The sequence below is a fragment of the Equus caballus genome, chromosome 29 (assembly GCF_041296265.1).
Source record: "Equus caballus isolate H_3958 breed thoroughbred chromosome 29, TB-T2T, whole genome shotgun sequence".
NCBI lineage: Eukaryota > Metazoa > Chordata > Mammalia > Perissodactyla > Equidae > Equus > Equus caballus.
The window spans coordinates 31,721,304-32,874,736 of record NC_091712.1 but is presented as its reverse complement, the minus strand read 5'-3'; the positions used below and the strand labels follow the sequence as shown (position 1 = coordinate 32,874,736).

Genomic DNA, 1,153,433 nt, shown 5'->3' with positions numbered 1-1,153,433 from the left:
CTGTTGTTATCTTCAAAATAGAAAAGATATAAAATATGTTAACATAAACTTTAACAGCTATTTCAGTAACTAGGACAAAAATGTGATATATTTATAAGTAGAAACAACACAATCAGGACAAAATATGTACTATACCCTTACAAAAAAGCAAACATTTCTCATTTTTGAATAAATGAAGCTAACTGAATTTGTTGGTAATATTCGTTAATTCCTTCAACCTTTATTTCATGCCCACCAGGTGGCACCAGTGGCCCACCAGGTGGCAGGCACATTCTAGCCAGACACTGAACTAATGGTTCAGCAGCCCTCTGGGAGCTTATTTCTAGAAAACAGATTTTGTTGTTTTTCAAAGACAGGCAGTTGAAGGGTCCTCTGGAAAGGCTGGGAGAGCCCTACTGGAGAACCACAGCCCTTCTGCAGGGCTGACGCGCGGGCCGGGCCTTGTGGGCTTCCTCTCCGCTGCATCCCAGAGTCTTCTGGGACCTGCTATGATTATAGACGACGGGTTCACCCCAGACTGACTAACTCAGGTTATAGGCATCGGGTCTAGGTGTGGGTACTTTTTAAATCCCCAGATGATTCCACTCCTGCCAGGGTAAGGAAACTCCTGAGTTACAGAGGGAAGGAAACAGAAACAAGAGAAACTGAAAACAAAAGAGAAGGGAGGACTTCAGGATGAGACACAAGAGTCAAGGTGGGGAAGAGAGAAAAAATGAGTTGAAAAGAAAAATGGCACTTTAGAGACATAATATACTATTTCATTTTGAAAATAGCCATTTCAAACATCTTTTTTCAAGGAAAAAGTACAGCCTGTTCAATGTAACTTACGTTTATTACACTTATGTCAAATGCTAATTTTCCAATGAAATTGAATAATGGCTTATTTTTCCCACATTCTCCCTCCCTCTCATTATATCACTAAATGAAGAAGAATTGGACTTAAAATAAGTCACTTAAAATGAGTTGATCCCACACAGGATGGCAGGAGACTGGTAACCTGCAGCACTGGAGGGGGCTGAGAACATTCCTCGCAAACAAGATCAAGGTTATCAGTGCTGACCTCACACAAAGTGGGTCAAGCTCATGTACTTGACTTCTTCACCCTCATGGAACTTTCCATTAGCCTCACTAGCTTAATCCTTGGATTTGGGCCCAGCATCCTTGTAGCTGATGTCTCTGAGCAGGTGCCTTGCATGAGGCCAAACATGTGTCCACAGGCCTTGCTGACAGGAACCATCTTAGTCAGGACAGGAAGGTTGTGAATCACAAAGAATACCTTGTCCCTCTGTTGTTTGGCCAGTTTCCATGCATTGCCCCAAATTCCAAAGCCTGTTCTCCCCAGAACTGTGAGTATAAACTTCTGTTGTCTTAAGACACACCCAGTTTGTGGTACTTTGTTTCGACAGTCCTAGCTGACTAATACAGGTGCTATGGAAAAAAAGCAGATGACTCCAAAACTCAGTTTCACCTGCTTTTTGGTCTTGGCTACAACTGGCCTTGCTGTAATCTGGCTCTGATTGATGTAATTAAGAAACTACAGTTGAACCTTAACCTCTTTTAGACACACGAGAAGCACCTGGGCTCAGTAACCATCTCAGAGAATTGTTTCACCAGAATAGTTGTATTAGCATTGTTCTTTCATTCGAGTGACTACTGAGACACACCAAGGACACAGTGAGCAGTACTCCTGTGTTCAAGCTTTCAAATGCCCCAGTGAGAGGAACACTGTCACTCAGGGGAGACAAGTTGATGCTACTCAGTTTGAGATTTGAGAAGATAATGCACAATGTTGACTCAGCATTTTTGTTTGTGTGCTGTAAGCAAACATAATCTTTTCTCTTTCCTGTGGTTCTTTTTATAGTTTATCGGACAAGAGTCTTACTTTGGGAGCAACAGCAAATCAAGAGGAAACCACTGTAGGCTTGGTGCTAGGAAGCCCCACAGACATTTGCTCATCTCAGAAAATCATCTGCAAAGAAGTGATACCCAGGGTGTTTTCATCCATCACAATGAGAGGCATATGTGCGTACAGAGCAGGGCCCAAGTTGAGACCCTGTGAGGGTGTCTGCTTTGGGGAGAAAGTTGCTCAAACAGCTGGGCTGGATGTGTCTATTTCAAGCTCCATCTTCTGAGTCTGTCAAGATGAAGTCAGATGTGGTGGCGTTTATAGAGATATGATGGGTACAGGCCTCCATAATGCCACTGGGACTACTGCTCAATAGCCTCCCAGCTTTTCTCCTCCTGTTCTTGGGAGGAGAGATGATGTCATCATTTCAGGATGGAGAGGACTCTGAGCTGAGGAGAGCCACCAAGTTCTTTCAGCAGCTGTCAACCCAAACTGCCCACCCTGTGGGGACATGAACCCACTGTGCCTGTGTACCTTGACAGACACAGAATGTCCAAGCTGGAAGGGTCTGAGAGAACATCGAGTCCAAAGGCGTCATTTTTCAGATCAGGCCCAGACAGGTGAAAGTCACAGATCTGGTTGCCAAGAAATCTGAGACCATGGTCTGGCATTCCAGGTCAGGGCTCTTCCCCTATATGCCAGAGCCTTATGCAGAAACTGGCTCAAAGATATTACAACTAAGACCAAAAATAGAAATGTGACAAAGCTGGACTACAGGCCATACTGTTGAAAAATCATGGATGGAAATAATTGTCTACCTCCAGTGATGAGAGTAAGAGTAACTTTTTACTCTATATTATTCCCTGTTTTCTAAACTTTAAAAATAAAGTTATGTTTTTAAAACTAACTGGAAAAACAGATGGATGAAGCAAAGTGTAGGGACATGTGATAATCATTGATTCTGGGTGATGGTTACATGGGCATTCCTTATACTATGTACCTTTCCATCTGTTTGAAATTTTTCATAGTAAAAGGCTAGAAAGAACAAAAGAGACTTTTTAATGACTAAGAAAGTCCCGATTTTACTGTCATTGATAAGACATTTTCTGACTAATGCCTTTGTGCAATTATAGAATTAGTCTGCTGATGCGAATTCAAGACTGCCTGTTATTGTTAGGTGCCATTAAAGCTCTAGGAGATATCACAAGGCCTTCCGTGTTTAAAAAGCATCTGTAAGGCTCCCCAAAAAGAGAAACAGAATCACCATATAATCCAACAATTCCACTCGTAGGTAGACACCTAAGAGAACTGGAACAGGAACTAATGAATGGATACACAAAAAGAGAGTTAAATAGTTGAATGTATATATATGTATGTATGTATTATTCCGCCATGAAAGGGAAAGAAGTTCTGGTTCATGATACATGAATGAACCTTTAAACATGCTAAGTGAAATACGTGAGACACAAAAAGACAAATACAGCATGACTCCACTTGTATAAACAATCTAGAATAGGCACACCTAGAGAGACAGATGTACTAGAGGTGACCAGGGCTGAGGGAATGTGGAGTTACTACACGACGCATACACTTTCTATTTGAGGTAGTGAAAGGGTTTTGGAAATAGATTGTGGTGATGGTTGCACATTGTGAATATACTAAAACTCCACTGGATTGTACACTTAAAAATGGTTCAGATGGAAAATTTTATGTTATAAATGTTTCAGCACAAATGTTTTTAAAAGTATTCGTGAAAAATGTTGGGAGGATGGGAAGTCCTAACAGATGAAAATAATACCAAGGATTCAAACCAAAAATATACTCCTGGGCTCTCTTTTTTCAAATGTGGGCTTCCCCCAAAAAGCCTGTGAATCTGACTTTGGTGCTAGTGAAACATCCTCTGTGGCATTGTGCTAACAGGACAGCCTAGTGGCTTCACGGTGTGGAGAAAATGAGTGTCCCTATGACACCTTAGCATCTGTGAGAGTCAGATGCCCACAACAGCAAGGGCCCCTTGTTACCACTGGGTGTTTAGGAAGCATGGCTGCTGGGAATACTTCCTTCCTCAGGGAGCTTGGAGCAGTCGCTGCCCGTGGTGCTGAAAATCCCCATGGGGACTTGGTACCCAAAGGACAGCCTGGAGATGAGACAGTCAGGCCCAGGCTAAAGCTTTGGGTGTTAGCCTTCAGCTGTTCAGAATTTTCTCAGCCAGGTAGATCAGCTACTCTGCCAATCTTAAGAGCATGATTTTTTTCTCTGAGGTCATGCCAAGCTCTTCTTAGGCCATTTCAATTAGACAGTAGGAAGGCTTCCCTGGTAAAGACCCAAGACCTGAATTACAAGAATTGGCTTTTGGGAAGCTACCATATTTTGTTGATGAAAAACTCAACACATGCCAAGTTTCAAAGCTTTCATTTCTGCTTGGGTAAAGAGCTAACTGTATGAAAGAAACTGGTTTAACACACTTAAATTATGCATCAATCACCTTTATTAGATGTAAGTCTAAGTTACTTTTCCTTAACACGGTAATGTTTCACTTTTACTGTTTTGACATCCATAAAGCAACACCACTGCCTGGCAGAATCACACACATGCAGCTGAGCACATGACACACACATTCTGATTTTATGAACAATGGTAGAAAAGACTGCATCATTGCATTAAGAAAGCATTTTCCTTAGATAGCTGGTTTCATTTTGATTTTCTTTAAAGGAATTATAGCAAAGGGCTCTTTCAAAGGTTGAATCTTTCTCCTTTCACAAGTCGAGCTCGAAATCTCCAAACATCCTGGAAATAATGCCAAACAGAATGAGTTTATGTGTCACTTCAATTTGTCTATTCACCATACAACAAAATAGATTTCTACTATCTACAAATGGTTAAAGAGAAAAAAAGAATCTCCATCATAGTCAAATCAGTCAGTAAATAAACCATATTCTGAGACTCCAATTAATTTACTCGCCAACATCCAAAACAGTGTTAAAGAAACTAAGACAGTGAGTCCCCAATCTGTCAGGCCTGTTTCATGTTCTGTTCATCACAGGTATTCGACTGGATGATGTGACATTTGGTCAAAACACACAGTTTACTCCCCAGTTTTCTGCTTTCCTTTTGTTATTTGCTGGTCCATTCCTGACTAGATCCCATCAGGAAAATGATGTCCTGGGTGACTGGTTTGTTTCTTTTCTTTGTTCTTAATAAAACAATTGAGACTATCTTATTTACTTCTTGTTTCTTGTTTATTTTTGAGCAAACAGCAAGGCATGGTGGGAAGAACGATTTTAGAATATGACCTGATGCTGAAATCCAGCTCTGTCACTCACGTAGCTTAAGCCAAACTCTTGGATTCTTTATTTTCTCATTAAGAACATGGAACTATAAGGGCTGCTCCACTGGGTTTTGGTGAAGAAAATATGAAAAGAGATGTGAAAGTGCTTTAGTATCTTACAAAGAGCTATACAGCAGAAGTTAGTGTTATTCCAACTGAAGTTGATAAACTAGAACTTAGAGAGTAACTCAAATAAATACAAGAGCTAATTCATTGAGCACAACCTTGACAAACCTCAAACAGAATGTATATATTTTTTTCTGCCTGAAGTCTCAGGGTGTTGTTCAGAAGCCTAGTTGGTCAAATATGTTCCCTATGTGAGGCATTTTAAGGACTAGACAAAAGGAGAAGGACAAGGCTTTCTAGGACCTGCAAGTGTGAAATGAGAGCATTTTCATGTATGGGCTATATTTATAGATCCAAAGTGGAGAAGAGGTAAAGGGTGAAGTAAGCTTCTTGAGCTGGGAAGGTGTTTCAGAACATGACTCCCACCAGCACGGGAGCTGCCACTGGTGTGCAATGCTCTTCAAAGTACTGAAAGGCTGAGCCATCATTCCACTCAGTCGATATGGGGGTCATGTCACCCCCATGGGACATGCATGCATTGATGGTTATCTAATGCAAATTTAAAAAATAGGATCAGCTTCTTGGTTCAGAGGCTACAAAGTGACTATATTTACTTATTTGCCTTCACTGATATTTGTCTATTGATCAGCATCAGCAGCAAATGTCCACTAGTTACAAAAAATTAATTTACAAGTGATGTGTGTTTATTAGGAAAGCATATGGCATGTTGTCTCACACCCCCTAGTGATAAGCAGCAGTGATGTTTAGTCTCTGCTACTTGCAGGTGATGCCTCCCATTAAACGCCAGATGCAATATGACTCCAAAGAAAACTTGCTTCACATGTGCTTTCTGGAAGTCTTATTGGATTTCCAAATGCGTGAATACTCTCCTCCATACACATAAAGGAGGCCTATGGTTGATAGCCCAAACCTTTAACTTTCCTGTGCGTATTCAGAAGGTAGCCTGGTGTCCTTCATTTCCTCTTCTCTAAATCTGTTTTCTATGGCCTTTCCTTTTCCTACCTGTCTGTCCTGAAACAGGATAGCCCGCATACCACAGGACAACACAAAGACATAAAATGAAGCACACAGTTCTTAGGTCCTCACACCATGGAAGCAAGAATCTGATTTTCCATTGTCATTCTTAGTGGGTCTCAGTAACATTTTTGCAATGACTCTAAACCCACATATTTTATACTTTCAGATTGAGTCAGGTATGAGAATTTTTAAACATCTGAATAGAAAGAAAAAGCAAGACTTTTCCCTTGTCATTTCATACAAACATACCTTCAGGTTGATGTCTTGTTTAACTTTAAACAATTCATTTGCAAACCGGACAACTTCCTTCTCAATGTTTTCTTGACTGGTGCCCTTCACATCAATGTAGTGGCAATTGGCACTGGCGAAATGACAGGAAATTGCCTGTGCAAAGTGAACCAATTAATATGAGGGAAAAACTTCCCATTAACATCATCAACCAAGCAAGGAGTCTTCTTTTAGAGAATCAGTTATTTCACTCACATTTGATTTCTAAATTGAAAGCTGTTCCATTGTGTCCTAAATCAGTCTCTTTGTGGCTAAGTATCCTTCTTTTTCCAGCTAAACGTTAGCTGAGAAATTACAAGAGGTTTTCAACTAGCTGTGATATTTATTTCCAAAAAGTATACATGGGGCAGGGAACATAATTATTTAAGTGAGAGGTCTTTAACTTTTAGCATTTGATTTTTCTAATGAGTGGCTACTCCCCAGTCCTAAAAAGGAATGTATTCTTGGGTTTTTCATCTTCTTCTTAGTCACAGAAGATAGATACCCAACTGAATCTCTAACAGGTTGTTATTTTCAATGGCCACAGGTTACGTAAAAAATTAAAAATCTGAAAATACCTTGCGAAGTCAAATAATACACACAGACATCGCTTCTTGAATCAAAAGGTCACTTAAATTCCCATGCCATTCATATATAATACTCATCTTTTTTCCTCAAGGGTAAAACTGTAGTTACTTGGTTCTCCCCATTCTTAAAAAAGTTAGAAACAGATCTAAGCTGCAAGGCAGTAGTTAAATCTCACCTTCCTCCTCACAAGTTAGTTATCTTAAGGCGACCTTAAGGACTTCCTACTTTGCCCAAAACATCAACTTTTTAGTCACTGGAGTCACAAACTCCATTTCCCACGTAAGTCCCAGTGCCATGCCAAGCCATATTGGAGCCTGAGGCAAAAGGGAAAGTGAGCACTTCTATTTGCATATTTTTGTATATTTTTTCAGCTTTACTGAGATATAATTCACAAGTAACATTGTATTAGTTTAAGGTATAAAACACAATGATTAGATCTATGTGTGTATTGCAAAATGATTACCACAATAAGTTTAGTTTAAAGCCATCACCATACACAGTCACAATTGTTTTCCCTGTGATGAGAACTTTTAAGATCTATTCTCTTAGCAACTTTCAAATATACAATACTGTATGAAGTATAGTACCCATATTGTACATTCCACTCCTAACACTTATTTATCTTACAACTGGAAGTTTGTACCCTTTGACCACCTTCACCCATTTCCCCGACCCCCTGCCTCAGGCAACTACCAATCTGTTCTCTCTTTCTATGCGTTTGGTTCTTTTAGACTCTACATATAACTGAGATCATAGAGTGTTTGTCTTTTTCTGTCTCACTTATTTCACTTAGCATAAAGCTCTCAAGGTCTATCCAAGTATCGCAAATGGCAGAATTTCTTTCTTTTTACGGCTGAATGTTATTCCATTGTGTATGTACACATATGTACACACATAGCCCACATTTTCTGTATCTATTCATCCATCGATGGACATTTACGTCGTTTCCATGTCTTGGCTATTGTGAATAATGCTTCCATGAACATGAGGGTACAGGTATCTTCCACACAGCGATTTCGTTTCCTTTGAATAAATACCCAGCTGTAGCTTAGTAGCCCCTAACTCCTTAAATTTCACCCCAAACCTTGGATCAGGGAGACAGATTTCAGAGCCTTGCCTCCTGCCTCCAGTCAACATCACAATAAAGCCTTTTCTTTTCTCAAAAGCCAGAGCCACAGTATGGGCTCCCATGTGTGTTGGGCAATGGGTGTTTTCCCAGGAACAATTTCTGATGACCATGGTCCTAACACCACCTGCCTGAGGCTCTGCAGCCCTCTGTGGGGTGGATTAAAATTAATTTAATTAAGTAAATACGTTTTAATATCAACTAAGCTGGCAGAAAATTAGAATTTGGTTTTTTTCTCTCTTAAAAGGATAATTTCCTTGAACTTTTAGTCTGTTCTTCATAAAGAGATTATAAAAGGTTTTTCTTTATTTTTGTGTAAGTCTACCTAAAACACATATTCTGTTTTGTCAAAATAATTTTCTTTGTTCAAAAAGCGGAGATTCTTCTATTAAGAGAACTAAGGGTTTTTTTTTTTTTTAACTGTTTAACTAGTGTTTTAAAAGCTTTTGATAGTTTTGAAAAACTTCCTCAAAATTCAAATTCTAAATACAATCCTGAAAGTAACCTTGAGAATTTCAAGCAGGTCTCTGAGACTTCTCAAAGAATTTGTTCTCTCTTTCTATAAAACGGTTGATATTCAACTAACTAGGCTTATTTGGTATATTAAATTACATGGGAAGCATTGGCAAATGATGATAAAACTTCTTGAGTTATATTACATGGGTGAATGTTATTAATAGAAGTGTTTTAAAAATTATATAACATTCCTAAAATTCTGATCCGTCCTGGTTATCAGTTATAATAACAGCTACTATCTTAAAATGTTATATGTCACAGAAATAAACACATTTTTTTGTCAATTGCCATTTTTAAGTCTTTTGTCACTTACAGACCGATTACTCTGAGGCTTTTACAAATATTTTTCATCTTCAGAGAGATTCATGGAAAGAATTCTGACACCCACTCTAGAAGACAGGTTTCAGATCAACTTTCAGATCATACGGCTAAACTAGGTAAGAAAACAGAACTCCAACAGGGAAACTGATGGCTTCATAACACAGCTAACAAAAGATCAAGATCAAGAGTTGATTATATGCAACTGAATGAACTGATGAGGATGAGTATAATTTTTATGACTTTTTGTATAAACTACACCTTTATAAGCAAAACTGAAACATTTATCTTTTTCTCCCTATCTGATCCCTCCAGAATTTAGAATTAGTGAATATTATTTTCATGGCAATATAGGTATTTGCATAACTTCAATAAGAATCTGTTCTGCTTATAACAGGACACGATTGGAAATGTTGGTTATATTACCGAGGCTTTGATTGGCATTTTTTTTTTTTTTTGCATGAAAAGATTCACCATGAGCTGACATCTGTTGCCAATCTTCCTTTTTTAATTTTTTCCTCCCCAAACCCCCACTGTATGGCTGGATATCTTAGTTTTAAATCCTAGTTCTTCTATGTGAGCCACCACCACAGCATGGCAACTGACAGACGCGTGGTGTGGTTCCGTGACTGGGAAACAAACTTGAGCTGCTGAAGTGGTGAGAGGGCCAAACATTAACCACTAGAGCATCAGGGCTGGTCATCTTTGAGACCGACCTATGTAGACTCAGATCTAACCAGACAGCTTTAAGGAGAAAATGTTGACTTTATGGAATATATAAAGCCTCTTGGAAATGGGCCTGGTACCTTCCTTATAGGGTTCCCAGAAACCTTACCCAGTGAATAAAGAAGGACACTTCCTGTCAGTGCAGGAACCTCAAGATATTTTTGGGAACCTGCAGAAGAGTGGAATGCACCCAAATCTTTAGGTATCACAGGCAGAGTCTGATAAAAAGTCCTTGGCTTGGCTTTCCTGGCCTTGAGGGGCCTTTAAAGTTCAATCTGAGTTTCCTTATGAAAAGTTACAGTAAGGCAGATTTAAAAGAACCTACATAATCAATTGCTATTCTCAGCGTACTTATGCAAATAATTGGGCCAAGTTTATTGTTGCAAACAAATCAGTCTTAATTTGGCTATCCTTGGTAAAAATGAAGGTGATTTTACCTTCAAATTATTTTTCAGTAGAAACTGAAACACACATTCTAGGTCGTTGATTGTCTTTGAGGTTTTGTTTTCTACCTGTAAACTGGACCAGATCCTGGATTCTTCTAGTTTCCTGAAATCCATGACAACAAGTTTCCAAACTAACATTTTCATTCTTTTCCATCCCTTTCATTTGGAATCACTGAGAACTGAAACCACCCTTTTTTCTGAAGTCCTACAAATTGAAGCTGGACAACTGCATATAAACTTAAGAGAGATCACAACAAGAGCCCATGTTGAGACAATATTCATGCCTGTTGCTGCATAAACCACTCAAAAGATACCTGAACACCCAATCACAGCATCAGAGACTGCAAAGTACAGACTGCAAACAGCAAACTTTGAAGCTGTGAAAGATGCTTCCACACTGACATCTAGAAATCCTCTTCACTGGCTGTCCCCTGGGCTCAGAAACTGGTTTATAATTTGCTCCAACAATTAACTTTGTTTTTCTTTTCATTTCCACAGAAATTCTTCTTATTAAATACCTGATTTCTTGCTTACACAATACAGGCAAAACAGACTCAAAAGAAACTTTGACCTTCCCTCGAATCAGCAGGAAGTAGCTAGAGCAGCTGTCACCCCATTTCCCTCAAGATTAAGGAATGTACAAAGAAAAGGGGGGAACTGAAACCGAACATAAAACCATGACCAGCTTAAACAAGTTTTACCTCCTTAAAATAGGTTGTTGAGGGGGCCAGCCCCATGGCCAAGAGGTTAAGTTCACATACTCTGCTTCAGCAGCCCAGGGTTTTGCCGGTTCAGATCCTGGGTGCAGACATGGCACCACTCGTCAGGCCACATTGAGGTGGCATCCCACATGCCACAACTAGGACCCACAACTAGAATATACAACTATGTACTGGGGGGATTTAGAGAGAAAAAACAAGCACACAAAAAAAATAGGTTGTTGATTCATTAAACTTTGCTCAACACCAGAGACAACAATGGGCATATACCAGGTGGGAACCCACAACCCCAGGATAACTCCTGAACCAAGAATCTTCCTTCAACAAGGAAATCTGGCTTCCAGAAGTCCAAGTAGCTTGATTACCATATATGGGCTGATTTGAGACAAGTCAATCAGCTTAGTAGCCCCTAACTCCTTAAATTTCACCCCAAACCTTGAATTGGAGAGACAGAATTGAGAGCCTTGACTCCTTTCCAGTCCACCTCACAATAAAGCCTTTTCTTTTCTCCAAAGCCAGGGCCATACTATTGGCTTCTATGCTTTTGAGCAGTGGGCCCTTGCTTGGTAACAATGTTAATGCATACCTTCCGGAATCCTTGAGTTTTGTTCCGACCAGATCCATGGATGAGCAAAGGATGAAAGAACACGGTATCTCCCTTCTCCATCACAAGGTGCACTCGGGTGTTGTTTTCATCATAGTCCTGGATTCCATGAAACATTATGTTAACGGCCCCCTGGAACACATAAGAGAAACCAAGTCTGTATTTGAGGAAGACAATAATTAAAAACTTTATCAATGACTCATCAGGAAAAGCAAAGTTTCTCTAAGATGTTCCAAGACAAAGAGACAAACTAGATCCTTAAAAAAAAAAATTCAAATACAGGCATACCTTGTACTGTGCTTCATTTTATTGCACTTTGCAGGTATTGAGTATTTTACAAGTCTCTCCATCAGCAGCAAGACTACAATTCACTGAAGGCTCAGATTTTTTAGCGATAAAGTATTTTTAATTAAGGTATGTACATTGTTTTTTAGACATAATGCTAATGCATACTTAACAGACTACAGGATAGTGTAAACATAACTTTTATATGCACTGGGAAGCCAAAAAATTCACATGACTCGCTTTATTGCAATATTCGCTGTATTGAGGTGGTCTGGAACTGAATCCACAATATCTCCGAGGTATGCCTGGATACAGAAGCTTCTCAGATGTCTGTTTCTAGAAAGTCAAACGTTGATATTAAAATCATGGATTTCTTGGACCAAACGAAAAATTTGGAATTTCTACCTACCCTTCATTACTGAATTATAAATGAAGATCCAGAGCAGTTTTGCATTTTGCAGTCAATGCAGGAGACCACCCTCCCAGCCTGAATCTGTAATCATTCTTTCCCAACACGATATTCTTCCCACCTGGAACTTTGCATAAATTATTCTTCTATTATTCAGGAGTATTTCTGAGAAGTTAACTATCTTCCCAAACTAGGGGAGACATAATGCTCAATTTTTCTGAGCTCAAAAACCACTCATGTCATGTCCAGAGTAAATAAGAGTAGTAAATTAAAATAGTGTGTTTCTTTATAACTATTTCCAGAGTTAGCTATTGCTTTAGGTAATGGTTTATGTCTTTATTTGGGTTATGTCTCTTTTTTTAAAAGTTAAAGAGGCCAGCCCCAGTGGCCTAGTGGTTAAGTTCAGAGTGCTCCACTTCAATGCCCTGGGTTCAGCTCCTGGGCGCACACCCAAAGCACTCCTCTGTCAGTGGCCATACTGTGGTGGCGGCCAACATAAAAAAAAGGGGGGGGGGTGGGGAAGATTGGCAATAGATGTTAGCTCAGGGCAAATATTCCTCAGCAAAAAAAAAAAAAAAAAAAAAAAAAAAAACGAAAAAAGATAGTGGTATGTTCTAAAAGATTCTTGGGTAATTAGATAAAAAGAGAGCTTCAGGGTATTCATTGCACATGTTTGGAATAAAAAAGGCTGAGACCAACTTAAACGTCCATTATTCCAAGAATGAATAAATCAATATTATGAGATACTCTACATAAATACATTCAATCTTTACACATCAATATGGAAAGACTTCAATTCATAGCCTAGTAGCATAATATCATTTATGTAACCTTTTTAAACACCCAAGATAATACTATATTGCTTATGATACATTCATAGAAATTTTTAAAAATAAACTAGAACAGAGGTTCTTGATAGTTTTTTGTGCCATAGTTGAAGCCGATGAACCTGTTTGCAGAATGCTTTTAAATGCAGAAAGTAAAGCATACAGTAAGTAAAACAATCCTAGAATTGTTTCCAAAGAAAACAATTATAATGAATTATAAATACTGTTATTGAATTGTTGATACAGCAATGCATATGTTTGTTTATTAACAAATTAAATAATATGACCTGGTTGTGGGTCTAATACAGATCATAAAATGAAAACAGTACTGATTATAAATAATATTCCAGGATATCTGCAAAAACTGGGTATCGCTCCCTGAGAACAGCACGAGAGTGAAGTGCGTGAAATCGAGAAGTGATTTAAAATTTACAAGCCTTTATTTATGGGGGGGCTGCCACTGTCTCATGGGGGCAGCACCCCATTCCCCCTCCTGAGACTCTCTCAATTTCCTTTGGGGAGAGACCCGTTCCCTACTGGACTGTGTTGGCACTTTGATCCAGTGCACGTCTCTCCTGGCCATTGTGGATAGGGGACCCCATCTAAGCCAATCTGACCTCCCACCGCAGCCACTCAGAATCTGAGCAGAGGATCAAAGAGACGGGACATAAGCAAGGCTCAACTGCCCAGGCCATGTGCCCCAACCCGACTATTCCTGCCAAGTGACGACTCCCGCTTTCCTGCCCCCTAGAGCTAGCCAGCCTTTTCACGGATTCAGCATGTGCCTGCCACCCTCAAAACACTGCCTTTGGCTTCTGTCAGCTGAAGCTCACTTCTGCTGCTTTCACCACACCTTCCCCAACCTCAATTTAATTGATGACTCTCACAATTTCAGATTTCATATCGAAATTCAGACTCAATGTTGTCACTTAACACTAATCATCTGTGCCAGAATTCTGACCGACACAGAAACCCCTTAAAGCCACAGCCTTTTCTTCCTATAGAACAACAACTCAACCTTCCTGACTTAACAACAGGTGCTCTTCCCATTGTGACCAGCATTACGGGGGTTTCAGGACCTTATTTTCTTACACCTTAAATGTTAATAGTCTCCTCTCTGGTTTCTCTGCTTCTGAACTCCTACAACTCCAATACATCCTGCCCCAGACCCCAAGATGATTGTTCCTGAAGAACTGATTTGATCTCATCACTCATGGGCTCAAAAACATTTACTAGTCCTCCAGCATCAATAGCTGAATTGATAAACCATGGAACAGCCATGCAACGGACTACTCAGCAATTGAAAGGAATGAGTGATTTCTGATACATGGAACAGCACTGGTGAATCTCAAAATACATATGCTGAGTGAAAGAAGCCATATTTGAGAAAAAAGAATATATACTATATGACTACATTTATATAACATTTTAGAAATGCAAACAAAGCCATAGGAACAAAAAGCAGCTCAGTGGGTGCTTGGTAGAAGGGACGGAGAGGAGGAAGGGATAATCTTGATTGTGGTATGGTTTCACAGGTGTATATATATATATGTGTGTGTGTGTGTGAAAAATTACCAAATTGTACACTCAAAATATGTACTCTTTATTATTTATCAATTATATCTCAATCAAAATGTTTAAAAAATAAATAAAAGCTCTTCCAGCTTCCTGAAAAAAAGAAGTTTTCCAGTCCTCCCAAATGGAGTGAAGACTCATTAACAAAACAAACAAGGTTCTTCTGATCTGATTCTGATGCACCTTATCAGGCTCATCTCTATGGCTGCTCCCCAAACACACGCCCAGCCCATCTAGTCTGTGAGCTCTGTGGGTCCTTTCTACTCTTAGACAGGTTCATGCTTACGCTTGACCCCAATGCTCCCCATAGCCTCTTTGCTATAGAACATTCTACTCTGTCCTTCAAGACATGGCATAAACAAACACTAGCCCTCCTCATAGCCTCCTGTGGTCTGTCCAGCTGGAGGAGATGAACCCTCACTCTTCCTTACTCTGAGGGCCATCAGTCAGATGTAAGACTTACTTGGCACTTGGCACATGCATCTGGTGTGGCAGTGTTTATGTGTTATCTCTGCAACTAGGCTTTATAATCTGGGATCCTACACAGCACCTACTGAATCTCCCCACATTGATTGGCTTTCAAACACTTGTTGAATGAACAAAGATGATGAATTTTTTCTGACATCCTTGAATTTTCCCTGATCCTAAGTGGAAATCCTAGAACAATGTTTTGCTAAAGAAGGAAATGCCATCTCATTGGTAAAGATCTTTATGTAAACTGATGTGAAGTCAAAACATTACAGGAGATTCTGATCAAGACCCAGTGCTGGGCCCACTTACCTGCCACTGGGGATAATCGTGCGGCTTCAGGGATCCTTTGTGTGTGCCTGGAAGTACAACCAGACAGCCATTGTTCCGGTCGATGTGCTCCATGGCTGTCCAAGCACAAACAATGTTATTGCTGGGCCTGAAGGGGAAATAGTGCAGATCCTGGTGCAAGGGATGACGGGATGTCTTCTTGCCTGAAATAGAACCCGCTGTTAAAAGATGCCCAAGTCTCAGAATTCTTCCTCTCTGCATGAAAAACCAGAACAAAGACCTATCCCGGCCAAAGCAAAACAAATGAACCAACACTTAGAAAATCAGCCTTGAGAGATAAGCACCAAATTGGAACATCAAATCAACGTGGCAACTCCTGATCCCATACTTTCTTCTGGGTTCCTAGTAGCCGAGTACTTACACACACTATTTTCTAGCAAGTCGTACATACGTCATCAGCTCTATTGTTATATATTCCTTTGTAACTCTGGTTTGGGCACAGAGCCTAATTTTCAAAAAAAAGGTTTGATTAATTATATTGAAGAATGTGGTGAAATTGGAGATCCCCTGACAGCCTTCTAAGTGGCTGATGCAAAAAATATTAATGAATTAACTAACTAAATAAATAAAAGTCCTCTCAGAGGTTTTCCCACCGAACCAGAGGCATTTGGTGTACAATCACTGTGTACAGTCAGAACCTTGACCACATTCACATTTTGTCTGGTTTTGCTCTCTGAACTTGGTTCCCAGCCACCTGATCTCTCCAAACAAGACATCCAGGCAGGGAGGGACCTGAGGATGTTAAGCTATAGGTCCATCACATCAACCTCTCCTGGAATCCAGAGGAAAAGGGTAGAAAAGGAGGAAGGGTCTCTAATGGCCGAGCTACTACTGCGGATAAAGCAGAATTTCTCAGCATGGCCCGAGAGCCACCCGCATTAGACTCTCCAAGCATGGTTCATTAAATGCACATTCCTGAGTTCTACTTTCCGAATCAGTCTCTCCGGGAGTGAGGTCTTAGAAGCTCCATTTTCGTGTGATGTCAGATTCATGGCAATGTGACCTGTTCCTTTTGCCTCTCCTCTCTAAGTTACAACCAGTAGGACTCCCATTGACCAACAAAGGACTCCCTGCACAGCACACCAGAATGCCTGAGAGATCCATACACTTGTACACCTGAAGGTGGGTGGACTGCCTCTAGGAGGGAGCAGAACTAGAAGAGCCGCCCTCACCACCTCGTGGTGGGGATCCAAAATGCAGATATGCCCCCCACCCCCACCCCCGCCAAACCCCCAGTGTCAGTGGTGCCCTGACTTGAGGTTTTAAAAACTGCACTGGTATGCATGCATCAGCAACTAGAGGCTGCAGGAGTAGACACGACACTCGTGGCTTAGCCCCTGCCCCCCTCCAGCAGTGGCAGATGGCGCCCGTGAGCTGCAGCTTTAGGAAACACAGTGGTGCCAGCGACCCAGCCCGCTCCCCACTCCCCAGGCAGTGGAGACTTCAACCTTGGTTTTTACAACAGCAAGGGCTATATCCAAACTGCAGATACCTCCAGCAAGGGCAGTGATGCCCTAACCTGGGGTTTCAAAAAGCGCACTGGAGCTGGAGAACAGAGGTTGCAGGAGCAGCGGCGATACTCAAGGCTCAGTCCTTATCCCTCCACCAACAGTGGACAGTGGCACCTGTGACCTGAGGCTTCAGGAGCCACAGCAGAACCCATGACAGCCCCCAGTGGCATCAAGTCAAAACTGGCTCTACTAGCAGTGGGGGTTGCATACAGGACACTGGGCCTTTTGCAGTTGCAGAGACACCCATGAACCCAGTGTCTGTGGCAGCAGTACTGCCAGCACACCCAGATAATCTGGGAACAGCAGTGCGGGGAGGGCACTGGGCAGCAGCACCCGAACCAGAGGAGAGCCCCCAGAGAGCCAGTGGGGGAACATGTGACGAAGAAGAAGCAGAGGTGCTTGCAACATGGTGACCATGCTGGCAACACCTGAACCTGCAGTAACACCTAAGCAGCAAGGCACCAGGAACCTCGGAGGCACAAGCAGCACAATGAGGGCACTCACAACTCGTCTACCAGAGGCAGGGAGGGTGAAAAGTGCAGGCTCTCAAATACAACCAGAAGCAGCTCAGAGTCAAAGGAGCCAGAGCCATACCCAAACAAGAAAGGTGGTTACTACCACAAATGTGCCAGCAGGGATCAACCCAACAAACACCATGAAGAACTCCAGTAATACAGCAGAACAGAGAGAGAACAACAACTCTACAGAAACCAAACCTCAAGTCACAGACGACTGCAATCTGAGAATTCAAAACAGCCATCATGAAGAAACTCAATGAGCTATAAGAAAACTTAGAAAGATAGTTCAGTGAGCTCGGGAAGAAAATTAACGAACAGAAGGAGGACTTCACCAAAGAGATTAAAATTCTAAAAAAAAAAAAAAAAAAAAAACTCTAGAGATGAACACAATCAATACAATGAACAATAAAGTTGAAAGCACTGGAAACAGAGCAGATCATACGGAAGAGAGAATTAGTGAGCTTGAAGACAGAAATCTAGAAATGATTCTGGTGGAAGAGGAGAGAGAACCAAGATTTTTTCAAAAATGAAGGAATTCTAGGAGAAATATCTGACTCAATTAACAAAAACAACACAAGGAAAATGGGCATTCAGAAGGAGAAGAAAAGGAGAAAGGAACAGAGAGCTTTTTCAAAGATATAATAGCTGAGAACTTCCCAATCCTGAGGAAGGAACTGGATATACAAGCACATGAAGCTAATAGACTGCTAATTATCTCAACGCAGAAAGACCCCCAAGGGATGTTACAGTAAAACCGTCAAAAGCCAATGACAAAGGAAGAATATTATGGGTGGCCAGAGAGAAGAAAATAACTTAAACAGGCTATCAGTGGATTTCCCAGCAGAAACTCTATAGCCTAGGAGAGAGTGGAATGATGTATTCAAAATATGGAAAGACAAAAACTATCAGTCAACATTACTCAACAGCGAAAAACTGAAAGGTATTCCTCTAAGAAAAGGAACAAGAAAAGGATGCCTACTTTCACCACTCTTAGTCAACGTAGTGTTGGAAGTTCTAGCCAGAGCAATTAGGCAAGTAAATGAATAGAAAATCCTAACGAATCCATCAGAAAATGACTGGAAATAATTAAGGAATACAGTAAAGTGGCAGGGCACAAAATCAATATACAAAAATCAGTCATATTTCTAAACACTAACAACTAACAACAAACTAGCAGAAAGAGAACTCAAGAATACAATCCCATTCTGAATCACAACAAAAAGAACAAAACACCTAGGAATGAATTTAACCAAGGAGATGAAATACCTACACACCAAAACCATAAGACATTATTGAAGAAATTGAAGAAGACATAAAGAATGGAAAGATGCTCCATGCTCATGGATTGGAAGAATAAACATACTTAAAATGTCCACATTACTTATAGCAATCTACAGATTCAATGCAATCCCAGTCAGAACCCCAATGATATTTTTCATGGAAATAGAACAAAGAACACTAAAATTTATATGGAACAATAAAAGACCCTGAATAGCCAAAGCAATCCTGAGAAAAAAGAACAAAGCTGGAGGTTCACACTCCTTGATTTCAAAATACACTACAAAGCTATAGTAAGCAAAACAAAATCAAAGTACGCTCATCACAGCATTATTTACAAGAGCCAAGAATTGGAAACAACCTAAGTGGCCATCACTGGAAAATGGTTAAAGATGTGGTATATATATATACAATGGAATACTCCTCAGCCATTAAAAGAATGGAATCATGCCATTGGTGACAACAGGGATGGAACTAGATGGTATTATGCCAAGTGAAATAAGTCAGAGAGAAAAGGACAACTACCATATGGTTTCATTCATATGTGGAAGATAAACAAACAAACAGATAAACACAGGAAGCAGATTGGTGGTTACCAGAGGGGAAGGGGGTGGGGGGAGGGCAAAAGGGGTAAAGGGACACACATGTGTGGTGGTGTATGGAAACTAGACTGACTTTTGGTGGTGAACACGATATAGTGTATAAAGAAGCCAAAATATAATGAGGTACACCTGAAATTTATATAATGTTACAAACCCATGTGACCTCAATAAACTTTAAAAAAAGAAGCTCCATTTTAGTAGTATGAGAAATTTTAAGAACTGTAGTACGTGACTCATAAGAATAGTTTTAATTTTGTTAGTACTAATAATGTCTTCTGAGCAGGAAGGCAGAATCCACACTATCATGGGTGTTAATCGTTAACATAGCTCAGAGAGGTTGAATAATGGGAGCGTCTGGTACGCTAACAGACATGTTTATTAAACTGCACTTTTGAGAAGCCAGTTGTCTGAAAATCCAGCAATAACCCTACAGTGAACATCAAATCACTATTACACTTCGATGTTGTTAGCAGGTAAGCTATTTTAAGACTAAAATAAAAGCACACATATTCACTTAGGCAAAGCTTAGCAGTTAGACAACGGCTATGGTTACAACAGCAAACTTATGTACAGTAAGTAAACAATTTTTTTCACTTCTACGTAACAAATAAGAGCCCTTTACCTGAATCTGGAGGTTTGTTTATCAGCATGGTATGCATGGCCATAATATTGGGTCCAGTGAAGCACTCCACGTATTTCAGAATCTAAGGGGAAAAAAAAGTTCATGGGAAATCAGATTCACAAGCAAGTCACACAAAGTCCAGCTACCTCCACAGAAACCAAGATGCAGTAGTTTAAAAAACCAACTGGAATTTCACAACATTGCAATAAAGCCTGAAAAAGTCAGCAATTGGGGATATACAACACTCTGAATTCAACAGACTTTTTGGAGCCAGTCAGAAACCTAGTCACTTTTTCCACAAGGAAGATATGAGTTTCTAACACCACTTAGCGTTACAATTTCTAAGAAGTACTATATGCAAAGTGTCCTTTAAAAACCATTTTAGGGGCCGGCCCGGTGGCGCAGCAGTTAAGTTCCCAGGTTCCGCTTTGGTGGCCCGGGGTTCGCCGGTTCGGATCCCGGGTGCGGACATGGCACCACTTGGCAAGCCATGCTGTGGTAGGTGTCCCACATATAAAGTAGAGGAAGATGGGCACGGATGTTAGCTCAGGGCCAGTCTTCCTCAGCAAAAAGAGGAAGATTGGCAGCTGATGTTAGCTCAGAGCTAATCTTCCTCAAGAAAATAAAAACTATTCTAAATAAATGGTTCATAACAGTAGTACATTTATGCAATGGAATACTATGCAGTAGTTTAAAAGTATGAAGTACGTTCATAGATACTGATGTGGAAAGATATCTATGATTTACTATAAGTGGATTTACTGTAAGTGGATAAAACAAGGTAAAAACCAGGATGTCCCCATATTACAGAAAAAGAGGATACACAAATAGGCTTGCATATACATGAAATAATTCTAGCAGAAGACACAAAAAAAGCTGAACAGTGAGTGGGACTGGCGGTGTCGGACTTTACTTTTCATTTTATGCCCTTCTGTACTACTGGCCTATTTTCATAAATATGAGTTACTATTAAAGACTAATAATTTCTTTAAAAAACTAACTTTAAAAACAAACTTTCCCCTTAGCTGACCAGAGTCATTAAACAAACAGAAAAACTCAATGAATTTACAATGAACAGTTTCACCACTGTTGATACACTGTATGGAGTGTAAGAAAGGTTGTCTCATTAACACAGAATTCCTGCCCTTCTTAACCAAAGAGAATTCGCACACTCTGCAGCAGGTTTCTCAATCGGGGCACTACTGGCATTTGGGGCTGGATAAGTCATTATTCAGGCAAGCGGCTGTTCTATGCATTACAGGACCCCTGAGCCCTAATAGAAGCACCCCTGGCCTCTACCATTAGAAGCCGGTAGCTTCTTCTAGCATATCACACCTCCTGTGTGACAACCAAACATGTCCTCAGGCATCACCAAATGTCCACCTCCGACTGAGAACCACAGCTCCAGGGCCACAGTGGAAAGGAGAGAGAGAAAGTAAAAACAGCCAATTTCAGAGTCAGGATGCAGATGGGCTATAGACTCAGAAAGAAAGAAAATGCAGGAAAGTCTTGAACCTCAGGGAGAGTGCAGTATCTGAAGAGCTCCTCATCTTCTTGGAAATCTTGGACCTTTGTAATCATCTTTTCACTTGGAACATACTCTGATTTTGCAATGGTCACATCTCTCATTACCATTAATCCCATTGGTTTCACCTCCTTTCTGCAGATTCTTTCAAACTCATTCCTGGAAAATTAAATGGGCAATGATGTCAGTACCGCTGGCTCCAAGCACCTGCCTGGCCTTGTTCTGTGGAAAGACGGGAAGATTTGCGGGTGGTTTCTCTGCCCTCCAGCCCCAGGCAGAAGAGCTGTGATGAGAAGGAGGAGAAAATGGCCAATTCAGAAGTCCTGGTCTCCCAACTGTGAGGCTGCAGTCCCCCACCAGAATTCAGATATTCCTTAGCTTAGCAGACCAGTGGGGAATAGTCTTGATTTGGTTACATCTGAAAATCATAGGCAACACTTCCACAGCACTTCCACGTGCCAGGCCCTGTTCAAGCATTCTCTCTCTATTTTACCTTATTTAGTCCTCATGACAACTCTAGGACAGAAGTGCTACATTATCCCATTTTACAGATGGGCAAACAGAGGCAGGCACAGGCTCAGGAAATTGCCCAGGACACACAACGTTCAGTGGTGGGGCTCAGATTAAAGCCACTCAATCTGGCTCCAGAGCCCATGTTCCTAACCACTTCCTAATGACCCAAATCACTGGAAAATATCTGAACTTGCACAGGCTAATCTTACTCGTGATCCCATTACATACGTAAAGCACATATTTCTATAAAATAACGAATACCATTACTGTACCTAAAGCGTTCAATATCAGCATCAGATACCAGCTTTTTGATTACAAGAAACCCATTTTCTTCATAAAATTTTCTCTGTTGTAGGGTTAGAACACTATTATCTTGAGTATACCTAGAGAAGAAAGAAAATCTCAAATAAGTCCAATTGAAAAATCACAACCTAACAATATGAATCAAAAACCTGAGAAATGTTCATACTCTGCCATCCAGCATTTCTCTTTCTAAGACTTTACTCTCAGGACATATGCTGAAGAAGATTTCAAAGCTTTAAGTCCAAAGCATTAATTATTGTCACCAAAAAAGTGCATTAATGGAAGAATAATTAACTATATTATATCCACTCAATAGGATATGACTCAGGAATTAAAAATGAAGATCATATAACAGCATGAAGAATGTATATTACAGTAAAACATGATTACACTTATGGGAAATGGAGGCATTATTTGTGAAAAAAAAGACTGCAAAGAAATACAACAAAAAATATTTTTTAACAGTGTTTGCCCTAATGTAATGAAATTATAGATGATTCTTAAAAATTCCTTCCATTTCTCTGATTTTAAAATTTTTTCTGCAATGAACATGTATGCTTTTCAGAGGGGAAAGATAGTCAATATTCTTACTTGTCTAGTTCAGGCATTCTCAGAAAAAAAATCAAAGTAACAAAATCCAAAGTGTACAGCACATGCACAAACTCACATCACTCACTCCATTCTTCTGGACTGGAATTGTGACTCATGAGAACATTCCATGGAGATCAAGTTCTGTCCTTTAAAGGAAATTTGAGATAAACCAAGATACTACCTAATGTATCAACATGACCAAAGTGCACGCTGATTTTAATGAGATATATCACATACGAATTTTAAATAATCACATTATACACTTTTTGACACTTTTCCTCCTTTCTGAATTTTAAAATACATATAGGAAATTAAAGTCAGGGACTTCAAAATTTTCCACGATTGTTCTAATTAGAACAAGTCTTGGAAATGGAGGAATGTATAATGAATTCTCATCAGGCAACATGGTACGTTGTATTTTATATCCTAGTTACCACTAGAGAAATCTTTAGATACATTGTATGATTCAAAATTAAAATTCGATCTACTTACTGGAATTGTTGAGGATGGAAACCGGCAGAAGAAACAGACTCTGAAATGGGGTGAGCTATCTAGGAGGTGAATTAAGGCAGATAAAGTAAAATTGAGGAGTCAATCTTTTCTAGAAGCACAGTCTGCCCCGGATTGGCTCTCACAAGGGAAGGCTGGTCCTAAATGGACATCAGGCAAACTGCTGACACACATAACCTCTGACACTGACGCACTGCTGCTGACAGCACTCCATTGCATTCTCACAGTAGCCTGAGGAGGTGGCTGGGAGGCAAGAGCTTTATTATTGTTCCTGCTGCACAGAGCACGAAGCCTAGGCATGGAGGCTCAGGAATTGGTCCAAGGTCACCCAGCAAAAAACAGCTGAACCATGACTTTTCCCACACTCTTTTCTTCGTAGCTTCCGTCTATTCTCTTCCACATGACTACTCCTTCCACTAACCTGCTGAACAAATAATTGGAAGGTCCTTTCTAGGAGTAAGAAGATACATGTGCTGTTCACAAGAAATACTTAATTTAGTGGGAGTCCAGTCAACATATTGGAAACAGTTTGGCCGGTCAAGAAAAAAAAGTCTATAAAATAAACAGTGACTCCAAGAAAAGTATGATCCACACAGTTGAGTATCTTACAGAACTAGAAACTCTAATTTTCTTCTCTATCCAGTAATCGCAGATTATTGATTTAGCATCTCATTGATTCTTTTTTTCCTCTCATTTTTTTCATTGTTTCTTTAGCTTAAAGAGCTACTTTCAGAATGCCACTTCTCATTAACGTGTTATTTTTTAAATAACGTCTTTATATAACGGGGACAACATAATAGTCAAGGAGAGAGGCAGGCCAGGAGGCAGAATTACTAGCTACTGTCTGTTTTCCCCAAGGCAGAGAGGTTAACGACCTTTTTCAATTTACTGGAGCACAACGTCGTCAACAGGACATTCTGGATGTTGTCCTTTTAGTCCAAAGTTCGTTTTTCCCTCTCTACTACTCTAGCATGACGTTTTTCATTGTTGGCGTTGTTGTTCTTGCGGAATTTTTTTAATGCTGTGGAAATGTTCACCATATAAAGTTAATAAATGTTTACTGTGTTTACTATATAAAGTAGTAAATGTTTACTATATAATGCTAGTAAACATGAAAAAATGGATGCAAAAAGTTGTACATACAGTATTCTCCAAATTACCTAATTATGTAAATGCACAGAAAAGAAACACACCAAAAAGTTTACAAATGATGATCTGAGTGGTGGAATATGGGTCAGATTTTTTAACTTTATGCTTATCTGTATTTAAAAACTGCATTATGGGGGCCGGCCCCATGGCAAAGTGGTTAAGTTTGCACGCTCTGCTTCGGCGGCCCAGGGTTTTGCCAGTTCGGATCCTGGGCGTGAACATGGCACCGATCATCAGGCCACGCTGAGGCGGTGTCCCACATGCCACAATTTGAAGGACTTACAACTAAAATATACAACTATGTAGAGGGGGAATTGGGGCAAAAAAAAAATAGAAAAAAAAGGAGACTGACAACAGTTGTTAGCTCAGGTGCCAATCTTTAAAAGCAAAAAAAAACTGCATTATGTTTTGTAGTTCAAATAATATTCCTTATTCTGGAATCCATGTTTCCTCAAAACCAGTTAGGGCTGCAAAGAAACTGTCACAAATTTTCCAGTACTCTATTTAAGCCTGAAGAGCATATACATTCACTGAAAATCTAGGCAGAGCTGTCCAATACCAGAGCCACTAGCCACGTGTATTTAGATTGAAATGAAGTTAATGAAAGCTTCAGTCCCTCAGCGGCACTCCTCACATTTCAGGGGCTCCATAGGCACGTGTGGCTAGTAGCTACGGTATGGGACAGTGCTGGGACAGATTTCCACCATCGCTGAATGTTGTACTGGATAGTGCTGTTCTAGGAAACACACATGTAAAAAGAACTAAGCTCTGACCTCACAAATATTATAATAAGAACCAGCAGGATCAGATATCAAATTTAAAAGTGCTAACAGCCTAGACCGGGAAACCTTAATTTCTAGTTCCAGTTATATCTCATTCCAGTATACTGCTGGTTCCACAACTGAGCAGGTATCAGAAACCAAAAGTGAAAACAGATTGCTGGCCTCTCCCCCAGGTAAGTTGATTCCACAGGTCTGAGATGAGCCTGAGAATCTGCATTTCTAACAAGTTCCCAGGTGATCTTCATGGTGCTGGTCAGGGGACCACACTCTGACAACCACCGATTTCGTTAAATGAACTTGGCCCAGAGTTGTGAACTCCCCTAGCCTCAGCTTCTGAGTCCTCACCTGGAAATGAGGTTCCGTGATCACCTGGGTTCCCTTTAACGGTCTACGGACGGATTTAAATTTACAAGGGTTCTGATACATCGCTGCTTGGAATCAGCCAGGAGAGCACTGGTGACAGTAAAACGAACAGATGTATCATCATTTTAGGAGACATTTCAGGATCCTAAAAACAGCAGAACAGAAGTCGCTTATGGAAAAATCTCAGCCAAAGTTTCCTACGGAGCTTCCCAAGTCTGTCCCGAAGAAGACACTTCTCCTGAGCAGGCAAAAACAGTTCTACAAGGCAATTTGGTTTCCGTGCCATTCAGTGACACCTTCCCGGATGCGTCCCGGGCAGCACACGCATCCCCCCGGGATTCACTTCTGCAGGGCAACTCCGCAGGCGGACACAGGGCTCCAAGTCCGTCTGCAGGACACGCTGGAACGCGCCTGTGGTCCGCAGGCGCCCAGGACCGCCGCACCCGGAGCTCCCTGGAGGAGGAAGACTGGAGGGCGGGCGGAGAGCGGCTCCCCCTGCACAGCCGGCCCGGGTGTCCCCCGCGAGGGCCCTGCGGCCGCCCGCCCGCCAGCCTGGGCTCCCGGGGCCCGCTCTGCGCTGCGGCGTCCCTGCGCTGGGCTTCCACATTTCTACACGTATCTAGGTCTGCTGGCTGCTGCAGCGGTCACGCGCCGACAAATGCAGAAAATGACAAGCAGCTGAGGACGGAACCCTCTGGGAAGGACTCCCCACCCTCCTCTCATAAAGCAAGGGACAGAGGCCCGAGAGGGACGGACGCTGGAGGGACGCCGCTTCAGCCACCGCCGCCAGGTCCCCCTGGGGCCTTCGGGACCACGAACTGGCGTGGCGGCTGCGCGATGCGCCCTGGGGCCACCTCCCCGGCCGGGTCACCAAAAAGCCTGCCAGGCGCGGACACCGAGACGGGGAGCCTTCCAGCCCGAGCCCCGCGCAGCCCAAAGGATACGACGGCCCCGGCCGAGCAGCGGCCCAGCTGGCCCAGCAGGATGCGCAGGCGGGCGGCAGCGCGGGGCTGGTCCATGACCGCGGCGAGGAGCTGAGCCGACAGTGCTTTGGCCCCACCTCGGTTAAATCCGCCGACCGCCTTGCCTCCAGGTGAGGGGAGGAGCCACCAGCTCCCGCGCCCTCTCGCGGTCGCACGGACGCGCCCCCCCTCAGCCCGGAGTGCGCATGCGCAGGGCTCTGGGCCATCCCTTCCCCGCAGTGGATTACTTCCGTCTCGCTCCACTTATAAACCAGCACAGACGTGTCCCTGCCGCGAAGTGCAGAAACCTGCTTGTGGTCCTGGGTAAGTTGGAGCCAGAACGTGACCCACACTCTGAACTGCATAGTTTCAACCTATTTTATTTCACATGACTGTTTCTTCCGCTTAGATGCCGGAGGAATAAAACTTCTAATGTTCACCACCAGAAGTAACGTGTGCTGTCCAAAAGAGGCGTTTAGTTTAATGGGAGTCCAGTCGGAAACATTAGAAACAGTTTCGTCATGTAAAAAAAAGTGTATGAAATATATAATCTCTGAAAAACCTGATCCACGCAGTCTAGTATAATTTTAAATTTAAAGAATGAGAAATCTTTTTTTCTCTCCTGTTCTTGTTTTATCAATTAAATGAGTTTGGAGGATAAGTATAAACCTGTGAAACTATCACCACCGTCAAGGCCATCAACATCCACCTTCCAAAGTTTCTTCACGCACTTTTTTCATTATTTTAGTTAACATACGATGTCCTCTCTTAACATTTAAGTATACGAGGCAGCATTGTTAGCTGTAGGCACTTGCTATATAGTAGATCTCAGAACTATTTATCTTGCGTAACTGAAACTTTGTCTCCTCGGACCAACATCTCCCGTTTCCTCCTCCCTCAGCCCCTGGCAACCACCATTCTTGTCTTTGCTTGGATGAGTCTGACTCTGAGATTCCACAGAGAAGTCGTATCTCCTAGTATGTGTCCTTCTGTGACTGGGTTATTTCGCTTACCGCAGAGTCCTCAAGGTTCATCCTTGGTGTTGCAACGGCCAGATTTCCTTCTTTATTAAGGCTGAATAATATTCCATTCTATGTATATACCACATTTTCTTGATCCATTCATTCATCAGTGGGCATTTAGCCTGTTTCCGTGTCTTGGCTATTGTAATAATGCTGCAACAAACACGGGAGTGCAGACATCTCTTTGAGATCTTCATTTCAGTTCCTATTGATAAATACCCAGAAGTGAGATTGTGGGAAAATATGGAAGTTCTATTTTTAATTTTTTGAGGAGCTTTCCTACTGTTTTCCATAATGGCTGTAAGAACTAGAATTCTTTCTGTAAGATCTCTTTTCTCTCCAGTATCCACAGATGGTTGACATATTATCTCATTGTCTCTTTTCCTCTCTCATTTTTTCATTGTTTCCTAAGCTTCAAGACTTTTTTCCAGAATGCGCTCCTCATAAACATGTTATCATTTCTTCAGTGATGACTTTGTATGATGTGATTAAACTGCCAGAGTCGCAGAGAGAAGCAGGCCGGGACCCAGGATAATTAGTTCCTGCCTGATTCCTCCCAGGCAGAGAGGGGAAAGTCAGCGTCCAGAGCAAGGCCTGCCCTTTGGACTCCCCTCTTCATTCGTTCTTTATTTCCATGCTTCCTCCTCACCCAGACTCCCAGGTTCTTTTAGGTTCAGAGAAGGGCTCTGGGCCTCCCCTCATTAGCTCTCATCCCCCACCCTGATCATCCCAGGGCTGGACCTGGCCTTGAACTTGTCAATTGGATCCCCGAAGATTTTCAAGAGAAGCACTTCTGTTTCTCATAATTTAAGATCAAGTATCTGGCCATTGGCAGGTACAGGAAAGGGAAAATCATCTTTCTGCTTCTAAGAAAAGCCCCTACTGGAATGGGGACAGAGGCCTAGGTGTCTCTTTACTACCCTCGCCTGGTGAGTAGTGGGGATTTCTGGGAGGAGGAAGATAAACTAAAAATATTAATTCAGTTCACCCCCACCCAAATGATTTAATGATCAGGACCTTAACTCTTACAGGCCCTGAAAGTTCTCAGCTTTCCTGACCAATGAGAAATACGAATGAGATGACGCTATCTTTGCCTGTATTTCAAATGTCCCCCTAAAATGCCTTCATTTTACAAGTGTGTGAAAATCCCTGCCCTCTCCACCATAAGGTATTTATACAAAGGGCGTGTTTATCATTATTATAAGAGGAAGGAAATGCTTCCAATTGTTATCTGCCTTTCACAATTAGAGGGATGCTGAGGTTAAAATTTTTCATTTAGATCCCAGACAATTAAAACAATCATTTCTCCTTAGGTAAAGAGGTAATTTGATAAATGTTACTAGTTTTTTAAAATAGCAATTGGGATTATTTGGAAATTCCCTAAGTAGACATCTTTAATAATTGTGTTATTAAAATAAAAATATTTTAGAACAATTGAAACATCATTAATGGAATGTAAACGTTATCACAAGAATGACATTTTCTTTCTCCTTCTGCACTTGATATTTACTCATTTCTTACTAACTTTGGAATTTACCTTTTTTCCCCCCACTTCCAACAATGTGCTTGGTTTATGCAAATATTGAAAGTAACCTTGAAGACAAACGTTGAAAGACGACAATTTTCATATTCGTCTAAGGAAGAGTTTTCCTGAAATGTAAAAGAAGTTAAAGAAGGTGATTTTTCAATAATAGCCAATTTGAGCATGTAAGGAAAAATTGTATGACCTAAGAAAAGCTCGGATTAAATTGTTCAATTTCAGATTCAAAAATACCATTCCCTTCTGAGAATACATATGACTGTACCCTGGAAATTCTTTCATTCTTCCCTTAAAACTGTAAAATCTGCCATGAAAACACTATGGCTGCATGCAAGGCAATCTGGTCACTGGAGGAACCGTGTGGATGTCGTCCACCTGCCACCCGTCATAATGTCTGTAATTGCCTTCTGTGGGTGGCTCAGCCTAAACAGAAAAAAGGCTGTGTCCCTACCTGTACGGATGCTGCACAGGTTACACGTGGAGAGAAAGGAAATGTGGTAAATATCAACAACTTGACGTTGCTAGGAGGATCCATTCTGCTATTTCTTCAACTTTCCTGTGTTTAATGTTTTTCAAAATAAAAAGTTAGGAAAAGAAATAAATGTCACGTGAACTTTAAGCACCTCAAAATTGCTTAATGTAACTGGATTTACTGGACCTATTTGACTGGTGTAGGTGGACAATGGCTACTCAGTTTTATGCATTTAAAGTTGTCTAGGTTAACTATTGTATTCTAATATTTGAGAAATTATTTATACGTATGTGTCTTTCTGATTCCTTTGTATTATTTCTTAATGTGCTGGAAATAAAATCTAGCTTTTTATTTAAAAAATAAGAGGAGGGTTCAACTACTGTAATTTTCTTAATTTTTCAATATGGATCAAATCAGGGCTATGTTGTAGACACCAACTTTATGCAACTCTGCTTTAAGAACTAGCAAAATATAGGACTTGCTCATTGATAATTATCAACATAACATTTCTTAAGTCTCCATAAACTTCTATGTGCATATGCTTATGTTATTGAAATACTGAGAGTAGAAAATACTTTGGTTTTTCTGCAATCAGATCACTGATAGAGTGAATTTTCTATTTCCTTCCATGAAGTTTTGATGGGCTTCATGCGATGCCGTCCTTCCAAGCGTAACACTCCCTCCAAAGGCAGCAGGGCTAGGAAGCACAGTCAACACCCACTGACAACATCAGCTGTGTATTCAGAGTTGAATATCAAACATTTAAGACTGTGAAGTAGAGGAAACCCTACAGAGCACAGGTTCAAGACCTGTTTCCCCAGTGTTCCCTGACTAAGCAAAGCCCTTGGCATCGGCAGCAAGCTTGGATTCCAGCAGCCCTTGATCCTATCTGGACCCTATGAGCACTGTGTCACCGACTGTCTTACTTGATGCAGTCTGGCCAGTTCACCCACTCCCTTTCTCTTTCAAGACACGACACTTAACCAGAGGCAAAATGATATTCCACAGTCTGCTTTGAAGAACAGCACTTTGAATGTGTTGATTTTCCTGTGGACCCTGGCATGTTTAATAATTGCATGGTTCATATGTGGATTTTCAGTGAGAAACAGTACAAATTACTGTTGAAGGTAAGTTATGTTGTCTATAAAACCTCTACCTAATCTAGAACTGAAGGGTGAGCTGGGTGTGGAATTGATGAGAAGCTCAAGGAGACATAAAAGCACATATATACTCGTACACACACACACACATGCACACGTGACAGTTAAGTGTGTGAAGCAGCAATACCTGTGCTTGCTTTATTACTTCTAAAAATAAAGAATAGCATAGCTATTCTAGTCTCTCTCTACAGACAAATAGTGTAAAACTTACAAAGCAAATGTAACTTTTAAAGGCAAGGCTAAATTCAGACTGAAAACTGCTGGCTCATACATCTAAGATCAGAACAATTTAAAACACTCGCATTTATTCATCATAAGGCATGCAGGACTTGGAGACTACAATATAGGAAGGTACTTTAAAATATTGAGCCAAAAAGTACATATTGCTCACACAGTATTTCTTTTCCTGAATTGAATCACAATAAACGCTTCAACACAGCCTTTGCAAATAACAAGCTAAGCTTTGAACATAAGCAAATGGTCCTATTGCTAAACCAATTATTGACTCCGGGGCCCAGCTTTTTTCAGGCTGTTCACTACTTCTGTGCATTCTAACAAACTGTATTTGGGATGCAACTACATCATAGGGTTTAAAGAAAATAAACTGCTATACCAAGATGGCAATGTGAAGTTTTAAAGTGCTGCCAGGAAGCCAAATAATTGTCTATGTATTAACTATTCACTGAATTTTAAAATATTCTACATAGATTTTGTCAAGAACTCAAAAACTCAATGACAATCACCTGATATTTCAAGGAAATTTCAAGATATCTGGGTTTTGTTTGTTTTGCAGGGCCCAGGTGTGGAAGGAGTCAATAAGTAGAATGGTCAAGATTTAAAAGAAAACTTCCTGTAAAACTATATTGTAAAAGTGAGTCCACTCCCCTCCCCTCCTTTGCCTCTCCCAGCCATCTGCGACGCTCTGTTATTGGGGGTTCTGACTTTATTGCGCACAGCTGCTTAGGGTGATCATTTAAGACAGATTCCCAAGCCTCATGACCCCCAATTTCTGATTCTGATGGTCTGGGGTAGGGCCTGGGAATTTGCCTCTGACAAGCATCTCCAGGTAATTCTAAGGCAGGTGGTCTGGACTGCTGAGAAACACCACTGTAAGGACCAGTTCCTCCTCACATCGGGCCGTATAAATGACATGGACCTATAAGGACCCAACCTTTTCTCATTCTAACTATGAATCCTCTGAAGATGCTATCAAGTGCATAATCCATTTAGCTCACTTATCTCAGTAGCCTTGCCACCAAGGAAAACAAGCTTTCAAGACATGATCTACATTGAAAGTAGTTCAGATTCAGTCATCACTAGTGTATTGAAAAAGAAAAAGAAGAAAAGCTCAACAGTATGTTCATCTTACTCAGAGGTTTCCAACACATTTTATTTTGCAGACCACTGGTTTGTAGCTTTTGAGGACCAACATGTGTATAAATCCTATAAAATGTCCAGTTAATTTCAGTTCTGTAGCAGCCTCTTAGGTACCACACACCGTACTAATGGCTTGAGTTCCAGTTACCCACGTGAAAAGGCTGCCCTATGGCTCCTGAAGGAGGGGAGGTCCACGGAAAAGCCTCTTCCAAGGGCTTTATCTCCGGAGTGATGGTTTCCTTTGGCAAGTAGTTGACGGATCACAGGGGTTTGGTGCCTGTGGGCAGGAAGCATCCAGACCTGCAGTGATGGGGTGTTTTTCTCTGACGCAGACACTTAGGGGGTCAGTGCCCTTGTGCTTCACGACAGGAATCCTTCCTAATCATGTAGTCGGTTAAATATAAGGAAGCCTCTGTTTTTAAGTAACACAGATAAACACCTTTGTAGATTGCCTGTTTCTTCTAGAACTACAAAATTTAATTCAAGAAAATATAGGTCCCATGAAAGACTTAAAAGTTTTATAAAACTAAAATCTAGTTTTCCCCAATAAATTGTACTTTAGCCAAAACCCTCCCAAATGCTTCTAAAATAATACTAAAAGGGGCATCTGATTATACAAGAGCAATAAAAAAAATTAAATATTTATTTGAACAAGTTTGAGCTGCTGCAATGTTGGCAATGCAGATTTTTAACAGAGATCACAAAAAGCGTGCACAAAAACTTACTGGCGCAAAAGACAAAAAAATGCTAAGAATTATGCTAAATAGCTGATTATTTCAAGAAAACAAAAGGCCTGAAATCACTATACAAAATATAAAATGTATTAAACACTACCATCCACAGAACAGTCTTTATTATTGATTATATTTAAAAATTATTTGTGTAATTATATATGGAATTGTAAATGAGTATTATACATGAACCCCCTTTTGGAAGGCAATTCCTTGTTGCACTATAAAACATCTCATTACGTTGCAGAAAAGTATCCTTTTTGGCTCTCCATAAAGAAAACAGTTAATGACACTACTGTAAATATTAGGAAGGTTACAAAAAAAGAAATAAAATTTCTTTTTTTTCTTCCAAGTGCTTTCCATGCAGAGTTAAGCACTTGTCTTGTTTAACTGAAAGCATCATGGGAGCTGTCCTGGGTCAAAGAGATGCTCTGAATTAGAAGATGAGGCTTTATAAGTCAAAGACTCAAAGGAATCATGCAACTGTCTTACTACTGGGAAACCATTGTGTCACTTACCAATCCTGTCTTTCCAGAACACCACTCAAGACACTTAGAAGAAAATCAGACTGATAATGATAAATATCCATAAAATGAAAAGACACCAACTGCTATTGACACTACGATTGGTAATGTCTGTGCTGTGTGAAAGCACCTTTAAAAAGAGCCTATGCGGCAAGAGTTAAGTGTCTAAAGATTCAAAATGAATCAACAGTATTGGATAACAATATAATTCTCAACTCAGAAGCTGCCTCAGGATTAGGTGCATCTTCAGTTAATGTAACAGGAAAAAAAGGCAATGGATTTTATTTTATTAATTGCATCCACTCACAAATTGACCTAAGGTCACCAGATGTGTAGACACAATGAGATTGTTGTTGTTGTTTATAGTCTTTAATTGAAATGATGATAAAGGAAATAGATTGATTTAAAAACAAAACCAAATAGGTGTTTCGGTCTAGATTACGAGGTGGCCCCAGGTGTGGGGTTCACACTCTGAGTGGCCACTTGTGGGGCGACTTCGATGATCCGAGGTTTGTCTATGATCCTGGCCGTCCGGTTGCCCTTCTCTACGATCCCAATAATCCAGGCTTGGTGACCTTCACCATATTTGGGGGACTTTATCTCTGCACAAAACCGAGCTGCTTGCTCACGTGGTAAACAGATTAGAAGGCCTCCTGGCAAAAGAAAAAGAAAGAAAGAAAGGATTATCATTAGTTGTGATGCTGTGCAAGCAGTTTCTCGGCCACAATCTTTCCAAAACACTTCTGCACACAGCCACCTTCAACCAGCACCTGGTGTCTCTGCGCAGCTGCCCTCTCCACACAACTAGTGTTCCGCCTTCACTGTTCCACAGATGAAACCGTAGGGTAATTACGCAACTCTTACGCAACTCATCGTAAACTCCTGTCATACTAACAAACACACACAGCAACAAACTTTCAACTGTGAAAATGACCTATCTGTGAACCATTTAACGCTGTGCAGGAGTAAGGTGTTGGAGGCCTCAATAACGGGTGGAGGCTGTTTGTTCCATGCTACACGGCAGGAAATATTTAAAAACAAAAAAGAACTTTCCTTTTCAATTTGGTTCTCTAATGAATTCCTCACCTTACAAAGAAGACTTTTTGTATTTTTTTCATTTAAAAATTAACATTCAACAAAGACTGAATGCCTCAAAGCATCTAGGTTCTGTCATTGGCTCTTTCATGATCTTCAAAACAGAAAAAGTATAAAATATGTTAATATAAACTTTCATAGCTATTTCAGTAGCTAGGTTAAAAATTTTATATATGTTTGTAAGTAGAAAAAACAATCAGGACAAAATATATACTGTACCTTTACAGAAAGAGCAAACACTTCTCATTTTTGAATAAATGAAGCTAACTGAATTTGTTGGTAATATTCGTTAATTCCTTCAACCTTTATTTCATGCCCACCAGGTGGCACCAGTGGCCCACCAGGTGGCAGGCACATTCTAGCCAGACACTGAACTAATGGTTCAGCAGCCCTCTGGGAGCTTATTTCTAGAAAACAGATTTTGTTGTTTTTCAAAGACAGGCAGTTGAAGGGTCCTCTGGAAAGGCTGGGAGAGCCCTACTGGAGAACCACAGCCCTTCTGCAGGGCTGATGCGCGGGCCGGGCCTTGTGGGCTTCCTCTCCGCTGCGCCCCAGAGTCTTCTGGGAGTTGCTATGATTATAGACGACAGGTTCACCCCAGACTGACTAACTCAGGTTATAGGCATCGGGTCTAGGTGTGGGTACTTTTTAAATCCCCAGATGATTCCATTCCTGTCAGGGTAAGGAAACTACTGAGTTACAGAGGGAAGGAAACAGAAACAAGAGAAACTGAAAACAAAAGAGAAGGGAGGACTTCAGGATGAGACACAAGAGTCAAGGTGGGGAAGAGAGAAAAAATGAGTTGAAAAGAAAAATGGCACTTTAGAGACATAATATACTATTTCATTCTTAAAACAGCCATTTTAGACATCTCTTTTCAAGGAAAAGGTACAGGCTATTCAATGTTACCTATGGTTATTACGCTTACTTCAAATGCTAATTTTCCAATGAAACTGAATAATGCCTTATTTCCCCCATATTCTCCCTCCCATCCTATCACCAAACACAGAAAACACTGGACTTAAAATAAGTCACCTAAAATGAGCCGATCCCACACAGATGGCAGGAGACTGGTAACCTGCAGCACTGGAGGGGGCTGAGAACATTCCTTGCAAACAAGATCAAGGTTATCAGTGCTGACCTCACACAAAGTGGGTCAAACTCATGTACTTCTCCCTTTTCATGGAACTTTCCGTTAGCGTCACTAGTTTGATCCTCAGATTTGGCCCCAGAATCCTTGTACCTGATGTCTCCGGGCAGGTCCCATGCATGAGGCCAAACATGTTTCCACAGGCCTTGCTCACAGCAGCCATCTTGGCCAGGACGGGAAGGTTGTGAATCACAAAGGACACCTCATTCCTCTGTTGCTTGGCCAGGTTCTGAGCATGGCCCAAAATTCCAAAGCCCGTGATGTCCGTGGCAGCGTGGGCATTGAATGTGTGCATGAGTCCTGCAGCTAAGAGTGGACAGATGAGGCATTTGTTATCTGGTGTAAGAAATGGTGACTCTCTGAGGGAAAAAAACACCTTTCCTCAACGCAAAATCTTAAATATTCTTTGACCTCCAAATTCCTAATTTGTCAGGAAGACGGCATAAAGGAATAATGAAATGTAACTTAAAACATCAACAAAACCCAGAGTGAAATTCTTAAAGTTGATTTTTTCTTCCAATTTCAACCACTTAGACTTAGCAGCAGCTTCAACCAACAGTAATTTCCCACTGAACTAAAAAGTCTGTAGAAAGGAATTACAATCTCAAGGAAAGATAAACTTGTCTAAACCATCCTAAAATCAAAGAACAGGACTTTTTAAGGTTGACCTGAAATCAGGCAATTCTTGATAGAAGTAAACTGCCTGAAAGGTTAGTATCTTTTTTATTCTTTAATTAAAAAAACTAATACACCTTATTTTTTGAAGTAGATTTAATTTACAGAAAATTGAGTGGGAAGTGCAGGAAGTTCTCATATACTCCCTCCCCCTCCCGCTTTCCTCATATTGTTAACATCTAGCATTACTGTGGTACATTTGCTACAAGCGATAAGCCAATACTGATACATTATTATTAACTAAAGTTCACGGTTTACATTAGGGTTCACTCTTGATGTTGTAGTCTGTGAGTGTTAACGAATGTATATACAATGACACATATCCACCATTGCAGTATCATAAAGGATAGTTTCACTACCCTAAAAACCCTCTGTGCTCCACGTGTTCATCCCTCACCTCCCCCCCAACCTCTGGCAGCCACTGATCTTTTTACTGTCTTCATAGTTTTGGCTTTTCCGGAGTGTCACAGAGTTGGATCATACAGTATGTGGTCTTTTCAGATTGGCTTCTTTCACTTACTAACATGCATTTAAGGTTCCTCTATGTCTTTTCATGGCTTGATAGCTGTTTCTCTTTAGCGCTGAATAATATTCCATTGTCTGGATGGACCACAGATTATATATCCATTCACCTACCGAAGGACATCTCGGTTGCTTCCCAGTTTGGGCAATTATAATAAAGCTGCAACACCTGTCTGTGTGCAGGTTTTTGGTGGACAGAAGTTTTCACTCATTTGGGTAAATACCTAAGAGCACACCTGCTGGATCCTATTAGTATTTTAGTATATTTAGTTTTGCAAGAAACTGCCGAGCTGTCTTCCAAAGTGGCTGTGCCCTTGTGCACTCCCACCAGCAATGAGAGCTCCTGTTGCTTTTCATCCTCACCAGCATTTGGGTGTCGTCAGTGTTCCGGATTATAGTGTAGTAGTATGCGGTGTTGTTTTAATTTGCAATTCCCTACTGGCGTATGATGCAGAGCATCTTTTCAAATGATTATTTGCCGTGCCACAGCTTCTCTGGTGAGGTGTCCATTCAGGTCTTTTACCCTTTTTTTAATTGGGTTGTTTTCTTATTGTTGAGTTTTAGGAGTTCTTTGTATATTCTGTATACCAGTTCTTTATCAGGTATGTTCTTTGTAAAGATCTTCTCCCAGTCTGTCTTGTCTTTTCTTCCTCTTAGTGTCTTTCACAGAGCATCAGTTTTTTATATTAATGAAGTCCAACTTATCAGTTTTTTCTGTTATGGACAGTGCCTTTGGTGGTGTATCTTAAAAGTCATCACCAAGCCTAAGGTCACCTAAGTTTTCTTCTATATTGTCTTCTAGGAATTTAATAGCTTTGCATTTTACATTTAGGTCTACAATCCGTTTGGAGTCAATTTTTATGAAAGGTGTAAAGGCCTGTGTCTTGATTAATTTTTTGTTGTGGATGACCAGTTGTTCCAGCACCACTTGTTGAAAAGATCGTCCTTTCTCCATTGAATTGTCTTTGCTCCTTTGTCAGAGATCAGTTGACTATATTTATGTGGATCTATCTCTGGACCCTCTATTCTGTTTCACTGATCTCTCTATCTGTTCTTTCTCCAATACCACACTGTCTTGATTACTAGAGCTTTACAGTAAGATGAAGTTGGGTAGCGTAAGTCCTCCAACTTGCTCTTCTGCAATGCTGTGTTGGCTGTTCTGGGCGTTCTTCCTCTCCGTCTAAAGTTGAGAATCAGTTTGTTGATACTCAAAAAATAACTTGCTGGGATTTTGATTGGGATTCCACTGAATCTATAGATCAGGTTGGGACGAACTGACATCTTGACAATATTGAATCTTCCTATTCATGAACGTGGAATGCCTCTCCATTTATTTACAACTTCTTTGATATCTTTCATCACTTTTGCAGTTTTCTTCATATAGATCTCGTACATATTTTGTGTGTAAAATACCTAAGCATTTCATTTTAAGGGGGAGTGACTAAAAGCCTAACTTTTAAAAATTAAATACCTCTTCCTCATGAAATGAAATATGTCCTACTCTACTCTGGAGTAAATGCGTTTCTTAGTACATTTTTAGAATAAGATCTCTTACTCAGGTGCATTCTCAACAACAGAGGCAGAGGAGAAGTGACATTTCTGGTCTATCATGGTGGCTAAGCAACCAGACATACCATTCTGTTAACACTGTACCTAGTGCAGTGGGGCAGCCAATGACATTTAATAAAGCAGTGGCCTCCACTTCAGAAGCTCTTCCCAGTGCCATCTTGGATGAGCTTTGAGGACCAGAGTATACAAGAGGACACACTGAATCTTCTAGGCAGTAATAGGGATTCCATTTTTAAGGTACTGATTACCACTTCTTTGCTGTGTGGGGAATTATTGCTGCTCATTTTCACTATGAAAATTTTAATGAAACACAAAAGTAGAAACAGTAGTATACTACAATGTATTCCCATGTACCCAACAATACCCCCATTACCACCTTTCTGCTGGGGTCTCATCTATTCTTGCCTACTTGTTGGGGGTGTGGGTTGGGTAGATTAATTTGAAAGCAAACCCCAGTCATAGCACTTCACCTATAAATAATTCTGTATGTATCTTTGAAAGATAAAGACTTGTTAACATAACCACAATACCATTATCATACCAACAAAATTAATATTACATCTGATTGATATCAATAATATCAATAATGATACTTGATATGCTTAACTGACTGCAGTCACTCTTCTTTTTGATACCCAAAATGTCTCCTGTCTCCTCCTGTCAACTGTCTCCTCCCTCCACCCAGTTGACTGGTGGGAGCTTCTTCAAGTTACGGTGAAGTGGCATGACCCACTGGTTGTTGAAAGTTCCATTACTTTCAGGCAATGATGTCCCAGGCTTCTCTTTTGTATTTCCTGTCCCAGAGTGGAATCAGCCATTTCCCCAAGGAGTCCTGGGGCTTTTTAGTGGGAAATGGTAATTTTCAGATCAGAATGTGGGACCAGGACTTCATTACTACTGGGTCATCACTGCTTCTAGGCCTCTTCGAAGAGCAGACTCACAAATAAATCCTGAGTTTATATGGATAATTCCAAATTAAAGATTACAGTTTTTCCTTAGCTTCTTTGATCCTCTTTCTTTTCTCTTATTCTTAAGTTCCTTGTTTCTAACTACATCAGTTTATTTGCTTTATCTTACTGTATCAACATTCCCACAAACACAAACACACTGAACACAAGAAGATACTTTTGTGGGTTTCTGTCCTGAGGCTATACACTGAAAATACCAGGCTCAAAGTAACTTGAAATAATTCTTCCCCATGTGGTTTTGCCACTAACTCGATATTTGTTAGGCAACTTTGTTTTGATTTCGTTTAGATTTGTAAGATATGCCTTTTTTAACTTTTTAATTATAGAAAACTATTATTTCGAAGTCAAACTTTATAAAACGAAGCATGTTCAGAGAGGGTGTGCTTCTTCCCTATCCCCTCTCCTATGTAGCAATTTTTATGAATGACTTATTTCTCCATTGTTTCTCTTTGAAAGTATAAAATACTTATTACTACCTCATATTCATATATGAACTCACAAAATGTAGCACACATACAGGCTTCTGTCCCTCGCTTTTTCATTTGATCATACCCTGAAGATGGCTCCCTGGTATTAACGACCTCTCATTCCTGTTTATAGCTGTAGAGTATTCCACCGTGTGCATGCAGACTGGATAGTTCAATCAGTCACCTACTGATGGACATTTGGATTGTTTCCTTCTTTTGCAATTATAAACAGTGCTTCAGTGAACAGCCTTGGACACATGTCATTTCATATTTTGGCTACTGTGGCATAGGGATAGATCCATAGAAGTGGGACTTCTAGGTCAAAATAAATGTGCACATTATTTTGCTAGATAATGACCAATTACTCCACCATAAGCGTTCTGCCATATTGTACCCCTGCCTATAATGTAAAAAAATGAGGATGGGGGAATCTTAAAGGCTCAAATATAAGCAAACTAATAATCCACATGGACAAAAATAAAGCCATTACAAATCACTTTCTTATTGTTAAACTACTTAATCTAAAGGACCAAAAAAGGGAAAAGACCCCTAATATAGTTTGAGTGGCACAGGAACAGAAGAAACACGAGTGAAAAGCCTCAGTTCTAAGTGATGAGAACATGCGAAGACAAAGAATTAAGGAATTACAGTTCAACTTTGGAATATAGCCAAAGAAATATTCCTGGAATGCAGAAAAACATTATGGAAAAACTTAACCTCTAATAAATTGTTCAAAAGTAGGCAGGAGGTAAACTAATTATGGTATGTCTCTCTGGTAGAACATCTAGCCATTAAAAACTATGTGTATCAGGATTATATAATATGGAAAAAAATTTAGTCACGTTAAACGAATAAAAGCAGATTCCACATACATAAAATATATGATAACCACTAGTTTAAAACATTAACAATAAAACAGTAAACCACCAACCAACCAAACATAGGAAAAAATCCTACAAGAATACATAAAAATATTAACAGAAGCTGATTTTGCACGGTGGGATTATGGACAATGTTTTTTCTCTCCTTTTTTCATTTTCTAAAAACTTTTCTATAGTGAACATATGAATTTTTAGAGCAGAAAAAGTATATAAAATAAATAGGAAGAGAAGTGACATTAAGGAAACTTTTTAAATGTAGTGCATCATTATAAACTGTGGTGTACGAACACTGTGGACAACAATTTGGCACCATGTGGAAAAGCTGAGGCACTGCTGACCTCCTACACACATGCACCAGCAGTGAGAAATGAATGAAGACAGCTGCACACACCAGGGATGACGCTCAGGAACGTTAAATGGTAGACCCAACACCAAGAAAAACACAGGACAGGTATGATTCAATAAAGCAAAAACTGCGAAACTAACTTATCTATGGATACAAGCCTATGTAATAAAAATACTTCAAAATGCCTGAGAATCAGGGGCTGGCCCCGTGGCCGAGTGGTTAAGTTCGCGGGCTCCGCTGCAGGCGGCCCAGTGTTTCGTTAGTTCGAATCCTGGGCACGGACATGGCACTGCTCATCAGACCACGCTGAGGCAGCGTCCCACATGCCACAACTAGAAGAACCCACAACAAAGAATACACAACTATGTACCGGGGGGCTTTGGGGAGAAAAAGGAAAAAAAAAATCTTTAAAAAAAAAAAAAATAAATAAATAAATAAATAATAATAAAAAAAAATGCCTGAGAATCAAGATTAGACTGAGAAGTGGTCACCCCTAAGCAGGAATTCAGGAGCTGGGTATGAGAGGGGCGCCTCTGGGCTTCCAAGGCGATGATGTTTATCTCTCATATGAGATGGTGCGCACGTGGGTGTTGCACTGTTGTTCCATACGTCCTGCACATATTTTATAAAATTCTTTTGTGTCAACTCCATATCTAATTTAAAAGTTTTAATAAAGGAGGGAAAGACTGATGTTGAAAAAGAATCTCTTTTCACATTGTAACTTTAAAATCTGAGTATCAGATGTGATTTTTTAAGATCCCATGGTCAACATTAAGAGTTCTTTTTTTTTTTTTTTTTTTTTTTTAATAATAAGAGACTTCATGGCTTAAGTATTACATATGTTTTGTTCAAAGTCATTTGGGGAAAGTTGAAGAACAGAAGGGATAAGACAAGAAGATGTATTCAAATCCATTTCTGATTGCTGGCTAAGGGACTCCAAAGAAACTACTAAATGAAGAGTGACTTTGTCTAGGACAAGATTTTTGAACTTCACGTTTATCTTGAACTTCATCTTCAAATATCCTCAAAGTTCCAAAATAGGATGCCACACAACCCAAGGCCTTAAATACCACATGCAATTAATGAGGAGAGAAAAATCAGTATTTTCAGGATAAAAACTGTATATATTTCCAACACTAGCTTATGCAGATGGAATGTGCGGTGTCAGAGAAATAGCAGTTTTTGTAGTTAGACTGAGGTTTGACAAGGGGATCTGCATGAATTTCTTATATGTATTTCCTTTCTGCCAAAGGGGCAAACAAGATACAATTCACAGGATTATTAAATTATTTTTTAATAAAGGAGGGAAAGACTGATGTTGAAAAAGAATCTCTTTTCACATTGTAACTTTAAAATCTGAGTATCAGATGTGATTTTTTAAGATCCCATGGTCAACATTAAGAGTTCCCACACATGAAGTATCAAGAATGACTCATGCATGGTACACAGAGCTCACTCACTGGACCCATGTTTTTGTTTTGTTTTGTTTTGTTAGGAAGATTGGCCCTGAGCTAACATCTGCCACCAATCCTCCTCTTTTTGCTGAGGAAGACTGGCCCTGAGCTAAGATCTGTGCCCATCTTCCTCTACTGTATATGTGGGATGCCTGCCACAGCATGGCTTGACAAGTGTAGGTTCGCGCCTGGGATCCGAACTGGCGAACTCCGGGCTGCTGAAGTGGAGCACACAGGCTTAACCGCTGCGCCACCAGACAGGCCCCTGCATCCATGTTTAATGAGCACCTGTGGCATGTCCTCCTCTCTTCTAGGTGCTGGGAACACTGCCCTGCTGGAGCTGACACTAAACATCGGTTTGCTTCCAGATCACTCCTTCTCTAAAAACAGCTCCTCTGGCCCGTGAGAGGTTAGGACTTCGAAGAACCATGAGAAGAGCTTCCTTCTTAATCACAGAACATACCTGATATGTTCTATACACATATGAAAGCCACTAAGAAGTGGGTATAAGACACTTGAACTATTATCCAGTGATTCCCTAGGCAAGCCTTGCTGCTTTCTAGAAGATGAATTCTGGCTCTTGAAGCTTCCTGTTTTATTTTAAACTCCTTCTAAAACTCTCAGCATAGTACAGAAGTATTGTTCAATTATCACGCACAAAGACTGTGAAATGGCCTCAATTTCTTACTAAATCGGTAAGAGAAGAATAGAATATAATATTTAAAAGCATTATAAGCAGTGGTTTCAAAACATTACAAGCATATCTGGTTTCAAATCCTGGGGCCACGACCGATTAGCTGTGTGACCTTGAGCAAGTTACTTAACCTCTCTGTAAAAGGAGGATAATAATAACCTTATAAGGAAGCGTGTCTTAAGAATAAAATGAGAAAGTATGTCAAGTTCCTGGTTATGTTAATAACTACCAAATAAATGGTAATCAATATTATTATTACTTTTTAGCATTAAGAAGCTAGGACTAGAAATAAAATGTGAAGAAAAAAAAATTATGACATGAATGTCATTCCTCATTTATATACCACTAACCTCGGAATTAAAAATATAACAATGTTAACACCTCAAATTAACAAATAAGTCAAATACTTCTGAAAATATGCTATATAAATTTCTTTTCCATTTTCACTGGGGCACAGAGGAATTCAGTACTGCCTATAATCACAGAACTTTATAATTGGGAGGAAGAGGGAGAAAATATAAGCTCAACTCTCCATTTCACACGTTCATTAACCGAATTCAATTCCTCCGTATTTCCGCTGCCTCTGCTCTGTGCCGGGTACCACTCTCACTGTGAGGTTCCCAGCCCGAGGGGGAATAAAGATGCTGGCACAGCCGCAGTGCCCTGCAGAGCTCCGGGCACACGGATGAAAGAGCTGGAGAAAACATGCTCATGACCTGATGACCCGTCCAACGTCCTGTTTGGGCCACTCACTGGTGATTTATTTTCTCTCATGCAAGTCACATTTAATGGGCATTTCTGTCAAGTACAAGCAATCTGTTTGGAGCCCTGCTAGTGACCTACAGACCCCAAACCAGAGACCGAGGGAGGAGGGTGTGCGGTCACCGGCAGCATCTGACCCCATTTCTCCAGCTAAGATTGGCTTTTTGAACCTGCTTGACGAGTTGTGGGAAAAGTCAATATGCAACTGAGATCATACCGGGCCCGCAAAGCCTAAATGTGACGTCCCGTCTGGGCCCTGTTCAGAAAGCCTGCGACCTGTGCAGTGGGCGCCCCTCGTGCCCCGGTACCTGTTCTGTTGAGCCTGGCCATGTTCATCATCGCCTCCTGGTACGCCAACTCCACATCTTCTTGGGTGACCACTAGTTTAATTTTATTCCATTTTTCAGGCTAATAGGAACATGGACGAGGGAGAAAACCGAAGAGAGAGAACAAGATAGAAAAAAGGTGATTAACTTTTACTTCAAACCACTGAAAGAAAGAACGTTATCTTTTTTCATTGTCATGTTTTGGAGCGTTTATTTAATTTTGTACACAAAATTAAGTTTTCTCACTTTTTTTTCCCGTGACTGTTATTTTAGGTGTCTATTAGACATCTCATCATGGTATCTTTTCGCTTCTCAAGCCACACTTCTGCAGTCGGATACCGCAGTTTACTGGATACATAAACGCAGCCGGACATACGGCTGCCAGGCGCAGACAATAAAAGCTGTGCTAACAGGGGCTGCTGTAGCTTCCCTTCTGGGGGGTTTCCCCTCCCCATCTGCCCTCTTAAGCTGAGGGCTTTCGTTTTCCATACAATTACAATTTTGCTGACTTCACCAGAGTTCTGGATCAAGTCATCTTGATGGACAAACAAATGAAAGAACAACTTCAATTGCACACGCACAAGGACGGCCTTGGGTGACCACAAAGGGTATCTTTTGGGGGTCTTTCCCTTTTTTCCTCAGTCAGCTTTTCAAAGAATCTAACATCACGATGCTGGGTTTATAACATACTGTCATCATGGTCTAGTAATGGCAATCACTCATTCACTGTTTAATTAAACACCCAGTAATCCACCACTCAATGCAGTAACTTCAGGCGGTCGATGTGGTCCTCTATCGCTCACCCTCCATCTCTCCCAGAGGGAATAACTATTCTGAATTTTATACTTATCACTCCTCTGCCTTTCAAAAAATACTATTCCCATACGTATTGATGCCTATACACATACTCTCTGGTTGCTTCTGACCTTTATGAAAAGGGTATTCTGCTGTTACATAGTCTTTGGAACTTGCTCTTTAAAATTCTGAGCATTTTTTTTAAAAAATGGTAAAAAATGAAGGCAGTGTCAGGTTGGGGGTGGGCAGACAAGAAGGACCCCACGCCTCCTCTTTGATGCTCCCTTGCCTCAGCTGCTTCCCCGCCCTGGGTCACTCACGTGGGCCTGGGCAGTTGTACTGGAAAGCTGCTGCGAGATTACTGCCCTGTAGTGGCCCCTCCAATCTAATGTACAGACCATCATACTTGACTGGAGACTCCCGATTGTCACCGGATCAGAAGGAAACATAACTAAAGAGCACGGCAGCCTCAGAGAGTCTCTCTGCTCTGCTGTATCAAGCCAGCATACACCTGGCCGAGGAATAACAGAAACTTCTTTTTCAGCTGGTTCTCAGGACCAGTAGTTTCAGATGACAGGTGTAGAAATTAAAAGCACCAAGATATGTGAGACTACGCCACGATCATATTAATTTCTGAGTTGTTATGGCAATGAAAAAATCTTAAATGCAGTATGATAACAGCTCAGTGGAAAAGTGACTCAGGATAAATAACCTCGTATTCTAGATGCTTTCTCCTCGAGGTAATTAGTCATCAAAATGTTCTAAGTTACTAATTAGTTTTAAAAAACAATCAAAAACCTCATGTCTAAAGTAATTTAAACCGTCAATATCCCTGGCCTTATTTATACTCCAAACACCACACTTTCCACACATCCTCCTCCGTCTTATTTTTTAGTGATGTTTAAGGTACAAAAGATAAAGTTCTCTCGGCACTGGATAAGCCGAACTCGCTGCCCCCCAGAGTCTCTTCGTGGACTATCTTTGAAACCGCAAGCTGGGGCTTACCCACTCTAAGCATCCGATACACGAAACTTTGATTTAATGAAGGAGCATGGACAGTTTCTAGGACTTCTAAAGGACTTGACTGACACTAAACTCCCCGGTAGGAGAACTAAAAGGGCTCAGTCTTACAGGACAAGCTGCTGACACTGCGAGGACCTAACAGATCTTAGCCACGTTCAAACACGTCCAAGGGGAAGAAGGGCTTACTGGATGGAGGAGAAGCAGCATTTCCATGATGAACAGCTATGTGTGCCTGTAGAAGCACATTCCAGCACTAGCAGACTAGAGAGACGTTATTTGACCTGACTCATAGAGTGGATGCCCCTTCTCTCCAAACCTTCCCACAGAGACTACCACAACCCTAACACGGCTGGCCAGCCCCCCGTCCCCAGGCCATGGGTCACTCACAATATCCAGCCACTGGTGCACCGCCACGGCCACTTGTGTCCCCAAGGGCTTCGTCAACACCAGGACGTCCCCCGGCACTGCGTTATCTGGCCTGAAGGAAAACAGAAGGGTAGGTTCCAGTCAAGTTAACCAAGGAGATAAATTCATTACCAGTTAGACAGGAGGAAGAAAAGGCTGTCAGAGACACATTTGGGCTGGGCCAGTGGCATAGTGGTTAAGTTCACACGCTCTGCTTCGGCAGCGTGAGGTTCACGATTCCAGTCCCACGCCTGGACCTACACACCACTCATCGAGCCGTGCTGTGGTGGCGCCCCACGTACAAAATAGAGGAAGACTAGCACAGATGTCAGCTCAGCAACAATCTTCCCGACCGAAAAGAAAAAACAAAACAAAACAACACCACATTTGGTTTTGCAAACACTTACTTAAATGTAAGCCACTACCACCACGTATCAGAGCCTTGCAACACGTCACTGAGGCTACTGCTGGAACAACGGTAAAAGAGAATCGAAGAGTCCACAGACTTAAACCTACAGGCCAATGACTTACTAGGTTCCAAAAAGAAGTGTACAAAGAAGCTGATCACTTAGCCTTCAAAGGCCTCCTGAGGCCCTGCTTCAGCCATGCTCACGTCGTTTTTCAATGCAGACCCACCACGGTTCCGAGGCAACAAGACTTTTGGAACAAAGGCTGCTTTTTTAATGATCTCTTCTATGACAGACATGTGGGGCGTATTTCTCAGGCTGTGGAATTGGGCTCAAATCCGTGGGTCTGATGTTTTGGTGATTTCAGCCCCAAAGTCTTCAAACTCAGGCTGACCAGTAAGTTTCCTACTTGGCACCTGGTTGGTCTGTCATAGAGACAGAAGGCAGATACTAGAAAGGCAGCCCTAAAAACAAAAAGACTGATCCCCCAAAGGGAAGTTCTCTTGTACCTGCATCCTCACCACAAGGATGCAGGTCTCGCATGGGAGTCGTCCTGTCTCAGTTCAAGGAGCTGTCCATGTGGCTGTTCCATCCCGACGCTGCACAACTCAAATACTCACCCAAACTGATTAAAAAGCCAGCGGCATGGACTCAAAAACCAACTAGCTCCCCAACGCATCCTATAATATTTGTATCCACTGTTAGCTTCGAAAAGTATTAATTCTGTGACAATATACAAGAAACTCATTTTCCAAAAGTTAGACCTTAAGACATAAATGTTTCTCAATTCTGCTCAGCCATACCTTAAAGTCAATACGTTCTTGCACATCACTGGTCATGTGCAACCTACAAATTCATATCAACAAATTAAGTGTGATAAAATTACTGGGTTATTTTTAAGTTTATGGGAAATATTTTATGAACTATAATCATGCTAATAGGCCTATTCATATTTTACAAAGTAAATACATACGTTGTTGACAAAAAATTCATTGAAGCTTGTTTTATTAATTTTTCCTCTCTGATTTTTTGCTATCGCTAAGTTCTTTTTCTACTGGAAAGCTGGAATGGGTGAGACAGATGGGCTCTAGGATCTTTTGTCCCATCTAAGTAGAAAGTTTCAGAACTACAGACATAAAATATAGGAAAATAAAACCTTGATGGAAGCAATGCAAGATCCTTAACATGAAAGTTGTCCGGTAATGGCTCTAAAAGGAGCTCCCATCAATTAAAAAAATGGACAAAAGATATGAAAATATGAAAAATATGGTCCACTTGACTCATAGGAGTAAGGCTTAAACCACCAAACGCACTGGCAAAGACCAGGAAGTTTACCAGACTGTGTTGGGTAGGACACAGGGGAACTGGCATCACTTGCTGCTGGTGGAGCATACACTGATGGAGCTCCTATGAGGGCAACCTGGAGTGTCCATCAAATTACATATACACATGACCTAGCAATTCCATTTGGAAAATTTTCCTACCAATAGATTCACACATGTGCACAATGACCTGCGTATAAGGTTACTCACTGGAGTGCTATTTGTAACGTCAAAATAATTGAAAGTAATCTGAATGTCAATGGTAGATGGGTTAAAGATACCCAAGACTGATCAAAGTGGAGCCTCCAGGAAGGGACACTGGTGATACAGGATGGGTGAGGGGCTTTGCACTGAAGAGGCTTTTATACTGAGTTCTGAACCACGTGAGCCCAGCCCCTGGCAGGGCCTACTCACACAATAAGCGGAGTTTCTACTTCCTTCAGAAAATAGGACGTGTGGCTTTTCTTAACAAGACATCAAACATGGAAAGTGACCCTTGTGTTCAAAGAGAAACTTCTCCAAAGATCTAGAAATGGCCAGAAAGCACATGAAAAGATGCTCAATATCACTAGCCACCAGGTAAACGCAAATCAAAACACAGTGAGCTATCACCTCACACCCACTAGGATGGCTATTATCAAAACGACAGACAATAAAACACGGACTAGAGAGGATGTAGAGACTCTGGAATTCTCATACATTGCTGCTGGGAATATAAAATGGTGCAGCCACCTTGGAAACCAGTGTGATGCTTCCTCAAGTTAAACGGGTTACCACATGAGCCAGTAATTCTTAGGTATATACCCAAGAGGATCACATACGTTCACACAAAAAACTTGCACATGAATGTTCATAGCAACATCATTTACCACAGGTTGAAATAACCCAAAGGTCCATCACCTATGAAGAGATAAACAGTGGTATGTCCATACAATGGAATATTATTCAGCCATAAAAAGGAATGAAGTAGTGATACATGCTACAACACAGGTGAACCCTGAAAACATTATGCTCAGTGAAAGCAGCCAGTCACAGAACATCGTTGTATGATTCCATTTATATAAAATGCCTCAAACAGGCAAATCCATAGAGACAGAAAGTAGATTAGTGGTTTCCTGGGGATGGAGGAAGGAGGGAAGTGGGAGTGACTGGTTATGGATACAAGGTTTCTTTAATGGGCTGATGGAAATGTTCTGGAATTGGATAGTCGCAAAGGTTGCACAACTTTAGAATACTAAAAAATCAATGAATTGTATACTTTAAAAATTTGAATTTTATGTTGTGTGAAATTGTTGTAATAATTATACTTCAATGAAAAAAATCTAATGAAGTACTAACACATGCCACAAAATGGATGAACCTTAAAAATATTAAGCTAATATTAAGTAAAGTGAAAGAAGCCAGGATGGGGGGAGGCAGAACAGGGAGTGAGAGCTAAAGGGTACGGGTTTCTTGTTGGGAGGATGAAAATGTTCTAAAATCGACTCTGGTTAATGGCTGCACAACTCTGTGAATGGACCAAAGACCACTGAATTGTATACCTTAAGGGGGTGAACTGTACGGCATGCAAATGATATCTCAATACATCTATTTAAAAAAAAGAGAGAGAGAACAGGCCACGTGACATGAAACAAAATCCACTTACATGATAAATTCATTGGGCTGGCAGACAGTCGTAGCCACTCCTCCCAGAACAATCCAGGGGTTTAACACTGTTTGGCCGCCCGTCACAGACGTTCCCGCCTCCTCTGCTGCATCTTTAAAACCCTGTATAATTAGGGGCATCACTTTATCCCTTTCCTAGGGTTTAAAAGGACACAAATTAAAAGTCACATAATTCAGTTCAAAACCAAGAAAAGAGAGTCTACACTCGTAGTTATAAAAAGGATCATAAAACCCTAAAGGGAGGCCTGAAAGTTTCCAGAAGGGGCAGGGAGTAACAGAAACAAGTAGGGAAGAGTTTACATTGTAGCCATCTTATCAAAGGCTGGGAGATGCTCTGGGTTACACCGTGAATGAAGCCCAAACAAAGAAGTAAAAGCTGGAATGTGACTGGGTGCACGGGGCTGCCCGACACCTGAGCCAGCTCCTTAATGGTCCGCAGGAATCCCAGGACCAGCTTAATACACGCCCTAGGTCTGTAAGGCTAGGCCAGTCCACAAGCCCGGTGTGGGGATGCTATTACGGTGGCCTAGACGTCACTAAAACAAACAAAAATGTCTTGGCTTCAGTCTTCCCAGAAGAGAGAAAGGGAAGCAGGTGGCAGAAATGAAAATATGAATAGGCCAGACTCTATTTTAATTTACCGCTAAGTGCCAAAAAGTGGAGAGCTGGATGGGATACAGAAGCCACGCAGCCTGGGCTCCTCACTCTAGAGGGGGGGGCATGAAGGGCTAACCAGTCAAGTGACGCAACAAGACAACAGACCAGCAGGCAGCCAGACGATCTCCTACTTACCCTGTCGGTCATTTTATTACTGACTCCAAGAAGCATCAGCATATTGTCACATTCTGTGACCCCCATTGCGTAGAGGTCACTGAGGACATTGGCACATGCTATCCTGCCCTGGAAGGGAGGGGAGATGTGAGAAAGGACAATAGGGGGACTTTCCAAGTGCAGAAGCAAAGAGCAAGCCCACGAGCACCTCCCAGGAGAGCTCAGGGGCTTTCCAGGGACGTGGGCCTCAGTTTCTAGGACGTGCAGGTCACCACCTGCCCTTAATCACAGAACCACTAGGCCATTCACTCTCTCAGATGTTCCTGTCACCATCTCTTCTTCCTTGTGCAGAACAAACAGTTTCCATGTTCTCTCCCATTCTAAATATTGGGAGAAGGCTGCAGTTTACTTAGATGGGGAACGGAGAGCGCCGGAGACGTCAGGGGGAAGCAAGGTGGGAGCCGATGGTTTGGGAGGAAGAGCTATGGAGTGAAAAAGCTTGAAAACAACCATGCTGAAGCAAACTTGGAAACAGCCACTTATCCTAAACAGATTCTAAAAAAGCACTGACTATATCAATTATAGAGAGGATGGTTTCTATACACTTAAACGGAAAAATTTTTGCAGTTTCTTTTCAAGGCTGTAGGAGATAAACAGAGAAATCATCTTGTTTGAGAAACCAAACAAGTGCAAGAAATAAAACACATCCAGGCTTGAAATTAGGTTGTCTTTTTAAAGAAAAAGAGGAGCATTTCCCAATCAACTATATGATTTTATTAAAGGACTTTAGAACAGTATTTATTAAAAATGTGGTAACAAAGATTTTTTTATCACCCTTGGAGATATTTTAAATCTAAGTTGCCACTGCCTCGACACTAAAGAAGAAAATGATGCATTTTTCTTCTGCCATAAGGATAATCAAACTCCAAAGTAGTATCATTTTCAGCAGCCGTTTCGCTGCTTGTCTAAGGTTTGCTAATGACTTCCTGGCAGATCGGCAGTGCGCTCAGTAGCGCTCTGCGACTCACGTTCAATGTAACAAGGGCAACAGGTGGTTTGTGACTTGTAATGTAACAAGGTGCCAACCGCTGGTTAGGGCTGCAGCCATTCACTGCCCCTCCTGCTCCGGGCTCTCTCAGATGCTTTCACGAGATGCTGGGAAAAGGATGAATCCTGGGTCTAGCCACCTCTGCCACCCAGTCATGTGGGAAACTTGGGGTATGGCATACCTCAGTGTCTCAGGAGTCCTGCTCTAGAGGACAGAGCAGATGGACATGCAGAGGACAAACTGGTTTCTAGTAACATCTAAGAGGTGAACACCGCCCTCCCCCCATTTGGCGACCTCATGGCCAAGTTCCCGTGTGTGCAGCTTGATCCAAGTGCCCTTGGCGCACAGGAAGAACCTCTGGAATTACATGACAATAGGACACTCCCAGTGCCGCCATCGGCTCCCCTTGGCTGGTGGGGTGGAGGGGTTATAGTCACGTAGACTGGGGAGTGCTGGCTACAACCGTGCAGTGAACGATGTGGAAACCATCTCAGCAGAGCATGATCAGTGACAGCAACTTTAATTCAGTAGTTCAGATACAAAGTCTACACCGTGGCATATAACACAGTGATGGGGAGAGTGACCAGAATCAGATGAAGTGGTCAAGATGCTGAATTGTGATGACATGCTAAGCTCCTTATTTCTGGAAGGAAACATCTAGGATCAGTCCTACTGGAGAGTATGGTAACATCTCTAGCCTGAAACACAGGAGTTTACACATGTCAGAGAAGAAAAGGGACAAGGAATGAAAGAAGAAAACTACAAACACGTCAGCCAGTAGACATGCTTAGTAGACAACAGGTGCTCCTGCACAGACACGCACTCAGGTCCAAAAGCAGCAGAGGACTCCCCACGTCTACCTTCACTGCTTCACGCTCGGGACCAAGCGTGCGCAGGAGACAGATCCAGTTGCTGTGACTGCAGGAGTCGGAGCAGCCGTGGAATGAGGACAATTTGGCTATAACAAAAACAAAAAGCCCACACACGTACACAAAACCCCCCCCACAACCCACAACCAAACGAACTGCTGCTCCAGATGTGAAAACACACGAGGTCAAACTTACCATCATGTAAGGGTCATCGACGATGGGATAAATGTAATCCGTGGTTTGAACCAAGGACAGGCCGCCATGCCTCAAAGGAATGACACAAGTATCCATTCCAATGCCTGCAAAGACGGAGGTCAGCGTCATCCAAAAATCAAAAGGAAACGCCATTTCACTTTACACCATCAGTGTTCTGAACAGGAAGAGTTGTGTAGAAGATACTTAGGGAACACCGCACACTGCCAATAAAGCAATGTGTTTCCTATCAAGAAGCATAATTGAAATAAACATGAAACATACAATTAGCTTAAGACAGAAAATGAGAATAAAATTTGTCAGTGATGACGGCTCAATTTCAGTGTGGTAAACTTTTACACTCTAATGATGCCCTGAATAGAAATTTTCCTTTGTGTTACTCTATCATGTGGCTGGCACCACAGAGAATTTCTCTAAAGATGAGAATGGCACACTTGGGTCGTCTTATCTAGTTACTTAGAGTGAATCTTTAGGCATTAGTCTGTTTTCCCACAAGAAAATCTGTAAAATATTTCACACATAGAAAATCCTATTATTACTTCAACATTTAGTCAAAATTGAAAATGCCAAAAAAAAAAAAAAAAAAAAAAGGAAAAAGACAAAGCCAGAACAGGTATTCATCATTTCCAATCAACCATGTACATAACACTGTGGCATCTGTGATCTCTCATATGGATTCCCAAAAGCTTTTTTTTTTTTTTTTTTGGGTGAGGAAGACTGTTGCTGAGCTAACATCTGTGCCAGTCTTCCTCTACTTTGCATGGGATGCTGCCACAGCATGACCCGACAAGCGGTGCTAGGTTCACGCCTGGGATCTGAACCTGCAAACCCCAGGCCACCAAAGCAGAGTGCGCGAACCCAACCACTAGGCCACCAGGCTGGCCCCTACAAGCATTTTTAGGGGGAAACCTTAACATTCCATGTTATTCCCCTTGTGAAAAACTTATAAATGTCACCTTTACTAACTTATACTATGAACGGGGAAAAAAACTAAAGAAGCCTGTGGGAAATACCTCAATTTATTAAAAATTGTCTCTAAACATTTAGAAAGATAATACAGACAACTGATGGGCTAATTAGAAATAATTACCTTTTCCTGAAATCAGTTTAGAAATAGTCAAGACTAGCTACTGTAGGCTACATTTCATTAAAAATCACCTATAATGCAGACATTCTGCAAACTCAGAGTGGCCTTCCCACCAAGTAAGCTGAATAAACAGGGTGCCTTTCTACACCTCTCAAAAGGATGCCCTCCTGCCCTCTTAGGAAGTGTTTCAACTTTGCAACCCAACAGCCAACAGGAGAGAAAAAATCAGGATGAAGTACAGAAGGAAGCAAGCGGATGCTCTCCTCTCAGTTCAGAATTCCAAACGAAACAGGAGTGAATCGCATCCGAATCACACTGGAACGAGTACACGGTACCTTTCGTATTCTGAATAGTAAAATTGCCACGGCACCACCACCTCAGCGCCGTGATGGCGACATGCCCAACAGAGGCCGGGGCACAGAGGCGCCTTATTTTCCAGGTCTTGGCCCATTATTATGCAAAAATAAAATCAAGTTTAGTGAAAAGGCAGACTCTGTGTAGACAGGCTGATGTTTTTACTATACTAGACAGCAAAGCAGAAACTCTTGTTGGAAGATCCAGTTAGGGAATGGAGAGTTCGCTTCAGAATGGCAAGTCTCACAAATTTGTGATGATGGAAGGCACTTTACCAGTGATCAGTTTTTGTGTTTTAGTCCAGAAGGTGTGCGATAATTCATCTAAACAGTGTATGCGCGAAGCCTCTCAGAAATTCCAGCTAACAACGTTCCGTGGCACTTGGGTGAAAACGGGGCAAGAACCACAACTTAACTCATATTGATTCTGATTCCAACAAGCAGTTATTCCAAGTATATTCCTATTCACTTTGGAAAAGAGTGAAATATGGTTTTCTTTTAGGTTTTCATATAAACTACAGGACTACTGAAAGAGAAACTAAAATACCCGTTGCTGAATATGAGCTTTAAATGTTTCTGATTTGGGTAATCTTAAATTTGAATTAAATATATTTGGTTTGTAAAGCCTGTAATTTCTATGTATACCTAGCATCAGAGCATGTTAACTGATGATTCTTGAGCACGTTCCCCGGGCTGAAGAGGAGCTTATAGTGTCCACATGTCCTCTCTCACAACCATGACACCACTACATACTAGAATGAGGGTCCCGTGCTGTCCAATATGGTAGTCACCAGCCACGTGAGGTTATTGAGCATGTGAAATGTGGCTACTGCAAATTGAAATACACTGTAAATATAAAATACATACCAAATTTTAAACACTTGTACCAAAAAAACCCCAACATCTCATTAGTAATGTGGTTTAGATCAATTTTGTGTTAAAATTATATTTTTATATATTGGATTAAATAAAATATATTAGAATTAATTTCACCTGCTTCTTAGAATGCATACACTTAATACCTAAATTAGTTAGAATACATCTAATAAACATGTATGTGTTTAAAAGCTATTATGGTTCATCTTTTAATTAATGCCATCTTGGAATCCGGGAAATACGACATCCTTTTAGGAAAAATTTAAAGACAGATAAAGACACTTGTGTGTGTAGACATATACAAACATAAATACACACACACATATGTATTGTGTATGTGAGTACAGATATACAAGGTACATTTACATGCACAGATAATTTCTGGTACTCACACAACTGCAAACAGTAAACATTAGCATCCCATTGTACAGACTGGGAAAGTGAGGCTCAAGAGGGTTAAGTAATGTGCACAGAGTAACAGTAGTGATTAGTAGGCAACTATGTCAGGATATGAATCTAGATCTGACCCCAAAGCAAAGTTTCAGCCATCAAGATAGACCGCTTCTGTACAAGGTTTTAATACGTCCTCTGCTTCCTTCAGCATCCATCTGCTTGTAACCTGGGGTCCATCTACCCCTCAAGGATGCCGCAAATGCAAACTTTTGTGGATGTGCATTTTTCTGCAAAAGGGTCACGGCTTTGATTTACTTCTCAAAAGCTGTATGTGACCACACTCCTTCGCACTCTGTGTTCTGACATCTGCTCTTTCCTGCCTCTTCCTTTGCCGTCAGACAGCCGGCCCCTTCGGCGGTGCTAATGGCAGCTCATGGAGCTCCTCTCCCCACCATGACACGTCTGGACTTAGAAGCCAGATGACAAGCAGTATGGTGGGTGGAGGAACTGGAAGATGTGGATTCCAGGTCCTGACCCCAATCAAGGGACAGAATGGGTTACCCAGCCTTCCTGAGCATCCTGAGGCTGCTGGAAGGAGCAGATGACCCGACCCATTATCAAAGCGCTTCACAGTGCATGGCGTGCCCACGCGCTCAGTAAGATCAACAGGGGGAAGTTGTAAAGAGGAGTTATTACTTTATCCATGAGGTTTTTATTGCATTTGTTTTTGCCCATTCAAGTAGCTTATTTTTCTTGACAAAGTTATCTAAGAGCTTTCTCAGTATTTTCTTATTTCTTGACAAGTTAGCCGACATTCTCCAACTCATTCACAAGGTATTTCTCCACAGCTTAGATATCAGCTAGATGAGGACGGTTTTCAAACTGAGCTCCCAGGAGCCCTGCAGGCCCTGGGAGTGCGGGCTGTGGGTCCTCCTCTCTCCCAACCAAAGCAACTCTGCTTTGATCTGCCTTAGAGATTGGCGAAGAGGGAACACCCTGGGTTCAAAACCAATGCTGTAAGACAGGACTTCACAACAAAATGATGGGCGGAAATAAATGAAATAAAAACCCTATGTAAGGGGCCAGCCCCATGGCCAAGTGGTTAAGTTCACACACTGTGCTTCGGCAGGCCAGGGTTTCAGCGGTTTGGATCCTGGGTGCAGACATGGCACGGCTCATCAGGCCACGTTGAGGAGGCGTCCCACATGCCACAACTAGACGGACCCACAACTAGGATATACAACTATGTACTGGGGGGATTTGGGGAGAAGCAGCAGAAAAAAAAATAAAAGATTGGCAACAGTTGTTAGCTCAGGTGCCAATCTTAAAAAAAAACCCTATGTAAGAAAGCTGATCAAGTCACACAGCGTAACTACAAAATCTCTGACCTTCTAGGTGCTGGCCCAGTCGGGCAGCGGTTAAGTGCACACATTCCCCTTCGGCGGCCCGGGGGTTCACCAGTTCGGATCCCGGGTGCGGACATGGCACCGCTTGGCAAGCCATGCTGTAGTAGGTGTCCCACATATAAAATAGAGGAAGACGGGCACGGATGTTAGTTCAGGGCCAGTCTTCCTCAGCAAAAAGAGAGGAGGATTGGCAGCAGTTAGCTCAGGGCTAATCTTCCTCAAAAACGAACAAACAAATACTCCAACCTTCTAGAATACACACTAAACACTCAAAAAGCAAAGTGATCGCGGTCTTGCATCACGTACTTAACAAACCACACAATAAAGGCTAACAAACAGTATCCCAAGAGCCTAGAATTTCCTTCTGAGCACTATGTTTGGGAAAAGGCAAACCCCTAATGACATGAGGAATTTAGTCAAGAAGAAAACACAGCTTTCCATTCCAGATGACGTCCTGGGGTCAAGTACAGATTCAGTCCAGGCTTCTCCTCCCCTCCTCCCCACAGGAGCATTTCACACAGTGCACACGACAGAGGACCCCCAAGTTCTCCCCCTGCCCCGTCACTGCTCCGAAAGTACTGCACAGTGATGCTTAAGTACTACCCTTCCCAAGGCGATGAAAAGAACACAAGCATTTTAAGGAAAATTTGAGGTAAAGACATAAAGGAATTTCTGTAATCCTCAGCTAACCAGAAAATTCAATTTCACAGAAAATGCTTTTACTGTAATATAATTGTCTCCATCGCAGACTTAAGTGTTTCCTCCAAATCAGTTACAACAACGTAACACAGTTACCACTGCTTTGCTCTGAGTCCTTCTTACAGAAATTAGGGGGAAAAGAAAAGCGACATGGGAGGACAGAAATCTGGTTTTCGACTTACTGACTGGACCGCAGGCCAAGATGCTTTGCTCAGGAAAGTACAAAGAAACAACGGTTCACGTACCGAGCCTTGGCATAACTGCTCCCAGAAACTGCTCATCTTCTTGGAAGTGGTTCTCTTGCAAGGACTCCAGCAATTTCTGCAGGACATCTTGGGGCACTTTGCAGCCGGTGCCCTTCAGTTCCGTGAATCTGGTTAGCCGGAAGCTCTTGTCCAATTCATAACTTTCCGGGTTAAAGGACTCCCGCGTAGACATGGTTCTTGGGCGCACACGCCTCACAGCCGGGCTCCCCCCCTCCCTCTCCTAGCGGCTGGTTTCTTGACAGATCCACCTAGGTATCACCAAAACACAAAGACAGCATTTAAGGAATTCTCACCGGTACTTGCCAAGCATCAAGCAAACACATGATGGTGAAAAATAAACGTGAAAAGGTCTAAAATCACCAGGACCACAGGGAAAGTGATTTTGGGCCACAACAGCTCATCACAAGGGATGCATAAGCCAAAGCAAGTCATTTTACAAAGTGACGACACCATCACAGACATCTTCTGCCAAAGAAGATCTAACGACTGTGTTATAACTGTGGTTCAGGGGGGCAAGGAGGAAGACCTCCTCTGAAGAAGGAACTACGGGCTGGCAAGCTTCCACGACACACTGCCACCTTGAACACTAAGCCCCAAAGCTGCTTCTAGCAGGCAACATTGTGAGAACACATCTAAGTCGCTTCATCTGTCAACCTAGAAGCACTATGGTTTAGAAATTAAACACTCCGGCTAAAGTGACTTCTCTGGAAAACCTTCTGACAGCTTTAGCTATAAAATGCCTCATAGAAACTCAGCGGGAAACGGATGTTGATGGAAACGCGTTTCATGAAATTCTTCACGATGCTAAGACTCATTTCAGGAAAGCATGTTTTCACTCTGAGCCAAAAGTACACAACACGATCCAAAACTAATAGGAGGCCTCACTACAGAACACAACTTGCAAACTGGAATGGCTGTTGAACACAGCGAGGTTTATTTTCTTCAAAGAGAGCGGTGGAAAGTTCTCTGATGTTTTAATGCAGCGCTATTTCCTAGAAAGCAAACATCCCACCCAATAAACTAGTACACACACAGCATTGACAAAACACGCTACTGCTCATTACCATTTCACTGCAGAACTAAAACGATAAATTAAACCGTACTAAATCACTAGCATTTATGGTACTTGGTACCACCGGAAGTTTCTGGAACAAGCCCTCCTAAGTTTGAAGCCTCTGGAGCTAAACCAAAAACTGACATGTGCTCCTAGGGTTTACAAACCTCCAGATTGATACTTTATTGGGCATAGAATTACAGACGCCCCAAGTTTTAGGGTCGGTTTCCCCTATAAAATTTATGATTAAGAACATAATTCCCATTTATAGAGTTTTCGATCCCTGGGAAGCACATAGCTCCTCGAAAATAAATCTCACAAAGCCCGCGTTTGGGCACTAATCCAAACGGACTTTACAAAAACATGTCTGGGATGAGCACTGATTTCGGTTTGAAACCTACAACCTACAGGAGTAAACCTTTCAGCATTCGTGAACAACCTGCCCAAAACGAGGGCGGCAGGCGAGCAAAGCCAGTCACCGAGATGGGAATTCTGAAGCCATTTTAGAGTTAGGAAAAGTCTAAAACCACTTTGACTTGGAAGGGTTTGGAACAAAAACAACAGTCTTTTCCTCACAAAATGCCTCGCATTTAACACCGCCTCACTCCTACCAGGAAAAAAAAAATCCAACTCACGAGGCATTCAGTTATTTTCCTACCTCCAACCTCTATCCAAAAAAAAAAAAAAAAAAGGCGGGGAGGGGAATTTGGCATCTGGAGGATTAACTTCCTTTGAAGCATAATTTACATCTTTCCCAATTTTTACGGGGAAAAAAGTTTAAAACACCCTAAGTCCAGAAGGCACTCAGGAGTTTTAAAATTCCAAAAGGAACGAGAGACACAAATCACACACACACACTCGAACTTCAAAAAAACATATTCTTACATTTTCGGGGGGGGGGGAATGAGAAAAGGGGATGCTTGCGGGGCGGCGGGGGACGAGTAATTAACAGGGGGGCCAATTTGCATCATAAGAGGCTGTCAATTCCAGCCCTGAAAGCCGCCTGTTTACACCTTTAAAACAATGACATGAATATTTAAAGACGAAGGTTAACCCTTTCTTTCTCGGCCACGTTTGGGTTTGTTTTTTTTTTTTTTCCAACAAGAGTACGCAAAGCGGGCCGCACCGCCGGGGGAGCGCAGTAAGTGGGGGTGGCGAGGGCCGCCCCAGCCCGGTACCTACCTACCCCCAAGCCCCTAAGCCCAGGGAATAAACAATGGGGTGGACGCCGCGACCCGGGCGCAGGGGCCCGGCGCTCGCCATGCAGCACCGGTCGAGGAGGCAGCCAGAGCGCGGAGGCCGGGACTCGGGGACACCTGAGAGCTCAGGCGGCCGCCTTCCAAGGCGCCCCGGGCCCGGGCTCTTTGTGCGGCGCGGCGCGGCGGGCTGGCCGCGGCCGGGCGGAGGCAGCGCGGCGCCGCCAGCTGGGCCATGCCCGCCCGCTCTGCCGGCGGCGGCGGCGGGAACGGCGCGCGGCCCCCGCCGCTGGGAGGGCGCGCGGCGCGTAGGCCAACCGGCCGCGGCGGGACCCCGGCCCGGCCGGGGCGCCCAGGGTCCGGCGGCGCCCGCGGGCCGGAGGGCGCGCGCGTGGGGGCGGGGAGGGCCCGGAGGCGCCGCGCACCGCGCCCAGCGGACCGGGCTGGCTTCTCCCGCCGCGCACGCGGGCCGCCGCCGCCGCCGCGCAAAAATGTCGGCGGGCGAAAAAATTAACCCGTGCGTCGCCGCCGCCGCCCTCCCCCTCCACTCCTCCCCCGCCCTCCTCCCTCCCTCCTTCCCCGGCTCCGCGCGGCGGCGGCGGCGGCGGCGGCGCGGGCGGTGCTTCTTTTTTAAAGCGGCCCCACCAAGCCCTGGCTCTGCCCCTCTCCAGGCAGCGCTGGAGCGCGCCGGCCGTGCACGGCTCCCGGCGGGCCCCGGCGGCCCGGAGGGGGATCTGCACGGCCGCCATGGGCCTGCGGACGAATATTCCCCTTTAAGCCTGGTGTCTCGCCCCCCCTCCCCAGCCAGGCGCTTACCGGTTCGCTTTGCGCCCTCCTCCTCCTCCCGCGAACGGGGCTCCGGCGCTCCCACAATGCACCGGGCGCGGCCGGGCTCCCTTAAGCGTCGCCTGAATAAAAATGCCGCTCCCGGCGGCGGAGGGCGGGAGGGCCCGGGCCGCGCCTGGGCGCCGCGGGGGCTCGGCCTGGCTCGGCGGGCCCCTGCCGGGAACGGGGCCGCCGCGCTCCGCCGTGCGCCGCGCGCGAGGGGCCTTTAAGGGCCGGCTACCTCCCTTTAAGAGGCGGCGGGCCGCGGCCGGAGCGGCTCGGTGGCTGCGTGCGGCCCGGGAAGGGGGCGGGGGCGATGTGCAGGCCCGAGCGCGGCAATGATTGGTCTCGGGGGAGGGGTGGGGGGTTGCAAACCCGAGGAGCGGTGGCATCCGTTGCATGATGCAAAAAGGATTGATTTCAAAAGTTGCGAGTTGCATTGGCAGCAGCCTTTGGCGCCCAGGCCACCTACTTTTCCTTGACCCGCTGGAAGGGCCGGGAATGTTTTCCCGAACCTGCCCGGGCTCAACCGCGCTACGCTCTGCGGGACGCTGTACCTGCTCCCCGAGCGCTCGCGTCGCGTTGTCCTGGAAGACAATGAGCGTGGAAACAATTTGAAAAAGACAGGGAGCAGAGGAAAGACCCGGAGCAGTGTAGCCGCCTCTGCTACACTGAAAGATTTAAAAACAACCGGCGCGATTGATTAATAATGACTTCCATGTCTCTTCCCTTCTATTGTTTAGCCCGGCTCGGGAGTTAAGATGAGCCTTGATGAATATGCAAACGTCCTGCAGTTTCTGGAACCTTTAATGTGCTTGGTAGGAAGTCAGAGCTTAAGGTTCCTCAGTTACATTGTTTGCTCTCCACATGTCCAAGTAAACATGGCAGCCTAATAGCGTATGGGTTCGAATTAACACCGATAGGAGAGCTTCGGCTTGTGAAATTACTTTTTCCAGGTTTTCAACTTCCTAATGCACTGCTGGTTGAAATAAAGCGAAAATGCTTTCGTACTGCATCACTTAGGGCTTCCCTTAAAACCGAGGAGTGTGGAGGAACGCCAACCAAACTTTTCCAGAGTGGTGCAGCGTTGTCCAAATGTATTTCTGAGCAGAACTGTTGTTGGTAACCGAACGGTGCTTTAGGTTGCGCGTCAGCTTTGCGGGCTGCGCAGATGCCTTTTTAATTCTTTAAAATTTCTGCTTGACATTCCCCCAGGGTTTTTATCTAAGTGAGGATCCAAAAAGTGATGCAACCTAGAAGACCAGGTTGATAGCAGCTTCTCCACGCTGTGTCCTTTCTCTGTACTACCGTAAGTTAGGAAAGAATGTGGTCGCCTGGGTTCTTTAATGTGATTTATGGACTCTTGTAAGAATGGCATCACCTTGTGGTTGACAAACCTGCATTTGCCTCTGAATCACCTGGGAAGACAGGTCCACACAACCCCAGGCAACACTCCAGACTCCGGCATCAAGGAAGAAGGGTAGATATCTTTATTCCCCTCCTCCCTTCCCTTTTAAAATTGATTTTGTAACTTGTTGTGGGGTTTTGGTTTTGTGTGTTTGTTTTTTAGCAAAAAAAGTCACAACTAGAAAAAAATAATTGGGGCGATTAGGAGGAAGATGATGCAACAGAAGTGAGTAGGGCCCTCTGTGAAGATGCCTGGGTCACGCCAGGGAGTTTAGTATTTTTGCTGTAATCAGCAGAGCTTATCAGATTTGCTTTTTACAAGTTTAGCTTGTAATGGGGGCTGTACCACATCTGGGAGGATGCCCTCTCCTGGAGGGGAAACCAGGACCACATCTCCAGTTAGCAGGTAATTGTGCTAGTCAAGCATGGAGTCAAGGATATTGGAACTGAAGCAGTGGGAAAGCAGACAAGGAAAGGGATTTGAGGTGAGTTCATGTGTGGTTGGAGAAAGAAGCATAAGATGACCCCCACGTTTCTCGCTTGGGGGCCCTGGGTGGGAGGTGATGCTACCAACTGAAATAGGAACTGCTGAAAGACAAACAAGTTTTGGGGTGAGTTCCGGTTTGGAAATGTTAAATTTCAGGGGCCTCCCAGATATTCTAGGCAGAAGGCAGTTGGTAAAACTAGGTCTGGCGCCTGGGATGGGGGTGAGCTCTGACTTTGAGATGCAAATGTGGGTGCCATCAGCATATAAATGGACTTTGACGCCTCGGAAAGTGGTGAGACGAACCAGGAGGGAGAGAGTTCAGGAAAAAAGTGAAAGAGACCTTGGACAGAGCCCTGCGGAGCTCCAAAATGGGATGGCTGGGCCAGCGAGCGAGAGGCTGACTGCTGCTGGGTCTGTGGGAGGTTAGCATGCTCAGAATCATTCCTCCCCCAGCCCTGGGGGCTGCAGCTCCAGAACAACTTTAGTCATAGTCTCCTGAGTGGAGGCTATAGATTCTTGGCTAAGCCACAAACACCTGGATTCATCTGGAGCTAGTCTGCAACTTTGCGGCTGGATATCCCACCAGATCTCTGTCTCTCCCTTCCTTTGTTATAAACGCCAGCCTCACTCTGTGCTTCCCTTTGTTGCCTTCTTTCTCCTGCCATCCTTTCCATGAGCCTTCCCCAGCGGCCTCATCAGAGCCCCATTCCATTGGGAACCATCTCCCCTGAGTTCTCAGGTCCTCCTGGCTCCACTTGAAAGATGGTTCCCCTGGGTTGAATTACTTGCTGGAGGTTTGTTAAAAATACAAATTCACCAGCCCCACTCCAAAGATTATATCCAGCAGGTGTAATGGGTTGAATTATGATAAAGATTCTTTGCTTGACCAAACTTTAGTCGGGCTCCTGAAACTTCTCCTAGGCCCAACTGTACACTTCCTTGTAAAATCCAGTTTTGGCAAGATGGGTATCTGATCACCTGGCCTGCCTTCAGCAAGAGTCCTGGTAGGTCGGTTTAGACAGGATCCCCCTCAGCCCTGATGTCTCTTAGTCCTTTCCCATCCACTGACCGCCAACCTGCTCCTTGGCTGCAAATTCCCACTTGCCCATGCTGTATTCAGAGTTGAGCATAGTCTCTCTCCCCCACTGCAAAATTCCAGCACAGTGGCCCTATACTTATTGCAATAGTCCTGAATAAAGTCTGCCTTACCATCTTTAACAAGTGTGACAAATAGTTTTTTCTTTAATAATTGTGCCCCCCTCCCACCCCCCCCCCCCCCCAAAAAAGATATGTTGAAGTCCTAACCTCGAGTACCTATGAATGGGGCCTTATTTGGAAAGAAGATCCTTGCAGATGTAATCAAGTTAAGATGAAGTCATACTGGATTAGGATGGGCCCTAAATCCAATGAGCTATAACAAAAGGAAGATTTGGAGACAGAGACCCAGGGAAGAAGGCCACATGAAGATGAGGCAGAGATTGGAGTCAGGCAGCTACAAGCCAAGGAACACCGAGGATTACTGGCGACCACCAGAAGTAGGAAGATACCCTCCCAGAAACATCAGAGAGGCCATGGCCCTGCCAACACCTTGATTTGTGACTTCCGGCCTGCTGAGCTGTGAGAGAATACATTTCTGTTGTTTTACGCCACCCAGTCTGTGGTATGTGTTACAGCAGCCACAGGAAACCAATATAGCGTGTCTGAGGTGTACGTTGGGGGACGAGGTGCTAAGAATCCATGCTTTGGATGGGCTCACCTGGTGGTGGTGGTGCTTTAGGGGAACACTGCACTAAAGAATGCTGCTTTCTCAGAAACCCAGAGGGCAGGAGGCTGCCCGTTCATCTGCTTCCCACGTTCTGCTAGCTTCGGTGACGTTACTTTCCCTCTGTCCTGCCTTTCTCATGTCCCGCCTGTCTTTCGGGTTCTTGCTATCCAGCGTTACACCATCTGATGCCACACTGGTCACTTCCTTACGTTGTTTGAGTCATGCTCATTCAGATATGGCCCCTGATCTGTGATCATGGGGGGTGGTGGGAGTGTCCAATCAGAGCTAAGACCCGGTGGGCAATGGACACATCATATTATTAAATTTAGCTTTACTCCACATAAGCTGCCCATTCTCGTGGCTATACTGTGAACCTCCTCATTCCTAGAAATCTTAAACACCAACATCCTGTCTTCAATCCTATAGTCCTCTCATTGCTTTACTCCCTGACACCTGCACATCAACTGCATAGTGGCCGCCAGTCTCTCTCCTTCCATCCAGCCTGGATCCCTTGGTCAGCTCAGCAGCCTGGTCCCCTGCACCTCCCCTTCTTTGACCACACCCACCCACAAACATGCAGCCTTAGGTCCCTCCCACCTGCCATGTTCTCTGCCCTTTTGCTGGGCTGGAGAAAACGTAGAACTTGGAGACCATGCCATTACAGATGTGTGATCTCCAGTGCCACCTGGGCCTTTCTGACAGCTGGAAAATCCTTAAGTATGTTATTCCTAATGTTCGTTATTCTCCCCGAAGTTTATACCACAGTTTACTGCCCTCAGTGGCAGATGCATCTCAAGAAGAAAATGTACACCATGGGAGGGAGCCTCCAACTTTCCCATACCGTTCCCATCCCACCCCTTGGACCAGCACGCCAGTGTCTGGGAGGGAGGACCACTTCTGAATGTCCAAGGCTGGTCCCCTGCCTGTGCTCCAGCTGCCACCCTTCCAACAATAGCTAACTTTTGTTGAGGACTTGCTACGTATCTACGTATGTATCCCACTGTACAGAGTGTTTTCTGACCATCACCTCTTAGAATTCTGGCAACATCCCCTTGAGGTAAGTCCTATTGTATATTTTCCTTTCCTGGAGGAAAGCAGGGCTCAGACTGATTAAGCAGCTTGCCCAAAGTCACTGTCTTTGGGTTCCCCCCCCCAACCCGGGCAGAACTGGAGACAAGGACTTGGGGGAAGGAAGTCTTCAGAAGGTAGTTTCAGGAAGCACAAGTCAAGAAGTGGGCAAAATAAGACAGGAAAGGGAGAAAGCCAAAAAGCATGTAAATGATTAGGTTAGCACAGTGGGTAGTGGGGCTCAGCCCTGTTGGCGCCTCTCTCAGAAACTGTGTGGAACCCCCTCTGGTTGGCGGAATAATGCACCTCCTGCCCCCAGAAGATTGTCTATGTCCCATTCCCCGGAACCTGTGAATATATTATGTTCCAAGGTAAAGAGGAATTGAGTTTGCTAATCAGTTAACCTTAAGGAGATTATTCTGGGTTATATGGGTGGGCCCAGTGTATCCACAAGCGTCCTTAAAAGTGGAAGAGGGAATAGAGAACAGAGCGATGTCAGCCTGAGAAGGATCTGGCCCGACATCGCCGGCTTTGAAGATGGAGGAAGGGGCATGAATCAAAGAAAACAGGAGCCTTCTGGAAGCTGGAAAAGGTAAGGAAACAGCTTCTCCTCTAGAGCCTCCACAAGGAATGACCCCTGCTGGTACCTTGGTCTTGGCCCAGTGAGATCCGTGTCAGATTCTGATCCGCAAAACTGTCAGATTGTAAATGTGTGTTGTTTCAAACTGCAAAGTTTGTGGTAATTTGTCCCAGCAGCAATAGAAAACGAATACATCTCCTTAAAATCACGCCACTGGCAGGCTGGAAGGCTGAGGCACTCATCCATGGACTCTCATCTTTCATTGGCTGAGGGTTGCCCCTGGGGCAGTGGACGGAGACTCAGAACTTCCTGCCCTGGAGAAGCAGCCCTGGAGGACCAGGCAGGCAGGTGATGGAGGTGGAACACTGCCAGTGGGCTGGAAACTCTCCCCAACGCTTCAGGTGAAACCAGAAGCAGGCTGGGCATTGATGGTGTCGACAGCCTCTGCCACAGGGCCCAGCTGTAAGCAGTCAAGCCAGGATTGGAACGGGGTTAAGTGTGGAGCCCACGTGCCTAGCCTAGGACTTCCCTGTGGCATTTGAGGCCAGTAAGTACTCACTCTTCTTTTTGCAATTCTCTGGGTTTGATGTTAGCTCTTCCCTCATTTTCCTCCTAACCTCTGACTACTGAATCTTTTTGCATCCCTCCTCTTTCACTGTCCTTGCCCCCTAGTCACATGCCCCCAAGACTGAGGTCCATCAGGTTTGTCTTCGACTTTCTTCGTGGGCTCTTCCTACTTCTTACGTTACTCGTGGCTTCTAGCGTCAAGCTGTCCAGTGCAGCCACTCTCTTGGTGTGGCTGTGGAGTGCTTGGGTTGTCCAAATCGAGACATGCTCTAAATGTAAAAGATGCACTGGATTTTGAAGACTTGAAAAGAATGTAAAATACCTCAATGTTTTTTGTATTGATTCATGTTGAAATATAATACTTCGGATGTGTTGGGTTATATAAAATATATTGTTGACTTCATCTGTTTCTTTTTACCTTCTTTTTGATGTGGTCACTTGAACGTTTAAAGTGACATAGGAGGCTCAAGGGCTATTTCTACTAGACAGTGCTATTCCGGAGGACTCCCCCATCCCCAGAGCCCCAGACACAGACATTCACCACTTAGGTAAGTGTTGCACAAACCCTTCAAATTCAGCATGTTCCAGACCAAAATAATCATTTTCCTTCCAACCCTGCCCCCATCGCTATCGCTCCTCCTCCGTTTACTGTCTTGGCGAATGGACAACTCTCTGCTCTTTTGCACGTGCTAGAACCTTGGCCCTTGTCCCAACTCCCCGCTCTTTCCAGTCTTGACAATTATCAGTCAGTTCTACCCCCTTGATGTTTTTCGTATCCAGACCGTCCCCTCCACTCCCACAGTTCTGTTTTGTTCATTTTCTCATCTCTCACCTCGACCATAGTGGAAGTGTCCTAATTTATGGTCTTTTTGCTGTGCTTTTCACTTGTTTCCATTCAGCCCAAAGTGGTTAATGCCGTCGGATTGGTATTTATCAAGGGCCAACCTGATCGTGTTCTTTCCCTGCTTGAAACCCCTAGGTGGCTCTCGTTGCCTCTGGCTCCACTTTTCCAGTTGCGGTTCTCACTCATGGGTGTGCACGGATGATCGTAGGTGGTATGTGGAAGAACATTAATTTGTATAGTCACATGTTCGTTGTAACACACATTGAGAAGATTTAACTGACATATAAAACCTGTGATTTCATGGACATTATTATTTAGGACAAAAAGGGAGTCAACTTAAAGAAAAATTTAAAGAAACAAGAGCACAGCCTAAAGTGATAGCATTGGTCAAGTAAATAATAGCTACAGGATAAATTTCAGAAAAATACAAACAACCTGCATGATCCAGCTTCTCCTTTTCCTCTCTGATCTGATCTCCGGAAGGTGCCCGCTTTCTCTTCTTCAGCCACACAGCCATACTGAGTGCATCCACACCCCCAGGCTCACCTGCTCTTTCTCCACTTTGCGTCTTGGCAAGCACCATATCTTTGCTTGTACCACCTCGTCTCCCTTTCTGGCAAAGGAAAACCAAACTTGTAAGATTCTGCTCCAAGAGCCTTCCCTCTGAAGAGTTCTCTGGCTACTTCGGGGGAACAACCACCCCATCTGTGGTAGGCAGAATAATGGCCCCTCAAAGATGTCCACATCCTAATCACCCATGAATATGTTACCTTGCGCGGCAAAAGGGACTTTGCAGATGTGACTAAGTTAAGGAGTTTTTGATGAGAAGATTATCCTGCATTATCTGGGTGAACAAGTGCAACCACCAGCATCTTTTTAAGGAAAAAAGGAAGACAAGAGGATAGAAAGAGATGTGACAAAGGAAGCAGAGGTCAGAGTGAACTGGGGCCACCAGCCAAGGAATGTGGGCAGCTTCCAGAAACTGGAAAAGGCAAGGAAATGGATTCTGCCCAAGAGACTCCAGAAGGAACACAGCCCTGCCAACCCATTTTGGTCCTCGTCGTGGAACCTATCCTGCTGATTTGCAGTTCTTATTCCATATAACTAATCTCTCCTCCACAATTCCACCCCTCCTCCAGAAGCCATGAGCTCCTTGTAGAGACTGTGTCATGTGTATCTTTGCGGTAGGAATGGCAGGAGAGTGGTATTCTGGAATTTGGGGACAAAGAATTTAAGAAGGTAGGAGGAGTCAACATTGTCAAGTACTACAGAAAAGTGAGGCAAGATAAGGACCGAAAATAGATCATTGGATTTAAGAGGTCCCTAGTGGCCTTGGGAGAAGATACTCACATGCAGACGCCAGAGTGGAAGATGATGTAGTGGGCTGATGAGTGAGTGGGAGTTGAAGAAGTGGAGATAATGAGCATAAACACCTCTTTTAAGAGATGTGTTGGAGAAGAAGAAGAGAGGACATTCACCTGAGAGGGAAGAGAAGGAGTTTGTTTTTTAGAACCTCAAAATCTTGGAGAGGTATGTACGCCAAAGCGAAGCAGTCAAAGCAGAAGAGACTAAAGATATGAGAATGGGAAGTGACAGGGAGATGAAGATCCAAAAGACAGGGAGGAGGAGAGGGATTCTGGCGTGCGGACCGAGGCAGAAGAGGAAGCGAGGACGGGGGCTCTGGGAGGTAAGTTTGTTGGCAGATTATGCAGTGTTTGTTTTGTTTCTGCTTTCTTCACTACACTGTAAGCTCTGTGTGCACAGATTGTGGCTCTGTGCTCAACACAGAAATAACAGTTAACACTGAAAATCACTTGCTCTGTTCCAGACACTGTTGTAAGAGCTCTGCCTATGTTAACTCATTTAATCCTCATGACAACCCTATGAAGTAGGTATCATTATTATGCCCGCTTTATAGATGAGGAAATGGAGGCACAGGGAGGGTAAGTAACTTGTCCAACGTCACAAAGGCTGAAAGTGGAGGACTTGGATTTGAACCCAGCCTGTCTGTCTCCCAAGTCCACACTGCACAGATGGGGTTGCTCAAGGAGTTGTCAAGCGAGTGAGGAACGGAGCTAGCTTTTCATGCTCCCCCACAAATAGGGTGGGTTTGCTTTCCTGCATCTCTATTTCTTCCTCCCCCCTTGTGGGGCCATCAGCATGATCTTCTCACACAGATGAGGGTGAATGGAAGGGTGGCTATCTGCTGGACCAAGGGTGACGTCACAAAGATGCCTGAGACCTTATCGCTTAATCTCCACCTAGAGACAGGAGCCCAAAATGCCCGGCTCCGTTAGGATAACACCTTCCCAGACACCTCCCTCTTCCCTCTTTCTCCATCTCAGCCAGAACTAGGATTCCCTAGGCCATCCCTTGCTTCTCAGCAGGTTACTGGAATGTTCCTTCCACACCACCCCATCACCCTCTGCAGGCCTGGCTTTGCAGCCTTAGAATTTGCTAGCAGGACTTCGGGCTGGGGGCCAAGCTCAGAACCCTCCCGAAAGTAGGTTTCTATGGGGAAGGCAGAAATTCAGAACCAGACCCAGGAGGGCCAGAGGTAATCGGTTCAGCGCCTAGGAAGGCCAGAGAACCTGGGAAGGCAAGATGGGACCTTGGCACATCAGATGGGAAAGCAACGTGACCTGGACTATATCATGAGAGAGAGCCTGCACCTGGCACCCCTCAGTGTCTGTGCCTTCGCAGCCAGCCTTGGCCTGGTGAGCGGATTCTGGAAAGAAGTAAGAGCCTAAGGCTAATTTTAGGCTGCATCTTGATCTTTTGGGGACCCTCTCAGTTTTCCCCTAGGCCCCTGTCTGGGCTTATTCTTGTGACTACACGTCTTTCCAGACCAATTTAACTCTCCCAAGGACTGAGGTTCCAGATCCCTGTCTGAGAAACTGGCTGTTTTTCATGCTATGAAATTTCCAGGTGATGCGAATCCCAATAAAAAATGGAAATAGCTGGAAGGCAAATAAAATTTTATTTTCTTGCACAACATAAACATGCTTTCTCTCTTCTCCTAAATATCATTTCTCTCATTTCACCACTCTTGCTGGAAAAGTCACATCAACCATAAGCCTTATTTTTGAGAAACTACTAGTTTGCAGACACTGAGACCAGGTTAAAACCCCAATCAATAAAAGAGAATTGCTGTAATGCCAAGTGCTGGGCTGAGGTCTCAGGGATTTTGGGGAGCAGCAGGGAAGGGGAATTTGTGGACCTCCTGAAATTATGTGCAAAATTGTGTCCACTTGTGCATTTCCGGGAAGAGACTTCCTAGCTTTCATCAACTCCTCAAAGGGGTCTATGACCCCAAAAATGAGTGCTTTGGTGGCAAATGCTGTGGGAGAACAGAATTTGGAATTGGAGGAGAAATTTGAAAAATAAGGAGTACATTATTATTCCACTAATTCATTAATGCTACCGTAATTTCAATAATCATCATTCTCATCAGTGGTCTTTTACAATCTTCCGTAAAAACCTTTTTTGGCAAGAAGAAAAAGATCATGAGAAATTCAAGCCATCGCATTGGCACTTCTGTGTTTGATCTCGGAAGGAGTGAATTGATTATTTCTAAATGAAGGACACTCATTGAAGTCGATCATAGTTAAGAAGCCCCCTCCAGGCTTCCCCTAGGGTTCCCATGGGACACTCCTCTCCCCATCAAGCCTGGGGCTCCCTCAGAGGCCTGCTTCCTGCAGCATCTCCCAGATGTGGCTCTGAGGTTGGGCTCAGGAGGGCTCATCAAACCGGCGCCTCGTGACAGGATGAAGGATTTAAACTCAGTCTAAGCACTAATGCAGGGAGGCATCTACGCTGATGAAGATGGACAGAAACACGCCCCCAGTGTGGTCGGTTGAAGGGGGTACTCTCCATGGAAATACATTAACAATAGGATGCTCTCCGAAATTCTGGCTCTGCACCTCCCAAAATATAGCCACATTCCACAAGATCCTACTGTGCTGTGGTGTTTTCCCTGGCGAATCCCATTTTTCTTAAGCACAAAATTGATTAATTTGGTGCCGTAAAATGAAGATTTCCCTTTTTGCATCCAGAGAGTATCAAAGACTACAAAATTAATTAAGTTTTCTCTTTGTCTTTTTGATCCAGGAAAGAACACTGTGGGAAAAAGCAGATTATTTTTCTTTCTTGCATTTTTCACATCCCTCTCTCTTCCTGTCTCCACTGATTAAAATGAGTGATGTTGCACATAATTCCAAAAAATGCATAGACCACCCCCTCCCAAATCCTGAGACCTTGATATCCATCCACTCGTGATAACTTATCCTGTTCTTCCCTTGAACATTCCGTTCCCTCTTTTTTTTTTTAAGGAAAGCTGCTCTTGCCTTCTAGCCAGATATGCTCTCCCCATTTCCAGCTTCCTGTCCTTTGGGTATTCTGCAATATAATGAATGAACAGTCTTGATCGCCTTGGTTCGGGTGCATCCCTTCACATATTTCTGAATTACTTGTCACTGGCTCTCCTCTGTGCCCCAGGTTTAAGATCCTCTGCCACGGTCGCATTGTAATAAATAATGATTGTTAGAAGCCAAATTTTCTCTAGTATTTGGTGCAGGGAGAAGTAAGGAAGGGAGAGATGCAGAAGAGAAAGGTTGGGAAGACGGTGTGTGTGCATGTATGTTTCAGGCTTGCTGTCTATTTCCTGCTCTAATAATTTGTTAAATAAAAAATTGGCTCCAGACTTAAGTCCTAAGTGAACTAGAGTTCACTGTTCTCCAAGCAAAGAAGCAGCTATTTATTCACATTCGTTGTTCTCAATGCTTAATCCACGGCAGACTTTACCCTTGGCCCCCAAATAACACCATCTTCCTTAATTATCTCCTCTGGTCAGAGGCCACTTGGGAAAAGAATCGCAAATTGAGCTCATCCTGCCCAACGGTTACTGTCCTCGTCTGCCACTTACACTGTTAGCAATGTGCTTGGCATATGCTGAGAACGGCTCAAGGGTGGACCCAGCCTCAGCGCCTCCAGACTCGAAACTAGACAGGATACAAGAGGAGAAATAATAAATAAATAACGGCAGAGGCAAAAAGAGGTTTCATTTTAAATCTCCCAGAGCCCCCACATCTGGAACACAGGGACCATGTCTGGTTTTGGATGTTGTTGAGGTTTGGCCTTCTTTAGCTCGAATTCCTCTGAGCAAAGCTGATCCCCCTCTGTCCTTCGTGGTGAGCGAGAGTGTTTCCATTTCGATGCTTTGCATGCAGATCCAAGCAGCACATGGGTGGCGGTACTGGATAAGCGCTAAGTTCCTTTTCGGCCTGAAGATTCTGTGATCCCATTGAGGGGAAAGTGCACCCTTGACAATTTATTGGTGGTAATTTCCTGTGTTCATTCTGGCTTCCAGTTGATTCTACTTTTCTGTATATTGCTCAAATCCATTCACTTTTGTTCTTCTCTGCTGGTTCTTCCTAAATTCACATTTCATTTGCCTGAATGATTTGCAAGATCTCAGCTATGGACTGAAGGTTTGTAACCTCCCCAAATTCACATATGGAAGCGCTCCCCCCTCAATGTGATGGTGTTAGGAGATGGGGCTTTTGGGAAGCGATTAGGTTTAGATGAGGTGTGGAGGGTGAGGGCCCCTGTGGTGGGATTAGTGCCCGTAGAAGAGGAAGAGAACAGAGCTTTCTCTCTTTCTGCCACGTGAGGACACAGCAAGAAGGTGACCATCTGCAAGTACGAAGAGGGGCCTCACCAGACACCAAATCTGCATCATGATCTTGGACTTCCCAGCCTCCAGAACTGAGAGAAATAAATATTTGTTGTTTAAGCCCCGGAGTCTAGGGTATTTTGATAGAGCAGCCCGAACTGCCTAGCACTGTCTCCAGCTGCTTCCACTCTTGTTGCAGCCCTCTTACACATCTCCCCTGTTCCATCCTGAAGCACAATGCAGATAACGCCACACCCCAGCCTGAAAACCCAGAGGGCCCCTCACTGCCTATGGAGTCAGGCCCACATCTTTTAACCCAGGTAGCCATGCTTGACCAGTGGTAAATTACTCATCAGCCCCATTGTTATTAACACCCAATGTCAAGACTCTAAGACGCCACCTGGCTGCCAAAAGAAAGTCCTGCCTTTTGCAGTGCCTCCCTCTCTGAAAGTCCTGGAGATGTCCAAGGTGCTTCTATTTCCTGCAGGTCAAGCCTAGTTACTGGTCCCTCTGTCGCCCTTTGCACAGCCAATGCCGGACACTCTTGACACGAAAGGTGAATGCCAGAGACCTGCAGTGGTCAAGAACGTGAGAGCCAGTGTGTCTCCCATTTTTTGAGCTTTAACTTAAAAACATTAAAAACGCCACCGATGAAACACCAATGGTTTCCAAGTAGTTAGTAAAGAAATTGTATTCATACCAAAAAAATAAAATAAAAATGCCCTAAATTGCAAACAGAAGTGGTATAATTAAAGTATATATATTTAATAAATTAATGCTTTTCACACACACAAAAATCAATGCAATATGATTGTACTAGTTATAGGATAATTAGAGGTTTTATAGAGGAAGAATAAATCTTTACACTTATATAAGAAAGTATAAGAGTTTATCTTTGTGTCCTTAGAGCAAGAGGAATTTCTTAAATAAGACAAAAAAACGCAAATCAAGAGGGAAATAGCCTTACATTTGGCTATAATAATACTTAAAACTTCTATGTAATAAAAATATACTTAAACCAAGTTATGGGCAAGCCACAGACTGGGAGTAGATATTCGTAAAGCATAATCAACAAAGGAACAATTTATAGAATATGTAAAGAATGCATACAAATCAATAAGAAGAAAAAAACAATCCAATAGAAAAAATGGTGAAGTTCCAAAGAGGGAATTCACAAAAGAGGACATCTGAGTGGCTAATAAATACATGAAAAGACGTTCAATCTCATCAGTAATCAGGAGAATGAAAATTAAAACGAGATGCTATTTTAAAGCCACTAGATTGGCAAGAATTAAAAGTCCAGCAAAACTAAATGCTGTAAAAATGTGGGGGAATTGGGGCTGTCTTATGGTGGTAGCAGGAATGGAAGACATTAAAACCTTTTTGGAGGGCAAGTGAATGTTCTCCGGTAAAGTCAAAGATGTATATATCCTCTGACTCATTAATTCCTCTTCCAGGAGAATGTGCACAAAGAGACACATACAAGGATAGTTGTCATAGCTAAAAATGGGAAATCATTTAAATTTCCATCAATACAGGAGTGGGAAAATGTTGCATATTCATATCATGGAATACTATATAGCAGTTAAAATGACTTAAAAACCCTCTAAATATATCAACATGAAGGAATCTTAAAATGTAACGTTAATGGAGTTATTGTTAAACAGGTATGAAGTTTCATTCCAGGAAGATGAAAAAGTTTGGGACAGGGCTGGTGGTGATGGTCACACAAGGTGAATGTGGTTAATGCCATTGAACTGTATACTTAGAAATGGTTAAAATGGTAAATTTTATGTTATGTATATTTTACCACATTAAAAAAGAAAATCATAATGAACAGAAAAAGTGCACCGTGAAATGCATTAGGTGGCACATTCATGACATTTAAAGACTTTAGATAATACTACTACATACTTATGGAATCTGCATGTATATGATAAATATATAAAGACGAAGATGAGAAGGAGTCTCAGATGCAAGACATTGACTTCTGGGAACGAGAGGAGGAAAGTCTGACTTGGTGGCTATGCTTGAATTCTATCTGTGACATTTTATTTCTTTTGTAAAAAATCTAAGAACTCATTAAAATGTTAACACAAATGGGTGTTTATTATACTAGACTCTGCATTGTTCCGTCTGAAGGCGGGATCCATCCCTCCTATGAACATATAATATGGGGCTTTATCTCTGTCCTCTGTCTGGTATTACAGTTTGTGAACACATCCATGTATTTCTTGAGGGCCTTTGATGTCTCAGGCACTTTGCCGGGTGCTGGGTACTTCATTCTGAACAGAACAGGCATAGGGTCTACTCCCAGCATTTTCCTCCCAGGGATGTTCTTGGACAATGGTTTTCAAAAGTTGGTCCCTGGACCAGCAGCATTAACCTTACCTGGGAACTTAATGGAAATGGAAATTTGAGGACCCCCCTCCCCCCCCGCCCCAGACTATGAGCTGAGACACTATGAGTGTGGGACCTGGCAATCTGCTTTCATGAGCCCTGTGGGTGATTCTGGGGCACGCTCAAATTTGGGAACCACTGCTCTTGTCTGATGAAGAGGATGCTGACTCCTTTCAACACTGGATCTGAGGCGGGGGCGGGGAGGTGGCCTTCCAAAAGTTGCTTGTGTCCTCAAGTGTTCCAGAGGTAACAACAGTGCTCCTTAGAATCCCACGTGCAGCCCTTTCATAACTGTTGCATGTGTCACCCCAGTGCTGGTGTCATCTTGTTCTGGTGCCCGCTGCCCTGGGGCACTTGGAACCCCTACCCCCATCATGTGCAGCTCGAAGCTGTGCCTGGTTTGCCAAGTCAGACTCAGACCCCCTGGACCCTTCCTCAAAGCTGCCCACACCAAGTTGTGTGTCTACGTATGTCCAAACTGCAGGGGTAGACAAAGTCTTTTTTTCCCACAAGTACTACCACTCGCATGGAAGAGCGAGATACAGCTGGATAGCTGGGTACAGGGGCGTCTGTGCTCCACCAGCCCACAGACACTCCACCCCGGCTCCTACCTGGTCAAGATATCCTACTACCCTCCATTTGGCTTGTAAGGCCTTTAGTGACGTGGCCCCATCTACCTTTCTCTCTTTCCCCTGAGAGTACCTTAGGCTCTGGAAAAACAGCACATCTCCTTGCTCATAGAAGATACTCACAGTTTGCTGTCTCAGAGACTTGTATTTTATTTTGTTTGTATTTCTTTTGTCTGGAACAGTTTCCTTATATGACTACACCTCCACCCAACCCCACATATATAGCTTATCAATTCAGATCAGGCTCAAAAGTGATTTCCTCCTCTGGCCAGAGGCAATTGCTCTTCCTTCGAGTCACCTAATACAGGGCTTTATCCCCTTCTGTAACCTGCCGTTTCTCTCTCACGTTCCATCTTGTATTCCTGTTCATCGTGTACATGTCTTCTTAGGTCATAATTCCCTTATTCAAACATCCTAGTCAAGAGGATTCCTTTAAAAATGCTGAGCATATTTTCAAATTCAAGTGATACAAATAAGTGTATCATTCAAAAATGTCTACGACATGGTCTTCTGTCCTTAAATCGCTGAGGTCTAGGGGGCGAGACAGACACCTATAAACAAGGCGACAGTGCTAAGGACAGGGGGACGTGGTCGCCGGGAGGTAGAAGGTGGAGGTGGGAAGGGGTTACAGAGAAGGTGATACCGGAAGCTGTCGGAGTAAGGCAATCTCATAACAGGAAAGTGTAAAAGGACAGAATGTGGAGACAGGGCAAAGACATCCTTCCCTATCTTCAGGGGGAAAAGACAGAAAGATATAGAGGACAAAGAAGAGAAATGTAATTTCACAGAAGCCAAGGGAAGAGAATGTTTCCATAAGAATGGAGTTATAAATAACACTGAAAGTTAAGCAGACAGGTGCCCCGACGAAAGGTCATCATTGCTGCAAGATTTATGGCAGGAACTACACAAGGTGCATAGCCCAGAGAACAAAGATAACGTCTGTGCCTTGCGGGATCTCTCATGGAAACTGAAGGCACCTCTCAGAATTTAACGCTTGCTTGCTATCTGAACTTCCTCGTTTGCATAATTTAGAGTGGTGTTTTTCCATCTGGGGACGGCAGATATATTTAAAAGAGATTCCCCCCCCCCCCCCCCCCCCTTTAAAAAGAGTCTATATTAATCGAATTGAGAAGCACTGAATCACAAGTTTCCTGCCTGCTGGGAGTTTTGTGCAGTGTCTCACTCTGGCCAGTAGGGGGCGGCATAACCTAACGCTGTGACTCGGGATCCTCGTCGCTGGAGGCAGCCCTGGTCCGGGGAGGAGCGGCCGCTCTTGGGGTCTGTGCCCATGTTTCCTTCTCTGGATCCCGAAAGATGCAGGAACTAACTAAGAGCCCGACATCTTCAAACGTTCAATGCTGCGGGGGTGCCAGGCGTCACTGCAGAAATCACAGCTGAATATGGCACGTTCTCTCTCTGAACCGGCCGTGCTCTGAATGGGCCCTGAAATCTGAAAAGCTCAAAGGTTTTTCCAAGTGAGTCTTGCTCCCGTTTCTGCAAAAGGAAACTCTAGTGTGTAAAGTCACAAGCGGCATAAAATGTCAAGTTCCAGAAAGACGCCTGGTAGATCTCCAGTATGTAGGTATAACTCAATTAAAATAAACGTCACAGCAAACTTCCACCTGTAGGTATGAAAAAATGGAAACGCCAGTGTTTTTCTGGCAGTTTCCAATTCTAGCGTATGACCTGAATGCTCTGTAATTGCTTGAAATGATCATATTACTCTTTTGAATATATTATAGCAGTAATTTGTCTAGTGCAAACACTGTATGTTCCTATCTGCAATAGCTGGATTTTATGTAAGTCTCTTCACTTCCCAGAAGCAGCAAAGCATAGTGGAGAAGTACACCAGCTTGTCCCTCCTGCTGTGTGACCTCAGAGAGTTGGTCCAGCCTCTCTGATCTTCCCAGCACCTATGACATTGGACTGGTCATAACAGTAGCAACTTGGTAAGCTTGTTGTGAGTATGAAGCTAGTGCCTGGCACATAATGGAAACAATAAATATTTGGCATACTATTATCAGCTGGATGTTTGGCCTCTAATCTGGAATATGACCTAGGGTATTGCATTAGATACCTTCCATATGTCAACTTCTATGAGTCTATGGGATATGGTAAAATGATAAAATATATATTCATTTTGGTTTTGCCAAAGCTGCCAGCACATTGAACACCAACATGAAAGCTGCTGCTACTGATCTTGACCATGTCACTTTTTTTTTTTTAAGGAAGATTAGCCCTGAGCTAACATCCGCTGCCCATCCTCCTCTTTGTGCTGAGGAAGACTGACCCTGTGCTAACATCTGTGCCCATCTTCCTCTGCTTTATACGTGGGATGCCTGCCACAGCATGGCTTGATGAGCGGTGCTAGGTCAGAGTGTGAGAATTTCACCGCCAAGCCACCGCGATGGCCCCTGATCTTGACCATGTGAAAGCTGTCGCAATAACGAGCTACATCCTTTAAGGGCCCCTGCCGATTTGTTTTCGTACATTAGCTTCTTCCGGAAGCTTATTTCTGGGCAGAGCACTGAAACTACGGCCAGTCACTAAACAGGACTCCAAGAAGCTCAAGGGAATTAATGGACTTGATTATGAGTTTAAACCCCAGGAAGGAGAAAAAACATCTGACTAGAGCAATATGTTATGCGTGAAATGATTGTGTGGTCGTATATATTTGGGCACAACTATAGTTTCCTGTTAGAGACTCATAATGCGCTTTAGTGTGTTAAAAGCTCCGAGGAACTCTGTCCTGGAGAAATAGAATGCGAGCCACAGATGCAATCTTAAATTTTCTAGCAGCCACGTTAACAAAGTAAAAAAAGGAGCAGATGAAATTAATTGTAATAAGATGTGTTAATGAACAGAATATACCGGAAATAGTATCATCTCAAAATTTGTAACCAATATTTAAAAATTGTTTAAAATATCTTACTAAGTCTTTGAAATTTTGTGTATTTTATGCCTAGAGCACATCTCAGTTTGGACCGGCCACCTCGCAAGTGCTCAGTAGTAGCCACAAGTGGCCGGCGGCTACTGTATGGGACGGCTGAGGCTCAGGGAACCCACGCCCTACAGGGAACCCCAAGGAGAACCTGCAAAGTCACCAAGAAGTTACAGGGGAAATAATGGAAGAGAATCAAAGGTGTATTTAGGTGAATTTAAAGGCCAAGATCTTAGAAGACAGCCTGTCCAGGAAAAGGCTTAAATGGCAATAATTTAAGTTAGGATTAAAAACTTGATCAGAAACTCAGCATTTCTCTGACACTCCAGGCAGGGGTCAGCAGAGCCCTTGGGGTCTAGGCCAGGAGGTGGTCCAGCCTCGTGTTTATTTGCTGCTTTGAATTCTAGTTCATTCTTGTCTTTTTCTGCTTCTGGGTGTCTATGGGTTGAGGCTGTGAAGTGTTGGGCAATTGTTTTTAAATCTGCAAATCATGTATATGAATGACAACTACTTCTCAAACTCTTTAGCAAGAGAATTTTAGCTCGCTGTCTCCTCCCAGTTTTCCGGTTCCCAAACTTCTCATCGTGTCTGTGTACTGACATTCTCTGCAGTCGCCGCCCTGACTCCCCTGCCTTTGTCTCATCTCTGGGCCGGCTTCCTTCCCCAGACAGAAAAAGCGACCGATTTGAAATATGTTGTTCCTCCTAACCTGCTCTGAGATACTTCCTCTTGCGTGCCTCCGTAAAAACATTTTATGATCCCGCGTGTTCATCAACGTGGTTCTTTATCAGTCCTGTGTAATTGCACCATGAACCTCGACCCCCAGTCAAAACACCTTCTCGAAACCTTTCTCGCAGTGACTGCTCTGGATAGTTGTGAAGGAGGGAAGATGGCTGACGTTTAATCAGAGACTATGAGTCTTTTAGGAGAACGTCCAACCTAGCTCGAAACTCCTGCAAAGGATGTTTGCTTTTCCCTCTCAAGTATCTTGCTTGATCCAAAGTCTGTTAACAATTTAAAAGTCAAATCCTCCTCTCGGGTTACTGAGTGGGTATCCGCTTTTGTTATGAAAGGAAGGTGCGTAATTATTCCGGTCGGGTTCAGACACCTGATCCCAGTGATAGATCTGAGGATGCTCCTTAAGCACTACGTTCCAGTTACCTTCTCAAGCGGGCGGTGCCACGGAACTAACCCACTCTCCAACTGCCCCCCTCGGAAGGCAGCAAACATCTGCGGGTCTCGGAGGCCCCCGTTTTATGTAGACATGCGCGGCTTTCTCCGTCGTCTTGGGACTTGCATGTGGATCCAGGCAATCGAGTTGGGACCACATGCTTTCGATAATTTTTTGGCAAGTGAGCACTTCCTGAAGCCAGGATTTCTCATTATCCTTTCTCTTTCTTAGCTGTGAGAAAAATAGATACATATTTTGTTGATTGCACTTTTTGAAATTCACTTGTCTGTGTTTTGGTGTCTGAAACGACTTTAAAGGCAAAGAACGTTGATTTTGGTTACTTTCCCTCCTCTGGCTGAGGCTACTTTCCCTCTACAGTGGGAGAAGAAAGGTGGGGAGGGAAAACGGCCTGTAAAGAGAAAGGGGAAGAGTGGTTTAGGGTGGGGTGCCCCAGTTCCTGGGCCTGTCTGCACTTGGGGCTCCTGCGACTTCCTGCTGTTCCAACCTGCCTTCCTCCTCCAGTTAACATCTGCTCTCAGGAGCTGATAAAGGCCATTTCATACCTTAGGGTTTCTTTTTTTTTTTTTAAGATATAACACGGGGCCAACCCCGTGGCCGAGTGATTAAGTTTGCACACTCTGCTTCAGCAGCCAAGGGTTTCGCTGGTTCAGATCCTGAGCGTGGACCTAGCACTACTCATCAAGCCATGCTGATGCAGTGTCCCATATAGCACAACCGGAAGGACCTGCAACTAGAATATACAACTATGTACTGGGGGGCTTTGGAGAGAAGAAGAAAAAAAAAAAAGATTGGCAACAGATGTTAGCTCAGGTGCCAATCTTTAAAAGAAAAAAGATATAATACACACATCATAAAATTCACCCCTTTAAGGTGGTTTTTCAAAAAAAATATATTCTCCTCTCTCTCTCTCTCTTTTTTATTTTTGGTGAGGAAGATTGGCCCTGAGCTAACATCTGTGCCAATCTTCCTCTGTTTTGTACGTGGGACACCTCCACAACATGGCGTGATGAGTGGTGTGTAGGTCCACGCCCAGGATCTGAACCCTGGACCACCAAAGCAAAGTGCACAAATTTAACTGCTATGCCACCGGGCTGGCCTCCCTTTAAAGTGGTTTTTTAGTATACTCCAAAATTGTGCAACCATTACCACTATTTAATTCCAGAACATTTTCATCATCTTAGAAAGAAACTCTGTGTCCATTAGCAGTCACGCTCCATTCCCCTCACCCCCAGCACTAATCTGTGTTCTGCCTCCAGAGATTTGCCTATTCTGGACTTTCCTATACAAAGGAATTATACAGAACGTGACCATTGTGTCTGGCTTCTTTCACTTAGAATAATGTTTTCAAGGTTCATCCATGTTGTGTCATTAATTGGCACTTCATTCCTTTTTATGGCTGACTAATATTCCAGTCTGGACATACCTCATTTGGTTTATCCATTCATCAGTTGATGGACATTTGTGCTGTTTCCACCTTTTGACTATAATGAACAACGCTGTCGTGCACCTTCCTGTACAAGTCTTATGTGGACATATATTTTCATTTCTCTTGGTTGTATACTCTGGAGTGGAATTTCTGGGTCATATGGTACCTCTATGTTTAACTTTTTGAGGAAGCGCCAAACTGTTGGTTCCAAAGTGTCCGTATCATTTTACATTCTCACCAACAATGTGTGAGGGTGCCAATTTGTCCACATCCTCACCAACACTGGTTATTGTCTGTCTTTTTGATTGTAGCCATCCGTCCTAGAAGATGCGGAGTCATGTTTCCTCCTGGTTTTCATTTGCGTTTCCTTAATGACTAATGATGCTGAACATCCTTTCATGTGCTTATTGGCCATTCGTGTATCTTCTTTGGAAAAATATCTCTTCAAATCCTCTGCTCATTTTTCACTTGGGTTATTTGTTTTTTCCTTGTTTGGTTGTAAGAGTTCTTTATGTTTTCTGGATACTAGACCCTCATAGAAGATACGTCTTGCACATACTTTTCCCCAGTCTGTGGATCATCTTTTCACTTTCTTGATAGGGTCATTTGAAGCACAAGAGTTTTTAATTTTGATGAAGCCCTATTTATCATTTTTTTATTTGGCTGCCTGGGTTTAGGATATTTTTAAGCTTTTGGTGTACTTACATTTTAAACCTTAGCTTTAATGATAGAATGACAGTTGCTGCTTTCCTTTAAAATAATATAAGCATAAGGATCAAGCAGGCAAGGATTTTAAAGGTCAGGGAGACCACTCAAACTGCCTACATATTAGAAAACACTAGGTCACAGGTCACAGGTCAATATGGAGATAGGTACCTCAGTGTGTGTATATATATATTCGTGTATATATACAAATCGGCATTACTTCAGGGCCTGACAAATATGACACAGGACTGAAAAGAAAGTTGACTGCAGACTAGAATTGAAATCGAGAGTGAAAACACCGCTTCTCACACGTGTATAGTGCACCCCAATTCTGGCTCTTCCCAGTCCAAACTGGAGATAATGCCCCTAAACAGGTCCCCCATCCCCCACATTTATCAGGTTAATCCTTCTTCCTGGAATATAACACTGTCTCCTCCCATCAGAGTCCTTCCCACCCTCCCAGGCCCACCTGTAACACAGCCCTACAGAGGGCCCCCGAGGCCTAGACCCCCGTTTGGACTGTGTGTACACCTTTCATTTGCACACATACTGTACTCTGCTTTGTACCTTCCTGTGCCCACACCCTCCTCGAGAATGTCGAATTTGGGGGCCGGGGCCATCCTTGTCTCCCCAAGATGGTGGGCTGTGGGCCTCGACCACTCTGGTCTCAGTGAATACCTGCGTCTTGAGCTGATCATCATCTGCTGACCCGCCCTGAGCTTTGAGCTGCTTTATTTAATGTTTTGCGAGTTGTATAAACTTTACACTTTTGTCAAATGTACCTTAATCTTAACAGTCTTCTGGTTATTTTAAAATCACACACACACAAACCCCTTTTAAGTCATACGGCCACAGTTTCAGATCATATACCACTTAGATCCGTTAAAGAACCAGTACAAAAATTAAAGATCAAAATTAGACCAGGTTGTTACCAAGGAACCAATGTGATATCTATATCCTGGGGAGAAAAGGGCTGGTGAAGCAGAGCCACAATCTGAAATGAACTAGGTTGCCGTGTCTGGCTTGTAGTGGGCACTCAGTAAGTGGTTAGTGTTGCAGACATGACCTTAAGGACAGAAAAAATTATTCTTTTGGTTGAGCTAGTGGAAAGAGGACCAGCCCTAAGGTTGGGAAGCCAGAGTTCCAGCTCGATTGTACGACCCTGGCTGGGATATATGCTCAGTCCTCACATCTCTCATCAATAAGAGCATATGGGTATGGGTGTAGCCCCTGACATCAGACATGTGGATTGCAGGCCAAATAAGACCCATCAGACCTGGGGATGAGCTCTTGTTCCTTCTCTCTGTCCATCTGTCCATCTGTCTCTCTCTCTCGAGGTATTTTAATTGAAATGAAATTGATATAACATAAAATTAACCACTTTAAAGTGAACAATTCAGTGTCACTTGGTACATTCTCAATGTTATGCAAACACCACCTCTATCTAATTCCAAACGTTCCCATCACCTCAAAAAGAAACCCCACACCCATTAAGCAGTCACTGCCCATTCTCTCCTCCCCCAGCCCCTGGCAACCACCTACCTGTGGGCCCTCTCTGGGGATTCCCCTGTTCTGGACATTTCCTATAAATGGAATCATACAATATGGGACCTTTTCTATCTGGCTTCTGTCATTCCACATAATGTTTCAAGGTTCATCCATGTTGTAGGACGTATCAGTATTTCATTCCTTTTCGTGGCTGAGTAATATTCCACTGCGTTGCCCTCCTAATATTTTTTAAGTAAAGTTAAGGTTAGTTACCTGTATCTGAAAACGAATAGAACAAGAGACTCTACCAAGCCTTTGCAGTGTTATGCAACCATAGCTGACAGGCGGAGTGTTACACTAACAGGATTGGACCTATTAATCGCTGTAGTCAAAGCTGACTCTAATTAATCAGACAATGCAAGCGTTCCAATTTAATTCCACTCAAATAACACCATGACACATGGGCACAATGAAGGATTATTGGCAGAAGAGAATAGAGAGGAGTGAAGCCTCTCAATGGACTTGATTCCAGTTTGAGGCAGGTCCTGTCCCACCGTCATGGACTGTCAATAAAAACCATTGTCAGTTAGACACTCACACGGCCCGCACACTGTTCCGGTGGGAGACAGTAGTCCCTGTCCTGAGGCTATTCCAACTCTAACCATCTGTTACTCTGGGGGTCCTTGGTTTACTTCTGCCCAAAAGGGCTCACATTTCTTTGTATTGGAATGTTTGGGGAACATCTTAATTGTATGGAAAGAGTCGGCTGGAGCATCAGCTCAAGAGCACCCCCTCAAGGCAGTGAGGACCGGGTTTAGGTTCCGAGGGACACTTGAGACTAACAGGGGAGATGGTCACAAAAGCAAGCTTGTGGTTGAACCGCAGGACGTGAGCATCTGGTCCACAAAGGGGTGTGGGTTCTCGTCATGAGCTATGAGAGTTCAGCTTCCTTTGGGTCTCTCTTCCTCCCGTTTCTTTCATTCTTCCACTCAGGGCCAGTGGGAGAAGTCAGGGAGAAGAAACCAAAGGGTCCCCACTAGGAAGGTAAGGAGCAGAAGAGATTTTTAAACACAGAACCTCAGTGGCAGCTACAGGAATGAGCTGGAGAGGGAAGAAAGGTGAGATTATGGAACGGCACCAGGTAATGGAATTAAGTCATTTGGAGATCAGATTCGAGAAGGAGAAGGATTCACTGCTGCAAGCCTCAGTTTACTCAGCTGAAAAATGGGAATGATGATCAAAAAGCACTGCCCAGGGTAAGGTGCCAGGAGAAAATGTCAGCCCTGGTTGCACTTAAGTCTGGAGCCATGGAAGGGGATCAGGGTACGCCATCCCAAAATGGGCCACTTTGGCATAAGGATTATTTTGAGCTGAAGATAACCGAGAATCAACAGGTGCAGGAAGACTCCTCTGGCCTCCCCTTATCCACCTAAAAGCAGGGCATAAATTTCCCTTTGTGACAGAATCCCTCTTTCCTGTACCACCAGGAAGAGGAGGACAACTCATTTCACAGAGACAGAGAGTCGTTACAGAGATGAGTCCTGTATAAACAGACCTTACTAAAATAACCCTTATCTTCCATTAGTTCCCACATATATATCCTAGTCGCTGCCCCACAATTTCTCGGCCCTTGAAGCCCAAACCCCCTTTCCTTTGTTAAAATGGTATATAAGCCTCTGAATCTAAGCACCTCTTTGAGTCTCACTTCTTTTCTAAGAATTCTCGTGCATGTAAAATATTAATAAAAATTGTATGCCTTTGCTCCTGTTAATCTGTCTTTTGTTAGTTTAATTTGCAGGACTACAAGACAGAATTTAAGAGGATAAAGGAAAAGTTTTTCCTCCCTGACACCATGTGCCCTACAAGATGGGTGGACAACCCAGAGGGATGCTCCACATTTTGCCTCCTCACAACTTGATTCAAGGCTGTGGCATTGTGGGAATTTGCCAAGGCTATTTTTGAGATGACTGTCAAATAGAACTGATTGGAAAATACCTGTTGACTGACTGGCTGATGACATGCTAACTGCACTTGGCAGGAACAGCTTTCTTCTAATGAATTTTAGTCATAGACTCGGAATAGAAGAAAGAGTAGAAACGGTGAGATGTTGAGGTGGGACCTGGGAGAAGAAAGAAAGGTTGTGCTTCCTGTGCAGAGTCACAGGTACAGTGTGAGACTGTTATTCGTTTTTCATTTTCCATACAAAAAAAGGAAACTCACCAAAGGAAAAAGGGACTTACACAAGTTGTTGACTGACTGGAAGAGAACCGATCACCCGGTCATTTAGAAAGGATGTTTTGTCATCTGAAAAATATTCCACGGCAGGAATTTTGTTTAGAGAATCTTGAGTACAGAGTCTCTTGACTCTAATCCCAAAAGACACATGGGTGAAATTTAGTTTCCTAGAATGTGTGTTACTAAGCCTTCAAAGAGAGACGGTACATGACAGGTCTTAAAAAATACTTGGGGATCGAAATGGGAGCCTCTGATTTTTCAATTGCACCACACCAAGCAGGACGAGAAACAAAAGCTTTGACGTCCTAAACGAGAAATAACGTGGGTACGAAAGATGCTATTTTAGGCTGGCTAACAAGTCACTATAATGCCAGCCAAGTAAAATACCAGGTCCGACTGGAGTGTCGACAGAGGAATGTACAGTTGCGCACGGCGGGGAGATGGTGGAATAATCCTTGCACCTTTGGGAACAGGGCGAGGTCAGCTCGTTGCTGAAGACCGGGAGCAGTTACACAGCCTGTAAACACAGGTTGATGAGCATTCGAATGTGGGACTCCTGAAACTGCCAGCCTGGGTGTGCAGGCTGCGGGGAATTCCTTCCGCGAGGTGGTGAAATAATATCTCGGTAACCTGTGGGATTAAAGGGCGTTTCAGTTTGCCCAGAATCAGAATAGAAGAGGTGGGTGGGGGAACCACACTGAGCTAGCTCACACTGGGGAAACCAGAGAGCAAAGGAAAAGGAAAAAGGAGCTCTGGATTATGAATACAGACAGGAAAGGAAAAGTGGCGTCAGCTAAAAGGAAGACAAGAACAGGGGCAAAGAAAAATGCAGCGTGGCATTCATTGTAGCCAAAAGTCAGTCGGGACCCAGAATCAGTGAAAACGAGGCATTCTTATTCTCTGTGGGCAAAAGTTGCAGCCAGGCCAAGGGCAGATAAAGGAATCTGAGGCTGATTGCCAAAGACCAGAGGTAAAGACGCAAGAAGAGTTCAGAAGTTCAGGAAAATAAAAGAGGATTATCATTCAAGGGTTCTGTGAACCAGAGAAAAGGTGAATTGACAGGAAGCCCTGGGAGTGGCTGGGTGAGGGCAGGGCGAGGTGGGGACAGAGAGGGTGGAGGAGGGGGGAAGAGGACTCAGTGAACCCCACAAGTTGTGGCGACAGAAGGCAAGGAATGGAGGGAAACAGACTGAGGGGGGCCAGCCTTTCTTCTCTCAAAGCGCCTCATCAATCCAATAAGCTCCTGAAAAAAGACCAGACTAGAGAGGAAGGTGGGGGACTGTTTCTGGGCAGCTTCCATTTTTACGTCCTTGGAGAGAAAAGTCCTTCTGCCACGGCATTTCAATATTTTTGTTAAAAATGTTTAAGTGCAATATCTATATATGTGTGTGTTTATATGTATATGCGTATATACATATGTACATATATATATACATACACACACGCTTCTATTTTAAATAAAGCCACGCCAGCTTTGCAAAGTTGCTCAGAGGACTGCGTGTAACAAAGGAAGGCAGAGAGTAGGGCGGTGGCACGGGGTGCCAAGTGCCCCCTCTTCCCAGGGAGTGTGGGAGAAGAGGAGATAATGAAAAAGATGTAGAGGTAATAAGAAGTGTGGTGAAGGCAGGGCAAATTAAAGAACTAAATTACCGCACAGAGAGGAGACAAATCTACAGGAAAATATTGACAGCCAGGAAGAAACAGGGAAATCTATGTAAATGATGTCTATGAAAGAACCAATGAAGACTTCCAAGAATGAAACCCTAATCAAAGGTCCTAATCAAAGTCTGAAGCATGAAGGACCATTGAGGGAATGGAAGGCAGTCAAATGTCGATAAAAATTAAGATAAATAAAATGAATGAAAAGAATTTAAAAAATACATAATTTTTAGTATACTCAAAGTTTTGAGACTTTCTTAAGATCATGCAGATGAGACAGAATATTTCGATTTTAAAGGCTGAAATTAGAGCTTGAAAGCCAGGGGGAAAGATAAAGAATGTGTTTCTTGTTCAGCTGGGCTTACCGTTAAGTTAAATAGAATAATTTTTAATATTTCAATATGGTCATAGAGATTTGATGTGTTCTTAGAAATTTGAAATGACAGCAAAAAGGGAATTCAGAGATCATTTTTTTAAAAAAACAATATGCTCTATTTCTTTCTCTCAATCTCTCTCTGTATACACACACTCACACACTCTCACCAAACTCACAGTCTTTTTCCTATGCATTTGCAGACATCTTCATACTTCAGTATGCATTGCCTGTGAGTAACAAAATTCTACAGGCCCACAAAACCACTGTCCCACCTGGAAAAACTCATAATCCCGTAGGATCTATTAGGCAGTCATATTTAAATATCAGCAATGCTGAGAATATCGTTAGCTCGTTTTTTTTGTTAAACAAGAATCCGATTCAGGTTCACCCATTGCACGTGACTGTTTGGTTTTCTGAGAATCCATCCTTTTTTCAGCCCAACCTCATCATTCTTGATATGAGAGGAAGACTGTTGGAATAAGGTGACTTGCCCAAGGCCATTGCACAGGGCAGACGCTCCATGTTACCTATATAGGAATTTATAGTTAAGACAGCTTTAAATTTTAAAATAATTAAAAAATGCTAAGTATCAAAGATGTCATCATAATGCAGGACTGACTACTCCTTTCTTAGCATTGCTGATATGTCAGGTAGTATGGGAGACACCGGCATTCGTTAGCTCAGTCCACGCTTTCACAAACTCCACAGTGATGACTCAGGGGGCCTCCACAGTCCCTGTCACTCAGGAGAAGCTCAGAGCCGGCCACCAGCCCGCCCATGTGTGGTGGCTGGCAGAAGACCCAGACAGGGTTCCACTGAGTCTTTTCCCACTTTCCTGCTCTGACACCCCAGCACACTGACACTGCCCCTGTGTATATTTCGAGACCTGATATTCATCTATATGGAACTTTTCTTTCTTTTTTATTCTTTTTAAAGATTGGCACCTGAGCTGACATCTGTTGCCAATCTTCCTTTTTCTTTTTTTCTTCTTCTCCCAGAAGCCCCCCCAGTACACAGTTGTATGTTCTAGTTGTGGGTGCCTCTGGTTGTGCTGTGTGGGACGCCGCCTCAGCATGGCTTGACGAGCGGTGCCATGTCCCCACCCAGGACCTGAACCAGCGAAACCCTGGGCCGCCGAAGTGGAGCACGCAGACTTAACCACTTGGCCTCGGGGCCGGCCCTCTGTGTAACTTTTCAGATGAAGTTTTAAAAACAGATGGTGCAGTCTCACCAGCTAGTTCCTTGCCAGTATTTTCAGCAGTCGGCACTGGAGAGTCAATCAGACGTCACTTTGGAGAAAGAAAAAATGACAAAGCAAAGTAGAATCTTCAGCCTTTGCTGCTTCAAACGAGAGGGAATCTTAGCCACATTTTGTCAATAAAGGGAGATGGTGGAACACTTGGTAACAGTAAGAGACAGAACAGATCAGACTGAGCAAATGAGAAATGGTGATTGTGCTACCCAGTGAACCTACATTAAGAGTAGAACTAATAGAAGCAGATCTTTCTCTTTCTGCCTTTTTTTTTTTTTTTTGTAAACTATATAAAGATGCCAGGAAGGTTAGAGGAGCTGCGGTGCTTTGGTTACCTCTGCGTTCCCAGGACTTTGTGCATAACTCAGAATACATGTAGGGATAAAGATAATGCTTTACTTCAGCAGATATTCCCTGAATGCATTCTGTGTGCCGGGTCCTGTGCTGGTCTCTGCTCCGAGGTGAGAAGCAGACAGACAGTCGATTTCCACTCTGCTTGACAAGCGTGATGGATGATGGGGTAAGTGCCTGGTGTCATGGGGGCACAATGGAGGGTCGCCTCACACAGGCATGGGAGGGACAGGAAAGGCTTCCAGTGGGAAGTGCCGTTGAAGTCGAGACTGAAGGTGGAGATGGAATTCAAGTGGGTTGAACTGAATGGGTGAATTTTCTTTTAAGTAGCTTAAAGCCACAGGAAAAAGTAAACTATTCACCCAGACCTTTCTTGTTTGAATTGGCAAAAGACATCAACAGTCCATGAGCTGCAAAAAAAACTGGTGACAGTGGTAGCCTGTGTGTAGGAAACTGAGTGACTGAGACAAGAAAGTATATACCCTCTTGCATCTTTTGAACTATGGACTAAATTTTTTGAGTAATTAAAAATGAATTTATGTTCTAGACTTAAGTTGACTGCAGGGAACAGACAGGGGAGAAGGCAAACACGTCATCCTTCAGGTTAGAAAAACTTGAGGATGCTGTGAAATTGACAGTGATCCAAGGGGAGAAGCTGTGCTCTTCAGTCTGTGACCATGCCGTGGGCTCATCCAGGGTCCAAAGCTGGACAACCGTGTTGCTGAAGCTGTTAAGACGCAGGGAATGAAAGTGAATGGATTCATTACAAATCTTGGCAGTTTTTGAAAGAAAACCTCTAGAAACGGAAATGGGGAGAAATTCTGGAAAAAGGAAGAGAGCTGTAGGAAATATGGCAAATGCATCCCTGAAGCAACACTGGTTCGAGCAACATTTTTTGATCCTTGGTTTTATACGGTTGTTGATTCACAGAACATGTATGGTTACATGGTTCACAACGTGAACCAGACAGAAGGTAGTTTCAGTGAGGGATTTTTGCAAAGGTGACACGTCTGTTATGTTTACAAGAGGGTTAACATTGTGTTAGAGTGTTCAAATGTGATTTTTTTGTTTTAATGGAGCAATTTATTTTTACTTTAAAAAATTTGTGTCAGGGCAGCACCTTAAAGAAAATGTAAGTCTTCTTCTAACCCCAGTGCAAAATATGAAGATGCTCTGTAGTCTGGGGGAAAGGTGTCCATGTTGAGTCAGAAAGGCTGGAGTTTGCATCGTGACTCTGCCACTCACTGGCTCCAGGACGTCGGGCATATTGTACAATCTCTCTACATTGCAATATTTTTATCAGTGGCGTAGAGATGGTAGCCCAGGTGACAGGGCTGTTCTGAGGGTTGAGATCATAGAGGCAACAGTGAATTGGTAGCTCAGAGCACCTCCCTCCTGTTACTTCCAGAGGGCAGGACAGCCAGAGTGGCCAGGAGCCCACCCATCTAGAGTGGAGAGGATGCTGCTGATGCTCCCGGTGGTTCTGGAAAAGAGATGTGAAAAGTGCAGACAACCCGCTGATCAACGAGAAATTCCTGATTGCTCTCTGGGTAGGTTGGCTTTCTCTGCAGCCTTCAACAGGAAAAGAATAGGACCTCAGTAATGGAAACCAGAGAAGTCCAAGCTAAAGTAAATAACTGTCTGTTGAAACAGAGCAGTTGAACAGCGAAGGGAGGAAAGAGTGAACATCCTCGAGAGAAGAACAGACCTGTCCAGAGGCTCCTACGGATTTGGGGGAGGGAGAGGGGAAAACTGGCGAAGGAAATTTCTATGTCCAAGAAGGAGGGGGAAAGCACATTCGAGGTCTGGGTGGGAAGTGACAAAGCAGAAAAAACACAAAGCGTCAAATGTCTGCCATAGTGTTAAGAAACTAGAGCAGGACATGAGTGAATGAGGTCACCAAAAACAAAACTGTATGAGCACATTTTACAAAACTACATTCTAGAAAATACAAATGAGACAATTAGGGAGAATTGTGTAGGGAACTGACTTTCCTGGGCAAGTGTCCCGTTGTCCTGGTGGTGAAGGCCTCCTATAATCTGGACCCAAAGGTTCTTGTCCAGTCTTGACCTCCACTACAATAAATCAATACAGTCATTTGACAAACCCTTGTGAACCACCTCTCACAGGCTAGGTACTGAAAGGAGGAAACCCACACCTGTCATCCAACAGGATGCCCTCCACTCCAGGGAGGCCAGGCTGCCTTCAGGAAACAGACTGCTCGGCGTCTCCTTCACACCTTTCTCATATTGTTAAGAGGGGAGAAAAAAGAGAAAACATCTCTCAGGGAAGTACAGGTGATGGAGGCATTTCAGAAATTGCTGCCCTGGTGAAGGACCTGGGGTTGCTTCTGTTGCCTTGGGATGTTCCCAGAGCTCCTTCTCCCCCATCTAACTCCCACCTTCCTTCTCTGGCCATTCAACACACCCATTCAACAGCCCTCCCCTCAAGGAGTTCACAATCCAGCAGAAGAGATAAAACCAGTACTTATTAACTGTGACAGCAGCCAGCATGTGGCAAAGGAGTACAATGTGCTGTTGTAGGGAGGGAGAGGGTGGGAGAGGAGGGGAAGAACGTACTAGAATGACTGTGTAGAGGAGGAAGCATTGGAGATGGAAAAGCATGAGCAGAATTATAGAGGTTGGAGGGTTGACTGAGTTGGTGAAGAGTTGGTTGAGTCAGTATCTTGCACGGCTGGATGTGGTATGTTTGGCAGGAGCGGTGGTGGTGTTGGTGGTAGTACTATCTGGGTTACGATCCTGGAGAGAGTGATTTGCGCCATCCTGTGAGGAGCCTTTGTTATCAGGCTGAGAAATTTATACTTAACATAGTGGCCAATGAGGATCCATTGAAGGTCTTTGAACAGAAAGTTGACACAGAACTGTGTAATCTAGGAGCTCAGAGGGCGCTTGAGGCCTTTGGCTCCCCCCCATAGTTTGACATCTCTGTCTGCCAAGTCCTGGCTTGGGCGCTCGTTTCTCACTGTCATGAGGATTAAGTGAGATGACACTTGTAAAGCGCTTACCCCAGGGTTTGACACAGAGCTCAATAAATGCTGACTGATATTGTCATCATCACCATAAATTTGGTTATTATTTAGGAAGACTTTCATTACGCCTTCTTCTCCATTTGTCCTATAAGAATGTGAAGACAGCTATCCTGTTCCTATTCGGGCTTTTTCTTCTCTAGACTGAGCGAATATTCCTAGCTTTCCATCACTCCTCATGGGCATGTATCACATTCCCTTGCCTTCCTGACTGTCTCTGACCTTTGTAAAATGTGGTACACAGAACCCAGTTGTCTGATCCCAGCTGACCAGAGCAGGCCTTGCTCTTCTCTCATTCTACAGACGATGGCTCAGTTGGAAAAAAAAGAAAATACGAAGATTTTTTTGACAGCCTCATCATACTGAATATAACACTGATTTAAATTCCTAAGCCATTCCCACATGCACGACTGCTAAGCTACAGCCTTTTCCGCTCTCCTTGTAACTGGCCCCAGCACAAAACCTCAGATTGCTTTACGATTATTAAATTTCCTCTTGCTGTCAGGAAAAATCGTGAAAGGCCTTGAAATGGATTGTCTGATTTCCAGGGGTCCATGTCTTTCATTGTTTTTGACTGAACTCTTTTGCAATTGTAAATTGTAGAAAACACACAGTAATACAAATAATTCTTGTCTGCGGAAATACAAATGAGTTTTGTCCAGTGGAGATGCAACTGATTTCCACTATGTGAAAGGGCCTGCTTCTCCTTTTTTTTTTTGAGGAAGATTAGCTCTGAGCTAACTACCACCAGTCCTCCTCTTTTTGCTGAGGAAGCCTGACCCTGAGCTAACATCCGTGCCCATCTTCCTCTACTTTATATGTGGGATGCCCACCACAGCATGGCGTGCCAAGTGGTGTCATGTCCGCACCCGGGATCTGAACTGGTGAACCCTGGGCCGCCAAGAAGTGAAACGTGCGAACTTAACCGCTGCACCACCGGGCCAGCCCCCTGCTTCCACTATTAATTAAGAGCTAATTAATGGACACGTGTTCATTTTATGTTTGTGTGAGAACCATGATTCTTTCTTAAAAATAAAATCTTAAGCACTGATTTTCTTATCCCCTCATGTATTGGAGAAGCATGAACAGAGCGAAAATGAAGACTGACCAAGCAAAAGAGATGTCATTTTAGATTGACATGAGTCTACCAACATGCATCTCTTTGTTTATAAGGAAGTTTTGTTTTTATTTTATTTATTTATTTATTTTGGCGAGGAAGATTGGCCCCGAACTAACATCTGTGACAATCTTCTTCTATTTCATATGTGGGATGCCACCACAGTGTAGTTTGATGAGAGGTGTGTAGGTCCATGCCCAGGATCCAAACCTGCGAACCCCAGGCTGCCAAAGTGCAGCACGTGAGCTTCACCACTATGCCACTGTGCCAGCCCCAGTGCATCTCTTGGTAAAGTTGTTCAGCCAGTTATTGATCCACTTAATCATATTGATTTGCCTCTACTTACAAACAAGCTGTTCGTAAGTCCATTTGTCCATGAGTTCATAGTGAGTACGAGGGGTTAAAACCTGCGGTCCCCAGATGCATTCCCATCAATGATGAAGGTAGGTCAGACTTTCATAACTTTAAAATCAGGCCTAGATTTATCCTCCTTGCTCATTCTATTCTAACAGATACCTTTTGCCAAAGTCGACAAGTTTTACCTACACCAAAAATCCTTAACGATCTCGTTGGGTAATACAGAACAGGATAAACGTATTGCTTTCAAGAAGGGGAATTTGGGGGTTGGTTAGTAGAAAGAGAATGTGTTAAATGAATGAAGTTAAGGTCTATTGCAGGCCAGCAAGGCAGAGTGGAGAAGCAGAGATGACAGGGAGGGGATGGCTGAAGTGATTGCATTTTTGGTTCCCTGACAGCAAGACAGCAAGAGCACAGTTGAGGGAATGGAGGAGAGGGTATCACAGACACTGAAGGGTGTGTATCCCCTTGCTTGGGCCACTGGAGATAGGATCCTTCCCTCATGCTGATGAGATGATGACGATAAAGTAAACATAGAAATCTGGTCCTGAGCAAGCCTGTGTCTGATGACTGCACCTTGGGAGGAGGAGAGCAAGGGTTTGAGAGGGGACTTGTCAGCAGTCAGAGAATGAGATCCTGGATGGGAAAGGCTTGACTTATGAGAGTAAGAGCTGGTGAAGAAGGCCTGGGTGCTGGAGACCTTCCTGAGTACTGCAGATTGGTGGTTTATCCCTGTCTTGGTTCAGATCTAAGTAACTGACACATCAGAAGTGTGGTTCTACCTTGCTCCACCTTGGCCATCACTGCACTAAGGCAAATTTAGAAGGACTGGGATAGACGAGACAACCAATTGCAGTAAGTTTGCAGGACATTCCTTAGCTCCTACTGTATTCGAATTCACCAAAGACTGTTGACAACGGCAGTGGCCGTGCCCACTTTATCACACTTGATGGTGAGTAGAGCCATTGAGCTTTCCCTCTGGGTGAGCTTTGTTTGCATCTATGAAAGGTCTGCTGCTGAAAATCTTCTGTGTTATGTTTTATCCCACATCTCTGCACCTTCTCTCCAAGGATACAAGACTTATTGAATGTCTGGTTTAGCCATAGAAAAAAAATTAAATTAATCTTACATAACGCAATTGTACCTTAGAAAGATTAATTTGTCATCAGCGTGTAGGATGTATTAGGAGGGAGAATAGAGAGGTGAGGAAGAAATTTCAAGGAGACTATTCTTGCCAGTAGTTATACAGTTGATAACGATAGTTGAGAAGGTGAGAGGCTACAGAGGTGGAGAAGGATGAGGTGAATGAAGGCTTTCAGATGGAGCAATTAGAAGGTCATTGGTGGTCTTGGGATCAAGGTGGAAACTAGATTACAGGAAGTTAAGGAAAGAGTGGATGGAGAGGAGATGGAGGCAAGAGGTGTAAACTTCTCTGTCAATCAGGCTGACATGAAAAGAAGGGAAGAAATGGGATGGGTAATGTGAGTGGGAAGGAGGGTTACTTTTAGGATCAGGTAGTTTGAGGACAGTCAGAAAAAGAGGGGAAGGAATCAATATATCTGGAAAGACTGAAGATATGAGTAGAGAGAGGAGATAACTGATGGAGCGAATCCTAGGGAAGTCGGAATGGGCTGCCATTAAGAGCATAACCACAAGGAAGGAGGAACCATGGGAAGGAAGAAGGATTTTTTGTTTCTGAGAAGAGAAGAAAGATGACAGTATGGGTGGAGAGTCAGGAAAACGTTGATGTAAATTGAAGGCGTGTTGAATAGGTCACTTCAGATGCTCTCAAATTTTTTAAGTCAAGGCAAGTGTGAAGATGAGGAATGGAGTGAGCTGCACAGTCAATAACCACCCATTCAGATGCCTTCACGTTGCACTTGCTCCGAGGTGCTCTCACAAGCTTGATCTCCCATTGTGTCCAGTCTGCTCAGCCCTACTTCTGGGTAAACCCAATCACCAGTTATGTCTCTGTCTGTGCACATCCCAGCAGCTGCATGACACTAAAGGGGAAATGACACAGTCATGCCAAGCAGCCCTTTGAAAGGCTTTCAGCTCTAGCTGGAATATAAGTATTGCTATCCGTTCTCCAGGGCCCATTTCCCAAAGCTGCTGCTCTGAAAGTGCCGAGAGAGGAATCAACATATAGTTGAGTCAACTGGGGCTTTATCTTTCAAATCATGAGTGTTTCAGGTATTCTCTTTGGGGCTCCTGGGAATAGAATGGCTTTGAAAATTAACAAAAATACTGCTTTATAAACATAATTTATGTATACATGTTTTTAGGGAAAAAGACTGGAAGGTAATACACCAAAGTGTTTATTTATTAACAAATATTTATTGAGTGAATAAATATTTATTGAGCAGTGTTCTGGTGTCAGGGAGACAAATTCCCTGGCTTTGTGGACTTAACAACAGCAATAATAATAATAAACAGAACTATGAACAAAAATAGGGCAGGGTAAGAGTATAGAAGGTGTTGGAGAAGGGATAGTGGTTATCTCAAGATGGTAGGATGACATGATTTGTATTTTCTTCTTTGTGTTTTTCTCTATATTCAAAATTATTTATAGTAAATATGCATTCCTTCTGTAATCAGAAAAAAATAAGAATTATTTGGAGAAATGTCTTATTAAGTGGCAATGACGGTTGCCAAACTTCTTTTACTTTCTACCTCGTTCTTTTTTAACAAAGGTCTCTTTGGTTTGTTCACTGATCCGCTGTATCCAAGGTGTCATTTTCATGGGGAGAACGGGAAGAAAGAAAGGGCAGGTGGATTTGCCACGTTTTCTTTGTTTACCTTAGCTTGTAAGCAAAGTGCAGGAAACCACAGACTGATCAGGTAGCTCTGGGAAGAAGTGATTTGGCAGAGTGCTGAACAGTACCTCGGGCAGCTGCTCTTCCACCTGGGCTCCATTCCTCCTTGGTTGTGCATCAGTCACCACAGTGAAACACCGCCACCTCTGGGACTGTCAGAAAACCCACTGCCTCCATCAGCCTTGAGACTCAGGACTCTGTGGGGACAATGGTTGACACCCAACTGCCAGCAAAGTCGTTGTACCCACCCAATGCTACCACATAAAGGACGTCTGTAGCCCTGGCTTGGAGCTTAGGTAAGTGACCCCGGTGCACCTGTCTGTAACTTGATTGGCGGTTATTGAGTTTATGGAGTGGAGCAAAGTCATGTGAAGGTAGTAAATGGATAAGAAGCAACTTTGGAATTCGGCACAAAGAATCTTAGGCATTGAAACTAGCCGGAGGCTGGTGTTTTCACAGGAACACCACCTGGGTATGCCTAGGAATAAAGATCTTGGTGTTAGGAGAGAGGCTGGAGAGAGATGCTGCGGCCAGATGCTAAAGTTCTGTAGGTTCTTGGAAGTTAATACTACTCTATCTCTAGGTCTCACTTATTAGGATATAGATATCCTTGGGACATCCTGGTTTTTTCAATCTGTTAGGATACTCTCCAGAACATTATCTTCCCACCTAGCAGATTATCAAATAGAAAGCCTTTCATTCCATAATTAGATATGAGGATAAATAAGTAAATTCTATGCTAAGGATGCCAAGCTTAATAAGACCAGGTATCAGCCCTCATCTCAAGGGAACGGTGTGATAAGAGGTCACGCTGGGCGCTGTAGAGAAAGGGCAAGACATGAGAGGCTGTGAACACAAGAATGCAGTCCCACTTGTGTCACACAGGTATAATTCTCATAAATTATACAGTTAAAATGTCGCATGGATTTTCCGGAAGGTTTTTGTAGGGAGAAAGATTTTTCTTTGGGACATCATTAATTGAGTCTATTCTAAAAGCTTATCTTTTCATGAAAGGGCACCACTGTCCGACAGTCCAAGTCACTCAGTGAATTCCAGTTCAATCAGACGCTGGTTGAACACAGAGTGGGCTCCTCCTGCCAGCTAATCAGCACTTGTACGCAAACTGTAGAGCTCTCTGATGTGGAACTTTAAAAGTCCCGTGGATCAACTACAAAGTGAATTAGTGCGTCACGGTTAGTGCACTATAATAAAATAATAATGTTTTACATCTGTGTTCATTGTCTATGGCTGCTGTAACAAATAACCACAAACTCAGTGGCTTAAAACAAAGCAATTTATTATCTTACGGTTCTGGAGGTCAGAGGTATGAAAGGAGTCTTAGAGGGCTAAAATCCAGTGTTGGCAGGGCTGCATTCCTTCCAGAAGCTGCAGAGAAGAGTCTGCTTTCTTACCTTTTTCAGCTTCTAGAGGCTGCTCACATTCTTTGGCTCGTGGCCCCGCCCCTCCATCTTCAGATTGCATGACTTCCATCTCTGCTTCCACCCTCATATCTCTTTTTTTCTGACGTTGACTTCTTGCCTCCCTCTTTTTTTTATGCGGTAAAATACATATGACATAAACATTATCATTTAGCCATTTTTTAAGGTGTGCAATTCAGCGGCGTTAATTACATTCACAATGTAGTGCAACCCTCCCGATTTCCAGACATCATCACCCAAACAGAAACTCTGTACCCAGAAAGTGATAACTCCCAGTGTCCTCCTCCTCCCAGCTGATGATAACCTTAAATCTACTTGCTGCCTCTATGGATTTGCCTATTCTAGATATTACGTGTAAATTGAGTCACGCAAGTGTATTTGTCATTTTGCGTTTGGCTGCTTCACTTAGCATGATGTTTTCAAGCTTCATCCATGTGGTAGCATATTCTACAATGTTCCTTTTATGGCTGAATAATATTCCACTGAGTGGATGTACCACATTTTGTTTATCTATTTATCTGTGGATGGACACTTGGGTTGTTTCCATTTTTGGCTATTGTGACTAATGCTGCAAAAATATTAGAGTACAAGTATTTGTTTAAGTTTTTGTTTTCAGTTCTTTTGGGTATATTCCCAGGAGTGGAATTGTGGGGTTATGTGGTAATTCTATGTTTAGCCTGGAGAAACTATTTTCTTGCCAAACTGTTTTCCACAGTTGCCGCATCGTTTTCTGTTCCCACCAGTAGTGCACATAGGTTCCAATTTCTCCATGTGCTTGCCAACATTGGTTATTGTCCATCTTTGTGATTATAGATACCCTGGTGAGTGTGAAGTGTGTCTCACTGTGGTTTTGATTTCCCTAATTACTGATGATGTTGAGCATCCTTTCGTGTGCTTTTGGGCATTTGCATACCTTCTTTGGACAAACGTCTATTCAAGTCCTTTGCTCATTTTTTTGATTGGGTTGTTTGTCTTTTTTTTAAAGTTCATCAATCGATTTTTTTTTAAGGTATGTGCGTTTTTTTTCTTTGGTGAGGAAGATTGGCCCTGAGCTAACGTCTGTTACCAATCTTCCTCTTTTTATTTTTTTCCTTCCCAAAGCCCCAGTACATAGTTGTATATCCTAGTTGTAAGTCACTCTAGTTCTTCTGTGTGGGACGCTGCCACAGCTTGGCTTGATGAGCAGTGTGTAGGTCCATGCCCAGGAACCAAACCAGCAAACCCCAGGCTGCCAAAGTGGAGTGCACAAACTTAGCCACTAGGCCACGGGGTCGGCACTGGGTTGTTTGTCTTTTTGTCATTGAGTTGTAGGAGTTCATTATATATTCTGGATATTAACCCCTTATCAGACATTTGATTTGAGACATTTTCTCCCATTCTTGGATTGTCTCTTCACTCCTTGATAGTGTCCTTTGATGCATGCAAGTTTTGCCTCCCTCCTATAACAACACTTGTGATTACACCCAATAACCCAGGATAATCTCCCCACCTCAAGATCCTTAATTTAATCACACCTGTATAGTGTGTCCCTTTTACCATGTAAGGTAACATATTCACAGGTTCGACGATAGGATGTGGACATCTTTGTGGGAGCTGTTAGTCTGTCTACCACAATCTGTTTCAAAAAATCTCTACAAGGTCAGAAATTGTGAATGTGAGTTTACGCAAGAAGGTGAAAGCAAGTGACTTTGAAAGCAAGCAGCCCCGTGTGTGCAGTGTTCACTGAGGGCCTCTGCCCTGAGTCCTTCCTTTCACCCTGCTGCGGATGTCCTGTGTTGGGTTGCATCACTTCTCTGTTCGTGCTTAAAATGGGTCTAATTGTCCTTCCTATTTTCCTCCTATGGTCTTAAGAGTGAGAGAAGAATAGACCCAGCTTGGGGCTTTTTGTCATCTGCAAGAACCAGAAGTCCCAAATATAAAAGCCATTTTAGGGAATATCAAGAAAACAGGAGCACAGTGAACGCATGAATACAAGCCAATAAATACGGTTTATGTTTGAATCTGGATCAGAAGGAAAACTAACAAACCTATGAAAATTAATGAGACCATGTCTCTGGAAAACTTTGAGCTCTTCAGAGCGAAAGGGCTTCATGAATGCAAGCATTTCCACGTCCCTTCCTCACCTTTTTTTCTCTGTTAACAGCCATATTACCTTTTTACTCCCTGTACCCATTACAGCACCCACCTTGTAATTATTGGAAGCAATAATTGTGCTAGGGTGGGAAGGTGAGCAGATGCCCTGGTGAGAATTTAGGACCAAATGTTGGATTAGCACCAGGGGAAGGCCTGACAGATTGTTTGCTGACCCACAAAGTCACGGAACCTGAAAAGACAACTATTTTCCTGTGCTCCAAAAGCCTTGAAAAAAATGTGTGTGCCTTGGACATAGCAATTCCACTTACAGGAACCTAGCCTAAAGAAATCATCAGAAACACAGGCTAGGTTATATGCCAGATGTTTGTCGGCCTTATTTGTATTGTTGGAAACTGGAAACAACCTAAATGTCCAACCATGGGAAATGGTTAAGTCAATCACGGCATGAAACACCATGCAATATTATGCAGCCATTCAACATGTCAATGAATAGTTTTTAATGATGTTAGGAAATGAGAATGGTAAAAAGAAAGACTGATTTCCATGTAAAGGGTGGTCTCAACCACATAAAATACCGATGGATAGAAAAAACAAGAAGAAGGGAATACACCAAATTTACCACTAGTCGTTTCCGCTCGGTGGAATGTGGGATGATGCGAATTCCAGAAGGCTGAGTGGAGGCTGTGTTCTCCTGCTCACTATTTTTCTACTTGCTGTGGATGATGGTAACACGTTGCGGTTGTTTCTTGTGTTTTGTTTGTTTGTTTTTGTGGGAGTTTTTTGATATCTCCTTGCATTGGGGTTGGATGGGAGAGCTGACGTATTAAAAAAAATCTAGGAGAAAACCATAGTTAATGAATCCCCAGATTTGAATGACTGTAGGTGTTGTTTTAGAAATTTCGTTTAAAAGCAGTGAGAATAAAAATGAAGACGACAAAGCAATCTAGATTCTCTGCCTCCCTTGTGAAAAATTTAGCTATTTCCAATAAGTTAAACGAAGCATTTTTGATGGGCCCTATGCTAATGCTGTGTTTAGAAGAACCCCCTCAGTCATTTGCATGCTATTTTGGGCTGAATTGTGTCCCCCCGAATTCGTATGTTGAAACCCGGACCCCCAGTACCTCGGAATGTGACTATATTTGGAGCGAAGGGCCTTTAAAGAGGTAATTTAGGTAAAATCAGGTCATATGGATGGACCCTGATGCAATACAACCGGTGTCCTTATAAGAAGAGGGGATTAGGACACAGACCCTGCTACAGGCTGAATGTTTGTGTGTCCCCTAAAATTTATATGTTAAATCCTAACCTCCCAGGTGATGGTGTTAGGAGGTGGGGCCTTTGAGAGGTGATGCGGTCATGAGGGTGGAGCCCCATGAATAGGATTAGTGTCCTGATAAAAGAGACCAGGGGGCTGGCCCTGTGGCGCAGCAGTTAAGTGCGCACGTTCCGCTTCGGCAGCCTGGGGTTCACTGGTTTGGATCCCGGATGTGGACATGGCACCGCTTGGCAGGCCATGCTGTGGTAGGCGTCCCATGCATAAAGTAGAGAAAGATGGGCATGGATGTTAGCTCAGGGCCCATCTTCCTCAGCAAAAAGAGGAGGATTAGCAGCAGATGTTAGCTCAGTGCTAATCTTCCTCAAAAAAAAAAAGAGAGAGACGGGGCCGGCCCGGTGGCGCAGCGGTTAAGTTCGCACGTTCCGCTTCGGCAGCCTGGGGTTCACTGGTTCGGATCCCGGGTGCGGACATGGCACTGCTTGGCAGCCATGCTGTGGTAGGCGTCCCACGTATAAACTAGAGGAAGATGGGCATGCATGTTAGCTCAGGGCCAGGCTTCCTCAGCAAAAAGAGGAGGACTGGCAGTAGTTAGCTGAGGGCTAATCTTCCTCCAAAAAAAAAAAAAAGAGAGAGAGCTCCCTTGCCCCTTCCACCATGCGAGGACACAGAGAAAAGATGGCCGTCTATGAACCAGGAAGCAGGCCCTCACCAGCCACCAAATCTTGTCTTGATCTTAGACTTCCAGCCTCCAGAACGGTGAGAAATAAACCTGTGCTCTTTACAAGCCACCTAATTTATGATATTTTATTATAGCCACCCAAACGGACTAAGACAGACACATACAGAGGGAAGACCGTGTGAGGACACAGCGAGAAGGCAGCCACCTGCGAGCCACCGAGAGAGGCCTCAGAAGAAACCAACTGTGCCCCCACCTTGATCTTGGACTTTCAGCCTCCAGAACGGTGAGAAAATACACTTCTGCTGTTTAAGCCCCTATCTGTGGTATATTGTTATGGAAGCCCTGCAAGCTAATACACATACATGTACATTAAAATGCATTTGTGTCCGTTTTTGAGGATCCCAGACACCTCAAGACATCCGTAGTTGTGGAGCGATTAGGGTTAGGAAGACGGGTGTGTGATGTGTGATGGGGCAGGCGGTGGGTGGAGAGCTGCACCTTCTTAAAGCTCTGTACCAGAAAGAGATGCTGATTGTTTTTTAAACTAGAGCTTAGAGTAAATTGCCCTCCTGGGAGTGGGGACCAGAGAAGGGCACTCTCTTTCCATCCTCTTCTTTTTGTAGGAGTGTGACAAGAGAAGGGCTCAGGAATCATGAGGGGCCTCCAACATGCCCACCTGGAGCATGCTACCCAGCTCCTGTAACTGGGGTCAAAGGCCTTCCCACCACAAAAGGGGGCCCAAGAGGTAAGGAATCCTTCAAATGCAATGGTGACTGGTCAAGTTAAATTCCGTCTTGGGGGTGAGCGGGGCGGGGTCCACACCTAACAGGAGTTTTAGGAAGCGGGGCTGCCCGCTCACACACTGTGGGACTTCCTGGGGCTGAGGGAGTCATTCCCACTCGGGGATTCGGCCACCTTCTGCCCTCGCCAGAAATCGAAGGCCACTCCTGCTCTTTCAAGTGACTAGGCCCCGAGCTAGCAAGGCCTTTCGCATCCTTGTCGTCTGCCCCCTTTCTTTTTTTCTCCCATCTCAGCGCCCCAGGCCTGCCAGAGCCAGAACTGGCAGTGCCTTCCTGACAGTCTGGGATGTGTCTCTGGACAAGGGACTTCGGATCTCCAAGCTGAATCCACACGAGCGGTTTGCACCATCCCTTCCGCCAGCCCGCTCCAACTTTGCTTTGTAAATTAAACTTCCCACTTGCTTGTCCAACCACCGCCTTTTCCTCAGCTGCAGGCCTGGAGTTTCCACAGCTTTGGCATGGCTTCTGTCTGAGAGGTTTAATTGATAACGTAAGGAAGGAACCCAAAAATAGCACAGTAACTGCCCCCTCCAACGCCAGGGAGCCTCCAGTGTACTCCCCAGGTCCTGGAACTGGAGGCTGCCCTGCTGGCCTGTATCCTCCTAAGGGCCAGGAGAGGGGCCCCTGGTGATCCTGGCCTGTGCACACACAGCAGGAGACCCCCTGGGATGTATTTCCTGGGGGTGTCTCTGGTCACAGTGCGATGTTTTCAGAGATGATAAAACGACCTGTCACCCGAGCCGTCCTTCCCCTCGCTCTCCCCGCTCCTGCTGCACCAGGCCCTGTGCTGGGAAGTGGGGTTAGAATATGGTGAAAGGCCAGGACCTAGCTGCCTGTGGGCTGTAAATTCAGCCTTTAATTTAACAGATTAGTTTTTTACTGTGAAGCATGTATTCTTGCGGCACACGACATAATCTCTGTTGACAAGTAGTACAGTATGTTAAAAAAAAGCTTGGGCTCTGGAACCTGATGGCTTGAGTCTAAATCCTAGCCTGGCCAGTTAGAAGCTGTGTGAGCTTAGACCCATTACTTAACATCTCTGGTCACTAGTTTCCTTGTTTATAAAATGTTATTGATAATGTCGTACCTACCTTAGAGATTCTAAGAGTTAGATGAGTTTTAAACAAGGAAAGCACTTAGAACAGTGCTGGGCATATAGGAAATGTTCAATAAATAATAAGTTCTTTCTTTTTTTTATTGCCATAAAATATACATCACATAAAATTCACCATTTTAACCATTTTTAAGTGTACAGTTCAATGTCACTAAGCACTTTCACATTATTGTGAAATCATCATCACCATCCATCTCCAGAACTTTTTCATCTTCCTGAATTGGAACTCTATCCCCACTAAACACTAACTCCCCATTCGCCTCTCCTCCCAGCCTCTGATAACCACCATTCTATGAATTTGACAATTCTAGGTTCCTCGTAGAAGTGGAATCATACAATATTGGTAGGATTTGTGACTGGCTCATTTCTCTCAGTATAATGTCCACATGCTGTAGCATGTGTCAGAATTTCCTTCATTTTTTTTATGGCTGAATAATATTCCATGGTATGGATATGTCACATTTTATTTATCTGTTCATCTGTCAATAGACACTTGGGTTGCTTCCACCTTTGGGCTATTGTGAATAATGTTGCTATGAACATGGGGGCACAAATATCTGTTCAAGGCCCTGCTTTCACTTCTTTTGGGTGGATACCCACAAGTGGAATTGCTGGATCACATGGTAATTCCATGTTTAATTTTTTGAGGAACGATTATACTGTTTTCCACAGCAACTTCACCATCATTCTCATGGTTTTAAACACTAGCTACAGCCTGACGAATTGCAACTTTATACCTTTTCTGAGCTGTAGATAGATGTACACAACTGTCTACTTGATCTTGTTGATTGCCTGTCTCATACGCATTTTGAGATTAAACGTGTCCCAAACTGTACCTTTTACCCCACCCCAGCCCTGCCCTGTTTTGGTAGATGGCACTAAATAAGCGTCTGGTTGCTCAAGCTGGAAACCTTCAAGCAAGGCCAGCTACATAATTTGCCAGGCCCAGTGTAAAATGAAGATGCGGAGCTCCAGCCAGGAGTAGGGAAGTCAGTGTCCCCTTCCCACAGGTCTGTAAGCCCCATCCCGTAGTGGATGGGCCACCCCAAAGGGATTGCAGTCTCCATGCTGGGATGTACTCAGCACCTGGATCCAGGGTGGCCAAGAGCCCTCCACCGAGGTCACTGCCAGCCTGGGATGGGGATGGCTCTTGCTCCGGTCACACATCCACGAAGCTGACCCCACTTTCAGCGAATCCTTGATTCCTCTCTTTCCCTCACCCTCCACATTCACTTCCGCAGCAAGAACTGTGAGTTCTACCTCTGAAATCAATCTCAATTCATGACTTCTCTGTCTGTGCTGCCATTCCCTCCATCCACGCTGCCATCACCTCGCTCTACTATAAAAACCGCCACCCAGCCTCTTTCACTCACACGTGCCCCTCCCACCGCATTCTACGCAAGAGCCAGAGGAACTGTTTCCAAAAATAAAGCTGTCCATGTTTACTGCCCAGTTTGAAAACATTCGTGGGCTCCTCACGACACTTAGAATAAAATGCCAGCTCCTTGCCATGGCATACCAGAGTGTGCACCATCTGGCCCCTACCCACTTCCCTGACTTACTTCAGAGCCCTGCCCTCTCTTCTCTTCTTCTCTGGTGCAACGTCCTGCTTTCTAAATCTAGAGAATGCCAATCCTGCCATGGCCTCAGGGCAGAGTTTCTCAACCTCGGCACCATTGACGTTTGGATAATTCTTTGCGTAGGGGATTATCCTGTGTGGTGTAGGATGTTTAGCAGCATCCCTCTAACCATTGGATGCCAGTAGCACCGCCCCCCCATCACCACATTGAAACCACCGAAATGTCTCAGACGTTGCTAAACGTTCACAGGAGGCAGACCACTCCCTATTCTTGAGAACACTTCCTCGCAGCCTTAAGGCACTGGTTCTGCCCTCTGGCTAGACACCCTCACCACCTTCTCACTTCTAGCACTTACTTGTCCTCCAGTTACCAATTGCAATGTCACCTTCTTAAAGAGGCCTTCCCTGACCAGCCAATACAAAGTGGCCACTCAGTCACACTCACTCTATTTTACCTCTACGGGATAAACACTCAACAGTCTCTGCTCTCTCTTTGGTTTAATCATTTATTTGATTATTTTCTACTCTCCTCCTCCCCCTCAGGATGCACGCTCCATGAGGGTGGTAATTTCCATAGTTTTGTTGAGTGCTCGGTTCCTGACACCTAGAATGGAACCTGGCACCTAGGAGGCGCTCGGCCCACATTTGCTGAATGAATGAGTTCCCAACACCTTGAAACTCGTATGTTACTTGTTTCTGTACTTGTTAGGCCATTTTCGTGTATTTCTGGTTCTTCCTCTTTCCTTTCTTGTGGCCTCTACTTTCCCCTTCTTAGCCCCATTTCTGTTCTCGATTGTCTCGTTTCTCTCTCTTCAACGTATCACAGGTGGTGTTTTCCTACATTAATTTGATTTAGCGTCTTTTGTAACAGAAACACAGGGTAGACAAACACAACATGGATAACGTTTTGGTGAAGTTGAACTTAAGCAGCAGGACTGATGGTCAGGGGTTTCTGGACTACACATAGCAGGGGCATCTCCCAGAAGAGTGGGCCCGGGAATCGACTGGAACCAGAGGGAACAGCCCTGCTGGGAATCCAGGAGGACCTCTCTCTCTGTCCTTTGTCTTTCCTTCACTCTGAGGGTTGGCTTCTTTCTTTCTTGTTACAGACCAGTCCCCTATGCCTCTCAGTTCATCTGGTGAAAAATATGGCTGCCATCAACACCTCCGTAGGCTTTATTGAAGAAATCAAGCAAATTGAGCTAAGTTGTCTTTATCTCAAACTCAAGAGGATTGAGAAGATTCCTTGGCTGGACTTGGGGAGGAAGTGCTCCTTATTGAATGTCTACCATGTGCCAGGTGCCCTCTAGGTCATGGGGATACAGTAGAGAGCAGAACAGACAATCCTGCTGTCATGGATCAGACATTCTATGATATGGCACTGACTATATGTTTATTACTAAGCACCTATCGAGAACCAGGCCCCAACTTTGTACCAAGGACACAACACTGAGCAAAAAGCACAGACGTCATTGCATATGGTGATAAATGAGTTCATTTAGTCAATAGTCTAGATTGCTATAAGAACATACAGCGAGGGGACTTGAACTGGTTTGAGGGGCTGGGAAAAAATTTTTTTAATATGAATTAAGTGAAATTTATTTTTTAGAACTGTTTTAGATTTACAGAGAAATTATGAAGATAGTGTAAAGAGTTCCCGATATACCCCACACTCAGTTTCCCCTGCTATTAACATCTTATGTTACTGTGGTACATTTGCCACAAGTAAGGAACCAATATTGATATATTGTTATTAACTGAAGTCCATACTTGGTTCAGGTTTCCTTAGTTTGTACCTAATGTTCTTTGTGTGCTCCAGGATCCCACGTTGTTGTCCTCATGTCTGTGTAGGCTCAACCTTGGCTGTGAAAGTTTCTTAGACTGTCCTTGTTTTTGATGACCTTGACAGTTTTGAGGAGTACAGGTGAGGTAGATTGTAGAATGTACCTCTGCTGGAATTTTCCTCATGATTAGACTGAGGTTATGACTTCTGGGCAGAAGACCCCAGAGGTAGAGTACCATTTTCATCACATCATATCAAGGGTATGTGCTATCAACTTGACCTGTCACTGTGGATGTTGACCTTGACCGCCTGGCTGACGTAGCTTCTGTCAGATTTCTCCATACTTCCCGTTTCCTTCTTTGTACTGTAGTGCAGCCCACATTCAAGGGTGGGGTGGGGGTGTTATACGCACCTCCTTGACAGTTTGTTTCATTTCTCATAGCTTTATTGAGGTATAATTTACATACCGCAAAAATCACTCGTTTTAAGTGAACAGGTTGATGAGTTTAGTAAAATTCTACAGATGTGCCTGAGGGAACTGGTTTTTTGAGCTGACATCCAAAGGATGAGGAGGATTGAAGTGGGCAAGGGAAGGGAAGACTGTTCCAGGCAGAGGTAAAGCCACCCACAAACCCCTCAGGGGAACGTCGTGCATTCAAGGACCTTGGGTTAATCCCGGATCCCCTAAAAAAAAAGGCAGAACATGTCACCATCCTCCATTTAATATGCTTCATAGATATTTTCTTCAAATCATTTTAAAGTCCACAGCATTTTATGGCCTAACTGCATTAACTCCAGTTCTGTGAAACAATTGTCTGTCTAGAACAACTCATCCCCTGGAGGTTTATCCAAGGTTTTACTGCAACAATAAGTAAATATTAGGATAGTAAAATTCAGAATGATCCCTGAGGGGGAATAAAATTGTGGTAAAATTTCCTCCCTTTTCAGGTCTCGTTTAAACAAAAATGAAAGTGGGTGTACCATTTCCTTCCTGATAAGCCCTTGATTTATTTCCCTTTGGAACAAACACACCACAGCAAAGTGAGGATGAGAAGGTAATTCAGAGGCAGAAGAAGGGAAGGAACTATACTCAGAAATATGTCCTCATGCAAAGTTAGCATCTGAAAAGATCCAGTTAGCAGAAACACTGAAACGCTATTTCCAGGTGTGAAGTATCCAAGAGGCTCTCAGGACCCCTGTGGGACATTTCCTGGCATGTATGAGCACCATATGTGTCAGGACAGGCAGGGCTGGGCTGCAGTAACAAAGAAACCCCTTATTCTCAGTGGCTGAATACAACAGGTCCTTATCTGATGTAGAGCAGGTGGCTCTCCTTGGCGGCTCTCCTCCAATAATTGATTCAGGGATCTAGGCTCCACCCATCTTGCAATGGTGTCATCTTAATCACGTGGCCTCAAAGTTTGCCACCAAATAGGAAGAGAGAGTGTGGGTGATGACATAGGGGATTGTATGTGCCAGGACTGGTAGTGGTATATTACATCACTTCTGCCCACATCCCTTTGGTCAAGACCCGGTTATATAAACCCAAACTAAATGGAAAGGAGGCTGGGAAATGTAGTCTTCTTGTGTGTGCAGGAGGAAGAAAATAAAATGGGATTTGGTGACTGTATAGTATTGTTTTTGCCCCAAGACCTTAATCTTTTTAATTTGATGCTTTTCAAATTGTAAAATAATACATGCTCACTGTCACAAGTGAAACATAGGTGTAAAACAGTGAAAGTAATTATGTTCCCCACTTTTGGTCACCTCTCACTTCTCCTTCCCTGTGTAACCTGCCACACCTCTTTCCTTGTTCGTAGGACTGTATTCCATGTATATATATGACTCAGGGGAATTTGACTCTGGAAGACATTTCTGAACTGGAGGTTTTCATACTAATGCTGCTAGAGTTGTTGAGAAACACCTGAATGAAATGTTCATCTAAGAGGTACCTCATGTTGACAGAGTAGTGATGGAATTTACTGGAATTTAAAATTCAGTGCTTTTGTTTATTTTTTTCTTAGCTTCCTACAGGTCTTTGGCACTCACTTCTGCCTCTGGGATGCTTTTCTGGGCTCCCTTGTCACTGTTAGAGGCTCGCCTCTTGATGGTGGAATCAGCAGGAGTTGTGTCATCAGAAAGATCTGGGTTCAAATCCTGGCTCTGCCTCCTGCAATCTCTGTGACTTTAGACAAGTAATAAACTGTTCCAAGCATTATGGAAGCATAGCTACCTCATATTTGAAACAGAGATCTAGTACCTATCACTTGTTGTATTTGCATTCTACAAGATAAAGTCTACTCTTAAATCTCCCAGGTTGCTGGATATCTATGCCATCTTAATGTCCACAACTAGAGATCAAGGCAACTAATCCTTAAAATGTGTACAGTGTGACCGAGAAGCTGGGGTAAACTCTACAAAACAAAGTACTGTAAGATGAGGAGGAAAGAAAGAGAAAATAGAGACTTGAAAATATTCGTGGGTCAAAGAGGATTTGGGGTACTCATTTAGGAATGAGAGAAGATGTATAGGGAAATGAAGATTAGGAGATGTAGAAGTTATTAGAAACATGTTGAGACTGATCAGGCCATTGTGCTACCAATTTTCCTCTTCATTAGTTATGCATAGGTCCCATCAACAGGGGCAGAGTCCTGCTGTGACAGACCTTCTTTGTTAATGATCCAGTGGAACAAAAGATTCAGTGAAGCCCAGAGGTGTCCCCAGAGGAAGGGATTAGGCCTGCTCAGTGCTTTAAGGTTGTTTTATAACTAATGTAGCAGTGGTCTAAAAGCAGCGGAACACAATGTGGGGCAAGCATCAAATTTTACCAACGTTGAGAAGGTGGTGGGAAGAAACATCAACAACCAAAAAATTAAAAATGGAAAGATCTTATTGAGGAGCTCAGCAAAACGAAGAAAAAGGCCAGGGACCCAAACATGAAAACTTGGATATTGACACAATGTCCAAAAGAAAAAAATTTGAAGAAGTTTCATCAGTAAGTTTTCGGTCAGAAAACCCAGAAGCCACTTTAGGTCTTTCAAACAGAGAGGGATTTAATACAGGGAATTGAGTCGTAAAGCTGGTGGAAGGGCTGGGAGAACAAAAAGGCGGAAGGTGGTGTTACCCAGAGATCAGAAGTGCAGGAAGCTGCAGACCTGTCTCATATGGTTAAATTCTGGATGTTGAAAGCTGTTCATCATATGATGTTTTCAGAACACCTCTGGAGCTTTTCTGGTCTTTGCACCTCCCATTAGTATGGGTTAGATTAGACTCTCAAGGCCTAGGTTTATGGCCTGTACAACATGCAATGCCCTGTAGGTGTTCAAGGCTATGACAATGGAAATGTAGTAATGGACAAGCTATGAGAACAGGTCCATGGTGTCTACAAACTTTGGTCTAAAAACTTTTGGTCTAAAAACAGCTGGGCTGGTAAGAGTCACTCACTTGGTTTTGCCCTTATCTGATTCAGGCCAGGGTTGTGTCTGCAAGGTGTGATTGGTTGACATTTGCATAAGCCAAGGCCCCTTCCTCTTAGTTGTGTACATTTCACAGGGAGGTTAGATCTGTGCTCTAGGTGGTGAGTCTTATGTACTTAACAGCCAATCTGACGGCAGAGTTGGTCAACATTTTCATGAACTGTTTGGGTTCCATGAGTTTTTGAAAGAAAGCAATTTGGGAGGAGCATAATGGGGACTTTGTGGAAAGGTGTAGTGAGGGGAACGTTGTGGTTTCTAGAGCACCGTGGTGTTCTCTCTCAGGGGCTTGGAGTGCTGCAGCTTGTCCCTCAGGTTCCTCCAACTTCTCACCCCTCTGGGTTGTCCTTTGTGCCCTTGGGTCTGCCCTCCCAGCACTGTCATTCCAGGCCTTGGCTGGATTAGCTGCTCTCATATGCCGGCTTCTTTCTGCCCACAGTGTCCATCGTTGTGTGCACAAGTGGTGTTAACAAGGGAGCTCAAACATGCCGCAGTGGAAGTAGCCATTGATAACAGCTCTCTAGGAGAGTCCGTGGTTACTGTGACAAGGTACTAAATGGTAAGTTTTCTATTCTTAAGCCCTGCTTGCTGCTCTGGAGCAGGCTGATGGGCATTTTCACAGTGATGTGTGTCTCTTCTTTGGTACTCACTCTTTGTCTAAGTTGGGAGATTTTGTACCAAAAAACAAGTGGTCTACCAAATCCTATCCCTAAGAACTTTCCTATCTCCCTAAAGTAGGGTCAAGTTCTCCAGCCTGAGAAGCTTGTTCCGAACTTGTCATGGTACCCTACCTGTTCTGCCATCTCCCCGCAGTAGGCACTGGGCTATTGTAAACAAATTACCTAGTAGGGCTCTCCCCCACCCCCATCCTGTCTGTCCCCACATTAGGTCCCTCCTTCACTCTCTGCCACTGCTAAAGCTTGTGCAGCAGGAAGGGACTTACTACAAGTGTCTGCCAACACCATCCCCCAACCCCAACCTGCCCAAGGAAGGTGATATAACAGGCAGCTTCTTCTTCTTTTTTTAAAAATTAATTACTTAATTAACATTTTTATTGAGGTAACACTGGTTTATGACATATAAATTTCAAGCGTACATCATTATATTTCGATTTCTGTGTAGACTGTATCATGTTTCCCACCCAAAGTCTAATTACCATCCATCACCATACATATGTGCTCAGTCACCCCTTTCGCCCTCCCCCCTCCCCCCTTCCCCTCTGGTAACCACCAATCTAATCTCTGTATCTATGTGTTTGTTTGTTGTTGTTGTTCTTGTCTTCTATTTATGAGTGAGATCATATGGTACTTGATTTTCTCCCTCTGACTTATTTTGCTTAGCATAATAACCTCAAGGTCCATCCATGTTGTTGCAAATGGCAAGACTCAATATTTTTTATGGCTGAGTAGTATTCCATTGTGTATATATACCACATCTTCTTTGTCCATTTGTCCCTTGATGGGTACTTCGTTTGTTTCCAAGTCTTGGCTATTATGAATAATGCCACAAAGAACATAGGGGTGCATAAATCTTTATGCATTCATGTTTTCATGCTCTTTGGATGAATGCCAAGCAGTGGAATAGCTGGATTGTATGGTAGTTCTATTCTTAATTTTTTGAGGAATCTCTATACTGTTTTCCATAGTGGCTGCACCAGTTTGCACTCCCACCAGCAGTGTGTGAGAGTTCCCTTTTCTCCACATCCTCTCCAACACTTATTTCTTGTCCTGTTAATTATAACCATTTTGACGGGCATGAGGTGATATCTGATTGTAGTTTTGATTTGCATTTCCCTAATAATTAGTGATGTTGAACATCTTTTCATGTGCCTATTGACCATCTGCGTATTTTCTTTGGAAAAATGTCTGTTCAGATCTTTTGCCCATTTTTTAATTTGGCTTTTAGTTTTTTCATTGTTGAGATGTATGAGTTATTTAAATATTCTGGAGGTTAACCCCTTATCAGATATATGCTTTGCAAATATCCACTCCCAATTGTTAAGTTGTCTTTTAGTCTTGTTCATGGTTTCCTTTGCTGTGCAGAAGCTTTTTAGTTTGATGTAGTCCCATTTGTTTATTTTTTCTACTGTTTCCTTTGCCCAGTCAGACATGGTACTTCAAAATATGAAGCTAAGACCATTGTTGAAGAGCATCTTGCCTATGTTTTTTCCTAGAAGTTTTATGGTTTCAGGTCTTACATTCAACTTTAATCCATTTTGAGTTAATTTTTGTATAGAGTATAAGATAATGGTCTACCTTCATTTTTTGCATGTGGCTGTCCAGTTTTCCCAACACCATTTTTTGAAGAGACTTTCCTTTCTCCATTGTATGTTCTTGGCTCCTTGTTGAAAATTAGCTGTCCATAGTTGTTTAGGTTTATTTCTGGGCTCTCGATTCTGTTCCATTGATCCTTGTGTCTATTTTTGTGCTAGTACCATGCTGTTTTGGTTACTATAGCTTTGTAGTATATTTTGAAATCAGGGAGTGTGATACCTCCAGCTTTGTCCTTTTTTCTCAGGATTCTTTTGACTATTTGGGGTCTTTTGCTATTCCATATAAATTTGGGGAGTCTTCATTCTATTTCTATGAAAAACGTTGCTGTAACTTTGATAGGGATTGCATTGAATCTGTAGATTGCTTTATGAAGTATGGACATCTTAAATATGTTAATTCTTCCAATCCAAGAACATGGAATATCTTTCTATTTTTTTTGTGTCATCTTCAATTTCTTTTAACAACGCTTTATAGTTTTCAGTGTACAGATCTTTCACTTCTTTGGTTAAGTTTATTCCTAGGTATTTTATTCCTTTTGTTGTAATTGTAAATGGGATAGTATTCCTAATTTCTCTTTCTGGTACGTCATTGTTAGTGTATAGAAACACAACTGATTTGTGTGTGTGTGTGAGGAAGATTTGGCCCATGATGACTGAGACAGCTATGGGCTCACCCTCTTCTTCACTTTTATGTCACATTCTTGCTTCTAGGGAAAGTGGAGACTAAGAACCACTTTCAACTTGAATTTGTTTGAAAATGGAGCTTTCTGCAGCAAACAAGCTGGATCTCTGCTTTTTAAATCTGGATCTCTGGATGTTGTTGGGGAGGAAATACTTTTTCTCTATCCTCTTAGGTTCAGTGCTTGGGGGCCTGCAAATTTAACCAACAAAAGATAGATTAACAGGAGGAAAGGAATACAAATTTTATTAATATTTTACTGCACAGGAGTTCACAGCAAAGAAGGGAAACTCAAAGAGATGGTTAGACTTGACTCAGGAGCTTATATACCATCTTTAACCAAGGAAAGGAGGTTTGGGCTTCAAGGGATGATAAATTATGGGGAAGTGACTAGGATATGTATGGGGAGAGCTAATGGAAGATAAGGGGTATTTTAGTAAGGTCTGTTTATGCAGACTCATCTCGATAACAGCTCTGTCTTGGTGGTGAGTCGCTCTCCTCTTCCTAGTCCAGGAGAGGCAGACACCTTCACAAAGGGAAATTTATGCCCTGACTTAGGCAGAAAAGAGGAGGGAAGAGAACTCTTCCTGCATTTTGTCGATTCTCAGTTGCCTTCAGTTTAAAATAATCCTCATGTCAAAGTGGCATATTTTGGGGTGGCATATTGTGATCCCCTTCAACTTGATCTCTAGAAGGCTGGGCAGCCAGATGTCCTTAGAAGGAGTTTGTCACTCATAATGATTACTTGACTTGTCAGCGCTGTGCTTCCTTACCTCAAAGGTGCTTCTTGTGTCCTGGTGCCACCCCATGCAGCCTGTGAGGGACAGAGCCCAGGGCTTGGAAGCTCTGAGGTGGCCTGAGCCTCCCCAGCATAGCCACTTTCAAGTCCAGCGCCCAGTGGTGAAATGGCCCACCAGCACGGCACAGGAGAGCCCCCAGAGGGACACTTCCAGAGTATGGCATCAGTCTGCTAAGTGAGGAGGCCTGTTAAAGGCTTAGACACAACCTGCCAAACCGGTTTGTAAACCAGCTCCAGCTCCCTTGGGGTGAGGGTTGTGTGTCTGGATGAACGCAAATCTGGATTCTCAGACAGTTCTCTCGATGTTTGGTTTTCTTTTAAGTTAACAAGGGCTTTCGCTTTCCTTCCCTTTTTATCTGTTTTGCAGCTGGTTCTGAGACATGCCCCAGCCCAGTCTATTTATCTTGTGAGCTTCAGAAGGCGCACACCCCCTCTCCTCACACGGCTCCCTCCCCGGGAGATTGCATCTTGCCTCTGTAATGGGGTTTTGACTGGCCTTTTGTATAATGCTAGGCCACAATGGGACAAGAATCTTCTCCTCTTATTTTTATCAGGCGCTTTTATTTCCTGAGCTGTTTTTTAAGTGTGCCTGTTTCTGATTTTGCTCCTGGCGGGGAAAGGGGCCCGGGATTCAGCGAGAAGATTAGATGCCCTTGCGCATCAATTGGTCTTTAAAAGAAAGAAGCAAAAGTTGATCACATGCTGAAGCTCAGGGCCAATGCAGAGCTGCCTCCCAAGAGGCCAATCAATTTCAATTAAGGAGATTAAAAGCCCCGAGCACAGAAAGGCCTGGTCACGCGTTTCTGAATGCCTTGCTCCTCCAGCAGCCTGGAAGCAGGCAGTGGGCCTCAGAAGCGCTGGATGGTGTCCTCTGGGCCAATGTCAAGACAGCGGCGAGGGAGCGGATGCAAAAGGAGAAGCCAGCTGGAGGGGCTTAGTGATTCTCCACTGGCGTTTGGGTCAGGACTGACCTGTCAGTGTTCTGAACCCCATTCAGACCCAACTCTCTGGGCCAACCCAACCCAACCCAAACTTCCCAAGGGTGAAGCCGCCGCTGGCTCCTGGCAGCTGCCTCTGCCCTGCTCTTTAGGTGGAAGGCAAGCTTTCCGTGGCTCCTGCGGGGAGAGCTGGTTCTCCTGGCCTCCTGGTCCCTCCTCCTCTGGGCATCACAGAGGCTCTGCATCTGCCACCCTCCTCACTGAAGTCTAGGTTCCCACCTTCCCTCACTCGTCTGGCATCCTAGTGCCCACACCACCAGGGGTAAGGGCAGAGGCCAGAGCAGGAGGCTTGGTGGAGGAGAAGGGCTTTGACATCACACAAGCCCAGGGCTGAGCCACCTCTTCTGCGCTCTGCATTGGCCCAGTCAGTATGTGACCAACCTGTGCTTATTTCTTTTTAAGACCAGTTGATGGGCCAGGGCCTCCAATCTGCACCCAGGCATCCAGGTGAGCCTCATCTTCCACGTTAACAAAAGGAAGCTAGCTGTTACACGGCTGGTGGGACTGCAAACTGTGCAGCCGCCGTGGAACACAGGACGGAGATTGCTCAAAAAATTAAAAACAGAAATACCATGTGATCCAGCTATCCCACTACTGGGTATTTATCCAAAGAATATGAGGTCAATAATTCAAAAAGTTACAAGCACCCCTATGTTCATCGTAGCATTATTCACAATAGCCAAGATGTGGAAGCAACTGAAGTGCCCATCAATGGATGAATGCCTAAAGAAGATGTGGTATATATATATACAATGGAATACTACTCAGCCATAAAAAAGACAAAATCATGCCCTTTGTGATAACATGGATGGACTTTGAGGGTATTATGCTAAGCAAAATAAGTCAGACAGAGAAAGACAAATACCATGTGATCTCACTCATATGTGGAAGATAAACATGTAGATATGGAGAACAGATTGGTGGTTACCAGAGGGGAAGGGGGTGCGGGTAGGGCAAAAGGGGCAAATGGGCATGGACAAAAACTAGACTATTGGTGGTGAGCATGATGCAATCTAAACAGAACCTGAAATGTAATGATGTACACGTGAAATTTACACAATGTTATAAGCTAATATGACCTCAATAAAATTAAAAAAAAAAAAGGAGCTAATTCCTGCCTCACAGGGGTTGCCAGGCTCACAGCAGGGACTGAATGTATGTAAAGTGCCTGATGTCCCCTAGCCACCCCACTCTGTGGGGCCATTCCCATTACAGTGACACTGGGCAGACAAGGGAGGCAGGGACAAAAATTACTCTCAGCTCTCCAGACCTGGTGATTTTTGTTTAGAAACCAATAAATCAACAATATTGAGAGGATTCCACAAGCCTGCTTTGTCCACTGTAAATGCTGTGTAAATATGGAGGATGTGTCTCGGGATGGCACAGGAGAACCAGGCCATAGGAGGAGGGGGATGCAGGGATGGAGGGGAGGGGACTGAGTCAGCTGGACCCCAGGCAGGACAGGATGGAGGAGGGAAGGGCACTCCAGGAGGTGGGTAGCATGGGGCTGACGGAAACCACAAGAGTTGGGCAGGAAAGAGAAGTGGGCCGGGCGGAAGCCAGATCCAGCTTTGTGGACAGAAGCACCTGCAAAGACAAACGCAGACTTCCCTGGCAAACTCCAGGAGGCTGAAGCCACCATCTTTTGGCCCATCAGGGAGAGGTCCTCTCAAGGGATCGGCTGTTCATCACGGGGTCGCTTCCTTTTCTCTGCTGCTTGTCTTCCAGCTACTTTCCTATTAACAGGTTGGCCTGGAGAATGAAGGGGCAGGGGGAGGCTCGTTTCAGGCCATCTGGCTGCTTGTTTGGTTACCTAAAAGACAGGAGCGCCTGCTGGTAAAAGTGACTGCATCAAGAAGTTTGGGGTCATAGAGCTCCAAAACCTTGTGGGGTGCCAGGTCAGGGCAGTTCATGGCCTTGCCCACGGTCCCCTTAGTTAATGGCAGGGCAGGTCTCCTTTTGTCCTGCTACACCCCCAGTATCCCGGAGCTGCCTTCATCCCTGACCTCTCTCTCCCAAGATATTGAGAAATGAATGACCTAAGCTGCAGGCTTAGGTTTGTTGGGAAGAGCTGGGATGGCTGTTCATAACCTTTTAAAGCATCTGGACTTTTTTCCAAAACAAAAACAAGTCTCGTGCAGATTGCATTATATAGAAAGGGCATTTTTCTTGATAAAAATCAATTTTACAATTGAAGGGGGGAAACTATTGCTCTGTGGAACTTTCTGGTTGCTAAAGAGGGATAGAAGAGATTCCAACGGGAATCCTTGCCTCAAGGGGGGACCAGCATTATGAGAGGGAAGGGATCATGAGCCCCAGCCCTGCCTTTCTGAGATAGAAACCTGTGGGGTGTCTGGGCGCAAGGAGGCATGAGGGCAGGTGGGCAGAAGGTAGCCCCCACGTCAGGCAGTAGGAAGGGAACGGGGTGTGATGTGCCCTGGGACCTGCCTTCCAACATGGCACCTTGTATGGGCTGGTTTGTGTCCTGGGGAAATGGCTTTGTCATTATGTCATGGGAGCCCACGCAAATTTTGATGAAGACCCCAGGCAGAAATGCTGCCAGTGGTGGTAGCCCAGATGGCAGGAGGCTCTGTCACAGCCATGGCGCCTTGGGTCTCAGGAGCAGAGCCCGGGTGTCAGCCAGCTCGGGCCATTATAACAGAAAACCACAGCCTAGGGAGCTTCAACAACAGGCATTTCTTTCTCGCAGCTCTGGAGGCTGGAAGTCCAAGATCAAGATGTGGGTAGATTTGTTTCCTGGTGAGGGCTCTTCCTGGCTTGCAGATGGCTGCCTTCTTGCCGTGTCCTCACCTGGCAGAGAGAGAGAGCTCTGGGGTCTCTTCCTCTTATAGGGACACCAATCCCATCCTAGAGGCCTCACCCTCATGCCCTCCTCTAAACCTAATTTCCTCCCAAAGGCCCCACCTCCACATCCCATCACATTGGGGTTATGGCTTCAGCATGTGCATTTCAGGGAGGACACATTCAGTCCGTAACACGTGGCGTCTGTGCCTCTCCACCATCTTTCTGTCTCCTCAGTTATGCTGGCCTCTGGGTAGCGCTTCTCAAACTCTCCATGGTGTAGGACTAGTTTCCTGATTTGTGATGAGGTATGATGTATGACAAGAAAAATGAAATTATTGTATAAAAAAGATGTGTGAAATACAAGCTTATTTCTTTGTCTTTCTTTCTTTGTTTCTTTTTTTTTTTTTTTGAGGAAGATTAGCCCTGAGCTAACATCTGCCACCAATCCTCCTGTTTTCGCTAAGGAAGACCGGCCCTGAGCTAACATCCGTGCCCATCTTCCTCTACTTTACATGTGGGATGCCTACCACAGCACAGCTTGACAAGTGGTGTGTAGGATCCAGACTGGCAAACCCTGGGCCACCAGAGCGGAGCATGTGAACTTAACCGCTGTGCCACCTGGCCAGCCCCTCATTTCTTTATTATTAGTTTCCACTGACAACACTGCTGTTAAATTGGTGTGGATGCTTCTGAATGCTCACTCTCACCTCTGTGTTCATCTCATTGTGGAGCAGTGACCAAGCCTTTGAGCGGTGCTGTTCTAGAGCCCCATGGAAAGCAGTCTGTCAGCCACTCCAGCAATGGGACTCTGAAGCTTCCAGAGACTAAATGTCGTGAGCACTAGCTCGGCTAGGTCCTCGCTGGGCCTTTTCACCGTTGTTATCTTGGGAGGGAGGTGGCTAAGCCCAAGACTCCCAGCCGTGAGGAGGATGGCAACCTGGCTGCCTTTCTCTCAACAGGATCATAGCATTCTGCAGTGGCAAGAGCTCAGACCTTAAGGTCAGAGACTAGAAGGCAAATCTACTCCTCTACCTGCGAGCTGTGTGAATTTGGGGTGAGCTCTTAACCTGTCTGTGCCTCAGTTTCTCCAACCAGCAAATGGAGATGGTAACACCTTCCCTCAGGGAGTTGTGAAGATTAAATGAGACCGTGCCTGGTGAACCCTTAGCGTGGTGGCTCGTTACTGTTTCTCCTTCTTCAGAGAAACAGTTAGGGCCCCAGCGAAGAGGCAGGACTGCTCCCCGGGGGAGAGGGCAGTGTGGCTGCATGCTTTACGAGAACAAAGGGCCCCTCTTAACAGAGAACAGAAGGTCTGGGTGGGCGCCACCTCTGGGGATCTGGACCAAAGAAGGTTTCCCGGGAGAAACTTTCCTCAGCACGAGAACTGGAGAGAGAAAGCTGGGATGTCAACTCAACCTCATCCATTGACCAGAAGGCTAATTCCAAATCTTTCATGAAGAGTTGCTGGGGAAGGAAGCCCTGACCAGAGAGGAGACTGCAGTGCTGGATTCACCCTGTTTCCCTGTGGAATCTAAGATGAACATGGGGCACGTAAGCCCCAAACAGCTGGTATGTCTGTCGTTTCTGGGTCCAGCACAGTGAGGCTCAAAGGCTCAGTCTTGGGGCATCGAGCTGGATGTCAGGAGACCTGTGTCTCTGACTCATTGTGGATAAAGTGGCAGAAAAGGCCTCTGTATGAGTTTGCTGGGGTTGCTGTTATGAAGTCCCACAGACTGGGTGGCTTAAATGACAGAAATTTATTTTCTCAACGTTCTGGTGGCTAGAAGTCCAAGCTCAAGGTGTGGGCAGGGTTGGTTCCTCCTGGCAGCTGTGAGGGAGGGCTCTGTCCCAGGCCTCTCTCCTTGGCTTGTGCACGGCCTTCTTCTCCCTGTGTCTTCACATCGTCTTCCCCCTGTGCATGTCTGTGTCCAAATGTCCCCTTCTTATGAGGACACCAGTGGTATTGGATCAGGGCCCACTCTAACGGCCTCATTTTAACTTGAGTACCTCTTTAAAGACTCTGTCTCCAAATACAGTCACATTCTGAGGTACTGGTGGTTAGGGCTTCAGCATATGAATTCTAGGGGGGCCCATTCAGCCTCTAACAGCCCTTTACCCAACTGGCCCCCATTTCAACAGCAGTGAAGTCAGGGGTGAGCCTGCAATCCCCTAGATTTCTCCTGATTTTAAGCAGATTAAGGCTCAGCCTAGAACCGTGGATCAACCTTCCAAATGTAGCTGAATGTGTGTTAGGCCATGTAATCTTTCCAGGTTAAAATTTATTTATAAAGCACAGATAATAAACATAAATCTATCTCCCTAGGTGTTCTGAGCCTTAAGTTATGTTTGCAGCAATGATGCATTACAAAACCAAACACATCCTTCTTTAGGACAGATGACCCAGAGGCAAATCAGCCCCTATCACGACAGAAAACAGGCCTTCAAACCAAGAGAAGACAAGATTGTAATGCTTTCCTAACAACGGTGCTTTATTGATGCAACGCAAGGAAAACTACATTAGATTCTATTGATTCTCTTTGAGATCTAATAATATGCTTTATTCAGATCTTATTCACATCTACTTGCTCCACAGGTCTTTCTCAGGAGCTGAAATTGGCCAATGACAAGCAGAATTGGTCCCACTGTCCCTTGAAATCAGAGAAGCAGACATGTTTTACAACACAAAAGATACCAGCTTTCTTTGGGAAGCAAGGTATAGTTGGAAAAAAATATCTCACTTCTAAACAAATTTGAAAGCACGCCTAACTTCAGATTTATTTGATTATAAAATCTTTCTCGAGGCTAATCAGTTTTAGAAACCATTCCTATTGGCAGCAATGAGCCAATAAAAAATCCAGAAGGAGAGAGATATCACCACAACTCAGAGAAACAATGTCATTCATTTTTTTAAAAAGCATTGAATTAATGTTTACTCCGCTGAGTCAAATTATTTATACATATGCTATAGGTTTTGCATCCGGAGAATTTGTTAGCATTCAGAGTGTGATAAATTGCAGCTGACTTACTTGTGCAAAATCATCTTGAGGAAGATTTTTTTTCCAGTGGGAAAATATGTGGATGACACATGATGGGCCTTATCGAATGTTCTTCAGGTGTACATCCAGAAAAGCTCAGGAGAAGGGAGAGACGAGGTTTTAGATGTCACAATGAGGGTTAAGAATTTTGGCTTTGGGGCAGTGTTATAATGCTCATCAAGTCACTTCACCTCTGAACACTATTTTCTTCATTTCTAGAATAGGTTCCAAGGTCAAGGTTTTCTGTAAATATTCAATGGGATAACGCATGCAGAGAGTTCTACATGAGCCCTCCCAGACTAAGAATCCAATAGATGCCAGATTTATAGCACTATTCTAACAGAAAATCTTAGCATGTTTATATTTCATCTGAGGAAAAAATCACAAAAAGGATTAAATTTGTTGGAAAAAAAGTAAGTCTTCAGCTCCTTTAGCACATGTGCTCTCTGTCCATTCTAAGAAGTGATGTTAACGAATTAACAAGTACTAGTGAGCACGTGGAGAAACCGGAACCCTCATACGTTGCTGGTGGGAAAGGATAATGGTGCTGACCTTTTCGAAAACTGTTTTCCAAACAGAACCTTCTTCAAAAGTTAAACATAGAGTTACTATATGGCCCAGCAACTCCACTTCTAGGTATATACCCAACAGAACTGAAAACGTGTCCACACGAAAACTTGTACATCAATGTTCATTGCAGCATTGGGCACAATAGCCAAAAGGTGGAGACAACTCAAGTGTCCATTAACTAACGAACGGATGGACAAAATGTGGTGGAGCCATACAATGGAACGTTATTTGGCAACAAGCAGCAGTGAGGTACTGACACATGCTCCAACATGGACAAAGCTTGAAAACATCATCCTATGTGAAAGAAACCAGTCACAAAAGGCCACCTATTGCATGATTCCATTTACATGAAACATCTGGAACAGACAAATCCATAGAGACAGATAAAAAGTATTTAGTGGTTGCCTAGGGTTGGAGGGAGGGCAGCAGTGGGGAGTGATGGCTGATGTGTGCAGGGTTTCTTTTTGCAATGATGAATGATAGTTGTACAACTTTGTGGACATACTAAAAAACACTGAATTGGACACTTTGAAATTTTATGAATTTTAATTTTGTGAATTTTATGGTATACAAATGATATCTGGAAAAAATTAATGAATGCTTAATGTGGAAAATAAGATTAGAAGGAAACAAAATTGCGATTGCAGCCTCCAGGGAGAATTGCAGCAAAGGTCGTGATGCAGATCCTTCTAGATTCTTATGCAAATATATACGTTAAAAAAAAAATAAAATGGAATCATACAGTACATACTGTTGAGTGAAAGTTTTGGTTTTATATTGCTATTACTTTTCCTTTCTGTATGGAGAAATTGCCTCCCTAAACATCAGTGGTGTTTGCCTCTGTCTTCTCAAGTGGCCTTTCCACATTGCTCTGCCAAGCTATGTTCCTTCTCTTTCCAAAACTTCTCAGGAGAACTTTTCAAACTAATCTTCTCACCTTGGATCACCAAAGAACTTCAAGTGTTGGCTGTCCCAGCTTGCCCTATGTTGCAAGATATTGCATTAGCGCCTATGACTTCAGTGGAATTGATTCCTAAATCCGTATTTCTACCGTGACCTTTATCCCATTTGCTAGTCGTACATCTCCAAATGCCTGCTGGAAATTCCCAGAGGATATTCATCTCTGCATTATCATGGGACTAAAATCAAACTCATTGTACTTTTCAATGCCACCGCCTGGCCCAGCGGAAGGTGTGCTGAATTTTGAATCTTGAGAATGGAGTTCATGCCCACACTTAAGCTTTCTGACTCAAGTCAGGCTTCTGAAAGCCACGGAAACCTGCTCTGGCTAACTCAGACAGAAAAGGCACGTATCCAGGGACATTGGGTAGCTCACACAATAGGCGGGGAGGCAGGCTGGGGAGCCAGATTTGGAAAAGCGTGAGAAAGCATGGCATTCCAAGGCTACACCGTGGTTACCACAGCCTGGGTCGAGCCCTGAGGCAGTCAAGGCAGGACCTGCTGCTGGCACAAGTATCCGGATGCTGCTGCTCCTCCCACGTCACCTCTCCGGAGCGAGGTGGGAGACTGTCCCACTAGCAACTCCTAAGAGTGAAAAGAGGAGCTGGATGTGGGACAGTGCAAAGAAAAACAGCACCTGTCCACTTCACTTCAGCTTGGTTTCCTCAAACCAAAAAAATGGAGGTGATGCTTTTCCTATCCAATTCATGGGACAGTAAGGAAGACAGTGCTGGTATTTTGGAAGACACTTTGTAAACCATGAGCCCCTCCACAAGTGTAGGTTGCTTCGACTATAAAATGAGGTTTTCCTTCCCATCTCTATTCTGTTCGTGACCAGTTGTACCTCTGATACCCCCCCCCAGTGCCCCATATCCCCTCAGTGCCGCCATATCCCCTCAGTGCCCCATATCCCCTCAGTGCCCCCATATCCCCTCAGTGCCCCATATCCCCTCAGTGCCCCATATCCCCTCAGTGCCCCCATATCCCCTCAGTGCCCCATATCCCCCCAGTGCCCCATATCCCCCCAGTGCCCCATATCCCCTCAGTGCCCCCATATCCCCTCAGTGCCCCATATCCCCTCAGTGCCCCATATCCCCCCAGTGCCTCCATATCCCCTCAGTGCCCCATATCCCCTCAGTGCCCCCATATCCCCTCAGTGCCTCATATCCCCTCAGTGCCCCATATCCCCTCAGTGCCTCATATCCCCTCAGTACCCCATATCCCCTCAGTGCCCCATATCCCCTCAGTGCCCCCATATCCCCTCAGTGCCTCATATCCCCTCAGTGCCTCATATCCCCTCAGTGCCTCCATATCCCCTCAGTGCCTCATATCCCCTCAGTACCCCATATCCCCTCAGTGCCTCATATCCCCTCAGTGCCCCATATCCCCCCAGTGCCTCCATATCCCCTCAGTGCCCCATATCCCCTCAGTGCCCCATATCCCCTCAGTGCCCCATATCCCCCCAGTGCCTCCATATCCCCTCAGTGCCCCATATCCCCTCAGTGCCTCATATCCCCTCAGTGCCCCATATCCCCTCAGTGTCCCATATCCCCTCAGTGCCTCATATCCCCTCAGTGCCCCATATCCCCTCAGTGCCCCATATCCCCTCAGTGCCCCATATCCCCTCAGTGCCTCATATCCCCTCAGTGCCCCATATCCCCTCAGTGCCTCCATATCCCCTCAGTGCCTCATATCCCCTCAGTGCCCCATATCCCCTCAGTGCCCCATATCCCCTCAGTGCCTCCATATCCCCTCAGTACCCCATATCCCCTCAGTGCCTCATATCCCCTCAGTGCCTCCATATCCTCTCAGTGCCCCATATCCCCTCAGTGCCCCCATATCCCCTCAGTGCCCCATATCCCCTCAGTGCCCCCATATCCCCTCAGTGCCTCCATATCCCCTCAGTGCCTCATATCCCCTCAGTGCCCCATATCCCCTCAGTGCCCCATATCCCCTCAGTGCCTCCATATCCTCTCAGTGCCCCATATCCCCTCAGTACCCCCATATCCCCTCAGTGCCCCATATCCCCTCAGTGCCCCCATATCCCCTCAGTGCCCCATATCCCCTCAGTACCTCCATATCCAAGCCATATGGTCTTATCATTATTCCTCCACCTTCTTCCTCCCACCTTCCCTTCCCATCACCACTGGCACCTCCGACTTCAGCTGCAACAATGGAAAACAATCCTCCCCAACTTGATTACACATTGCACTCACCTGGGTGGTAACTCTGCTTCAGAAGGCCTGAAGGAGCCCTCTGAAGCTGTATTCTTAACAAGCTGTTAAGGAGATCACAGCAGGAGCAGTCCCACCAACCGGAATCTATAAACCGAGTTTGTTACCTGGAGCTCTAGTCCTCGAAAAAGTGTTTGGTATTCAAATAAGTTTGGACAACGCTGCATGCGACATCTCCCTCTTAGAGATTCACAATTCAAGAGATCCTGCAGGTAAGACACCTGAAAAACTGTCCAGCCCAGAATGTCTAAGACCTATGAGTGTGCGAAACTCTTTTGTCCTGTGATATTGTGATTTATAGTAAGAAATACTGTATATATTTGGTTTTCACCCTATTTCCAGCACAGAGCTCCCACAACTCTTGAAATTTCCTAAGTGATGAGAGCAACAAAGATGTCACTTGTTGTGTTAATGAGGTGACTTTTGGAAGGCACCTAAGGATGGGGTCTGGATGCCAGGAGAATCAACTGTAGGATTTCAGTCCCATCCCCCTGACCCTTGGGGAGGGAAGAGGGGCTGAAGACGGAGCTCTGTTGCCCATGGCCAATAAGTTAATCAATCACGCCTATGTAATGAAGCCTCCATTGAAACCCAAAAGGACAGGGGTTTGGAGAGCTTCTGGGTTGGTGACCATGAGGAGGTGCTGGGAGAGAGGTGCATCTGCAGGGAAGTGGAAGCCCTGTGCCCTTGCCCCATGCCTTGCCTTCGGCATCTCTTCCATCTAGCTGGTCCTGAGTTATGTCCTTTTATAATAAACTGGTGCTCTAGTAAGTAAAATGTTTCTCTGAGTTCTGTGAGCTGCTTTAGCAAATTAACCGATCCGGAGGCTGGGGTCGTGGGAACCTCTGATGTATAGACAGTCGGTCAGAAGCGCAGGTAGCAACCTGGGCTTGCGACTGGCATCTGAATTGGGGGGGGCAGTCTTGTAGGATTCCCTTAGCCTGTGGGATCTGATGCTAGCTCCAGGTAGATAGTGTCAGGATTGAGTTGAATTGTGGGACACCCAGCTGTGTCCTGAAAATTGCTTGTTGGTGTGGGAAATCCCCCTCCCCACATTAGAATGGATACCAGAACCCATTTAGTCCTATAACATCTATTAAAATTCTACAAAGAAAATATTCTGAGAAATATACTTACGCTTTGGGAAACCCTGGCCTTAGAACAAATTTCAGAAATCTTTACTCCAGTTATCAAGGTTTCTGACCACTTGGCTCCCAGCTTCTTCTCCTCCCAGGCTTCTGCATACACCTCCAACTCTTGCCAAACTTCCTGCCCTTCATGATGACAGTCTTCTAAGATCTGTGTATGTTCCCCTGCCCACGCTGAGGCTTCTCTACCTACTGGCCGCTTGGTTGGGGTGACCGCCGTCCCTCCGCTACCCCTGCGTGTTCTCTTCATCCCCCAAGACCCAACTTGTGTCCTTTCTCCTCCACAAGCCTTCCAATGGCATCTGCATGCTCAGAACTCCTAATTTTGTTGATTGTCTGGTACATCCTTTGGGCCAAACACCCTGTGGTGCCTTGTGGTCTCTCCCTCTAGGGTTCCTGGAGCTTGTACTGCCTCTGTAACTGTGATGGGTTTATGCCTCATCTCTTCACCGACCCCTTGAAAGCAGTGACCTTGTATAGGTTCTTTCAGTCCCCGTTCCTGGTGCAGGGTCCTCTGCACAGCAGGTGCCCTGTAAATAGTTGTGAGTTTGCTTAATGTCTTTGGGGACTTGTGGTTTTGATTTCTTCTCCAGCTGGTGCTGCCTGACCTCCTGGAGCATCATGTTTGTGGGACTCAGGGTCATTCTGGAGGGCAGAGAGCTGGTCAAGGCCGCTGAGTGGGCTGCTGACTCTAGGGCAACCATGTGAAGGGAAGAAGGGAGGACCCAGAGGAACACAGCCACAGGGAGGGACTTGGGGAAGGAGCAGCGAGGCTGAGGAGGGGCCCAAGGGAGCAAGAGAGTTCTGGAGTCAGTCCTGGCCTCTGACTCTTCCCTGCCCTCTGGGACCTCAATCCTAGCAGCCAAAAAAGAGGGAGCTGGGTCTCAACATTCCCCAGAGCAACATCCAACTGTCCACATTCCCACACTTGCCCCACCTCCACAGGTTTGCTCAGGGTTCTGGAAAGTTCCAGTTGCTTCTGTAGTGTCACCCAGTTCTCTCCAATCAGAACGTCAGGGGCGGTGATGCTATCACAGGGAAAGCTTTGCTTTAAGTCATGAGGGGAGCGAGTTCACACGTTGTTCTCATTAGTCACAAGTTACTGGTGATCCACCTCATGGCTCTGAGGTTGGGGCCCTGCCACATCTCCCAGGCTTCTAGGGCTGTGGCTCCCCAACTTCAATGTGCATCAAGGGACCCGCCAGGTTTGTTAAAACACACTGGGCCCCACCTCAGACCTTCCGGGACTGCAGCACCGGATTGGGGGGGCTGGAGATTCTGCATCTCTAACCAGTTCCAAGATGGCACTGATGCTTCTAGTCGGGGAGATCACAGTTTTAGGACCACTGTTTTTTGGCATCACCTCTTTCTGGCTCCCTCAGTTCTGCCGCCTGCAGTAAATGTCTCTCCGCTCAAGTAGGCAGTTCTCCGTGACATCAGGGACTTCATCATCCTGGGGATGATAGTTTGACTTTCAATTCAGGCTCCCCTAGTCCTTTTGGTGGATGGACGGACAATGGAGAGTGGGAGGAAATTAGGGATAAAGATACCAGAGCTAAGTAAATGGTAGAGCCAGCATTTAAATCCTGGTCATTCTGACGACACAACTCCCTCTTTAACCCCTCTGCTATGTTCTCTCGGAAACCTTTTAATAAAGAACCTGTTGTGAGGTTGAAGACACTGGCTACCTCCCAGCCTCTTCCCAGCAGTGTGTTGGGCATATTTCAGACGAGACGATTCAAGTAAAATAATTAAAGCAGGGCCTGACAGAGAACAAGCATCCAACATTCATATAGAAGTACGTCCCGTAGAGTGGTGACTAGAAACACGGGCTCCAGATCAGAATGCCTGGGTTTGAATCCTGGCTCTGCTGCTTGTTTGCTATGTGGCTTTGGGCAAGTTAGTTTAGCTCTGCCACTCAGTGTCCCCATCTGTAAAATGGGGATGGCAACAGTATTTCCAGACCTCCAGTGGAGATTAACTGGATTCCTAGCTGTAAAATACTTACAACAGCTCCTGGCTCATAAGAGGCACTCAAGAAATATGTGCTGCCATGCCTGGCTCAGTGCTTTTGTGCAAACTAAGTATAAAGAGAATTGTAAACGCAGATCATATAGACCCAGCCCCCCCTGGAGTTATTCTGAACGCTTCCCTCCAATGAATGTGGGAGCTGGAGTCGCGCTTCTTGGGTTCACCTCTTGGCTAAAAACTACTCCTTAGTTATGTGAACTGGAACAAGTTGCCTCAATTCTTTTACCTGTTATGTGGGGATAATAATAGTAGCTACTTCTTAGGATAGTTTTGAGCATTATATGAGTTAAACTGTATTTTAAAGCATTAGAACAGTGCCTGGCATGCGTTATGTATCCAACACGTGGTAACTGGTATTCACAGAGAGCTGGTGCCACATGTGGGCTTGACGGCCACAGATCTGTTTTTCCAGCGCTTATCACCTCTTAGGTCAGCGCAGAATTGCACAGATGAATAAGGAGCACATGAGAGAACAGGCTAACACGGCCTTAACTGCTTAAGTTCTTGAACTCATTTGTTACAGCAACTCACTCACGTTATACTCTTCTTAGCTTAGTTGTTCTCCCCGAATCCCAAAGGCCCTGATGGAATTGTTTTTTGAACTGATGTGTCAAATGCACTTATACCTCAGATGGGTTTCTTCTTGTCTTGCAACTGATACATTTTTAATAAAGCATCGTCTCTAGTTTCCTTTCAAGCTACAGAGAGGATATCCTTTTCCTGCTAAGCCGCAGAATGATTTTTTTCCCCTTCAAAGTAAAGCATTAACTTCTCAAGTCTTGTAAACAGGTTCAATGTACATATTACTGGAGTAACAAGGAGGTACACATTACCAGAGTAACAAGGAGGTACACATTACCGGAGTAACACCGGGGTACATATTACTGGAGTAACAAGGAGGTATATATTATTGGAGAAACAAGCTCAAGTTTTCACTGGAGCTTATGTGATACTTCAGAAGCCAGTATTACAAGAGTTTATGTCAATTTTTCAGGTATTCCTAACAGTATTCAAGCGGCAAGCATTACACATACATGGCTGTGTAGGACGCTGAGCATTTTCTTCCTTTACTTTTTTTTTTTTAGAAAATGATACATGTTCATTTTAGAAAATTTAAGAAATTTTTAAAAATCACATATCATTCTATCACCCAGAGATAACCACTGTTAACAACTTCTATTCTTTTTTTCTGTGCATGTGTATAAATATTTCTTTTATAAAATGTGATCAGGCTGATGGTTAATTAACATATTGTCTATACGTTTTGAAAGCTGTAGGTGGCTGTTGATATATATTTTTTGGACATGCTGCAATTTGTCTGTCTGTAGTTACAATGACCATTATATCTAACTTTATAAAAATAAATGTTTATGAAATAAAAAAATATAATCAAACTGAACATACTATTGAATAGTAAATATATCATGGACATTTCTTCAGGCCATTAAATAGTCTTCTCCATTATTAAAAAGTTTAAAAAATAATTTCTCTATTCATTGCAAAAGTGGCAAATGTTCACTACAGAAAAATTAATTTAGGTAAACAACAGGAAGAAAATTTAAAAGTACCCAAATCTTACCATCCAGTGGTAGCTATCATCAACAGTCTGGTGTATATCCTCTTAGACTTTTTTCTATGAGTTTGTGTATTGAAAAAAAAAGATCCTGCGGTACATATTGTTCTGTGACCTGCTTTTTTTCCGTTAATTGACTAGGGATCTCAGTGTGCACCACTTACAATGCCTGCATACTATTCCATTTTCAGGATGTATTATAATTTAAACTGTTGTTGGACACATAAATCTTTTTTTAACTATTTAAACTATGTTGTGATGAACACCCTGTGGCTTGATCTTTGGGAAAATCTTTATTTCTTTCATAAAAATTCCTTCAAGGAGAATTGCTGGGTCAAAGGCTTTACACAAATTTGCTTTGTATTACTAAACTGCCCTCAGAAATACTGTACCAATGAATGTGCCCATCAGCAGTGTAGAAGAGTTCCCTTCATCATAAGAAACACCAGTGCTGTCTTTCTTTCAATATCTGCCAAATGAATACGCAAAATACTCCCTACTACCTTTTTTTTAAAAAAGATTTTATTTTTTTCCTTTTTCTCCCCAAAGCCCCCCGGTACATAGTTGTATATTCTTCGTTGTGGGCCCTTCTAGTTGTGGCATGTGGGACGCTGCCTCAGCGTGGTTTGATGAGCAGTGCCATATCCGCGCCGAGGATTCGAACCAACAAAACACCGGGCTGCCGGCAGCGGAGCGCGTGAACTTAACCACTCGGCCACGGGGCCAGCCCCTCCATACTACTTTTAAAATTTGCATTTCTTGGTTTAATTTTACATTTTATTATATATATATTTTTTTGAGGAACAGTGGCCCTGACCTAACACCTGTGCCCATCTACCTCTACTTTATATGTGGGATGCCTGCCACAGCATGGCTTGACAAGCGGTGCGTAAGTCCACACCCAGGATCCGAACTGGCGAACCCCAGGTCACTGAAGCAGAATGTGCGAACTTAACCACTGCACTACCAGGCCGGCCTTAATTTTACATTTTAATGTTTCTTGGCCATTTGATTTATAAGAGTTGGATATGTAAGTATACTGTTAAAAACAGTTTATTCTGCAAATATTTTTCTCATTTTTTTAGTTAATAAAATGAATTAATTTTCACTTGATAATTTCTTCCTATGGCATCATGTTTGGGAAATCTCTATCTCCTCAAGCTTATGTAAATAATTAAAATTTTTTCTAGTATTTTTATGATTTTAGCTATTTTACTTAAATGCTTGAAACATTTGGAATTAATTGCCACATACAGAGTAAGGCAGAAGGGTCTAACTTTATCATTATTTCTTTATAACAGCTTTATTGAGATATAATTCATACTATCAAACTTGTCCTTTTAAAGCATACAATATCTTCTTTGGAGAAAAGTTTGTGCAAATCTTTTTCCCATTTTTAAGTTGGGTTATTTGTCTTTTTATTTTGGAGTTGTAAAAGTTCTTTACATATTCTGGATACAAGTTCTTTATCAGATATATGGTTTGTAAACCTGTCCTCCCCTTTTATGAGTTATCTTTTCACTTTTTTTGTGTCCTTTGAAGCACACAAGTTCTTCATTTCTATGATGTCCAGTTTACCAATTTTTCTTTTCTCACTTGTGCTTGTGATGCCATATTTAAGAAAACCACTGCTTGATCCAAGAGTATGAAGATTTACTTCTGTTTTCTTCAGAGTTTTATAGTTTCAGCTATTACACGTATGTCTATGACCCATTTTGAGTTAATTTTTGTATATGTCTGAACTGACTTTTACAAATGGCTAGCCAGTTTTCCTCAACACTATTTATTGAATAATTCATCCTTTCCTACCAATTAAAATGGCACCTGTGGTACCAACAGCTAATTGTCCCCAGTGGGCATTCTCCCCTTCCTTCTAGTGGTAATAGAATAAAAGTTTTAGCACATAGCCATCCAGCTAGAGACTACATTTCCTAGTCTCCTTTGGTGCTAGGTGTAGCCATCTGACTAAGTTTTAGCCAATGGCATGTCAGCAGAAGTGATGTATGTACCCCCAAGGTCATGTTTTTGTAAGGAAATTGCTTCCCCACTGCTATTTTCCCCCCTTCCCATAAGCTTAAATATAGACTTATGCTGGTGAGCCAGCTTTGACCACGTGGATGTGGATGTCTCCTGGCAGGTGGCAGGACAGTAAGATGGATACAACTGGGTTTTGCATGACCTCATGGAGCAGAGCTGCCTACCGCCACCCTGGACCACCCAACCCACATCTGAGCTATTATGAGTTAGAGAAAAAAATCTGTATTTCATTTGAGCCACTTGATTTTGGGGCCTCTTTGTTACAGCAGCTTAACATACATCATGCTAATTATTATAATATCTTTAATATATGCTGTATATGTAGACAAGTTTTTCCTTAAATTCCCATTCTGTTTTATTGATCTGTCTATTCTTGTACCAAAACCACAGCTTCAATTTCTGTAGTTTTATAACATGTTTAAATGAGGGAAGGAGGGAAGAGGAGTAAGTCTCTCTCACAATTTTTAAAGCATTTCTTGGCTTTTCTCCTGCATTCGATCTCTCAAATGAATTCAGACTAATTTTGTCAACTTCCACCACCTCCTTTTTCCCACCTCCAAACTCAACTGGGTACTTTCCAATCAAAAGTCGTTTCTGGGTCTTTGAGGGTTCGTTCATCGTCTAAAGCTTTATGTTATAATGCTAGTGGAGGAATGATCAAGGTGCATTTTGGCTCCTGTTTCTTAATACGGTCAGCAGCCAGCCAGTCCGGGAGTCAGTCTGACATTTAAAATATGTCCAATCTACCATGACTGGTGAGCCCGTCCCCCTGAGATGAAATAAGGGAAAGACCGTCTGTGGTTCTCTCTCTTAAGGAACACCAACCTTATGGAGGTGGGTAGGACAAACACACTTGAACAGTACATGACACAAACCATAGAAACAAACAAAATCTTAATGAGCATCAAAGCTGCACACACCTATAGGTCCATGTTACAGGGAGTGTCAGTGAGAAGTAGAAGTGGAGGAAGCGGGCACTGCTTCACACCGTGAAGTCCTTCTCCTAAGGACGGTGCAATGTTACTGTGTTCATCACAAGAGCGGGGTGGGGGTTGTTCATAATGGAGTCACTTCTGATTTCCCTGTCCAGTGGTTAGAAATAGATCACTTTTGGAGGATATTTAATCCAGTAATATAGAGAGTAAGTGCCATGTATTATAATATATTCTCTTTCTCCCTCCATTGCTAGAGTATAGCAGAAAGTAGTTTTTCTACCAGAATATGCAATTGGTCCACCACTTCATTGAACCAATTTAGGATGCTCAATTTCCTTTGTAAAATTGATTTTTCGCTCCATATTCATATCGAGGGCCCTCCACTTTTTGAATCTGTATGGCATCGTGGTGGCGAGTATGCACAACTGGAAGTCAAGAGAGCGAGTTTCTGACCAGCTCCTCCATTGAACATGCTCCCATCAGCTTCATTTTGGGAAGGTATTCTAAAGGAATTATGTAAAGTAGTTTAGTTTCAAAATTTAGGCTTAAAATGTCCTTCAATTTCTCAGCATTAACAGACAAAAATGGCAAAAAAAACCCCCAAAAAACAAAAAACCCAAACAAACACAATTAAAAAGGCCCCTAAGGATCAAGTCTGTTGGGAACATCAGAATGTGTAAAGCATAGCATACTGTGGATTATCCCACCTGGGCTCCATTTCTAGATCATTCTTTGGCTTTTTCATTATGACTCTTTTACATTCTTTTAATTTCACTGATAACAAAATGGAAATAAGTAATAAACACATACACACTTATACATATATAATATGTGTGTATATATATTTTTTAGGGGGGATGATCAATTTCTTGCATTGGAGGTTACAAAATACAGGCGTTGACTTGTGTAAATTCAAAGTATTGCTCTGAATCATTAAGAGTTCTCAAATTCTCATGAAGTACACCCAGTATCTCTTTGGTGGATCTATTGACACAATTTCTTCACCATTTATGGAGAATGACGATATACAGACAAAGGAGGTCCATGTGATTTAAGATTACTGGACAGGGAAGATGAGAACACATAGTACCCAACACTCCTCCTCTGTCCTGGTCCACTCTTGCTGGGGAAGTGGGGAGAGAGGGGTCCTGAAACTGTTCTCACCAGTGGTTGAAATCCTAATGGCCTTATAGATAAGACCCCTGACATCACAAGGCTTAGATTCTAGTGGAAAAATGAATGATAAACAAACACATAAATACGCAAGATAATTTCAGAAAGTGGTAAGTGACATGAAGGTACTAAGGGACTGACTTGATGGAGACCGGTGGCTACCAGTGAGCTGACAGTCACCAACCCCTCTGTGATGGTGAAGCTTAGTTGAGATGAATTATGAGGAATGAACTGTGATTTGAATGTTGATTGCCTCTAGTTTGGGACAAAGTTACCAAGTTTAAGTTCCTTTCTCTAGCTCAGGAACACAATGTGCCTTAAATGCTGCTGTTTCCCTGGCTGTCACACATTGTCTGGTTGAGCTCCAAGTGACGAGGGACTTTGGCTCACTGCTGTCCCCGGCCCCTAGAACAGTACCAGGCACACCCAAACAGTACAGCAAACACTGTTGAATGGTGAATGGAGTAACATCTCAACCTGAACTCATCTGTCATCCTTCTCCTAGTCACTCCTCCCCCGTGTTCCCAATCTTAGTGAACCCAAATAACACCCCCATGGCTCCCCAGCCAGAGACCTGTGTGTCAACTCTACCCTATCTGCACTCCCCTCCTCCACCTCCTCCACTGGTCGATCACCAAGTCCTGCTGGTTCTCTTTTTATGCTTGGGTATTTGGGTTTTTGTCATCTTGGGTCCTCTTTATCTGTCCTTAGCTATTCTGACAGCTTCTTAAAGGGACTCCCAGCTTTAGGCTTGCCCCTCTCCAGTTAATGTTCCTTACTTCATCCAGACGGATCAATTTATCATATGAATCTGATCTAACCTCTTACTTAGAATGCTTCAGTGGTCTCCCGTGCCTTCCAGCTTCTTGGGCTGGTCATAAGGCCTGCTGTGGTTGGCACCGGGCTGACCTCCCGAGCTTCGGCTCTCACTGCTCTTTCTCTTGCATCTCAACCCCGGCTGTACTAAACCAACACAGTGTCTACCTACGGCAGGTAGTGGGTGTTCAGTAAATGGTTGAACTGGGCTCGGGGTGCAGCTGGGAAATGAGCCAGCTGCCATTCCCCAATCACCCTGTAAGGCTGGGCCTGTAGGAGGGGAGACAACAGAGGCAGGTGTGTGAGCTTTAATCCTAGAAGAACGCAAACGGTACCCTCCCTTCCACTGGAGCCTCCTGGGGTGAAACTGGGTCCCCTGACACTGGGTTAGAAAGCCCTTAGGGCTGTCAGCCAGGTGACATATAAAGCACAGATCCTCACCAGTGTGTGGGAGCAAGGGCATCCCAGAGGCCTTGGGCCAAATAACGTGAAGTGGGCCCCCTCACTAATAATTTCATGGCACAAAGGGTCACACGAAACCCAGGGGGCACTGTGAAACGAGGGGCAGGCCGGTGGCAGGCTCCCGGCTTCCAGGAGGTGTGGGTTTGTGGAAGACTCCAGCTGGCTGTGGTTGAGATTTTCTTTTTCTGCAAGCCATTCACCCTGTTACCTTTTCTCTTGCAACTCAGCTGCATGCTCAGGCGGCAACTACTTCCATCCCCCAATGCCCACCACTCCTTGCAGCTGCGAAATAGCTCAGGGCCCCCCAAAATGAGGGCCCCTGAACCAGACCCTGGACAGAAGCTGGACAGAGCTGGCTGCCTGCGGGTGCCCAAGGCTGCGGGGCTGGGTGGGAATGCCTGTTCGACGTGGGAGGGGGCAGGCACCCAGGGAGGAGTAGCGCCCCCCTGTGTTCAGAGACGGGAATAAAGCAATTAATGTTTGAACAGCCACTCTGCATTAGAGAAGACTGATTTGTCCTTCTGGTGTGTTGTTTCCATAGAAGCAGGGCTTAACCTTTTAAGTGAAGATTATAAAGCTACCTAATTCATTTACAATTAGGCTTCAAGCATGTTGGTACTTAATGCTCAAGTGCCACCATGAGACTTGCTCCAGCCATGGATCTGACTGCCAGGAAGCCTGTGACTTTCAACATTGGAAGACGCTCTCTCCGGTAGCAATCTAGTTTGTTTATTTTTAAAAATTGACTTCATAAGGAGATAAAACTTTCAGTGTAAGAGCACCAGAGTACTAATAAATACCTTTTAATTAATGGACAGCATTGACTCCTGTTCATAAACACGGAAGGGCTGGCATACAGGCACGAAACAGGCGTGTTCAATTAAAGTAATTTATTGTATTCTTCCAGAATGGACATAAAGAGCATCTTGGGAATTGATATCACAACACAATGTTATACACCATTTTCACAACTAGGCTTATGTTGAATTTCTTTTAAAGAACATAGTAATTTTTAAAAATCTAAATATTTACATATTAATAAAACATATATACAGATTGAGACATTATCCATAGATATGGAATAAATTTTTTTTTTGCTAAGAAAGCCTATAAAAAGGATTTCTGGATAAAGTCTGAACAGTAGTCACAGTAAGCAAACACAAATACAATTTTAATTTACAAAATAGGATTTTACTGTTGCAGGTTTATGATATGTATTTCCAATTTGTGGATCCATTGCACATTTCTGTGAGCTGAACAATCCCCACCCCTCCTCAAGTATTGACAAAGCCAAGCTGTCGCCCAGTCTTGGAAGGAAGTGCTTTTGAAGGTTCATGGTGCCTGTTTAACAGATCCCACTGCTGTAAGGTAAATGTTTCTACCTTTATTAGCAACATTTTCGTCTTATTGTAATAGAGTTGAAAGGTCACTAATTAATCTTTTCGATTCCCTTAAGAAGTATCTCCTTTCGCAAGGCAGAAGACAAATTTTAAAACATATGTTGCAGAAAAACTAAAGCCCTGGTTCGTGGCACTTCATCAGACCACTGGGTTTCATCAGGCCTCGGTCTCAGGGAAAGGATTATCAACTGGGCCCACAGGGAAAAGGCTAATAACTAAAGGGTGTGATGGAAACAATTGCTCTGAACCTTCCTTGCAGCTTCACAAGAAGACAGAAGACACAGATACATATGAGATGAAGCTGTCCAGCAGGGAGAGTGAATCCACACACCACACCTGGAACTTGGTCACATTACAGGGACGCCTCTTAACTTCGGCTGATGAGCTGGTCTTCAGCCGACACTGATTCATCCCAGAGCGCCCCTCCCAGCTCAGGGTTAGCTGTTCAGTGTGACATAGCACAAGGACCTTGGACAGGGCACTCAGGAATTTAGGCTAACTGCGCCACGGATGGGTTATCTGGTGCTGGGCAACCATGAGCCTCATCCCCCTCAGCTGCCTCAACTGCCAACCAAGGGACCTCTGCAGTAACTCTGGGCTCGAACACTCCGTGACTTAATCAGTGCTAGAGAGAGGTGTTAATCGGGAGCACAGCAATTTTCTCCCCTGCGGTTTGGTGTTTCTACAGTCCAAATTTCTTTCAAGCCAATTTTTGTCTTTTGGGTCAGGTGCCAAAGACTCGAGGGAATTTGCTTTATACAATAAACGAGGTGCAAATGCAGTGTTTCTAAATAAAATGGTATTTTAAATTCACCATCTTATTACAGACAGGAATCCAGAGGTAAATACTGCTGTAAAACGAAGACACACATGGCAAGATCTCTCTTTAAAATGAATCCGGATTTTCATTTGTTGGTTTTATATAAAGTGGAGGGCAGCTGAACTAGGAACCGAATAAAGTATATAATATTAATGAAGTACATTTGTGGCCGGTTGCCACACAATGCCAAACACTGGACCACTCAGTTAAAACCGTCTGTTGAAACAGTTGTTAAGTATCATGGAGATAACTGGTCGCTTTGAGTTTCTCACCTTTTAATGAGTTATTTTGTCACAGTGTGGACACAGCCTACGTGAAAGGTTTTTCTTTCCTAACAATTCACGTATCACTTGCACTGATTCAGTTAAAAATGATTATTTTGGGGGGGAACTGATGTCACAAATGATTTCATCTAATAGATCAGAGCTATCTCATCTCCCAAAGCATCTTTTCCATCTTCTAAGCTGATGAAGGTGTGATTAATTTTGGCCTTCACAACTGCTCCCTCAGTACCGGAAGGAGCCATTCTCCCTTATACTGCATCTAAGTAAATTTATGTTAAAATAAATATGTTTCAAAACTCCAAGTATTCACACTGAGGTGATGAAAAAAACAGGGGAGAGCAAGTGCTTCCTTTTAATGGACAATGAACTAACTGGAGCATATGTTGGACTTTCAAAGGGTGATAAATCGACTCTAAAAATGTTCCTTAAAAATCTTATACCAAGTTGGAGGCTTGATGATCACATATTACAAAGAAAGTAAATGAAAACTATTCCAACGTGACGGGTAAACTTCACGGAACACCCACTCTTTGCAGTAACCTGAAACGCTACGTGGATCTTGGAGGAAATTCACACGGAAGAACTGTGTATGCTAACGACCAGCGTCCCGAAGGCAAGTCTAGGCAGCGAAATGCAGCTCTGTGTCCTCCGCGTTTCCTCTCCTGGTGTCAAGTGCGTTACCTACAACAGAGACAAGAAGATGAAGGCAGACCACTTCTCTAAAGGTGCGCTGCACACTTTACTACGACACGGCTGGACGTAGGTACTTTGGGTAAGTGAAGACTGCTGTTGGTGAGGCATCTGTGTTTCACACTTAAATCACTAATTTTTAGCCAAGGCTTTAGTTGTGCTAAATGAGCAATTTTAGCCATTAGAAATTTGTAATGATTCTTTTTACAGGAAAGCCCATGAATGTGTATCACTATTTGGCATGTCCATATATTGTTCAGGAATAGAAAATGGCTAAATAAAATAGGATCTACCTGTAAAACAGAATATCATGCAGTTATTAAAATAATGTGTATGAAAATTTGTAATAAAATGGAAAATGCTTTTTAGGTTAAAAAAACAACTCAGGGAACAAAATTTTATGCAGTTGATCTCCATTATGTAAATAAATAATAAAAAGAAAAGTCTGGGAAAAAACACCCAGTAATGGTTGTCTCTGGGGAGTAAAATTCAAGTAATTTACATGTTCTTCCTTACACTTTTTCTTTATTAAGTTTTAAAAAGTATGTAAAAGAATGCCAATTTATGACAAAAATTGCGAAGCCCAGATGAGCTCTGCACTGCTCTATTTCAAATTCAGAAGCCTCCTTTTGAAATTTTAGAAAATGTTAAGTTTAAAACAATAAGGTTTTTTTCTTCCCAACACAGACTGTTCCCAAATCCTGGGCGCCTTTCCTTCCTTATCAGAGCGCTCTCTCCACACCCAGGCAGCAGCTGGTGTCGCGGCCTGCGCCCCTCACACTGGCTGGGGCTCTCAGGGCGAAGTCTCGTTCACCAGAACCTACCACAGTGCTGATTCCTGTGAGCTGCTCGAAAAGGCTTACTGAGGGGGTTGAGGGAAAAGAAATGAAGAAAATATGTTTTTCCGCTATAACATCTGTATCCACTTTTGTTAAAACTCGACTCAGAGAAGGTGTCTTAAACGTAGGGATTGAACCGTATGTCCCTGGACTGCTTGACTACAACCTTGACCTGGTCGATTCTGGTTCATGGAAACACTTAAGGATTTACGCCCCCTCCTTGCCCTCCCCAGCATATGAATTCGGAAGGAAAAATAAAGGTAATAAAGGCCTTGTTAAATCCTGAAAAAGGACCAACTGTTGCCAGCTCAGATAAACCAGATAAGGAAAGTCTGACAGTCTCAAATCCAAGGATGAAGCTACCTGTGCAGGAAGGTGGCCTTCCCCTCTTGGAGGGCCTCTAGGGCCCAGGGAGGAGGCAGGAATTAGTAGTAGCACTGCATGCAAAGAAGCCACCAGACCGGGATGGTACTTGAGAGGCACTCCAGAGACGTGCTAGTCTAATCAAGATTATTTAATTTCCTTACTGCAAAATTTAGGCACCAATCTGACTTCTTTCCCCCTTTCTCAATGATAAATGGTATTATTTAGCATGCTGTTTAGTAATTTGTATCAAACAGCTCTCAACAGTTTAGTGAAAAGCCTTACAGGGGTGTTCTGCTATAGTCTTCATCACGACCTTACAGCCTTGGGCGAGATCTTAGAAAGAACTCCGGGAGTTCACACTGCAGTGGACGTCGGGCAGACTTACGATGGACATTCTAATTGTGGAGACCGAGACTGCGGTGGAATCCTAAAGGGCTTAGTACATCCATCGACTCTTACAACCTTTAAGAAACATGCAGAGGAAAGCTGGCTTTGGCTTAGGGGTAAGCTAGGTGGTGTGATGGCTGGGAGTCGATAGGCCTGGGCTCCGGCCAGGCCACCAACCAGCTGTGAGACCTTGAGAAGGTCATTTAGTGTTTCTGGGCCTCAGGCTTTTTTACCTGTAAAATAAAAGGACTGGATAAAAAGAAGGGATGGGACTAGATGATCTCTAAGGTTCCTTCTTTCTCAGATTCCTTGAAATTCTTTTCAGTTACATGAGGTGGTCCTACCATCCCCTGTGTATAATTTTCTCATCTGAAACATTTCTCTGTTTCCATCTTCAGATAGGAAAATACAAACGTATTATTTCAAGGCGGATGGTTTTCAAATAATAAAAATTTTTAAAAGCCCACTGAGTCAGACGACATTGAGAATGGGCCATGCAAATGCCCTGGGGTCAATGGAGCTGGGAAGGGTGAGGGAGGAACCCTGGAAAGCACAATTAGAAGAGCACAGTATTCCTCCACAGCGTCTCCTGAAATGCACAATTTCATTATTTATAGTAGTGTTTCATGCATCTACTGGGAGTGGGCCAGGGGTGATAAGAACAAGGCTAACATGAGTTGTCCTGATATTCAGAAGACGGAATGGGAAGGAACAATAGAGATCGTGCATTTCAGTTCTCTTAATTCATAAATGTGGAAACATAGCCAAACAAGAAGAGAAATTCCTTTTATATAATGACTATATATGGTAAGAACTTGATGTAAAAGGTCCTTTTTGTACTATGCGGCTCATTTCATTTATTTGTCCGTTGATCTGTTGCTTAGCTACTCAGTGACAGAAGGCCCTGTCCCATTTACACGGCTGAGTCTTCTCGTTGCTCTGAAGTTCACTAACACATGTCTGTCTACACCTAGGAACTCCGCTTTCGTTGCCATCTCAGGATACGGCTATCAATGAACATGTGATCTAGCATGGTTTCCACCCACACTAGCTACCCCATTAATATCTGCCCAATTTAATTTAAAACTTACCACCCCATATCTAGAGTTGAGCTTTTTCACTGAGAGGGTTTTTTGGGGTATCTGGGGTTTGTGGGCCGAGAATCTTCAGGTATTCTCTTGAGGGCAGTCAATAAAGAGTCCGGAGGCCAAGTGAGGGAATAAATTGTCACGTGGCTCATGGATCAGACACCTGTCTCTCGGGCTCTTAGGTATGAACTGACGCAGAGGCAGGAGGCCAGGGTGAGAAGAATTACTCGAGAGTCCAATAACGTGAAGTCAGAACTGTGTCTACGGCTTAACGCTGCAGGAGAAGCTTCAGTGGAGTGCGTTCGGCTGATCTGGTTATGTGATGCTTTCAACAGCATCAGGAGTGTGCCACCCATGCTAGGTGCATTGGCTCAGTGAGTCATTCAATTGAAACACAGTGTTCACTGGCTGCCCGTTCTGTGAAGAGCAATGACCATGTGCCTCTCAAAGCTCTTTTGGGGGAGGTGGGAGAGGACAGAATGGACATGAATTTCATCATAAAATGGGTGATCCCTGTTCTAAACAGAAATGTCATTTCATGCTAATATACTTTTTAATGTTCAAAGGTTTGAGAGGCAAAATGTGGTGACACTAAGTTCTTAGGACTTGCTGTTCTGAGGTTTTCAAGAATATGAAACAGAGTGTGAGAAAAATGTAGCTTTTCATATTCAGTGTGAAAAGTGTCTCTGAACACAGGGCGCTGAGCACCTCTGAGTAGTGGGTCTGGGTCTGCTCAGAAGCAGCATGCCTAAGCATCTGCATCTCTGACGTTAGAAACATTTTCAATGCAAATATTTTCCTGTGCTGTGTTTTCCAGCGGGTGATGAAAATGTAAATGTGTTTTACCTGTTGGTGGTAAGGAAATGCCATCCAGTCTTTCATCCCCGTCAGCCACCTCTGCTGGTTACAAGCATAAAACACAAATCTCATTAGTTTCAGGGAGCATGTTCATTTTACTGAATACAGTAATATAATTTAAAAACTCCCGTATACATAATAGTTTTCACCTTTCCTTTCCCTTTTCTGCTTCAGTCGGTTCACAGTACAGATTTTAGTATTATTATTTAAATAAAATATTTTTTGATGATATAAAGTCAATCAATATTCCTATATTAAAAATTGTTCATATCTGTTGAGCTTTATGCTCTCAATCATTCACTTATATACATATATACGGATCGAGGATCTGGGGTGAACTGTTTAAATAAGATCGGGAAGGCACAGAGGTCAGGGAGTCCCTACGGCAGAATTTCACCTGTCATCCCCAGCACCCTTCCTGTGGGGCAGGCTTAGGAAATCTTGAGAACGAACCTTTCTCTGGAGATGACTGGAAATTCAGATCCTAGAGCTGCCAATCTAAAACTGGCATCAACTCAGTCATAAATAAAATCAGAAGGAATGAGCATTTCTTCAAAGGATTCATCACTTCTATGTTTTAAAATGCAAACCTTTGCTCATCTCTGATATGTTTCAATCTCTTTTAAGAGTTTTCTAAAGGGAGATCCTACAGTCACAGAAAACCTTCCACTAAATACAAAAAAGAAAGTGCCCACTTGTCTCCTGATAACTGACGGGCTGGTCAGTCTCCTCGACATGCTGTGGACAGGTCGGAATATTTCACTATGGCAATCTGGACAATTCTGGTGGCGCTCCCTGGCCCCAGGGCTAGTGGCCCGCTGGCAGTCACCTTCCTGCTGCCTGCACGTGTGCACAGGAGGCCAGTCAAACGAGGGCTGCCAGTGGCATCGCGTTGCAGGGCTGAGTGGGTGGGAAGCAAAACTAACACTATGATCTTGTTTTTCTTGCTGTTGCTTTTGACACAATCAGGGTTCAGATATGGCTAGAGACGTTCACAGATTTCCACTCGGTTCACCCTCTCCATCTCGTCCTCAGATTGTTACACACTAGCATCAGTGAAAGACCCATTGTCTGCTGACCTGCTAACTCCACCTCAAAGAGAAAACTGAGAAGAGACAGAATCGTCAAGACCAATTGTGGTCGGCAAAGAGTAGGAACCAGTAAAAATGATCTCGTAGGTGAACATTTAATAACATAACAACATTCAAGTCAAGCAGTAGGATGAATGGGAAGATTAAAATTCTGTGACTAGGTTTATCGACAAAACACAGGAAGGACAGACTAAAATGGTGACAGTGTGTCTCTGGATGCAAGGTTTACAGGTATTTAAAATTTTGCTTGAGTTTTAAATATTATTCATATACTTAAAAAATAACAAACATAAGTCATTTTTATACTTAGAAGACATTTTTTTTTCCTAATTGGCTTGAGTGGATTTGAAGATAGGGAGATGAACTCCCTGGTAGTTCTTTCATTGTCTAGGATTTTAAAAATTCTTCAGTAATAATACCAGCAATGATAGCCACCACCCCTTATTAAAGGCTTACCATTTACTGGGCACTTTACATACACTGTGTCAGTTAACCCTTAGAAAACCCTACAAGGCAGGTCTGTTACTAAGTCCATTTCAACAAATGAGGAAACTGAGACAGAGAGAGATCAGGAAACTAAGATAATACAGCTAGTAAGTGACACTGCCAAGGATCTGACCAGGTTAGTTAATGCCTGGGCCCTGAAGCTCTTTGCTATTACTAGTCCACACACACATCACTGCAGCATTATGAGCTAATGTTTTAAATCTTCAAGTTTTGGTTCATTTTATACTTTCATAACTTTGTGTACTTTACACGTATAATTGCTTTTCATTTAGTTATAACCAAAATCAGTTCTGGGTATAAGTGTCTCTTCCCTTTGTAATTCAGCTAACTTCACTTTTTAAAAACAGGCCTATGCAATTATGTGCTTTCATAAGAACAGAACATATACAACCACAAAATACATAAATTATTATATATAAATTAGTATATGGTAGTTTCATGAATGGGGCGAAGTGTCATAGTTGAAGAACATGACAGTGTTATTTAAATTTAATTATAACATGTATCTGTAACAACAAGCTCACGATCTTTCTTCCCTGATGACAGTTGAGTTTTGAAATTTGGAAAAGATTGAGCAAGTCTAATAAAAATTTAATAGCAGTGACAGCTTTACTCTTAGATCCGACACAAATAAAAAATTGCGATTTCAGCTCCGAGGAAATAATCTAATGAAAATGATAAAAATCCACACCAGGAAAGGAATCATTCCAGTTATAGAAAAAAAACTATTACATGTGATGAGAGCCCCAAATGAATTTCTATTTGGATTTGCATAACAACCTTTCAGATCGGCGTGGGGTACTGCTTTTTCTAGAAGCAGCATGGGCCTCCTTAAGCGGTGAGTTGATTAGCTTGCCCAGTTAGAGTCTGTACCTAATTCCAGGAATTGAGCCAAATATGATAAATAACGCTGAAGTTGTGGAATAACTATGAGACACTATTTTATCATTAGGGCTGAAAAGAACCAACACAAAAGCATGACAGCAAGCAGTATTATTGATCCAGGCCTCTTGGCTCCTATCAGCATGACAAAGGAAAAGCCAGTGGCTCCGGGTTCAATTTGCTGGGGTCCCACTTTTGTGCTGCTTGAGGAGAATGAAGTGTAACAGTATTTGACAAAATTGGGAGACAAAACCTATGAGGCAGGTCACTGCTGACGCGCAGTCATTTTGGTCTGTGTCAGGGTTAGTTCTGTCCTACAGCTACCTTCCACTTCTCAGACGCTAACAGAACCTGCTCTAAGGGCAGTGGAGAAGTGCCAGGGTGCCAGGCACAAACATCTCAGTAGATGTCTAAATGCAGGGGTCAGAAGTGAAAATGTCCCAAATCAAATATGATACCACGGAACAGAGCAGACAATGTTCTGAGCACGTGAGAGGCTCCCACGCGGAGGGGAGTCGGGGGAGCCGTCTACAGTGTGGGTCCCATTCTGCAGGAACAGGCAAGCATGTGTGGAAATGAGCAGGTGTGACGTGAATTACTGACACAAATGCTGAGACGGTTAAGAAGTGTGTTCACGGGCCAGTCTGTGTGTGGGCAAGAGAAACAGGAATGCAGAGGGAAGTCCCCACTGTGTGCATGTGTGTTTGCTGAGGGGAAGGGAATGGTGGCCAGAACCTACAACAATTGGTCTCAGCATCTGACAACAGGAAAAAAAGAGGTGGTGTGTTTGCGTATAAAACATAGAGTGTGGGGAAACAAGATTTAAACCGAACTTCCTGTTTCAGTCACGTGGCCCACGGCCGGCAAGGCTGTTTCCATGTCTCTGGGAACAGCCTTCTCCAGCACACTCAATACCCACTAGCTGGTCTTCTCCCTACTTTTTATGTCTTCTACCTTCAAGGTTTCTCTTCAGACTTAAACTTCCCAGGTCCTTTGGGGACTTTCAATCATTCTCCTCAGCTAGAGCCGCATGTTCTCTGTCACAAAGCCCCCTCTTCCTTTCTCTAGTTGTCTCTACAGCACCTACAGCAGGGACGTCAGAATACTGGATCTGGTTCTCTTCCCTCAAGCTCCGGGGAGCTCCAAGTCTCTCTCGCACTGTCCCTTTACTCCCACCAGCCCCTGTGAAACAGGAAGGGGCCAGGCTTCAATGGATTCTAAGCAGAGGAACTGAGGCGCAGGCACCTGCGAGCCTGTCTCAGGCTGGACGTCGGTGGCACAGTGAGGACCAGCGTGTGGGAGAAGCAAAGGGCAGCTGTGGCTGGTTCCTGGGCTACTTCGGCCCTGTGCCTTTCCTTTGGGCTTACTGAGTATTACATTTAGGTTTGTTCACTATGACAAATTTTAGATCTTTCTTAAACCCAAATATCATAGTATCTTTGTTTTTTGGGGTTCAGCAATTTCCCCCTGGAAGTCAACAGGGAAATGGAAGTCCTTACCTACTGAAGCAGTCAAGATTGCCAAGGTAGAATTTAGGCAACACGAGACCAACTTAATACTTACTAGCCAAGGACACCACCCAGGCTTAATACTGGAAATTTGATTTGGGATATAAAACTGAAGAGAAACAGCAGACAGGACATCAGTGCCCCATCAGGGGTTACTTACTGTGGAAATCTACGGGGCAATGGTCTTTAATAACACCTGTCATTCAATTGTAAAGAATGTTTTCACCCCCAGCTCTTTCCTGGAGCCTGAAACCTACAGTGGGGCTAAAGTAATAAGAGGGGCCTTTGTGAGGCAGGAGATCTTTAGCATAAGAAGGGATAAGAGACCCCCTAGTAGGAGGTTAATCTTCCCAGGTGTTACTCAGTTAACCTACCCTAAGTGAAGACTCGGAACCTTTAGGGGAGGATGGGAGAAGAGAGGAAATTGGTTGGGGAGTAAGAGGACTAAGGAGGTGGGGGGGCAGAGGAGGACAAGAGAAAGGGCTGGAGGAGGAAGGCACTCTGGGATGACCATGCAAGTGGCCACAGGCATACCCAGGAGTCCTAAGGACCCTGTTCCCAAAGACAGAGCTCAGGGCTGTGCCCCACGGGTTCTGGGGGGATGGGATGAAGTATTTGAAGCTCAAGTACAGAACTGATGGAATGTTCTCCAGGATCTCACATGACCTTGATGACCTAAACAATAAGACCTTTTAATTGTGGACTATTGTCTCTTTGTTTCCATTGATTGATTAGTTCATTCAACAAATATTTTTGCGTGTCCACGTGGTACCACGCACTGTTGTAGACACTTGGGACAGAAACAGGACTCAGATGCAGTCTCTGCTCCTGAGGATCTCACGGTCAGTGGAGGAAACAGTTGTAACTATTCTGGCGGCAGAAGACTAATGTCATGGGGCTGCCTAGGAAGGCTGCAGGAGAAAGTGACCTTTGAGATGCTATGATAGGAGGAGGCACTGTTTTCCAGGCAGAGGGAAAGCATGAGTGTGAGAGCCCAGCCTATTTCACAACAGGAAGTCTGCTGTGGCCGCAGGAGGCACAGGCCTATGGCAGGACATGCGGCTGGTGGGGAGGGGGGCATTGGACAGCAAAAATCTTACATGCCACATTGGGGGTCGGGTGTAGAAGGGATTTTACTCTGGGGATGGCAGGAAGCTGGCATTAGTATTTAGTCGGGGGCAGGGCATGACCAGATTTCATTAGCAGAGGCATCGAGAACAGAGTCTAGGGTCTCGGGACATGGCCATGTCTGGAGCTGCACACTGGGGAGCCATCGATGATGGCACAGTTCCAGTCACGAGTGAGGATTTAGAATGAGAACAGCACCAAGTCTGGAAGCTCGGGAACACTGGTTCTAGGAGACAGGCAGAGGAGAAAGAGGCAGTGAAGGAGACCGAAGGCACTGCCAGAGAATCTGGAGGAGAAACAGCGAGAAGGAAATCACAGAAGAGGGAAGAGCGTTTCAAGAAAGACACGATTCGACAGTGTAAAAGTCAACATGGAGGTCAAGTCGGAGTGTTACTATAAACAGAAAGTGAAATGTGATCATCTGGAGTGAGCGCAGCAAGGGTCTATGTAGGGGAGGGAGCTCAGGGGGCAGATGCCGTGGACTCTGAAGTGAACTGGGATGCGGAAGCTGGTGCAGGGAATGTAACCCCTTTCGGAAGAAATCTGACCAACAATGTTAGGAGAAAGAGATAATGGTGGTTTAAGGAAAAAGGAACGGTTTGTTTTAGTTTTGATTGGCAAAGCGAAGGAGGATAAGGTCGTGAACGTTTTTTGAGCGCTATTATGTGTCAGCAATATTTACATTACCTAATTTTAACTCTGAAAACACGCCTAAGGTAGGGATTGGCCTCGTTATATAAATGGACAACCCGAGGCTCAGAGATGTTGAGTAATTGGTCCAAGGACCCAGGAATTTGTAAAGGGCGGATCAGAGCTGGGAATTCCCACTATATCATGCTGCTGCAAGTATTTGCGACTATTTGTAGATTAAGGAAAAGAAGGCATTGAAAACTGGGAGACCTTGGGAGTGAAGGGGGCATTATTAATAATTATGCCAGGACAACAGGAGCAAAGCAGACTGCCCACACAGTCTCGGATTAGTCTGTTGGTCACCTGATGGGTCCCCTGACCTAGGATACGACAGGCCCACAGGATAATGGCTCCATCAATGACCTCCGCCACTCCCAAGCACTGCTGTGGATGAATACAGATATTTCCAGAGCGGACACCCTAGTCTCACTATTGAAGACATTCAGGTACAACATACATCTCCAGCCTCACAACAACCCTGAGGCAGGCTGTATTTTTATGTCCACTTCATGACAGACACTGAGGATGAGAAAGACGGAGTAACCTGCCCAAGGTCAGAGCTGGTGACGAGCAGACGTGAGACTCGAAAACAGACCTTCTAATTCCACTATGACTTATTATCCAATGTCATAATTTAGTAGTCCATTGCTCTTTATAAAAAAAAAGTATCAATTAAGTATAAAAGAAAGCAAAAGCTTAAAAAAAAAGAGGAAGGGAAGCTTTTTAATTAAAAAAAAGTCATCTACAGCTGAATATTTCAGAGTCCTGACAGCTACTTTTGTAGAAAAGAGCTGTAAGGTTTTTCACACCAAAAAACCACCTGGTCCCTCAGTGCCTGAGAGGCTTGTTGTCTCAAGGGGATCCCCAGCCTGTGCCAGGAGCTCTCCCCGGCTGCCCTTGGCTGTCCTCCTCCACAGGCTTGGTCACGGCCACTACGAGGCATAGTGAGTCAAATGAAAGGATGTGTCAGACACAGTCTCACGCATTTGTACCGCTGTTCCTGTGGACGTCCGTACCATCCAAAGGTAACATTTCAGCATCTGAAGTCCATCTCCCAAACTCTCACACGCCAGCCACAGAAGCACCGAAGGCGCTTACTGGACCAGGCATCCTGAGATTTGATCGGGAATTATTAAAAAAACAAACAAAAATATATATATATCTTTAGAGGTATGTGGCCTCCTAGAGAGGATTAGTCTTACATGATGGCAGAAAACTGACCTGAGAGAGATTCTGCCTGGGTAAATTGGTCCAGTGTCATTTTAGGGAGGCTGAGACTTCAAATGACCAAATCTAAATCATCATAATTTTCCTTTTCCTGGAAATTTTCCTGGAAAAGTAATCCCAGAATTGCCAAGCCCAGGTTTAAGGGGGAAAAAAAAAAAAAAATATATATATATATATATATATATATGTATTTGACTTACAATCCTTTTCCGTCTATTTCATGTGGTGTTTCTGGTAGGCTGATTATTGTTATTTTTTACCTTAAGCAAATAGTACTTTTTATAAAGTCATGTAGATCTAAACAAACAAAAATCAAGAGGTCACAGAAACAAATCATCAAAGAGACCCAGTGTCATACATGAGACGCACAAGACCACAAAGGAGATGAGCAATGACAGGAAATGGCCTGACATAATTCTTACTATTTAATCTTCTGGTGAATTTCAACATTCATTTGAATAAGACTTTAAAACACAAAATCACAGCACGTTACATAGAGCATCTCCCTCAAGAGACAAAAAGACAACAAAGGACCGGAGAGCAAAGAACCATACTGTGCAATGCCTGAGATTCAATCACGGGCTTCTGCAATCATTCTCCTGCAGCTTACATACCTGAGCCTCTTTTTAACCTTCTTCTGGCCAGTTTAATTTGATCCTGTAGAATCTGTACCCAGTCCCTCGGGCCAGGGAGTTTATCCACGTGATTAGCGGTACAGTATTTTTCTGTGAAGACTGAAAGAAGATGGGGAATATTGTTAAATACTTTAACAAATAAAACATGCAGATCTGAAATTGGAATATATCCCAAGAAGGAAGAAAAGCATATTCCTAAAAAACATCCGTTCTGCAGTGGATACCGTCAACATCCATATTACATTTGTTGGGTGGAGCTGGAGCTCGGCAGGGCCCTGTCTGCATTTACTCTACTGTGCTTCAAAATGAAACTGGCTATAAATATTAAGTAGAACTGCTGGAAACTGCTCTTTTGACTTGCTCCGCGTCCATCTGTATGTCTTATGGGCAGAGAAGAAAATGCTTCCTATGGGGCCACTGGCCCCATGACAAAATTCAGCAAGTGTATTAAAAGAGTTCACTTTTTTTTTGTTAATTTGAAATCTAATGCAAAACTATACAAAAAGATGATGTTCTCATGGTGATTCCAACTGACAATCAACACATGAATAACGATGCAGTTGAGTCTTAACGAAAGTTCCTCTTCTACTCTGGTCAACCTCTTGCATGTTGGACTAGCTCCGAGGAAATAGCTACCTATTAAGCACAAAAGAGACTATGGAGAATCATATGACTGGACAAAAGGGAGGCAAGACCATTGTCGTCTTAGAGCCACACGGTGTGTGACTGCTCGTACAGGCGCTGCTGTTGACATTTCTGCCCCACACCCTGGTCCTGAGCACTTTTAAACTTGCTCTTGTCAACTTTCTCTCCGTAAGGTCGAGACCTAGAACGCAGGCACGGCAAACTGCCTCCTTGCTATCTAAAATATTGGTAATTTTAATGTTCTACAGGTTTCTTTTAAAAAGAAATGACAAAGGAAAATGTTGACAGATTCAACTATATAAAATTTAAAAATTTCTATTCAATAAAAAATTTCATTAGAATGAGAAAAGCTAATTGCACTAAATATGACCAAAAAGGTTCAATATTCAACACTATATACTGAGCTCATTCAAATAACAGAGCAACGTCAAAAGTCTCCATTGATAAATGGACAAAGTATACTTAGCAAAAATATTAGGAAAAATGTTTAATATGTAAGCCAAAAAACTGCAAAGCACACTCTATCCCTATTAATTAGAAAAACAATGTTAAAAAGCTAAGACTTAAAATTGTGGGGACCTGGCACATTCAAACATTATTGTTGGCATAAGCTGGCAAAACCTTTTTGGGGAATAAGACAGTACAACAAAATGAGAGACATAAAACTGTTACACCTTTGGAATGGTAATCTCACTCCTAGAAATTATCCTAAGGAAGTAATTTGAAAGAAGGGGAAAGAGCCACATACAAATGTAAACCCACCAACTGTGCAGGAAGGTGAAGGGCAGCAATGGGGAGGGCCGGTGTGAGGGAGAAGAAGCAGGGGATCCTTTCCAGGAAGCTACCACAATGCTCAGCGTCAGGGCAGGGTCAGTGAAGATGGCAAGTGGCCAGAACAGTATCTGGAAGTGGCATTTCTGGTGACTCACATGACCCGGCAAGTACAGACAAAAGGGACGGTTTGTGAGGGGAAAGGTGGGATGTGTTAGGCTTGGTGTGGGACACACTGGGTTTGGGGTGTTGGCAGAGCACCCACGTGGCGATGGCTAGCAGGTATTTCGATACGAAACCTGCAGTTCAGGGAAGGGTCCGGGTTGAAGGTGCCAGTTTGAGAGACATATAGGCAGCAGTTAAAACAATGAGAGAAAAAACATTGACTGGAGAGAACACAGCGAGTGAAGAGAACGCTGGGCCAAGCACAGAGCCAGAGAGACCCGCAGTGTTTGAAAGGAGAAGATGAGCCCCAGGATTGGCTTGAGTCAGGAGAACCAGAAAAAGGGTTTTCTAAAGGCCAGTGGGGGGGTGCCAAGAAGAGGAGGCACCAACAGACTAAAGTGCAGAAGAGGGGGCCAGGAAGGGAGGTTTGGAAAGTGGCCACTGGAGGCCGTCAGGGAGTGGTGAGGGTGACCACAGATGACACTGAACCAACTGGGTTCAGTGGGGAAGGAAGAGAAGAGGGAGGAGGGCTGAGGGTTGGGGAGATGGGAGACTGAGGGAAGCAGCCAGTATTGTGTGAGAAGACAGGACCCAGGAAGGATCGGAATAGAAATGGAGGGGCTGCCCTCAAACAGGGGAAAGCGTCCTCCTCTGAAGCCAGAGAGGGGGCAGACTGGGGGCAGACTGACAAGTGGTTACAGGTTGGAGTGATCACTCCTGAGACTTCACTGAGCTCAATGGGGAGGGGTATGGAGAGCATGGGGAATGTCTGGATTTGCCTTGAGAAGAACAGGAAGAGAAGGCAGCAGACTCAGGACACAGGGACGCCAAGCAGGAGAGGGGGCTCCATGCTTAGGGTGGCAACGACCTACAGGGGCAGGCTGTTTTCTCCTGCGGCACCTTGCAGCTGCTCGTTAGGAGTGGAGACACTGGATGGTACGGCTCGTCTAGGGCTGGGAGTTTGCGGGACAGTTTTGGCAGGAGGCCAGGGATCTAAAGCACTTGAAGATGTTGGTGAAGATGCTACCTAGAATGAATTACCTCATCTTTCTTCACTCCCTGTTCCCGCCCAAATCTGGGAAGGAAGTAAAGCAAGTAAAAGGCTCACAGCCTTGGAAAAGTCTCTAGAGTTCAGGGAATGGAAATGTCAATGGGGTTGGTAAGGAGGTGTCATGGAGCAGGGGCAACTGAGAGTATATTGCTGGAACATAAAATATCAGCAGCGGAGCTGTTCTGTATGAGCGTGCTAAGGTGTGGTCAACGGTGTGGGGCTGAAAGCAGTAGAGGTGACTGTTACTGTGGATGAGGTCCGGACACTATGAGGCCGAGCATCAGACGGATCTTCCCAGTGAAGTTACCCAAGGTGAGACCTGGGCTGGAGAGGAAGACGCACAGCTGTGATGAGCCTTAAGGGAAAGCTTCCATCCCAGCCCCAATTGGGTAGATGAGGAGTATGATTAGGAAGCAGAATTTCGGATTGGAGAAATACCAACCAGGCTGCCCAGTACAGGGCACGGGGCGCATGGGCGAGCAAGCCGTCTCCACGTGGGAGGGAGGGAGAAGACACATATTCCCAGGGGAGGTGTGTTTCTGAATCCCCTATACCAGATTATAGACAACTTCAAGGGTCTTCATTTATTTCGTGTCCCTCAAAGCAGCGACCACAGTGCCCTTGTACCGAGTGCCCTTGTACTGAAACTCAATAAACAGTTGACAAAGAAACAAACATATTTTCCAGTTTTGTTTCTAACGGAAGCAAATACAATAGCTCACAAATTTAGACTAACTGGAGGAGGAAGGACTCTCTGAATTAGCAGAAAGTCTTAATTAATAGAATGAAGTTAAAGAGATAAGGTTTTATTACATTCAAAACGCCCACAATAGCATTCCTTGATCAGAGAATTGCCCAAAGGTTCTCAAAGTCCTGTTTTAACAAATAGAAAAAAAAAATGTATTTAATGCCCTATTAGTTTATATGAAAATGTGTACCACAAAAATGATTAAATATAGTCTTAGTAGGTAAACATCTCCCTCCTTGTAATATTATTTATATCATTAATTTCCATAGCAACCCTCTTTTCTTAGACTGTGCAATGCAGGTGTCCAAATTAGCACATTAGGAAGTAGTGCTTCCAAATTAACAAAGTACATGTGGATTTTGCCAACATCAAAATAACTCCCAGCAACCACATGGGTCAATGACCAAGTTTAGGAGAACCAAAGGGAAGGTTCTGGAATGTCTTCTCCCACTCTGCAAGGGGCTTCCAAGCAGATGCCTCGAATCTAATCTTGAGCTCAAGTATTCTGCCACTCACTAAAAAGGCAACAATTTCTGGTTATTTTTTTCTCCTTTCAGCTAAATTTTATCTGGTCTCAATAAAAAGAAGCCAGGGACATCTGTGTCTCCTGGGTCTGTGTCTGAGACCACTGGAGGCACAGCAGTAAGGCTTCTCCAAAAATACCTATACGGACAAATATTTCCACTGGGCATGTTACTGACATCCTATGTCATGGATTACACTCAAACTTAAGAGACTTTTAACTAGCACCTACCTGCTGAGGATGAAATCCTGTTCTCTTTGTTACATGAGCAGATGAGGCCTTAGACACGGCCAAGATTGTCATCGTATTGATCTGAAAATGCTCGATATGCTTTGTGAATAGAGGTATCGAGTAACTAGAAGATATGTTTGCTATCCAAATCTATAGCTAAAGGTCAAGCTATTATCCTGGTAACAGTTCCATTAGGAGTAATGATGTGAAAAGAGGGACTGGATTAATGCACTGGGTTTCCTGCTATGTTAATAGTGGGTCATTAGGAATTACAGTACAATTTGCATTCATCCTTAGAACGCAATAGGTCCTAAACAGAAATTTCCCTCCTTTCCTATTTTAATATGTTAAGGGGAGGCAACGGCTAATTTTAAACAAGTCCAAATAATCCGAACAAGGGGACTAAGGCCAACAATTAAACTAAATAAAAAGAGTTAAAACGTCTACTATGCTTAATATAATTTGAGGTCCCAAGGCACAAGGAGTATGTTAAGTCACTGGGGAAATGACAAATGTTCAATTTGATCTGTACATGAATAATGACTTTTCTCGGATGCCTGCATTCATTTGAACCATGCCCTTTAATTGCATATAAATAATGAATAAGCTGGTGGTGGCTGAGCGGGCGGGTCCTTCCTGAGGAGCACAGCATTTAATGTAATCATCAATGAACACGGTGGTGTGCAGCGTGTCTGAATGCGACGTGCTGAGAACACAGCGGATTGGCCGTGTTCCCCAAACAGCTCTGTGTTCACACAGTAGTTCCTGGAGGACTCGGAGTTTGGATTCTTCTGGCTGTCTAGGTTGGGAAAGGCAGAATATGGTGTGGATTTTTATAAAGTCACTGGATCACTCAGATACTTGAAGAAGCAGGAGGAGCCCTGCAGAGCTTCAGTTTCACTGTGAAATCCTCTAACTAGGATCAAACACCGGCCAGCAGTGAGAGCCCACCTTATGATGTGATGACTCAGTTTTAACTCCTGGTCAAACAGATGAGTGAAAATCAAAGTTGACATCAAGTAGAACTGAAAGCCAGGTCCCCATTAGGTCTGCGAAACAAACAGAGCTTGCAAGGGGCCAGGGACAAGGCTAAGAAAGAACTCTCCACAGTGGGGTCCCCGGACCACTTTGCTGGGGGTGTGCAAATGGAGAGGGAACCTTGGGGGGCAGCTCCAGGTGATGCTCGCTGATGCCCAGCTGCAGGTGGAGGAGACCAGGTTTCCCCGCGGGCTGTCTGCCTCCCACCTCCTCACAGCTCAATGAGTAGAGAACAACCAACCAGAACCCCTCCCACCTCCTCCTCTTTCCTTTCACTCTTCCAAGGCTACACTTGGAAGCTTCCCACGTGCTGAGCACTGTATATTTATCTCATTTAATCTTCGCAAGAACCCAGTGGCACAGGTGTGGTGATCCTATATTACAGATGGCAAAGTCCAAGTACGGGCAGGTTATGTCGCCGGCCGGAGACTGCACAGCTAATACGGATTATCCTCCACATAAATGATTTAATTTTTCATTTAAAGTTGTAGATGAAGGCACAGATTTTGTAAGAGAAAAATGACTGAATTCTAAATATGGCATAAACAAATCAATAACTCAGGTAATACTTCCGTGTGAAAGCTGTGAATGTTGGTGTCACTCCAACTACACAAAATGGAAGCATGGGGGACGGCAGAGGAGAGAGGACCAGGTGGGGTCTGCGATGATCTCCCCTCCATCAAGGGGTTAGTTGGCTTGTGGCAAGGACAGGAGAGGGAGACAGGTCCTTGGGTAGATGCTGCATAGGTATTTTCAGCTCTGACACTGATGACTGGCCCAAATTTCATTCTAATAGAGTATATATTTTCTTTGATGATTTTATGGTGCTTCACTTCCCAATTTCATGGCGAGAGCTGAAACCTATAAATTATAGGCTTGATATTCATTCTAGTAACTTATGAAAATAACAATAAATGCGGCAGTTAAGGTACCATGAGAGAAAGGGAAAGAGCCAGAATGAGGCTGGCGATGGTGCAGGGCTTCATATCTTGGTGCAGCTGTTACTGGTCTACGGACTGGCTCTCAGCCATACAGGTTCAGAAATCTGATTTTATCAGACCACCCGGAGGATACAGGCCTGAGAAACCAGCTCACAAGAACTAAACCTACAAGAGATTGATAAATAAACTAGGATGACAATGAATTAATGTGTAATAGGGGGGATTACCCTTCTGGTATCTGAAACATTTGAGTCATAACCCAGTACTCCCACTTCTTGGAATCAAGACACTGGAACGAAGAACTAAACGGAAAGTTGCTTGGTGAGCATGGAATTGACCCAGAGGCAGCTGGATGGTGTGGGGTGGGCCAAGCTTTAGGATGCCTATGGAAAACTGCCCACCCCTGGCCCCTGCTGCGAAAGTGGGCAGGAATGTTTCATCCCAGTGCCCTTCAAGCCGCTGGAGCAGTGACGGGCACTTGACCTAGGCAAGCCAAGTGGTGGACTGCACAAAAGGATGAGCTGGGCCCTCTGGCATCCTTCTTTTCAGAATAGCAAGCAATGAGAGGATGAGCTTTAGCAATAGGAGGCAAGGCTGAGGCATCATGACGTGAGTAGTCCCGACGTACCCTGGGCAAACCACAACTGTGAGGGCCAGAAACCAAGTGGAGGAAGCCAGCCGGTGAGGAGAGGAGGGTGAAGCCGATGTGCAGAGAGAAGCGAAGAGCCAGAGAGACTGACAGTGTGGCTGGTGAGAAGGGGATGCAGCCGAAGAGCAGCCTCCATTGCTACCACTTCCCTGTGCAGCCTCATGGCGCAGCTTCTTCCTAAGGGAACCTGACGGACTCTGCTTCCTGGAGAGAGCGTTTTACGATGGTCGGAGTAAAGCCTGATTCTTAATCCACTGTTGATTATGTACCAATGACCACCACACTCCAGTGCCCAGACCGCACAGTACCGAGTGGGCACCGACAAGTCCCTTTGCTTTCCTGTCCCGGCCTCTGTGCACACCGATCTTCAAGGCACATCACGAGACACACGGTCGCAAACGATTCTTTCGATGTGCGATGACTTCAGCACACGGTTTACCTCACCTGTCTGCGCTGATTCTTATTAAGCACATTCACAGTGGATGGTATTTTCTGATCCCACACACAATCTGGGGTGCTTCATACCTAGAACCTGACCCCCACTGTGCTCTCATTATAAAAATGCCAAGCATTCACTCAAGAAGGATCTACTCAGCACCCACGATGTGCCAGATTATGCCAGGTGAACAAGCGGTCCCTTGTCCTTAAAACTCTTTCACTGAAGTGGAGGGTGAAGGCAAATGAAGTTGAGACCAGTACAAAGGAAAGCTGCTCTGACAGAAGGAAGTCCAGGATACAGAGAGAAGGGTACCTAGCCCATTCCTGGGGTGAGGGGGTAGCTGGGGAAAGCTGTTGGGTAAAGTGATGGCTAAGTTGAAACCCAAGAAAAAAGAGGGGGTTAGATGAAGAGACAGGAAAGAAGATGGAGAATGCTCCAGACTCAGGAACCACATGTGCAGACCAACGACACACTGTGCAGTTGCCGTGAGACGGGGGTAGGGGAAGAGCAGTTTCAGGTTATCACACTTATAAGCCAACAGAAGGAGGTCTTGGGCCTATGTGGGGGTTAGAACCGAAGCCCCCACATGAAGCTGGGAGCCTCAGAGGCTGCACTGCAGCGTAAAGGATAACTGTCTACCCACCAGCACCGGGTGCCCTGTCTAGTCTTTGGAGGGAGGAAAAGTTTTCTTGGAAAACTCTAAATGCTTGGCCTGGACCTCACCTAAGTTTGGCGCATGAAATTATGCTACCTTGGTAAAAGACATAAGCATCGCCGTTGGTACCTCTGGGCTCCAGACCAACGGGAGTGCAGAACTACTCTGAAGGGAGGATCCCACAACCTGGGTCCCAGCAGATGATCATGGAAAACAAAGCAAAACACACGCCCACTGCAGATGAGCTCATATTTACAAACAGTGAAACACACGAGGAAACAACACACCAGGAGCAAGAGTCAGCCGACCCAAGGAAAAGCAGGATCGGAGCCCGACTAACTCGAGGCAATGGAATGGCAAAATAAGAATGTCTAAAATGATGAGGGACATTAAAGAAGGACTTCAGTCAGTAAGAAAACAACAAGGCTGATTTCAAAAAGAACCAAAAGGAACTTACAGAAATGAAAAATATAGTAACTAAAATTCAAAAATTCAAAGGACAGGCTAATCAATAGATTAATATCACTAGATAGAATAGGGAGATAGATCTGAAGAATGACTCAGAAGGTAGCAGAGAGAGAGGAGGAGATAGAAAATATAACAGACAAAGGAAGAGACATGAAGGACAGAATGAAAAGGTCCAGTAAACACAAACAGATGTTTCAGAGGGAGAGAAGTGAAGGCAAAACGTGAAGAGACAGCAGATGAAAACTTCCAGAATTGCTAAGTCAGGAACTCTGGTTTCAAGAAGCACAACAACCAAGCAGAGCTCTGTAAAAAGAAATATCTACCTAGACTTAAAACGAAGAAAGTGGGAAATCCCAGGTAAGGAGGTCTTAAAAGCAACTAGAGAGAAAGACAGATTACCTACAAAAGGAGAACAGGTTGACAGACTCACAATGGCAACAAAATATAGAAGACAGGGGAATATTTTCAACCTGCTCTGAAAAAAATCCTCAATCTAGAATAAATTACCCAACTAATAAACTCCACGTTATTCAACAGTGAGGGAGAAATGAAGAAGCTGTCAGAACAAAGATTGAAAGAATATATGCACAGACCCTCATTCAGAGAATTACTAAAGGTTGTACTTGAGGAAAAAGAAAACTCAGTGCAGAAGGAAAGAAGTGGAGGAGGGAGAAGAAAGGAGGACATGACCTAGAAAATATCAAGAACTACTGCAATGCCAAACTAATGAAAACTGTGTAGTATCGGCCCTGAGGCAGATAAAACGTCAAGTGTAAACATGTGAAATGGGAGCTCAGATTACGACAGAAGTGGAATTACTATTCATGCGCAAAAAAAAAGATGGTGTTAAAATGACTGATTACCCACAGAGAAAAACAAAGTAAATCCCTCCCTCACATCTTAGGCAAAAGTAAATTCCGGGTGGATGAAAGATCTGAATATAAAAGATAATTTTTTAAAACTCTGTTGGAAAAAAAGTAAGAGAATACCATTATACCATCAAGGTAGGGAGAATTTCTTAAAACGGGCACCAAAAAAGCACAAGGCATAAAGTAATCTATCTGACTGTTAAGGCTAAACTTTGATATGATAAAAGAGACCATATGCAAAGTTCTGCAAGTTGGAAGAGAAAATATCTATAATACATATAAAGGACAAAAGAATTCATATAAGTCAATAACAACCACTTAATGGAAAAATAGGAAAAGGATGGAAGTTCACAGAGGAAAACAACCAAATGGTAATAAATATGAAATGATGCTCATCCTCATGGATTATCAGGGAACCACCACTGAGGTGCCATTTGAGACAGATCAGGCTGGTAGAAATTAAAGTTTGTTCACACCAGATGTTGGCAAGGACAAGGAAAAACAGGATTTCTTATATATTGCTGGTGGGTGTTTAAATGATATTGGCCACCTTAGAGAACCACTTGGCAGTGTTTCTATCCCGTGCCTCAGTTCCACTCCCTGGTGCATGCCTTAGAGAAACTCACACACAAGCCCCAGGAAACCCAAAGACAGCTGCTGCCATGGGGAATCACGAAACAGACCCACCCTAACTGTCTCTTAATAAAAGACTGGAGAGAGAAATTGCTTTATTTATGTTGTGGTTAGCAGTTAAAATGAATAAACAAGATTTATAATGTATTGATATGGATCAATCTTGAATAAAAGGACAAAAAGTTGCAAAAGTACATGAGGCTGTATGTAGATGTATGTGTAAATTCACAAAACAATAGCGTGACTTATGGACACACAGTTAAGCAGTAAAATAGAAAAACATGAATGGGAAAGATTCACACCAACTTCAGGTTACTCTGGAGCAGGAGGGAGAAAGAGAAACAGAAAGGGAATGGAAGGTGGCAGAACATTCTGATTCCTAAAAAAAAAAAAAGAAGTGAGGGCTATGAAGTAAATATAACATCTGACTTAAATCTCAGTGGTAAAGGAGAGAGAAAACGAATCTTGGGAGAATGTCTACAACACAAGATGAGGAGGACTACTCTCATTTCTACTTCTAACCTGAAGACTAACGCTAACAGGGACAAATGCCATTCTTCAGTCGTTCTATGAACAAATCAGAAAATTTTTCCTAAGATGATGCTGTGAAAATGTCAATACTGACCAGATGTCAAGGATATTCCTTACGTGCACTCTCTCTTGGGATAAAAACCAGAAGCTATCTTTAAAGGGGAGCTAGGAGAGGATTTGATGATTTGCCTGCTGGGAGTAACAGGGTGAAGACACGAGTCCACCAGCCTTCAGGTCACAGCTGAAATGTGACCTTCTCAGGCAAGGCCCCGCGAGTTCGTTAACCAGCGGTTCTTAAATAGCAACATGTAGTGATCATCTAAACTATAAACTCAACAAGGGCAGAGATCAAGGCTCTCTTGTCCATCGCTGCACATAATAGGCAGCAGAAACATATGGTTCGTGAAAGAAAAATCTCAGAAACTTCTTTTCTCTGGTCTGTGACTTGACTTGAAAGAAGTGAAAGGAGAATTTCTTCAGTAAACGGCCATAGATCTTGAAATATACTGAGCCTTGAAGTTCGTTTCAGATTTAACCATAAGACTTAGCACATAGTTCATCAACTAATGCACCTAAAAATGAAATCTTTAAATGAAAAGTTGAGGAAATAGAGTAATGCAAACAAGAATGTATTTATTGATGAAACCAGAATATCCTACTGAATTATGTACAGACGGGACTGCAGGGCAGTCAGCCGGTCAAGTCGGGTGAAAGGTGACCAGAAGGACCACTGAACACTTCGCCCCTTAGTGCTGATCCTTGAATGGGGCTGTGACCTTCCGTTGGTTGTTGTAATGAAAAGGGCCCTAGATATCCTCAAAATTGATTCCCTGTCAGATTTAATTCTACAGGCTTACTTCTGAGAATATGGCCGAAAATTACTGAACCACACACATTTCTGAACTGGAAGAGACTAAAAATTAGCCAAGCCACGAATCTTTTTTCAAGAGAAGGTAATGTTTCAAGACCTTAAACGGCAGAGTCAGGAGAAAATCTACATCCCACAATGCTCCTTTCATTATCCCCAAACTGGTGGGACTTTGAGGTTTGAACAATATCGTTTAATCACAGCGATTCTCAAAGATTTGAGGCCAGAGTAGTCTGGAGGAAAAGAACAATATCCCGTGTCTTCCTTTATTCAGTTTTTGCTACAATGCCCTCTCTGTCTAAAAGAAAGTGCCTATAGTGGTTTCTCAAATTAGACAAAGTTAATTTTAATTTACTTCAATTTAAGAAAGCCCTCAGCAGAGCCCATTGATAATATGGTTAGTGGGAAATATGATTAACACTATCTTTTGGCTGGCTGTGCTACAACACGTTTGTTTAACATGTTTGGCATATTTCAAGGGAATAAATTATATCTGCTAATTATTAACATCTGGGTCATAACAAGCTTTGATGTAATGGTATTTTACTGTCTAGCCGTTTTTTGGCAAAGAGAAATGTTTCAAACTCATAGATTTGTAGAAATGCTACTTGGAAGGCATCTTGGAAATAGTATAACTCATTCAGTTTGCAGATCAGGAACTGACGCTCAAATGAAACAAAATTTGAAGGATCGAGAATCATCAGCTCCAACAGCTAGGCAAGTGGCACAAAACGGCACGCACACTAACGATGCTCCCTTTGCCCAGGCACTGCTTCGCAGCATGCTTCTATGTTTGTCTGGTCTTTCTATAAATGAATGGGGAGAAAGTTCTGAGTTTTTCTCTCAGTTTTTAAAGCTAGGGTTTCTTAGCATATGAACTCCTGAAGTCATTCCATGAGGGATTGAGTTCACCCACTAGCCAGTGAGTCTGGAAGTAATACCCACAGTACCAGAACAAATTACAACACATTTAGGAAGTTCAGGTACCATCCCGTGCCTCACAACCACTCCAACTCAGAGACGGCCAAGTTGGAAGAGCAAGAGCGATGAACTAGAAGAGCAATGGTGGTGACGGGGGTCTCGCCTATGAGATGAGGTCATCAGATCGATACACTTGTCCCATGCCTGCTACCATATACTTGTGGCTGCTGCGTAGTGGACATTAGGTTGAAGGTGCTGGGCATTAGAACAGGGCCGATGCCTCAGAGCTAGGATTTTATTTTCTCTTCTTTTTAAATGCTGGCAACTCCCTTCTGATTGAGATTAGCTCTGGAAAATATTGGGCTCACGTTTTGACACTGACAATAAAAAAGTTCTCAAAATTTTCTTTGATACTCTCTCTTTGAGGCACCAAGTTGCCATGATGATGAATGCTAAAAAAACATATGGATGGATAAGTATACTGATGTATTAAGAAGTCTCGAGATGGTAGAAACAGGAAATGGCCCATTTAACCCATTTATGGATTCCACTATTGGAATCTTTATTAATTAACATTAAGTCATTATTTAAATTAAAATCTCACAATAAAGTTATTATACTTCACCTTTTGAAGATATTATTCTCTGGTATGAATGAAGTGTGACAAACTACACCTTCCATATTGTATATTGTGGAGGTTGCTCTTTGATCTTTAGTGATAATCAATGCTCTCAGAGCCCCCACTGAATACAGATTGGGTTTCGTATTTGGGATCACTTCCATGTTTTCAGTTGGCAAGACTTCTATCATCCTTGATTGCTGTGCACCACCTGATCTGTCTGTTGCTGTTGTTTCTTCTAATCTTCAAACTTACATAGAATTTCAGCCTTCTTGAATTTCAGCTGCCCTCTTCCAACTTGTCATGGAGGAGTTGTATACTTATCTTGTTATTCATCCCCTGCACACATCTGTGTTTTTAAGAACTGATCTTTTTCAGCGAAGACAAACTGACCGCTTGATTCCCTCCATTCCTCTTTCCTTCCTTTCTGTATTTATCGATCATTAGTTATGTGAGCAGCACTGTTTCACGTGTCAAGGAATATGCAAAGCAAATGTAGAAGGTGGTCTCTGCCCTACAGGGGCATGTAGTCTTGTTGAGAAGACAAGAGGTTCAAACAAACAGGATGACCAAATATCCTGATTCCCCAGGACAGTTCAAAACACTTGTTTTCCCAGTGAAATTATTAACAGCACCATTTTCAGTCTCAAGAGTGTCCCAGTTTGGGCAATAAATGACATAGTCATCCTCCGTATACACCATGAGTAGCAAGGCAAGGGGTTAAGAGGTATTGTTCCATGGAAGAAAGGTAATAATATATCCCATAGGAATTTAGAGAAAGGGGAAGCCAACATGGGCTACGGCCTGTGGAGAAAGTCTCCTGGCAGAGGTGATGAGACTTGGGCTGGACCATGAAGAATGAGTTGGACTTGTCTGCAAAGAGAGAAGAGCATGGTAGCCCTAAGGAACACAGCATGACTCGAAGTCCAGAATGAGTCTGAGATGCTTGAGGGATAGTGTCAACGCTGGGTTGCTCACCTGGCAGGAGCCCTGGGAAATGTGGCTGACAGGAGAGAGAAATCAAGTTGTGGGGAGTCTGGAAAAGGCCAGGGTTTGGACTTGATTTAACGGGCAAAGAGGAATTAGGTAGGATAACGTCATGAAATTTTGTTTTACAGGTGTTCCCTGGCTGTTAGAATACAGTATGAAGCGGAGGGGGAAAACAAGGTCAGGGATATTTAAAGAGTTTTTTATGATGATGGATATTAACTAGACCGATTGTGGTGATCACTTCACAATAGATACAAATATTCAATCATTATGTTGTACACCTGAAACTAATCGTTACGTGCCAATTATATCTCAGAAAAAAAAGAAATGAAAAAAGTTTTTTGTAGAACATCAAGGACAAGGGGATGCACGGCTGCACTAGAAGCTGAAGCATCTGAGAAGCTGAAGAGCAATGAAGGAGAGAGGAAGGACGAAAAGAATAGATAGGACCTTGCTACGAGGTGGGATTAGTGGCAAGGCAACAAAAAGGCAATTGAAGGAGATTCTGAGTTTTCAAACTTGAAAAGTAGGAGAATGCTGATGCCTCTGTCAAAAATAATGTGGTTGCAAGGAGGTGTTAGTGTTGGAAGCCCCATGCCACCTTTCAGGTGGTATGCTGCGTGGGTAACAAGGACCACACCTGCCTCTTTAGAAAGAAGCCAGGACAGGTCCTGAGCCCTGCGATTAGTCTGAAATGTTCAGTATGTCACAGTCCTTACTGTCAACTATCTCATTTGTTCCTGGCTTCTGTCCACATTTCTAACTAGGATTTGCCCCCACTTAGTTGTGGCTGGCTATAAGCTGATTCAAAATGGTGCATGTGGTGATGAAGATGTGTGGGGAGGGAGGTCCTGAAAATAACCAATACTGGATTTACTCTGTGGTCAAAGGGATAGAGTTGATGAGGGGATGCTAAGGTTCTGAGAAATACCAGGAGCTGACCATGGAGAGGTGTCAAAATCTAACCAAGAGCCAGAGGCAAGAAAGGAGAACCTGGAAACACAGCCAATGCAACAGAAGACTTGACCGAAGGGAGCAGTCATGGGAAGACCTGATTAATTCCAAGAGGCAGCATCTCTCTCTTCTCAGGGTGCTTTTAACAGGACACATGCAGCCACGCTTTCTCTGATACAAAGATGTCTTAAAGGCAGCCACAACTGACGACTGCTTGCAGTTCAATTTTAAATGAAGGGCTGTTGATTTTTAAGGGGTTTTCTTAGTGGAAGCTGACGCATATCCCTATTTCACCGTGGGCTTACTGTCAGTCCATGGTACTGTAGTGACTACAAATATCCCATGATCATTTGCATATGCATCTTTAGGGTAGAAATATAAGCAAATTTAAATTCTTGAGTCTCTCAGATTTTTGATGCATACCTTGTGTGAGATCATCAATAACTGTTCATGGAACTGAACTGACAACATTTGCCAGATTACTGGCACCAACTGTAGGAGAAAAGCTATGAGAAATATAATTTGACCAATTCGGGACGTATTATACAATTCTGCTTCCCTACAATGGGAAAGAAAATAGGAGAGATGTGGCATTACCTCGAGATGCTCGTGAGCATCTCAGATCAGCCAAACAATTCAGGGACTGAAAGAAAAAGGAGATGGGCTGTGCAGAAAACACTGCTTTCTATTTTCAGGGCACTGTGCAAACCAGAAAGGTGTCCCTTCCTCAGGACATGTTACCTGCATCTGCCAGAAAAATGTTATCATAAATGCACACATCGACAATGTCAACAAGGAAAGGGTGCCCATAATTTTGTGCAATGCACCGTCATGCTGTAATGGCCCTGGTTTGCTACAGAAACTTATCTCTTTTGACGGGAGGCTGTTTTTGTCAACCCTAACAGTGGTGTTAAAACGCAGGATTTTTAAGAATTCAGTAACTGGGAATTAGAGTTGAATCCTGGCAAGTTAACCCACAACTGCTTCCTGTCCATTACGTGATAGACTGAAGAAAGATCAATAAAGCCACAGCATTCTTAACAAATTTCTCCACATTTCCATTTGCTCCTTATGTGGCAAACAGATGGAGCTATAATTTTGAGGAAGACGAGATTCCTTTTTCGAGCTTCTGGAAGACCAGTGACAAAGCAGGGACAGTCTTTAGACTTGCTGTGGCCCCAGCTCCAGGATTCTGACTCACTAGGTCTGGGATGGGCCCGAGGCGGCTTTAAGAAGCAAAGCTGTGGTTGAAAACCCCTGAGGGTAAAGAATATTGGAGTCCTTTTCATTGGCATTTTATTCATGAAGTAAAACACTTGAAGGTGAACAGGTTGGTGAGGACTCAAGGCCTACCATTCAGAATAGAATTTTAAAAGTTCTGGAGGCAAAAGGCTTTCAGCCAATGTTTTATTTAATGTAAGCTTCATTAGACTTGTTCTGTGGTTCACCTTTCCCATTCTCTTTGCATTTGATATACTTTCCTCCTTCAAGGTCTAGGTTAGATGTCACCTGTTCCGCGAGGCCTTCTCTTACAGGGATTTCAACCCTCTGTGCTTTCTCCCTCCATTCAGTATGGACACTTGACGTTGATGTATGCCATCCCAGAGTACAGCTATGGGTCATGGCTCACTGCTTACAGATCTGCAGCTCCACTCCACTGCACATTCCTTCAGGTCAGGGCCCGTGCCTCACTCGTCTTCATGTCACCAGTTCCTGGCTCACATTGGGTGGGCAAGAAACACGAGGATTATTAACAGAAATTTCATGCCTGTTTGTGATTTCTAAGTTTGCGAGGTCAATGAAAATACTGCAAATGTTTTGCTGTTCTCCTGACTTATCCTGTAGTGGAAAAGCAGCCAAGACCATGTCTTCTTTATCACACTGTTTGGTGAAGAAGTTGGCTGAGCAAATGCTTCAAATATGCAGTCAAGGGGACTGGCTGAGAGCCTGCTGAGAATGGAGACTACATTTTCTTCAAGACTGTAATGACGATGTCATATGAAAACTACGCATCTGTTTACTGACCCAAACGTCAGAGTTGTGCTGAAGTCTGGAAACGCCTTTTCTCCACCTGGTAAACTAGGCGGTTATTCAGTAAAGTCCTGGTGAGGAGTTACAGGCATGTCTGAAACCAGGGCCCTTGTGTGACACAGCAGAAAAAAATCATTTCAAGCCCCAGAGGCGCAGAGGATGAGAGAAGCTGACACATGCCATCTTCTCCTTTGTTCCCAGAGAGGCGTAGGGCAGTCTTCAGAAAATGGGGTGCTCTTAAGGAACAGAGGGAAGAGACAGTCCCACAGGGGGACTGTCGTATGCTGCCGACATAGATCACGACTCGTGAGAATCAGAGCTGGGACGGCCCTGCTTCTCCAAGGTGGCCTGAAATCAACCTGTGTCAGTCACCTGCAGCTGCTGCTCACATTTCAGATTCCTGCGACTACCCTTCACCTAGTGAATCAGTCTCTGAGCACAGGACTCAGAAAGCTGAGTTTTGAATCAACACCTCCGATAATTCTGAGGAAGAGGAAAATCTGAGAACCGCTATGGGAGGGGTTGAAACACAGGGCTCTTACACGCAGAAAGGCCAAGATCCACCATCACCTGTCCCCGGGCCTCCACAAAAAGCGGGAAAATACAAACAACTACAACCACGAGGAAACAGCGACAAACAGCGCTGAGAGACAAGCTATGAATCTGGTGTAATTATAGAGTTGTTACGTACTATTTTGTTGTTATATATTATGCAGTCCTATCCTGTTTTATGCTGATCTGATATGTAAAAATATGAACAGATAAATTAACAAATGATTATTCATCTTCCAAAAGGATTCTTGAATTAAAGCATTCATCAATTGGTTCCAATTGCCCAACACTTCAACTAGAATTTAATTTACATACAACTTGGAAAGACCACTTGGATGTGGTGACTTCCGAGGTCTTTCTTTGCGGCTCTGTCTGCTGGAAGAGTCTCAGAAGTGTCTCTCTCCCTAGGGAAGCGATCACACTTCTGTTCTCTTCCCTAGCACGATGGGACCAAGTCTCACTGTCTTCAAAGGAAGATCTGCCCTTGATGCCAGTAAATAAACTGAGGGAGAGCCATGTTGTACCCAGAAATTCACTTCAAATATGCTTTGCATACACAACAAACGACTGGTGTCTTTAAATAGTATGGCCGCCTTCCTAGTGGAATTTATGAAGAATCCAAAATGCTAAATTTTAAGATAGAAATTTAAATTTGGGATACCTATCTTTCTTTTCAAATACTCCTCACAGAAGGAAAGAAGTATGCTGGATGATGGATTTGCAGTCAGAGAGGCCTGGGGTTAAATAATGGCTCTATCACTTACTAGCTGTTTAAGTAAGATTACTTAATTTCTTATAGCCTCAATTTTCTCTCCTGTAAGTGGAAGTAAGATCATCCACACTGTAGGGTAGTCACATCCAAGCTGATGTTTCAGCCTTGTTCTTACAGGGAGTTCTGTGAACACACAGAAGTTACTATCAAGAAATAAACAATAAATGAGATGTAAATTCCACCCCTAACCATATTAATTAAGTCTACGTGAGATCGCATAGAAAACAGCTATTCACTTTTCTTGATTAAATCCCAAGGAAATGAATGATGATGTACAACCAAAACGGAAAATAAGGATATTCTAAGATGACAAATCTAGACCCTATAAGTTTCTAGACTTGCTGGAGTAAAATGAGAGGTTTTGGTGGTCAGCTCAGCAGAGCCAATGAAAGGGTGATGTCAAATGCAGCCAGGCTTTCTATCTTGTAAGAAGCACAGTTAAGGTTCTGGAGTACCACCAACGAACCAAGGATGTCCTGATCCCTGGTGGCTACCTTGGCAGACCCTCAGTGCTGAGTGCTCCCCAGGAGAGCAGCTGTCTGTGTCGCATGCCTGTGCTGCATGCAGTAAACGAAGAGTGGTTGACCACTCCTTTCACTGGACAAGCAGACGTACTCTCCTTTGAAGGCAAAGGGATTCAAGGACCTAGGAGAGTTTGATAGTAATGAAACTTTCTCAACGAATCACTACGAAACTGAATGAAAAAGGACAATACAGGTTCTAAAAACTGCTTGACCGCAACTCCATTTTCCGAAGAGCATCAGAGATCCAATGATGAGATCAATATTTAGATAACTCTGAGTCAAACTGCATGGTCTCCTGGTGCACGGAATCAAGAATCAGACGGTCTTCAGCAGGTACAGTGTCAAGCGAGGAGGGCAAACCCGGGCACCGACCTCCACTCTGCGTTCTGACTGTAAAATCAATTCTGAATTAAATCCAAGATACTAACTATCCTAGCACTAAAACCTAAGACTCTACTTAATAAGACCAGAGTTTCTTCTCCCCGATCTCAAAGTGCTCAGGTGTCTCTAATTACAGATCCTTTCATCGTCAATACCTAGGGTCACACCTATAAATGGATTTTTAATGAATTACCAATAAGTGTTAGCCACCATCAAGCAGATGAGAATATGTGAAAACCATGATCTCTACAAAGAGGCTTATATTTTATCTTCAACATACTGTCAGGGGGAATATTAATTATCACTACAAAGAGCTTTGTTAATAATCCCACAATAAACTTTTCTTTTTCGGTCCATTTCTGTTCCTATTTATAAGCTTTTCATAGGTTTTCATTTATGTTTTCCCCCATTGTTGTCTTAACCAACCTTGTCACTCTGAAACAAAATCCAGCTCCCAGAGTTATTTTTACTTCTAAGATTTTACAAAATCGACCAGTCTTTGTATATTCCGAGGTTGCAGAACTTTTCAAATTAATACTATAGTGGTGCATGAACCCACAAAAGACAGAGGAAGAAAGCCTGAATATTTAATATTTGTAAAATCTTTTCCAAGTATGTGGTAGACAGCAGTAGTAACACAAGCAGCCTTGCCACTATCCGATCACTTTCCTGGATTATTTAAGATTCAAAAGACTTGGGTTAGGGAAATAAATTTCTCTTTCATCTCTACCAACAGTAAGCAAAACTGGATATAGTTATTCGATAAGCCCTTCTGTTAACAGCTACTTCTAATAATCACTTTATATTGCAATATGTGCGTTAATAAACTTTTAGCAAGTGACCAAATGTATGTAAAGGAAAAAAGTATTAGGGATTTAAGAGAATTGTATTCAAATTTATATTCAGTTTTGGTTTCCATTTTTTAGCTTTAAGTGGCATTTAGTTAATTGGTAGAAATTTACAACGTTTTGGTGCCAATCATTCCAAATTAGTTATGAGAAGACTTGAGGATGGAAGTTTAGTTCTAGACCCATGAAGGCCAAAGTCAAGATGAAAAATAAGAACCTACATTTATTCATTCACCTACTGTGTATTTATGAAAACTCTACTATACACGTATACAAAGCTCTTAGTGAAGTACAACAGGCAATAGAAAATATTTAAGACAAAGCCTGTCCTCAGGTGCTCACAAGAAATTATCAGAATAAATCAGCTAAGGGTGTTGGCTGGCCAGTATGAACAGAATGTTCTTCTAAGAGAGACAAACTTGATGCCACATTCATACTTTGAAAAAAGATTGTAGGAATGTACACAGTCACCTCTGAGTAAGAGTGGGATTATGGAGGCCTTTCAGCTTTCTATATTTTTTATAAGGTCTGGATTTTTTACAAGCATGTATTATTTTTGTAATCAGGAAAAAAATTGAAATAAAAATATGTCTATGAATAAACACTAAAGGACACAAGTGAATGTACAATATTTGTTGACTTAGGTTGTTGCTGGCTTATGGGTGGATTTCTGTCTGCTTTAAGGTTATTTTGTTGTTCTAAAATAATTTTAATGCCAGATTTAGTTCAACGATAAAAGAAGTGCCTGGAAAATTTAAGTTCCTTGATTTGAATAGTCTGCTTTATTATGTATTAGGAGCAGAAGCCTCAGTGCCATATTTATTTTTAGCTAACGAGTAGGGCCATGAAGGAAATTAAGCATGTTCTCTATTTCAGTTTGTAATACACTTTCTCTGGATATTGTAGGATATCCAGTCTAGATCGAAAATGGTAGAATTAACCTGTGTCAGTTTACTTGTAATGATATATTTAATTATCATCTATTATTAGGGTAACTCTCCTACTGTCATTAAAATGGAACATGGTCATTTACGGTTCCCCAATTTCCAAACACTTTCATACCTTTAATATACTGTCTTGAAAAAAAGAAAATTAAGACAATTCCTGGCTACATTTCAGTGTGTTTAAAAGCTTCAGAGACGAAAAGCATCATAAGCCTTGACCCTCATGTTTCCAGGAGGCCCCAGCCATACTAAATCGAAATGAGACCCTTCTTCACTTCAGCAAGTCCTAGTTACATCATTGACCATTTTTCAAATTCTGTAATCTTGTTTTTAGTGTCGCTGCAGGCTGGATCATTCTTTTCAGAAATGGCACAGTTGTGATATCTCTGTAGCTTTTCTTATTTAATACAACTCAACTGTCACTTTAAGTGAAAAAATTCTGTTGGAGAATGAGAAATTTTCTGTTAATGAAGGCTTATGTCCTTCTGGCCACAAACAAAGGGTGTCTGGTACTTGCTAACTCCATTTAGAAATCACATTATTTTGAAAAGTTAATTGTGGGTTTCCAAGTGTCCTTTAAGCACTCTTAAATTCATTTACTATTCTGCAAGATAATGGGGACTATGGGTGGGGAAGGCCCTCTGGTCCAGCCCCAGTCCACAAGCAAACACCGCAGGAAGTGAGGCAGCGAAGAACATCCTTATGAGTGGTTCTAGTGTACAGGCCTCATCCAAAATTTCGTTTCCACGGTAGTTGTGTTTATGTTTGAGAACCATTTACACTCTTTTTCAAAATGACATTTAAATACTCCTATTATCTAAAATTACATTTTATCAGAGTCCTAAATAGGGGCATTTTAAAATTAAGAAATAGGGCTAGGATGTGGAACTGGACACACATGAGGATCCACTCCTACATGCAAGTGCATGGCTTACGTAGTGCAGCCGAGTTCAGACACAAGCCCACAGGCGTTAAGGGGGAGAGACCCATGGTCTTCTTTGCATGTAACGGGCATGACTCCATGTCACAAAACCAGAGAGCAGGTGGGCCAGCACTGTGTGGGGATGCACAGGATTTGGCTTCACACGGGGGTCACTTACATTTAAAACGTCTGTAGAAGCAAGGTCCTGGGAAAGCCACCTCCGAACTTTGGAGAGAACTGTTTTACTTTATTTTCAAAAAAGCATCATAGCTCTATTTTTATTTACAACTAAAACTTTAAGTAGAAATCATGTTTTGGTGAAATTCTTAGTTAGAAATTACTGAGAGGAAAAATACCTTCGTTTTTAAAGTCAATTAAGAAAAAAGTTCTTTTTGGTTCTGCAGCAGATCAAACTGGCTCTTAAATTATGATTTTAACAAATTAACATCACCTTGAAATACCAAATTCTAGTGGTATTTGGGGTGGTGAGTTACAGAGCTCACACCCAAAAGCCATGCCAGTGGGTAAGTTACCAATGGCAAATTAAACTAGCCTCTAGTTAGTTTACTACGATTCCAGCTGCATCTTTATGGAATGAAGGCAAAGCTTAACAAAGAACCCGTAAAACGAAATGATGCAGACCAACCTTTTATTGCACCCACAATATTTTGGTCTAGTCCTTTCCGGTTGTCATTGAGTCCTCTTTTCCTCTTCCCATTGGGTAAGGAGTTAGCCAAAGTCTTGTCATCAAAAAATGCACACACCAGTTTTCTAAACAGAAGGCTTCCTGAGCGAGTGTAGTTTGACAATATAGAGTCCAGCTGAGATTTAGGCATAAACACATCAAAGCCTTCAGCAAGTTGCACTTCTGGCTACCAAAAGAAGACAAATATTTCATTAAAAGCAAGATTTGAAGCATTTGACTTTGGGCATATGTGCAACCAAAAAACATCACTAGCTATTGCAATGTCCATATCCTGCAAACTACATTCCCGGCTTTGTGTGCCAGTATTTGCAATTTACAAAACCAGTTACTAGTTATAATTCACAGAACAAGACGTTCTGATTCCAGCATTAAGTCTTGTTAAAAGCAACAGAAAGGAGTATCCTGAAAAAGTATTCTTGTTCTTAGAAACAGTCGAGAGAAAGCTGGATAATCACACAATTAGACAACTCTAGAGCTACACCGGACTTGAGGCTTCTGGGTGAAACACCTTCATTTTTTATATGAAGGAACTCAGGCCCAAAGAGATAACAAAAATGACTTGCAAAAACAATTTAAATGTACTCAGCGCACTACAGTTTACAGGTCACTCTCTCCTACATTAAATGCTTTAATTTCATTTGTGGAAGGACACCAATTTGGGGCTACCCCACAGGCCCCATACTCTTTGTACTAGGCCAGTAGTTTTTAGTTGTGGAACTGGATTTATTTTTCTCCAATGAAAACATATGTCAACTAATATATATAATAAATAAAAAGGATGAGCAGGTGTCCCAGGCAGTTTAAATCGACCCCTGACCTCTCCTTTTGGGAGGAAAATCTAAAGCTCTATCCCAGAGCATCTTTGGAAAACCAATGCACTGGTCACACTGCTTCCCTGCCAGCGATTTCCTGCCTGGGATACTGGATCAGAAGACCTAGAAGGTGCCTTTCAACTTAGACTCTACACATAGGCTCAAACATGAATAATACCTTCTCTATCAGCACGCCATGGATGTTTATATCTTGCCTTCTCATCTTTCAACCCAGCTCACATCATTTCCTTTTCAAAGCCTTTCCTAGGTCCTTTCTTCCCAAGGAGGAGGCTGTGTGCCCTGTGTCACTGCTATTGATTTGACACACGTATATGACTGTGTTTATTATACTGTATTATAATTATTTATTAGATTGTGACACTTCTTGATGCGTGGAACTCAGACTTTGTAGCTCTAGGGCCTGGCACATAGTAGGCACTCAATAAATTCTTCTTGAATAGATAAGTTCATTAGTCATAATCTAAACTATTAAGTTGTTTACTGCTGATTAGTGTACGGTCATTTTAACAACTTTAATATGAAGAAATGCAATTAGTCAACTTTCATTAGCAAAAGAGGTGGAAGAAAACCTCGCTTAAGTAAGATGCAGTAATAAAAGCTTATTCTTACATATCATATTTATCACTTTGCAAACCTGGTGTTCCTTTAGATTTTCTAAATCATATTAGAAATGTGATGATTCAGAATTAGTTTTCCTCTTGGAGAAAAGGAGTTATTGTTTTGTTTGTCCTGTGGCTTCTCAAAATGCCTAGCACACTATGGTCAGAGTAAAGAGGGCTCAGAGAAGGGCTTAAATTACTCAGATGATGTGGGGAGGCGTTGGGGCCCTGCCCCTCCCAAAAGGAATTTTCGACTGGCTTGTCCAGAAAGTCATCTTATTTCTCTGCTTCACTTTGCCATTCAACTTCTGGTCTCTGAAGGCTCGGTAAATATCACCAGAAAAACAGTGCTGTCAGGGGCCGGCCCCATGGCCGAGTGGTTAAGTTCACGTGCTCCACTTCTGAGGCCCAGGGTTTTGCTGGTTCAGATCCTGGGCACGGACCTAGCACTGCTCATCAAGCCACACTGAGGCGGCAACCCACATAGCACAACTAGAAGGACCTACAACTAGAATATACAATTATGCACTGGGGGGCTTTGGGGAGAAGAAAAAAAAAAGGAAGACTGGCAACAGATGTTAGCTCAAGGCCAACCAAAACAAAAGAAGAAAAAACAAAGTGCTGTCAGATAGTTTCCTGACGTTTGCATCTTGCTGCTGGTAAAGGCCTGCAGAGAAGGCTGATGGGAGCTAGGGGCTGTACCCCCAACTCCTAGAACAGAAGCTGGCACACACCAGGCACTCAGTGCATATTTGTTGAATGAGTCAATGTAGAATTATTAGGCTTGAGAGAATTTTACCATCATAATCTAAGATGAAGTTTTATTCATCACCAGAATTCTATTTTGCACATTCTATGGCTGCATTTAGACCTTTTATTCTAAATGAACTGATCACGGATTTTTGCTAAGTGCCCTGATATCATTTGAAAGCCATTAAAAAAAAGAATCCCAGTCCACTTTATAGAAACAGCTACTCACAGCTATTTGAGGGTGGAGGGTGGTACAGAAGCTCTTAAATTTGCAAGCGAGGAAAGAGAAAGATACCAAGGTATTCATATATCTCTGTTGGATTCTGATACCATCAAACAGGTGCTTAAAACTCAGCCACCTGACCTCCAAGACTCCCAGAATTTCCCCTTGGCCGCATCTTGCAGGACCTGGGCCCTGATGTGAGAAACACTCATCTGAAGTAGCCACCGGGCAGAACTAGCTGCCCATCTCTTCACATGCTCATAGTATTTTCTAAGAACTATGTTTCTGGAACTTTTCATACTGCGTTTATTTAGTTAAGAGTTTGTTTCTCATCAGAATGTGCTCTCTCGTATTCAGTATGTCCAACACCCAGTTAGTGCCCAACAGAGATTTGTCAGAATAAATACAACTTTAGGTCAGAATTCATTCAAAACGCCTAGCATTGACTTGGAGCTCTTTTCACCCTGCATAAAGGAGTGGGTCTGCAAGCCTTCCATGTGTGGTTCCGATCTCCATCTTCTAACAGTGCCCACATGCACTCAAAGAGCAGACCACCAAGAGAACTGGACCCGAATGAATTAATCAGTACTTACTGAGCATCCCCTATCCGTAAGGAGTATACAGTCGGGCTCGCCAGATGAGACATGTACATAAATCTCTCTGGTACAAAGTAGAAAGTGACAAAGGCTACGAGACGTGCAGGGCATTAGGCAGCATTTGGCTGGTGAGGGGTGAAGGCGTTCAGGAGGGGACAGGACTGCATTTTATCAGGGTCTGGGAGGCAGGATTTAGGAGAGAGGGATGCAGTCACTGTTTCTGGCATCTGCTGCAACTCCTAAAACTAAGTATCTGGAGGTTTCTGTGAAGCCAAGAAACTCCTATGGGATCATAATAGTATGGTGATTTCTGAGACGCTACCCCATTGCAGAAACCGTCAGTGCCTCCTGTTCCACAGTCTACTGCCAGACAAAGATTGTTATTTTGAAGGGTTCTTTCCAAGTCAAGGAACGTGAACTCGCCCAGTTATAAGCCCCTACAAAGGAGTCAGTTTTACTAGTTGAGCCAGCAGCCAGCAGCAGGAGCAAGAGCACAGGTGACTGTCTGCACTCCTCCTGCTCTTCACGTTCCTTCTCTTAGGCAGAGCTCTTAGCTGGCAGTGAATGTGCGCCAAGGCTCTCCAGGTGCCACAGAGCAAGAAACCAATTCCCTAAAAGAAGTGAGTAGCTTGACTTTCTGAGACATAGAGAAAAGATAACAGGTTAACTAATCTCGAATTGTCACTAGGGGCCCTTCTTATTTCCTCCATTTTGTAAATATAATCACAGTGGATTACAACCAGGTCATGATCCACAACTTTGCACATATATTAAATACGGGTGAAAACGCTTCCTTCATTGTATCCTTGAATCTCCTCTTTTTTGTTCACTGTCTCTAGTTTAAATGAGACCTCTCTGCTTACTAATGATGGCTATGCTGGAAACCACCACTATTACAAAGGAATACCATTTTAAAAACTAGACTTCCTTTGACAGAATCACTATTGGATGCTCACGCAAGGACAGATAGCTAGCATGCTCATTTACAGAGTCTACTGATTACTGAAGTAATATGATCTTTATATGATGACATCCAAAGTAAGGGGCAGAATTAATAAGACTTACAGTCATTATTTTAAGAGTTAAGAGTCTGAATTCCCACTATAAATTTGGATTTTCATGTATGTCTTGCCTATTTCCAGTACCTCAGCCACTTAGCAGAATAAAGTATCCAATGTTAAATTTTCCTTATCCAGTGGCATCACATCTTACACTGAAGAAGTTCTGGAGGCACAAACTGCATACAGTCATGAGGACTCCCGAAAATGTTCCTGGACCCAGGCCCATGGACAATGACTCTCCTCTTTCTCTTTGATTTTCAGTTTGGTCTCCCTTTGCTTACAAGCAGTTGGGATCAAGATCTTCTTTGGCTGGGGGATCCCAAACCCAGGTAAATTAAAAGATTTCCCCCGAAGTCCCTGTGAGCATATCATGTGATGCCCCTGTAGAATCTAAAGAAAAACATGTAAACAATTTTAAGGAGATTATACAAATTAATCACAGAGGGAACATTTCTGATATGGGCTATTTTATAGAAGGTTTTATCAATACCAAATTACAGTCAGCCATGTAAAAAGCTACATGTGGTTGTCGGTTAAAAGCGTAAAAAGAAGGGCATGAATATTCATATTAGGTATTGGCCCCAGATCTTCAATTGCAAATTAATAAATTATACACAATAGTTTGTATAATTAACTTGCTAGCTAGTCAAGTTTGAGACTAGCTCAAGGCTGAAACCCGCAAGAAAATTACAGATGAAAAGGTAGGATTCTCTTGAATATGACTAACTGATTTTGGACTGAAAACATAGAACAGAATTTATAAGAATGTTTAAAGGCTGTGGATTCAGTCTTTCTGTTCATAACACTATCACATACAATGATCCTTTATTCTCATTTAGTATTTATTTAGCAGTATATTAGATGCATTTCTAGGAAAAGGAGCTTTAGTTTATGAAAAGAAATTTTGAAAAACACAAGACCCCCCTCATAATTGATTTTACTTTGATCACAAATGTGATCGGCTTCTGTGTGAGAAAAACTGAAGTTGTTCCCTAGGACTCAGGTCTGTGAGCAAGTACTACCATTCCCATTTATTAAGTGCTATGCCAAGATCATGGCCAACGAGCCGGGTGGCCACAAGAACCCATTAGATTGAAAGGCAGGCCTGCTCTAGTTGGTCCAGCAAGCACAGCGGTTACCAGCTCAAAACGAGTGTGAGCTGGGGATGTGGCAGAGCTAAGAATCATAGTGTCGGATGGGGCAGAGGCTCCAGGTTGGATGCACCACATCAAGACTCGTATCGTAAGATGGGTGCTCCGTACTAAGCAAAAAATGCTCAGGCCAAAGTTCTATCAAAAAGTATGCGTAATCTATATACTAGCATATATTTCATGTCAAATAGGATAAAAATTACAAGAAGTCAGTAAAGAACCAATCCTTTATAGACTTTTTTATTTGACAAAATTTTGGTAGAACCAAGAATTTACTGTTAGAAAAGATGATACAATTTGGCTCCTTGAAAATTCCTTCATGCACTTGCATAATGAGACATTCCCAAGTCTTTTAGAGAAGGTTTTAGCTTTTTCTTTTCTCAGGTGGTAAATTAATGACTCGGAGGACTACAGCTTGATTTATGCTAAAGATATTTGAGCCAAAATGTTTAATACATAAGGTTTTAACCACTGCAATCTAGCTTCTTCCATCATAACTCCACTGAAACTGCTCCTCCAAGAAGATGTCCACCTCTGAGAGGCTGTCCTTGACCCCCTCTTCCAGGTTCCCATGCTGCTCTGCCTATGCTGGAGCTTACAGCCTGTTACACTGTAACTACTGATTGTGTTTTCCTCATATGCTCCTTGAAGGGCAAGGACTATTTCATTCATTTCAGTATGCTCTGGAAAATGGTGCTATAATTAACATTTATTTGCTACTTACTATATCCACACACATTACATGCGTTTTCAAATTTAATTCTCATCCTGTGAAGCAGCTACTATCATCATCCCCAATTTGTGGATACAAAAATTTAGGCTTAGAGAAATTAGGTAACTTGTTTAAGAATCCAGCTGATAAGTGATGAAGCAGATTTGAACCCGGGCTGTCTGCACCAGAACTTACGCTCTCTAGCATACACTGCCTCAATTTCAACGTGTCAGTGAATAAATTAAAATACTGCCTGCTTGACTGATCTGCTTTACTAGTGGATTACCTAGTGGATTACTTTATTTATTGGGCTAAGAAGAAGTTAAGAAAACAGATTCTGAATTCAGAAGCTATTTATGTTAAAAGCACCAATGCATTTTCAATTATTTATTTAAAGAATGACATGAAATAAACATTAACAAAATTATCTTAAATTGGTGGATGTCCATAGATTTATCTTCTAATAACTTTTGCGTAATCTAGGATTACTGAAAATATTCATAGTAACTACAACAAACATAAAAGCGTTTTCTATGTTTTTCTAAAACATTTAAAAATATTTTTAAAAACTGATCTTACTGCTTCACTAAAGCCAAAAAACAAGCCAAACAAGAAGCCAACGAAACAAACCTAAGCCATGTATGTCCGCCCTGAAAAACACAAATCAGTATATGCAACAGGAAAAAACTAGTAACTATAAACATTTCACAGCTGCAGCGTACTGGGTTGTGAAGCCATCAAGAAAGAATTAAATATTGTATTTAAATCTGAAACGTGGTTTTGAGCTTCTGCTTTTGCTTCTGTGTAATTTAGGTTTCCATTTTATTTAATGTGCTAATTTAAAATGGGTCAAATAATCCTGCCCCAAGAGAGAAACATTTCTGGCCACTTTCTTTTAAAAACACTATTTCTTCATGTGTATTTGTTCATTTATACTACACAGAAGTTTACTTAACAAATATCTATATTTATCCCCATAAAGGTACTTAGCTAGGACTACTAAGGCTTAAAAAAGAACCAATCTTTATTGAGTGCTTAAAACGTACCAGCTATTCTAAGTGCTTTACACAGATTCCTTCATTTAACTCTTCCAGTGGGCCAACTTTGAGGTCAGCACTGTTATTATCCCCATTTTATGGAGAGAAGACTGAGGGAGGTGAGGGTAGGTGTGGGTGCTCGGGGTCACATAGCTGAGCTTCCAGCCCAGGCAGCCTGACCTCAGAGGCTGCACACTTAACCATGAAGTTCTCCCCTAAAATATCCAAGTAAACAGAAGACAGAGCCATCGTCTAACCTTTCAGTTCTCCGCTGTGTAACAATCATCTCATGGACAGTCACTGAGCGTTGGTTGTGTACAAGAACCGTGCTAGGATAGGTGCCCGAGTCTTTCACTCAGTGGACAGGGCACACGAAGACGTGGCTCCGAGAACCAGCGCCACTTGAGCAGGCTACTTAGGCTCTCTGTGCCATGGTTTCGTCATCTATAAAATGAGGATAATAATAACACCTCAAAGAGTGAGGATGAAGTGCAATAAATTATTTGCAAAGGATAGCACCAAATATCATTATCATCATACAGTCCCTGCCCTTGGGAAGCTGGGGTGGAAGGAGGGAATTGTTGAAATGATACTGGCACCCTGGGGGGTTTGCGGGGGTGGTGCACAGAGGAGTAACAAGGAAAGAACAAGAAAATGGGAGTTAAACTGAGGAGAGAGTTCTAATGAAGGACAAGTCCTAGACCCAAAGTTTCAGAAGTTTATTTTGTATATTGCGCTTAATGCAAATGCAGACATGTTGTCATTTGCAGACTAAAGAATATTTATTGAGTACCTTTCATGTGCCAGGCACTGCAGTGGATTTCCCCACATACTCCGAGTCATTTAGTCTTTACAACACCCTGAAGTGTTGACTCTGCAGTTTTTTGATCAGAGCTCACTGTTTTCCACATTTGAGCAGGATAAGTGTTACCAGTCAGGAGACGGGCAGTCCCCCTGCAAAGATCTGCAGCCCCACACGGGCCTTCTGTCTGAGCTCCTGCACAGACATACAAATCTGTATCTGGGTGACTCTAAAAGTCACAGTGTAAAAAACATAACAATACATTGTGAATTTTTTTTAATTTACAGCAATTTTTTCACATTTAAAAAAGCAATGAAGCATGGATTTTACATATCCTTTTTTCATTGCTTCTGGCTCTAATTTTTCTCCTTGCTCCAAATGTCTAATGAACCCTTTGAAGATACTAAACTTACTTGTACTTCCATCAAGAAGCCCTCCTTCTGCTCTGCCTTTCCCTGTGTCAGTTAAAGAAGTCAGTTCCACCTCGTAAGCAACCTTAGTTTTCCAAGATAGAAATCTGGAGGTTACTTTCTACTGAGCACCAAGTCTTCTCTGTGGGTGCCTCCTAAATGTCTCTCATTTCTCCTTCTCTTCAGCCTCACTGCTCATGTACAGACTCTGCCAATCTCTTGCCTGGCTGACTAATTATCTTCCTCCTAGTTTCTTTGTCTCTAGTATCTTCTCTCCACCCATCATCACAACGCTGTTCCAGTTTCCATTCTAAAACACAGCTATGATTATCCCTCTTCTTGAAACTTGCAATGGCTCCCTAGCACCCACAAGATGAAGTCCAAGTGCCTTAGCATGACATATTAGGGCTTTCATGATCCAGCTCCATCCTACTTCTGTAGCATCATCTGCTACCAATCCCGGCCATACAGCTGTTCTAGGAACACTGCACTGACCACTTGCCCAATCCTGTAATTCAGACCTAATCTTCCCAATTCTGGATACTTTTCAGTGTCCATCTTCAAATACACAATTCCCATCCACATATATTATATATATATATATACACACACACACACAATTATATTATATTTTCTCTAATTGGTTTTACAGAATAATTCCTACAAGATTATTATATATTTTCTGTTTTCTCCTCTGGATTTCCACCAAATTTTAAAAGGCTCATGGCTAAGAAATAATAAAAGACTAGAAGGGCACCTAAAGTTGGAGGCCTTAGCACTGATGGTCCCATCACCTAAGGGAGTTGATCCCCTCAACCCCAGGAGTGCACAGGCCAGCCTCTTTAATGCCAGTGAGCACTATCTGTGGGCAAAATGTCTAAGGATCGGGCTCACTGCATGGTCCTATAGGTGCAGCTACAGTTTCCTTTTTTAATTTTTTTTTTCTTTTTTTTGTGAGGAAGATTTGCCCTGAGCTAACATCTGTTACCAATCCTCCTCTTTTTTCGTTTGAGGAAGATCAGCCCTGAGCTAACATCTGTGCCAGTCTTCCTCTACTTTGCATGTGGGATGCCTCCACTGCATGGCTGATGAGTGGAGTAGGTCAATACCCACCAGGATCCGAACCCACAAACCTGAGCCGCTGAAGTGGAGTGCACAGAACTCTGACCCCTCGGCCATGGGGCCGGCCCCAAGTGCAGTTAACAGTTTTTTTGAGTAGATCAATCAAATGGCATATCAGCTGGAAGATGTAAAGATAATATCCACATACATCTTTTGCTTTTCTTTAGAAGCACATTATTCTTCAAAGATAATCAGCACCTGAGTTTCCATGGACCATTCTGAATGCGCTTTATTAAATTTAATAGCTCTTGTTAGCAAAAATAATTAGGAACAAAAAGAAAATTCTTTTTACTTGGTATATAAATTATAATACTGATATTGGTAAAAGCACAAATTCCATTCTATTCCACTCATGTACATAAGGTCTTTATCAGACCTTCCTCAGTTTATCTCTGAAGTACATTTGCAGCTTAAAAATTAAAAAAGGAGAAAGGTCAGTTATTAGCATTAGAGCAACTCATTTAGGAGATGATTTATATAGCTCAAACGACTGCTCCTGATACACCAATGCCTATTACAAAAGAGTGCTTAGAAAATTCAAGAAAAATATACAAGTATTAAGAAAACTGCTTCAGATTGCACGTACTTTGCGCTGTGGAATAATTTACCTCTGTTTCCAAATATGAGACCTACATGGGTTTTGAAACCTGGGCCTTAGTTGCAGTAACAATATGATATCATCAAATCAGCTGACTGGTCCAGGGCAGAATTTTATCATCACTAATGATTTTTTGAAAATCAAGTTTTTAAGACACACGGACAAAGAGAACACATTAATGGTCACCAGCAGAAAGGGGCGTGGGGGTGGGCACAAAGGGTGAAGAGGTGCACCTACAATATGACTGACCAATAATAATGTACAAGCGAAATTTCACAAGGTTGTAAACTATCACAACCTCAATAAAAAAAAATTTGAAAAAAACTTTTTTAGTTTAGAAGAACTTCTCAACAATTGTAGCATGTGTTCATAGATGAAAAAAAAAAAACCAACAAAACCCTTCAACACTGAGGACTGGATAAAAGTTCAAAGAATTTTCCAGTCTAAAAAAGTCACAAGATGATTATTTTTGTCACCTCCCTTTATAAGAGAGCCAATGTGGACCCACGCTAGCAAACTGTCTTTCTGCAATTTAAAAGGGAATGCTTTCTTAAAATAGCAATTTATTTCTTATTTAAAGTTTAAAGGGTAGGGCCAAACTCCCATCCCATATAGGCCTGTAGGAGTTCGCAGCAGGATTCTCATCGTATGCAATCGGATAATAACAGATCACTCACTCTTGTGTATTTTAGGAACTCTCCCAACAAGTTGGAGCTCACAGCATCCGTGTCCTTTGATAAAGATATTGTAAACAGAGTACGCAGTTGCAAATATAGCACATTATTACAGAAATTAGTTTGTGGTCATAGGAATATAAAACGGCAAGTCAGATGGATATCTTAGATGTCATCCAACATCTTGGACTGCAACGACATTCTCGCTACAATATTAAAATAGAAAAACCTTTGCGGAGCGTTAACCTATCATTACTCGGAGTAAATGGCATGGCACTGCAACCTAATTAGCAGTGTAGCTTGCATCTATAAAATAGAATTAGCATGACTGCTTCTTTTTTATTATTAGTTTGTGTTTCTGGAAAGGTGTGACCTTATCTGTAAGGTTCTTTTCATTTATGTCCATCTATCTACAAAGGATTTAATTATGTTCTTTTAGCTCTCAACACTGAGGAAATTGAAAACGGCCACTTCAAAATTAAAAATGTTAAAGAAATTAGTGAGCAGATTATTTACATCATCACCCTTCTTTCAGAGATAAGGAATGGAAACAGGTTTAAATAAATAAGGCATAAGAATTTCAGGAGAGAAAATTCTAGGCAACGAAAATTATTAATAGTCTTCCTTTCCTCTTTCCCACATGTGCTTTGCAAGTTTCTCTGGTTTTCTTGGGCAGAACTAGTTAAGGGAAAAGCGTATTAATGCTATAAAATTCCTGAAAGTTACATCACATTAGCGTCAGCAGCCAGAAAACATCAACTTACATCTGAGGAAGGCGATTCGAGGACAATGCCAAATCCTAGGACGTGGTTCTCCCCAGTGGAGGTGTGCTTGGCCGCCTGGAGACCAGACTGCTCAGAGGCCACTGCTGTCTTCTTCTCAGTTTCTAACACAGTGGGCTTCTGTTTCACAGTAAGAGGTTCAACAGTCTTTGGGGGCACTTTTTTCTTTTTATTTCTCTTGCGTGAGACAGCAGTTCGCTGGGAGCATATAAGGGAAATTGGGGGCTGTTGTCTGTTTTGGGTTCCAACTGTGAACAATAAACAAAAATATGGTACAGGCACTTGTGTCTAACTCAGGAAACTTATCCCCCGTCTATCTATGTGCCCCACAAACTGAGACTGAGGTGGGGCTCACTCAAGGATGAAGCACACCAAAATCAATCTCACACTGGACTTGAAGGTTACCAAACGCAGGCTCTGGAGCACTTCAAAGTCCTACAGGTAGAAGAATACCCAAGAGAAAGCCCCGCTCCAGATGCTGGTGAATCATGACACTGCTGCTACTGCTGGGTTCAGTGGAAGAAAAGGATTATGAGCTATGAGAAAGCGTTTGAACATGATCTTACAAATCATATGACATTTTTATATAAATGAGAACTCTAGAATTTAAATGGAGGTGCAGATGTCCAGGCTTTCTGGTAAGCCAATCTCAGGAATATTACAACTGTCATTTGGGGCTAAACTGATCAGTTGCTAGCACTCCAAAGGTGCCAAGAGTGACAAAGATTGGGCAAGGACGATCTGGGCAAGACTGATCAAAAGAATCAGTCTGGAATGACTAGTAAGCATGTACCAGCAAGCATGTGGGCAAAGTCTGCCAGTCACTTATCAGTCCAGTAACTCCTTCCTCACAAACCAATACTGTACACACATCAGCCATCTCCAGGGCCCTACAGAACTGGTTCAGACCAGGCTGCTTCTCCACATCTCAGTTCTACGGAGCTGAAAAATAGGAATAACAGAGCTCTGCACAAGTCAAGAAAATTAGTAAAAGCCAGAAACAGTTTAACTTCCAAAGATGGAAGCACTGAACAAGGACTAAAGACTTAAACTGACTTTGTACTTAAGGAAACCAAGGATGGCAATTATAGTTTTCACAGGTGCTCTTTGGGAAGTCATGCTTGTCAACCAATCAAAAACACTCTAATGAAGTTTCATTGGAAAATACTGGACTATTATTTACATCTTCACGTGTTCATATGGCTCACTAAATACGACCATAGCATATGCCTCCTTTTTTTACAGAAAGACACCTATAAATATAAGCCAAATGAAAACTAAAGAGCTTTAAATGCACGTAAATATGGACCATTTCCAGTCAGTTTGCAAATAAAGAATATTTATACTTTGAACTTGATATTTGCATCTCCAGAAGGAAAAGAAACTTATAAATAAGAAACATTAGAAACAAACTCCATACACTGCATGTGATCCTGAGAAGTCTGTAAGCACCTGTGCAGTCATTAGTCTAGCTCACTGGGTCTCGATCTTTGCTGCATGTCACTGGCTCCGCCTCACCCCAGACTGACTGAAATCGGAAGTTCCAGGGGTGGACCCCGGGCATGGGGATTTTGTTAAAGCTCCTCAAGTGATTGCAACGCGCCAGCCGGAGTGGAGAACTCTGCTCTGTTCTATCCGAATTTGCACCCAAGGCTAGGTCTCCAGCCCCAAAGCCTAATGGACAACGGAAACAATTATCAAGATAATCTAGAACCCAAGCCTCTCCACACCTCATTATTCTAAATTAAAGGTGGAAATGTTTTTGGTTTAAAGAACACAGGGACTATCTGATTTTCCTCTCTTTTTGCAAGTCTGGACACAGCCATAGTCTCCGGCACCCAGATCTTACTGCTTGATCTTATTCTTTGTCTTCTCCCTAAAGCAAAGGTGAAACTTTCTAAATATAGGTTAAATCTAAGTTTTATAGGCAATAAACCTTCAGTAAATCTACCCACACAATGCAAATTCTTAAGTTTAAGAAAATTAAAGAAGAGTAATTCATTCAGTTTATCCTTTCTGCTCTCCTATAGCTTTGGAATCATTCACCACCCGAATCTGCAAAGGTTCGGAAAAGAAAACATGGTCACAAAGTGGTATTTACTTAATAGATTCTAAAAAAGGCTGCAGTCAAGGATTTAAGTGGCTGCGATTTGTAGTTTGCCATTTCGATAGTAAGGAGCTTAAGTAACAAAATAAATCATTACAATTTCATATGCATATTTTCCTAAGTGCTAACAAATTCTTCCTCCGAGAAAAGAATCCGTACGTAATGAAGTAACCTTTCTCTCTGAGCTCCTGATTTAGGAGACTTTAATCTCTGCTAGGTTAATAAGAACACAGATTTTCAAGGTAAGTTAAATGCTTACTGGCCTGACCAAAACGTTTATTTTTTTTCCTTGGGATAAAACCAAATTCAGGACCAAAAAAATTAGATGTTGCTTTTCAGAAAGTCTGGCTCACCTTACTTTCATATGATTGTGGGTGACTGATACGTCTAAGTATTAAGCTTTTTATATCAAAACCACATCACCGAATACTACAATTTTACTAGAATTCACGAAATGGCGCCAAGGACAACTTCTGAATGATGACCTTCCTGAGTACCTTTGCGATGAAGGGTGGGAATGCTGCTCATCCACGACTGTGCTATTTTCCTGCTCAAGCGGCAGTTTTGCCTGACAAGAGACGCTTAATAAAATGATTTATTATTTTCTGTGCCTGTGACAAAAGAAGTTCTGGGTTTTTTTCCCTAATTGTAGAGATTAGAAAACACAGCCACTATAATGAAGACCTAGACTTCAGACTTCCATGAAACTCTCTTGGTCTTTATAACACTAGGGAAATAGCTTATTTTCGTATCATGCTTTACGGAGCTCATTTACATTTACTATCTCAACCCTAAGAGTTAGATATTAAGACTCCAGTTACAGATGAGAAATCTGAGGCTGAGAGAAGTCATACGGCTGTAGGAGGAGGAACTGGGACTCTGACCCCAAACTGCAAATGCACTGCTCTTCTGTTCTCCAATTGTCTAACAGGAGTGAGAACAAAAAAGGTGTCACGTAGATAAAGAAGACAAAACGTGAGGTGTCTTTGAGCTTCTGTGCCCTGAATGTGAGGGAGAAAAGCCACAAGCAGAGCCTGAGGTCCACCACTTCTTGTCCTCTTAGGCTCTTGAATATCTTCACCAGCGGAGCCCCTACCTCCTGAATGGCTCCTCCACGCAAAAAATAACGCGTGGCTGCCCTACTGTCACACCGCCCCCCACAGGGACTTGTGCAGGAGTGGGGGTTGTTGAGACACAAGCAGCCCCCAAACTGAGCACCTCAGGAGGCAAGATGAGTCATCCTCATTTTCTTTCCTGACATGAACCTCTTTGTTGATTCACTTTAGGAGAATGAGCTGAAGAACTCTGCCCACCTTCAGGTATAATTGTTTCAAAATTTAAGTAACTGACATTTGTGAGGTCCTAGGACGTCAGAGGGTGAAGCATATGGAGCCCAGGTACATAAGTATATGAGTAGTATCATTAGCAATAAAAAATTTGTTAGATTTGCTGAAGGAAAAATGGGTTGGAGAAAAAGCTGAGAAGATGGATACTTGCAAAAGCACAGCAAGGCAGCACGGTGGGAGGAACTAAACAACACAAGCACGATAAACTGAAGGCGTCAGATGGCATTCAGAATCAGAGGACTCGAGGCAAGGCCTCATCTTTGTACCTGCTTGAATTTGCATTAATTTCCGCATGGTCTTGAGTTCTTGGAGAATGGCCTGCAACGTGGACTGGCAGTTACAAGTGCAGCAGGTGGAGCCAGCTGACGCAGTCACCACGGGAAGTTCTCCTGAGCACGAAAGAAAAGCATGACAGACTCCGCGCAACAACAAAATCAGAAAGAGGGGAAAAAAGAAGCGATCTTGACGGTATTTTGAAGCACGTGCAATCACTATGAAACCATGCCTATGGAAAACGTACCTATAATTTTCACAACCTAAATTTGGGGGTCTGACTTTATCTAATTATCCAGGCTTCTATACCGTAAGGCGTGCGCTGCTTCACAGGGTGGTGGAGCCTGCCTGAACGCACGCACACAATGCAGGGTCACAGCAGGCCTCCCTACTGTCACACCAGGTCATCTCAGATAACAACACTATAAAAATTCACTAGAAACACACACATGCTATTTTGCACAGAAAAACTAGCTCTGAGAACAGCCTTACAAAGAAACTGGTAGCCGTGTGTGTTATGAATTCATATTAAGAATTAAATGTGTCTAACTACTAAAAAACAGTTCTAGTAGTAAGCATGTTATTTCAAAAATTAAAAACTGCCAACACATTAAACGTTTAGAACGCTCTCGGGGTGCGGTGCCTTGGGGTGGGAAAAGTAGGGGGAGCAGGGATGGAAGTATATATCTGAACTGGATGGGTCAGAGGGTGGTGCTGGCATGCTGGCTTTTCTCCAACTTAAGATGTTCCTCCATCTTTTTTCCATTCCCATTTCTCACATTTCATTTTAGTCTCTTTTTTACTGTTTAAATTTAATGTATTTTTTCCTTAATAAAACAATCTCATTCTGTTTTTCTTATATGTAAAGAAGTATCTCCTTATTGTCCTTGGAATAAAATAGAACATTTGGAAAATCATTCTTTCACTGGAGTTCCTGCTAACATCAGTATCCAACTGACCACTATAAAGAGGACCAGTCTAAGAGACTGCTACCACTTATGTTTTTTCAGAGGTGGAAAAGGTAAGTTTTAGTCCAATTACATCTTTTATTATACATTAAATATAATTTAAATCCTACAATGTGCATCACTTGGGGATACCATAGAAAAACTGACCACAGTAAAGCCATGAAAGACTTAAAGATAACTTAATGTTTGGAGTAACACAATTATTTCCATTCAAAGTTGTAACAAAACCGAGATGTCACAACTTTAAAACTGCAAATAATTCCAATGAAATACCAAAGTAGTCACGGTTATACAGAATGCATTTCTACTGAAAATATGCAAACCATAAACATAAAAAGATCTATTTTTAAAGAAATAGGGAGGAATTTATGTTTATAACTTATAACACTAATAACATTGATAATATTTTCCAAACTAAATCTCCCATTCTTGTTGTATACTGGAAAATGGAACACGGTGTACCCAAAACTTATTGATGTGGGGTTACTAACTTCAGACAAACCTAAGGGCATTTTATTTCTCTTTGTCACTTCTTCCATGGCAGTAGAATTAGGAGGGCCTTACAGAATATTCCTAGTCACTATCCTAAGTCTGTCTTTATCATTTTTAGAGGACAAAACCAACCCTTTTCAGCTTGTTATAAATCATTTTCTAATTTTAAAGAGAACTGACTTTTTATTTTTATGGAGGAGTCTTTAAAGAGCCATCTCCCTCTAACCTGGCAGCACGCCAGCATGAGAATCTGATCCTGGCTTATGTAATATTGAGAGACAGAGAAGACACCCGTCCATCTCTCGGGGTCCCTCGCTGTCTCATCTGCAGTGGCTCAGGATGCCTTTTCACGCCTATGAACTGGTTACTGCAAATTGTGGTTTAAAAAGAAAATCAAAACAGTTCTCTTTTTCCTGAAGATTGATGAACAGGAAACAAAATCGTTAACTTCTCAAGGAAACTGAAAATGCATTCTTAGTTTTCTCTTGCTCTCTTTCGTGAAAACTACAGATCTGCACATCTATCCATAATTTATAGAACAAGTAACATGCAATGTCACTGGATGGAGAATTTACATGATTGGAAAAGTCACCAATTTTTTCCTTACGCTTTGAAAAAAAATTTGCCATTCGATTTTTTTCTTAACAATTAGGAATTCAAATTAAGGAAATTTTACTTTAAAGGAATAATTTTCAACCCTAATGAAGCAAGTTATAAAATACGGATCATTTGGTTCAGCAGCTTGAATGTGAGGTCCAAGGGCAGGGGCCACTCGGGAGGCGGGGTCATCAGTCTTCCCCTTAACTAGGACTTCCGATAACGAAGAAAAGCCAAGAAGTAAGCAAGAGGATGCACTAATAACACACCACATGACCAGGAAGCCTCCTTTAATGACAAAGGGGAGCTCTTTCTTCCCTAATGTTCAGTCTTTTGTGACAATAATTTCCCAGTGATAGCTTTAACTTCTTAAAGGGCTAAAATCTCTGCAAAGAAATCATCACTTCCAATACAGAACCCCCAGTCTTTCCTGATTCTCAGCTCTGGCTTTTTATACTCTTCAACTTCCTTTTTAAAATAACTCAGCTAAGGCAGGTGATTAAGGAAGGGTTTAATATATTGAACTCAAAGAACATAATGAATATTTAGAAATGAAACACATTCGGACAACCCCCTTGAAAGGATTCTGAATGTCTGACAATGACCATACCGTTGGAGCTCCCAGCAGTGTGGGGCTGACTCTGGAAGGTTCTGGAACGGGTGCCATACTGCCCTGAGAACTGCCCGCTTTGGGGTGATAACTCGTTCCATGCACCACGTGAACAAGGGTTGAGGTTCTGGGGGGCCTCAGCAGAGGAGTTCAAACGCTGAGGCCAGATGGAATCCAAATCCTGGGGTTCTTCTTTTAACTTTTCTCCTTCCTTGCCCACACGCTGATAAATCCTTCCAGTGCTGTCATTCAGTAATCTTCTCATTCCTGTAATTTGCTTTTTAATTTCCATGCTTTCATCTCCTAATGGAAACAGGGTGGAAGATATCACGCAAATTAGCAAAAGAAAAAATAATCCACCACCAAAAAAAAACCCACCCCTTGTTCGGAAATGGGAAAGATTACTGATTCCAGAAGCAGGCTTCTAGAAATTTAAGTAATCCATAAAAATTAAAGGCAAGAAAACTGGGTATGGTCTGAAGAAACTGACCATCTTCCTGGTACATCTCATTTTAAACTCTGGCCAAATTCTCTTATGATATGAAAGGTTTCCTGAGTGGGTTTCATCTGGAACTCTAAATTCCCTCTCTGGAAGTGTCTTCTCAGTGAGGGAACAGGCTGAGGTGGAAGACCAAGGACGAGACCACAAAACCAACATCCTCTGCGTGGATCTGCCATAGCCACTCAAGTGTGCTGGACACGGAGGCCAGTGGGGCAGCTCTCCGACCCCTCGGCAGTCAGGGGCAGGTACCAGGAAGAATGTGTGGCATTCACTGGGGTGGAGAGCTTTTTGATGATAGGCTGTTGGCACAGCAGCAGCACCATTAGCAGAAGACGCACTCCAGTACGAACGACGCTATTGGTAGAGATAGCACCTTCAGAGATGACAGTGAAGGGGCAGAGAGACACTTAGGGCAAGGGAGGAGGGCTCTGTTTTTCTCGGTCCCCAAATCACAGGTAGACGCCTCTGGAACTGCCTTAGCCCAGTGACGCTGAGGGGTCCCTGCCCACTCCAGGTACTGGCTGCACGATACCAGAAGGGGGAAGTGCGGCACCCCCCTTGCCCTCAGCCCCCTTCCTCATCCTGACCACCCCAACCCCGGACCTGCCTGGACCAAATCACCATCATCTCCACTTTGTAGCCAAGTGCAAAATAGAACAGGTTACTTCAAACCCTACGTCACCTAAACTCAGTTCTTATTTTTTAATTGTGGTAAAAAACACATAAGGTAAAATTTACCATCTTAATCAATTGTAAGCATCAGTGAAGGACATTCACATTGTTGTGCTACAGACCTCTAGAACTTTTCAACTGACTTCTTTTTTAAGATTCTTTTTCCCTCAGGAGATTTTTTCTTTTTTTTGACCTAAGGTATCTCTGTACTGCCCTGGAGGTACTTAATAAATACTCCTTAAAGACGACTCTAAAATTACACAGATGTAAAATATTTTCTATAAATAATAACATTAGAGGATGCCGATATCCATTAGGAGCTCTTTCAAACATTCTATTTCTTAAATTGTGCACCAGCGAGTATCTTCACAAAGACTAAGAGAAGTGGATTTTTTTTTTAACCTGGGTATTAAAAATAAAAGTCTTATGCCAGGATATGGATACACACTCATACAGTCACTCTACTAAATGCTTGAAATTTGAACTACAGGGAAAAAGAAAAGGCCCACAGAAAGTATGTCTTAGGAAAAGAATAGGCCTTGCAAATAAATATAGCACATTTAATATAATGATGTTTTAATGCACTTAGCATCGTATCAGACAGTTTTCTCTGCAGCACTGGTAACGGTACAATGAATCTAGATATTTTGTACTGTCTAGTTAGATATTTACTCAATTAATATACGAATACATTACTGAAAATAAGGGAACTTTTATACACTGCTTTGAAATAACTATCTTCAATTTTTTTTAAGTTTTTATTTTATTTTATTATTTTTATTTTTTGAGGAAGATAGCCCTGAGCTAACATCTGCAGCCAATCCTCCTCTTTTTGCTGAGGAAGACTGGCCCTGAGCTAACATGCGTTGCCCATCTTCCTCTACTTTCTATGTGAGACGCCTACCACAGCATGGCATGCCAAACATTGCCATGTCTGCACCAGGGATCCGAACCTGTGAACCCCAGGCCGCCGAAGCAGAACGTGCACACTTAACCGCTGCGCCACCGGGCCGGCCCCCTATCTTCAGTTTTTAAAATGATAATAGAAATATTAATTCTGTCTTTAATATCTAACACAAGTGAACACAGAAATAACACAGACTTACAAATTTACAATACTGCTAAGTGTTGGCATATGCTTAAGAGGAGAAATATTTTAATTTGTAATAAACTCTTTTTACTTCTAACACCTGTGAAAATTACAATATAAAAACAATAAATCAGCTTCCAGATTTTACGAGAATGAATGACCAAGCACGATTTAAATAATGCAGAGCCAGCAAAATGTACAACTTTCTCAAGATGTCTATGGAACAGGGTGTGTCTGGAAGAGGTCCCAGAGGAATTCTGAAAGATGAATCTAAGGCAGAAGGGGTGTTAGTTTCAGCATCCAAACATACACTTTGCTGGCTAGTTAACAGCACAGTTTGGGTAAGAAGCAGCTTCCTTCCTGTGGGGTTTTTCTTTATCCTTGACCTTCTAGATCAGGGAAGCCGCACATGCATGAAAGGCTGCAGCACACTGATCTTAGCTGGCACTGGCTGGTGGCTGCCACTACCCTCCCTCGCGGCTCCCTGGCAAGAGCTGCAGCAGCCAGGCCAGGCAGAGGCAGGCACCCTGCTGGGTTCCCGAGTCGGTGCCAGCTTACGTCTCACATGAACCCTGACACATCAGAGCAGAAGGGAGACTTGCTTTTCAAAGGTTCCACCTCTGCACTGGAGATAGAATTCTATGATAAAGTGCTGTCTTTAGGGGAAACAAAAAGTCACAAGTATTCTGGAACTTTCTAAGAGCAAGTCTGCTTTGTCATGGACCTTAGTTTCAGAGTCCTACAACTTATACCTCTGAAAATTACAAACTGAAACTACAACTTGAGTTGAGCTTACTTTTTATTTTCATGTGGGGGGATGAGAACCCCAAGTCGAGGAAAGAAGGTAAAAGCATAAAGGGAGGTTCTGGTTGTGGGCTGCCCCTACGATGTTTGGAAATAGTTCTTCCAAAGTCAAAACAAAAAACAAACACACAACGACAACAAAACAGGACCTGGGGTCCCAAGGAGGCAGAAACGGGGGCTCTGAAGGAGGACAGCAGAGGCCACAGCACATCTGACTGCTTCACTCAGAAGAGACCTCACAGCTGACCTGACTGCGAAGACGTTTTAAAGGACAGAGAAGAGGAAACGGCCATAACTGGAGCAGTTGAGGAGAGGAAAGCTGAGCGACTGTGCGAAAGGTCAGAGAAGCGAGATGGGAGAAGCTTCGCAGGGGAGGCCGATGGGCGTCCCTAGAGGACAATGGACGTGTTCGAACGGTCTCTGGGGGAACTGACTGTCCTTCCTTCAGCCAAAGACGTTGGGAGCAGCCGTGAAAATGGGGGATGGCCCTGAGCCTGATTCTACATGCAGGTCATGATGGGCTCTGGCAGAGAGGGGGTGCGTTTCCTGGTATGTGCGGGACAGATGGAGCAGAGGGCCGGAGAGCAGACCTGAAGACTGAAAGGAGGGATGACAGAAAAAGCGGAGTCAACCCACACAAATGGAGAGGGAGTGGGTGCTGAGTGCAGGCAAGGAGGGCGAGCCAGCAGCAGCTCAGGCGGCAGACGCTGGGGAGGCTCAGTGGACAGGCCTGGGCTGGCGCTCCCGAGACCTGGGCTCGCCTCTTAACTGTACGAACTTGCTACTCGATATGAGACAAGTCACCTGCTATTCTCAGACCTCAGCTTCCAGAATCGTAAAATGGAGTCTGAACTAGACTGTGCTCCACCCCAGGGGTCCACAGAAGCAGACTGGGAGGAATGCAGGTCTTCCAGTTACCAAGATGTTAAGAGAGTACCTCCTGCCTCTGAAAGTCATACGTGTCCTTCTCAGAAAAAGTGGGCTGCTTCTGTCTGTCGCAGTGGAGCCTAAGCTCTTTGATTAAAAAACAAATGGTGGGAAGTACGTAAGAGATGAGATTTGAAGCGTGGGTTGACCTCCATTCTTCTTTCCAGTTCTAATTAGTCAATGTCTTCTCCACGTATAAATGCCAGGAAAAGGAAGCTCCCAGGAGCAACGGGCAATAAAGAAGCATGATTCTGGGGAAACCTGCGCACTTTCCTGATTTCTTTCCAAAACTATCTATGTCTTTACTTACACTCAACTCCAAGAGGCTGGATCTTTTTAGAAAAAAGAAACAAAAAAGAAATCTTACTAACAGGGATCCATGCAATGTGGCTACCTTACAGGTACAACAACCTAACTGGAATCCTTTTGAGCATTTAATAACTATACTCCTTGGACAAGGTCTAAAAAAGATTGCAGGCTGAATTCTACTCTTCACTAAATTTCAAGACTCTGCCAGATCACTTTCCCTTACATAAAGAATTTATATAATATATACAGAGTCTGGCAACACAGAAGTCATCACACAGGATCTCCCTTAACTTGGGCAGGAGAGAAGGATATACTACACAGAACACGATTACTCACGGTCTGGAGTAATAACAGAAGAAAAGATGGTTATGCCCAACCACATGGCAAGATGATATACGCCAACATCGTATGTCCACCTATATATGCCTTCTTTTTACAAAGGCTCACGAATAGTCACCAAATCTTTGCCCTAAAAATGAACTAGTGTTGACGTACAGGAACATGCCACAAACCTTTCTTAAGTAAATGAAAGAAATGGCTCATCAAAACCAGAAGGAAGTCCGGTAGAATTAAATGTGATACTAAGGTTATAAACAACCATTTATTAATAGGATGGAGTGAAAAAGTAGCAGAAATAAATGATTTCACAAACATTTATCAAGCATCTCCTAGACCCCAGAGATACAAATCATCTGGTACAAATTGAGGGCACCCCCCCAAACCTCTCAACATCTTTTACTCGAATCCCTTTATATTGGTTGGTTGCTCTGAAAAGTGGTCCTGATTTTTCGCAGCCTCTTGATCCCCTACGCCTCTCTTATCTGTGTGCCCCAGAACTCCACTGGCAGATAGCCCTACTATTTGTAGACAACTCAACTTCCTTGCTAGAACTAAAAGTCGGCTCTTCTCTGAGGATCCTGCTTCTCTGCAGCCCCCTGCATAGAAGTTATTCACCTCCCATTCCCCTGGGGCTGGGGAGGATGGCTCCCCAAAACATCACTCTTCCAGCCCCAGGAAGAAGCTCACTGTTGTTTGAGTTGATGCCACAGAGCTGTACCACCTTCCACTCTTCCTCCTGAATAGCAGATCTGTCTGCCAGGAATTTAAGATTCCTAAGGCGAAGCGTCAGGTGATGAAGTCGAAACGTATAGTGAGGTCATCCCATTAAGGGCCTTACCTGCCAGGTTAAGGAAGAATAATTTTACACTGGAGATACTGGGTCATTACTCTGGGTAATTTTAAATTCATTTTCTCTTTTAATATAAGGATAGTAAATAATCCGATCCATCCTTTAGAGAAACAATTCTGGCAAAACGATGGTGAAAATGTGGGGAGAGAAAACCAGTTAGAACGTTACTGCTAATGGCTACATGAATGACCATGACAGTCCGAACCAGGATTTGAGGGATGGAAGACAGAGAGAGACATTTAAGAAGTTTCACCAAATAGACTCGGTGATTACTTGGGGTCTGGGTGGTGAAGGAGAAGCAATTCAAGATAACTCAAGGTTTCTAGCTCGGGTGGCTGAATGGATGCTAACGCCAGCCAGAGAATTAGAAAAAGGGGGTTGCAGGGAAGTGAGGACATAATCAGCCTAGTTTTGACAAAGAAAAGTTAGATAATAAGCAGGCACTTGGAAATGCAACTATGGGGGACATGAAGTTGATGATGAAGCAGTACTCCACAACTATTTGTAAGCAGTAGTAGTAGCTACTACAAGTACCAGTAGTAGCTGAGTCTCTGGACTGAGTAACAATTCAGGGGGTGGAAGGACACCTTATGCGGAGATACCAGACTTCCTATTAATCTAGCATGCAGAGATCTCAACGCCTTCATTTTAACATTAAACTTCATCTGTTTCCAAGCTGGTAAAGTGAGTCAACCTGTTCTTCCTGGACCCCCTGTCCCTGTGGTAAGTAGTAGTCACCACGGTCAGAACAGGGTCATCTCTAACTCCTCACTCCCCTGACCCCACATGGAGTCCATCACCCAGGGAGGCCACGCTTGGTAACTCACCTCAACAGAAGGACTGACAGAATCTTAAAGACCCGAGGGACGATTCTGCCACTACATTCAGTACTGGTCGACTTGCACTACAGTATCATGTCCAGTTTTGTACTGTGTTATAGAAGCTGTTGAAAAACTTAAGGAGATAATGAGAACGTCAACAAAAAAGATTAAAAGAACAAGGAAAGGTTAAAGGAGTTGGGGTGTTTCACTGAGAAATAAATGGCTATTGAGTAACTTAATTATCTTCAAATACACTACGGGTTATTATGAGTAGGACATTGTTCTTTACCCACAAGGAAAAAATGGATTGAAACTGGAGCTTCCAGGCAGGAGGCTGGGCAGTGTATGGTCTTAAAGAGCTGATCCTTCCGGTTCAGAAATACTAGAAACAGTGCAGAAGCATCTGAGAAGATGTGCAGAAGAAGTGACAAGAGGAATGCTTTTCTGCTTGAGAGGATGAGAAAGTTCTGGAAGCAGATAGTGGTGATGGTTGCATGTCACTGTGAATATAGTTTACAAAAAAAAAAAAGCTTTAAAACTCGTTGCATTTTTCAGGTAAAAATAAACATGTTAAAATAGAAAAATTTGAGTTTCTCAGTGAGCGAGAGTAAGATGACCAGGATTTACAATATATGGTCCAAATCTCTCCTTTCAAACACTAGAAGTTGGCATGGAGCCATGCTGTGGAAAACACTGAACTGCAGCCTGTCAAACGACAGCAAGGGGAGAAAGAACAGGAAAAAGGAGGCAGCGTCCTTCAGCCTATGCTTTCTTCACCACAAACACCAATGAATGAGTCTAAAAGCAAAAGGAATTTGAAGTAGACTCTGTGCTGTGAGAAAGGCTGAGGTTGGTACCCTCGTTCCAAACCTACAATGACATGCACACTATCAAGGTCCCAACTGGTCACCCTCAGGGACGACAGCCGTGTTTACAAAGGACATGCAAACAGCAAAAGTGGACTGAAAAGCATTAGTTTATAGAAGAGAGCAATGGTTTCCAAGGGAGCCCTTTTTTCCAATGCAATCTTAAGTGGAACTCCAGTAAATAAAGAAGAGCCGAGTTCTGTTGAAGACAGCGTGCCAGAACCCGCATTCCTGAAGCAGCCCCTGCAGTACAGTCAAGAACTCCTAGGACGCCACACAGCATAGTCCAAATGCCACTGAGAAGGGAAGAGGCAAAAACATGGCTACAGAATCATCTAATTGGTTAAATCAAACAATAGGATAGGGAATATTTGAACTGAAAATGTAGTTGCCCTATGTTTGAGGGCACTGTCAAACTGAAAGTTACAGGAGGAAAATAATTAAGCAGCCCAATGTATGCATGGCATTTTCACGTAAAGGACAACTCAGTTCCTTTCAAATCTATTTAGATGATATCAGGTTCATTCATTCACTCAATAAATATTTATTGTACTACTACTTACTATGAGATATGGGTGACCAAAAAAAGAAGAGGAAAAGAAATATAAGATACAGTCTCTTCCCTTCAGGAGTGTATGGTCTAGCAGGAGAGACAAATGAAGGCACAAGCAATTCTAAGAACACAAGGCCTCTCTTGTAAGGAATAGGCAGGCTTACCCAGCACGGGCCACCTGCAGCCAGGGCGGCAGGCTGGAGCTCTTCAATCAAGGCTGAGGATGCGAAGCCAGGACAGGTACCAAGAGAGAACGCCAGGGATCCTAGCTGGAAAACAGGCTTTCTGAGAAAAAAAGGGCTAAAAGGGCTTGAGATGGGTATTCAGGACCAAAGGAGCAAAGAAATCCCAGGGAATGGATCAAGGAGCAGCGAGCGTTTCGAAATGGGCTGTCATGCTGCTCCTCAAAGGTGTCCCTCAGAGAACATCTACAGACAAAGGAGCATAAACATCTGTGAGAGGTTTGGGGGAAAAGTCCTAAAAGGGGAATCAGGAACAATTTTCTTTGATGTCTTCATGTTTTATCTTAAGAACTAAACGCAAATCCTATACTCTGCTCTCATATAACATCATATGAGATGTGCAGATTCCCGCAGCCAGGGGAAGAGCACTGGGCAGCCACAGTTACACGTCTGCTAGTTTAAGACACACCGGCCAGCAGAAGGATGGGCTGGACCACTACAGAAGGCCAAGGGCTGCTGCTTTTAAGTCAGGCTCTTCAACGTGCTCAGCTACATTTTCTAGGAATACATTTACAGTGTTCATGACGGAACAGACAAAACCAAGAGAAGATGTGATGAATGCCTCAGACATGGCATAAATTACAAGCGTTTCAGGAATTGAGCGAAGAGATCATTTTAAACAGGGAGGCTTATAGCCAGCTTCATCAAGATGGTAAGATTTGAGCTGGTCAGTAAAAGATGGCCAGCATTTCCACGGGCACTTTTGGGGAGAGAAAAGAGGGAACAGAATGACAAAGACTACAGGCAGAGGAAACAAGTGGGCCATGGGGAAGAAGCTAACTTGCTTGGAGTTGAGGCACGGAATGGGCAAAGCTGAAAACACGACTGAAATTTTGACTGTATCCTGAAAATGACAGGAAATCAATGAAAATTTTTCACAGGAGAGTGCATGACACAACTAGAACTACCTAACCAATTCAAAGAGTTTACCTACTTAGCTCTCCCCAAATGGTCTTATTTCATGGACACCTAACGTTTATTTTATAATAAATATTACATGGCTGCCCAACTGAATGTTCCTTTGATGTGTGACTCTGACCATCATTAAGTGAGTAAGTCAGAAGCCACCACTGCAAGTAACGTTCAGGAATAATCAAGTCAAAGAGTTGACATCCTCAATACACGGAAGAGGACTTACAAATCAGCGAGAAGAAGACAAACACTAACAACGGAAAACTGGGCAAAGGACATGAACATCTAATTCACAAGAGAAATCAACAGTTTAAGTCCCTTAATCTCCCTAATTATTGATGTAATGAAAATTAAATGATGTGAAATTCTTTGTCTAATAATTTGTCCATTAATTCTTAGTCTATAGATTCATAAAGCCCATTTTTGGTGAAGGTGCAGTGTTGTAGTCACTCTCATATGCTGTTGGTAGGGAATCTTTCTGGAGGGAAATTTGGCAACTCCACTTACAGGAATTTATCCTACAGAAATATGCAAACAAATACCCATGGCGTGTGCAGAAGGACATTCACTGCAGCCTCATTTTACTAGTGAAACATTTATCAACAGAGCATTAGATACATGAATGATGGTATATCAATATAATGAAATTACGGTATAGCCTTAGACATCTTTAAAGAATGAAATAGACCTTTTTATCGTCATTTGGAAGTATGCGCGAGATACTGTAAATGCTATGACGGTTGAGATCATGATTATTTCATTCACTACTAGATAACCAGGACTGCCTGGCTCAAAATGGGCATTCAATCTATGCGGAATAAATGGAGATCAGTTAAGTAAAAACAGTTGCAAAACATTATACAGTTATGTGTTGCTTAATGACAGGGATATGTTCTGAGAAATGCATCATTAGGTGACTATCGTTGTGCGAACATCATAGAGCATACTTATACAAACCTAGACGGTTTAGCCTAGAACACATCTAGACTGTATGGTACTAATCTTATGAGACCACCATTGTGTGTGAGGTCTGTCGTTGACTGAAATATCGTCATGCGGTGCCTGATGGTATAGCATGATTCCCTTGTCCTTTTCTGTCATACATACACAAATTTTTTACACGCACTCGATTGTTAACAGTGGTTATCACTGGAGAATGTGACTGAGACAGAATATTTTACTTTTTACTTTATAACTTGCTTCCAACCTTATAAATTTTAACTTTAAAAATGGTTTTAAAATGAGTATGTATTACTTTTCTGTGATTAAAAAATAATCTAGAAGAATTATGTACAATCTTCTCCCTGTGGTATTGTAAAGCTGGGTATAAGGCAACTGGTAGTGGCAGTTTGGACATAAAAAACATCTTCTATAATGTTACCCAGGAAAGAGGATGTTGGGCAGGAAGGAGAAATAGCTGGCTAGAGACAGCAGCAAAAGAAAGTCAAGAAAGGAGGGTACTGGGGTGGGGTATATTTTGCAACCCCTGGGGTACATCCTAAGATTACTTTCTCTTAAAGCTCACTACAAGCCATGTATTTTTAAAAGGAATTTGGAAGCAGGTACAGGGAAAAGTGTTAAAGCCACCATTTCTAGAGCCCTCGCGCCGCACCAGGCCCTCTGGCGAGCACTCTGCCTGATAACAAGCTGAGAGGTTCGAATATTGATGAATACGTTTTACCCAGGAGAAAACAGAGACTCTGAGGTTAAAGATCTGAACGGGATCCACCAGGCTTCAAGGGCCAAGCGTTTCACTGCTCTACGAAACCGCTCAAGGAACTAGCTGAAGGCAGAAGGACTCCATTCACAGAACAGTGAAGCTGTGTGGTTTCCAGGAAGCTGCAAGGACAAGTGCTGGGTGCTGTGTGAACTAGTCAGCACCTTAACCACCTAGTTATGCTAACACACATGGTGGAAGCAATGAAATCATCACACCAAACTATCTTTATGGATTCCAACTTAGCTGTACTGTTTCAAGCTAAGAAGAATAAAGTTCAGACATTTCCTTTCAAATTGGAAACACGGTTCATGTGAATCCTGTGAGTTCCACAAAGCCAAAGATAAAAACTTGGAAAAAGTGGAATAAGAATTTATTTGTGTTCAAGATTCTGTGCAACATACAGCAGAAGTCTTCGAAGGCTGACAACACACATAGGAAAAATATAACAAGATTGTAGATTAAGAGCTGCCTCCATATGCCGATAGCAGTATAACCAAAATCTTGCCTTCATTCAATAAGAGATAAAATGTTCACAATTCACCGTCTGGAAATAGACAATCTTTTTCAATATAATTTGAAATGCTGATCCTCTGTTCTACTGTACAGAAGACTTCGAAGAGAATGCTAACATGGAAGCGCAAATCTCCCCTTCTTACTGAGATGTGAATTTACTGTCTACAGCACGGATCAGTTAAGCACGAACATGATTAAGTACTGGCTGTATTAAATTTCTTCAGTTATTTAAAATTTTTAAATATTCCAAGTTAAATACACATACTCTTGGACAGTTTCATCCTCAATGTAAATAATGTTAATGATGAAAAATGGATCACATTCCCAGTGCCTTCTTCTTCCAAGGATCTCAAGGAACTGATAACTTTGGGCCCAAAGGCACCTGCAGAGCGGCAGTCTTCCAGAATGAGATAATGGGAAATCTCCAGGGGTAAGGCAGCCACAGATTCAATCAGTGGCTTCCAAACTTTTCTGACATGGTTCACAGCAAGGAACACATCTTTCATGATGACCTAAACACACACATATGCATACTATGCGCATAACTAAAACAAAAGTTTCATGAATTTATCCTTCCTGCATGCAATGCACTCCGCTATTTTCTAGTCTATTTCCTTACTATTATTGTTGTTGTTATTGTTATTGCTGTAGTTAGTGTTTGCAACAATCCAGTAAACGGATTTCATAACTCACTTATAGGTCACAACCACTGGTGTGAAAAACACCGCCTTAAAGTCAAAGTTATTTAGGACACTGCCCTAGGCAGTCTTGCCCCCCTCTACTCTCTTTCTGGATCCACCCATCCTCTCTCCAGGCTCCAGTGACAACGTGTATCCAGGCACTCCAGCCTTGACCCCACTTTGGGGCTCCAGACCCATACATACAACTGCCTCCTGGACAGCCCACTCGGGACACTTCAAAAGCAACTTCAAAATCATGCCCAAAAATGTATTTTATGATGACCATCTCTGAGGCTTAATAAACAGCACCAACCCAGCTGTGCAAGCTGGACACCTGGGACTGCCCCTCTTCCCCTCCCTCTCACAGCCAGTTCATCACTGAGTCCTGCTTACTGTGATTTCTAAATGAATTGTGATCCTTCCACTTCTCTCCACCCCCATTCCCATTATCGCCTCATGGGGCTACTGCCAAAACCTTCAGTGTTGCTTCCCTCCAATCTACATTCCCCCCCAAAGCCAGGGTGATCTTTCAAACACGCCAATCTCATTCCATGACAGACCTCGGCGGAACGCCACCCACCTCAGGATGAGGCAGCTCCCCCTACGGCTCACCCAGCCCTCCACCTCCGTCCTCCCCTGCCTACTTCTCTGGCTGTGGCTCTGGCCACATCCCCTCTTCTTCTAAACTGGTGGCTCTCAGGTCTGGCTGCACATTAGGATCCCTGGACAGCTTTAAAAATCCCTGCGCCCAGGCCTCACTTCAGGACAATTAAATCCGAATCCAATTAGGGACTGTTATAGACAGCCAGAGGGCCCTCTGCTTTAGCTACAGAAGTGCTCTAACTTCCTGGCCTTCACACATCCTCAGCTCCACCCCCTTACTCATCCTTCAGGTCTTAGCTTAACTGTCATCTTCTCAGGGGTCATATCCCTTAATCCCCCAGGCCTGCTGAGACCCCCCTGTTCTACGTTCCCACAGAATCCTCAATTTCCCTTATCACAATCTAGTGGGCTTTAAAATCTCCTAGCCTGGCACTAATGGCTACTCAATAAGTACCTACCAAATGAATGCAAGAATAAGTAAATTCTAGTATCAGATATGCCAAGAAGCTAGAGTTGAGGAGAGCTGAAAAAAAAAACACACTACTGATGTGCAAGACGTAAACCAACATCTGTGACATCTGTGGAAAAAATTCTCCTCATTTCTATGGAGTGTATGGGGTTGGCAAGCAGAAGCCACTTGGCGCCTATATTCAATCACGTCTTCTCCTGAAAGCTTTCCCAAAGGAACATATCTCATTGTCATCGTCTTTCTAGCTCATCAAAGATGATAGAGGGGGAATCGTTTCCCCTAGTGACTAAGTTGCTTGCCCAAAATGACCAAAGTAAACCAGAGGAAGATGGATCAGATCTGGGCTACACAGCTTTGCTGCTCCAGGCGCCAAGCTCCCTCTTCCAGAGCAGAGTGACACAGTGGAACAGCAGACTTACAGAGAAGGCTAAAGCTAACATTCCCGCAGCAACACCCCCCGCAACCGTATTTCATGCAATGCTTATTAAGGTACCCATTAAAGTCCTGCTAGTAATTGAAAAAATTATATATGTGCAATGAGAATGAGTTCGTGTTAACAGAAGAACCTTAACTTTTGCATCCCCTGACTTCTTACTTTTAAGTTGTACCTTTACCTTGCATTTTTGTGAGGTTCTTTATATTTTATACGTAGGTGTAAAGTCATATTTGAGATATAATTCCATTAGCCATACAAACAACTTCAGAAGCTATTATGTTGCATCAACTTTTTCTGTAAAAATAAATTGTTAAGGATATTATTCCTGGAACAGAATAAATTCTTGGAATTACTGAGTAACTTATGTACCATACCACTGTTCCAAGAACACATTACTTATTTTATCATGACAAAGTAAAGTTATTAATCTTCTGGCTTGTATTTCAACAATGAGAAATGCTGTAAGATGCACAGACACCTGCATTACATTTCAGTTCAACTTTATACCATCCATAAACATCTCTGTTTTGGACACCTCGTCCAAACAAATGCTCACAGAAGGCTCCACGTAGCATTCGGTTTTATGAAACCATAAAAGTTCCTTGCTGTTAATTACAGAGACAAATGTCTCATCACACATTTGGTTACCAGATAGCATAATTAGTTTTCTCCATTAACCTTTCAGATATAAAATCTGATTTCCAAGTAAAAAAACACTGTAAAGCCCTTGGAATTCAAATAACACAGTATATTTGTACAAGTCTGAAAAGAAATGCAATACTAAGAAAATATTTTTATGGATTTTTATTTACAAGGATACTGATTGTCTGGAATATCTAAAGAAATCTGTCTAAACTTGTTAATGATTTTAAAATCTATGATCAAATATGCATGTAGTAAGCTGTCTTTTGTATAGAGAGAAAGCACAGTAACCTGACCATGAATGGAATGTGCCCTTTGATCTCCCTCCTCTGGGCATGGTGATGCGGCTGCACTGGTCCATCACAGCCTCTCATTTGTTCCCCCTTCATACCAGCATCTCAGAAACAACCGACAAGGGAAGGGCGTTCAGCCCATGGCAATGCAATACTTTTTCTCTGCTCACAGTTAATGACCTCACAACCTTGGCCTGCTAAGGACCACACTCCAGCTCACGTGTCTAGGGGGCGTTTCTGATTGTCATCATGAGTAGGTGGGGTGCTGCTGACATTTAGGTATATTTATACCGCCAACATTCAGAGGGTGGGATCAAGACCCCCTGCAATGCATGGGACAGTTTTGCACAAGAAAACTATGGACTCAACAGACTACCCTACTCAGATTAGCTGAGTGGCAGCAAATCACATTTCAACATGTCGTAACATGGTACTCATTCATTTATTCCTTAGCAGTTATTGAGAGTCTGCTCTGTGCCAAGTATTGTGCACTAGGAAAACGGTAAACTCAGAGTCTTGCCCTGCAGGAATTCAAGCTGAGACTCGAGGGATAAATCAAGGATCACGCGGACAAGGGAAGCAGAGGTCATTCCAGGCAGAGACTGCAGAGCAGATGCCAGGGCCACAGAACTACAATATTCCAGAGGTGCCCACACAGTATAGGGAGTCTCCAAGGCCCCTGGGGCGGGGGCTGGTATGCACACAAGGGCCAGTGGTGCATCCTATTTCAGAGTTAAACTTTAAGAGGGGGTCCTGCTGTTAACCTAATAAAAAAGAAAAAAGCATGTAATGAAAAATAAACATTCCATTGGCAGTGTTGACATATTTTACTCCTGATATGTGAGGTCCAGTTAGCTACGAAGAAGGATGTGTAAATTTTCACCTTGCAGAGCATAGTTTCAACACGGCTGATTTCACCTCTTTATTCTGAATTTAAAACCGAACTCTTCCCTCATTCACTGAACATCTATTAATGTTTGTTATGTGACCAGCATGGAGCTGGGCAGTGGGGACACAGGGATGATCCTTAAGGAGTTTACAACCCATGGGGAGAGACACAGGAGTAAACTGGCAATTCCTCTGCTTTGATAGAGACACACGCAGGATGCTGTGGAAGGCGAGGTAAGAGGGGAATCAGAGAAGACAACCTGGAGGAAGTGACATCAACTTGGAGCCTTTAGGGATAAGAGAAAGCCAAGCAAAGCACAGGGAGGATGGTGCAAGCGTGGAGTTCCAAGCAGAGTAGGTGGTTCATGCAGCCACAGAGGCGAGAACGTGCCTGGCCTAAAAAGAGAGGAAGTAGGGCCCATTGCAGGAAAGAAAAATGGTTTGAGGGCTGGCCCAGTGGCACAGCAGTTAAGTCTGCACATTCAGCTCAGCTTCGGTGGCCTGGGGTTTGCCGGTTCGGATCCAAGTGCAGACCTATGCACCGCTTGTCAAGCCATGCTGTGGCAGGTGTCCCACATATAAAGTAGAGGAAGATGGGCACAGACGTTAGCTCAGGGTCAGTCTTCCTCAACAAAAAGAGGAGATTGGCAGCAGATGTTAGTGCAGGGCTAATCTTCCTCAAAAAAAATAAATAAATAAATAAATAAAAATGGTTTGCTATGACTGAGCCACGGGAGGTGGGAAGGGAAGGGTCAGGACTAAGCTCGAAGTAGACAGGTGGCAGTTCATGGTCTTAACTGTCAGGCTTAGGAGTCTGAGTCCTAACATGAAAATCACAGACAACGAGGAAGCTCAGGCAAGGGAGCAGCCCAAGTTGTGCAAAATACCCTAAGGAACTAGAGGCACCCCTGGATAAATCACCGCAGGGGTGGCGTCTGCTCCTTCCCCCAGTCCTCCCCCCTGCTCCCGCTGTTACTGTCCTCTCCAGGTAGTGCCCTCTCCGAGAAACTGTTCCTTATAAGAATAATGGACTTGCTGTGCAAACGTCCTAGACCTATTTTTTTTTTTAAAGATTGGCACCTGAGCTAACAACTATTGCCAATCTTCTTTTGTTTTTTGTTCCTGCTTTATCTTCCCAAACCCCCCGTACATAGTTGTATATCTTAGTTGCAGTCCGCGCCCAGGATCCGAACCCTGGGCCGCCGCAGCGGAGCGCAAGAACTTAACCACTCGGCCATGGAGCTGGCCCCTAGACCTATTTTTAACTTTGAAATGCAAAGCACATGCTTCCAAAATCTTCATTTTATCTTACAGACGGCCATATTATTTTCTTCCAAAAGTAAAAATCCATATTCCCACGGGAACCAGAGAGGCTAAACTGTTAATACGTCTCCTTAGATTCTGTCTTCATGGAGATTTTCTTTCTTTTTAATGATGTGGTCACGATCGGTGTAGGCAAAACAAACTATCGCAACACATCACACACTTGACACGCGGGAGGTTCCTGAACCACAGCGGGCCTGTATGAGAAACAGAAGAGGCAACTTGTCCTCAAGACACGGCCTCAGTGAGCAGGCACACCTTGCACAGCTGTGTGCAGGGGCCCCTTCCCTCACAAGCATGACACGCGCCAAGCTCTGTTGTTGTTTAACAGACGGCTGTTTAAAAACTTAAAGTAGAAAAACTTGCTTCATGCGGAACCCGACAACTAAACAATGCCAAAATCAGTTTATATCTATCTTAAACACCTCTATAAAGTTGTACCAATGTTACAGCAGAACACGGAACCAGCAGAGCAGCTTCTGTTTTTCAATTTGGTTTTCAATGTGTTGCTAGTTTTCAAAAAGATTTCAAGTTGTGTCTCACAAATCAACGTCAGGAGTCCCAAATTTCTATGCTAGTTTAGCATATGACAAAAGCTTCTTCCAGTTAAAGGAAGAAGATTTCAGTTTGGCTCACTAAATGTTTCTAAAATCTCAACCTAGTGGTATATTTTAAAACAAAGCTTGAGAGTCCTATACAACAGGGCTCAACATGTTCACGCATCTAGACAACGAAGATCTGAGTACCTATAATGTGGGTACCTGTTATGAACACAGCAGCGTGCAGGATGCTCCAAAGGATAAGAAAAGAATGCAGGTCACACTTGCTCTGTGATCTAATTTACCTGAGGAGGGAGGGTGCAAATAACGACAATCCACGTGGTAACTGTTGAGGTTTGAGGGCGGGGGTACTTGCGGGGTGACTTGGAGCACAACAAAGCCATGTACAAAAATAAGCAACATTAGGCAGTCCAGGCTAAGTGCTATAAAAGAGTAGTGTTATTATTTAGTGTTAAGGTGTCCAGAAGAAAGGTGACTCCTAATTTGGAAGGAGAAGGGAGAAGGAGATAATAAAAATAAGAACAAAGCATTTTCTAGTTTTAAAGAGTGTTTCACCATACAGGACTTCCTATATGCTGTAGGGGAACTTGCTTAGGGGTTAGGGCCAACATTACTGTTCTCTTATGGCAGATAAAGAAAACCCTCAAACTTTCATCCAAAGTGTTATGAAGCGTTAACCTGAGACGCACACCAAGGTTTTCTGACACTAAACCTGAGCTCTCTCTACTATGCTATATAAACTGAAAAGGCTTCCAGGCCTAGGTAATGTTTGAATTGGGCTTTGAAAACTGATAATAGAGACAGGATTGCAAAAGAAGGAATCTGGGAATGGGATAAGACATGGGAGGAGACTGGAGATTGGGTATGGAGAAATCGGGATGGGGAGAGGAATGAAGGTGAGAATGGGAAAGGAGCTTTAGGGAGCATGATGAGACACCAGTGCGACACCAACAAATGCCTTTAGGAAGGGGGAAGCCAGAGAGGGGGCTAGAAAGGTGAGCTGGAAACAGCAGGTGAACAGCAGAGGGGGAGGGGAACAGGGCCTGCTTCCTCAGAGGCTGCAGGCAAAGCAGAAAGAAGATGGGAAGCTCCCCTCTGTGAGACATAGGACCTTGGGCAAACTGAGGTTTCCAAAGGCCCATTTTTTTCACTTAAATGGAAATAACAATCCCTTCTCAGAATTGGTGAGGGTTAAACGAGATACAGGATGAGAAAGCTGGGCATACAACAGATATTAAACAAACCTTGGTTCCCTTCCTCCCAAACGGGGCCTGGGCTCTTCCAGGAGGAAACTGAGCCAACCCCTTTCCCTCTGCCTGTCTGCCGCTTTCACCCCTGAAGTCCTGCTTTGCTGGGGAGAGGGTAGGGAGGCAGACACTAAGATCAGCCCGTGCGCCCGGGTAGAATGGGAGGGGTGAGACAAGGACTGCAGGCAGCTCAGACACAGTCAAAAGACCCGATTTTAAAGTGTGGTCGACTACCAACTACTGTGTGACCCTGGGCAAATCACTTTCATCTCTGAGCTCAGCTTCCTGTTTGTACAACAGATATAACACCTACCTCACAGTGTAGCTGTGATATTAACTAAATGATTAATGGAAGTAGGAGACAGGCCTAATTGCAAATGCCTCCCAAACTTTAGGCAATCGGCAATATCTAAGGATGACTAAGTCTGCATCTGGAGTTGCAGAAACACATTCATATGTGCACTTATATTCAAAGGCATCGTCGGGGCTTCAGTTTCCTCAAGAGGCTCCCTCAACTCTGACTTTGCTGGCAACGGCTTTTGAAGCCATTTTTGGACCTGCAGTGTAACCAGACATACTTTCAGAGCTGTAGGAAACCTCAGAAACCATCCAGAGCAGAGGTTTCTACATCGTGAGGAGGGCACTGGAAGGGCTCTGCAGGGGCCCGTGGAGGTGGGGAGGCCGAGGAGGAGGGTGGGGCGTGGTGGAGGCGCTCTGGGTGCCCTCCGCCTGCTGCCAGCACCCCTGCTCCCCTCTCGCCTGTTGTACATAGCGGGGCTCCACATGGGAGTTCGTTTGAACAAAGCATTTCATGTGGCTCAGGCTATGGTTTTGGAGACAGACAGATCCTGGTTCTATCCTGGTTCCGTCAATGAGTGACTCTGTGCACTCCTCAAATTCCTCATCCAAAGAGTGGGAATGAGAATAACTTTCTTGGAACAATGAATGGGATAACAGATACAAGGTCAGTCCTGACACATAACACAGTGCCAGCATAGTGCCTGGCACATGGCAAGCTTTCCATAAACGGCGCTATTCTCAGCCACATTCCCAACCCCAAGAGACACTCAGGCCCTCTTGGACCTTCATTTTAGGAGGCTGCTTCTCACTCTTGGAACTCCAGCCACAGGTGTGGTGAGACATCAGGGCCTCCTTCCTCTTGGGAGGAGGGCCCAGCTCCCCAGCCCTTGGAGGCCAAACAAGAACGGGGTGGGACCCAGGTCACTGGAGTCCAGGTGAGGAGCCCTGCCCTTTCACACAGGGGCCTGCCCACCTCTCCAGGGAGGGGAAGTACACTGTGGTTAGGGGCTAACTCCCTAACTTGGATAAGTGGGTAGGAATTTTTTGTGTGCCATCTTTGAGTAGATTCTGCGGACCCTGGGGTGGGGGTAGCTGTCATCAAGAAAGCCACTGACAAGAGATTCAAAAGTTCAGAGATCTTGACTCAGCTTAACTGGCATGGCTACTACAGCCTGTGCTTCCTCTTCTCAAAGTGTATAACTGAACTGAACACTAGAAGAAAAACTAGAACAGGGCCTGGCATGCAACCAAGGAGACCGAATCCCTGAAAAACAGAAGTTTCAAACTTACAGACCATAATAGTAAGTCTAAAACAACATCCAATGTATAAAAAGAGATTTTATTATATGTTTGTATTATTGTTATGAATAATAAATTAATCATCTCAGTAAAACACTTTCTCAATGTGCCTTGCTGCCAGCTAAGGTCTCTTCGAAGCTCGGTGAATTTGCCTGGCTCAATGTGGTAGAAGCAAAAGATCTCTGGACAGCAGACTTGAGGTTATTCCACTTTCTGCTATCTATGAGCAAGTCACTTAACTCTGAGCTTCAGTTTCCTCCTCCGGGTAATGGGATAATAACATCCACCCTCACAACTCACGGATATACTGTAAAACTGAGGGGATGACAGAGGTGAAAGCACTTTCTAACCTATAAAGCGCGGCCCTCCCTTCAAGTCTGATTACACTGACGCTCATCCCTCTGTGTGGCTCACGTCACCCCTACCTGGAATCTTCTCCGACTCCCCTCTGCCTATCTGTATCTTTCCCTAGTTCAAGGTCCAGCCTTCCCAGAGCGCTCCACCCTACCCTAAATTTGATCCTTCCCTCCCAACTCTGCTTTCGCTCGTTGCCCTAACGGTTCCCATTTGTCATTCAATTATGGTTCACACAGAGGGATAGCAGCATGGGGTGTGCACAGCTGAGGCACATGGGCACTGGGATCCCAGCTATGGCACTTGCTCCTTGAGGGATCTGTGGCCGGCTACCTAATGTCTCTAAGTCTCATCTACAAAACGGAGACGATAAGGACTCCTACAGAGCTGCTGTGGGAAGTAAAAGAGATAATTCATATGAGAGGTACTCAACTCGATGCTGTGCACACAGTAAGCGCTCAATCCCCGTAGCTGTCCTGATTGCTGAATATTGCTCTTAACTGTGTCCTGCATTTGTCCTCTCTCCCTCACCTGGATTTAATCCTTGAGAGCAGAGTCCCTGTCCTCTCCATTTCTTTGGTTACCCCCAACCCCACTCTCATTCCAGAAAAGTGCTGAGTTCATAGTATTTTCTCAAAAAACATCTGTTGAATAGATTAAAATGAATTAAGCTGTTTTTCTCCAAACAGTGGTCAAATCTTACCCGAGTTCATCACAGCCTGATTGACAAAGTCAGTGTCCACAAGATAAAGTAACTCTTCTGACCCTATTATCACATTAACAACGCGTGAGTAACTCCCAAAGCTCTCTGCCAAGCCGTTCACCCTACTGAGCCATCCTACCATGGTGGATGCACTGTATCACTCAACATCCTAAAAATATTCCCGAGAAAGAGATTTCTTGTGGGAACGTCTGCCAAATTCTGGAGCACTCTCTTCCTCCAAGATGTGAACTTTAATCTTATACGTGCAGACAGTATCAAAGATAACACGTATGTTTGAACACAGAAAATCCTATATAGTGTCCTGGGGGCCATGTTTCAGTAATGTGTTATAGGTGAAACAATTCTGGTATTTTGTCAACAAACTCCCTTGGATATCCTAAACCTCACACAGAATTCTACACCATCATGACTAATATTATGGATAGACTCTAGCAGTTTACAAAACAAACATGATTTAAATCTACATTTTAAGAATAGTAACTAGAAACTAAAAAACATCCGTTTTATAACACTGTCAACAAAATTCTTAATTCTATATGCCATCAGCAACTATTCTCAATTGCTCTACAAATTATGTTTGTGTAATCACTTGCTCTTCCACTTTTTAAAATTGACCTAGAGATCACAAAATGAAAATATTTCTTGGGAACCATATCACACATTCCCCAGAATGAGCAAAAGGCTGAGAAGTAAGCCAGGCGCACTTTCATGCTGTTCAGTCTTCTGTCTCTGGATGTCTAAGCCTTCTTGACCAAGACCTTGGGAAGCTTATCCCAAGCCTGGTCTGTCACTATGTTCTCCTATCTTCCTGGACTTGGGCTAGAAAAAAGGAAAGCAGCAATGTCTGCCCACTTCGAGAATTTCCATTTTACTGAATTCTGAGCACTAGCATCCTCCTCTTCATCATCCTCCACTCTCTCATACCTGGAATTAACCAACTGGATAGCGTCCTTACCATTTTCCAATCACACAGCAGAAAAGGGGGAAAGGCCTGCTCCGTTGGAGAATAACTAAACCAGGGACATGATGTTCCATTTTATGATAAACGTAAATCTTCTACTAAAAGGCAAACTTCATTTCGAACGGCCAAATAGAGTGGTATTTAGATACAGAATTCCAACCAATCAAGTTTAGGGAACTGAAAATACAGAATCCCAACTTATTAAGTTTAGGGAACTGAGAAGAGTACAATCCAAGAATATTCTCCTTCTGGTCAAAGCATTTTGCTTGACCATTAACCTTTTGGTTTTAAGTTGTCTTGGTGCTGAGTAGTGCTGGCCTCAGGAATATTCTTTCCCTCCATGGAAAGATCCACATGCCTTCAGTGGTTGGTTGTGTAAGAAATGCTGATATTGCCCTCCCATTTTACCTCCACAAAGTATCTATTTGACTTCTCAGTCCTTTGCAACCCACCCTTTCTCTTCCTCAATGCAAAAAGAGAGACTGTGGTGACAAAACACGACATCTTCAGCACTCACGTTGTTTTAACTTGCAATAGTCCTCAGGCTGGGTCAGAACAGCAACCCTCCTTCCTTAAGCCAGATCAACTCTCCCCAGGGATATGGCGATTCTGCCCTTGCCTTGCAATCACTCTTGCCCTGGCTGTCTCTCGTTTTCTGCTCCTTGCTGTACAGCACCCAGCCCTCACCCTACTGCCATGGGTTGCAGGTGCTGAGGATGGGCAAGGTTGAAGCCAAATGCCACCATTTACTCCCCACTCTGACTTTACGGGTACTTCACTCAGCGGCAAAATCTTAAGTCGTTTAATTTTTGGTTCATGGTCTGCAAATAACCAACCATACATGCAAGGAGCTTCATGTAAGGTATTTGCACCAAAAATGACATATGAGAAGAGTGCCGACATTTTTGGCTACCTACTCATCCATCATGTGGCCACAAGTGTCGGAAGGTCTTAAAGACGCTGCTTTTACTCTGCCTGTCCACAAGATGAGCTGGGAATGAGGATGGTAAGCGCAAAGTATGGCTATTCTCTCTGAACACAAGTGTTGGTGTGAAATGAACGCAAAGCCAGGAAAGCGAGGAGCTGCTCTGTGACAACTAGTACTATTAAGAGGTGGTTAGGCGGACAATCACACTGTGATTTTCCTTACGCTTTCTGACTGTAGATTTAATTTAATTTTGTCATGGCAGGATTAGCAACCAGGTCACAGAGGTGAAGGGACATTATAATAAGACAGCATATTAATCCTCTATCCCACCCAAAGCAGAAGCAAAACCAAACAAATAGCAGCTTCCTGGAAATTGAATTTCTGTTATCCAGATGTCAAAGATGTAATACCCCAATTACACAAACTATTGCCAGTGAAGCATGCCAGCGAATATGCAATGTAAATGGGGTGAGCGCCGAGCGACAAAACTGCACAGTCAGCATCTGGCTCTGGGAGCGAGTGATAATTAGCACTGTGTGTAGACACTAATAAACATTTATGTCTGAAATTACAACTTTTAGCAATGTTAATAAGGGATATATTGGCAATCTGTAAAATAAAAGGTCTTGAAAAGAATGTCATACATTAAGCAATGGCAGACATTTCCCGTTCTGGCACAATCTTTTTTTTCCCCCTAATTGCAAATGGCCACGCTGTTTTTGCTGAGAAATTAATTGACATAAGAACCTACCTAAAAAAACGGGTTGTGTCTCTTTGGCCTCCCCATTAACATCGTTGCTGAATTCTGAGCTCTTATATACCTCATGGTGATAATCTGTGATGAGAAAACAACCAGAAATTAGAATTCTGATGACCTGCGAGATATGAATAAGCAATAAAGCCTAGAATCTCATGACATATAGTGTGTATAATCTACAATTTAATTTATAAATACAAATTTCAATTTATAAATAGAATTTTTGGTTAATCACAGAATTTGTAGTCACTAATAACCCCTAAAACTTTGCTTACTCTGGAGAAGTACACAAACTTGAGATATTGCTTTGACATTAGAAAACAGCTCTGCTTGGTCACATAGTTTTTACAGTAAATTTGGCCCACAGATGCCAATTACGAGGCTGCTTTTCTTTCAAATGATAAGTCTATATGGAAAAGAAAAACCCTGCCCAATCATAGGCCAGAGGAGTATTCCAAATTTCTCTCCACAGCCTGTTTTCATAAGTATTTCAATAGTATGCTTTAGTGTTACTCAACACTCTGTTTTCTCAGTTTACCCAGAAAAATCCCCACTGTTAAGCAGCTGACAGCCAAGCACACATGAAAAATACCGATTTGTTATTTCAAAAATAGTATAATTTGGATAAGAAAGCAAGATTCTCATCTTTCATACAAGTGAGTCTTTTGCATTCAGCTACTGCACTTTCATATGCAATAATTTATGTCCTAAAAATGCACCTGCAGAGCAGAGAGAAGAATCAGACTCATAATTTAAAAGAAAAGAAAAGAAAAACTTGCTATGTCAGTCAAACTTTAAAGTACAATATTTTACAAGCTCCTCTACAGAGGCGACTGTACTCTGGCAATTGTCTATTTCTAAAAAGCAGCATCGCCTAGGTCAGAAAACAGAGGTCCCTTCTTAACAGCTATTCCCTTTTTTTTGGCCTTGGACCTCACAGGACAAGGTCTACAAAACGACTCTCACTTTTAAGATAAAGTCGTAAGTGGCCTGAGGTCATAAATAAGAAAGCAGCCTACATTCCTGAATGAATCAGATAGACCAACAGGCCAGTCACGCAGGAAGAGACTTTTAAAGTACAAATGACTGTGCAATCAACACTAGTAGAAAAAATGCACATAGAAAGAGGGAAGAGCCAAATATTTTGAATACGTAAAAACTATTTCAGGCCTCTTTCATGAAAAAGTATCCAAAGGAAATCAGGGGATACAGATATGAGTAGATCTTCAAAATGTCAATCATCAGACCATTTTCAGACTAACCGAAAACAGGCTTTATTGAATCTCTATCATCCTTAGATCGGCTTATGTTGAAAAGCTCTATTACTCGCAATTGCCCTCTAATTTTCATTAGCTTACATGTGACTTCTCCAGGTTGTTAAGACAATCGCCTTGCTCTCTACTCTGATGCCAATGCTAGATACGACAGGAAAAGCGGACAGCTTCTCTGGTTTGGTTTTGACCTCAAGTTGATCCAAAGAAGATAGAAATTTAAAGAGGGTGGTTCTCATCTCAATATTAGGATTTGTGACATGACCATGAAAAAAGTCACCTGCCTCCAAGTTAAGGTGACACAAGGCATTTTGAAAGACATATTTTCACATCTGCTCTTAAGTTCTCATCATTTGTTAAAAAGTCAAATCAGGAAAATGAAGACTCTGATAAGTAATTGAACATAGACAGGACTATTCAACTTTCCCCTCCCCGATAAAACAAACCCAAGCCCCAAAGACTGTGGTATACACCTGTTAAATCGCCAGGAACCGGCTGGATTTTTTTTTTTTTTTCGTCAATGATACATATATGACTGATAAGTGATCTATTCTAAAACACCTTTGCCATGCAAATAACGAACGTATCTAGAAAAGATGTTGGACGTCAACAATTCTCATCTGGGCTTGTCCACCTCATGAGCTTCTTTCTCGTTCTTAAAAGAACCACCACCTTTCTTCCTTCTCTTTGCGGGGGGGGGGAGAAAAAAACACCCCACGACCCTGGGTCGGGATTCGTGTCCGCACGGCCTGATGGAGAGGCAGATCGCCCCCAGCCCCCCACCTAGCCACAGGAGTGGAATACCAAAGAAGGCTCCCGGCTCCCCAAGTGTCATTGTTTGCTAATTTCCTGATGTGCCCTCCGACTTGTTTACGCCGGATAACATCCTGCCTCTCCCCCCGCACAACTTTCCCCGCCGCCCGCGTGTGCGGCCGCTGCCCCCGCGGGAGGGGACTCGGGGGGTCCCGGGAGCCCGGCCCCCCGGCGTGGGACGCGCGGCCGCGGCGCCGGGCGAGGGGCGGCGGGCCGGGCGAGGGGATGTTTACGCGGCGCCAAGTCCTTCCTCCGCCGGCCGCACGCCCCCCGCTTACCTCGGCTCACCAGTTTGAAGCTCTGCGATTTCCTGCTTCGTTTCCTCTCCGAGAACTCCATGGTGCGGGCGGGAGCCGGCGGCAGGGGCTGCGGCCGGGGGCGGCCGGCCGGGCGGCCGAGGGAGCGGCGGCCGAGGCGGCGGCGGCGGCGGCGGCGCTGGCTCTTGTCACCCGGCAGCGGGAGCGCCAGGACCAAGGTCCGTGCCTGGAATCCGCAGGGGGGAGGCAGAGGAAAGGGAAAAGCCAGCTCGGAGCCCTCGGGGGCTGCGGCTCGCGGGGCTCGGCGGGAGGCGCCTTCCCGGGAGAAGTTGCCCCCTCCCGGCGGCCGCCCGCGGCGCGCTCAGCACGCCCCCCGACCCCCGCTCCTTCCCGGCGCCTGTGCGGGCGCCGCCGGAGCGAACTTTCCGTTGGGGAGCGAGTTGGGGGCGGGGAGGGCGCGGCGCGGCGGGCCGGGGCTGCCGGCGCCCTGGGCGCAGCTCCGGACGCGGCGGCGGCGGCGGCGAGCGCGGCCCCGGGGACGCGGCGGGCGGCGGCGGGGTGCGAGCCGGGTCGGGGCGCTGACCGCCCCCGCGGGAGGAGGGGCGCCGCGGAGGAGGCGGCGCCGCCGGGACCCCGGGGCCACCTGCTGGCGGAGCGCGGCCGCCGCCATCCCCGGGGGCCCGGGCCGCCGCCACCCACCGGCCTGGCCGCGCGGCGCCCCGAGGAGGAGCCGGAGGCCGCGCGCGGCGCCCTCGGCCCGGCCGGCTGGCCTGGACCCGGGGACGCGGGCCCGGCCCGGCGCGGGGGTCGGGGAGTCGGGCCGCTGCTTCCCGGGGGCCCGGCTCGCGGCCCCGAGCTCGCCGGCGCCTCCCCGCCGCTCCCTGGGGCCGATCTTGTTAGAAACAGCCCTGGGGGTCGGGGACCCTCCTGGCCAGCCCACTCCTTGCCTTCAGATTCGGGGTGTCGAAGGGCCAGGCTCACTGGTTTTAGGCAAGTTTTAGGATTAAAAAAAAAAAAAGCCCAACTTACCCATCTGCGCTCTGCAAGGGAACGAAGAGATTGTAGAATTTCCTGGTGGGAAGAGTATAGAAGAGTGAGCTTCAGTTCTTCATCCCCGTGCAAGGAGGGTTGCAGGAAGATCCGGAGTTATGTTCAGGGAGAGAACTTGGAATGTGGGGCTTGGAGAGGGTGCAAGGGGTGAGGGGTGCGACGTCAGAGGGTGCCTGATCGCTTTGCTCACTCTTAGGGAAGAAGTGGCCGAGGCAGGTGCAGGGGACTCTGCCGCTTGCTGTAATAATGCCAAAATAATTAGCATAAACGGAAAGCTCTTATTAGTTTTATATAATATTCTTCTCTAGGCAGCTAAGAGCACGCTACGTCTTTCTCACATCTTTAGAGTGTGGAATGGAAGAGAATTTTACACTATCTGGGAAAGGCAGTACAGGAGTGTGATCTGACCTGCTTAAAAGTGCCACCGCCAGACTCATCATCTCTAGACCAAAATACAAAGAGTAAAAAGATGGACAACCCATCCAGCGCTGTGGCAAATTTAAGCGGCCCCAAAAGAATAGAGGGGATTAAAGGAAAACGGTATGTTGATAAATGTGATCCGTTACACAGTACCTCTCACTCCAATGAGGAGACAGCCACTCAGGGTCCACTTTTAACAGGGAGATACAGAAGAAGGGGGAAGTTGGGGGCAACTAGCATGAACCTACACACACCCAGAAATAAAATCAAGGTACCAGGTAACCACCAAATAGTGGAAGCGGGGCCTGGTGCGCATCCTGAGGTCTTAGGTGGGGTGCTCCAGGTTGGAGGGGTAGCTGTTGTTTCAGCTCGCTAAAGCAAACCCTTCCACAAGAGGTTTTGAAATCTTTTTGGTCACTGTCTCCTTCTAGGTTATGTTCAAAGCTCCGGACCCTAGTCCCGGAAAATACGTATAGAGCAAACAAAATTTTGTGTAGACTTTTTGGAGTTCTTAGACCCCTGGGTGCTCTTAAAAGGTGGCGCAAGGGGTTAAAGTGATAACAGGGGTTCAATCAACTACCCTGTTTGGTTTCCTTCCGTTATTTTTTTCTCTTTCTTTCTTTAAAACCAAGCCGTTAAAAACCCAAAGGTGTTTTGAATATTTCTAAGAGGCAAAGCTTACTATTTTGTTCCTGGGGTTGGGACCTTTTCTTTCCTTTTGTGATGCCTTTTAAAATGTTATTCTAAAAGCCACAAGGCTGAGTACTATACCAATTGAGGGACATTTAAGATCGTTCATGCCTTGGAGCATAAAATGAGATTTTATTATGCTTAAGCTATGCTGAAATCATTGAAGGTGCCACACCAAGAAGCAGATCCCTAGGGGAGAAATTAACAACTTAGCATTTTCAGTTCAAGTGGGAATATGAATTCCATTTGCTGAAGAAAATATTTTTGATATAGTTAAGAAGAAAATATTTCAAAGTAATAATATTTTTACATAATACTCATTTTCCTTGACCCATTTTCCTGGCTCAGCAAAGATGCTGTATGAGCAAGTTGGTCTACAGAGGCCATAGGTCAGGCCTGTCCTATTAACGTAATAGAGAAAATCAACAAATATTTATTTATTCTCCACAGTGTGCAAATCACCATGCCTTTAAATAGCAAAAATGTGTATACTCTTAATTGGCATTCAGTAAAGATTAATTATGATATTTAATAAAAAAGATTGCTTTAAGCGGTATCTGAATGAGTTGTTTGAGCTGCCATAACAAAATACAATAGACCGGGAGGCTTAAACAATACAAATTTATTTTTTGCTAGTTCTGAAGGCTGGAAGTCCCAGATAAAGGTCTGACAGGGTCAGTTCCTGGCCCCCTTCTCACGGTGTCCTCTCATGGTGGAGAGAAAGACGGCTGCGATCTCTTCCTCTTCTTATGAGGACACTAATGCCATCGTCAGCGTCCCATCCTCATGAGCTCATCTAAACCTATTTACCTCTCCAAAGCCCCACCTCGAAATACCATCACGCTGGGGGCTAGGGCCTCAACGCAGTATTGTTTTTGATTAACTGAATACAGCTTTCGTGTTGGCGTGTCCTGGAAAGTCCTGTGGGAGACCTGCTAAGGTCATTTCTTTGCCTCTATAGTTGAAAGCCCCCAAAAGTTTTAGAACTGCAGGTTTGCGTATTATTCAAAGCTCACGGGAAACAGGTCAAGTATCCTGTGACTTCATGAACACTGAACATTATATGACCGTCCTAAAACTCAGTCAATTATCATGATTAAACGTAGGTTTTAATCTTTGACAAAGACAGGTGATTTGGCCGGAAAACACTTAAGCAATCTTGACCCTAATTCTTTATTTTTTGTTATTTTATCGGAGTCATATTGGCTTACAAGATTGTGTAATTTCAGGTGTACATCACTCTATTTCAGTTTCTGTATCGACTGCATTGTGTTCGCCAACAGTCCAGTTTTTATCAGTCACCACACATATGTGCCCCTTTACCCCTGTCACTCTCCCCTGCCCCCTTCTCATCTGGTAACCGCTAATCTATTCTCCTTATCTATGTGTTTATAACCCTAATTCTTAAAGCTCTCTTTCTGAAAACTGTTCTGAGAGGAATAGCATTATGAAAATTTCCATCTTTACTTAGAGCCTGGCTGTCCCATAGAAATACAATGCAAGCCATGGATGGAATTTAAAGTTTTTATTAGCCACATTTAAAGAAAGTAAAAATCAACAGGTTAAACTCATTTTAGTCATATATATCTTATTTAACCTAGTACGATATTGAAAATATTATCATTTTGACATGTAATCAATATAGAAATATTAATGAGGTATTTTACTTTTTTTTTTGGTATGAAGTTTTGAAAATGGTGTGTGTTTTACGCTTAGGGGACAAATCAATTCAGATTAGCCAAATTTCGGGTGCTCAATAGCCACATGTGGCAAGTGGCTACCATATCGGACAGCTCAGATTTACAGGAGCTATGTGATTTGAACCATGTTATATACATAGATGTGACTGCAACCTGATTATTGTTTGTTTTATTAATAACCTTCAAAAAGGAGATCAGCGGGATGGTATTATTGGGTTTGAAGCTGTTTAGAAGTCTTTCATTGGAGTCTCTGGAATTGAATCAGGTGTACATCCTTAGTGAACCTCCTGTCACTGAGTAGATTCTGGAGTCCTTCAGGAAGATTTAAAAAGTATAAATATTCACTTTTCAATTTTACAATGATCACCCATCAGAAGGGTCATGGAAAGAATAGGCAGCCCTACTTGGGCCCCAATTTATCCATTTGTTGCTGGCCTAACTCAGATTTCCACTTTCATTTACTTTATGGGTTTTAGCAATTGTAATTTAAAGGAAAGCAGGTGGTATTTATATGAGATTAGTTAAATGAAAATGTGATCTTGGAATGTTGCACAAATAGTGTTACCTTATATTTATATGAGGCTTCTCTTATAGGAACGCAAGGATATTTATACATTATCTAATTCTCTTAATTGCTTTATGAGGTTGGTAGATGTTAATATTCCAATTTTGCAAATGTGGAAAATCATTTTGCCTAAGACCATTTTTTAGTGAAATTTGAATGGCACACTGATTTCCTGACTATCTTAAATATGATGTGTTAACCTTAGTACCTTTCTCTGGTTTTCTTTAAAGTAAATTTTTAATGTTCTTTTTTAAAATCTAACTTATACAGTAAAGAACATAAATCTTAAGTGTACACCTCATTTTCTTTTACTTATGTATATATCCATGTAACCCCCCTCCCTCCAGATTAAGATACAGAACATTTCCAGCCCACCAGCAGGCACCCCTGTGGTCTCTCCCAGCAGATAACCCCCCAAGAAAAGCACATTTCTAACCTTTATCACCATAGCTTGGTTTTGCCTCTCCTTGAGCTTCATATAACTTTTGTGTCAGGCTTCTTTCTGCTCAACATTATGTCTGCAAGATTGATTCATGTTGTTGGGTATAGTAGTGGTTCATTCTTTTTCATTGCTATGTATTATTTCATTATATAAATATGCCACAATTTTCTATCCATTCTGCTGTTGATAGATATTCTTGTACATTTTAGTTCATGTCATTTGGTGGACATAAGCACGCTTTATCCTGTATATATATTCATGAATAGAATTGCTGAATTATAGTATATACATATGTTTAGCTTTAGTAGATACTGGCAAATAGTTTTCCTAATTAGTTGTACCAATTTACACTCCCACCAGCAGTGTATGCGAGTTCTAGCTGTTGCATATCTTCACCAGCACTTGGTATTGTCAGGGGTGTAGCGGTATACCATTGTCTTATTGGGATTTTGGGATTTTTAATTTGCATTCCCCAATTGATCAATGACATTAAGCACATTTGTATATGATTATTGGTCATTTGGACAGCCTCTCTTGTGATGGGCCTTTTCAAGTCTGTTGCCCATTTTTAAATTTCTGAGTTGTCGATCTTTTTTATTAATTTGAGGGAATTCTTTCTATATTCTGGACATAAGTCCTTTGTAGGATATTTGTTTTGCAAATGGCCTCTCCCACTCTATAGCTTGTGTTTTCGTTCTCGGTGTTCTTAAAGTTCTTAATTTGAGTGCAACTGAGTTTGTAAATCTTTTTATGTCATGTTAGGAAATTATTTTCTATCTGCATACACTTTTCTTTTAAACTTGAATTTGTCAGTGTGTTAGTTTCCTGAGGCTGCTGTAACAAATTACCACAAACTTGGTTGCTTAAAACAACAGAAATTCATTTTTCCACTGTTGTGGCCGCCAGAAGTTGGAAATCAGTATCACTGGGCCAAAGTCAAGGTTTCAGCAGGGCTGTGCTCCCTCCAGAGGCTCTAGAGAAGAATCTGTTCCCTGCCCCTTTCTGTGCCTTGCCTCTTCCAGCTTCTAGAGGCTGCGGGCATTCCTTGGTTTGTGGCCTCATCACTCCAATCCCTGCCCCTGTCTTCATCACACCTTCTCCTCTGTGTGTAGGAAGTCCCCCTCTGCCTCTCTCTTATAAGGACTCTTATGATGGCATTTAGGACTCACCCCACTTATCCAGGATAATCTCCCCATCTCAAGATCCTTAATTTAATCTCATCTGCAAAGACCCTTTTTCCATATAAGGTCATAATCCCAGGCTCCAAGGATTAGGATGTGGATGTTTTGGGGGTCCATTTTGCAATCTCTCGGTCAAATTGACTTCAGAGTAACTAAACGTCAAGGCAAGGCAGTGATATTATAGACAGAGTTCTGGCTGGGAGACTTGAGTGAAACTACCCGTGCAAAATTTTAACATCTGTGGGCCTCAGTTTCTTTGTCAATAGGAATAATAATATATGTCTTCTCAACTCTACAAAGTTGTTTGCAGGTGAAATACTGCATGTGAAAGTCATTTGAAATATTGAAATTTAGGGTCACGTGGTGCCGTACTTGAGAAGATGAGGTTGAGTACCTTGCCCACGTATCACAATTCTCATTTCTGCCCCTGAATGAAACTCCTAGGTAAGTAAATACTTCCGGTGGCATTAGAGGGGTCCAAGCCGTAGGGGAAGTTAGCCTGGATTTTATGTCAAACGTTCCAGACCGTGTAGCATCGTAGTTTGGAGTGTGTCCTCTGGGATCAGACCTCCTGGGTTTGAAGCCCAGCTTGATTGCTTCCTAGTGGGACAATCTTGGGCAGTTTGGGGACTGACTTCACTTAACAGCCTTCTGACATTATGTCCAGGGACAGTTTAATATAAAGGACTGTTAACTAGTAGAAGGGGCTTAGCTGCTAAAGGGAGTAAAAGGCTAAAAGGCATCTAAGGGGTACGAAAGGCCCAGCCACTACCTCTTGGCTGAAAGGAGGGGACAATAAAGGAACTAAGGGCAAGGATGGGAGTCAGTCCTCTTCAGAGAAGCCATTGCTACCTCAGGAACCTGCAGCCTGCTGGTGGGACAAGACTTGCAGAAGGTAGGGCCAGAGCTGGTCTGCAGAACCTGCGCCCAGAGAGGAGAGTGTGGCCGGAGGTGCGGCTGGGACTCCAAGCTGGCCTCTGGGCTCCTGCTCTGAATAACTATGGAGGACCAGGACCTGTAAGGGAGGGTCTTCCTGGGGCTGCAGCCTTGCAGTGTCCCTCTGGTGCCCTCTGTTGACATAGCCTAACATTCTGCCAGCTCCAGCCATGAAGCAAGGCAAAGAAGGGTGGGTTTGGGGCTGGGACACAATACGTTGATAACTGGCAGTGATTTATCCTCTTATGCCCTATGTTCATCTGGAAACGGGGGATAATAATTTTACACCCCCCCACATACAAAGAATTATCACATAGACTTATTGTAAAAAGTAAATGAATTAATGTGTGTAAGTGCTTAGACCCATAGCTAGTGCAGTCTCGGTCGGCTATTCCTATTGGCTCTAATTTATTACCTCCTACCGGGCCCATGTCATGAGCTGATATCCAGGGAAGAGAGGGACCCTGCCTCTGACCCCATGGAGCCGCATCTTTAGCGCCTTTAGTTACATGGTCAGATTTCAGATGCTTCCTAGTTTGTATTTTAAGGACTAATACTATCCTGAAGCCTAGCTTTAAGAATTTGAAGAACTTCTTAGCATAATGTAACCATTTTTCTTTTGGTCTAACTCTTTTTAGCAGAGAAGGATGCATGATATTTTTCTCTGTGGTTCCTTAAAAAGAGAAATCACTGCCAAATAATGAATTCCTTCAACCAATATTTATTAACTGCCTACTATGGGTCAGACAGGATTCTAGGTCCTGGGGATGCAGAAGTGAACAAGAAAAGACAAAACGAAATTTCTATCTTCATAGGGCTTAGATTCTAGGTGGCAGCTGGGGGAGATGGACGACAGACAAAATAAATAGAAATAGGGTCTAAGTGATAAGTACTATGGAGAAAAAGAAAACTGGGAATGAGGATAAACTTGATTCTCTTCCTCAAGTCTCACTACTTAAAAAGAATTCTGTGTGTGTCTGTGTGTTTTGGTGCCAGTTCCACGTATATTCTGTGATTCCGAATCAGTTGTGGAAACTAGAAACACCAGGATCCCAGGAGAGCCTGTGTGGGGAAAATTTTCCCTTTGATTTTGATAAAATTTGAGTTAGGTTCTTTTTTTTTTTTAATCTTCCCCTCATAATGTAAACATATTTGCCTCAGTCAATTCAGATTCATTGTACCAAGTTGCACATCTATGTACTCAGTAGGTGAGAGAGTCCTTTCTCTATTGGCAATAGCCTTAATTCTCTCTTAAGTGCCAGATTGGTGGTAATTCTCTCTGGTGAGTTGCTAAACCCAATCTTTTTCATCTGTATGTCTGAATGTCAACATCTCCTTAAATCTGAGTCGGACCTCTGTGTTAAATTCTTTTTAAAAATTCTTCCTTATTTAAATATTCATGGGAATGGCTGATCTCCAACCTATGAAATAAAAGTAGAAGTTTTAGACAAATCTCTTCCATTTAATTCTCCCATTCCAAAGACTTTAGAAACAAGTCTGAAAATTATAGGAACCACAAATTTAAAAAAAAGTGTTAGTTTGATATGTCTGAAATTAATGCTTTAATTTATTCACCACAGAATGTCTTCACACATCGCTGTTTTTTGTAATTTATACCATACACTGTCTACTCAAGTTAATGTGTGAAGCATGGTTAAATTATGCCTAAAAAGGAATATGAAAACTCTCTACAATATGGTCACGGGAAAAGGGTCTAACAAGGAGTAATGGGGCAAAATTTAAATAAGAGAAATTGAAATAGAAGTTTCAGAAAAACTGTCAGGTATTGAAGATTCGCCTAACTGGAATAAGCTCCTCAGAAAAAGACTTAAAAACTTTTAGAGGGCCAGCCCGGTGGCGCAGCAGTTAAGTTCCCATGTTCCACTTCGGCGACCCTGGGTTTGCTGGTTCGGATCCTGGGTGCGGACATGGCACCACGTGGCAAGCCATGCTGTGGCAGGCGTCCCACATATAAAGTGGAGGAAGATGGGCATGGATGTTAGCTCAGGGCCAGTCTTCCTCAGCAAAAAGAGGAGGATTGGCGGCAGATGTTAGCTCAGGGCTAATCTTCCTCAAAAATAAATAAATAAATAAAAATTAAAAATAAAGTGAGGCATATTAAAAATTAAAAAAAAAACTTTTAGAGCAGTCGACTGGAAATGGATTAGACAAAGTTCTAGAAAATATTTCTATAGGGAATGCATAATTGTACATGTGGTCTAACCAGTAGACCACATAATCTAATGAGCTTTTGTGTGTTTTCAATCTTTTGTTAATCATATCAAAGGAGGTTTGGGATAAAGATCAAATGAACAATTCCATAGAAAAGAGACATATTTTGTCAATATGATGTCGTTTGTTCTTTTCCCCATTATGTATCACATGCTGACAGGACTTTCGTTCCTCTTCTTATGGCTAATTTAATGCTGTAAAGGATGCCAGACTGATAGCTCGGGAGATTGCTGTCTGTTCTACACGTTCCTGACCTTGTACTTCAGTCTCATTCTAAAGGAGTCCGGGCGAGAACTGTGAAGGCAGGATGGTCACTCTGTGATACAGTTTGTTTTCTTTTTGAGATTAATAATACAGTCCTAATGAGTGTTTTTAAATGTTAGCAATTTGGAGGTTGCATTCATTAATTCACTGAAACTCCTACCTGTGTGTGAAACCCTTGCTTGTAGGTTTTAGGCCGTGTAGGAAATACAGATCTCTGAGAGACTGCTCCTGCCTTCAATGAGTGTACAGTTCGGTGAGCTGCTAAAATGAGTAAGAGCTGCTCTTTACATGGGCCATCACTTCTAAAACACTGAACCCAAAACGGGAAATGGAGTTCGGAGATGTGAGGCATGAGGGGGTGGGGAGAGGGGATGTGCAAGAGGAGGTTGCCACGCTGGGTGAGTGTAGGTTTATTTCCCTCTGTGATGTTTAATAGACTTGTTTTTTCTCTTGTACTAGGATTCTCCCAAGAAACAGAACCAATAAGAGATGGACAGGTCTAGATAAAAAGATGTGTTTGAGGAACTGGCTCACATGATTACAGAGACTGAGAAGTCCCACGATCTGCATCTAAAAGCCGGAGACCCAGCAAAGCCGATGTGTAATTCCTGTCTGAGTCCAAAGGCCTAACAACCAGAGGAGCTGATGGTGTAAATCCACGTCCAAGGGCAGGAGAAGACCGAGGTCCCAGCTCAACCTGGCAGGTAGGAAGCAAAAGGGACGAATTCCTCCTTCCTCCTTTTTGTTGTATGCAGGCTCTCAACAGATTGCATGAGGCCCACCCACATTGGGGAGAGCAGTCGACTTCACTGAGGCCACTGATTCCACTGCTAACCTCATTCGGAAACACCATCACGGACCCGCCCCATGGCTCAGCCAGGTTGACACATAAAATTAACCATCACAACTCTCAAGTCCCATTTCAGCGGTTCCTTTCAAACCGAGTTGAAGGTGCGAAATAACTTTTGGACTTCTCTAGAGGAAACATCAGCAGGACAGGCTCATCTCTTGCGGCCTGGGCCTTCGCTCCCGCCTGGCCTGCCCCACTTGTCCTCCGCACTCTAGAGCGCTTCCTGTTTGCCTGCTCTGTTCTCAGGGAAGCTCCGCTTGTGAATCTTATCGTTGACCCCAGCTCCCCCGACTGTCCCTGCCCTACTCAGGCCCCGGGGAACAGTGGGCGGGGAAAGCTGTTCAGCGCTTGTCACCCACTGTGGCTACTGCTGTTCCCTGAGCTAGCACAAGGCCTGTTCCCTCCTCACTCAGGTCACCGAAGGGTCCCTCGTTTCATCTGCAGAATCCTTTGTAGTCGAACCTTTGCTTCGATGCGATCTATAGCTTATGGGGGTAATGCAGTTTTTAAAACAGCAAAGCAAAACAAATAAATTGGATATCTACTATGAAACTTAGGTGATTTGGTGATTCTTCTGGTTTCATGAGTTGATTGTTAGTAATTATGTATACAGATACATTTATACAATTCTAATGATTTTTACTAATTGAATTGAAATTGTTTATAATTACAAATTAAATGTAGTTGTAGTACATATTTGCTTTTAGAATAATGATTTAGTCCTATGTAGTGACACTGCAGTAGTTTTAATCTCTGGAGAATTCAGTTGAGATACCTTTTTTTTTTCATTTTTGGTGAGGAAGATTGGCCCTGAGCTAACATCGTTGCCAATCCTCCTCTTTTTGCTTGAGGAAGATTGGCTCTGGGCTGACATCTGTGCCCATCTTCCTCTGTTTTTTTGTATGTGGGACGCTGACACAGCATGGCTTGATGAGCAGTGTGCAGTTTCTGCACCCGGGATCCGAACCTGTGAACCATGGGCCACTGAAGCAGAGCACGTAAACTTACCCACTATGCCACCGGGCTGGCCCCCTGAGATACCTTTTTTTTTGTTTTTTCTTTTCTTTTTTTTTGGGGGGGGGGGGAAGATTAGCCCTGAGCTAATATCTGCCAATCCTTTTTTTGCTGAGGAAGACTGGCCCTGAGCTAACATCCATGCCCATCTTCCTCTACTTTATATGTGGGACGCCTACCACAGCATGGCTTGCCAAGTGGTGCCATGTCTGCACCCGGGATCCCAACCAGCGAAGCCAGGGCCGCAGAAGCGGAACGTGCGAACTTAACCGCTGCGCCAGCGGGCCGGCCCCCTAAGATACCTTTTTTTAATGAGAATGATCAAGATTGAAGATAAAAAAAAGTGAGAATTAACCAGGTTAGAGTAAATTTATCACTTCAAAATTTCACTTTTTTCCTCAATCTGTGTTGGTGTTTTTCTAGAAAGACTTTTGAGTACTTTGGCTGATGCCTGTTTTAAGTTTTCTAGATCCACCGGAGTTGCCTTTTATTGTAGTGGCTTTGATCTGTTCTCTCAGTTTGGCAATGCAGACTTCCTTCAGATTTTTAAACGTTCCTATAAGCACTTTGCTTTGAAATTCCCAACTCCCTTTCCAGGAGCTGAGAAGAGACTTTGAGCTCATTTAGACAAGTTATGCTGACAAGGAGATTTTCATATGGCTACAACACCATATAGTCTTTAAGGACAGCTGACTTGGTCCCTGTCTATAGTGCACCAATAAAACATTTCCAGCTACTTCAGCCTCTTAATGCTCCCAACGGCCTCTGCTGGATCCTGCTGCTTTTGGAGACTGATTTTTTGATATTCTGATGTTTTCAATACATTTTTTTGTGGGCAACTCAAGAAGTAGTATATACCTAAGAATTCTCATTTTCAAGCCTAAGGTATTCACTTCTGACGTTAGTGATATTCCTCTCATTAATTTTCTTAAATTAGGGTTACCAGATCTAGGGAGAAAAAACTCAAACAGGAACACCCAGTTAAATTTGAATTTCACATACAGAAAGAAAGCTTTTTTTTTTCTTTAAGTCTAAGTATATCTCATGCAGTATCTGAGACATACTTATACTAAGCAATTATTCGTTCCTTGTGTGAAATTCAGATTTAACTGTGTGTCTTGTATTTTATTTGGTTGCCCTATCATAAATGGGATTTTCTGCTCCCGCAGCTTCCCCACCCTTGCAGCTCCAGAGCTTTACCCGGGGTTCAGAGTCCAAAGAGAAGGAGAGGGCGTGGGGATATAGGAATATAGGAGGGGATACTTGACGTTTGTTGCCAGGTCCTTGGCAATTTCCTGGCCATAAACTCCCTTCTAGGCCTAGAAAAGTGGTGCTGAGGTATCAGGTAAAAGGAGGGGAGCCCCAGGAATGAGGTAGCTTCTCATGGCACTGTTTGCCCATCCATTTATCAATAACAATTTATCCAGACCCCAGCAGCACTGCAGCCCCATTTACCAGTGAATACGTGGTCCCCGACTGTTCATCTAGAGTCTACAGCCAGGCCTGTGGTACTTTATGATGTCCTGAGAGCCTGTCTGGTGGCAGTTACCCATCATCCTACCGTTTAGTGACATGTCATTCTGCTTGTAAGATGTTGGTATGACAAGAAAAAAATTAATATTTGAGGGTTCACAGCCTCTCCTCCTCCTCACCTTGAAAAGGACAATTCTCTCTTCCTGCCCTGTGTCCCTGGTCCCAGGATCACTGGGGACCAGGTTAATGGGAGAGGGCTGGAATTAAACGCAGCCACGGCCGGTTTGATTGACCTCAGAAAGGCAGCAAGATGAGACGAGAACACATACACAAGACGAGAGAAGCAGGGCAGAAAAGGAACGAGGCGGTGTGCGTGTGGAAGGGAGAGATGTGACAGGGGAGGATTTTGGAGGAATGTGAAGAGAAAGGGGTTTGAAGGCAGTGTTTCTGCCAGACTCTGTGAAATATCAGGGAAGAGAAAGAAAAAGATTTTCAGGAAGTTGTGGTGTGGATTGTAAGATTCATCCCCCGTTGGCATTTTTTTGAGCAGCTGTGGTTAATATTTATATTTATTTAGTGACTTTTTAGCTGTCGCCGTGATGTTTCCTCTGATTCTGAATTATCCTGAGATGTACCTACATACGACCCAGCTCTATGCCATTTACCCAAAGTAGGGAAGGAGAAAAAGCAGGGCAGTGAGGATCCATTAAATTCTGATCAGACAAATGTTGGGCAGCCAAACTGTAAAGCAGCGCCTCATTTATTCCATCATTCTAACATTCCCTGGGAAGAGCTAAAACAGTTATTCCCCACAGGAACATTAAAACATAAATTGATGTTATCTATTCATGTATTTATGACATTATGGATTTTCTCTCTGCCCTCTTTCCTCCCTTTTCCCTCATATAGTTAAATATACGTGTGACATGATGTGTGACCATGAGATAAATAAACATATTTTTGTCATGCCGAGTAGAACTTATACTCCAAATCAGTGGTTTTTTCTTTTTCTTGCAAAGTTTGTCAACGTGGATGCTGAACTCTTTGCATCTATGCATCATTGCACTGCATTGCATTGTTCAAAAACATTGGGATCTCCTGTTTTGGAAATACCTTCAGAGTTTATGTCAGATTATTTTAATTATCCTCACTAATGGAAAATCTGTGTCCTTAAAGATACATTTGACTTTTGAAAACAGCCAAGGATAATTTGGAGTGTACTTTGATGGATAAAGTATATAATCATAAAGATTACACTTTTGGATAAAAACAAGATAGGAAAATTAATGAAATTTTCTGCATAGCTCATAAACTGAAAATAATAAAATAAGACATTCTAAATTATTTGTGAGCAATGAATTGAGTTGAGTAGAAGTATAGTCTCCCAAAAACTACTTCAAAATAACCATTTCTTTTAAACTGTGTTTATACATTTGTTTATCCATCCATTCACTCAACATTAATTCAATAGACATGCCTTGAGGACCTACCCAATCTTAGACACTGGCTCTGAAAATACCAAGATAAAAAAACTTAGTTCTTGTTCCCAAAGAACTTCTAATTCCATTGAAAAATAGATATGCAAACATACAATTTTAATATACAGATCCAATCTGAAACCTTTGATGGATTTTGGAAGTGAGAATATTTCACATTTTAGCAAAGTAATACGATGGGATTCCAGTTGCTATGGCCGGAGAACAATTACCCCAAAACTTTGTGTCTTAAAACAACAAAAGCATTTGTTTTTCTCATGAGTCTGTGTTGTAGGCAGGGCTTGGTGGCATCAGCTTGGCTTTGCTTCACCTGGCCAACAGTTGGGGCCTTTGAACGCCGAGGGCAGGCATTGCTCTCACATGTCTGGCAGTTGACACTGGTTGGTGATTGAGACCTTGGCTGGAGTTGATGTGCCAGAACACTTACATGTGGCCTTGCCATGTGACTGAGCTTCCTGACAACATCGTGGGTTCCAACGGCAAGCATTTTGAGAGAGAAAGGAAAATAGGCAGAAGCCATATACCTTTGATGTATGACCTAGCTTTGGAAGTCAAGCAGTGTCTCTTCCACGACTTTTATTTATAAAACCACTCCAAGTTTCAAGTAGGAGAGGAAATAGCCCTCACCTCTTGATAAGGAGTGAAAGTTGTAGAAGAACTGTGGGATGAGAAGTGTTGCAGTAGCCATTTTCGGAATGGGCCACAGATACGCATGCGACATGTTACATAATACTACCATTGGTGGGGGGGGCTTCACTCTGTAATGAAACCCACTAATATTTCTGCAACAAAGTGAATGAATATTCACACAAAGTGGAATAAATTGAGATTATAGATATAAACAGTTCAGTTCAGGTTTTGCCACTAAATGAGTTACCAAAAAATATTTTAGTTTTCAGAGGTTTTTCTGGATTTTAGACTTTCCAGTAAGTGATTTTTGACCTGTAGTATAATTTTTGCTGATGCAGGTTATAGGTATCCACAACATATTTGGACGAAGAGACTATAGAAGGACTGGAGGAGTAAGAAATCTTCATGGAAGAGAGAGCCGAAAAGGGGTCAATTAGGAAGGACACTCCAAACTAAACAAACTGTGTGTACAGTTATGGAGGTCTGAGAGAGCACGGGGTATCCAGAGAAAAGCAAGGTTTTCGGAATAGAATATATAGATGAGAGAGTGTCGGGGTCAGGTCATGAAGAGTCTTGGATGCCGTATTATGGAATTTGGATGTTATCCTGTAGAGATAACATGAGACCAACCACAGATTTTAAACAGGAGAGGGATGTGATCGTATTTACTCTTCAGAATGATTATTTTGGTAACAGACAGTAGATCGAGGGGAATGAGAATAGCGTTCACTTAGGAGGTTCTTGAGTAGGCAGCTAGAACTGATGATCGCCTAAAATAAGAGCGAGGAAGAACTGGTGCATTTAGCTGCATTTCCTTTTCTACTATAGAACAGAGTAAATCAAGAAAAGCATGACGCGGAGATGGAGAGGAGTTTCATTGTCTCTTTTCTAGATTAATTTTTTATCCAAGTAGTGCGTATATCTTCTTTACAATGTAAAATAGCATAAAGCATAGAATAAAAACCAACGTGCCTTGCACCACATCTCATCACCCCTAGTCTTGCTCCCTAGAGGCTCGCACTTGCACTCCTTTAAATGGTTTCTTCTGGGGTTTACCTCCATGATCTAAATAATGTGCTGTGTCTGTTACAAGTAGTGGAAAAACCAATTGAAAATAACTTAAATGGTAACACGTATTCTCACATAACAAGAAGTCCAGATTGGGCAGGCTTCAGACACTGTGTTTGTCTCCATCTCAGCTGATTCCTCTCGTGGTCACAAGCTTGATGCTTTAGTTACATGAAAAAAAAATCCAGTGGAAGAAAAAGAGGGACTGTTCTTCTTATGAGTCTTTGTTTTGTTTAGTTTATCAGCAAATAAATTTTTTCCAGAAGCTCCCCAGGTCCCTTCCCCTCCTGTGCCTTCTGCTCATTTGGGTCACATGCCCTGTGTTGGGTGATCTGTTACTCACTTGGCATCACTTCTTCTAAGGGCTCCTTTACTTTGAAGAGGAGAAGCCAGAAGCTACATTTGCCAGAATCCTCTTCATTTTGCGGCCAGGCTAGAGCATGTCAGCGAGAGGCACCCTTGCGCCCAAGTGATGGAGCGATCCTTATTCTCCAGTCAGTTGCAGTCAGAATTGTGAGTAGATGTGATACTCCTGGAAACTTCAAGGCAAGTTGTTTTTGTTTTTTTTTTTAAAGATTGGCACCTGAGCTAACATCTGTTGCCAATCTTCTTCCCCTCCTCCTTTCCTCCTCTCCCTCCCTCTCCCTCTCCCTTCCTCTCCCCTCCTTCTTTCTCTTCTCCCCAAAGCCCCCTGTACATAGTTGTATATTCTAGTTGTAGGACGTTCTGGTTGTGCTATGTAGGACGCCACCTCAGCATGGCCTGATGAATAGTGCTAGGTTCGCGTCCAGGATCCAAACCAGCAAAACCCTGGGCTGCCGAAGCACAGCCTGTGAACTTAATCACTTGGCCACGGTGCCGGCCGCTCAAGGTGAGTTTTGAGAACAACTTGCTTGAGTGCTTCAAGTTGAGAAGGTCAGCGGTGATTTCTCTGACCATTGCTCCCTTAGGCCTTTTTTCTGGGTAAGCCACCAATTCCCTATATTAAAACCCTTTATATCTAGACTGCAAAGAGTAGCTTCTGGTTTCCTGACTGATATATGACCCTTCCTAAACGTATCACTGATGCTTCAAGAGAAATGAATTATGGCACTGACATAGATGGATCAAGATTTACACCCATAGACATGTGGAAGGAGGATGGACATTTGAACACAAATCCTGTTCTACCAACAAAGAAAAATGGGATGAGGAAGGAGATGTGATTCCAGTATGGAGCAAAATAGTAACACTGGGAAATTTGGCTTCTGGTAATGGTGACGTAGCTTGGTTGGACTAAGCTTCCCACAGATAACAGTGATAAAGTTTGGATGAAAATATTAAAAATCGACTACTTGAAGACACTAGACAGAGACTAAAAGCAGGCAGAAATTGGAGAGGAGTCTCCACTTAAAAAGATTGGAATTACACCAATGTGATTTTGAGTTTGCAGTTTTTGCCCAGAGTTGCTCACCAGTGAAGTTGCAGACTTACAGGATGGTGGTGTCAGAGTACAGAGTTCAGGGCTGGAGGAAGGGCTGCTGGGGATCTGGGGGCAGGGGTCCTAGAAGGGAAGGAGCCATATTGGTGGTGAGCCCCCACATCTGCACATAAGCCCTGCTCAAATTCTTGTCTGACCATTGAAATACACATTAGTGGAGGAGACAACAAAGAGCCCAGTGGAAAAGTGGCAACTAAAACCTGAAAGAGTTGAACAGAAATTTCAGCTATATCCCAAAACAGAGGAGGAGACAGACTTAGGAGTTTGAGTCCAGCCAAGTCAATTCCTTGCTAGGAGAGAAATCACACTTTTCTGAGCAATATAACAGAATCCAGAGTCTCTCCAATGTATCATTCCTAATGTCTAGTAGACAATAAAAATGACTAGACGTGTGAAGAAACAAGAAAATGTGACTCAAATGCAAAAAGAAAAAAAACTGTCCATGGAAACCAAACCTTAGGAGGTGCTTAGCAGATGAGGACTTTAAAGCAACTACTATAAAATATGTTCAAGGACTTAGAGGAAAATATAGCCATATTGAATGAACAGATGGAGAATCTTAGAAGCAAAATAGAAACAATGAAAAGATTCTGTTTTAGCCTGTTTGGGCTACTATAACAAAAATGCCATAGTGACAAATGTTTATTTCTCACAGTCCTGGAGCTAGAAAGTCCAAGAGCAAGGCACCAGCAGATTTGGTGTCTGGTGAAGGCAGACTTCCTAGTTCGTAGACGGCTGTCTTCTCACTGTGATCTCACATGGCAGAAGGGGTAAGGGGGCTCTCAGTGGTCTCTTTTACAAGAGTACTAATCCCATTTGTGAGGGCTCCACCTTCATGAGCTCATCACCTCCCAGAGGCCCCATCTAATACCATAACATCGGTGGTTAGGATTTAAACATGAATTTTGCGGGGGGACACAAACATTCAGTTTATAGCAGACTCATATGAAAATTCTAGATGAAAAATACAGTAACTAAAATGAAAATTTTACTGCATTTGATTAACAGCAGATTGGAGATGGCACAAGAATCAGTGAATTGAAAGTAGATGAATGGAAATTGTCCAAATTCAAGAAAAATGATGGAAGAAATATGAATAGATCCTTAGAGAGCTGTAGGACAATACAAAGCAGTCTCATATGTGTGATTGGAGGACCAGAAGGAGCAAAGAGAGAGAATAGGGAAGAAAAAATATTTGAAGAAATAGTGATTGAAAACTTGCAAATTTAGTAAAAACACTAACTTATAGATCTGAGAAGGTCAGTGAACCATAAGCAGAATAAATACAAAGAAAACCACACTAGGTACATGTCAGACGGCTGAAATCCAAAGATAAAGAGAAAGGAGCCAAGAGAAAATAAAAACTATATATTATGTAAATAAAAACGTTAATACAAATGATGGCAGACTTCTCGTCAGAAACAATAGATGCCAGAAGACTGATGCACACCCAGATCCCATCAATGAAAACTTTGTTGCCTTCATTGCAAGGAGCCCCTATAGCAGATAGCCTTCAGTTGTCAGCCCCTTTCAGGAACTGATTAGCTGTAGAGAGCTGCCTCACTCAAGATCATGCCCCTTCCCAGGTTGCCTACAGCCAGTGATTGATCAATGCAGGAGTATCTTGACCTGACTATCTTGGCCCAATGCAAAACAAATCAGAAGGGCCATTGTTGCTCCAGATCGCCCCAGGGTGTATAGGGCATGCAGCTCAGCTCAACTTTTCCTTCTGACTACTCTTGCTTTCTTCTCCTTTCTGCAGGTTTTGATACCAAGGAAACTCCTTAGTAAACACCCTGCTGGATAAACTCCATCTCAGAGTCTATCGCCCAGGCAACCCAACCTGTGACAACAATTGAATAACATCTTTAAGTACTGAAATAAATAAAACTATCAACCCAGGATTCTGTATACAGCAAAACTGTCTTTTGGAAATGAAGGCAAATAAAGATATTTTCAGAGAAACAAAAGCTGAGAATATGCATCACCAGCAGACTTGTGCTATAAGAAATACTAAAGGGAATTCTTCAAGTGGAAGGGGAGTGACACCAGATGGTAACTTGGATTCAATGGAAGGAATAAAGAATGCAAGAAATGGCAAATATTTGGGTAAATATAAGAGTATGTACACATTTTCTTGAAAAATCATATGATTCTACAATGCAAATTATAACACTGTGTTGTGGGGTTTATAACATAAGCAGATGTAAACATGAGTAAAACCTCATAAAGTTTGGGAGAGTAGTAAATAAAACTATATTATTAGAAGGTTGTTATATTTATGTACAGTTGTGCAATATAAACTCTAAGTAGATTGTGACAAGTTAAAAATGTATAATGAAATCGTAGGGCAATTACTAAAAATAATGCAAGATGTATAGCTAAAGAGCCAATAGAGGAATCAAAATGAAGCACTATAAAACATTCAGATCACCCAAAAGAAGGCAAGAAAAGAGAGAGGAACAAAGAGAATTGGACAAGTAGAAAACAAATAGCAGAAAGTATATTAATAATAGTGGGAATAGGTTTCTTATTGTCAGAGAAGGGAGTTACAGATACAGAAAGCAGGAAACTAGAATGAACTAGTGGTGTTGGAATTTGTGTGAATCAATGTCTTTCAATATATATAAGTAAATACGTAAGCATGGAAGTAATATGTGTATGTATATGCTTATATGCCTGTGTATATGTCTATGAATATATGTATATATGTGAATAGATAGATAGATAGACATACACACAAATCCATATAATGACTGGCTCTGACCACTGACATGGCTTGAAAGCATCAACACCCAATAGCAATGAGCGCATCTGGAGACCTAATCTTGATGTATGAAAACCATTCTCAACCAAAAAGAACCAAGGCATTTTGAAGAAGATTGATTTGAGGACTAGAGTAGAGAATAGTCAAAATGAGCCTGGAACATTTTGTACCAGAAAGTAAGTCCCCAAAGAATGATGGAGATCTGTCAAAGGACAGAGTTCAGCTTGAGTGGGCTCCCAGTGGCAAAATCTGGGACAATATGACATCAAAATAAATAATAGCAATAAATTATAAGCCATTGAATAAAACAAGAATCCAGGTGTCCACATTTAATATAAGTAAATGTGTGAGTAAATTGAAAGTTAGACAAGGAACAGTTATTTACATAGTCTCAAATTACCTCCTCATAAAGCACCTATTAATTACAAAGGAGAAAAGGGTAACTTTACAGTGGAGAAGCTGGCAGACACCGTCTTAACCAAATGAGCCAAGATAGCCTCACTAGTAATGGGACAAAGGGAAATTAGAACCACCTGATAGAATTCAATGAGGAACGGCACACACCATCACTTCGGCCATACTGCTGTCAAAGATCCATAAGCTGAATCTAATCACAGGGAAACATCAGAAAAGCCCAAATTGAGGGACATTCTATAAATAACTGTTCTGTAATCTTCAGAATTGTCAAGGTCGTGAAAATTAAGGAAAGTCCAAGAAACTGTTCCAGGCTGGAGGAGACTAGAGAGACGTGACAAATAAACGCGATGGAGGATTCTGGACTGGGTCCTTTTGCTATTAAAGACGTTAGTAAGACAATTGGTGAAATTTAAATGGGATAGAAGGATTAAATAGTAGTGATGTATTAATGTTAATTTCCTGATTTTTATGAAAGTGTTGTAATTATGCAGGAGAATATCCTTATCTGTAGGAAATATACACTAAAGCATATGGGAGTAAGGAACGTGATATTGGCAGCTACTCTCAACTGGTTGAGGGAGAAAAAGTACTTTGTACTGTACCTGCGGCTTTTCTGTAAGTTTGAGATTGTTTCCAAAATAAATAAACACTTACCTCCAAAAAAAAAGTACCCATGAGATACCAATAGAATGGCTAAAATAAATCGAAAATGATGACAGAAAATATTGAAAGGAGGGTGTGAAGCCATCAGAGCTCTCATAAATTGCTGGTGTAATGTAAAGTTATAAAATCATTTTGGAAAAGCTTTGGTAGTTTCTTATAAAGTTATCCTTTCCTTTGACCCAGCAATTCCACACCTAGGTATTTACTCAAGAGAAATGAAAGTGTATGCCTACACAAAGATTCGGACATGAATGCTTGTCACAGCTCTCTTCATAATAGCCAAAGTCGGGCAACAAAATATCTTTCAAGAGGAAAATGGATTTAAAATTGTGATATAATCATACGATGTAATAGTACTCAGTAATCAAAAGGAATGTACTAATACATGCAACAATATGGGTGAATTTCACAGACATTATGCAGAGTGAACAAAACTGGAGTACATTCTCTATGATTCCATTTATATGAAGTTTTAGGAGAGGCAAATCTAATCAGTGGTGGAAAAATTCAGAACAGTTAATTGCCTCTGGTGGTGATGTGATTAACTGGGAAGGGATAATATTTTAGGGATATTTCTGGGCTGATGTAAATGTTCTACATCTTGATGGAGTGTGGGTTACACAGATGTATCAATTTATCAAAATTGTAGATTGTTTACATAGACAATTCTAAGGAATCTACAAAAAAAAGAGAATTTAGCAAGGTTGCAATATACAAAGTTCATATAGAAAATCAATTTTTTTTTAAAGATTTTATTTTTTTTCCTTTTTCTCCCCAAAGCCCCCCAGTACATAGTTGTATATTCTTCGTTGTGGGTCCTTCTAGTTGTGGCATGTGGGACGCCACCTCAGCGTGGCCTGATGAGCAGTGCCATGTCCGCGCCCAGGATTCGAACCAATGAAACACTGGGCTGCCTGCAGCGGAGCGCGCGAACTTAACCACTCGGCCACGGGGCCAGCCCCTAGAAAATCAATTTTTAAATTTTATATCCTAGCAACAAACAATTGGAAATGAAATTTTAAAAGTACATTTATAATAACATCAAAAATTATAATATTTAGGGAAAATTGAGCAAAAGATATGCAAGACTTCTATCCTGGAAACTACAAAACGCTTGTGAGGAAAAAATTAAAAGACCTAAACAAATGGAGAGAGGTACCATGCTGAAGAATTGGAATACTCAGTATTGTTAAGATGTCATTTCTCCCCAAATTGATCTCAATCCCACCAGGCTTTTTTTATAGAAATTGAGTAGCTGTTTATAAAATTTATGTAGAAATACAAAGGACCTAAAATATCCTAAGCACTCTTGAAAAAGTAGGGCAACATTGAGATGTTCCTCAACTGCCTAGTAAGGTATTAAAAAGATAATAAGAAGAAGCTTAATGTGTATGAACAGGACTTGTTGTCTGGTGGGCTCTGTAGGGTAATTGGCAGGCACATAGCTGTTTTATTGGGCAACCTCCAAATGTGAATTTTCTCCAGGAGGTGAGGCGTCGATGCGGAGGTGCAGTGGTGGTTGGGGGAGTGACAGTGGGAGAGGGGACCTTGGACTGTACCATTCAATAAGCAAGTTTTCATGCAAAAAATTTTTAGGGACGTTTCTTCGCTGACTTCTACTATGTCTAGTGTCCATGTCCAGAGCATAGGGTTAAATTTCTCCAAAAATAAAATGAACCTCTCACCCCTCTGTGGGTTGATAAGGGGTGCCTAGCTTCATGGAGTATGGGAGAGACCTTTTAAAGACACTTTCAGCCAATCCCTCCATTTGTAGTCCCATTCTCACACCCATTTTCTGTCTTATTTGGTGCTCTAATTTCCAGGTCTTCCCAGGGTTCTTTTAGGTGAATTGGCTTGCTTCTTTTGGCATTCTATTGTGAACAAGTCTGGTTGCTTTTTGGCTTTCTCTTGTCTGCTAAGTAAATTACCACTCCATCATCTGTTTTCCATTTCCCAAAATTTTATTGATAATCCTTATCTGTTGTTTCATTCTCTTTTTTGTGTGTGTGGTTATGTATTTTTTAACCCTTTACTGCCGTTTTAGATTGGTTTTGGTAGTGGACATAAAAAAATACTTCTTTAATTTAATCTTTAGTTTAATCTGCCATGAAAAACTGGAAATCTCTCTGGGCTTTCCTGAAAGGTAGTGTGATTTGGAAAGGTAGAGATTAACGGGGAGGGAACCACAAATGGAGAGAGAAGCGATAGGTGGAGAGAGGGGACAAATACGAAAGATATCTAGATATGAATTTTAAAGTACTCAAATATTTTTATTATGAATTTAGGAAAACAGTCTTTGGTAATGAAGTTATTGAAAAGAAAGAACAACAGTGATATTTTTAGTGCACGTGCTAAAGACCAACTTTTGTTTTGGTTTGCTTTACAGGTGTATTCTCATTAGTGAAAGATACTGATGGGGTTATAATGGGCTAAAATCCTTATGATGGCAAACAAAGTCAGACTAATGGCCTCCTGGATTTCACATGTTCTAGGCCCTTCTCTCTCTGACTTTATTTCATACCACTGCACCTTCATTTACTATTCTTAGGCCTTCTTAAATAGATATTATATTTTAGCCCAATCCTATTACTTTATAATCTTGTCTATATAGCCCCAATTAACATGCCTGTTTAATCATTCTGCTATCCAAAGAATGTAAAAAAAATTTTTGCATAAACTCTTGTGGATTATTATAAAGTAATGTGTTTTACTCTTAAAAATCAATTCCTCTTCAATAAAATATTAGCAAATCAAATCCAACAATGTGTAAAAAACTTATTACACCACAACCAAGTGAGAATTATTGCAGTTATGCAAGACTGGTTCAACATTTGAAATCAATTAATGTAATCCATCATATCGACAAGCTAAAGAAGAAAAACCATATGGTCATATCAATAGATGTAGAAAAATAATGAAAAAATCCAACACACATTCATAAAAACTCTCAAAAAACTAGAAATAAAGAGGAACGTCCTCAACTTGATAAAGAATATCTACAAAAAACCTTTAGCTAACATCGTACTTAATGGTGAGAGACTAGATGCTTTCCCACTTGATCAGGACAAGGCAAGGATGTCCACTTTCACCACTTCTGTTCAGCATCATACCAGAAGTCCTAGCTAATGCAATAAGACAAGAAAAGGGAGAGAAAGGTATACAGGTTGGAAGGAAGAAATAAAACTGTCTTTGTTCACAGATGACATGATTATCTATGTCTCAAAGAATCAACAAAAAACCCGGAACTACTAAGTGATTATAGCAAGGTAGCAAGACACAAAGTTAATATGCAAAAGTCAATTGCTTTCTTCTGTATCAGCAATAAGTAAGTGGAATTTGAAATTAAAAAACACAATTCAATTTACATTAGTACCATAAAATGGAGTAAAGAGATCAACGAAGATATAAGTAACTGGAGAGATTCCACACACATGGATACAAAGACTCAATCTTGTCAAGATTTTTCCCAACTTGTCAGTTCTTCCAAGCTTGATCTATAGATTCAATACAATCCCAATCAAAGAATAGAGAGCCTAGAAATAGGTCCACACAAATATAGTCAAGTCATCTTTGACAAAGGAGCAAAGGCAGCTCAATGGAGAAATGAATGTATTTTCAACAAATGGTGCTGGAACAACCGGACATCCACAAGCAAAAGAAAGAAATCTGCACACTTTTCTCAAAAAGTAACTCAAAATGAATAGTAGACCTAAATGTAGAAAACATCAAGACTCCTAGAAGATAAAATAGGAGAAAATCTAGGTGACTTTGGTTTTGGTGTTGACTTCAGCTGGAACACCAAAACCATGATGGAAAAAATTGATAGTTTGGACTTCATTAAAATTTAAAAACTTTTATGAAAAAGACATTGTTCAGAGAATGAAATAAGCCACTAATTGTGAGAAAATCTTTTCAAAACACATATCTTATGAAGGACTGGTATCTCCAATATATAAAGAACTCTTAAAACTCAACAATAAGAAAACAACCCTATTTTTTTAATGGGCAAAAGATCTGAATAGCCACCTCACCAAAGAAGATGTATAACTGGTAAATAAGTATATGAAAAAGTGCTCAACATCACATGTCATTAAGGAATTGCAAATTAAAGAGACAACAAGATACCGCTACACACCTATTAGAATGGCTAAAATCCAAAGCACTGACAACAACAAATGCTGGTGAGGATGTGGAGCAACAGGAACTCATTCATTGTTGATGGGAATGCAAAATGGTACAGCCACTTTGGAAGGTAGTTTGCAAGTTTTTTGTTTGTTTTTTACAAAACTAAAAATACTCATACCATCTGATCAAGCAATCATACTTCTTGGTATTTACCCAAATGAGCTGAAAACTTAACGTCCACACAAAAACGTGCACACAAATGCTTACAGCAACTTTGTTCTTATTTGCCAAAACTTAGAAACAACCAAGATGTCCTTTAATAGGTGAATGGATAAACAGACTGTGGTACATTCATACAATGGGATATTATTCAGTGATGAAAGAAATGAGCTGTCAAGCCATGAAAAGACCTGGAGGAAGCTTAATTGCATATTGCTAATTGAAAGAAGCCAATCTAAAAAAGCTATCTATTATATGATTCCAACTGTATGACATTCTAGAATAGTCAAAACTATAGAGACAGTAAAAGGATCAGTGGTTTCCAGGGGTCAGGGGGAAGAAGGGAGGCATGGATAGGTGGATCATAAGGGATTCTTAGAGCAGTAAAACTATTCTGTATGATACTGCAGTGGTGTATACATGTCATTTTACATTTGTCAAAACCCATGGAAAGTACAACACAGAGTGAATCCTAATGTAAACTTTAGACTTTAGTTAATAATAGTGTATCTTTATTGGCTCATCAATTGTGAAAAAAAATGTACCACACTAAGAGCCAGCCCTGGTGGTCTAGTGGTTAAGATCTGGCATTCTCACCCCGGCGGCCCGGGTTTGTTTCCTGGTCAGGGAACCACCCCACCTGTTGTCACTTGTCATACTGTGGTAGCTGCGTGTTGCTATGATGCTGAAAGCTCTGCCACTAGTATCTCATACACCAGCAGGGTCACCCATGGTGGACAGGTTTCAGCAGAGCTTCCAGTCTAAGACAGACTAGGAAGAAGGACCTGGCCACCCACTTCTGAAAAAAATTGGCCATGAAAACCCTGTGAAGAGCAGCAGAGCATTGTCTGATAGAGCACCAGAAGGTGAGAGGATGGTGCAAAAAGATGGGGCACAGTTCTGGGCAGGGTTCTGCTCTGCCGTCCACAGGTATCCTGGCAGTTGGAATCAACTCCATGGCACTAACAACAAAACCTCACAAAGCAAGATGTTAATATTTGGGGAAACGTGGGGCAGGAAGGTTGAGGAGTATTAGGGAACTCTGTGCTTCCTGCTCCTTTTTCTATAAACCTAAAACTGCTATTAAAAATAAAGTCTATTAATTTTAAAAATAAAAAATAAGGAAATTTTAAAAAGTCAATTCCGTGAGGAAATAGTTGCGATGATGGAAATGTCTATATCTTGACTGGGATGGGAGTTACACATCTGTAGACATTAATCAAAACTCATTTGATTGTTCACTTAAGATCTATACTAAAAGATCAACTCTATATTATCATCTGTGCTTAATTTTGCTGTAGTCAACTATATATATATGATGCGACATTGAAAAGTTTAAAGGAAGCAGGAATCAGCTATAAATAAGTATTTTTGACCTTGAAGAGATGATGCAGTGTTCTTGAGCATCATGAAAAGGTGGAGAACAGCGCTCTCAAATGTATCTCCTTGTATAGCTGGTCTTCCTTCAGGTTAACTAATATGCAGAAGGGAAAATTCTAGCTCTAGGTTTCGTTTTCCTAACTGTGGCTTTTGGAGATGCCTTACTATATACCTTTCAGATTTAGTTAGAAGGGAAATGCTACCTCATGTTTGAGCCCCTACGCGAAAGAAATCTTGGTGGAGAAGTGGTGTGAGCTTGTTCTTGAAGGAGGTGGAAGGTCTGAAGAGACACAGAGATTTGGGGCTCATGGAGCTTGAGTAGCCACGGTCCACTGGTGAATGCTAGTGAAGGGGAAAGTGGCAGAGCTGACCTGACTCCACAGGTGAAGGTTTGTGTTCAGGAGCCATGAGGAATAAGTCCTTAAATATAAGAATGAGAAATTTGCCTTGGGTCACATAATCTGGGAAGAATTGGGAGAAGACACATGTGTCCTTATTTCTCTCTCATGCTCAAGAGTTCAATGACCTTGATTTATTTTGTGGCTGTGATGGTTAATTTTGTGTGTCAACTTGGCTAGGCGATGGTACCTAGTTGTTTGGTCAAACATCAGTTTAGATGTTGCTTTGTCAATGTGACTGACGTTTAAATCAGTATACTTTGAGCCCAGCAGATTACCCTCCATAATGTGGGTGCACCTTGTCCCATCAGATGAAGGCATTAAGAGAATATGACTCTGGTTCCCCAAAGAGGAAGGAATTCTACTCCAGGCTGCCTTTGAGACTGCAACATCAGCTCTTCCCTGCGTCCAGTCTGCTGGTCTGCCCTGTGGAGTTAGGACTCACCAGCCCCTATGTTGCATGAGCCAATTCCTTAAAATAAAATCTCTTTCTATGTGTATTTATATAGCCTATTGGTTCTGTTTCTCTGGAGAACCCTTAATATAATAGCTAATAGTCAACTACCTATTCTGAATTCCTCTTGCCTCCTTCCTGCCCTCAACCCAAATCAGCTTTTAGCTAATTCTCAGTTTATGGAGAAAGAGATATTTACGTTAAGGTGTTTATGTGAAATTGATAGGGCGTTATGTATCTTTTTAAGAATACATTGGTTTCACACCAAAAGAAAGGAGTGCTAAAAGGTTGGAGGACAATACCATACAAATGCATTTGGTTATATCTACACAGATATGTGTTTTCACTTACTTTGTCTTTGGTTGGAGGATATTTATGGATGTCAGTCTCTGCCACCTACAGATGGTGGGCACCTACATCGGCAGACTAAGTCTTCTCATCTCTGAATCATAGATTTTTTTCAGTCCATGGGTAATAGATTAAGAACTCAGGTCCACTAGTTCAGACGTAGTCATTGCTCTCAACCAGACATCTAATGAGATAGTTCCCTCGAATCCTGATTGCTTACGAGCCTGCCTGCTGCGTGCGGGCACAGTCTTCCGTACAGCTCCCCATGAAGGCCTAGTTTGTACAACTGGGCTTCTGCCCTGGTTCCTTGTTTTCACTAGTCATCAGGTAGCTCTAGAAGCATGCCACAAACCAAACCTATTTGGTGGGGCTCTGATCCCCTGTCTAATTTTTGGGGCTCCTGTGCCCCAGAGTGTCTGGCACTGCTCACTCCACTCTTAAGTCTTATTCAACCTGGATAAACTTCTCTTGGACTCTGATTTCAGGTTCTGCTTAACCATGTGCGTTACCACTACTCAGTGACTATCGATGCTGTGCCCTTACTTAACTTGAACCGGACCCTAGTTTTTCTTGTTCCGATGGACACTGTGACATGCATCGTGGGACCCAACATTGTTCCTGGGTTGGTGTATGCTAAATCTAGTCCCACTGGCTCCAGTTTATTTCCTGGTTCCTGCTGGTTAGACTTTGGGGCCCCATGTGCTTCACATTTTGTTTGGTAAGGGTTATTATAGAGTAGTCAAATCATACAACATGGAAGATGGGCAGATAAGGATATCTTCAGTGAGACAGCGACATGATGAAAGTGGCCTTTTAGGATAAATAATCTCTTAGTGTTATGCAGGATAGATCAGAAACAGGGGAGACTGACCAGCACGTTAATCCATTAATTGAGGTGTGTGGTGCTTAAGATCTGCCCAGAGTGGTAGTGAACACAAGAAGTAATGAATCTAAAACACTTTATGCAAATAACACGCTATTTGCATAAAGATGTCCACTGCAGAATAATTTATAATAGTAAAAACTTGCAACGACCTAAATATCCAACAGCAGGGGAATGATTTAAATAAATTTTAGTTATAGCCCACTTAATGAAATATTGAAAAACTAATTCAATAAACTGTTATGAAAACCATGAATCAAAATGGAAAAGTGCATATGATATAGTATTAAGTAAAAAACAGGATACAAAATAATGTGTGCACAATTATTACAAAGTCTATAAATATGCATATAGAATATGCACATAAATTGTATCAAATGATACGAGTGATTGTATGATCAACCTGGAATTATGTATGATTTAATTTTTCTCTATTTTCCAAATTTCTGTAATATGCTTATATTAGCTTTGAAGATTAGATAACTCTAACTTCCTAGTTAGGCTAATTCTTTCTCAGCTTTAAATGATAATTTTGGCAAATTTATTGGAGTTCTGATATTTCCTTGGTCCTAGGATGAGTCTTGAGTGAGTACAAACGTGGCTATTTTGAGAAAGTCATCATTTAACCACTGAAGGCAGGTTTGGCCCTTGATGAAAAAATAAAAACAAACAACAACAAAAGCATCTTTTCCAGGCATCTCAAAGAAGACTGACTTACTGACGATCTCTGTGTTGGACTTACATTGACTTCTAGTATAGCTGGGCTCCAGTGCTCTTCTAGAGCACCCAGTGCTCGTAATTTGTACTCACTTTCCCTTCCCTTTTGACTGTGATGGGAACTAATGTTGAAATCAACAAGCCTTCACCATTGTCTGACTGACAAGGCCTGCAGCTGTGCTTTTTTTCTCCCCCCATAGTCTTCTTTATCTCTACCATGAGACTGTATTAACTTCGTGATAAGATCATGGACTTTGAAATATGGCAGATCGGGGTTCAAATTCTGGGTCCTCTACTCATAGCTGTGTTACTGTGGGCAAGTTACCTACCTGTGCCATGTCTCGGGTGAAATTGTTTACCATGTGGGATCGTAGGGTGGTTGTAACAGGGCCAAGGAAGAGCTATTAATCAAGCTGTCACTCAGCTTCACCAAGTTGCTGCTGAGGGCGAAGGGTATGGACCTCTCATGGATCCTGTTTCCTCCTTTCAGGGGAGGACAAGGTAGAGCTCTGCTCAAAGACCCTATATCTTGTGACTCAACAGGCTCTGAAATGTTGTCTGTATTAATCACTCTCCTGGGACAGTTTGAAATTCACTGTCATTCAGAACCTGAATATTCTTATGCAGCTACAGAGTTTATTGAGGACAATAATTTTCAGAAGAGGCCGGGAAAGTGGCACTCTTTGTACACCTTGATGACAGCATAGATGAACACATAAGTGAGTAGTCTAGAAATAACCCTTGAATTTATGTGAAACAGCTCTCTGAACTCATCTCCCCTGAATACTCCTTTTTGTGGTATCTGTGGCTTTACCACCACCTCTTCCTGGTATCATCTAGATCTCCGTGAGCCCAGTTACTGGTCAAATTTATGTAGGAGCTCGTGCTGCTCAGAAACACAAGACTCCCTCTAGTACCACAAGGGACATAGAATACAAGACCGTAGTCAGTAGGAACCAAACAGCAAGGGGAATGATTAAGATGAGGGATCTCCCGGCTCTCCTACTACATTTATATCTGTCCTTGCCTGAGAGTCTAGGACTCTTCATAATTACAAGTTCGTAGCTCTGATAGCTTTCTATATTCACTTCCTCCTGTACATGCTATTTCATCTCAAATTTAAGCACCTGTCCTCTATTACACACTGAAGACTTACCCTACCAATCCTATATGAGGCCCCAAATAAATGATGAGTGAGGTTGATGTAGCCACAACCTCCAAGACCAGTTCCAATTCTGGTCCAGTGAGAGGGGCACAGACTGAAGTATGCTCAAGGGGTACTCAGTACACACCCCAGAGAGCAGCTCCTATCTTCCATGAAGAAGACCCAGATGGGCCCCTCTGGACCTATCCTGTCTGATAGGAAGGACCTATTGGAGGAGATTGACCTGACCCTGTGTCTCTAAACTAGCCAGCCACCCCTAGGCCGTGCGTCGAGCGCTCAATGTAAATGATGCCTGCTCTGATACATTGTGCACAGCCTGGAACACCAAAGGTTTGTTTCATGATTGCACTTTGTTTCATGGAAATATTTCTAATGTCTTTGGCTCTTGGTCTCTTGCTCCACCTTTTATTTATGGTCTTGTACTTGTCCCTCAGATCTCATGCTTGATGCCGTCCTTTGGGCTTGGATTTCCAATTTCTCTTCCCAACAACAGCTTATACTTGCCCCTTGGATTACCTCTGCTTGCACCTCTATAAATCCATACTTTTTCCTGGCCCAGCCCAGCCCCCATAACACCTGACATTACCTCCTCCTGGGGGTATATTATCTCCTCATCCTAGTCCTGTTAATAGGAACCACATATAAGAAAGTAACATATCCGTCTGCTGTAAGGACAAAACTTCCCAGCGATTTTCACCTCTTTTATCCCACAAAGTCCCAATCTAGTACCACTCAGGAGGAAGGTCTATGGAGAGCAAAGTCAGAAAGCACTTACGTATGCACACTTTAAGACGGACAGGGTACAACAAAAAGGGGTGTGGAATGCTGTTAAAACTAGGAAGCTGTAAGTAATACATTTGTCTAACTGTCTTGCTCATGGACTCTGATCTCTGCACTTTGTTACCTCTGTTTCCTCTCTAACCTGTCTCCCTTGGCTGGATCCTTGAACTTGCTGGCTATTCTTCTTGGCTTACCTTTTCCACTTGGCATTTTGACAATGGCCCATATGCTGTCTCCCTCGCCTGTCCTCCACCCTGCCAGTCCAGTATGGAACAGTCAGGTGCTGTTCCCCCAACTATGACCCTTCCCTTTGTTTCAGAGTTGTAGCTCTCATTGAGCACTTCACCAACACTGACCAGAAATGATGCTCCTGAGCAGCCCAGCTCCCTCCCATGGGCAACTGATACCTTGGAATAGGGCTAAGACCCTCTATGGAGGATTAGAAGAAAGGTGGTTAAGTGATAGGGTGAGGGAATGAGGCAAAGAGAGAGCAGGAAGTGGAAAAGGGTGAAAATGTCAGGGAAGAACCTTGGAGGGAAAGGAAGAATTGTAAAGTTGTTCAGTTAATATTTGGGGGATAAAACACTTGAAAGAATGAGGATTAATGGTGAATGGACTTCTATGAAGAACAAAAATAAAGTGTGTGGAGATGAGAGTTGAAAATAGGAAGAGAAGATGGGTGTAATAATCCGAGAGGAGGTGCATGGTGGGAATTAAGTTTGGGAAGATAGGATACAGGCCATTCCAAGGTGAAATTATAAGGTGGGCAACTAAAACAGTTAGCAAATGACTGCCATTAAAGGGCACTGTAATAGTTCTTGCTTTCAAGAAAGGTATATTCTAAAAGATGGCTTAAATAAGTACAAAAATAACCATACAGTAAGGCAGACTATTAACCACAAGAAAGGTGCAAATAAATGCGAATACAGAAAAAAGGCACCTTCCAGTCAACACTTAGTGCTATGCCTTGTGTGAAGTAGATACTCAACAAAACCATTTCAGGAGAGACGCTGACATTGAAAAATGTATTGTAGCACATGTGTGATTTTTGAGTTGCATAGCTGATGTTAATTCTCCACTAGTGATTCTTGACATTACGATCACCTGGGAAGCTTTTAAAATGACTAATGTCCAGACTGGACATTCAGAGATTCTGAACGGAATTGATCTAGAGTAAGGCCTGGGCATTAATATTTTTCAAAAGCTCCCAGATGATTCCAGTGAGCAGCCAGGGTTGAGAAACCTCCAGTCTATATGTATATTTTCCCTTTTGAAATGCTAGATGGGCTTAGAATCCAAGGGGAGAAGTGCAGATTTGGGAAGTAGGAGGTACAGATTCTAAATCTAGCACTAGTGCCCATTAATAAGTCTTAATTTCCTCTCATCAATACAATAAAAAAATGGTATATAAACTCAGAGTAATATATTATTTCTTATTATTTCTAAGACAAATGTGGGGATTCATTAGTAGGAAGTTATGTAAATATATTTAATTACTGACTCTTCATCAAGCAAAAGAAAATCGTGTTATTTTTGATAACAAAAGCCTATTATGATTTACAGTCTACTTATATAATAAATTTATGCATTTTGACATACATCATCCCATTTGTTTCTCTCAAAATCTCTGCCAGTTAAGTATTTATTTTGCAAATGACTGGCCTACAATCACATCTCTGTAAGTGACAAAGCCACTTTCTACTTCTCTCTTTTCAGTCTTGTGTGTTTTTCTAGATCATTGTTGGCATGCTAACATCTGGTATATTCCCTGATGAATCAATAGTATTGATTTTTAATGTAAAGGGAAAAAACTCCAGCCCTATTTTCAACCAATTGCTTAACTGGCAGGATGATGGAACAGAAATAAAACAAAAGTATATTGAGGAGGGTAAGTAAGAGTTATGAGGAATTCACATTTGCCACTGGCCATTTCTAAGCAGACTAAAAAGACACAAAGAATAGTAACAAAATACAATAAATTACTCAGCTCCTAGCATCATAATTGCTAAATAAATGTTTGTTGAAAGAGTGATTGAGAGTGGATAAATTTTAAAATATTTATGGAAATAACCACAATGATACGTAAAATTATTTAATACTTATCATATCCAAGGCAATGTTTTTAGCCGTTTACATGTGTTATCTCTTTTTAATCAGCTCACTAATTCTATTAGGCAGGTGCTATGATTATTCCCAATTTTACAGATGAAGAAACTAAAGTCTAGAAAGATTAAGGGATTATAGTACTGAGGCTCTGTCCTCTAGTCCATTAGTAGCACTGGCTAAGTTCCTTAGTTACCTAATTACGTAATGCAGTTACCCAACCAGACTCTTCCTTGAGCAAGCCGGGCCCAAGCCCATCTATTTGTCTTCTCTGTGTGTGGCGCCACCTGCTGGAGATGGGATCTGCTCTTGTTACCTTTCTCAACCACTATCTCTTCAAGCGATTTCTATCAGTGACTTGTTCCAAAGTCTGTTGACACCACTTGCCAGGGCACCTCCTCAGCCTTAACTAGGACAGGCATGGGTGGGGACAGGGCTGTTAATTTCACACGTAACATGAGACTGGCCCAGGGCATGGATACCAGTCTTCTGGATTGTGCCTTGGCTCTCATTTCTGCTCTCCTATGCCTGTAAGCCACAGCAAAATCCTGTGTAACGTATCCTCTGTCCAGCCTTTCTGCAGTTTATTGACTCTGTGGAAGCCATCAATTCTAAGGTGCACCACTTAAAAAAATTTGCCACTAAGAAAGAAAAATTTGCATACCCAATTATAATAGCATGATGTCATCAAATGAAAGATGCATCCCTTTTTCAGAGAAATTAAAATGTGAAAAAAAGAATATCTTAAAATTGATGAAATATAGCATATAAATGTGTTTTAATAGATGTTTCTAACACTCAGGGGCTGTTCATAGTCAGCTTTTCTCATGACCTTTGCTATTGCCAACTTGCAATGTTTTGCCCCTCCTTTTGGGTGCTATGAACTGTAGCAGCTGCTGTCACAAACAGCACCCTCTTCCAAAAACTGGTGAAGTGTGTATATTTTGGGTGTGGTGGTTAGCACAGGAGAAGACAGGGATGGAGGGTGCTAAGGAATGGATGTAATAGGAGTGTGGAATATATCAGACAATATGAAGTTTAGGGAGGGTCTGGAAGGATCCTTTTTGTCACTTCATGATGTCGAAGTATTTCCATCACCCCAAAAAAGTTCCTTCATCTCCCTTTGTGGTGAGTTCTCAATCTAAGCCCCAGCTCCTAGCAATCAACAGTCTGCTTTATATCACTATAGTTTTAATTTTTTAAGAATTCGTATAAGTGGAATCATGCATTATGTGGTATTTTGTGTCTGGAATATTTCACTTAGCATAATGTTTTGAGACTTTCTCATGTTGTTGCATTTCTCAGCTGTTCCTTTTTTATTGCAGAATAGTATTCCTTTGAGTGGATTGTGCCACAGTTTTCTTATTCATTCATTAGCTGATATATGTTTGGATTGTTTCCCTAACCTAATGGGGAACCATTTAGTCTTTCATCATTAAATATGATATTAGCTGTAGACTTTTCAAAAATATTCTTTCCTAGTTTTCTCTGTGTCTTTTGCTGTGGGTGTTGGATTTAGCCAAATGGTTTTTTTCTCTGTCAGTTAATATGATCACATGATTTTTCTTCCTTAGCCTGTTGACATGGTGAATTAAATCAACATTGATTGATTTTTGAATGCTGAACCACCATCGCATGCCACTTTATTATGATGTATAGTTCTTTCTATATGTTGTTGGATTCAATTTGCTAACGTTTTTAAAGGAATTTTGTGTTTAAGTTCATGAGAGATATTGGTTTGTAGTTTTCTTTTTCTATACTATCTTTGTCTGGTTTTGGTATCAAGGGAACACTGGCCTCATAAAATGAGTTGTGAAGTATTCACTCCTCTTCTACTTTCTGGAAGAAAGTGTCCAAAATTTGTGTTAATGCTTCTTTAAATATTTGGTAACTTCTCAGCGAATCCATCAGGGCCTGGAGATTTCTGTTTCCATCCCACAAATTTTTCTATGCTGTGTTTTGATTTTCATTCAGTTCAAAATATTTTATTTCCCTTGTGATTTCTCATTTGACCATATGGGTTACTTAGACATGTGTTGTTCAATTTCTAATATTTGGGGATTTTTCTGGATATTTTTCTGTTGTTTATTTCTAGTTTAGTTTATTTGTTATCAGACAACATACTTTGTATGGTTTAATGCTTTTAAATTTACTGAGATTTGTTTAATGTCCCAGAATATGATCTGTCTTAGTGTATGTTCCAAATGGACTTTAAAGATTTTATTTTTTTCCTTTTTCTCCCCAAAGCCCCCCGGTACATAGTTGTATATTCTTAGTTGTGGGTCCTCCTAGTTGTGGCATGTGGGACGCTGCTTCAGTGTGGTTTGATGAGCAGTGCCATGTCGGCGCCCAGGATTCGAACCAACAAAACACTGGGCCGCCTGCAGCGGAGGGCGCGAACTTAACCACTCAGCCATGGGGACAGCCCCCCAAATGGACTTTAAAAGAGCATGTATGCATTCTGAAGTTTAGGGTGAAGTGCTCTAAAAATTTCGGTTAGGTCATGTTAGTTGATAGTGTTCAAACCTACAATATCCTTACTAATTTTCTGTCTACTTATTCTATCAATTACTGATAGTAATGTGTGGAAATTTCCACCTATAATTGTGGACTTGTTTACTTCTCATTTCAGTTCTAACAGTTTTTGCTTCATGTATTTTGATGCTATGTTATTAGGTGCATGCACATTTAGGATTGTTATGTCCTCTTGATACATTGACATCTTTACCATTATGAAATATCTCTCTTTCTCCCTAGTAGTATTCCTTATTTCAAAGTTTCCTTTTATTAATATAGTCATTCCCAATTTCTTTTTATTAATGGCTGCATGTGTCCTTTCCATCCTTTCCATATCTTTTCCCATCCTTTTACATTTAACTTATTTGCGTTTTTATGTTTAAAGTGGGATTCTTGTAGACATCATATAGTTGGTTCTTGTTTTTTTGAAACCAGTCTGATAATCTTTGCCTTTCAATTGTACTGTTTAATCAATTTATGTTTAATGCAGTTATTAATTTAAATAGCCAATTACCTTTATTTTAAAAAGATTAAAAATTAGAAAAAATCATTTATATATTCTCATATTTACCGTTTCTGCACTCTTCTTTTTCCTTCTACATCATTTTTCTTCCATATGAAGAAATTTCTTTACCATTTTTTGTAGTTCAGGTTTGCTAATGAATCCTCTTAACTTTTATTTGTCCAAAAACAGTCTTTAGTTCACCTTCATTTTCAATAGATTTTTTGCAGATTGTAGAATTCTAGATTGACAGAGTTTCTTTTTCCAGTTCTTTAAAATTGTCCTTGGTCTTCTGGCTTGCATCATTTCTAACAGGAAGTCTGTAGTCATTCTTTACTTCATTGCTCTTTATATAATGACTTTTAGGGGACAACTTTTAACATATTCCTTTATCACTTCTCAGAAATTTGATTATGATGTGCCTTGGTGTAGTTTTATGCTGGGTTCATGAGCTTCTTGGATCTGTGTGTTTTCCAGTTTTCATCAAAAATTTTTGGCCATTCTTTTTTTTTCCCTGAGAAGGATTTCCCCTGAGCTAACATCTGTGCCAATCTTCCTTTATTTTGTATGTGGGTGGATGCCACAGCATGGCTGCTGACTAGTGGTGTAGGACCATGCCAGGGAACTGAACCCAGGCCACTGAAGCAGAGCACACCAAACTTAATCACTAGGCCATGGGGCCAGCCCTGGCCATTATTTCTTGAACTATCTTCCCATCTACAACCTTTCTGGGGCTCCAATTACAGATACATTAGACTCCATGATACTGTTGCACTGGTCACTGATGCTCTATTCATGTTTTTTTCAGTCTTTATTGCTCTATTTCTTCTTTGGATCATATATACTGCAATGTCTTCAAGTTTGCTGATATTTTTCAGTGCTGTCTAATCTGCTGTTAACGCCATTAGTGTATTTTTTTTATTTCAAATGTATTTTTCATCTCCAGAAGTTCCATTTCGGTCTTGTTTTCTTCCATTTCTCTCTTCGTTATGTTTCTGTTTTCCTCTACATTCTTGAGCATCTGGAACATATTTATAAAAGCTGGTTTAGGGGCCAACCTGGTGGCATAGTGGTGAAGTTCACACTCTCTCCTTCAGTGGCCTGGGGTTCATGGGTTCAGATCCCGGATATGGACTTGCACACTGCTCATCAAGCCATGCTGTGGCAGCATCCCACATACAAAATAAAGGAAGATTGGCACAGATGTTAGCTCAAGGTCAATCTTCCTCAAACAAAAAAAAAGAAGAAGATTGGCAACAGTTGTTAGCTCAGGACCGATCTTCCTCACACACCCACAAAAAAGCTGGTTTAGAACCTTTCCTATTTCATCATCTCTCTCATTTCTAGGTTTATTTCTATGGACTGATTTTCCTCCTTATTACAGGTTATATTTTCTGCATGCCCGGTAATTTTGTTTGGATCTCAGGACACTGGGTTTATGTTTATTTATTCATTCATTCATTCATTCATTCATTCACTTATGTGAGGAAGATTCGCCCTGAGCTAACATCTGTGCCAGCCTTCCTCTATTTCGTATGTGGGATGCTGCCACAGCATGGCTTGATGAGCAGTGTGCAGGTTTGCAGTGGGGATCTGAACCTGTGAATCCTGGACCACCAAGGCAGAGCATGCGAACTTAACCACTACACCACTGGGCAGGCCCCAGAACACTAGATTTTTATATTTTGGAGTGCTGTAGTTGATTGTATTCCTTCAAAAATATTGGCCTTTGATCTGACATGCAGTTAAGTTTGTTGGAATCAGGTTGATCCATTTGAGGCCTGCTTTTCTGCTTTGTTAGAGTGAGCCAGAGCAGCCTTCAGTCTAAGATAATTTAGCCCCACCACTTGGGTGATTCCCTTCTGAAGACTATCCCGTGCCTGGTGTATGCCCATCCCCGTGTGAGCTCTGGCCATTGCATGACTCACTGCCTTATGATGGTTCTGCACTCAGTCGTGGCAATTTCATCCAAACATCTTCCGATCAGGATTCAGTCAGTGATTTGAAGGGACCCCTCTGCACATCTCTCAAGATCTCCCCCTGGACACTTCCCTCCCTTCCGCCGTTCTGCCCCACAAATGTACCTTCTCAATCTCCCAGAACTGCAGTCTCTTTTTCCACAACTCAGTAAGACAATTTGGCTTTGTTTGGGTTTCGTGTACCTGCACTGTGTCCTGGAAATTGCCTCTAGGTAGTAATCCAGGACTAGGGCTCACCTCATTTCTCCCCCTTCTCTTAGGAATCATAGCCTTTTTCTACCTATTTCCCAGTGTCTGAAAAATAGCTGTTTCATATATTTTTCCTGTTTTTTCTAGTTGTTTATGATGAGACGGCAGTTCCTGTAACACTTAGTCCTTCAGAGCAGAAGCAATACTACAATACACTTTTTCACCATTTCTATGACTATCATCGGAAACGTTTACTTCCATATGATCTTTAAGATCATTTTCTCCTACTAAAAAACCCCACTCTATAGAAATTATAAGTGAAACATGGATTTATACATTACTTTTTGGAAATGTAACGTTTGCACCGAAGGTACAAAAGCAATAGTAAGTTTGCTGATGCATTGGCACAAATCAAAGCAGTGGCGCTAAACCAAACTAGTAGTCATATTCTTCGTTCTTATATACTCACACCCACAAAAAGCCAATTTCACTTAAAAATGTTCTAACAAAGCAGTTCATTTTAAAATTATAATTTATAATATAAATAATAATTATAAAATGATTTTATCAAATCGTGACACGTGAGCAGGCATCTTTTTAATATTCTGTGTGATGAGGAAGCAGGAAGTACTTAGGAAGCACTCTTCTGCTGCAGCCTGAATTGTGATGGTTGACTCTAGGAAAAGCATGGTGGAGTTGTTTGAATTGCAAACTGAGCTAGCTCTTTTCTCATGGGACACTACTTTTACTTAAAAGAATAACCAATAGACAAATTGTGGTCTTTGGCAGATATTTTCTTGCAGATGAATAAAGTGAGCCTGTCACTTAATGGAAACAGCTGACAATATTTGCTGCTAGTGATAAAATACGGGCTTTCAGTAAAAATTAGCATTTTACAATTAGCAAATTGTATTTGCCGCCATGAGCTTAATATCTTCCCGATAATTATAAGGATTTTTTGATGAATGGAGGGAATAATATTAATGAATGTGATTTTTAAAATATTGTGTAATAAAGTATGTCAACATTTGGAAGATCTTCATAAATCAGTGAACTAATATTTTCAAAATGACCAATGCATGATATTACAAAATCATGTATGAATAAAGATCCACTCAAGGTTCAAGATAGACCAATGGACTTTAATGTAACAGAGTATGAAAAGTTTATCGGTATAGTTTCGGATTCCATATTGAAATTAACTTTTAGAAAACTACCACTTGTCATAATTGAGTATAGTATCAGAGAAGAAGATCCACAATTATCTGATTAAGATACTTTCCTCTTTTCCAGCTACATATCTGTGTGAGGCTAAATTTCTTTCATATGCTTCAAACCAAATAACGTATTACAACACATTGAATGCAGAAGCAGATACGAAAATCTAGATTTCTTTTACTTCGGTTAGACATTAAAGAGGTTTGCAATAGTGTAGAAGAATGCCACTCTTCTCTAAACTTTTTGGAAATATCATTTTCACAAAAATATATGTATTAATATGTAATTCATTCATTATTGTTATTTTTAAATGAATTAATACTTTAACATTTTTTCCGGTTTTAATTTCTAGTATGGTAAATAGGGATAGATATAATCTACATAAGCAAAGCTTTCTCAGATCCTCAAGAATTTTTAAGAATAGAGAGGGGTTTTGAGACCAGAAAGTTTGAGTTGTCTCTTCTCTAAAGATTACATGAATCTCAGCAGTGATAAAGTCTGGATCTGGTGCCTTTTAAAATCTGGACCTACAGTCACTTCTTGTTTCTCTCTGCTGTAATTACTTATTTCAGTTTTATGCTTTTTGTTGAACAATTTTGGTAGCTTAAATTTTTGTTAGGAAATCATTCATATCTTTCGGGTTTTCGAATTTATTGCCATTGAGTTGCCATTAGTATTTCTCATATTTCCTTTTGTATCCTTGGTTATTTCTCCCTTCTTGTTCCTCATCTTGATTTTTTTCTCCTGAACTCACTCTTTCTTCCATTCATTTCACATACTCCACTAATAAAACAGTATAAGTGCTTTGGAACAAAGAGAATAAAAAGGGAGACTGCAGTAGACAAGAAATGTCAAGGAAGTAGGAAAGTGGACCCATGTGGTGGATGGGTTTCCCTCTCACTTGATCCCCTGTGAAAGTTCAAGAAAAGACGGTGTCGGTGGGGATTGTCAGCCGGTCTCTCAGCCTGGGCTTCACAGGGCTATCGATATTTGCAGATCCACCAGGATCCAAGCTCTGCTTCTCAACGTTTAGCATCCTTAAATTCGATTTTGCTTGTGTTACCAGAGGCTCTGGAGTAACTCTGCTGACTATATTCACAAAAATGACCGATGTAAAAACTAGAATGCCAATTTAATAGTTTCCTAAGACATGAACCAGGTATCTACGTCTGCCGGCCAAAGCATTTCTTTTCTTTACATGCAAAGTGTTTGTGGCTTCTTAGAGACTGCTGTTGGAGCTGCATCTGTAAGGAAGTGAAGAAGGCAGGATTTGGCAGAGGGAGAAGCTGGACTGCAGTATAGTTGATGCTGAGACCTCCTGTGATCCTATGGGGAGCTCTGGAACTAGAATGACCCTTTAGAGTTGCCCTAAGTTGAGGCAACGCAGCTGAGTCCTGGAATCTCTGCGTCAGTCCATTGTCAGTTCTGGGCGCCCCCTGGGAGAGGCTGTATCCTGGCCTGAGGCAGGTCCCTGCAGCCTGGAGCTGGGCCCAGTGAGGATGCAGCTGTGTCTTCTCTAGTCCCAGCACATGGGGGATGGGTGCCTTGGCCCTGAAAATGTCTGCGCAGAACCCCATAGCACTCATTACAAACACATTGTTTGTAGAATGCATCTTGAATTCAGAAACATTAAAATGTGCAAAAAGTACACCTTGAAAAGGTCGAAAGTTAGTGTAAGGATTCAGTCATCTTTTTTGGTATGGAGATGCAAGCTAGACTCCAGGAAGAACTGGAGTAGAGAACTGGAAATCCAGAGGGCCTCAGAGGTTATTCTCCTTTGTCTGTCATTCATGATTCTTTTTGCAAATCTGTTTTACTCCTCTTTCCTGGTATTCCAGCATTCTTTGCTAAACCGTTTAGCAAGTCCACATGGGAGGTAGATAATGGCCAGTGCTGTGCTCGTAGACATTTAAAATCTGGCTTTCTGAAGGAAAAGAAGTGTGCACATGTATTTATATAATTTTTACTGATATAAAGTATATGGAGGACACAATTTATACATAATAATAAACTATACAATACTCTTTATTATAAATTCCATATAGCCAGTTGGTTCTCACCCAGGACTTTGATTTTGGCAGAATTCTTGTATCCTGAGCCAATCTGTGGTTATAACTGATGAATGAGTCTCACCCTGACATGAATGCTGGTGGCTTAAATTAATGAATAAGACAAAAGTGAAGCAACAAAGATGCACGTCAGAACTTCACTTGTTTGTCAATGATGTGAGAGACTTCTTTATTGAATTAGCTAATAAGGTTTGAATCCTCAAATTTCTGTCCTCTTTGCTATCTAATGGCTACAGACATAACACTTTAAATTTAGTTTCTATCAGTGCTTCTCAACTGGAGAGAGATTTTGCTCCTCAGGGGACATTTGGCAAGGTCCAGAGACATTTTGTTGTCACAACTATACAAGGAGTGTTACTGGCATCTAATGAGTAGAGTCGGGGACCTCCCTCCCCACAGAGAGAATGATCTGGCCCAAGGTTGAGAAACCCTGATCTGTATTGTTAACATTTTCTCCATAACTTTTTAAAATGTAGAGAATCAACAAAACAATAAATCAAGTCCAGATTTGTAGCATTTGCCAGTTTCTGTGGTGTAAATATTCCCACTATGGCTGCTTTCAAACTACCAATATGGCGACCTCAAGTGTGGAGTCAGTAAAAGCTGGGCAGTAGCACACCATTATATACTGTTTCCACCACAAAGATGCAACAGTCATAACTAACTCCAAAAGCATAAATAATAGTAAAATGCAGTAATAAAATTAGGACGTAATAGATTCTGTGTCCTTATTACCTTTGTTTAGAATATAATGTATTTAATTGTAAATAAACATTTGCTTTTAATAATTGCTATGCTTAATGGCTGACTCATAAAATTCCTAAAACTTTAGCAATCAGCTCTTTCAGGTCAGTATGGACTGACTTGGCTCCAGCATGCCGCTGAAATGGCTAGCCGCCACTCTCGAATTCACATTTTATATATCCTGTGTCTTGGGAAGATTGACTCAATTCCACTGTCAATTTTCTAGGGAACAGACTCTGATTGGTCCAGATCAGGTCAGGTCCCGCCCATGGTGTAAGTACACAAAGCAGGCGTGTGAATGTGGGTGGAGACAAAGGGAGCCTGCCCTCTTCCATTAGGACATTAACAGAAGCATCACCGTGAGTGGGTGGGCATCCCGAGAGGAGCCCATGACAGTGCTGCAGACCAGTGACATGGGCTTCCTCCTCCGCTCCTGTTTATCAAGACTCCATGCAGGCCAAGTTTATGACATCCACTTTGGTTCCCCCAGAGAGATTCTGAAATAATATACAGTCATGCACCCATGATGATTTTTTGGTCAAGGATGGACTGCATATACGACAGTGGTCCCATAAGATTAGGACCACCACAGCCTAGCTGTGTAGTAGGCTATACCCTCCAGGTCTGTGGAAGTATAGTCTATGATGCTCGCACAACGATGAAATCACCTAAGGACACATTTCTCAGCATGTATCCCCATCCTTAAGTGACGCATGACTGTGTTAGATGAGGGGTTCTCAAAGTGTGGTCTCTGGATCCACGGCGGCTATCTCACTTGGTAATGTGATCAAAAAGCAAATTGTTGGGCATCCCAAATCTCCTGAATGAGACATTCTGGGGATGGGGACCAGCACTCTGCGTTTCAAAAAGTCCTCCAGGTTATTCTGAGACACGCCGAAGACTGTATTCGATTGTACAGCTTAAAAGAGTAAAGTTAGGGGCCGGCCCTGTGGGTGTGTGGTTAAGTTCGGACACTCCGCTGCCGCGGCGCAGGGTTCGGGTCCTGGGCGCGGACATGGCACCGCTCGTCAGGCCACATTGAGGCGGCGTCCCATATGCCACAACTACAAGGACCTGCAACTAAGATATACAACTATGTACTAGGGGGGATTTGGGGAGATAAAGCAGAAAAAAAAAAAAAAAAAAACATTGGCCACAGTTGTTAGCTCAGGTGCCAATCTTTAGGGGGAAAAAAAAAGTAAAGTTACTTTCTATCCTTTAGGACAGCAACAAAACAAACCCAGGTTTAAATTCAGTATTTCCTCCAGTTCCTAGAAATGACAAATAATCTCTTAGTATGAGTTACTCCAAAAAAGGAATCATCTCATCAATCATATATGGATTTTTACTATTTCTTCTTTTAGAAAATGACTCATCTTTAATTTCTGTATTTTATTATAGCCTCATATATGTGATGAAGTCACATTTATCTTACATAATTTACCTTTTCTGGATCTATTTCTTTTAACTTAAATTTTTTTTCTTTTGAGGACAATTAGCTCTGAGCTAACATCTACCACCCATCTTCCTCTTTTTTTATTTTTTTTCTGCTGAGGAACAGTGGCCCTGAGCTAACATCCATGCCCATCTTCCTCCACTTTATATGTGGGACGCCTACCACAGCGTGGCTTGCCAAGCTGTGCCATGTCCACACTCGGGATCAGAACCGGGGAACCCCAGGCTGCCAAAGTGGAATGTGTGAACTCAACCATTGTGCCATGGGGCCGGCCCCTAAAATTTTCTAATTTTTATTTTTTGTGAGGAAGATTGGCCCTGAGCTAACATCTGTGCCAATCTTCCTCTATTTTATGTGGGATGCAGAATGGCTTGAAGAGTGGTGCTAGGTCCACACCTGGGATTCGAATCTGTGAACGCGGGGCCACGGAAGTGGAGTGAGTGAATTTAACCACTATGCCAGCAGGCTTGCCCTAGGATCCATTTCTTATCTTTTTTTTTTTTTTAAAGCTTGGCACCTGAGCTGACATCTGTTGCCAATCTTCTTTTTCTTCTTCTTCTTCTTCTCCCCACGGCCCCCCAGTACAGAGTTGTATATTCTAGTTGTAGGTCCTTCTAGTTGTGCTATGTGGGATGCCACCTCAGCATGGCTTGATGAGTGGTATTATGTCCATGCCCAGGATCCGAACCGGCAAAACCATGGGCAGCAGAAGCTGACCGTGTGAACTTAACCACTCAGCCATGGGGCCAGGCCCCCAGGATCTATTTCTTGATTCCCAAGCTAGCTGTAACATCCTCAAGGGTAGGAACTATGTTTCGTATTTGGTTTAAGCCACAGAACCTAATGTAGTCTGGAGCTCACAGAAGACATTTAAATATTGATTGAATAATTATGAAGATTTAAAAAAATATTCTTCTTGTATAACCCTTTGCTTTCTTTTACTGGCATTATTTAAAATTTATCATATATAATTTCTAAGGTAGTTATGCTGGAAAACATTATAAAGAATTTCAATAACAAATAAAACAGAAAATGACTATCTGGATTTTTTCCAAATTATGGAATTTGTACCAAATTATGGTATAAAGAAGAAGAGTCAGCAGTGGTACCAGACAGATAACAACCTTCCAATGATTTTTCTAGATTTATATGCTTTTCTTGCCAAATGGAGACTATATGCCATATTTTCAGTTTCATTATTCTAGTTTTTTACTAAATATATCATGAGCATTCTCATATCATTGAATATTTTTGGAAACATGGTTTTTAATGTTCTCTATTATTCAGTTGTATGGATGAACCATAACTTATTTAACCATTTCCCCCATTTAGGACATTTGGGTTGTTTCCAATACTTCACTTTTTAAATAACTTATGATGGGATGGGATGCATATTTTAAAAATGAATACATTATTTCCCTTAGAGTCAGGATAAACTCCCTGGTCATCTTTTCCCCTTCTGTGTTGAAAGGCTTACTCATCAGTTTGCTTGTTCAAGTACTCATCTCTCTCAGGCCTTAACCAGGATTTAATGCACGTGTTAACATAACCATCAAAATCAATGAAAGTCTTAGGCTTAAAGGAGCCTGTTTACTGCAGCCAGTATCTTCTCTGTTTTACACTGTCTCCCATCTGGCCAGCTGTTCCTTTGTGCTCTGTAAACTTCTATTACTGTTCCTGTCTTCCATGTTAACCCTTCAAGTATTGTGTCATACATAATCTCTAATGCATAAATCAGGAAAATGCTAATAAATTATTTGCTTATTGAATTATAAGTGACTCAGGAAACAGATATCCATGGAAGAATGTTACTGTATTTATTAGTTCAAGGACCTTTTCTTTGTAAAATATCTTGTTTTCAAAAGCCCTAAAAATTCGCAAAGCATCTTGGGTTAGAGAGTGAGTTAACTTCCCTATGTTGATTTATTTTGGGCGAAAGTCAGATATCTTTTACATGAAATATAGCCAACACACATGCATGTATACAATAAAAAAACTTCTTAAATTGGAATGAACAATTCTCTATCATCTTTTGTTTTGATAAACCATCTTACCCATTATCAGTTGACCGAACTGAATGATATTTCTTTTCTTTTGTGTGGGGAAAACTAACGTCAAATATTGCTTAGTGATGGCTTAAGTATAATTTTTTAAAAATCTTCATAGAACCAAAACTAAGTGCATTATAAACAGTTTTTAGGGTCTTTAAAATTAAAATCTCTGATATAATTTTTCTCCCCAACTTAATTTTTCTTCTTGGGTTGGACTTAAAAAAAAAAAGACTTTCTGATTACATCTCCAGTTATGTCATTGAAAATATTGATTGCTGAACACGTGACCAAAAAAGTTATCTGAGTTTGAGTAAATGTTATCACCAAGATATATAAGTAATGTAGAACTGAGGGTGGAAAGACAAATTTACTTCTGAAAATGACTTAAATGGATGTCGTTACTTAAGTTTACAGGGAATTTAACAGGCTAGCAATGAACACTGCCCTTTTCCTCTATATTTATGAACTAGTGGTATTGTTCAGGTTTTTTCACTCTCTAGGACATCAATTTTGGCAAGCCGTTAACTTCAGAAACTGACGTGAACTTCTGGTATCTGTAAGGATCTAGCCTTAATCAACATAATTGAGATGTTCTACCAAGAGGCTTTTGGACCTAAACTAGGAGGTACAAGCAGGTGAAATAACATTGAAAATGCAGCTTGTCGACCTCGGCACGATGAAGAAGACTCCTGTTTTAGTCCAACTTCATTTGTATCTCTACTAGTGGAAACTACAGGCGCGCTGCCGGAGGGCGCCGCCAGGAGGCGCTAATCCCCAGCGGCTGCGTCAACAGCAGGCGCCCCGGAGCGCTGTCTTCCCTCCTCTCGCTCACCCCAGCTTCCGCCGGAAGCGGCCGCTGTCAGTCGCCCTCCGGTGTTTGGACTTGTTTATAGTGGGTTGGCCGCGCCTGGCTGGGCGAGTCTTGACCCCAGAGTCGGAGAGGGAAACTCAAGCTTAAACGGCGGCAGCGAGATGGACATTTTGAAGTCGGAGATCCTCCGGAAGCGGCAGCTGGTGGAGGACAGGAACCTGTTGGTGGTGAGGAGCCTTGGGGTGGTGGGGCGCTGGCGTCGAGGAGTTGTGGGGCCTGGGGAGGGGCTGGAAGGGATTCGAGGCGCGGAAGGGGCTTAGGGAGAGCCCGCCACCACCCCGGGGCGGCCCCTCTAGGTCCCCTCCCCCGACCTCTCACCCGGGAGCATTAGGGAGGACGGGGGGCAATTGCAGGAAAACCCAAGATTTTGGCAATTTACCCCCCGCAGCTGCCCCTTTGTACCCACTCTCCCATGTGTCGGTGTTCTTCCGACGGGCCCCGATTCTTGTGGTCGTTCACGCTGGTCATTTCACTAAAGATTTGTGCCCAACTGAAATAGGAAGAGCCGACTCGGGATTTAAGTCTTTGAGTCCTTCCTACTCATAAAACCTGATGTGTTATTAAATTCTCCACCCCGACCCCCGCCCGCCCCAAACACGTACAAAAGTCTGTTGGGCAGCTCTTCACCGATAGGAAGGCTAAAACTGTTTTGGAGAAACCGTGGAGGAGGAGAAAGAATTACGTGATTTAGGAACTTCCTTGAGTTGATCTCCACTTCTTTATCGCGTGACAATAACGTAGATCACCGGTTCTCGTAGCTGTTGGTCTCAGGACCTCTGTACACTCTTGCAAATTATTGAGGATCCCAAAGGGCTTTTGTTTATGTGTTTATCGATATTTACTGTTTTAGAAGTTAAAGCTGAGAAGTTTTAAAAATACTCATATATTAATCCGTTGATCATTTGGAAAGTATTGGTTCACTGAGTTGTGCACATCTTCCAAATGTTGACATACTTCTTTACACAGTATTAAAAGAAATCACATTATTTAATATCACCAGTGAGAAACGTCTTTAAGTATTGGGAAACCGTAAGCTCATGTTGGCAGATCTGAGTTCTCCACAATTTTAATTTTCACTTGAAAACTGAAATTTTACCATTGGCAACAGTGCTATCAGTTGCTTCCCTGAAGTGACAGGCTCACCTTGTTCACTTCTGGGAAGTTATCTGCCAGATACCTCGGTCTGAGTAACCATAGTTTGTCTCTCAGGTATTTTTTCATGTAAAGATGATATTCCACGAAAAAAGCAGCTGGTTTAGTTTGCAACTTAATCACACAAGTGCGCTCCCTCCAGACAACCATCCTACTTTGGTATAAATGAGAAGGGCTTTATGTGTACTTCCTGTTTCATCAAGGGATATTAAAGAGTTGCGATCAGCGATCAGGACTTAATTAAATTAATAATCTTACTCTTCGTCAAGGAGATTGTTAAGTGAAACTGCCTGCTCCCTCCTTTACTTAGTGCTGAAGAATGCAGTGACTGCTGGTACCCTTTAGTTCCACTGCCTTGATTCTTGTTAAGGCCTCAGGAGACTTACTGTTGCTTTCATCCTTAGTGCAAATGTCCACAGAGTGAACAGGCAAGTAACACCTTAGTATTGAAGATAGTTTTGACATCACGGGCCCTCTCAACAGGGTCTTAGGAACCCACGGATCTATGGACCAGACTTTGAGAACATCTGCTTAGATCTTTGGATATAATGTATGGTTAATGTATATGATATAGTGTAAGAAAGTTGAGATTGCTTGGTGGATGGCAGATTTCATAATCAGTGAAACTTTAAAAACAATTGGCAAAGTGGGAGCTAGTTAAACAGAATGTTATTTAGCAGATAAGTGGGGAAAGCTTGTCCATATTTGTAGCTTAGTATTTTTGTCTCTACGTTAGGGATCTTTTTATTTTGATGAGTGACTTGGGAATATTTTTAAAAACTTTTATTTTCTTATTTTTTTTATTTCATTGAGGTCATGATGGTTTATAACATTGTGAAATTTCAGTTGTATGTTTTATTTATCAGTTTCTGTATTGACTGCATCGTGCTCACCACCAATAGTCTAATTTTTATTTGTTACCATATATATGTGCCCCTTTAGCCCTTTTGCCCTCTCGCAACACCATTCCCCTCTGGTAACCGCTAATCTGTTCTCTTTGTCCATGTGTTTGTTTATCTTCCATATATGAGTGAAATCATGCAGTATTTGTCTTTCTCTGTCTAGTTTATTTCACTTAACATAATACCCTCAAGGTCTATCCATGTTGTTGCAAATGGGCTGATTTTGTCTTTTTATATGGCTGAGTAATATTCCATTTTATATATGTATACCACATCTTCTTTATCCAGTCATCAATTGTTGGCACTTGGGTTGCTTCCACTTCTTGGCTGTTGTGAATAATGCTGCAGTGAACATAGGGGTGCATAAGTCTCTTTGAATTGTTGATTTCAAGTTGTTTAGATAGATACCCTGTAGTGGGATAACTGGGTCATATGATATTTCTATTTTTAACTTTTTCAGAAATCTCCATACTGTTTTCCGTAGTGGCCGGGCCAGTTTGCATTCCCACCAGCAGTGTATGAGGGTTCCCTTTGAAAAAACTATTTAGGTGTTGGAATGTGTAGTTGATGTTAGGAAGGGCCAGCATGTTGAAATCTAAGTGCTTTAGAGCGAAAATCACGAAAAGCTCAGCTCAGCTCACCCTCAGCCTTTACAGCGTGTGTATTTGCATAATCAGGTAGGTGAGTGCTCTTGCATGATATAAGAGAATGTGTGTAACCAGACATCTTTTCTTTTTGTACGTGTGAGAAGACAGTTTTTTGATTTGCAGCTGTATGATTTTGTATAGAATCAGTTCCTTTGTAGCCTTTATCCTTCTGCATCATAGTGTCCGTCAGTAGCTTTCCAACTTTTTTCACTGCCCCAGCCGCAGTAAGAAATAAATTTTTATATTTTGCGCTGATATATATATATGAGACAAAAGTTTCATGAAACAATTCTTACCTTAACTACAGGTGATTCTATATGTTTTATTATTTTAATCTATTCTGTTTCATTTTTTAAAAAATGCTGGTCAGGGATCAGTGACTTATTTTCATTGCCCTGTCTGCAGCTGGCAGACACCTGGCTATGTTGTATTTTCTTCCAGAAGAGCTGCCTCATCTTGGTCAGTACAAGCGGTATCCCAGCCTTTTTCTTGTCAGTCTGGTGGTTGGATAGTAAACGCGTTGTGAGTGCCCCTTTGTTAGACTGGAGAGGCTCCTACAGTAGCGTCCTGTCGCCTGTCCTGCAGTGTGCTGCCTGGTGTGACTGCTCTGAGGTGGCTGCAGTCTCTGCCTAGCTCGAATCCCAATGCTTTGGAACCCCGCTATTGGTGAATCTTCATTTAACACAAAGCCTCATTTATGTGGGGAACCAGGTTGCTTGGGGAACTTAATGGGGCATATTTAGCAGTTTTATTAGTTGTGGTTATGAGGATGGGCTTTGTGTAGAATTCTAGCTTTGTTTTTTCCCAGTATTTATTGAATGTTTCCTCTATGGATACTACAGTGTGCCATGCAAGACTTAAAAAGAAAATAATGCTTGAGCCTTTTCTTTAAGGAACATGCGTTCAGTTTCACAGAGAATGTAGACGCCAACAGCAAGAAACTCCTCCCCTTTTCCCCTGTAAAATGAATGAGGTATGGGTATAGCGTGGGTCAGAACTTCCCCCTGCACGTTGGATCCCAACTTCTCTTTTTTAGCATTATCAGGAGCCCTAATGTCATTTATTCCCTTTCTTCGTGTCTTCAGTCTCTCTCCTGGCTTTTCCCCATCAGCACCTAAACATGCAGATGTCTCTCCTATCTTTAAAAAGGTTTTTTTCTTTTTTTTAAGCAACCGTCCTTTTTCTTTACAGCCAAGCTTCTTAAAATAAATTTTAATTCTCAGTCACTCCTTCACCTGATGCTTACTGGTTTGTGCCCTGACCGCTGTACTGAGCCCATTCTAATTAGGGCCAGCAGTGCCCTCCACGTCTTCCTCCCCAGCCTCGACAGCACTGGGCACTCCTGCCCGCTCCTTTCTCGGCTCTGCCCTCGGCGTCTCCTGACCTCAGCTGCCTGTTTGTCCTCCTGCTTCTTGGGCTCCTTATTCTTGATCTCCTTTACAGGCTTATTCTTTTTTTCTTTTTTCTTTATTTCTCCTCCCTTAAATATTTGTTCACGCCTAGGCCACTTTCTCTTCACTGAATATTCTCTTATATTAATTTCATATTCCCCTCAGATTTCTAGTTACCATCTGTGTCACGGGGTCTTAAATGGGGCCTTTGGATGGACTTTAGAGTATCCATCGGCTCCTTGAAATTTTATAAAAAATTTAGCACATATATATGCCCCCTCTTCTCCTCCCCCTATGTATGATACTGTTAAGGAGATCTTTGACTCAAAAGTTCGAGAACTAGTCGTTTCTGTGCTGGTGAAAATCTCTCTGTACATCACTCCCTAGCGCGAGTCAGTTGTTCCAGCTCTGTTGAACCTTTTTCGTTTTTTCAGTTCTTTGAACTTGCCTTTCTAAACATTTATTTATCCCTTTCTGCAATCTTCTATAATCCTCTCCAACTCCTCTCTTTCTTTAGTCAGTGAGGAGCCTTAAACATTTTTTTAATATAGTGAAAAAACTGTGTCGTAGATTGTGTCATGTTGATACTGTATTTTGACGTCTGCTGCAAAGTAGATTTTTTCCCTCAACATTTTACTGAGAAAATTTTCAAATGTAGTAAAAACTTAAAAGAATTGTACAGTGAATACCCATATATGCCTGCCACCTAGATTCTACAATTAAACCCGCAGTTAATATGTTGCAATATTTGCTTTATCACGTAACTGTCCATCTATCCATCACTCTATCCATTCATCTAATAATGCAGAAACTGCTTTTATCTCAGCATATTTATAGCAGGCAGAACATTTTAGGATAGTGATGGGCTGTTTTAGTAGCTTCTCCACAGTTTGATGAAGGGGCATTCATATGCTAAGTATTTATTCTTTCAACTGTCATAAATTAGCAATAAAAAGCTGGGACACCACTTGATACAACTAAGGATGAGGCAGCTCTTCTGGCACCATATAAACAAGTGTTTTTCAGCTGCTGATAGGGTAATGAAAACAATTTACTGATTTTATGCGTTTCAAATTAAGTCGTAGACATTGGTACACTTTACCCCTAAACCATTTGGCGTGTATATCATTAACTAGAATTCAGTATTTATTTATGCTTCCTTTTGTGTGTATACAAAAATTTACATATGAAGAAATAGACAAATCTTAAGTGTACCAGTCAGTGTATTTTGACAAATGTATATGCCTGTGTAATCCTGTCCGTATCAAGATACAGAATATTACCTTCCAGCCGGTCCCTGTCCCTACGATCCCCAGAAGCAACCACTATTCAGATTTCTTTATACCATTTATTAGTTTTGCTTGCTCCACAATTTCACATAAATGGGGTCATACTATGTACTCTTTTGTGTCCCATTTTGTTGAGTCAGAATCATGTTTTGAGTTTTATCCATATTGTTGCATTTATCAGCTGTTTATTCTTTTTACTGCTGAACAGTATTCCATTGTTTGAGTACATCCAGTTTGTTAATCCATTCTCCTGATGATGGGCACCTGGGATGTTTCCAGGATTTGGCTATTAAGATTAAATCTACTGTGAACCTTCTTGTATAAGTCTTACTTTCATTTCTCTTAAGAAAATACTGAGGCGTGGAATTGCTGGGTTATGGAATATGCATCTGTTTAATTTTATAAAAAACCACTAGACCTTTTTCCAAAGTGGCTGGACCGTGTTACACATCCACCAGCGAAGTAAGGGAGTTCAGATACCCTACATCCTTGTCAACAATTTGTGTTGTCAGTCTTTTAATTTTACCCATTCTAGTGGATGTGTAGTGGTATTGCATTGTTGTTTTAATTTACATCTTCCTCATACTCAATGATATTAAGTACTTTTCATGTGTTTTTTGACCATTGGTATATCTTTTGTGAAGTGTCTGAAAAAGTTGCTTGCATATTTTTTTTGGTCAGGAAGATTGACCCTGAGCTAACATACATTGCCAATCTTGCTCTTTTTGCTTGAAGATTGCCCCTGAGCTAAATTCTGTGCCAGTCTTCCTCTATTTTGTATGTAGGATGCTGCCACAGCATGGCTTGATGAGCAGTGTGTGGGTCTGTGCCTGGGATCCGAACCTGCTGCTGAAGCAGAGCGTGTGAACTTAACTGCTCTGCCACTGGGCCGGCCCTGAAAATTGCTTGCATACTTTTTAATTGGGTTGGTTTTTTTCTTCTTACTGATTTCAAAAGAATCCTTTATATATCTTGGATGCCAGTCCTTTATCAGATGAATGTTTTGTGAATATTTTCTCCCACACTGGATTTTCTCTTCATTTTCTTGATAGTATCTTCTGATGAGCAAAAGGTTTTAATTTTGAGAAAGCCCAATTTATCAATGTGTAATGATTATTGTTTTCTGTGTCCTGTCTGGAAATATAAAAGAATATAACCAGTTGGAAAACACTTTGGCAGTTTCTTGGAAGTTAAACGTACACCTGTTGTGTGATTGAGTCATTCCACCCCTAGGCATTTACTCGAGTAACATATTCTCTTATGTTCTAAAAGCTTTATGATTTTATCTTTTATAAGAAACAGGGTTTTTAAAAAGTTTCAATTAGTTTTTTGTCTGATGTGAGGTAGGAGTGTGGTTTACTGCTTTCCATGTGGTTATCCAGTTGTTCCAGCCCCATTTACTGAAAATAGTTTTCTTTTCCCTTTGGATGGTTTTGGTGTCTTCAAATCAAGTAGTCTGCAGAATCAGGTAGTTGTGGAAGTGTGGCTGCATTCTGGATGCTCTGTTCTGTTCCCTTCATCTGTTTGTTGATCCTTATCCCGGTGCCACACTGTCTTGATTACTGTAGCATTATGGTGAGTCTTAAAGTCAGACAGTGTAAATCAACTGCCATTTTTCTTTTACTCTTGCTTGCTTTTCTCCTGATACTCCCCTTCCTCCTCCCTTTTCTCCACATCATCATCAACACTTATTTCTTGTCTTTTTGGGAATAGCCATTCTAACAGGTGTGAGGTGCTATCTCATTGTGGTTTTGATTTGCATTTCCCTGATGATTCGTGATATTGAACATCTTTTCATGTACCTGTTGGCCATCTCTCTGTCTTCTTCGGAAAAGTGTCTATTCAGATCCTCTGCCTGTTTTTTAACCAGATTGTTTTTTTTACTGTTGGAGTTGTATGAAGTGTTTATATATTTTGGATATTAACCCCTTATCAGATATATGATTTGCAAATATTTTCTCCCATTCCGTAGATTGCTTTTCGTTTTGTTAATGGTTCCCTTTACTGTGCAAACCTTTTTAGTTTGATATAGTCTCTTGTTTATTTTTGCTTTTGTTGCCTTTGCTTTTGGAGTTGGATCCAAAAACTTATCGCTGAGACCGATGTTAAGGAGCTTACTGCCTATATTTTCCTCTAGGAGTTTTATGGTTTCTGGTCTTACATTCAAGTCTCTAATCTATTTGGAGTTGATTTATGTGTATGGTGTGAAGTAATAGTCTAGTTTCATTCTTTTGCATGTGCCTATGTTGTTTTCTTAATATCATTTATTAAAGAGACTGTCCTTTCCCCATTGTATATTCTTGGCTCCTTTGATGTAAATTAATTGACCACATATGTGTGGGTTTATTTCTGGGCTCTTTGTTCTGTTCCATTGTTCTATGTGTCTGTTTTTATGCCAATACCATTCTGTTTGGATTACTATAGCTTTGTAATATAGTTTGAAATCAGGGAGCATGATGCCTCCAGTTTTGTTCTTCTTTCTCAAGATTGCCTTGGCTATTCAGGGTCTTTTTAGGTTCCATACAAATTTTAGGATTCCATTTCTGTGAAAAATGCCATTGGAATTTTGATAGCGATTGCATTGAATCTATATATTGCTTTGGGTAATAAAGACATTTTAACGCTATTCTTTTTATCCATGAGCATGGAATATCTTTCCAATTATGTCTTCTTTCATCAGTGTCCTATAGTTTTCAAGGTACAGGTCTTTCACCTCCTGGGTTAAATTTATTCCTAGTTATTTTATTCTTTTTGATGCACTTGTAAATGGGATTGTTTTCTTAATTTCTCTTTCTTTTTTCATTAAGGTTATAAAATCTTAATTTCTCTTTCTGATACTTCAATATTAGTGTATAGAGATACAGCAGAGTTTTGTAGATTGATCTTGTACCCTTTAACTTTACTGAATTCATTTATTAGTTCTAACAGTTTTTTGTTGGAGTCTTTAGGGTTTTCTCCATATAGTATCATGTCATCTGCAAATAGTGACAGGGTTACTTCTTCCTTTCCAATTTGGATTCCTTTTACTTCTTTTTCTTGCCAAATTGCTCTGGTTAGGACTTCCAGTACTGTGTTGAATAGAAGTGGCGAGTGTGGGCATCCTTGACTTGTTCCTGTTCTTAGAGGAAAACTTTCAACTTTCACCATTGAGTATGATGTTAGCTGTGGTCCTGTCATATATGGCCTTTCTTATGTTGAGCTACATTCCCTATATACTCACTTCATTGAGAGTTTTTATCATTAAAGGGATGTTGAATTTTGTCCAGTGCTTTTTCTGCATCTATTGAGATGATTCTATGATTTTTTATCCTTAATTTTGTTAATGTGGTATATCACATTGATGGATTTGTGGATGTTAGACTATCCTTGCATCTTTAGAATAAATCTCACTCGATCATGGTATACGATCCTTTTAATGTATTGTTGAATTTGGTTTGCTAATATTTTGTTGAGGATTTTGTATCTGTGTTCATCAGAGATATTAGCCTGTAATTTTCTTTTTTTGTGATGTCCTTGTCTGGTTTTGGTATCAAGGTAATGCTGGCCTCATGAAATGAATTTGGAAGTGTTCCCTTCTCTTCTATTTTTGGAAGAGTTTGAGAAGGACTGGCATTAATTCTTCTTTGAATATTTGGTAGAAATCACCATCTGGTCCTGGATTTTTGGTTTTGGGGGAAGTTTTTGGTTACTGGTGTAATCTCCTTACTAGTAATCAGTCTATTCAGATTTTCTGTTTCTCATGATTCAGTCTTAGATGGTTGTATGTCTCCAGGAATTTATCCATTTTTTCTAGGTTGTACAATTTGTTGGTGTATAATTGTTCATAGTAGTCTCTTATGATCTTTTGTATTTCTGTAATATCATTTGTAACATCTCCTCTTTGATTTCTGATTTTGTTTATTTGAGCCCTTTCCCTTTTTTTCTTGGTGAGTCTAACTGAAGCTGTGTCAATTTTTTTATCTTTTCAAAGAACCAGCTCTTAGTTTCATTGATCTTCTCTATGTCTTTTCAGTCTCTATTTCATTTATTTCTGCTCTGATCTTTGTTGTTTCCTTCCTTTTACTAACTTTGGGCTTTGCTTGTTCTTTTTTTTAGTTCCTTGAGGAGTAAAGTTAGGTTGTTTATTTAAGATTTCTTGTTGCTTGAGGTAGACATTTATTGCTATAGACTTTTCTCTTAGACTGCTTTTGCTGTATTCCATAAATTTTGGTATGTTGTATTTCCATTTTCATTTGTCTCAGAGTTCTTTTGTTTTCCCCTTTGATTTCTTCATTGACCCATTGGTTGTTCAGTAGCATATTGTTTAACCTCCACGTATTTGTGAATGTAGCATGTTGTTTAACCTCCACATATTCGTGAATTTTCGAGTTTTCTTCTTGTAATTTCTAGTTTTATACCATAGTGGTCAGAAAAGATGCTTGATATGATTTCAGTCTTCTTAAATTTGTTAAGACTTGTTTTGTGGCCTAACTTAGGATCTCTCCTAGAGAATGTTCCATGTGCACTTGAGGAAAATATGTATTCTGCTTCTTTTGGATGGAATGTTCTGTATATGTTAAATGTATCTCATCTAATGAGTCATTTAAGACCAATGTTTTCTTAGTGATTTTTCTGTCTGGATGATACTATCCATTGATGTGGCATTGTGTCTCTTTAAATTGTGTTTGCATGCCCTTCCATTTGGTATATTACTTTAGGCTCTTTCAGGCTAATTTTCTTCAGCAAGATGTTGACCCTGCCACATGGTTTGTGATCTGACACATATTGTCTTGCTTTGCATATCCAAGCTATATATTTGTTAGCTCTCCATTGTCTTTTTGTAGAGTTCTCGATGATGTTTGTATTCCATTTATATGAACACTAAAAACCTTAACATGACTAAAGGAATAATAATTCTTAATTAGTGAAATGTTGACAATCCTGGTTGCATGTTGTTTTTGATTTTTATTTTTCTTTATTAGTAAGGGCAGACATTTCAGGTGATACTGTAGAAAGGTTTCTGTATGTTAGTCCTATGGATCTCAGTTTTAAAATCCAGAAAGTACAACTTGACAGAGTCCAAGAATAACATTTGTAAAGTAGCATGTAGGAGTTAGCTTCTGTCTTTAAAAGGAGAAACAAGTATACCCTTTGTAGTTTGTTTTTAAAATCTGTCGGGATGAAAGGTCCACTGGAAATGTTAGGTGCTGTAGGAGAGCATTCAAAGTAGTTTAGCCATCAGTTCATGTGCTGTCTTAAAATAAATACCAACCACTTTTAGATTTTTGTGTTTGAGGGACTATATTTTATATTCTATAGTTAATTCAATTAAATTAGAGTTTGAAAATTTTGAATACAGTTAGAAAAGAAATTAAATTTGTAAAATGAGTAAACAAGTCCTAAAGTCTAAGTGTGGCTCCATTCCTAGAGAGCTCTTAACTTTGGGCAAGTTGTCTAACTCGCCTGAGCTATGTATAAAGGGAGTACATTACCAATAGTCAAGTTCTAAAATTCAGCAATTTTAATTCTGTTATAAATGTATCCACAACACTTTATGTTTCAAAGTGTATTTTCAGTGTTTATAGACACAGTGTTTATAAACACAGTGAGCATTATTTATGAATTATTTACAAAATAATGTTTTGTAATTAGAAATCACTGCTTTAGTTCTTTTCTTACAAACTACTCTTGTTTTTAAACAAAAAGTAGAGAGTAACATTTGAAACATGATCAAGAACCTTTTGTTTTTGACAACTTTTTGTTATGAAGTAAAGGGTCACGTAGTACAAAGGGAAATACTTTTATTTTTCTCTCAATACCTCTTTAAAAGGTAAAGCAAAGTAAGTTTCTTATTAATAGATCATTCATTCAAATGATTCAAAATTTAGGACATACTGAAGGGTTTACAGTTATACACCACATAGTGACATTTCTGTCAACAGTGGATCAAATATACAGCGATGGTCCCATAAGATTAGTACCATTAGCCTAGGTGTGTAGTAAGCTATCCCATGTAGGTTTGTATAAGTGCACTCTATGATGTTTGTACAGTGATGAAATCGCCTAACAACACGTTTCTCAGAATGTATCCCTGTCATTAAGTGACACGTGACTGTAGAATAAAGTTTCCTTCTTACCCTTGTCCCCAAGCTGCTCAATTCACCTCCTCCAAAGCACCTAACATTATTCATTTTTGTGTATCCTATAATTATTTCATGCATATAAAAGCAAATGTGGAAAAGAGGCAAATGTGAGTGTATTCTTTTCTCCTTTTTTAATACAAACGGTAGCATACTAGATCCATGCCTGTGCACTTGCACAAGTGTTTTTCATTTATCAAAAATATAAAAGCAACTTAATTTTTTAAAAAATCCCCTTTAACAGAAATTGACAGAATTCTGAAATTGAAACAAAGGGAGGAGCTATAATAACCATTATGAAAGATACTGGAAAACAAAATAATTAGGGAGAATAATGCATTAATATGTTATAATAAATTGAAAAATCCAAGTAAGTAAATGACTGAAAACTACAGGAATTAGAAAATCTGAACAAACCAGTAAGTGAGGAGGAAATAAGAAAAGTCTGACAACTAAGAGAGGAGTGACTGAAGGAGGGAATTACAGTTGAATTGAAGACTGCGTAAAATAAGTCAGAGAAGATCCTTTAGATTTGCGCCTTGGACATTATTTCTGACGTCAGTGGATTCTTCAGTGGAGCACTAATGAATGAATGCCCAATTTTTGGGGTGCTGCAAAGAGAATTGGAGGTGAGGAAATGGAGATATTTATGAGAAAACATTTTAGTGTAGTTCTGCTGTAAATGGCCCTTAGCGTGATATCTAGTGCAGAGTAAAGAATTTTTCCCTTAAGGTAGGAGAGTCTTGAGCCTATTTAAGTGATGCTGGTCAGGAGCCAGTAGAGAGGGAAAAGGTGAAGATTCAGAAGAGAAAATAGATGATTGATTTTGAGGGGTCCCTGGGAAAGGCAGGAGGAATTGAGATCCGGAATACAGCTGGGAGGGATTGGAGGAGGCTTTCCTCTCCCATTCTGATAGCAAGAAAGGACTGGTGCTGAGACGAGTCCTTGTTTGATGGCTTTCCCTTTCTCTGTAGAGTAGAGTGGCTTAGTCATTTGGTGAAATGAGGGAAGAAGTGAAGGGATAAGAGGTTTGAGAAAATGGGGAATGTGTGATGGTCAGTGTAGATGATAGGAGAGAAAACTGAGTGGATAAATACACCAAGATCAGTGGGCAGCATTGAGGCCCAAGTGGTTTGTCAGCATTGCTTAGCATACTGGGACAGGCGTGGAGAATGCCAACAGGTGGATTCTTTTAGGACAGTGGTTCACACTTACTGGTCTCAAGACCTCTCCATTCTTAATTATTTTTGGCTCCAGAGATGGTTTGTTTATGTAGCATATATTTATTGATAATTACTCTTGGAAATTTAAAAATATTTATTTACATTTCATACAATAATAAACCTATGTGTATTAACACAGTACGTTTTTATGAAAACTGTATTTTCCAAAACAAATTTAGTGAGAAGAATGGCATTGTTTTACATTTTCAGAAATCTCTTTAATCTCTGGCACATTAGAAGACAGTTGAATTCTCCTGTTTCTCCATTCAGCCATTGTGATATGTTGTTTTTGTTTAAGTATATGAAGAAACTTCATCCTCACACAGATAGGTAGTTGGAAAAGGGAATATTTTAATAGCTTTTTCAGATAATTGTGGATATTCTTCTTTGATACTGTACGAAAACTAGACAAGTGGTAAGTTTCTTAAAGATTAGAGTTTGGATTCTGACCCATATCAATGAACTTTTCATATCAACGGACTTTTCTTATATTGAAATCCATTGATCTGTTCTGCTCTGTGTGTGTTCTGATCCATTCTGCCCATAGCTCTTTTGCCTATGCATAATTTTGTAACGTCTTGCCTTTGTAACATCAGGGTTTGCTGAGTTATACAGATCTTCTGAATGTTAATGTTTCATTAATGTGATAAAAAAATTGCATTACTATCACCACTGATTTCATCAGAAAAGCCTTTAAGTATTGGGAACCCATCAAGTTCACAGTGATGGATACAAGTTTTCCACCATTCTAGTTTTTGCTTGAAAGATGGAATTTTATCATAGGCAACAAATGCTATTGTTGTTTTCCTTTAAGTGACAGGCTTGCCTTGTTCAGTTCTGAGAAAATGTTTGCCAAATAAGTCTGAATAATCAAACAGTTGCACAAGTGCTTTTCTTTGAGACAGCTACCCTACTTCATTATGTAGCAGAAAAGCTTTCTGTTTCATTTCGTTATATCAAATATTAAAAGGCTATGTACTCGAGGGTTGAGATTTAGTAAAATTGTGCTTTATCAAGACATTCTTAAGAGAAACCAGCCTTTTTATTTTCCTGCAAGTGCATGGTGGTGAAGAAGGCAGTGAACACTGGTATATAAAGTACTTAGCCTTTATTTATGCTGAAGTTTCAGTAGTTTTCCTCACCCTTGCTGTCGTACCATCATTGCAAGTATGAGCACAGAGAAAAGGGGCCACAAGATGTTATTATGAAAATAAACTAGACCTTGCAGAACCTCTGAAAAGGTCTTAGGGACGGACCCCCAGAGGTCCATGAACCGCGTTTTGAAAATTGATGTTTTAGGCTTAAGATTTTGTTAGGTGTGTTCAGTGGAATTGAGACGTGATAGTAAAAGATAGCAGTCATTAAAGATTGAACTATGGACCCTGGTCTAGAGAGTCCTTTTACTTTGTTCCTACATATCAGTCCTTTCTGAGTGGATACCAATATATGTTTGTTAACTTATTTTTTTGAAATATGACAGTTACATGCTACATAGTCAAAAGGAACAGTTTGTGACGCTGAAATAACGTTTTGGGAGTGAAGAACTGTAGCTTGGAGTACTGGATCAGTACAGAGGGTTTCAGGACCAGAGTTCTAGTCCTGCCTCTCTTACTCCTAAGGCTTTCGGAGTTCTGGGAAGGTCATCTAACCTTCCTAGTTCTCAGGTTTCTCATCGCTAAGATCAAGTTAATAGTATCTGCTCCCACCTTTCTCAGGGTGGTTCTGATATTACCCCAGGTAGTATCTTCATCTTTATAGCTGTAAAGCTGTGCTTGCTGTGTGGTCGATAAGTCAATAAATGTTTATTGAGTTAATGAATGAGCTTAAAAACACTGGTTATTATGAAAGTTTTAAACATACACAAAAATATAATTGTAAAATGAACCCCTGTCTACCCTTCCCCTAACACATGTAACACTAGAAAGTAACATCATGTTCTCATATAAACAAAATATGATCACACCCAACAAAATTAAAATTGGGTTCTTAACACCATCAAATACTCCTCTCACTTTCAAATATCCCCAATTGAATTAAAATACACACATATATATTCTTTTGTAGTTGGTTTGTTCAAATCAGATCCACACAAAGTCTACTCATTGCATTTGTTTTTTATGACTCGTGTTTCTTTTTTCTTCTTCTTCTCCCCAAAGCCCCCCCAGTACATAGTTGCATATTCCAGTTGTAGGTCCTTCTGGTTGTGCTGTGTGGGATGCCGCCTCAGCATTTCTTGGTGAGCAGTACAGTGTCTGTGCCCAGGATCCGAACTAGCGAAACTCTGGGCTGCCAAAGCAGAGCGCATGAACTTAACCACTTGGCCACAGGGCTGGCCCTCTTGTTTCTTTTAATTGGGAACATTTCATTCCCCCAGACCCCTTTTTATGCCATTAACTTGTTGGGGAAACTGGGGCTAGTTTTGTAAAAGTCTGTGTTTAATTGCTTCCCAGTGGTGTTATTTAGCTTATTCCTCTATTCCCTACATTTTTCGCAAATGGAAGTTAGACCTACGTGTTTGACTAGATTCAGATTGAGCTTTTTGGCAAGAATGCTTTATAGATGGTGCTGTGTACTTCCTGTGTGTATCACAGAGGAGGTGCATAATGTTTTCCTGGTGCTGAGCTTGATGGTGGTTCAAGTGTTGGCAGACTGATCTTTCCATTGTTCACCATCAACCTTTCTTGTAATGGTCTTAGTATCCATCGATGGTCATTCCCTGAGTGAATGAGCTTTAAAAGTATGACGTGCTAAATACATGTGTGGACAGATTATTGAGGTGCTCTTATAGTAACTACCTATAAAGTAGAGCAGTATCTGTTTTTTTTTCTTTTTTTGAGGAAGATTAGCCCTGAGCTAACTACTGCCAGTCCTCCTCTTTTTTTGCTGAGGAAGCCTGGCCCTGAGCTAACATCTGTGCCCATCTTCCTCTACTTTATACATGGGACGCCTACCACAGCATGGCGTGCTAAGCGGTGCCATGTCCATACCTGGGATCCGAACCCGCGAACCCCAGGCCGCCGAGAAGCAGAATGTGTGAACTTAACTGCTGCGCCACCGGCCCAGCCCCTAGAGCAGTATCTTTATTTGAGCAAAGTCATCAATGAAATAATATCCAAGAGTCAGAGATGTAGATAATAGCAAGCCTCCAAATTAGGCACTGTACATTTAACAGCAAGGGTAATTTTATATATCGTATGGAAAGAACTAACATTTTTTCCTCCCGCCAGAGTAGATTTAGAGCTTGTCTCTTTATATCAAATTATATTAAAACAAATACCTTTAAGCCATCTTTTTAATGTCTTTCCAACACTATTCTATGTCTAGATTATTTTAATAATTGATCAATAAAGTTTTAAGAATTAATACGAACACACTTAATTGATTCATACAGTAAGATTCCAGATGATAAAATGAATTTGGACACACCCTTGGAGCTCTCTTGGTAATGAGATTTAAGATGTCAGCTGTCGTTGCCATCATTTTTGTTTGGTCGTTTCTGTTAGGAGAAAATAATTAAATCATCCCATTTTATGTGGTTCATAATGAATCCATTTGTAGAAATCATCATTGAACTCAAACATTGGGAATTAAATCAAAACACTGTGAACATTTAGAAAATATTGTTGGTTTCTTCTCTTTGCTGTTGGATATGCCTGTGAAAATGAAAACTGCAAGAAAAATACTTCATATTTCCCAGGGTTAGAGGACAGGTAGCATTTTCAGAAAATCAATATAATTTCTATGGAACCAAAAACCTTTATCAAATTCTTGAAAAACTGAAGAATGTTTTCTCATTGTTGACTATGACACATGAAATTTTGCTCAAGGACGTATTATTAACTTATTTCTTTCTTCAATAGGAAAATAAAAAATATTTCAAACGTAGTGAACTTGCAAAAAAAGAAGAAGAAGCATATTTTGAAAGATGTGGCTACAAGGTATGAATGCCTGCTTTTATGTTAAGTTGTATATTTCTGAGTTTAAATTTATACAGCTGTTGTGAAAGTAACAAAATTATTGATCTCTGTTCAATTTATCAATGTTATACATTAGCCTATAAATGAGAAGCCATCTGGAGAGGTATGAGTGTTTGTTTTTGTTTTTTCTTTCTTTCTTTTTTTTTTTAAATCTTGAATTTAGGAAAATACATGCATGACTTTTGGCTTGGAATGGTTTGGCTTTTGTGGACGGCATGAAGTGACTTGAGATCAAAGCTTGAACTTTTTTTTTAATTAAGTCCTGAATCTGACACTGCCTCATTTTCATCTCTGCCACCACTCCTCTCCCCACCTCTCCCAATAAAAGTCTCTTTTTAATGGGTTCAAAATGATTTATTCATTCAACAACAGTAGAATTAGCAGTGGTTTTTTCCCTGCTTTCTCCTGAATATTTTAAGCTGTGTTTTTATGTTTGCATTGTTAATAATTCCTTTTGTCCCTAAGTACCTCTACCTGAAATAGAGTGCCATATAACATTTATATGCTTTTGTGTAATAAGGGATCACATTTTAAACACTGCTTCGTCTGTTGGATAGAAATATGTTTTAGAAACAAATGAGTTGTCTGGAATACTTTGTATAATTTAGAAGCATGATTGAAATTATCTTTGAGATTACCTAGTTGAATAATGTATTGGGGTTTTTATTGGGAGGGGTTAAAAGTTATGAGGTGAAGTTATGTTTAAGTTATTTTAAAAGAAGACTATATCTAGTTTAATAATTTTTTAACCCAAGTTCAGAGGTTTTAAAATACTTTTGCTAAATCATAAATTTGAAATCAACTTTTTGCTCGTGAAAGTCAACATAAAATAATACTCTTGTGCATGTAATGGGGAAAGTTCTGAAAATTAATTTATCTGGCATAGCATTTCTAGAAGGAAGCATGAGGAATGCGAATGGTATGTATATGCATTTGATTTTATTTTGTAGTGTTGGGAGAGGGCAAGTGTTAAAAATGTGTTTATATTTCTGATATATTTCTAAAATATGAGGGTTTTTATTTGTATTTTGATATTTTCCATAAATAGATTGATTTCATTTGCTTCTAGTTTAGGAGATTAAAATGTTTTATGTAAATAATCATCTAACAGATACTCAGAAGGAAGTTTTCTCATCTTTTGCTTACCCAGCATCGTCTAACTGAACGTTGATTTGGAATAAGAATCACTTACTATGGGTTTACTCTCCTGACTTACTGCTTTCCGAGATCCCTAAATCTGAATCTTTTCAATTTGTTATAAAGTAGGAAAATAACTTAAAACAGTGGCAGTTTTGCTTTGTTTAGATTGCATCAGTGATATGACAGTACTTTCTTGTTTCTATAGAGGAAAACACTGAAGCAAAATAATTACTGTAAAGATAGTGCTTTTAGCGTTGAGGCCAGCTGGCAAAGTGTCTTAGATCTTTTTCTTCAAGCTGTTAACTGCCATTCTGTAGTTAAAAAGCCTTTTCATCTTGAGATGTTTGGAGAAATACCTAGTGCTTTTTTGTTTTGTTGGGGTTTTTTTGTGAGGAAAATTGGCCCTGAGCTGACATCTGTGCCAATCTCCCTCTATTTTGTATGTGGGACACCGCCACAGCGTGGCTTGGTGAGCGGTGTGTAGGTCTGTGCCCAGGATCTGAACCTGTGAACTCCAGGCCCCCGAAGTGGAGTGTGTGAACTTAACCACTATGCCACTTGGCCAGCCCTGAGAAATACCTATTTTTATGTTTAAAAAGAAAGCATAGATTTTTCTTTCTAAAATGTTTTGATGTTTCCTTCTTGGTAGTTATGAAAATACAGCATGTATTACCTTTATTTCTTTATAGAAGCTAGTTACCATTTTTTAAGACTTGATGCTAATTTGGTTTGTGAAAATACGAAAGTTTAGTTTTTTACCTCAGTTTTCTGTTAGCACTGTTAATACTGATAGACATAACCTTTTACCATAAACTATAGAATCATAATTTATATCATTTTTTCCATATGCCCTTTCTTAATTGAATGTGAATTTTCCCTTAACGTTGATTTTCTTTTGTGTTTTTTTCATCTTACTTCTTTTGGCATTTTAGACTTGTCTTATGGTCAGATGGGAAACCATGTTTCAATATCTTTACAGACCTCACAGTGGGGCTTATAAATTGCTGAACACAATCTTCCTAAACTGTGACTTTGGGCAGCAGCCTCAAGAAAATAGATGAAGAGATTTTTTTGTCCCTGCAGGGTCATGTGCAAGAATGCCCACTCTTTTCTTTGTGTGGTATGAGTAGAGAGGTGCCATTTTTCGTTATTTTTCCACAAGGTTCACCACTCCATTTGTGGGCGAGTTTTGTATAGCTTGGGAATTTTTCTACATGTCCAACAGAGATTTCTGTGCACTTGGATTAGTGGCATTCAGAAAGTAGGATAGGAAAAAGCTAGAGCGTGAGGCTTCACCGGTTTCTGTTAGAAAATCATTCTTTTCTGTGGTCTTCATTGAAACCCAGAGCAAGGATCAAATAACCCTGTAAGATGCTTTGTCTCAAAGAAGAGAAACTATTTGTTTTTAAACAAAAAGTAAAATTCTTTAGAGACTAGGGAGAAAATGAGTTTAAATAGTTTTAGAAGCTGTTCTACTTGAGTCACTCTTGTGTAGGAGAATGCTGTCTCCTCTGTGCATGCTTCCTACTTGGGGTGTCCCTGAAATGGCTGAGTTCCGGAAGCTCTGAAAAGCATGTACGTTTATTATTAACTCTTTCCTCAGAGGAACGTTTAGAAAACCTTCAATATTTAAAACGAGGTTCATTTCTGTGAGTGGCTAATGTACTAGAGTGATAAATATTAACTATACTATATTTTAAAAACTGAATTTCATTTCTTTTCGTTGTTAATACAGATACAGCCCAAAGAGGAGGACCAGAAACCATTAACTTCATCGAATCCAGTATTAGAACTTGAATTGGCAGAGGAAAAATTGCCCATGACTCTTTCTAGGCAAGAGGTAAGTTTACATAAGAGCATTTCATGAAAAAGAAAAATCTTCACAGCATTTGCATGCATCTCCAATTCTTTCTAATAAGTTATATGTCATTATTTCCCATGAGACGACTTACTGAACTAAAAGTACTGTGCAGCTAGCCGGCTTTCTTCATGAGGTTCTAAATTAATCTCTGATGCTGTTATCTTAAACTTTTTAAAGAATATATCCTCCTGAACTTTAAAAACTAAACACATTGTTCTAAATAAGTATAAATACATGTATTCTGAATAATTAAATTGTCTAAATTGTCTTAAATAATATATTATTTTGTAACTTAATTTGTCTTATTTAATACATCTTTCTAGGTCATAATATAGAGATTTGTATAGTTTTTTAAGAGTGTATAATTTCCCACAATATTTTTAAAACCAGTTCTTTTTTAACTGTCATGTAGATATGTCAGCATTTCCCTATTATAATTCGTTCTAAGAATGAGCATCCTTATACAGACATTATTGCATGCATAATAATGTATGATTAATTCCTTTGGAAAATTTTCTAGAAGCATGATTTCTGGGGTCTATGTACTGAAGGCTAAAGACTGTACATTTCTAAGACTTTTAATACCCATTACCAGAGGTCTCTATACCAATTATACCAATTTATACTCTCACCTAAACTGTTTGCCCATACCCTGGTCAATAGCCACTATTATTACCCTCAAAAAAACCCCACAATAACTTAAGATATTCATGTGATATAAAGAATTCAAACTATACAGAAGAGTTCAAAACAAAAATGAACTTTGAACAAAAGGAAACTTTCAGAGAAGAGTGGCTGACTGTAGAAGCTGTCTTGAAAATTAGATGAAGGAATTTTGAATACTTGGCCAGATGAGAAGAATATTAAAGACTTTTTAAAAAATCCATTGGCAACAGCTCTAATTTTGGAGAAGAATTGAGTATCTTCAATGCTTTCCTAAAGTACAACTAAGATAAATGGATAGAAGTTTGAGGGAGGGTAGATTTTAGTTTATTTTGAGAAGCAAAACATACCTGTCCAAAAATGGGATGGGCTGTTTGATGAAGAGAATGATGTCTATTGTTTGTCAGACAGGGTCCTGACTAAGAGGTTTTTGAGGTCGTTGCTCGTTGGCTGGAGCTAACACTAGACGACCTGTTAAGTTTCGTTTTAATACCAAGCTTCCGTTAAACCCTGTGGGAGCCCTGCCAGTGGTTTCTAAGTGTGATGCTATTTGTGTTCCCAGATAAAGTTGTTGGTATTTTTTTTTAATTTGGATCAACCCTATTTTCTTAATTACAATTTCTGTTTTTCCTTTTTATGAAATATAATGTGTATACAAAGAATGAAAAATATATATACAAAAGAATGGATAATTACACAACAAACACCCATATAACCATCAGCCAAGTCAAGAAAGAGTATTATCAGCCCCTCGAAAGCCCTGCATGTGCCCCACCCTGACTGCAGCTCACTTTCTCCTCTGAGGGACACGGTTTTGGTTTTATTGTAGTATTGTGATGCCGACTCTTGGCCGTGGTCATTGTTATTATCAGCTGACTCCAGACTTTATTTTCCGTCTTTGTATAATATTATCACTTCCTCCCATCTTAATGTTTTTCTTATGTATTCTACCACACAGATTGGTCCTTTCCTGAAACAGTCAGCCAAAGGACCTAAACCGTTAGAGTTATTTAAGGTTTGACAATAGCTCGGTATATCTGTTCAGGGAAATTAAAAAACAAACACAACTGACTTTCTGCATTGACATTTCAAAATAAATGTTTGGTCACCTAAAATAGGAATTACTAATAACATAAGGAATTACTATTGTCTTTTGATTTTTTTTTTTTTTAACAGGTTATCAGAAGATTGAGAGAAAGAGGAGAACCAATCAGACTATTTGGAGAAACTGATTATGATGCTTTTCAACGTTTAAGAAAAATAGAGATCCTCACACCAGAAGTTAACAAGGTAAGAAGTCAGAACAAAGCTGGAAGATATCATTGTACCACATCAACTAGGATGGTATGGAGTTCGACTAATTGCCTTATTATAGCAAAAATGGAAAATATGGTTGCCAGATTACTGCTGCTGAATGTAAGTTTTCTTTAATTTTAAAAAAGCACAGTTTAGTGCATTTTGACAAACACATACAAGCATGTAACCACTACCTTTATGAAGATATGGAACATTTCCATCACCCAAGAGAGTTCCCCAGTACCCTTCTTAGCTGACCCCCATATTCCTCCCTCACTCCTGGGCAAGACCTTTGTAAATTGTAGCACCGTAGCTTAATTTTGCTTGTTTTGGTATTTCATATAGATGGAGCCATAGAGTGTGTCTGGCTTCTTTTGCTCAGCTTGTGTTTTAGATTAGTCTGTGTTATTGTGGATATCAGTAGTTTGTTCCTTTTCATGGCTGATGGTATTCAGTTGTATGAATACACCACAATTTATTTCCAGCTTTGAGCTGTGATGAATAAACTGATGTGAATATTCTTATACAAATATTTTTTGGACCTGTGTTATTTTTCTTTGGTAAATACATCTCTTGGGTCAATACCTAGAAGTGGAGTTGTGGAATTGCAGAATAGTAAGAGTAAAGTATGTTTAACCTTTTCAGAAATGCCAAATGGTCAAAGACGTTAGCTCAGGGCCAGTCTTCCTCACCGGGGGAAAAAAAAAGCACCAAATATTTCCAGATGTTATCAGCATTTGTTATTGTTAGTCTTAAATTTTAACCATTCTCTTGTACGTATAGTAGTGTCTCATTGTGGTTCTAGTTACAATTCCCTAATAACTAAAGATTATGAGCATCTTTTTATAGACTTATTGGCCATATCTTTCTCTCTGCAGTGTGTGTTAGTCTTTTGTTCATCTTTTAATTGAGTTGTCCTTTTATTTTTGTGTTATAGGAGTTCTTTATATATTCTAGATATAAGTCCTTTGTCAGATATACAGATATTTGTTTTGTGGCTATTTTCTCCTAGTCTGTGGCTTACTTTTTCTCTTCTTGGTGTCTTCTGATGGGCAGAAGTTTTAAATTTGATGATGTACGCTTTATCAGTTTTTTCTTATATGGCTATTGTTTTTTAGTGTTTTGCGTAAGAAATCTTTGCCTAACCCAATGTCTTGAAGAGATACTCTTCTGTATTTTCTTCTAAAAGCTTAGTCATTTTAGCTTTTACATTTAGGGCTCTGATCTTGTTTTATGGCTCAGGGAATGGTCTGTTGGTGACTATTCCGTGGGCTCCTGAAAAGAGTGTGTTTTATGCTTTGGACAGATGTCAGTTACAGTAGTGTTGTTCAGATCTTCTGTGGCCTTCTTAACTTACCTGCTTGCTCTATCAATTACTGAGAGACAGGTGTGGTCATCTATGGCTGTGTAACAGACCACTCCAAGACTTAGTAGCTTAACATAATTTATTATTATAAAATCTTTTTCAGTTATCTGTGACTGTAACAAACCACTCTGAAACCTGGTAACTTAAGGTAATTTATTATTATCTTTCACAGTTCTGTGAGTTGATTGGACTAAGCTAGGCAGTTTTTTGTTGTTTTTTTTTTTAAAGTATTCTTTTTGGCGAGGAAGATTGGCCCTGAGCTAACATCTGTTGCCACTGCTCCTCTTTTTTTTTTTTTTTCTCCCCAAAGCCTCAGGACATAGTTGTATATCCTAGTTGTAGATCATTCTACTTCTATTTGAGACGCTACCACATAATGGCTTGATGAGAAGTGTGTAGGTCTGCGCCCAGGATCCAAACCAGTGAACCCCAGGCCACTGAAACAGAACGTGTGAACTTAACCCCTTGGCCATGGGGCTGGCCCCCAAGCCAGGAAGTTATTGCTTGTGGTCTTGCATGTGTTACAGTGGGGTTAGGGCTGTGGCTGAGGTCATGTGAAAGTTCCCCTGGACTGGCCTTCGAACTTAGCATAATACCCTTAAAGGTTCACCTGTGTTGTAGCAGGTGTCAGAATTTCCTTCCTTTTTAAGGCTGAATAATATTCCGTTGTATATATGGACCCCATTTTGTTTATTCATTCATCCTTGATGGACATTTGGGTTGTTTCTACCCTTTGCACATTGTGAATAATGCTGCCATGAACATGAGTGTACGAATATCTCTTTGAGCTTCTGCTTTCACTTCTTTTGACTATGGTGAAGTGGAATTGCTAGATTATAGGATGATTCTTTAACTTTTTTTTTCCAAAGCATAAATGAATTTTTAAAAATTGTCTTTATTTTTATTATTAATGTTCTCAGCAATTTGTTTTTCTTTATTTTTGGTCCTTTCTAACACTTTCTTAACCTAAATTCTTGGAACAAGTTAGTGGATTTTGTAATGCTTCATTTCACCAACATTTATTTCTCTTCTATATCCTGAGTCACTTTCCTTATCAAAAGATAGTATAAAATACTAATGTGAACTATTATTAAATTTTTATTATCTGATTTAATTTTTCTACTCATGTTTCATTACTTGAAAAATCTTCTGGCTTTTAATATTAATTTATTACAACCTGCTGTATTCTAATCTTGTTCAAGCCTGTCCCAAATACTAGAGTTTCTTATTTGTACATTTTTTAAATTGAGGTATAGTTGACATATAACATTAATTTCAGGTGTGCAACATAATGATTCGATATTTGTATATATTGCAAAATGATCACCACAATAAGTCTAGTTAACATCTGTCACCATACATAGTTGTAAATTACTTTTTCTTGTGATGTGAACTTTTAAGATTTATTCTCTTAGCAACTTTCAAAAACGCAATACAGTATTATTAACTATTGCCGTCATGTTGTACATTACATCCTCAGGACTTATTTATATTATAACTGAACATTCTGTTTTAAATTGATAGCAACTTAAGTTTGAATGCATTCTAAAGCTTTTCGCTTTTACTCTCTCCTGTCCATGTTTTATATTTTCGATGATACAGTTTACATATTTTTATCTTGTGTATCCCTTAACTAATTAGTATAGTCATAGTTATTTTTACTACTTTTGTCTTAACCTTTGTACTAGTTTTTTTTTTTTTTTAAAGATTTTATTTTTTCCTTTTTCTCCCCAAAGCCCCCTGGTACATAGTTGTGTATTCTTCGTTGTGGGTTCTTCTAGTTGTGGCATGTGGGATGCTGCCTCAGCGTGGTCTGATGAGCAGTGCCATGTCCGCGCCCGGGATTCGAACTAACGAAACACTGGGCTGCCTGCAGCGGAGCGCGCGAACTTAACCACTCGGCCACGGGGCCAGCCCCTGTACTAGTTTTATAAGTAGTTAATCCACTACCTTTACTATATTTTTACTTTCACCAGTGAGATTTATGCTTTCATATGTTTCCGTGTTACTAATTAGTGACCTTTCTTTCCTTAAAGTCCCTTTGACATTTCTTGTAAGGCCAGTTTAGTGGTGATGAACTCCTTTACCTTTTGCTTGTCGGGAAAACTCTAATTCTCTTTCAATTCTGAATGATAACCTTGCCAGGTAGTGTTCTTGGTTCGAAGGTGGTTTTTCTTTCAGCACTTTGGGTGAGCATGCCACCGTCTTGTGGCCTGCCAAGTTTCTGTTGGCAGATCTGCTGCTTGTCTTGTGGGGATTCCCTTGTACATAACAAGTTGTTTTTCTCTTGGTCCTTTTAAGATTCTCTCCTTGTCTTTAACTTTTGACTTTTAATTATAATGTGTCTGGGTGTGGATATGTTTAACTTTTTGAGGTATTGGCATACTGTTTTCCACAGCAGCTGCACTGTTTCACGTTTCCAGCAATGCACAAGGGTTCCATTTCTCCATATCCTAGCCAATGCTTGTTATTTTCAGGGTTTTTTTTTTGATAGCCATCCTAATGGGTGTGAAGTAGTATCTCATTGTAGTTTTGATTTGCATTTCCCTGATGACTGGTGAGGTTGAGCATCTTTTCATTTGCTTATTGGTCATTTGTATGTCTTCTATTCAAGACCTTTGCCCATTTTTAATTAGCTTGTTTTTTGTTGTTAAGTTGTAGGAGTTCTTTATGTATTCTGGATATCAATCCTTATCAGATATATAATTTGCAAATATTTTCTCCTCTTCTGTGGGTTACCTTTTCACTCTGTTGATAGTGTCTCTCATGCACAAAAGTTTTTAATTTTGATGAAGTACAACTTAGCTATTGTTTCTTTTGTTGCCTCTGCTTTTGGTGTCATATCCAAGAAGTCATTGCCAAATCCAATGACATGAAGCTTTTACCCTATGTTTTCTTCTAAGAGTTTTATAGTTTTAACCCTTACATTTAGGTCTTTGATCCATTTTGAGTTAATTTTTGTATATGGTATAAGGTAAGTGTCTAGCTTTAAGGCTTCCGTTTTTATCAAATGGTCACAGACTGGATATGAATAGAATGTAGAATTTGCTGGTTTGTTATAAACATAGTTAAAGCCTAGGATATAGATGAGACACTAGTTTGATACTGTTGACATTTCTGAATGTTTCGGGAGTTCAGAATAATTGCAGTGAGGTCAGATATTTAAGTGCACTGGGGAGATGGGTTAGGGACTCTCATGGAGACCTGCTTACTTTCACTAGGCTTCAGTAGAAAATTACAGCATTTATGAATATTCTTATTTGGATTTGTCACTCATATACGTTTTATTTTTCTGACCATCAGACTAGCTATTGTACATACATTCTTTTAAATTTAAATATATTCATAAGAATTAACCTTGAGCAGTGATGAAAGCTGTATAAGTTGAAATCTTATTTGACTCTAGTTTTATTAAGCTCTTAAACTCCTTGTAGAGAGAAAGGATGAATAGTGCCTATCATTAGTGAATCAAAAGTGAAGCATCAGTGAAATTGCATATTAGGTGTAATTTTTCACCTCTCTCAGGGGTTGAGAAATGATCTGAAGGCAGCTTTGGATAAGATCGATCAGCAATACCTCAATGAACTTGTGGGTGGTCAAGAACCTGGAGAAGAAGACACACAGAACGATTTGAAAGTTCATGAAGAAAACACCACAATTGAAGAGTTAGAGGTAATCTGTACACCCACTTCCCTCATCCCCCATCACACCTTTGGTTCCCTAACCGGATGGTTGAGTCATTCGATTGTTCAGGTCAGAACACACTGTTGTCTTTGGTCATTACAAAGGCCCTTCTTTTATTCCATGCTTGTATTTATTTACTCCCTTTTTTCTCACTCTCCACTCACATCTCCCTACTTCCTGCCTTCAAAAGTAATCATTCTTATATGTTTTATATACATCCTTTTATTTGTTGGTGGTCTTGTAAAACCAGTAGTGCTTTGTATGCATGTGTTTTTTGGGTTTTTTGAGGAAGATTAGCCCTGAGCTAACATCTGCCACCAGTCCTCTCTTTTTGCTGAGGAAGATTGGCCCTGAGCTAACATCTGTGCCCATCCTCCTCTACTTTATATGTGGGACACTTACCACAGCATGGCTTGCCAAGCAGTGCCATGTCCCCACCCAGGATCCAAACCAGTGAACCCCTGGCTGCTGAAACAGAACGTGCGCACTTAACCGCTGTGCCACCAGGCCAGCCCCTGCACGTGTTTTTGATTTACATAAATGATATTGTACTTTGAAATTCTTCATTCCCTTTTTTACTTTTCTGTTTTCCACTTAGAATTATGTTTTTAACATCCATCCCTCATGCCTTATGTATACCTAAATCTTTGATGTTAGCTGCTACATAATATATCATACACTGTGGCATTCACTGCCTTTTACTTTTTGTTCCCCCGTAATGATGGACAGCTAGATTGCTCCCAGCTCCCTAATACCACAGGCAGGTTTGTGATCAGCAATCTCGTACCTAACTCAGTATGGACTGAGAAGCAGGATTGCTGGATTTATATATAACTTGTCTAAGTACTTCGAAGTTGCTCTCTAGAATGGCTGTACCAGTCTACACTGCCACCAGCAGTGTGTGAATTTCTTGTATCCCTGTCAACACTTATAATTATCTTGCTTTCTAATTTTTGTCACTGTGTTGAATGTGGAGTGATATGTGTAATCTTAATTAAGAAGCAGTGTTGTATCATCTAAATGTCTACTTTGAACCAAAAATATGGCTTAGTTTAAAGCTCTTAATGCTTAATAAAACATAAAACGTTGTTTTTCTGTTTCCTTTCATTCCTGGCTCTTGCACATGTTGCACTCTCTCTGAGAGAGATCATAGTTGAAGAGGCTGCTGTTTTAATTGCATTAGCCCTCACCCCAGTGCCTATCTATGGACCCTAAATTTTATTGGAATAATTGGTGAACAACTAGTTCTGGGTTTTTTTTTTTTTTTTTAACAGCTTTATTAAGATATTTACATACTATACAATTACCCATTTAAAGTTTGCAATTCAGTTACTGTATTCACAGGCTGGTGCTGCCATCATCACAGTTATTTTAGAACATTTTTGTTCCCCTAGAAAGAAATCTCATCTCCATTAGCAGTCACTTCCCTTTCCCCCCTCTGTTGTCTTTCGGTTCGTAAAAGATAGCATGCTCTAGGTTTTTTTTTTTTTAACTTATCTAGAAATTCTATCAGGTTTTTAAATAGAAATAGAACAACATATGTAATGAAGACCCATGTTTAGACTGGTGTACATATTCGGTTGTCGCTCTTTACTAATGAGCAGAGGCATTATATTTCTTCAGGCACTGGGAGAATCTTTAGGAAAAGGTGATGATCATAAGGACATGGACATCATTACCAAATTCCTCAAGGTATGTACTTTTAGGCTAAGAAGGGCTAACTTTAAGAAAGGAGGACATTTTGGTTGGCTAAGAACTGTTCTTATATTTTTGGATTGTCAATGGTTAAAGACTGGAAAGGGAAATCTTCAGTAAACTTTCTTGCCTGTACACTGTTTATGATATTGCTGTGCACTTGGATAGAGAGGTTAATCAAAGAAAATGTATATATTTACTTTCCTTGTGGCACTTTTCTTTGAAGCTGACTTATTAGTGTAAACACACAGATGAGAATCTCAGCAGTGGAATGAACAAGAAGTTTGAGGAGTTCTTAATTTTTTCTAAACACTCTAGGAACGAGTGCAATGAGGGCAGGGTTCCAGAAGCTTTTAGGAGTGGTTGTTGACAGTAAGGAAAGGAAGGAGATAGAAGGACACTGGCAGTGAAAAAAGCAAGCATATCAGTAACTTTTCAGAGATTTCATTTTCTCTGTTCTGCAGGTAGCTGCCTGTTCTTGCTATGGTTAGCTCATTCCATCTTTCTTCTCAGCTTTTCTCTCTTTAGTGGTCTGGGTAAACTATGTGGAAATCCCAGATTTATTTTAGCATTTATTCACAAACTATTTTTGTTCAGGCCAAGAGATTTTTGCAAGAAATGCTTTCACTTGTATTTACAGTTTAAATACAACATATTAGTCATCAAGATTCTGAACATATCGAGGATATGGCATGGAACTAGCTGGGCATGGGAACTCACGTGAACTAGAATTTCCTCTTTGCAAGGTACTGCCCCAGGGGAGTACATCCTGCTCAGCCTTTGCTGTTTGCCTGCCTCTATAAAGGGTGCACTTTGTGCAGTTGGACCCAAGGAGCACTAATGGAGTTTTCCAGGGTGGGGGTTGGTCATAATTTTTTATTTCTCTTCTTTTTTTCCTTCCTTCTCCTTTAGTCAGATGCTTTAGTGGGAATTTTCAATAGAATTGTGGTCTCTTACTGCAAAAGTAGAAATTCTAATTACTATAACAACATACTTGGAAGATTGATTAAATATCACAACACATATGGTATTATGGCTGATAAATCTATGTGGGTTGAATTTTATGTAATAGAAATGCAAGTAAAGGTTTATTTCTATCAAATAGTTACCCATGAAATTTGATAGATCTTTTTGGGGAAAATGGATTATCTTGAGCTAGGAATCGGAAAGTTTGTGACTTGCCAAAGGTGCTTCAAAACATACATGACAAAATAAGCAGAAATAGTCGTTAAATATTATTTGATATTTTTATTAGTCAAGAGATTTAGTGTAAGGATGATAGTATACTGTTGTTTGTGTTAGAAAACTTTTAAGCGTATTGAACCACTGGGTGGCGTTGTAGTCTAAATTTATCCATTCTTTCAACAGTTTCTTCTTGGTGTTTGGGCTAAAGAGTTGAATGCCAGAGAAGATTATGTGAAGCGCAGTGTGCAGGGTAAACTGAACAGCGCTACTCAGAAACAGACAGAGTCCTATCTCAGACCCCTTTTCAGGAAGCTACGGAAAAGGGTGAGAGATTCCTCGAAAAATGCTTTTATTAACTGACTTTTAAAAAATGGAATAAAGTTAGAATAAATGCAGCCGGTAATTACACAGAGTAACTTCAAAAATTAGTTATGCTTGTTTTTTCTTTTCCAGAATCTTCCTGCTGATATTAAAGAATCAATAACAGATATTATTAAATTCATGTTGCAGAGAGAATATGTGAAGGTACATGTATATAATGTTCACTTAGTGTGGCAGTATTTTACATAGGAGATTTAAGAATAAATGTGAAATGAACTAGTAGTAAAAAAAGCTTTTATTTTCTAATGTTTTGTCAGCTTTATCGTTAGGCATTGAACAATGAACTTTCAGAGCTTACTGTATTTTTCAGTCATTTCTAAGATAGAGCTAAATGTTCTTAAGAGCATGAACTTGAACTAGGCAATGTTTGTTTCATGAATGGGATTGAATTTCAAAGTTTGTGGATTGTTGATTATGGCTTGGAACAAATTTTCCCATAGAAACAAAGTTATGTAGATTAGTTTCCCAGGCCAGCTGTAAAAGCCTACTTAATCCATAGTATAGCTGAACTATTGTACTAATGATACAATGGAATTTAACCACCCTTTATACTTGTTTCTGTGAGGAAATGTTCCAAGTAAGGCTGCCAGAATTCCTCTCTCCCATTTCAGTACTGCAGCAACGGCAGACCCCTTGTAAGGGAAGGCTTTTCCCCTTGCTCCGGGGTCTTTACTCCAGAATGGGCTTTGAGAGGAGCTGGCAGAGGGGAAGAGCTCTGGTGTCCAGGTGCTCCGGAGGTAGAGTTTAGGACGGGGAGAATGGAGGGCTGGCAGCTGGCAGAGGGGAGTAAGAAAAGGGCCTGCTGCCCCAGTCGTGGAGATTGGAAATGTGACGCCGCTTGGCGGGCCATAAGCAGTTTGAGGAGGGGGGCTTCCAGCAGCTGTGCCTCCCGAGAGAGCAGGAGTAGAGAATTTCAGTGCAGGAGTTCCCTGACGTTCCCGAGCAGTAGACGGGGCCCTGACCGAACAGTAGGAATGACCTTACTTATTCCTGTGCTCTCACACGTCTGTGTTCATAAGAAGGGACTGTGGCATTCCTGCACCCAGGAGAGGTCTACTGGATTAGAGGCTCAAGAAGTGCTCTTACTCCTCCATCTGAGAGCAAGTTAGTTTTCTCAAAAAGTTTTTGTTTCATGGCTATAAATTTTATTCCTGGATAGTTTCTGTTAGTTGCATGGTTCTTCTCACTAAGGACAGTTGCACTGGAATGGATGGATAAGGTCACCATCACTACAAAAAGCAGTCAGATCACTTGCCCACTAGAGTGCATGCCTTTCTTCTTGCTACTTTTCTCGTTCTCATATATGAGAATCAGGTGAAAGCTTATTTTGTCTAAACTACAGAAAGAACCGAGAAACTTTAATAACCTATTTGGGAAGTAATTTTGGAAATTTGGGGAAACTAAATAATGGAATTTTTATCAGTTAATATCCAATGTTAAAATTTAAATACATGAGAATCAGCAGTAAAAATGTATATGTGCCCCTTTTAAATTAAGCTTTATAAAATTGAGTAGAGCACATTCAAATTTATCGTCAGGGTAGTAAATAATCTCCAAGTTAGCCTATTTGTAGTATCTCATTTTTTTTTTAAATCAACTCTGTATAGCAATCACATTGGTGTTTGATTTTTAAAAATAAAATCACTTTTTGAGGCCTGGCTATATAAGCTGCTCTGCTACCCTCAGCGTCTTTTAGAATTTACTTTCTGTTTCGTTTTTCTTCTTTTTCTTCCTCACAGGTAGCTAGGCTTGGTTTAGAAAGAGAGCCATTTGTCTTCATTGGTTTCTGTCTTCAGGTTTTGTAGCTTTTAAGGTTCTTGGCAGGTGGGAGGTTTGCGGGGGGCAAAGTGAACCGACCTCATCCTCCAGCTATTTGACTTGAGGGCCGATATTTAGTCTCTGTTTACACATCTGCTGTGGACCCTGTGTGATGGTCCCAGCACACGGCCCCCGCTGCTTTCCGAGGTCAGCACTGCTGCACAGCCAGGGGATCTAGTTTCGGGTTGGATTTTGAAAAACTAGTTAGCCTCTATCTTCTCTCTGACCACCTATGGAGAAGACTAGGTCTAAAGGAGACCCAAACTAGGGTTTCTGTGAGTGCATCACGTTACCTGCCTGGTAATTCCTGATCCGAATGTGTGACTTTCCAGTGCACAAAGGCTGCAAAGGAATGTTTGTCTTTTTACTCACAAGGTTAGCTTGGGTTTCTGTTTTTCCAGGGACATTTGTGGTCCTGGGCAGGGCAGGCAGTCACCTCATATTTTAATTTCTTTTGTTTGAATAAGGGGAATGGTAATATTTTCAACATGCTCAAGAGAAGGATGAAAGTTACATTGTAAAGAGCTGTGAAATACTTGAAGTAAAAGTTTGGACCAACACGGTATTTTCACTTTTCTGATCTCTTCTTAAACTTTCTTTTTAGGCTAATGATGCTTATCTTCAGATGGCCATTGGAAATGCCCCTTGGCCCATTGGCGTCACTATGGTTGGTATCCATGCCAGAACTGGTCGGGAAAAGATTTTTTCCAAGCATGTTGCACATGTCTTAAATGATGAAACACAGCGGAAATATATTCAGGTAAGCAGTTTGGAGGGAAAGAAATTGCTCTGGAGGTTAGCATTCTCTAATTCCTAAACTGTAGGTTTTGGGAGCAGGTGAAGAATCACAGCAAATGGGGCCCAGCACGCAAGGCTGCCCGTCACTCTCTGTAGGTGCTTGTCGTTAGGGCAGCTGGACTGAGTCACATAAGCCCTTTGACGTTTCATGTGTGATGCAAGACCGGGTGCAGTGGTGCGGTTTAATTACCTTGGTGTAATTAAAACAACTGCAGTTTGCTTTGGGAGTTTAGTGAAGAATAACTAACAGCGTCTTTTGCAATAAACCTCATTTTGTTGTTTTCAAGGTAGATTTAACATCTACTGGCTAAAAAGGTATGAATAGTAAAAATTGGCTTTAATGAATATACTTTTTAGTAATGTATAGTAATACTTTACTACACAAATAGGCCTAAAACGTTTATAGTTTATGAAAGTTATGCATGCCTCACGTAACTTGTTTGCACTGTTGTTGGGTTCAGCTTTTCTTCTTAGTGGAACAAAAATGTCAACTGTAATCTGGCTTTTGCCAAATTGTCAGAAATCCCAGGTTGTGTCTGTATAACGACTTTTGCTGAATGTTAATTCTAAAGCTTGAAGATGATACTCTGAAGTTTACTTAAAATGTAAAATTCACTCAAAATGCATAAAGTGCTTTCAGATTTTGTGCCAGAGAACAGTCATCACCATATTCATGAATTATCTTTTTATTTGTGTTTCAGTTCCAAGTGCTGAATGTTAATTTGTGTGTCACGCTTTGTGCCTTATTCATATGTATTAGATTTTAAAATATGATTTCAACCTGACTTCCTAATATAAATTGTAGAATTTATGGAGTTCAAATATACTTGTGGAAATTTCAAAGACATTTCCATTTTTTAATAACCACCAGTGACCGTATTGAAGGCAAAAAGCTTTTAGTTGGAAAAAAAGTTGTTTGCCTTTAACAATAGAGAACAATTTCCAATGATTAAATTTGCTAATTGTGTTTAACTGTCCTGTGGCTAAAGCTATAGTGTTTATAAAAGTTCATATAATTAGATAAATTGTCTTAAAGACAGCATTTCTTTTTTAAACAATGGCATGATTTCCACCTCCCCATAAAACTGATTTTCTTTTTAAAAATATACCTAGCATTTATTTTTAAAGGTTTCTGGTTTATTTTGGAAGCTATATAATGACCTTTCCTCCCTCCGTTGTTTTTCCTTTTTAACTGTTCCCTTCCCATTTAAAAAATTCTCCTTTTTTCCCCAAGGTGATTAGGAAAAATTGGTGAACATGCTATCTTTGAACCTTAGGAAAGTGTTTGGCCTAAACCCAGTAATATTCTCGTGGACAGATATAAACGTCATAATACAATCGGGTGGACTCAGCTTGATGAGTGAGGGAAGCCATGGAGTACTGAATAATGGATCCGTGTCTAATTGGGTGGATGGTAGTGATATGTTGCGGGGTGCTTAGTGACCTCAGTACTGTTCTACTCAACATTTTAATGACTGATTTAGATAACTGTTGAGAGGTATTATTTATCAGATTTACAGACAGCAAGAAACAAGGGATAGGGTGTGTGTTAAGGTGGAAAAGAAATTGCCATTCCAGAAGTTCTTGACAGACTGAAGAAAGGGGCAGATTCTAAAAATATGATCTTTAGCGAGGATGATCATAAAGAAATTTGGATCTAGTAATCGTTTCTTGAGCATACAGTCTGAGCAATCTGAGCAATGAGAGCTTATGCTGCGTCATTAGACGTAATTTAGTGTAAGTTCCACCAGGCAAGAACATAGTTTACTTTTGTATCCACAGAGGCTAGAACAGTACCTAACTCATGGTGAGCACTCAGTAAGTATTTACTGTTTGAATGAACACTCTATAGGACAAGAGAGATGATAGTTTTGATCTTTTTCTGGTCCTTGAGAAAGGAGACTCTTGGTAAGGATATGGGCACGAGAGCTATAGAAAATGGAAGAGCGTTCTGCTGGAAGAGGCATTGTCTTCTCCCATACAGTTAAGGACCAGTTAAGGTAGAGGAAGGAAGATACATTTCTAATCATTCTTTAAACTTTTTATTTTGAAATAATTATAGACTCACACGAGGTTGCAAAAATAGTACAAAGAAGCTTTTGAACAGGCAGAGTTGCCCCAAGATAGGAGTAGGGCTGCTTTAGAAGATGCGGGTGAGATCCCTGCCACGTGCTATTGCAAGCATCCAGGTAACTACTGCCCTTTCTGGTCCTTCAATTGCTCTTGTTCTCTGCCATTTTCCCTAGAGGCCATTACTTAAACTACGGTCGCAAACTCCCATGCCCACGACAGGTAACAGGTGGGCTCAGTGTGAAGAAGCACCGGATCTGCTCTCTGTCATGTGTTTTCCTACTTTTCATATAGGTATGGATAGAAGCACTATTTTTTTCCTCTCAGCTCTGCTGTAAGAGATGTGGACAGTGCAAGCACAGTGTGAAGTGTCAGGCAGTGCTTCACCGCACGGTTATTGGAGTCACTTTAGCTCGTTGTTACCTTGTAGGAATATGGTTCCAGCATTGCTCAGTCTTCTGCTTTGTTTTCTTTTAGTGAGATGCCAAAAATCTTAATTTTTTTGAAAAAAGTGGATGCTTCTATTTTTAAAATATTAGCACCAAATTAAAAAAATTGCATTGTGTAAGGCCAAACAAAATGCCAGTTTTTGATCTGTATCTTAAAATAAACCCATAGGGCAGCTCAAGGCAAAAGAATGCCGCCCCTCTCCCCCCTTAGGAGTTTTATGAAATTTTTGATTATACTTCACCGAGTAATTTACTAAGCTGTCTTTTGACTTTCCCTACTGTTACTTTGGTATTTAGGTGACGTTGACTTGAATTATCCTTAAAAAGGGATAATTTAAATATACTATTTGAAGTTTAAATGAGGTCTTGACACACTTTTTTTTAAAGGATCAGGTAGTAAATATTTTAGATTTTGCCCTTCATAGGTCTCTGTCGCAATTACTGAACCTGCAGTTGTAGTGTGAAAGCAGCCAGTGGCTGTGTTCCAGTAAAACGCCATTTATAAAAGAGGCTGGTGGCCTGTGGGCCATAGCCTGCTGACCCCTGGTGAATGTATAAACCCAAAGCTTGTCTACATTAAGGTATTTGCTGAGGAGGTAATTGTGAAAGTCATTTAATAGGCTAATTTTTTCATGTTACATTGAGATATAATAAACCTCAAGAAACAGTGTAGCAGGTGAAGTGTACTAATTGTCATTGTACAGCTCAAAGATTCTTGATTGATGTAATGTTTATCAAGACATAAAACAAGATCTCTAGAACATTTCTAGCAGTACCTCAAACGGTTCTTTTATGTCTTTTCCCAGCTTAAATCCTCTTCTTGTCAGAAGTAGCCACTAGTCTGCCTTGTGTTGTTATTGGTTAATTTTGCCTGTTCTTGGATGTCATTTAAATGGAATCTTGCAATGTATGGAAAAATTTTTTTATTTACAATTAATGCTGAGAAATATGTGTTTTATGAAACATAGTAGAAAACAATTTAAGGGGCTACTTTACTGTAACATGATTTCATCTTTGGGTTTTGTGCAAGCCTCTGTAGAATTTAAACTGTGAAAGTTGTTTGAAGTGTTCTCTTTCTCACAAAAATTAAACACACCACAGGAAGGATTTTCTCACCATGCAGATCAAAGACAAGTTGTATGGCTTATTAGCTAGCCTCAAATCCAGGGTTAGATTTAAATTGGTGGTAGTAACTTCAAGAACTTTGTTCGTTCTGCCAAATACAGATGTCACTTTTGGCCCAGATTTAGATAAAGCTTCTTTACACAGATTATAGGCAGCTCTGTTATTTGGAGACTTAGTAATTCAGTCATTTCAAGACATCTCTTGAAAAAGTTCACATCATGGGCATTCTTCACTTGTCGGTAAAAAAGAAAAGAAAGAAAAGCTGAAAGTGGCATCAGATGATTCTTTGTCTTCCACATCCACTTGCCACCCTTCCTCACCTTGTCTTATGTCCCAGAAACCTGGCTTTTGTGACCAATATTGAAAAGCTCCTGGCTTCCAACTTGGGCAGGCAATGAGAGGGACTGGAAGGCATTTTGTAGGTGGGAGACGAATGAGTTTAGGGTGTTTATTTCCTTGGCTTCCTCCCTGTAGTCACTGAGGCTTGAGTGCAGCCCTCTACCCAAGGCTGTAGTTTCTCTCAGGTGGCTCTCTCCACACAGCTGCCCTCTCTGGCTTTCAGTACCCACTCTCCTCCCATGCCCCTTTACAACACAGGCTGGCCACGGCTTCCCAGTATTGCCAGCTCTGGGGTGCTGTGCTGTCTCTTGTTGGTCCAAGTCCTGCCCACTCCTTTGTAAAGTCCTTGGAACTCCTGTCAGATTATGCAGTCTGACTGCGCCCCTTGTTTCCTGCTGATATCCTCCCTGATATGTATAGATTGATCACTGTGCTGTGTAACAATACAGATTGTTTTGGGGATTAGAAGATTAAGGGATAACATTCATTCCAAATAATTTTTCTTAAGCTTTCACTATTAAAGGAAGGCAAAATGTCCTATAATATTCTTCTCTGGCAAGTTGTTTTCAGCAACCTTAAGTTTGTAAATTCCCTAGTAAAGGCATCATTACAACATTTTGTCAGTTATTTCAATCCATATTTCAGGTTTTGGCATATTTCATCTGTACTAGCATTTGCCAAATTTATTTGTTCATGAAACGTTTGTAAATTTATAATATATTACCAAAAGTGTTATCGCAGAAACATTCGTTACTGCAGTGAGTGATCACAACTTGATCCATATATTGGAAACACAACATCATGGTTGATTGGTAAATGGTCCCCATGTACCGTCACACGTTTGTGAGTCCCCTGGCTTCGTGCTACCTCCTGGCATTCTTGCTGTGATAAACCACTTCTTAAAGGCACATTATCCTGTGATGACAAACTTCTACCCATTTAATACTTCCTGGAATATTAACACAAATTTTTAGGGGGCCAGTCTCGTGGCCAAGTGGTTAAGTTTGTGCGCTCCGCTTCGGCGGCCCAGGGTTTCACCTGTTTGGATCCTGAGCGCAGACGTGACACCGCTTATCAAGCCGTGCTGAGGTGGCATCCCACGTGCTACAACTAGAAGGACCCACAACTAAAAAATCCTATACAACTATGTACTGGGGGGCTTTGGGGAGAAAAAGGAAAAATAAAATCTTTAAAAAAAAAACAAACAAATTTTTAGAGAAAGATACTACTACCATTTATCTTTCACATCCATCACCTTTTAATAGCGCAGAGCACCAGTGTTCAGTAGGTACACGTTTTGAAGAATGCTGATCTGGACTGTGCCATACTACTTTTTAGCTGTCAGCTTAACTGATAGTAAATAGACATTTTAGTTGGGGTATTAAATCTTATATTTCTCAGCTTAAGAAAGTGAGATCACCTGGCACTGTGAAGGCAAGGGGGTTAAATAAATGAAATCTTCCCCCAAATTGGTCATTTGGCATAAATTTTTACTTAAATTAGCTAAGTAGGCAAGTGCTGTTTTCAAAATGGAGTTATTACTTGTAATTTCTTTTGTTACTTTCTGTGAAATGATGAATCTTTAAACTGGAAATATATTCTCCTATAGAAAACAAACGTTCAGATAAATAAAAAATGAGAGCAGCTCTCTATTTCTTACCATAAACTAGTTCTAAAAGCAAATTGAGTTAGTCCCAAGTTATCAGTTCTCTTTAATATTCCATTAAGTCCTGCAGATGCTGAAAACTTTATACATTTAATACTTGCAACAGGACTTTTCATTACAAGCAGTATGGAATTACCGTTATCTGCCATCATTCCAAGTAGCTTGATCCAGTTCAGTTGTTTAGCAGTCTAGAATGAGTTACTTAGATGAATTCAATTTTAATGATATACGTATGTGAAAAGAATTCCTGTAAACAATTTTTTAAGAATTGGCATTTTTATGCATGACTGTTGATATTATATGAAATTGTGGAAATTAACTTTTAATAGTTAAGTACAAATTTTTTTGAACATCACATTTCAGGTCAAATGAGTTATTCCTTTAGTCTGAAGTTAAGATAAAGTATCTCATGTTAATTCATTCCTTTGTGAGAACTTTGGCAGCTCATTGACAGAATTTTAAATAGCTAGGTATAAAATGTCACTCAACTTATCCCTTATTCTTCAAGAACATTCTTTGGCTGTATGCCACTAAATGAATCTGTGCTTTCATCTTCAAGACTGTCTTATAGTGTAGACTAGTGACAGATACAGAAATAATTGATTGAATAAAATTGTCTTCTTTATACTTCAATAAAAAGATTACTTAAAAACAAAAATGTTTTCCCCAAGTCCTATTAACTAATGATAGCTTATAAAAGAAAAGGCAAATGTAGCTAAAGAGTTGTGATGGTAGTTTGGTTTGGTTTTAAAAAGTTTTTGTTTTCTGCAATAATAAAAAAATTGCTAATTTTTCTAGTGGATGCAGATTGATTGTTTTAATGCTTCATTGATATCTGGATATAAACAACCCTCATTATCCAGGGTTTGTATCTTATATCACATGCTGTGATGCATCAAGCTGTATCTGTATTTGATATTTTTACATTTTATCTAAAATATTCTGTAAGGCTTTCAATTTGATTTTTTTAAAAAAATTATAGTAAATGCACATAAAATTTATCATATTAACCATTTTTAAGTGTAGAGTACATCAATTAGACTTTTAAATGCAGAATATTTTCCTAGAAACATACTGATTTAAAAAAATGAATTTAGTTAAATATTATATGGGGAGGAAGTCATTAAGGAGCCCCTCAGTTTCCACTGTAGACTCTGGAAAGGCTCAGGACGTGGGGCTATTAGGCACTTCTAAAAGGCCAGACCACAGGATGGGGCTGCACACAAGGGAGAAGTGGTCCAGAGGTTCCTTCTACCACCCTGCACAAGTGGGCCCTCCTGCCCTTCTCCCACTCTAGCGGAAAACAGGTTAATTTTCTGAGGGATTTATGCTGCTCAGGAAAAGTGAGATGCCGTAGTGAAAACAGGAGACTTTAGTGAAAGTCTATGTATTGACAAACGAAACGTCTAGTTCCTGTTCTCCACTGGTTCCTCTGACGCTGGCAGCCAGGCTTTTACTCCTGGTCAGGAAATTGGAGGAAACTTCCCTGAGAAACTGACCCAAGAGAAAAGATCTACAGCTACTAACATTTAGTATTCCTCCAGTGAAAAAACCAGCTTTCTGCCATATTGTCCTAAAACGAAGTTCCCTTGACAAGCCCTGCCATTCAGTGAGTTTCCTTTAATTCTTTAGTGCTTTACTCATAAAAATGAATGTTCACCTAGGATCCTCACACATTTAGAGAAAGTTTCCAACATGAAAGAGAGAGACCAGAACAAAAACAGAAAAAGAGTTCAGAGAAACAGAGTTATAGGGAACAGAAAAAACCTCTTCAATGAAAACCTATAATTAATATCCTTAGATAAGGTTGTAGACGTGAAATAAGAACAGTATGCACAAAAAGAGAGGGAATCAAAAGGAGCTCTTAAAACATTGTAGCAGAAACTTAAACATTAAATAAAAGGGTTAGAAGATAAAATTGAAGAAATTGTGAAAGTAGGAAAAATAAGAGAATGAGGGAGTCAGTCTGTAAGGTTTGCAACTACTATTCAAATTCCAGAAAAAGGAGAACGGAGAAATTGGAGGGTAAGAAATAAAGAATGAATGCAGGAACACTTCTCCGAGCTGAAGGACATGAGTTTCTAGAATGAAAAGAAGGGTTCACTGAACACATAGCAAATGAATAGGAAAGATCTCACATCAAGGTACACTATAATGAAATACTGGAGGGTAAGGATAAAGAGATTTTAAATGCTTCTAGAGACAAGAAACAGATCACTTACAAAGGCTCAGGGGTTAAAATGCCGTCATTCTTCTCATCAGTAGTACCAGAAGCTGGAAGACAGTGGGGCAGTACCTTTGCAATAGCGAGGGAAACAATTTCCAACTTAGATCCTGTTCTCATCTGAACTGTCTCTCAGGTGTGAGTATAGACTAGCAATATTTTCAGACAAGTCAAGTCTCAAAAACTTGACCTCTCAGCTACCTATTCACTGGAATCATCTCATCATCATAGCTACACTTATATAGTGCTTAGTATCTGCTTCACTTCACTTTTTAGAGCAACAATATGAGGTTACATGATTTCTGTTTTACAAGAGGAAACTGAGGCATAGAGAAGTTCCCAAGGTCACACAGCTAGTAAGTGGTGGAATTGGGGTTTGAACCTGGGTAGTCTTACTCCACTATGTTATATTGCCTCTACTTGAAGATGGACTCCACCAAAATAAGGGAAAGAAACGAAAGAGATCCAGGAAACGAGATCAGCACAGGAGGGGATAAAAGGAATTCCCAGGTTGAGGGTGAAGGGATGCTCTAGGATGGTAGCAGTATGAGGAGGTCTGGAATTCAGTTGGTCTAGATTGAATAGACAGGCAGAGGGCTCTAGGGAAAAAATGGGACAGATATATCACCTGATGTGTTTGGTCATATTGAGAGTAGTCTCACTGTTGGAGAGTGAATTGGTGATATCCACACAGAAAAGCAAAAAGATGGGGAAAAATATTTATGAGAGGAGATGTCATCATAATATACGCCATGTGGTTCTGCTTTGAATACTATTTGTGCAGACATTATGAGGTAAATCCTGGATATTGAGTTGGCTAAGAATTCTGATTTGGGGAGGATGGGGGAAGAGAAAGTGTGTTTGAGTGTTTGCGTGCACATGTGGGGCTGATAGGCATGGTGTAAGAGAGTTAAATCCTCAGCTTTCATAGTAGCAAGTCAGTAGATAATATCTGACCAATAAAAATCAGGCACTATCAGTATATATTTAGAAATATGTCAATAAATAACCAGAAAAAACGCTTAGGAGATTTAAGTGGTTGCCTCGGGGGCGCTAGAATTAGGGATTAGAAAGGGTGAGGCACAGAACTGCTATTATTTGATGTAAGAGCTGTGTGAGTTTTCTTTATAACAACATACACATAAAACAGAATTATCCTTGGCTTTTCTCTTTCTGCCCCAGCCCAGATCCCATTTGTCAGCGAACCTCCATGGTCTGTACTCAGAGTATATCTGGAGTCTGACCCCTTCTCACCACCTCCACTGCTGCCCTCCGGGTCCAGCCACCTCCCCCTCTCTGATTGTTGCAGTGTCTCCTCTCTGATCTCTGAGCTTCTCTCCCTGTCCTCCATGGTCTGTACTCAGAGTATATCTGGAGTCTGACCCCTTCTCACCACCTCCACTGCTGCCCTCCGGGTCCAGCCACCTCCCCCTCTCTGATTGTTGCAGTGTCTCCTCTCTGATCTCTGAGCTTCTCTCCCTGTCCCTCTTCAGTTTGGTATCTGCACAGCACCCAGAATGATCCAGTGAAAATACAAACCAGATATGCTGCTCTCCTGCTCAGAGCCCCACAGTGGTTCCCTAGTGTGCTTGGGATATATATACTTAAAATATACATAAATATATTTAAAATATATTTTAAAATACCATCAGTTTTGAAGAAGCTATTTCCAATAAACTAAGCTAAGCAGCTCATTGTCTTACTGGCTTAAGCATCCACAAGCAATTTGAAGCCCAAATCCTGAGGGATCTAATTGAAAAGATTTGTTTCTGTTTGGAAAATAACCATATGCTATCCTGAGATTATGCCTCTTTAAAAATCTGTGCTGTGTACTATCAAGCCTCATTGCAAAAATTTATTGTAAGGTTCCTCGGTAACTATTTACGACTCGGACTATTGAGTTTCACAGCCTTTTGGCAGCTAAGGTTTCAGACAGGATACTAGTATTTATTTTTAAATCATAGAATCTGCTTAGTGAGGGTAAATAAGCGTCACAAATATCTTCTATAAGGAGCAAACACCTAAGATTCCAGTTCTTATAAGAATTCCCTCCAGCAGGTTTCACGTCAGTTTCTCTTTTATTTGCTCATAATAATTCTTGCCATGTTTTGCTGCTGATTAAAGCTATTTATATTTCATCAGAGTGTTCTCTTTCTTAGCTTTGCCTCTCTTCTCACCTATTCCTTCAGGAAACTTAAGATGCCAAGTTAGTGATATCATATATATTTCCATGGCTGCAGGTCACAATTCTGCATACACATGATTAGAATTCACAGCAGGAGAAGCTGGACTATGAGAAGGAATGGTCTTTATTTTAAAGCAAATACCTGATTAGCACAGGGAACAAAAAAATATGAGGAGCAAAGCAAATTACATGGTGTTTCTTTGTAAACGTCTTCTTGGAAATTAGCTGAAAGATAACCCCCCTCCACACTCCTAATTCTTAGATAGCCTAATATGGACAATCTTTGAATCCACAAAGGACTTTATGTAAAATGTTGGAAAGTCATGTTTCCCTGAGGTTGAATCTGTTAGATTATAGCTCAGTTCGCAGAAGTAATTTATATTTGTGTTGCCTACTTACTCTGAGACCAAAGAGATTTTGCAGGGACTTTTCTTGTTGTTGTTTGTTTTCTGTTTGTTGATTTCACTGAGCTTAAGAGCTGTTTGAGTACTTAGGTGACTATCGAGTGAGTGTTCCAAGTGCTTGATGTTGTTTTTGGTACCTGTGACATCAGCGGTCATTTCCAGATGGCTTTTTCCCCTTGCTCCTCAGACTTCCAGATGTGCTGTCTGTTGTTGGGCTGTCTATAGTCGCATACTCTGCTTTTCCCACTAGGTCATGAAGCTCTTTCTTCTTTTAAGAGTAGATGATATTTCATTGTATCATTTTGAGGAAAGAAAATGAATTTTGGAGGAACACTACATGAGTACCAGGCAATGTGCTATATACATTTCCATATTGAGTATCTCATCTAGGCTTGAACATAGTCAACCTTTGGCCCGTGATAGGATTTTATTGTTCTTGTTATTGTGATAGGAACTGGGTAGTTTTCATTTTTGTGAACCCAAGGTGCGAAACTTTAAAATACTTTGTGCCAAGAACTGCTTTGGAGATCACTAAAATTAAGTGCTGCTGTTCTTGGTTGATGTGTTTAATAACTGATCAGTGTTGCTCTACTGTATTCTAATACAGTGTTATGTCCACAGCAGGTTGACAGAGTCTTTCCTTGTAAACAAGGAAATTTGTAGTCTGGCAGATAAAACAGTGAATAGGATTCATTGCTGATTGCAAAACTCTTCCTAGAATTGTTCCGGAGAGATCTCTAGTGGCATGTGGCAGGTTTCTGCCCTTGTCCCTGGCCTGTTTGTGAATTTGGATAATGACTTGGCATGTTTGTTCAGCAGCAGATGAGAAAACTAGAGGAATAACGGAAAATGAAATGCCAACTCAGGATTTTATAAGATCACAGACTGAAGGATGAGTTGAAAGAGAGAGAATGAATTTTAATAGTGATAGTTCTTGTCATCAGTTAAAAGTAGCACTATAAAATTATAGACTGGATAAGAACTGGCCAAATTGCAGAAGAGAAAGAAAGCACTTGAAATTTGTGAGATCCTGGGAATTAGCAGTGTGTATTGTGTTTCTCTAACAAGAACCAAAGGCGCATGGTAACAGACGCCCAAGGTACAGAACACAGGCGGTGCAGTAGTCCTAGCACTGCATTCTACAAGGTTGGCCAGGCCACGCTGGGAAGGTTGTACTCACGTTTTACTATTATAGTAAAATGTTTTTATCATCAGGTATTTGGTGCATACAAAAGAATACACGCAACATGTGAGTTATGAAATAAACAATAAAACAAGTATCTAAAGGCCTTAATCCTAGTTTAAAAACTAAAACATTCTGAAGATCATGGAATCTGTGTTTTCCTCCTTTACCCTAGAAGTATCCGTTATCCTGAATTTGTCATTTCCTTGCTTTTTCAAAAACGATTCTACCATGTTATGAGTGTATTTGTAAGGAGCATATCATTTTTTAAGTTGTTTTAGTTGTATTAAAATGGTAGTATACTGTATGGAGCCTTTTGCCACTTGCTTTTTACATTCAACATTGTTTCTAGGATTCATGTGTCTCAGTTGTTCTCAACCAGAGTTCCTCATCTGGACCATAGAACACAGAAGATGATTTGTGCCTTTTTTAGCGCCTATTTTCTCATTTCTCTCAAAGGTGGTACATATGTAGCATCCTTTTAGATACCTAGGAAGTGAGCTGTCTTGTTACATGCAATGAATGCTTTAGGCTAGGGAATGGGGGCTTAATTCTCTATCGGAACCTGGTGGAGAATGGCTGAATTGTTATATGTAGCTCTCGTTAATTCATTTTTACTGCTGTGAAGTGTTCCGTTTGTGAGCATACTAAAGCTTATTTGTATCTTTTCCTATGATGGACATTTGGGGCATTTCTTTTGTACTTTTGATGTTAGTATTATTGTGGACAATGCTGCTATGACCATCTTGTACATATCTCCTGGTGCACATGAATAAACGTTTCTCTAAGTATACATCTGATTGATATCGTTGGGGACTGCTACATTTTAATGGAGACATTGATAAACTGGAGTGAGTCCAGAGAAGGGCGATTAAGAGTAGTTCAACCATATTGTAACCAACCTTTATCTTCCTTATTTTCTTAGGGATTGAAGAGGTTAATGACCATTTGCCAGAAGCACTTTCCTACAGATCCATCAAAGTGTGTGGAGTACAATGCACTATGAGATTGGTGTATGGTGTGTAAATAACAATGAGAAACTTAAAGGAGCATGGTACGGACTTCTGGAATTACCAACAGGACTGAGGGAAGAAGAAAAATGGAGTTTCTAATCTCTGAGTTCTACTTCATGCAACTTTTGGTCTTAAGAACTGTGTTGGCTCTTACATCACAACCGACTGTGAACTGACTTTTCTGTCTTGCTTTTATTTTAAGTAGCCAGAAAGTTAAGTTCTAAAGACTTTTCCCTATATTTTAAGTGTGTAGACAATAGTCAAAGAAGGGAGTTTAAAATTACTTTTTCACATTAGAATTGAAAGTTGCAGTTAGATGATTAAAAAGGAATGTTTGAGGATGGACTTTATTTCTGTAAAATAAGGTAATTTTCACCTTGTCTTTTATGTATATTTATAGAAAATATTTTTATATCTTTCGACAAAAATATGGAACCATTTAATGAAACTTTATAGTCCTTAAATATTGCTGAACTTTTGCCATCTTGCAATAGAATTTGAGTGTAAATGTTATTACTAAGTGTATTTTTCTTGTGTTTCAAAGCTTGCTTTTATCTTCTAAGGAGTGTAAATGTTAGTATTTGTCATCTCTGGGGACAGATAGAATTAACAGGAAATAGAAGTGTGAAAAACAAAGATGGTATATTATACCAACAGAAATTCAAATTTAAGTATCCCCACTGCATCAGGGTTCAAGGTGGGCAAATGGATTGTTGAGCCAGCCAAGAATGGGGACATTTTGGTTGTGTTGGTTCATCCTAGAACAGGATTGCCTGCAAGTTTCGTCCTCGTGAGACCTGTGGTGGACTGCTGTTCCCCGCTTCATGCTGCCGAGCAGGAGAGAAGCGTGCCAGCACTGTTGCCACTGCCTGAGACAGTAGGCCCTGGGTCTGATTCTCCACAAATGAGGACTTCTTCTGAATCTTGCACAGTGTCATCCCCAGATAATTGTGACAAATCGCTGCGCTTTAGAACTTGGAGGACTCGGTTAACAGAGGAAGGTGGGTAAAGAGAAGGTGTCCTGACCAGATGGAGCGGCGGATTCGGATAGTGGGAAGAGCGGAGGCTCCGAAGTCAGAACTTCCTAGCTTCCGATTTCAGCTCTGCACCCAATAACTGTGTGACCATGAACAAGTAATTTAATCCTTCAAAGCTTCAGTTCCCTTGTCTGCGAATGGTAGTTAGTGATAGTAGTACATACCTCATAGCGTCATTGTTGAGTTTAAGTAAATAAAATGCTCAGTCATTGTTGTGTTTAAGTAAATAAAATGCTCAGCATGCTGCCTGGCAAGTAATAAGAGCTCAGTAAGTAGCAGTTGTTTCTTTGTTCTTTGTTGAAGCCAGAGTAGCTTTGATGAACCCTGTGGTCGGGGCAGTGTGTACTCACATAATGAAAACAACATTGACAGTGGTATTAGCAGCAACAACAGTGATAGTGGAAACATTTATTACGCGTTTATTGTATCTAGGCTCTATGACTGCTCTGTGACTGCTTCCGCTTTCAGCCAGTTTTGAGTTTAGAAGGGCAGAGGATGTGGTGGGAGCTAGAGTCAGCCGAGTTAGGTGGGTATAAATTCACAATCACTTATCCTGGCCCCTCTTGGGAAGGCTTGAAAGCCAGTTTTGGGCACTTGTGGTCTATGGCCATGCCTATCTGATTGTTTCTGCTGGTCGTTTACTTGATGGTGGCCTAAGCCTGCTGTCCTGAATTGTTGCTCACTCCCCACCCTACTCCCTACTTTGGAGACCATTTCTCATGATTAAATTAGTTAGAACTTAGGGGAGCTTACTAGGGCAAATGAGAGACAGTCTTCCATAAAATATGACGACAGTCTAGCCTATCATTATGTAGTCTTGTTGTGTGGGACTTGTTTATAAATATCGTTGAATGGATACTCCTCAAATTCCTTTTTCTTTATTCACAGTCAGACCGCAGCATGATAGTTAATTTCATGTTATCTTCCCATTTGCTCTCAGTTCATATTCCACATAATGAAGAAACTGCATCGTGTGACACCAGTACCTTCTAAAATTGACCAGTATGGACAGCTGGTTTGAAAAAAACAATTGTAACACATTCTCCAGTGCTGTGAGCGTTAACCATTTGGGCCTTGGATAGAGGGAGGCAGGTTCAAAGATGCAGGTCCCCTCATAGAAAAGTTCTCCATTTCCCTGAAATTAAAGACCTTCAGATGACTGCACATAATCATGTGGATATTAGAAAAAAATGACCTCCCACATTCTCCAAATCATGAAAATTTTAGTTCAGCAGCTATGACATATTTTTGTTTTTAGCTATTTTTAAAACAATAAAGGCATATCTTTTTAAATCAGTCACAATTCTGAAATAACGATGCTTCCTTTTCTTCTTCCCCACCTGCCTAGACTCCTCTCCAAAGGAGTTGTGTGTTTCTGGATTCAAATTTAGTAAAACACTGATTTTCCCTCAAGTAAGTACTGCATTTTCTAGGAGTGTCCTTGCCAACTGCAAAGATGGGGAGTGTTTTTCAGCGTTGCGACACAGAGCCTTTGGCAGTCTGGAAGTCATGGCTGTGATTTCAGTCTTTGGGGAAAATTAGGAAAATAAACCTGAGGCCAAAGATAATTGACACATAGGGAGAGAGAGGACGGTCCAGATCCTGTAGGAAGACGAGGAGGCCCTGAGAGACCAGAGCTGGGAAGGCAGCTGTCACTCATGGCAGAACTCGGGCATTTGCTGCTGGCCCTCAACTCTCAGTGGGAATTTGGAGGAATAGGAAGTAGGACTGATAGCAGCACGACATCTTAATGTTAAGTTCTTCCTTCTGGTGATTTCCTGACCTCCTCTAGCACTTTAGATTGCTCTGGGATTTGACCTCAGTAAATACTTTAGAAATACAACTGTGTTTTTTTATTTGAAAGTAATAATTTATTCTGAAAGTAAACAGCTTGGGAAAGACTAAGAAAAGCGTTTCAGAGTCTTTGGTAGATTTGAGTTTGAGGATTCCTATCACTGGCTCCTTTTCAGCCATACAATAACCCTCTTCAGTGCTTCTCAACATGGAAGGGTAGTAGAACTAAGTGGGGCCGTTTCCATGAAAGGGGAGTATTAGGTTGACACATGGCTGTTTCCTTTGTCTCAGTATCCTGAAGAGCATAACTTAATGGATTATGCCTCCTCGCTCCTCCACCCACCCCCCGTATACTCCCATGAAGCCCCTGGAAGAATAACTTTATCCCGTAGAAATTTATGGTATGGAATCGTATTGGGAGTCTTGAACTGAAAGCACTTTCTCACGGCATATTTATGTAAGAGTTTCCAGCTGTCCAGAGTGTGAGGAGCCAGCTCCAGTCCCCCGAGGGTCACTATGGGAACACTGTTATGGCAACTGGTTTTCATCACAGACTCTGCAGCTAGATTGGCTGAACTGTAATCACACACTAGTACTTTAATGGTTAACAGTAACCTTAAAATCTTTTGAAATTTAAAAATAAGTTCTGGTGGTATGGAATAACTAGAAGGAATGCAGTGTGGCTAGCAATAGCAGCTGTGGTGTGAGCTGACCCCATTCAAGATTTTGGAACCATGCTCATTAAAAAAAAGTTTTTTACATTTACCAAAACAGTTCATTATGAAAACAGTGATTACTTATTTTTCGCCTTTGTAAACTCTGGGGTACTTTATGTAACTTGCTTAAACTAGTCCTTGTGTTGCCAGTAATGGTTAGTCTATTTAACTAGGCCATTTCCTTTTGTTTAGTCTCTCCTCCCTGTCTTAAAGCACCAGCTTTGAAATAATGGTCAGCTTTCTCAACTCTTTCTCACAGCGTTCAAACGTAACACCTACTTTAACTGTGGAGAGTGGCTAAGAAGTTTTGAGCTCCTTTCTGAGTGTTGTGGTGATCTCAGATCCCTTCACTGAGCTTCCTACCAGGACACTCAACAGTCGAGTCATTTGCACAGTCTGCTCTCCTTGCCTTTCCGAACTCCCAGTTTTACGACTTGCCAAAACCACATGGCCTTTGCTCTTAGCCTGCTCTTCCCTTAAGATTGAGGAGAAATTGTGGACCATTAGTGTTGCCGTCTGAGCCTGGCTTAGAGCTTCTGCCCTCCTGGGAAGTAGGAGAGTTAAATCTGTAGCTTTTGAAACTTTTTGCCTATTACTCATAGTAAACAGTAACAAACTCACAGAAACCCAGTATTGCATACATATATGCATGTGCAACTGAAACACAAGCACGGGACGTACTTTTCTGTTGTATTCTTTAAAAAAATATGCTGGTTGTGACGCTTTGAATTGGTTTACAACCCATTCCTGTGTTAGGACCAGCAGTTTGAAAACCGCTGATTAACAGGAACCATCAGCAGAGTGAAGGAAGGAGATGACCTGGTAGATGAATTCAAGGCAAAAGGACTCTACTTCTGTTTAGTTTTTTAATATAGAGATACAGAGATAACACTCAGCTCTCAAAGTTAGTCTGAAATTTAGGAGATTATAAAACCTTGAGTACTTCAAAGGTTAAATATTTCTGAAGCAATAATTCTTAGGTTTCAATTGAAGAGATTTGTCCATAGAGGGAAAGAAGGATAACCAAAACGAGGAACATATACACCATCTGTAAGCAAATTGGCAGCATGGATAGGTGACCATTGTAGGCTGGCTGTAAATTGTGTAAAGCAAGATTAAGCAAAGTAGTATAAAATACGTGGGAGGTCAGTTGAAGTCTGAGAGAGGGTTGAGACAGAGAGAGATATAAGGAGTCCAGTGTTGAGCATCAAATATCTGGACAGGGTTTGTTCAGCCCTCTGAAGATCATTTCCCAGGACTCAGGTAGGGCTAGGTTACGTTTCTTTTAATGTAAATTTTTAATTGAAGTGTAACATATATATAGAAGAATGCACAAATCAGAAGAGTACCATATCATGAAATACTTTTAAGAGTGAATATCTCTCATAGTAACTAGCACCCAAGTCAGGGAAGATAATGTTATTAAAACCCCAGAAATCCCTTCACGTCCCTAGTCACAACCATGGTCCTGGTTTCTAATATCATTTTTAGAACCGACTTCATTGATATATAATAAACATACAATAAAATTCACCCAAAATATATAATCGTTTTAGAATATTCACAGAGTTATGTAACCATCACCACAATCAAAGTTTAGGACATTTTCATCACCCCAAAAAGAAACCCCATGCCTGTTAGTAATCATTCCCCACATAGATTAGTTTTGCCTGTTTTGGGGGTTTTCTTTGTCAGGAAGATTGGCCCTGAGCTAACATGTCTGCCAGTCTTCCTGAATTTTGTATGTGGGACACCGCCACAGCATGGCTGATGAACAGTATGTAGGTCTGTGTCTGGGATCCAAACCTGCGAACTCTCAACCACTGAGGCGGAAGGTGTGACCTTAACCTCTATGCCACTGGGCTGGCCCCTGTCTTGCCTGTTTTTTAATTAGCTCATTTATAAATGGAGTCAAACAGTTTTCTTGACTTCTTTTATATTTGATTTCTTATGGTTTCTGATATTCATCCTTGTTGTGTGTAGTTGTGGTTCATTCATTCTTCTTGCTGTATCCCAGTTTATCCATTCTACTGTTGGCAGAGATTTGAGTTTCCAATTTTTGTATGAACACTGTGTATGTGTATTTTGGTGAATATAAATTTCTTTAGGGTATATACCAAAATGAGAAATTTCTAGGACATATGATATGCATATATTAGCTATGGAAGATACTGTCAAAGAGATTTCCAAAGGGCTTGTACCAGTTTACACTCCCACAAGCAGGATTTGAGCATTCCAGGTATTCCACGTCCTGGCCACACTTGATAAATCCTCTGTCATTGGCATTTAGCCCTTCTGGTGGGGTAAGATGGTATCACATTGTAGCTTTTTTTTAAAATTATTTGTGTGTGTGTGAGGAAGATTGGCCCTGAAGTAATATCTCTTGCCAATCTTCCTCTTTTTTTCCCCTCCCAAAGCCCCAGTACGTAGTTGTATATCCTAGTTGTAGGTCCTTCTAGTTCTCTGTGGGGTGCTGGCTCAGCATGGCTTAATGAGCGGTGTGTAGGTCTGTGCCCAGGATCCAAACCGGCAAACCCCAGGCTGCCAAAGTGGAGTGCACAGACTTAACCACTATGCCACCAGGCCAGCCCCTATCACATTGTGGCTTTAATTTGTATTTCCCTGATGACAAAGAAAGCTGAGCACTTTTTTTTTTTTCCTGAGGAAGATTAGCCTTGAGCTAACATCTGTGCCAGTCTTCCTTCACTTTATAGGTGGGTCACTGCCACAGCATGGCTGACAAGTATTGTAGGTCTGTGCCCAATATCTGAACCCATGAGCAGTGGGCCACCGAAGTGGAGCGTGCTGAACTTAACCATGGGGCCAGCCCCCTGAGCACCTTTTTTATATGCTACTGGCCTTTGGACGCTATCTTTTATGAATTTCCTGTTTAAGAGTTTATTTTTGTCCATAATTAAATTGAATTGCCTGCATTTTTTTTTTTTACTGATTTATAGTTCTTTATATATTCTGTCTGTGAGTCGTTTGTTAGATATATGTGTTACAAATACTCCCACTCTATGACTTGCCTTTGTGCTAGGTTACTTTTTATACAAAGGGGAAATAATCTTGTAACTAGCTCAGATATTGATATAACCTTTGTCAGCTATCTTTGCCAGATAGATTTTATAAAAATCAAATCATATGTCAATCTTAAATAATGTAATTTTTCTTTTGTTTAATGATGTCATCATAGTGGCATGCCTAAGAGTATAGGATTTGAGAGAAGAGGAAATCATGTGAGTTTTTGTATTTGTGTTACACTTTAGTTTTATTAGATGATTATTTCATTTAAGACTTGGCCGGTTTTATTTTTCTTCTTTGAGTGTGCAAGTTTATATGCCACATGGGTGTGGTGTAGACACTGCTAGTTGTTTACACTATTTTCATTCTCCTCTTCTTTGCTAATAGAAGCCTTATTTGTTCAGAGCTGCAGTGTGTTCAGTTAAAACTACTTGCTCTCTGGGCCGGCCCGGTGACGCAGCAGTTAAGTTCCCGTGTTCCACTTTGGCGGCCCGGGGTTTGCCAGTTTGGATCCTGGATGTGGACATGGTACCACTTGGCAAGCCATGCTGTGGTAGGCGTCCCACATATAAAGTAGAGGAAGATGGGCATGGATGTGAGCTCAGGGCCAGTCTTCCTCAGCAAAAAGAGGAGGATTGGTCGCAGATGTTAGCTCAGGGCTGATCTTCCTCAAACAACAAAGAAAAAAACAAACAAAAAAAACTACTTGCTCTCCTAGCACCTGTTAGGATTGGTTGTGTGATATAGTTCTGCCAATAACATATGAATAGAAGTCTGTTGGATGGTACTTCCAGGAAAGCTATTGCTTTTCTAAGAGAAAGAGGTAAACTTAGCTGACAGACATATTTTGCCCTTTTTCTGTTCTTTCCTGAAAAGTAGTCATGATGCTTAAATGCTTTGCAGCCATCCTGCAGTCTTGATAGTGAGAGACACATGCTAAAGATGGCAGGGTCAGTTCTTTGATGACATTGTGGAGTCATTGTACAAACCTTGACCTGCTTTGTTAGTTAGGGTTCTCCAGAGAAACAGAACCAGAAGGAGATGGAGATATATGTATTTAATTATAAGGAATTGGCTCATGTCATTATGGAGGCTGAGAAGTTCCGTGATCTGCTGTTTGCGAGCTGGAGACCTGGGAGAGCCAGTGGTATGAATTCCAGTCTGAATCCAAAGGCTTGAGACCCAGGAGAGCCGATGGTGTAAGTCCCAGTCTGAGGGAGGAGAAGACCAATGTTCCAGCTCAAGTAGACGGGCAGAGAGAGTGAATTCCCTTTACCCTGCCTTTTCCTCTATTCTGGCCTTCAACAGATTAGATGAGGCCCACCCGCACTGGGGAGAGCAATCTGCTTTACTCAGTCCACCAATACAAATGGTAACCTTTTCCAGAAACACCCTCACAGACACACCCAGAATAATCTTTAACCGGACGCCTGGGCACCCCATAGTCCAGTCCTGTTGACGCACAAAGTTAACCATTCCAGCTGCCTTCCTCTGAGCCTAGTGTCCTCTGAGAACGATATCGGGTGCCCTCCCGTAGTTGTGTTCTCATATATTCTGCTGATTTCAGTCTCTAGGCAGTATATACATTTCTCAGATTTTTTGGCTTTCAAAGTCATTGAGGCTTGTGGCAAGTACGTCATGGTACTGTGAGGTCACATCTACCTCAACTGGAATAAGATCTGACTGCCACCTTCTACTAAGACGTAAATACGTACAACAGTGTTCACTTGAATGAGTTCTGTGGAAATCGGCACCAGGTCATTTTGACTGCAGAGAAGCCACTAGTCAAACTGACGTTAAGGGCAGTTCAAGGACAAACAGGGATTGGAGCAGAGGCCAAGAGGAGTGCTTCTGGCGTGCTGTGGAGATTCTCGTCACCCAGTTTTTTGGATAGAAGCATCTAGCTCTTGTTCCTCTCTTCTGTTAGTCCCAAATCTTCGTCAGAGTAAGAACTGACTTTGAGAGGAATAAACTCTCTTCCAAGTATCTATTGTAGATATGTGAAAGATAGCTCTTGAGAAAATATCTGATTGTGATTTCATCATTTTGGGAAAAAGTATCTTGATATCCTTTGACTTGTTATTATCACAATTTCTTCTAAGACAGTGACTCATGTTATACTAACATGGGCCAAAAAAGGTACATGTGTTTTTTTCGTCCTTTATAAATTTTTTAATCTAAAAGTTGAAAATTGGGGTCAGCCCTGTGGCATAGCAGTTAAGTTCACACGCTCTGCTTCAGCATCCCAGAGTTCGCCAGTTTAGAACCCATGTGCGGACCTGCACACCACTTACCGGGCCATGCCTTGGCAGGCGTCCCACATATAAAGTAGAGGAAGATGAGCACGGATGTTAGCTCAGGGCCAATCTTCCTCAGCAAAAAGAGGAGGATTGGCGGCAGATGTTAGCTCACGGCTAATCTTCCTCAAAAAAAAAAAAAAAAATCAAAATTGAAAATCAGCTTGTCCTTTACATTATAGCAGTAGATCTATAGAGGTCTCCATTTGATTTTAGAGCCTTTAGTTTGTCCTTTGATGAGGGACTTTAGTACTGCCAGTGAGTTGACTGGCCACAGCTGGGAGAGGTGACAGGCTAGACTTCTGGTCAGCTGGTTGGGAAGCTGTGCTCTGTCAGCTCCCGGTGCACATTCCCCTCTCTGCTTCATAATGAGACTGCAAACCACGTTTCTCCTTTGCCGGCCAGCTTTAGTCAGGTGTCACCAATAGTGGGCACATGAGCGACTGGAACCTGGAGGAGGGAAGCAGGGGTCTGCTCCTCTCGTTTGCTTCCTGTCCCTAACAGTGATGGCACAGCCACCATTCTCCAGCCCAGTTGTGCCAGTTAATTCCTGAGGGAGGAGTTGATTCCAGTTGGCAGTACTTCCATACTGTAGAATCAGCGTCATCTTCCCACTCCAAGAGCGCAGCTTCATCAGCTGGGGCCTCCTTCAGAGGCTTGAGCCCCAGCTCTGCGAGGTCCTGCCAAGTTCCTGAGGCACCAGCACCAGCTGAGCGGCGTCCAGTCCTCACAGGTTTGACTCCCAGCTCCACAGGGCACCTCCGTCAAGGTTCTAAGTTTTAATAATCCCTTGTCTCTATTTCCCATTCTGAAGAGGGGTAGCTGCTTCCTGTAGTTAGTGTCTCTGTGACATCTCAGTGTCCCCCTTTTGTGCAGTCACCTCTTCACTATGTAGTTAACAATAATTTATATCAAGTCATCTCTGTTAAAATAATTGGTGTGGTTTTGGTCTCCTGATACAACAGGCAAGCAGATGTGCAGCTTCTGAACAAAGGGGAGTGAGACCAGGTCCTCTTCCTAGCAACCGCAAGCCAGATCATTTTTCACTGCACGCATCAGCATCACATGGGGACTTTCCCTCCTAGACTGTGTGATTCACCCCGCATGGGATAACTGAGATTATGGGAAACTAGTGTTTACCTACTGTCTGGTCATGAAGTCCTAGCCTTGCTCCCTCCTTTATTCCCACTCTGCTCTTCTCCAGGCTCTTCAAGACATTCTGTCTATTTGTTCCTCTGTATTCTTCTGCGTTATTAGTAGCTTCTTGACTTCACGTTTCTCGCTAGTTAATCTAGATCCCATTATCATCATTTCAGCCACTCTCGCCAGTACCTTCTACTCTCTTACCCTTTGTCCTTCTGCCACACCACACTACAAAACCCAAGCCCAGATCATCCCACCAGTCTCCTCCTGTGCCCTGGCGTGTAAGTGCCTCTGGAGGGAATTCACAACCACCAAGTGTCCAGTGTCAGCTGGGCCCTAAGCGGTGCCTGGAGGGCTCTGTCTTCTTTCATCTTGGGTTGTGCTATTTCTATATTGTAATCTTTGTAACTCTGCTCTATTCTGACCCTACCCCTGCTCCCTTTTCACCCTCTCACTTGGAGGGTAGCCTCACCTATCTTTTCTCACCCCGAGTTGATTATGGAGGCAAGCTTAAGGTCTGTTTCCACCTCCACGTTTACCAGCATCTTTTCTTACCTGACTTGGGAGGAGAAGGTGTTCCTCCTCTTGTACAGGCTCAATCTTCCACTGACCAACCCTACTTTCTTAGCACTGGCTACTAGGCTATAAACTTTACTTTTCATTTTCTCCCTCCCTCTACCCCCAGTATAAATCTCTAAGGCCACAGGGATTTTACTTCCATTTCATTTGCTGCAGACATGAGGTGTGAGAGTAAGAAAGCAATTGTGCATAATTCCAAGATTTTTGGCCCAAGCACTAGAAGCTTGGAGCTGCCCGTAACTGAGCTGAGGAAGGTCGTTAACGGAGCAGGTTTGGAGGGGAAGGTCAGAAATTCAGTTCTGGACATGTTAGCATGTTAGACATCCGAGTGGAGATGTTGAGTAGGCAGTAGGATGTACAGGTTTCAGAGAGGAGGGCCAGGGTGTAGGGGTAAATATAGGTGTTATCGGCATAAAGATGACGTTCAAATCCATGAGATGAGATGAGAGCCACAAGAAGAGTGTGGAAAATGAAGAGAAGGAGTCCAAGAACTGAGCCCTGGGACACTCCAAAGCTAAGAAGTCAGGAAGATGAAGAAAACTATCCAGGAGATTGGAAGGAAGAGGCCTGTACTATAATAAGAAGGAAAACCAGAGTGTAGTGCCCTGGGATCCAAGTGAAGAAAGTGTTACAACGAAGGAAGAGGGAGCAACTGTGTCCAGTGTTGCTGGTAAGTCACATAAAATGAGAGCAGAGAATTAACTATTGGATTTGACATTGTGGGGAGTCATCCTTGACCTTGACAAGAGTGGTTTTGATACACTGGGGGGAATGAAGCATGACTGGAGGGAGTTTGATAGAAAGCGGATGAATGAATGAAAAATAAAAAGAACCTACTAGTTTGTGGGGATACAAATTATGAAGAGAAAAATGGTTTCTGATAAAATCTTGGTGCAATTATAAACATATGGGCCCTGTCAGTTAATCTGCTCACTGTTTATAGTTCTAAATTGCAGTCCAGGCCCTTCAGCTCTTGCCTGAATAGATATTGACTATACTGGGGGCATGGCTTTGTACAAGGCACAGAGGTTATCCCTTTGCAGGTTCTTTCGCCTTTTCTCTGCCATCTCTTTGACCACTCAACTCCTTGAACAAGATTTCAATGAGAGGTCCCATTTATACACTTGTTGATTTCTTATCCTTGGGACTCGTTTTAATCTTTCTTCTATCTGTTTAACGCTAGTGACCTCCCTTCCTCTTATCCTGTGGTTGCCTGTTTGTCTAATCCATGAGAGTGTAGCTTTTGAAGACCTGGACTCAGCAATGAATGACTTCAGCTGTGGCCCACTGTGTGCTTTCTGGCCTTCATCAGTGCTTCTCTGATCCCTCTTTTTAGAGAGAATTTTATGTATAAGCTTTTTTGAACTGATATTGTGGGAGAGAGAAAGGAAGGGCCTGGCTATTTCTAATGCTTTTTACTGGGATTGGGTGTTTCTTATGTTCTCTAATAACCAAAATAGTAACTGTTTGGTACTGCCTCGTTGGCACTTTGTAAGGGGGAGAGAGTGTGTGTGTGTGGAGGTAGGAAGGAGTGGGAAAGAAGAGGAAAAGTCCCATCTTCTGTGTGCCTGTTGCTTTCATGTGATAGAGCTTAATGAGAAGCTAGTAGATTTATTTCCTGAGCTGTGATATATTTACTTGTAAAAGACTTGTACAGATCCTTGTTTGTTTGTTTGAAATGAGTGTTGATTATCTTGAGATACAGAGGCCGTGGTTGCTGCCCCAAGGAAGGGCTTACGAGTATAAAACGCTGTCCTAACAGGCTCGCTTCCAGACCTGCTTTGTGTCCCCAGTGGATTTTTTTCATTTGTGGCAGCAGTTAGCCTGCTGCAGTGGCAAATGCTTCAGCAAGGGCTTCCCATCCAGGGATGTCTTGGCTGCCAGGCTTTTAGTTTCCTGCTAGTGACGAGATGCATAGTGGGTTAAGTTAGGGCGCCAGGGAATCAGTTGCAGCAAAGTCTGCACTAAAGCAAGCCGGTCACCCTTTCACCCATGAGTGTGAGGCTTTTTGTGCCTGCAGGCCCAGTAGGCCAGTGCGTGGTGATATGATTTGGAGGGTGGGTGACAGTTTGAGCTGTGGTGTGAGCACAGAGGGTGAACAGCAGTGGCACTAAAGAGCCTGAGCATCCTGCTTGTCTCTCTGATTGGCTCTTTGCATCCTACACAGAACCAGGGGCCACATGGAGACAGAGACTGAGGATGACCTCCAGAGCCCAGCTCCCCTCGGTGTTTCTCCTCCTTGGACTGCTCTGTGGGAGCAGTACCCAGGCCCAGTACATCCTGTGATGAACAGTGATACGAATACTAAGTAGCATCCTGACAAAGACTGATCTCTACTCTCAAATCCTTTTTTGTAGTAGGAAGAATACATAATTGAGAATATATTATCTTTGCAGAATTAACAAAAGGAAACAAGAATAAGAGGGCATTAGCCTCTACTAAACAAACTGAGCTTATCTGAATCATCTAGCAAGCCAGTAAGAATATCATCTATGGACTGACTTTAAAAATGAGCCCAATGAGGACACAGGCACCTGAGCTACAGATTTCTGGAGCATGCTTAAGCTTTTATCACTTAGAAACAAAATCTCCAGGAGGCGACTGAGATCTTTTCATTTTGAAAATGCTTTAATAAGTGTTGACAACACTGTTTTGCAAAATGTAAAGGTACTATACAAATTCTTAATACAAAAAGAATAAATTAAAAGCAGATTTCTTTTTAATTCTGCAACTTTGTCTACAACATACATCTTTTTCAGTGATTACAGTTGAACAGAATCTAGGAAAATCATTTTACATGCTCTACAGTCAGTTTCAGGAGCAACCTAATCCTTTTCTCCCCATTATTAAACTAGAGTCGATTTTACACAACTTGTAATAAACTATTGACATTAATGTATATGTAAAACTTTACACCTAGTTAACTAAGCAGTAACTGGTCATCTGATAGCACCTGGATGAGGTTTGCTATATTTAGAACTAAACTAATACTGAATGAAAACAAATTGGAATTTTAACAGTTTCAACACTGACCTGCATATAATAAAATAAAGAACGCACCTGTCTCGTAACAAAGGCTGGTGCAGGCGTTTTCACCAGTCTTCTGGCTAAACAGGCAATTTCTTACACTATCCGAAGAATCCAATAGGGGCTTTAGATCAGACCAGGGGCTTCATAGTTCATCTTATTTTGTTTTAAAGAAATCGGGGCCTATAAAGAGCTTGCAAGTGCCTGGATACAATAATATCGTTTCCCACACTGATCATTAATCACGTCAGCCTCAAAGGACTAACACCTTATGTACACTTTGTAGTAACTGAACGCAGCCAAACAGTAAAACCTGTTTTACTTAATCTCTGTTCTTACTACCAGACTGTCCTGATGTTTGTCTGAACTGTAATTCCCCTTCCTGCTCCATTCCTTTCTGCCCCCCGAATCCAAAACCCAAGCGTTTAGAAAGAATTTTCGTCTTTCATTGCTTGTAACCCAACTGGGCTAAAAGCTTGATCGATTGACTTCAGACTTGATTTCAAACTGCTGTACGTGTGTAACCCACAGCCATGTAACCTTGTCACCTTCTGTTTCCCTTTTGACTTTTCCCGTTGCACATAGTTCAGTTTGATTATCCGTGTATCTTCTTTTGGGAGAAAGAAAAATGGCCCAATGTACAATGTTTCCGAATGGAGAAGGCAAAAACCCTGTTTGTAGCTCTGACTGTCAAAATAAGAGCAACAAAAATATCCCCCCATCCCTCCCTGGAATCATTTAATAACATTGTAACCAGTTTTATTTGTCCTGAAGGGTTTACCCCTAAAGTCTTCTGTGAATACGAATCTCTTCCCTGCACAGAGGTGGGGGAACCCGGCCCTGAATTGTCCAGACTGGGCTCAGCCTGTTGTGAGCCCCCAGTGTGACCCCCCCCCCCCGCCAAGTGCTTTTCAAGCTGCAGCGCAGAGGGAGCACCATGATTATTTATTTCATTTTAGTGTCCATTCTTACCCTCCTGGTCTGGTAGAGTCAGTCTATTGTTATTCTTGGATTACACATACATAAAAAACAAAGATTTTTCTTTTTACGCTAAAGCTAACTGCAATTCAGCTTTCCCACAAAACCACCCCCACCCTGGCTCCTGTCCCTGGCTGTCAAACGCCTTTCCATTCGATAGGAAGTCATTCCAAGTGAGAAAAGATATCCCCCCTCCCCCGACTTGCGCCAATAAGCACAGCATACCACCTCTGTGGAGACCGTGTTTGTGCCATTTTGAATAACCCAACTAAGAGTGTGCACTGGTTATTATAAAAGTATTTTTGAGGACTTTGAAGATTGATGGCTTTCCAGTTGTGTATTAAGCACAGCTCAAAACACATGTAAACGAGCAGCTCCCACACACCTTTTTTCTCTCTTCTTCCTTTTTCCTTCCTCTTTTGGTATCTGTGGAAAATATGGTATATCAAGGTGGCTGATGATGTTGTAAGCGTATAAACTGGGTCCTCTGGGAGCTGATATTTTTTTCAACCCTGCTCTACTAGTAGACAATGTGAGTAAAATCTTTCTACCTAAGGACATAGTTGGGTTCTTTGACTAAGTGACACATTGGTTACGGGTGCTGAGAGAAGTCGGATCTGAGCTCTTTGTCACACAAGTGCTAACAAACATAAAATGAGCCACAACACTTAAACACTCGAATGGATTGCAATGTGCTTTTCCCTTGGTTTCCCATAAAAAATAAAATGAAACACCTTGTGCAAAAAAATAGGATACACTTTTACTGGTTGTTTTAATGACAGAGAACCACTTTTGGCAATCATCACCTTACGTTTCCTACAAACCCCCCAAAGGAAAGCAGCTTTGTGTCTTGGGCTTAGGCTGAACCCCCGTACAGACCAGGGCTAAGAGTACACTCTGCTACCCACCCCCAGGTCTGTCCTCCTTCGTGTCCAGACTCATGGGATCCACGTCAGCAATGCCAGCCAAGACTCCCCGCCTTTACCATCACGTTGGGTTAGTTTTTCAGGCTCTCGACCGAGAGAGAAGGTGGAAGGTTAAGGGAGAGGGATAAAGAGGGGGAACAGTTTACAAATGGTTGACTTTCACGTGTGGCGTGTAGTAGCAGTTTAGAATTTGAAAGAGATTTCATTGCAGAAGGAATGTCTTCCTCTTGGCCCCTCTTATTTTTTTGTGTTTTTGTTTTTTAATTTTTTAAATCTTTGGCAGCATAGAACTGATTGTGATCCTCTGATGCATCTCTGACGTGTTAAGCCTCTTTTTTCATTCCCCCTCCCCCAACAGCCACTCCCCCCAGGGAATATTTCAGGGGTCAACTGAATATTCCCAGGAGGCATCCTCTTCACGAAGTGCTTGGTTGGCCTACAGGTGACAGGTTGGCCACAGCTTAATAGTCTTTCTGGATCACCCTGTACTTAAGTCCCCTTTCCTGGTCTCTACCAATGCCATTTGTCCACAGGAATTTGATGCCAGCCAGCTTCCCTGACAGTTCCTGGCCTGGGGGCTGTCATGGCAGGGAGAAGCCACCAAGGTGCCAGTGAGGATTGGTGCCTGGCTCTCTGTGGACAGGAGAGCCAGGGGCCACACAGTGGGACCGGAACCTTCCAGAATGTCTCCTCAGTCAGGTTTTTGAGGGTGAGGGGATACGGAGACGGGAGAAAAAAAGTGCTGAGGGCCGAAGCTGGTGCAGGGTGACAGTGCGTCTGGGTAAGGCAAATGAGAGGCAGTGAGGTGATCTCAGAATGGCGTTGAGTCGGTCAGATTGAGGCCGGCTGGCTCACACAAGGGTCCCGGGCTTGGCTTTTTCCTGCCCGTACCACTGGACGTCAGCTAGTTCTGGATAGAGGGAGGAATCCAGGAAACAGCTGTCACTGTAGCTCCTGCAGGGAATCCAAGAAGAGACTGTCAGTGGAGAAGGACACTTACCAGCCCGTGTTCAGAAATATGTGTTTATTTCTACAGGGCCCGCCATCGATCAGGAGTCATCCCTGTTCATAAGGCATGAGGCCTGATACAGTGCTGAGTACACAGAAGGCTCTCCCCGACTGAAAAAAGTCCATGTAAAAGGGACCTACGCCTTGAACATCCGTGAAGGAGGAAAATGGAGCTAACACTGAGGCAGCGGTTCTCAAGCTTGGCTGCATGCTGGAATCACCTGGGAACTCTCAAAATCACTCATGTCTGGGCCCCACCCTGGGGACGCTGGTTTAATTGGTCTGGGGTGTGCTTGGGCATTGAAGCTTTCAAAGCACCCCCCCCCTCCCCCCCGACCCCAAGTGATTCTGCCATGCAGCCAAGGCCAAGAGTCCCTTGGCTGGATTCCTCAGGATTTTTTTCAACAACAGTTGCCTGGGTTGTCCTCCATGAGACCTAAGGCATAACCACATTTCACTAGATTTTTATTCTTTCTAGAAGCACACTCGAAATGTCACGATTCCCTGTAGTGAAACTGAGGTGATTTTTGAATAGAGTTTAAAAACTTCTGAATCAATGCTGCTTATTTTAAATAGCATATATTGTTTTGTGATTACAAAAAAAGTGTATGGAAAATATATAGGAAGATATATAGAAAGTGAGACATCCCTATGTAGGTTGGGTAGAAGTAATTTTTACATATTAATAAGCAATCAGAGAGATATATCCAAGCCAATAATCATTACAAGTACTTATTAGGAAGAACAGCCCTCTCCAATGATCCTACACTAGCTCTTTCAAGGCAAGATAAAGGTCAGACCTCATCTCAGTGAACGGAGGAGTGGATGGGAATTTGTCCAGTAGGTGCCCAGAGGCTGCCTAAGCTGCTGGGAGCTGCTCATGTGGCTTTTTAAAAAATTTTTTTTGAGGAAGATTAGCCCTGAGCTAACATCTGCCAATCCTGTTTTTGCTGAGGAAGCCTGGCCCTGAGCTAACATCCGTGCCCATCTTCCTCTCCTTTATATGTGGGACGCCTACCACAGCATGGCGTGTCAAGAAGTGCCACGTCCGTACCCAGGATCTGGAACTGGTGAACCCCGGCCGCCGAGAAGCGGAACGTGTGAACTTAACCACTGTGCCACGGGGCCGGCCCCTCATTCCTGTGTTTTTAGTGTTTACTCCTAGGAACTCTTCTGAGTGTTCATTTGTGCTGATTCCTAAAGGGATGAAACCTGTAGGCCTTTAACCACAGCCTTCGGTTTGTGAAGTAACGTTTTGTGAATGACACTGGTCTGTGACTCTGGGTTAGTAGGTTTGTGTGTTGTTAAGGCTGGATTTTCAAGTTTGACCTCCCCAGAGCATATGCTATTTTAGGGGTAGTCATATCTTTTGGAAACACCGCAAGGACTTGCCATGAATGTCAGAAGATGGTTTCCTCCCCTGCTGCCGATCTCCCCATACCTTGCACTAGGGTTATGGTTGGGGATGGGTGATGGAACAGACCCTAAACCAGTGTGGTTCAAAGAAAAGCGAGTTTAAAGAGCTTCTTAAGTACAGTCTCAGGAATCAGTTTATGACTGAGAAGGATCAGTCATCTCCATTTTTGTGTTTGATTTGCTGACTTCTCTAGGCACAAACGGATGAAGGCAGTCTGGATTTTGTAAATGTTTCTCATCTGGCTTTAAAAAAAAACCATGAAAGTTGGAAAACCCAAGGCATCTCTGAGCACACTGTGGCCTTGAATGAGAGTCCTGTGCCTGGAACCCCTGAAACATACTGGGATTAATACTGCTTAAATGTGGCTTCAGAAACAAAGTAACATAAAGACTCTTAATTATGGTACCGGCCATGGTCATATATTACTGTATTTAGGTGGTAAATGCTGACTCTGCTGCACCCTCCCTGCAAGATTCTGCTCCATCCTGAGAAAACTTTTGCCATTGTGCCTGAGGGATTGAGAAACTTTCTGTGGCAAAAGGTTGGTTGGACTCCACAGTGGACATGATACTGTCCTTTGGGGACAGTCCCTCCCTAATTCCATGTGGTCCTGGTGGTGCTCTCCACTAGGGTGTCACCCCCTACCCTCACCAAGGGTGGACAAGTGACCCAGGTGGGCCAATTAAGAGTCCTCCAACCAGTCACTGGTTCAAAGATGGGCATATGCCCAAGCAAGGCCAAGCAGCTTTCACACTATGAGGATGTTGGGCTCCTCCTGAGAGTGCAGGAGGTAGAGGTAGAGATGGAAAGAGAACTAGAAAGCCCTGGCTCCATTTGTGTTTAGCCATGAGACAGGTACGATAATGCAAAACTCATTAGTTTATAAAGGAACAGTTGGATCCAAATCACATTTCTGGAAGTTGAAATAAATTCAGGTTACCTGCTCAGACAGCTAAAGCTTTTTATTAATATTTGTGGAAAAAACACTTAAGATTTCTCATTCGCCTAAGTTCCGGCTTCCTTCCTCTTAAAGTTTGCATTTCAAAGACATGGCCTAGGGGGCCTGCCCCATGGCCAAGTGGTTAGGTTCCCACACTGTGCTTCCTGGCCCAGGGTTCACTGGTTCAGATTCCAAGCATGGACCTACACACTATTCATCAGGCCATGCTGTGGCAGCATCCCACACAGAAGAACTAGAAGGACCTACAACCAGGATACACAACTATGTACTGGGGCCTTTGGGGAGGGGAAAAAAAAGAGAGATGACCCAGGAAAGAGTTCCTGGAGAAAACCAGGTAGAACATTTACATCTCAAAGGCACAGGGAAAGAATGCAAGTTCCTCCAAGAATAACTTTCATTTCCTAAATCCAGATCTTTTAAAATATCTACAAGCCTTTTGAGATGAACAGCAGAGATTCTGAGATTGGTAAAAAGATTAGGTGGGCTTTGCATTGCTTCTAGAACTACATTTCTGTTCTTGTAAAGACTAGATTTGTAAGATAAGTACAGCTGTTTTTAATTCCTCAAGGAATTGGGTGCAACTTGAATGAAGCCAATAAGATCTTTAAAATATACTCAGTTGAATTTTGTTTTTTAACAGTTTGGTGGCAGCAGTGGGATCCAAAGGAGACTTCTGACAGCTTCAGGAATGGGAAACGGGCATTCATACCCATGGACCCTTTGGCTCCTCTGTCTGTCTTGCCATTTTGGATGGTTGTGGGTAGGTCCCTCTCAGTGCCAAGCTCTGCTCAACTTGCGCTTGGCTTCCAATCTAACTGGCTTTCCAGTCCAGGATTAAGTGGCAGGAGGCTCTAACAGAGTGCCAGTCCTCAGCCCTCGCTGGGGCTGCAGTCTCAGTCCAGGGCTTAGCAGGTCAGCTTGAGCTGGCAGATGGTTTCACCCAGCACTTCAGTCCCTAGCCCTTGGTTAGTGCACAGTCTTTGGGGACGCCTCTTGCATCCATGGGGTCATTCAATACTGCCTGGAATATTTACTCTTTGTCCCAGCTGAAACCCGACAAGATTTTTCTTTTTTTAAGATTGGCCCTGAGCTAATCTGTTGCCAATCTTCCTCTTATTTTTTTTTCTCCCCAAAGCCCCAGTACATAGTTGTATATCCTAGTTGTAGGTCATTCTAGTTCTTCTAGGTGGGACCCCACCACAGTGTGGCTTGATGAGTGGTGCATAGGTCCATGCCCAGGATCAGAACCAGAGAACCCCACGCTGCCAAGGTAGAGCATGTGAACTTAATGACTCAGCCACAGGGCCAGCCTCCCTGACAAGATATTTGAAAGAATTTTTGAAGTAGTTCTATGGTCATAAGTTGGCCAAATTGGAAGCTGATACTCAGAGCCCCATAGAACTTTTTCTCTGGCTTTCTCCCTCTAAGCCAAAATAAACTGTGTGCCCAAGAAAAACATTCTGAAGTCTTTTGTGGGAGGACTTGCTAAAACATTCTGATGACAAAGTTCTAAATCTAGAACATAAGCATCTTTGGATTTCCATCTTGGTTGAAGATCTTCTCCCTGATATAAGGACGCAAACTGAAGATAATGTACAGCCTTGTGTCACTTAACAGTGGTGCTATGTTCTGAGAAATGCATTATTAGGTGCTTTCATCTTTGTGCAAACACCACAGAGTGTACTTATGCAAACCTAGGTGGTTATAGCTACTACACACCTAGGCTATATGGTACTAATCTTATGGGACCACCACCATGTGTGCAGTCTGTCCCTGACTGAAAGGTTATGTGGTGCCTGACTGTAGTTGGATGGGTGGATCAACTTATGTCATTCAAGTCGCAGCCAAATTCCATGAGGAATTAAAAACAACTGTACTTGTCTTACAAATCTAGTCTTTACAAAAACAGAAATGCAGCTCCAGAAGCAATTCAGACCCCACTTATCCTTTTTACCAGTCCCCAATCGTCCTGTATTCATCTCAAAAGTCTTGCAGGTATCGTGAAAATTCTGGCCTTAAGAAAGCGAAGTCCTCTTGGCAGGAGCTTGCATTCTTTCCCTGTGCCTTTGAGATATAAATGTTCTATGTGGTCTTCTCCAGGAACTCTTATCTAGGCCGTCTCTTTGAAATGCAAACTTCAGGGAGGTAATTCTTATCAGAAGGAATAAAAGAATAGGGAATGCTATTTGGAACTTAGGCAAATGAAAAATCTTAAGTGTCTTCTCCACAAATATTAATAAAAAGCTTTAGCCTTCTGAGCAGGTAACTTTAATTTATTCTAACTTCTAGAAACACGATTTGGATCCAACTGCTCTTTTACAGAATAGTGAATTTTGCATTATCGTACCTCTCTCATGGATAAAATTTTAAAATGAAAGCTGTAAGAGCTTTGTTCACATCTGTCTGTATGTTTATGCATGTATGTATGTTGTAAATGTGTATTTTCCTACCTCGGGATGGTATTGCCAAAATTAATTTGCAAAAGAGCTCTATTTATTTGGCTTAAAAAAATAAGCACATATCAAATTAAGTATTAGAAAACTCTCAGAAGTATAGAAACTTAAATGTTTTTCAAGTTAATGTGATCTAGGATAAATCTTTAGTAAATAAAAGCTAGTTTTAAGTTTGTTGGTTTAATTAAAATAGCTATGTCTTCAGAGTTATCAGCACCAAATACAATGAAGATGTAAAACTTTTTATTCTACCTGGATTTACTAGTCAAATAAGTTCATGTTACTTCTGTTAGAAAGTTTGTCAGCAAGGAAGATAAGGTGTTGGTTAGCTACTTAAGGTCTTGAGAAATTTTCACTACTAACATAAACATAATTGTTAAGAACAAGTGAACAAATATGTATTGGTCATGGTCTGTATGTTTCTCACTGGGTATGAGTTTTTTCCTGTCAACAGGCAACTGCTAATTTTGTAGCAAAGAAATTACTTGAAAACATCATTCCTACATGAGGTGCCCCTCACTGTTTTGCATAGTGACCTCAGAACTCATTTTACTGGCCAGGTAAACCAAGAACTCTGCAGAGTCCTTCCTATGCTACAGCTGCATTGCCCGTTTTATCCTCAATCTTCAGGACTAGTAGAAAGGACTAATGGCATCATTAAAACCCAACTAGGAAAATTTTGTGAGACTTTGGAACTTCCCTGAACCAAGGTGCTGTCTCTAGTCCTTTTGCATCTAAGGTCCTTACCTTCTGAAAAACTTAAGCTCATTCCCTACAAAACAGTAACCAGCAGACCCATGCACCTGCCTCATTCTCTATTCTGTGACCCTCAAACTGCCCAACAGGACCTATTAAAATATTGCCAGTCACCTATTATCTATTCCCAGAAACACCTCTCACGAGTTAAAGCAGCTTATGCTGAACAAGAATACAACCTGACGTCTGACTCCCCTCATGACCTACTCTCTGGAGAATATATCTACTGGAGAAGACATCAACTAAAGGACTCCCTTTCCCTTGTTGGAACGGACCTTTTCTGGTACTGCTCCCCAATTCCCGTGTAGCTAAACTCGAAGGAATCACAGGACCTGAATGGACTAGCAAAGCCACCAGTGATCTTAAACTCAAGATCTTCTGGCATCCAGAAGCAGATGACATCAGATGTAGATAGCTATCCCAAGACACTGGACCAGGCCTGTATAACTTACAGCTTGATTTCCACCTCTGTTGTCCTTTACTATGAAAATCAAATGGGGGAAATTAATCAGACTTCTAGGCATATCTGTTTTTTTCTCATTTGCCCTTTTCCATTGCTCCCTGACCTGGAAAGATAATGCCCTCATCTGTATCTTCCAGATGACTGCCAAGGGAGGTAACCTTTCAGACTGTGGGATTTGCCATCTAAAACTCTGATCTGTCCATGATATTGCAGATCCCCTGGTCCTTTCTGTAACCAATTTTTCTATCCTTAATGCTACCATAAACAACACCGAATTCCCTTTGATGCCAGCTACAGAGTTGAACTTTGGTAGCCAGACTTCCCGGTGCCTTGTTTTTCCCTTTCTCTGATTATAACTGTACTTGCCTAATTAGATACAAATACCTATGCAAACTGTAGTACATCTGCACCCCTGCATTCTTATCATTATCTAAATCAGGTGGGCCCCCAGTCACAAAAAAATCTCACCAGCAGCACCCAGCTTTGCAAGGAATTTTGAACAACTTTTTATTTCAGCCTAGGAGATGTACTGCCCGAATGCACCAAAAACCTAACTGACCCCTGGCTTGAATATGCAAATACAACAATCCAGGCAAATGAATCCATTAACAATACTGCTTTAGCAGGAGTCGTTTCTACCCCGACAGGCTTTATCTTTGTCTGTAGCGGTTATCATTCTCCTTGGGCCTATGAACGCCAAGATGGTTGGAGCATAACTGGGCAATGCCTCTTAGGTTATTTAACTGTCCACAACCCAACTGAGACACTTCATTGGTCAACTCCCCTGAATTTACATTGTTGAGCTAGGCGGGACTTACTGGGAGATATTTGTGATTCAGGATTTGCTTCCTTTTGCAGATCCCTACTTCCCTGGTTAGGAGTGCAAATGAGGCTATGACCAAAAACCTCTCTTTAACCCTTGGAAACATAGCCCATTCTACTGCTAAGACCGTAGCCACCCAACAAAAATCCCTAGACACTGTAGCTAAAGTTGTCCTTGACAGTAGGATGGCCCTTGATTATTTCTTAGGGGAACAAGGAGGTGTCTGTGCCAGAGTCAACACCACTTCTTAGACTTGGATTAATACTTCTGGGGAAGTTGAGCTTCAATTGCATATGATCTGAGAACAAACCCATGGGTTACAACAAGTCCAATCTGGCTCATCTTGGAATTTTGATTTATTCAGTTGCCTACCAACAGGACTGAGCTCATGGTTTGGATCTATACTATAATTTGGTCTTTCTATCCTATTGTCATTTTGTTTTGTGTTGTAATTTTTAAAGTACTCAGTTGTGGTCTATCCAGCCTTTGTAAAAATAACAAATCTGATAGACTGATGCTTGCCTAATGCCTCAAAATGATATCTAACACCTATACCCTTGACAGTCTCCCTACCATGACCCTCTATTTTGACTCACTGTAAGTTGCTCAGATGTGGCCTTTTGGTTATTATTAACCCTGAAAGCTTTTCTCACTCTGAGTAAAGGTGTCTAGTCATGGCATGGTGAAGAAAAGTAAACAAAATGGGTGATCAGTCAACAGGTGAAGTCCATGCAGAAGAAACACCTAACAATATATTGGGTGACCAGTGCCTCCTAATGAGGACTTGATCAAAAAGGGAAAATGAAGAACCAAACTAAAATGAAGTCATGTAGGTCACAGACAAAACGGAGACAGTCAACACAGGCTCACAAAGGAAATGTAACCTAACTGTACAGGAATTTACAGCTCTTCTCAGAAATCAACAGAGCCAATCCTCAAACACCAAGTCTGTTTACACCACCATGGGGCTTCCTCGTCCCCCTGACTCAGCTACCCTGATCCAAATATGCAGAGTTTGGTTTTTTACATTTTTGTTGTTTAAATGAGGTCAATGAAATCCACTTGCCATTTCCTTCTTCCATGGGACAAGACACCTGAAGAATGTCCTCCTCAGCTCTGAGGGACATGTATTCCATTGACAATGTCTTTGATCAAGAAAAAAAAAAAAAAGGAAAGAAGGAAAACAATACCTAAATGACATGGTTAATCAGCCATGCTTCCTGCAAAAGATCTTGATCAAGAGGGGAGAATGTGAAAGGATTTCAATCTAAAATGGAACCAGAGGATATGAAATGGAAAATCTCAGCATGTGCCCTCAGAAGAATGGACCTAAGAACCAAGAGACTGATTTCCCAAAAATGCCTCATTTACAGAAGACAGAGACTTATCTCCTGACCAGGCAACATCTGGCAAGAATCTCTCCATCCTCAAGCCAAAGAACTCACTGTTTAGACTCTGGCTGGAGCTCCCCCTCTTTGCACTCCTTGCCCATAAATACATCCTGCCCCAAACCCTCAAATGGACTATAGTATGCATTTCCCAAATTTCAATTCCTCTGCTATTCCTGAATAAACTCAACTTCTGGTAATTTGAGTTTGCCTCAGTTTACCTCCTTATGTAAGTTGACAGCCATATGGGAACATTCTAATTCGATAAGATTGTTCGTTTAAGAAGTACACTTCAAAGCAAGGGCTCCCAAATCAAACAACCAGAGTGGTATACCTATTTTAACTGACATGCAAAAGTCTCCAAAAGGATTCAAGATTCCAAAATAGGTTCATTGAAAGATTCATTACAAAAAGGTAGTGAAAAATTAAACACACATGGGGTACCTAAAACAAAAGACTCTAAAACTGACCTGGCTCCTACTGCTCCCCTTGATCCTCCTTTACCTGAGTCCTCACGGTTGACTCATCTTTTATGTGAACTGCCTTTCCACTCTGAAGAGACTACAAGATCATAAACAAAAGTCTGCCAAGTTATTGGCCTTACAGACGCCCCCATATGGACCCTGCACAAGGTTGATGGGACTGTGAGGGATTTTCCAGTAAACTCCTACCAGTTATTCCCTTAAAAAGCCAAGGGGAGACTCCAATTAAAATTAATGGAAAACCTTGCCAAACCCTGGGAGTTGCCAGGGCTACACTCTCTACTTTAAACCCCAATCACTCCGAAGCCTACAGATTGCTCAGGATGCTGGGAAGGCTGGCAGAAGCTGACAAAGGGTGAGTATTACCAGAGTCATCTCTCCCAGATGTCCAGTGCCCGACTGAGAGAGGAATATAACATTTCACACTGTCCCTTCCTTTCCAAATGCAGACCCCCTCATTATTGATCCTTTCTCTCCCAGAGACTGCTGTCTTTCTTTGGGAATGGCTGCATCTTGGGAGGGTAGTATCTTTTGAACCTTCTTTGGGGATGCCTCTTGTATCCATGGGGTCCTTGATTACTGCCAGGAATATTTACTGTTTGTCTTAGCTAAAACTTCACAAGATATTTGAAAGGATTTTTAGGTAGCTCTATGGTCAGAAGTTGGCCGTTGGAAGCTGATATTTAGAGCCTGATCGTAACTTTTTTTAGGTCTTCTCCGTTAAGTTAAATGAAACTAAATCTAGAATATAGCAATCTTTTGATTTCCATCTTAGTTGAAGATCTCCTCCCTGATATAAAGAAGCAAATTGAAAATAATGTAGTTGGATAGATGGGTCAGCCTATCATGTCCTTCAGGCTGCGACCAATTCTTTGAGGAATTAAAAACTGCACTTGTCTTAAACATTGAGTCTTGACAAGAACAGAAATGCAGCTCTAGAAGCAATTGGGAGCCCACCTCTCCTTTTTACCAATCCCCAAATCTCCTCTGTTCATCTCAAAAGGCTTGCAGGTACTGTAAAAATTCTGGCCTTAGGAAAGCAAAGTCCTTCTTGGAGGAACTTGCATTCTTTCCCGTGCCTTTGAGATGTAAATGTTCTACCTGGTCTTCTGTAGGATCCAGGGTAATTCTTAACAGAAGGAAAAAAAGGGAGGGAAAGGTTACTGGGAAACTAGGCAAATGAAAAACCTTGTCTTCCCTACAAATATTAGTAAAAAGTTAACGCCATCTGAACAGGTAACCTTATCTTATCCCTTCTGCTAGAAACATGATTTGGATCCAACTGTTCTTTTATAAACGAGTGAATTTGGCATTATCATAGTTATCTCATGGCTAAAAATTTAAAACAAAAGCTATAAGATCTTTGTGTCTGTATGTTTATGTATGTCTATGTATGTATGTTATAAATGTGTGATTTTTTCTGCCTCCAGATGATATTGCCAAAATTAATTGATAAAGAGCTCTATTTAATTGGCTTAAAGACAAACAAGCGCTATATAAATTAAATATACTCTCAGGAAGATAAAAACTAACCCAATGTTTTTCAAGTTCATGTGATCTAGGATAATCTTTGGCAAATAAAGCCTAGTTTAAGTTTGCTGGCTTAATTAAAACAGGCATGTCTTTAGAGTTATCAGCATTAAATACTTTTATTCTACCTAGTTTTACTAAAAGTCAAATAAGCTCATGTTATCTCTGTTGCAGAATCTGTCAGTAAGAAAGATAACTTAAGTTGATGGGCAGCTGTTTAATGTCTTAATGAAATTTTCATGAGTAATATAAACATAATTGTTAAGAACAAGTAAATTAAGTAGAGATGTAAGAAAGATAAAAGTTTATAAAAGAACTTTTCAGCAATAATTAGGCTTATGGTATGTCTACTCAAAAAATAGTTTCCAAAATCTTTTTGGTAACTTGAAACCCTAAAGTTATATTGAAATAAGTTAAATGATGTATCTTCACTGAATATCTAGATCATTTCCAAATAAGACAAAATACTGAAATATGAATTACTCAACATAGGTTTATCTACTTTTGGCTTCCTTTTACAGAGAAACTAGATATTTGGGTCTATTAGTAAACATGCTTTGTGCCACAGTGAAATATTTACTGTGAGGAAGAATATGCTTGCAGAAACTATGAAATGTATGTATAAGTTTGCCAATGCACAGAATGCTGGTGTAACAGACAGTTCACAATTTCTTACTTTTTATTTTCACTAGGAATTAAGGATGCTGAGGTTTAAGAATTCTAACCAATACATTTAATTAAAACTACTTAGAAATAATAAGGGCACAAGGAACAACTGCGCATGAAATGTAGGCAAGGAAAGTAAAGTGATCGTTCCAGAATGGGAAAAAAACTATATATGACAAACTCTAAATGATTATTAAGAAGTTGTAGGACGTTTGTAAAAAGGAATCTTGAGAAGGGATTTTTATGTGTGGTCAAGCTGGCTAAGATAGGATGGATTTAGGTAAGTTTTTTTAATGAGTTTTAATATCAAAAGTACACTGGTGCAAAATTAGAATTTGGTTTTCTCTCTGTTCAAAGGATAAAGTTTTATTGGACTTTTGGTCTGCTTTTGATGAGTGATTGTGAAAGTTTCTTTACCTTTTAAGTAATCTGTCTGAACAGCAAAGATTTGTGTCTTATCAAAATAATTTACTGGGCTTCGCATGGTCTTTCTCAGATCTTTGATTAATTAAGAAAACCCAGTCTTCTCAATATTAAAAGAGCTAAGGCTTGTTCACAACCATGTAACATTCTGTGTTTGCCTTTAACATCTTCTATTGTCACTTTGGTTAAACAGATAATTATTATTTCATAATGATCTGTGATCCTATATAGTCCTATGTTCAAACTTTTTGACATTTTGACGACTTCCCAAAATCAAGTTCTAAATGGCGTCTTTTAGGGGCCGGCCCCATGGCCCAGTGGTTAAGTTAACATGCTCTGCTTTAGTGGTCCATGGTTTTGTGGGTTTGGATCCTGGTTGCAGACCTAGCACTGCTCATGAGGCCATGCTGGGGCAGCGTCCCACACAGCAGAGCCAGAAGGACATATAACTAGAATACATACAACTACGTCCTGGGGCTTTGGGGAGAAGAAGAAGGAAAAAAACAGAAGAAGATTGGCAACAGCTGGTAGCTCAGGTGCCAATCTTAAAAAAACAAAAGCTTTGGGCGGGCCGAGTGGTTAAGTTCACGTGCTCCACTTCAGTGGCCCAGGGTTTCGCCAGTTTGGATCCTGGGCATGGATCTAGCACCACTCATCAGGCCGTGCTAAGGTAGCATCCCGCACAGCAGAGCCAGAAGGACCTAGAACTAGAATATACAACTATGTATTGCTGGGTTTGGGGGAGAAAAACAAAAAGAGAGAAGATTGGCAACAGATGTTAGCTCAGGTGCCAATCTTTAAAAATAAATGTATAAAAAATAAATGGTGTCTCTTTGACCTCAAGTAACTCTGAAATTTCCCAGAGGGCCCCTGGAAAATCTCAAAGGATTTCTCTTTCACCTTGTAAAAGAGACATATTGTACTAATTAGGTTTATTTGGTATGTTAGATTACATGGAAAGTGTTGTCAAATAAGTGATGACAAACCTTCTTAGATTACTTGTATGGATGTATGTTAATAATGTGAGTGTGCCAGAAATTGTTGGAAGTTCCTAGAAATCTGAAATGTCCAGGTACAATGGTATCAGTCATAATTTGTTACCTTAAAATGGTGTGTATCAAAAATAACCAAATTTCTTTGTCAATTCTCATCAGATGAAGTCTCACCAGATCTTTAACCACGGGCATTTTTATGTCTTTTGTCATTTACAGACAGTTATTTATTTATTTTTTTAAAGAGTGGCACCTAAGTTAACAACTGTTGCCAATCTTTTTTTTTTTTTCCTGCTTTTTCTCCCCAAGTCCCCCCAGTACATAGTTGCATATTTTAGTTGTGGGTCCTTTTAGTTGTGGCATGTGGGACGCTGCCTCAGGATGGCCTGACGAGTGGTGCCATGTCTGTGTCCAGGATTCAAACCGGTGAAACCCTGGGCCGCCGAAGTGGAGCACACAAACTTAACCACTTGGCCACAGGGCTGGCCCCCAACAGACAGTTACTTTTTACTCTGATGCTTTTGCAAAGGTGAGATTCATAGAAAAGACCCTACCAAGAGCTCTTGACCACTGACACCACTGCCAAATTACAAGGTGTCGAACCTTGGGTGCATATTTCACAACTGAAGAAGGCTCCGCCTGACATCTGGTCCTGCACAAAAGCTGGGGCCCTCAAAGTCCAACTGACTAGGAAGAGGAGCAGCCGGCAGTGAGGCAGACTGCTTCCTCTCCAGACGTCGGATCAAGAATGTTCTTTCCATTCCTCCTTCCCTCTTCGTCCCTTTCCTAATTCCTACACCATGAAGGTCTTTATGATTCTTTCCTCCACCTTTTGCCTTGCTCTTGCCTGGAAAGATTATGCTGTTGTTTGCATATCTCAGGCCTTCCAAGGGGGATATGCAACCTCCAAATGACTGGTGGGTTTGCCACGATGCTGGTGATCCTGTAGTTCTGCCCGTTACAAACTTCTCCAATTTCCATTGCCTCAGTTTCTCTGGGCCAAACTCAGCTCCCTCTCTATCAAGTCATACCCCCTAACCCTGGCATCCATTTCCTGTCTGGTAAACAACCCCAGACCAGGGGAACTTGGCCTCCAGCCTCTGTACAAAGAAAGGGATATAAAGCAAGGGTAACCAAAATGAAACCACCTGTGTGGTGTACAGACGCTTACATTTTTCTGGCCTCCATGGCTGTCAGATTTTGAGTCCTGAGCCACAGACTCAAGCGGCAATTACCAAAAAGCATTCAGGATTCAGAATTTGCTTCCCTTGGCAGAGCTCTGCTCCCCTGGCTCGGAGTAAGCGTGAGTGAGGCTGTGATCAGGAACCTCTCCTTAACTCTTGAAGATACTGCAGAATCTGCTACTAAAGCAACAGCTGCTCAACAAAAATCCCTAGGCTCTCTGGCCAAAGTTCTTGATAGTAAGATAGCCCTTGATTATCTTTTAGCTGAGCAAGGAGGTGTCTGTGCTGCGGCCAGCACTACTTGCCGCACCTGGGTTAACACGGGGAAGTTGAGACTCAGTTACATAAGATCACTGAACATCGGCTTAAGAAAGTGATTCCTTCAATGGGGGCTTTCTTTGACTTATCTGAGTCTGACTGCTTTGGGTCTTGGGGACCACGGCTCCTAAGTGCTCTCCAGACATCGGGATGATCCTGTTTATAATAATTATAATCTCCCTGGTGTGCTGCATTCTCTCAAAAGCTTTAAATGCATGTTCTCGACCGCTAACCACCAAGCAAATAAATGATCTAAGAATAGATCGTCAGAAAAGGAACAAAGAGAATGACTGACTTAAAGAATGTGAACATGATGTCACGACCTGTGAATACCACACAGAAATTCAGCAAAAAACTGCGAGAACTCCAGAGCGGTAGCTGGGAGCAGTGTTAACGCCTTAAATGTTGATCACATCTCCCAGGCTGAGAATCTGGTCAAAAGTGGAGAATTGTTAATAAGACAAAGATCCAAAATGGTGTCAGTTACACTAAACTCCTTGTCACCAAATCAAGACTTAATTAGTTTCGGCTCTCCCAGAAATGGAATCTTAAACCAGTCCCTCAGGAATCTCCTGATCAGCACTAGCTAGATGATCTTCCTGACAGACCCTAGCCACCCCCTAAAGGAAGGTGACCTTGCAATAACGACCTGCTTTTTTGCCTAGTATAGCTTCCTTGTGCCTGCTCCTCTCTGCCTGTAAAAGTCTTCCATTTTGTACAGCTCCTTGGAGCTCCTTCCTGCTGGATGGATGCTGCCCATTTCATGAATAATTCAATAAAGCCAAGAAGATCTCTCAGTTTTACTCAGTTGAATTTTTTTTACCACCACCTTCCTCTCAAAGGCTAAGCCCCTATTTTCCTAATCCTCCATGTGGCAACTCCCGGGACCTGCAGTAAATATTGTTCCCTGTCACTCTCCTAATTTGTTCAGGCTCTTGTCCTCCTTGACTTTTCAGGCTGAAGTCCGGCTCTTTCTCTACAGCAAAATGGGACTCTGCGCTGACCCCCAAGCACCCTGCTTGTTTCTGCATCTGTGTTTTTGCCCTTGGCACGGCCTCTCTCAGCCCCACCTGTCTAACCCCCTCTCCTCCCATTGCAAGCTTTTGAAGTCAGGCCTCGGAATCCTTTTAGCACTTTGTTTAAAGTCTCAGAGCACTTAATACAAAAATGCCACAGTTTCTTACTTCCCTTGTATGTCTCCTGATAGACTTTTATATTGTTGATTTCAATTTGAACTCCTGGAACTCCGATCTCTAACATGGTTTCTTGAATATAGTCAGAGTTCAATTTTTTTATTAAATAAACTTATGGCTTTTTATCCACTTTTGAATGGCATCCTTATCTTTTTTGGTAAGCCTTGAAATGCTATTTAATTTCAATGTCTTGTGTCCCAGTTAGATTTTGGTCCCTGAGGACAGGAACCAGACCAGGTGTTACTGTTTTTATGCCCACTATAGCAGTGCTTTGAGAATTCTAACGTGCATTTCATTCACCCAGGGATCTTGTTAAAATGCAGACTCAAATTCACTAGGCCCAGGAGCCTAGCTTTCTAACAAGCTCCCAGGTGATGGTGATGGTGATGCTGCTGCTGCTGCTGCTGCTGCTGCTGCTGCTCATGCTCGTCTATGGACCACATTTTGGAAAACAGCATTTGGTAGAGTACCTAGCTGTCACTCAAGAATGCGGGGACGAAATAATGGGTGATCTCCAGGTGCTTCTGGAACAATTCCATCTGCCCTTGGTATTTTGAACCATAAACTACATGATGTTGTTCTTTTCATGGGCATTGATTACTAAGGAAGCGATTCCTTCAATGGGGCCTTTCTTTGACTTATTTGAGTCTGACTGCTTTGGGTCTTGGGGACCATGGCTCCGAAGTGCTCCCCAGACATTTACTAAACCAGTAAAAGCTTCTACAAGTATGTGTATGCCTATAGAGCCTGGGAAGGTGCAAAGCATACTCTGAGGTCTTTCCTGGGCAGTAGCATTGGGAGCACCTAACATCTGATGCAAAACATACATATAAACATATATCGAGATCCACATGTATCTAGAAACAAGACATACAAACAGTAGCTTCCACACCATTCAGATGTTTCCTTCTGCAAGTTAAGATATGGGGAAGGGCAACCCACGTGCAGCACATCTGAGACCACAAAGTCATGAGGGGGAAGCGGAAGGGCTGTAAGAACAAAGCATTCCCTTACGATACCTCTATTCATCAGTACTTTGGTGAGTTGGAGACTCAGACCCATCCATAATGGGCGAGTTTTCTGTTGCTTCTCTGAACAAAGGAAAGCAGAAGGAAGAGAAGAGAGGTCATGTTAAAGAGAGGAACTGACACAGACATGATTAGTAGCTTATTAATACATTGGCAAGACCAGTTGACTGTACACCCAAGTGTTAGTGACAAAGAATATACGTCACGCAGAACTTTCAACCCCCATGAGTAATGAGTCAAAAGACCTCTTTGGTTTTATCAGGGAGGCAGGCTGTACCACTTTTTACCCATTTCTCATTTTCTTACCACATCACAGAGAACAGTTATTGTTAATGATAATTCAGCTCAATCTGATAAAACTTCACTTCGAGGACCAAAATATCTTTTGGTTTCGAATTTGTCTTGAGTCCTCACTAGCTGTAGGTGGTGAAATACGGCAGGTTTCAAGACCATCTCAAGTGTGTAGACATGTGAGGGGTGCCCATAAATTCCAGAGCCTGCTGTTTTCAGTCAAATAATCATATATTTGGATCAGGTGAGACTGGGCATGATCCAGAAAATTTGGAGGATCCAGAGAGAGCGTGCCAGAAATCAGAAGTTCCTTACTTGGGTGAGATGGTTTAGCCACTGGAGGTACCACATATGGAGAAGATCTGCCATCCTTTTAGGAATGAATCTTGGTGAAATCTTGGGCCCTAGGCTTTGCAGCAGCTGCCTGACCACACGAGCTAGAGCCAGGGTGTGGATGGCATGTAAGGGAGTATTTTATGACCTGTAGTAAGGACAGAGGGGTGACTGTTGCTCGAAAGACAGACCAAGAAGTGGGAGTGGACACAAGAACAGCGTAGTCGGGACTGTACGCTCTCTTAATTCATAAGGACTAAGAGGGAGCTTGGGGTACTTCAGGGACTGTCAAACTTGAGTGCATCAGAAAACCCTGGAGGACTTGTTACCACACAGACTGCAGGGTCCCACCCCAGAGCTGCTGAGTCAGTAGGTCATGGATGGGCCCGAGAATCTGCATTTCTAACAAGAGCCCAGTGATGCTCATGCTGCTGGTGTGGGGACCGAACATTAAGAACCACTGGCCTGGTGGGAAAAGACAGGGCTTTGGGATCACAGAGCGCAGGGCTAAAATCCCAGCTCCATCCAGCTGTGTGACTTTGGGCAAGGCACTTTACTTTCTCTGCGCCTCATCTATAAAACTAAAAGATCTGGGTATTTCCCTTGCAAGTTTGCAGTGAGGATCGTATGAGCTCATTTATGTTAGTAGAAGCTCCCAGCCTTTGAGTACACAGCAAGCACTCAATAAAAGTTAGCTCCCCTTCTCTTCTATCAAATACTAAGGCACCATAAAGCCTGGTTTAAAATCATTATAGATAAGTTTTCAAGAATAAGAAATGTCTGCCAAGCATGGGAGCCTGAAATGCAGTCAGTGAAGCCAATTTGGGTCCTGTTTTTTTCTGATGATTCAACTCACAGCTGTCAAATTTTTCCAGACATCCCCACTGATGGTCCAGCAAACTAGAAACTGAATAAAGCCAGATAGAGGGACCCATAACTCCTGTACCCAACAGGCACTGATAGGACATAACATCTACTTAGAGGTGACGTCTTAGGAGCATCAGAAAAGGCAGGAATTGTGAAGAAAGCAGGTTATGTGCATCTGCTGGACTCTTCAGTAGATCAAATGGCCACGAGATTATAACGCTCTATGCCTACATTTAAAGCCACAAAAGGAGCTGAACTTGGGGTTCATTTTGCTGTGGGCCGCTTCTTAAAGGTCTCAAGGTACCTGATTCCCTTTGTTGATTAAGAATAAGCATTTGGCCAGGACCGAGATGGGATCTGAGCCTCCTGCCTTTTTTCTTAAGATGCATCCTGACACTGCAAAGCATCTAAAACATTGGGCCGGGCCCAGCCCAGAGCAGGTGCCTAAACCATTCTGTCTCCCCCTCTCCTTCTTGCCTGGCATTTTGAAGTCAGCCTGGCACAATCAGAACCCAAATCAAATGCTGCCTGGAATTCGGACCAAAGAAGTGCAATTCGACTTCTGACACCCACCTTCCCAGCTGTTCCGGGACCACTGCCAACTTTAAAAGAGAGAATTCACCCGCATAAAGGGACAGTGATGGAAAGGAAAGGGGTAGAGGGTACCAGCAGTTCATGGGGCTTCTTTAGAAAGGAAGGGGTTTCCCCGTAACGAACACTCCTCACTCTGCTGCTGATAAACTCTTCTGTCACTAGGATCTGACACTCATTGCACTCTTCCTACCTGACAAGGAATGCTGAGGATCATTCTAGCACCCGGAAGTGGAGGATTAAAGGTCTGAAAGGGGAACTCACCCAGTCTGCCAGGTTAGGATGTGGTGGGGACTGCTTGGGGGGGTCGCTCCAACTTCACTCGATGGCGTTGAGCTTCTCTGGCTTTGAGGTAAGGCAGCTGTGTGTAGGTGGCGCAGAAAAGACGGGCGTCAGACACGGGGGGTCTGTGAGGGACCTTCTTCCCAGGGATGCTCGCTATGACCCCGTGGCAGGGTCACAGTGGGGAAACATCCATCCCTCCCCCACATTTGGCTAATTCCATCTTCTCCCCCAAACCATGCAGCTCCATTCTGAGTCAGGCTGACCTGGGATCCCACGCCCCTGCTCTGCCACTGGGAAGTGGCCACAGGAATGGGGACAGGCTAGACAGCAGCAAAGAACCCGATGCCCACACAGTCCTTTGAGGGAGAGCTGGGTTGGGCTGAGAAGCAGGGAGAGCCTCTTTCTCTGGACCCCAGGGAGATACACCTCAGGGCATTTTCAGATGTGGCCCACGGTTAAAACTGTGTTCTTCGTTAAGAACAGAGAAGTTCCAGAAAGGTTCTCACAGCTTGCTCTCTTTGCCTTTCCAGGCTTATAATTTACCACTTTAAGACCTTCCAAGGGGGCAGGGTTTTTAACAGCTCCTCCAGATCTGACTGCTAGGAGTTGACGGACGTGGGCAGGATTTTCCTAGTGGGGAAAACTTAGTAGGAAGTAAATCCTACTTAAAGGCATCCTTTGCTTTCTTGGGAATGGAATCTTTTTCATCAGGAAATCTCAGATCCAGCTTCTTAGAATTTTTAGTCTTAAAATATGTTCCGAAAGATTTACCTGATCTCTTTAAGTAAAGCAAATCTACTAGGCAAGTGCTGCAGTTTGAAGGAACATACGCTCCTGTCCCTCCTCGGACCGTTGCTGCTTCCAGCAGGTGTACAGAGAACCATGCTCTTGAAATGGCATGCTTCATATACTCATTCATTCGTTCTCAAAACCCTCCCGGGAAGTTGGTGGCGCATTTCACTGGGCTAACTTTACAGACGAAGTAGGAATACGGGGAAGGCTCATTGAGGTCCATGGTTCTCTCACGATTGCCTGAATCACTTCTATTCTCTTCTCTGGAACTTGTTATTTGGCCAGTGCACCAAAATAAACAAGTCAATGGGAACATGGGAAGAGACGCAGGAGCCGTGTGGCATGGCACACCTGGGCAGCCAGCCGGTCCTTACTCTCTGCCCGGCTCTCTCCAGTCCCCAGGCGTCTCCTTCAGCTCCCCAGAAATGAACCCCACCTTTTCTTCTGTAAGATTGCCCTCTCTCCCCTGATCTTTGCCCTGACTTAAGCCTCTTTCCAGGCACAAGTCACATCCTGACGTGGAGTTCCTTCCATCTGCTGCTGACTCTCCTTTTATTCTTATACTTTCTAAATCATTTTTATCATGTCTCGAAATCCTCCCCCACTTTCTTTTCTTACAGTCAATGGGCTACAGAGTGTCTTATCCCTGCACGAGTCTCCCCTCTCTTTATGATGCTACGAGTGTGTCCAGGAGTTCATATACGCTAGTGACTGCTGAACAATCGCTGGATAGCATCACCCTCATTATTCCTTGGAGAGGGAGTGGGAAGGGAATGTAACGTCTTAAGGGAAAGGACGGTTTCTTCCATTTTGTACTGATTCAGCACTGCTCAGTGCTCTGAGTACAAGACTACAAGGCACCCCTTAATTATGAAAATTTTAAGATGTAATATCAACGTATTGAAAGCACTTTATGAAGATTACTTTGGTTGCATCCCAATATCATTGAAATGGGAATGCAAGGAGCAGTCAGGAGTTCCCAGTCACAGGTGAGGTCAAACGCTGAGCTCGGCCACTCCCTTCGTAGCCAGCCTGCCTCCACCTGGGGAGACGCTGGCCAGATCTCAGGGCTGCATGACCCAAGTCCGTGCCCAAAGCAAGCTTTCCTCTGCAAGGGTGCCACTCAGGAGTCTAATGTAATAGCATCTCACTGTCCGCCAGGGGAAGGTGCACCTTTGACTGGACAAACGCTGAGACATGACTTCACATAATGCCTTTGACATCTATCCTTAGAAGGAGAGGTGGCTGGAGGGATGGTTTGCACCCCTACTAAGGAAGCTGTAATGGCCCAGCCCACACGGAAGTGCAGCCCTGCCCCCTGATCTTTGTCACTCAGCAAAATCAGGGCTAGAATGGGAGGGGGTGAAGGAGGAGGGTCGGAAGACGTCAAGTCTCACACATCTGGCAGCTAGCTTTCTAGAATTAACGTTCTCTTTGTCACTGCAAGCTCTAAGAAAATCTGGAAGCCCTTGAAATCGGTCAACAGTTCACACTCAGGCTGGACCATGTGCGCGCAGGGCTGCTCCCCCGTCCCCACTCTCACCTGACGTGGCCTTGCACATCTGGGGCATCCTGGTGACCCTGCTGTGCGCCACGAAGGTGCTCTGGGAGGAGGTGCTGTACTGGGAGCCGCTGTCCGAGGAGGTGGAGCTGGTGTGCGACAGGCGGCTGCGCTCCTTGTGGGAGGCTGTGGAGCGCTGATACCACTGGCGCAGCTCGTCCGAGACGGCCGCGCGCCCCGCGCCCTTGTCGTGGGCGCCCTCGCGGCCCAGCGATGGAGTCCGCAGGATCTGCGAGCGCGACGGCGTCAGGCGGCCTGCGTCGCCCTCGTCGCCGCCACGCCAGCTCTCCCTGAACAGGCCGCCCGCCGTGTACGAGTTGGAGGTCTTGAACTGCGCCTTGACGCTGTAGTGGCCCTCCTGGTCGCTCTCCAGGCTGCGCACCACCACGGGCGTGGCGCTGCCCTCGATGTACAGCGGGTACTCCTTGATGCGGTACTGCGAGCTCGGCTGGCTCTGGCTGTGCAGGTAGACGCCGTGCGCGCCGCCGCCGCGCGCCGCCAGGTTGGGCATGCTGCCCGAGTTCGCCGCGCCCAGCGCGCCCGCCGCGCGCTGTCGCTGCCGCTGCCGCGCGCGCGCCTTCGACGGCGAGTCCTCGGCCAGCGTGGAGTAGTTGGCGTTCATCTGCGCCGGGTAGTAGTGCTCCGAGCTCGAGTGGCTGGTGCAGGAGGAACAGTCGTCCATGGGGTCGGAGCCGTTGCTGCTACGAGTCCGTGGGGTGTAGAAGTCGGGGCTCCCCGTGTCGTTCTCCGAGCCCAGGAGCTTGCCCTGGGACTCCAGGCTGGAGCTCCGGTGCCGAAAGTGCAGGGCGAGGCTGTGCAGTCGCGTGGGGCTGAGGTCCACTGACCTGCGGGGAGATGGCTCGGTGAGTCTGGGGGGCCCAGGAGAGGGGTGTCCGGGAGGAGGGAGGGGCTCTGCAATCATCGCAGTCGGGAAAGAGCAAAACGCACGCAGCCCGGAACCTCCAGCAAATGCGCGCCTGGGAAACTGAGAGCCTAGACAGGGTTGCCCTGGCCGTCCAGATGCTCCCCTTTGTTCCCAGGTGCAGACGGGGCAGGAGGGGGCTGCTGATCCCTGGAGGCGAGCCGGGCCTCCGCTGTGACTTTGGATTCCGAGTGGGAGGGGGGACTGAAGACAACCCACAGGAGGGTTCTTCTCTGAAAAATGTATGCCAGTAACCAGGGGCTTTTTTTTTTAAGGTGGAAAAGGATTCTATAGATAGAAAAAGAACCAAGAGAAACCCTATTCTAGTATTATGCTAAACTAGATAACATGCCCATTTTTGTAGGTCACAAAACAGTCCAGCAGAAGCCCTTCATATGGTTCAACTAAATACCAGTATAAAATCCACATAAACAGATTTCCATTGCCCATGAAGACCTTAAATTGGAAGGTTGGTGGTACAGGGAACACTAAAAAATGACCGATGCAATACTTACCAGGCCACTACTGTGTGTCATCCATTCTGCTTATGCAGGTCCACACTATGACTATCCAGCAATATGGCCGGGACAAGATGCAAGGACTACAGGTAAACGGGTTGGCCAAGTCCAGGAAGAGGCGAATTCTAGTTCTGACTGTCCTTCTAGATAGAACGTGAAGTCCCTACCATGTGGCCCTCTGTGACTCGGTTCTCAGTTTCCTCTCTGGTCCCACCCTCTCCATCACTCTGTTCTGGCCATACTGGCCTCCTGGGAATATGCCAAGTGCAGGCCTGCATCCAGGGCTCTGACCTTGCTGTCCCCTGAGTATCCTCAGGTGTCACCTTACTAGAGAGGCCTTCTCTGATGCCTCCATTGAAAAGATGATCTCTCCCTTCTCTCTCTAGCCCCTTGTCCTGTTCATTGTTATTCTTAGTGCTTATCATTGCTTGACATATTTTTTCACTGTGACTCTCTCCCAACTAAAATCTGAGGAGAGCAGGGGTGTGGTCCGTTTCCTTCACCGCTCTACCCCCTAGAATAGCACCTGGTTCATATAGGCACTTGATAATATTTGTTGCATGAATGCATGAATGAAGAATGCATGAATGAATGCATGGATGAAGGAAGGAAGGAAGCAATCTTGCCTGGAGAGCTCAACCTTATCCCACATAAAATGGGTCACTACTTATGGCAGATTACACCATCTGTCTCTTGGGCCACGGTCCCTATGGGCTCAGTTTTTGATAAAATGGAATGATGGCTTTGGTTTTGCCTTTTGTTAGAAAATTAAGGTGTGATTCACGGGAGCCTCACTTTTGCCTGTTCCCTTTGCGCTTTAATGAATTTACGTCTTGAGGCATTAAAAAGTCCGAATAAATTTAGGCCCCAGTAGAAAGATATATGAGGACTATCCAATAAAGATGAGCCCAGCAGTACAAGGTCGTTCTGGTCCCAACACTCTTCCTGGCTAATCTGGCTGGCCTTTCCTGCCTGCATTTGGATTAGGAAAGCTCCTTCCACGCCCTCTGTCTCCAGAGGAATCTCTGGCTTACTCCCAGTGCCCATGGAGCATGGACAGTAGGATAGAAGGGGTCTCTTGACTAACACGGGCTTACTGCTACCAGCTCAGTTTTCTATTCTGCCTCATTTTAAGAAGAACCTACCTCACTGGTTCAGGCCTGACTCTAGCTCACCCATTATCTGGACCACGTTGGAGTCAGCACTGCCAAAGTTTACAAAGGAAGGTCTGGTTTAGGGAGGAAGATGGCCAAGGGCGGAGTGGACTCACCTCGTGGAATGAACGTAGTGGGGACTCCGGACCCGCAGGTCTGGCGTGGACGGCATGCTGGACTGCGAGTTCCAGTGAGGCAGGCTGCGGATGGGGCTGTTCTGCAGGGAGCTGCTTCCCCCGCCTGCTTCGGCGCAGCTCCCCGTGCTGGGGAAACGCTTGTGGCCACTGCAAACCAGAGGAGGCCATGCTGGTCACTGCCAGGCAGAACCGCACCTGTTCTCCGGTTGCTGACTAAGCCTTGGGACATCAATCTTGATGGCAGGAAAGCTTGCCCAGGATCGCTCCCTCAGATCTCTACTTTGGTTCTCACCCTTTCCCCCAGGAGTGGGTGGCGCTTCCCGTCCCTGACCCCCATGGCATGTGAGATGAAGACTCTCGTCAACCTTCTCTGTAACAGGTAGCGTGAGTGTTCTGTGAAGGCCTTGCCCTCAACCACAGAGTCTGTTTTCCAAAAGACAAATATTTACCTGTCTGGGCACCCACTTACAGCTTTATGGGGTGTAACGAAAGGAAATGAGAAAAACAGAGAAGCAGACCAAAAATCTCTTCCAAAAAACCCTCTCTACATCATCAGCCGAGTAACGAGCTGATAATGCCCAGCTAAGGTTACAGCTGTTTGGCTCCAGAATTCTGCTGGAGGATGGTTTAAGGTTTGAAACCACTTTGGGATTCCTACGAGTGGTCTCTGACTTACCATTCTGGAATAATGCTACCTAAGATTTCCTAATTAATTCCCGTGGAATTTAACAACATTAAAGCCATCTGCCAACACACTGACTGTGAGCCAAAAACCCAATTTCCCTTGGAATGACAAATCTGCACCTCAACAGGGTCAGCAGCAGAGGGCGCTGTGCGCGCGGCGCTGTTGAAAGACCACCCCAGGAAGGAGGAAATAGGCTGATTGGGGTTTTGCCACTGGTGGATGCTATTTGGGGCAGCCTTTGATTCTTTCAGTGACCTCCCCGACCCCGCTCACCTGGAATGACCGTGGGAGGAACGTTTCTTGACCTTCTCGTAAGGCTCATCTAAGGAGGACTCACTCCACATTTTGGGCTTTATGGGGGACTTGTCATAGTCGTTGCGGTGATAGTGCATCTGCCGGAGTCCCTCCAGGGACTGGGGAGGAGGGGGCCTGTTGTGTGATGGTGGCCGAGGAGGAAGTCCCTTGTGAGGGGACTGTAAGGGGGACAGTGTGCTGGTGACCTGAGAGTCTTCTGCACAAAGACGGAAAGAGAGGCACTGAGCAAGGGTCATCCTTCCCACGGCCCCCAGACACACCCCCGCCCACCTCCGCCCTGACATCAACCTCTGGGGACCAGACAGGCATCCGCCCTTTGAAGGTGCCCCATGACTCTTCCCCAGTTGTCAAGACAAGTCGAACCAGACCGAACCAAGCCCAACCTTGGAGCAGCACTAAAAGGGAAGAGCAGTTTCCCTTTTGATTATCTACAAATGGAGTCAAGGCTGAATTTCATTAAACACCAACGACAAACGATTGCTTCACACCCAACAGCCAAATATAGTCATTATTATACTGTCAGTGTTCCTTCAATAGACGGTCCGCGTCTAATTTGCTTCAGGGGAGTTTCAGCTCCAGGAGGTTTTGTCTGTTTTGTTCACGGCTACATCTTCAGGGCCTAGAATGACTGTTGACACATAGTAGGTGCTCAAGAGATATTTTTGGAAAAAATGAATGAACGTTTATCTGTCGAGTGTAATTACCTGCCGGTGGCTCTAGCGATCTACCGTCTCTGCGTTTTCAGACTGTCTATATTGGCTTGTAACGTGTTCCTGTGTGACATTTGCATTCTGCAACTGCCTTAGGGTCTCTGGGAAGGAGACAAGCTACAAACAGTAGATATGAAAGAAGACTAGTGCCTGCCTTCGGGGGAGTGATGATCGAACACCTCAGGGTGCCGGGGGACTTTCAGAGGAAGTGAAGTCCGTCAGTCAAAGAGGGAAGAGTAGGCGAGGCTGGTGGGAGGGGAATCAGCGTGGATGGCAGAGGGGCGGACAAAAGGAAGAGCCCAGGGCTGCATCCAACTGGGGCTGCGCCTGGGGGGGCAGAGCAGAGGGGGAGAGGGAGTGCAGACCTACTGTGTGCACTGGGACAAGCAAGAGCCCCAGCTGACAGGGGGCTTTCAGTTCCAGGCTAAGGAGTCAGGATTCGGTCTGAAAGCCACAGGAAAACTCTGCAACTTAATTATGGATGTGTCAGGATGGAAATCCTGTTTAAGAACCAGTCATCTGGCAGGGGTCAAAAGTGGGCAAGGCTGGGAGAGGGGCTGGGGAGGGGTTAAGGAAGGAAGACATCCAGTGTTGAGAACCTGGGGGAGGGCGGCCTTGAGCAGACAGAGGCAGGAAAAATGCAGTGTTCCTCATGAAGGCAGAGAGGTAGAGGTGGGAGTTGGAGGGGAAAAATACACAGAAGCAAACCTCAGAAGCCCCATGACCTTTCCATCTCCATCTAGTATTGTCTTCCAAGCCTACTTCTCAAACTCCCATCCTTGAACCCTGGACACACACTAGGCTTCCACTCCTCTTTTAGTACTCAAATCAGCAAAGGAAAGAGTTCCCAGAAGGAGGGAGCCTGCGATGGGAGTTGTTGGGGGAGGTCCCAGTGAGGCCCTAACGCCCCTGCAGAGGCTGCAGGTCTGAAACATGGGAAGGAAACTGTACTCACAAACGATGCATCAAAATTCGCTAACAACTACATAAACCTCCCTAACTCCTCTATTACAGAGGAATCTCACTGACTCGTTCTCGTTGCCTCCCCTGGAGAGACTGGAGTCCACAGAGGCCCAAACCAGGGCTGGATCTCTAATATTCGAAACACAGCTTCCTGCTCCCCGGTGGCCCCATCTCCTCCCCACCATGTAACGAAGCTGACGATAAAAATACTACCATCTGATTGCTCATAGCGGGGCCAAGACAACTGGGTGAATAACCCGCCAGCCTTTCCCCACATCAATAGCAATTACTATTATTCTTGCAATTATCATTATGGCTATGACTTGGGTAGACCTTTAATGTTTTCTGTCTGAATAGCCACTTATCACTACCCGCCTGAGGGTTCCCTAAGAGCAAAAAATTAACTGCCACTTAATATATTTCCATATCATTAACACCCCGGCCTCCCAAGTTTTGGTTTAACCAGCCACAGGAACTTTCTCGGAGATGGTTGCGTGTCTGGAATCCTTTCGTTCCCAATGTGTGATGGTGGGCTAGGGGGTGAGTGTGGGGGATCAGTTGTGTTTTTCTAAGAATTTCCCAAGAAAATATCCTGATAATCATGAGGTTTTTAGAGTTCCCTGGGAAATAATAAGATGATTTTCAAGGCGTGACCAGGCATCCAAAGGGACATCTGCCTCTTCATTTTCACTATTTCTCAGGAAGGTATAGAGAGTTTCTTGTGTCCCTGAAGCTCCCAGGCTCTCTCAGTAGGTTTCAATCTTTGATTTGGGATCCAAATCAATGTCCACCTCTTTCTTCCAGAAATTATGAATACTCAAAAGGAAACTACGCATGGTGTTCAGATTCTCTGTTTAGTTAAAAACATGGTTTTGGCAACTAAAAAAGTGAAGCATTACTCACTGAATATCACCTTAAATCTGACCTCTGGGCCACAGGAAATACTAAAATTCCAAAAGACATGGCTATGTAGCACCCACCCACTCCCAACCAAATAGGAGACACTGGGAAATGAGAGATTTGTGAGGAATCCGGCTGCCATCTTGGACTGGCTCTTGCCTTCCCACTGGGCTGTCCCAGACTACACACAGCTTAATCCCAGTTTAATCTGTGCTCCGAGTTCTCAAGCAAGACACGGAAAACCTACCATCCTCTAGAACAAGGGCATCTGAGAGGGAACTGTCTTCACTGGCAATATTTCCATCTGAGAAGACAAAAAGGGAAAGTCTGTGAGTTTAGCACATCCCTTGGCCAAAATGCTACTTGTGAAAATTGCATGTTTAGCACCATCCCATATCCTTCTCTTTCTAATCAGAAAGAACCCATGAAATACAATGAAAATGCTGTTGGGCATTTCTTTTGACTGTCCCTGTGGTGGGTCATTACCTCATGCCCCTCACCCCGACACTGCAATGTGGCCCTGCCTTTGTGTATTTGTGCTCTTGTTTCACAGGACACTGCAATGCTGAGTAGCTGGATATCCAACATAAAGGCTGCCTGGCCTGGTTAAGCCACATCATTGTTCCAGTCCAACCTCAGGGCATGTCCCGACTAAACCAAAGGAAGCGAACTGCTATTTATCCCACAAATGCGAAACTAGGGTAAGGAGCTTAGCTTTGCTCATACAGCAATAAATGGCTTCTCAATAAACTTCTTAAGTCATTAGTAGAGAGAAGCTTGTTTAAGCTGCTAAACACAGCTTCTGTGTCTCCAAAGCTTATTTTCATAGACACCATTCAATTCACCACGAGAACACTCCCCAGAGGGAGACAGTAGACAATCTCCCATCTGTAACAGCTGGGGAAACTGAGGCGTGGCTAGGGAGGAATGGTATGTCTGGGATTGCTCTGCTCTCCTGGCAAAAGGTCCCAGGTCTTCAGATTCTAAGTTTTGTGTTTTTTATCTCTTGAAAAAGAAAACCACACTAAGGAACTAAGAAGACCTAAATTCCTCACGCCTCTAATTTAAGTGGGGCTCGTGTGAGGAGAATATTATTTCCACGAGGCAGCAAAATAGAGAAGGTCTGTTCTTGAGTGGCTACAAAACAATGGCTGCAGGCTTGGATGGGATGACAAACCAGTTGGTACAGTGACTGAAAAATGGCATCTGTTGGTAATACTAACAGAATAGCCCTCACTGGGCAGGCTGGAAAACCTGCTCTTCTGTGGTGGACCAGCAAGACATTATCCCTATGGTGCCCCTCCCAGACTCGGCTCTGTTGGCCATTCTGGATGTTTCTGCAGAGCTGGGATCCCCAGTGCCTTTGAAGGGCAGACAGAGGTCTCAAAAGAGCATCAGACAGAGAAGGGCTGGTGCCCACATCTCTGTCAGGAAGTGGGGGAAAAACTGACAAAGACTTGGCCAAGGACAACAGGGCCAGATGGGGAAAGATGGATATTCCAGATTTCCCAGAGCAAAAGGATTTTTTTTTCTGGTGCTGAAGAAGATTCGCCCTGAGCTAACACTTGTGCCAGTCTTTCTCTAATTTGTACGTGGGTTGCTGCCACAACACGGCTGCTGACAACTGGTATAGGTCCACACCCAGGATCCAAACCCAGGCCGCTGAAGCACAGTGCGCTAAACTTAACCACTAGGCCACCAGGGCTGGCCCTGAGGATTTTTTTTATGGTGCCTTCTTTTTTAAACTAGGAATTCACTTTATTCGTATTACTTGATGGACTGTAAACAACTAGGAGACAGAGAGCCTTGACTTTGGCATCTTGGAGTCTCCAGTATATCATTGCTTCCCCAGTATGCCTATATTTTTTAGGCTGTAGATTTATATATATATATATAGATAGATAGATAGATAGATAGATAGACACACACACATATATGTGTATATAGACATATATAAACAAAATTATGGTAAAAGATACATAACAGAACATTTACTATTTTAACCATTTTTAACTGTACAGTGCAGTGGCATTAAGCACATTCGCATTGTTGTGCAACCACCACACCCACGTCCAGAACTTTCTCATCTTCCAAAACAGAAACTCTGTCCCCGTGAAGCAATAAGTCTCAGTCTCCCCTCCCCAGCCCCTGGTAACCTCTATTCTACTTTCTGTTTTCCTAGAGCAAAAATATTTTAAACATGCATAAGCCATGAAAGAATACTTGATACGTATTTTAAAGAATTTTCTGATTTAGGGGAAAAAAAGGATTGTAACAGTTCGGGGGACTTGATGGTTGTTGGTGGATTTGGGGTATTTCCTTCTAGTGTTTACCAAATATAATCACCCAAACTCTTAACCCCTCCCGACTGGAGTTCAGGGCTCTGACAGTCAGAGTGGGGCAGCCCAGCCGTGCCCAGCTCCAGCTTTGGGATGGGAGCCCCAGGGGACAGAGTCAGACTGAGAAGGACAGGGGGCTGGCAAGGGGTGCTGGCCTGTAGTGTGCCCCAGCCACCCCCCTTTCCTTCCAGACCTAGGGAGGCTGGTCAGGTCCGTGAGAATGGAAGAGCCCAGGTGAGCCCCGGGCTGGCACAGTTACTCGGCTCAGTGCATGGTGAGGGCTGAGGGTAGTGTTTGGCCCATGGCTGCAGGTTCTCCCAGGGAGGCAATAAATAAGTGATGAGGATAGTTCAATTTCCATAAACCCTCTCATCTGTGGACCTGAGTGCACTTTATTGCTCTCATTGGTATCAGGCCTTATTAGCTTCATCTTATGGATGGAAAAAGTGAGGTACAAGTGGTTAACTAGCTTGCCTAGGTCATGCAGGGAGCCAGGCTCCTGGGGGAGTGGGGCCGCCTGCAGTGGGGAGAGGGCCCAGCACTGACCGTCAATGATCAGCGAAGCCCTCTGGGTGGGCTTCTTCCCAGACTTGACCCGGTTCTCGTTGATTGCATTTTCAATCTCCTGCAGCTTCTTCAGTGCGTTCAGATAAGAGGTTTTCCTTTGTTTCTTCAGTTTTTTGCTGACATTGGGGTCACTGGCTAGGCGGCGGGCAGCCTCCGTTATCTGGGACTGAATGGCAAACTCCCGTTCCAGGCGTTCCAGCTCGGCTTCCTGTGGGAGGGAGAGCACAGCTTAGACTTAAGGGGGTGCTGGGCAGGGAGACACTATTCCTCCCAGCCCGTCCCTGCCCCAAGGCGAGCGAGACCACCTTACTCCTTGGGAGACCTGCGTGCTAGGAAACCAGCATTCCCAGCACCTAACTCCCAACCTTGCCTGACGCCGCAGTGGCCCTGTTCCTACAGCCCGGCAGCCTGGTGCCCTGGGCACACCCCCTTTCCAGCCTCTTGGCCCCTGTTCCATTCTAGAGACAAGCGTTGGTCCATACACTGGCACCACCATCGAGAAGCAAAGAGCTCCCGTGCTCCAGGCCTTGGGGGTCTTTTGGTTTTGATTCCAGGATCTCCAGCAAGGTTCATGAAGGCCAAGCCTTGGTGGAAATTCAGAGCCCACTTATCTGGGGTGTAGGATGCAGTGTTATTTACTTTTGGAGCAGCTTTCTGTCGTGCTTTTCTACGTGTTGGCTAATAGGGAGTGCACAGACGTGCCTCTCTTCCACCCTCCCACTCGTGCCCTGTCTCCCATATTTTGAGCCCTTCATGTTGGGACTCATCCTCACTCACTCCTGTCTCTTTGGGGAGCGCTTCTTGCAAGCTCCAGCTGTCCTCTCTGGCTCTTCCTAAAAGCTCTGCCTGGGCCATGAGTGGGACCCTCAGGAGGCCTGGGTGGCAGATGGTGGTGGACCAGTTTCCCCTACTCCTTGCATTGCTTCAGGGCATGCTCCCGCCTCTCCTCGTGTACCTCCCTCCCACCTCGACCCCTTACTTTGGCCAGAAGGAGCAAATGGATGAGTTTTTCCTCAGAGTTTTGGTCCCGGGAGAAATGAAGCTGTGACTGCCAGGAAATACCTGGGGACCCAGAGGATGAAACTGGGGACAGTGGATTTTCTGCTGGCCTCTTTGCAACTCAGAGTTTTTTGAATACTGACCGTGAGGCCAAGGGAGACCAGGCCCTCATCTTGTCCTAGGTGATCCACTCACGCCAAAGTCTGACAGGAACCGATCTAACCACGTAGGAGCAGATCACCAAGTTTGGCGGTATCCGGGGATCTTCCTAGTTAATGGCCGAATAAAACATTCCCAGGCTGGATGCCTCGGCAAGCACAAAACTCTTAGCTTGATTTTATTTCCTTTTGAGCACTTTAAGGCTGAAGGGAGGGGGCACCAGGTGTGAGAGCGAAAGGTGAAGATGAAAGGGAACTCTTTGGGAGACAATCAACTCCTTCCAGTTCCTTCAAATGCCCGATGCTTTTGTTCTCCGGGAAGGAGACGAATATCAAGATGGACTCCCGCCCAAGGTCTTGAAACAAACAAGTCACCAAAGACAAAGACTATTCTGTGAGCGTGACTCCACCTAGCAGCTGTTCCCAGGCTGTTGCGATAGCCCTGGCCCAAGACACCGACCCAAAGTTGTATAGGAGCCCAGGACAAATTCTCGCTACTGGAACCAAGACAAGTACAAGGCTGGTGGCCCTGTCTGCGGTACAGATGCTGCCTGCTGTGTGCACAGGGAAGCCAAGTGTACGTCCAGGAGAACCGGGGAGCAGCGACAGAGCCCAGGGGAGCCTGTCCTTCCTGGAGGAACTTGCATGCACCAGCTAATTCTGTGGGGCTCCCTTTCAGTAATTTACGAGTGGTAATATGCAGGTGAGGATGCACATGGAATTCTTGGGAAACTGAAATCATCCTTCACTGAAGAGTGTGAAGGATCGGCTGGTGAGAAGGTATGGTGAGGCTGTGAGAAGAATGGGGCGTAGGGCTCACGAAAAATGGGGGCTCCTCTTAAAAGGATGGTGCCAGGTGTTTGCCCAGCATAAGGGGAGTGGAAGTTCCTTAGGCAATTCTGATGACAGCCGGATTTGCAAAATACCCAACCAGGTGGTCTCTTAAATGGCACCTGCCCTCAGCCCAGTTCTGACCCCAGTAGAATCCTGGGCACCCACAGCCACAGTTCTTCTCCTCGAATATCTCATCTCCATGTCAAGCAACTCATGTTTATTGAGTGTCAAGCAGGTGACAAGAACTGAGTTAAACGTTTTCACATGCCAGCTCATTTAATCCTAGCGACAACCCAAAGAAATAAGGATTATGCATTTCATTTTATGGAAGAGGACAATTGCCTGGATTAGAATTGCCAACTTTAGATCTGGATGGAACATTCTGGTGTGTCCACCAGTCCCCTGGGATCCCAGGAGATTCACCCACCACTTCCACTGGCTCCAGGGCACTGTGGTCCCCTCTGAATTCACCCTCACGCTAACCCACCAGGTGTTACATGAGAACGTTGGTTTCGACCAATCACTTTTTGGAAAAGACTAAATATGTCCAGTATTCCCTTCTCCACTGGCTTTGACTCCTGCCCTTTTAAGTGCTCGTAGCCTTTCAGTGAGTAACTTTATTCAGAATAAGTTTGGGAAGACACTACCTGGACATGACCCTAGGGCCTGAAGGTACACCTGGCCTTGAATTTCCCTGGATAACTTATTAACCAGCTGGAGACTCAAGCTTTCTCCCCACAGGTATGAACTCTCTAGTTCCAGCCCCGACCAGTGTTTAGTCAAAGAGGAAAAATGAGCGATGCTTCAGCAGCTCCTCCAAAGGCCAACAAGCAAGGCCATGAGGGCCCAGCATCCTGCTCACGCTCTGGCAGCAATTCTATCAGCAAGGTTAAGGTGAGGCCACTGAGGGCAGGCTCTACTATCTTCCCCCAGCCAATGGCATCTCTGCATCTGTTGACATGGCCTAAGTTTTCTTTCTTCTTTGGTTTTTTCTTCCATAGATCAGACACTACGCTTGGCTCTGAGTAACAAAGGGCTGGGAGGCCATTAAAAAGACAAGTAAGTACACATGGTTTTACTGGAACGTTCTCTCAAGCTTCACTTAGCCACTTGCGAACCAAGCCTATGGTGTTAGACAAACAACTTGCACAGAAATCAACTTGCTACTAACGCAAGCTAGCAAATCCCAGCAAGGGAGCTACATCCTGACCAAGCCAACTTCAACTTCACCAAAGGTCAAAGGACAGATACTCAGGCGGAAGGGGAAATGGCACTGGGCATTGGGTAGGAGGAAGAAATTGATATAGGAAACCTGACGCCCTAACATATAGGGGAAATGAGGGTTATGGGAGAAAATCCAACAGCAGGAAGAAGGTCACACCTCTCCTTTGGGCAGGACTTTCTGCTCATCCAGCTTGAAGGCCGTCCCGATTCTTCTTCGAACAATGGGTGGTTCCTCCCCTGGATCCAGGGGGTATTCCACAGGCAGTTTACCCGTCAGCTCCTGTGTGTGTACAACAGCATGGAGAGGACAGAATCAGAGGAGGGTATGTGCTTGGTTTCTAGGACACACACACACACACTTCAGTGCACAGATTCCAAAGAGTAATGTTAAGCAGTATGCCTAAATAAGAGTTCCTGAAATGCCATTTCATTTCTCTAAAAACGTATGAGAGCCATCCTTTCTTTACAGACAGATGCACTTCAGTTTTTCCCAAAGTAAATTTCTGTTGGGTAAATAAAATCACCATTGGCTTTCATCACAAAATCTGAATTTCATTCAGTTGTTCATTTCCCTTGTGCCCCTGCATGCCTACTATGTTCCAGGAGAGGTCGCACAGCTGGGAAGGAGCAGAGCCAACACGAGATCTCAGTCTTTCTAGCTCCACACCCTGTGCTCTTTCCCTGCATCAGATACTCCCTTGCAAATATCTAAGTTCACAATGTCTTTCAAGTGAATTTTCTTGGGAAAAGGGATAGCTATGTGGCAAATCCCAGAAAAGTGCTTACTACATAAATTAGAAACTAAAAATGAGTAACAACTATTCCACTCAGGCTAGATGCTCAAAGAACAGGCTGAGCTTAAAAGACAAATGTGTACATATAGTTTCAGTAGAAACTGGAAATATAATCCGTGTTATTGACAAGGCTATCTGAAAAGATCTGCTGCGTATGTTGGGCTCTGCAAATCTAACTGTTGTGAGTATGATGACAGTGAGTTTAGTTGAGACACTTCCATACCAACAAGGACCCTGGCAAACACTGAGGTCTGGAATGATTCAGGATTAGAATTCGGTTCTATAATAGGGAGTTATGTCTGGGCTGAATAAAGATCAAATTTGAGTCAGCAGCCAATCCATGTGGTGGAGCCAAGGTACCGGCTGCAAGGAGTCACTTCCAGGGACCAGAAAAACCTGGGGGAGCCACTGTGTGCCTCCAATGGCACAGGGGGCACTTCCAGGCAGAGCCTGCACTGGTTTCTAGTCCCAAGTCAACACTGATGCTGCAGACTCATGGGGCTGCACAGAGGAGGAAGAGCGCAGCCGTCCACCATCCTCACAAAAAGCTTTTGTGCCAGGGGCACCCAGCGCAAGTGTCCAACAGGCGGGAAAGTCCAAATCGCCAGATTCCAGACGCTGGCTGACCTTCTGACAGGAGGAGTGATCCGGCTTCTCCTCCCACTGCTGGGTGTGCGTGCACACTGGGGTGTGTGTGAGTGACTGGAGTGTGTATGTGTGTGCACCGGGAGGTGGGTGCAATGGTGTGCGCAACTGGTCTGCACAAGGACACCCACTCCCCACTTTCCTGGGCCTCTTTCCTTCTGTGCTCAGTCCACTGGGAAACAAACTCTTGGACTTTTCATTCCTCAATGTAAGCATTTCAGAGCACAATGGCCAACTCTTTGAGTCTGAAATGTTCTGCAATTTTCTTCCCTCTTTTTTTCTTTTTCAGTGTGGTTCAAATGTCTGCGAAGCAGTTCTGTGTTTATTCTGCAACATTTTTATCTGCTTCCCTAAAAGTCTGCCTATAAATAACGCAGCATACTGAGGATTTTCTATTAGGACTTTCTTTTTTTTTCACCTTGAAACTTACAAAAAGGAGAGAAAAGTTGTTAAAATGGCCAGTGATTTATAACTCTCAAGTATCGGTAGTTTTAAAACAAAATATATTTAAAAAGTGAAGTACTGATTTTCCACCATCCACTTGAAGGCATTTGAGTCAAGACCTTGATTCTCCATATTTAATCTGATTTCATGTGTAACCAGAGCCGCATGGGGAAGGGGGAATTAAACGCAGTGTGGTGAGGGACTCAGCCTGGTTCCTCTTATATGGGTGATATTCTGCCAAATGCTCCCACTCCACCTCTTTCTGGCTGCCCTGCTCCCCGGGGGACAAACAGGGCTGCTGATATTCTGAGCTGAGGGGAGCAGTGTGATACAGAGAGCAGAGCACAGTTAGCAAGAAAGTTCTGTCCCTTTACTACAGATGGGTCAAGAGACTCATACGGTGGGAGCCAGCACAGAAGCCCTGTGCCCTGGGCCGGGTTCTCATGAGGTTATTCCTCTGCTCAAGTGCTGTTTTCTGGTGTCAACATTCTAAGAAGCAGGAGCTTAACTTCTCTCATTTTTCTTTTATTTTAAGGGAAACAGTGAGACCTTTATAATGCATGCAAACCTTGCCTTGACATACTTCTCCAATTTTCTGATGCTGATGCCCTGCTGGATTTAGGGACGTTTCCTCTATTTAAAAACAAAACAAGCCTTTACCAATTATTAGGTGCTGACACCCAAACCTAATTTTTTTTCAATCCTTCCAGCACATTCTTTATAAAAAGGCTGCTAATATTCACAGCATCACAGAGCACATCCCCCAGCCAGGCCAATTGCTTTCCTAAGATTTGCCATGGATTTGTGCTAATGTGGGTCTGCTTTGAGCTGGCTCCGGTTTAAATCAACCCAGAGCATAATTAAGCCCAGTTGAAATGTAATATGATCTCACTCTCTGGCGCCTGGGCCAGGCATTATTATTTGGGGGAGGGGAGCCCGTCTCTTCAACTTAGTTTGGGAACCACTTTATTCTCTCATTCTGAACTGCTCACCAACAGTAATGTTACATGCTAAGTCGAGCGCACTCTCTCTGGAACACTCCCACCCCATTGCGTCCTTGTGCGAGCACACACACACGTGTGTATACACATATATGCACAGTAATGTGTGTTGCACTAAAAAAATCAAGTCTTCATGCTAACAAAGAGTCAAACAGAAAAAGGTGCAAATGGATGTTCAAAGAAACACAGACAGTGGCCTGCCACAGCCTCCAAATTCCAGTGAAACTGGAGACAAGTGTACACACAGGCTTGAGGAAGCATCGCTTTGCATAAAATTTAAAAATATCACTAGGCTAAGATTTCATTTAAAGAAAAAGATCAAGTTAAAGAAACACTGGATCATGAGTTTTAAAGGGGATTATATACCAAGGGAAATCCTGGTTTCCCTGTTGATCGCCAAGGATGCTTCTCAATACGATTTCCAAAGATAAATCTGAAATATCCTCAAGAGAAACAACAGCCACCACAATAATAAACTCACACACAGCATCTTAGGAAGATGGTGGTAAACCATTATATCCAATGAGGTAATATCATATGAGGAAATGCTTTATAAACTATGGTGCACCTTGCAAATATTATTATTTACAATTGTTATGATGACTGTTACTATTACTTGTCATTTGGCCTCTAGTGGAGTTCCATTTGGGATTCTGCCAGGATCTGCTTTAACTGGTGTCCTAGTGTTTCAATAAGACCCACCACTTCTGCTTCATTACAGGGCTGGGTGTTTCCAACATCTGTATTTCAGAGCAGGTTTTGCTTCCCTCGTGTGCTCTCTTCATGATCCGCACCCTTGCCTTTTGTAAACATGTGAAGATGGATGTGGGCACAGACAACACAGATTTCCAGTGCACAGATTCCAAAGAGTAATGTTAAGCAGTATGCCTAAATAAGAGTTCCTGAAATGCCATTTCATTTCTCTAAAAACGTATGAGAGCCATCCTTTCTTTACAGACAGATGCACTTCAGTTTTTCCCAAAGTAAATTTCTGTTGGGTAAATAAAATCACCATTGGCTTTCATCACAAAATCTGAATTTCATTCAGTTGTTCATTTCCCTTGTGCCCCTGCATGCCTACTATGTTCCAGGAGAGGTCGCACAGCTGGGAAGGAGCAGAGCCAACACGAGATCTCAGTCTTTCTAGCTCCACACCCTGTGCTCTTTCCCTGCATCAGATACTCCCTTGCAAATATCTAAGTTCACAATGTCTTTCAAGTGAATTTTCTTGGGAAAAGGGATAGCTATGTGGCAAATCCCAGAAAAGTGCTTACTACATAAATTAGAAACTAAAAATGAGTAACAACTATTCCACTCAGGCTAGATGCTCAAAGAACAGGCTGAGCTTAAAAGACAAATGTGTACATATAGTTTCAGTAGAAACTGGAAATATAATCCGTGTTATTGACAAGGCTATCTGAAAAGATCTGCTGCGTATGTTGGGCTCTGCAAATCTAACTGTTGTGAGTATGATGACAGTGAGTTTAGTTGAGACACTTCCATACCAACAAGGACCCTGGCAAACACTGAGGTCTGGAATGATTCAGGATTAGAATTCGGTTCTATAATAGGGAGTTATGTCTGGGCTGAATAAAGATCAAATTTGAGTCAGCAGCCAATCCATGTGGTGGAGCCAAGGTACCGGCTGCAAGGAGTCACTTCCAGGGACCAGAAAAACCTGGGGGAGCCACTGTGTGCCTCCAATGGCACAGGGGGCACTTCCAGGCAGAGCCTGCACTGGTTTCTAGTCCCAAGTCAACACTGATGCTGCAGACTCATGGGGCTGCACAGAGGAGGAAGAGCGCAGCCGTCCACCATCCTCACAAAAAGCTTTTGTGCCAGGGGCACCCAGCGCAAGTGTCCAACAGGCGGGAAAGTCCAAATCGCCAGATTCCAGACGCTGGCTGACCTTCTGACAGGAGGAGTGATCCGGCTTCTCCTCCCACTGCTGGGTGTGCGTGCACACTGGGGTGTGTGTGAGTGACTGGAGTGTGTATGTGTGTGCACCGGGAGGTGGGTGCAATGGTGTGCGCAACTGGTCTGCACAAGGACACCCACTCCCCACTTTCCTGGGCCTCTTTCCTTCTGTGCTCAGTCCACTGGGAAACAAACTCTTGGACTTTTCATTCCTCAATGTAAGCATTTCAGAGCACAATGGCCAACTCTTTGAGTCTGAAATGTTCTGCAATTTTCTTCCCTCTTTTTTTCTTTTTCAGTGTGGTTCAAATGTCTGCGAAGCAGTTCTGTGTTTATTCTGCAACATTTTTATCTGCTTCCCTAAAAGTCTGCCTATAAATAACGCAGCATACTGAGGATTTTCTATTAGGACTTTCTTTTTTTTTCACCTTGAAACTTACAAAAAGGAGAGAAAAGTTGTTAAAATGGCCAGTGATTTATAACTCTCAAGTATCGGTAGTTTTAAAACAAAATATATTTAAAAAGTGAAGTACTGATTTTCCACCATCCACTTGAAGGCATTTGAGTCAAGACCTTGATTCTCCATATTTAATCTGATTTCATGTGTAACCAGAGCCGCATGGGGAAGGGGGAATTAAACGCAGTGTGGTGAGGGACTCAGCCTGGTTCCTCTTATATGGGTGATATTCTGCCAAATGCTCCCACTCCACCTCTTTCTGGCTGCCCTGCTCCCCGGGGGACAAACAGGGCTGCTGATATTCTGAGCTGAGGGGAGCAGTGTGATACAGAGAGCAGAGCACAGTTAGCAAGAAAGTTCTGTCCCTTTACTACAGATGGGTCAAGAGACTCATACGGTGGGAGCCAGCACAGAAGCCCTGTGCCCTGGGCCGGGTTCTCATGAGGTTATTCCTCTGCTCAAGTGCTGTTTTCTGGTGTCAACATTCTAAGAAGCAGGAGCTTAACTTCTCTCATTTTTCTTTTATTTTAAGGGAAACAGTGAGACCTTTATAATGCATGCAAACCTTGCCTTGACATACTTCTCCAATTTTCTGATGCTGATGCCCTGCTGGATTTAGGGACGTTTCCTCTATTTAAAAACAAAACAAGCCTTTACCAATTATTAGGTGCTGACACCCAAACCTAATTTTTTTTCAATCCTTCCAGCACATTCTTTATAAAAAGGCTGCTAATATTCACAGCATCACAGAGCACATCCCCCAGCCAGGCCAATTGCTTTCCTAAGATTTGCCATGGATTTGTGCTAATGTGGGTCTGCTTTGAGCTGGCTCCGGTTTAAATCAACCCAGAGCATAATTAAGCCCAGTTGAAATGTAATATGATCTCACTCTCTGGCGCCTGGGCCAGGCATTATTATTTGGGGGAGGGGAGCCCGTCTCTTCAACTTAGTTTGGGAACCACTTTATTCTCTCATTCTGAACTGCTCACCAACAGTAATGTTACATGCTAAGTCGAGCGCACTCTCTCTGGAACACTCCCACCCCATTGCGTCCTTGTGCGAGCACACACACACGTGTGTATACACATATATGCACAGTAATGTGTGTTGCACTAAAAAAATCAAGTCTTCATGCTAACAAAGAGTCAAACAGAAAAAGGTGCAAATGGATGTTCAAAGAAACACAGACAGTGGCCTGCCACAGCCTCCAAATTCCAGTGAAACTGGAGACAAGTGTACACACAGGCTTGAGGAAGCATCGCTTTGCATAAAATTTAAAAATATCACTAGGCTAAGATTTCATTTAAAGAAAAAGATCAAGTTAAAGAAACACTGGATCATGAGTTTTAAAGGGGATTATATACCAAGGGAAATCCTGGTTTCCCTGTTGATCGCCAAGGATGCTTCTCAATACGATTTCCAAAGATAAATCTGAAATATCCTCAAGAGAAACAACAGCCACCACAATAATAAACTCACACACAGCATCTTAGGAAGATGGTGGTAAACCATTATATCCAATGAGGTAATATCATATGAGGAAATGCTTTATAAACTATGGTGCACCTTGCAAATATTATTATTTACAATTGTTATGATGACTGTTACTATTACTTGTCATTTGGCCTCTAGTGGAGTTCCATTTGGGATTCTGCCAGGATCTGCTTTAACTGGTGTCCTAGTGTTTCAATAAGACCCACCACTTCTGCTTCATTACAGGGCTGGGTGTTTCCAACATCTGTATTTCAGAGCAGGTTTTGCTTCCCTCGTGTGCTCTCTTCATGATCCGCACCCTTGCCTTTTGTAAACATGTGAAGATGGATGTGGGCACAGACAACACAGATTTCCACAGCGCGAAAGAGTAACTGCTTACAGCTTCCCGGAGGCAGAGTTTCTTCAGCTCCTCCAGCCGCTGGCGTAGGGTTTCCTCCAGAGCTTCCTGCCTGGATTTCAAGGCGGCCAGCATGTCTTTCTTGGCAGACTGAGAGCTATCTGATTCCTGAGAACCTGTCAATAAACAGTGGGGTTACTAGGCCAGCTGCGGGGTGATGCACATCTGGACCACTAAGGAGTTTAACTGGAGCCCACACCGTGGATATAGGATTTACCCCAGGAACTGAGGGAGTGTGAAATAAAACAGGTGTTGCAGAATCCCAAGTGGGAGGAGCGAATTCTCAGCACTGAGGGGAACTCATAGCTGGCCAGGACGGGCAGAAAATTCACACACCCGACAAAGAAGTTTCTCTTTCTTGTTTATCTCAAGATATGTCACATACTCGTTTTAATTTCACTAGCAAATTTTACCACACTTTACACGATGAAGGAGAAAGTGAAACTCAAGCCAGTCATTTTAATATGTAGTTTTAATTTTCTTTTTGCCATTTAAAAATGCTTATTCTTTGGCTTAGTACAAAAATAACCCATGTTTATCGTAAAAAATTTGAAAATGCAGACATGTCTAAAAAACATCCATAAATAAGTCATCCAGAAATAACCACTGTTAGGCATTTTCTTTTGACCTTTGTATCTAAACACATACTTCAAAAATAAAATTAGATTTTTATTGTATTTTTAAGTTTAACATTGTATCATGAGCAAATTCCCTCTTATTAAAATTTATACATATTTTTACATGCAGGGTAGAAATACTTGCATGATGATTCAAGTAGCAGACTGCTGGATATGAAAGCTTTGTAGAAGACTAACTTTGAACCAAACAAAAGGAAAATAAGCTGGAGGGCCAACTGGAGGCATTTAGGTTAGACCAAAAGACTAATTTCTTGGCCTCAATGTTTAGATTCTAAAATGGGTTTCCTGCAATTGAAACTACTACACCTTTTCTACTTTGATGAGTTAGACAAGGTGCATTGACTATCTGGAAAAGGAAGAGCTGATTATGACTTGGCTTCTCATGCCCATGGAGAGCAGAAGTGTCAGAAACGGACAGGTGTTATTAGGTGTCCATTCAAGGGGCTCAGATGATGCCATTTGCAACAGCATCAAACAACCCCAAACACCTAGGGATCAATCTAAGGAAAGATGTACAAGATCTCTACAGTGAAAATTATAATACTCTGTTGAGAAAAATTAAACACTTAAAACCATAGAGAGCTGTACCAAGGTCATGGATTGGAGGTTTGACGTTGTAAAGTTGTCAATCCTCCAGGCATTGAACAATAGAATCATTGCAATCCCAATAAAAATTCCAGTGGGATTTTGGGGGCAGGGAGGGGAAAATTGTATTTCCATATGAAACATTTTTGAACAATTCAGTGAATGGCTGACAGATTTGCAAATAATCCAATCGGAATTCCCAGAGTCTTTACCATTGTTTCTTCCTATGGTAAAGAAGGCACCTCAAAATCTCAAGACTAGAAAGGATGTCTCTGCCTTTGCATCAGAAAGCTCTGCCATGCTCAACTCATCCCCATAAATATACGATTCTACTCTCTTATTTAATCTCAGAGCAAGAAACCCCATATTCCCTCAACTAACATACACCTAACTTCTTATAACCCTAAATAACCAAGAATTCATCAATGCCCAAGTACAGTTTGACTCCGACTTGGGCCTTTTGCTTTTCCCCCTTCACTCCATTCTAGCCTGAAATAGAGAATCTCAGTGCCGGAATGCATCTTCTTTATGCTCCCATGGTAGCTAACAAATAGTAGCTTGAATAAACAAACAAATAAATGTCAATCATATACTCAGATGCTGTAATTAAGTTGTATCTCAACTCGGTAAAGAAGTCTAGGAGCTGTAAAGTCATTTCTTTATAGAACCTGCCTTCCAAACTTTTAATCATTTTTGTAGTTCTTTTTTGGATTTCGTCAGGCTTCAATCACAGGTTTCTAAATCGGATGGCCAACACGAGTGAAAGCTTGACTCTTACTAAGTCTCCGTTACTCATGGCTCTCAGATACCAAATCCATGTGGTGTCAGACTCATGCAACACAGTGCTGGACATGACTGCAGGCTTCCCTTTTTGAAATGGTTCAGGTTTTCTACCTCCATGCTTATCGGTACTAAACTATCTCCAGGTTATACCCATCTAACATAACATCACTAAATCACTATGAGTCTTAATCTGGTTCTCTTAGTCATTGTCATCAATCACATATGAAGACACAGGAAAATTTAATGAGATACACTCCATTCCATCATCCAAAGAATTAATAAGAATGTAAAATAATACTCAAGAAAGTCAGACTTTAGATTTAAAAAACAGGCCTGGGGAAACTTGAGTCCAAAAAGATTAAAGCATTTCTAGTTTAAGTGAAAAATTCACTGTCTTTCCTTTCACCCTTGCCTAACCCCTCAGTAGGAAATGATGATTTATGAAGTCAAATCTAAGAATTAACTATGTTTAAGAACGGCAAAAATCACACAACATTAAACTTTGGGAGGAGAAGCCCAACATTTTTGGATGATCTGGTCTCTAGTTATGGTATTAGTTAAGCTTTAGTCTTGAGTTACAGGGCTCATTAGTGCTAAATTATTATTATTTATAATAATTAGCCTAAATACCAAACCCAGGTAAGACAGGCTGGCTGGCTCAAGAGGCCCTCTCTGTATCTGGCACCGCTGATGCTGGCTGGCTCTGTTTCACATCTTTATTCTGGAAATTGCTTCCTGAGGAATATGGCGCTGGGTACCAAGTTAAATCTTTGCAAATTAGTGGAGCTGGCATGGCCTGAACAGGCAGATCTCCATTTTAGTGGCAATCGGACGGCAAGGAGAGAGTAAAACAGACCTGGGTTTGATGAATTCTCACCACTCACTAGATGTGTGACCTCGAGCAAGTGACCTGCCCTCCTTCAAGTGTTGTAAAGACTAAATGAGAAAAAGCACATACAGCACTGTGCCTGGAATAGGTGAACCCTCAGTTGAGGGTACATGTAACACAAGTGAGCACATGCACACCCTGGTAGAATTAGAATGAGGGGAATCATTGAAACTACCTTCTCCCTGTTGCTCAGAGAGGTATTGCTCAAAGAAAAGAACCTCGCTATGCAATTCAGGGTACCACTTGGGCTCCAAGGCTCACCTTTAAAGAGGCAATATAGCTCTAGCAGTGTTTTCAATTGTTTCTTAAGCCCCTGGGTTTGCAGACATGCCGTTGGGGCTGCTGCGGGGTGAGGGTGAGAATAGGACCAAGGAGATTCCGCAGGTTCTGGGGCCCCCACTCCACCCTCCTCAAGGGAGGGCAGCTCCACGGTACCCTGTTTCATACATTTGGGTTCTTGTCAGATGGCATTTGAAGAGAGGTCCCCAGCGCCTTTTTTCTTTAAAGGACATCCACTGTTGTGGTCAAGGGCTCTGAGTTCTTGCAGCTGCTCCATTTCAGAGCTGGTGGGATCTGAGCCTGTGGGGCTGTTACCTGCAACCAGGCAAATATGGCAACCACAGGGAGAGGTGGCTGAGTGCCCAGTGACAAGGATGCCCCAATAACAGTTCCACAGAAAGAAGCTCAAGGGCAAGAGGAGGAGGAGCCCCAAGTGCTCTGTGATGTCCAGGAGGCTTCCCAGGGCTCCACAAATGCCCCCAGGCATCCCCTGAGTCGCGTGCTTGGCATCTGAAAGGGAGGCCAGCAAGGCAGCTGGGAATCAGGGGACAGAGATTCACTCTTATCCCCTCAAGTGACAGAACGACTCCAGGAACTCAGGGAAGAGCCTCAGGGGCTCAGGTCAGCTGGAGTCTTACAAACTAAAGGCTGGTGGGCATATTGAAAAGGATTCTAGACATAGAAATGGTTTCAAATCAACACCTAGACTCAGTGAATGGCACAGAAGCTCTAACTTCTCTGAAGATACTACAATTTATCCATTTCCGGTTATTTGAACACATACATGCCCCTGCACATGCAAGACCACTCCAAATTATAAAGTTAGCCCTTCAGAAATGAAAAAGATATAAATCTGCTATCTTTGAGAGGGGCAGTGAAAGAGACCTGGACTTCCCTTACATATCTGTTATTAAATGGTATAAGACCCTGGATTACTAACCTCTCAGAGCCACGATGTCCTCATCTAGAAAACAACCAAGTAACCAATCTCCAAGATTCCTCCAAACTTGAAGACTCTATTACTGAATAAACAACTTACTTAGGCAGTTCCCTCTTGCCTGCAGGAGTCATTTTTGCCTTTTTTACAAAAGGAATCTTATATACAGTGCCATCTTCCCACCTCTTCTCTTTGTCATCCCCGCCTCTAGAAAAGACACACATCCTGCCAGCCCTGGCCCTTCTCTCAGTTACTGCAATAGTTTGCCTCAAATTGGAAGGACATGTCTAATTGTCAAATAGCGCTTGAAGGATGTACCTCTTCATCTTATCAACAGACCAGAGCAGACTGTCTGTAAGCTTGAAGGCTAAATAAGAGTTTAACCTGAGCTGTCCTTGGGATTAATGAAGTAGGAAGATGGATGACGATGAAGAGAGGATGGGACCTCTCTACTGGAACCAGAAGAGTGAGATTTCAAAACTTAGAGGCTGACAAACAGTAGCCAAGGTCCTGGGAAGGGTTGCCCACACAGGAATCAGTGCAGGAGCCAAAGGGAAAACAAGGTGATCTGAGTATTTTGAAAGATGTAAGTAATACATGAATACCTTTTTGCTGATCAGAGTTTCAAGCAGCACCCAAGTTTATAGGAAAGAGTGATCTGAACATGGCTTGGAAAACATACACTGGTCTTGTAGCCTCCTGGGGTAGAGTCTACAATCTAGTTGTTTAGACCTAATAGTCTGGGCTTGTGTCCCAGCCCAGCAACTTACCACCTGCAGGGCCGTAGCAACATGACATCACCTCTCTAAGGCTCAGTTTCCTCCCCTATAATCTGGGAATGAAAACAGGACTTCCTCAAAAGTTGGGGGAATGAAATGAGATAATGCTTGAAAGATGCTTAGAATAGAGATCAGGACAAAATAAATGCTACATGAATATTAGTAGTTTTTGTATTAAATAGTGTTTCCGGCCTTTATTAAGAGCTGGCGTCTCAATCCCGGGGATGTCCCATAAAGTTAAAGAGGAAGAAGAGTTAGTGGACAGGCAAGAAGCATGGCAGGCCACATCTCACTGTGGCCCTATAAATTCAGGAAACTTGGGAGGAGAAGGGAAACGACGTGGATTTTTACAGAACTCCTGGAAGGAGCTTTGCACGTGTTGCACCTCATTTAATCCTCATAAAAACAGTGTCCCCGTTTTCATAAAAGAAGGCACTAGCATGGAGGGAGGCAGAGCTGGGATTGTCATTTGGTGGCTCTGTTTGGTCTGTTTTGTCTCTAGAATGGAAACACCAGGATGGCAGGAACTTGGTATCTTGGTCACTGCTGGGTTGCCATAGTGAAAACAGTGTGGTGTGCAATCATATCCACCTTGCATGCCTAGACTCTTCCTGCATGGGTGAAAATGAGGGCAGAAGGAAGGAGGAAAAGAACAAGGGGCTCCTCAGATGGGCCAATGAAACGACGAGTCTCTAGAGCCCCTTCTGTATGCAAGGTGGGGTCGGCGAGACAGGTAACTGGACACGGGTCCAGTCCTCAGAGAGCCTTGGGTCTGGACACAAGGAGCTGCCCCCCAGGGGGCGGCAGGAGATAAGCTACACCACCTGAATGGGAGCAGTGGAAACACACGAGGACCACTGCATAATGAACCTGGAGAGCTGATTTCCTCTAGTCTGGCCTGAGCAGGGGAAATGCTCCCCCAGCTTGACCTCTGCGAAAACTGAGGGTCGCCATAGTTCTCTAGCAAACCTTCCATCCCAGCTGCGGCTCAGTAACTGTCCATTTGAATGATACCAGATTGAAAATAGAATCTTTTGCTTTGGGCAACTTTATTATCACATTTCAATCTGACTCCAAAGGATTTTCTAGAAACGGGTCAGCTAATAATCTAGCAACGGGGAGGAGAAAAAGATCTGACCTCAAAGAAAACAATTCCTATTTGAGCACAACCAGGGAGCGTTTGAGTGACATGCTCAAGATTGGAAAGTCACTGTCAGTGGGTATTTGGAAATCTTTTTTTTTTTTTTTAAAGATTTTATTTTTCCTTTTTCTCTCCAAAGCCCCCCAGTACATAGTTGTGTATTTTTAGTTGTGGGTCCTTCTAGTTGTGGCATGTGGGATGCCGCCTCAGCGTGGCTTGATGAGCGGTGCCATGTCCGCAGCCAGGATTCGAACGGGCGAAACGAAACCCTGGGCCACCAAAGCAGAGCTCGTGAATTTAACCACTCGGCCACGGAGCCGGCCTCTGGAAATCTTTTGAGTGACCTCCTGGATGCTTTGGACATTACTGGCAGAGATATGGGGGAAACCTGTTTTGCCACCTCTAGAGAGACTGTCTCTATCCCTTTCTCATTTTCCAGCTGGGGAACTCCGGACTTCGCCCAGTGGGCAGCCGGTTCCCTGGAGCAGGATGTGGGGGGAACGCCAGCGCACACCATCAGAAGCTCCCCTCCCGGTCGGCAAACACATGGAAGGATATCCTTGCTCAGCTCTGATGGAGAATCTGCCCCAGTCTTTCCAAAGATCCTAGACTGCCTGGCACCGGATATGAGACGCATCCTACTGAAGAGAATGTTGTCAGGAACTGTGGCTCATCTGTTTTCGACCAGATTGCAGACTGATGACCAGCCCACTGATTTCAGAAGACAGAAACGGTGCTTTCCTCTCTGAAAGGAGGGGGGAATTCGAAACAAACAGTACCCCAAAGAAGAAAGAGATCTGTTGTCCTACAACTAAGGGAAGGAAATGACAATCTGTTTAGGCCTTCAGGAAAAAAAAAAAAAGAAGAAGAAGAAGGCATAATCCCAGCAGATCTGTAAGAGCTGTAAGGAAAAGTGTTGGCAGACACCCCAGGCATAAATACGAGAGAAAGGTTTGAACTCTTCGTTATGAAGAAGAGATATTTATTTGCCTTACAAATCCTCAATTATGAATTCCTTACATGAAAGATATCCTAAGAGACCATGTGAAATAATGCCACATGGCAGATTTCAGGATAAATGTGTGATCCGGAGACCGTCTCAGAGCATTAAACGTGGTTTTTAACATGAAAAATGCAGCCTTGGACAACTTTTCATCAGGGTCAGAAATTTAAAAAATCAAGTAGTTCCCTTAAAAAAGTGGTGAAATGGAAGCTCTCAGAAAAGCAGGCACCTTCTGACGGTAGCTACGAGTCCCTAGAATGGCTTTAAAGTGTGGCCAGATGCCACTGCTCAGTGGCACTATCACCAAAGGGTGACGAGTACAAATACAACTAGAGAGAGAGAGAGAGAGGGGGAAACTGAACAGTTGATTATAAAAATTAGCAGCAGCATCTGGTAAAATATCTAACTGAAGCTACCGTTTATGAGTAACTCATATGGTGTCCATTCCCTACATTGTGAAACGAGAGGGCTTATCTTTCTGGCTTTGAGATTCTGTCGTTCTGTTGCAATATCGAGAGGGCTGGCCTGAGTGGGAACAGAGCAATCCCTGTGAGAGGTAAGGGTGATATTTCCTTTTCAGTGTTTAAAATGTCATCACTGGAAAGTCGTCCATTTAAGTTACACATTGTCATTCTGTCCTGGTTCTCTTCAGTTGGCAAATATTGCTTTACTAGTAACAGTGGAGGGCACAAATACATCAGTATAAATGACTTTATTAGGTTTCTCCCCCTCCCCCCCAATATGAGAGTGGAAATGGACAACTGGTCTATCTTCTTCTCAATTTCAACTCAGGCCCGTCCGGCTCAAGCAAGTCCAGAAACTTCCATTCCACAGAAAGAGATTTCACAGCCCTCACCGGTTACACCGTCCAGCATAAACACACCCTAGCAGAACTCGAGTCCTTTGGCAGAGCCTGCATGTTCTGGCTCATCTGCAGAGCACAGAGGTTATGACCAAAATTAAGGCCTCTGGAATCCTGCTCATCATTAGACCTAAAAGGAGAGGGAAGAGGCAGCTGATAATGGAGAGCTTTAAGAGGCTGGAGGAGACAGAGGGAGAGCAAAGAAGAAAGGATGAAGACAAGAAGAAGAAGAAAAACCAAGCCAAAAACCATTGTGTGGTTAATCCTAGCGTAAGGCAGTGTATTTTGAGCTGAATATAGTCATGACCACGAAACTGGCAGACGCCTATCAGATGACTTCTCTGCCTGGAGAAATGGCAGATAGCTGGCATCCTCATTGTCACATTCGTTATTAATAAACTTCCTAACAATGGAAGGAAGTGCTGGCATTCAGGGAACCGGGAATGTGTGAAGAGTTGAGTTAACAAATATGGACAGATCCCGGGCAAAACAAGGCCCCACACTCAACACAACATGTTTTCTCCCAGAACGGAAAGTGTCAGGACTGGGACCTAACAGCAGACTGCAGGTTTTGTGTCTTTTTAAAAAATTTTTTTAACCCAAGGATCCATCACCACATTCTTCACAATCCTGATCACAGTGAACATGACTCAATTGCCACCCCATTAATCACACAGCCGAACTCCTATTTATAGACACAACATGTTGTTTTGTTTTGTAGAGAATGGGTGGCTTATGCCCCTAGATTTCCATTCAAGAAGCCAACATCAGTCTCATTGTTCCATTTCTTTAAGAAAGGATGCACAGTAACATTTTTTTGTTTGGGTGGTTAATGCAACAAGCCACAGTGGGCCTGCAGAACACTGGGTATTTCCTAGGCAAGCTCACCATTTTCTTTAAATAGGCTGAGAGCAAAAGCAGTCTTGCTTGGCCCTACCCTCCCACTGAAATCAGAATTGTTCTGTGACGGCAAATCCCGGGAACAATGCTCAGGACAAATCCTACACTCTCTCCCACTTTCAGATGCGCTATGAAAAGGCCATGCCTGCTCAGCTACAACGACAAACACAGTTGTTGTTTTCTTTGTTTTGTTATTCCATTTTTTCTCCTCTCCAGTCTTTCTTAAGATTTCAAGAAATGGGGTAGGGAAGAGAAGAACTAACTCTTTGAAGTCCCACAGAAAGGATTTCAGACTTTTTTTGAGCTCTGAAAACATCATAACCAAATGGTTTGGATCCATAGTTGTCCCCTCAGACTCTGAACCTCTGAAAATTGGTTACCTGAAGCACCTTTAAGCAAAGGCAAGGGAGAGAGGGGTCTACAGATTTGGAGGAAGCGTGCAGGCTCCCAGAGGGCAGAGTGAATACAACGTCCCCCGTTTACCCCCACTGCAGCGGGCAGTCCGCAGCTTTACTGAGCACCCAGCAGCGCTGAGCTTGTAAGGAAGCCAAGATGGGGTCAGGCTTCTAGAAGGCAGCGGATGGGGATCTGCCAGCCTGGCTTGAGGGAGCTGCACCCTAAGATGCCTCAACATCCCTCTTCCAGGGGACTGAAACGCCAGGCATCTCTCAGCAGATATGGTCTGGGGACAGGGGCACTCATGTCCTTTCAAAGCCTGGCCACCAGAGCCCCTTCACAAATGGATTTGGGATGTGGGTTCCCCAACCGTCCTAGGGTCTGAATCCCATCCAGTGCTGTATCAGGAGGTGATTCCTTTTATTCCAACACAGGCCCTGGAGCTTGGGCTCCGGTAGTTCAGCACCTCTAAGGGTCTCTCTTCTAGAATACGGCTACAGGGCTCACAAGGGGAAGCCCCATGTATCACTTCTGAAGAATTTGGGAGTCCTGGCCCCAAGCCTCGATAAATCCTTTCAACTACATGAATCTTTTCTTTTTGAAATGCCAGCCTGTGGCTCAGGGTATTCTTAAGTGTGGACTTCTGACTTCTTTCATAGATATCAGTGACTTTATTTCTTTAGCGTCTGTGACCTCAGATACCAAGTACTGGACATCAGTAATTTTACAGGTAATTATGTGCCCTTAGTTAAATAGAAAAAATCATCCTCACAGTTACTAATAGCTTGGAAATATTTTATCTCTGTTTAACATCAATAAATAGTACACAAAGGCGTTGAGGTGAGGGGCTGTGACTTTTTCAATGCTGTGTATAGTATTTAGCAAAGTTTGGGAGCTACAAAAAATGTTTATACCATAGAAATAATTACAGTGTTGTTACATGGCTCAGTTACACCACAGTTTTGGTAAAGATCGCATTGGAAGGATGAATGAAAGATATCAAGGATAGACATGAACTGCCGTAGGAGCCTGATCTGACAAGATTAACCTTTAAAGGTGTGACACCAGTATGACAAAAGTGATACAGTGCAATTTGAGGGAATATGTTGGTGGCAGGTACATGAGAGTTCTTGGCAAGACCCAAGATACTATACACTCTGGGAGCATAGAAGGTTCTTAAAATACTGCACATGCAGGATTCTTACTGGTATTCTCCAAAATTTAATTTCAATAATCATGTATCATTGACATCAGTCTTGGCGATGATTCTTTGGATTTGACACCCAAAGCAAAGGCAACAGAAGTAAAAATAAACAAGTGGGACTATATCAAACTAAAAAGCTTTTTCACAGCAAAGGAAATCACCAATGAAATAAAAAGGAAACCTCCTGAATGGGAGAAACCATTTGCAACTCATCTATCTGATAAGGGGTTAATATTCCAAAAGATATAAAGAACTCATTCAACTCATTAGCAAAAAACACACAATCTGATTAAAAAATGGGCAGAGGATCTGAACATTTTTCCAAAGAAGACAAACAGATGGTCAACAGATACACGAAAAGATGCTCAACATTACTATCATCAGGGAAATGCAAATCAAAACCACAATGAGCTATCACCTCACATCTGTTAGAATGGCTATCATCAAGAAGACAAGAAATAATACAGGTTGGCGAGGACCGAAGAAGAAAAGGGAACTTTTATGCATTGTTAGTGGCAATGTCAATTGGTGCAGCCACTAAGGAAAACAGTATGGAGGTTCCTCAAAAGATTACAGATAGAATTACCATACAATCCACCGCCCACTGTCTTTCCTAAGTCATAGGAGGGAGGCCTCCCCACGGAGCCTCAGCCTCAGCATTCGAGGACTGTTCTTCAGGCTCTAACTTACAGGGCTGGGCAGAGTCTCATATGCTCCCTTGGCCTCGTCACGGGGCACGGTTTGTCCTCTGCTGGCTTTCCTCTGCTTAGCTGTGCAACAGAGAGTGGGCAGGGAAAGGCCTGAGGGAGTCAGTGCCCACAACTGGAGCCACAAGAGTGGGGAGGCCAGGGGGCCTTAGCTGCCTCCATCAACACCCAACTCAGCCTGGGGCCCCTATCACTAAGTCATCAAACACGAAAATTGCTTTAATATCTTGGGATAAAGACGCTTATATTATAGTATTATTATATTATATCAAGCTGATGGTGGGAACAGAGATAAATTGCTTTCTGGTCTTAAAGATGCCTAGACCTCATTTCTGACGGTGGAGGGATGGCAGCTCCATGTCAAGAGGTTTGGGGCCCCTGTTCACAACCTCACCTGTAGCTGCTGTTAGGTTATTGCCTTTGTATCCCCAGAGGCTGCTGGAGATGAGGGGCCCGAGCAGATGAACCAGGACACAGGTTTAAAAGCAGGGGATACCTGGCGTCTGTGGTCCTGAGCAATACAGCCGCCTCGGGCTTTTATCTCTTCTTCAATAAGAAGAGTAGTTCTCAATGTGTGGTCCCTGGACCAGCAGCAGCATCACTTGGGAACTTGTTAGAAATGCAAATTGTCAGCCTCATCCCAGACCTACAGAATCAGACGCTCCGGGGCTGGAGCTCAGCGATGTGTCTGAACACGCTCTCCAAGTGGTTCTGATGCATGCGGAAGTTTGAGAAACCCTCAGGTGGAAGGATCCATTCTCCTTCTGGGTAGAACCACGTCACCTTCAGAAAGTACCCAGATTTCCAAACGGATACGAAACCACAGCAGGGACGCACCCCTCGCTGAGGCTGAAGGATGAGTCGGGCTCACCTGTGGCTGGATATGAGGACAGTGGGTGGATAAATCCAGGACCAAATCTGAGACTCTGGGTTTTAACACCGGTTGGGGGGGGTCTAGCGGGGGTTCGCTCTGGCTCTGCTCTTTGTCAATCACCAGGGGATTGCGAGTGGCTGTCATTCGAGGCAGGGGGCTTGTGTTTTGAATGGCATTCTCTGATACAAGAAGACGACATTCTCTACTGTCTTCACTATAAACCTGCAACCCTCAGAAATAATGATCCCTTGGCCCACGGGATTGATGAAAATACTGAACAATCCGGGCAGGGAGAGGTCTATGGTGAACCTACAGTCATCTGGCAGAGGAGGATCTAGTTTTGTGGGGTCTGAAGCTGATGTAATTTTGGTGGCTTTATTTAAGAAAAAGAATGCAAAATATAATATGTTCGCAGATTTTATAAAAACACATGGCCACGTGAGCACATGGCTGGGGCCCTCCCAGGACCTTAGAAAGGCCTGCCCAGTGAGGGGCCCTGAGCCAAAGCACCATCAGTCCCCCCAGTAAATCTGCCCTTTGGTCCAGGAAGGACACACATCCTCTCCCTTGTCCTTTAGTTTCTAAGCTTTCTCCTGGCTCTGACTGGACTCCACCAGCCCAGAAGCTAACTAGACAGCATTCGGCTTCTCATCCTCTCCTGCCTCCTGTCCTTTATTTCATTTTGTCCTTGTCTGCAGTCACCAGACATAGTTAGAGAAAAGACTCTGGAAGACGAGGTAGAGTGAAGACTTTCTGCTTTACTTTCACGGCTCAGAGGCAAGGGGACACCGTCCCCAAGAACAATCATGCTTTGACTACGTGCCCTGGGGAGTGACCTGCATTAGTTATACTTTTATAATTTTTCCAAACCATTATTCCTCCCTCTCTCTCCCCTCCCTCCTCAAACCCGCTCCTCTCCATGTCACTTCAGCGAATGGCAGCCCTACTCGCAACATCAGCCCGATATGAAACCCCAGAGCTTTTCCGTCCCTCCCAACATCCTATGACAAAATGACCCGCCTGGAGCCCGCAGAAACAGATGGTGGAATCAGACCCTTTGACTCAGTTTCAAATGGTGCTTAATCACTATGCCACACTCTGTGACTGCAAGTCTCTCCCTTCCAGATGCTCAAGAGCATTCTGGACTTTTTAAAGTCTCGAGAAGTTCACCGGGGAATAGAATGTGGTGTCACTCAGCATCAGGACCCTGACCCCCAGCCCCTCCTCAGTGTAACTCTCCTTTAACGAGACACGGGGAGCCCCACCTTCGGTCCTTGGAGCTGACATTCCTGACAGTCAGCCAGCGCATTCAGAGGCTCTGGAGGGTGCCTGAAGAGGCTTCTGTGACCAACAGTCCTTCCCACACTGCCTGCTTCTACTGCCTTGTTTTTTTCCCACTCTTTCATAATTTTGGCAGTTTTCTCAGATTCCAATTTGGCTCAAAACCTTGGCCTCAAAACCAGAGCCAGCCCCTGGCGGGCCTGCCAAGCTGCCTCCTCGGCTGCTGCCGTTCTCCACCATTCTGGGAGCTACTGTGGGGTGGAAGCCACGCTTCCACGTTCTCTGGAAGGCGGCTCCCCAACCCGAGGCCTCACGTACCTGATGACAGGAGGCTCCCACTGCTGCCGCTGATGATCTTGCCCTTGCTCCCCATGTTGGCCAGCTTGGAGGTCTTCAGCGTTCCAGTCTCCGTCAGGTCGATGGCGATCTCGCTCAGACTCCGTGCGGCATGGATTTTAGACTAGAGTGAGAAAGACAACTGGGTTACAAAGAGGCGTTCCCCTCTGAGAGGGGGCAGTAATCACTCCCCTGCTGGGGGTCCTAAAACTCAGCAAACTGACTAATCTCCTGCTGTGCAGCATTTTTATGTTTGTATTCCTTGGTCCCACATCACTAATTACCAAAGCTCTCTGCGAGAGCAGATATGGCTCAAAAGCTGACACAGTGATGAATTTTCCAAGCCTATTATTCTACAAGCCGCACTGTATGGAGCTTAAAAGCACTGTCGTTGGAGTCAGACTGATCTCCCCTCTGCCCCCCTCCTCTCTGCCTAGTACCTAGCTCTCAGTAAACACTGGTGATTATAATTGTTTTGTGCTTAAGGACATACCAAAAAAAAATTTTCAGCTTTGTGAATGACGTAAGAAGTATCTGAAACAAATTCATGAAGTTCCAATGAATTCTGAGGTGATTTAAGCCTCTTAAATTGCTAGCCATGGGGCCATGGAAAGTTCAGAGGATTGAGAAGTGACAGCGTCCCAGATGTGCGGGCATACTGTGTGCGTGGGTGCAAGCCTATGAACAGCTGCTCGTCTGGACACTCGGGTACCCCCAAGAAGCCCCTGACACGGTACTCTGCTTCCATTCTGATACCTAAATGTGGGAGCCGAAGTCTTCAGATGATGGCTAAAACTCCACTCCACTCGTTCCACATATTCACTGGCCCAACTTGGCTCATCGTCATAGCAGGCTGGAATCATTAGAAAAGGACTCTGCCTTCACAACGACATTCCTCAAAGTAACTGTTTGTAGTAAAGCAGCTTTAGTTTCCGCCTTGGTAAGTGAAATGGGTTTGCATTTTCCACACATGTGTTTGATATTTGCTTTTTTTCTTCTTCAGGAAATCAGTTTTTGTCACGGGGCTTAAGGCAACAGGCTTTACCTATATCATGACATTTATGAAAACAACCGTACATGCTGGTATAGCCCAGACATCCGCTAATCTTTGCGTGGCTGGTGGCTCTAGCATGCACGGGCATGGAACGAGGTGAGGTAGTCATGTGCATCCCCACCCAGCTGTGTGAGACCACGTCTGTCCCCACATGGGAGAAAGCTGGCAGAGGGCAGAGGTGAAGGCCAGGGTGGGAAGGTAGACCACTGCCTCGCTTTCCCTTAGTTACATTCTGTGCCCAGGTGCCCTCAGCTGGCCAGCAAAGGCTGTCTGAACCCTGTGGCTTCACCCTTCCTCTGGCCTCCATGCTGATGGCGACACTGGTGAATGACATTGACTTCCGATCGCTGAGCACTTTCCTCATGCGAACAAGATGAAAGTGTGAGCCACAGAGGGAATGCGGACTTTGGGTTTGTTTCGTTCACGGTCTATGAACCGTCTTCCTCCTTACCCCCTACATGAAAAATCCCATTGGTCCTTCCTTCCTGACCTCAACTTTTGTCCCTGCATCAGAACCAGGTCACCTTCCTCAGGTTGGGGCTTCCTTGTTCATAAAACAACTCGCTGCCAGGCCCTCTTGGGGTTCTGGCTCACAGCAGAAAGCAGGAAGTGCCTTTCGTTTCATCCTGACACAGCAGATCGACAGCACCCATCTGGAGCTTTCTCTGGGCGCGAGCATAGGAAGCACAATCCATTACTTCCTTTCTGTCAGCACCACTCTGACCAAGGCCCACGCTTTAATAAAAAGGAGCCCACGCTTGCAGTTATGCAATAATAACTCACAAAGACAGAGACCAATTCGGCATGGTGGGGAAGGCCTTCTCTGAAGCCAGAAAGATCTGGGTTGGACTCTTGGCTCTTCCCACGAAATCACTGTTTGCCCTCCATGCTCAGCCTCGCTGATCCTCAGATCTGTTTGTAGAATGGAGATCTTAAAACCCACATCACAGAGTTGTGATAAGGACTAAATTAGGTAATGTGTGTAAAGGCCATTGGAATTGGAAAAGCAGATAAATGAAGGTCTGGCAGTAATTCGCTAAATGAGGGTAGACTGATGACTCAAGCTGATATTTTGGGGATCTCATTAATCACAGGGAAGACCTGTTCCCCACACACCACCTCCACTTCTGCCACACATCAATCTCAGAGGCAGAAAACAAAGTACGGAACACACATCCTTCCCGAGGGAGACTAGATTCTTGGAAGCTTTAGGAAATTACCGGTTTCTCTCTAGAAGGGAAATATCACACTGACTGAACGGACCCAGTGGAGAAAGCACTAAGGGGAAATGAGCAATGATGGGGAGATTTTCTCCTTGCAAAGTCAAGTCTTCGGGCCAACTCAAAAGGGCCTCCAAGATTCTGAACGTTTGCTCTGAGGGTCTTGCCATACCAGATTTTATCATTGTTTCACGAGCAAGGTTTAATTGTCCCCTACCACGCTCTGACTCTGCATGATGGAATGAAGAACAGAATGAAAACCAGCAGAGTGGATCAGGAAAAAAGAAAAGATTAAGAAGAAGGAAAGATGTTTGGACTGGAGGCCAACTTGAGAAGTCCCCACTCTGAGTTCAGAGGAAAAGTGTCTAGTGTTTAAATAATTTGAGCTTTCAAATATTTTCCTCTAATGTCTACAAGACGTTCCTTGGCTCCAGGCTCCAGAGGCTGCTGGGATCCAGTTGAAAACACTGCTGATCTTTGGGGTCAGCATATATAAGTTACCAGTTGGAACTGGTGCCTGCATAGCCTCTCATTCTGAATGAGCCAGAGGAAGCCAACCAATATGGCCTCTTTCCCATCTGTCTTTGATGATAGAGGGAGTGTGTGTGTGAGAGAGAGGGAGAGAGAGATTTTCTTAAATGATTTGCACAATGACCCTGAAAGAAGAAAATACCCAACTGCCAGGGGAAGCACACGAAACTTCTTGGCTGCCCACCTCTGCTGACTCAGACCACTAGACCGCACTTGTTTCCGGGGTTGATAAACATCACTTGGGAGCCCAGGCTTTGCTGAGGCACTTCAGAGAAAGGAATGGTTGGCATGGCCTGGTACAGTAGAGTGTGAAGCAACGGCCAGTATGCCAGCCAACACTTGGCTGTTCAGAAATATTTGGAAGCTCTTCATCCCAGGCCTGTCAGCCGTCACTCACCCAGAGGCCATTCTGCCCAGTGGACAGGGATCACCTCACTGTTGTGTAAAGAACGACATTCCAGAAACGAAAGGTGTTGTAACATAATTCCTAAGGGAATGTTATCATCTCTGACTTAATTCGGGGAACTTTCAGAGAATTTAAACTTTACACAAGTCTTGGCCAGGGAACAGGATGTTGGATTAATAATGATAATAATGAAAGACAGCCCATATCTCCTAAAGCAATTTCACAAACATTGTGTCAGTGGACCAATCGATAGTTTCGGTCAGGAATTTCCTTTCTTGTTCTCTAACCTGGGGAAAGCGAAGCCTGAGGCACGACGGACTTGCCCAGGCCCACCGAACTGGGAAACAGAGCCCATGGCCTTCCAGATGTGGGAACCTTTTCCTCACCTCTCACTGTAGGTTGCGGACCTACAAGATCTGCCAGGGCCGTGGAGCGCCTGTGAGCATTGAGAGCTTACTGGGGAAGGTTCTCGTGCTCCTGGGAGCACATGCGTTTCCTTCAGTCCCCCAGGGGTTACTGAGAAGGATGGCTGAAATTTCCCTATTGCTGTGGCATTTGGTCTGGCCTCTTAAATGACACTTCTGGTTAATAAGTGATCTCTGATAATTACGCGTTTGAGGGTTACTTGTTGCATCAGTGGGCTGACCTGTAAACCTGGTGAATAAGGCTTCTCCAACTGCAGAGAAAGACCAGCTTCAAGGATGGGGATGAAGAGCCCCCAAAAACAGGCCTCCTGAGTTACCCACTCTCTATGCAAAAACCCAGCATGGCGGGAGGAGCTCAAACAGCTAATGTGCTATGCTTAGAGTGAACTATGCTTCTTCTTTTCCCCTTTCAAAATGCTGGTATGAGTGTGTGGGGCGTCTGCCCACAAGAGGAATTGGCAGTGGGGTTCAGGAGGGTTGCCAAACTCTTTACCCCTCACTATCTATCACCAGAACAATACAGAGGATGGAATCTATGTTCCGAGGCTTCAGCCTCCAATTCTAGCCACTGGAGGGGAAATGCTGGTACCCATCCACCCTCTCAATCTAAAGCATGAGTCCAAACACATTGGCCCAGTTTCTTTTGATCCAATCAGGCCTCAAATACCTGTGCCAATGCTCACCATCACCAAGAGAGCTGTGGAATACTCTCGTTCCTCCTAACCACAAAAATATTCCACTCTGTGCCCATTCACCCCAGAAAAACGACCCAAAAGGGGGTCAGGAAGAAGACTCCGGAGACGAGAAAGTGTGTTACAATAGAGAAAGTGACTGCCACATGGGAAAGGCCCTAATTTGAAATTGAATTACGAGTTGAGGGATTGTTTCTTTTCTTCCTATTTTCTTACTGTCTCTCTCTTACCTCCCCCTCAACTCCAGCTCTCTCCTTCACACCTCTCCCCAAGCCAGGGAAAGAAGAACTCTACCCACAAGGAAAATAAGGCAAAAGAGGAAGCTGAAAGGACCCAAGAGGGCACCCATCCAATGAATCTTGAGCCCAGTGAGCCCAGGGTCCTGTCACCCACTCCCTCCCAAGAACTCACACAATGGGGCAAACCTCCCAGAGGTGGTGGTTCTGACTAGGCCGGGGGCCAAGGTCGGTCTTGCTCTGTAGCTCTGCATTCCACCCCCAAGCCAGTAGGATCCTGAGAAAGGTGCAGGGCCCATCTTGATATGGCTCTACACCTGAGGGGTAATGAACTGGAGTGGCTTGTCGGGGGAAGACAAGCGGAGCACAGCAGACAAGGCTGGAAGAGGAGAGGGCAGAGCGTTGATACAAGCTGTGTGTGAACCAAGGCGACGTCATTCTCCCACCCACCAGAAAAGGCACCGTGGGTCTGGACTGGGGCTGGGTCCAATCTCCCGCAGAGGATGACTGTTTACCAAGGCCCGAGGCGCCAGGGAAACCTTCGGGAAACAGGGTTGTTGGCTTCCCACCCCCCCCCCATGTTTCCAGTTTTGCATTTTAAAAAAAATGGAGTTGGCAGTTGGAAAAGCCTGGAGGGTTTTCACAGCAATTATCCTCGGTGGTATCTATTAGCTGAGAACGGCTACTTTTTTTTTCTCAAAAAGAAAACAATATGCCACTGTTTGAACACCAAAAAGGTCGGGACTGCTTGCTCCCAGGAGAGGTTCCTGAGGTTCAAGAGCATGGTCGGAATTCCTCAAGAGGGCCCTACCTGGCTGCAGGGAAGGGCTGAGTGGCTCTGACTGTGGTTGGGCCAGAAGCCCTTGACCAAGTTGCATGGAACTTGCCCTCTTGAAGAACTCGCCTCGTTCCTCCCTCCTACAGCCGTAAAAGGCAAGTCTGTGCCTGTGCACATCCCATGGCAAGGATGCAGCGCCTCCTCACCCACCCAGTTCCCAATCCCTAAACAACAAGATCCAGACAAGGGCCCTCAACTGTCCTTAGGCTCGGTGGAACATCTGTCCCAGCAGAGTCCTTCTCAATCCCAGGAAAGGGACTTACCTTACTCTGCTTTCTGTCCAGATAGAACTGGTGTTGGCTAATGGCCATAGCCCAGATGGACTTGATTAATGCTGGACACGCGTACCACGTATGCACTGCGATGCCACTGTGTCCAAACGTCCTCCTTGTCACTGAAGCCCTGGGAAAGCAAGAGTCAGAAGGTCCGACCATGTTGATGATGAGGGAATCCATTGATGAGCAACAGCTTTTACTGAGAACCCACTGGGTCCTAAAAGCCCTGGCCTAAGGGTGACAGATGAGAGTGCATGCGTGTGAGTGTGTGCTTAGGGAAACTGGCTGGCAAAGGTCCTCTTGTTATTTCTTTAATTAAAATTATATCTAAGGTGTACAACATGATGATTTGATATAAATGTACATAGTGAAATGATTACTACAGTCAAGCTACTGAAACATATCGTCTCCTCAAAGTTACCATTTTTTGTGATAACACCTGAAATCTATTCTCTTAGCCAATTTGCAGAATTCAATACAGTATTATTAACTATAGTCACCATACCGTACATTACAGCTCTAGACTCAGCCTAGATGACTGCAACTTTGTACCTCTGACCAACATCTCCCCATTTCCCCCCCCTCCTCGCCCCTGGTAACTACCATTCTATTCTCTGATTCTATGTATTTGAGTTTTTTAGATTCTACACACAAGCGAGGTCACGCAGTGTTTTTCTTTTTGTGTCTGGCTTATGTCACCTAGCATGCTATCCTCTAGGTTCATCCATATTGTTGCAACTGGCAGGGTCTCCTTCTTTTCTAAGGCTGAATAATATTCCATTGTATATACGTGCCACAATTCCTTTCTCCATTCAACTGCGGACAGACACTGAGGTTGTTTCCATATCTTGGCTACTGTGAATAATGTTCATCTTTTGATTTACTGGCTCCTTAGGGTTCAGAGGTTCAGGATTTGGTCAGGCCTCTGCCTTGTCTGGGATAAGATGGGTCATTTTAGGTCACTGGACGGTCCTTTCTGATCTTCAGCTCCTGGCGCTGGGCCAACACAAACTTCAGAGACAGGAAAAGCCTTTGACAATGTCCCTCATTAAGCAGGCAATGCTGCCTATGGTGAAGGATGAGTGAATTCTCTTCTAATTGCCACAGGCCACAGCGTCTGAGGGAATCAGGACTTCTTATATTACTCTAACTCAATGTTGTTTGAAAGAGTTGGTTATCAATTATCAAATACATTCAGAGGGCAGGCAGAGTATAAAGAATGAAAAGACAGAAGGCAGAAAGAAATGAGCCCAGCCAAGCCCTCCACACTATCCCATCCTGCCATATACATTTATGGAGGAGATATGGTTACATATATGCATGGAGCAGAGAGAGGCAATCAGACTTCAAAAATGAAAGAGGAAACACTGGTCCCAACATAATTCACCATATTAATGGAATTGGGGGGAAAAAGGGTTAGGTGATCATGTTCTCAGTGAGGCTATTTATAGGACAGGTGGATTACTTTGCAAGTGAAATCTGAGAACATGTTTTTACATGCACACGTGTATAAGGCAAGGTGATGGGACTGTGGGTGGCGTCTGGGGTATCTGATGCGAACGTAGGAAGAAAAATGTGTGTTCCCCAGATTAAGATATCTAATTTAGAAGACACTTGGGTAGTCAGGACTTGTGAATAATCACTTTTTTTTCCCAAGGGAAATTTTCCCTTGAAGAAAATTTAAAGTCACTCCCGTCACCTTCCCTTGGGGGCTGAAGATTTAACGGGAGGTCTTCTTCAAACCCACTTTTAAGGAGAAATTCAAATCTGGTGGTTAGTTAATGCTACTGATTCGAGGCAGGGTATTCCTCCCCTTAGTTAAAACAAAAGTTAAAAGAAAACGCCAGCTCATGAAAGAGCATACAGTTGAAAATAATGCAAGAGGAGCTGGCGAGAGAGTGAGAGGGAAACCCCTACGAGTCTTAGCAGATTTAAAAAAGAAGCTGTGATCTGAACTCCCACTTTGGCTTCCATAGCAATGGCTGCTCCTGGGAGTAAATACCATTTTTTCTTGAAATACATTTTAGTGAAAGTAGTGTACCAGGCTAGGTGCTTGTACTTTTCACGTAAGGCGAGTGAGGAAGGGTTAAGAGGCTTGTCAGGTCTAGGGCGTTCTAGACACCCACGGGAGCACCTGAATCAGATACACTGAGAGTTTTTCTCCTGACTCATTATTAATTTATCTTTTCTCCGCATCTTTCCCTCCAGGCTCTTCCCACCCCACCAGCTCTTCTATTTTGACTAAACTTTAGAAACTGAGTATTTGCCAAAACCTAGAGAAGTGTAGAAACAGCACCAGGTATTGAGTTAGGATGCATTCACAGGAGAACAAATCCCACAGCATCTTCTGTGATCCAACCTGTGCCCATGGACTCAGGAAGCACCCTCTGCCCTGGGTGATTCCTTGTCCTCGCCATGTCCCATGGATGACATCTTTAGGACATGGTTCTCTCCCACACTTGCCATCTGATTATTTTGGTTCTGACGCCCTTCCTGGTTTGGGGGAGTTGGCTGACCCCTGAATCACCCCAACATACAGTCAACTAGATTTGTCTTCCCTGCTCCACATAAACAAGGCAACAGCAACAGGATGACACATTTAACTTAAGGAGCACTTACTGCTGTGTGAGGCAGACACCCGGGCTTAGAGCTTTGGCTCTGCCACCCGACTAAGCAGCTAATCGGAAGCGATTCCCTTTGCTTGCCTCTGTGTGTATTTGGACAAGTTGTCTTTCAAGTGGACGTCAACTTGGGTTTCCACCTCTGACATCAGTGAAGACACCTCCCTGGCCTCTCCTGGCCTCTATACTCCCTTCTTGCCTCTGGGCAAACAGAGGGCTATTTTCCTCCAGGGTACATGATCCTGCTCTGTGCTTAGGCTGCCTCGGGCTCCTCCACTTTCCTCTTCTCTCTTCTGCCCACTTGAGCTGATGGACATCTTTATCCTTGAGGGCCCTACCTTGAGCTTTAAATCCTCCTCAGCCTACAAAGGTCAGCTCAGATCTCTCCTGCTCAGAAAGCCTCTCCTGAGCAGCCTAGCTTCCAGTGACCTTCAGATTTATGGCCTGTGCCATCTGGCACTTGGTCCCCACTGCCTTGTGTATACATAGTAGTAAAGTGTGAGAGCTCTGGAGCCAGGCTCCCTGGGTTCGAATCCTGCCTCTACCACTTACTAGCCATTTGTAACCTAGAGCAAGTTACTTCGTTTCTCGGTGCCTCAGTTTCTCACCGGGAGAACAAGAAGACCAGTGGTACCTATTTCTTAGAGTTACAGAGAGCACCCAGGTGTGTAGAGCGGTACCAGCACATATGAACACTCAGTAAACATCACACCCCTTTTGCCTGTCTCCCTAGCTGTGTGGGAAGTTCTTCAAGGGCAGTGGACCCTGTTTTGGAGCCCGAACATAGAAGCTACTCAACAAATAAAAGATTGATCACTCTCGTTTAATAGGCTAAAAGTCCATGTAATAGCAACATATGAGGCTTAGACGCTTTCCTATACCCCTGGGCCTTGGGAAAAGGAAGGGAATTCAGTGTTACATCACAGAGAGGGCAACAGACCCAGAGAGAACACACACACACACACACACACACATACACACCCACACCTACACCCATTCTAGGATTTGTCCAAGGTGCCTCTGTGTGTTATCACAATTCCCAACAGAGCACAGGCATGGAAAGGCTATCTAGTGCTTATGCTCCAGCCCCTCAGATTCTCCAATGTCCAGTTTTCATTCTGTCAAGCATCCCCTTTCCGCCTCTGACCTATGGTGGCAACATTTATTTCGCTCTTTTTACAGATAAGTTTTCCTTCCTCTCACGCTCTTCAGACTCTGGTCTGATATGGTTCGCCTGGAAGAGCAACAATTCCTTCTCAGCTGGAATATTATTCTCAGCATCTCTCTCTTCTCCACTCAGCCAGCACAAATGGATTCCTGCTCAGCAGAGGCAGGGTCTCCGGACTGGGAGCCCCTTTGCGGGACCCTGAGAAAGGCTGGACCGGTCGTTAATCTACTAATGCTGCCATGTTCGCCTCCAGCGACAGAGACCTGGAATCCCTAACATGTTCTCCACTTGTTTGTCGTGTAGGAAACTGTGGGGCATGGGGCAAGCTCTTCCCCTCCACGGGAGAGGCTGTTCCATGCAGATTACACAGCGGGCCAAGCAGCGCGTCAGCCCCACTAGGTTATCAGAGGCTGCAGGAACAGAGACTACTGCACAAGCCTCAGCACTCTGACGGGGGCGGGGGCGGGAGTGGGGGCTGTCTCCCTGGGAGGCACAGCAGCTTGTTTTGAGAGCTCAGAAGCCATGTGTGAGGGGAGCCGGTGCCAAGCCCTCTTTCCTAGGCCAGGGCTGGGGTATCAATGACACATAAAAGCCATGTTCGCTTCTCTAGAGAGTCTGATCTTTTTACTGTCTTCCCAGGGCAACCTGCTTGTAAACTCATTTTTGGACCCATTGAAAGCCATTTCTCCTTAGGTGTCAGGCCTGTTTTTATGAAACTTTGCTGCTAGTTTCTGGCCTGCCTGTAACTCTAGGACTGCTGGCAGACAAAGAGAGGAAAAGCCGCGGGTACGTACGCACTGCCCCCGAGAACCTTCCACGCAGGGCTCGCTGCATTCCAGACGGGGACCCTATTGTTTGGCATCTGACTTGGAGAGCATTGATTTTTGCATTAACGCTCCCTGGGAAGCAATGAGAGGTGGAGAGAGAAAGAATCGGATTTCTTTCAATCCGCCCACAGTGCTAACACCTGAAAATTACAGCTCCCGGAATCAATTTAGCACAACTGCTCAGGGTACAGAATGCTTTTGGTGCTGGCTGTCCTGCCTGAAACATTCTGAGAAGCTCTGACAAGCCATCTTTCACACACTTTTCTGGCAAAAACTGCCTAGAAGAACTCAGACCACTGCCCTGTTGAATTTGGCGGTGGTTATGAAATGCTACAAATCTCTAAAATGTAACGATAACTCCACACATATGAACCATCAACACTTGTAGCCAGATGAGAAGATCAGGGAATCGCTAATTTCACACACATATGCACACTTGAACCCACCACATTTATCAACACACTTAGTACAAAACAAAGCTTTTCCTGGCTGATTTAACTGTTTTCCACCATCAACCATCCTCTGCCCCTCCCCCTAGAATGACCATGAACAATGACAGCACAAAAATAGTAATATAAATAATATGCCGAGCCAGCCATGCACTCCCAGAAGAAAAGGATTTTTCCAGCTTACCTGCGTGGGTCATGAACTTCCACGGAAAACTTCTTTTCTCTGAAATACAGGTTTTCCAACTGTCTCCACTGGAAGATCTACACAGAAAACAATGCAGTTGAAACTCAGAAGGGGTTGGTTCACGCTGTGGTGCTCTCTTTGCTGCTGAATTTCTACGGCGGGCAGTTTCCTTATCAAAGCGGAGCCCAGGGACGGCTGTTTGTGCCTCCGCCTCCTCCGCTTCTTGCTTGACACACACACACACACACACACACACACACGCACACGCACGCACGCCGCCGCTCTCCAGTTCAAAACCCAGCACCGTGGGTGTGGATTTTCCTGCAGGTTTCTTAACGGGAACAAAACAAGTTCTTTTTAAGTTGTTCTCCTCTGCTTTGCCTTTGTTGGGTTCTCCAGGACAGTTCCCAGCGCTGCAGACTTTTCCCTCCAAGGGGAGGAGGGGAGCGGGGAGAGAGCGGCGGCCGGGCGCGCGCAGTGGGCAGGGGCGCGGGGAGCGAGGCGCTCTCAGAGGCAGCAGTAGCCATCTGCGCTCCTGCCGAACCAGCTTCCTCCCTCCGGTGCTGAAATGGGAAGGCGGTCAAATTCCCAGCCTCCCATCGGGACTCCACTTCCTGCCCACTAATGTGTAAGAGCTCCCACTCGCCCCGGCCAGTCCGGATGGCCAGGAAGCCTCTCTGCGCAGGGCGGGGGCTGCAACCACTTTCTTTGGGGGCTGGCGACTCAAGGCAACAATATGAGGCTGTCAAGCGCCAGCTTCTTTCTGCGGCACAAAGAAAATCCAAGAGGCTCGCTGCCATCGGGGAGCGTGAGGAGGGGAATGAAGGCGGTTCTGAAAAGGGGCGGGTAAAAAGTGCCCCCAGCTGCCCGATGGGCCCCTCCGGCCCCGGTGGTCGTCCCTCCTTCGGACGGGGAACCCTTAACTCAGAGGCTGCCTGCCCTGTCTGGGAGTAATTAGGGCCGCAGCGTTGCTCTGCGAGGGGGCTTCCTTTCATCGGATGAAAAAGAAAGTTACTTAACCCTCTGGGAAATGTCAAAACAGGTTAAAGTTATGCGCGCACACAATTATATTTATATTTAGACATTTATATTTGATGCATACGGCAGCCCCTTCTAGATACTTAGAAGTTGAGCTTATTTTGCCCCAAGAAGAGGAAAGCAGAATCCCGTTCTTCTCCTTCATCCCAAGAGTGGCCGCTCCTCCCTGGGGTCCTCCCTGTCTTTGCCTACTGCTTTGAGGCACGTGCTCTTTAGGGTCTCATCCTAGACCCAGAGTCCCCTCATCTGGGACACCTGACCCTCTCTGACCTGCTTACATTTTCTCCTCCTTAGAGATGGGACTGCGATTTCCCTGGGTCCCATCAACCCCGCCCTGGAAGGCCCAGGGCACTGCTTAGTCAGGGCTTGGCCAAAAGACTCCACCCCTTCGTCAAACTGGGCTGCAATAAAAGCTGCGTCTAGAATGGCTGCATCCTTTTCTCTTCACAACCTGCCCTGCAGAATTGTACCATGATTTCGCCTGCATAACAGGAGGAGGACATCGATTCTCTTATTACACGCCACCTCTTTGTCCACAGCGCAAAGAACGTTTCATTCTGAAGCCCAAGGAAAGTTGTGCTTCTTTCTCCTTTCAGGTCAGGTGCAGGCGAATGGAGAGACATTTTAAGGAAAGCGACTGACTCAAAGCCCTAACTGGCTCAGACAGCCCTGTGTCAGCTCACAGATGAAATGCCACCTGAGTCGTCTATGACTCAAGTCACAGGTCTGAGTCTTACGCTCTTGTCTGATGCTACGCTAAATCCCTCAATGAGACACCCAGAGTTCTCTCTGACCCCCCGTGTTAATATTTATGGACATTCCCCTGAACTTAGCCACAGACACAAAAGCACCAGAACTAACAGATCCCCCACACTGACCCCAGGATTGGGAGTAAACAGAACTAAGTGGCCAGGCACACAGGCTCCGGAGTCTGACTGCATCCATTTGAATCCAGGCTCCCCTACATCCAAGTTGTCTGACCTTACGCAAGGGAGAGCATTTCGTTAGGCCTCAGTTTTCCCATCTGCAAAATGGGAATAATGCCCCTCGAAGGCAGAAGCACCAGATCCTCCATGCGGTATGGCACAAAGTAAGTGCTCAATGAGCTTAGAGCTCAGGGTGATTCCTAATTGTTCCTGCTTCTCCCGAAACCTGGCAGATAAAAGAGGATAACTCCAGAGCAACCAGAATTATTCTTTTCTTTTTATTTATTTATTTATTTATTTTTGAGGAAGATTAGCCCTGAACTAACACCTGCCACCAATCCTCCTCTTTTTGCTGAGGAAGACTGGCCCTGAGCTAACATCCGTGCCCATCTTCCTCTACTTTATATGTGGGACACCTACCACAGCATGGCTTGACAATTGGTGCCATGTCCGCACCTGGGATCCAGGCCGGCAAACCCTGGGCCGCTGAAGCAGAACGTGCACACTTAACTGCTGTGCCACCGGGCCGGCTCTATTCTTTTCTTAACTGTCTTAACTCAAGCCTTGATGCTGGGGTGTCAGAAGATATAATATGATTATTGCCATGCTGGAAATCTTGAAGGAAGGGTACAGAATTATTCCCCGGCCCCCTCGCCCTTCCCTTTCCGCCAAAGAAAGGGGTGGCTGGTCGATGGCTGTTCCTTGAAGGGCCATCAGCCCCTGTGCTGCACCCAGCTTGGCCAGGACGGCTTCATGGCTGTGTGATCTGCAGGCCCCATGCTCAGAAGGGACCCATGCTTGGTTAAAGCTCTGTTGTTTCCTTCTTGAATTTCTCAGTAAGTCGGAAGCTAGGGGTCCTGCATTTGCATTTTGCACCAGCCCCGCAAACTGTGTCACTGGTCCTGTCTCTGGTCCTGGCTGGTGCTCATGCTGCGGACACTGTCCTGGGCTGGGCACCTAACAGGGAGAACCCGCTCAGGGAGCTTTCTCCTCTCGCTCAGGAGGAAACGAAGCAAACCTGGGGTGGGCATGCTGTGAACACCTCACCTGGAGCCCCTCCTGCCTGGTGAAGAACCACACAGCCAATGCTCAGAGGCCTTGGTTCCCTGGCAACTCCTCCCTCCCCCACTCCTTGCAAAGCTGAAGGCAAGCTGAGCCTTCCTGGAAATGCTCCCCCCACCCCATGCTGCCTGGTGTGGAGAGCCTCGCTTCTGCCATGGGGCCCAAACAAAACCATCTGGGCTCTGCGGCGGCCCCTCGATCCACCGCCACCACCACCCGCGCTACCGCTACCCAGACTCCTGCTGTGGGCACTGAACCCCGGCAGCCTGGCTCCCTGCATCTCCCGAGGATGAGGTACTGTCTGTAGACATTTTCTAACAGGGGTCAGAGCAGTGGCTTTCCCTCATGTCTGCTCTAAGCAGGGATTTTATTTTTTTTTTTGCAAATGAAACATTAGGAATGGAGGGTGGGAGTGAGGCAAATGAATGGACAGTTTCAAGACAGGGTTGCATTGGGACACTAGCAGGAAGTGCTCATGTGGGGACCTTTGCCTGGTGGGATGGGGGGGTTGGGGAGCAGGGTATGAAGGCAGCTGGATGCCCTCATGCACCATTTCTGTGGCTGTGCCGCACAGCTTAAAGGCCCTGCCTGCTACAGCCTCCACTCTGAGGCTGGCCGAGTAAAAACAAACAAAGAGAAGACACTTGACCTTGACCCCCCATTTTAAACAGGGTATGCTGTGCTCTGACTCTGCTGGTTTGGGGGCAGCCCCTGATCATCTGTGTCACTCCAGGAGAGCCACCCTGGCTCATCACAACCCTGTCACCAGGTAAAGACGTCACCCCGCTTTGGGACTCCACATAAAGACACATCAGACACATACAATGACCATTATGATTGCACCAGTTCCCTTAGGATTTTGTATAACTCCTCCTACAGCCAAGTATGCCCCAGGAGCTAATTAAAAGCTAAAATACATGATTCTATCAATAATCAAAGGATTAATTAATGCCTATTAAATCAAGGCCTTGCTAATACACTTCATTTGGGCATCTTTAAAAAGCTCTGCAAACATCTCTTCTTTGATCTTCTGGCATCCCTGGAGAAGAGTGAGGGGGAAATTCTCTACTTGGGGAAAACGAGGCCCAGAGAAATTAACTGCCTAAGGCCACACAGCAAGTCAGTGAAGAAACCAGAAATAGGAGTCAAGGACACCTGGCCCATTACTCTACCCTCTATGTTCCTTTCCACATGGGTCCACCAATTAGGGGGAACAGCTCTTACTCACTAATGGCTGGTTAACTTCACGAGTGGAATGATTTTGATAAATGAGCAACAATGTGACTGTAAGTGGGAAGTATAAAACCAAATCTTTTTAGGCCTATATAATGGCTCTCCTTTCCTTATACGCTGTAAATGATGACAAGTATTACTACTTTCTCTTCTTAGAGACCTGGATTCCTCTGGTTTTCCACACAGAGATGCCTCAGTATTCAGTAGCTTTCAATCAGGGACCAACAAATAACAGGAGTCATGATTAAAAACAGCCTTAATAAGTTGGGCTTGCCCTAAAAACAGAAACTCAGAAAACCATCCAGAAGTGGCTTCATTGAGATGGTGTCTGTTACTGTCATTGGGACCATAGCTGGGACTAGATATGCATTCATAGTTTCTGATGCAGACTTTCGATTCCCAAGTGATCACGGGTCCTCCACTTCCCCTTTCGGGGCCTCCATGTCCTAATGTATAAAACAGGTGATGGGAAACGTTTATCCTCAGAGAGGGAACAAGAGTGGCTAAGAAATATGGCCTCTGAGCCCTGTGTGCACCATAAACACTTAATGAGCTGGACCTGGTTAGTGGATCTTATTAGCTGGTCTGCTGGATTCCCACATCCTGCGTGTGGCTGAAGGTCAGGGCAGAAAAGGGCGAACATCCCCCCCCACCCCACCCCTGGCCCTGTTCTTTCTGAAGGCACAGCAGGGACAGACTGAAGCGGCCTTGACTCCATGAGACTTCCTCCCCGGCAAGTGTTTACTGAGCACTGGGACAGAACGGGGGATGGCAGACGAGCCCTGGGAATGCTGTGGAAATAAAGCCTTGCGAGGAAGCTCACTCTAGTGCCTCTGATTCTTGCCCAGGACTTTGGGGAGCCTTGTCTTCCTCCTGTCCCCAAGGCTGACTCACCAAGCCTCTTAATGACCTCTCTCTGAGCAACTTCCTGCTTCTTCTGGAGAGGCCATTATACAGAATTCCAGCACCATCTGGTCCAGCCTCCTCCTTCCGCAGATAAAGCAAGTCCAGCGGAGAGAGGCTAAGGGACGGGCAGAGGTTAAATAAGTAACTGATGTTGGGACTACTCTTGTGACTTCTGTCCTGGGCTCTTTCTAATGCACCAGGAAGGCCTCACGATGAGAGAGAAAAAAATTGTTTCAAGCTGATGGCTAAGTAATGATCACTTCTTCAAAGGTCCTGGCAGTCGCATGCCTTCCAAACGCCAGCAAGGAGTTCTTTTATAACTAGAATTAGACTCATGGCCAGCAATACTCCCTGAGCTCAGAATGAAACAGACAAACTAAAGAACGAACTCCCTTCTTTCATTTCTGTTCTGTTCACTTTCTAGAAGCAGGGCTGTCACTCCGTAACCTCTAGGTGTATTTATCCCTCCAGCAAATAAAAATGAGTTGCCACACATCTGCAGGGCTACAGGACAACAGAAGGAGTCGCTGAAGCCCAACCTGACGGAGTTTAATGAAAATGGGAGCACACCACAGAAAACTCCAAACCCATGCACTCAGAGAATTCGATGAGGGGAGCCCTGATGAGGTTCTGCTACGATGGGAGAAGCAAGTCTAGGGAACAAGAGAAGCAGGTATGTTTTCAGTGAGTGGACACTATTCGTCAGAGGTTTTTCCAATCAGTTGCTTAGCGTTCAATATATTTCGCTTCAGGCTTAAAGAAGAGAGAACCACTCAAGTAGTGGTGTCTACTTTGAATGGACCTGTGCTAATAGAGAATAGGAAGGACATGATGCTTAAATGCATGTTTCTGTTTGTAAGAAGCTGACAACCTAGTTGGGCAGATGAGACATACACAAAGTAGATTGGATTCAGGATATACTAATTAACTTCCTGACGGAGCTTAAAATCATCTATAGTTTCCGTAGCAGGCTTTTAAAACCCTACAGAGGCACCACATCAACTTAAGAAGATATGTCTCATGCTTCTATCTCAGACAGTCGATATTCATGACCACCGCTCATTCTCCATCGTCTTGGTTCATCATTTTTCGGGGCGCGAACTCTGGTTTGGAAGTCAAAAGGCCTCAGTTATTGTCCTGACTTTGGGAATCCCTCTACATCTCCGCTTCCGTTTCTGTGAGAGGAGGGGCGGTGTGTGGGCATTCCGACATCCTCTGCACGGGCTGAAGGTCAGCATTGTAAATCCAGGGAATGTCACACTGCTACTCTTCGGAATTTAAAAATAAAGTAGCTCGCTTTAAACATTTCCTACTGAGGGAAGACAATCCAGAACAGGATTGATTAAAAGCATGGTTTCAAAGACATATTGTTTACCACTTTCTGGATGTGCATCCCTGTCAATTTAGTTTCTTTGTGCAATTAGTTTTCTCATCTTTAGAAAATTACTACTAGCAACGGTTTTCTCGTAGGGCTGTTGTATTAACGAGTTAATACATATAAAGTGCTTAAAATGGTGCCTAGTACATAGTTAGCACTCAATAAATAGTAGCTATTATGTTCTTTCCTTGCCATCATTTACATGTCAGTAGTATTGTTAAAGTACAAAATAAAGTTCTAAATACTTCGAACACCTAACAACCCAAAGTATAGGTTTGTGTAATTTTTTTAAAAGATGGCTAATATGGTACTGTGGCATTTTTTAAAATGTTTTCTGTTAATTAGATTTTTCACAATGCAAGCATAAGCCTAACCGGAGTTGTCGTTCCTTCCATTGAAGCTGCTGTTTGCTGGATTCTCTTTGGGCTCCTCGGTTCTCATCTGGCTGATTCCCAAGTCCACTGCAATTCTGACCAGGGTCTGTTTTGACCATTTTCCTGCTATGACTTCTAATCTCAAAACATTCACCCTGGGAAGAAAGTACCTTATTGTAATACGGCTCAGTATGACACGGAATGGGAACCAAATCGGGCCCTCCAAAACAGGAAAACTATGTTCGTAGATAATTCACTTCCAAAGTGAGTATGAGTATAGCATTCCTTAGCTGCACTGAAAGAGAACTCGCTAGCATCTGTTTTGTTCTGAGAGGGCCTCATACCCAGCAACGAAAACAATGGGAATTTCTCTGCATAGCCAGACACAACAGAATCGAGACGTTCTTTAACTGCGTACTCCTCACCGTCAGACCACACGAGCTCCAAATTGACTTGGTTAATTCAGTGACAGAGGCCCAGAGCACCAGGCCTTGACCCTTTCAGGGATGGCCTCTCTTTAACCCATCAAAAACCTTTTAGCTTCCTTTGCCTTATGAGTCATTACAGGGGAAAGAGAGAAAGAGGGTCAACGAGTACTTAACAGGCCCATACAGAAACAGGCGGGTTTATTTCTCCCCACTGGATGAGATTTCCTTTTATTTTTCTCCCTGGAGGGGGCCTCTCTCTCTCTGATTTTTGTGCGTACTTCCGCTTTTCTTGCAGAAAGATGCATCATAAAGCTTTGGAACATGTATAAACTTTAAAGAGAAGCTGAAAGTGTTTTACTTTTCTTATCCTTGGCCTCCTGATGTAATTTCTTCCCTCCTCAGAGACTGCCTCTGGGGGATGTATGAGGATTAGCGTTCGAATGGAGACGCCAGCCAGTGATCTCCTATCTGGGTCTACCTTTGGTTTTTCCAGCAACGAGCACTGTGGCCCAGTGATGGGTGGCTTAACCTCTCTGTGCTCTAGGCTTTCCTTTAAAAAAACTTCAAGGCCAGTCACACCTGCCATGACTTCTGTCAGTGGGATGCTTCAAAGAAGGAATTAGTCTGGGGGAAAAATTACGGTGGGCCATTTCCCGTGCAACGGCAAAAACATCTCTTTTTGGATTGCTGTTAAGGTTTTTGTTTTGACTACTTCAGAGGGCAGACTTTGGGCAAAACCTGTGTTTTTCTATTTTTTTTTTTTTTTTTAGCAGGGAGGTTGGCACTTGTCAGTCCTCTTATGCCTGGTGGCTCTGTCCAGAGGTGAGGGATCAAAATAAGTTCCCTGATTTCCCTGGGGGTGGCCATGCGACTTCACAGAAGATGGGGAATGAGATGGAGAAGAATGGGCTGGCAACCGGCTCTATGTGGAAACAAAGGTATTTACTCATAACTAAAATCCTGCTTCATCATGCTAAAAAAAGAAAAAGAGAAAGTGACAAAACTCTACCCTAGGGTGGTCTGTGTGAACAAAGATGAAACAAGTTAGTAAGCCAGCCAGGGCTCTTCGGGAAGAACTATTGAACAGGAGTTCATGTGCACTTTAAGACCCCTAGCGTTTTAAGAGGCGGCCCGTCCTGCTGGGGAGGGTGAGGGCTTGCACACCTTGGTTTCTGCGGGTACCAGGACGGACGCAGACGGCCTGCTGCCCAGAGCTCAGGTGTGAGCGCCAGTCTTTCTGGTTAAAAAGTGTCTCAGGGAGCAGCCGAGCGGGCACCGGGCCAGGGGCTGGCGGCTTGCTTTGCAAGTCAGACAGCTGCGGAGAACACTTGCGGTCTTGCTGGCTGCCCCACAGTGGTGGCTGCAGCCAGCAGAGGCGGGGAGGAGGGGTCTGCCCCACTTCTGCTGGAGGGTCCAACCCCCCAGCTGGACTGGAGGTGACGGGGCTGGGATGCAGCTGCCATCTCTGCAGCTGGGGCTCTGGTGGACTTTGGTGATTTCTCTCTCTAGATTCTCTTGCTGGAGCAATTCTGTATCTGCTGCACAATTTTTCCTTCCCAGAAGGAAGAGAGATGAGAGAATGTTTTCTAGAAGTGAGGACTTCCACTCTAGAATTTCTGTCTTTCCAGGAGGGCTGCTCCCATTTACAGCTCTGCGTTTGTTCCTTTCTCCCTGCATTCTCAAGGGGGCAGGTCAATTTGGGGAACTGTGAATTTAGGGGGAGGAGGGGCAAGAGCAGAGGAGGAAATGGATACTTCCACTCAGCAGCCTGCCCTAAACCGCCTTCTTTTCACAGGGCTGTCCCCAGACCCCCAACTTCCCAGCCCCAATCTGGCTTAGTTCTTCCAGATATTCACATACGCCCCTCTGACAAAGCAATTCTCATCCTGTGTTGCAATCGTCTTTTTTACTCAAATATCTCCCTACCAGACTATAAGCTCCTCCAAGGTACTTTCCTGGCACCTAGCACCATGCCTGGAACATATTAGGCACTCAATAATTGTTGAGTGAGTGAATGAATGAAAGAAGAGCTTTATGAGGTAGGCATTATGGCAACTGAAGTTCAGAGAGGTTAAGTCACTTTCTCAAAGTCACACAGATGATAAATGGCGGGAGCTGGTATTTGAACCATTATCTGTCTGCTCAAAATTGAGGCCAATTCTCCGATATGAGGAACCCCCAGCAGTTGAACCAAGACATCTTGTTAAAAATACATTTACAAACTGCAAGGGAGATGGCAATAGGGAAGTGGCAGTGAGGGCCAGCCCGAGAGAACCACAGCCCTTCCTCCTTCGGGGGCTCTGTCTGAACTAAACTGGATTCCAAAGTCAACGGGGGAGTCTCCGGTCTGCAGGAGCTCAGGGGCTCAAGCTGGAATCCTAGTCCCGACCTGGAGCGGCTCTTCACAACTCATTCTGCCTAGAAACAGCCTCAGTCCTGGAGTCTCGTTGACAGGCATGACTGGGGGCAGGCTGGCCCCTCCGTGCAGAGTCCCCTAGCCTCAGGGGCTGGGAGTGAGAGCGGGTGAGACGCTGACACCTTTCAGGCTGTGCTCCGCTTTGATGTTAAACAGGTTCACACTTCCAGAAAGGTGAGTTCAGCCTGGGTTTCCCCTTTGAATCATGCTCATTAAACAAAAAATTCTCACCGAGCTCCCTCAGTATTACCTGGCTCAGCAGAAATAAGCTGTTAAGATCTCCCAAGACTAAGCGAGGTTACTGGGCTCAACTGGCAGGCTTTCCCAGCCTCGCGTTTCCTGCTTCCAAGAAAGGAAAGGCGTCCAGATGAACCAGAATTGTTCAATGGTCTGCAGGACTCCAGCAATTTGCTCTTGATCTCTAGTTACTATTAGCTGTTTGGCTACTTTTGGTCCAAGAGATGAAAAATAAAATCGAGGGACAGTCCAGACGGACTGGTAGGGAACCTCTTATGTTTTTCATTTTTTCATTGACAAATCTAAGCTGTAAAAACTCTCATCTTCCCTCCTCCCTTCCCCTCCCTTCCAAATATTTGTCCTTTTACATGGAGCTCTCTCAAACCCTTCCTTATGGGAGCTAGACTATTTATCCTTCTATCTATGAGGTCACTGCTCACATGCACATCTCGAGATGTCCTCGAAACTAGCGGTGGGTCACAACAAGCTACTGGATATTCTGCTCTGACTGCTTTTATTCACTGAACTATTTATATTTATTTATTAAACCATGTGTCAGGCCCTGTGCTAGGCAGAGGGCAGAGAGTAGTGAAACGAACAGACAAAAATCTCTGTACATTTTTGCAAGGAAAGAGGTAAGCTAATAAATAAGAAAACTACACAGTAAGGAAGCCAGAGGATAATAGGTTCCAAGGACAAACATAAAGGAGGATACAGGTCAGGGGCTGCCACTGTTCAAAAGGTGGTCGGGGAAGGCTTCATTGAAATGACATCTGAGTCAGTATCAGAAGGAAACTGAGGGCACAGCCAGGCTGCTGTGTGAGGGGATACAGCAGGTGCAGAGACCCAAGGCACTGTGCCTGTGTGTGTGTTTGCTATGTGAATGCAGCAAATGCTGAAGGCAACATCTGAGCATGATGGAGTATTAGCCATAAAAAGGGATGGAGTTCTGATTCACGCTATAACGTGGAGGAACCTTGAAAACATCATTCTCAGTGAAACAGGCCAGACACAAAAGGCACAGATTCTATGATTCCATTTATATGAAACGTCTGCAAGGGGCAAATCCAGGCAGACAGAAAAGTAGATGTGTGGGTACCTAGGGCTTGAGGGGTTGGGGAGAAGTGGGGAGTGGCCAGGAGCACCCTTGTGGCCTTTCCACTGTTTTGACTGGTAAATCCTAGTCCAGATGCACCATGGATCACGAGATGCTCTTTGGTTAAGACTGAATGAAACTAATTCCTTCAAAGGAGCCCCTAAGTCCCCAGTGATGACCCTTCTCCCTAAGAAGCCCCCCTCCTAGCCCCTTTAGGATGGTTGGCCTAGCAGGGGCCTCCTCTGGGACCTGCTGCGGGGGTCTCTACAGATGACAACTGTCCTCTCCTAGCCTCACAGCTTTGGGCTGTCATGGCCGAGGTGCCTCAGGGGGATGATCTCTGCTACTGTGTGACCCCGCAGTCTTTCAGTGTCGGCTGGTGAGAAATCTGGCCAGTGACCAGTTTTATATGGTTCTTCAAACCCTACAGCTACAAGCATCAACTCAATGATGTATTTAAAGATACACACGTGAGTGCATTCCCGCAGAGGAAATTCACTCAGCTCTGACTCCTAATGCTTATTACAGGAGGGCTGGGATTCGGTTTCCAGTCAAACAAGAAGCCTGGAAAGACTGACATCCAGAGCTCCTCTGGCTCTTTGCCCTCCCAATAAAAGGCCAGGACAGGAACACTCATCACCAGGAGGCTGGGTCCAGTCCAGGCGTGGGGAGCCCATGGACCACATTCGATGCCCATATATGCTTTCTAAAATGATAATAAGGATCGGTGAGGAGACTTGCAAAACCCTGTGTAGCACCAGAAACACCTGTTGGAGATGCCAGAAAGACCTGGGTGTTTGGATAGTCTATGATTTCCCTGGCCAGGGCCCTCTGGAGTCTACCCAGTTGCTGGCTCAGCATGGGACTGTCATAAATTATGCTATCTGTGGATAATGACACCACTGCACAGCCAGAGCTGCAGGATGTGAAAATGGACGTCCTGGCTGAGACTTTAAATTGATCAATCTCATTACAGTGAGTGGCGAGCAGACCACCCAGGAGAGGCAAAAAAAAAAAAAAAGGCCAAAAGCCAGTTCAACAGGTCACCATGCTGGTTCAAGAGGCCACCATGTGGCTTGGTTTGCCTGTGGCAGCCCTGGTTTATTTGACAGGGTGGTGTAATTATTAACCAGTGGCTTACTTTCACTCTCAAAAGTGCCCTGGTTTGGATATTAAAACCCTACGGTCACAAAAATATGAATACTGTATGATTCCACTTCAGATGAAGGTCATAAAGGAGTGAAATTCACAGAAAAAAAGTAGAATGGTGGCGGCCTGGGCTGTGGTTTAATGGGGACGGAGTTTCAGTGTTGCACAATGAAAAAGTTCTGGAGATTGGTTGCACAGCAACGTGACCATACTCAATACTACTGAACAGGAGACTGAAAAAAGGTTCCAATGGTAAATTTTATGTTATATGTATTTTATCACAGTTAAAAATTTACAACCTTATGGTTTAGATGTCTCTAAAACCCCTCACCCCCAGTTGGAGTATACAATGTTTAGGAAGGGGGGGCCAGCACCATGGCCTAGTGGTTAACTTCAGCATGCTCCACTTTGGTGGCCCGGGGCCAGTTCCTGGGTGCAGACCTACACGACTCATTGGCAGCCGTGCTGTGATGGTGACCCATATACAAAATAGAGGAAGATTGGCACAGATGTTAGCTCAGGGTGAATCTTCCTCAAAAAAACTCCAAAAAACCACTTTAGGGGTTGGCCTCATGGCCTAGTGGTTAAGTTTGGTGCACTCCACTTCGGTAGCCTGGGTTTATGGGTTTGGATCCCAGGCGTGGACCTAGACCACTCATCAGCCATGCTGTGGCGGTGACCCACATGCAAAATAGAGGGAGACTGGCAACAGATGTTAGCTCAGGGACAATCTTCCTAAGCAAAAAAATAAGCAAAAATAAAAAATAAATAAAAATTAAAAAAAAAAGTTTAGGAAGGTGGAAACTGAGGGAGAATTTTAGAAGGAGAGAGGTGTGCTGTGAGCTTCCCCACCCAGAGAGGGAAGGGAGAGGATGCCTTCTTCTGCTAAGCTAGGGTCACCTGGAGAGCTTGACAGGTGTCTCCCAAAGTTAAGGGACACCCAAGACGGCCACATGACTCCTGCTCAAGAAATCTAAACCATGAGAAGTGGGCTGGCTTGCTACTGTCAGATGAGCTGAAGGAGGGGTGGAGCCCAGCTGGGAGAGGAGAGAAGAATGAACTTTAAATCAGCTTTGGAGCTTTGGTTGTGATAAAGGCCTGGACACTAATTTCTTAATAAATTTTATTTTGCTACGTAAAGTGACCATGTGACTCTGTATTACCTGGGAGTGGTCCGAGAAGTCATGAGCCTGCCTGCATTTTTATCAAGGGAAGAACACATTTAAAAGAACGGTGGGAGATCAAAGAAATTTGCCTTTTGAGTCCTAGGTGGTCAATGTTCTCGTCAGAGTAGCAAAGTCTTTGGGTTTTAAGGCAGAAAACCCAAATCTGTTCATAAGTTACTACCGGTGTGGGGTTCCTTCTGGAGTGGGCGAGGCTATTGGACAGTTGTCTGCAGAGGTCTGGGATCCAACAATAGCGTATGGTTTTGATTTGCTTCTTCAGATTGCATCCACGGTCAACGGGGCCCCCTGAGTAGTGGGAATCTGTTTCCTTGAGCTATTTAGAAGCTGGTCAGTCTCAAGGGGGCTGCTGGCCTGTCTGGCTGGGTGTTCATTTGCATGCTATAAATACCGAGCATTGTGTTTGAGCCTACTATCCTCACAGTCAACGTGGCTGTTTCTGTGGCCTTCCTAGTGCAGTCCCAAGTGCCTGCTCAGGGAGGCAGGACAAGAAGTCAAGAGCAGGCCTTGCTGTGGGACGTGGGTGAGCCCGGGAGACCTCCCCCCAACAGAAGAGACAGATGCGTCAGCAAGTGGAGGAGAGTGACTTCAGTCATCTAGGTGGATCTAGCTTGGGCTTTGGCTGAACTGGAGAACAATCTGAGACAGATAGGGGTCTTCTATCTACTTAGAAAGTGGCATTTTCTCCCTCCGCTACCTTCTTCTGGGAAAATGCTGATTTTCATCCTTTCTTTTATTAATTACTCCTTTCTGGCTCTACAAGGAGCTTGCCCCCTCCTTCCTTCCTCTCGTTTCTAGTCTCAAGTTTCTGTCAACCTCAAGATTCCTGATTGTCTATTATCAACCACCTTATCATTGGGGAAACTGAGGCCCAGGGAGGTGACTCATCTTGCAGAACTGGAGCTAGAACTGAGATGTCTTGACTAGCAGGCCAGATATCTTGGGTGTCTGAGGCCAGATATCTTGGGTGTCTGAGGCCGGGGCAGGAATGTCACACCCAAACGGTGATGGGAGGCCTGCAGATGAACACAACCAGGAAGCCAGGGCCCATTTGGGTGGGATCTTCAGAGCACAGTGTACCCTCCTCCAGCAGATATCTCCAAGCATGTCACCCCGGGAGAGATTCGGACCTGCCTCTCCTCAAGGGATAACTCCATCCCTCTCCACCTGCACTTCTGCAGGGAAATTACTCTCATTTAGCTGCTCTCTACGGATTCTCCACCTGGATGGGGTAACGCTTTGATTTTCTGCTCATAGACATCAGCTTCCTCAAAAGTAACAGTCTGACACCAGCACAGGTACCATGCGGACAGTTTCAACAGGAATACAAGTTGGTGGCCTTGGAGGTTTGCCTGACTCAGGACCAGGCTCCGAAACGGCCTCCACAGGAAACTGTGGGAACCAAGGGACCCCAGGTTCCCAGATTCAAAGACCAAGAAAAAGTGAATCCTCTTAACAAAGAGACGCTGTTTGCTCTTCATCGTGAAGCCACCTCTCGTGTTCAGTATAAAAGAAACTGTAACGCTATTCGCTCTGTCGAGGGCAACAGCTCTTTTATCTTGGGGAACAGGGAACTCTTTCAGATGTAAACATATTCAAGATGGAGAAAATCAGGCTATTTCTTGTGTTTGAGAGTCTCCACAGATATAGAAAGAGAGGCACAGAGAGTTTAAAGAAGTTAGCGAACCTTTTTGGAATATACTAGAAGTCAGTTAATAGCACCAAAATTCCTCTTTGGTTGAGATTTTGAGATTTGCTCTGGGCCTTTGAGTGGGTATGGAGGCCACTGAACATCTTTTTTTTTGAAGGGGTAACTTCTCTAAGAAGGTACTGGATTTTAACTCAGACTAAAATATCTTCACAACAACAGAACCACGCAGTGGGATCACATAGAAGGTTCCTTGCTACCTGTGTGTAGAGCAGTGGTCCTCAAAACACAGTCTTATCCAAATCACTTTGAGGGCTTTGTGAAAACACAGATCACCGAGTCCCATCCTCTGAGTTTCTGAGTCCATAAGTCTCAGGTGGGGACTCAGAGTTTGTATGTCCAACATGTTCCCAGGCGATGTAGATGCTGCTGGCCCAAGGGCCACACTTTGAGAACCACTGCTGTAAGAGCTACTGGGCTGCCTGACCAGCCTCTCCCTTCAGGACTGAAGGACTTACTCTCTTTCCAGGAGTCATCCTCGCTGTAGAGAGCCACCTTGCTCAAGGGCATGACCCGTTCCCTGAGGGTCACCTGTATCTAAAAATTGGTTGATGCTGGGGATAAAGCTCAGCCCCCAGCCTCCGGGCAACAGCTCTGATGGCTCCTCCAGCTTCAGAGCTTTGCCCAAGACGGCATCATAACTCAGCTTCTCTCTCTACCTGGTGCTGCTCCTCTTCCCCATTGGCGTTAACCCCCAAGGACTTCCCGACACACTTCGTGCATATGAACCCATCTCCGACTCTGCTTCCCAAGGAGCCTGACGTGCAACACTCTCAGAAGGAGAGAGTCACTTAAACATCACCTCCTTGGAGAGGCCACTCCTGGCCATCCACCGCCCCTCCACTCTTCCTTATTCTGATTGGTTGTCTTCGTAGAATTCAATACTCTGACACCATACATTAGAGATTCATTTAATGTTATCGCTTGACTGCCCCCCCCACGAGACTGTAAGCTCTGTGAGGGCAGGGACCTGTCTCTTCCGTTTGCTGTAACATCTGCAGGGCCTAGAGCAGAGCCTGGCCACCACAGGCATTTGGTAAGTCTCATACGTGCACCACTGTATAGGAGAGGCTTCCATATTCGGCACCCTCCACAGACATTCTAAAGGGCTAATGCAGTGCTTTCAGGGGATTGCAATTCCTGTATAGGATAAAGGATTGGGATTCCCACCCCAAAGAGAGAGAATTCAGCCTTGGCCAACACTGGTGCTTGGAGAAGAGGATGTCTAGCAATGATACTTAGAGAAGGGGATCTTAGTTTTGCTCATTTTCTTTCTTTCTTGGAGAGCTGTTTTAAGATGGCAGACTCTGGTAACTGTCTATGCCCCTCACCCCCAATCCCCATCTCCATAATCCCTCCAGCAGGCCTGATCCTCAGCTGGGAGGCCATCCCCCCTTGATGACCCATGCCCAGGGCTTATCACCCACAGGCACTGAACCCTTCTAGGTCCGCTCAGCAATTAGTGACATCTGAACCACTGCCAGGGGCCAACTGGAGGAGGCCCTTTGATCCAACACCGTGAAAGAGCAGAGGCTGCAAAATGCTAAGAATGCTACATGTACTAAGTGGAGCTGTTCCTCCCCGTCGTGCACAGGATGTGGTCCCCAAAGGAATATAGAGGATGGAATGAGGGAGGCACCCACCCAGGGCCAGCCAAGGCAGAAGGCTCAGCAAGCCGAAAATGAGTCAAGTGCATCCAAACAGGCTGAACAAGAAGTCAGCAGTGCACTTATTGGAGCGCTTATCCCACTGAATAATTTAACAGGCTGACTCCACTGGGAGTCGGTCCACAGTTAATGGAATATTTCCTGTAAATATGATTTTGTCTTCCTGTCTCATCATCTCATACAGTTCAAAAATCTTTACTAGTCTGGGGAGGTGACAGTAATACATCAATTCCCTGAGCCAGTGCCCCCACTTGCGAAATACTCTTAGGAACCATAGGAAGCTCTGCCCGCTGCTGGAGTGGGGACACAGAGCAGACCATTTACTCTGGCTCCTTCTTCTAATGTCTCAGAGGGGACCCCACAGGGCTCCTAATTGTGCATCTAAGTGTACATAAAAGCGCCCCTAATTGCACATCAAATAAATAAGTAAATGCTGTCTGCAGAATATGTAACAAGGACCACACTGCCAGCCTTCCCCGATGGGGAGATTTCATTCAATATGGGCTGCTGAGTGGGCTGCAGCTGTAAACGATGATTTACAGATAGTGAGTGTTCCTTCTAGGGAGCTTTCTGGAGTCACATGTTTCCCACTGTTTGTTCTGTGATGCCGAGAGCCTCAGATACAGCCTGTGGGAGAGCTCTTTATTCTACCTCTCTCGGCGCCCCATTTGGGAAGCATTTTCTGTTGCCATTTATAATGGCTTCTGATGATTAGACGGCTGGTCGCAGGTTTGAAGAGTACAAACTACAGCGATCCGACAGAGAAGGCAGCTCAGCCGGGCACTGGCGGGGAGGTGAGTCTTGAGTGTGGGAGAGCTTACTCTCCCAACGCCTTTGGTGCTGCAAAGAAGGGGACGATTGTCCCAGAGGTCAGAGCTGTGGGACTTTCTCTGGCTTTGATCTAAGGAATGCAAGGTCCTCCTCTAAAAGAGGGAGTCCTATGTGACAGATTTCGGCCAGCCTTATTTATCTCTGCCCCACGTGACCCTGGTTCTGTGAGAGTTAATAAACAATGCCTCTTCCATATAGAGCATTGAATTTTCATTCAAATGTTCTCAGGGCAGCCAGAGGAAAAACTGCAGCTTGTACCAGCAAACCGCCTGAAAGCGATGGGACAGCCAATCCGAGGCATGTCACCACGGATGGTCACTTTTTGCAACTGGCATTTATTCTTTTTCGATGGCTTAGGTCTCTTGGCTTGGCCATAAATGCAAATTAAGACAAAGCCAGAGATTGACTTCAAGTGCCCAAATGCCAATCTGACAATGCTTCGTTATTCCCTGGAGCCCTGTAACTTGGAAAATAAAGGACCTCTTCCTTACACAGCGCTCCTTTCTACACACGCAGACACATGCTAAAATACAGTTTGGTAACTAGGAAAAAATAGGGTAAAGTAATCTTTGCAGCTGCAGGATTTTCTTTTGCCTTGACCCTGTGACCGTCGTCCTTTTTCTCTCACCATTGCTAAACCAAGACAGACATACAGATATTCCCATCCCCATTCTCTGACACCACATTCACAACTGCTCATAAAAACTAGCAAACTACAACCATGGGAAAGAGGAGAAGCGAGTTGAGATAACCAAAAGGGACGTTTCGAAGTGTTATATGGTGTTTTAGTCTGAACAAGAGCACAGGAGGGAAGAGGCAGGCAGAGAGGGAGAGGTAAACATCCCTGGGTGAAGGAGAAAAACAGGATTTACTGGGAGTTGATGGGGGAATTTAATAGCTTATAAAAGATTCCACAACCCATCCTCAGACACCGTTTGGGTTTCTGCCTGATCTTTTTAAAAGAACTCATAGACGCAAGCAGGGGCCAATGATCTGGGGCGTATGGATGTATTGTAGACTGCAATTTTTTTAAGTCCTATTTGCTGATTTTTTTAAGGGCTCTTTGGGGCTATTCTTCTGCACATGTAGTTCTAAAATACTTCTGAAGTTGGCCTTGAGCTTCTGAATATACACAAAAGCCAAAATGCCATCTTCAGTGTCCCCACCTGTCTAGCTGATCCTGACACGTGTTCCCTGAGGGCAAAGGAGCTGGGTTTTTTTCTGACAAACATCAGCAGCGTGCATTTTAGGCTGTGTTCCTGCAAGGTGAGGAGCCCATTTGTTTAGGAGGTCTAGGTAGCAGAGAGGCGCGTGTGGTTAGGAGGAGGTTAAAATGTTCTCTCTACTCTACCTGGGGCACCCTGTGCTTTATCTCCCCTAAGGCCCCCAGGGCTTCAGACTGAGGATCATGCAATTTAGGGTAAACTCTGCAAACAGGATGGCAAACTGCACCCCAACCAGAAAATTTGGGACAAGCTACAGTCCTGCCCATTTCTAGACAGCAATCAGCTACTCCCCGCTTTTTTGGTAAGTCATCTGGAAACACTTGAGTAGATTCTCAAAGGAAGGTAGTAAGCTCCCTGGCTGTGTTAACAGTTTGTTGATGCTGTTAGAACGGTGCATATCAGAGGATGCCTCTAGGCCCTCCAAGGAAAGGGCGCAGGCTCGCCCCTGCCACTGCCCCTACTTGAATGTTGGCTCATAGTATTGCGGTGCCATGTGACCCAGCTGCCGTAACTGGGTCAGAGTGTGAGGGAGGGCCCCTGCCTGGGCTGGAGGTGCAGCTGTTGCTGCAGAAGGCCTCCAGGTGCACAGAACTGGGCACCACTCCCGGTTTCCTGAGCATCGCTGGGGGCCCACTGTAGTGGCGCTCTGCCTGGCCCATGAGCAATAGGGTGTGGTGCCTCCTGGAGGCCCGTCCCTCACACGGGGGCTGGCAAGGCCTTGAGCCTGGTGCCTTGGGACACCCAAGCTCTCTGTGTGCAGAGGCAGGGCCAGACACACCTGCTGAGCCTGGCTGACCCTCCCCAAGTCTGTGTTCGGAAAGGAAGCATAGATAGCTGTGGTGGTGGTCCCCAACTCCAGCCGCAAAGTTCAGCAGCTGAGTGAGATGGGGGTGAGTGGGACTGGGGGAGACTGGGGCATCTATCCATTCAAACAGTTTCCTTTGAGTTTCTGATTTTCAACTGAGGTTAAGAATCACTGGCCTGGAGCCCTAAAGACAGACTTGGGGCACTGTATATACGACCTTGCATTGGTAGCCGTGCCTTGTGGATGCGTCTCTGCAGATTCACAGCTCTGGAGCCAGGGAGCGCTCTCTTTGCCTTCTCAGAGACTCACGGGTGCCTTACTTTTAACAAAGATCGCCTTTTTATGACGGTGATGATGCTGGGTGTGAGAAGAAGGAACAGGCATCCTGCCTGGGTCTTCTCGCAGCTGGGACTTTACCACTATGGCTAATCTCTGGTTTTGCCTTTAGCTCCCATCCTAGGTGGTAGCAGAGATGGAAACCCCTTGGGCTAATGAAAACTGAGGCTTCTCTTCCTCTTTCAGAGGCCTGTTCTTAATTTTAGATTCAGCTCATACATTCATTTCTTAAAGAGGGCTCCCCAAATTATATAAGGGTCAGGGTCCACACAGCCTGGTCCTGCCCCTGTGACTCACAGTGGATGTCATGGCAGGGAACTGAAGTCTTCTGCTCAGGGCCACTGGTAACTTTTCCGGTGAGTTGAAGGCCTCTCCCTTTCCTCTCTCCATTCAGTATCTGGTTCAGTTATGCTCTGGAAATTCTTGACACTCTTGAGCTCCAATTGAATACTCAACTGTCTACTTGTCACAGCTACTCCCATGTCCCATCAAGCCTAAAACTCTGCATGGCCTAAACCAAATTTATTTCCCTTATATCCCATGCTTTCGTTGATTAAGAAGCCTGGGAGTCATTCTAGACTCCCCTCCTGCTCTGACTGCCACCCTCTCCCCTCATATGATCGACCAATCACATCTACCTTCTAAATGTCTCTCCTCCACTTCCCCTTCTCCATCCCTATTACTGATGGCCAACCTCAAGCCCTGACCCGTTCTGGCCTACACTATTGTCCTGTGTTCCTCCAACCCACCTCCACACAGCTGTCAGATGATGCTTCTATGACCACAAAAACCTGATATGGCCACTCCGCTGCTTCAAATGCTCAGTGGCTCCTACTGCCTCAAAGACAAAACCCTCTTAGCAAAGCCTTCAGGGTTCTGTGAGCTGGCTGTTGGAATCTCATCAGCCTCCTCTCCAGCTGCCCTCCTCTCCACCTACGTTCCGGTCCCAATGGTGTTGTGTGCTTTCCCATCATGCCATGCGCTCTCCTTCACGGAGTTTTCATGCACGCTGGTCTCTCCACCTGCGTGCCTCCCCAGCCCATTTGTCCATCTGCAAAACTGCTGTTCGCCCTTTAAGACCCAGCTCCTACTTTGCAGCCTGTGAAGACTTTTCTCTCCTCCTTCACCCCAGTTGATGACTCTGTCTTTTAATTTACCTCTCCCCGCCCCGCCCCCGGACCTTTGCTGTAGCTCTTGGGAACACTGATGCAATCATCACATATCTGTCTCTCCTGGATAGCCTGGGCAGGCGTTGAGGACGCGATGTGTGCCTTATTTATCTCGGCATCTTTTGGTGTGCTGGGCGCATAACAGGTATGCGATAACGTTTTCTGAATGAATGAGTGAATGAATGAATGAATGAATAGAGACTCTGATGGCTTGGTTGGAATAGACTTGAGAATGCCAACTACTTCCTCAGAGCCCACAGAAGCATAAATTATTTTAACTAACAACTCAGTTTGAGTAGAGCCAATACCGTGAATAAATCTATCGACCTTTTAACATTTTTAATCTGTTTACCTGAAGAAGTTCAAGAAATGGCAGTAAATTCTCTTCTTCAGTGGCTGATTATCACCCCTTTGGCTTCATACTTTTCCTTATCGCGAGAATTGCTATAATTTCTCAAGTCCTTGTGATGTTTGCACTCTGCATTTTACATGTATCAAATGCTATCTCATTACCTCCTCAATCTTCATTAGCACTTCAGTTAAAGAAATAAAATAAGCCCAAATATATTAATAAATTAAACACATATAAATACTTGTTAGCATGTCTTTCAAAATGCTTAGAAGGAGAGGAGAATTCAACTGCTGGATCTTAACGAACTCTGCTGTAGATCTCAACTGTCCATGTTGGCCTTGGTCTTCCACCAACGTGGGCATCAAGAGCTTGAAACATTGTACCAGGATTTTGTTAAAGGATCTAGGAGTATTCTTGGCTCTTGCAAGCAGAAAAAAATGGCCAGGCAGGTTGAAAAGAGAGGACAGTTGATGTAAAAAAGGAAGCTGGAGTGAAGCGAGAACTCAAGAAAAAGCACAGAAACTTACAAAGGCCATAGAGAAAGAGGCAGAGGGGAAGAGGGAAGAAAGAGACAGTGCGGAGCGAGCATAGACCCTGTGACCAAGAAAAACAAAGAGGGGAAAAATGAGAACGCAGGCTCCCATTCATGTCTTGCCGCATATAAATAGATCCCAGGATGGTTTTGGAAACAGCCACACAAGAACACGCCTCGAACAGCGAGGTTCCTACTGAATTGTTCCCAAGGAAGAATCCCTCTGTCATTTGCTCAGGATCTTTCCTTAGAACTTAACTGACTGACCGATCAATTGAGTGGAAATCCTCCCCAACACGGGGCCATATTTTTTTCTATTTAATAGAGGAGCTGGCTAAGGGCAGATGTTAACTGGAGAGACTACCATAAGCTCGGATCTGTGGTGTGGATTTCAATCCTGATCACGGACAAAGAAGCTTGGAAAGCCATCTGGAATGACATATGGGCCAATATTGCTTTCTCTCTCCTAAAGCGAGCATGGTTTTGATAGACTTTTAATATGCATTTCAGGGTCTGAACGGCATACCGTCTCTCCGTTATTCTCTGCCAGAGGATCTGAATGACGGCTCTCGCCTCAGAGATATTTTTCCATTATAATTTTTCAATTTGTTCTGGTCTAAAAAACGTGTGTAAATGAAAACAGAAGATTCAAGCCCGTCGCCCCCTTCAAACATTCTGTTTTCTTCACCATGACTCTGCAAACTTGTCTCTGGTTCCCATTCTTTGTGGCAAATGACCTTATTTTTTCCAGATTTCTGATCACTTCTAATACACCATAAAACATTTCTGGATTTGCAGGAGTGGTTCTCATTCTTCTTTATTTTTTACCTCTGTTTGACCTACAATCTCTTCTTTTAGCTCCCCCCTCCAAAAAAAAAAAAAAAAAAAAAAGCAAACCTTTGGGAAAACTCAGATTAGCCTCAGGATTCAAGAAAGTTCCCTCACTTGCCTGAGTGTACAGCACTGAGGGAAATTAAGGAACAGGACAGTCCCTCCAAGTCCTTTTGCTCATCTGCTTTGGGAGAGCAGAGCCAGGCTCCTTACCTTAAATAATTATAACAGCTTAGGTTTCCTTAGTGACAGGGAGAAAAAATATTTACCCAGGGTGCTCGGACGGGATTACGGCAGTGTAATTTGTATACACTCAAATTAGCAGGGGAATGGTGAGCCCAGAGGCCTTCAGGCTGCAAGAGTAACATTTTTACTCTTCTCCGTCTGCTCCTCTCTCAGGCTGAGAGCCATGTGCCCGCAAAGGAGAGCACACCTACCTTCCTCGGCTTCACTTTATCGTGGTAGTCATACTGGAAGATTCCTTTGTAGCTCAGTCCCAGCCACCATGGTATTCCCTGCTTGTCCTAGGACATCAAAAGGAATATGGGTTAATATAGGGCTGGAGAAGATAAACAGGAACCAAGAGAGCTGTCCTGGGTCATCTGAAGACAAAGGAAAATGCAAATTCCTTGAAATGGATGGCGCCCACCTCTCTATGTTTTACCTTAACAGATATGCCCCATCATCAAGGGAAGCTCGGTTATGGGAACAGGTGACACAGAAAGTGCCCTGGGCTGGGGACCCAGCTCTGTCCCTAGCCAGCAGCACAGCCACGATCCTTTCCCTCTGTTTGAGTAAGTAGCGAATACCTTATTCTTTGTTCTAAGGCTTCAGTTTTTCAATGCTGGGCCCCTCATTCCCCACAAGGGACAATCTGAGAGATGTTGAGCATGCTAATAAAACGACCTTCTGAGCAGAGAAACTCATCGACTGTCAGAGCTAGAAGGACCCTGAAGACTATGGAAGATGACTCCTCTGAAAAATTTGTTTTTAAAGATTTTATTTTTTGAGAACAGTTTTGGGTTTGCAGCAAAACTGAGAGGAAGGTACAGAGATTTCCCAAATACCCCTGCCCCTACACCTGCACAGCCCCATTAGCCACATCCCTCACCAGAGTGGTACATTTGTTACAACTGATGAACCTACACTGACACGTCATCATCACCCAAAGTCCATGGTTTACATTAGGGTTCTCTCTTGGTGTTGTGCATTCTATGGGTTTGAACAAATGTATAACGACATGTATCCACCATTACAGTGTCACATAGAGGAGTTTCTCTGCCCTCAAAATCCTCTCTGCTCTGCCTGTTGATGCCTCTCCCACCCCCTCCCAGCTCCTGGCAACCAGTTTTGCCTTTTCCAGAAGGTCATATAGTTGGAATCATACAGAATGTAGCCTTTTCAGATTAACTTATTCCACTTAGTAAGCAGCATTTCAGACTCCTCTAATTTGAAAGACAAAGAAATCAAAGCAAAGGGCCCATCCTACTCTACTGGGGACCTGCCGTTCCCCCTGCAGGCCAATGGCAGTGTGGGGCAGGCAGATGCTCACCCACCATGTGGTACTGCTCACCTTAGAGGACAGTCAGGTGCTGGGCAGGAGTGTGTGACTCAAGCTGTCAGGCAAAGCAGCAAAAGTGAAGCCTAGACATTCCGGGGACTGACTTAGAAATACCAGGTCCCTCTATTTATTCCTTTAACAGAGACCTCTGGCCACTGGATTGTAGTTGAATCCTACATTCAAGTAGGATGACTCTGAGCCGTTAATTAAAGCTCCCAAATGCTAGGAGTAGACAGTGGGCATGTGAAGCAGCCTTTCCCTAGATTTGTCCTAACTGCCACATCTACGAAAAATCTAACACATCCCATCCTAGATGTCTTGAAAACTCAAAATTGGCTTCATGGTTTCAAATATTTATGGGGCATGACTTATTTCAAGGTAAGCACAAAGATAAAAGGCAGAAGAAATCAATTTTGAATTTTTAGAAAAGTTTCAGGGTATATAATTTCTTAAAACATCTTTTTAAAGGTATAAACCCCCTGGAAATTTCCTGTGTGTCCTGCAACAGTTTCAGAGAACAGGACAAGAGGAGCCCCAGTGCTGCTGTAACTTCAGACTGACTAGGTGAGAGTTGTCACCACACGATAAAAGATGGCATCCATGAAGCCACGAGGTCACCAAACAGTGACTCTGGATACAGTTGGTTTCGGCTTGCTTGGAGTCATGTGCTTAACTGCTAACACCTGGAGAGTCCAAGAGCCAAACACTCACGTGTATTTGGCGCTTTGAAAATCTCAACGTCTGCTTCTGGTCTCTAACAAACTGCAAAGAGCATATTTCTAAAGTTTTATTGGAAGGCAGAAAGTGTATATATCAGAGGCCACCTTTTTGTCAAGATCTAGGGTTGACAAAGAACTGGAACACAGGTTCAAGGAAGTAAAAGGCTAGACGAAGCCTCATCTCAAAGGCTCTATCCATCCGTCTACCAATCCATCTATCTCAACAGTCTAACAAGCTATGTCAATAGCCTTCCAATATCTAGAAGACTTTTGTGGGTAGCTGGAGAGGCAAATTTCTTAATCTCTACTTTAATTATGAGCAACAGAGGTGAGATCAAACCAAGGACAAACAGCAAATCAGAGGATGTAGTCCAGGAATTCCCGAATTCCTGGTTCCCATTCTTTTTTTTTTTTTTTTTTTGAAAGATTTTATTATTTCCTTTTTCTCCCCAAAGCCCCCCGATACATAGTTGTATATTCTTCGTTGTGGGTTCTTCTAGTTGTGGCATGTGGGACGCTGCCTCAGCGTGGTCTGACGAGCAGTGCCATGTCCGCGCCCAGGATTCGAACCAACGAAACACTGGGCTGCCTGCATCAGAGCACGCGAACTTAACCACTCGGCCACGGGGCCAGCCCCCCTGGTTCCCATTCTTGAATGTAGACCCCTTTGCTACACATCACCACAGAATATTTCCATAATTGAGAGTAAGATTTGCAGTTTGGGTCCTAGGAAATGCCTCTCATAATAATGTCAGGAACTATTGTTGCAACCTTATGTTTCCTTTAGGGTAACAAGATGACAAAATGAAAATGGGCTCTACAAGTCTTGCTAGCAGTGTGTTGGAAACTGGCAGACGGCACAGTGGATTCTGAGTTTCTCTTCATGAACAATCCAATTTTCTTTTGGGGAGTTGACTACCCACTGACTCCAATAGCCACTTCCCAAGGCACAGCCTTACATAGGGATAGTGTGCTTAGAAGATTCCCTTTTTCTCATACGGGATAGGAGACAGCCCAAAAGGCTAGGTCACACTCCTCATGACAGACTACAGGTTAGGCTTGAGAAGGGCAGGGATGGTTGTGATGGTTCTATGAGTTCTGCGAATGATGGTGAAGAGGCATTAAGAGCTTCCACTGGCGGGAAGAACTTGGTGGGACACGAGGGAGAATTTAACCGATGGAGGCTTTAAAAGACCTGAGCTGAGCTGCTGAGTGGGACTGGAGTCCATAACTGGGCTCCACAAATACAGTTCCAAAATTTGTTCCCATCATGGAAATGCACACCTCCAACTACTCAATTCAATTCTCAATAAATATTTACTTAGGTCTACTATGCCAGGCACCGTGCTGGGTTCTGGGAATACATAACAGAATACAACACGCAGTCTTTGCTGTCAAAAGACTGCAGTTTAGAGGAAGATACGGGCAATTCAATGCATACCAAGGACATGCAAAGTGTTGTGCAAGCTGCCATGGGTGACACAAGATGAATGAAACATGGCACATGATCTAGTCTAAAGGAATTAAAAATATAGTTGGGTGGAAACATGGCAAAAGAAATTGGTAGAAGAGCGAGAGAATCTCAGGTTGGCTGGTAGAACTGTCTTGAGTCTAGAAATGTTTTCTGCTCTTTTTGGCTGGACTTTGGGCAATGACAAACTTTTCATGTTGGGGTAAATTAAGAAAGGAGAAGGAAGGTAAGCTATCCTTTCTCATCATAGAGAGGGCACATGGGAACATCAGTATCTATTATTTCAAAGAAGAGATCCCAGTCTGGGACATGATGGATAAAATGAAACAGAATTTAGAATGGGGTCCATGTCATACTGGATCGCCATCACAATATTTAAGAAGATGGATTCTGTCTTCGTAAATGCCCATGTACTCAATTTGTCAGCCTATCATCTTAGGGCTTCTCCTCAAAAGTTGCCTCCATGGCATTTGACCACCAAGAAAAACACTGTCAATCCTGCTAAAGGTTTTTGTTCTTTACACTTCCTTGTATTTAGAGGGACTCTTCCTACTGAGACACTACAGTCCTGATCTCCCAGTGTTCTTCTGAGAATGAGAGGAAGTAAGGATTTATTGTACCCACTTCCCAGATGGGAAAGGGAGTTTTGGAAAGTACCGGAATCAAGTCTTATGTCCCTAGGGGGAAAGTTCCACTGCCCCAACTCCCCCTAGCGTGTGGTCTTCCCAACCAAGTCCTCACTCACCCCCAATCCCCAAAAATGTCTTCAGTACGATCAAAAAGAAAAGTGAGAATTTTTGTCTTGAGGGCAGAAATGGCAACCTTCACTAAATGAGTTCACCTACCTTCACGGCGTAATAGTGGACCCCGTAGGTTGGGAGAGACTCTACGATGCTCATGTAGCTGGAAAGACAACACACACACATACAAGGGTGTTATTCGGCAGAACTGGTATCATATACATATTTGTGTGTGTGTGTGTAAGAGAAAGTCCTGAGGGTGATTATTTACTTGAAAATGAAATGGAACCATCACCCCCTGGAGATGTGTCTTCCCAAGCAGAACTGAACGACACTGCCATATGCTAAACACAACCCCACGAGCACTGGGAGGGGCCACTTACTTGACGATTGCTTGACCTCTCGTCTGGCCGTTCAGTTTCTTGTAGTGCTCAATCACTCGGTCCTCACTAGAATCACAAGAAAAAGATTCTGTTATTACGGTCCCCAGGTCAACGGTCGAGCATCCTGCTATTGGAGATACTTCTTCTGAGCCCTAGCAATCTCATGAGAGGCCCCACGGAGCCAACAGCTCCTGGAAAAATGATTTGTCCTGAAGCAGCATTTCCAAACTCAGCCTAAGCGAGATGCCTTGGGCTACAGATTTCCTAAAAAAGTCTGTTTTCCAAACAGGGGACTAGCATTCTCTTTGTCTTGGACTTATAACCAGTGGAATAAGATTAGAGCCAAGGTTTTGGGGTCGGCTCTTTGTAAGAAATGATAATGTGAGAGAAGAGGACAAAACAGTGGGCAGGCATCCCAGTGGGGAGAGACACGGAACCAGGGACGGGAAGATAACAGGTTGGCCAGAGATCAGAGCGGATGCTCCGGCTGAACTCCCTCGGATCCTCCTCTCCTGAGTCCTGTCTACACAGGGCCTCGTGGGGGGAGGGCAGGTGTTGACCTCGACAGAATGCCCATGGCCTACCTACCCTGAATTAGCAGTCAGGGTTGAGGGGTTCTGAGGAGGATGGGAAAGTACTGGAATTTGGGCCTGGTTAACACAAACCACGAGGCAATAAAAGGCCCAGATGAGCACTGGGAAACAACAAGCCAGCTACCAGAGATGAGATAGGAACTCAGTTTATCTTCTGAAATCTTAGCTCTCAAACAAGAAGAGATGAGCTCGGGCCTTGCAGGACAATGGCAAGCCAACCTGTTCTTTGACAGGGCCGAGGGCACAAAGGGCCTCTCTGGAAGGGACTCTGTGCCCAGTGAGGTGGGAACTGGGGCTGCTCCCACTGCTGCCTTCGGAAGCACATAGCCAACCTTGGGAATCACCGGCGAAGCACATCCCACCTGCTGAGGAGTCGAGTCCAAAAGCTTTGGCCTCCATGACCTCACCACACCGCCTTGGAACCTTACTTCTCATTCTCTGCCTCACCCTTCCTCGCCACAGGCCAGCGGACTCCACCATGGAGGAGATCCTAGAGAGGAACCTCGAGACCTCTTGGAGGATCTTTACTCTCCATTATCAATTTCTTATCACGGAATTGCTCTGAAGCCTTCTTTCGCCCACTTTTTCTTTTCTAGCTAGGTCATTTCTGAGGGCAACACATTTTATCTGTTCACTACCTACTATCTGGAGGTAATTTATTGATCTTCCAATTACTACCTTAATCTTCAAGGACTAGCTCTTCATTTTAGTATTCTCATATTTAGTGCATGTAAGACCATCTGACTTTTCACAACAGAGTGTCTTTGTAAATACCCAGGATGGGGACTGGCCTTTCTCTAGTCAGAGAGTTATTTCTGTGGGGTCTGGGCACCCTCTGTTCAGAAAGAGGCAGATGCAGCCATGTTTTGCCTTGGCTCCCACACAACCTTGGGCGTTCTACTTCAAGTGTGATAAAGCTCTCTCCTCACAGAATTCTCCAGAAGCATCTCCTCAGGGTAGACCCCAGCCTCACCAGACCTTCAGAGCTGTGTCAGGACTTTCTGGGGTTGCTCTTCCAGCTTCCTCTCCACCCACCCACTGAATCGACAGCTGTGTTGGCGGGCTTCCTACCACATGATCAAGCATTTGTGAGGTTAACTCCTAAAGCCAGGGTCAAGTGGAGATACGAGCCTATGTCCTCTGTGGCTCTGGGAGAGAGGCTCCCTGCGCTGAGGTGGGGAGATGAAAATCAGTACAGTGCTGTGGCTGTGAGCACAAGTAAGGCTCAGGGAAAACACCAACGCGAGTCAGAAGCACTGTCAGGCAGCTGTTAACCCACTAAAGGGCCTGACCACGGGGTCCCACAGTGTGTGACAGCTGCAGGAAGCTGCCATCCCCCACCTCGCCCTGCCTCCCCTGCTGTCTGAGAGCATCTGTGGAGCCGCAGACTCGACCCTCTCCTTCCTCAGCTTTTCCCACTTATTCGCCCCCATTGAAACACCGCGGGCCCACCATGTGATACACACGCCATGCTGACAGAAGCCTCTCTGTCCCCTGCCCTACTCCTCCCCTGGAATTTACAGATGGCTCACATGCACCAAGCTTTGCAGACAGTTTGCCAACTACCTCAGATCTGTGGTTGGGACTTGGTGGAATAACTATCAGAAACCCAGGAACCAGGGTAAACGGAATCCCAAAACACCATTTGGAGGCCACAGTGCTACATGAACGAAAAAGACAAATGACTAACGCTGATTAGGCTAAGTTAAATCATCTCACTGCAGACGAGGGGCCCAGGGAAGCAGTGGGTGACGGAAGAGGGCATGAGGTGATGGCGACACAGTTCCTTGTCTTGGAGGGGCCATATTGGCCTGCAGTGAGTGGTCAGCGATTTCGGAGGAAATGAAGATGTCCCCGCATGCCCCAGACGGGTGGTAGGGGTGGTCCAGCATTCACAAGCTAGGCCCTCGGGAGAATCCAGGTCAGGGCCCTGATCCTGCCATGTTCTGTGGCCCTGGGCACACAATTCTAACTTTCTCTCTCAGATGCCTCCCCAGTAAGGAAATCACATGGTGTGAGAAGTCCAAGCTTGTTCAACGCTTGGAGAGAATTAGCACAAAGGATTACTGCACGATTACTCAGCATTATGATGCAAGTCTGACTACTTCCTAATTGTATCCTGTGACTTTTTACTTCCTCTCTTAATTACAGTCTGAATTCGGTTGCTGTAGTTAATCCCATTTTACAGATGGGAAATCGAGGAGGCAGGGAAGTCACTCGAGCTTCCTGCACTGTCATTACTCCACAGTTCAGAGACTTGGTGGGGATTCTAAAACCCACTGCTTTGCTCACTGGGCTGTAATGCCTTCCCTGACTAGTGTGGATGGGCTCCCTATGGCTTATGTTGGCCCGAAGATCGTCTGTCGCGTCTGTGAAAGCCAGCAAGAGCAGGAGAGCCCAGAACAACGGAGAATACGCATCCTTCCCTCAAGAATGAGCAGGGTAATCTGAGACTGTGGGCAACTTCATTGAGACAGTGATGTGAGGACTGAGGAAAGGTCTCTCCCAACAATAAAGGGTCCTGGTTAATCTTGCAGATGAGTGACGATGCTCCGGCAGAGAGGGAAAGCTGGGAACAAGCTTGGGCTGCCAGCTCCATCTCCAGTCTACATGTATTTGAAACACAAATGGCATTTATCCCTTTCCTGACATCTTTATTTTTAAAAAAGCCAAATAAGTAAGTTGGAACAGTAAAGCCAGCCACAACTAGCCAACCATAATAAGACAAGGTGAAAAGGCCTGTTTCTTGGTTTTTTTTTAGCAATGCTTCATCAGGATGCTTTTTAGCTACTGGCTTGTTTGTATATAAGCTGGGCTGTGGCACCTGAGGGTACCTGCTTCAAAAATGTCCCTCCCTCGGTCCTGCCATCCTCTCGGTACATTTAGACAGTGGTGTGGGAACCTATGGGTCTAAATGAGGCCCAGAGAAAGTGCTGGTTTGATCCCAGAGATGGAGGTATGTTCTGGCAAGATAGCTACAGATGTGGATGAAGACAAAGACCTTTACACTGACCAAAGAGAAAGTATGAGCATGAAGGAAGGAATTTCTCTATTAGTAATAACATGTGAGCGCAGAGCAGACTGTGGAGATAATGAAAGAAAAATCCAGAGGGGCAGAGAGAGAGAAGGAGTTCATAACTCTGAAATGAGCACAGACCGTAACAAATGTTTGGAAACAAATGAATGGAAGGGCTAATTGAGGAATGGATTAGGCTAAAACCAACTCTGACTCAGGCAACCCGCCACCATTACAGCCCACTGGCAAATACGTCCCCTTCCTGCAGGAAGCACTGGCTCTAGAGAGATATTCTTTGTTCTCTAGCTCACCACTGGTTTCCTGAACGCGAGCTGGAGGATCTAGAACATAAGGCCCATGGGAACATAAGGAATTGGGGCGAGAGCAACAGAGTTCCATGAACAAGAGAACAGGAATGTCATATGCTGGTGTTCATACGTGCAGCCCGCCAGGCTGGAAGTTTGGAAGCCCACATATGCAGAGTCCCTGAGGCTTAAGAGATTTTGTTCTTTGGGAGCAGATTATAATTCTACAAAGCCACTATTGTATCCACATCTATGTTACGGAAGGAAGAATGGCAAGAAACAGTTCAGAGAGATGGACTCGGGGACACCAGCACACAGAAATGGGCTGTCGGCATCAGGACCCTCCTTTCTCATTTCCAATCCAGCTGCCCATCATTTGGTCTCTAGGGGAGAAATGTGCCCGAGTTTAATCCTGCTAATGCCTCTGCATCAAGCCACGCCCTTTCCCAGCTACAGGAATCTCTTTAAGCACCTGAACAAGTAGTTTGCTGCCTGGAAAAGTGTCCAGACAAGAAGAGATGTTAGTAACCCGTAAATTTCATAAAGCTTATTGCTGAAGTGCCTAAAAGAGTCTCATGTTGTACTTTAGGTGGATTGACTTGTTCTGAGAATTTTGTTTTATTTTTTACAAAAGCAGTCATGATGCTTTTTGTTAAGGACTCAGACGGCCTATGAGGGAAGCAGCCTCGTGCTTTTCAGAGGACAGCGGTCAAGGCTGGCGAGCCCTGCAGGATTTCAACACAGTACCCAGGAATGCAGGGTCCGCTCCATTGTGACCAAAACCACAATCTGGGAACCTTTCAAACGCCTGATTCATAAAGAATCAGTAATTTAGGGCCCGACAGATGAACTGTGGCATCATGTTACATGGCAGCTAAATCAGGAGATACGAAACACTGTGGGAAAATAAAAGAACCAGTCTCTCTCCTGCCAAGAAAAAAAACCCTGTCGTTCTTCCCCATCTCAAAACCTCACACGTCCCGTCATCAAATGACAAGGATTCCAAAAGGAAACTCTAACAGCTCATGAAAGGATCTCCAAGGAGGCCAAGCTTCCATAGGGAAATTTTAGGAGGTGTTGTTTTCTTTTTTTAAAAAAGAAAGAAAACAGAAAAAGGAGCGATCGCACATATACCGCATCATTGAAATAAATGCAGAACACAGTTTCAGGAAGAGCCAAGCCACTTCGGACAATCTGGAGTCGCTCTCCAATTGGGGTCCAGGCTGACCCCGAAGTAGCTGCAGGGATGGACTCAGTCGCCCCGCGCCCCACATCCCCCAGGAGGGCCCACTCCTGGAGAGGATGCTTAGGCGTGCAGAGAGGAGCGCTGGCTTACCAGTAGGCTAGAGACGGATGCTCCTTCAGTGCTTGGGTGGGAAGTGCTGGCAGCTTCTTCAAGTCGCTCCTCACCACTTCATTGCTGCAAGAGAGGAAGAGGGACAGAGAGAATGCTAGGAGACTCGCTCACCTCTGAGAAAACCACCGCCCTGTGCCACAGGACCCGACACGGCTGCCCCTGGGAGACCCCACATCTCTTCCCTTTTCATGGAAAGCAGTGGGAGGAAGGGGTGCTTTCTTTTCATTTATTCATTTAATATAGAGGAAAAACAACACTCAACATGCACAGCCCAGCGGCCTTCCTTTGTGGCACTGAGAGCGCTCACAGATGGCTGTGGATCCTCTGTAAACCCTGGACACAGAGGGCAGCACAGACCCAGTGCCCCCGAGCAGCATGGATCTGTGTGGAGAAGGGTCACCAGCGGCCCAGTGGGGGAGGATCCTACGGTGCTCCTCTGGGCCCTCCGTGGGCTCAGAGGAGCTCCAGGAATGGGCGACCTGACTGCTGTCTCCTTGAGGGCCGTTTGCCTCCCTCACCAAACACAACATCAGTTTTCCGTGCTTGGACTGACCACACCCTGGAAACTGTTCTCCGAAAGATGACAAATAAATAACTTTTGCTTTGACAAGGCCCAGAAATGACTTGGAAGGTGTGAAGTGGGTGATCGGGTACTAGTAGGAGGTTTTGTGTCTCTGGTCTTGGGACCAGAAATTCTTTTTCCCACCGACTTGCACATTCTCAGGTTTGGGAGTGACTTTCAACTCCCCCAGTTAAGCCAGTGGTCTTCAGACGCTTGCCTCCCCTCTGGGCCAGGACATCTGGGTGTCTGCACCCACTCTCTACCTCCAGTGGCAATTAGTGGCATCCACGTTGGGATGCTTCTGGAATTTAATGGGGTCGCCCTGCACTCCTGGTCCACCAAAGCACCTCACAGCCCCTGCTGGGGTAACAGAGGCTTACTCCACGTAGCCTGCCTTTGACCTACAGTTCTGACCTACACTGTGGTGGCAGCTTCTGTGCTGCTCGTACAAGGCAAGGCAAACATTGGCCCCGGGGACCTTGGGACAGTAACATCTAAAAAGCAATGAGACAGAGCTTAGTAAGTAAATGTGAAGGAAGGAAGGAACACCACAGTCACAGACGGGGATCTCCTGAGGCATCTGACTGGCAAACATCCCAACACCCACCCTGCCACCTGGAGGATGTGCCCTTCCGTGAGCACCCACCCAAGCCAGAATGGCTTCTACAGCAAAGCAATCAGAAGCTACCCTTTGGGTTCCAAGTGCCACTGGGCAACACCATTCCAACACTTTAAGTTCATTTATATGGTGACAAAGAAACATGTGGATGTTGGGTGGTGACATTCTAGCTGCTCCCAGAAAGGGCATTTTTCAAGTGGACTAAGAAATAGTGACTGAGGTTTATGAATCATGGCTGTGAACAACCAATCAGAAGGAAAATATCAACTTGCTACTTTTGGAATCAATAAATTCAAACACTTAATCTATTATCATCTAAGCGGTAAGGCAAGGATTTACCAATTAATAAGGAATAAGCTGAAGGTATTTATGGAGCCCCTGCTATAGGGAAAGTCATCTAGGGGATACAAAAAAAGGATGAGCCATAGTCCTCATCCAAAAGGTGCTCACAATTGAGTGGGGAAGGTGAGAGGTGCAAATAAAAAGATAACCATCCATATGGGCGGTGTTTGATCATGTCAATTCAAACAACAAACCGAAAAATTCAGAGGCCAGAAAGGCCACTGTGGGCTCTGGTGTAAGAGCAGACTTGCGGGCAGGGTCTGCATGGAAAAAAGGATAACAATATCATTTTTCCCCTCAGTGGAATACAGCAGAGTATGGAGGCCAGATACTTTGAACCAAAGAGATCAGCTGCAACAGGTGGGATGTATGGGGCAATAGGGCCAAAAGGGAGACGAGGCACAGAATGTTGAGGACCTTCAGTGCTGGGCTGATAGAGTTCCAATTTATCCAGGAGGCAGTGGTCAGCCACTGGACGTTTTCAAACAAGTACACTCCTGGTGTTTAGGAAAATTCAATTCCCAAGTAGGGTTTGGAATTTTTACTCGCATGCTATTAAAACAGAGTTTAAGCAAACACTGAGTTCACCAAAAGCTCAAGAGCCCGCAGGGATGCATTTCTGGATCTTATCTCTCCTGTTTGACCATTAGCTCCCTGAGAACAGGGAGTCCATTCATTGATTCATCAGCCCCCAGAGTGGCACCTTAAATATGGAAAGGCATTTTTATGGGATGGACTTTTATTGGCTGAAACTGTCAGAAAGGCAATTAGGAGCTCCTTTATTGAGCGGAGCTTGAGTCGGGGTTACTCACACCCTTCACATCTAAAGCATATTTGGGGAAGGAAGGAGCTAAGAGGAAGGGATCGTCTTACCACCAAACACTGGTTTGTTGGCAAACAAGTTTCTGTGATGACAGTCACAGGTTTGACTTCCTTGCTAGGGCTCCCAGTAGGTACTCTAGCTCAACTCCCAAGCAAAGTTACACAGACAAATAGAACAAGAAATCACCAAGGCGTGAAGCCCATCCAAATCCATTACATTCTGGAAGGGATCCATGGCTCTTAATCGTTCCCACAGGACAATGATGTAGAAATGTTCTATTTGCTTTTCTGCTGTCTGTAAACATCTGTGATAACTTCGAGGTGGCCAGCCCCATCCAATGATCTCACCAGACTCCGTGGCTGTAAATTAGAAAGCTGTCATAATTGGAGACCTGGTCACCCCATCTCCAGAGACTTGTGACGCGATCACCTAATGAAGGTGCTAGACGTTCCCAGGTTCCTCTCTCAGGGCTCCACTCGGACATTTCCCCCAGAGTTCAGTGCATCTGATAAATGCCAACTTATAAAATACCCTAAAGCCATTCACATTCTAACAGGGGTTTCTTTTCTTTAGTAAAAGAAGAAAGGTCTCTTAGAGTGTCAGTTGCTAAACTAAGAATAAAACTCAAAGTCTTCTTATTTTTAATATTAACCAGATATTACTCAAAACTCTTAGGTAGTTATTAATGTTGCCGCTAAAAAAGTGGTATCTCACTGCTGTGTTGGTCTTTGATGTAGGGGAATTTTTTGAGAATATGTGTCTCTCTTCTGCCTGTACTGCTCATAAAGCATGAGAAGTTGGAACGATCCAGTGTGAGAAACAGATTTCTAGCAATACATCAAAGAGGGCATGTGCCACAAATAAGCAGCAACAACAAATTTAGCCAAGACACCATACAGTGAAGAAAGCAAAAATTCAATTTGACAGGATTAGCACAATCCACAATGTGCTTGTTTTCCTTTAAAAAAACGACAAAATGGTTTTCCAGGAGATTCCCCTCGGGTCAAATGAGATGTCCATAATTTGCAGGAGAAACCAGGGGCAAATGGAAGACTCTTAGTGTGGAAGAATTCTTGCCAAAACCAGTGTTTTGATGCGCATGGGCGCTAAGACAATAGAGCAATAAACCCAGAAAGAGAGACTAGTGTAACAGAAAGGACTAACCCGAAATTCAGAACCGGTAATATGATGCTAGTGTCATACCAATTCCTCCGGATTTTATGAGCCTATCACGAAGGTAGAGATCTCCAGGGAGAGAGATTTCATAAGTAAAACAGAGTATTACAGGTCCTCATTATCCATAATTCCAACATCCAAAAAGCTCTAAGAAACAAATGCTTCTTAACCCACCAGGTGGCAAACCTAAGCTTTTTACACGAGGCAATGTTCGACCTTTCTCTCTTCATGTGAAGATCCATGTCCTGGTGCAGGAGCATTAACACACTGGAAGCCCGCTGCTGCCCCAGACCTGCTCAGAGTGTGAAGGAACCCCCTGAACCACCCATCTAAAACCTACAAAGTTCTGAATTTGGAAACACTGCGACCTTAAAGTTTCAGAGATGCACTGTGGATCTGTATGACTTTATTCAATGGTACAGTGAATCTAAAACTCCGAGACAGAAGAATAAGGGAAGATGCAGATTTTTTTCTTCTTTGCTGATCTTTACAAACCCCGCAGGGAACAATTTCTCTCCTTCCCGTCCTTCTTCCTTCCATCCTCCCGCTGCTTTCTTTGTGAACCAAGTTAAAGTTCAGGTTACAGCAAAGAAAATGAGAGCATTTGCCCGTCTCCTCCCTGTCATATACTTTCTTTCCAGGTTTGCAAACCTGGTGGCTGAGGATGTCGTCTGTCATGTGCAAAAAGGGAAGCAAGTGGGGACCCTCTGAGATTTTTCCAGCATGGGATTCTGGATTCTGGGCATGTGTCATGGATAAATATGCCACACTAACTTACCATCTGTACGGAGGGGCAAACTTAGAAACATTTATAAATTATGTGCCTTCATTTCTGATGCTAGTTGCTAATTTATCTAAGTAAAGATTTTTTTCTTAATGAGTGAGTTTGGTTTCTTAGCATGACAAGTTTTGTGAATTTCTAACAGTTGTAAACTTCTAAAATTCAAAGCAAGTTAAAAAGATTTTGTAAGCCTACAATTTAAGGCAATAATTGTACTCAAAGAACACAAGAAGCAGCAACTGATTAATCTTATACAACACCCCCTTTTAGAGTGGCAATCTTAATGCCGAGAAACTGACATGGTATCATGGCCATAAACCTTTTTGTTATTCACAAGGCCAACTCAAAATATGATACTGATAATAGATAAACGCTTAACAAAGGAGACAAGATGTCATAACACAAAATTTTCTTCTTACTTTATCGCTAAACAATTCCCATAGGATTTGAAGAACATCATCCTGAAAAACACCCTATCTGAACACTTTTCTATCCTTGGAAAATGTGAATTACACACTTGAAAAGCTCAGGAAAATGGACTTTTGTGTACAAAAACAAAGCTTTCTCTAACAATTTATAACTTTTCCACTTGAACATTTCGTTCAAATTTTCTTAGATTCTGTTCCTTTCAAAAGGTCTTGCTGGTGTGAAAGATTCCAGCTGCTTTGCCCTCAAAGTCCTTTTTTAAATCACAGGAAAACATCACACACCCCTCCTTTTTTTTGGATAAAACAATAAATGAGATTTATACAAATTTGCATTCTTCCCACAAAAACTCTTCTTTGGGCCAATAGCTGTGTTTTAGGCTTAACGGATGACTTTTTTCTAGGAGATTTCCAATAGGAAAATGTGCACGTTTGGGTATTAAAGATATTCTGACGGTTATGTAAGTTGTAGTCCAAATGTTGACTATTCCAAACACAACTGTCTGAATATTTTTTACTCATTATCTCAAAATCTCAGCAAATCTATTACTCTTACTATATGATCAAAGCCAGCTGTTTGCTTTCAAGAGGCCCATTAAAAATTGTAGGAAAATGTACCCTAAATGATCAAATGCTCTAATAATGACTTAAAACTGAGATCGCTTTGAGTTGCAGTAGTAAAGACCCTTATGTGAGTGTGAAGCAATGACATTAGTAGACTCTGAATCGTGATTTACAGACAGCTGCCTCCGAATAATCAACTTTCAACACTGTCTATTAGCTTGGCAAACAAATAACATTGTCATCTTTTTAAAGATAGCAATCTATACAAATGTTTATGCTCCTAAAAAAGCCTTTTCGAAGAAAATTAGCTCTTTGTCTTCTTTTCCTGTTGACCTTTTAAAATTCTTCCTTTAACACATGACTGCCTAAAAGACATCGTCTAGGCTGAGAAAAAAGGCCCATAAACCTGAATTTTCAGATACCAGTAAGCCAAGTTCCATTGACGGTAATTCACAAATGCTCTTTCCAAAGGCAGAACCAATTTCAAACAAAGAACAAAAAATCAAGAGGGTCCTTTTTATTTGGTCACAGAAATTTCGTTTTATCTTTCCAGACTAGTGAACACATGGTCCCACGGTTTCAAGAAGATAAAATATTAAAAGGCTTTTGGTTTTTCTTGGCTTTTAACTGCTCTCCCAGAGACCTAAGAATGCGCAGTCTGTGGAGCTTAAAAGGAATTTTTCAGCACAAATAAATATGTACCCCAACTCCTCTTCTAAAATGGAGGCGAAAATTGATTTCCCTTGTTAATGAAGAACCACTATTTGTTTCTACGGATTGAGTAATGTGTTCTATTTCTAAAAGCATTATTATTACTATTATTATTATTATTTTGAGGAAGATTAGCCCTGAGCTGACATCTGCCAATCCTCCTCTTTTTGCTGAGGAAGACTGGCCCTGAGCTAACATCCATGCCCATCTTCCTCTACTTTATATGTGGGACGCCTACCACAGCATGGCTTACCAAGCGGGGCCATGACCGCACCTGGGATGCAAATCGGCGAACCCCGGGCCGCCGAAGCGGAACATGCAAACTGCTGCGCCACTGGGCCGGCCCCCCTTATTATTACTATTTTTAAGAAACAGAATTAGAAACCTGCAGGTTGATAAACCAGAGACAAAGTAGGCTTTCTTACCGGCCAGTGAACTCTGATAAGCTGATACTCTCTCACGTGGACCAGCATTTAACTTGGGAGAGACACCATATAAAGTGACCCCCAAGTATTCAATCACAACCTCCCTTCTTTTTCTTTGGTCCCTGTGTTTATTTGGAGGAGAGACCATGCAGACGCAGGGTGGCCCCCACTTTCTCATAAGCACACAACACTCTCTGCAAAACAGGTAAGCAAACTGCGGCCCAGGCATCTTTACACGGAATTTCCTTAATTTCGGCCTTTTACAGGTGCTATTTGCTTACTGGTCCTCAGAAATCTCATGCTGGTAGAATCCCATTTTAATGATTAGCATCGGTACATCCGGTCTTCTGTGACAAAGATATTTCCAGGTCCCAACAGATGGTCCAGAGGAACAGAGTTCTACTGATCTGGTTTCAATAAATCTTGTTAGCAAAAAATTCTATGTAACAGACGTTTTTTACTAGTCCCTGTTAACGTACGGATGATGCTTTCTATCAAAGGTGGTGTGATTTAGGCATTTATTTGTGCTGTTCAGCATAAAGTATTTTTTAATCAATTCACCGATTTAGCAAAATGTTGCTTAAAATCTTTCTTTTTCCATTTTTTTGGTTGTACATTTTCAGAAGGGCTGACAGAAAGTAAAAAGGGAGGTGATTCTCAATATCAGAAGATGAAGATTGGCCACTAGGGTTTTTAGTTAACGTCTCTTTAGGGAAAAAAACCAAAAAATCAAGTTCTTGTAAGTAATACCTTGCTTAGCACAGTATAGCAATAAATCTTCCCTTAAATTAAATTAGAATGTAACTCTACCATCTGAATGTCCTGTTCAGTTGATTAAATGAGGTATTCCCTGCATTGACCTTTTAAGGAAGAGAATATTATTTTTCCTCAATAACCCAAGGTTTAAAAAAAATTTTTTTATCGGAAATATCAATGCTTAGTACTCAAACCACTGCAGTATGATAAATAAAGTATGTCTTAATCACAGAAAATGTGTTAGTTGACTAAAGTTCAGCAGTGATGACCAAATCAGGACTTTTTGTTTTTAAACTGTGTTGACCCTTCTCGACCTAATATTTGCCCATATCGTTGCCAGCGTTAACAGTTCTTAGGCTGTTTAATTGTTTTTAAACAGACGTGCCAACTCTAGTGATTTCTTGAGTCTTGATGGGCATTCCTTTCTTTACATACATATACACCAGGAAATGAAATACCATGACTCCACACTGTGCTAAGGAAAATAATACAAGCGAGAAAATGTTATTTTTAGATAAGACTATTTCCTAAACTGTTCACGCTATCTTACAAATTTGTCCACCATATGCTAAAATATGAACATGGGTGGCCTATTTTTCTTCCTATCATGGACAATACGTCTTTTCTATCTATCCCTCTGTCATTTTCTTTCAGCAACGTTGAATGCAACATTTCATTATAAAGTTCAATAGGACAAGGAAGTGAGCATTTCCGTTAACTGGAAAGAAAAGGGAATTACATAAGAATAAACTTTCAGGGGTCTGCTGAGCCACAAGACAGGCCAAAAGAAGAAACAGAACAGCCTGTGAGCTTCTTGAGAAAGAGCAGTTCTGATTCTGGGTGATCCTGACATAGTTCTCTTTCTAGTCAAGTGTATCAGCATTTTGACTTCTCCCTTTTGTAAAAATAACCCTTTTCTCCTTCTTGTACTTCAAGGAAATTGCTCCCATAATTTGTAGATTTTTAATACTCATTCCGCATAAATGTAATCTGTATATATACTCACTGAAATATTAATACACAGGATAATAGCATCCCGGGCAAAATGGTGTTTTAGGAATTTATAGACTCAGGACCTTCAGGTTATGAAAGAGTTACTTTGCCTTTCGTGGGCAACCATTAGTTTAAAAGGTTATTTGATCCTCTAGATTCTAGAATATCTTAGAATTAAGCCCTGGACCATGTGTTATACAAAAGCCTTCCCTAGTATTCTGTGTGTTCTAAGCTAACATCTCATTTTATTAATGTTGTTCAGGAGAACGTATTATATTTACAGGGTATGTATTCAAGTCAAAGGTATTCGGTTAAATACAACTTAAGGTTGTACAGTCATGCATTAATTATTACTACAGCAAAAACAACCTTCTATAATACTAAATGATGAGAATGGGACATCTAAAATGCCTAACGTTCAGCCACCAAACCAAATGCTGTCAACTTCCATGTTTTGGGGATTTTCCTGGATGTAGATGGGAAAAGGTACAAATGAGGAATTTAGAATTACTTCTCTTCTTCCAAAACTACAGGCCATTCAAGCATACTATGCTCTCTGGACCTCTGAAGAGAGTTTTACTAACCATGGGCCTGCTACAGACAAGGGGTGTTTATCAGGAAATCTCACGTAATAGATCACCTCCACCTTTGGAGATGTGAGTTTTACACTAGGAGATAAACTGACCTTTTGGATAAGGTGTCTGACCTGTCCCCTGCTGAGAGCTATTTCTCTCCCCAGACAGCTGCTGATACAAACAAACTGGGAGGCAGGACTTTGACAAATGAAGCTCAACCACAATCCTTTGTTTCCCTGAAGGCAAAAAGCTGGCATTCCACAAGCTCATTAGGGGGCCATGAATTACTGCGAGGCCAGGCCTGCACTTCCTCCTCCCTGGCAATCCCTGTGGCCGCACGTTCCCATGATCTGCGGGGCCAGATTATGCCGTCCACAGTTCACATTCCATGCTGTCAGGGTACTCTAAAAAATACATAATATTTACAGCAGAGTTCAAAGCCAGCAGAAGAACTGGGAGAAAAATGGATCTTCAGAGTAAGTAGACCAGACAATGGAATCCAATGGATCTGTGGTGGTTAAATCATTTTTCATGGGACTCCAGAAATCTTTGCGAGTAGATATGAATCTGCATTTATCAAAACCCCCAAATTCCAATACCAAATGAAGGGCACAGAAAAGTAAGAAAGAAAAAATGGGACAAAGTATAGTTTCTACAACCTGAAAACATTTCATTCAACAAATTCAGTGAACACTCAGTTACTGGTCATCTACCACGTTCCAGGTCTCCTGCTAAGGCTCTGTAAAAAAGCCTTAGTCAAAAAAAAAAAAAAATATGACTACTACTGTTTTATAGCAAGAACTTGGGAAACCTAAATAAAAGGGGCCCAGAAGTCTCCTTAGGCAAATATTCAAACTGAGCTGAAGGCACTATATTTTAGAATCAGGGGTCAGCTAACTACAATCCATTGGCTAGATCCAGCCCTCTGCTTGTTTTTGCATGGCTTGCGAGCTAAGAATGACTTTTACGTTCTTAAAAGGTTGGGAAAAAAAATTAAAAGAAAAATAATGTTTCACAATACAGGAAACTTTATACAAAATTCAAATTTCCGAGTGTGTAAAGTTTTATTGGAACACTGCCACGCTCATTCACTTATCTACTGCCTATGGACGCTTCTGCGCTTAGAAAGCGAGAGTTGAGTAATTGCAACAGAGACAGTATGGCCTGCAAAACCCGAGATGTTTGGTGTCTGGCCCTTGATGGAAAATGTTTGCAGACCCTTGTTTAGACTATAAAATAATTTTTGCTTTTGCTGAACTATCTGGACATATGCCTTAGGCTTTGTTAGAGAGCCTTAGAAATTCACAAGGAGAGCAAAGACAAAGCAGCTAAGACTTGAAAAAGCAGTCAATGCCTGAACTTGACCAAGCTAGACAAGTACAGGTGGATCACCAAACTGAAGTAGTTCATGTTGCATTTACAGATCAGACCCCCAAAGCATGAGAAACCATACATGTTCCTTCGTAGAAGAAAGGTATGATTTATGTTTCTTTTTAATACCAATTTTGCTAATTTCCTACCAATGGGCAAGAATCCTATGCCCTGATGCTGTGTCTTCTTGTGCATGTGGTTTTTGCCTCTAGACCTTGATTCTAAAGTCTGGGCTATCCTGGACCTTCCTCAGCGGGGTGTCAGTAAAACAGAATTCCAGGAGCAATGTCTGTCTTTGAGTGAGAATCCTACTGGTGGATGCTGCAACCCCCCATTCTGTGAAGGCTCCAGGAATAACTCTGCGAGGTCTTGAGGCAATTCAGCCATGCTGGTCAACAGGCATGCTTACAGAAAGGAATGACAAGATTGCAGTTTGTCATTCTATAAGGTTATTAAAACAGTGTAAAGGATTCCCAGCGCTTAAGTCTGTTTATGTTCTTTCCAACACAATATCTTGAGAAGGAAGGAAAGTTGACATGGGATATTTATGTTGTAACACTTCCATAAAAGATATCTCCCTACAGAATAGCATTTTGCCCCTTGAGGGTCAGAGACTAAAACAGCGAGAAAAGATGTCCACATCCGTGTTAGGGCTGCCAGGGTTATCTTGTAGCCATATTCACACCATCATGGTGATTCAAGGTTCTACAGAGACACTTGGGCAACCTGACAAACCTCAATACAATGGCCATGTGTGACACTGGGTCTGGTCTCTGCCTTTTAGTGACCTCTAGGCTTTTTATTTAGTATAGAATATCCTCCTTGCTATTATTATTTTTTTTTAGTAATTTTTTTAAGGTATACTTTTTTGGTGAGGAAGATTGCTCCTGAGCTAACATCTGTTGCCAATCTTCCTCTTTTTTTCTCACCAAAGCCCGAGCACATGGTTGTACATCCTAGCTGTAGGTCATTCTAGTTCTTCTATGTGGGATGCCACCTCAGCATGGCTTGATGAGTGGTGTGTAGGTCCACGCCCAGGATCTGAACTGGCAAACCCCGGGCTCTGAAGTGGAGTGTGTGAATGTAACCACTTGGCCATGGGGCCGGCCCCCTCCTTGCTATTATTATATTTCCTCCACCCAACATATCTGTTTCAATTAACAAGTTGAGAGTTGGTTCTCATCATTAATATATAACATTAATAAATTGCCTTCCTACAAAGGATAGGCAGAATAGTTTCTTTCAATAGAGATGCAACAGAATACACTTTTAAGCAAAAAACAATCTTTTGTAAACTCACCTAGAAAAATCTCCCTTTGCCTCCTGTAGAAGAAAAAATTCAACATCAGTGAAACATTCTCATCCAGTGTTACAGACTTTAAAACACATTCTAGAGTCATGACAACTCTTTTACTCAGTAAGCTCAGCTTACAACTGCCATCATCCTGTCTGCTACAGGAATATAATTAAGAAAGGATGCTCTGCATTTTCCACTTGAATGTGAGACACTAAACGTTAGAAAGTTAGATACAAAGAAAGTGATTTGAAATGACAAAATGCAAGTTTCCACCTCTAGGTCCTGGTCTAACTTTTTCCAGTTTAAAGATTCTGAATCTGAACGTGTGTCTAGGCACCGTCTGGCGTGTGCTACCTTTTGTTCTGTCTCATGTTGTGGGCTATTTCCCGATTATACTAAAGACTTTTGGAGGCAGGGACCACAGAACATTTAATAAACCTAGCATATTGCCTTGAACATAGTAGTTGTTCAGTAAATCTTGCTGAAGGAATAAATTAATGGCATCATTTCACTTCATCTTGCCAGTGTTCCTAATATTGCCATTGTTGCTAATATTCGGTAACACCTCTTTTCCACATAGGCTTAAAGGTCTTTCTCTTGTTCGTCCAAGGGGTGTGAAGTGTTCTCTCGGCAATTAATTCTTGCTATTTACTTGGCTTTCTCCAGAGTGCAGGAGGGCACGACACCTGAAGAAAATGGGGCCGCTGGATGATCTCAGTTTCCCGCAGATAGGTTATAACACAATTTTCCTTTGCAGAGAGAGATGCTGTCTTAAAATTTTGGAATACCAGAAGTTCCTATTTACTGCCATGGTGTAGTGTTCCTAATAGCTCTTTCTTGCTTGCAGCAAAAAAATAATAAGGAGACACCAAGCTAGTGGATATGGCAGCCGGCCGTGCATACGTTGTCTTATTCCTCGTTCTTCTGTGTAAAGCCCCGGGATACACAGGTGAGAGGAGAACAACTTACCTGTAAGATATAGGAGGCTAATTCGAACACCACTTCACTGTCCACATCAATCAACTCCTGAAGGAAAAACCAACAAGAAAGGTAAGTCTGATATTTTAACTATGACTTCTTTATGAGAGTTGGATCTCATCATTAATATATAACATTAATAAATTGCCTTCCTACAAAGGATAGGCCTGGTCTTCCTTTGCTGAGGAGTTTCCAAGAATTTCAAGTACTCATAGGATGTCTCTGGTCCTTGAGGCAATTTTCCTGAATTACCTTGTCCCAAATGCTCACTGACATCCTTTATACAGCTCTCAGCCAGAATGGACCCAGTGGTCCTGGGCCTACACAGTCATCCCAAAGGCCTCATCTTTAAATCTTGACGAGAAATTAAAGAGTGGACCAGTTCCAAACTTCTTACAAATCTGCTAATCTGATTAACCAATGGAGTAAGGTGGCGTGATAACCAATTGCATTTTCTTTGTCAACTTTACTTCATAACCAATAGTAAGGCTTTATTGAAGGAAATGTTATAATGGGGTTGTAACTCTAAATTAAAATTAAATAAAATGAAAAATACAGTTCCTCAGTTGCATTAGTCGCATTTCTTTCATGCATTCAATAGTTCAATGTAGCTATTGGTTACCATGGTGTCCAAGCAGATATCGAGCATTTCTATTATTGCAGAAAGTTCTCTTGGTCAGCACTGTTAGAGAGACTGAGTTTAAAGATGCTTCTGTCCTATCAGTTCTTCCCTCAATCATTTAATTGTGATCTATGGACATGGTCTTAAGAGGACATAAACCTCTCCTTGGCTTATCTAATATAGATTTTTTATATATAAAATATTTTTATATATTTTATATATATATTATATATTTATATAATATATTTTATATATTTATATTTTATATATTTTATATATAGATATATAATCTAATATATATTTTTTCAATATGTACATAGTTCATTTCTCTTTTCTAAATAGCTTTAGTGAGGTAAAATTGATACACAAAAACCTGCACACGTTCAATATATACAACTTGATGAGTTAGGACCTATGCAGACACCTGGGATTCCATCACCACATTCAAGGTAACAAACATATCCGTCACCTCCAAAACTTTCCTGCATCCCTTTGTGTGTGTGTATGTGTTTTGTGGTAAAAACACTTAACATGAGCTCTATCCTTTTAGCAAATTTTAAGTGCACAACACTGTACTGCTACGTATAGTTCAGATCTTCAAGAGAAACCTAGAGTCCATTAGCATGCAGAATAATAACCAAACCAACCGACATCGTACTTCTGTGGTCAACTTTAAGCAGAAACGTGCAGCTTTCTTTGCTCTCCCTCATAGCACTAGATCCTATAGTGAGCGACCGGAGTACAGAAAGTTAGAGCTAGGACAGAGTTAGACCCCAGCTGGCCCAGCCCCCTGCTTTTACTGAGAACAGAAATCCCAAACCATCAGGGACTTGCCCAAGTCACAAGGCCTTAGTGGCAGTGATGGGACCAGAAACAACTCCCAACCTCTCGTCTAGCATGCGACCTCCCTGAGGGCATGCACTCTCCCAAATCAATTAGGACTCAGTCTCGGCCGACAGGTTCTCAGGACCACATCTGTCATCGAAGTTAGCTAAAACAAGAGTTACTTTTCACTTGTATTATAAACCGAACTCTGAGTCATAGATTTCCCAATTATTTTTCTGTGGTCCGGAACTGGCCCCTGTAATTCAAAACAAGGCACTCAAGCAAGCCTATATCTTTTGTGGGAGGGAGATCATTCAGGCTCTTATGGGCTTAGGAATTTCAAAGATGGATAATAATATTTGCTACCGAACCACCTCAGAAGTGTGGGCTAAGAGAACCAACGAGAACACATGAAAGACTCGGGGTCAATAATTCTTTACGCTTAACCAGCTGAAAGAGCTTTAGGGCCGCTGTAATTGATACAGACTGTCAGGGCTGGATGTGGAGGAATGCCTGGAATCACAGTTCTGGGACTGCAGGGCCCATCAGAATGTAAATCATTTAACAGCGCACCAATGATTTAACAGAAACACTGTCCAGGGTCTGCACAACGGATCATTTCTACTCTATGTCCATTTCCATTCCCACCAATCGACTTCCTGAAGTCGCTCGTGTGTACTTGTCAGTGTATTGGTATGCATGCTCTTCTGTCAAACATTTACGCCTATGTTGCAGCTAATGGTCAACAGTGGACTAATATTTAACATCCCAGGAGGCCTGTCCAACGTGCAACTCAAAACCAACCATCAGGACCAACCCTTTTAAGTGCAAACATAGCTTTTAGTTTATTATTTGATTCATCTGCTAAATGAAAATGTCTATACCTGTGGTGGGGAGCAGGGGTGGGGAAGGTGGAGGGGGTCTTATATTTTATTTCACACAGCCTATTATGCAGTTCCAAGAGAGACCTTTGGATAATCTGGCGGCAAATATTAACTGTCAGGTACCATTCTTCAGAGTAAAGCTATCAAAAGCATGCAATTAAACATCTAACCTGATTTATCCAAGTTCTCTCTCACCATATTTGTCCTCATCCTCAGGGTAAGTGGGAACTAGCGCCTTCAACTGGGGTGAGTTTTCACCTTCTCTGACTCTGACCATCTCCTAGTGATGGTATTAAAAACACTGCGAGTCAAAACGTGGCCAGTAAGAGGGGCAAGGACTAAAGAACGAAGTGGCCCAGACAGCCGACATGCTTGCAAAATCTGATGGAAAAGAAAGCTGCATTATTACCTTTTACCGTTTCTATTTAGTATTGATTGAGTTCAAGCTTCATCTTGTTGTCCGTCCTTGGGGAAGTCAGTACAGAGATCTAAACGGTGCGCGTAAGAACCACTCTAGGAATAGTGGGAAGACACGATCCTAATTGCGAAGAAAATCCTATCCTACCTTGCAGCCTTGGCCTGATTCCCATCTGAGGTCTCCTGTTGATAATATTTTCTCCCTTGTATACCCGGCCGTCCAGGTGACTTTATTTTGAAAATTCCAGTAGCATGGAACAGAGGGCTAGACTTTCTGCCCATGCCACACATTTCCCATTGTCCTTCAACACCTGACAGCTGAGTTCCCCATGCAGAGGCATGAACAGCTGTTTCCAGGGTCCTCCTCTCAGACACGCAGCCATGTTACATGAAAAAGATGACTCTACCTTCTTCTCCTCTGACTTCTCTGGCAACCCAGAGCTTGCTTCTTTCGTGTATCTCTGCTCAAGCACAGGAAATTAACTGGACAAGACCATGAAGAGTGTGTGCAAAAATTCCCTACTCTCCTGGGGCTCTTGGTTTTCCGTGACTGAGGATGAAATGGGAAAGGAGGAGGGGGAACAGAAGACCCTTTAGGGAGGATCTATGAGGTTTCCCATCTGGCACCACCCAGACGCTGGTGGTGCGACATTCTTCTGTATCCCCAACGTTCTTGGAGTCATTTGAGGAGGCGTGTCCCCAGCGCTGTTTGCTGAGCTGGAATCTTGCCTGGGAATGCGGGGTGCTCTGGTGGACATGTAATAATTTTATCTGGAGATTCACTGGTAAGAGGGGATGCTGGTAGAAGAGAATGTGATGTCTTCTAGTTGTCGTGGTCATTTGGGGTGTAGTTTGGGCATCTGTTTCATTTACTGCTGAATAATTACGAGCCACTTTCTTTGATCTTTTGAAAAATGGTATGGAAAAACAAGACGTGACTATCCACAGAGTGTGTATGTGTGTTCAGAGCAGGGCTGGGGAGGATGGCCCCACTTCCTCCCACTCAGCATCGTTTCATCCCAGGTGATTAAGTAGCTGCAGAAAGAGGCCTGAGGTCATTTATCAGCAGCATAATGGCCAACAATATTCTTAGAAAGATTCCCATCTGAGGGGCTCCAAGTCTTCCAAACAAATAGCCCCAAGAGAACCCCAAGCAGCAGGTGTTATGGATGTTCTCCAGGAGTCCTGGGAGCTTGAGGGTGTCTTCAAGAGCCCCTCACTCGGAGGGACTTGCTTGTGGTCTTTCCGCTCAACCAAGAATCTTAACAAAAAGCATCCCTCCATGGTCAGGAATGACAGCAATTCCAACTTTCACATAAGATTAATGAGCTAATTACAACAGGAAATAGGATGAACAACCACATGGTAGGCTGAGAAGATCCCAGTGAGGCCGAACTTTGCAAAGCTCATTCAGAATGACTTGCAGGGCTGGCCCAAGAGTTTCCCTAATGAATCCTCCTCAACCGTTACCATCTTTCTTCTCACCCACAAAACATCTCAAGATTATAATTTCTTGCCATCCTCCTTGAGATCATTTCTACTCCCACCTAAAAGGTCCAGGTTCTAGTTCCAACCTCCCAACAGCTCTGGGACCCTGAATAAATCGCTAGACTTCCTGGAGCTTCGCTGTCCTCAGCAGTAGAACGGGGATAACAATTTCTTTTCCCATTATTTTACTCAGTTTGGTGACAAAATGGGGAAGTGATTTGGAAGCTCAAAGACACACTACAAATACGATATCTGTTATTTATTTTCACACATTGGTTTACGGATAATCTAACTCCACAGTGTTGCCTCTGTTTTTCAGTAATCTTTAGCATTTTTAAGAATCTTTAGTAAGATACATTTTTTTAAAGAGGTGGGCAGCATTGCGTGTGTGTGTGCGCGTGCACATGTATGTGTCAGTCACTGTGTATATCACCCAAGTGGGTCCTGATGCCACATTCAGCCTCCTTGTGGCCGTGTAACTGCCTCACCTCGTTGCACAACTCATAATGACTACACAGAGCTGCCCCCAGGCAAATGGGCTGTGGTGCAGGATAAGACTGATGTGATCTTGCCCAATTCCTCCTTCTTAGCCCTTTGCCAGGTTTTCATCCTTCAAGTCACTTCATGTTGTCTAGTGATCCACTGGGGTACACCCCATGCATGCTGGGCCACCACTCTCATTTTTGGCATAGGGATTTCTCCTGCTGTCTACTGCATACGTGATCCCAAGGAATCTCTTTGAGAGGTCATGGGCAGAGCCAAGATGCTAAGACGATGCAATTTTGTTTCTAGAGGGTAGAAAATGAAAGTCCCTCTCTGTCCTTCTTGCCTTCCACTCTTTGTCATATGACCACACACATTATACCTGCAATAATCAAACTAAGAGATAAAGACTAGGATTCTGCAAGTCTGAGACTAATATTTATGTTGGTTTCATTGTCCTGGGGGGCTTGCTTCTGGGCCTTGTTTCTCTCATCTTCAGATAAGATGATATCATCTGCTCATTAGCAAAACTCTTTGAAGATCTTGGATAAAGACTGCTTATTTCAATTTCAACAAGAGTGACGGTATTTAGACCTAAGTGGCAAATGTGGCCCAAGGAGGATTATTTAAACTCCAATAATATGTGAAGCTCCCAGATCAATGTGGACATCTCAGCAGAGAAGTCTGAGCAAGAGCCCCCAGCACACATAAAACAGGAATTTTCAGCTTTTTCTTTTCTGGCATCATCTGCTCTCAGTGGGTAGGTGAAGGCACCAAACTTGGTAATTTTCCAGGAAATACGCGAGTCCTTGCTCCCTTGGAAAGCAATCAATTAAACACAATTTACTGAGCGCTGGCTGTGTGCCAAGTAGAGTAAGAGGTCGTGGAAGGTGATCGGAAAAATTCTCTCAGAAAAACATTTGTGCCAACTTTTCCTCCAACCCAGAGAGGCACATTTCAGTCCATCTTCATACGGCGACCATGAGTCCTGTTTCTTTGGTTATCATAGCTGGACGAGATTAAGTGTAAAGATCAAGCATAATTTAAATGCGATGAATATACTTAAAGAATAGATGGTCAATCCCTTCCGGTGTGGGGCAAAGTTACACAGTCCACACGGGAGATCCATAACAGCGCAGCTAGTGCTTTGGACCAGTCCCTTACTTCACTCAATTTAAATTACATAAGTCTCTAATTACTCAACTGCAAGGAACTGAATAGAAACAGAAGGTCTTTCAGTGTGGGAGCCAATTTTACATGCATGTGAAGAATACTGGGAGCCAGATCTTAGGTTTCTTTATTTCCCTTATAACTTTAAGATCGATAACCTATAGGAATCCTTCTTTTAAAAAACTAAACAGACACTGACATTTTATGACCTAGCCCTTGTTTGCAAAGCTTTCAAAAATTACTGTGGTGACTAATTTTTGACAGAAATTTCACTTTGTCAGCGGAGAGCTTTGACCAGGAAGAATTCAATCCTGCGCCTCAAAGTGGGGACAGAGCTGAGATTAGACCCATGTGCACCGGTCCATCCAGTGTGACAAGTCCACTGCTCCTAGGGGGCTGACGGATGGGCCTCCTCAGTGGGTGTAGGAAGCCACATCCAGAGAGGGAGAAGACTGATGGAAACGCTTGGCAGGAGAGTTCTTTCTTTCTCGCGTTGCTTCCCAGGGAACACACAACACCCCAGGCAGACCTCCCATGGGAGTTTTCCATGGGACTAGACACACATTTTGACATGAGTTTTATGCATTCCCTGGTCATAAATTTCCTTGCCATCACCCACCTGTCACCTTAGTGAGTTAAAACACATCAGAAATGCTGTTAGAGCATGTGGCCATCTGGGGTATCAGTGACCCCCCATTCTACACTTCCTTCTGCTTTGCTTAAAGTAGACAATTACAGCCCTGCTCTCTCATGATCTCAGTCTAACTTTCTGCAACTTGATACATTATGACAATGTTTTTCTGCTCTTTTTGTAAATACTAGGAGGACATGAGAGAGAAATCCACTATGGTCATGCTTTCTGTCTCCTGGGGAAGAGTGGAAATGAGGAAGGTGGTATTCTTAGTTTCAGAAAAATAACAGAACAAAAACCCTCTCCTCATTTTCCTACTGTTGAAGAGATAATAGGCGTGTTCTCTGGAGAAGATGAACAGGAAGCTGGGGTGAGGTGGAGTGAAAGCGCAGGGATTAAAAAGATGTCTATACCTAGATACAGGCCATTCCCTCCCCAGACTGGATACGCCCCAGGCAGGAAGTAGGAAGACTCTCCTCTGGAGAGAAGGAAGAGCTACAGAGTAAAGACTCCCAAACACTGATATTTGGGGCTCCCACTGAAAGAATCAGTTTGCCACTGGATCATTCTATAGGGAAATTCACCAGGGGACCATCCCCACCTGCGCTTTTGGAGCATCAATTAGCTTTTAAGTGCCTTACTCTTAAATATGGAGGGATGGACCAGAATCAACAGACAATTGAAAGCCCTACACGAAAGACAGAAACCAAAATAAACAAACAGCAACAAAAAAAAAAAAGAAGAAGAAGAAATGGAAGGAAATAGATATGCACAATAATTTTCTTGGAGTAATAAGAGGATATTAGGTTCGTAAGACAATAATAGGATAATATACATATAAAGAAAAATCAGATAACGTGAAGGAACTCTTGGAAATTAAAAACATGATAGCAAAGGTTAAAAAGTCAATAGAAAAGATTAAAGATAATATTGATGAAATCTCCTGGGAAGGAGAATATAAAGAGATGGACACTAGGAGAGATGAGATATCAAAGCAGGAGGCCACGCTCAGCATGATTAACAGGACTCCCGGAAGGAGAAGACGGAGAAAAGAGAGGAGAAGCCATCATAAAAGAGATAGTACCAAGAAACCCTCCCAGAGCTGAAGAATCTGATCTCCAGACTAAAAGCTCATCGATGCAACAACACAATGGATTTGCAAAGACTCACATCAGGGCACAGCATCCTGAAACCTCAGATGAAGAGGAACAAGAGGAGATCCTAGAAGGCCCTCCTGGCAGTGGAGGGGGGTGGCGTCCACATACAATGTACAGCACAGGAGACTTCTCCAGACCAACTCCGGAAGACTCTGAAGCAATACCTTTGATATTCTGAGAGAAATCTTCATTCTATATTTCTCTATCCAGTCAAACTATTAATCAGATATGAAGATAGAATAAAGACTTTTTCAGACAGGCAAGGATCCAAACATTGTACTTCTCATATACCCTTTCTCTGGATTCCTGGAGGATGTTCGCCAGTGAAACAATGGTATAAAACAAAACCCAGGAAGACCTGGGATCCAGGAAACAGAGGACCCATTCCAGAGCTGGGTGAAGAAAAGAAAGGATGCAGAAGGGGAGTCCTGGGGTGGGGGCTGCAAATAAGGGCCAGTACAGACTGAAGCAAGAGGATGGAGGCAAAGGCAGCAACAACAAAACCAAACCAAAGAGGGAAACCGATGCATTACCTGATGCATGTGGAAATTAATGTCAGTAGGCATTTGGGAATCTGTAGGAGCTTTTGGAAAACACTGAGGGGTCCTTAGAAACTAAACAAGTAACAGCAAGGCAATTATTACCTTTAGGTCAAACAACTGGTGGTCTGAAAAAGGAATCACAACCATAGGAAGCTACTGGGATTAGTCATAACAATGTAACGCTGGCAGCTGTGCCTTCTGTCCAGAATTGCACTAATGCCATATTGGGAAGATGGGAAAGGGAAAGTGGGGGCGGGTGTACAGGGGACCTTACTCCTTGCCTAACTTAATGAGAACTCAATAAATCTAAAATGGATCAATCAAAGAAAAACTTCCTGTGCCAATTTTGTTGAAATACGCAAATATCAGAAGAAACAGCTAACATTGTTAAAAGTGGTGGGACTTGGAGGTTGGGCTCTTTTTCATAATAAGCCACTTAGAACCATTGGACTTTTTTTTTTTTTGATGAAGATTAGCCCTGAGCTAACTACTGCCAATCCTCCTCTTTTTGCTGAGGAAGACTGGCCCTGAGCTAACATCCATAGAACCATTTGACTTTTAAACTATGTCATGCATTACTTTGATAAAAATAAATATTAATGCTTTAAAAGTGAATACAATAAGGACTCGGAGGAAGCAGGAATAAATAGCTTATTTTATCTGAACACTTAGATTCTACTACATGGTAGGAATTGTTCCCTAAGAAACAGGGAGGGAGCTGGTGTTAAAGCTCAGCTGGGTCAACTCAAGCCTTGGGGATGAGCATTATCCACAGGTTCTGTGGCTGGCACGGCTCCTGGGCTCTTCAAGGCCTCCAATGTGCCAGAGGGCAGCGTGGGTGGCACAAGGAAAACTGCAGCCAAGATGAACAACTGGGGTCTGAATCCAAATGAGCAGGCCTACCTCAACAGGAGCTCATCATGTGCCAGGTGCAGAGCTAACCGTATTTATGCTTTATCTCCCTTAATCTTCCCAAGAAGGTTGTGGGGTCTTTTAATATCCTGGCTCAACCAAAGAGGAAAATTAAGCTTGGAGACATTGAGAAGGAGCCCGCACTTATCGCATTCACAAAGAGGCAGGGCTGGGAAGGGAACCGAGTCTGTGGGACACCAAATCTAAACTCTCATCACCATCACTCTGCCGCAGGGCCTCCCACGATCTTACATATTTACAACTGGGTAGAACAGGTCACACGGCCTGTTCAACCACGTCCGGTCTTTTGTCTTTGAGTACGCGCCTAACCTCTCTGACATCAGTTTCTTCCCTCTATAAAGCTAATGATTCCATTTATAACTCTCTCATGAGGCTCCAATAAGATAATATATGTGAATTGTTTTAATAAATGCTAAATGTCAATTTATGCAAATGAAAATATTTTTGACGATGGGAGGGAGACTGGCGGTCTTGTGATGCTTTTTGGTCTTCTATATAAACTTCAAAAAAGCCATCTGTGGGTCTTTTGCACAACTGAGCTCTAGCACAAACACTGAGAGGAGATAGCTGGACTTCTGGAAGGACATACCCATCCAGGTCGGCAGCTTGACCCTAAATCTGGCTGCCTCCGAATGCACCATCACCTCCACTTGGGGAATCTGTGATATTTAGTCCTGAGGATTTCTTCTTTTTTTAATCTCCCATTAATCCCAGAATCCTCCACGAGCACGCTGTTCTGAAGTGCTGTAGCCTCCAGCATTTGTGACTGGACCGAACTGAACAACTCCAAGAGAGAAACTTTCCTCTCCTATATCCAGATGTCTATACAAGCAGATTTGGGGCAATTTTGTACTTGCCCAGGTTGAGGCAGATTTCATCTGTTCAGCGACTTGGCGGACGTTTACCGCCCAAGTCTGCCACCTGGTGGACGGCGCTCCCTTTTTATTCCTGAACCTTTCCAAAGTGCTTTCCTATTCATTAAATAAAAACCGTCCGATGCTCCTGCAGTCTGTGAGGCAAGTAAGGTTGGTCTAACTAATTCCACTTGAGGATGAGATAACGAGAGTTTAGAGAGAGGAAGGAATTTGCAACTTCCTGGAACTACATTTAGGGTCTTTTTCCTCCATTCAGCAAAAACCCAAAATACCATAGTCTGAGTGCTCTGGGTTTGAGCCCAATTTAAGTCCTGGCTCGGCAACTGGCACCCAGCAAGATCCTTCACAGAACTGAATTTGATCACAACCAGGCTCTGCGTTACTTTGAACACTTGCATTGGGCGGAACTATTCTGTGCAATGAATGCACTGCAGCGCTTCCAGAAGGTCGAAGAAGATACCATTTCAACGCATGTGTGTGTGTTTTGATGTGTAGTGGGTCATTGCAATCTCCCCAAACTGGGTGTAGTTAAATGTGAAAATATAGGCAAGGGATCTCCTTGGACGCCTTCAAATGCAGCCATTGAGCACTTGACAACAGGGGCACTTGGCTTGACGTTCTCTGGGCTGTGGGGGCATCCTCCACTCCAAGGAGAGTCTGCCCTCCACGGCGCAGTGCAGCCCAGCGGCCGAGCTCTGTCACCTGGAGTCAGGCTGTCAGCTTCACCGCCCACTGACCCCGCCATTCTGTAGATATGTGACCTCGGGCAGATCTCATAACATCCCTGCACCTCATCTTCTTCACAAGGATAAGAGGGACAAAAAATAGTATTTGCCTCAAAGTTGTTGTGAAGAATCAGCCACACAACTTACAGAGAGCACGCAGCACCAAGCCGGCCACAGTGTGACCTGAGTAAAGACCAGCTCCTCTCCATGGTTGTTAATAAGCCGACCTAAGCTGCACTCATGGGACCTAAGGGTGCATGATGGGGGCAGCAGAGAGGGTGTTTACTTTAAATGCATTCTCCTAGTTGTGGTTCTCAACCTGGGTGGTGTCCTGCAAGCCCTCGCCCCAGGGAGGGGGTGTGTGCTGGAAACGCGTGTGGGCATTCTGAGTTATCCAATGAAAGGAAATGCTACAAGTATAGGAGGGAACTGGATGCAGTGCAGGAGACTGTCCCACTCAGTTAACAACTGACCCTTAAATAGACATTTCTCTAAAGAAGATGTATAAATGGCCAATGAGTGTACGAAATGATGCCCAATATCACTAGTCATTAGGGAAACGCAAATCAAAACTACAACGAGATACCACCTCACACCCACTAGGATAGCTATTATCAAAAAACCCAGAAAATAACAAAACCAGGAGGTGAAGAAACTGGAACCTTTATGCACCGTTGATAGGAATTTAAAATGGTGCAGTCGCTCTGAACAACAGTATGGCAGGGTTCCCCCAAAAATGAAAAACAGGATTACCATATGACCCGGCAATTCCATTCTGTGTATAGACGCAAAACAAATGAAAGTAGGGACTTGAACAGATATTTATAAACCCACGTTCATAGTGGCAAAATTCACAACAGCCAAAAGGTGGAAACACCCCAAGAGTCCATTGATGGATGAAGGAGTAAACAAAATGTGTTATATACACACAAGGGAATGTTATTCAGCCTTAAGAAGGAAGGAAAGTCTGACAGATGCTACAACATGGGTGAAGCTTGAGGACATTTTGCTAAGTGAAATCAGCCAGACAGAAAAGGACAAATACTGTAAGATTCCACTTATATGAGGTACCGAGAGTAGTCAAATTCATAGAGACAGAAAGTAGAATGGTAGTTACCAGGGACTAGGGGGGTAAGGGGAATGGGGGTCATTGTTTAGTGGGTACAGAGTTTCAGTTGTGCAAGATGGAAAGAGTTCTGGAGATGGATGCTGGGGATGGTTGCACAACAACGTGAATGTGCTTACTATCACTGAGCCTTGCACTGATCAATGGCCACGATGGTAAATTTTATGTGTATTTCAGCACAATTAAAGAAAATTTGCCTCACCTAAAGTACCAATAGCATCCGTTTGAAAGATACTACTAGAACATTTCAAAATGGTCAACTACAGATGCATTTGGTAATAAGAAATTCATTGATACTTGAGAGACCTAAGGTAACTGGTGCATTTGTCATACTTGTCTAGTTTCTCCTTTGTCTCAGCTGACAGGTTATGGAGACCCCCTAAAACCAGGCGAAGGAACACGTCCAAGGAGCCAAAAACACAGTGAAGGGATCAGAAGGAGTCACATTACTGACATCTCTAGGGTCATGAAGCTCTCATTTATGTACAGTAATTAATTTATACATTACTTACACTAATCAATAAAATCACCATAGTGGCAACAATTTGGGATTTCCAGCTTCAAATGATACTTTCGGATTTCAGTGGGAAACTCTGAACAGGAAGAAACAGTTCCTACCTTGTAGATACAGGACTTGGCATTCAGAAAGAAGAGCTCGATGGTGGCATTATCCTTCAGGTATGAAATGCTTTCTATATAGAACCTGAAAGAGAAAAACTGCAAATAACCACAGAAGCATCAACAGAGCCGGCAGAAAACCAACTGTTCTCTGAGCTACACGATTTGACGTGAGGACCAGAACTTCCAATCTAAAATGAGCCAAAGAAAAAGGCGTCATCAATTGCTTTCATATGATTCCTTTTTGAGAGAAAACAGTGTTTTTCAAGTCAATTGTCACACCTACTGTCATGCCCGACAGCCCTTACATAGCCAAAGAGCTGGGCTGCCATCAACTCCTAAGGGTGGACTTCAACTTGACCATCTCTTTTCTTTTTTCTTTCCTGCTTTCCAGTTTCTTATAATATTATTTGCTTTCAATATGTTACTTTTTTGTCCTAAACATTGTTGAGCTGGATTTTTTAAAAGAGAATTTCTTTTGCTTAATCGAATAAGGGGCCCCATTTCTTTTTGAAATGCTTACAACCTGTCTTCCCAGACGTGGCAAGGTGTGGTTGGATTTTTGCACCTCCAGAGAGCTGTGGCAAGTGTTTGTAACACTGCGATATTAATGATATTAATGCATATTAAGCGAAATGACTTTTATCCAGATGGAGGTTACAGATTTTTTTTGAGATGAAACATGCTGAGTTAAATTTACATTAAATGTGCTTTTATACATTAACTTTAGAGTTTGCTGAATTCCTTAGATAAGGTACTTGTACGTGTGCAAGGAGCAGCTGCACCAAGACTAGGAGTTGGGAAGAGAGAGGAGAGAGGAGACGGCTGACACGCAGAGTCTCCGAGGAGAAGGTTCTCTATGGGTGTGGAGGGCACTGGACACGTGCCTCGTGGACACTGGGGGTACCAGGAGGGGGCAGAAGGTGAAACGAGAAGGAAGAAGCGTTACAGTCTTCTGAAACTGTGTTACAAGGTGATGGAAAGAATCCTGAGGAGGAAGTCAAGAGACCAGCGATCTGGTGCCAGTTCATGTGATTTAGGGCAAGTCATATACTCCTGCTGGCCTTCTGTTTTCTAGACTGTAAAAGAAGACAGCGGGACGCGGTCAGGGGTTCTCCATCTAGGAAGTGTAGTGGCTTTCAAATATTGGAAAGGAAGTCAGATTAAAACAACAATAAAAACAGCAAAAACAACCAACCAACATTGCACAAGGCAAACAAGACACGTCTGTAGACTACGACAAGCCCGCGGCCCACCAGTTTGCAACCTCTTGCCTGTGGACTAAGTAAATAATATCTTCTATCATTTTTCAAATGTGTGCAGAGGCTGTTGAGATAAATACAATACAGACTCATTTAAATTTGTGAGGGAATCCAGAGTAACTTCAGATAATAGCAGATATTTTCAGACAATGGACGTTAGTACAATTACCATTACGCAAGAGTCTACAAAATTACAATATAGCCCTCATTCCTGCAAAGCCTGTGAATGAGCAGGCTGGCTGAGCTCCACCACCTCATTTCCCTGAAAAAAAAAAAAAGGAGGTACCTGCCTCCTGCTTTTGGAGCAAGTACTTTAGGTCATGGAGGCCTCCATAAAGGGCCTGCAGTGGTCTCAGAGGGGCTGTAAAGTTGTACAATTTTCAGTCCTCTAAAAATAGACTGGAAATGCAGTAGCAAATTCTACATCTCAAAGCAAAAGAAGTTAAATTTGATTTAATTTAAAAATCTACATCTGTTGTAAAGGGCTTTTGGGGACGGGTAGTCAGAATAGCAAAGTCAGAAGGAAGGAGGGAAGGAAGGAAGGAAGGAAACTGAAGGAAGAGAGGGGAAAAGGAAGGGGGGGGAGGGGAAGAGGATGACAAAGGCTCAGATCCAGGTGGTTCAGGAAAATGCCAGCTCAGCTGGGTGACTTGCAGGCGTGGCCTATTATGGACGAATCTTGCTTCTGTGCCTTTGTTCAAGCTATTCCTCTCAACCCCCCAAACAACTCTCCGCCACGTCCCACCTCACCCCTGCTCCCTTGAGCCCTCGTTCAGGATCCCCACATTTTCGCCGACTCCGCTCACCATCCTACAGAAGTGCTCCTCTCCCGGACTCCCTTCCACCTTCTGCTTACTGAGCTGCCCAAGCTCCTGTAAGTTTCTGCTCCCTGGGATTTCTTACTCAGCTGCAAACTCCTTGAGGGCTGGCCCAATCTTACTCATTTTTGTATCCCAGCACTAATTCAGTGCCTGGCACAAACATGAGCTTAGTAAGCATCTGAGAATGAAAGACTGATTTTTTTCACTCTTCTCCCCACTCACGGTTGGTTGAGTTCTTGCTGGACAATGAAATGGGCAGTGAATGCAATGCAGGAGGGAACAGAAATAATAAATGGTTTCCCAGGGGTCATGAAATTCCAGGCTGGGGGTCTTATATTCCACATCTGACCCCTTCCATCACTGTTAACATGAAAAGTTGTTCACACAAAGCTGTTAGTGACCTTGGTGCCTAAGGCCAGAGTAATAGCGGAGGCTTCTTGAGGTGGACAGTGATTGTCCATAGTTATGCAACAATAATTTTGAGTCTAAAGCTGTTAGGTCTGAAATAACCTAATTTTCAAGGCAATGCCTTACGTCTGTACCACATTTAATTCTTGCAAATTAAGGAGTGGTCACGTTCTGTCCTCTCCAACCCCAATTTTCTCCTCGACTGTATCTTAAGCAAACATAACACTTCCCTCTTCAACTCTCTAATAACGGAAAACTGAAATGAGACAGCAAATTCTGCATCTTCTGCAACAGCTTTCATTTCCACTGAGCTCCATGTCGTCTGGCTATACAAGAGGCAGGAAGGTAGGAGGAAATAACAAGCATATTCTGAGATGAAGAAAAAAATCACCTCCTCTCGACAAAAACTGGAAAGCAGTTTCCTGTTAACCTTTATCACCAAGAAACAGCCTGGAAACCATGTGAGCTCCAGGCTGGTCATATTATTGTTCTGTAACCTTGGATATTTCACTTATCTTGAACTTTCCATCTGTGCTAGAGGACAAAATGCCCAGAGAAAAAGAGACCTCAGTCATCTCAATTCACACACCGACACCCAGTGCACAGGGCAGGAGCACCAGGGAGAAGAAACTTCTGGAGAGGTGGGAGACACTGATGGTTTGGGTTCAAAGTCGAGATTTTCTTTCTTTCTTTTCTTTCTTTTCTTTCATTTTTTTTTTTTCTTTTTTTTTTACCAGTTTCTGATTTTCATGAGAACCTTATTAAAGGTCCTCCGTTTCGGCAGTAGGTGGCAATGTTGCATTTCCTTAACTACCAGCGCGGGCGCTTCCTCGAAAACCTGGTTCACAAAGAACATTCCGGATCTCTACGTAAACCCAAGGAAATGAAGGATTTCTCTGAGATTCAGAGAGTCTGCATGGACAATTCTAAGTCTGGTTCTGGATTAACCATGGGTTTCTGACTCTTTGACATCTGGCGCCCTGCTGACCTTGGAGGGACGGCTCCTCCCAAGGTGAGCCAATTCCTAGAGAGAGTAAAGGACTCACCGGTGAGCACTCGTTTCATATGCAGGCAACCAATCCAGAGCCCACATACCCTTCCTCGCCTCCTCTATGGGGCTCTTAGACTCTGGGGCCACTATCCACCTGCCCTGATCATGCCAGGGCCAGGAACTGGACAGCCTGAGACAGACCCTATGCCCCAAAGCCCGCTGAAATAACTCAAACCAGCCGTCCCAAGCCTGCTGACCTTGTCTCACCCATTCCTTCCTGCAGAAAGCACCATATAGGCCCTTGTCCACAGAGCCCCCTCCCTCTGCCTCCTGACCTGCCTGGTGCGTCCCCATGCGGCCCTGCCCGGCACAGCATGCCCTCTCCTCTTGGGAACCATGAGTAACAAACTGTCTTTTCAATGGCAATCGTCTCCTGATCTGTTGCTCTCACTATCCCTGAAGGATAATAAAACCTGCACATCTAGCAGGACTGACGCTTAGGGCTTCTTCTTGAGTTGAAAGGAACGGTGCTCTAGGCCAAGGGCAAACCCAGCTCTGAGTGTTCCTTGAGCTGCACGAGAATCATACCCAACCTGGCCAGATGGTGCCAACCTGAGAATATTTTATCAGACAGTCTGAAGGAGGAATAATACATGCTATGCTATGATGTGTGTGAGACTATCAAATACTCAGGAGGCTCTGAGGCCCTGGGGAGGCTCGTCCCCTTTAACTGTGGAAGTCTCAGACTGCAGGAGACTGAACACGGCCCAGCCAGGTGATGTCAGCCACGGCTCCTCTTCCGGCCTCCTCCTCTTCCCTCTCACATCCTCCTCTTGGCACTTGGGAATCACCAAATATTTACAGCAAGTGTTAATTAAATGGACCAGTGGTTTCATTTTGTAATGAACACAAATGTCCCATTTTGATAGCAAAATGAGTGATCACCATGAGAAGGATCATTGATCCTGCTGTGAGTTTCCGCGGCCAAATATCTCCGACACTGAGAATTCCAACAGCGCTAAAATTTTATCCCGGACACCCAGTTGAGATCTAGCAAGTTCCTGTTAGCAGGCTTCTCACTTGAGGTCTGTGCCATCACTGTGACTGTGAGTGACAGGAAAGAGCAATGGCTATCACAACCAGCCAGGAAAGACACCGACAGGCAGGTCATGAACTCGGCTGTAAAATGTGCCCTCCAGATCAAAGCTCCCTGGCAACTCCTTTCTTTCCTTTTTCGCTTGCTCACTTCAGGTTATTGTTTATGAACCTCTAAGTCTGAGAAGACAAATCTAATCTCTGTTTATTTTCCTACAAACAGTGTAGGTGACCAGAGCTACAAGCTCACTTGGCTGGAGAACACACAAATAGAGGAACAGCCAAGACATGGAGGAATCATTCTGAGCACAAACTTGTGTCTATGCAGTAAAAAGACCTAGAGACTTCCTTAGGTGCGTAGACATATTTTAGACCTATTTTCCTTCTATTTTTTCTTGACCTATTTCTTAAGCGTGCCTGGTGAATCCTATCAGAGGGTCACTGTTCTCAAACTTGAGGAGCGTTCCCATAGCACTAAACAAAGATCTTGTAGTTGAACGTGATCTTGGTCATACATTGATCACGGGGCTGCGTGTAAAGCATATGTGTGAGGGGTAAGGGAGTGGGGAAGGATAAGGGTGGACAGGCATGCAGAAGTCAAATCATATAGGACATACCAAGGAAATCCTTAGCATGATAATGAAAAGCGGAGAAAATTATGAGTAGGGGATCAGAGAAGAATTCTAGAAAGATGCTCCGTGGCAACATACAGGAGAGACTGGAAGGAGCCAGAAGCAGAAGCAGAGACAAATAAGAGGAATTCCAGACGAGTACAGATTTACTAAACACAGCCCAGGGGATGTGCATCCATCCCTTACTCTTCATACTCTTCAAGTAAGGGATGGATATAAAGAGCTATTTAAGATGCAGAAATAAGAAGAATTAATGACTGAGGGAAGAGAAGGGAGCAGGTGGGAAAGAGCAGGTGAAGTCAAGGTTGACTCCCAAGTTTCTGGCTTGGGGGGCTGGATGGGGGGTGGTGCCAATCACAGAGATAAAGAGGTACCACACAAAGAGCCATAAGTAAGTTTCGGGGCAGAGAGATGACAACATCATTTGATTCAGGCAGAGGAGGGTAGAAAAGCACCTATGGAATTTCAGGCCTAGAGACCCCCAGTGACCATGGGGTGATGGGACCACAAGCTGGACTGCCACAACCTGAGGAATCAAGGGGATGTGGGAAGGGGGACAGTAAGTGTAGACCCATCCTTCTGAACCTTTGCTGTGAACAGAACGGGCAGCAAAGGGTAGTAGCAGAGGAGGATGCAAGTCAAGGGAAGGGATTTTCTTTTATTAGGGTGGGAGAGGCATGGTCATGGAGGGGAGGGATCCATGGAGAAGCAGCAGCCGAAGATAGAGAAAAAGAGAGGGGCGACTCAAGGCAGTGAGCTCTCTGTGGTGGGGAAAGGGCTGAAAGTGGAGTACACATGGCCCCCCCAACTCTGGATGATGGGATAGGGGTCCCTCTTCCTCTTACTGGGTGTGTACGTGTGAATATGTGGTGAGTGGGTGAGGACGCCACAAAGATGGGGCAGATACAACTAAGTTTGTGGGTAAGGGAGTAGGAAGCTGATGGAGCTCACCCATGTTAGCTTCCGTTTTCTCTGCAAAATCACGAGCAATGTCATCTCCTCAGAGCAAAGGCGTGAGCTTCTGGTCTGGAGTCTGCGGCAAGAGGGGAAGCCACTGTGGGCAATGAAGAGGACCCTGAGCAGGCACACTCGACAGAATTGGCTCGAAATATTGAAACATTGATGATCTCTGTGAAATTGGTCACAATCGATCACATGCCAACCTGCAGTTGTATGATTTTTTTTCCCCACTGACCACACCTAGCAACCCAGGGGTAGAAATAAAAGAACTGTGTGACTCAATTGAGCCAACCCCACGTGCACGTGCATGTGCGTGTGTGTATGAGACAAACGGCAAGGGGAGGGAAGGTCCAGGGTAAGGGAGTGGTGCAAGGGCACAATATTGGGTTTGCACTGAAATGGCAAAGAAATGACAGCAGGTGGGCTGATAGGACCTTGGAAGTTGGGGAAAATGGATACATGCCCCTCCTTAGCCCAATGTGGAGTTTCCCAAAGGTCACCAAGCTTTGTGACTTGGCGTTGTCCCTGCAGGGGGCGCCTTGAGTTCATGAGTGCTAGAACGGGACCATCAGGCCCCTCTCACCTAGTGCTGGGTGCACCTGCGCTAACACCATCTTTGCAGATGGACGCCGGTTCTGCAGACGTGGCCAAGCGTGGAACCCAAGGTGAGCAGACTTATCAACTTAGACTGGGGTGGCTCTGGCCCTACCTACACCGGGTGCAAAGGCAGGCTCTGATAAGCAACCATGGTGTCACTTTTCACCTGTGGGAGGGAGGCAGTGTGGGGTAGGGGGCAGGGCTCAAGGACTGGAGTCAGATCTAACTGAACAGATGCAAGAACTTTCCAGCCATGCTGGGGGGACCATTTCCCTGACCGTCTTGGGCCCCCATCTCCTTATCTTTAATTAGGAATAATAATACTGCTTCAAGGGTTGTTGTGAAGATTAACAATTATGCTTAATAATGGATAGTTCCCTTCTCTCAGACCTTTTTCCTTTTTAGGTAATTATAAAGACCCCAAAGCCACGGTAATTACTGCTGGTGAGCTGACCCAGGAGCAGTTGGAGGGAGCAGGTCTCTTTTAGGCTAAATAATAGGTCAATGAAGGCAGGTTCTTAGTCCTCCATCCTAAATCCTTACAGAAGAATTACTCTGGCTTAGAGGAGGAAGCAGAATTCTCTGAGTTCGAATTCACATTATTTAATATACTGGGGTCTTATTTTTCCTAATTGGTTGAATGGAGCTGATAATTCTGCCCCCACTCTCACAGATGTTTTGAATATGCACTACTGCAAAAGAATATATAAATGTTGAATTACAAACCAAGCTGGGATGGCAGCCTAACTTAGTTCCTCAGTGATACAGGATTCATATTTCTACTCGGGAATTCCTAGAACCTGGCTTAAAGCAGTTGATCTTTTCCATGGTCCTCTTTTATCACATGGTTTTCTTCTCCTTTTCCACGAAGGCTAACCACACACGTGTTACACAGATGTTTAAGCGGAAGGTGAAAGCCGTGAGGGGCTGAGTCAGGCTGCTTCAGGGGACGCGTGTGTCATGACGGCCGGGCTGGGGCTGCTCCTCTTTAGAAAGGTCAGTGAGCGTGCACAGGGAGAGCGCCCAGCTGGACAGGAGCTCTTTGACGGACCCCAGCATATTCCAAGGTCTGGGTCTTTATGAAGATAATTTATCACACCACTCCTTTGGAGAAAATAGCCTGTGGGCATCCCCAGAAAGGCACTGAGCTATAAACTGGGAATTCTTCCAGGTCAAAAATCAAGGTAAAAATTCAGAATTCACCAATGTGGGAGAATCTGCCTCCTCTCTCGGAGGAAACCAGAAAACCAACTATTGGTGTTTTGTCATTGTGCTGCTCCGCTAGCTGAAGCCTGGGGACTCGGGATGGTGGGGGAGGAGCCAGGATCCTCTGTGGCAGGTGCTAAGATGAGACCCACCCTGGGAAGCGGTTGCAATAGCTCAAGTGACAGAAGATGACAGCCTGAGTTCAAGGAATAAAGAGGAGAGGGCAAGGCGGAGAGAGATTTCAGAATTAGCAGCAGAGAATTAACGCACATTAGAATTTGAGGAAGAGGAAAGACTTCAAGATGGAATGCCTAGAAGACTGAATGGATAATGACATCAGAGATTTGAGGGGACCAGAGAAGGTCTGGGGAGGGGAGCGGGGTGGTGGGAACAGGATGAACTTGGCTCTGGACCTGCGGAGTCTGCAGTATGCAGGTGGCCAAGAGGTAACTGGAAACAGCAAGCTGGGGCTGTCCAGAAAGATCAGCTTTCGCAACGAGCTGGAGAAGGAGCTCAGCTTTGTGGCAGGGATCTGCTAGGAGTCTGTCCCCAAATGTGCATTTGGAGAGCTTTTCCTAAGGAGCATTCTGTGAGGAGCCTGCTGTGGCCAATTAGGAAAATGGATGGCCCATGGCAGAAGTGTCCTTGGGTCTTCAGTCACCCGCTCCTCGTTTCTGTCTATTGTCAACACTGGTTCCGCCTCTGCAGCTTCCTCTGTGTATCTGGTTTCACAGACAGAAGTCAGCTCAGAGTGATTTGGAAAACTCAGCATATTCTCAGCGACAAGCACTTCAACCAGCAACCTCAGGATGCCCCAAGCGTTCCTCCAAGGCTTGGTTCCCCAAACCCACAAATAACTCGGCTCCTGACAGACAGTTGGAAACAACAGCTAATAGACAACCAGCCCAGTGTTTTCTATTCTTGGTTAATGTTGGTGAAAAGCAGCAAGAAGGAGGGGAGAAGCTGATAAACGGCAAGTGTACTCATCCATCTTCGATTATAGAGGAATGATCTGCTCAAATCCAACCCAGTCTCGCCTTACGCGCCGCCCCACCCGATGGAAGTGTTACTCTCTGCTTTACACGGTTACTTTTCCATTTATCTGAGAAAATGTGGCCACCATTAAAGAGAATATGACATCGAGATGATGCTCATCAGTAATGGAAATAGCTAAGATTAGCTCTGATATGTTCGCAGCTGTTAAACAAATCAAAAAGACATTAAATGCAAGTTTAAATCTACTCCGCCAGCTGAGGTAAAGACACATACGCCAGCCTGTTAAATGGACCCTTTAACTCTGATTCTAGGCTCTTCTAATGCCTTCTGTGGTCTCGGGATGGCTACATCTAAAACTGCATTCCTGGCCATGCTCCTTAGGAAGAACTGAACTGTCAATCATGGGCGTCTTGCTCTTGAATTTCTGTGAACATGTTTTTAAAGAGCTGGGTCTATGTATTGGAAGTGTTCATGTCCACCGCAAGACTGAGGCTTTTGGACCTAAATGCCTCTGCAATTGTGTTGCAAGGAAGGTTCTGGACAGAAACAGCCTGGTGGCTCCACAGATGGGTGCTCAGGGAGCTGCTGGGTCTGGGGGCTCAGATTCTGGTGTTGCTATGATTGGTGCTTTGCCCCTGAACCCACGACATGACTCTCTCGGGCTTCACACAACCTTCTGCAAACCAAAGTGATAAGTCTGGTCGACTTCATAAGATCGTTGCCAGTGTTAACTATGAGAAGCACATACAGTTCTCTGCAGTCACAAAATAAAACTTATAATAGATTAAACAGCAGAAAGATGCCGACTGTTTCTGATATTTCATTATGCCGTATCCTCCCATGACTGAGAAAGACACTGATCCGTGATGTATTGCTGAGGTTCCCCTATTCCTATTTGGAATAAAATAGACAAGTTTCAAGAGGCCAACTGGCCCTTGTGAGGCAAGAAAATACATGGACTTCTGTTATGTAGCTTCAAATGGCCACCAAAAGGATCCATGGGTTTGTGTTATCGTAAGAGATTCAGTTTATTTCAAGACGTATGCCCCCTCTCCAAAAAAAGCAAAAAAAAATAACAAGCTCTGATCTTCATTCCACACAAGCATCCTAGTGCAACAGCACAAACACGTGTGTCCATGCACACACACTGACACGCCTTACACACCCACGCCCCAGGTTTATATCTACTGGGAATGTAGTGGTACGGTAACCTCTATTACTGGCAATGAACCAAGACAAACTCGACTTCTCTTTCCTTTCATCACTCTACTCTCCCCGGCTTTCCGACAGAGAAAGAAATAAAGAAGCAAAGAGTGGGCACCAGGTGTACATACCTGACACAAAAGTATAAAACCACCGGTCCTGACTTTTTGGGGAAGTCATGCTCCAGTACTCTTCGATCTAGTTGAAGCCAGTTTAAGTGTCCCCTGAGGAGAAGAGAGACACATGGGTTAGCGATCTGGATTTTGCAGAAGTTTCTGTGACAATGATCTACGTGTAGCAGAACGTGCTGGATCACAGATAAACGTGGACCTCTGCCTCACTGCTAAGTTTGCAATATTTGGAGAACCCAAAGGAATTATCTGGGGAATACTGATTATTGAATCAGCGGGAGACACTGTGTGATGTGAGAGAGGAGAATGACAATCAAAAAGTCCGGGGCTTCAGACCTGCTGTCCATTGTCTAGATTGCGCTCAAATGAAAATGTAATCGTGCTCTCTCTCTCGTCCTGAATTCCCCCATCACACTCTTGACTGCCTTTTTTCCTTCAGGACTCAAAACACACATTAGAGACACGTTAGCAATCTTCACAACAACCTACTGGAAGCAGATGGGGTGAAAAGCGAATCACAGACAGTATCTTAAGAATTTAAACATACACCTACCATATGACTCAGCCATTCTGCTCCTAGGTATTTCCCAAGATAAATGAAAGCATATGTCCCCCGTGCAAAGACTTTTACACACAGATGCCCAGAGATTCTTTATTTGTAATAGCTCAAAACTTGAAACAACCCCAGTGTTTATCAACAGGGGAATGGATAAATAAATTGTGACATAGTTATATAATGGAATACTATGCAGCAATAAAGACAACAAACAAGGCATATCGATGTATGCAGCAACAAGGATGAATCTCAAAATAATTCTGCTGAGTGAAAGAAGCCAGACAAAAAGAGTATAGATTGTATGATTCCATTTGTAGAAAACTCTAGAAAGCGCAAATTATTCTGCAGTGACAGAGAGATCCGTGGTTGCCTGGGGGGGTGAGTGAGAGGGATATAAGGGGGGCATGAGGAAACTTTCGGGAGTGATGGATATATTCATTATTTTGATGGTGGTGATGGTTTTATGGGTGTAGATGTACCTCGAAACGCGTCAAATTGCTCATTTTAATATGCGTAGTTTATTGTATGTCAATTATACCTTATTAAAACTATTCTAAACAGTGAACTACAGATATTTGATGATATTCAAATCGGGTCCCCTGTGCGTTTCTTCCTTCCTTCCCTGCCTCCCTCTCTTCTTTCCTTCCATATATACTAACTGACCACCTTCTCTGAGAAAGGGTCTGGAGATGTAGCACTTAGCAGCACAGACATGACTTCTATTCCCCTCAAGCTTATATTCTTATGAGGAGACACTCAACCACTACTTCCACAATTAACTACCTAAATACTAATAGTATGAGGACCATGAGTTACGAGAATACGTAAGGACCTGATCTAGCCTGGGGGTCTGAGAGGCACTTCCTGGTGTGTGAGTAAGATCTGAAGAATGACAAGAGTTACCTCAACAAAGTGGAAGGAGAACCACTTTCCAAGCAGAGGGGCCAGCATGTACAAAGGCCCTGAGGTGAAAAGAAACCTGGCATCTTAGTGTCATGTGGGTAGAAAGGGATGAGGCTGGAAAGGGGCAGGGACCAGCCACCAGGGCCTTGGGGGCCACACTGAGGAGGGTAGTCTTTGAAGAGCATGACAGCCATGGAACAAATGTAGGGAGAGGAACCTACTCTTTTCCTTTTCCTTTCCCCTCCCTACCCAATCCCAGTCCATCATCCTGGAAGACTGAGAGTCCTATAATCACCTTTACTTAGTCAGCTCACGTTGAACAGACACAAGTGACAGCACAAAATCTCCTCAGGTGCCTGATGCTGTGTAACACCCATGTTTATAAAGTACTCACATGTATGAAAATGCATACACCTGTGTGGGAGGCTGGCGCTTCTGTGGATAATGAGAAATACCAGCTGTCTGCATCACTGTACCAAAATGCCTGCTCCTCCAAGCACAAGCTTGCTCCAACAAATGAAAGACAGAAAACAGGCTAGAGGTTTCCATCTCCACTTTGAGACTTCATTCAAGCTGCGTCTTTTGCACAAGGAAAAAAAAAATCGCTCTTTCAATTAAACTCACTCCTGTGGCTCTACAGATGACCACGGGATCGGCCTCTGAACAGTGTCCACCTGAGGAACTTCGGCCTCTTTTTTTCCTCCAACTGAGAATTTCCATTTAGAAAAAGTTTTTGCTATTAATTTTATTTTTTACTTTTGGTTACTCTTCTCTGAATAAAGTAAAGGGGAAAAATAAGTGGGAAAAAAGTTTTCTAAGTAAAAGGACTGGACCAAATTCTCCCAGAAAGGTGGGCTAAGTTCCTGTCCAACTAGAACTGGGACCTAGAAACAGAAGGTCTGCGGCCACCTCGTCTCTGGTCAAACCTGAAATACTGATAATGCCCCACGGGGATCATGTTGTCTCAAACCTCTGTGCCTTAGTTCATGCTGTTCCCTCCACCTACAATGCCCTTCCCCTCCTTTGTCACCCAGCAAAGTCCACCCTCAAGACCCAGCTCTCCCGTGGCTCCAGAAAGCCTTGTCTGCCACACCTTCCCCACACACACCAGCCTGGGCTGGAGCTCCTCCTCTGGACTCACAGCCCCCATCCTGGGCACATCTGTGGCTACATTCTTGAAGTCCAAGGGACTTACTCTGTGCATGCATTCTTTTTCCTCCAACAGACTTTTTTCATCTGAAAAATAGCATGGGGTTTGTGGGTTTTGACCAACTGGAAGGTGGTAAGATAAATGTTCGACCTAATTATCAGAGAGTCATAAGCTACAGCCCCTCCTTTCCTGCCTCTGAAAATGTCCAAAATCCCTCGGGGTCGTCTCTTTGAGCTCAGCCTCCTGCAAACACGCCATATGCAGCTCTACGCCATGACTTTGATCACGCTCTTTTTCCTAATTGGAATCGTCTGGCCACCCTCTTTATCTGAATGCTAGCCATCGTTCAAGGCCGAGCTCGGGGCTTACTTTCAGTGAAGTCTTTTTTGATTGCCTAAGCCTGGGGTTTCTTTCAAACTTCTCCAGAGCTTCTGGTTTGTGTCATTGACAAGGCATTTAGCATATTCTTGTGAACTTAGTTATTTTTAAAAATATGACCTGTCTCTCCAACTAAGCTACAAGTTTATAACATTAAGAAAAGTCATGCCCAGAACCTAGCACTGTGCCTGGCAAATAGGACGTCCTCAAAAGGATGTGCTCAGTGACGGGATGACTAGCACCCAAAGCGATTGACTTGTGCTCAGATCTTAATTTATTAAGGTGACGGAGTGACAACACGGAGAGGTCAATGCCATTGAAAGACCAGTTAATGTTATTCACAGTCCTCCTAGAAAGGTGAGGCATGCCACGCCAGGCAGGGCCACAAGGGGTAGCACCAGTGCTGGTCCTGGGGCAGAAAGGAATATTGGGAAGGCATAGGCCAGAGCCTCAAATGGGGTTTCTGTGGGAAAAGCAGGACAGTACAGGGGAAACAGCTCAGGATTGGCTAGTTTGAATAATTCCAGCAGGCTTTGAGGTATAAGGCTATCCCTAGCATCTGGTACCTGGCCCTAGACTGAGATAGGGCATGGGGAAATCTTGGCTTCGTGTGTGAGATTTAGATAAAGAGGGTGGTTCAGAGTATGAGCTCTGGTTGGCAGGGGAGATGTAAACAACTTTGGTGTTAATTTGGCATTGTAATTAATGGATGCCAAATAAATACAGAATCTAAGAAAACTCAGAACAGCAATCCATCCAATGACCATGTAGATTTAAATTTTAACCTTTTGCCTTATGATAATTATTTTATTATTATTATTATTATTATTTTTTTTTTTTTTTGCTGTGGAAGATTCGCCCTGACCTAACATCTGTTGCCAATCTTCCTCTTTTTCTATGTGGGTCACCACCAGGGCATGGCTGACAAGTGGTGTCAGTCCATGCTGGGGAACCAAATCTGGGCTGCTGAAGCGGAGCACACCGAACTTAACCAGTAGGCCATGGTGCTGGCCTGCCTTATGATAATTCTTGATGAAGGGTCTGGTGGGAATAACGGTTTCCTGATCCTCACAAGAGAAACAGACTGGATTGGTACAAGAGCATGGTGGTCTTTCTCTGGCCCCAAACTCAAGGAATAAGGAGGAACTGACAGATAGAATGTTCCACATGTGCCCTTCAGATCCGTCAATGAGCCAGGCTTGAGAAATCCTCACCCACCCCAATGGTACCACATTACTGACCACACAGACAGTTGGGGATCCCACTTAGGTCTCTGGGGGCCAAAATTCACTTCGTGAAGAACTTCCAAGTGGGGACATTTTGCATGAAGAGACACAGACAGAGTCACCTGGATACCACCCTGTCGGGTCTGCTTACCACCCATTCTTCATCTATGTTAACAGAGGACAAATAGGGGAGTGGATTCCCTCACTCAACAATTTCATTCCCCACACTAAACTCTGTAAAAGAATGACATTTTAGCAAAGAATTTATTTAACTGGAAACTCCTTTGTTCCTAGCCATATATTGGTTTAGCATTTATCAAGCAATGCAATGACTAGGAAGTAAGAAAATGGCAGGAAGCAGAGAGAACAGGGCCAGAATCACCCCGAATTGAAGAGGCAGCCTCTGAGAAAAAACGAATTTCCTTTCTCCACTTCCCCTGCTGGAACTCCCCAACCCCAGTTCTGTGAGGGACCGCACGACAGACTCCCTCCCGAGGTTCTGATGTTCACGCAGAGGTGGGCTTCCTAAACCTGGAGTCCTGGGACCCTCAGGCAGAAGGAAGTCGGCTCCCTCCATTTTCTGTGCATTTTATGTAAAAATCTCTCCACTGAAGGCTGCTTACAAAGGGGAAAAAGACTAAGAGGACAAGGGACTTATCTAAGGTCCCTTATGATAACTGCCGAATGTTTAGGCAAAAGCTAAGAGATGGATTAAAAAGTAAACTGGAAACCCCAGATCTGAGGCCACCACTTTCGGCTGCAGAAGGACTTGTTAAAATATTTTCTGTTTATCGTGTTGTGTTCCAAGTCACATCTCCCACACCTAACAGTATCAAGGATTCCTCACTGCCCAGGACTTTTTCTTTCCTATGCCATACCTCACAGTCTCAGCATCAAGTCCCTTCCTCAAGTCTTTTTTTGCTCTTTCTTTAAGTTAGGGTGGGATGGGGAGCCAAGAAGTTTAAGAAGCATTTTCTCTATACAGTTGAACTAAGAGATGCCGGTAAGCTTACTTTTCATTATTCTCATTGATTTTTCATTTGAGGATTCACATGAGTGCATTTGCCAATAACAAAGCAAGAAAAAAAAAAAAGCTCCAGCAGACACACAGACTATTTTTTTTTATTGCTGGAATGTAACTATCTTTAAAGCTGCGCAAGATAACACTCATTTGGTTTATGGTGGCAGTAGGTCAAACTGGTGGGTCAGTAATAAATATGCAATTGCTTCCAGGCAAGCAAAATTGGATGCATTCATTTAACAGATTGCTTTTAGCTTCTACATATCATGCAAACAGATTTTTGGTTCAAGTGTTGGCACCTTCAGTAGAGATGGCCTTAGGAGAATGTCACGTATAGAGAGCTACTGGAGGGTGGAGGTGGGATAAGGCCCTCTGAACGGATCACTTCTTGGGCCCCAGGGGAGAAAGATATTCTGTGCCTTTCAGAGGTGTCGGTGTCTGTGTGTGTGTGTGTGTGTGTGTGTGTGTGAGGAAGACTGGCCTTGAGCTAACATCTGTTGCCAATCTTCCTTTTTTTTTCTCCCCAAAGCCCCAGCACACAGTTGTATATCCTACTTGTAAGTCCTTTTAGTTCCTCTATGTGGGATGGCTTGATGAGTGGTGTGTCGGTCCGCGCCCAGCATCTGAACTGGTGAACCCCCGGCCCCTGAAGCAGAGTGTGCAAACTTAACCACAAGCCACCGGGCGGGCCCCTAGAGGTTTTTATTGTGGATAGCTGATTTCATATAGAATGAGTTTCTCAGGAAAGCCAAAGCAAGAGTATGAAATTTTTACAGATGTCACTGGATGGAGGAGGTGAGTGGGGAGCTCTTCAGATGGAAGAATGTTTAGGTATTTAGTGTCCCGACTCAGAAGTACGTCTGCTCATCTAGGACAGCTCAAGGATACAGATTTAGCTAAAAACGCTCAAATAGTGGCCTTCAAGTGTGTGAATGAGTGTGTGTATGTGTGTGAGAGAGAGAGAGCCTGCACCAGAGGGAGACACACACCCAAAGAAAGATTAAGATAAGGTGTGTATTGGGGAGACGAGATTACTACATCATAGGCTATTCAGTCCAATTGAATTTATGGCTATAATTTTTTATTTATGGAGGAATTGTTTGCTCCATTATGTTCTCTTAAGGCTGTTCCAATTTTGTTTTATAGTACCTCCGGCACTGTATCTTATTATTTACCTCCTAAACCCAAAATATAAGCCCTACAAGGGGTCAAAGTCTAGTTATTTCTGGACTTCCGGTGCTTAATAGTGGATACTAAACAAACATTTAAGGAACCAATACCTCAGCTTCAAATACCGCCCACAGATCAATATTGTTGTCGGTTCGGTGACTGCCATCCACGTATAGACGCCACTCCTGCTCTAAGTAAACAATCTCCCTATTCGGTGAGAATTCACTCTGCTCACCGAGTCCAGGATCCCAGCTCCACCCGGCTCACTGGCATTGGGAAGGAAAAGGTCAGGAGGGAGCCTGGACCCTGAAGGCCTGCTTGGATTGCCCCATTCTTTTTTATTTATCTTAACCGCACACAAAGAGTTTTCCAAAGTCCTTTTCTGGTCACTAAATAGAAGGTACTGTCGTTTGCCCTAACGTCTGGCCGTATCCCCAGGCAGCCTCCGCGGTGGTAATGAACACTGCAGGCCATGTTTCCAGAAGCCGCTATTACAACCCAGGCACGGAGGTGGTACCATTGATCTCTCTCCTCAGTCTTATAGTGCGGGGCATTTAATGAATGGAAATCCCAAACCTATTTCTAAATCAATTACTTTCCCAGAGCTGCGTCTTATTGTTGTTTCTTCCACAATCGGAAAATTGCTTTACTACTATGTTTATTTTCAAATTGTAGATAAGCTGGAGACTGGGGATGCTTATCAACTAGACCCTTTTCAGATGATTCAGCCAATGCCAGTCATGGTTCCAGTCCAGGGACACAAGGACTTAGGGCCCCTGAAGAGCAGGGGGTTCTCCCATTGTCCCAGCATCGGGTCTGCAGACGTATTTCCAGTGTGTCAGGGCACGCTGGACCTTAATTATCTGGATAAATCAGATTCCCCAAACAGTACCAGTCAACGATTCAATTAATTAAAACATAGTATGTTAAAAAAAAATCTCTTAATTGGTTCTTAGACTAGAATTCTGGCTTCAGGGTGTCTACGAACCCCCTAAAATTTAAGCATAAATTATTTTGCATGTAAACTTTTGCGGTGGCAAGGGAACGCAACTTCTTAACAAATTTCAAAGGAGTCTGTGATTAAGTAAGAGGTTAAGAACTACTCATTTTCTTAATTGGTATGTGAAAATACATTCTAACTGTACTTGGCTCTTAAAATGTGCAATAATGGCTAACCAAGTTTCTGATCTTTCTCCCTAAACTTTCTAAATACTTCTTAAAGGTTTTCATTACAAGGAGACTCATTTACAGCATGGGACACAGAATTCTTAAAATTCACAACAGGAGGTTCAAATTAAAATTTAAATATATGATGATAATCATTCCTTCAACTTGGGGTGTGTTTGACGATTTCTGCCAAATAGTCTAAAAGTTGTTTAGTTATAGTTTTTGACCATGAGATCCTCTGTCAACCATTTTTTTTAAATTTTAAAAATTAAAACTTGAGTGTTACAGGGGTCTGTGTATGTCCAACATCAAACTGTACACGTTAAATATGTGCACTTCTTTGTACATCAATTCCTCCTCAATAAAGCTTTCGTTTTTTTAAAAAAAGAAACCCAAATAGAGGAAACAAAAGTTATGACTGAGAATAGATCAGATAACTAAAAATAAGGCTTCTTGATCTAAATGATACAATCAGAACCATGAGCTCTGGGGAAAAAAAACTACTTGTGTGTTAAAATGGCAATGGAACTATTTCAAAAACAAAATGTAAAAATAACTTTTCTGAAATGATGGATGCCAATGTTTGACCAATGAAAATCTCAGTGACACTACTTGTACCCATGGAAACACTAAATCTGAACTTCTGAGTTGGTTTTTAAACTGTTAAGTTGAGAGTCTGTCTGGAATGGTGAGTCTGTAACTTTGCAGGCCCCTGGGAGGTGTCATGATTGGCCCCCAATATTCAAAGTTTGAGTGACATCAGCTTCTCTTCTTGGATCTGGAGGGAGGGAGCAGAGGAAATTTACTCCAACATTCTCCTCTTTCTAGAACGGGAGTTTTCAAGTTAGAATCAAGTGAGAAGCTTTGAGAACTCTCCATACTCAGGCCACACCCAGACCAATTAAATCCGAATTCGTGGGTAGGTCCCGGGCACTGGTATCTTACAGTGTCCCAGGTGACTCCCACGTGCAGCCAAGGTTGAAAACCACGACTCTAGCAAAACATAATTATTTTAAGATCAAATTTATACCAGGATCTTCCTTTGCTTCAAAATGTTTTAAGGGCTGACAAAATGTCACTGTTTGCACGTGTTATCACAATTCAGATCATTTACAGATGACCATCTGTATCTCTTTTTATTAGGGCAAAGTTATTAAAAATCAAAGGGCAGGGCTGGCCCTATAGCCAAGTGGTTAAGTTCGCGTGCTCTGCTTCGGCAGCCCACGGTTTTGCTGGTTCGGATCCTGGGCGCGGACTTAGCACTGCTCACCAGGCCATGCTGAGGTGGCGTCCCACATGCCAAAACTAGAAGGACCCACAACTAAAGTATACAACTATGTACTAGAGGGCTTTGGGGAAAAGAAGGGGAAAAAAAATTTTTTTTAATTAAAAAAATAAAAAAATCAAAGGGGCTAATTGCAACTGAATCCTGGAAGAGAAAAAGACATTCATGGGAAAACTGGTGAAACTTGAATGAAGTCTATAGTTTAGTTCCAATCATAATATACTATAGTACCAATGTTAATTTCTTAGTTTCGACCAATGTAACAGGGTTTGTAAGATATCAGCATCTGGAGAAGCTGGCTGAAGCATATATGGGAACTCTCTGTGCTATCTTTGTGACTCTTCTGTAATCTAATAATTTCCAAATAAAAAGCTAAAAAATGAAATTAAAAAAAGGAGAAGGCAGAGCCAGTATGAATGCTGCAAAACTGTGGATTAGCTGACAATATTAAATATCTTTGGGCATAAAGTCTTGCACTGTGGATTTAGACACTATTAAAGAATACAACTTCTGGTGTGAGAGAAGCTTAGAGAAACTTCCAATTTCCTGTCTACATTCTACTTTATATACATTTTCTCCAGGCCCTTCCAGATCCTACAAAATGTCCTCAACAGCAGTCAATATTGAAAGACTGACTGACAATATATAACCTAAGAGTCATACACGCTCCTATTAGGAATGATAATGCTCTGGTCATATCTCACACGTGCACAGTATTGTGAGGTTTATCAGCATGTTCCAAATGTTAGTCTTGTTTGATTTGCATTAGGAAATAGGCAAATACATAGGATACACCGGGCCGGAACAAAGGATGAACATTCTCTTGCATTTTACTATAAAATACATAGGGAAGCACTTGTAGAAATCACACACACACACTACATGACAGTACACACGCACAATCTGAAAACAAGGTTATTAAAAGATCTAGCGTCTAGCGGTGCCCAGAGTGAGGGCTGGGGGCAGGTAGGATAAGGCTAGTGGTTACTGACATAATCCTTTCCTACCAGGAAAAGGAGAAAAGTTCAGATTACTCAAGAGGCCACCAGCTAACATCTGGTGGCCCCAGGTGTTGTCAGGCGGTGACTGACTAGCCCTGAGTCACTGTCGTCCCCTTTGTTTCTGTCCCCTTGTCCTAGTCCCTTGGTGGCCCCTGTTTCCTTGGGGCCCCTGACATTCGCTGCTTCCCCTCCATGAGTCAGGCCCATCTGCCAGTTCTTTTTCTGGAACTGGCTGCCAGCTGCGGCTCTTTGCTACTGATCCGCTGGCTGCCCGCCATTCCCGCGATTGCTGGAGAAACCCTACCCCCCAGACTCAGGGGAAGGGGATGGTGGTGGTCACACTTTCTCCGGACCGTGCCAGAAGATGGCTCATATCCTCTGCATCACCGTCCCGCCTCCACTGCCCATTCTCCCCACTGAAGGGAGTGGGACGCTGTCCTCCAGCCGGGCCTCACGCACACATACTCATGCACAGGCACGCCTTCCTGCAGCCCAGAGGAGCAGGAGGGCTAAGACCCAGAGCATCTGGCTTCACTCGGTGGGACAAGCAGGCTGTGCTGTGCTTTCCCACCCTCCTTTCTGGGATGTGTGGCTTTCCTGCTCCTGCCTCTCCCGGGAGGAGAATGACTTTCTACCTTCCAGCCGGTTCCTCCTGGACAGTGCCGCTAGGGCAGCGATGTGAAACATTCGGCAGCCGCGTTCTTCCTCGTCGGCCCGGGACAACATGTCCATCCTTTGATTCTTTTTTATTCAAGAGGGAAGTCTAACTGGGACCATCTAGAGTCCACAGGATCTTCCAGCAGAGTCAGCTTACTTGAGAAGTGTGAACAATGGGAGGTGATTAATTGAAACCTCTGGTTTCCTTCTAGTTAGTGAAAAATACATGAAGAACAATTTAGGGGGTTTACAGTGATTCTCAGGAGAAAAGGCAGAAAATGCGCATTTGTGAAAGTAGTTGTTTTCAATGTCCCATTGTCTCAAAGTGTTCTTTTCGTGACTCTGCTGGCTCCGTGCCACCACAGCCCTCTGGTTCACAGCGTGCTTACTTGGCCCTACCCACAGGCACAGTGACTCTGCTAGACCAGGGGCATCCTCTCCTGCCTTCCTTTGGGCTCACTTCCCCGCAGGCTGCAGGGCCAGGGGCTGACTTGTTCCTCCAGCTCTCTTGAGGAAGATATGACTCTGCTCCTCCACCTGCTCCCGGATCACAACACTGCCTGAAATGTGCTAACTTACAGGACGACCCTACGTTCCAGTTTGCCCAAGACAATCACAATTTACACCCCCTCTTACTCACAGGGTCACAATTTGGATAACACAGCCCCCGGCCCCCCTGCCCATCTGCTGCTCCCGAGTTAAGTGCAGCCACATCTGATCGTCTCTCCTCCTGACCAACGGGGATGCCTCTTGTCCTCGCTTCTGAGCCCATCGTGCCTCGATGGCACCATCTGATCATTGCGGTATGGCCTCCCCTATACTGTCTTGTCCAGCCACTAACCTAATCCTGATCCATTAGTATTTTAGGAAATCCTCTTGGTAATTCTAAAGATTTGGAGGAGTGCATGTATGTTTGTGTGTTTGTGTGTGTGTGTGTGTGTGTATACATAGAGGAAAGAAAATTATGAAACATGCTACAACAGCTTATTTTTACCCAAGAATCTCTGCAGATATTCACTGTACTCTTCTGCTAACCGTATATTAAGAAGGAAACTGAAATTTTAGTAAAGTACTCCTTATTTGCATTGCAAAACACCACTTCACAGAGCCAGACTGTAGGACCACTGAAAACAATGATGTGAATTTTTGAGTTTTATGTTCTATTTCAGCTTAGACAGTGAAACTGCGCAGACACTTTTCATTTTGAATTTACCATCAAATTCACTTCCCGTTATTGTTATTCCAACACTGGAAGAGAAAGGCTTAATTTCCAGAAGTTTTTATTTAACTTTAATAGAAAACAAACCCATACAAATCTATGTTTTAAAACAATAAACATTTCGGTTCTGAGCACGAACCTGCTTGATTATAAGAACTCGTCTACCTAATAATTTCACAATATTAGCATCACCCTAATTACATCCTTGGGCCGTTCCAGGCATGATCACAAGGCCTTTGAAATTCAGATGATGAACTCGGACTGACCCCGCACCACAAGACCCAAGTGGCTGGCAGCTGACTGCACAGTGGGGACAGTGCGAGCTCAGGGTCTGCACTCTCCTTCACGTTCCGAGGGCTCGTGGGGCACTTACGTCTCATCTGTGAAGGCGATTCCAAAGTATTCCTTTTCCTTCAGGTTGAAGTGAGATGCCACGAGGTCAAGCAGCTCCTTGGCCAAAAGCTTAGGCTGGAGGAAGAACCAAATGGAAAAAACGGTAAGTGATGAGAGGCAACTTTCCCTAAAACATGCAATCTCAGGTTTATTTACGTTTTAAAGAGAATGTCTCAAAGCTCAAGTACATCAATCCAAATGATATGATTTTTTGATTTTTTTTTTTTTTTTTTTTTTTTTGCTGAGGAAGATTTGCCCTGAGCTAACATCTATTGCCAATCTTCCTCTTTTTGTATGTGAGCCTCTGCCACAGCATGGCCACTGACAGACAAGTGGCATAGGTCTGCACCCAGGAACTGAACCTGGGCCACCAAAGCGGAGTGTACCGAACTTAACCACTAGGCCACTGGGGCTGACCCAATACAAACGATCTTTATAAAACCCAAAGGAGTAGACAATGAGGACGCCTCTGAGCAAAGAGTCAAGTACAGGGCCATCAACACATTGAGACCTTCTGCCCTGTTTCCTCAGTTTGTTCTATCAACAATTAGTACTCGCTCACTGACAGGGCTGAAAAACCCTAGGGTTCTCCTTCCCTACACAGAACATTCTATGCTGAATTGACAGGAAAAAGCCTTATTTAAAAATACATAAATATAGAGAGATACATCTCTCTCTCTCTATTCAACATGTGCTTATATAGTATTTGCTCTGTGCCAGGCCTCATTCTAAGCACTTTACAAACAGTGGCATCTTTAACCCTCATCACAGCCCTATGAGGTGGTCCTATTATTCCTCCCATTGTACAGGGAGGCAATGGGCGCCCCAAGATTAAGCAGGTGTTGGGGCTGAGATCTGAATCCTGGCTCCAGAGACTCTGCCCTCGGCCACTCCACATACTCCCGTAATTTGAAACCTAAACAATAAACGTACCCTCCTGCAAGAAATGTTATAATTAAGGCCACACAGCCTTGGGAATAGGATTTAAGAATAAACTGAAAATTTACCTTCCATTTGCCTTTCCAAAAGAAAAGAATCATCTCTACCTAGGAATGTTTTTATCATAAACGCTTTCCTAAACAGCTCTGCCAATCCACAGGAGTGCACCAGTGCTTCAGGCATGCCATCCCTGTAGATGCTTGCATTGCCAAGACATCATTCACTTTGCTCTGTCACTGCTGAGAGGATGGGAGACTGCGAGGCTCTGAGGTGGGGGACAGGGAATAGGTCGTCTGATAGGGAAATGGGGCTAAAAGGGCACGGTTATTTCTAAATTAGCTCCCAGGTCAGGTAGATGCAAATGGATTGTCTTTACTCTACAACTGCTCTGTTCCAAGTGTCCTCACTGGATGGCTCCAATCTCAGAAAAAGCAGATTTCAGGAGAGAAAATGTGTGTTGGTGTTTGTGTGCATTTATGCACATTAATACACCCTTTCTGAGTCTATTTCCTCTTCCACTGGTTATTCTGTGCATTTCTTTTAGGAGAGTGGATAAGGCATGTCAGTTAAGAGTCAAACGACAGTTTGGTTTCTTATTTCACTGTTTTGGGTGCTGCCATAGACTGCACGGTGTCCCTCTCAAATTCCCACATTGGAGCCCTAGCCCCGAGTGTGATGGCCTCTGGGAGGTGATGAGGTTTAGGTGAGGCCACGAGAGCGGGCCTCCACCATGGGAATAGCATCCTCATAAGAGACACTGGAGAGCTTGCTCGCTCTCTCTCCCCACCACGCGAGGTGGTGAGACACAGTGAGGACACAGCAAGAGGGCTGCCGCCTGCAAGTCAGGAAGACAGCCCTCCCTAGACCCCGACCAGGCTGGCCCGCTCGTCTCTGACTTCTGGCCTCCAGAGCTGTGAGAAAATAAATTTCAGTTAAGTCACCCAGCCTGTGGCATTTTGTTGCAGCTGCCCGAGCAGACTAAAACAAGAGACGCTTACTGAGTGTGTGATATGTGCAGGGCACCAGCCAAGGCTGCAGGAGACACACGCAGCACCTGCCAATAAGGACCTTAGGCTTTTATCAGGGGCAGAGAGTAAAAGCTAGGGTTCCTTTTAAAGAGCCAACTCAGATGGTTTCCCTTTGCTGCCTCACTCCTGGGCTCGCAAGGTGGCGTCCTCCGGGCCGCAAAGGCCATCAATTTTCCAAGGAAAACAGCTGGCAATGACCGGAGCGGGTCTGAATCTAGGGCCAAGCTTCCTCCCCCAGAAGACATAATAAACCAACAGGAGAATCCGTCTTGAGAAATCAACACCATCTAAAATTCTATACTTCCATTCATGCTACAAAGTGGAAAAATGAAAAAGCAATCGCTGTAACCAACAGGGAATTCGAGACTTTATGTAAGACCTTCCTTCCTAAGGAGCAGAAATCTCGCCCAGGGGAATGGCATGGAGGAAACATGGCACATCTCAGGACGGCACTGATAAATTACAAAGTCGAAACCAAGATGAGGGGCTTCTTGAAGCTGCAAACTGTCTTTGCCACGGGCTGCTGCAGGCTCTGCCAGCACCACCTCCACTTCCAGAAGGTACTTGGCTGCCCAGACACAAAGCAATTAACGTAGAGGGTGTCACCGGGTGGAGGGAGGCGGGTGGATTTTCAAAGGGCAACACACCATTATGTCCAAATGACTATCCCTTTCAAAGTAGTCATAGTATTTCTATGATGCCTGCTAGTTCATAAAACATTTTTGTTTGTTTGTTTGAGGAAGATTAGCCCTGAGCTAACATCTGCTGCCAAGCCTTTTTTTTTTTTTGCTGCGGAAGACTGGCCCTGAGCTAACATCCATGCCCATCTTCCTCTACTTTATATATGGGACGCCTGCCACAGCATGGCTTGACAAGTGGTGCGTAGGTCCGCACCTGGTATCCAAACTGGCAAACCCCAGGCTGGCGAAGCAGGACGTGCGAACTTAAGTGCTGCGCCACTGGGCCGGCCCCCATAAAACATTTTTGATAATCTTTTGGGTTTGCCTTTGAAGCTTGTGTCACATTTGTAAGAGCATGCTCACTGGTGATGAATCTTGCCCTCAGAATGGATTTGATTTTTTTCAAATGGCGTCACTTGAAGTCAAGTCTAGTGAGTGGGGACGGTGGGGGAGGGGGAGGTGAGCACGCTGGTCAAACGGGCTTCCTAAAACGAGGTGTGACTATAAAGTCATCACTGTGGGTCCTTGGGGGTGATGGTGAGACTTCCATCCCAAACTTGAAAATGACAAAAATAAGACTTCCTTCTCTTTGAGAGTTAAATTTTAAAAGCCAACATCTCAATGGAATTGATCAGAGATGCATAAAACTACCCAGGAAGAGAAAGAATTCCTCTCAGGGCTGGACGAGTTTATCTCTAACAGGATTAAATACAGTAATGGTTGCACAGAATGGGCGGGGGTGAGTGGAAGGGGTGCATGGGGAGGGCGCTGGAGGAGCAGGTTGGGAAAGAGAGGTGAGCTGCAGACGCAAACATGGTCTGAGCCAACAGGCATTGACTATCCAGGCCCCGGGGGTACAACCTTTCACACAGCAGAAACAGAGGTGTGGGGCAACTTTAGCTGATCATATTAAGCATTCAAATTACCTATTTCACTTTCCTTCTTCCAAGTCTGCACCTTCCAAAAACTTACTGAGGCATGGCTATGTCCTAGATACGGTGCTGAGCGCCCTGCCATGTGACCACATTATCACCTACAATAAGAGACCATCATTCCTTTGCCAATGAGGATTCTGAACGTGGAGATGGCAGGCAGGCTGTCGTCAGTCTCACAGCAAAGCCAGAATTTCCAACAAAGTCAAGCTAGCCTCAAAGGCCACGTGCGTAACTCCTCTGCCATCCTGCCTCTGCCAACTGTACTTCCTGGGTGAGAGGTCAAGGATCATGTGCCCTGAGGGCCCCGTCTGCTGAAGATTATATTGCTCACTTGAAACCAGCACGCTGACATTTTATAAATCAGTAATGATTTATACATCAGTACTTTGAACTTGGTTAATGTGAGTCTTCTTCTGAGGATGAAAACTCAGGTCCCTGAGCCTGCAGAACTAAAGAACTGACTTGACACACTGAAAAATTCACCTTGGGGAGGCTGACTTTTGGCCTCTCCATGGTGACATATCCCTTAATTTAGCCTATCCCCACAACCCCTTATATATCGGAATTTCTATAGTAAGAAAACAAATTTTCTTAGTGACTCATAAGTTGAAGGCAACTAAAGGGCTCTCAGCAATAGCAGCATCACTGGAATAAACTTTATCATCTCAAACTATTTCTTTTCAAGGACTGTACCTGTTTGGACACATATCTGGTGAAAAGATTTACAAAGTTAGTCCCGTTACTTTATAGAACAGTTATGACAGATCACATGCATCACTCTCGGTGAAGAAAAGCTGACATTTATTACCCGCAATTTACAAATGGGGAAATAAAGGCACGGAAGGGGGGAGATAAGAGATCCTGTAAGACATTTAGGTGACAACTCCTAAATCTTAAGTCCCTTTGGAAACCACAACTCTTTCTTTTGCTATGACAGTGACTGGCAATGCCCCAGCTGGTGGCTCCTTCATCAGTGGGGTCAAGAGCCACTAGCCGAATGGACGTGGAACACGAGTAAGAAATAAACCTCGCTGCTAAGCCATTGTGACCTTTGGGGTTGTTTGTCATCACAGCATTACCTGGCCTATCCTGATCGATTCAGACACGGGACCTTTAATTCTCTGTACGGTTGGTTTAAAACCATGTAAGGCATCAGCCTTGTAATTTCCTGATCTTGCAAACGAAGACAACACCCCACCTTGAGTGTCAGTGATTAATGAACTGCATTGTTCCGAATGTTTCTTAAACTCGTTTAGAGAAAGCTGCTGGGTCAGCAGAAAGCTTTATGCTAGTCCGCACTTCGAAGGGATATTTACGGGATCCTGCTGATTATAATTTGCCAATTACCTGTGCTGTAAACATTTGTGGAGTTTGCAGGGATTGGGCTGGGCGCGAGGCCAGAGAGGTGGCGGGCAGCCCAACCAAGTTCTGCAGGACAAGCTGGGCAGACGCCTCCGTGCCAATGGAGGGAGGCAAGTCCTGCGTGCCTCAGGTTGGAAACAGACTTTACTGGGTCATTGGTGCCGTCCTGGCCCTATGGGGACACTACATTTAAGACTTTCTCTCAGCCTGTAATTAACTTTGTTCACTCAAAAGCTTCTGTCTTCTCATTTTCTTTTTCTATCTCAGATTCTTTTCAGCTTTTATTCCCCCTTATATCTGTCAAACGGACTCTCTTTATAAAGGTCCCACTCAAAATGCATTGCTTGGTGGAGCTGCTGGTGGTGCTAACAGGACGGCCTTTCCACCAGACAGAGCGGGGAGCCTGGGCGTCGATGCCCTTCTCCGGGGAGGACAGACTAGGTCTTTGTCATTGCTGGTCTGACTTGACCATCCGGATCAGAGTTCCCAAGGGCTCCAGACTGTTCCAGAGGGAACCACACATATACCAGCTCACGCAGGTTTCCAGAAAGGCCCTGTCTACTTCTCAGCCTGCCTTCCGAGGTGAGACAGGATCGGACTGTAATGATCAAATGATCACGGGTGTAGGGCTAAAGTGTTCTTGGTACATCCTCATGATAAAGACCCTTCCAGGTGGTCTCCGTGAGCCATTCAGGCAAAGTCTGGGGAAAGGAATCTGATGACAAGGTGGCACCCTGGGCCTCTCCAATTCTCTGCCCTTACATATCATACCATTACTTTAAACTTAACACGTATACATCCCAGATAGGTGCTCTTGGACAAATCCTCTAACCTCTCTGAGCCTCAGTGTTCTCATCTGTAAAATGATGACCCAGATTGAGGAACTGAACACCTGCCCTCCAATATTATTCTTAGGTTTTTCCTTCCTTAGAAACTGCCCGGCCTTCTCACAAATCTATTCACCCATTATAAAAATCCTTACAACCCTTCTGGATCCCTTACCCCTGATCTCTTAAATCCGTTAACATATCCCATCTTTCTCATATAATCTCGGGCAAGTTACTTAACTGCTCTGTGCCTCAGTTTACCCAGCTGCAAAATGAGGATGATGACTATGCCCCCATCACAGGGCTGTTATGAGGATTCAATGAATTCATGTTGATCTGCATAAAGTGCTGAGACAGTGCCTGGCACACAGGGAGGTTTCTCTGTGTTCATGATTATTCCAGACTCTGATTTCTGCACTCATGAATTATGATGGTAAACTTCTAATTGGTACCAAGTTGTAAATGCCAGCCTGGTATCTAAGACTGTTCTTTGAATTTAGGCCTAGTTTACTTAGCCAACCCAATTCCTACAAAAGTACTCATTTCTGGTCAATCTATTTGTATTGGAGTAAAGAATACACCAGTCTCATTTTTATTTCCAAACCTTTGCCCACACCAACCTCTCTCCTCGTCCTTCTCATTTAAATTTTATTCTGCTCAAAGCCCACTTCTTCCAGGAAGCTCTCCCTGACCATCCCACCTCCAAAAGGTGTCTTTCTCTTCCGTCTTCCTATAGCATTTACCACATGTACCTCATACACTCTGGGCATGTACACCTTTGGGTTGGATCATTTTAATTAAAAAAATTTTTAATTGTGGTAAAATACATATAACATAAAGTTTACCATCTTAACCATTTTTAAGTGTATAGTTCAATACTGTTTAAGCATTTTCTCATCATTGTGCAACCAATCTCCAGAACTTTTTATCTTGCAAAACTGAAACTCTGCCCCTATTAAACAATTCTCCATACCCCCTCGCACCAGCCCCTGGCAACCACCATTCTACTTCCTGTTTTTATGAATTTGACCCCTGTAGGTAGCTCATCTAAGTGTAATTATGCCGTATTCATCCTTTGGTGACTGACTTATTTCACTTAGCATAATGTCCTTGAGCTTTATTCGTGTTGTAGCATGTGTCTTAATTCCTTTCCTTTTTAAGGCTGAATAATATTCCATTATATGGATAGACCTTATTTTGTTTATCCATTCATCCATCACTGGACACTTGGCTTGCTTCCCTTTTTTGGCTATTATGAACAATGCTACTAAGAACACCGTGAATTTTGTGTGACATGATTCATTACACCCTGTGGTGGGCTGAACGGTGGCCTCCGGTATGCCCACATCCTAATCCCAAAATCCTGTAAATACCACCTTATGTTACAAAAGATGCAGTTAAGATTGTTGAGAGGAGGAGATTATCCCGGATTACCCAGGTGAGCCCTAAAGGCAATCCCATGGACCCTCATAGGAGAGAGACAGAGGGAGTAACGACACAGACACAGAGAAGGCCATGTGAAGACAGGGGCAGAGACTGGAGTGACGAAGCTACGTGTCAAGGAACGCTGGCAGCCATCAGAAGCTAGGAGAGGCAAGGAACGGATTTTCCCCTCGAGCCTGCAGAGAAAGCACGGCTCTGCTGACAGCCTGCTTTTGACTTCTGCCTCCCAGAACTGTGAGAATGCACAGTTGTTATTTTAAGCCACCACGTTTGCAGTGACTTGTTACGGCAGCCACAGGAAACTCATACACAGCCTCAGACGGAAACCCCAAAGATCTTGCACCCCACACAGTACCTGGCATACAGTCCCTAATTGTAGGAAACTCAGTATGTCTTCATTGAGACATGAGTAACTTGGGATCCCCGTTGAAAGCCCTGTATTAGTATTTCCATTCTCTCTTTTTAGTACCAGAGGCGCAGATGAGGAAGCCACACACAGAAGATTGTGCAGCCTTTGTCTCTGAGCTGACCCTGGGTCAGTCAATGCACACTGAGCTTTAACTCAGTGCATTCTCCCCTCAAGCCCTCTCCTGTCATCTACCATTCCCTTGGGCATCTCCCACATGCTAAATCAAAGGAATTGTCACTTCTGAATTAATTGCATTAAGAAAATAAAACCATCAAATGGCTCCCATCTGTGCTTCGCAAGGCACCCATGGCCCAGAGCCTGACCCCGTCTCCTCCTCCTCCTCAAGGCAGTTCTGGACAATTCGCTTCTCACTACAGCACACACAATGACCACTGGGCCGCCAGGGGACCGCTCCACAGCTGGGCCCCGCCCGCCTACCCTGAGGGCACTGTCCAGGGCCCCATGAAAGGGTGTCGCTCTGCCCTGTAGGAGTGGCCACAGCTGGGCTGGGAGATGGCAGAAAGTCGGAGCCGGGAGTGGAGAGAAAGCATGATCAGTCTGCCCTTTCTTTCCAACTTTTCTGAAAACCTAGAGGGAGAGAGGGTGTGAGGCTGGGCGGCTCTGAATAAATGATGTCTGAGCAGGGGCCTCTTTGAAGCCCTGCCTGTAATTGTGTTTCCCGGAGCAGCTGGGAGCCGGTCTCCCGCCCTCCCCCTCCGCCTCCCCCTCCCCCTGGGGGCCGGTAATAAGCAGGCAGGCGCTCATTGGCTGCTCCTTATTCCTGGGGAGGGGGTGTCGGGGATGGAGAGAAAGCATGAGGTCACTCTGCAGTCACCCTCTGATGATCCGGCTGATTAGCTGGGGAGGCTGGCTTCCTTCCTGCCCTCTCTGAGCAGCCCCCGGGTTCAGAGGCAGGAGGCAAACAGGCTACTTCCTTTATGCTGGTGGACAAGAAGAACAACAGGGTCTGCGCTCCCTCTTCTGGCTCCCAGGCACCCCAGATAGGTAGCAGGGGGGGGGGGGGGGGGATCCTAAAGCTACATCGGTCCTGCCAGAGGGAGCATTTCTCTGTCTTGGAGGTCTCCATCCAGCCTGCACCCCAACCCATTAGTGGACATGAGACCAATGCTTTACCACCAGCTTACAGGTGACCGGCAGCAGAACATCTCAGCAAAGCTGGCTGCAGACGGCCAGTGCAAACAGTTTCTGTTTACTGGATGCGGCCTCTGTCCCAGCGCTGCACCAGGTGCTTTCCATGAGCTGACAGAGTCCATCCTCACCAGAAGCCCAGGAGGTAGATGCCAGGATGACCCCCATTTGATAGGGGAGGGAGCCAAGGCACACAGAGAGGAGTAACTTCTCAAAGGCACATGGCTAGTGACTGGCAGATCTCAACCCCCTAATAAGACGGGCGTGGGTCACCTAGGAACGCTGGATTATATAAAGAGCACGAGACCAGTTTCCGACCCACTGAAATGACAGGGAAGGAAACCAAGGCTCAGGGGTCCAGGAGCCCGCCCAAGGGCAAGAGAGGTCATCTTAGTTGCCAGCATAGGTGGGGCCAGGACCGAAGTGCCTCCCGCAGTCCTTGGGCCTTCTCCTATTCCACTTAAGTGGGGACAGGGCAGATCATTTCAAAAAAGGCTGCAATGCTCTGAAGCAGGAAGGAAAGAAAACCGAAGGGCATAAATGACAAGGGGGTCCCGGCAGGCAAAAAGCTACCACCGGCACACGCTATGCCAAGGTCCAGGTTTCCGCCCCTCCCACCCCCCATGATCTTCTGCAGGCCTCCCCAGGCCAGGTTCTGGGCTGCACGCTTCATTGACATCATCTCATTTAATCTTCACAGCAACCCTGCAAGGTTGTACTGATGAGGACACTGGGGCTTAGAAACATTAGTGTGCCCAAGGTCACAAGCCCCCAAGGGCACAGGGCAAATGAGGGCTCAAGGCTGGGACTGACTCCAAAGCTTTGGGTTTAAACACTGGGTACGGATCCAGCAAGTAACAAGCAGCCCAGTCACGAAGGGTTTGAAGCTGCTCTTTCTAAATGCAATAGAATTTTGCCGACAGGAAATTCCCGGAGGGCAAGCATCCGATTTTAGCAATATTGCAGCCCGACGCCCTAGCACAGTGCCTGACACACAGTCAGTGCCTAATAAACGTTTCTCATCGGTAGAACGGGATAGAATAAGGGGTCATGTATGTGATTGTTACAGCAGCTTAACAGGGAAGCAGACCACGCAGAGGACGACACCTACACGCTCTCTCAAGGCTGGTGTGCTGCTGGGCAGAGACGGTGGTGCTGCAGGGAGCTAGAAGGAACTGAGGCCATATGTTCAGACACGAGAGTCGCCGGCTTTCAGTCGGATCATGTACCTGCAGGCAGCCAGGAAGGAGGCCGTGATACATACTCTGGCAATGTCACTTGTGTACTTGGGAAAGGATGCGTCATGTCGCGTCCATCTTCCTAACCCCTATGTCAAGCACCTCTTCCTCCCACCACCAGCTATGGCCAATTGGCTCCTTTAATCGCTTCCCTCCACCTCCCCCTGTTTCTCTCTCCTTCCAGCAGACTCTGCCATTTAACCCAGGGATCAGGCTCCTGGGGAAACAACCTTTTTCATTTCCCAGTTGTTCCCTGCCCTTATACTATTCTTATATACTATTCTTTATATACATAAAGAATAAATATATAATTTATTCCCTTGTTCTCTTCCTCTCACTTCCACATAGTTTCTTCTCCATTTAGCTCGGCATTGGGCGAAGTCGGGGGCACTGTCAATCTGGGAAGCTGAGCCTTTCTCATCCATGCATTTGAATGATTCCCCAATGAGAAGGCCTTGACAGGCATACATAATTACTGCTCCTCCAGAAATGCAAAGTGCTTTTGCCAGGCGGCTGGGGAGCCTGCTTTATTCAGGATCTGGCCCCTTCGGGACTCTGGGCGGGGGGCAGGTGTTCATCAGGGAGCACCTGCTGATGAACACAGCAGCCCCCAGACTCCAGCCTGCTCAGGGCAATGTCACAAGGACTGCTCGTCCAGGGCGGCTTCCCTTGGCAGCTTCTCTGCATTAATGAAATGATAACTGTTTCGGTGAGGCGAAAACACAAAAAGACATGCGGTACTCAGCTTGCCTCTGCTAGACAGGGCTGTCAGGGCTGCAGCCCCCATTCAGAGATATTTCAAGCAAACGTGGGGATTCTAAGGCTCTTGGGATTCAAGCTTCATCTTCCATGGTCGTCATGTCTACCACTTCCACTTCCGTTTTTTTTTTCCTTTAAAAAGAAGCCTGCTCTTCCTACTCTGTTAGGACCCCATCTTGTCTGACAGTGAGTAATAAATTACTATGTTGGATGTTAACCGCCCATAAATTCATTGGGAGTTGAAGTGAGTTCTCCAGGATCAGACTGGCAGACTAGTTACCCTTCCAGTGGGCCAAATGGTACCAGGACCAGTTCAAACTTGAGGTCTTCATGACATTGCACACTGAATTGTTCCCTTTGCCTGATGCTCAGGGAAGAGTGGCGAAGGGTGTCATCCAAGAGCACAGGAAATCGGAGCTTTGAAATAGGCTCTGCGTGGTACATATGGCGGCCATGAAGCTTTCAGCAAGGTTCAACATTCCAGTTGTCAATTCTGTGCTCAGCAGAAGCTCAGAACCCTTAACAGTTTCATTAGTAAAGGGATCATAGGGCAATAGGGCAGAGATGAGGAGGAAAGCTGGGGCCATTTTGGGGGACCGGTAAGTAGGTTGCCATCTTTCCAATGTAATGTACAGAAGGGGTGGTACCTGCTGGTTTTTGCCTAGGGCATGGCTGGCATTCAAAGAATGTGGCTTCATCTCCAACGTATAGGAAAGAGAAAGCTTGCCTTCCAGAGTGGTGGTGGGAACAATGGGGAGTTTGGAGGGGGTTAAAAAAGAAAAAAATATATCTATATTCTGTGATTGATCTGAAAATGCAAGTGCCCCTTTCATGAAATCTGGGCAGTAGATTTGCAGTCAGACCACAAGGCTTAGGAACCTAATTCTATTCCATGCGTGAACTGATGAGCATTTACTTTGGCTCTGAAACGCCGGGACGACGATATTTACCTCACAGGGTTGCTGTGAGGATTCAATAGATGATCATTCATAAAGTACCTGGTGCATGAAAGATGCTCAATAAAAGCAGGTTCCCCCTTTCTCCTTCAATCAGTAACTGAATCCCCGTAAAAATTGCTTATCCCCTCATCGCTTTGACAAGGACCTACTCTGATCAGAATCTAAATCCTCTTTAGAGGGAACTGTGACATGCTTCATCTCAGGAACCATGAATAAATCATCAGCACGCAGTAAGGAGAAGAGAAAGCAGACGACTTCCCTGGGCAGTGAACTTGTGGGTAAGACTTGCCAGAAATAGCACACCTTCTCCACCCCATGTCTGCTCAGGAATACTGGCCTCCATTCACTAGAGTAACTTACCTTCTCACATCTGTCTCCCTGCCTCCTGCTTCTTTAGGGTTAAAATGACATTTATTGGCTAGAAGGGAAGGAAGTCTCTCTCCCGCTCCAGTGATATGCCCCGAGACACACGCTGGCTTTCCAATGTTTGTCAGCATTTTAATTTGGAAGTTCCCCAAGTCTCCTCCCCGTGGAGACTTTCCCCATTGCTCTTGCAAATTGCTGGCAGGTACACGCTGGTGAGAGGCAGTGCGCTCTGCCGATGATGTCATTCTCCATATAATTAAAAAGGCACTCTCGCTGGGGCGAGAGAGTCGTGAAAATTGCACAGGTATTGGTGTCCCAGGAGGCGAAGGAAGGATGATCAACTTTTGGCTGAAAAAGATTTATTCTCAAAGAGCAGGTTCATGAAAGGCAGACGAGCAACAAGGCAAAAAGCTCTGCAGCCCCTCAGTAGTGCTGTGTTAATGAAGTGGATGAGAACAGCTGATGTGCCGCAGGGTCCAAAGAGAAATGGCGCGCCTGTAATGCCTCGTTCTTGGATCAAAAATATAATTGTATGGTTTACCGGCACCGCCATCCCCCACTTCCAGAAGGTTTTAAATGGTATAAAACAGGGAGATGAAGAACAGAAATAAGACAGAGTCCATTGAAGACAATCAGGAACACTAGATAAAATAATCCTGCACTGGCAGTTTACTAGGGTACACGGGCTGCGTCAGCAGACCAGAGAAGCAGGCTGTCTTCACACACACAGCCAACTTGCCTGAAGTACACCCAAGAAGGAATTTATCATATGGTTCCACACGTAAGGGACAGTGGATGACACGTCTTCAACACAGTTTCTGGGGACAACAGAAATGTAGCTCAGGTGAAATGCAGCCCCGAGGAAGCCCAGGACACAGGCTCTCTCTGTACCATTCCCACCGCGTGGAGCAGATTTACAGCCATCTCCTGAAACCCAATGGGATCTTCTAGGAGAAGCCTTATGTTGGATTTATTTACCTAAGTGAATTTGGCCAGAAATTTTGGAGGCAATATTTCATTAGGTTTTTAACACATGTTAATGTCAGCCATGAGGCAGCTTGGCATGGAGATTCTGTCTTGATTCTGAAGCCAAGCCCTGTAAGAAATATGAAGTCAGTCTCAATTCAGGCAAAGCGAAGCAGCCTCCCGCAGACTGATAAGGCAAGAGGAAGGGATCACGTCCAGAAAGTCATGCTCAGAGAATCACATTCAGAAAGGCAAAAGCACATGAATTGAGCCAAGTGCTCTTGGATCTGAGCGAGATGGACCCGAGGCACTGGTACAGAGGCATGGAAGGGGCTGGATCTGCATTTCCTCTTGGACAAGTCTGCAAGCAGACACCAAGCAGACAGGCAGGGGGAGGCCAGAAGGCCAGGAGAGTGGGTGGGAGCGTGGGAGGGAGAAGGGGGTCCCTCTGCTCTTTACTGCTGGGCTCTCCCACTGCTGATCTGCTCCCAGGGTCTCCATGCCGCCTCCTCTTTCTCTACTGCCCAAACTACCTCTTATTCAAGACCCTGCGTGGTACCCTCTGCAGAGGGAGCTGCCTTGATCTCACACACCTCTCTCCTGTTTCTACTCAGCCCACCTGTCGGCTCAATGGCTGGGCTCCACACTCACAGAGGTCTATCAGCTTCTCCTGATGCACTGGTCCACGACATTTTCATCTTTGTTCATAGTCTATCTCTCTTCAAGAACGACCGCACCTTGGGAGCAGGAACAGTGTGGTACGTATGTTTGTCTCCACAGACCCTGGCCCAAGTGATCAATGTTAAATGACTGCACAGATGGATACATAATGAATGAATGAATAAATGAATGGTAAGGTAGAGACGGGATTTGTGCAACAGAAGACTTCGTATTGATAAAAACTAGTGCTCCCCTGAGCCCTATGCCCAGGTCAAGCTCTTCTCAATCTTCACATGCATCTTGGGTGAGCTCATCTCTTCTCCTGGGTCTAACTCCCACCAAACTCAAGCGCCTCCCAGAGCCAGTGAAGACTCCTTTCTCAGCAGGCGTCAGAGAGGCATCTTCAACTGCTGGGATCTCTACTTGTTCATTAAGATTCTTCTAGAGAAGGGCCCAGCTTAGGGCCAACACCTTCTCTTGCGTGTATTATCCTGCTAGCCCCAGCCACCTTTAATAAGCAGAGTTGAGGAAGTGTCAGGGGAGGTCTGCCAATGGGAATGAAGGAAAGCCAGGACAAAGGTGAGCATCCCAGTCGTTGCTTTTGTCACCTGCCTGTCTCCTCACATCAAAATCGTTTCATTAAAATAACTCAGGGCCAGGCAGGGCCATCTGCACTGTTTAACTGGAAGATTTCCATGAGATGACTCGAAGGCAGCGAGGGAGACCCTCTGACCCCTCTTGTTGCTGGTGTTGGTGCCTAGCAATGACTCATCTCCCTCTTGCCCTCGCCCACCGTCTCTCTTAAGGCCTTCCATTTTCCTTTCCAGAGTAGAGTCAATACACTTTACATTGATAATAGTGTGTCAGGCTAAGAGAGAAATCATCACAGGCTGTGACCCCATGGCAGCAAGTGTCACTGGTTGCTAGGCAGGGTGTCCTCCAGGCAGGGAGCTGTCACTCCTGGCTCCCCTTTCCTTCATTTGCAGGAGGAAGGGTCAGACTATGGCCCAGGTCACAGGCACAAAAGAGGTTTTGTTGTCTGTGCTACTGCTTTTCAAAGCCTCTCTGAAAGACGCCTATCAGAGAAGCTAAGGATTCAAGATGGCACCAGCGTTAGAATGAGAAGGTGAAAAAATAATGAAAAGATGACGTGCCTTCCTCCCCGAGCTTCTCCAAAGTCATGGTGTAGGAGAAGGAGCCCTGGGCCCAGATCAGAGATCTGGGTTCTTGTCCTGACTCCGCTGGACACAGAGTTCCATGGTTCTCAGAGCAGAGGGGTTGGGATATGCAGTCGACTACCACCTGCTTCATTTCGCCGATTCCCACGCCCTGCAGAACCAGCCTGAGGCTCCACATGAACACCACCCCGGCCCTGCCACCTAACACTTTGTAAAAGGCTGAGAGGAAAGTCCGACCCTGTAAGTTCATGTTCAGGGTCATATAGAGTGTGAGAGAGAGAGAGAGTGTGTGTGTGTGTGTGTATGTGCATGCATGCATATGTGTGCTCAGTATCACAACTTTTGATTTTTAAAAATTACTCCAGACCCATGCCTTTCTACATGACACTTCTTGGTTGGGCGAAGAGACAGAGAGAGAAAGTGGGATCCTCACTTCCACAGTCTCCACTGGTTTCTTAGTCCAAATACAACTTCTCTGATCCCCTAGGAGAGCTCTCCTGGATGACATTGACCTCACAGGCTGCCATCTGGAGACCTGGGCATCGAATCGCAGCCCTAAGAACCCAGAATCATTGTTAATAAACAGGAAGGCTTCGGAGTCAGAGACCTGGATTGGATCATGGCTCAAGGGATCATGGCCACACAGCTGATTTCTCAGAGCTTCAGCCTCTTTTCTATAAAATGGGTATAATATCACCGACATTACGAACGCCAAGAAGATGACCTAAGATAGTATGTGAAAAATGTAATTCAGTTCTTGACACACAGTGATGACTTAAGGCTTGTTAATTCCTTCCACACTTTCTCCCTGCACTTCCTTTCCACACCCCAACCTCTATCTACATCCTCATCTCGTGAGGACTTTGTTGGGTAGGAGTTCCCCCACTGACATCTCTGGGGAACATCCTGGCATTCACTGGAGGAGAGGCTGAGTTCCTCTGGGATGGTCCTCATGTCTGGGTGGACTCATACCTCTAAGACAATTCATCAAGTCCAATAACTCCAGACGTTTTTAGTTGAGCCAGAGAAAAATCTCCTCTTGGCACATCATCTTCAAGACTTTCACTTCCTTAGTCAGAGTGTAGAGGGAAAAATAAAGCAGAGCAAAAGCAAAACCACAACCCTGCCCTGATTTACATTCTAATGCATGTGAGGTGGGCTTTGGTGATGAATTAGACCAGGAGAACTAACCTCCCTATTCGGGCCCTGGAGAGTGAACCCAGAAGCTCTGTTCCTTGCATGCACTCACTGCTCTCTTGTAGCATCTCTTCGAAGATGCATCCTATGCTGTCTTTTTAAGCTACTTGATGGAATTGTCTTCCTGGGAACCAACAGCAATAATGAAGTCAAGGACTGTCCACCGTACTCTCAAAATTTGTTCCTCCAGACAGACCCTGGTGCTTTGTTCGGGATCAAAGGTTCTAGAACGGGAAGCAGGAAGTCTGGGCAGAAATGTCACCTGGGATGTTGTTCTAAATTAGTGATTCCCAGCCTTGGCTGCGCAGGAGGGTCATGTGGGAAGTTTAAGAAGCCACAGCCGCCTGAGCCCCACCCTGGAGAGTCTGACTTAATTGGTCTTGGAGGGGTGCAGGAATCAGTTGATTTTAATGTGCAGCTGGGACTAAGATTCTGCTCTAAAGGAAGCAGCGCTGCATTGGGGGACGTTACCACAATTCTGACACCTTTCAGTTTACAGACTGCCTTCACACGTATGTTGCCCCTGGATACAGTGCAGTGCTTATGAAGCATCTACTACGTGCTGGGCAGTGTGCTAGGAGCCGGGTATGAGATAGGAGCCCACAGTGAACCAGCCACAACCACAGATACTTACAATGCACTTGCCCCATGCCACGCGGTTAAGAGCCCCGATTTGGGAGCCACGCCCTGGCTGTGTGGTCTCAGCACGTTAAATGAACCTCTCAATGCAACCACAGTATCTACTCCTCCACGTGTTGTGAGGATTAAAAGCCTTATGACAAGGAAAGCCTTAGAGCAGTGTCCGGCATCTATAAGGTCGTTAGAAGTGTTCAGTAATGTACACGTTATTGCAGCTAATCTTCTCAACAACCCCGCGAGGCTGGTACTATTGTTATTGTTCATCCTACACCTATTACGTGGTACTGCTGGGCTTCAGACCCAGGCGGTTTGACTCCAGATCCTGAGCATTTAACCAAAGGCCACAACTTCCCACTTCAGGTGCTGCTTTGGGGGAAGAAAGAAACAAAAACCGAAAAAATAACCAACCAAATGTAATACAATGTGTGAGGGTTATAATAGAAGCAGGGCCTGGCATGACACAATAACCCTTGGCGGGATGAATGATAAGACATCTGAAGGTGTGTGGGACCCACAGAGGATGGCCCTATAATGGAAGGTAACAGACCCTTGAGCCCCGTCACAAAGTTGGGATTTGATTCTATAGGTTTAGGGGGCCGACACGATCAAATGTGACCATGATAATTATGAGAACTCAAGAAAAATACAAATACTCCCCGTTTATGTCTGGAGAGATGGAGGCACCAAGGCTGGTCAGATGACCCCAGATCACAGAGCTAACAAGGGGTAGAGTCTGAATTCAAACCTGGGCAGACCAGCTGCTGAGTCGTCTTTAACACAGTGCAATACCACTTCCTGTCAGTGGGCAATGTTTAAAACATCTCTACTTCCATTCCAAAGAGAACTTGTAATTTAATGCTTTTTAGGGTACCCTAAATGTCCTAGCATTCTGTCTGGGCAACCAGTAGGATGGGTGGTAGCCCACGGCCAAAGTCAAGAGTAGAACATTCTAGAGGGCACCACCCTTAGCAGGACTCACCAGGAATCTTCTGTGCTTTCTGGAGGGAGCATGAGTTGGGCGGAGGAGGCAGAGGAGGGAGCAGCCTCTGACCATGGCTTCGCGGACCTCCCCCTTTCTGGAAGCTCCTCCTGCCACTCTCTTTTCCTGGGAATTGCTTCAGCTGCAGGAGTGGCAGTGTCCTCATCTGGAGTCCCCAACTTTCTGCAGGGAGCCTCTCGGGGCAGTGGGCTAACTCTGCCCTCTTTCATGGGGCAGGTCTAGAGGAAAGATGGTCCGGACTCTAACCATGGGGGCTCAGAGCCTCTGAAGAACTATCATCTCTTCCCAGGTATCAAGTGGGTCAGAGAATGTTAAGCTGGGTTACTCTTTAAGCCTACAGTGGTCCCGCTCATCCACGGGGGATATATTCCAAGGCCCCCAGTAGATGCCTGAAACTGTGGATAGTACTGAACGCTGTATATACTACGTTTTGTCCTCTATATACATACTTATGATAAAGCTTAATTTATAAATGAGACACAGTAAGAGATTAACAATAATAATAAAATAGAACAATTATAACAATAAACTCCAATAAAAGTGATGTGAATGTGGTTTCTCTCTCTCAAAATACTTTGCTGTATTGCACTCACCCTCTTGTGATGATGTGAGATAATGCCAAGCCTATGTGATGAGACGAAGTGAGATGAATGGCACAGGCACTGTGACATAGCATCAGGCTACTACTGACCTTCTGAGGATATGTCAGAAGGAAGATTATCTCCTTCTGGGCCACAGTTGACTGCGGGTAACTGAAACCACGGAAAGCGAAACTGTGGCTAAGGGAGAACTGCTGTATTTGTGCTTATGAAAGTGCACGTTACAGGCCGTATTAAGTGCTTCTTTCTTTCTTTCCCCTAAAGAGGCTATGCTGTGAAATTCCACAAGGAGAGAATTCACGTAGACATTAAGAATTCCCTCACCATGAAGGGTGTCACTACCAAAACACTTTCCAAGAAAACTGCGAGGTACCAAGGACGTTTTTAAAAATTGTGGTAAAACGGGGCTGGCCCCGTGGCCGAGTGGTTAAGTTCGTGCGCTCCGCTGCAGGCGGCCCAGTGTTTCGTTGGTTCGAATCCTGGGCGCGGACATGACACTGCTCATCAAACCACGCTGAGGTGGCGTCCCACATACCACAACTAGAAGGACCCACAACGAAGAATATACAACTATGTACCGGGGGGGCTTTGGGGAGAAAAAGGAAAAAATAAAATCTTTAAAAAAAAAAAAAAATTGTGGTAAAACATATATAACACAAAATTTCCCATCTTAACCATTTCTAAGTGTCTACTCCATAGTGTTGAGTACATGCACACTGTTGGGCAACCAATCACCAGAGCTCTTTGCATTTTGCAAAACTGAAACTCTGCACCCATTAAACAAGGGATCAAGTATATTTTGAAGGAAAGTTAAATCAGGGCTATTTTCAAAATTGAGTTGGCAGGGCCTAAAAGGAGGGAAGGAGATGAAGCACACAAACTTACAGGTCTTTTTCAATACCATTCATTCAGAATTCCACTATTTATTCCATTTCTATTGGCTGATCCTTCGTTCCAATGTTTCACGCATGCGAGATATCAAAAATATAAGAAATAAAGATACTCAATAAATATGAAAGTCCAGCTGTGCTGAAAACACACTCATTCCCCAAGAATCTGAGCTGAGGAGTATCCTCCTCGTTTGTAGCCACCAGCTCTTTAGGAACAAAGGCTTCACACATTTTATGCTGTTTAAACTGAATCTGAAAACTATGAAACTGTTTTGATTCTCTTTTGAAAGCACAGTCCTGAAAGGAGAACCTCAGTGATCTGAGACCCAGTTCATGTCCTGCTGGCCTGAATTGGGGCGTTCGTGTCACACACGTGTCACTCCAAGCAGCAAGTCCCGATCGTCCTGCATACTAGACACTATTTTTCAATTTTAATGGACCCAGGACTGTGCAAAAGGTCTGACTCCCAATTATCTTTGCCTGTTTCTTTCGGAATAAATCACAGCCCCGATGTTGAACAGAAGGCTGTAGGAACAGCCAAACTTAGACTCTTCATGGAGTGATGCTCCATGACATGCAACAGAAAGACACATGGCATCATGGCATGGTGGTAATGGAAACAGGAGAGAGACAGAATTTGGATTAGGTTTGTTTACAAAGCCATGGACCGCTCACGTACTGCACTCAAACCATGAAGAAAGGTGTCCACGCTCTTCAGCCTGGGGCATGACCTTTTGTACTTGGATTTCAAACGATTGCCTCTGTAGGAGAGTCAGAGGCATAAATAAGACGGGTATGTTTGAAACAAAACTTTTATAACTCACCATTTTAAAAGTAACAGAACCCTGGTAATCTTTACTTATTTTGTTTTTTTGGTCTATACACCTGGCATGACAACGGGGAGCTTTCTCAGGGGCTGAAGGCCCAAGGGTGAACCAGTTTCCAAACAGCAGGACAAAGAGAGGAAAGGTGGAAGGTCCATGGGACAACGTGGTAAACGCGGCGGGTCAAATTCCTACGTTGACATTTGCCCTGGCGTCCACCCCAATACCCACCCCACCCCTTGCCGCCTGTGTCCTCCTTCAGCCATTATCTTAGGTTCGGTTCCTGTTGAAATGCCCCGTTCCTAGGACTCTTCCTGCCCTGTCTTCCTGTCTTAGTGGCAATGAAGAAGTGAAACCTTCCGCACTTGCTGAGTGTGCCCTAGAATCCAACCTACGAGAACAATGGTTCATGTCTACACTCACAGACCCTGCAAGCTTTCCTAGGCCAGGACAGTGCCCCGTGTTGCACTCATAACCCAGAATACCCCAGCTGAGAATCTCGGGGTAAAGCCATGGAGAAGTAAAAAATCACTTCTTTTCCTTCACAGAACCCCTAAAATTTCCTAATGTGGTTTCCAGAGACCCTAAAAGCACCTCGTGACAAAGTGCTGGCCCAGCCATCCACAGACTGCGTTGTGCGCTCTTGGGACCAACAGCTTCACCAAGAAGGGATACTGAGTGCCTGGGGGTCTCCAGGGGACTCAGGGGACCCACGCTTGTTGGCTGTGACTGCAGAACTAGCTAGACTTTTTGATGGCTGCACAGAGGTATACACACATCAGAGTGATCAAATTGTACACTTCAAATATGTACAGTTTGGTGTACATCAATTATGCCTCAATAAAGCTGTTAAAGATACTTAGAAACTTTTTTTTAACAGAAAGATGGCAATGATTCAAATAGTAAAAAGCATCCACCGTGGAAAGTACATACAAGTAAGTCGCTCCCCAGCTCCAATCCCGAGGCCCCTGGTTTCTAGGGAGTTTTCAGACGGATGCTCTGGTCACACAAAGAAGCAGGCTCTGGGAGCTTACAAGTCAAGCCCAAAGTGGACACACACCAGGAGGAACTTCTCTTCTCTGAGCATGCGTAAGCTGGTTTGAAAAATTCCAAGTATGGACGTAGGAGAGCCAGTTCTCTTAAGAAACCAGTCTCTGGACACAAATGAGTTTAGTCTTCCCTAAAATATAACTGTGCCTGCAGACATGAGCTCAGTCCCCCGGCCTCTTCTCCAGGAGGAAGCGTAATGGGGAGGAGTCAAACCCCTTACCCACAAACCCCTTTGAGCTCCTCCAAGTATTAATTTTTGAATAGTCAAAGGGTAACAGAATTTAAAAGCCTGGATATGAGAAAGAAAACTTGTGAAGAGACTGACTTCTTCCCCGAGGGCGTATGGAAGACTAAATGGATGGGCCTGAAATTTCTGGTCCAGAGAACAGTCTGAAAGGTTATAAAGAACATCAGTAGCAAAAGGAACGGGATCCACAGGAGGTGAGCAGGGAACAGAGGCCCATGTTAACGTATGACATACTTCCATGAAGGCTATTAAGGGGGTGGTTCGAATGAGTTTGAGAGAGAGCCAAATGGCTTCCAAAGCCGGCAGGGTTAATGTTTCTCCTCTTGACTACATAGACCTCACTCTTGAAATTCTTCTCTGTTCAGTTTTTTCCTTAGTCTCACTTTGGCAAAAGGACTCCCAGACAATCAGATAATTCCCCGTGATGGCCCCGTGCACAGAGCACCCATCACCACAGCCTCATCTGTCTAAGACCAAAGAGTCAGGCTCTCAAAGGAGGGCCCAAGATGGAGGTTGTTAGAATGGACTAGAAAGAAGTATACTTTCTTTTCCTTTTCACAATGTCCTCATTCGGGGGATAAAGCTCAGTGGTAGAACATTTGACTGCAAAATGGACTCATTCAGCACAGCAGCAAACGTGATACTGAAGAGCAGGGCTCCCATGTCAGACAAACTCGGCTTTGACCCCAGTTCCTTCACTCCTGGACCCGTGCGACCTTCAGCAATTTATTTAACTCTTTGTGACTCAGTTTCCCCAACAGTAGAATGGAGATAAGAACAGTTTCTCCCAGAGTTGTCATAAGAATCAGTAAAAACATATAAGTGTATTCAGTAAATATTCATAATTTGTATATATTGTTATATACTTTTTATATATATAGTTATATATACTCTTTATATATTGCTATTGTTTTCATTCATTGATTCAACAAATATCTAGAGAGTGCCTATGATGGGCCTGGCACTAGGCAGCTCAGGATAGAATTCAGTCCAGTCACACGTCACTTAACGACAGGGAAGTGTTCTGAGAAATACGTCCTTAGGCGATTTCGTCATTGTGCATAACATCGCAAAGTGTACTTCCACAAACCTAGATGGTATAGCCAACCACACACCTAGGCATGGCACTAATCTTATGGGAACACTGTCATATATGCAGTCCGTCATTGACTGAAGTGTCGTTAAGCAGCACATGACGATATAGAATTTTTCTTCAAGGAACCGGCATCAGTCTTTCTTAGAAGGCACTCTTACGGCATTCATCTAACGTTTTGGTGGCACCAAAATCTTCCCAAAGAGCTCAAAACATTTTTTGTCATTTCCTTGGTCTTGCTGGCTGTCCTGGGAAGGAAAAGGAGGTGGTATAGAAATCAATAATTTTTGTTGGGAAAACTGAGGCACAGAAAGGCCAAGTGGCTTCCTCAGAGCCATCCCATTAGGCCTGATGGAGCTGAGATAGGACACGTGTCTTGACGTGGAGTCAGACGTAACACTTCCCAGAGTGTGATGACACAGAGCCCAGTACCCACTGAAGCTTCATGAGCTGGATCACCCAAAAGGAGCCTATGGTCTAAGAGGGAGGGATTTCCATGGGTAGGGAGGCCTGGGCAGACCGGCTAACTGGGGGCCTTCATCAACCTCCTCAATGGTTTAGCAGGCAAATGTGCCCACATCTCAGATGGGAACGTACTGTGAGCCATTTCTCAGACTGACTTGACACAGAATCCTCCTCTCATGGAGAACCTTCTGGGCCTCATGTTTCATGGAGCACATTTTTGGGAATGCCGGTTCAGGGAACGGTTTCCTCAAGGGGGTGACCTTTTGAAAGAACCATCTAAAATTAGAAATACAAGTTTAAACCAACCAAACTGCCTTCTTTCTCTCTCCCTTAATATGGGCACCGAGCTAGAAAGAAACTTCTCCCAAAGCACGCTGGGCTGAGCCCAGCAGGATTCAAGGGCCCTGACACTCGGGTTCTAGAGTCCCAACTGGGCTCTGAGTCACCGCTTCTCCCATGACAAGTGCCAAGAAGCCAAGAATTCCAGCCAAGATTCCTGACCCTGTTTAATGAAACTGTTCAGAGCTTTCCATAGATCAGAAAGTCAGCAGTGAGGAATGTACGGCAGTTACAAAGGCTCAGAGGGTCATGTTTTCAGCCACTGTTTTTTCCAACAATTGGTCAGAATGGGCAGCTTCTCATTTTTTATGCTCTTGGGTAATATTATTGCTCAGAGTCAATCTCATCTCTATGTTAGCATCACATATCTGTTCACCCGATGCTCTGGCTTTGAGAGTATAACCCCGCATTCACCAATAAGAAATGCGTATTATTGGTGTGGCGTGCGGTGTTATCGTAACTTCCTGTTTTCTTCCCATCAAATCCCAATTCCACACTCCGCTTCTGCAAGGTGTCCCGTCAACCCACAAGACTCCAGTTACAGAGAACTGCTGGGCATCTTCTGTTCACCTCCTCACTCTCTTCCTTCTGCTTCACGTTCTGACAACACCGGAACACTCAGGAGTTTATCTCTGGTACCCTACCCAGTGAACACCTTTCAAGAGCATGGAGGAGGAACACAGGCTTAACTCCACCGGAAATCATCCTTTCCATGAAAGACACGACATAACTTTACTTCTCTAGTCATTCCTCCCTTCAAAACATCACGGGAAAGAACCTCTGAATTCCACTGTTCCATTTCCGGTCTACTTTCGTAAACTAACCTCTCACGCTACACTTCTTGGTCTGTTGTCTTGTTTCCTCTGAATTGTTTTCTACGTATCTGACTGTGCTGACATTACATTCCTTAGATTGTAAGCTCCTGGGGGGTGGGAATACTATCTGTTTTCCTTTATTATAGAGTCTAAAATACTGACCATGACCATGACATTGAATACAAGCCAGATGATGATGAGTAAGATAAATACAATGATTAACATAACTTTAGGGCTTGGCTGGAAGGATCTCCATTTCTAAAGACATTTTGAGCCAGTCACTATGTATTTCATCATCCATCTGAACAGGAGACTAACGAAATTCTATTTATGAGGAAATACTTTTTAAATGACCCTCCTCAGTGGTAATGACAGTCAACAGGATTCCTGCCATAAAAAGTCCACTAAAATAACTGAGGAAGCCTGTAGGTGTAGTTGTAAAGTTCTAAGGTTTTCGGTGAGGTCCCAGTTAATTTGGCTTCGGGCACAATTACCATTCTTCTCTCTTCTTTCTCCTTTAAGCTTATTGAACACTGAGAGTTTAAGATTAAGACGCACGTGCTTTTCTGGATTGCACCTGGTCACGTCAAAGACAGCCAGCTCAATGCTCGTCAAGCCCAGGCCCCAAACACAGCTCATTGCATCCAGTCTCCTGGCTCAGGAGGAGAAGGGAGTCTGTCCAGTCCTCATCCCCGTTTTAGAGTGGTTGAGTTAGGGAGTGGCAGACACCTACTGCCAGAGCAATGATTCAGGTCTGAGTCGGCATGTGCTGACCCAGCTCTGGACTCCCTCTGTGAAACACCAAGTCTGAGGGGAACAGCTGTCTTTAGACTCAGAACAAAGAGAACCAGCCCCATAAAACACTCACTTCCCAGGCACAGAAGCTGGAGGCTCATCCCAGGCAGCACACCAGGGTGTCCCTATAAAAATGATGCTGTGAGGCCATGGTGTTCCCTCAGGATGTCAATTATGGGCAGCTTTACACACACTGCTGCTTTTACGCCTCACGACTGCCCTTCAAAAAATGGGTCATTATCTACTTTTTTTTTCCCTTTTACTTACTTAAAAAAAAAAGGTATAAATTCTAAGGCTTCAAGAGGTCATCTGCTCAAGGTCAACATAATGGACTGAATTGTGTCTCTGCAAAATTCACACGTTGAAAGTCCTAACCCTCAATGAGACCAATGTAACTGGATTTGGAGACTAAAGTCTTTAAAGAGGAAAATTAGGTCAAATGGGTTTGTAAGGGTGGGGCCCTAAACCAACAACACTGGCGTCCTTATAAGAAGAGAGAGAAATACCAGGGATGTGCACAGAGGAAAAGACCATGTGAGGACACGTCAAGATGGCGGCCATCTGTACGCCAAGAAGAGAGAACTCAGGAGAAACCAACGCTGCTGACACCTTGATTTTGGACTTCCCGCCTCCAGAACTGAGAGAAAATAAACTTCTGCTGTTTAAGCCACTCAGTCGATGGCATTTCATTACGGCAGCGCTAGCAAGCTAATAAGAGTCACACAATTAAAATGTTCTGATGTCAAAGTTCATGCTCGGGGGCAGTAGCAACTTCATACGTTAACTTTGGTCTTGTTTCAACAATCTCAGGCCAAGTCTTCAGATTTTGGGTGCCTGTGTCATTACCTATTGCTGTATAATAAAGGATTTGACTAGTTTTTGTCCCTGATTCCTGGGAGGCAGACCGTAAGTCCTTGGAATTTCCCCAGTAACAGGAGTATCTTTAATATGTCTGAGCCCCTTGGATCACATCTGAGTTTATGCTAATGAGGTGGATGGATAGGGGCTGGTCTCCAGAAAGACCAACCACCTGATTAGAGGGTTGGGGCTCTGAGCTGCACGTCACCAGCCTGACCTCCAACCTCCAGGGAGGGGAGAGGGGCTGAGACTGGGTTCAGTCATGTGGCCAATGACTTGATCAATCATACCCATGTAACTCTTGGTGGAAATGTAAGTTGGTTCAGCCACTATGGAAAACAGCATGGATGTTCCTCAAAAAATTAAAAATAGAACTACCATATGATCCAGCAAACCCAGTTCTGAGTATATATCCAAAGGAAATGAAAACAGGATATTGAAGAGATATCTGCACTCCCATGTTAATGGCAGCATTAGTCACAATAGCCAGACATGGAAACAACCTAAGTGTCCATCAACAGATGAAGGGATAAAGAAGATGTGGTATATATACACAATGGGATATTATTCAGCCATGAGAAAGAAGGAAATCCTCCCATTTGCAACAACATGGATGACCCCTGAGGGCTTTATGCTAAGTAAGATAAGCCAGACAAAGAAAATATTGTATGATATCACTTATATATGGAATTGAACAAAGCCAAACTCACAGAAATAGAAAGCAGAATGATGGGTACCAGAGGCTGGAGGGTGTGGGGAACTGGAGATATGCTGTTAAAGGGGACTAGCTTGCAACTAGAAGATGAATAAGTTCTGGGGACCTAACGTACAGTACTGTGATTACAGTCAGCAACACTGTATTATAAACTTCAAAGTTGCTTAGAGAGCTCTTAAATGTTCTCACCCCCTAAAAAAGAAATGATAACTATGTGACGTCATGGAGGTGTTAGCTAATGCCATGGTGGCAATCATATGGCAACATATAAGTGTATCACAACACGTTGTCCAGGTTAAACTTACTCAATGTTTTAAGTCAATTATATCTCATTTAAAAAAAAAATCATGCCTATGTAATGAAATGCTAATAAAAACTCTAGACACTGAGGCTCAGTGGGGCTTCCTGGTTGGAGCACAGTGAGAGTGATGTGTCCTGATTCTACGGGGAGAGGGCACAAAGCTCTGCACTTGGGACCCTCTCAAACCTCGCCCTATGTGTCTCTTCATTGGTGGGTCCTGATTTGCATCCTTTATATGAAACTGTATCGTGCTTTTCTGAGTTCTAGGAGTCATTCTAGTGACTTAGCAAATGTGAGAGGGTTATAGGAACTTCCAAATTTGCAGCCAGCTGCTCGGAAGTGCAGAGAGCCTGGGGACCCCTAAACTTATGGCTGGCATCTGAAGAGAGGGTACTCTTGCTGGAGATGCGTGGAGTCTGCACCAACTCCAGGTGGTTAGTGCCAGAACCACACCACAGTGTTGCAGCCACGTTTCCTCTTATCCATCCCTTGGCCTGTGACACTGCATTGCCCTGTGACTTTCACAACCAGGGGCTTCGCCAGTCCCAGATAGGTCTTATTATGCAGCTGAGTGCTTGAAGGCAGAGGGGTTCAGAGGCCAATGAGCAACCAACCCCAAGGCTGGCTGAATATTGGGGATTCAAACAATTATCCCAGGAATAAATTGGGGAGCCTGGGCTCCATTCCTACATTCCTCTTTCTCTTTTGTGAGTATCATCAAGTCCATACGCTTGGATTCATTGAGAAATAATTTAGTTGTCCCTTTGGTCACAAATAAACGAGGACAGAGGTCATAAATTGAAGAAACGAGCAGTTTGTACTTCGACAGCCATTCACTCATTTGCTTATTCGTTCAGTAGCCTAGCATCGAGTTTTTGATGACAGCAGCCACCACGTATTAGACACCCAGGACTAAGGGACATGGCTTCATTATCTCTAATTCTCCTCACAGTCCTACAAGGTCGTTATTACAATTCGCATTTCAGCAACGAGAAAGCTCAAGTTCGTCAAGGTAAATATCTCCCAAGGAAAAGAGACCATCCACACCACCCACCAAGGAAAAGAGAACCAGGATTGAAACCCGGATCTGACTTTACCCAAAGTGTGAGCTTTACTGCATGAACAGCTCCTAAGCCCTGGTACATTTTTCTGTGGGTCCGTGGTGGAAGTAAAAAGTAAGATTAATGTATGTAAACTTCATAAAGTTAAATGCACCTATTTAAAAGACTCTTCTTTACTCTGCTTTCATATCCTTTTTGGAGTGTTTTTCTTTTTCATTTAAAAGTAGCCAGCAATATTTTTTAATACCCTTACTCGGAAAAAAAAATTCCAGCTACACTGTCCTTTTATCACTAAATTTTCTGGTCCCTTAAATCCAAAAGCCTGGAAACCACGGCATCATACTGGGCCTAGCTGTGGGCCACCGAGGGAAGCTCCAGAAAGATGCCCAGATCTGTACTCTCCTCCACGTTCAGTTCTTACTGCCTCAATATACAGTGTGCTGGGAAAGCATGCAGACCACCGCACTGGAGCAGATCCTAGCACTGTCAATGGACCCCACCCCGAGAGTATAGCTGGGTGGAGCCCAAGAACTTGCATTTCTAACATCTTCCCAAGTGATGCTGATGCTGCTGATCCAGGACAACACTTCGAGAACCACCGGCTTAAGCCCGTCACATTAATTCCATTGACTGGTTCAGATATGGGAATGTGAACCAACCACGGTCTGTGGTGGAGTCGGGAAGTGAGGGATGGGAAAGCCATGGGGGAAGGTCCTTCCTCCATGATAAAAAGAGAAACGGGAAGAGAAACTCCCTTTGCTGCTTTCAGTCGTTGAGGTGTGAAGATGCGGTACGTGGGTTGCTGCAGCCAGAACCATGACCAGTGTGGCCAGACAGATGGGAAGGACACAAGTCAAGGAGCCACAAAACTTCCCTACAATTAACTGCATTTAATTTCACGGTGCTCAGGGTGAAGCTGGACAGAAAGATTATTTTTTTCATGCTCATGAATACAATTTGGCGAGAACACTGCTGTTGAACTAAGGGTTACGTGGAAGTGCTAACTGCCTAAGATTTATGCATCGTTGTGTATGTGTATGTGTGTGTATGGGTGTGGGTGTGACAGGGCCAAATGAATGCTGAAGGCATTTTGATGTCATGTATGCATTAGTTTACATACCATTTTACTAATCTCTGAAATGCAGTGAGAAGTCAGCGATTTCCCCACACCTCTCTGACTCTGTTACGGATATGTAGTAAAATGAAGTGGAGAACTGAGGAAATCTGGAGGATTATTACAGTTTGAACGCACCCTTCTACGAGTCTACTGATCGTCCCTCTGTTATTTCATAAATCACTGACACGATCACAAGAGTAAGGAAGGCTACGAAAGGATTTTTATCAGACTGACCTATGGCTCACTTCAATCTAGTAATGCAATTAAGATCTCTCAACAATTTAACATGCAAGAATCACTGGCCTGATCTGTTGCTGCCCTCAAAGGACTCTGTGTGAGATTTTTAAAATCTTCTCCTCTAGATGAAAAAAGTTGCGGCCCGTTGTGAACTGGCAGTGAGGCATTTCCGGAGCCATGAGGTTCTCCTGGGAAGCATCAAAGATTGCTGGGATCCCAGCAGGCTGGTTGGGCTTGAGTTCTTCTGAGCCTTGCAGAGCTGTGCACGACACATGTGAAAGCCCAAAAATGTCCATCCCGCCATGCGCTACAAAATCTGGCTCATGCACCACAGCCTCTGTAAAGAGTACAGGCCTCAGTGGGAAACAACGGTGAACGCGTGAACTTGTGAGAACATGAGTTTGTGAGTAACGGGCTGGGAAACCCATCACTAACTCATTTATAAGCAACACTATTTGCCTCTAGTTTTTACCCTCCCACATGTCACAGCCAGTATGATCTATTTGCATACAATTGCGCTTCAGGACCATCTAATGCAAAGCATTACGGATAGAGTCATTTATAAAATACTGGGCTGCGACCATCAAGATCATTTTTTTCTATTTTATTCTCAAGGATGACGAGTGATTAGCATGCTTTGACATCATCGGAGGTCAAAACCAGATTCACTTATCTGGACGGTTATCAGGACTCTGCGTGAACACATGTCCATTTATATCCTGCCTGTCCTCATATGACCTTGTCCTATGAGTCGCACATGACATTGGAAGGACAAGTGGTGATAACCAGTGTGCATGAAAAGATCAGGGGATGATGTGTTGGGCAGCCTGGGAGGTTAAGGCAGTTACAACATTTTTGATAGACAGTCAGCCCACCTCTTGTCAAGTGAATTTACACTGAACTCTACAAATGCTCCGCTGAGCCTTGCACAGAGTCATAACGAAGACCAAATTATGAGGAATAACAACACCGTAAATTAGGTAGCACATCCCCAAAAGGCCGAGGTAGTTAACCCTCCCATTTTACACACGATGTAGTAAAGGCAAATGGCTTCCTTCCCAGGGTATCACAGCTACCAAGCGGTCCAGCCTGGGCATCTGATTCCAGGCCAAGAGATGAGGTACCGGGAAGTCTGAGCAGTTTACGTGTTCTAATTCACGGAGTCCTAATCTCGACTTGACGGGCAGGTTTTAGAATCAATTCACAGACAAAATCAGAGGAGGAACATGGAGGCAGCTATCATTCCCAGGTCACGGGTAAAGAAACTGAAGCTTAAAAGGCTGTGCAGTTGGCCGAGGGGACGGAGCTACTAAGTGTTGGAGCCGGTAGCTTCTTGACCGTGGCTGATTCGAATTCTGGCCAGGTGGTGAAACCAGGCAGTCTGGCCGCAGAGTCCGTGCTCTCAGTGTGCTGGTTAGAGCCACTGCTTTTCCTCTGGAGCCAGACAGCCTGATTTTGAATCAGGTCTCTACTATTTACCAGCTGAGCCACTCCAAATGAGTTATTTAACTTCTCTGTGCCTAAATTTCCTCATTGAAGAAGTGGGAATGGTTACCAAGCTCATCCAGTTGTGGAGCTGATTATCAGCTGATGATTTAGCACATAAGAAGCACTCAGAACAGAGTCTGGTACAGAAAAAAGGGCTCAATTAGCTAATGCGGTGATTAATCACTAAGGTATAAAATTTCCAAAGCATTTAAAAGATGGCGTACGTAATTAAAACGCAATTTGCATTTAACAGTTCAGGAATGTGCTCATTCGCATAAAGCAAAGGATACATATATTTTCCATCATCTGGTTTCTATCTAGAATAGTGATTTCCAAACCCTGAGTGGTCTGCTGAGACCCCTCAGGGGAATCCCCTGTTAGAGGTGGAGGAAAAGTGAGAGGGGTTCAGACTTCCTCCATTTATATGATTTTGCACAAAGGATTTTGCAACTAAAAGAAGTTGGAGAACCATTGGTCTAAAAGACTACAGCGGGGTCACATGGCGGCTTCTATTACTATGGATAAAATTCCCTGCAATGGTAAAGTTCAGAACCCCAGCTCTGCCGGGCCAAGGGTGGCAACTGTGACACCATAGGGCACACTCAGAGAGTAGGCAGTTCAGGGCAAAAGTATACTCTTTAATACCTCTTTAACATACTGCTCTTGCAAGGAGGCCAGGGTCAGGTTATAAATGGACGTAAGAGTCCAAGAAAAAAATTCAAATAGGATGAACTATTGAAGGCTTTTGAGCAGAGATATGTCACAAAGTCGTACTTGAGGAATAATCTGCTTATGATGTGCAGGACAAATTGGGATGGCCATAAATATGGAATTACAGAGGTCGGCGAGGAAGCTGCTGCAGGACTCCAAGCCAACAGGGCAGTGACAATGAGCATGTTGATGATGTTGAGTCCATCGTGGTCAATGTCTACACAAGGGTGATGGTGCGAGCGGAGACGGAAGGTTATTTCCTTAAGAGGGGGAAACCTGGCAAGACTTCAGGATGGTAATGGACCTGAGGAAGAAGTCAAAAGAGGAGTCTGGGTTCTTGGTTGCCTTGGACAATGGGGGGCTCTCCTTGAAGGAGGTGCAAGAAAAAGATAAGCTGTATTTGAGGAGGAGTGGGGAATGGGTTTGGGGTGGGTATGTGGAGTCGAGCTGCCACCTAGGGGGTCACTTACACATACCTGGCAGGTGGCTGAGGTGTGGGAAAGGCGCTTTGGCACGATTTGGGAATCTCCCATTTTGCTTTGGCAGCGAAATTGTTAGTTCTGTGCCAGGTGAGGGAGGAAACAGGAAAGCAGAGAGATTCAAGGGCTATAAGGAAGGCCCACACGGTGACAAAGTCAGGGGAAAATACAGAGCAGCTGAGATGTCCTCAGACCTTTCGATTCCTTCCTCCACCACCTCTGCTACTGGACAACTCCGCGTTTCTCAGGAGAGGGCCGGCCGGCCTGCCTGCCTGCCTTCTTTCCTCCCTTCCTTCTTTGGGCTGGGTAGGACAACCGTCACAGAGGCTGCCAGAATGAAAAGATCTCCCCTCCAACCGTCCTGCACCCCATCCTGACAAAGGACAGGATGCACCCAGAAAGGGGACCATCCCAGTGACACGAAACCAAGCAGTGGGGAACACACAGCCCATTTGAGGAACAAGAACACCTACCCCTGGATTTGGAAAAAGTTATAGAGGCTGAAAAATCATTTCTCACCTCTAGATAGACCCTCTTGCCCCAAAGGGGGGCACACTTAGACCTGCACAGACAGTGGTCGACGAACAAAGGAGATTTACCAAATGAGCAAGTATCTGAATTGAGCAATGTGCCAAAAATCAATCTGTGAGTTATGGATAAAAAGCAAAAACACCCAGATTTGTTAACTCCCAGATTCTGTGACGCCATCCTTGCCAGATGGCCAGTCTTCTCTCATTTCCATATTCTTCTTAGGGGTGTGCGCACATGTGCATGTGTTTGTGTGTGTCTTGCCCCTATAAGCTCAATTACATTTTGCTGAATTGCACTGTGTGCTAAATTCATTTTAACCCCCCACCCTGACCCCTACACCAGTCTTTCTCATTCCTCTTTAGCAGGGAGACAAAAACTTGGAGCCCATAGTTTACAGTCATCTTCTGAGGTCCCTTATCTGCCAACACTTCCCATTGGGCTACTTTGGAGAATACGTGGAAATGATTTTGCAAAGGCATCAAAGAAAAAGACAACTCAGCAGTGACACAAAAGCGAAAACAAAACCATAAAATCAATTTTGTGGAGGGTCATTCCCGGAAGGGAAGGAGATGTCCTGTGTCTTCTCCCAGCTTTTCTTTTCTCTCTCTTGACATTCAGTTTGAACCACGTGAAACTGTCCTTTCAATAGGTTAAAATTAGCATCAAGGGAGAAGCGGGCACAGAACTGGGCGTGTGCAGAGGATGGCAAGATGGGGGAGGGGCGCGAAGAAGGGGTTGTTGCTAGGCAACCAGAGCCTGGACCCCAACAGCCCCTGGAGATGATCTTCTCTCCTCACCCTGTGCCTGGCTGAGCAGTCTGGTCCTGGAGCTGCGTGTGTGTGCGCGTCTGTGTGTTGGGGAGGGGGGAGGTCCCCAGATGATTGCATCAATCTCATGTATCCTGACACTCCTCCCTCAGTCACAGCCCCATGGGGAGACTGGGATTCTCTTTTGTTCTCAACCAGAGCAGAGCTCACCAACTCTTCCGTAAAGGCCCTGGCTGGAGAAGGGGAGCTGTACAGGTCCCTCTCTCCTTGCCAAGGGGAAACTCATTAGCTGCTTGTGTCATTCCAGAGTACACTTTATGGACTCTTTCTTATTCCTCTAAGCCACTAAATGCATTTTGATTACATGTAGAATTACCATGATGTCATCTTTCTCTAATCTATACCTTAATATCTATTGGCTTCACCATGTGCCTTTAAAATGTTAAATATTATCAGCCACTCCCAGGGGCTGGAAAGACATCTGTTTGGCTCATTTGGTGGAGTGCCCCGTTTGCAGAGAGGAGCCTAATAAATGATGATGGCAATCATGGTAAAGTTTGAAGTCAGCCCACAGCAGTGCTGCCTGACACCCGTTTGGCTCTTGTTTTATGAGGTGGCCTGGTGGCCTGGGAGGTCCTGGACAGAAGGTTCATAACACAGAGGCCCTCGGTCTGTTCCCAGCATCTGCACCTGGCTTCCCGCCCCCAGCTGAGACTGTACCTCCTGGTGATTCAGACCAGACAGGAGCAGATGGCAGACCTGGCTCATGCTTCACTGGAGGGGCCAGCCAGCAACTCAGACCACCCTTCTCAGTTGAGAAGATATGGAATCAACTCTGTATTCTTTTTTCTTGGCAATGTGTGTTTTGGGGAGTTCCTAGTTTACTTGTTAGAGAGAACAATCCCTTGTATTTTTAGAGAAGAATACTATAAACCACGGAAGTAGCTGAGAGGATGGGGTGTGAGGGCAAGCGTGTACGTGGGTGTGTGCACACATGTAGAGAACACAGGTCAATTCATTTATTCTAGGTAGCACCATTAAGAGTTCCAGATTTTTTTTAAGTCATATACAGCTTTGTTTTGTTTTTCTTTTTTGGTGCGGAAGAGTGGCCCTAAGCTAGCATCTGTTGCCAATCTTCCTCTTTTTGCTTGAGGAAGATTGTCCCTGAGCTAACATTTGTGCCAGTCTTCCTCTATTTTGTATGTGGGACGCTGCCACAGCATGGCCTGATGAGCAGTGCGTAGGTCTGCGCCTGGGACCCAAACCCGCAAACCCTGGGCTGCCGAAGCAGAGCACACAAACTCAACCACTCATCAGGCTGGCCCCCATATACAGTTTTTTTTTTAAGTCCATTATAGGCCAGGATATTTACTTTGCCTTCAATGTCACTTTAGTCAGAGCCCATATTAACTTACTTCACCTTTAAGATGGAGTTATCACTAGCATTGTTGTCAGACAGAGAAAAGTGCCTAGAAGCAACAGTTATTTAATCTGTTAAGTTCAAATAAAGCTGTAAAGTTTCTTCCACACTCAATACCTGAGGCTCACCCATGATGTGGGAATCCTTCATCATCCCGTGTCACATGTTTAAATCTTCACTCCATAGATTAGAAACTAAAAGAAGCGAAACGACCTGGGTAAGCCCATCTTCAGTTCTTGACCTGAGATGAGGTTCAAAGTCTAAGTCCAGGTCATTTATGATGCTGGTGTTGGGGGCCAACGGAGCTGCCACCTTACAGGTGAACTACATCATGTCTCAGGCTTTTACTGTATAAAAATCATATTCTTATGGTGTATGTGGGATGCCACCAGAGTGTGGCTTAATGAGCAGTGCTAGGTCCACACCCAGGATCTGAAACTGCAAACAACGGGCCGCACTACGCCACCGGGCCAGTCCTCTGAAATTTTAAATTTTTTAGTAGCCATATTAAGCAAGGAAAAAGAATCAAGTGAGATTAATTTTAATTATACGCTTTCTTTAACCTAATACACCCAAAACATTTCAATCTCAGCAAGGAATCATCAATATAAAAATCAGTAATAAGACATTTTACTGTTTTTTTCATACAAAGCCTTCCAATTCTGGTGTGCATCTTACACTTATAGTACATCTCAGTCTGGAGCCACATTTCAATGCTCCAACCAGACTACACAGTGCAGCTCTAAATCTTTCCTGACGTTTCTGTCCTGCTGGTTTTCTCAGGATTAGGAACACTGTGTCATGTACATAATCTGTCTACGGTCGTTAATTCTCTTGAGAAATACCAACCAGTGGAAGTTTGCTCCACTTCTCAGAATCATAGGACACTCTGTTCCTCTATTTTAACAGAAGTAGATGGTTATAAATGTGCTGCCAACCCACTGAGAGACTGGGTCAGAGGGCAGAGACCTGGTAATCCTGGAATACTGCCTGACATCATGGGGTGGGGTCCTAAACAAAACAAAAAGTGAGGTTCATTGTGGCAGAGTTGGGGGGATGGAGAGGACTCAAGATTTGTTACGCTCTATCACCAAAGGGAAGAAATTCTGCCAATGGAACATAATATCTACTCATCTAAATTGCTGAGAAAAAGCCCTGACATGAGGTGGCCCCAGGAGCAGAAGGTACACGTCTATTTTTCTCGTGCTGGCCCGTCTTCCTGTAAGGCAGGATATCCTACAGTATCATAGGCCTCAAGAGAACCTAATAAGGAAGGGCTACCCTCAGCCATTCCAACTGAGTGAAAATCTATTCTATTTTTAAGAAACCCAAGAGAAAGAGTCCGGAATCTTCCCTCTGAATGTCTTCCAGGACTCCATCTATGGACCCTCCCTGTCAGGAAATTCTTCTCAGTCTTATTTAAATTATTCTCCCTAAGGCTGAAGCAATTTCCCTTTCTTTGCTTTCAAAATGCACCCCTAAGTATGCATTCAGATCACACAAAAAATGCAGAAAGTCATTTTAAAGGAGTAACCACAGAAAGACAAGACTTGAGAAGTTCAGTTTAATACAGAACACACATGGTGCCCTCTTATAGCTACGGAAGCTTCAGGAACAGGCTAACTGAGTCTTACATGACGGCGGCCTCTCGTTTCCACGCTGGCTTTTTCGAGTACATTTCTTTGAGTACATTTCTGATTGCTTGAGACAATTTTAGATGACAGGGCCAATGACATTGTCTCCGGTTTGGATGGGAGGGTGACAGGGCTGAATAACCTGCCACCCATCATGAGCAAAGCTGCAGGCTTGATTTATTACTGAATGCTCACATCATCCTTCCAGCTGTCCTCAAGTGGAATTTAAGGACTTAAGGAGTCACGTGGTAACGTCGTGGGTGTCAGGGACCCGCCTGTGGATTTAGAGATGAGCCTTTCAAATATTAAATCTTAGTATATGCACTCTTGACCTTTGCCCTTTCTCCCATACGGGTAATGTGGGATTTACTGAGGGCAATCACGGATTTGGAAGCACAGATTCGGTAATCTCAAAGGGCTTTCTAAGAAGCATTAAATATTACGATTATGGTTATTTTGCTCTGCAACCCAGAGAAAGGAAACGCTACCTCTCCAGTAGCCATGTCTACAGCACTGTAAGAAATTACCTCCGGAGTTGTCTGGTTGCCAGCATCCTTCTGGTAGGAAGCAATTCTTGATAGTTCTTGATTCCAAGTCAGCTAACTCTTATAACACTTGTGCTGTTGGAATTCTCCTGTTTCTTAATATTTGAGGTGTCACCTTTGACGTATCTGTCACCCTGTGAGTTTAGTGGCTGAAAAACTAGACTTCCCACCTCTGCCCCTCCTGACTAACATCTTTCAGTCAGTCACCCTTGTGTAAACCTGTCTGCTTCTCCGCGGGAGGTAAGCATTTCCTCGAAAGCTTCCTCTCCGTCTTGTAAACCTCATCAGGTAAACGGTACCCACGCCTTCCCATCTCCCCAGCTTCAGGTCAAAAGGCATTGCTTAGTCTAAGGCTTATCACAAATATTCTGAAATGGTTCTTAACAGCAGCAGCCACAAAACCTTCAGCACTCAATATGCTTGAGTGACTAAAGCGTAAACGAATCTGAAAGGTTGTCACTCTACAAACTTAAAATACCCAAAAGAGGGTTATGGGGTCCAAATGTTTTCTGCTATTAAAAACATTAGATTTAACATTATTAAAAACCTAGAGATGGGTTCAAATGGGCTGGAGAATAGGGATTCCCTCTAGAAAGGATTTTGTCAAAAGAAGATGATCCTGGACAACAGAACGTTGTAGAGGAGAAGAAAAGTCCTATGATGAAATTGGCTTTTGTTCAATAGTTTTAACCTGTTTCTCCAAGTTTTGCTGAAGCCCACTCCATCCACAATCATGCAGAAAGGAGTTTAGAATCGTCCCTTCTTTATTTATTTTCTTTCTGTGCTAAACTAAACCTCTTGCCAAGCAACTGGTTCTATGGCAAGAAGTCCTTTGGGCAAGTAACACCAGGGCATCTTAGGATTCGCCCGGTCTTTCATTCAACAAGGATTTAGTTCTTGGCATATGTGCCAGGCATTGTGCTGGGTCTCGGGGATACACAGTGATCATCACACCGACCCAGCCTTCAAATTGATAGAGGCTCTAGGAAAAGCTGACAAGTGAACCGGGCGGGGTCAGCAAAGACCCAGACTTAGGAGGGGCAGAGGGTGGGACCAGGGAAAGCTTTGAGGGGAAAGTGCCTCCTAAGCTGTGCACTGAGGGCCCAACAAAAACCAGGCAGGTACAGGGACAGGAGTAAGAAGGAAAATGTTCCAGGAAGAGGGGATAACATGTGAGGCGTGTTCTAGAAAGGAATGGAGAGAGTGTGAACTGCTCTTGTTTGACCTAATTCAACATTTTCTTGATTGCGAACGGTTGGGGACGACCTTTCCAAAACTGTGCACATCAGTAATTAAATATCTTTTCTGTGACTCAAGTCCACGTCAGATGGCCTCATTCATATTTTCCCAGGGCAGGCTGGCCAATTGACTGCAACTTCACTGCCACTTGAGGTCTCCTTTCCTGTCTCAGAGAGCGGCTGCTTTCTAAGCCTCTAAGTGTTGATAGGAAAAAAGCATCTAAAACACATCAGCCCACCCACCTTATAAACTCTTCAGGCTGACTCTGAGCAATTTAAAGTTTTAAATGCTTTATTAGTGATTTTGCTAATTGAAGAGATCTGGCTCACTTCATGGTTCCTGCCTACTGTCTTACCCCCTCAAATCTCATCCACAAGTTCGACTCTTAATAACTGTAAATCTTGGAATTAGCCTAATAAGGGCATAATCCAAAACACAGGAGAACTCTATACACATGGATAAATTAATCACAGCAGTTATTGGTAATAGTGGAAAAATTGTAAAAGAAAAAAAAAAACCTCTTAAATGGGTAAATGATTAGATAATAATGGTATATCCATTTCGGCAATTTATGCAGCTATTAAAGATGACAATTTACAGCAACTTGGAAAACACTAGTGAAAGACAATGTTTGGTGGGAAAGTAAAATATATAGAATTACACACATTATGATCACAACCATGTAAGAAATATAAATACAACAAATGCTGGAAAGTGATCTGCTGAAAATGAGAATAGCAGTTGAATTAGTGTGCTATGGTTATGAGCTTCTTCCTATTTTCTCTGTTTCCTACGTTGCAGTTATAATGCCTTTATAATTTAAATCCTATTAAAAGTATTAATTCTTTAAGTTAGCCATTTGAACATTTTCAAATACAAGCAGCACGTACAGGGAACAGGAGATCAGAGTATTTACACGTGAATCTCCCCATCGACGCAGCATTATTTCCCCCAGTGAATGAGCACATGAGCGTCGTTTCAACAGTGATGAACAGTAGCTTCTTCGTGGCAAAATGTGATGGATAATGAGGAGCACTGCCCTAAGAATCTGACAGACATTTGAGAATATCAAGCATATTCTATATTTAAGCACATTCTAAACATAGAACTATATTAGTTATAGAAGTTAGAGTCAAACAGTAGATTTTGAATTAAGCTCTTTAAATCAAGTTTGGATAGTTCATCTTCCTCAGGGCTCTGGGTAAAACAAATGATTTTTTTCAAGAGTAAACAGAACAAGACCAGGGTCTATGATTCTAACGACTCCTCTCACTTCTCTGACACTGATGTCTTCTTAGTTTGGAGATAAATTGATTGATTTGCTGTGTGTCAGTTTCTCCAGATGTTCAACAGTGATGGCAATACTGATCCACGGGATGGGGCAAGGGGATCACTCAGCTCTTAGAGGGAGACAGAGCCAAGAGACTGCGTCTCTTCCTTCACATCTAAAAACGCTTAACTTGAAAATAAAGAACTGTTTTCTACCCCTCTCTGAGCAAAGACAACAACTAAACCAGTTTTAGTTGCAGCAAGAGTTATTTAGGTTAGATTATAGGTTAACTCCTTCCAAGCAGAAAGAATAGCTAATGGCAGTTATGGAATTTCCTTTTTGAGACATTGGCAACAATAGGTTAGATACACATCTGGCCTTGAATGGCTCAGGCACGGTGTACAAAGAAACAGCATGCACAAAAGTAGCACGCACGCAGACAAAAATACCACGAGGTGTCCTACTCCTTCTCGCAAAGATTTTAATAGATAGATTTAAACACAGTTTACATTCTCCCCCTCCCCTCAGCTGAATCAAAGTCTGAACCATACCAGTCTCAGACGAAACTCAGAAAGTTGGCCAAAAGTCATTTACCTGTACTAGGAGTTCCAGCTTCCTGTCATCAAGAAGATGTACTTGACATCGACGGCCCTCCGTCATCTAAGAAGAAAGAGAAATGATGGTCACTGAGAGTCTAGCAGCCCGACAAATGGTTAGAGGGTCCCCCATGCTGGACTCCACCAGGCATACTCCTCTGGGCCAAACTTCCCCTGGGAGTAGGTACTATAAAATGCCAAGAAGTGGCAGGGCTGGTTCATTCATTCATTCAAAAACATTTATTGGGCACTTAATATGTGGCAGGCACTATTCTGGGAGCCGGGTGTACAGTGGCACACAAGACAAGGTCCCTGCCTTCATGGAGCTTACATTGTTATGGGGAGATGTAAAATAAATTAGCAGAGACATATATAACATAATATCAGGAGGTGATAAGTGTTATTCATGCTTCAGTCATTCTTCCATTCAATCATTTTGTCACAATGCATTAGGGCCAGACCTCAGTATCCGGTTTCTGCCCCCTCTGGACTTGTCCCTCTTACTGATCACCAGAGAGTAGATGACCACCCCTTTGGCAATTGCATTTGCTTTCTGTGTTAATCATCCTTTTTCCTCGTTTAGGACCCTATTCCCTACAGAGATTTACCAATGATAGAGAAGCCCTGGAGAAAAATGCTCAGAGCTAAACCTGACCCTGAACCCTTGTGCCTTTCACTATGAACGTCTCTGTGCCACGTAATAGAAGGAGCAGCTAGGCAGGCACCAGAGCCCAAGTTGAGTCTTGGCCATACCGGCTACTGGCTACAGGACTTTGCACAAGCGTCTGTTATCTCTGTGCCCCGGTCTCATGCACAAACACGAGTGGGCTGGGCCCAATGGGGTGCTGGTGAATGTTTAATAACTGGCATTCTGGAAGGAAAGAGCCTTAATTTGTACCATTTGCTGGAGCTCTGGTATCAGCCTCAAAGGAAATCCTCCGAAGAACAAGCCTTCTCATAGATGTCAGCTGGCCAACATTCTGATCAAAAATTGTCTTGCTCTCTTTGATATGTGGAAATATGTCTCCACTTATCTGCACTATGTCTGACTTCCAGCTACTGTCACACAACATTGATAGCCTTTCCAACAGACAGATACAACAGACATTGATAATCTCAAGAGCATAGATGACAGCGAAGTGTAGTCAAATAATTAGGAAGCGATGGATTTTGAGTATTTACTACCTTTGTTTTTAATATAATTTATTTACGTCTAAATTTATATAACTTAATTTTAATAATGGCTATATCTTACAACTCAAATGCAAAACTCGTGAAAATTAACAACTGACTCTCACAAGTGGGTATGAGCTGGCTCCAACACCACTGTCTGGACCAGAAGACCCATAAGAGTCTTTCTAGCCCTTGTACTTTTATATGACTCTGTAGCCCTCACTGAAGCCACTTTCTTTTCTCCCAGCTGCCACTCACGTCACACAGATCAAAAGGAAGGACGCACATGGGCAGATCCTGTCCTCTGGTGGGGCATGGCCATCAGAGTCGCTTCTCATGAGCACTTTCTCCAAGAAAGATGGAAGAGAGAGCCTCTTCTCTTCTTGTTCAGTGGGGCTTATTCTCCAATGATCAGCATGTCCAAAGCTGTCATGTACTCCCATGAGAAAATTCTCTTTTTCCTTCCTCAAAAGAAGCCAACCCATCATGCTTCATTCAAGTCAGATGTCCCTACTTATGGGATCTAAATCAAAACAGCATGTCCTGCTTGGATGGGGCTAAAGTCAAAAGTCTCTTGAATCTAAGTTATAAGAGTGACTCAGCAGTCCCCAGCTCTGAGAAAAATCATCAAGAAAAGTTTCACATACTCATAAGCACTCTAACAGAGGCTAAAATAGAGTACATTTTAAGGAAAAACTTTAATCCACAGGATTGCCATTTTGCACAAAGCAGGCAGCTACGGACATGAGGCAGGCCCACATAAAGTCCTTATTCACTCTGAACCCTTAACTTCAGGTGTTAATTGCCTTAGTAAATTCCCCTTAGAATCTATCAACTTTGTACATGATAGGCACCTTAGTTGATTGACTTAATTTAAAAAAAAAATCATCAGCCTCAAAAAATAAACAAGTGGGACTATATCAAACCAAAAAGCTTCTGCACAGCAAAGGAAACCATCAACACAATGAAAAGACAACCTACCTAATAGGAGAAAATATTTTCAAATCATGTATCTGATAACTGTGAAGATCCAAAATATATATAAAAAAATCCAATTAAAAAATGGGCAGAGGATCTGAATAGACATTTTTCCAAAGAAGACACACAGATGGCCAACAGGCTTATAAAAAGATGCTCAACATTATTAATCATCAGGGAAAAACAAATCAAAACCACAAGGAGATATCACCTCACAGCTGTGAGAATGGCTGTAATCAAAAAGACAGAAAATGGCAAGTGTTGGTGAGGATGCGGAGAAAAGGGAATCCTTGTGCACTGTTGCTGGGAATGGAAATAGGTGCAGCCACTATGGAAAACAGTAAGGAGGATCCTTGACAAAATAAAAATAGAACTACCTCATGATTCAGCAATTCTGCTTCTGAGTATTTATCCAAACAAGACGAAAACACTAACTCAAAAAGATATGTACCCTCATATCCACTGCAGCATTATTTACAACAAAGAAGACATGGAAGCAACGTAAGTGTCCATTGATGGATGTATGGATAAAGAAAATGTGGTGTGTATATATACAATGGAATATTATTCAGCCATAAAAAAGAATGAACTCTTGTCATTTGTGACAACATGGACGGACCTTGAGGGCATTATGCTAAGTGCAATAAGTCAGACAGAGAAAGACAAATACCGTATGATCTCACTTATATGTTGAACCTAAAAAAAACCCCCCAAAAACCCGAATTCATAGGTACAAGGTAAAGATTGGTGACTGCCAGAAGTGGGGAGATGAGGGGTGGGCAAAATGGGTGAAGCGAGTCAAAAGGTACAAACTTCCAGTTATAAGATGAATAAGTCCTGGGCTGGCTCCGTGGCCGAGTGGTTAAGTTCGCGCGCTCCGCTGCAGTGGCCCAGGGTTCAGATCCTGGGCACGGACAGGGCACCGCTTGTCAGGCCACATTGAGGCGGCGTCCCACATCCCACAACTAGAAGGACATGCAGCTAAGATATACAACTGTGTACAGGGGGGGTTTGGGGAGAGAAAGCAGAAAAAAAAAAAAAAAGATTGGCAACAGTTGTTAGCCCAGGTGCCAATCTTTAGGAAAAAAAAAAATATGAATAAGTCCTGGGGCTGTAATGTACACATGGGGACTACAGGTAATAATACTGAATCGTATATTTGAAAAGAGAGTAGATCTTAAAAGTTCTCATCACTAGAAAAAAATTTGTGTGAGGTGATGGATGTTAACCAGACTTATTGTGGTGATCAATTCATAATGCATACAAATATTGAATCATTATTTGTACACCCGGAACTAATATAAGAAGTCAATTATATCTCAAGGAAAAAGGAAAGAAAAAAACTTTTACAAAGTAAGTAAATGACTTTGCTGGGAAAAAAGAAATCCATCAGCTTCATTTTAATCACTCCCCTAAGTTCAATGAAAGCTACCATAATTTTAAATTAGACTAAAATATGTGCTGCCATATCAAAGTGTATAAACAATTCTTTCATCAAAAAAGTAGACCAAGGGGCCAGCCTGGTAGCGCAGCGGTTAAGTTCACATGTTCCGCTTTGGCAGCCAGGGGTTCGCCGGTTCAGATCCCGGGTGTGGACATGGCACCGCTTGTAAGCCATGGTGTGGTGGCATCCCACATATAAAGTAGAGGAAGATGGGCACAGATGTTAGCTCTGGGCCAGTCTTCCTCAGCAAAAAGAGGAGGACTGGAGGTAGATGTTAGCTTAGGGCTAGTCTTCCTCAAAAAAAAAAAAAAAAGTAGACTAAAAATGTTCAGGTTCCCACAGGTCAATTGATAGCAACTGTACAGGTACTTTGGATAAAATTTTAGACATTCAGCAAATCAGTTCTTACCAGAAAGAACCTAAGTTTAATGGTGTAGAAATTCCACAAAGGAAATTGCTACAACCATCTAGCACATTATTTTGAAATTCCTTTAAAAACACTTATTCCAGGTTTGAGAAACTCCTCTGAAGGGTGGGGACAGGGGAGGATTTTAAGAAAGAAATTCCGCTTGTCCTGCTGCACATTTAAAAACTTATTTAATTGAAACCAATTTAACTTTTTAAAATGCTGCATATTTAAAACACAAAGTTCTGAGTTTCATTTTATTGTAAAAGGTTAAGGATATAAACATGTTCTTGAGTTACTTATTCAAATGCTAATAAATTTTATAAAAACAAAGGAAAATTGGTATCTGAAATACATTACCATATCAAATAACGTTTTACTCACAGCAAGAAAGAAGAGGCAGTATATCAGTTTCTCAAAGTATTTCAAAGCATGCAGTGTGACATGCCACTGAGTTCATACCCATCCTGAAAGTTTACCCTGAGGTTCTCATTTTCATCTGAAACATAAGATCCTCATTACATAAATCTCACCTTATCTGCTCAGCAATCTAAGGAAGTTACTACGCATCCAGATGTTAAAATCTACCTAGAGTCTTCCAACTTTATTCTTCTCTTCGAAGAACTTCAAGGCTAAGTCCTGGGGAACTGATAAGCACGCTCCCTATTTTAACAGGGAATTTATAAGCTGCCTTCCTTGTGGAAGGCAAAGCGTCGCTGAAAAAAGTCAGCACGGAGAAGTGAGTCTCAAGAGAAACTCGACTTTGAATCATCACAGTTTTGAAAGCACATCTTTCTTTTAACAGCCCTGCTGCGGCTTTCTGCTCAAAAGGGAAACTCGTCTGTTGTCCTAGACTGAGGTCAGATCGGACGGAGTATCCTGTTCTCATCATCAGTTCAGAGAAGGTTTACCATTCTGGGTGTGTGCGGACACACAGTGGACATCTGTAGCTTTGTGTGGCTTGCCAGGCATACTGAAATTTTCTTTTGAATACTAACAATTGTAAAATGATACTGCTTTCCTTGTTTTCATTTTCAGCTGCTCAGGCACAATTGGAGTGCTGGCATCACCCTCAAAGGAAATCCTTTTGGAGAACAAGGCTTCTCATAGATGTCAGCTGGCTACTACTCCAACGTAAATCATCTTGCTGCAATACAATTTTATGCCAAGCAGAGGCCCGCCAAGTGCGCTGTGATTCTAAAGGATATGCAGAAAAGCGGTATTTCAAAAGTGAGGTGTCTACCCCATTTATCCAACTTTGCAGTGAAGACACACACTGAATCATGACAACTATGCATAAACATGGAAAAATGCATTTATGATACTAGCTTAAATGAGCACAGCAGAATATGAAATGATGTGTGTCCTACAAAAGCAGCCAATGAAATTGTCATGCATATGGACAGGAATCAGGAGGGAAAAATAAAATAGCTGATGCGTTCTTCCCCACCCCACCCGAATATTAAATAACATGTCATTTCTTTTATTTTTCAGTTAAAAAAATGTAAAAAGACAAACTTTATCTAGAAAAATGAACGACTGTGTTTGAGGTCAGCCATAGGCAACAAAGCCCGAGAAGCTTCCTTCTCAGCAGATGCGTTTTGGATTGCCTATGGTTTTAACATATCAAACCACATCAATTAATGTACAAATGAGAATTATAATTTGCACATAGGTCAGAAATCTGAAGACTGAGGTCTGACACATTCTCACCCTGCAGGCGGAACTTATGGGAAGCCCGTTGTGACCAGAAGTGGTTCGGGGAGCACAGAATCTGAAAGGGAGGAACTATAAGATCGAGCTTTGAGGGTATTCAACTATAAGAGCCTGATATATTCCTGACGGTGGAAGGGATGACTGTCCAAATGTGGCAGGGGAGTCCCCTCTTCAGGGCATTACTAAAAACCAAACAATAACTACGGCAATTTTGGGGTGCTTAACATGGAGAGGCACAGGGGGCTGAGTTCAGCACGTGAAAATATGCTTTATTAAGAATATCTTCTCTTCAGTTCAAAACTAAGCAAACCCTGGGGCTGGCCCCGTGGCCGAGTGGTTAAGCTCGCGCGCTCCGCTGCAGGCGGCCCAGTGTTTCGTTGGTTTGAATCCTGGGCGCGGACATGGCACTGCTCATCAAACCATGCTGAGGCAGCGTCCACATGCCACAACTAGAAGGACCCACAACGAAGAATATACAACTATGTACCGGGGGGCTTTGGGGAGAAAAAGGAAAAAAATAAATAAAAAATCTTTAAAAAAAAAAAAAACTAAGCAAACCCTATTTCAATAGGCTTCTCATCACCACCTTTTTCTCTATCTATCAACTCTCCCTCTCTCTCTGAGCTACCTGTTGGAAGATCTCGCTCCCCTTTTTCATGCCCCTTGCCAAATATTTTATATACTATGCTATATACATGTGGAGGAGGCACTCTGAAGAAATAAACCTAGTTTCACTGTTTATAATATTTTCATGGAAAATAATGCAGTTGTGCTAATGACTATAGGGTGACAGACCCTGAACTTAGAAAAACGTGGTTTATAAAAATGAAAACTAAAAAATATTCAGTTAACACATGTTACCATTATATTGCCTGAGGCTAATTTATACTGAAACTGTTATCACTAAGACACGAGGGCTGGGGTGAGGGTGGGGTTGGCCATGGGGAGGAGAGCTCTTAAAGTAACGTTCACAGGCTGCAAAAACATTTTTTAACCTAGTTACCACATGGCTACTTGTTTACGCCTCTGTGCACAGTAGGTTACGAAGTTGTGATCCATAATCATTTTGGAGACGATAAATTTATGAGACAATAAATCAGAAATATTAAAGCTTCACTAGAATTGTACAAAGCAAAGAATTAACATTTCCAAGACATGCTTTCTTTAGGAAAATTATCAAGATTGCTCCAAACAACCTGAAATCCCATCCTTTAAAATTTTATCCTCAAATAGAAAATTCTAGTTTCAAAAAGATCCAAGCCAGGCCCAAATATGGAGACCTAAGTCTTACAGCATGTCTTCTCGAAACATCCAAAGGCTGCCGGATATATTACAGCAGCACCTCACAATCTGCCCTTTGACCCGGGTGATTTCGTGGCTCAGAAGGAAATGCCAGAGACATGAGTACAACTTCCCAGTGCAACTCATTGTTGGAGCTTCTGCTCCCTGGGTCACCTCTACGTGTCACATCACTCTCTCCATTGCAGTTTCCTCTTCCGACAAATGAAGGTTCAACAACTCATCTAGGTATCCTAAAGTTGCAAGATCCCCAAATCTCAATAATCAGAAAACTGTCACACTCAGGAGATGATGGAACGTGCCATAGTCAGAACGGCCCCAAGAAACTCAACCCCACAGTGAATAGGCAGATAGAAAGGACTTCAGGCAAATTAAAATTTGTTAAAAATATGCATCCATTCACTGCCATGGAAATGTCAGATATAATAACAGTCATTATAATGTAATATTATATTATAAGAACAGAGCATGAGGGGTCTCTGCCCAAAGTTTAGAGGTATACTGTCCACTTTTACTATAATTTTTCCCTTTCTCTGATTTATCTCAAGCTTTCCTTTTTGTCTTTAAGTGACATCATATTAAAATCAGATGACAATAGAAGGAAAGGAGATACAAGGTCTAGACACCAAAGTCTGATTCCAAGAGAATGGCCTTGTCCTTACTCACTCCATGACCTCTGGCAAATTCACCTCTGTCTTTACCATGAGTCTCCCGGATTTAAAAGAAGGACACACAGGCGTGTCCTTGAGGCTCTTGGCTGCTGAACACATTTGTAACTTAGAAAACTCAGATGCAAGTGATTAAGCGAGTGGCCCCTATTAGAAACAAATTCACATGGCAAGGCAATGTAATACAAAAACTGAAACAGCCTCGCATTCTTCAAAGCTCAGCCCTCTGCAATTTTGCATTTGTGAGGTCATAAGTGGGGCTAGCGGAGGACCTTTAGAAAACATATTTTAGTGCTGCTGCTCAGATCTCTGTCTGTCTTCAGCAAAAGGAAATTGGGTTTTCTCTGGTGATGCAGGAAGAGATGTCGTGGTGTCTTGGGTGCACTCAGGGCTCAAGGATAGCGTAGGGCAGCTGCGTCTGGGGTGGCATTTTAGTCTCCAACTCTGCTGCCCTGAAGACCCCTGCTGTGTGCAATCCAGCCACAGGTCCTATGGGATAATCCATTGCAAACCTCTCCAGATGCCACAGCAGGACAGAGGGTCAAAAACACTGACCATCAGTCTCTGGGCCTAAAGTTTAGAAGACGAGGAATGGACCCAGACAGCTAGGAGGTGAGGCCAGCCCGGAAGCTCCACTGACAGTCTCCTGTGATCCCAGCAAAGAGGAACCCCGACCCAAAGCCAAGAAGGGTATTCTTTTCACCTCCCAACAAGACACTACAGTTTGAGGACAAGCTATTGATACTAAGGTCGGACAGGTGCATCTCAGACACGGAAGGTCAAGGTCCAGTTGGTGCATTTCAACCCCGGGCCAGCGGAGGACAGACAATCGCTCTCCCCTGTCTGAGAGCCAGCCCTCTGGCCAGATGATAGGGGAGGAAATGGAGACAAGAGCCAAATGCACAGGCCCTGGAGTTATCTTCTGCACCACCGGCACCACCGCGGTGAGCGCAGAGCAGCAAGCTCACTTCAGCTAAGTGCAGTCGAGGCGTCCACGCCCCTGGAAGGTGGCAGCATTACACCTCACTCTCTGCATTACATTCTAAGTAGCTGGATGCCCAACGAACAGTGACTTGACTGTCACACCTGGGTTCGGCCCTGCTAGAGTATCTTCCGCAGACAGGATTTTCTCTACCTCCATTTCCAGTGTATTATTAATACACTTACTAACACTTATTCACCACACATCTGCAAGCTTTCGCTTTCTACCCAGGCCTGGGATCCCAGGCATCTTTGGTTCTGCAAACGGAAGAACTGGTGTCTCTGAAGATACATAGAGACCGAATCCTACTTGACGCTGGATTGTATTACTGTTATTAGTATTGTTCGGACAGGGGTCCGGGAAGGGAATAGAGTCTACTCCTTATAAGGGAAAGGGAATTGGCAATTTCAATCAGAAGCAGAGTCCTGGGCCATCTGAACAGGGGAAGACTGGAGACAGAAGGTGGGACCCTGCAGAGAGCGGAATCAGAGCAGATCTGGACGGACAGCCTCGGGGAACACAGGCCCGAGGAGGAGATGCCTGATGTGGCAGGAAAACCTCTCCTGCATCACACACCCACTCTTGCTACCATCTGTGAAGGAGGAACATCTGAAGGTCGGATAACAAGCCCTCTGAGACCCGGGTCACCTCACCAGATCCGGTTTTCTCCAACACTCTCCCTCCACCAGTCCCCTTGGTCCCGAGACTCAGCCCCTGGACTTCTCACTTCTGGTCCTCTGAGGGCCACCCTCTCCCTTGCCTAAGGGCCTGGCCCAGGCTGCCTCCTCTGCCTGCAACACCTGTGCTTCATGCTGGTACTCAAGAACCATCCCTGCACGCCTACTCGAGGCCACGCACAGAGCCAGGTGCTGGAGACACAGCAGTGACCGAAAGAACCGTGGTCCCGCTTCTTAGAAGTCACTGGCCTGAGGGAAAGACGGACACTCACCTGTGCTCATTCCTCCAGACTCAGCTTTGCAGGCGCACGCACCTTCTCCTTGCCCTGGGGGACTGCCCCACCCCAGCTGGCAGCTCCCCCAGCTTTGTGTCCACTCACAGTGGATTTTCTGCTACTGTGAGAGCGGGTGAGAAAGCCGGTCTGGACAGGATACAGCGGGGTGGCTGTTCCTTGTGCTGAGCAAGCACCAGGCCTTCACAGAGCAGACCCCCACAGGGCCCTGGTCCTATGCAGAGGGGGTGCTTCATGCAGACAGGACACCTGGAGGCCCAGTCCTTGTCCCCAGCAGCAGCGGCTCCCAGGGTCATCCTGTGCTAGCCAGCAATCAGCAACAAAGAGCTGATGTAAGGAACACCGCCCTTGGCCTAAGCAAGGCGGATTAGGAAGGTCAGTGTATGACATGTGGGACAGCATTGGCGGGGACAACAAGAACCACCAGATCACAGTCCGCAGTGTGAACAGAGGAGATGAAGGCCTCTCGTGCCTGTTCCTCTCGGCAGGTGCACGGTGTCATTCTTACACACACGCTGTTCACAGCAGCGGTGTCCATGCAGACATCCTTCAAAGGCGGCTGAGCGAGGTATAAACCCCGAAGAAACAAAACTCACAAAGAAGTAGCGAGAACCTCAACACCCAGCCAACATCCCACCGTTCTCCTTGAAGTGAGAAAGATAAAAGAAAATAACACCTGGTCTCTGTCACGTGGAGCTTTGGCTTCAATATCTTAGTGACAGAGTTTTCTGGGTTGATCAAAGATGCATTTTACAAAGGAAAAAGTGAATATCTACCCTTCCTTTTGGTTTAATGACTGTACTTGGAATTTTTATAGTAGAAGAGGAAGACTGATGGGGAGTCAGATGGGGACCCCAGACTCAAGGAAAACAGTTTTTAAAAGTCCAGAAAAAAGAGAAAGTTGACTATATGGGTCTCAATGAATATTATTTATGTGAGATGGAGACTTTAAAAGTAAAAGTTTGATAACATAATAAAAATAAAATGGAATGAGAAAGTGGAGATTGAGACACCCAAAGAGCACAAAGTATCTGCACGGAGAACTCTCAGAGGAGACTAGAGGCCAGTGTAACACACCCAGCGTGTCAGGGGCAGTGTGCATTATACAGGTTATGCACCGATGAGGAAGTATCTCAAACTTACAAGGACACGGGTGGAAAACCAAAGCCCGAGATCTAAACCAAGGAAAGTCTAAGGACAACGAAAGAGCCTTTAAAGGTGCGTTCCAGGCAAGAAGAGCAAGGAAAGGAATGTTTTCATTGTTTGGCGCCAATGGATTTTTGTTAAAAGATGAACCTCGGAACTCCTCACCTCCTGTTTTGTCTCGATTTCCTCAACCAAGGGAAATGGCGGGGCTAACTCATGAAAGAAGACAAACCCACCACACCTCTTTCCCCAAAATAAATTCTAGGTGGTTCATAAACTTAAATATTAAAAAGTGTATCAGTGGCCAGCCCAGTGGCACATCAGTTAAGTTTGCACATTCCGCTTTGGCGGCCCAGGGTTCGCCAGTTCGGATCCCGGGGGCGGACATGGCACCGCTTGTCAAGCCATGCTGTGGCAGATGTCCCACGTATAAAGTAGAGGAAGATGGGCACGGATGTTAGCTCAGGGCCAGTCTTCCTCAGCAAAAAGAGGAGGATTGGCGGCAGATGTTAGCTCAGGGCTAATCTTCCTCAAAAAAGAAAAAAAATAGATCAGTAACTATTTCTTAGGCCTTGCTAAGTATAAAAGCAATGGATGAGCCCAAAGGGAAAAATGTACAGATTTGACTACATTAAAAATAACGCTTAAAAAAAAGTAAATTCTACCCTACAAAGCAGCATAAGCAAAAAGAAAAAGCAAGTGCAAACTTGGGGGGAGGATGATAACTATAAGGAGGGGTTAATATGTTAAAGATGAAATTATTTAATTAGTAGATAATTACAAATTAATTAGAAGACACAAATACCCTATGGGAAACAAACAAAACAAAAATGCAAAAGGCTGAAAAGTTCATATTCTTTGACTCAGTAATTTCTCTTCCTGAGAAGAGATCTATGTTTCCCTAGTAATCTAGAGGGTGATCTGGTAATCTATCCTAATGAAATAAGAGGAATGGGGTGAAAAGATTACATGGAATAATGGCCACCATAGTGTGCGTTCATCCAGCAAGCGTTGACAGTGCATTTATCATATGCCAGGCATCTTATTAGATAAACAATGAACTTGATTTTCAATGTCCAGTAGAGGAAATACCCAAGTTAATGGGTGATTACAGTGTAACCCATGTGACAATGGGGTGGGTATAAAACGCTATGGGGTGGAGGTTGGGGAAGACCCTAACCCACATCAGGAGACTGGTCAATGCTCAGGTGAGGGAGTGATATCTGAAAAACAGGACACCACCAGAGGCAACCTGGTATATGAAGGTCTGGAATGAGAGAGAACACGGCATGTTCTAGAAACATCAGCCATGCAGGAGAGCTGGAGCACAGTGGTGGGTAGGCGAGAAGCAGCAAGAAACACAGCTGGAGAACCTTATTTACGACAACAAGGAGCAACAACCATATACCCAGTGCTCTGAGGATGGCTAAGTGACTGATGAAACAGTAGCCGCTGAACACTGTTTTCAAATCAATTAATCCTAACTGATGCAGCCACAAGAGGAGTTTGGAAAGAGGGTTGTAATGGCAGGTGTTGAGTCTCAGGGCCTAAGAAGATATACAAACATTTGGAAAACTGTAAAGAGATACTAAACATAAGCTGTCTTTCTCAATATCTGTAGTACCTGCAATGATCTGTAACCAAACAGAGACAGTGTTTATCAAATTTACAGTTGACAAAAAAGGTTTAGATGGTAACTTCAAAACATAAAACTTGGGATTCTATTGTTTCTAGTTTGGGGTCCTATTCTTAGTTCATGTACTAGAAGCACAACATCCTGAATAATGGAATTAAGAGGCCTCCTACACTCTACTCTGGTTAAACCATCTCTGGAAACCTGTGTTCAACTCCATATTTTATGTAGGAAATGAAAGAAACTGGAGTGAGGCCAAACAAGAGTAGTCAGACTGGGGAAAGATCTGGAAACCATCTTTTCTCAGGACTGATGGAAAAACTGCACACTTAGCCTAAACAGCAAAGGCTCCAGTGGTCTGGTGACCCTATCACCTACTGTCCATGCCCAGACCCTCAGGAGTGAAACGGGAGGCTATGATTGAGTCCACAGAGATAACGGGTATGAACTGGACTGTCCTGGGCATGCCTGGATGTGGGGAACTACTAATTTGATGATTTAATGCTAATTTGACGTTTACATTGGATAATTTAATGAGAAGGGAGAAGAATCTCTAGTTGGTGGGCAGAAACAGAATCAGTGAGTGGCAATTCCAGAAGACACATCTGAATTCAACAGAAGGGAGAACTTTCAAATAAGCGTCAATATTCAAAACCAAATGGGTGGCCCCCTCATCACGGCGAGTCATGAGGAGGGGCCAGAAGCTCACGAGGCAGGGCGGCTGTAGAAAGGCTGCCCAAACTCTGGGGGAAGGTGGGACAGACAGACCCTCAGGAATAAGCCAGGGATGTACATGCACGCCTACAGACAAGAACTCAATGCAAATACGTTCATTCTAGTAACTCCTGTATTTACTTATAATGCTTCCTGTTACATGTCTTTGATGAAACAAATTCACAACATCCACTTACCGCTTTAGCAGACTTTAAAAAATTGATATACAAACTGGCCGCACAGACACATTTTTCTATTTTTTCTTCCTACCAATTTCCTTTGTGTAAATGTGCAATCAAATGTCCTCTGTTTAAAATGTAATGCTGTGTTACCACGTGTCTGTTGCTGGTTTGGTAAAGTATTCATGAATTTGATAACCAAGAACCTCAACGACATTTTCTTGGTAACATGAATTTGCCTATTTTGCTCCAATACCTAATTCAATCTGTCATTTTAAATTTAAATTTTTAAATTTTTGCTTATGTTTTGATCAGCGGGATGAGACACAGCACTATTTGCAACTATGGGTCTCATATAGGAAGTTATCACATTTTTATCATAAATATTTTATTGACATTAAAATGATATATATGTGTAATTGAAATAGAATAAAGTGACTGTCATAATAGGCACTCTATCAATATTTGTAGGTGAATTAATAAATATACATTTAAATAAAATATATCCTTATCTATCATTTCAAGGGCAATTGTGAAATATACGTCCTATTCAACTTAATTTGCATTCAGTAAGATATGTTTTAATTTGTTTATTCTTTAGAAACAGACCCCAAAACCCAGGCTTTGGAACACATGCATCCTTTGCAGTTTCTATTATCCACATGACCACATGTTGAATGAGCAGAACTGACACCAATCTGCCATCAATGGTAGCTGGAGCATCTTGCCACATAGATAAGAATGGTTAGAAATGAGTTTTCCTTCCCAGAAACAATCCTCTTGCGTATTACTATAGTCCTACTCTTCATTATCCCCGGGGATGTGTGGGCCAGAAAATAGTGTTGTACACCATCGAGAGCTATTGGAATTCCATCCTTGGGTCTTTGGCGGCTCTTAAACCACAGTGAGAGAACAGCCACCTAAGAAAGGGGTATATGGCTCACGTGTCACCCGCTTTCACAGAACCCGCACGGGATATGACGCAGCCACTCATGTCCTATGTGCCTGAGTCCAGGGGCCAAGGTGCTCAGATGCCATATCCTCCAGTTTTGGAAGGACGAACTCCAGCCCAACAGCCAACCCTCTTAAGATTCATGCTTCGATCAGATCCAGTTTCCAGTGGCATCACAGCAGAGGAGATGGGAGGGACGTGGATGCCCTCCATCTGGAAAGCCGCCAGTCCTGCAGGTGGTCCCAGTTCCAGGAGGCAGCAGCAAGCCCCGGGCCCTCCCCACCCCAACGCCCCAGCACAAGGTTGCAAGGAGAGCTCGGGAACCTACAGCGCTTACAGTAAGGGAAGTTCTTACAGCTACCTCTGACATCTGTACAGGGCAGTCAATCTGGGCTGGAGGCTGCCGCCTGGATGTTTACATAACCGAGTTCTCTGGAAAGGATTCTGCTGGAGCGTCGCTGGCAGGGACCTCTTGCACTTGCAAGGGCTGCGCTGGCAGCTCCCTGCTTCCATTCATCTTGTTGGAGGTTTCAACACTGGCCGGCTGCCCTGTGAACCACCCCGACGTCTCCTGGAGATCTACTCCTGGGGCTCCTGATGTTGCTGCCGCAGTGCCATGACAGGGCAAGCTCCAGAGCTGATCCACTTATTCCCAAAACCATTTAAAAATGGGGGTGGTGCATCGGGCTGGGAATGAAAGGGAAGTGGAAGGGGGAGAGGATTCCAACCAAAGGGGGGCTCCCCTCCTTTTCACCCCATGGTCCACTAACCTCTCAGTGGAGATGCTGTCACAACAAATAACGCACTGTTTTAAAACCATGGCAAAAGGGAGATCTAAAAATATCCAGGATGCATATTATTCGTGAGCAGTTACAGAAATAAAGATGTTATGTTGTATCTGTTAGTCAAATCAGAAATTCTAATTGGACACAGGCACCATTTCTCCATGCTTTCGGCAGGAGGTAATTATTGTGTTGACTACACATAGAAAAACAGACTAAAACTGAACCTACTATTTCGGCTGTTTCCACCAAAGAAGGAACAAGCGATGTGTTTTTGCCTGTATCGGAACTGATTAAAGATGGCAGGGTTCCTGATTCTCCTCTCTCCTCACTGAGCCAGTATTATTGGGGTCACACGGTTTGTACATGTCATTCGAAACCCTTGGGTAACCAAACTTGAGTGTATTTTCAGCCCACATTTCAGAAAAGACCTGGAAATGAGCTTATGATTAGAGAACTGAGTAGGGAAAGCGAGAATTTTAAACCAGAGCAAATACACGAGGCAGGGATAACGACTACATTTTACATCTTCATAGTGTCTAGCACGGACATTTAAGCACAAAAGTCCCAGCAAGTCTGACTGATGGAAAGGATGGAGTTACAATTCTTGATTGTGGGGATGGATTCACAGGTGTCGACACAGGTTAAAACTTATTAAATAGTCCACTTTAAATATGTGCCGTTTATTTTATGTCAGTGATATGTCAATGAATCCATTTAAAATATGAGAGTTAGAGGTATTCAGAAAAGTGACAGACCATCAGGACGACATGGAAAGTTCAATTGTGTAGCAGCACTTCTCAACAGGTCTTCATACTTTGAAGAATTACTTCATTTTTTGTATCCTCTATACCTTTTATTTGAAGTTCGGTGCTTACGACTTTTCTCAGATGTTGTCATCTTCAGAAAAGAACCATGGGGTCTTTAAATATCATCTATGCAGCTGAGGCCCACATCGCAGATCCAGCCGGGCCTCTCCCAGGCTTGTATGTGACTATATATAAAACGGTCCACTCAACATCTCCACTTGGAAATCCACCCAACATCTCAAACTGAGCGTGTCCCACACAGAATTCCTGACCTATCTTCTCCCCCCAAACTCCCCTCCACCCACAGCTTCCTCCTCTCTGGTAATGCCAACTCCGGCTTTCCATCACCATGTTCTGTTCTTTAGGCCCCAAGTTCTGGACTCCTCTCTTCATCTCACATCCAACTCGGCAGAAAATCTTGTTGATTCTCTCTTAAAATATCCAGACCCTGAACACTTTTCATCATCATCACTTCATCACTTGCCTGATTCTAACAATGGCCACCCTACTGGTGCCCCTGCTGTTACCTCTGCTCGCCTTGCAGTCTGGTCCCCACACAGCACCTAACCATCCCAGTGCAGCCCAAGTAGGAGCAGGGCGCTCCATGGCTCCACACTCTCCAAAGGCCCCATCCCCCTAGGGCAGAAGACTTCATGGCTCCCCGTGTCTCCCACCTCTGTGCCCACCTCACTAGGTCTGCTCTTCCACACTCAAATCCTTGCTGTTCCCTACACATCACTCTTGTGCCTCAGGGCCTTTGATGAGCTCTTCCCTCTGCCTGGAATGTTCTCCCTCAGACACCCACATGGCTCACCACTTCCCATCCTTCAAAGCTTTGCTCAGATATCACCTCTCACAATATCCCCTCCGACTCCTATATTTAAAATAGCAACCTTGCCATACTTCCCATCCTCTGCTGTATTTGTTTTTATAGCAGTTACACCTTCAGCACATCACAGTCTCTTAACGATGGGGATCCGTTCTGAGAAGTGCATCGAATATTAGGCAATTTCGTCATTGTGTGAACATCACCGAGTGCACTTACACAAACCCAGATGGGATAGCCTACTACACAGCTAGGCTCTGTGGTACTAATCTTAGGGGACCCCACATGTATGTGGTCTGTCGTTGACTGAAATGTCGTTATGCAGTGCATGACTGTATATAACTTACCTATTTATTATGTTTATTGTCTGGCTCTTCCTCTTAGAATGCAAGCTCCGAGAGGGCAAGAATTTTTGTTGGTTTTGTTCACTGACACATTCCTGGGACATAAGAGGCATACCAATAAGTGTGTGTTGAATGACTGATTGACTGACTGAATGAATGAAGGAATAAGTGAATGAATTGGGGTGCTCAGGTCCTTTCTGCCATTCTGCCAGCTGGGGTTTGCAAGGCTAACCCTCATACAAAGGACCATGGCTGTGTTGCACCATTCTTAACCTCTTTCCCTTCGACACAGACACGCAACAGAGAAGTGCGAGCTGAAAAGCAGAGAGAGAAGAGCTGACAGACAGTCAAGGACACCAGGTGTAAGCAGGAAAAAATAATTCTAGCTATACGCAAACAAGTAAAGACATGGGACACCACAATATGCGACAAAGAATTATGCATTTATCTTTTTGAGCACCTGTCAGATGCCAGGCATAATATTAAGTGCTACAGAATTAAGGATAAATAAGACAGGACTTTTCCCTTAGAAAGCCTCAATGGGACACAAATGTAAACAGGTCATTCCATTGTACGAGAGCAAACTGGAACCGCGATCTGGGGAGGATGCTTTGGGAGAATAAAGGAGGAAGACTCGGCCTGCGTGGAGGAACAGAAGAAGGCAACACTGGAGGCCGGAATTAAAGAATGAGCAGGGGTCTCCCAGCAGAGAAGGGCGAAGGGGCCTCTCAGGCTGAAGGATGAGCATTTGCAAGAGGCTGACGTCCAGAAAAGGTCAAAGGTGATTGCGGAAAGGCAAGCGTGTGTGGTGTGTGTGTGTGTGTACAACAGACTGAATGTTTGTGTCCCCCCGAAATCCACACACTAAATTCTAGCCCCCGGGTGACGGTGTCTGGAGGTGGGGTCTTTGGGAACAGATTTAGGTCACGGGATGGAGCTCTCATGAACGGGATCAGTGCCCTTATAAAAAGAGACCCCAGAGAGCTCCCTTGTCCCTTCGCCATGTGTGGACACGGCGAGAAGGCGCCAGTCTATGAACTAGGAAGCCGGCCCTCACCAGACACTGAATCTGCCAGCACCTTGATCTTGGACTTACAGCCCCCAGAACGGTGAGAAATAAATACCTACTGTTTATAAGCCACCCAGCCTGCGGTCTTCTGTTACAGCAGCCTGAGCGGACGAAGACAGTGCGTGAAGGTTCATGTAAGAGAAGAAGTTTAAGAAACAAGAAGCCGCCAGGTTGTGATGGGCCTTTTATTCCACATTAAGGACGTGGTCTACAGAAACAAAGGTGGGAGGCGGGCAGAGAGGCTGGAGAGGTGATGTGTGTGTGCGGATGTATGAGAGAGAGAGAGAGGAAAGTGGAAAAGGATAAGCTGTGATGATCTGATAATAACTCAGAGAAAAAGAGGAAGCCCTTGGCGATGAGTGGGGACCTCACTCCAAAAGAATTTGCGAAGGAAACAAAGGAACAAGGTGTTGGAGAAATTTAGTGCAAAAGGCTAGAAGAGCTTAATCTAGTATGCAGCAAAGAGGAAGAGCGAGGCAGACGAGGTGAGTCATTTATCACAGGACGATGATCTTTAAGCTGTGGGAGGAAGAGGAACAGGAGTAGTCAGAAAACCACGGTGGAACCAGTAATAACGACGGGACACTCAGCCAGCCAAGCCTTTGCTGACTCTGGAACATCACCCGAGGGGGGTTCCTTTGGGGAATCGTACCTAGGGAAAATTGAGGAGTAGCCAAACAAAGAATCAGCCATTTCAAAGCCAGGCTACCAGGCGACCTCTTGCAGGGGGTGTGTGATGAGAAGGGATGCAGCAAACGCTGTGCACTATTCGCATCCTCACCTTCTAGTCCACAGGGAAAACTGCAGGAACGTGAGCTTCCTTGCTCTCATCTTTCCTACACACAAACAAGCAGCAGGGATGCTTGCATAATGACTTTTTCCTATTTCCAATATAAAACCAAAAGCCACAGGATAAAACTTACAGTTGATGGAATTTTTCAGTTGGGTTTTGTCGGTCCCCTAGGAGTGTGATCAGTTCTACTGACAAGAAGAAAAGAAGAATCCAGCTATATAAGAAACAAAGGACCGTGTTTGGGGATATTATTCTCTGAGTATTTGGAGTATCTTTCCAAGCTGGAAGTTATAGCTCTCTGGATCTAAATAGCACAAAATCTTTGTCGACTAAGTTCCAACCTTAGGAAGCAGGATGGCAGACAAACTAAATTGTGGTGGGCTTACAGAAACCGTATTTTCCACAATAAAGAAGGAACCACAAACAAACAGCAGCTTATAATTTCTCCATAAAATGACAGACACTCCACCCTATGGAGGCAAACGATGCCCATAAACTGTCCCTGAGGGTTCCCTTAAAATATACCCTGTCCTAGATGTGGCTATAATGTTCTATAAATACTTTTCCTGGTTTTACATTTGTTTAATGCTTTTATTCTGCTGCCTGTGTGTGCCTGTTTAATCTGCCTCCAGAAGACAGACCATCTCTCATTCTGATTTATTTTATTTAACACCTAGAAGGTTATTAAGTGCTTAAATAATTTTTATGAATATTATGCAAATTGGTATGTTGATTTTCCATGCTACAAGGTAAACGCTCCCAGAATTTTCAGAGTGGTCAGGAGGTGGGTGCAATGGAAAAAAACTCCCCCAAGATTCTAGGCTTATTTCTGCTATTAATTCGCTGCATTAATTACTTGGGTGAAATACAAATAAGGAAGTAGGGGTTGAAGATCTCCCTAATTAACAGCAATGAATGGGAAGTAACCAAGGAATTTTATACAGTGATTGGATTTTTGCCTTTGTTAAGAAAAACATTGTTTTACCCTTGATTGACATAACCTTGGTAATTCTTGTTTCTCATCTAGAATTTTTTTCAAGATAAAAGCCCTAAAGAGCTTTCTGATCATTTTCGAAAACTGAAGAATTTCAGAAAGGTAGGGTGATAGAATCCATTAGCGCAAAGGCAAAATCATATGTCTTTACCTCCTCCCCTCCCCTAACCACACTAAGGTTCCAGGACTCATCGGAGACCGCCGGATGCAGCAGGATGCCCGCCATTCTTAATAAGCCTTCTCCTTCCTGAATAAGGTGAGGATAGCTAGGGTGACGCAGAAGCCCTTCTGGAAGGCCAGGTGACATTTATAAAATATCAGAGCCAACAATCACGCCCCGTATGCCACTTTCTCTCTACGAAACTCATTTCAGGATTGTAGATAAGGAGGTGCCATTTCTTTCCGTCACATCTCCCCTTCCACAGCCTGTGGCCTTCTTACACCCAATGTGTTCTGAACCCCAACAGTTGGCATTGCTGGCCGTCCAGGGACATAAGTAAGCCAAATGAGGACAAGAGACACAAAGATAATTTCTACTTCTAACAGAGTCTCCCATATATTTTGTGTTAGGTGTTTCACAGATATGATCTCATTTGCTCCTGCAAATGTAACTTTTCTTACAAATAAACAAATGGAGGCTAGGCGAGATTCAGTAATTCAGAACCCAAGGCCTCATAGCTAGTAAGTGGCAGAGCCAGAAATCAAGCCCTGGGCCAGATGATGCCACGGCCCCTTTTCCTCTCTGCCATACCACATTGCATCATATAAGTCCTTGTCAGGCAGTACAGACTCTAGTCTTGGTGCTGCAACAGAGACTCCGGTGGGGTCCCTGGATATGTGGAAGCATCTCCTCACTGGTGGAAACAATCTATATACCCCCTTGCATTCCTAAAACTCCATCTATCTGAAATGTTTCACTTAATCCCCAAGTCTCGTGTGTACCTGGGTCAAAGACTGCACCAAACATTCAGTGTGACCTCTGCTCCTGCTCCTTTGCTGTATTCGAGGTCTCTGCTCTCCTGCCAGGACCTGCAGGCTACATCTGTGCTCCTGGTCACCCTGTAGTTACTCTGTTACGAAACACTCAGCCATCCCAATAAAAGAGGATTGAGAAGGCAGAACACTGCCCTCCATTGTGCTCAGCTCCAAACTGATGGCTCGTGTCCTCCCCACCCTCCCTTCTTTTTTGCTCCCTCTCTAAGCAACAGAGAAACAAATATCGGATATTTATTGTGGGGAGCCAGTGGGAGCAGAGAAATGGGGAAGCCAGCACTGCACTCCTGGGCTCAGCTTGTAGGTGCGTAGCCCAGCTCCAGATGGTTCCACACTATCTGGCTTCCTAGTTTGGGTTTGTCACATCTATATACTTCTTCACAGGCATGTGGTGAGAGCATAATTGTGCACTTTATAGTTATGAATGGCACTGCCTGGCAACTCTCCGATTATTCTTTCCATTCGCTGTCATGCATTATCCATCTAACTCCCCATTACACGCCATTTTTTCATGCATTCCTCACTCAGCAAGGACAAAGAAAGGCAAAATCCTGCAAAGAAGCTGCATCACCAGAAGAACAGGCTAATTCTGACGGAAATTGTGGGGTTATAGCCTCAAGTTTCGGGGCTAGCTTTTGGCTAATTTGAAGCGAAAATTACCGTTCAAAGGTTTAGCATTTTGCATTAGCACCAAGACTTTCGGCCTTAAGGTTGGCAAGATATTGCTAAGTGCAGAAGAGGGGCCGCACCACAGTAGGAACTAAGAAAAACATGGACCCAGGAGGACCTAGCAAGTTACATTTTACTTTAGACCACTGGTTTGCAAAGACACCTAAATCTACCAATGTTGGAACGTGGTAGGATAGTCACTCAGTGACTGACTTACTCAAATAGGATCTGTTGGGTGCCCATGATGAGCAGAGCGTGAATGCAGGGAGCATTAAGAGAACAGCAAGTATGCAGTAACCATGGATTGGCCAATAACTGCTAATTAAGAGAAGAGGAAGAAGGCACACGGGAATGTAGTCAAGAGTTTAGGGTGAACGGTGCGCATGTAATCATGTTCTTCATCATGGACAACTCGTGTCTTCTTGTATTGCATTATGGAATGGCTAGAGCTCCAACTTGAAGAACAAAATAAGAGAAACCACCATGGTAGAGAGCTGGCTTCCAAACAAGCTGGATCCGACACGCTACATCTCTCAATTAGAGTTGGCTATGCTTGAATGTCTGCAGAGCGCTTACTCATTCAGTTCCAACGGAGGCTACCAGCTCGTTTTTTTCTTGATTATTTGGTGATAAGAAGGCTACTGAACTGAACCAGATCCCTCATATTCCTTCCAGCAATCGCAGCCTTTATTCTTAGCAGTAATTTCCATCTTCAAAGAGAAAAGTATTTCTCTTTGAGGGGAAAACATCTTACTTCTACTCATACAATTAAGAATTGAACACACAAATATACACACACACACACACACAGACACACACTCATTAACACCCAAAATAAGCATTAATGCAATTCACCAAACAGATCAACAGCTCTGATCATCTTCTGAGAAAGTAAAAGACGTACAATGATAGATATTTTTAGGAAGATGCTACTAGTAGCGGAAGCGGCTGCCTCCAACGTAAAGGTGTGTCTAAATTATTCCTTATAAGAGAAAGACATGCTGATCCCATGGGACAGAGGAAAGGCTGGCAGCTGATGCATTTAGAGAAACAAAGGGAACTGCCTGCCGTGGAGAGAATTTTTGAGAAGCTGGATTTATGCTGATTTGGAAAACTTCTTGCAGAAGAGAGTAGTGAAACCAGCAGGGCCTGGTGTACCATGGCGGCCATGAAACCCAGAGTTCCAAGAGCTACTGTACCAGCTCTTGAGATTACATGTCCTGAGAAGAACAAAAACAAAAACGGAAAACGCTACCAAGGTACTTCAGTCTAATTAAAGCTGGAAGGAACACCGCAAGGTAAAATGCTCAAATCTCACCCCTGCCCAACAGATTCCATTTTGAGTGGCCACTTTTCCCAGATTCTTGAAGTCTCTGCTTTTTCTTACTGTAGGAAAAGTTCAAGTACCTATGTGTCCTACACAATTGATGGAATTATCCCTTCTCTTCTTTCAAATAAACCTAAGTAGAGAATTTCTGCCACAAATTTTATTGACACATCAGGTGATATCCCAAAAATAAAAGCTATGAATTAAAGTCATGGGTGAATCCAGACTTATACATTCTGATACTGTGGAGAGTGGCTGAAAGTAACTTACAAGCTATTTAACTGTTATCATGTCTATTTCTTTTTTGTTTACAAATAAGAAATATTTACATATGCAAAATATACGCAAAAATATCTAAGAGCGAAGCTTTAGATTTGAAAGCGCCCCATCCTATTGTCAGTCATTCAATGTGTCAGGATAAATTCAACTCTTAGAACAGATGGGTATATGGCATGTCACTAGAACTGTAAGCATTTTACTTACACACACATACGCCCCAGCATCAATAATGTGAGCACAAGCGGTATATTTATGCAGAAAAGTCAGTAATGACCTTCTCCAGAGGATGTCTCACTCCACCCCACACTTAACTAACAGAGGTAACCCGACAGGTCCCCTCAATAGGATGTGTCCTGAACTTTCATCTCATTGCTGCCCTTCCCAACACAAACCGATCACACTTTTTTCTTCAACTCATCCAGGCTGACTCCAGTCCTTTCCCCCACAACTCTGGCGTACCCACTATTCTACAGAGCCTTCTTCCAAGTTCCAGAACCCCAGCAAGAACTCACTCTTGGCTTTTCCTTTGCCCTCAGACTGCAACTTCGCTGTGACGATAATCTTGAGCACGGTACACACCTGGGACGCAGCTCTCACGGGTTATGAAATCAGCGACCCACTGAACCTCAAGGGGTCTCAGTTTCCCCAATGACAAGATAATGCTAATGGCACTAGCCACCTGCCAGGCTATCACGGGCCTTGGCAACAATGTTACAAATTACAAAGAGGCCCTACACCATAAATAACAAGTCTTATTAATAAAATTAGTTGAAGACGAGTGCCAAAAATATAGTAACAGCAGGAGCAGATCTCACTTGGTCAGAACAAAAGAGGGTGGAGGGGTTTTCTGATCCTCATTTCTACTAACACTGTTCCCCTTTTATACAAGAAGAAGAGCTTAATGTCTTTTCTTCCTAAAAGGTTACTTCTACCCACACAACTTTGCACATCACATGTTATTTCATTCCAAGTTATCTGGAGGAAAGAGTCTATTCACTGGCGGGACAATATAGCGTTGATTGCAAAGCATGTCCAAATATTGCTTCCAATTAAATTAACTGTAGCCATTTAACCTCTCAGGACCAAATGGATTCAAACCTATTTGCCGCAGGGCCCTCATTCCCGTGGTGCCTTAAATAAACCCAGATTTCATCGACAGCAGAATGGATCCCTCAGCCAACACAAGTGCCGCATCCCCTGACACTCTAGGCTGCAAGAGACAAGCGACACTTTGAGAATGAAAATCAGATTTCTGCTGATCTGCAGGTTTGGTCTTCTGGCCATGTCCAAGTCAGGCTCCAAAGAAAGGAGGCCAAATGCTATCAATGAACTTGAAGCAATTTAAAGACCAGGAACAAAACAATAAAATGTGTCCTCCCACACCGCCCCTCCCCCCAAAACCACTTTGTTGCAAATTTTAAAGATGCACACATAACTTAAGTTCTATTAAGTAGTGTACGGGATAGATTTTTCCATGCAACTCAAGGTAATTTGGGGGGGGGGGGCGGGGAGGTGTCAGCAGTGGCTTCCCCGGTTGAAGTCAGAAGTCTCCCTCTGGCGCTGTCCCACTCTTACAGCCATGCTCTTGGAAAAGGACGAGACTTAAAGATGCTACGGTGGAAGGGCGGTATGAGAAGCTGTTCAAAACTCAATCAGGTAAATACAGATCAAGTCAACCTGACCAGGTGTCTACACATACCCGTGAGGCTACACCAAAATTGAATGGGCTGCCATCGCTGAACAGCTCACATTTAGAAAGGCGCCTGTCTTAGTGTTTTGACAATCCCTTTCCTCAGCAGCTTTGAGGATTCAAACTGAAAGAAGCCACAACCGCAGGAGCAGCCAGTACTGGGATGTTCCATTCATAGGGGAGAATGAGGCTCATCCATTCATGGTGGGGTCAGGGAGTCCTGTGCGGGCATTGGATCGCCTTTCTCAGCAAGCTGAGCTTCCGGGAGGCTGGCATGGCAGCATCATTCAGAATAAGCGTGTCTATTAAGAAACCACCACCAGCTATTATTAGAACAGCCATCCCTTGGAAATTTCGCCGAATTTGCTTAGATCTACCGAGCAGTTACTCCGCTAACAACGTACTGGAGAAAGGCACCGAGTTCCTGATTACACACGGGTAGCTCACACAGCTTTCAAAGTACAGCGCTGGTGAATCTCTTCTAAAGGCAATATGGACCAACGTCTGGGCAGCCGCCTGCAAGACAGAGGCACCGCATCTGGTCATTTTTAAAGGACCACGTACGAACGGGGGTTTCCTCCTGTTCTCCTCCTCCCCCTTTCTTTCTGCATCAAACTTGCTGCAGCCATTTGGAACGTAAAAGATCAGTCCATTTCAGCAGACCCGGGCAGCCGGCGATCAGCTGCCTGCCTCTTGCCACCCTTGTCGGAAACGCTCCCTCCTGCACCCAAAGGCCAGGCCTCCCCTGTCACTTCCATAAAAACGGTGTTTAAAAAAAATCCTACCCAGGTCTGCCTACAGCAATGCCCTTCCGTTTCTCCCTGGGTAAATTCAGAGTATGAGGTGGAGGTGCCAAAAAGGGGGGCGGGGGGGTCCGCAGAAGGGAGCACAGTGTGTGCCGCACGTGGGGTGTGCACCGCAAAAATGTCACATCCGCGCCCTGAAACACTCTACGCCCTCAGTAGAGAAGTGTCATGTCCCTTTGAGCAGCCAGCATTTAAAAATGGACCCAGAAAGGCCGCTTCATCCATCGCCTCCCTGCCATCGCGGCTGGGAAACAAAGACACATTACCTTTCATTCGCGGCGCGGCCCGGGGAGCCCTGGAACTTCAGCTTCGCAGCTGGCGGATTCACCGACACGAGCGGCCCATGCGCCCCGGCTGCGCAGGCCCGTGGCCTACCAGGCGGCATCCGCGCCCGGCGCCTCCGCCTCCTCCGCGGCGCCCGCAGCCGCCCCGCCGGCCCGCCGCGCCCCCGCCCCCGCCGCCGCCGCCGCCCCGCGGGGCCGCCGTCAGCCCATCGCCCGCTCGCGCCCAGCCTGGCCGCGCGCCAGGGCGCACCGCCGCCCGCCCGCCCCTCGCCCGCGCCCGGGCCGCCGCATGCTGCGGGCCCCCGCCCGCCTCCCCGGCCCCGGCGCACAGCGAGCGCGCTCGGCCGGCGCGGCAGCCGAGGGCAGGCGGGCGCGGGAGGCCGGCGATCGGCAGGCTCCGGCCAGTCCCGGCGGCCGAGCGCGCCGCCGCCGCCGCGCCCGCCAACGAGGAGCGCCCCCGCCGCGCGCGCTCAGCCCGGCCGCGGCCCCTGCACCGCCGGGGACCCTCCCGCTGCCCCCGCAGGGAGGACAAAGTTAGGTGCCGCCCGCCGGGAGAGGCTGTGCGGAGCCACAGACGTGCGGGAGGGAGAGCAGGGATTCTGAAACGGAGGGCCCCCCTCCCCCGCAACAAAACCCGCCCAGATGCACCGCGGGCAGCCCGCGCCTACCCTGGGAGCCCGAGCAGGAGGCTACCTTGGCTGAACTTGGCTGAAGGGGCAGCTCGTATTTCCCGATCGAATCCAATTTTCTTGAATTTTAATCTCCCCTCAACTCTTTGGAAATGGGAGTTCCTGCGAGATGACCTAGTCATGAGGCTATTGTCAAGGATTCGCAACAATTACTGGGAAAAGGAGACTTCCATTTCAAGAGACCGGGGGGAGAAAATCGGGCTGACACGTTCTCTTTCCAAAAAAGAGAAACAAACTCGGAGAATATCGCTAGCAAGAACAATAACTCAATTCACATTGTATGTCTAAATGTTTATTGCTTCAGGAGCTCAATTTGCCCCAGACACATTTTTTTCACGAATTGTCAAAACACGGTGGATAAAATAAAAGGGAGAAGCAGACAGGAGCACCCGCCTAGCGAGGGCGGAAAAGCTGCCTGTCTCAGAGGTAAAATCTTTCTCTAGAACTCACTCATCGCTGGAATCCCAATATCCACCTATTCATCCACCCACCCATCCATCCATCCATCCATCCACCCTCCCACCCATCCATCCATCCACCCTCCCATCCATTCATCCATCCATCCATCCATCCCACCCATCCTCCACGCGTCCATCAACCCACCCATCCACCCATCCATCCACCCATCCATCCACCCACTGTTGAAGGGAGAGACTGGTTGTCTTCTCACCACAGTGGAAGGAGACGCTGGTGGATCTGGCACCATTATTTCCAGGGCACTGGCTGGAGTGAAAACTTACAAACTTAGTAATAAAAAGAGATCTTGCACATCTTATTTTCCAATCCATCTTTCCAGACCCAGGTCGTGTAATCTTTGTTAAGGATCTCTGGGGAAAAATTTTGACAGTTCAAGAGGTCTCCTAGTGAATGGAAGGGAAACTCCCTGTACAATGAGTGTTGGAGAAAAAGGTGAACAGCTGTGATAATGAACACCTGTCTTATTTTAAGCTGTGGCAATCACATATGGGGGCTGGGGGACTTGACTTGATTCTCTGAGTCTGAGTAACGGGAAGTGGAGTCTGAATAGGATGCTTCTGTACTTTCAGAGTCCTTGCGGATCATTCTAATGCAAAGCCCCGTTCTTTCATGATGCAATTGTTCTGCGGCCCTCAGCGGGAATATCATTCCTTTGGAAGCAGGCTGTTTCCAGTGCTGATTTGTTTTGACTGTGACACCTGGCAGGGGGGGAGTGACGAAAGGTGCAGACTTCTTATTTCTCTTCCATCATTTAGTTCCCCCTCTTAGAGAAGTCATTGGATTCCATCTACTTCCACCTGCTGCTTTTTCCCTTTGGCCACTGGAATTCTCAATTTGTCCTAAACTGAACTTGTCCCACAGGCAAATCCTCTTCCAGGTTCCCCATCTTACTGAACAGCATCCCTCCTCCTCTCATAAGCCAGAAACAGAGATGAAGGGGTCTTTCAACCCCTTCCTTTCTTTCATTCCTCGCATTCAAGTTATCGCCAAGCCTGTCCTCATAAAGAGTTCTGGAAAGTTCCTTGAGAGCAGCCCCTTGGCCAACTTGTTCCGACAGTGCCTGGTGCGGGTTAACCTTCATTGATGAGCTTCCCCTGCCCCCATCCTCTTTCAGTCACATCGCCTTTTATCGAGATTTCTCCAGCAGCCTCCTAATGGGACACCAGTCTTGTGTCTCAAATGCATTCTCCACACCAGCTGGAGTGATTTTCCTAAAACTCAGATGTGACCATGGGACTTCCTGTTTAAACCCGTTCAGGCTTCCTGGCTCTTAGGAATAAAGTCCACACTTCTTCAGATGGCAGAATGTCCTGAGCACCTGGCCCTCCTTAGCCATCCAGCCTTATCTTTTGCCAACCGAGCCCACCAAGGTCCCTGTCACTCTCTACCCTCCAGCCACCTAACCCTCTTCCAGGTCCCCTATATTCCAGGGTCTCACTCATCCGCTTGCCACCCAGCAGCCAGTGACTGTAGAAACAGATCATGTCACTGCATTGCTTAAAGACTGTCCATGGCTTCTCATTGCTCCTGGAGCATCCTCTCCATCTTCATCACACGTTAATCTCCCCGTCCCTCACTATGCTTTGCCACACAGGCCACCTTTCTGCCCTTGAACGACTCTTTCCGTCTCTTGGCTCTGGCATTTCTTGTTCCTCCTGCCTGGAATGCTCAGCCACCTCCCAGCCCCACCCTTTGCATAGCTGGCTCCTTGTCATCCTTTAGGTTTTAGCTCAAACACTGCCTCCTAGATAACCTTCTCTGGTCAGCTGGGGCGGGGGCGGGGGGGGGGGGGAGTGGGCTCCCCTAGGTGTTCCTTTTATCATTATCTTGTTTATTTCCTCCTTAACACTTACCCACAATTCACAGCTGCCTGTTACAGGCACAGACTGATGTCAGAATGCCTGGGCTTGACTCTTGCCTCAGCCACCTGCTAGCTGTATAACCTTGGGCAAGTTTCTTAACCTCTCTGTACCTTGGTTTTCTCATCTATGAAATGGGAATAATAACACTGCCTATCTCATAGGGTTATTCTGAGGATTAAATGAATCAGCATATATATGATTTATTCTCAGTATTTTCCCACTACCTGGGCTAGTACCTGACACAGGATCTCTTTACCCCTAAGCCTTTTGTGTTTGGGGCCCAGACTGAGAATGGATAAAAATATAGGGAAGAAAAGCTTTATTTGAAGAATTTCAGTACTGAGAGAAATAGGCCATAGTAAAACTTGATGAATGAGAGAAAATTCAAACAAATTATCTGGAAGTTAATGAAAATATGAAGGAAATATATTCTCTGTTTCACCAGTGATGATCCCTGGGTTTGAGAGATGACAAGCTTAGCAGTCAGAATTCTGTAATGGTCTGTTTCCTGAAGCGCGGCCAATTCCACCACCGAGAATTCAGGCAGTTACTTGCAAAGGTGTAAAGAATCAAAGGACGTTTGCAAAGCGTTGGTCCATCGGCCAGCCCTAACATGCAGTTGTGAGGAAAGAAGATAGAGCGTTTCCATTTTCAGCTGGAGCTTAATACTTTTTGAAGCTCTAATGGAAAAAAGAAACATGGCAGGGTCGTTTCTGGATGTTCCCCTTTGTGTTTTGCTAGAGAAGATTCAGAAAGAAGGAGATAAGTTTTCCCTTTGTCCTTCCAGAGGGCCAGCAGGATTTTGAGACCTCGAGCCCTGGGGCTCCCCTTGCCTCTCTCACAGGGTTGAGGAGCTTTGTTTGAAAAGAGCTGAACTCTGAAAGCAGGGAGAGGCGCTCTGAGGCTTGGAAATGGAGGATGGAGACAGGGATGGAGAAGGTGGTAACACCCCAAGAAGAAGGAAAGAATTTGAGAGACCCATAATCTGTCCACATAGTGTCTCCAGAGGGCGTGGGCCATCTGATGGGGTACCATGTGGACGCTGGATGGGGTTTTCAATCCTAAGAGGTGTGTCTTAGGCACAGTAAAGGATCTTGGGGTTTGACCAGAAGGGATGGTCTTTGCTTTAAAATGGACCTCAAGTTCTTGGACACGGAGCATCTCAGTGATAACTATGTTGCACTGATGACAAGAGACCCTTCTCCTGTCTTGAGGGGCAATGTGAGCTGGGGGAGAGGAAAGAATGAGTGAATCTCTGCTACCTTGGTGAGTGAGGACGTAGTCAGATTTAATTGGGTTTAGAGAAGTAAATTAATGTGATGTTTTTTATATCCAAAGTTGCAGAGCAAAAATTATAGCCACTACACTAATGAAAAGTACCAAGTTCTTAACTCTGGGATCTGAAGTCACAGTTTTCCTAACAAGCTCAAGGCAATATATGGGGCACTTAGGAGAAGATTGCTCAGCTTGGGTCTTAGCCAGAGTACCACTGTTGGTGGAGAAAGATGGATCCCCTCATGCCTTTGTGATTCTGCCCAGCTGAGGACAGACGCCAGCGTGGGAGCAGATGTGAGTCTGGCCTGCACAGTCCCTTCCTGGGAGCCACAACATCAGACAGTCCTGGACTCCTTGTTCAAGGCCCAGGGTGACCTTGAACGGTCTCTGAACCTTTTGGTGCCCATTTCTTCACCTTTAAGTTGGACCTGAAAATAATATCCATCTCCAGCCTTATGAAGAGTATGGATTTAACACATATTAAGTATTTCCAAAACCATCCCATGGATAATAATTGATAGTTGACCTTATAAGGAATACATATTCTGTACCAGGCACAGTGCTCAGAACTTTCCAAGTGTTCATTAGCAGGATCATCCCAAGATTCCTATGAGGCGGAAACTGTGTTTATTTCTCTTTACAGATGAAAAACTTGGGGTTTAAAAAAGATTAACAGGCTGAGGCAATCCTGTTCATAGATTTGAACCCAGAGTCATCCTATTAAGACTCTGAGCCCTTATCTTCCATGCTTGACCACCACGTACTACACAAATGAAACCTTGGCAATCACAGTGAGCAGGTCACGAACTCACTTTATATGCAACTATTAATTATGGATCGGATCACAATTGGAGTCGGCTGGGACCTGGGAGCTGACAGTACACTGTATTGTTACATTAGTTCCTAACCTGCAGCATATGGATGTAGATTTACGTTCCATTTCCTGTCTTTCTAGGGAATAACACTGGCCTCTTCTCCTTCCATATTCAATCAGATTTCAAGGATAAAGAAAGACCCCCTCTGGGGCAGGTTAAAGTACTTGACTGGTTTTAAGTGAACCCCATTATATTTTTATACCCAATCCTTTTTTCGCCTTACTCCCAGTTCAATGAAAGGCCAATAGTGAACCACTTCAATGAAAGAGAAAGAATTTCATCTCCTCTTGTGGCCTGAGAGTAAGTACTTAAAACCATGGTCCCCCGGGTATATGAAGAAATCATCTAATAGCTATGTTTTATTTTGTTATTTTTTTAAATAGCAATGTCATTTTTTTAATAGCTATAGTTTATAATCTTGTTATGTTCTCATTACATTAGATTATTGCTTATTATTTTTTCCTGGTTGGGAATCCTGGTTTAGGCCGCTTCAGCGCACGGCAACAGAAACCCAGGGCAAGTCTTTCTGAAACACAGACAAGAATCAATTAAAACATCGCAAGCTAATTAATGTAATTTGGAGCCCCTGGGAGCAGCTGTATTACAGTGAGCACCATAGTATAAAATTGGTGTACGTTACAAGTACACTCAAGTCCGTAGGTTAGCTCTTTCACCAACCCCTCTCTGTTTATTTACTCAGAAATATACATTAATAACCATAGTTAACACTTAGTTGGCACTTAGCAAGTGCCAGATGCTGATTATGTGCTTTACATACAATAACTCATTTAACCTTCTCAACAGCCTTATGAGTTGATACTATTATTAACCCCATTTAGAGGGAAGGGAATTAAGGAACAGAGAGAGGTTTTATAACCCATCTCAGATCCCACAGATGATAAGCAGGGAACAGCCAGTTATCAAACTCAGGCAGTCTGACTTCAGAGGTGGTGTTAGCAACCTCCTTCATCTTGCCTTCCACATGTCAAGTGTTTGGAGGCATCGCATCCCTTACAAATAGAGCCTAGCACGGTATCTGTCTGCTGGAACTCAATACTTGTGATTTATTTGTTGGTCCATTGCCTCGTTACGAAAGGGGAGTTAAGACAGAAATATTTGTGAAATTGAATGGAAAAAGTTTTCAGCAAGAATTCCTCTTTTGGTTGTAACTTCTAATGGTGTGCAGGCGACACAGATCCATCAATCTCTCAAGCAAGCAATGTGAATGTCTCGCCCTCTCGGGAGGAAGAGCCCCAGGATTTTAGAGAACACAGCCCCCTGTGCCTCAGGGAGAAAAGGCAAGTCAGTGTCTTGGAGTTGCGATGGGGCTGGAAGCTGTCATCAAGTGATGACTTGTAATGTGATGATTTCTCCTGCCACCAAATAAAACTCAGACCTACCCCAAATTATAATGGCAAAGAATTCATTATAATTCTCCTTATAAATAAGGTGAGTTCAGTGTAGCAAGTTCCTAGGCTTCTGACTCACCAAATAGGAAGCTGGTTAGGTTATTTGTTGAGATTCGGATTAGCTACACAAGGTTAGAACTCAAAAAGAGATATCTCAGTGGAAAATAAAAAATGTTGGCAATGCCTGTGCATAGAGGGCATTTAAACCTTGACGAGCTCATCTAGGAAAGATACTGGAGGGGGAAAAGAGGGCCCAGGACCCAGCTGTAAGGCAGTGGTTCTCAGACTTAAGCCAGCATCAGGATCACCTGGAAGGCTTGTCAAACAGATTGCTTGGTCTGCCCCGTGTCCCCCAGAGTTTGATTCCTAGGTCTGGGTTGGAGTATAAGAATTGGCATTTCTAACAAATTCCCAGGATGTTGATGCTGCTGGTTGCTGAGTACCACTATTCTACCACTTTCTCTTCACTCTGCTCCAGGCACCCTGACCTTTGTGCTGTGGTCCCAACTCCTCAGGCTCACTCCACCCCAGGGCCTTTGCACTTCCCTCTGCCTGGATTGCACTTCCCCCTGCCTGGATTGCACTTCCCCAGATACCAGGCACAGTCAAGCCTAGATCTTTTTCAGATCCTTGCTCAAATGTTATTAGTCTTTTCTGGCCATCTTTTCAGTAGACAGCATGGAAGGAAGTTTTAATTTTTTTTCATAGCTGTCACTCAATTCTTTAAATGCCAAAAATCACAGTGATCTATGACCATCTTCCTTAAAAATAGCAACTCTTCCCTCTCACCCTCCGGCTGCTGCCCCCCCATCCCTAATCCCTTCCGTTTTATTTTCCTCTGCTGCCCTTATCACCTCCTCACAGCCTCTACACCTTATGCACTTGCGTGTTTGGTTTATTATCTGTCCCTCCCAGGAGGGCAAGGATTTATGTCCATTTTGTTTATTGCTGACTCTCCCGAGCCTAAAACAGTCCCTGGCACATATTCATTCAATAAATATTCATAGAAAAATGGATAAAAAGAATGAATGAACCTTCTCACATGTAGAATTCTGGTTTCAAGAATTAATTCTGATGGAAATCCTTCCGAACCAGTTGCCTCCATCTCAAAAATGAAATATGACCATGTTGCTCCATTCTAAAAAAAAAAAAAATCTCCTCCTGTCCCAGGGTAAAGCGAAAGGTCCTTGGCAGATATTCATCAGTAGGCACTGGCTGCCAGCCCTGGTGGTCCAGTGGTTAAGACTGGCGCTCTCGCTACGGTGGCCTGGGTCTGTTTCTCCCTCAGGGAACCAAACCACCCATCTGTCGGTTGTCAGACTGTGGTGGCTGCATGTTGCTGTGATGCTGAAAGCTCTGCCACTGAGATTTCAAATCCCAGCAGGGTCACCCGTGGTGGACGGGTTTCAACAGAGCTTCCGGACTAAGACGGACTAGGAAGAAGGACCTGGTTGCCCACTTCCGGAAAAATTGGCCGTGAAAACCCGGTGAATAGCAGCAGAGTATTGTCTGATGTGGCTCCAGAAGGTGAGAGGATGGTGCAGAAAGACCGGGCAGGGTTCCGCGCTGCTGTGCACAGGGTCACTAGGAGCTGGAATCAACTCCCGGCACTGAGAGCAGCAACAGACCCCGGTTGGGGCTGGGATGTGACAGGGAACAGATTCTGAGGTGGTCCCCGTCCTCCTCGTTTTGCTTACAACCTGGTTATAAACAGCGCCCTTGAGCCTCACCGCTAACTCGTCCCTGCTGGCTTTCCCCCCAGCAGATGCTCATGCAAGTCCCTGTGCTAGCTCACCGTGTCCCTCTGCACAGACCTCCCCTGTCCCCTTCAGCTGGCAAACTCCCCTCGCTCCTCACCCTCAGCTCAGACGTCTCATTCTCCCGAAGGCTTCCCAGAGGACCCCTCTCAGCGCTCTGAAATAGCCCATGCATCTCTACACAGAGCACTTGATTATAAGCATTTCTGCATATGCCTGTACTCCTCACTGGATCGGGGGTTCCTCAAGGGGAGGGATCATGGCAATGCTTTGTTTGTTTCTGTTTGAAGATCTCTGTGTTATTCTAAGTCCTCAAAACTGTTAATCTATACACAGTGTATTTAATTTTGCTTTATCACGTTCTTTTGGCCAAGCATTGTGATAATTACCCAATAGAGCTTTATAATTAAATCTATCCAGCTAATAAAAAACAGGAGAATCGTCCATGATGGTAGAAAACAGCCTTTGACCAGTGTTTATATACAATTCCATGTAATCGTTTTAATAAAGGCGGCCTAAATTATAGTCAGTCTGAAACTGTAAGTGGGTGTGTCTCTCATAAGTGAGCGGGGGCCAGTTTCGAGGTGGCATGCCCACATCAAAGCCAGTTTGCTGGACTACTTGTGCTGTGTTCTGAAGATTCCTAAGAGCCTTCGCTGAGGTCTCATCAGAGCACCTTATAATCCATCAGGTGTAATTTCTATCGTGAAATGGATGTCCTTCCATCTCTCCTCTTCGCCTCTACTTAGTAAACGTTACATTGTTTGGATGTTGGTTTCAGAAGCTTAAGGTTCTTCCTTCGTTTGTATTCTTTTACCATCTCTAGTGTGGCCTTGGGAAGATCTTCACAGGTCTTTTCTCCTACCTCACTCCTTTTTTCACTCTCAAAAATCCAAAACAGAGCAAATAAACATTATGGTCTGAACAGCTGGTCCTAAGCAGAGACCAGGCGCCTGGGGACAATTTTGGTCATGAGTTCTCAGTAGAAGAGGGACTATACAGTGGAGAGAAAGGAAAGTACCTTTAGAGTCTTCAGAGAATGCCTCCTGTGCTCTTTACAAAGAAAATTCCCTTGGAACCCTCATACGCTGCTGGTGGGAATGCAAACTGGTGCAGCCACTATGGAAAACAGTATGGAGATTCCTCAAAAAAGTAAAAATAGAACTACCATATGATCCAGCCATCCCACTACTGGGTATTTATCCAAAGAACTTGAAATCAACAATTTAAAGAGATTTATGCACCCCTATGTTCATTGCAGCATTATTCAGAATAGCTAAGACATGGAAGCAACCCAAGTGCCCATCAACAGATGAGTGGACAAAGAAGATGTGGTATATACGACGGAATACTACTCAGCCATAAAAAAGACAAAATTGTGCCATTTATGACAACATGGATGGACCACAGAGGCATTATGCTAAGTGAAATAAGCCAAACAGAGAAAGACAAACACTGTATGATTTCACTCATATATGGAAGATAAACAAACACATGGACAAAGAGAACCAATTAGTGGTTACCAGAAGGGAAGGAGGTGGGGGTGGGCATAAGGGGGAAAGGGGCACATATGTGTGGTGATGGATGAAAACTAGACTATTGGTGGTGAGCATGATGCAGTCTCTACAGAAACTGACAAATAATAATGTACACCTGAAATTACACAATGTTATAAACCATTATGACCTCAATAAAATAATTGAAAAAAAATCCCTTGGAAACAGTTATAACCTAAACTGGGATCAGGTAATAATAATAATGGCTATTATTTATTGAGTGGTGCCAGGCACATTTTGTGCATGATCCATAGTCCTTACAGCAACACTGCACAGGAGGTGTTACTCATTCCCATTGTATAGATCCAGAAATTGAGGGTTAGAAACATTAAGTAACTTGCCAAAAGTCCACACCCAGAAAGAGGCAGATTTGAATCTGAGTCTGTCTCCAAGGTCTCCATAGGGTGTTCTTTCCACTGAGGCTTCGTTTTGAGTAAAAGCAGAAATTGGTCAATCAAGGGCTCACAGCGAGAGGAATCTCAGGGTCAGTTTCTGGTGGAGGGGATGCGTGGAGGGAGAGCTCAAGGAAGGAACAGAAAGCAGGAAGCACCAAGGATAACATTCAATTGGGGTACGTTTTTGCTGATCCCTGCCCCCAGCTGCCCCTGGCCATCAAAATCACCCCCACCCAAGCAGAGCTCTGCAGACACAAGGAGGCACTCTCCAAGGGCAAGTCCAATGACAGGGCACCGCTGAGTCACTCCCCGCCCCCAGTTTGCTAACCTGGCGTAATCCTTGTTATGTACTTTTATAACAGTTACTTCAGGATTCTCCCTATTTTCACCATAATCCTAGTGGTTTGCGCAGTCCCATCTCTGATTCTGCTCCTCATCCCTGTAGGGCTTTGAAAGGGTCAGTCTGAGTCTTCAGGCGGGGCCTTCCTTATCTGTCCACACAGCAGGCTGAAACTGATGTCATGATCCACTTTCCTGCCCAAAGACGCCGGGAGCCATAGTCATGGTGGTTAGGAGTACCGGCCACGGCACTAGACTGCCTGGGTTTGAACCACGGGTCAACAATGGACCAGTTGTGTAACCTCAGGCTAACGAGTTCTGACCTCCTCTTAGTCTTGGTTTCCTACCCATAGGGTCACTGTGAGGATCACATTGCCTACCGTATATAGAGTTGGGCACAGAGCATGTGTTTAAATAAATAGGTGCTATGAATATTCTTATTTGCATTCTGCATAGGCTAAGGACAAGAAATCTGGCAGCTTTTTTCTATACAATATCCCCTTGCCCACAACATTAGATGTCGATTCTTGGTTGAAGCCCTTTACCTAAGTGTTAGGAGCTTTAATGAGATCCCAGGTGAGCACGTCCTGCAAATAAATCAAAGGGACTATCCGTGTCCTAAATAATGGTGTCCTGGCGCCATCCCTGTTATGTGAGTGCACTGTGTGCCCTCTCCTTGTAAAGAGTGCTCACCCGGCTCATCTATGATTAACTTAAGAGGGGACTCAAGTCCGTTTAAGGAGGCAACTTCACTCAGCCATTGCGGGTACGTCATTTGCTTTATATGGATGCCCCTGGGATGACGTTCAGACACAGAATGTACCCCTAAAGGGTGGCTCCATCTCATCCCCAGATGCGTTGTGTAGCATATCCACGCCACACGTGAGCTTCTGGTTCCTTCTGCCTGCTCAGAGCCTTGCAGCCCTGGACCACTCAGCAAGTCAGCAACAGCACTGACTAATGTGATGCAGAGCTCCTCACGTTTTATTCCATTTCTTGGGAGTCTAAATTAAATTCCATTTTAAGTAAGAAAAGGTCTGCAGAGAGAAAAAGAAAATGAGCCTGACTTTTAGACATTTGTTCAATTTCGGTTCAGTGGGAAATCCAAGGTGGGTTCCAAATTAGACAAAACGAAATACCCTGAGGGTTCGTTCCCAGGACACGTGCGGGGCCTGAGTGACTGTGTTCTTACTCATGGTTCACGGTAGCGCTGGGAGGGTTGACAGCTGTGTAAGCTCCTCCTCTGGACAGAGGAGGAAAGGGACACTGAGGAGTCCCTGGCCTGCCCAAGATCCCCCAGTAAACTTGTGGGGCGCTCAGAATTAGAACAGACAGCTTCTCACGCTAGGTCATGAGCTCTGCTCCCAATGTCTGTCACCTACCAGAATCTGCACAGGCTTGTTGCTAGATCAAATACTTACACACTCATAAGTTACTTCCTCCTGTCATGAGTTCCTCATAATACAAAAGTACCTAAAATTCTTTTCTCTTAAAAGTTTAATGTCCTTCTTTAAACAATATTTTAAATGACGAAACATCACATGCATTCAGAAAAGTACAGAAAATATATCAGACTAGCGTAAAACTGCCATTAGGATTGAACATTTTGCCTTATTTGTTTTAGACTGCCCTTCTTACTTTTTTAAATGGAGATATAATTGACATATAACTTTGTGTAAGTTTAAGGGCTGCAATGTGTTGATTTGGTACATTTATATTTTGTAATTTGATTATCCCTGTAACACTTCTGTCACATCTTATTGTTTCTTTTTTGTGGTGAGAACGATTAAGATCTAGTCTCTTAGCAACTTGGAACTTTATAACACAGTATTGTTGATTATAATCACCATGAATTTATCTGCTAGTTGCAGGTTTGTACTCTTGAACTCCAGCCCCTGGTAACCACCGTTCTTCTCTTTGTTTTCACGAGTTTGGCTTTTTTAGATTCCACATGTAAGTGATAGCGTGCAATATTTGTGTTTCTCTGTCTGACTTTTCTCACTTAGGATAACGAGCTCATCCATGTCGTTGCAAATGGTGGACTGCCTTTCTCATTGAGAGAGAGAGAGACAGACAGACACCTCTCATCCTTTCTCCTTCCCACCCCAGAAGTTGAGACCCTCCTACAGTTGCTGTATATTATTCCCATGTTTTTTTGTTTTTGTCCTTTGACTACATATGAATGTAGCATAAACAATATAGACTGTTTTGCGTGATTTTAAATCTTACAGAAATGCAACCTGAACGTTTATCTTTTCACAATGTATTTTTCATTCAACATAGAGTGTTTGAGATTTGCCAGTATTGACACATTCAGATTTAGTCCATCCATTTGATTCCATGGTGCAAATAGACCACAGGTTGTTTATCTGCCTCCCACAGAAACGCTAGTTACTTCTAAGTTTTCACAATGACAGTCGGCCGGGGCCTTTGCTCTCACTGTTCCCTCTGCCTGGCGTGCTGGACCCCCGGTTATTCATTCATTCATTCAACAACCTTCTCGTAATGTCCACTTAATTTGCTCCCTTATTCCTTCAGGTTTTTACTCAGTTGTCACTGGGGTTGCCAGGTAAAATACAGGATGTCCAGTTAAATTTGCATTTCAGATAAACAATGAGTAACTGCATAGAAGAATGTCCCAAATATTTTATCAGATATGCTTGTACTCAAAAAAATTCACTGATTATCTGAAATTAAAATGTAAGCGGGTGTCTTGTATTTTTATTTGCTAAGTCTAGCAGCTCTGACTGTCACACTCTCAATGCAACCATCCTCATCCATCCTATTAAACTTTTCAATCCCCTCCCCAATACTTCCTATTCTTTCTCTGATTTAGTTTCTTCACAGCACTTATCACTAATTTATGTGCCATGTACTTTCCTTCCTTATTTTGCCTATTTTCTGTCATCCTCCTTACACAGAATGTAAGCTCCCTGATGACAGAATTTTTGTTTTGTCCCCTGCAATATCCGTGATACCTAGAATAGCATGTGGGACACAGTATATGTCAATAAACATTTTCTGAATGAATGAATAAATGAATGAAAGAATGCAAAGACTATCTTTGTATATATCTCCTTAGTATGTATATGAGAATTTCTCTAGGATAAGTACTTGGAAATGGAATTGCTATCCATAGGTGTGTGTCTTTATTAGGTGCTGTCAATTTGCTGTTCAAAGTGTTTGAACTAATTTCCATTCCCATCAACAATGTATAAAAGTCCCTATTTCTCCACATCCATCCTTTTTTCTCTTTCTTTCTTTCTCTCTCTCTCTTCCTTCCTTCTTTCTTTCTCTTTCAAAATACAATAATTTTAATTTTTTGGTAGCCAACGATTGAAACCAGCTTGAAAACATACATCCCTGCTAGTGAATTACAGCTAGTGAATTCATAATAAACAGTAATTGTTAATCCAAAAGATGTCAGATGTTCTTAGGGGCTTATTTAAAAGGTGAGTTAATTATTGTGGATGTGAAAACAATCCTAAGCCATGGGATCTCTTGTGTAAGATAAAAATTGCATGAACCAATCACGACTGCAGTGACACTGAAAAGGCCACTACACAAATTTTGAAGGAAAATGTACCTTATTATTACTTTTCAACGAAAAAGCAGGAAGTTTGGCTAAGAGTGATAAAAATGGAAACACACAAAAACGCATGGCAAGTTCTTTAAGAGAAGATTCAGAACTGTCAGATACATGGAACGCATATCAAAAGAGAAAATTTGATAAAGTCCTTTGCTATAGAATATGGTTAATCTCTTTTAGGTCTAAAAGATGAATGTAAGCTATAAATTTAAAAAGCTGTGCGATCACAGAATACAATGTCATGATACATTTTAATGGGTTCTTAATCTATTCTTGAACAGTCATGAATTAGGTTGTGGTCTATCGCAAAAAACGGTCACAAGCCCTCCTTCCTCCCTGTATCCAGGCTCCTTATAATATGCTTGTGAAGTGACATCTAGAGGTGACAATGTGCCAGTTCAATAGTTAGCCCTCAGAAAGTCGTTCATGCTCCTACTTGATCTCTGGGAACACTGCCTCGTTGATCAAGCCTGGTGATCAAGCCTGGGCTAGTCTGCTAGAAGATGTGAGACCAAGTGGATCAAACCTGAGTCAGCCTGGTTGTCCCGGCTGCAGCCCCAGAGAAGTGAGAGAGCCCAGCCAAATCCAGCTTCACTGGCAACTAACCACAGACGCGTGAGGGAGACCAGAACTGCCCTGCTGAGCCCAGCCTGAACTGCTGACATAGACAATCACAAGCTGAATAAACGCTGCTTATTTTAAGCCGCTGCATTTTCTGACTATTCATTATACAGCAGTAGTTAACTGCTAACACTGGCTATTTTTTCTTCACCCTACAGAAAGCAGAGCTGTTAATTTCTTTTCTTTCACTATATTTATGCTGATGAAATTGGTGAATGTATCTTGATTTGCAAAGGGCTTGATGGTGAAATAATTGATAATTTTTTTCAACAAAATATGCAAAGGCTTTATTGAGCACAAAAGCAACTGGAACCAATAAAAAATCATGTACAGAGCTGGGCACCCATCCGTGACACACACAGCTCCATCACACCATTCCACCCTGGGCAGGCACTAGCAGCCACTGCAGCCTTCACCAGGAACACCCTACTTTTAAAGCCTCTGGAATTTTCATGACAAAAATGTAGTAGTTTGAAAAAACTTGTCTTTTGAAGGAAATTTGTAAGAAAACGAAAAGTGCTTCTGAAAGTTGACTTAAAAAAAAAAAAAGGCATTCTGAGCATATCCTTTGGGCTCAGCCAGGGGCAGTTGCTGGCTGGCTGGTGATGAATTGTTTGTTTTCTTCATGGAAAGCAAATAAAAACTACAAAAAAAAAACCCTGACTGAAACCTTTGAAAATCCAAATAAATAAAGTTAATAATGAGGAAGAATGGGTCACAAAGGTTTTTTCAAGGCCAAACTTTCATAGTGAGCCAGTGCTAAGCTAAACACAAAGCTAAGTGTTTTTTCCTACACATGGGAAGATCACCTCCATAAAAAGAAAGTTTTGCAAATGGATGCAAAGAGTTGATGGGGAACTATGAGTTTTTTGTAACTCTAAGTTCATTTCATGTTATGAAAATCATTGTGTTGGGGGTAAAATAAAGAAAAATACCCTCAGTCTTCTTAGTTCACTGACAATGTCTTAGATCTCCAAGAATTTAAGAGAGAAGCTAGTGGACCAGAGACCATCTTAGTTCACTGTATATAAGAAGATGTATTTTTTGACATTTCTATCTGCGGAAGCCTAAAAACGCTCCCTAGTTTGACGTCATCCAAGGGAACCTCTAGCGATTAAACTGGCATAGCATATAAAGCAGGCAGAGAAATGTTGCTCTTTCCACCCTCATGGTTATGGGCGTCCTGGTCCTCAAGATGCTGAGGCACCAAAACAGAGAAGAGAAACTCCGAACACTGAAACTGACGGCTTTAGCTTTCTGCAGTTTTCTTTAATGCAGTTCAGTTTTCTGAAGTGAATAGGCATGATCCAAATGCTCCCCAACTTTTGGTTTCCTTTTTTCTCCTGATGATAAATAAATAAATTCAATAGATGAATCCTTTATATTATGTAAAAGAATGCAAAATTTATGAGGAATGTAAGATAAACCATGAGACTGAAAAGAAGCATCCAAGAATATAACAAGTGTTGGCGAGAATGGGGAGAAATTGGACCCCTCATACATTGCTGGTGGGAATGTGAAAGGGTGCAGCTACTTTGGAAAACAGTTGGGTAGATCCTGAAAATGTTAAACACAGAGTCAACATATGACCCACTCCTAGGAATACACCCAAGAGAAGCGAAAACGTACATCACGCAAAAATTTGTACGTGAATGTTCATAGCAACATTAGTCATGATGGCAAAAATGGAAACAACTTAATTGTCCATCAACTGATGAATGGAAAAATAAAATGTGGGGTATCCATACAATGGAGTAGTATTCAGCCATGAAAAGGAATTAAGTACTGACACATACTACAACATAGATGAAGCTTGGACACATTATGCCAAATGAAAGAAGTCAGTTATGAAAAACAGCATATGATATGATTCCATTTATATGAAATGTCTGAAATGGACAAATCTATCTATAGAGAAAGTAAATTAGGTTGCCTAGAGTTGAGTGAATGGGGTGATTGTGTCAGGGTTTCTTTTGGGGGTTGATGAAAATGCTTTAAAATTGATTGCAGTGATGATTGCATTACTCTGTGAGTATACTAAAAGTCACTGAATTGTATGGCATGCGAATCATAAGCATCCTCCTTTCCTTAGGGCACTATACCCAGGCTCTGGTGCTCGTCTTTGCTCTGCTCTGCCATTAGGGTCCCTGGTGCTGGAGAAATTCTATCATCATAACAAAAAGTCAGGAGACATTCCAACAGGAGTCTAGATGAATCCTCTCAAGTATATGATCTCCATTCATTCATCTAATAAAGGTTTATTGAAATCCCACAACAAGCCAGGCACTACTTTTAGTACTAAGGATACAGTTAGGGAACAAAATAGACCCCTCCCCCAAAAGTCCTTGTCCTCTCTTCATGAAGCTGACATTCTAATGGGAGAGGCAGGAGATTAACAAATAAGTAAATAAGTACATAGCATATGAGATGGGACTGGGCTGGGGCTGGCAGGGCGGTAGATTCTGTGGAAGCTGTACTGCAGGGAGAGAGGGCAGGGCCTTGGGAAGATGATTGCCATGAGTGGGCGAAGAGGCCGGGAAGGTGGGATGAGCCTTGACCGACTATAGACCCAACACTTCTCCACCTGCCTGGGGCACCACTGCATCCAGAAAGGACACGGCCGTGGTTGAGATGAAAGACCTGTAAAGAAACTCAGTGTGGCCCCTTCTATGGCCAAGAAGGGGAAGGCGCCAGTTGACACCTCCTGTTGTAAAGGGCGTTGGAACTGGGGGTGGGCACTGGCCTCATGTGCTTTTTTCTGGGGCTAATAGGCAGAGTGGAATTTGGTTTCAGCGAAACATTTTACAAAGTTTCTCGTATATACTTGAATTCAAATAGGTGTGTATCCTTACCATGGGCAAGTTCATAACTAGCGAAATAACTGTATTAAAATGTCAATTAATGGAATAAGATGGTAGATATTGAGTAAATGTATCCGATATGTCTGTGACGGGTACTGACAGTAATAACATTATCAACAGTATGATCAATTGATATTGATTAATAATATCAGTAATCATGACATTCAACATTATTAACACAATAGCAGTTGTAATCTAATTAAAGAACTTACTGGTCTCTTGCTGTGCACCACGGGGCCTTGCGGTTGGTTATGAACTGATAGCTGGTTTTATTAATCCCTTGGCTGATTTATGAAGAATTCTTATCAAATTTTTAAAATGAGAAAAACTTAAAAAGAAAGCTCAAAAGCAGGATGCAGAAAGGTCTGAGAAGAGAGAATGATGGACTTAACAATGGGAAATGTAGGTTTAACCAAAGAAACTGCATATATGTAAAGTGAAAAAAGTAGTCAGGATCTTTTAAAAAAAGGAAATTCGGAATTTTATTGATGGCAAGCTTAAGAGGAGCCGAAAGTGTCATGCAGTGGACCCAAAAGCTAATGCATTACAGTATATGAAATATACTATATAGTATATATATATGTATATAAATATAGTATATGAAATAAATCAGAATGTTCTTGATAAGGGCGGTCGCAGGACCAATGTATTCAGAACGTATGTGAATGACTGTGTTCAGTCTCACGGCTACATTTTAAGATGCATGTTTGCAGATTTAGCTATGTCAAGATGCGAGCAATTAGGATGGGAAGTGTTCAGGGCCAACTTCAGTGGTTGAAGGAAATGGGGATGTTTCGTCCTCAAAAGAATAGCTTTAGTAAAGGGACGCTGGAAGCCAGCGACCCGGAGAGTTGTCCTCAAGAGATTAGGTGTGTTAAATGCTGGTGCGTGAAACTAGGACCACCACAAGGGGAGTAGGGGCTTATAAGAGTGCAGACTCCACAGTGATGTATGGAGGGCTTTGTGTAACTCGGAGCTGCTAACCTACGGGACGGTTTCCTTGTGATGTAGTGGGTGGGTCTCCTGTCACCAGGAGTGTCCCTGCAGAGGCTGGGCACCACCTGTGATCCTGCAGTGCTGGGAATCTCTGCCCTGAGTGGGTGGTTGGACTCCTGACCCTGAGGTCCCTCTGCCTCTCAGAGTCAGGGGCCAGCACCGCCAAGGAAGACTTCCAGTTGGGTGGGTGGCTCAGGCTCTGCGGGCTCCCAACACTAGTAATTTGTACTCAGAGAACAAGCATCACATTGTCTGAATTTAACCGCCACTGAAGGCAGATTTGAGGAGTAAGCGTTATCTGGAGTGGTGCTGCCTGCAGGTAAATTAGAAATGCAAATCTCTCCAAGATAGAAGCCTGCTTTTCAATGATTGGGCCCAGCACCCACTGTGGCTGGCTGACCTCAGTTGGCCCCGAATCCTTTAGTAGGTTTCATCTCATCCTCCCTTCCCCGTGGTCTGTTTCAGGGAGCCCCCCTCAGCTCTGTTCTCTGAGCCGCCCTCTGCGATCTGCCTGGTCACCACTGTAGACTGTTCACCTTGGTGTTGCTTTCTGCCTTCTCTTGTGGGTCTCTGGCTAGTCCCTCACTTCCAGAGGCTGCCTTCACCTGGCTCCTGGGCCGCGCTGCGCCTTTGGCTCCACATCGGATACTGGGGTTCAGCCTGGCCCCTCAGTCTGGATTTTGAGGATCGCAGCCCAAGTCAAGGCCTTTAGTCCCCTGGAGAAAAGGTCCAACAGGTAAGTGTGTAGTTGGCACTCACAGGCCTGTACAGTGTCATTTATTGACTATCTACTATGTGCCAGACACCTAACAGTCCATATTTCATTCAATCCCTATGATGACATTTCAGAGAAGGTATTGTGCCCATTTTACAGAGGAGGAGCCTGAGGCTCAGAGGCTAAATAACTTGCCCAAGTTTACTCAATGAGCAGTAGAACTAGAATTCAAACTTCCCAAATCTACATTTTTCTCTAGTTTTGAGTCAGCACCTTACTAAAACTATGCCAGGTTTTCAGTAAATATTTGTTGGTTATTTCTTTTCTTTCATTTGCTTGTTTTTAGAGAAAGAAGAAAAATATCCCACTCATTTTCCAAAAGACAGGCGGTAATCTTATGGCTTTTGCATAAACAGTGGTTGAGCGCATTTAAAAGGAAACCTTTGTGTTTGACAAATTTGCTTTCAGGTTTTATCCTTGGATAATTCTAAGTAGGAAAAACATTGACTTTGAGGGTCTAATGAAGTTTCGGCTCTCAAAACAATTTAAATCATGATGAAATTTTTACTCATTTATTTTTTTTTGGTGAGGAAGATTGTCCCTGAGCTAACATCTGTGCCAAGCTTCCTCTATTTTATGTGGGATGCCACTACAGTGTGGCCTGATGAGCAGTGCTAGGTCCGTGCCTGGGATCCGAACCTTCAAACCCTGGGCTGCTGAAGCAGAGTGCGCAAACTTGACCACTATGCCACCAGGCCCGCCCCATGATGAAATTTTTTTAAAAATTCAGTATTGCAGGGGTAGACTTGTTCTTCTGGATAAAGACTCTCATCACCAAGATGTGGCTTTAGTTTGATGAATGACAAGAGAGGTGATGGCCCAATTGACAAATGTATGGGGCACCAAATGTGGCAGAGAGAGCAGCTCCTAGCTGGTGTGTAACTCAAGATTTATAAGTACAGATGGATGAGGAGGGTTAGGCTCAGACTGTTGGGAGATTCTTCAATTTTACCCAATTCTTCTCTCTTGTTGTATCTTAATACTCTTTGCAGACTTTATTTAATAATAAACACAGTGTTCTTTTATTTTTCCTAGGGAAAATAAAACTGCCCTGCCATTAAAAAAGAGATCCCTTATCTCAAATTGCCTGCAACACGTTCTCTTCCTCCTTACTGACTGGCTTTCTCCTGTGTACTTATCACTTCCTAACATAGTATGTGTTTTATTCATTTGTCCATTGCCTGTTTCCCCATATTAGACCCTGATTTCCATGAAGGCATGGTCCTCATCTATTTTTTTTTTCTATTGTATCTCAGAGCCTTGAACAGTGCCTGACACATACTAGGCTCAATATATTCTTGTTGAATGAATGCACAACAAATGATCGTTCTAAATAACCCCCGTGCTAGCCCCCAGCTCTAATATCGTGAATAAGCAGTCACAAAATCACAGTTTGAGGAACTTGAGCTTTGGAAGTGGGATCTGAGAGCTGTTTATTCATCAATTTCTTTATTCACTTAACTGATGTTTATTGAGTATCTACTACATGCAAAGCTCTGGGTTGGGCAATGAATGAACTACCCTAAGTGTGGGTCATGAATGTCAATCAAGAATACGGTCAAACAAAGCAAAATGGGCTTTGAGGAAAAAAATATTTCAAATACATATTTAAATGACAAGTGTCTTCCTAATTCCCAGGGATCATTCTATTATTCTATTTGCTGTCTTTTCAGCCCACTTATAGACATCTTTGCTTTGGGTGTCTTCTTTTTAGATTTAAGAGGTTTGTCTTAATTCCTAAAGTGATATCTTTAGGAATTTAGGTTGTATGCTGAGGGGAAGATACTGTATTCTCTGGCTTCTTCCATACTTGCTTCTAAAAGAGTTGCAATTACTGTAGATACATAGGTTTAAAAAAGAACATGGCTGATGTGCAGAAAATTCCCTCAGCAGAAAAGATTAATAAAAGAGGCCCTGTTGTAACATGATGACTTTTAAATGAGCCATTTGCCTGTGACTTTGTTTATTCTGCAGTTGGGTATCGTTTTACTTAGGAAGCTGTTCATTCATCATTGTACTAATGAGTTAATAAGCAGCCAGACGCCTGTATTTTCCAATTACGTGCCCCGACTTTATTTCTGGGCAGTAACAGTGGGAACAGTTGGAAAGGAAGGGTCCAAGAGGGAAAGGAAACTTAGAAATAGCTCAGAACCTTTAGAAATATGTGTGTGCTACACATATCTCAAAGAATAGCACATTATTACTCGACTTGGACTGTAGAAAATGCTTCGCAATGGCATATATACAAAAAAGAGCGCCAATAAATTAAAAAGTCACAATTAAGTGGAATAATACCTATTTTGAAATCCTAAGTAATTCTTTAAAACTTTGGATGGACACTATGCCCCTGCATGAACATTTGACCTGGGTTATATAACACAATAGGGACCATCACAGAAGTCAGCGAAAATTCCAGAAACTCTCCCCCTATAGTTTCAAATCTCTCCAATCGATCAGAAGGGGAGCAGGATTTTTAAAGTAGTGAAGAGTTTACTCTTGACTCTTGAAGTGAAGAAAGCTTTCAAGTGTAAAGAAATCACAGTTGTACCAAATCTCTATGAAACCAGTTAGATGAAGAAAAATAAAGTCAAGAATTTTAGCATTCCTCTACTGTCTAGGCATTTTTTGATGGAAGCAAAACTCTGTAGCTGCTGACTCAGTGCTCTCGTTTCCATGCAAATGTTTTGGCCATGTTAGGACAATAGTGCATTAGTGTCCTCAAGGCTAAGATGAGCTTCTCTAACTGAACACCTGCAACCCGTCCCTGACATCCTCCTGCCGTCACCCACTCCTACTGGATTATTTAGAGAGTATGTGAAACTTGTTCATCCAGAATGCAAACTTTCAAGCTGATTATAGGAATTTTTTCTAGGACGTAAGAACCTACAATACAATATATCCTTTGGTTGCATCCAAATTTGGGCACATTCTCAGAACCTGAATTTTAACATTGCAGACGTGTCTTGGAAAACCACTGTACCTAAGATTATTTCTCTGACGTTACTAGGAAGTCAGAAATTAAACACTGGGTTGTCCCGTAGGAGCATTCTCTTGCAGACAAGTGCCTTCATTATTATTGCAAAATTTTTTTTACACACATCATGTTTGTATGCGCCTAGGAACCCACTTTTGTATTCCACGCGCAGCTTTCTTTTTATCTTTTTAATCCTCCTGCAGCTCTTAGGATGGGACCACTTCAGCACAGGTGCTTCAATAGCCGAGCAGTAATGAACATTTAAAAAATTCTTACTGTGTCAGGCACCGCACCAAACACTTTATCTTAATTCACTTAATCCTTGTGACTTCCCCTTTTTGCAGATAAGGAACAGAGTCCCAGAGCTAGTGAGAGCCAGAAGTGAAATTCAAACTCAGGCAGTGTGGCGCCAGTACCCTTCCCTTATTCCATATTGTTTCTCGTGGCAACTTTTGCCTCCTCATATATTAAGAATTTAGAAATTGTATATGCTGACTGCTATGGACTGAATTGTGTTCCCCTCCAATTCGTATGCTGAAACCCTAACTCCTAACCTGATAGTAGTAGGAGGTGGGGCCTTTGGGAGGTGGTTAGGGTTAGAGGAGGTCATGAGAGTGGGGTCCCCATGATGGGATTAGTGTCCCTGTAGGAAGAGGAGAAGATCCCAGAGCTTCCTCTGTCTGCCACGTGAGGACCCAGCGAGAAGGCAGCCGTCTACAAGCCAGGCAGATCTCGGACTTCCCAGCCTCCAGAACCTACTGAGACAGTGAAAATTCATCTGTCTGTCTGTCTGCCTGTCCCTGATGTTGGTGATAGGCAGTGAAGAATAAAAAGCTAAATGCCTGTGAAAGTAAGATGACGAGCCATGGCCTTTAAGATCAATGTAAATGGATGTATTATAACCAAGATAAAAGAAATGTACAGAGCCAGAAAATGTGTTTGAGAATATGTGGTCCAACCCCTTTATTCTATAGAAGAAAGCGGAACCCAGAGAAGTTAAGTGACTTGCTCAGTATCACACAGAAGTTAGTATAAAGAGTAGACAGATGGGTTTTTATTTTGTAGGATTAGAGAAGATTGGTTTCCATCTATAAAGTAAGTAGACGCTGCTCTAAAAATAAAAAAACTCATTCTCCTCAAAGCTTGACTCGAAGTAGTAGGTACAATTCGCATTTTATTATTCTAATGACAAGATCACACTGCTTCTGAGTAGAAAACAACCAAAATATGAGCTACAATTAGAATCAGAGGATGCCAGTTAAAAATTATTTAGAAACCAACAAGTTCAGCACTTTGTAATTTTTTTCTCTCTCTCTACGACACAGTTAGTAGAACTGAATCATTACGATGAGGCATGTGACAGAAATGTTGACTATTTCTGCCATGTCTGTCTATTTATGACTTCTTCAGACTACAGTAATTGTCAGCGATAAATAGACTGTATTCAAACAGCAGGGCTGATCGGCTATTCAGTGTTATAACCAACTGTGAGTGGTCCATTCTTTGGTGAAATCACGCTTGTAAGAAGTGAGAAAATGGGATGGAAAAAAGTGCACTCCATCCATAATGATAACCTAGTATAATCATGTATTTTCTTGAAAGAAATAACAAGGAATGGGCACCTTGGACGTATAATAAATAGCAGGTGGAACACCCTAGAATGGGAGGTTTATGTTGAGTGAGGCTTTCCAGGGGCAATGTTATCAAAACTGTCTATCTGTTTGAATTTTAGAAGCACCCTCACATTTTTCCTTGATGGTGATACTAATAAATTGGGCCTTCCCTTTCATTGTAGGGGAATCTACAGTGTATATATAAATAAACAACCTTCTTCTTCAGGTATCAGGAAAGTTCAAGGTCAAGTTGAATTGTCAAGGAACACAGCGCACTCAGCCACCAGACAGGTGTTCCTGCGAGTAGAATTTTCTGCTTCCAACCTACAAGTCTCATGACTTCAGATTGAGGCTCCCCTGGCTTGGCCTTTATTCGGACGAAATAGAAGATCATGTTATTTCTGCTTAGATGTGCACATACGCACACATATACGCAAATACCTCCCAAGTGTGTTAGTACACCGTGTACACCATACGGTGCTTTTGTTCTGATCAGCAAATGGCCCAACATCCTTGGACCGTTAGACTTTAACAACATTTTTTTAAAGCAGTTTTGTCACAGGTATGTTTCATACTGAGTTCAATGTCTGTTAAAAATCAGATTTTCTTTCACCTGAACTGTTATAAAGGTGGGTCTTATCTATCTTACACATAAGCAGCTGATTTTAATGTATTTCATCTTCTTGCTTCTTATCAGTCCCAACAGATTGCTAAAGAATTCACTGATTCAAAGGAATTTTATTGAATTCCTACCGTGCGCCAGCCCAGGGAGATGGGGAGGTGACTGTCCTGAAAACTATCCTGTTTTCAAGGATGGCGCCGTGTTGAAGGGGAGAGAAGTGACTAAACCTACAAGTTACAGAGGAATGGGAGGGTAGAAGCATGTGCCAGTGTGAAGGGAGCCCCACCTGGGAGCGTCTAACCATCAGGAGGCGTGGTGTGCGCCTGGGGGCAGTCGAAGAAGGCTTCCTGGTGGAGGCTGCTATTTAGCTGGGTTTTAAAAATTGAGAGGAAACATTCTTAGATCTTGATTCTGTTATTTTCCCTAATTTTGTATCATTTGCAAGTCTTGCGAACATACTTCCTGTGCCGGCCAGTCAGGGGATGACGAAAAATAATTTGGACTCTAGGGCCTGGCCCTCCATGGCTTATTGTCCAGGCTGTGAGCAGTCAGAGCAAACTTTTAAAATCATAAGCCAGTTCACATCATGCCTGAGCTCAAATTCCCCCAAGATTTCCCATCTAATGAGGAGTAAAGTCCAAAGTGCATGCACCAGCCTAGAAAAAGCAACAAGGATAAGCCACAGACCAGGTGGCTTTTCAACAACAGGAGTTTATTTCTCCCAGTTCTGGAGGCTGGCAGTCCATGGTATCCTGGAATACTTTTTCCCTACTCCAACTCATCTCCTCCCGTTTTTCTTCTCTCTCCCTCCCTTTATTCCAGTCACTGGACAAGCCGTACCCCCACCTCCAGGCCATCGCACATCCTCTTCCCTCTGCCTGGAACTCCCTTCCCCCAGAGAGGGCCTCTCGGTGTCCATAGGACTTCTCCCAAAGAAAACCCTTCCCCGATCACCCAATCTATATACGTCCTTTCCTTTGCCATCACTTTCTATCCTCCTAGACAGCTTTATTTTTCTTTATGGCATTGCCCATCATGTGACGTAGTATGATTTGTTTATTTTCTGCCTATCCTGAGTCTTCCCAAAATGGAGCTTCCATGAGAGTGGGCATAGGCGTGTTTTGTTCTCTGCCTTATCCCCAGGGTTTAGAAAAGCCTCTGGCATATGACGGTTCTCAATAGCCATGGGTTGAAAGAATGACTTAATAGACAATGCAATTGGAGTGTTTCTTCATTTAACAGGGGCTGCATGTCTGCCTGGTGACACCATGGAGAGACCCTGCAGTCACTTGGAGAGATCTCTGGGATGGTTGGGACTGATCTTGTCACTGGTCAGAACTTAGACATAATCATTGCACCAATGCTGGGGCTTGAAATTGACCACCGGGCCAGGAGAGAGAGAGAAAATAGACATCATATGAAGAATTTCCTCTAATCGCAATTTTTACAGTCAGTCAAAAATCCTTGTATCTTTGTTTTCGTGTACAAAAATTCAACCTCACTGATCTGATAACTTCCCACTTCCCCCTCCTGTTTATTCAGACCATTTTCCTAGGAAAGTTAATTTGTGCAAGAGGGAGAATGCCAATGCTCTTTAATTTTAACTTCCTTCTCTTCATGAAAACCCATTTTCAGTGTAACACTACGAAATGTTCCATTGTAGTGAAAGGTTTTTTTTTTTTAGTATAATGCTTCTCTTTTCTTAGATAATTTCATGTTATCAATCAGTAGATTTATTTGATTGATTGCATAGGGCGCATGGTGAAAATTTGCTGCTCAAGGAAATCAACTTTGCAGTTTTTCCTTTAGGGCGTCTGGTTCAAAGAAGAAATTCTTGGCTGCAGAGATTTGAAAATCATAGCGAAGGAACATATTCAATTTTGATCTGTTTCTGCTTTTAAGTATTGGGCATTAGCTGAGACTTATGTGAAGAAATAGAACAGAGGAGAAAGTGAGGGAAACATTTCTCAACCTGCCCTGGCAGATTGTGAACACAGAGCCCTAGGGAGCCAGTGAAAACCTCCTTGTTGGGGTCATTTGCAGCCAGACTGGTCCAGATACTTGAGATTTTACTGGACCCCTTAAGGGGCAGGGGAATAGAGGGGTAAAGAGGCTCTAAGGGCTGTTCCCTTTTATAATGGATGTTGATTAATACCCAGGCAGTACCCAAAGCCATTCCAGCCCATAGTAAAAAAACAACCCAAGGGCAGTGCCAGTAATCAGCCAGCAATTTAGAAGCCAAAGGGAAATATCAGAAGATTGGATTTTTATTTGTGGGCTTCTTCATGCCGTCTCTTCCAAACATTAGCTAAAGTACATTTCCTCTGTGATCCACCAATTGCTGTTGAAACAGAGTTTGGACCATAGCAGTAAGAGCGGACGTTTGTCTCACTCAGAGCTCGTTGAGCGTGCCTACCTTCACGTATCTTCTTGTACTTAGGCAATGTCCCTACATGGACAAATAAGAAAAACATGCTCCAGGGGAGAATGTGCAAGGATACACAGAATGAAGACATCCAGAGGCACCCCCAAGCACCAGCTGCTTTTAGAACAGAGAAATAAATAGCCACCGCAGTGTCACTCCAGGAATTTCCATCTTTTTCCTCCTGATCAAATTCCCCACCTTTCCAAAGTAGGCAGCCTGGTTAAATTCTTCCAAGTCTGAAGAGTTCAACGGCAATATCTATTTGTGATTACTTTTTAGAACGAAGCCCAATGTCATCGTTCTCTCTCCTAGCGTATAAAAGCATCTATTTAGAAATACCGATTCTATGATAATAGAAATGTTTCCTAGAATCTAGACGCCTTCGTCTATTTGGGATGCTATAACAAAATACGACAGACTGGGTGGCTTGGAGATGACAGAAATTTATTTCTCATAGTTCCGGAGGCTGGAAGTCTGAGGTCACATGCCAGCATGGTTGGGTTCTAGTTAAGACCCTCTTCCATGTTGCAGATTGCTCATTTCTCACCGGGTCCACACATGGCCGAAGGGGCAAGGGAGCTCTCTGGGGCCTTTTTTTATGAGGACACTAATCCCATTCATAAGGGCTCCATTCTCTTAACCTAAGCACTTCCCAACAGCCCCACCTCCTAATATCATCACGTTGGGGGTTAGGTTTCAACATGTGGATTTTGGGCAGACAAAGACGTTCAGAACATAACATTAAACCTCACCTAAATTCACGTCTGCCTGTGAATTTCTGCTTGAAGTTTGACTTTTACCGCTAACTGAATCATCTATTGGTGTCTGATTTTACTCACACCACTCAGGAAGTAAAAATTTGGGGTTCAGTTGGTTTTCTTCCTTTTATCTGGACACAAGTTCTATAAGGAGCAGCAAGATAATTTTGAAAGAGCCAGAAATATCTTTTGCAGGAGGAGGATCAGGAAAAGAGTCTAGTTATTTCCATTAGGCTGTCTTCTTCTAAAAGTGAAGCTAACAGGATCATGAATGCAAAGACTCTATAAATTCTATTCGTGTGGAGAGACTGTCAGTACAGAAAAGAGGCTGTAATTTCATAACAACATACGGAAAGTGAGCATAAGTTGGTCTTTAAATTCTAAAGTAGTTGGCAGTGTTGGATCTTCATGAAATTTACATTCTTTTGGGAGACATAAATTAAGCCGGTGATGGTAAGAGATGAAAGTTTTTTTCCTAGTATCATTTTGAGAGTCTATTTTCAGAATTCAACTGAATTGTATTCAGCACTTAAAATTATAGCTCCATGATCTATTTTAAAACGTGGAAGTCCAGCAGGAAGAAAAAGGATGGTTATATATCTTACAGCTGATTTCACAGTGGGGTTTGTTTTTTTCCTCTACTTAAAAAAAATCCTAAATGAATTCTAACCAATAGAAATCAAACAATTTGCACAAGTATTTGGATGGGCATTTATATCTTGGGCTGAGGCAAATGATCTAAATGCATCTTTTTTTGAAGCCTGGGAGATTAAAAAAATAAAGACTTTCTAGAAGAAGAGTAGTTGGTTTTTTATTTTAATGGCCTCATTCCATTTCTCTTTCATTCAGTGGTAAATGAAGATTATACATTCCCCTTAATAACTTGCTCTGTGATTTCACACAAGCACCAAGGCTGGCTGAAGGCTGCTTTGAGGATGTGTAAAGTGTCGCTGGGCAGGAGATGGGAACTGCTGGGAATTAAGCCCCATCATTGTTCAATCCAACTGATGGCTAGAGGACCAATTGGATGCTCAGCCAGCACCGAGAGCTCAGTGGGTACAAGTCATTAAGGACTGTCTCCATTTTCCCTTTCCCTCTTCCTTCTGCCTTTTCAAAGCTGTGTGGCAGAATAACAAGAAGCAGGAAGCCTACTTGGAATAATGTCACAAGGAATTTTTAATTTAGCAATACCCCCAGTTTGCTCCAAACATGATCAAGCATTGGGTGGCATATTAGAAATTGGTCTGAAAGTAACTGGACATGCTTAGGATCCTTTTTATCCTGTGCCAAGCCATCTCGTTATTCTGATGTTTTATTTCCTTATTATTTGTAGAAGTGTTTGGCTGCACAGCAAACTACAAATAATTTGTGGGATGGCAGCCTGCAACAATTTTTTATTTTTAAATTAAGTTACCGCTTGACATACAAAATGTAAATTTTCCATAATCGTGTAGTAACAGTGACAGCCCCATGTTTCACAATTTGTCCAGTCCATTCTCTTTCCATATGGAATGATTAGGAGACAGTCTGGAAGACTTCCTTATGTCTCCTCTAGGATGGGCTCTTGCTGAAGACTATCCTGAGCTCCAGGTACAGGCATCCTGCCTGGAGGCCCTCAGGGAAAGCTGGGGGACTGTTCAGAGGCACCCCTCCCTTGGCATCAAGTCTGCCCGTGTCTTGGGTCACCTGTTCACAAGAGTGATGCACCTTTAAGGTTTTCATTGGTCGAGTCTGGAGAGGAGAAGTGTTGTCACTTCTAGAGTGAAAACCAACTTATGAAGATGAGAACTGAAGTCACTTGTGAAAGGAGAACCTGGAACAGCTGGTGTAACAGCTGGCACTTAGCCTAATTTTGCTGCCTGAACAAAAAGGGAGAAGGAGACCAGAGCTCCCCAGAGCTAAAGGCTATGGGCTTCAGGTATTCCCAGGTGTGAATTTGTGCAAACTTTTTATAACCTTTGGTGTTTAAATTCTCAGCAGGCAAAATGACAGTAAAGTATGGTAAAGAGGCAGGATGTGGGGTCAGTCCCTGTGGGTTGGAGGTTTTACCATTCTACGAACTGGCTCTATAATGGGGCAAATTAAGGAAAATCTTCTGTGCCGCATTTTACACATCTTCTAAATGGGGACAGCATCTGCCTCATAAGGTTGTTGTGAAGATTAAATGAGATATTCCAAGAAAATCACATAGACCAGAGCCTGGTACATAATAAGCATGCAACAACTATTAGCTATAATGATTATAATTAAGACTATTCCATGCCAGGATACGTAGTGAGAATTAATCCTTTTCTTCAAGAAAAATACTTTGGGTTTCCAGAAAGAAGAGAAACATGACAAGGGAGCATCTCAGACTTAGTAAGAAGACAGAGATGACTTTGCTGGCACACAGAACTACGTGTTTGTAGGGCTCTTCCAGCCGAAATTCCAATGGGCTAAGTCAGGTCTTCAAGGGGCTGGATTCGATGCTGCTTCCTCTACTCATTACAGCTTTAATCAAAGACAGCTCACTAGATTTGGTGGCTTGTGTGGCTCTGGCTGAGAACTGTAATAAAGAGGTGATGAGCGACAAGAGTGCAGGTTCCTGCCGCTATCTGACTTCTCCATTAAGTGTCTGATACTGCTGGTCTGTGCTAGATAAGCCACAGGGGTCACTTGTCCTGTGTGAGCTTTCCAAGGGATAAGAAGGGAAGCCATTGGCCCTGCAGGCCAGTTGGTGCCTGTGGAGGCTGGTAAAGGGCCTGTGGATTGTTTTTTAGTTCCCATGGTGCAGAAGATGATTCTCTCTAACCTGCGGTAAAACCCGTCACAAGCAGAGCATCACTGCTAGACATTCCCAGAAGGAGCAGGGGGAAGACAGATAAAAGGATCTCAGCTTTTGGGGAAAATGTTGTTTGAGCGGAAAAACACTTAAATAGGAACATCGCAGTGAGAGTTAAGAAAAATGAGGTCAATGGGCCCTTGAATTGTCATAGAATCCCAGAGCAGCGGTTATTCACCTAAATAAGACTGTCCCGGGAAAACTTTCTCAAATTTTAACCTAGACCCAAGGTGTGATGGCACTGAGTAGAGGTCGGCGGAGAAAGGAGCTTCAAGACTATTCAGCCTATCAATTTGTTGCCAGGAAAGGAGCTGGCTCTGGAGAGACTGGTGAGCTGCTCAAGGGCCCACAGCTATATTGAAGCCAAGCAGCATTAGAATTCAGATCACTTGGCCTCTCATTCGGGGCCTTTTATACAACCCCATGTCCCCACATAGCCCTTTAGGACTGGGACAGCTCCAGCCAACTGCCAGCTTGGACTGACCGAATCCATTCTCCCTCTCCATCTTTACACATTGTTGCACCGCTTAAGACCCTTTACAACGACCCTGCTCACTGAATAATTCCTCCGCACCCCTCCCACTTCAGAGCTTAGATGTTTCCATCATTGCCCAGGAGCGTTGGCTGGATGCTCCGTCTCTGTGCTTCTAAAATTCCCATCATGCCCCATCACCGCACATCTCTCACCCAGCTGTAATTGCCTGTTCTCGAGGGAGGAAACAAAGCAGTTGAACAGGAACATAAAGGTCCAGAATGAAGAAATAGTACAGCAAACCGTCGTGCACTGTTAGTGGGAATGTAAATTGGTGCAGCCACTATGGAAAACAGTATGGAGGTTCCTCAAAAATTAAAAATAGAACTACCGTATGATCCAGCAATTCCACTGCTGGGTATTTATCCAAATAAAATAAACACACTACATTGAAAAGATATCTGTGCCCCTAGGTTCATTGCAGCATTATTTATAATAGCCAAGACATGTCCATCCAGAGATGAATGGATAAAGAAAATGGTATATATATATGATGAAATATTATTCAGCCAGAAAAAGAAGGAAATCTTGCCATTTGTGACAACAGGGATGGAACTTGAGGGCATTATGCTGAGTGAAATAGTCAGACAGAGAAAAAAACCCCACCATATTATCTCAGTTATATGTGGAATCCAAAAAAAAGATAAATAACCAAACTTACAGATACAGAGAACAGATTGGTGGTTGCCAGAGGTGGGGGGTTAGGGTGAGCGAAATGGGTGAAGAAGATCAAAAGGTACAAACTTCCAGTTATAAGATAAATTAGTCCTGGGGATGTGACGTACAGCATGGGGACTATAGTTACTAAGGCTGTATTGCGTATCTGAAAGTTGCTAAGAGAGTAGATCTTAAAAATTCTCATCACAAGAAAAAAAATTGTAACTATGTGAGGTGATGGATGTTAACTAGCTTTATGCAGTGATCATTTTGCAATATATGCAGATATCAAATCATTATATTGTACACCTGAAACTAATATATGTTGGTCACATCTCAAAAAAAAAAAGAAACAGTAAGGCGAATGGCCTCTTTTCCCCACAGAATTGTAGAGAAGTGCCCCTCAGAAAACGTTTTTGTCCAGTTCTGCCTGACTAACTCTAAGTTTAACAAGAATAAGCAACCTGGTCCTTCTCTTTTGCCCTTGGGATCTCTTTCCTGGCACACAGAAGGGGCTCAACAAATGTTTGTTTAATGAAAGTTGAATGAATGCATTAATTTTAACTAAAGAGAATCATAACTGGAGAATCAATCTGGTTCTCCCTATGTCTTTTCTTCTTCAAGCTAATCATCTCCATTTTTTTCCGTTTCTCATAAGGTATGGTTTCCAGAATCTTCATCACCTGAAAACCTCTTCTGGGCAAACTGCAGGTTCTCAAAGTTCTGTTTAGCTGGTGATTCCGCAGAGACTGTGCCATACTCCAGATGGAGCAGGCTGGAAATCTGATCCATTCCTCCTTTGAGCTGGTCCCTGTGTTTCTACATATGAGGCTTAAGCTGGCATCGGGCCCTTAACCACTGGGCACCACTCTTGGCTCATCTTGAACTTACACTCATCCAAGACCACCACGTACTTTTAGAAGGGACTGCTCTCAAGGAACTTACAGTTTCTCTGAAGAAATTAAGAACAACGCGTATAATGATGGTGGATCACATTGAAATATACAGGTGTGGGAATACTGAAAAAGAGTAATTGATTTTATTCGCTGTAATTAAAAAACCACTTCTGACTGCTCTTGGAAGAGTGAAGGGTTTCTAAACCATATACACAATAGAAGTCAGTCACACTCAAAACATAACTGGGAGACACTAAAGTAGACTACAGCAATGGGGACCGGATGTTTTTTAAAGTCAAATTTGTCTACATTTCATATTTTATCTTGAAGTTTTTCAATGTAAGGAGAAATGTTGTTTTTGTTGATATTTTGGTTAATCATGGCCAATGTATGTCGTCTGCCTCCTGTATCTCTTTCCCTGGGGGCACTTGGGGGCACAGATAGAAAGGACCTGGGATCCCCAGGGACTTGAGCAACAAATGGTTGGCCAGGGAGGGGGAGGCAGTTGGTGAGACAGACAGGGAGGAGAAGGTCATCTCCACGGACCATCAGGCAAGCCGAACCCTGGGAGTAACCCAGCAAAGTATAGAAATACCACCAGCATAGCTGTGTGGGGAAATACACTCTCCTTGGCAGTTTGATGACGATTATGCAGAAAATAGCAACAGCCAGACTCACCAAGGTTAGAAAGAAACATTAAAACTGTTATGAATGAAGATCTAAAAGACATGATCAAAAGCAGTGCTACAGGATTCGGCAAGCACCTGTATGCGGGGTTAATTAAATTTTCACACTTTGGAAAGAAATATATGAGTTCTGTGCCAAAAAAACACTGACGATGACAGCAGTGAGGGGGATGAGAAATGTAGAAGGGGTCCTTGAAGAGCGTTAAAAAGAGCTTAGTTTTAGGGACATATTTATCTGATTTCTTGTTATATCTACATCAAATGACTGCTACACCAAGGAACAGATTCTAGTAAGGTGTAGACAGCGTCTCTTCTAATTGTGGTCGCCAGCAGAACAGAGACAACTATTCGTTTCAACGGTGGACATAAGAATTTGGGGAAAAGTCTGAATTCTTTCCCCCAACAAGTATCTAGGGATCCACTTTATTCCTTTAATTGCTAGATAGTCAGGCTTAATTTTGTAGCTGGAAAGTCAGGGCTCTGAAACTCTTCTTGCCCTCCACTTTGAAATGTTGTTTTTAATTGGAGAAATCGACTGTCGTTTGACATTCATTGACCAAAGGACAGGCGGAAACAAACTTTGTGAGCAATCCCACTTAAACCTGTGTTGGTGAATAATCGAGGCTTTCTCAGAGTACTATAAGACTTTTCACTACACACTTGCTGAAATAAAATGGTCCAACCCTTTGCTGTCAATCCCTCACAGAACATTTTTACATATATGGCCTTAGAATAGAATGCTAAATAGTATGTCAGTTTTCTTCCCGATAAACTAGAAATGGACCACATAATAATTAACTACTGAAACATCTGTGCTCTGGTTATGAAGAGAACCGCGTAAATTCAAGACTAGAATAGCACCCTCCTTCTGGAAGTCACACCGAATGATCAGCGATATTCAGGAAAATTCCACGACAATCCACATTCACTGTGTTAAGTAAAAATATCGTCATATAAGGTGTGCCATATTTTCCAGAGAATGGGTAAAACAAGTTGATCATCTCTGATATTTATTTTTCCGGGGTAAACTGAGGCAAAGACCAGTTGGTAGGAAATAACCTCTTTGTTAGCGCCCCCTACAGGCCAGGAGCTATGTCACATTCTTCCCACTTCTCACTCCATTGCATCTCACACCGGCCATGACAGCTTAGCTACCACTATCCTCCTTCTCACAGACCAGAAACTGAGGCACAGGAAGTTTCACGAATTCCCTAAAGATAATGCATCTTCTAAGTGGAAAACCATGACCTGAACCAAAGTTGGCCTCTAGAGTGCTTTAAATTGCGCCAGGTTGCCCTGACAAGGTTGTTTCTCTCTCCTCTGCTCCTTTGACCCACCCTAAAGGATTTGTGTAAATAAAGGGATGTGTGTTCCCACAAGAAGATGTTCTTTAGATTTGCCTTTGTCCAAGCCGCTGGGTCAGACATTGTGAACAAGATATAAGGAAGTGGATATAATTCCTGCCCTGAAGGTTCTGGTCCCCGAATAACTGTAAAACAGATGTGCATCTCCAGGAAAGCTTCATGGAGGCATCAGCATAGGAGCTTGGTGGAAAGTCAAGAGCTCTGGACTCCTTATTTCAGGCAGGAGAATGGTCATCATTTTAAATCACCAAAGGGTGGTGGAGTGACAAGAATGGCCCAGAGCTAGAGATGGAGCACCCCACTGGGCTCCTTGGCCAGTCTCCCACTCACTCTGGGTGGACTGAGAATGGCTCTTCATTGTAAATGAGGGGAGGAACCAAGGATGTGTGAGTTGCTTTGAGTCCCAAAGATCTAAGATTCTATGTTCTGCTTTGATAAAAAAACACTCTCTCATTTTGTTATGCTTTCATCATTTCTGCAGCATACTCGTCTTAACTAAGCTTTTTCCCTTAAATAAATTGTTTTGACATTTCTTTGTGCTGCATCGGATCCATTTAATAAATGCTGCTGAAGTCTCTACCACCAATGACTAGACAGGCACCGATGGCGTTTTTGGCTGGGCTCGCCGCAGGAGCCTTTGCTTCTCAGCAAGATGGAAAGACTCCTGACAGCAAATGACAGGTTGAAAAAAGTCCTCCAGAGTTGACATTTTTTGCAAAGCTTTTGGCAAATAACCCTCTTTATTCCTGGAAAGCATCAAATGCTGGCCATTCCCCAGAAGCCGCACGTCTTGGGAGAGAGGAAAAGAGGAACGCTCATTTTGATAATAGCGAACCTCAGGTGGGTTGTAAAGGAGCCCTTCCTCTGATTACAGAGTTGCTTCCAGCAAGATCTGAAATAATTGACCCCATAGAGAATGCACTTAGTGAAGCAGAAAGGGATGAGGCAAAACAGTAGTTAGCAGATAAACTAAAAACAACTCTAGGCTTATGTGCAGGTAGCTAAGAACACTGCACGCAATCAAAGTCAAATATTACAATCCCTCCGCAGAAACCCAGAACCAAGCCTTTCAATGTCCACTTATATTTAGGGTGCTGCTCCTTTAAATGTGGACACGGGTAAGGAGGGTGTCATTTAGGTTTAGATCTGTTTCAAATTGAGTAGCAAATTGTCAGGCTCTTTCACAGTCACGCTGCTTTTTGGTTAACTGCGGTAGTGATGTTCATTATCCTTTGTGAGAGAGTACCCCGAGGCCCTTCGGGCATTGGTGTTCATGAATTAATATTTATGATGAAGATTAATAAAACCGAAATGAAAAAAAAAAGGGACTGAAAATTAAAATTTAAAAAGCTTTTCAATCTGTAAATCCATTTCCAGGGAAAAGGATGGAAGAGCGGTTAGTACCACACGTGTTCGGAAACATTTATCAGGAGGCAAATCTCTTAATTGTAACCATTATCTTATGTTATGAATGATCCACTAATCTCTCAATTTCATTCTCCACTGTTTCCCATTTAAGCCTATTCTTGTTTTTTTCCTCCATATCCCTAGTTCTGCAATTAAAGAAGGAAAAAATCCCTCCTGTGAAATAATTTCTTTTTCCTCTGTATTCTTGTACACTCACATGCCTTTCTCTCCATCCTTTTTGTTAGATACAAAAGAAACCAGACAAAAAGTTTGAAAAAGGACTTTAAGGAAATTCTATTCTATTTACGTGCTCTACCTAAACCACCCACTCCAGATAGGCTTCTAATCTAATTTTTGAAGACCCTCAAAGAGTGGTGCTGAATATACGTCATTATTAACCACCCTCAATATTAGAAAAGTTTGTCTTGTGTTCTGAAATCACTCCTATTGTGGTTTTCATGTACTGCTTTTTGCTCTGTTCTTACAGAGTCTCAATAGATAGTAAAACATATAGTATTCCTACAGTGCAAACTCAGGTCAAGTCTTGGCAAAGCATTGTACTGGGCATAGAGGGGTTAACAGTGGTTCTCAATGGGGGTGACTGGCCCTGCCCACCAGAGGACATTTGGTAACACCTGGAGACATTTTTGATGGCTACGACTGGAGAGATGCTACTGGCTTCTGGTGGGTAGAGGCCATGGATGCCACTAAAAATCCTGCAATGCACAGGATAGCCCCCACAACAAAGAATTATCTGGACCAAAATCTCAATAGTGTCAAGGTGGAGAAACTCTGGGTTGGGAGGAAGTGGTGGCTACATGGGAAGGGGGACCCCCTGAGATGGCGGTAGGGAATTCAACTCCAGCATCAACCGTGTGGTTCAAATTGTTGACTCTCCTGGGATTAATCAACGTAGAGGGAGATTAGAGAGAGAGGCTAACCTGGAGATCATTTGAGGTTCTGAAAATTATTAACCACATGATTTTAGTTATATTTTGCATCTACTTCTTATTTGACCGTGAGATTACCGACCGGATTTGCCTCTATTTTTCATCAGGTAAAAGCTGTGATTCATTATGTGGGAATTCTAATTTTTCAGGAAACATTTTGGCTTGGCCAGCTTCCCTGTGAGCCTCTTGACATGCTTCCCTGGCCTGATGAGTGGGATTTATTTGCTAGATAAACTTCTGGCTGGTTGGTCCCTGGCTCCAACTTTAGAAACTGCCACATTTGCGGGGCTGGACTTTCCCAACATTAATGTGAGAGCTTGAATTTTTTTTCCCCTCCAGAAAAATGTCTGTGTGTCAAATGTCAACGATATAAAAGTATTCCTAATTTTGTAGCGAGCATGACTAAATATAGTATGGAACAAAGCCCTCGAATGACTCGTGGAGCCAACAACAGCAAGAATAATCTATGCGGCCGCACGGTGACTGTCTTGCCCGACGACTTCTAATGTGCCACATGTCTTTTCAACAGGATGGTCACAAGGGAAGTAGATAGAGAGCCTATGTTAAATCAGGTTTCCCATTCTGGCAGCCAAAAGATTTTCCCATCTCATCACCTTGGTTGGAAAATAAGGTTCAACGTCCTGACACACGGTTGAAGTGCTTTGTAAACTGCGGATGGATACACACTTGTAACGCTTACTAAGGGATTAATTTCCAATGTGTTGGCAAAGCAAACAGTGCAGCTCTTCGATTGAAATAAATATGGGAAAATAACTTGATGAGGTCCTTGTTGAAGTCCTCTCCACTTGGCCCTGTGAATTAGAAAGAAACATTACTACTGCCCACGTTTTGCTTGGTGAACCGAAGGAGTTTGTGCAATATCCTTTTTCCTCTGGGAGTCTGATACTGTTTCACTCTGAGGCCAAGATCTCGAGGTGACTCCTCCCATGGACAGCCAGATTCTTCATGTCCTGTGGCCAAAGCCAGCCCTCTCGGCCTTTCCTCACTGTTCATTTAAGAAAATGTGAACTGCAATAGTAGGACGGGGCAAGAATGTGGGATCATTCCCACTGGTCCACTTCCAAGAAAGGACATCCTTCAATGTAGTGTGATTTCATATTCAAAAGACAGGAGTCTTTAAATTTAATTTGATGCCGTATATGTCATCATTTCTTGTTCCATTACAAAAAAAATAGGTCCTTGTGTTAAAATTAGATTTCTGCATCATTTCCAACTATTAGCCTGGGAACATTTCTCTTTCTCAATCTTGTTGCTATGAGTCTGGAGCAGGAATGGCTCCATTTCTGCTTCTTCACACCATACTCTCTTAGCTGGGGGATTCTGAAGGGACTGAGGAATGGAGGGTGACCTGGGCAGGGATGTGACGAGAATGTTGATAGGGAAGGTTCTGGTTGCTTCCTTGGAGAACAGTTTCGTGATGAGGCTGATCCATTTTGCCTCTCCAAGAGCCTGAACTGTTGACTTATCCATAGAATCCTGGAAGGTTACAGGTCAGCAATGTCTTTTCCGCCATCCAGTCCAACCCTCTAGTAAACTATGGACAGGGTGGTTGAGTGTGTTGATTACACAGCCAGTCAGTGGTCCAGTTGGAATTAGTCTTGTAGTTTACAGTGCCGCTGACTACAAAGTCAGGGAGCAGGAGGGGAGGACTCTAATGAACTCATGAGGAGGATAGGGAGGGAGATCAAGGACTTCAAATTCCAGTGTCCAAGAACCATGGGACTCAAGAGTCCAATTTAGTTCAACACAAAGTGTGGATGGAAAAGAAAACGTATAGCCTTGCTTTCTAAAAATGTGGCATACTAAAGAAGTATGAAGGTTCAAAACACAACACCTAACTAAACTAGAAGCTGAGGGAGGAGTCTCAAGTGGTCCCTGATAAATTCCATAGGGGAGCTTTTCTGCTACCTGGAAGCTCAGGCTGAGAGTAAGGGTTTGGGCTGGCCCTTGGAGGGAAGGTGGCCACAACCTCACAGCTGCCCCTGGAATGGAGCGAGCCCTCTGTCTCCTACTCTATCAGCAGGATCAGTTTAACCCTGGCCTGGAACTGCCCTGTTTCTGGGAGGTGCTCACATGAGGAGAGCAGAGTGGCAGACACAAGATGATACCAGACAAGCCCCTGCATCCAAGATAGAGACCAGAGGGGTCATGGGAAGGAGCAGGTCAGGGGCCCAGCATGCCCAGGTTGTGCCCTTGGCTCCTCATTCAGGTGAGCTCTGAAAGGTGCTGCCAGGGTGCCCACACAGCCAAAGGCGGGCACCCAGGTCCCCAGGCCAACACTGTGCCCCCCATTCTGGGTAGTGTTAAATTTTCCGTGATGGAGGAGCCCTAGCCTTTCTGATGTTGGTTACCCGCTCTGAAAACTGTTCTGTGACAGGGTAAATGATTCAGAAAGTTTCTGATTCAGCCACAAATGAAACTGGAGAAGGCTCATTAAAGGCACTAACGAGCTCTCCCTTTCATCCCCAGTGCCATCTTGATTTCTCCAACACTGTCACTGCGATGCTGGGCCCCTGTGCCCTTCACAGGAGAGCGGACCTGGTGGGGTGGAACTCTGTAAACAAAGGGAGGCATCAAGTCTGAAAGGCAAGTCCATTTGAAGGCATCTGAAAGAGCTCATGGACCTGTGGGCCACAAGGCTTCACCGGGGAAGGAGCAAGGATGGTTGAAGGCTGAATTTCTGTTATTAGAACAGTGTATAGGACATACGGTGCTTTAGACAGAAGGTTTGTGTCCCCCCCCCCAAATTCATATGTTAAAACTTGATCTCCAGTGTGATGATATTTGGAGATGGGACTTCAGGAGGAGCCCTCATGAATGAGACCAGTGCACCTCTAAAGAGACCGCTGAGAGCTCCCTTGCTCCTTCCACACATGAGGACACAGCAAAGAGACGGTCATTTATGAACCAGGAAGGAGCTCCCACCAGACACCAAATCTACTGGCACCCTGATCTTGGACTTCCCAGCCTCCAGAACTGTGAGAACTAAATTTCTGTGGCTAGCAAGTCTGTGGCATTTGGTTACAGCTGCCCAAACTGGTTAAGACATACAGCTTGAATTTTTACCTACCAAAATGCCTAGAAAAGGTGTGAATGAATTCTTTTACACCCATTTTACAAAGATCTCTGAATTTTCTGCAAAACACAGAAAGCCTTCTTCCAAGATGGCAAAGAAAGGGTTAAAAAAAAGCTGCTTCTTCTGCCTTTATTTTCCTTGAGAGAAACAAGATGTGTTGTGGTTTATGTCATAAAGTTTCTGATCACGCAAACAGGGTGGGGGGGGGGGTTCATGAATTATAAAACACTAAGTCATTCTAAAACTATGGGCTATATGGTTCCTATTGCACACTTTTTATGGCATTCATGAACTCTGCTTTTTCACATGGCAAAATTTCCAGGACGAGGACACAAAAGCCAGCCACAACTCTAGCTCAAAATAGATAATTTGATGAAAAATAGACCTAAATCAAAAAGTAATGTTTTAAGTGTAACTGTAAAGCCAACAATTCTCATTCTTTTTAGATAATTCAGAAGCCAGATATCTATTAAGTCTTTAAAAATACCTGATAGGGAAGTAGGTTGGTGTTTAGGGGTTAAATTGCTGTTGATAGTCTGACTCTGAGTGGGCTAGGGTAGTAGTGGGATAAGGTCATAAAAACCCAGGCCATCAGTAAGAAGACTCGAATGTTTCTTCCACCTAGAGACAATAGGATTAAAGAGCTGGAGAGCGCCGGCCCTGGTGGCCTACTGGTTAAATTCATTGTGGTCCGCTTTGGCAGCCCAGGTTCGGTTCCCAGGTGTGGACCTACACCGCTCTGTTAGTGGCCATGCTATGCTGGTGGCCCACATACTAAAAAATAGAGGAAGATTGGCATGGATGTTAGCTCAGGGCAAATCTTCCTTAGCAAAAAAGAAAAAAAGAGTTGTAGAAACTAGAAGGGGCCATCCGTCCAGGTCCTTCCTTTGGGCAAGTGAATGTTGAAACCATCAGGGTGGTCTGTTTATTTCTTGAGGATCTTTTATGAGATGGGGACCACACATCTATTAGCAGGGTGTGACAGAGCATGATGCTGTCTGGTCTGCTTAATGTTCAAGGTGTTTTCCCTGGCATTAGACAGAAAACTCTCCTGTTTATATGTTCTTAGTTATTTTTGGAGACCAACGCTGCCTCAGTTGTTGACTGATTGTTCCGGAAGCTTCTTTTGCGAAATGGGAAGGCTTAATAAATCCATGCTGATGATGTGCCTTCTCTGGCTGGGCGCCCAGCAACAGATAGAAAGCGACTTCTCTCCCTCCAATAAAAAACATCCAGCATCTGAGTCTTTGAGAGGCCCAACCTCATAAGGACAGTCCTGCGGTGGGGCCCTCATCCCAGTAAAGGTCAGCATTATGAGGTGGAGCCACGTTTATGTGATGTCACCTGGGCAGGGAGTAGCACTGGCTTTCCTGGAGCATCTCTGCTGTTACAGTGGTCCCCTCCCGTGGCTTTCCACCAGCAATGGTGTACAGGGAGCAACGGGGAAATAACCCCGAGCTGGAGGGATGCTGGGCAGGCGCCAAGCTGTCTAGGCTCATGCCAAACCCAGACCCAACAGGGAAGACACAGAATAAATAGATGAGAGGATAAAAGAAAGGCATTTCTTGGGTGGGTCTGATAAAAAACTGCCAAGTCTGTATCTTAAACATTTTCTCTCCAGTAAAATTTTAATCTGTCACCTTGGGATGAGGTCTGTGTGGTTAGTTTCCTTCTAAACATGTGTCCAGCTACTTGGTTTGGTCATAGGATTTTTTTAAAGCAATGGTGAATTTTTTATAGATTCCTTTCTTCTCTCTCTCCTACAACAGACCTGAGAAAAGAGCTCAAAACCAGAACACTATCAAACCCTTTATGAAACATTTGGGGCTAATTATCCTTGCTGGAAGTCTCAGGATTTTTTTCCTTGCCCCGCCCCCCCCGCTTTTTGTTTCATTTTAATGGAACACAGTTCAAGTCTTATAAATGCTTAAATATGTAGTCGTAAAGTTTGAGATGTCTCATGGGCACCACTGTCTGCAAATCTGCCAGGCCGGGCTCTGCGGAGGTTCAGATTCCAACTGGTTTCTGACTCTAACAGCGTGATATATAAACTGGGCTGGGAGACGTTACATGCTTCGTGCGACAAGTTGTTTAATAAAGCCTGCTCAATTATATATCCAGGGTCACCCCAGGAAATCTTGCCACCTTCGCATTTAAACCAAGAGGGGACATTATACTTTGGCCGTTGTTTCTCCTCATCCAGTTAGCATCAGCAATGAAATCCTTCATTTCCTTGCTCATTACTTTGGGCTTCGAGGAAGAAGCCAGACCAGGCTAGGGTCAGATGCTCCAGTTTCACCTCATCTGGCTGAAACCAATGCCATAAATTGGAGCTCAAGCCTTATTTACACACGCTCTAGGATTTCCTGTCCCCTCTCTCAGAGAGTCATACCAAGTGGTTTAAGGAGGTAAAAAAATAGGATTACCCTGGAGTAGAATCATTTTGGGCCCCACAACTATGAGTTGGGATCAAAAAAGGCAAAGAAAGGCATCTGATCTACTCTTAATTCTGTTTGGTCACAACGCTGCCCTGACCCAGCACGCCTGGCAATGAGGAAAATGGAGGAGGCTGGGACAGCCAGAGAAATCAGAGGCACCATGAATGCTCCCTAAGCCTCAGAGCTGGAAGGACGAACTCAGCTGCACTTTCTAGGCAGGCCTTCCCTGAACTTCAGGAACATACCTGATGGGTTGAGGGCCTGAGGCTGGAACTAGGAAGCTGAGATGTGCTGGTTACCCAGAATCCCCTGCTCTCCCTCCTCCATCTTGTCAGAAGTCGACTGATGCTGGAGGCTTCTCAGGAAAGGAGGGCATTTTTCTTATCACAACAAAGATTTCAGGTGCTCCTGTGTAGTAGTCACTTGTATTTCCCTGATATAATCTTCCCAAGTCACACAAATGTGTCTTATTCAGTGAACACGCTGCATTTCCCTTGGGTGGCTGATGACTCTAAAAACTCTAGTGGCTGATGACTCACTTCTTAGTGGTGCTTTACCATGGGAATAGAATCCAGTCTTTCTTGTCTTTTCTTTTACTCCCTCCAACTTCCACTTCTTTTCTCTTACTACCATTCTCTTGGCTGAGCAATAAAGTGAGCAATGAGTTAAAAAATAATGTGGGCAGCCTATCATGGTTCTATGAGAAGAACGGCGAGCGAAACTATGGAGACAATAAAAAGATCAGTGTTGCTGGGGTGTTAGTGGGGAGGGAGGGGTGAATAGGCAGAGCACAGAGGATTTTTAGGGCAGTGAAAATACTCTGCATGATATTGTAATGGATGCATGTCATCATACTTTTGTCTAAACCCATAGGATGTACAACACCAAGAGCGAACCCTAATGTGAACTATGGACATTGGGTGGTTATGATGTGTGAATGTGGGTTGATTTTTGGTAATACATTCTGGTGAATGGTGTTGATAATGGGGAGGCTGTGCATGTGTAGGGGGTGGGGTACATGGGGTATCTCTGTATCCTCCTCTCAATTTTGTTGTAAATCTATAAGTGCTCTAAAAAAATAAAGTCTTTTAAAATATTGCATGTGAAAGAACTGGTGAAGCAGAATATGTGCCAAATCAACCGTGTGTTCAGTCAGTTCGACTGTCTGTCTATCTAGACCCTTTGGGTCTGTTTGGAATTTTTGTAAATGTCTCATTGGTTAGTTATTCTCCAGGTCATCAAGAGTCAGCAAGAGTAACTCTGTACTGGCCTTTGCAAATATTCAGGCCTGTGCGTGTCCACTCACCTAAAACATACTTATCAGAGTGTTCCAGGATTTTCTTGTTGTTGTGCAACCAAATATGGTTCCCAATGAGTGGCCTTGTAATAAACAAATGTTATATATTTATGCTGTTATACTGTTCTTCTTTAAATCTAGTTTATATATTGGGAGTTTAGCATACGACTCCACATAAAAAAAGTGTTTTGCTGCTAAAATGTTGGTCATGAAATAGGCAATCAGGAATCACTAAAGGTATTGATATTTAAGCAGACACATGATGCATCCAGTGACGGGTCAATGAACTGAAGGTGAAGACAGTGGGATGACAGTGGGGGAGGGAGTTAGAGGTTGTTTGCAGGAAGCTCAGAATGGGGAAAAGGTCTGAACGAGAGAGCAGGTGGTGGAGATGGGCAGAGGCTCCCTCAGAATCCAGAAGCCCATGGAGAGAGGAATTTTAAAAGTTAAAATGCAAATAATTGATCTGATTGTTCAAACACCTTATGACATTTGCAATAAATGGATACCGTAAAGTATGGCTACTCACTGGGCCGTAGGAACTGGATGTTGCTCATTTTTAGTACTAATTAAATCTTTCGTTCAATAAATACAATTCAAAACACAAACTCAAATGGCTTCTATCACTATTTAACGACTTTTCAAAGCCTTTCTCTTTCAAGACCGAGTCACTCAGTAAACACAGGTCTGCCATTGACGCACAGGACACAAGAAGTTGTTGACCCCGGAATGCGAGACTCGATGAGAGAAGCTATTGCCATGTTCTAAATGAAAAGGTTTCTGCTTGCGTTTTCTAAAACTTGATTTTTTAGGTACAGTTTTGCTTACAGCAATTTACATCATTCTCATGGGAATTAGTACATGACTTCAAGTTAAGTTTTCTTTGTGTATTCCTCTGCTTGTGTTGGAAGATATGGCCTGGGTCCTAGGAGCTCGTGTCTAGGGCCAGACTTAATCAAAAGGAAGTCTGGGAATCTTTTGTCCTTGCAGCCCCACATAAAGACCAGAATTGATACTGCCAAGATTTTTTAAAAGCTTCAAACATACTTACATTTTCTAAGACCTCTTATGACTTATAAGGCAATTTCACAAGCTTGCAATCTTCCTATCAACCCTACTGGATAGAGTTTATAAATCCTCATTTTGTAGATAAGGACATTGAGGCCCAGAGTGGGAAAGTGACATTAGAAGTTAATAAGTTCCACCAAGTTGATAATAACTGAACTTGGGTGTGATAGTATGATTTATAATAAGAAAAATATTTTTGGTCCTCATCCCTGTTCCTGGCACAGAGCTCCTAAAACCACGGGAATTTACTAAGTGTTAAGAGTGATAAAGGTATCTTTTGTTATTCGTAACAAGCTCCTTTCAACAAATCTGAGTTTATGTTATAGAGTGACTTTTGGAAAGACCCTAAAGATGGGGGCTGGTTGCCAGGGGAGCCAACTGTGTGATGAGAGAGTTGGAAATTTTAGTCCCACACTCCCCCTCCAGGGAGGGAGAGGGGCTGGAGGTGGAAGCAATCATCAACGGCCAAAGATTTAATCAATCGGCTTACATAAGGAAGCCTCCATAAGAACCCCAAAGGATTGGGTTTCAAGAGGTTTTGGACTGGTGAGCATGTGGAGGTGCTGGGAGAGGTGCACCTGGGGAGGGCACGGAAGCTCAGCTCTCCTTTCCCCATGCCTTGCCCTATGCCTCTCTTCCATTTGGCTGTTCCTGAGTTATATCCTTTTAAAATAAACTGGCAATCTAGTAAGTAAAACGATTTCCTGAGTTCTGTGAACTACTATAGCAAATTAATTGAACCAGAGGAGGGGGTCGTGGGAACCTCCGATCTATAGCTGGTTCAGACATGTAGGTGACAACCTGGATTTTTGATTGGCATCTGAGGCTGGGAGCAGCCTTTTAGGATTGAACCCTTAAGCTGTGGGATCTGACGCTATCTCCAGGTAGACACTGTCAGAATAGTGTTGAATTGTAGGACACCCCTCTGGTGTCACAGAATTGCTTGACGTGTGGAAAACCCAAACATCTGGTGTCAGAAGTGAAGTAGTGTTGTAGCAGGGTATTGAGAGTTGAGAAGAAACATAAGAATGTTTTCCCTTTCCACTAGGTTTTCCGACACCAAGCTCCAAGCTAAACTCCTGAGATTTCTCAGAGTCTTATTTCAGAAGCAATGGTTACGGAGAGCAGACATTCACATCTGTGTAGATTTCTCTTTGGAATGCATGAAATAAGATGCTAGTCATTCTTCATGTCATCGAGAGTCAACACTTCTTATGAGAGATCCCAGCATCTCAGAAAATGTTTCTTTAATTAGCAGTGTTACGGACTTTGCAACATGTAGCCGACTTCCCCAGGAAAGAATCTTGTGGGTTAATTCAGTGTGACCTTATCTTGTGTTAGAAATTCTCCTCCACCCACAGCTGGTCCTGTGGAGATGAAAAACATGCACACGCCCTAAAATCTTGTCCCAGATGAGTGACTTTGGGGGATGCTAAATTCCCAGGCAGGCGGAGGCAAACTAGAAAAGGACACTTGCCTTTGTTGTTCTGGCTAAATATTACTAACGTTTCAGTGTGATGTTATTTCTGGCACCATCTTGATGAGTGACTCAAAGGCTGGTTTTAACTTGGGGAAGGTCTGATTCTCAACAGATTTCATTTCTGTCTTCTCTTATCTCTTCACTGAAATTCAACTAATTTAATATTGTGTGGATCTAGCTGGAGGGGATAGAAAAACAAGTCAGATCTGATCTTTCCATTCGAGATGCCTACAGTAGGAGATACAAGACATGATGTCAGTAATGCTATTTCAAGACAGAATGATGATAATACCGGAGCTGCCCAGTGCTGTAGGAATTGAGTGTTTCAGAGAGAAGTCTAGTTTTCCATCCACTCCTTCCCCGCTCCCTTTGCTCACCATGCTCTAGCCATATTGTCTTCCCTTCCTGGAAGAGGCCACACTTATTTCTGCCTCAAGATCTTTTCACTTGCTCTTCTCTTTGCGCTCTGTTCTTCCTTTAGAACTTAGCTTGCCAGTTCTTTCTTATCATTTGGGTCTCATGATGTCATCATGTTAGGAAGACTTCCTGATGACCTTCTTCTGCTTATTTGTTTAGTTATTATCTCTCTTGCACAATAGAGCGTAAGCTTCCCATATATATATTTGAGAGTCAAGGATAAACTATGCCGTGAACGTACTGATACTAAAAAAATCCCAAGAGTCAAAGGGAGTCTACGGAGAGAAGAGAACAAGACTGAGAATTGATCTTTGGGTTTATCCATTTAGGTGGAATGAGGAGCAAGATGAACTGGCAACAGAAGCTGAGAAGGAAGAGGAGGGGGAGACCAGAGGGAGAGAGAAGCCAAGGCTGCTGAGCGCCTCCAGGCGAAAAGGTGGTCAAAGCTACAGAAACGCTGAGGACGATGGGAAACCGGCATTGGATGTGACAAGTGAATGGTCACTGGTGATTTCTGAGGGAAACAGGGACTTAGGGGCAGAGGCTGAGATTCTGAGGGTTTAAGGAGTGGGTGGTGAGGATGTGGGGGCTCTGGGAATTGTGTATTCCACCTGATGGTTCCTAGAGAAGAAAGGAGAGAGTTAGCATGCTGTCTTGGGACTGTAGAAGCTTGAGAAAACTGTCTTTAAGGATAGATGGGATGATCTAAGTTTGAATGCAGACTGAGAGGAAACCATAGAGGGGAAACATGGAAGGTGAAAGAAGCAGAGGAGAGTTTCTAGAAAAAGCTACTCAAAGAGGTGTGAGAAAAAGAGCATGTGAAGAGCTTCAGCTGGCCAAGTTTGGGGCGGGGGATGTCATCCTAACCGATAGGAAAACATTAAGGATGATCAGGTCATATGATCAAAATCTTACAGAGAAGTAGTAAGTGAGAATATCTGTTCTCTCAAGTTTTGGAGTTCTTAAGTTGTTCTTTAAGATTTTCACCTTAAATTAGAAGTGACTTGTTTTAGAGCCAATTAAATCTGGTTTAAATGAACATCTCCAAGATAGAGCAAGTGTGATTTTTTTTGTTTTTTTACAATGTATATGGTTTTTTTCTTCTTTGTATATGCTTTTTGTTTTATGATTTTTCAGGTAATATATGCTCATTATAAAAAAAGTCGGAAAATGCAGGAAAGTGAAAGGAAGTTAAAATGTATCTGTAATGTAATTCCACTCCCAGAAATAACTGCTATATTACAGCATGATGGCAAAGAGCGTGAATTCTAGAAGCACCTGCCATGGTTTGCATTTGGCTCTGTCATTTCTTTTTTTTTTTTTTTGAGGAAGGTTAGCCCTCAGCTAACATCTGCCTCCAATCCTCCTCTCTTTGCTGAGGAAGACTGGCCCTGAGCTAACATCCATGCTCATCTTCCTCTACTTTACACGTGGGACGCCTGCCACAGCATGGCTTAACAAGCAGTGTATAGGTCCGTACCTGGGATCTGAATGGGTGAACCCCAGGCAACCAAAGCGGAACGTGTGAATTTAGCAGCCGCACCACCGTCTGGCCTCTGGCTGCGTCACTTCTTACCGAGGGACCTTGCAAAGAACATCACTGTTTTCATATGTCAGATGGAGATGGTGGTGACAGTCACTGCCTGGCAGGGCTGTGGTGAGGATTAAATTATATAATGTCTCCAGAACAAATAGCTGGTACCTGCCTTATAGGGAGTATTCACAGGTGCCTACTTTCATGATAATGGCCTTTTCCACCTGACTCTTCCTTATAGATGTTCTCCCCTTGTGAAATGGAAATTGCTCTGCTAGAACAGCTGGGTATCCTGTTTTTGTTCTCACACACCATTAGCTTGTGAACATTTTCCTGTAAATTTCCGACATTTCCCTTTTCATTCTAAAGTGAGCTCTGGCAGGATTCTCCCAAGAAAAAAAAGAACTGCATATTGTCATTACTCTTGCAGTATCAGCTATTTTTACCCTTTGTGAAATTTAAGAACTCAGCCGTTCATAATCACCCAAGAGGATCGCTTTGTAAAGAATCACCACAGGGCAGTGGCGGGTCCTTATTCCTTCTTTATGAAAACAAAAGGGAAGCAAAAATGAAGGATCCAGCACTGTGCTAGGACGTCAGGGCAGAAGCAGACCAAAACGGGTGCAGTTTTCAGTTCTCCACTCAGTCTTTGCTGCTTCTCTTGAGGTTGGGATGGGTTTTTACAGAAAAAAATAAAAGTAGAATTCTCTTTCTAAGCAGACTTTCCTCTTGTGCTCAGTGTCTGGCTGTCCAAGTAACGGGAAAGGGATGTCACATGAACAACATGGCCCCAGACACTGGTTTCACAGTCCCTTGGCAGCATGTCCCCGTGCCCTCCTGCTGGCAGCCTGTGTGATGGTTGGGGTCATCAGCAAAGCTCCTCCGAGGTAGCGCCTAGAGTATGTCACAGACCTGCGGGCATGGGTACAAAACCCCACACCCACAATCCCAGAGCGCCCATGTGAACTGCAGGACTGCCACACAAACCTGAGTCATTGTCACCCTTTTAATCTGTGAGACCTTAGATGGGAAGTAGGCTAGAAACAATCAGCAAATTGTCTTTAAAAGCAATTTGAATTTTCTTCTAGTAAAGGACATCAACTTCAATTCTTTTAGCCACAGACACAATTTTCTTTCTGGGATGGGCCCCATTTTTCAAATGTCACAGGATCTTCACAAAGCATACATCATATTCAATTGTGTGAGGTAGTCATCCAACCCGATTTTAATAATTCTGCTCTTAAATGCCAGTTAAAGGGTGATCCATCGTTCTCCTAACCCAACTTTCTGAAGTGCAAATGCACGAAGAAGGATCCGGCAGCTGGTGGGGCTGACGGACAGCAGGGGTGGAAAGGGATCTGTCTGGCTCCAGGTACCTCCGCTCTGAGATGAGCTGTCCATTAGCCCGCGGGCCTTTAGCATAGGGCTAGGTGCTAACCCTTGAAGTCTGGAGTTGCATTTCCTTCCTTAATTAAAAACACACTGTAATACCAGAGGTGGCGCCTAATTGCAGGCTTATTTGCCAACGTGGAACCAATGCCCTGCCGGGGTCTGCTTTGTTTTGGAATTTCTAGTGTATTAAAGGACCTATAGAGAAACTATGTTCCATATGTAAAGACACCCAGGCTTCCAGAAAAGCAAAATGCAAGGCAGGTGAGGGGGGTTGGTTAGCAGTCAAGGCTGGGAGAGGGAGCAGGACATTGATCTACGTAAAGCAGCCTGGACAAAGAATATTTCTATATTTTCCAGATTCTTCCATTCTCGGTTTGAAATTGGTAATGCATGTGAAAAATACGAAGGTGGTTTTTGTTTCAAGCCCTTGCAAATTCATCTCTAAAGCTGCTGCAAAGGGCCTTCCTGGCAAGGCTAGATCTCTAGGAGTGCTTAAATGATGAATAAAGGATTCAGAAGGAAACCACCACTCTCTGTGGAGTACCTCATATGTGCTATACGATATGCTGACTGCTTTAGGTGGGATTTCTTGTTCTCAAAACTGTCCTGGAAGAAACTGCTTTTTCACCCCATTTTACAGAAGAGGAAGCTGAGGCTCAGGACAACCAAGTAGCCTGCCAAGTTCATGCCACAGGCAAAGGACGGACCTGTGTTTGAAGGAGACAGGTAATTTGGACCTCTATCAGTCTGACACCAAGGTCTCTGCTCATCTCAGGTACACCATTAGGCTCATCTACAGTCACTAGCTGCACCCCCAGGTCCACTGCAGCATTCTTTGTGATAGCCAAGACCTGGAAGCAACCCAAGAGTCCATCAACGGGTAAATGGATAAAGAAGTTGTGGTATATATACACAATGGAATATTAATCGGCCATACAAAAGGAGGAAATTATGCCATTTGTAACAACATGAACGGACCTCGAAGGCATTATGCTAAGTGAAATAAGTCAGGTAGAGAAACACAAGTATTGTATGATCTCACTGATATGTGGAATCCAAAAAGCAAAACAAAACAACAAACTCATAGAAAAAGAGATCAGATTTGTGGTTACCATGGGCAGGGGGTGGGGGAGGGGGAACTGGATAAAGGTGGGCCAAGGGCACAAACTTCCAACTGTAAGATACCTGAGTCCTAGAGACGTGATGGACAACATGATGACTATAGTTAACACTGATGAGCAGTATCTGTGAAAGTTGTTAAGAGAGTAAATCCCAAGAGCTCTCATCATAAGGGAAAAAAGCCTTTTTTCTTTTTGTATCTATATGAGGTGGTGGATGTTAACTAAGCTTATTGTGGTAATCCTTTCACGATATATATAAGTCAAATCATTATGCTGTACACCTTAAACTTATACAGGGCTGCAGGTCAATTATATCTCAAGAAAACGGGAAAAAGATAAAATCGCTAGCTGAGGGGAAAGACAATAATTGTGGATGCAAGTCTGTGTATTTTTCCCGGTGGCACAGAAAACTGTGAATTAAATTTAGATTCAAAGGAATTGACTTGAATTTCTGAGCAGCGTTCACAATTTGGAGAACAGCACAGGGACAGAGGAGCAAGAAATACGCCAAGGCTACTCGCCAGTGTTGGCCCTCAGCAAACGCCTGGGAGGGGCAGAAAGCAGGAGATTTTGAGCATTTTTGAAAACTGAGAATCACAATGAGTTCCACATTCAGTTCTGATCCTCTCTCCAGCCCCCACACCGGGCAGGCACTTCCTCAAAGCCTGAGAACTAAGTGTCTGCTTGCTCAGGAGATTCTTGTTAAATAACTGGCTTGGAAAGTCGTGAAAAGTCAGCAGGCTCTGAACCAGAGGGTAACCCAAACAGTTTATTAATGACAGGATCGGCCCTCTCTGCCGCCGATGGCTCTGACTCTACAGATGTGTGCGGAATCTGTCCCGAAGCTGAAAGATTCAACAAATAGACAGGTTCCTTTGAGAGGCTGTCCTGCCCAACTGTTTACGTTTATGAGCCTTCACACTTCTTTTTGGTTTGTACTTTACCATAAACAGAGTCTAAAGAAAATGCAGGGGGTGTTAACCCTCCTTTGCTGGGGAAAGCACAGGGTCTCGTAATGAGAATCTCGCTGGGGAACGGGAATCCTTGATGTTATTTCTGGCTACAATATGAATTCATAGGGTTGAGGAAATCACTAGCTTTTTTCTGCCTTCAATTCCCTGTTCCAGTCATTCCTATTTGTGTCCTTGTGTCTCTTGGGTCCCCAACTGTCTCTTTCATTCTCTCTCTCTCTCTCTGAACTGTAAGCCACTTAGAAGGTTGATCATATATGGTAACTATGAACACAGTGTAGATTCCATCCCCCCCACCTTTGCCCTTTGCTTGCATTATTTTTTCTATTTGGAAACCCTCCCCTCTCCTCCAGCCTACGTGAATCCTATCCTTTCTTCATCTTCCTCCTTGAATCCTGCTCTGAGCTCTAGTCCCTTCTTCCTCTGAAATTCGACAGTATTCTTATCTGAACTTCTCACCTGGCCTCTATCGTCTCCCTCTATGCTTTGCTAGTTATCGTCTTCCTACTTACCTGATTTACCCAGTTGCTTTGAAAGTTGTAGCAAATACCTTATCCTGTCCTTTTGTGTTTCTCTCTCAGTATTAGCACAGTAACTGGCATGGAGCTCAATAAATGTTTGTTGATTGAAATGTAAAACAGAAATGTTAACAACGGCAATGGTTACCCTTTATTGAATGCTGTTTACCAGCATGGTGCTAAGAGCTTTACCTGCAATCTCTCACTCTTACAAGGAAATTTTGAGGTCTTATTTATGCCCATGTTACAGCCCACATTACAGTGGAGGAAACTGAATTCAGTAACAAGATAATGATCACCTGACTGGCAGGCGGTGGAACTGAGACCCAGCCCTAGAGCTGCGGGATTCTGTGACTACCGTGTCACCAGGCCCAATCAAGAAATCTTTGATGTTTGATTAAAACAGCAATGAAACGAGTCAGAGATCCTTGCATTTATGATTCACGTGGCTGTAGAAATGGTGGGCTGGCAACTAGAACAGAAGAAGGAAGGAGATAATGTGAGGATCCCGTGAATACGATTTCGCAGGCAGCACGTTCTCATAGGACCCCGTGGAGGCCAGATTGCCGAGTGCTGCAAACCCTGAACTTTGAAGGCAAACTGGGTTTGAGTCTTGGCTCCACAGCTCACTAGCTGATTGATCTTGGGTGAGTGACGTAAAGTGCCTCATGACTCAGTTTCCTTGTGTATAAAATTGGACATTAATGGTACCTCGCTCATTTGGTTGCCTTGAGAATTCAGTGTAAACATGTGAAGTACACGTATATCAAGCATTAAATAACTGTTAGCTGTTATTATCAAGTACCTCTAACCTAGACCAAAGCAATAGAATCTAGGCTTAAAGGCAGAAGTGGGTATTTCAGAAGAGTCTTTGGGGAAACAGTTTTGTTTTTATCCTTCAATCTCAAACACAACAAAGAAACTCAGATAGGTAGCTATAGAAGAAGAGAGAGAAAGGCACCCAATGACTTGTATCTTAAGGATTACCAAATATGCCAAAGCCACGCAGACCAGAGACTCTGCTCAAATGGCTGTGGGAGTGGAGTGAAGGGCAAGCACCAGGAAGGACCTCCTGCTGGTAGATGGCTAACAATGCAGTGTGTGAATTGGTGTTTTCTACAATTACCAAATACAGTGATGAACAGCCACATCAAATCTCGCTTCTGATGGTTTCCTATGAGCTTCATGACCTTGGATTGGTGACCTTACCTCCATTTTTTTTCTTTCTTTTTTTTTTTCTGAGGAAGATTTGCCCTGAGCTAACAACTGTGCCAGTCTTCCTCTATTTTGTATGTGGGTCACTGCCACAGCATGGCTAATGAGTGGTGTAGGTTGGACCCTGGGATCTGAACCCATGAACCCAGGCCACCGAAGTGGAGCATGATGAACTTAACCACTATGCCATGGGGCTGGCCCCTCTATTTTCTTATCTGTAAAACGGAGCAATGATAATGGCTACCTCTTAGGATCATTGGGAGAATTAATGTCTATGTAAAGCATGCTGAACAGAACTAAACAAACCACCTTTAATTTATTTCACTTTGTATAGTTGTAACCAGTCTAGACGAGTAGTTTTCTTGGGTGGTCAAGATGTAGCCTTGACAGAAGAGAAGGGATTACTCTAAATTAACAAGATTCCCCAGCTCTCCAAGTATTTTATTCTATACAATGGATTAAACATGGGTCATTTGTTAGATGGCATTGGCTGGAATTCTGGATCCCTTCTTCTCAGCAAGCCCTCCCCCACCCCCCCACCAGTGGCTGCCTGATAATGTCTACCCACATTCAAAAGCAGTGATGTTTGCTGTTGTGGTCCAGATTTGATATCATCAGTGGAGATGCTCTGAATCTCCTGCAGAGGCCTTTTAGAGAAAGGCCAGGTTGTGTCACAATAGCTGAGCCAATTTTTTCCAAGGATTTACCTAGGGCTTCATGGGCGTGGGAGGCAAGCTAAATATAACATCAGTTGTTCAAAGGAGCCCACACAAACCTCTTTTGTGTCCTCCATTCCTACCCCTGAGCGCACAGTGAGAGCTGGCACTTTATGTCCTTCTGCTGCCATGGCTGGATCAGAGTCCTCAAACAAGGTGTCAGTTGCAATTTGCCCCCCAGGGCTGAATGTCAACAAGCACTTCCTCTTTTTCAGAAAATGCTTGGGTGTGCCCTGCACCCTTGACTTGGCTAAGAGAGAAAATAAATGGCAGGTTATTTGGCCCAGACTGGTAGACGCTGTGGAAAAGCCGTGGGGGCTGCCCCAGAACAGGGAAATCACAACAAATGCTGGCTTAGGGTAGCAGAAGCAGAGCCGCATGGTGTGGGAGAAGCAGCCCCGGCGCTGGGATTCAGGCTCCACAGGGAGGAGAAAACAGAGGGACCTTCAGATTTCTAGGAACCACTAGCCTTGTGACTTTCACTCAGCTGTGAATCCCCAGCGGCATCTGCTACCCCAGACACCAAAATGGCCTACTTAGCATCTTGGGTCACAGTTTGTTTATGTCCTGACAAAACCGTCTGTCAAAAGACTTCCTTAAATTTCTCCTGGGAACTTAAAGGAGGCCCATGGATAATAATCCTATACAAATTTTGGAAAATTAAGGATTTTTTTCATCTTTGAGAAATTAAGGAATATTGTTTTGTATCCCCATTCATTTCTTAGATGAGATGATACAAAAGGATAAGATATCTCTAAATTTGCTTATATGTTGTAGCAAAGGAGTAAGTTGATAATAATGGCTTGACACTATTGAGTACTTACTATTTATCAGGCTTGGATTAAGTATTTTCCATACAATGGCTCGTTCAAGAGTTCTTATTTCCATTTTATAGACAAGAAGATTTAGTCTGGGAATTGGGATTCATACCTAATTCTCTGACTCCAGGGCACATACCTTTAACCTGGGCTAAGCTAACCCTCTGTGGTAACCAGGTCAGCTGCCCATCCACCTGCTCTTCCCAGAATCCCTGGCGGTTAGGTTGGCCATGTAAATGTTCTGGCCAATGGGGTGTGAAGAAAAGGGAAGAACACCGTTTCTAGGTCAGACCGATAAAAAACTCTGAAAGGTGCTTCCCTTCTCTGTCTTCCAGGCCACTGAGTCCCCGGAGGAGGACAGAGTTATAGGATGACCCTGAAAGATCCCATGGAAGGTTGTCTACCAAGGAGGACACGTTGGACTTACCATAAGTGAATTTCTGTTGTAAGTCACTAGGATTGCCAAGGCATCCACTGCAGAAGCCCACGCTACTTTAACTGATGTACCCTATGATAAAAATTAATGGACTGTTCACAGTGAACAAGTTATTGCTAGTGGACCCTGATGGCGGAATTGCCACCTAGTTCTAAACTGCATGTTTTCTCTCAATCTGCGGGCCACAAGGAGGAAATTCTCCTCTAATTTAGGAAGATGATGGAGACCCATTCTCCATTTCTGTCTTCCAAGGGGAGTCAGCAAGACACAAAAATAATCAGATTGCATAATCTTCATTTATTGGGAACCCATCTGCTGTGGGGATGAGCTCATACCCTTGAGAATGAAGAAAATTTCCAGCTGAAGCTGGTTGGTGAGGCTTCCAAAATAGACCAGCTGGTTTTCACCAGGTGCAGTGGTGGGTTAGGACAATGCTTAGTGAAGAGTGTCCCGTGGTCAAGTAGCACGGTCACCGTTATTGTAAATGATGTAAAACACATTACACTTATCGGACACGTGATTGTTCACCCTAAGAAATTCAGTATGCTTGTCCTCCTGTCTGCTGTCCCAACTCTGAGTCAGTATATAGTGTTAGTCTTGCCTATCCTGACACTCCCTTTGCCTAGTTAACCCCACCTGTCTTTAAGATCGCTGTTTGTATATTGCTTACTCAGGAAGCCTTCCCTGACATCTCAGAACAGGTGAGTTCCCCTGGGTACCCTCCTAGGCCACCAGGTCCCTTTCTCCTCAAAGCACTGACCTCCAATTTTAGTTTCCCATGAGTTTCTGCAACGATTCTATTAACACTGTTGAGTGAATGAATGATTGTCAGATCTCCGCCATTGAAACGGAACCTTTATAAGAATAGGGCACCACGTTTTGTTTTGTTCACCATCCCATCTCCAGATACTGGCATAATTTCTGGCACATAGCAGCAGGTGTTCATTCATTATTTGTTAGATGAATGAATCAACACACGAGTGAGTGAAGAAACGGATGAATGAATGATCTTCACCTAATTAATGGAGAAGCTGAGGCAGACATATACTCTACCCGGCTTCACTGTAAAAGCTAGAAATACCATTTGGAATCCTCGGCTTCAGCAGCTGCTGTTAGCCATCCTCTTCCAAATGACTCTGTTGAAAGAGACAGCTCTCAATCAGCTGGCACTGCCATAGCCCATCATGGCCCCAGAACAAATGTCACTAGCATAGCTGCTGAGATCCGTCCCCACAGAAGGCCAGCCACGACCTTTTCTGAGCCTCAATGTGGTTCTTTATTTATAACACCTCCCAGGCGTGTCGAGAATCGAAAATAAGAGAATGCATTTGAAAGTACTCTGTAAACTATAAAAAGATACGCATGCTTGTTTTTCTTGAAGTTAGGAAGTATGCAAAATTGTCTCTTAGTTGATGGGATTTTGAAAAGACCCAAGTTTGTGAAGAATAGGACATTTCAAGGCTATTAGGCAAAGATTCTCCAATTACTTAATCATTTTTTCAAGGCAATGGCAGGGAAATTAGATCCCGCATAGTCTCCATCAGTCCCACCCAAAGAAACCCTAAACAAGCATGCATTTTAAGTAAAACCCTGGCTACTCTCCTTCCAATGGGATTACCATCTCCAGGCCCCAAGTAGAAATCTAGAAGCACTCACTATTCAAAGAGAGTTTGATGTTGGTCAAAAGCTAAAATTCTGAATTGATTCCCATCTAGATTAGCACATGTTGGGAGAGACTGACTCAAAGTGAGAGATGGTGGGGGCCGGTCCAGTGGCACAGCAGTTAAGTGCGCATGTTCCACTTTGGCGGCCTGGTTCTCTGGTTCATATCCCAGGTGCGGACATGGCACCACTTGGCAAGCCATGATGTGGTAGGCATCCCACAAATAAAGTAGAGGAAGATGGGCACAGATGTTAGCTCAGGGCCAGTCTTCCTCAGCAAAAAGAGGAAGATTGGCAGCGGATGTTAGCTCAGGGCTAATCTTCCTCAAAAAAAAAAAAGTGAGACATGGTTGATATAGTAACTGACAGCTAATTTTAAACTTCCAAAGTAGTATTTTCTCACTGGAACCAGGAAAGTACTTTCAAGGAGGATGAAAACATATCCATGTCAGACTCAAAAATATTTTATGAACAAAGTAAAAACTGAGCTCTTACACTGTTTGCAAATATGGTCCACATCAAGAATTAGAAAATTCAAGAATGAGAGTTTTGCTTCTGATCCTATTGCAAAGACATGACTCCATGTCAATGTGAGAAGATTCTGTTGCAAAAGACAAGGTGTGTGACATGCAAGCACACTGGGGGGAATGCAAACATAGCATCCTTTACTGACAGGAACCAACAGCTGTAATGCGTGGCAGCAAAGGTTAAAACAAACAAATGCTCAGACTTTACAAAAGTTAAAAAGAAATCTAATAAATTTGCTAATTGTTCTTGGTGCAAGCCTTTTTTTCTCCTTGAACCATAAGATGTACTGTAGATCATCAAAGAAAAGGCTGAGCTCCATGCCATATGTGGGCATGAAACGGTACCAAGGGCCCAGCCCTTTGAAAACATACATGGTCATAACGAAATGATGAAAGGGGAACAGCAAAAATAGCAAATTGAGAATCAAAGCTTAACTTTCCACATGTGGAAACGTTTGCTGGAATCATGGCATCATCTATCCATCCCAGACCAGTTGTATTAGCTGTTTCAGAAGATACAAATGAATCATTGAAAACCCAATCTCATTTTAGAGGAATTGCTCGTCATTAGGAGAATTTACCCCTGACATCATTATAATTAGTCATACAGACAGTTGATAAAGTTGTAGTTTCGAAATAGTTCATGTTTCTAGAACCTTTCAATTTCAGAGTCACGAGTTCTACTAAGAAGAAAACACACAAACCGTTTTCTGTGACTACAAATCCCATCTTGGGATGGTAAGGCGATCTCATATATTAGCTCATTTAGCGCCTTGTTTTTCTTACAGTGTTTGTGGGAAATGTAGCGTATACAGGTCATTTCAGGCCTGGCTCTGTGGGCCACAAAGAGCTAGTGTTAGAGCCTTGGGTTAGAACTGCTAAATATAAGCTAAAAAAAGCACTCTCCCCAAATTCCTGACTCTCATGTGGTCACTTTAGCCACTGGTCTGTATTTCCTTCTAGAAACAGCAGGGATGGGTGAACCACAGAAGATTTTAACACAACGTAAGAGACGGTACTTCTTGAAAGAAGGTGGGAATGTGCCCTGAGACAATTTTCCTCTCCTAGTTTCTCTGATATATCATATATCTAAAGTTCAGGAACACCAGGTATGTTGCTTCTTTCTGCTTTGTTCAACGGGCATTAGAAAATAGAAAAGAGAAACAAAATTGACAACTCTCATGAAGGGTGCAGTTTCTACAAATAGACCAAAATAGAAAAAAAGAAAAAAAGAATTATTGACGTCCAACTTAAAAAAATAATAATCTAAAACAGACTCACATATGCCACACATATGTCTTCCACATCTTTGGGGCCAGAAGCAATTTATGGCACGGCAATCATTCAGGTTGTCCATCTTATTTATTTTATCTTTCCTATGGTTCATATTGCACAACCAGGGATGGTGGGGGGTAGGGTGGGAGGGTACAGAGGTGGGTTCCTCGTGAAGATGATGAAGCTTAGACCTGATGACTCTTCACTTCTTAGAGCATCTCCCAGGTCTCTGGGATAATTCCTAACAAAATGTGCACATTGTCATATTTGCAAAATTGAGCTATTTGTAATTCTAATCAGTCATAACCAATGTCTCTTTCCACGACAACTTCCCCTCTGTTAAACTTCCTCTCTTGATCAGGTAGCGTCGGAATCACCTTGGGCATTTTTTGGAATTCGGCTAAGGGGAAGTTGGGTTGGCATACATGTAGTTTGGATTTAGCAGGATTCATGTATGAGATTCACAGTGATTTCCATCTATGAACAGATGGAAATGGGCTGTTGCATGGTAGGAATGGCTTCCAGCTGTACTCCTCAAACTGCCTTGTCCATGAAGGTATGGAGTGAGATCTTAGATATTAGTACCTCTTACGGCACCTGGCAGTGGAGGTATGTGACATCCACATAGGACAAATAGGGTTTAACACTCCAGGAGCCAGAAGCCCGTGTGTGGAGCAATCTTCCAACATGAGACGAGCAAAATTATCAATAGAGGATTTTGTTCTTATAACCTCTAGTCAAAATTGGAAGCTTTTCCCCTGTCAGGAGTATATAATATGCAACATACAAATTACAATGGCACCATATAATTTTTTCTTTATCAAGGGAAATAGAATGCAATTGAGTTTTCTAGAATTCCTGTGTTTAGAAGGCACACACCTGTACTTTTACTATAAATAGCTAGTAAGTTCAATAATAGATCATATATAAAAGAAACTTGAGAGAAGGCTTTTCGGATTTGACAACAATTCTACAAATTTGCACAATATTTTCAATGACACGTTGTGAGTCTGAAACAAAAGTAACAGTAATGAAAGGACAAATTTTGATCAGCCATGCTAGAGGAAAGACCAACTTATCTGCCCCTTCTCTCTCAGTAGAAAATACTCAAAGTCATCGGCTCGTGAAGAAGAGACCAGAGTCGGCAGTCCAGATATGTAGGAAAAAATGTATAATAGACATGTGTTAGGCAGTTAATTAATAAACTTGGGTCATTTCTCTGGTTTTGTGATGCATATGATATTTGTCAGCTTTCTCACATTTGTAATGTGTTGTGTTTTTCCTTTCACATCTAAATTGGTATAATGTTTTAAATTATTTTCATTTTAAGACTTCCCCACCCCTGATTATAGAAGTTTCAGGCTCCACAGTTAACCCTTGTTTGGGAGAGAAATGTGATAAAGTACTCAGAAACACGGAAGTTCCTCAGAGAAGAGACTGGAGCTGCGTGCAAGGCTACAGGACACCCGGAGCCATTGTTTGGGAGGGTCACGGGGATCTGGAAGCGAGGAGAGCTTCCCTCCAGAGCTGTAGTTGAGTCCTGTTCTAGAGAAAGCCACTGCCACGCTAACAAATCAGACCCTCTTCTTCGTCTGGGGTAACATAGGTGCTCTTGCTCATTCTTGCAATAACAATAAAGGCAACTAACATTTATTGAATGCTTCGTACGTGCCCAGCAGTAGGCATAATTTGAACTATCTGAGTTAATCCTCATGATAGTCCTGTCTGGTCATTACTCATGACCCTCAATTTTAGGGTCCACATAACACTTTTTGTTCTCTGTTAGTAGTTCCTACTAATATCATGATTCACATGTAAAGAATACAGATTGCCAGGCCTTAACTTCAGCTGTTCTCAATCATTAAGTCTAAGGTGGGGCTTATGAAATTCATATACATATATATAGATTCAAAGTGGCCTCCAGTGATTCTGTTGCTGCCTGTGTGGTTTTTGTAAACCTCTGCTCACTACCCGACAGTAGAATTAGGCTCCTTCTGCTCGAGGGCTCTCCGAATGGATTGCACATTAGAATCACCTGGAAAACTCGCGCAACCTCCCAACACTCAGGCCCTAGGTCAATTAAATCAGAATCTTCAGGAGCTGGGCCTGGGCACTGCGGTGTTAAAAGCTTCCCAGTTGAATTTAAAGTTCAGCCAGGGATTGACAGCCATCACTTTAGCCAATGGAGAGGCTGGAAACCATGAAAGCGTTGCTATGAAACAACAGAAAATGCATCGGTTGGTCTCTGCCCCTACTTCCCGACACAGAGCTCCTAAACCCCTTGTAAATTCCTAAGTGATCAGAGCACTAGGAGCATCTTTTCTTCTAGTATTTGGTCTTTGACCCTGGTTCCTGACAAGGTGTTTAAATCGCTTGGAATTTCCTGGGTGATAAGACTGTCTTTTATTCTAATGAGGTCACTCTGGGTGGGTCTGGATGGGGCTTGAAAGACCCAAGAAATGGTTAGAAACTTGCAAGTTTCAGCTCCATCCGCCATCCTCTGAGAAGAGGAGGGGGCTGGAGATTGAGTTAAAGATTGGTCATGCATGTGTGAAGTCTCCATAAATATCCTAAAACTACAGGGTTCCCAGAGCTCCTGGGTTGGTGAACGCATCCACGTGCTTGGAGGGTGGTGCAGCCCAAATCCATGGGGACAGAAGCTCCTGCACTCAGGACCCTTCCAGACCTCACCCTATGCATCTCTTCACCTGGCTGTTCATCTGCATCCTTTATCATACAATAAACTGGCAAACATAAGAAAGCGTCTCCCTGAGTTCTGTGAGCTGTTCAACTAAATGACTAAGTCCAAGGGGGTGGTCATAGGAACCTCCAACTTGTAGCCAAGTCAGGACAGAAGTTGTGGGTAACCTGGGGACCTCCTACTGGTGACTGGTGTCTGCAGTGGGGGCAGTCTTGTGGGACTGAGCCCCTAACTTGTGGGGTCTGTGCTGACTCCAGGCAGTTAGCGTCAGAATTGCTTGGTGTGGAAAAGCCCCACTTCTGGTGGCACAAGTGTTGTGAGTGTGACAGTAGTGTGAGAGTAAAGGAGAAACACAGGAAGTTTCTCCTAGACAATTGCCTTAACAAAATACATAACAACGGCCATTAATCCCCTATCACTGATAGAGACATTCTTGATGAATTTTTCCTAAGATAAAAAGCAGTAAGAATACAGTATATTTAAAAAACCCGCATTTCACATTTGCACATACTTTAGTACTTGCTGCATGCTTTCACAAATATCCCCTTATTGAATCCTTACTCTGCTATGAAGCTGTTACTCACACTCTATAAGAGAAAGAAAAGGCTACGAGACAAAGGTCAAGTTTTCCTGGAGCAAAATTAGTTTCTCTCTTCCCTGGAAGACTCTATTTATCGAAATGTAATCATTAGGTTTCTTGACTCTTCCCCAGGAGGCTGCGAGCTCCTGAGGATGGCCAGGATTTTCTTTTTTCTTTAGACCAACTCTGCTTGCCAGTGTGAATGGGGGCTGGGAGTAGGTAAAGCTGCCCGGTAGATGGTGAGTCTTGTCTGGAACTCCTTCAGACCACCCCCAGTCCAGCGCAGCTGCTTTTGGCTTCTCAACCTTCTCCCAGCCCCTCCACTTTGCTCTGCAGACAGCTAACTGGTCAACTTGGCCCCCAAATCGGTCAACTAGTTTAGATTTGCCATCCAGCTTTCCCCTCGGCAACCGCTTTCCAGACCCACCTGTGGGAATTTCTGCTGGCTGCAGATGAGGCTGTGTGGGTTACAGGCATCTGCTTCCGGGGCTGACCAGCCCTGCTCGGCTAGAGGACCGTGGACAAGCAGGAGGGGTGACTAGCCTTTGAGTTTCAATGGCCCACCAGGGGCTGGGCCCATAACCGCTGTTCAGTAAATGTCTGGTGAGTTGAGTTGAGATTGAGCGGGAACAAATTTTTTTTCCAGATCTGGTGGCCAATAATTCAACGTTCTCTTTGCTACACTTTAATGTTATAGAAAGTCCTCAAAAAGCCCCCTGAGGTGGGGCTAGCCCACCCTGCTTACTCGATTTAGAAGCTTGGTTTTTCCATAACTTCATGAGACACGAGAGAACACAACAGGAGATGAAAGGAAAGTGGGGGACAGAGGTAAGGAGCCAGGACCCTCAAACTCATTCACAATCACAGCAATGACTAAGAAGACAGAACCAGTTTCATTAAGGAATTAACCCCCCAAACACCAAGCTCTTTGAGATTTGACTGTAAACCAAGGTTTCAGAAAAAGCTTTGGATGGACAAACCAACCACGGGACTGCTTGAATCTCCCATCTGGGAGATTTTTTTCCAGAGTTCTTTCAGATTCACAATTCGTCACTGGAAACATTGCAGTGTAAATTTTTCAGATTGTTGTCAAACTTGGGAAGACTTCTCTCAAGTTTCTTTTATATATGATCCATTACAGACACATCTGCTGTTTATAGGAAAACTATAGGGATGTGCTCCTCAAACAGAAGAATTCTGGAAAAAAATCTCACTTCCAGAAAGCACTCGAATGGTCTTCACTCCGTCTGCCAATGGGGAAATGAAGAAGTCGGAGCAAGGCTGCTGGGAGGGCAGTGCCCCTCTGTGAAATCAGCTCAGCACTCTTGGGCACGTCTTCCCAGGAGCTGTCCCTTCCATGCAAATCCAGACATTCCACGAGGAGGGGTGCAGGAAGGAGCGGCTACAGCGTCCTGCATTGTTTAACCATTATGGTTCATTAAGGGATTAGACGTCGCCAAATTACGCCGAAAAATACAAAGGCCAGCTTGCCTGCTTGGTTCCCAGCGGTGTGGTGAGCCAGCTAACAAACAGAGGACCAAACCACTCCAGTTGACTTAGTGAAATAAACTGGGTTACAAAAATCCGTCAACTGAGGAAGAGCTAGTGACATTGCCTTCAAGAACCAGGTCAGGGAAGAACCCCCCCAGCTACTTCGCCTCTGGGTCAGTCTGGTTCCTTGCTCTCAGGCTGGGCTGGGGCTGTCAGGACTGAGTCCCGGGGCAAGCAGGGACCTGGCTTAACACCACCAGTCTGGACAGATGGACAGATAAGGAAAGCAGACGCTCTCCTCTCCTCCTTTTTAAGCGCAATGCACCCCTAGCCAGGTAACTCAGAATGACCACCCTCCTGCAGAAATTTTTCTCTCTTTTTCTTACGTTTGAGAAACAGAGGATGTGTGTGAACATCTGACTTCAGAGGCCACCGTGTAAGCCACCCAAGGGACAGGAAGGTGAGGACAGAGACTGGATATTGTTGCTCAGTGTTCTTCCCTTCTTGCCTCCTGATCCACAGCCAAATGCTCCTTCCAGCTTGTTACTACCCCCAACCCACACACACACACACACACACCATGAGAAAACAGCATCTCTCGTGAGAGGAGCAGGAACTCATGGAAAGAGCATCCTCATCTTTGCAGCCAGAAAAACTTTGGTTGAATCACAAGGCTCTGACATTTGCCAGCTGGGTGACTTTGAACAACGTATATCCTTCTCTGAGTTTCAACAACCTCGTCTCAAAAATGGTGACATAAGCACCTTAATTATCAAGTTGTTTGGAAAACTCAACTAGACGTTGCTTACAAAGCACCTCTCACGGTGCTGGGTGCCTAGAAGATGATGCTTAATTGATGTTAACTGCTCCCCCCATTTATTCGAACAAGCTTCCTAGTCCTAAACATGTGACAATACTTTACACCCCTTCCCCACCATCCCCCACCGATTTCTCAGGCTGCCAAGAAAAGTAAGAGGAGTTTCAGGTCCCACCTGGTAGACAGCCCTGGAGAAGCACCATGGTCTCAACATCAGCTGCAGGACCCGAAGGTTCCCCCCTCGGCATGTCCTCAGCGCCCGGAAAGTCAGCTCCCACATCAGCCGGTCCCAGCTACACAGCAGGTCCTCGGAGCCAAGGGGCCCCGCAGCCATGCCAGCTCCAGCCCCGCCTTCGCGCTTCTGGTCCCAGGCCCCACATCCAGGGCTGTGTTCTCTTAGTAACACAAAGTTCAAATGTCACTAAGATTTAATCAGGCAAGGAAAAAATGCAGTCAAAATAACTCCGTTTCCTCTCGTTCCACTCTCCTCTCCCCCTACCTTCCCTCGCCACTACCCTCCCTAATCTTCAGCGACTGTTTTCACTCAAGGATTAGCAAATGGCTCCTAAATCAAAATATTTTCTCCCTGTCTCTGGGAACTCACCAGGGACAAGGTAAAAATAAGCCTTTTAGCCTGCAGATAAGCGCACATCCCTCCCTTTTGGTGGACTGCCGCGGACACAGAGCTGGCTTTGGGGGCAGGTCAAAAGAGAATTTAGGGAAGAGCCTGAAGCCAGAGTCATCGCTGAGTTCTCGTGGTTCCGGGATTCCGTCCAGGGTGAGCAGCAAAGGGGAAGTCGCTGAGGCCTCCGCTGCCAACATTCCCAAGGCATTCCATCTCTTCTCTTGACCCTCTAAAACCTCGAGAACCAGAGAGCTGCGGCATGGCAAAGCAAAAAGCCCAAGTTTTTATCAACACTGGAGAAGTTGCTATTTCTGTGGGCAATGTGTAAAATCTCAGGCACTTTCTTTCCCAAGTTTAGGTTAGAATGAGAAGGCTGTGAAAAGACTTATCTGATAGATTTCGTACCAGTATCCACGATTTTGGAGGAAAGTGGAGAAAACAGATAAAAAGATCATATCTCATTTTTCCCCAGGCTGGCTCATGTCCTACAAAAGCTCTTGCAATTGGATGACAGATTGGATGATCCCTGTGAGGACCCTAACCCAAGGAAGGGCACCCAGCTAAACGTGGCACAGCTACTTGAGAGGTCAATTAAGTTGTTTTGATTTTTGATTATTTTTAGCTGTGTTTCAGAAGGGCATCTGCATGCTAATTCAATAGATTATGTACCAAAAGATGAGATTCCAGAGTAGGAAGAGGAGGCAAGAGGCAGAGGAGGATCCAGTCACAACCCAGCTTGTACAGTTAAGAGAAGGGATGTGTTTAGTCTTATATCATCTTCATTGCGTGGCCCTGAAAAACCAGTGTGCCTTCTGTGCATTCTTCCCATTTATTTATTCATTTCTCTTCACCTAGAACCTTTAATAGCATCGGAAAAGTAGTAGAGCATAACTCACCTACTGGAATGGACTGGAGTCAGACATATCTGAGTGTGAATGTGGCCCTACCACTTACTGTGTGATCTTAGACAAATTAATTAACTTCTCTGATTATCTCTTTACCTGTAAGATGGGAATCACAGGGTTGTCGTGAGGATTAAATGAGGTGATCTACTTAAAACCGATGACACAGGGTGTGGCATGCAGCTGATTTTAGTTTTTTTCTTTTAGGAGCACTTACCGTGATCAGGTAATTCAAGGACATTACCCACCACTGATAATAGGAAACTCTTGAGATCATTTCAAAATCTGTGTTCCTCTAAATCATCTTCTTTTAATTCCTTTTCTCTTTCTGCTATGGATCCGCGCATGAGTTAATTTAATTAATATGGGAAGCCCATTTTCATGGAAACTTTTCTCTGACAAGTTTTATTTTTCTATGAGTCATACACTCTGCATACCTTCATTCCTATATATTATTCCTTTATTTCCACATACCTGTCATAAAACGTGGGAGGTCCTAAGGAATCTTGTCTTTCTACAAACATCTCATCAATGGAGATAGTTTTACTTAAGAAAGAAGGAAGGAAGGAAAGAAAGAAAGAGAAGCTAAATTAAAAAGCAAATAGTACTTGGAAAATGACCACTCTATTAACATTAGTAACTGCCTTGGTATTTTCAAGGAAAAACAAGCTGCATCATAGTTTCGGCCTGGTCCTCGAGCTCATGCTCTCCATGCTCTGGGGATTTTGGCTGTGAACCAGGCTCTTATCCAAAGCATGTAATTACGGAATAGATAGGGACAATTTTAAAGGCACTGTTTTACTCTATGCTTAAATAATGTGACTTTAAAAATTAAAAATATGTTCAATATATATTTAGCTTATGGTCTGGGAATCTTTTGAGTCTAAAGGTGCCATATTAAGCTTTTTAAAAACATGCTGGAATATAAACATATTAATTCCTGAGAGCAACAAGAAGGGCAAGAATTCAAACTGCCCTGGTCTTTACGACCCATGGGACAGGGACAACCTCTGTGGAGACTTGCCCTGGAGCCGGCAGTCTGAGCCTGGCAATGCCACAGGTGTCTTGGAGCCCGTGGAAGCACAGTGTCAGGGACTGACCGTGCCCAAGTGCCAGCAGAGAATGCTGCCTGGTTTTGCTGGTGCAATCTCTCCAGCCATACCTCTGCTTCTGCGCCAGACATCAGGTCGCTGGTTTAGACTTTCCCAGGGCAGCTTCCCCAACGGCATCCGAGAGGCTGTGCGTGCAAACAGCACTACTACCATTGACCATGATGCTCTCCGCTTTTAAAAGTGATTTATAGTTCTCAGAGCAATTAGACACAGATGTGTGTCTCTGTGTGTATGGATGTGTGTATCTGTGTATAAGTATGTGTGTGTCTGTGTGTCTGTGTGTGCATGTGTGTCTGTGTCTTGTATGTGTCTGCATGTGCATCTGTGTGTGTGTACACACCTTCATTTCACAGAGGAGGAAGTCACAGCGTGGAGGGTCAGAGTGACCTGCCCAGGCCACGTGAACATTGTGATGGAGCTGAGACATGATGCTAGGGCTCAGCAGGCCAACAAATGACCTGGATTTGTCTCACTGACCCCCAACTCCTTTTATTCTCTTTCTTTATTCTTTCCTCAAAAATAACAGAAAATTGGGGTTTTCTAGGCAGTTTGCCACTTAGACCGTAGATCATGAAACTTAAAGAGTAAGGAATCAGTGACCTCCTGGGTGTCTAAAGGGTGAGGAACACCCTTTGAGATACGGAGAAGACATAATTTAGAGTAATCACTGGATCGCCCCTCCTTTCCTGAGACTTTTTTGCTAATGTTTGGGTGAAAAGAGTCTAAGTATTGAGTTTGTTGGCAGGATTGGGTCAGTGGCTGTATGTTCGCCCACTGTATGTGCTAGGGGGACGTCACAAGTAGAACCCAAGTCTTGGTCCTGCGGTTCCACATTTGGGAAGCAACCAGGGTTGGGGACTCTAAATCAGATGCTGACCCCAGAGGGGGACAGGCATCCGGAAGCCAGGAGTTCCCACCCAGGACAAAGGCAGGAGAGGTGGGTGGACCTTGCAGGGCATGGAAGGCCACACAAGGCACTAAGCGTCACTTCTACCCTACCCTTCTCCCAGCTGTCACCCTTGTCCAGCTACTACTCAGCTGCCCTGTCTCCACCTCCACGCCTCTGTGTTCTGTCCTTGTATCCAGACTCTCACTCTGTTTGTGTAAAGAGGAGGAATTTTTTTTAAGTCATAAATGCCTTTGCCTAACTCTAGGAATGTTTTCGGACCTAATTATCACCTTGAGAAGGACTCAGAAAAACTCTTAAGATGAAAGTAGTACGTAGGGCAATTATGAACAAAATTTGCAAATACACAGGAAATCACACACACAGGAAGAAGTATATTTATAGAAACCAAACAAGTATATTCAGGAATGCAATCTAATGGAACCCATCTTAATCACGCCTTGATTATTTACCGACATCTATTTTAGAAGACATCAGTGATGAGATTGACTGGAGGACTCCTATACTCTATGTCAGGTCAAAGTCAGCTACCAGAAGACACAGGTAGCATTTTTAAAAGACTCTCTTGGATGCATTTTGTTATCTTTTACTCACAGAATCTCATGGTAAAGGGTAGTTTTGCTAACATCAAGGCCAGTCCAGTTGAGGCCCAATACCAAGACATTTCAACCAGAATTAAGGACTTACTATAAGCCACAACTGTTCTCTTGGAAGAACTAAAGAGGATCAGTAGGCAACTTATTCCAAAGTGAGCCTCAGAAGGTGCTGGAAAATAAGTGAATGCATGGCAGTGAGGGGAAAAGCAGGGGTGTGTAGAGAAATACCCATCAACCATATTTTCAGGTTTTGCAGAGAGCAGATTCCTTTTGGATTTTGTGTGCAGTTAACACTTCTGGGCCACATATGGACCTTTTCAGCTCTTAGCTACTAATTCGCATTTTAATTCTATGTTTCCCTCCTAACTTCCAACACAGAACTCAAACTAAAACTTAGGTTCAAATCTTTTGCACATTCTGCTCTCTCCATCCATTGAATGCTTTTGTTTTAAAACGTCCATGTGTAACCAAAATGCTGGTCCGGGACAGAGCTGGAAGCTTTATTCTTTAAATGAATGTGGCCTATAACTCTTTGTTAGTATTCTTTAAAAAACACTTTATTGAGATATAATTTATATATCGTACACTTTGTCCACTTAAAGTGCACAATTCAATTGTTTTTTAGTACATTGACAGTGTTATACAACCATAACTACAATCTAATTTTAGAATATTTTCACCACCCCCCCAAAAAACCGTATATCCATTAGCTGGCACCTCCACTCCCCATTTCCCCCTCACTCTCTTCCCTATCCATAGGCAACCACTCATTTACTTTCTCTCTCTGTAGATTTGCCTATTCTGGCCATTTTGCATAAATGCGATCTTTGTGACTGGCTTTTCTCGCTGAGTATAATGTTCCCCAGGTTCATTCATATTGTAGCATGTATCAGTACTTCATTTCTATCCCTTGCAGAATAAAATCCCATTGTATAGAGCCAGCCACGGTGGCCTAGAGGTTAAAGTTTGGTGCTGTCACCGCTTCTGCAGCCCAGGTTCATTTTCCAGTCACAGAACCACAACACCTGTCTGTTGGTAGCCACGCTGTGGTGGTGGCTCACATAGAAGAACTACGAGGACTTACAAATAGGATGTACGACCATGTACTGGGGCTTTGGGGAGGGAAAAAACAAAGAGAAGAAGATTGGCAACAGATGTTAGCTCAAGGCGAATATTTAAAAAAAAAATCCCATTGTATAGCTAGACTACATTTTGTTTATCCACTCAGCCATCGGTGGGCATTTGGGTTGTTCCCACTTTGGGGCTATTGTGAATAATGCTGCTACGGACATTCATGTAGAAGTTTCTGTGTGGATGTATGTGTTCATTGCTCTTGGGTACAAACCTAGGAGTGGAGTTGCTGGGTCATGTGGTAACTGTATGTTTACCCTGTTGAGGACCTGCCAAGCTGTCTCCCGCAGTGGCTGCATCATTTTCCAATCCCACCAGCACCACATGAGGGTTTTAATTTCTCCACATCCTCATCAACCTTGTTATTGCCTGTCTTTTTGGTTATAGCCATCCTAGTGGGTATGAAGTGGGAGTGTTTTTGCTATCCTAATTGAATTCTATGACATGGCCTTTGAGTAGGATGGAGTGTGCGCAGCAAGCAGAAAGGGCTGCCATTAGGGGGCTGGCCAGCTCACCTTCTGATTTAGGCCCCAGCTCACTGCAGCAGATGGACCCTGGGGAAGCAGAAGCAGAGGGTGCTGAAGAATCCAGAATTTCCCCTTCCTTCCTCTACAGTTCCCCTCCACCTCTCTTTCTTTGGCGCCTGACGCTCTCCCACCTACCACCTGGGGCAAAAGTCCAAACATTTTGGAAGTTCTCATTTGTCGCTTTATAATCCCAGTGCCAGCTCTTTGGGAAAAGGATATTTAGAAATAGCACTTGCACAGTAAAGCGAGTGGGAGATCTGTAAAACCCAAACCCAAACAATCTTTTGAAATCCTGATCTGTTTCAGCAGCGCTCACTAACATATTTAATCCCATATTTGGGTCTGGAAAATGTCCCAGCTCTGACAAAGAAGCATCATTGCGTCATCATCCATCAACCTGAGAACCCAAGAGATGCGTCTATATAATTGCCAGGGAGCCCATTCTGTTCATTTAGGGGGAGGAGAATAACTTTTTAAAAAATGCTTGGCTGTGTCTATAAAAATATTTTGGGTCCCTGGGAAAGTAGAAAAGAGATAGGAGCTGCCCTCTGGCTTAAGCACTCCAGAGCAGCATGCCAAGATCTATGTTTAGAAATATTTCCCCCAAGCTCTACAAACCATTATACAAGTGATCTTATGGCTGTAAAAGTGATGTCATCCTATCAATTACCCCATTTACGAAAAGTAAGTTCTCATATACATGCCAGGCCCCAACAGAAATAAAATCAGGGCTGCCTGAATTAAATCAGTCCTGGCCCTAAATGAGAAATTAAATGCCCTCAGCTCCTATTTTCTTCATCTCTTGTTATTTTGTTTCCATGGAACTCAGTGGCCAAGGATGGTTTTTAAGCATTTATTTTGTGAGTGTGTGTTTATGTGATCACAGCCTTATGTGAAAAAATATATGTCTTGTTTTTTTTTAGGGGTTATAAACATTTGGAAGAGCAATGATCTGGGATCTGTTGAGTGAAGTTGGAAAGTGGGGGTCCTAGTCACAAAAAATGAGGGTCTGCCTGCTTGAGAAATGGGTCTCCATTGGGAGGGGGAGGAACTCCAGAACCACTTCCTTCTTACAGGAGAGGATTAAGATGAGTTAATGCTTGAGGCTGACCAGGTGGTGTAGTGGTTAATTTTGTATGCCCTGCTTCTGCAGCCCTGGGTTCGCAGGTGCAGATTCTGGGTGTGGACCTACACACGGCTCATCAAGCCATGCTGTGGTGGCACCCCACATACAAAATAGAGGAAGATTGGTACGGATGTTAGCTCAGGCCAATCTTTTTCACACACACACACGCAAAAGATGAGTTAATGCTCCTAGGAGAGTTGGTGAGAGAGAATTAACACTTTCCCTCCAAGTGGGAAGTGAGAAGACCTTAGAAAATTTGTGTCTAGAAGCTGTGAAGAGATCTGAGGATAACTCAGTGAGGAGAAAGTTAATATTTCTCCTCCAGACGTAAAGGAAGTCAAGTAGAACTTATAAGAGGTAAATAGGGATGAGAACACTTGGTTTTTACCTATAGTTTAAATTCCTTTTAACCCTTGACCCATGTTTATAATATTACATTGTTTATAATATAAGATATCAGAAAGTTTTTTAAGAAAAATGTGTTATTCATTTCCAGTAAAGTCTCTTTCTTCTCTAAAACTCCATCTAATTTAGCAATCTTCATCTTGTTTTTAATCCCTGGTATCTCAAACTTAACAGAAATGTAATAAGTACTGAGCGAATGAGAATGTGTATTGTATACAAAAGCACAGGCTTGTGGTCTTTCCTGCCGCTCTTGGGTGACACGCTGACATAAAATCTACTCTGGAGAAGTTTCAGCTCCCTAACAGGAGGTATCATTGTTCTTCTTGTTTTGGCTTCTGAAAGAGTCGGTATATCAGGGTTAGCCCCAAATCTCCTTCCTCATTCAGCAATGAAGACATGACACACTATGACAAGGACAATCCAAGAGGCTTGATGAATGGGCATGGAATGGCCTTGCTAATGTAGGTGGGGTCAACACAGCCTCTGTGGGTCAGATGCAATTTTGGTGAGCTAACGACTTTGGGAAGCCATTTTCTAGGAGGCATTTTTCTCTCGGCTTCTTAGAATGTTTTTCTCAAGGGGAAAAAGAACACAGAGACATAAAGGACGTCTGGCTACTCGAAGGACCCCGCTGGGAGACTACCTGCTGACCACGACGTTGTCTCATCCCGCCGCTGTGCATCGTTAGTACCACTGAGCCCAGAGGTGGGGACCCCCACCAGCCCATAGCTACGCCTCCTTCTAGAGACTGTATTCCAACACGGCTGTGGCAAAAAAATCTATTTTATTCTAGTGCATCACATTTTCTAAAGCTAACAGAAATCCTCTTAATCCGGAAAACCCCCAAACACATAAAACAAAACAAAAAGCAACCATGAGGTCTTTAGTCGAGTTGGTCAGTGGCGATCGGATTAGTCCATGAATTAGACTTTTGTAGTACAAATTCAAAGTGAGCCAAAAAGACAAATCCTTTGATATGTACAAAATCCGGCCTATTTTAGGACAAGCTTTTTGTGAGTTGCCTAGACTACTGATGAAAAATTTAATTCTGTATTTTCTCATCAAGATCTCTTATAGATAAAAATCCTTATTTGAGGTGCTGTTTTTAGAACCATTTGAATTAGCCTGACTATAGGTAGCCCGGTCTTTTCTAGATCAGTGGCTGACCTAGAATGGCAGAGATGGGTTAAGATTTAGCAACAGAGTTTGGAAAACCAAGAACTATATTGAGGTTGGAGATCTAGGCAAATTCTGGATAGGAGATCAGACGCCCTGAATCATCCAGAACTTGAAAGACAAAGTGAATCAACGAGTCCAAAGCAGGCTATCAAAATATCTGTGAACAGTGGATCCAGAGTTCAGGTCAACCAGGAAGCCGGAAAGTAGACGAACTGAGAGCAACAGCAAAAGACACATGAAAGGGCAAGCTTGAGTGCTCATGGCTGGGTGAAGATTGAAGGGCGAGCAAAGCAGTGGGCTCCGTCCCACCTGCCTGTGCAGAGGATTTTTACATCCTTCCTGTTAGGGGAGCAGTCAAGCTCCCAGCGGGACACAAGTGACCTGCAGTTGGAAGCGGGTGAGTGGGGACCTGCCAAAGCACAGGTGTGCAGGTGAGAGGCAATAAGGTCCTCCTTGCCAGGCACTCTTCTCAGCCATCTCAAATTCCCCCTGTGTAGGGGTTGGCCCTATGGGTGGCCAAGTGCTTAAGTCTGCACACTCCACTTTGGCGGCCCAGGGCTCACCAGTTTGGATCCTGGGTGCGGACCTACGCACCACTCACCAAGCCATGTTGTGGCGGCATCCCACATAACAGAACTAGAAGGACTTACAACTAGGATATGCAACTACCTACTGGAGGGTTTTGGGGAGGGAAAAAAAGAGGAAGATTGGCAACAGATGTTAGCTCAGGGCCGATCTTTCTCACCAAAAAAAAGCAGACCTTAAAAAATTAAAAAATACAAAAATAAATCAAATTCCCTCTGTTTGGTCTTTTCTATATCCAGTTTCGGACAGAGGCCAAGTGGCCCATCTAAGTGAAACATTTGCTTAACCCAGAGCTCAGCATGTCCCTGAATTTGCAAAAGGTTCTTTTCCTCATTTAGAAACCCTGACATTGGAGAGCCAGGAGGGTCAGAGAAACAACCAATGGAAAGAAATTGAAAACCCTTTAAGGATTCAAGAGAAAAAAATGTGATTACTCCCACCCAGGCCATGAAAGCATCTGAAAATCTGTAAGGAAAACTAACTTAGACTTTATGGTTCGATCTGTCACAAAAAATACACTATAATGAATTTTTCCTGTTTTTTCACAAGAAGTCTCTGCGTGGTAAAATTTGAGGTGAATTTCCACTAGAGAGGGAGGAAATTGGATCGGGGTATTGGTTATTTCTCCCCTGGTGCAGAAACAAAGGTGATGATTTAAGATTCTCCTGTGGAGATGCTCAGCAGCTAAGTGCCTTCTGTTCCTGTCTCTAATAAACGGGCACAATGGCATCATTGTACCACAGCTGGGACCAGGCTCCTGTTAATTAAGCACCGGTAATGGGCAACTCAGAGCTCTGCTTGGTGAGTTTGACCACAATTAAGCGGCCTGAGGCACTCTCTCCAGGGAGCCCTCCACCCCCTCCGCCAAAACTCTGGATGGATTTCAAAATGTGAAAACCAGAGCAGCCCACGTGGCTGGGGTTTCATGAAACTGAACGTGTGTTCAGAGCCCAGACCCAGGTTGACAACCCTGCCCTCATTTCTTGAGCAATGCGTGGATACATTCACCTGTTGGGTTTCATACCCCCAACCCTCTGGGCTTCAGATAGTGATTTTCTTTTTAAATCGTGGTAAAATACACATAACATAAAATTTACCATTTTGACCACTTTTAAGTGTGCAATTCAATGGTATTAAGTACATTTCCATTGTTGTGCAACTGTCATCATCATCCTTCTCCACAATGAAAACTGAAATTCCATACTCCAGAAAGAACCCCCCATGGCCTTTGGTAACCACCATTGTACTTTCTGTGTCCATGGATTTGACTCCCCCTGGGTACCTCATGGAAGTGGCATCACGCTGTATTTGTCCTCTTGTGACTGGCTTATTTCATTTAGCACAATGTCTTCAAGGCTCACTCACGTTGTAGAATGTGTTAGAATTTGCTTCCTTTTTAAGGCTGAATAATATTCCATTGTGTGTATATATCACACTTTGTTTATCCATTCATCCATCACGGGACATTTGGGTTGCTTCCCTCTTTTTGCTGGTGTGAATAATGTTACTATGAACACGGGTGTACAAACATCTGTTTGAGTCCCTGCTTTCACTTCCTTTGCATCCTTTGGGTGTAGACCTAGAAGTGGGATTGCTGGAGCATACGATGACTCTATGTTTGATTTTGCAGGACCTGCCATACCATTAGACAGTAATATTTTCCACCTACTGCTTCTGCCCTGTCCAGTTCAAGGGCCACTTCTTGGCAGGCTGGGACTTGGCTCCCAGATGGACACATGGCTGCTGACATCCAGGACTTGTGTCCCCTAACGACCCTGCTCAGGTGGCCGGGGGTGAACCTGCGCTCCTTCGCACGCACAAGCCTCAGCTCGCCCTGACTGTTCCACGCCTGCTTGACTTGCACCCTCATTCCCAGGCTGGACTGGGAGGCCAGCTCTGAGATCCGCCTCATATATCTGGTGCCAAGGACTCTGTGTGGCCCTGGCAGTTCCCTCCTCCTGCATACTCAGCACTGGCAACTCTGCTTGTCATGACTCAAAGGGGCTTAGTGGTTAAGACAGTCAGGCTCCTCTGCTCAAGGCCGGGGGCAAGGGACAGAGGTCAGGAATAGGTGGTGCCCTCTGAGCAAATCATGCTGGCCCAGGGTGTTTAGGGGTCGGTGGCTTCCGGCTGATGGAGGCTGTGGCCCCATATAAATGACCCTCAATTGAGGTTAGTGAGGGTGACCTAGGGTCAGGCATGGGGACGTGGAAAGCTACCAGAGAGGGCCTAGGAGCCTTTCTGATCTGAAGAAGGCCCCCAACTCCAGCAGAATTAGCAAGAGGGAGGCAGGGGTCAGGTCTGCAGCCGGGCAGGCTCCAGCCTCCATGGGAAAGGGGACGCGGATCAGGGTCAAAGGCACGAGCCCGCTGGCTTGTCCTGAGTTTTAGGAAACACGAGGGTCCCTGGTGCACCCAGAGGCTTCAGAGCCAACAGACACTTCCCGCTAGTGCAGGTCAGCCTCCTGCAACTCCGCCAGCCTTTGGCCAAAGCTGATTTGGGAATGGAGTGGGGCCGTTCTTACACCTGGAGCTGGGAAGGGCTGGCAAGGAGGGGCCTGACAGGATCCACCAACTTGTTCTGAATGAAACTTCTCCGCACCCCTTTTGAGGCCACCAATCACAGGGAGACCTCAGCAGCTTTGGACACCTCCACTGCCTGGAATGGCAAGTTTGGGGGGCCTGCCTGGATCCTGCACTAGGGACTGTCATCTCTCCTCCCCGGGCATTAGCATTTCAGCCGCGGTAGCAGCCCTCCGCCACCTGGGCCCTCCTGTCCCATGGACCACTGGTTGTCAACCTGGCTGTCCGTTAAAGTCACCCAGGAAGCTGTCATGAAACGCTTTCACCTGGGCCCCACAAATAGGGATTCTGATTTTATTGGTCAGGGGGAGGGAGCTGGTATTGCTACTTCTAAAAATCATCCCAGGGGTTCTAAGGTACAGGGAGGGAAAGGAACCACCTCCATGGACCAGCACTGGGTCTCTGTCTTGCACAGAGAGGAGTTCCTCTAACTCAGGATGTCACCTAAATGTCCAGGCCAGTGTTCTCACTCTGCAGCCTGCGTTAGAATCAGCTGGAGGTCACCTTCAACCCAGATCTCCGGGCCTCACCCCGGTTTCTCACTCAGCAGATCAGATGTCGGGCTCTGTCACATGCATTTCTATGACATTTCCAGCTGAGGCTGAAACCCTGGCCACGCTTTGAGAACTACAACACCCCTCAATTCTCGGGTTTGGGGTGATTGAGAGGAACGGAAGGGAGCAGTGTCAGTCACCGTATTTACTGCTTACAGACTCATTCTTTGATACCCTTTTCATATGACACCCATTTACCTCTGAGCATCAAGGAAAGGACACCCCAGCAGAGTCGCTGGTCCATGGTGGGGGCTAATAGATGACCCTTTCCCCATAGGCAGAATGGAAAGTCAACTCTTAAGGACCATCTACCCCAGTATTCCTTGCTCCCTCCCCGGGAAAAATAATACAATAGTTAAAAGAAATATTTTGTTAAAAGGAATGCAATTATTCTTCCTACCACGAGGGTCCGCTTATTGAATTGAAAAGCCTGAATCTTAGTAACGTGTTTATTTCTAAATTAAAACAGTTCCTTAAGGATGTGATATTTCAGTACTGGAGGCCCCAAAGGCAGGAATGAAGCAGCTGAACTGAGACCCCGCATCACTCACTCTTTTGTCCCCGTGGCCGGGAGGCCAGCACATTCAGAGGTTACAGTGTGCCGTCAACAAAGAGTGTTTAGACCCTTGCTTTAGAAATGAGTGACTCATCTTTGGGTCATTTTCTTGTCTATCTCCCTTCTCTCTCCCCGCTCCCCTAACCATGAGAAACTGCAGGCGACACCCTTACTCTTCTTTATGTCAACGCACAACGGACACAAATGTTGCCGATCTGGAAACCTGACTTCCTGTGATTAAGGAGGACATCCTACAATTTAACGGAGCAAGATTTCTAAGCAAAGCAGAAAGTCGAATGATTTCAGAGATTGCGTCCCACCTACAATTAACTAGGTCACAGCTGGAAAGGAAGAGGGAAAAACATTAAATCTCTCCAAGGCTGGAGCATTCGATAGCATCTGAGGCAAAAAACTGAGCATGTCGTTTTTCTTTTTTAAAAGGAGGAGGATTAAATCCATCAGCAACAAGTATATCTGAGATATGATAGAAATTGAAAAAAACCTCTGATCAGGCAACAGGCAAAGGCTGGCATCTCAGGCCTACTTATTTAATATTTGTACACAAACAAGAGGGATGCAGAAATGACCTCCTTCATATTTAAAGGCCATGATCTCCTTTTAATCTGTGCAGTGGACTTGGGATTATGCACAACCCCTAAAGATTCCCCTTTGGTCATGCAAGGGTTACAGACTTTTTAAGGCCCAGGACTGTTTCAGTCTGTAGGACTTCCAAATTTGGCAAATATAAAATTCTCATTGTGGACTCTTTTTTTTTTTTTTTTTTGGTGAGGAAGATTGGCCCTGAGCTAATATCTGTTATTAGACTATTTCAGAGTGGATTATATTTCAAGTATCCACAAATTCTTTTAAGGAGAGAATGCTTTTCAGAAGGGTACATCTCAATGTGCTCTGTCGCTTTCTTTCTCTCTTGTGACTCCCTGCACTGTGGAATTTCATTTCTCATTGTGTGGGCTGGACAGTCCCCCTGGTCTTGCCCAAATATTTATATAAAATAGTTATGGTAAAGATGATAGGTAGATGGATATAGAGATAGACAGAGATATAGACAGGTAATATACATAAATACATAGAGATAGATATAGATAGATGATATAGATACAAGATATCCGAAATAGGGATGAGAAAAAAACCAATCTATGATGTCCATCTGCCTCAGTTAAGACACTTTAGAGTCTTGCTATTCAAAGTGTCCTCCATGGACCCCAGCATCCACACTCTGTGGGAACTTGTTATAAATACAGATTCCCGGGTCCCGCCCTAGGCCTGCTAATCAGAATCTGTTTTTGACATGACCCTCTGATGATCCCTTTGTACATTGACATTCAAGAAGCACCGCTTTAGAACATAACAGCCAGGAACAATGATCTTCAGTGACTTTAGTTTTCAGTTACGGAAATCTTAGCCCTGATGAAACCTTAGGTGGAAACATAAATATCTTGGAAGCAGAATGGCTCTGGTTGAGGCAGAGGCGAGTTACCCATCTCCCCAGCCCCCTGGTGGCACCTCCCACCCCACCACCTCTTTGCAGCAGTTGCTTCTACTTCTGTGGGTGCAGCAAACATTCCTAGCACATGAAACCTAACACCGACTGGCCGAGGGGACACAGGCCACCACTTTGAGTCTTCAAACAACATCTAAGCACCGGCATATTAGGAGTGTTCAAGCAATACTAGGTGATCTCTAACAATTGGTTTTAGAGCAAGATTAGGTGCAGAAGCCGAGCTCAGAAGCTCCACAGCAGAACATAGGAGGAGACGTCCAAGAAAGCAGGAAGACAGCAGACTTAATATGAGAGGAAGACGAGACACAGACAGAGAAATGGAAGTGGCTCTATAGTTAGAGCAAATATAGGACACGCGGTTAAACTTGGATTTCAGATAAACGACACGAGACGTACTCATACTAAAGAACTGTCTGTTGCGTATCTGAAATTCAAATTTAACTGGGCATCCTGTCTTTTCACTTGCTGCATCCGGCAACCCCAGTTCCTCTCTCAAGAACACTTTTCTCAGTAGCTTGGGCCCCAGGAGTCACACTCCAGTTTAGACGCCACCCAGACTATACCAGAGAGTTCTCTGGAGTCAGACTGCCTGGGTTCAGATCCCAGATCTGCCAATGCTGGCTGTGGGATCCTCGGCAAATGATTTAATCTCTCTGTTCTGTTTTCCTCCTCCGTAAACTGGGGATGCACCTGAGAACCTGCTTCCCACAGATATCTGGGCATTAGAGGAGAAAACATCTGTAAATTAAAGCATGATGTCAGCCACAAAGCAGGGGCTCATGGAACAAGTGTGCTTTACGTGGTTGTCCGTCAGGTCAAGCTCCCTGGGCTCAGCAACTTCCTTTCTGTCTGAATTTGCTCCCAGTCATTTTCTTGGAGACCTGAGATCAATCTGGAGAGGGAGATGGACTGAGAAGAGGACGTGGTGCTTGAAAAACCAGAGAAGGAAGTGCTTCCCTCTCTGTTTCGAGGGTCCTGGCCTGGCGGCCATCCGGTCAGTGCATTTCCTTCCTCCCATTCCCAGAGGGCTGTGTCTGGGGATTTGCAAGGGAAGGAGGGAGGGGAACGTGTCACTTGATATTTGCTCCTTGACCCCGTTAATTCACTCCAGGATGGAAGCACGATCCTGAGACCTTCCTTTGCCAGCGCTTCTGGACCTTACATCTTAGCCTTAAGGAGCCAAACCTGCCTTCCTGGCACTTAGCTGAGAAACAGGAGTTCCAAGAGCCTGGCAAAGGGGACAAGCCCTAGGACAGTGACATCTTCCATGTCCAGGTCAGAGATGCTCAGAAAGCTGCAAAGCCGGAACCAGCATTTGGGAAGGTATTTCTTCCTCTTGGAGTAAAGCTGACCCACCATTGAAGCCTCGTTGTTTCTCAGCCTTTGTTCCCATCAACTCCAAGATCAGAGACTAGATCCTGGTTTAAAGGATGGTTCTTAAACATTAAACAAATAAAACAAGAAAGCCGAAGTATCTGGGGGTGAGTGGGGCCCGAAGTTCCCCCGGAGGAGACATGGGAGCCAGGTTCCACGGCGCATTCGGAGCCAGAATCCCTAAGGGAATCGAACAATTACCCCGAAACTGCTATCGGAACGCTGCGGTTTTCCTAAAGCCGTGTTCTTGGCTTGCCTCCTCTTCCTGGCACCAACCCATCGCCTGCAGCGGATCTTTCCCAGGAAGCTATTGTTATTTGTGCATCCGATAGTTTACAGCAGAGCACGCTGAGAGCAACATTTAGAAGGGAAAAGAAAAAAGAACTGTAGGGTGAAAAGGACAAAACGGAGGCTTTTGACCTCCTGGTGGGGACCGAAAAGCAGAAACACCTCTTTTTTTGGTCCTCTGCACCACGAGTGAGGACTCTGTAGAAAAGTCATTCTCGGGCATTGTTGGAGCTTGTGTGTAAGGTGGACATCAGACGCGGAGATTCAGAGTGAGGGTAAGCACCTCTGATCCTCCACTGGGGATCCCCGCTATGGGGTAGTCTCTGTTCTTCCCAAGAGGACCCCTGAACCGCCACCTACGGGCTGCGCTGTTGCCGAGTACGCGCGGTACACAATGGGGTGAAATGGAGTGGCTTTGTTTTGTCAGGGCTGAACATTCTGAATGAATTCATTCCCTTCTGGGAAAAAGAACTGCCCTGTTCAGAGCACCATGTTCCCATGTCTCAGCTTACCTTGATGCATTTTTGATTCCTCGATTGGGATCGTGAGTTCTGCCAAGAAAAGGGATGAAGCATACTTTGTTCTATGTTTTACTCTCAATCCACCATGTCTCCATTGTATTGGTTTCCCTTACAGAAACTAACACAAACAGAAGAGAAAGCGATAGGTTTCCATGCCACTTGGCGGGGGAGTGCAAAATATATGCATGTAAATAGATACATGGAATATAAAGTAAACTGGAAATTGAGTAATATAAAATAGAAAAAGGAAAAGAAAAGAGCAGGTTAAAAGGATGCCATAAATGTGGAAAAGCACCTAGAATAAGTAGCTCTGAGTTTCCTGGCAGCCAAGGTAAAAAAGGTAAGCTCATTGAATCATATATGTCTTCTCTCCCAAAAGGAATTAACAGGGGGAACTTCATGTAAGGGATACTGAATAACATAAGGAACAATATCTTTAACTATCTGAAAAAGTCTCAAAAGCATTTTTACTGACGTTTCTTTTGTCGACTTTCTGAGCATGGTGGTACCTTACCCACTCTCTCCCTGCCCACAGCCCAGGCTGTGCCCAGACATGCCTATAGCCATGTTAGTGGTTCATGCAACTCCTCCAGACTCTTCCTCCTACCTTCTGCTTTGAATTCACTTCTCCCCTGATTTCTCTTGTCTCCATTTGGCCGTTTCCAGATTTCTCCAGCTCCTTCTAACACTTTCAGACTCGTGACCCATTAGCCTGTCTGTGGGGCTTATTTTAGGACTCACTGCCAGCAGCAAACTCTCATACCTCACCTTGGTTTAAATTCTGTAAATCGTGCCCCCTCCTCTCCAGGCCCTGTCTGACACCTAGGTTGCCTGGCCCCAGTTCTGGCCCAGAATGGGTTGCCGCATGTCTGCAAAAAGGGGTACTAAACATCAGCTCTCAACGAAGATGAATTACATCTTAATAAAATAACCTCAGCAGGAGTTGAGAAAATATGGGCTACATATATTGATATTTGATTATTTAACATAAAACGGCAATGGTATAAAGGAATTAAAGTCATGAGTAGCTAACATGCCCATTGATCTGTTTCTCTTGGGCATCAGACATCCCTAGGAAGTCTTCAGTTACGCTCTAGAATGCAGTCAATTGTGAGTTGCCTTATCCAGCAAGAAGTGGAAATGAAGATACTCTGAGATTAAGATCAAAGAGATAAATCTCTGCTGTGGCTATGACAAGGGAGAGCTGCTACTCAGAAGGGACATTGAGAAGTGTGACTCGCATGGTCCCCCAGTTGGAGCACCCTTCCACCTTGACCTCCTGGTGAGTTGAAGAGCTCCTATGGGGAGAGTCAAGACTTTCATCAGAAAGGGAGCTGTGAATCCATTCAAGTTCTTGCTCAAGGACTTGGCTGAGACCCCAGAATTCTCCTCCGTCAGGCATGAAAGAGATGATTTAGAACTAAAAGGTTTGAGTTCAGCTGTTACCAGCCAACCACCTTGATCATAAAAGAACCTCCTTTTGGCTCTTGTGCAGCCTCTGGTCTTGAGTAGGACCACACACTGCTGGTGTGTAAATATGAGTTGGCCACAAACTATACCCCTAGATGGTGGGGTGATTGCTTCATTGGATGAAATTGTTCGATATGGTCCACTTTAACCCTGGAGAACATCTGCCAAAAGCAAAAGAATGTGGTTGATGCTAAGCCACTTTATCAGACAGTAATTAGGCTGTAGTTTCAGTTGCTTCTTAAGATCTGTTCCTCTTGCTAGGTAATCTAACCATGCTGTCGGCAAAGAGGATGTTGTCTTCCTATTTCCTATAGCTGGAGGATATGCATTCAATTTATTTAAATGTATTTTAGAATTTGCATTGAACCTATCAAAAGAATTTTTAAAAAATTCTGATTTAGCAAGAGGATCATGCTGCCAGCTGGAGGGCCTGAGGATATATTCCAAGATTAGTTTTTTGTACTGAGATGTCTCCTTTTTACGAAATTCAAGACTGGGGAGAGAAAATACATAGATATTTGGGGTGGGACGGTGCTCATTTTATTATAGAAGTTGAAAACTGGCATCTTGTGGACCAAACATAGCCTGCAGACATGTTTTGTTTGGCAGGTAATGTTTTCCTTTAAGCTTGGTTTAGTTGCCAACATAAAAAAAATTGAGATATTTCATCTCTCTCTCTCTCATACACATATACATGTATATTTTCCTTAATTATAAGAAAATTGCACAAAGATTTTCTATTGAAAAGTCAAAAGATCTGGGAATGCCAGCCCCACTTTCCCCATGGCGAAGCGGAGGAGTAGCTGGTCTCATTTGCTAGGGCACGAATTCTCCAGTTTGCAATGTGCCTCTTTCCCTATTGTCCTCCATTTGTTTGACCTGCTTGGCTCCTATAGGCATTTGAATTATAACGCCGGTGGGGGGCCCGATTTTATGGGATGACTAGAGTGGATAGAGGCAGCTCAGGGTTAAGATGAAGCTTTAGGTCCTAAGGGCATCATAGGAGGTGTATGCAAAGTCTTGAAAGTAGCCAATTTCTGGTTGGTGGGTCTCAGAAGGATCAAGAAAAGTCTTGTCCTGCACAGGCCCTATTCTAAGACACATTATACATGTTTCTCTCATGCCACCTTAAGGCCATTTGACTGAAGGAAAGAGGAAGTCACAGAGTCCCCGAGATACTTTTGTTTGCTATTGGGCATGTTGGTCCGGTCCTGTCCGGAGGAGACCTCAGAGCACACGTCCAGGGATAGTACTAGAAATGAGGACAATTAAGATGGTCTGGGAATGGACTCTGGCTGAACCAAATGCCACAGGACATCAGTATTGCTCACAGAGGTGACATTGAATGGGATGGCGTATGGCTTGGGGAGCTGGCTCTGGCTTGTTGGGCGTTGGTCCTCAGGAGGGACTACGGTGCTGTCACTAGAGGCCACAGTGTGAGCATATCATTCTATGCAGCTGATTTCAAAGCAACACGTGCCCCTTGTGTGTTTCCAGAGGATTTTTTTCTTTCTTTAGTGGCTCCTGTCCTTAAATGCTCTGACACTTGAAAGCCCAGAGCTGGGGCCCTCTCCTCTCCCTCCCTTTAAGTACTGGGTTGACGTCTTACCAAGAGAGCTTCCAGAACCTGGCACCCGCATTACTGCTTACATGGATGGGCCTTGCCAAGCCACAAGGCAATGCTAAAGCCAGAGCGTTACTGCCACGTGCAGAAGAGCATTCTCAGAGCACTGGTGGCGGAGCTGATCCACACCCAGGCAATCTGACTCCGTGTCAGAAACGAAATAGGCTCATTCACCATCATCAGCCCAGAATTGTGAGAGGGACCCACAACCCATCTGCTTTCAAAACTTCTCTCTCACTAGTTGGAATTTGATGTGCCAGAGGCCCCTTCTTCCCTAAAAGGAAAAGAAGAGGGGTTTGGAAGGGGACTATGCTTGCTGTACCTGGGTGAATATTCTCGATTTTCCCAAATAGAAAAGCTTCCATTGATGGGATGTACATAAAGGCCTATGTTCAAATTGCTAAAGGTTGTTACTTTCCTTCAGCCCAATTGGCTGGTAAGAGCAAGCTTTTCTTCTATGAGAACGCCACGAAGACCCAATGAAACAGAAACCAAATACCAAGGACGTGATTTTAATTCAATTCAGTTCAACTCAAATCCATTTGCTTTTACAGAATGGGTCTGAGTCCCAGCATTCAGAGTTCAAATTAGGACTTGCTCATTTCAGGCACTCAGTGGCTGGCTCAACCCTAAATTATACTTTCTAAATATATTCTGGGACTTGGCTGGGTTATGAAGCCCTCACACGTGATTATATCAACCCACTTAAAAATTTTTTTCAGAGGCAAAACAAAACAGAAGAGGGTTTTCCTCTGATGGATCTTAGGAAAGCCGGACTGAGGAGTGGAGTGCTGGCTCTTGACCCAGGGGACTAACGTAGGGTTTGCAATCTTTCATCTTCTCGTTTGCCTCTTGTTTTTGCTTTTGGCTGGACAAGCTCTCTGGGACAATTGCATTCCCCTCTCCTGATACAGTGGGTTCAGGGTGTTTGTTGGGGGCCTATTTAAAACACGGGCACTGTGTTTCTTGGGAGGAAAATTGCCTTATGGCCTTGGTTGTCATAGTGTTCCCCAGCATGGCCTCCACTTACTTGCTGTGTCCAAGATTGACCTTAAGTTGAGCAAAAATTATCCTGAGAGTTTCTCTCTCTTCCTGTCTGCATTATTTCCCCCTCCCTATGCTGTGCTCTTTCCTCGACCTCACTGGTGCCTATTTTTCGGGAAAACTATACTTAAGGTACTGTTTCTCAAACTGTAGTCCATGTTCTGTGCCCCAGAGGTTCAGATTCAGCATGTCTGGAGTGTAGACCATGCATCTGTGCGTTTTGAGGCCCTCTGGGCGATTCTGACGCATGCAGTTTGCACACCAGCTTTCCGAGAACACTGCAGTAAGAGGATTTCTTAGTCTTTCTCTTACTTAACTATCAACAGCGTTTGATAGTCCAACATCCCCTCCTGGGAATTTCTCTTCAATTCTCTTTCTTCCTCACTAGCTGCTCTTTATAAGTCTTCTTTGCTGGCTCCCCTTCATGGAAATGACCTCTAAACTTCAGAGTGGCCTCGAGTCCAGTCCAGTCCTCTGACATCTCTTGTGCCCATCTACACATACTCCCCAGGTGATGTCACCTAGTCCTGTGGCTTCAAGTGCCATCCTCCAGAGGTGTACTGGTGAATGTTCAACCATCAACTCTCCAGTGAAAAAACAAACCAGCCCTGATTTATAATGTTTACCAATTTCCATGGGGCAAGTTCTCCCACCATAGGCCATTTCAAGCTACCCACGTGTGGTCACTGTATGTGGAGTTGGGAAGAGATGCACAGGATCATCTCTTGAGAGCCTAGAGGAGTCAGCTCCGTCGCACCCCTGATAACACCCACATTTGTATCTCCAGTCCACACCTCTTGCCTAAACACAAAACGTATGGTTTTAACATCCTCCATTTGAAATTTTAACCATCATCTCAAGTTTAATGCACCCAAATAGAACTCTTAATCTCCCCATCCCTTGTCGTCCTCACCAACCAGCTCTTCCTGCAGTGTTTCCCATCTTACTAAGTGTCAACTCCATTCTACAGCTGCTCAGGAGTCATTCTTGAGTCCTCTCTTCCTCTCTCACTCCTCACCCAATCCATCAGCCAAGCCTGTCAACTCTACCTTCTAGATAAATCCAGAACCCACTCATTTCTCACCACCTCCAGAGTCTCCTCTGGTCTAAACCATCACCATCTCTCATCAAGATTCTTACACGAATGACCTAGTGAGTCACTCTGCTTTCGCCCATTTCTCTATCAGCCTAGTGGCCACAGTGACTCCTTTAAAACATGTTAGCTGATGTCATCCTTTTGTCCCCAAACCTACTGATATTCTTCTGTCTCATTCAGAGTAAAACTCCAAATTCCTTTGATGTCCCACGGAGTCCTCTGTCATCTGGGCTCCTAACACTTCCCTGACTGCTGCTCCTTACCACGTACGCCACCCCCTGCACCCCACTCCAGCTCCCACTGCCCCTTGCTAGTCCTCAAATCCATCACGTTCACTCTGGCATCACACCTTTTGTACTTGTAGTTTCCTCTTCCTGCCACATTCTTTCCCCGGATGGCTGCATGGCTTGCTCCCTTCCTCCTTCACGTTTCTGCTCAAACATCATCTTAACAGAGAGCCACGTTCTATAAACATGCAGCACCCCCCACTCCTTATCCTGCTTTATTTTTCTTTAGGGACCTTATCGCCACTTAGCATATCATTTATTCATGAAAGCAGAGACTTCATTATATCTTCTGAGCCTAGAACACTGCTTGGTATGTAGTAGGTATTCAATAAAAATCTGTGGAATTAATGAAGAGTGCTGGGTCCTAAATATTATATTCCCTGGGGTCTTTATATTCTGAGACTGATTTTGTTGGAGTGAACTAGGACCCCCCATTTTCCAGAAATGAGCAACATACTTCAAGACTTATTGGTTCTCCTGATTAATGTTCCAATGGAGGTATTGGAGGAACCATTTGGAAGCAATCCATCCATGTGGAAACACGACCTTGGTGTTTTTGAGAAAACTTAGTAAGCCGTGGAGGAAAATGATTAGAGGCATATGTGCGGATGATCTCAAAATACACACACACAGATTCTGATCGGGAAGGAAGAGGACTGTCGCTGCGCTCAAAGGCGTACATCGCATAGCAGGATTTCAAGAAGTCTTTCACGAGCAAGTTCTCTAAACAAGATGTAACATCCTAAGTCACTTTGTTAGGACTTATAATGACACGAATATTTACCTGCGTAAGAAAGGCACTTTGCAGTGGGCGACAATTCTGTCCGATTAAAAGTTTGACTTTGTGACCATGAAGACATTCATTATATTCATCTATTCACATCCTTTCAATACTTACATATTCACCCTATCTTGTGCCAGGCACTGCTCTAGGCTCTGGGGCTTAGGAGAAAAACGGACCAAGTCCTTTGAAGTAGTTAGTTATTGAGTGATTAGACAGGGAAGAGAAAAAAAGAATGAAAAATCCACAGATGTGGTTTATCCACTCTCAGGTTAGGAAACAAAGATCCACGCCCACAGTTTCTTCTATGTTGTTTTATACCCAGAATATTGTTCTCGGAGGTGCATTGATGAATCAACACAAACAAAAGTGGATTGTTTTCAACTACGTGTTCAAAGAAACTCTTATGTTACACAGGTGGGTAGTATTCACTCTGCTGGAGCAATTTATAAAAGGGATGTTTTCCAAACACCTATAGAAAGTGTTCTGAGAAGACGTGATTGATTTTGTGAACATGGCTGCAATATGGTGGGTTGAAAAACCCGGAAGTGGCCTTGTCCATGCTCCAGTGGAGAACTAGGCAGGAGTAGCTAGATTGGGTGTTTCTCATCTCAAAGTGTTTGGAAGAAAGTCCTGCAGGATACTAGCCTCTACAACTTCAGAAGTCTGTGTGCAGTTATCCAGAAAGCGGCCTCAAAGTACTGGGCACTGCATAGGACATCCTACAAAGATGGACCCAACTCTCAAGGAGCTTAAACGTTTTTTTCTCTGTTGAGAATGACTTTTGACTAAAAATCCACTACAATCAACTCATTTATTTCTTTTTTATGTGGAGACACCAGAAAGCACAGGAGCTAGCTAGTTTCCTTAAACCAGCATCTTGCCCAGGTGATACCTCTTGGCAATAATCTTACCTTGGGGTGGTAGTTCTCAGTGTGGCTGCACATTAGGACCACCTGGGGACGTAAACACTGATGCCTGGGTCCCCTCTCCAGATATTCTGATATGCATTGGTTTGGGGTACACCTTGGGCTTTGGGGTTTTCAAAGCTCCTAGGATGTCCCCAATGTGCAACCAAGGTTGAGAAGCGCTGCCATAGGATGAGTTATGCATTTGACCATGACACTAGTGAGAGTCCCAAGGAGTCAGAACTTGGGGATGAGTAATCTAAAGAGAGAAAGCATAGCCGCCATTTGGCGCAGGCTGGGGAAGCTCGGATCCTGACCACCCGAAGAGAGGTTTCCAGTCCTGCTTTCCACTCCAGCCTGAGGAATGAACACTCTGGAGTGGTACCCGGAGGGACAGCCTTTCCACTACCCAATCCTTAGTCTGACCAAGATGAGGAGCCATTGGTTTAACCTGACATAAGCTGCTGTAAGAAATAAAATAAATGTTGGTGCACCAAGTTTGGGTGACTTAAAATCGCTTGGGACTAACCAGCGTGGGGGGAAATGCAGGCTGTGAACCAGAGGATTGGAGCCCCTCATAGTCCATGTTCTTTCTTCTCCAGAGAGATGTATATTTATCGAAGGAACAAAACCTCATAAAGGATGAGGGGGGTAGATAATAATACGTGTGAATACACTGATCCGTCTGAACGGTTCTTGGCTGTCTGCTTTCAACGGTAATAAATATCCACTAGAAGTCGTCTGCTGGACGTGTTTTTGGTAAAGTCTCACACTTCCTCGCATGAATACATTCAGAATGTAAGCACCCCACACTCGACTATAGAGGCTCTGTTGTATTCTGAATTCTTAAATTATGCAGCTTAGCAGCTGTGATAATGTAATGGTTTGCAAAATAATAGACTGGCAATACGTCAACCTGGAATAACACATCAAATAATGAATAATGTGGGTGCAAAAAGGTTTAATTTATACTGTGTTAAAAATACCGCTCCAGAAATATCACACCATTTCAGTCTTTCCAAGACAAAAAACCCCTTTCACTAAGATATTCAACTAATTGTGGTAAAAGAGAACGCTTTCTTGTTTCCTTTTTTTTTTTCAATAAAAATGTCAAATTTACATTAGTCTGGGAAGAGACATATAATCTGAGTCTGGTCACTTGTTTACACACACTTTGTTCTACTACAAGATATATGATGTGGTCTTAGAGTTCAGAATAAATGGGACAAGAGCATCTTCTCCTCGGTTCGTGTTAACATATAAGAGTGACCACATTTTCCACCAGCAATAATGGGGCTTGTGGTCATTTAACATAAGAAACGAGGCTGTTCCTGTTTATGTCTTAATTCTCACCCTCTTCCCAAATATTCTCCCTGAGGGAAGTTTATAAGAACTTTCAGATTTCATTCGTTCTCTCATTTAGCAAATATTTATGGCTCTCCTGTTATGAACCAGGGGCCAAGATGTGTTCCCTGCCCTCAAGGAGTTTGTCGTCACGTGGAGGACTGACGTGATGAAAACAGGATGGCAACAGGCAGATTCAGTGGAGTGTAATTTGTGATATTGTAAAGGAAGAGCACTTTTACAAGCTTGGGGAAGGGATGGGGTACCTAGAAGGGCTTCCCACAGGATGTTACCTTTAGGCTGAAGGCTATGAACATAAGTTAAGGAGGTGGATGGAGGAGGCAGTGTGTGTCAGGCAGACAGAAGCATGTGCAAAGGCCCTGAGGCAAGGAGAGTGTGGTAATTTGGAGGAACTGCAGATGTGTTCAGTATGGATGGAGTATAACACAGCCAGTGTAAAGCACAGGGAGAAATGATTCAGGAGAGCATAGCAGGGTCTTGACTATGAAGGGCCTTGTAATTACATTTAGATATTTGTACTTATCTTGAGGCAGGGAACCACTTAAAGGTTTCACATAGACAAGTGACACGATCTCACCTATGTTTTAGAAAGATCACATTGCTGCCACACGGAGCATGGACTGGGAGGGAACAAGAATGGCAACTATCAGAAAGTGAAAGATGACAATGGTCTGAACCACGGAATGGCATGGAGCAGATGGATGTAGCAATAGTCTGGAGCTAGAAGTGACAGCTTGCGGTGACTGATCAGATGAGACTGAGGAAAGGGAGCAGGCAGGGACAATGCCGCTGTTGTAGTTCGGGTGTTTAGGTAGTGGGTGGTATTGGAGGAGGAGCAGGATTGTGGGTGAGAGGATGAATTCTATTTTGGACATGTTGAATTTGAGGTGCTAAGACACTTAAGACGACGGAGATGTCCACATCACCCGGGGATATGTGGGTGGCCTGGATGGTAAAGATGATAAATCAATGGGGAAATGAGCATCCCTAATAAATGCACGTACTAAAACAACACAGGGGGCCACATAAAGCTTTGCCCACTTTTTTTTTTTTTGAGGAAGATTAGCCCTGAGCTAACATCCACAGCCAATCCTCCCCTTTTTGCTGAGGAAGACTGGCCCTGAGCTAACATCGGTGCCCATCTTCCTCTACTTTATATGTGGGATGCCTACCACAGCATGGCTTGACAAGCCATGCGAGGTCTGTGCCTGGGATCTGAACCAGCGAACCCTGGGCCGAGGAAGCAGAGTGCGTGAACTTGACTTCTATGCCACCAGGCCAGCCGCTTGGCCCACTTATTCTTAAGTGTTGGAGCTATGAAGGTCCCATTTCCTCAGAGTGTCGGGTCATAGCCGTTTAATAAAAACATTCCCCCACCCCACGGTAAACTCCCAGAAAAAATGTCCACATTTCCTCTTTCCTTAACTCCTTTATACGTAATATTCTTACATTTACTTGAGTTTCCTGAAGTTCACTTAACTCCTGGAATAAAGACGTCCAGCTTCAGAAGGAAAGACCCTATGGAGGATCTGGGCTTGAGTAAGTTTAGTTACTTGGCGTTTGTGTGCAATGAACTTGAACGCTTTGTTCTCCATGTGCCTTCGAGAAATTTGGGATTAAAAGGCAGTTATCACCAGGACACACTGTCTGTCTTGGCTCTATCAGGTGAATGTTCCTAAGTGATTAATGTTCCTCTGGTGACCGTGAAGTGTGACTAAGAGGGTGTGTAAAGGCCATCGATTACTAAAAATACATGCCAAGTGTTCACCCGCTCAAAAATAGGCAAGATATTTAAAAACATCCCTGTTGTTAATGATGGCCTTCTATATGCCAGGTATTGTGTTAGGTGCTTCCGCACATTATCTCTAATCCTTGACAACCGCCCTCAAGGGGAGAAAGAGCAGGTTTGTAAGGAGGCTGAGAAAGCCTGAGTCACTTGGCCAAGACCACACAATCAGTAAACGGTGAGGTTCTTGGCTCTTGGGAGACTGTGGCTGCAAACCCCGCCCTTTCCGCTCCACCATGCCGCGCCCTGTAGCACCTACACGGTCTTCATTATTTATTTTGTAGCTGAATTAGAACCCTGTTATACTGATTTACAATTGTTTTATCATATAAACCCTGTATTCTTAATCTCTCCTATCTTACCAAACACAGCCTCTTACCTTTCTTTTATTTTTTCTGCCCTGCTGAGCATGGTGGCGGGCTGATGGTAGTCTGTGAAAAGCTATGAATGAGAACTAAGCCTGGTCTCTGGGCCCGAGTGAGTGTTTTGTAATCAGGATTTGATGGACGTCTAGGTAGCATAGTTAAACAGATGTCTTTCTTTACTTTCAACTCAACTTCTAGAGGGTTGGAAAACAGAATCATGGACACCTGAGAGCACTTGACTGCCAGCGCCCTAGAAATGACATTAGTGCTTCTCCCTGGTTGTTAGCATCTCTACCTTGGGGAAGACTTCCGTATTTCCTTTTACGTGAAGAACTGGGGACAAGTTGGTTATAACCATTTCTCAGGGCCAGGCTGCAATGCCAAGCTCCCCCAGAGGGCCAGGCTGATGAAACACAGGCTTAATGGCAGGGAGACAAGATACCAGGTGCTTTGACTCAGGTCCTGCTCTGTCACTGACCGTATGCACTGGATGTAAGCTCAGCCGTCTCCGTGCCTTGGTTTCCCTGTTCATACACATCAAAGGTAATAACCTTCATTAGCCACTCGATCGTAAAGTGAGGTAATGGCTATGGAAGTACCTGGGACTAAAGGCATTAGACAAATGTGAGGCCTCACTGTCATTAAATATCGTGAGACAACAGAAACCAACTCGGACCCTTGGTCACCCTCTAGGCCGCTGATGTAATTGAAAAAGCTGTCATTGCTTTTAATTCAGGGAGTGCCAAGAAAAGAGCGCCCATGCTCAGCGTCTGCCCTGAAACCAGATGCCATTTCTCACCTTTCTTGCACCCCTTTTATATTAATATATGACTCGGATTCTGAAAATTGTCAGAAAATCAACAACAGTATAAAATGTCCGATTGGAACCGACATGACATCGTCTATTCCAATTAGTCGCTCTCTCCCGGACAGTGTAGGGTGAGACGCTAGGCTCACAGGGATGCAAGCACACTCCGCTTGGGAGTGAGGATGTCCCAGCCCCGCCGCTTCACATCTAGTGATGGAGATTAATACATGCCTGACGCTCCGATGATGTGTGTGCTTCTCTTAAGGGCCCAGAAGCTCTCAGTCACACTCTGAAGGCCTGTGCAACTCTGGTGTGCACCGCAGGGCAGAAATTAGGTCTGTGTGTGTTTTGCATGTAAGTACATGCCAACATAGGCAACAACAGACATGTTTTCTACGCAACACTATGTTCATATAGAGGCAGTTTTTCATAAGTTGGTTAACAACAAAGAACAGAAATGGTAACGGCACACATCTGGATTTATTAAATGCACGTGAGCTATTAAACATCCATCTGGAGATTCTAATGGTATAAACAGCGGTTGCCAGTTACTACGGATTTTTTGTGCCCATACACAGAATAACTTTCTCTTTAGTATCGCCATGTTGTACAACTCCAATGTGCACAATTCACGTTCCCAAGTTCGTGTTCGTGAACAGAACGTATTATATAAACATAGTTATCATAAGGTGAAAATATTTTCACCAGAACCCAAAATCGCATTCAATATAAGCCTGATAAATGTGCAACCTTTGCTGTAACTGTTGGTCTTATGCTCTAAAGCTCTGGGTACAAAAGGGAGCATGCAGCAGGGTCTTACTGCACATTAGTTGATGACCCCGATATTGAGCACAAGAAATATGTCCCCAAACAAAGACCTACACACAACCAGAACCGGAAGTCTTTTTCATTATGAAGCAATGGCAGAAAAAAATATAACTCATCAAAAGTCAAGAAATCAACCCCGCCTGGAAGTCTAGATAGCCCCTCACATTTTTAAAGATTTACCTGTGTTTTCCTTAAATTTAAAAATCACTGAGTAGTAAGTACACAAACCAGAAAAAGTTCTTTGAATCAGACTCTGTTAACCCTTGTAAGACACGGCCGGCTGCTTATCTATCAAGAGCCCTTTGTGATGCTATTTGCCTTCTTGGTCTTAGATTACACCTTAACCAGAGATGTTTAGACGTCCACAGCTCACGGAGGGGCCTGCCATGATTCCAACAGGGGCTTTTGGGGTTTCTGAGACCCCCCAAAAGTGAGTATCGGTGCCGTTCCTACACCAATGAGCCCAGATCCCGAGAACACAGCTTTGCATTAACTATAGTCATTCCCAAAACAGCACTGGCCACTCCAGGGAAGGACAAACCCTTACTTATTTCTGTTTTACAGGGTCACCTCTGCCAGGGGCCACCGTAGAGTAAGCAGGTTTCAGAAAATCAACAGAGCGATTTTGAGCCAGAATCCATAGTATTAAAAAAAACCCCCCAAATGATAGCAAGGTATTTGAAAAAACAACAACAAAACAACAGAGGGGATTTCAATCGACCGGGTGCATGATTTAAACACTCCGAGCATCAAAGCTCCTTCACGTCATCATCACCTCCTTTGAAGACACTGTCACCCAGCAGAGCAAATTGCAGCCCTGCTGCACTAACGGATCTGTTTCACTAAACGGAGAAGAAAACAGGCTTCGCAGCCCCCATGCCGGTTCCCGACAAGCACCCACATCTTCCACCCCATTCCAGAGGGCAGCCCCCACCCCAATCTTTCCCCCACATTTCGTCTCTAACAGCCCCCGCATGCACAGCTGACAAAAACTTGTTTCAAATTTCTCAACATTATCTGTTAAGGCAAAGATTATAGACGACCCAGTGTTGTACAGTCTCAGAAATTTGAATTTTTCAGGAAAACGGGATGACCAGAAGGGATGCTGTGTACAATGAAAACACACATCTCCCTTTCTTGGGAGCCAGGGCTCCATGTCGAACAAACAGCCCGCCACGTCGCTTACCCTCTCCACGCTGCGTCTTCTCAGAGATCCATACGGAATTTTCAGTAAAAGTCTCTGGGATCTGTTCGGAGCCACTGCGGCCTGAACCACCATGGTGTAGAGCCGTGTGTGAGAGTGTGAATGTGTGTGTGAGCGTGGGTGTGAGCGTGTGGGTGTGTGTGCGCTCCCAGCAAAGCGAGCAAAGAGACAGAGGCTTCCTCAGAGCTAAGTTATGGTCTCCTGGAGGTTTCCCAAATATCAAATAACTGGAAGAGGTTTTTTTTTTTTTTGGACCATATGAGTCAAGATGTGGTTTGTCAGGAGGTGGGGGGATGGGGAGGAAGAGAAACAGCCCAAGGTCTGCAACTTCAGCGAGCTAGCGATCAGCAGCCTAGCCTCAGCCCCCTCCTGTCTGTCCCTGTCCGTCAGTCGTCAGTGAGACGGCACGTCCCAGAAGTCGGCAAGTGAAGCTTCTGGGAAGGGTGATCCAGATATGTCAACTTTGCTTCTGCCGGCTACAGATGGTAACCAGGTCAGTTGTCCTAATCAAAGCTCTATCAGACGAATTATTCAGCCCGTCACGTGACGCCAAAGGCCAGCGGCCGTACATACAGTAGGTCACATGCTCACCTTAAAAAGACTATTTGCAACATCACCATCTGGTGTGGAGATTAATGCGAAATACTGCGTTCGGATTTCACTTTCTTCTGAACACAGGAAAAATATTATATTGAAGACCCATGATATAGTGTACTGAGGACGGCGGGGCTGGTGGTTGCGGGGGGGCGCATCTTCACAGCTGTAAATTATATGTGTGACCCTGAGCACCGGACCCGCGTATCTGCTATTTTCCCTCCTGCTTTCCAAGGCATAGAAAATAAATGTGGGCATACAATTAATTATATATGTGAATGCAGTCTGCAAAGAGAAAGTGTGAGAGAAGGGAGGGAAAAATGTTTGTATCATATGGTTCAGATGAATGAAATCAAATATACCAGACGGAATTGCATTTGGCGCGTCCTCATTTAAATGTTTGTGTTAGAGAGCATTTATTTTTATGTGTGCCAGTAAACATGAAGGAGTTATGTTTGATTTTACAAGGCTCTGAAAAGAACTGTCGCAGCTCAAATTCATCCATCGCATTTGCTTATTCTTTGTAAATCTTATTGTATGATTCCATGTCAGGCACCCTTCTTGGACTGTAGGTACACGTGGTCTAAAATTTTAACTTTTCTGTAATATTTTGTAACTGATACCTTGTTCGCTTATGACCCCCCCATCTCTGCTCCTCCCTAAATTTGCTTATTTCTATAGCAGAGAAAATTACTATAAAGAAAAACAAGTAAGGGACTTCCAGGATTGGAGGTACTTTAGTTTTCTTCTTTTTAGTGTATTTCTACATCCGCTGCTCCTCTCCGTCCTGGGTTTTGTGAAAGGGGTGCCATTTCCTTTTGCAATAATCTCATGCTTTTTGAGATTATTACAGGAGCCTGGTATCACTCATCTGCTTTGGGAACCAGCTTTTATTTACTCCCTGCAGACCAGTTTATTGAAAACTATGGAAAAGAAAGTTCTGTTTATTCAAAGAATCTAATAGGAAGTGGGGGTGGGGCGCAGAGGGAAGATGTGGAGTTTTTGCATTGCTAGAAAATGAACAAGGAAAAAGACTCTTAGAAGGGGGTGCTCCTGGGGTGGGGGGGTGGGAGGGCTGGAAACGTGAGTCTGGTCCCCCAACGCAGACACACATTAAGAGGCAGTTAAAGAAAGCATCAAGTTGATGTGGGAAATTCCAAATATACAACAATCGGGCTTTGTTTGTAATTGGTTCCATATGTGCAGTCGGAGAGTCAGTGAGAGGGTGAGAGAGAAGGCGAGAGACAGGGAAGGATGGAAAGTTCTCCGGCACGACTCGCAGAGCATCTTTGGCGAGGTGGTTTTGGCTTACATAGCTTGTTTCTTCTTTCCCACTTCCTTCCTGCACTGCCTGCTTTCAAACTACTTTGGGGGTGGAAATAAATCTGGAACGATACCCAATTATTTAGCCCAATCAATAGAGTCTCTCTCCTTGAGAAAACCTCTCTGGATTCCATAACAGTTTTGAACAAAGGAGAGGCACATTTTCAAAACGCTTCTCTCTCCAGAGTCCTGGGATTTCTTCCTTCCAGTGCACTTTGAGAGGGGGCAATGGATCAGATCAACCGAGAAGTCACTGTCTCTTTCTTGACCCAGGCCAGGGCAAAGCCCCTGGGAGCCAAATTTATTTATATTTGACTAGATGTAACTTCCTGTTTCCCAGGGGTATTAATGAGCCTTCCACTGAAGGGCTTAAGGCTTCCTGGCACAGTTCAGATCATGAGGGACACTTTGATGAACTAAGTGCAAATAAAACAAGAACATATGCACTTGATTAAGGTTAAAATACATATAGAAGAGAACGTTCATGGAAACGAAAATAGCCCTGGGCCAGACTCCCACACATTTGAGCCCCACACATTCTACCTCCCCTGGGGGGTGGGGAGCAGAGTCGTTTCTCATATCAGCACAGGCGCCTCCTCACAGCTAATGGAGAGAAGGAGGTGGCTCAGGAGTCCTCCCCAGTCCCCACAGGGTAGCTGGCTACCTCCTCAGATTTGCAGGCTCTCAAAGCTTGTCCAAAATTATCTTTCTGATAGTCTTGCTGTGGGTGTTTGAGATTTACATTTAACAATAATTATTGAATCTAAAGTGTTTATTTCCAGAAGAAGACGACTGTTATCGTACGAATGTGTTTCCTGGGAGGGGATATGCACTCATACCTTTGCAGATATGACCACTGTAGGAGAGGTGAGGGGGACTAATATTTATTGAGTACCCAGCAGCTGCCAGAAAACGTGCCGGAAGGTCACCAAAAGGCTACCTCTATGGCAAAAATGTCTCATTATCCATATTCTATAGGTGATGAAACTGGGGGTCAGAGAAGTTGAGTAAGGTGACTGAGGTAGCACAGCTAGAAGTGGCAGAGCTAAGATGAAAATCAAAGTCAATTTGGTTGATTTCAGGGCATAACTTGGTCCATCACATTCTCCCCTGTCACAGAGGACTTTATCAGAGTGTGGCAGTTTGGAAATCCAGAAAGGAGGTGTATCCCTGGGCCCCAAGGGAAATGAAAAATATCTCTGTTTTTGAGAAAGAGAGAATTTAAATATAGGAATGGTGTCAGGTTGAGCAGTTCTAGGGTCTCTGGAACTTCTGCTTTGATGTCCTTTGGAGCTAAGGATGAGTGATGGCAGAGGAAAGAAGCCCACGGGAGCTGGGGAGGCAACATAACCCCTGGCCTGAGGGGTAGAGGGAGGAGCCAGTTCCTAGAGCCTAGGGCCTGGGTCACCTGGCAGAGGCTGGAACCCTGTGGACCCATCGGGTGGGACCCAACCTCCACTGAAGCCATCTGCCAAGGCTGAGTCGGGAGGTGGGGGATGCCCCGCTTCTCTCTTCGTGTTCCCTTCCAGTCTCCCACCAGCATCTTCCATGCACTGAAGCCAGCCAACGGACACGGAGCCATGGATACAGCCACACAGGCAGGGGAGGGAAAGAGAGAGGAATCGATCTGAGGGTAGACAGCCCAGGACCAGCCCTGCGGGACCAGGGGCACAGGAACAAAGGACTGGGAGACGGTGAACTAGGAGTAGCTGGACAAGAGGGACCAGCTGGAACAGAGTAGTACTTAGAGAGAGAGTGTTCTCGCCAGGGAGGTGGATGATGGGGTTGCTGTCCATCCAGGGAACAGTGTCATGGCCACAGGACGGATGGGGAAGATGCTATGGGGACAGGGTGTCAATGAACCCTACGGGACCTTACCTCAGACTTGGGACCGGCTGGCGCTGAATGATCCCGTTCACACTATTTTGTTCATTGGGCAGAATATGAAAAGAAGGGATAACAGGACAGAGGGATTTCGGGGGGGTAGGTAACTGAGGGTGCACTGCACGGTGAAGGGCCATGGTGAAGTTCCGGGTCAGAGGGCAGCCTGAAGCCACTGTGAGCCTGGAGTCTGGGGCAAAGGGCAGCGAGCTGAGAAGCGTTGGGAGGGTGAGCTGAAGTGTCCTTTCCGAAAATAAGCACAGAATCATTTCGAAAAATGGTGTCCCTTGTCTTTGGGTTCATTTTCATTCTTTCCGTGTAAAGGATGAAATATTGCTTACATTAAGGAAACAAAGACCATACATGGAAAGCTGATGGTATAGATGTCTCTTCTACATCCGTCTCAAGCCATTATTTCTTGTAAATTTAGCAGAATGTTACAAAGGGGCTCTCTCTCAGTTTTATTGGGGTCTCAAGACAACAGGTGCAATCGTTCCCACTCTCCCCACATCCACACGAGGGCTTGTGAAGGAGGGGTCTGAGAGCAGGGTTGAAGCCCTGAGTTACCCTTGCCCTGCTGTCAGAGGAGGAGGAGGAAGAAAGAGGAGGGGAGAAGACGATGTCCCCTCACCTCAGGCCTGGTGAGAGGGCAGAGTGAGCTTCTTAAAGGCGAAGAGGTAGCTGAAGCAGCTGGTGGCAGCAAAGGGAAGCAGTGGCTTATCGGGAGTAACTTCCATCCCATCCTCTTGGGTCAGATGTGGGCTGCCCGAGGGAGCCAGTCTTGGCTCGTCTTTGGTCTCAGTGCCTGTGTGAAGGACCCCAAGGGAAAGAGGCAGGGTGTGGGGCCCAGAGCAAAGACAGGAATCCTAAATGACTAACTGAAGAGAGGCGTGCCTCGTGCAGGGGAACGGCAGTGAGAAACCCCCAGAAACGGGGAAGGGTGGGCGGGGCTTCAAAGAGCCCACAAGACGCTCAGCAAAGACAGGAGCTGGGTTCAAACTCCCGTCGGTCCCCGCCCTGATCTCTCCCACCCATCTCAGCCTTGGACGTGCTAGAGGCCGCTCACTGAGCAGGGGTGGGAGAGGACGGGAGTGGAGAAGGAGCCCACACACCCACCCTTCCCAGGGCGGCCATCACCCCACACCCACCCTGAGCTGGGGGAGGGGAGAAGCTGTAGGCTTGAGCGAAGTCTCCAGTTGTTAATTATCATCACGGGAAACAGGTGAGAGGCTAAATAGGCTGAATCAAACCAAACCACGCATGAAGAAAACATATTTTGAACCAACTTGGAAAATTCCTAGAGTAGAAAGGAGGGAAGTCCTCAAGAGACACCCTGTCTTTCTTCAATGTTCTGTCCCCATTTCCATTAGCTCCTAACTCAGCTAACCTGGGTGATTCATGTCACGGCTCATTAGAGTGAGCTGTGACTGAGGTTATGCAAACAGAAATACTGCCTACATCCATAATTTTGTGTTTGAAAAGTGGCTGGAATTTAGACCAAACATGAAACCCAATATCCCTAAGGGCAGGATGAAGAGATCAAGAAATGGCGTTATCACCAGACCTCAAACGCCCAGGGCCTGCGAGCTTACATGCAGTCCACAGGAGGGTTCAGGTTTCTCTTGGTTTCAAGTAAGGTTTGCATTGATGTGGCACACTGTTGGCACTATCCATCTTTGGACAGACTTTTCTTCCTCCAATGGCATTTGGAAGAAACTGTGGGTAGAGCTGTAGCTAGCTTGGGTGGGCAGAGACATTTTTCCTTCCTTCTCTGCCTTTCCTCTTTATCTTTCTCTTCCTTACCTCCTTTCTCCTCTCCCTTCCTTCCTTTCTTCCTCTCTTCCTCCCTCTCCTCTTCTTCCTCCTCCCACTCCTCATCTTCTTCCTTTTTCTCTCTTCCTGTCTCTCTTCCTTTCAAACTTCCCTTGGGCAACATTGACTCCACCCTGGGCTTCATTAAATAGTTCTCCTCCAGGGACAGCCAGGCAAAGTTCACACTGAATTGTTCCGACTGACTCCTGAATATCATTGCTGGTCCTTGGCTGGGGTGTCTCTACTTCTTGCTTCTGAGATTCCGTTGTCTGTGCTCTTCTTGTATTCTATACCAAGCTCATATTGGCCTCGCCCTTGTCTAAATCAGTTTTGCTATTTCCTTTGACTGCTATGCTGCATCATTCTTTCAACAATAATTTTACTGAATGTCTAATAAAATAGTGGCAACCTCCTTATATGGCACATTCCATTGCAGGCACTATTCTAAAGTTTTTAAAATATGTTGATTCATTTAATTCTCCCAACACCTTATCAAATAGGTTCTTTTATTTCCCCTGGAGGAAGGTGGAGAAGCTGAGGCAGACAGAAGTGAAGGAGCCTGCCCAGGGCCAAACTGTAGGTGGCTTCAGAGTCCATTAACTGCTGAACTCTCCTGTATGGCTCCTATGTATCAGGTGCTGTGCCAAGAACTGAGGATACAAGGGAACTTTCGAAGATTGGAAAAGTTTTCTTTTGTTCCTCAAACTTAGCTCCTCTCTGTGATGCCGTGTCCGTAGTGAAATGAAAGAATCTTATGCCTGAGTTTGTACCTGGAGGGTAACTGAACACCCAGCCCACAGGATGAAATGAAATAATGTTTGTGAAATTTCTTTGTAAATGGCACACGCACACACACACACACACACACACAATCTGTCTCCACTCTCAATTCTGCACACTGTTTTCCTGTTGCCTGTGTTGACACAACAGCCTTCTACCTCTTCATACATGTTCTGCTATGATGTCCACATTTCATCTGTCTGAATTCCTTAAAGGTCATTCAGCTTAGCCACATATTTGGGGTGATAAAAGAGGCTTCTTCTTGGACTTTTGAGAACTCCTTGTTTACTATGTTTCATTTGAGTAACTAGGAATATAGAATTAATTAGCCCAGAATAAGACCCTGTATCCCCATCAACTCAGAAAACACACTTCCCACCACAAAGGAAACCAGACCTTACATCCTTCCAGGATAGGGAAGAAAATGCAGCATTTGCTGGACGGAAACCTTATCTGCTAATCATGCATCCCGGAATCTCATTCAACCTTTGTGGCAATGATCAAGCTGTAGAGGATGTCAAGTGGGAAATATTAATGGCCCATGTGGAGGATTAGTCTCTACCTGTCTTAGCATCCCTTGCTTCATGGCCATCAAACACCGCACTCAGCAGCATGCTGGCAGGGTTATTCAACTCTTCACCCTCAGCACAAGGGAGCAGGTAGAGACCTTGCTTGCAAGCAGCAGACAGATATTATTCCTCTGCACAAAGTTCTTTCACATCTGGCCTGGATCTGATGTGCCCCCATCAGAGCTCTACTTGCTCTTCCCAGCGTGAGGCTGGATCAGGCAGTCAATGGCTGAAGCCTGGGCTAATGGCTATTCTGCATGGGGGTAATGGCTTATTGCATACGCTGTTAGGAGTGATGTCATGTCCAGGTCCTGAGGAATCAATAAGATTGCCAGGATGTCTGTGTGATTAAGCAGGTAATAAGCTGACCTGTGTGGGGCTGGCTGTGTAGATTGGCTTTCGAGACCATTTTACAAAGCCTTTTTTCACGTGCTATCCATCCATGTGGATGGATTTTGATAACTCGCATTGATTTGCCATATTTGTAAAGTGCAGTTTGCACAGGGTAAACTGTGCAATTGCACCTAGAATGGCAAAATAAATAATGTCCTTATCTGTGGTATTGACGACCTAGGATTAGCTGAATATGTATATAGTCACCTCCAAACAGAGTCAATGGATGTTGACTTTTGATTTTTCCTAGGCTTAGCTCTCAAATTTCAGGCATGTTAGATAAGCATTGGGTAGTAAATGGTCAACTTTTAAATCTGCTTCTAATTTCTGTGCTTCCTTTTTCCAGGAGAAAAAGTTTAACATGCAATTTTCTTCAATAGGAGAATGGTCCATCTTGGTGTAAATAATCCCGCTGGTGCTCAAAGGGGGATGGCTTTCCCTTGGGCCATCAGATTGCTTTCTTTCTTATGCCCAGGAATGTGTCACTCCCAAGGGCAACTGCCCATTGCCCAGGGGTCCCTGGGATAAGCCACATGGTCTGTATTTCCCCAAGGTGAGGGAAGAAAGCATTTGATCTGTTAGAAAGATGGATGCCTAGAAGTCTCACGTCATGGAAATATGGTTTATCTTGACACCATACATAAGGCTCCCAACATCCCGTAAGTCAAAATGCCAAGGGGTTCCCCAGTAGAGGATCATGTCTAGAAGGGGCAAAATATCTTCAATGGACAAATCCTTGGATGTAAATGAGGATGAGTAGGGCATTCAAACTATTACTATTGCTTGGGGGTACTCCATTTTATTTGAATTTTAAATCTCGATATCGTGAATGCAGATAATAGACTTGTGAAATTAAACGAGATGGTAGAATCACATGTGTGGGAATAAGGGCAGTAAGAAATGACTTTGGGACCCGATTCTGGCTTGTATATGATAAAAAAAGTATATTTTAGACCTTATTCTGCGAGCAAGAGGGAGTCATTAAAAGTTACTTTTTGGAAGGAAGTGATAGCATCTAACCTGAATTTTTTGAACTTGAGTGATAAAGGATGAGTGGGAAAATGGAGAGCCAGGATGTGTTAGAGGCAAGAGAGCAGGTACAAGGTTATTGCAACTGTCCAAGTAAGCAATGAGTAAGTCCAGAACTCAGGCAGTGGTGAAAGGTTGAATACGAGATGTTGGGGAGTTATAAGTGATGCAGGGAGGTATACAGTGCTCCTCTGTACTGAACAACTAGCGGAAGAATGGTCCTATTAGTTAAGGTAAGTTCACAGGAGGAGGGGAAGGTTTGAGGAGAAGATAATGAGTAGCTGTGGACATGCAGACCTTCTGGTGTCTGAACACTGTGATCCAAAACTTAAGAGGGTAGTCAAGCCTGGAAATGGAACTCTGGATTCCAGCAGCAGACAAGTAACCACTAGACAAGTTATTAGTTGAGTGTGTGAGGGTAGACATTCAAGAACACAAAAATATGCTTCTCCTACACATTTTCTCAGGAGTTTACCGGAAGATAGTGTCCAGTCAAAGAAAGTTAAATCTACAAAGAGGGGGATATGAGTTCCAAGAAAAGGAGAACTGATCACAGGAAAGGTGCAAAGGGAGTTCCCAGAATAATGGAAAAGAGGAGACTCAAGAAGACAGTCATGCAAGAGACGTAGAGAGGAGCTAGGGCAATTGATATGGGAGGATGGAGGGACCCAGGAAGGATGTCTAAAAAAAAGGAGAATAGGTTAAGCATCTGATGAGATTACCAAATTGAGAGGAGATATACAGCTCTATTGAAGATCTTAGAGAAAAATGACTAATGGGTACACAGAATATTAAGACACCAATGAAACAGGGAAATTACTATTTTATAATAATAACAAGGCACCATAAGCTTATAAAATCCAGGATATGTAATCATAATATACGATATTTCTCAGGTGTAAACAATATATTGGTAGTCATAACGAAACTGAATTTTGATTTAAATTGATAGATATATTGAGAAGAGAGAGGGGAAGACACGTGGGCATGTTTCTAAGAATGAGGAGTAAGGCTTTAAGTAATTTAAAACCTCATCTTTCAAGGTGGCAGCATAAAATGCAAAAAAATTGAGTAATTAAGAAATCGCCATATAAACATATTGTTGAGAAACCTGGAGTTCACCGGCAGAAGCAACAGCTGAAAGAGATGTCCACGGGTGCCTCAGAGATTGGGACAAAGGGTCTGAAACCTAGTGTTTTTCTTTATAAGCCTTCTAGTACTCTTCAACTTTGAAATATTATGAATCTTCCCATGCACATGGGTTATTTTGATGAAAATGAGAATTAAATTGTAAACAGAAGGAGCAATGTTACAGGCGGTTTGAGCCAGATAAGGACGGAGAGCAGCGGGCGGTAATTTGAAGTCACCGATGGCCTTGAGAAGGTGCACATTGCCTGCTGGCAGGAGAAGCCAGCTGTGGAAGGGAGATCTGCAGCTGCCCAGGCTCTTTAGAGAGATTTGAGTCTAGATATTGGGTTATTTAATCCAAGAAGTCATGTTTTTGACGACCTGCTTGATTTCCTGTCTTCTTTTCCTTCATTGTGTGTTACAAGGCTCTTAGTCTCTGGATGTGCTGTTGATGTGGCTGCAAAATGCAAAACTTCCAAGCTATACCTGGGAAAAGAGCACCTTAAATCCTTTGAAACAAGGTAAGAATTGACAGACAAAAGGAAACAAGACAAATACATCAGCAAGGGCATTGCCGACAATTCTGGAGCTAGTCCTGAATGGTCATTCGTGCCCTTTGACTGATCTCACCTTTTGTGGTCTTTACTTTGGTGCAACATTGTGTGCATATGTGTGTGTGTGTGTGGATGCATGAGTACCAGAGTGGTGACAACTAATTATGAAACACCAGGTCTGACACGTCCCTTTTATCTCATCTTGCAGAAGCCTTGCATTCCCACAAAACCCCCAGTGGCCCTTTGTAATCCTGGAAAAGAAGTGTCAATATGGAAACAGCTGTTCTTGAGATAGTGGGATGATATCCTAATGAGCATGCTATGAGCTATAGAGGAAACCCAAGGCTAATGGGACTCTGAAGCAAATATTCTTTCTAGACAATTAGACTCGTGTGAGAAAGCCTGTGGTCCCTGGCAAGCTGAGAGTGGAAACACTGGCCTGTAGATGGTGTCAAGTCTCCTTTCATTCTTCTGTGGGGTTTTATCCTCCCAAGCCCTGTGGGATGTTGGACACTCCCCCTGGCTTTCTCCTGGGTGGGGGGGCTGGAAAGGCGTCCAAAGTCACCTTGCTCAGCCATCCCACCAGGGAAGCCCAGCTGGAGAGCAGAAGAGGCCAAGCACCGGCCTGCCCCCCAGGGCTCCATACCCTGTTGACTGCAGAGCTTGGAACCAGGTGCCTCCTGTCACCTCCTGCCATTAGCCAGCAGGAGAAATAGCCCCGAATTGATGTAGGTGAGGCAGGGAGTGAAAGCTATGCTTCGACAGAAACAAAACCCCTGATACTTCAAGGGGAAAGTTTAGGTGGTAATAATGAGAGAGTGTTAGGGGCAAAGAACTTTTGTCAGTCAGGAACTTAAAACAGATGCACTTTCCAGGGAAAGGCAAAGGGAAGAAGAGACTAACTCACCGAGTGCCTCGTTTGCGTCAGGCACGGCCCTGGGTACTTGCTCTAAATGACCTCTTTTAAATCTCCCCTATGATCCTGTTAGCTGGGTAATATTAGGGACACTTTATTGATGAGCAAATAAAAGCTCAGAGAGGTCGGAAAGATTCAACGCTTGCCAACAGTCACATGACTAGGAAGCGGAGACCAGCTGAGCTGGGATTGAGATCCAAGTCCATGTGACTTTAAAACTCATTCTCAGTATTCTTTAGAGATGTGTACATGGAAATACGTCAGAGCATTCTGTTCTTAACAAGGCTTTCCCTTTACCAGAGCCGAAACAAATGGAGTTTTAGCAGAGGCTAAGCTCCTGGTGGAAGAGAAATACCCAACTCCAGCCTTCTCCACCCATCCTGTCTTATCGAAGGGAGGAAAGAATCTGAGAAGCACTGTTGAAGTTCACAGTTGAAGAACACGGTTCTCACTAAAAGACTGAGACCTAGCAGAGGACAATGGAACGCTTCCCCTCCCCCCCACGCCTTCCCACCATATCCCCAAAGGCCTATTGACCACAGTTCCTTTGACACAGTACATCATGTCCACCTGTCAACAAGAAATTACAAGGCATACTGGAAGGCAAAAATCGCAGTTTGAAGAGACTGAATAAGTATCAGGACCAGAGTCAGATGTGGCAGGAATGTTGAAATGATCAGACCAGGATTTAAAAAAAAAAAACTATAGCTAATATCCTAAGGGCTTTAATGGAAAAAGTAGACAATATGGAAGAACAGATGGATAGCGTAAACAGAGAGATGAAAATTCTAAGAAAGAATCAAAAAGAAATGCTAGAGATCAAAAACACTGTAAGAGAAATGAAGGTTGCCTTTGACGGGTTCATTAGTAGATTGGACAAGGCGGAGGAAAGAATCTCTGAGCTTGAGAATATGACAATAGGAATTCCTAAAATTGAAAAGCAAAGAGGAAAAAAGCTGATAAAAAAAGAATAGAATATCCAAGAACCGTGGGACAACTGCAGAATGTGTAACATATGCGACATGGGAAAGAGAGAAAGGAACAGAAGCAATATTTGAAGCAAAAATGATTGATCATTTCCCCAAATTAATGTCAGACACCAAATCACAGAAATAGAAAGCTCAGCGAGCACCAAGCAGGATAAATGCCAAAAGCACTCCCCAGCACCTAGACATGTCATAGTCAGACTTCAGAAGATGAAAGACAATCTTGAAAGAAGCCAGAGGAAAAAACCACCTCACCTAGGAGCAAAGATAAGAATTACATTTTACTTCTCCTCAGAAACCATGTAACCGAGCAAGCAAGGAGTGAAATATTTCAAGTGTTGAGACAAAAACTCCACTAATCTAGAATTCTGGACGCTGAGAAATCATCCTTCAAAAGTGAAGGAGAAATAAAGACTTTCTCAGACAAAGAAAAATTGAGGGAATTTGTTGCTTTGTGGGAAATGTTAAAAGAAGGTCTTCAGGGAGAAGGAAAATGAGATGGGTCAGAAACCCAGACCTACATAAGGGAAGGAAGAGCATCAGAGAATGAATAAATGATGGTAAAATAAAAAATTTTTATTTTACTTATTCTTAATTGAATCTAACAGATAACAGTTTGTTCAAACTAATAATAACAACAATATATCCAATTATGGATGCTCATGTGAATATATATATACTATTTACATATATATATTTGTATATAAGTGAAATAAATGATACAAGGGACAGGAGGGAGAAGGAATCAGGATATTTTGTTATTATAAGGTATTTGCTCTTCCCATGAAGTGGCATGATTTCATTTGAAAGTGGACTTGAATTAGTTGTAAATGTATATTATAAACTCTAGGGAAACCACTAAAAATTTTTTAAAAAATAGTATAATTGATGTGCTAAAAAAGGAGAGAAAATAGAATCACATAAAATGTTCAATAATTACAAAAGGCAGAAAAAGTGTACATGATGAAAATAGGAACAAGGAACAGGGACAACAAACAGAAAACAGTAACAAATATGGTAAATATTAATCCAATTATATCAATATGTAATCACTTTAAATGTCAATGATCAAAATACACTAATTAAATAATAGACAGATATTATCAGAATGAGTCAAAAAACAAGACCCAACTGTATGTCTTCTACAAAAACCCACTTTGTATATAGAGACACATATAGATAGAAAATAAAGGGATAGAGAAAGAGATACTATGCTAACGCTAATAAAAAGAAGTTGGAAGTAACTACCTTCATTTCAGATTTAGCAGACTTCAGAGCAAGTAAAATTATCAGGGATAAAGAGGGGCATTACACAATGATAAATAGGTCAATTCTCTAAGAAGACATAATAATTCTTAATATGTATGCCCCTAACAACAGAATGTCAAAATACATGAGGCAAAAACTAATAGAGTTGCAAGAAGAGAAAGATGAATCCATTACTATAGTTGAACACATCAACATGCCTCTATCAGAAATGGACAGATCAAGCAGGCAGAAATTCAGTAAGGACACAGATGAACTCAACAACACCATTAATCACCTGGATATAAGGGACATCTATAGACTACTTCATCCAACAACAGCAGAATGCGCATGCTTTTCAAGCTCCCATAGAACATTTGCCAAGATAGACCACATTCTGGGCTATGAAACACACCTTAACAAATTTTAAAGATTAGAAATCATACAATGCCTTCTCAGACCACAGTGGAATTAAACTAGAAATCAATAACGAAAAGATATCTGGACAATCCCCAAATACTTGGAGATTAAACACCATGCTTCTAAATAATACATATGTCAAAGAAAAAGTCTCAGAGTAATTTAAAAACTATTTTGAACGAAATGAAAATAAAAACACCTATCAAAATTTGTGTGATGCAGTGAAAGCAGTGCTTAGAGGGAATTTATAGCATTGAATGCATTGTTAGAAGAAATATCTAAAAATCAATAATATATACTTTCTGCTTAGGAAAGTAGAAAAGGAAGAGCAAATTAAATCCAAAGTAAGCAGAAGAAAAGACATAATAAAAATTAGAGCAAAAATAAATGAAATTGAAAACGGGAAACCAATAGAGAAAATCAACAAAACCAAAAGCTGGCTCTTTAAAAAGATCAATAAAATTGACAAGATTCTAGCCAGGGTAACTACAAAAAAAGGTAGAGGACACAAATTACTAGTGTCAGAAATGAAAGAAGAGACATCACTTCATATCCCTTAGATATTAAAAGGATAATAAAAGAATGCTATGAACAAATCTGTGCCCACAAATTGATAATCTAGATGAAATGGTCCCATTCCTTGAAAGACACAAGCCGCCAAAACTTGCAGAAGAAGAAATAGAATCAGTAACTAATAACCTTCCAAACAGAAAGCATCAGGCCCAGATTGGTTCACTGGTGAATTCCACCAAACATTTATGGAAGAAATTATACTAATTCTCTACTATCTTTTCCAGAAGATAGAAGCAGGGGGAATACTCTCTAATTCCTTTAAGAAGGCTAGCATTGCTCTAATACTAAAACAAGACAAAGACATTACTAAAAAAGACAACTATGGACCAACATCTCTGATGAACATAGATGTAAAAATCCTCAATAAAATAGTAGCAAATTGAATCCAATTACGTATAAAAAGAATTATACACCATGACCAAATGGAATTTATCCCAGGTATACAAGGTTGATTCAACATTCAAAAATTAACTAATGCAATCAATCACATCAAAAAGCTAAAGAAAAGTCACAAGATCACATGAATAGATGCAGGGAGCATTTGATAAAATCCAACACCCATTCATAATAAAAAAACGTCTTGGTAAACTACAAATAGAAGGGAACTTTATCATCCTTAATGAAGAGAAACTTGAAGCTTTCCCACTAATATTAGAACAAGGCAAGGATGTTCCTCTCACCACTGCTTTTCAACATTGTATTGGAATGCAATAAGACACGAAAATTAAATAAAAGGTATACATATTGGGAAAGAAAAAAATGGAGCTGTCTTTTTTCACAGATGACATGATTGTCCATGTAGAAAATCTGAAAGAACTGAAAAAACATACTCCAGGAACCAAAAAGTGATTTTAGCAAGGTTATAGGATATAAGGTTAATGCGCAGAAGTCAATTGCTTTCTTATGTACCAGTAATGAACAAGTGGAATTTGAAATTAAAAACACATTTACATTAACACCCCCCCAAAATGAAATGCTTAGGTATAATTCTAACAAAATGTATATAAAGAAAATGAGAAAACTCTCATGAAAGATATCAAGGAAGAAATAAATAAATGGAGGAATACTCTATGTTCGTGGATAGGAAGACTCGATATTGTCAAAAATGTCAGTTTTCCCCTACCTGATCTACAGATTCAATATAATCCCAATCAAAATCCAAGCAAATTGTTTTGTGAATATCAACAAACTGATTCTTAAATTTGTATGGAGAGGCAAAAGACTCAGATTAGTCAACCAGTAGTGAAGGAAAAGCACAAGTCCAAGAGGTGACACTACCCAACTTCAACACTTACTGTAAAGCTGCACTAATTAAGACAGTGTGGTATTGGTGCAAGAACAGATAAATATGTTAATGGAACAGAATAGAGTGTCCAGAAATATACCCACATAAATACAGTCAACTGATCTTTGGCAAAGGAGCAAAGGTAGTATATGGAACAAAGACAGTCTTTTCAGCAAATGGTGCTGGAACAACTGAACATCCACAACTTAAAAAAAATGAATCTAGACATAGACCTTATATCCTTCACAAAAATTAACTCAAAATGGATCATAAGGTTAAGTGTGAAGCACAAAAATACAAAACTCCTAGAAGACAACATAGGAGAAAAACTAGATGACCCTGGGTATGGTCATGCCTTTTTAGATGCGGACCAAGGCACGATCCACAAAAGAAATAATTGCTAAGCTAGAATTCGTTAAACTGAAAAATTTCTGCTCTGCAAAAGACACTATAAAGCGAATAAGACAAGCCATAGATTGGGAGGAAAATTTGTAAAAGACATATCTAACAAATGAGTGGTATCCAAAATATATGATGAACTCTTAAAGCTCAACAATAAGAAAACAACCAACCAGATTAAAAAATGGACAAAAGACCTGAACAGACACCTCACCAAAGAAGACATGCAGACGGCAAGGAAGCATATGAAAAGATATTCAACATCATATATCATTGGGGAATTGCAAATTACGACAACAATGAGACACCACAGCAAACCTATTAGAATGGCCAAAATCCAAAACACTGACAACACCAAATGTTTATATGGATAGATCTCAGTCATTGCTGGTGGGAATGCAAAATGGCACGATCACTTTGGAAGACTGGCAATTTCTCGCAAAACTAAATATACTCTTACCATACAATCCAGCAATGGAACTCCTTGGTATTTACCAAAATGAATTGAAACTTATGTCCACACAAAAACCTGCACTAGATGTTTATAGCAGCTTTATTCATAATTGCCAAAACTTGGAGGCAACCCAGATCTCCTTCAGTAGGTGAATGGATAAACTTGTACATCCAGACAGTGGAATATTATTCAGTGCTAAAAAGAAATGAGCTATCAAGCCATGAAAAGACATATTAGGAAGTTAAATGCATATTACTAAGTGAAAGAAGCCAATCTGAAAAGGGTGCATACTGTGTGATTCCGACTATATGACATTCTTGAAAAGTCAAAATTATGGAGACAGTAAAGAGATCAGTGGTTGCCAAGGTTGGGGAGGAAGGAAGGGATGAACAGGTGGAGCACAGAGGATTTTTAGGGCAGTGGAACTATCCTTTACGCTACTGAAATGGTGGATACATGTCATTACACATTTGTCAAAACCCGTAGAGTGTACAACACCAAGAGTGAACCCTAATGTAAACAGTTTCATCGATTGCAACAAATACATCACTCTGGTGTGAGATGTCCATAGTGGGGGAGGCTGTGAGTGTGTGGGGATGGGATAGACAGAAAATCTCTGTACTTTCTGCTCAATTTTGCTGTGAACCTAAAACTAGTCTGAAAAATTATTTTTTATTAATTAAAAAATAGAGTGTGGGGAGGTTGATCAGGAAATGATAATGGCAGGATAAATTGGAGGAGAAATACTGGACACAAGAGAATAATTAGATGGTTAGTCTAAGTGAGAGGTAGTAAGGACATAACCTGGGGCCGTGAAATTGTGGGCTGTTTTTACAGAAAAGGCTGGAGTGTATGATAGCATTCCCTTCTAGAAGAGAGTGTATCTGGGAACTTCCAAATAAGATTATAGTGGTGGATGTATTGAGAGAATAGCGTAGGGGTGGGGGCAGTTAAGGAGAGAAGGGGACTACATTTAATGGCTTTGTGGTATTTAAGTAAACAATTCCTTAACTGATTCTTCTTCCCTGAAATGACCAAATTCACATCAACCCTTTGGTATGCCACAGACCAGCACCAGCAGCCCCCACCATGGCAGGCAGTGGTGGCTGGGCAGAGGATATCAGTTGTCAAAGGAATTTGGCAATCCTGCTTCTCAATCTCTATTCATACTTCAGATAAAGTAATGACCCTGGCCATGAATCTCCCATCGTTGGAAATCCAGAAGGATGCTCTCCGTTCTTGACACATTTCTCCTTAAGGCATAACTTCCTGACCCTACTGTCAGAATGAATGTGAGTCACTGAGATCCTGGTACCCAGCCCTGGAAAGGGTGATTCCCTCTGGGACTCCTGCCAGCATAATGTTGCCTCAATTTGAAGACGAATTATAAATTAATAAAGAAAAAAAGCCCCAGACTGTCACGTCTGCCAAAACACACCATTCCCTGAAAGGTTCCTGAAAGGGACTCAGTGATGTATAGTGAAGAAACAGCCAACCCTCCTCTGTAGCTTTTTCCAGATTCCAGACGCAGCCTGGCTTGTCCTCAAAATGTACCACAGCTGCCTTTCCCGGGGCAGCGTCAGTGTTGTTCTTGGAAGGAGAACACCTTTCAGCCGTGTTACCACCTGCGTGTTTTACACAGTCTCTAGTTCCCCAAACCTCCGTCAATCATACAAAACAGACAGACCCATCGCCAACAGAAAACCCTGAGAAAAGATGAAGAACGATTGTGGTTGGTTGGGGGTAGAAACGATGTTTAGGTTGCTATGAATGCCAGGGCTTTTCAAAGACTGTGTTTCTTAAATCATCATAGGAATGGCAGTGTCCTTGTCAGCTGCTTTTTCTTTAAAAGTGAGTCAACTCAAACAGCTTCATCCCATAAAATCAATTCCTGGGAAGTCTTGTAACCTAACACCTACCAAAGTGGCAAGGATGGAGGTGCCCGGGCTCTGTGGAGAGCAGAGTTCTCCCTGTATCCTGCCCTCAGCTTTATCCATCTGAAAATACATTATTCCGACTCTACCCTCATCTTTTTTTCTGGAATGATCTCTTCACTTCACAAACAAATCCATTTTTCCCAGGAAATGCCTATCAGACCTGCTTTTGTCTCTTCAGGCAAATGTTTTGTGTTTCTTCATCCCATTCATTCAGATTTCTGGAAGTTGCTTGATTTAAAAAGCCACTTTTCTGCTCTGTAATCTGCAAAGACCCTTCTACATCACTCAGGCGTTAAGCGACTTTATGGTTTTCTCCCTCCAAGGCACATGAGTAACAACTAAGGACCCTGAGTGGGAACTGGACGGTTGTGGAATAGAATGAGACTCAATAGCGGGAGCAGAGTTGCAAAGACTCGTGGGAGGGGGTGCAGAGAAGGAGCTATTGTGCACGGAATAAACGAAAGAAAGCCGTTACTTACAAACACGTCCATGAGCAGGTGTTCCAGCGTCACCTCAAAGTCTTCCAGTCTGGCGGCTAAAGTCATAACGAACGTTCCAATGTGCTCTTAGGCCCCGCTGACAGCCCAAACCTGCGACCTTCTCAGCTTGGAAACCACGGCTGGCGTCAAATTTAGTCACAAGGCAGAAATGCCACTAATGGGAAGTGGAAACCCTTAAAGCAGAATAGAACATTGCAGACTGTACGGCTAGAGCTTTGTAGCCCGAAATCTTAAAGGATTAAAAAAAAAGCTATGTTAATGGTGCTATGGAACCAGATTGGGCACAAAGTGATGTCACCAGGTGGAGAATCCAGCCACTGCCTTCTCTTTATAACTTCACAGTCTGAGATGCTGTGTGAAAAGCAAGAAACCTCAACTGTGGGTGGAAGAGAAACAGTGAGATGGGGTGAGAAGGGAGAATGGGAAAAAAATGGAATAAACCGTCTGACTCTGATATTTATAGGGCCACATGTTTTTGACTCTAGTCCATTTCTCAGTTCATTTCTGACCTTTCATAAATGGCCAAACACACTGGAGTGTATTGTAGGACGGGGGCAGTGGGTCCCACAGAAGTTGGCTGTGACCAATGCTGGGGTAATTCACAGAGACACACCATCAATAGCTCTTTGTAAAACGTGCATCAGACCTTGTTCTGTACGTGATGATAGAAAAGCTCCTAGTCTTGTGAAAAACAAGGAAACGAAAGTTGTGGGGGTACTAAATTTTTCCTCAGAATATTATTAGATCCCTTACACTCTTCCCCAGCCTCCATCCTCCACGCCCCCTCCTTTGCAAAAGTAGATAAACATCAAGGAAAAAATTTAATCTCTTGTGTCAACTCCCCAAGCTTCTGTCAGTTAAAGACTATCCTCTAAATCTTGCAAATGTCATTTCTCCTTTTCTGCCTCTTGCTTTTTTTTTTTGCCTAAAAAAATTTTAATTGCAGTAATGACACATAATCTAAAATTGACCATCTTCACTATGTGTAAGTGTACAGTTCCGTAGTGTTAAGGCCATTCACATTATTGGGCAACTAATCTCCAGAACTCTTTTCATCTTGTGAAACTGAAACTTTGCCCCCATTAAATACTAACTCCCCATTCCCCCTTCTTCCCAGCCCCTGGCAACCATCATTCTACTTCCTGTCTCTACGGGTTTAACTCTTCTTGGTATCGCATCGCATGTAAGTGGAATCATACAATAATGTCCTTTTGTGTCTGACTTATTTCACTTTAGCATAATGTCTTCAAGATTCATCCATGTTGTAGCATGACAGTCTTGTTCTGCAAGTGAGTTCTGCCACCTAAACAATTTCCTGTTCCCTAAACAATTCTCAAGCTGAACGATCCGTGCAAACTCTAGTCTCTGATTCCAAACAGAGTGAGACCACTTAATGGTCAGTATTGATGTCAAAGGAGAAGGTGGCCCACATAAAACTGAGAAGGAACTCTAGATATAAAAAGTCTCTGCTCTATAGTAAAACCTCCCCCCTTCTTGTCAGAGCTCTCTAAAGTGGGAATAGCGAAACTCTCCAATTTAGTATCTTTCCATGAATTTTCGTTTTCCCAAAGGAAATACAGACCCACTTAATCCAGCATTTAACATTTAAACACAGCAGCTGTAAAATAAAGGCCAAAGAAAAAAATGGATAAAAAGCATCATATTATTTCTAAAGGAGATTTGGAGTCTGTCAGAGTAGCTTAGCTTGACAGTTGGTCATAAATTGTACATAAATGTTCTTCGAGTTATGGTTTCGATTCTATTTTCGGGCCTCTAATAGAGGAATTAGAGTGGACTTCATGACAGGCATCTCTTGTTAGGCCAGGGCACCAGGGAGGGGGGGCAGTGCTGTGATGAATGGCTCCACTAGCCCAGAATGTACAGAAAATATATATTTCCCTGATAGGTGAACTCATCTTCACAGACCTTCCTATCAGCTAATGCGTTTGCCATGTCTGCAGTTGACGCAATGACTACAGCAAACAACATTACCAACAGACTCAATACAAGCTGATTTCTTGCCATGTAGTTGCCATCTTTTGTTAAAACTACAGTCATGCACTGCTTAACGAAGGGGGATATTAACGACAGGGACGATGTTCTGAGAAAGGCATCGTTAGGTGATTTCGTCATTGTGCAAACATCATAGAGTATACTGACACAAACCTAGGTGGTATAGCCTACTACACACCTAGGCTATATGGTCCTAATCTTATGGGATCATCATTGCATATGCAGTCCATCATTGACCAAAATGTTGTTAAGTAGTGCACGACTAGATAGCTGCCCTGCAGGTACTCCAAAGCCAGGTGCCTTCCCTCATCAGGTAAGAGAGTGATGGATGAACAATCAGCCATATGACCAGGAGACTATTGGAGAGGATAGGTGGATACATAGATACAATATTGTTCTGGTCTGGGAATCTCAGGAGAGCTTTCAAAATCAAGTTTTCTCTAGTCCCTTTTGTAATGAATTAAATTTGGACAAAGTATTTTGAATACAGTATCTGGAATTTCATAAAAGATATACTTGTTTATTTCATTAGCCTTCTTCCTGGGAGGGACAAGAGATCAGCTGATGGAGAACAGTTAATATTTTTCATTTAAGGCAGTTGGTCTGCCAGTCCTAGTAATGACTTGACATGTTGTAAGGGTAGTCTGAGACAGTGGCTTCTCCTGGAATATAAACAGCAAATTTCAGGGATGAGAAACTGTGCATAATTTGGGCAATGTGGGCAATGTGAGTGTTTAGTATTCTTGCACTAGGACTGTTGAGGATCAAGGATATCCTACTTTTAGGAGCAAAATCACTTTAACAGTTTCCAAAGGAAGAAATTGACCAGAAGGGAGTTAGCATGAAGAGAGAATGAGGGAATTGGCAGTGAGGTGTGGACGCCACCATACAAGACATTTATTATTATGAGTTCTGGTGTTGGTGGATGATATAAGCCCTGTGGAGTAAGTTGGTATCCTAGAGGCAGCAGGACCACATCAGTCTTAAGGCAGGGAAACTGTTGATGATATATTATTATAAGACAACTTCACTGTCATCTGTGCTTATCAATATATGAGAATCCGGTAAAAGATGGCTTGCGCAGATTGAAGATGGAAGTTTTTTTAGCAACGGTATTCGGTCTAATTGATACGTATATTTGGTAACTATGGAGAAGCTTTATTGATGTTAATATCAAATCTCAAGATTTATTTGCTCATTCATTCACGCATCCCTTCTACAAATACTTATTCAGCAATTGGGCCAGATGGCTGGATGGGTGCTGGTGCTGCTAAGAAGATTAAGACATGGTTCTTTCTTCAAGACCTTACAGTCTGGAGAAGATGTAGCAAGATGCGCTGGGGTCATTTTATACTATCATTTTTTTGAGGAGGTGAAAGAAGAGTATACTTTCTTATTGGGAGCGCTCACTCTGGGACTTGGGAGATGAGGGGGAGCTCACTGATAAGGGGGAAAGGTAAACATTACTCCTACCCCATCAGGCAATGAGCAAGAATGAGTGAGGTATAGAGTACACCTTCCAAGGATGGCATGTGCAGCAATAAGTGACAGGGGTGATGGATCCTGGGGGTTTAAGGAGCCAAGGATTCAATACTGGCAGCACAGGATCCTGATAAACATCACCTTGATGGTATAAATCTCGGTTGGAAGGAAACACATTTCAGCCATTGATCAAAGCTTAGTGGCCTCCTGAGAAGGATCTGACACGCACCACCTGATGTGGTAGGCAAACACTAGAATCTGTCCTGCACACTTAAATAGCATTTACGGGCATGTTTTTAAATTTCAACTTTCTTTCTGTTTGAATCTTGAGTGACCATCTCTTTCTGCTATGTTTATGCAAAATCTCCTTCAGCAGGCTCAACAGTTTGGTGATAGGACTCAGATAAAAGGAAAGTCTTTGGACGTTGGGGACTGCCTGAATTCCCTGGACAGACAGGAAGCCAGTCTCCTCTCAGTCCTCTGTAAGGAAACGGTGGGCAAACCAACCTTCTAGTGAGAACTCTGTTATTTTGCAACCCTGCAAACAAATCGTCCACCTCAAAAGTGTGAGCACTCTAGAGATGAGGTCCTTGGTTCAAATCGATCACAGTCCAATTCACACCAAACCCTCTCTATTAAGTACAACAGGGAGGCGGAGGCAATTGACTATGCAAAAATGTTTTTCTGGAAAGGTCTGTCTGTCTGCCCTAGAGCAGTGATTTCTACTCAGCAAAACCATTTATTTGAAGGTCACGTACAAAGCAATGGACCAGGCCACCATCCAGTTGATCAGAATTAGTCAAGATAACCTAGTAACCATTTTAGTGCCTTCATTGGTGAATCTAAGCAGAAATTTGATCCAATGATAAAATAATTACTGAGATTTTTTTTAAAAAAAAAAGCAAAATCACTGGCTTTTATCTTCGTTACTCGATTATGTCCCATAGACTCAGCTTATAGTGCAAAAAACCCCAATGATGAATGTACAAAAGTGACTGATATTAAGGTCTTATTGATGTCCTTGTCTGTCAAGCTTCTGCCTTACCTTAAACTAGAAAGAGAGAAGATTTTTAAAGACATTATGCTTGTTTAAGTAAAACAGGCTCTTTTGATGGCCCTACAGACAGCTGCCTGTCTGCGACTAGTTATAAAGGCTCGCCTGTCTGCTCTGGCTGTCTCTCGGAGGACAGACATGTTAATTTAAAGGTCTGCCTCTATAGGGCCCCCGGCAGGCTGGCACTGCTGTGGATCAGGGCAATGGCATCAGCAGACCATGCTCCCAGTGTCTGCCTCATTCTTCCCATGTTTGTGTCTGATGGCTTACACAACCAACCTTGTCTTCCGCACTCACAATGCACTTTCAATTTTGACAGCCTCTCTGACAAGTACAACGGCTCTGTTCCTCCACATCTGTCCCCCTCACCCCACTCCAGCCCTGCCTCCCAGACGCGCGTCTCCTGCCTGTTCACAAGGATGAATTTCAAGACTTTTGAAATGAACAGGCAGTGAAATTCGTGTCAGGCACATGCCGTGGTGGTCTAGGCTTATGATGGAGAGAAACACACAATAACCTGCCTGATCCTCTTTCCATTTTGCCACCTGTCACCTGCTCTACCATTTGGTGTAAAAGATGCTCATAGAGATTCCGAGATCACCACCAGCAGGCACAATGGGGCTGTGCCAAGGATAATAATCTCAGCTCCCTCACCTGCACTTTCTAAGGCACCTTGCTTTCTAGAGTTCAAATGTAGGTTATAGAAGCACAGATCCTTACCACATTCTGCCAGGTCTTTTACAGACATTTTTGATGACTCTTTCTCATCTGTAAAAGTCACAAAGAATTTAAAGATTACCATGCTTTCCGGGGTTGTTTTGAGAATGAACGTGGTGACTCTAGGTAAAGCACTTAGAGCTGGTCTAAAATGAGATGCTATGGGCATGTGAACTATGTGGTGGTTACTACTTGCTATGGACTGAATGTTTGTGTCCCCCCAAAATTCATAAATAGAATACCTAATCCCCAATGTAGAGGTATTTGGAAGTGGGACCTTTGGGAGGTGATTAGGTCATGAAGGTGGAGCTCTCATGAATGGGGTTAGCGCCCTTATAAAGAGACCCTACAGATCTCCTTTGCCCCTTCCTTCCACCATGTGAGGTTATAGTTGGAAGATGGTTATCTATGAACCAGGAAGTGATAGAAATATGAACCAGGAAGTGGTAGAACTATGAACCAGGAAGTGATAGAAATATGAACGAGGAAGTGGCTTCTCACCAGATGCTGAATTTGCCAGCACCTTGATCTTGGACTGTCCAGCCTCCAAAACTATGAGAAATAAATTTCTGTTGCGTGTAAGCCACCCAGTCTATAGTGTTTTGTCATAGCAGCCCAAACAGACTAAGACACTATCATTATAAATACTCTACTTTGGGGACCTTTGTGTGGGGGAGTTTGCTCAGTTGTGTCACTGCCCAAACGAGTAAGTCTGCTGGTGGTAACAGAACATCCCAGGGAGAACCACCATCCATTCTAAGTAACTCTGACTTCGATTGGGTTTTCTCTTCCCAAAAGCCTTTCTCATATTGCCTTAGGATGATCAGTGACTCTTAACCCTTTCAGAGTCAAAGGCCTTTTGTTATAATGAATATTTTATAATGCCCCTCAAATGAGGGGCAAATGAAATTCACTGAAATTACTGTCCTCAAATGAAATTCATGGATAATGTAACCTACCTACACAAATTACTTTAAAAATATCAACACAGTGCTCTGTTAAGTAAACAAGTGATAAAAAGGAGTCTATATTCAAAGAACGCATATTACTATGTGTAAATGTCTGTGTATAATGCAACCTCACCAGAATCACTTAGTCACTGAATGCGACAGATACAAGTGCACACTGACATCAGCCTGCTCCCTGTGATGTCAACATGGTGTCCTGTCTCCTGTCATCCCTCCTCACCTCATCTGTTGCTGGGAGGGCACCCTCCCTGGGCTTGACCGGTGATAAAGGGGAAGGGAGAACCTGGAAGGAAGGAAATGTGGCTGTGTGTGTTTGGAAAGTATGGTGTTTCAGACTCATGCATGTTCTGAGCAGTCTTGCTAACTTTGCTTGGTGTTCCAGACAAACTCAGGAGCTATTGGGAGGCTGTAATACTGACTGGATAGGCCTGGAATGGAAGTGGATAGCTACTGGTCTCCAGTATATTCTTGAGATAGTATGTCCCTGGACAGCAAGAGTCATCTATTGTAACTTGAGCCTTTTTCCATTTGGTCCCTAGGGTCCTCCACTTAAGGACAGGCTAAGGAGGCGAAGACACTGTTCACCTTGCCGTTTCCTGGGTTTTCATCAAAATGCCTGTGTTGTGTGGTGCCTATCTTGGCCTTACTCCTCAGGCTGCAGGAGAGCTGGCTGGGCACAGTCGGTCAGCTGTCGTGGGCTGGCATGGCGTGAGTGTAGCTCTCTAAGAGTTCACAGGTGATCAGCATCCAGAGAATAGGTCTTGACTGTTGCTCGATCAGTCAGTTGGCAGAGCCCTGGGTTTTCCATGCCGGATCTCCAGAACTTGGAAGAGCATTCTGAGTACAGCTGGCTGAAGAATGGCAATGGGAGGATGGCTCTCGACCTTTAACCCTTGTGAGATTGATGTAATTCCATCACTAAGGAAAATGAAGCTTCCACAAGACAAGATAAATATTTTTGTAGCAACTACTCTGAAGGGGAAGGCTGATCAGATCCTGGGCTTTCGGTGGGTCTCTACCATACCTCACAGTGCTAACAAATATAAAAACCTGACCTTGGGGCCAGCCTCTTGGCCAAGTGTTTAAAATTCTGCATGCTCTGCTTTGGCAGCCTGGGTTTGCAGGTTCAGATCCTGGGTGTGGACCTGCTCTACTCACCAGCCATGCTGTGGAGGTGTCCCACATACAAAAAAATGGAGGAAGATTGGCACAGATGTTAGCTCAGGGCTAATCTTCCTCAAGCAAAAAAGAAGAGAGAGATTGACAACAGATATTAGCTCAGGGCGAATCTTTCTCACCAAAATCCCTCCCCCAAACCCCTGACCTTCTCCTGCAATTTACAATTCCCTGGTCAATATCAGCTAGAGTGCTAACCCAGGAGAGAGAAGGACGTGAAGTGACTTGAATTTCTCTCACATTGGCAGCCCTCATCCAGAGACCACACCCGTACATCTTCCTAGATGGGAAAATGGTTCATTCCATCCCAGGCTCTCTGAAATTTTACAGCAACTACAATTCTGGGGCTGACTTTATAAGAGGGAGATGCAACTGCCAACAAAGGTGCACAGAGGAACTCTTCACTGATTTGCTGATTTTCCTGTGACTTAGAATAGAATCAAAGCATTCAGGTACCTCAGAATGTGCTTCTCTTCTGAATCCCATTTCATGCTGCACTATGCAGTGATTTCAGTAAAAGGCAATCTTTTCCTAAATATGCTAGGAGGAGAAATTCGCTGGTCACATCAAGACAACAGGATGGTAAAGTGTGGAAACTTTAGAAGCAGATGCTCTATTCACTATATCATTCATTATGATGCACAAATATGACATTTTCGCTTCCTGTGTGTCTTGTTCCAAGTTTTTAGGGTCATCCTTCATGGTTAATATTGCTTTTATCCCTTTTTACATAAAGACCTTTGGCTTAAGATGGAGAGTGAATGATCCAAGAGTTTCTCCCATGGAATGGCTTCACTAACAGCCAGGATTTGCTGTAATGAGGTTTGCACACGGCTCCCAGTGGGCTGGTTGGGTTGGAACTGGAAATCTTGGGCACACTGTGGGTGGGGCAGTGCCCTCAATGTCAAGTCTGCATCTCTCGTCATATGTGGAGGCTGTTCCAGTGTGACCAAGGCAGGAGCAATGCTGGCTCAGTTTCCTCATGTGTGCAATTCCAGGCTGAGGCTAGACAGGGGTTTCCAGGTGTTGGGCATTATGGAATAGTACCGTTGGCACATCAAATTAAATACTGGGAGGACTAATCTAGAGTTGCCAATAACTTATATGCTAAGTTAGGACATTAAGAACAAACAGCAAAACAAGCCCATTACCAGCTGCCATCACCTGATTTTACCAAAGAAAAGACATTTTAACACACATCAGAAATCGGAGCGATATAATCTCAGAATTTAAAGTGGAAGGAATTTAGTGGGATGGAGAACTCCCTCTGTTGTCTGTATGTCCTCCATGCTGCAGGCCAGCGAGGACTTTATCACAGGTCTGTGAAGATCAGGGACTGGTGTCTGAAGGTAGAGAACTGGAGGATCCTCGGCTTCAATTCAGCTCCCACATCTGTGGTTTTCTCTCTAGTCTTCAATGCATCCTCACATTGCTGCTCAAACATAGACCAATCAATATGGAAACAAGTTAACAGGTGAATCAATGGAAACAGATCCTTTGTCTTCCTCTCCAGGTGTTTTGCCTCCCTTACCAGCTCAGTGCCAACCCGAGGAAGGGAACATTGGCAAAGCAGAACCTTCTCTAGGAGAGGCGTGGAGAAAGGAAAACCCAGACCAAGGCGGGGCGTAGTGATGCTCATTTCACTTCTTGATCAACCCAAGTCCTTGCAGGTTTGGAACCATCGCTGTTCTCTGGGAGTTACTAAGTCTTACCACGATGAAACGTCTTCTCTATGCACATGCTTGAGAGGGAGCAACCTGATTTCTGTCCACAAGACTGAGGCCCTCTCTTCTGAGACTCTTTTCATTAATGTTTTTTGAATTGGTAATTTATGCAGATGATACAAATTAAAAATTAGCAAGAGAGAACAGGTAAAGAGTTAATCTCTTTTATACCTTTGACCTACAGCCACCCAGTTCCCACTGTAGGCAACCACCTTTATTCTTCCTTGTGATGTTCTAATCAGATTCAGGCATAAAATATTACCATTTGTGTTATATATATATACGTGGGTGTGTGAATTTTATATATATATGTGTGTGTTTGTATATATATATATTTACATATATATGATATGTATTTTGTATATATATCACAAATGGTAATGAATTTATGACTGTTAATAGTACTTTATTGTCTGGAATGTTTCATTTAACCAACCCCTACTGATGGGTATTTGAATGTGTCGCTAACACAACACAAAAATCTATTTTGTGTATGTGCCAAATATTTATAAAGTAGACTTCTAGAAGTGGAATTGTCAGCTCAAAGGGCATGTATATTTTTAAAAAAAGATATTGTAAACTTTACTCTCCATAGAGGTTGTGCCAATTTACACCCCCACAATATAGAGAGTGCCTGATCCTCCACACCGTCAGTCAGCCACATGGTGTGATAGCCAACTTTTGAATCTTGGGCAATGTGATGGGTGAAGAATGGCATCTCATTTTTATTTCAATTTATGATCTCCCTTAATAAGCAAAAATACTGGTTCCACAAAAATTCTCTAATACAAATCCCCTTTTGTAAACCAAGGGTCGCTGATCCAAATGGATCCAGCCGTATCTCATAAACATTCCAATAGTGGGCATAAAATAATGATTAGCTACAAGATGGTGGACCCATCTACCCACTGAAGTCCGCATTTAAAGGTAATTTAGGAGAATCTTTATTAATGGTTCCCTTATGCATCTCTGTATTACGTATCCCAAAACACACCTGTTAGGATGAATGAAAATTAAAACCACACTAATCAAGAACAAAGGGTAATTCATCCAAATATTCCTTTTGTAAAATTTCCCTTTAGCCTTGAGAAGAGATATCAAAGCAACGAAAAGATTGAAGCTTGAAAGACTTTGGACCATGACACCTGGTCAGATGTGGACTGTATAAAATTGATAACATTTTTCAGCTACTCAGTTTCCAATCTTCCTAACTCAGAAGCTAATCTCATAAAGGATCAGCAGCGTAGGAAATAAAGTTGCTCAGAGTTTCCGCTGTGTGCCAAGATCTACAAGAGTGTCAACACCTCTAAGCACGGCTGTAGATTGCCTTGCGACTTTGTTGAGCAAACACTCGTTACCAATGACTTTCATCATAAGGCTGGTCCTGCCGCCTCACTAAAATTTACGAGGAGCCTCTATTTCACTCTGTTGCTAATCTCTGTTTAGGTTTCCACGTATTCTCGAGGTCACCAGCTGTGTTTGGACAAAACGATAATAACATTGACCTTCAGGATGCCATTTTGTGAGCATGTTTGAAAGCGACGGTGTAGACGCCTCTAATTTCTTGGACACATAAAAAATCATTCTAGAACAGCAGCTAACAAACTGCATAATTAATTTCACTTCATTAAACATACTAAATATTTACTGAGCTGGTTATTTTCTATTGAATTTGCATTGAGGTTGGAGTGATTTTGTCACGGATTGCAAGCACCAAGCTATCAATTCTGCAGCTGGAAATGCTTAGACTCATGAATGTGTGAGATTCTTTAATAGAACATGACCTGTACATAGACCATTTACTTGTATTGTTGTTTAACAATATTCTCTTTGCTTACAACGAAGCAGATGTTATAGATGCTATAGGTAAGGCAGGTCTTTCACATTTAAGAATCTTCATTTCTTATTTCTAAGTAAGATCTTATTGTTTACTTCCTTGCTTATCTATCTATCTATTATCTGTCTATCTATTATCTATCTATCATCTTTCTAACCTTTACCTTGTGCCAGGCACTGTTCTTAAGTGCCTTAAAAATATGAATTCATTTAATCCTCATGAGAGCCCCATGAATTGGTTATCATTTTTACCATCTCCATGTTATAGGTGGGGAGACTCAGGAACAGAGAGGTTAACTCACTTATAGTCACACAGCCAGTCCAATGATGGAGCCTGAATACAAGCCTAACCCTGCTGGCTCCCGAGTCAGTGACAGAGCCGCTACACAGGGCTTGTGTGTGTCCAACAATCTAGTTTTGTGAGCAATCACTTGTTCCCTGTCACCGAGGGAAAATCATTCTTCTGTTGAACGAAACAGAGAGAGTTCTTGTGAGGCAGCAAAGTTAGTTAAAAAGTGTGTGTGGTGGCGGGGGGAGAGTTACTGGAAAATGTCTGGTATTCATTTATAAGATAATCTTAATAGCATCTCCATTGTGTCATGGAGAGATTCAATAATGGTACTAAAGGAATTTATTGAAGTTAATGTTGGAGCAGAAAACAGAGTGATGCAATTCTGAAAGTTGGGAGGAGTATAAAATTCATCAGAGACTCGGTGCATTTGAAGATGAGGGAACAGGCCCCAGGGACTTTGGCCTCATTTGGCCTGTATGCCGAAGGCCGGCTGGGAGCCAGCGACCCGAATCCAGATGTTACATTAGCAGGTACAGAGCTCTCATTTCCTTTCCTTATGAACAGAGCTGTGGACTCCTCAGACACCACAGATTCGCTCAGGCATCTCCTTGACCCCCTCTGCAAATGTGTTCTTCATAGGCACTAAGGTCAGAAGGAGGCAGAGCTCAGCCCTACACTGACACAGTGGGTCAGCGTTCCCTCACAGGTGTTCCATATAATCAAGTGTTGATGGGAAGGTGGTTGAAACAGAAGTATGCAGAGGGTAAGGAGAAGCAATGGCAAGACATCTTACCAACAAGCGGATAGAAATCTATTTCTTGGGGCTGCGAAGGGGCAGGCACAGACCTTCGGAGTGGAGTAGCTGTTTCACTTCCTATTAATTAAAAGAATACCTGACTCCCTCGTGCAAAAGCAAAATGACTTCTTTTATCACAATTAAGCTTTTAAAACAGCGACTTTTGGTACTTTGAAAGGGGCCTGGAGTCTACGGAGTTAGGTCTGATTCTTTTGTTTTGTTTTTTAGTGTTCCTGCTGAAATTGGGCAATTAGAACACTTCTGCATTCTCCAATACAACAGAGCTCCTCTGTCCTTCGAATTCTTCAGAGCCGCTTTTTCGGGAGCCTAACTTGGCTTTCTCATGATGCTTTTCAAAGAGCCTTTCTTAGGATGTTCTTCGAAAAGGCTTGCTGTGCTGCAGTGTTTCCAGTATTTTAACATTTTATTTACAGATGAACTTTCCATCCTTAAAATTCTGACTAATTGAAAGTCCTTTTGTCTGTTTATAAATTAATTAGTTTTCTGTCCCCAAAGAGAAATACATTCTAATCCTAATACTTGAGTTGTTTTTTTAGATAAGATTTAAAATTAGGAAACATTTACAAATAAGTTGCATATCTGGATATATATACCCAAAAGAATTGTGTCCATATGGGAGCCAAAGAACATGGGATTTTCATGGCAGCTATTATTCATATCAGCTTCAAAATATAAACAATCCAAATGCCCCCTAGAGGTCGAACAGATAAAATATGTAGCATATTCATATTGAATTATCATATAAGGGAATAAAATACAGGAATGAAAATGGATGAACCTCTGTGGCATTCAACAGCCTGGGTAGAGCTTATAAATATATATATATACTTTTTTTTCTTTTAATTTTTTGAGGAAGATTAGCCCTGAGCTAACATTTGCTGCCAGTCCTCCTCTTTTTGCTGAGGAAGACTTTTAGGTTCTGTCTCATCTCCATCCCCAGTGTTGTTGGTCCAGGTGGGCTGTCATTGTTTTGTTTGTTGCACTGGGCTCCCCACTGACCTCTCTGTTGCCAGTCTTTCCCCATGCTGACTCTTCCTACTTTGGGCTACTTGACTGGGTTGAATAGTGTCAACCCCACTTGAACCCCAAATTCATGTCCATCTGGAACTTGTGAATGCGATCTTATCTAAAAATAGGGTCTTTGCAGATGTAATCAAGCTAGGAAGAGATCATCCTGGATTAGGGTGGCCCCTAAATCCAATATGGTTGCTGTCCTTATTAGAAGAGGCGTATTTGAACATAGAGGCACAAATCCACAGAGCTTATCATGTGAAGACAGAGATAGATTAGAGTGATGCGTCTACAAGCTAAGGGATGCTGGCAACCAGCAGAAGCTAGAAGAGAGTCATGGAACAGATTCTCTCCTAGAGCTTTCAGAGGGAGCACGGCCCTGCTGATACCCTGATTTGACAGTTTTACCCTCCAGAACTAGAAAGAATAAACTTCTATTGTTTTCAGCCATCTGGTTTGTAGTACTTTGTTCTGGTGGCCTTTGGAAGCAAATAGAGCCAGCACCATAATCTTCATAAACCGCTGCTTTTAATAACAATATTTCTCTGCTCAGGGACCTTCAATGCCTCTCTCTTGTCTGCTAGGTTAATGTAAGTGAAACCTTCATCAGTCCTGCTAGATGTTCTGATCCTTCTGCTGTTATAACTTCTTGGGAGTTATGCTACAGCCTAACAAATCTGCTTGCTTGATCTTCAGCATCCACCTGCCCTCTCCGCCCCATGGGCACGAAGTCTGATGGGACTTCTCCCGTGAATCTCTTCCTGCTGAAATTGTACTACTTTTTCGAGGTGTTCAAAAGTCACTGTTTTCATGAAGCAACCCTCAATTCAGCTAGGTGTGTGTATGCCCTCTTCTTCTTCCTTTTTTTTTTTTTTTGCTGAGGAAGATTGTGGCTGAGCTAACATCTGTGCCAATCTCCCTCTATTTTGTGTGTGGGACACTGGCACAGTATGGCTTGAGCAGTGTGTAGGGTTGTATCTGGGGTCTGAACCCACAAGCCCTGGGCCATCAAAGCAGAGCACACGAACTTGAACTTAACCACTACGCCACCTGGCCAGGCCCTGTGTGTGCCCTCTTAGTGGTTAACACCTCTATGTGTCAAAGCGATCACATTCTGCCCTGTTTTATGGTGATTTATATACTTTAATCAAATTCATTATGAAATATTTATGGCATAAATGTCAATAAATGCTGTTTTAGTAAATTGGATCACTGAAATATATTTCAAGTTTCCTAACCAAATACAGGAGATCTTTTGGATCAGCAACTTTGATGTATTCTGTCATATATACAAATTCTAATTTACTTTCCTCAACACATTTGTTAAAATCACGCAAATATTTGCTTAAGACACAACTGACCTTTATAATCACTACTGTTCTAAAGCGACTAAAGTGATTAGGATTTGAGACACTTTGCATAAAACTCTGAGGCGAGAGCTTGTTAGTGTAATAAGAGGAGCTTCTATTTTCCTCGCCTATATTATGCTGTGGAAATTTTTAAAAATATTATTAAAAAGATACATGGCAACACGCGAAACTGTTTTATAACTTTTTTTGAAAAAGTCTTTTCCAGATTATCTGAATCCAAAAGGCGAATTTGGCCATATTTTAAGAAAACCAATGGCAGAATTATTTTAATACTCGCCAATGCCATGGTGGAGGTCATTTTCAGCTTTGCTGTTTCTCGGGTGATCTTGTTCCTGACTCCAGCCTTTCCGGTTCCTGACTCAATAGAGGACGTCATTTCTCTTGCCCAGGGTGATGATCAGGTTCTGACCTTGGTGTTCCCGGCTAGAATGGTTCCATGGGCAGGGATTTAGCGTCCTGCCTGGCTTTGCCCTGGAGCAACCTGAAGACTGATTAAGGGAAAGTTGTCGTGGCTGCTTTCATGAGGGAAATCCACATGGGTCCAAATGTGGAGAGGTAGCATTCTCACCAAGTGGTAACTGCCACTATTGCGGAGCACGTTCTTGGGGGCCGGTCCCTGGAGATTATCTGGAGAAGAGAAAGAGCAAGGTCTTTATAGTGGAGTTACGTCCTGGGGCCCAGCTACCACATTCCTTCTGATGTATCAGAAGATCCGGCGGTTGGGCTTCCGTTTCCAGCATCACTCTCAAAACACTGTGCAATGACCCTCTGGGAGGTGTAGTGCTGTCCTGATCTGAACAGAACTTTGATGGCTTTTGTGTCAAAATTTTACTTCCATTCAATAGATTTGTCGAGTAAAGAATAGATTCTTCATGGCGGAAATACGCCAATGCAAATTGCTATGATTCATTTCTTTATCCTTTGGAATTTTGCTTTTATTCTTGTCCTTGCCTGGTGGAAACTATGTGAAGAACAGCTCCTTGGTTCCTTAGCTGTGAAGGTTGCCCGCGGATTCTGACATGCTTTCGGTGTGGCAGACCAGCATCTCACAGTGAGGCCCGCAACAATAACAGTCTTGGAAGTTCCAGCTCCAGGGTATGGCAAGAAAGTTCTTCATATGCCCGCCTACCAGTGTGTAGTCCTTAGGCACTCTGCTCTCCTCTTGACCCCTGATGGGAATGTTTGCCCCCCAGGAACTCTGTAGGAATTGGCCTTTGTGGAGATTTCTGGAGTGGCAGCTAATTGGGTCTGCGGGGGGCAAAATGTATAGGCCTCAAATATTGCAGACCACTCTGGAAAGTGGCCCAGAGCTTGACATCCCATCTGCCTACGACAGAGTGACAGGTTGTCTTCTGGAGCCCAGGCCTGAGGTGACTAACCTCGTGTTGCTTTTGCAAATGGCTGGGAGGGAAAGAAATGGGCCTTAAAGCTAGAGTCACACTGTACCCACAGCCTGGGCCTGAACTTGGGCATCTGATGGCTTTCAGAGCATCTCCTTTTAAAAATTGTTGATTCAGTGTTCATTATCTTTACAGGGATTCTTATCTTGAGTGCCTTTGGCTCCAAGGGGACTGGGAAACCTCAAAGATCATACAGAAAATATATGTAAATAAATATATATGTAAGGAAGAAAGAGAAGCCATTGTGTTCATTTCAGTTTTTCAAACCAGAGCATAGCTAATTTCAGTCAGTTCAGAGGCCAGAGGGTCAAGGACGTTGCTGTGAACTCTACGCAATCTTTAAATCTATGTAGTCTTTAATGCTCACCAGCTGTTTCTCAGTTGATGGGGAGGAAAATTTAAATACTCCTGTTGATTTCTTTCCCAGTTGTGTTCTGAAAACCCGAAGGAGAACCTGCTGTACTCGTGCTAAATAATCCAGAACGCAAAACTGACTCTAAAATGAAATGTGAAACTTTAGGGATAAAAAGTACTTTCCATCTTAGAAATTTCCCCGTTGAGGGATTTCCAAGTCCAAGAAGTATGGGAGAATGTGACCCTTCAGGTTTTAATACCAATGAGTAGCAAGATAGTGGCGTGAAACAGAAAGAGGCTTTGGGGCTACACGGAATTGTGGCATTGCTACTGCCCTGCTGTGGGGTTTGTGGCTGACCATTGAAGTCAAGTCTCAGCTTCCTTCTCCACCAATGGGGACAAGGGTACCCACCTCATAGAGCTGTTTCAACCATTTAATGAAAAATGGAGACAGCATTTAGCACATAGCCTAGCACATAGTCACTCAATAAATAATAGACATTATTTCTGTTTTGTTAATCAGTAAGATCCCAAGATAATGGGGGAGGGGGATAGAGTTCTTATGGGGGAGGAGGAAGTTGAGGGGAAAGAGAGGAGGAATGTAGGGGGCAGACACGAGGCAGTAGTCAATGGCCCTAAATCAAGTTGGAGAATGAACCAGCCTGCCAAGATATTGCTAGGATGGCTGCCACTGCCCTGAAGTCCCAGCCAACTGCAGGACCCAGAATGGTCCCCATGGATATTCAAGGCAGAGCACACAACTAACTGCTGGGACTGGAATGGATTTGGATGGTGAAGCAGGAACTTAGGAAATTCTGGCCAGTGAGCTTTGAGACTGCCTTATTCATTGTATTTGCTTCTTAATAGCACAATTCCCCCATTTTGCGTGACTGATTTTTTTGAAACACTTATTACTTTATGGAAGAGTTTTACAGTAATAAAAACAATGGTAATTTTTGTAAACAGAATGAGGCTCTCCCTGGTTGTTACGAAGACAAAAATATTTCTTTCCTTCTCGATCTGGAGATTTCCATTCACTGACTATACCTCGAGCTCCTAAAGTTTGCTCAGAAATGCGATGGGAGTTGGCCTGTGAAAACAAAATCTGTTATTAGCAGAAAAGGGAGAACTCCCATCTAGTTCTGGAACGATTGTGGCCACCAGAGTTACGTGTTCAGGAACAACCCGGGGCCCACAGAATCACGCAAAAAGAGGCTAAGGAGCCAGTCACCCTGGGAAAGAAGTGTTGGCGTTGCTCAGAGCTGCATTCCTGATTTCCCGATGTGCTGATTTAAAAAAAATTTGTGCTTGAGACCTTTCTCATACCTTTTTCAAATAAAGAGGTTTAAAGATAGTAAACAGAGCAATTAAGCCCATTAGAATTACGAATGCGCGGTGGGGGATTTCGGGGGTGAGGAGATAATTGTCAGTATAAATAAGCAATTAATGCTGAAGCATATAGTTTCACACTAGATGGAGCCTTCAAAAAAGGTTGAGAACAGGAAGTTGGAGAAACGTGCTGGCAAGCATTCCAGAACTTCAAGAACCAAAGGTGCATTCTGGCCTTTTAAAACTGGAATCCCCGCAGTGTGGTTGTTGGCGCATTAGGAGAGAGGTCAGCCAAACTGTGTCCTTCCAGTCCTCATAATTCAGAGTGATCTAAAGTAGATTTTGTTTCCTTCCAAATTTCCATAGCGGCTGTTGGATTTTACCTTTTTTAAAGTTCGACCTCACTGAGTAAAAATTTTACTAAGTGTGAGGAAGATTTTTGCTTTTGCGCATTGACCATCTTTTCACAGTTGTCTTCCTCAGCATGCTTACCACACCTCTATCTAGCCCAAATTCTCATGTCAACAGGTATTTACTGTGCACCTACTATGTGGAGGCAAAAGAGTCATGGTTTTGAGTGTAGGTTTTGGCTCCACCACTTGTAAACTGCCTGGTGTCTTTAGCTCTTCAGCTCCTTTATGCCTCAGTTGTCTCATCTGTAAAATGGGATGAATGGTACTCATTGTTGTTGTGAAGATTAAATAAGTTAGTACGTGTAAAGCATTCAGAACACGTTGCCACGGCACCTTTGCAGAAACTGCGTTGATGTCCTCAGAGATTTGCATGAATTAATTTATTTAATTCCCACCGGGGCCCTGGGAGGTGGGTACCACTGTTATCCTCCCTTTGGGGGTGATGAAACTAAGGCTTAGAGAAGTTAAGTGATGCTCTGGTTATTATCAAAACTAACAGAAATGATAAAAGAGGAATCAATAACATCAGAAAATATGAATTACTATCGTGATATTGTAAAAAATAAATATTTGGTCTTTGTCGTTGGCTCCTGGCACAGAGCTCCCCAAACTTTTGGAATTTACTGTCTTTTGATGCTAATGGGATGATTCATTGGGGAGGGGGGAGAAGATAGTTAAAGGATGGGTGCTGGTCACCAGAAAGATCAAACCATGGTGAAAGGGTTGGAACTTTCACCACCACCCCAGCTCCATTGACCTTTGGGGAGGCAGAGGGGCTGGAGATTGAGTTCAATCTCCAGTGGCCAATGATTCAGTCAATCATGCCTGTGTAATGACACCTTGCTAAAACCTCTACCAACAAAGTTCTGTGAGCTTCTGGATTGGTGGACACATCAAGGTTCTGGGAAGGTGACACGCCCAAGAGAGGGCATGGATGCTCTTCGCTCCCGCCTCCCAAAACCTTGCCCTGTGTATCTCTTCCATTGGGCTGTTCTTGAGTTATATCCTTTATAATAAGGTGTTATAATAAAGTGTTTTCTTGAGTTCTGTGAGTTGTTCTAGCAAATTACTGAACCTGAGGAGGGGGTCATGGGAACCCTTGATTTATAGTCAGTTGGTCAGATGTATGGGAGGTCTGGGACCTGTGACAGGTATCTGAAGTCGGGGACATCCTGTGGGACTGAGCCCTTTAACTTGTGGGATCTGACACTAACTCCAGGTAGATAGTGTTGAGCTGAATTGAGTCAGTGGACACCTTGCTGGGGTTGGAGAATCGGAGAGTTGGGAAGTATTAGTCTGACCAAAATCTCTTGCCTCTTGCTGTCCTGTCTTTCTTTCTTTTTGAGTTGAATCTTCATCTCTTCCACATTGGCAGCCTTCTTCTTGCTGAGCGTCCCACTCGTATCCCTATCTCTGCAGTCACGTGATCGGGTCATGTGTGCCTGTCAGAGGTGGTATTATTCCAACTGTGTCTTATGTATTCATCTGAGGACTTAGACCTAAGCATGTTTGGATCCATGGCATAGCTCTGCCAGGTGTTCCTGGGAGGGTACATACAGCCCCGTGGAAATGATTCTAGAAGAGGAGAGAATCAAGCTCTGCACGACAAGACCACAGTCTAGCGTTGAGAGGGAGGGCTGAGCGTGAGGCTAGCACATCTGCCTCTCTGCTTGTCCTCGGGCCTCTCCCCCAAGGACTCCTGCTTGGATCCCAAGAATAAGAGCTGGAAATGAAACAGTCAGAGCTCAAAGGGCTATTTCCTTCAAACTTCCAAGGGGACACCAGCCTGGGGAGCTGCGGTGACAGGCTCTGTCACAGGGGGCTTGGCACTGTGGGAGGGAGGTGGCATCTCAGCTTTCAGTAGATACATGGGCAAGGTGGCCTGCACAGGAGGACAGTGGCAGCTTAGTGGAGCCTCAGTGGCCTCAGCACTAAGGTCTCTCCAGGGAGAGGTCCCTGAGCAGGGCAGGAAGGAAATTAACACCAGGGAGTGGCTGAGAGAAGAGACATTTCATTTGCACACTATACTGGGTTGAATAGTATCCCCCCAAATTCATGTCCTTGGAACCTCAGAATGAGAACTTATTTGGAAATAGGGTCATTACAGATGAGGTGGTGCTGGAGTAGGGTGGACCCTTAACTCAATATGGCTCGTGTCCTTATAAGAAAAGGAGAGGAGACTCAGAGACAGACACAGAGAGGAGAAGGCAATGTGGTGACGGCCATTGAGATTGGAGAGATGCATCTACAAACCAAGGAATGCCAAGGATGGCTGACAACCACCAGAAGCTAGGAGAGCAGCATGGAACAGGCTCTCCTTCAGAGCCTCTGGAAGGAACCAACCCTGCTGACACCCTGGTTTTGGACTTCCAGCCTCCAGAACTGTGAGAGAAATCTTTCTGCTGTTTCAAGCCCCCAGTCTGTGGTGATCTGTTACGGCAGCTCTGAGAAACTAATACACACGCCTTTGATATCTTCCTGGGCACAGGGGGAAGCATCTTGAAGGATTCCTGCAGAGACGATGGGGCCAGCCAGAACCACATAAACACTGTTTTCTGATTCTTGGATTTTTGTTTTCTCTGTCAAGCTAATAATAACTATGAGGGAAAGGAGGTTACAGAACTGCATCTCTTTACATGGGGGCTTATTGACAGGGACCCATGACCACTGATCCGTGAAGGCAGAGCATGGCTGATCAGCTGCATCAAAGGAAGATCAGACTGCCACGAGTTAATTCTGCTCCTGCATAAGTAACTACCTTGTGAAACTTGAGGACCTTGGGGTAAGAGTATGCAGGACGCACCATGTGCAGACTGAACATCGTGTAAATCGTACAGGCTTTGTTATCAGCAGAGCCCCACCCTGCCAATTTCCCCCGGCTGGAAGATGGAATGCTCTTCCTTTCCATGTCTCTTATTTCCCTAGAAATCCACTGCAAATGTGCCTTTCCCATGATCCTTAGATCCCTATCCTCAACCAATTGGGCAACTCTTTTCTTCTCATTCCCTGAGTGTCTTAGTCTCTTCTGGTTGCTATATCAAAAATACCGTAGATTGGGTGGCTTATAAACAACAGGAATCTATTTCTCACAGCTCTGGAGGCTGGGATGTCTGAGATGAGGGGGCCAGCCTGGTTGACTTCTGGGGGACCCTCTTTCAGGTTACGGACAGCAGCTGTCTCCTTGTATCCTCACATGGCAGAGAGCAGAAAGGGGAAGTAGGCCCTCTCTTGACTCTTATAAGGGCACTAATCCCATTCACAATGGTCTCACCCTCATGACCTCATCTAATCCCAATTACCTCTCAAACACCATCATTATGAGGGGTAAGGGGGTGGGGTTTCAACATATGAATTTGGGGGGATGGAGCATTCAGTCTATTACACTGAGTGCTTAGTTTTAATTGTTGATTTTTCACCCCTACGACCTAGGAGTCACCCACCTTTGATGTCTAAGCAACGTTACACTTGCTTTTTATACCCAGATTATTATGGCATCAGCTCACCTCCATCAAAAAGACCTCTGCTATTTCTGAGCACTCCCTGAGGCCCTGTCTTCAGGATGCTCTGGAACAAACAGCTCTGGTCCCTTGGCTCTGGCTCTTTCATCTACCGCTACCTCCTTGCCAGCTCCTCTGTTGCTGATGACCCTGGAGAGTTTTACTCTCCTGGCCTAGCCACTGCTACCCCAATTCTGGCTTCAGGACAGGTGATACTGCTCTTTCTTCCTCCATAACTCTAAGAATGGACACAAGCCTTGCCCTAATTTCTCAATCCACAACTGAGATCAGGCTAAAACTTTAATAAGACCTTCTTGAAGATTCAATGGTAGGGCAAAGAAAAATTAAAATTGCCCAACAACTGTAGACCCGTTTTAGAGTTTGGTACCTAGCCAGCAACCCACCTGGCACCTGGACAGTTTCTAATGAACAAGGGAGGCTGCCCAGCACCACTCCAGGCCTGGTCTCTCCTGGCCTCAGTTTCACAAAAAACTGCCTTTTTGGATCCCAATAGAGGGATATTTCCCCCACTCTTATCTCAAGTCCATTTTGTTGTGTCTTCAATTTTTGCCTCTTTCCAGGAAGATGGAAGTGAGAGTACTGATTCACTCCAGGGAAAACCCCACCTCAACCACGTAAGTATCATCTGGTCCTTTGTCCCTAGCAACTCAACCAGGTCACTCTGTTAATAAATTAATTAATACATCAATGCTTCACTTTCTTCCCAGGAAGATTCTAGGAGCTTGGGTTATTGGGTTACCTTATATGAATATGCACTAATGGATCTATTCATTCCAGATGCCATGTTTGTCTTCATGTCTGTATGATCTGTGTTCCCATCTAGACAGTAAGATCCTCAGTAATAGAGAGTAAGGCTTGTATTCCCTTTCTTCTGACTTCTCTGTACCCTCCATCCCTACGCTGTTCCAGCTACACACACACACACACACACACACACACGCAAACACAGAGATACCCAGACATATACAAGTACACACAAACACATACAGACACACACAAATGCACACACATACACTCAAGACCTAAAATAATAAAATTGCATATACACAGCAAACACTGAATGATCACCAGATTTGTTTTCTCACAAAGCTTCTGAAACAACCGAAGGATTAAAAAGACTGTAAATAATGCCTGTTTTCATTCTAAAGATATTTGCTCCTTCCGGTTTTAACATACCCACTTCATTGCCTTTTGTAAATTGAAAATTTAAAAAAAAATTTTTTTCCCAGTATTCTCCAGGACCAGTCTCTGTCCCAGGTACCACTTCCCTGGTCCCCTGTTGTGTGCATGGCATCATCAATTTGCTATTGGCTTTCCCAACTGCTACTCACACGGCCTCCACCCTATCCAGACCCACAGCCTTAGGGAGAGCTCCCCACCATCTGCTCGGGTTCATTCACGTGCAAAACTCAGGCATTTCAAATGCATAGTGAGCTCTTTGCTGCTTCATTGTTCTTTCTAGTGAGAGAAAAGAGCTTGTGCTACAGATCTTGCTCTCTGCTCCTCATAAATTCAAAAGAAAAATAAAAGGTATCGCTTATAGGATATTTTGAAAATTCATTGTTTTCAACATCTCCCCAAGTCGCAAGTGAGTTTTTTATGATTATATTTAGTCCTGCCTGGTCTGGCAGATTATGTTTTGTCACAAAACCCTGAAGCCTAGCAAGTGGACTGACATGTTCTGTATCTCTTTTGGCTTGTCATATCTGAGAAGCAGCAGACAATAAAAATGCAGGAAACTGTTTCAGTCTGCCTTATGGGATGAGGCCTCAAAGAGCTTTGCAATTGAGACAGTTTGCTTTTAGGTCAGCAGAAGTTGTAATGGAATGGAATATTGTCAAGACAGATTCTAGACTCTCCGTTATTTGCCTCTCAGATGTGGCAACACAAGCAGAGAACACACTGATACCTTACTGTTCAAATTCCAATAAATACAGCAGCACACTTAATTAAGTGAAAGCAATCAGAGAGAGTCTTTTTCCTCCTTGGCACAATCTGAATATAGTACCTTCTTCACACACCGTCTTCACCCTAGAGCTGGGTTTATGAGGATATGTCATGTTGACAAATATGAGAAAATAATAAACACCAGGATCCATGGCTATTTCGCATTATTGCTTCAACTCAAGACATTTCCAGGGAAGGGAAATATGAATCAAACAAGACGAAGTCAACGCGTGCTGCAGCCAATTTTGAAGCCAAAGGACCCCTTTCTCATCTACTGTCTTTATTTACACTCATTTGATGCATAAGAGTCTCTGGGAACCAAACCCAGTTTGCTTGTCTGTGTAGGTGGACTTGATTTAAAAAAATAGTAAAAATCATCCAGAAATAAAAGAACAATTTTGATCAGGGAAATAATATCTAGTTTCCTAAGGATAAAACAACTCATTCACCTGCGTCTAGGTCTTAAATTGAGCCTGGCATAGATGTGTGTATTTTCCAGTTCCTTCAGTGGGTAGAAGTGGAGAGAAATGATTAGAAAAATCCAGGCTTGGTTGAGGGAGGTGGTGGAGGGTGGGGGAAGTTCCCTTTACCAAATATAGTCCATCTCCAAATGCTCGCTTCCTCTCCTTCTTTTCCCAAGCCCTTAGGGATGAGAAAGTGGAGGGGATTTTGGCTATTTTCATACTGAATTCATCCATCATATAGAAGTCATTGGTTTAGGGTCAATCTGAAGTTTGAACTTATGCACCTTCTGCTTTTTTTAAGGACGTATTGGAATTAGATACATACAGTTTGAAACACATACTTTCAAAATCTTCATTTCTCATCCCAGAATCTTTTTCCCATTTGTCTTTTAGGTACATTGTCTAGTTTGGATCAATAAAACACTGGCAGAGGATGGAAGAGTCTGAGAGAGAAGAAATGTAAAAGGTATTTTTTTAAACATCTATGTTACTATTCATATCTAGGACTTTCCATTTTCTATACTTTGGTTGAAACTAGAGAAAAAATTGACTACATTTCACAAAAAGGATAAATACAGACATTCACTGTTGGCTAAGAACCTAATCTAGGTGAGCATACATTGGATTCTCAGGGTCCTTTCTCTCCAACTTGTGTGACAGAAGGGGATAGGCTGGCAGGAATGCTGCAGACATCCCAGCATGGCTGTCTTCAAGGTCAGCATGGAGCCCTTTGGTGGAGAAACACGCCACAGAGCTCCCAGCAATTGCAGGGTCTCCAGAGAGCGGACTGGCTGTGCATGTTTATACACACCCACCAGCTAAACCACAGATGCAAATGCAACGTGCACAACTCAGAGGCCACATGTGGAGTTTTAGGTTGCCATAATGATGTATAATGTCTACCCTTGGTTTAGAAGGTGGGTGGGAGCATGGAAAAAAAATGCCCTGGTCAAACTAAAAATGTTTCTTGTAGTCAAGGCAATAATGATAGATTTGGGTATAATTGAAGAGAAAACAAAAAACGAAATGCAAAGCATACCTACTTTCTTTGATAATTTTGGTTAAAAAACAACTAAAAAGCAAAAAGCTTATTCCAAATCATGTCAGGATTGAAAGAGAGAGCAAACCTGGTCGAAACCAAATTCAGTTTTGTGAGACTCACTGTACAGAGAAAACCACGTGGCTGGTGTTAACTGTTGTCTCTGGATTCCCAACACTGTTAACCCAAAACAAAGAAAAATGTAGAAGCTGGAGGTGGAATTTCTCGGGAACTATCCTTCTGCCTATTCAGCTGGGTGGTTCAGTAAGGGAAGATTCCCATGAACACCCCAAAATTGCTCTCCACCCTCCTTTATTCCATTGTCAGGATCTGAAGTTGTCTGCAATCAAGTGACAATATCCTTTGGATAATAAAAATAGCTGTTACATCGTTCGAACTTACTATGTGCCAGGTACTACTCTAAGTGCTTTGTATGTATCAATTTATTTAATAATTACAGCAACCCTACGAAAAACGTGCTATTATTACCATCTCCATTTTATAGGTGAGGAAGTGAGGCATGGCGAGGTTAAGTAACTAACCCAAGATGAGCCACCTAGTAAGTGTTAGCAGAAAGATACCAACCCATGCAGTGTGGTAACAGAGTCTGTATCTTCAACCATTGTGATGCCCGACCTCTAAGTTTAAGCAATTGTTAGCATTTATTATGCCCTTCCTCTGTGCCAGATTCTAAGTATTTTACATGAATTCACTCATTTAATTATCACATTAACTATATGAAATAAGTACTACTATTATTATTATCCTATTTTGCGTAAGAGAAAACTGAAGCACAGTGAGTAAGTATTGTGCCTAAGGTCATACAAGGACAACGTGGGAATCAAACCAGTCGCTCTTGGTCCAGTGCCTGCACTTTTTTCTAAGAGGCACGTGTAGGATTAAAGACAAACCTGGCGTCTGATTCATCTCTGTTTCTCCTGTCAACATAAGCAAGGTGCTTTCAACATTGGAGAAAATCAGTAAATGTTTCTTGAATGCTCCCTTTTTTAAACTGGTGCACACAGATCACTTCCATATATGGGAATTAGTGTGTGATGAAGACCACATTCTCCATTTAGCGGGGAGAAGGTGATTATTTAATTGATGTTTGCTGGAACAGATGGCTAGCCACTTAAAAGGAGAAATATTAGAAGAAAACACAGGTGAATGTTTTTTGATCTTTGGATTGGCCTGGACTTCTAAGCATGATAACAAAGCCAGAAACCATAAAGGAAAAATTGATAAATTTGACAATATAAAAATTACAAATTCTGTATGGCAAAATTCACCATAAATAACATCAATAGACAGATAACAAATTAGCAGAAAAATTAGCAACATCTATGATCCTAATACAGAAGATGTCCTTTTCCTAATGTGCCCAGAGCACTTAGAGACCAATAAGGAACAAAAATTTGAACAAAGGACAAATGATATAATTGGGCAGTTTTATAAAAGGAGAGTTAAAAACAGCTAATAAAGATTAGAAAAGAGATTTGATAATTAAATAAATTAATATAAAAACAAGGTATCATTTTTTATGTATTATCAGATTGACAAAAAGTGGAAAAACAGGTGCTTTTGGTGAAAATATACATGGATACAATCTTTCTGCAGAGTAGTTTTTCAATATTCTTTTTCCCCCAATACTCTTCTTAGCTAACAGATCACCAGTTCCTCTTAGGTGTCCAGCCAATTCTGGCTAAGTGATGCAAGAGGGGATTTTGCCTCTGGGAGACATTGTCCTTATGATAAAAAGAGAGGCATAGGAAGAAATGCCCCTCTTCTTCATACTGGTGTTGTCATGTGATGCCTGGAACTCTGACGCCGTTCTGTGACCATGAGGGATAAGCCTGAGGACTGAGCCAATACATTGAAGATAGCAGATGCACAAGGTGGAAAAAAACCTTGCATTTGATGACATAACTTAGTTTCTGACTTAACCCTAGAATGCCCCAATTTTCAAACTTCTTGTTATGTGACATAATCAACTCATTTTTCAATTTTTTAAATTGGATCTCTTGTTCTTTGTAGCTGAAAGAATCCTGACAAAATGAATCAAAACTCAAAATGTGTATATCCTTTGAATCCCAAATGCAATTTCTAGAGCTTCATCCCAAGGAGATAATCAGACAAGTGCACAGAGATGTATACATAACATACTATCCAGAACAGCGAAAGACTCAGAGACCACTTAAATGCCCTTCAAAAAGAAATTGGCTAGGGCCAGCCATGGTGGCTTAGTGGTTAAGTTTGTCATGCTCCACTTGGGCAGCCTGGGTTTGGCTCCTGGGTGCAGACCTATACCATTCACCAGTGGCCATGCTGTGGCGGCAGCTCACATACAAAAAGGAGGAAGATTTGCAACAGATGTTAGCTTAGGGCGTGTGTTCCTCAGCAAAAAACGAAAAAAGAAATTGGTTAAATACATGGTTAAATACTTGACTTTTACACAGCTAATAAGACGATGATGCAGATTGATATTTACAGACAAAAACTATTATCAAAAAATGAACATATTGTTCTGGGGGAAATTCAAGTCAGAAGAGAGCATATATCAGTAAGATTTCATTTATGTAAAATTATGTGTATCTGATTAAAGAGATGTGTGGAAGAATATTAACCAGATTGAGGGTGAGGGTGGGGTTGCTAGGCCATAGATGCACAGAAAAAGAGACTCCTAGAGACAAACACAGGCAAGATCTGTGGGGCCAATGCTCACAGGAAAGGGAGTCTTAGCCAACGGCTGAGTATTCAAGTATTTTTACCAATGGCAAGACTGTCTCTAAGATGAGGATAAAAATAAAGCATTGTAGCCAATGAACTTCCAATATTTCTGGCCTCACTGGCAAGGCTTCCTCTTGTGAAACATTGCATCAGTCTAGGTTGGTCTCATTTGTCCCTGTTTGGACACCTTCAGCTGCAAGTTACAGAATCCCCAACTTTAAACAGTGAGGAAATTATTACCTCCCATAACTCAAGTTCTGAGTTAGAGTGGACTTAAGGTGTGATTGATTCATCAAAGACCCAGTTCTCTTCCTCTCTCCACTCTGCTGTCCTCAGTGTTTCCTTCCTCAGGTTTGTGGCAAGAGGCCAGCAGAGGTTCTGGGTGTCATATCCAGCCTGGATATGTCCAGAGAAAGAGGAGAGCATCTCTTCCTGTAGCTCTTTCCCAGTAGCCTCCCGATAGACTTCCTTCTCATCTCATTAGCCTATTCCTTCTGTCGGACTTGACCTAATCTCTTGAAATAAGGATGGTGTTGCCATAGCCCAACTAGGTTTACCATCAGAACCCCATCAGAACATTGAAGGAATAATATAATAAATGTAAATGGCACAGCAAATGTCTGGCTATTCTTGATGGGGCAAGTTAGAGCTGAAGCCAACCCATGGGTGGGTTGGAAGAAAATCAGTAGTGTTAAGAAGGAATTAGGGGGGTACATGGGTGGTGGGTTGGCACCCTACAGTGTCCACTAATCCTGTATGCTGGTACTCATTTTATTCCCTCAATGCCCTTGTTTTAATTTCCAGATTTGTCTACAGGGACATATGTGCCGATCCTACAGACACCACATGTTTCCTGTTTCTTTGACAGTGCTTCTCACGATAACTCTAATCTTACAACTTATAGCTTAGTTATTATTTATTAAGCACTTAATATGCACCAGACACTATTGTAAGAGCTTTACTCGTAAGGAATGTACTTATTTTGCAGACATGAATATTTCCATTCCAAGTAATAAATCTAAAATTATAAAAATAAATTAAAATTAGTAGCATCTTGGTGCATACCTCAGTCTCCTGGGTGCTTAGTTAGCATGTATCCATCCTTCCAGCCTGAATTACCCATGAATGTTAACAAGAGTCAAACTCCGACTCTTCAAAGAGAGGTAAGATCCAGATTCTTCTTCTAGCTTCAGCCCTGATTTGCATCATCATGATAAGCCAGACATTTGCTGTGCTGTTTACATTTATTATGTCATCATTCTTTCAAAAATGCCATTAGGTTGATTTTATTAACTCAGGAGATTTTACAGATAGGGAAACTGAGGCTGAGAGAGTCCAAGTAACATACTTGAAACTAAAGATAATAAAACCCAAAGTTCTTTCCACTAGACTCCCTTTCTTCTTTTTTTTAAATTGTGTCATATGCTTTAATTGCATATCCTTAATTTAGTGATAAACTCCTTATTGTTCTGTTGAAACGCACCAGGGTTCAACTGAGTGCTGGGCATGTAGTTATCTCTGAATAAATATCTGGCCATTATCCAATCAAACTGGAATAGACGGGGGATCACTGCTTGAAACCACGCAATCTCGTATGTGGGTTTAGCTAACTCCCACCTGGTATGCATTCTCCTGCCGGTGCATTCTGATCTCCTTAGGATTTCCGACCCGCCTCAGTCAAAAAGACACTGCAGTCAAAACATGAGAATTAAGTCTGCTTGTTATATACGTGTCATTAAAAAATTGCCCCAGGAGTTTCAAGCGCACTGAAAATTAAGAATCTGAAATAGAAATTTTACAGCTTCCCTGAGACTTTTGAGGCCCATGGAACAGCTCAAAAGCTTAAAAGCAGCTGTGTATCAACCAGGGATTTGAAAAATCAAGTCGTGTTCTTCCTGCCACTTAAGTCAATACCAAGTGTAAAGATTTTGCAATCAGAAGCTCACTAGAAATCGCGTCGGGAAGTGTTCAGCTGTGGAATGTTAATCCCCCCAGCTGGATGGGGGCTGCAGCCCAACAGTAGCCAAGTGTGTCGTCCTCATAAATATGACTCAGAAGCATTCACGAGATATTGAGGTCCTAAAAATAGCCTATTTTTATATTGATGTTTTCCCTAACTACAGCCTCGCTGAAAGAATGTATGTGTCCACAGCTTCACTTTTCCTTCCACAGTGCTTTTAAATTACATGTCGTTACGGCCACGTCCAGTCGTCTCAGAAATATTTCTTATTGTAAAACAGTGCCATGTGAAAGCCAGCATCCAAGTATCTAATTTCTCCACCCAACATTGCCATGGCCACCCCAGAGGAAGGCTCGTCCTTAGCCTTTGGAAAACAATAAATGCTTTTTCTTGGGAAATTGTGATTTCTTCTGCGTGAATTTTTAGAGGCACTTTGTTGGTACTCATTACCGTGGTGCTCCTGGTGAATTTCAGCAATCAGAACGTGATGCTTATTTTTAACATTGAGGAAATGGATCATTCATGGAAACAGCAGCAGAGGCAATTTTAGAACGCAAAACTGCGGGGATAATAATATATTATAATGATGCCGCTACACGTTTATCGAATGCTATACCTTGTTTAAGCATTTTCATGGTACTGCCTATTCGAGGGGGAGAGTATGCTGAACCCTAAACCCATGTTTTTGGCTCGTGGGGTCTTTGCTCACACTCATTGCTGATGTTTTGCTCTTCCAACAGCAGGAGGAGTCCAATGGAGAATAGTAGCTTTGCCTCATTGAGTCCAACTTTGTTTTTCTAGTTTTCATTTGAAGCAGCATCCGAGTGGAGGCCTCAATGCGGCTTCTCCCACTTCCCCACTGAAATACCTAAGTCACAGAAAATGAAAAGAACTCACTCAAGTACCCCGAACTGAAATATCAAGAAACAGAATCTGGGAGAAATTTTCACTATCAGGAAGGCTGTTGGAATTAAAGTTAAATAAACAGTGGCCTAACCACGCTTAATTTAATGAAACAAAGAAGCCTTGCTCTCATGAAAGAAGACAAGAACACACATTGCCCCTTCTTCTCACAGACTCAGGGTCTGAATAAACCACAAAAGAGCCACATGGAAGGGTTACTGGTGACCAGAGTCCTAGCCTCCAATTCTCTTTTCTAACATAATTCTACTTGGCATAAGTAGAAATGTTGTTTTCTGTGACTTCCAGAAAACAACAGATGAGAAAATGTGAAGTGGAGGAGGGTGGGGCATGTGTGTATGTTGGGGAAGGGGGTGGCAGGGATGACTGGGATGAGGATGGAAATGGTGGTAGCTCAGTGCCTTCTGGGTGGTATAGCCTTTGGACATGATGCATAATGGGCAAGAGGCCGGTAAAGTACATAATGGGGAGAGAATGTTCAGAAGTACTCTGCTGATTCAGAGTTGCAGAAACCTGGGCAACTGAGAAGGAGGACCCCCACCTTGGTATGGTAGAGCCACAGTAGGAATTGGACAGGAAGCCATGCCTGAACCTGCTGCTCCTCATGGAGATCAGAATTGGGAACTGGCCCCCCAAAACGCACAAGTGGACCAAAGCCGCACACCTTCCTCTGATGGAGGTAACTTGGGGCCTGCCTGTGTGCTCAGGGTATGGATGGGTGCACATCTGTTTCTTGGCTTAGCACCTTGAGATCAGGAACCTGGCTGATTCCAGCTTAGGTAGGCATCGCTATTTCTTAACGAAACAAGAGCGTGCTTTGAGTCTGGATAGAGAGGTTGAGTAAGGAGGATAAAAATGACATGTCCGTGTTGGAAGTGAGGAGAGGACTGCATAACAAGACAGAAGAACAAGGAACAGGGAACATCCAGCATTCAAAAGACTCGGAGGTGGTGCCTACATCTGCGTGCTGTACCCTGAATTCATGGCAAACAAGGCTCACAAAGGACTAAGAAGGTCAAAGCATGTTAGAAAAGGACACAGAATCCACAATGACAAAAAAAGTCATGAAATTGTATGTACCAAATAACCTAACATAAAAATATGTAAAGCAAACACCATTAAAAGCTATAAAGAGAAATTGAAAGAAACATATTGTTATTGCTATGAGGGACTTAAATGCACATCTTTCAGCCTCTGCCTGATTGAATAGACGGAATCAGACAATAATACGGACCAAAGTTAATGATTACAGGGCATATCAACAGATGCACATTTAACCTTCTGTCCTTCAGAGAATAACCTATTTCTCAAGAGCCCGTACAAAAACTTTTGATACAGTAAGTCACATTGAAAATAAGTCTTTCATGGAAATTAGCAACAAATGTTTAAACAGCAATAATCAGTATAGAGGATAACAAGGAAAATTAAATCACTCTATAACAAAATTTAAAGAAAAGCTAAACTTAGAAAAATCGGCCTTATTTATGACAGCAGAAATAGGAAATAACACAAATGAATCAGTTCCCTGGCCTGCAGCCTTACCGAGAACACTGGCATGAACACATATCCATTAGTATACACACAAAGAGAGTCATCCCATTAGAATTACTGGCATAGCAAGTTAACCTGTGCTGGGGAAGTTTCCTCCCGCTCCAAATGTCTTCTCCATGCAGGTGTGATTCCATCTGAAATTCCACCATTAGAAGTTCATTTGAACAAAGTGAGCAATGTGCTTTCTACAATCGTCTGTTGGCGTCTAAATACGCCTGAGAAGAGCAATGTATGAAGTCACTAACACCTTAGCAGGAATGGTGGGTAATGTTATAAAGGCAACCTTTCCAGGCGCAGGCCCCAGGGAGGGCGAAGTCTCGGCTGGTGTCAGTGGAAGGAACAGTGAGCCGTGTTGCTGATGGCTTCTCTGGGTTGAAATTCTACCATATATCCGAGAGGCATGTTTGGGAGAGTGAACCAGTGATGATCAAGCGTGGATAACATATACTAGATCCCCAATACGTATTTGTTTTCCTGTGATTTTTATCATTCAAGTGTCGTAGAGACAAATGCTAGTTCAATAAAGCTTTGATTATAATCTAGTAAATTTACATATATTATTGTAATTTTTATATATAATATAAATAAGTTATATATATTTATATATTGCTGTATTTTATTACGTTTGTATTTAAATCTGACTTGGGGCTGTACTAAGTAGTTATACTCGGAGTTCTGAACCTTGGAATCTAAAAAAGGTTATGGGGGATGGGGAGAAGTTTTCCTCCCCTTCCACTGAAAATAATTAAACTGTCCAGAAACACTAATACCTTACATTTGGTATCACTTACTTATGTGTGAGTTTACAGTTCTCACATGCATTATCGGAGCCTCCTGGATAGCAGCTAAACTCAGGATTTTCACATATTAGGATGTTAACTTTATTAGGGCTAATTGGAATTGTTTCCTGGATTTTTCCCCCCAGGCTAAGTGAGATGAAGGACGCTGTCTTATTTAGTCAGTTCTCTCTTTCTCTTAAAAATATCCTGAGTGATTTGTGGGCGTATTTTGCTCTCGTGTCAAAGTGCATTGCTTTGTTCTCCCTCCTTGTCGCTCTTGTTCCCATTATCCCCTTCTCGTCCCACTCCCAGTTCCCACTCCTGCCTCCAGTGTAGGGAGAGAGTGGATTTGCTGATTTACTTTTCCGTATTGTTGGGGAAATATCGTTTGCCTCTATGTTGTATATTCAGAGTGTTAAGTAGTTTGGCTAAGTCGATGTTGAATTGAGGTCACGGGAATTTTATCCCTTGGTCTGCCACTAATTCTCACGGTGATACACTGTAAGTTATTGAACAACTATGCCTTAGCATGCACAGCTATAAAATTAAGATAAGATTGCAAAACCACTGGCCATGGTATGTTGAATTCAAATGACTGATCCCTATCAGTGTAACGGGTTCTCTGGAGCACAGGTGCTTATCTTTGAGCTGAACTCTCTGAAGTTCTTTGCAAAAGCTTGTGTGCAGATGCCTATTTTCTAGAGAGAGCCTTCATAAGTGTTATCAGAGTTCATAGGAGACTGTATGCCCTGCAGCCTCCAGGTTTGGGGACCCATGAAGAATTTTTCGTTGGTCCATGATGAAATGAGAAAAGTAAGAACAATTGTAAGGGAGTTTCCACAAGGCTAAATGTATTCGACTTTAAAGACTGCGCTTTATTTTCAAAGTATATATTTCCCAATTGTTGGATGTTTAACTTACTATTTTGATAGTGTTCATGGAGGGTGAGCTCTCCTACCCCTGCCCTGGTGGCTTCCCTTGGCAAAATTTAAAAGTTAGGTTCAAAAACTTTTTAATATTTTCATGATCCATGGAAACAAATATTTGGGAATTACAGCTTTTATAGAGGATTCTCCCAGCCCTTTATTTTTCCTTCTAACTTTTGCTGTCTGTCTGTGGTTGTTTTGAGAGTAATATTAATCAAGCATCATTGGGCTGCCTCTAGGGCCAGTCTATTCAACACAAATCAACAGCCACCAGCCTTGAAGAACAAGAAGGTCTTCAGAGTGGGTGTTCTCGGAGGGATGGTTCACCCAGGGCATCGCAGTGCTGTCAGACTTTCCTTCCCCTCAAACCTCACAGTGCTCAGAGCTGCTCAGCTTCTTTCCCCCTGTCCTTGCACTGCCAACTTCCCCCTGCATTCCCCACCTCCTTCAGAGTGTGGCACCACGCCCCATCCCGTGTTCCTCCCTGGGGACCCTCCTCCTTGCACAGATCCCTGTGGGGTGAGATCTAGCATCGACTCTACTTCCTTTGCCCTGCCTCCTCCCTCAAGCAGTCTTCCTGGAATTTTGGAAGATAAAATCCTCCATCTTGTAATGAAAGTTACAGTTCAGGGAAGTGAGACTCAAAAACGACAACTAAAAACTACATTCTTCATCCTTCATCTTTCATTTCCTTTTTTCTTCTCCCAATATTTTTCTTTCACCAACATTTTATTAGCATTGTAAAAGGCCAGCCCATTGGAGAAGAATTGGGGGAAAGTAAAACAGTCAAGGAAGGTAAGCATTGAAGCGAGGCAGAGATGGAAGGAGCTGGTCTTCAGTCTGAACAAGAATGGACTTGATGATGGAGCACTGTCTGGGGCTTCAGAAGCACTGGGCCACTCATCTACCTCATAGGGCTTCCTTTGGACTGTTATCCATGTTGAAGTGCTATATCTTGGTTCATTTGCTTATTCAACAACTACTATGGAATGCCTACTGTGTAGTAGGCACTGTGCTAGGCACTGGGGATGCAACAGTGAATAAATGCAGATGCATTTTCTGTAAACATGGGTGACTCAGACTGACACCGAATCATCAGACTCAGGGAGAAGAGTATGTTTCAAGATCAATCAGTTTACAGATTCATTGCCAAAGGAAGTTTCCTTAGCTTCTTAAGAGGAGATGCAAGGATTTCAGACCAAGATTGATGCATCTAGTCAAAGGGAATCGAAAGTTTGCAAGGCAAGATGCATAGCAGTGAATCTTTGGTCGTTAGCATTCTCTAGGGGAAAAGCATAAACTGAGGTCACTGATGGACCCAGGCAAACACCCCTTACCAGGCAAAGAGCTCAGATCCCTGAACACTTGTGTCCTCCTCACTTTCTTGATTCACTTTCTGCTGCTCCATGTAGTCATTCCACCCCCGAGGCCAAGTAGGTCTCAGTTTCTTGGAGGCCAGTCAAGAGTAAATGTAAATCCAAAGCTTATTTAGTCCCCTCTAAAACTCCATGCCACGCTCAGAAAGGAAACCAGTTCTCTAAGAGACCAAAATTAAATTAGGCTGGCATCTTGAGTGGGTTGGAGAGGAAGTCTATGTGATTCAGGTGACCTTTAAACAGAGTTCCTATTAACACTGGCCACTGCGTAAATCTTGATTTTTCAATTGAAAGGTAAGTTTACCCTTCATATATTCATATATATCATGCCGATGTTACCAAGACACAGGAGAAAACTTTGGTTTAGGACAAATTACATTTCGAAATTTAAAACAGAAAAATCCACTTTGTAAATGATCCAGTAATTTTCTGTCATCTGGAAATACTTCACGTACAGAACAAATTGAGTAGAAAAAAAGACCTATTTTGGATTAGAAAATATTTTTCAGTTAGGAGAGGAGGAGATGGAGATGGGATGGAAAAAAAAGTTAACATTCAAATTATTATTGTCCCTAAACTCTGTTCTTAGGAGGTGAATGGACTGGGTCATGGGGGCTCTTGGTGGCTTAAGACATGTGTGGTGATGGGGTAGAGAAGATAACCAGACACTTTATGGAAATATGTGTTTACTGGGCATGCTCTCCAAGGTAAGCCTTGAATGAAGACTCACTGAGAACACTGGGTGATGGCAGACATGTCAATGAGATGGAAGCTGGGGGATGGGGTGAGAAGGAGAGTGAAAAAAGGAGAAATTGGGAAAGATTTCTTTCCTTGTATTGCAAGGCTGCTTCTCTTAATTTTGTGGCTTTGCCGCAAGCACAAAGGCCTGTGACGAACATATAATAAGACTTACATAAACGTTGATGTTTATACCCGAAATTCTATACATCATACATCGATTTATGCTAACTTCCTCCTTAAAATAAAAATTCTCTTGGGAAAGTTCAAGACAATCGACCATCCATTTTTTTATGACAAACGTTTAATAAGACTGCTTTCTTCTGGTTTCTATTAGAGACTAGCTGAACAATGAGAGTTTGATGGCCAAGTGGATAGGAAGAAGCAGGGCAATTTAGGGTCACGAAGATGTTGGGCTGAGTTTGGGTGCAAGTGGGGTCTTGGGAAGTCAGAAGTTTTTACTTCTCTGGGATAATGTCCTCAAAGTGCCAAGTGAACAAAATATCAGGAAGAAAAGCCAATTAGAACGACAGTGGCCATGCAATTTGGGGCACAATGTAGGATTCACATAACCCTCACTCTTCGAAATTGTAAGCATTCTTTGGAAAACTAAGAATCTAAAATATTTTTAAGATTTAAATGCTGTGAGTTGGAGTCAACCAGTCTTCTAAAGTCTCGTGCTTTCCGAGCTTCAGTGGTGTCACCCCAACGTGCCAGCATCCACATTTGCTATCCAGAGTTGTGAACAATAATTTTCAGCAAGACGTCAAGTAGGCACTTGACAGCAGTAGAAGCAGCATCACAACCATCATCTCAAAGGATCATTTATCAGTTATTTTGGGAAAGGGGAGGATTTTTTTTTTTAGAAGAGAGGAAATGATGCTAATGAGTTTTTTGTCTGCATACATTCCCCACTGAGATCCTATCTCAGTGCGTCTCAGCTTGCTACATATTTAGCCTTAAAGGAAAATGAGGTGAGATGGAGATATTTGAATCATAGAAGTAATAAAACATGCTTCTGGAAAATAGCTTTTCTACTCTTTCCTAACCCCACACCTCCCAGTTATGAGGTTTGTTTCTTCAATGCAAGTCTTGGGAAAGTATTGCTGGGGATACTGATTCCTAGAAAAATACATACATATGTTTATAATTTATCTGAAGGGAAAGAGAGAAATAGCAAATAAAATGGACTAGAGAAAAATAACACAATGTTAGAAAAAAGAGAAAAGAAACAAGGACAGTGTTTGCTCTATGAGGACATTCTGCAAACTGCACCCTTACCAGCTTCCCAGGAAAGCCAGGGTGCCCTCATCTCTTGGCTCAGACATTGGTGCCAGGCAGTGTCTTCTATTCACATGCCTTTCCTTTGGATCTTGCTGATTGATGTACTTCTTACAATCCCTTCAACAGGCTGGGAATGAGGGTGACCTGCATGCTGGGTTATCAATGGAGCTGAAGGAAGGGCTGCAAGGAGATTGATAGGATGAAGCTAAGAAGCATCCTTGGTATGAAAGGAGGGGTTCTAGGTCATGAAGCACTAGATCCATTGGGTTGCCTGCAAGAAATGTAAAATTTCTCAGGTTCCTAGGTGATTCACTTAATTTACCCATCATCACTGTATGGTTGGTTTTGTGGGTATGTGGTTAAAACTAGACACAAAGGACCTTGAACATACCCTCCAAAACTAAAATATAACCGGGGCCTGAGGTCAAATGTTACGTGGCTGGTATCCGTGATGGGAAAGATCTTGGAAGACGGCTGATAGGGGGTTGGTGGAGTCTTGACTTGCCCAAAGCCTGCTATAGGGGAAGGAGATGGAGTGCGAGCAGTTCGGGGGAAAGAGTATGCCCTCTTCATGGGTTTTCCACCACTACCAGTAGTCCGCCACCCGAATGGTTAAGTAGAAATCCCTTATAACTCAGGTGTTAGAAGACTGGGAGTTGTCCTGTACAAGTTGGGTCACCAAAGTTCCTTTTACATTTTGTGTAGGTAGTACCATACTATCACAAACAAAGTTCTTAGGTAGTAAGTTGAAAGGTGGTCAAGGTCAATTGTAATGGTGCAGGGTATAGAATGGGGTCTCAGTAGACAGAGCAAAATTGGAAGCAGTGGAAGGGAGGAGAGAGGGTATATGCCTCAACTGCCCCTCAAGCTAGGTTCTGTGCTCCAGTCTTCCACTTGAAGGTGAGGATCAGATTCAAGCAGTGCACATGGTTAAGACCTGGCTTTTCAGCAAGATGAATTATCAGCTGTTTCATGGCTGAAATGTTGGATAGATGCAGATGAGAAAAGCAACAGCATTGAAATCAACAGTTGAGAAGACATCACAGCTATCATGATGGCTATACTCTGCTGTGCAGAACAACGGCATTTCTGTGTCCTGGTGCAACGCCCCTGGGGATTAATGCTTTCAGAGATCAGGAACACGCAGAAGAGGACATGTCTCTTCCAGCAGGGTGTTGGATCGATCTGCACACATATTTGGTTGTAGAACGAGCTCCTCCCCCTTAAAAATTGTTTGAGTCCCTCCAGACTGCTGAAAGTGTCCAGGAATTAGTCCACCTGCTTACTTATGGTTACATACAGCTGGAACGGAGGTGACTCCACTAAGGGAGAGGACGGGACTCACACAGGGCAGGGGGGTTTGTAGGAAAGCAAGCCCTGGCTAGCCACGTGGGGCAGGTTGATGTGAGGCTGTGTAGGAGAAAAGCCTTCAGGTCTTGACTTCAAGAGACTTACTCTTGGTTTAATCCAGATCCTACAGAAGCTTATAATACAGCAAATCCTGCAGACAGGGGGAGGAGATTACCCAGAATTAGTTGACAGTCTATGTAGTCTATAGAAATAGTCAAAGAAAGATGCCCTTCAAATGAAAGAAAAAAACCTGCAATCACTTGAGCCAACTTCTAGCTAATAAAGCACTAAAGAGAAGGTTCTGTAAGGGCATCAGCAGTGACTAGATATGGCTTATTTTAAACTACGATCACATTTGCATCAAATAATAAATGGTCTACATCTTTTAAAAATTCTTTTTTTCTTTCTAGCTGTCACTTTATGTCCTGGTGAAATCTTGCTCTCTGATTATTTTACTATATTGGAAAGAGGAGAAGCAAAGAGGGGAGGAAATATTATTTCCTTAGCACCCCATCAATCCAGACATATTAAGTACTTTGCTTCCATTATCATTATCATCAGAACGACACTATGCATTACTTATTATCAATTCTACTTTCCAAATCAGAAAACCAAGGTCTAAAGAGTTTGTGTAGCTTTCTCAGCCACTGAGAACAGAGACAGAACTGGAACCTGTGTGTATCCGCTTCCAGTGCCATCGCTCCCTCCAGTGAACCATGTCGCTTCTCCAAACCAACAGCAGAAATGTACACTGCAGCCCATCAAGAGCTGAAATATTTTATCTGTGAATGAGTGAAGTTTCACTGGGTATGTGTGATGCAAAATTCTTAAATATAGGGTGTATATATTTGTGTGTGTGCATGTGTGTATGGGTTTGTAGTATGTATATGCATATATATGTATGGTATGTGTATATAGTACACACGTATATCTATACGTATGTACATATGTGTATGTATATACATGGTATATACATACACGCGTACTCTCTCTATATATATTTCATTAAATCATAATCCTGCATTAATGACGTTTGTGCATTGTTATAAAGACAGAGAGTGGGGCTTGCACAAGTCACAGGAGCAGGCTATGTGTTTTTTTGCCTGTTTGCTGATAAATGTACATCAGGCAGAATTTGGCCTGACTTGTTTTCCTGTAATATACCACCCACCTCTAACCAGAGGAGGGTACTAATATTTACCAGAAGGATCTGACCTTAGCTGGATAGCTACCTAGTCTTGGGTCCATCTGTCACTCCTGAGCCTCTGAGAAACCAGCCTCACTACAATGAGGCCAGCCTACCACACACCCACCACGCACCCACCATGCACGCTGTTGACTATTCATGCACCCAGCATGGGTCCAGCCCAGCAGCCCACAGCTGTGTCATGACAGCCTCTGCAGGAATCCCTACCCATGAAATATGCTTGGGTTTACTTTGTCATTTCTAGGGCTGGGTTAAATCCATCATTTTAAGAAGCTAAAATGTGGATAAGTGTTAAATGCATTACTATTCATTTGGGGGGAAAAAGCATCAACATGGATAAATTCTACTAATTTGTCTTTTCCTACACTTGTCTGTTTCTCCCTAATAATTAATTATTTAATAATTTCTTCACCGCTCATCCCACACCTCTTTCCTGAACATGACCACTTGCCTCAGGATACAGAGCTGAATGAGGTGCGGTCCTCACTGTGGACCTCCCTGAGCTCTCGAGTAAGGGAGGCAGAGGGGAGAATAAGAGTGATGAAGAGATACAGGAGCAGAGGGAGGAGGTGTGCAAGATGGAGAGAGCATGGAGGAGAGGGCGGAGTCTGATGGAGGAGGCAGCCCTTGGAGTTTTGCACTTTGATCCTCTTAACAGAGCCCTGGGTTTAGGAGTATGTTGCTGTTTCCATCAGGACCAGCTCAGTGTCACTCAAACACTTAGAGAAGTGAGGAGACACCAGGAATCCCAGGGTTTGCCATGGTTCCTAGGTACGTACCACAAGGGACTAGAAATGCTTCTTGGGACTGAGAATGATCCCTGAGACAAGAATACATGTTGTAAGAATTGTACTCTGGGCCCAAAATTGTTGTTTCTATCGAAAGCTATTCTCTCTTTCTGGGATGTAAGATTTAGACCTGGCCAGCTGGAGTGTAGGTCCTTCCTTTGCCTGTTTATGCCTGCGGAACATCAGAGCGTTGGTTTCTCATGCATCCAATGAGGATAATAATAAAAGTAATAATCATGCCTTCTCCACTGACCTCTCAGGGTTTTTATGAGGCTCAAAGGGGATAATGCATGTGAAGGCACTTTGTAAGCTCTAAAGCGTGCCCTAAGCATTTGCAGTCATTATTATCAGTATTGGCAAAGTGTCAGTTACTGCATTCCTTCCATCTGTGTGGAAAGCCTTTTACTCACTCTGCCATTAGAAGGTCACTCGTGTCAACTCTGAGAGGCCCTTTGCAACATGGGATTCCATTGTTGCATCTTGTGAGGAGCGATCCATTTGGAGTAACCTCCTCTTAAGGTTTGACGAATGCCTTCATTGTTAGAAGCAAACACAAGGCAATGCACATGTGTTTGAATCAGAGTTTTATGTCTAATGCTCAGAGGATTATATAATTAAATCATAGATGACGTCTTCTGAAATACTCAGAAAGAGTCTCATTCTCATATAGGCTCAACATCCACGTTGCACGTTCCCATTGCTTGTTGTTAGGTGATGTATGTATGTGTGACATGGTGTGTGCGTGCCCCTGCACACTCACCCATACGTGAGTAGGGCAGAGGGTAGGGACACAAGGAGAAGACGAGAAAAAGTCTTATAAAATGAACCCAATTGTGCAAAATATTACACGATGGCAAATACTTCCTGCCTCAATCTACCTGATGGTCACCCTGGCTTCAGGGATTAATGACCCTTGTCATTAGACTTCTGAGACAGACAGCATCTCATTGCAGGGGACTATTTCCATGAATGAATAATCATAATAAATACAAGCCAGAGGTTCATCTTCTACTGTCTACTTCACTGTCCCCTGAGTGAACAACAGCACTGTTGTAGCATTCTCGGGTTCATTGTTTTAGAATCCCAAGGGTAGCGAGGATTGGGAAAGTCACTCTGCTTTGTCCTTGGTCTCTCTCTAGGCAAGATTATTCCCAAACCAAACAAAAATGGGGGTAGGAAGGACCTTGATACTCCTGGGAGAACATGCTCAAGACTGAAAACCTGGCTCTCAGGAAATCTTCCAAGTGTGTGTCAGATCTGACATGGATCTCACATTTAGTCAGGGCCAGATCAGATCCTGGGGCAATGGAACTCATTTTCAGTGGCACATGGAAGAAAGCTGCCTTTTCCATCTCTCCAGAAGATTTACGGGCATGCCCCCCATGGTCTACTGCCAGAGCAGAAGCTGCCTTCTTCAGCCATCATTCATGCATCACCTCTTACATACAAAGTGCTCTCTGAGACTTAATGCATTTTGTAGTGTTTGACTTGGTTTTCTCAGGTGACCTTCACAACAACTTTACATGTAGGGCATGGTGGGGGTTGTGTCCCTTCCATGATGGATGAAGAAGCTGACGCTCAAAGAAGTTATATGAGTTATTCAGAGTCCAAAGACAGTAAAGTTCAAACTCAGGTCTTCTGGCTCCAAATCTGTGTATTTCCTGTTCCACCACATCGACCTTCTGCTCCCTTGGCCGCCATCCCTCTCTGTGAACACAATCACATCCCCATTCAGCTCCTTCCCTCTGGCTGTTTGTATGAAGGCTCCATATTCTAGATGAGTCCCGAGAATTCCTCACTGGAAGAGGGAAACATGACCACCCTTAGGTTTTGAAGGATTTCTCTTAGCGACTGGGAGCGTCCAAGGTTTAGTCATCTCGGAGTGTCCAGGGCACCAAGACACCTCATTTTCCTTCTCACTGAACCCAGCCGTCAAGTGCTGTGGCGCAGAGGGAGGAGTGCAGCCTATATCCCAGTGTGGTTGGGTAGTTCAGAGTAGATCCCTGTGGGTGGTTCAAATCCCAACCTGCCACTCACCACCTGTGTATGTAAACTCCCCACGCATCACGTTCCCCGTCTACACATGGGATAATAAAGCGAACCCCTTACGAGGTCAAGGTGAAGATTAAACATGTAACACCACAGAAAGCATTTAACGCGGGGCCAGCGCCGAGTAGAGCTTCAATAAACATTAGGTATACTCATGTCTCAAAAATGTAAGGAAAGAAAACGAGATAAAAATGGTACAAGTGTTTCTAATATTTCCATTAATGGAAATTATGGTTACCGATGGCATCTTTTTTGCATCCAGCACTGAGCTTCTGATAATCAAGTATAATAATGGTATTTAGTGAAATGAGTAAAATCTACAGTACTTTTAGACAATGAATTTGCAGCCAGAGAGTAACGGGCTGTGTGGACTTGATTCTGTGTGTCCTTCGGTACCTCAAACAGCTCTGGCACTCAGCAAGACTGTGTGATGATGGTGTTCACACCTCTCCCTCCTCCCCCTCCCCCTGGAGCGTCCTATAGACACAGATTTCCAAACAATCCATTTTCGCTGCTACTTTCCTACTTTTTTGTTTGTTCCTTATGTACCAACTGAAGGCTGTAATGATGTTCCCTGGAGGACATTGGAACTGGCTCCTGTGCATGCATTAGTCAAGAAGGGAACCCCCACCTGCTATGTCAAGCCCTCCAGCACCTCAGACTCTCTTTCATCCAGCTCATGGGGAGCAGAGTTCTGACCAGCATAGGGCGCACTGTGTCAATGTCTCACTCTCTCCTTCCTCCTACCATGTTAGTTCCCAGTGCAAGATGACGAACCCTTCCTGGGCTGGGATTTTTTGCCAAGAGTGTGCTGGGCCAGATGGCCTTCAGATCCTGAGCATGCCTTGCAGTTATGAAAGGAACACTGGAAGCCAGTAAGGCAAGCCCCTCATTTTGCAGATGAGGAAACTGAAGTCTGAGAGGGGGCAAGACCTGACAGCAAGAGGCTGAATTGGGAGAAGAACCCAGGATGGTCAGTATCCAGTCGGGATCTCTTTATGCCTCATCTGCTGCCTTCCTAATCATTTTCTAGGCTTCTGTCATCAGAGTAAGGGACTGATCTCAGGTGATAAATGTGTCAAGTGAAAGAGAGGCTTGGAGAAAAGGACACTGGGTGAAGGACAAGTGTGTTGCTGGGCTCCGGAGCCGGCTCAGATGTACGTGCTGGGTAGTGGTCATCTCTGAAAGGGGATATGGCAAGCGTCGTCCTAACCAAATCTTAGCTCTTTGCTGCTTTTATAGAAAAATTACTCATTTTATAATGATAGCCCATAAATTAATAAATGCCATTAAGTTTATGGGCTTCTCCTAGTCAGTCCTTTTTAGCTATCAATTTAGTTTTTAATAAACTCTCTGTGACTTGTAAAACCACAGTAGTCAATTTTTGCTCTGCGCTGAAGTGACGTTTCTGATATCGACTTCCTTCTGCACATGTGCGCAGTGAAGGAAAAAGAGCCAATAACAAAACAAAAACCGGCCGTGAGACATTCGTCCGTTTACTACATTAGGCAACTGGATTAAGGTCAGCGTGTCTCTTGGCCTCTCCCAGGGTCTGGGCGCCTGCACTGGGGGTCTTGTAAGCACTGAGCTGAATAGCTCAGATCAAGAGCAGACAGGAAAGCCATCTCAGGTTGAGATCACCTGAAGCAGAGTTGGGTGGGAGTCATGGGTGACCTAGCAAGTGACTTCTCATTTCATCTAAAAGTAATACCAGCCCTGCGCTCCTCATGGGGGTGGTGGAGGATAAAATATATGAAAGTTCAGTAGCAAGCTCTATGTCATGGAAAATATAAAAGTGCAATAATACACAACAATAATAATAAATAACTATCATATACTGAGTGCCTTCTACCGTGCAAGGCTCTAGACATTCATTATTACTTTGGATCTCCACAGTGCTCCTAGCATGCAAGTAACACTCTCCTTGGGCTCAGAGTGGGTGGGTAACTTGCTTGAGGTGACACAGTTAGCTGACGGTGACAAATTCAGACTCCCAGTGCTGCTCATCGGCTCTAGCCCTGGTCGAGTCATGGTCTTGCTCTGCCCTAGGTGATTCACCATGTAATTTCTATTAAGAGACATCTGTCTTAATCCAAACCATACTTTTCAAAGATTTTCTACTAATCATTAAACACATAGATACAACCTGGGATATCTTCATTAACATTCCAGGCTTGGATTCTGCAAGAGACCTGCAATCTCTGTTAATAATTAACACAGGAGGCTTCACACAGAGCTCATCCTCTCTTTCTCAAGAGTGACTAGAAGCCCTACACACTGGGCAGGTGGCAGATGAGGGGTAGATATCGGGGAGCCTGGAAACTGCTTATTCAAGGGGGAGCCTAGAACTTCCACCTGCATTTGGAATAGATTTCTCGTGGGCTATTAAAGTTGGAAGAGATTGCAGAGTTTTTTGAAGGCAACATCTTTATTCTCCAGAAGAGAGCTTTGCAGCTCAGGCAGTTTGTAGTACTGTGTCCAAGGTGACCAGCTAGTTGGGGACAGAATTGGGTTAGTTATTTCAACACCTGGTGCTCCTTCCTCCAGCTGTGCTATCTCTTGGGCTGAGTGCTGCAACCGATGACCACTGCTCTGACATTTCTCTGTAATGTCAGCTGCAGAGGGGCGGGGCTGAGGCCCAGGGCTGTTGCTGGGTAAAGAGGTGACATCTGAAACCCAAATGCATTTGAGTTAGTGACTGGTCTCCCTGGGCACTGTTAAAATGTGAAAAGAATGGTTTTATAGCCCATAAACTGACTCTACTAATCGTCTCTCCCATGGCATTTTCAGACCTACCAATGATCATGATACGTAGTCATTAATTTGAATGGGTTTGATTGTGAATTATTTATAATGCCCTGCAAAGGTCTGACAAAGATCTAAATAAATAGATTTTTCAAGAATGTTCACTATCATATCTCCAGCACTTAGCAGGGTGTCTTTATACATAGCGTTACTGATGAATATTTGTTGAACAAGGTAGATATTAATATCTCAATTTATTGAAACAGTGGCTCCCAGAAGCTAAGTCCAGTAACTTGCTCTGCATCACACAGATCTATCTAAGAGGGGAGGTCACATTTGAAGTTAGACTTGTCTGCCTGCGAAGCCCCTATCCCAACCATTTTGCAACCCTAAATTCTAAGCTGGGGGGGGGGGGGGACTCTCACACGTTAGTGGGCTGAGGGTGTGGAACAGCCAGCTGGGGTACAGAATCCTGGGACCTTCCCTAGAGACCTTGATTCTGTGGGACCCTTGTCACAGCACGTTAGGTAATTTTGGTGCAGGTGGACCGTGGGCCACACTTGGACAAATGCTGTTCTAAAGATCAGTAATAACGGCTGACGTTTTTGAGCCATTAGTTTGTCCCTGGAATAGTATTTAATCCTCTCACCAATCCCATGATATAGGTTCTAGTATTATCACTGCAGAAGCATAGAGAGGTTAGGTGACCAGCTCTAGTGGCTGAGTTGGTAAGGTATGGAGCCAGAAGAAGAACCAAGTGAGATGCTGTAGAACACCCGCTCTTAGCCATGAGCTCTGCAAGAATGAAGGTAAGGAGGAAGGGTAGCATGTGATGGACTGTTATTGCCTCCATTTGGTTTGGTCTTAGCATGAAAGGAACTGGATCCTCAGGCTCCTCCAGGTGGAAGGAACGCTGACAAAGGCAGTCCTTCCAGGCATGGCTTCAGTCTGGGGACACACCTAAGGGCAGAGCTACGCTGTGTCTTGACAGAGGAGTTGGACATTGTCTCCAACTGCCCGTGTTACTGCTGGCATTTAGTGTCCACCAATGGATGAGGAGACATGTAGAGTAGATTCCTCTCTTAGCCATGATTTCTTTGTTTATGGTAGCAAAGCAGGTAGACAATGACAAAAGTTATCAATAAAACAGAAAAGCTAGGTCTAAGCATCATACTATGAAAAGCTTATAACCACATCAATAACTTTATTAGTCATCTCCTCCCACCTTTGTCCAACTGGAACTTCCGATAATAAAATCTTTGGTTGTTAAAGGTGCAGTTGATCATATTTCTAAAGAAACATTTCCATGATTCAAGCTCCTGAGCTAATAAAGACTCATTTGTGAGAGGTTATACACGGGGCAAAATAGTAAAAAATAGGACATGTTTCAGTCCCCTTAGACTTGTAAACAGTCCATATGCAGTGTGCTCTGAAAATGGCAAAATCGTCTCATAAAATGTTTACAGCCATGACTACCATTTACGTTGTCAAGGGGGAAAGTAAAAAAGGCACATGCACTGAGGGTTTTTTAGGTGCCCTGTTGTATTAATTATATTTTTTATTTTCTATATTTTATGATGCTTTGAAAATCTTGGTGCCTTGTGGACTGGAGGACACGCTGGCTCTCCCAGGGTTAACTAGTGCCTAGAGATAGCAAACAATTTGCTTGCGAGCACACCTTGGAATGCCAACCAACGAATCCTGAGTCCATACCCCGGCCTGCCTCCTTTTATAGGCTCCTGCAGTCTGGGACATTATTCCCTGCCGTAGATCACCCCAGGGCCAGGTACAAGACAGCTAGAGACACCTCTCCAGCCAGAGCCTGCCAAAATTAATCATGTGCAATCCAAAGCTTGCTCAGCTGCTCACTGCCTTGCCTGCTCTTTTCCATGAAAACCCACAATAAAGGCTTTTGCCCATGCTTTTCCTTGCTCCTCTGCCTCCTGACCAACCCTGGTGCACCCCTGTGTGGCCCTACATGGTGTGCCTGACCCATGTAAAATTCCTCCTCTTAAGAATTGGAAATAACAAACTCTCCTTTCAATGGCAATTGTTTCCTGATCTGTTGGCCTCACCACCCCTGAATATAAACAAAATCCTGGGGACATTTTGAAACACCTCTCTACTGAATGCCAGAATAATTCTCCTAATTTTTACTAATGGAATCACTCCTCCATCTGTGTGTAAATCAACAAGTGTTCACTGCCTGCTCTAAAAACCTTACAAGGTAGGTTACCTCCTGCCATCACGGGATGGTGGTGAAGTCTACGGAGGCTGGAGACAGAGAGAAGTGGTTGAGCCCTCCCTCTTGTTTACTAGCTGTGGCTTTGTGCAGGTGAGTCCCTCTACAGCTCAGTTTCCCCATCCGTAAATGCTGATGTGAACATCCACCTCCTATGGTTGTGGGGTTTACACGGGATGGTGGATGTAGGAAAGCCGGCAAGTTGGTTGGATTTCAGTTAATACTGCACAAAGGGTGGATTTTAGCCGTTCTTATTTTCTCCAATCAACAGTCTCAGCACTGCGGCTCGACCACCCCTGGGTGAGGCTCTGACACTCTACAGAGAGGATGCTCCCTTATCATAAATTCTTTCTGCGGCAGAGAGATTGAATTGATCTCAGAAGCTCACATTTGGAGAGTTTGTCTTTCAACTTGATGCCCACGGGAATGCTGGGAAAAAAGAGCGCCTCCCACACTGGGCGCCACAACACACTGGGGAGAGCTCAGCCTGTGGAACGGAGGGGGAGCTTGCAGGTGGCTATCTTCCCATCTATTCATTTGCACTCACTGTCCTGTGAAAAGCTCCTCCCTGTGAAATTGGTGGGGCCACGGTTTTGGGGAGGGACCATCTGCCTGTTTCCAGAGGTGATTCATGAACTTGGAGGAATTGTGTTAGCTGTTCATTTCAGCAGCAGGAATTACCAATTCATTTCAAGGCTTTGAGAATCCGAATCATTTTTGGACTGCAGCAGGCATGCATGGGTTCTGGCATTTCTATTAGCATTGCAACCAATTTTTCTCTTTTTTTGCAAAATCCTCTGCCTTCAATATTAACATGATTAGCAGCAAGCCTTTTGTACCTTGGTCTTTCAAGAGTCCCCTGTCATGTTTAAAGACATATACTTCCACCCTAGGTATCTATTTCGCTAGTAAACGTACGCATTGAGTATGGGTGTAAAATAAATGAAAGTGATATACTTTTCTATTTATCTTCAAATTAGTAAAACTAATTAGACAGACTGGGGAATGGGGTATACTGCGTAATTTAGTTATCTATTTAACTAAAGGCTAAACAGAAAGGTCACTTTGGTTTCTACTCCTGGGATGAAAATCTCATCAAATGTACCAGCCTGTTTTTCTGCCTTAGTAGACTGAACATTTGATTAATCTTTGATAATTCAGCTTCTGACAGGGCTTCAAATTCACGAATATGAACATCAAGTCTGTCAGTATAAAAGATTTGAATCAATTTTCATGTATTCTAAACAGAGGTTAGAAAAAACATTTCAAAACTTCTTCATAATTTACTTTTGTATGATTTACATCTTTTCTTCTGTAAGTGAAAAATAGGGCTATTTCCCACTGTTAGGATTTGGGATAATCAAGCTTGGTTAAAGAGTATTTTACTACAGATCTCCTCCTCTTCAGCTTCAAATGGAAATGGCTTTTCCAACACTGTTTATGGATTCACCATGCTTTCAGGGTCATTTTTTGGGTGAAGTTTGTGGCCCTCCTTGACCAGAGTATAGCTTAACATTGCCAAGAAAGCCTATTTTGACAGTCTGTTGTGTGTAAATCCCCAAGGAGAGTGTATTTATATGTAATGCAATAATGTATGTTAGCGTTGTGGGTGTTGACCATGGCATAAAGAAACATCATTGAATGGACTCATTCTTAGTCTTCTGTCTGACTCCAGGACACCCCACAGCCCTGTCTCCACTGTGACCCAGCGGGGAGTTGGATAAATGATTTCACTGCTCTCCAGCTCAGCTTTCTGATTTCTTGGGTGTGTCTTGAGGTCCTTCCCAACATTGGAATTCTGAGGATATATGGTGCCTTATGCTAGTGGTGCGTATGTGTGTGTGTGAGTATGTGTGGTGTGTGTGTATGTGATGGCCAACCTCCTGGTTTGCCCAGAATTGAGAAGGGTTCCAGGGATTCAGGACTTTTAGTGGGAACACTGGGAAAGTGGCTGGCAAACTGGAATAAGTTGGCCACCCCAGTAGGGGGTGGTGTGTGTCGTGTGGTGTGCAAGAGTACAGGCTCTGATTTACATGGCGTGTTATTAATTCTATTTAACTCCGAGGGTTGGGGGAGGATGCAAATGAGATTAAATGGGTAAAGTACTTAGCATATTGCCTGCCACGTAATCACTAAGTAAATATTAGTTATCATTGTTGTGTTATGTTTCCACAACTTGTACCTCCACAGAAATACTGTGTGTGAGGCAGAAACTCAGACTCCAGAAGGTGCCATGGGTCCTGGTAAAATCCAGAGCAGAAAAGAAGCCTTCTGAGTTGAAGGGCTGGAACAAGCACCCACGCTGGCACGCTTATCTCAGTTTACCTCCCTGGGAAACAGGAATTAAATGCGAAAATCCATTTCACACGAAGCCGTAAGTCCTAACTCAGAAGATGGCTGAGATTTAAACAGCCTGTACACAGCATGGATTTCAAAGTGATTTGCAATCAACAACTAATCTAAACAACAGTGCTGCATGCACCACATTATTAAAACCGAAGACGAAGCAGAAAGGAGACTAAGAGAGTTCCCTTTGAAGGCTCGTGTTGCGGTGGCTTCTGTTGGATACTAAAAAGCAAATGCTGGTCGTGGATTGTTTGTCATTCATGAGAGGGGAAATCAGGTTCCTTTGTGTTCATAAAGTCATCTTGGTGTCTGGAAGGATAGCAGAAGCTATCAGAGGCTACATAGCAGTCTAGGATGCTAATGCACTTGGCCTTTTCTTATAGTAACATCTTTATCTGCAAAAAGGGGAATAAGAATAGGGCTGCTGTGAAGAGATTTGACCGAAACAATTGTAAAGTAGGGTGCAAAACTGTGCAAACCACACACAGCCTGGGCGTTCAGGACACTGCCTCCCACCTGCACGCACATCTTTCTTAGCTCAGAGCCACTCGGTGTTGCACATGAGGACACAGAGGCACAAGAAGGGTAAGTCACCGTGCAAGCTCACACGGGTGGTGCCGGGGAACCAAGGATGTGGGCCCAGAGCATGCTGGGGGCTGTGCTCTTGACCCTCCTCTCTGTGACTCTAATAATGAGCCTAATGCTAGCTTGTCCGCAGAGGGCAAAGCAAGGGCAGAGGCGAGCTGGGAGGTGTTGGGAAAGGCCTGTCAGATGAGTCCTCGTTTATGAGGGCGCCAGTGGGCTCATTCAGCCAGTGTCTGGTCACCACCACTTCAAAGCCTCTTTCTTGGAATTTCCCCAGTACTTGAAGTCCATTTAGTTTCCCAGCTGGTTTCACTGCCACAAAAGTTGCTCTGGACTTTACCTGTTTTCCCACAGGCCCCTGGCAATGGCTCTAGGGAGCTTCTGTTTGCACAGGGAGAGAACAGTGAACAGTGTGGCTGCTGCTGGCCGACTTCCCACCCATTCTTCATTCTTTCCTCTGTGGGGGGAACCAGCCCCCTCATGCACGTATCAGCACGGTTCCCAGAGAGGATGGGCTGGTCCAACTCTGAACTGTCACCTGTTACAGGGAAAACAAAGACCCTTCCCCCCAACCTTTCACCCAGTAAGCTGGGAACAGGGCCAGCCCCATTCTATGTTTTCAATAAGTTTTCAAACATGCTGGTCTCAGTGGCAGCTTTCTTGGCGATTATCTCATTAGGGGCTTGGCCTCAAAACACCTTATTTATTGTGGATTGAAAAAAGGTGTATTCACTCAAGCTCTAAAAACCAAAAAGGCTGTAGTTTTATTGGAAATGTTTCACTTGTGGGAAAATATCTACCTGGTCCCTTGAGAGATGCCATCACCAACAGTTTGGAGTTATTGGAGGGGACTGGCCCGGCTCCACGGAGCAGAAGCTCGCGGTCCAGATGTCTAGGTAATTTCCAGACCTCGTTTTGTTTCCTCTGTCCTCTTCACGAGACCATGGATTAAACCTCATGGGCCGACAAGCTGCTGATTGCTTGGTATAAATTGCACAGATTTTTCATGAAACAAAAATAAATCTTGCTCTCTCCTGACAGAGTGGGGCTGCTATTCCAGAGGAGAGAGAGGAATGGTGGAAATGGCTCTAGAATGGATGGCAGTAATGTGATTGTGTAACGCAAACAGCGAGCATAAAATAGTAAAACGCTGCAGTAGGGGCAGATGGTGGCTGGGGCATATTTATAGCTGGGACCTAGAAATAGCTGTAAAGGAGAGGCCTTTTGAGTAATAGGAGACGGGTCTGCAAGGTAGCGCTAGGTCTAGAAAATGTTCTTGCTCTTGTCTGAAGTCCTGGAGGGCCGTACACGCACCACCACCACACGGGAGAGAATATTTGTGGCACTCACAGAGGACACAAAAATCATACCTCCTAACGCTCTGTACCACCCAAGTCTGACAGTTAAGAATTGGAAACAGGAAGGGGAGGAGTAAGATTATTAGGAGCATTAGGAGCATAAGTGGGGAATTTTGCACCCCACACTGTGGAATGGCGGAGAGAGAATCTGAGGACACTACAGTCAGCGTAGGAGTGGACATCAGGAAGGGATGCAGAAACCTGAGTGAGGCCTGGTCAGGAAGTGTAGAATTGGGTCAAGGAGAATGGGATTGAATCAGGATGCATTGCTCCAGCCACTCTGTGCTAACACCTTCCCCCTCTGCCCAGGGAGTGGGGTTATTGGGTAATACTGGGACCACACTGCAATTAGGCCTTGGTACTATTGGTAATTTTTTTCTGTATTTCTAACTTTCTAAATTGCAACAAGTATACTCGGTAGCATGGGTTCAGTGCTTGGCAATAAATCTTTCTGTCATGGTTATAAATTCATGAGCTTCAGGTGTCACTAAAGAGAAGTACCCAAATTAAGTACCCAAATTAACAGCGAAGTCACTACCCTTGGTGCTGACAGCAGAGACTAGCAAAATAAAAAATGACACCAAACCTATTGGAATTTCAAGGCGTGAACAAGACTGCAAAAAAGAGAGAGAATGTTTGGTCTCCTAAAAGCCTTCTTAGAAGGGATTTCCTTGTATACTTAATTTCTTAAGTCATTTTATCTTCTAAAAATGCACTAAAAAGCAATCGGATGGCATGTGTATGTGAGCATGTATATATACATGTATATGCATACGGTAAAAAAAGATATCTTCCATACAGCATTAAAAACCAAACAAAATAAACACTACCATGGGGATGCAACGTACAGCATGGTGACTATAGTTAATAATACTGTATTGCACATTTGAAAGTTGCTAAGAGTGTAAATCTTAAAAGTTCTCATCACAGGAAGAAAAATTTATAACAATGTGTGGTGATGGATGTTAACTAGAATTATCATGGTGATCATTTTGCAATATATACAAGTATCAAATCATTATGTTGTACACTGAAACTACTATAATGTTTTATGTCAATTATATCCCAATTAAAAAAAATGCAGCCATGGGGCCGGCCCCATGGCCGAGTGGTTAAGTTCGTGCACTCCGCTGCAGGCGGCCCAGTGTTTCGTCGGTTCGAATCCTGGGCACAGACATGGCACTACTCATCAAACCATGCTGAGGCGGCGTCCCACATGCCACAACTAGAAGGACCCACAACGAAGAACATACAACTATGTACCGGGGGGCTTAGGGGAGAAAAAGGAAAAGATAAAATCTTTAAAAAAAAAATGCAGCCATAACTCAATTTTGGAGAAAAAAGCTGCATGAAAAAGTTGTACTGTGTACATAAAGATTTTCTTCGTCTGAAGAGCATCTCTTCCTGAACTGAGTTTTCCAATCTTAGTTTTTCTATTAGAGTGTCTGCCTCATTCCGATGGGAGAACCAAAGAGGAGTCTGGCATTTACTTATTTACTTTCTAGCTAGTATATTACTAAGATTTATTATGTGTATCTTTAAATCCCCAAATGGAATCGCCAATGTTATTAACAACCCACAGTACTCTCTTACAAGATAATTAACACATTGTCACAAGCACAGCTTTTCTAGAAGATACAGCTGTCCACTAGACATAGAAACTTCGTCCCAGCTGATTTCATCTTCTTAGCAAGGGATAGCTTGTACTCTGCTCAGCACCACGTCAAGATCTCTTGATCACCTATACGATTAAAATTAAGCTAAGTGTGATTTGACACTCCTGACATATTAATCTTTCTTATAGCTAATCAGGCAATACTTGAGTGGTTCAGTATTTTACACCCCAAGCCAGGCAGGTTCCTCATGTCTGTTCTGGGTTGTACTTGTTGCTGGAGACGCCTGACCGTGTCGACACAGGAAGACAGCGACTAGCTGAATGTTCAGCACTGCCGTTCTCTTCTCCTGCTGAATGGAGGGAGCCCCAACCTGCGTGTTGTCAGCTATTGAAAGAGTTTAATTTGAAACTGAGCAGGATACTGATGACCTCAGGCACAGTCTTCCACGGCCTAGTTTGCTGCAAGTGGACTGGGCCGACTGGGAGAGACTGTAGACCAGAAAAGGATCTTCTAGCAAAGGTGGGCTGGGCTGGGAACAGACTCTGCCACTGGCCTTGGGAGAGGGTGCCAAGGCAGAACACAGATCTGGAGGTAGGCTGCAGCTCTCAAATGGCAGGGACTGTGTCTTCTTTCCACTGGGTCTCCAGTACCCAGCTCAGAGCCAGCACACAGTAACCCTCCATAGATGTTCATTGAGTGCAGACCAGCAAAGCTGGAATTTTTTTTTTTCTCCCCAAATGCCCCCGGTATATAGTTGTATTTTTTAGTTGTGGGTCCTTCTAGTTGTGGCATGTGGGACGCTGCCTCAGCATGGCCTGATGAGCGGTGCCATGTCCACGCCCAGGATCTGAAACAGCGAAACCTCCCTGGGCCGCAGAAGTGGAGCGCGCGAACTTAACCACTCAGCCACGGGGCCGGCCCCAAAGCTGGAATTTTTAACGGTCATCCTCACTGGAGGGGTTCAACGTGGAATCACGTGGTAGCCAAACAACTCAGCGGAGAACACTCCTGGGGACTCAGAAGTTAACAGTATCCAGCACTTTGAGGCCTGCAGTTGGCACTAGGGGAGGGAGTCTGTCACCAGTTAATGGGGTCCCAGGACGAGGCCGGAATGCAAAGTTGGGACTTTAGACCTTGGAGAGTATCTGGCAAGAGCAAGGCAGAACTACAGGGGGTCGACTGGTTACCAAGACAGGAGCTCAGGTGTAGGGGAGGGCAGAGACCTGGGTGTATTGAAGGACCCGAAAGTTAAGAGAAACCCAGTCATGAGAGCTGGAGCATGAGATCAGGGTTAGAGCAGAAACACGAAAGACTCAAGGATGCTGTTGTGTCCAAGAACATATGGCCGCAAGCGGAGCTCCTTGCACCACCTCTGTCAAGGTCCCCGGGCCAGGGCCAGGGTAGGGCCGTGGATGGGGAGTAAATGGGGAAAGGAGAGGCTATGTGCAAAGGATGAAATGACAGTGCCTATGTTCCTGATCCAGGGGCGAGGGGGCGGTTGGACGGCAAACTCTCTGGCCTCAGGCAAGACTCTGTGGTTTACGGTTTACAGAAACTGCCTTTTAGTTGATTTACAATTGTTTTTCCTACCCTCTGAGTAAAGTGCATTTAGGTTAAAAACCAGACAGCATAGAAGTAAACTAATTGAGACTGTGTGCACTAAGATTTTAGTGTCCTTTCATAAATTTGAAGTTTTAGAGTCTTCTCGAAGCAGAGGGCACATAAGATTCCACTCTTTACCTGCTGGGAAAACTGTGACTCTGAGAGTAATACGGTAAAGGAGGGCCTTTATGATGGAGAAAGGGAGATGATGGTTATGTGGAGAAATTAATCGAAGGACAATGATGCCTAAGTCCTTAAGGAATCCTGGGGCTCGACTGACCGTCCTGTAAAGAGAACACACACATTCACACATACTCACACCCACTCACTCTTACACACACTCCCACACACACGCACACGCACACAATAGAAGCTTTGAGTGAATGAGTAGCACCTAGTAGTAACCGCTATTTTCTGCTAAGGAAATACGTTTATAGGCAATAAACAAATGTCATTGGTTTTGACAATATTATGATACAACCAGCATACAGATGATCAGCAGAGCGCTAAGAGATGGTTTGACAATAATCTTGCTTTTCATCATTTGGTAAAAACTAGATGTTCTCCTTAGAAGTGCAGCTTGTCATCTGTTAGGAATGGATGTCACAGCCCACGGCTTGTGGAAGGAGTTTTAGGGGCACAACTCGATATCCTAGAATGTTCGTCTGCACTTGCCTTTGACTACCTTTCACAAGCAGCCCTCTTTCCCTCGCTGTTCACTGCCACCTAGTGGGTTTACTTGGGAAAGGAGCTACAGCTACAAAGGAAAGGCTTTTTAAAAGATAACCGGGTTCTGGTGACTTCAATGGTCACGTTGTAATGGTGCCTGGAGCAGGAAGGTGGAAGCGCTTGCCCAAAGGGCGTTGGTGGAGTCAATGAAATTCAACCCTCTGGAGCAGAGCACAGAAACAAAGCCACTGACCAGTGGAGCCTTCTGGAAAGGGCAGGTTCAGGTAAGCAGTTCGTGACAGCCCAGGGCTTCTGACCATGACAGCCTGGCTCCACAGAATCAGTCTGTTCCCTTGAGTGTCCCTTGGTCGAACCCAAACACAGGGCAACCCACTGCATTGCCCACCCCGTGTAGATATTAGGCCCTCGGTGTAGAAAAAGGGATGTTAGGAATTAGGAGCCCTGTGCAGAAGCTCCAGTGTACATGGGAGGCGTGAAAGCTATGTTAACGAGGCCCCCCGGGGGGAGGATCACAGAAGTGAAGGAAATGTAATTAGAACGGAAATGTAATAATGCACCGCTTTCCTACATCCCAACTCCGACTTTGGCCATCTCCCCTCAGTGTGAACACAAAGGCTGCAATTTCCCAATTTGAGAGCAGACCAGGGTAGCCTTCTTCTGCTCCTCATATCCAAGGTCAGCTGGCACTGAAAGGATGCTTCTTCCTCCATCACGCCACACAAAGCTGCACGATTCAGTGAGCGCGGCGTGGCTTAATCTGGTCATCCTGGAAAAATGCCGTCTGCTTCAGAATCCACCTTGCCTCTCTCTGTTGGGATTGTGAGAGCCCTCAGCCCTGCCCGAGTTCTGTGAACACACTGGAGAGGCGGATTGCTCAGGTTTGGGGAGTAATACCCGTGTGGCACTCTCGCAGGGAAACACTGAAGATTTTCAGTGGCTACTGCCATTGGAATGTGAGTGTGTATATGCGTGTGTGTGCATGCAAGTACATGGTTGTATATGTGTGCATGTGACTGCATGCGCATGCACAAGTGTGTGTGTGTGCTTATATGAACACTAAGAAGCTGATGACATTGAGTCTCTTATTGTCTTATTGTGCATTGTCTCTGAAGGGTGAGTTTTAACGACTGTGATAGTTAAGGAGACGGTAAGGCTAGTTGGCTCAGAAACTAAAGAAAAGAACCCAATGATTTTAATAATTCAATGAAACAAAAATGAAACTTTAAGATTTATTTGTTTACCCAGGACACCACTGACCATCCAACTCATGACATCTGTCCCCCAGGCATCCTCCAGGTAAATGTTTTTCTCCCCAGGAATTAGTTCAAGTTTTAAAAGATTCTGCCTGTCACTGTTGAGCGCTTCCTGCTAGCCATCACTTTCCCACTCAGAACAGCTTTGCCCCATTGCGAAAATGGTGACATCTTTTGGCACTGGGCCATTCACTGATTTGATGTCATTTGTATTGTAATTTACACTCGTCAGTTGAATCGGAATACTCGAACTATCCATGGGGACACAAGCTATTAAATAGAGCAATGCTTAAAGATCCGAAGCGTATCACGGGGGATCGCTCAGCATGAATTATTTTACATATGTACTCTAAACATAGTCTCAACTTTTGCACTTTGCAACCTGTGGGCCAATGTCGTTTACTGGATCCATTTCTCTGCAATCATTGTTCCTATCCTATATGGTGGATTAAATCTTTGTTCAATATGAGTAACGAAGCAAAGACCACATGTGTAGGTGTTAGCCCATATGATGTGGCATAATTAAGCGCAGCTAACATGCTTTCTAAACAAAACCCACCTCCTCTGGACCTTAATTTCACTGGGCCTCTTGGTTGGCTGTCCCACCCCAGGGCAAGCCCAAAGTGCACCAATGCGAAATGACCAGAGCGCTCGCTCTCCACTGGACAATACAAGCAGGAGAACAAGAAGATTTGAGTGAAAATGAAAAACTAGAACACTACAGTAACTCTGTGAATTTGGATCATCTGTGCCCAGTTGAGAGAGGCTGTAAAAATAACCTTCACCATCCTGTTCTTGAGGAAAAATAGTGCCAAGCCTTCTTAATTAGTTCTTTCCTTGGCAACAATTATGTAGAAACTCTATGATCTCCGAATCCCACTAGATGCAGGGAGTTGACATAACAGAAACCTTCTCGGTGACTTTGGGAAAAATTACTTTTTAACCCAACTTTGCAAGTTTTTAACGAAATTTTTAAATATTAGATATTTCCCTCCAAAATTACAAAAAGTAATTCACTTGAAGAGGATAAGTTTTAAGTAACTCATTTTGAGGGCGGCTCACTCTGGTTGGCCTCGAAGAGTCAGGCAGAGCTGGACTCTGCCGTCCAGGAGTTGAGGACCCAGGAGGGACACATAGGTCTCAGCCAAACAGGCAGCGACATAGAAACATATCAGCAATGCATGATTTCCCACCCATCCAGCGGAGGTCATTAGCAACACAGCATGTTTAGCTGCATCACCTTTTATTCATTCACTAAAGAACAATGGTGTGTCTCTCTGTGGAAGATACTATGCTATGCGCCACAGAGTTGCTACCCTACTGGTCCATAGAGAGATAAGTCTTGAAAATTTTGAGTTGTTTAAACGAGGTCATAGTGAAATTTGCAAAATTCATTCATTCTGATTCTCTGCAGACTTTTGCTCTCTGGTTGCCGGCAAATACTAACGCAGCAAGGAATTATTGTAATGAAAACAACTAGTATTTATTGAGTACTAACTATATGTGCTAGGCAACTGTATTAAATGCTTTTAAGTAATTCATCTTTTTAACCCTAATTTTCACAATACCCTTTAAGATAATATCATCACAATGGATTGAATGTGTCTCCCCGAAATTCATATGTTGAAATCCTAACCCCTAATGTGATAATATTAGAAGGCAGGGGCTACAGGAGGTGATGAGGTCATGAGGTGGGGACCTCATGAATGGGATTAGTGCCCTTGTAAAGGGGACCCCATAGAGCTCCCTTACCCTCTTTCTGCCAAGTGAGGATATGAGAAGGCAACAGTCTGCGACCCAGAAGAGGGCCCTCGCCAGAAGCCAGCCATGCCACCACCCTGATCCTGTTCTGCAGCCTCCAGAACTGTGAGCAATCAATTTCAGTAGTTGATAAGCCCCCTAGTCTATGATATTCTGTTATAGCAGCTCGTCTTATCTCTGCTTTACAGAGGAGGAAGCTCACTGCCCAAGGTTAAACAACTAATATATGACAACTGAGATTCAAACTTCGGATGTCAGATTCCAAAGTCAGCGCTCTTAATTGTTACCTTTATGGATATTTTGTCTTAGGTACTTAGTTATATGTATAATTTCTTTTCTATTTCCATTCTCCTAGCCCAGGAAGCTCTCAGTGGGTTACTGTGATAGTCTTCAAACTCTTCACCCCTAACTCTTGTCTCTGCTCCAACAAATCCATCCCCATAAACTGTCATTAGAGTTATGTTCTGAGAATGCAGGTCATACCATTCTCTGCAATATACAAAAGCTCTCAATGACTCTTTTCATTTGCCTGATGAAGTAGGTGGTTCTGAATATGGTGCTCAAGGACCCCATGATCCAGCCTCCTGTCCTATTGCATCCCCTACATCCATTTGAACGCCTTTGTTCAATGTTCAAAAGGTCCAAGCCTTTTATTCAGATTAGGATCTCTATGTGGCTTGCTTTCTGGGGGCAGAACGGCAGAGCGGGCATGAATATGAGCTTTGACATTGACTGTTCCTGTATTGGAATCCCAGCTCTGCTGTTTACCGGCTGTGTGACCTTGGACTAGTTGTGTAACTTCTCTCAACCTTGTTTCCTTCATCTGAAAACATGCATTGTTGGGAACATCAAAGGAAATAACAGATGCATTCTACTTAGCAGAGTTCCTAGCACCCAGTATTTAGTGCATGGGAGCTATTTTTATTTGGCTTGAGAAATTCTGTGCCCTTTCTTAGATCTGTGTTTTAAGGGGTACCCAGCACAGAAGAGCTCGCTCTATTTCAGCTGAGCTTCATGCTCCATTAATGTCAGCTCGAGGCCTGACTTTTGGCTAAAGCCCCAAATCTACACCTGTAGTTCAACTTTCTTCTTAGTCTTCCAGATGTGTCCAGTGAAATAGACTTTCTAGTCTAAATCTACAGCGTAGAGTTAGGAGAAAGATGGGCGGTAAAAATCCGAAAGCTGCATAGAAATTATGATCAAAATAGTTGATATTTATTGAACACTATGTGTCAGACCCTATTTTATGTGATGTATGTGTACCTACTTATTAAATCTTCAAAAGTTTAGTACAATTTTTATTGTCCCTCTTTTATGATGGGGACATTAATGGTCAGAGAGATTAAATAATTTTTAAGTGACACAGCCTGATATGAACGAAGGCAACCCGGCTTTGGGGCCTAAGTTCTGAGCGTCACCTTCTCCTTCCATCCACTCCGGCTCTTCCCTCATTCCTTGTCCTTGCCATTTACGCAAACTCTCAGGTGGAGCAGAGATCTCTGCTTTCCACCCCAAATATGCCGACCTTGGGTGGCTCATCCAGTCTTTGTTTTACAGCCAGCTCAGCAAAGCCAGCTGCTGCACGTGGGCTGCTCTGTCACTCACGCCATCTTCATTTCCACTCCCATCTTGGTTCACCTAAACTTATGAATTTAAATCACTTAAGGCACATGGTGAAAGAGGCATTTCATTTTCTATCGCTTTTTTATTTGAAGTAGCATCCATGCCGGAGCTTCCAAGAGTTCATTAGAAACAGTCAGCTGTAGCCAGAAGTTAATATACTACACGGACACTTGGGAGAAATGCCGAGAATTCCCTGTTGCAAATATTTTCAAATTATTCTATCAGTATCTGCGAGGACTGGCTGGGTTTGGGCTCTGGGAAACCTAGTTAGGGAGGTTTTGGGAAGCACTATTTCAAGAAGATTGTTTCGCCATATATTTCTCCTCTCTAAAACTCTGAATAAATGAAATAGCTCAAACTTTCTGTACGCAGTGACGATCTAGGATCTGAGACATTCGATTTTCTGTATTCCCTGGGTCACAGGATCAACCACACATGCGAATCAACATGACAAAAGTCAAATCTGTTTAAGATTGTTGAAGTTAAGCTTATTGAAGGTTATTTCATGTTTCAAATAGAGCATATAATTTTTTTTTGATTGATGGGATTTTTACATGGATTTCGCTTTTTTTGCTACACTTCCTACACTTTCTAAGTTTTCTAATAATTGGGAAAAATAAATGTCTAAGACAAAAATCAGTCATTTGCTCACTGTTGTGGGAAAGCTCTGAACGGGAAGTTTGGAGTGTCGGATGCTGTTGAGCTCTGCCCCTCTGGCTGTGTAACCTGGAACACGTCTTTTAGTATCTCAGAGCCCAAGCCTGTGGATCTTCACAACGTGTGGGTTGGGTGGCACAGTGGTGTTTAGACTCTAGGCCCCACGTTGAGGGATTCTTGCAAGAGCCTGTGGCATTCCCTCTGCCTCCCCCAACCCCTACCTCCCAGAAGCCCACCTGGGTTTCTACCAAAACAGCTCTGCTTTATCTGTTCTATGTTAAGAATCCCCATACTATTTCTATTAAAAACTATTCCACTTATAACCAAAAATGTTTGAAAACCTCTGGGCTAGGAGATAGCTAGTTGAAGTTCGATAGCTTCTCTCCTGTGAACTCTTAGTCCTTTTGTCAATACTACATCTCATGAAGACTCCTGGGTCCCCCAGAATGTCCTACAGTCATCCTGCTTCGGGGCAATGAACTGACAGTGGAACTGATTTGGAATAGTTAACTTTGCTAAGACAATTCCCAGGCTTTTTTCTTAAAATGTTTACTTACTGCCCAGTTAGTCTATGAGTAGGTAAAAAAGGTTGATGTGATCCGATGCTCAAAAGATCCTTCCTCAGATATTCCCCATTGGCTGAAATTCCAATGAAATTCATTTACACTTGATCATAATTTAGGTGCACATTAGTTTTAACAGACCCTTTTGAGACAGGAGAAGAGAGGAAAAATGACAGTGGAAATCAAAGGAGAGAGGGCATCAGGTAAAGGGCAAAACACTCAAGAAAGGAGATGAGGAGGAAACCAAAGATACACTGGACCCGCTTCATGTCCTGGTCATATTTGGTCCTGTCTGTATGGTCGCCACCCCCACGCTGGAGAACTTTGACCTTCAGTTGTTAAGCCTGACCTCTAAAGCTAACACAACATGACATAGCACAACACACACAACACAGCACAACACAACACAACACAACCCAGCATAACACATCTCTCCTCGTGTGTAATGCCCATACACTATTCACAGAGCAAATCACAGAAGTATATTCTCTTCCTCCTCTTTTCCTCTTTGTTTCGACATTTCCTCTCAAGGTCGTCGCATCTGACTTTAAGCATATCTCCCACCAGATGTTTGATGACCATCGTCTCCACTATTTCTAGAACCTACATGAGAAAATCAAGTTGATTTTACTGGATTTAAGTCCAACATGGACTCTCATGCTTTTAGGGAACAGAAGATGAAGATTTCCTCCTAGGTAAGCATATTTTGATGCAAAAGAGTTCAAGAAAAGCCATGGGAAAAGAACACAGGTGAGGTAGTCCACTGATTGGGAGGCTCTTCGATAAATGACAGACCCAAAGGTCCCCCAGGAGCAGTAAGTCTTCAGTAATATACATTCACAGCATGCAGCTTAGTCTCTCTCCAGAGACAGACTGAATGCTGCCCCGCTCCTTTCTTATTAACCAAGCTTTTGATTACACAGGTATGTCAGGGCGCCCTGACCACGGATTAGCAGGACCCGGTTGAACCTCACATAATGCATAAGACATTGACCTATGGTATTACGATCCACAATTCTAAAAGCCCTGGAAACTAGGGGACATTTTATGGGAAAAGATACCTCCAAGAAGATTTCCCTCAGCTGTCTTGTCTTCTGTAAGTTTTCTAAATTTTATACACAGCAAATATCTGAACTTCAAAAGCTCACTCAATTAGATGGATTTGGCTTCTAATACAATGTTATTGTTAAGTCTTGAAGAGAGGGAAAAAAAGTCTTTGCAGAAACGTATTCTTGAAAAGAGCAGGGCTTGGGTGTTCTCATTTGGCATGTAGCCCTTAAATAGATCTGACAGCTCAATTTTCCAACGATATGCAGGAAATATGAAATTAGCTCCCAATTATATCTGGTACAGTGATTATGTGCACAGGAGGTTTCATGCAGGGCAACTTGTCACAGCTACTTCCTGAAACTTTATTTTTTAAAATTCCAACCTCAGCCTATAGAAAATCAAGAGCATTTAAAAAAAGTCAGAGTGGGGAACATGATATGATTTACTTTTTTTTCTTTTTTGGGTGAGGAAGACTGGCTCTGAGCTAACATCCATTGCCAATCTTCCCCTTTTTGTATGTGGGTCACTGCCACAGCATGGCTTGATGAGTGGTATAGGTCTGTGCCTGGGAGCTGATCCTGTGCCGCTGAAGTGGAGCACACTGAACTTAACCACTATGCCACCAGGCCAGCTCTGATTTCATTTTTGTTCTATTCAAGTGTCTTTCCTATCTGGGTTCATGACATAGGCCTCTCCTTTACACAGGTACCTTGGACAAGAACAGCCTTCCCTGCAAAAGTGACAGAGACTGCACTCTCAACCCCAAAATGCTTTATCCTATCCTTTTCTCCAGGTAACAAAATAGGTGTTTTAATCAGATCAGCAATGACCCCATGTAAAAAGGTACACAAATGCCTTCTTGCACAGGCATGCTCTGTGACTACGCTCTGCCTAATGGGATGTTAATGAAAGTCTCCTTAAACAGGAGGCCACAGGTTTCTCTCCCTTCTCCCTTACTGCAGCCTGGAATACAGATGTGATGTTCTGATCTCAAGTAGCTGTTTGGGGCCATGAGGTGGTATGTTGAACATAGTGGAGCAAGAAAATACAAGAGGCCTGGGTCTCTACTGACCACGGGGCTTCTGTGCCAGTCCTAGAGTGCCTACCTGCAGAGGGTTTCTTCATGAGAGAGGAAGAAATATCTCTCCTGTTTTAGGCCACCATTAGGAACCCTGGTAAGCCTTAGTTTTTCTATTATATACAGCTGAATGTAAACTTAATTGATATAATGACTGTCTTTCAAATATCAGGTCCCAATTAGCACATAATTGCTAAATTAAGACAGCATTCTTTATGGCGACCTTACCTTGTCTACCCATTCTATGGGCCCCGACTTTTATTAGAATGGTTAGTGGGAAGGTCACCCAGATATTTATTTCCCTCCCTCACTCCCTGCCTCCCTTCTTCCTTCCTTTCTTATTCCCTCCCTCCCTTCCTGCACCGTTACCCCAAATCTGTACTGTAGTCCCAGCCTGGCCTGTGCAGAACGTGAGGGAGACATGAAGCCAGGAGACTTTCCCCACCCACTCTTGTGTCCACAGGCCAGTCCCAAGACTCAGAATGATGAGGTTGGAGCAGGTGAAATTGCCAATAGTCAACATTATTGACTAACGAAGCTGGCGATTTCACGTGGTTCTGCTTAGTACTATGGCTCTTACTATCTGCTCCTCTCCTGGAAAGGGAAAACCAAAATCACCTCACACAGTCCTATCAGAACAGTAAACTTGAAAAGATTCTGAGTTGCACGTGCTGTGGGAGCAGGGCTGGTAACTGTGCCCTTCGATGACATCTGAGGAGGGAAGTCAAGGACTCTCAGTGTTTAATGGACCCAACCTCAGTTACTCCAAAGTCTCCCCACCACAGGCAGGACTTCTGGCCCTGGGTGCATCCCATCATCCCAGATCTTGACACGGAAGGAAGGATGGGCTCCCTCTCCTCCCTACGCTCTAGCCTGAATGTCCCTCTTGCCCACCCCTGGGTCCCCAGCACTGAGCCTGACCCTGACCCACAACAAATAAGTTGTATTAAGAGCTATGTTCTCAGTTATCTCTTTTCTTTGAGATTCCTTTTTTTTTTCTTTTTCTGATTTATCTCCCCAAATCCCTCCTGGTACATAGTTGTATATCTTAGCTGCAGGTCCATCTAGTTGTGGCATATGGGACGGCACCTCAAAGTGGCCTGATGAGCAGTACCATGTCCGCACCCAGGATCCGAACCCTGGGCCACCACAGCGGAGCGCGCAAACCCAACCACTCCGCCATGGGGCCGGCCCCTGGGGTTTCTTTAAAAAAAATTTTTTCCAGCTTTATTGCGATATAATTGACATATAACATTGTGTAAGTTTAAGGTGTATAGCATGATGGTTTGATGTATGTATATATTGTGAAGTGTTTACCAACATAAGGCTGGTCAACACATCCTTTACCTCCCATAGTTACCATTCTGTTGTTGTTATGGTGAGAACGTTGAAGTTCTACTTTCATAGCAACTTTCCAGTATATAATACAGTGTCATTAACTATAGTCCCCATGCTGTGCATCACATCCCCAGGGCCTATTCATCTTATAACTGAAAGTTTGTCCCTTTTAACCAACATCTGCCCATTTCCCCCACCCTCAAACCCTGGCAACCACCATTGTACTCTCTGTTTCTATGAATTCGATGTTTTTAGATTCCACATAAAGTGAAATCATAATTTGTTTTTCTCTGACTTATTCCACTTAGCATAATGTCATGAAGATGCATTCTTATTGTTGCAAATGAAAAGATTTCCTTCTTTCTCATTGCTGAACCATATTCCATTGTGTATATACCACGTGCTCTTTATCCATTCATCTGCCGATTAGGGTGAAATACACATAACATAAAATTTGCCATCTTAGCCATTTTTAAGTATGCAGTTCAGTGGTGTTAAGTGCATTCAGATTGTTGTGCAACCAATCTCCAGAACTCTTTTCATCTTGCAAAACTGAAACTTTGTCCTCATTAAACACCCACTCCCCATTCCCCCTCCTCTAGTCTCTGGCAACCCCCATTCTACTTTCTGTCTCTCTGAATTTGACTCCTCTAGGAACCTCAGAGAAGTGGAATCATACGGTATTTGTCCTTTCGTGACTGGCTTATTTCACTGAGCATAATGTCCTCCAGGTGCAAAGGCAATATCTGAACTCTTATTTACTTCTGCTGTTTAAAATCACAGGCTTCTATGCCGTGGGTTTCCCTGAGGCTTGGATCCATTGAGAATGATGGGATAATATCCCAAGCTATGATCTGCCTCACGGCTTTGTTGTCGCCATTGGATAGCCATAAAAGGCACAGATGTCTCACTCAGGGATTATTCCACCTTACACAGTCCTTCCTTCAAGACAGGGTTTGCTTACACAGCATCACTGCCTCTAAAAAGCCCTGGAGGGCTTTCCAAGCTTGAAATGCTATGGTTGAGTTGACTGTGGGAAAGATCAGGATATAGAAATGATTAAGACTGAATTTTAACAAAATCAATCGATTAATTAATTAGTTCACCCATAGAAGAAATGTTTATCGAGCATATCCACCACAGGTAAAGCATTAGTTCAGTTACCAAAGAGACTAAGTCTTAGTCCTTGCACCAAGGCACTTGAAATCTTATTGAGGGACGAGGTAAACACATTTAAAAAATGAATGGGCCATGCTATAAACTGAATGTCTGCCCCCTCCCCTCAAATTCATATGTTGAAACCTGATCCCCACAATGACGGTATTTGGAGGTGGGGCCTCTGGGAGATAATTAGGTCATGAAGGTGGAGCCCTCATGATTGGGATTAGTGCTCTTATAAAAGAGACCCCAAGAGCTCCCTTGCCCCTTCTGCCATGCGAGGACAGAGCAAGAAGACAGCTGCCTATGACCAAGGAAGCGGGCCGTCACCAGACACCAAATCTGCCAGTGCCTTATCTTGGGCTTCCAGCCTCCAGAACTCTGAAAAATAAATTTCTGTTGTTTTAAGCCACTCCATCTGTGATATTCTGTTTGGGCAGCCTGATGAGCTAAGACAGCATACAGTAATAGCATAAGAGATTGTCACAGGATTCTATGATTAATTGACAAGTTAATGACAAAAAATTAAGTGCTCTGTGCTCTGGAGAAGGAGACGCCCTGCAGGTCTGGTGGAGTTGACAGTAGGGTTCATACACAGCTCCTAATTCATCGGAGGGGCTCAGTGATTCCTGAAAGAAGCAAGGAAAGTAGGATTTGAAAAGGCAAAGAGAATGACAAAAGAGATTTATGGCCTGGGGAATAGTGTGAGCAAACGGTTGATGTTGAGAAAGTTCACAAATTACTTGAGAAACACTGAGCAGAGTGCTTTGGCAGAAGGCAAGGGACAGGCATGGAGGTGCCTAAGGACGAAGGTCAGATATGAGCACAGAGCCCTGCTGGGGCGTGCCTGGAGCTGCCGAATCTGTTTTTGAATTTAATTCTTGAAGTAATTAGGAGGTATGAGGATCAGTGAGCAGGAGGGACATGATGAATGTGGCGTTTTAGGAGAATTAATCTGGCAGGTGTGTGCGATGGATGAGTGCGGAGAAGAGAGTGGAAGACAGAGAGAGCAGTTCAGAACACTACCGTGGTCTAGATGTGGCCACGTCTGCATTTCCTCTCAATTGATTTCAAAAGAATGAGATGGCCTTTAAGAGATAACAATAGCTCCACTGGGACCTCACCATCTTGACGCGTGAGGCTGTGCTTATAGGAAGGAAATGATTAAACTTTATTTCTCTCCAAATTCAAAAGGACATCCCGTTTTATCCTTCCATTTCCATCTTTGCTCAATGGGTATAATTATTATAATTAAGGACACATACAAAGGGATTATTAAGTAGTGGCTCTGTTTAAGTGTGCACTAATTGTGAAATACACACAAAGAGGGCAGCCTGAATGACTCGTGGGGGGTGGTAGGGAAGAAGCTTGTGTATTTAGTACAAATTTGTCTTGAAATCCCTTTTAACACCACTTATATCCTAAATACTTTAAGGGAAAACCAGCTCCAAGAACTCTGTGAGGTGCATCGATTGTCATTTCATTTGTCATCCTTGTTATCAGATAAAATGTTCCTTCTTAAAAAAATACAACTATATATAATAAACCCATTTTCAAAATCATCTGTTACTTGTTTCTTCAAATTATCCAAATCAAAGACTAATTAGTAAAGCCCTACTTAGAAATGTACATATATATGCGGGGCTGGCCCGTTGGTGCAGTGGTTAAGTTCGCATGTTCCACTTCTTGGCAGCCCGGGGTTCGCTGGTTCGGATCCCGGGTGCGGACATGGCACTGCTTGGCACGCCACGCTGTGGTAGGCGTCTCACATATAAAGTAGAGGAAGATGGGCACTGATGTTAGCTCAGGGCCAGGCTTCCTCAGCAAAAAGAGGAGGACTGACAGTAGTTAGTTCAGGGCTAATCTTCCTCGAAAAAAAAAAAAAAAAGAAATGTACATATATGTGTATGTATGTATGTGTATACTTGTTTTTCTTCTTCTTCAGCAGGTTTTAGTTATTGAACACAACACCCTTGTTTCCCGCCTGAATAGTCTGGGAGTCAGAGCTCTTGACCTCCAGGGTCAAGAGTCAAGAAAATCTGTTCTTCTGTACCCCGCATCATCCCCAGCCCATCCTATCATCAAGGATGCTGAAAGCTGCTGTGGGTTGGCCAGACTCCAGTGCCCAGATTGGGTTACAGTCTCAGGGGGGACTCTTTCAATGGCTCAGCATGCTTGGGTGGGTTTCCTTCGGAAATGTTGTCTTCTCCCCAAGGCTTCTCTGAAAGGTCACCCCTGTCCATTGTTCGCTGTGCGTTCCAACAAAGATTCAGGGCGGATGGCTTGGGCAAGCTCCCCCGAGACGGGGCAATCTGTTCCCCGGTCTCCCTCATCCTTTTCCTCACACTCTGCTCTCTGTGAGTGAGCTCTAGTCTGCCACCAGCTGGATCCTACTCTTAGATGCAAGTCGGGCTTTGAGAGCATCACTTGAGCTTGCTTTGGTCCTTCCCCACTCATAGCAGCCTAGCTAGGTAAGAGAGTCCTCTGAGGGCATTTGACTGGACTTATTGGGGCACAGCCGTGGAACAGGAGACCACAGGCCAGCTAACAGTGGGAGATTCCTTCACTGTTCTTGGTTCTCTGTGTGTACATTTTCCTCATTCGGAAGTGTGGTTGGGTAGATCTGAGTGCCCTGGACAAATAGTATCTTAACATCACTGCAGTTGCTTCTAATTTTCCAAACACTGCGTTATCCTAGATACAACTCAACCTTAATTTTCAGAGCTCACTTCCCTGGGAACACCGCTCACCTCGTATGCATCCAGAGACCAGCAATAAGCAGAAGCCCCAGGAGGAGCCAACAGAAATAGTGGAAGCCGGTGCTGCAAAGCCTGGGTCTGTGATTTATCGGATGGCTCCTCTAGCCCTCACTTGGAATGGATTTATTCTTATTTTTGGACACAATTCCAGAAAGCCCATTTTTGTTTCCTCAGTTCTCATCCTTTTATAGCTTATAATTTAGAAGGTGCAGATCCACAAAGAGCAGAAAGAAATGACCACCGGAAACCTGACAATGAGGGAGGAGTCAGAAGAATGATGCCAAACAGGAGTGGCGGCCACATAACTAGCAGGTAGAAGAAAGGATGGCACACACTTCTTTGGGGTCAACTAAAAACTTTTGAGACATTTAAGAGGTAAGAAAGCAGGGAGGGAAATCTGAGTATGTAATGTGAAGCCTCCTTCAGAGAGTTTCTGAATCCCACAAATCTGCTGGTAGGTGTCTCAGCTTGCAAACTCCCCATCTAAGGTGCCAAGATCAGCACATGTGGGTGCGCCTCAGTGCGGGGTCCATGATGTCCATCCACACATTGGATGCCTTAGAGGAAGTTCCGAGTGGACTTGTCAGAGGTACGAAAGTACCGTGGAAGGAGAATGAATGGGATACTAAGAGTGCATGCAGAGTGAGATAATAAAAATCACTTGCCTACTGCCAACAGCATTGATGTGTACTCAACTCACACTCTTACTCCCCAGCAAACGTCTTGGACCACCTCGTACATTCCAGAATTGTGCTGTGTTCTAAGGCTGTGGTGCAAGAACCCACCTCCTGGAAACTCACGGTCTAATGCAGCCCTGTCTACAAAATCCAGTGTGTGGTTTATCCTTAGGACACCTCAGTTCAGATGAGGCACATTGGAAGCGTACAGCAGCCACAAGCATGAGTGCAGATCTGGGGATGTCTGGTTGGTCCTTGATCATCACTAACGCAAAGATCACAACCCACCTGTGGTTGGGTTATTTGTAGCTTATCTCATAGCTCTCAAGAAATCACAAGCTACATAGGAAATATAATAAATAATACTCTTTTACCTAGTTAGATATACTCTGACTGGTCTTCTAATCTTCCTACCAGGGACTAGATATTGCTTTTATGATTGTTCTCTCCTCTATCTCACACACGGAAATAACGTAAAATCCATTTATCTCCCGTAAACCCCACTCCCTCATCTATCAGCATCTCTGGTCTTACTGCATTCTCTAAAGAAAACCTTGCCCATAATAGACGCTCAGTAAATATCTTTGAATGAATGACTGAAGAAATATTTTGTAAATGTCATTTGCACTTATGAATTTCAAAGCACCAGGAAAACAGCACCAATATTCAGAAACACTTCCGATCTTGAGTGCATTAGTTGCTTTTTCCCTCGGGCTGTCTCAGCTTTCATGCATGTCAATGGAGGAGTCGGTTATGAAAATTTCATGCCCTGCCTCATTGCACCGTCCTATTAGGAGCCAGAGCTGACACAGAAAAACAGGGACATGTTTCACTCCAGAAACGTGTGTAGCATCTGTTAGGAAAACCTGAACACTGCCACGACAGCTTGTTTTTCACCTCGGATTTGAGTGAAGAATGCAAGCTGGTGGGCGATTTTTGCACATCTATTCCTCTGTTAAGATCAAATTGGACCCGTTCGAACTGGTGGGTTGAACAGATTTAATCAAGAGTTACGCCTCTAGTGTTTCCCATCTCAGCTGAAAGCAGATATTGGGAATTACCCCAATAAATTGTTTATACTGGGATCTACCAAGCTCTCATACTGCAAATGAAGAAGCTCTGACATCTGAGATGGCAGAAGGACTGACTGAGGGCTTCTGATTGCAGGATCTCGAGGCAGAAAGGAGAGCCTTTGAGGTCCTTGAACTCAGCTTCCTCAACATGCAAAGACTCCATTCACAGCAGCTTTATAAACAAACTGTAAACAAAAGGCATCTCATAAAAACATTTGCCCAGTCCTTGCTTCCTCCACAAATAAGAGAGCAAACCCAGACCACCACCTGGCACAATTTATAGTCTCCTGCCATAAATTATTCCCTGCCTTTAGAAGATAGGAAATGGCTATTGGCCAAGCAAACCTGAGCTAGCTCAGGAAGATGGATGTAACTCCGTCTTATGGTAGATCTGACTTCATGCCAAAATTTATTCATGCCCCTTTTCTCATTCTGGTTTCCGTTAAAAGCATGGTTCTGTGACCACTGGGAGAACGCGCCTGGCAGACTTCCTGGAACAGAGAGCATAGCTGATCAAGGGCTCCTTGCTCCACCTTGAAATCCACTGCTGTGCTTGCCCTGAGGCCTCGCCTCCCATAGGCTGCTCCCCACCAATGACCTAGTGCAGTGGAGATGCTAACGTAGACCCATTCCTGGGAGACAGGGACTCATTTGTTGGTCGTTTGAGGCTCATGCATTCCCCAATGGCTCAAGCACTGCTGGCACTGCCCAGCAGTTTAGGATGCTTCCACCCGTCTCCCTGTCTTGGTCTGGCCTGCCGTAACAAAATATAACAGACTGGGCGGCTTACAAACAACAGAAGTTTTTCTCCCACAGTTTTGGAGGCTCGATGTCTGACATCAGGGTGCCTGCATGGTTGGTTGAGCCCCCTCTTCCAGTATTCTTGTATCCAGACTTCTTGTATCCTCACATGGCAGAAAGGATGTGGGATCTCTGTGGAGCCTTGTTTATAAGGCACTAATCCCATTCATGAGGGCTCCACCCACAAGACTTACGGGCCTCCGAAAGACCCTGCCTGCTAATACTATCGCTTTTGGGGATTAGGATTCCAATGTATGAATTTTGACAAGACACAAACATTCAGACCACAGCACTCCCTCCCTCCTTCACTCAAGGCCGGCCTTGCATTGCCTTCAGAGGGCCCACCCAGCTTTCCCACTCTTCCCTCCCACGTAGGCATTTCCTCCAATAAAATCCTTGCATGTGTAACCTTGTCTTGGTGGCTCCTTCTTGAAAGACCCAGGCTCACACGAGCTCCTTTGCACTGACCCGGGAGAAGGCAAGAGTCTATCACAAGGCACGGCCTGAAGAGGGCCTTGCATCTAGCAGGCACTCAAGTCATATTTGCTGAATGAATGAGTGAGTGAATGAATGAACAAATGAGAGATCCTTACACAGCTAAGGAGCTTGCCCTAGCTATGAAGATGCATCTTTTATGACATTGTACAAGTGACTGTCTACTGGATTCCTTCTCGTTGGGACCACTGCCCTCCACTCCTACGCAAGCAGGGGTCCCATTTCCAGAAGGTGATGGGGAGTTCTTCTAATGCCATGGGGCCCAGAGGGACTCTGGATCTCTGAGACACTAACTTAGAATTTAGCAGGCTACTGTGCTGGGCTCTGTGTTCCTAAGGCATCAGGCAATGAACACTTCCTTTCTACCCAGTGGAGCCAGAGAAGGGAGGCCCCATCAAGAGGCTAACCTTGCCAAGTAAAGGCTGAAGTTAACTCCAAGCAAGACAGATTGGTTACCTAGGGAAGGGAGAGTGGAAGGAGAGAGTAGAAGTAGAATTTGAGTAGCTGGCTTCTATCTCAACAGGAGTAGTGTGGGCATTTACCGATATGATGGCGCTCTTGACTCACTTCCATAAAGCATCCTTGTGGCTCATGGGAGCACATTTAGGGAAACCTGGAAGTCTAGCACAACTGGAATGCATTTCCTCAACTATGGATGTGTGAACTCATCTAGAGCCCAGGGTGAGGCATCGATGCCCTAAATATTCAAGCACTTAGCCCTGAGTATAGCACTGCAAAATGGTGCAATTCCGAGACATCGTGAAATTGCCAAAGAACATAAACTTCCAACCTCTAGGCCAGTTTTATCAAACACCTACTACACCATAATCTCTGGTTCTAGGTCCCAGGAATCTGAATTTTAACATGCATCCAAGAAATTCTTGGCCTTAAATGTAGTCTATATGGCCGGTGTTAAAAACACTGCTACTGGTGATCTCGAGAGCGAGAGAGTCCATTTTCGGCAGCAAATGGAAAAGGTAGGGAGATTAGAAACAGAAATTTAACCAGAAGAACTTCCATTGCTAGCCAAATAGAGTCAAAACTCCTAGGCCCTCCTTGCCCTGAACACCCAGAGCATCAGAGGCTCCTAGCCCCTTAGGGAGGTAGGGAGCCAGACAGCACATGCTTATAAGCGAAGATTTTGGGGAAGTGGCAGGAGGGATAGACAATGAACTCATTGTCAGAGTCTGAAAGTGGTAACTGCCTGTTATGAATAACGATACAAGCCACCCAGTGTGGATGTAGTTAAACCTCATTTCATCCCACAGAGGCATGACACAGAAGGAGCCAACATCTAACCTCCTTCCTGTTTGGGGCATGCCCACCGGTGAGTCTTGATGGGCCAAAGACTATTTCCTGCCATGGAAGCTTAAAATACTTGGTGCTCACTCACTTTCCCAGCTCCCTGGAGGAAGAGTGTGGGCTCCAGACCTGTGCACATACATTGGCCTTAGATCTGGAGTCAGGAGCTGGTGTCAAGGAGTCCTGGGCACCAAGAGGCATCTCCAGTGGTAGCTGCAGTGGGAGGGCGTGTGGCCCTGGGGCAGCAGTGGCAGCCATCATAGTAAGCGTGTCTGATGTCCAGAGTATAGCTCTGGGGTGTGAGCTGTGGCATCCGGGCCTGGTGTGGAGGCAGTGGTGTTCTAGAGGGATCCATTTGGTAGTGGGATTTGAGGCAGTTTTCCTGGCCATGTAACCCTGAATCCCAGCAATTCTCAGGCTCTCATGGAAATTCTGCAAGCTCCTGAGCGACCTTTCTTTTAACAAATTTCCTTCCTGCATAATCAGCCAGACGCATTTCTGCAACGAGCAATGAAGAACCCCAGCTGACTGCATAGTCTTTTGTCGAAGGAGGTCTTGGTTTCCAGCTGAGCATGCAGCTCAGGGAGGTGGCCATGAGCAGGGTTGAGGGAGACAGGGTTGAGGGCTGCCAGCAGCCAGGGCAAACCAGGTGAGTCCCCAAGTTCAGAAGGGCGATAGACACAGTGGAGGATGACTCATTCCCACACCCGCTAACACCAGGGCTGCAGGCTTCTGCGAACAAAGAACTGAGAGCAAAGCGTTTCCTGGGTGCATCCTTGGGAGAGGAAGAGAAGGTCAGCAGGGGAGGAATCACGCTTTCAAACAAGACTTGAGCCTGGAGTACCAGAACCTGTGATCTGCAGGAGAGCCGGATGGCGAGAGCAGAGCGGTGGCTCCCTCAGGTCGGATTAGACCCCGGGGAATTCCTCACCTGCGCATTTGCTGTCGAGCAGCTTTTCGGACCCACAGTGGGAGGACACTGGCTGGAGCCAGCTTCCCTGATGTGCAGATATTATGTTCCCCGGCCCAAGATGTTCATCAGGACCCGTGACAATGACGTTGGCTGTGATATATTGGCAGCATTTTTGAAACAGATCAGAGAGCAGTGGCGAGGTTTCCCCATCACTAAGCTTGGCACCAACCTGTCTCTCTTGCCTTCGGAGTGTTCCCTCATTAATGGGGGCCCGTAGCCCGACAAATGAGCGGGGGTGACACTGCGTGCGCTGCTCTCTGTTCTGATTAGGTTATTAATCACTCCCCAGTTATGAAGGACAGAACTTCAGCTCCTGGCCCATAGATCTTCCTCAGGATATATTTGGGGTGACATTTTGGGGGAGATGTGTTTTCCAGCTTTTCAGAAAGCCCAGTACCAGCCAAGATGGGAGGGGGAAGGTGTGAAACCTGCATATCCCTCTTTAAGTAATGAGTTCCCCAAGGCGAGGCAGGTGACAGCTGTTCCAGGATATAAAATATGGGGTAATTTAAAGCAGCCTGCACTTCCGTTCTTGCAAAGTTATAAAGGGCATTTTAGAGAGGAAGCTCACTGTGCTGTGTGTGTGCCATTGTTTTCCGGACAACGAGGCATGAGGGTGACAAGGAAGTGTGTGGCATCTTTTCCTGCCAGCAGGGGCCAGACCATGGGTCCACTTTTTTCCCATCTCCCAGGCGTCAGGCAACTCAGCCATTTTGAGTTGTATTCGTCTGAATCCCTCATCTTTTCCTGACATCACCACTCATCTGAGCAACATCTCCGTTTCCGAGCTGAGTTCCTCCACGATTTCACACACACGCTGCTTGCTCTGCAGTCTTGAGTCTTCAAACTCCACTCTTGGCCTGTTTATTCCTTTCAGATGTCTAAGCTCAGTTCAGTGTCACTTCCTCCGGGAAGCCTTCCATGATGGCCCTTCCTGATGCCCACTCCCTCTCCTGTGTTCCCAGAGCGCTCCTGCTTATTGGTATTTATAGTCTCCAGTTACCGTGCTGCTTGTCATCTTCCCCTCTGGATGCTGAGCTCTCTGCGAGGAGGAACCATTCTCTCCCCCTTGTTACTCCAAGTTCCTCCATATTCCAGGCATTAACAAATGTTTGTTGAATGCATAAATGAACAAATGAGTGAACACATGAATCTAATTCATTATTCAGTATTATACATGCATTTATTCATTCACCGAATGAATAAATGAACAGTTGAGAGCTCAAAGTTTCCCGGGAACTGTGGTGGAGACTGCAGGCTGCCCACTACAGCTTCTTCCTGAGCACATGGCCAGGCCACACTCTCCACCCGCCTCTGCAGTTAGAGGTGACCGTGGAGTGCGAGGGGAAGCAATGGGCATCACTTCTAGTTTGCCGGGGTGCAGAGCCCTCCCCACTGCTTTGATTTTGCACGAGTGGGAAATATCGATTATAATAAGTCACGGAGACTTCGTTTCTCTGTTAGAGCAGCCACTGCTACCCTAACCAGCACACAAACCTTCTAGCCAAGGACCGCGTCTCCTGGCTGATGTCCCTCCGTGCGACACCGGGGAAAGCAGTTTTCCTGTCTTCCCTGTCTCGGAAGTAGGAAGATCAGAGGGCAGCTTTGTTGGTGCGACCTTGCTGTTCTAGCTCAGGTCAGTGCCTCTCTTAATGTGCGTAGAAATCCCCCTGGGATCTGGTCAGAACACAGCTTCTGATTCAGTAGATCCGAGTGGAGCCCACGATTCTGCATGTCTGACAAGCCCCCCGGGTGATGCCGTGTTGCTTGTTCACAGCCCACACTTTGGGGAGCAAGAATTTAAGAAACAGGGTGCCCGCCACCATCACCTGTTAACTGGAGAGAATGCCGCCGGTGGATGTGACAGGGCGACGAGGCCAGATGGCGTGGTGCCTCGATGCTGGGTGTTCTGGGGTGAGGCCTGAGAAGCCACATTCCTAGTGAGTTCAGAGGTGATGTTCATGCTGCAGAGCTAGGCGCCACGCGCTGAGACCTGCTGGCCTCATGGCTAACAGCTGGCTAACAGCTCGCGCTAGCTGTGCAAACTTGAGCAAGTTGCTTAACCTCCTGGTGCCTCAGCTTCCCCATCAGTTAAATCGAGGTGACACTAGTAATGATATTTACCTTAGAAGGGGGCTGCGAGCGTTACATTAACGATGAAAAGTGGGGTGCCTGGCACAGAATGGTTCTCCATCAGGTCAGGGTGAGCTCTGACCACTACACAGAGTGTGTGAGTGTGGGCCTCAGGGGGAGAGAGATTTGGGGTCTAATCCCGGCTCATCTGTCAACCAACTCTGCCCCCAGGCAAATTACTTAACCTCTGTAAGCTTCGTCATCTCCCTTTATTAAATGGAAATAAGTGCTTGCTTCATAGGGAGGAGGTGGGGATTAAATGGGAAGGTGCGTATGAAGCGTTGCGGCATCGTGAAGCTCCTGCTCGAATTCGTGACTACAAACCTGGCCTGAGGCAGATGTAAGCGTGGTCCTGCCCTGCCCACCGAGGCAGGCAACCACCAGAGCTGCAGAGAGGCCGGGTCGGTGCCAGCCTGTGCCCTGTGCCCCGGGCACAGCGGCGAGCACAGGCCTGCCCCGGTGGTACAGCTCTGCTCCCGTTTTCTTTTGTGCCAGCGTCTTTGGATTCCTGGCCAAACCTTTCAGCAGCTGCATCCAGTTCCATTTCTCTTACCAGCTGGGCGGGATAACTTTGTGAAAACACAGCCGAAGCCCGCGGGACCCAGAGCTCCCAGTTGCCTCTCTACATAAGGAAACAAGACTTCCCCAGAAGAGTCAGGCTCCTCTGAAAGTCTCGAGGGCCACCTCATTGGGTGCTCCTGGTCCTCTCTTCCATCTTTATTTCCGGTTGTGAAGGAAGCCTCGGCTGGGCCTGCTTTCTAAGTCACATTCCACATACAGCCTTTCTTGGGTGGAAAAACCTTCTGCGTGCTAGAAATCCCATCTATCTCTTAGAACCTCCAGGAACTATGATACACTTCGGCTCCAGTTCTAGAGAGAGGCCATCAGGCTGGCTTTTTTTTTTTTTTTTTTTTTTGGTGAGGAAGATTGGCTTTGAGCTAACATCTGTGCCAATCTTCCTCTATTTTATGTGGGAAGCCGCCACCGCTTGATGAGCAGTGCTAGATCCTCTCCAGGATCCGAACCCACGAACCCCAGGCCACGCAAGTGGAGTATGCAAATTTAACCACTACGCCACTGGGCCAGCCCCCACCACCAGGCTGTTTTGCAGCTAGAGTTCAAGTTTAAATATCCGTCAGTGTTTCTATGCCTTTGCATAGCATGTTCTCTTCCCCGACCTGCTTGTATGTCACTTAGATTTGCTTGTATTGGAATGGAGTGGTCTCCATCTTCATTTAGGTAGCCCCCTGAGTCTTTCAGCCTAAGACTGGCCATTTTATTTTCAACTCACTGTACAACCATTTATTTTTCCCGCGTCCCTTAGGAGGATGCAGAGGGCTCTGTAAAATGCTTCAGACGGCTGGGTTTAAGGCAAATATTTGACCAAAATCTCACCCATTCACACCGTTATCCCCTGCACGCTGGACATTGCTAGTCCCTGTGTACAAAATAAAGCAAACTGTTTCCTGAGCAGATGTTACAAACATCCTTACCCGAGAGACCCTGGGGCCTCTTCACCCAAGCAGAGCAGCGTGGTCTAAGCAGACCAGACTTGGGAGACAGGAATTGAAGTCTCAGCTTCCAGACTTGGGAGACAGGAATTGGAGTCTCAGCCTTCCCACAAACTCTTTTCGTGACGTTAGACATAATATCAATTACAGTACCAGGTACCGAACACCTGCTCTGTGTCAGGTACCACGGTCCTTGCTTGATCTGTGATTCTCACAATAGATGCTCACAAGGCGGGTGTTGTCAGCCCCATTCCACAAAGGGGAAAACCGGGTCTCAGATGGAGTTGAGGAGTTTAATAGGTAGTGGGTGAAGGAGCCAGGGTTTGAACCAGGGGTGCCTGAGCACCACCCAGGACTCTGCCCAACACTGGGCGTGGACCTTTCCTGGGTTTATTTTTCTCACCCGTAAAAAGACAGGTTTGGATAGTGTGTAACTCCCTTTCACCTGTGGGTGAGTCCCTCCTTAGTGGCCCACAGTAGGACCTGTGAGCCTCTGAATACAACTAGAGACTGTGTTTGGAGAAGGAGAGAGAGAAAAGAGATGCTACTTTGTTTGATAACGTCAGTTTTTCAGAGCAGGGGAGCATGAAGCCCTCTGTAGGGCTGTTTTCCAGCTTCCCTTTTACAAATGAGGTTGAAGAAAGTAAAGCTAATGAAGCAACTCAGCTACGACTGGGGATGCAGCAGGAAGTAATCAAGTCTGGGACTGCAGGACGGTTGCCATGACATTCCAAAGCATGCACCGTGATCACCGTCTATGAGTATTCCCTCCCCTGATTGATGGCGGGTTGCCTCACTTTCCTTGTAAGCAAATGTGATAACAATATTAAGCAATTACAAGTAATGTCCCCCAGCTGCTTCTCTGCTGCCTTTGAAATATTATTTTAGATCCGCCAAAATAATTGCAAACCTATCAACAAGGAGGAGGGGAGCATGCACCCCTACCTTCCAAAGACAAAAGGGTCACGAGCTCCCCTCCAGCACATTCAAAGACCCCGTCACCAGGCCAAGGAGCCTGAGGCGTGCAAAGGTCCAGGTGCATTTTGAACAAGCTTGCTGGATGAACTCTAAACACGCAGCCACTAGAGGCTCAGTCAGGAGCGAGGGGAGCTGATGAGGTGGGAGTTTTACAGGCTCCAAGGTTGGAATGCAACTTTCCACCAAAGTGTGGCTGTCTGAAACTTCACAGTGCTGCAGCCCAGCTAAATCCAGCAACTATTTATCCACTACTTCCTAGAGACAAAACAGTCCTCTGCTATGGAGAATGGGACTCCACACACACACACGTGCACGGACATGCACGCACGCATTCAAGTGCGCCCATGTCTCCTGCTATCTCAGACCTCTCAGGCTGGTCCGAGAAAGAAATGCAATCAAGAGTAAATAAGTCTGGACAAGGAGGACTAGGATAAATGGAGGGCCCAACACAGAAAACTAGAAGCAAACAAGAAGTGGAGACGAATTCTGACTCACTTTAATTTACAGAACTGATTATGAAGCATTGCATGAAAGTCTGGTCTGCACGACTCTCAGTTTATCCAGTGTTTTCTATTTCAGTGGTTGGAACCTTCATCCATCCACCCAGGGTCCAAGCCAGAAAATGAGTGGTCTTCCTTAAAACCATCTTCTTCCTCATCCCCCATGTCCGCAAACCTCAACAGGTCCTGTTCACTTTTACTACTGAATTTCTCTCCATTTTTCCAACTCTACCAGCACTCCATTGGCTATGAGATGACTGCCCAGTGGGCAACCAGCAGTCTTGTTTGCCACAAGAATACGTCCTTCCCTTCTGTCTGCTTGGGCAGCTTCGCCTCTGGGCCACTCCTGGGCCAACAGGAGTTCCCAGAGAAATGCCCCATGGTGGTAGATAGTCAGAATCTCCTTCTGGAACAGGAGATTGCATAGATATCTACAAAAGGTGGGTTTTATAGGAAGGAGAAAGCAGAGAATGCTTCCTGGGGAAGAAACCAACAGTAATTTGCCTTATGGAAAAGACACCAAAGGAGAATAAATCATAATTCGTAATTTTCACATTGCATATTTATTGTGGTTCTTGGGTTCCTAGGCATCATACAAAGCTATTGTTTATTCCTCTGATAAGTATTTGAGTGGCAGGCACTAGGGACACAAGAGTGAGCAAAAAGGCACAGAGTTCCTTCCTTCACAGAGCTTGGAGTCTAACAGGGAGAGCAGACATGAAATGACAGGAGAGAGTCACATAAAAAGAGAGAGTGCAGCGTTGCTACAGGAGGAGACCCAACTGTGTGACAGGAGTCTTTTTGACGCCGTAGGGAGGCAGGAAGGCTGCTCTGAAGGGGTGGCACTGGAGCTGAGATGGGGAAGGTAAGTAGGCAGTGGGTGGAGAGAGCATTGAGGATGCATGAAAGCTGACCCACGAGGAGGGTGAGTGGAGAGACAGGAAAGGCCTCGGTCTGGAAGTCGCTGTCGAGCTGCTGAATTTACCAGCGATGGCTCTCGCCTGACCACTGGACTTCTAATTTTGTGAGGTCACACATTTCCTTCTTGTTTCAGCTGGTTTAAGTTGGGGTCTCTTATTCACAACCAAAAGCAAAATGGCTGACACTGATCCCACCATCCTGTGAGATAAAGGGCAGGCCTCAGCATGCTTTGGCGAAGCTAAAGATGGAGAAGGGCTTAGAGCACCCAGGCAAGAGGCCCTGACAGGTAGTGTTTGAGGACGGCTTCTGGAGTCAGACTACTCAGATCATCTCTATGCCTCAGTTTTCTCATCTGTACAATGGGATAATGGCAGTGCCTGCCTCTGCCTCCAAGACTCTTACAATTGGACCAATGACCTACCTTTTCACTCAGAGCTCTCTCTCCTGTGCCTTGTGCTATCTCTCCATTGGATCACTCATTGTTCCCTCAATGTGGTCCCATTTTTCTCTTCCATGCCTCTGCTCAAGACATTTTCTCTCTCCAGGAAAACTTTGGCCCATCTCCTATTGAAATCCTACCCATCCTCCAAAAACCAATTTAAATTCCATCTCCATGAAACCTCATCAATTACCCCCCGACCCCCGGGCATCTTTACTTTCTCTGAGCTCACTTTTATACTTTGGGCCATTTTTCCTGTCACTTCTTATCTTTGGCTTTCTTGTATAGTGATGCATCTGTCTGATTCTGCCCTCTGCTCAAATGTGAAGTTATTGAGGGCAAGCGCCATTTGCATAGTCATTGTATCCTAAGAATCCTAGGCACTCAAATCTGATGCAAATGTTGCTATGTTTCCCCTGTGAAATAAAATAAATGTGCTGGTTTGTACGTGGCTTTGCACATCATGGCTGAGCAAATCTAGCGTCTAAGGTTTTCTGCCTCCCCACCCAGTGTCCCATACCTTACTGCAGACAAGTCTTCTAGTTTTGTAGTGAGAACATGCATGCAATAACTTTGTAGGTTGTAAAGCACTATATGCATGTTAATTACTATCAGCGTCATCGTCACTACCACCATTACCGTCCCCATCATCACTGCTCTCAGGCCTGACACCATCTCCAATAGGACCTCAGCTCTCTTTTAATCTCCTCTGCCCTACATTCTTCATCAGTGGACTGTGAGAGTCAGATAAGACCACCAACGGGAAAAAGTGCCCTGGTGCATGAATGGAGGGTCCACTGCTTGTTTTCTAGCTGAGAAAAGAAGCTTCATTTGCAAGTTTGTGTATCAACAGTGCAGACGCTGCCCCCAAATACGGTGTTTCTTCTCCCCTCCCGGTCGTCTCCGAACGCACGCACGACTTGCCTGAAACAGAAGGACCTTTCCATTGACAGCAGCTTCATCTCAATAGCCTTCAATCTTTCTCTCTTTCTTTTTCCATCACTGTGAGTGGTAGTGAAGCATCTTTATTACAGCACATTGAGTTCATAACTCAAGGGACCAAAGCATAGAGACATTTTTTTCTTTGATCATTTGATGTAAATCGGGGAAAAAAAAAACAAACAAAAAGTCCCTCTGAGAGCCTCCGGTTGCTTACTGATTAAAAATCACCAATAATTTATAACAATACCATCGTTATTCCTAGGTACACATGAACTGTAGGACGCAATTTAGAATCAGCAATTTACAAACTAACTTCGGGTCACAGAGAGGGTCAATACCAGAGTGGAATTAGCACTCGGCACAGAAGCCTGACTTTGGATAGGGTTCTACCAGGAAGGAAAATCCCCAGGTGGCCTATCTGCCAGGCAGGAGGCCAGCCCCAGGAAACAGAGGTATCCTGCAGACCACCAACTTGGTAAGGAATGTCATTTCTAACCCGTCTGCCAGTGGAGCTGTGCCTGGATCGCCCTGGGTAATTAATCCTGTATACTATTGCTGAGTTGACCCAGTCCTATTCTCTCATCTCTCATTGCTCCTGGGAAATATCTGAAATACAAGACAGGAAGTCTTACCTTTGGGTGATATGAACAGCTTTAATTAACATTAAACAGCAAGAAGTCCGTGGTTGATATTTGAAGTTGGCAAACCTGTCTGTGCACATGTTGCCAAATTTTCCATCTTGCGGGCACCTGGCAGCTGGCTTGCCAGGCGGACGCTGTGGGGAGATGTTCCATCCAGCTCCTTCCATGTTGCAGCATGCTCTCTCAGTTCTCGTGGTTTCCCGGGGTTGTCTTCACTGCCAGCCTCCCTGACCTGTGGTCCTACCTCTGGATTCAGGCGGCTTCAGTGCTTATGGACCTCCTCACTTGCTCTCCATCCAACCCAAAGCTTCCTCTCCCCTGAGCCCTGGTGATGGTCACAGACGGAGGGAGCACATTTCCTTTTGTCGTCACCAACACTTCTTTGTCCCCGCTCCCGTCTCCCAGACATCTCCCATTCTTGTCTTTAGTATACCCAGAAACCTTTTGTCCTCCACCAAACTGGCCAGCCTTTTCTCAGTGACACTCGTCATAGTCAACAATCTTAAGTTTCCTCCTTAGGATTTATTGTGATGTTGGGTCTATAAACAGCAGTTCCAGCTGATATTGTTAAGCACAATCTAACAGTTGCCTGTGATGTGATGATCACATACATAAATATTGTACATAAGCTGCACAACTTAGGCATAGGCATTGCCACCCAGCTGCATGCATACATTCGTAAATATGAATATTTTTATTTGACACAGGAAATAAGGCTTTATACATTTATCTCAAACCTCCTAACTCCTGGCTCCCAGTAGGGCCTGAAATCTGTTCAGCCTGAGATCAAGCCTCCAGAATTTCTGAGTTCTCCAATGGACATGCAACTTGTGGTCCAGGTCAGAGCCCAAGCTTCAGTCCCAGGGCAACGTACTGAGGTGGAGTCTTTGGTTTGTACGCCTGGCACACGAAGGGGAAGCTGGGGACTGCTCTTCTTTCAAGACAGGCTAGCCGCACCAGAGAGTATTAAATTCTCAGGCACTGTCCCCACTGTTCTCCTATAATTGGCCCTGTTACACCATACGCGCCCAACTGTAGCATTTGTAATATGGAATTTAACCACACAAATCCCCAAATTATACTTTTGCAAGAACAAAGGAAACAATGAATGATAGCATTCACAAATCTCTCCTCTAATTACACCGCGACCAAAATACCAGGACTGGCAAAAGCACCAGAGAGAAGAGAGGGAAAGGTGATGTGCAAGCACTGAGGGACTCCAGAGTGGATCGGACATGGATGGTGGGAGACGCAAAGGGAACCTTCTGGCTGTTTAGCTAGTTAGCCCAAGGGACCATCCTGCAGCCAGCCTGCCGTCTCCTCTACTCGGCGCCTCTCCTGGGTCGCCTGGGTTCAATAATCAGCCTTGAGGATGAAATCCAGTTAAGTGTGACTGTTCTGGAGCCTGTTAGAAAGGACACAGATCCCAAACATGAACCAAACAGACAGCTTCACTTAGCCACATGTGGACGGCTCAGTGGTGCGGCTGCTCCAGCTCCCCTAACAAATGCCTGAGGACTTCTTCTGAAGTTTCTGACCCACTTGTCAGCCCGTTACAAGAAATTTGGGCACAGACAAAAATACATTTTAAAATCTTTGCTCAGCACCCTTGATGGATGGGGTCACTTTTTCACTTCACCCACCCAGGAAGCTGCATTCTTCCTTTCCTGCAGGAGCTGCAAAACACTGTTAGGGTGCGGAGCTGGGCTGCTGAAATCACGGACCTCTGAGCTGTCCTTTTAACCATTGCGATGACCTCTTCACTCTCGATCAAAACACTCCACCTCTGGACTCCCGGCTGAAGACCCCTGCTTCGCCGGCGGCTGCCCTCTGGTCTGCAGTCACACAGGCAATTTCCAATTTCTTATTCCTGACCAATGGGGCATAAAACTCAAACACACAGTCAGGTGGGAGCTCCCAGGGAGCCATGCTTTCTAAGTTGTCAATCACCAGACTGAGAAATATTGAAGGAAAAGGAGAGCAGAGCGAGTGTGCTGTGGATAGGCAAGGCTTCAGGGGTCCATGAGAGCAGACGGCAGGCAGGATTCACCTCTCAACATCGTTGACCGTGTGGAGCTTATTGCCCATCACACTGGACTCTGGTATGAACTTCCCCATGGGCAGCTGAAATTGGTGATGCTCTCATCATGGAAAGCAGGGGATGAAGGCAGAGATGGCTGGTGTATGGACTGAATGTTTGTGTCCCCCTCAAATTGATATGGTGAAGCCCCCCATCCCCAACGTGATGGTATTTGGAGATGGGGATTTGGGCAGGTGATTAGGGTTAGATTAGGTCATGAGGGTGGGGCCCGCATGATGGGAATAATGCCCTTATAAAAAGAGGAAGAGAGGGGCCAGCCCGGTGTCTTAGTGCTTGGGTTGGACACTCAGGTTTGGCGGTCCAGGATGCATAGGTTCAGATCCTGGATGCAGATCTACGCACTGCTCATCAAGCCATGATGTGGCAGCATCCCACATACAAAATAGAGGAAGATGAGTAGAGATGTTAGATCAGGGCTAAACTCCCTCACCAAAAAAAAAAAAGAGGAAGTTACACAAAATCAATTTCTCTCTAACTCTCCCTCTCTTCCTCTCTCTCTCTCTCTTTCTCTCCCTGCATGTGTGCACAAGAAAGGCTGTGTGAGGACATAACAAGAAGGCAGCTGTCTACAAACCAGGGCTCTCACCAGACACTGAATCTGCCCACCCCTTGATCTTGGACTTCCAGCCTCCAGAACCGTGAGAAATAAATATTTGTGGTTTAAGCCACCAAGTCTATGATGATTTGTTGAAGCAGCCCGAGCTGATGAAGACAGCTGGGTTTTGAGTCTTTCTCCCCATCCCCCATTCCTGTCTTCCAAAATCTTCCATTTCATGCTGGGAGTCTTGCTTGCACACAGCAGGTGGGCAGGCAGGGCTGTCTGGGTGAGTCGAGGAGCCGGACACACCATAGTCATCACAGGGCTGAGATACAGGCCAAGCTGTGAAGCCACAAGAGTGATGTGTCATCGGCCCAGCCCTGCCCTCTGTGAGTCACACGATGCATGCTGGGAAACTGGTTTTATTCCACCTTAGGCGTGCTCTGGCGCCACTGTGACTTACTAAATAGGAGCTGAGTTCCCATCATGATTTCAAGTAGATTCAACGATAGTATTTTCTTGTACCATTAGAATTCTAAAGATGCAGCAGCCATCCTGGTTATCTAATTAATGAAGAACCAATCCTACTTTATCTTCATGCCCTCATCAGTAAGAAAAATCAGCGAAATTTGAGTAAGTCATTTCTTACCAAATTTCAGAAGATTTGGTTCAAGATATGGCTGAGGAAGGAAGAGCATTATTGACAAAAGTGATTTCAATCTAGCATATGGTGGAGTCGATTGATGTTGAATTGTCAGGAAAAGATGGTGCCTTGCTAAGGGGTCCTTGGGACATTGCCGTTTTGGGCCAAGGAAATACCACTTTATAGAAACCTATAGGCTTTAAACACAAAGCTGGTGTATGAAAATTGAGTAAATAATGAAACCATTTGATTTTAGGCACCAGAGCAATGTTTGAGAATGTAAAAGTGAGGTGGCATTTGGCCATACTTTTTCAAAGCAGTCGTGGGTCCCTCATGCCTGGGCAGCACAGTCTCTAGGTGCTTGGCCGTCTCAACAAGAAACAGGGCCACAGACCATACAGGGAGTGTCTGACAGCCATGGCTGGGGGACAACCCAAGCCAGCAGGACCCCATCAAGTCCGCTGGCGGCTGCTGAAGCCCGGCTGGCAGATGTATTGGTCCTTCTCCAGCTGGAGGAGGAAGGACCCAGCTCCCTATGGTCTACTCTCTCCTGTGTGCCGTATCTCGTGTGCAGAGGTGGGCACGGTAAACCTTCACTTCTCTGTGAGGCTAGGAGCCACCTCTTTCTTCCCCACTGTTTTGGAGAATGGGAAGTCGCTTTAAAGCACACTTCCTTTTGCCTGCATCTTGTGATTCTGTGTTCTCTGAACAAAAGCCCATCATTTAGAGGACGAATTAAATGTTAGTCCCACATAGGACAAATTCAGATGGGAAAATAGAGAATTTGTTAGGAGGATGTGGTGATGGGCAGAGAGAGGGGAGAATGAGGTGAAGTTTGAAGAACGTGTTTCTCTTTAGCATCTGATATGACCTGTGGGTCTAGGGACAGGCTGATTTCTTCTATTTGCTGTGACTACTGGAAAATTTAGAGCCAGTTCTGTGATTTACCTTTTGATAATTCTACAGGACTTCTGCTAAATATTTCTGCAGACTAACTTAATCTTAGGCTTCCTTTCACCATTTTCCCTCTGTATTTCTTTCTTTGTTCCTTTTCTGTTGTAAACCACGTGTTTGTAAGATGTCTTGAAGTATTTTTGGAATGAGCCTTGGGGAGCATGAATAGATGGGTGGGTGGTTGGATGAATGGATGGACTATCATATAAATGGAGAGAGAAATGAAGCAGAGACAGGGATGCAGACATAGGCAGTGAGGGAAAAAGCAGATACTACCCCTGCCTGGCTGGTGACAAGGGAGATAAAAGAAAAATAGATGGATTCCTGAGGATGAGGACTCAACTAAGGTTACAAACATGGTCACAAACCCTATCATGGCAGGGCTCAGAATACAACGCCCTTTTCAATTATGTGGAAGGGAAATCAAAGAGATTTGGAGGGGCTACTTTTTTTTAGGACTAGAGGCGGCACAGGTAACCTTTCATTCTATGTCGACGGAAATATTTTTTTAAAAATAAGAAAGCAAGCACTTTGTATATCAGCAAGATTGAATGAGAATTCAGCTTTCTGATTCACTTTTCAAATCCTCAGAGGTAAAGGGTCAAGAGATGAATTCCAAGCACTCAACTTATTGTGAACGGACCCTGGATCCTTCCTAGCCCTGAGTTCCCCACCATCTTCAAGGTCAGCCCTGACCCTCTCACTGCCTTTTCTAGCCAGGCTACTCAAGGTTTTCCTGTCACCTTATTGCTAATTAATCTCTAGGAACTGGTAGGTTTCAAGTGTTCAGACTTAGGGTTACGCATTTTGCAGGAGTGTGAGGGGGAGAAACTCAGGCACGGCCAGCGAAGCTGCACCAAATCACAGCGAAATTCCTGGGGGTGCACATTTCTCATCCACCTGCCAGCAGGAAACTTCCTCCTGATTAATGTCACTCCCTCTTCCCTCTTGATAGTCAGCACTTGCCAATTATTCCAACTCACCAAGAGCCATGCCATTAGGTGAAGCCACCAATGGTCTCGGCATCCTGATCGCCCAAGAGACAGCACATATGGATGAATTTTCATAAGGTGGCTCCTACAGGAGGGTGTCACTCCTTTAGCTTTGTTTCCCTTCACTTGGAATGAAATGTGTATAATTTGAACCTTAATTCATTAAAAATCATCTTCCTCTACTGGAATAACACCCCATCCCCAGTGCAAGGATGCATTCTGATCCGAAACAAGATTTGCAGTCTATGTGCAAGGACATTGAGCTATTCGAGCTGGGCTTTTCATGCTGCCTGGGAATGGGTGTGTTTTGAAGTGATGAAAAGTGACAAAAAGGTGTTGGGTTATACTGAATGGGAGCTTTGCATTAGTCCATGCCTTTCTCGCTTCCTTCCTCTTCTATTGAAACTCTCACCCTTTGAATCTTGCCTTGCAACTCGAGAGCTATCAGCGCACTGATTTCAACATCAAGGACTTGTTTGCCTAATACGAGTGAAGTGATTGAAGCTGAGTAGAGATGACTAGAGAGGCATGATAAAAATTCACGCTACGTGGCCCAGGAAAACCTCTCTCATTGCACAGACACCTCTCCCCGCCCAGCTTCCTGGCTCACCCTTGATCATCTCTCTCATTAGCTGCCAAGTGCTTATGTATTTTTTCCACTTCTGAATATGCAAGGATGTTCTGCTGCCCTCCTTCTCTGTTCTCTAACTTAATTTTAATTCTATCTGAAATCGTTTTCATACCTGCCTCTTTTCTTTCTCTTATGAGATGGGATTATTTAAGCCCCACGTACTTTTTCTCTGGGAAGCGCTTTGGGGCTAGGCACACCAAAATGCATTGAACGAAGCTGCTTGGCAGTCACCCTGCCAGTAAGCAAGCATGGGCATGCTCTTCATAATAGGAAGCTAGTTGTTAACTAGAAAGACTACCTCAGCATCCTAGCAGGAAGCCAGGAAACCAAAAGGGGTCAAACATATTTACCTGATGGGAAGGGGAAATGGGTCATTGAGTTTTCAACTAGCTCTGGATTCTGAAGGAATGAAGAATAAGCTTGTTCATTCATTCACAAACATTTATGGGTCACTGTTTATGTGCCTAGCCCAGGGTTAGGTGTTGGCGACACCAAGGGGACCAAGACGTGCCTTTGCTCTCCAGGATTTCTCAGTATGGAAGGCAGGATGAAGTGGCTGAATCCAACTGTGTCTAGTGGAAAAGACTCTCTACAGCCTTGTAAGTGGCTCATCTTCTCCCTGAGATAACAATCTATTTCTAGTAATGCAGCGAATGTTTGATGACAAGGATAGCAAAGTAAATAAATTCAAGCTACTTTATTATCTTCCTAATGCTGCTGGGACAATGGACCAATAGAAAATTGGAGGCCTAGTAATTTTAATCCACCTACTAGCATCTGTGATATTCAGCTGGGACAACTGCTATGGCTGTACTGTTGTTAAAACACTGACACACTTCCCAACTTGTTCGTAGATAGCCATGCCCTTGAGCTCCAGAGCCTAGACTGCCATAGTGTCCTTGTCTCCATAGCCTGGACCACCCAGCTCCCCCTGCCCCTTCTCCAGGACCTCTGAACCTCCCTGTGATTCAGATGGCTAGAGCCTCCAGGATCTTGCTCCAATGCTATGAACAGCAATCATCCTGAGTGTCAAATACCCACTTACTATCAGTTGTTAAACATTTTTGTGATCACCCTTGTTTGTATTGTTCCTGCACACAAATAGCAGAAGCAGAAAGAAATATGCATGGTAAATAGAGCCAATGGTTGTTTGGAAATTGGCAAGCAAAGGACAGCTTTAACAATGGTAGAAAGTCAGAGACGCAATGGTTATGAAATAGACAGCACCTTAAGAGTATAAAATTTCACAGAGTGTGGGTTGTCAACTGTAGCACCATATTTCTTAATGGCCCATGTTAAAGGTTGCTGAAGTCATGAACTAAGCATCGTTCTTATCTCTACTGACTGAGGAAGCTAATAAACTCCATCAAAAACATGTTTCTTACAAGAGATATTGTTACTCTTGGCTTTCTGGCCATCAGAGTTGGTTCAATCCTTCTGGACACCCCTCAAATGCTAATTCCTATGAATTTTCTATCTATGCTATGATTCTTTTTCTTCACTCCTTGTATATGTTCACATACTACTGAACAAGTAAGAGACCCTATGACTGAGAGATAGGTTTTAACAAACACATTGCTTATTTTCCTTATTACTCTGATTCAATTGTATGCCTGTATATTTTGAAGGATAACCTACATCCAAAGCTCCAGGATAGCATAAGGAAAATCTATTTTAAACAAGGATTAAAGTATCTACCATATTTAAATAAATGTCCTGAGCATTTTGTACATAGTATTTAACAGTCATTACAACCTGCTAGGATGGGTGTTAACTTCCGCATTATCCTTATGAAGACTTGAAGATCTGAGGTATTAAATATTATACCTCCTTTATACTTGACCTCTGAAACTACGCATCAATCTCTTCTTGAAGTTCTTTCCTCTCGTCTCTTCCTTGGCACCGCCCCTGGTTCTTCTCTTCTCTGATTGTTCATTATGAGTTCCTTTTCAAGTATGTTCTCCTGAAGTATTGGTGGCCCCCAGGTTTTCTCCTTAGACCTCACCTCACTGTGGATTCATCTTCCCTCTATATGCTGATAACTCAAACATTGATGGAAATGAGAAGGAACAGCCATGACTGCATCCTCCCATAAGTCTTCCAGACCTTTCTTTAAATTAAAAAAAGCATAGATATAATCATGCCATGGTTTTACTCAGCATCCTTCCATTCCTCCATTTTCTATAAAGTAAGGTCTGAACTCCTTAAGGAAATAGGGAGTTTGTCACTACCCCTTCCAGATAGAGCAGGGGCCCAGGGGTGCTGAGGTCTGGCTTGGGGTGTGGTTTCGTTGGGGCCCGGATCAGGCAAAATAGAAGGTGACTGGCCAGCACCTGCCCAAAGACGGCAGAGACTCAGCCACAAAGGGCAATGAGAGGCTGTGGCCGTCTGTCCCAAAGGGGCACCTGTCCAAAGGAGCTTGACTTGGGGGCAGAGACAGGCACTGATAAGACTTAAGACACATTCCAGGAAGAGGGAAGATCTCAAGGAGTTGGAGACTCGACTCGCTTCCTGAACTTAAAGGACAGTGGTGATCTGGTATTTCACAGGGGCCTGTAGCACTGGGAATGCGTAGAGAAGGAGCCTTTAAAAGTCCCCACTTGGAAGATGCAGGGGAAGGTACAAATATTTACTGAGCACCTAGTATGTGCCAAAGGCTGCACAAACCACTTCAGGTATTGATTTCTCTCTGACACAGGACCCTGTGCTACCTATTGAGCCTTATCACCCATCACTCCCTACCGGTCATCCAGAGTTCTTGCTTCAGGGGACTCCTCCTGAAACACATCAAGCATTTGCTCACTGCTCTGATTTTGCCCAGGCTGTGATGGTTAATTTTACCTGGTAACTTGACTGGACCACGAAACGCCCAGCTATTTGGTCAAACAGTATTTTGGGTGTGTCTGTGCTTTTAGGTGAGAGTAACATTTGAATCGGTGAACTGAATAAAGAAGATTGTGCTCCCCAGTATGGGTGGGCCTTGCCCAATCAGTTGCAAACCTGACTAGAACAAAAGACGGACCCTCCCCGGAGTAGGAGGGGATTCTTCCTGGTTGACTGCCTTCACTTTCTATTGGTTCTCTGGAGAACCCAGACTCATACACGAGCTGTTCTTCTTGTCTATAACACCTTTCTCCACATCTCTATCTCCATTCTGTCTACCTATTGAAATCCTGTTTCTCCTTTATGGTATACCTCAGAGGTTACGTCCCTGTGAAGTCTCCCTTAATTACTGTCCCAGCCCTCACCCCCACCCACATGCAAGATTAATCGCTTCTTTCCTCTACACTTTCACAGAGAGGTTGGTTTCTTCCACTTTCTTCTCTGCAGTGCCTGTCACCATGTGGTCTTTCTGGTTTAGAGTTCGGTGTGTGTGTGACCCACTGTATTACCAGCTTCTTGTGTATTTGCATCCTCTGATGCCTGGCACAGTGACTGAATTCAGTAAAGGTTGGTTGAAAAATCTCATTTCCCTTTAAACATCACAAAATGTATATTAGCTCTAATAGGCTATATTGTCACAAAGGAATGTGCATGAAAAAGGCAGTGTTTGGGTGACTAGCTTTTATTAGGATCAATAATCTATGATAAAAGCTCTATTACAGATAAAGACATTACATGGAATGGAAAAAAATGTTTTTTTTTAAACAAAGGTGCCGCAAGCAGGAAAGATTATTTTTGTTAGAAAGTTCCGGCTTTCTCATCTTTAACCCCTTGAGTATGCTTCCTCTCTGTCATGCAATAATGGTTATTCCAGCTGTGTGCATCATTCGCATACATGTTCTGGTGACATTCTTGAAATTGTTGAGCACAGGTTTTCTAAGTAAAATGTACTCTCTGCTATTAAGGGAAACTGGCAAGCAATTTAAGGGGAAGCTGTGACCTAGTAAAATGCTGATCCCCTAGAAGCTGTCATCTCGTGGTGACTGCTTCTTAGAGTACAGATACTGTCAAAAGCCCATCAGACAGCCTATGAGAAGTAAGAAAAACAGAAGCGATGAGATTTGCATCCTTAACTGGACATCTGGCTCTAGGATGTGGCTTTGAAGAGTCTGCATACAATGAGCTCCCCCGAAACCAATGTTTGAATCCTTACCAGCCTCAAGGACTTTCCAACCTGGAAGAGACCTCGAGAAAGAATATAACTCAACAGTCTCCTTTCCAGATGAGGGAAACTGAGAACCAAGAACAGAGAAGCGCTTAAAGCCGGAGAGTATTTTAATGGGCAGAACTGAAACCCATGTCTCCTCGATATCTGAGCTGGGATCTTTCTGCCACATCTAGCTGCCAAGGGAATGTTGGTGTAGTAAAAATGGAGCACAAAAGCAGAATACATGTATCTTTTTCACTAAGTGAGGACCAAGGGTGAGAGTTTAGATGAGCTGGAACAAAATGTTAAAACAATAAAGGTGCTAAAGTATGGGCAACATAAGTAAGATAAGAGGTGGCCTCTACATGCTCTTGGGGGGGACCTGAGGCCCCCCAAGTGCTCCCCACCTGCTGCCTGATATTCAAAGTTTCATCCTCAGAAGTTCCTTCATTTGACTTGAGGTTGTATTAAGATGCAAATCAGCTTTACTCCTGGGAGCTGGAGCACAGTCACGTGGTCACCAGTACCTTTGGAGAAAGGGTGGGGTGCCCCCCTGGGAACTGGTTCTGAGCAGGGGAGGGGAAGGAAGCGGGCGTCTAATAACTCAAGGAATTCTTTTTTGTGTCTCTTGCTCCTATCTTTAAAAAAATCTATAGCGTATTCAGGTGAATCTTTCGAACAGTACAAATCATTATTTTTGCTCTGCATTGTACACACGTTGCATTCCCCAAATGGAAAAGTACAAAACCCCCATGGGTTCTGCTCTAAACCACCCCACGGGCAATGAGTGCATCTTTATAGCACTTTTCTATCTGCTGTCGGCGGCATTATCCTATGTTTGGTAATTGTCTCAGCACAATTTGTGTCACTCAAAAGGGTATTATCTTGCTGGGGTGCCATATGGGAATTTGTTCTGATAGATGGAATGGCCATCTAAGAGCCTGAAAGAGACAGGACAGCTTGCCAGGCCTGGAGTTAAATGAGGAAAAGCTTTGGGACAAGAAAAACCTGGACTGTCTCACATTCTATTTGGCTCTGGGGCTGGGGGATGAGAGCTATGAACAGGACGATGAGACCACAGAGAAGGATATGAGTTCAAGAGAAATTTTGGAGGGAGATGACTAGACTGAGACAAAGACATGGAAACCGACAGGCTCTCCTTGACTAAAACTTAGTGAGGCTCCTTTAGGTCTCGACATTCAACATCTGTCCTTGTGTCCTTGTTGGGACTGCTTTGCCCAGTTGTAGCCAGAATCCTGTCAGGTTGATTTAGCCAGAATCCCCCTACCTCTAATGTCTCCTCTTAGTCATCTTCCACTGACCCCCACCCTCCTCCTTGGCTATAGATCCCCACTTGTCCGTGCTGTCTTCAGAATGGAGCCTGGTTCCAATTTCCCTGGGTCTCTTTTCCTCTATTGCAATAGTTCATGATTAAAATCTGTTTTACTGCTTTTACTACTGTCCAGCTCTGGTTATCTTTGGCAAGACAAACTCTTAGAACTGAAAGGTCCTTTGAAACCATGTAATGTTGCTCCTTCATTTGACTGAGGCCTGGAGAAGCTCTTGGTGGTTGATGAGATTTTGGTGGCAGAAAAGGGAAAAGAATCCAAAGTCACTTCAAGGTTCATTTCTGGAGTGACTTAGAGAATAGTGTTACCGTGAACAGACATGAGTTTACACTGAAACAGAAAGACAGCAGATACAACTGTAGAAGGACAGGTGGAAGAAGCATAAACAGCAGTCATAGCAGAGTGACAACCACAGAGCAGAATTGCTCAGTAAGCAAGAAAGCCACTGGAACTAGAATTCTATCCTAATTCCGCTATTGATTTATTGCTTTACTTCGGAAGTCATTCAATTAACTGCCTCCAGATGAAACTCACCACTCTGTTCTCTGTATTAAGATAACGTATACAATTAACTAATTTTCTTGGATTTAAAAAATGAGTTCTATTTATAGGTCATTGAGAGACTTGGTGTCTCAGATCCTATCTGGGTCCAATCTGAGTACTGCTCTTCAGAGGTTGTCCCCCAGGTTGGGAGGATCTCAGCAATAACAACACCTACTTACATTGTACCAAGCCCTCTTTTACATAGACAAACGATTAAAACATTATGACAAGGCTATTTTGCAGATGCTATTACTAGTTTTAGTAATTATATCTGCCAAAATTATATTGACTATTACTAGGTGGGGAAACTGAGGCACAGAGAGGTTAAGCAACATGGCCACGGTCATAAAGCTGATGGTTGACAGAACTGGGATTTGAGCTTACGCTGCCTGGGTCCAGAAGACAGGCTGTCAGCCGCTCACTATGCTGCCTGAGAGATAAAAACTGATCTAAAGAATTGAGGGTGTGTTCACCTTCCTTAGAAGCTGGGATTTCAGGTCGCTGACACAGAGTTGTGAGCATTTTGATGCAGAAGAAGAGTGAGCTTATTCTATACTGATATGATAATAAAATAGGATCAGAGCATCTATGGCACTTGGAGGCAGACGAATCTTAGAACATTTTCCTAACAATACCATCTAGAAATGAACTAATCATGTCAAAAGGCTTTGTGGTTAAAAACTCTGCTATTTGATCACTGTGAGACCTTAGGCATATTGTTTAACAAGTTTGTGTCTCACTGTCCTTATCTTGCTAACGTGGCTAGTAGCAGGACCTAACTCAGAGAGCTATTGAAAAGATTAAGTGAGTTAATACAGGGGAACGCACAAAAGATGGCTCATAGAAAGTGCTTGATAAACACTGCCTCTTATATTTGTCATTATTCTTCAACTACATTGAATGTCGCAGCTAAATGAGCGTGTGACAGGAATGATACAGGAAGGAAAAGTTTCCTACATAGTGTGGAACATAGTCAGGATGCTCATTTCCTCCTGAGATCTTTGAGTCCAGTAACATTACAATACAATACACTTCAATACAACACAACGTGACACCATGCTATGAAATACATAGCAAAACCCTTTCTAGCATTTTGATTACCTCTCTATTCATCTTACTACTATTGAGTCCTATCAGGGCCATTATCAATATATGATGAGGTAACTGATACCTATTAGAATCCTAAAGATCTAGGGGTTTGCTCTCCCACACCTGACTGGTTTGTAACCTTTCAGCCCTTATTTATAATATTTATGATACAATAAGGCACTGAGCTAGTTGTAATCCAGTTCTCAGATTTTAGCTCATATGTGCCAGACTCCCCAAGCCTAAATGTCAACATCTCGCCATGTCTCAAACAGCCATGTCTTAAATATCTTTGTTTCACCTAAAGCACCCAGCACTTGCCTGGCACACGGTAGGTTCCCAGTAAAAACGAATCAACGGCTGGGTTGAAAATAAATATGCAATTCCGTATGTGATGAGTTGGGTCAAATGACAGAGTAATAACTAAATGTGATGCTTAATTACAGCAAATATGATCATCTATTTGCTTCATTTCCTCTTCAGGTTTGCAATTTTCTATTTTTATTTAATAAGCATAGGTGTACATGTCCTTGTTATAAGCTGCTTCAACTCATTTTTGGACACAGGATATGAATTATAAATAAATAAGCAAAATGACAGATAGGTCAGTTTGTTGAAAGATGGCCTGGATCCTGCAGATTTAGGAGGTTGAAACAAATTATCTTTTGGAAATGATACAAGTTTTCCTTTCCTCATGCTAACCTGCAGCTGAAGATTAGTTTATAAGCCAAAGCGGTGAGAGTCTGAAGGACAGGTAGAGGGTGAAATGGTCCAGAGCCAGCCCTGATGGATGTTCATTATGTTCCTAATGTGTGTCAGTTGGGTCTAGCCACTGGGGCCAAACCATAGCTCTGGATCAGAGATGCCATAGAACGTTGTTAAGCCTGAGGGCTCTGGATCCATACTGCCTGGGTCCAAATCCTGGCTCCTCTACTTACTATGTGACCTGGGGACAGTTACTTAAGGTTTCTGTGCCTCAGTTTCCTTATCTATAAAGGAGTGAATGGTCTAAATTATTCCTACCTCAAGGGGTTTGAGGATAATTTAGTTCCAGTAAGTTCTTGGAGCCCTGTCTGGGGCAGTGTATGCTCTCAATAATGCTGGCTGTTATCATTCCCTTAAGAGGCATACCCTATACCAATGCGTATGGTGCTATTGGTACAGTGTTACCAAGAAAATGTTCAGGAAGACTCAGACCCATCATGAATTTGACAAGCCCACACGCCATATTTAATATTCTGGAGTCCATGAGATGTGGTCAGATGTTGAAAGAAAATAAAGTGTTTTAACTGCCTGTCTTCAGTTTCTAGGTTAATGAGCTCTGGGGATTTTACATGTCATGATTGTTTTATTCTTTTCATCTCTATTATACAAAGTACCACTCCATCTTTCAACACAGTTGACCAAAACTCAGGATCGTGAGTTGACCATGGCTGCAAGCAGGAACTCTCATTTGCAGACAATGAATGAACAAAGAAGACATTCTCAAAGAGATTAAGAATCAAGAGAAACTCTCTCCCCTTTTTTTAAAAACAATGAAAATAACCCCCCTTCCTACTTCGTGAGGACTTATAGATCCAGGGAAATTTAATATTAAGATCTGGGGCAAGACCTTATAGTGTTAATGTGCTTCTTAGATTATTAGAGGTTTACACTAAGATTTTACTTCCCACATACAAATCCAGACATATGTGAACGCTCACACACATGTAATTACAAATGAGCTAAAATACGTGATTCTATACACATCACTGAAAATAAATCTAATTCACACACCAAAGCACAAAAATGACAAAATATTGATAAGGATGATTCTAGGAACCCATAAACATCATGAGCAAGTCAAGAGCCAAGTTCTTAAAACTTACTAAGTTAACTCTATCAGGCACTGTTGCTTTCGCAGAAGACTTGTATCATAGAAGAATTTCAATTGGAAAATAAATTTCAATAATCCTCAGGCAACTGGATGCCTCCCATAATATGCTTAACATTTCAATATGAATTATATCAGAGGCATAGAAATATCCAGTGGGTTTGATGTAAATGTCTTTTAAATACTCCTGTTCATCACCTTCAGATGTGGAAACATCACCAAGATACAGAAACAACCTAAGTGTCTATTGATGAATGAATGGATAAAGAAGATGTGGTACATATATATAATGGCATACTATTCAGCCATAAAAAAGAATGAAATCTTGCCATTTATGACAATGTGGATGGACCTTGAGGGCTTTATGCTGAGTGAAATAAGTTCAGACAGAGAAATACAAATACGGCATGCTCTCAGTTACATGTGGAATCTAAAAAAACAAAACAAAGTAATAACAAAAACACAAAAAACCCAAGCTCATAGATACAGGTACAAACTTCTAATTATAAAATAAATGTCTTGGAAATGAAATGTATGCATGGGAAAAAAATTAGAATATTCATCAGGCAACTGCATGCCTCTCATAATATGGTTAATATTTCAATATTTTTTATATTAGAGGCATAGAAATATCCAGTGGGTTTGATGTAAATGTCTTTTAAATATTCTCCCTTATCACCTAAAATATTAGTCAGCACCATTTCGCACCCTCAGGAAGGGTGGCAGAAGGGGATGTGTACGGATGGTTAACTTCGTATGCTTCTGGTCCGCAGGTGGCATCCCCATCCTAGCCAGTTCTCCTTCATTTAGGTCCTACGTCTATACTGTTGATCATAAAAGGAAGTAGATGAAGGAGTATGAACATTTAACACACTTAATACACGGCCTCCATTGGTAAAAACAAACCAGTCCCATGACTTGTTGATAGAGAGTGAGCAGTTTCATTCTCGGAGGATAATTAGATTGCTATTTTCATTCATACAGTGAAGCTGAAGTAGACATGATGTTATTATTTCATTTGCAATTGCTTAATCTTTTCACTTTATTGGGACTAAATTGTACTCCTGTCCAGCCAAGATACCCGTTTTTATTTCTCCCATCTTATCCTCCTCTTAACCTCATCAGGAGTTCCAAAAGATTTCACTAAGAATAGAGTATTTTCTTTATTAATTAAAGACTGAGGGGCTCAGCCAATGGTTTATCTTTCCTTTCCCTGTGCATACTCCCTTTCATATTTCTCACTCCTCCTCTCCCGTTTCAGAGAGCCTACCACACTCCACCACAGGTGGTTTCCTAGGAGACACGCTCACAGCCAGGAACCCCAAACTACACCTTTCCATTTTCCTCCCCACCTCCTCTCCCAATCAGCTCTAGCTAGTGAAACAAGGTGAAAATACATCAGCACTTTTAAAAATTACTCCACAAATTGCTCCACCAATTTTCTACTCATTCATGGAAAGACCATGTAGTTGCAGACTATGGGCTTTTTCTAGAGTAATCTCAGTTTAGAATCAAACCCGATATCCCAAGTATTGGATTTGTCACATGTCTAGGGATTTTACATGCTGCTCAGAGACTAAGACTGAGGTTATTGAAATTCCTTGACTCCCCAGTTTGAAGCTCCATGAGATGTTTCTGGTAGCTTATTTGCTGGTGCACCCTCTGTGCCCAGGACATTGTCTGCCCACTGCAGGAAAATGAATGTCTGATTGGAGGAAGAGAAGCTTCTGTAGTAAGAGCGTCCCACCATCCCCGTAGCCCTTTCTCCTTCCCCCTCCTCCCACCACCAGGGTGCATTTCTTGGAAGTGCTGTAGGTTAATTTTGGAGATGTTTAATTTCTTTTCTCCTTATATGTTTCTCTCCTTTGTTTTCGAAAGGCAGCAGGCCCCTGTGTGCCTCACTTAAGGAAAGTTTCTACCCCAGCCCAAAGGCAGAAGTTGATTGCAGGTCACTTTCTACCCAGCTCTAGTTCCCTATAACCAAGCTCGTTGAAAAGATGTTGCCAAGATTCCCAGGGGGAGAAGAAAATGGGGATGGTACTTTGAGCAGCAGGAAGGGAAGGCAATGTAAGGCATTTACGCTGCCTCTCAATACACTAGAATTTGCCCCAAAATAAATTAATATGTAGCCAAACCAGGATATATTCATGTACTCCCATTTACAGTCAGTGTAAAATTGAAATAGAAATATCTGCTGGCATCTTGGTTGCACTGAGAGAATGGAGAGAAGAGAGACTCTGCCAGCCTGGAGAGAGGGTAGAGGTCAAGTGGCTCCAGGTTCTATGAGCAGTAGAGATCCTTACCCTACTCTCTGGCGAAGCCCCAGGAAGGCGGCAAGGTCCAAGGGGAAGATGGTTTAAGGGGCTCCTGGGACTGCTGGACCCTGAGCACTGTGCTCCCAGGCCATGGTCAAGATTCCTGGGCCCCACACGAGGCAGGAAAGCTACCTGACTTCCTTCACGCAGTCTTGACAGTGAGCAATCAGTGTTGACCTCAACTGGAGTAGAGAGGTCATTTCCCATGTTCCATCCACCATATGAGAGGAGTAATAAGATTGAAATCTCCATCCACCCACAGGGATGAAGACTTAGATTCAAATTAATTCAGTTTAAGAAAATAAAGGAATGGATATTCTTGAATACCAGTGTTTGTGGATAGACTAACATTCAAATCTGCCACATATAGATGCTAACTTTTGTATGTTGTCTCCTGAATGGGTGGTATATACCAAATATGAGTGCTGATACTCACCTTCTGCATTCATGACAGGCATTATTAATCAATTCATCATTCTTTCCTAACTACTCACGCACAGATAGAGTCATAGGAACATCAACACGGGGCTCTAAGCAGCCACAGCGACCAATCGGAACTGGTACAAAATAGGAATCCTATTTGCCTTTCCTTCCATAAGGTGCGGCCATCCCCATGTGTAGAAGGTGGAGTCATCCATAAAGGGTCGTTCTCAGTGTCAGTTATCTGAGAGAAGTGGAGGGTCGGTGGACAAGAAAACAAACCTAGAGAGGAAGCCTTCCTCTGCCTGTTTCCCACCCCTTCCCTCTGTTCTGTCACCAGGAAGTACATTGCCAGGCTCACTTGCAGTTGGCTATGTCAATGGGAAGTGTCGAGGGAAGAGTGGAGGAGGCGCCTTTCTCTCTGCTTCCTGGAGTCTTGCCTCCCCCTGGGCTGCCTCTCTTCCTCCATGAACTTGGCTCCTACTAGGCAGCCCATGCTGTGTGATTCTAATTCCTGACAGATGGCTCCACCTGCGAGTTCTGGAAACCTCACCTCCTCCCCCGTCCGTATAGCCTTCAGGGGGGTAGTGGTTTCCTGTCTTCACTTCGCCATGCCCCACTCAGCTTCTTAGCTCTTCCAGCACCCGGGTAACCAATTCCCTCTCTTAAATGATCTGTATTTGAAATACTTGACTGGATTCTGACTGAAACAGGAAACGACCTCAGAGAGGTTGGGCAGGAGAGTTCTAGAGCGTCTCTCTCTTACTTCAAGCTCTAGGGCATGGATTTTGAGAGGCTTTATCAGCTTTGCAGGAACTGCAGGGTGATGAAGAAGGAGGGCTTCTGCCAAAGAAAAGGCCAAACAGTAGACTCCACAAGGACCCAAAGTGAAGATGAGTAAACTACTCTCTCCCATAGAGATTACCTCTACGAGTCTGTCTGTCCCCTTCTGATACTGTTGAGACTTCAGAAAGTCACATGGAAATGTGCCAGCTGGGTCTTGCCTGTTCTGAGAGGTTTGATTTCATTTCAGAAGTGTGTGGACCCCATTCAAGGACAATCTGCTCCATACTTCCAGTGCTGGCCTGACTTATTTTTATCATAATTTTAGTTCCTTAAATGTGTACAACCATAAAAAAATCTCTTCACGCCTAGAGTTCTTACATAACTATAAAGTCAAACAAATTTGTAAATTAAATGCAAATATGCAATCAATTAATATATATAGTCAATAAAATTCAAATTAACAGTATGGACTTAACCTGATGATGATATTTTTTGGCTGCAACTAAATTGCTACTCTTAGCATGAATACTTTTCTGACTCCCTTATGGTGGGTTCTTCTGCGTGTGACATATCTGTGTTACCAGGTACTGGGTGAAGAGTTAACTCTCCTATCATTTTTTTTCCTGCTGAAACTTCTGCAAAACATTTAATAACACAGGGCCATGCCCTTGGCCTGCATTTGGCAGAACCACATCATTCATTACTAAGTAAGTTTCTGCTCTCTCCTCACTAGCCTGAAAGAAATATGGTGGATGGTGCCATCACGGGCCAGTAGTCAGCTATGAAATGGTCATCAGATGGCGTACAACCCTCTCCTACTCTTTGTGTTCTCAAGATTACTGTGTTGAAAACTAAAAGAAAAATTCTTATAGTGGCCCCCCCTTAGAAACAGGACTAGTAATAGTGCCCCTGGGGCCAACCTAGTAGTGGTGGCAAAAAGTAATGAGCGATCCCCAGGGAAGTTGGACCTCGAGAAAAAGGAAGAAAAGCTGGAAAGACTAGCTGCCTTTCCACATGGAGATTCTCCTTGGACAGCCTCAAGGAGGTGGGTTTGGTTTTAGCAACAGAGTCTAGCATGTTTCGTCCAATTTTATGAATTTCATGTAAAGAAAATTTCTACGCAAGTTTTTTCTTATGTAAAGAACAGAGCAAAGGAACATATATCAAGTAAAAGTCAAGTGACCCCTGATCAGGCCATACTGACTAATGCCATAAAGAAAGAAATTAATTAATACATTAATTACTGACATATATAATGCCACACTTATAATGCAATGCACACTAGGGAGGGCACTGGGATATTGGGATGATGACATTGAAAGTACAGGTTGAAGTAGAATGATGGTGAAAGGAGGTTTTGGAGGAAAGTAGTCAATATCTCTTATTTTCATTCCCAGGACACAATACAAGTATAATCAATGTTCTATATGTAGACAGGAATATTTCCGCTGTTCCTTTTGGCATCACCCTTCATTGTGCACAGACACACCTACCACAGAACACAGTGAACACAGAGGTGTAACATAGGGAAATAAAACATGTTTTAAGGGCTACTGTCTATAGAAAGCAATTTAGTAAATGTCAGGATGTCCACACCTCCCAGCTCGGCAGCTCCTCTCCCGGGTGTAGACACTGGGGGAAACTTTCTCCCATGAGCTCAAGGAGACATATATAAGAACGGACATGGCAACATTGCTTGCAGGGATTCAAAAAAAAAGAGAGAAATGTCCACCTGAAAGAGAATGGATATCTGACTTGTGGTATATTCATGCACTGCTATGCTCAAGCAATTCCTTCAGGAGAAATGAAAGTCCCATGACTACACACATCCATGTTGATGACTCACGCACAGGCTGTAGAGTGAAAAGAAGAACTCGCAGAAGATTCATACACTTAGAATGCATACACTTAGGTATCATTTCTGGAAAACACTGAAATATACATAAGATAGTATTTATGTTTTATTACAGACATTTGCAATAAAAATATAAATAAAAGTGTGGGATGATAAATACCAATTTCAGGATAGACACTACCTCTGGGAGGGGAGGGAAAGTGATGTAATTGGGGAAGGTACACAGGGGTTTCAATTCCATTAGGATTATTTCTTAACCTGGGTGACATGTACATAGGTCTACACTCTTTTTTTTTTTATGAAGATTGGCACCTGAACTAACAACTGTTGCCAATCTTCTTCTTTTTTTTTTTAATTGCTTTTTCTCCCCAAATCCCCCTAGTACATAGTTGTATATTTTAGTTGTGGGTCCTTCTAGTTGTGGCATGTGGGATGTCACCCCAACATGGCCTGATGAGCAATGCCATGTCCGTGCCCAGGATCCGAACCGGCAAAACCCTGGGCCACTGAAGCAGAGTGTGCAAACTTAACCACTTGGCCATGGGGCCGGCCCCCCATGGTCTACACTCTTTAAGTGTTTTTGGATACCTGAAATAAGTCATGATAAATAAAATATTTAGGCAAATCAGTCACCTTACCTGAAACTTAATTCTGCTTAGACAACACTTGAACAGAAACCTTCAAAGCTTCCATAGACTCCTAGGTGTTCCTGGAACACAGCTTGTAAACCTGAGCACAAGCCTTCCCTGATGATCTCGTTGGGTTTCTCCATCAAAGAGGATCATTTACCCCCTTGTTATTCTATCAGGACTCTCTACATGAAAACATCAGTCCATAGAGCAAAGGAAACTTTCCAGCGATCTGGATAAGCATTTTCCTAAGGCAAATACACTCATGTTAAAGTGGTTGGTTTTATTGCTGGTGCTGGTTCATTTGTTTGATAGAGGAAAAGCTCCTGGGAGTAGAGCGAAGGAACACAAATATTTTCACTGACAAAACTCACCAACCCTTGGGAGCCTTAGGGTTCAGGTCTGGAAACTGCAGGAAAGTCCAAACTGAATCTAAAACCAAGTTGAAAAACAATTCTCCTAGGGTCCCCAAAGGAGGTGCCCTCCATCAGACCGATCTCATGAGAGGGCATACAATTGTTGCTCCGACGTTGTGGGACCTGGTCTTTGCAGAGAGAACCTTGGAGGCTCCTCCATGGCTCCTCGTCTATCTCCGCATCCAAGTGGAGCCCAGGACCTACTGCTATCGGCTCACCCTGCATTCTTCCTCCTGAGGAACTCAATCACTGTCAGCTGTGTATCATACTTGGAATACTACCAACTACAAGACAAAGTCAGGAGGCATTTGGTATGCTGGAAGGAGTGTGACGTTTGTGGCTGAATAAGGGTTCAGATCCTTCCTCTATCCCCTTAGTGGGTATGGGACCTTGGCAAAGTCACTTGACTTTTTTTGAGCCTCAGTTTCCTCAACTTTAAAATGGGGATGAAAACACCTGACTCATGCACTAAGAAGAGTGGCTGGAACTTAGCAGATAGCATCATTGAACCCGTCATCCTAGGGCCCAGCCAACGCCAGCACTGACATGGTTCCTGCTGCAGGTAAGCTCTGCTGCTCTGGCTGTGATGAAGGCTACCTGGTATTAAGCATCTGGCATCCACACACCTGTGGGTGAATCTTTGCCTTCTATGATCCAGCACGCACAGGACATGAGGCAGATATTGAATGAAGGAAATGTTGACTCTGCATCTAGCCAAACTGACTATCCATGTGGGACAAGCCTGAGAACTTAATCTTTATATGGTGGTTTTGCCTTTTTCAGCAACTATCTGTTGAATGCCTGTGTTGCAGGTGGGATGTCTGTACAGGGGTAGTGGGTGTGATAGCGGACCCCTCACGGCGGGGAATGATTCACGGTAGAAGCAACATCTGAGTCAACTTTGAGAGGACGACGGAATTTTCAGACAGACAAGGAGAGCAGGAGCTAGACGCAAGATTCAGAACGTACAAAGACATGGAGGCCAGAGAAGCCATGGATTTTAGGTGAAGTATCAGTAATGGTCCAGCATAACCTCCCAGACGGCGGTGGCAACAGCAGAGACTGAACAGGTAGGCAGGGACCCAATCCTGAAGAGCCTGAATGTCACACAGATGGAGGGAAAATTTTTTTCTGTAAGCAATGGGAGGAGCTAGAGAGAACTGTGAGAAGAAAAATGGCATGATGTCATTTGTGTTTCAGAATAGTGGCTCTATCAGCAGTGAATTGATGGATTAGAGTAAGTAAGTCTTGGAGACCAGAAGCCCAGCTAGGAAACTATGGCAAGAATTCAGTCAAAAGATGGCCACTTGCACAGAACTGTGACCATGTGGATGACGAGGAAGGGATAGACCTTAGGTATATTGAACAGAGGACATCACAGGACTTGGAAACTGATGGGGTGTGAAGAGTAAGGGAAAGGAGGGGTGGGTACAGAACCAGGTCCTTGGCTTGGGCCTGGATGGAGGGGCTGCCACTTAGTGAGATGGGGGACACAGAGAGAGGAGCAGCTTGAGGGGGCTAATGATGAGTTCACACTTATAGTAAGTTAAAAATGTCTCTGGAATATCTAGGGGTTGAAGAAAAAAACAACAAAAGCGAAAAACTACTTGGGTATGTAGCCACGAAAATTGAAAGAGAGGTGTGGGCTGGGGGTAGAGATCTGGAGGCCTCCCATAAGAGTGGTCAGCAAGGCCAAGACCTTGGATTCCGCTATTTGGGGAGTGTGGAGGGAAACTGTCCTCAGCTGAGGACAGCTCAACCCTGGAGCCCACAGCAACTCACTATGGAAAATCCCTACAGGGATCAACGAAACCCAAGGGAAGACCTGAAGCAATACTTGCGACGCAGAAAAAGAGAAACTCAAGATTAACGTTAAATTGACTGGACGTAAAGCGTGGAAACCAACCACGTCAACCACTTAGAACTACTCTGTTCCCCAGTGTCCACATGTCCCCTTGGACCTGACCCTGCGTCCCTCCTGCACAATGGGAGCACTGAGCTAATTCATTCTTTGTATGTGACCGTCAGCTTTCATGACAGAGGTCAAAGCACTCCGGGCATTCATCCCGCAAAATATGCTTGTACTGGAGGTCCTGGACTGTGCCAAAATCCTGATTACAAAATAGCACTGGGCAGAGACTGCATTGTCAAAATCAGCCATTAAAACAGCAATTGCAATTTACCAGTATTAGACAAATCTCAGCTTTATGGCTTCTTCGGCTGTACCCATAAATCAGTTAGGGCTGCCCGGTCTAGCACGATGACCACTAAGCACGCGTGTCCATTGAGCATTTGAAATGTGGCCAGTTTGGATGGAGACGTGCCATAAACATAAAATGCACGCCAGATTTTGAAGACCGTATTAAAAAAAGAATGTAAAATACCTCATTCATAATTTTTATATTGATTTCATGGGGAAATGATAATATACTGCATATATTTAGCTAAATAAAATATATTAAGCTTACTTATACTTATGTCTTTATTTTTTGAATGTGGCTACTAGAAAATTTAAAATTATACATGTGGCTCGCCTTGTGGCTTGAATTCTATTTCTATTGGTCAGTAATGAGAGAATGTAAATGTTCTTCACTCCTTGGCATATACTATGACATGTCCTAGGCACGTTCTATGGTTCATTGTCTTATTTATCCCTAAAATTAAAACCAAAGCATCTTAGAGTGGATGTTAATATTTTTCTAGTCTACCCATGATAGACATGCCCAAGACTCCTACCCAAGAGCTATCCATGATTTACTCAACGTGTAAAATAAATTAAATGCGGCTGTATAGCCTGTAGAGTAAGACCTAAACCCTGCTCCATTCCTATCACATACACTGGCATGGCAATCATCTTCAGGGGCATCAATTTTGAAAGTGAATGACAGCTACACACACACACACACATACATACATACGTGCTTGGACACATGTGCTAAATATGTATCTCCTGGCAAAAAATCTCTAGGACTAAAGAATAATAGAGCATCCATGTATGTACTTGGGGTTATTCTAGTTCTCAAAGCCAATTCTTTGTCAGGCCTTTCGCCTTGATCAAATTTCATCGTATCCAACACTGTATTCTAAACTGGTTCCCCTCGTGTTAAATACAGGATTTGACTTTGAAATCTTAGGAGAAATGACTACACTTCAGTTTCCCCATTTAGAAAATACGTCTGTCCGAGGTCATGCTCTTTTGTGTAAGATAAAGGAAACCTTAGGAGACTAAATGGTATCCTCCTTCAGGCATTTTTACCCCTTTGAAGACAGTCATTACCATTAACGTAATTCCCTTTGAATATCAATGTGAAGTTAATTCACCCAATTGCTATCATCCACTTGTATTAAAAGCATCACAGTTAGTGAAAAGGAACGTGGCCTCTGGAAAAGATCATTTTCTCCCACTTCTTGCATCTACCAATTTGTTTTCCAGGGCAAGTGGTTGGGTGGCTCTATCCTGTCTGTAGACACTTTCACACGTCTCCTTCTGTTTGTGCAACCTTGACACCAGGAAACGTGTTTCCCGTCTGATGCTCCACATGAGCCCTTCCTAACTCCTTGTTGGATGAATAAGGACATAAGATCGAAGAACGGCCAGATGACTTTTCCCTTCTCAACAACTTTGCTGCTAAGAGTTCTCTTCTCCCACTGCTTGGGATGCAGCAAGCGGATCTACCAGAAGGAGCAGAATTAGCATCAATAAATCAACTCCCCCTTTATGGTATTTCAGGGTGTCTCAGAAATCCTCCCCTCACTCCTTGCCCTGCCTCCACCATGGTTCATTTTACCTGCCACACTCATGTTTCAGTTTAATTACACACCATGAGGTTCGTGGCTGGCGGGCTCTCATCTGTCTTCTTTTCACCAGTTGACGCTCTTCCCCTGCAAGTGCAGCTTCACCTCCCAGTGCCCAGGAGAGGCCACCTTAGGCCCTGTCGTCCCAGCTGATGAAGCCAATGGCCTGTGCATTTTTTCATTCCGCAGGGCCATCCGGACGGCTTCCACAGTGACTTCATGAAATCTCCTGAGCCAACAGGACTTTTCTTGGCATGAGATGGGAAAGGCTTTAAACCAGCCACGGCTCTGAAAGCCCGACAGTTAGCAGGCTGGCATTTCCAGTCTCCTGGCTCTTTCACCCACCTTCTGGGGCGTGCGGCAAGCTTTGCCTCCTGCGTCTGCCCAGGCTTAGTCTTAAAGCGCCACAGCCTCCACTCTTGGGAAATGGGATCTGCTCCGTCTGCAGAGACCACGCAGGGACGTCTCTGTGCCTGTTCCCGGTGCTTCCTCTCAGGCAGCTGGCACGGACCCCCCAGGCTCCAGCACCCCAGGTGATTCCAAAGCCAGTTTCTGCAGCTCCTAAGATAAGGTTTCTCAGGAATCAAGCCATCTCAGGATTCACGTGGTTAACAAGAAATGGCCTGGCGGATTCAACAGTTAGCTGATTCTGTACAGTTCATCCTCTCTTTACTCTCAGATTACAACAAGGCAATGGAGGCAGAACGCAGACTCTTCCTCCTTACTCTCCACTCATCATCTCCACTCTGGGGAACTCGACCCCTTGGAGCCTTGTTTCCCATCTATGAGATGAGGTTAAAAACACCTGATTTCAAAATTCTTATAAGGATTTGAGATTCTTTTTAAAAAAGTAAAATACTTGTCCTGGGGCTGGCCCCACGGCCGAGTGGTTAAGTTCGCACACTCTGCTTCGACGGCCCAGGGTTTTGCCAGTTCGAACCCTGGGCGCGGACATGGCACCGCTCATCAAACCATGCTGAGGCGGCATCCCACATGCCACAACTAGAAGGACCCACAACTAAAACATACACAACTATGTACTGGGGGTCTTTGGGAGAAAAAGGAAAAAAATAAAATCTTTAAAAAAAAAAAAGTAAAATATTAGTCCCTATTGTAAATGGTCAATAAATGGCAATTGCTATTAATTGTTATTAAAATATATTATTTAATATATTAAGTATATTAATAGTTTATAATTAATACATCAAGATATTTTATTAATATACTATATCATATTTCTAACCAATACCAATATTGTATAAGTAATATATTAACATGTTATCTCAATAGATTAATAGATATCTACTGAAATGTTTATAATATATTGCCATGTTATATTAAAATACTACTATACTATATAATAGCTGTTATATTTACATATTGTTACATTGTACTAATATATTATTGTTGTTAATGCATAGTTACCTCAAAGCATTGATTGCTATCGTTTTGTAATGATGCAAGGAATTAACTTGTTTTTACCTTTTTTAGCTAGTTTACGCTCCCTATTGAGAAACAGTGGCAGGAAAAGAAAATAAAGTCAGCATTTTTTCCCATTTGCCTGGAGTAAACACAGCCTTGTTTTATCCGGAAAAAGAGTCATTTACTTTTTCAACAAGAGTAGAGTCACTGAAACATTTTGGAATCGAAAGTTCTGAATGTAAGTCAGGGTAACAATGACCCCAAGCTGAAGTCATCGTTAGCCCTCAGTTATGGTTTTCTCCACTCCAGCGTCTCTTAACCCTGGCTGCTATCGAAACACTCCATCGATGACCTCCCCACCATTCGCCCCTGAAAATTCTGCTCAGGGGTCTCACCCGCGGAATTCGCCCATCCTATTTTGTGGAGATGGATCTCCACTGGTTCTAACCAGCCACTCTGGTCGCATGACACCTGCTCAATGCCCAGTATTTATAGAACCTCCACAAGCCCTTAGAGAGCTGTACGTGCTCTGTGCTCATGCATTTAATCAGCACAGATGCACTGAGGACCGACAGTTTTGCTTGCACCATGCTATGTCCTAAGCAGAAGAGCGTGAACAAGAAACAGTGAACCTACTTTCAAGAGGCCCTGGTCCTGATGTTGCAAAAGGAGCGAATACTTACATGGCTACTGAGGGTAAGGAAGGCTGGGGCCAAGGTAAGCAGAGCGAGCTATGGCACCCACCCCAGTCTTGACGTCCCAGAGGAAGTGGCATCTGGCCTGCCACCGGAAGGGGAAGTTAGAGCCAGCAGAGGGGACAGACAGGGCTGGATGGGGAGGACAGTGCTTGAGCCAGAGAGAATGGTGTGTTCAAAGATCTGGCAGCTTCCAGGAGCTGCAAGGCCTTCCCCGAGGCTACAGGTTCGAGGCCCATGTAGTGAAAGGATCACCCGCATCAGCATCATGCAGCCTTTTGACAAAATGCAGGCTCTTGGGCCTCATCTCAGACTCCTGAATCCAAGTCTCTGGAAGAGAGGCCCAGGAATCTGCACTTTTAAACACACTCCAGGGTATTTGAATGTTCAACTGAAGCCTGAGAACTGCTGGGGTAGGATGTCGGGAGGAGAATGAAGAGGTGTGAGCTCAGGTCACAGTGAGCCTGGAAGTCCAGCTCTGACACCTGGACTTTGTCATGCGGGTCATGGGCAGTGATGTGCTGGTACCTGGCTAACCAGCTCTTGTCGGGGGTGGGGGGGCCCCTGCGTGTAGCTTGCTGATCGCCGTGCTGTACCCACTGGAGTGAAGATCACATGAGGGAATGTATGCTCCACAGCACAAAAAAAAGGCTTTTTTTTTTTTTTGAGGAAGATTAGCCCTGAGCTAACTGCTGCCAATCTCCCTCTTTTTGCTGAGGAAGGCTGGCCCTGAGCTAACATCCACGCAAAAGATGGCTACTTTATTAAGATTTCAGTTATGAGATGACAAAACCAAGGACCAGAGCAGAAAAGTGATTTTCTTGAGGTCCTGGACACGAAATCTTTTGGCTTAAGCCAAATCTCCAGTCTTTTCTTCTAAGCAATCTACCTATCATAGTTATCTGTTGTGAAAGGCCTTCTTGTAATGAGAGCTGGTTTCTGCTACAAAGCCATCTGTTTTATCTGAGCCCTTTCAGCTTCACCTTGCGGGAGGAGGACCCAACTTCATAGGGATCTTGCAGGTGGAAGGAGTTCTCCTTCTGTGTTCCAGCTAACAGCGTCCTCTCGAAAATGGATAGTCTGCTTTTCCTACTTGTATTCACAACTGTGACACAATTCATTCCAAACATTTGTCACAAGATGTTTGTTTCCGCACGTGGTCATTTATGCATTTGTTCGCACATTCACACTAGCAATAGCTAACATTTATTCCAGTGTGCCAAGACTTTATAGGCATTAACTTACTTCCTTCTCACAACAACCTATGATATAGGTCCTATTATTGGATACCTCTTACACACGAGAAAGCTGAGGCTCAGAAAAGTTACACCCCAGTAAGTGGCAGAGTTAGGGTTTGAACCCAGGGGGATCTGATTAGGATAGGCTATGGTGCCTCGCACGTCTCCTTTTCATTAACCTAATAAATTGTCCTATAGTCTTCAACTTCCTTTCCACAATTCACAGGAGCCTTGAAAGTGGTTGTCTGAAAAACAATTCACTTGTTTCCTATTTGCACCCAACTGTGTCGAGCGGTTCAATAAATGCATTACAGTAGCTCTTTGTAAAGGAGTGGATGCATGGCTCGTAAACAAACCTATTTCTGGTTTTATTGGTTTTGTGGTAAAAACTCACAGCACCATAAAACATGGAATGTCTTAAAGACTCCTCCTAGCTTCTCAGGTAGGATCATCCTTACCTGTCTCCGAGGCCTCCAGATTAGAAACTGTATCAACCTTTCTCGGGAAAACATTTTGATGTCACGAAATGTTTCCTTGAATTTCGTCTAAAGTTGTCACGTTTCAGCTCCATCACCGATGAAGGAATTCCTCCATCAGTGAAGCCTCCGTAAAGCACAGCCTGTCCTCAGCTGGGGAATCATCTTGAGTGTATTTAACGTGTTTGAAAGGAATTATCAAGCTTTCCCTGGTCTTCCCCACTCAGGCTCCACCATTCTTTAGTCCTTACTGATGTCTAGTTCACAGAGCTCCTTGAAAGGGAGATTCCAATATTTTATTAGAATCCACGTACCGAATAGGTGAACCACAATGGGCCGTTTCAGGCAGTATTCTCCACGGAGTCCTGGCAAAGTTTCAAGCAGATTTAGCATAATTCCAAGTGACTTTAAGGGTTTCACATACTCTATGGTAATTGGTCTAAAGAGTCAGAGAGCTTTTGACTGTACTCTTCTGATTCTTTCTTTTGCTATCTATATCATCTGTAATTTTAGAAGTTTCACATCTTACATCAGTATCTAATGTGCTTCCAAAATTGAAGAGTGGTGGAGAAGGATCGTTCTTGAACTAACTGCAGCTACCTGTGGCACTTACCCTGGGGACACAAGAGCTGGCCTCGCAGGACACAATCCTTGTGTTCATTTCAAATGCTCGTCCTTTATAAGCTCAGCTTCCATTTCCCCTTTAAGTGTCCCTTCCATAAATGGCCTAATCCTTTCAGAAGACTTCGTTTAGAAAACTACTTTATGCCACAAATCAGAAGTCACTCCTTTTTTTAAAAAAAGTAACTGAAGTGCAGTAAATGACACAATGTCTTTGCAGCAGAAATAAGAGAGTTCAGACAGATAAAAAAGCACCTTCTCTGGGAGTTAGGTAATTGTTAATGGAGAACAGACATTGAGGCAGTAGGATGACAATATTCTAAAAACCCTAGTTAGCACACAAAATAGTCACTGGGTTGTGCAGTTAAAACTTTTTACAAGTCAATACTCCATCCTTTCTAGAGAGGTTAATTTTTTTTGACATATAACATTGTATTAGTTTCAGGTGTAAAACATAATGATTCAATATTTGCATACATTGCAAAATGATCAGCACAATAAGGCTAGTTAATATCCACTCTCCATGTTAATTTCAATCCACTCTCCATTTACCGTGGAAGTGTTTGATAAAAAAATCTGTATCCTCATTTCGGTATAAAAGATGGGCCTCTAGTTCCTCAAAAAATTAAAAATAGAACTACTATATGATCCAGCAATTTCACTTCCGGGTAATACCCTAAGGAAAGAGAGACACTATGTTGAAGAGATTTCTGCGCTCTCATATTTATTGCAGCATTATTTACAATAGCCAAGACCTGGAAGCAACATGTGTCCATTGATGGATGAATAGATAAAGAAGATGTGGTACATATATGTACAATGGAATATTATTCAGCCTTAAAAAGGAGGAAATCCTGCCATTTGTGACAATATGAATGGACCTTGAGGGCTTTATGCTAAGTGAAATAAGTCAGATGGAGAAAGACAAATGCTGTATGATCTCACTCATATGTGGAATCTAAAACAAAACAAAAACACCAAAATCCCAGAAAAAGAGACGAGATTTGCGGTTACCCCAGGTGGGGAGTTGGGGTGGGGGAGTTGGATGAAGGTAGTCGAAAGGTAAAAACTTCCCGTTATAAGATAAATAAGTCCTGGAGTGTAACGTAGAACATGATAACTATAGTTAACACGGCTGAATAGTGTATTTGAAAGTTGCTAAGAGAGTAGATCCTAAAAGTTCTCATCACGAGGGAGAAACTAATTTTTTTAATAATTATATGAGGTGATGGATGTTAACTAAACTCATTGTGATGACCATTTCACAATATATGTAAGTCAAATCACTATGCTATACACCTTAAACTTTTGTGGTGCTATATGTCAATTACAGCTCAATAAAACTGAAAGAAATGAAAAAGATGGACCTCCAACAAATTCATCTTCCCTTCCCTCTCCTCTTGTTTTCTCCACTTCTCCTCTCTTCTCTTTTCTCTTCTCTCCCCCCTCCTTCTTCATCTTCTTTTGATGGTGTAGTTTCTCCAGAGCACACTCCTTACCCCCATGAACAGTACAGACTTGGCTTGATTTCATATGGCCTTAGCCAGGTGCTCCTTGCAAATTTTGCAGCAGACATTGGCAAATAGGAATCCCAAGGAGCTGAAATGAGGGGAATTTTTTGCCAGGCTCATTCACTGGAGGCAGTGCATGGAGGATTAAAGAGAATTATGAAGTTTGGAGGATTAAAAATCGAATTAAAAAAGGACACATTTAAAAAGTGCACAAAAATGGTTAACTATAAAATCCTTTCCTTTACCCTCATAGGAGAAATGACTCAATCAGTGTCTCTCTTTTTTCCTTTTTTTTTCCTCCTGCCTCTGCAAACATCATTTGTTATGGTTAGGAGCCTGAGGCCTGTGTCGTGGCCTGCCAGGAGGCCAGTCAGAAGTATATCCATCAGCCTGCAGACTCTGAGATTGCATTATAAACAAAAGAAGACTAAGTAACGTGCCCAAGTGAATCCAGCCAAAAGCCAAAAGCTGTGCTAAGCCCATGTGTCACTGACAACACACTGACTGTGACACAGGAGGCCAGTTGCCACCCTATCTGTTTCTCGGATGTCAGGTATGGCCACCACCCAGGAGACAGCTAGCGCTCAGGTGCCCTCTTTGCAACTGTCTGAAGTTTAATAGTCCTGACCATTTTGCCCACCCCATTTTGCCACTTCCAGTTAATCTCATGCATATTTATGTGCTAATTATGCAAATCCCAAGATAAAAATGCATTAAGCACCCATGATTTAGACTGGTTAAGTCTATTACATGGCATAATGAAATTACTGCATGATGTCCAATTTACCTCGACACTTGCTTTAAACTGTCAGTAAGTTATTAAGTAACCATAACACACCAAAATTTAGCTCTAGGAGACTCTCTTTGTCCAACCCATCATGATACCATGAAATCGGAAACTTCAAGCTAACTCCTTACTAAAGGGGGAGAATATTCCAGAATAGACTTAATGAGGCATAATGTGGATCAAAGTTTTAGAATAGCAACATTGTCAGTGATATAAGTCTTTGGATAAATTTGAAAAAAAGTCACTGAGTAATTTCAACAACACAGCACATAACCATTTAGGAACCAAAGCTGAGGCTTATCAATGGGACCTGTTTGCAGTCCTACAGTCAGGTCTTGTTCCTTGAATCATAATAATACTGTACGTTACAAAATCCACGTGTGATTTGAAGCTTCAGTATGGAAATATCTATATCCAGAGTCACAATTAAAGAGATTAAAAAAGTAATTCACAGAAACAATTTAAGACACACACACATATCCCTTGAAACCTAAAAATTAAAGGGTTTCAGTAAGTCAGTTGGCTATGTAGAGATTTTTTGTTTGAACTTTGGTGAGACCCAAACCCCCATAGTCTCAACGTTCTTTAGATGATACGATGGTTAAAGAACAAGCCATGATGTGAATTCAACTGATAAACATAATATATGAGTCGTCTGACCCACTGACACCCATTTCTCCCCCTGCGATAGCATGCCGTTTTAATCGGCGCACAGTGAGATTTATGCAGTGCCTGGGTCCTGATTCATTTGCATAGGGAACTCCCCTCGAAGTCTAGGAGAGTTGTGCTTGCGTAAGGTTTCGAAGCTCAGATCCATAGGTCTGACGGGAGCCCGAGAGTGCACAATACCAGGAGAGTATCTGAGGCAGCAATTTCAAAAGCTGGCCAAATGAACAGATTCTAATGCCATTCCCTAAATCATTCACACCCCACTCTGTCAATAAAGGGAACCAAGAATCCACTGCCATTTGCCATTTTCTTTGCGGTGGTAAAAGATATGTGGAACAGTACCTGCTGTTTCCACAGCCCCTTGGGTTGAGACATGCTACCTACGACCATGACGACTTCAGCTGCATGCGAAGCGAGAACAAACGGGTCACAGAGGGGCTCTCACAGGAGATCAGCCAGCCAGCCAGCCAGCCAACAGGCTGGAATTAGAACCTTTGGTGACAAACCCCTACTTGGGGTTACCCTCCTAATGCTTGACTATCAGACAGACAAGTGGTGAACACGACAGGAAGATGGGGAATTCTCCCAAAGGATGGGACGCTTTCATGTTTAGGACCCTAGTTCTAACCTTCTCTTAAAACATTATGGTCATGTTCATTAGCTAGCAGGAAAACAATGTTCAATGACAAAAGAGTCTATTTGTGTTGGAATCACTAACCAGAGCATCAAAGGGATGAGGTCCATCAAATCCTCATTCTATTGGCTTTAACTCTGCTGTGTTGTTTGAGAGCCAATTTCCCCCTGACCTTTTGGAAATATCGGAATAAGAAAAGTAATATATCTAGGATTATTTGGAACTTTTGGCTCACCCATTTAGAGTTCTATGTGGATATAGCAGATATCAAATATCTCCCTCATCACCTGAGCTTTCAGTGGAAAGCCCCATCTTTAAGGCATCATTTCTCAAGTAAAAAAGGAAACTCCAGCTGAGCAGAACAAGTTCCCAGAGTCTCCAGGAGACAGTAAGCAGTTCCCCATGAGCGTTCCTAAATGTTACAGGACCAAGTTCAAGATGTCAGGTTAGTCCACCACTCTCGAATCTTTTCTGCAGGTCTGGTAGTTCTCCGAGAACACAGTGGCTTCCAGAATGCATTAACCTACTTTCCAGAGGATTCCCTGGCCCTCTTGCTCTGAAGAGGAGGAGGAAAGAGGATATTTCAAGCGGGAGCTGGGCATGCTCTGCTTTAAACGTGTTACTCCTCCTGTTAAACAGCATCGCAGCCTGAGAAATAGGTACTTCCTGCAACGAACAGCTCCGAGGGTTGCACAGCCCCTAAGGAAGAGTGACTGGAAATCCTGCTAAAATATGGCTGTCTAATCAACCGAGAGGAGAACTCATTTACAAGATTCCCATTGTCCACACTGACAGATGGTTCTCTCCCCCTGCTCTCCCCTTCCCACAGATCGCGCTGCCTTTGAGGCAAGCCTATTCTTTGAGAGATCCAGTTGCATTCGCCAGCCCAGTTCTGAAACAAGACAAAAGCTCAGTGAGCCTCCCATTCACAGAGGCTCTGGGCACCTCAGCTGCCTTTTCTGCACCTCCAAGCAGAATCAAAAGAAATCGAGATTCACTCCTCTTACCTTCGTCCTCATCGGAGACAGGAGCCCTTCCATTTTGGCGGAATCCTCATGCCAGTTTCTCTCTTCTCCAAGTTACTCTCTCTGCGTGCCGTCCTTAAGCATCCCACATGAAAAGAGCCATGTCGGGAGTCGCCAGGCGCTCCCCTCTCCCCAGTGGCGCCGCGGCACCGCCACCCTGTCTAACTTGAATCTCCAGTGCCTGAAAAGCACTGTTACTAGAGAAGCCTGCTCCTCTCCTCGCCCTCTTCCCTCTCTCTCTTTCTCTCTCCCGTGCTCTCTCTCCTCCCTCTCTCTCCTCCCTCTCTCTTTCCATAATCTGCCTACAGCTCTCTGTGTACCATGCTCACTTGACAAATGATCCCTGTCTTAGGGACCGCGTTTGAGCCAAGAAAAGTGATCTGAATCAAACCCAGGAGCTGCCCACCCAGGACAGAAGGCGAGGGGGGGCTGAGCCTGATGGGGCATCCCGTGGCTCCCCAGGTTCAGCTCTGTGGTTACTCTCTCTAGAGCTGACAGCTGAAGGCACTGCCTAGCTCTATCCATTCATTTCTCTTTTAAGAAACAGGACCCCCACAGCAATGGATCCAGTTGCCACCATTGCTCAGCGGGTTTTCTGGTTTGCATGCAGAAAACTGAAAAAGAAATCTCACCCACTTAGATATTTCTAAATACCCATTTGTTTAGCCCAATGTTGACATAACATCTAGACAGTTAACTGGATTTTTTTTTCTTTCTGTTTGATCAGATGTTTAGAAGCATATAGGCATAGCCTCTTCTTAGGAAAAGTTTCAAAAACAGATTTTTAGAAGTGGCTCCCTAAACAGCTGAGCATTAAATAATAAATGTGTGTGCTGTCCAGGACTGCAAATAAACCAGGATTGACTTTCATTCAGCATTGCCTGTCACTTGTAAAAAGGAGACAATGAAATAACGTTGCAAAGACCTGGGTCAGCACATAATGAACTTGAAAGGATGAGAATTTCTTGAACTTTCTTATGCTTGAGAAATTCTCTATGTGGAAATAATTCGGCATCTCTACCTCGACTGTTGATTCCTTTACCATAGCTAAGAACATCTATGCCATGACAAAAGCTTTCCCGTCATATTTGTGACACACACACGCCATATGTGAACTCGCCAATGATATTTAAAGCTGATGCCCCCGTCCCTTGTCCCTTGGATGGAATTTGTCTCTCTATCTGCTGCATTTTTGCCTGACTCCCAATACATCACCAAGATAGGGTGATGCACATGCTGTCCCCCAGATGGTGTCATAGCATGGTCCTCTTCCCCTTCCTCTTCCTTCCTTCATGTTCTTGATCTTTGATTAACCCACGTTTTCTCCTCCAGTTCATACATCTGCATTCTAAAGAGCTTCAGAGTCTACACCAACTATACTACCCCCTGATTCACCTCTTTGGCTAGTCCCTAGTTCTCTATTCTTAACTTTTCTCTGCTAGACTTAGGTGCATGACTGCAACCTCATTCTCACTTAACCAGGTACTTACATCCTTTGACCAGAGTCTTAAGACCCTGACAAATCTTCAATAGCCTGAATATATTGAGAGCAATACTCTTTCCTCATATAAAAGATCTTTGCCATTTCTGGAGGCCTCTGGACCTTGTTTCTCTTGTCATTGGCTTAAACGTTGCTTTATCTTACTCAATATCCTAGTGTTTGAGGTCTCTTAATTTTTTGTTTTATTCATTCAATCATTCAACAAATAGTTGTAATGCACCTGCTATGTGACCTGCTGTGGTTGATGGTGATACAGTGGACAGGAGAGTAGAGAAAGCCCTTGTCCCCATGCCCTGATATTCTCTGACAGGTTTGATACAGAACTCAACTGACTCATTGAGCCCTTCCATCTGTTATCTCATTTTTTATATCAACCCCTACCTGTCTTATTGTGTTTATCTGTAGGATTGTAAATCCCACCACAAGATTCCCCTTCCACTGTCGCTCCACTCTCTTTGTGACTCTTCTCCTACAAGGATTATTATTATTAACTTTCTCCAAAGCAAGTAAAAACGAACTTGTTCCACAAGAGTTCCGTTGCTTCCCCTCCGTCTTTAACTCTATTCCATCTCCTCTTCCCCAAACCCTTCCTCCTCCCCTCAAAGGCTTTATTTTTTTGAGTGAGGTTGGAAATCACTCTTGTTTTTTCAAGATATCATTCCTCATCTGCCCCATTTACTAGCCCTGGACATTAAAACAGGCTTGCTATCCCACTCACTGTTGAGGTATCTCTCATTCCATGTGCCACACTGAGCCACCATCCTGCTTGATTGCTCATGGCTTAGACAAAGTATATCCATTGTTTGCTTTGTACTTTCAATAACTCTTTGCTGAAGCATTCTGATCTGCTTTGAAGGGTTTTTGTCCCTTTCTAATCCCGGAGACCCTCTCACCACAATTACCAATCATGATGACTTCTCTAGAATTTTCTCCTTGACGTTTTTTGTATTTTGACACAACCGATCACCCCCTGCTTCTTGTACTCTCTCTGACCCCAAATCTCCCAAAGAGTTAGTTCAAAGTGGGCAGAACAGAGTGGGACTCTGTCAAAGTTAAAAAACAAATAATTAGACTGATTACATGTTAAGGCTGGCTGGTTTCTGACAAATTCCAAGCATAGTTTTTTGAACCACAACAGCCTTCCTGAGCCAGAGGAAGAGACTTTAGGAAGGAATTTTGAATATCCCGTATTATCACACCACGTAAGGAAAGTGTAACTTTTCTGGTTGTTCACACTCCAGCCCCTCAGCCCCTAGAGTCTAGGGTTGCTCACCACGTTCTCAGAGTGATCTGAGAAGTCCCTGATTAAACTAAACCCCTGGGAATCGACAGGACCCAGGACCAAATTAGGATCTTGAGATGATGCTGAGGTGATGATGAAGATGAAGATGACAATAGCTGTTAAGCACTTACCTTGCATGAGGCACTGCAGCAAATGACGTACATGCATTAGATCATACAACCTCAGCCACTCGATGAGGGAGGGACTATTCTTATTGCTATTTGCAAAATCTTCAATTAAGTAATTTGCCTACATAATGTACCTACATGTAGCTCATGAGGCCACTGCTAGTGAGAACACCATTTCCTTCTGACCCAATTCCATTTTTAAAAGAATCTTCTCCACCAACATAAGGCATATAAAGAGTTAACTGTGTATTTAATGGTCTGTTGTTTATTAGCCAGGGGCTGTAAATTAAGCATTTGAAACTGTATTATTTTAGGCCATCATGGCTATTTTTAGTACCTCCTTCACTTATTTATTCATGAAACCAACATTCCTTGGCCATCCAACTCAAGCCAGTTACCATGTAAGATGCTTATCAAGCACAAGTCTTGTATTTAGTAAATACAAATAGTTATTTGTGAAATGGAACATATTAGCCAATTTATTACCTATCATTTCCAAGTCCTTTAAATATCGCCTATACCATCTCTTATGTATGTGTATAAAGTAGCTAGATTTATTTGGGGATGAGAGGAGGCAGGAGGAGAGGTGGTAATAGTGATGGGCACCTGGGCAATAGATGTGCCATGTCAGTGTACAGTAATCATCAGATCATTAGGCATCCTGACACTCTTGAGATTGATCAACGTTGGCAAAATGTTCAGAAGTGGGAACGATGATTCACATTTCTCCATCCCAGATTTCTTTAAATTGGTGTGCGTCTGCATGCAACTTCATGTTCCAAGGGAGTTCCTTCGACTTCAAAAGGACAGAATTCACAATCTGGGATTACTCAGCCTTGGAAGAAAAAGTCAATGAATCAAATATACACAAACCAATCAAATATCAATTAAATTTTCACCACAAGGAAAGGGAGTCTTAGCTGAAATCTGACTCAAGGAATGTCCACTGTGTGGTGGGGTCTTCTGATCTATGGAGGGAATGTCCTGGCACCAAGGAACATTTCTTAGCAAATGCTCTTGTCCTTTGGGCCATTCTTCTTCTCCATTTTGATGTTAAAAAAAAGAAAGAAAGAACTTCATAATTATCCTGTCTAGGCCAGGAGCTCTTGGAAATGTCACAAAGGCCATTAGACAGGTCACGGTCAGAGGCTCAGATTTCCCATCTCCCTTGCACTAAAACGCTGACCCTTTCTTCCCCACATCTTTGCCACCGAGGTTAATTTCTTTAGGCCCCTTGTAGTCTCTGGAGACCATCTCCAGTTGCACAATTAAGGTTCATTATCTGAGGATTGTATTGCCCTGCTTCATGAACAGTCTTCGATTTATTAAGGGACGAGGATTGTGACCTGACAACCATTTAGGTTTTTTCCTCTGTGACCCATCATTCTTTATTTCTTATTGGGAAACATCCTCATTACGATTTAGACTTTAGGGTGAGAAAGGATAGAAAAGACTTGATTCCTGGATTGATTCCAGATATCTTGGGCAACACTGATGGAGTTACTTAGCTAACACGACAAATCTCCTCTTGCTTTCCCACTCTCCCCAGCCTCTGCCCCCCATCTTAGGGCACACATATTTGCTTTGCCTTATAACATAAATATCAAAACATATTACAGTGAAAATCTCCACTTACTACATGAGAAACTAAAGTGCTCAATGGAAATTGTTATTTAATATCCAAATGCTTGAATTTACATTTGTGTCCATGTAAGGACAAGCTTTCTGTAAGTTATTACAATACAAACATTATATAACGATTGACATTCTTTCAAAGTGCTGTCACATGTGTTACCTTTTTGAACCCTCATAATAAGCCTGTTAGGTGTGGCAGGAATTAATTTCCATTTTGCAAGTTTGGCAAGGTGAAAAGGAAGAAAGGAAACTTTACCGAGTATTAGCTTTGTTCTGGCCTTAAGTACTTTTTAAAGTGCCATCTCTTTTAATTTTCAAAGTATACTATTCCCATTTAATTGATGCGGGAACTGAGATTAAGAGAATTAAGTCTCGTGGTAGGTGGTATCATTTAGTCTCAATTATTCATGCATTTTGTTACCCACGGCGTTTGCTATCCAGACTTTGCCATGCTCTCTCACTTCCTCTGGGTATGGCTATGGGATTTGGGTTGGCCAATGGAATGTTAACAAATGTGGTACAAGCAGAAGCTTGAATATGTCAATGGAAAGGACATACCCAGGCTAGTCTGCTGATTCCAGGAGGAGGATACAAGAAGATCCAACCTACAGACTTAGGAGCAGGCTCCATCAAGATCAACAGAGCCTAGGATGGATCAGCAAAACTCTGCAAGCTTCTAAACAACCAATGTAGACCATTGTGTGGCACCAGGCAGTGTGTTTGTTAGTCAGCTAATGGAGACAATAACCAACCCAAGATCACAGAGTTCCCAAACAGTAGAACCAGAACTTGAACCTCAGACACAGGTCTTCTAACTCCAAATTTCATATTCTTCTTACTCTGCCCCAGCTCTGAGAAAGCAAGTTGTGTAGAGTGATGGAAATACTTTATGGTTATTAAAGTGTTTTCCAGACCTCTGGATCAATATCTGAGCTTCAAGACACACATACTAGCACTTTTATGTTATTGAATGTCAAGTATAAGACCTACGACATTTCATTCTCCATTTTTTTTCCTTCACTATTTTCATTGTAAAAATTGCCGAAGACTACGGGAAAGAGTGATGTTAGGTTCTGTGTCTTGGTTGATCAGTCGTCTTGTCTTAACGATCTTTCAGATTCTCTGTCCCATTTTCTAAAGAACAGCGATTGCCTAAAGTTATTAGCAATCAGTACAGCAGTTAATTGGAATCTAGCCCTGGGAGACTTCTCCTTCCAGCAGTTCTGTCTTTCTGAAAAAGTGCCACACAGTGGGAAAAATAAAGCTGCTTTTTTTGATTATCTTGCAAACTTCAGCTGGAAATGGGTCTCTACCCACCCCTGTGTTTTATGCAAAAGGATAAAGAACAGAGTGACATTGCTTTGCAAAGTGTTTACAAAGAAGTATTTACATTTCCTTCTTTAGTTTCTTTAAGGTGTTTGGTTTAAGTGCTTTTGTTGAGAGGGAAGAAGCCAGCAGCTGCCCTGGCCTCAGATCATTACTCCAGCATTTGCTTAGGGGACCTTTGGGAGCGCGGAGGAGAAAGCTGAGAGAGGGCAGCCGGGTGGAAGGCACTGAGGAAGCTGTTTCTGTTGGGGTGCTTCTTTCAAAGCTTCAAAAAAGGCATTGTGCTGAAGGATATTGTAGAGGAAACAATTTTTCTTGATATTTCTTTCAAAATGTTCAGGAAGGTGAGGCCTCAGACAAATCACTCTCAAAACTTGTCTGGCAATTGTTTATCAAAACCTGGACTTGGATGGGACGAAAATGACAGTGATTGACAAGAAAAGGGGAATCCAAGTAGTTTCTGCTTTTGAGACTTCTTCCAATCCGCAAGCTGCATAAACAGAACAAGAACTTTTTTCTCCAATGGGCTCATCTTGCACTTTGGGGGTGTGAAAGAAACCCACTCCCTTCTTCTATCCTAAAAGTGCCTCATTAACCACTGAGCTCATCTAATTTTGGCACCAGGATGCTTCAGGGTTCTTTTAAGCCACATACATGTTAAGAAATATGTCAGTTCGTTCTGGCTGCTGTAACAGAAATACCACAGACTGTGTACTTATAAACAAGAGAAATTTATTTCTCACAGTTCTGGAGGCTGGAAATCCAAGATCAAGGTACTGGCAGATTTGGTGTCTGGTGAAGACCCACTTCCAGATTCACAGACAGCCTTCTCGATGTGTCCACACATGGTGGAAGCGACAAGGGAGCTCACCAACTAATCATTGCCCAGAGGCCCCACTTCCAAACACCATCACATTGGGGATTAGGTTTAAGGGGGACACAAACATTCAGTCTATAGCAAGAACCTACTGTGTGTTGGGCCCAGCTCAAGGGTCTCAGATAATGAATACTAGTCTTGGTTCTCAAAGAATTCCAAGGACTGGCCATGATAATCACCTAAAAAAACCATCTGAATTATACTGAGTGAGAACTAGCATAGAGGGTTGGACAGCGAAAGTGGAACCAAAAATGAGGGGCAGTATTGAGTCACCTGGGATTGTGGATTAAGGCTTCACAGAGGGGGTTATTCTGGTGGCTTCGAGGCTAGACAGAAGAGGTCACTATGTTGGGCTTGGGGTTGTCAAAATGGCGGACGGACACGGAGAACTGTGGGACGGAAAAGAAGATTTCAGCCAGAGAGATCAACACCTTGGAAATACAGTAGCAGAAAATAATGTGACGTTTGAGGACAAATGTAAGAACACCGAGGTGTGCACAGTCCTGATAAACGATCTCCAGATTATATGATCGCACATAATATTTTTACTTAATTTCCACTTCACCTTGTTGGGGAAAAATTTATACACCATGCACAAATGAAATAATAGGTACAGTTCACTTTATGTCATCATTGTTCTCTTGAAAAGTCCCATATTAATTTATTTAAAAATCTACAGGGAATTCTTCTATATTTTGATGTGCATTCTTCTAAGTTGCTTAATTTTACAAATTGAAGTGGGTATACCTGCACAGTGCTTGATCGTCTCTTTAATTAACAGCAGTGTGACCCCCTAATAATGGAATTATGTTGAGAGGGAGGCCTTTCAAACCATAAACGTGCCTTCGTGTGCATTATATTCATAGCTCTGAGGAGTTTTTCAAATCAATCTTGCGTCTCAAATTTTTCTGGCCAGTTTTCACCTGAGGCACAAAGAAAAATAATTGCTTGATTCCATTTCTTACTCTGTCAAAATCATGAAATTAATGATAGATATTGACAAGCATCTTTTATCCAAAAGCCTAGAAGCCCACTCTGTTTTGCAAACTGTGCCTTAACCTTGAAATCTAAGTACCTGCCTTACGAGCAAAACTACTGACTTTTTTTCATAAACAGAAGAAGCAGCCCCAGTGCCTGAGATCAGAAGGTCATTAGCATCTTGATCAGACAGGAGGAATATTTCTGCCTCAATTCTAATAAAACATGTTTTTTTCTGATTCAGAACCTCAGCCTGAACCTGAAAACCAAACTTTGAATGTGAAGCATATTGACTTGAAACATAATGGTAATTGATCATAAGAACTGAGAGAAATTCTGACGTGTGGAGCACAGCTTCAGAAAAAAGACTTTATTTAAAACTTGCTATGGTTTCCCAGCATGGTTATGCTCTGGGGAAAGAGATTGGACCTTTTAAAACCAGATCGTCAATCCTCTTATACCTGAACTCATTTTTTATATCTAGCTTGTTGAATAATCTTGGTTATTTACCTAACTTCTCTTAGCCAACTTTCTATTCTATTAAACAGAAAATGGAAAAATGACAAGTTCTCAAATGTTCCAAACCTTCATATTTTCTTTCCAATTTCAGTGAATTCATTTGCTTCACAAAGATTGAAGTTCTCTGTGCGAGGCACCACGCCCATCTCCTGAGGGGTGCTCGGAATGTTTGCAGAAGCACATGCCCAGACTGGGCAAGACAGAACTTCTTTTGCACCTCTCAATGAAATAAATCTGTTGAAGCTTTCTTTCACAGAAGCCCAGATGTATGTCACGTGGGTTATGTGTCAGAAACGAAAGGAGAGAGGTTTGGGGGATAAAGCCGCATTTCTTGTTTTTTTGTTTTTTTTTTTTAAAGGAAATGCTGGATTTCCTTACTGAATCCTCATGCAAGGATGGCCAGGATGCAACGCTGCGGGCATGATGGAGCATAAACAAACACCACCACTAAAGTAGTTTAGGGTGTCTCCCTTTCATGTCTGAATATGTTTAGACGGTTACATAACCAGAGAGCTTGGAATGAAAGAAAACAATGCCCAGGAGAGAGGAATGCTTTGAATCTGGGTCGCTGAGCCTTGATTTCACTTACTTTTTCTTTGTTAAACTAACCCAAGGCCATTGCACATGTTGATCATCCTTTGCCAGAGTCTGCATCCAGACAGGTTTTTCCTGGGCACTTACATAGCTCAGAAAGAACCTTCCATCCTACTTTTCCTATTATGTATGTAATATAGGGTCACCTAAAGCCACTGTGGGGTCTAATCTGCATGTCTGTTTCCAGAAGCCCAGAAAACACCATTTGCATAAGGCTCATGCTTCCTGGGAGACCCTAGAAGAAGAATTTAGAGATCGATTCTTTTCGTTATTTCATTTAGTCCTAGACATCCACAGGAGAGATGTTTGTGACTTAACTTCAACATCTGTAGGGTCTTCTTGGGGAAAGAGGTACCACCCCAACCGAAAGGAGAGATGCTGAAGGTTAGACCATTGCAGCAGAGGCAGACTCCAAACCCCTAGAGAGGCCTGCCATATTGTGCAGTCTTCCCGATCCTCTTGAGGACTTAAGCTAAGCTCACCATAGCAGAGAACTAGATCATAAAATCTCAAAGACGTATTATCACAGGAAAAAAAAAAACTAGGCTCAATGTATGGAGAGGCAATGTGCTCCATGGATAAGAAGCTGCAGGGACAGTAGTTAGAATTACAGGTGGGGCTGACTGTAGGAGCCATGGCATTGATGTGCTGGTGCTTTTTGGTGATGCTCTTGACAAAAGAGTGATAGAGTGGCCATGGTAGTGGCAGAGTAGGAAGCAGAGCTGTGGCTGGGTATGAGTGGCAGCAGCATTAGGAGGTGGCAGCCATGGTGGAGTATCTCCAGCAGCCACCTGAGAGCAGTGGCAACACTAGCAGCGTCAGGGAGTGGCATCTTCAGCAATTCTAGAGGGACGTGATGGTGGCTGCAATAGAGAAGGCTGGTACCAGCCAAAACAACAGGGAAGTGTAATCCAGACTAGTCTTGGAAGCTGTGGGGCTGAGCTGGGCTGGAGTCAGCAGAAGCAGCAATGTCCAGGTTCCGTACAGACTGAAATAAAATGGTAACAGCATGGGGCAGCGACAGGCTTAGGAACAGCTCCAGAAAAGCAGCAGGCAAGAGTACGGCCAGGGCATAATCATCCTGGATCAAGGGTAGCAACAGGAGAAGGGCCACATGATTAGCTGCACAGAGTCCATGCTCAATGGAGCAATGGAATAGGCAGGGGTGCAGGCTGGGACCCACCTAGTTGAGTAAAGGAAAAGTGACGGTCTGGGGACCCTGCTGCTCTTTTATTCAATGTCAGTCACATGTGACACACAGAAATAGACTGTGCATCTTCTTTCCGCTTGATTATATTCATACCCTCCTGGGAGAGGAGAGGGTTATTCAGCCCCTGAAGCTGCAACCATTAGGTTGAACCCCAGGGTTTTTGACCAGGGGATTCAGCAAGGGGGCCTGTAGCCTTTGACTGTACAAGGTGGCCCTGTACATAAGTTATACCCTTAAAGAATAATTTGCAATAAGAAACAGTTTATAGTCTATGAATATAATGATGCTACTTCTCAAAGGTATCATAAACCTAACTCCATGATATAAAAGCATAGGGTATTGGAGTTGAATTCTGTATCAACCATTCCATCCATCCATTTCACAGATAAGCAAATCGAGTCCCCGGGAGTTTGGTGAATTTCCTAAGATTATATAAATCCTCAGCCCTCCTAATCCAATGTTCTTTCCCCTCCAACATGCTGTCTACTATATGTCCTTGGTAAATAAAGGTATTTTATTTAAACCAGCCTTATAAATGCTGGTGGAATGGCTTGGAAACGCTCCGTGGACGTTGCTTTAACCTGCATCTGAGGTACTTCTCCATTCACCCTCCAATGTACGTAGGGAAGAGGACAGCCAAGTATCCTGGATGGACGTGATAGAGAGGACATGAGCCTGTCACAGAGAAGGTACTCAATGAACACTTGCTGAATGACGTATTTTGGGTTTAGAAATAGACTCAGAGAACTTGGTTTTTGAGTCCATAATTCACTAGGAGAAAAGAAAGATATAAAAACAAACATAAAACAGAGATGGAACTAAATAGAAATATATGACTCACATTCCCCTAGGGCACTGGCCAGAGAAGGAAAACCAGGAACAATTCTGCCCCAGTAATTAGGCAGCATTACAGGATGCCCAAGCAGAAAGTGGTTTCCCAATGCTGGCCAATCTCTGTTACTTCCTGAAGAGAGAGGATAAATGTGCCGTTAGCCTTACAGGCTGTGTGGCTGTGGGCTTCCCAATTCCACATGAGGAAGGTGAGGGGAGTGCATTCAAGCAGACCCCACAATGCAAGTTCCCCATCCCTATACCTTATAGGAAAGATATCTCCACCTACTTGTAGTCCCCTTAAATTTAACACATCCAAAATTCAACTCTAACCTTCTTTGTCCCAAATGAGCTCCCTCCTCAGGCTTTCCAAGTGCTGTCATTGATGGTAATAATTCTTCCAGTCAACCTTACACTCATCCATGCCTCCTGTCATCCTTCTATGCCAAGGGCCTACAACCCAATGCTTGGGCTCCTGGTTGATTTCTCCAGTGTTTCTTTCTTAAATCATACAATCAGATATGCAGCATTCTCTATGAAAAAATGTACAATGGCTCCCCTTACATGAAAATGAAGTTCAAGCTCCTTAAATTGGCTTTTAGTGTCATCTACCATCTTTTTTTCCTGTTTACCTCCCCTCTCGTCAAACTCATTACTCAATCATTGCCCCTTGTGGGCCACCATTCCCACCTTCCCACTTTTATTACCTTATCAAGAATCTTTCCCTTATTCAAGGAGATAAAACAGCAAAGGATCCAACACCCATCAATGAATAAACACTCAGTGAACATTAGCTCTCTTCAAAGTCCATCCACTCCTCTTCCTTCAGGAAGCTTTTCCTCAGCAACCCAGCTCACTTCTTCTCTATATTGCCTATTTGACATTTAGCTCATGTTACCTTTGCTGTTATCTTTTAACCCTCAACTGCGTTTTAGCCCTCAAGCAAAGACACTCACGACTCCTTGTATTTCGATCATTATTTATAGTGTCCTGTACATAGTAAAAGCTTAATACCTTGCATTGGTGCTGCTGCTGTAGCATCGCTAGAATGTTATCCACAGCTCCAAACATCCCACATCATTGGCTCACCTTTTAACCTTCCAGAGTAAAATCCCAGAAATGCAAGAATTTTAGATGGAGAAAGAGGTAAGAGGAGGAGGATAACAAATATTTATTGGCTACCTTTGGTAACATTATTTGTTCTTTTATAAATGTCCTCTCCCATAGAGAAAAAAATAACAAAAGAGTGAATTGATTCAGTCGGGATAACAAACATTGGTGTCATCGCTTAGGACTGGAGCCCATAAACTTCTGACTCCCGCTGAAAAACAGCCAATGTCAAGGTGAGTTTAGATGGATCTTAACTCAGCCTGGTGCTCATTAATGAGAGTGACGGTGCGGGTATTGGGAACTGGAGTCTGCCTCTGTGAGAAGACCCTTGGAAATGTGATGAGAGCTCAGGAGAGACTTCTGTCTGTCTGTCTTATGCTTGCAAGCTTCACACGGTGTTCTCCCTGACTCTAGGTTAAGCCATGTAGAACCTTGATACTTCTCATACATAAACCTAGGGGGTCGGGGTTCTCTCAACACGCACATCACCTTCCAAAACACGTTTGACAAAACTTGTCTAAATGTCTTGTAGGCATTACCTTTTGAGTAAGAAAAAGCCTTTGGTCATCACTCTCCTTTCACAGATGGGAAACTGAGGTACAGAGCATTACACTGACTTTTCTAATGTTTCATGACACAACAGGATGCCCCTGTCCTATAGACTAGTCTGTTGCTCATCCTAGAGTGAAAATGGTAGATTTTTCATAGCCAATGACCACCATTCACATATTGATGGCAATGTCTAAGACGATTGGGCATCACAAGTAGATGGGGTCATCTGCTGGAGGGAATTTTGCCTAGATGGACAATTCATGAAACAATAACACTGTGGGTACAGAGCAGTGGTTCATCAAGGCAAAAGTTGACCCCCAGTGTAGGTGCCAGCTCACAGAAGAAAGCATATCATGGGATGGCTCTAGGTCACAAGGCTCAGAACCAATGCTAATAAACGTCTTTCCTGGTGGCCCCTGGTTTCTGTGTCACTAATTAGGAAATACAATCAACTGCTTCTGTATGCTTCCTATGCAGAGCACCAGGCATCATGTGACTACACAGAAGAACAAAAAGTAGCATCGGGCTGTTGCTATGGAGACTTAAGAACCATCTGAATTGCTATGGCATCATAAAAGCGAAATTCCAATCATCAGTCTTTAACTATAGGGCTGTTGAAATCTATCTCATATTTTTAGAATGTGTGACATTTAACACATTGATGAATACTTCCAGCTTCAGAATACATGCCCTGCTTTCGTATTTAGACGGGATTTTTCAGTTCAACTGGCTGGATTTTTTTTTCTCATGGTAAATGCTCCGTCTCCTTATGAGTGATTACAGCTCTTTATATACTTATTTCCTAGATGTTTCTTCATTCTTGCTTCCTATTTTCTCTTTATTCTATAATTAAAATCATTTTCTCACTGGCTGCCTATCTCCACTTCCACCAGACTGTCCCCAACTATGTTTCCTATCCCTAGTTGGAACACCACCCAAGTCTTAATCCCCACTGGTCTTAACTGATCACACTTTAAGCCTTAGTTGCTCATAATCAACAGTTATGAGCCTCAGTCAGAGGTGAAGAGCTCCTTCCCTGGTAATTCCTTATCTCTGAAGTTACCATCCTCTTATCATCCAAGATGATCCTTATTTACCGACTTTTCAAGGCTTTGTATAAAATCTTTTTGGATCTGGAACAATAGGTATGTCATTTCCACTTTTCCTCTGTGAGAATTGCTAACCGGATTTTGTTTAGCTCTGTCCGCACCACCATTTTGGATATAAGTGTATACACACACACACACTCACAGAGATATGTGGTTCAAGTTATTTGAAAAATGTTAAAAGAGATTGATCAGCTTGTTAAAAATGACAACTCTTATAACCTAGTTAGCTTAGAAGAAAAAAATGGGAAATTTTGAATATATAGCCAGGAAATGCAAATTCTGCTGAAAGAAACCTGGTGAGTTAGTACACAGGTGTGTGGTGAGTTTCCTCCACATTCTTTTTGTTCGTCCAGCATCAACCTGTTCAAACCTTCTGGTTTATGTAAGAGAGTCTCCTTGGAACCTCTTTCCTTAAGAGAGTTTCAGGATCTCTTGGGCTTATTTATTTTCTTCCCCTCTTTAAACCTCTCCAGAGAAGAGCTTTCTTGGATTCTCCACAGTATCAGACAATAAGCTCAAGCACTTCGGTGAGCGTGGTGTTACCAAGGTGTGACTTTTATTCTGTGAATTTCCAGGAATTGACATCCTACGTCTATGTTACTGAATTGAAAAATATAATGAATTCCTTGAAAGAGTTTTTAAGCATTTTTGAGTCAATGTTCTTTCCAGAGGTCACCAGAATCTTCCAGAGGATGATTTGTTTATTCCTTATTACATTTACAATCACCCCTAATAGGCTGCAGTTGTCAGGGCTGTGTACATGGCAAGGTGAACTAAATATATTTGCACAGAGAGTAATGCCACAAAAAGAAATCAAGAATAACAGCCTGTATTTGCTGACTCCAACATCAAGGAGTGTACTGTTATCCTTGTCAATATCTGGGTCAAGCTAAATACTGTGTTCAGAAATTCCACTCAGGGCCAACCATGGCTAATTTTGGTTTTTGTTTGAATAAGATTTCTGGCAACCATGATCCGGTGAAGAACATGTTCTTACTTCAGATGATTTCTAAACACATTTTGATTGTCTGTAAGCCAATGAAGTGTACTCTACCTTCCTTTTTCCTGATTGATTGATTAATTAAGAGGCAACCTATCAACCAAGAATAATGCACCAGGGATGTGCCTTGCATTGAGAACTGTGCTGTGGAGGCAATAAGAGCCTATGCAGACACTTTTACTTAACTGTTTCAGGTCTGGAGACCTTGTCTTATCAATCAGAAACTAAATATCCAGAAAACAATGTCCGAATGCATTGCTTTTTAAACTTCACAGTGTCTTATCACACACCAAGTGTGCAATAAAAACTTGCAGAGTGAATTAAAGAACCACAGGAATGAATGCAGAACTAGACCCAGATGAATCTTCAAGGACCTTACAAATTTCTTGGGGGGAGAGAAGACCAGAAACCACTCATAATTAATGAAAGATGGTCTATAAAGCCAGCCAGATGATGCAGTAAAGACCAGTGGTACTGTGAGGTTGCAGAGAATGGAGACGCGGTTCGAGAGGGGAATTATTGGTAATGTCATGGCTCCTGAGAAATATGGTTTGGATTTTCCAAAGTAGGAAGAATCTGGAGATGCAGGGCAGGGACAGAATAGTGAAAGACAAAGTGGATGACCCCAAAGGACAGCTCTGCCCAGGGCAAGAGTAACAGAAGATGCAGCCACAACAGAATTGTTCTTGCTTAGACATCATTGCATAGGGGTATTGCTTGTCAGAAATTCTCACTTAGATCTCTATGCTTCTAATTTGCTTCTTCAGCAACAATTAAAGTGGTTCTTTAAACCTGAGGCTTATAAAGGCAAAGGATTTATACAAAAAAACTGAATACTATGGAATGAACAATAGAAACCTTGTTAATCAGTTATCCTAACCATCGCACATTAGCGATAAACTGAAAAGTCCAGGTATGTGTATATATATATACCTGTGTCTGTGCATATATACATATACGAGATGATGTACAGACACAGTCATAGCTAGTTTGGTATTTTCTTTATAGTTTTTAGAACAAACATGTGTGCTTAGAAATATTGCTGTGAAGTTCTAGTGTCAACTCCAGACTCATCTTCCTAAGTTGCTGCCTCCCCTCTCAGTTGGAGGAGGCTGAGGGACACATGTTGCCCCTTTCTTTTTCTCAACTGGCTCTGCTGTGAACATTGATCCACTCCAGTCTCTGTCCTATGCTCCTCTGAAATCTTCCCCTTGTCAAGGTCGATACACACACACTATGGAACTTCCCATTCTTTCTCTAATTCCTTGAAGATCAGACTTTAAAAAAATAGAATTTTTATGAGTTAGATTTATATAACTAGCTAGATATGCGGCTGAAGATGCAAACCTGTAAATGAAGACCCCAGGGAGGTTCCTGCCCCTCCATCCTGCACTCTGTGAAACGATCTGCTGCTGCTGCTGCTGCCTGCTGATCCCCAGGGACAGCTCCCGCTCTCTGTTGTCATGCAACGGTAGGCGTGAGTGTGTGCGTGTGTGAGTGTGTATGCCTTGGTGGCAGAGGAGGTGACAGGGACAAACATTGAAGACTCTGAATTTTCATAGGACGAGAATTACTTCCAGGATGTGGGCCTTCAAATGTCCTCTCCTGTTATTCACAAAGGAAGTGTTACTCTCATTTCACACACTCACCCAACCTCTGGCTCAGCCCTCCTCGCATCACTTCCATCCCTGTCAGGAACCCAAACTCAAAGTTCGCTGTGAGGCTGATCCGTGTTCACTTAGCTTTGTGCTCTGTGCATAATGCTGCACCTGGGCTCTACCCAAGAGTTTGAGTTTCACAAGAACACTCAAATTTTCCTCTTTTCTTTATACTGAGGTGAAATTCACATAACCTAAAATTACCCGTTGTAAAGTGAACGATCCAGCGGAATTTAGTACATTCATACTGTTGTGCACCTACCACGACTATCTAGTTCTGAGATATTTTCATCGCCCTAAAGGGAAACTTTGTACCCATTAAGCAGTTACTCCTTCTTTCTCCCTGCCAGCTGGCAACCACTAATCTGCATCTATCTCTATAGATTCATCTATTCTGACATTTGACAGAAATGAAATCATATAACATGCGATCTTTTCTTGTCTGGCTTCTCTCACTTCACGTGATGATTTTGAGGTTCATCTGTGTTGTAGCGTGATGCGGTACTTCATTCCCTTTCATGACTGGATAATATCCATTGCATGCACTTACCGTAATGTGTTTACCCGATCAGCAGTTGATGGGCATTTGGGTTGTTTCCACCTTTTGGCTATTGTCACTAGTGCTGCTATGGACACGTATGGACATGTATTTGTTGGAGCCCCTGTTTTCGGCTCTTTTGGTTAGACACCTAGGAGTGGAATTGCTGGGTTATTTGGTAATTTTACAGTTAACTTCTTGAGGAAACACCAAATTGTTTTCTACAGCAGTGCACCAACATCTAGATTTAAGCTGGAAAAAGATGGAGAGCCCCAGAAAATCTTATGTAGATTTCTAAAGCTGCTCTCTGTCCCCCCTAATCCCCCAGCAGGTGACTCGGGGAAAGACCCTGCTGCGCGTGCTTCCTGACAGGGGAAACAAGCTCTATCTTCCCCAATAAAATGGGCACCTGTAGGTGGACAGCATGACGAGGCAAAAGGAGAAGTAAGTTGTTGATGAACTGGTGGCAAAGCGAACCAAGAGCTTGAAGAATGGCCTCCTCTTCTAGGTCTAAAATATATCCTAAGGAAGTCATCCCCGAGATGACATAACTATTTATAGATAAGGCCATCATCACAGAATCACTTTCATAATGAAAAGTCAAATGTCCAACCTACAAGAAAATGTAATTCTGTCAAGCTACAGCCAATCAAATTTTAACATTTTATCTGAGAAAATATTCACAACAGCATATTCGTGGAGAAACAGTTAATCATAACTATATTTATATTATATGTCAAGTTATAAAAATGATATTATAGACATACACAAATACCCATGTGTGTGTACATATACGCATGCATGTGTGTCTGAAAAACAGAAGGAAATATGCCACAATATTTACAGTGGGGACCTCTGTGATTATTATTTCCATTTTCATATTAATCTTCATTTTCCAAATTTCCTACCATGAACTTCTATAACAACAAACAAATGCAAGAAATAAAAACCAGCAAACAAGAAAGCACTGATAGGATGGCAGAATAGCCACCTATTTCTTCATTAATTCACCCACGTCTACATTCCTGCATTCACTCATCAACCACACACTGAGCCTGCTGTCTCTCATAGCCCCAGGCTAGGCATTGTGGGGCAGGGGATGATGAAAAAACTGGAGGGGTCTTACTTTTGGAAACCTTTAATGTCTGAGATGTCAAGAAGACAAATTCTGAAATCCCATATTTCATGATCTCCTCTCTCTTATCTCCTTAAGTAAAATGTAAAAGCTTCTTCTTGTTCTCAAAAATATTGTTTTCTTTATATTTCAAACATCCTTTGAAAAGTGCCTCATATGATTTTGCAGATACCACTAGATGAAAATTATGAACCGGCTCCTGGTTTTGGAGAGCAATGCCCGCTACTCCCCATCAGATTGGTCAAAGCATTCAATCGTCATCTCTCTGCTCGTTTTTATTTTTCCTTCCTTCCTTAAAAATTAAATAGTAATTCTTAGTCTCAGGCCGGGTTTAAATAGAACAATAAGAATTATTATTAGCAGTCACTGTTATTTTTTTCTACCATAACATCAAAAATAATCTGCCACATTCCCTTGATGTTCCTTTTTACGTAGGCTGGATATCCTACTTCTTATTTTTGCCTGAGTGGCAATACCCAGAGGAGTTAAAGATATTGCCTATTATAATCCAATAAATTAGAAATGGAGCAAGAACCAGAAACCAAATCTCCAAAACCTGGCTCAGGGTTCCAGTGAAATTTAAAAAGAAAAACATACGTGGGAGAGAAGCATATTTGCCTGAGATAGCAAACCTTTCTCCCCAAAGTGCAAGAAATCAGTTGCCATCAGGAAAGAGCAGGAGACTCAGGGCTGCGGTTATAGCCTGAAAACTACCTGTAAAAAGTATTTCCCCAAGCTTCCCCATTTATTCCCTTCTCTCCTCAGGGAATAAATAAACTTGCTCAGTTTTGAACATCGCCTGACTCCTCTTGCTGCAAGATCTCCAGGTGTCCCCTGTTACAGGAAGAGTCAAGCTGGGTCCAATCATTCCTCAATTGGTTGCCAGGCAGGGAGGTGGTAACACTCATGGCTGGGAAGACCAGAGTGAAACTGGCTCCTTTGCTGAGGGTGTATCCCATTGTAAACTGAATAGTAGCAACTGCTTGGTTTGGGTCCATCAAAGACTCCAGCTCTCGTGCTGCCCAGGAGAGGTTACACAGAGGAAGGCAGCCACTGTGTATACATAGTTTCTTTTGCCCACATTGAACAGATACAAACTATGAATCTGAACCAGTTGTTCTTTACCACTTTACAACATTGAAAGTTTTCTTTCAGGCAGCAGCTATTGTCTCCTTATTAGCTTCTTGTGAAAGATCTGTAGAGGCAGAGATTCAGCAAAGACTTTGCCAGGAAGGCAAGTCAGTTAAAATGGCCAGAACTGCAAAAACATGTGCGCGTTCCCAAGTTCAAACCTTTCCAGCATAACTACAGGCACACGTGCATGCACACACACGCACTTGCACATACACAGTCATAGGGGAACGTGGCAGAAATCTCCTTAGTAGAAACCCGGATGCCTGGGGCCGAGTGGGACCAGAAATTGACACCAGCTCAAACTTGAGCGCCTCACACTTGATCTGCCCTCCAAGGATGGATGCCTGAGTCTCTCACCAGGCTGGTCTTCAGCCATGGAACCCAATAGCCCAAGCGGCAGGTGTTCCAGATAGCATGTAAGACATTAACATGTACCTATTATCAAATGGCTGTGGGGCAGATGAAGAACATGAAAGATTCAAATCGAAGGCTAAAATTCAGTTTAAATGAAAACCTGAAGGCTCTGTTTTACTAAAAGACAAAGAAATCGAGCACAAACCAAAATAGCACTTCCTACATATGTCGTAGATATGGAGAGACATCGACCTCAGTGGGGCTGGATGGAGCGTGTGCATCAAGCAGGATCCAGAGAGCACTTCCTCTGTGTTTACCTCGTGTTTGATTAGAAATGCTGTTCTTAACGCAAATTGCTGGCCCAGAGAAATCTCTCAATAAATATGATCTCTTCTGGTGATTGCCAATGCTAGCTGTGAGAACTTGAATTCGATTATAAGGCAATAGGCAACCAGCTGCCATCCTGTGTCCAGCCCTAGGTCCCTAATGGGGTGGGCAAATTTCTTGTTTAGAAGAGGGAAGGTCTCGAAGGGAGGCCAAGGCCAGGCAGGCAACCCTACCTAGGTGGGTTGATGCAATCCTAGGAGTTTGTCAGCCCAGTCTCCATGATTTGGAAACTGACTGATTGGCAGAATCTCAGAATTGTTACTGTCTTCACAGCCTCAGCCAGTCACAACACCCAGAATCGGTCCCTATGGATATTTAACTCAGCTCAGAAAGCTGCCACCAGGTGGCACCACGACGAGGCTGCAACCAACAACCCAGCCCAGAAGTAACTTGCTGCCTGGCAGCTCACTTGTTCAATTCATCAACCTCACAATTAAAGAACTTTGTATTTTATACAATCAACAAATTGGAACCCCACTTACTGAGTTATGGCTATTGTGTTATGAAAACTTTCAAGGGTGAAAGGAGACACTACAATAATGTTGGCACAAAAGATAAACCAAAATTATTCAGGGCAAATAGGATATTTTCACACTAGTTAGAGCAAAGTTTACATTATTGTTACTATTTTATACCATCATATGTCTACAAGTTATTTGTAATACATACAAACATACATGTAAACTTTGGTGCCTAAAATGCCAACTTCATGCTAATGCCTAAGAATGTCTACAGTTTATCAACCCTAGAAAAGGGATTTACGGTGTATGTAGGCCTTGAGAAACCAATACCCCCAACCATTCCGAAGAGATAGAAAAGTCCTGCTTATTCATTACCCACCACGTGTCATGCCAGCTTCAACTCGTTTCCAGATATTTCTGCTTGGGTTCTTTGGTGAGTTGGGAGTCTCCAAGACAAACCATGCAATGGTTCCTTTCCAACACTCACCTTCAGTCCAGCAAAGTACTTTTTTTTTTGGTGAGGAAGAGTGGCCCTGAGCTAACATCTGTGCCAATTTCCCTCTATTTTTTTGTATGTGGGATGCTGCCACACAGCATGGCTTGATGAGTGGTGTGTAGGTCTGTGCTGGGATCTGAACCCATGAATCCTGGGCCGCCGAAGCAGAGCACGCTAACTTAACCACTACACCCATGGGAAGGCCTCCAGCAAAGCACATCTTATTAGGACATGTGCCTGCAGAATTTCCTGGAATGCCCAGACTTTCCAAATGTAATCCCAAAAAATCAGAGTTGAGATGGCACAACTTGAAGCAATAGATAGTGGGGTGTGGCTGCCGGGACACATAGATCCTCTCTTTGGGATTCCCAGGTACAACAGAGGAACAGATCTCTGCAAGGACTGGATTTCTTGTATGAGCATGCAGTCTCCGGGGGAAGGAGATGTGGGTATTAATGCGAGGTGACCCCATTTGGACCTACAAGCTGGTGAGGCCCAGATGTTGAGGCGACCACCATGCAATTACTGTGAGACAGTGAGACTTGTAGAAGTCCAACTCTGAAGGGCAGGGCAGCTTCGGAAGGCATCTCCGTCAGGTAAGATGAAAGCAAGGCCTATGGAAGGGGCCTTGGCCATTTCACTAAGCTTGAGGCAAAGGTCAGAGGAAACGCCAGGCTCTGGTGACCAGGGGACTGGACAACAGGGAAAGCGAGGACCTGGGGAGAAGCTAGTTCTTAGGGGACATTATTAATTCCCCAGATCCTTCATTTTTGTAATTTTGTTTCCTCCCATTTTCCCCTTATCCTCTTTTCTGATTGTGCCCTCCCTTTATCTTATCACAGAACCGTTTTTCTCAATAAATCAGTAACTCAGCCTTCTTTGGGATCTCATTGATGTAATATATGCTGATTATTTTGTTTTTTCCTCTTTCTGCCATTCGTTATTTTGGAGCTTTCCTGCAAAATTTGGGCTCTGCATCTAGACAGATCTAGCCGGGCTTCAGTTCCAGCTCCATGATTTTATGAACTATGGGAATGCTGTAAGAGTCAGTTTTCAAACCCATGAAATGTGAGGACATAAGAGTACCTGCCTCATGGGGCTGTGGTGAGATTTCTGCGAAACAGCACATGGCGAGCACTTAGCACAGGGTCTGTCAATCATGCCTAATAAACGGTAGCTATTGGCTGCTATTACATTTAAGCTCTTCGTTTCTACCTTCTCTTTCCACGTCTTATCTTAAAACTAATTTCCGTTTCTTATCTATAAAACAATTTAATTCCACTTTACTACTTTTAAAGTGTCATCTGTTGATTTTATTCTGATGTTTAATTTTCAAAACTTTTAATCTCATTTGGGTTTAGCCACTGCTTTTTGGTTTTTTGTTTTCAGATTGGCCCTGAGCTAACATCTGGTGCCAATCTTCCTCTTTTTCTCTCTCTCTCTCTTTCTCCCCAAAGCCCCAGGACATAGTTGTATATCCTAGTTGTAGGTCACGCTAGTTCTTCTATTTGGGACGCCACCCAGCATGGCTTGATGACTGATACGTAGGTCTGCACCCAGGATCCAACCTAGCAAACCCCGGGCTGCCCAAGCGTGAACTTAACCACTCGGCCACAGGACTGGCTCCTAGCTATTGTTTTAATGCTCATTATTTCATTGATCCTTTATTATTTTCCACTAACTCTAATATGTATTAGATTTTTAATTTTCTTCTTTTATTTTAATTAATTAATTTTCGTTGACAATGTTTAAATTCTACTCTTTTAGCAAAGTTCACTTATGTGACACGGTATGATCAATTAGAGTTGCCACGCTGTACGTTACATCCTCAGACCCTTATTCATCTGATAAATGAAAATTTGTACCCTTTTACCAACCTCTCCCTATTCCTCCCACCCCTCCCGCCCCTGGCAGCCACTTCTCTACTCTGTTTCTATGAGTTTGACTTTTTTTTTTTTGGATTCCACATATAAGTGATACATCGCAGTATTTGTCTTTCTCTGGCGTATTTCACTAATTTTATGTTAAGCATCTCTCTATTCTGGTTTCTTTTAATTTACTCTTATTGCAATTTTCAGTTTGAATCTTGACTTTTGATTCTTTCTTATTATCTTATGCTGATGTGAAGAGACTGACAATTTCTGTCGGCAGTGACGGTGCAGGGACGCAAGATCAGAAGAGGTAACTCGGCGTCATTTCAAAAAGCAAAGAGAGCTATAGAAAGGGGAAGAGAGAAGAGACCCCAGGAAAGAGAGATTTAATGTGGATTTCTTTGGGGAGGAAGGGAATATAACATGCTGAACACTTCACAACGTAAATCGCCTCAGACTCCTCCACCGAACCGTCAATAAAATCTGTATAATTCACTGTGCCAGTTACTAAACTATTGCTTCTCAGTTTCAAATCCATCCTTCGAGACGCCTTCCTGAGGCCTGGGAGGGTTTACCCGGCTGCTTGGTATCCACGTCTGTTTTCGGCTCTGCCGACAGGGGGCGCTGGAGGAGGATGGAGGTTTATTCTATTCTCCTGATCCCGTCTCCATCACCGCAGTCCAGCTGCTTCTACCCACCGGGGGCATTTCGGTGCAGCAGCAGCAGCAGCAGCAGCTGAATCCAGTCTGAGTTTTTCCCACTCTGGCAGAACCAGTCTCACGATGACAACCTCAGAGACACCAGTCCCTCCTCCTCAGAGATGAGGGTCAGCCCCGCAGACCCCTCCTCCCAGCTCACAGACCCTGCACCACAGCGCCCCCTCCTCAAACGTCTGAGTGTTGGCTGCACCAGGCTCTTCTTGAAGCTTCTCAGTCTCCATCATCCCAAGCCCATCCCTTGGTTCCCCAGCCCTGGGGGTGGTAAGCGCTTCCCGCAATGGCTGCCTCTTGACCCCCCCAGTTAACAATTCTTTACATCAAATTCTCCCTGTTAAAATAACTGGTGTGGATTCTGTCTCCTAACTGGACCCTGACTGACACATTTATTAATGTCTGAAAAGTGGACTTTCTTCTGGGGGGAAGGCAAAGAATTTTTAGCTTGAGGAAAAACAATCATACAGACGTCTCCGAAGATGACAGCCATGTTTGAGCTATACTCATACTGTCTTCCCGTTCAATTTCCTTTAATTTCTGCAACCTTATAATCTATGTCTCATAATGCGCAGTGAAGAGCATGGTCTGAGAGGAGAGAAGTTCCTCACCAAACCCAAGAAGCTGCTGCTCTGCCTGCCAGCTGTTCCCAAAGTCACCCAGCAAGACTCCTAACTCTGAGAAAGAGGGAGACCCCTGTTCAGGGCTTCCCCGGAGATTCTCTGCACAGAGGTGCTAACGGCTTTATTGCAACAGAGTTGCATCCTGATAGCTCACACTTACCATTCCCGAGAGGGGGACCTTCATGTTTTTGAAATCCACATAGAGCCGTTGGATTTTGGAAACCAAGTCAATGGGGGGCAGGCAGTGGTGGGCGGGGGTCTGCAATCAGGGAGAAGACTTCTTGTGTGTGCCCGGCCTGACGTTGGTCAACAAGCAGAAGGCAGTGGTGGCCCTCACACAGGCGAAGACACAGTGAAGGGGCTCTCGGGTGTCTGTACAGGAAAAGCTGCCCTCACCCCAAGCACCCAGTTAGTTTTGACTGTCCAGTGACCATGCATCTTATAACAGGATGTTTTTAACTTTGCAGCAGCTGTTACGTAATTTAGAGTCACATTTGTGCCTGACACTTCACGGTGTGCAGAAATACGGTGGCATACTAAACATGGACTGATCATCTCTCTTACTTTCCTTTTGACTCAATTTCTTCACTTTTTAGATTTAAATGTGTATTGCAGCATGCATGTATTTTTAAAATAAAATAATCAGTTATTTGAATATTTGACATCATATAGAAGAAATTGACAAGTGATACCGTTATTGTCTCATTTTCTGTCTCAAAATTTGGTAGGAATGGGCTCTCCTAAAGTAAACCTAATTACTGCACAGGCTGTTTTCCTGTAGTTAATGGAGAATGTTTCTGCACTATCACATGCATGATGGCATCCAATAAACATTTAACTTAGGATAATACTAGATTCTAGAAAGTATCTAAATCCTAGAAAATAAGCGGTGGTGATAGTTAACCATAACAATGCCGAGTGGCTTTTGCCCCTCTCTAATAAGCATGAAGAACAGATATTAACTGAGCTAAATTTACTCTTATTTTCTTATAGTCTTGACCATTTGGTTTTTGAATCCAGAAGTGCTTCCCATGGACGTCACCTGCCTTATTTGTCCTCTTGTCATTTGGCTGCATTCCATCATCATTAGAAATCTTTGCAAATTTCCTTTCTGCATTTATTGGCAGTAGACAGGCATGGAAGCGTTCTTTTGTAGGCAATGAGAAAGCCACTGTTTTACTTTGAACAGTCAACTTTCTTATTAAGCCAGGTGCCTTTTGCTTTGAAAAAAAATACTGAGAAGAAGAAAGGGAGGCTCATTTAAAGATATCACTAAGTCCATCCATAAATAATTATTAATTAGGGTAATGAGGCTTTCTGTAAGAGTGGAAACCCACAACAGACTGCAATATCTTACGTCAAGGTGAATTACCATAGTCAAGGTTAATTGTTTTTCTCAGAACTGTAAAATGAGTGATAAGGACCCACTTCACCAAGAATGAGAAAGACAAGCAACTCTTGGAGGCTTTTGGTTCCTTTCACAAGGCCTTCCTTTTTTCTTCGGAAAGTTGCATTTTGTTTATTTCTCTATGTGGGTACATCATAGAAACTGTCATCCTTGATCAGCGCCTGGGGAGGAAGATGGAAGCAGCGTGCTTACCTCTGTGCAGCTGGAAGGAGCAGGGAGAAATTGAGAAGATTAAGCACAGAGCTTTCATGCCCAAGATAACCCAGCTGTGTGGAAAATCAAGCCTATTGAACATGAAGGCACCGAGCCACCAAAATAAGCGCTTTAACCAGGAAGGGAAGGAATAAACGCCCTGGCAAAGTACAGAGAGTGACACAAACTCAGTTGCATTTCAAACAAATTCATTCCTGTCCTCTGCAAGCTTAGTTATGTACCTCTGCCCCCACTGTTCTTTCTGTTGGCTCATTCCTCTTTTTTGATTGAACGGTAACACTTTACTTGCTTGTATAAATGAAAAGTTTACCTAAAACAGGATTTGGGTTTTCAACATTGTTAGCATAAAACTAAAAGCTTTGTATTGTTTGTAAACTCTGTACCATCCTAACTCTGCCAGGGCAGCAGCCGACAGCCACAGGTGATCATTTCAATGAAAATTTATTAGAATAAAATAAAATTTAAAATTCCATCGTTCAGTTGCACTAGCCGCATTTCAAGGACTCAATAGCCACACGTGGCTAGTGGCTACAGCATTGGCCAGTGTAGACATAGAATGTTTCCGTCATTGCAGAAAGTTCTCTAGACAGTGAAAGGGTTACAGAACTCCACTTCCAGTGTGTAATTTATTTACATTCCTATGAGTGTTCTGAGACTCAGAATCCGCCCTCCCTGCTTCTTAGTTGAGCTCCTGATATTACTACTAATGTGGGACTCAGGTGCCAGGAATTCCCCAGGGCCCAGGCGACTCAGGTTATTTAGAAGATGTGTTCAGTCTTGCAGGCTATGAGGCCTCCACCTTATTTGAGAGGCCAAGGAGACTTCTCCTAAGGTTTACAGTAGCCTCTCAAGTTCACCGTCATGATTCATTTATGTATCAACTTGACTGGGCCATGGGGTGCCCAAATTAAACATCATTTCTGGGTGTGTCTGTGCGAGTGTTTCCAAATGAGGTTTGCAGTTGAATTGGTTTACTCGGTAAACTAGACGACCCTCCCCACTGTGGGTGGGCCTCAGCCAATCCACGGAGGGAGGGCCTGAGTACAACAAAAGGCAGAGGAAGGAGGAATTCACCCCTTTGTTCCCCACCCCACTGGCTGAGCTGGGACATCTCAGCTTCTCCTGCCCTTGGCCTGGGATTTCCACTATCAGCTCCCCTGGTTCTCAAGCCTTGACTCGGACTGAATTACACCACAGCTTTCCCAGGGCTCCAGCTGGCAGATGGCAGATCACCGGACTTCTCAGCCTCTATAATCACGTGAGCCAATTCCAATCTCCTTTCTCATCATGGTAAATGTGACATCGTGTGGATGCTTCATGAAAGCCTGTGGAAAGGCTAACCCATAAACTTACTGGCCCCATCTGAGCTTCCCTGGGCATGATACACATGCAGGCATCTCCTCCAGGAAAGGGCCTGTGTTCCTGGCACACCAGCGAATGCCTAGCAGTTGGAGGGTTCACACTTCCCGTCTTTAAAATGTAACAAAGATAGTGCCAAGGATAAATACGAGAATAAATAGACACTGTTTGGGGCGGCTGAGCCTCCAGCTTGGTTCCCTGGCGGATGGGAGATGTCACGTATGGTCTGGCCTGGTCTGGACTATTTGGATCTGCTGTGTGCTTATGAAACAAGAATGATGACTAATCCCAGAACTTGCCACTTCTTGAGACTCTGATGTCTTCCCGTGGTGTACGGTATATTCTGGAGGGAGTGGGGTTAGATGGATAAAAGCTGGTTCTTGGCTGGTTTGTCCTAGGGACCAGACCTCCAGTCGGCGACCCAGTCTGCCTCTCCATTTGATGTCCAGCATGTCCAGCTGCTGCTAATCGAAGCCCAGCAACTGATTGGTGGTTTGATTATTTTCAAAGCTAAATATTCAGAATAATCTAAGGGATTCCCACATAAACACACAGATGTACAAGGCTCTCACATAAGCTTCTCCCTGTGAAAGTTCACATTTCTTCTTCCCATCCCAGCAGCAAACTGACAACCTGCCAGCGCTTAAATTGGGGGAAAAAAAATTAAAAGAAGAGTCTACCACCTATAGGATTTTTCTTGAAATGATTGCAGCTGTCTTCACGCTAGAGGCCTGGGTTTTGAATTTTAACATATATTCATTGACTTTATGCTTGGTTGCCCCCTTTAGTCCTCATTCCTTTTCACTGTCTCTTATTTGTAGACACAAATGTTTCGTATTAAAAAGCTATTTCAAAATCCAATCTTTAAGAGGAGAAACAAAATATTTTTTAAAAAATTGCATGAAACACTGGAGGTAAGATCAACAGGCTCATGGCCCACTGATAGGAATGCAAATGGTCCAATATTTCTGGGAGGCAATTACATCCAGCCCAATGAATGGCTTTAAAGTCATCATAATCTTTGCCCTGACACCTCTCCTTCTGGAGAGCTAGCCTAAAGAACCCATCAGATGGTCTCACAGAGATTTGTGCCCAGGGATGTTCATCACAGTATTATTTATAATGCTGAAAAGCTGGAGAGGGGACCTGAAATGTTTAAGAGGGACATGGTTAGATGGACAATATGTTTACAACCTTGAAGGTTATGTAACCATCAAAGATCATTCTTTTATTTATTTGTTTTTATTATTATTATTTTTTTTTTGTTGGGAAAGATCCCCCCTGAGCTAACAATCTTCCTCTCTTTTTTTGCTTTTTGTTTTCTCTCCAAAGCCCCAGTACATAATTATATATTTTAGTTGTAAGTCCTTCTAGTTCTGCGTGAGCCGCCACCACAGCTTGGCCACTGACAGATGAGTGGTGTGGTTCTGTGCCCAGGATCTGAATCTGGGCCACCAAAGCTGAGTGCACCGAAATTTAACCACGAGGCCATCACAGCTGGCTTGATCATGCTTTTAAAGACTATTTACTACCATGAAAGATACTCACTCCTGTTATTATGTTGTGTCAAAAGCATAATATAAGCCTGTATAGGAAATGTGAACTCAATGAAGTCCCAGTCTCCTTACCTGTAAGATGCTACAAATTGTGATACCCCCTCGTCTTAGATTTTCTGTAAGGGTCCAATGAAATAAGCCTTGTGAATTCTTAGCACCGTGCTTAACGCCAGTAGGAGAGTCACATATGTTAGCTGTTGTCATTATACGTGACAGAACACACTCACACACACCCCCACACACGGAGGGAAAGAGTAAAGACTAGGAAGCAACACATGAAGTGTCGTAGACAATAAAATTACTAGTGATTTTTAGTTCTTTCTTTTTCCATTTCCTTCTTCATATTGTTTGAATTTTCAGTGTTATATGAGGGGCATATATTACTTTTGTAATGGAAGAAAACAGTACAAACCTCACCTTAATATACTAAAATAAAGTTATGGTTCAAATACCACATGCTGCATGGGAGAGGTCGTAGGTGAGGGTTCTGGTCATAGCTGCTGATGGAGTAAAATTTGATCAGCGTGCCCACAGCCCTCGGCTACTCCCGTCTCTGGTGAGGGATGTCACCTCCATAATAGAGACTGTCATCGACTCACTCACAGGTGCGCATACACCCACTCATAGTCATACTCATAAGTTCTCATTCTGTCTGCTCTGTGGATGCTACAGGAGGGAGAAGGGCTTTTCCAGTTACTCCTAACAGCCTAACAGCCTGAAGCTCACTACGATACATCCTCCCTGGGGGAAGAAGCAGGGTGCCTCCGTGAAGCTCCTCTCTGGGCTGAAGGGAAGTCGCCTGCCGCTCCCACCCCCCAGCCCCCCGCCTCTGCTTCCGCAGTGGACTCATCAGTCCTTTGCCCACAGGCTGGTGATGTGATGGCCAGAACGACCCCCGGTCCTCTCTGAACCCAGAGCTTTCCTTTCACAAGCAGGAAACTATGAAACCGCTGACGTCCAGCCAGCACGCGAGGGACCTGCCGAATTGGGGTTGAAGTATGGGAATACTTGCAGGGTGGATGGAAAAGAGCCGCTGTGCCGAGAGCTCCCACCGCCTCCTGCAGCCGCATCTCAGGGAGCCCTAGAGGCCTCCCAAATCAAGACACTAGGGAGAGCAGCGGAGAGCCCCAGGGCCCCGCGTCAGCGCCATGAGCATCAGCGTCTGCGGCGACGGGCGGGTGTCCCGTGCAGCCTGTGGAACCCCCGCCCACCCCTCCCCCATCGCAGGGGACACGCGATTCAGGGCCATCTGCAGGGAGCTGCACTGTGACCCTGGTTAGTCACCACTTGTGGCCCCAGTCTCTCCCCTTGGGAAATGGGGACCCCACCATACGTCCCTCCAGTCTTTAGTAGTAAAAATTTAAAATCTTAAAGAAAACAAAAGGCTTTAAAAATAAATGACTTAACCAAGGAGGTGAAAGACCTGTGGACTGAAAATTATAAGACGTTGATGAAAGACATTGAAGAGGTGCAAGTAAATGGAAAGATAGTCCCCGTTCATGGATTGGAAGAATTAATATTGTCAAAATGGCCATACTACCCAAAGCAATTACAGATTCAATGAAATCCCAATCAAAATCCCAATGGCATTTTTCAAAGAAACAGAACAAACAATCCTAAAATTTATATGGAATCACAAAAGACCCCAAAGAGCCAAAGCAATCTTGAGAAAGAAGAACAAAGCTGGAGGCATCAAGTTCCCTGACTTGAAACTATATTACAAAGCTATAGTAATCCAAACAGCATGGTACTGGCATAAAAACAGACACATGGATCAATGGAACAGAATAGAGAGCCCAGAAGTAAACCCATGCATATGAGGTCCATTAATTCACAACAAAGGAGCCAAGAATGTACAATGGGGAAAGGACAGTCTCTTCAATAAATGGTGTGGGGAAAATTGGACAGCCACATGCAAAAGAATAAACTGGACTACTATCTTTCACCATATACAAAAATTAAAACTCAAAATCAATTAAAGACTTGAACGTAAGTCCTGAAATCATAAAAGTCCTAGAAGAAAACATAGGTGGTGAGCTCCTCGCCGTCAGTCTTGGTGATGATTTTTTGGATCTGACACCAAAAGCAAAGGCAAAAAGTGCAAAAATGAACAGGTGGGACTCCATCAAACTAAAAAGCTTCTGCACAGCAAAGAAATCAACAAAATGAAGAGGCAACCTCCCGAAGGAGAAAGTACTTACAAATCATATATCTGATAAGGGGCTAATATCCAAAATACGTAAAGAACTCATACAACTCAATAGCACAAAACCAAACAATCCGAATGAAAAACGGGCAAAGGCTCTGAATAGACATTTTTCCAAAGACATACACAGGTGGCCAACAGGTGCATGAAAAGATGTTCAACATCACTAATCATCAAGAAAATGCAAATCAAAACCACAATGAGATACCATCTCACACCTGTTAGAATGGCTATTGTTAAAAAGACAAGCATTGGTGAGGATAGGGAGAAAAGGGAACCCCTGTGCACTGTTGGTTAGAATATAAATTGGTGCAGCCACTAGGGAAAACAATGTGGAGATTTCTCAAAATTTTAAAAATTGAACTACTGTATGATCCAGCAATTTCACTTCTAGGTATCTATGCAAAGAACATGAAAACACTAATTCAAAAAGATGTATGCATCTCCGTGTTCATTGCAGCATTATTTACAATAGCTAACATATGAAAACAAGCTAAGTGTCCATCAATGGATGAACGGGTGAAGAAAATGTAATATAGATATTCAATGGAATATTATTTAGCCATTAAAAAGAACGAAATCTTACCATTTACAACAACATAGATGGACCTCAAGGGCATTATGCTAAGTGAAGTAAGTCAGACAAATATCATATGAGTTCACTTATATGTGGAACCAAAAAAAAAACACCCAATCAAACCCAAGCTCAGATACAGAGAACAGCGGTGGTTGCCAGAGGTGGGGGGTGAGGGGTGGGCAAAATGGGTGGAGGGAGGCAAAAGGTACAAACATCCACTTATAAAATAAATAAGTCTGGGGATGTAATGTATGGCACAGGGACTATAGTTCACAGTACAATGTTGCATATTTGGACATTTGGGGAGATTTGGAAGTCCTTATCACAAGAAAAAAAAGAAGAAAAAATTTCCAACTGCATATGGTGACAGACGTTAACTAGACTTATTATGGGGATCATTCCACAATGTATACAAATATCAAATCGTTATATTGTGCCCTGAAAATAATATTGTGTTATACGTCAATTATATAAAATAATGAATAAAAAATAAACGAATAATAAATTTAAAAAACCAATAAAAAATAAATGAATAAATGACAATATATGATGCTACATGAACATCTCTTTAGTAGAAAAACCCTAGAAAATGTCGAACTGCTGATTCTGGTTCTTCCTTTTCAGAGAGGAGGATCTGGGACACCCTCCCTGCCTCGCCACTGCCCGGCAAGGCCACAGAAAGCCACGCCAGTCATTTATTTCCATATGATTGTCCTCCGTTAGATAAAAAGGATCATACTTGACTCACTGCCTAGACTTCAATCCTAGCTTCACCACTGACTGTGTGACCTTGTGCAAGTTACTTAACCTCTCTGTGCTGTTTTTTTTTCATGTGTAAAATGGGGATAATAATACTACCTATATCAAAGGATTGTGATGAGGATCATATGCTCAGAAGAAGCCCCAGGGCATAAGCAGGACTCGATAAATTGTCTATGTTTAATATTATTAGCTTATGTTTTCCTGGAATGATGCTCATCTCTGGCCTACTGGAAGGTCCTACCCAGAGAAAGGCACAGATTAGGACTCTGGCTTCTTTTCACCCACATGTTTCTGTCCTGTGCCCTGTTCCCAGATCCTCAGAGGATCCGTGTTCATGAGGTAGAGACGGGTGGAGGGCACCGACATGTTGCCTCCCTCACACCTCGCCCCTGCCAGCCCTCCTGAGGTCTTCACTGTCTAACGGGAATCTCTTGACACCCTGGAGGGCATGATTCTCTCATGGAGGTTCCACGGGGGCGGTGATGGGAGAGGAAGTTAGGCACCATACGTTTCCAGAACATTTGCAAATGCTCAGTTTCCACCCTCACAGATAATTGCATTAAAAGCAAATGATTTGACAAAATAATTTGATTTCTTGGTGCCTCTTCACACTCCTGCAGCGGGTTGAATGGTGGTCCCTCGAAAGATACGCCCACCTGGAACCTGTGAATGTCCCTTATTTGGAAAAGGAGTCTTTGCAGATGTCATTAAGTTTGACGTCTTGACAGGAAATCATCTTGGACTCGGTGGGGCTCTAAATCCAATGTCAAGTGTCCTTGTAAGAGAAGAGATTAAGAGAGAAGACACACCGAGGAGGATGCCATGTGAAGATGAGGGCAGAGGTTGGAGCCATGAGGCTCCCAGCCAAAGAGAGCCTGCAGCCACCAGAAGCTGGAAGAGGCGAGGAAGGATTCTCCTCTGGAGCCTCCATGAGGGACCAACCTTGCACGCAACTTGATTTTGAAGGCGATCAGAATATGCCACTCCAAAACACGCATCTTTGGCATGAGGATTATTTTGAGCTGAAGGCAACTGAGAAGCAACAGATGCAGGAAAACTGCTCTACTCCCCTCTGTTTCTGCCTAAAGGCAGGGTATAAATTTTCCTGTGTCCCTCCTCCTCTCTTCTGCACCAGGAGGAAGAGACAACTCTTATTGGTGGAGAAGCACTGACTTGAATCTGTGTAAACGAACCTTACTGAAATAATCCTTATCTCCCACTTGTTTCCCCCCATATATTTACTTTCCTACAATTAACTGCCCCTTAAAAATCCAAACCCTTTTTCTTTGTTCTGTTACTTCACCACTAATTTATCATTCTTTCTTAAAATGGTATCTAAGCTTTTAGGCCTAATCACTTCTTTTGGTTTTCATTCTCTTTTCTGTGAGACCCCCGTGTACACCTAAAAATTAAAATATTAACATCAAATACAATTTGCATGCCTCTTCTTCTGTTAATCTTCCTTTTGTCAGTTTAATTTGCACTGCCCCAGGGACTGAACCTAAGAGGGTAGAGGAAAAAGTTTTTCCTCCCTTACAGTTTCATACTTCTGGCCTCTAGAACTGAGAGAGAATAAATTTCTACTGTTTTCAGTCACCTAGTTTGTGATAATTTGTTACAGCCCCAGAAAACTAATAGAATCCATACACTGCAGACATCCTGGACTTAGGTCCCTGAATATGCCTTGGGATGTCCTGCCTCCTTGTATTTGCTCATATTCAACAGTATTGTCCTTAAGTACCATTTACTGAGCATTTACTGGGTACCAGCCTCTGTGATAGATGCTAGAGAAATGTGGATGGCACAGTTGGGCTCCCAGCTCCTAAGGAGGTCTGTGTATCTCCAAGAGCATTTACAGGCCTTATGTTGGGCCTTGCACCATGGCTATTTATATTTGAGGGGAGTGTTACAATATAAGGGAAAGAATACGGGAATTTTAGCTTAGAAGAACTGGGTTCCTGTTCCAGCCACACTTCCCTGGTTCATCAGTTACTAGTGAAATAATTTATCACGTTTGAGCATATGAATAATATCAGTAGCTAATTTTTATCAAGAACTTACATCGTGCCAGATCTGTTCTAAGTACTTCAGTCATTTAATCCTTCCAACAACCCTGACAGAGGTATTCTCATAACCCCCGTTAGACAGGTGAGAATCATGGAAGCTCGGGGCGCTAGGTAACCCACTTGCAGTTCAGGAGCTAGCCCTTGCGTCGGCTAGATCTGAGTGGCACATCCGGGGTTTGAAGGCATATAGTCTGGCTCAGGGCCTCTGCTCTTAATTACTGTGTTCTTAATTACTGTGTTCTTATAATGGCCTCTTAAGGGATCAGTCTCTATTCCACAGACATGGAAATCGAGGCTCATAGACGTTCCGGCAGAACTGCAATAACCAAATTTTGCATAATGTTTGTCAAGGGCCACTTATTATTTTTCTAGAGTCCCCCTCCCCTCCCGGCCGTGATAAGATCTTCGAGGGGCAAAGATTGTGTCTTATGTATCTTGGGTCCTCTGGCAGCTTTACCCACTGTCCCCAAGAGAAGAAATGACAACAGAGTGCCTGCTATGGGCCTGATAAATAGTGAAAAGCAATAGGACATATTGGAGTCTATGAGGAAGCCACTTGGTGTAAAACTAATTCAGCCTGACTTTGTTTTTTCCAAAAGGACCTGACATGGCCTGTTGAGCACACATTGTACATCTGCTCTAAATATTTACTAATGTCCCAAAGACGAGAATGAGGCCCTCAAAGATAGGGATGTAACTTCCCACATATGAGCGTTTCTTGAAGGATAAGCATCTCTCCCTAAACTAAGGATTAATTACTGACCTGCTGTGCTCACCTTGCGACCACTCACCTTGTGACCACTGACCTGCTGTGTTCACCGCTGTGCTGTGCCAGCAAGGCATCTCATGACAATTGTAAAAGGGACAATCCTATCATAGGTCATGTATGCTGTTTGCTCCAAGACGGTCTGTAACCACTCTGTACACCCCACTTTAGTGCCTGTCCTTCCTTGGGGAAGGAAAGCCCCCCGCTAGTGCTCAGAGCTGGCTTGTAATAAACTCACCCCAATTTTGATGTATAGATTGATTATGGATTATTTGTGTTGACAAGCCAGGCTGGAGCATAATGAAATCTAATGTTCCAAAGACCACATGGTGTTTAGGGCTGGGACTGAACACTTCAGAATCACAAGAATGAGTCAAGTTAAATGACATGAAAAACTGTCACACGTTACAACACATTATAATCCAATTTCCTACTGGAAGTTGTAGACGGGCTGCCACCAGAGAGATGTAAATTTGAAGCGCTTAAAAGCCCCAACTCTGTCCCAGTGATGCCCAGGCACTGGGAGACGGGCTGCTGGATTTTTCCCTTCTCTCTTTAGTCTCTCATTATACCTGTGTGGTATAATGAAGCAGAATTCGGCTGCAAAGTGATGCTGAGGGTATGAATAGACATCCCCTTGGATGCTCTGAGACAGTAAGTCTTTGTTTGGGCTGAGGAAGAAGTGCCCCAGGGTAGCTCTAAATTGGATCTGCTCTCCAGGGAGGAGAAAGGGGTGGGCCCTTCTCTGCAGCACCCACCCCCTCGCCTTCCCCTTGGGACCCCCACTAACAAGGGCTGCCCAGCAGCGTCCACACCAGAATTCAGAGGCACTGGGGCCTTTGTGTTAGCAGCCCTGGGAAGCAAGCCTCTGGGTGAGTATTGATTATAAGAGACGCGCATCATTATCTTCTGCCTCTTCAGACCCCCTGCTCCTAGTGAGAGACCTAACCGCTCCAGCTGTCCTTCCGGCTTCACCTAAAGGACCCCCACGCCCACCCCTGCTGCCTTATCAGAGGAGACGGCAGTATCTGATGTCTGCCGGGAGCTCCCAGCATCACTGATCTTATTTCCCCCTTCAGGGAAAAACAGATCTGCGCTCCTGATACTGAAAATCATTTCATTTCGTCCCTGTGATGCGAGCTGCAAGCTCAGCTCTTCTACTCCAGACACTGGGCACCAGGAAAAGAAATTGTATATATATCCTTCAGGTGCTTGAGGATGGCTTCAAACCAGAGTAGGGGACCAGGAGAATGACTCTCAGTAATTCTCTGATGGATGCTGGTGGGGGGCAACGTAGAGAAGTGTCTCTGGAGAAGGCGTTTCAAACTATGCAAACTGCAACCGTCTCAAGGCCATGGGAAAGGAGGGCACAGGGCGTTGTGATCGCTTGGGGAGAGAGGCCAGAGGGGCTTTGTCTGTGAAGGCATTTGTCACAATGGCCCAGGTACAAGCCTTTAACTTCGGGGCCATGAAGAAGAAAGTGGATAGATTTCCCCCAAGGCCACAGGGTCCCCAGAGGAACTGCTCAGAGCAAACCAAGGGCTGGGTTCAGAATTTAGGGTGGATCCAAACCCTAATGGTTAAAACGGTGAACAGCTAGTTCACACTTACTGCTCTAGATGGAGTGTTTGTGTCCTCCCCAATTGGTATGTTGAAACCTAACCCCCAACGTGATGGCATAGGAGGTGGGGCCTCTGGGAGGGGGTGAGTCTTGAGGGTGGGGCCCTGATGAATGGATTAGTGCCCTTATGAAAGAGACCCCACGGAGCTCCCTCGTCCCTTCTGCTATGTCAGGACTCAGGGAAAAGACACTGAAACTGCTGGCACCTAGATCTTGGACTCCCAGCCTCCAGAACAGAGAGAAATAAATGTTTGTTGTTTTAGCCCCCTAGTCTGTGGTATTTTTGTCACAGCAGCCGGAATGGACTAAGGCGCATACTATAGACCAGGTGCTCTGACAATTGTGTATAAGCACCATCTTATTTAATTTTCACAACAACCCTGTGAGGTAGGTGCTATTATTATCTTTGAGCTCAGGGAAGTTAAGTAACTTACCCGCAGTCACACAGACAGTAAGCAGTGGAGACAGTATTCAAGCCCTAGTCAAGCTTTTAGCAATGCCAAAGATTCTTAAAGGGACAATCCTTGAAGTGAGGTCCTGTTGATTTGTCTAGAACATCTCTCAGGACGGTCCTGGGTTAAGGTGGTCTATGCAAGCAACAACCACACCCGGGGAGCAGTAGAGCCAGAGGGAGTAAAAGCACCCAACTCACCAGCATGTCCTGTTGTCTGCCTGTGTAAATCCTGCTCTTTGTTAGAATTCCTTCCCCTCTGGGAGGTGGTCATCAGTCCTCGGAATGGCACCTACTAGAGATGTACAGTGCCCAACTTGCACAACTGTACCTGGAGGCCCTGAATGTGGGTCTTCAAAGCCCAGCTCAAATCGCGAGTCAGCTCTGAAGGCTTCCCCGGTTGCCCTTCTGGTGGTGAAGGGAGGCAGTGATGGGATCTAAAGTTCTAGGCTGAGAGGTAGCAGACACTGGATCTGGCATTGACTCCTTCTACATATGAGCTGAGTGACTGCAGACAAATCACTTAACCTTTCTGGACCTCAGTTTTTTTCTCTGGAAAATAAGCAAGGGGAACTAGGTAACTCCAAAGTTCTTGCTAGTTCTAAAATTCTATAACCTCGTTTAAACTCAAAGTATTTGTTACTTGGTCCTTGAATATGCATTATCTTGTACAGCATTATTTCCATTTATCTCTATTTCTTTCTATCCTATTTCTCTAAAAATCATGAGCTCCTTGCAGGCATGGTCTCTCTAGACTCTTAATCAATACTTACTGAGTTTGATGTTCAGAGTCCCACTGTCCACAGATAACCTTGTATTTGACATAGTTCCTGATGCGGGGTAGGTGAGCCAAGGAGTTGGAAGAAAGATTTCTTGGACTCTCAAGGTTGGCAGTAGTGCTCTTTTATTTAGAGAATAGTGTGGAATAGCATGGGGACAGGACCCATGGGCAGGAGGAGCTGTTGCTGCCACCACTGCTGCTGCTGCTGCCAACATGGGTGGAGAGTAAGGCTAAATTTAAGGCATAGGTATGTGAGTTATCTCTTTACAAGACAAAGGAAAGAATATGTAAAAAGAGTTGTTAAAATGGTATCAGTGTCGGTAGGGTCTGGTTATGGGGTGGTCCTATAACTCTTAGATAAGGATCAGGGGCCGGCTCCATGGCTGAGTGGTTACATGAGGTTGCCAGACAGTAAACAACTTAAGTCCTTGCCTTCCCGTTAAGAGTTTCCAGAGATAAGGCCATCCCGCCTTCCTCCTGGTGCAGAGAGGGTGGCATCTTTACAGATGGAGATTTCCCTTACAAATGTAAATATTTCCCAACAAAGGGCAAGCTCCTCAGAGTTGCTTTTATTAAAGGTAACCAGCCCCTTTCTCATCTGCAGTTTTAAAAGTAACCAGCCTAAAATAATCCTCATCAGTCCCACGTACCTAGAAAATCACCATCATTGCACGACATGGAAGCAAAATTGTAGCATTCCGAGAAAAATAGAAAGGAAGGAAACCAACTACGACATTTAAAAGTCTTCTTTGTCTTGTGCCTAAATGTAAACAAAGAATTATGTAACTAATAGCCTCTTGCTAATTTACCCCTTAATATCGTAATCTGTAAGACTGATTCACACCAATAAAGCTAACAGCCATGTACTAAAAAGCACATTATCCTAGTTTTTTCCAATTTATTGTTGAGGCTGAATTAGGGTAAACATGATGAACTGGGTCATTTAATCAGATGAGATTTAAGATAAAATCATGTGAAATTCGAAAACGCCAGCGGTTGGGCTGTTGGAATCCCCAAGAGCAGTGAATGAAAGAGGATAAGGAAGATGCCATCAAATCTAGAAGCCTCTGTCTTGACATCGATGGAAAAGCCAGGGAAAATAAACACGTTTCAGGGGCTCAAAAGTTATTCTAAATTCCACGCATGCTCTTAAGTGAAAAACAAGCCGAACCCTAAAATAATTAAAGCTATCAATATGAACTACTCAGGTTTGAAAGGGACCACTGTTTATTACTCATAAAAAATGAAATAATGCCTGCAATTCGGTTTCTTTGTCGTCTGCTACTTGAATTGCAGGGTATTATTAAAAAGTTAATTTAACACCAGAATATAATTAATTAAGACTATAGAACGCCTAATCTTAGCCAAAGCATTAAAGAATGGCTTTCTTTTTTTTACTACAGTTTTTTTTAATTTTATAAACTATAAGGAATAAATGCGATTTTAGACCTTTTTTGGCTTTCCCTCTTTTAGAGAAAAAGAGCTTTAAGGAAGTGGGAAGAAAAGCAAATTTAATAAAATTGAGCGTAATAACATAATTCCCTACAGAATACTATGGCAAGGTGTTCAGCTGTTTCTCCCACTCACGCTGGAAGCTTTTCTTAGAAATTCTATTTGAAGAGCTTAGTGAAAAGCTTTAAAGAACGGACAAACATTTGAGGGGAAGTCTACATTAACCACTCAGTCAGTAAATTCACCAAGTTTTACCAAAGAACAAGGAAAGCCTACTGTGAAATGGGCCATTCCACCCTTTTCAAGAATTTAGTCACGGGAATCTCAGTTGCTGTTTTCTATGCTTCCTGGCTGCCTTGCATCTTTCGCTAGAAAACATTACTATCCTGAGCAGGTCATTCCATTTTCTTCTTGGAAGAACAAAAAAGCTTCGATTTCTTTTCCTTTTGAAAATCCTGTTTGCTGGGAGTGCCACCCCATTGGGAAAAGATGTTCAACCGTGCTTTCTGATGGCGGCCCTAAGGCCACGTTCTGCGGCTTCTGGACATGAACTTTATGTTCGGGTGTGGGAAATCCCACCAGCTTCCCATAATCTGTGGTTATTCCAAATTCCTCCTAGGATTCTGAGATTTGCCGAATAAGTATTCACCCATCCTTACCATTCGTGATCGAATCGACTTTCAGCATAATCAAACTCAGTTTGGTTTTCAATCCTCTCTTCCTAAATACCCCAATATTTTAAGGCTGCTTCTTGGTTTCTTTGTCTTCTTGAGGCAAAGTGACAGGAATCGCACGCCCGATTCCAAAGAGGGACACTGCTTGGGTTTGCTCAAAAGTAAAACAGACTTATGGGCTATTTGGAAATATCTTTGGTCATGGAAAGAGGATGTTTCAAGTTTTCCGAGGAGGATGCAAATTGTCAGTCTTGTACCAACCTCTATTCAGCAGCAAGCCCTCGACCTTGGTGAGACGGAGAGATCCCAGTGACAGGGACCAAATCTTTAAACCCTTCGCATCCAGAACGTCCCCCGCATTTTCTCCTCTTTCCCCAATTTCCCATCCTTTTATCCGTTCTTTCACATCCTTTCCTAAGTGTCTCCTATGGCTGCCGAGGACAGTGGAATGTGCTGCTTGGAGCTCCTCCTGAAAATCAGTCCGCATGATGTACTCAAGCATTTGTTTCACTTTCTTACTTTGCTGTCATTATACTTGATGCACTCATCTTTTTTGTTTCAATATTTTACTATACAAAATAAGCTTTCAAAAGGAATATGCATTCTCCCCTGTAGACAATTTAAAAAGACGTCAGATGAAATAGTCCCACACACTCATCCTTAGAGGACCCCGTGGTTCCCACCCTGGACCACGCAGCAAGATAGACAGGTGGTGGCCTCCACGAGAGTACCTGGTCACAGGGCTGTTGGGGCTGAAATCCAGCTGGCTCTCTGCAATCCAGGTCCCCTCTCCTGGGGCAGGGCTCTTTCCACCCACAGGAAGACCACTTTTCGAAAATTCTCACAAAGGTGCTGTGTAGGCTAGCAGAGTCTCCTCCAAGACAGTCACTATTTATCCCTACCTTCTCCTCCTTTTCTTTTGCAATCCATATCCAGTCATTTCCCAATTCCATGATGATCCCATTTGTTAAAATTGAAACAAAATTTCAGTTTTGAAATATACTTGTGACATATAGTTGAAGATTTGCCGAAAAATTATGCAAGCTGATCCCTTTTTCATCCACATGCTCGTTCACACCGGAAGAGAATGTAGTTGATGACTGGACCAATTTCTTCTTTCACCCAGTAGACATAGTTGTTTAAATGCTCCTTAATTGCCCCAAATTAGAACTCAAAGCTGCTGAATGACCATCCTTAGGGTTAACCTACTGGGTTTTGGTCATAATTAAAAGCATCATCTCCATCGCCAATGTCATAATTCCTTTACATTTGTATAAGATGTTACAGTTTACAAAGTTCTTTTGTTTATAGAATCTCATGAGAGTCACCTAAGTTGTGGTAGGTCATAAGGCTGGCTTAAGATGGATTTTTAGCTATTGAATGGTTCATAATAGAAGGAAGAGGAGGATAGGAAAGGGGGCCAGGAAAATAGGAGATGAGAAGGAGCCAAAAAAAAAAAAAGCAAGAGAAAGCCAGATAGACATGGCTGGGTCTGCGTGACAATGAGAAATAGAAATAGAATAAAAAAGACATCTCAAAAGCCCAAGTTTCTGTTGTATTTTGCACTGTCTGAACACTAGGGTGAGTTGTCTTTGTGACCGCGGGCACCTTGAGTCTCTGGATGCCCTTTGTCAGAAGCAGCTGCTCTTTTCTGCTCAATGTCACCCCTCCTGTCCTGTCTGCCTGATGTTTTTGCTGAGGACCTCAACGTCCTGGAACTTCTATCAGGACTGACATGTGAAATTAGCTAATCCACCACATTCCACAAATATTTACTGAGCATCCACTACATGCCAGCACATTCTAATCCTTCCACAAATCTGCAAAGTAAATATTCCTCCTCCTATTTGTAGTAGGATATTACTATCCTATTCAATGAGGAAGCTGTGGCTCAGAGAGGGTAAGACATCCATCTGAGATCGCAGTGCTAGGCAGTGGCTGATGTGTGATTCCATCAAGTCTCACACTACACACCTTGGTTCTTCTTGTCCAGCCCCGCAACCCCATGTGATCCTGATTGTCTCCAATGACTACGTTTTCTGTTTGGTTTTGTTTTTCAAGACCTGAGGAGGAAACAGAGACAGCTAAGCCAAGTGGAATACCTTCAGAAGGGGGCTCTGAGAACTTCAGCAGTGCCGAGGGAAAATGGATGGGTGTCTGTGCACATCCACGGTCCAGACTCATTTAGGAAACAAAACCTGACTCCAGCGAGGTGGGAATGTGGTTTGGGGCAGGGCCTTTTTTAAGATGACTCACGTTAGTCCCGCCTGAAGCTCTTGAGTCCCTGTAGTCAAGAGTGATAAAAGTATTTTCCCTCTTACGTCAAGACAAGAGAGGCAACGTGGAGATGCTTAGAATGAATTTTTATGTTATCTATTATGAATCTCAGCATAGAGACTATCTGAAGCAAGAGACTGGTGACTGGTTTTCAAGCCAGGCTGTCTGCTGTCCGTGATGACCACCTGCTCCTGGAAGTCCTGGATCTCGGCTCTCCTGCACTATCATTCCAGAATTTACGATCCAGTGATTCATATTGGTTTGTTCTTGTCCTTTAACTGCCAAAACTCTCCAACATTGACCAACTACAACTTATCATCCTCATCCAAGGAGGCCCCCACCCCAGGTCAGTGTGAAATAAGTCCATCAAATCAGTCCACCAAATGTCCCATTTGCACTGCCCCAGCTCAGAAAACAATTTCAACTTCACTTGTATTGCTGACAATATTACTAATTGGTCATGAACTCCTCTAAGTACACTGTGGGCGGGGCAATGACAGTTTGACTTCTACAGAAGTGATGCTCACAACTAGCCATGTCTTCCCCCTGCTCCAAAGGGGGCCAGGATGGCCCATGTCTACGTCCCGCCTTTTTGCCAATAACTGATTTTTCTCTATGTGTGGGATATACAGCCCAAAAATCTTCTCATTGCTGTACTCTCCGAAATCCCAATTAGAGAAAATTCACTTAGCTTGAAAGTGCTCTGATTCTGTGGTAAGTGATGGTTAAACTGGCTCAAATCAGGGAGGAAGTGGGAGTGTCAGAAGGCAAGGTCTTTCCACACAGGACCAGCCAGGTGAGGGGGGCTGAGTGGGTGGTGTGGCAGCCGCAGCACACAGGAAGCCATCATAGGGGTGGGCTGAGTTACTCGGCGTTTCTGGAGCTCCAAGGCAGGGCACAGCCAGTGAGACAGGTGCACGTGGTGGTGGTTGGGAGCAGGAACCCCATCACATTGACTGGGGTGAGGAGTGAGAAGACTGAGGAAAGACATCCTGAAAAACAAAGGGACCTGGGCCAGCCCTGGTGGCCTAGTGGTTAAGTTCAGCGCACTCCACTTTGTGGCCCAGGTTTGGTTCCCAGGCCAGATGAACACCACTCGTCTCTCAGTGGCCATGCTGTGGTGGCAACTCATATATAAGAAGAGGAAGATTGGCAGTGGATGTTAGCTTAGGATGAATCTTCCTCAGTTAAAAAAAAAAGAAAAAAACCCCAAAACATGGGGATCATGCAGCCGTTGATAGCAAGACAGGCAAAGAGGAAGCAAAATGCTAACCCAGGTCCCTGGGTGGTACAGAGCAGAGGCAGGGCTGATCTGATGCTGTGGATGCTGCCTACGGACCTGAAGGAACTTAAATCCTCTTGACTAGATGAGCTTGGCTCCAGGCTTGTCCTATACCGGCCAAAACTGACTGTTCCATTTATGAGGGGGAGGGCTTCATGGAAGGGAGCCAAGCAGGGAGTTTTGGTGGTGATGGAGGCCCAGTTTCGAAGTCTGGAGAACAGTGGAGAAGGAAGCCTGGGGAACTGGGCAGGATGCCTCGGGGAACGCCTGTGTGTGGGCAGGTACCAAGGATGGGCTCTCTGATCCCACCATCCCAGGGCCAACCTGGATGGCCTGATCTGAGGAGAGGAATCTCAACACCTTCCTTTCTTCAAAGGCAAGTCAGTTTGCTGTAGCTCTAAAATGATTACCTTTCTGAAGATTAGTGGAAAACCCTCACTGTATCTGTATTTCTTAATCTGCGGAGTTTTCACGTCAATGATTTTGCCTCTGAACTTCCCTGTGTTATGGGAGTGCACAGTTGACTACTGCATAGTGAGGCCCAGGTTTACTGCTCTAGATCCCAGGCTTAAAAATGGTGGTTGCTTCTCACCAGGGTAGGTAATCGCTTCTTGCGTGTTTTGCTCTCCCTTCCTCCTAAGAGAGGACTGTTCAGTTGCCCACAGGCACACACGGGCCATCTGTGGCCAATGTCTCAATTTTAGTTCATCAGCGAAATATGAAATTATTTTTAAATGACATATCTTTCGATATTTAAATGAGAATCAATCTGGCAAGGAAAATTACATGATGCTAATTATTCTTTGTGCATATAAATCAGCTGTGAAATCATTTGAAACTCCTGTGTGTTTGGGTTCTTCATTGGCAGTGCAGAATAATTATCAACAAACCTCAGTAAGCCCCACTTAGCAAAAGGTCTTATTATTCACGGTGAGCTCGGCTTTGCTCGGTGCTCCCTGGCATGCAAAATACCCAGCTCAGCTTCTGCCCACCACAGAGCACACCTAAAAAAGGTACGTCGTGGTTATCCATTTGCCGACTAATCAGAATCGTCTTTGAAGAGCAGATTTGAGAATCTGATTTGATTAGAGGGAGAGAAAGAGAGAGCGGGCAAAACTAAGCCATCTGTAACAGCAGATATTCTAAATCGAGAGTAAGAACAGATACTTAGAAATTAGAAGCTACATCTCATAATGACACTCAAAGTGTGATTCTCATCACATGTGACCCCTTCCCATTCAGCTTGTGCTAGTCCCCCCAGCTCCCCATTGCAGAATTAGACCACGGCGTTGAAATAGACAAGTCCAAGAGACAAGTGGAGTGGAAGCACCTTGAAAAGAGTAAATACTACTTATTGTTTTCTTTTTGCTTCCAGGTGGCACCGCTGGCTGTTGGCGATGGCGACAGGGCCATTTCATTTCAGAATAAACTAGCGAGAATCATTGGTCTGGTGACTTTCACTTCCCCTGAGAAGACCTCTATGCTCCCCTTTTCTTGGAGGAGCAGGTACAGCTGCTCAGTGAAGTCCACATAATGCCCTCTCCCCAGCATCCCTGTTCTCCATGTGAACCAGGAATATGTGCTTCTCCGCTGTAGGGAGCAAGGAGAACCTTCCTCCTTCCTTCCCCCAATCCTAGGCTGGAGGCTAAGTCCATGCTTATTTCTGGGGGACTTGCTCTCTGGAATATAACAGATGCCACTGCCATTGGCTCCAGTGTATTTTCTTTGGGGTTCATGGAGAAATGTTGAAAAGACCCAGAAGTGATAATGGGCAGAGGCAGTCATGACTAGGAGGGGACCCCTGGCACCCCTCCACCTCTGTAGGTGAACTTTCTTCTTCAACCCCACAGGCACCTGTGATGAGGACTGCCCCCCCCCCCCCATTCCTGTTAAGGGGCTAGCTGAAAAGATTTTGGGGGACTCCTCTCTAAAGAATGATCATTTGTGGCAGGGAGCTTTTTCCCACATTCCCTCAAATCACTCCCTTTTGAAAAGCTGGCTTTGTGCTCAGGTGACATTTACTGCCATTGCTCTGCTCAGGGAAGAAGTCCCTCTCATCTCACTGACAGGACATACCTGCCCTGCTCCCGCTGATGAAAAGAGCTAGCCCCTCTCTTTCAAATCCATGCCCCGCCAAAAGTGTGCAGAAAGCCGACTCGACAGGAAGAGCCCAGTTTCTGAGGCGTGTCTTACGAATCAAGGTGCTTGTTTCTCAATGTGTTGCACACACCTGCAGACCTGCCCCATCCTCCAGGTGGGTCTCTCTGCACATCCTTATCCTTCTGCAACATCTCCAGGATCTCCTAGAACATGTGCCACTGAGTGATCGTTACTTGCATGTGTGTCTGTCTCTCCCTCGCATGGCGGCCCTTTGAGAGCAGAGCTGTGTTTATTTTCCGTGGTCTTTCTTCCCTCACGTCCAGCCTCTACTCAGACCAGGAAGAAGGATTTGGGGGTCTAGCTGATTAAAAGACCAGTTAATACATTTACCGGGGAAGCATGTTTGACTGTGAAATTTGCACCTTGACTAAATTTTGAAATGTTTTTCCTGCAAAGAGCTTCGACATGCTGGCATCTTGCAAGCGAGCCTCTGTGGATAAAACTCCGGCTGTCAGGTTTGCCATTCAGGGCCCCAGCCAGATCACCATCCTGAAGCAGCAAAGATGAAAGAGAGGAAGCTTAAAAGAGAGCCGTGTTTATCTCCTTAGAGCATATGACTTTTGATGACAGACTGTGTTAAGAAGACAGACTTGATTAATTTAATTTCACTGGCCTGAAGCTACGGGGAGAGAGGCCTGATGTTTTGTTAACTTTATTGGAGAGTCCAACTTCTGACTGATGGAGAGCAGTCCCAGAGGAAACCATTATTCACTTATTTAAAGTAAAAGGAGAATATTCTAGAGGTTTCAAAGAGATGAAACATGAAACCTTAAATAAATGCACACTGCCTTTCCCGTCTTGATACCATGTCATCTAAATTACAAAAAGTCCTAACAGCAAAAGTCTCCCCAGAGTAAGAGAGTCTCCTGACTCCAGAGAAACTTGGCTCTTTTGTTAGAATTAGTAGGAAGCTGAAAGTGCAAATATAAACCAGATGAGGGTAAGTTCGTAATATTTTACAAATTAGCATCTACAAAACTCTGCTGAAAAACATTTATCTTGAAATAATCACTACCAAAATCATTGCTTTGAAAATATTATATCTATGCCTGTTTAAGAAATTTAAGTGAGAGCCAGAGTGAGGTCTCATCCCCAATCCCCAGCCTCATGCTCATGGCCAAGAATGTGAAAATGAGGGAAACGAAACTTTAAAATCAGCACATAATGGATTAAAGCAGAGAGATGCCGAATTATTTCAAAGAAAGCGAATGGGTCCTAAGGCAATCAGACGAGTCTTTTATCTGATTGAAGATATTCATATTCCACAGATAAACTGCGTCTTCGTTAAGATGGAGTAGATCACCGATGGAAGCAATTAGGGTTGCAGAGATGAAAGTTGGCGGTGCCTCCCAGCACTGTCCAAGGCAGAGGGCAGCCAGCTGATGGCTGAAGGGGGACAGATGGATGGACAGTCCACCTGGCATCACCTCTGGATCATGGGGAGCTCTGCACCAGGCTATTGGAGCCCGATCTCAGTACCAACTCAAATCACTGAACTGACTCCCTTGCTCCACTTCCGTGCATGGAAACAACCTCCTGGTAACTTGTTTCCTTCTGCAGCTCTTCCGTAGTTGACGTAAGAGGCTGGTTAGGCAGACCCACGTATCTGCTCCACTTGCCAGTTCTATTTCTTATTATAAATTAATAATTTGGTATTTGGGCTCTAGGTATTGTCTCTTGGAAGCATTGTGAGTTTGAGTCTGAATCTGAGTCTGCTCTGAAACCATCTCAAAGGGGCAGTTCCTTGACCCCAGGGGTAGCCAAGGCTGGCTTTCATTCTACTTGATCTCCTGATTCTGCTACATACTCCTTTCTTGCTAATTCCTACAAGAAAATGCTCTAAAACAACTTATAACAGAGCCTTTTCATCTCTTTGATGTGTGAAGAAAGTGTCTGGGACCAAAGTAATAGTAGGGCTGTCTTTCAGTTCACCCCTCACCCCGCACACTCATCCTGTCCCACGGCATCAGTTCCCTGTCTACGTGTGATGACTCCCGATTCTCGACCTCCAGCCCAGCCGTCTCTCCTGAGCCCCGGCTATCCAGTGCTCAGCTGGACCTCATGACTCAGAGATCAGACAAGTACCCTAAAGCCAACATGTCAAAACCAAGTTATCGCATCCCCCTCAGTGGGCTTCTGCTCCTTTGCTCCTCCTTAAAGCTGCTGAAGGAATGATATCTACGTGTTCTAGCTTAAAACCTGAGTAGCCATCTGTATTAGCTAGGGATGCTGTAACAAAGTACCACAAACCAGGTGGCTTCACCAATAGAAATTTATCATTTCACAGTGCTGGAGGCTGGAAGTCCAAGATCGAGGTGTCGGCATGATTGGTTCCTTCTGGGGGCCGTGAGGGCAGGATCTGTACTAGGCCTTTCTCCTTGCCTAGTGGCTGACTATTTCTTCCCTATGTGTCTTCACCAGGTCTCTCTTCTATGTCTGTGTCCAAATTTCCCCTTTTTATTAGGACAATAGGGGTTAGTATTTCAACACATGAATTTTGAGGGAATACAATTCAACCATAAGAAAATCCTTAATTCCCTTCTGAGCTTCCAGATCAAGGTCATTACCAGGTCCTGCTGCCTCTACTTCCTAAGTCTCTCTCCATCACTGCCACTGCCCTCTTCCAGGCCTTCATCCTTTTCTTCTCACTGCCCTCCTGCACCCGCACCCCAGCCCCTAATCCACTCTTCACACCGAGACTGACAGGTCTTTCTCTAAAGCGCCTGCTATTGCCTTTAAAGCATTTCAGTGGTGCCGCCCCTTACCCTCAGTATAAAGTCCAAATTCCTTGTCACAACTTTGAAGGCCTTTCAAGATCTGGGCCCACTTACCCAGCCTCCTTGCTGACTACTCCTCACCCAGGGCCGCATATCCAGCAAGACTGACCCACTTCCAATACGCTGAAGCTGCCAAGTTGTCTCTTGTCTCCGGGTCTTTGAACATGCTCTTCCTTCCCTCGGTCTAGAAGACTCTTACGTATCTCTTCTGCACATTCTTCAGCTCTCTACTTGGGTGTTACTCACACCAAGGCTGTGTGAAGCATCATCTTTTTGTATTCTCATGACATCTTTTCTTCACTCATCATAAAATACTGAAATGGTCCATTTATTCATCTACATTCTTCACTAGACTATAAGCTTTGCAATGGGTTGGTCTGTATCTATTCGACACGTAATTGCAACTCTAATGCCTAGCATAGGTTCCTGGCTCGAAGCAGTTGCTAGAAAGCATTGCTAGCTATTTGTTGAAAATAATAACTTCATAGGTATTTTTTCTAACAAACCTTTCTGATCAGAAATTTGAGTCAAATTGAGTTTTAATTAAATCAATTTATGTTCAAAGTAGGCGATACTGTTGGAAGACTTCTATTATGGTTTTAGTTGCGAAACTCTCGGCTTAGGAATTCAAATCCTATTTACACGCTCACAGACAGTAGACAGTGACAATATTTTCACACAAGCACAATGACCATATGTCCACAAGTGATTGGGACCATCCGGTTTAAGCCTATTGTTCGGGTGCAATTATTAAGAACATTGCCGTTCACTCTCGCAAGCACATTGGTTTGGGTGATTAATTATGATCACCTCCTCATAAGCCAGTTGACAAATGTTTCATTTTTTTAGATGAAAATAGTGTTTTCCTAACTCTGCTTTCTTAGGAGAAAGTAAATAGCTCTGGTCCAAAATGCAGAATGTGGTTTGTTTGAGAAAACAGGGTTTAGAAACAAGAGGGTGATAATAGCTAAGGTTTGTAGGATGCAGACTTTTGCCATAAAGCAAACGATGAATCGATAAGTTTGAGTCAACTTGAGATCAAGCCGATGGGGAGTTCATGTATCTGGAATAACTGAGTTAAAGCAGAGTAGGTTCTAGATTAATACAAATCACTCATTTCTGTTTGGTTTTTTAGTCATTGAGAAATACATCCAATTAATTTCTTACATTTAGAAAAATGATGCTCAAGCCCTCACAGTTCAAAGGCAGAAAGCTGGAAGGGGGTGTAGGTCGATTTTCTAGAACTCCTGCATCAGATTGCTCAGGATTCCTTTGTGATTTGGTTTCAGATGCTGAGCGTTTCCAGAGTCAGCTGAATGGCTGGGATTCTCTGTTCATGTGGATTTTCCTTGCCTGTCCCCCTTCCTCCATGACCAATGTTGGAGAAATGTCTTTATGATTACAATGGACCCTTTTAACGATGGGAGGTGGACTGGATTCATATCCAGGATGACACTACTTTGTCATCTTTTGACTAACAGCTTAAATTTTAAAAGCATATTCAGAAAAACAGGTTCAAACAGAGGTCATAACGTGAAGACTCAGAGCATAAGCATGAACACGGGGTGAACTTAAATTCAGGTTGGTTACATGAGTAGAGGTAGGGGAGGTGGTGTGCCCGCTCATGTCCACACCATCATTTAAACTTGTGCTACTCAAAACTTCGCACTTCTTTAAGTGGCGCCATTTTTAAAGCTAAAATCAAATATGGAAATATGGCAACCAGAGAAACTTATATACTCTTGTAAAATGAGCTTGAATATCCTGAACTTGGCTTTATAAGGCCAATTACACAGGGCTGTCGTAGTTATCCCAAATACGCACACACAAACACACACACATTTTTATTTCAAAAGCCAAGCAATTGAATGTCAAGTTCTATATAAAACATAGAACTAAAACTCTGACTCCCCAGAACTGCCACATTGAAACAGAACTGAACGCTCACATAATCTAGCTAGCCTGTCCTCTCTACACGGGGTCACTCTGCCCCAAAGCCAAACTTGAATTGCCCTATGAACTATTAAGGTTGAGTTCACGCCCTTTGAGAATTGGTGGAAAATCCAATTTGCTTCATTCCACCCCTGTCTACAGAGACAGGCTGATCTAATTGTCAGAGAGGTTTCGGATCTCAACTGCTCTAAGAGCTTCTTGTAAATGCAGTCACTGCCCATCCTTCTCATGACAGCATTGTGTACACATCCTTGAATAAAACACAAGCAAAGATGTATACCTCTCCTTTAGAGTCTACAGAGATTCGTTACAGTTGCTCATTTCATAAATGAGAAACGTGGGACCCTCTTCCCCCAAGAATCATGGGACAAAAAACCATAATGTAGGGCCATTTTGCTCATTGCTGTCACCCCTGAGAAATGGTCAAGAACTTGAAACCTGAATACTCCAGTCCTGAGTATAAACCTCAGCTCCTTCAACCATAAATGTGTGTCCCTGAGCAAATTTATTTGGCCACTCCAGGTCTCAGTCTCCTTGTTGGTAAAATACGAATAAAACTGGTATCGAAATCCCAAAATTATGGTGAGGGTTATGAAGATAATGCCAGCAAAGGTCCCGGTGTCTGGTGGGTGCTCAATAAATATTAGTTGTTATTATTGTTTGTTTTTGTTGTCTGTTATTATTGCTATTGGCACTCCTAAGCCCATACAATACTTTTCAGTTGTACAGATAGAGTGGTAGAGTAGAAGAAAGTACAGACTTTATGATCAGACAGACCTGTATTCCAACCCAGTTCCGATACAAAATAGTTACGTGATTTTGCCATTTTCCTAACCCCTTCTGAGACTCACTGTCCTTATCTGTGAAATGGGGATAATATATACCTCACAGGATCATTGTGAATTAAAGTAGTGTCTGTAAAGATAATTGGGGACATGAGAAGAAGCACCCATTAAATGGTTGCTATTGAAATTATTAGCCCTTCTACCTCACCCAGCACATAAAAATATATGTCTTCAAAGCCATCTGATTTCATGGCATTCCCCTCACACAAAACACAGTCATCCTGGAAATTTTTGTGACCCTAGTCAGTTCAGAAGAGGTTGTAAGAGCTTTTCAAAATCACGAAAATAGGAACAGACTAGAAAAGAATAAAAACAAGCGAGCTGAAAGAGGCCCATTGGCTTTGCTTGCTTCCAGAAGAATGTACTCAGCCCAGGAAGTCAGGGAGAGGCAGAGACAGCTGCAACTGGGCCACACAGTCCTGTAGCTGATTGGCCTTTGCAGTTTGGAGAGAAGTCAGAATCAGAATCCGTCTCAGGTTTTAATTCAACATTTAAAGGCTGGAAAGATGTTTTTGAAAGTGAGTCTGAAATATTAAACCAAAGCGACACAGAGAAAAGATTCTAAATAGGCAATGATTTGAATTGCTGAGAATTCAAACATCGCTTCTTTGCTGTTGTGCTAAGATGAAGGGCAAAGAAAGAAATCCCAAGCGTATGGCATAGAAAGGTAGCGTATTCCCCCTGAGAGTAAGCACAGAGCACTGTGCACTCTCACTGTGCTCAGGAGCAGCCGGCAGATAAATGAAATGCATCCTTCTTGTCTGAACTCTTGACATGGCATCTCTGAAGATAAGCGTCTGGTGTATTGATTGCCTATTCGCTAGCGCTTCAGGGAAGGGGGTAAAAATTCAGTGCTGGTTAAGTCAACCATTGCAACCCTATGTTTCTGGATCAGTTTGTGTCAGTCCCTGGTGAAAAGTCTCTAAGTTCTGATGCAGCCCATCCCACTGATCAAAACATCAGCGACTGATTCTGTTTGACCTTTGTATTCACATAAAGTTCTCAGCATCTTCCTCTCCTCGCTGGTCCTCTGGACCCCCCAGAGGGGTCTCAGGGTGGAAGTGGATTAGGTAGGAGGGAATTCCTCATTGGCAGCAAACAGCCCATCTTACACAGGGTGTTCAGACTTACTGCCCCAGAATGAAGCCCCAGGGAGGTGGCCTCGGGCATCCCAAAGGCACATTCAATGCCAAGCAGGTCTTGTATGACTCTGGGCTGTGAATGTGGGATGTGGACTACAATCAAAAGGGACCTGGTCTTCTTCTGGAAACAGAACTCGAAAACTACAGTGTGAGCTTGATGCTAAAGACCAATTCTTGTGATTAAGATGGCAGAAACTTTTAGCCAAGAGCAGCTGGGGAAATGTCTCTATCCTGGGTGTTCAGATCTTCTCCTTTATGATCAAATTCTGCAGCCTTCATGGTCCCACATCTGCTAACAGTCCCCGGGGCTCTGTGTTAGATCAATCCCTCTGCGTCTCATGCAGGATCCATGGATTGCAGCAAATTTTTAGCATTGCCTAAACTTGTTCCAAGCTCAGTCTTTAAAGCATTTATCTTAACTGTACTTTGCAGCTCTCCTTTTTTCTTATTTGCTAGTGCACAGATCCATGCAGAAGCGGAAGGTGTAGCTCTCTTCCTGTTAGCAGTTAGTCCACCTGTGGTTGGTGCTGTTTGCTATAAGGGTGTTTTCCGGGTCTGTGCTGCTTCAATAGGAGGGCTTTCTGGGCAACCTATGCAATAACCCCCCATCTTCCCATACCCACCCACCTCTGCATTGCTAAGTGCTTTCCTTTGAGTTACGTCCTGTATCACACTATGATACATCTTCCAGACCAATGTGAACAACTGCCGATTTATTGCTCCAGTGGGGTTTTGTTATTGAACATTTGTTATGCCTGTTAATGCATGTTTTACAGATTCAGACTCTGCAACATGTCCCATAGGTGAGCTTCCTACGAACCACTCTCCAGACAGCCCGAGGTGTCTGTGCTGTTGCAGAGCTCACGGAGGTGAAAAGAGAATCCTAGAGTACAGCAGGATATCTTCTGTCCTTGGGACGATGTGCTGGTTTTGCCATCTGGCAGGCAGAGCAAATAATTAGGATGACTTTGTAAGCGTTGTACAGAAGAAACACAGCTTGTCATCCTCTTTCCAAACTATAGTCACCCACGACCGTTCTCAGAATCAGACAGCAAATCTAACCTTTGACAGTTAAAGATGCAACAACCCAGGCCAAAAGAGAGAGCATCTGAGTCTCACCAAATCCCATAACAAGAATTTGGCAGGGCCAGGAAGAAAGTGAAACAGTAAGAACTCTATCTAGTTTACTGTGGGACTATCCTTTGTAGAGTCTCTTTGAGTCTGTGTTTCATATTCCTTAGGATTTTCTCAAAGGAATGCTCTGCTTCAACCTGATGGTAAAGAAGAGCAAACTAAATCCCTTTTCCTCCGTCTCTTTCAGTTTCTCAGCCTCCCCCTGTTTATAGAACCTTAGGGAAGCATCTTGTCCCAGGTAGAACACCCCATCAGCTGAATGCGGTCTTGATTTCTCATCAGCATGAATGAGAGTTCTTGGCTATGATCCAAGAAAGCAGTTCTGGCTGATTCAAGCCAAAGAGGCATTATTGGAAGGATGTGGGGGAGCTCACTGTACTGAGAGGGAGACTAGAGGACCAGAGTGAGAGAATGAGCAGGAGCCTGGCGTCTAGGTGGCAAAGGAGACAGCCAAGGTCCTCCACAATCACAGTCCGTTGGGACAGCTGGCCTCACAGCCTGGACCCTTGATGCTGCTGCTAAAACCTAGGGCACCTCTACTAAGCTCTAGCTGTCCCTGCATTGGTAGATTGCCTCTGCAGATGCAGAGAAGCAGACAGGGACAACCAATTAGCTGCGTCTCGGTCATGTGCCGCATCCAGCTGCCAAAAGGCAGGGAGAGGAGACATCTGGCCTTGCTTGGATTCCATCCTGGGCTGTAGGACCCTGTGTTACATATTGAGTAGGAGATTCCCCCCAAAAAGGCAGGGAATTAAGATGATGGTCAACCAGCAAATAAATGAATGAACAAGCCAAGGGGCAAGCTTTCAGAACAGACGATATTTAACAATAAGAACAACTAACGTTTCGAGGAAAATCCACCTTAATCCTGTGTAACCCTGGTCAAATAACTTAGAGTTTTTGGGTCTCAGTCTACTCATCTGAAAAGGGCAGATCACAAAGCCTACATTTCATGAGTTGCTGTGAGATTTAGAAATACTGTGCATAGTGCCCACAGGGCGAGTTCAGTCAACAATGATTTACTAGTCTTATTCAAACATGAAAAATAACTTCACCAAAGAAGGTAGTGGTAAGAAAAGGATCAGTGCCTGTTTGGCTCAATTTCTTTATCTACAGGACTTAGAAGCAAAACGGCACAGTCTGAGGACATAAAAATGTGGTAGACGGTAAAGAGGGAGCAACTGGGAAGGGAAGGAGTAGGATGGGACTAGGGGGTTCCGTAGGAAGTTTTCTGACACAGTCAGTATGCAGCGGGGAGATCTTGCTGAGTGGAGAGCTGAGAGAGAGAGAGAAAGAGTTTTGTGGGCACAGGGAAAAGGCAACTAGGGCGTAGGAGCTGGTGGTGTTAGGGACAGACTTTCTCAGCTGACTTCCCAACCCGGAGTTGGTCTGGTGTTGAAAAAACAGGCAAGGCAAGAGCTCCAGAACCCTGAGGGGTGGGATGAGGTGGGGTGTGGTTGGAGGCTGCAACCACAGCCAGACTAGCAAGTGCAGAGACCTCTTACAAGGAGTGGCTGCAAAGCAACAACTTGGGTCCTGGCCACGGAGGGACCTACCCAAGAATCACTTAGAGGATGGTAGAAATTATTTTCTGGGTGTCCTTCCAGTTAGGGTGACCAACAGTCCCAGTTTGCCCCAGAGTGAGGGAGTTCCCCAGAAGGTGGGCCTTTTTGGGAAAACTGGGATGAACTGGTCATGATACTCCCAGTACTGGCTGCATCTCTGATGGAAATTCCAAGTGGAAGCAAAGCAACTAGGCAGTGGTGGGGAGCCGGTGGAGGCAGAGGACAGCCCTCCCCTGCATCGGCCTCATGGCCGGGGAATTTTGATAGAGATGAAACAGAAGCAAAGTAGACGTGGAGCGCTTCACAGACCGCTATTCCCAGGAGCAAACGTCGGGGAGGACTGAGGGAACATCATTCCCGCTGGTTCCTGGGGACTTGGTACAAAGGCTCCCAAAGTAGCAGAACTACTGTGTCTGGCTTGTGGTTGGCCACTGTCCTCCACACACTGAAGTTACTGTGCTCGGGAACACCTCGGCCTCTTTCCACACTGACAGGTAGCACTGGGTTCCCTGGGGGATCTCCTGCTGAGCAGGACTGTCAAAGTGGCAGAATGTACCAGGAGCACCTGCGTAACTGCTCAATGTTGCAGTGCCTGGCCGAGCCGCCTCCTTTCACCAGCTATACTCCCTGGATTATTGCACCCAGCCCATGCTCTGAACACCACAGGCATGTTGATGTTGCCCACGTTAATTTCTCCATCCCAGACTTCTCTCCTGAAGCTGGACTCATACATCTGACCATATGCATAGTTGCCACTTTGATGTCTAACAGGTGTCTTAAAGCAATACAGAAATCTTGATTGAACGCCCTCCTATTCTTCTAAACCTGTTCCTCTGCCTTGGTAAAGAAAATAAAGACTGACCACAGGAAATTACAGATCCCAAATACAGTATTACCAAAACACTTGTATTTAGAGTCTACCATAAAGTGGTTTTGTTTCATTTGTTTGCTTTTAAATTTTATTTTATTGTGGTAAGAACATCTAATGAGATCTACCCTCATCAAATTTTTAAGTGTACAATACATTGTTGTTGACTACAGGCACAATATTGTACCACAGATCTCTAGAATTTACTCATCTTGCTTGACCAAAACTATGCCCATGGATTAGTAACTCCCCATTTCTCCCACCCCCGGGCACCTGATAACTACCATTCCACTGTTTGGTTCTATGAATTTGACTATTTTATATACCTCACATAAGTGGAAGCATGCAGGATTTGTCTTTCTGTGACTGGTTCATTTCGCTTAGCATCGTGTCCTCAAAGTTCATCCATGTTATTGCACGTTGCAGAATTTCTTTCTTTTTAAAGGCTGAATAATATTTTTGGTATGTGTATGTCACATTTTCTTTATCTATTCATCTGTCGATGGTCATTTCGGTTGTCTTTGTATCTTGGCTATTGTGAATAGGGCTGCAATGAACATAATGAGTTCATTATGCAATGAGTTGGGCTATGCCCCATTCAGGAGTTGGAGCCCTCACAGGCTTTCGTGATATACATTGATCATAATTTGACATCAACTGCATCAAAGACTCTCATCACATCTTTCATATTCTTTGTCACTTAATTGAGCAAGAAAGATCAATAGCTATCACTGTGCCATTAGTAGTAGTTATCATACTTATTGTGTTAAGATGAGCTACAAATGTGAAAGTTACAAGAAAACATACATGTGTGTTAAATCATTACAGAGACCGGCTACTGGACTATAATGTCACTGAGCATGATTTGTTGCAAAGAAAATCTGATGAAAAGATTTAGACTCTAAGCATAGTGACATTTAAATTTTAAGGTATTGTTAAAAGATTCATATTGTGTAGACACTGAAATTTCCCCAAGAAATGTTGGCGTATACATAATATGTATAAGATATGTCTATCTTATATGTCATTATGCTTATTGTGCCTTCAGCACTAAATAAAGAAAAATATTCCTTCCACTAGGTGAAATTGCAGTTAAATCTTATTTTTCAAAAGTATACTACACGGTACATTGCTAAGGTAAGCTGTTGATGACATTTGTTTTGTCTATGGACAAGTTTTCAGTGGGCAGTGCTTACACAACAGATCAAATCTCCAGGAGTGCAGAATTCAGGCTTTCCTTAGCCTTCAAGAAAAGCTGGAGCTCCTCCTTCTGAAGTTGAATAAAGCAACTCTCATGTCCATACATAAGTAAATGATATATTCCTCTACTGGAAAAATATTCCACCCAATGGTTTATAGCTTCTGGTATTTTAGTAACTAGAGTATTTGATTCCCAATGAGGTTAAAATGGCACACAGCAGACATATTGGGGCTCAAAAATATCAACACTGGAGTGATTAAGAGAACACGTCCCCCCTCATATTAGTCCTTCATCACTGATTTTTGAGCGTGCTGTGTGCTAAGAACCGGGTTACGTACTGAGATGCTGTAGTTTGAGGCATTGTCGTCATGGTGATGCAGAGACTGCACACAAACCACAGGCAATGGAGGAAGAGCTCTGACGGGTCAAGTTCAGAGTGGCATGAGGGCTCAGAGGCACCTGTCAGAGCCTTACTGGATGGGTTGTCAGAGCAGGCTTCCTGGAGGAAGTGACCTTCAAGTTGAGATCTAAAAGGAGACAGGAGTGGACCAGGCTGAAGGTGGGGGAAAATGGGAGTGGTCAGGCAGAGGGAGCAGCAGGCTTAGGGGTTGGAACTTGCTAAGCAGAGTTCTTGTCATTTTTCTTCTTCCCTCTCGTTCCCCTATCCTCCCTTTTTCTCCCGCTTAAAAATTAGTAACTAACACACTTATCCCCCCTTTGGTTTTCTAAGCATTTTCACATATATGTCCACATTTGTGCCTACAACAACCCCATAAGATATACACATACACCTTTATTATCTTAGCTCCTTTTTTATAAATGAGGACTCGAAGTCCAGAGAGCGTAAGTGGCTTGCTCATATCCATGCAGCAGGCAGGAATAAGAGCCCGAACTCAAAGCCACAAGTTCTAACCCTACATCCCGTGCGCATCCCACTGAGTGACGATGAGGCGCTCAGCTAGGGTGAGATGACCGAATCTGAGAGCTCGGCTCTCCCTGATCCACCACTGGCCCTTGCTGGCCTCCCAAGCAGCAACTGCGGTGAGATTTCCAAACCCGGGTGGGGGGATGGGTGGGGGGAGGGTAGTGAAGATCTTTTACATGCCCGCGTGAATCCGGCAAAGGGAATAGACTCTGCGAAGCAGAAAGGGCCCTGAGCAGTGCTCCAGCGCATCCTGCGTTTGGACAGGACCGCAGTTAAAGGACAGCAAATCCACAAGGACACAGACCGCTTGGCTCCACAGAAGACAAATCCATTTAACAACGCATGGCAAAGAGTCTTCCTCTTGCCCTACTGAATTTCGAATCCCAGTGGAATATTTTTTTCAGTTTTCTCGAATTTATAAAATGAGCAGCTTTGAATGCTAAACTGGCATCTCCCTAGTGATATGACCTTTGTCCTTCCTGACACTGTAGCCAGATGGGACATGGAGATATGACATGGGCACACCAAGAATTGTCACAGTAAGCCAAGACTTTAGGAGGTGGGATTTAGGGGCAGAAGAAATGCACTAGGTCCCTGTGCCTTATACTTGTTAGACAGACTCATTTAATCAGGGGAAGTCACAGATTTTGAGCATCAATTTCTCTTCTGGAGAGAGAGAGAGGAAGAGGAGAGTCCCAGCCGTATTGATGCCATACGGTTGTTGCTAGAATCAAATAGGATAAGGTGAGGAATTCTGAAGGGTTGGGCAAATGCTATTCATTATACTGGCCACTTAAGGTCCCTCCTGGGAATCCATTATTTACTCTGGGTCTATAACCATAGAACACTGGGGGGCTGCTTAGGTTATTTGCAAAGTCCTCCCTCTGACAGCTTCTCCCAGCAGCGGAACAGACGTGGTTTTGGTAGCATTTGCTCTGACCCCACTCGTGTCATTCCAGGATTTTGCAATAGGTCTGTGCCTTTGACAGGACCCTTCCAACCTGCCTTTCAGCTCAGTGTCTTTAATAGGACAGGATAGGCAGATAGCAAGCACCACTCCCCACATTGAAATAATGCTCACTGCTCCCTTCTGGAATTGTGTCTCAGAACTCCCTTCCCAGCAATTTACAGTAAAGATAAGGCACCAACTACCCTAACATCTGTTGCAAGCCTACCACGTGCCAGGTGCTGTACCAAGTGGCTTATATATCATGTGTCATCTAGTTTCATAATTGTATATCGTATATATGAAATATATAATCATTATCCCAAATTTATAGGAGAAACGGGAGTTTATCTTGATTAAATAACTCGTCTAAAGTGGCTCAGCCATCAGTGCTGGCAACAAGAAATGAGTCCAGGCCTGATCTCAGAGCCAGAGACCTGAGCCACTGTGTGAAATCAGATCATCGCCACTTTGTTTTTTCCGTAGGGAAATAAGAATATACTCTGACCCATCATTTCTCCAAAGGACTTTTTAAATATCTATTTCTTTTCTCCCTTCTTTTTTGAGCCAGGTGCACTTTTTCCCGCGGATTTATTTCTGCTCTTCCTTCCTGGTGGCTTACAAAAGTGTCTTTTAAATGCAATTCTAATACTGAGAGCACAGGAGGTAGGTACGACATTTCACCCTGAAGCTACTGTCATTTTAATTATCTGGCACATTCATAGAAAATCCTCCTGGAGATGCCACCTTTGCTTTTCGTTTGTGGTAACATAGCTGGATCATTTAAGAGTTGAATCCTCTGAAACAAGGATGCTACCTAGGTTGGCTAACACTATGGGGATTAATAAATTCATGAACCTCCTTAATTTGCTCTAATTAGAAATGACTTTTTAATTGGCTTTAAAAAAATTCTTGTTGAGAGCTGCTCCTTTAGAACTGGTAAAGGCAGGTGGGGGTGAGGCAGGTTTCTATTCATCCACAATCTAACTATTCAAACCACATGAATCCCAGCCCCACCACTGAGATTGCACAGATTGACCAAATGGATAGAGAATAGGAGAAAAAAAAGAAAAGAAAAGATGCTGCTCCAAGCATTTCCTGAAGCCAAAGGGTGGTGTGATTTTCGGAAACACCCACTTGGGCTATGATTACATTGAGCTAACCTGTTCGATGACCAATGGTGATGTTCTGGGCTGGAACTGATGTAACACGTCTGAAAGAGTAACTAGCCTTGCAGTAGGGTCCTATAGCGCCTCAGAAAGTGAATTACATCACGAGATATCTGGTGATCTGTAAATCAAATCTTGTATTGATTTAGAGAAGGCTCTAAATTTGTGCTCACTTAGGCTGTATATTGATAACAGAGGGTACGACGTTGATGGTTACTCGAGTTACCATCCCGATACTGATGGAGCAATGACATCTTCATTATTTCTCACCCACTCTATCTTCCCTTCCCTTCCAAGCTGCCCCCAACAGAGGCAGGATGGTCATACGGTAAATCCAATGCTGTCATACCAGTGAAACGCCGTGTTGGAAGTTTTAGTCAGAAATCACACAGGCGAGGATGAGATACCAGCTGCATGACAACTATTTCTGATTTCCCAGACCTTCTTCAAATGCTTTCCTTCCCCACTGCATGCATGACATTTCTATCATGTGGCACAGTCAACATATGTGTCAGGCCTTTCCCTAAACAAGACTGATGGTGTATGATGATAAACAGTGCCATGATCTACAGTGATTCCCACCCCTCCACATGCTGGAAAAGGTCGCCTAGCAACTGTTGTTAGGGGCAACACCAGCATGGTTAGTTTAATTCAGTGCAACAGGACAGCTTGGGTCTCCGATGAAGATTCAAGTTTATGCCCTAGAGATTAGGACCCCTCACAAATCCACACCAGTTATAGCCCACCTTGTGCTTGCATAGGGTTTAGCCATTATTACTAAATTTGCCCATTTAACAAGATCAAACGGTCATTCTGAGCATATAATACCATCCACACAGGCGGTGGGAAAGGGTTAGTATCTGATTTTTGCAATGAGATAACAGCTTGGCCTCATTCCCTTCCCTGCTTAATATTCACAGCATTGCCTTCAAAATGGTTTCCAAACTATGAAGACTGATATAAAAATAAAAAAGTGAAAAAAGTCCTTTATTAAGCCCTGTTGGGATGGCTTGCTCTTTAATGCACTTCAAAAAAGAAAAAAAAAGGCCAACCCCGAACAATTTTGCATTTTAGATGCATCGACGGAACCACGAGGAAAGTGTCTGTGTTTGTGGATTACACCACCCCCTACTGATTGATCCTCTTAATGTCTCAGCATTTAGCAAATCAGGAGCAGTTACCCCAGTTCTGTTGGCTATTAATTCAGTCTATGTGGGTTTCTGCTGGTTTAATGAGAGCAGAATATCTTCCACCAAAACACAGTGCAAGGTACCTAATAAAATAGCCCTATAAAAAAGCCTATAATAAAATAGCCAGCCGATGTAAAATTTAATTTCATGTCTGCATATTTATAAAATATCCAGCTAGTCCCCATTCAGAGAAAATAGAATTCGTCTCAAACAAGGTCAGCTTTGACCTGAGCTCTTTATGTTAAACTACTCAGTGGTGGTTCAGTTGGAACTATCTGAACCTATTATTTGAAACAGCTACTAGAACCTTTTTGCTATTGTCAGCATTTTTAGGATAACCTTGTATTTAAGTGAGGCTGATTATTCAACAATAATTAAGATTCCTATTTAGCAGGGCTGGCCCAGTGGCATAGTGGTTGGGTCTGGTGTGCTCCGCTTTGGTGGCCCAGGTTCACGGGTTTGGATCCTGGGGGCAGACCTACACCACTAGTCAAGCCATGCTTTGGTGGCAACCCATATACAAAACAGAGGAAGATTGGCACAGATGTTAGCTCTGTGACAATCTTCCTCAAGTGAAAAAATAAAAAAGAATAAGATTGGGAAAGAAAAGATAACTATTCAGCATAAAAGAGATTTCAGTTGTGAGCTTATTTTTAATTCTTAAAAAAAAAGGCTCCCATTTTAAACAGCAGAACCAATAGCTGGAAGGACACCCATGAATTTAGACACTTGTGTTTGGAGTTTATATAATTTCTATTCAAACTACTTTATTCACCAGAATGGAATTTCACAGTGACTCCAACCCTCTTCTACAGAGTGTTGGAGGGGATTTGTTTCTTTCCTTCTAGAAAAAGCCAAGTGAGAATTAAACAGAAGTGTGTCAGGAATAGAAATTGCAAAAATAAAATAAGATTAAAATAAAACATAAATAAAAGAACAGAAGAACTGACATTGGCTTGTGCATCTCTGCCTGGAAGGATAGAAAGGTGGCTTCCTGAGGACCCTAAAACCACCCATGTAGGGACTCCTGGGGATGGTTTAGGAAGAGCAGGGCCATAGTTAGGATATCTTTTGTTTTCCTAAGCTTGTGTCACCGCCGAGCTGCTTTTCTTGGAACGCTGAGCACCTACGTAGGAGGGGCTCGCTGTTTGCTAAGACAATGCTGATGGAGAACAGCCTGACTCCAGACGTGACCATCTTATGGTGGGAGAACTTATTGCTGCTATCTTTACATCATTCCTCAAAGCATTTGTACCTCTCCCCACAGGCTAAGCCCGCGATCTTAGGAGACTAAAACCCCCTCAGGCTTGGGACCTAAGAGATGTGGAAAAAGTCACCATTTCAAAACTGAAAGAGGATAGACTATATTGAGAAAATGGGGACAAACTCCACGGATGGGATCTTTATTACCATCAGAGTCATGGAGAGCAGGTAAGGGGGTAGAGGACATTGAAGATTTGCTTTATTCCCCAAGGGTTTTTTCCAATACAGTAGTAGCATGTAGTCAGATACATCTAATACATCTAAAAGTCAGATGCTAACTATGCATTAAGCGCGTTCCTCAAATTAATTTTATTCCCACAAATCTCTAAAGGGCTGCATTTCTGTATTAGCTTTTGCAGGTATTTCTTAGTTGCTAAGGATGTTGGAGAAATCCAGTGATGGATAGCCCATAGGTATAGGTAGTATATTAATGGTAATAAAAGATGACAAAAGTCCAATAAAGATGTACAAAGGATAACTTCCACGTTCACATGTTCTCTGTAAAGATTTAAAGTATAACCTCCGCCTCTAGTACATGACCTCTGAACAAAATTACAAAGTAAAGCAAGAATAAGGAGGCAATAAATGCCAAATTAAGTCATGATAGATGGGATGCAAGAGGGACCCTGTCCTTTGTACAATAATGTGGAACAAGCAACTAATACTCCGAAGCTTTTCCTGGGAAGGTCAGCTAGGAAGTAAAGTGTAAACGAGACACTGCTGGTGGGAAGGGAAAGTGGTGCAGTCGCTGTGGAAAACAATACGGCATTTCCTCAAAAAAGTACACATACAATTACCATAAGCTCCAGCAATTTCACTTTTGGGTATAAACCCAGGAGAACTGAAAGCAAGGACTTGACCAGATATTTGTACACCTGTGTTCAAAGCAGCATTATCCACAATAGTCAAAATGTGGAAGCAACCCAAGTGTCCACTGATGAATGAATGGATAAGCAAAATGTGGTATATGCACATCACGGACTATTATTGTCTTAAAAAGGGAGGAAATTCTGACATATGCTGCAACATGGGTGAACCTTGAAGACATTATGCTAAGGAGAATAAACCAGTCACAAAAGGAGAAATACCATATGATTCTACCTGTATGAGGTACCGAGAGTAGTCAAATTCATAGAGACAAAAAGTAGAAGGGTGGTTACAGAGAGGAGAGAGTAAGAGTTAGTGTAATGGGGATGGAGTTTCAGTTTGGGAAGACGAAAAATGTTCTGGAGATGGATGGTGCTGATGGTTGCACAATAATGTGAATGCACTTAATGTGACTAAATACTTAAAAATGGTTAAAATGGTAAATTTTATGTTATGAGCAGTTTACCACAATCTTTTAAAAGTAAAAGGGAGAAATCAGCCCTGGAACTGCGACCTAGGTGCGCTCAGATCAGCGCTAAAAAGCAGTGTGGCCCTTAGCTGTCCGTCTCAGACAAAAATGACCATCTTTGAGTTTCACTCCCTGAGACGCACCAACACTCACACGTCACATACGAATAAAATTTTGTTTTCAACGTATGGTCAAAATGCCTTCTTTTTACAAACGAATCTACGTAGCTCCATCTCGACAGCTCAGAGACTAACAATTGACTTGGATCTTCATAGATAATTTTCCCCAAGGGTGAGAGGGCAAGAAGACATGTGGCTAATCAATTAATCCACTTAATTTGGATTAATTAAGTCTTGCTTGAAAGAGAGCAAATGGGACAGAATACGATTACTTTCGGAAAAGGCAGGATGAGCCATAAGAATGCTGGTACTATTTACTGAACACCTACTCGGAATCAGTGAGGTGTCAATACTGCTATTCACCAGCTTCACCTGGCTTCCACCTGGCAGGCACTGGAAGGTTTGCTTGTCATGGTCCCTCATGGTTAGGTGGAGCTGTGTGACTAGACTCTGCTAATGAGCTATAAGCAGGAACGACACATGTCAATTCCAAACTGAAGCATTTAATTGCTGGTGCAAGACTCTCCAGAGATCTCTGGTTACTGGCAATGCTTGAAATGGCGGCTCTTCTGTCAAGTGAGGGGTCATGGGTAGACATACCACACGAGATGCAAATATTTGTGGTTATAAACGGCTAAGATTGGGGGTAGTTTGTTACCGCAGTTTATTTAACCTAAGCTATTTTTGCTAGAAAACAAAACAAATAAGCAACCTAGACTGAATTGGGCGCCTTACATATATATTCTACAATCCTGTAATGACTCTGCAAGGAGACATTATGCACCCATTTTTCAGATGAAGCAATTGATGCTGAAACATCATACCCAGTAGGGCACCACTTACGATGAAAATTAAATGACCTGTTCTCTTTCCACTGTCATATAATGTTCCATTTGACAGTTGTGTCTAGTTTGCCCATTAAGAATGATTATGAGTCATTTTCTCTCACCTCTAAATGGCTCTGTTCTTTATCCTCAAGAAATGATGGTTTCTCTTCCTCACTTTATTAAGCTTTAAATAAGCACCATCCTTCCAGAAGAATAATCTTTTTTGGTAAGCAGAGACCTTCTGAGCTCTTGTGGCCCCTGAAGATAGAATCTTGTACAAATGGCTCATTGTCCTCGTACCCAAGCTGTAAATTAGGGGTAAGAACCCCAGTGCCCATGCTCAGGATGAGTTTGCTCATAGATGTTGCACAACCAGAGTTTAGCCTGGGTCACGAGACTTTCTTCGCTCTTAGCTGAGGATTAGTGACAGTGGAGGAGGGTGGAAGGCTGGGATGTGGAGGTGGACCAGCACAGGGATGAGAGTGAGGGGCTGGAGCCAGGCCTCTGGCTCACACCCAGTGCCAGCTCCAGGCATGGGCAGGTCATCCTTCCTCTCGTTTCCTCATGTGTGAAGTGGGGATGGATGTAATACCTACCCCAGGGGATTGCTGTGTGGAGAAAATTAGTTCCTACATAAAAACACCCAGGGATTAAGTTGAAGAGGAACAACTAGAGTCCGTATTTATGGTATTAGTAGACAAGGGAGTGCTTTCCAGAAGTTTCTTGAGCCCTGTTATGGGCTGAACTGTGCCTCCACTTAAATTTGTATGTTGAAGTCCTAACCCCCCTCTCAGTACCTCAGATGCAACTGTATTTGGAGACAAGATCTTTAAAGAGGTGGTTAAGTTAAATGAGGTCATTTGGGTGGGCCACAATCCAAAATGACTGGTGTTCTCATAAGAAAAGGAAATTTAGGGGCTGGGCTGGTGGCATAGTAGTTAAATTCACATGCTTCACTTTGGCGGCCTGGGGTTTGCAGGTTCAGATCCTGGGCGTGGAACTAGCACTGATCATTCAGCCATGCTGTGGTGGCATCCCTCATAAAATAGATTGGCACAGATGTTAGCTCAGTGACAATCTTCCTCAAGCAAAAAAGAGGAAGATTGGCAACAGATGTTAGCTCAGGGCCAATCTATCTCACCACAAAAAAAAAAGGAAAGGAAATTCGGACACAGACACAGGAAAGTGACCCGCCCACAGCCCACACCTTGATCTTCAACTTCTGGCCTCCGGAATTGTGAGAAAATCAATTTCGGTTATGCAAGTCACTCAGTCTGTGGTTCTTTGATATGGCAGTCTAGCAAAGTAATGCAAGCCTCTACTGGTTGCCAGTGGCCAGGGCAACTCTGAAAACCCTCATTAAATACTGATGCAGGTCAATGGAAGCTGGCTTTGCCATAAGGCCTAAAGAGGACATCAAAGCATGTGAACCACAGAGAACGCCCCTCTCTCATCTGTCTCCGCTGTCATCACCCTGTGAACTGAGGCAAAGAGAGGCTTCAAGAGCTGTCTGACCTACCACTGCAGGGGGTTCTCCCAGGGGTCCTCCACATCAGCTCCCTACTCCCCAGAGACTGATAAAGCCCAGCTGCAGTAGTCATTTTCGGGAGAAACTGCTTGTCAATGCTTCTTGGTTTCTCGTTGAATCGCCAAAGTGTTCTCAGGTCTAATAGAGATCTGGGTCTTCAGTTTAGGAGCATTCCAGAGAAAGAGAGGCAAAATCAGTTTATTAAGAAGAAACTTCAAATCACAACCAAACCCAAAACCTCATGTTACTAGGATCAGGAAAGTGCTTTTTAGTACTCACACAGGTCTAAGAAGTGCTGGTTCAGAAACAACTAAGAACAGGCACACGCACACATGAGCGTGTGCACGCACACACACACATATACACAGCCTTTATCCCACTGATATAACGAGCTGTAAGTAATTATTATGATGAAACGCCGAGTCCACTAGGCAAAAATGTTCAACACCATTCCCAAAGGACGTTCTGATGCCCAAAAGCAAGAGAGGCAGGTAAGGACCCTCCTCAAGAGAAATAGAAGAGAAGAGAGAACATGCAGAGACTATGAGAGATGAAAAACTTTAGGAGGAGAAAGCATGTGTGCTTCAAGCTGGAGGCAATGGATGGCAGGAAGGGAGGAGGGCGTCCAGGCATGGGGTCTGCAAAGGGAGGAAGCTGTAGTCACTGGTGCACAGCACGGCTGGAGGGACCGGGCAGCCGTTAGGTGTATATGGAGCCCCAGAAAACTTCTTCAAGGGAGGCCCTTTGGTGTGATCTGGATGATGGCAGCTCTCCACTCCACATTGTGTACAGCTCTTTCGGTGGGTGCACCAATATGAGCTGGGAGTATCATATAAATAGCTGATCGCCTCTGGCATCCACATGGCTGGTCACACAGAGGGTCGAGTGACCCAAAGAGACCAGTGGGAGACTGGACGACCCTCTCCACAGTAACCCTGCTTTCATCCTGGTGGCGGTCACTTGCAACTTACACAGCTACAGAGCACTTCAGAAAGACATTGAGTTGTCTCCCAAACAGTCCCCACTGCCAGGCACTTGCGCCTGAAGAACTGGATTCATGCCTCCAGCCCTGGGATATAGACGTTTACATGGTGCCCCAAACAATAGCAAATTGAAAATTCAGCTCATAGCGCCTGTCAAAAGAAATAAGATCACGTTGAAATTCCTGCCATCTCCTTTTTCTGCAAAACTAGCTGGCTTAACCCACAGAGAGGCCTCTCTCTGTGTCTCTGTCTTTCTAACTCTCTCTCTCTCTCTCGTCACCCTGTAGTCAGTTTTTCCTGGAGAGTGGCCCAAGGATTCATATGTCCCAACCTGGCAGAAGACGCTGGTATGAAAGACACATTTAATCTTTCCCTTTCAAAATGACTTAAGAAATTAGCTCCATTTAGGGAGATTCAGATTAAGACAAGGAGAGAGTGTGGAAGGACCTGCTCAGAATGTTGAAGTCTTCAGCCTTGAACTGAAGCTCAGCCTTCACTCCATGCCTGTATTTGCCATCTGGGAACAGAACATCTTGGTTGTAATTTTCAAAATGCGTCTGAGTATTGTGCAAGAGTCAGAGAGCTCTGCTTGACCCTCACACAAAACAATGCTTTCATGAGTTAAAAAAAATTTTTTTTGGAAATAGGCAACTCTATATGGCCAGACCCTATTCTAAGCCAAATGATTAAAAAAAGTTAAAGTTTGCCTTCTATTCCCTCGGTCCTAAAACCTTCCTGCCTCCCAAGTACACCAAGGGTATTCATCCAGAGTTTGCGTCTGCCCTCTGACCTCCCCCTAAGGTGAGCTGGCATTAATTGAGCGCTTGCTGTGTGCTGAGCACCTTATAAACATCACATTTTTATTCTCACACAATGTTATGTAGCAATAACTAAAATATCTGCCCAGATATATAGAGACTCATCCTTCCCCAGGAGAAGATTCCCCCCAGCACAACTTTTTTATCCAGTTAATGATATAAACTCTTAGGGCTTTAGCCAAAGTAAATATGACTTATAAGATTTAATTTATTAATTCAACTGCACATACATATTTAAAACCACAAACTATTTAAATAATACATTAGGGTGGAAATAGTGTCTTTTTCCTGTCTTACATGTCATTACACAATTTTATTCATCAATGCGTTCATTATCTCTAGAGCCAATTTTCGAGTCATAAAATTCATTTTTTCCAGGACACATTATTTTCATTTCCATCTCAGTTGTTTGAGATATAGCACGCTGCCACTGGAAATTTTATCCCATTAATATAACATTAGGACAGTTAAGAGTTGCATATTTGTGAATTCCACAATGCAACCATTTACCTTTTTGCCTTTTAAAGGATTCTTCAGAAGGCTTGTTTACATGGGCATCCGATATTTGGATTCACGAGGTGATATTCCCAGAAATCATTGCTAAATCTGTGTTCAATTCATTTGCCTCCTTTCTGTTTACTGATTCTGTCGGGAAACCTCTGTAAGTATCCCAAACACGCACTGATTGAAGTCATTTTGGGCCAATGTATTTTCTTTAAACAATGCCATGTTTTTTCAGTTAAAGTAAATGAGACAACATCCCCATATTTGAAACACTTTGTAAAGATTCCAATCTTTGGAAATGTCTTCTTTTCTAAGGGATGATTTTCGTCAAAGCCCTTGGACCTATGTTCCAATTTACATGAGATCATTAACCCCATTTTACAGATCACAAAACTGAGGTTCAGAAGTTGAAGTGACTTTGCCAAGATCAAAGAGCTGGTGTTTGAATGAAATGAAGCTGGGACTGCAGCCCAGGAGGCCATGGGCGGAACCACCAACTGCACTGCCCGTGGTCTCCCAGTGTGGCCCCTGAACTCATGTCCACTCTCTGAAGCCAGTTCCCTTCCCGGGGCTTCCCTGCTGTTATCAGAATCCATGACAATTCTCATTCTTTCCTCTGACCCAGCAATTCCACTTACAGGAATTTATCTGAAGGCAAACATCAGAATTGTGCACAATGATTTAGCCAAGGGGAGTCACGATATTGTTATTTTTAAGGGCAAAAACTTGGAAACAACTAAACATCCACAATGAAAACATGTTAAGCTATCTATGTGCTCACAATGGAATGCTAAGCAGTCATGTTTAACATTCATGAAATATTAAGTGGAAAAAAGGAGAGGTTGTATACTTTGATTCTAGTTTTATTTTATTTTTTAATAAAAGCATATACCCATCAATAAAGACCAGAGGAAAGCACAAGGACGTGTTAATTTAGCTAATATCTGGGTGATGGTATTAAATAAGATACTTATTTCCCTATTTGTACTTTTCTGTTTTGTCCCTCAAAAAATTTGTGTCTATTCCAAAGGAATAACTCCAACAGTGAGAATTTGAGGTAAAGAAAGAGGAAACGTGCCACATGGAATGACAGGAGAAGTCCCCAGGTGGAAAGGGTGTCTTGTTTTATAAATTGCCGCCTACAGTACTTTCACCAAGGTATTGCCCTCCAGAAGGATTTTCCAATTAAGGAAAAAGATTAAGGTTGTAATCCTGGGAAGTTATCAAGTCCACAATCTGTGTGGTCTCTGTTACAACAGCACAGGTATAAGAGCTTGTCTGTACGTGCCAACAAAATGTGCAAAGCACTTAGCCGTATGTCAGACCCTCTGCTACGGCCAAAATTCAAGCAAGCTCTCCAAGAGAATTAGTGAGCGCTCTTTTAACCCAGTCCCTGGCTCAGAGTTATGCTAGGTGGGAAGTAACAGATTTGGTATAAATGACACATTCCCCACCCTCAGGGAGTCCACTAATGCAGCATAGGCACGTTGATGAAGACGTGGACACAATGAGCAAAGAGGAAACAGGCACTCTCTGGGGGAGGCCCAAAAGTCACAGCCGGTCACTTGCTGGTGTCTTGGAGTAATGTCCAGTACCTAGAGGGCTAATGGTACTGGATTGCAAAAGATAATACGGAGCCAATTTGTATTCTTTGCCAGGATGAAGCAAGCCTGCCTCTTAGAAAGTTACCATTCCATATTCTGGTCACATTGTTTCTAGTTGTGTTCCAAAACTGGCCTCTTTCAAGCCATCTTAATTTCCAATGAGAACAGACAAATAAATGTACACAACTAATATATAAACTCTGTGGCAGGCAACCTCCAAGATGGCCCCCAATGATCCCCACTGCCAGGTATTTCCTCCCCAGTGAAATCCCCTCTCTTTCAGAGTAGGGTGGACTTACCGATTTGTTTCTAATAATTAGAATACAACAGACGCCATGGGGTGTCATTTCTGTGATTTACGTATAAAAGGGTTGTGGTTTCTATTTTGGGCATGCTCTCTCTCACTCTCTCTTGCTTTACTTCCTCTGGGGGAATCTTGCTGCCATGTCACAATGCAGCTCTGGGGAAGGACCATGTGATGAGGGGCCCAGGATGCCAATAGCCAAGTGAGTGAGCTTGAAAGCTAATATCCCCAATCTAGCCCTCAGATGAGACAATAGCCCCAGCCAACAGCTTTGCTACAAACTCTTGAAAGACCTTGAACCAGATTCAACCAGCTGAACACACTCAGATTCATGACCCACAGAAACTGTGAGATATTAAATGTCTGTTGTTTCAAGCCACTAAGTTTCAAGGTAAGGTGTTATGCAGAAGAAGATAACTAATAAAGACTCCAAATTGAAACTTCCCAAAAGGAGTTCCAAGGTGGGATTCATGAGTTTTGAAATAAGAAGTCTATCTGATTCACCCCATCCTTACATGGACTCTGGATCCAGATTCCGGGGTGTTCATATCCCAGCTCCACCATTTACTCGCTTGTGACCACAGGCAAATTATTTAACCTCAATGTCCCTCAATTTCCGGGTCTCAAAATGGGAATGACTTTAACCTATGAGCTAGGATAAAGATCAAATGAATATATGTTGCTTAAAACAGTGCCTGGCAAAGAGTAAGTGCTATATATGTGCTTGTTATTATGACTATTAAAACATGACAATAGAAAATGAGACATCAGCATCATCCTTTATATTTTTTAATTTTGAAATTTTATTGGCACTTGTTTTATTTTGGCAAATCTTCAGATTTACATAAAAATTTCAAGAATAGAAAAACAATTTTAAGATACCCTTCTCCTAGATTCCTCAAATGTTAACATTTTATTTTATTTGCTTAGTCTCCTCTCCTTTTCTCTTTCATATTTTTTCAGATTGATTTAAAGAAAAATGCGTCCCTAAATACTCCAACGTGTCTTTCCAAGAAATAAGAAATTTTCTTACATAACCACAGGAAATCATCAAAATCGAGAAATGAACACTGAAGCAATATTATCAGCCAATTTACAAATCTTATTGAGATTTCTTTGGTCAATTGTCTCAAATGTCTTTTACAACAAAAGAAAGTCCAAGATCATGTGCTACATTCAGTTTTCATGTCTCTTTAGTCTTTTTAATCTATCACAGTTCTTGGCTCTTTTTTTGTATTTTATGATATGGATATTTTTGAAGAATACAGGCTAGTTATTTTGGAGAATATTCCTCCATTTGGGTTTGTCTAATGTTTCCTCATAATTAGATTCAGGGTATGCCTTTTGGCAGGAATATTCCAGAAGGGATGCTAAGTTCTCAGTGCCTGGCATCAGGTGGCACATGCTGTCAATTAGTGCCACTTCTAGCAATGTCAGCTTTGATCATTGGTTAAGATGGTGTCTGCCAGATAGCTCTATGTAATGTTTTTATTTTACTCTTTGTAACAAAAAGCAGCTTGTGGGGGATATACTTTGAGACTATGTAAATATCCTTTTATTCCTTAAACTTTGATCTACTATGATGAAACCAATTATTACTATGCTGGTTGGCAAATGGTGTTTTCCTAATTCCATAATTTATTTTACATTTATTAGTTGACATTCCACCATAACAAAGAGTTTCCCCTCATTCTCCATTTATTTATTTATTCATGCATTCATTTATATTAGTGTAGACTCATGGATTCTTACTTTATTCAATAGGTTATAATCTTTTACTATCCATAATTTGTATTAAAACCAAATATAAATCTGAATAGTTCTTAGTCAAATAGATTCCTGTGACAACATTTATGGGCCAAGAAAAGATATATTTCTCTCTAAAAGACACATGTACATTGTCTTTTATTAGAGCAGAGATTTTGCTCATGTTAATTATTTTTGCCTTTGTGGGTTCTGGTCAAGGTTAGTACCACTGTAGACTCAGAAACTGTGTTGGCACCATTATTAATCATTCCTGTAGAACATGACAGCAAGGAGCGTTCAAGATAGATAGTGGGCACCTCTTCTAAGAATTTAAGAAACCTGGTTCTCTCCTAATGTTTTATCAGCAATTTGGCAAAGAATTCCAACATGACTTTATCTTTTTAGATAGATTTTTGCGCAAGTGTAATTGATATAGAGAATGTACTGAATTCATAGGGTGCAAAATGGGAAAACACTTTTTTGAAAACTACTTCCTTTAAACACTTTCTGTCTAATTTCTCTTTCCTAGCCTTGGACAGATCCTGTAGCTTTTCTAGTCATTTCTGGTGTCAGAAGAACCTCATTATGAGGCATCCAAACACCCAGGTCCAATAGAAATAAGCACTTCAATCTCTCATTCAATTTAAGGCTTCTCCCCTTCCCCAGCTTAGGACAAACCTAGGGATTCCCCTGACCTGCAGGAAGGGAGGGAGCGCTTGGTCTGTTTCACTCTTCCTTCATCTTCATCTTTTCCCCATCCCTCTATCTGCTGTTTCTTGTTTGACTCCTCCAGACGGGATGGGGTGGAGGGTAGCATAGGGAAACTGGGTGAGTGAGCAAAATCTTGCTCAACTGGTAAGGCTCTAATTTGGCTATATGTCCTCTGTGGGACAGCCGCCCAAATGCTGACTCTTTCTCTCATATGGTGCTTTGGTGGGTCCATTTGAGACAGCTCCTTTTAGGCACCTCCAGCTTGCAGTTCCCTTCCTCAGACGATGTACTTTCTTACTAACCTCTCGTGACCAGGCTCCTCTGTTGGCTTCTGCAACACCCACTGGCTCAGAAGACTCAGCATCTTTGCCCCTAAACTCTGGAAGTGCAGACCACTCCTTTCCACCTTCAGTCCTCCATTTTGCTCCAATCAGCATTTCACCCTTAGACCTTCTTCCAGGCAACTTTCTCTTATCTTGACTCCAGAGAAATAAGGTCAGTTTCTTCCAGAAACTCATCACTACACACACTGGCATGGACCTATAGGTTTCTCCAGTTCAGAATCCATTTAATGAAGATGATCCATCAGTTCCTCCTCCTAGAAGTGACTCTTTGGGATTGCCCTTCACTTGGTCAGAGGTGGGAGAAGGACATCTCTCAGGAGGGAAGACCCAGGACAACCTGACAACTCCCTCCAAAGAAATCCCAACTCCCTCATCATCTTACATATAGGCTCAAAGTGGGAGCCAGCTAACAGGAGAAGGACCAGCTTTGTTCAGTGTTTTCCTGTGGATACGCCCAGCATCTTTATTTAGAATACGAGAGTTCTTGTCACCTTCTGGGCCTCAAGACAGGAAAGTGCTGTCTAAGACTTGCTGTCAAAGAAATACTTTATGAATTCTATTATTCCTCATTGCTAATTTAATTCTTCTAAGAATGGTAGCCTAGGTTTCAAGGGGAAGGGCGAGTAGGGCACAAGGGCTTGGACAAATGTTCGAGAAATCTCTCCTCTTTCTAAGAAGTCTCCTTCATGGAGGATCCCAAACTATACAACACTGGTTTCCAAAGTCTTACTGTATTTGCCTCCAAACTGCTTAACTTCCTGTTAAGAATGACATCTGGCTTGCAGCCCAAGAAGCAAGCTCTACCAGTCTTCCACTAAAACACCTAGGAAGTAGGAGAAAAAGTTAACTTACCACCATTTCAAAATTGGAAGTGGCTAACAATTCGTTGCTAAAATCTAGGAGGAATTTCTATTATCTGCAAGGAAGATGGAAAATGCTAGCAAATGAATCAAGCCATCCTCCTCAAACTGGGAGAAAAAAGATTCCTGCTCCTCCCATTGTCTGCTTTCTCTCTTCATAAATTTGAACCAAGTTGGAAGCTGGGAGACCCCTCTACTGTTTTCTAAGGTAGCCAGGGTTCTGCTCACACCAGCTCTCTTCTGTGTGATTGGACAGAGCAATTCTCAGGAAAACAAAGGGGACATGACCAGGACAGAAACTGGCAGTGGGACACTGTATCAAAGTGTGACTCCAAAAGGAGATGCAGATGGGGACACAAGAAGAACCTGGTAGTACTGCTTACGGGCAATTGTATGTTTTAATGCACCATGATGCTGAGAGTTTCAGAGAACAAAGCTGTGAAGGCAGGAGACAGTGTGACCAGCAGCCTAGTACTTGCCAGGTGCTGGGAATCTAGTTACAAGCTGAAGGCACAAACCTGCCCTCACATTGCAGATCTGAAGAGGAGATTAATCCAGCCACCAGAAAACAAGTCATCAAAGGGACCAAAAGAAAAAAAAATAATGGTCAAAGTTTGGATGTCAAATGGAGATAAAAACAATATTTTAAATTACAGAATTAATAAAGGTAGTGTTAGTAAGTGACCAGATAAAATATAAATATGCCAAAATTATTTATGCTCCTATATACTAGCAGAAACTGGTTAAAAAATATAATAGGAAAAAGAAAGACCCCATTTATAAGAGAAGGCAATAAGTAGAAAATATCTAAAAGTGATGCTAATAAGAAATGTGTCATAGAAACCCATTTGATGAAAACTATAAAGCTTTCGACTAAAGTACAACTAAAATTGAAAAAGTGAGAATTCTCCCCAAAATTATGCATTAGTACAATTTTAGTTCAGCAGACATTACAATGGGCTTTTAAAATTGTGAAAACAATTATTTTGAAGTTCATCTTGAAGAATAAGCAGAAAAAAATAAAAGTGATGGGAGATTTTATAACTATGAAAGCCAATTATAAAGTCATGATGGTTATGAGTGTAGCGCCGATACAAATCACAAAGACAGTAATAGAACAAAATGGTCATTAAATTGGCTCTAATATATATGCTTATAAGAACTTAAAGGAAGCGACAGAAAGGTCAAGAGATGAATTATCCCACAAATGGAAAATGGCTATTTTAAAAAACATATATGTGGGCTGGCTGTGTGGCTGAGTGGTTAAAGTTCTGTGCACTCTGCTTTGGTGGCCTGGGTTTGCTATTTTGGATCCTGGGTGTTGACCTACATCACTCATCAGCCACACTGTGATGGTGTCCCACATACAAGATAGAGGAAGACTGGCACAGATGTTAGCGCAGGGCGAATCTTCCTTACCAAAAAAAAAAAAAAAAGTATATGTGATCATATATATGCATTTATGTAAAATTATAATCACGTATGTATCTTTAGAATTTAAAACATAAAACAAATACTAGGCACTAGGAGGGAAAGGGAAATAGGTTATTTGGGGGGAAAAACCTTACAGGGTAACCATATACCAAACTCCAAAATTTACTCCAGATATTTAAAAGTTAAATCATTTAGCAAACTAGAATAAAACAGAGGTTAATATTTAAACAGATCTCAGGCTGAATGAGGACTTTCGAAGCATAAAAGCAATGAACCAAATCCCAGAGTATAAGTCACATACATGGTCAATTGATTTTCATCAAAGGTGCCCATGTAATTTGTACTGGGTTGCATGCACGTCCACCCAGGACCTCAGAATGTGACCTTATTTAGAAATAGTCTTTGCAGATGTAATTAGTTAAGATGAAGTCATATGGGAGTAGGGTGGCTTCTAAATCCAAGATGACTGGTGTCCTTATAAGAAGAGAAAACAGAGAGACACACACAGAGGAAAGACTGTCATGTAAAGATGGAAGCAGAAATTGGAGAGATGCAGCTCTGAGCCAAGGAACACCATGAGATGCCAGCAACCATCAGAAGCTAAGCAGAGGAAGCAAGGACCCACCTCTACAGTCTCCAGAGAGAGCGTGGCCCTGCCAACACCTTGGTTTTGGACTTCTAGCTTCTAGAACTATAAGGGAATAAATTTCTGTTGCTTTAAGCCACCCGGTTTGTGATAATTTGTTACGGCAGCTACAGGAAGCTAATACATACTTCAATGGGGAAAAGGAAAACTTTTCAACAAATGGGGCTAGAAATATCAGATAACCACAAGCAAAAGTAAATAAAACTTTATCCTTCACACTATCTACAGAATTTAAGTCAAGGTGGGTCATATTCTGTAATACATTTAGAATAAAACCTAGATGAAAGCCAGCCCTGATTGCTAGTAGTTTCAGTTCCACACTCTTCGCTTCGGCGGCCCAGGTTCACTTCCCAGTCATGGAACCACACCACCCCGCTGTCAGTTGCCATGCTGTGGTGGTGGCTCACATAGAAGAACTAGAACGACTTACAACCAGGATGTACAACCATACACTGGGGCTTTGGGGAGAAGGAAAAAAAAGAGGAAGCTTGGCAACGGATGTTAGCTCAGGGTGAACCCTTCCATGCAAAAAACAAAAAACCACATAAGGTGAAAATCTTAGCTACCTTGGGTTTGGAAAAGACTTCTAAAATAGGACACCAAAAGCACAGAGCATAAAGAAGAAATTAATAGATTTGACTTCATCAAAATTTTAAACTTGTACTCTTAAAAAACAGGTTACAGAATAAAAGGAAAGCCACACACTGGGAGAAAATATTTGCGAAGCATATAGATGACAGAGGGATTTTATCTAAATATATAAGAACTCTCAAAATTGAATAATAAGATAAACAAAAAATGGACAAATAATTTTTAACAGACACTTCGTCAAAGAAGATGTAAGAATGGCAAAGAGTACATGAAAAGATGCTCATCATCATTAATTATTAGGAAAAAAAAATTTTAACCACAATGCGATACAGCCACATACCTGCTAGAATTGCTCGAATTTAAAACGCTGACTATACTGAGTGTTGGTAATAATGTGGAACAACTGGAACTTGCCTTCACTGCTGGTGGGAGTGTAAAATGCTACAATCACTTTGGAAAACAATTTGGCAGTTTCTTAAAAAGTTAAACCTATACCCACCATATGACCCAGTCATTCCACAAATAGGTATTGTCTTAAGAGAAATGAAAGCATACCTTCACACAAAGTCTTGACCAGGAATGTTCATAGCAGCTTTATTTGTAATACCCAAGAACAGAAAACAACCCAAACGTCCATCAGTGTTTGAAAAGATAAGCAAAGTGTGGTCTAGCCATGCAATGAAATACTACTCGGCAATAAAAAGGAAATATTGATACATGCAACAGCATGGATGAATTTCAAAATAATCATGCCAAATGAAGGAAGCCAGAGCCAAAAGGACATACTGTATAATTCCATTCATATAAAATTCTAGATAGTGCAAAGTAATATATAGTGACAGAAAGCAGATCAGCGGTTACAGGGGACAGGGAGAGGGTGATAGAGGAATTGCGACGGATGCAAGGAAACTTCTAGGAGTGAAGGATATGTTCACTATCTTGATTGTGGCAATGATTTAATGACTGTATGCATGTGTCAAAGCCAGCAAAAATTTACACTTTAAATATGTGCAGTTTACTGTACATTAATTATACCTCAATAACCCCATAAAGAAGAACTGAATCACGAAAAAAAAGGTAAAGGGCAAACAATAAGGGGAAATATTTATAATAACAATGATTCTAATAGTTAATGTACCAAACATACAAAGTGGTCTTACAAATCAATAAGAATGCATAAACAAATTAAAATATAGTCAAAGTGTAGAAAGAAAAAGCCATTCACGATTGACAAATATGTACATTTTCAATAATTACACTAATAAAAATATTATTTAAAACGATGATTTGCCTGCCAATTCTCATTTACAAAAATGACATTGCTTTTCAATTATAATAATTAATGCTGGTATTGATGAAGTGAGATGGGTGTTCATATTTTAGGAATGGTAATATAACGAAAAATTTTTCAGAGAAGCCATTTTCCAATATTAAAACCTTCATTTCTCTAGGTATTGTGACCTGAAGTAGTTTTAATTTTCTCCTTTATAATTTCCTCTGTTTGCATTTTCAACAGCAACTATATATATTGTGTGTGTGTGTGTGAGGAAGTATGTGTGCTGTGTTGTGTGTGTACGTTGGCCCTGAGCTAACAGCTGTGCCCGTCTTCCTCTGTTTTACGTGGGATGCTGCCACAGCGTGGCTTGACGAGCAGTGTGTAGGTCCACGCCCTGGATCCGAACCTGTGAACCCCGGGCTGCCAAAGTGGAGCGCGTCAGCGAACCCAACCACTAGGCCACTGCGCCAGCCTCCAGCAACTATACATTTTTTAATCAGAGAAAATATTCTTAAAAAAGAAAATATTTGAAGTAGCTTCATTTTGCAAATATACACACACAAAGAGTAGGTTACACCTCTAGGTCTCCCCTGCTATTGACTGCTGCTTTCCCGCAGTGAGAGAAGAGGACATGGCTCATTGTCACCATGGGATCCGCTTCCACATGGCTCATAGGATGGACACCGTGATGACCACAGTGCCCCATCAGCATCTCCCAGCCACAGGATTCCAGCTTATTCTCTCACATATGCCTCCACCTCTTCCCAACACCACTCAGACTCTTGTCAGGAGTCTTAAGTCTCTGAGGAAATTAATACTAGCTTCTCAAGAAAGAAAAAAAAAAATCTCTAAGGCTCTCTATGTTATAGATAAGTTCCAGGATGGAAAGAAAGTCATGCTCTCTCCTCTCGTGGGCAGGTAACCCAAACTTAAAGGGCAGAATATAACTAACATCATGCAGAAAGAGGAACACAGTGGAATGAATGGAAGGAAGGTGACATGCAGTGGAACCTCAGCAGGTCACAGAAGTCCCCAGACTCCAGCCCACCATGATCCAACTTCTAACCATTGCCCTCTCTTTCTTCTATACCATGAGGACTCGTTTGCTTTCAGAGTAATCTGAGTTTTGGATGGCGATCTATTTATCCCCAAGTAAACTAATAAAGAAATTTTAGTCCCCAGAAGCCAAACCATATTGCAGAGGGAGATTGTCCAGCCTACAAATATTGACACCAAACAGTGACATGTCAGTGGGTCAAGCCACAGAACAGCTGCAACAACACAGAAAGGCATGCAATGTCCTTTTGGGCTCAGGGCTCACACACTGATCCAATCAGAGGATTGTCAGTTGTCCTAAATACTCATTAAATCACAAGTAAAGAGTGTTTACTTTCATGGTCTGACACCTCAATGACAGTGTTGAATCACTTTTAAGATTAGCACTGAAGCCAGAATGATTACCATTCACGGCGCATGCTGATCTTAACCACTTCAAATTGGCCACCCCCGGCTACCTCCAGTCAAGCGGCAGAACAGACGAAAATGGTCACAGCCAGGATCCCAGTCTTCGCCTTTGTTCTTAAGAGAAACACCCAACAATGATGAAACATCGATTTTGTCAAGGCAAACTCTTTCCTTGACCACAGAAATGTATTAAAAATTAATCATGAGTACAGGTGAAAACCTGGACATTTCCCCAAGTAGCACAAAAGATATAGTGACATAAATTTCAAAATTGTTGGATTCCAAAAGGAGCACTAGGGTCGAGTTCTGGCTCTGCCACTAACTTCTTTGAGTACCTCATTCACCTCTTTAAGCCAATTTTCTCACTGGTAAAGTGAATGGGTTGAAGCAGATGATGTCTAAAAGCCTTATATCTAACCACCTGGGGAGAATTCTAATACAAGATGGCATCTGGTCAATGAAGGCATGAGATTGAGAGGCTGGAGTCTAGCCTTGGGCCATAAAAGTCATCCATGGTCTCTTTGTTCCAGACAGTGTCCAGTCTTTCCTTCCTTGGGGCAATATGCCTCATGAGTCCCCCTTGGAGGTAGAGGCTATGTGGAGTCATGATTTAAGAGGACATAAAAATATATTGGTTAAACATTTGGGAATATTATCCCCCTTATATTGACTTATATGCTTGCTTATGGATTCCTTACCCATGGTGAGCTAAATACATATTTGGTGAGTGAATGAATGAACTGAAAATTCTGTGGACAATGTTTCAATATAGCTAATTTGACTGTTCTTGTCTACTTGGACATCAGCAGAAACCAATAAACGAAAGAACAGATATTGAAAAGTGAGAAGAGATCTTTAGTAAGCATTGCTATGATGCATATGGGACAATGGACAGGATAACATGTAAGAGATATCCACATCGTTCTGGGTCCTGGGATTAAGACCTCTGCCATATGAATCAACTATTTTTGTTTCATGAAACCAGCCCCTATTAATGGATAGTTTTGCTGGCTATCTGGCGCTTCAAATGTTTAACCAATTCCTCCACCCCACCCATCCCAGCAAATATTTACATCGATTTGAGATATGGGTGAATATTCATATTGGAACTGAGGAGTGAAGAAGGAACTTTGGTACCACTGAACAGAAGGAAGGTCAGAGGATGAGGGTAGCACGACCTCTGCTCCCCATCAGTGTGATGTACTAGTTAGGAGCTGGGATCCAAAGCACTGAGCTGGTTTGGATTCTTGCTCTATCATTTCTTAGCTGGGTAACCTTGGGAAAGGTACACTATCTGGGCTTCAGCGTCATCATATGTAAAATGGATTCTAATAATTTCCACTCCATAGGGTCGCTGCAAGGATTAAATGATATCACCATTGCTTGCCAGTTTAAAGAGTGCCGGGCATGCAGTAAGAGGTCAATAAATGTCTGCTGTTGCTACGATCTGGCCTCTTGGATTGAGTTTGAACTCGTATGATTAGGAAGGGGAGAGCTAGAAAAGGTTATCAGAAGAGACTTAAAGAGAGTCTGGGTGAGGGGTATGGGCTGGAAACCGACCCAACTATTCAAGAAAAACTTTGTAAAACGCTAGACACAGATGCACCCAGAAGATAAATGGTGTCTGAGTGGGAGGCAGCCATTCTCCCCATGTCTGTAGAGAAACTAATCTCCCTGCTATGGTACTTTGAGAACTGGAAGCTTAGGAGGCATCCAGAGATAAAGGTCTTAGTATTAGTAGTGTGCACTTGTTGAGCACTAACTGCAAGTCAGGCCTGATTTCAGTTATGTGGACTGACATCTTGGCAGGGACATTGGCCTTCCCATAAAGGTCAAGAGCAGGGATGAGGCTGCTGCAAGCAGCTCTGAGGTTAGCATGGCATGCGGGAGCAAGGAGTGATTGACAGGCTTGTAAGAGCATGTGAGGCATCTCTTTGGGGAGTGGTACCAAAAACAAGTGACCTGTGCTTACTAAGCTGGGGCTGGTGAGTGCCATGCTGTTTGGATCACTCATCCAAATGGATAAAAGAGTGGACTTATCTTCACGGCTGTAGCATTTGCCACCACACGGGCCACATGCAATTTCTCAAAGGGAACCTGGGATTGTCGTAACCGCATGAAGTCTTCACCCACATTCCACTCTTAACGCCACCTCTGCATTTCTCTTTGGCTTATACTTCTTAATTACTTATATTTGTTTAGCAAATATATAGATACAGATACAGTGCTGGCTGTGTACCAGGTAATTTTAAATGTTTTATGAACGTTAACCTATTTAATCTTTACGAATGGTCCAAGGGGTAGGTGGTACTATTCCAACCCTCATTTTACAGATGAGGAAAGTGAGGTGAAGAGGTTACGCAGAGGTTCCCTACGGGCTACACAAAAGAGAAGAGACACAACAGGGATGCCAACCCAGGTGGTCTCACTTCCAAGTCTGTGTCCTTAGCCCTGGCACCACAGACTCCTACATCTCAGGGGGTTGGGGGGAGATATTTCTCTTTAAGAATTACTCTCCATCCTGTAGCTCCCCTTTTAGAAGGAGAATAAAAAGAAACAAAATAGGCTGGAAGCTCAAAGGGAAAAGATATCCCCAAGGCACCGTGAAGTGCCCGTCTGACATTCTGGAGTCTCTTTAGAGTAAATCCTTTTCCAGTGATTGCTTTTTCCCATTACTGGCCTGGAAAGTGGTTAGACAACGCTATGGTGTGTGCCCAGTGTGGATTCTGCTGCAAACTGATTGTCAGACTGTGTCTCTCTTCTCTCCCCATCCTGTTAGTTCTGAGCTGGAAAACGACCCACTCACCAACAGCCCTAATGCCCACCTCATCCCCTTGGAGGACCCAACTCACAGCGGCCACTTCCATCATTGAAACAGCTGTCAGAGAAGCAGTTTCCAACAGTTTTCCAAACACCTTCCCTTCCAAGGAGCATGCCATTGCAATGCCCCCATCCCCAGGGAGGGAGGCAGTGGGTACCGTGCAAGGAGAGAAGACCCGGCTCTCTGTCCAGCTCTGCCGACCATTAGTTGTGTGGCCTTGGGCAAACGGTTTAACTTCTCTGCATCTCAGGCGCTTCATCTGTAACCTGAGGGAGAGAGCCAGGAGGGAACTTCTTTTGTTAACATTGATGTAGTTAGGAAAGATCTTTTAAAATCTGCTCTGCTAGGTTCTTCTGTGTCCACTTGTGTCCAAAGCAAAGTAGCTGAGAGGCTCTAACCCCGGCAGTGGGCTCAGGGGTCTGTTAACCAACCAGGGGCTGGTGGGAGGCAGCTATTCCGTCTCTCGCTCTCTTCTCCACCACACCACACACCACCCACACCACACACACACCACAACCATACACACACACCACCCACACCACACACCAGCCACACCACACACACCAGAACCATACACACCCACACCACATGTACCACACATACACCATACACACCATACACACATCACACATACCACACCACACACACCAAAACACACACACACACCACACACACATCACAACCATACACACATACCACGTACACCACACCACACACACCACACACATACACCACACCCATACCACCACATGACATACATATACCACACACACCACACCACACACTCCAAAACACACACACACTCACACACCACACACACACACATCACACACACACCACACCCATACACACACACCACATACACCACACCACACATACCACACCACACACACACCACACCACACACATACTGCACACACACACCACCACATGACATGTACATACCACCCACACCACACCACACACACCAAAACACATACACTCACACACAACATATACACATCACACATACCACACATACACACACCACACATACCACCACACCAGATACACACACTACACACACCACACACATACCACACCACACACACGCCACCATACCACATACACACACCACACCATACACACACCATCACACCACATATACACGCCACACATACGCCACACGCTCTCTGCTTCTCTGCCTCTCTCTCAATCTCTTTTTATCATTCCTCAACATGCTTCTTCTACACCTACACACTTCCAAAATTGGAAGTGTAATCTTTGATTCATATGTGGAAAGAGTTTTGGGGAAAATCCATCTTCACACAGTAAAGCCACAAAATGCAGACAGATGCCACATATCGGTCTATGGTTTTCTCCAACTTTCTACAGGAAAACTGGGGTGAGAAATCGCTTTCCATTTCCTACCTCACCTGGTTGTCTCTTCTCCTGGCCACTGACACTAACTAGGTACCCTGCGCAGGGTACCCTCCTCTTTGAACCCTGGTTCTGTAAAACGGGGTTAAAGTGCCTACATATGAAGCTGTTTTGTGTGTTAAAGTTTCAGCGCCTGGCACCATGTCAATTCGTGGCAATTATTCTCTGTAAGTATTAGTGATACTTTGTGTCATGAGGCTCATCGAGAAGGCTCTGGAAGGTGAGTGTGTGTGGTGCTGTCAGCATGGTCAGGCAGGCACCACGGAGCAGGAGCAGACTGCTTCCTCAGAGAGCTAAATGCCCTCCTCTCAGCTTCCTGACTCAGACCCTCGCCAGAGCTCCAGATTTAAAAATGCACAAAGGCTCCTGGGTGGCGAGCAGCAGATGGAATTCAGAATGAGCTTCTTTCTCTTTGTTTGAGGGGTTGCAAGACAAACGATAATGCTGCAGTGATGGGGAAAAACACAGACAGCACCTCACAAACCCCAGGGCGGTTGTCCCGGGGCCTCAGACCCCTGCACTGTTTAAGGACCCAGGTGTGTTATGCATTGCGTTGAGAAGCCCCCCATCCTGAAGAACACATTTTCTTTTACGAGTAAATTAAACAAGTCAGCGTGCTGAATAGCCCTCTAATTCATCAGGAAAACTGGAAGGCAAGCCACAGCAGAAGTAAACAGCCAATCCGGTCCACGCTGCTCTCATTCTGTCAGTCAGAGCTGGTGAGAGGGGTGAATGAAAAGCGCAGTGCTCCCCTGGCTGGGTCCCTGCCCCTCCTTGCTCACAAATTTCCTTTCAGGACAAATGACCTGGAGCAGACCTGTGTGCTATTTTCCATGCCAGTGAAGGAGATAGAGCCATAATGTTTGCATCCACTCGATTCAAGAAAGCAGGACACTGATGTCCCCTCTTATGAGCTGGCGCGACAGCTTGATGGCCCAGCTTGGTTCCCTCCCTGCCAGCCCCATGGAGCGAAGCTCCTGCTTGGCAGAGCCAAGGCCCCTGCACAGAAACAGAACACATGGCCTTGACTTCAGCCAGTTCAGGAGGAGGCAGGGGCGGGCCACATAAATCACTTGTGAAGCCGCTGGCCAGGCTTTCTGCTAAGAATCGTCCCTCATTCCTGTCTTCGTCCTCTGTTTCACAAACTTTTAAAAAACATTTTATTAAGTGGATCTATTCCATGTGCTTTTGGAACCTCAAAATGTGCAGGTTGCTCATTGTAAATTTCCTTCACCCTTCTCTCAAAAGTCATCCCCACCCGCAAGTGGCTGTTTCCTGAATCTGTTCTTGTACCACACACCGTCCACCCACTGCCCCAGGGCGGTGCTGCAGGGACTGTCATCTTTGGACACCACAGTCTACTTAGATTGCGGAGTTAGGGTGTGGGCAGAACGGGGACAATGTTTAAGGAGTCCCTCATAGTCATCAGAAGAGCTCTAAGATGCAATTTCCAATGTAACTCGTGCTACCCTTGATTAGTGCTACAGACTGAATATTTGCATCCCCCCAGAGTTCATATGTTGACACCTAATCCCCAAGGTAATGGTATTCAGAGGTTGTGCCTTTGGGAGGTGATTAGGTCACAAAGGTGAAGTCCAGCTGAATGGGATTAGTGCCCTTATAAAAGAGACCCCACAGTGCTCCCCCGCCACTTCTTCCATGTGAGGACACAGCGAGAAGACAGCTATCTCTGAACCTAGAAGCAGGCTCTCACCAGACACCAAATCTGCCGGCACCTTGATCTTGGACTTCCAGCCTCCAGAATGGTGAGAAATAAATGTCTGCTGTTTATAAGCCACCCAGCCTATGGCCTTCTGTTATAACAGCCTGAACAGACCAAGACAATAAGCAAATCTCAAATCCAATTAAGACATTGCAGCAGCCAGGTCAGTTGTCACAAAAGGCAACCCAGAGAAGGCACGTAGGGGTAGAGTGGAGCAGGGGAACAAGCAGGCAGTGGGCATCAAAGGGAGGAAACCGGTCAAAGCAGCGCCAGGCTCTTTGCCCCTGAGCGAGCATCACACTCACCACAAAGAGAGGCTGCATTAATTGCACGTCGCCTTGCTAAAGATTCACTCCCGGAGTGTCCACAAAAAACTAATGAGCACAATCATAGCACCTCTCAAGAACTTTTCACCTGCCGTGCGCTTTACAAGATTAGCTCATTAATCCACACTGCTCTCCTGTGAAGCTGGTAATTATTATTATGCCCAATTCAGAGATAGAGTGACTGAGCAGAGAGAAAGCAATCGCCTGGAGTCCCTGGTGCCTCACAGCCCTTCTTGTTCTGCGAAGAGAGCACAGGTCTCTGAGCTGCATTATTCCTGTCTTTTATCCCAGTTTCCCATTGATACAAGCATCCCTCTTAAGGGTCAAAAATATCTGGGCTGAATCTTCATGTCATGTAGTTACTGATTAATTCTCCTTTATGGTAGTCATTACCAGAAAAGAAAAGTTATTGTTTACAGCTAAGCTATTGCTAGACTCTTGCTGATGACCCATTCACACTCCAAACCATGAATTATTAATCAACAGATATTTATTGAATGCTTGCCATATTTGAAATCCTACTCTTTGCATTGTACTCAGTGCTAACTTAGTTTAAAAACATCATGTGGGCACCGGCCCAGTGGTGCAGCAGTTAAGTTCGCATGCTCCGCCTCGGCGGCCTGGCGTTCGCTGATTTGGACCCCGGGTGCAGACCTATGCACCGCTTATCAAGCCATGCTGTGGCAGGCGTCCCCCGTATAAACTAGAGGAAGATGGGCATGCATATTAGCTCAGGGTTAATCTTCTTCTAAAAAAAAGAAAAAAAAAATGTTTTTTTTTTGTTGTTGTTGTTGTAATGTCACTTAACCTAAATATAGTGAATTCCTGTAGAATATGTAATTAAAATAAATATTGCTCCATATTCTCCCTGCCCCAGCTCTGGCTTCCTCTAGATTTCATTGACACAAGAAAGAACTAATCATTTGATACTGTAATCTATTAACAATGTATCAAGTCTTGGAAAAGATAGGACCATTTAGCCCATCCATGGCTCTGAAGTTTTTCCACAGCCACTTCCACTAACGGTTGAAGCAAGTAGGGCTCCCTGCCCTTGGTTCCAAAAGTACAGCAGGTGAACACCTGGGGGCATATTCCTTGTGTCAAGGCAGTAAGAAACCTCTGGTGAACCATGCTCCAGCTTTCTAGGGTGTCTGCTCCTGTCTAAGATTTGGGAGGTAGAAGTCAAGGAAATTACCTGGTAAGTAATTTAAAAGATTAGTTTTCTAATAAAACAAGTAAGGTCATATTATAGAGTTAAATTCAAGCTGAGGCCTTAAACAAATGTCAAACTCGTGGCCCACCTTCAGCTGGCTCACTGCTGTGAGATGCTAAGAAGATGCAGTTGAAGGGATGCTGGGAGTCTCAGCTAACATATCATTTCTCTGTCTGGCTTGGGGGTGATCTCAGCCAGCACTAGAGGGAATCTCAGAAGGGCTCTGGGTTAGCTTTACAGGTCAGAGATCAAAGATGCCAACTAGTGTAGCCATCACCGCCTGCAGTGTTAAGCTTGGATGTCAAGTTTACGGGTAGCAGAGACAGGGTGGATATATGTCGGAAGAAAACAGAGAGATGCATGGCAGGGTGTCAATCTAGATATATTTTGTGGGAGTTGGAGTGGCTGCTCCTGAGGCCATGACCTTCATAATCCAGTGGGATGGTGCCAGAATCTGATCAGATGGGTCTGGGTTCCAATCCTGGCTCTACCACTTATTATTTGGATGGGGCACTTAACATGTCTAGAGCCTCAGTTTCTTCCTTTCTCAAACAGATTTAGTGTGGTAGTGTTTCAAGGGATGGTGGCGAGGATTAAATGAAATAATCCACACAAAATGCCTGCCTAATCCATAATATTCCCAAAATAAAGGTAAACTATTATGATTTCTAAATTTTAAAGTGCTACATAATTATAACAAAATATGCTAATTTTCATTGTTATCATTGTCATTTTTTAAAAAATCTCTCATTCAATGCCCTTCGTTTAAAGTTATGCCTGATTAAAATGAACAGATGGTATTTTATCCTTGTTACATCTGTAGGAACATAGTAATGAGTATTTTTTTTTACCTAAAAGTTCCCATAGGGATTTTGCATATATCCTTGGATTTATGCTAAATTCAGAAAAACCCATTATTTCTTAGATTAAAATTTTAAAAAGTAAATCACACAAATTTTGGAACCAGGACCCATGTACGTGAATTTGTAGAAGCTAGAAACAATGAGAATATAAATTTTAAAAAAAATTTAGTGCATTCTTGGAGTAGTAAAGCAAAACTGATATTTCTATAGTGATTTATGATCATCCCACTGGGATTAAAACTGAATGGCCCATTAGCAATGTGACAAAGATTTAGGAAGAGCTCTAAGTGATAGGATGGAGCTGTGGAATTCTAGGAAGTAGAGGTGTTTCAGATCTCCATATTCACATCCCAAATCAGTCCCCTCCAGATCGGTTGGGAAGGTGACATCACATGTGTGTGCTGTTGGTCGCCAGAGTGGCCCAGAAGAGAGAGGGAACCACTCACCAAAAATCTCACCTGGTGCTCCCCCCCAGCACCCCTACTCATGTTGAGGCAAAGACATCATCTCTATCTGCCCAGAAGCCGTTAAAAAATGGTTTGTGGAAGTGTGCTCTGTCTGTCTCTCCCTATTATTGCAACAGAAATTATTTATTCAGCTTATTAAAAAAAGGTGAACATAATGAAAAACAGACATTATAGCATATAGTAATTGAGAATGAGTGATCACAATGTAAACTGGGATGACCACCCCAGTTTGCTGGAGGGAGACGTGGACAGGAGGTTGTAATATCCTTTGAAAAGAAAGAAGTACGCACAGTAGCTCAGCATCTCGCCCCCAATGTCCACCTCAGCACAAACGTTAAGACTTGGAAGCAAAGGAAACAAACTTAAGACAGCCCGTGTAAATGCTGCTGGGTCACTGGAACCCGTGAGCTGAACGGACTGCAGGTTTTGAGCAGCTTCTCAACCTCGCTGGTTAATTTTTGGTACTGGGCAACTGTTCTGTGCATTGTAGGTTGTTCAGCAGCATCCCTGGTCTCTACTGACTAGATGCCAGTAGCACTTTCCCCCTAGTTGTGACAAACAAAAATCTCTCCAGACATTGTCAAATGTCGTCTGGGGTGGGGTTTGGGGGAAGAAAATAGCTCCCAATTGAAAACCACTGCTTATCCCTCACATAGTTTCTCTTGAGGACAGATAAAGTTTGGGGAGGGGCCTTAAGATGATTAATAATGTTTTCTGGTACAGTGCCACTGAACTACTGAATAAATGATCCCATTTCTGCTTCATTTGCTGCTTAGAACTCCCAGTGTGTGTGTTTGTTTGTGTGTGTGTGTGTAAGGCTATGCAGCATTGTTCAACACACTCAGAAAAGCATAAAGCAGAAAAAATTGCTTGAAAAATGTTTCCCAAAAGATTAATGACATAACTAGAATACATTCAAAAAATAGAAAATATGGGGAAGGAGAAAAAAATTATACTTTCATACTTTAGAGTACACATTCGTTCAACTGCCTTTATTTTCTTTCTCATCATGAAAAGACTGCAAGAGATGTAATTGCAAATATAGTCAAGAGCTAATTATATTGCTATAAATTATATCCTTTTACTATTCACTGGGGAATACTAAGAATTTTAGGGTGAATAGATGTGTATAAATGTGCGTGGTGTAGTCAATATACAATTTATATCATTGAACTAGCATTAAATGTAATGAATGCCTACATTGTGTCGTGGAAATAATCAAGAACAGAACTATTTCTTCTTCGGAATTCCTAAGGAGCATTTAAGCTTTAGTGTTACTAGCACTGTGTATTAACAAAACACGTTTCATCGGAGAGTCTCAATGCCTGGGGCGGGCAGATGGACAGAGTTAACAGAGGCAGAACAGAAGCACACAGAGAAGACATAATTGGCTCAAATTCTAAAAATCAAGTCTATGGCAGAAGAGAGAGAGAGGGGTTAAAAAAGTTAAGAGGTCAAGACCTTGGGAATTTTTAAATTGTTATTTATATATCGCATGTGTCTTTCAGACAAACCAGGCTCTGTGCACATGGTGGTTCTTGTGAACACGTGTCTGGAAGCTTAAAAGAAGGAAGAGAAGAAGCAAGAAAAAAACGCATGGAGCTCAAAGGTGTATCTTCATATACCATCTCAGTTAATCCTTATAATATCGCTGGGAATTAGGTGTTATTAATCCATTGTAAAGATGGGAGACTAGAGGCTCAGTTTGTAACTTGCCCAGTGTCAAGTGATAAAGGAAAGATGCTATGGCTTGAGCTCAGCTCTCCCAAATTTCAAGGCCCTCCTCTTACTCATAAGTCATTCAGGGTAGCCTCTCTGACCAAAACATCTTTGATATCCAAAATGGGCTACTCTCTTCATTTTCTTTCAGTGCCTACAATTCAGCCAATTAAGAATACATTTAAGTTGACAAATAACCTCTTTTAGAATTCTAAATACTCTAGGTTAAATATTTATAAATCATGTACATATTAGCATAAATAAATACAAGCAGATTTTCAGATTTAGATTTGAGTCCTGGCTCTTTCACCTACTAGCTGTGTATTCTGCACAATGTCACTTAGCTTTGTGGAGACTCAAATGCCTTCTTACAACATAAATAGACACCTACGACCTAGCCTAGACACTTAATCACTATGTAGGATTATTTTATAGGAAATAATGCATTCTGGCTTCTAAATAACTGATTTACAAATGTTAGAATACAACTTAATATTAAACAGAGGATACCCATATTTTAAGGATCTAATTTGGGTTTAGTCATTTATTAGTGAGATAATCTGTCTGGGTTTCATAATTTGTAAAATGATACTTCCTCCATCCATGTTGTCACGGTTCTGATTTGCATATCAAATGAGGTAACACATCAAAGTGCTTTGGAAAATGATCAGCATGTTGCCATTATTACTATTACTGTTACTTAGATGTGTGTGTGTGCTTTTCAACTAAAAACAAAAAAATTACAATGTTTTATATATATATATGTTTGTTTTGATTCGTTTTGTTTTTTGCTTCAAGTCTAAAACACAACTATCAACTCATGGCATAGCTATAAACTAAGAAACAATGATGCTTTTCAATAAAAATGTCATACAGTGAAGGGCAGCTTCTCCCAACGTTTTAGACCACTTGTACTCCAATAATACACATGATGGATCATTGAACATGATTTCTTTTTGTAGATGTCTTCATCTAATCATTGAACACCTTGGCCTCTCTTCATTGATAATGCTTCAGCTCTAGATCTATTTATTTTCTGCAAATAGGTCTAAACATTGCAAATGCAAGATATTGTAAGACTCCCTCAATTCATTTATTTTTTCATTCATCTTCATAAAAAAATATAGCAATGAAATTGCTATAATTCTTCATGTGCTACCTATCTGCCAGGTACACCAGCAAACTAGTGAAGATTAACTAAGATTTGGAGAAAGCCATTTAAAATCTGAAATATTTGATGCATTACGAAATCTACACAATATCCCTATGGGAATGCAAAGCTTGGTGGCTCTTCATTTGCAATGCATGCACATGCATGAGACAGTCAGAGGCAATGTTCTACGCAAGCTAAGCCAAGAGCCAATGGAAGCACGTCAGCATTTCCTGCGACATCAAATCATCTGGGAGCCAAGGGTAATTTTTCAGTTTCTACACATTTTGTGCTTATCCTCAGTTTATAAATGCTCCAAAGAAATAGCAATTGCTTTTAAAAATAGCTCCATATTTCAAGCAACCATTGAGTAGTGATTGTCCACTAAGCACATCCCTTGGGATAAAAGCCAAGGTCAGGCAGCCAGTGACAAAACCATCTGAGATTTGGGTAAAGGAATTAGGGGCAGGAGAGGGGGAACCTCGGATAGACTTGTTTCTCTTCCTGTTCAGATGGTTGCATTCTGAGCCGTGAGGTTATACTACAATAGCTCTGTGGATGCCATTGGTTGTACAAGGCCATGGGATGGGATAAGGGACGGATGTGGCCACTATCACTAACACCCCTCTATTCATAAGCTCGACAAAGGATATGCTTGAAATGGCACCCACATCATAGGCTAGTTGGATTAGAGACTGGCTGCTTTATGAGCAGCCTTAAAAATCTCCCATGGTTGTATTGGTTTCCTATTGTTGCTCTACAAATTACCACAAACTCAGTGGCTGAAACAACCCAAATTTATTATCTCACTGTTTTGTAGGTCAGAAGTCTGACATGGGTCTCATGGGGCTAAAATCTGAGTGTGACAGGGCTGTGTTCCTTTCTGCAGGCTCTAGGGGGAAATCTTTTTCCTCGCCTTTCCTGGCTTCTAGGGGCTGCTGGCATTCCTTGGCTTACAGCCCCTTCCTCCGCCTTCAAAGCCAGCAAAGAAGCATCTCCCTGACCTACTTCTGTTGTCACATCTCTTTCTCTGACCCCAGCTGGAAAAAGCTCTCTGCTTCGAAGGATTCATGCTAGTAGACTGGCTCCAACTGGATAACCCAGGATATTCTCCCCATCTCAAGGTCCTTAACCTTTATCACATTTGCAAAGTCCCTCTTGCCAGGTAAGGAAACATATTCACGGGTTCTGGGCATCAGGATGAGGACATCTTTGGGGGGCTATTAACCTGCCTACCAAAATGGTCCATGATCTGAAGGTTCCCAAATCCTTTATCCATCCATCCCCTTTAATGGAAAACCCCTCCCACGCCCTGGAGAAGCAATTTGCCTCCTGCACATCAACCCTGAGAACTATTATCATTATTAATCATTTACATAACAAATTCTCGAAGCATTCTCCTGATGGATGCCGTGATGACAACTGTTAGAATATAGCTACGCTCTATTACAACCTTCTTCTTTATTTGTAAGAAGAACATCTTCTCACAATTGGGTTTGAGATACCTTTGCATTAAATCATTGTTTTATTTAATGATCAGCATCTGTAAAAATTTTAAGCTGACTGAGAGGGCAGTGGGGCCTTTTCCTAACGTTCTCTAACATTATCTGCATTTTTTTTTTAAAGATTTTCTTTTTCTTTTTTTCTCCCCAAAGCCCCCTGGTACATAGTTGTGTATTTTTAGTTATGGGTCCTTCTAGTTGAGGCATGTGGGACGCCGCCTCAGCATGGCCTGATGAGCGGTGCCATGTCCGCTCCCAGGATTCAATCCGGCAAAACCGTGGTCTACCAAAGTGGAGTGTGCGAACTTAACCAGTTGGCCATGGGGCCAGCCCCATGATCTGCATTTTTAAAAACATATTTTATAAGCGGTTAGCTGGGGTAAAATTAACCTGTCCTGTTCTGGAAACTGCAGAGTGGCCAATGTCACTGCATTTCTAAGGTCTTATCAGTGGAACTATTATGGCTATTACTTAATGATGAGCTTAATTAGTACCTTTATAATTAGTTTTAAATATATTAATTAATAATTCAATTTATTTGTTCCTCTACCCAACCACCTTGACAGAAAAATCATAAAGAGACCTATTATATCGATCAGGTTACCTTAGGCTATGCTGCAGCTACATACAAATCATGATATCTCAAAAAAAATCTAATAAAAGCTTTTTTCTCCTCATGCAAAGCCCAGTGCATTTCAGGTAACCTTACCCCATCTGGTAGCTGTGCCATGAGGAAGGTGTGGTTGCGAAGGTTGCTGTAGGTAGGAGGAGAGAGATGGAGAAAGCATACCAGCTCTTAAATGCCTCAGCTAGAGACACAGGTCACTCCCGCTCCCAGGCCATTGGCCAGAAATAGTCACGTGACCATAACTTGACTTCAGAGGATGCTGGGAAGTAGAGGGAAGTGCCTGTGACTGGTGAGGGTTAACTCTCTTTGCCCCTCTGTCACCTTCATCCCTTTCATTAATTTCCTTTGCCTTCTTATTGTGAAAGAAGAGCAAATAAAAATAGAAATTAAAATCATCTCTAGTTAAAGCAACCGAGCCACCCTCTATTCTAACACCTCCACTAGTGTTTGGCCATTTTGTAGCTCTGGAATTTTCTGCAGATGGGTCATTTTCTCTAAGACAGAGTCCCTCAAGTTTTCCTGAAACAACTATTTTCCTCTAAAGCCATGGCAAGTTCAGTGACTGACACTTTGGAGCCACCTCGTCTGTCTTTCCCTGAATGATTTCCCTTTAGGATGGTCAATAGTGTTGACTCACTCAAGGCTCACACGTCACAAAGGGACCTGAGTGCCACTTTCTCAGACACGTTTGAAGTTAATATTTTAATCAATTTAATTTGCAAATATTTTACTCAAATAGACATCTTAGTCTCTGAAATACCTTCCTGTTGCTTTCAAAATGGATCTCTCCTGGGGGCAATTCTGTCACCTTAGAGAGCTATGGGGATTTGAAATTACACAGTCAGATGGAGAAATGCCAGTTCTCCGGGTTAGAGATTCTCCGTTATTCTGTTGATCTATTTCAAGCATTCAATCTTTATCTCTTAATCATAACATTTGCTTCCTACAAAATTCAACAAAATTATTTTTGCGAATGAAATATTAAAATAGGTGATATAAAATGTATGAGCTCACATAAACTCGTCTTATTATTTTTTTTTAAAGATTGGCCCTGAGCTAACATCTGTTGCCAATCTTCTTTTTTTTTCTTCGTCTTCTTCTTCTCCTCAAAGCCCCCCACTATGTAGTTGTATATTCTCATTGTAGTTCCCTCTAGTTCTGCTATATGGGACGCCACCTCAGCATGGCTTGATGAACGATGCCATGTCCGCGCCCAGGATCTGAACCAGCAAAACCCTGGGCTGCTGAAGCAGAGCGTGCAAACTTAACCACTCGGCCACAGAGCTGGCCCCGTGACGTTTTTTTATTTTGAATGAATGAAATTAGAAGTCTTCCCTGCTCACCTTTTCAAATTAAAATAGAGCCTGGATTCAATGTAGAAGTGAATTCTAATCTTTTCATAGACCTTTTCAGATCCAAACACTAGTCACAGATGTGGCAAGAGTCATGGTGGACCTTGGAGACCTAATCTCCATATATCTTCAGCTTGGGCCTCTGGGTGGTCAGAGTTGACTCCAGGCCTTATTTGTAGCAGGGATCCAGGTCCTCTGCATATGCGGAGATGGGGATTTTGGGTCCTTTGATAAAATCTCCGGATATCAAGATGCAGACTGTCTCATAGAGAAGTTGAGATTTATTCAGTCAGCCAATAAACACTGTAGGGCCCTTCCCAGTGCCCTTACACTGTGCTGGAATCTGTTGTACAACAATGAACGAGAGAGACAGCGTCTCTGACCTTTCGAGGTTGGAGGTTGATGAGAATGATGCACAGGGAGACGGCAAAGGGAAGAAACAAACTCCAATAACATAATCATGAGTAATGCTAATTGCCATGGAGAAAATCAACAGGATGCTAAGGCAGAGAAAACCAAAAGGAAGTGCTGTGAATAAATGGGGAGCGGCTCCAGAAATGGGGTGTGGGCAGAGGGCTGGTATCCTGCTCTAGGCACAATGTCGGGGGGAAGTGCCAGACAGACCCTCAGCTCAAGCCCAGAGCAACCTTACATGTGAGAAGTGAATTGATTTTACAGATAAGGAAACTGAAGCACAGAGACGTGAAGTAACTTGGCTCAGGTCACACAGTGGTAGAGCCAAGCCTGTCACCCAGACTGTCCAGGGCCCACACTCTTAACCACTCTGCTATTTCGATTTAAGAGAGGTAAGGACCACTGTGGGGAGAGGAGAGGCTGTGGGAGATCCAGAAGATTGGAGAAGGGAGAAAGGAGCACTCAGCCAGCCACCTGGGAGGCCCTTAGAGGTGCCACCACGATGTGGCTTCAGCCGAAAGATTCTGACTGTAAACAGGACCCTTCACATTTATCTGCATGGGTGTAAAACCAAGGGCTGAACCTCGACCAGGGGTGCTGACGGAAGGAGACAGAGAAAGGAAGGGATGAAGGACAGGGATCTGCTTCCACATATTAGAAATCCAGTAATTAATGCATACATCAGTCAATGTGTATATTTCAAGTGTTTCCTGTCCAGCCCAACCCCACATCACTGGAGCACCTGGCGATCCCCTGGACTGGCCAACCAGGCAGGCCAGGCTGCACCAAGGCTGTTCCCAGGAGTCATCTGACTCCTCCTTATCCAGGGCTCCTCCCTTCTCCCGTTTCGATTTGGCACCTGCATCCCATTTTGGTTCTTCCTCCTGCCCCTCTGCCCTTGGCATTGGAATTTCAGTTTCCAGGTTGACACCTGTCTCTCCCTCAAGTTTTGATCTCGGACCATTCTAGAAGATCTTCCCTGTTTCCCATAGTCTCTGGTAGGACACTTCTTGTGCTGGTCAACCCTTTAAAACCCAAACTCTGACTCCAGCTGCTGGCTGGTGCTGGGTGGTCTCCATGAGGGGAGGGTCTGACTTCCTGGGTGCCAGGCTCCCTGCCCCCTCCTGGGCACATGGAGACCATAAAGGAAACCTCTCATGGATCACTGAACTCCCAGGACTTACAATCAGGTCCTAGCACCCGGACCAACTGGAAAACAGCTAATAGTGATTGCCAAAGTCTCAGCCTCTCCCAATAAGACCAAAGATAACAAAATCTACTTAAATTTTATGAGTAAAGTATCAAAAATGCACAATATTATATGGCGTAGATGGACAATATACATCGGGAAGTGCATACGGCAATATTGCCTTTCTTTTTAGCCAAAATATTCAAACAGAACTTGTATTTCCAGAAACAGCCACATGATTGGTGGCCATTTGAATATGTTGAGCCTATGCAAAGATGTCAGGCAATGCCAAGAAGGGGAATATAGAAACGAAAAACAAAAAAAACCCTCCAAGAGCAGAGAATCAGGCCAATTTACACTTTCGGAGGATATTTAAGTTGTTTCAGTGTTTTGAGGTTTTTGCCTTTTCTTACGTACACCCAGATTGCCATTAGATGAGAAAGTTGGTTAAATGCAAATATCTCTGTAATTGAGTAAAATGTTAAGACTTTTCCATCAAAAGTCCATCCCTGGCCTTTAAAAACACAGAATGGCAGAGTGCATCGGGGACCTAGGCTCTGACCTTGACCCTGGCGGCATTTGACTTTGGCCAGGTCACATGACCTCTAGTGGATATTGCTTTCCCATCAGAAAACAGTATTTTATATTAGTTAACCTGTAAGGATGCTTTCAGCTCTAAAACTCCCGCCTTGGCGTCGTGACTACTAAACACTGCTGAGACACTGGCCATCAGAGGGCATTGTGAGCTTCTGAGAGCTGGAGAAGAACAGCTGAGAAGTTAAATGTGAGCAGCATCACAATCTGAGTTTGTCTCAACTTGGACACCTCCTCTAGGAGCCTTCCCAGGACCCCACAAAAAGTCTCTTGGCATGAACCTCGCTGCCCTCTTTTGCTTTCCTCCTCACCTCTTGGGAAATCTATTCAGGGGAAATGCTCCTCTCTGAATCTCTTAATGAGAAGGCCCCAGTCTTCGGGCGTTTCAGCTCAGGAACTCCTTGTCTTCATTTTCAAGGTCCTATTTGCCACTTTGGCCCTTTGCCTCTGGCTTCCATTCCTGCCCAGGAACGTTCAGAGTCGTATAAACTCGTGTGAGGAAAATTGGCCCCTGTATCACGGGTCCCCACAGGCAGGAGGAAGAGGCGAGAATCCTCCCATCGCCGGAGCCAGAGAGGGCTTTATTCTCTTTCTGTTTGTGTGTCTGCATCTCCATGGGTTTAAGCCTCCGCCTTCTCTTCTGACAGGATCAGCAGTGTGTCTGCCCCCTCCATTGTTCCCATCCCACAGCTCCCACATTTGCAGGGGGTGTCGCAGGCACAGTGCCCTGCCTGTCCCAACCAGAGGAGATTCTGAGGAGAAGCCCTGTCGTCAGGGAGGAGGATCTGAATCTGAATCTGAGCACCAGGAAGGATGGAGAAACCAGGTTTTGAGACTGAGAGAACCATCTCAGCAAAGAAGGAGGCAAGCCCTCCCCACACACTGTCACTATTCCTTCCATCTGGTCTTCCTTTCTGGCCTCTCCTCCCCACATGCCAAGTTGACCACTGAGCTGGGTTGAGTCATAAGCTCTTTGCCTGCCAGGGAAGGGGGCCCCAGCCCAGCAGAGCCCAGCAACAGAGGAGCTCAGGCTTTCTCTGACTTCTCAAGGTCATTTCCTCTCAATGGCCTGAGCTCCGCGCTATGAACACCTTAGCTTGGTTATAAACACAGCAGTTTAAATTCCACACCGAGGGAACCTATCATGACTTGCCACCCTTTTGAATGGTGCCCAATTACCCCAGCACATCTTCCTCAGCTAACACTTGACCTGTCCACCAACCCAGACCCCCGGCAACATGGCCATCCACCATCAGGTCCATCGTTTTTTCTGATATTCTAACTTCAGGGACCTCTTTGACAGCCTGGGGCCCTACATTTCAAATCAATTAGGAGGCTCCAAGAGTTTGAAATTGGGGCTCCCCTGAGCAGAGGTCTACTCTGCTGGGTTCCCATTCTCAGGTCACTCAGTAACTGAGATTAAAAGCAGTCCTTGCATGAAACTCCATTTGCAGGGACTTAACAAATGAGGGCTAAACAACTTATTTCTAGATTTCCTTTTGCACTCTACCCCTGTTCCTCTAATTTATAAATCACTTCCATCATCAAGATTTCATTTTTTCACACCACACTACTATCGCCAACATCCAGGTGGGTCTACCTGGGTCTTCATGTTCCCCTGCGGGCCATGGAGGCTAAGGCTCTGAATACAGCTTTAAATCAATTAGTAATTTTTTCCCCAATATTTTGAAAACACTTATCTAAGGTCAGTATCATTCAGCAGGAAATTTCGGCAATCTCCCCACATTCATGGAAGTCTACATTTTAGCCACTCCTCTAAACAGCTTCCAAGACATTTATTCTTACAACCTTTTGCTGAAATAATTAAGGAGGATCAGACTCCATTTTCTTAGAAAAGGAAATGAAGACCCAAAAAGTGGCACATGTGGAGAGGTTGCATGGATAAGATGGGGAAAAGCATCCTGTGTGGCCCCACCCGCCCCTGCCGGAATTTGAATGGAGCTGAGCGTGCGTTTTCCAGCTGACCATGCAAAATAGGCCATGCAGTCTCTCCAGCTCCTGGAGCTTCGTGCCTGGTCAAATGAAGCAATCAATTCCATCTCATCTGACAAATGTTAAAAGGACACCGGCAGCTAGGAGAGCAGGGGAGCAATCTTTATTTTCTGCTTTTTTGCCTTTCATTTTATGTTCTCAGGATGAAATGAATGGATTTCTTTTTCCCAGTTACTCACAGCTGTGCTGCTGTAACTCTCCCTCTCCTTTCAGGACGTTGGTTTCTTTGGTGCATCAGCTGGGGGTGGCCTGGGCATCTAGCAGGGTCCGAGCCATTTCAGTGTCTATGGAGGGTCTGGCCTAGGCTGCATGGCAGCACACCTGCTGGCATAGCTCTGTGGGTGTTTAGAAAGCATGGGGGAGAGTCAATCCAAACTCACTGTCAAAGTAAACTATTTCCCTAAGGAAGCGGGATTTTTCAACTTTTATAAAACTCAGGCAAAGAATGAATTTACTACTTATAATATTCTTTCTTCACCCTTCTTTCAAGAGAAACAGTTACTCATCTAATCAGATCATTGTGATTTAGAATCACAGAACCAGGATGTTCCAAACTCGGAGTAGAAGCTTAGACAGAGATGTGGTATTGATGATAATAATGGGTGCTTACTATATGCTGGAATTTTCATGTGTTATCTCATTTAATCCTCACAACAACCCTATGAGAGAGTGTCTATTATTTTCCCCATCAAGAAACTTAAGGCCAAAGATGAAGTAACTTGCTCCAGGTGACAGTCTTCCAATCTCGGTCTGTCTGACTCAAGCCCACATTCATAAAGACTACACACTTGCCATCTAGGGCATGTCCTAAAATTACCAATGAGGAAACTGACATCCAGAGAGGTGCCATTGTTCGATATCACCATGTTAATTGGTGGGAGAGTCATTTGGCCACCCCAGGGCTCCTGACAACTCTTTGCCTACGTTGAGTAGAATTTGACCCACCCAGGGCATAATGGGTCATTTACTTTTGAAGGACAATACTGCCTGGCGTTGGGGAGCACAATGTGGTGGAGGATGGGAGCAGGAGCAGATGTGTGGAGCAGATAGGAGCAGGGAGGGGGCTGCCCACCTCCTTGTAATCTCAACTTGAAAGAAAAGCATTGTGGCGATCCCCCTTCTGCTGGGTTGGCTTTATTCCATCCTGACCTTGACCACACATGTTATGAAATTCCTTATCTCTCAGACATACCAAGGTCAAACCCACCATGGAAGTGATTTGTATGTATAAACAACAAATCTGAATTTACGCAAGTCAATTTTTAAAATTAAATACAATAATCATTTCCAAACAGATTCCATTGACTAATATATCTAGTTTTAGCTATGAAAATAAGGGACTGGATCCATTCTCTCCTTCTGTCCTGTCGAATTTTGCTCCCAAAGAGGTATTTCAAATTATGTAGGCCTATATATCGAGACTCTGAAAGCCCCTAGGTATGGGAATCTTGAAAAAGCTTACAGGCAATTCTCATGCCTCACTTGAGAACCACTGAGACAGAAATTGGAAGTTTTTGGCTTCTTCTGATAACCAAGTCCAATCTACTCTGTTTTTAAAATTGTTCTTATGAGCTAAACTGTGTTCCCCTCCAATTCATATGTTGGAGTCCTACCCCTAGTACCTCAGAATGTGACTCTATTTGGAGATAGGGTCTTTAAAGAGGTCATTAAGTTAAAATGAGGTCACTAGAGTGGCCCTCTTCCACTATGGCTGATGTCCTTTTAAGAAGAGGAGATTTGGACTGAGGCACAGAGGGAAACCCATGTGAAGACACAGGGGGAAGATGGCCGTCTACAAGCCAGGAGAGAGGGCTTAGAAGAAACCAACTCTGCCAACACTTCGATCTTGGATTTCTAGCCTCTAAGCCTGTGAGAAAATGAAGTTCTGTTCTTTAAGTACCACTCAGTCTGTGGGTCTTTGTTACAGCAACTGCAATACAACTGTGGTAAAATATACATAACATAAAACTTACCATTTTGATCATTTTTAAGTGCACGGTTCAATGGCATTAAGTACATTCACATTGTTGTACAACCATCACTGTCATCTGTTTCCAGGACTTCTTCATCTTCCACAAACGAAATTCTGTCCCCATGAAACACTAACTCCACATTCTAATCTACTCTTAACCACACACAGTGCAACTGTCTGTCTCTTTCGAGCCGGCACCACCTCTTCTCACTTGATTCCAGACATGGTAAACTCATACAGGAACATGTAGGAACAAACTAGTCAATAAATTAAAGAAAATATATGTGAGGATATTTACTAGGGGCTGGCAAGTGTCCTTTTTAAAGGTGTTGGGGCTTGATCCAGACTCTGATCCCAAGAAGCTTACGGCCCGCTAAGTCAACTCTCCAGCTTGCAGACAAGATAAACTAGCAAATGTGATTCATCCATCCTTCCAGAAGGCTCTGTCGTCTCCAGGCAAGCACTCTAATGAAACGTGTAAGCGCCTTTCCTTCAGCCATAAGGAAGCCACAACAGCTCAGCAGATTAAGGAAAGGTAGGAGAGATGGAGAAGCTAATACATTCTAATACAGCCCCATCACAGGAGTTCCTCTTTAGTTACGCCCAATGTCAAATGGAGTTAAATAGCGCTAACCACAGTATAAGAAAGTGTGGGAAGCTTCCAGAACAAAATGCAGAAATCAAGTGTATAAAGAAACTGAGAATCAGCAGAGCTCAGACTCCAGGTCACATACAAACTTTGTAACTAGAAAGATGCAGGTTCGATGAGAACACATCTGAAAAGGGAGATGTACGAGTTGGCTCATTGTTTGAGCAATCATTCAGCAAGGGTGAGAATTTGAAATCAAGGTCCTCCAAGCAAAACTTTATATACATGACCTGCTCCCTTCTGCCTACTGCTCTCAGAGAGATCTTATTACATGGGCTGGCGGGTCCTCCCCTCCCTCCCTTCCTTAGACTGTAGAGCCTGAAGACACTGTTTAAGCCTAAGCTACAACCAGAAAAAGTGGTTTCTTGTGGTTTGACATAACATCAGAGAGCGTCCCTCCAGAAAGGACTGTGTAAGCTAAAGTCCAAATAACTTTGCCACGGGACACTTAGAGTTGTGTCTTCAAAGAACATCAGTGTCCCTTGTGAGTTCCAGGCATGAGCCTGAGGCACAACCTCGCAAATTTGGAAGGATTATCAAACGGCAGTGTCAGCAGAGAACAGCCCTTCTTAGCCGTCACTCACAAGCTTCTCCTCCGACCAGAGTTCTCAGCTGCATCTCAGCCCCAGAGCAGATTCCCCGTAGGAGCTGACTTTGACTCAGCAAGGTTTCAAGGCTCGAATGGCTTCAAATTGGAATTACCTCTGCCAAATTCTGCAATCGTTAAAGCAGCCAAGTTCAAATTGGCAACGGCCGAAAAGTTAATCGTTGAAAAGAAATAAGGTTAAACATAAAAGAAATAACACACCTAATTATGGACTTATAGTATCTCTTTGCCCTATTTATCCCCATATCCATGGTAAAGCCGGAAAAGACTGAGAAATAAAAAAGAGAAAAAAAGAACCAACCAGATAGACTAGAAAAAAAACCTAAGAATGGAAGATTTCTGGCTTGGTCCCACGTATTATATTCAAGACTCTTGGGTATTTATTTTCTCTGTGTCCACACACAGTCACTCACCACCTCCCAATTACAAGGATTCCTTCGATTGTGTGTAATGTTGACTTTTCTTTATTTATGTATAATACATGCTGTTTCAACAACTTTGTTTATTTTACAAATCGGCCTTGTGGGTCATTGAATCTGAGCTCTAATTATCTAATTTTGAAACACGCAAGTACGTGCTTGGAATCAGATAGAAGAGTGATCAACTCTGGGCAAGTTTCTTCACCTCTGTAGTAATAAACAAAAATGGCGATACTTCACTGAGCACTTATCTGGGCCAAAGGCTGAACACAGATCATCTCGATTGGTCCTTCGACAACCCTTTGATAAGTATGATTATTACTCCCAACTCGCTGATGAGGAAGCTGGTATCTGGAGGGCTAAGGTAACCGACTGACAGTCAAAGAAATAGCTAGTAAGTAAGGAGTTGTTATCTAAACGCAAACAGTCCAACTACGTTATTTTACCTCTTGAGTCTCAATTATCTTGCTATGAGCAAAAATACTCCACTCATAGGAATCTTGCAAAATTTAAATGAGATTACATATGTAACCAGTACCACAGAGGCTGACACAAAGGAGGTACTCAACAAGTATTAGATCAACTATATCGTAATAAAACTGGAAAAAAATAAATAAGTTGCTAATATTGTATACCTTCCTAAGGTGGCCAAAATTGTCACAATGCATATTATCATCGAATGAACTCTACTTACTTGAACTTAATGTAGGCATGCCAAATATTTAAACTTTTAGATGGTGATTGTGGTAACTGGAATATACGGCAACACAAAACCAATTATAAAATATTGTTGTAGAGTTAAACCCATTAGGATCTCTTGGCAATAAAATATGTGTGGTGACTGTAAAACTTGTGTGGTGCTCTATGCACTTGTGTCGTACTTATCCTGTAGGCTTGTGTGGGGGTAATATATCTCCAGTCCTCATTTCTGCCTTCTCTTCCTGGAAAATTCCTATTCATCCTTCATGTCCCATCTGGAATGCTTCTTCCTATGGGGAGCCTTCTCACACATCCACAGAAGGCAGCTGCCCTCTTTTCTGTACTACTACAGAACTCCACCAGGTGGTACTCTAGAGCGTGAACTACATCTTTGGAAACATTTGGTACCCAGGTTCAACATGGCGCCTGATATATAGAAGGTGCACAATAATTGTTTATTTAATGTAGGAATGCTTTGAATGTGCTGATTTTGAATTCCTAATAACCTGAATACCTGAGGAAGCGTAAATCAGGGTTTAATATGTAAGTATTGCAAAGTCTAACATTCATTAGACCTTCTACTTTAGAATAAGTGATGACACTTGCCAGTATGGGTATAGTGAAGAGTCGGACTTGGCGTAGCATGCAAAGCATACTACAGACCCCCAAAGCGAACCTACCAAGCAGGGACCTCCCCAGCTCACCTGCCTGGTTTCCTTATTCACATTCTTGGGTCTGAGCTCAAGTCGTGTCTTCACAAAGCCTTCTCCAGGATTCAGAGTCACATTGGTGCTAAAGCTATGCTTTAGCAGCTGCCAATTTTCTAGACATGAGAAAAGACATGGGCGTAAAACACTAGTCTGAACAGCAAGGTTCGACTGGGACACCTTAGGAGAGACTTTGAGGTGGGTTCTCCCTTTAACCCAAGTGGAGTTTTACAAGAAGCCACTAGTGAGACAGCATCCACCCATGGTGGCACATGGGCAGCAGAATCCCAGCCAACATTGCTGTTCCCATCTCATCCTTGGTGTAGTGGAAAGAGGGCAGCTTCAGAGTGACACTGGTCTGTCCCCTGGTTCTACTACATGCTGTCTGTGAGAGCATAAGCAAGCTACTAATTTGACCATCTGTAAAGTGTGATAACAATACATTCCAGGGCTGTTGTGAGGATTAGAGAAAGTACTATATGTTAAGTACCTACTGTAGGACAAAGCACTGAGTATGCTCAATAAATATTAGTGCTCTTGCCCTTCTCCTCTGCCCACATCAGCTTTCCCTCTGAAGTAATCTAGCTCTCTCATCTCATGTTAAGATCATGGATCAATGCCAGCTGACTGGCAATCAATAGATCAGAGTCTCCATTCACCTCAAGGGCCAGTAAACTGATCAAATGATGGTGATGATATTTAGTCTGAACCGTTGGGGTTGGGAAATACTAGTTTCCTACAGATCTGACCAAAAACACAAAATGGCGGATCAGTACAAGAACTTCAAAGTTCCTAAAATATCATAGCCATGCGACACAACATGTGGACCATTAGAATTCGCCTCACGATTATGGTGCTAATTTAAGATCAGAAATTGCCCTTACATGTTTTGCTTTTCAAAGCTTTGACATTCTCATCCTAGTTCTTCTTGGACTCAGTAAATGGATTTGTATTTGGCTGACTGAGAAAAGGAATTGCAAATGCTCAATAGATATTTCTTCTCTCATCCTCTCAACATTGAGAAACGTAGTCAAAAAGAGAAAGAAAGGACATTATAGCTTTGGATTCTATTCTCGCTCAACTATCTTCTAATTGTCTCTTAAATGAAAGCATTGGCAGGACAAGACCCTCTTATGTTCCTCAGCAATATTGTCAAATCTCCAGGCTGAAGGAGCTTTGGAAGTTCAGCCTCTTGCCCTTACAAGTTTTCTGTTCAAATTTTATGATTCGTGTTCATGTTGCTCTCTCTTAAGTAATGGCTTGAGAAAAAATGTGCTATAAAAAACAAAATTTTTGTGATGGGGAAAGAGCTCCATGAAGAGAAACACAACAACTCGCTGCTCCCCAGGGATGTGGTGCATCCAGTAACACTAGAAGTCAGCCAGTGGCATTTTCCAGCACGAAGCGAGGAGCACACCTGTCTTAATGCCAGAAGTCACTTTCATTGTTGAAATGGGTCCTTTGGAGGCCACATTTTTCCCCAGTGTGGGGAGGATGAAGAGCCATTGATCTACTCTGCAGAAGTAAAGCAAGCCTCAGAAATTAACCCTTCAAAAAATAAGTTTGGTTTGGAGGCAGGGACAAGGACAAGGGAGGTGGTAAGAGGAGACCAAGCCCTCATGAGGAAGTTTGCCAAGGACTATCCAAGGACAAGAATCCTGGGGGGGGCCACATGGCGTCCCATTAAGCGATATGAACAGCACATTTTCATTAGCATAAAGAGTGTACTTTAAGTTGCTCTCAGGGTTCTGTACCATTAGGGTCAAGCTTTAATAAAAGTTCAAAGCAGGCAAAGTTCATCTTTTAGTTCCACCTACCAGTGTCCCAATCTTTCTTCTTGCCACCATCTTTTCCTTTAACGTGCCTCCTCAGTGTCCCATTCATGCTCTCAGATGGCCATCAGGGCACCACTGGTGAGGGGTAAGACAGGTCATTAAGATGTCCTTCTTCTGAGTTTCTATAGAAAAATATGGGTGTGTGTGTGTAGACACTGATCCTATTGCTGTAATACAGCTTTCTCGTGTGTATTGCACCAGCCTGCAAGGTCCTTAAGGAGAAGGCTCTGTTTCTTTCCTTTTTATATCCCCTGACCTTTGCATTGTTTTGGCACTTACTAGTTACTGAACACATTTTTTTTAAAAACAATTAAATAAATCTATGAAGATATTAGTTAACACCTTCAGTATATTTTCTCTCAGACCTATAAACATTTTAAAAGAAGACTACAAAGGATCACAAAACCTCTAGGACCCAAGGAGTGAGACATCAGTCAGTGGGGGCAGGATAGCCCCACCCAATGTCTTCTCAGACCCAATCATATTGGCAGCCACTGGCAACTCTTAAAAATAAAACAGTTCCTATCATAAAGATAGTTGTCCTTTCACTAATGAGGAAATAAGGTCCCTCTTCACCCCTGCCCCCATCCCTCTCTTGGTACACACCACCCATCCTACTGAAGCAGTATTCACAACCTTCTTAAGGCTCTCCTCTCTGTCGGTTCTTGAGGTCTCTTCTGCAAAGACTCGGCAAATGGGAAGAATGGTAAATGTCAGGTTTGAAAGAAATAGGATGTTCAGACAATAATTCTTTAATGTCAGAAATGACAAAACAGCTCTTCTCCAAGACGCTCAAAGTGCCTTAGGAGCTAACCACAGGAGTCCTCCCTAGACTCCTGTGGAGAAACCAGGTGTTTATCCTCCATTTTCAGAGGAAATTGATGCTCTAGATGAAATAACTTTCTCCACTGAAGAAATGGGGGATGGAAAGAAACTTGCCCTGAGAAGAAAGACTGATGCCACCCAGTTCCCCTCATCAGCCTTTTTCTTCTTCACCACTACTTTTTTCAAAAAATGTGAGTATGACCTAGAGTATTTAAACAGGTAGTTAAGAGTAGAGGCATTTATAGCAAAGCTCACAGTCCAGCTTCCCAGTAGGGAAGCAGTAGGATGCTCCATCACTCCCAAAGAGAAAGTGCAAAATCTTACTTTAGGGTAAGCCTCTGGCTCTCATGGAATATACTGATGCGGTTTGCCTAGAGTCGGGGGAAGGGAGAAGGCTGAACGGATTTGCTCTAATTAAATTACAATTTAGCATACAAGAGGGAATATGTTCGGTTTTACACTGGGAATTTAGACTTTCCACAGTCTAAGCAAGCCATCACTATGTGTTAATAACGTCCTGATAAACTGGAGAAAGCAGCATCGTGGCGTGGAAAGAGAATGGTCTTGCGTGCTTCCATCTTGTAGGATCTCGGATACGTTACTCAACTTCTTTTAAACTGTTTCCTCTTCTGTAAAAGGAAAATAATGATAGCTACCACACAGGGTCTTGGGTTCCAAAATATGTAAAATATCTGAAAAATGCCTGTTGTGAGGCAATACCTGTCACATAGGAACTCGATAAAAGGTATCTATTACTAGTGAAATTATCTTTTGACTCCATTAATTAACTGATGCTCTAGGAATGTGAGATTTATCTACAGCAAGTTCGGAAGAGAAACAAAATGAAAAAACCTGGATTGTGATATTTTGAACTCAACCATTACTTCTTGAGAGTGAGAATCAGAGAAAGGGAAGACGCAAGTTAAATCAGTGATTTTCTTGCCATTTTCAACTTGCATCAAGATAGTAAGAACGAAGAACTTGGATTCTTTTTCCTGGATATAGATCTAGGATAATGGTAATAATAAATATATAGCATTGTAAAATATGCAAATTACGTATGTATATAACCCCATCTAAACACTTTAATGAGTTTTCTAATGTTTTACAAATAAGGAAGTTGAAAATAAAATGGAAACTAGTGTTTATTCAATTAAAATATTGTGGCTGACAACACCATTAAGACATGGGTTTTATTATTTAAAAAAAGTAAGCAAGAGGGAGATTTAAAATAGATATTCTGATTCAGGGTTTGGATCTTTCTGTTACACTGCAATATATTTAAAAAGTATCCACCTTGTTTTCTTGGTTTTATGCCAGGAGTGCAAGGCAGCTTAATAGATTAGTGTAATTTATCCCATTAGCAGCTTAAAGAGGAAATGCTGGCTGATCATCTCTGTAGATGCAAAATAATAATAACAACTCAACAAAATTTAACATCTGTTCATGGTAAGAATAATCTTAGCAAATTTGAAATAGAAGGAAATTTCATTTCCTTAATATCCTAATAAAGTATACCTGTATAAAAACCTTTAGAAAATAACACCTTTAATAGTGAAATGTTATAGGCATTCTGTGATACCGTAAGAGCAGGAACAAGCTAACAATTCCCACCATGACTACTACCTACTGGAAGTCCTAGTTAGCACAATAAAACTAAAAACAATACAGATATAAGAATTGGAATAAAAAAACCCCAAATTGTCATCATTTACCATTGATATAAAACTCAAAAGAATCCATGGATGAATGATTAATAGAGAAGTTTACAAAGATTAACTTAAAAAGATGTGTTAAATTTAATAATTTTAAACGTTATGTGTTAAAGTTACCATCACAATACTCACACACGTATACATATTTCTCAGGAATAAATCTAAGTACCTAGGTGCTTTATAAAGAAAGTGAGAAAACTCTAATGAAAGACTTCAGACACTTAAATAAATGGAGACCTAAATAATTCATGGATAAGAAGACTCAAGAAGAAAAAATGTTAATTTTCCCCAAGTTGATCCATGTATTCAATGCAATACTATTGAAAATACTGAAAGGGGCGCTTTATGGAATTGGATAAGCTGATTCTACAGTTTGCATGGAAACATAAAGGGCTAGGAATAACCAAGATGCTCCTGAAGAACAACCTGGAAGGAGGATTTCCTTGCTGACATCACACTTTTTACAAAGTTATAGTAATTAAGACAGTGAGATATTGGCACTGGGTATGAGAAATAGGCCAAGTGAACAGAATAGAATGCTCAGAAATATGCCCATGCATGGATGGAGGTCTGATGTATCACAGAAGGGCATTGAAGACGCCCGGAGAAAGTACAGACAATTCAATAAATGATGCAGGGTCATTATTCCACATGAAAAAATAAAATATACTGCAAATCTTCCTCATGTGCTACACAAAAAATAAATCTCTGGTAGATTTTATTAAACTCCGTAAGGAAAAATAATAAAACTTCTAGAAGAAATAGGAGTTCATCTTTATGACGTCCAGGGAGAATTTCTTAACACACAAATGTGGAATCCATAAAGAAAAGATTTATAAATTTGACTACATTACAGTCAAGAATTTCTGTTTCCTAAAAGCTATTATTTAAGAAGGGTGAAAATATAAGCCACCAAATGGAGATATTACAATACTTATAACTGACAAAGGGTGCGTATTACGAGTGTGTAACAAACTGCTAAAAGTCAATAAGAAAAAAATAAACAACTGATAGAAAAATGTGCAAAAGACAATAACAGGAGTTTTAAAGAAGAGGAAATGTACATGTCTAATGAACAAAAGTGTCCTAATTTACCGACAATTCAGGAAAGAACAAAAATCACTTCACACTTAGATTATCATTCCACACTATCAGGTTAGCAATTCTAAGTTTTGATGAAGATATGGAAGAAACAGGTAAGGCTCGTCCACTGCTGGTTAGAGGTTAATTTAGTACAACTCCATTGGAAACATTTTGCATTATGCATGTTGTGCTTATTTCAAGCCTCAGCAATTCCATTCCTTGCTGTAAACCCTGGAGAAACTCTTGCACTGTGTGCACCAGGAAACATATTCAAGAATGTTCACGCAGCATTGTCATACTAGCAAATATCTAGAAACAACCCACAAGGTCATCAACAGTCAAATGACTAAATAAATTGTGATATATTCACAAGTGAACTTTATATCCATGTGAAGGAAACTCAAAGATAAAGTTAAAGAAGAAAATCAGAGAGGATTAAAGACCAGATGATTTCATCTATAGAAAATTCAAAAATAGGCAAAAAGTAAATACATTGTTTGGGGATAGCTACATAGTGCAACTACCAAGAAAAGGGATGGAATGATTAATACGAAATGCTGGCTGGTTGATACCTCCAGAAGGAATGGCAGAAAGTGCAGTCAGGGAGGAGACCCAGAACGTCTAAGTGCTGCTGCTACTTCTGTATCTTACTCAGACTGGTAGGTACACTGATATTTATTTTATTCTTTCACTTTAAACTAGACATACATTTTATATATTCTTTTGTATGTATGATCAGTTTCCTACTTTTTAATAAAAGAAATAGGTACTCTTTGCTTTAAGGCATCAGTGATACTGGAAGTCAGAGCCTTGAAGACCAGAGGTCCATGCGGCCTAGCGTGGACTAATGAAAAGGGACAAGCAAACAAACATATTAGGCGTCCTCTATGTCCTCAAGATAAATAATAAGGCCATGCTTGTGGCTTTGCAGTAAATGCAATATTGCTGAAAAGTATTGCAATCCAGAGTTCAGTGACCCGTCATATAGGCATGATGACGGCGCTCCCTTCATGCGTGGCGTAAACCAGCCCTGAATTCAGGCAGATTCAAATAACAGAGCAGTGAAATTGAGGCCTTGAGTATCTTTCAAAAGAAAGTCTAATAAAGACATAAAGGTTTTTTCTCTACAACAGTGAGCACATTCTGCATGGCGTTAACCCGCTGACACTATTTGTCATGGCATAGAAAGGTCACCACGGCCTAAATCTGCCCAGCAAGATTCCCCACCACAATCTTCTCAAAAACACAAGCTTTATTAAATATCAGCTCTCATCTTATTTTCCAAGAAGGCCGTGCAAAGGTTACCGTGGGCTCAGGTGTGTGGAGCGGGGCTGTTATGGAGTCCTTCATTTGCATTGCAGCTGCCCCCGGAATCATTCAGTGTGTCTTGTTGAGGGTCGCACATTAATCTTCTATCCTTCCCGGCAACATGGGGGGATGGGGTAAGCTGGGATTCCTCACTTTTTGTAAATGGAGAAACTAAGTCAGACAGAGACAAAGTATTTTTAGTAATGAGATTAATTCTGTCTCTTCTTAAAGTAGTGATTCCAAGGATGGTCAGTGTCTATAAACTAGGCTTAAGGATGCGTTATGTGGAACAGAAGAGATAATGAGGCCAACACTGACATAGTGTAAACCCTCCAGGTTCTGACAGGGGCTGAGCCCCTTGGGATGGCATTCGGCATGTGGGAAGGCTCTCCTAGGATTTCACACCTGCCTCCAAGGGGTGCCCTGGTTTACTGCAGTGGCTGAGACACCAAACTTCCACTGAAGATCTAATTCACTGGGGAGCTCTGATGTGCTAAAATGTCAAGTGATTGAAAAGCCATAAACCAAGGGGAAAATACAGACTGATTTTGTTTCTGTTTTGGGTTTTAGTGTGCAAAGAATAGGCCCTTTGTAGTCTCTCTGACCCTGTATATTTCTTGAACTTTCTATTTAAGTTTCTGCTGCCTCAGTCTCTCGATGCATCCCAATTCTAGACCAGGGAGCCTGCTGTACCCAACTCATGGTTTGTGGGAGGGCTCACCAGGGGTGTAGTCAAAGGCGCTGTCTAAACTCTGGGGTACCCCTTGTCCAGTGGGGCCAAGGCGAGCAGAGATGGGGAGGGGGTACAGCATGCAAAATATGGCTGCAACAGGGCCCTGGGTGGGCAGTTCTCCCTCAAAATGACTTTGAGAGAGGGAAGTGGGCAGGAATAAAAATTTTAGTTTAATTTATGTTTTAAGGAATAAAATTTACTGCCTAATGTGAAAAGCCTCAGCATATACTAAAATGTAAATACTCAAACAGAGTAAGCTTTCAAAAAGCTATATTATCTCAAAAGTAATTTCAGAAAACAGTATGCAGCCATTCAGGTCAAAGAAACAAAATAAAATAGTCCTTTTGGAAGGGTAGTGGCATGTTACAGTTCTCTTTGCCTAAGCATTTTGTGAAGAAATTCTTTTCCAATTACTATTTCCACCTTTTTAATTACTTAACAAGTAGCGTCTTTCTGTTTATGAGAGAAAAAGCAAAACGGAATCAGCTGGCATGGCAAGGGGATTCCTGCAGTCATAACTCATATCTACTCCCACCAGAAGGAAAATAGGGCCAAGAGGGACGGGGTGATGTGTATAAAGTCAGAACACTTGTTGGACAAGGATATTTCCTGTGGAGGCGTTTGGCCAAAGCAATAAAATTCTGGCCTGACCTGACAAGGCTGCTCCCAAGCAGGAACACACAGACGGAAAAATAGGTGCCAGTGCTCCATAGAAACAGCCAACACTCGGCCTCCTGCTCCAAGACGTGGGTGCCCTTTGACCTACAGTAGGAACTCTCTGTTCCTCCTTGTCCCACTTGCCGTCCACTCAGAAAGGCCTTCCTGTCTTTGCATCGTCAGGCTTATGGCTCTGTCCATCCAGTCATTCTGATCCCCATGCCTTTGTAATCAGTCTCCATCAGCGAGATCCATCTCCTTACAATGCCTGTAACACTCACGTGTTCTCAGACATACCAGCGAAATGGGTTAGTACCTCTGGCTGCTTATTAATAGGACATACTACTGTGGAAACCAAACGAGAAGAGAGACCAAGCAGTTAATGCCCAAAGGAGATTAATGCGTGAATTTCTGCTTACCTTCTCATCTGCTTTCTTGAGAGTTATTACCACATATAACGGCTACTCTGCTCCCTGCCCCAGCCCCCTGTTGGGCATCTCTCCATCACAGCATCCTCCTTCCCTACAGTTCTGTCTTCATGACTGTCCCAGAGGGCAACCGCAAGGGGGAAGGAAGCTAATGCAACTTCTCATTCCCCAATTATCCTCCTGTCCCAAATTAGTGAGGGAAATATGTAGCTTGCATGCCCCCTGCCTTTTTTCTGTGCCATGGCAGACATCACTGGTCAATTACAGAACATTCTCTCTCTGAGCCTGGATACAGCTTCACGTCTTCTCATCCCTATACTGCAGGCATCCTGGAAGAGAAATAGCTCACGACAGGAAAGCTGTTTGTCATCTCCCCATTAATTCCACTGACTATGTCGTTCTGCGAGATTGAGAGAGCCCCAGTTCTCTGTAGGCTATTTTCAAATGTACTTTTTCAACATTTTTTTTCTAAGAAAGATAAAGAAGATATAAAGGAGACTATGCCTATCACTCAGGCATTCATGTTAAGAAATCATACTTGGAGCAAGAGCAAAGGATGTAATAGTTCTAAGGCACATGAGTGTCCAGGTGTTATAGACTGCCACAGGGAGAAAATTTCTTTATCAAATGTTCTGCTAAGCCCCACCACCTCCACCTTCCATCTTTATTCCTATAGCTCCAGTCATATCACTCTGTGTCCAGAAGAGCGGGATTAAAGCCCGGGGGAGGCTGACCCAGTGATGGTGGATAAATGGTGACATGAAGTCTTGGTGTTTGTGTTGGATTCTTGGGAGTTGAAAAGCTGAGATCTTAGCATCAGTTCTGCCACAAACTAGCAACTGGTGTTATCTCTCTGGTTTCCTCATCTGTCAAATGAGAGAGCTAAACTAGATCAGGAACCCGTATGGCCCAAGGACCAAATCCAACCCAACACCTATTTTTGTAAATAAAGTTTTATCAGAACACAGCCATGTTAACTCATTTGCATATTATCTAAGGTTGCGTTCACACCACCAAGACAGAGTAGAGTTGCTGCAATAGTAACTTTACGTCCTAAAAAGCTTCAAATATTTGCTATCTGGTCCTTTACAGAAGAAGGTTGCCAACCCCTGCACTATATCATAACTCTCAAGCTCAAATGCTTGCATGGATCAGACAAGCAACAGTAATCAGTGAAACAGGCCAGGTGTACAGAAAAATCACTGGATCCTCTTGGTCTGTTTTCATCTTCCCAATTTTCACAGACTGATGGATATAGGGGGCTGTTTCTCTCCTGGGAGAAAAGCACAATGAAAAATGCAACTGGCCCTTGGTCTCTGCGTGGGGTAGGGTCTGTAGCAAACCAGGAGGGGCATGCTCTGCCTAAGGGCAGCCACCACTCAGCCACTGGGGAACATCAGCCCGCCATTGCCAGCTCACCCATGTTTTCAAGAGAAGCCAGAAAAGTAGTTTTTATGTGAAATCTCTCCAATTTAAGAAAATAAATTTTGAATCTGGGAATCAACAAGTCTGTCTGCGAGCACCTATGCATGAGCACCACTTGTGGCCTTGGGATTAACTCTTCTCTGATGGGTTGGATTTGTGTTAGCAGACTTTTATGGCCAAGCACTTCAGAAAGGGGAAGGGCAGCAGAAGGGAAGGAGGAAGACACCAGGAGGACAGGAAGGAGCTGTCAGGAGCAAAGTGTGTGTGGGGGGTGGGGAGGGAGTGAGGACATTCGATAAGGCTGGGAGACAAGGTGGGTCCATATTGAGAAGGGCTGAAATGGCCAGATTGAACAAGGGGGAGCCTCTGAGTTATTCAGATGATAAAATGGTGTTTTTAGATCAATTTTACAGCGGCATAATCTAAAGTATTGGGGGAAAAGGAGATTCGCTGTAGGGTGACATACCGTCCCATTTTCCCATGACTGAGAGGAGTTTCCTGGGTTGCAGGACTTTGAATGCTTAAACTAGGACAGTTCCAGGAAAACAGACATTTACTCAGTCTTGTACAGGCAAGGAGACCTGTCTAGAGGCTGTTCTGTAGTCGAGATACAAGGGGACAAGACTGCTAAGCTGAGGAAGCTTTAATCCGCCCTGTTCTGATGGACATCTTCTTGCCAAAGATGCCTTGGAAAGGAATGGCCTTGTTTTCTCTCCTTACGCTTTGTTCCAGATGCATTCTAACCATGACTTTCTAGCAGCAAAATGTTATCCTTAAGGACTACAGTGATTTAGTGGCAGGAGTGTGGGCATATGGCTGGCCATTGGAGGAGCTGTTGGGTAGGGAGCTGTAGAGAGGAGGGGGGAGAAGGAAGGCAAGCTTGCTGTTGCTAAGAACAATAAAGCCTCCCACTGAGGGAGTAGCCGCTATGGTCCAGGACTTCAATTAATATTTCTAACAACCCATACAAGGTAAGTATTACTTTCACCCCATTGTGCAAGCAAGGTAGCTGAAGAGGTTGAGTAACTTGCCTAGTGTCACACAGCCACTAAGTGTGGCAGCCGGAATTTAAGTTGAGAGTCATCCTAACCTCTACTCCTGAAGCACACCCTACCTCCCCCCCTCCATTCATCACCTCATCTGCCCTTCCGGGGGTCCTGGCCATAAGCACCGATGCCTACCTCCCGAGAACTAAATGAGCTGCCTCAGACAAGGCACGTCAACTGCCTGAAGGGAATGCAGAGGAGAACCACATGAATAATTAAGGTCTGAGAAGGATTGATCTGTCAGGAAAGATTAGAAAAATTCAATATGCGTAGTTTGGCTAAGCCAGACCAAGGGAGGAGGAGGCTGGGGGAGGGGAGGAGAGAGAAAGCAAAGTCCTTACAGAACAGGTGTACAATCCACTTACTAGAGCACAAGGAAGCATAGCTGAGAGGAAGACATGAGCAAGTGGAAGCACCAGGAGAAGGTTCTAGAATGATCTCCTATGGAATAAATTTTGCCCCAGAATTGAGAGAGGAATCCAGTCAAGACACCCACACTGTGTGATGTAATCCTGAAAGCTCTGCTTGACAAGGGCATGATGTATGTAGAGTAACGAATATAATGAAAGTATAAAGGCTCAGCAGCCTTGTTTCCCCTCTTTCCAAGTGGAACGCATTTCCTTAGCAAAGTGTTACCTTCAAGGTCTTTCCCATGTCTCTCCAGCCTCCAGGTCTTCCCCAGGTCTCCCGCATCTGGGATTGACCAGCCTTATGCTACACAGCATCAATTCTCAATTACTCAAGAGAGAGAATATTTGGAGATGTGGGAGGCTAACACAAGCACCCACTTTGCCGGGCTCTGAGCCAAGCTTGGAATAAACACTGAATCCTTTATTCACTTGTCCCAGGTCACATAAGTGGTTAGCCAGTCTGCAATTATTTTTTTTTTTTTCCAAGCCCCAGTCTATACTTAATTGTTTCTTAGGTCATTTTGTGAGCCCAGCACTGTGTCCTAAAAGCTTGCCTGGAGGGATGTCCAAGGTAAGCTCAGTCTCTGCCTTCGTGGGATGTATAATCCAATGAGAGAGACAGAGATTCATGTGACACTTACTCAAGTCATGGATGCAAATGGTGTGAAATACTGTGAAGGAAAAGAGTGTGGTGTGTATGAGGCTATAAAACAAAAGGACAGCTCAGTCTGAGGAGAAAGAAAGGCTTCTCTGAGGAAAAGATGGGGAAATTGAGGCCTGAATGGTAAGTACGAGGTGAGTGTAGTGGCTGGTAGGCTGCATAGAGAAGAATTAACCTTCCCCAAAGAGAGGTCTCACCTTTGCCCTCAGTTACTGGGAGGTGATCTCTAGGCCCTGGACTGCCATACTTGACAGGAGTGTCTGTTTGCCTGGAGACAGTGGCCACTGGAGAGCCTAGCAACATGATTTCTGAAAGGGGCTTTGGGCCGTATTGTGTTAGTTCTAGCTCCAGACGTGTTGGAGACTAAAGGTCAGCCATGCGGGAAGCAGGAGATGGAGTCCCAGTAAAAACTCTGGATGCCCAAAGCTCAGGTGAGCTTCCCTACTTGGCAATACTCTCTGCATATTGTCCAATAACAATACCAGGAACTTAACACTGTCCTGACTCCACAGAAAGGATGATGTAATATGATCCAGCAATCCTACTTCTGGGTATATATCCACAGGAATTGAAATCAGCATCTCCTAAAGATGTCTGCACTCCCATGTTCATTGCAGCAGTATTCATATTAGCCAAGACACCGAAACAACCTAAGTATCTGTCAATGGATAAACAATAAAGAAGATGTGGTATACATATACAATGGAATGTTATTCAGCCATGAGAAAGAAGGCAATCCTGCCATTTGTGCCAACTTGGATGAATCTTGAGGGCATTATGCTAAGCAAAATAAGGCAAACAGAGAAAGGCAAATATTGCATGATATCACTTACATGTGGAATCCAAAAACAGCTGAACTCAGAGAAACAGAGAGTAGAGTGGTGGTTCCCTCCAAGAGTGGTGGTTACCAGGGGTTTGAGGAGTGTGGAAAATGGGAAGATATTAATCAAAGGGTACAAACTTCCAGTTATAAATTTAACAAGTTCTCGGCATCTAGTGTACAGCATGGTGACTACAGCTAGTAATATTGTATCATATACTCAAATGCTGCTAAGAGAGTAGGTCTTAAATGTTCTCACCACAAAAAAAAGAAATGTAATTATGTGATGGGATGCAGGCATTAGCTAATACTATGGTGGCAATCATTTTACAATATATACATATATAAGTATCCAGTCATCACATCGTACATCTTCAGCTTACACAATGTTATATGTCAATGATATCTCCATAAGGCTGGCGGTGGGAAGCAGAGTGGAAGCTCCATATTTGGTACCCATCTTAGATTCTGTCTTGCATGCTTCTTCGTTGCCGATTTTAATCGGTATCCTTTCCCTGTAATAAACTGCAACTATGAGTGTCACAGCTTTCAATGAGTTCTGTGAGTCCTAGAGAATTACCAAAACTGAGGGTGGGCTTAGGGACTCCTTGAACTTGTCATTGGTGTCAGAAGTGGGAAAGTCTCCTGTGGGGACTGTCCCTCTCACAGGTACCGAAAGAGGAAAAGTACCCTCAGCAGAGGGGAGGGTGTGAGACAGATACCTTCTGTTTTACTTTCAGCGTGGGGCCAATTTGCTCTTAATAGCAAAACTGTTTTCTGTGCATACCCCCAAGCCTCACTCTTTTACTAAATTGACTGAATATTGGCTATTAAAAAAAAAAACACTCAGTGCTCAGCAAATCCTATTGGTTTGTTGTTGGGGTTTTTTAAACATTATCTTCTTTCTACAATCTCAAGTCCTATTAATACAACTACATTCCTTATAGAGTTCTTATTTTCCTATAAGAAAATACATTTTCCATTGTAATGATATGCTTCAGAAATCCTAAATCCACAATGGATCAGAAAAGATTTATAGATAGTAAAATTGATAATATGACTCAAGAAGGGGGAATTGAGCCAGTAATTTAAAAACGGCAAATAGAAATTGCCTGAAGGAGTAGGAGAGAGAACTCGTAATGACGGGGTGCAGGTTGAAAGAACTCAGTGAACAGCGAAAGCAAGGCAGCAACTGACCCAGGCAAGACAATTAGGAAAGGCTGGCGAGGAAAATGATGCCCAGAGGAGTTTTCCAGACAAACGTGGGCAAAGAGAGCTGTGAAACTGTTGCCTCCAAGGCCGGGCAGCTGTGGAATAGACCTCATTGAAGCGCAAAACCTTTAACTTTTACATGGGGCATCGGGTGGTCTTCCTTCCGAGGTCGCTTCATGGATTTCTCAAATGCAGGATTCCCTCCAGGAGTCTTTTCTCTACTCAACTTGCCTGAGGCCAGTTTTAGGACTAGTCTTGACCACCAGAGGCTGAACTAGCTAGCTTGGGGTGCGAGACGTGTTGTAACTGTTAAAAACCAAACTTCTATGTTAGGCAGAGTCAAGCTGGATTCAGCAAATGACCTACATTGTGAAATGTGCCTGCCTGCGTGTAAAGGATTCGCTGGGACCGTCTCACTTTGTATTAAAGGACCTTTATTCAAAAATAGCATAATGGCGGAGAGCATGGGCTTTCGAGTTGGATTCCAGATTCCAACTCTGCCATGGACCAGCTGTATGACCTTGAGCAAGTTACTGGACTTAGTTCTTCCAACGCATAATGGAGATAATAACAGGGCTGACCTTATAGCGTGTTCGTGAGGCTTAAATTAGTTAACACATGCAGACTCAGAATAGTGCTCAGCGCAAAATTGTTCAATAAATGGTTGAACAATTATTATACTCTACCCCAATTATTATGCTGTTACCCCAAGGCAACACAGTTAGAATTTGAGAATGTTGGCAATTTTTAAAAAGCTTCCTCCATCCCCGTGATTCAAATGTGTAACCAGGGTTGAGAACCACTGCTCTAGAGTCTGCCCAAGTGCTTCTCAAATTTTAATGTGCGTAGGAATCGCCGGGGGTTCTTGGTGAAATGTAGATTCTGATTCAGTAGGTCAGAGTGAGACCCAAGATTCTACGTTTCTAAAAAGATCCCAGGTGATGCTGAGGCTGCTGGTTGGTGGACGGTGGATGCTAGGGGCTGGTAGCACAGACAGCATTTAGAGAGAAGCCCAGAGTGGGTGCTCAGTAATTGTAACTCAGCTAGTAGATCCTTGGGTTGGAAACTGAGCCTTGATCCTAACCCCTACTGGACAAGAAGAAAGGAGCATTGAAACCCATCAGGTCGTTCTCTGGATGGTGAGGGTCCTGGGGTAGGTCTGAGGGTCACACATGCACAGTCAGTGAATTCAGCCGGGCAAGGCTGGGGCAGCAGAGACAGGGGCTGGCACAGGCAGCATTCGTAGCTGAGTGAAGGGATCTAAGACTTAAAAGTCAGAAGAGGTAGAGAACCCAGGCTACAGCAGCGTAGGGTTTTTTCCCCTCCTCATTTCCTCTCCCCTCAGCCCTTGACAGCCATCATTCTACTTTCCATCTTTACGAATTTGACCACTCTAGGTACCTCACATGGGTGGAATCATACAGCATTTATCCTTTTGTGACCAGCTTATTTCACTTAGCATAATGTCCTCAAGGTTGATCCACATTGTAGCATGGGTCTGAATCGAATTTCCTTCCCTTTTTTGGGAAGGGGGGGGGGCGGGTGAGGAAGACTGGCCCTGAGCCAACATCTGTGCCCATCTTCCTCCACTCCATATGTAGGATGCCACCACAGCATGGCTTGATGGGCAGTGTATAGATCATTACCCAGGATCCAAACCCATGAATGCTGGGCCACCAAAGCAGAGCATGTGAACCCAACTGGCTGGCCCCCAAATTTCCTTCCTTTTTAAGGCTGAATAATATTCCATTGTATGGATTACCACACTTGGTTATCTATTCTCCTGTCAATGGACACTTTAGTTGCTTCTATCTTTTGGCTATTTTGAATAAGCTGCTGTGAACATAAGCGTACATATAACTCTTTGAGACCTGCTTTCAGTTCTTTAGGGTAGATATCTAGAAATAGAATTGCTGGATCATATGGTAATTCTATTTTTAATTTTTTGAGGAACTGCCATGCTATTTCCCACAGCAGCTGCACCATTTTACATTCCTACCAGCAGTACACAAGGATTCTAGTGTCTCCAGATTCTCACCAATACTTGTTATTTCCCGGGGTTTTTTTTTTTTTTTAATAGTAGCCATCCTAATGGGTATAAGGTCACATCTCATTGTGGTTTTGATTTGTACTTCCCTAATGATGAGTGATGATGAGAACAGTAGGTTTAATCAAAATGGAAAACCTCACTCACCATTTATTGGCAGCATCTCATTATTTACTACTCGTGAATATTAGTCTTAGCTCCCAGCTAGATCAAAGACCGCACGGATCAAGGAGACATGCCATTTCTCTCCTGTGGCCTCAGCGCATGCTGAATCCAGCTAAGCCAGAGTGGCTGCTCTGTTCATTGATATGTGGTAGCCCTCTCTGTGTCCTGCCAGGTCCCCTTCTCAGTCACCACTACCAGCTTTTTTTTTTCTTTTGGAAGATTAGCTCTCAGCTAACATCTGCTGCCAATTCTCTTCTTCTTCTTCTTCTTTTTTTTTTCTTTGCTGAGGAAGACTGGCACTGAGTGAACATCCATGCCCATCTTCCTCTACTTGATATGTGGGATGCCTGCCACAGAATGGCTTGACAAGCAGTGCGTAGGTCCACACCCGGGGTGCGAACCAGCGAACCCCAGGTCACCAAAGCAGAACATGCAAACTTTGCTGCACCACAGGGCCAGCCCCTACCACTACCTGCTTAAAAACTCGGCCTGAGGGCTTTTTTGCCTGTTAGTGGGAGAATCCTCTCTCACCACATAGCATATTGGTAATGCCAAATCAAAAGTGCCAGAAATGAATGGCCCCAGAGCAGCCTTCAACCAGTGACAGACGGAGGGCTGGTAGATAAATACCCCAGCTGCCTAGCCCCGGCCTTGGGATAGCTCTGAGGCTCCTCCACACTGTCTCTGAGAGTTTCCCAATTGCGTGGCAAATGTTCACATCGGTTTGACCATGCCTCCTTTTCTGGCTTCCTTCCCTCCTCTGCCTCACTCTCCCATTTCCCTTCAATATTTCCTTGGATCACCTCCTAAATAAACAACTGTACTCAAATCTCAGCCTCAGGGGCTGTTCTGGGGGGACCCAAATCAATACAGGCAATATTGTACTTTCCATTAATAATACTTGTTACCAGCACATGCCTGGTCTTGGTTGGTGTGAAAAATGTTAGTGAAAGATGTTCAGGTCTGAAGATGCTCAGGAGAGTCTATTCTTTTTCTTAACCCATCTGCCAGATTCCATTATCTGCATTTCCCCCCAAAATGCATGTGCCTAAAGGAGATTCATATGTCCCATACACTCACCTCTAGTTATAAAATATTTCAAGGTAGCATACTTCATACAGGAAATTGCTGAAAAGCAGCAAAGCAGTGTATATAGTTAGTACTATATAGTTAGTAATATGGTTTGTACCCTGTCTTGTTAAAAATACTTGAGTCCCCGGTACGACAATATAACATATATTAGAACCCCCAAGTCTCTCATGTGGAGGAAACATCCTCATAAAGTTTAATGCTACAATAAGGTAATTTAGTAATTTAGTAATTACAGCAATGCTGCATGCCAGATGTTCTCTGTGCTGGGTTCCCCTTGGTGGTTAGCTGGACCTTCATAAACATCTGGTTCATGCTATAGAGATTGAGACTACGGAAAGCAACTGTTATATGAGACACGTAAAAGTTTTTCCTGAAGGGAATTATATAAATGTTTCAACGTAGGAGCATGAAAATTAAAACTAGCCAAGTTCAAATGGAAAAGAGAAGAATGGGGAAATGTCTTTTCCCCACACTGAGAGGTCATCAACTCTATCCTTGTGGGAAAGTAAAAGTTTACCCAAGAGAAACTCAAAGACTGCTCTAAGCAGGAGCCAGAAATAGGAACCAGTTAATGCTTATAATGTAGCGAACAGCTGAGTAAACTAAGGTGACATCGGGAAGACCCAATGTTCCATTATAATAGCAGGCAGTGGTTAATAGCCAAGCAATTCTGAATTTCAGCGTGTGGGTACACAGGCACAGAGGCTCTCTCTGCTAGGCATCTGCCATTTTCTCCATGGAAAAGAATTAAGGGAGTCTGTCCTGATATTTTGATGTAAGTGCATAATTTGAACCTATGCCCCTGTAAAGGGAACACACATGTGACAAAAAGAAGAAATGTAGAGATAACATTCAAGTAGCATTCAGCAGAGTCTTCTCTGTTTAAGGTGTAGAGGTTAAAATTTTTATTTTAAATTTCTCCAGCTCTTGAAAAGGTAAAATGATTTGTCCATTATTCATAAACCATGGTTTTAGTTTATACATCTGAAACTCCGAACCCAAAGCAAATTCAGTGTATGTATGGGGGGACAGAGGAGGATGGGGGAACCCGGGGGAATAAATGACAACATTTAGAAAATTATGACCTTACAAAAAAATTTTAGCTTCCAGTAAGACCCTACCCCTATGACTAACACACAAGCCAGGAAAATGCACAATTGTTAAAATGTGGCCATGTTGGTCAAAGGCAAATGCTTTTGATATTTACAAATTCATTCACACTTATTAGCTATTAGTACCATTTATTAATATTCTTTGATTCTTGATTTCTGACTTCCAACACTTCTCTTTGGTAAAACATTTGCATCCATTTGTCACTAGAAACAAAGTATGCATTAGTAAAGCTACCAATCTGAACCCAAGCATAAATCAGATAGTTACACAGAGACGAAAATCAACACCTCAGAGAAGGGCTGGCGTGCATGAAGCTCTGTTGATCCACTGTTATGGACTGAAAGCTTGTGTCCTCCAAAATCTATATGTTGAGGTCCTAGCCCCCAATATATTTGGAAGGTCTTTATGGAAGAAATTAAGGTGCAAATGATGTCATAAGTGTGGGACCCTAATCTGACAGGATTGGTATACTTATAGGAGGAGGAGAGATCCAGGTGTCTCTCAATCTCTCTCTACCATGTGAGGACACAGCAAGATGACAGTTGTCTGCAAGCCCAGAAGAGAGCTCTCCCCAGAAGCCAAATCTGCCAGCACCTTCATCTTAGACTTCCAGCCTCCAGAACTGTGGGAAATAAATTTCTGTTGTTCAAGTGCCCAGTCTGTGGCATTTTCTTATGACAGCCCATGCTGACTAAGACATCAATCAAGGAAAGTGTCCCCAAGTGAGAAATTACCGTTCCCCGAAAAGAGCCGTGAAAAGAAAGAGTGCGAGCACGTGACACTTTCACCTGTTCTGACCTGCGGTCGTCACTAGTGACATTTACACAGTGATTTGAAATCTGTCTTGGAGAGCGAATGCTAAACCTCTGTTTCCTCTCCTTTAATTCCATAGCTTCCACAGTCAGAACTACAAAACTAGCCTCTGTCCTTCCTGGTAAGAGTGAACAAAAACCTCTCTCACCTGTTACACCTGTTCTGATAACTGAAAAAGAAAATCCCACAGAGAAGAAACAAAAGTGATCCTTCCCCAGAGTGACAACTTGTATGACAGGGGCCATCGATTCCACTGAGGTTCTTTCAGAAATGAAGAGAAAATGTGGGGAAAATTCCACAGACAGCTTTTGTTGACCAACGTTTATTGGCCTTTCCAAACATTCCTTCTCACCAAATTCCAGAGGAGATAAAGGAGTTAGTCTCACGGAGCCTTAAGTTACAGGCACACTGACTGCGTAAGAGAGATTTTCCTTCTGTTGGAACCCACACAAATCCTGGGTCCTAGTCTTTACTGGGGTCCTGACTCTAGTCCCTCACTTCCCTTCTCCACAGGATTCATTACGAGATACGTGTTGAAAGTCAGCGGCAAAACCTGTGTTGGAAAATATGTAAGATGCAGCTCAGATTTTCCTTGCCCAGTCAACAGGCTTTGGCGCAAACAATAAAGGGAAAAACTGATTTTCAGTGCTCCAAAGTTCAGTCTTTCAAAGGAGGGCTTGCTCAACGAAATTTCATTTTCTAATCATTTAGCACAGTTAAGCGCAGCCATTTTTGAAGAGCATTTCAAAGTCTATTGATGGACAAATTGTCCTATTGATTGGTACCAACTGTCAACTCAAAGTTTCTCATCCAAGTCCCTTTGATTGGTCTTCAAAAACACTCTTTTAAATGAGTTTAGGAAGAGACGGGAGAGAGAAACGAGACAAGGATAACTCAGGCAAAGAAAATTTACCTCCCATCTTTGTCTCTCTTTCTCTGACATAGATGCTACCAATTTATTTATTTATTTTTTTTCTTGAGGAAAGTAGTGAGAATGTGAACAGCAGTCTGGATTTTTCTTGTTCTGTTACCATAATTAGAAAGGGAAGATAAAATTATGCAGGAGCAGATTGAGGGAGAAATATAGTTTGGCTTTCATACGAAATCGCTAACACTTTTTTAAACTCAAAGGTTTTTCTCTCCCTGCACATATATCTTTCATCTCTGAGCAGTTACTGCACATCTTTTCAGTCTATTTTCAGGTTGAAAGACAAGCACACTCTTTGAAAAGATTCAAGCATTGATGGGGAGTGTGTTCGTGAGCATGGCCGCCATTGTTAGGAAATTCTGCCCTGATATACTGGTACCTTCCTGGTGGAAAAGGCCAAAGACCGCCACCCCATCACTACAGGATATTCACAAAATCAGGTTGGGACTGAAGAACCCAGACAAATTGCCTTCACATACATTGAAAATGTGACCTATCAAATCATGCTTAGATTAATTATCCTGCGAGACGTCATCTGTAGGACACAGCTAATATTGGGAAGCACTGTGAAAATTCATACAACAAATGCCCACTTTTTATGTATCTGAGGAGCTATTCAAGGATTCAGTAGTATTTCCTCCCTGACATGTGCCTGTTCTTCCATCCCCTTCTTCCTTGGGGGGAAAAAAGTGCTTTATGCAAATGTATATGCAAATCATAGTCAGTTCAGGTAAAGATATCAGGGTACAGAGAATTTATCAATTTATGGTTCTTGGGCCACCTGCAACAGAGTCACCTGGGGTGGTTTTAAAAAAATCACACACTTACAGAGCCATGCCAGACTTAGAGCATTAGAATCTCAGAGGTTAAGGCCTTTAAATTTGAATTTTAAACAAACTCCCAAAGTGGCTCTTGGGTCGTCTAAAGCTCTGAGAACCTTCCAGGTGGCCCAAAGTCTACTGTCATTAGGCTTTGTGGAGCAGCCATTGGAAACTCCAGCCACCCTGGGTCTTCTTCCTGGCTCCGCGTTCCATAGGGGTTACCTCACCTTCACCACTCAGGTGCCTTAGATTTTTCAAGATTTCTGCAATCATTTCCCAACAGATCACCTCACCACCATTTCCCCTCCCTAGCAAACTCCTGCTCAAGGATCTGTGGTAAGTCCTCACTTGTCACCTAATTCAAAACAAACTCTTCGGCCTAGAATTCAAAGACTGAGAGAAGACCCCTTTCTGGCGTGGTTCCTCTCCCCTCCCTCCCTCTCCTCGTGCTCCATTTATCTAAGCCCCCAGGATGCTGGTCACTCTTCCAGCTCACTGTGATGTCCCAGGTGCTTTCCTTTGCCCCTGCTCATCACTCTGCTGGGTGTTGGCTCTCCAGCCCCTCTTCTTCAACCCTACAAGCTGAACTCCAACGTGTCCTGAAGGCTCACCCCTCAGATGTCACCCTGACTCCCCCAGCCAGCTGAGACCTGTTGCTCCTTTGAACTTCCCAAGCCCTTTGTTGATACCCATCTTGGGCTCTCTCATCTTATTGCCCTTGTCATTTCTTTATGCACTCAACTTTCCACCTGCACCTCCTTGAATGAAGGCGCTCTCTTGGTCAGCTGTCTACTTCCCTCCAGCACTGACCATGGGGTCTGAACACAGTAGAGCCTCAATTAATCCTTACTGGACTGTTTAATAGACTCGCTCACCTTCATGTATCACCAAGACCTGTGGCTTCTGGCTTTGAAATTCCTCTGAGGTCCACCTGTGCCATTCATCTCACCAGGGCACCATCAGTACAGGCCCTTTGTAGCCATATGCCTGGAAAACCGCCTAGGCCTCCCCATCCACCGCCCCAACTTCAATCCCCTCTTCCCAACTCCCACCCTGCTCTTTAGCTGAAGAAATGTTTCTTGAACATCTATCCAGGTTCTGGCAAACAGCAGTCTCAATCTCCAAAGGCTCGACAAATTTAGATAAATTCACAAAGCTTTGGGACATAAGAGGGATGGCATTTTATATGTGGGACACTAAGAAGAGTCCATTTCAAATTTAAAATGCTGAGTGTAAGAGCCTGGAGTGTGAGCCATTTTGGTTCTACAGGCCGTTCTTCAGACATTACACATCTTCTTTCCCCCAAATGTTCCTTCCAGGATACCACTCTCATCTTCTGTTATTTCCTATATATTCCCACCATGGCCTTTTGTCATATGGTCCCACCGCATCCACAAACTTACTTCAGCCATCTCACACACTCTCTCTCCCTGCTCAGCCAAGGTCTCACTCAGTTCCATTTACTCATGGCAACCACAGCTTGCTCCCAGGGCTTTTCCATTTCTCCCTCCTGCCCCGGAAAACCAAGCCAACACTCACCTGTCCCATAGAATCCCTGACAGCTTCATGCAAAGCAACCTCTTCCTTCTTTGTATTGCCAAGGATGAATAGTTAAATTACCCAGCTTTGTACTTAGATACTGCTTTTATTTGGCCTTTAATCAGTTAAGCTTTATATGTTGATTTCTCAACCTGGATTATAAGGCCATTGAAGGTAGGCATCACATCTGATAATTTTTCTTGTATGGCACTCATCAATGTTAAACAATTATTAGGACTCAATATATATTAATGGATTAAATCTCAATATCAGATATCTGCTTAGTAAAATGGGTGAGATGGTTTCTTTGTGCTTTCTGTTAAAATTAATTTAATATGTGAAAAGTGAATAAGCCATTTTCTTAGAGAAAGTGAAAAAAAGAGGGGGAGCAATAGGAGGAAGGGAATGAAATTTGGGTCTGATTCTTGGGATATAAAATTAAAAGGCCATCTGCCTTTGAGATGCAGCAGATGTGTAATTGATATTCACTGCTCATTTGCCACTTGAATTTTGCAGACATTGAATGCTGTAATTGTTTGTACAGTAAGATTCTGAATACCCTTTGGAGAATAGCTCCCTTTTCCTATAGTCTTTATCTTCCCCACCAGATAAGAATGGTTTCTTATATTCCTAGAGCTTCAAATTCTTTTAAAAAAAGAATTTAAAAAAATGTGCATGGTGCCTTTTGGAAGACAGTAATATGACAATATCTATAAAAATTTAAAATGATATATCATGGATTCAGAATTCTCCATCTAGAATTTGTCCTATGTTATACACAATCTGCACAGACGTGTGCACACGAGTGTTCACTGCAGGGTTGCTTGTATGCTGGGTTGAGAATATTGAAAATAGCCTAGTCTCCATCAATAACGGATTGATTAAATTATGAGTCATTCATACAACATAATATTCTACAGCCTTTAAAAATGAGGTAGCACTACGGGGGTTGACAAGGAAAGACGCTGTTATGTATAGAGAATTTCTAGAAGGAATCTAAAGGATTAAGGACCTGGGGTGGGAGGCAAATTTATTTTCAATATATACCCCTTTATATATATTCTTATCATGTGAAAGTATTTTTTATTCTTGAGAACTAGCCAAAAAATTAATTTGCAGGAAATGGTACTATAATTGATAGTACTTGAACCGACAATTTGAATGGTTAAATATCTACTTAGTTTCAGAAACATCTTCACCATTTTGCCTGTTTCTCCACATAATTTTAAGTGAAATTATAATACTCATTAAAAAGACATTGTTTTTGCTCTCCTTCCCTACTTCCTTCCTTCCCTCCTTCCCTCCTTTCTTTATCCCTCAGATTTGGACTGGTAACTGAGCGGTGTTTCAGAGGTTGTGGTCCACAGTCACAACTGAGATGAAATAGGTTTAGGTTTTGCACTAAAGCTCTTCCACACAGGCCACTTTCATAGAATGATGGCTACATTTTAAATATTTTGATATCCCCCTAAAAAACTCATATGCCAAATAAAACACTCCCCTATTCGGTTCTATTTACAAACCTACCTATGTCCACACTTATCTTTAGCAGATCCTTTGGGTTCCCTGAACAACAGCCATTACACTGAACTTTCTTCCTTACTGGAAGAGCCTGAAAATGCCAGCTGCTCTCTTCCCCAACCTCTCTCCCAGCAAGAGTGGTCTGTGTGCTTCTCAAGGTTCTTTGTTGCAGATAACAAAATCCACTCTGATTTAGTATAGGCAGAAGTGGATTTATTACAGGGTATTAGGTAGTTTAAGAGTATATGGGTAAACCAGGTAACCAAAGTCACTCACTACAGAGCGAAGATTCAGGTCCAAGCACACCTTGGTACTGTTACAGGAGAGACCTCACAGTGTCACTGAGCCATCACCTCCGACACTGGAGACTGGACACCAGAACCTCCACAAGAGCTGGTCCCAAAGAATCTAACAATTTGCTATCTTGTTTGCAAGAAAATCCGATGGCAACTGCCACTTCAAGTCATTCATGTCACCTCTCCAAGTCTGGGGCCAGTGAGCTTGCTTAGTGGAAGCCAGATCACATGCAGGACACTAACTGCAAGGGAAGTTAGGAAATGCATCTTTTAGAGCCTCAGTCTCTACAGCTTAGGAAGATATTCTAGAGAGTGGTTGTAGGAGGGGACTGAGTGAGCCAATTTGCAAAGTGTCACATAAGTGACTCTGTTCTGGCCAATGAAAAATAGGGAAAGTGTTCTGGGGAACTTCTGGGAGAGATTTTCCTCTTTGATAAAAATAAAGAGACACAAGGAGAACTCTCTCTATGGTTCCTCTTCTTTCTGCTTTTGGACGCAGGAGTAAGGGGCATGATGCTTGGAGCTGCTGCAGCCATCTTGGATCAGGAGGGTAAGTACTGCCAACATTCCCCTCAACCCCTTATATTTTCTATCTTTCAACCTCTCTGAGCCTCTCTCCTTCAGTCTATAAAAACACTCATGATTTCCCCATCTCTGAATCCCTCCCTTGTTTCCTCCCACTCCTCAGACTACTATCCAATGTCTCTTCTCCCTTTCTCTTTCTCCTCTCTGTGTTTACTTGCTTACCTCCTATACCCTCCTTATTCACTTGCAACCTGGCTTCAGAGTTTATCGCATTTATGAAGCATTTCTTCATGAGGTCACCACCGCCATCTTGATTGGCAAATCCAATAAGTATTTTCCAGTTTTTATGTTCCTTAATCTCTCTGCTCCACTTGACAGTCTTGATCATCACTCCTTTCTTGAAATTCTCTACTCTCTTGTCATCCAAGACAGTACATGCTCCTGGACCTCCCTCCACCTCTCTGACTTTCTTTCTTTGCCTCTTTTATGGGCTTTCCTTCCACTACCTCCCCCTTCAGTGCCTCATCCATGGTTCATGGCTCCACTCAGTCTATACCCCTGAGGTAGTTTTCATATTCTCGTGTTGTTAAAACCGTCACCTGAATACCGAGGACTCTGACTATGTATGTCCAGTCCAGAAATCTTTCCCAACTTCACACACATACATTTAACCACAGCTAAACACCTCCACTATAATGTCTCAGTGGCCCCTGCAATGAGCCTGTCCAAAACGAAGGCATCATTAGTCCTTTTAAACCTGTTCTTCCCCTGTGACCCCCACCTGCTTCCTCACCCAGCACAAAGATCTGTGGACATCCTTGACTCCTCCCTCTGCCTCACATATCCAGTCAAAAGCTAATAAATTGCTGATTTCACCTCATCATCACTTACTCATGTTCCTACAGCAGGTTTCCACACATCATTGGCAGAGTGATCTACACAAATGCAGATACGATTATTTTGTTCTCTTTCCTAAAACTTTTCAAATGTTTTCCATAACTTACAGGATAAGGCCCAAGCTCCTCAGCAGAGTATGATCCGTCCTTATGGCTGTATCCTCATCCTCTGCCTCTCCCTGAGGTGGATTTTTGTACCAGCAATTCTAAACTCCTTGACTTCTCTGAAATGTATCACGCAGTGGCACAATTTTTTACTTTTGCCAATTCTTTTAACTCTGCCCAAAACTCTTCCTCTACTTCATCGCCTGGTCTGTACCTTCAGGCTCAGATACAACCTCTTTCTAAGATGCCGTTACTCATTCCGCAAATATTTGCTAAACACTTATCACGTGCCAGGCACTGAGGTAAGAGTAAAGAATCAACGGTGAATGAGACACAGTCCCTGCTTTCGAGAAACTTACAATCCACATGCTGGCCTCCCTCTCCTTCCAACTCTCCCAGGTGGGTTTAGTGCCCTTTTCTGTGCTCCAGTTGTAGATACCCACAGTTGCCTGTGCAATAACCACACCCACCTCCTTCCCTTCGTTTTATGTGAGACAGCGGGGACTGACCCAATTCCCAGCTGCAGCAGTAAATAGGGATATATGAAGCCACATATGTCAGTTCCATGCTCCTTGCTAGTGATGGTTCAAAATCCCAGGCTTGAGCCAATCAGTGCTTGACTTTCCCTTGGGGAGATGACCTGAGTTGGCCCTCTCAGAAAGAAAGGAAGAATTTATTCTTCCTATTTTGAGGAGAGGCATTTCTTCTCTCCCCCTGGGCTTGAAGAAGGAAGCATATGGAACAGTTACTGCTGGCAGCCATCTTGAGACCACGTGAGGGAAGCCAGACTGAAGACAAAGCCCACAGACAAGTGCAGAGCCCAGAGATTTAAGGGAGTGGGACCAGAGCCAGAGCCTGGAAACAGCTCCACCTCTAGACTTGATATATGAACTAAAGAATTTCCCTATTTAAAGCCATTTTGAACGCACATTTGTTTTACTTATTAATGGGAGTCATTATGAACCACCCACCTCCGTCTCTCACTTCAATAGCTCATGAATCCACATCCTTTCCTCCATTCCCGCTGGCCCCGCATTAGTTCAAGCCCACTTTATTGCTCGACTGGGTGACTTTCATATCTTCTCATCCTGGTTCCCTCCCCTCAGGTTCACCCCTTTTCTCAGGCCATTCTCTGTATTACTTCCAGAGTGCTATTTCTATATCTCAACTCTGATCATGTAATTCCCTGCTTAAAATCATTAATGACTGTTAGTAGAATTCAAGATAAAGTTCAAACTTCTTACCACTTATTCAGAAGACATTTTGTGTCTGCCCCTAGCCAGGATTTTGGCCTTCACACCTTTTGCCTTCTCCGTACCATTATGTTACATAGTTGCTGGAACGTGCAACTCTCTCATTTGCATTTGTGGGTGCTCTTCCCTATACTTGGAACATCTCACCACCACCATCCGCCTACCCTACCCCTAATTCTTCAAAACTCACCTGAAACATGAGTTCCTGCTCTGTGCTCCTGTTCTCTATAGCACTTTGACAATTTCGTAGTCTTCGCATTTATCTCACTGTGTTGGAATTGTTTGTTTATTGGCCTTTCCAACCAAACTCTAAACTTCTTGAGAGCAGGGACCAGGCGGTATCTACACATGTATCCTGTGTCCTCAGTGCTTTCCATGATGTCCCTCTGATTGTGAAGCTCCATAAATGTTTTTGGAAAGAGAAGGGAAAGAGAGGGGAGGGGACGGGAGGGAGGAAGAGGAGAGAAGAGAAGCTTCAAATTTGTCCTGCCCTAGGTGCTTCCTGCCTTTGGAGTGTGTATTAAAAGGTCGCCTGGCTCGGTAATTGTGGGGAATGGAGAGGAGACAAATAGTTGTTGATACAGGTAATGTTCATGTTCCCAATTGTAGCAGCATATGGCAGTAGTTGTAATGGCCTAACATAAAGCATTCCGGGACAATATTAATGACCAACTAGGTTAATGACCAAAGACTAAGCCTCAGGCCATGAACATACTCTCCTTCTCATTAATCCCTGGGAAACGACCTCAGCCATGTTCATTATGGCTCAATTATTTTCACACTCCTCACGAGGGAAAAAAAAAGCATTTCAGGTCTAATACCAAACTAGGTCCCTTCTTTTACCCTGACACATGGGCAATAAAGGCACAAAACAACTTATTAGTCCAAATACCAAGCATGTAAAGGAGGCGACACTACTGCTTTATTAGCTCCCAATCAGCGGCAGGAACTAGACCAGTGGACCTTAGAGGTCACAGAGCAGGCAGACCAGGCCACTCCCCGTGATTCATACGCTCTCTGGGCATTCTCTGAAGGCATAACATAAAGCACTAAACACATGTTACTCCCTAGATGTTTAGAATTTGGATGAAAATCCGAAAACTCAAAGGCAACTCTTTGCTAACAAGCAAAAAAAATTAAAAATTGGCTTCTCCCAATATCAACCTATCATTCAATCAATATTTATGGGATGATTCCTCTGAGCAAAGTCCTATAGACAAGTTGTGAGTAATTCACAAAGTAAAAGACCCTCAAAGACCAAAAAGTAAAAGACTCTCAAGTTACACAGAATGAACACACACTGTGGTGGTTTTAAACGTGTCTTAAAATATGTGGACATCTTGCATTAAGAGGTGGGATCCATACCCTTTCCCTTTGAGTCTAGCGATAATGACTTGTTTAAAACTAAGAAAATGCAGCAGAAGTGAGTCTGTGTGACTTCTGAGGTCATATAGCTCTACCTTGTTAGCTCAGATACTCAGTTTTGGGCCCCGAGCCACCACGTAAGGAGTCCAATTCCCCTGAAGCCGCCATGTTGTGAGGAAGCCCAGGCTATATGAAGAGGCCCTAGACAAGTGCTGCAGTCAACAGAACCAGCTGTAGTCCAGCTGACAGCAACACCTACCATTAGACATGTGAGTGGAGACACCCTTCAGAAGATTCCAGACTCTAGCTGTTGAGTCACCCCAGACTTTGACTCTTGCCAGCTGAGGCTCCAGACATTGCAGAGCAGAGACAAGCCATCCCCACTGTCACCTGTTGGCACTCCAATTGGTGAGCATAATAAAACGATTGTTTTAAGTAACAAAGTGTGGGGTAGCTATTATGCAGTAGTAATAACTGGAACACACACACGATACATCCAACAGCTTTGTGAAGTTGGGTAAGAGTTTGCATGTGTACATTCCTAGCTCAGCCATGCCCTACAGAAATCTGCAAGGAAGTGCAGTCAATTAATGGAACGGCATTTAACCTACATCTAGCAAAAAGGCTCCCAGGCTGCTTCACTGAGGCCTTGTGGCACATTTAGCGTAAGGAAAATTAATTCCAAAGTCAAGGTAACATTGATCTGGTCCAAATGTGGCTTTGTATAGCAATGTGGTATGAACTTGTTCTAACCATGGCTGTTAGAATTCCTCTTTCACAGGCTTGAACTTCTATTCTTTTCTCTCTACCATCCTTCTTCAGGAATGCTGTGCTTCTAGCCTCACTCCCAGATCTGCTCCCCCAAATCTGATCACAGAACCAATGTGACCCGTATCTCCAACTGTCCCTCAGCTTTCTCTGCTGGGAAATCCCATTATAACCTCAGCACCTTCAACTCAATGATCTAAGTTAATTGCAGCCTATTCTTCTTCAAATTGTATTTCCCACCCTGTCACCACTCCCTGCAGCTCCACTATCCAACACTCTGTGGTCCTGGCTGACTCCTCCCTGTGCATGGTCCTCTATCATCAATCTACCCTATGGTCCTCAGAACGCTCCTTGAATTCATCCACTTTCCTCTTTTCTTACAGCCCACCACCATGCTGCCTCTTCATCTCCCACCTGAATTCATGCAATTGACTCTAACCTGGCTCCTCCCTCCCATTTTCCCAGGCACCCTGCATCCCCACCACTAGACTAAATCTCCCAACCTCCATGCCTGTTAAGTCAGTCCCCATCCAAGAACTCGGAGAGGCTCTTAAGTGCCTGTGGCTCCGATCCAGGTCCTCACAGGGGCATTTGTAACTGTCTTCCCTCATCTGGTCCCAACTTGCTTAGCCAGTTTTTCTCCTCCTCCACAGCACAAATCCTCTCCTACTAGTCCCTCCTTGATACTCCCACCTCTGCCCTCGTCCCATCACCATTGACCATTCATAATCATTTCCTCCTGAATTTCCCTTATCACTTTGTTCCTTTTTCTGGGAAGATTTCTCTCCTCCATCAAAAATAAATCCACCCCAATCCCACTTCTGGGTATAGATCCAAAGGAAATGAAAATAGGATCTCATAGAGATAGCTGCATTCTCATGTTCCTAGCAGCACTATTCACAATAGCCAAGACATGGAAACAATCTAAATGTCCATCAAGGAATGAATGGATAAAGAAGATGTGATATATATATACCATGGAATATTATTCAGCCGCAAAAAAGAAGGAAATCCTGCCATTTGCATAGATGGCATAGATGGATCTTGAGGGCATTATGCTAAAGTGAAATAAGTCAGACAGAGAAAGACAAATACTGTATAATATCACGTATATGTGGAATCTACAAAAGCCAAACTCATGGAAACAGAGTAGAATGGCAGTTACCAGGGCTTGAGGGGTGGGGGAGATGGGAAATGTTGGTCAAAGGCACAAACTTCCAGTTAGAAGATGAATAAGTCTTGGGGATGTGATGTACAACATAGTGACTATAGTTAACAATACTATATTATATGCTTGAAAGTTGCTAAGAGAGTAGAACTTAAATGTTCTCATCACAAGAAAGCAATGGTAAATATGTGACGATGGAGCTGTTAGCTAATTCCATGGCAGTAATCATATTGTAATAGATAAGTGTATCAAATCAACACATTGCACACCTTAAACTTACGCAACCTTATAAGTCAATTATATCTCAATAAAGCTGAAAAAAATGCACCCATCTGAATGGCTTGAGGTCCTTTTCCTCCGCAGACTCTGTCTTAACTGGATCTCTAGATCTTTCTCCCCTGTGCCTCCCCTACCACTCCTCTGACTTCCTTCCTACACATCGTAGGTCCCACACCCTTTAATATGGGGCCATGTCTGTAATTCTATATCTCTATTGAGATGAGAGCTCTGAGGTGAGGGGCATGTGTTACATTCACTTCAATCCTCCCAGAGCTTGTTCCCAGTGATAAACTTCCAGGAATGATCAATTCATACCTTAATCTACCGAATGTATAGAATATGGGGCAAGGTGCTGGGACCTGCTAAACTCCTGGTCCTAGGATTTTACCCTGGTGGAATACCCCTCCCATAGCCTCCCACCATTGTTTTCTTGTTGCCAGTCACCCTTCAGCTTAAAGACTACCTCCTCAGAGAAGGCTTCCTTGATCACTCAACCTAAAGCTGTCACCTAAGCTTTGTCTGCCCATCATCATTTTTAATTCACTATAGGGCACTTATTACTCTCTGACATTTTATTCCGATGTATTTATTTTTTATCTCATCCCAGGAGACTATGAGCTCAGGGACAGCAAAAGCCTTGTCTGTCTTGTTCTCTCCTGCGTTCCTCACATTAAAACAGTGTCTAGAAGATAGTAGCTGCTCCATAAATATTTGTTGAATGAATGAATGAGAAATACTCTACACAGTTGATGTGCTCACATCCTATTAAGGAAAACAGATACAAAAGTGAAATATCATCTAGAATGTGATCAATAAGTGAAATGATAGGAGGAAAATTTTATAGATGAATGGAATCAAGGAGAGAGTGAGGAAAGCGAAAGAGTGGCAATCCGATAGTGAAAGAGTACATTCAAAAGTGCACAGGCATGAGCTAGCGTGGCATTGTGGGGGCAGGAATAGTTCAACATGGCTGGAGTAGGAATTTTGAGGGATGAGGAGGGAACAGTGGGACAGGTAGGCAGAGGACAGAGCTTGGAGTGACTAATGTGGTAAATTAGAAAGCTTGAGTCTTATCGTATGTATAATCAGGTATAATCAGAGGATTTTAGGTAGAGAAAATAGACCTTCATTTTATAAACATCACTCTGGACAATGTAAAGAGGACAGACAATGCGTAAAGAGACTAGAATCGGGAAGACCAGGTGAGCAGCTCTGCAGATAGCCCAGGTGTGAGAGATGAAGGGCTTGAACTGAGGCAGAGGGAGGAGAGTGGGGGGAGGGAGTGGAAGCAACAGGACCTGGTGATAACTGGACAGGGTGGATGAGGGAGAAGAAGGAGTCAAAGGTGAATCCTAGGATGACAGTGAAAATGGTGCTACCACCAACTGAGGTAAGACGTGCAAACCAGGGAGATCACGAGTCCTCTTTGGGTGAATTGAGTCTGAGGTGCCTGTGGCACAGCAGGAGGATAAATCTGGCAAGCATTTGGATTGGTAGCCATCAGGATCTTGGGGGCATGGCCTGAGCCAAAGACATGATTAGGCGTCATTAGTTTACAAAGAGTTAAAACCATGAGCTTGAATGACATTGCTTGGGGAGAGAGAGGAATTGGATCTACGGCTCAGGAAATTCCTTCTCCAGGTCTAGCCTGTGAGACTAAGATTTCAATATCCAGGGTTATAAAGGGCACTCATTACTATGCAACGTGAATTGCAGGCCAGTGTTACCTTGACATTGGAATTCAGCCTCCTCACTCAGTATGTACCACATGGTCCTAGTCAAGCACGTTTCCAGGACCTTTGATCACAACCAGGCTAAATACCATATGTTCCATTAGACTTCATATTTTGGCACAGGATTCGATGAGAAACTGCTACCTGCCCCGGTAACATATGCTCCCCACACTACCATTAAACTTTGCAAAGCAGCCGTACAATTAATTTTTAGCAGAGATGCACTAATAGCCACCCAATCATGTGTAGCAGGCCTGGATGGCAAACATTTTGCATTTGCCAGAGAGAACATATTGCAGCCCATATTTTAGTCATCTCCCTTCAGAGGGTAAGAAAATTTTGTTAGTTATTTAAGACAGCAATGCAAATTTAAATTTGCTCCTGACTGGGATGGTGCACCTGACCTTCGGAGCATGTGTTTTTCTAAAACCATTGGCTGGTTGTCCAAAGGGGGTCGCTGATTGTCCAGAGAATGGGATGCAGAAAGAGAGAATTGGGCAACTTCTTCTTTTGAGTTGATTCTAGCTCATGCCAGGAGCCCAATGAGATGAGTTTGGGTAGATGGTCATTTCCTATCATTTTAAGATAAAGCAAGCAACTGCGAATACTCACTGTGCATTTATTTTGGTCCAGGAACAGTGTTATGTACTTTGTATACATATCTCATTGATTATCCAAAATGTTATGTGGTAGCTATTATTATGCCACTTTACAGATGGTAAGACTTGTTCAACCTAGCATAAATATTTAGACAATGGGCTTTTCCATTTATATCTATTTTGAGGGATACTGAAGCTACAGTTTGGGGTTCACCGGCACTTTACCCTCCTGAAAGATTTTGTAGGAGCCCTATAATGGTATACAAGATATAAAGACCATTGTAATGGACATCCATTGTTTTTGCCTTGCTATCATCCCTTCCTCTCTTTTGGTAAAAGAGTTCTTTTCCTTTTGGAACCCTCCCTTTCTACTCCATGTGATTCAGATGAGATGATGAGCCAGTTGACTCCCCTTCTTCCTCACCACAGACCTGGACAAAGAAGGTAACCTGATTGGTCAGAGAACCCATTCCTGGACCTAGTGATTGACCTGGGACAAACCTATTATCCAATAGGGCAAAATAGACCATAAGAGATGATGTGCTAAGGAAAGTCCTGCTCGTTTATCTGGGTTCACTAACTCTAAGGACAAGTAACCCTCGAGCTGCTGGGGGGAAGAATCTGCCAGAGCTTGAAGTCAACAGAGAGCAAAGTAGAATCAAGACACGAGGAGAGGCAGAGAAACAGGTCCTGACACCACCACACAAAGTGCTCAATCCAGCTTTGCCTAGAGCTACGGCATTCCTTGGATTTCCTAGTTATATCAGTCAATACCTTTCCCTCTTAACTAATGAGAGTCTGAGTTTTCTGTCACTTACAACCAGAGAGACAGATTTGACTTAAAATGAAATGAAAATATATTTAGCAAAAAATGATCTGAGAGAGATGGTTTGACTGTCATTGATTTCAAATTTCACGCTCTGAGACAGATGAATTTGTATATTCAACACCAACTACAAAAATTATTAATATCAAGACTTCAGATAATTCAATAATTCAAAAATTATTAATATCAAGATATACGCATTAGGAAATTATACCTTAGAAGGTGGATAATTGAGTTTAAGAAGGAGTTTAGCTACTGACTTAGATGTAACAATGACATGACATTTCCCAGAGACTTTTTGACATTTATCCTACTTTAAATAAACCAGAAAGATAAATAATCTAAGAACCAGTCACACCGGTAGACCTGAACATCCAGGGTCCCTGTCTGGGCCCCATGCTTAGATGACACCACTCTGCATACAGCATGTTAGACGGCCCCACTCTGCATTATCACGTTATTATGATTCTCTGAATTTCCATAAAGGTCATCAATATCACAGTTTCAAATTTATGAGTTAACCATCATGGAAACCTGGGGAATATCTCAATTTCATCACAAATGAGCTGAGTCATGTTGGGCAAGATATTTAACTTCTCTGGATCTCGGCTTCAGCATATGATAGAAAGATGTAGTACCTGCCCTGACAACAGACACAAAGGCACTTTGAAAAACATGAGGGTTATTACGATTAACTAGAGCAAGATTCCTCAAGACAGAACTCCATTTTATCCTGTGCCTTTTGCCATTTGGGATCCAGAGAAAATCCATGGTCTTATTAAAAATTCTGAATAGAGTCCTGTCACAGGTCACGTTTAGAGGAAAAGTAGGTGATAGTAACATAACTGGGATCTTGGTCACAAGCCCAACGTGCCTTTCTGATCTTGTAACCCTTTGTCACCTGTAGGAACTCTATCCAAACCAGTCTGCTTTCCTTCTTCCAAACACAATCTAGACTCTGCCATAATTCATTCACTCTCCTTACCTCACATCCACTCTCTTAACTCATCCATTCCTCAGCATATTACCTAAACTTAAAGAACCACCTCCTCCATGCTGACAAGAAGGGTTTTGAATTCAGAGCCCCCCAGAGCTCACATGGTGATGGGTTATGCATTGTCTTATTACAGCTCTTATGTGATTCTCTGAAGTTGTTCTGTGAATTTTGTACTGTTATAGTTTCCATGTATCTCTATCTTGTCTATCCAATTAGATTGTAAGTTCACTAAAGCCAGCAACTAGCTTGTATTCTTCTTGCACAGAGTAGATATTCAGCAAATATTTGTTGGCTAATTGAAAAGGAAAATGTCCAAACGAGGAAAATGGCTGAGGAAAGAAGAATCTATAACGAAATGAAATGAAAGAGAGAAAGTTATAGAACAGCAACTTATCAATAGGAATCTATTCAAAATAGACCAGAGAGCTAGTCTTTTCAAAAGAATCCCAGATGCCTGAAATCAAATTTTTGGAATGGAAAGAACCTTCAGGATAATCTAGGTCACATCTTTCATTCATTGAGAATAATCACCCACTAATTTTTCTGACTTATGAATTAGAGTTTTTATATCTCTAATTTTCCTATTGTAAACCTCTTGATAATTTCTTAGACACGGAGTCCAAGAGAATGGGACCTTGAAAACATGGCAAGACTTTCATGGATATAAAAATATTTCTTTTCACTAGAGTTAAACCAGATGTCTCGAGCTGGACTTGTGGTATCACTTTTTCATTTTACATTTCAACGTGGAAAAAAATAATGATAAACAGGAGTATAGGATTACCCACCCAGAAATGTGAAAAATGCAGAATGGCTCCCTGGAGGGGCTGACCCAAAGTGTTAGAAGATCTTGGTAGTCAAGTTCTCAAGCTTTGATATGATATCAGAGAACATACTGGCTTCAGAGTCAGGGGACCTTGATTTTGAGACTTTGTTCCATCAATTTCAGTCATATGACCATTGACAGGTTCCCAAATTCTGATTATCAAACTTTTTTGTCTCAAAAATAGGATTGTTGAAGGGATTAAATGAGATACTGTATGTAAAGACACTTTGTTCCTAGAAAAGCAAAATTTGCATTATTACCTAGCCAGCTAACTTACATTAAAATATATTTTAATCTAACTGTCCGAGCTTTCTGAATCTAAGAGCCAAAAGGTCATAATACCACCTCTGTAGTCCCTTGGTTATGCACCTCTATCATGTCACTAAAGAAATGATCAAAGAACCCCTGGCTTTAGCATGTTCCAGTCCTTGCAGCATTCCCCAAATCACGTGACTTCAGCAAATGACACATGGCCAAGAGCTTCTTGCTCTGTAATTAGTCACACTAGGCTGAAGGCTCCCAGCAGTGTAGCGAACACAGAAGTATCTTTCCTTGTTTCCCAAGATTTCTGCAAAGATGGAGGAGGTGGGCTTTTCAATGGCATGTGAAGCTGTCTCCACCCCTGGCACCTGTCCCCTCTCCTAGTCCAACCCTCCTCAGTTGTTTGAGGAACTCCGTCTTTCACAGACACTCATCACCCTCTGTGCTAACTCTCCATTGAAAGAATCAGTGAAATCCTCCTCCTTCAAGACAGTCCATGTGTGCTTCAACCCGGACCCTCCCTGATGCCCCAAACCCAGCACCAGCTTGGAGAGGCACCTTAGGTACTGGGCAAAGGTCATCTGGTCTTGTCCAACAGAATAAATTAGGCTCCCATGGGGTAGGACTCCTGACAGCAGAATATGAATGAACCCAAATGATCACCCATTCCAGTAAATAATATAAAATATACTTGCCCTGGCATAAAAGCCATATGGACGGAAAAAATTCACCATCTAAAAGCAATGCTGTGCATGTGTGGAAATAAGACACAATGCTGACTAAAGTGTTAGAGTTGCATATCAAGGAGCTCTGCTCTTGACACCATTCCTAGAGGTCTCAAATGGTGTTTAACAAACCTCAAAGGGACCCTAGGGATGAGTACAATGCCCTTGGTTAGCAAATGACACAACTAAGGCACAGAGAGAGTAAGCAACATGCCCAGATCACCCCAGCAAGTGGCAAAGCTGGGAACAGGGTACAGAGCTGTCTAACTCCAGGCTCATTGCCACTTCCATAACCAAATAAACATTTTCTGGTGTGAATCATTTAGAGTCGACACTGAATATAACTTCTGGCTGCCTCCTTATCCGAAAGCAAGCGGCTTTGCTCTCTCCCGGGTCCCTGCATCCAGAGATTCTATACACAGTATCAAGAACTGCCATCAGGCAATCTGGTACCAACCTGCCCCCAAACTTGGGTTTAGCCGGTCCTGTTCCTGCCCTCATCCCATGTTAGCAGCACTCCACAAAGACGGAGGAGTGATCGGCTGATTGATTGGTTAATAAATAATGTTTACAGCTTCCTTCCTGAATTCACAGCCAAAGCAACTCTGCTAATGGCCTCTTTTCCTCCATCCTTTCCTCCTTGACTTGATTATAAATTTTGAGACTCATCATGTCATAGGTCAGGGAAGCAATTACTTTGGGGTTTACCCTGAAAAAATAAAAAAAGCAGCAGAGTCCATAGGGGAAAATTCCCCTGAACCAAACGTGAACCAGAAAACTTCCATTGACTCCGATTACACACGGTCCTCCAGGGTTCTCTACCTAATGGTCCATCACCGTGTCAAGAGCTATTTCCCCTGGCTTCCAAGAGAGATGCGCACACAATCCTTTAATCCGGGCAAGAGGTGAGCGCTGGGGTGAGATCTGAGGTCAGAGGCAGCTGAAAAACGGAGATCAAGTCTAAGCTGCAGAGACCTCCAGGACAGGAGAACCCGGGTGTGTGTGCGTGGCTGCAGTGGCAGAACCCGGATGCTGAGGGGCATGCGTTCTGATGGGGTACCGAGGATTTATCCTTGGGGCTCCCAGTAAAACAGACACATAGCCAAGCGGTCAGAAAGACAGGGGAGAATTAAGAGCAGACATCTGCAGGCACGTGCAGCTCTCCCTGAAGCTATTTTTCAAGAATGTTTCTCTTCTCTATATTAACAAAATGCAGGATTTATTTCTATGAAACAATATTAGCTCATATACACATGCGTACCTGCATGTGGGTGTATGGACCTGTATTTTTTTGCACGTAACTCAAATTCCCAGTTTCCTGGGAGCCTCCTGGCCCTCATGGATACTGCCACCACTTCAGTGCCTGCCATGGTCACAAATATTCAGAGCCTTTCCCATCACTTGTGTGACCACAGGTAGACAATGGGGGATAGAGTATCATCAGACGATAGAATTAGTGAGGGAAGAAGACCCAGACAGAGTAATTGCTCTAGAAAACAACTTCCACTCTTTCCAATCCTTTTCCCCCAGTGAAATCAGAAGTCAGCAGAGGCCCACGAGATCTCAGGCACTTCAAATGCCTCTGGCACCCAAATGGCATTTGAGGTAACAAAGAACCAAGATAGCTGTCCCTCTTAACTTAACCCAGCTGCCCACCTGCGGGGCAGGCTCTCCACGGGCTCCTCTTCCAAGTGGCCTGAATAAACTCATCAGGCCTCGCAAAGCTGCACTGTGCTTTCTCCAGACACTGGCAGACACATAGATCAATACACACAGCAGAAGCACTTGTGTTTTGTTCGTAAAACCTCCCGTGTAACTGTTAGAAACATTCCCACACCAAGACCAAGCCTGACGCGGGCTACTTCCGCCAGCCTTCCCCGGGCATCGGGGCAGCTCAGTGAGGAGGAGCCTGGAGCAACATGACAGCAAAAGCAAACTCTGAACCTAGATCAAGCAAAAAGTCACTCAGGCTAAAGCAAGAGGATGCCACTGTCCTTGTTTGCGTAAGTACGCTAAGAGGATGACCTTCTTAATGTGATGGAAATCAGAGAGCAGCTTAAAGTAGGTCAGTGGTCCACACCCAGAGAAATGCCTGGACAAGGCCTGACAGGGGCTCCCTAGGGACTGTACTTGGGAGATGAGCTTCCTCCAGCTCTGTGGTCCAAATGTCACAAAAGGCCACAGCAAAGCTCTCAGCTGCTTCTACAGGGAATCTGACCAGATGCGTGGGCACCTAGAGAAAAGATCATATTCGATCGTCCCGTGGGCCAAAAATTCCACAGTTGCCATGAGGAGATATGAAGAAACAAACAAACAATTTCCCCGATTTAGATTCCAAAGGCACCGGAGAGCCAGGGGGAGGCGTTGGTGGGAACCTATTTCCAGGGGCTCTTAGCACCTGTTTGCAAGCACATCACTCAAAATAGCATTAAGCAACAAGTTTCTAAAACGGCAAAGCGAATGCTTCTTTTCCCCGGGAGTGCTTTGTCATGGTTGGTACTCTTACCCAAGAAATCATCTCAAAAGAGCCTGCGGGATAAAGCAAAGCAATTTTTAACATGTCTGCAGCAGCAGCAGCAGCAGCAGCAGCCCACGATGTGATGCTGCGATGCGGGAGAGGCTGGAGCTGGGCGCTGCCTGGGCCCCACCTCCTCCAGGAGCACTCACCATCAGCAGGCTGAGAGCAGAGTCCGGCACCAGCTGCACGGCCATGGTCTCCGATTCCCATGCACAAACACTGCTGCACAGTCAGTTCGCCTGGGCCCTGGGTGGCAGCGAAGCATCCACAAATACCTACAGCAAAACCAGCCAGAAATCCAGACTCAGGGTGCCAAAGGCTCAAGATGAAGACAGCCCACATTTCACATGGGGTAGGGGGCAGCTCAGGGGGACGTAGGGGAGAAGGGGTGGGAACAGGGCTCAGGGAAGGAAAAAAAAAGGAAAATAGCAAGCTGCAGGTTATTTAAAGGTGAGCCCTTCCTAGCTTCACTCAGCTGCATGAGCGCAGCAACGCATCAAACACAAACATAAAAGCTTAGAACACAGAATTTTTAACTGGCACCTTAGCCCAGGCAGCAACTCTTCTTTTAACTGACAATTAGAATCAAACATGCCCTACTGCAGATAGATCAACCAGCCTGAACAAACGCCCCCCCCCGACCCAGCTCTGCCTCTCTCAGCAATTCTGCTGCATAAACATGCTGAATGTCACAACCTACCGCTTGCAATCTGGTCAGTGTCTTCTTTCCTGCAGAAAGGTGTGTCCCTTTTGCAAAATCAAATATCTGGGAGCGAAAGAGCCGAGCCTGACCACCAGCACCAGGCAGTCACTGAAGATGAGCAAATGCCCTCATCATACCCGAGTGGGAAGTCAGTTATGAACTGACCTTATCCACCGTCCCCAAATCTACTTTTCCTCCCCAAGTGACCTGGCAAGGCTAGTTCCGCGCAGGGCTAGCATACTTACGAGGAACATGTAATTACACTGCCTGCTCTGCCAGCGTTCTCATCTCCCTGCCTGTACCACATGTACTCAGCAGACAGGCACCCTCTACCTCTCTCTCCCTCCCTTCCTCCCGCCCTTCCTCCCTCCCATCTCTCCACCAGGCTGCCTGTTAGGAATTTTGAAGAAGCTTCTCTAGCTCAGGGAGGCACGAGAGGCTAATTTGTAGCAAGGGACAGTGCTTAAGACAAAAAGGCAAATTAGCCTTGAAAATCATATCATGCAGCATTTTCCTTGGAAGATGTCAATGGAAAAAAAAAAAAAAGAAAGAAAGAAGGAAGCCTGCCCAGTCTTGTTACATAATGAGTGGCTCAAAATGCTTCCCAGAGTCAAGGACTTAAGAAAATTAAAGCATCTTTTTTATGAGAACCGTCAAGCTTGTCTTCTTACAGAGTTCACTTATTGAATGAAAATAGGGATTACTAGTCCTTCTGGTAATAGTTTTTCATGTCCCTTTCTGATTTCTTCCTTCACTCACCTCCTGGAATGACTCCAGAAATTCCTTGAAATTAACTGGACAGTGTGAAATGTAGGAACCCAGAAACCAACTTTCTAAATAAGAAACTGGGGGGAAGAAATTAATAGCCTTTAAATGTTCCTACAGATAAGTATAGCTGTTGTTCCTATAGAATTTATACTCTTAAAAACATATATTTGATCATCACAGCACCTGGCGCAAAATAAGTACTCAAAAATACGCATGGAAGGGATGAAAAGACCCCTCTCACGTTGTTTATACTATGGTGGCCCAGTGGGGTGGAAACTCTATTCCATGTTGTCTGATTAGATTCTAACATCCTTGACCTCAGCAACCTCTGAGAATTGCTCCCTACTATCACGTGCTTGGAGATTCACAGCATGATCTGAGTCACGTGAATGGGGCTTCACAAACAACTGTCAGAACATTCTAGCCTTACTGGTGGGTTTCGTAAAAGAATTCACAATTAATAATAATAACAGTAATGATTTAAGGAACACATCTATAGTGTTATCTTAAGCTTACGGATAGGTTTTTAAATGTATTCAACTGATATGTGCTGAGTGCCTACTGTATGCATGGTCCTCTGCGATAAGCTTTACCGAAGATGTAACGCTGAATCGTAATCCCTCCTCTCAAGGAGCTTTTGATCTGCTACACACGGCGATACTCAAGAATCATTTATGATACAAAACAATATGTGATCAACGCAGTAAAGTGACTTAAAAACAAATAGTTTGGGCAGCATAGAGCAGGGAGAGTTTACTTTTGGCTTCCAGAACATGGTAGTTTTTGAGCTGGAACTTGAAAAATAAACAGAACGTCTTTTTCATGACTTCTGTTTTATAATTCTACATGAACTACGTACTTAGAAAATACAGAAAGCATAAGGAAAAAAGTTAACATTGGTGCTATTGCAACTGGTGGTTGTGGACGGAGGGAGGGTGTAGTCCGCAGAGGGCCCAGCAGGAGCAGTCTCAGGTGTGGAGAAGTCCAGGACACGCTCAGGTTGGAGAGGAAGGCCTGAGAGATTGTGTGCCGACCGCTGACGTCAGGCCTGGGCACACTGTCCTCTTTCTGCGTGCTGCTTGGAAAGGCTGGCCCTGGGTCTTTGCTCAGATTCTCTAGAAAACAGAGCCTGCAGCAGATCTCAGGTGTGAGGACATTATTGGCAGGTGCAATCACAGGGTAGCAAGAGTGATGGAGCAGGGAAGGTGCAGCAGGGATAGGATGAGAGTGGGTCCAAGGTGGTACCCACTGGCTACATCACAACACAGTTGTTGAGTTGTGAGGAAGGGCTTCCAGACTGCCATGGAACTTCCACACCTTGGGACAGCCCATCAAGGAGAGGAAGCTCCTCCATGTATGTTACCAGCTCCTCCAGGCAGGTATGAACAGAAATGGCTTCTGAGCCCAGAAATGGAGGGAGACACCACAGCCTTTGTAGGCCAGTCAGACAGGACCTGGGCACTGGAGACGCTGAGGCTCCTTCCTCAGTGCCTGTTATAAAAACTGTCTCAAAGCCTGGCCCACACCCTGGAGGAGGCCAGGATGGCTGACAGTGGTAGGAGTTGGAATGACAGTGGCAACACCGGGGCTCCCCATCAAGCAAAGAGTTAAATCCTGGGGCCATCGTGAGGGGCCAAGCAAATCTGGGAGGTGCATAAACTGAGTCTGGTGAAAGTGTATATGTTTACAGAAATGTCAATGTCAAAAGTTATATCCTCCATGAAGAATTTCCGGTTTTTCCATTTGGGCACTCATATTTGCTTTGTTTCTATAACATTTAAGTTACCATTTCTTTATGACGCTATTCCTCTATTATCCCCCTACCAGAGAGCGAACAACCTGACATCAGAACTAGGTATTGTTCATCTCTGTGTATTCCTGTAGCTATGAGCATCAAGCTCAGAGAGCAGTAGGTACTCAATAATACCAAGCTAGGCACTCGTGGAGATGCTAATATATTACATACAAAGAGAGAGGGGCAAGGACAGCACCCTTGTGGGGCGGGACGGGGCGTGTAGAACATGAGGAGTTTGTGAGGAAAAGGAGTACTCTGAGAGGAGGAGGAGCAGAGAAGGAGGGAGCCCCAGAATTCCAGTGACAATGGCCCTTCCACAAAGATGCCTGGAGGTCTCAGTAGAGTTATGGACATAGGAATCAAAGAGTGAAGGATTATGGAGCAGTTTGTGAGGAAGAGGAGTTACTTAGTAAGAAATAGACCCTCACCAAAAACCAAAAAACCAAACAGTGAGAAATGAGCTATCTAGGTCTTTTCAAAACCTTATCCAAGAGCAACCAAGATCACAGAAGGAAGAAGGCATAGGGGAGAGCGATTCTTTTCTCTAAGTAACTAAGTTCCATCCTTGGTTAGTGTTACTGCCCAAGAACGCAATGGAATTCCTTTCAGTTTAGCTCCTCTTGAAAGCTCCTCAATTGAAGGTGGTTCAGTGTCACACCTATCAAAAGCCATTACCAACAAACAGCCATTAAAAAGCTCTTCTGTATTTAGTAGGGAGCTGCTGTGAAGACATTGGTCATTGGATCACTCACTGTTGCCTGTATAAACTGCCCCATGTGAGAAGCTTCTCTCAGAATTTAGAACAAGGAAAATGTCTGTCTCTCCTCAGGTAGCCTGTGTGATGGGTGACTCAGAATCCCTGCTGTGTCATTTTACTCTTGGAAATCGGAATGCCTATTCCATCATTTGCTCTGTGACCCAGGGTGAGTAGTCCGAGGGCGAGGTGAAAAATCAAATCAAATATTATTTTGCCCTTTGTTAAGTTGCACATAGTAGGCCTTCAATAACTGTTAGTTCCCCTTAAATCCCCTTTTCATTCTGATAATGAAAATAGTGGAACTAACCACAGTTGGCACATTTGGCTGCCAGAATACCCAAAGCCTAATTTGACTTTCAATTAGAGCAGTTATTATCATAGTTGGCATTATTACTTCCTTGGTTTTTCTCAACCTTTTTTTTCCTTTTAATTCATAATTTATTTAGCAGGTCTTTTTGTCAGCAAGCCATCTGAAATTCTTTTTTGGAAAGAAGTTGAATATAAATCATTCTCTAATGTATAAACTGCTTTCAAATAAATTTGGCACAGGGTGGAATATTTTGCTACTAAAATGGCAATTATGAAAACTATTTAGAAATATGGAAACTGTCTGTCTGAGCTCTAATGTTTATTTGACCATAAAATGATACATATACTCTAATTGCAACCATGTAAATAGTTGTATTTTAAGAGGATATGAAGGAACTTCTGCTTCCAGCCAAAATGGTGTAACAGGGACCAAGTTTACTTTCCTACCTGAAACAAGCAATAAATGGACAAAATATATGAACTAATACTTTTCAAGACACTGGATACAAGACACAATGATCCATAATAAGCCTTACAATTGTCCCACATTATTGAATTAAGAGTGTTTTCAAACCACAGAACAGAGAAGGAAACCCAGGTGGAATCATGTAGATTCCTTAAATTGAGGAGATAGAGCTGAGAATCAGGGGAGACCAAGATGGACAGAGTTCACAGAGTGAGCACCAGACAGGAGAGAGGTACAAAGAAAGAGAACTTCAGAGATCGTAAAAGGGTCTTTTCAGGTATTCAGTTGAGTACTGATCACCACAAGCATGATAGGAAACTATCTAAAGATGGGGAAAGAACTTCCTAAAAGAATTAGAAAGATTGGTGACCAGTGCTCCCACAGGGCCAAGAATAGTACCTGTTCACACCAGCCAGACTGGAAAGCTTCTTCATTCATGGTGCGTTATGTAGGATGCTCAGAAGTTTCTTTTGCCTCAGTAGTGAGGAATAATTAGCCATAGATTGATCACTCCCCTGAGTCTGCTTAATAAATCTGAAAAGCGAGACCAGAAAGGGTCAGAACGTTTCCAAGAAACTTAACTGTCTTCCAAAACAAAGCTAAAGAACACTTATAGAAATATAAAAATATCCAGCACCCAACCAGGTAAAATTTACAATGTCTGGCACCTAATAAAAATTACCAGGTATAGAAAGATGTAGGAAAATACGACCACTAAATAAAAGGCAAATCAATCAAAATCATCGAGAACTAACACAGATGTTAGAGTTAGCAGAAAAGAACATTAAAACTTCATTTATTATAATTTTATTCAATATATTCTAAAAGTTAAGCAGAGACATGGAAGATATAAAATAGAACCAATTTGAGCTTCCAGAGATTAAAAACTACAATACCAAAAATGAAAAAAAATAAACAACAGCAACACATTTCCCCTAAGATCAACAATAGGGCAAAGATATCTATTCTCACGACTTTTCTTCAACATTATACTAGAGATTTCAGACATTGCAATAAGACAAGAAAAGGAAATAAAATCTATTCATACTTGAAAAGATAAAGTAAAACAGTCTTTAGTTACAGCCAACATGATCTTTCATGCAGAGATTTCTTAGATATGGCATTAACATCACAATTCATAGTAGAATAGATCAATAAATTGGGCTTTATCAAAATGAAAACTTCTGTTCTTTGGAAGACACTGCTAAGAAAATAAAAAAACCATAGAATGGTAGCAAATATTTGTAAAATGTATGTTTGATATAGATGTTGTATCAAGAACATGTGAAGGTCTCTCAATACTCAATAATTTAAAAAACAAACAATCCAGTGAAAAATGTACAGATGATTTGAACAAACGCTTCACCAAAAAAAAAAAATATATATGTATGGCAAATAAGCACATGAAAAGGTGCTTGGTATCATTAGTCATTAGGAAAATGTACATTAAAATCATAATGAGACACTCCAGCACAACTATTAGATGGCTACAATTAAAAAGACTGACCATACGCAGCATGTGGAGATCTGGTGGGAATGGAAAACAGTACACCTGCTTTGGAGAACAGTTGGGCAGTTTCTTATAAAGTTAAACATGCATCTACCTTATGATGCAGCCCTGCCAGGAGAAATGAAAACTTATGTTCATACAAAGACTTGTATGTACATGAATATTAATGGCAGCTTTGTTTGTAATAGTCAAAACCTGGAAACAACTCAAATGTCCATCAATGGGTGAATGTTTGACCAAATCATATAGCTATCTAATGCAATCCCATCGAGCCACAAAAATGCGGTAGTGATACGTGCTACAACGTGAATGGACCTCAAGAACGTTATGCTAAGTGGAAGAAGCCAGATGCAAAAGACCACATATTGTTTATTCCATTTATAAAAGATATTCAATGAAAGTAAACTTATAGAGACAGGGAGTAGATCAGTGATTGTCTAGATGGGAGTGACTGAAAATGGGCACAAGATCTTTCTGGGGTGGTGGGAGTATTCTCAAATTGGATTGTGGTGATGGTTGCACAATTCTGTAAGTTTACTAAAACTAATTGAACCGAACACTTAAAATGGGTGAATTTTATCATATGTAAATTACACCTTTAACAAGCTGGAGTTTTTTTAAAGAGAAGGAATGAACCATTGATACAGGCGACAACATGGGTGAAGCTCAAAATAATTATACTGAATGAAAGAAGCCAGACAAAAAAGAATACATACTGTGTGATTCCATTGATATAAAAGTCTGGATAATCCAAATGAATGTGTAGTGACAGAAAGCAGCAGAGTAGTTGCTGGGGGATGGCGTGGGATGGGGTGGTGTGGGTGGGGGAGGGTGGGGAGGGGTGAGCATATAGAAAGGCCAGGAAAGGGGGATTCCCATGGGGCAGAAGGAAACTTTCGGGGGTGATGAGTACTTTCATTATCTTCATTACGGTGATGGTTTCATGAATGCATAAACGTGTCAAAACTTATGAAACTATGCACTTCAAATATGTGCGGGATATTGCATGTCAATTTTATCTCAATAAGCTTGTTTTTTTAAGAGACATAAATGGTGTCATAATGACAAAAAATAAAATTAGTTCTGTTAGAATGGTGAGACTAAGAGTGATTTTTCCTTTCGCAAATTTTTTGATTTGTCCTTGCATCATATTTTCAATAATTAAAATAATGATGTTTTTAGAAATTGCTTATTGCTTAAGTAAGAAGGAAGGCACAGATTGGGCAGCTGGTAGAGTCAACAAGCTTTCTGTTGTTGTCTGGTGGTGGTGGTGGTGGTTGTTATGGTGGTGGTTGTTGTCACTGCTGAAGGCAGAAGAGCCCCAGGTATATTTTAAGCCACGTAACAAGAAACCAGCAAGATGGAAAGACAGAAAGACTCGACAAATTCCAAAGGAGCCGAGGGAGCATGAAATTCCAGGCAGAGAGGTTATTTTTCATAGGGAAGAGGGTTGCCTGTTCCCACGAGATGAAAAGAAAAAGATGAAAAGGTGAAAATAACTTCAAAGAAGATAAATGTTAACTCTGCAAAGGTGCACCTGAGCACAGTTGACATTTATCTTCAAGTTATTTTCATACAAAAACTTCCCCATATTGAGATTCCTAGAATAAAGCTAGAAATATTTTAATGCTGCCTAAAACATTGCCCTATTGAAGAAGTGAACCCATTTCTAGTGTGTCATCTCTGTTGCATGAGCTGTCTTTCCTCTAAGATTATCAGCACTTCCCCCTGAGTTTGGCTTATTTAGTAGATGTGTAATTTACTTCAGAACTAGTTCAATTTCTATTATTTCCTTATGAGGAGGTTAAATATTCTTGTGTGTGTGTGTGTGTGTGTATGCACACACACATATTTGTCTATTGGAAACTTGGTGGTAATTTTAGGGACTTTATAAACTCTTTGTGTATTTTATCTATTGCGGCATTAGTATATCTGCAAAACATCAGAAACTCTTTGCCGTCGTTAGTGCTGTGGAGTGGATTCTCACCTTCCCGCATTGTATCAGATAATGCTCTGCTGCTATTTGCAAGGTTTTCATAGCCAGTTGTTTGGAAGTGGATGGCCAGGTCCTCCTTCCTAGTCTGTCTTAGTCTGGAAGCTCCACTGAAACCTGTCCACCATGGCGGACCCTGCTGGGATTTGAAATGCTGGTGGCAGAGCTTGCAGCATCATAGTAACACACAGCTGCCACAGTATGACAACGACAGGCAGGCGGTGTGGTTCCCTGACTGGGAGGCGAACCCGGGCCACGGTGGTAAAAGCCAGAATCTTAACCACAAGACCACCAGGGCTGGAATCAGAAACTCTAAAGAACGTTGAATGATGCTACCCATGTGATAGGATACTTTGACTTCCTGCAATTACCTATAAACAAAACACTTTTTTTGTTTTGCTACTATTTTCTCTTTTATTTCATTTTATTGAACAGATGTTTGAATTTTATTTAAATACCTTTGCCCATCTTTTCTTCATAACTTCTTCAATAATCTAAAACGGTTTCCCTTTTTGGTGAAACGAACAAACTATCCCTTTGCATAGGATTTCATTTTCTATTTTAATTCCTGGAGGTAAATTTGTTTTTTGCCACGTCGAAATAAAGTTACTCTAGCAGCATGTATAAAATAATGACATTCCTTATAATTCTATTACACTCATTTGCCATATATTATATTTTCATTTATATTTAGAATTATTTATGCATGCTCTATTTTATTTCCATGGTCTATATTTCTCCTTTTAATTCAGTGTTACGCTTGCTCATTGTTTTTTTTAAAACAGCCTATTTCATGAGATTATTACTCTTTTATTAATCCTTTAATATTCTTGTCTATCTTCCCAAGTATACTGTAGAATTAATTATTTTGAATTCTATAAATTGCCATTGATATCATTGGTATTTTAACTGAAGTTGTGTTAAAACTACAAATTAGACCAGAAATAACTGCTGTGTCTGCTCCATCTTCCTACCCAGGAGGAGGACATATTTCTGTATGTATTCAGGCCTTTTTTTCACCATCAAAATTTTGCAGATTTTTTTTTGAATGGGTGTTATATATTCTCACACAAGTTTAATTAACACATAATTCAATTTTGTGGCAATCATAATTTAGAAGTCTTCTATGATTATTTTTTTAGCTCCATAATAAAGGCATTTGAGTATAGGACTGATTTGTGTTATGCTATCTTTTGACCAGCAATTTTTCTCCACTGTTTTATTATCTCTAATAGCTTTTGGTTGATTACTTTAGCTTTTCTAGGTGTATAATCCTAGTTTTCTAATGGAGTTCCTTTTAAAGCTTATTTCTTTTTTGTATTTTATTGCGTGAACCAAAAAACATAAATCTCTACTGAAATAGTCACTGTGAAAGCCGCTCCAGCCTTCCTGCTGCTCATGCAGAGAAGAAACTCACATCGATGTGTGATCTGTTAGTGAAACCTGCTGGCTCCACCTTCACAATAGCTCTGGCATCCCCCGCTTCTCACTTTCTCCACTCCACTGCCCTGCTCTCCGCCACCATCCTCTCTCACATGGATTATTGCAATGGCTTTCTAATCACAACCCAAGAGAGCAACCACAGCGATCTTTGAGAACCTAGGTCAGAAGTTGTGACACTTCTGCTCAAAACCCTCCAAGTCCTGAGGGTTCCTTACAAAGCCCTGTATGATGTGGCTCCTGTATCTGTCTAACCTACTACTTTGCTCCTCATTTCCTTCTTTCCAGGAGTACAGGAGACTCTACTATTCCTTGAACACACCAGACAGGCTCCTGCCTCAGGGCCTTTGCACTTGCTACTGCAAATGCCTGGAAAGCATTTGCCAGGTATTTGCATGGCTCACCCACTTACCTCTTCCAGATGTTTGCTCAAATGTCAGATTCTCTTGGAGGCCTCCCCTGACTCCCCTATTTAAAATTACACCCTCTTCCCTTTTGCTACCTATGCCTTTCCAGCTGTATTTCTACATTGCACTTTTCACCATCTGACATTGTATATATTTCTTGTCTCCCTGTCTCCTTCCCACATCCCCCACCACCATACTAAAATCTAAGCTTCAGAGAGCAAGGATTTCTGTCTCTTCCTCATCACTGTATCCTCAGCATTAGAAAAAAGTACTCAATAAATAACTGTATGGAATGAAAGCACACCTGTGTTGTGTATCAGGTTGAGGGTGAGTCACTCTGAATATAGCTAATTTCAGTCTCATTATTACCTATCATATTAAGTGAAATGTCCTTTTCCTATTGAGGAAAGATATTATTATTCCTTCTTTTTATAGGTTTAATTAGGAACTGGTGCTGAATTTTACTAAATGTCTCTTCAGGCAGGTGCAATTTTATATACTGTGTCATCCTACAGAGGGTTAATGTATTTCACCAAACATTTCTCTCTTAAATGATGAAATAGAATTAATCTCCAGGGATATTCCTAAAAATATTGGATATAGTTTCTGACTGGGCTTATTGCCTTCTCATGGATACAGGCCAATGGTTGATCCACCAGAGAGCAAAAAAAGAGGAAATTCTAATGATTTAGCCAGTGTGAAAAATAAGCACGATGAGGAGAAAATGCTTTGGTGACATATTTCAAACTGACCCCTGTGAAAATGTCTTATTTGTACATATAACACTGATTAATGATTGCATCTGAGTTAGTTGATGGGAGCTCCCATTATCAACAACTACGTTCATGCAGACAATGCTTCGTGGTCATAAGGTAAAAAAATTCCTTTTAACCTCCTTAGTTACTGACTCTTCTACTAACATCTGACAGTTTCTCTATTCCCTACTATTTTCTACAAATACTAGGCCCACCGATAAGAAGAAGTAACATGGAATTTTAGTTCTAACATATGGATCTGCAACACAGGCAAATACATTGCATTAGCCTTTGTGTTTCAGAGTAAGAGTCTAGTGTTTACTACAGTATAGGATTCAGAGTACTTAGAGATAATTTTTGTATTGTTTTTGTACTCGCAAATATTTAAAAATCAAATGAAATTCTAACCTGGTGAGACGTTCAAATATTTTGTCAATTTTAGGTAGTTTGTGTTCATTCCATGTCCATGCTATCTCTCACTCCCCAAAATTAACATTATGGCCATAATTTGTCTCAGGTAAAACTGTGTTCCTGACAGGTAGCACCTAAATAAATTTCTTTATCAGCTTTTAAATCTGCAATGGCAATTTGCCATTTAAAAGATGCTCTGTCTGACAAACACCACCTCGCCAGGTGGTCAAGGTCAACATTAACAATGACAGGTCACACTGAGAGTATGTACCTTGATAAGGAGTGATGGCACTTTCTCTGTGTTGTCTTCCTCACAAAAACCCTCAACTCCAGTCTACTCATGAGAAAGCATCAGACAAGTGCCAACTGAGGGACATTCTACAAAATACCTGACTAGTATGCTTTAAGACTGCTAACGTCACCAAAAACAAGCAAAGTCTGAAAAACCGTAACAGCCAAGAGGAGCCTAAGGGGACATAGCAACTAAATGTAACAACTAAATGTATTGTGATATCCTGGATGAGAGTCTGAAACAGAAAAAGGACATTAGGTAAACACTAAGGAAATCTGAATAAAGTATTGACTTTAGTTAATAAATATGTATCAATATCTATTCATTCATTTTGGATAAGAGCTAATAATAAGGGAAACTGTGTGTGGACTATAAGAGAGTTCTTTGTACCGTCTTCTCAATTTTTCTCTAAGTCTAAAATTAAAAGGTTATTTAAAAAACAGAATTGTGAACACTTTTGAAACTTGGCCAAAAATATTGATTATTATTGTGATTTGTTTTCACAGTTAATGATGAAGAGAGCCCTAAACGTGTATGTGAAAATTTGAATAAGGTATTTTACAGGTGTAGGGCAGGAAAACATTTCCTCTACCCGCTGTGGATTCTTCTGGCCAGAGAATGAATTAAATTCACATAAGACAGAATAACAGGAGAAAATTAAACAAAGCTTTATAACATGTATACATGGGAGAGGCTCAGGCAACCTGAGCAAGTTCGCCAAAATGGCTGAAGCCACCACCATAAATATCATCTTCAGCTAAAGACAAAGGAGGATGTCGGGGTTGGGGGAGTCAGTTACAGGAGATCACCATACAAGTAGAGTAAACAAGAGTCAGGTTATTATGCAGACTTGAGTCTTTGCCTTCAGCATTGATAAGAGTTTCTGGAGATAAGGTCATCCCTCCTTCCTGGTACAGAGAGGGAGACACCTTTACAGATGGAGATTTCATTCACAATGTAAATGTCTCTTAACAAAGGGTGAGTAAATTCTACTTTTCAGAGTTTCTTTCCTGTCTGTAGTTTTTAAAAGTAACCAGACCAAAATAATCCTCATGCCAAAGAGACATATCTTGCGGTAGCCAATTCCAGTCCTCCACACAGGAAAGATTCATGTGTACTTTTCCTTCAGTTTTGTGATGATTTCAAAGATATTTTTAGCTTGAATTGTCCAGATGATCATCTTAATATCCCCTGTTGCTTATATTTGTGAAAGCAGCCTATCTTTATAAAAATCCAAATAAGACAGCAACACTGGTTCTAGCTGACCAATGAAATGGTAAATAAAGAACAGATATGGATCCCACTACAAAAGAAATAGAATTCTGTGACAAATACTTTGTAAAAACTAATGATCTCTTTGTAAAACATATGACCATTGGATTTTTCTCTTTGTAAATCTTGATTTTCGTGCACTATTCTTACTTAAAGCCATACATACTTCTACAAACAGAAAACTCTACAGTGTATCCAGTGGTGTCAAACCCAAGATCAACCTAGGAAACAGGTTATCAGCCAGCCAAATAATAATCACAAAGATCAAGAGCTCTGGCCTTCCTCGTACAACCAAAAACAGACATTGGCCAGAAGGAAAAATTCCTGCAACTTGACAACGAATGATAAACTCATCATCATTCCACAGGAAGAACGGGTTGGGCTCTATCAGGTCAACAAGTTGAAGACACTCAACCCAAAACATGAAGTTAGCATTCTTCACTCATCACCCTGAACTAACGTCAAGACAGAAAAGTCAAGCAAAGACCTGGGAGTAAAAAAGGTTTGGGGTTTGTAAACTCAGCATTGCTATGACGTTGGGTGGACGAATCCCTTCGCTGTGATTCTGTGCATCTTTCAGGGTGGACTCCCAATGTTTCCCTCCCAGGAGAATCAAGACCAAACGTTCCCCAGCAATGTGTTTTAACAGAAAACAGGGTGCAAGGGGGTTTGGGAATGAATCCCAGGTGTTATTTCAGAAGGTCTAGCTGGGATGACTGTGAGCAAATCAACTACAGACTTTTTGAAAAGTGTTATTTAAAAATGTTTAATATTTTTAAAACATTTTTAATTTTCAAATTAAAATTTTAATTTTGTTTTTAAAAATGTTATTTGAAAGAATTTTTTCACACCATTTTAAAAAATGTTAAAATTTTTTTAAATGTTAAAAATGTTTTTATATTTTAAATATTTACTAATGTTAGCAATTTAGCATTCCATAGGGATGTATTAAATATGATATTTTTATTAAAGTTCTCAGGAAGAAGGTCATTTAAAAATACTGAAGATATTTGGGTCGACCCGGTAATGTAGTGATTCAGTTCACGTGCTCTGTTTTGCTGGCCCGGGCTTTGCTGGTTGGGATCCTCAGAATGGATGGTTCAGATCCTTGGCATGGATGGTTCGGATCCCCAGCATGGACCTACACGTGGCTTATCAAGAGATGCTGTGGAAGGCATCCCACGTAATAAAGTAGAGGAAGATGGGCATGGATGTTACCTCAGGGCCAAAAAAAAATACTAATGATATTAAAGGGGAAATTCATTAATAAGTTAACCATATGCAAGATAGGAAAATTTTCCACTCCAGAATATGTTTTAAAACAAAATTATTCTGGGCTGGCCCTGGGGCCGAGTGGCTAAGTTTGTGTGCTCTGCTTTGAGGGCTCAGGGTTTCGCAGGTTCGAATCCTGGGCACAGACCTAGCACTGTTTATCAGGCCATGCTGAGGTGGCATCCCACATAGCACAACCAGAAGGACCTACAACTAGAATATACAACTATGTACTGGGGGGCTTTGGGGAGAAGAAGAAGAAGAAAAAGAAGATTGGCAACAAATGTCAGCTCAGGTGTCAATCTTAAAAAAAAAATTAAAAAAATTAAAAGATTAAAAAAACAAAATTATCCAAGTCATGTAATATAGAAACTGGAGGGAAATTAACTTAAAAATATAAATAATCCAAGAGAAAAAACATTCATGTAGCTCTCCTAATTCTCTCCTACGTATAATTACACCGTCTTATGAAATAGCTGTCATTAAGCACTTCATTTCCATGTTTCACTTGCTCTTTCATCACATTAATTCCCATCATAGGAACAATTTCTTCCAGAGCTACACATGGGCAGGCCCAGCTTTAACATGGAATTTAAATACTGTGTTTCAACTTGAGAAGCAGGCAAACCAGCTGCTGGCGGCCAGCTCCTATTCCTCCTTTTGGATGCTAACAAGAGGGGCCTGAGCCCGGCCAATGCAAGACAGTTGAGGAGAGAACAGGAAAGCCTTGGGGATATCTTCACTCCTTGTTTTTGCTAAAATAAGAACTAAAAATGAATGAATTACCCATACCCTTGTTATGTCTCCCCAAAGGAAATATAAATGCAACCTAATTAGACCTTGAAAAAAATGCATAAAATGTTCAACATAAAATAATTAATACCAAATACCCAAAAGATCAATAACCAGATGGTAAATTTCAGACTTCTCTAGCCATTTATTGTGAAATGGTCTTAACCATGCAGTTATGTTAAATATTAATGCTCCTATACACCATTTGTTCACATAGAATGAGAGAAAATATACAAATGTTGGGAACTCTGCTTTAATTCCTAGAGTTTTGTCCATTCAGTTTGTAGCTGGTGTTGGGGGTAGTTGCTGAGTATGTGAAAGGAATGTGATTAAGATAAAGACTAATTTTACATAAGATCTATCTGCCTCTCTCATTCCCACCAAAGTGACCAAACATGTTTCATTATGTCCCAATTATCTGCTCATTAGGGCCCTATAAAGCCATTTCCAGGCTTGCACACTTTCTAAAGAGTTTTATAAATAAGATTAGCCCTTCTTTTAGAACCTGCAAAGAGACAGCACTGCCCGGTCTCCAAAGTTTATTCCAAAGACTCTATTTCTACACTGGATCCTGCAACTGCCTCTTCCCAGGAACACTGTGGCCTCTGCACGGAGAGAGAGCCCAAGCGCTCTGGGCCGGGGCACCTGGAGTCAGGTGGTAAACACTGGCCTGAAAGCCAGGAGCCCGAAGCCCCAGAACAGCTGACAGCCTGGTAGACTTTGGTCATTGGGCTTATTAGAAATGTGATATAATTGATTTTTCTTTTTTGATTCACTTTCTTTTTTGTCAGGGTGGATTTCTCTAGTGACAGGGAAGTTCTAGGGCATAGACAGTGGACAGCAGGTGAAAGTAGCTGGAACATCTGTAATGGGGTTGAGACCAATGACCCAAAATGAAAGTAATCTGTAACATTGCTTAACTTTTCCAGGTTCTTAGGTGGTCAGTCCGTTGACATCTTAGAATGGGGACAACAAACCCAAGAGGCACGGCCAGCAAGAGAGTGCCCTCCAAATGAATTCAAAAGGTTCTGAAAAGAAGGAGAGGGGCCCCTGGAGCAACGGGGAGGCAGTGGGGCAAACTGCCAACCTAACAAGTCAGATGGCCTGCTCACACCCCCACTTCAGGACTCAGAGGGTCGAAAAACATAGTGAGGTCCCACCAAAATCCAATTGGAAGGCCAGCTTTCAAATGTCAGCATGAGTGTTCATAACAAGTTCGTATTCCATTTCTGATTTTGTAAACAGGGCCAATCCTATGGAAAGTTATGCTGAGGACACTGTCCCCAGTGCTCTGGTGACTCTCCCATCCTTGAAGTCCATTGTAGTCTAGATCCCTGCATAGATGGGACCCCTGCAGATGCTCTTTCCGTGGGAACTTCTCACTCCTTCCCCATTGTGTTTATATCCTCTTGGAGTGCATGCCCTGTTTTGCCGCACATCCTTATTTACTAGCATGCCTGTGAGGCCCACCACGCTGGATACCCTATAGCAGAACCAAGTCTTCTGCATCCTTACGCTCTCCTGCAGTTCCCTGAAGATGTTGATGCTCAAGAAAAATTTGTGAAATTAATAAACACATAAAAAAAGGGACAATACATAACTCAAAAGAATCATCTCTAATAAAATGTCAATCTCTGTGACACCTGAGTGTAGTCAAGAAGGACTTTTTGTGCCTAGAAGTCTTTTCTTGTGGATCTCACCAGCTTCTGCAGACATGCACAGGTTTATAAGCATGCTCTGGAAGGTACTTGAGGGTCATAAACCACAAAGAAACTGAAATCACTCTTTGCTTCCTGAGACATAAAACACAAACATAACTAATTTCCTCTCTTTTATATTGAAACTGGACATTCTATGATTCATAATCGTAAATCACAATACAGTATTCTTTGTCTTCTCCCAACCCTAACTTGAATTTTGAGCAATTCAAGAAATTTCTCAAGCTTCCAGACTATCAGAATAATTACTATCTTTTTATGACAATAAGCTTTTTCAAGATCAACTTTGTTTATCTTTGGCATTGTACTCTCATGATTTCCACGTCAATATGGAGTCTAATCTGTTACCAGTAAATTATCATTGGTGGTTTCAAGTCCTTTTCTTTGAAAAACAAATTAGATAAAATTATTCCTGTTTGTCTAAACTTTAATAAATGCAAACTAGTATATTCAATGCAAAGAAGAGTTTTTCTCCCCTTTGCTTCTTCTGCTTTTATATAAATGGGTTCTTATTCATAATTATGTTTTAATACATGAACAAATTCTCTGCTTATATAAGCATAGAGATGATAAATGGATAGATATATAAATGATAGACAGACACAGATACACATAAGTGAAAGAGACAGTGGGCATGTATTTGCATTTATATTATACATTCATATGGTACAAAGGCAAAATTCCAAGCAATCTTGGAAATTTTCCAACAAGTGGTGAGATATGACTTAGACATGGAAGAGAATGGAAGCGCAAAAGGTTTCTCCGAGGGAGATTACCCAGCCAGAGAGAGAGGCTCACAGGAAGGATTGGGGAGGGAACAGCAATGAGCTGTGTAGCCAGGTAACTGAGGGATTACAAACAGGCACAATGAGGGAAATCACAGCAAAACAGTGAGTTTTAGTGTTAATTATGTTGATTAAGATCATTAAAGATTAGTGCCAGTGAATTAGTAGGAATTCATTTATTGCAATTATCTCGTTCATTTATCCAGCAGTTTCAAGAGAAGTACTGTTTGTATATAATGAAATATACTCATTATGGATAAAAATCATTTATTTGCATATACAGAAACCCCTTATGGCTTTAGGAGTAAATTATATTCATGACAATTATATATATATGTATATAGAGAGAGGCAATCCCACAGACATTGATATGATAGCTTTAGATCCATTCTGTCAAAGGACATAGACAGTAAAGTTACAGGGTAAACTAATTGAGAAGTTAACTGGTTTTTGGTATTGTTTGGTTTTGTTTTGCACTGAAGTTTTCTCACAACAGAATGACGTATTTTCCTACCACTCCACCATTTAAGAAGACAGTCCAAGGCCTTCAAACCCTAGAAATCAAGACTTATCTTGCCTGAGAGGAGTTAATAGATTTTGTTTTCAAAAGTGTAGGCTACCAACATAAGAGAGATGACTTGTCCAAAAAGAGGAGATTTCTGAGGATTGGAGGAGAAGGATGTGGCCCAATCTAGTCTTGATTCCTCAAGACAGGAAAGAGGGGGAGGGGACCACAAATGATATCGCTTTGCACAAGTGGTGGGGACCTGTCTTCTGCCTGGGATTAATATTCACTTTGCAATCTACCATGACAGTGGCATCTTGAGCCAGTTTTATCTTGATTTAGAAAAATGAAGCAATGAGACTTTTCTTGTGCCCAAGCATAGGGGGTAAATGCATTCCAGTAGGTTCCAGTGTAGTTGCTGGTGATTTTCTACTTGTTTCTCCACATCTACGTTATACCCTTCATTGATGCCCCACGAGGCTGAGCTATGTAGGCTGCATATGGGTTCCTCTGTGCTCTGTTTTCTGGCTGAGTTGGGTCAATGAGGGGTAAGAGGTCGGAGGACAGAGGAGTATGAGGTTAGGGTGTTTATGCCCCCAGCCCCTCCCTCCTGGGTGCCATGGAGTGGCTGTGTCTCCAAACTGAAGGTCACCATGCTGGTCAGGCAGCCCACTCCTAACAACCACTCTCCCCAGGCTCTCAGAACTGCTCCCTCCTTCTGCCCCTTCACAGGGGATAACAGCATCAGTTCACCAAAGGATGCTTCACCATCCCTTGTTGGTACCCCAGACCACTTCCCCCCCATTCTATAGAAAGTCCCTTTAGTTACTCTTAGCAATTATTCTACTGGAATATTCCATCTGTTTCCTGCAGGACCCTGGTTAATACACATAGTAAAAACAAATTCAAGTTGAGGAATCAGGAAAGCAATAGCAGCGTGTCTCAGTCAATCATACCGTGTTGTCAAATGCAAGCACCAGTGCCCCCTTCTCCCAAGATTAAATATGATCTGAGCAGCTGCGGCAGCAAATTTATATCTGGCAAAGAGCTCAGGAAAGATCAGACAGCAGCTTTCCGGGCAGCTTGCTCTTCAGGAGAGCATTCAGCCAACAGTCACAAGAGCCCGTGAAAACCTCTTCTCCTTACCTCACACCAAAGCAATACCAATGCAGGGTCAGCTCCTCTGCCATTCCACACCTGAAGAGGGGGAGGGATGGTAGCTGGGTTTGGGCACCACTGAAACAAGGTGACACATGTGCCATTGCTGGAGCCCATCGGCACCCCATTGGCTGCTGTGGGCTCTGCTAGGGAGATCTTGGAAGGTTTGTGCCCCGATTGTCAGAGTGGAAGAGGGTGGCTAGACCACATACATTACATATGTGTGAGTGTGTGCTGGTGCCAATTAGCAGCATGTGTTGTTGATCCTATTTCAAAAGCACCCGACAGTTAGCTGCGCCAGGGGAGAGAAAAATGTATTGCCGATCAGAGGTAGACTTCGAGGCAGGATGCCATGTGGTGCTATTGTTAGACAGAGCTAGAGCCTGCCCAGGAATAGAACTGCGAGGACAAAAGCCGTAGCAAAGGGAGGTGGTGCTTAGAGGATTCGAGAATCATCTCTGTCTCCAACTGTCTGGTAGTTTCTCCTATGGATTGGAAAACAACTATGATGAATTGTTAGAGCTTTTTAAACCAGAGTGCTAATGTCACCTGCACAAAGAAAAGGGCAGGAAAGAGTTAAATCTCAAAACTCAAGACTGCCAGAAGGCAAGGAGTGAGAGGTAGGTAAATTTAAGAGTATGTCCGAAGAAGGAACTATGGAGAAATTCTAAGATGGGAAGTCTCTTGGAATTGACCTAGATTGAGTGATGGCTCACTCAGCATCCATTCCCGCCTCTTCGTGAGCCTTCCTGCATTACAGAGACTCTGATGTCAACAGCTACATTTCTCAGACTCTCCTGCATCCAGGTAAAAGGGGTTTGGACTTCAACATGTCTTTTTGGGTGGGGGGGGGCACGATTCAACCCACGGCAGTCCTCCTGTTCCTCTGCAAGGGAGAACTGAAGCTCCTTCTGGATTCTTGCTGTGGCTGTGGAGTTTCACAGTTGCTGAGTTAATTGAAAACCATTTCAACTTTCACTCAATAGAATGTGTCTAGCATCTCAATTTATCCTTTTGTTACCTTTGAAACAACTCAGAGCTTCCACAGCCCCTATAGTGTGCAAGACTTGACACTGAAAACTAAAAATACACTATTGAGAAAAAATAAAGACAAGTTAAATGAATCAAGGGGCATGCTACGTTCATGGACTGTAGAACATGATAGTATAAACTTATCAATTCTTCCTCTAATGAATCTACAGATTTAATGCAGTCCCAATCGAAATCCCAGAATTCTCTGGGTTTTTTAGAAATTGACAAGCTAACTCTAAAGTCCTTATGGAATACGAAAGGCCAAAAAAAGCAAAGGCAATTTTGAATCAGATGGTCAAAGCTACAGAACTTCCACCTCTAGATATGAAGATCTTTTATAAAGCTATAAATAAGATAATAGAAGAATAGAAAAGACACAAGAATTGACACACTGAGCAATGGAATAGAATAGAAGGTCCAAACAGAGCCTCACGTATACAGTCCCACGAGAACATCCTCATGACTTGGAATAGACAGAGATTTCTTAAATGGGACACAAAAAATACTGAACTTAAAGGAAAAATTTATAAATTAGACTACATTAAAATTAAGCAATTCTATTCATCAAAAGTCATCATTAAGAGAGCGAAAAGACAATTCACAGAGTGGGAGAAGTTATTTGCAATATATACATCTGGCTAATAACTCATATCCAGAATATATAAAGAATTCCTACTAATCAATAAGAAAAAGACAGAGAACCCAAGAGAAAAACTGGCAAAAGACTGGAACCCAACGCTTCACAAAAAAGGATTTACAAATGGCCATAACATATTGAAAGTGTTCACCATCAATAATCAACAGAGAAATGCAAATTAAGCTGCAGTGTGATACAACTGCACACCTGCCAAAAGGGCTAAAACAAAAATTACATGTATTATCAAGCATTTGGCAAAGATTTGGAGCAAATGGAACCTTTACACACTGCTGAAGAGAATGTAGATTCATACAGCCAGTTTGGAACACAATTTCACAGTATCCAGTAGAGCTGACCATATGCAAACGTTTCTGGGATGCCAGTGATAGTCTGGATCTTGGGCTAAGTGTTCAGTTCATGAAAATTCATGAGCTGTATACTTTGCTATGTGCACTTTCCTTCACGAATATTCTTTCAAAAAGTTTGAGTTTTCTTTTTCTTAATAGTCCTCTTAGATATTGCTAATCAAAAACACCGAAACTTGGAGGACTTTCCTGGATGGTGATGAGGACTTTGGAATCTGGAGTCATTAACTGAGGTGTCCCAGTTTGGGTGTCCCAAGAAGCAGGCCCTTAGTCAAGAATATCGAGGACATTGACCCAGGAAACACTGATAAGGGAATAGGGAAGTGAGACAGGGAGGGGAAGGAAGCCAATAAAGAACCCATTATCAAACCAGTTACCACTAAGGGCAGCCAAATCTCAGCTGCAGAGAGCACTCTGGGAGACAGCAAGGGGCAAGACAGCCCATGTTTTCCCATCAGCTCCCCATCTGTCATGAGTTCAGAGATGCTCTCGAGGCCATTAGCTCTCCAGCACTTCTGGCTTGCCCTGAAAGCAGGCTACTGTGCTCCCAGGACCAAGAAGTCTTTGGGCAGAGTCTGTAAGTAGCCTTTGGTGTGTAGAGGAACACAAGTGATGTAGGTGCTTCTCCAGGAGTGTCTGCTTCAGTATACCTTTTATGTCACTCAGATCCACTCACGCTGCATGTTAAGCCCACTGTGTCCTTATGATGGTGGGCACTCACAACTAAAAATAATAAAAAAAGGGTTGCAATGGGAGTGCTAGTGGGACAAGCTACAATCTTATTGTAGTTGGTCTTAAAGCTAATTGACTGTCATCCTCTCCCCCTCCACCACCTGTTCTAGATTCCTCCCATCCTTGGTCAGTATTTCCACTCTTCCAGTTTGTTTGTGTGGTGAGTGACCCAGACCTTCACTCCTAGAGGGAGCTGAGCCCGTGGGTACCATGCCCTTGTCAGGCTGTGGTTGATACAAATGGGTGTTTTCAGTAATCAGAGATTATGGAAGCACCAAGAGGTTCCTAGTGAATTCCCTGGATTCCACAGATACGCCCTTCCCTACCTCATTATGTAGCAGCAACCCTACCTCCTCCTCATAATAATCAGGGTCAATCACTACTAGTGCAGTAACTCCTTTGCCTACTGGACTACTGGCAGGAGGAGCTCAAAATGACACGAGGTAGCCACAGCTTTAGATTTAGTGGTATCCTTTCCAGGTGTCCCTGGAAGAAGACCCTCACTCCCAAAAGAGCCTGAAGATATAAGGACAGGAAGAAAAATTCCCCAGTGGGTCACTGGGATTGATGCTAAGAGAGGGGCCAATCCACATCCACTTCTGATTGCCAGACCCATGTATTCTATTTCTCAAGGAAACAGCATCATATAATAGCCATTGGTTCAAAGTAAATATTACATCTTGAAGGAGAACACCACAGATCCTCAGGGTGTCATCTCTAAGCTGGCACCTTAGCTGTTCCTTAAAAGGACCACCTCAAAATTTTGGCTGGCAGTCTCTGGCAAATTCAGCATAGTAGGAGCAGTGGATCCTGGGTCATCTCCTTTGCAATAAAGTTGGTCCCTTGGTCTAAAGTTACTCAAGATCCCCAAACAATAAATCAGATAGTGAGGGAGCCCTTGGAGAAATGTACTGTCTGAGGCAGAAGGACAGACTCATATCCAGACTATATGTTCACTGCAATCCAGAAGAATTGATGACTACATTCTTCAAAAATGTCAATATCACAAAAGACAGGGAGAGCTGCAGAAATGTTCCAGATTAAAAGAGACTTAAGAGAGACACAACAGAAAATGCAATACCTGATCATCGACAGGATCCTATACTACAGAAGGGGAATAAGTGGTAAAGGATATTATTGGGATAATTGAGAAAATTGGAATACAGATGGTAGAGTAGATGAAAGGACTATATCAATGGTAAATCTACTAAGGTTAACTGTACAGTTTTGTCGAAAATACTTTTACTCTCAGCAAACACACACTGAAATATTTAAGGGTAAATGTCCACAATATAGGCAGCCTACTCTCAAATGGAAATAAAAAATATTATGAAGAGAGAGAGAGGCAGAAAGACAAAGAAAACAAATGATGAAGCCAATTTTAACAAACAATAGGGGAATCTGAGTAAAGTGTATACAATTGTTCTCTGCACTTTTTCTTTCATCTATTCTGTAAGGTTAAAACTATTTCCAAAAATAAAAATAAAGATAAGTCCCACCTGAGTTTAGTAATTCAACACTCACAGAGAACTTAACAATGCATGAAGCCCTGGGGACACAAGTGTGACAAAGACCTGACTGCTGTCTTCCCGGAGCCCCTGTCTAGAACAGAGGGAACAACAGCCCCTGAGCGAGAACAGTTTGCCCAATTAATCTTGCATCCATTTAGGACCAAAATTTCTTCTTAACCTATAGCAATGGACATTCCCCGTCTCTCATTTTATCAACTCCTTCTCCTCATTGGCCTAACCTCCCTTTGAATAGTCCCTATAGCACCTTATTATGTGTGTGCAACAAACCTCCCACGTGCCAGCATCCCATGTCCCCCAAAAGAGGAGGGCTCAGCACAGAGGACTAATCTTAGAGGCCTGGTTTAACATCCGCAGTCCAATACAGCCTCTGCTGCCCATTTTCTTTCCAGGCTACCTGGAAACTAGAGAGCTGAAAGAAAGGGGAAAAGTGATTCACCTGGAATGTCAGAGGCTTCCAGAAGCTGAGCTGTCTACAGGAAGGCTGACAGCCCCAATCTGGGCTGGCTTGTTGGCAGTGCTTCCCTCACCTCCCCGGTCCCAGTCGGAAGAGAAAGAAATGCTCTGAGCTCCCGCACGGCTCACCTGCATCCTCAAGAGGCGCCATCTTTCCAGGCCAGACTAATTGGATTTGTCTTGACTGAGGTCGTTACCAAGAGGTTTTGGAAGCTGAATAAATGAACACGTTCTGACTTGCTGCTTCCACCTCCAGCTTAGAGCAGGTGTTTTCCCAAGCAGCTCTCTGAAATCACACGCCCCAGTCATGCCTCAAAGAGCAAAGCCTCCCTCTCCATGCAGTTGCTGTGGGCTATGGCAGAAAGTGATAGGACTGGACATGGAACCCTAAATAGGCGGTTTTCCAAAAAGATTGTGTGTTGTACAATGGGATTCACCACAGTAATGCTGTTGGTACTGAGCTTTCCCCTTGAATTTCTGTTGTAATTTCCTTAGCAGACAGCATGGTTATTGAAAAGGGAGGGCCAGCCTTCTCCTAAAGCAGTGGTGGGCCTCTGCACCAGCCGCCTCACCTGTTGGTTGGGTTTGAAGCCACCTGGATCTCATGGGGGCTCCTGAGTGTCAATGGGACCTGAACTCTGCCAGAGTTCATTGTCCTCTGCTGCCTTTTCTTGAAGAAGATAGATTTCTGTACCACCCCCATTTGGTACAATACATCATGACTCTTTACTACTGTCAAAATATCTCAGATCTCGATTCCCCACCTCCCACCCACATCTCGGCTCTTCAACGTCGAGGTCCACTTGTTATTAAGGGAAATACAAGCACACTCATTGTGTACACACAGGAAGACATGTTCCTCCGCCTTCTCACCCCAGACTGACTGAAATTTTGCCAAACTTCATAAGGTCATGGATTATAACTGCTCTTTATTTTGTCATTCTTCTGCTCCCACTACCCCAAATAAGAAGTGAAATGATAAGGACCTAGTGGGATGATTACCTTCATGTGTCAACTCGGCTAGACTAAGGGATGCCCAGATAGCTGGCAAACATTATTTCTGGGTGTATCTGTGAGGCTGTTTCCAGATTAGCATTTGAATCAGTGGAGTGAGTAAAGAAGATGGCCCCTCCCAGTGTGGGTGGACATCGTCCAATCTGTTGAGGATCCGAATAGAAAAAAAAGGTGTTCAAACAGCAGATTCTAACCCTCTTCTTGAGCTGGGGCATCCATCTTATCCTGCCCTTGGACATCAGAGCTCCTGGTTCTCCTTCTCACCCAGACTGACTTACACCGCTGGCTTTCCTGGGTCTCCACCTTGCAGATGGTGGATCACAGAATTTCTCAGCCCCCATAATTGTATGAGCCATTTCACATAATAAATCTCTGCTCATATGTCTATATACAGACTATAGTTCTATTTCTCTGGAGAACCCTAGCTAACACGCCTAGATAGCCACTTATAAATGCTCGTTGACTGCCCTACTTTCTTTGATGGCTGGTCTCTCTACCGTTCTTCCATCAGGTCCTCCTCATGCTGTGACAGGACAGAAGGATGACTGCAGAACAGCAGTCCCTCAACGTGGTGACTGTCACAGTGCTGCTGCTTCTGGTTCTACCACCACCACAGCTGGAGAGTTTCCATTTGCATCACTGCCACATCCCAGACGATGTCAACACACTTCACAAACACGCCCCATTCAAACCCTATGGCACAAGCCCACATCCCAAACATTTTCATCTCAGGACCCCCTTGCACACTTTAAAGATAATTGAGAGCCCCAGAGAGCTTTCATTTATGTGGGTTTTATCTATCAATATTTTCCATAATAGAACTTAAAACTGAGAAATTGTTTAAATAGCTACTTCTTAATTTGTTTACAATAATAACAAAACCTTTCCATTACCCAAATGACTATATTTTTTAATCCAAAAACATTTTAGTGAGAAGAGTGGCATAGTTTTGCATATTTTGCAAAACCTCTTGTGTCTGGCTTAACGCAGCTGGATTCTCATTATCTGTTTTTGTGCTCAATCAATTGTGATATTACACACTGTATGTGTCCAGAAAACACCGTCATAAAGTCATGGCACAATGAGAGTGAAAAACACAAATACATCCTAGAGTCACTGTAAGAATAGTTTTGACTAGAAGAGGGATGATAAAAGTTCCTGGACTGTTGCAAACACTTACTAGGTAATTCATGTGAAACACCTTCTACACCGTAATGCCAGCTATTAACATTATTTACCCATTTTACAGAGGAAGAACTTGAGATAGAGAAGTTGAACAATTTTCCCAGGGTCACAACAATAGAAAGCAACAGGATTTGAACCCAAGTCTTACACACAGGCATCCTAGGTGTCTTCAGTCCTGCTCTTTTTCTCTATCGTTAAGGGCAAATGTAGAGTCAAGAGAACATAGCTAAGTAGGATGCTCTTCAGAAGACCCCCTTGTAGAAGGGTGAATTGCCAGCACCCCTCAAGGGTAACTAAGAGAACATGACAAATAGATTAATGTTACATTTTAAGATCCACTCTCCCCCCTAAAGCTGAATATTAAACTTAAATCTTAGCATGCTCAACTGCAAAAGATCTTAGATGTGGTAATACTGCGCTCAAATGGCACAGATGAGTCAGCAGAGACCCATGGAAACCGCCATATATATCAGATTTCCCCACACACGGCTTCCAAATGAGATATTTTTTAAAAATTAGTTGTGCATCCTTTCTACTTAATTGCTTCTCCTTCAACACCCACTAGCTGCCCCTGGGGCTACTAAGAGCCCAGCTACGCCCACGGATGCCATACTGAGAGGACAACACACGGGACTCCGCTCCGTGGCAGCCATGGCTGGCCTCTCACGCCCTCTTGATTCATTCTTCTCCTCTGGCTCCTTCTCACCCTCTCTCAGATCCCCTCCCACCCTCTGGTCTCTTTTCCTTGTCATCTTCGCGGACATTCACAGAATTTCAACTTTACACCTCATGACCCCAAGTCTCTATGTGCAGCCTTGACCTCCCCTTGAGCTTCAGATGCACGTCCTCAACAGACGCCACACATTTCTCCTCGGCTGCCCCAGACGCACCGAGTTGTGACCAAAACAGTTTCTCATAAACCACTCAGTTATCAAGGAGTGAGAATTTTCCCTCTTCACTATCTTTCGAATCTGTCCAGATGCCTCAGACTGTCTTCTAGTTCACGAGTTCTTTGCTCACATGAACTATCACAGTTCGTGGGCACCCACTAACTGGGCCCCGGCCTCTGAGCTTTTCTTTATTGAATGAATTCCTTAGGAGTTCCTACTGCCTGCCCGGCACAAGGCTCAGAGGACAAAGCTTACAATCTTGCCCACTTTCAAGTTGCCATCCACGCTGCAAGCAGAGGTTTCTAGTCTAAGCCTTTTCCTATTTGAGGTAATACAGTCATGCGTCGATTAAGGAGAGGGCCACTTTCTGAGAAATGCGTTGTTAGGCGATGCCATTGTTGTGCGAACATCATAGAGTGTACTTACACAGACCTAGATGGTACAGCCTACTACATACCTAGGCCACATAACACCAATTTTATGGGACCACCATCATCTATCTGATCCATCATTGACCAAAATGTCATTATGCAGGACATGACTATATAGGAAACTGGTTAAGTGTATGGGTTTTAGAGACAGACCTGTGTACAAATCCCTGCTATTCTAGTCATTGGCTGTATAAGCTGTAGAAAGCTGATTTATCAGTATGTTGGTTTCCTCTTTTGTAAAATAGAGGACAATAATTCCTAAATCACAAAGTTATTTCCAGAATTAAGGCTGGAAAGCACTTAGTATATTATATAGCACATAGCAAGTACTCATGAAATGGCTGACATTACTATTGGATCCTTAAAACCCTTGAATAGCGTGCCATCACCAACAGAAAGCATTCCACGCTCCCTGGAATGGCCTTCAAGGCTCCCGCACCTATATCCTCAGCCTCGCCACCTCACTGTGCCTCTGCCATTAATCTGAGTCCCTACCCAGCTCTGTGGCTTGGTATGAACCAGTCTCTCTTCCTCACATGCTTATCTCCCCTTTTTTTTTCGTGTGCTCTTTTCTGGGAAGCCTTCCCCAACGCCTCAGGTGCTCCTCCCTTGTGACCCTGAGCCTGCACACGCAGGGACAGCTGCAACATGGCGAACAGGAGAAAGCACAGCACACAGACTGCCCTTTGCTGAAGACCTGCTGTCCCAGGGTCACCAAGTGCCCCCACCCAACCGCCTTAAGCTCCCTCTCCCCACGTGGCCTCCACAACTAGAGTGGGGCTGGACAGTAGCGAGGCAGATGGCTGCCCTGGTGACAATTCTGGCACCCTGGTAGGAGTCCCTATGGTCCCTGAGGATGTGGCCACTGACTGCCAGCCAGTGCTCCCTCAGCATCACCTCCAGCTGTCCACACCTTACAGGTTGACAGATGTTTGGACCAGCATTCCCATCCCTAGGTGCCCATGCTTGGCGCTACCTAGTCCCTCGGCTCATCACACAGATGTTGCTTGCTTGCCTTCCTCCTATAACCGTACTGTAGGTGGCCCAGGATCCAGAAGCTATTTAATTCATCTTCATACCGCAACACCAAGCCCAGACTTGTACCTCAGCAGCCCTAGAGGAAACATTGAATTATCTGTAGATTAGTCAAGCTCCCCTCATTTCAGGTAACTGAGAGCTGGCTGTAGAGATTCCAGAGGCAGATGAGGAAATGTCGCTCGGATGTAAGGAGGTCCTAAGGAGCCACTGACCACTCCAGCTTATCCTCCGCCCCTTTCTGAAGACAGAGGACCCCTCCAGCATGGCTGACAGCCGCCTCCAGTCAACGGAGCCTTCGTGAGGTGCCACCCACCCAGCCAGGCCGCCGACATGACCAGGCTGGGCACCACATCATTACTCCTAAGTAGAAATAAAAGCCATCATCTGGCACTGAGCATTCTCTCTCCCATCCAATTTAAATAAGATTGTCTCCAGGCTTGTTGGCGCACACCATTTTAATAGCTCAGCCTGCTATTTTAGGTATAGATGGAGATATCTGCTGTTTTCAAATTAGCCTCCAGTGCTCATCATTAAGTCACCAGAGCGTTCCCTGCCAAAACTCATAGACCTTAATGCTGAAATATTTCCTGTTCGATTCTCTCCAGCAAACAGCCGATTTTCCCCACGCGGAGACAGCACTCGGGCACGGATCTGCCCTCCGACCTCGTGGATCAGCTGCACTGTTTCCTCATTCATGTTGCTGAGCCCCAGCACCTTATCACCTGCTGGAGCCCCCATTCCCAGCCAGGTTTGATGTCGACAACTGCTGTTCCCTGTGGGCAACCTGTGCCTGTCCGTGGAACGCTAGGGGAGAGTGTTATAGACAAGCTGTTCCCTGTTGGCCAGGGTTCCGCTGCAGCAGAGAGAGGGGAAAGCGCTTTGTGCCAGGCCAACCAGAGTTCAAATCCCAGCCCTGCTGTTTACCACCTGTGTGACCTCAGGCAAGTTACTCATCCTCTCTGAATTCCAGTTTCCGCTTCTGCAGAAATTGGGCTAATCATTCCCATCTCACAGAGTTTTCTGTGTGAAGATTAAAAGAGATCATATGTATATGGAAGGTGCCTGGTACACAATAGGCATTAGATAAATGCTAGCTCCTCTTTCCATCCCTGTCCCTCAACGAGAGTGGCATTAACTAGTGTTTTATATTTTGTGAACCATTGAGAAGATTAGAGATAGAAGGAAACTTACTTGAGAGTCTCTGGTCCAAGTGGCTCAGTTTACAGGTGATAAAGATGGGGCCTAGAGACCAACTTCATCCTAAAACATACAAAAATTTGTGGCCGTGCAAACTTTTCCCTTCCTCATCCTTACTATACCAAGCCCCCCAGTGATCTAGCTCTCCAGTAGAGTTGGAAACCCTTCGTATCCATCAGAAAGAGACTCTGCTTGAGGCCTCAGGACTGACGCAGATGGTCGCACAGGATGTGCACTGCTCAATTAATGAGTGCATTCATACAAACAACTAAATGAAAGGCACCCCTGGAATTTTAAAACAGGGATCTCTGGACTTCTCCATAAGGAAAGGAACACACCCTCTCTTCTCAGTTGGAGCCAACAAGAGGGGTAGACACTTCACAGCTAGTTGCCAGAGTGGAGCCCGTGGTGCTGTAGAGAGCTGACTAGGATGCTGGCCTCAGAAAAGCAAGTGGAGGGTCAGTGGCATCTGATTGCTATGCAGCTTGGAAAGTGGGCCACATGGTAACTGCTCAATTGGTAAACAGTTATGAAAACTCTACTCTGAGGGCTGTGATTGACTGTTGCAATCATGGGCCCCAATTCGTTCACACCTCCCTGTCTCCTTTTCTTTGGCTGTCCCCTCCCACACTGGTTCTGGGCTTGGCCATGTGACTTGTTTGGGATAATAGGACAGTAGAAAAATATGACAGAAACAGAGACCTGGAGAGTATTTGTGCCTCTCTGGTGCTCCTGAATCCTGCAACTGTCTGTTAGCAAGCCCAGGCTAGCCTCCTGGAGGATCAGGGGCCAAGTGGAAAGAGGCCCCAGTCATCCAGCCATCCAAGGTGGGGCTGTGACAGATGAAGCCTCCCCAGCTGACCACAGACACATGCGCCAACCCAGCTGAGGTCAGCAGAGCCCAGCCTAGACCAGAATTGCCCAGCCAAGCTCAAGCTGAAAACCTGCAAAATGATGAGCTAAATAGTCATTAAGTCAATAAGTTTTAAGATAGTTTGTTATGCAGCAAAAGCTAACTGATACAAGTGCATGCTAGGCTTTGCAGAAGATTCCTGAAATTAACAAAAGATGAAGAAAGAAACTATAGGACCCACAATCTCATTGGGGAGAACGACTTCTGCATGTAAAGAAACATACTGGGTTATAGCCAAGATCAGATAAGGGCTAAGTGCTCAGGGAGGGGAACCTTCCATTGTTCTTGAAAGACCTCACTTATTCAACCCAGCAAATATTTATCACGTGTGTAACGGGGCCAGCCACTACACCGTGCATACTTTACGCACAGCAGTCTCCTATCACCACATCTCTGATGCAAAGGCAGGGTTGTCACCCCCACTTGCAGATGAGGTTAAGCAACTTGCCCGAATTCACAGAAGAAGTGGCAGAGCCCGAATTTGAATCCAGTCTCACTCCAGAACCCATAGTCTTCATCAAACCGTTTTCCTAAATTCAGGGGCAATGTACGAAAAATTAGCATGGATCTTCTACAGCCACTATTGTCCCCTGCCTGTCAGTGTGAGACATCCACATAGGAGCAGTCCTATGATTCCATATTGAATAAACTCACCTCATTCTTCCTGCCAGTGAGAGCAGACACCCGAAGGGATTATTTTTCCCATTTCTTGCACTAATTTTGGGGTGGCAGGTGAGGAGTGGCAGAGTGGGAGCTCAGTGTTTAGTGGTGATTGATGGTAGCCCAGGCGGAAAGGGCCCCCCGCTCCTTCAATGTTTCTGTCATCCAAGGGAGCCAGGTGGGAAAGAGGTAGACGGTGACATAAATGCAAGAGGAAGGGGCAAGCACACGATGCCCACCTGTTGGCATTCAGAGAAAACGAGGAAAAAGAAATAATACCAATAATACCAGAACCTTTCCTTTATAAATCTCTGAACAACTGACAAAATGTTTTCACATGTTTTATCTTTAATCTAGGACCTTAAGTAGATCTGGGTTCTACTTACATCTGTGCTTTGTGGAAACTATCATTTCACTTCCTTGCCCCTATAAATAGAGAGGATAAATACAATTTACTCACATGACTTTTGGTGGGGAGTTTTGTGTATTTAATGAGACGATGTTTGAAATGTGCTTAGAGATTCTTGAGAATGGGGGCCATAAATGTAAATTAAGTAAATGCTTATATTTATTGGGCAGTTACCAAGCACCAGGCTCTGTGCTAGTTGCTCTTCCTGCATTTTATCAGTTGATCCCCTCGACAGGGCTATGAAGGAAGGGCTATCAGTTTTCTCATTTTAAAGACGGGGAAATTGGGACTCCTTGAGAACAAATGACTTGTCTGACGTCACACAGCTGGCAAGTGACAGAGGCAGGATTTGAACCCTGGCATTTGGTGTCACAGCCTACACTTTAAGCAACCCTGTGATACTGACTTGACTTAAATGCATGATATCGAACTTGAAGGAGATGGCTTTTCAATGATTAAAAACCATGTAACAAACAGACAGGAAGAATAAGGAGATGTTCGCTTAAAGACGTCGTGCGAACCAAAAATATTCACAGTCTAAACTCAGGGTTCCTAGCTTGAGATAGAGCTATTAAAGGCAGGTTAGATATGCTAGAAACATAGTTCTAATCACTGAGGATAATATACAGTGGAAATTTAAAACCCAGGTTAATTAATATTGGATTTAGCCGTAAGGAATGGCAAATCCTTGTAGCAACTTAAACAAGGTCACAAATTTATCTCTCTGTCACAAATTTATCTCTCTGCCATCTCCTTCAAGTTCGATATCATGCATTTAAGTCAAGTCAGTATCACAGGGTTGCTTAAAGTGTAGGCTGTGACACCAAATGCCAGGGTTCAAATCCTGCCTCTGTCACTTGCCAGCTGTGTGACGTCAGACAAGTCATTTGTTCTCAAGGAGTCCCAATTTCCCCGTCTTTAAAATGAGAAAACTGATAGCCCTTCCTTCATAGCCCTGTCGAGGGGATCAACTGATAAAATGCAGGAAGAGCAACTAGCACAGAGCCTGTGAAATGTAGGCATTTCAGTCTCATTGCTCTATTCACCTCTACATGTGTCTTCTATCTGGTCCAACATGGCTGCTCTAGCTCCAGCAGTCATATCTATGTTCCAGCCAGGAGGAAGGGGAAAGGGAAGAAAAAGGCACACTCTCTTCCCTTGAAGGGCACTCTCTGGAAGTTGCACGCATCACTTCCATTTACATCCCATTGGCAAGGACTTAATCACGTGGCCATACCATTTGCAATGGAGGCTGGGTAATATAGTCTTTATTCCAAGAGCCCATATGCTAACCACAAATGGGAAACTGAAGAAAGGGAGAAAGGATATTGTAGCTCAAGAAGCCCCATGTGTCATGGAACAACAAGGACCTTTATGTACGGGTCACTTCTCTCCTGCCTTTGACATCCCACCAACCCCACGTCCATTTCAGCCATGTTGAAAGACCTGCATTTTCCCAAGCACATTAAACTCTCTCACACTCTGGTCCTCTTCTCTCTGCCTGGTTGAGCCCCTGTCTAGTCTTTCTCTTCCCAGCTTCTTCACTTCTTCCTCTTTGTCCAGCCCCATCTCCTGTGGGGAGCTCCAGTGACCCTCTCCGCCCTCCTTCCCAGCAGCTGCCGCTCCTCCAAGCACCAGAGCATCCTGTCCTTTGCTCTCACTTGGCTCCCAGTACAATGTGCTGTCACCAGCTCTTTTTTCCCCTGTTTCTCCTCTTAGGCTGCAAGTGCCTCGGGGACAGGCCGTGGGTCTTGGCCTGCTCTGGAGCCCCTCTCAGCCCCTGCCTTCCACAGGCTGGTGTTCAACAATTATGTGATTACCAAAACTCTAACAAAGGAATACACTGACGGGTCTTGGCTCATGTCTTCACTTACTGCATTCCTCTTGTCCCCCAAAGGAACCATTTTTATTAATTTATTTTCCTCCTTCCAGTGTTTCTTTATCCATATGCAAGCAACTATGAATACATATGCTTATTCTCCTCCATCTCTCATGCAAAAGTCAGCACCGTTTTGCTTCTTTCTCTCTTCCACTGAATACCATCTCCCAGTAATCTTCCATGTCAGTAAGAAGAGCACGTCCCGACTCCTCATTCAGTGGCACGGGATCCCATCATGCACATGTGGCATTGTATTACTTGTTCTCTCTTTGTCATTGCAAACAACACTAAAGGTGTTATTTCAAACACAGGGAAGAGAACCTCTAAAATAAATTCCAAAAGTGGGAATTCTGCATGAAAGGGCAACTACATTTGTCATTTGGTAGCTATTGTGGCATAGCATTGCTAAACTTAAAAAAAAAAATCCAAGTCTGAAGAAGGTTATCTTTTGAGCATTTTAAAAATCATCTTTTCTAAGGAAATTGACCATGAAGATAGTCAGGACAAATTATCTCATTGTCACTGGAATGTTCTGTCACATTCACAGTGGACGGGGGGCACCAGGTGTGAAAAATAACTCTGGCTTAGCTCTTTTTACAAACGCAGTGCATCCGAACCCAGTGATTTTCTTGGCGTTTACAAAAAGGCCATTTCTGCCTGGGGTTTGTCCCACTACAAAGCTTTTTAATGGAACTATAGATAAAATGACAAATATCCACATTGGAGGCACTTTCCTGGAAGCAAGCAATGTGGCTGCACACGCCAGTCGGGCAGCTTTGAAATCATCACAGCACATCAAATGGCCAGGCCATCTGTGGTTTCCTGTCCGTGAGTCAGAAGGGATGGGAGCTGTGTCTCTGGACCTCAGCAAGTGTGCTGGGGCTGGGCCACGGTCCACGTCCATCTGCATCCAACGGAAGCCCTTCTGTGAGCTCAGAGTTCCTGCATCCTGTCTGAACAAGCGCAGAAACTACCAGCTCCAACAGCCTCCCCACAGAAGTGGTCTTCAGGGAGCTTAGACATTTAGTCGCATGTTCAAAGTCACAAAGAGACCAGAGCTGGACATGCGCTGAAGACTAGAAAGAGGTTAGGAGAGCCAGTGCCTCCAATCCTGCCACAAATGAGCCCTCAGTCTGAACATGCTCGTGTTGGAGGCAGAGAGGCGCTGCTCACCTCTGCACAGGGAGCCGCTGCACCAGGACGCACATGGCGGGTGGGATGGGCAGCCCAAGCCACAGGACCCAGGACGGCAAGGTGAGTGGATGCCCTTCCAGTGGGCCCTTAGGTGATTCTGGAGCCAGATGTGTCTACCAGAAGGCAGGGAGATTTGGAGCAAAATTAGGAACAAAGTTACAGTGAAGGTCATGCTTGTCTCCTGGGTCCCTGCATCCTCGTTTGTGCAGACCCCTCTTTGCAGCGTCCCCACCATCATTTCCTACCTGGGTGATGGCCAGAGTGTCCTGGGTGATCTACTATTTACACTTTTGTCCATCCTAAACACAATGGCCAGAGTGATGCTTTCCCATCTCAAGCTGACCATGCAGCTCCTCAGCCCAGAAGCCTGCCGTGTTCCCCACTTCTTTCCAAGAGAGGGGCCAAGCATGAACCGACCTCCTGTAGCCTCTAACCTCAGCCTCCTCCGCTCTCCCCACTTCCGCCATTCCAACCACACCACTCTCTGTGCTGCTCCACAATCACCATGAATCCCACCCCAGGGCTCTTGCACTCACCGTTCCCCCTGCCGGGACACCTCCCGCAACCACAGAAGTTCTCTCCTTCAGGCCTATGCCTTTCTCTGAGGCCCTTACTGACCATCCTACTTAAAAGGGCATCGAGAATCCCCCTTCCACCAGAATTCCTTACCTCCCTCTGCGATACCTTCTTCCAAAGTACTTATCACCATCTATACCCACAATCTATCTTATTCATTTATCTCTCCGTTATCTCCCCCTCCCCAGGCCAGAATGTCAGCTCTGTGGAGCGAGGACTTCTACCTGTTTCCTTCACCACTGTGTCCTCACATCTGACATAGTGCTTGGCACAGAGCTGGCCCGCAAATATGGGTCAAAGGAACAAACGCAGGATTGAGCAGATGCGTTCCTCACGAGTGACCTTGTCTCCTGGCTCAGAAGAAAGCAAAACCATCTAGAAACCCATGCACAATAAGACATACTCGCTGTTCCTCTCCCTGTCCAGCACTATCAGACAGGAGGCGTCATCTTGGCTACATTTTAAATGAGAAAGGCCAGTGTTTAACACAAAGGGAAAGATCTCGCGTCTGTGTTGCATGCCACAGTGAGGGATCGTTTTAAGCAGGGGGCTTTCCTGATGTCCAGGGCTCAGCGACACTGTGTGCACCAGGCCAGCATGGGCAGCAATAGTGGGAAAGGGCTCCCTGGGTCTCTGCTGTGGGTCAGCATGGCCAGGGCGGAACAGGATGACACGGAGCAGTTAAAAGATGCCTGGAGGTGAAACCTGGTCCTCAGACCTTGTCAGCCCAAGCAATGTCAGCCGAGTGTGACACGAGCATCCTGCCACTGCAGCTCGAGTGCTGTGACCTTCGTGAGCAAATAGCAGGGGGCACTGTTCCTCTTCTGCCACTGCCACCAAAGCCATCCTGCCCCAGTTGGTTTGCATTGGACATCAAGGTCACATGACTGTCACTTTCAAAATATTTAATTTCTAGAGTGACCTAATGGGTGATCTTTCTATTTTATCCTAAAAATACACCATAAAATAAAAGATATATTTTTAATTTTATATACAAAATATATTTAGGAATACAAATATATTTATTTTTATATAAATACACACAGATATATATATGGTCTATATATACACATACATGTAAATATATATATATTTACTCTTTTTTTTACATTTTTACTAATTTTATTTTTTCTGTTAAAGATCTTAATTATATATTCACAGATATCTTTGACAGATATTTTAGATTTACTTTCACTTTTTTATTTTTTCTATTTTATTTTTTATTGAGGTTATGAAGGTTTACAATCATGTGAAAGTTCAGTTGTACATTATTGTTTGTCAGTCATATTGATATGAACCGACGTTTCTCCAAAGAAGATATACAGATGGCCAATAGCCACGTGAAAAGCTACTCATCATCACTGACCATCAGCGAAATGCAAATCAAAACTACACTAAGATAGCACCTTACACCCATTGGAATGGCTAAAATAACCAAAACAAAAAATAGCAAATGCTGGAGAAGCTGTGGAGGGAAGGGAACCCTCATACACTGCTGGTGGGAATGCAAACTGGTGTAGCCACTATGGAAAACAGTATGAAGATTTCTCAAAAAATTAAACATAGTAATACCATATAACCCAGCCATCCCACTACTAGGTATCTATCCAAAGAGCTTGAAGTCAGCAATTCCAAAAGTCCCATGCACCCCTATGTTCATTGTAGCATTATTCACAATAGCCAAGATGTGGAAGCAACCCAAGTGCCCATCGACTGATGACTACATAAAGAAGATATGATATATATATACAATGGAGTACTTCTCAGCCATAAAAAGGGATAAAATCGTCCCATTCACAACAACATGGATGGACCTTGAGGGTATTACGTGAAGTGAAATAAACCAGATAGAAAAAGACAATCTCTGTATGACTCGACTTATATATGGAAGTTAAACATGTGGACAAAGAGAACAGATTACAGGGAAAAGGCGGGGTGGGGAGTGAGCACAAAGAGTGAAGTGGTACACCTAAAATATATATTTACTCTTTTGTGCAACTTTCATGGTGATCATTGCATGGTCTTTCTAGAAAGTGTTTGTCTATAGCGTAATAAACTCTTCCTCTAGTCTTAGGTGTATTTTCTCTTCAGGGCATATTATTGTATGCAGCAAAGAGAAGGTAAGTGAGAAGGTGACAATGACCGTTAACACACGTGGGGAACCCCTAAGTTAATGCTGGTAAAGAAGTTCCAATAAGCGGTTCAGGGTCTGTGGCTGGAGCAGGAAGAACCCAGGACTGGAGGTCCACGGTCCCCAGTGGCAGTCCTTTCTTCCTCCTATAACAGCCGTGAGACCTGTGTGGCTGTCACTCTCCGTGCTCCCGTTTCCTGGGCTGATCGTCCGTATTAGGCCGGGTGCGTCTGATGTATTTTCAGAATGTCCACATGTCATTAAGGCTGAAGCAGCCTGGACTCCTGGGCAATATCGGAACATGGAAAGAGGCAACAAGAAGAAGATGAGGCTATGAGCTCTGATGGATTTCTAATCAAAGTTGCCAGAAGCCTAGAAGAGCAGAGCTTCCAACTTGCCTTCTATGGATGCTGGAGCCAAATTACTGCTCAGATCAGGACTGTTATTTGAATAAACATGTAGCAGCGGTTCTCTGGAGCCCATCAGAAGTCAGATTCTGCTGTCCGTTCTGACTCTTGTTTAAAGACGGGACAGCTTTGACGGTAAAAGCCCATATCCGTTTCACAACAGTGTAGACAAGCAGCCGTCCTCAGCTCTTACCACAATCATTGCTAATCACTTACATTAATCTGATCAGTGGCCCAGGGAGACTGGAGCGCTGTTATCAATCTGAAATGTAATAAAAGTTCCAGGTTCAGCCATTTCCTGCATTCTTAAAACAAGTGGTGCTGTAGCCAAGGCTTGGCGTGCTGAAGGCAAGGTCACCCACTGCCCGGGTTGCTAATCCGCTGCTCTGTGTCAGGCCCCCCTCTCACTTGCGGGGTCAGCAGCATTTGATCTACCTTCCTCCAGCAGTCTCTCTTTCTCGCCTTTTTGTGTGCAGTGTGCCCTGAACCTGACTGACTTCTGGTGTCCCAGCCTCTCATATGGGTATTGTTGTCGGGTGGTCCCACAGTCTGAATGAAACCATCTGTACACGGATGACTCCCTATTACCTATCCCACACCTGGCTTCTGGGCAACAGGCTCATAGCCCAACTCCCTTCTTTGATGTCTCCACCTCGATGGCCAATGGGCACCTCAGACTTCAGATGTCCAACGTGACCCATGATTGTCCATGCCTCACCTGGGTGCTCCACCGTAGTAAATGATGCCACTCTCTACTCAAATTGCCTAAGTCCACCTGCAGATGTATTCCTGGATGCTTCTGTCCCTCCAGCGACACATTAAATTGAGCGACAAGCCCTGGCAATGCCATCTCAAGAAGTTTCCCAACCTCGTCCATCCCTCCCTCTGTTTATGGCTACCGTCCCAAGTTAAGCCATCATCGTGTCTGCTCTGAACAACGGCCTCGGCCTCCTGAATGGGCTCTCTGCTTTCACTCCCAGCCTTCTCCAATTCGTTCCCCCCTCAGCAGTAGGGTGATGTTCCAACAGGGCAAACCAGGTCTCTCCCTGCTTAAACCCTTCAGTGGTTCTCAATTGCTCTGAGAATAAAGTTCACATGCACGAGCGCATTAAGGGCTCTGCAATCTGGAGCCCATGTCCTCTGCCTCCCCTTAAAAGCTGCCCTTGTTTACTATGCTCTAGCACAACCCCATCCCCCCATCAGGCTTTCTGGATTTCCTCCGTCCTCTGAGTACCTCTTCTGCCTGAGCTCCCCTTTCTGGGCTCAGCCTCACCGTGACCTTCTCAGAAAGACCACTCTACCCAACATGCTCTATCCTGTGACCCTGTTAATTTATTCTCTTCGCTGCACTTATCAGGACCTAATTATCCTGCTTGTTAGTTACTAGTTAATTGCCTGCCTCCCCCACCAAGTGTCAGTCCCTCAGAACAGGGGTCTTGCTTCCCTCCTTCACTGTCATATCCCCAGTGCCTAGCACAGTCCTGGCACCTACTCGGTACTCAATAAATAGTCGTTGAGTGAATAAGTGATGTTGGGCACCTGAAAAAAAGTGCCAGTTCTTTTGTTCTTCATCCTTGCACTGTAGCATGGGCATTTCTTTCAGTAAATTCTTCTAGTATCTCATTAAACCATGCTTCTTATTCATGTGCTGAAGATCAATGTGACCCTTTGCTCTTGAGTGTACATTATAATAGAGCTGTTAGCAGTTATTAATTACCCACCACCCAACAGCCCTCGTGGACCGAGGCCAAGGTCCCGAGTTTAATGGAGGGCCTCAGTCACACCCTGATGGGCATGTCTGCTTTGCAGATGGAGTGGAAATGTGAAATGACGGTGAAATAACCCATCCAGTCTATCTACCGAGTCAGACGTCCAAGCCCAACAAAACAGTAGACAACCCAAACATGGTCTCTCCATCTCCCTGACCGGCTGTGACCTTGGTAGCTGGGGAGTGTCTCCTAGAGGCTCCGCAGGGATGTGGCAGATGCTCCCGTCTCGATGGCATTCAGGGCTCTTCCCTCGCTTGGCTCCTGGTCCTCACTGAGGCCCTGGTTCCCTCTCAAGCTTCCCTAGCAGTCACTCAGCCCCTCCCATGTGCTTTCTGGGATTTCATTTTCTGCTCCCCTCCTGGTCTCCCAAGGCTGCATCAGTCTAGGCTCTCCCCAGCCCTCACCTGGCTGTCCAAATTGCCTCCTAGCTGCCTCTGGGGAATCACCCACATGCATCCAGAATGACCTTCCTAAAGGACAAAAGGGACCACTTTCCTTACCTCAGGTCAATTTCACATTTATTGAGTGAGGCAGATATTAAAAGGGGAATCAGAGACATCCCTGTCTTCAAGGAGAACAGCTTAAGGTGTGTTAATGGCTCCCCAACAATGACGGGCTCTGCAGCCTGACAAACACATTCTTTCACAAGCAGCCCCTGCCTATCTATCCAGCCTCACTACCAGCCCTTTTCCTATCTGTACCCTCCATCCCTAGCCATCCCAGCTATCTGAGCGTTCCGTTCACTCCCTCCCTCTGCCCCTTTGTATCATCAAAGCCTCAGTCCAAACAGCATCTCCTGATTGTACCAACTTTTTAATCTAGAGTAAGTTCCATTCCTTCTCTCACGTCCATTTGTTCCTAGACAGAATGAAACTAACGTCCTTTTCCCACTGCTTTGTGTATTTGATTTAAATTATTTTCTTATCTATCTCTCCCACTAGGCTATGCTTCTTGAGGGCAAGTCTGTATTTGATTCATCTTTCTACTCACAAGCCTTGCACAGTCCGAGGCACCAGGTACGCCCTCCATAAAAATTGCCTTCAATAGATGAGTGGCAGCTCTGTGAGATGAGTCACTGCTGGTTTCCTTGCTTGGATTAGGTCAGCCCTGCAGCCCAGCTGGAGCTCTTCAATTACTCAAGGCATGTGCCCAGGCGTGAGAAATTCTGGCTCCCTGCTCAGCGTAGATAACACCATCGCTTAAGCTGCCTCTTTCCAATTCGTTCCTCCCAAGTCTGTCTTCAAGATAGAGGACACCAGATCCTCATCCTGGGCGCATCAATTCTAAACCAGGTAAATCTTCTTAATATAATGCTATTGCAGCTCTGAGAATCTGTGTTTTAAATACAAACAAGCTACACCTGTGTTTGCATCTTCAGCGCCTATCGTGATGGCATATCTGGCACCAGAGGAGTTAGTCTCTTCTATGAGCGTACCATAGAGACCCTCTGAGCCCCTCCCCTCCCTCTCTCCCATGCTTTCTTGAGCCCACGCAGCCAGGCGCCTGTCCCACCACTCCACCTTGAGGAGGCCCTTTACCTGGGAAAGGAAAGGAGCCATCAGCCACCATCATGATTTGGAAGGAGAAGGGAAAGAAAGAGTGGAACCACCCTGCCTAAGAAGGTGGGGCGTATTTAAGCATATTGTGTTGAGCGGAACAGTAAGAAGCCCCAAACTGGGGGAGAGGAGGCCTAGGAGAGAAGAGTCCCGAGAAGGGGACAGAAGCCGAAATGAATGGCAGGAAGCAAGACTGGCCAATGGGCAACTTCCTGGAGTCAGGAAACGATTTTTAAGACAGTCACCTTGATAGAGCAACCTCGCACTGTCATCTTCATTGTCCTGTAATGCCACGCCATGACCCCAAGCATGCAAACAAGCATCGATCGGCAGCCCAATGTTAGTGGAACTTATGGGAATGGACAGACGCAGGACCAGAGCAGGGTGAGAGAGCTCGGAAAGATGGGAACCACAGGAACAAAGGGAACAGCGAAGCCAGCTGCATTCTGTGACCCTGTGAAAAAGTACTTTTGTTAATGAGCAAAAAGACATGTCAATGAGAAACGTTTTTCTCTAAATATAAACTTCCAGCAACTTTTCTGTTGAAATCATTTCAGTAAGAACAGAATAGCCCACTCCTACCTCAGGGAGCCGAGCCGTCTTGGACGCAGAGAAGGAGCCCGGATTTGCAACCCAGCTGCAGAGCTTCAGATAAGGGGTTTTTGGACGCTACATTCTCCTGACCCTATAGCTTCCAAGGAAACAGGACTCAGTCTGCCCCTCGGCCCAGGCTGGTGTTAATTCCTTTATACACAGCGCTATTTGCTTTGAGGGCATTAAAACACAGCTTCATTTGAATTTTAGCTGAATCCCACCATTTCCCCAAGTCCTGTAACAAGTTGGTGGCTTCCTGCGTCCGATGAAGCACTCCCTGGTCCCCAGAGCACTGTCCCATGCTGTAACAAGTCAGTACACCTCCTCGTGGACCACACATTTGTCCCTGGGGATCTCTGCCTTCCCTATTTGAGACATTCCAGGGAAGTGATCCCTGGACGCATGTGGGAATATTGTGGAAGGTGAGGGATTCTCTCAGCACAAGAGAAAGGAAAGGTTGGCCCCAAAAGCTCTAAGATTTAGGGTTCTCTGGTTTTATGTATATATATGTGAAACAAAGGAATGCAGCATAGTAGGGAATAACTGAGGATTTTGCAGTCAGGCAGTCCTGGGTGAAATGTCCAGCTCCGCCCCTCACTAGCTGCGCGTTACCCTACCTGGCTCAGCTTTTGTCATCTTTATTCTTGGGTGTTGTGAGTATTCAAGGAGATAATGCTTGAGAAATGCTTATCATATGCCTGTCTCCTATACTAGCCACTCAATAATGTTAACTACTCCTGGTGGGAAACTAGGAGTGGATATGAATACGAAACGGAAAGAATCATGGGAAACTAAAGATATCAGCTCTCTTGAGGTGGTAGGATTTGGCTCATTTTCTTTGATATCCTATATTGCTTTCCTTTTCTTGTGACGTTTCCTTTGGCTCCTGGCATCAGCCGGACCACAGGCCTGCTTCTTGTGAAGGGCTCTCCGACTCGGTTGACGGCAACTCTGTTCTTCCAGTTGAAAATCCTGGAGACCTCCTTGATCCTGTCTCTCCTGCCTTGCATCTAAAGGAGTAAAGCTTATTGGCTCTTCCTTCAAAACCCCATCACCTGCCACCTTCACCTGTCCATCCTGATCCCTTCAACTATCACCACTTGCCTTGGTTATTGAAACTGCATCCTAACTGGGCTTCCTGCCTCCCCCATCAATCCCCTACAGCAGCAGGCTCCACTCAGCAGCCAGGAAAACCCTTTTCATATGCAAATCTGGCTGCCCCCTCCTCCCCTCAAAACCCTCCAATGATGCCCACCTCACCAAAATCTTTACAATAGCTTACGAGGTCCTATACAATCTGGCTCTGGTTACCTCTCTGAATTTCTCTCGCACCCTCTCCTTTTCATTACTCCACAGCAGCCACACTAGCTTCTTGGCTATTCCTTGAAATACCAACGGTGCTTTCACCTCAGGGCCTTTGCATGTGCTGTTTCTTCTGCCTGGAGCACTCTTCCTCTACATTTCCACATGGCTCACTCCCTCACTTCCTTCAAGTCTACACCTGAGTGTCACTTTCTTGGAGATGCCCCCTGACCACTGCATGTGTGCACATGCACAAACACACATGCATGCACATAAATGGCAAATATTTCCAATCCCACCACACCCTGTCTCCCACACTCAAATTTATTTCCCCCATATCATCTGTTGCCATTGGACTCACATCATATTGACCCTTCTGTGTGTTTATTTCCTAGCCCTGCCACTAGAAAATACGTTCCGCTTGATCAGGAGCTTACTTTAGTCTGTTCACTACTGTGTCTCCAGCATGTAGAACAAAGTTGGCATAAAGTAGATATTCAATTAATATTTTTAATTGAACTGTATGAATGAAATCAAAGGTTTTAATAGGTTTTAATTAATTCCCATGCACTCCTGAGCAGTAGAGACAATATCATTTTTCCTTTTGATCACATGAAACAAACAATAGAAAAAGAGTAAGTGACTTTCTCCCAGCCATATCAGGGCCAGGAACTTTTCACCTCCTGCTTGTATAGAAAAGCAGAGGTCTCTGAAGAACCCCCAGAGGTCATGGGCTCAGAAGTCTTTGTTCACACACACACACACACACACACGTACACCCTTGCATACTGTCTTGCAGAAGAAGACCTCACCAAAGGAGGTAGGCAGTCGATCACAGGTCGTGGTGAATGGCAGCTGTAATTCCTGCTATTTTAAGAACTCTAAATCTACTTGCCCAATGACCACAAAGAGCTATGCTTAGTGTCTTCACACAGTGGCTCTCAAGGAGTGGGCCCAGGTCAGCAGCAGCAGTGTCTCCTGGCAACTTGTCGGCAATGCGAATTCTTGTGCCCACACCACAGCCACTGAATCAGCAGTTTGGGTGGACGGGGCCCAGCACGCTCTATTTTACCAGGCCCGTCAGGTGATGGTTGCATTAAAGTTTGAGAATCGCTACCTAGTAGATAAACAAGAGCACGTAAGAACAGAAAGTGTGACAAACTGGTAAAATTAAGTGCCATGTTAAGTCTAATATTGAGTTCTGACTTGAGTGTATCAGGATGTTTAAAACTGAAATAACACCAGGGGTGGGGGGAACTGGCTCTCTCAGGAGAGAGGAAATCCTATTGCTTTCCCATCACTCATCTCTGACTCCCACCCAGCTGCTGCTGTCAAGCTGGTGTGAAATGAATTAACAGTGTCTCCAGCTTCCCAAGAAACGGGTGTCTCTACCGTAATCCCAGAAACCATATTACCACCTGCACTAATTGGGCTGTCCTTGTCAGGCCCTTTAAGAATCACAGAGACTAAAGGGCCCTGGAGATCACTTCTCACAGGCTCGGAGCTGTCTTCACCCCCCATTTCAGCCCCAATATATGGGAAATATGGGACACTATGGGACCCGCATAGAAATAAAGCACATTGCTGAAGTTTGTGGGAGGAAAATAGAAGCCAGGCCCACTGTCCTAATTACATTACATTTTTAGCTCAGAGTGAACAGGGACTCCTGTGGTTAATGATGTCATCAATATCCACCCACACTGTGCCTGGACTCAAGAGCCAGTGTTGCTGGAGAACATCATACAATCCCTCAGAGAGAGATGCAGGTTCTTCTTAAAATGCCACTCCCCTGCCTGAGCTCCAGGACTCCTTTCCATTGCACTTAGAATAATACCCTAAACCCCTCAACAAAAACAAAAAGCCAAACAACCCAATTAAAAAATAGGCAAAGGAATTGAATAGACATTCCCCAAAGAAGATATACAAATGGCCAATGAGCGCTTGAAATGATGCTCAACATCACTAATCATTAGTAGACTGCAAATCAAAACACAGTGAGCTACCGCTTCGCACCCATTACTATGGTTATCACTTAAAAAGAAAACAGAAAATTGTAACTGTTGGTGAGAATGTGAAGAAATTAGACTCTTTGCACTTTGCTGGTGGGAATGTAAAATGGTGCAGCCATTGTGGAAAACGGTATGGCGGTTCCTCAAAAAATTAAACTTTGAATTACCATATGACCCCACAATTCTTCTTGGCATATACCCAAAAGAATTGAAAGCAGGGACTCAAACAAATATTTGTAGATCAGTGTTCAAAGCAGCATTATTCACAACAGCTGAAATATAGTAGAAATAACTCAAATGTCCACTTATGGATAAACAGATGTGCTATATGCATGCAATAGAATGTTATTCAGTCTTAAAAAGGAATGAAATTTTGAAATGTGCTACAATATGGATGAACCTTGAAGACATTGTGCTAAGTGCAATAAGCCAGACACAAAAGGACCAATACTGTATAATTCCTCTTACACGAGGTTCTTAAAGCAGTCAAATTCATGGGGACAAAAAGTAAACTAGTGGTTGCCAGAGGCTGGGGGGAGGGAGAATGGAGAATTGGTGTTTAATGAGCCTAGAGTTTCAGTTTGGAATGATGACAAAGTTCGGGAGATAGCAGTAATGGTCACACAACAATGTGAAGGTACTTAATGCCACTGAACTACATACTTAAAAATGGTTAAAATGGTACATTTGATTTTACATATATTTTACCACAATAAAAAATTTAAAAGCCCCAAACCCCTGTCCTAGCTGGACCCTTACCCATTTCCTCACCACTCTCTCATACTACTCCATCCTTGCTCATCATGCTCAGCCACCCTATTCTTATTTCAGCTCCTCAACATGCCAAACTCTTTGTGGCCTCAGAGCCTTTGCACATATAATTTTCTGTATCCAGGACATTCTTCCCTCTATTCTTTGCAGGGATAAGTCCTTTTAATCCTTTGAATCTATAGCAGAAACTGGGTAGATGCTCACCAAGCTGTTTCCTATTCCTCCTGGGCAAACAGCTAGACTTTATTTCTTAGCCTCCTCGCAGTTAGATATGTCGAGGCACGGTGAGCAAAAATAATGCACATCACTTACAGGCTTGCTACCTTCCTCTGAAAAAACCATGATGCAGAAGAGCATGGTGACCATGAAAGTGAGGTGTTGAAAACTGAGGAGCCACAAGATGGAAGGGGCCAGGGTCCCTGAATGACTGCATGGAAAAGAGTCACCTGCTGATCAGGTAGCATGCATTTTTGATTTTATGTGAGTGAGAAAGAACTTGTCTTTGAGCCATTATAGATTTGGGGGTGTTCCTATTATGGTTAAAACACTGGTCTTACTCTAATACAAATCTCAGGTAGGGGTATTCTCCATTGCACCAGCGTCAAAAGCTTTCCCATACTCCATCATTCTCTGTGTCACCATGACGTTCCTTGTCCTCTTTTCATAATTTGTAACTTATTTACTCATTTTAACACATTGATTTTAGCATGTATCTGCCACTAGATAGTCACCTTTGATAAGCAAACAGTGTGTCTTGTTTGTCGTTGTATTTCCCAGTGTATTCAAGCTAAATAAACATCTCCTGTATGAATAAATAAAGGTCTAAATTTCAGCCTAGGTGTCAGTGACACTTGTCCATTCTGTTAGACCTCCTCTGCTCTCATGCCATTTTACATAGCATGTCATCACTGGTCTCTCCTTGACAGTCTCAGAGTTTTTAAAACTTACCTACATTTATGTTGAACCGTTTGACACATTGTTTTGTAATGCTGCAATTGATGCTGTAATAGCTGTCTATCCACCCCCGAGACTGAATTTCTCCAGGGTGTATTTGCATTCCTCGTGTCTAACATGAATTGAATGAGCAAGTGAATTTGTCAAGAGAAGGATATGAGACTGATCCTATCTCAAGTCAGAGGCAGAGCACAGAAAGCAGCATTTGCAAAGTTTGGCCTATTTCTCATCTAGACAAGTGTCATGAGTCACCACACCCGAGGATGGAATATGGTCTGGAAAGATCCCTGGCCGAGGAAGCAGGAGACGTGGACTCAGAGCCCACTCAGTCCCCAGTTCACTGCACACTCTGGCACGTCACCTTATCTCTCCCAGACTCAAATCTTTTAATTGTGAAACATAGGATTTGTGCTAAATAATATTGAAAGACCGTTTTAATTTTAAAATGACATTATTTAAACCTAGGAACCTGAAGAAGAAATAGAAAACAATGCTCTGTCTGTGCTAATTCAGAAGCCACTAACCACATGTGGTGATGGAGTGCTTGAAATCTGGCTGGTCCAGGTTGAAATGTGCTATAAGTATGAAATGCACACTGGATTTTAAAGATTTATTACCAAACAAAATGTAAATATCTCATTTATAATTTTTCTATTGATTGCAAGTAGAATCGACAATATTTTAGATTTAAGTTAAATAAAATATACTATTAAAATAAACTTTACTCATTTATTTCTACTTTTCTTAAATGTGGTTACTGGAAATTTTGAAATTATACATGTGACTCGCATCACAGACAGCACATTCTGGGCCATCATTAGTACTGTCATCCAACTACATAATCCAAATCATAATGCAGAAATCATTGTTTCTAAAGCCCTTTTTGAGTTCTCCAAATTCATTGTCAAATAAATTTCAAAAAGGTTCACTAAAGTGGAATTCCCTGTAATGAAACTTCACTATAAATGTGCATCCATGTAGATGCCATGCAATTTCGTTTCATAACCAGTTTGTTTTAGGTTGAAACTATTATTGAGAAAGAAAACAACTGCAGCCACGAAACAATTATAAGGTAGAAACAATCTTGATGCAGACGATGAAAGACACCAGGAAAAAGGATATCTTTTCTAGATATGAGGTAACCCTGCTTGCTCTCTGAAGCTCCAGGTGAAATATCTGTGTTATGGGAAAGGCAAAGAAAATATCTTCTCCTCGTTCCACTCAAGCTAAGATGGTGGTTGGGGCCAGATAGAATTAGAGAAAGGAGAAGTAGTGATAAGACACGTGAATAAAGATAAGTGTCCATACGAAAAGTAAGAAACTTGAGGGAAGCAGAGAGGGACCAGGGAGAGGAACCAGGAGAGCAATTATGGAGGTGGCTTGCAGTCAGCAGCTTCAGTCACCTAAGAACTTGATGGAAATGCAAATTCTTGGGTCCATCCCAAGTGGTCAATATGGTGGCACTCTTCTCCTATCCAGGACTTTACCTTCATCATGGACTCTTGGGAAAACACTCATCTAGGCTGGAGGTTCCAAGGAGTAGATGTCAAAGCTTTTAGTGGTAGATCCCCAAGCTAGTTACTGTCATATATTCTCCTCTATATTAACCCCCGACCCCATGGGACAACTGGAATTATGTGAAGGAATGGAGGAGAAAGATCCCTTTGCTATTTATCCGGGGCCTTAACTGTCAGCAAAGTCTTCCTCCTACTTTTCTACATAGGCTACTCCCTCCCCAATGACCTCATCACCTTTGCACAAAAGGCTGATCTGTAAAATTATGAATCTAGCACTTTCCAACTGATCTGCTCAGACACTGAAAACATAGTGTTAAAAAAATCATTTATCTCTGGCTGTTTTCTGGTTTCCTGGTCTCAGTAATCAAGTACCAAGGGTGACAGGGATGGAGAGCAACACCCAGCCAAATTCATTTTTAATAGTGACAAGAGTCACTGTTTTAATTCTCAATCATGCCCTTAATGGAAGTGAAATCTAAACATAACACCTTTCAAGCCCAAAAGTTACCTCCTCTGGGCAGCCTCCAGCTCAATCAGGTCTCCCAATCTTGATCTTTCCCTTCACTCATCTTCACAACACTTCCCACGATGAGAAATTATGTGTGCATGTATATTTATTTGTTTAATATGGGTCTCTTTCACTTGACCATAAGCTCCTTGGGGTCAAAATCCTTGCCTATATTTTCACTTCTGTATCCTCAGGGTGCCTGGCTCATATTGGGTACTCAGTAAATATCGGCTAAAAGAATAAACATCCAAGAAATGCTTTATAATTATGGGATAACTACGAGACTTGGTACTCCAATTTTTTCTGAAAAGAAAGCTGGGTCTGTAGAAGTGTGGCCAGAGCAACAGACAGGAGAGAAAGAGTCAGGGCTCTGAAAGCTTCAGCCTGATTTTGTCCACAACAGCTGGAGACACGGGTCACAAAGCCTGAGAGTGGGACTCAGGGTCAAAACCCCACCGGCATGAGAGGGAAGGAACGTGATTCTGAGAAAAGAAGCCTTTTAGGTGTCGTTGACTCACAACCACAAAGGAGATGAGAGAACATTCCAGAAGTTGAATTTAAAAAAAAACAAAAACACATTTATGGTGAAATTTTCTGAAGGTGAATTAAGGAACAAATTCCTCCTGAACGAGGCCTAAGTTGGGTCAATTCACAGCTATCTCTTCAGTATCTATTTGATCTTCTTTTCCACTGTAGTGTGGACAGCTCTTGCCCATCACTTCCAAGTCTACGCAGTGTTGTGATCTGAGATACGTTTTACCTCACTTTCCAGTGACCCATGTTGACACCACACTGTCAATCTGTAAGAATCCCCGTGCTGAGGATAAACAGACATCAATGGTGACTGTTGCTAATTATTCCTCCTACTCCACTTCTACCAGAACCTTCTCTCCTGAAAACACCAAAGGAGTGGGCATAAGAAGATGCATATCAGGAAACCCCCATCAAACAATTTATCTATTTTTTCCTCAGATCTACGATCCCAGTTGTTCAGTTGGTGACATTAGTAGGCCACTTGTCTTGTCCTAAATAAATAAATAAGCTTTGCAGAAATGAACAGATGGAGGAAAATTTCAAAGCAGCGTGTGGGCGTTTCAGACTGCAATCCCATTAACAGATAACAGGATTTATAACAGCAGCTCCCACATAGAGCTTCAGAAATTTTAAACTTGTGTGCAATAGCCTAGGCTCCCCCTCCCCCAGATGATCCGTATTGAGTTCAGAGACATGATGTCCTTTCGTTTGGGTTGAAGTTCAGGAGTCCATGCTGCCAGTCAGGAAGTGTGTGTTAGGGGCAGCAGAGGTAGGAAAGGGGCCCACGGGTGGGCAGCATGATGTGCCATCATTTATATTGCTTCTTACTTCTCTCTTTCTTTCTCAGAGGGGTTGTTTGAGTCGAGGGTTGATTGTGGTGTGGGGGATCAGAATTGGCCACCCCAAAATGTGTCTCTTTGGCTTGACTATTTTTAAGAAAAAAAGACTCTGAAAGAAACTTTCACCTCCCCTCAACTGCCTAAAAGAATTTAAAATAGAAGGACCTGTTCCAGGAAGGAGGTAATACCATAAGATAACTGTAACGAAATGTGAAACGTGTCTCTCAGGTCACATTGTCTGTAGTTGGCCCATTTACATTTCCATCTCCATGTAAATTGTCTTTCTCCCCTCTGAAATCCCAAACCACTACCCCCAACATCCTCCTTTGTCTTTAGCTGAAGATGGTATTTGAGATGAGAGCCTCCACCATTTTGGCAGGTTGCTCAGTTTTCCTGAGTGTCTCCCATGTAGACATGTTATAAAGCTTTGTTTGATTTTCTCCTGTTATTCTGTCTCACGTCAATTTAATTTGTAGCCCAGTCGGAAGGACCCAGAGGGTAGAGGATATGTCTTCCTCCCCTCCAGTGGTAAACTAAAACCTTGACTCAAAGGAAAGAACAATACAAGTGTGGATATTCTCAGTAACCCAAAGCCTAGTTTCAACAAAACAGGAGAACCTAGACCCAACATAAGATCAAAATATTAAGAGATAGAGACCTTCAAAGTTCTCACCACAAGAAAAAAATGTAATTATGTGAGGTGTTGGCTGTTAACGAAATTTATTGTGGTAATCATTTCATAATATAGACATAAATCATAATGTTGTACAACTTAAAATACAACATTACATGTCAATTATATCTCAATAAAATAAGGAGGAAAATATTAAGAGGCACCACGTAACACTCTAGCAAAGGTATTGATACAGTTAAGAAACTGCAGAGTGAGCAAAACAGGGGGATCACTCGGGGATGGTCAGGAAAGGACTCTCAGAGCCACTCAGAAGTAGATGCATGAGACCTCAGGAATCCCTGCCTGAGGTGGGAAGGAATGTGGGCTGAGCTTGCAGAGGGAGCTGCGAACTAGAAGCCATTGTTAGTGAGTCCCATATTTACTTGATTTTCCCCGTTAGGCTGATGGAGGAGTAGAAACCTGAATTATCCTAATTATTAGCACTAAGGTAGGAAGGAAGGCTCTTCAGTCCATTGACTCTCCTGAAACTCAGAATATTAAGGGATAAAAATCCATAATGGCCATGACTCAACATTGAAGAAAGTCTGTAGGGTTTCCTCTGGCCCCTGTCCTGGGCACAGGTCTCATAACTTCACACATGTCCCGTTGAATCACAGGGCTCAAGAAATGCAGAGACAAATGAAACGGTTTTATGACCAACTCAAGTGGCCACTAGAGCACAGTAACAGGAAGTGGGGTTCCAGGCACATCTTAAAACCTGGTAAAAACAGCACCCATGCCACATGCTGATATACAAATGCTCACAACCTATTTCAGCTTAAACTTCCTCAAGGAAGCCTTCCAGACTTCCCTGACACAGTTAGGTCACCCTGTCAAATGTCCCCATAGCACCCAGTTTTTCTTCACAGCCTTTCATCTACCTGTAACCGCACATTTAATTAGTTATCATTATGTGCTTAACGTCTGTCTTTCCTGCCAGACTGTGAGCTCTGTGGGAGTGGAAAACATACCTATTTTTCCCACCATTTGATCCCTAGAGCTTAAAAAGTATATGTTGACTAACTCTGGACTAATGGCCACGAATAGCACAGGTATTATTTATTAAATAAAGAACTGCATGAATAAATGAATGAATCAATTAATCAATAGCATTTCATAGGAAGGGGGAGTTTATGAGGTTCCTTCAAATATGGGAGCATTAGTGTGAAGAGACATGGCACGAACCCCGAGTCATACACCATGATCCAAAAAATGTTAACAGGACTTGGTGGGCTGGATGGGGACTTTGAGCTTGAAGAGATTCAATGAGAAGACTCAGCTGAAGGTGATGAGCCAAAAACTCAACTTCAATGTTTTTCAAACGCCTATTTCTCTGATTTGATATCTCTCCAGCAGCTCAAGGTAAGCAAAGAATGTGTCGATATTTTTGGTTTCCTGAAATAGATCCCTTGGGAGAATTAAGGTACTACTTCTAGCAATGATCAGCTGTGGGTTTAGTAAGCCTGATGAGTATCATTCAAGAACAAAGAATGTACACTGCACTGTGTAAATGACATTGAGTTCTAAGAACACAAAAATCCAGGAATAAATTTTCACCTACTCCATCCCAACACGCGTGCACACTATTTATCAGGCTATATTTATGCTAAAGGTCTAGAACATGGTAGCCCTAAGCATGTTAGATGCTTATAGCAAGTGCCCTATATTCATTACATAACCTGGGTTTTCTATTTTTATTTAGGTGAAATAAATCTGAGTACTAGTTGGATGCAGATGGACAAATGACCCATCCACACATATTAACCTCACTGAGTTCAGCGAGGCTGTTGTGTCGGATTTAAGAGGGGGCATATGCATTTTCTCAGTCCTTCTCCCCCATCTGCTCAATGGCAGTCATAAAACCAGATATCAATATCTTGAGTTCTGATGGCTGAATGAATTCTAGAAGTAGAGTACTCTCGTGCAGCTTAAGAACAAGGTTGACAGTCCTCATTTTAGATGGTGTAAACTCTCTGAGGGTCTCTTATCATCCAGGGGAGGAGAGACCCCCAAGAAAGACTAGGCTTCCCCCTGTCTGGGGGTGGGAGCTGTGGAATCATGAGCATTTAGGATTGTGGACATAAACAGGATCTTATTTTACCTCTATAGCTGGCTCTCGTGAAGGAAATTCTGCATTCTGAAATATTTTTCTGATTTGCAAGAGAATTCACTCAGTTTATATTATTGTGGCCAGTAAAATCATAGACAGAAGTTGGATTATTGGAAAGAAAGTTCAATTTCCTATGGCAGACTTTGTAAGTTTAAGGGAACAAATACAATTTCCTTTAACAACTATTTTTTAACAAATTTTGAAGTTTACAGAGGTTGACAATTTTAGGATCCAAACTTGGGTGAAAATTATCCAAAAATAAGTAAAATAATCTCTGTAGTTAGAGGCCAGATCTCATTCAAAGGTTCTATGCCCTTCATTAACCAAAGTTTAGGAAGCTCTGTCTTTATATCTACAAGAGTTAGAGAATACAAAAATTTAAACTAAAACACAAGGTTTCTTCCTTTGGCTAAGAGCCGTTGGTCCATTGTATTTTATGAACCACCAAATATACATACTGTTTAAGTCAATCTTTCTCATTTTCCTGAGATGTGTAGTCCCACCCTTTGAATTCTTGAACCAGTTTTATCAACAGAGTTTATTGTATTTCAAGTTTTGACCCCATCAAAGCCGTCATATCCTTATTTTTTCTAGTTTTAACTAAGATTGCAATCATGTAATTTTACCATTTTTTATTTTCGCAAAGGTCAAGTTAGTTTTCATTTAATTTGGGGGAACAAAGGAAACATGATATTTACACTCCTGAAGACTGTAGAACAGTTCATACCTGCTCTTTTTAATATTGATGTACATCGTATTTTTCACTAATTAACCTTCATAGCATGATTTTGTGGAAAAGTCCTTGTTCTGCTTTCATACGGCATCAGAAGAGCTGAGAAAGAGGACTAAGCTCCCAGCAGTGGTCTATGAAATGCTTTGTTGGGTGGCAGGGGAGTTGGGAGTGAGAGAATATACGAAAAAGTATCAGGCTGTGTTTTACACCCAGAAAAAATTATGTAAGAAAGGGCCCATGGAACATAATCAACGCACTGCTGTATTTGAAGCCACAGGCTGGATCGTTCTCTGTCTCTCTCTAGGGGAGCAGAATTCTAACCATGCCCTTCTTTCTCACTGTAACTGTCATCCGAGATGTCCTGGTTTTCCATCACTCTGTTCCTTAACAGTGCCAAGCTTAGGAAAACATGAAGTTAGCCTCACTCTCTTTACTCTCTCTTACCAATGACCCCTCTCCTGATTCCTCACACCACTCAATGTCCTGCACCCTCTTTCTTCTCCTTTCATCCTTCTGACAACATCTCATCTCAGGAAGTGATCTGATCAAGTCACATTTAACTATACATTTAAGTATGCATGTCTGAAAACAGATGAATCGGCTACCCCTCTCAGGAGCACTTGTTCTTCAACAAAAGAACAGGCTTAAGTCAAAACAATGCTTCTCTGTTGGTAAAATTTTAACACTCATTGACCTGGTGGCCATGAGTGCATATCCTAGTGACCATGACAACACACTTCAGGAGGCCCCATACTCTACCACCTTCTTGTTGACTTGTCTGGTATCCATTTCCCCACCACCTCAACTCACAGTTTTATTAGTTATTTCTACTTTGGAATGCCCTCTAAGATCCAGGACACCCCAAGTTCTGGCATCATACAAGAAGAACAGGGTATAAAAGCTTTGGCGGTTTCTTGGATTCTAATTATAGCACAATCAGGCCCAGAACTGATGGCATCAATGGTTCCATCCAACTCTGGGGAGGAGTGGAGGGCACAAGCCTGGAGAAATTGTGGTTTTAAAAAGAAAACTGTCAAGAGCTCACAAAATGTGATTGTCATCTTAAAGACCAGGGGCCAAAAAAAATTAAGACCTCACCTGAGTGCCTAAATCATCAATAGGACAGTGATAAAAATGGCTGCTATTGCCTTCAAGCAGCATGGCTTAAACCTGACCCATCTGTTGGGCTTCTCATCCTAATCACAAGCTATTCAGTTGCTGGAAGACGACCACCAAGCCGAGGCAGCAACGTGCCAGGACCCACAGGTGCATGGTTGATAATGTCATACCAGGGGCTGGCTGGCCACTTCCTTTGCTCTGAACACTGCATACAGCAGTCTGAGTGGGTCTGGCACTGTGTCTGATGTTGCTGCTGTGGACGAACCTGACCTTCCTTTGTCCCCCACCCAGTGAGTTTGGGCTTCAAAAGAAATGAAAGCTACAAATCCAAGCAAAGCAGAAACAAGAGAAATTAGCACAATTTCCTGAGCAATCTGAATATTGGACTCCCCTGTGGGATAGTCCTGAAGGTTCTTAGATTTGAGAAATCTTGCAGGGACCCTACAAAAACTTCTGGTTTATTTTTACAAAAACATGTAACTGAAACTTCCTTTCTCTATGTGAGATATGTAAGCAGAGGTTACCCCCGTCAGAAGTACCTGGCACCAGACAAACAAGTGAGAGAAAATCAGTAATGAAACAAATTGAGTCCATTTACTTTTACAATCTTAAAAACAGACCATCTTTGTGGGTGTATTCTGGGCATAACGTCACTTGACTAGCCACTGTGTTCCTAAGGCACATGAGAAGTAGAAGTGGTCCATCGCCCCTGGATGTCACTTATTTTACAGTTTTCAAAGGGGAATTTCTGGATAAACTTCCATTACTTGTTGAGCATCTAGCATGCGAAGGCACTTTATCAGGGAAGCACACTCCCGTTTGTAACCCCGTTTGATCTCAGAAAGCTTGTGATGAAGGCAGGAGAGCCAAGCATAAGTCTCACATCTATAAAGTAAAACGACAGCAATGAGTGCCCTGAGATTGACTCAAAACCGCAGAGTTTACCACTTATGAAACTAGGTTTATAACTCAGGTTATCTTACTCTCTGTTAAGGGTGATCTACCACACCAAGTTGGCTTCCTCAATAATTTTTCAATCTAGCTGGTGGAAAAGAAATGCAAAAAATAACTAATGCAAAGTATTATAGGAAACACGCCCCATAAAGTACAATTAATAAAAGCCAAAGGAAGTCAGAAGAAAAAAGCTGGTGGAAGGCTGAAATAGCAAGGGAAGAATTCATAAAGGATATAAGACAAGAGTTGGGGCTTGAAAATGTGTAGAACAAGTATAGTTGGGAAGAATAAGTGGGGAATTCTAATACACAAAAATATCATTAGAATGGCTTCAAGGTGGAAAGGAATTATTTGGCCAGTCTGGCTACAAAGTGTAATTTGTAGGAGAATAATGTCAGGACAGTAACATGAAGGCAGAGAGTAGAGGCCTTGTAGAAAAGGGGGAGTGGCAAAGAGTTTTGAACAGGGGGAAGGCATAAGATCTGTAGAAAAATTCTAATCAATTGAAAGTCTTATTATCCTTGTCTGGAAACTCTGTGATTCTATGGCCTATGAAACAAAATCAGGGGAGAGAAGAGACCAGAAGTGTGGACAACATCTAGATATTTCCTAGTTAAGTCTAGCATAGTGTGATGAGGTTGTGAACTAAGGTGGAGGTGGTGGAAAGGAAAGGAAGGGATGGGTGGCCGGGTGCACTGAGAAGGGACAGTCATCAGGGTTTGGGAATGGCCTGTACGTGTGAGTCAGAGTGCCTGCTGTCAGTGCTGCCTTGGCTCAAGCCCCTGCTCTCCCCCTCATTATCTGAATGACTTTGGATAAGTCAGTTCTGCGCCAAGAAAAGGTTTTACAAACCATCAACAACCCTTGGAGATTCATGTATTTTCCTTATCCCACTAAATTTCCTTTTAGCCATGTCCCTTGACCAACAACACTTCACTCAGTTTGTATAGCTCCCTTTTACCAACGTGGGACTGATGGAGAACTCATGAAATGTGAAGCTATCTTGGTTGAAATGAGAAAATTAAAGTTATTACTAATAACTATTTAGCACTCCATATCCAGGCACTCTATGCTACATTTCAGAATCTAATCATCCGCTGCCCTTCTCTCCCCAGACTGTCAGCACCTCCTGGTCTCTCTTCCTCTCTAACCAGCCTCGACTCCGTGGCTGGTCACCTGAGCTCCTTTCCTCTCCTTCGCTGGATTCTCTTACACCCAGTCCCTCTTGCCCATTTGCCAACCAAACCATCATCCTTGCATCGGTACCACGTTCTACCTTCTCTGCTCCTGAACACAAAGGGGAAAAGCTCACAATAATGAAGAATGGACAGTGTGTCTACAAAGTCGTGGTCTACACCTGAAAAGGATCCTTGGCTTTGCTGATCAGTCTTTTACTTATTGGCCAGCTTCCTTTCCCCTCAACGACATTTCCAGATGACAGCCGTTTCCATGAATAAACTTGACAACATCCACTCCCATTGTCCTCCTGAAACTCTCCAATGACTTCTGTTGTGCACTCTCTCCTGGTTCTATCCTCTGGCTCTCTTTCTCTCATTCAAGGCTTCCTCAGCCTGCACTGCCCTCAGAAGTAGGTGTTGTGTCCTCAACGTGCCAACCCCGTCGTTGAGGATCTCATCCACTCACGTTGTTTTAAATATCACATAGATGCTGAAACGGGTTGAATAGTGTGCCCCCATAATTCATGTCCTTCCCAGAACTTAGAGTGTGAGCTTATTTGGAAAAACGTCTTTGCAGATGTAATTAAAGTTAAGATGAGGTTGTATGGAGTTGGGTGAGCCCTAAATCCAATGTGACTGGTATCCTTAGAAGAGAAGGAGAAGCAGCACAGAGACTGATACAAGGGAGAAGGCAGTGTAAAGATGGAGGCAGAGTTTGGACGGATGAGTCTCCAAGCCAAGGGACACTAGAAGCAACACAGAAGCATGGAACAGATTCTCCCTAGAGCTTCCAGTGGGAACCAATCCTGCTGACATCTTGATTTTGGGCTTTGAGCCTCCGGAACAGTGAGAGAAAAAATTTCAGTTTTAAGTCACCCAGTTTGTGGTTCTTGTGCTACAGCAGCTCTAGGAAACTAATATAGATGCTGATAACTCACAAATCTGTATCACCAACCTAACCTCCTCCTCAGGCCCCAAACCCGGTTTCCCCCGGTCCTCTACCTGGGTGCGCTACATGTGGACACCCACAGCAGAAATCATGGTCTTCCCGGCAAAATCTGCTCCTCCCCATACCCGACATTCACTGGGTGCCATCACCATCCTTCCAGCCACCCAAGCTCGAGATTTTGGAGGCAATTTTTATCTCTGCTTTTCACTCACAGTATTCAGCAACTAAATTCAGGTCTTTATCATCTCTTGACCAAGTTTCTGCAAAATCCTCCTTTTCTGGCCTCCTACCCCCAATCTTGCCCCCTCCCTCAAGTCTCTACTGCATAGCCAAGAGAGTCCTCTATAAAGCAAATCTGACTTGGCAATGCTTAAAATCCTGAAGAAGCCTCAAGGACATCCTGCAGGATAAGAGCCATGCTCTATACTTGGCACAGCAAGGCTCTCCATAACCTACCCTGCCTGCCTCTGTGGACTCATGGAGTACCCCCGCCTCCCTCTCTGTGCTGTGAGAACCCTGTATTAGCTCTAGGTCTCTACAGTGGGTGACTCGCCTCTGAGCCTCTGCTCACACAGTCAGTGCCCTGTGCCTGTAAGCTCTTCCCTCTTCCTACTCTCTCCTCCATGGCACCTTTTGTGACTTGACTCCTTCACTCAGATTTGTTTAACTGACACTGAAGTTAAACTGAACTGCCCATGAAGCCTGAACTGCCGCATCACTCAACCCCTCTCTTCCCTGCACCCCACCCCCGACTGGGTTGCCTGTTCCTTCTCTGCACTTATGATACTTTGAGAATAGCTCAAGCCTTGGACCCACCATATTGTTTTATAATTTTTTTTATTTTCATATCTGTTCCTCCTCAGACTATTGGCACCACAAGGATAAAAAAAGTGTCTTTTTCATCTTTCTATCTCTGGCATGTAGCACACAGTGGTGCTGGGGATCTGGTAGGGTCACAACTCATATTTGTTGAATGAATGAATGAGGGCCCACCTTACTTACCAGTCACAATCCATGTTTCATTTTGACCCATCGAATGATAAGTCTTTCCAACCTCTTTCTACCATTCCTGCCTCTCTAAGTACCAGAGACTATGGAGGGTTAGTACAAAGTTCAACCAAACCAAGTCTATGGATTTAATTCCCTCTAGTTTTGTTGCATTTCCTCTACCCAGATCTCACCCCAGCAATAGCCAACTGAGGTGAGTTGAGTGGTGGCCCCCAAAAATGTGTGTCCTTGTTTTGGAACTGTCAATGTGACGTTATTTTGAAAAAGGGTCCTTGAAGATATATTTCAAGTTAAGGATCTCACAATGAGATCGGAGAGGAAATGAGGCCCTGGATTATCCAGGTAGGCCCTAAATCCAATAAGGAATGTCCTTGTAAGAGACACATAGAAGACAGACACGTGGAGAAGAGAAGGCTGTGTGAAGATGGAGGTGGAGATTGGAGTGATGTGGGAACAAGCCAAGGATATCCTAGAGTCACCCGACCCTGGAAGAGACAAGGAAGGACCCTCCTCTTGAGCCTTTAGGGGAGCATGGCCCAGCTGACCCCTTGACTTTGGACCTCTGGCTTCCAGAACTGTGAGAGAATAAATGTCTACTGTTTTAACCCATCAACTTTGTGGTAATTTCTTACGACAGCCCTAGGAGAGAAATGCGTGGGCCATCTTGCATACTTTTACAAGGAAACACCAGAGGACTGAGGCTACAGGGTACATACTCGGCGCCGTGAGGGTCCCCACTTCTAGAAAAACAATTCAGAGAAAATATTGAATCAACAATAAAAGTAAGTTACTTTTATTACTCCAACTACAAGAATAGTTTACACTTATTTTGCTTTTATCAAATGCCAGTCACTATTCTAATCATTTCACACCCAGAACTCAGTCTCTTTGACAATCCTATGAAATAGCCAGTGATATTATTCCCATTTTACAGACAAGCAAATAGAGCTCAGAGTGGTTCACTCACTGGCCATGTTCTCATAGAAATGAGCATCAGGACATACTCAAACACGTCTTTGCATAAAGCAAAATGAAATACAGAGGAGAGAACTTTCACTCTGAGTCAGAGGACCTGGTTCTCATCTCAGATGTCCTTGGGCAGATTTCCTGGCTTCTCTGAGCTGGACCGGAGCTCTGGCCAGTCTCCCTGACTCTGACATTCTGGAGTCTCCCAAATATGTTCTAGTTCCGAAATGTTGTGATTTGCAAACCAGGTTTTTCCTATTACCAGTGATTTGCTTGTACAGTTCCACACTGCCCTCCTGCCACAATCTGGACACCTGGTCTGCTTTGCCACTCTGTCGGGGAAAATAACCAGAAACGCAACAGAATCAGCACATTCTCCCAGCCATACGGAGGGGAGGTGAGAAATGCACCTCATATTTTAAAATGTCCTTTTCCTCTTGCAGCCAGGCCTCACTGACAAAGTAGGCCCCACGGCTGCCAGGAAACCAAGCTGCCTCTCATTCTTATATTTAAATTTAATTTAACTGTAGCATTACCCTGCATGTCAACAGTTCAGGACAAATTGATGGATTCTAGTTTAACTATTTAGCTGTGCCAGTGGTAATACGTTCAATCATGCATTAAATTAAAAATGACACTTGGAAATATGTATATCCTAGACCTCAGTTCTGTGCACCAAATAGGAAAAGATTTAAAATGCTGTCTAGAGGAGGATTACCACTGAAGAAGCATGAATCTCATTACGCAGGCTGCACAGAAGGCATTTGCAAAGCTCTGTTTAGAAGGCTCTCTGACTGTAGCAGCTTGGTTATCTGACTGGCTCAGCGTGCCATTCCCTTTCCATAGGAGACAACTCAGCTGCTGCCAAAGCAAAGATGTTGTCAGTGTCCCCCACCTCCTCACACTCACCTTGAGACCTGGGCACCCAACCATGGCTCATGTGTCACCTGTTCCAGCCATCCTTTATTCCCATACCACAGTCTTGCCCTCACAGAGACATTAATGAACTCATCCACAAACACAGACAACTAGAAAATAATAGCAGTTACCATTTATAAAGTACCTACTGTGTGCTAATCACTTTGCTAGGCACATCTTACACTGTGTCATTCAACAACTCTATGAAATGGTTATTACCATCCCATTTTAGCATATACGGAAATTGATGCTCAGAGAAGGCCTGTACATTTCTCAAGGTCACACAGTGGGTCATGGCAAAGTCAGAATTCCAAGCCATTCCTGTCTAATTCCAGTGCCCAGGCCCTTAGCCACAGGCAGCACCGCTTTGTAAACCATCACTTCTGAAAATGCGCAGTAACCAAGCTTCTGTTCACCTTCATTCCCATCCACACACCCCAATGAGCCCAGGGGACCTCCTAGGTGAGAATTTCTGAGCAAAGAGCATTTGCTTGGCATTTTCCCGCTCCCTTTGCTGTGCCCGTTCACTCCAGGGCCAGGCAAGTCCTATACGCCTAAACTATGGCCTCTGTATGGGCAAGGGTCAGCCTTGTTTATCTCATACACCCATCACTCAGCCACATGGCCAGCCTAGAGCAGGTGTTCGTAGCCATTTGTCCAGCTCCCCTGAACTGGATGCTGGCAAAAGAATGGAGAGAAGAAGTAATTCGCCACCAATCAAGACAGCAGAGGGTGGGCAGAGGACCTGCCCATCAGAGGAACACAATCCCCAGAAATTTAATGGGGGGAGAGGAAAAGCACATCACTTCCCTTTCACAGTAATAGGAAGGCATTTTCCTTGAAGTAACTGTCACCAGAAAGATAGCAGCCTTCAAATTCTTTCCTCTTCCCCAAATTTAAGTTCCATTTTGACTCTGAATCACAAAAAGAAGCCTAGCAGCAAATTTTCTCAATGTTAAGGACAAACTTGGGTAAACAAGTAAGCCAAAAAAAAAAAAGCACAGAGAAAGAAGATAAGGACAAATGACCTAAAATCCAACTGCAACTCTTGGCGGGTCATTGACCTACTGAGCTGTGTCTTCTTGTTTCTTCATGTGGACACACACCGCTGTCACGACTGCAAAATACAAACAAACCTTATTGTTTTGTAAAAAGTTCAATCACATAACCCAGTTAAGTCCACTGTTCCTGAAACAATTTTATCTTCCAGGAAACGAACACAGATCCAGTCTAAGACATTTTCCTATTTGCCCGACTCCACTTCTGTGCATTTGCCTCCTATTTTCTATGCTTTACCCACTTCCATCTCCTAATGACAGGCTGGCAATTTCTATTCCAAATAGAAGCCATACAGCCACCCAGCTTTGCATTTATTTAGCGCATGCCCTACTGAGAAATGTCCATTAGCACGAGCTTTACCGCAACCTAACCTTGCAGAGTTCTGGGTTGAGTTGTCATTGGCTGTGAGAGGACAGCCGCAGGACGAGGCTGAAATTAACCTGATTTCAGCAGTTGGCGTCTGAGTGTGTTTGCATCTGCTGTCTTAATGGACTGTGAGGGCTGCCAGGTTGTCTTCCAGAACCTGCCGTCAAGGTTGAAGGACACGGGCAGACAGGCCAACGGGAGCCTAGATGCTCAGCAGCCACCCTTGGTCCGTTATCTCATCCTGTCAGGCAAGTCTATCTGGAAGCCTTTGGCTTTTCCTGTTTCCCTTTTTATTTTAAAGATAAAGAAACTATTAAACATGGGCTGAGTTTGTTCAATCAGAAGGAAACTAAACATTTTCATCAGCCTCATTTTCTGAGGATCCTTTCAGCATCTTCTCTTTTGTGGGAAGGCAGCCTCTTCCACGTATGGAATTCCCCATTTCAGAGCTCAGGCAAATCCATTCCTGAGAGCATTTGACCACAAAGAGGTGTTCTTCCAATCAACTGAAACTGCACCGTCTTGGCCTCTTGAAGAAAAGTTGCCGCTGTTGTTATTTAAAAAAATAATAATAACTATTGTTTGTTGAATATTAACTGTACTCCAAGCTTTATGGCAAACGCTTTATGTCCTCATATTACAGATGAGGATCCTGAGACAAGCAGAGGCCGTGGAACGTGGCCAGGGTTACATAGCTAGGAACGGAGGAGCAGAGCTGGAATTCAGACCCAAGTCATTTGATTCCATGATTCATCCTCGCTGGTTCCTGTTAGGGGAATGGGTTTCACCCTCAGGAACCAATAAAGTGGTAAAGAATCTGGAGAACTAGGAGGTATTCTGATTCTCCATCTTCAGCTCCACTGACTTCCAACCTTTTTCAGTGTTAGAATCCCTTTGTACTTTTCCAAAAAGTATCCTGATAATCACTATACTCCTACCACACATCGAATAAGGCAAAAAGCTACTATGAATTTAATAATGTTTATAAGCAAGTTTGCATCTTATTTCTTACAATAAAATCCATGAACATTACATATGTATATAAGTCATTGGTATCCAGTCAACACGCAATGCTGAGGGCACGTTGAGATTCCCGGGTCTCTTGAACTAATTTAGGAAGCCACAGCCAGCATTGATTTCTGCCTCTGCTCCTTGTCTCATGGGTACCCAAAATAGATGAGGTAAGGATGGATAAGCATTCTGGCTTAAAAATAACAACACAACAACAATAACAAATGAAACACATTTAAATATTTAAACAAAGAGGTAATTTAAGGAGACACGGGATTAACTGTCAATGTTCTCTTTTTCTTAGAGTCAGACATAAAGTCAGCCTGCAGGATTAAAGATTCCCCTTTAGAGAGAGTTTTCACAGCCTTAAAGAAAGGACCCTATGTCTGAAATGAATGTCCTTCACCAGGACAAAATGCCCAAGAATGCCCACTGACCACCGGCAGATCAACCTGAATTCTGTACTATTGTTTTGCTCTATTGTCTTGTGCTAAAATACGAAAATCTGGTCTGGCATGCTGACTAGGTCAACCTCATCATGTCACCACACTCATCCAGAGGACACCAAATCAACACATTCCTTCTTTTGGATCCAATCAGCCATGGATAGGCTCTAACAAAAACCAAAGAAGCTTCTTTCAAATTGTTATTTTTCTCTTGATGGAGCAGCTTTACTTTCTGAGTCTCTTGGTCTCAGCTGCTGCAGCATAGTGAGGCAACCTCAAGGCTGTCTGACCGCAAAGACACAACAAGATCTTGTGGCCTTCCCACTGCCAAATATTTTGTGTTCTCTCATTCTCTGGATGAGTTTTGAGTAACTTCTGGCATCAAAGAAATCGCCACCCTCCAAGCAGTCCCTGAATCATAGTGAGGCTCGCAAAGCAAAAAGTGCCCCTTTGCTGGATGTGTGTTTATTCTGAAATCAATATGGGTGAGAGAGTTTATTCTGAATTTATTTGATTAGAGGCCTAGAATTTAAGTTCCTATTACTGCCACCGCTGCTTATCCCAAACAGAGGAAGCTAATGAAGGATTATTTGTGTGTGTAATATGACAGGTGTCCCTGTGCGGGCTCCATCAAGTCATGTGTCTGGGTTTGGATAGGGTTTATTCTGTGGGGTCTGATGCTTCAATCCACAAATGATGGTGAAAACTCATAGACCTTTGCCTGCTAAGTAGACGTCGGGGAGAGCAATTCTGGCCCCACCCTTTCTCATCTGCGATTCTCACACAGCAAAAGGGCGACTCAGATTCTGAATTCTGCCTCAGTGACAGAGCCAGAGTCCCAGTCAATCCTTGATTTGCTAAAGCATTCATTTACTGGGGTCTTATGAGGGAGACCTCAAGATGATCTTGGGAAGGACCCTGATTCTGGTTGATTCTAAGTGCTTTTCTCCTGAGGGGTTCTACAGCAGGCTTTCACTTGCCAATCTTTACAAGCTCTCTGTGAGACTGAGAATAACATTTTTATGTCTGCTTTTCACTTGGGAAGATTGGAGACAGAGATTTTAAGGCCCCTCAGGTCAAGCAAGTCAGTCAGTAAAGCCACACTTAGGGTCGGTGTTTCATCACTCATCTTTTCTGCTGTACATCTCATGGGGAAGAAGAGAAAGACTTGTGACTGGGCCCCCAGATTGAAAGAACCAAGAGTTGAACATGAACTGAAACTTTCTTTAGGAAGAGAGGGAAGAGGTCAGAGCATGGGGTCAGCCCCTTGGAAACTGGATATGGGCTATGAGCTGTCGGCACTTGGTCAACTTATGCAGCGTTAAGTTTCAGTTTTCCTTGCCTGCAAATGACATTAAATAGCATCAACATTAGACAGCTGTTATGAGGATTAAATAAAATAACACACATGAAGCTTGGAACTAATGGGCTTTAGTCGTCCAATGTGGATCCAGCTTAGGGTGGAGCTAGTCTCCTGTCACTTTGCTTCAACAGTCCTTATATTGCCCAGATCCTCACTGTATAATTGTGGATTGGAGTCACAATAAAGAAGAAGGGCCCTGATGGGAATTTCAATCCTCATTTTTCTCTCAAACATTTAAGGCAGGTCAGAAAATTAATCCATGCAACTCCTAGTAGGATCTCCTCTCCTTTATACTTCTTTTGCTCTCTGAATCCCCCAGGATTCACTCGTTCCTTTGCCCTAACCAAATCCTCCATCCACCCATCTTGGTCCCATCTTTGCCCCCAGTTCCGTTCTTTCTCCATGCACATTGCCTCTACTCTCACCACCTCCAAAAAAAATTTTTTACAAGAATCTCTACGTGTGGCTTTTCTCCTTTCTTTCCCCTAAGAAAAAGCAGGGCTGGAGAAGATGCTGAGGCAAAGGGGATCAGGGCCTTGTGCACTCCCACCCGTTAATAATGTTGATGCCATTTATTAGAATTAAAACACAAGATTCTTTATTTTCTCAAGTATTTCCTTGGTATATATAGTTTTTAAATTTCCCAGGAGTTTAAGTAAAAGGTTTTAAGTAGTCCATAAATTGTGATATTAGCCCTTGGATGGCATGGGAAACAGTATAATTTTTTTCCTGGCCATCAAAATCATAGCTAGCATCATTGCCAACACAGTGCATTTTACAACTCTCTCTGGATTTCTTTTTCATTCCAATTCTTATTTATATTTTAACAGTCATTTGACCAAGGGTTCCTTTTCTCTTTTTAACTTAACTGAAAACATATTTTCTACTCTTGACATAGCCGAGCTGAATTCTTAAAGTGTTCTTAAAGTGTTATCCTATCTCCATGGATTTATAAAATAAGAATATTTATTATAGAATCTACTTATACCACAGGAAACAAGCTTGAAGACTGCAAATAGCAGAGGACATTTAGATTAGTTAATTATGTTAATTGGTGAAGGAGATGATAACAATAGTCAGTCCTAGGTGTGTCTAAAGAGCCAAAACATAGAAGAAATTACATTTCAATAAAAATCAATATGCTACCACTATTTTTAAATTATAAAATTAGATGGAAAAAATGTCTTGACCTGGATTCTCTTGAGCCCAGACGCTCTCATTTGGCTTCTTTATCCCCTTTGATTCCACATGTCTATTAGTTCTTTAATGTCTACTCTCCTACCACCCCTATGAACGCTTCTCATCTCCCTGCCCTTCACCCCATCCATGGCCATCTGACCTCTTGTGATGACTATCTCTTTTCTGTCTACTCCTTTAGTCTCATCTCCAGTGACCCCTACATCCCTCAGTTGTTACTACAAGAATTAAGCTAAAATGGACACTAAAAGCTAAAATACGGACACTAACTACATTGTCACCTAAAGCTCTTTGCTTAAAGCACCGAAGATTTAAGCGGAGCGGCTCTTAAGCAGAAACCCATTCCTCTGACAAACTGTGATACGAAGCAAGGAAGTTACAGCTTTAGTTGAGATGACGACAAAGAGAGCTTCACCCCAGTTGCAGAATATGTCATTTTCAGAATTCCTTGTGTCAACCAAGAGCGTGGAGAACAAACAATGAAGAATGTAAAGTCTTGTGCTCTGGGTTTGTCCTAGCTCTGTCCTTGACTTGCCATGTCACTTTATAGGTAGCGTTTTCTCTTTCACTGAATTACATTGTCTTTAAGTACCAAGATGTTCATCATTCTTATTTTCTTTCCTAACATTTGGTAAAAATGGTACAACCATCCCACCTTCCGCTGAGCCATCTACAGCAGGGAGATCGTTGGAAGTGACTAGAAATCAGGACAGCGCCTCAGGAGCAGCAGTAATTAGCCACGGCATCACACAGTTGCTAGCCCGTGTCAGAAAAACACAGATGTCCGTGGAAATGAAACCATGGAAAACAAGGACAAAAGATTTTTTTCTGAGTCACAGGATGATGGACACAAAAAAATCTTCTTGTTTATCTGTATTTTCTAATTTTTCCTAAAGGGGTAGGTACGACTTGAATAGTAAGAAAATTGTAAATAATTTTCTGTTTTTATAATATCTAAATTTTTTGGATAATAGATGTTTGTGATGCTTTTCATCACTGTTCTAAACTATATGTGGTTTTATGTAAACTAATAATTTGGTTGCTATGTCTTTCGACAGGTAAACTGCTATTTGCTTCTGAATCTCCCTCAGGACATCCTTTGGGTGTGTTACTGTTACTGTGGAACTCAGAGACATAGTTACAGTTTTTATGGAAAGCGTTTGGAGCGCCTATTTGTTCCCTTTGCTACAATTAAAGGTCCGCAAACAAGTCCCACTGACAGTAATGACTCCCTCCATTCAGTAATCCCAGTGTCAGGCACACAGCTGAAATGTAATGGCTTCCTTCAGCGTTCTCCTCAAGGATCTGACCTACTCACAGAGGAAGGGTTTTCTGAGATTCGGTGCCCCCCCATTGAAAAGCTTTGGGTTAGAAAATCTTTTCAAAAAAAAACTTTATTTTTGAAAAACCATCCTTGTCAGTAAAATAGACAAATGTTCAATTCAAAATGAGTATACCAGACAGTTGTCCTAGATTTTATTAGAAAATGCACACATTGACTCAAAAGTGTTACAGCAAATGGAATTTTATAGGGACAGTTGATAGAAAAAGCTGTTATTTTTACTCCTGTCGGGTTTCAGTGTGCTTCTGCTGTCACATCAAGATTTGGAGCATCAAGGAGCCTACTGGCTACCCAAGAAGGAGTATCGGGGATCATAACAGTACTGTCTCATAGCATCATGGTGACGGGTCACTGCATAATTATACAGAAGAGCTTAGAAAAATGACCAGCACCTACTAAACACTGCATGAGTAAGAGTTATTCTCTTCTTGGGACCACAGAGCTCTGTGAACCTCGTGTCCCCATATCTCAGCATCCTCTTCTCACACTCCCAGCTCAGGCCCTAGAAACGTGTGTTACAGAGCGGTTGGTTTACTCCATCCTCAGAATCATCTGGCCTTGGCTTAATCCTTCCATTTAAATGTTATTGAGGGCAGCCTGATCCAGGTTTGAATCCAGCCTCATCACTTTGTGTTCAGAGCCCAGGTCATCAGTAAAAGGAGGCCACTACCAGTCCTGTAACGCTATTTTGGGCATCTGAGTCAATGCGTGTAAAGATAACAACACAAGACTTAGTACATCCCAGGTGCTTCATAGAATGGATGATATAGCGTGAATATCATTTTGATTTCTAAAGCTAAAGATGGTACCAAGTTTAATGGGAGTCCTTTGCTTTCTTGATTTCCTGTCCTTGACCTTGCCATGGAGAGAAGGTGAGAAAAGGCTCTGAGAATGTTCCTGTTCTTGCCTAGAGGAAACAGCCAGGGAGAGCTCCTCTTTGAAACAGCTAAAGCTCTGAAGGAACGTGAGGTTCATGGGGTGGTTTCAGTTTTCCTGGCAGGTTCAGAAGTACCTTGTGGCGTGCCCTTGGGGAATGAACAGCTCGTTAAACGTGACAGCCTCATTTCACTCCAGTGGGGGAATCATGACAAATAGCCAGTTATATAGCTGTGTTATGTAGCCAGTTATATAGCTGTGTGTATTATTACCCATTCCCCAAGCCCAAAGCTCCCACACCATGCTAACCCCAGAATAACCTGGAGTCCAGCAGAATAAACTGTACCAGCGGAAATGTCCTTGGGGAGTTACCTTCTATGCGATTGTCAGCTTACCTGGTGTGGGCTCATTTGACTTAATTATTTGATTTATAAATGGTCAATGTTATTGACCATCCAGCTGCCCATAAACCCTTCCACTTAGTAAAACAGTGGCCTATTAGCCCGCTAGTTCAATAAACAAGCATTGAAGGGAAGCAGTGTCTGTGGGGACAACCGATGCAAGGTAGCTAGACTCCCCTGGCTCCGTGAGCAATCTCCCAAATAAGATAAAGATTTCGCTTTGGATGTATAGATGCCTTGTTTGATTTTGCATAAGTGACTGTGTGATTGAACTCTTACTTCCTCTAAATAGCAGTGAATATTTGAAAGCTTCAAGAACACTGCTGAAACTGTCATCAAGTACATATGCACATATGTAGAGAAAGCCTATTCATCTTACGGACCACTCAACCTCCCAGCAATATGCCAAATATTACAAAAGAATTAATTCACTCTTGTGGTGCTGGATTTGCTGTTCTCGTAAACAAAGCATGGTAAGTACAGAACACACTGGCAAGAAAGCCTTTTGTGATGCAATAATCTTCAGTCCACACTAAGAGGAAACTAGGGGTTCCTTAACATGGTAATCCAGCATGAACACAGGTCTGTGTGCGTCTCCTCCTTTTGAAAATTTCCTGGATCTCATGTTGTGCAAAAAGATATAACTCCAGACCGTCATTGTAATGAAATGCTCCCCTCCTCTGATAGGTTTCTGCACTCCCATTCGTTCCACTATAATCAAACTGCAACCTCGGAGTTCTCATTTTAAGCACAAACAACAAAGATCAGAGTTTAAAAACTTGTCTCTTGCTGTCTCTGAACAGATTGTGAGTTCCGTCTTGCAACATAAGAGCACATTAAAAATTCTAAGCCTCTGACATTCCTCACTGGAAGTGATGCTTGAGACTTGCTTATGAAACCCACAACAGCAGGCAAACAGAAACCCTGTTCTACCTCACTCAGCACGTGGTCCTGCAGAAAGCCCTTAGCAAACAGCAGGGTGAGAGCATTCTGTCACACTGCACACATTACCCATGCTGGCAAGTCCTTGTTCTGTTCTTTCATTTCTTCCGACTACTCAGGCAAGCCTCTGAGACTGCGTGAGTACCCAAGAGGGCAGGAAAGAGGCTGGGGGGGGCCAGCTCTTGGTGAACAGATCCTCAATGGGCTAGGCTAGTATCACCCCAGTCACCTGGCCCCCATGCCAGGGCAGAATTGATATTTAAATGTTGCAGTCACCTGAGAAAACCTGGTAACCTGCGAGCCATTGAGACATACGGGAGCACTGAGAACCACTAACAATATTTTTTTCATTTTACTGAATATTTACAAAGTAATTTTATTATTTATAAGATATCATTCATGAATTGACTCAATGTTCTTGGGTCAATGGTATTCACTGTTTTGCATGAATTATCATTTAAACACATAAGTAATTTGTACCTTAATTTGGTTTTCATGGTATTGCATGGTTGTTATTCATGAAAAAACTGAGAAAAAAGTGTAACACGTGCTCCCCGTAATGTGAAACTTATGAAATAGGAAGAGGGGGAGGACAGCGGAAATGTGTGTGGATGACAGCATCTACGTACTTTCGTGTTGTCATAAGAAATAAAGATTCTTAAAATTGCTTGGAAAGTGATCGTTTTACATTTAGCTATGCAACACTTCGATTTATTAATACATATATGAAAGCTTCAAGTAACTGGAATGTTGCTCATTCCACTTTTGAATGGAAAAGGTAAATGAAAACAAAGCAAAATCATACCAGGGGTTTGTTTTATAACACTTATTTTATACCATCCAGAAGTGTATGTAAGTCATACACATTCTACATATACAGAGCTATCAACTCTATAAGATGGTCTTCAAATAGGAAATAAGGGCTGAAACAGGCCCCTTCACCTCACAGGAAGTCCATTAACTTTATGACACCCTGCCAGAACATTTTAATTAATCATGACCTTCATGACCAACAAAGGCCATAGGTACGTGTACCTCAGTTATGATCCACTGAGCTCCACTGTCTAGATCTAGACAGATCTAGAAAGGAATAATCCTACAGATGTTTAGTTCAAAAGATAGCATCCACTTTCATCAACCTAGAGACATAAACTCATCAATGGATAACCAATAAAAGTCAATCAACCCAGAGACAGAAATTCATCAACAGATACTAAAACTAGTATGTGAAAGCTTGATGAGAAACAGGACATTTATGTAAGCCTGATAGCATCTCCCCACAAATTACTTATTCACTACAAAGGGGGCAATAGTAACTCCAGAAGGGAGAGACCCGGTAGACACTATCTTTACCAAGTGAATAAGGTTACCATCACCAATCCTGGGGCAAATGGGCGTGTGCTTCCTGGTACAATGCACTGAGGAGGACGCAACACCATTTCTGTGCTATTCCTGCCAAAATGCAGAGCCTGAATCTAGTTAGGAGGAAAGAGCAGACAAACCAAATGGAGAGACGTTCTATAAAATAAATGGCCTCTGCTTTTCAAAAATGTCAACATCAAGAAGATAATGACAGACTGAGAAACTAGATTCAAGGAAAACAAGCTATGACAAATAAAGACAATATCTGGGGGCTGGCTCTATGGCCGAGTGGTTAAGTTCACGCGCTCTGCTTCGGCGGCCCAGGGTTTCGCCAGTTCGGATCCTGGGCGCAGACATGGCACCGCTCATCTAGCCATGTTGAAGTGACATCCCACATGCCACAACCAGAAAGACCTACAACTAGAATGTACAACTATGTACTGGGTCGCTTTAGGGAGAAGAAGAAGGAAAGAAAAAAAAGATTGGCGACAGATGTTAGCTCAGGTGCCAAGCTTTACAAAAAAAAAAAAGAAAAGAAAAAAGACAATCTGTGACCTTGGATCATTGGATCATAGACTGGGAAAAATGGCTATAAATGACATCATTGTCACTATTGAAAAAACTGAATATGGTTGGACCGTGGACTAAATAATAGCATTGTATCAATATTAAATTTCCTGATTTTGATAATGATACTATAATTATGGAATAGAACATTCATGTTGTAAGGAAAGGCATACGGAAGTATTTAGGGCTGGAAGGGGATGATGTCTCCAGCTTTCTCTCATATAATTCAGGAAAAAAATGCGTGTGTGTTTGCGTGTGGTGTTTGTGTGTGTGTGTGTGGAGAAAGAGAGAGAGAGAAGAGGGTAAAATGTAAACAATTGGTGAGTAAAGGGTATTCAGAAGTTCCTTGTACTATTTTTGAAACATTTCTGTAAGTTTAAAATGTTATCAAAATAGTATCAAGGAAAAAATCACAGCTGGAAAAAATTTAATCCACAAATATTTGTTTGTGTCACAAAGTGTCAGCTGGGTGGAATTCTGAAATTTTTCTACCCTCCTCTATCTCCTTTAGAGGACACTACGCATTGTCCTGGAGCAGGTGTTCATTATATTACGGACAGAGTCACTTGAGTGGCCACTGTTAGCCATGTCATTGTAGGGTGACACTTGAAGAGTGTGTCCCCGGAGGCCCGGATGTAGACAGACCTGAAGGGACAGGATAAACTCAATACTTACTGGGAGGGAAGGACCGAGAACAGTTCCAGAAGGTTAGAGAACATGAAACGTTTTGTTATTCAAATTATATATCCTATTTAAATACACTTGGAAAATTCCCTCAAAACAATAATGCAGCACATATTTTTACAACACGAACCCCTGAGCTGCCATCACATCATAATTTGTAAAAATATAGCTTACAGCAAAATATCTCAGCAGTAGCATTTATGTTTCTTCCAATGCAAACAAGAAGCTAATATGCTTTTCCCAAAAGAGCAAAGCTAAAATCCTCATCTTCAAATTCTGTAGCTCATTTATTCAATGAGCATTGTATAATCACCTACTGAGCGCTCAGTAGACAAAGGCCCTTGAAACTGTTTCCCGTTACATTGGAGACGCATGTACGGGCTCTCTAACGGGCATGTCAGAGCCACACATTGGATCACAGCCCTGATTCCCACCCCAACTTCCCAACCCGCTCCTCATTCTGTCTTTCCCATCTCAGTGAAAAGCAACGTCATTTTTCTAGTTGCTCAGGCCAAAACCTTAGAGAGAGTCTTGACTCCTGTCTTTGTCTCACACCCAGCATCTAAGCCAAGAGCAAATTCCATCTGTACTACCTTCAAAATCATCCTGAATCTGACCGTTTCACCCTCCTCCACTTCTGCCTCATAGAACTAAGCAGCGGCACAGCTCATTATTAAAATGGCATCTACCTGTTCTTCCAGCCTTTGCCCTTCCCCCCACATTCTGCACTCAGCCGGAGGATAGAATGACCTGTTTTAAAAAGAAGGCCAGGCCCGGTGGTGCAGCAGTTAAGTTCACATGTTCTACTTCGGCAGCCCGAGGTTGGCCAGTTGGGATCCCAGGTGCAGACCTATGCGCTGCTTGTCAAGCCATGCTGTGGCAGGCGTCCCACATATAAAGTAGAGGAAGATGGGCACGGATGTTGGCTCAGAGCCAGTCTTCCTCAGCAAAAAGAGGAGGATTGGCAGCAGATGTTAGCTCATGGATAATCTTCCTCCAAAAAAAAAAAGGGGGCCAGTGCTGTAGTCTGCTGGGGCTGCCATAACAAAGTACCACTGTCTGTGTGGCTTAAACAATGGAAATTTCTTTCTCAGAGCTCTGGAGACTGGAAGTCCAAGATCAAGGCGTGGGCAGCATTGGTTCCTCCAGAGGCTTCTCTCCTTGGCTTGTGGATGGATGTCTTCTCGCTGTGTCTTCACGTCGTCTTCCCTCTGTGCGTGTCTTTGTCCTAACCTCGTCTTCTTATAAGGACTCCAGTCACACTGGACTGGGGCCCCTCCATATCACCTGATTTTACCTGTTAGTTCTTTAAAGGCCCTGGCTCCAAATCCAGTCACATTCTGAGGTACTGGGGGTAGGACTTCAACACATGAATTTCACGGGGACACAATTCAGCCCCTACGAGCCAGACAACACACTCGTCTTGAAACTTTCAGTGGCTCCTGTTAACACTGAGCATAAAAGCTGAAGTTCCTAGAGTGACCTACGAGCCTTATAGGATCTGACCCCAAGGCCACTCTGAACTTATAGCCCATTATTCTCCCCCTTGCTCACTCCACTCCCGCCACCCTGGCCTCCTTGCAGTTCCTACAACATGCCAAGCACACCTCACCTCAAGGTGTTTGCATGGCTGCTCCTTCTGCCTGGATCTCTCTTCCCCAGACAGCCACATGGCCTTTACCTCCTTTCCTTCAGGTCTCTGCGCAAATGTCACTTTATCAAGGTGGAGTCCTCCCAACCACTCTAAATATAACAGCAAACCACCCCCGATACTCCCTACACCATCTCCGATTTATTTTTTTCCATAGCCCTTACCACCACCTGATGTAATTTACATTTATTCCTTTATTTGCCCAGCATCTCTTCATCCCACTCAAATGCAAGTGTCTCCCGGCAGCAAATCTGTCCAGTTTATTGACCACTGTGCCCCCAGCGCTTAGAACCACTGCCTGGCTCAGAGGCGGCACTTGATGAATGTTTATTGTGAGACTGAATAAAATAACTCATTTTGTTGGCTTGCGCTGTGCTTTGGGAGAAACATAAAAATAATTGGCGATTTCTGCCTTCAGGCAGATGAGTTTATAGTCTTGAGTGTCAGGAAATCACCTACTAGTTACTGTTGTTGTGTTTTTTTTTTTATGTCAAGAAATAAAGAGGGAAAAGCAAAATTTTCTTCATTTTTGCAAAGTGACTAAAGAGTGTTTTCGAGCCGATTCCTTTCTCTGACAGCATGTACTTCTTTATTATAAAGTTTGTGAGCCATAGAGAAGACATTTTAAAAATAATTATGCCTGGTGAATGGTGTAATTGTCCCTCCTCTATAGAACTGGGTCTGCCACAGAACGTGTCACTGCGCTAACCATATTTTTAGGTTCCCTTTTTTAGGCTACAAATATATACAATTCAAATGGCATCCGCCCACTCTTGTTAATTCTGCCTGGATAATTCCTATTTACATCATTGGTTCCAAAGTTTCATCTCTCTAAAGCCATCTCCGTGGGCCCAGGGAGAATTGTCTGAAAGACCCTAATAGGTTGTATCACTTCATTTAATGGTATTTAGTGACAGCGAAGGCTGAAAGTCTGAAGTGGAAAGGAAACCCTTAATTCCACCCCTAATTACCGTGATTAAGGAAAAGCTCTGACATCTGATTTGCTCCTTTTACTTGGGACTCTTGCTGTCTCCCACTATCCACGATCGGCATGCTGGGAAAGTGCTCTGCGCTAATGAGCTGAGCTCCTGGGCTGACAGGGCCGTTCTCTCAGCCACACACTCTCATGCAGCCGACAAAATCCATGCGTGGTTCTCCCAACACGTCAGCCCATTTCAAGCCCCCAAGCCTTTGCCCAGGGTGTTTCCACTGTATTGAAGCCTCTCACTTGCCCATCTGCCTAGCAAACGCCTGATCACTTTTCTTGTCCCAGCTCAAGCATAATTTCCACGTCTTCCTCTTGACTCCTTTCACAGGCTCCTATAGCTCTTAACTCGTACCTGAATACTGGCATTAATCACTTTATCAGTCAGGATGGGCTAGGTTAGGCTATAGTTTCAATAAACTCCCCAAATCTTAGTTATTGCGTAAATAAAGGATTATTTCTCCTTCAAGTAAAGCCTGCTTGGGTAGTGGTGATTCTCCAGGGCACCCGTCCTCCATGCAGACAGTGATCCCAAACAACAATGATTCCTGTACCTATACCAATTGGCAAACAGGATCTCTTTATTCAGAATAACAGGAGAGGAAAACATCGGCCCAGAAGTGAAGTTTCGTCCACAGCCCATTGGCCCAAAATCGTCACTTTGCTCCTAGCTAACTGCAAGATGGAGTGTGTGCCTGGGAGAAAAGCTTAAGATATGGATAAACATTACAAGTCTAACTGCAGTTAATTTTTTTTTTTTTTTAAAGATTTTATTTTTTCCTTTTTCTCCCCAAAGCCCCCCGGTACATAGTTGTGTATTCTTCGTTGTGGGTTCTTCTAGTTGTGGCATGTGGGATGCTGCCTCAGCGTGGTCTGATGAGCAGTGCCATATCCGCGCCCAGGATTCGAACTAACGAAACACTGGGCCGCCTGCAGCGGAGCGCGCGAACTTAACCACTCGGCCACGGGGCCAGCCCCTAACTGCAGTTAATTTTTATGTACTATAGGTCAAGGTAAATATCTCCAACAATAGAGTGTGAGCATCTCAATTGAAGAAATCATAATTATTCATCTCACTGCATTACTTATTAATTAATTAATTATTTATTAATTAATCATAATTATTCATCTCCAGATCTGAAAACAGTGCCTGTACTCTAGAAGGTGCTCAATAAATATTGAATGAATGAATGATTTAGACTAATTGAGGTCAGTTGCCTGGGACTGAGGAAGAGGCCAGCCTCTCTAAAAGTGAATGGTCATCCCGTAACAGAGAGAAATCAAGGTTTGCGGGAAAAATGAAGGAGACAAGATGGCTGTTAAGGAAGCTTTGACGTTGACTTCAGCACTTCATAAATGTTTGTTGATTGAGTAAATGGATGGATGGATGGGTGGATGGGTGGATAGGTGGGTGGGTGTGTAGTACAGCAGAATTTGCTACTCCAAATTGTGTCTCTTTAGCTTGATTATTTTTAAGAACAAAGAGTCAGCCAGAGACTTTGACCTCCTCCCCCAAATGCCTAAAACATTTAAGAAAGAAGGCCTATTCTAGGAAAGAGCTAATACCACAGATAACTATAATATAATATGAACTAGGTGTGGTAGACAGGGAGGAACCTAGCAAGGCCCATTTGATCAAAATCCTCTCCATGTCTCATTGTCTTTGCAAAACATGGCAAGACATTTGTTTACCAAACATTTGCTTTTCCATCTCCATGTGAATTGCCTTCCTCCTCTTCGAAGTCCCAAACCACTACCCCCAACATCTTCCTTTGTTTTTAACTAAAGATGGTATTTAAGGTGGTGGATTCAGCCATTTTTGTGAGTTACTCAGTTTTCCTGGGTTTCTCCCATGTATATATGTTACTAAATTTTTCTGATTTTCTCCTGTTGTGTCTCATGTCAATTTAGTTTGTAGACCAGCCAGAAGATCCTAGAAGGGTAGAGGAATATTTCTCCTCCCCTACAGGTGTAAAGGTGGATGAAGGGTTGGGCAGACTACCTCCCCATCCCTATTGCCGATGATTCTTCTCTTACTCAGATCATCATCACTATAACCTAAGTTATTGCAATTGCTGCTATAATGAACATCATTATCTATAATCTTTTTTCTCCCTCTCAATGTATTTTCTATACTGATGTCAGAGTCATCCTTCTAAAACACAGATTTGATCCTGACCTTACCCTATTTTCTTTTTAAAAAAAATCAATTATTCCATCATTTAAAAAAAGAAAAGAAGGGGCTGGCCCCATGGCCGAGTGGTTAAGTTCGCGTGCTCTGCTGCAGGCAGCCCAGTATTTTGTTAGTTCAAATCCTGGGCGCGGACATGGCACTGCTCATCAGACCACGCTGAGGCAGCGTCCCACATGCCACAACTAGAAGAACCCACAACGAAGAATACACAACTATGTACCGGGGGGCTTTGGGGAGAAAAAGGAAAAAATAAAATCTTTAAAAAAAAAAAAGAAAAGAAAAGAAAAATTTCCAAAGTCCTTTATATGATAGTCAAGATCCTTTACAATTTGATTGGAACTTGGGCCTCTACCATCCTCCACCTGCCTCTACCTACCTTTGTCCTCCCACACAGACCCAGGTAGCTTTGGCCACACTAGGCTACTTGCTATTCCCTGAAAAGGATATGCATCTTCACATCTCTTCTCCTCTGCTCATCCTTTCCTTTTCCTCCCCATCACAAGATGTCTAAGTCAACTGGTATTTCCTCTGTGAAGTGTTCCCAGATCACCTTCAGGTAGAGTTCAGCATTCCCTTCTGTGTTCTCCCGTGATACTTTTTTTAATATAGCACTTAGGATAATATGCTTTGTACTCGGATTTAAAACATGAGAGCTGGAAAAAGGATATTCTAGTTGTGTATGTGTATCTGTTAGGTTGTGGTTTCTTCAAAGCAAGGGCCATATTTGACTCTCTTGATTAGGATAGTGCATTACACATCACAAGCCCTCAATCACTCATTGTTAGATTCAACAAATGCTTTTGAGTGCCAAAGATGTGGCAGGCAGCGAACAAGACAATTAACATTTGTAGAAATGAATTCAGTGCTAAGTAGAGTTCTGTCGACCCAGAGCCCTTTGTCATTTTCACATAGTACACAATGCCATGTGATGGCTATATCATTAATAAAGCTGATTTCATAATTAAATGTAACTTCCTTGTCTTGCCCAGACACTTTTGATATACATTCCTAGAAAGGACGAGACAGAGACCTCACTGTGAAATACTTCCCCGATAATATCTCATATTTATTTCTCAGGAGACCAGGTTGCCACTCTGAATTTTATGGAAGTTTTTATTGGCCAGCCTGACCTTTTGGATGTGGGCTCGCATCAGTTACAAGATGCAGAAGTTGGGCTCCTTGTTGTGGGTGCATGTTTATGGTTGCACACATCCCCATTCCTCAACATGAAATGTTCACGGTGTTTTTAAGATGATCCTTAATCTTTCCAACGACCACATCAAATTGTTCTTGTACACACTGTGCTTTCATATTATTTCTTTTTAAGGCCTTGAGAGAAAAATGTGAATGCTTGCAAACAGCTTCTATTTTCTTCACGATGTAGAAGTTAGGTGTTGAAACGTACACTGCCATTCCTCCCTATGGATTTAACAGCATACAGCCAGTACTCCACCATAAGCCGTCCATTCTCCCTTCAGACAGGCCCCCGAAACTCCCCCATTAAAGTTAATGGAGACAATTATGTCCACAAACCACAGGGAAAATAAACCCCTTCATTTGTAAATTAGCCTGATTCCAGTAGATTTTCTATGTCAAACCAAGGAAGAGTAACATGAAAACATGTCAATCACGACTCCTTCTATTTAATTGTCTGAAATAAATGTTCGTCTGGGAAGCCTCCCATTCACTCCAAGAAGGAAAAAGGAGACGGCAAACTCCCACCAGCTATTTGGGACATAGTCTGTGAACTGCTCCTCTATTTCCTTCCCAAAGCTTTTGATTAATGGCAAATGATTGGTCTGTTGATTGCTTTTGGAGATCCCACAAATCTATATAGATCAAGACCTGCTTTCCAGAGCTATTTCCTAGGGAGATAGATAGGTTTGCTTTCAATCATGCCCATTGTTTTTTAGAAAGAATGGAAGTAGACATCTCTTTTATTCATATTGTAAAAAGCTGAAAAGTGTGCTTCCCCTTTCCAAAGACGACTACATCTAAATTCAGTTCTAACAAAGTCATAAGTTGACTTTCTCTGGTAGAGCTGAAACATCCAGGAGCTTTGGCCCAGAATAGCACCTGTAATTAATAGTGACCTCTGGAGTGTCTCCCTTTCTGGGGAAATACACTCAGCGAGCATCCAGTCATCATTTAGACATGGAGACTGCAGGGAAACCTCTGGTGCAACCGTCAAGATTCACCCGCCCATTTTGCCCTTGGAGTAAAACTAGTGTATTTCAAAAATGAAAAGAGGTGTGGAGCTTTATTTCCACTTACACTCAGCTGTCATCCGTGCAGTGCTCTCCCGGGACATTCCGTCTTCATCTTGCTACAACTGGCCTTGGTCATCCTCCTTCTGCACCACAGTGTCTCAGGGCGTAGCTCACAAAAAGAACACGTATCATTCCATCTGGGCGCTTTGCCTTCACTAGGATGCGCTGCCCCTAGTTGGTAATGGTGCTATAGCTATGGCTGCTTGGTCCTGACAGCCAGAGTTCCCAGTAGGTAAACTAAGAAACAGTTACATCCTGTTATTCTCATTGATTCTATGTTCTAAATTAAACTGCTATACTTCCAAAAAGAATTTTTTTAAGTTAAATTGATGTATGTAGTATATTTTATAAAGACGCACAATTAAAACAAAATGTAAGGAAATTACTTTCAAAATATAAAAAGGATCATGTCATTGTTTATAATAATGAGAAATAGTTTATATTGTATTCATCATTGAGATGCCAGTGTTAGTGTAAAGCTCATTATAGAGTAGTCATTAAATATTTGTTAAATTAATGAATGGCAAATAAATTATGATACTCTCCTAGTTTAAAACTTTAATTCCTTTTGGATAAGAAATATAATGTTCCAATGATGCTAGCCAACAGACAGTAGTTAGCTTTGTAGGGAGGATGTATATACTGAGAAGGCACATCTTTTGGGTGCTGCGGGTGTTGATCTGGGTAGTGGTTACATGGAGATATATGTGTGCATATATACATATATATGTAGACACACACACATATATCTTATACATATATAAACATATATAAACATGGAGATATATATGTATGCATGTATACATATATATACATATATCTTATACATATATAAACATGGAGATATATATGCGTGCATATATACATATACACACACACATACATATCTTATACATATATAAATGTATATACATACAATAATTCCTCCAGCTGAACACTTAAGATTAGTTACACCTTATTATACCTATGAATATCCTCAATTTAAAAAAAAAGGATATGATTACAGCATGATGCTTTGATTTATATGAAAATCTGCTTTGTTCTCCATTCAGAAGTCCCTTTCTCTACTTTTGTGTTTTGGGAATCCTTTATTCCTGGGCCTGTTTATCTGTGATTTGGTTAGTAATTACATATTGGTCCTATTTCTACTAGCTCTTGCTTAAATGGTTTATAATTCCCAGATAATTGCTTGAATTTGTTTACCTTTTCTGGAAAAAACAAACAGGACTGCAAGCTACAAAATAAAAATCTAAAAGAACATAACACAAATATATAAATTTTCAAACACACTTAGACTAAAATAAGATTTCTAAAAAACAATATAAAATTGGTCATCATCCAATGTTTTTGGAATCCTGAGATATCTAATTAGGGAAGAACCAAAAATAATGTGGAAACAGTCTCTCCAGTTTGCAATATTGACGGACCCTCTTTCCAAACAACTTTCTACTCTGCCTCCAGAGCCTCTAACAAGCTCACGCCATAGTCACCAAGTAAATGAGCTACTTCCGGGAAAGAGACTCCGCTAGCCATGTGACCTTGAACTGGTCATTTAGCCCCTTCATTAGGCTTCAGTTTCCTCTTTAAAAACAAGAGACTGCGATGAGGCCTAAGGTCACGGTCAGTGCTATATCTTTCCATATTTCAATGAAAGTTGAGTTTTAGTTGGATTAGAAGCACTTCTGAAGTCTTCTCGATTTAGAAGTATAATAACTTTTGTTAACTTTTTGTCTACATAAAAATGACTTTGCTTCCATTTCCCAATTCAACAATGGAAATAAATGACTTTGTGTCTCATATGATGAAAATTCAGCAAATATTAGTTAGAAGCAAAGAACTTTATTTTTTTTTTACATTGTGCCAAACTGAGTATACCTCACTGGCTCTCAGTAAATATTAATTAATAGATTTGAAGCTATTAAAATTAATTAATGTCTCCAATGCCCCAGAGTTAATGCTCCACCACAAATTAAGCACTTCATCTTCATTTTAGTAGTCTGTGCTACCCCTCAAATTTTCCTAGAGTTTATGATCAGATCACTCTTGAAATTATAAGTTAAATATTAACATTTTGATCAAACTGGGTGAAAAACCAAGAAAACTCAAAATAAAGACTAAAAGTCATCTTTGAACTTGCTCTATGATCAAAAAGGGCCAGAAATGACTGAGGGATATAAGGGTAAGTTTCTTTGCACTTCTGTGCTAATCCACTGGCAGGATTAGTCTAGTTGCTTTAAAGGAATAATGAGCTCAAGATATTGTCTTAACCTAAAGCTGGAATTTCCTAATATTGATTAAGTGTCACCCTGAACTACATGGACTTGTGTTGCTGGACCGAAGGCATCCATCATTTCTACCCCTTCGGAAGGCCCTTCTTAAAGAGTCTGCCTCACCCATCGCTCAGAAAGGGAGACTCTACCCACCACAGCTAGGATTGGGGAAGGCAGAACCTGATCTAGACTGGGCTGTCAACTCTTCCCTTGCAGGAATTTGGAATTGAGAAATAGACTCTGAATCAGTCAGATGGTGTTGGAACTGAAGGTTCATGTAAAGTTAGATCCACACACACCGCATACAAAAGCCAAATACAAGACAAAGTTATCATCTTGGTCCGTGTGAGCTGCTTAACAGAATACCATAGACCAAGTGGCTTATAAACAATGGAAATTCATTTCTCGCATTTCTGAAGGCTAAGTCCAAGATCAAGATGCCAGCAGATTTAGTGTCTGGTGAGGGCCTGCTTCCTAGTTCACAGATAGCCATCTTCTCACTGTGCCCTCACATGATGGAAGGGGTGAGAGAGCTCTCTACTATCTCTTTTAGAAGGGCACTAATCCCATTCATGAGGGCTCCACCCTCATGGCCTAATCACCTCCCAAAGACCCCACCTCCTAACACCATCATGTCAGGGGTTAGAATTTCAACATATGAATTTTGTGGGGACGCATTTGGTCTACTGTAGTCATGGAGGGCAGAAACTAGGAGGCTGGCTGAGAAAGCAGGTCAACCAAGTGAGGAATTAGGAGATTGTAGAGGGAAGAAGATATATGTGGACCCAGAAAGAGCAGGGTGAAGACAATAGATGTCTTATGGTTTACTAGTTCCTGTGACACACTGCTGCACTTCTGGCCATGGGGTTTTAAAAGATTATCTGTATTCTTAACCAATCGCCCTCATAGGTTTGCCATATGTTTACAGCCTCATGATCCCTCTCACACTCGCTCACACACACATACACACACATTCACATCCATTCACACAACTGATATATATAGCTGGTACAGAGTTAAAGAAGCCAGAAAAACTCGACTTGGTTTGTATTACGAGAGAACAGAGCTGCTCAAAATAGGGGCCAGGAGTAGAGAAATACTCAGGACAAGTCATTTTTGGGAGAAGCTGTAGATATGCTGGGAAAATAAAATAAGATTAAAGGCAATTGGGATATTGAATGGGATAATGGGAAAGATTTTATGAAGTTTTGCTATTTGCCTAAACGGAATTCTTCTTTGGCATTCTTCAAGTTGTTTTCATAAAGCTTTTACTTTCCAAGGCTTTCTTAGGAGATGGGCTTGCATCTCTTTCTTAATGAGATCCTATTCCGAGACTGGACAAAGGGACGTCCAGTTTTAGTTGGATAATAGCAAACCCCATTCTGTTTCACAGATGGGTGTTCCTCATCAGAACACTTTTTAATAGCATTTTTTATGGAACAATTCTTTATTGCTCAAGACTACCCTTTAGACTACAGGATGTTTAGCATCACTGGCCCCTAGGCGCTAAGTGAGAGAGTACCCCTCAGTCACTGTGACAGCTGAAAATACCCTCCACATATCTCCAATGCCCCAGGGTGGGAAAAAATGCTGCACATGGTTGAACCACTCATCCAGACATCGATAAATTGGTTTCCATTCATTGCAATGAAATGATTCCCAATGAAGACAGTGGCTGATAAATAAGAATAGCAGAATCATTTTAATTCCCCCCCAAAGAACTCAACTCAACAACATGCAGTTACCTCAGAAAGCAAACACAATGCTATTTGCTTCATCAATTGCGATGATTAAAAATGGAGCATAAGTTATTATCCTCTCAGTCTTTCACAAAATCCTGGAACTGAAAGCAGGTGAGGACAACTAAAATCAACCTACAGATAGTAGAGATGACTTTCAGTGAGGGACACATGATAGACACTAAGAAGAAAATGGGGCTCAGTTTGAAGATGAGGGCTAGGAGAGATGTTCTGAAAGTTCATGACCTCAGAAAGACAAAAATGGGGTGAACACGTACTTTTGTATCAAGTCCTGTAATACCAAGGCTAAGAGCATAATTGAAAGCTAACATTTTGAGCACTCGATGTGCTGGGCCCTAGTTAGAAGATGGTATCATTCCTCGACAAATAAAAGTAAGTACTACTTCCAAACGTGAAGTTCTTAAAAACTGTGGTTCACACAAAAATTATATTCTAAAAACAAGATGTCGGTGCTTGTGCTTCTGGGTGCCACCTAGGATGTTCTTCTCCCAGATAATCGCATGGGTGGCTCACTCACCTTCTTCATGGTTGTATGAAAATGCCAGCTTCTCAGTGAGGCCCCTGAGACAAGCTGATATAAAATGCAACCTTGACTCTGAACTTCTCACTGTGGGTCCAGTTCAAGATGGTGATGCAGCAGGATCCTGAACTCACCTCCTCCACAGACACTCCAAATCTACAGCTACACACGGACGATTTCCTCGGAAAAAAAGACTCAAACACTAGCTGCATGACTCCTACACATCAGGCGAATGAGAAAAAACCCACACGGAAGCCAGTAGGAGAGGCTGAGGCACAATTTCATCATAAACCCCACCCCCGGTGCAGCAACCCACAATTGAGAGGGAACTCAAAGCCCCAAGCTGCTCCCTGAGGAGCGAAGGGCTTGAACCCCACATCAGGCCCCCCAGCTTTTAAGACCTGCGCCTGAAGGATGAGCCCCCAAAACATGTATCTTTGAAAGCCAGTGAGGACCATGAGGTTCTCCAGAAGTCCAAGAGACCCACAAGGCTAGAGTGAACTGAGAAACTGTTCTTAAAGGGCTCGCAGGCAGACTCAGCCACCCTAGGGTCCAGCTCAGAGGCAGCTGACCGAAAAGTGACCAGACTTTCTGTGGAAGAGGCTTATTTGCCCATCTTAAAGCATCAGCCTGAGGGGCAGGCATTAATTTAACACACGTCTAGGAGCCTACTGTAATATTCTCCAGGATGTAAGCCAGGGATGCCATCTTTGAGCTCTCCTTCTGCCACTGGTGTCTCCTGGATAGGAACTTGTACCCTCCTCTGGGGTCCCGATTGTGTGGCTGCTGCCCAGGGGACATCTCCAGATGGCCTGGCTCTGGCGGTCAGCAGGGTTTACACTCACAGTTCCACAGGACGGTGTATATTTCCATACTTTAAAAGCTGCTGCCTAAGGGTCTAGCTTCCAATCCCCCTGAATCTAGGTGCTGACTGAGATCCCCCCCTTTCATACACTGACAGGTCTTGGCACACCCTCAACTACTAGGAGGTGTCAAAAATATAATAGGCTGCTTGGAGAAACACAAAGGTGTGAGAGACAACCAAGAGCTGGGGCAAGGGAGAACCATAAGGTTCATCTCCTACACGAGGCCACTCCTTGAAGACTGGGGAAGGGGGGTGTCTCATGGAGAAACCAACACAGAGAGCCAAGCAAAACGAAGAAACAAAGGAATACGTTCCACACAAAAGAACAAGATAAGACCTCAGAAAAAGACGTTAATGAAATTATCACTGTCTGTCCTCTTCTCTCATCTATTTTTCTGCACAGTACTTATCACCATTCAATATCGTATGTGTTCACTCATTTACTTGTCTAGGTGGGAGAGAGTAACACACACACACACACACACACACACCCTTACTAGAGTGTAAACTCCACGGGGGCCAAGACTTATGGTCTGTTTTTGCACTCAATGCCTAGAAAAGTAGTTGACAATAGTAAGCACTTAATAAGTATTTATTAAACGAATGAATGGATTGAAGATAATTCAGATAGGTAAATATATAATAAATACATAACAAGTAATTAAAGAAAGATAATGATGTTTAGGATAGCTCTTTAATTCTTGGAGGTTGACAATACAAAAAACAGGCATAATTTCTCCAAATCGCTCCATAGCTGGACGTCCCAGGGGGTCTTTGACCATAGGGAAAGATTCTGGGCTCACCTCCACCAGCATCCAAGTCAAGGAGGAGTTCATTAGAGCAGAGCTGCCCCCACCTGGTGGTTCCCAACAGCACAAACGGTGGAAGAAGGGCCTTCCTGCCTTCATTCCAACGTGGTGCCTTCAGTGCTTACTATGTTCTAGGCACTGTTTTCTAGAGACACAATCGTGAACAAGACAGACTCAGTCCCTCCCCTCTCAGGGTTTTCAGCCCAATCACAGAAATGAGGAGGCTTCCTGGGAGAACAGGCTTACAAGGAAAGCTTCTGCGGAGAATCTGGGAAAAGAGAATTGAGAAACACAAGAATCATCCAGCCTAGAGAGCTGAAGAATCAGGGAACTGCCCTTTGAACTAAAGTTAAATAATCCTTTCTGTTCCTTGCTTTTCTTTCTTTCCATTTTTTTTTTTTTTTTTTTTTGCTGTGGTAAAATATACATAACATAAAATGTACCATTTTAATCATTTTTAAGTTCAGTCGCATTAGGTACGTTCACATTGTTATGCAACCATCACCTCTGTCCATCTCCAGAACTTTTCCATCTTCCCAAACATCACCCTGTACCCGTACTCAACAATTCCCCATTTCCCCCTTCCTCAACCACTGCCAATCGCCATTCCACCTCCTGTCTCTGTGAATTTAACTTCTCTAGGTATCTCACGTAAGTGGAATCAGACAGCATTTGTCTTTTTTGACTGGATTGTCGCACTTAGCATAATGTCCTCAAGGTTCATCCATGTTGTAGCATGTGCCCAAATCTCCTTCCTTTTTAAGGCTGAATAACATTCAATTGTATACATTTACTACATTTTGTTTAACTATTCATTCATTGATGGACACTTGGGTTGCTTCCACCTTTTGGCTATTGTGAATAATGCTACTATGAACGTGGGTGTACAAATATGTGTTCAAGTCCTTGCTTTCACTTCCGTTGGGTACATATCTTTTGTTCCCTGTTTTTAAGACAGACAATATAGGTTCATGTCCAAAGCTTGTGATGAATTCCACTGACAGGTAAAGATCAGTCAGACATTGAACTTGGGGTTAATCCTCCCCATTCACATGTTGGTGATATTTCACTTATCTTGTATGTTAATGTTAGCTGCAGCCACAGACGAAGTCCAGAGTCTCAGTGACATAACATAATAAAGGCCCAATGCAGGTTGCTGGGGACCCTTTTCCACCTGGATTAAGGGATTAAGGATCCCTCCATCTAATGATGCTGCCATCTCAACAAGGTTGACAGGTCAGTGTACTAGGAGAAGAAAGGGATCACTCTTGACTGTCCTAGCCCAGAGGTGACACAGTCAGTCCATTGGTCAGAACTAGTCACGTGGCCCGACCAAAGTGCAAAGTAGTCTGAGAAACACAAAGGAATTAATGTAATAGCCAGTAAGCACTGTCTGTGCTACAAGATGTGAGCTTGGCGCAGCATCATTGCATTGTAAAGACTGTTCAAAGAGAAAATGAACAGAAGGAGCCGTTATAAAGATGCTTATGTGGCCGAGAGCTTCCAGGTCCTTCAGTCTAAAACCAGAACATCTATAGAATTGCTCTAATCTCCTCTAATACTGCTAAAACTGACCTTAATCATACAAAAACTGCTTTAAATGATGTGTTCTCCAGAGCAGCATTTTTAAAAGAACCTAAGCTAAAAATGGGAAACAGCCAGCTCCAGACGCTTGGTGCATAGCTGCAGTGCTATGTTGGGGATTCTGAGGCCACTAGCAGCAGAAGGGAGAGTGGAGCTCTTGAAGGTCCTGTGATTCTGCTCTGAATTTTAAAAATTCCTATTTGGGAAAATGAAGGAAAAGGCTAATAATGGAGATGAAGTCAAAAGATTGTGAAAGAAATCTTATCCCCATACCCACATCGCTCACGCGATAACGCATGTATGCTGCTTCAGACACCAGAGTGACGGCCTTTGTTTAAAGTATAAAGTAGATTAACTCAGACAAGAGTGGAAATATATCAGAAAAAAAACAATTTGGGCTCTGTTGAAAAATAAAAATATATTTCCAAAGCCTCAATCCCTTCTTTACTGCACTTGCCTATAAATAATTATGAATTCAAGAAGTTATGTTTCATTATTAAACGTACCATTTTCCAAAACGATTATATACTAGGCCTGGAGACCACACTTGACCTACTTTTAGGGGTCTGAAGCCAAGGGAGATTTACTTTTTTTGGAGGATTTGTCCTTTTAATTGGGGGGAAAGCAAAATGGAATTCAGGCAGCTGGCGAATCATAACCTTCACCCTTAGGTAGGAGCCATGGCTTCTAGAAAGTTCACCACCCATTGCTAATGAAAGTCATTCAACCAATTTTTCTTGAGCACCTGTATGCACCAGGCACTATTCTAAAGCCTTGGAATACATCAGCAATCAAAACAGACAAATATCCCTGTTCTCCTGAGTTTCCTTTCTGGAGGAAATCCTAAAATATGATTGTTAGACGTTCCTTGATTATTTGACCTATCTATTTCTGTTTAGCAGAAAATTTTGTGGTAGTCTTGAGGAGTGGAAAAGACTTTTTAAAAATTTTCTGATATTCACTTAGAAACCATCACTAAAAAAAAATCCATCTTTGGGGCTGGCCCCGTGGCCGAGTGGTTAAGTTCACGCGCTCTGCTGCAGGTGGCCCAGTGTTTCGTTGGTTCGAGTCCTGGGCGCGGACATGGCACTGCTCATCAGACCACGCTGAGGCAGCGTCCCACATGCCACAACTAGAAGAACCCACAACGAAGAATACACAACTATGTACTGGGGGGCTTTGGGGAGAAAAAGGAAAAAATAAAAATCTTTAAAAAAAAAAAAATCCATCTTTGCTTCCACTCATGGTATTGAAAACATTGTATTCATACAGGAATGTATACTGAGAGATTTTTCTGTGGTGAGGAATTGTGCTAAGAAGTATGAGGGGATATAAACATATGTAAGACATATCTGTGAACATATCCTATGGTGGGTTACACCCACAATATTGTTTCAAAGGAAAATACTATCATCGCTATGTTATAGTGGTTGGGCAATGTCATACTGTCTATGGCACCTCTGTTAAATAGCATAGACCTGTGACTCTACCTTTTCCTAAATAGAAGTCTCTTGTGGTTCAGATGTGTGCACCACGGGGACCAAAATGGGAAACAAAGTGCAAATAGCAGCCTTGGTGGCATGGAGAGTCATTTAAGCATCATCCTGAGAATCATGGTCCTAGAAGGATAAAGACCTACCCAAGGTCATCAAAAATCCAAGTACAAGAATGGAACGCACACTGCCTGTCATCTGATCATCAGAAACCATATATTATTCTCTCTTTTTAGACCCACCATTGAGGACTATGCTTTATGACAGAAGGCAATCTTGAAGGAGGTGACGGGTTTATCTTGATTACACCCAGTGCAGGTCAGCCACAGCTAAAGGGAGCTGCCATGTTTGTGTGGGAAGTGACACATGTGCTGGAGATGACAGCAGAAGAGCATGAGGTCAGCCACCTTGATTAAATGAAAACACTTGGCCACCTTTTGAGTCCCAAACCACGTTCTACAACTTCTTGTTTTCAGATATTTGGCATAATGCTCAATTTTCTATTTTTAATTTCAGCAAAAAGGGATCAAGAAAATTTCTGAAATTTTTCTAGACCTCAGAGGGCCTTTAAGAATAATATTTTGATGAGTTAGGTATAAATGATTCAGAAACATATGGATTGTATTTACTTTGATATGTATAAGGATTCAACACAAAGTGGGTTAACATACTTGGCTATACTCTGTGCTCTGGGGTAGCCAAATGTTTGGAAAAAGTGTGGCAACATGAACGACTCTGGGCTGCCTCCCACACCACTCGGCTTTCACATGCATCTCCCTCTTTTTATTTTTTCCTTTCATGCTGCCTGGAACATGTACCAGACTGCAGGTACCTTGTAAGGAATAATAGCCAGCAGCTTGAGGGACCCCACTTCCATCTCCCAGGAAGAATCCAGATTCCCTTGAGATGCTATGTTCAGCAAATATGAACAAACACAGCAAAAATCTACTCTGTGTTCTCAGCCACACCAAAGCAGTCTTTTTTAGTGTTTCATCCAATTCCAGCTTTCTGCTTGTCTGAGAAACAGATCGGGGTGGGTAGCGACAGGACTCGCTCCAAAATTTGAGGAACTCTGTGCAAAATGAAAATGTGAGTCCCTTGTCCAACAGAATTGAATTTCAAAATGGCAAAAATAGAGCATTAAAGGCAACATGAGGAGAGCGGCTCATGAAGTCAGCCCTGCACGGCGACACACTAAGGCATTTTCTCCCTTAACATTTCTTATTGCAAATAAAAATAACGTGACAGCAGAATAATCAGTGTGAGCTCAGGTTAAAAATGTGGTATGACATGAGATCATGATTTAAGGGCGGGGGTTCCCCAACCACTCAACTAAAATCAAGGGATAGAATCAGATATCACCAAAGATTTCAAATGGCATCCCAGCAAGGGTGAAAGGGCTGAAGTTGTTGGCTGAACCAACTCTGTTCTAGTTCACAGAGAGGTGTGCAGTTCCAGGAGAGTGGTGAGGCTGTGGTTCTTGAAGCCAGTGTGCTATTTCCTACGGGGGCTCTGAGGAAAGCCAGTGATGCAAAGAAAGGAATTCTCTTTCAAACAGATGGCACTGTTTTACATTAACACCAAGGAAGATGGAGACGAATGTAGGATAGCTTCGGGTTGCTTACTATGTGGGTAAGTCTCTGCTTTTGCGATTTTTAATTTTACCAGATGCCTCGTTCCGTGAGGCCTAAGAAAGATCTCCATATCCTCTTTCAGTTGCCAGAGAGGAATAAATATGCAACATAAGAACTTGGCAACCGGAAGTCACCTTATGACAATCCCATTCAAGATCGGTCTTTAAGGGGGCCGGCTGGGTGGTGCAGTGGTTAAGTTCACACGTTCTGCTTCATCGGTCTGGGGTCCACAGGTTCGGATCCTGGGTGTGGACATGGCACCACTTGGCAAGCCATGCTGTGGTAGGCGTCCCACATATAACGTAGAGGAAGATGGGCACAGATGCTAGCTCAGGGCCAGTCTTCCTCAGCAAAAAAGAGGAGGATTGGCAGCAGATGTTAGCTCAGGGCTACTCTTCCTAAAAAAAAGAAAAAATTTTTTAAAGATTGGTCTTCAAGAATCACACTATCTAAAAGCAGGCGTTGTCCATAAGACTTTGCTTAAAAATATTCTGCACATGGCACAAGTTTAAATTTTTGTTTTTGAAAGAAATATGTATTTCTTTCCTACTGATAAAATTTGGAGCATATCGAGCACAAAATTAAAGTCCCTTGGTTATTTCCATCTCTCCTTTTCTGAGAAGCCTGCTATACCTTTTCTAGTTTTTCTATAAGATTTGTCAACATATATTACAAAGAGCATTTTATAAATTCGTTTCTCTTCAGTTTCTCATCAGTATTTTTCGTTTGTTTGCCTGTGGTGTCTGTTAAGACTTGCTTTTAGAAAAAAATGAGACATTATGCACTGTTCTCTCTCATTTTTAAAAGAGAATTTATTCTACTTTTTTAGCTAATCAGCATGAGGTCGGTTATGAGGCATTCAGTTGTATCATGGGTTTATCTTATTTATTTGGGAAGATGGATGAATCTGTTTTTACATGTATATCAAAAAAAAAGTAACTGGTGCTTCCCATATTGCAGATAGGAAATGTTAATTCAATAAGCAATCTGGAAAATATTCAATATGCCAAAGACTTGGCTTTAGATAAAATATAAATTTAACTCCATTCAACAAATTTATTAAGCATCTACACGGTGCCTTTATCAAGCGAAGTACTCCAGATCTACAGATGAACTGGGCTCGATCCCAGCCTTGTGCAACTTTGTTATATGTAAGCGATTGTAGGTAGTAAAATGCCCAAACACTGCAGGCTGAACGAAATACTAGAAAGAAAGAAGCCTGTCCCAGCATAGTGGACCAGAGGAATTACCAAGTGTTTCATTTCAAATCTATGTCATTTCTTAAATGGCAGACCAGTGCATAACAATGCAAGGACCTTATTCTCTTCATGGACTCCACCAGGGGACACTTTCTAGCAGACTGGAAAGTATTTCAAACAACATAATCCACACTTGTCAGATTGCGTGAGCCAAGGGCATCTGAGGCTATATTTATTTTCCTTGACTTTCTCCTCTGGAGAGTTTTTGATGCCTTGAGAAATTTCAAGATTTGGTAGTTGATGACTGATCTCAGAGCAACAGCAATGAATACAGTGAGTCTGGCTGCAGGCACCATGGGGCCATTCTTCCTAGACGGAAACCATCCTAAATTAAGCCCTCTAGGTGAGACGTGGTAGAGCCAAGTGGGAAAAATTGAGGATACCCACGAATTCCTACAAAGGAAAAAGATGTTGGAAGTAAAAGTTCTGTCTGAGCTGATCCTCATTTCTTTGTATTTTAATAAAAAGGTGATAAAAATGGAGAAGATTTCTATATCACTGTGGAATCTATTGCATTTGAAGATGTGTTAACAAAATTGGAGATGCATGTGGGTGTTTGTTTTTGTGGGTGTGTGTATGCCTGTCTTTGGCAAAGAAAGGGGAAACGTTAGGGTGAGAGAGTGCAGCAGGGCATGGACCTGCAAAAGCAAAGCTGAAGAGATGGGAACATCTAAAGGAAGCTGGGCTGCAGATCGCTTCACTTCTACTCATCCATGCTCAATGCCTCCAATGCATCATGTTTTTGGCCTTGTTCATTTGCAAGCCCGGCAGAGCAGCCGAGGGTAGACACTGGTCTGGGCAGCCTTGAATGGAGCAGAAAGCATATGACTTGCTGTCTTAGTCAGCCTTGGGTGACCACAGCAACCATAGCAGCTCTGGGGGACTTAGCAACAGACATTTATTACTGACAGTTCTGGAGACTAGGAAGTCCAAGATCAAGGTGTCATCAGCAGATTCAATTCTTGGTGAGGACTCTCTTGATGGCTCTCAGACAGCTACCTTCTCACTGTGGCCTCATATGGCCCTTCCTGGATGCTAATCCATCACGGGGCCCCACCCTCATGACCTCATCTAACCTAATCACCTCCCAAAGGCCTCACCTCCAACATCACATTGGGGGTTGGGGCTTCAACATACAAATATTCAAGGGACACCAACATTCAGCCCATAACACTTGGCTTCTTCCTACCACTGTTCTTTCCCATCATCCTCAAGGCCCTGGAGCTTTCTGAGTATCTAGACTTAACTGGAAACATAATATCAGCCTCACCTTTCTACAAAGTACTACCTTCCCCTCGCCAATTCTGACCCTTTCAGTTACTAGAAAAAGAAACCAACTTGAGCTAGCTTAATCTGAAAAATCTTATAATTTTGTCAATTATGCCTCAATAAAGCTGAAAAAAGTTATTGACAACTATTAAAATAAGTAAAAGTAAGCATCCTTATTTTTAAAAAAGAGGGGAGTGAGAATTTATTATAAGACTACAAGGATGTCTTATGGGACAGGAATACATTCATTCATTCAAAAAATATGCATTGAGTAAGTAATATGTGCCAAGTTCAATGGTAGATCTTTCATCAGTGAAAGAGACAGACATACTCTCTGCTTACACCCTGGCAGAGAGAGAGACAGGAACCAAATAATCACATAAATACGTATATCATTATGAATTGTGTTGAGTGCTCTGAGGAAAAGGTATAGGATGTTTTAGAAAGTCTAACAGGAGGACTTGATCTAGATTGAAGGTTCAGGGAAGACTTTGCAGAGAAGTAGATGCTTCACTGATAAATTTCACCAAGCCCTTGAAGGGAGAAATTATACCAGATCAACACACACACTTTCAGAAAACAGAAGAAAAGGAAATACTTCTAAACTGACTTTATGAGGTTGGCATTACCATGACACCAAAACTGCATAAAACTTTACAAAAAAAGATAACCAGAGACCCTTATGAACATACACACTAGGGAGAATAATACCTTCCCCAAATATGGCCACATCCTAGACCCTAGAACCCATGAATCTTACCTTACAAAGCGAAAGGGACTTTGCAGACATGATTAAATGAAGGATCCTGAGATGGAGAGATTATTTTAGGTTTTCCCGTTGAGCCTGATGCGATCACAACAGTCCTTACAAGAGCGAGGCAAGAGGAGTCGAAGTTAGAGGAGATGGCAATGTGAAGACAGAAGCAGAGGTTGGAGTGTTGAGATTTGAAGATGGAAGAAGGGGCCACAAGAAGCTGGAAAAGTCAAGGAAATGGATTCTCGCTGCAGAGCCTCCAGAAGGAACCAGCCCTACCAACAGCTTGACTTTACTCCAAGGAAATGGCTTTCGGGCTTCTGACCCAGAACTGTAAGAGAATAAATGTGGGTTTTAAGCCACTAAATTTATGGTAATCTGTTACAGAGGCAACAGGAAACTAATACAACACAATTGCAAAAATCCTTAACAAAATTTTAGCAAATCAAATCCATCAATATATAAAAGGATAATACTTCATGACCAAGTGAGGTTTATCAGGAATTCAAGATTGGTTTAATATTAAAAAAAATCAATCAATGTAATTAACCATATTAACAAGTTTAAAAAGAAAACCCGTATGATCACCTCAAATTGATGCAGAATAAGCATTTGACAAAATTCAACACCCGTTCATTATAAAAACTCTGCCAACTGTGACTAGAAGGAAGCTTCTTCAACTTGATAAAGCGTATCCACTAAAAATCTACAGCTCACATGATACATAGTTACAAAAGTAGGAATATGTACGTTGAGGAATAAAGTAAGATGTCCATCCTCGCCACTTCTACTCATATTGTGCCTAGCCAGTGTAACAAGACAAGAAGAAAAAGGAATAAAATTGGGTAAAAAGAAAGAAAACTCTGTTTTATCATAAATGGCATGATCGAATTCTAAGAAGTCCACCAAAAAACTACTAGAACTCATAAGGGAATTGAGCAAGGTTGCAAGATACAAGATCAACAACAAAAATCAATTGCATTTCTATATATAAACAACAAACAATTGGGAAGTGAAATATACTGAAAACTGAAAAACTGCTGACAAAAGTTACACAAAACCCAAATAAATGGAGACATACACCATTTCATGAACAAGAAGATTCAATACTAAGATGTCAGTTCTTTCTAAATTGAGCTATATGCTTAATGCAACGTCAGACTGAATCTAAAACTCAACCTTACATCATCTTAAAAAAATAATTCAAAATGGATCAAACACCTAAATCTAGGAGCTCAAAGTATAAAACTTCCTGAAGAAAACATAGGAAAACCTATTTGTGAATTTGAGTTAAAAAAAGAAAAAAGATTTCTCAGATAGGGCACAGAAATTTAAATCATCAACGAAAAATTTGATAATTGGATTTGATAAATCAAAATTTAAAATTTTTGCCCTTTGAAAGACAGTGTTAGAAAATAAAAAGGGAAGTCACATCCTGGGAGAAAATATATATCTGATAAAGGACTTTTAGCAGAATATAAAATGAACTTTTACAATTCAGTAAGATAAAAAAAAAAGTCAACTGGTAAAAAACAAGACAGACAAAAGATTTGAACAAATACTTCCCAGCTTGAAGGATGGCAAGCAGCCCATGAAAAAAATGCTCGACATCACCAGTCGTTAAGGAAATGCAAATTAAAACACAAAAAGATATCACGATGTAGCCACTGGAATGGGAAAAATTTAAAAGGCTGACAATATTTTTATTGATGAGGATGCAGAGAAACTGGAATTCTCATTCTTCGCTGGTGAGAATTTAGATTATTCAACCACTTTGCAAAACACATCGACAATTTTTAATCAAAGTTAAATACATCCTTACCATACAACAAGAAATCCCTCTTCTAAATATTTAACTAAAACAATGAAAATATAGGGCCACACCAAGTCTTATACATTAAACTGATAGCTACTGTATACACAATAACCCGCAAATTGGAAACAACCCAGACATCCATCAATCAGTGAGTGAATAAACAAATAATGATATATCCGTAGAATGGAATCCTATTTAGTAACAAAAAGGAATGATCTTCTTGATACATACATCGACATGGGTGACTCTCAAGAGCATTATGCTGACTATGACATTATTCTATTTATTTTTAATCCTAGAAAAGGAAAAAATATAGAGACAGAAAGTAGACCAGTTGTTGCCAGGGGCAGATGGGGAGAGCGACGGGATTGAATACAATGACCCACGGAGGAACTTTGTGGGGTGATGAAAATAGTCCATATCTTGATTGTGATGGTAGTTAAATGATTTATATACATTTGTCAAGATTCATCAAACTGTGCACTTAAAATAGGTCAATTTTGTTATATGTGAACGATAGCTCAATAAAGTGTGTATATACAGCCATGTTTCTCTTAACGACAGGGATACATTCTGAGAAACATATTGTTAGGTGACTTCATTGTTGTGGTAACATCATAGAGCATACCTACACAAACCTAGATGGTATAACCTACTACACACCTAGGATATGTGGTACTAATCTTGTAGCACCACTGTTTAGACGCAGTCCGTTATTGACCAAACCTCGTTATGCGGTCCGTGACTGTACGTGTTTTACAAGAACTTGTGCAAACAAAAGGGAAAGGAGTCACATTATGTTGTTTAGAAATATTACCTATGGAAAAAGGGGCCAAATGGGAGTAGGAAATGGAAGTAAAAGGGAAGGAAGGAAGAGAGAGAGGGAGGGAGGGAGAGCAGACATCAGAGGAGATTGCATGAACCAATAATAATAACATGCCATGAACTGAGGTGTTAGATGATTAACTTCACCCTCTGTACCCAGGTATGAAGGGGGCAGAAGTCTTTAAACCAATAGAATATAAAAGAAGGCCCCGGCTTCATATGGCAGATCCCGGGGAGGGAATGGATTATTCAAAAATGATGGTGGAACATCTTTGACCATTTGGGAGGACCACGTGACCTATACATCACAATACACGCAAAAATTAATTCCAGGTAGAATTAAGAATTAACTGAAAAAGCAAAACTTTAAAAATTTCATATGAAAATATCTTCACAGCTTTCACAGCCGGCATACCATGCAAAAAGAACAAACCATAAAGTAAACACTGACAATTTCGACATTATAACTAAGATGATCTCTTTATCAAACTACAATCTAAAGATATTAAAACCAAGCCACGAGCCAGGAAATATGCTGCACTCACTACTGACAAATGATTAGTGTCCCACATTTATAAAGAACTCATAAAATATTAACAAAGAGACAACTAATAGAAAAATGGACAAAAGATACAAACGTTTTCCCAGAAGTGAAAACACAAATGGTCAATGGTTGAGTATGCAAAGATAGGCAATCTTAATAGTAACCCAGGAAGTGTAAACTAAAACTACAACATAGATATCAGTTTATACCCCTGAGAGGTAAAAACCTGAAAAGGTATGAAATACGAAGTGTTGGAGAGTTTGCAGAACAATGGGAGCTCTTGTATACCGCTACTGAAACTGGAAATTGTTACAATCACTCTGGAAAGCAACTGGACATAATCTGGTAAATTTGAAGATGCACATGCCGTGTGACTGTGCAATTCCACTCCTAGGATATATACCCTAGAGAAACTCTTGCACTATTGGCTGGGGAGCAAGCTCAGGAATGTCCATAACAGCATTATTTGTTACATAAAAAACAAAACAAAGAAAGTGGAACCAATGTCCTTCCACAGGAAAATGGATAAGTGAATTGTGGCCCATTCATTCTATGGAATATCATGGATCAGTTAAAGTTAACTAATTACAGTTACATTCAATAATAGATTTTTCTAAGAACGCGTCTATGAAATGTGGAATGCAAAAAAAGTTAGTCACAGTAGAATGAAAACAATAGGATGCCATTCACAAAAGGGTCAAAAATACGAAAAATAAAGCCATCAGTCTAACAATTCATACTTAGCAAAAGTATAAGAAAAAGCAAAGGAATGATGGACACAAAAATCAAAATAATGTTTACCCCAGGGGGCTAAAGGAACACAGTCATAAAGTTCTCACCATATTCTCAAACTGGATGAGGAGTATATGATTATCAATCATCTTTCATCTCTGACATATCTTTTCTATATCTGAACTATCTCATCATAATTTTTAAATTATCAAATAAAAATACAAAAAAGAAAAGAAGGAGGAAATAAACAGCCCTGGAATTTAGAAGCATCAGGAAAGTTTTGTTCTGTACAAAATACGCTGACAGAACATGGTGTTACAAAGCGCGATGGGATTTGGGAATTTTTCTGCAGGCAACTTTTAATTTCGCAGAGCGTCAGCCTTTGCTTTAGGGCTACTGGCCGCAGTCAGGAGAAAAGCCCAGTATTTCCCCTTGTTTACATTTTATTTTAGTCAAAGTATATATTTTACATCTTCTCCTAGGAGCGGACACTGTTCGGGCACTCCCTTTGGGTTAGAAAAACAGTTTATTTCTCAGTGGTAAACACACTTGTCAGCCATTCTGATAGCACGCAATGTGAACGTGCCCGTGTGGAAAGAAGCAGGGAAGACTAGATTGTTGCAATATTTATTCGATGATCCTGTTTAATTATTGATCACAGAAGACTCAAACGTATATGGACTTTTTTTTTAATAATCTGACTGTGCTGTAGAAAAAAGACGTTCTTGTCGCTTACTCTGTCATTGCGCAGAAACCAGCCACGTAGATGTGCTCTGTACTCTGGCTTCTTTCCTCCAGAAAGTGCTATCATTGTTTTGTCCATTGTTACTATAACCATGAGAGAGGAAACATGTGTCCAATGACCGATCGTATAGAAAATTGTTTTGACTCTGTAAAGGGATAACTATGTAAGCTACTAGTAATTATTATTAGCCTTCTCCCCAGATAAAATAAGTGAGGCAGAAACGAGGGAAGTGAGTTGCCTTAGGTCACACTCTGACTTGGGGTTAGAATGTCACATACATATGTCCTTCCAAATCTGAAGCTGAACAAGTAGAAGAATGGGTTTCAATCTTTAAAATAAAACAAAACAAAACAAAATAAAACCCATAAAACTCTGTGCAATATAGTCTTACAAATTTTTTAACAAATAAAATAGTTGAGTGACTCTGGGTGGAGCATAGAGGAGTTGGGGACAGTCAGCTCAGCCCCTCCCCTGACAAGAAGGACTGACCCTCCCATTTGAAGCCTTGGCAGCCCATGGACTCCTCCTACCTGGAAGGTTGCTGAAAGTGAGAGAGAGACGTAGGTTGTGGACTTTCCAAGCAATTGCTCTGGACCCCAAATGTTACAGTGTTTTGTTGGCCCCAAACATGCAGCCACTTCCTGGGTGGCTGACTCAGGGGAGGGTCCAGGGTCCCGAGTGCCTAGAACAGTGCCTGGCACATAGTGGGCACTCAGTGATGATCTAACAGGAATAAACAAATCAATGAATGAATGAGTGTTGAAGGAGCAGCAGTGTGTACCTCCACTCCCCAATATGGCGCCTCAGCCCTGGACCCTCTCGTAGCCAATCTGTCCGGTTACAAATGAATGAATGAACATTAGAGCACCCGCCCTACATGTCCTTTCGCACGGTGGTTGAAAGCAGGTGTCCTCGCCCTTGAGGATGCTTTCTCTTGAAGATGCCAGGTGTGCTCATTTTCTTGCATTACCCTTTGGCCACCCACTTTCTCCTGTGTCGTTAGCTTTGAGTGACAGCTCCAAGAGACACGGAGGGAAGGGGGATCCTGGCGCTGCTTGCCCACAACCCCCACTGGGTTGCTGGGGATAAGCAAAGGTCCCCCTTCTGTACAAATAAATAGGACAGGGAGGCTGGGCACAGGGGCAGGACGTGTGGCAGAGGCTGGCTTTCAAGCCACAGTTATCAACAAAGGAATCCAGGCAGGACCTGGGCGGGAGAAAGGAGGACAGTACTTAGAGGAAGCAGAGCCGGAGAAGGACAGAGGTGCAGAGGGAGAGAGAGGAGCGGGGATGAAAGGAGGGGAGGGTCTGCCTCCTTTTGATCACGCTGAAGACACCATCTGGGCAGAGGTTCAAACGCCGAGATAGGGAGGGATTCTGACATCTTTTAAGTCAGTTCCAGCCGCGGAAGCTGCCTCACTGAGCAAGCTCACATCTCTCTTCTGCCTTTAAATTCACTGCTGTGCTAGTTGCCTGCCCCCACCGAATCATAGCACCCTACCTCCAACACACATACATGTGTGTGCACACACACATGCACAAACAGACACAAATGTGTGTGTATGTACATAGATACACACATGCACACACAAACACATAAACGTGCACACACTTGCAAACACATACATACAAAACACACTTAAAAACATATGTATACTCATGCACAAGCACATATACATGCATGTGTGCATGCACACATAGACACATACGAACACACAAACATGTATATACATACACAGATGCAGGTGTACACATGCATACATAAACACATGCACATGCAAACACACATAAACATGAATACACATACTCACATATGCAGACACATGACACATGCAAACAAACATGTGGTGGCCAAGGGGCCTGTCTGCATGTCCCAGCTCTGCCAGTAACTCCCTGTGGGGTCTTGGGTGACTTCTCCGGGCCTCAGTTCCCGTTAGAACTGCGATGGGCAACATGGGCATATGTATTCCCATCTTCTGCCTCCCAAGACCCTTCCCTTTGTTTGTTTGGAGGCACAAACAAACGTGTATAAGCACACACACAATACACAAACACACAAACATGCACACAGCACACATACACAAATGTGTACACTTGCACAAATGCACATAAACACATATGCACATGTCTGAAAGCACACATAAAAGCATGCGTGCACACAAACACATAAACATGCATACACACAAACACACATACATAAACACAGAGACACATACATAAATACGGGCACATGCATGCACACGTGCACACACAAGCACATAAACACACATATACACAAACACATGCATGCACACACGTATACACAAAAACGCACCTTCACACATACTGCAACATTTAATGCTCAAATGATCACAATTCGTTCCAGGAAAGGAAACAGAAAAGAAAGCCAAATGCAGAGGGGTTTCTGGATCTGATGTCCTGACCACACGAATAGAAATGGGTCGCTTGTCATTCAGCCAAGCCCTGCCTGGAAGAGCCATGAGGGGAATCTTCTTCAGGAAGCAACACACCTTTGTGGCCCTCAAGTAGAGCAGTCCTCCTGCCTGGCTCACCCAGGGGAGATCCCCCTCAGCCTAGCAGGGCACAGCCCCCTGACATCACGGTCAGCGGTTCCACATGTGCAGGCCTTGTCGAGCTAGGTTCCTCACACCCTTCCAGGCTGACAGCGGTCAGCGGACAGATCTCTGGGTCACCTCAGCATTTTGGTTTATAGTTGAACGTAGTTATTCACAGTAGTTAAGTTCTGTCAAGTCGCCTGAACTCTGAATTAGTGAATATAGAATCACTGTTTCTAGGAGAAGTCTGTGTGTATATATATATACACATCTATATCCAGAGCCGGAGCTCCTGACACTGTCCTGCCACCTAGCGTCTGTCTCCATCTCTGGTCATCTCTGGAGGGGGCTGAAATAGAAGGGCAGAGCCTGGTTCAACCTCAGCTGGGGACATGCGCATGGGACAATTCAAATATTTCACTGCTCTGTGCATATCCATGAACCACCACGGGTTCTGATTTTGGGTTTACTAGTAAATTTTAGCCAGTGGGTGAATTTGCAAATACAGAATCCAGGAATAGTGCAGATGACTGGACTCGTAGATAGTTTCTGTGTCTGATAATGTCTGAAGAAAGAACTCTGCTGTAAAGACGGCTGGAAAACCAGCGATGTATTTTATCCCTCGTTTTATATGAGGAGAGGCAGGACAAACCGAATTCAGCTGTGTGAGCTAGTCCAGTTATCGGTAGCGGCTTTCTGGAGGATTCTGGAGCCAGTGGGAAAAGGGCAGGGTCTTGGGAGGCAGGAAATGGGATTACATATGCCCACGTTGACCATCGCGGTTCAAACGGGAACTGAGGCCCAGAGAAGCTGCCCAAGACCCCACAGTGAGTTACTGGCAGAGCTAGGACGTGCAGACAGGCCCCTTGGCCACCAGCCCAGTGTATTTCCCACTATTCGGAGCTACTTTCTGAGTCATGAGGTGAAAGAGAAGTGAACTTCAAATCAAGGCCCTGAGTTCCGGTGACCAGGCTGTGCCACAGCCTCTTCTGTGTGCCCTTGGACAAGGCACTTGCTTTGCAAGTCTGTCTTATATTATAGGCCAAAGCCCCGGCCTTGGGCATGCTGGAAGAGACTAGAAACAGGAGCGAGGACTGGGCCCTGGAAAGCCAGGGATCTGTGTATGTCCTCCAGCCACCGCGTCTATATCTGCCAGGGAGGGCTTGAGAGGCACCTGAACATGTGCACAGAGCTTTTAAAACTGAACCAGACACAGATGCAGCCAACATCTGGAACTCCACCTCTGGCGTTGCCTCATTTGCAATAGAGATGCTATTTGGAAGCTTCCTGGGAGAGGAGCGAAGAGCAGGGCAGGTGCAGAGAGAAAGCCAGAATCCCAGTGTTCTGAAGGGTGCAGGTCACGCGGCCATGGCCTCATTCAGGACTTAGGAGGATGAGTGGAAGAGGCTGTGAGGACACATCTGACAGGCACCAGGAGGGGCCTCCAGTTCATCCAGGGTGAACTCTTGACCCGTGAGGAGCCAGGCCTTCATGCTGGTTGGGTAGGGTGCAGGCTTCATTTCTGCAAGAGCTCCTTCCTCCTAACAGATGATGGAATAACTCTTTCCTTTTGGAAATAGAGCTGAAGGAGAAAGAGAAGAACAGGAGGGGCAAAGAAGTGGTAAATTGGGATGGAGTGGATGTTTGGGGAAATCATGTGTCACCTCAGAGCACAGAGTGAGCCAATGCACCCCAGTTACACAAGGGGAGTGAGAACTCTGGCCATCAGCAGGCCTGGGCCTGGCAGCATTCACCTTGTGCACTGAGGTTGTCAACAGGCCTGCTCAGGATGGAGCATCTGAGGGGCAGAGGGAGGAAGGGGTTTGCTCACAGAGCAATTCTGCCTCCATTCCTCAGGTTCCTCCGAGCTCAGGCAGGGATCAAACATAAGTCCCTCCCAGAGGCATTTCCTGGGCTGGTTCCCTCTCCAAGGGGGACTGTTATGGACCGAACGTTTGTGTCCCCTCAAATTCATTATTATAGTCTCCCCCCCATGTGATGGTACTTGGAGGTGGGCCGTTGGGAGAAATAGGTTTAGATGAGGCCATGAGGGTGGGGTCCTCGTGATGGGATGAGCGTCCTTAGAAGAAGAAGAAGAGACAAAGAGATTTATCTTTCTCCTTCTTTATGCACAAAGAAGAGGTCATGTGAGCGCACAGCAAGATGGCGACCATCTCCAAGCCAAGCAGCGGCCCTCATGGAAAACCAAATCTGCCCCCACGTTGAGATCTTGGACTGCCCGCATCCAGAACCGTGAGAAATAAATGTCTGTTGGTTAAGCCTCCCATTCTGTGGTATTTTGTTACAGAGGCCCAAGCTGACTAAGACAGGGACCTCTCTGCCATCTGGAGTCTCAGGAGTCCCTGTAAGGGGCACAGTCTAAAAGACCCTCAAAAAATACACCCTGAGGTTTTAAATCTGCAGGTGTTTGACAAAACAGTTTTTTATTATCACGCCCTGGGCCCTAGTACCCAGCTCTAGCACCATGCAGGGCACATTTTGGGCATGTGACATATGTTTGTTGACTGAATATAATAAGGAGAGGTGTTTAATGTCACCAGTTCTCCTAAGACACAGTACTTGGGGTATTTACAGATGTTAGCTCCAAAACTGGGGTCCTAAATGAATGTGGAAGAATCCAATGATAAGGTCACTGTCGATTTGATAACCACCATTGTGGCCCCCAAATATGACACCATCTTAGAATTCCATACATGTCCCACGTCAGTGTGGCACTTCGAGAGAGAAGGAAGCCTGGCAGGCTTGTGTCACCTATGCCAGAAAGGTAAGGTACCCACAGGCCCCTGCTATGAAAATTACATTATAATCATCATTGCATAGTTAATTCAGAGCCAATTATTTCTCTGTCCAGAAGGGTGAATGAGTTCTGTAAAACCCTATGGTGGAAAAGCGTTCATGACATGCCCTTTCACTGCTAACAAAAGATAACTTGCACATGCTCTTTCCATGGGAGCGTGTCATTTATACTAGAATAAGCTCCCTTAAAAAAAAAAAAAAAGGAAAATGACAGAAAGAAAATTAGTGAGGCATCAGAAAAAAAAATCATCAGAAAATTTTCCGATCCATGCCAGAATGATCATATCCATGAGAACGATGTTCAGAGTATCATTATTGCATTCCCCTCACCTGTCATTATTTATAATTTAGAGGACTTAAGAAAAAACACTCATCAGACGCTCTCAGCAATCACCGCAGGCTGGGTTTCCATCCACATTGGTGAGTCTCAGATGTGAAATGACCCTGTGAGGCCACAGAAGCCATGCTGGTGTATCTGTGGCCCAGGTCTTTTTAATAGAATGGATTACTTACTCAATGTGATTATGATCAGCTGCCTTTGGTGCCATATTTACTCTGTCTGCATAGCCTGATGATGAAAGAGAATGCCTCCAGAATCCATTTCCTCCCTATTCCAATATCCAAAATGTTAAGAGAAAATTGCCGGCTTTGTGGGTGTAAAGAGTTGGCCCAAAATGAAAAATGAATATGTGATATCAAAATTCAGCTTTTGCAAAACTACAACCTAACTCCATACTGCCAAAGAAGGCAAAGAGTAAGAACCAGTAAATTCTTATCCTCATAGCAACAAGGAACCAGAATGCCACCGCCTTGCGTGGTTACCATCATTTACATTTCCAAAGCGTTTTCCACCTCCACGTCCACAGCCTGGCCCAAGACACAGTCTCCCACATCTGGGCTGCTGCGGTAGAATCTCCCTGACCACCTCACTCCCCATCAGAATCAGAATTAGGGTAAAACAAGGGAGGTGCTCACCTTGGATGCAAAATATAAGAGGGTGCCAGAAAACACAGGAGTCAAGATAAATAATGTTTTAGTACAATATTTTTTAAAAATCTAAGTTAATGCAAACATATCCATGATTAAAAAAATACCAAAACTGTAAATAAAGACATGATACAGCATGGATCCCGCCAGGTGACATAGTGGTTAAGTTCATGCTCTCTGCTTCAGCAGCCCAGGGTTCGCAGGTTCAGATCCCGGGTGTGGATATACACACCACTTGTCAAGCCATGCTGCGGTGGCATCTCACATACAAAATAGAGGGGGAATGGCACAGACGTTAGCTCAGGGACAATCTTCCTCAAGCAATAAAAAAAAAAAAAGGCATGCTACAGCAGTGCCACACCAAGTCATATTGGAGCCTGGGCCGAAAGGAGAAATGTTTACTTCTATCTACAGGTTTTTATGGATAATTTTAACAGTAATATTTTTCAGAACAGTAAAGCAGTTGAAAAATTGAAAAGTAGATGGATTAGAACTCACAGTATTATTTTAAGTTTAAATATTTTATTTATACCCCAGATGGAGTGCTATAATTTTGCTTACCTGAATACAGTAACGGAAGCAAACACACGCAGCCCACCAGCTACCGTGCAGAGCCTCAGCCCCACCCCTAGAACACACCCCCAGCAGACATCCCCATGGCTGCCTCCCTCACTTCTCTCAGGTCTCTGCTCACGCGTGGCCTTCTCAGAACCCTGCCCTGACCATCCCATAGAAAGTGCCAGTCCTCCGTGACTCCCTCTCCCTATGAGTCTATGTTTTTTAATAGCGCTTATTACATCCTTCATATGCATTTGTTATCAGTCTCTCCCACTAGAACTTAAATTCCGTGAAGCAGAGAGCATCTTGCTCACTACTGCATCCCCAGCATGCAGCGCTGTGCCTGCCACACCGTAGGAGCTCCATGCAGCACCAGACGGTAAGGCTGTGCCTGCCCGCAGGGCAAATAGTGGAAGCTGGGGACTAGACATAGATGGCATTGGCAGTATACCTGTCCCTGTAGGGATTACATTTAAGTTGACTAACAATTTGTTAGGGGCTAAGATGTAAACCAGGACATGGAGAAGGTGCCAAGTTGCCAGGCCTGGTAGTAGACAAATGAAGGGCGGTGTTGGAAAACCTCCGCCATGATGTCTATTTCCATCCCCTCGTGATTCCGCCCGGCTCCACCCTGCACAGCGTGCCCCACACTGAACACTACCCTCCCATCAGGCACTTGCCACAGGCCAGGAACAAATGTGCCAGTCAGCACGGAGAGCCAAGTTTTGACCAGCGCAATGTAACTCTTCAAACCTGATCCCAGCAGCCTTCCGCAGGTGTGGCTGAGCCTTGCAGCCAGCCCTGCATCCTCTCAGCTTCCACTTCGTCATTTCCAGCTGAATATATATGGTGAAAGAAAAGCAAGCAGAATAAAAAGTGCAATTGCTCCCACTTTTAATTTCATTCCCATTGACAGCCTTATATTTCATCAAGCACAAGCGAGAGAAGAAGTCGGGTCATGCCTCCCCTAAAATCGTGGGCCATTCTCTACTCTTGGGCCTTAGCATTTGTAAAATTTGTGAAACGTGGCTAAGCTATCGCTAATGTGGTTTTCTGGGAAATGTGCTGTGTTGCCCCCAGGGATGAAAAGCAACAAAGAGACCGGAGCTCACATGATTCCTTTCTTGAGAGTGTGCTTATTTTCTCTGTCAATCTGAAGGTCAGACTTGGCTGATGGGCATGCAGGAAAATAAAGCAGTGGTATTTTGAGGATCTGGAACACATCAGAACTGAGATCAACTGGCTGATGACTGGCTTTGATGATGGGAGCTGTGGTTTTGGCCTCAAATTTCTGCTTTTGCTTATCCTGGGCTGTTACCTGGCATTGTTTCCTAAATAAACATGAGGCTGGAAAAGGACCCAGACCTACCAGAAAACTCTGCCATCACTTAAAGCAGATATGACAAAGGCATAAGCATCAAGATACTGCCATCAAGAATGGTATTTCACTAGGTTTAATCTTAAAGCAGGAAAAAAACCCTAAAACTTGAAAATCAAGACATAAGTAGATACATTATTCCAGAATGATAAAGAAATGGATTTTCTGTCTTGCTGCTGGGTTGATGTAGTGCCAGTGGCTTGTCTGCAGTGTCTTCCCAGGTGCTGTTCTGGAATTCAAAGGAGGCAGAGGGACCCGTCTGTACCAGGACATTCCCAGCTCTGCTCTTGGCCATGGTGGGAGAGAGAAGAGCTAACAAGATAGTGACGAATTACTGAGCCATGACCTGGGAGAGAATGGAGGTCCAGGGAGATATTTAGGACTAATTTCCCCTGGAAGTGTTTGCCAATTTCTAAGGCCAGAGCTGAAAGACAGGACACCTTGTGATCGAGAAAAGGGGGTTAGGATCCAGAATCCAACAATGGAGAAGCACTTTCTTTGGTTAGGATTCAAAGAGCTACATCCTAGGAGTAGAGTAACCTGGTGGTATAGAAGGACCTCTGAATGATCTCAAGTTCTGAAATTGTATCGAGGAAACCTCAGAGCATTAGGGCCACCCAGCCTACCGGCAAAGGAAGAGAACGTCACCCTAGGCCTCATATTATTTCTACACGTAATTTTGCAAATTCACAATCAAAATAACCCAGTATATGAATATATAAGGCAACATGAAGGAAATGAGCAGAAATAACAAGAGAAAGCAACCTCCAGGATTCTAGATATTGTCGTTATCAGACACAGACTTTATGACCAAAATTTTCAAGGAGACAAACAACAAGATTGAGAATTTCAACAGAGAATGTGAAACTATTTGAAATGAAAAAAGAAATCAATTGAAATTCTAGAATGGAAAAATACAAAAACTGAAATTAATCATTCAAAGGACGGGTTTAACAGCAGATTAGATAGATAAAGGAAGAATTGATGAATAAAATACAGCTAAGATAAAAGATCCAGAATGAACCGCTGAGACAGAAGGATAGAGCATACAGAAAGAAGGTAGAATGTAGGGTGCCGTGTGAGGGTGTAACACACTGTAATTGGAGTCTCGGAATGAGACTTGAGAGAAAATGGAGAGAAGAAATATTCGATTAAAACTGTCTAAAACTAACCAAAAATATCAAGACATAAATTCAAGCCCCACAGATTCCAAACAAGACGAACAAGAGGAAATCCTCGCATGGGTACATATGAATAAAACTGCTGGAAAAGGAATAAAATCAAAATCAACCCCCCAAAAAGAGCGAATTATCTTTAAAGGAGCAAATGGTGAGACCGATAGAAAAAAATGGAAGACAGAAAACAAGGAAATGCAATAACTCCCAACTATATCCAGTGAAAGCATCCACAAGAATTAAGGGGAGGGGCTGGCGCAGTTGTGTAGTGGATGTGTAGTGCATTCCACTTTGGCTGCCCGGCATTCACGGGTTTGGACCCTGGGCACGGACCTACACACCGCTCATCAAGCCACGCTGTGGCAGCATATCACACACAAAATAGAGGAAGGTCAGCACAGATGTTAGCTCAGCGACAATCTTTCTCATCAAAAAAAAAGAAGAAGAAGAAGAATTAAGCTGAGATAAAGATATTTTCAAACAAACAAAAGCAGAGAGTTTATTACTAGCAGACTTTGCACTGCAAGAAATACTAAGAGAATTGTTGAGGCAGAAGAAAAATGATCCCAGATGCAGTTCCCAGTCATAGGAAGAAACAAAACACATTGAAAAGGGTACACATGTGGGTAAACATGAATAAGTTTTGAGTATTTAAAAACAAAAAACTTTTTGTGGGATATAAAACAAGGAAGTAAAATATGCAGCAATGATGGCATATGAGTTAGAAAGTGTTACAAGTACCTTGTTTTATCCAAAAAGAGCTGAAAGTATCAATTAGGCTTTGAGAAGTCAAGGATTAGGTTGTAAAACATAAGATAACCACCAAAATGATAGTAAAAAGAATTTAAAAATTTAAAAAGAAAAAAGCAACAAAGAACGTTGACTTTCAAGCTCATAGCAGGATGTCGCCTAAGCATCTCCCCCAGGGAATTTATGTGAAACTCACAGATGAGTCTACAGACTTGTTCACTGCAGTGCTATTTATAATAACAAACCTTGGAACCAAGTGTTAGCAATAGAAAATTTCTATTTGGGATGAACTATTATGCAGCCATTTAAAATGACGCCCTCTAATAATATTTAATGGCATTGAGGAAACGCTATGGACATAACAAGTGAAAAGAGCAGAAATAAATATTTTCAGCAGAGCGTGACTTAATTCAGTTTTTAAAGTACACACTCACAGAGAAGACACTATGAAAAAGAAACAAAATGTGATTGTCATCCCTGCTGGTGAAATTATAAGTGATTTTTATTTTCTTCTTCTTAGTTTTACTGATTTTCTACCATAAGTGCATATTACCTCTATAATCAGAAAGTGTTCTTAATAAGCAATAAACAGTTTTCCCTTAAAAATAGAAAGATTTAAGGTACCTCTTCCTCTAAAACAAAAGGGAATTCCATCAGGATGTGTGAAAATAATATATATTTTTCTCATTTTGTTTTTTCAATCCTTTTCAGTAAATTAGGGGTATCTGATATCAACTATAGCTTTTCACCCGAGTAGCTTATTTACATATATGATTACGTAGTCGATTTAGTGCATTCATTCACTCGAAGTTTTAACCACCCTTGGCTTTATACTATTCTTTTTGTTTTTTATAATACAAGTGAACACAGAAAACATAAAATAGTTATTTATTGGTACATTGGGATTCTGGGTGCTTTTTTTTCCCCCCAAATTCTTGTTACTGTTATTATAACACGGTTCATGCGAGTTTGTTTTTAATCTCGGCTTGGTTTAGCCCGGTCCGTGGTGGCCTCTGGAAAGGTGAAGTTCAGTCTTCCCTACGCACCCATCCATCATCCTGGCCAAGTGAGATCCTGGAACTGGAAGCATGGCTCACTGTGACCACCCATCTGTGACCTGGACTTGTGTGCTTCATGGCTCGTGAAAACCAACAGTATGACATGAAATCGTCCTGGAAGACAGAGAGCGGTGTTGAAACCCTGGAACGGTGCCCAAACTTTGGAAGGAAACAGACATCCGTCTGTTGGGGTGTTAATCTTTTCTCCATTTTCAAGCTCTGCTTCAAGTTCATTTCCAGGGCGGTCACTGAAGATTACAAGACAGATACCCTGGCATGGATCATGGTTTTTTAACTTCCCAGATTTTTTTTCTCAATTTTCCTACCCATAATTAAAAAAAAAGACTATGCTCTGAAGTTAGATACGTAAATAGAGTTGATTAAAAAGCAATATAAATCAGAAGATCTCGAGTAGGCATTCTGTCCTCACATTTCCTCAGAATTACCTACAGGAACATCACACCTGTGGTCACTCACAGTGGCTTTCCTAGGACACAGACAGCACTCCTAACACAGCCGGTTGGAGATAGAAGAGAATGGCTGGGGTCAGCTGTCTACTGGACGGATCAAGCAACACGACCAGGGTCAAGGTCTCTCACGACCGTTAACCATGCCCTGGGAGCAAGCCAGGAGACGTGCCACAATGCCCCCGTTTCCACAAGGCTCGTTTCTCCACCTTCCAAGAGGAGGCTCGTTGGTAACCGTGAAAAGCTTTGCAGAAGGACTACAAATATTTCATTAAAAAGAAAATGCACTGCAGGTCCCAGCTTGAGCCTCCACTGGGATTTATATTTGTTGAACTTGTCAGATGAACTGGTGGGACAGACTGACTATTTGCACAGGGAACTAAGGTGTTTCCTGGGAGAGAATTCTTTCTATGGGGGAGAGGAGCCAAGGGTAGATGGAGGGACTCACTGGCTCTTATTTGGGTCTGAGGGAGAAAGCAAGCTGCAAAAAAATTATATAGGCTGTTTCCTTAAAATATTTGTAAAACCTCATGGTGCAAGCAATGCAGATCGCACACACACATGCGCACGTGCACACACCACATAGAGTAACAAAGAGAGAGGTATCGTTTCTCCCTCATCTTGCCAGAGACCATCACACAGCTTTGGCATCAGGAGCAACCCGGTAAATTAGTTGCAGTGCCCAGAGAACGATCTGATGGTACCATTGGAAGAGTATAAAGCCCAGCAAAAACAGTGGGACCTCAAATGTGCCCAGGGGAACACTGCATGCTTACAGCAGAAACAGTGCTCCAAGGAGCAAAATATTTAAGGGCAAGTAAGGTACGCCCCACTTGAGCTGTGCGGGGAAAACTCTGCGCTGAAATCGAGGTTAGAGGGGAAGCAGAGGGGCAAAGAGGCATCGGTAGAAGACAATAAAATTTGAGTTATGACTCATAATGTGACTCCATTAGACACAGGCTGGCGAAGCCCAGGGAAAGGCAGGCTTTGCGACTGTATCTAAGGCTGTAATTATCAGCCCATTTATTTTCACTGGAGACAGGGACAGAAGCACAGTAATTGGAGGAGAGTTGTGCAAAGACTCAGACAAATTGTGTTCAACTCTATTCCATATTTCATAGGGAACACCTACAACCAGATGAACTCTGGAACAGACCACGGCTCGTTACTTTGACAGGTTGTGCCAGAAAACACATATCGCCCAGTGATTCGTCACCATTTATATCCAGATCATAAATCTTTATTTTCCAAAAGCTACGCTTTGGAGTCAGGGCAGACCCTAGTGTTAATTCTTTTTTGTTGGCAGTCAGAAGAATAGCCTCTTGACGTCCTTCCCTATGGATTTTTTCATTTCTCCAGAAACCATTTTACACCCTTTCTTTCTTGTGACTTGTTTTCCACTCGACTAAAAAAATACAGTTGTTGTAATCATGGAAAGGATTTTTCATAAACTGGGTGATTGTGTCGGCTTGACCCCTTGGTAAACTGTAGTTCATTGGTTCATCTATTATATCGAGTTATAAACTGTGTCTAAACTTAAAATAAACTTTCTGAAATTGCTAGGGAAGTGGAATTACTATTTTTAAAATCTCATTTTTTAAGAAATTATTTTAAGACCATAAATTATCATAAGACCACAAAGGGAAAGAAATTAACTTTGGTTTAGCATTTATCAGGTACCAGGCCCTTCATACATCTAAAGCAAACCTTATTTAATCCCCTTGAAAACCTTACCACATGTCATTGTCACAGCCCAGGACCCTTTTCTCCACAGCTGGAGATCTCTGGGGTCCTAAGGTCACTTAAAGATTGAAAGCAATCTGGCCCCAAGTGTCCCAAGGAGATTTTGTTATGATGTCAGCTGGACATCATGGAAATGATACCATAGATATCTACATCCATAAGGATATTCTGATCAAGACTTGTCCACGAAACAGCCGACCCCTCTCTCATTTCACAATCCCCTCATGTTTTCAGCCCCACCCAACACTGTGTAGCCCATATCCTGTGTACAAGAGGGCTGGGAGATCATGCCAGGGAGATTCTCCTTGAACTTTCACTCTTAACATGTGTCCTGGAAGGTTCCTTCCATTTCCTCTTGGAGGGCTCCTGTCCTCTTATCACATTCAGATAGACATTTGGTTCTTGGGACCCTCCTTTACATCCAGATCAGATGAAGAAGCAAAACCATAGAGATCCTCCACATCATTTAGAAGAAACTCGAAGGCAAAGTATTCAAAGACAAATGCATCGCAGGTTATCATGAGGGGTATCTGTTTTAACGATAAGAAAATGCAGCTGCCCAGACAGCAACAAGGAAGAAATATTAAGGGAAGTACCTCTGCCCCAGAACTGCTTCTCTCATTGAAGGAAGAACCAAGAATGTTCCCCCAATTCAGGCAGTGATTCGCCTAAATCAGATGTGCTATCCAATTCACATGCTTTTGGGAGTTATAGCAATCCTATCTTAAAGGGAAGAAAACTGACCAGAGAGATTAAGTAATTTGTTCTAGATCACACAGCTATCAATGAAGAAGCCAGGATAGAAAGCCAGTTCTGACAACAAAGCTCATAATCTGTATGTCGTGTCATGTCACCTCCCATGGAGGACATAGCTTCATGTGACTCAGTGCTTTGATCTCCCGAATACCCGCCACATCTCGTCACCTCTGACTGGTCTAGTAATGGACTAGTAATGAATATGGGCAGCATCCCACACTCTGGTGCTTAAATTCTCTATTCCTCTGTCCTAGTCACCTTGGTGTAGATGTCACATAAGGACATTGGTATGTCTTAGGGTGTTGAGGCTGCCGTCATGGAATACCATAGACTGGGTGGCTTATAAACAACAGACATTTCTTTCTCACAGTTCTGGAGGCTGAAAGCCCCAGATTAAGGCACCAGCAAATTCAGTGTTTGGTGAGGGCCCACTTCCTGGTTCATAGATGCCATCTTCTCGTTGCCCCCTCATGGCAGAAGGCGCCAGGGAGCTCTGTGGGATCTCTTTTATAAGGGGACCAATCCACTGATGAGGGCTCAACCCTCATGACCTAATCACCTCCCAAAGGCCCCACCTCCTAACACCATCACCTTGGGGGTTAGGTTTCAGCATATGACTTGGCGGGAGACACAAACACTCAGTCTATAGCAGTGTCTGTTCCTTATTATGATCCCTCTCTCAAAGCCAGGAAATTGTGATAGTGAGATCATTCCTGGAGGCAGAGAGATGGCCAAGGAGACATATGAGCTGGGGAACCATCAAGTCTTTACCACTCTATCACAGAATGGTGTGTAATTAGACAGCACCACATACAAATGCATCCTCCTTTCAGCTCTGTGTGTTGAGTCCAGGTTCTCCTCTGTGGTAGCCAGCCTCCAAGATGGCACCCCAATGATCCAGACCTCCCAGTATTCATGCGCTTGTTAGATGCTTCCCATGGTGAATTGGGGCTGGCCCTGTGTGTTCCATAGAATAAAGAGGAATTGGCAATGACGACTTCTAAGGCCTAGTTGTAAAAAGCCTTGCAGCTTCTTCCTAAATTTCTTGGATCCGTGACTCAGCATGTGTGAAGTCCAGCTACCCTGAAGCAGCCAACGCTGGAGAGGGCTCATGGGGAGAGAAACCATGGGGAAAGAGAGAGTGATGTCTAGGTGACCCCAGTCATTCCAGCTCCCAGCTACTCTAGGCATCCCAGCTGAGGGCCCAGATGTTGTGGAGCAGAAATGAGTCGTCTCTGATGATCTCTGTCCAAACTGTAGATTTGACTATTATGGGCTAAATTGCGTGCCCCAAATTCATGTGTTGAAGTCCTAAACCCCATATCTCAGAAGGTCACTGTATTTGGAGGCAGGCCCTTTAAAGGGGTAATGAAGTTAAAATGAGGTCATTAGGGTGGGCCCTAATCCAGTAGGACTGGATTTATAAGAATCTTATAAGATTCTTTATAAGAAGAAGGGATTAATTAGGACACAGACACATGCAGAGGGAAGACGTTGTGAAGACACAGGGAAAAGACGAGCATCCTCAAGCCAAGGAGAGAGGCCTTGGGAGAAACAATCCTGCCCACACCTTCATCTCCAACTTCCAGCTTCCAGAACTGTCAGAAAAGAAATTTCTGTTAAGCCACTCAGTCTGTAACACTTTGTTTTGGTAGCCCTAGAAAACCCATACAATGAGGACAGATGAATATTGTTGTTTTAAGCCACTAAAGTTTGGGGGTAGTTTGCTACACAGCAATTTATAACCAGAATCCCCCAATCTCACGGAAATACACACATTTTTAAATCATTGGCACAATAGAAACTCTACACTTTCCACAGAAATGCTTTTCATATAGAAAAGTGATTGCAATGTTTTGAAACCTAGATGCCGCTCCTTGAAGCTTAATTGTCGTTTTGCTGCGATCCCACTGAGGAGAGGAGGTGGGGGCTTTGCAGGCACCTGCTGAACAAGCAGACACCACAGCTCAGAAGCAAGAGAAGCTGTGAGGGGTAGCCCTGCCTTGAGATTCCAGCCTTCCAAGCGGCTGTAAGATGGAGAAGTTAATTGCCAGGCCATAAAAACGCAACGACGGTTAGGTCCCTCAATGTACTATCATCTATTAGCATCATGACAACAGCAGAATTAGGTGAAACAAATGTGCTTTCCAGTCTCCCAGCTGAAATACTGCTGGAGGTTAATTGGATTCCGTTTCAGAGTCTGGGCACCTCCTAGGAGGTTTGTGTATCCATAACCAAACAGGGCACAAGGTGCTGGGAAAATTCAGCTCCCTCCGAGTCCAAAGTTATGCATTGCCTCTCCCTAAATTAACCAGAATGCCGTTGTCAGGTTTGAAGCTTTCTTTTCCCAAAGTTTCAAGCCATTAGCAATTCACAGGTGTTCCCGCTCATTGATTTGGACATCACAGAGGCCTCTGAGTTGCATCTCTTTGGAGGGAAAATAAAAGCAGTAAGGAGTCAGCAAAGGAATTTACTGAGTTATTTCACTCCTGTGGGTGGGCCCAGAGTTGCCAATAACATGTGAAACACATTAGCTTCCTCCCGATTTGTGGCCCGGTCACAGCCAGCTAAGAGGCTCTGCCAAAACCAGAAGCAGAATTCCGGGATGGCAAACCAGCATGTCTAGAATGTGATGTTCCCCTTTGGAAATGAAGGTGTCAGAAACGTCTACAGCACCATTCCCAATGCGAGGGTGTGTCTGTGGCACCACCCCCACCCCCACCCTCTGTTCTCTGGCTCTCCGCACTCCCAGCAAAGGGGAATGTGGCCAGCACAGTTTGGCCTTATAGTTGTAAAACCCATTCATAGACTCTCAGCACAGGCCCAAGATGTGTGAGATCTCATCTCTGGGTCTAATCCATTTTGAAATTAGTCTAAGTCACTTTGGAACAAGTCAGGGCACCACTGATGTATGTAGAATTGCACTGATACTTGTACAATTTTCTACCACTTCCAAACTAGGTCCCAACTCACCATCAGAAGAAAGTTGACCTTGACCAAGCATTTGCTGGTTCAAATTTCCTTTGCTACACACGTTGTGTGCCAAGTCCAAAGACACTGGATTTGGCAAAAATGCTCATGGACTTAGCCACTGGATGTGCAAAAAGCGACTTTGGTTAGGTTGGTCATGGGATATTCCCTGGTCCTGAGTTGAGAAGGCTCTAGCGCAGCCAGCACTAGACATGGAACCAGAAGACAAAGAACCAAGAACGGAGACCTGGAGATCACCTACTACCATCTGATACCTGAGCAACCAGGGTCTCTGTCTGGGCCCTGAGCTGGTCCTTTTCCAGCTGAGCCCTTCACCACGGAGAGAGGAGTTTACAAGGCTGAGAGGATATCCCCCCCCAACTCCCCGAGTTCCTGCCCCCACTTCTAGACCCCAGAATTCCACCATCAAATTGCCCAGAGCCCCCTTCCATGGCTGCCACTGGCCTCTTCCCCAGTTCTGTGCTCTATAGATTAGATTGTGCTGCCTGCATATATCACACAAAGTGCCAAGAGATGGGTGTTTACAGGGAAGGTGGATGCAGGCTCCCTGTGGTGCAGATGGAGAAGAGGCAGCAGGCTCGTTCTGCCATTAGGAGTTCACACAAGATTAGTCCCGAAAACGAAACTGGCAAACAGTTAGCCACCGATGATTAAGTAGCTACGAACGAAAGTGTTTTTTTTCCTTTTTGCAATTACTGATTATAGCTTTTAGCTGTTTACCCACCCATTGTGAACTGTGCTGCTTAGGCAATATGCTGACTCCCACTAGGCTCCTACAGATAACATCTCCCTGGAGCCTGGGTCACCATAGTAATGAGTGGTTGAGCTATTTTTCAAGAATTAGAACCCCTTGTCCACTTCAGGCCAGCTGAGATCACCGACCCATCAACTGGGCCTGTGCAGATGTCCAATAAGCCACCTTTTGACATCAAGAGGCTGAAAACTCCACCCTCAGATCATGCGAATGCTGCCGTTTTGTGAACACGCGTCCTATGAAGAAGCAGGAAGTCTGATTACACTTGAGCAGAGCATCAATCACCTCACCTCTCCTCATCTCCAATCATCTGTCTCTGCATTTCAGACCGCCCTGCCCCGTACTCCCTAAATATCCCTGAGTGCCCATTTTCAGGGAAACGGATTTGACACTCATGCTCTCGCTTCCTCATATGGCTGCGTTGTGAATAAACCCTCTCTCTGCTGCAATCTCGTCGTCTCGGTGTTTGGCTTTCCAGGCAGTGGGCAAAAATGAACCTGGTGCGGTAACAAAAAGTTACATTTGCCCTCACCACAAGGAGGCCACAGCGAAACTTTACCATTTGCCCCCTCTTCTTCACTACTCCATCACCACCATAGCAAAGGACTGAAACTTAATTTTCTTATTTCCTTGAAATTCATCTCTCTAGTCTTTATTTTCTAACATAAGTTAAATTTTCTGTTTCTCAATTCAAAAGCAATATTTAGCCTTTTCATGTGCTCCTCTACCGATTTCTTTTCTCATGAATTATTGATTCTTGGTGGAAAAAAATAACATACCCACTTTGTTCTCCTCTCTGGCACTTGCTCATTGCATGTGACTAATGAAGCTGCTTCCTGGCTGTGAGGATCCCTGACCTTGGGGTGTAAAGCCAGCCCTGGATAAGGCACAGCCTGAGCTACAACACCCTGGAAATCCTTGAGTTTATTCCCATATTCTTCACACCTGATAAAGTTAATTCACATATGAAGACCCACAAAGTGGAGGCCACCCCAGTGGCCTGGCCCCCATCACCAATCTAAACCTAAGTCAGCCTGAACTATAGGAAACACCTGTCAAGGAAACCTGACATACACCAATCACAATCCTCCAACTCAGCTGTAGCTAGCTCACCTGACCCTAGGAAATAGGACCGGACCGCTGGCCTTATTAGGAAATCCCCCACCTCCCAGCCAATCCTGCCCTGTTTCCGTGTTGCCTCTTCTAATGTTCTATAAAACTTGCTCTTGCCCAAAATCCCTCCGGAAGAGTGTGCCACTGCCTCTTAGGCACCATATTCCCCCAATGCATGGATTGTTTTCCCTTGAATAAAGGACAATCAAACTCATTACTAAATGGATTTAGTTTTATCAGTTGACACTTTTGATGATGAGGTGGGGCCTGAAGACAGCTGTTAAAGATTCCAGGAGCAGCTCCTAGGTGCAGGTGGAGATACTATGGGGGATCAGAATTTGCCACCCCAAAATGTGTCTCTTTGGCTTGATTATTTTTAAGAACAAAAGACTCTGAAAGAAACTTTGACCTTCTCCCTAACTGCCTAAAAGAATTTCAGGTAGAAGGCCTGCTCTAGGAAGGAGCTAACACTATAGCTATAGTATAATATAGACTAGGTGTGATAGACAGAGAGGAACCCAGCAAAGGCCTTTTAATCAAAGTCCTCTCCATCTCTCATTGTCTTTGCAAGGCAAGGTCAACATGTGTTTATCAAACGTTTGCTTTTCCATCTCCATGTAAATTGCCTTCCTCCCCTTTGAAGTCCCAAACCACTACCCCCAACATCCTCCTTTGTCCTTAACTGAAGATGGTATTTAAGGTAGTGGGTTCCACTATTTTGGTGAGTTACTCAGTTTCCCTGTATACACGTTATGAAAGTTTGTTTGATTCTCTCCTGTTATTCTGTCTCATGCCAATTATTTAATTCTCAGACCAGACAGAAGCCCCTAGAGGGGAGAGGAATAGTTCTTCCTACCCTAGAGTAACCACAGAGCCCTTTTGGTTCGCTAGATCTTGGGCCAGGCTCCAGGATCTCTAGTAAGCTTCTCTTGGATCAAGCTCTGCTTGTTTTTCATTCTAAGCTCTTCTGGTTTGTTTGTCATAATCCTTCTAAGAGGAAAATTGGGGTGTCAGAGACTCCAGATTTTTCCAGGTGAGACTCAGTGTGCCGACCTTATCTACAAAGTCAGCACCTTTGGGGGGTCCTGACAGGTCTCAGGAATTGCACAGGGAGCTGTTGAATTTGGGAGGATTATTTCAACATGGGGAAATAATGGGTAGCTCTCAACCCAGGAAAGCAAGGTGCAGCCATGAGGGGACTCACAATGCCTCGAGGTAAGCCCACAGCATAAACCACTGGGGGACTTGGGGAAATAAATTAGGACAAGAAATTTGGACTTTTTGACGAACAGCACCTCAAAATCTAAGCAAGCACAAGTAGGACTATTAAATGTCATTAGATGCCTGCCATTATAAAGAAATCTTCTCATGAATGGAGTAATAGATCTATTGCTAATGGGAATATCAAAAGCCAAAGCCACAAAATTGGTGTGCATGGGATGAGCACTTCAAAGCTGTTAGAGTGATCATCACCTAACTCTAAGACTCCCATGCCGGGATCAGCTGGTCACAGAACGGGTTAGATTGACACTAGGTCACCCACCAACCTGAAGAAAATTTTCGTGCAATGAGGTCCACTGTAAAGCATCATAAAATCCCCAACCTAGTGGCACATCTCTTAGATATTAATTTGGCTCCCAGAGACTCAAAGCTTAGCTAAAGATATGGGATCCTTAAGTTTCAGATAATTGAGCACACCACTTTCCAGCAAAACTGTTTATTCTATGTCTAAGAAATGTGGACCTGGAAGCTGCAGATATCTACAGAAACAGCAAAAGCGTACTAAGACAATGTAGAATTACAATGGCCATTATGGGGAATCTTCCAATTAGACAAGGTGATTCATTTAAGAAGGGCATTTGAATAAGGGTTCCCAACCTACTGAATGGGAGAAAATATTTGCAAGTCATATATCTGATAAGGGGCTAATCTCCAAATTAGAAAAAGAATAGCAAAAAAAAAATCTGATTTAAAAATGGGCAGAGGATTTGAATAAACATTTTTCCAAAGAAGACATACAGATGGCCAACAGCTACATAAAAAGATGCTCAACTCATCATCAGAAAAATGCAAATCAAAACCACAATAAGATGTCACCTCACGCCTGTTAGAATGCCTATTATCAAGAAAACAAGAAATAACAAGTGTCAATGAGGATGTGGAGAAAAGGGAATCCTTGTGCACTTTTTGTTGAGAACGTAAATTGGTGCAGCCACTATGGAAAACAGTATGGAGGTTCCTGAAAAAATTAAAAATAGAACTACCAGCAATTCCACTTCTGGGTGTTTATCCAAAGAAAATGAAAACATTAACTCAAAAAGATATTCGCTCTCTTAAGTTCACTGCAGCTTTATTTACAATAGCCAAAATATGCAAACAACCTAAGTGTTTGTCAATGGATGAATGGATAAAGAAAATGTAGTGTATATATATAAGTGGAATATTATTCAGCCACAAAAAGGAAGGAAATCCTGCCATTTGCAGAGATGGCATAGATGGATCTTGAGGGCATTATGCTAAGTGAAATAAGTCAGACAGAGAAAGACAAATACCATATGATCTCACTTATATGTAGAATCTCACATATAAACCAAACTCACAGACACAGAGAATAGATTGGTGGTTGGGAGGTGGGCGAAAACGGGTGAAGGGAGTCAAAAGGTACAAACTTCCAGTTATAAAATAAATAAGTCATGGGATGTAATGTATAGCATGGTGACTATAGTTAATAATACTATATTACATATTTGAAAATTGCCAAGAGAGTAAATCTTAAAAGTTCTCATCACAAGAAAAAAAATTGTAACTATGTGTGCTGACAAGTGTTATACTGTGGTGATCATTTCACAATATATATGAATGTTAAATCATTATGTTGCACACCTGAAACTAATATAATGCTATATGTCAATTATACCTCAATAAAAAATTTTTAAAAATTTTAAAAGGGTTTTGTATACTCAGACACCAGCTGCCTTGTGGCAACCAAAACTTTCCGGCCTTGCTAATCTGAGTGGGTTGCAGGCTTATTTTTCATTTGTTTCCTACTTCGTAGATTGGCTCATTTCACTACAGTGCCTTAAAATTTTCCTCCTTCCGCTTTTCAGAGAAAGATGAGAGAAAAAATATTCTGTGAGACTTCTATTCTGCTTTATTTTTTTCTCCCCTTTCTTCTCTTTACATTTATCAAGGTGAATTTGCATATTTCTCTTCAATTTTGACATTGTCATTGCCCAGTTCCTCAGCAGTTGATGTATTCACTTTATTCATTTAAAAGCTTTTCTACTTTTTTCAACAATACCACTCCAGTTACCCTAACTTACTCTCTTAAGTGATTTTATTTAGTGTAGAGATGTTTTCAAATTAAAATAAAAATGTTCTTTATATTGATACCATGTGACAATGAATAAAATTGATTATGTATACATATAATAAATATGATTATTTACAACATATATGTTGAGAGAGAGAAAATGAATCAGAAAGTGGCCAGTGACTTAAACATCTTATCCATGTTTTGCTGAAAGTAGTAGAAACACAATAAAGCAGGAAGAATCTTGGTTCCACAATGAATCTACAAGCCAACTCACAAAAACTGATGTCAAGTCGCTTTTGCTTGGTGTAGAGCAATTTCCTAGAGATCAGGAGGCCAGTTCTTATTTCTAACCTATAATCCTTCAAACCCAGTTAATGGTGCGGGCTTAAAGAATTCATTGAACTGTTCTGGGCCTCAACTTCCTTATGGATAAAAGGAGATGTTGGATAGACACTAAAACCCCTTCCAGCTATAGGATGCTTACCTAGGTCTTTACATTGTTTTTGATGGCCTGAAACATGACCTTAATTACCTTTTTCATTTGACAGAAGAATGTAAACTTTTTATGTTATTAGTTTTGTATGGGGAAAAAATGGTCCCTTAAATTAAATATCATTGTGGAAATTTTAAAAAAAGGTTTCCCAATCAAACAACCAGAATGGGATACCTATTTTAATTGGCATGCAGAAGCCTCCAAATGGCTTCAAGATTCCAAAATAGGTTCATTGAAAGAGTCATTGCAAAAAGGTAGTGAAAAATCAAACACAGAAGAGGTACCTAAAACAAGACTCTAAGACTGACCTGGCTCCTGCTGCTCCCCTTGATCCTCCTTTACCTGAGTCCTCACAGTCGACTCATCCTCTATGTGAACTGCCTTTCCACTCTGAAGAGACGACAAGATCGTAAACAAAAGTCTGCCAAGTTAGTGGCCTTACAGACGCCCCCATATCTATCCTCTATGGGGGCCCCCATATGGACCCTGCACAAGGTTGATGGGACTGTGAGGGATTTTCCAGTAAACTGCTACCAGTTATTCCCTTAAAAAGCCAAGGGGAGACTCCAATTAAAATTAATGGAAAACCTTGCCAAACCCTGGGAGTTGCCAGGGCTACACTCTCTACTTTAAACCCCAATCACTCCGAAGCCTACAGATTGCTCAGGATGCTGGGAAGGCTGGCAGAAGCTGACAAAGGGTGAGTATTACCAGAGTCATCTCTCCCAGGTCTCCAGTGCCCAACTGAGAGAGGAATGTAACATTTCACACTGTCCCTTCCTTTCCAAATGCAGACCCCCTCGTTACTGATCCTTTCTCTCTCAGAGACTGCTGTCTTTCTTTGAGAATGGCTGGATCTTGGGAGGGTAGTATCTTTTGCACCCTCTTTGAGGACACCTCTTGTATCCATGGTGTCATTCAGTACTTCCAGGAATATTTACCATTCATAGTGGCTAAAACTTGACAAGATATTTGAAAGGATTTTTTAAGTAGCTCTATGGTCAGAACTTGGCCAGACTGGAAGCTGATGTTCAGAGCCTGATAGGAACTTTTTTTTAGGCCTTCTCTCTTAAGCTAAATGAAACTGTGTACCCAGAGGGAAAGAAAAACATTCCAAAGACACACAGTTCTAAATCTAGAACATAGGAATCTTTTGATTTCTATCTTAGTTGAAGATCTTCTCCTTGTTATAAAGAAGCAAATTGAAGATAATGTAGTTGGATGGGTGGGTCAGCCCTTTGAAGCCATTTGATGTCATTCAGGTTGTAACCCAATTCCTTGAGAAATTAAAGACAATTGTACTTGTCTCGTAAAAATAGTCTTGACAAGAACAGCAATGCAGCTCTAGAAGCAATTCAAGCCCACTTATCTTTTTACCAATCCCCAAACATCCCCTTTTCCTCTATACAGGTTTGTAGGTATAGTAAAATTCTGGATTTAGGAAACAAAAGTCCTTCTTTGAGCAACTTGCCTGCTTTCCTTGTGGCTTGGAGGTGTAAATGTTTACCCAGTCTTCTCTAGGAACTGAGGGCCATCTCTTTGAAATGCAAACTTCAGAGAGTTAATTCTTATCAAAAGAAAAAAAAGAGAGAAAGGATATTTGGAAATTAGGCAAATGAAAAATCTTTAAAAAGTTTAAGCCATCTGAACAGGTAACCTTAACCCTAACTTATTCCATCTGCTGGAACACAACTTGGATCCAACTGTTCTGTTATAAACTAGTGAGTTTTGCATTATTGTACCTGTGGCATGGCTAAAATTTTAAAACAAAAGCTATAAGATCTTTGTGTCTCTCTCTGTATGTTTATGTATGTCTATGTATGTATGTTATAAATGTGTGAAGTTTTTTCTACCTCTGGATGGTATTGCCAAAATTAGTTTGTAAAGAGCTCTTTTTAATTAGCTAAAAGAAAATTAAACATTTATATTAATCAGCTATACTCACAGAAATATAGAAACTAACCCAAATCTTTTTCAATTTCACATGATCTAGGAAAAGCTTTGGTAAATAAAAGCTAGTTTAAGTTTTTTGTTTTAATTAACATGGGGCCAGCCCAGTGGCCTAGTGATTAAGTTTGGCATGCTCCACTTTGGCGGCCCAGGTTCAGTTCCCAGGCACAGACCTATACCACTTGTCAGTGGCCATGCTGTGGCAGCAGCTCACATTCAAAATAGAGGAAGATTGGCAACAGATGTTAGCTCAGGGCAAATATTCCTCAGCAAAATAAGACAAAAAACAAAAACTAAAAACCAAACAAAGCTAGGCCTGTCTTTAGAGCTATCAATATTAAATATAAGGCAGACATACAACTTTTATTCTACCTGAGTTTACTAAAAGTCAAATAAGCTCATATTATCTCTTATAGAGGAGGGAAAATAATTTTCCCTCTACCCTTCTAGGTTCTTGCCTGATATCCCTATAATAAAAGACACATTAACAGGAAAAAAACAAACAGAAGTTTAATGACACGTACACCTCCTGTATTCTTGGGAGACACCCAGGAAAACTGAGTAGCTCTCCAAAATGACCCAAGCCACCACCTTAAATATCACCTCCAGGTAAACACAAAAGAAGATGTTGGCAAGCGGTAGGAGGAGGCAGTTATGGGAAGTTATCAGGCAAAGCACAGTAAACAAGGATATTATGCAGATTTAAGTCCTTGCCTTCTCGATTGATAAGAGTTGTTAGAGATTTAGTCACCCTCTTCTTCTTGGAAAGAGAGAGGAAGACACTCTTACAAATGATTTCCCTTATAAATGTAAATTTCTCTTACAAAAGGGTAACTTCTGCTCTACTTTCAGAGCTTATCCTCTGTCTGTTGTTTCTGACAATTAATCAGCTTAAAATAATCCTTATGCCAGAGAGGCATATTTTGGGGTGGTGTATTCTGCTCCCCTTCGCTCTGTTACAGAATTTGTCAGCAAGAAAGACAACTTAAGATGATGGTTAGCTGTTTAGTGTCTCATGAGACATTCACAAGTAATCTAAACATAATTCTTAAAGACAAGTAAATTAAATGGATGTAAGTAAAAGTTTATAAATGAACTTTTCAACAATAATTATGCTTTATGGCATGTCTACTTAAAAACAGTTTCCAAAAATTTTTTGGTAACTTGAAACCTTAAAGCTACACTGAGATAAGTTAGATGATGAATATTCGTTGAATACCTAGATCATTTCCAAATAAGATATAATACTAAAACATAAATTACTGAACATAGGTTTATCCACTTTTGGCTTCCTTTTACAGAGAAACTAAAGATATTTGAGTCTATTAGCAAACATGTTTTGTGCCACATTGAAAAACTTACTATGAGACAGACTATACTTTTATAAATTATGAAATATATTTACAAATTTGCCACTCCACAGAATGCTAATGTAACAGTCCACAACTGCTTACTTCTTAGTTTTCACTAGAAATTAAGGATTCTAAGGGTTAAGAATTCTGATTAATATATGTAACTAGAACTACTAGTAATAATGAGGGAAACACTTCTACTCAAAGAAAGTAAGACATGTTTTGGTATGAAAAGGTATGAGGTATGGAGATGTGTTTTTGTTAAGGGAAAAAGAAAGTAGTTTTGTCCTAAAATAAAATTATTGATTATTCCAGAATGATAAAGAGGAAAAAAAATTGGACAAAACTTGAATAGACATAAAAATAGTTGTAGAATATTTGTGGAAAAGAAATATTGCAAGAGGAATTTTAGGTGTGGTCAAGATTGGAATGGTTTTTTTTAATGAGTTTTAATATCAAAAGTACACTGGTACAAAATTAGAATTTTGTTTTCTCTCTGTTAAAAGAACAAAATGTTCTTGGACTATTGGTCTGCTCTTGATAAGAGATTGCGAAACTTTTTTTTTTAACCTTTTCAGTAATTTACCTAGACAGTAAAGATTTTGTGTCTTACCAAGGTAATTTACTGTGCCTCACATTGTCTTTATCAGGTCTTTGATTACTTAAGAAAATCCAATTTTCTCAACATTAAAACAGCTAAAGTTTGTTCACAACTACATAACCTTCTGTATTTGCTTTTAACATCTTATATCGTCACTTTGGTTAAATAGATAATTAAGTATTATTTCATAATGATCTGTGATTCTATTTAGTCAAATGTTCAAACCTATTGACATTTTGACAACTTCCCCAAATCAAATTCTAAATGGAGTCATTTTGAAGTTACCTCAAAGTAACTTTGAGATTCCCTAGGGGGCCCCTGGAAAATCTCAAAGCATTTGTCTCTCACCATGTAAAGGAGACAAGTTGTATTAATTAGGTTTATTTGGTATGTTAAATCACATGGAAAGGCATTATCAAATCAAAAGTGATGATAACCCTTTTTTGGTTATGTGGGTATGGATATATGTTACTTACATAGGTATTCCAGAAATTGTTTAGTATTTCTAGAAATTTGTCAATACTCTCCTTGTCTAATTATTATCCTAAGTTATTTTATGCCACAGAAATAATTACATTTCCTTATCAAATGAACTCTCATCAGATCTTTAACTATGGGAATTTTTAAGTCTTTTGTCATTTACAGATAGTTACTGTTTTACTCTGATGCTTTTTGCAAAAGTGAGATTCATGGAAAGGACCCAACCAAGAACTCTCAACAACTGACATGGCTGCCAAATTACAAGGTCTCGAAATTCGGGTCCTTATTTCACAACTGAAGAAGGCTCCACCTGACATCTGGTCCTGCACAAATCCTGGAGCCCTCAAAATCAAGCTTACTTGGATGAGAAGACACTGATGTCACAAAGTAGACTGCTTCCACCCAAGACATCAGAGCAAGAGTCCTGGCCCTTCCCCTCTCATCATGAAAACTCTTCACCTCTTTGTACCTGCTTTGCTATTCTTCTTTCTCTTTCTGCTGCTTAGAAAGATAATGCTATCATCCATATTTCTGGGGCTCTTGAAAAGGAGAAACTCATCTGGTTGTTGGGTTTGCCACCAAAGACCCCGGTCAGTCCATGATGCTGGCGATCATGTAGTTCTGCCCATTATGAACTTCTCCCTGATTTCCAATGCCTTAGTTTCTCTGGACCAAACTCGGCCCCTCTCCAGAGTGTCAGATTCCCTAATCCTGATCCCACAAATCAATTTCCCCGCCTCCAGCTAACAACTCCAAACGCGGGAAACTTCGCATCCCAGTGCTGTAATAGAAAGAGAAATCAGAACAATACTGTCCATGCGGTCTACAGAAGCTTAAATCTTACTGGCCGCCAGGGCTGTAAGCTTTCCAATTCAGAGCCTTGCCTGATCACTCTGCGTGCCACTGTTCCAATAGCCTCCACCATGAAAATACCACTTTTAGCCATGCAGCCTGGGCTCCTCCCAGGTTTACCTTTATCTGTGGAAGACTAGCGCACCCTCGTTGATGGGCAGCTCCATGTGAAATAGATGGAAAATGGTGGGAAGCTGGGGTCTGGGCTACCTGGTCACACTTCTGACTGTCCACAACCAAACTGAGGCATTGTGCTGGGCTGCACCTCTTCACTCTACATTATAGACTCACCTCCTGGAATTACCAGGAGGCATTCATTCTTCAAAATTCTCTTATTTTGGCAGATCCCTATGCCCCTGGCTAGGAGTAAGTGTGAATGAGGCTGTGATCAGGAACCTCTCCTTAACTCTTGAAGATACTGCAGAATTTGCTGCTAAAGCAACAGCTGCCCAACAAAAATTTCTAGGCTCTCTGGCCAAAGTTGTTCTTGCTTACAGGATAGCCCTTGATTATCTTCTAGCTGAGCAAGGAGGTGTCTGCGCTGTGGCCAGCACCACTTGGACTGACACTTCTGGAGAAGCTGAGATTCAGCTACATCAGATCACTGAATAAGCCAGTTGACTTAAGAAAGTGGCTTCTTCAGTAGGATCTTTCTTTGATCTATTTGATCTAAGTCGGTTGGGGTGATGGGGACCGTGGCTTGGGAGCATCCTCCAAACATTGGGAATTATCCTGCTTATAGTCATTCTAATAGTCTCCCTGGCACACTGTGTTCTCCCAAAAGCTTTAAATGCACACATGCAACCACTGGTGACCAGACAAATGATCTCCCTTCAACTAGCACGTCAAGAACAGGATAAAGTAAACAGCCAACTAAGAGACACTTGATATCCTGACCGGTGAATTCCAGCTGGAGATGCAACCTGACTCCAAAATCAGCAAAAAGCAGTAGCTCAGAGTGGTACTAATACATTAAATTTTGATCAAGTATTGATCAAAAAAACGGGAACTGATGAAGTTAATTCATATACAGAGAACCACAAAATAGAGGTCTCCCCAGGGGCCCAGCCCACATCACAAATCTAAACCTGAGTCAACCTGAACTTACAGGAAGCATCTGTCAAGGACATCTAACATACACCAACCACAATCCTCCAACTCAGCTTTAGCTGGCTCACTTTATCTTAGAAAAGAGAACCTGCTGGCCTGATTAGGAAATCCCCAACCACCTAGCCAGTCCTGCCATTTCCATGTTGCCTCTTCCAGTGCTCTACAAAACTCACTCTTGTCCAACAATCCCAGGGGAAGAGTATGCCACAGCCTGGGAGGCACTGGACTCCCGCAATCCATGGGTTGTTTTCCCTTGAATAAAGGACATCAAGCTTGTTACTAAATTGTTTTAGCTTTGCCATTTGACATGCCACCATGAGGGACAGGGGAACACCCTTCCTTGCTTATATTTTACAACGTTATTTTACTGTAAAACTAGCAATCAAACCCAGATTGCCTCCCAGATGGGGATGAGACAAAGGGATTCAAATAAAGTCACACGGCAAATTCAAGAGTCAGACCGAAAAAGACATAAAAATTAAACTGGGGCTAGCATTTGGAGGGGAGGAGAGTACTTATTTTTATGGCTCTGCCAGAGCCTCTGCAACACGGGCCTGTTGAATAAGATCTGATTTGCGATGCCACAAAGAATGCACTGGTTCAAATTTCCTTTGCTCCTCACTTTTTGTTCCAAGTCAGAAGCCACTGAAACTGGCCATGATCCCGGCAGGGCCACTGGATCATATGGAGAGAGGGACCCCTAGCGTTGGGCTACTTTCTTGCCACCTCGCACTGCTATCTATTTACTTCTGTATTTATCTGTCTACTTATCTATGATCAGTACAATACTGATTCTCTGAGAAAGCCTTGATTTAAATGTCTAAAGTGAGCACTCGTCTTTCACCTCTGGGATAGCTTTAAGAAATTTAAGAATGGTACAATATAAGCTGTAACATACGATATTAAGGAAAGCCTTAAGTAACTAAAAAATATTTATTAAGAGTCTACTAAATCTTCGGGCCTGGGATAGGTACTAAAAGTAATTTCAAGAATTCTAAAATATGAAAAGGCAACTAGAATACCAGTAACAAATAAGTCCCAAATGAATACAAGGATATTAAGTGTAAATCTTTTGTTTATATACTCAACAAACATTGATGGAATAAATCCCACGTTCCAGGCACTTGACTAGGCCCCAGACTGCAGAGACGAAAGATACAGTCCCTACCCTCAGGGGCCCATAGATAATCGGGGGAAGCAGACACATTACAACGAGGAAGACTAAATACTAGTCAAAAATGTGGCACTTCCAGCTAGGGCTCCAAAGATGGATAGGAGTTGGCCTGCCAGGCGAAATTAAGGAGGATATTCCAGACCTAGGGAAGTGGAAGTCCTGAGCAAGCTAGAGCTGGGAAAGCACAGATCTGGCTGAAGTTAGGTTTCCTATAGGGCACCATGGGAAGGAAGGTTGCCACCCAGTGATGCATCCAGCTTCCCCTATGTGACACTGATTATCATTCATTGATTCATTCAACAGACTTGCTGAGCACCTTCTGTTGTCAGGCCCTGGGTCCTGTGCAGAGGCCACCAAGACGAGCAAGCTGTGGTCTGAACCCCTCAGGACCTCACAGTCTAGTGGGGGAAAGAGAAATAAGCGCCACCAGAGAGCTATGCCCGAGATTCCAGCACAACAGAGAGAGTGACCAGCTGGGTCCAAGCCAACGACTCACAGAAAAGGCTACACTGGGTTGAGCCTCAAAGATGAATAGCAGTGGCCAAAGTTGACAAGAGGAGGAAGAGAGGAAGAGGACACTCTGGGGGACGTCTGGCCTCTGCAAACACCACTACAAACGCCTCCTTCTGATCAGAATGCAGCTAAGGAGTCTGGGGTGTCTCCTGAAGGCAAGTGAGAACTATGGAATTAAGGGGGAACCAAGACAGCGTGTCCTCAGGGACCCCCACGGAGAGATCTAGAGGCCTTTTCCCAGGACTCTGGAGGAGGAGGCAGGAAGTAACATGGTAAGATTTTCACTTTTTAAATAATAACTGAAGAATCTGTGAAAGATGGATTGAAGGGGACAACAGTCCAGTTTGTATTGATCACAATTACACATTCAATTACGAATTCTCGAATTCGATTTTGGGGAATTTGACTGGCCAGAGAAGATCTGGAGTAGATTTTGTTCAGGCTAACATTTCTTCCCATTATTCTCTAGAATTAATGATGAAATTAGTAATCATGCAATTGCAATTATTTATTGTGCATTTAGAATGTGCAAGACCTGGCACTGAGAACCTCAGTGAAGAACCCATGTGAGAGAGGTTCCCCATTTCACAGATAAAGAAACCGAGGTTCCCAGAAGCTGGCCAACTGATCAAAGTTCATATTGCCCCCAACTAGGAGATCTTGGATTTTTCAGACTCCCAAGTCCACATTTTTAACCCTATACAATCTTCCACAGTTTTACCATTAATCAAAGCTCCTTGTTGATGACAAAGTCTCTTGCTAGAATTTACACAATTGCGTTATTTGCTTGAGATATTCCTAGTGGAGATGGCAGGAGGACCCAAATGATGTCTTTGTTGCCAATACGTTAAGTGAAGTCTGGAAAGTTTTCACTGCTAATGGTAGAGTGTTATCTGCCTGAATATGCTGAGCATGAACCAGAAAAACATACGAAGGCAACTTTAAGCCTGAACTGGAGGCAAAACGTGCCTTGCGTGGTTCTTCCCACCCTCCCTGATGATATCCCAGAAAACATCACATCTGGTTTGGGTGCCAACAGGGGGCGCTAAACCCAGCGAAAATTATGAAATATTCCCATGAGAGACGAGATCTTCCCATTAACATAGCTTTCACCAAAATGTACCGTTTGAGCTAGTCTTTATCCATATCCATACTCTGCTCTAACATGGCAGCTGGTCATGAGGTCAATAAAATATCCCGAAAGTCATTCTAGGAGTCGGGTTAGACTCTGGCTTCTTGACAATAACTCACGACTCTGAATTAGTAATGGGAAAGGAGGAGCTCTGGGAGCAGCAATCCAAATGTTTACTACGTCTGTCCGTTGGGACCAGCATCACTTTAGAACTAGAAGCCTCTAGAAGCCTAATGTCTGTGCCCTGAAGTGCTGCTTCCAGAGCTGAAGATGCCCAGGGAAATTTTGGCCACATCAAAGGACTTCTGTTGACTTCTGTATTATTATCTCCAGAAGGCAATGGAAAAGTGAGAACCGATTCTTGCTGGACTTAATAAGTATTCTGGATAGAAGATCTTATACCAAAGTCAGTGAGCAAAATTATTATCGTGATATTCTATCACTTCCCAACAGAAATAATTTCCTCTTTTTTTGCCTCCTCTCTGCCTCTTCTGCTCCCTCCTTCCTTCCTTGTAGCTTTCATTTTCCCTGGCTTAGGTCTCTCTGCTGGAGGACATTCAGTACCAGCAGATTGCTAACGAGATGGCTAAGCCTCGTCACAGGCTGGACGCTGTTTCAGAAGGTCAGCCTGCAGTGTGCAAGTGTACTCAATCCTCCTCAGAACCTCTTTCCTGCTTTAACACCTCTTGGTACTTAAATTCCACATCCAGCAATTTCTTTCCACCTTGAGCAGTTAGTTTGTACTTGAACAGGCAGCTGGAGGTAGTCAAAGCACGACTTACACGATCATTTACTATTGTAAAGCTCCTTGCATACGTAGGCTTACCATTAATCACATGGAACATAGCAGAATGGTAAAGAGTGATTGCCGGTATTAATAAAATCATGTCAGGCGAGGACAGAGCCAACCAAACACAGCCATTGGGAACTGTTGCATCGCCTTATTATCTCTGAATGATTGTCCAGCTGCCAGATGCGAGCTGTGTGCTCACCAACAAAAGGTTATACTCAGAGGGACACCCCAGACACCAAGACAACTGGCAACAGGGTTTATTAGACCTCTGATGTGGCTACAGCTCCGGGCTTTGGGAGTCATTATCACAGAGGGCTGATCTGTTAATCAGAATGCCGATTTATTACTATGCAATGAAAGGCAAGATGTTTTTTAATCCAGGAATGAAAAACTCTAAGGCAAGCTGTTGTGTGACTCTGACATTACAGAGAGTGAAGTGAGGGCCATGGTTCAGCTGGACTAGTCACCACCAGCTGGACTTCTCCACCCTCACAGATCCTCACGTTCACAAATAGCGATCGATGCTCCTACGTGCCAGACACTGGTCTAGGTGCTGGGGACAGAGAAGGTGGCAAAGGTCCTGCCCTCTTGGAGTTTATTCCTGTCCAGGGGAAAGGCAAAAAGCAAACAGATAAATACATAATACAATGTCAAGGAGTGATGAGTGCTAAGAAATAAAAACAATGCAAGGAAGGAGAAAGAGGGTAAGAGTGCTCAAGAATGTTCCCTCTAAGGAGGCAACATCTGAGCAGGGAACTGAGTGAAGAAAGGGGATAAGCTGAGTGAGCATCTGGGGGAAGGACCAGCCCAGCAATGGGAAGAGTTGTGCAAAGGCCCTGAGGAAGCCCGCTTGCTGGGCTTTGCTTCTTAACAAACATATTGTAACAGCCTTGGTACAGGCAAATGAGTGTTTCTACCCTTGAAGTAAGCAGAGTGCACTTGTCTATAATGAGGCTATCATTTTACAATTGTCCTTTTAGAATCATCTTTAGATTTCCACTTACATCCCCTTCCTTTCAAACTTCCACTGAAATAACCAAAGAACATATAAATTAGCATATGTTTCCTTTTTTAACATATTCTGGATTCGTTAAATTTTCTTCTGCTCTATGCACTTTCCAAAGTTCTCCATTCTATTTCTACTAGAGTTTTACTTAAATTTTTAACTTAGACAAACTACATGTTTCTAGTAACATCAATAATTAAATAGTATTTATCATCTCTCTCTTCCCCAGTTTTGCTGGGAAATAGCAGAAAGGGCCATCGGCAGCCCAGAATCGTTGAGAACTTTTTGGACGGCGTAAAGCAGATGGGACGGGATTGACAGAAAAACGGATCAGGGCCGATGGGTCTGTGAGTCAGATCTCCAAAGGGAGGCTCATTGAGAAGCAGAAGAACTTCGCCAACAGAGTCCTGGAAAATCCTCCAGCTCGGAGCTGCCTGGAAATAGGAATGCACCAAAGGGACATTGAGCAAGGGATAAACAGAGAAACTGCTGTAATAGCTTCATGCAGGGTGGACCGTTCGCCTGAAGGGGGAATCTGCCTGACAGTCTCCTACCATGTGCGGGCCAGCCAGCACAAGAATGTGGTACCCGGGGAATCTGTGTGTGCCCCAGCATATGGAAGAGGGAAAGATAATTGATGATGGCTTCACTTCCGTGTTAATGCCTTCCCTCTCTCCCACCACCAGCAGCATCTGGAAGGTCTCACAAGCAGATGGGTCGTTGCAATGAGATGAACTAGCTTTTGCAAATTCCCTTCCTTTGCTGACCCCAGGCTCCCTTGGAGGAATGGGGTTCACCACCAGAGCATCCTCCTGCCAGCACCCACCTGGCTCGAGGAGGCCCTGAGAGAAGTCCCCTGCAGTTCCCTCCATCTCCCTCCCACCCAGGACCAGTCCGTCGCTTATAGGGGAATTCGCCTTTGCCCTGATGGGTTTGATGTTATTCTTACCAACTCCATTTTATGTTTTCTCATTATATTTTCCTAGTGTTTTTCTTTTCCTTTCCTAACATATACTGGATTCATTACATTTTCTTTGTTCTTTTCTATATGCTTTTTGAAGAGTCTACATTCTATTTCTCTTCTCCTAAAGTTTTACTTCAATTTTTAACTAACTCAGTTAAACTACATTTTTCTAGCCACATCAATAATTAAACAGTATCTATAACCTTCCTCTTCTCCTAGTCAAACAAGATGAGATGTTTGCAATGTCTCCTACCCACTCTTCTCAATGGTCCCTTTCCTTTAAGCTTTGTTGGAATAATGTGGAATTTTAGTTCCCAGATTGTAATTATTATTGTGGGGCTTTTTTTCTGCACTGTACTGCGGGGTTTTTTTGGTTTTTTTGGTTTTCTTTTACTTCTAATAGACTTCATTTTTAGAGCAGTTTTAGGTTCACAGCAAAATTGAGTGGAAAGTACAGAGAGTTCCTACATATCCTTTGCACCCCTCCCCACGCACACAGTCTCTTCCACCATGAAAACCCTGTACCGTAGTGGTACGTTTGTAATGTCTGATGAACCTACAATGGCACATCGTTATCATCCCAAATCCATAGTTTACATTAAGGTTCACTCTTGGTGTTGTACACTCTATGCATAAGGACATGTATCCATCATCATAGTATCATACAGAATAGTTTCACTGCCCTAAAAACCCTCTGTCCTCTGCCTACTCATCCTTCCTCGCTGTAGGGGAGGAAGAGCTATTCCTCTCCCCTCTGGTCCCTCTGGCTGGTCTAAGAATTAAATTGACGTGAGACAGAATAACAGGAGAAAATCAAAGAAATTTAATAACATGTACACATGGGACAAACCCAGGAAATCTGAGTAACTCAACAAAAAGGCTGAAGCCACCACCTTAAATACCATCTTCAGCTAAAGACAAAGGAGGATGTTGGAGGTTGTGGTTTGGGACTTCAAAGGGGAGGGAGGCAATTCATGTGGAGATAGGAAAGCAACTGTTTGGTAAACAAACGTTTGCTACAGCTTGCAAAGACAATGGGACGTGGGGAGGACTTTGATCAAATGGGCCTTGCTAGGTTCCTCCCTGTCTATCCCTATAGTTATCTATGGTGGTAGCTCCTTCCTGAAATGGGCCTTCTATCTTATATTCTTTTAGGCAGTTAGGGAGAAGCTCAAAGTTTCTTTCAGAGTCTTTTATTCTTAAAGGTAGTCAAGCCAAAGAGACACATTTTTGTGGCAAATTCTGATTCCCCGCACTACCCCTGGCGACCACTATATCTCCATAGTTTTTCTTTTTCCAGAATGTCACATAGTTAGAGTCACACAGTAGGTAGCCTTTTCAGATTGGCATCTTTCATTTGGTAAAATATGCATGTAACCTTCCTCCATGTCTTTTCATGGCTTGATAGCTCATTTCTTTTTAGCTCTGAATAATAGTCATCGTCTGGATGTGCCACAATTTATTTATCCATTCACCTACTGAAAATCTGAGAGTAGAGTGCCAGCATGGCCAGGTGAGAGCCCTTTTCTGGGTCACAGACTTCTCATTACACCCTCATGCGACAGAAGATGAGAGGATGCTCTATGGGGTCTCTTCTATAAGGGCATGAATCCCATTCACGAGGGTTCCCAAGAGCCCCGTCTCCTAACACCATCACCTTGGGCATCCGGATTCCAACAGATAAATTGGAGGGGCCACAAACATTCACCCATAACAGTATTAAACCTCAGACTACATTAACAGCAATTATTTAAATGTAATTTTAAGTCTTATTGGTTTCATTGCTCATACAGCATTTCTCTCCCTTCTTTGAGTTGATTCACTTAATCCACAAATATTAACCAAGAGTCTGGTGTGTGTCCTGCATAGAGATCCAGCAGCAACAAGCTGAGCGTCTGTCTTCCTGGCTCTTACATCCCAATGAGAGCTTTTAAATTATTGCATGTTTGCCTGGAGCATACCCTTAAGTGATTTTTTTTTTTTTTAGTTGCTTTTCCCAGAACACTCTTCCCCTGGAAGGAAGCACGGCTCTTCCTTGACCTCCTCCAGGTCTTGGCTCACACGTTACTTTCTCAGTGAGCATTTCCAGGACCACACCATTTAAAACTGCACCCTCACACTCAATATATCATATTCATCTACATGAACTTTAAGGCACACCGTTATGTCGTCTGTCACTAAAACAGAAGACTTGCCAATGAGTCGTGGCCTTAATGTAAACTCTCAAATTTCTTTTAGTGATTCAGAGGTTTTAAGAGATTTCTCTGGACTTCAGTTGAAATCCTTGGCATGTGATAGGCAATCCCTTTGCAAATATAGCTCGCTAATAAGTTGTGACACAGCTTCATCCACTTGGGATTATCTCCCTTTCCTGTGGTGTCAGAACATTGCTGTTGTTCATAAGAAAGTGTGGAATTATGGTCATTCTTCCAGGAATGAACATCTGCTTCCTGGTTTCTATGCCTTTCTGTGTACACAAAAACTTTTTGTTTCAATACTGAATCATCATGGAATCTTTATGAAGAGATTTTTAAATGGCAAATTAAATCCCACACATACAGTGCCAACAATGTGTATAACTGAAGTGAAGTAGCAACAATGTGAACAGCTATGGCCAGGTTTGCACATTCAGAGGCAATGACAACTGCTTCAAGCCAGCTGTGTGGCCAACAGCCATTGTAAGATGCCAGTGACTGCAGAATGCATCCCAACTTGAGAGTTGCTAATGTGAAACAATGTACTTCCCAGAATCAACAAAACACATAATTTACTCCTTTGTCTATTACATGCACCTCCTACTAGTTTGCAAGCTCCATAAACACAGAGAATTTGTCTGTCTACTGACACACCACAATGTCCAGAACAGAACCTGGCCCATAATATGCGCTCAAATGTTTGTTACATGAATGCATACATGAAGCAGGATTTGACTTTAGGTCTGCTTTACTTGGAAAACCATGAACTCCCACGGCCTCCATGCTCACTCACTCCCTTCATTCAAGCTTGGAAAGTACTCGCATGGTTATATTCACTCTGGTGTGCTCCCTGACCTTCTAGCTGGCTATAAGCCTCTTTCTGGTAAAAGGGGAAGAGTTAACTGGCATGTTTCATCCCAAAGATGACTGATGATTTTCTAGGCTGTGATGGGGCTTTTATTAAATGCTTTTAGAATCAGGTGTGAATGTCCCAGAAGATCCAGTCATAAGACACTAGTATTTATAAATCAAAATAAGAGAATGAGAGAGGAAGGAAGGAAGGAGGAAAGTGGAGGGAAGGAAAGAAGAGGAAGGAAGGGAGTGAGGGAGGGAGGGAGGAAGGAAAGAAGAAAGAAAGGTAGGAAGGAAGCGGGGGAAGAAGGGAGGGAGAAAGGAAGACAAACTCACTTTCTATGCACTCTGGAAAGTTAACTCATGGATGCAGTTGCATCTTGGTCCGATGGGCACTGTGGAGCATAATCATTGATTCCTGGGCACGTTGATGTTTTGAGAGGCCAAGGAGGCTCCCAGGCAACCCAAGAAGGAAGAAGGAACCAGGCCCTTCACCCGTGCCCTTGAGGAGGGAATCTGTGCTTGATCGCTCCAGACTGGTGCGCCTGGACTGCAGGCAGCCTGGTTTCAGACTACACAGCCAAACAAAAAAACAAAAAATATTTCTCAACGACTACACATTGCCTTAAATTCTGCTCCTTGTGTTTTTATTTCATGAAAATCTGTGGTTGGAAACATGCTGGGTGACTTCTATGGCCAGACGCTTGTTTTCTAATTCTCATGACACAGGAATCTGCTTTTACAGTCATCAAGGGAAGGATTCATGGTTTTAGTACACCCTTCAGATCTAATGCAAGGTTTCAGAGCCTGATAATACTGGGTGTCTCTTTTAATTACCTTGATAAGCCATCCAAACTCATCCGTTATCTGTACATTTCATTTAAATAAACCCATTTTATTGGAAAAGATACATGTGATGTACTGTTCCACATTAATTAGCACAGCTCAACTTTTCATTTCTGATATAAACAGAATCTTCAGTCTTTAAGATCTTAATAGCATAAACTCAAGCCTGAGGTTATTTATGACTTCAGTGCTTGGTGCAATAAAAATTTGTTACTTTCGTCCATTCAAAATTTCACAGAACAACAAGCTAAAAAAAAACGTGTCCTGATGCGGTGATCCTGAAAGCGTGGTCAAGACATACCACTCATCAAAGCCCGGATGCTTGGTCTACCAACCATCTCATTCAACGTGATTCAATGAGTCCCAACAGGCTGCTAGGCCGCCTGCCAGGTACTGGGGGTGCAGAACCACAGGGGGCACATCCAGGGTCTGGGGGGAATTAACTGATAAGGCCTGTTATTGGAACGAATTTAAATTTTTCTTATTCAAAATTTATTCATCCCTCACATGATGATCTTTTCAAAGAAACTCATTCTGTTAAAATAATGACAAAATCCTTTACGGAAGGAACTAATTGAATTAAGACACTGCTCATGGATTTTATCTCACCAAATGGTACATTGAGGGAGGGCCCTTCACCAAATTTCTAGTAGGAGCATCTCAAAGTCATTCCTCAAAGAACAAAGGAGATTCCAGCTTTCGAGGGCCACATGTTCAAGAGCCCCATAGCCCTCAGAGGCAGAAAATCTCTTAAACGTTTAACTCAGACATGAACATAGAGCTCAGGGTCAAAAGAAATTACAGCAGATAAAGTGAAAGTGAAGAGCAATTTGTTATGCATGCGCTCACCTCCCCTGCATCTCCATGTGTTTAGTTTTCTAGGGATCTGGTTTTTCAAGGGAATTCCAAATGAAAATTTCCTACAGGGAGATGCTTCTCCTCTCTTAGCCTCATGACAGGGGGCTGGGAAAAGGAGATGAAGATGAGGGGGTCTTGGGTTTGCAGTGACAAACATGGAAGGCCAACAACATTCTACAGATTTATTTCAATTGTTGCCTGTGCCATTGATTTTCAAAACTAATAAGGAAAGCAAATCTAATCTAAGTCCCTTTGCTGCAATATTAATGCACTCAAATTGTCTCCCAGTTGTCCCTGAGGACAGTAAAATTGTATTTCCACCACTGTGTATTGGTAGCTGCTAGACTCCACTGGGAGTGCTGGTTGAGAGGCAAGGTATCATTGGAGAGCGGTGGGAGAGGGGCCTGCTCTGAGATGAAATGGGAGACCCTTTCTTTCAAGACCATCATATTGTAAAAGTCTGCTGGTTGACTTCTTTGCACCGGCCCCTGGTTTCCTTCTCCTTTCCAGATGTGTTCATGTCCACCTCCTACATGACCAAGGCTTTTCTTCTAAGAGCAACCATGAGGTTTCATTGAAAATTCACCATTTAAAAAAAATTTAATGTGAACTCTCTCATACCATAGAAGAGGGTATAAAATGTACATCTTCATTGTAAAGAATTGTACAGCAAACGCTCATGCAACCACGACCCAGGTTAAGAAAGAGAATGTGAGGGTAACCTGGAAGCTCCTTGCATTCCTCTCCCTGACGGATCCTCCTTCCCAATCCCTGAGAGGGAAGCGAAGTACTTGCATCCCGATTTTTGTAAGAATCATTCCCTTCCCTTTTTATAGTTTTACCACATTTTAGCACATTCCTATGCAATAGATTTTGCCATACGATAGTCTCATTTTGCCTCTGTCTATACTTTATCCAAAAGGAGCCAAACTGTATGCATTCTTTTGTGATAAATTTCTTTTGCCTAATATTGCGTGTGAGATTCATCCCTGTTGATGAAGGTAGCTGGAGTTCACTTATTTCTACCGCTATATGGAATTCCATCTTATAACTGTATCACAGATTTATTCATCTTTTCCATCGTGATAAACATTGCGTGTATTCATTTGGGGGTTATTACGAACATTTTTGTATTTGGCTCCTGGTACACTTGCAGAACAGTTTCTCATAGGTACACATGGGGTAAGCAAGACCCTAAAATAGCCTCCCAAGATTTCCCACCCTAACCCCTGGGACTGGGACTGTCATGAGCTAGCACCACCAGGATGATGTTAAGTTACATGGCAAAAGAGATTTTGTATACGTAATTAAGGTTACTAATCAGTTGGCTTTGAGTTATTCAAAAGGAAGTTTATCCCAATGGACTTCATCTGATCATGTGAGTCCTTTAAAAGCAGAAAGATTTCCTCTGGCTGGTCACTGAAGGACAAGTGAGAGACTCAAAGCAGAGGAAGAATTCCACATGCTGTGGCTGGTCAAACTGAGGCTCTAGGACCTGAGGGTGACTGCCCACCCCCGCTGACAGCAAACAAGGACACTGAAACCTCAGTCCTACAGCCACAAGGAACTGAATCCTGCCAACAACCTGAATGAGCTTGGAAGAGGATTTTTCTCCAAAATTCCAGATAAGAGCCCAGCCCAGCCCAGCTAGCTCCTTGACCTTGGCCTTGAGGGAGCTTAAGCAGAGAACCCAGTCGAGCCCATCTGGACTTCCAACCTACAGAGCTGTGATCTAATAAACACGTAATATTTTAAGCTGCTACATTTGTGGTGGTTTTTGTTACATGGCATTAGAAAACTAATACAACATCCATACAAGTAAAATTCTTCAGTACTAGAGTGTGCACACGCTCAAGGTTACAAAGCAATACCAACTGTTTTCCAAAGTGTTGCAACAATATTTACTCCCACCCCAGCGTACAGTAGTTCTAGTTGCTCCATATTCTTGCCAAAACATGATGTTGTCAGTTGTTTAAAATTTTCAAGTCTGGTGTGCATGTACTGGTTTTACACTATAGTTTTTTAGTTTGCTCTTTTTTTTTTTTTTTTTGGTGAGGAAGATTGGCCCTGAGCAAACATCTGTGCCCATCTTCCTCTATTTTGTATGTGGAACACCTCCACAGCGTGGCTTGATGAGCAATATGTAGGTCCACACCTGGGATCTGAACCCCATGAACTCCAGGCCACCAAAGTGGAGAGCATAAACTTAACCATCATGCCACCAGGACGGCCCCCTAGTTTGCACTTTTATAATAACTAATGAGGCTGATCATCCTTCATATGTTTTTGGCCATTGAGTTTTCCTTCTTTTGTGTAATATTTATTCAGATCTTTTAACTCAATTTCCTTCTGTTTTTTTTTGTCTTTTATATATTTTGTGTGTAAGTCTTTTGTTAGTTAGTATTTTGCTAATATCTTCCTTACAATTTCTGTCTTAAGAAATGCTTCACTATTCCAAAGTCCTGAAAATACTCTTTTATGAATGCTTTATACTTTTGCTTTCATATTTAGGTTCTTTAATCCACCTGGAATTGGTTTTCGTGTATGGTATGAAGGAGAATCCAAGTTTATTTTTCCCCCCATGGATAACTGATTATTTCAGCCACATTTACTAAAATGTCAGTCCTTCCCCCACTGATTTGCAGTATCACCTAAGTTGTATATCCAATGGCAATATCTGTGTAGATCTGTTTTTTGGACCCCATTCTGTTCCATGTTCTATTTTTTTTTCTTTCTGCATCCAAAACACACAATCTTAATTATTATAGTTTTCTACTGTGTCTTGATGTCTGGTAAGGCTTGCCTTCTTGGCTGATCTCTTCTCCTTGGCTGTACTTTGCCCTTTATACTTCCATAGGAATTTAGAATCTGCTTATCAAATATTACACACACATATTCACACCATGCAAAACCTTATATAAATCAGCTTGGGGAGAATATCTTCCAATTCATGAGCACAGTCTATTTCTCCTTTAATTTAGAACTTCTTTCACATATTTCAATAAATATTTATCATTTTTTAGAATGTTTATGCTATTCTAAACCTTTTTTTAAAGTAGCAAACTATTTTTTAGAGTAGTTTTAGTTCATAACAAAAAGAAACCCAGACATCTCTTTAATTTCATTTTCTAAATCTTTGTTGCTAGTATATAAATATAATGTTTTCATACATGGATCTTCTATCCACAACCCTGATAAACTTTTTTATTAAATCTAATAAATTTTCTATAGATTCTTTTGGATTTCCTGTATACACAATCATGACATCTTCAAATAATAACAGCTTTATTTCTTCCTTTAAAATCCTTATACTTTTATTTTTCTTGCCTTGCTGTACTTTCTAAGACTTCCAGGACAATAATGACTAAAGATTGTGATAGTCCTTACATCATTACTTATCTCAAAAGCAGTGTTTTAACTTTTCACCCCTAAGAACGATATCTATGGCAGGATTTTTGTTTTGTTTTGTTTGGGGGTTTTAGATATATTTTAATCATGTTAAGGAAAACTTCTTGGTTGTGAAGGATTTTTTTAAATCATGAATGATGTTGAATTTTATTAAATATTTTTCTATATCCATTGAAATAATCATAATTTTTACCCTTTAATATAGTTTAGAAAATTACATTAATTAATATTCATAGTTAAACCAGTCTTGCATTCCTGGAATCAACAAACTTCGTTATGACACATTGTCCCTTTGATATGTTGCACCCATGGTCACCAGTGTTATCACCCAGTAATTTTCCTGTCTCCTACCTGTCCTTGTTTTGGTGTTAAGATGTTGGAAACTTTATAAATAGAGCTGGAGAGCATTTCCTCTTTTGCTATGCTCAGCAATGATTTGTGTAAAGTTGGAATTATTTTTTCTTAACTATCTGGTAGAACCTGCCATTGAAGCTATCTATGCCGGGACTCGTAAGATTTTTCTGATCACTGTTCAATATTTTTAAAGCATGTAGTATTAATCAAGAGTACTTTGGTTTTTTAATGTGATATTCCCCCCTTCCCCCTGACTCCAAACTCTTTTATATAAAGTGATTTTGATTAGCAACCAAAAGAAAGGCCACAAGAAGGTCTTAAGCTTGCTAGCTTGTGAGTCTCGAACTATTGTACAGGAAGAGCAGAGGAGTGATGGGACAGACCTGCCCAGAGATGAGAGAGGATGATGACCAGAGAAAGAGGAAGACAATCTTTCTCAGAGAACAAGCGACATAGTTTCTGATGTCATAGATTATGTAAATCTCAGTTTGTCACCCGAAAGAAAAACGTTTTCAGGTTTCACCTACCTGACACACCTTCCAAAAAGAGAAAACTGGCCACTACTGGGGAGCCATCCTTTTTAACTTACCTTTGGCAACACTCAGTACTCCTTCGTTCTTCCCTGCATTTATTAGATTTTGAATTGCATGAGCAATTTACATTCATATTTCTCTGCAATGCCCACAATTTTCTGATAAGTTAGACCAGCTCCAATTTACTGGAGCAAGGAAATTGATTTCCAAAAATCAATTAAGTGACTCCACGAAGTGAGGCTGCAGAGCTAAGATCTGAATCTAAGAACCCCAGCATTGCAAGGGACCTCAGAAATCATTCGAGGGCTTCCTTGTTCCACTGAAATGGTTAATGAGATTCAGCCAGTGAGGGGCAGAGCCCTAGCCGGAACCAAGTAGCTCACACGTAAGCCAGGGTCCCTTCCATTATCTAGCAGGGTTTTCCCCCAAGTGGAGGCAACAATTCACTGAAGCTTCTGAAAGCTCTGCAAAGAGAGTCAGACTTACTTTTGCACAAGGCTGTACAGGGACAGCTTGAAATCTCTTTCTCAGTAAGTAATGGGAACATTTCCCCACGGAGTGGTCCCTGGTTCAAAGGGCAGAAGCCATCCTTAGCTGGTGCGGAAAGTGGTCCAAAATCAAAAAAAAAGAAAATACTCAGACACAAATGAATGTTCTGTATTCTAGACCTGTTTACATTTCATAAAGAAATTTTAAAAGCCTCTGCCGACTTAAGTTTCTCTGATGTTTTACAGTTTACAGAGCACTTTCTCCTGCGCTGTTCATTTACTACAGTTCCGCAAACCTTCTGTTAGTTCAGACGGTTGCAAATATTTACAAGACACGTGCAGTGTGTCGAGGGAGGGAAGTGAGTGTGCGACCTCCCTCATGCATGACAAGGCACAACACACAGTGACGCTTCTGGGGCTGCGGAGAGCAGAGCAGGAACAGAGTGTGCATGCGAGGAGCAGCCTGGGGGTCCGGATGTTTGAGCTGGGTCATAAGTAATCTGTGAGATTTCAACAGGCGGCAGTGGAAAAGCAAGCCCACCAGATGTGAGGGGGGGAGGGCACAGGTGCAGAAGCAGGAAGCAATGTGGCAGTGTGACCAAGTGCCTAAGGGCGTAGGCTATGTGGTCAGGTGGACCTCAGTTTGAGTTCCCGTGCTGCTGTTTGACCTTAAGCACGTTCCTTTGCTTTTCGCTGACTCAGTTTCTCCATAGATAAACAGAGGATAACAATAGGTTGTAGCTCCTGGGTTGCTGCGAAGATTAACAAATAAAGCACATAGCAGAAAATGTAACTGCTATCATTCCAGAAGAGCGTAAGTAGCCTGATGAAGCTGGCCAGTTTGATGGGGGCCATCGCCTCTATGACAGATAAATTGGACTTTATTACACTGACAGGGAAGAAGGTTTCTGAGCAAGGCTGTAACGTACTCAGATCTGTGTTTCAGGAAAGAACGGGCAGTTTTATGAAAGGAGAGGGGTTGGAAGAGAGAATGGAGGAAGACAGCTTTGTCTTAGTCAGTGTGGGGAATGGTTTAATGGTTTGTTCATTTTGTGTGTGTATCTGTTTCCTGCCCAGAACCCCGGCTCCCTGTACGCTGCCTTCCTTACTCACCTGGGGATCCAGGGCTGGTATACAGCCGGCTCGCCCCACATATTCACCGGATAAATGAATGAATGGGCGGGTGAAACTACTCCTCACAATATACGAAAAGGATGGTTAGCCCATCTTTCAGATGAGCAAAGCTAAATGTCAGGAGGCTCAGGGACTTGCTGGCCGCCCCACAGGAAGAGGCTGCGCTGGGGTGAGAAGAGAGGAGCGTTTACTCCTCGTGCAGGACCCCTCATATCAAATCACCTCAGACCAAGAACAGAAGATCTGAATTCTGAAAAAAAAAATTCTAAGACCAACTGAGCAAATCATAATAATAACAGTAACAAATTAATTAATGAACTACATTTCTAATTAAAAAGTTCTGCCGAGGCACACTAGGTGGCAGCATCTTGCATCATTTCAAGGACAGTCCTAGAAACTGCCTGCCTCCATTGAGGGACTGCCTAGACCAGACCCCAAGCTAGGGCTTGATTTTCTTATTTTATTTAAGCCTCACAACCGCTCAACACTGTAGACTAAAACATCCTAACCAAGAGGATCAAATTCTAGTTGCAGAAGCCTAATGTCACCAACCTTCCTGTTGCCAGAGCGGGCATGCAGAGAGGTTTTATTTGGCTGCCTTGTCGCTGAAGAAGCCCCGCAGGGTGAAGACTTGATTCCTCTAAATTTGGGGTTCTTCCAAGTTAAGAAGGTGTGGCAGGGACACAGCCTTCCCTGGGCCTTACAAGGTGCCAGCAACACCTACCGGAAGCCTTCCTTCCTGGCCCCTGGCTTCAGCTGGGCGGGGCCAGCCCTGGGCACCCTAGTGACAGACTGCGGCTACCAGTGCCCAAGCATAGACTCTTTCCAGGTCCTGTGATTTTGGCGAATATTTATTGAGCATCTACTCTGCACCAGGCGTTATGCCCCAATTACCAACCCCCCACATTCTTTACCCCTTCACAATCCATCCCCATCCATCCTCCTCTTCCAGATTCTTCAGGGCTCCCCCAAGCCTGGAGGCTCAGGGCCTGGCCTCGTCTCCTCCCTTCCCAAGCCAAAAGGGATTGTCCTGGCTGTTCCCAGTGCTTGAGAATGCATCGAGGGGGCTCTGCTATGCAGTAAGGGGTAAATGTGTGGCATCTTTCCAAGAACAGCGTGTTGGACCCTATACAGATCGAAAGTGTTGGCGAGATTTTAAAGGTTAGTGCTGTAAGCTTTTAGAAGAGGAATTCCGGAGCAGGTAGCTGTTACGGCTTTAAATCATACAACGTGGCAGAGCGTGTTGTACCGAGGACCGCCCTGGCCCCGTGTGTGGGTTCTGTGGGCAGCACTGTCCTGTAGCCATTCCACCCCACGCAGGTCTCTGGTGACAGAGCCTCCACGGCTCGAACCTCATAAATACAACATGTAGACAACAAGCATAAACAAAAGAACAGCAACAATAATCATCACTAATGTTTATTAAGTGCTTTACATGGATCGACGACTCTAACTTGTACAGCTCAATGCAGCAGATATGTACATTCATTACCCTCTTTTTTTTTTTTTTTTTGGTGAGGAAGACTGGCCCTAAGCTAACCTCTGTAGCCAATCTTCCTCTTTTTGCTTGAGGAAGATTGTCCCTGAGCTAACATCTGTGCCAATCTTCCTCTATTTTGTATGTGGGACGCTGCCACAGCATGGCTTGATGAGCAGTGTGTAGGTCTGCACCCAGGACCCAAACCCCCAAACTCTGGGCCGCCAAAGTGGAGCATGCGAATTTAACCACTATACAACTGGGCCAGCCCCCATTATCCTCATTTTTCAGATGAGGAAACTGAGGCCAGAGAATGTATTTTCCTGAGATCACAAAGCTAGAAAGTGGCCGTGCTAAGATCCAAACCAGAGCCTGTACTCCTAACCTTGTCTATTGCTCACTCAATTTTTCCCAAAACTCGAAACTGACATCCAATGTGAATTCCATCTGACCTTGGTTATGGAAAGCAGCCCCTCCTCCTAAACATACACACACACACACACACACACACACACACGTGCACAGCCCTTCTACTGAAGTTGGCCAGCCCCAAAGACCTCCTGGTTCTTGCTGTCAACCAGTGAGAATTAGTCCAACAATTAGTTCCAAGCTGGGGAAAGGAAGCAGAGGACCAGGAGTTGGCTGTAGTCTTTGGCCACTGTATTTTGCTCTTATACGGAACACGTGTGTGTGAGCCTATGGGTGTGTTCATATGGGGACACAGACGAGACCGTGGTACTTTCTCACAACACCTGGATTTGAACTTCCCTCATACTCTCCTTGCCTGTTGGGGACACTTGTTTACTTGTCAGGCCTCCAAGGAATATAGACCCAAGAATGAGAACTCTATGCTACTCATGTTTTATCTTCATGCTTACTAGCATACAGTGGGTGTTTAATAAATGTTAGTTGACACAAAATAAAAGGTAAGCAGATCCTAGGGAGAGGAGAGGGTGGGCTTGGGAAAGGATGGGTCTTCTCTAGATTCCTGCCCTCACTGCCCGGGATGGCCGCCCCTCCACCTGGCTGCTCCCTCACCAGGCTTCCCCGGCCCTCCGCATGTGTCCTCTCTCACGTTCCATCACAGAACAGGAAGGGGTGTAAGAATGCACACCCGGAGCCCAAAGCCATCCTGGGTAAAGTAAGAGAGGAGGAAAACTGTGCAGCCCTGCAGGAAAGGCCAGCCCAGCTTGGATAAATATGACATCGGAGAGGTTCATGCAGGGCTTGCGTAAGAAACATGCATCATCACAGAAAATAAGGTAAAGAAGGTGGGAACATCCAGCACAGAAAAGTTGATTCATGAGAGCCTCAAGGTTGCAGGTTTGTAACAAAGAACTCTCCTGGCTAAACAATGATTCATGATCAGCAGTTAAGATCTCTTTTTTGTGTCACTATGTAAGAAGGAAGGAGAGAGAGAGGGAAAGTTGATGAGTTGGGTGGAGAATGAGAGGAGAGGGGACTTATTTTTAAGACTGAAAGCTTATCAGGAAGAGCAAATACATAGCCTACATTTGGGATCACCCAAGTCTTCATTATGGGTTCAATTCCCTGGGTAAGATAAAATGTGGAAGAGAAGGGGCAATGATGTGCATTCCCTTTTGTACTAGTCAGACTTGTCCGTGATCTGTCTGTCTTCTAATAGTTTCTAACTGGGTAGATTTATTGTCATGACTTGCCCTGGGGAGTTCACACTCACTGCTTGGGCTCCTGCTTTTTTGGGGATGTTTGTGGCACTCTCCATAGCTGTCATCTTCTATTCATTTGTGTGATTCTTTGAATGTTATTTGTCTCCTCACCAAATTTTATTTTATTTTTTTGCTGAGGAAGATTGGCCCTGAGCTAATATCTGTTCCCAATCGTCCTCTTTTTGCTTGGGGAAGATTGTCACTGAGCTAACATTTGTGCCAATCTTCCTCTATTTTATGTGGGATGTCGCCACAGCATACGGTCCACGCAGCATTCAAATTTGTGAACCCCGGGCCAACGAAGCAGAGCATGCCAACTCAACCACTAGGCCACCAGCCCAGCCCCTCCTCACCAAATTTTTTTTTTTTTTTGATTTGATTTTTTCCTTTTTCTCCCCAAAGCCCCTCCGGTACATAGTTGTATATTCTTCGTTGTGGGTCCTTCTAGTTGTGGTATGTGGGACGCTGCCTCAGCGTGGTTTGATGAGCTGTGCCATGTCCGCGCCCAGGATTCGAACCAACGAAACACTGGGCCGCCTGCAGCGGAGCGCGTGAACTTAACCACTCAACCACGGGGCCAGCCCCATCCTCCTCTCCAAATTTTAAGCTCCGAAAAGGCAGGGACCGAATATGATTTTGCTCCACATCATATCCCCAACACTTAGCATGGTGATAAAAATGGACAAACCGCCTAGATGCAAATGCCTGCTTCCTGAGAGCCCTCTTTGTTCCTGTATCCTACTACAGGTCCAGAGGGACAGCCCGCCACTGGGTTGCTATCAACAATGCCACAGCAAACCACACAGTACTTCAGATTTCACGCCAGGAAGTAGATCGAAACTCACCCGCAGCCTAACCCCAAACACTCTGAAGTTCTCGGAAATAAACGACGACACATGTTACCCAGCAACACCATCAAAGGTTGTGCATGGGGGAGGCTGTGAGCCTATTTGCTGTCCCCTGCTCTCCACGCTCCAGTGTCCTATTACTGACACTCATAAGAACCTGGGTTTTCAAACGGTCCAGTCTTAGTTTTGAACAAGAGTCTATGAAGCGAAGAGGAAGATCCAGAATAAATAAGATGCACGTTTAATTTAAAACGTCCTTTGAACTGTTCATTTCTATTGCCTCCTTCAGAGAAGATTTACGTGAGCATCTATGGAACAATAAAACCATTTGGTTCAGTGTGTTTCTGTTCTTAATTTGCTCCTCTAGTCCTTATCATCGAGGTATTCATGTGGCATTTAATTTAATTTAATGCTTGTTATTATTTATTACATCTTATGCAATGTCTCATCTCTGAACAAGATTATACACAGCTCAAGGCCTGGAACCAGCTCCTAGCGAGCTATCTTGTAAACATATTTGCTAAGTACTTTTAGCGGATCAATCTGGCTGCTTATCTTAGAGAAACACTGAAATCACTAAGGAAGGAAAGAGGGATGGAAAGAAAGAGCACAAATGGGGCAACCCTCTGCAGATCACGGAGCACCAATTTATCAAATTACAGCCAATTTATAGTAGCCAGAAAATCGCCTTCACTCCCTGGAGTTTACACCGTGAGTTTTTTCCTTCTTAAGGTCCTAGGGTGGCTGTTAGTTCTAGAGGCTTCCTGTGAACTCTGATTCCAGTTCACGGTTCCTTGTGTAAGATTTTGTCTTCCTGGATAGCGATGGATGTTTCAGTCACGCTGCCTCCCTCTTGGCTGGCACATGGGCGATTATTTCCTGGAACCTCTTGAATGAATAAACAATCGTGGGCAAATGGCCAAGGAGGTGCCCCCGTGCGTGCACCTCAAGCTTTGATACTGAAGGCAGACCAGGCGCTGCTTTCGCCCAATGCTCTGCTGCGAAGGCTATTCCAAGCCAGCCTCCACTCCAGCTTCTGTTTGGCCTACATAAAGGGCCAAGAGGCATCACGTCGCAGTCCTTGGCTAGCTCCTTCTCCAAGCTTAAATCTTAGGCAGTCATCCAGAAGGAGCAGAAAGCGAAATGAAAGTATTCTTAGTAATATGACGAAGGCTCCATCTGGAAGCATGGGAGAAGGTAAATAGAAGTTTCACCATCTTCTAAGAGAGATTAGGTGCCAGGAAGACCTTGACTAGCCCATCTAGAGTCTCGCGAAGCCTTGCACGCCCGGGGCACCAGTGGTTCATTTCTGAGCTGCATTTCCTCCTTTTCCCAGTCACCTTGACTTCAGCCAGTAAAAACAAGTAGGAAAAACCAATACTGTAACCACATTACCTTAAATTCCAGTAGCGGAGCTGTTTCCATGGCGAAGCCTACAACTGGATCCCTGACAAGGAGTCCCAGCTTAGGCCTCTGTTCCATCATTAGGGGGTTGACAAAGTTTGGAACTGTTCCTCATTGCCATTCTGGAGTCTAAGCTTCTCTTTATTCCTCCACTGGACCCTTCTTCTCTCTGACCCTCTACATCAATGATAGGTCTGCGTGCTGAAAATAATTGAATTCTTCACAGTTTCTCAAAACGGATTCACTTTTACTTCATTGTTGGGGAACACTGAAATCATTCAGCTGTCCTTTCTCACCGCACACGCACTCTACATGCAAATAATTATGAAATGAATAGCATTTAAATTTTAAGAGGGAATTTTGTAGGAAGCCCACGTATTTTCCAAGTTTTTTCTTTGCTCTTTATGCCCTTTTAAACACTGGTGATTCAAGAACACATTCTTATTGCACAAACTTTGTAAAGTATAAAAATATGCAGGTTAAACATAAAAGCTCCCCTTTATTTCTGACCCCAATTCCCTTCGCTTCCCCACTGTTGCTGTTATAAATAAACAAATAATAAATGCTTATTTGTAAGCATTTATATACTACACTTGATCTTAGCCAAAAGGCCGAGAAGTGATTGTAAGCATTTATATAGATGTACGGATATATAGACTTTAAATTGTTTTTCATATAAATGAGATTATGCTACAGAATGTTCTGCAGCTTGTTTTATGTAACAGTATAGCTTCAAAGTCTTATTTCTGTATATGTAGAATAACGTAATAATCATTTTATTTTTAAAGATGTGTATTATAGTCTACAATAGGGAAGAGGGATGTAATATACTTACTCTAGTAAATTACTACTGTAGAGGTGGGTTGTTTCCAAGAGAAATTATGAGAAATGCTGCAACTATATCTTTGAACAACAATCTTCGTGCACACAAATATTTCCAAAGGCCAAATTCCCAGGAATGTAATTGTGTATCAAGGGATATGTGCATTTTTAAAAGCTTTATTGAGGTATAACTCACATACTATAAAAGTTACCCATTTTAATACTATTAGCATGTATGTTTATACTAATATGATTATCAGTATATTTAAAGAGTTGTGCAACCATCACCACAATTTTATTTTAAAATATTTCCATCATCCCCATTCCCACCATACTCATCCCTAGTCCCCAGGCAATCACTAATCTAGTATCTGTCCCTATAGTTTAATCTATTCTGGTTACATTGTATGGTTACATTATATAAATGTAACCATACCCTATGTGGTTTTTTTAATTTCTCTCTCTCTCCCCAAAGCCCCAGTACCTAGTTGTATATTTTCAGTTGTGATTCCTTCTTGTTCTTCCATGTGAGCTGCCCCCACAGCATGGCTACTGACAGACGAGTGGTGTGCTTCCATGTCCAGGACCTGAACCCGGGCCGCTGAAGCAGAGTGTGCTGAAGTTTAACTGCTAGGCCATCAGGGCTGGCTCCCCTATGTGGTCTTTTGCATTTGCCTTCTTCCACTGAGCATGTTTTCAAGGTTCACCCATGTTGTAGCATGTATCAGGACTTTGTTCCTTTTTATAGCTGAATAATATTCCATTGTATAGATAGACCACATCTGGCTTATCCATTCATCAGTTGATAGACATGCGGGTTGTTTCTACTTTTTAGCTATTATGAAGAATGCTGCTATGAACATCTGCATGCAAGACTTTACGTGGATCTCTGTTTGCATTTCTTTTGAGTATATACTTAGAACTAGAGTCACAGGACATATCTAAGTCTGACTTTCCAAGAAACTGCCAGATTTTTCCAAAGTGGCTGCACCATTTTACGTTCCCGCCAGCATCCTAGTCAACACTCGTCTGTCTTTTTGATTATATCCATTCTGGTGGGTGTGAAGATATGGGTGTTTGAAAATTGGCTTTACCAATTTGCACTCCCACTGAAGGTGTGCAACAGTACTTGTTTCTGCCCATCCTCATCAACAATAGCTATTATCAATCTATTTAATTTTTGCTTTGTGAATTTTTGTGTAACATGACCCCATTGTTGCTTTAGATTGCATTTTCCTGATACTAGTGACATTGAGCATCTCTTCATATATTAATGGGACATTTGTATTTCTTCTTCTGGGAATTGCCTGTTACATATTTATTCACTTTTTTTATTGGATTGACAATTATAGACATTCTGTATGTAACGTAGGTATCATTCAGTGCCGATTTGTATGTAGTGTATCTTAGTCTGTTACTTGTCTTTTAACCTTTCTTATGATTTCTTTTTTGTACAAGAATGTTTCATTTTGACTAATCTGTCAGTTTTCCTCATTATAAATTTTGGGTTAGATGTTTTGCTTAGGAAAGCCTCTCCCACTCCCAGGATTATATAAATATTCCCTTGTATTTTCTTCTAAACTTCTACAGTTTTATTTTTATGCTGAACACTTGAACAAATTTGGAAATTAGTCTTACATATGGTGTTAGATAGAGGAATACATATTTGTTTGGTTTCAATGGCCCAAAGCTTTTCACTGAATTGTTTATCCTGATTTGAAATAAAATTCTACCTCCATCATAAAGCAAATTTCAATATGTAAATGAGTCTCTTTCTGGACTTTATATTCTGTTGCATTGATCTATTGGTGTCCTCTGGGCCAATATCAGACCAGTTCGATTACTATTGCTTCAAAGTGTGTTTTAGCATCTGGTCCGGAAAGTCCCCTTTCATAATTCTTATTTTATAAGAAAATATCTCAGTTAATCTTTGTAAGCGTAATGAAAACACTTCTGGTTCAATGAGACTCATACCACAAGAAATATAGGGTAGAACCACATAAGGGGTTAAAATGGAGAAACGAGGGCAATTTCCTGTCCTTTAGTGCCATCACTCCTATGCGTGCAGGAGCACACTCGTAACGCCCTTGTCACCTCTTATGCCAGATCTTGACCTCTCCTTCGATTCTCCATCAAGAGGAACCGGGACTTCTTGAAAGGCACATAGTCCTACATCCTATGTCAGGAGAAAAAATCAGGATGGTCTGAAACATCCTATTGTTGTAACAAATTAAGGATGCTTTCATAGCTATTAGAAGCAATTATTTTATAAAAATCAAAAAACAAAAACAAAGGAATAAGCTGGAAGGGGTTCCACTAGCCAAGCTGTAATATTCTGAACATCAAAAAAAGAAGATGAAAATTATAAGCTGAATCTACAGAAGGCCACAGATTCATGATACTTAAGAGAAAAAGGAATTTTAATACAAAATAAGGATGATTATAGGATATGTTTAAGGGAATATTCACGTATGAGGGTATTTTGTTTGTTCTACTAAGAACATTTTTTTAAAGTATGGCCATGTGCTTATTTCTAGCGATGCATACAGCAAAGAACAAATATAGGAAATCTGAACAATAGAGAAAATAGAAAACAATAGTACAAGAAGAAGCTGACCATTGTCAGTGGTCACATGTAGTAATCAAGCCGAAAAGGAAATGTTCATCACACACAATAACAAATTTGAAAGGACTCAAGAGTATGTCCAAGATGATAAATAACCAAATGTCTAAAAGAATTCCCCACGCAGACTTGATGACTCTTCGCAGACAAATTTCAATATGAGCCTAGTAATTATACAAGATATTGATGAGGCATACATAAGTTTTCACTAATGCTAATGGACAAGATCAATTTATCATCAAAGCAAGACAATGAGTTAGAGAACGCTGGCCTTGCAAAATTAAAGCACATTTCATTGCTAGGAAAGGTAGCAAGTTTCAAAAATTTAAAGTAATATAAATGACAAGATATTAAAAATCCATGACAAAGCAAGTAAGAATTAATGATAAAAGGGCTCAGCCCAACGTCTGTGGCTCGTGGTTGAATCATTGTGGACTGTGCAGCCAGGCTTCGTCCTAAGCAAGAATCAGTCAACGACCCAGATTATGCTCCCTGTTAGTCTGAAGAAATATTCCTTTTCTTTTAGGCTTGGTAAGGTTACTACCAACCCAAGAAATATAATAAAGTATAACTGAATGACTAAGAAGACATGAAAATAAATACGGCCTTAATAGTAAACGATTCTGAAAGTAAAAATTATTGGACAAAAAGCTCAAAAGTTGATTTTTAAAAATAGGTTTCTGTAAAATTATTTTTTTAAATGTGCTAATCATTGTATTCAAATGTGAAGGTTAATTTTACGTGTCAACTTGACTGGGCCACAGGGTACCCAGATTAAACATTATTTCTGGGTGTGTCCAAGAGGGTGTTTCCAGATAAGGCTGGTATATGAATCAGAGGACTCAGTAAAGTGGACTGCCCTTCCCAATGTTGGTGGGCCTCACCCAATCAGTTGAGGGCCTGCAGAGAACAAGAGGTGGAAGATGGGAGGCTTCCCTCTCTCTCCGCCTGACCGCTGAGCTGGCACATGGTCTCCTGCTCTCAGACTGGGATTTCCAGCATCCGCTCCCCCGGTTCTCAGGCCTTCGAACTTGAACTTAATCATACCACCAGCTTTGCTGGGTCTTCAACTTGCAGACAGCCAACTGTGGGAATTCTCAGCCTCCAGGATCACATGAGCCAATTCCTCATAATATACCTTGCTTTACATGTGTTTACATACATATCTTTCCTATTGGCTCTTGCCTTATATATATTTATAGATATCTTTCCCATATATACATTTCCTATTGGCTCTGTTTCTCTGGAGAATCCTAACTAAAACATCGAGAATGGTTTGTGTACCATTTAAGGAATGAGAAAGGTTCAAAACAGTCAGGTACACTAAATCTGTAATTACAGTTTAAGTTGTTTGAGGCAATGTAATTAAATTTACAATAAAGGTTTAAATGCTCAAGAAAAATTGGTGTTTCCTCTTTTCTTCCTGAATAGTTCAATCAAAGCCACTAGGCAGGGCCAGAGGGACAAGGGTGAGTGAGTAAGCTAGGAGACTGGCTACATACAGGGTGACTGAGAAAATAACTAAGTGCATGGAGGAGGGTGGCAGCCAGGTTTAACGGCTAGACAGGGGCGCCACAAACATGGAAGTGGGGAAAGCTGGAATACGCTATTGGGTTAGAATTGGGAGTATCGATGTGAGCTCATGATTTCCAACAAACATCAATGCAAATGTGTGAATACATATTTACACTTCCACACACACATATATTTCCTAATTCTGAGGGGCCTTGGAGCAACAATTTCCCAGTAATAACCAGCACACTTTCAATAAATAACCAAATGTCCTTTGTACCAGATTCTGTTCGGTATTACCATCTTGCTAGGAAATCTAGGAGCACGTGGGAAGACATTCCAAAACCTCCCCACTTGATAATCAGGCTGCATTTCCTCATGCAGACAAAAAAAAAAAAAAGTAGAAATTATAATTGTGAGGCTAGCTCATGAAGATTTTCTTTATCCTAAGACCTTGGAAATAAAATACATCATTTCCCATTATACGAGTAAATGGAAGCCTGGCAGTATTATTTTAATACCTCTTGTAGCTACACTATAACATTTTAAATCTTACCAAACCCGTTGAATTGCCCTCTGTCTTCTTTCCAATCGGTTACTACTCCTGTAAGAAACAAAGAGATAGTGGCCCAATGACATGGATTGACAGCCTCAAAACTGTCACCTTGGTAACTGCCCGGTTATTCCAAGGATGCAGTTACCACTCAAATCTTTTTGGGAACCCACCTTCTGCACTGGCCTTCGGAACTCATGGTTTAACTTGGACGCAGCAAGTCTTCACTGCCCTGAGTAGATGTGATTAAGAGTCCAAAGACACTAGGGGTTGGGTGATCAAGCCGAGTAGTAATTTTGGGTTGGAAAATAAAGGCATAACTATAAGTAGACTTGAACTCCCCAACTATTTTAACCAATAGTATAATGCAATCATGCATATACCTTGCCAAACTAACTCAAAGATGACTTTAATTCAGCTGAATAAGCAAAAGAATTTCATGGTCATGCTTCAGACATGCCATGTGTACTAGCTCAAAAGCACCAAGACATGGCCTTTCCCAGAATCTATCTCCCACTGTCCTAGCAGGCTCCCCAAATTCAGAAGACTTTGATCAGAAGGACTGACAACTGCTGCTAAAATACCACATATCCTACGCAAAGTGTAGCATAACCTCTTAGCATGAATTTGTTTGACCTAATGAATAGTCAGCCTTGAGTGACACAAGGCAAGAGGACATAATTTATTTGAGGGGGAGGCTGTGCAAGAGGACAGTCACCAAAGGGAGACTCTAGAACCGCCTTCTAACCCTCCAACTGCACACGGCCCCCCACCGTCAGCTCTGCCATCCATCCTCCACAGATCAGACACACTCGGCGGCGTGGTCCAAGCAAGTATTGATTTTTATTAAGAATAACTTTGGTTCTAAGAATTCCACCCTCGATTCTGTAAGACTTTCATTAAAAACAATTATACAAGAGCAAATACAAAAAAATATTAAATTATGAAAACAAACCCATTAAGGCTCCCTTTATATATATTATATACACTCAAACAAGTCAAGATTTTTCGGAGTAGAAGAATAGAGTCAACTGTTATAGCTTAGAAAGCAACAGTGCCTTACTACGAGACTATAAAACACTCGACTATTTTAAGAAAACCATAGAGTGGAAAAATGGAGCCATTTTTGTCAAAAAGTGGCTCAAAGCACGAAACTGCTTGGATATTTATGAGTCCTAGGGGTTTGGACTGTACAGTAGGCGGGAGACTGATGCTTATGTAATCAAGCTAGTGAGCCGACCCGATGTGACAACTTCTGAGAGCTCCCCTCCCTGGACAGTCCACTTTTCGTCCTAAGACATCAGCCTGCGCTATTTACAAGTAGACCTTGTGTACTAACTACACAAAATTCTGCAGATTTGTGAGTGAGACTGGGAGGGAAACGCTTTTGTGATTTTTTTTTCCCCAGTGAAGAAGGAATTCTTGGTAAGTTCTAGGAACAGGATTGGTCCTTCGAAAGGGGCCTGCTGGGGCCCTTGGGAATTTTATCAAGTGGCAGAATTGCTTCCAGAACACAGGATCTATAAAGATCTAACACCCAGTTAGATGAAAGGCTAGGAGCCGGTCCTGAATCTTCACTTTACAAATCACATTGTTAGTCCATATACACGAAGAAAGAACTCTAGTCAATGTGCAATCAGAAATGTACTTTCAAGATGATGAGTTAATGTACTTTTTTCTCTCAAAAGGAAGAACGATGGAAAAAAATAGTTACCATTCCATCCTTCGAAAGCAAACTATGATAGAGCAAGACTTTACCTTAAACATCTCATATTTTATTCAAATAATACTTGCTGATGAGAGAAATAATCCATTTCAGTTGTAATCAACATGTTCCCTAACTAGCAGTATATTCTCATTGCATTTATTCATATCTTGTTCACATGAGGACTGAGTATGAGCCTAATCATCAACTCTGAAAACTAAAGCATTCCCATAGAAAGCTAATTTCTACTACGTTTATTAAGGATTCAAAAGCTTGGGATCTAGCTTTCTATGAGCCTTTAAAGGAGTATAAGAAGATCTTCAATGTAGAGATTACTGGCTGTACCATCTCCATGGAGAACATACTGAATCCACACAAATTCTTCCAGATGACCCCAAGTAGAATGTACCTCTGCCCAGAGCAGCTGTATGAAATGGATTTTGTGTAAGAATTTTGCTACTATTCTTAACTCGGACATCACTTGGAGGAGCATGCTAGCTAGAGTGCAGAAACCAAGCAGCCTCTCCCTTCACCTCAATTTTTCCTGAGAGATGCAGAACAGTAGTCATCAACGTCCTTGTTATCAACAGCATCATCATCACTAAGAGAGTGGTGGACCAGTCTTTCTTCACAAGAAAAACAAGGCAAAGAAATGGGGGATCATTAATCAGAAACTTTCAAAACTTGGATTCTAATAATATTCAAAATGTACAAAAGCTGTAAATCTTCCAACAAGGCCTCCTTAGACCAAACCACATTTGTTTCACATTAAAATACCCGAAAAACTCCTTGCCCAGTTCCCAGTAGGAGCTTTCCTCAAACAGCTCTCAAAAGAAATCAAAAGATGTGGACCCTTTACTTTTGACACTGAAGTTGGGTTATATGGACTAGTTTTTATTCTCCAAATGACTGGGAGATTATTTCATTTAAAAGGGCCAGCTCAGCAAGAAATTAAAAAGCAAAACAAAACAAAAACCCTAATAGTTATCAAAGCAATAAATGGATTTATATGATGTGCTTTCTCTGAACTGGAATGTCACTGTGGAGCCTACTAATATCACAGAACCGAAAGAAATTAAAATAAGATCAAGATGGATGTTGACGTATTTTTGTTTACGTATTTTTAAACCTTCTCACCCCATTTCTGAGTCTTAGTGCCAACAAAGGTAGTAGCTGTGCTCAACATCCACACGAACATTCTCCGGCGTTAACTGTAATGTGGGTGAAAGTATAAATTGACCAAGAAAATGTTGGGTTCTCAAAATGGAATTTACAAACATTGGGTGTAACAAATCAAACACATTTCTGTGCAATCCAATAGATAACTAAAGGAACAAGGAAACACATTTTCTTTAGGTTTTCAAAGAAAAAAGGCTCTGTGCCCCACTAAACTTGGACCGGAAGAAAAACCAAGTAGTGCAACTCTCAAGAATTTATTCCAGTGTCCTCTTCCTCTGTCGTTGATGCTTCTTTTGATCAGGTCTGTGAACACAGGTCTGTTAGCCCAACTCAAGTGCTGGTCAAGGTCCTTCGTTTGGCGAACAGAACTGCAACTGTCACAGGTAGTTTATCCACCAAGATTGTAGGAAAACCAAATCAAATCCTTCTGAAGGTAACAATTCTCTGCTGGCTGGGACTCTCCCCAGGGGCTCCGGCCCTGAGAGGAAGTGTTGAGCAGACGCCTGCAGCCCGCTTCCGAGCGCGACGGGCCGGGCGCATCTCTGCGGCCCGGGCCTACGACTCCTGGGCTTGGGCCACTTCCTGGCCTGTTCTCCTGAGATTCCCTTTGACCTTCACAAACTCTGGCGCATTTTCCTGCTCTTCTTGCAATTTCTGATTCTCGAGTTCCAGCTAGATGGGATTCAGAAACAGGAAAGTGATTCACAAACTGAGCGGCTTTTCAAAGTCCCTGGCGACTTCATCTCCCAAGGGGAGAAAGTCTCTTCCGGTCTCCACTTTAAATATATATACATATGGATGCATACGGGTCCTGCAGTAATTCTGTGCAGGAGCAGCAGCCCATTGGCTGTTACCACAAGCAATGTCAGGAGAGGATGAGAACCTAAAAATCAAGGCTAAGAACACAAGACGCTCAGATAACACATGTCGCCCTGTAGTCTGTCTCAGTGAAGCTGAGTTTCCCAACCCTCTGCTGTGAATTCCGTGACAGCCCCTGGTATGGGCTCTGGCCCCTGAATCTCTTCCAGGCCCTCGACAAAATCCCTGTCTTTACCCTGAAGGTATTTTAGCCTATTTTCTGACATTTTGTCTCATATTTTCCTGTCATGGTATCAACACCAACACCTGACGTGTCTGGTGAATTCTGCTCTTTCCAACATCCATATTTCTCAGGACCAAAAAGGGCTATTTTTGAAGTAAGTCAGAGAAAGCCCAATACTGCATGATCTCTCTTATATGTGGAATCTAAAAAAATCGAAACTGTAAAAGCAGAGAGTAAAACGGTGGTTACCAAGGGCTGGGGGCTGGGGGAATTGGGAGACGTTATTTCAGGGAACATAATTGCCACTGTACATAAGTAAATCCTGGAGACCTAATACATGGTACCGTGATTAAAGCCAAAAAAATTGTACTCTGAATATTAAACTTGCTAAGGGACTAGATCGCAATTGTTTCCAACATTAGAAGAAATGATAATAACGTGATGCGTTAGAGGCGTCCGCTAACGCGACAGTGGTGATCACACTGTAATATGATGGTATCAGATCAATATGCTGTACACTTGAACTGACAATAACTTAAACTGACGCAAGGTTGTATGTCAAGTATTTCTCCATTAAAAAAAAAAGACAACTTTCACCCTCACCTGCTCCAACTTCTGCTGCCGTTTTAATAGTTCGATTTCAAAGTCAGATTTCTTCTTCTGCGCTGCTTCCTCCTTCTGCTTTATCACTTGATCTCGTTTTCTCTTTTCCATCACTTTCTGCAGTTCTGGCTTATTCTGAGGGGCAAGACCCCTGCAAAAAAAAGCATTAAGAAAAATAAACGATTTTAATCTAGCGGACCAAGCTTTCATGCAGAGAAATTTAATGGAAGGCATCAGCCTCAGAAAAGGGGTCTACCGAATGAGCATGATTTTTTTTTTTGTTTTTTGAGGAAGATTAGCCCTGAGCTAACATCTCCTGCCAATCCTCCTGTCTTTGCTGAGGAAGACTGGCCCTGAGCTAACATCCATGTCCATCTTCCTCTACTTTATGCATGGGACGCCTACCACAGCATGGCTTTTGCCAAGCAGTGCCATGTCCGCACCTGGGATCCGAACCGGCAAAGCCCAGGCCACCAAGAAGGGGAATGTGCGAACTTAACCGCTGCACCACTGGGCCGGCCCCCAAATTAGCATGATTTTGAGGCCAACTACCTGTTACTAATCAACACCGGTGGTCTCAGAAATTCACAAGCATGAAGAAAGGGCCAGAGCATCTTCCAAATGTAAGCAAAGGAAATCCATTCATTCAATAAAAATGTATTGTGCACCTACTGTGCGCCAGGCATCAGGCCATGCAAAGGAGGTTAGTGAGAGTAGGATGGAGTGGGGAACAGCACACTCATTTGATGGATGCAACGAGCACCCATGATGGAGATGGAGATGGCTAGAACCTGAAATGCCCCCTCCTGGAGTTTCAGGGGAAGCTTCCCAAGTTCTAGCCCCCGATTTCGTGCACTAAATGTAGCCTAGAGACAGGCTAGCACAGAAATTTAAAGAGAAAACGGCCCTGAAAACCTCTTCCGAATTTTTCAGATTGGGAAGAGGGTTCTTGTACATCTAAAGGCAGCTCCAAGCTTTCCTCATTACTGGGGGGCACGACCGCGGAGAACTCTGACCCCCAACTCCCAGTCCAGTGCTCCCTGCAGGGTGCCATGTCACATGTGTCGTTTCCTCACGCACGGGAGCCAGGCTTCAGGGGAAGCGCCACATTTCTGAGGAGTAAATTAGGGCTGCCGTCTCTTCAATCGGGGAGAACCAAACCCAAAACTGAGGCCACTCCCTAGCAGCCCTCCCCTCAGAAAGGTGGGATGCAGGTCAGGGTAAGGACATTCAGGATCTCCTCAGGCGGGATGTCTGTGTTAACTGTTAGCTACAACTCTCCTTCTCTATTTCTCTGCCATTTCCTTAGGATTTCTCCAGTCCAGGCTTCCCAAGATGCTGAAGTGAGCCCGTCCACCTCCTCTGGACTGTCTTCCTTCTCTTCACGTTAGCTCTTAAGTAATTTCAACTTGATGCTAACAGTTACTAACAGCATTTAAAATAAAAAGGAAACAACTCACAGCACAGGAAAAACACTATCGATTCCAGGCAGCACAGGATATAGGTAATGGTGGGCATTTTCACACTCACACGCACACGTCCACACACACACTTGACCGAATAGTAACACGGGCTTTTCTGGGCTGCGGAAATGAACACTGCTGAATCCCCCTGGCCTGAGACGGGCCTGTGCACCAGCCCCCTACCTTCTGGTCTTGCTGCTGCTGACTGCGAGTCTGCAGATGAGGAGCGTCTACCTCTGTGGCTGTTCCCTAAGCTGCATCAATCACCCGAGGGGACTAAGTACCTGGGAGTCATTTGAGTAGCTGTTCAGTCAAATAATTTCCAGAATGCGTGCTCTGGTTGTAAGAAATTCAACGACACACTCGTCTCCATCTCTTTCAGGTCCACACTATCACATCTGTAAATGAAACCTCAATTTCACACTCCTCATTTATCTAATTATCATTTTAAAAAATGCTATGGAATCTCTCCTACCTACCTATTTTTTTAAATCACAATAAGCTTTTCAAAGTAGCTGTTTACAAAGTAAAGATCAGTATGTCAATAAAGATAAAGGATACATAGTCAAAATAGCATATGTCTTCACATTCCCAATATGCATTAGCAGAACTTCTGGCAATAAAGAAGGAGGAAAAATATATTAAAATCATATATTAAAAAATTTAAAAGTATTAAATTCATAAATTCATATAATATTGAAAAATGTTAAATTAAATTTCCAGTGAAACCAAAGAGACAGGTTATCATTGTGATTTAATTACAGTTTCACAGTTATGAAGATCGCATGAGAGGAATAGAGGTATAGATGAATTATTCTGGAAATTAAATTTTTAATTAATGTAATAAAAACTGCTTATGGTACTTCGCTCACAATAAATGTGTCAAGAGCACAGGAAAATTTGTTTGTAAATAATCTGAGTAAAGACCCATCTGTTTCATGACTATTAAAAAGCCTCAGTATGATACTACAGAATTAAGGGATTAAATTTTAGGATTAAGAATTTAGCTCTCTGCATAATTTAAATTTCAAACATTTTTCTTTCCCTATATATCACTGGCAAAATTAACCGCAACTGTTATTAAATTCTTCTGGATTATGCCAAAGCTGTGGAATAAGCTTTGATGTATGACACAGCAAGCTGACATTCTATTGCAATGTATGAATGGGTTTAACTAATACACAGTATTCATTTTCTGTTCAAAGACTTTTACACAATGGTGGCAGTCAGATAAAATATTTAGCAAAAGAAAGCTCAGGAAAATGGTGCTTATATGATAAATGTTCTGCACTTCGAACAGTCGAGAAGTCATCCAAATTTAGTTAATATTTTATCTCAGCGGATCACTTCACTTTCCGTGCTGAATGGAAAAGTTAAGTACTCGCCCATATGGCTGAGTCCAAAAATGGATCCAACTGCACAGACAGCGTAGACAGACAGAAACGAGCTTCTCCAAATTTCATAAAAACTATAATATCATTCTTTGCACGAGAACAGCTGATTCTCTTGAATCAATTCTGACATATACACAATTAACAAGGAATTTCCATCCTTTTAGAACTGGTGGCTTTGTACCATTCAAGACCAGTTATTCCCAAGCCTGCTTCCTGTGACTATTATACAGTGGGCCAAGCCAATTTTTAAAATTAGTAAGTACATGTTGCAAAAAAATAGGTTAGGGAACATATACATAAATGTAAAGTAAAAAGTGAACGTACTCCTAAATTCTCCTCATTAAACAAATCTTGGGAGCACCAAAAACTTACGCTGTATTCTACGTGAGTGGTGGTCCCAAAAATTGTACAAGTTAGAGGCCCTGCCCCCGTGGACTCTTCCCCTCGCTGCACCCAGAGATAACTAATCATTTATGCTCCTCCATGCTTCCTACACCTTTACCAACAGAGCTCTTCCACATTCTTTTTAATATCTGCACAACAGAAGTGTCATAATTTTGCCACTCCCATCCTGACAAACAGGCTGTTTCCAGCTGTACCCTATTAAAGCAAGGAGGCAATGAACTTCCTTGTACGTTTATATTTGCACTGTTATACAAGTATTTCTGTTGGCTAGATTCATGGAAGTAGAATTGTTGGCTAAGCATGTGTACATTTTATACTTGATATACATTGCCAAACTCCCCTCCAAAAAGCCTGCAACAATGTATATACTTTCACTACCAGTGATGAAATGTATAGACAACTTTCAATGGTACGTTTCAGGTTTCACATAAACAACTGAATAAGGTCAGGGGCAGACTGGGAGCGTCCATACTTGCCCCACCTCCACTCCAGGTGCACTTGAACCCACAAACGGTGAACTTGCCTCCTCACCTGGGACAGCACTGAGCAGGAGGCAAGGGCTGGCTCAGACCCAAACAGAACATCTCCTGGCCTAATTATTTTCTTAGGGTGGCGGGCGAGAGCTGCATTTGGAGTTCAAGCCCTTGATTTTAATCTTGAAACCTTCTGGTTTGGCCTGCCTCATCCACATTTCTGGCTGAGCGATGTCTATCTGCATGGATTCAAATGCAAATATTCTTATCACAACTTCCCCTATCCCCCCCCCCCACCCCGCCGTATCGTACAGCAACAAGTATTTATTGAGGATCTATTTGTCTAGCAAAGCATGCGAAATGAAAATCAACTAAAAACACAGGAAACTAGACCTTTGACCGATATGAACAAGCCAAAGAACCAAATTTAGGAATGTGCTTAAGTAGTTGGGTAGTCTATATTTGCCCAAAAAAGTACTCTTTGTAGAGAAGACAGCATCTCTAAATTATATGAGAATTTTTTTTAAGACCTCTCAAACACTGATCTTTCAACTACAAAAAATAATGCCTCTTGAAATCTGCCTTTTTATGCCATTGGGAACATCTAAAGAACCTGAGAACCTGACAAAGGGTCTTAATAATCAGACCTAGTGGGAAACTGACCCGATTGAAATTTAAAGACTTTCAACCTGAAAGTTAGTTGGGTCCAAAAGATGGCAAATAGAGGAGCAGAATTATAACCTTGCAAGAGTGTAGGTTTCAACATTAGAATACCTATCAGTGTTTGTTCTCCTAAACAGTGACTGGGCTTTATCTTCTAATCTCTAAAAAGTAACTAGGAAGAACCCTTTGAACTAACTGCCACAGGGCTTTGAGCCAAATCTGTGGCTAGGTAGAGCAAAGGTCCAAGGCTCCATGGACAGCTGGTTTTGTGTTGATCTCATTTCTGTCTCCCTCCAATTTCCCTACCCCCTTCTTCTTATATTGTTACTATATCTGATTTATTTCTATAAACTGCCTTTAATTCTGTTTATTTCTACCCTTCTTTATTCCAGAAAACTATTGTGTGATCCTGAGAAGATTCCTTAGCCTGTTATTCTGAGTTGTCTCTTATTCACATGCCAAATTAGGGCAACTCCAAGATAATACATGTTGAGTTAATGGAAAGGGTCTGGATAAGATAAAATACGGGCAGGCCCTTGATAAATTGTAGAAAAGTAGGCAGACTTTCATTATGGTACAAACCACTAGTTAAGAACGATTATCTTTAACTACATATTATCGATGTGATCCTTCCTATTATTTGGCACCAAAATTTAGAAATAAAAAGCCTACAGTCTCTTAAAAGTATGTGATAGAAGACGGTCAAAAGAGAAGAAATTGCCTGAGAAGTTTTCACTCTAAAAGGTCATATTTCTAATAAGAGGACTTGACCCAACTAAGATTTTACCTTGAAAAACCTGAAGACACAGGATGAGATATACTCATTTAATTTTGAAACTTGCCTTTTCTCTTCTTTCTTTTTTTTAAAAGGTACTTGTACAGCCAGACCAGAAGCTTTCAAAGAAAAAGAGGAAAAAGCAACAGGAATTTCCAGATGATGCTACATAGGAAGGAAGTGGAAGATGGATGGGACTAATCGAGTACTTATTGTATGCCAGGTATTTTAATAGGTATTTATACATGCTATTATTTAATTCCATTTTATAAGAAAGAGACTTTTATCCCCTACTTTATAGATGAAGAAACAGAACAAGAAGGGGGAGCTTGTCCAAGATCATAAAAAGGTCAAGTTCAGTGGCGAGTCAGGATTCATACCATTTCTCTCTGACCTCAACCCCACGTCCTCTCTACACTGTGGTACTTGAGGGAACAGCAGCATTCTCCAAAACTAGCTGAGCTGGGCCTGGCTAGAGAGTCAGCTGTGTAAACAAGGAAAAGAAAGCATGGGCGAGAGCAGGTCAGACAGAGCGAGGTCCATCTTCACAGAATGCGCCTATTCTAGGAAATACGGAAACTTATTCAGTGCACGAACCCATAGATTTCCCAGAGCTGGAACCCAGGCCACTAATAGAAATTTTTGCAGAATAATTTGTAGCCTCTAGTTCAGAGAACAGTTCTTCTGCCAATTTTGGTTTTACTTTTGCCTCTATTCTGACTTGGAGCCTTTTCATAGATATAACAGAAAAAAAAATAAACAGTTTGAGCAAGAATGTTTCTTAGAGATTAACTAAGCCCCTTACTCCCATTTAACAGATAAGGGAACTGAGGTCCAAGATGCGAAAACAATCAGAATACCACCTAGTTTAGAAAACCATTTAGCAACTCTCTTTTGGCATACATTCAACTTTCGATCTTTCCACCAAAACGCAGACAGGTTTCCCAGGGCAGGACAGCCTCAAAATTCTGTGGCCTTACTAGGAATTTACACAGTCATGTTCTGCTTTGAGCATGATGACACCAAATCCATATTTTTTTTCCTTTTATCTGATAAAGACAGGTAGAAGCTAAACATCCATTCAAAAAGAATCAAACTTGCCTTCGATTTCATCAGCATTAACCCAAAAGCGCACTGGTGTGACAGGGTAAAAAGGGAATAAGCCACATTCCCAGTCTGGAGGGAGGATGTGTTTACAGAGAATTCCCAGGACAGGCAACATTTCTGGCAGGTGTGTACTCGGGAAGGAGAAATGCAACAAAAACGCCCCCTCATCCCCTTTTAAGAATTTTTTTTAATTAGCCCTTCCTCTAAGAGTACCCTAGCACTTAACTTGGTCTGCGTACCTTTCGGTTCAATCGTAGCCACCTTTTCACCAGGGCTTAGCAAAGAGTGGGTGAGTAATCTATAGGCCCACAATTCAGATCAACAGCTTCATTTGGAAGACATGAAAATAGTTCTCAAGGAAGCTTAATAATTCTTAAAGTAACTTCATATCTTAATAAATACAGTACCTGTGTCTCCTCCGCTCGCCCATGTTTACTAACCCTGCCCGGAATAACTTACAAAGCAGAGTACATCAGCCCAACATCCAAAAATTTTCACAGCCCAGATGGAGCTAACAAACGGTTTACAAAGAAGATGGAAGAGTAAATGTTTCACTCCTCTCCAAAAAATTAATAATAAAAATTATGACAGTAATAGTTTAAAATGTTACTTAAAACAAACAAAAACACCAGAAAGAGGCTGCTGATGGATTGTTAAGTCTGATGTGGTTCTAGAGACTTCTGCCACTCACGAATGCTAAGGCAGGCGATATTTACATCTGATTCCCACACTTCTGTGATGTAAGGGTAAAATTTAGAATTTTTACAAATCTGAGAAATAATATATTTTTCTTCTACTTAGGACACTCCCTTTTATCCTTAATGCAGCCCCTTCCATCCACATTTTAAATATGCAACCATTTCGGAGGGTGCTCAGGCCACAGAACTCTGCGCAACCCTGATGGTGGCAGCTGCGCCTGCAGCCGGCACTTCTCTGGGCGGAGGGGGACGCCCAGGCTCAGGAATGCCGGGAGGAGCAGGGAAGCCCTGCAGACGGCCATGAAATGAAAAACCCCACGAAACCTTTGCAAATGTCATTAAAATTAAATCTGGTTCCCTTCAAAGTCCGCTAAGGAAAACTCTGTTCAAGCAACCATCCTACCTTTTTTGATTCATGAGCAGCTCTCTGTGAAGATCTTGATGGTTCCGGGACATTTTGACAGGATTGACTAGTTTCTGAGGCCTAATTAGTTCAGGATTGTCATCTTCTATGTAGTCTGGCTCAGCCATGATGCTTCTCGGAATGAGATAGGCGTCCTTCAGGTTGGTGTCCTCGAACGGGTTGTCTGAAAGAGAAAGCCAAGGCTCCTTTGTGCTCTTTTCTGCTCAGGTGTCGTGCATGGTGGCGGAGGCCCACGTGGCCGTGCAGGTACGGCACGCGAACACGTGCCATCCTTCTCAGTCCACTTCCCCCCCTCACTGGACACTCTTCGGAAGCTTTGTGAAAGCCCCTGGGGGAGGAGAGGAGAGAGACGAATGTCCGCCTTGTTCTGTGTCACCTGGGACAAAAGCAGAGGAGCCCCACAACCTGACTCTGGTCACCACCAGTCACACCTTGAGTTTCGGGTCACATGGCATGCTTCCCACCACTGCCAGGTTGGTCTAAAGACCCACTTCACCCACAGTGAGCACCTGGGCACCAGACCCAGGGCCTTTATCGCTTCCTTCAGCCTCGCCAAGTTAATACACACCAGAAATGTGCAGACCCCTGGCCCTGCATCAGTGATGAGAAGTGTCTAGAGCACGGAGCCATGCTCCTTATCCTGCCACGCTACCAGTCCTGGTCCCCTCGCTCCTTACACGAGAGCCCTGGGGCTTCATCCTATTCACATCCTCTCAGGTCTCTCCTCAACTGTCACCTGCTCAGAGGCCTGACCTCCTGGCCACCCTGCTTCAACCCGCAATCCCACCCCCGACACTTCCCTGCTTTATCGGTGCTGCACGGTTTACTGGTTTGTTACTGGCTCTCCAGAGCACGTGTGACTGAGGACAAGGATGTCCTCTGCCCAGCCCCAGCTGCTCTAACCCCAGCAGCAGCACAGCACCTGAGAGGAAGTGCCAGAAGCAAGAGAAGGAGGGAGGGAAGGAAGGAGGGAGGGAGGGAGGGAGGGAGGGAGGGAGGGAGGGAGGAGCAAGACCCTGTCTCTGCAGGCTTTTCAGTTTTTCTGGAGGAGGGGTGGTCAGTGGCGTACAGGAGAAGAACAACTTGCTGTAACGCCTGGGCAGGGCCATAAAGCCTTGCTGGGCTTGGACTCCAGATCAGCAAAGTGAAGGGGACAGATGACAATCCCTCTAGGGTCCCTTCCCCCATATTCAGTTGTAGTTGTTCATTCTATAATTCAACTGAGTGTGTCCTCCCCAATAAGAGAAGCTGCTGGAGAGCCGCATACGTCTCCTTCCCTACACCCCTGTAGCTATCTGGGGCCCGCGTGCGACACACAGTGGGTGGTCCATGCACATATGTTATATTTAATGAGATAGAAGAAAAAACTCATGAGGGGCGAGAGCTGGGAGGAAGAAAGCTGGCTGAGCAACAGGCTGGAAGTCCTCCGCGGGTCCATGTGGCAGGCATCCAACTGCTAGAGACCCCAAGGCACATCTCTTGGTGCTGACCTCATCCCTGATCCGCTGTCCCCCCACAAACCTGGCCAATGCTTCAAGATAACTAAGACGCCGTTTTATGCTTCCCTGTCCCTGTATGGCCACTTTATTTTCCAAACCAAAAGTGAGATGCAGTGCCTGACAAGAGCAGAGCATCTGACATGGGTCTTCCCTAGAAAGTCCAGAGTGTGCGCTTACCGATTCTCTGACCAGCTCTATGGCACCAGCTGGAATGGTGATCGGGGAACAGGGCAAGGGTAGGAGGCAGGTTCCCCATCCAAACGGGCTCACACCCAGGACCGCCACCTTCCCCGCCTCTCATGCCCTCAGCACCCCAGCAGCGCTGCAGACATACTGCCCTCATAAAATGCACCCTAATAAAAGGTAATCATGGTTTCTGTCTATCCTCTGCAAGAGCTAGAACCACTTCTTTTCTAGTTTTAAATCCCCAGGTCTGGCAAAGTGCCTGGCACATGGCAGAAGCCGAAAAAACGTTGAACTAAATCAAATCTGGACTAAACAGAAGAAGTGGAGAGTTCTTCCATGAACAAGCCCCCAGAGGGAAGACAAGCTCCATCTTGGTTTCTGCCCAAGAAATCAATCAATAGCAAACACCTAAGTGAACGGGGGCTAGGGCGAAGGGAGCAAAGAACACAGGGTGTCCTCCCATGGACTCTGGAATGGGTGCGAGGGGACAGATACTGCAAAAGAATGAAGAAGTGTCTTCAACCACAATTTTTTAAAAAGCCAGGTCCAGTGGCTAGCTGTCAGCTACAAGCAGGAGTTTCGGTTTCAAAGCCATCAATGATGTTTTCCTGAATCCCTAAATGGATCCAAAACACTGTTGTACTCTAAGGCGTCCAACAGGAAATGCTGTTCTAAGTGGCGGCCAACAATGAGCCAGTGCTTCAGACATGGCGCGTGCGGGTCTACGATCACACCTGGTCCCAGCCACAACCCTGCAAACAGAAGAACTAGCACCTTCACTTTACAGACAGCAAGATGGAGAAACAAAAATTAAACAATTCTCCCATGCTAATACGGATAGTAGCATACAGTTCAAATGAAAATAATGTCCTCTGATCTCAACACCTATGTTCTATCAATCAAATTATGATACTTAACTTTTTTATAGCAAAATCTTCTGAAAATTAATGTGAAAATAAGGAGAGTGAAAATCCAAAGAATAAATAAATCCACTAAAATAGAAAAATTCTGGCGGCATCATATGTTTATATATTTTAGGTATAAGTGCATAATTAAGGCTCAGAATTATGAAACGATAATATATATAGGATAACAAATTACACCAAACATGCCTTACACACTACTGCATTGATCTTGTAAGTAAGAACGCCTTGCTACCCGCCCTGAAGGGAGAATTACAAACCTTGCACATGGAAAGTCAGTGAACCCATCGCAGCCAGCCTGACTGTTGCCCCACGGAGAAATGTGCCCCTTGGCTGAAACCTGAAATGTACCATGCACATTTTTACGTGGCCCCAATTGTCTTTAAAAGCCGATAGCAGTTTCACTCTAGTTAATCAGTAGACAAGAAGGCCTATATGCTTCCATAAAAGGATGTTCCTCTGCCCTAAACCATGAACAATCTCCATGACACCAAACCAAACAGGCGACCGCCTCCTGCCTCCTTCGGGTGAGATTACAGTCAGGAGGGGAGCCCTGTGGACATGTGGGAGAAGAGAGAAAGGCTCATGCAAAGCCCTAAGGCAGGAGTCTGCCCGATGGGTCTGAGGAATAGGGAAGGAGCCGGTGTGGCCGGAGGGGAGTGAGTGACAGTGAGGACACACAGGAGAGGGGCGGGCAGGGGGTGTGAGAACGTGAAGGCCATCGTAAGGATTCTTTTGAGCAGAGAAGTGACAAGATTTGACTCATGTTTTCAAAAGATCGCTCTGGCTAATGAGTTTAGAACAGACTGAAGCAGACAAAGAAAGACTTGGGGAGGCAGCTATTACAGTAGTACCGGTGAGACATGGTGTAGCCCAGGCTGGGTGACGCAGAGGTGGGAGGGCAGATGAATCAGGATACATTTAGAAGGTAAAGCTCTGGGATCTCCTGAAGGACTGGATAGGAGGAATCAAGGATGGCTCTAAGGTTTCTGGCCTGAGCAACTAAGAGTTTAGCGTTAGTAGAGCAGGACAGGAGATAAGATCGGGACTTCCGTTTGAGACATGTTGAGTTTGAGACATCGGCTAGATATCTAAGTGGTGACTCAAGAAGGCAAAGGCCACCAGTGCCCAGACCCTGGGTGGCTCTTTCCTTTGTGTTACTGATCCGACCTCCATGGTCTCTCCCTTTGCCTGCCCTCCTCCCACCAGCCCTTCCCTCTGCCCGTCCATTCCCACTATGCCCACAACAAGAGCCAACACAAGATGCCCAGCCTGGCCTTTCCTGGAGGTCAGTGCCGGCGTAAGAGGCAGGGTGAGCTTTCAGAGTGCAGAATGAAAAGGCTGCAGTTCTGAGTCTGGGAAACAAGTTCAAGCTTGGCTTTTTTCAGATTTCTTCTCCCACGAGCCCAGTGCAGTGCATGGGTCTCAGCTTGTCTCTAGGGGAGAGAGGCAGACACGGGAGCAGGTGGGCAGGGGCTGGAGGAGTTCTGCTGGAAATGAAGACTCAAATGTTTTCCTTCTTCTTTCTCACTGGTCTGCCCTTCCTCCCAACTGGAGTTGGGAAAGGGGCCATGGAAGCCCCCCTGCATGAGCCAAATGTGTGGACCGTAAGCCGGCCTGTGGACCAGGCTGAAGGAGCTGAGCCCTGTGGCCCCTCCTGCAGTCGACCACACTGGGGTCTGGAAGAGGCATTTCGTAAGGAGAGGGTGAACTGGCCGGGGGCAACCTCTGTGAGACTCTGAGCACTCACGGCAGTGGCGGCGGCTGGGGAAGGACCTGCGATCTGCTTCCGGCCACTTCTCAGTGACTTTCCACCCTGGAGCCATGACCAACACATGGCAATAATCATCCAGATGACCTTCTTGTTCAGCTTTCTTCCCTCTGCCAACCGTCATCCTCATTGCCGCCAAGGCTGGGAAATGCCACTCTGATCCTAAGGGAACTCTTCCATTGCACAGATGCTATCCTCCGCTTACACGGGAATGAACACTTACCGCTCCCCATGTTTCCACACTTCCTCTCGCCTTCCTCCCCAGCAGGCCTTTGCTGGCACGGTTCCCTCCAGCAGAGATGCTGATCCTCTTCCCACCCATCCCTGGGTCACCACAAAGCCAAACCCCATGCATCCCTGCAGAGCCAGAGAAACGCCACATCTTCACGCAGCTCTCCCTAACTCCCCGGCTGCAATTAGACTCTCTGACCTGTAAAGAACTACGCATTTCCTTTGTTCCCTTTCCTAGCTCACCAATCCCCACCTTGTGTTACAGCAACATGCACATAAATCTGAGCATCTCTTCACGGCGGAGACCACCTCGGGTTTATGCTCATATTCCTCAGACTCCTTGAACTGGGTCAACAAATAGTTCTTAAATGAAGTCACACTCGCGGGCTAACCACCACCAGAGGGCGCCCCTGAGCTGTTCAGCGTCCATAGCAACCAGGTGAAGAGCGTGGAGTTAGGGGCCAGAGTTTCCTCCCCAGCATCACGTACTCCAGGAGCCAGACAGGAAAGCCAAGATAAAAACGTCCGGATTTTGTAAGTGCATATTATTGTAAGGGGATATTATTATTAGGACAAGAAACATTCTTCCAGAAATAAACATGAAGGCATTCTTGTCATATTCACTCCCCCGGTCGAATAAGCAATCCATAAATTTTTTTTTTTTAATTATCAAGTCAACAAAGGAAAACCAGTGTCAGCTCAGTCCAGGAGACATGAACCCGGCCCGCGACCCCGGACAAAGCTGACCTTCCCTGACTCTCAGTCCTCTGGTCTGCTGAAAGGAGTGTTGTTGTAAGAACTGGTTGAAATGTGGATCTGAGTTGTGTGTGTAATCCCTGGCATGTCTCTAAGAACTCAATAAATGGAAGCTATTATTAGCCAACACCATTCCAGATTTTATTCAGAGGTCTCGGACACCTTATACACAAAACTCCACCTCCCTAGGCCAGAGTTCAACCAAATGACCCAGAGACCTTCTCACTGGTACGCGACAAACATTAAGAACCTTCTGGAAAGTGTTAATACGTCTATCGTACCTTTGAGGCACTACACGGAATTCTGAACGGCTCCAGCTGGTGTGCAGGATGTAGCAAGAGGACAGACATGTGTGGTGGCGAGGGGCTTTGACGCTGTTTTGAGGGGGAGGGGACTTGCTGAACGATTTTAAGCAGGTGAATAACGCAGAATTGTGTTTTAGACAGATACAACAGAATGTACCAAAAAACACCACCTGATGAGAATTCTGCCTTTAATTTCTGCGAATCAACAAATGGAAGTCATGACTCAATTCCACTATCCCAAAGGATAAGGACATCCCATCCTTCTAGATGAATTCTGAGTCGCTGCTTTTCATTTTTTTCCCTTTCAAAGGTTCATTCTGGGCCCAGCTCTATGCCCATCCCGGGCAATTTTTTTTGACCGCTTTCCAGAGGTGAACCACCATTCCCACAGAAGAATTTCACAACTGGACTAACAAAACAAAAACAAACATTTGGTATATCTGAGTTTCCCCATCATCCTGTTTTGGCTCCAGTAGTTCATGTGCATATTTCTACATCAGAAAGATAAAATTTAAAACCTAATCCTATGAGATTTAAAAACCACAATCTAGAGATTATGCTAAATTGCATGTTTACCTAAATATTTAAAATCTAATTCTACCTAGGAGTACTAATCATTGAGTCCTTTTTAAAACAATCGCTGAAACATGGCAACGTATACAGTTTACGAGTGTCCTATAATCAATCAAAGCTCAAGCATTAAACTTCTGGACTGCACAACTCCTTTTTGGGAAGTTAAGAGTAATTCCAAGGCATTCTTTAAGAGACTTTGTTTCCCAGGCTGGCTCTGAGAGATTCTAACAATCCTCCGGCAATACGCAAAAATATCCAAGTCTTAAGATTGCAGGCCTGGGTCGGCCAGAAAAGGCAAGAACTCTCCCTGGATCCAGGGCTATCTCCCTCAGCACCCACGGGTCCCAGAAGGGTGGCTGGCTGTGAGGAAAAAGGGTAAGAGAGAGGGCAGAGTGAGTTAAGACAGGAATTTCTCCAAAACAGCAAAGGGTTTTGCTGACAAACTTCTGACTTGCCTGATCTGAGGCAGACCTAAAAATTCAGGCTTGGACTAGGAGACAGTGACACCATCTGGTACCCGAAGGCATCAGACAAGTGCCCAGAGGACCCTGATGGCCACAAATCTAAACTGAAGCTTACAAAGGATGCCTGAGCAGAACAATCTGTGCAAGCACAGACACGTGACTTTTTCAACTCTGCCCAGCCCCACTGCGGGTGGAACTCTGAACTCAATAAGTTGGCCGCCAATATGCTCCTGTACAGAGGCCAAACAGTGACGCTCTTGGGAAAATACCAAACTCGTTTTCTCATCAGCTTTTTCACCCCCAAAAAATGTATTTTTACAAAAAAAGGCACGTATTTTATATTTAGAAAATGAGAAAGGAGGCAAGAAACCTCGGGAAGACAACACATGCCAATATCAAAGATGAGCTGGTCGGAGTGAGCGGGGACCAACCAGTAGGTGGCGATGGCTCCACAAATAACTGGGTGTCCCTTTCCATCCTGACAACCAGAAGAGCCGGGATGCCTCACCCTGACCCTCAGCATCACTAGTAAAAGTACACACCAAAAGCACTGGAGACACCCATGAAAGGAAGCCATTTTGCAGTCATTGTGTGTCTGCCCTCGATGTTGTATGGAAGCGTCTCCCCATCATTTAATCCTCATGATGGCCCTATGAGTAGTTTTCATTCCCTATACAGTCATATGTCGATAAACGACAGGGATATGTTCTGAGAAATGCACAGTTAGACGATTTCATTGTTGTGCGAACATCATATAGTGTACTCACACAAACCTAGATGGTACAGCCTACTGCACACCTAGGCTACACGGTACTAATCTTATGGGACCACTGTCATATACACGGTCTGTCATTGACCGAAACATCATTATGTGATACATGACTGTAGTCTCCAAAAGGGGTTCAGACAGCTTCAGGAACATGGGCTCAGAATCATGCTGACTGGGTCTAAATTCCAGTTTTCTGATTTACTGTAAGGGTGACATTGGGCAAAGTTTCTCCACCAGTTTAAAAAAAAATCGGGGACGGCCCGGTGGCACAGCAGCTCCGCTTCACTGGCCCGGGGTTCACCAGCTGGGATCCTGGGTGCAGACCTAACACACCACTTATCAAGCCGTCTTGTGGCAGGTGTCCCAGAGAAAATAAAGGAAGATGGGCACAGACGTTAGCTCAGGACCAGCCGCCCTCAGCAAAAAGAGGAGGACTGGCAGCAGATGTTAGCTCAAGGCTAATCTTCCTCAAAAGAAAGAACAGTAGATTATCTCATGGAGTTGTTACGAAGAGTAAATGAGAAATGCATACCACATTAAATATTAAATAGCTATTAAAATTACTATCTAGAGATCATTTGGTTGCTGCTGTCTTATTACAATTTTGTTATTTCATCTGTTTGAAACCTTGTCCAGCCCATGAGAAGTAATACGGTATAACGGCACAGGGCACCAGGCCTGAAGACCACCCCTCCCGGATTAGAATCCTGGTGCTGTAACTGACCAGTTATGTGATTTTGTACTAATGACTTAACCCAAGTCCTGATTTCCTCAACAGTAAATCAGAGCTCACAGACCTACCCCTGCAGAGTGGCTCCAAGCATTACAGAAAACTTACTGAAAGCATTCACCATACACAGTACCTGCCCACATGGCACAGGCTCAATAAAGTGGACACTTAAATAGTTCTAACAAATTAATTCCTTAATCTAACTGGCCATTAATCAATGCCTATCAAAGTGAAAATGGATGACCATACACTACGAGTATGCTAGTTTAGACAAAATTTAATGGATGAACCCAGTCTTGACCTCTTCTCATTTTTCCAATTTGGACTTAGACGAGTAACAGAGAGGGACAGGGAGGGAGAAAGTGGAGAGAAGAAAGAAAATTCCCAATAGGCAAAAGGAGCTTGCAGCCAGAGCCTGCCAATGCCTTGAGAATCCTGATCATTCTCCAGTCTCCGCTTCGGTCTTCTTATCTGCACCACTGATAGCCATTTCACTCTGATTTCTCAGTCATCTGTTGTAAATAACTATTCTGAGCATAGGGCAATTATGTAAATATGAGGGATCTGCAAGAACATAACACCCCCTAGGTTAGCCCTATATAAAGAGTTTAACTCTTCAAACATCAAATAAATCTGCTTAATGTTCACAACTGACTTAACCTCCCATGTTCCCCGGGGGATCGGAACTAACAACCCATTGGTAGCCAACAACTCTACAAAAAGGCAAAGCAGAAAATAGGCAAGATCTTTTTAGAGGTGTGTTTTGCATAATGTTCAATCAAACCCTGTGGAAAAGGGGCAAGCAGATAAGCAATGAGTAAAGAACAGATAATAAAAATGTGTTCAAAAACACTGCAGTATTTTACCCTTCTGCATTTCACTAGATGGGTACCATATGTAGTGTTTACTGCTCTTTCATCGTTAAAGTCGAGTTTCTACACCATTAAGCATTTGCATTCACATCTAACAAAAACTTAAACACATACAAGGGATATCCAGGAAGCAAATGACTGGAGCAGGATTTGAGAGCATTTCTACCGAAGCTGCTTGCCCAAGATGCTGCTGAGGCCTGAGCAGAAGAAAGCGACGCTGACAGGCAACAAATCAAAATGTGGGTTGCTTTCCATGGAAACCAGAAAATCAATCCTGCAACCGAAGGTGGCTTCCAGCTCCCCAAAGTCCAATGCTTTGTTCAAAAGAGGGGTTTCAATATTGCCCAATGATATCATGCTTAAAGCCAAGTAAAAGTTAAAAAAAAAAAAAAAAGCAAAGGCAGTTCTTGAATAATCCAGTTTTGCTAGCAAGTTGCGTATTCAGGCTAACTTGGAAAAGTGTCAAAACAAAATAGAAAGGGAAAATGAAAACAAAAACAAAATACACTGGGGGGTCGTGAGAAAAGGAAGTCTCTGGGTAGAACAAAACCAACATAAAAGAAATAAAAGTTAACTAAGTTGGCTGGGTTGGGGGAGGAAGTGGAAATGGTGTAAGAGGTGAGTAAAATCCTCGCAGGGCCCTGAGCCAATGATGACATTCCCCTGTCCTGGCAGGCAGCGGGGCCTTGGTGATTTTTTCACTCAGAGACTCACAGGAGTCCTAGAACTTCAGATAAGACACTAATTCTACAGAGCCCCTCCCTCGGAAGACACTGATTCTGTGCACTCCCTCCCTCTGCCTCCAGCGTAGATTCCAGAGTTCCCTGGTGGCTGGCAGTACCACCCTAATGCTGTGAGCAGTGAGACAGGGAGGGAGAGGCACTTCTCAGCCTTGGCCAACAGCAGCAGGCATCCGAAAGAAAGGAGAGAGGACCACCAGGTGTTGGGCATCCCACGGAGGATGGTGACACGCAGCACAGCTGTGGGAATTCAGTCCAGACCATGGTGTGTTGGAGCCTGCCAGGCTTCCCGCCCTGCATGCCCCAGACTCCTCGGTGCTAGCTGAAGCCGAAAGCACAACACAGTTTCTCAATGAAACAAATGCATGTGGGCCTATTGCCTAGAAAATGGCTGGGTCCGGGTCCTCAGCTAGAGACGTTTCAGCCTGAGAAGGGCCTTAGCAAATAGCCCCTCTACCAGCTGCTGTCAACGGGGCTGCGGCCACGGGGTCAGGCAGATGTTCTTTCAGATAAAGGGTCCTGAGCTCTGGCCCTCAGGTCCGTCCACAAGGATTGTGCTCTGTAAGGCATCCAACGACAAAAAGCCCACCACTGGATCACTAACAGAAAAGAAATTCCCTGCAGCGACATTCGCTGCCTGCGCAGTATGTTCCTATTTGCATAAGAGACCACGTCCAGGGGTTTCCTCAGGGCTCCTGGGCTCTCGGCTTCTCAGGGATTCTCCTCGACCTCTCCCTGGAACCCGAAGCCACTGGCCATCTCCTCGATTTCAAAGCCAGTCCCCTGCACAACCCTCTTCTGGGTCTCGCCCCATCCATCTGCCTAAGCATCCTCCTGCCTCCCAATCTCTCAGCGCCAAGAGTTCTCCAGAAGCAAGTCCCTAGCCCTGTACTCTTCCGTATTGCCTTTGGAGACCCCACACACTCTTGGCCCTTCCACTATGTGAGCGGTTTCTAAAGTGCATGTGAGGACCGTTCCCTTCTTCTCAAGCTCCAGGTCAAAACTTCCAACTGCCGACTGGATACTCCCCTTCCAGAGCAACAAGTTTAAAGCTGAGCTCAACCCCGCTGGCTCATTTACTTAGTGCTCCCTATGGGCCAGACCAGGGAGAGAACACTACACAGGACAGGGCAGACCCCTTATATTTTAGTGGAAATCACCCCAGGCTAATTTAAGTTCAAGTTATGGTTTCTCAATAGCAACAGAGAAGACACCACATGCACCATTCTCTCTCGCTGTCAGAAATAACCCCGTGTTGCCCTCCCTAACTTTATTTTTCTCAAAGATGCCATCACCCAGCTTTCAAACCTATGTTATCTTTGACAATGTCCCACGCCTGGCCTTGAGATGTAATCAATCAATGTTTCTTTTTCATAAATGTCTGAAACCATCGCCTACTGTCGCTGCTATGATCCTAGTTCACACTCTCAGCCCTCATTCTTAGAATCGCGCAAATGGCTCGGCTCTTCACTGGCTTCCATCCCTCCTGGTCACTCTTCCTATAATCCAGCTGCATTCTCAGGAAATCCGATACACTATTTAACCAGATCAAGAACCGCCAGGTCGAGCATCACTGCCACATCAGGATAAAATTGTAAAATTGTAAACTTCTGGGCCCCGCTTTCAAGGCTCTCCACAATCTAGTCTTCAGCCACCTTTTCAGAGGTCTGCTTCCTCCTCTCCAGCACAAACTCTCTACTCTGGCAAACCAGTACATCCCAAACTCGTGCGCACTCCTGTCTCATCCTAGAGGAGGGGCCAGTGGCAATTTCTCTTCTTGATTTCCTCCCAGGTAGAATTCCCTCCTCAAGACGGATGACAAGTCCAGGCACCTTGCAGCGCCCCAGCACAAAGCTCACCCCTCCAGGAACCTCCCTATGGCCACTCCTCCAGAGCCATCTCCCTCTCGTCTGGACCACTGTGGACAGTTTTACTGGATGACCCCTTCCCCCATGAGTTTGACAGTTACGAGTTAATTTTTCACGTGTCTCCCTGTTGTCTCCCTTCAAGGACAGACGTGTGTCCCTTTGGAAGAGAGGAGGCCTGAGTGACGTAAGCCACTCCCCTAGCTCTCGCACAGTGCCTCACACACAGCCATACAAAGGAGAAGCAGCTCCGTGGTGACTCGTTGACAGAGAAAAACCAGCAGAAAGCTGGGGCCGCCGACTCCCTGTGGCTTTGGCTGAGCTCCATGCGGGCCAGCAATTACCTGGTTTTATCCCTACTGCGTCCCCAGCACCATGCTGTCTGTCACACAGTGGGCACTCTACAAAAACGTACGGAGGGCCGGCCCAGTGGCACAGCGGTTAAGTTCGCACGTTCTGCTTCTCGGTGGCCTGGAGTTCGCCGGTTTGGATCCCGGGTGCGGACATGGCACCACTTGGCAAGCCATGATGTGGTAGGCATCCCACATATAAGGTAGAGGAAGATGGGCACGATGTTAGCTCAGGGCCAGTCTTCCTCAGCAAAAAGAGGAGGATTGGCAGCAGTTAGCTCAAAGCTAATCTTCCTCAAAAAAAAAAAAAGTGTACTGAATGATGGGGCAAATACGCAAATCCTCTAAGGGAGGAGAGTACCCAAATGAAGTCACTTGTCCCATGAAACCTTTCCTGAGTCCTCTGGAGGGTTCTCTCCTTTCTATCCCAGTGGGAGACTGTCAACATTTCTCTTACGATGCTTACATAACCTTCTAACCAGAAGTTTTCTTATCCCTCACATTAAACTCACAAAGAGAAGACCTGACTTTTACTCATTTCTTCTCCCCAGAAACATCCCACTGTGCCTTCCACGTATGGTTCAACTACATCTGACCAACTGTTACTCCAGTCAAGAAAAGTGCAGAGCTCAGGTTTACAGCTTGCCAAAAACAGAGGAGGGGAAGGGAGGGGAGGTCAACCAGCGCTTTGAACAAATTCCCTGTCCTCGTTTGATCTTGAAGGAGCTCAGAAGAGTTAGAGACAAGTTCCTGCTTCTCTCGATGCAGATCAGCACAGGGAACCAAATGTCCATTTTTCTAAACCAGCAGATTATTCTCTCTCGAATAAGATGACCCAATAAAACCCTCACTAAAAGTCCATAACACTAATTGCTGTGTATAAGCAGTCTTCTGCCACAGAAAGTATCTCAGACTCTTGTCTGGTGGGAAATAAATGTTAGTACGTTGGCCTGCATACATATTCCCATGCAGTAATTAATTAGTACATCATTAACATGCAGCACATTAATCTGCACAAATCTCTATGCAAATGAAATGCTGTCCAATTAACAGATTTCTTTAATAATCGACTACCTTAAACTCTTTGGCCTTAAAATTGCCTTAGACTGATAAATTACACTTATCAAATAATAGCTGAGAGATGACCATTAGGTGACTCCGAGTTTCTCTCTCCTACAGAAAGCAGCCCGATGAGACCTGAAGGTCAAGGACCCTGGATTCTACCAGCAAAGACTGTTCTGCGGTCTAAGAGTGTCACCCAGTGGTAGACGGCACAGTTTGTATTCAGAGCAGCTGGTGCTTTTTCAAAGCAATATTTGTCACATGTGTTTCTTCACTAAAAGGAAAAGAAGAAAGCCTCTCTTTTTTTGGAATTGCACTAAGAAATTTAGTGTGTGTGAATTCCAGAAAACCTGGGACTGGCACAAGAAGAGAGCTACCCCACATCCAAGGTTACTTTGAAGCCTTCAGGGATGGTGCAGGAGTGAGTGGATCTGACGAAAGGGACAAGCGAAGTTCCCGTGACTCAGGGGCAGTGCAGGCTTGACTTTCAATCAATTCAGCGTCCCAGGGCTGACCCCAGGACCACACTCAGCCCTGCCGTCTGCTTTACTGCCCACCACTCGGCCACTGCAGTTCTCAAAAGCCTCAGTTCTTCCCGAACAAGGAAAGAAAGCCCAGCCAATTCTGTTCCAAGCTTGACTCTCTGATTTTAAAAACTTATGAGGTAAAGTTGAATTGAAAATAATAAATTATTTAACTCCCTTATCTGTAAAGAGAGAAGGCTGGACCAGATGACCCTGAGATCCCTCTCTAGTTCTAACATCCTAATACGGAGGAGCTCGGCTTATCTGTCGCCTTCCACCACAGGGGCTTCCAGCCAGGGCTGCAGAGCTCTGGCCGCATCATTAGGGCCCCTCCAAGTCCCCCTAAAAGAGTCTCAACTGTGTGGCCGAGGGCCAGAGATGTCCACGTAGGATGGAGTGTGGACAAGACTTTATTAAACCCAAACTCCAGATCCAGGAGGCTCCTGATACCACAGTCAAGAAACACACCATCGTATACCACACATGATAAATAAAAAGGAAGCACTGTTTACTCTTCTTTGCCTAAAATCCCCTAACTTGAGTATATATTACACCATATTAAATCAATTCAAGTCTGAATCCTAAAAACAACGCTGGAATCAAGCCAGTTCAGTCCTATTACTCCTCCCCTCGTTTCTTTTGACAAACCTTTGTCTTCTCTATAAATCCATACATATTCTTCTTGCTTATCCCCACCAAAGACCAAACACGTATGAGTTTCATAAGTCAATGGCAATTTTTTTCCTCATTCCTTTACATTTAGAAAATCAGTATCTACTCTGATAAGACTACTTGTGAGAAGATAAATTTTTACTACTTCCTTTCTGAAGAATTTGTTGGCAGTCTGTGGCAAAAGAATTTAACATGTACACACCCTTGAAGCTGGTCATTCCACTTCTCGGAATTTACTTCCAAGAGATAATCAGAGATGTAGACAAAAATGTAAGTAGAAGAACATTTATCTACGACCCATGAAGGGAAGAAAATGGAAACCACTCAAACATCTAGTAATGGAATACAATGCAGCTTAAAATCGTATTATTAGAATAAATACTAAAAGGGGAAATATTCATGATGTATCAAATGGGCAAAAAATATCGGTTGCAAATTGGCAAGCCCTTTATTTTCTAACATGTGAATTTTTGTGTAGAAAAGCCATTCCAAGCATAGTCCAGGACCAGCACAACAGCGTGGCAGGGACCTTGTTAATTTGCAAATGCCTAGCTGAGAGCTACTGACCCAGAATCGCCAGGGGTGGGCCAGCAATCTATGTTCTCACGTTTACTATGTGCCATACAACCTCTCAGGTAAATCCTAAAATTTGCCCCATTGTACAGATGGGGAAACCGAGGCCCACAGTGGCTGGGTAATTCACCTATGGCTACAAAGCTAGTAAGTGGCAGCAACACACAGCCAGCCCCAAAGTCCACGCTCTTAGCCACTTTGCTCTCGTGCCAGATTTGGAGGTGTGCTCCGCTTTCTTTCTGCTAAATTAACCACGTGACGCACCCCATTTCTTCACAGCATTTTAGCACTTCTGTTACAAGATATGCATTGGGGATTAGGGGTGGGGGGTTTTGGACACTACTGCGGGCACCACCACTGACATTCCTCTTGGTGAACACCTGCTTGACATCTTTAAAGACTATAATAACATGTTTAGAATGAAGCGCATATTTAAATACCCACCCAAACGAGCAGGAAGCTTCATGCCCACCAGCGACGGGCAGCGTGGAGCATGACACCGACGACATACAGAGGCCTTCCGATTGCAATCCCACAAACACACTTTACACCCCACTTGGCCTACCATCTTTGAGAGACTGCAGCTTTTGATCCATTTCTTCTACTTTTTTGGTTTCCGCATTATTTCAAAATTTGCACATCATAAATTTTTATATTAGGCTATTCCATTTTCACAAAATTCAAATTTGCAAACAAATGCTACCAGACTTTATTCCCAAACTGCAAATTCCTAGAGGCCTCTCCCTGAGCACTTTATTATATGCTATTTTCTAAGGAGGAAACGCCTCAGTCGTTCATTTCAAGAAGCCACGGAGAGGATGGACTGAGAAGATGGCTGATTTAGGCCTCAGCACTCCCGAGAGCAAGGACACGCACACCACAGACCAGAAAAAACTTCCCACTGGACTCGCTTTCAAAGCCTTCAAACATTCCCGTCTTCAAGAGCTGAAGAACCATTCCACAAAAACGTATGACCTGGCCCAACTAACCAAACAAACATTCTCAAAAGAGGAGACTATCTTCAGAAGGACTTACGACAGAAACTTGAGAAGGAGCACAGAGACCGTTTGTTCAACAGATGAGGAAACTGAGGCCCAGGGAGCAAAATGGCTTGGCTAAATCTACAGAGAAGGTGGCAACCTGGATTAGGTCCAGCATCCAACTCTGGTCCAGCCTCCGCTCTGTCACCCGGCATTTCTCACTTCTGACCCCTCTACGGAATTTTCTAAATTAATTTTCTACATTTTCTGCTCATTTGGGGTGTGTTTTGGGCATTATCACTAACGCCACCATTAACATTACTTCTTGATCAATAACTGGATGGCATCTTTGAAGATGATGCTCTGCTTAAATTATAAGTATAATTTCATAGCAGCACCACCATTCTATCTGCTTCCACATCCAAATTCCAGAAGTGCACAAAGTCATTGTGATGACTTTTTGTTTTTAAAGCCTCTCAAAGTAGGAGGAAACCACTCATTTGCCTTTTTTCGTCCCCTGAAATATGAATCTTGAGCAACTACAACGTTAAAAAACAGTGACCACTCAGACACCCTCGTTAGACTCTCCATTCCCCACCTCATCATCCTTCTCCTGTTAAAACCCGCCCTTCCTCAAGCATCAGTGTTCAGGATAAAATTAAATAACAAACTGTTAGAAAAGTGAAAATCAGCCCTGCTGTCATCTGAAGGAGTCCTGCCTCCTAGATAAATATTGTTAAGATATTCAATCACTAAACAGTGCCTGCTTCCTGACCACATGCAAACCAGGTCTGGCCCCATTTCCTATCCGACCTTCAAATCATCCAGCATAAGCACAACCCAACTCGGCCTTTCCAAGAGAATCCCAAGGTTCCCCGGGTGACATTCACCTACCGCAGCAAGCTAAATGAGCCAATCCTCTATATAACCACACATGTGTGCTTGGCAGCTGCTGGCTGATGGGAGTCAACACACTCTTTCTTTTTTTCTTTTGAGGAAGATTAGCCCTGAGCTAACATCTGCCACCAATCCTCTTCTTTTTGCTGAGGAAGACTGGCTCTGAGCTAACATCCCTGCCCATCTTCCTCTACTTTATATGTGGGACGCCTACCACAGCATGGCTTGCCAAGCGGTGCCATGTCTGCACCCAGGATCTGAACCAGCAAACCCTGGGCCACCGAAGTGGAATGTGTGCACTTAACCGCTGTGTCACTGGGCCGGCCCCAACACACTCTTTCTTAATAAGCTACCAGTAGCGGGTGGTAGGGTAGTCAGAACCTCGAATAAAAGGCCCGGAAACCCAGATCCTGACTTAGCATTTCTCTGGGTCTGTTTCCTTACTGGTAAAAGGATAGCCAATAATTCTACCATTTTACAGTTTTTCATCTCAAATATGCTAAATTTCGGCCATATTGTGGGTCAAATAGATTTGTTTCTATGGAAGAATGTGCTCTGACACCTAGTCATCGAACTGACTATCTCCCTGTTGGAGTTTGTCTGGAGAACTTGATTTTTCACCCTTAAAGAAAAAGGGAGACTTTCATGCCAGAACAATGGTTACGGTTATAAGTTTTTCTGAATGGTAAAAAATGTTGCCTGACTGTAAGGATATAAGTTGACTCTTCCTTGATTCCTACTTCTACTATGAAAATGGGGCACGTCTCCCTCTCGGTCTTCAGAGAATTGTCAGGCTCTAACTAAACCCCAGAGAGCAACTACTGACACAGGCCAGGTACTTTTAGCTCAAGTCTGTTTTCCCACTCACTTCAGGCTACCCTGTGGGCTTTCTGTGAACAACAAAGATCTGGTCTTGTTACAGAGGCCACCAAAACCAAGGCAGGAATATTAAACCAACAGTTGTCAGCAAGACCAGAACCAAGAATGCCCACCCGTGTACATAAACATTCACGGTGTCCTTCCCAGGTATGAGCAGGGGTTGGGCAATAAAGACCTAGAGAGGGGTGAGACGTGGTCCTTGATGTCAGAGCTCACACCTCGGGGAGAAGACAAAGACACACAAGAAATACGGAGTGATAAGTACACCTTGAGGGTGGGGAGTATAGAAAGGCCTCACGTCATCCTAAAACTGCCTTCTACCCTCCTACCCAGAGGAGGACGGTTTCCTTTTGAAGACTATTTCAGTGAGGATGCTCTGGGACACACAGATCAACACCTGACGAAAAGGAGCTGAGAGCACGGGCGCTCATTTTCAGCTCACACAGAATCTGATGTTAGAGCATCCCCAGCGGCTTCAGAGCTCAGTGGTGTCATGGGGGACCGGGGCTCTTGCCGTGGTTCTGCTCTGTCTCAGCAGCCCCGTGGACCTCCAAGAGGAAAGGCAGGCAGGGAAAGCCTCTCCTCACCAGTCTCTTTCTTTATCTGGGAGGAAGTCACTCCCAGAAGCCCCCGGGGGAGTTCTCCCTGTTCTCACAGTTCTGGCCAGAACTGTGTCATGTGACCACTACAGGTACAAGCTGGGGAAATGGGGACCTGGCATCCAGCAGTGAAGAGGGGAGAGAGGAGAGGCCGTCGGGGAGACAATCAACTCTGCCACACACACAGTTATGGGCTGAATGCATCCCCCAAAATTCCTATGTTGAAGCCCTAAGCCCCAGGGTGATGGTACCGTGAGGTGGGGCCTTTGCAAGGTGAATAGGTCATGAATGAGGTCATGAGGGTGGGGCTCCCATGATGAGATTAAGATTAGTGTCCTTGTACATAATCGTCCCATTCGCAACCACGTGGATAGACCTTGAGGGCATCATGTTAATCGAAATAAGCCAGACAGAGAAAGACAAACATCAGATGATTTCGCTCACAAGTGGAATATAAACAAACTCACGGACAAGGAGAATAATTTACTGATGGGGGGCGAGGTGGGTGGGATGGTGGGCACAAGGGGTGCAGGGGCACATTTATATGTTGTTTGACAAACACTAATGGACAACTGAAATTTCACAATGTTATAAACTATTTAGACCACAATAAAAATATTTTTAAAAAAAAGATTAGTGTCCTTGTAAAGGGAGGAGACACCAGAGCTCGCTCACTTTCTCTCTGCCACGTGGGGACAGGGAGGTGGGGGCATCTGCAAGCCAGGAACCGAATCAGCCGGCACCTTGATCTTGACCTTCCAGCCTCCAGAACTGTAAGAAATAACTGTCTGTTGCCTAAGCCCCCCGCTGTGGGATTCTGTTTCGCCAGCCCAGCAGACTAACACACATACTCAATTCAGGGGACTTCAAAGGCACTCCCACCTCCTGACAAGGGGCTCATCTGGGTGAGGCCGCTTAGCTGCTCTGGACCTCAGCTCCAAAGCCGAAAGAGAAACCACAGCAACGATCCTTTCTTAGAAGTGCTGAGTCCTCACAGCATCTATAGTGAGAGCTGCAATAAGCAACAAAGACGGGAGACTTTCAAATGGAAACCCTTTTATCCTTAGCTTTTCCATCCACTCAAAAACCTCCCTTTTTAAACTAAGGGAGTTTGGGCAAAAGTTCAAATGGAAATACATTTGCAGTGGGTGTGGGCCCCGGAAGAAGGGAGTAAACTACTCTGACTCTTAACTTTCCCGGCTTGAACTCTGCACATTCATTCAACTCCCTCCGGAGGCTTGTCATTCTAAGACACCGGGCCTTATCACTTTCCCACTCTGCTGTCTTTCAGAGTCACAGGAAAACAGAAACAAGGTACCCCCAGCTCCATGAGGCCATCTTCTTACCATAAACAGCTATTCCAGTGCCCTCCGCCTCGCAGGCACACCCGATCCAGAAACTGGACTTGATGTCGCCAAAGGCTTGACTATGTCTATGTACAGTGACAGGCAGAGGAACACTTTCCAAATGAGAACAGAAAACGACGACAGCAACCTACCTGGCAGGCAAGGAACAGAGAAAAATGAAAGCTTAAAAACAAGCAGCCCATATGTAAATGAGCAGACATCAGGGGAACGTGTGAAAAGGGTGAGCCTTTCTTCTCACTGGAACATGAAGGAAGGGGCCCACTGTTTTAGGAAATATTCAAGATTTTAAAAATTCATCTATTTCTGGAGTAACTAGAGGCCTTAGAGAAATAGTCACTTAATTTCAGTGATGAGGAATAGATCCATCATCACTCATAATCCAGCTCCTGTAGAAGCTGATTTCATTCACCTTTATTCAAACAGGATGCTTTTAAGGACAATTTATGACTACAGCAGCTGTCTCATATTTACTTGGTCGATTCCACCCTCAGTAAAATAAAGCCTTGACAATCACCCCTTCCTCCCCTCATGCAAATATGTAGAACTCAAACCACCTAGCACTGTGTCTATGGCCCCCACGTCCTCGGCCACCAGGGATTTAGGACTTTTGCCCCAAGAACCAATATATCCTCCATCAGGCTACTCACTCTGGCATTTCAAGCAAATCTGTTACTACCTAATAATACGACAGTCAAATAATGTTGGCCCCAAGTCTTGACACATAGTCAAGCTACCTAAATCCCGGAGCAGTAATACCGATTAAGTAAAAGAAACGGACAGGCTGGTAACTAGCAAATGCTCTGCCCGACACCAGCTCCACGTGAAATAGAGAACTCTGCTTCTCTCTCTCCCTGAAGTTACCCAAGTTTTAAATGGTTTCACTTCTTTTGTCGCAATTAAGATTCATTACTCAAGAACTCAGAATCCAGAAACTTCCCATCAACTGACTCTTGTCATAGCTCTTGTCAAAAATTCAGAATCTTATTTTAATAGTATCTGTTTGAAAATCCATCCAAATAAGAGCTACTGTTTAATTAAATGAAAAAGGACAAACGACCTGTCAACACGATCATAACAAAAACTCGTCCTCTACTTACAGCTGGTTATAAAGGAAATCATTAATTGCCTCTGGAAGAACAATTATAAAATAATTCTCTAACAAGAAACCACAGATGTATTGTGATTTCTAACTACTTCCCTTCCATCTTTTTAAAAAAATTAATCTGAAAAGCTTAATTAAAACAGGATAGTGTCACCTAATTAAATTAAGTATTCAAAGTAAAATGTAGCCAAGGGACCAGGAAAAGTGAGAGAATTCTTTTGAAAGTTTTTCAAAGCAATTCAGGATTCAAAGGACAAAAGCTGTTAATAAATCCTCTACTCTTTAGTTTATAATCTTACAAATGTCAAACTGAATAAGATTCCAAGTATTTGGGAATACAGTTTATCTAAGATTTTTAAATTCAGTTCACAGTACAAAATCTACATACACAATGGTACCCGTGACATGGCCATCAGGAAGGACAGTGACAACTTTATTTTCCTAATTTCATCTATGAATCTGCAGAACTGAAGTCATGAACTTTATTTTCCACTTAGAAAATATATTAGCTCTGGAAAAAATCTCTGGGCTACCACTCCTAAATTTCATTATGTCTGACAGCAATGTTAAGGACTCGGTTATAAGCATTTTCCTTCTATGCACAATTAGACTTGTTCTGAAGTTCTAAAGCTTTCCAAAATACTTCACATCAATGGCTTTTGAATTTTGCTGTCTGGAATCCTCTTTACACACAGTGACCTAATGCACACCCCTACTAAAATCAGCTGAAGTCCGTTTTTCCAGAAACAATAGGCAGCCTTTACTACATCCTGTACACTCCGATATTTGCATTGTTTCATTTTTTGTAATTCTGGCTGTGACCCACCAAATTGATTTCATGACCCACTAATGGATGCAGCTTGAAAAATCCTGCCCTAATTCACTTGCTTAAACTTGCCACAAGAATCTGGCAGCCCTCGGAAGAGCAGGGAAGGCACTTGGAAACTTCCATCAGAAATGTAAACTGGATGAGGTGCCGTGTGCCAATCGTCGTCATCCCTTCCAGAAAGGACACACTTAAAAACCATGACCTTTTAAAAGTTTTATTTGGCTGGTATTGCTGATCCTAAAGCCATCATCTTCTCTTCTGCCTAATCTTTAAACGACCCTTACTCCAGTTGTTAAAGAATAACCTCAAATCTCTCTCTCTGTGTGTGAATGACTAATGGAACACACATTACCAATTGCTCAGAGCACTGTACTTGTGCATAGTTAGATAAGTCTTCTTTCCTGCACTGACAGAAGGTGGGGAATAGAGATGACTGAGAAAATATTTTCTCCCCTTATTAACATATTCTTTAAAGCAGTTTCAATAGTTTATCCACAAACAAAATGACAGGTGTAGTACATCGATACTTAAAACTAACTTTAATGGCATTTGCCTATTTTTCAAAAAATCACAGTGTAGCTCAGCTAGTACTATGTTTCTTAATGCCAGAACAATAATTCTATTTGCATCATTTTTTAAGAAGCAGAGTAAAATTCCACACACTTAGAGCTAACAATGAGCAAGAGGAAGTCCTCCGGTGTCCCAGGTACCTGGAACCAAACGAAGGCCACTTATCCCCACCACACAGGAAACGGGGCCAAAGAGGCTAAGGGAGAAAACTAAGAATTGATCTATTTGTCTTCCTGGTAAGGAGAGACAGGGCAAAAGTCATGGTCACATGGAACAGCAGAAAGAGCCAAAGCTTTAGAGTCTGAGAAATTCAAACAGCTCTGCTGTGTGTGAGAGTGTGAGCTTAGTTCAACAATAAAAACACTTTAAATAATTACTCAATAAATAGGAGCTGTGAGCTGGCACAGTCCTAAATGTCCACAACCACAATCTCACTGAATTTTCACAACCACATTCTCAGGTCGGTTCTGAGGGCCAGAGAGTCTAAGAAACTTGCCCAAGTTCACACAATTCGTCATGGAAAGGCCAGAATTCAAACACAGGCCAACTCATTTCAAAACCTTTGTGGGGTTGCCTTGTAAGCCCCGGGTTCCTTATTTTTCCCTCTCAGGGCTGCCATATGGATTAATGTCTCGAGTCTGTCCTATAAGGATGCGTCCTCTCCAGGAGCCAGTCCCACAGCTGCCACCCGCACAGGTCACAAAGGATCTCAGGTAAGCCGGCTTCCACCTGTTCAGAGTCAGAAACGTCTTTATCTTTTGTTCAGAGTCAGAAACTCTCTTTATCTCTTTTTCTTCTACCCTCCCACTGCCCCACCCCTCAAACACACCTCCCCCACAGAGAGCTTTCCCTGATCTCAGGAAATATGACCTTTTCATCAGTCCTGGAGGTGGGGTAACATAACACCTATCGTGAGTATATTTACTAAAGGAAGGGAGATGGGTGTCTAATGTTTGCAAGACAGGGCAAAGCTGTCAGGCTTAACTCAAAGCCAAGACAAAGACAGGCAGAGAGCCATCAAGCCTGGGACTCGCAAGGTGCAGTGGAAATGGGCTGGAATTATCATTGGGGTTAAACTTATTTATTCAACAAGGTCTTTACCACGGACAGACTGAAGGCAGGGGAGACTAGACCGGGGGTGCTGGTGGTGCTGCTGTGCAGTGGGCTGGGCGAGTTGTGGTTTGGGATACGGCAGAAATTAGAGGTGCAGGGCCTAAAATATGCCAGGAATTCTGCTGAGGGCAATGAACCATCTCACAACGGAGGGTAGAATTGCATTAACATCAGTTTTGGAAACAGGAAGTCCCAGTACCAAGTAGTGAGTAAGTGTTGACAGAATTTTTCAAAACTGGGTTACAGCCTTCCTTCCTTTCCCGTCTACGTTAGTTGGCAAATGCTATCCCCTCCACTTCCTTACCAAAAAAAAGTGGGTAAACGGAGGCATGGACAGGCTGTTCAATGGAAATAACCAAACTGCATCAACCAAGTTCATTTAATCAAGCTGATGGAAGACAGGGAAGCGATAACATACCATCACCTAATTACTGAATCAGGTCATTTAAAAAAATATATAGAATAACTGGTGATTATGTGTCCCCTATTAACAAATTAGCTATAAATGTTAGACTCAAATCGTTAACTGTCATGGCAACACTGGACAACACTGCCTGCTCAGACTGGCATTTAGCAGTTTTAGCTCTTTTCTTTCACATTATATACATATCACCAATTACTATAAAAACTACCTTCCAAGTTTTAAGAAATCACTAGTTTGCCAAACCAAAGAGGAATATAATCCATAACTTTGACTTGGAACAAAGCATTTGTTAGCCTAAATGACATAAATTGAACTATGAACGTTCAGAAAAAAAGACATTGTTATTATAAAGCTATTTAATAATCAAAAGAGAGACAATGTTTGTTTTTCAGCCTTAGGAAAAAAACTGATTATGAAACCAACCGCCAGATTAAATAATAATATCTAACAAAATTAGATTTACTAATACATCTATCATTTTAATTAAATTAAGTATTGATGATATTATGAACTCAGAATCGTTACTGTCACTCCCACTGACATTATAACTTAATGCCTGATTATAAAATAAATATACAAAGTATCCTAGACTAACATTTTATTTCTGTCTTTAATCTAGTTTTGTTTTGCCTCATTCTTATTTTTTAAAATAAGTTCTATTTCCACCTCATTAGCAAGAAACAAATTTCGTTTTCTCTTAAAATGGTTCACTACACAGATAAAAAGATTCAACTCAGTGACCTGCAATAATTGGACATTATTTACTTCCTCATTGTATCTGTGACCATTTTCTTTACAATTAACTAAACATCACGCTTTGTCACAGGGCACAGGTCCAAGCATCAGAAATGCCAGGTCCTATTCCCAGCTGTGACAATGACAGGCTCTGTGCCTTCAGAAAGTGACCTCGCCCCTGGGGTCAGTGTCCTCACCCGTGAGCTCCGGACCAAGAGATCAGAGATTCTCACTAGTCAGGATATCGGATCTAAACTTGCAGGCTTACACACACACACACACACACACACGCATGCACACTGCCCCAGACAACACAGTCAGGTTCTATGAGAGGTCTTTCAAAGCCACATACACTTCTCCAACCCCGTCTAAAAAAGGGAAATGTGAGAAGTCGGTTTTTTACCTGTTTGCAGCTACAATATGGAATAATAAGGGGACTCATAAGAGATCTATGACCCATAGCAAAGCCCTCTGAAAGCTTGTGTCTGAAATGCAGCCCCTCCCTGCCGCGTCTGGGCTTTCAATACTTGGAGGTGACCGGCACAGAGATAATGCAAACTAATGTAACAGAGCATTCCACGCCTTTCTCAATATTCGAGATGAAAAAGAGCACTAGGTGATTAAAACGATTCCTTTAAAATGAGCTTCCAGAGACTCCTTCCTTGTCATCAGAACTGACTGATTTGAAAGTCAGTAATTTAATGTCAGAAATTTACAATAAAGTAGTCTGTAATTACTCCCCCCAAAAGCACAAAAGATTTACAAGTGCTGATCACAGAGTTTCTGGACAGTTCCTGGCTCAGCCAGGATGCCATGATTGACAAAGGAAACGTGCCCGTCAGCACTCAGCATGCCAGATACCGGCCAGGTCCCAATATTCTCATCTGTCACAGCCCTGACCGAACGAGAGTTCTGCTCAGCACAACAAAGCTGTGTGGAACCTCCAGCCTTATCTGCAACCTACTGGGTGCTCTTCTCAACAGGAATCTGTAGGATGTGACCCGGGCCACAGGCCACTGGCCTGGCTTCACAGTTCAGCTGCAATGTAATTTCAAGGTAAAAATTTAGAAGGCTGTCTGGGCATTGCAGTTTCTGAAGTATACCCAGATACCAACAGTTCCGTGGCTAAAAGAGCAATACCAAAATTTTCGTCACTGAATAGAAAAATGTCAGAGCAGGAAACTTGCACTAAGAATTGATTTTCTTCCCATGGGATTGTCTGAAAAAGTAAATTTAGGGGCCGGCCCAGTGGCGCAGCAGTTAAGGGCACACATTCCGCTTCGGTGGCCTGGGCTTTGCTGGTTTGGATCCCGGATGCAGACATGGCACCACTTGTCAAGCCACGCTGTGGCAGGCATCCCACGTATAAAGTAGAGGAAGGTGGGCACGGATGTTAGCTCAGGGCCAGTCTTCCTCAGCAAAAAGAGGAGGATTGGCAGCAGATGTTAGCTCAGGGCTAATCTTGCTCAAACAAAAAAAAGCAACTTCAATATCAATAAAGTGTTACTCAAATTTAAAGAAAAAAAAGGTAAAGTAGGTCAGGTCACTCCCAATACCTCCTGGCCCTCACTCCTTACCTGATCTGGCCTGAGCCTACGTCTCACTTCAGCCCAGTCTTTCTCTCCCTCCACCGTGCTCCCTGCACTCCAGTGGCACTGGGCCTTCCTTCATTTCTTACCTGGCTGAGTCTTTGCACAAGCAATTCCCCCTACCTGGAGCACCCCCCTCCCAACCCACACCCATTCCAAATCTCTCCCTACCACTGCCTCATCCTGGCCCTTTTAATCTCTACTCAAACGTCACCTTCCCGATCTCCCCATCTAACTTGGGTGCCTCCATGTCAGTCTCTGCCCCACCTCTCACAGTCTGGAACTGTCCAGCTTATGGCTGGGCGCATGCTATCTGATCATCTCCCCTCTAGATATATAGCCACCTGTGGGCCAGGGCCACACCACTGTCTCTCCAAGGCTTAGAATATACGAAATGTTCAATTACCATTTGTTATTAAAGTGATTCAATATGTCAATAAACTTTGCATGGAGAAAAGATGTGGCCCATAAACATTTTCACTTATCCTTTCACTTGTGCCGTTGGTCACGGAACAAAAAAAGTTGTTCACTGGTCTTGGGCAAAAACAATTTCTACTCTAGGTCTCTCTATTAAATACCTATCCTGCTTGGGTGGGTGCCCCACTGCAATCTCTTGATTAAAATGGGAATTTTTAAAAATTGTTTGAAATCTGTAACAGAAACTATATTATCAGTGATGGTTTGGTTCCCAGGTAATCCATAGAAATACGACTCCTCCTACTAGTTAACATTTATTCAGTGCTTACAATGTCCCAGACACCATTTTAAAACATTTTTAGAAAAAAGACTAAATTTATCTTTAGTCCCACTCCGCTTTGGTCTATGCAATTCCCTCCTAATTCCTCAAGCTGTCCTTTCATGTCCCCACTGCCCTCCCACTTCCCTGACCTCCCCCAACACTGACGCTTCTCTCTGCTTTGGCATTCATCACAGAGTTCCTCATTACTTTCCTCCCCTGCCTGTGCAAGTGCGTGTGCACAAGCGTGTGCATACACGCACACACAAACTCCTGTTTCCAAACTCCTGTTTGCTCTCTCTAGCTTTTAGAAGACAGAAGGTAAAGAAGTCACCGAATTAAATGACTTCACTCTGTACTGTAAAAGGTAAATAAACCACCCAACCTTCCAAGAGGTGCCAAAATGCATAACTTATACAAGGTTACTGATTCGCCAAGTATAGTTTGAATTATTACGCAGCCTGAAAATGACCAAAATTGGATGGAAATTTCAGTAAGTGTCCAGGAAGATAATTACACAGGGAGGCCAACTGTCAACCACTCACCTGAGCCAGATTTTCCTAACTGTATTCCTTCCTCTGCTTCGGAACTCACAGTCTAAGCGGCTCCTAACTGTGGGTCTAGAGAGCGCAGACCTGGAGGACGGGTGGGGAGTCAAGCAGGGAGATTCAAAACCTAGTGTTTGGAGATGGCGAACACCTACAGCTTGTTGCTGAATTTTTTAAAACACTGCAACACGTTAAGAATATGTTCTGCCAGGTAGAATAAAAATACGCCCAAAGAGCTTGAATTCTTATGAGCAGCCAAGAGCTAACTGTGAAAGGAAGCTCAAAGCAGCAGATGAAGACGTAGGGGGGAAAAACCCTTCGACTACTGAGTTGGGTGGGTCCAGCTAAAGAACAGCAAAATAATACATCCCGCAAAAGGACTTGCTGATTCTGTTTATTTACATGTGAACCAACTGGCTTTAGTGAACGTCCATCTTCCTTCCAATACTGTACAGCTATGGTTTTCAACCCTCGCTTGCACATCAGAATCACTTGTGGAGCTTCAAAAATAAGAAAATTACTGGCATCCAGCTCCAGGGGAGAACCACTGAAGGAGAAACAAGAATGATCAGCCACACCTACAACAGGGTCTGGGCCACAACATAATGGTGGAAAGAGGGAAGTCTGGTAACACCTGCAGCCATTTAGTCCCCACATGTCCTCCGCCTCCATCTCTAAGACCAAGTGGCTGAAACGACCAACCATCCATCTATCTCCATCACTGAGCACCTCTTGGGCCAGCACTGAGTACCAGGGACACATGGAGAACAACACTGGTGGACCTGCTCTCAAGGAGCCTCCATTCTAGGGGAAACCACACCAGGGAGATTTAAGTGACCCTATTCTCTCTTACAAAAAAGCAACTGACAATGGGTGCCCCAAGCAATTTCAACTAGTCTTACTGAACTTAAGTCCTTTTAGCCCACGGCTTCTAATTCATTCCTAGGAGAAGTGTTTTATGTTGTGTTGTGTTTAAGGAACTGGAAAGAGTCTTCTCTAAATGTGAGGGGAATTATGCTAGTTTAAACTTCAACATCCTCTTTGCCAGGTTGACAAATTCTAGTTCTTTTCATTTTCACCAATCTCCAGGTCTATAAATCCACAACCCCTGCCTGTCCACTCTCATTCCAACTCACAGGCCAGGCGGTACCCAACACGTTACTCTACCCAACAGCTTGACCCAGACAATCAAACAATATTTGCTCAGTGCCCCTTACTGGCCGCCCATCCTCAGAATGCATAACCGGAGTGTTCCAAAATCAAATTTGTCCCATCGGCATTCTGGATTTCATATTTTTTCTTTTAGATTTTTCATTTGGAACAAATGCCCATCACAAGTTTAGGGAATATAAGAGATGTACAAGACTCTCTTTGAAGAATATTTAGTCTTTTAGTAAAAACTAAATTAAATAGATATATAACATATTAATATTACAGAATATTACATACTGATTCAGAACTAAAGTGTATAAAGAATAGGGACAATAGACTAGTCAGAGCGTGAAACTCCACTGAAGCAAGCCTTGAAAGAAGGGTTCGGGCAGGCGGAGCCAGCACTGACCAAGCAGGATGTTCTAAGGAGGACCGAGGGCCCATAGATGGGAGAAATGATGGCAGAAACCAGCCTGACTGAATCAAGGGAGGACTCATCAGGTGAGCGGCAGGAAATAAGACCGAATAGGTAGGAGGAGGAGTTAACACAGAGCTCTGAAACCAGATGTGGCTCACCTGTGACACGGTCAGACACACAGAGGTGTGGCAGGCCCCTGAGAAGGAGGAGGCATGATGGAAACTGTTGTAGGCACACAGATAAAACTGCCGTCATCAACGCTCTGACTGAGCCTGTGACAAATGACTGACACACCAATTATTTTCAACAAGAATCCCATGAGGGTTGTTCATACCACTTCCATTCGTAGCAGCAAAAATCACATCAAAGTATGCCAAAGTCCCATATTGACAAATTAGAAATTCAAATGGCTTCCCACCAACTTTGCTGGGCTTTTCATGCTCCCATTTTCTCCACTTACAGATTATTACTATTCGAGGAGCCACTGACAAACAGGAAGATAAACAGCCAACTAGCTGGCGATCTACCAGTAATTCTGTTCTCTAAACATCTGACCATCAGCTGTATGTCAGGCCCAGTGTTTGTTGCTGTTTGAGTCAAGCTACAACACAGCAAGCCTTTCATTCCGTCTCTCAAAGAAGGTATAACACCTGGAAAGGAAACACAATCTTGTTTATAGTAGCCCACAAGAGAGGATCTGGTGAGTTCATTTTTCCCATAATTCATCAAGTACTTATTCCATGTCTTTTCTAACCAGTGTGGAATTAGCAGCAAAGGAAACGAAGATCCTGCCCTCATGAAGCCTATATTCTGTGGGGCAGGCAGACAGACAATAAGCGAACAGTAGAAATATAACATCAGGCACTGATAATTTCTATGGGAAAAATACAAGGAAGGAAACAGAGAGGGACAGGCTGCACTATCTTGGATGTTCTGGGAAGACTGCACTGAGGACAGAGCAAACACCTGCGTGGTATCTGAATAAAGCGAGGGAGCAAGCCATGTGCTATGTGGGGAAAGAGTTCTGCTCCAGGCAGAGGCACCAGTAAGTGCAGAGGCCGAGGCCAGACGGCAAGGAGGCCCCCATGGCTGCAGCACACGGAGCAAGAGGGAGGGAAGGTGGTGCCAGATTATGGCAAGGATTTCAGATTTCTTTTCTTTTTATAAAGTATGCTTTTTGGTAAGGAAGATGGGCCCTGAGCTTACATCTGTTGCCAATCTTTCTCTTTTGCCTTTCTCCCCAAAGTCCCAGTACACAGTTGTATATCCTAGTTGTAGGTCATTCTAGTTCCATGTGGGACGCCGCCACTGCATGGCCTGAGTGGTGTATAGGTCCATGCCCAGGATCCGAACCTGCAAACCCTGGGCTGCCAGAGCGGAGCACGTGAACTTAATCACTATGCCACCAGGCCAGCCCCAGCATTTCAGATTTTATTCTTAATACCACAAGCAGGCAAGGATAAAACTCCTCTTCAGTTTATGGTTATGTAATACAATAATAATAACGCCTCATTCCTTACTAAGAATCTGGAAAGCCTTCCAAGCCCAGGCTACTACAGAAAAGACGACAGACAGATCCAAGAAATAATTAAATGCAAAGAGCGATTTCAATAAGGAAGAAACCACCAGATATATTTAGAGTGCGTTTCCTAGCCTCCAGAATGTTCAACTCATAAAATCCAATAGAAATTAAATTAGAATATTTCCAAATTCATTGATGACTTTAATCATTAGGGATGCCCCCAAGTAGAATATTCTCAATTGTTTTAAGCAGAGGATAGAAGAGTCTTCTTGTGTAAAACAAAATAGGCTATCAAGTCCTTTCCCATCAGAGTTTACACTTCGACATGAGCCATGCCTCAGTAAAGAGTCTTGGGAGAGACTGCAAACACTGAGTCACTAACTTATTAACTAAAGCCACAGAAGTGGATGCTCAGCTGGAAAAGTCAAAATGACAATGTTCTCATCTTTAAGACAGTAAGCGCAAGATGCAAAAACTGCCTGTTTCCTGCTTGGTGGATGCTTTGTAGCTTCTGTAGACATCTTAATCATCACTTAATTATATCATAAGGAGCATAAATCAAAGAAACATCAACAGGATGAGATCCTCTGTTTTTCAGGAAAACACACGATCAGCAGATTTAGATTGCTGTCCACAGACAGAGGACAAAAGCCTTAGAGCGGCAATGCTTTAGGACAACACCATGTCTGCTACGTAACAGCGAGCAAACAGCCTTTCTAAACCCGGGGTAAGCAGAGAGCTGATCCCCAGAGGTGAGTGCCCTCTGCATATCTCTGAAGCCACTTCAACCTCCGGCAGAGAGAAATATGAGACACTCACAACCCTGACAAAACCAGGCAGAGGCAATAACTGAGAGGTTAATTACGCGTTAATTTCCAGGATATTTCTCAACTATGAGAGCAGCTCTATTACCATGGTAGAACAAGATCTTTTTGCCATTTTACTTAGATAAAGAATCAGTGCTTGGGGCTGGCCCCGTGGCCGAGTGGTTAAGTTCACGTGCTCCGCTGCAGGCGGCCCAGTGTTTCGTTGGTTCGAATCCTGGGCGAGGACATGGCACTGCTCATCCAACCACGCTGAGGCAGCGTCCCACATGCCACAACTAGAAGGACCCACAACGAAGAATACACAACTATGTACTGGGGGGCTTTGGGGAGAAAAAGGAAAAAAATAAAAAATCTTTAAAAAAAAAAGAATCAGTGCTTGCCTAAGGCATAACAGAAATGAGGAAAAGCAAATTATGTTTAACACTTTTCTTGAATACAGTTTTGCAAATCAATCAATTAATTGCCATTAAAATAAAGAGGAAAAACTGTGAGGCTTAAACAGCCATAGAAAGTTTACATACGTCTGCTAAATAAACAAAAACTTAAGGGGAAAAAAATCATCTTTGTTCCACTCCAACTGTATATACTGGGGTTTTACTTGTAAAAGGCAGCCTATGAATAGGGGAAACAGTTTAATAGACATACTTATTTTTCTTTTAAAAATTTATTTTTCCCTGGTTTTAGAAGCAATGGGTTGATTATAGAAAATCCGGAAAATAGAGAGAAGAAAATATCATCCGTAAATGTGTCACTAAACATATCCATATTTTGATCTATTTCCTTTCAATTAATACAAACACATGCCTCTCTTCATTTTTTAGCAAAATTAGGATCACACTGAGTAGATGATATATTATATTTGTAAGCATTTCATCTGTGATAAAATACTTTTTAAATATGGTCACACAATTATTCACAACAGCCAAGACTTGGAAGCAACCGAAGTGCCCATCAGTGGATAAATGGATAAAGAAGATGCGGTATAGATATACAATAGAATACTACTCAGCCATAAAAAAAGACAAAACTGTGCCATTTGCGACAGCATGGATGGATCTTGAGGGTATTATGCTAAGCAAAATAAGCCAGACAGAGAAAGACAAATACCATAAGATTTCACTCATAGATGGAAGACAAACAAACACACACATAAATAAGGAGAACAGATAAGGCAGTGCGGGGAGGTCAAAAGGAGTAAAGGGGCACATATGTATGGTGACAAATAAAAACCAGACTATTGGTGGTGAACACGATGCAGTCTATGCAGAAGCTGAAATATAATAATGTACACCTGAAATTAATACAATGTTAGAAGCCAATATGATGTCAATAAAATAATTAAATATGGTTGCATCAACATGCCATTACACGGATGTGTCATAACTGACTTAACTACCCCTCTCCTGTCCTATCCAATATGCAAGATAAACCAATGAATTTTGATGTCACAGAGTAGAAAAAGGTCATTGTTATGGTTTCAGAATCCACACTGTACCTAACCTTTAAGAAACTACCACTTGTCAAGCTCTGGCATGGTATCAAAGAAGAACATCCATAATTATCTGAAAGGTTATTTCAACACTCCTACATTTCCCAATTACATATCTGTGTGAGACCGCATTCTCAGTTTATACTTCAACCAAAACAACCTATCAGCAGACCACATGTAGAAGCAGACAGGAGAACCCAGCCAGTTTCCATTAAAGCGGGTGAAGAAACAGGTTTGCAAAAAATGTAAACTCTTCTCACTAAATTTTTTTTTGTTTTGGAAAATAGTTACTCTTCCTTTAAAAGAAATCATTAAAGAGATTTGCACACATGTAAAACAATGCTATTCATCTCACTATTTTTTTCGTTTTGGAAAGGTTATTTTTCACTACAAACAGTCTTTTTGCTAACATGTAATGGGTTTATTGTTATTTTTATCATATAAGTGAATTTTTAAAATTTCTCAGTTCTGGGGGCCGGCCCCAGGGCTGAGTGGTTAAGTTCATGTGCTCCACTTCGGCAGCCCAGGGTTTCACCAGTTCAGATCCTGGGCGTGGACCTAGCATGACTCATCAAGCCACGCTGAGGCGGTATCCAACATAGCAGAACCAGAAGGACCTACAACTAGAATACACAACTATGTACTGGGGCGCTTTGGGGAGAAGAAGAAGAAGAAAAAAAAGATTGGCAACAGATGTTAGTTCAGGGCCAATCTTAAAAAAAAAAAAAAATTTCTCAGTTTTAATTCCTAACAGTAACTATCAATAGATATTACAACAGAAAAACTTCTTTGGGGGTCCTCAAATGCTTTTTAACAATGCTTTTAAAGAGGTCCTGAGATCAGAAAGTTTAGTTTGCAAACCACTAGGCTGTAGAATTAAGAGTCCCTGCAACAAATAAATAAACCCAGGTACTACATTTTATTTGTTTGTAACTGACTTCTGCTTAAAATGAGACTGCTCCAAGCCCTTTTACAGATCAGCAGTGTCTTCTTTGAGTGGAATCCTTCTCTGGCCCACATTTAGTCTCTAAATAATTAGACCCCCAAACACTGTACTTAACACAGTTCAGCATCCTATTACCAAAACCTTTTGTAAAGCAGATATTGCAAGGAAAACAGGGCCCCACAAAATCAGAGATGTACATCTCTAACCACAACTACCTCTCTACTTGTTGGTTAAAAAAAAAAACAAAAAATGTCAAAATCCATCTGGGGTAAGAGCAGAGCGATTCAGATGATGGCACCTGACACTCACTCATCTTCACAGTTATTATCATCTTATACTTCCTCCGACCAACATTACACAAGCAGTTCTGCGAATGCTGCAGGCCGAACGATGCACACAGCCTTCCAGCTCTCAGTGTCCAGAACTCACGGGAAACTAGAAAACACCCATTAGGTTCCCGTTACAGCTTTACTTTCTAATCAGTAACAATGCAATCAAAACACCGCTAACTATGATAGATCTTCCTAGTATCTCAAGAACACGAATTCATGCCGTTGTCCTGTGTTTCCATAACATAGTTTCTACAAAGGAACAAAACGGTCATATCTAAAAAACCAGGTTGAAAATAAAAAACTTTTCCATTAAAATACGTATTTACTGAGTGTGCAGCAGGTGCCCAGCACACTTCTCAACCCTAAGGATAAAGCCCTGAGCAAAGTTCCTGCTCTCGTGAGGCTTCTATTCTAATGGGCGAAGCAGACACTCGACAAAGGAGAAGCAAGGAGGTGTGCTGGGTTTTAACAGAGGAAGCCCAGAAGACCCTGAAACCAGGCTGCAGAAATCCAGGGAGATCATCAGGATAAAATACGGCCCCAGGGAGAGCCCTTCGTAGACATGTGGTGGCACAGCCTTTAAGTATAAGTAAGATTAATGAGAAGACAGGAGGGGCTCCAGACCAGGAGTGTGGCCTATTCAGAAATCCCAACTCGCCTGGGGAGAGAGTGAAGTCACGAGCCAAAATGGAAGACCCTGAGAAGAAACCAGCGTGGTGGAGGAGAGACAACACAGAGGTCCGTTTAGACATGCCGTGTTTTAGATGCCCATGAAACATGCAAGTGAACTTTGTGTAAAGGAAGCATTGGATGTAAGTGCTTGCAGCTCAAGAGTCGGATAACAGCTAGAAACAGATTCGGGAGCCAAAGTCCACAAGCTATGGAAACTGCTGATATTACTCAATAGGGCGATAAAGGTACCCCCAAATCCCCAAATATAAAAGGGTGGGTAAAGAAGAGGAGCCTGCAAAGGAGACTGAAGGGGAGCATCCAGAAAGGAAAGGAAAATCTAGTGAGCACAAGGTCTCAGAAGCTCAGAGATCTGAGACTGTTTCAGAATGGAAGATGTTCTCAGGAGTGGTCGACTCTGTCAAGGAAGACGCTTGGTGGTCGAGAGCAGACCGAAGTGACCTCTGGACTCAGCAACAAGGAGGAAGGATTCCCCGCAAGGCTGGATTCTCGGATGTGTGACCTTTGCAGTCCCCATGCTCGATGGGCCTCATGCTTGGTTTAATCCTTTGCTGTCGCCATCTTGAAACTCATAATACTTTTTGAACTACGAGCCCCACATTTTCATTTTGCACTGGGCCCTGCACATTGTGTGGCCAATTCTGCCTCTCTGAGATCAGTTTCAGTAAAGTGATGGAGACAAAAAAAAAGACTATAGTGGCTTGAGGAGTGAGTGAACGAGAATGAGCAAACTGAGACAGGTGGTGGACAGATTCAGGTGGCCCCCATGATCCTCGTGTCACCCCCTAGCATCATCCTCTCCCTCTGAGTATGGGCAGCACCTGTGACTCACTTCTAATCAACAGAACATGGCAAAGGTGACAGGATGTCACTCTCATGACTGCATCTTGCTGGCGTCTCTCTCTCCCCCTTGCCATCTGTGAGGAAGCAAGCTGCCAGGAAGTAAGTGAAATCCCAGCCAGCCCTGGAAATGGAAATGACCTGTAAGAACTGAGGGCAACCTAAGTCCACAACTGCAAAGAAGTGAATTCTCCCAACAAGCTGAGTGAGCCCAGCATCCAATTCTTCCCCATTTGAGCCTCTGATGAGACCACAGCCCTGGTGCAAATGACGATTGCAGCCTGGTGAGACTCTGAAGCACAGAGAAGCTGTGCCTGGATTCCTGACCCTTAGAAACTGTGAGATAATAAATGTTGTGTTGTTTTAAGCCACTAAGTTTATGATAAATGGTTATGCAGCAGTGCAAGCCAGAAGGTAAAATATCCTCTCAAGAAGTTTAATCAGAGGAAAGGAAAGAGAGAGCGGCAGCCGAAAGAGGAGGGCACCAGGGAACGCTTGGGTTCCACAGTGTTTGTTCTATTTTGTTTTTGTTTTAAGAAGCGAGAGACGTGAGCATTCATAAATCCTTATGAGAAAGGAACACCAGGACCAAGGTTGAAATAGGAGATGATGATTGTGGAGAAAATGAGTTTTAGGAAGTGAGGAGGATGCTTCTCACACTATAAACAGAAAAATGAGAAAAGGATCCAGGAGAAAGCAGATTTGCAAAGGGGCAGTGGGGAGAAGAGAGAATGGCCTTCATGTGACCATTTTATTAGTAGTGGAAAATCTGCTGAGAGTGAGGGACAAGTAGGAGGGATGGGGTGACCATGAAACTGGAGATTAAGAGGTGCTGAGAAGACTGGAAACAGTCGCTATGGAGAGTGAGAGTGCTGATGAGGAAAACATTTAATTTTCAGGCAGTGTTGAGGTCCCAGTGAAGCTGGGGACCAGATTTTGTAGTGGCATCTGTGTAACTTTCTCTGGCAGACCTGGCAGTCCAGGGACAGGTGTGGGGACAGTGGGCCGCTAAATCCTCCAGGGTGGGGATGTGCCAAGACAGCAGACGGAAGGGAATTCAGTGTATTGATAAGTGCATAGTGGAAATGCTGGCCACCGAGTTAGCAAAGTAGAGGCGGGACGTGACTGACAGGCAGGGTGACAGCAGGGGTGAGAGACTGGACGTGCGCCTGGAAGGGGAAAAATCTGATGTTACTTGGGATAGCCTGTCTGATGAACTGGAATGACAGAAGGTTCTGGCCAGCAAGTGGGATCTCTGAATTTCAGATCAGAAGCAGCTCCCAGTACTAACAAGATCTAGAACGGTGACTCTGAGGGTTACCCTCTCATCCCACTTTGAGCATTGAAAGTCCCATGTCTGAAATGCCCAAGACCCAGGCAACCTGGGATGGTTTCAAAACTGAAAGTTTAACAACCACCGAAGCCTAGAGCAGAAGACCACGATACAGGTGCCAATATTTTCAACGAAAAAGGAGATATGACCAGTAAATGACAGCACTGAGGAGGAGACAGAAGAGGATTAAAATGAGCCTCAAAGGAGCAGCGAGGAGAAGAGTAAGGATCTGACAGTGGAGGAGCAGGGGCCCTACCCCACGGTGTGCGAGAAAGGGCGGTCTCCACTCACGAGGACCCGAGGCAGCAGTAAGCTGGGAGAGCCGGGTATCAGTGAGGCCCAGGAGAAGCTGGCTGACCATGGGGCAAGAGTCACAGCTCACGGTGGAAAAGTCTGGAAGGCTAGGGTCAGAGGGGGAAGCACAGAGCAGTTCCAGAAGGAAAGTCCCAGGAATCCCAGGGCTGGGGGAAGCCGGAGAGAAAGGGAATGGGGTGGGAGGTGGGATGGTTGGCTGGTCAGACACACTAAATGGCAACCAGAGGGGAGCTGGTGTCCCAAGTCTGTGGGACATGACCATAGGTGTATTTTAAGACACTGAGACGGCTGTTTGGTGTAAAGATATACATTCATGCTGAAGAAAAGAGATTAGAAATTTTCTAAGCTCCAGAAGGAGTTCCTCTGGGCCTTGTCTAAAAGTCCTTTCCTCTTGAGACTTAATTCTCAGATGTCTGTTTCACAGATAATCGTCTGTGTTCTGATATTCAAACCGTCGCTCAACCTTCAGATTCTTCCTAAATCTCTCATATTTCACTAATAACATGTGTATGTTCACTGAATCCAGAAAACCCCCACGGATTTGCTGATATAACTGTCGATAACTAACACAGAAATATATTTCTTGACAATAAAATGCCAAAGTTATTACATCACTATGGAAGGAAGAAGGGGAGAGTATGTGTTGTGTTGTGTTGTGTCACGATGAGTTGTGTTTTCTGTCATGTTGTGCACACATACGTGTGCGTACATGTGTGTTAAGATTACACCGTCTGGAGATTTACTGTTTCAGTAAAAACTTTTTAGTATTATTTAGAAAAAAAAAAAAATGCAGAAAAATCCCCTCAACTCAAGAACAGCTCAAGTATTTCTGTTCGGTCTAACCTGCTCTCAAGTTGTGGGGAAGACAGAGTCAAGCCAGGCCCAGGGGGCAGGGCCCTAACCAAACAAAACAGGACAGTGAGCTCACAGGTGGCCAGGAGATGTGATGGTTACTCAGCACTCAGGACCTGGGAGGGTGATCAAGGGCCCTCTGCCTCCTCTCACACGGCCCACAACTCCTCGCTCCCCGTCTTCCCCGTCAATTCCAGGCCGGGCTTCACAAAGGAGAACCGGCACCCTCAGGCCTCACCGGGGTGCTCCTGCAGTTTCTCAGGATCTGGGGAAGCGACGGAGTCAGATCCTTGCCCAGCCTCAGCCCAGTACCCAACGGAGCTGGGTGGAAAGCCAGAGGCTCATCAGAAACTAGACACAGAAACTGGAGCAGAAACCACCCCCAACTAAGCCCAGTTTCTACAAACGCAGTTACCAATAAAGAAATATTTCCAAATCACTTCATTGGATACAGAAACAGAATTCTTTTATAAATTAAAGCTTTCAAAAGCTAAGCCAGCATTACTTAAGAAGGCATGTACCACTGCTATTGAAAATTTTATTTTTATATAAATAAATATGAATGTGCACAAGGTAGATGAGAACCCTATGATAATAAGGGTAACCCGTATGTTTTCTTAAATGAAAAGACAGTGCAAATGTACCTACCAAAAAAAATGGTGTGCGTGATCTGTTTGTCTACATCAATATTACGTCATCACCAAATATCTGAGCACACCTAGGCCAGGCCGGAGTGTGGTCAGGTAGTAGAGACAGCAAGACAAGTCACAGCCACTGAGTAATTATCACACCACGATGAAGGCAAGCATTATCTTTTCTCATTAGATAGGTACTAGCAGAGACTGAAAATACTGTTTCCATGCTGGATGCCCAAGAAACCACATCTCCTAATCCCAATTGAGGAATAAGAAGCAAATTAAACTCAGGGCATATCGAGCGTTCTGTTGTTGTTGTCACACGTCTGTGTTTTTTCATATCCACAACTACTATGGAGAAAGAGAAGGCAACAAGCAAAACAATTTCAAATCAAGTGCTATTTTGCTAAGATGAAGTACTTCAAAATACTTATCAGTCCTCTGATTTTCACTGGGTAGTCGCATTGTACCGGAAGTGGATACCTTCAAAGAAAATGCACAGTTTAATCAGCAAGATCCCAGACATTGAACAGAACATGAATAAAATAAAGGAGATCAAACTTACTGAGCATACAAAGACATTTTTAAAGGGCAAGCAAAGGGCAACTCCACCAGAGTCTGACAGAGATGTCTGGGCATTTGAAGACATCTTGAGGGAAAAATAGTTTATGCCTGCAGGAGAGACAGCCTCTTATAGATAGCAAAGACACGAAGTCCAAAACCATAACAAGACACAACTTTTTATTTAGTCTGCTGTTCGGTTGAACCCACAAGTTCAAGTTCACACATTTGAAGGACCAGATTACTCAATGACCCGTGGGAAGATCTCAAGGTTTATTCTGACCTCAGATGCATTTTCTTGTTTATGCTTTAATCAGGAACAAAGTTTTCAAAAATCATCCTTTAGTAAGATTAAGTTTGCCTAGGATATTGCCCCACACTTGTCACCTGTTCAAGGCAGAAGGGACAAAAGTTTACACAGAATGAACACTAACCTCTTTAGATACCTGCAGGCCCTTGTTCAAGGCAACAAATTAAAAAGATGACAGTAAGAACGCACCTCCCAACAGTCGAGGTTCCTGCCAGCGGTGAAGAAAAGCACCCCGAACAAGAATTTACCACCAGCCCCATTCCCCTTACCAAGAAACTCTCTTTCCAGAAATCAAAAAAGTCCCAGTTCAAGTTCAAAGGGAGACGCTGTGGCAACTTCAGAAAGCAGGGAAGTTTGCATATCCATCTCTGTGGGCAACTGAATGACCTCATAAGGCATAGAAACAAGAGCAAACAATGAAAAACAAACTGTTCCAGCTCTGGTACCAGTTACTGACCTTCCAGACCAGTGGAACATGTTGTCTCTGGCAGCACAAGGAGAATGTGCATAAACACATAAACATCAGCTACGCTGCTTGGAAGCAAATACCCTCTATACAAGCTAACTGAAATCTAATCTATTAACGAAAACAAACATCGTCCGCTTTGAATGAGCACCCTCATTAGGCAGTGTGACACTATATATATATATATATATATATACACACACACACACACACACACAAATCAAATGCACTAGGACCTCCCCAACCGGCATGTGCACCATCCCCAGCCCAACATTCACACAGCTTAACCATGCCCCATTCACCTTTCCAACTACTTATAAGTACCCTCCCCAACTAGAGGAGGTTGAGTTTCAGTATTCATTATAATGCCACATAATACTGAGAGCCTAAAGCCTTTAAAATTGAAACTTGCACTCTTCAGGGTCATAATTCATGATATTACTGTCCAGTCATGAAATGTGCTGAGATTATCCTCTTTTGGGGCAAGTGTTTAACCTAGTGGAAAAAAAACCTGCAATCAGGTGAAGAAGGTCGTTGAGCTCTAGTCCCAATTCTGGCCAAAGAGCTGTGTGACCCCCAGGCTGAAGGGTCCGCCTCTTGAAACCAAGGAGGTTCTTTCCAGTTCTAGATGGTTGTTACTAAATTAGAAAACATCAAATCTGGATGAAGGCAAGGAGTGCAGAATTACAACTGCAGAGGCACACACGACATTTATGTGGAGAACTAACATCAGCTCTGGTCCACAGTGTAGCTGAATTCCTGCCCCCAGCCCGACACACAGAGATCCAGCCTCTCCTGTGACACAGCCCTGATTCATTAGGAACACTGGGAGAAAGAACCCCAGAGACACGATGGAGACAGGTGCCATGGAAAATCCTGAAAACTGTTTACAAACAATGCTGTTTGGCTCACATCTGATTCACCTGAATTCTTTCCAAGGGTATCACAGTGGACACGTGATACCTAAAAAACTAGTTAGGCCCCATGAGTTAACCAGCTCTTCCTGCTCCTCGTTTCGTGCCCCACCCCTCCCATAACACAGGAAGCGCTGCATAGCTCTCAACATGAAAAGTGTCATAAGACCTGGCAGATACTTAAGAGTGCAGCTCTACTCTGCCCGTAAAAAATGTAAAAAAAACCAACAGGGTTTAATAAAACACACACACCCACTTCACCCAACAGCACTGATCCCTAATATGGTACACATTTCCTACTGTAGTTCATGTTTTAAAATGCTGACTGTGACCCACAGTATAAAAAAGAGAGTTAGACCCACTGGAGAATGAATGTATACACAAAACGTAGTATAGACATACAATGGAATAAGAGAATTGTGACACATGCTACAACATGGATGAATCTTGAAGACCTTATGGACGTGAAATAAGCCAGTCACGAAAAGATGAATACTGTCTGCTTCCACCTATGAGGTACCCAGGGTAGTCAAATTCACAGAGACAGAAAGCAGAACGGGGACTGCCGGGGAAGGAGCGAATAGGGAGTTAGTGTTTAATGGGAAAGGAGTTTCCATCCGGGAAGATGAAAAAGTTCTAGAGATGGATGGTGGTGATGGTTGCACAATAATGTGAATAAACTGAATGCCAACGAACTGGACACTTAAAAACGGTTAAAATGGTAAATTTTACATTATGTATGTTTTACCACCAGAAAAACAAAAACAGAAAACACTGAGTTAGAAAGCAGACAACAACTGGGAAATTCCCCTAACAGCTGAAGGCTTTCTATACCAGGCGATATTAGTGAAATCAGGAAATCAGCACAATTGGGAAGAACTATCTACAGTCGTATTCTGTAGCATTAGTGTGAGATAACAGAAAATATATATAGTGGTCTCTCCCCTCGTTCCTGGCCCAGAGCACCAGGAACTTGTTTTACTATTTGCTCTTTGACCCCTGTCCTCAACACAGGGCTCATGAACCCTTGTAAATTCCTAAGTGATAAGAGCACTAGGAACATCTTTTTCTAATGAGGCAACTCTGGAGGGGCTCCTGGATGGCTCCTGGATGGTGACTGGTCACCAAAAAGACCAAGCCATGATGACAAGCTTGGACTTTTCAGCCCCACCCCCCATCCTCCAGAGAGGGGAGAGGGGCTGGAAATGGAGTTAATCATTGATCCTGCCTACGTGAGGAAGCCTCCGTAAAAATCCCCAAAGTACGTGGTTCAAAGAGCTTCTGGGTTGGTGAGCACATCCATATACCGGGAGGGTGGTGCGCCCCAAATCCACAGGTCAGGAGCTCCTGTGCTCAGGACCCTCCCAGACCTCACCCTACGTATCTCTTCCTCTGGCTGTTCATCTTTCTCTTTTAATAGACTGGTAAACGTAAGTGTTTCCCCGAGTTCTGTGAACTATTCTAGCAAATGATCAAATCCAAGGAGGAGGAGGTTATGGGAATCCCCGATTTGTAGCCAAGTCGGACAGAAGTTGTGGGTAACCTGGGGACCTACTACTTGCGATTGGCATCTGAAGAGGAGAGCGGGCAGTCTCGCGGGACTGAGCGCTGAACCTGTGGGATCCGACATTGTCTCCAGGTAGACAGTGTCAGGATTGAGTTAAATCGTAGGTCGCCCAGTCAGTATCAGAACTGCTTGGTGGGAGAAAATCTCTATACATCTGGTGTCACAAGCGTTGTGAGTACGGTGGTAGTAGGAGAGTAAAGGAGAAGGACAGGAGGAAAGTGTGTGGTTTTTCTCCTAAAACAAGTAGAATCCTAATAGTGTACTCAACTTACACTATAGCTCCTTAGTTTTTCCCAGCTATAAAAGAAATAAGGATGTTTACTATAAAATTAAAGAAAGTTCGCAATGCTCAGAAAATATCTGTTGACGAAAAAGTTGAGAATGCTATGAAAATTTAATTAAGAAGAACAGAAATTATCAGACCACTGAAGAAACAAAGGATATCTCATTAATTAAAGCTTCCCAAATTATTTTGGGATCAGTAATGTGCCATCTCTATTAAAAACTAGGAAAAGAGGAAATTAAACATTGATTTCACCCAGTAAATCAAAAAGAGTATAATCGGATGGTTTTGGGGTTGAACCCGATGCAGTCTACACAGAAGCTGATAGATAATGATGTACACGTGAAATTACATAATGTTAAACACCAACATGACCTCAATAAAATAAAAATCGTCTTTTTAAAAAAGAGCATAATCATGCAAGGTTTTTTTTTTAATCAAAAAATTCTTTTCTAGGGGCTGGCCCTGTGGCCGAGCGGTTAAGTTCGCACGCTCCGCTGCAGGCGGCCCAGTGTTTCGTTGGTTCGGGTCCTCGGCGCGGACGTGGCACTGCTCATCGAGCCACGCTGAGGCGGCGTCCCACGTGCCACAGCTGGAGGGACCCACAACAAAGACTATACAACTATGTACTGGGGGGCTTTGGGGAGAAAAAGGAAAAAATAAAATCTTTAAAAAAAAATTAAAAAATAAAAAAAAATTCTTTTCTAAAACTCCTTTTATTTTAAAGACATGCTGATTAATATCACAGTGTTTGCCCTTGCTTTTTTAGGTTGAGATCTGAGGATTTCAGCTCTCAAGAGGCCTTGCTCTCTTACCCTCATCTCACTCCTAGTGTCCCCAAGGACCAAGCCCTTTAAACTTACATCTATAAACCTATACTTATGACAACACATGTCCGCATTGGGAACTCTGGTCAAATAGGCCCAATGTTTTTACCACAAATGTAAATAAACATATTCACTTACAATCCACAGTTTTCTATTCACATACAACTCCAGTATTAAAGTCATTTTCTCCAAATAAACATTTGTGGGCGATTAATATTTCTGTGGCAGCAGTAGGCCAGGAAATACAATGAGTTGAACTAAGTTTTATTAAAGGTACTATCACTAATGCCACCTAAGAATGGTTCCTTTGCCCCCAGTTCTCCCCTAAACTAAGCTCAGTCCTAAGGCTGACAACTATTTTTCTGCTTCAACAGGGCTTCATGGGGTTCTCAGTCTCTAGGCCCAGAGCAAGAGCGTGGAAGGACAAAGCTTTCTCCCTGTGAGGAAAGTTCAATAAGCAAAATGGACGGCACTTCCAACAGAAGGAGCAAAGGTGTAACATACTTGCTGACGCTAAGTATGGGCCTGGCCCCCCAACCAGATGGAAACTCCTTGGGTAAATATCCTGCCTACTTATCTCTGTTCAGGACGCTGGGTCTTTCATCAGGAGTTTAATAAACATCAGTTGAATGAACACATTCCATAAACTCAACCCACTTCTTTTCATCTTTCTTCACTTTGCCAAACCACTCTGAGTAATTTTCTCAATGGGAGAACTACAGAGAAGAAAAATCTAGAATAAATAAGTTCCTTCTCTATCCTGGATACACATTTCCTTTGGAGACTCTGAAATAATACCACCAGCTTATAAATATGACCAGTCATCACTGGGAGAAAAAAAAAATCCATCTCAGACTTGACAAGAGATGGGATCTTGCCGAATTGTTCATGTTTTGGTCCTTGCTATAAAGTAAATAATAGCGTTCTTCATTTAGGATCTACCCCCCATAGTCAGGAAGCAAATAGGGGCCATTGATAAGGCAAGAAAACACACAGTGCACCTCAGTCACTAGAAAGAAGTATTTATGGAGGAATTCCTGTTGAGCAAAAGAAAAATGAGACTATTTTAGAAGAGATTAAAACGAGGGAGAAAGAGGCAGAAGAGAAGTAAGTACATTGTGCCTGACAAACCACTGCTGATAAACTAACAACAACAGAATCCAAAGTTAACCCAAAGAATGCAATGATTTCATTCATCTGTGATTTACCACTATCTTGAGTGCCTTTCCAGTCATACTGTCCACCAGTATAGAATGTTTCCGTGCAAACGCGTGCTAAAAATGAGAGCCTGGTTCACAAACTTCATTTTAAAGTTTTACCAAAATCATAACAAAGCAAAAACACACACTCATTTTCTATTAATTTCTATACGCCTCTCAGAGAAACCCTGGAACCAAACACCTGGAAAAGACCCACTCGTTAGATTAGGCACTAAACTTGAGTCAGTAAATAAACTTTCTAAGGGGAAAAATATTTCCTTAACTGCTTATGAACTAGTTATCAATTTGAATTTTTTTTTTTTTTTTTTTTTTTTTTTTTGCTGAGGAAGATATGCTCTGAACTAACATCTGTGGCCAATCCTCCTCTTTTTGTATGTGAGCTGCCACCACAGTATGGCCACTGACAGACAAGTGGTGTAGGTCTGCCCCCAGGAACCAAATGCAGGCTGCCAAAGCAGAGTGCGCCAAACTTAACCACGAGGCCACCGGGCAGGCCCTGACAAAGCAATTATGAACACTAATTTATTAAAATGTAAACTTCTCGTAGGTAGGATCAGCTAGTTAAACCTCACTTATAAAAATCCGGCGACTACTGTAAATCTTTGAACTAGAAAGGCACTAAGCTACCGAATTAAAAAACTCAAGTCCATTGACAACAACGGACAGCTAAAAAGAAACTGTATTTTAATGTCCAGAAACCAGTTACCTGGTTTCCCTGTAACAGCACATATTTATCTTAAAGCCTTCTACTGCAAAGTAACCAAAATCTCGCAATTGGAATAAACCAGATAAAACTAGTGAAAGATTCACCTCTACTCTGATTATTTGCCAGTTTCTACCTCCCTCCCTCCCTACCCAGCTGGCAACTGCCCTAAAATTGCTGCTCCATGCTGATCAGCCAAAGAAACGGAAACTCTACCTAAGCAAGCACAGAAACGTCTGCAGTAGCGCTACCCAAGTAAAAACACACAAACGCAAAAGAACTTCAAAACCCAGTTGGTGACTCAAGCCCTCTCATTAGGACAAAATGGTCTGGTCATTTGCTAGTTCTTTCCGAAGAAGATGTGGCGTACCTTAAAATAAAAGTCATGTACGCAACTACATAGAGTTAAAAAGTCAAGGTCAGACCAGAGACGAAACGGTGAGTGTGGCACATTAAGGCGACTATAATTTCCAGAACCAAGTACCAAATGTGGGTTTGAGCTTCCCAGTGGCCAGGACCAAAAAAAAGTTACATACTTTTTATTATTAGAGAAAAATTGGCATCCTATCTTCCTTCCTAAGAGAAAGAAAAAGATATCATGGCATGATAGTCTCCAAGAAGTTCCCCCTTGAGACCTTCTAGAAGGAACAACGAGCAACAGCGTAGACAAGATCCTATATTCATTTACTCAAAAATAGAAGTGCACAGAACACATGGCTATTTTCTATTTTAAAAAAACAAACTGCTCAAGGCAAAAGTCAGAGGATCGTGCCTGGCCTTTAACTCACTGGCCTTTAATTCACTTTAAGTCACTGAAAGGAAAGGCTAACGTGATCCTCATATTTGGCCTCCCAAGATCCTGACTTCATACCAAGACGGAACTTAAAAGATGGAACATATTCTGCAGAATTTCCTTCCCAAATATTTCCCTCTGCCAGCTTATTGAGAAGACAGACGACTCGGTTACCCTCAGTGATCAAAACCTAAAGAACGCTTCTTCTGCGTTGCTTTGGAAGTATGAGAAGCCATCCCACCTATAGGAAGGACGCCCAGGGTTTCAGCAAACCACTGCAAGAGAACGCAGAGGCTTTTGCTGGACACACTGGTTTCATGGACTGGATGTTCCAGCGGTGGGGCGAGCGGAAGAGGAAGACAGGCGAGAAACAAACGAGCATCCCAGACATCTGCAATGCATCTGGTGACGCGTCGGGAGGACGCACAAGCAGGGTCAGAGGACGCAGCAGGTCAGGGCTGGTTTGCTAAAGGGTGATGGAGAGGCCTCTGACTATCTGGGATGAGCTTTCCAGAGAGCGGCTCTGGAAAGCCCCGCAAGCCCTGGGCAAGCGTGAGATTGGTTTGTTTAGGAAAAACAGGAAAGAGGCCAACGTGGCTGGAGCACTTGAAAGAAGAAAGTGGTTGGAAATTAGGTCAGGGAGGTGGCAGGGGCGAGGCCAGCTTCTGATTCACTCCAACACTTGAAGAAATGGTTGATTTAGGTCAGAGTTCTGCACCACTGAACTGGTGGAAATTAACTGGCCTGAAAAAAATTTAAAGCAAGCCCCTGCCCCAGCCTTATGAAACCATCAGGAGAGTCCCAGGGGACGTCTACCTTCGGCTTCCTCTGCAGGTGTCCACCCCAGCAGCAGTTTTAAAATCAATGCTCAGTTACCGTAAGAAGACACGCTGTAGGGGAGCTCAGGATTATTGTTTAAGATTGGCAGGATGCTTGCCCAGGGTGACAGTTTCAATGTGGCATAGGGACACATTCTTTGTGACAGCAGTTACAACTCCAGGTTATGGTACATGAGAATAAAACCCTGTCTTCAACCATACAGCGTATTATCATGAGCCCATGTGCTGCAGGTAAAGAAAGGGATCCAGGTTTTTTGGGATGCTCCCAATTTCAACTACTCTTCCTTGCCGTCCCCAGAAACGCATGCACAGCTCTCAGAAAATTCACTCTGTTCACTAAAGAAGAGACAGTGATGGCCCCTCTAAGAGGTAGATAATGGCTCTAAAAACAGAACCACAGTCCCGAGGTGTATGCTATTATCCATAACATAGCCACATTTTTTAACATTTTACTGAGTGCTGACTATATGCAGGCAAGCGGCTAACGCACTAGCTGTATTTCTGTAAAACTCTCTGAGGTGTGTGCTACTATTATCCCTATCTTACTGAGAAAGCGAGGAAACTGCAGACCCAGGTGGGCCCCGGCAGTCTGATTCCAGAGCCTGCCAATCACATGACTTCTCCATTTAAAGAAACTGGGCAGAGGAAAAGTACTCATTTGACCTAAGTTACCCAGAGAGCGAGGGGAGGACATATCCTTTTCCATTTAGTGAATGAGACAGTCTGTGACTTAAGACCCAGAGTCAGGATTCTTTGGGGACACATATATGACCCAGAGCTAAAGAGACTCCAGGCTAAGAATCTACTGCTCACTAATGACAAGTGGCGTGAAATGCAGAACCACAGTATGGCCCGCAGAACTCTGAAAACAGGATGCATGCCCTCCTTCCCGGGCATGCACCCACCCACCCAGCAGCCGCCCTTCTGTACATTTTAATATTCTTTCATCTAAGCTTGTTGCTTAACTCTTCGTTTATTTTTTTCAAAAAGGAGTCACGGAAGTTGTGGCCTGGCACCCCACCCCACCCAAATCATAAAGATAGGGTGGGTGGGGATGGAGGAGGAAGAGAAGGGTTGACCCACCCAATCTGCACCTTTACTTTCCAACACCAGCCGCCACAGAGGAAGGGGAAAAGTTCACCATGGAAGTAAGAACAGAAGCAAAGGAAAGGAAAACACACAAACGCACAAGATGGTCCACTTGCTAGAAGGATCCTCTTGTGTGTGTGTATGTGTGTGTGTGTATTTCAAGGCAGGTCCTTAGGAGGGAGGGTGTTAAGCTCAGGGCATGTAGGATGATACAAAAATGGAAGTGAACAATGCCTTTTAAAAGAAACGCCTAGTGACTCCTGCAGGTCTCAGAGGCTGACACACACTGAGTCTGAAACACAGATGGCTGAAGAGGCCGGGCACTCTTCCCGTGCTTTCTGAACTTTAAGACTGAAGCCTGCCCTGCCCCTCAACAGACAGCAACAGTCAGATCTGAATCCAGGCCGTCCGTGTCTGACCCAGAACAGCAGACAGTTCCTCAGGAAAAAGCACTGGCTCTCTGCAGGACGAGATGAGGACGACACGGTCCCGGCCTCAGAGTTTCCGATCAGAGATGGAAGAGCATGATCCAGTGACCAGAGAGAAATCTTACAGTGGAAAAGCACTTCAGGCGATGTGCGGATGAGTTCCGCCTCCTTGTTCCAGGGCCCTCGAGCGCTCTGAATCTTTCACTCCACTTTGTCATAAACAAAGCCGTCTCAAAACGCAACAAGACCCTGTGTGATGCTGGCACCCAAACAAAAGAGTTCATGCAGAACTTCAGGACAGAACGCCAGTTCGTCTTTTGGGAAATGAAGCTCTTACCAGAAGGGATGGGGAACCTATGCCAAAAGAACAAGAAACACGCATGGGGTGTGCTGTCAACAGCACCGTCATGGCACCCTGAGGCCTGCCTACCCACCCCACCTCCCTCCACTCCCTCACGCCCCAACTTTCAGGCGATCAAATAAGACTTCCCCAGGGGGCCGGCCCAGTGGCACAGCAGTTAAGTTCGTATGTTCCGCATCGGTGGCCCGGGGTTTGCCAGTTCGGATCCCGGGTGCGGACATGGCACCGCTTGGCACGCCACACTGTGGTAGGCATCCCACATATAAAGTGGAGGAAGACGGGCATGGATGTCAGCTCAGGGCTAGTCTTCCTCAGCAAAAAGAGAAGGATTGGCAGCAGATGTTAGCTCAGGGGTAATCTTCCTCAAAAAAAAAAAAAAAAAAAAAAACTAAAATTAAAAAAAGACTTCCCCAAACCCTTCGAATCAGGCTGACGCATAAAAGGAGACAAAGTGTCCTCTCCTTCTCTCACCAGTCCCTGCCACCAGGGCATTAGGCGGCGGGGCGACTACACCGCAGGGAGCCCCAAGGAAAGAGCAGAGTCTCCGAGGAGCTCCAGGCAGAGGTGCAATTAGACGCTGCTGGGTGTGACTGTACGAAAGTTTACAGCATTAGCGGATCACCGCCAAAACAGCCAGCCATCAAAAACATCAACCAAGAGAGAAGAGAACGCTGAGACATGTCATGCATATTCTTTAGAGTTCAAAGGATAGGCAGACACAGAGATGGGGGCCAAGGTCCCCCAGGGAGGCGGGTAAGCCTTGGCTCATCTATGGGCTCCCCAGAGAACCTCATGTCAGTCAGACCTCTGATCAGGATCATTATTCACATACACAACAAACACCCATCAGCAACCAAGGATGTCCACACAGGATGGCTATATTATTTACAAACCAGACCAGGTCACCCTGGAGTGCGGATGAAGGCTCTATTAATAATTACACCCGGACCGAAAAGACGCGAACCAAGCTCACCCCGGACCAAACAGGAGGTACACCCTCCCTGAGTGTAAGGTACCAGGTGGGCTGCTCTGCCACTGACTGCTGACCTTGGATCCCTTTTGCTTGGGGTGTAGGGCTACCCTCACCCAGCAATCAGTCCCTGCGTTACAGGAGCCCACAAACCAACAAATGAACTGGGTGAGGAGATTCACTCAGCGTCACTGCCAACTCCTAGTTATTGGTGACCTACTGACCCAATTTTTTCCCCTGCTGGCTCAGATTCGTGACCCACAGCTTCACTCCCACTTCCACTCATCATGTCCTCCTCACTTCCACTTCCATCCTGACCCACTGAAAACCTACCTTCTCTACAGAAGGTACCTTCTCCGCTTCTTGTTTCTAAGACCCCTGCCTGCCCCTCTCAGCCTCTGCTCACCTTGACCACTGCTATGGGCTGAATGCTTGTATCTCCCCAAAATTCACATGTTGAGGCTCTACTCCTCAGTGTGATGGTACTTGGAGGTGGGGCCTTTGGGAGGTGATTAGGTCATGAGGGTGGAGCCCTTATGAATGGGATTAGTGCCCTTATGAGAAGAGACGTGAGAGATGATCTCACTCTCTCTCTGCCACGTGAGGACACAGCAAGATGGCCATCTGCAAACCAGCAAGAGGGCCCTCAGCAGACATCAAATCTGCCGACACCTTGATCTTGGCCCTCCCAGCCTCCAGAACCGTGCGAATAAATGCTTGTCGTTTAAGCCGCCCAGTCTGCAGTATATGCTAGAGCAGCCGAGCTGACTGAGACAGCCGTCCACACCTTTAGCCCAAAGTTCCCTCCTCCACTCTCCAATAAGCCTCAGAGCTCCAGCTCTGGCCCTGCACCCCCAGCTTCCTACCTCATCCCTCGACCCCCCCCTGCTTATAAAACTGGCACAGCACTCCAGGTGCAGAAGGCCCGTGGGGATGGAGCAGGTGAAGCAGGCATCACTCCAGAGCTGGGCAAACGCTCTGTAATTGAGTCCCAATGGAATTGAATAGTTTTGTTCCATTAGGGGGAGTGAAAACAATAACGTAAACAATAATGTATGACATCATGTCCAGACACCAGCTTGGGAGCAGCATACACAGGGAAGACCCTAACATTTGCTGACACCTATATGCAGGTGTTAACACACTGTGCCAGATGCTTACCTGCATTACTTGCCTAATTCTCACATCGCAGAGATGAGAAAACTTGAGTTCAGAGTAAGAGAACTTATCACGTACCATCAGATCTATCTAAAATAAGCCTCATGTTCTTTCTAGTACCCCCATGTTGGAACTACTAAATGATAGCAAACACTTGAAAAAACCTTGCAGGGCCGGCCCGGTGGCACAGCGGTTAAGTTCACATGTTCCGCTTCTTGGCGGCCCAGGGTTCGCCAGTTCGGATCCCGGGTGTGGACATGGCACCGCCTGGCACGCCATGCTGTGGTAGGCGTCCCACACAGAAAGTAGAGGAAGATGGGCACAGATGTTAGCTCAGGGCCAGGCTTCCTCAGCAAAAAAGAGGAGGACTGGCGTAGTTAGCTCAGGGCTAATCTTCCTCAAAAAAAAAAAAAGAAAGAAAAAGAAAAAGCCTTGCAGGGAATGGTAATGTGAAAAGCATCCTTCCACAATCAGGGAAAGAACTCATATATTCTTATTCAGAGAAATATATGCTTATATATTTATTTATTTAGAAAGAAATAATATATTTATTCACTCTTAGGAAGTTGCTTAGCACTAGAAGTCAAATGTAGACAATACAGGGCCAGCCCGGTGGCATAGTGGTTAAGTTCGCACACTCCACTTTGGCAGCCTGTGGTTTGCAGGTTCAGATCCCAGGAATGGACCTACACACCGCTCATCAAGCCATGCTGTGGCAGCATCCCACATCCAAAACAGAGGAAGATTGGCAACAGATGTTAGCTCAGGGCCAATCTCCCTCAACAACAACCAACAAAAAAAAATGTAGATAAAAGACAATAGTTGGCAAAGATAGTTCTCATACACTGAAATAAATACCTAGGCGTTTGCTTATGGTATGAATAACTGTTTTTACTGTTTAATGTTTTTAAGACTTTGTATTAGCATGAACCAGAACTAAGAACACACATCAGAAGAAGACAGTTTTTTAGGATGACAGAAATGTGTGAGCTTTTTGGTTAACATTATTCTTTTTCTACAATAAAATTGTCACCATCATCCCGGTAACTAGGAAGCTTTATTTTTTGTTCTTGTTTTCATTCTTCTGGGCGGCAAGTGCCAGCACACGAGGTAAGCAGAGTAAGAGCAAGGAAACCGTATTGAACTAGAAGTCACAGGAAGAGAGTTCTGTCCTCCATATGCACCAAGGAGCTCTGTAAGATGCTGCTATCATCATCGGCTCCTTTGAGCTTCAGTTTCCCCTCTCAAATCCAAAGGCTACACGTTCTGTGAGGCCACATTCCCCATTCGATTCTCTAACCATCGAGAAAACCCCAGTAGGGGCTGATGACTAGAGTGACGTACTTCAGAGACACAGTGGGGTGTGTCTTTAAAGAGGACTACAAATGAATCATCCATGAGTAAAAAATAATTTATCTCCACTAAAAAAGTAGCGTTAATCTACATGACGTTAGACAAGAGAATGTCTAATGTCTTACGATTATTCTGAAGAGGCTATAAATAGCAGGATTTGAAATTAGTCAGCTCTGTGCTATGGCTCACCAAGAAGCACATGGACGCAACATGGTCCAGACTGGATCAGCAAGCTGTTTCGCTTCTAGCACAAATAGACAGAAAAAAGAAACAGTCTTGGTAGATCCAATCATTAGAGATTCAGCTGTACATGTGAAACAGGAAGCACATGAAGAATTGCAATTTAGAAGCATTTCAAACAAACACAACAAGAAATCCTACTCTGGGCATATCGATGGAGAGCTGCAAAGCCAACTGTGTTTTCGTTTTGTCACAAATTGTTTAAAGTCACCCATGGGTCAGAGTACAAACCACATCCAAGTGGACATTTCCCTGGACACAGGAGGATCTCTACATTCCCCTCTCTGTGTGAACTCACTTAATCCAGATCATCTGGTCTAACAAACACCTCTGTGGCACCCACACCAGGTAGGCAGCACAGACAGAGAAAAGGGCATGTCTTCCCACCTTAAGGAACGAGAGGCTAATGCTCAGAAACTCACCACCAGGGCCCTCTCCAATTTCCAGGGAGCTGACTTCTCACCTCCACTGCCTGCCCACCAACCTTCGCACATGTGCTCCCCAATGCAAACTCGCTCTTTGTGAAATCTCTGCCACAGGGCTGCCCGCATTACACAGAAGGAGGAAGGCAAGAGAGAGGAGGAAGTGGAGGAGGAAGAAATGATGAGGCTCTCATGTAAGAAACTTGCTTTCCAGACCCACCGCAAGTCAGCTCCTTCGTGATGTTTTCAAGTATTTAAAAGATTAGTAGTGGTTTTTCTTTTTGTAAAGAATGATCAAAGGAATTTTTTTTAAAGCTTTGGGTTACCCAGGGTATTGATCAAAAGGAAAAAGCTATCAGTTCAAACCTACCTTAACATCTTTTAAGCAGCCTGCACTATCAGCCAAAGCTCTTTTAAATGCTAAGAAGCCAAGCAAAATTACTAATTATTTAAATATTTATTACAGCTAGTACATCATTTTCCATTGACCATATCTGGAACAATTTAGAACCAGTGGGTTTAAAATAGACCTTTAGAGTATATGGGAAGCCCTGGAAAGGCAATGTTTATGGGCCATTAGGAATAAGGTATTCCTTTCATGAGGAATAATAAAGTTAAAAATAATAATAATAATAATAAGGAAGGGGGCAAAGAAGGAAGGGGTGGAGGGAAAGGCAGGACCACAGGGTGGATAAGCGCACATGCTGTGTAGTGAGTATGTCTGAATCCTGTGTGATCTCGGGTAAGTTACTGAGCGTTTCTAGGCCTCACTGTCCTCCTCAATAAAATACAGTCAATCATAGTCCTGCATCACATGGTGAGAAGCAAAAAGAAGGGTGCATGCAAAGCATTTAGCATGTGCGTAAAAAACTCAAGCATCAGTGATTGCTATTCTGGGATGAGTTTTAGTTCCAACTCTACCAATAATTAGCTGTGTGGTCTTGGGCAAGCTAGTTAACGTGTGTGAGTGTTGGTTTATTCACTAAAAAACGAGGCTTCTAGATTAGATGATCTCTTGATCTTTACAGCTTCTCCAAGCTCAAACCATCTGTGACAACACAGTAGAGGTGTCATTTCAAATTCTTTTGGGTTTCTGTGTTTCATACCTTTCTTTTATAACCTATTGGTCATGGCCATGACCATGACCACACTTATCTGATAGAAGTGTGTGGTCACAAGCACAACTCCTAATCATGAGACTGTGCCTGTGGCAATCCTAGAAGGTTCTTTATGAGGATCCTTTTCACAATGAGGTTTCCAGGAACACACTGTGGGAGAAGGAAGGACTGCCTATGATAGGAGGAATCAATACATTTCCATTCCAGTGGCCTTCAACGTTGAGGCTGTCCCAAAATCAGATTGCTGGTGTAGCCTAGCAGTGCTGGAGCATACATAAATTAAATTCATTTGCTATAACCACCCTCCTTTAAAAGGAACTCCCAATTACTTCCTGCAATCATCTCTCCTTTCCAATCATAACAATGAATTCGAAAGTTGTCACCACAGGTCCATTTCTCTTCTATCTTGGCAGAACAGAAACTAAACTGTTTCAGATTTATCATTCTCCTTAATAAATGTCCCCATGATGTCAGGAAATTTAAAATGATTATTAAAAAGGGTAAGCTATCATGATCTGCACCATGATATGGAATTCTCTCCTATAAACTCATGTCCTAATCTCTTAATTTAGGTGGTGCCTAGGCACCCAAGTTATGTAAACAGAAGAGTGAGCATATCCAGACAGAATTTAACATTGCTGTTAAACAGGACTTGCAATAAGATTAACCTGACACAGTAACATTCATAAAAGATTATGCAAAAGGTAATTAGCACTAATGATTGGAAGTATTTGTGACGCCTGGATGAAGCCAGGCCAATCTTTCCTTCTCTATGAAGTCTCTAGATGTCCCTAAGATGCAACAACGTTGACCGTTTTCCCTGACGCCCTGGCCAGCTGAAATCTCATCTCACACTAACAGGCTCATTAAGAGAGAAGAATCAACTACCTTTAATGAAATAATTAATTCAGGCAACCGTCCTCAACGGATGCTAACAGACATTGGGAGAAAGGCTGATGGGAAATTCACAACGAAAGTACCACATGTGCCCAAAGATCAGCCTCAACAGCACCAGAAGGGAGACGACAAGACATCTTCCTGATATGATGCACCATGAGGTCAACACCACCATCCACAAACTAATCTTGCCCAAAAAGCTGGACATGAATCTAATCAAGCTTTAGTGCTCACTTCCAGGTGTCAGAAATACAGAGACTTGTGGAACAAGTTTAAAGAGAAAACACCAGCCAAGTCCAGAATGTGGGACATTCTACACGACAATTGACCTGATTCTTCAAGAAATTAATAGCCTGGGGAGAAAAGGCTGGGACAAGAAGAGGTATTCTAGAGATCAGATGCTTCAAGAGGTGTAACGATCCAAAGTGCTGTGTGGGCTTCATTCAGAGCCTGGTTTGAAGAAACCTACTGTGAAAAGACATTTTTAAGCAAATAGGGGTGAAATTCTTGCTAGGAGATGAGGAGTTTCACAGACCTCTGGGCTTCCCCGACCCCTTGCCATCAGACGCTCTCAACCTACACATTTGGCTGCTCCCCAATTGAAAGGGCAGGGCCCATCAGCAGAAACTGGGTTCTGGATGGCTGAGCCACACCCAGCTCCACACAGGAAGGGGAAACTTAGGTAAGAAGATTCAGAAGAATCGTGGTTGGTGGAACAAGAGGCAATTCCTGAGGTTATTTAGAGAGGAAATTTACAGGTTCCCCTGCTGGCAATTTTTTCCAACTGGTTTCTAGCAACACCAAGCTTCATCTGAAATCCATTCACGTAAAATGCATAAAATTGCTGCTTGGAGCAAGGAAATCAGCATTTGAAACAAGGAGGGTACCCACGAAATGGGAGAGGAGAGACGAGAAGAGACAGCACACCCAAGTAGTAACTTAGATTTCGCATTCTTGAGTGGTGCTCCATCCTACCACCTCTGCTCCCTGGAGGATTTTGTTTTTGTTTAGCTTTTGTCTATCTTTTTTTAAATATACATAATTAAGGTATAATTTACATAAAGTAAAGGGTGCACCTCTTACAGGCACAGCTCCATCAATTTTTACTTCCTGCAATTTTAATTTTATTTGGGTTGGCTTTCCAATATCACATCCCCTCTCCTCAATGCTAGTGCCAGTCAGAACCAAGACTGGAATACAAAAAAAAAAAAAAAAGAAACAAGCTGGGACCTGCTCCCTTTCAGCTTCCGAGCTCTGTATGCTGACAACCTGCGCAGCTGAGGCATGCTGTCCAGCCAGGACACAGAGTAAAGGTGAATAGTGAGATGGCAAGTAAAGATACAGCTTCTCCAATGCACCTTTTAAGTTTCTCCCTCTGTGCCAACATCCTCCTTTCCTGAAGCTTCTAGCTCAAGTCATAAGGGTTTTTCATCTGCCACTGCCCGGAACTGCCCAATGGATATAGAACAAAGATCGTCCCCTTTCACTAATTCAAAGACCTGCATTTCACTGGTAAATCTTTGAAAAAAGAGCAGACTCCCCTGCGGTTCTAATCATACAAAACGAAGATTTACAAAGATTAATAAAGATCTGCAAAAATCTTTTACTGCAAAATCTTTTCGTAAAAACAATTTACAAAGATTTGAAAGAAATCTTTTTTAGATCAAAATGTAATACTGTTAATTTTTTACTTTTAAAACCAGGCATTCTAAAATAAAAAGCAGCTTTTTTGTTTGCTATTTTGAACTGGTAACTTGGGACTCTAATTAAAAATTCCTAAAAATGAAAGATGGACTACACTTAAAGAGTTAGTTTAACGATGCCATAATTCCATCTCAGAAAGTTAGGAAGCCGTGACACCAGGAAAAAGTGCCTTAACAGAAACAAAGGGCAGAATTCTGGTGTCAAGTTAGTCCTTATTCCAAAGAGGTTATCACTCATCATGGCTAAAATTAGATAACTAGCTCTTATCAAGCTAATTTATAACCTTTCAGAAAACAAAAATAGACAGAAAAGTAGATAGGTAGAGGTAGATAGGTAGATAGATAGATAGGTGGTGTTTAAAACCTTTTCAAAATTTTCAGGATGCTTGGGATACACAAAGAATTCTTCTTCAATAGGGACTATGAAATCCTCCAATATGGATTATATGTATATACAAAAAAATACTGTTCTAATACAGAATTGTTACAAAGAGGGGAAAATGTATTAACATAGAATTACATAAACATCTTTAAAAATGCATGATGCCTAATTAAATTCCATCCATTAATAATAAGGCAAGAGCTTGAGGATAGTTCGTACAAAAATGGCATTTCTGGTAAACATAATATTTGAAACACAACCACAACACACAAGCTCTGCCTAATGACATAATTACGTGTTTTTAAGTTGGCGCCATCCTCACATCACGCCTAAGAAAGCTGCTTCACAAATAGAGCACTTTAAGACACTAATTTCCATATGGTTAAGGCCAAAATAAATTTTAGATTTACCTGGCAAGAGTATTATTCCAGCCAGGATTTGAAGCCCTTTCAGAAGCTAAGTCCAAAGCTTTATCAACACGGTTAAGGGAACACAGAGTAAGCAGTGTAGACGCAGGTCTGCAGAGAGAAGGAACGAGTCCGATTCCCGCTCTTCTAACCCAGCGCAAGCTTTTTAACCTCTCTATGCTTTAGTCTCCTCATTTGTGAAAACTAATAATGGGACCTCCCTCAGAGAATCACTAGGAGGATCACAGAAGAAAACGAAGGAAACCACGCCTGGCAAAAACGGTAAATGTTCCATAAATGCTAGCTATTATTACTTTTCACATCATCTTCAGGCCCGTCTGAGTGGAAATCATTCTCATCAGCACAGACTCCCTCTTTCGGAGAGAGGCAAAGAACAGTCCTTAAAAGCAGATGTGTTAGCCAACAATGGATGAACCTCGAAAACATTCTGTTAAATGAACAAAGGCAGACACAAAAGGCCACAGACTGTATGATTCTGTGTGCATGAAACTTCTAGAAAAGGCAAAACTCTAGAGACAGAAGAAAGATCTAAGACTGGGGATGGGAACAGGAATTGACAGCAAAGCCTAAAATTGGATTGAGGTGATGGTTGTTCAATTGCACAAATTTACTAAAAATGATGGAACTGGTCACTTATGACGGGTGAATTGTATGGTATAGGAATTATACCTCAGTCAAGCTGCACTAAAAGAAAAAGAGAGGTGGTTTCAACGTGTTCGCACAGGCACTTTCACAATAACCTGTTAAGAAAGCAAATTCAGGTATTTTACACAGCGTAGCAAAAAACAGTTGGGCAAGGATCACAAGGCTTGGGCAAGGATCAGACTTGGATCCTAATCCTGACTCAGCTTCTTCCTAGGACAAACGCTTTACTCCTCTAACTCTCGGTTTCCACATCTGTGAAGTGGGAATCTTAACAGCACGAATTTCAGAGGCTTGTTGTGAGCATGACATAATCCGCCCCCAGGTTTCCCATATCTATAAATGGTGCCCCTCTGCACCCAATTGCTGAGGCTGAAAATGTAGGTGTCACTCAAGATGCATTTCCCTCTCACATTAGCTCCAATCCACTGGCAAGGCCTGATGGTTCCATCTTGAAAATATATCAGGTGTCCAACTGCTTCTCCCCAGCTCCATCCCAGCCATTACAACAGCCCTGGGGACTCACAAAAACCTCCCACTGATGTCCCCCATCCCCATTCTGGCCCCTGGGCAGTTCGGGCTGCACTCCACCGGACAGAGGGATATATACATACACAAAGCCCATCTCCACCATCTCCTGCTCAGACCCTCCCACGGTCTCCCCATCAACCAAGCCCAGATCACAGCCTACAGGCCCCACAGGACCTAGCCCCTACTTGGACCTCATCTCATATTCCCCGCCCCGCCAACTTGGCTCCATCCACATGGGCCTACTTGCCATTCCTCCAGAAGCAAGCTCCTCTGCATTCTGGGCCCTTGTCTGCACTTGCTTCTGCCAGAAAGATGGGAGCGAGCCTCACTCCATCCTCCACCCAGATCTCAAACTCTCCCCCTAGAGGGGCCTCGCACCATGAAAAACACCGCCTCCTCTCCCGCCGGGCTCCAGCCCCTTCACCTGATTCACTTTTCTTCACAGCACTGACTACCTGGAATCACATTATCTACGACTTATGTACACTCTGTCCTCCCACTAGAATATAAATGGCATACAGGCAGGGATTTTTGTCAGTCCGACCCATTGTCCTACCACATACCCCCAGGTCTGGCACAGCACCTGGAATTTTCTGGCCTGGAAAATTCGTCACATATTTGCTGAATGAATGACGACATCTCATAATGCACTTAGCACAAAGTCTGCTATGTAGGAAGTGCTCAAGAACTGTCAGTTGGCAATCATAAAAATCCTATTTTTATATTTATTATTATATTTCACAGATAAGAATATGGAAGCCCTACTGAGGTTAACTGGCTAACCAGGTCAAACTCTTAAGTCTGGCAGTCTAGTCCTTCCATGATGTCTCCATTCCATGAGCACAGAATAACTGATGCTCCCATCCCAGCAGGAAAGCAAAGGACAACGTAACCAATTCTTACTATTCTGTGCCCTGCCACCTCTTACCTTCAAAGAGTCACGTTTATCCTGGAGGGCTGGCCCGCATGCTCTCAGAGCCCGGGCAGTCCCTAGAAAGACAACTCATAGTCACAGGACGCTCTGCCAGTTAGGAAGAAGGCAGGCTTCCGCCTCACCCCGAACACAGCTCCACGAGGAGGCAAGTGTGATGACCCCCATTTTACAGATGAGGAAGGAGAAAACTGGAAACAAATGACTGAGGCAAAAATCGTATACTAATTAATGGTGAACTTGGGCCTAAGAGTCTGAAAATTTTTCAAGTCTAGGCCCCTATCTTTCCAGCACACTACACTACTCCATGCATTCATTAAAAAAGGAAGGCCAGAAAAAGAACGCTGGCTATAGTTTTCCCCATTTCAAATGACAGTAAGCTATAAGGGAGAAGAACATTACAAGGACAGTCCCTCTACAGACCATATGGGCAATGACATTCACCTTAGAGAGTCATAAACCACTTCTGATTATTTCTACTGTAGGAGTTTATAATAGGACTGGATGGCTTTGTCAACTCATTAGCATGCATCAGGCTCAGATACCCAAAGACCCTGGATAAAATGCGAGTGTCAATTTTCACTCTCAAAGAGTCCTCTGTATTTCATATATTAATAAGGACACAGAAAAGCTTATGCCACAGTATCCTAGCCATCTCCCCTATACACTTTATTATGACACTTTGTGAAGACTGCCAAGACTTGTGTCCAAGAATAGAAGAAAATATGCCATTTCTAATCCCAAAGCCAGGTTATCTTTACAGCTCTCCTGAAGGCATGCTGAGGAGCCAGGTGATAGAAGGGAGAAAGTCTCTCCCCTGCCACGTGTCCCTCATCAGCATCTTGGCACCACTGCTGTTACTAAAAATCTGAGTTAAACAGCTGTGGGCAATGACACAACAGCCTGACACCCATGGCGGTCCACATCTTGGGGACGGTGTGTTTGGGGCTTCACCACCTTGCATGTGCCCTCGCCGTGCCATGGGAAATAGATCTTCCGAAATTCATCTCACCCGTGAGAACGCCAGAGCTCCCAGGGGCTCAGTGACTTGCTGGGGGTCACAAAGCTGGGGGCACCTGGGCGCTAACTCAGACGTGCCTGACTTCAAAGCTCGAAACTGCTCTCCTCCACTACATTGAGCAACACGCCCCGTTCTCCAATCCCACCCCACTCGCTCAGGCTGGCAGAGAGCAGGGCTGTGCCCCATAGATGCCCCAGTGTAACACAAGTCAGCACTGACAACAAAAAGAAGAGAGCAAGGCAAGAAAATCCTCCGGACAACCCCTATCTACCACCTGCCAGGATGCGGAGAGCTGGTCCACCTGCATGTTTGCTTTGCCTAGGCTCGGCAATCCCCCACTTAAGACTTCTCAGTTTAAGGACCACTAAGGATTTACGATTCAGTAGCATGACCAGGAACAGCACTGCAGACAGCCCAGAGGCCCCTGCCTGCTGTTTCGCGGCCTCAGAAGGAGGGCTTTCCTTCACAACACAGAACCCTAAGATCATGTTGTGTTTAGGGGACATTACTGTGAGCAAACCATGCCTCCCTCTCACCTCCCCACACACACACAACTGTGGAGCACAGAATATGGCTACCATGTCACAACTGCTCTGCCCCGGCTTCACCTTCAGTGAATCTTTGCTAGAACTGCAGGGTTAAAGAGCTCACCGAGCCTTAACGCAGCATTCCCTCCTTTTTCTGGCTCTCTCCTCTGTTTTCCTTCCTACAGTTTACCTGAGTTTCAAAAAGATGCTTAAGTAAGTCTTGCCACAATTTCCCCACAAACCCCTGGCTGATCTCTTCATTTGCAACAGAACCTCGAGTGGGCACAGATGTGGTCAGTTCCCCTTACCTAACACTAGCCCTCTGCCTCTGGGAACCCCTCAGACCAGCTGGGGACACCATGTCCCCACCACCGCTGGCTTCCCAGGGCCGCTGGCCTTGAGGTTCACCTTCAAAGAGAACACTGGAACAAGACCAGCTTCCTAGTCCCTCCTCAATTCTGCCCTAGAAAGGGTCCCAACCCCTCAGCCAAATTCTAGATGAAACCCAACAGTCCTCCCTACCTGCTCAGCCAAGCCCCTACCGCCACGCTCTGACATTGATCAGCCCCGTGCAGGTCCTGTTGTTTCCTCCATGCATCTCTCCCAGCCCGCACCTTACAGTCAGAAACCCAACCCCGCAGCCTCAGCTGAGATTTGCATCATTCTTTCCGAGATACCTGAACTCACCAAGTGTTACTTTCCCTTCACAGCTCTTAACAGAACTGTCCTTAAACAATCTGTGCGTGATTTGGTGCTGTTCTTAAATATCCTCCTCGCCTCCCCTGCCAGGAGGCCAGGGTCTCCATCGGTCTTGTCAACTGCAGCACATCCGACGCTAGTACGGTGCTGGCCCAGAAGAAGCTCTAAGTAAATGTTTGTTAAATGAAGGCATGAATCAGAAGCAAAGCTTCCCCTTTCAGCCTTAGAAATAGAATCTCGTCCACTGACCACGAGTAAAGGCAACCTAAGGCAGCTTGCCAAACGGTTTGATTTCTTTTCCTGATGGAGTACCGGAATCAATAATATCAGACAGGTAAGAGTGTTTGTTCCTTTTCGGCTGTGTTCCCTAGGTACTTAGGGTAAGGAAAAGTTCTGATGGGTAAGACCCACCCTTCCTGCACTGGAAAGGAAAAGGGGAGAAAGATGGTTTGCTTCATGAAGGAAAACCAAAAATAGGCCAAGATAAGACAAGGAAATTACACGAGGAAATGAAGTCTCATCAGGTCATCCCAGTACCACATGGCCCCGGGCGGCACTTAGAGACTTCTCATTTCACACGGCAGCTCTCCCAATACCACCGTGCCCGAAGGGAGAGGCAAAATGGGTTGGTGCCCACAGCTGCTTTCTCTAGACCTCAAGAAGGGTGACAAATCACTAACTCAAGACATCCAGGGACTTCTAAAAATGCCTGAAAAATCTAGATCTCACTCAACCAAACTTCCTGACCCATTTTCTCAAAACACTTGCACAGAGAACTCTGGAGGGAAGGGGCCGAAGAGGCATTAATAACAACATTAAGCCATATTACTAATCTACTATGCTCCCTCTTTTCAGAGCAAAGTTTTCCAGGCCTCGATCATTTCCAAAGAAAATCAGTAAAAATCTTTTCCACCTTACTTGCGACATTTTAACAAATTAAGGAATCACAGGAATGAAGGAATGAAGGAATGAAGGAATGAATAACAGCATCCATCTTGCCACAGCTCAGGAACAGGATTTCTCACAATACTTCTCTCAATTGCAAACCAAGTCTACTTTTAAACATCCCAGGAGTGGATTCCACGGTCTGCAAGGACAAGAGGCTGGCCATCACAAATAGCCACAGCAAGGCATAACAATGGCCCACTCCCAAACTTTTCTCTCCTTTCTGCGAGCCAACAGAAGAAGAGCAAAGCCACCCAATTCTGACTCAGGTCCAGCTTGGCTGTGCAGCTTCCATTGTTCAAGGCCACAGGAGGGCTGACAACTAGGCTTAGCGATTCTGCTATTTCCTATCTGAGCTTCTTTTGACTTCTGTATGCAGAAAGGTACCATTATCTCTGAGGGACTGCTGATCATGACACAGATCACATCTGTCATACGCTTCCTGAAAGGTCACTACTGCACCACCCAAGTTCTTGAAGCAGCCGAGGGAGCCCCAACTTACAAACAGGAACAAAGATTGCACCTGACCGTACATAACCACGACTTCCTCCTTGTAAAGTCTTCTAACTTTGAAAAGCATTGCATCATCCCGATGATCAATCTACTTCTACAGAGTTGTCTCCAAGACCTCTTTTTCCTTGGCATACTGGAGAAATGAAATGTCCAAAAATGTTACGAGTGGAAAATAAAAGTATGTAATGACAAAAGCATTCAGTGGCCAAATCTGTGGTGGAACAATGTGTTGTTTTGGGGTTTTTGGTTGTTTTTTTTTTTTTTTCACAGAACACACACACTCAAAACTACTCACTACTCATAAGGAAATCCTTCTTATTTTACTTTCTCAATGCAGTCCTCTAAAAGCCAGCTTGCGTCCAACTATAAAATCACTGCTATTCCTCGTTCTACAAAAGACTTCCTTTCCATCACATATTTCTCATGAATCTCAGAACACGATTTTATTTTTCAAATATTTTACAAGCTGAAAGACAAAAGTAATCACTTTTATTTACAAAAAAAAAAAAAAGTCAATCCAAAACTACTCCAGAAATCCAAAGAATAGAGTCCACAAAACGTTTTTGTCAGTCCATTCTTCCAAATTAAGCAGAACTTGCGTTGTTTTTCCTATTTCTTCCCTCCCCAGTCTGTACAGGTGATAATTAGCAAGGCTATAAAAAAATATATTTCAATGAACTTGTTGGTATCAGTCCTATATGAAAGGGGCAAACCACCATTGCAGACCACGGTTATTAGACATCATATTCTAGACTGATGTGACTGGTAAAGATTAAGAATCAGTAATTTTCTCATTTATTCACACAGACACACACACACACACCGCCCCCCATGGCTGCCAAGCCATGAATCAAGCAAAGACGCCTTCATCCTTAGGGTGTGTTTGAGTGGTGGGGTATATGAGCGACTTCTTTTCTATATTTTTTCAATCTTTTTCATAAACATATATAATTTTATACTTAAAAGTTTTAAACTTGAAACTACCAACTCTAAGAAATCTTCTCTAGACAGGCATCCCAATATTATTTCAACTTAAAGCAACTTGGGCAGCTAAAATCTCCAAAGTGATAGAGGGAGAAACAGCCCGGGAAGAAATGAACCTGTTAGTAAGAAATCCTCCAGTTAAAGAAGGTGAAGTCTAACAGGCCTCGTCCTGTTTTTTTCTGTATTTTCCTTGATTATCACACGCATTCTAAGCAAAATCTGTAGGAGGCAGGAAGGGCATGGGATATTGCTGCAGAGAATAAGATCTGTAATTTATCCTCTCAACAGGATGTCTGTGCACATTTCACAAGGGGATTTACCATCCCCTACACAGCACGTTAAAATTTGGCCATACGCATCCTCGCCATCCCCAAGGGACCCTAACCTGCGTGGAGAGAAATCACAGGAACCAAGATTTTGGGACTTCTTGGGTGCAGGCGCCATCCAAGATAGCGGGTTCAGTGGAGTAACAGAAACAGAGAGGAGTCAAAAACGGAAAAGTTACTTGCAGACTGCTTGGAAACAGTGCTAGGGTCACCTTTTAACCAGCGGGACAACCCCCCCGCGGCCCCTCCTTTGTCTGCCCAGGCGGAGGCTCGGTCGGCCCCGGGGCTCGCTCGGGCCACCCCGGTGGCGCCCGGGCAGCGAGGGGCGAGCCGGGCGCCGAGGGCTCGGCATCTGGCCGCGCGCAGCGCACCCAGTGGGCAGTGCATCCTCGCTCCAGGCAGGGTCTCTCCATTTTCAGGGCCAAGAAAACAATAAGCAGAGCGGAGCGGCCGCCGGGCTCCCCTCCCTCGCGGCGCCCCCCGCCGCCGCAGCACCCTCCGGGCCGGGGGCCACCTAGCCGGCCCCCGCCACGCCCCGGCCCTGCGCCCCCGGGCCCTCCCCGGGCACGGCGGGACGACCGGGGCTCGCCGCACGCCCACCGCCCTGCGCGCCGTCCGTCGCGCGCACGCCAGGACCCCCGCCCCACCGCCCGCCCGCGCGGACGGCCGCCGCGGGGAGGGGAAGCCGGGGGTCCCCGGGCCGGGGGGCGGGAGACCGGGCAGCAGCGCAGTCTCTCCGGCGGGCACGCGCCTCCCCCGGGCGCCCAGTCTTTGTGTGCAAAGTAAGTGCGGAAGGCGACCCACCTCGGCGCGCACACAAAGGCACGCGGCTCCCTCCCCGGCGCTCGCTCCGGGCGGCCGCGGCGGCTCTGGGCGGCCCGGGGACTGTGCGGAAGGCGGCTCCCACGGCGGAGGCGGCCGGACCAGCGAGCGGCAGCTCTTTCACACCCCGCGGCCCCGCGCGGCCGAATTAAGCGGTGGGGCGGGGCGGGGGCGGGGCGGGGGCGAGGCCACGCCCTCTCTCCGCCCAGGCCACGCCCCGCCGCTCGGGCCTCTGGCTGCCCGGCTCTGGACCCCAGCGGCCCGTGGGGACCGCGCCCCGCGAGAAGGGAGTTCGGGAAAGTCTGGGATTCAGTCCCGGGAGGTTTGCTTGCTGTTGCTGTAGTTTGGTTGGCTTGGGAAACTCTGGGAAGAGGAGAGGGAATATTGGAAGAGAAAATTAAGTGTCACCAGATGAGACAGACAGAAATGGGAAATCCAAGGGGGCAGGCGCACATTAGGGGATTTCACAATTAAAGATCTCTCTCTCTCTCTCTCCCCCACCCCCCCCCCGTCCCTCTTTCACACACACACGCACACACACGCGACCACAAGTCCTGGGGAGTGTTTGGCTGCTGCGTGTCTGGTCCCATCTCCTCTCCCTTCCTGTGATGCTGAGAGAGACTATCCCCTTTGAAATCCTACCAATACGTCACCAAAGAAAACTCAACAGGATTCAGAGAGGAAAAGGAAACAGATTTGTTGTAAATGTGCAGATTTACTGTCAAGCAGGAGCTTGACACCCAGTGACCTGGGAATTTACTACTATTCCTCGCCCTCTCCTGCTCATCATCAAAGGGAAAAATGGAGATTTAAATTTGTGCACAAGGAGGAAAGGGTTTCTTTTCCCATTTTTTTCCTCTCTGATTTTCGTTGTTGGTTTTTTTTTTTTTAATTTCTCTTACAGCAAATTGCTCCTCTGCCCAACCCTGTGAATCACGGCATCTACAAAAATGGGAGAGAGCTGTTTCAGAGTAACAAGCAAGGAGAGCCAGTTGATGGGTTTTAGATCAAAAGCTTTTTAATTTTCTTGGCAACTGATGAATAAGGGTTTATTTATTGGGAAGCTTTTCTGACTAAAACAGGTTGAGTCACACGACCCCACAGAAAAGTCATATAAATTATGGATTTCAATAAGCAAATGACTGACTCCAAAGATGCTGTAAAGCCACAGCCGTGTAAGGGCCTGGCCATCCCCAGGCCTTGAAGCCCACGGGGGCCGGTGGAGGGGGAGGGGTGCAATCATGTGCCACAGGAGTGAGAGAAAGAAAAACTCCTTCCCAGCCCAAGAAACTGACCAGTGTGAACTTTATCCATGGTGTTTCCCGCGGGTCTTCCTTCTCTCCCGTCCTTGCATTGTGTTGTTTCTATTTTTGACAATGGATCTACTCATCACCAAACTCTAACTTGGGATCCAGCCTAGATTTTCCCCTCACTCCCCACTTGGGAGTCGGTTCCAAGTCCTGCGCATTCCACAGGATGTCCAAATAACTCCCCTCTCCACCCCACTGGCATTACCACAGTTGGCCTTTGGGGTCTGTTCCCGCACTGTGGCACTGGTCTCCCACAATCCCCAGCCTCTGATCTGACACCCTCTTTCAAACTCCTAACAAACTACTTCCCCAGTGCAAATCTGCTCAGCGTCTTCCTCTGCTTAAAATCCTTTAGTAGATGGTGGATGCCCAACTCCTACTACACAATCAAGTCCAAGCTCCTTAGTACCGGACACTATAGGGCAGCCTACTCCTTGATATCACCTTGACCATTTCCGTGAGCTCTTCCTACATCCCCCAGACACCCAGGGCTCCACTCAGCCGGAGGGCTGTATTTGTCAAATGACCCTGCTGGGTGAATAGGAACACAGGATGAAAGAATCTGTCACCTGTCATGCTCTTCCACATGGCTCCCCCCCACACCATCCCCCAGCACACCTTCACCCCACACCACCCCACCTGTCAAGAGCTCCTCTCATCTCTGAGACCCAAGTTCCTCTGAGAAGCCCTCCTTGACCTGTTCAGACTGAATGGACCTTTTCTGCTCCTCTCATACCTAGCACGCTCTTGTAATTATTGCACTGCATTGTGAGTATGTGCCCTCCCTGAGCAGGGTTTGTGCTTGATATATATACGTATCTTTATATCATCATACTTAACATAGTGTCTGGCATATAAGAAGTGTTAGAGACTGAATTGTATGTCCCCCACACACAGTAAAATTCATCTGTTGAAACTCTAACCCCCAATGTGACTGTTTATGGAAATAGGGCCTTTAGGGAAGTAATTAAGGTTAAATGAGGTCGTCATGTTGGGACCTGTTCCAGTAAGACTGGTGAATTTATATAAGAAGATGAAGAGACACCAGAGATCTCTCTCTCTCTGTGCACACACAGAGATGAGGCCACATGAGGACACAGCTAGAAAGCTGCAAGCCAGAAGAGGTCTCACCAGAAACCAGCCCTGCTGACACCTAGATCTTGGACTTCCGGCCTCCAGAACCAGAACTGTGAGAAAATAAACATCTGTTGTTTAAGCCACTGTTATGGCAGCCCAAGCAAGCTAGTACAAGAAGCATGCATTAGATTCTAGATACTAAACTTGGAAAAGCACAAACCCACCATGAGCCTGTGATGTCCCCCCCAATGCAGCCTGGACAAACTTCTGTGATGCCAGGACCGTGGGCAGAGTGTCTGGATGTGACAGCTGACCGCACAGCCTCTTCCCTGCCCTCTGAGAGAAATGGAGACGTGCAGTTCATTCCATAGTCTGGGGTATAAATGCCCACAGGCTCTCAACCATGGCCCTATCCTTGTATCAGGAACTGTAATTTCTCCCAAGCCAAAAACAATAAGAGCAGATCAAATATTTTCTTTGAACTTCTTGGGTCAGAGCTTTATTAAAAAACAGGACGCCAACACCCATTCATTAAGTCCACTGTTTGGGGCTGACTATTTCAAATTCCTAGGGAGGCTCAGGGGGACTTTGGTCCAGGTAGGACTGATTCATTCATTCATTTCAAATATGGAGGAGAGCTCTACAGACATCCTGGACTGCCAGAAAAACAAACAAGTGGACCCTAGAACAAATTAAGCCTGAACTGTTGCTGGAGGCAAAAATGATAAACTGAGGCTGTCCTACTTTAGGCACATAAGAGACGGCAGGATTCTTTGGAAAAGGCAGTAACGCTGGGAAAAGTAGAAGGCAGAAGGAAAGATGAAAACCAAACATGAGATGGCTTGACTCCATGAAGGGCATGAGTCTACAGATGCTGAGTAGGGCTTTGGGGACAGGACATTGTAGACATCACTCCTTCACAGGGTCACAAGGAGTTAGAGCTGACTTGATGACACATCACAACAGTGCTCAAGTATCCAAATTGCTTTGGGGCCCCTGGAGTCACTGTGGGTAGACCCCAGAGTAGGAACTTTAAGGTTATGGACTAGAGTGATATTTACATTCATATCCACACCATCTACCAACAATGCCTGGAACAACCAGACTTTCCAGGATTATGGCAGGTGACACCAAACTGTCAGCCTGACTCTAGTGTCCTGTAGATTCCATATTCTAGCTATGGACAGGACTCTAGGAAAGGGCAGGTGAGCCAGCAGCCCAGGCACCTGCTGTGTTCCACGTGAGTTTCTGCTCCTGGGCTGACATGGTTTATCAGTGCTTGGAGGGTCTTTGCTGCCTTGCTTTCTCCAAATACAACACAAAGAAAGCACTCCTCTGAATGCTTTTGAGTCCCTTAACCCATCACTGGAGATAGATTCCCTAATCTCACATTACTAGAAAACATACATAACAATTTTCCATCTTATAACACTCACCCACAAGATCACGCATATACTCAGCTTTAATTTCATCCTTTAACTTTGACTTCTGGAGGCCTTTTAAATTCATTCCTAAGGAAAACTGAAGAAAGCAGAGATGAACATTTTGGGATGTAAAGTGGAGCAAAGCAAATCAATTTGGAATGAGATATGTTGTTATTTATCTTCTACTTCGGTCATCTTCCCGATGCATGATCTTCAGATTGTTATTTTATGCCCTAACCATCATCCCGAAGGGGTCCAAAAAGACGAGAAAAGCTTAACAGTGCCCTACAGGAGGGAAACTTATTTTTATGTGTATTTGTCTTTTGTATCTTAAATTTTGCACTGTGTACATGGCCATTGGAATGGGTAATAATCCATTTGAAAATAAATACAATTTTAATTTTAAAATCATATATTTAAAGTCTCATTCTTCATTATGTATCAGTTATCTATTATTGCATAACAAATCACCTTACAACGTAGACGTTTAAAGTAAGACGAATGATTTGCTCCCAGTGCTGTGGGTTGGGAATCTGGACAAGGCTCAGCCAGGATACCTCATTTCTGTTCCATCTCGTCTTAGCTAGACTGTGTCGTGGGCTTGAAGTCAGTTGGGAGGTGGACCAGGGACTGACTCGTCTTGGGTTGCCTCAAAGTCCGGGTGTTGACTGGAGCTGTCTGCTTGGGTCCTTCAGATGCCCTTCACACAGCCTCTCAGCAGGCTAGCTGGGACTTCTTCACAGGGCATCTGGGTCCAAGTGGGTGAAAGAGGAAGCTGTAAGGCCTCACGGGGTCTGGCCTCAAGGTCATTCTGCTGCATTCTATCATTCGAAAATATCACAGAACCAGCCCAAATCCAAGGTTTGGGGAAAACAAACTCCACCTCTTGATGGTAGAAGCGGTGGTCACATTATCAAAGGACCTGAGTGCTAGGATGCTAGGATAGGAGGAAGTGTTGTGGCCATCTTGGCAAAAAAGTCTTCCCCTGAGTGAGAGATGAGAAACTACATAGTGGAGGGTAACTGTGACAGGTGACAACTGTAGTCTCACGGGAAGTCATTCTGATCATAAACAAGCCCAAAGCCCTTTGCAATTGAACATAAACCCCTCAACAAGAGATTCAATAAATTGGTGCCAGCCTCATGTCCTGAATTGATAGATCAAAGTAAATGCTTGATTTCTGCTTGTTTGTTTTTGGTTTCGTATAAGAATGAGAGAGGGGACCAAAAAAAAAAAGCTTTAACACTCTAAAGACCCTAAGGTTGACCAGGTTCTAAATCAGTGTATTAGTTATCTTCTGTTGCTTAACCGATTACCACAGACTTAGGAGCTTAAGAGAGCACCCACATATTAGCTCATGGTCCAGGCACTCCCTGGCTGCCTTCTCTGCTCAAGGCCCCCAAAGTGGAAATCAAGATCTTGGCAGGACTCATGGCTCATCTCACCTGGAGCTCGAGGATGTGTTGGCGGAATTCAGTTCCTTGTGGTTGTAGGACCGAGGTCCCCATTTCCTTGTTGGCTGTCAACTGGGAGCCACTCTCAGTCCCTGAAGGCTGCCCAGATACCTTAGCATGTGGCCCTCCCCATCAAGTCAGCAATGACGCATCAAATCCTTCTGGTGCTTCTGATCTCTGCCCACTCCATTTCCAGCCCCTCCATCTCTGCCTTCCTGATCTCTGCCTCTGGACTCAGATTTAAAGTGTTCATGTGATTAGGTCAGGCCCACAAGATCATCTCTCTATTTTAAGGTCAGCTGATTTGAGACCTGCCTTTCATCTGGGTATGACTGAATAATTGGGAGAAGGTGTGTGCACACCAGGAACAGAAATCTTGGAGCCTATCTTAGAATTCTGCCCATGCAATCCAGAATATAGGTAGATGGACAGATAGGCAGACAGACAGATGTTCTTTAGTATAAAACCTATGGAATGTGAGAATAGGCAGAAGAAAGCCTTGGGGAAGTCATACAAGCTCATCAGTTACCTAGGAAGCCTAGGTAAACTAGAAGAAGCCAGGCCTAGAAAGGAATTCTGATTAGGTAAAAACTTAGCTCCCGCCTACCTCAATGGGCAGTAAGTCTTCATTAAACCCTGATGACCTGAATACTGAAAAATTAGGAAAGAAAAACAAAGCTAAGAATATGGCACACTAATTTTATTACTTAGTAGCATAATAATATGAATATAATAGTGTTTCCTTTATTTTGCTTAACGACTTTGCACCATTGTTGCATAATATTAATGCAAGGTCTATAACCCACAAAGACAACGCTTTTCAGCGAAGAGACTTATGGAACTCATTTACGGAAAAATTTTGTGAAAAAATATATGGTTTGCCAAGTAAATATAGTATATATGTACCTTTTAAAATTAGTAGCACTTAGAAAGGATTAAAATGATATATCCAATTCAAAAAGAATGTGCTATGTGCAAGATCATGAGCTATGTTAAAATAGCCTCTTTGCAGGAGCATTTGTGAGCAAAGAAATGGAATCATTTCATTAAATATGCTAATAGCACCAATAAGAAAAATGCATATTCTCCCCTTTAATAGATATTCGCTACAAAGCATTTTGCAAACTCCACGACAGAGCTGTAGCTCATGATGTAACTGAAAACTTCGCCATTTCTAGAGAGTTTAAAATTTAGGAGTTTTAATTTTGAAACCTTTAAGATATGTGTTGCCTAAAATGCTTAATTCGGTTTTTACGAGACACTTGCTCTTTGTCACTCATAATTTTAAAATCAAAGGGACTCTATAAAATGGTGATTCAGACTTGTAACTAAATATCACCTAAGAATCAAGAGAAACAGCTGTTAGTCACATAAACAATTAGTGAATGATGCAAAGATCTGAGTTTTACATCTTTTTCTTTACGTAAATCCAAAACCAGAACAAAGCATTTCCTGAGAGCCCTCCTATATATTAAAACTAAAATCTCTAAAAAGCTAAGAGGAGGGAAAAACACTGAAACTCTTATCCTGTCAAAATATTAAGATTTCTTAAGAGTAGATATTAATGAGTAAACAAACATCTCTGTATTTAAGACAAGAAAGATAATTCTTACGTGTTTCCTCATTCAAATAACTAACACGTAAAACAAACAGCCAACTCACTGAGAACATTCTACATTTTTTGTTATTGTTGTTGTTGAGGAAGATTCACCCTGAGCTAACAGCTGTGCCAATCTTCCTCTATTTTGTATGGGGGCTGCTGCCACAGCATGACTGACAAGTCGCATAGGTCTGCACCCAGGATCCGAACCTACAAATCTGGGCCGCCGAAGCAGAGCACGCCAAACTTCATCACTATGCCATAGGGCCAGCCCCAAGAGAACACTCCACATTGTGCTCCAACTTTTTTTCTTCTTTTCAATATAGATTCCAGATACACACATTTCTATTAGCAGGAAGTATCCTTGAAAACGTTTGTATAGATAATAACTGGTTTAATGCCATTTATATACAGAATACTCACGCCTTTTAAGGGATACAGTAAAATAAGTTCATGGAGTAATGGAATAAAGACTCAGCTAGGGCAGAAGAGATTCCAATCATGGCTCTGCTACCAACTAGCTTTGTGACTTTGGAGAAGATATTAACTCACTGTAGGCTGTTCCCTCTGGATTTAATGATTATTGATTCTATAGCGATATATATCTATACCTATATCTTTCTAGCTATATCTTCTGCATAAAAATCACATTGCTATTACATACTAATATATACACATATGTGTATATATACATACGTGTGTGTGTGTGTAACTTCTATATAAAACTTACAGCACAGGTGTTCCTGTTGCTGGCCAGGCTTGGCTGGAAAGGGGAGCTGATCAATCCACTTTGAGCTTCCAGTCAAAGTCCAAACCGTAGCTAATGTTAAATCTTGCCAGAGAAAGTTTGCTTATTAACTCTGCTTAGAGAATTGTATCACCCACATGTTGGAAGTGCGAGTGACTTCTGGGCTTTAAAAAAATGCTCTCCAAGTGATAACATTCTTCTATCTGTTCCACCAAAATTTAACATGAACAAACATTCTAACTGTTAGCTTTAGCTGGACAATGTTAATATTAATAAAAATTGGAAATTTATAAGGAAAAGGAGAGAAAGAATGAATGATTAGAGGATAGAGTCCTTCTCGGGCAGCTGAAGCCAGTTTCTGGAGATGTTGTGTAACATTACCTCCCCGTTCACCTCTCAGACAGCCACTGTCACGCTCAGAATGACCTGTCTTGTCCTGATTCTGGCTTTCCCTGATGATCTCCCTTTTGCAAGTCAACAGCTGAAACACATTGCAGAAAATTGTACTTCGACAGGCACCTGCTTCCCCAGATCATTTCTCTTTGCAACAACTGCTTAAACCATCTGCTATCATCGACATCAGAGCATAAACTACTCTAAAGAATAAAAGAAAGAAATGCACAGATATAATCAAAACTGTCTTTTTTCTTTGCAAGACCAATAAAATTGACAAATCTCTGTCCAAAATGATGACAGACAGAGAGAGAGAAGTAAAAAAATATTAGGAATGAAAATGGAGGCATAACTATCTATAGTCAAAGGCTGAGCAGAGAATATGGAAACACTATGAACAACTTTATTTGAAAATTTAAATGAAATGGGAAAATTCCTGGAAAAATACAACTTGCAACAAACAACTTAGGATGAAATAGGAAACTCAGAGACTCCCACAAACTTTCAATGAATTGGATGGGCAATTAAAATTTTCTCACAGAATAGGAAGAACCTAGTACTATGGAAATTGATTTTAAGAATAATTTGTTAACGACAATTCTTAGCTTGGTTAGAGATAATCTTTTTGAAAGACAGTTTAGCAGCATGACTAATTAAAAGCAGAACTTCTCTTTTCACTCTGAACTTCTCTACTTACCAAATGTCCCCTTATCAAGAGGTCCCATGACAGTCTTGGTCCCACAAACTTCAGGCTAGTCTTCGTTTCCTCTCTCAGATCCCACATCCACTTAGGTCACAGAAACAAGCCATTGCTTTCTCTATCCTTTCTCTCAAATCCCCACTTTCCTCTCCATCTCTACCAAATTCTTCCTGGACCACAGATACTTAATACTCTTTGAATGGATACCCACGAATACAGCTTTCCTTCCATCTTCCCCACACAGCCTACACTATCACCCAAGCCACAGACCAACCAGCGGGCCATGTCCACCAGGCTAATCTGGCATAACAAGTTATACAAAGTTTCCCTCCTCAGATTAACTTCAAAGTTTAAAATTCAAAGTTACTTCCTTCTTTAAGAAATGGTTTTCTTAAAAATAGAACTACCATAATATCCAGCAATCTGTCTTCTGGGTATATACCAAAGAGAAGTGAAATCAGTACCATGAAGAGATATATGCACTCCTTTGTTCATTGCAGTGTTACTCACAATAGCCAAGATATGGAAACAACCTAAATGTCCACTAGTGAACGAATGGATAAAGAAATTGTGGCATATATGTATTCAATCAAATATTTTTCAGCCTGAGAAAAGAAGGAGATGCTGCCATATGTAACAACGTGGATGAACCTGGAGGATATCATACTAACTGAAATAAGCCAGACAAAGAAAGAAAAGAACTGTGTGATCTCACTTATATCTAGAATCTAAAAAAGTCGAATATGTGAAAGCAGGGAGTAGAATGGTGGGTACCACGAGCAGGGAGGTGGGGGAAATGGGGAGATGTTGGTTAAAGGGTACAAAGTATCCATTATGTAGGATGAATAAGCCTAGAGATCTAGTGTACAACTCGATGACTACAGTTAATAATACTGTATTGAATACCAGTAATTTGCTAAGAGAATAAATTTCAGATGCTCTCATCACACACACAAATGGTAACTATGTCAAGAGATGACATGTTAATTAGCTTGCCTGTAGTAATCATTTCACTATATCTATGTAGATCAAATCATCATGTTATATGCCTTATATATGTCCATTGTATATATATGCCTTAAATATATCCAATTTTTATTAGGAAAAAAAAAAGAAATGATTTTCTTTTCCCCTAAATAGTTGTCCTAAGGAGCAAATTCTAATGAATTCAGCTGAGCTCAACATATAGGGGGAGGGGACATTTACTCTTATAGAATAATGCATTTTCTCAAGAATTTAGATACTGATCAGAATTGTTACTTTGAAAGAAGAACTTTGCACATCTTCAGAAATAATAGCTTCCTAAGGATTTAGAAGGAGCTGGGTCTTAAATGTTCTTATTTAGGAACAATTATCAAAACATATGTCTAGTTAATCATTTCTGAATGAGTTCTTTTCCTTGTATGCTTAGGATGAAAATAGATAAGCCAAGTCATGAAGGACTCTGAATGTTTCTTCCTTCGTGAATTTTTCTGATCTACGGTACTACTTGGGATAATAAAGTTATTTCCATTCCTGATTTTTCCTATCTTCTCAAAACAGAACTGAATCCCAAAATAAAACCTTTACTAATCTGTAAAATGATGTGTGGATTTGAAATTAATTTTTTTTTACCATCTTTATTTATTTTTGAGCAAGTTGTAACTCCCAACAATGGGAAAAAAAATTAAATTTTTCATGTTATAGAGAAGTCATCAAGTAATATAATAAAAACACCTTGGAGAGCAGTATCATGCTTTGTGGAAGATGAAGAATGCTTGCTTTGCCTACCAGAGGGCGGGTTATTATGGTGATCAGCTCCACGGTCCAACTGAGGTGAGTTTGTGTCTTAGATCCCCTGCTTACCAGCTGAGTGACCTTGGCCAAGTTGTTCAGCTTCTCTAAGACTCAGTTCCCTCAT

At 43.4% G+C, this 1,153,433-nt stretch overlaps 6 protein-coding genes, 7 long non-coding RNA genes and 1 pseudogene across 65 annotated transcripts; 6 read left to right on the top strand and 8 right to left on the bottom strand.

Annotated features, from left to right (window-relative positions):
• Positions 1 to 4,316: 4,316 nt before the first annotated feature.
• Positions 4,317 to 26,967, bottom strand: LOC100056651 (phytanoyl-CoA dioxygenase, peroxisomal). 3 transcript variants are annotated; one of them, XM_005606920.4, is made up of 10 exons: positions 26,715 to 26,934; positions 23,459 to 23,517; positions 23,043 to 23,112; positions 22,345 to 22,455; positions 21,550 to 21,718; positions 20,035 to 20,116; positions 15,465 to 15,646; positions 11,571 to 11,720; positions 6,528 to 6,662; positions 4,317 to 4,633 (listed from the first exon to the last, which is right to left on the bottom strand). In XM_005606920.4, coding segments are annotated over exons 3-10 (885 nt in total). In that variant the 5' UTR covers positions 23,045 to 23,112; positions 23,459 to 23,517; positions 26,715 to 26,934; the 3' UTR covers positions 4,317 to 4,579. The 3 variants fall into 3 exon arrangements, with proteins under 3 accessions (XP_005606977.1, XP_001498870.3, XP_070111442.1); XM_001498820.7 differs by lacking the exon at positions 23,043 to 23,112 and having other exon boundaries at positions 26,715 to 26,967; XM_070255341.1 differs by lacking the exons at positions 23,043 to 23,112; positions 26,715 to 26,934 and adding an exon at positions 25,753 to 26,343 and having other exon boundaries at positions 23,459 to 24,497.
• On the top strand, positions 26,930 to 33,157 carry LOC106782743 (uncharacterized). The gene is made up of 3 exons (XR_002804883.2): positions 26,930 to 27,056; positions 29,344 to 30,893; positions 31,720 to 33,157. It is a non-coding gene; the product is annotated as an uncharacterized lncRNA (long non-coding RNA).
• Positions 32,286 to 61,455, bottom strand: SEPHS1 (selenophosphate synthetase 1). 8 transcript variants are annotated; one of them, XM_070254654.1, is made up of 9 exons: positions 61,132 to 61,455; positions 58,045 to 58,313; positions 52,968 to 53,071; positions 50,877 to 50,984; positions 50,065 to 50,186; positions 46,673 to 46,763; positions 44,450 to 44,549; positions 35,897 to 36,109; positions 32,286 to 34,211 (listed from the first exon to the last, which is right to left on the bottom strand). In XM_070254654.1, the coding sequence occupies exons 2-9, from the start codon at positions 58,235 to 58,237 to the stop codon at positions 33,997 to 33,999; spliced, it is 1,146 nt and encodes a 381-aa protein (XP_070110755.1). In that variant the 5' UTR covers positions 58,238 to 58,313; positions 61,132 to 61,455; the 3' UTR covers positions 32,286 to 33,996. The 8 variants fall into 8 exon arrangements, with proteins under 8 accessions (XP_070110755.1, XP_023487656.1, XP_005606885.1 ...); XM_023631888.2 differs by having other exon boundaries at positions 50,065 to 50,219; positions 61,132 to 61,444; XM_005606828.4 differs by lacking the exon at positions 61,132 to 61,455 and adding an exon at positions 60,302 to 60,600 and having other exon boundaries at positions 50,065 to 50,219.
• On the bottom strand, positions 52,403 to 52,857 carry LOC138921446 (uncharacterized). Its single transcript, XR_011434021.1, has 2 exons — positions 52,764 to 52,857; positions 52,403 to 52,601 (listed from the first exon to the last, which is right to left on the bottom strand). It is a non-coding gene; the product is annotated as an uncharacterized lncRNA (long non-coding RNA).
• A 4,864-nt stretch (positions 61,456 to 66,319) lies between the features above and the next one.
• On the top strand, positions 66,320 to 73,652 carry LOC102151014 (uncharacterized). The gene is made up of 6 exons (XR_011434020.1): positions 66,320 to 66,459; positions 66,624 to 66,994; positions 67,467 to 67,562; positions 67,994 to 68,069; positions 68,177 to 69,545; positions 71,969 to 73,652. It is a non-coding gene; the product is annotated as an uncharacterized lncRNA (long non-coding RNA).
• Positions 73,653 to 97,399: 23,747 nt separating this feature from the next.
• On the top strand, positions 97,400 to 121,631 carry LOC111771203 (uncharacterized). The gene is made up of 7 exons (XR_002804892.2): positions 97,400 to 97,818; positions 103,145 to 103,293; positions 103,634 to 103,755; positions 107,613 to 109,341; positions 110,107 to 110,234; positions 112,199 to 112,318; positions 119,729 to 121,631. It is a non-coding gene; the product is annotated as an uncharacterized lncRNA (long non-coding RNA).
• Positions 121,632 to 137,161: 15,530 nt separating this feature from the next.
• On the bottom strand, positions 137,162 to 217,170 carry BEND7 (BEN domain containing 7). Of its 8 annotated transcripts, none has more exons than XM_023632181.2 (9): positions 216,765 to 217,170; positions 214,397 to 214,480; positions 190,819 to 191,121; positions 188,145 to 188,267; positions 184,408 to 184,673; positions 173,016 to 173,241; positions 150,666 to 150,785; positions 143,007 to 143,060; positions 137,162 to 139,471 (listed from the first exon to the last, which is right to left on the bottom strand). In XM_023632181.2, exons 1-9 carry the CDS (start codon positions 216,823 to 216,825, stop codon positions 139,410 to 139,412), a joined length of 1,299 nt encoding a protein of 432 aa, XP_023487949.1. In that variant the 5' UTR covers positions 216,826 to 217,170; the 3' UTR covers positions 137,162 to 139,409. The 8 variants fall into 8 exon arrangements, with proteins under 8 accessions (XP_023487949.1, XP_023487950.1, XP_023487952.1 ...); XM_023632182.2 differs by having other exon boundaries at positions 143,007 to 143,057; XM_023632184.2 differs by having other exon boundaries at positions 216,775 to 217,135.
• A 7,951-nt stretch (positions 217,171 to 225,121) lies between these two features.
• Positions 225,122 to 236,336, top strand: LOC102150731 (uncharacterized). The gene is made up of 4 exons (XR_011434019.1): positions 225,122 to 226,493; positions 226,683 to 226,927; positions 233,118 to 233,267; positions 235,997 to 236,336. It is a non-coding gene; the product is annotated as an uncharacterized lncRNA (long non-coding RNA).
• A 27,881-nt stretch (positions 236,337 to 264,217) lies between these two features.
• PRPF18 (pre-mRNA processing factor 18) lies at positions 264,218 to 310,799 on the top strand. Of its 2 annotated transcripts, XM_023631887.2 has the most exons (11): positions 264,218 to 264,416; positions 280,833 to 280,910; positions 281,026 to 281,052; positions 283,825 to 283,929; positions 285,790 to 285,903; positions 290,801 to 290,947; positions 292,583 to 292,651; positions 294,023 to 294,163; positions 294,293 to 294,364; positions 296,643 to 296,798; positions 309,407 to 310,799. In XM_023631887.2, exons 1-11 carry the CDS (start codon positions 264,351 to 264,353, stop codon positions 309,485 to 309,487), a joined length of 1,056 nt encoding a protein of 351 aa, XP_023487655.1. In that variant the 5' UTR covers positions 264,218 to 264,350; the 3' UTR covers positions 309,488 to 310,799.
• An 11,894-nt stretch (positions 310,800 to 322,693) lies between these two features.
• FRMD4A (FERM domain containing 4A) lies at positions 322,694 to 911,801 on the bottom strand. Of its 29 annotated transcripts, XM_070255307.1 has the most exons (27): positions 911,517 to 911,565; positions 910,718 to 910,843; positions 873,049 to 873,141; positions 871,229 to 871,347; positions 849,638 to 849,872; positions 511,084 to 511,149; positions 471,246 to 471,340; positions 459,140 to 459,232; positions 448,838 to 448,922; positions 436,333 to 436,389; positions 435,367 to 435,389; positions 423,923 to 424,006; positions 418,673 to 418,738; positions 418,395 to 418,452; positions 414,236 to 414,322; positions 390,915 to 390,991; positions 385,654 to 385,792; positions 379,971 to 380,112; positions 366,377 to 366,510; positions 359,403 to 359,525; positions 356,010 to 356,238; positions 353,372 to 353,428; positions 350,510 to 350,747; positions 349,531 to 349,698; positions 346,803 to 347,665; positions 344,447 to 344,543; positions 322,694 to 325,969 (listed from the first exon to the last, which is right to left on the bottom strand). In XM_070255307.1, the coding sequence occupies exons 5-27, from the start codon at positions 849,863 to 849,865 to the stop codon at positions 325,867 to 325,869; spliced, it is 3,312 nt and encodes a 1,103-aa protein (XP_070111408.1). In that variant the 5' UTR covers positions 849,866 to 849,872; positions 871,229 to 871,347; positions 873,049 to 873,141; positions 910,718 to 910,843; positions 911,517 to 911,565; the 3' UTR covers positions 322,694 to 325,866. The 29 variants fall into 29 exon arrangements, with proteins under 29 accessions (XP_070111408.1, XP_070111407.1, XP_070111410.1 ...); XM_070255306.1 differs by lacking the exons at positions 871,229 to 871,347; positions 873,049 to 873,141 and adding an exon at positions 911,269 to 911,334 and having other exon boundaries at positions 911,517 to 911,627; XM_070255309.1 differs by lacking the exons at positions 871,229 to 871,347; positions 873,049 to 873,141 and adding an exon at positions 342,092 to 342,163 and having other exon boundaries at positions 911,269 to 911,602.
• On the top strand, positions 632,160 to 644,867 carry LOC138921445 (uncharacterized). Its single transcript, XR_011434018.1, has 3 exons — positions 632,160 to 632,313; positions 641,755 to 641,850; positions 643,100 to 644,867. It is a non-coding gene; the product is annotated as an uncharacterized lncRNA (long non-coding RNA).
• Positions 911,802 to 998,239: 86,438 nt separating the features above from the next.
• Positions 998,240 to 1,004,576, bottom strand: LOC138921434 (uncharacterized). The gene is made up of 2 exons (XR_011433993.1): positions 1,004,252 to 1,004,576; positions 998,240 to 1,001,361 (listed from the first exon to the last, which is right to left on the bottom strand). It is a non-coding gene; the product is annotated as an uncharacterized lncRNA (long non-coding RNA).
• A 55,700-nt stretch (positions 1,004,577 to 1,060,276) lies between these two features.
• On the bottom strand, positions 1,060,277 to 1,060,452 carry LOC111771274 (U2 spliceosomal RNA; annotated as a pseudogene).
• A 5,711-nt stretch (positions 1,060,453 to 1,066,163) lies between these two features.
• On the bottom strand, positions 1,066,164 to 1,143,000 carry FAM107B (family with sequence similarity 107 member B). Of its 8 annotated transcripts, none has more exons than XM_070255260.1 (5): positions 1,116,995 to 1,117,109; positions 1,116,275 to 1,116,337; positions 1,077,250 to 1,077,433; positions 1,069,869 to 1,070,019; positions 1,066,164 to 1,068,895 (listed from the first exon to the last, which is right to left on the bottom strand). In XM_070255260.1, exons 3-5 carry the CDS (start codon positions 1,077,375 to 1,077,377, stop codon positions 1,068,779 to 1,068,781), a joined length of 396 nt encoding a protein of 131 aa, XP_070111361.1. In that variant the 5' UTR covers positions 1,077,378 to 1,077,433; positions 1,116,275 to 1,116,337; positions 1,116,995 to 1,117,109; the 3' UTR covers positions 1,066,164 to 1,068,778. The 8 variants fall into 8 exon arrangements, with proteins under 8 accessions (XP_070111361.1, XP_023487808.1, XP_023487806.1 ...); XM_023632040.2 differs by having other exon boundaries at positions 1,116,285 to 1,116,337; XM_023632038.2 differs by lacking the exons at positions 1,116,275 to 1,116,337; positions 1,116,995 to 1,117,109 and adding an exon at positions 1,142,810 to 1,143,000.
• Between the last annotated feature and the right edge of the window lie 10,433 nt (positions 1,143,001 to 1,153,433).

Bases quoted from the DNA above. Each gene is read 5' to 3' on its own strand.
- LOC100056651 (XM_001498820.7), bottom strand. From the start codon at position 26,789: ATGGACCAGCCCCGCGCTGCCGCCCGCCTGCGCATCCTGCTGGGCCAG. The intron at 23,518-26,714 runs GTATCCTTTGGG...TTCACCTCCTAG, and splicing joins GCTGCTCGGCCGGGGCCGTC to ATAGCTCACCCCATTTCAGA. The intron at 15,647-20,034 runs GTAAAGGGCTCT...GTTCTATTTCAG, and splicing joins AAACAAACCTCCAGATTCAG to GCAAGAAGACATCCCGTCAT.
- SEPHS1 (XM_023631888.2), bottom strand. From the start codon at position 58,237: ATGTCTACGCGGGAGTCCTTTAACCCGGAAAGTTATGAATTGGACAAG. The intron at 44,550-46,672 runs GTGAGTGACCCA...TGTTCCTATTAG, and splicing joins TGCACCAGTGGCTGGATATT to CCTGAAAAATGGAATAAAAT. The intron at 36,110-44,449 runs GTACCGGGGCAC...GTCCACTCTTAG, and splicing joins GGCCAGGCTCAACAGAACAG to CTGCAGGACTCATGCACACA.
- BEND7 (XM_023632181.2), bottom strand. From the start codon at position 216,825: ATGGAGTTCTCGGAGAGGAAACGAAGCAGGAAATCGCAGAGCTTCAAA. The intron at 188,268-190,818 runs GTATGGTCATTG...TTTCGTGCTCAG, and splicing joins CACTGCTGGGAGCTCCAACG to GAGAACTTCCCGTGGTGACT. The intron at 150,786-173,015 runs GTTGGTCTGCAT...ATCTTCTTTCAG, and splicing joins TATTGTGGGTGCAATAAAAG to TCTTCACAGAAAAATACTGT.
- PRPF18 (XM_023631887.2), top strand. From the start codon at position 264,351: ATGGACATTTTGAAGTCGGAGATCCTCCGGAAGCGGCAGCTGGTGGAG. The intron at 264,417-280,832 runs GTGAGGAGCCTT...TTTCTTCAATAG, and splicing joins AGGACAGGAACCTGTTGGTG to GAAAATAAAAAATATTTCAA. The intron at 294,164-294,292 runs GTGAGAGATTCC...TTTCTTTTCCAG, and splicing joins TCAGGAAGCTACGGAAAAGG to AATCTTCCTGCTGATATTAA.
- FRMD4A (XM_070255306.1), bottom strand. From the start codon at position 849,865: ATGAAGCGCCTGAGATGCAGAGAAGTTAAACCGTTTGCCCAAGGCCAC. The intron at 359,526-366,376 runs GTAAGCAGTTAC...GTACACACACAG, and splicing joins AACTCTGCCTCCGGGAAGCT to GAGCTGACGGGTAAACTGCC. The intron at 325,970-344,446 runs GTGAGTTCCCCT...GATTCCCTGCAG, and splicing joins ATCCTAACCTGGCAGACTGG to GAGCTACAGTGACAGCTGTT.
- FAM107B (XM_070255259.1), bottom strand. From the start codon at position 1,080,238: ATGTGCATGGTACATTTCAGGTTTCAGCCAAGGGGCACATTTCTCCGT. The intron at 1,077,434-1,080,138 runs GTTTGTAATTCT...TTTCTCTTTCAG, and splicing joins ACTGACTTTCCATGTGCAAG to ACAACCCGTTCGAGGACACC. The intron at 1,068,896-1,069,868 runs GTGAGGGTGAAA...AATCCCATCTAG, and splicing joins GGCAGCAGAAGTTGGAGCAG to CTGGAACTCGAGAATCAGAA.